Source organism: Podarcis melisellensis, assembly GCF_964234715.1.
Source record: "Podarcis melisellensis genome assembly, chromosome: 10".
Taxonomy (NCBI): domain Eukaryota; kingdom Metazoa; phylum Chordata; class Lepidosauria; order Squamata; family Lacertidae; genus Podarcis; species Podarcis melisellensis.
Window position 1 is genome coordinate 39,250,661 of NC_138542.1, and position 992,005 is coordinate 40,242,665.

A 992,005-nucleotide genomic window follows, 5' to 3' on the forward strand; every position below is an offset into this window, starting at 1 on the left:
TAGCGTGGGTTGTCAGCACCTGGGGCAAGGCAAGTAATTTGCGCCCCCTAACCTGATAGTCCCTCTCTCTCTCTCCGCACCACACCATACGCCTGGCACCCACCCCCTCCACAGTGGGCGGCGACCCGGCAGCTCGGATCGGATTCGCACAGCCAGCAGGGCAGTGAGAGAGAGTGAGTGAGCCAGGTAGGGGCAGAGAGCTGCAAGTGCGAGCGCGTGCCCCCCCCCAGATGTTGCGCCCGGTGCGGCCGGACCCCCCTGCACCCCCCACGCTACGCCACTGGTGGCTAGTCCTGGTTTTTATAACCTTGTACCTTCTTCCAGAAGGCAGAAGCTGAAAGAGATAATTTCCAGGGTGGGCACTATCCTGCACTATCTCTGCAGCTTTCTTATGACACCTGGAAGTGTAGATTTGATCCAAGGTGGGAAGAGTGCACCCAATTATTCTCTCCACAGTCTTTACAACCCTGGACAGCATTGGTTTTTTCCCTGACCGTGCAGCTCCCAAACCACACACACAGACCATAAGTCATATCTTGGTTGTGGACTTCCTTTAGGCAACTGGTTGGACACTGTGAAAACAGGGTGCTAGACTAATCTGAAACTTTTGTCTGATCTCCTTGCTTTATGTTCTTAAGATGCTACTGATATTGCACGTCCAATGTCTTATTCCACAACCAATGCCATTGGGCAAGCTATAACTCTTCCCTGTTCCCCTACACCCTTGGCACCCAAAAAGAATCCTGTGTGCTATTTGCAGGGATTAATAATGAATAAATTTGTCTAGCCAAATCTTTTTGATCTGAATCTTTGTCTGCCTTGTTTGTACGAATTGGAGGAGAGGGACAAGCAAGGGTCTTTTCACTTCTTTGTAGGAGAACACATGGCTTTCCATAATTAGATCCAATACAGTTTCAATCCTATAATTATGCCGCAATGAAACAATGCCAAGTTTGTTAAATGTTAAGCTGTTCACTGTTTTAAAATGCACTTTTTAAAACAGATGGTTTTCAGGCCTTCGGTTTTCTCTTCAAAACAGGAAAGTTGCCATTGCTTATCCAGGAGACATTCAGCTCTATTTCACTTCTTCATCCACCTCATGTTTTCCCGCCATTTTGGTGCTCACTCGGTGCCTGGCCACTGTGTGCATTTCCTTAACTTGGAAAAATTTGGGAGTAAATGGTAATGTTTGGGGTGGTATTCCAGCATACAGAGTTATTTCCTGCTGTTTTTGTGTGGGAATCCTGGTGCTACAGAATAATGTATGTGCAGAAAGGGTGCAGCAATGTTTGTTGTTGTGTCACACCATGGACACTGGTGTGAATGAAATCTAGCGCAAGATGCTGGTATATTGGTAAACAAAAAAACAAAACAAAAAAACCCAGATCCATAATATAACAGGTACCATAGTGTGAAAAGAGTGTTAGAAAATGGAACAGAAACACTAGCTTCATAATTAGAAAACGAATGCAATATCCCCCATGTCTAAATGTGCCGTGAGTTGCTTTGAGGATTCCTGTATGATCTCTCAGTCTAACCAGGCTCACACCCAAAAATTACAGAGAACTTTGAAGATTTACAAATCTATGAAGCTAAAGTAGTGCCAGCCCAAGACATTCTTCTGTCTGAGAGCCTGAGCAGAGTCATGTTTCCCACACCAAGTCAAGATACACAACATACCAAAGGTCATCCACATTATTCTGATATTTGAGACAGAAAACCCCCACAAGCATCCTCTTTCCTCCAACTGTAAAAAGGCAACGGCCACAAATGAAATAACTAGCACCTTCCTGCCCTTTCACCAGTGGCGTAGCATGGGTTGTCAGCACCCGGGGCAAGGCAAGTAATTTGCGCCACCTAACCCGTGAATTTGTGCCCCCTAACCCGTGGATTTGCGCCCCCTAACCCGTGGATTTGCACCCCCTAACCCCCAGATGTTGCGCCCGGTGTGGCCGGCCCCCCTGCACCCCCCACGCTATGCCACTGCCTTTCACGACCCCAAAAATCTGCTGCCTGTGGTTGTCATTTTATCCTACCTAGCAGTATGGTTGGCTCCTTCCATTTGTTCCACAGAGTAAATGAACTTTCCTAAGTAGGGTAGTGGTGTGTCCTACTTTACAGAGGACACTCCTCCATTTCAAGGACCATCTGCTCCAAATCCAGTATAAACATAAAGAACCATAAGAAGGGAGAGGACTTTGAGGTTGCCCATCAGTGGGTAGCAGACTGAGAAGGCATAAGGAAAAAAGGCCCAAGGGTTCTTAGCATATCTGGACTTGAGTAGAAATGGGGTCAGAAGGGAAGCATGGAAGCCAGGCAGACCCTGAGTGTGACATAAAATTTAACAAGAGTTGCCTGGCCTAATACTGTAAATCTAAGAACTGCATTGCCTACTGTACAACAGCTTTACATTGGTGGCTTGTAGAAGCCAGCCAAAACCTTGTAGATCTTGAGTCCTTGAACACTTGGTAGGAGGGAACAATTCACAGCTTAATCAGGAATCAAGACAGATAAGACAGGGGCCCACCTGTGATTTGTTTGTAAATGCCCTTCTGGGGGGGGGGGGAATAGTTCCAGTTGGTGATCATTTTTATCTGCAGTCTAGACAAGATTGGTGTCCCAGAAGAGCAGGCTGTTCAGCCCTTGCAGTATAGAAGGAAGCCCCAAATTTCAAGAAGACAAGGCACATCTTAAGAAATAGAGTTTTCCAAAAAGAAACGTTGACAGTTACTAACAGCTACATACTGAGAACAAAGCCTTGTTAACAGTCTAATGTGGTTATTATTCTTTGCTGATTGATTCAGGTCAGGGCTGGCGTCAGCACTTGGCATCTTTGGACAGCTGCCAGGGTCCCAGCGCCTTGGCAGGAACCGCTGCTGATACCTAGCCTGTTCTGCCTATTATTTATCCCTTTGGCCTAGCCAGGCAGCCGGATCCTGCCACACTTTTAATTTCGAACAATACTCCAGATGTGGCTATTATGCAATTCCTGGGAGGACACCTTTCTTTAAAAAAAAGGTTTGCCCACTGCTCAGCTGATTCCTGTGCACATGCCCCATTTCTACAAAAGTAACACATTCGAATCAACTAACTGGAAAGCAAAACAAGGCAAAAGAGAACACTTAAGTGGTATGGATGGTAACAAGTGGATTCGTCTTCAGCTTCAACTGCAAATGTCAGGTCTGAATGGAGAAAACATGGATTCCAAGAAAGATCCAACACAAATGTGGGAAAGTCCTCTAACACTTCAACAGGGTTTGAGACAGGTGCATATTTCTGCAGAAAAGTTAAATAATACAGACATGTTAATTGATCATTTCCCTATATGGACCACATTTACATTGCCTTGGGTTAAAAGACAGGAGAACAGGTATCTATGTATTTTAGTTAGTTCTCTTCTATTCCCTAAACTAGCCAGTCTGGTTTCAAAAACCATGGGGTGCAACAAACAATGAGCTTAATGTGTAATGAAAGACCAAGGAATTGGGGGTGGGGAGACACACACACTAGGGAATCTAAGTTTATCTATTCTAAAGTCAACCTCCTGGCAAATAGAAGGGGAAGAAATGGAGGCAGTGAGAGATTTTACTTTCCTGGGCTCCATGATCACTGCAGATGGTGACAGCAGTCATGAAATTAAAAGACGCCTGCTTCTTGGGAGAAAAGTGATGACAAACCTGGACAGCATCTTATAAAGCAGTAACATCACCTTGCCAACAAAGGTCCATATAGTTAAAGCTACGGTTTTCCCAGTAGTGATGTATGGAAGTGAGAGCTGGACCATAAAGAAGGCTGATCACCGAAGAATTGATGCTTTTGAATTATGGTGCTGGAGGAGACTCTTGAGAGTCCCATGGACTGCAAGAAGATCAAACCTATCCATTCTTAAGGAAATCAGCCCTGAGTGCCCACTGGAAGGACAGATCATGAAGCTGAGGCTCCAATACTTTGGCCACCTCATGAGAAGAGAAAACACCCTGGAAAAGACCCTGATGTTGGGAAAGATTGAGGGCACAAGGAGAAGGGGACGACAGAGGACGAGATGGTTGGACAGTGTTCTCGAAGCTACCAGCATGAGTTTGACCAAACTGCGTGAGGCAGTGGAAGACAGAAGTGACTGGCGTGCTCTGGTCCATAGGGTCATGAAGAGTCAGACACAACTAAACGACTAAACAACAACAAAACTCAACAAAACAGAGTTGCTAATGGCATGTCCCTTCCAGGAAATTTCATTAGAGAAAGAAATAAAAGTGAGAGATCTGTGGTGCAACAGTATTGTCCCACCATTAAATGAGTTATTTGAACATGAGATTCTCAGAACTATTTCAGAGGGCCAGATCAATTTCTTGAACACCATTAACTGGGAGTAAGTAAAGTGTTCTCTATCAGCCTTGTGTTTTGTTTTTTTTAATCTGAAGATGGTTTTCTGTAGTCTGCAGTACAGGGACAAATTGGAAGAGTGCAAAATTGGCACCACATAGCACCAGCATTTCTGTATTGTTGTGTTTCCATGGTCACAATCAGGCAGGTAGCACAGAATGGCTTTGTAAGGTGCTTTCAGTTCTAGGTCATGCTGCCTCCTGACATCACCTTCCAATATACCTGTAGCCAAATTTCTATATGATTTGCTTCATCCTGGATCACCTTGCTGACCCCATGGTCTATGCTGAAAAAGATGTGTAAGAACTCTGCAGAAATTCTTAAGAGCTTTTCTGTTTTGAGAAGAGCTACTTTTTAGAGAACATGTAACATATCTGTGGCTCAGTTCCTCTAGAAGGCATGGAAGCAGGGTCAATGAGTGTTCATCGGCTGGATTGAGACAAAAAGACACTGGTTACTTTGAGCCATGATTCCAGTGACCATAGGAGCATAGGACGTTGCCTTGTACTGAGTCAGACCATTAGTCCACCTACCTCAGTTAAGTCCACACTGACTGGCAGCAGCTCTCCAAGATTGTAGACAGGGGTCTCGCCCAGCCCTACCTGAAGACACTGAATATTGAGCCTGGGACCTTCGGCCTGTGAAGCAAATGCTGTGCTAGAAGAAGAAGAGTTTGGATCTGCTATCCCGCTTTATCACTACCTGAAGGAGTCTCAAAGCGGCTAACATTCTCCTTTCCTTTCCTCCCCCACAACAAACATTCTGTGAGGTGAGTGGGGCTAAGAGACTTCAGAGAAGTGTGACTGGCCCAAGGTCACCCAGCAGCTGCATGTGGAGGAGCGGAGACGCGAACCCGTTTCCCCAAATTATGAGACTACCGCTCTTAACCACTACACCACACTGGCTCTGAGGTGACAGGCAGAAAAAGAGATGGTGTCAAGGAGCTCCCAGTCTGACTTAGAACAGGATCCATGAGTAAGGAAGTACTTCAGACCTTCTACATCCATGATTTGGAGGGTGATGGATATGGTCATGATGTAGCTTAACACCCTTGTCCCTACTCTCCCTGCTCATGTGTCGTTTCTACACATGAGCATAATGCCCAAATCAGGCCATTGTAATTTCTCTAGTAAACAAGGAGAGGGGTCTTTGTTTTCTACCACCCGCTCAGCATCTACAGGTTTTCCTCCAAAGAGAAGAACAAGCACATGAACTTCTGCTCCATGATGACACATGCTCTTATGGAACAATCTGATTTAAAGGCTGAACCTCCTGCTGGAAAAGCCATTCCTTGGAGAGAAGATGAGTTCTTCTCTTTGGGGTCTTTGTTTTCAAGGGAGAAATATGGAATTAATAAATTCCATGTAATTACCCACACAACCAAGTAGTAGGGACTGCTTAATGGATGCTGCCATTCCCAATTAACCAGATGTTTTAAGACCAAAAGGAACTGGTAAGCAACCCGAATGGGTACACATGTTACCAATTAGTATGTCCAATGGGGCTGGAATGAAAGCATGCCTTTAAGCTTTGATTTTATTCTCTCATTAGCTCCAGACAATTTTGTAAATTAAAGCAGAGGACACCCCCACCCCGCACAAACTACCCCCTTATAAATGAGAAGGCCTAAGGCGTTGTTTTTACATTTCAGTAGCTGAGTGTCTCAAAGCTTCACATGAATGTTCCTGTGGAGCTTTTAAGACACCGGTAATTGACAGTTCCTGTCTGCTCTCTTTAGCCTGTGCAATCAAGTTAATTTGTACTGGTTTCAAGCTGCAAGGCATATTTATGGCCATTTAGGACTATGGGTCTAGCAGACCATTATGTGTTGCATATACTATGTCAGGAGCCCACGGGAATTAAGAGGTTTCTGCACAATGCCAAGGCAGAGGGTAATCTTTTTACCATAGCCAAATCACAGCCAAAGACTGAGAAATCAAGTTGTCATAATCCATAATTCCATATTAAGCTGATTTTTTAAAGTTTAGGTTGAGAGGTTGTGGCTGAACAGGGTTTTGAACTTGTTTCCTCTGCATCTCAAGCCATCATTTCATCCACTGTGACCCAATGTGCACAATTAGGTACCCATTACTGTATGAATGTTTAAATATGACTCTCTTTCAAGGTGGCCTCATGTGAGTCTGTGGACATGGAAACTATGATTCCTTTGTGAATATTAGCAGACATTTTCCGTAACAGTGTCTGAATGGAATGGTACTGCATGGTAGTGCAGATACCTGTAGGTTAATCCAGAATGTAGACCTAATTCTTGAGGAAGGAAGGGGAATTAGCTCAGGGGTAGTGCACCTGCATTTCATGAAGAAGGTTCTATCCCTAGCATTTCCAGGTAGAACTGGGAGAGGCCCCTGCCTGAACTCCTAGAGAGGCACTAGTTGTGATCAAGACGGACCAATAGTCTAAGCCAGGGGTCAGCAACCTAAGGCCCATGGACCAGAAGCAGCCCATGGAGGCTGTTTGAACAGCCCACGAGCTGCCCCTGAACCGAGCTGCCCGCTCTCACGCTGCACTAAACTGGCATGGGGACTAGCTTCCGTGGTGCCAAAAATTGCGTCTGCGCAGAGGCCAAAAATTGTGGGCACACACACGATACGGCCCACGGAGGGATCTCTGCAGGAACAATCTGGCCCAGGCAAGATAAACCTTGCTGACCTCTGATCTAAGCCAACTTTGCATGCTCCTCAGTAGGCAGTAAATCTGTGTCTAGACTGGCCTATTACAGGTAGAGATTCACAAAATGAAATAATCCTCAATGAGGAAAGGATATACACATTATAAGTTTTCATGTGGGCAGATTTCTGTAGAGCTGCATCCCCTCATTGGAGCCCCAGATGCAGCTCAGATGCAGGGGAGGACTACAACTACACCGGTGTGTGTGTGTGTGTGTGTGTGTGTGTGTGTGTGTGTGTGTGTGTATACCACCCGCCATGCAAAAATGGCTTTCAGGGTGGTATACAAAGACATTTTTTGAATGCAAACACAGGAATATAAAACATAACCAACACCACACTAAAATTAAAAGGGACAAAACCATTTAACCAGCTTAAAAAAAAAAACCATAATCTAAAACGCCTGAGCAAATCCAAAGGTTTTAAGCTAGCACCAGAACTTGCACCCCATTCTCTTGAAGTTGAAGCACCTTGTGTTTTCAGTGTTCCAAAATACTTAGCTTCATAACATGCAGTTGCTTAAATAAGCCTCCCCTTTCAAGTTCTTTGGATGGTGATAAAACGCTGGACCCTCAGCAATCCCAGGGGACTTGTTCGTGTGCCCAGCCTAGGAGAAGCGCCTGGGTGTGACAATACCTGGCTCCTTTGGCAAGTTGTGCTGATACTAATCTGAGCAAGCAAAGGCAATTTCTTATGAAGTATGACAGGCTGGGAAGGAAGCGAAGCTTTTAAGAAAATGAAGTACCAACAGCCTGTGTTGGGCTTTATATAGCACCTGTTCATTGTCCTGGTATCTAAGCACTGAACAAAAACCCAGATGAAAAGCAAGAGGCCTAGAAAGGTATTTCGTGACATGACATTCATATTCTCATCTTGCAGTGACCTTTCCCAGGGACCTTGTCAGCCGGGAATAAAAGCAAGAAGTTCCTGTACAAGTGAAAACTGCAGCCCCAGAGAATAGTTTGTGGGTGAGGGGAATGAAAGAAACAAGCCAATGGGAAGGCAGAAGAAAGAAGCATAGAACAGCAGAGTTGGAAGGGACCATGAGGGTCATCTAGTTCAACCCCCTGCAATGCAGGAATCTTTTGCTCAATGTGGAGCTCAAACCCACAACCCTGAGATTAAGAGTCTCATTCTGTACTGACTGAGCTATCCAAGCTGGGAGGGAGGGAGGGAGGAAAGGAATGCTATTGTTTTGTTTTTTAAATATAGGTAAAGGGACCCCTAACCATTAGGTCCAGTCGTGACCGACTCTGAGGTTGCGGTGCTCATCTCGCTTTATTGGCTGAGGGAGCCAGTGTACAGCTTCTGGGTCATGTGGCCAGCATGACTAAGCCGCTTCTGGCGAACCAGAGCAGCGCACGGAAACGCCGTTTACCTTCCCGCCGGAACGGTACCTATTTATCTACTTGGACTTTGACGTGCTTTCGAACTGCTAAGTTGGCAGGAGCAGGGACTGAGCAACGGGCGCTCACCCCGTTGCAGGGATTCGAATTGCCGACCTTCTGATCGGCAAGCCCTAGGCTCTGTGGTTTAACCTAATGGTCAGGGGTCCCTTTACCTTTACTTTACTGTAAGGCCTTCAATGGCTACTAGCCAAGGTGGCTATATTCTACCTCCACTGCCAGAGGCACTATGCCTCTGCATGCCAGATGCTGGGAAGCACAATTTGGGGACGGTTCTGTTGTGCTCAAGTCCTGCTTTAAGGCAGCAGTTGGCCTCCATAAGAACAGGATGTTGGACTAGATGGGCCATTGGCCTGATCCAGCAGGACTGGTCTTACATTCTTAAGATGATAACAAAAAATTGTCTCCATTTTTAAGGGGCTGGGGGCAGTGAAATCTTTATATTTTTAGACAGTTGCTGCGTCGCTTGTAGATTATGGTATGAAGTACCATTTCTGGCCAAACTGGAAAATATATAGAGGCTGCCTGAACTCCCAAGTGTTGCTTGAAAGGCAGCTTGTACCTTTACTGTACAAAGGTAGAATATAGATTCATTGCTCTGTACACTTTTGCCTTTGGCCCCACCTGCCACTGGCTTATGGTCCCCAGAATGTTATCCAGAAGGTGATGAAAAGAAGAAAAGGTTCTTCCTCACCCCTGTTGAAAAGGAACAATTCATATAAACTAGTAAAGTTGGTCTCAGCATGGGCTGACAATACTTTCTCCTGGTTTTGTTCTTCACAGGGGTAGGAGGTGGGACAGTCATGCTCGCTGGGAAAAGTACCGCAGACACATATGTGGGAGGGGAAATCCAGTCTTAAAACAGCACCCTGTATTCATCCTTGCTGATTCATAACTTCCTACATGCATTAAAAAAAACCAGTTCAGCCATTTCCAAGAGATGCAGGCTAACAGCAACAAAAAGTGAGATGAAAAATTCAGGCACCATTTAGTTCCTTTCTTCCCATGAATTTGTTTTGGGGAAGAAGGGACATCTCTTTGATCTAAGCTTTGCAGGACAATCCAAATGACAGCCAGAGTTCAAACAAGAGCAGCTCTACGAGTGCTCATGAACCTTCAGCATGTGGAGATATGCTCGGAGTTGTCCTTTTTCAGGTGTGTTCAACAGAGGGAATGCTCTCCAGTTTTGCCTCAGCTGGCTTTGTCTCCCATATTCATGGTGAAGCCAGTTGCACTTGCCCTGACAAGGCTGCTATAATGGGGGCAAGTAGGAACCTGGAAGTTGTCTCAGACTGAGTCAGACCATTGGTCCATCTACTGTAGCTCAGAATTGTCTACACGGTAGCATGAAATCTGGCCCCAACTTCCTACAAATCCTCAAATAAATATACTCCCAAGCCTCATCAAAATGCAGAACTAACAATATGGACTCTAACACCATAGCAATCCAAAGAGGCACAAAACAAGGATGCCCACTGTCTCCCTTCTTCTTTATCCTGGCTCTGGAACCCTTAGCAATCTGAATCCTAGCAGCCACAGGCATCAAGGGAGTGGAAATAAAAAGCAGAACCTATAAATTAGGGCTCTTTGAAGATGACCTAATGGTCACAACACCAGACCCCTTAAACACAGCAACCTCCCTAATCAGAGAACTCAACACATTTGCAGTGGTATCAGGCCTACAAGTAAACTTTGCAAAGTCAGAAGCTATGTGCTTCAACACCCCTCCTCACACCCAAAAAGAACTCACTAATGTCACCAAGATAAAACTTTGCCGCACCAAGTTCAGATACCTAGGGGTAAAAATAACCAGAAACCTCAATAAGTTATATCTCCACAACTACAAGCCCTTGTGGCACCAAATAAACAAAGACCTACAGAGATGGAACAACACAAATTTCACTCTCTCAGACAAGATAGCCATGATCAAAATGATCACCCTCCCAAAACGAACCTACCTATTCCAAACCATCCCAATCTGGATTCCCCAAACCCAACTCCACAGATGGCAGAGAAAACTACACTTCTTTATCTTCTCACACAAAAAAACAAGAATAGGCCCCAAACACCTGCACCTCCACACCTCAGAAGGAGGATGGGGAAATCCCAACATAGAAACATATTACATTGCCAACCAAATATGCCATATAATCCCATATATACTAGAAGATGAGACAAAACAATGGATACACCTAGAGAGGGACACAATTGAAAATACCTGCACCACAGCATACCCTCTCATCCCAAACAAACTAAGGAAAATTCCCACAACACTTAACAGGTACACACAGACCATGCTGAAAGCATGGAAAACAGTAATAGACAAACTATCTCCAACCCCATCCCCACTAATTCCCATTGTGTACCACCCATTATTCCACCATGCAGCACAAAACCTCCAGATTAAAACCTGGCTAACTAAAGGCTTATATCGCCTAATATTCTATAAAAATAGCAAACCTTTGTCAACACAAGAAATACAAGACAAACTAGAAGACACCCAAATGCCCTGGTTAACACACCACCAATTACATGCCCTCTTAAACAATCCAGTAGTAAAATCAGCAGCAACTAGGCCCCTGACAACCTTTGAAAACCTCCTCCTAACAACAAAGGGACACGGTAGAGGGATGGTATTGCAATATTCAAAATACTACTCCAAAATCCCACGAATTCCCTAGATGCAATCACAAAACAGTGGGAGGATGACATAGGCTATGAGATTAACCCCACTCAAGGGACCAGAATGTGGTCTAAACCCCCCTTTAAATCCATATCAACGAAAAGAAAAGAACTCACTTTGAAACTCAGCTTCAGAAAACTAGAGTTGATGCGCCCAGGAACCTCACCAAAATGCTGGAGAGGGTGTACCTCCACAGGCACATACCTCCACATGTGGTGGGAGTGCCCCAAAACCCAACTATTCTGGAAAACAACCATACGAGAAATATGTAAACTAACCAAGCAAGTATTAGAAATCACCCCAGAATTGGCCTTACTAAATATCTTCCAAGACAATAATGCCCACTTACACCAAAAGAACTCATAACCCACCTACTTTCAGCATCTAGAAACATAATAACCAGACACTGGAGAGACCTGTCAGGAGTAAGCATGGGCAAAATGAGATCTAATGGGGTTAAGTTGCGGAATGGTTAAATTGCTGTTGAGTATTAGGAGAAACTGCTCAATGGCAAAAGCAGCTGGATAATGTGATACATACCTAGAGACGTGGTGAGCTCTCCTTTTCTGGAGGTCTTCAGGCAGAGATTGAGCATACATCTCTTGTGGGAAGCACTAGGTCTGATTTTGCTGCGTTGAGCAGGTGGTTGGATTAGATGGTTGGTCTAGAGGACCCCATCCAGCTCTATGGTTCTATGAACATAGGCCAGGAATGGGGAACCTCTGACCTTCCATATGTTGTTGGACTCCAACCCTCAACATCCCCAGCTAGAATGGTCAATAGTCAGAGGCAATGGGACCGGGTAGTCCAACAACATCCAGAGGACCACAGGTTCCTCTTCTCTGTAGAGCAGTACAATGCCAAATGCTAAGCTTTGTGAGATACAGCATATCTACAGAAGTAAAATAGAATGGTCTTCAACAAACTTAATCCTCAGGCTGTGTACACATTACCAGCTTAAAATGCAGCTAGGTCATTCTTTGGATCAATATGGATTGAAGTTGGGGGTGAACTGCATCAAAATGTAGTATTTCGCAATAAAAATGGTCACATGACTAATGTTGCGCATCCACCACTTTACAAACCAGGGGTGGGATGCAGAGGAAATAGGGGTGTGTACACACAGCAGACGTAAGACAGAAAATGCTTTCTTTCCAAAGCATTTGCATATCTTACTGTCTTCTCGCTATGCATCTGAAAAGGAAAACAAATGAACTGCACTTCGGCTTCATCTGAAGGTACCATTCATTTTTATAATGGTTTCAGAGCCTGGAAGAAAAAAAAACATTAACTTAATTGTAACTTGTTCCGCCCCCTTACTTTTTCTTGTAGCAATAAGAGGACATGTGAGAAAGTTTTTTAAGTGTCTCATTTAAGCGCTCATATCAGATCTGAGGCTGCAGCCTTCTTTTCAGTTCTGAGAACATAAGTCCCTGGAAACCCATTATTATGTAATCTAGGTATAAGGTACCCCAACCAATCATCCCGCTATATTGCCTTGGGGAAATGATGTATTTCCGTGAAGCTGAGCCATGGAACACTTTCTGGGGTCATTTGTGTCCTCAGAAATATTGGAGGAATCTCAAACAGCTTGCACCCTTTGCCTCCATCATTGCTCAGAGCTGAGTATTTAGAATGGCGCTGCCCACTGTGTGAAATGTTCTCCTTCCAGTTATTAGACCTTCAGTTTCTAGTATTTTCTGTTATTTTCTTGAGCTTATAAACATTGCATGTTTTGGGGTATATGGGGTGCTAGGGGAGGGGTAGTACCTCTGATGGGGGACACGTCATGCATCTTCTGGGGTAGTTTGTTCCCCTTTGATCCCCACCCTGCACTCAGCTCTCACCTGTGGAGCCTAGAAGCTGTCAGCATGTGACAGTAGCCACAGCCTGTGAAAACAGCTTCAACTGGCCACCTCAGCAGGTAAGGGTAGCCGATGGGTCTCAAACCCTCAGTGAGTGTGGAGCTTGCCCTGCATTTGAAGACAGGCTCTGGCGGATTGAACAGACAAGACTAATAGTGGGTCCAATGGTCAAGAAGGTGGTTTGTACAGAGAAATGAGGGGCAGGTGGGGATGGTCAACCTGGGAAGGTAGTCCATCTAGGAGAAGGAGAACTCTGATCCTAAACCTCTGCTGCCTTGCAGGATATCTTCGGGAGAAGAAAAAGCTAAAACACAAATCCAGAGTCCCTAAGATGGTTGGATGGTGCCTTGTACACCAACTTCCAGCAACTCTTGCAGTCAGGCTGGTGCCAAATGTATTGCTCTGCTTTCCTTTGGACCACATCAGAGAGGCTGAGGGGGGTCTTGTCATCTGGGCAGCCCAGGACCTCCATACACATTGCCCAGGCCAGCACCCTGGGAAGGTCACTTTGGTGCTGCTAATGCAGTGGTTTGACTTCACCCCCGGAGGCGCACTCCATTGTCTCTCAAGACAGGCAGATGCCAACAACATTTAATGTTCTGCAAATCTGATGCACCACTTTGGGGTTTTCCTAAATATTAAGCAGCTTATAAATATTTGTAAATAAAGAATGAATGATAAAGAAGCATTTGCCTCAAGGCAACCTTCCAGGAGCTGCATGCCCACGGTGGGCAGAGTCAGAGGCAAGGGTGGGCAGAACACATGGTGTACATTTCAGCTCCACATGCCCTCTCTATCCTCCAAACAAGGAACAGACTTTATCAGACAAATTCTAGCCAGGCAAAAACACTTGGGGTGGGATGCAAAGCCAGTGAGGGCTGTGGCCTAGGGAGAGATTCAAGGGAGATGGAGGGCTATTTTTCTCTCCCACGTCTGAGGTTCCCTGTCTCTGAGCTAGACAGACTGTGGTTTGATTCGGTATAAGAAAACTCCCTACATCGCACCAAAGTACTGTATTCCCCTTCCGAACACCCTGTTACTACACTGCTTAGCATTTGGGAAGCCATGAGAGGCACCAGAGAAGGAGAATCTCAGGTTTCATGTCTCCTTCTGTTTCCATGGACACCATTTTCTAATTCTGTGGTGGATGCGTTTAAATCTCCCAACCTTGTTAATTCTGCTCTAGGAGCTTCTTTGCTTAATATTTTGCGCAAATGCCCTGAAATAGTTTGGCATCAGCAAAGAAAGTAAACAAAAATAGAAGATAAAGCACTTCTTCCAAATATGTTCAAGTGGGCAAGGTGGTGAAGATGAATGGGAGACACAAAAATCCTTAATAATCCTCGTGACTCTCAGAGAAGCGGTCCAGGCTAGAACTGTCTGGATAGCTCAGTTGATTAGAGCGTGGTGCTGATAATGCCAAGGTTGCAGGTTCAATCCTTGTATGGGACAGCTGCATATTCCTACATTGCAGGGGGTTTGACCAGATGATGCTCAGGGCCCTTCCAACTTTACAACTCAGTAATAATAATAATAATAATAATAATAATAATAATAATAATAATAATAATTTATTATTTGTACCCCACCCATCTGGCTGGGTTTCCCCAGCCACTCTGGGCGGCTTCAACAAAGACAAAAAATACACTAAGATGTCACACATTAAAAACTTCACTGAACTTCCACAGGGCGGGCGCCACTACCGAGAAGGCCCTCTGCCCGGTTCCCTGTAGCTTTGCTTCTCGCAATGAGGGAACTGCCAGAAGGCCCTTGGCACTGGACCTCAGCGTCCGGGCAGAATGATGGGGGTGGAGACACTCCTTCAGGTATACTGGGCCGAGGCCGTTTAGGGCTTTAAAGGTCAACACCAACACTTTGAATTGTGCTCAGAAACGTACTGGGAGCCAATGTAGGTCTTTCAAGACCGGTGTTATGTTGTCTCGGCGGCCGCCCCCAGTCACCAGTCTAGCTGCCGCATTCTGAATTAGTTGTAGTTTCTGGGTCACCTTCAAAGGTAACCCCACATAGAGCACATTGCAGTAGTCCAAGCGGGAGATAACTAGAGCATGCACCACTCTGGTGAGACAGTCCATGGGCAGGTAGGGTCTCAGCCTGCGTACCAGCTGGATCCAGTAGACAGCTGCCCTGGATACAGAATTGACCTGCGCCTCCATAGACAGCTGTGAGTCCAAAATGACTCCCAGGCTGCGCACCTGGTCCTTCAGGGACACAGTTACCCCATTCAGGACCAGGGAGTCCTCCACACCAGCCCGCCCCCTGTCCCCAAAAAACAGTACTTCTGTCTTGTCAGGATTCAACCCCAATCCATTAGCTGCCATCCATCCTCCAACCGCCTCCAGGCACTATGATCTAGGGCACCAGAATCTCTTCAAACAATACGAATGCCATGAGTCTTTTGTAAAAGGTAAAGGTAAAGGTACCCCTGCCCATACGGGCCAGTCTTGACAGACTCTGGGGTTGTGCGCCCATCTCACTTAAGAGGCCAGGGGCCAGCGCTGTCCGGAGACACTTCCGGGTCACATGGCCAGTGTGACATCGCTGCTCTGGCGAGCCAGAGCTGCACACGGAAACGCCGTTTACCTTCCCGCTGGTAAGCGGTCCCTATTTATCTACTTGCACCCGGAGGTGCTTTCGAACTGCTAGGTTGGCAGGCGCTGGGACTGAGCAGCGGGAGCGCACCCCGCAGCAGGGATTCGAACCGCCGACCTTTCGATCAGCAAGTCCTAGGCGCTGAGGCTTTAACCCACAGCGCCACCTGTGTCTTTTGACTGCTTTACAAAAGTTGGTTGTCATCCAAATCACGTCCCTTCACCTTGCTGTGGTGCAGGTCCATCCCAGGCTTTGAGCTCTATTCTTCCCATTTCCTGTTTTCTCCCTTCTGGACACAAGGTATGGTAACTCCCCCAGGTAACTAGCATTGGTTGTCACTTTAGTCTGATCAAACAAATTTTGCCATGAAGGTTTTCCGCCGCTCTCACAAAAAAGCAAATAGCACAAGCTGGGAGGCCTGATAATTATTGTTCGGGGTAAATTTAACCACTTCTGTGATCCTACGAACATAAAAGGCCCTGCTTCACTATGCCAGAGACCCATCTAATCCAGAATCCTCTTCTCAGAGCGGCTAACCAGATGCCTGTGAGAAGCCTACAAGCAAGGGGGGCAACTTGAATTAAATATTGGGTGGCAGGTAAGCCCCATGCTGCATAATCGATCAGAAGAATGGCAATGCCCATCAACCGGGGAGGGCAGCCCCCTCAAATATTTTATTGGGGGGCAGGGTGGTGAAAGGACCTTGGCCCCTGGGAGTTGGCTCCCATGCCTGCAAGTAGCCCCTGAGAGTCTCTGCCCTCTCGCCTCTTGTGATTCCAGGCAACGGGCATTCAAAGGCACCCCGTCTCCAACAGTGGAGAACAGAAACCGTCATAGCTAGTTGCCATGGTGAAAAGCTCTCTTCTGAAGCTAGTCTTTGCTGGGGGAGGGAGTGCTTGGATGTCAATGAGGGATTTCCTCCAAATGCAGAGCTACAGGGGATTTTCCCTCAGGGCTTCAGCAAAGGAAGGAAAGGGCCAAATTTCCCTTCCATACCTGCTGCACTCCTCATAAGTACTAACTCTTGATGCTGCCTGTGTTTGGGGATGGTAGCCCCAGAGGAACTCTGCACTTTAGAGGCATTAATCCACAAACATAGTTTGGCCATTAAGCTCTTCATGGCAGAGCTCCTCTTCCCCGCTTTCCCCAGAACCTCAGCCAAGGATTAGTTCCTTGGCTCACCAGAGCATTTCCTTTTGCCCAGAGGCTTCCTGTCTGGCATCACAATCTGCCTTCCATAGCCCAGGGCTGGAGGCTCCTCGGCTGTTTCTCGCTCTCTGCCAACTGGCTGCCTGTGTTTGCTTTCCTTCCTCTCCTGTCTTCCTTGACTCGTAGCTTCCCCTGGGTTCCTTTCAAAGCCCCATCTGCTAGAGCTGTGGCGTGAGTCATCAGGACAGAGGAAGCTCCTTATATACTGTCAGATGCATTGCTCTGTCTAACTCTGCACCCTCGACACAGACTGGCAGCGGCTCCAGGATTTCGGATTGAAGCCTTCCTCAGCTCTGCCAGGAGACGCCAGGGATTGAACCTGAGACTTTCTGTATGCAAGACCACTGTTCTGCTGCAGAGCCACAGCCCTTTCTCAAAGACATCTGCTTCCACAAATAGCCTTGGACTGTTGCCTCGCAACTCATGCTTTGAACAGTCCTTGCATTTGCCCAGTTTGCTTTTATATCAGGGGAGCTGTGATAGAAAGGAATTACCGTAAGCAGGCTCTGCAGTTGGAAAGCAAGGGCCTGGATTGGAATAGTGGCTGGGGAAAGGTGTGCTGGCCCCTCATCCAATTCCATTTCTTCCACTCTTCCATTTACTAGTTTAAACTAGTTTATTCTCTTGTTTATTTACCCTGATTAAGGGTAGGGTGGGAATACAGGCCCCTTCACACACACCCCTACACACCCCTTCAAACAAGATAAACAGAGACAGGGGCAACACTCAGAGATCCGCCATCACTGATCCACGTTTGGCCCTCACTCTCCATCTGAAAGCCAGCCAGGAGCATTTGGGGCATGTTAGAATGAATGGCCTTTGTCAGAATTAAACTTTCCACTCACCTTGCCAGAATTTCATGCCCACAGGAACAAGAGGGCCTGACACACTTGGTTAGATCTACTGTCCTGCAATGGTTTGTTTTGTACGCATTCGTGTCTGATCGGGAGAAAACTGTCCACAGCAGATACAGTGTTTGTTTTCTGCATCGCATTGTTTATATGCAGACGGCACATTCGAAGCATCAGAGACCTCCTGCAATTTCAAAAGACCATAAACACCATTTGCAAAGAGAAGTGTTCTCTGTTAAATTCCTCTATCTCAGGCAGAAGGTGGCAAAGCCCTTCTGTTTTCTTAGACAACCTTTCTTTTACTGCTCCTGTCCCTAGAAAAAAGGGGGGAGTTTAAGGAAAGTAAAAGGGATGTAGCCCAGCAGTAGAGCATCTGCTCTGCATGCAAAAGGTCCTAGGTTCTATCCCTACATCTTCAGGAAGGGCTGGGAATGTCTCCAGTTTGAAACCCTGCAGAAATGCTACTAATCAGTGCAGACAACTGAGTGAGAGGAACTCATTGTGCAGGGTAATGAAAGTTAGCCAGAAACTTAGTATTCCGTGGGCAGCTGTGGAAGCACATCACCACCCTGTAGGCCTGGAATGGTCAGCTGGAAGTCAGCATGAACAGAGCTTTGCTCCCAAGTAAAAATGGGTGAAAAGGTGAAGGACCCCTAAACGGTTAAGTCCAGTCAAAGGCGACTTTGGAGTTGTGGCGCTTCAGGTCCAGTGAGCTGGTGTTTGTCCACAGACAGCTTTCCAGGTCATGTAGCCAGGATGACTATGCCGCTTCTGGCGCAACAGTGCACTGTGATAGAAGCCAAAGAACATGGAAATGCCGTTTACCTTCCCGCCACAGCGGTACCTATTTATCTACTCACCCTGGTGTGCTTTCGAATTGCTAGGTTAGCAGAAGCTGGGACAGAGCAACAGGAGCTCACCACCATCGAGCAGATTTGAACTGCTGACCTTCTGATCGGCAAGCCCAAGAGGCTCAGTGCTTTAGACCACAGTGCGACCCACATCCCAAGCCTTTTGCTTGCTTCAGTCCCAAAATATTTGCTTTAGCATCTATAGTACTTTCTCTCTCTTGAGAGAGAGGGGGGGAGGGAGAGAGAGAAGAGCCCCCCCCATATCACTAAACAGCTATATTTCCTAACAAGCTCTATGATAATATGCCAAAATCCTTGGGATTTCAAGCATAAAAGCATCCTCTGAAGGCAAACCTTGTCACCATGGTGTTCCACAAGCGGTGAGAAGTTCCAAGAGCAACCTTAGTTCATTTCCCTCTGGTGACATCACCAGTAGTTTAGAGTGTATTTTGAAAAATGAGTTTTTTATGGTGCCCACAACAGTTTCTTAGACCTCCAGGTATACCCCTGGGCTCAAAAACGTTTGGGGGCCCTGCACTGCACACATGAGATGGGGATGCTGTATAAAAATTAAAATAAAGCCTTCCAGTCCAGAATGTCACATCTGGAATTGCTTACCATGTGGCTCATTGTCATCATCTTGAGAACCTTCCACGCTCCTGCCAGATGCTCCTAAAAGTCCCACTCAGTATGGAAGTGGGTCACGTAAATTCACAACGTGGCAGCAGTCGCCCATGGGATGATGAAGATGATTTTGTCAACTTTGTAACACCTAAGTCTCTCAAAGCCACTTGTTTAATAGGTACCCGCCTCCTCAGCTGTGTCCCATGCAAATAAGCCAAGGGAGTCTAGAATATACGTCGATCAGTATCAGCTAGGTAAAAGCACACTAATTCGCCTCCATTACCAAATTTGTTCATTAAAAAATGATGAAACGGCAAGCAGAGTCGTGACAGTTTGGCACAATGTGGGTGATCAGCCTTTAGCAGCCTCCAGCTACAAATAACACTGTTCAGGAGCGCTCTCCCTTAGATGGAGAGAAGAGAGACAATCACTTTTCTGACACCTTGGAATAAAATTAGATCCCAGGATTGCAGATAAAAATAGACTGAACAAATGCACAAGAATCTGGGAACTGAGTTACTGTCTCGTTAACGAAGGATATACACAGTTGTGCCTGACAAGCGTTGTGTTCAAAAGTTGAAGGCTCAGATTTTGGGGAAGTGAAAGTCACCGGGGGGACAGGGAGCACCAAAAGCCCATCACTTCCTAATGCTTAGTACAGTAAGTGTTGTCAGAACTGATAGCACTACCACAGTTCTGTGGGGCAGGTGCTGCATGCAGAATATCTGTACTGCATCCCACAGCCTTTTTGCAAGAAAACATGTTGTTCTTTTGCTAAATCAGGATAAGCAATTGTTTTAGACTGCAGTCCGAACCCCACTTACATGGGAATGGTAAGCCTCAATGAAATGGTTAGTATTGTGCTGTTAGTCAGTAAGAGGGTTACAACTTTGACTCCAAAGAAAGCAGGCTGTGGGGCTAAGAAGAAACATCATTTCAGACAGTGACATTCTACAGGGCAGAGAGGTGTTAATCTGGATATGGGATGACACAGAGCCTGAGGAAACACGGTACTTTTTTTCAGAATGCATAAGGAGAGAAATGTTGCAAGCAATGTTTAAAACAGGTTCAACCAATCCAAGGGATTTCTAATAAAAGATATGCAATGGGACCAGCTTTCTCACTGCACTTTGTACCCTTCTTCTTCTTCTTTGGCAATCACTCGTAGTCAAGTAAGATTGCCTTCCATGAACACGGTCTTAACAGTGAGTCCATAAGTGATGGTGGAGGCCGATTCTGGATCCACATGTCCTTCCACAGTGGGGACATAGGTTTCTAGGCTGGAGTTGATCATGATAAGGGTTTGAGGTTTCTGGGTGGGCGCTGATCATGGTGAGGGTTTGCCAAACATGCCTTCCTCTTAGCATGTTTCTCCCTTTCATCCTGAGTTCAAGTGTCTTCAAAACCCATGACACCTTTGGTAAAGGCTCTTCTCCAATTGGAGTGCTCACAGGCCAGTGTTTCCCAGTTGTCGGTGTTTATACTACATTTTTTTAGATTTGCCTTAAGAGTCTTTGTACCCATTTCATACCTGAGTGGTACATCTGCCTTGCCATTTCCACACAATGCCTACTGCTCTCCACAACACACCCTGGTTCCATCTCTGAGTGCTATTTCTGAGAAGTAGTGAACACTGCTACAAAGAGCCATCCTTGCCCACTTAATGTTCCTTGCGTTGTCTTGGAGGTTAAGAGGAGGAACTGTGGGTGTGATTCCATCTGCCTCTCCATCCCACACAGTATATCATCTGGAAAGTGCTCCAGCGTGATGGAATAGACAGAAGGAGTCGGTGAATTTAAGCCAGCTACTTCTTCTCAGCACAAATAGCCTACATCACAGGGCTGTTTCGGAGAATAAAAATCAGGTTGTATCATGTATGCAGCCCACTCTCTGGATTTGTTCTGTTTCAGATGATTCACTTTGTATTGTTCTTTTTAATTATTATTTAGAGAAAGGCCATTCATAAATACTTTAAATCCATCCATCAATCAATTAATTTCTTTGAAGGAAGAATGCACTGAAAATGTAATAGCTTAATAATACACTATTTAGAATTTCAGACCTGTCAGTCACCTCACTTTACGTACACTTGGATCTCTGTTGGACTGTTATTAAGTGGGTTGAAACTGTTTATTGATTATTATGCATGTTTTAATTGTATTGTATACTGTTTTATTGATGCATTATTATGGAAACAGTTTGGAGATCAATTTGTTAAAAAGCAGTATATAAAAGCCTCGGATAAATTAAATAAGTGGTCAGGAAACACATAAAGAAAATGGTTGTCCTTCAAAAAGTTGCAGTGGTGTATTTCATTTCTGGCCATTCTTCTGGTATTAAGAAGCGACCTAGTGGAAGACATAGCTAGTTTCACATTAGTAAATTGGTATGAATGAACGTTTCAATAGGTCAAAGTAAGCACAACAAGTTCTGTGCACTATGGTATGATTTTATTTCCTATTCAAGCTATTAAACTCATGGAAGGGGAGTTCCCTTGGTTTATTATGTACTATGGCTTTCAATATCTATCAGTATTGTTCTTCTATCTCGCCATTCAAATTTTATTTCTTTGTTTTTCCCTATGTATTTTAAAAACTCAATGAAAATGTGTCTCTAAAAATACATTGGTATGAAGCTGTCTGCAAAAATGTTTTATTTAAATATTCATTTATGGAGATAAACAATTCAGAAGAACCACAATTATGTTATATCTGATGTTATAGAAACAAACAAGGCCTACTTGATTTAGATTAAGAGAGCAACCAAAATTGAGAATTTAGGCTATCAAAAATACCACATGTTTAACTGGTAAAATAAATAATTTGATTCTGCCGTCTAATTGGAAGCTAATTTTATTACAGAGTAAACAAGTAGCTTTGCAATCATATTTGTTTAATGTTACATTTAGTTCATTTAAGAAATACTTTGTTGGGGCACAACCCAATGTGCAGTATCACAATTTTAAAGCATGAAGTGACTTCAAAGAATTTCAGCGTGAAGCTTAATTAACAACTGAAAGCCTTGCATTCTTTACAAAACCTTTTGACCTTTGGGTGACATTTAATGACCAAAAGTGAAGGGATGACTGACTGCTTAACACTTTGCCAAAAGATCTAAAACTGTCTTGCTGTCAAAACATTTTCAGCTACTTTTTACCAGAAGCCACTACCTTGATCAATCAAAGAACAAGAAAGTAGAAGAAAGTAGAGTGAGCCACCTCAAAATATTAGTGCTATATACAAAGTTTATGAAATCTGTTGGAATTGTGCTTTGAAGTGGGAGCCAATAATTATGGTCTAAGAGACCATGCCTGTTGCCTTTGTCCATGGAGTTTTCTTGGCAGGGATACTGGAGTGGCTTGCCGGTTCCTGCTCCAGGTGGATCACGTTTGGTCAAAACTCTCCACTATGACCTGTCCATCTTGGGTGGCCCTGCACGGCATAGCTCATAGCTTCTCTGAGTTATTCAAGCCCCTTCGCCACAGTAAGGCAGTGATCCATGAAGGGGAAGAGGAGACTCTTGAGAGTCCCATGGACTGCAAGAAGATCAAACCTCTCCATTCATAAGGAAATCAGCCCTGAGTGCTCACTGGAAGGACAGATCTTGAAGCTGAGGCTCCAATACTTTGGCCACCTCATGAGAAGAGAAGAATCCCTGGAAAAGACCCTGATGTTGGGAAAGATGAAGGGCACAAGGAGAAGGGGACGACAGAGGACGAGATGGTTGGACAGTGTTCTCGAAGCTACAAACATGAGCCTGACCAAACTGCGGGAGGCAGTGGAAGACAGGAGTCTCTGGCGTGCTCTGGTCCATGGGGTCACGAAGAGTCGGACATGACTAAATGACTAAACAACAACAATAACAAGAGACCATGAGGATCTGGGAATAAACACAATCCTCCAAAATAAGACCAACCTAAGTAGAACCAGTGTGGTGTAATGTAGAGTATCAGATGGGGACAGTGCCGGATTTACGTATAAGCTAAACAAGCTATAGCTTAGGGCCCCACTCTCTTGGGGGGGGGGGGAATTAAAGGGGAAAAAATGTACATTTCCAAAATATAAGATCGAAAACAACTAAAATAAAACCTACATACAGCAGCAGTGTTTTGTATTGTGTAGGCTCCTATGGTGTAAGTATGGTAATAGGCCCCGCCTGCTAGCCTGCTCCCTAAAATATCACTGGTTTGCTCATTTCTATATATAGGGTGCCTACATTCTTCATAGACTGGTTGCATAGCAACATGTGCAAATGGCTTTAGATACCTATTAGGTCCATAAATTACCATATAGCTTATATTCAACACAAAAAACAGTGACAATTTGTTGTTGACAGCTGGACATATAAAGGGCCCCATTACCTTCAGTAGCTTAGGGCCTCATCAAACCTAAATCCAGCCCTGGACGGAGACTTGGGAATTTATACCCCACTCAGCCTAACCTTGGGCCAGTCACTGCCTCTCAGCCTAAGCTACCTCACAGGGTTGTTGAGGGGATTAAATGAAGAGAGGGAGAACCATGTGTGCCATCGTTAACTCCTTGGAGAAGAAGGTGGGATGAAGATACAATAAAATCTGAATAAATAAGGAGTGGTATTCAAATACGTGCTACACAGACTAGACCCACTTAAATTAACAATCATGACTAGATTAGGGCGATAAATCTCAATCAATGTTATCTGAGTAAAACTTAGTTGACTACAACCCAAGGTCTTCTGGAACCTTAAAGACTAACACAGTTTATCACAGCACAAGCCTGAACTCTAGTACATGAGACGTGGGTGGCGCTGTGAGTTAAACCACTGAGCCTAGGGCTTGCTGATCAGAAGGTCCCCACGACGAGGTGAGATCCCATTGCTTAGTCCCTGCTCCTGCCAACCTAGCAGTTTGAAAGCACATCAAAGTGCAAATAGATAAATAGGTACTGCTGTGGTGGGAAGGTAAACGGCATTTCCATACGTTGCTCTGGTTCGCCAGAAGCGGCTTAGTCATGCTGGCCACATGACCCAGAAGCTGTATGCCGGCTCCCTTGGACAGTAAAGCAAGATGAGTGCCACAACCCCAGAGTTGTCTGCGACTGGACCTAATGGTCAGGGGTCCCTTTACCTTTACCTTTACATGAGAATGTATGAGACACAAAATGTGCTAGTCTTCATTGATTTTACTGCAACAGACCAGCACAGCTATCCTTCTAGAAATTGCTACAGTAATTAACTGGTTCTTAACATGAAACCTGTTGCTTGGCCGTCTTATGAGAAATGCTGTCCTTTAAGAAGGTGATAAATGGACAGGGCGATCGGGTGGTCTCTTGGACATTGCTCATATGTCACAGGAGCCCATCTATAGCTAAGTGATGAGAATTCTGGCAATCACACAAAAGAGGAACTCCAAGGAGCTCATCTATTAACAAGCCAGTGAGAAGTCAATTGGCCCCCATGCTTGCAGTAAAGAGTAATGGCCCTGCCATCATTTCCTTGGCTTGGGCCTCTCAGAATGTAGACTGTTTGCATTCAGTCAACACTCCAATTTTATAGGTCTGGGGAGCCAAGCACTGCTAGACATTTGAACCTTGGGCTGCCTTCTGTCTGGCTACACCCTCATCTTCTGGAGCCAAAATCTTTTTAACAACTACACAATAACAGGTAATTAGGATGAAGTCTGCTAATCCTCTCTTTTAGGCCTTGAGGCGATGTATTTAGCAGAATCAGCTGGGGTGAAGGTTGAATTGCTGTTATCAAAGCCTGAGGTCACTATGTGAAAGGCTGAACTATGGGGTCAAGGAAATGTTAACTGAATAAAGGAAAGCCCAGTCAGGTAATGTTCAGATTAAAATCACTCCATTGAGACACTGGCTGTAGTTCCCTTTCAAAACAAGTCAAATGTGTTTGATGTCTCTGGACTAGAGGAAAGTTGACCCATTCTTTCAAAACAAAAGAGCTTTCTAACACTAGCTGAGACAGTTTTCCACTCATATCTATATCCCTATCTTAGGGTCAAGTTAAGATCTTAAGTCGGTATACCAATTATACTGCACTGTTTATCACTTGTGCAGAGGAGCTTTTGATAGCAATTACAATTAATCTCAGCGGTTTTATCCAGAGTCAATACCCAGGCACAGAATTTCCATAGAGGAAACTTCCAGACAGAGAAGCCACTCTGCCACAATTTTGATGTAAATAAAGGGAAGTGTAAAGAATTATACTGTGGTGGTTGTCCTGAAAGGCTTTGATGATATTCCAGTTAGGAAGCTAGTGGAGAAGTTTATTGTTGCTCAATAAAGGGACAGCTACTCTAAATCAGGGACATCCCTGGAAAATAGGGGCACTTGGAGGATCTGAGATGTATAATGAGGCCTTCCTCCCCAATGGGGACATGCCCCAGCCAGTAAGTGCTAGGAGTTAGTCTGAAGGGGGCTGCCACACTCACACATGGAGTTTTTAACACAGGGATGGGTGCCTAAGTCAGCCAAGGTTGATCTAATGCACAATCTGACAGCTACCTTAATTCAGAGCAGGGACAGCCAGCTTGGTACCCTTCAAATGCTGCTAGACTACAACAAACTCCAACATCCCTGACCGTTGGCCACGCTGCCTGAAGCTGCTGGCAGCTGAGTGTCTCCTGCCCCTTCCCACCCTCAAAGCCAAGGTGCAAAGGATCCAAGACTAGTTAACTTATTTTTACACCGGAGTCAGAAAACCCCCAAAGTGCTTCTCTCCCTTCCCATCCTTAAAAATGCAACAATAAGAAATTAAATAGCTAATAGTTTGCTGCCCTTTCATGATCCTCAAAATCATCTGCCTATAGGGTTGCAGGTGGAGTAGGAACTAAGAAACACAAGTGTGGGTCATCTGGGAAGAAGGCAATATTGCTTTTAGCCCAGCTGTGTGGTACCATCTGCCATCTTTTCCATTACAGTAAATACCTTGGTTCTTGAACTTAATCCACTCGGGAAGTCCTTTCAACTCCTGAAACCATTCGAAAACCAAGGCGTGGCTTCTGATTGGCTGCAGGAGCTTTCTGCACCCGAGCGGAAGCCGCGTCAGATTTTCAGTTTCCAAAAAATGTTCGCAAACCAGAACACTTACATCCAGGTTTGCGGCATTCGGGAGCCGATTTGTTCGGCAACTAAGCCATTCGAGAACCAAGGTATTACCGTACATCCCTGCAACTTAGCAAGCATAAATCAAACCCCTTGAAGATGCAATAAAGTCTGTAGTTTCCAAAATTAACTCTCCAGTCCCATCTGTTGGTACCATGGCAATAGATGTTCCGGACATCCCTGGCATGTCTGTGTGGACAGCATCTCTCATAACTGCCTCATTATTTTCTTTCAACGACTCAGTGACGTGGGTTGTGATGACACTTTAGGTGTATAAATTGAGAGAGACTATTTTCCCTAAACGAGACACAAAATTGGCACAGGCAGGTGCCAGAACACTCAGTGAAAAAAATGTCCGTCATGTAACTACTCCCACATTGATCCAAAATGCAGAGATGTGGACCATTAAAGGAATATTAACATGTAGCGGTGGAAAGTCCTCTATGCAATACAGTACATGGCCACCACTGGTTTGCAGGTGACAAATCACATGGTAACTGTAGGGAGGTGGGGGAGGGAACCCCAGATTTCTAAAAGAAGTCTTTTAAATAGTGAATCATAACAGTGGCAGGCGCTAAAGAAACCTGCATATCATTTTGGAAATTGGCATATGATGTCCTTCCTCAGCCAATTTCAAGTTTGCTTGGTTTTTATTTTTAACTAAAACCCATTTCTTGCTTCCTATGTTTGGATTCCATGGTTTGTTACTTTCATCCAAGTTTTAGTTGCATACGAAGGGATGCAAACTAGAATTCAAAAAGGACTGAAGCTTTATTTATTTTTTTCCACCCTGCCCCCATTGTGTATTATCTATATTCACTCCCCATTTGTGCAGATCTTCCTGCATCAGCAGCTATATGGCAGCATTAATTAATCATAGAAGCAAGTCTAAAAATATCATTCATATATATATATATATATATGATGCTAATTTGTTATTGAGCTGTACAAACATGGCAGACAGTAGCAGAAATAAACATAGAATCTACTTTTCTGGACCCCAAAGGATACTTCTACACCTTTATTACTTATTAAATTAATGGCACAGTCTCTTTATTTTTTTAAAAATGCAATGAAGTGGATACATTGTAACACACAAGACAATAGACACAAACACATAAGTAAATGGAGTAAGCAACCATTTTCTTCAGCACAGCTATTTCTCTGATGCTTAAGACAATCAGCCATTCCATTTCCACTTCCTCTAGATGTTTCCTTTCCTTCTGCACTCCTTATATCCATCTTTCATTTCCTTTTTAGCCTAAACCCTCAGCTATTGCACATGTGCATGCACACACACCCCTTCATGGATCCTGGCAGAAAAAGAGATGTTGTCATAGAAAGGGAAGGTGGGACTAGCACTTCCAGTGACAAATCATGAGATATTGTATGTTTACTTTACTATAGAGACCACAAATGCAAAACACGATCCTGGAAGAACAGTAAAAGATCCCATCAAAGATGGTGTGACCCACTCTGGGAAACTGGGAATTAACTGGCAGAGGATGAATAGGACCCAGCTGAACAGCTAAAGAAAGACAGCGAGTAGCCACTCCAAGATAATTATGCCCCAGTCTAATACAGTGGTACCTTGGGTTAAGTACTTAATTTGTTCCGGAGGTCCATTCTTAACCTGAAACAGTTCTTAACCTGAAGCACCACTTTAGCTAATGTGGCCTCCTGCTGCCGCCACACCGCCGCTGCACAATTTCTGTTCTCATCCTGAAGCAAAGTTCTTAACCCAAGGTACTATTTCTGGGTTGGCGGCGTCTGTAATCTGAAGCGTCTGTACCCTGAGGTACCACTGTAGTGTCAAATCTTCTCAGTTATTCTCCTTCATTTGTTCCTTCTGTCTGCTACCTCACTGCAAAGCAGCAGTTACTGAAGATCTTTACTTATTAAATTTATATCCCACACTTCCTCCCAAAGGAACCAGGGTGGCAAACACGCAAGAGATAAAACTATTAAGCCTTCATTAAAACATCATTGAAAAAATTCCAGTGCAGATGCAAATCTTGCAGATGAAACAGAGCTTGCCCCTGTGGAATCTACTTTGCCTCGCTGTTTTCCATCACTTTTTATTTCCCCCCAATTGCTGTCTTTTGTTTTTTAAGAGTGTGGGGTTCTGGGAAAGGAAGCAAAAACCACTAAAACTATCTGTTCTGTTTTCGTCGTCAGCATGAATCTGGATGGGACTACCCAAAATGCACAACTTAGTCTTCAAAATGAATTTTTTAACAGTAATTCAAATGGCGTGATTAACGGAGACTGCAACAGGGAGTGGAAGTGAGGAGTAGAAGTAAGTCTGTTCTTACATAATAATTGTAAACCCATCAACGCTGACACACACATGCACATTCTGTAAATAGGTCTATGCACACACAAAAGAGAGAGAAACGGGAGATGTTTTTAACAGACTGAAACCAGCATGGATTTCCTTAACAGTCATGCTTTTGGCCCCATGAACAAGGTCTTCACCCCAGTCTCCTGCTGCAAATAAACAGACCTCCCATCTAGTATCATTTTTTTGTCATTATATCTCCAGTATCTGCATGCTGGATAACTCAGCCAGCTGGAGAATACTTTGTCTTGACTCCTACGGAACTGACACAGTTGTGAAATAAATTAGCCTTATTTCCCCTCCCAAATATAGACCTGAAATTCTTGCTTCCTGTGCTCCAGTGGGGTTTCTCCCTCTTCTAAACATACCCTTCATTCTCTTGTTACACATTATTATGAATTATGGGAACATGTGTCGGGCACATGTCTCTAGACACACAGGCGACTGCTGTAGACGACGGCAGGCTTAATGCACAAACCTGCTACCTTGGTGGCTTCCCTCCCCACCCCACACCCCCTGCTCCTGAGGGTTGAAGAAAGACCAGAGCCGTCTTTCCCATTGGTCTTAGTGGTTCGTAGCACCAGAGCGCTGGCTTCTCAGGGGCACCCTAGTGAGTGGGGGAGCTGTGCATCTTTGCTGGCAGTCTCCCCTTTCCCTGCATGCCCGTCAGCTGCGCCCCGACCAACTATATGGCTGGCGGGCGTGCAGCTTCCTTCCCAAGCCACCGCAGGAGGAGAGCAATCCCCACAGAGGCTTAGGATGGGAGCTGCTTCCCTCCCAAGCCTCTGCATCTGCTAAAGACGGCCCTGCTCCCGGTCATTGTCCTCCTCCTGCTTCCTGGCGAAAGGCCTTCCTGGGTTGCCTTCTTGGGTGCCCTGACACCGGAAAGCATGTCCGCCAACACATTTTCCTGCTTGCTTGCTCACCACCACCACGCTGGGGATTGGGGCTGTGGGGGAGGCAGTGGACATTTTCCACCGCCCCCTCCCTTGTTTTGGAGTTGCGGGGGAGGGAGCACCGGAAGGATCTTTGCACCACGGCGCTGGATATGCTGAGACAGACAATTCTCCATTGGCTGTCTACATAGACAAGCTCATCAGCACAAGGACAGTTTCCTTTATGCCTTTTCCAGCTACAGTAGTACCTCAGGTTAAGTACTTAATTCGTTCTGAAGGTCTATTCTTAACCTGAAGCTGTTCTTAACCTGAAGCACCACTTTAGCTAATGGGGCCTCCTGCTGCCGCCGCACTGCCAGAGCACACTTTCTGTTCTCATCCTGAAGCAAGGTTCTTAACCCAAGGTACTATTTCTGGGTTAGAGGAGTCTGTAACCTGAAGCATATGTAACCCGAGGTACAAGAAATGTGCTGCACAAATGGAGATCTGGTTCAGATGAAGCAGGGAGCATTCTTGTGCCCCTTTGCCGCTTATACCTGTAGTCACCTCCTTTATCCTTTGGTACTGATGCCTACCTGCAGAGCGGCTCTGTTAATATTGCCTACTTCAGTGCCCTCTCCTTTTTATGATGGTATTGGGACTACGGTAATAATAATAATAATAATAATAATAATAATAATAATAATAATAATAATTAAAAAAATTATAATTATGCCCCAGCCACTCTGGGCAGCTCCCAACAGAATATTAAAAACACAATAAAACATCAAACATTAAAAACTTCTCTAAACAGGGCTGCCCTCAGATGTCTTCTAAAAGTCAGATAGTTTTTTATTTCCTTGACATCTGATGGGATGGTTATCAAACCATCAAATTTTAGCACGCGGGGGGGGGGGCACCTAAATTGTGTAATTTGGCATCTCAATGATTGGTATTACTAATTGTATCATATATTGGCATTGTTATAATGAGGCTATTATTGGATTGTTGTAATTGAAAACTAATAAAAAATATCATCAAGACACCTGATGGGAGGGCATTCCACAGGGCAGGCGCCACTACCAAGAAGGCCCTCTTGCATCTGCAAAAGTATATGAATACTCAAATTGCTTGGTTTCCAATCAGTGCATGCCCCCCCCCGTACCTTGCTGCTGAAATCCTATAGGTTTTTACCCGTAAATGTTCCAGGGTGTTTCTGTCCCACGGTTGTTGTGCTATAGCGCAAGAGAGGGCAATAGTGCAACGACACTGGAAAAGCATTACAGAACGGCTAAGAACTCAGAACGCTGTGTCAACGGTCCAGTCTAAACCCACCATGGATGCACTATTGATGCATCAATGACATATTGCAGAAATAAAAACCCCGTTTGTAGAAGCAACTGTTTGGCAGGTTGTATTTTTGTATGTATGTGGGAATGAAGGGCCCTATTGTGAGCCTTATGGAATGTGCAGAGACATTTGGGAGGGGGTGGGAAGCAGAGAGACGACACTGTAGGTATTGAAAGGGGATGGGGTGCTCAGAGTGACAAGTTACATTATTATTATTATTATTATTATTATTATTATTATTATTATTATTATACCTCATCCATTGGGCTGAGTTGACCCAGCCACTCTGAGTGGCTTCCAACACATATAAAAACATAATATAACATCAAACAATAAAAACTTCCCAATACGGGGCTGCCTTCAGATTTCTTCTAAAAGTTGTGTCCTTCTTTATCTCCTTGACATCTGGAATGCAGTGCTTGGAGGTAATAAAACTTCTAACTTTCTTAAGAGATCCAAATACCCATATACAAAGTCAGCCAAATTGTCATAGCGTATGCAAAAGAGTGGCTTCAAAATGCAAATCAGTATTTGGAGTCAGTCTAGGAAGGCAGATCCTTTGCTCTGATCAGAGAAACAGAGGAGATTTTCCTCTTTAAAAAAATCTTTGAAATGTTTAAAGAGATATTCAGTTCCTTCCCCCCCCCCCCCGCTTCTCCTATCTTCTTGTTGCAGCTGGGATGCACACCAATTAACACGGAGAGATGACTTAATGAAAGGATCCTCCCTGTCCCCTTCCAGTTTCCAGCTGAAGACTCCGCCTCCTCACAACTTGTGGGGCTTTTGCTTCAAGTCCAGATAATTTATGACTCCATCTTTCAAATGATTTTATCAGCTGCTTCGGCAGCTGCCAAAAGAAACACCAACATACATCACAGACCTCACTCTTAACTCCATCAACCCCCCCCCAAGGAAATGACATTTGGCAAGGAGAGGGGGATGGGAGAGGACAGGATAGTTAACCTCCAACTGGGTGTGATAAATGGCAAGGAGGAATGACTTTCCTGGTTAGCTGTGTCGTAAAATCAAACAGGTTGTGTCCTACAAGAATGCACTCCCCCCAACACACACACATAACATCCTGTAAAGATGGTAAGTTCTTCATCTACTTGTCTGCATCCCCCACCGCACACATTATTTATTTATTTATTTATTTATTTACCTACCTACCTACCTACCTACCTCTTAATTGCCAAAATGGCTTCTAGGTGGTTTACAAGTAAAAGAAAAGTTAAAGGTAAGGTAAAGGACGGTTAAGTTCAGTCAAAGGTGACTATGGGGTTGCAGTGCTCATCTCACTTCAGGCCGAGGGAACCAGCATTTGTCCAAAGACAACTTTCCGGGTCATGTGGCCAGCATGACTAAACCGCTTCTGGTGCAACAGAGCACCATGACAGAAACCAGAGCGCACAGAAATGTCGTTTACCTTCTAGCTGCAACGGTACCTATTTATCTACTCACGCTGGTGTGCTTTCAAACTGCTAAGTTGGCAGAAGCTGAGACGAATCAATGGGAGCTCACCCTGTCACAGGGATTCAAACTGCTGACCTTCGGATCGGCAAGCCCAAGAGGCTCAGTGGTTTAGACCACAGTGGTACCCGGGCCTATATCTATATCTACAAATGAATGAGTTGCAAAATACCAGTTTCATTCCCCCCCCTCCCCATTTCTGTTTTATGTAAGAGGAAGGGAAAGGGAAACTCTTGTGACTAGGGGACTTTTGAAGTACAACTTGCAAACAGGATTCATTCTATTTCCACAGGTGACCCAAAACCGCCACCTTTTTAAAAGATGGTTTTAACACAGTCTTTTTAAAAGATGGCTTAAGGTTTTGTCTGCTTCTGTTCTTGCTAGCACCCACCTCATATAAAATAACTGCTCTAAGGTGGGCAGCTGGAGGCTTCAGTTATGTAACATGAATAAGGCACCTACTCAAGACTCCGTGGGTAGCACATTTGGCTGTGGCTGTGAATGCAAACCATTTTGCAGGCACCAGGCACATAAAAATAGTACTTTTATCGCACTTATATCCCACCTTTCATCCAAGGAGTTCAAGAGAGTAGGTGCACATGGTTTGCTCTTCCCATTTAATCCTCACAACAACAACAACCCTGTGAGGAAGGTTGGACCTAGAAATGATTAACCCTACATACACACACACACACAGAGAGAGAGAGAGAGAGAGAGAGAGAGAGAGAGAGAGAGAGAGAGAGAGGAGAGTTGCCTCATTGGAAGAAGTAAGGTTACAGGGAACCAGACAGAGGGCCTCCTCGGTAGTGGCGCCCACCCTGTGGAACACCCTCCCTTCAGATGTGAAGGAATTAAGTAGCTATCCTATCTTTAAAAGACATCTGAAGGCAGCCCTGTTCAGGGAAGTTTTTAATATTTAATGCTGTATTGTTCTTAATACTTGATTGGGAGCCGCCCAGAGTGGCTGGGGAAACTCAGCCAGATGGGTGGGGTATAAATAATAAATTAATAATAATAATAATAATTATTATTATTATTAATAATAATAATAATAATTAGAACTTTGATCTCCCCAGCCCTACACTGTCACTTTAACCACTATCCTTTACTATCTCTCTTTTTGCATACAGTAAAAAACCACAATCCAGTCACATTTCCCTATGCCAGAGGTGAAGAGTCTCCGTCTCAGTAGCTGAGTATGGCCCTCCAGGCTGCTCTGTCTGGCCCTCAAGACTTTCCCCATCCCATACCTCCATCTGCCCAAGACATAACCTTCCCTGATCTGGCTCCACACACACACACCAAGTGTTTTGATGCCTGGAATGTGGCTTAAGTTGTGGTAGTGCTTCTTTCTTGCCTGGATGGAAGATGAAGAGGTCTTTACTATGTGTGTACATAGAATATCCTGACTCTTCCGGTTGAAATGTAGCCTACCCCTGTACCAAGGTCAATGTCTCCCCCCACCACTGGAATATGGCCCCTGGCAAGTTGTCCACAAAGGAATGTAGCCCTCAGACTGAGATGGGTTTCTGCAGCCGTGCCCCAGTTGAGTTTTGCCACCCTTGCTAGCAACTGGAGAGACCCGAGTCCCATTGCTTCCCTTGCCAGAGAGAGACAACAACAGGCCTTCGCTGTCAGTCAAGCAGAAACTCTTCCAGTGCTGTGAATCTATGATGAAATGCAAAGGTTTTGCAGTGAATTCCCCCCTCCTTTATTTTAAAAGGAGTGGGGCGGGCAGGACGGGGGAGGGGGCAGGAGGAGGGAAAAAGGAAGCCCTACACTTTGCTGAATGGGAGCGGCTCAAATTATGCTCAGCTGGTTTAGTTCACACTGTGACCCTGCCTGGCTTCCTGCTATTCAGATGTGTGACTTCCCCTTTGTGGTAATAGCCTGTGGCACTGAGCCAGGGAACGTTATTAATTTCAGAAGTGGCCTGACAGCAAACCCACAGCGAAGCGAGAGGAAGTGGCAGGGAGGCCATCTGTTGGTTTCGGCAGAACAGTAGGAGCCCGGCTCCGTAGGCTGAATGAGGAAAGCAGATTAATAATCCACAAAGAGGAAACTGCCTAAAATTATCCACAGACCTTTTTTTTTTTAAAGGGAAAAAAGAAAGATCACTTGAGCTGCAGCTGGACAGGAAATTGCTAGGGCTGCTTGCACTTTTCTGCTTTGAACGACACAGAACAGGGAAGGCCGAGAACAGTTCAAGGCTGGCTTATAGGCAACAAAGCAATTCTCTCTGTAACTCGCCTCTGTTTATAGGCACTCATTCAAGGCTCAGCAAAGTTGACTTGCCCCACCACCAACCCATTCCACTGCAATGTTTTGTTTTGCATTCCCAACCTTACAATCGCCCATCTTTGCGTGGGTCAGAATTTCCCCTGATTCTGGAAGCTTCCAAACAACCTGTTTATTGAGGCTCTTGAAGGGTGCTGCCTTATTTCTGTGGTTCCCAAACATTTTCAGTCTGCCGCCCCCTTGGCTCCATAAATTCATAGTCACCCCACCCTTCTCTACCCTCTGAAAAGCATCATTCAGAACTGTGGTTCTCACAACCCACTAAAGAAGGACAAAAACCAGGAAATATTGCATGGAAAGTATTTTTTGACGCATTCTGTCTAATGAAAACATAAGGGCAAAGGAAATTGATAGCGCAAAATATTTATCTAGAACTAGTTACCAAAGATGCACAATCCGTTAGTACAGCAGTGAATTCGCAACAGAATCAATAGCTGTTACCCAAAATTGGCTGTCCTGTGACAGCTCTGAATTGTAAATACAAACAAACGGGACAAAAGGAAATAGCTTTGAAAGTGATAAGAGCAGTAAAACTTTAAAGGTCTGGTCCATTTCGGGGGCCTAATCCAGCCCACCAGTTGGTTTATTTTGGCCCCTGTGGCAGTTTATTTCCTGGAGTAAAATCCTAAACTTCAATCCTTAACTCAACAACTTTGGGGTAAAATCATAAAAAAAATCTCAACAACTTCAGTCCTACAAAAAGGTTAACAACTTTGGCTGACCCTTTGATCGGCCCTCACGGCTCTTCACTTCATCAAATCTGGCCCTCTTTGAAAAAAGTTTGGACACCACTGCTAGGGAGTGGCTTGGTCAATCATAAATCAAAGATCAGCACTCTTGGAGGGGCTAATCTCCAGTGCCCCCCTAATGCCTGTTTGTCCCTTAGCAACCCACCCCCCCCCCGGTAATCCCACACTGCAGGGGGTAGTACCACCCAGTTTGTGAACCACTGAACATCCCTCCTCATGGGTTTATAGGGAGATTAGACCAATATTGTACCAAACGCCACCCCACACTTTCCATTGCATTTCTCTATCCCTATTCGTCTGGCAAAAAGTCTGTGATTTTTCGGAAATTGGGTTTCTTGCCCAAGGCTTTCCAACCCACAATCATTGTGCAATCCTGAAAAACAGTGGCTGTCTCACAGCACCCTATGAATGAGGAAGCAGCCAGCTCCTCCTTTGCTGGGCTACACATGAACCTTGGCTGAAATAAACAGGAAGCGGCAGTGTGCAGCATTTTGGTTTCTGCCGTGTGATTTGTTCCCACTTCCTTTGAAAGACTTTTAGGGAAGGGACAGCGCTGTTCACACACTGGTTGCACGAAAATTACTTCGCTCACCTCCCAGCCTTGCTTTCTCTGTGCAGCTCCAGCCCATGGGTTACCCAATGGCACAATCAGCTGGCCACGCAAGAACAGGGCATTTCATTTGTGGAATGCTCTCCCCAGGGAAACACACCTGGTGCCCTCTTGGTCAGTTTGTAGGCACCAGGCTAAGGCCTTCCATAGTTAAGCTAACCTCCATTCATTTTTCAGGGGGTGAGGTAGGACTTGTTCTTTGTATTGTGTTTTTCGATGAACTTCCTTTAATCTACAGTGGGCATTATTAAATAGGCACAGGTAGACCTGCAACAAAATTTTGCAGTTCAGAGTACTTCCTATTCAAGAAGTTTTCTACTATACAGTGGTACCTTAGGTTACAGACGCTTCAGGTTACAGACTCTGCTAACCCAGAAATAGTACCCCAGGTTAAGAACTTTGCTTCAGGATGAACAGAAATCGCACGATGGCGGCACGGCAGCGGCAAGGCGGCAATGGGAGGCCCCATTAGCTAAAGTGGTGTCTCAGGTTAAGAACAGTTTCAGATTAAGAACGGACCTCTGGAACGAATTAAGTTCTTAATCTGAGGTACCACTGTATTCCATTGTAGTGCTCCAGCCCAGGTTTTCCATTTTCCTCCCTAACAGTCAGTAATCATGCTATGGGCAATGAGCATGGTCAGTCCTGGCCAACGCAGGCAATGTGAGCCTAGGAATACAAGACACATGCCAAATCATACTGGGTGCTGAAACTGGAATCCACCAAAGAATAATCCACTCTGCTGCATAAACTAAGCAGAGCACTTTTAATGTGTTCAAGAAGTGCTTCACATACATTATCTTGCTATAATCATTACCACAGCTATAATCATTTTTGTGTGTGGAGGGAAACAAGATTAGGGAAGTTTGATACCAGTTTGATACTCTTTTTGCAATTGGTCTGCAAAGACCCTCTAGGGTACGAATGAAAGGTCCTATTAGCCTAGAGGTAAAGGGAACTGGATGAACACAGAAGACCAGGCTAAAATCTTAGTTCAGATATCTCTTACTGAATCCTGTGCCTTCAAAAAAATGTAACTGAGATATTGTGGAGGATGCCCAAGACAAGAAATTCTCTCTACACATTAGGAAATCCTGTGTCGATTGTCACTGGCAGAGGAATCAGCAGCATACTCTTTATATGGGAAGTGAAGAGAGTGCCTTTGCAGAAGAGCTCATCTCCCCTTCTCCATGTTTGAAAGAAATGCAAAAGGAGTGAGATAAGATTTGAAGATGAGGGCATGTGTTTAAAAGTCATGGAATCCTTTTTCTAATCCCACTAAGGGAGAAGGAAGAAGCTCTGGAAACAAAATGCAGACCAGCTAAAACAATCTGTATATCGGGTACAAGCATATGGTATGGGGAAGATGAACAGCTTTATTGCAGACTAAGAAAAAAAGGAGATAGAAGAAAAATAATTCAGCGTTTTCTTCACTTAGCTTGAGCCTAGTTCATAAATGCACCTTTGTCACAACAAAGGCTAGCATCAAAGGATGATTTGCATTTGTGAGCAAGCCACCTAAGATCTTCTGGCGCTTACCTGTCCCTCACAGCCTTGTTGCACCTGTTCTAAACATCTTGAAAATTGCCAACAAGGTGATTGTACTTTCAAATACACATCACAGCCCAGAAAGGGTGAAACATTCATGGCAACAGAAACTATGGGTGAAATTCAGACATACATCCTAATGGTGTGTGGGGGGGTATTAAAAAGATGATTTACATTGCTTTGCCTTCAATAGCATGTTTATCTGCATGTACATCCCCCTCCCAGAGGTGTAGGAAAGGGAGTGTGGTGGGTGCGGTCTGCCACAGGTGTCATGACTGGGGGGGGGGGCAAAATGGCAGTCGAGTGGGAGCGCGCCCACCCCGGGCATATGCTCCGCCGCTGACCCCTGCCCCAGTAAAAATGGATGTGGATGCCTACTCTGCCGTGTTTCTGAAAGCACATCCCATTGAAAGTAATGCAGTGCAAATAAATGACCCATATTCAGACATGCGCTTCCAGTTTCTGATCCAGCAAGTTCGATGTGTAGAGAAGCACTTGGGTGCATTGATCATCTCCACTTTTAAAGTTAACAAAGTCAGCTAGCTGCACCACACTTCTGCAAAGGACAAAGTGCTGAACGATGGCAACGCTTACCAAGAAACAAATCAGTCTCAATTCTCAAATAGCCAAAAATAGTTATTTATTAATAATTTATGATCTCAACATTCTTAGAATAAAATCCCAACTTTTACACTGGCAAATCAGAGACACTCCCTTATGGACAATTGTGTGCAAGACCTTCTTGCATATTACACAGGTACACATGCTCACACCCACACACACTTCCAGTTTTATACAAAAATAAATGCAAGATATTGCATTTGAGGTGAAGCTCCCTGAAGAGTTTGTACAGAGGTAATGCACTGTTTAGCACAAAATCGTTTTGTTTTGAATTTGATAATTTACAGAAAAAAGAATCTTCTGTTCTGAAGACGTAGCTCTCTTCCAAAAGAAAAATGCAAACTAGGCTATTTACAAAAGGTAAGGCCAAACTAAGTCATGAGACCCTATGTTGATGGCACACCCCTGCAAAAGAAAATTATATATATATAATCACCACAAAAGATACTTTATCCATTCACAAAATGCGAGTAAACAAACCCCAAAGCATAGACACAGATTCCCTAAACAAGGAAGCAAGTTTGCCTCATTTCAACAGTAAAATCAAGCATGCTGCAAAATTGTATCCTTTGCATACAAAAGGAAGAATGGAGAGAGAAAGAACGCCCCTTGAGTTGACCTCTGGTACCTATCATTTTACTGATGTTGCTTATCGATTCAGGATTTAAAACTTTTTAACATCAACCAAGCCAAGCATTACAAAGTTCTTGGCAAACAAAAATTCCAAACACATTTGAGCTTAAACCTCTTCTTTGGCTCCTCTAAATCAAAATTGGGGGGGGGGGCACACAATTAGTCTTCACTGAAGACAACACAATATATTACAAATGCATTGAATACATTTTCCCCAGTCTTACATGTGCTCATATAGTGTCCATTCTTCCTCCCCCTATCTGTGTTTGGAAGTCCTCAGTTCCAAGTCACTGTATAGGTGGCGGTTTGAGCATTGAGCAAAAATGCGTGGCCTACCTAGAGGCAAGGTCTGAAGAGTTTATGGTGGTTGTTTCCCCCCCCCCGGGAGAACTCGGCTGGTTCCCTCCCTTTGCAATAGCAGATTCCATACTTTGTTAACCTTTTTATTTTTAAGCGCACAGGCCGGCTACTGCTCAAGAGCAGCATCCACAAAAGAGAGCTGGATTCCTTTGCTGCCGTCAAAGAGAAGCATCGTGGAGGAATGATCACACAACCCAAGGCTGGAAGAACTGGGACGTGGCTGGCGCTCACGTGGACTGCAGGGAGTCCACCTGGAAGACGTTTTGGTTGGAAGGGGTGGTGAAATAGAGCTGCTGGCTGGGGACGCGGTTGTCACAGGGGCAGTTCAGCCCCAGAGTCCTCTCAAAGTCCAACAGCTGGCCCATGAAGTTGAAGTTGGGGGAGATGTTGGATTTCTTCATCTTGACAATGTCGTAGGCGTCGTTCATGGACAAGTTGAGCTTCTGCATCAGGTAGGCGACCGTCACGGTGACCGAGCGGCTGATCCCTGCCAGGCAATGCACAAGCACGCCACAATTCTTCCCACGAGCTTCATCTGTGGAGGAAACAAGACAAAGACAAGAACCGTGAGATCTCTCTTCTTCTCCCAGCCTAAAGGTCACGCCACTAGATGAGACCAAACGTGATAGAGAGCTTTGTGAACTCCTCATAGAATTTGCATTGCCGTCCTTCCTACTCCCAACCTCCAGGCTCGCTTTGCATAGTGTTTTCAAAGCCTTGCTTTATTTGCTCTCCCAATAAAATTTCTATTTTGACTGGGCCAAAGTCAAAATGCAAGAGTTCTAGGCTAGAGGTCTTCTGAACTCAGGTCTCGAACCTACACCAGCTTTGAATGCACCAGGAACAACATGAAAGCAAGTTACACCTTCAACAGAATTTTGTGGTACAGCCTTTGTTGAAGTGTACCAGGCAGCCTACAGGGTGAGACCGACTGTTTGGATGCTCAAGAACTAAAACATACTCCCTGGACACCGGAGACTCAGCTAGGAGCAGCATAAATGGTTCTAGCCTAATTTGATGTGCAAAAGGGAATATTTTTGGCTTACTAGGGAATATTCCAGAGGGTAAACCTACACCTGTAATCTGAAGTAGACTACAAGAGGAACTGCAGTGTGCAAATCTGCTGACCACACAGTTTGGTTATAGGCTGGTTCTGACCATATTCCAACCATGTTATTCTGCAGTTGGGGGTCAGAGGCAGAAAAAGCAGATGTGGTCCCCCCCCCCTTCCTGCCTATGTGTTGTAACATGAGCAGCAATAAACAACAACATGCTGTCATTCGCAGAAGCAGCTTATGGTGGGTATGTGGTTGATGATCTGTGGTTTTAGAAGATTCCATCAACATTGGAAGGGCGTGTTTTGAACTATAGAAATGTGAAGTGTTTTATGTGACTTTTCTGCTCTCTTTTACGGCATAATGCGTTTGTGTTGACGTTGTTAAATGTAAATCGCTTGGAGACCTTCTCAGGTAAGTGAGTAATACTAAATAATACTTCATAAGTTCTAATACTAATAGGTCACCAAAAAAATTTGGTGTACATTCGCCCTGGCATATAAATAGGGAAAACTTACAATGCCACCTTTTTTTTTTAATAGAGACAAGCAGATTGCAAAGGTCTATTAAATTATTCTCCAACTGTTGTGCAGTGCAGCTGAACAATGGAGGTATTCAGCTGTTTTAAAAGGAAGAGAGAAGTCACAGGGGACAGCCCATTAGGAGAAACAGGATGTCAACATTGCCAGAAAATGGGTTCCTTTGTAATAGGAAATGCATTATAATGCATGGAGATTAGTTTCTTTGTGGCTTCCAGCCTACAGTTTCTTCTTGCTGGGCTCAGATTACCTACATTCTGCTCTATTACCAGTATCACTCAATCAGATTACAGCACAGTATTCACTGGCAGATAACACAATGACCCTCCCCAAAGAGGGGGTGGGGAGCATAACTGAACTAATTCACAAAGAGAAGGGGAAGGAGTCTAAATGTACTCATCAGCACTTCTCAAATATTTTAGAGCAATACCTGCTTCTGAGAAAACAGTGGTTTTTATGGAACCCTCTAGATTAAATTCAACAGGGCATGCTTCCACATGAGTAGGTACAGAAATGAAAGCTTGGAGGCTCTAGGGGGTATACTTCTGAGGAGATGTACATAGGATTGCACTGTTTGCGGGAGCATAAAGGAATTGAGGAATCAGGTCAGGCAGAGTTAAAGAAATATATATTGTGTTTTTTAAAATTACTTGCTTTCTTTTAAAATACAGTTTTCCTGGACAAAATTCAAATATGCTGGCATGGAAATTATGACTTTAAAATACAGGTATCTAAAAGATCAATTTCTTCTTCTTACAAGCTTTAACAATAACTAAACGCTGGCAGAAGTATCTTGCTATTTCTTAGATCCCCAAAGGCTGAAAATTACATTAAAATAAATAAATATTAAACAAGCCATACTGTTAATAATTTGCAGCATAATCCTGTACAGTTCTACTCAAAGGCAAGTCCCACTGAATTTAACAGGGATGACTCCCAGGCAGGTGCATTGAGGATTGCAGGCATAATTATGCTACCACAAGACACACCCAAGACTCACTTTGCAATTATTATAAACTAAATCTCACCTATAAAAGAGATGGCCTCAGGGAAAAACTGAGACAAGTTTTGGCTCCAGTGGTCAGAGATGGGGATCTGCTTGTATTTAAACTCGCCAGCATTCTCAAAGAGATTAGGAAGGTTGGGGGTGACATTCAAGATGTATTTAATGCCAAACTCTTCTAGAACGTCCAAGTTGGTGGAATCCTTGGCACAGCCCAGGTAGAGGTAGGGCAAGATCTCCACCGGGAAGGAAGGCTGGTTATTGGACAAGGGGCTGCCGTCAGAGTCGGTGGCACTGTTAGGGTCTCGGTCAATGTCCGATTCAATGTCCGAAGAGGAGTCGGAGCTGATTCGGAGGCCACCCAAGCCCAGGACTGGCAGAGGGGGAGAACTGCTGCTACATGAACTGTCCAAGTTAGTTTCGCAATGCAGGGCATACTCTGCCTGGAACTTGCTGAAACCACCTGGGAAGAAAAGGAAAAAAGAAAGGAAATAATTTGGATGAGAGATCAAGGTTTTCCAAACCACCACCACCCCACACACCACTGGGAGTCAGTTCTATAGCTGTAAGATGCAGAACCAGAAAGCCACACAACATACAGTTTGTGAAGAGACATAGCTCTGTAGTGGTGTAATGGGTCCAATTGACTTTTGCCTGAAGCCAGACAGTGAAGGCAGCCCTGACCAATGGCCCTGCTCATCAGAAGGCAGCTAGCTTCTGCTGTTTCAGACCATTAGAAATAAAACTGGGAGCTAGGGAGGTTGAAAAAAAAGAAGGGGATTCCCCTCTATCACGGCTGTCAGATTAAGGATTAAAAAAATAGTAGTGGCAGATGCTGCTCCTGTGGAGTTCAGTAGAGGAAGGGGGATTAGGAAATGAATGGACAGTCCTGAGAATGACAGAATGGAGATGCTGCAAAATGCAAAGGAGCCATCGCTTATTCCGCCATGGAAAGCAGAATTCTGTTGCCCACCAATAAATACACTGGATCCTTTTACATGCACAGGAAGGAACATTAGGCAAAGTGAAACAGCCCAGATTCAGACCACAAATTTCAGAGTAATGTTAAAGGGCAGGCAGTTGCCAGCATTTCTGTAATGACACTTTTAAAGGTTTTTTTGCCTAATCGGTGTAAAATGCATATTCCACCCATCATAAAAGAAATGAGCTATAATGAGGAACCACTGAACAGCCCTAAACTGAAGAGGACAGCACAGAAGGGGTTATAGCTCTTCCCCCACTCCACTTCCTATCCCAAGATTTTGCAAGAGCCTTTGCTCTTCCAAAGAAAGGAAGGGAGGAAGCAATCGGGTTATCAAAACCATCCCTTCAGGGCATGTCTCCTTTGAAGCGGCTGCCTTTTAAGTCCAGGCAATATAAACCAGGCCTTTTTACTGCACCACCGTATCACCCCTAGTCTCCCTATACGTAACACTTTGACCTAGTAACGCCAGACTCATCCCCGGGGTTTTGCCTAGTTTGACTGGAGGGAGGCGGAGCAAGCAGAAGATTTAGAGCCGCCGGCAGATTTCGGAGTGACTTTGCGATAGATCAGCAAGGATTTAAAACGAAAAGGCTCAGCTGAGCTGGGAGGGGGGCAGGCGGGAATGGAAAGGGTGTGTGAGCGAACTGTCCATGAGTGAATATCGGTCTGAAAGGATTGTGAACTCAATTCAGGTGCTAAACACCTCCCGAGAGATGGACCCAGTTCCTTCTGCTAACCCACCCCCGCAAACCCGAGTCGCTCTTTCACACGAGTTTTTTTGCTAGGAAAAAGATCTAACAGCCTTCAGGAGTTGGGATTTTCAAAGTTTGTCCCTCGGATATATTGCCCCATGTTAAACAACTTAGGCAAAGGGGTTTGTGTGTGCCCTGCCCTATGGCTTTCCCTGGCAGGTTTTAAAAGCAGTGAGATTTGCCCAGCATGGGGGTTGGGGGTGTTTTCCTCCTCTGGGATTTCTTTCTCCTTCCTTCCTTCCTTCTCCCCCAATCAGGGGCCATCTGGCAGCGCTCCGCTGCGTACAATAGGGGGCGAGGATGTCTTGCGCCCAGACGCAGGGGGCTGGCGTCTAGACACTCCCCTGGCGGCTGGAGGGGAAGGGGGCGGTTCCGAAGGCGCCGGGGGGCCGGGGATGGAGGAAGGGGGGGAGGAAGGAAGGAAGGCAGGACTGGATTCCGGGGAACCCGCTCCCGCTCCGCTTAACCCCTCACCTTCCAGGAAGAAGGCCTTGCAGCCGTCGTCTTTGAGGCGCTTGAGGAGCAGCCCCAGGACGGAGTCGCCGGCCGTGTTCTCGTTCCAGTCGCTGCTGCTCTCGTCGTAGAGGACGACGGTGTCGGTGCCGCAGCGGCGGGCGAACTTCTCGCGCTCCTCCTCGCCGCTGGCGAAGAGGGCGCGCAGGGGCAGGTTGCCCTTCTGCAGGCGCCGCAGCATGATGCCCGGCAGCGCCACGCTGATGGCCGACTCGATGTGCGACGACTCGTACAGCTCCTGCGGGCGGCAGTCCATCAGCAGCAGGCGCTCGGTGCCCAGCTCCAGCTGCTCGTTGAGCCACGCCACCGTCTTGCACAGCGCCATGTCCGACACCACGAAAGGAGGAGCGGCGGGTCGGAGCGTATCTAGCATCGGGGAAGGCGGGCGGCGGCGGGGGGCTGCGGAAAACGCCCCTCTCCAAAGGGCCACGCGGACCACCGGGGCAGAGGGCACGGGCGCAGCCGGGGCGAAGGCAGCCGCAACTCGGGAACTCCCCGGGCGAGCTCCCGGCCTCCGTTAGCAGTGGAGAGAAGGGACGGAGCAGGAACCCCCCTTCCTCTCCTTTTTGTCAATGAATCCTCGAATGAATCTCCCTAACCGCCTCTGCTTTTTTGCTTCCCCCGAATAAAAATCCAATTAAATGTGCTCAGATGCCTTTCTTCCGTGCAGCAAAAGGAAATGCATTTAAATAACTCGTTAGAGAGAAGAGACAGACCCTATCTCGCTACCGGTGTTATTGCTTTGCCTGCTTCTCACATCTTGCTTCACGGCCCCCCTTCTCCTCCTCTTTCTTCCTAAGTCCTCGAGATGCGATCAATGTCCCTTTTAATCAGCCCTGCACGCTCTGCTGCTGCTGCTGCTGCTGCTACCGCTGCTCTGCTCTCCTCGCTTCGCCCCTTCCACCCCGCGCCAGGCAGTTCCTCAATGGATACAAACATGGAACGTCTCAATGGATACATTCTCTCGGCCAGCCAATCAGCGCTCGCGGAAGGGGCTGTTTCCGTGGAGACGGGCCGGCTGGAACAGGTTGTGTTGATGAATTGTTAATGAGTTTGTCATTCACAAAAACGGAAAGGAATTTCCGCTCCGGATAAGCCGAGTGCAAACAAGCAGCAACAGCAGCTCAGCGGGAGGAAGGAGGGAAAGGAAGGCGTGGGGGGAGAAGAGAGGGAGGAGGAGGAGGTGGAGAGCTAAGAGGGGAAGACACACAGCCGCTAGAGCTGCGCGTCTGCGGCTCGAGTTTCCTTCTGTTGCAGCTCACGCAGAGCAGCCCAGCGATTACACAACAAATGGTCCAATTAGAGGAGGAACAAAAGGCAGCCTCTCCTCTTCGGTGTTTTCGCTGCACAAGCGCGCTCGTTAAGGGCACTTCGCAGCCGCGCTTTTCCTCCTTCGGGCTCCCTTCGCAGCCAGGCGAGGGAACTTTTGGGACACCCCGCGTTGCTTTTGCAGAGCTGATAAGATGCAAGTGCCTTTTGCAAGCATTAGGGGACCCCCCCCCGTCCCTTCCCCTTGCCTTGGATTTTTTTCCCCCGTGGGCGAAACGGGAATAATGACTGACCCACGCGTGCACGCTTTATTTTCCGCCCTCTACAAACACGTGCGCTGATAGTAACCATAATACATGCGGGCACACAAGTCCTCCAAGTCAGGAGACTGGAATTGAGAAAAGGAAGCGGGGGGGGGGGCCGATCACGCCAGTGAGTGACCTCAAAAAGTCAGCTACGAGAAAGCGCGCCGCCGGCTTGCTGCGAGAGCCTCAGGTTTTATTCTCCCCTCCGGGCAAGCCGAGTTAATTGTGGAAGAAGGAGCCGGCTTTTCATTAGAGCGGAGCGTGGGCCGGAGTTAATGGGTAGCGGAGCGGACAGAGCCGCTTGGCATTTGCAAGGGTGGCTGCTGGCGCTCGGTAATTGTGACCCATTGTTCCCACAGCCTGAAATCCAGGCCGGGAGAGCGGCTCTTCCTCCCCCTTCGGCCCGGGCGCTTTTCTTGCTATTAACCCTTCCTGCGCTTCCAAAAGGAATATTTCCCACGCATTAAACCCATTTCCCCGCGGAAGTGCTGCGTCTGCCACCGCTTCCTCGAGGGGGCCTTGGGGGAGTCCTGGTCGGAGTCCGATCCCCCCCCACGCGTGTTTACTCGGAAGGAAGCCCCGCTGGCTATTCAGACGGGGCCAGCTTCCCAGAGGGTTCGCCTGCTCGAAAAAGAGGAGCAAGGGCGAATTCGTTGCGAGGGAGGCGAAAGGCCAGCAAACCACCCCTTAAGTTCGAGTAGGCACCTGACGAAGTGGTGCTTTAGCTCCGCGGAAGCTCCAGCCACCATAAGCTCATCGGTTAGTCTTTAAGCACACGGGGCTCTCTGCTCTTGGCTTTGCTACACGTCCTAAGGGCTGCTACACAGAGTCGTTATTGCGGGGTTGGCTACGTTAGCCCCTGCCAAGGACGCACCAGGTCCAGGCTGGGCGCAAAAAATCCGCCTCTCCGCAACGATCTAGCTCCTTTCTAAGGGCGCAAGTACATCCCTGCTGCTGCTGCTGCTGCAATGCATGTCAAAGATACAAGGGTGACAGGGCTACTCTCCGCCATCAAGCTTAATGCAAGCATTTGCTGGGCTACCCTGGGAAGAGGTTTTCTGCTTTTTCTCTACTGTCCCACAGTGATAAGGCTTTCTTAGAGAGTTGAGATTTTGCTAGGTATTACAAATGGAGGGAGCTGACCAGAGTGGCTGGGGCAATCCAGTAAGATGGGCACCATATATTATATTATTATTTATTTCATTGCATCAGTGTGGTCTGCTAGGAAAAATGCCCTTGGGTAGCCAAGTTAGGTGCATCTGGGTGTTGTTGGCCTGCGGTGGGACACAAACATCGCTATATGGATTTGGCTTCTAAACTGCTGTTGTGATTATGATGGTGGTGATTCATTTGTAAAATGAAGTGAGAGATTCCTGCAGTTCCCTGACAAGAAAGGCCTAGAACATGGGTAGGCAAACTAAGGCACGGGGGCCAGATCTGGCCCAATTGCCTTCTAAATCCAGCCCACGGACGGTCCGGGAATCAGTGTTTTTTTACATGAGTAGAATGTGTCCTTTTATGTAAAATGCATCTCTGGGTTATTTGTGGGGCATAGGAATTGGTTCATTTCCCCCTCAAAAAATATAGTCCGGCCCCCCACAAGGACTGAGGGACAGGGCCCCCCGCTGAAAAAGTTTGCTGACCGCTGGCCTAGAAGATGGATCATTTCTTTATTTGGGCTGGCTTTTAAGTCATTCCCAGGCAGAAACATAACAGCACTACAAGATAAAGCAACTTAAGATTTCTTGCTACACATGCACACCCTTGTGCTTTCCCACTCTGTCCGCTTTCCTTCCTCCCCAGAGCACATTAGGTCACATCAAACACTAATAGCGGAATATCCTGTTCCCACATAATGGGAGAACGTGTGGGAGCTGCCAGGATGATTGTGTTGTCCACGACATCGGCTTTTATTGCTCTGATAGAAGTTAGTTTCCCCTGCCCCTTCAGCACAGTATAGGAAGGAGGGGGTGTATGCCACCAGGAACTTTCCTTTGTGTGTGTGGCCTGGGTGATAAAAAAGGTTGTGGGAGGGGGGGGGGCAGTTGCTTGAAAGGAATGTTGCCCAGCAAGCTTCAACTGGACAGCTAACAGGCGGAGCAAGTCACAAGGACTTTACTCTGAAACAAGGCATATAAATGACCATCCCTTCTGAGACCATAACAATAGGGAGAAGATCAAACCATCAGGCTGCACAGCTCCTTTGAATAATCAGCATGAATTATATCTATTGGGATCACTGTGATATACAGTACTGTGAACACATAGGATCATTCCAGTAAGCGGTATGGTATGTTGCAGGTCCTAGGATATGCCTCATCTGTGATACCTTTGGAGCAATATTAGGTTAGCAACAGAGAGACAACAATAGCGGGGAGTATAGGAGCATGAATCTGGATTTGTAATAAAAGACCTGTGACCTGACCCAAACCAAACATTTCTCATTTGCTGGAAAGCTTACACTACAGGATGGTGGGTTTTTCAGCAAGTTTCTATAGTTTCATCAGAAGTGATTCTTTATTCAAACTAGGTGTTTTTACCTGCTGAATAGAGGCTACTTAGATGTTTTAAATGGTTATGGATGAGATTAATCAGGGCTGTAAGAGAAAAATGGTATTGGCAAGTTGCGCAATAGAAAGGGAATGACCTAACTCTAATGGAGTCACTTCTCTTATTTTGGAAAGATTCTCCAATATCACACCCTTTAAACAAAAGTTTCCTGGGTGGTTGATGGGTTTATGAAGTTACAAATAAAATTTGCATCATATATCGGATGTGATGTTGCTTTGTTATTAATTTGTATATCGGCCTTCTTCCAAGGAGCTTAGAATTACGACATAGTCCTGTTCATATCTACCCAGAGGTAGTCCCTAGTGAATTCAAGTGGATTTACTCTCTGGTACAGGTGTATAAGATTGTGACCTTTGCCTCACAACAACCCTGTGGGCAATAGCAGCAAGTCCGAAAACAGCCGGTGAGTTTCATAGCTGAAGAGGAATCCAAATCTGGGTCTCCGCAGCTCAAAAACCATGCTCTAAGCAAGGCTTTCTTCTTTCTTTCATTGCTGCAACGGGTTCTGTAGAGCAAAGAACATTTTGGAGGTGGCACGGGGTGAAGGAAGACTCAACCAAATGGCGCTTCTGACTGATTTACATTTAGCTCTGGCAGGGATGTGATGTGACAGGCAAGCTGTCGCGCCATTGGCAGCTGGAGGACGTGACACTTGGGCAGTTGACTTGCTTTTTAAATAAAAAAATACCCAAGAGGTACATGTTGTGCTGGAGGCGATGGGTGAGTAGCTGGCTTAGACTGAACCGCAGGATGATGGTGGAAGCCAATCGGAAACAGCATGTTCTAATTATGAAACATGCACAAGTCCTAGCACTGAGGGGGAGGCATATCCACAACAGTCCATAAGATCATAAGAACAACTCTGCTAGCTGAAAACTCATCTCAGCCAATGCTCTGCTTTCAATGTGGCCAACCACATGCCCATGAGAAGCCTCCGAAGAGAACCTGAACCACTGCATCTTGGTCCCCTACCTGCAAATTTCAGTAACTCGTGTTCACAGCTATATTGCCTCCAACAGGGGAGGTACAGCATCATCACCATGTTCAGTTGCTGTCGCTGGCTCATCCTCCATGAAGTTGTCTCATCCTCTTTTAAAGCCATCCAAGTTGGTTTTAAAATTCATGCACGTTTACTTGGAAGCCAGTTCCACTGAACTCGCTATTTTGTAGAATTTGGGTTGATCCCTATAAAGCAAGTGAAGAAAATCTTTTGCCCTCTGGTCACTGCTGGACTACAACTTCCATCATCCTTGACCAGGCTTTGCTGGGTTGATGGGTATTATCGCTCTACTATAGATCTGTTGCAATACAGTTCTGTCATTTTAACCCCTACCTTAGAGGCATGCGGCTTGCTCTTCTTTCACCTGGTCCTCTCTAAAGATCCCCAAAGTGTAAACTTCTTCCTCATGACACAGCACTAAAAACTCTTACCTGTTCTCTCTGTAAAAGAGTTGTTTTCTTCTGGGTTTCCAGGCTCCTCTTATTCCAAGCCTCTCTCTAGGTAGTTGCTCTGACCCCTCGGGACTTAAGTCACAAGAGAACTGAAGGGTTGTTTTATAATCTGAAGAAAGTAAACAACTTCCAGTTTTCAACACCAGTGCAAAAGTTAAAATGACAGGGAAAAAAGAAGAATGTCTCAAATGTTGCTTTTCTGGAGTTCACATTAGGGTTTGTGTTCCAACAAACAGGCATTGCTGTTCCAAAATGGGGGCAATTAGGATGCCATCGTAGATAAAATAACCTAGTTTTCATGTGGAAGTTTTCTGTAGGGAGTTGAAATAACGTATATACAGAAGTACAAGCCCAAAACAACCAAGAGCAGGTGTTCAGGGTTGTATAAAACCCTGAACCAGATTGTACAAAAATCTGCTGGATAGCTGGCTGTTAGGATACGTATGAAACAAAGTTGTTTTTGCTCACCTGTTTATTGGAAAGGACTAACACTCATAAGTTTAGGAAGACTTTTTACTATCTTTAGATTTTTATGGGCTATGTAGCAAATGGTGCTTTATGACAAGTAACAAGATTTTTCATCCCCATTACAGGTGGTGCTGTTACACTGCTCATAAAACCATTCATTTTTCTCAGTTTATTATATTAATATAGCGGGCTAAGTGCCGCAGGTATTGCACAATGACTGGTTGAACTGAGTCTTCTTTTCCCTGTGGATTTTAGCCTAGAGTCAATTTTAAAAAGACAAACTTGTGAGCTCCTTCCTCTGCTCTGCTTCATGCCTGTGGCCAAGACGCAGGCCTACCTTACTAAACCCTGGTGTCTCACATCCCAGGGTGAGCCAGCAATGGTATAGTAGCAATTAGAGTGTCTGAATAGAAGCTGGGAGACCAGGATTCAAATCCCTGCTTGGGCATGAAGGTCACTGGGTAACCTTGGGCCAGTATAACCGACCTCACAGCTTTGTGAGAATCAAATGAGGGGGAGAAGCACGTATGCCACTCTGAGCTCCTTGAAGGAAAAGGTAAATATAACTGCAATAGATAAGTCACAATTAGCTCTTAAATAGGGGGGTACACCTGGTATAACCAAGTGAAGAAAGGCAAAGGAACAATCTGATTTAGGATAATCTGCCATTCCTTGTTCCTCAGGTTCTTCCACACTTCCTCCTTCTTCCTCTAATGGGCAAAGCAGACAATTATATCACGGTGGGGGTGGGGAGCTCCCTCCTTCAGTTTGGGTTCAAGTACTCTGTGTGCCCATTCAAAATCATCAGCGGAGATTATGAGGTCTAGAAGCAGTGATTTAAGCCAAAGGGCAATAAATTGTGCAGGATTATTCTCTTCCATTCCCTTGTCAAAAAATGAGTAAATATAAATTCATTCTCCTGTTTCGATTTTCTGCCATCTGCAAGCTTGTTGCATATCTCTATCATCTATCTATATCTATCTATCTATCTATCTATCTATCTATCTATCTATCTATCTATCATCTATCATCTATCTATCTATCTATCTATCATCTATCTATCTATCTATCTATATCTATCTATCATCTATCTATCTATCTCTATCTATCTCTATCTATATCTATCTATCATCTATCATCTATCATCTATCTATCTGTCTGTCTGTCTGTCTGTCTGTCTGTCTATAATCCTTTGATCTTTTTTGTCATGGATTTTTGGCTTAGTTCTTTTGTTGCTATTGTTATTTCTGTTACAGTGTCCTTGCATTAAATTCTGTCAGTTTCATGCTTCCATTGGAAGCATTCATTCCTTCCAAGTATTTTTAATAAGCTTCTTTATGGATTCTTGTTGCACTGCAAATTCTTCTCGTAAGACAATGTTATGAGGTTGCGGTGGTGGGGGAGTAGGCTATATGCAGAGACTCTTCTAATACCTGGGCTCCCCTTCCAAATCTCGGAATAGCCAGGTTAGCTTCCTGGTGAGGTAATGGGTCATTAAGGTAACAAAGGAAGTGGATCTGTGCTAGACAAATGGGTGGGGGGCCCTCCCCCTGAATTGCTGGTAGTTAGAAAGAGAAAGGTCAGAGTTGAGAACAGAGAGTTGAGTGATGTGAGCTAAGCAGCAATGCAAATAAACCATCTATCATAAAGATACCACAGTTTCCACTGACCCTCATGCTGAAGGAAACACAAACTCTGGGTAAGTAGCTGGAATCTCATGTTGCTCAGAGATTGGGTTTGCGTGCAACAATATTTTTAACACTTTCTTTCCCCAATGAAGATTTTGAGGAAAGGGTGTCTTGGCTAGTGTCCTTGTTGAAGTGAGCCTTCTATCTTGGGGCAGGCAGAATTGAGCGAGGTCTTTTATTTGCAGCTTTTCTGAATCCTCTTGCGTTCACCTCTCTCTTTCTTCAAGGCTTGAGGTGGGGTTTTTTAGACAGCAGGGCTTTTGCTCTAAACAGTTCTTCTGAGCCTTGGAGCAGAGCTTCAAGTTAAGTGGCAATCTTCTTTCTTTCCTGGCCGTGTCTCCCCCCCCCCCCCCACAGCTGCCATTCCTTGTTGGTCTGTACTCTATAGATTCTAATCAGGGTGTGTGTAATGGGGGAACTTGCAGACCCCACAGCTCCCCAATTTTGAGGATGCATTTCTACAGGAGAAGGGTCACACAGCATCTCTTTGCTCATTTTTGCAGAAAGGGGTTGAAAGAGCTGGCCAGTAGTTCTCGCGACTTCTGTACAAAAGCAAAATGGATGACACAGCCGATAGGCTGCTGTGAACACGCTGCTTTAACAAATGGGCACTGAGGGCAAATTCCTTGAATGACAAAGCTGGAACTCCAGGCCAATCAATGTATCAATCAATTACAGTTATTTATATCCTGGCTTTTGAGATACTTCCAAGGAGACTTATAAATAACACCCAGACACATTTTTAAAGAGCTCAATAAACTATATCAACATGTAACAAGCCAACAGGACTTCCCCTTAGGCAGATAGCCCAGAGGTAGGATTGCAAAGTACAGCAAGTATCGGCTCTGAGATGGTCTTTACCTTCCGACCTCTTTCCTGGAATCCTTCTCAGAGGGTAGTTGGTGGCCGATGGCCCTCTGGGTTGGGAAGAGTCTGACTGAAGTAGACTCTGAAGTGGTTTTCACCTGCTTCCGTCTCTCTCCCAGAATCCTTCGCTGTAACGAGACTTTAAAGTGGCATGACTAAACTTCCTTCAAAAGTCATATAAGACATATAAGTCTTGAGGCAGGCGAACGGCATTCTGAAGGCTTCCTCTAGCCTGTACTTCTGCAAAACTGTTCTTCTGCCCCAGCTTTTTTCTTTTCTGCAGGGCACAGTTCAAGTTTTCAGATGGTGGTCCATAATATGGAAAAGGTTGCGGAACATTTGAGGATTTCTGCTCTTGGCCCTACGCTTGTTTTTTCCCTCCTTGACAATGGAAGAAGTTAAGATTACGGTAGTTGGTCCAGCTCCTTTCTTGTTCATTCATGGAACTTGGACAGTTTTGCAAGAGGGCATGAGGAGTTTTCGGAAATGGGGCCTGTATAAGACGAAGTACTTTGCCAAACCTTTCACATTTGTTAGATGAAGCTTTCCTTGAAGTGACACCCACTCCTTAACTTTCAGCATTATAAATCTTTTCTGGGAATAAAAATTTGGATGGAATTTTGCATAATAGGAACACTCCATGACTCACACATGCAATTTTGAATGGTTTAGGGTCTATTCCAGTGCGTGGGTGTCTGTGTAGGGCAATTATGTAAGTGTCAGGATAGCTAAGAACTTTTGACATTTGTGGCAGCTTAACAGAATTCCTCTCATGCTCTCAAATGTTGTGTGAGGGATTTTACGCACTGAACTTCCCATGCATCTATGAAATGATTAGCAGGATTTTTTTTTTTTATTAATGTCTGATTTATTATTGTCTCAACACATTAGGGTACGTTGGTTTTAAAGAGAAAAAATATTTTAAAGTAGTGAGAAGAGAGTATTCTTATACAAATTGTCTGGAAACTGCATTATAGAATAAAGCTGTTCTATATTCCTGACATTTTCATTGCTAATTGAATTCAGCACATATTTGAAAGAGAATGTTTGGATATATTACATGTGGGACCTGCAACAAAATGCTGCAGCATGGTTGCTCACGTACACTATCCCAGCCATGTCTCCTTTCCAGGACAGCCTCATTCTATTTTCCCTTCCACCCCAACTACAGACACAGCATACATTTAAAGCACTCTCATACTTACTTAGGATTTGTGGCTCTCCACAAAGTATTTTGGTAAATTTAGTTTGTTAGCCTTCATCCAATTGTGTGCAGTGGGGGAATCACATTTAAGAGTTTTGGTGGTGTATCTTCTACCACAATGACATTTCCAGTGTACAGGGGTGATATTTTGGCCCAGATATGTCTGTTATGTCAGAAGACCCAGAGCCAGAAAAGACATATTCAGAGGAGGTAGACTTTTTCTGTGCAGTGATGATTTGCCCATTTCTGTTTATTTAATAAGCTTGTGGCTTTAATTTTCAGTTACAAACAACAAAAACTATTAAAGTAAAAATGTGATGAAAATATTGAAAACTGTTTAGAAACAACTTTATTACAACTGACATTTAATATTAATGGTTTTGTGGGGTGCTTTTCTAACCCAATTCAGAAACCTGCAGGAAAATTCTCCTTACTCTAATGTCCCCAAACAATACGGTTATATGGTTTGTGCCAACATGTTGACACCTCCAAAAAATACATTTAATAGTGCTGAGAGTCTGTGCATGTATGTGTTAGTACATTAGGCTCCCTTGGCTTGTCGCCTGTTTGTTTGTTTGCTTGTTTGTTACACTTAAAATAATACTAAATATTTCCTGTGAAATCTTGGACACAGCACCTAGTCTCCACGAAAAGCAGTAAAGGAAGGAAGGAAAAGGTTTAAAGATTTGCTGTTGCATCAATCTGGTTTTTATGACTATAGTCAACTATTTTTACTGAGGCTTTCTCTTGAGCTCTATAAAATATACTTACACTTTCTTTTCATTTGTTTCCACAGCATGTGGCACAACCATGGGACTTCCTAGACAACAGTCTTACTGGGAAGTGAATCATTGCTATGAATCATCATCATTATTATTTAACAGATGAAAAATGGAAACTGAAATACTGGCCTACCTGTGGCTACTAAATCAGTTCATGGATGAAGGCAGCTTTGACCCCAGAGCTCTCAGGCCTGATTCTATCAACCTGTGTATCCACTGGCCAAGGCTAGCCCTCCGCTAGCTATTGTGTATCACCTTTCACGGAACAACACCATCCCAAATTCTCTTTGTTGAGTACCTGAATAGCTCCCTTGCCTGGAGGCTTTCACAGAAACACACATGAGACGGGTTCAAGACTTACTGCTCAGCAGTAGAGCACATGCTTTGCATGCTTCAATTCCTGACATCCCTAGTTCAAGACAGCCAATGCAATGCTTTCTAGATGTTGTTTGACTCCAACTCCCACCATCCCTGTCCATTGCCCAAGTGGCTGGGGCTGATGGGATTTGGAGTCAATATCTATGGAGGGCATGATGTTGGTGACCCTCTCCTAGTGGAAAGTGTTAGCATTTCACTCCTCCATTTCTGGATGTGTGATTGTTACATTACATGTCTGTGTAAGTCTGAGAATGGAAGTCAGTCTTATTTCTTCTACTGTACTGTACTTTTGTACTGTTTGTGTGTGTGTGTGTGTGTGTGTTTGTGTGTGTGTGTCTCCTGAAGGAGAAGTGAGAGGACACCATGGTTGCTTTGTCCTGTATATATTGCTTAATAAATCACTTAGAATGTTACACTCACGCTCCACGATTGTTTCTGCTATACTCTGCTAGAGTGAGAATGCACATGTCTTTTAATATGTGTCGCAAGTGCGCACCGGGACTGATTTGTGAATGTTCCGGGCTGCGCTTCATCAGGAAGATGCCTGGAGAGGTCTGTCTCATTCCGAGGGCTGCGTGTGTCCCCCCAGGTGTGTTCCAACAGAAAGGATCAAGGGACAGGTGCTGCAAGCGGCTTCTCCATGAGATCCTGAGCTTCTGCCACCAGTCAAAGGAGACAAGGTCTGATAGAAACCAATAAGATTGCTTCCAGACTTCCTACCCTTTCTATAAATCAAATTCAAGCAAGTCACACTGACACCCTTGCCAGATAATACCCATTCTGCATTTGTAAGAACTCGGTCATTTAGTGTGACAACCACTCACATTTTAGAACTCCCCACCTTTTGAGATTAAGAAGGCTCCTTTGCTTTACTCCTTTCGGCTCCTGCTGAAAACATTCTTGTTTAGACAAGCCTACTTAGATGCTTAGAAAGTTGTCTATGGGTAATCTATCCGGAATATATTTGTATTTCGAGGAGTTAGTGATCTGACATGGTTATCCTTCCTGCCCCCTGTTCCTTCCTTTTCCCTATCTTTTGTTAAGCTGTTTGATGGCTGAGAACAGCCTTTAATGTCTTAATTAGTTAGGAAGAAGTGATAGGGCTAGGTACCTTATTTGATGTTGGACATTGTTTGGAGAAAGTGAGGCACTGGGAGAGGGTGGCTAATGAATACTCTGCACGTAGCCAGTCCGGCAAGCAACACAGGCTAACAGGTAGCTATCTACAAATCGGATGGTTGTGGGCAGAGTGTAAGGGAGAAGCTTGTGCACGGACTGATGGCCACAGGGCCGTGCAACCTGGGGCTACCTGGGAGAGTCACTTCTTCACTTCTTGAGGGCTTCCAAGTGGCAGATTGAAGTGCTTGCTTGGTATATACAGTATACGGTATATTGCTTGCTGTTTAGAACAAAACCTTTAATCTTCTCACTCACTTGTGTTTTGTATTACTTCTGAATCTCATTTTTAAAAGAACCACCTTGCATTCGGCGAGACAAGTTGAGGTAATGTTAATCCGTTTTAGTATTTTAACTTTAGTATGTTTTAATGTAGGGCTGTGGGTTTTTTTCTTGATTCTGTGGTTTTATATTTTGTAAACTGTTTTGAGGTTTGTTTGTTTTTTAGCAATCAAGTGGTGCATTCATTTTTTAAAAAATAAATAAAATACATAAATAACCTGTCTGTCCATGTCCCAGGTTTGGTGAGTTCTGGGTATTGCTCACTAAGTGCAATTCACTCGGGGAAGTTCTGTGTTATGACGTGCACAAGCCTGCATGGTATTATTCTTTCTTTGGGAATTGCTATTTGCACTAAACTGACAGGTGGCGAACAAAGGAAGCTTCTCTTGCAGGATACGCAATAGCCAAATAAAGCAGGGATAGGGAACCTGCGAAGCTCCAGACGTTGTTCACCTCCTATCAGCCCCAGCCAGTGTAGCCAAGAGTCAAAGAGGATGGGAATTGTAGTTCAACACCATTTGAGGTGTCACAGGTTCCCCATCCCTGAAGTAGAAGGAAGAGGGAAATGGGGATTTCTCTTTGATATAAAGGTAAAGGTAAAGGGACCCCTGAGCATTAGGTCCAGTTGTGGATGACTCTGGGGTTGCAGCGCTCATCTTGCTTTATTGACCGAGGGAGCTGGCGTACAGCTTCCGGGTCATGTGGCCAGCATGACTAAGCCACTTCAGGTGAACCAGAGCAGCACATGGAAATGCCGTTTACCTTCCTGCCAGAGCAGTACCTATTTATCTACTTGCACTTTGATGTGCTTTTGAACTGCTAAGTTGGCAGGAGCAGGGACGAGCAACGGGAGCTCACCCTGTCATGGGGATTCGAACCGCCGACCTTCTGATCGGCAAGTCCTAGGCTCTGTGGTTTAACCCACAGCGCCACCCGCGTCCCATCTCTTTGATATACGTGTGCCTAAAAGGAATTAGGGTTGTAGCTATGCCTTTTAAATTTGTGAAAAAGTTAAAGTGGGCAGCTTTTAAAAAATGGTTTTGCCATTTGAAAATGTGTTCTAGCATGATGAATTCCTGAAGGAGAACGTCATCTCCCAACAGGGTTGCCTGTACCAAAAGCTCCAAAACCTTAGTTACCAGATGTGAACAGATGACAAAATAAACTACTTGGCTACTTGGGCTTGCCTGTGTTTCAGTGCTGGGCATCGCTGAAAGGTCGAGGACATGAATACCAGGCTATGCAAGAGCAGGCAAGTCCTTCTGAAGTCAGTTTTTATGCCAGCCTAATAAATCCTTTCCTTTCCGGTGCTAGTAAACTAAGATTTAACCTTTCTCTCTCATTAAAGAATCTGGGTTGTATCAAATGCTGGTGCTACTCAGAGTGTAGACCTTCTAGAGCCCGTGAAGCTAAGCTAGGCATCTCACTTAATTGCAATGAATCTACACTGGATATAGCTGCCCTCTAATATTTTTTTGCACATTAGATTAATTCTTTTTTCAGCTGTGTCACCATCCCTTTAAAAGCAAAAGCAAAAAACCCACACACAGTTCTTTCCATCAATAGACAGCACTTAATAGAACCGGCACGGTAGGAAAGAAGAGCAAGTAGATATCTGAAAGCAGTAGAAAGGCAGTTCTATCAAAATAGTTGACTTATAATCAAGGGGGATAGGGACCATGCTATATATAAGAAGTAGTAGCTCAATTTAAATCTTCACTTACCTGGGAGTAAGCTCATTTAATTCACTGAAACTTACTTCTGCGTGAACATAGTTAGGATTGCAGCCTAAATCGTTTGTTCATGCCAATGTGTTTGTATACCATATGTTAATCATGTTTTAAGGGCGGTTTACATAACATAACATGGTTTTCAGTACTGCTCATTAAACCCAACTTATGCGACCCGTCAGACTATCCAGCTCTCTGTATGTTGTGATGGGGGGGAAATCAAGAGAAACAATACAGTTGGGGGGCGGGAGTCAGTGTTTCCTAGGATCTTGTAGGGTTCTGCATAACATTCTAAATGACTTGGTTGCGACAACTAAGGTAGGGTGGCTTACATTGCCTTTTATCGCTGCACAAGGCCAACTCAAGATGGCAGGGCTGCCAGAGGATGTGTGCAGCATCCTTCAGGAATTGTGGGTGTCCTGGAATGCAGGTCTTTTCCTTTTCCTGCACCCCTGGTTTATAGTTCCCTTATTCCTGGTGAAATGGTACAAGGCAAAGGTGTCCACTTATGCTTTGCTGAAAGAGAAAAAAAAAGGCATCTCTAAAATAGAGGATAGGAGAGGACACTGGTTAGCATAACATTTGCACATGCAAATCTAGAAATACTATAGTTTAACTAGAAACACAATACATCTCATTGCAGCAAGGGAGACCTGTGTGGCTGCCTAATCTGCTGCCCAGGTTTAAACCTCTGATGGAAGAAAGATGGAAACTAGCAGGTCTCCTTCGGCGACACACAGGAAAAAGGCCCGAGTCTATCTAATGTGTTGATGACAACAATAATAATTTGTTCTTTGTACTCCGCCCATCCGGCTGGGTTTCCCCACAGCCACTCTGGGCAGCTCCCAACAGATTAAAAACAGAATAAAACAGCAAATATTAAAAACAGCAGGGCCTCTGACGTTCATTTTTATATATGGGAGAAGGGGGGTGTCTTATAGCAACATGGCCCAGCTATATACAGAGTTGGCCATTAAGGTTGTTTTGCCCTCTCCACAAGTCATGCTCATGAAAGTAATATTGAGCTTCTTCCTGTGCATTGTAAGAGGATATTTATCTCACTCTTTCAAAGGTGGAAGAGAAAGGCAAGGAGGAAATCAGAAGCAGGAAGCTAGCCTGTGAGAGGAGGCTGGGGAAGAGAGGAAAGTGCATCTGTGAATGCCAGAAGTCCATTAGGTTTCAGGAAAGCGGAAGGTACAATCGAAGTCACTCAGCTGTAGCTGGTGTAAAGCGGTGAGGCTGAATGGAAGGCTGCCAGTTCACACCAATTGAGTGATTAGGCTTGCATCCTTCGCCCTAAAAGAAAAAGAATAAAAACTCACACTGATCTTATTTAAACAGTAAGTCAATATGAAGCAATCCATGCCTTTTCCTTTGCAAGGGGGACTCAGTTGGCATTACTGGCTCCTCTGATCTGCAGCACCTGTGCTTTGGGAAGATGGAGACATTATCAGCTTTTTATCACTTAACAGAGGAAGGGATCCCTGGCCTGATGTTATTTATTCAGCTGGATGTATTGACTTTTTTCTGAGAAGTTCTAAGTGGAAGACTGGGGGTGGTGTAACTTCAGCCTGTTAATTACCAGAGCTTCAAAAACCTTGATTTATGAGCTTATGCCCATGAATGGTTCAGAGACATGAATCTGAATGCCTTTTGCTTTCAATGGAAATAAAGGCATCAGGACCTGCAGTTAGAGAAATTGACATTGTGACCTCCCCAATAACATTACACTAAACCACATTGTTGACAGGCTTGTTTCTGGAACGGTTTGACAGGCAAAGGTAGCTCACGGAGTCCATTCTGATACAGTGGCCTTTGCCATTATGGGTTGTAGCCAAGGAAGTTTTACTCAGAGTACAGCCATTCAAAGGAATGGAACTCAGTTTGCCAAGTCCATTAATTTCACTGTGTCTTCTCTGAATATAATGTTGGATAACAACCCAAAGTTTCCAGGTAGCACTCAGAAGTTCTGATAAGTTTTCCTCAAAACAAAGAAATGGAAACACTTAATTAACCCAGGCAGGTAGTGGGGATTTTAAAACAAATTACCCCAGAAAACCAGAGCACGTTTGTTGCTTTTCACTAAGGTAGAAAGAAAAGCCATTAAAACAAAATCCTCTTCAAAGAAGATGAGTGACTTTTTGTTTTTGTTTTGCTGATATGGTACCCTTGTTGGAACTATCCTGTAAATAATTTAAAGGAGGCATAGGCAAACTCTGGCCCTCCAGCTGTTTTGAGACTACAATTCCCATAATCCCTGACCACTGGTCCTGTTAGCTAGGGATGATGGGAATTGTAGTTCCAAAACATCTGGAGGGCCAGAGTTCTCCTATGCCTGATTTAAAGCAATTAGTTATTGTTATTAAATAAAGGTAATAAACTAAACAGGGAAACAAATGTTACTGGTTTACTGCTCATGGTTCACACATCACAACAGGCCGGATTCTGGGCTGTGCAGGGTAGCCTGAAACAACACAAGAATAGAGAAGGAGCAAAATGTCCATATGCATCAAACCATTATTATCTTATCATCATCATCATCATCATTTTGTTTTTAAAGGCAGCCCTACCAGGAATTTGCCCAGCATGTTCATACAGCAGCAGTACAATATGATGCCCTGAAATTGTCTTCTGTGAGATCATACCCACATAGTTTATGATGGTCCATCATACCTTTTGAAAGCAGACTGTTTCAGAACATGCAAAGTGTGAGTGGAGGGGAAAGAGGGATGGGATGTCATGCGGTTTTCAAAAGGTCAACTGCAGATGCTGTTGGGAAAACACCTAGTAACGATTGTTCTCAAGAAGACAGGAACTTTGTCTGAAAACAGGATGGTCTGCCTCAAAAGACACTAGCAGATCCTAGTAGAGTTTGAGAAGGAAAACAAGCTGGGCGCCTCAGTGAGCTGCAAAGGGAAAACATCCCACTGGGTAACAAGACAGCATGTCGGGTAAACAGGAAAGGAGCAGTCAGCAGAGTGAGAGGTCTGGGGGGTGAAAAAGGCTGGGGAGAGCTCTGATCTACGAGCATGATAAGGAAACTTGAAATGAAAGATCTCTTTGCACAGCCTGGCAAAAAGTGGCTGCATAAACAGAAAGAGGCATCGGCCTTCCGACCCAAAGTTGTGTTTAGAGGGGAGGGAAATTTGGAATCCAAAGGTTGTAAAATTATTGTTTGTTTTTATTCTATTTTCATCTGTATTATATTTGAAAGGGGGGAACTCGTGGAAGGGAATAGGTCGACCTTAGGGGATGGAAATTTGGATAAATTGAGTTATTGATGATGAGTGTATTTTGGGAATAAGAATTTGTTGAATATTATTGCTTTTTTGGAAGATTTGGAACACAAGAGGGGGTGGGGAGGGGAAGTCCTGGATATTGGAAAAAGTTTATGAATTGGATTTTATTTGTTTTAATTTGGAAAACCTTAATAAAAATTATTTAAAAAAAAAACAAAGTTGTGTGTGCTTCAGGGTAAGCAACATTAGTCAAAATGAATGTTGGGAAACCATAGATTTCGTTTGCTCTCGTATGAGAGACATGTCCGAATTTCGCATACAGGAGGGTTACAAGTTCAATCCCTGGCATGTCTAGGAAATTTGTCTTTCTGAAAGCTGCCAGACAGTGCAGTAGACCAGATGAAGCAATGGTGTGAATTGGCAGAAGGCAACTTCCTATGATCCTATGCGGTTGCAGCACTGAGGTAATCACATTTCCTGTCGAGATAAGGAAACCTTGTCCAATACCTCCTTGCTGTGTTCTGTTTTCCCTCTGAGTTGGCTATTTAAAAACAGGACTGCTTGGAAGTACTAAATTACTGACAGCTACTTACCGGCATAGGCTCTTCCCTTCCACACTGCTTGAAGCTGAGGCTTGAAGATGCAGCTGCTGGTTAAATAGGAAAAAGCAACTTGAGGGGAAAGGGTTGGAGAGGAAAATGGAGGGGCAGGAAATAGTTAAGCAAGAATAGAGAGGCTTTATTAGACTGAGGGCCACATTCCCTTTTGGACAACATGTTGGGGCCACATGCCAGTGCTGGGTGGGGCCAGAAGCAAAAGTGGGTGGGGCAATGAATATAAATGTTAGCTTTGTACACTAGGTTGGTTTCTCTCTCTCTCTCTCTCTCTCTCTCTCTCTCTCTCTCTCTCTCTCTCTCTCTCTCTCTCTCATCCATACAGGTAAGCAAGAGGCACTATGAGGGTTCAAGCCAAGCAAAAACATTCAAGGGTGAGAAGCCGAGCCAATTAGGAATCTGTGGCCTGGGGAAGGGAGTGTTTGCCTGAGGAGAGTCCTGAGGGTGAGTTCTGGATGGCCACATTCAGCCCCCAGGCCTCAGGTTCCCAACCTGTGCGGTTAAGCACTCCCACCCCCACCTTTCTTCCTGTACTAATCTCCGCATTTACTCCTGCTTAAATGGGGTTGCGAATCACGGATTTGTCTGCACAGCATCTGTAGAGATGGGATCTACTGAAACAAAAGGGTCTGTCTACTTGTGTGAGTCAGTTCTCCAGTAACCCAGTTCAAAATTGTCTCTGGTGAGGAAAAAGAGATGAAACATGATGCTTCGAAAGAACCGCCTGAGCCATGCAACTGGAATGTACAAGAAAGGAGCCAAAACCGACTGGATAACAGCCGTGCTCAAACGATCCTTTGTCCTGAGCCAAGGCAATGTTTTGCATTTGGAAGAATGATGTCAAGAATGTGGCTGTAAATGAAGTACGCAAGGAAGTTTTGACTTGAGAGAGCCACACACTGTGTTTTGAAGAGTTCCTACTAAACTCCCTGCCCCCAATATGCACAAGGGCTCTATCCAGTACTAGTTATAATAGGGTTATTATCTAGTGTTAGCCATATTTAGGGTAGACCCACTGAAATCAATGGGCATGATTATTTTAGGATCGTCGTTTTCAGTGGGGCTACTCTGCTTAAAATTTAGGTTTTGGTCCTCCTATAGCACTAACACCCTCTTCACTAAATCCACAAATGGTGTCCCAAATCCACAAATGGTGGCCCATCTGACACCGTCCCCTCCTTGGTCCCCTTCTCCTCTTTGGAATCCCCTCAATTTTCTCTGGAGTTTCTTCTCTTCCTTGTCAGAGGATTCTTTTAAGGCCTCTGTGGGTGGCAGCTCTTTCTTCCTTCAAACTCCACAAGGCAAGGCTCTAGCAGAGTAGGCCCTTTCCTGCTCTCTCTCTCTCTCTCTTTCTTCCTCCACACTTGCTCTGGGAAAACTTATCAAGCGCTACAACTCCCATGACCACCACATTTTTCTTCGCATGACTCACCAGCACTCCCACCTCAGCCCCATTCATCATAATCCACCCCTAAACCTTGCTTGCTTGCTCAGCACCATTCTTTCCAGCCATCTCAACCACATTGCCTCGTTTTTTGGATCTCTCATCACTTGCCCTCCTCTTGCCCTCAACTAATGGGACAAACATCTCCCTCCAAAACACTGCAAAATATCCATCATTTCCTCCCCCTCCCCCTGTTCCTGTGGCCTAACTGAGCTCAGGCGTAGCTTTCTTTCTCATCCAGACTAATGCAAACTCTCTCTTTGTCTTTCACCAGTTGCAGATCCTTCACTTATATTTCAACATCCATGGTTAAAAATATCCACTTTAGTGGCGATAAAAGTTTCTTTCCAATAATCTCTGCCTTACTCCATTGTCCTGTGTATCTTTGCTGGGCATCACTCACCATTCTTTCCAGCTTACATACCTGTGTGACCTCCATGAAATAATACAGTAATCACACGTCAATGTCAATTCAAGTTACACAGGAATAGTTTCCGATTCAAAATAAAGGCATGCTTAACCTACTGTGTAGTTTGACCCCAAGTATAAACTTTGTTTTCCCTCCTAATTTCAGATTAATTGGAGAGACTACCCTCTTGCCATACTTATATACTTTGTAAGAAGTTTGGTTAGTTATATTAAATTGTTTTCATGTTGTTTTATTTCTTTGGAGGATCCAAATAATTGAATCTGCTTAGAAGTCTATTCTGGCATTAAGCTACATATAGACATAGAATAACAGCAACGAAACAATAACAACAAATTAATCGTCATCATAATATTATTAGTTGTAAATACCCTGTGTTTCAGAGAACATAGTAGCTTCTAAATAGGTAAAGGGACCCCTGACCATTAAGTTGAGTCGCAGACAACTCTGGGGTTGCGGTGCTCATCTCACTTTATTGGCTGAGGGAGCCGGTGTACAGCTTCCAGGTCATTGGCCAGCAGGACTAAGCCGCTTCTGGCGAACCAGCGCAGCGCACGGAAACACCGTTTACCTTCCTGCCGGAGCGGTACCTATTTATCTACTTGCACTTTGACGTGCTTTCGAACTGCTAGGTTGGAAGGAGCAGGGATGGAGCAATGGGAGCTCACCGCGTCGTGGGGATTCAAACCGCCAATCTTCTGATCGGCAGGTGCTAGGCTCTGTGGTTTAACCCACAGCGCCACCTGCGTCCCTAGCTTCTAAATACCACAGACTTATTGATCTGTCATTAGAGGCCACATAAAAACAGAAGTTTAGTTTAGCTTCAGAGACCTGTGATGCTCTCCTTTCTGCATAATATTTAGAGAACAAAGAAAGGTTGTTGTAGGTCATTCCCCTCACCCCAACATATTTCTTTTTTCTTTTTTTGTACTTTAAGAAGGCTTCAGAAGCTGGTATTTCCTGATAGTGTGTGGGTGGTACTGTTTCAGCGGCATAAGCAATGGCCCTCACAGCCTGAATATCAGAAAAAGGAGAAGCAACTTCACTCATAACCAAATTGATTAATTTTTATAGAAAGAGCTAAAAGGTAAAGGTAAAGGTACCCCTGCCCATACGGGCCAGTCGTGTCCGACTCTAGGGTTGTGCGCCCATCTCACTTAAGAGGCCAGGGGCCAGCGCTGTCCGGAGACACTTCCGGGTCACGTGGCTAGCGTGACAAAGCTGCTCTGGCGAGCCAGCACCAGCGCAGCACACGAAAACGCAGTTTACCTTCCCGCTATAAAGTGGTACCTATTTATCTACTTGCACTTAGGGGTGCTTTCGAACTGCTAGGTGGGCAGGAGCTGGGACCGAATGACGGGAGCTCACCCTGACGCGGGGATTCGAACCGCCGACCATGCGATCAGCAAGTCCTAGGCACTGAGGTTTTACCCACAGCGCCACCTGCATCCCTCATAGAAAGAGCTACCTGTTATCAAATCTCTTTCTCTTTCTCTTTCTCTCCCCTGTTGTCACTGACTCCTCAGATTGAACTAATTCTGCTGATTAACTTAATTCTGTCCTAGGAATTATATATTCATTTATTTTGCTTTCCCTGGGGGAGATAAATAAGGCCAGGGTCCAGGTGAGAACATGGAATCCTTTGAAGGGCAAACTATATTCTCTGCTGCTCCAGAAGGTAAAATTTAATGGGTTAAAGTTACAGCTGAGATTCTGTTGGCAATGTTAGTGGAACCCTCTCAGGGACAGCAGCAGTTGGGCAATGGAAGCAAGTCTGCAGAGAGGTGACTGGGATCTCCCTCACTAGAGGTCTATTGGATTATGGACACCCATGTATTCTAGCTCTGGATTTTCCCCAAAACAATCATTTATTATTATTGATTGTAAGCCATCTTGAATATGGAAGGATATGAATTGGTAATAAATAAATAAAGTGGCTAGACACGATGGCTTATCTCTAATGGTGATGGAATGGCTTCTGCTTGCACCAAGCAGGGCACCTGAATTCTACCCATTCTTCCTTTTTGATGCAGAACTTCTTCTTGGCACTGTGAGATCTGATGAAACAGCATGGAGTATGGCACAGAGCAGGGGTGGCCAACTACCAAGAGACTGCGATCCACTCACAGAGTTAAAGACTGGCAGTGATCTACAGTGATCTGTTAAGCTTTTTTCAGGGAAGAGGGAAGCCCTGTTTTGTGTGGTTCAGGTCAAATTTGTTGAGCTTCTTTTAGGGAGGAGGGAAAGGCCAAAATGTTGAGCTTTTTTTAGGGGAGCCAAAGTTGTTCAGCTTCTTTGGGGGGGGGGGAGAGCCACTGATCTACCAGTGATCTACCACAGACGTCTAATGATCTACCGGTAGATCATGATCTACCTGCTGGACGTGCCTGGCATAGAGGACTACAAGTGCTAGGGGCATTGATGGAAAGAGGCTACTGCTCTTTTTAATATTAAAAAAACCACAAAAAACGCAATTGTGCACCAGAATACCTTTATTAAACAGATCTTCATGGCTCAGCTAAAGTCCTTTTACTTTGATTTTTTTATTTATTTAAATCATGCTAATCTCATAGCTGCACACCCACACGGCCCAACTTTAAGCAGTGTCAATCACAAGCACCAGAAGTAGTAAAGGCAGGCACAATGGGACTAACACTCTTCTGGCGATTTGGAGCAAATAAAATATTTGGAATCAGCTATGAAATAAGAGCTTGAAAAATGTGCAGCCATGGTCACAAGCGTTTTGTGTCTTGATGTCTCAATGTGACCGTGAATCACCCAAATGATCTTCAGCTTATAGAGCATTGCTTGATATATTCAGAAGTGCATCCTGCTGTATTCAATCCAGCTTACTCCCACTGGCGGAGGAAGAGGGGTGTGGGTGGAGCACACCAGCCCCGCTCCCGCCTGCTCTCCACGCCCCCCCCCCCCCGCTGGAACATGAAGCTCCACCACTGCTTACTCCCTTGAGTTTCGCCAGGGGAAGGGGACCTAATTTTTTATACCTATAGCTCTGGAAGAGATAGAAAGAGCTGTTGAAGGGAGAAATTGGCCATTTATTTCAATTTCATGCAAAGTGCTAAGATGACTTTCTTTGTAAATAGCAAGTACCCACTTGACATTTATCTAAGGGAATTCAAAGAACACAGAGAACAGAACCGAGTTTGACTAAGAAGAACGCAAACCATCCGTAGGACTTTTGTTTAAAGTGGATTAAAGTGATTGCAGCTTGGCTGCTCTCTCTTTCTATGCTAATAAAACTATACCGCAAATTCATACCTTCTCTGTAGCTCAATATATGGTGTTCAGTCAGTGCCCAGGTGTCATCTAGCACAAATTTGCAACACAGACTTCCTTCCCCTCCCCTGTCCCAGGGCAGGCTGAGAACATTGACAGTGATCCTGCAAAATAGTCCGGTGAGAATATTGCACAGGGCCGGCTCAACCAAGAGGCAAGCTGAGGCAACTACTTCAGGTCACAGGATCCACAGGGGCAGCAGGCTGCAATGTTGATTTTCATTCCCAATGTAGATCTCCCCTCCACGCTTCTTCCCTGGTGGGGAGAGGCCCACCTCAGATTCCAAAATGCCTGATATTGCAGGTCAGGGGTCAGACCAACATGGGTGTCTCAAAACCATACATAATTTCATAAACATCTTAGCACATTCTCCTTGTTTAACATTCCCCCCCCCCCTATTCCATATATACAGCCCGAACCTATGCATGTTTACTTGGAATAAATCACAGTTACCGTATTTAAAAGGGGCTTCCTCCCTACCAAGCACATTTTGGATTGATGCCTAACACGCCCCCCTAAATATATACCTTTCAATGAGGGGAAGATACTTCAATTCCCCAGTTATCCAAGTTGCTCCTTTCTGTACCTTTTCCAGGTGTTATTGGACTATATCTCCCATCATCCCTGATATGGCCATGCTGGGTGGTAGGTGACCCCACTTGGGGTTGAGCCCTGAACCCAGAGAGCATCTCCCTGCCCCCGCCCAACCCCCTGCTCTACAGCATCATTTTTTAGCTGGGGCATTGAGAACAGGAGTATTCAAAATACAGCTGCACTCTGCATTTTTTATAAAGGGACCATGACATTGGCAAGTTCCATCCCATCCCTAACAATTCCCAATATCAAACTTCCTTTCTTTCCCTGCAACTGTTCTCTGAGTTGCCATTTTCAGTAAGCTGTCTGTCACAACCTCAGTAGCTCTCTCCTGGGTAATCATAGCCAGTTTGGAGTCAAACTGGTATATATGAAGTTGGCATGTTTTGACCAAACCTTGTACTGTACTATATGCCTGCTAGACTGAATGGATTTTGCCAGGTGTTTATCAGTTGGTTTATAACAGTAAGAATGTACATTTTCTTCCTATCTGGTGAAACTGTTTGAACTGCTTCTTGCTGGGTAGGTGGGAAGGAATCAATATGATCAAGATTACTGCAGCGAGACTCCCAATTTCCATCAGTAGGGATTTTATTGATACTTCCCCAATATTCAATCTACTTAGACATTGTCTTTGTAACTTTGGCAAGGCGCTGCGATGTTATCTTTATGACGAAAGTGATGCATTATTTTTACATTTGTCAAGGGGAAAATATAACTCAATCATTACTAGAAATTGGGCAACCCAATATTTTCCAATTTTTTGGACAGCTTTAAGGAAGGCATAACAATTCCATATAATATAATATTTTTAAGCTGTACAAATTGAATTGTGTATACTTTTTAATGAAATGAATAATAGTAATAATTATTCTACTGCTGCCCAGACTGCTCTTTTGTTTCTACTGTAGTGTTTTGTTTTGAAGCAGAGTTTGTGCATTCCAAAGTTTTCTTTATTTAAACAAATCTTGCACTTTTCAAAAGATGCAATCCTTTTATGGCTTCTTTAATGCCACTGTTTAACCACACTGGTATCTTCTGGGCTTTTTCATACTCTCTCTAATCCATTGTCTTCATTTGTAGCTGAAGCTCTTTTATAGTGGTTTAAAATAGTACCCAACCTCCCTGAAGGGAATGGACTTTCCTGACTCCTCCCTCCACCTACCTTTTAAACAAAGCTCCTCAGTTTAAAGGATTCTTTCTTCTGAAATTGGATACAACTCTGTCAGACTTTTAAGGCAATTTTCCACTTGTATGTTCATTAAACCGTGCATCGTTGGGGTCACAGTTCCCAAACTGTTTTATAACTGTTGGAATTTTTGTTTTGTATTAGGCTAAGAGGAAATAATACAATATAATGGTTTGATAAAAGGAGGATTCCCTGGTTGCCTAAATCCAGGTTGGGGCAAGTACTCTTTGGTGAGAGATGTTCCAGGAGAGATGTAAAATCACAAAACATGCAGCAAAGTAAAGCATGAAAATATAGGCTGTTATGCCTCAAAATATTCCCTTCTAAGTTGCTTCCAAAGTACCTCACTTCTCTGAGCATAGAAAGAAACCACCTTTGGTCAGTTAAAAAGGTTTGCTTCAAATGGTTTCTGGGAGACAGTGGGGGAAAGCAGACGTCTCTGAATTAAGGAATGGCTTGTTAAAATGATGTTCCCCGGGGTCAAATTTACCTCTCCTCCTGTGCCTTGTAGCCACTGTGTCTGGGGCAACAGACACTTAACAATAGTTAATGTTTGAAAGGTACAATATGTTCTGTGTAACCAGACTGCTTGTTTCCTCTTCCTAATAGCTTGATTGCTATTGCAGGACGTTGAAGATTTTTATTTACCTCATTAGACCACAAGAAACAATGTCATTAATATTTAAGCCCTGACACATTTTTAAAGTAAAGACAAAAAACCCTTAAGCCTTAGTAACCCATTAACTATTCTTTTTCCTTTTTTTAAGGTCAACGTATTTGATTCTAGTGTGAAACAAAGGATGTTGGAAGCACCACTAGATATCACAAGCAGGTCCTTCAAAAGGTTTCAGGTTGGAGAGCTCCTGTCCAGGGTCCTAGGCCAAACAGCCTTGCCCATTTCCAGGATACTCCATTCTACCACCTTCCCTCTCATTTCCCCAATTTCTCTCTCCAAAGTGGCACTTGGCATTCCATGCCCACTCAGCATGCTCATTCTTCATTGAACTGTTTGGAGGATTTGCTCTCTAAGGTCTCCCAGTGGGGGGAAGATCTGCAAAGCTTTGGGTTTTCATGACCCTGCTGCTATCTTCTTCTTTTGTATCTTAGACATCTTAGTGGACCAAAAGCTTCACATGAATCAACAGTGTGATGCAGCAGCAAAACAAGCTAATGCTATTCCAGGCTGCGTCAACAGAACTATAATGTCCAGATCAAGGGAAGCGACAATACCACTTTTTTCTGCGTTGCTCAGACTACATCTGGAATACTGAGTCCAGTTCTGGGCGTCGCAGTTTAAGAAGGCTATTGACAAGCTGAAACGTGTGCAAAGGATGACAACCAAGATGATCAAGGGTCTGGAAACCAAGCCTTATGAGGAATGGTTGAGGGAGCTGGGTATGTTTAGCCTGGAAAAGAGGAGAACGAAAGCCATCTTTAAATATCTTAAGGGCTGTCACATGGAAGATGGAGCAAGCTTGTTTTCTCATGCTCTCGACCTGAACCAATGGTTTCAAGTAACAAGATCTGAAATTCTGACTAAACGTCAGGGATAACTTTCTGACAGCAAGAGCTGTTTGACAGTGGGACTCTCCTTCCCTGGAGGTTTTTAAGCAGAGGTTGGATGGCCATCTGTCTTGGATGCTTTAGTTGAGATTCCTGTATTCTAGGAGTTTGGACTAGATGCCTCTTTGGGGTCCCAACTCTACAATTATATGATTCTGGCTACAAGAGGAGCTGCCCTCAGAAACCTGATTACAGTGGTACCTCAGGTTAAGTACTTAATTCGTTCCGGAGGTCCGTTCTTAACCTGAAACTGTTCTTAACCTGAAGCACCACTTTAGCTAATGGGGCCTCCTGCTGTTGCCGCACCACCGGAGCCCGATTTCTGTTCTTATCCTGAAGCAAAGTTCTTAACCTGAAGCACTATTTCTGGGTTAGCGGAGTGTGTAACCTGAAGCGTATGTAACCTGAAGCGTATGTAACCCGAGGTACCACTGTATGTTATTAATATACATGACAAAGTATGCACACAAGTTTATTTTGTTGCTAATGGTCAGCACCACCCTCAAGGTTTAAGAATGAGCATCGGCTACCATAGGGTTTCTGCATCTCTCTGCCAAATGAGGCCTATTTCTCAGTTTGTGTATTCAAGGGGAGCTGTCACTTATCACTTAGACAGAATGCAGAACAAGAGACAGGGGCCCACTTACAGGCACAGGCAGGCATAAAGCAGACCTGTGTTATGTGTCACAAGTCCAGTTGTCATACTAACATGCATCACCAGCGGCTTCTCCATGTACAAAATTGCTGTATCATCATTTAGCGCCATGGACATTTATTGGATAGTGTGGGATTAACATTCTAGTACTGTCATTTCAATTCATTGGGCAGTGAATTTACCTACTGAAAATGGAAGCATGATCAAAAGCGGGCTTTAAGAATAAGCTTGTGAGAGGAGGCTCGCTTACATATCGTGGAAGATTCCCGCTAATTAAAACATATTCTTCTAATTAATACCACCGTAAAAGCGGCATAGCTGCACTCAACTTAATGAGCCTCCTCTGGTTACATTGGGCGAGCTGGCCCATTTCGATGAACCTTAAAAATACTTCTCTTGTTAAGAGCACTGCCTGTGGCAAGGAAAGTGCTCACAGGAGAGCACTAGGAAATATTCTATTGCCATATGTTTACTAATATGGGCCTTCCTGAACATTGCTTTCTGTTACATTAGAGAATCCCATCTCAAATAATTGCCTGAGCACATCCTAAATGGTTGGTTAAAGCAGAAGAGCACAACAGATACAGCAGGTAATTAAAGGTTTATTTCTTGTTAACCCAACCCAACAGCAGCACAACTGGGGAATGGCTTCTAAACAGCTTTTAATAATCTTACAATAGGAGGCATGTTATTCCCTTCTTCTGTATGCCCCAAATAGCTGAAGCTAAAGACTGAGGAGAGCGAGTTTGACAGAGGCCTGTACAAAACTTGTGACATATAAAGGTTGTGTTGTCCTGAATATCAATACAATCTACCATGTCTTAATGCCCCTCTGAGATAAATTATGATACACTATAGCCTGAGTTTACTCCATGGGTGGGGGAGTATGAAAAAACATGTAGAGAACCCCAGCTTATGGCATGAGACTGAAGAAGACGACCTTCCATTCCTTCCAGCCCTATAATTCTGCACATGATGGTCACAGCATTACCGGATCTGCTTCTGAAAAATGGCAAGAGCCATTTCTCTCATTTTTCACTCCAGCAAGCAAATGGGTTTTGACAACAAGATGCAGAATTTGTAGTTCACTGAGCAGATTGTTTGCAAGGATGAAAATAGCCACCGGAGGCAGATGTTCCAAATACTCTCCAACATTCATTCATACCTACTTCCAAAACAGAGACTCTCATTTCCTTCCATCGTGTCTCAAGGCATAGAGGGTCGAAAAGAAAAAAAACCCTGAAACCCTACAGTCATTCTAACTTAAGATGGCAAAACAAATACTCTGCCAATCCAACAGAAACTAGAGGTCTAGGTCACAAGTAAAGGTAAAAGGACCTCTGACCATTAGGTCCAGTCGTGGATGACTCTGGGGTTGCGGCGCTCATCTCGCTTTATTGGCCGAGGGAGCCGGTGTACAGCTTCCGGGTGTACCGCTTCTGGCAAACCAGAGCAGTGCACGGAAATGCTGTTTACCTTCCCACCGAAGTGGTACCTATTTATCTACTTGCACTTTGACGTGCTTTCGAACTGCTAGGTTGGCAGGAGCAGAGACCGAGCAACGGGAGCTCACCCCATCGCGGGGATTCGAACCACCGACTATCTGATCGGCAAGTCCTAGGCTCTGTGGTTTAACCCACAGTGCCACCTGCGTCCTGTCTAGGTCATATACTTGACTAAATAATTCCAACTACAAGTGTGGACAGAATGCTCACAAGCTCCAGGCACACCTACCAAGCAATGTAGCCATGTGTCTGCAGGATTCACTTGGGCTGCCATACTTCTGGGAGTTCAAAGGTGGAATTGACGTTCAGGGGAAATTTCTGAAAGGCGGCACTTTGTTCTGGATCTTAGATCAGAAAATTGCAATTTTGTTGGTGTTTTTGAAAGAAAAAAAGCTCAACAACTTTCAGGGTGTTGTTCGTGTACACACAACATATATGTGATAATGCATTAATGCTTTCCCTCCACAGCTATGGTCAGCAGTGAACTGGGCCATAGCATTATAGACATGGAACGGATTGTGGACACAAACCTAATTTTCTACAATGGCTGAATTTGCTTGACCTCAAGAGCATCTCCTCATAAGAAGGTGGCAACTAAAAACAAACTCTTGTTGTTGTATTAGGATCTAACGATGGGGAGAAATTACAATTACAAATCAAAGCATTTCTGCAGCAAAGTCCCCAAATCTGCCCACTGCATACAACTGCAAATCCAGCTTCACTCAATCAGTTTACTCCTTGGGCGCAACTGAATTAGTATTTGGCAGTCAATTGGGAATAATACATTTTATATCTGCATTTAAAAAACAAAACAAGACTTCTATCCAAGCCTGATGATCCTTCTAGTCATAATATATGCCCCAAAATATATTCAAAAAACAAAACAAAACTGCAAGCGTGACAGATGTTTTCATCGAGAAAGAAATACTACCTGCCGCAGTCTGTCCTGTTTCCTGCCTCAAAGGGGCCGGCAGCTTTAATGTTTTGTTGACAGAGATGTGAGAGGAGGGAAAGGAACATGAAGCAGCAGGCCTGTTCCATGTGCCTCCGCTGGAGTTTACCTGCTTAAAAAAAAAACCCAGCTTACAGATGCTTTAGCACCTTTTGAACTTCACGGAACTTTTTCCCTGACACAATTGCTCCCAGAAACAACCGTCTGGTGCAAACATGCTTTGCTGTGCTTTCTAAATGATTTATCTTGCCACAGACCTTGATATTCAATACAGGTGAAGCAATAAAGACAGTAAAGCTTTCAGGTTCGACCATCAAGGGTTGGAAAAGCTTCAATGGAAATTAAATAGCATCAAGGTGATTCCTGAGCCTTTTCTCTTTTGTTTCCCCCCCTTTATCTCTTCTCAAAGAAAAAAGGATTTACACAGGGGATTTGGGAAATAACCTTAGCTGGAGGTACCTTTGCTTTGCAAGATAAAGCATAACCCTATGAAAAGATGACTCAGTCACTGCTCCTGGCATTGTCTCTGATTTCTTAAAGCTGGATAGGAGTTTATGTGATTCATTTATCTCCCTGATCCATTTTCTATGGCCTCCTTATTGAAGCTTCTTCATGGTAACATCTGGAAACTGATAAGCATCCTAAGTGGCTGAAAGCAAGGGTTGAACTACACATTACATACAAATGGCAGCAGCGGGTGCTTCTGGACATTGTCAAATGGATTTTTTGCAATGTGCTTCACGTGGGGCTGTCCCTTGGGCTTGGTTCAGAAGCTGCAACCAGCACAGAATAGTGTGCTAAAGCTGGTGAGTAGCAGCTAGTGGCAAATATGGTACAGTGGTACCTTGGGTTACATACGCTTCAGGTTACAGACTCCGCTAACCCAGAAATAGTACCTCGGGTTAAGAACTTTGCTTCAGGATGAGAACAGAAATCGTGCTTTGGCGGTGCAGCGGGAGCCGGAGGCCCCATTAGCTAAAGTGGTGCTTCAAGTTAAGAACAGTTTCAGGTTAAGAACGGACGTCCGGAACGAATTAAATACTTAACCCGAGGTACCACTGTACAACAGTTTGAGGAATTGTACCGTTTGCCAAGAACAGCTGGGCAAGGCATGTTCCATGGACCTGGCCTCCTGGAAGTGCTGCTGCTTACTGGAGTGGTGTGGGAGCGACGTGGCAGCAAGGTTGCGGTGGGCGCATCTGTAGGATGAACTCCGCCAGGGCGTCCCTACCGCCTTGCCCTCGCCACACTACCCCAGAACTACTATTGTTGGAGGCCAGGCCTGCAGCACTGCTCCTCCCCCCTGGCCTCTTCTGCTTGTTGCCAGTTAACTATCAAGCCAGGTACTTGTGTTGATCCGTAAATGGCTTGGGGCTCAGGAAGGCAGTTGCTGTATCACCTCCCCTATATATGCCAGCCAACTCCTTGAGATCAAGTGGACTGGAGACACCCTCCAACAATGCCATGCTTGCCATTGGGGTGACATGGGAGAAGACATTCTTAATAGTGGCACCCCAACAGTGGAATGCCCTCCCCTCGCAGTTTGGTTTGTTCCAACAGTGATGAGCTTTAAGCAATTTGTAGAGACATAACTGGCCTTTTTTTTCCAGGGGGAACTCACAATAACTCGGTTCCAGCACCTCTCAGGTAGGCACAATTGCCATTCTTAGAGAACAAGGGAGGCATTCATGGTGAGTTCCAGCACCTCTTTTTCTAGAAAAATAGCACTGGACATACTGAGGCATTTCCTTAAGTTGACTGGAGATGTTTTGTCGCTCTCCTGGTGCTGCAATGCAAGCTGACGCATTGTTGCCATTTGATTCTTCAGATTTTATGATGTATTATATATTTTATGTTGCATCCCAATCTGTGAGGGGGTTATAAAACCTTCAAGACTGCTGCTTTCCCACTACCATTTCCCTCTGCCATAAAACAGAGGCTGCTGCTTCTATGGGTGGCAATGCAGCTACAGAAGGAAAGCGGTTATGGTGGAACCACCCTCACTTCTCTGCTGACAACCATTCCTATTGAAGCCACTGGCACTTTGTTGAGCACAGGTCTGAACTTCAGTGTATCCAGGCAGAAGCCCAACACACACCCCTTATTCTACAATATCTTCTCTTTACAATGCCTCCAGGCCCAAACAAACCCAAAGGAATACATACATAATTTCTGCATGTGTGATAAGAAGAATCTGGTGGCATATGCAAAGAATCTCAGATTTAGAACACAAAAGGGCACTTTTCTAGCCCATAAGGTTTCAAATACAGTGGTACCTCGGGATACATACACTTCAGGTTACATACACTTCAGGTTACATACGCTTCAGGTTACAGACTCCGCTAACCCAGAAATAGTGCTTCAGGTTAAGAACTTTGCTTCAGGATGAGAACAGAAATCGGGCTCCGGCGGCGCGGCAGCAGCAGGAGGCCCCATTAGCTAAAGTGGTGCTTCAGGTTAAGAACAGTTTCAGGTTACCGTATTTTTCGCACCATAGGGCGCACCGGACCATAGGGCGCACCCAGTTTTTAGGGGGGAATCAAGAAAAAAATCCCCCCAGCCCCAAAGAGCAGCGTACAGGCTGCGCACAACCTCTCCCTGCCGGAGGGGTTGCGCGCGGCTATGGAGCAAGCCAAAGCAGCAAGCGGGATGGATCCCGCTCGCTGTTTTGGCTTCCCCTTTAGCCCCGTGCAGCCTCACCCTCCTGGGAGAGGCTGCATGGGGCTAAAGACTCCATAGCACCGTGCAGCCTCTCCTTGCCAGAGGGGTTGCGCGCAGCTATGGAGCAAGCCAAAGCAGCAAGCGGGATGGATCCCGCTCGTTGTTTTGGGTTCCCCTTTAGCCCCATGCAGCCTCTCCCTCCTGGGAGAGGCTGCGTGGGGCTAAAGACTCCATAGCCCCGTGCAGCCTCTCCTTGCCGGGAGACGCTGCGCACGGCTTTCCTGGCTTTACTGGGAGGTGTGGGGATTCACCCACCTCCCGCAAAACCGGCAGAAGCCGCGCAACTCCTTTAAACTCCTGGCTTTTCTTGGAGGTGCGAGAAGGGACTGATGCGGCTTCACAGGAGAGGTGCTGCGCAGAGAGGGAGAAGGGGCATCGCCCTTCAGCGAACCTGGAGAAGGAACAGGAGGAGACCCTTTTGTTCCTCCTCCGGCTTCGCTGGACAGGCGCGTTGCTGAAGGGGCGCTGCGTCTTCTCTCTCTCTCTGCGCAGCCCCTCTCCTTCGCAGGCTGCCGCCCCAAGCCTCACGCGCCCGGCAGGACCTCCCGCCGGGCGCGCAAGGCTTGTAGACACACGCCCGAAGCACGGGGAGCCCTCCGGAGGGCTCCGCGTGCTTCGGGCGGCAAGCTGCCGCCCCAAGCCTCGCGTGCCCGGCGGGAGCTCCCGCCGGGCGCGCAAGGCTTGCAGACACTCGCCCGAAGCACGGGGAGCCCTCCGGAGGGCTCCGCGTGCTTCGGGCAAGCTGCCGCCCCAAGCCTCGCGCGCCCGACGGGAGCTCCCGCCGGGCGCGCAAGGCTTGCAGACACTCGCCCGAAGCACGGGGAGCCCTCCGGAGGGCTCCGCGTGCTTCGGGCAAGCTGCCGCCCCAAGCCTCGCGCGCCCGACGGGAGCTCCCGCCGGGCGCGCAAGGCTTGCAGACACTCGCCCGAAGCACGGGGAGCCCTCCGGAGGGCTCCGCGTGCTTCGGGCGGCAAGGTGCCGCCCCAAGCCTCGCGCGCCCGGCGGGAGCTCTCGCCGGGCGCGCAAGGCTTGCAGACACACGCCCGAAGCACGGGGAGCCCTCCGGAGGGCTCCGCGTGCTTCGGGCGGCAAGCTGCCGCCCCAAGCCTCGCGCGCCCGACGGGAGCTCCTGCCGGGCGCGCAAGGCTTGCAGACACTCGCCCGAAGCACGGGGAGCCCTCCGGAGGGCTCCGCGTGCTTCGGGCGGCAAGGTGCCGCCCCAAGCCTCGCGCGCCCGGCGGGAGCTCTCGCCGGGCGCGCAAGGCTTGCAGACACACGCCCGAAGCACGCGGAGCCCTCCGGAGGGCTCCGCGTGCTTCGGGCGGCAAGCTGCCGCCCCAAGCCTCGCACGCCCGGCGGGAGCTCCTGCCGGGCGCGCAAGGCTTGCAGACACTCGCCCGAAGTACGGGGAGCCCTCCGGAGGGCTCCGCGTACTTCGGGCGGCAGGCTGCCGCCCCAAGCCTCGTGCGCTCAGCGGGACCTCCCGCCAGGCGCGCAAGGCTTGCAGACACTCGCTGGGGCTGCAGGCTGCTGCCCGCAAGCCTTGTGAGCCCGCGGGAACTCCCGCCGGGCTTGCAAGGCTTGCGGATAGCTTCCTGAAGCCTGGAGAGCGAGAGGGGTCGGTGCGCACCGATGCCTCTCGCTCTCCAGCCTTCAGCGAAAGCCTGCATTCGCACCATAGGACGCACACACATTTCCCCTTCATTTTTGGAGGGGAAAAAGTGCGTCCTATGGAGCGAAAAATACGGTAAGTACGGACCTCTGGAACGAATTAAGTACTTAACCCGAGGTACCACTGTAATTAAGAAGTTGATACAGATTTCAGTTTCCTGTAGTCAGGGAGCATGATTTCCATGCAACTTGTACAGCCTTTCCAGGCAAGCTCCTTTTAGTCTGGTGGCGCCCAGCCCAAGCACTTTTCTGTTGACCCTATGTGCAATAATTATCCTTGAATTAAAGACCATTTATCCAGTTCCTCTTGAATACTTTAGTCATTAGGGGAATGAAAGAAATTTGGGGAAGCAAGAATTATGGCCAATGTTCCAGCTAACAACCTGGTATGAAGTCTTGTCTTATTTTGTTCCTCTTTAAGGCAGACAAGGGGAAAGAGAAAACACTCTATTTGGTGCAGAAATGATGTCACTGCAGCATTCTTGCATGCCACATTGTTCCTGCTCTTATACCACGGGTAGGCAAATTAAGGCCCAGGGGCCGGATCCGGCCCAATCGTCGTCTAAATCTGGCCCACAGACAGTCCAGGAATCAGCGTGTTTTTACATGAGTAGAATGTGTCCTTTTAATTAAAATGCATCTCTGGGTTATTTGTGGGGCATTCATTCATTTCCCCCCCTCCAAAATATAGTCCGGCCCTCCACAAGATCTGAGGGACAGTGGACTGGCCCCCTGCTGAAAAAGTTTGCTGACCCCTGTCTTATACTAACTCAGATCTGCTCGGGCATCTAGCTCAGTATTGACTAGTAGTGGCTTCCAATGGGTTTCCTACCTGACAATGCTGGGTATAGAATATGGCACCTTCTGCTGCAAGATGCAACCTCGTTTTTCCCGTGAGTTAAGGAATGCCCTACATAAATCAACAAGAACTCGCACCATGATGCATGGGAAACGAATGGGGCAGATACTGTGCCAGCACCTGGAGAACATGCACACTGGAGATCAGCAGAGTTTTGAACTGTGCTCAGCATGCAAAGGATGGGGAAATATCAGAAAACAGATTGGCTATTCAGAAAAACACAAATATATATTTAATAAACGCACACACACAAAATTACATATTCAAAATGTTATCAATGATTTTTTAGGAAATCACTTACACCAAAGAGGCACATTTTATTTGCTTCATGTCACTGTTTTGTCTTCCTGAGAATGCATTTGCATTGTTTATTTTCAATCTCTGACAGAGAGTAACAGTTTCTCTTGGTTCTCTAAGCACTCTTTCAGTTTATCTTCCGTCAAAGTCAGGCGCTGCTCCAAGATTGAGACAGTCTGTTAGGAGAACAGGGCAACAAATGCTTGTCATTGATTGTAATGTTTTATTTACAAAATAACTTCTCTTAATACACTAAAGAAACCAGAGAACTGCAAGATTTGATTCAGATATTCCACCATTTCAGTAGCTCACGGAAACTTTAAAAATACATGGTTTTTTTGCCGTGCTAAACACATCATGGCCTCGGCATCAAAATAAAGCCAACTATTGGAGAAGAACTCTAAAATCCAATTTATTTTTTTCTGGCAGAGCATCCTTATATGTGCTGTGTATTCAGTTGTATCAGACTAGAGTATTGATTCGGAGAATAAAGCCTCCAGCTTCTATAACTCTGGAAACTAAAGTGTTGAGCGTTCCCCTTTCAAAGCTGATACCCAAAGGGCCACATGAGATGTTCTGCACACACGCCAGGGTTTTTCCAAATCTCTCCCTTCCCCCAAGCAGGTGTAGCCCTAAACAGCTGCAGGTAAGGCATGTGATGTGGAGACTGCAGCTGGGGAAGAATGAGTGACATACGCCCTCCATGCCCTTGGAAGCCCCTTCTCAGGGGGTCCTCAGGTCTTGGCACGTACGGTAAATATTGTGAGTTCTGAAGGGACTTCAGAAAAGGCTTGGATGGGCATCACAAATGTCTGAAATACTTTGTTGTATCAGAATCCAACTTTTCAGTGATATCTGCTTTCAAATATATTCTCCACTCTATTGTAGAACACATTAAATTGATAGGAATGGTGTTACTGAGAAGTGTTGAGCAAGTTTTTGTGGATCTGAACACACCATGTAAGACACATTCTTTTTTTTTTTTTGAATTTTTTTATTTTCAATGCAGAATCATAACAAAAATGTAAGACACGTTCTGTGTTTCTCGGGTACTAGTAGAAATTGGGTAATGCTCTGATAGACCTTAATTACATCGACAATAACTAAAATGATTAAAGGATGTATTGTTTTCTTTTTCTTGGTCATATTTTTTTTTCTTTTTGCAAGTTTTACAAATTTACTTAAGTTTCAAAATATGTTTTTCTTAAAATTTTGACTTCTCACCCTTACCACAATGATGTATTTTATTCCTACCTTATACCTACTGCTTTATATAACATACTTTTATCTAATACAATTATCCTCTATTTCACCCATTATTGTTTTCATTCTGCAGCTGATATATTTTTTCTAGGAGCTCAAAGTACTTCACATGTAAAGCAGTTTGTTTTAAATCAGTAGATCAATCTACTAAGGCATTTGCTAATTGGGGTGGGGAGGAATTTGTTATCCGTTGGGCTGAGCAATTTTTTTTAATTGTGAAAAACTTCTTTTTCGACACTATTTTAGCTCAAGTATGTTAATTATGGTGGCATATCCATCTGATAAAGAGTAGCAACTTTTATTAAATTTAAAGTGCTTCTACTTCCTTCAATATCTCAGAAATACATCTATACTGGCATTGACATATGATATGCATTTTCTTTCGCTGACTGACCAGAAATCCTACTTCACAAACATAATATTGGTAATTATTACAAATCTGTAGATAGTATTATTATACATTTATGACAGACAAAGGGCTGAGGCAGAGAGACTGAGTGTAGCCTGCCTCAGGTCAATGAACTTGTGAAGGAGTTACCATTTGCGTAGGCCCACCTGAGAAAGTTTTTGAAGGCTGGGATGTCAATCTTTAAAAGAGATAAATTTTGAATTGAGGGCCCAGAGGCGTAAGGAGACAGGAAGAGTCCTGCTAGACCAAACACAAGGCCCAGCTGGCCCCTGAAGGAGGAACAGGGCTATTTGTCGCTTCACCACTAGCCCCAAGAAGCCTAGTGATTTATTATTTACTTGCAGGCAATCCAGTACATGCAATGGTGTTGGGGATTTACTCACAAGAGTAAGAACATCCAGCTGCTCCACAATGTGTTCCAAGGCGTTAGTCAAAACTGGAGAAATGCCTACTGGCTCATCCATGGCGTGCGCAATGTATTTACTTCCGTCTTCCAAACTTGTCCTTGTTGCTCTTGGTGAGGATAAAACTGAATGCTGCTGCATGTCTTGGGTGTTCATTCCATCTTGCTGCATGATCACTCTCTCTTGTTGCATGGAAGGTTGAGCTAAAGGGATACTTGGCTTTGTCTTCAATTAAAAGGAAAAGCAGAGGGTGGTAAGCTTGAAAATCTTCAGCATCCTTTTTTCCCTTTCGGGAAGCAAACCTGAGAACTGCAGTTGTTACCCTGCCATACCTGCTCTCACAAAAAACCAGAGGAGGTTCCTCCTCAGCCTGCATCTTTTCTCTCTCACATTTCTCCAAAAGGACTTACCATTTTTAATAACTCGTATTCATTTTTCTTTTATTCTCTGATGTTCTGGAAGCTCCCAGAAGTATTTTACTTGTAGCCTTTCACTATCATGAAGTGGTTTACAAAATAAATCTCCCTGGTGACTGCTAGCAGGAAGACTCGCCATGAGACTGAACTAACACACGGTGATTAGAAGCCTAGTTTTGCATGCCCTTGAGGGTTGGTTCCCAAGGCCGCAAAGCAAGTTCTTTATGAGTTGGAGGGGCCTACTAGGCAAGCCCAAGCTCTCAGGGCCACCTCAAGTAGCTCTTTAGATCTCAGCCACAGTTAGAAGTGTTACTGCACCAAAGCCGTTTTTTCCTGCATGGAAGCAGTTTCGGCAGATTCCAGCCTTGAGTGTGGCAACATTTGAAGCTGCCAAGTGGGCTGAGGTTATTACAGACTCCAATGCAAAATCAAATCAAATCAGGACTCTTCTTAAATAAGGTTGTAGGGGTAGGGGGCAGAGGTATTCTGTATGTATGTTGAAACACATATGGAAATAAAAGGAACATAAAAGTGAATTCTCTGTAGCTTAAATGATGAAAGCTAAAAAGATAGAGCCAAGTATTTAGCATCACAAAGCATCACAGAGAAACAAATTCTCTTCTCCACATTAAACCAAGGCTAAGTTCTTATTTATTTGTTTGTTTCGTAAAACTGATATACTGCTTGATTGTAGAAAAAACCTCAGTACAGCAGTCCTGCACGAAGCTTGTTATAGTCAGTGCCCCTGCCATTTGACAGATACATCAAGCAGGCCTAGTCAAAGAGACCAGGTGCTGCTCTCTCTGAATATAGGCAAGAAGGAATTTATTCTGTGTAGATCTGCCATATAGCTAATGACATCAAACACTGGTACAATTCAAAGGCAAAAGCACATCCTTAACAGAATCTATTTAACTCCAAAGTATATCAGTTGTAAGAATTTTGCCTGCAAATAAACTAAGTCATGGTATTCTGGAGAAAGTTCATGCCATGCTATCCGACTCAAAAACCATCTGCATTTAATCTCTGGCCAGGCATCACACACATAAAGCATATCTGACAGCTTCCTGTGGAATACCAGGAATGATCTCATTACAAACAAGGATTTGAAGATAGGCTTTCTAATGAATCATGACGTTGGCGAGGCATGTACTTTAAAAATAGGATGGCCAGCTCCCAGTTTGCTTTCTGATGTTGAACTTTTTTGCATTGCTCTGTTGCATGCAAGGTGAAAAACACACACACTCTGCCTCTTATTTAAGAACAGACTAGATACGTAATATGGGAGTTCATTAAGAACTAGATCTTCACAGTGATATATGCTTAAGGAGTAGCTATTATAGAAATAAATATCAGTATATCTGACTGCATTGTTTGGGAGGAAGCTTATGCATTTTACTCGACAGTCTAATAGTTTATTAAATCGCGAAACCAGTTGACGATAACTGAATTGAATTTTGTTCAAGCAAAATAAATACAAATAGCCAGTTTGCAATCATTTATTATTACTCCTACCATATTACTTCCTTTTAAGCCATTTGGTTCTAGTCCTTTGATATTACTTTCTTTTTTCACACATTTGAAGTGTCAAAACCAACCATATCTTTATTATAGTGGCATCTGAATTCATGACACCTTACAAAGAATACAATCATACCTTGGTTTTCAAACAGCCTAGTACTCAAACATTTTGGCTCCAGAACAATCAAAACTTGGAAATGAGTGTTCTGGTTTTTTAATGTTCTTTTGGAAGCCGAACGTCTGACAGGACTTCCGCGGCTTCCGATTGGCTGCAGCAGCTTCCTGCAGCCATTCAGAAGCTGAGCTTTGGTTTTCAAATGTTTTGGAAGTCAAATAGAATTCCAGAATGGATGTGTGTGTGTGTGTGTGTGTGTGTGTATATATATATATATATATATATATATATATATATATATATATATATTTGCGGTCATCGCAAACCTGTACATGGAACACTTTGAAACCAATGCTTTAGACAAGTCAGAACACAAACCCAAACTTTGGCTCAGATATGTTGACGACACCTTTGTAATTTGGCCACACGGGAAGGAAAAACTGGATAGCTTCCTCACACATCTCAACAGCCTACACCCCAAAATACAATTCACTATGGAAATAGAAGCCAACAACCAACTTCCCTTCCTTGACGTCCTAATCTACAAAAAACCGGATGGCTCCCTAGGACACACTATCTACCGGAAAAAAACACACACCAACCGCTACTTACATGCACAATCACACCACCACCCTTCACAAATAAACTCCGTAGCCAAGACTCTCATCTCCAGAACCAAACGCCTGGCTGACAAAGACCACTTGACAACTGAGTTACAGAATCTCTCAAATGTGTTAATTGCCAATGGATACCAGCAAAACAGGGTTACGAAGCTAATCCAAAAAGAAACACCCCCCAAAAACCAAGACACAGAAGAAAACAATGGCATGGCCCTCCTTCCTTATATCAAGGGCACTACAGATAAAATTAGCAAAATCCTCCATAAACACAATATCAAAACAGCCTTTTGCACCAACCAAAAAATAGCCAATATCCTCAGAAACCCCAAGGATAAAATCCAGTTGGAAAACCAAGGGGTCTATGAAATACCCTGCAAAGTCTGCCCAGCCACGTACATTGGACAAACAAACAGACGAATAAATGCACGTATCGCAGAACACAAGAATGCCGTCAAAAAAGAAGAAAAAACTTCCTCTCTTTTCCAACACATGAAAGAAACAGGACACGAAATTAATTTTGCAGATTCCAAATTGCTCTTTAACATGGAACATCACCACAAGAGAATAATCATGGAAGCCATCGAGATAGAGAAACACCCTCACAACATGAACAAGCGTGACGACACATCCCGCTTGCCAGACATCTGGAAATTAGCCCTCCCCACAAAAACTGACACCAGATCCAGAGGCACACAGAACGCCATCACCAATCAACCACACCAGACCCAAACCCAGACCCTCTCCACAGATAAATTACAGACACCATCCAGTAGCCAAACCATGGTGGCACCCCCGGATGCTGCACCCCCCTGCAATCCCTACACAGATCTGGCTGACACAGGCCACAAAACCACAGCTCGCCCCTATACACGAAGCCAAGCCAGAGCACAACTAAGTGCAGTACAGCCATCTTCTCAGAAAAACTCTTCACAAAGTTCAAGAGGTCAAGACACAAAGACTTTAGCAACTAATCCACACCTAATGACCCACCTAAGTGGTACTCAGGATATCACTCAAGAAATCACTCAAGATATCCCTCAAGTAATTAAGGAACAAAAGAAGAAAAGGCACACTAGCCTGGGAACTTCCTCTCTGCCCAGAACATTGGAGGCTATACACCACACCCCCTCAACAGTATTTATAGGAACTCAAACACTGAGATCCTGCTCTGTTCCAGTAACAAGAAGCCGAAAGCACCAGCCTGAAGATGACGAGTGAGACCTCGTCGAAACGTCGCCTAGACACCCCAACTTTTACACGGGAAGACACCCGAGGACACCAAAACCTGCATATATATATATATATATATACACACACACACACACACACACATATATATACATACCTTGAACCTATCAGGTAACACCACCCCCATGTGACTGTGGAAGAAAGCAATTACTATGTACGTTTTATGTATTCCATCCCAGCAACCCTATCAAACCTACTGGAATCAGCAATGGCAGCAAGACTTGGTGGGCTGCACCCTAAGCAGGTTAGGCTTTTAGTTGATGTCTGACTTTTGTACAATGTTACCCAGGGTTGGGACACGTCAGTTTCTGAAGTATAACACAGAGTTTTCAATTAAAGTTCATATTCCCTTGATGGATACAGAGTTCAGAAAAGTGCCTGAATATACAGAATAATAAAATTTCAATTTATAAAAAAGAAGTGATAAAAACTACTCTCTTAAGGTTAGGTGTTTTACTATGTTCAGTTAATAATAATAATAATAATAATAATAATAATAATAATAATAATAATAATAATTTATTATTTATACCCACCCATCTGGCTGGGTTTCCCCAGCCACTCTGGGCAGCTTCCAACAAAACACTAAAATACAATAACCTATTAAACATTAAAAGCTTCCCTAAACAGGGCTGCCTTCAGGTGTCTTCTAAAGGTTTGGTAGTTATTTTTCTCTTTGACAGTTGATGGGAGGGCGTTCCACAGGGCGGGTGCCACTACCGAGAAGGCCCTCTGCCTGGTTCCCTGTAGCTTGGCTTCTCGCAGCGAGGGAAGTGCCAGAAGGCCCTCGGAGCTGGACCTCAGTGCCCAGGCAGAATGATGGAGGTAGAGACGCTGCTTCAGGTATACTGGACCGAGGCCATTTAGGGCTTTAAAGGTCAGCACCAACACTTTGAATTGTGCTCGGAAACATACTGGGGGCCAGTGTAGGCCTTTCAAGACCGGTGTTATATGGTCTCGGCGGTTCAACAGACTGATCCTATGATTCAAGAAAAGGCCAAGCCTAAGGATCTTTCTACTAGCTTTACACTACAAAGACTGTTTGGCGCAGGACAACACAAGGACTTGAGTCCTCGGACCTGGCAGAGAACATTCAACTATTGGCTTCGTCTTAATCTGAATCCACCTGGTCTACTGCCTCTAGTAATGCAAGACCCTCACAAAAGCAAATGGTTCAAAACTGTGCATCAAAAACTCCTTACATGCGGTCTGCATTCACAGTCCCTACTATCAATGGGCCTCATTAAAGCAAAGAGTCTAATAGGCCAGCGCCTGAAAGACATTGAACGACAAAACAACCTGACTATCTTAAAGAAACGGTGCCCATGGTATACCTACTTTCCCCCTTCTCATTTTGACTCTCCAGCTTCATATTTGTTTAAACTAACCATCCCAAAATACAGACGTGCCTTTACATTGGCTAGATGGGATGTTCTTCCCTCTGCTGTACTCGAAGGTCGTTACCAAAAGACTCCATTTGAAAAACGACTTTGCCCATGTGGAGATGGTAACACGGAAACAGTGTCCCACGTCCTTCTATCTTGCCCCCTTTACAAAGACCTAAGGAATGAGATTATTACTCCACTCATTCTCTCCAACCCCGGCCGTTCACCAGACATTACACTGTATTTTCTATTATCTGATACGGATAGTCAGATAACAGAGAAGGTCGCGAGGTACATCGAGAGAGCTGCGAAATTGAGGGCCACCATCTGAGTGACAGACTTGTTCATCTGACGGACCTCCTTTTGCTTGTTCTTTTCTTCCTTTTATCCCTATTTTCACTTTTAACTCTTGTATAGCTGTGGCCTGTTGGCTTTGCTAATAAAGTTTTGATTTGATTTGATTTGACTTGAGTCCTCCTTGAGTCCTCTTTGCACATCACAGCAGTTACACACAGTGAAGTTTTATTGCTTTGGGGAAGTGTATGAGAGAGAGAAGATGACCAACTTTTAAAACGTGCACTGCTTTCTATTTACGTTCATAATCCACAGAAGCTCAAAGTCTGGCACAAATGTACCCTGCCTAGTTCTATAAAACAGGGACTGGATAAGTACTCAAGGAAAGCTTCCCAGGGAGACAGAAGTAGAAGTCGCCTCATATATTCTTGCAGCCTAAGCCCTAGGAATGAGCTGTAAATCTGTGGCAATGCAGGGACCCCCCCCCCAACCACAAGGGGCAAGACTAACAGGATTACCAGCTCCCTTAATGAAACCAACATTTTCACAGCTCACTTTGTTATTATTACTAATTTAGCATGGTCAAGCTTCTGGAGGGCACTAGGTCATTTCAGAACAAGAAAAAAATAGAAATAAAACCTCATCGACTTGATTATATGATAACATATGCAAGGGAAATAAACTCAGCTCCCCAGTTGCTGCCTTTGCAGCTGTCTTTGGGGAAACTGGTTTTATTTATTTATTTGCTGAGGTTGACAGCTGTGCTATATTTAGCACAACTACAATGGCATTAAATAGCAGCTGCTTTCCAGCCATGGTCGATCGGAACAGTAAGTGGGTCTATATGGTCTGTTTGACAGATCTGGGTTTGGGGTGCGAAATATGGAAAGCCCCATGAGTGTTGTGCTTCAGACGGCAAACGGTCTTAAAGGAAGCTTCCTGAATAGCTCGTAAATCAATGGTTATCGCTTAGCATTTTTAACACAGGAAAAAAAGAGCTAGCCTATTACAGCTGTGCGCAAGGGCTGCAGATGCGCACAGCAGGAAATGCCAATATTCACTAGTTCTGTGAGCTTGATTAACCTGTCCCATCCTCTTCAGTGTCAAGCTAGGCCCCAAATATGAGACGCTGGAGAGAACAAGGCATTTTCTACCCCAGTGAAGAAATGTGCTCTATTAGAGCAATGTGTAGGTATTGGTTGCATATAATCCCTTGCATAAAATTATACTTCTGTGTAGATATGAATGTTAAAACATTGCATTTTTATATTAAGCCAATGTTTTCCATGACCTTTTCATATGCTAAATTTAATTTACATTTAAGAATGCAAGCTTAATTTTCATCTATCAGCAAAACAGGTTGAGTTTAAAAAGAAAAAAGGGGGGAAAAGAGGGCACCACCAGAGACTAAAATCATCAGGCTCTAGGCTCCCAAAGGTGAGAAATTCCCTGACAGGAAGTCAACTCTAAATATAAATGCTTCAGGAAGGAGAACATACAAGTGCCTTCATAAACTACAAAAATTCTTGTGAAGAGCAGAGGCGCCAAAAATAACAATATGATCTCTGCAGAGAGGGGTAAAGAAATGTCATAAAGGCTGGTTTTCAGTGTCCCTGCAAACAGCTGCTGCAGGAAATGAGAAGGACAAATAACTCAAAACCGCTGAAACATTCCCACTATTTGCTATCAAAATAAAAATGAGCCAAGTTTTATTTGCAGCAAGTTTTTTCAGACCATAGTTAAGACCTTATAGTGAGGCCTTTTGGCAAAGGTGCAGAGCAACCTATCTCTTTCCTGGTGTGGAGTTCTAGCACCTTCTCCAAAAACAGCTTAACAAGCTCTACCCCTCCTTCCTGCCTTCCCTATCTTGTCTTTGATGTACAAGAGGACATGCCAAATGAATACACCATCTATGTCAACTGGATTTTCAGTCTGAAATGGTGCAGAACTGATATATATGGAATCTACTCCAAGCTAAACAGTTCACCAATGCTGACTGAACATTTCCTTTCCTTACAAAAATGATTAGTTGTGGTCTCCCTTCACTTGAAACACAGAGAATACTTAGGGAGCAATTTCACACTCTCTTAATAGTGAGCCATCTTGGTTGCAAGTCCTGAAAGACCTGCTCCCTGCCTTGCAGGCTTTCCCTCACCTGGCCTGGGAGGGCAGCACCTGGACTGACTCCAGCTACAAAAGCTGAGTGTTGGACCTTCTCTTGTTAGCATAATGATTCCAAAATGGTGGCATGAAAGCTTGTATTCAGAATGGATTTGTTCACAAGGAATAATAAACTTTAAGCTTCTTCCTTTTCCCCCCTACCAGCAGTCTCGCCAGACTAATTTTCTGCACTCTGCTGCAATATATATATATATATATATACACACACACACACACACATACACACACACACATACACACACACACATACACACACACACACACACACACCAAAATCCAGCAGCAAGGAATGTTGAGAGTCAATTGGAAGTGTAAAAAAATGAAAAAGGTGGAGTGAAGAGTGTTAAATTGTTTGCTCAAGTTCCTAACCGTTCATAGAAAGGTACTCTGAGCAGAACACTACCACTGAGGGGTGCAGAGATGATATGCTGTAATATTTTGTTGTAGGTTGAAATAATATTTTGCATAGATAGGGATTTTGAATGGTCACACTGTTTTGCATCCAATCACCCTGGTAAACCTTGCAATAGCTCTGTAAGACTGGGAACAACAATACTAACCTTACTGCAAATTGTGGGAGGACAAGATGGAGATGGGCATACAATAAGGCAGGAGGGGAAGGAAAATTCTAGATGTACATTACAAAAACATCGGAACTCTTTGATGGAAAGCACACATAATGTTGTCATGTGTGGGACTAAGCTCAGAAGGAACAAGTTCTGCTAGTCTGAAGAATAAGGGACAGTGAAGAGCACCAACTCTCTCGGTGCCTGAGATATCACAGGTGATGTTTTCTAGATTGTACAAGCTTTCTTTGAGAAAAGCGATTTAAACGTGTGTTTCTTTGAAGGCATAAATGTGCAAATAGCAGACAGCTCTTCAGAGCCCTGGGGAAGACAATAGTGTGTTGAGGAAATGAGCATCCACTAGAGGGTCAGGAATGCATAGCATCTGGAGAGTGACAGCAAGGGAAAGGTCACCCTTCTGAAGCTAAATACTTTGTTAGCTTCTGCTTTGATGTAGGTCTGTCAAACCCCTGGTGACTTTTGAGCCAGAGGCAAGATTTGAATCCAGCACTTCCAGATTCACAGGCTCAGCTTGGTTTCTTTCCTGCTACACCATAAAAGATTGCAGTTTGTCTAAACCAGTTTTCAATTGTAATTACGGCCCTACTCTAGAACCACTGAATTTCTATGCCTTAGCTTTATCTTGACCCAGAATCTTACCACTCTCTCCCACATCCTTCATAACACCACTGTGTGTGTGTGTGTGTGTGTGTGTGTGTGTGTACCCTCATAGATTCCAAGAGCGTTTTGGCCTTTTGTTCAAACAAGTGCATGTCTCTCATTTACCAAACACAGACTGCATGTCTTTCCTCAAGGATGCATTCTTAACATAGGGACACAATCCAGCCAGAGAGTTTAAACTGCCAGGCTGTTTTCAGAGGAAAACAGGCATAGAATTGTTCTGTTAAAGTGCTCAGCTTTAGCTGGAACATGCACAAGGGGGGAATGCAACAGATTTTTGCACCTTGTAGACATGGGCGTAGCCAGGATTTTTGTTAGGGGGGCAGGCCTTCTGTTAGCGGGGGCACAACCTCAGTTTGCTATGTATTTTTATTGAATTTTATTGATGGGGGGGGGAGCTGCCCCTCTCCCACCCCGGCTGCGCCCACGCTTGTAGGTCAAGACAACACACACATTCCTGTTTTGACTCTGCCCATTTTCAGGGGATGGGTGTTTTTGGTGGCATAATTTGCAACGACTGGGGGGGATGGACATCCCACTCCCCATCATGTATGTGACATTTATCCTTGGCTCAGCTATATCCTACTCATTTTTAAGTCATCTGAAGGCTGTGCACCCCCATATGCGGAGTGTAATGCACATATATCTAAGATTTCCAAAAGGAGAGCAGGCAGGCAGACATACACATGGTTATTCTGCAATGGCAAGGTTATTACCCTTATCACCACCCATCTATATTATGTGTGGGTAAGTAGGGACGCGGGTGGTGCTGTGGTCTGAACACAGTACCTAGGGCTTGCTGATCAGAAGGTCGGTGGTTTGAATCCCCGCGACGGGGTGAGCTCCCATTGCTCGGTCCCTGCTCCTGCCAAGCTGGCAGTTAGAAAGCACATCAAAGTGCAATTAGATAAATAGCTACCTTTCCAGCGGGAAGGTAAACAGTGTTTCCGTGCGCTTCTCTGGTTTGCCAGAAGCGGCTTAGTCATGCTGGCCCCATGACCCGGAAGCTGTACGCCGGCTCCCTCGGCCAATAAAGCGAGATGAGTGCCGCAACCCCAGAGTCATCCGCGACTGGACCTAACGGTCAGGGGTCCCTTTACCTTTACCTAGGTAGGGTACTGTACTATTGTCACTGAAGAGGAAAGCATGGACTGTTGTGGAGAGGCTCATGCTTTGATTCCCCCAGAAAAATGGGCATTACAAATATTCCTTAAAAAGTCAGCTATACAATTAGAGCAAGAGCAATGCTCCAGATTCAGATCCAGCACTGCTTCTCTCTGACTTCCTTTGATTTCAATGGGGCACATCAAGATGGCTGATGGAAGCCTTCTGTGTCCTGTTTCAACTATTTGTGCTATAGGCATCAAATGCTTAAAAAAGAAATTGTTTACATTTAATGTTAAAAAATTGTTTGTAAATAGTTCCGTGATTCACAACAACATTTCCACTTTGGAAAGCAGGCACAATTTGCTTCCTAACCATACTTGATGGAATCTGAACAAGCTCGGCCAAAGATATGTGTGCCTACCACATTCAAGTTTAAAGCAGGGCAGTTACAGATTTACAGAACTGCTGATTGCCAGCTTCATTAGCCGCTGGTTATGCTTACGGACTGGCAAAGGCATTGAGATCAGTAGTAAATCATCTTGTAGGTCAGCAGGAAGCTCATTATGGGCAGACAGTCCAAGTGACAGAAGCACTTTCTGAGAGTGCTAGAGTAGTAATTTCCTGTGTGAAAGGCCTGCCGCTGTTTCTGCATTCCTCAGGGTACAGCTCTCAGAGAATGTTGCTTTTCCACAGGAAGAGGAAGGAAGCAGTTGTTCGTGATGGCTGTGAGGAATTTTATATATGCCTCAGAATCAGCTGTGATAATAATGGTCACAGCTTCGATTCCCAGAAAAATGGGGGAAATGAGAAGGTGTGAAGGAGAGAATTGGTGATGGAGGCAGGATGTCACAGTTCACAAGTAAAATACCCTATGAAGGTACTATGGGAAAGGAATACAGAGTGAGCGCCCATGCTCAAATCCCACAGAGCCACTGAGGTGTTAATGCAGTGACAAATAAATCCCCCTTTCACACAAAGAGCTTGGTAAAGACTATTAATGAACAACACAGTGGTGCACATTTTCACTTAATTTCAGAACACATATTCTAGATCTCTAGGATCTATTGGTTGCTATAACATATACTGAACTATTATTTGTCTTTTCAAAGTGACACCTTTGGTCAATAAAATACTCCCTAGCTGCAGTATACAAAGGGGAGGTCTCACCCAGAAAAGTGGAGCAGATCTTTACATACTTGTAGTTCACTGAACCAGAGTAGCCACCAACAGCTCTTGCCCTGGCATATTTGGCAACAGTCTCACGGGGCTGAATTAAAAACCCTATCATGCAGCATTTATTGGTGATGGTCTACAAAAATCACATAATAAGAAATCTGAGAATAATAGACCCAGAGTTTGAAATATATAGTTGCTGAGGCATGGACATCGGAAGTCAAAGTATTTAGGAAGCAGCAACATCAAAACAGAAGGAGAGCCTTTGGCATAAGGTAATCTGTAGCGCTGGATACCCTTGTAATTTGGCTGTAATTAAATAAATAAGGCGTGAGTAGCAGATGCTGTGCAGGATTTAGATGTCAACCCTATCCAAACATGTACAGCTTTTTAATTGCTCTGGATTTTAAAAAAAGTATTAGAAGCAATGTTTGGATTATATTTTAGTTTGTAATTCATCCTTGGAAAACTTACCAGTGAAACAGAAGGTGAGGTAATATCTACGACAGGAGGGTCAAGTGTTTGCATATCTGTGACGTCATAGCTGGGATCTATCTGTTGAAAATCAGAGTTGAAAATATTATGATTGTTTCATCTACAGAAAATGGACACAGGATGAAACCCTCAAAAACCACATGTCAATATAATATTCTCCTTGTCAAACTATTAAATGTGTATCAAAATCACAGAAGTGAAGAGTTGGAAGGGACCCCCCCCTTAATGTAGGAATCTCAATTAGTAATCTCAGTTAGTAGCAGCCATTTACATACAGCACAATTTTCTTCTGTATGGCTTGGTTTCTGCCAAGGTAACTGGATTTCTCCTCAAGGTGTTTTGAGCAATTACTAGTTATAAGCCACATTCTTACTTCTAAGATGAACCAGTGCTTTTAAAAACAGTAAGTAAAAAAATGTCTATTGGAAGCCTTATCCACAAATGCAGAGTGCTAACAGCAGGACTCTCACCATGACAAAGCATCCTAAAATCACACAAAGCACACTAAAATATATCTGAGAAAGTCAAGAACAGATCAGTTACAATCAACAACATGATGTTAAAATATCACTCTGTCACATCAAAACCTTTAAAAAGCTTGCAGACATAAATTTTTAAACATCAACAATTATGTGCAGATGCACACCTCACTATCAGTGCAGCAATCGGCCTGGAAAGCCCCATTCTATCCTGACATTGTTTCAACTTCTTCCATAGATGGGACTTCAAGCAAGGCTTCTCAAAGCCTAGAGGAATCTAGTGCAGTAGCTTCTGGATAACTGCCAAACAGGGTCCATGTGCTCCTGTCTTCATTTAACTTGTCAGGAGAGGGGCTAAGGCATTTTGTAGCAATCGAAACTTCAAAATTTTAGCAGCTTCTGGATCATAAAGCTATTTCAACTCTCTTTTCCAAGTCACCAGATTTAAAACAGTTTTACAAAACTGGTGTGTGCAAAATAAAGGATGGCAGAAGGAAACTGAACAGTTTAGGAAATTGAGGCCTGGAGAACTTTCTATGGTAATCTCTTGCCTGTGGCTGTAAAATTAATCCATATCATGGTCCTTCATCACATATATTGCCCAGGTAAGATTGAAACTATAGGACATGGTATGACATTTCCCGTATTTAAAAACATTCATTGGGGGGGGGGGATCATACTGGGCTGTGCAAACTATTATTACATTTTAGTGCCATCTAGTGTCTGTTTGCCTTAGATGATAACTATTGATTTAAAATTTCCATGGAAAGCATATAGAGCAGGGGTCAGCAAACTTTTTCAGCGGGGGGGAGGGGGGACGGGCGGTCCACTGTCCCTCAGACCTTGGGGGGGGCAGACTATATTTTGAAAAAAATAATGAACGAATTCCTATGCCCCACAAATAACCCAGAGATGCATTTTAAATAAAAGCACACATTCTACTCATGTAAAAACACACTGATTGTCTGACTGTCCGTGGGCCAGATTTAGACGGCGATTGGGCTGGATCCGGCCCCTGGGCCTTAGTTTGCCTACCCATGATATAGAGCTATCCTATACTGTACAGAATCTTGGATGATGATACAATGATAACATGACATGGCCTGCTATCAGCATTATTACTGGGCATCAAGAAGATGACTGAGAGTATTATAAACCATCGGTCCCAGCTCCTGCCCACCTAGCAGTTCGAAAGCACGTCAAAGTGCAAGTAGATAAATAGGTACTACTCTAGCAGGAAGGTAAACGGCGTTTCCGTGCACTGCTCTGGTTTGCCAGAAGCGGCTTAGTCATGCTGGCCACATGACCCGGAAGCTGTCTGCGGACAAACGCCAGCTCTCTCGTCCTATAGAGCGAGATGAGTGCGCAACCCCAGAGTCATCCATGACTGGACCTAACGGTCAGGGATACCTTTACCTTTACCTGAGTTAGCAAAAACGTATAAGACAAGTACAAATACCTGCTGGAAATGTAAAGAAAAATAAGGTACCATTTACCATATGTGGTGGTTGTGTAAAGTAATAAAAGCATTCTGGGAAATGATATATAATGAAATGAAAAAATGTTTAAAATAACTTTTATTTTAAAAAACCAGAAGCTTTTTTTATTAGGAATTATAGGTACTGACATCCCAAAGGACCAGAAAAGACTTTGTATGCGACGACAGCTGTGCGGATGCTACTAGCCCAGAGATGGAAAGAAGACAAAGTCCCGACCAAAGAGGAATGGCAAACTAAGCTAGTGGACTACGCCAAAGTGGCAAAACCGACCAGAAAGCTCAGGAATCAAGAAGACAAAAACTTTAAGAAAGAATGGGAAAAAATTGTAATATATCTAGGAGGCCACTGTAAGCAGATGAAAACATTAGCAGGATTTTAATAACACTTGTAATGTAACAATCACTATGGACAATATGGGCAGATACAAAACATGGATCACGAAATTATATGAAGTTGAAAATGTTGACACTAAGACCCAAGGAGGGAATGGGGGGGGGGGGAGTCGGGCGAATCAGAGAAATCTCAAAATGTGGACATTCATTTGGTATTGCTATAACTTTATGTTTGTAAAACCAAATAAAAATTATTTTCAAAAGGAAAAAAAACAGACATGAACTGATATACATTAAAGGGAGGGGTGAATATTGGGGTCTGTGCTGGTATTGATTCAATGATTACAGATTTGAGTTACTGGGTGAACGCATTAATTCTTTACTGATTTGATAACAAGCTAGTTTTTGTTGGGCTTATTTAGGAACATGGGGAAATGGACCATATAAAACCTCAGGGTCTGCAGAAGAGCAAAAGAGTAGATTGAGAGGGAACGGAATGGAATAGCCTGGAAGAGAGACTGGTTGGCTGACATTCCGGGAAGCAATATTTTGCTGCAGGTCTCACTTGCAGGCAACTACTTGTTAACTTGTAAATAGTTAGATGTTAGAAGCCATAACGTTTACCTCAACAGACTGTGGTTTTGCTTCATGGCGATGAGGTGATCGAGGGTAAATATCAAGAAGGTGAGGTGGTTCATCCCCATGTAATTTTCGCATGTGATTTTTAAGAACTTTCTTGTATTCAAATGCATCAAAGTTTGTTTTCCAGAACAACACCTGTAAAAAGTCATAAATAAAAATATTGACTGAGGTTTAACTCACACTAACTGTTTTGGTTTTGCGGTCCTTGCATTTGGCACGAGGACAAAGGAGAGATACTGTGAGCTACTTTGCCTCTCTTAGGCAGGAAAGCATCTCAAGGCAAGACCTTGCAGATGCGCAAACAAAGGGGCAGGGGCTCAAATTATAATAATGTAAGTAAGACTGTTAAGAAAGTATTAAGAAAACACAGCAAACTCTTAATTGTTTAGAGCATCTAATAAAGTTATGTTTTACATTAATAAATCAAAATCTTTAACAAACCTGTGCATCCACACCACCAGAGACAAATGTTTCTCCACCTTTTGAAAAGGCTACAGAGAGAACAGGTCCCTAGTCAAAAAGAAGAAAAGAAGCCAGATTAAAAATAAAATTAAAAGACTTGGTAGTGTTTATAATTGTTTCTGCATCTAAGAACCACCTCATACATTGCTGCTTTCTTGCAAGAAATTGTTTCAAGTGGAATTGTTTCGAGCGGAAATACAGTTACTGGAATGTGAAAAGTGTGGCAATGTATGTGCTTGGGCTGTGAATACAACCGTTCAGCAAACCTAGCAAACACAAAATGTTCAATAGGTGTATCTTTGGCTGTTTTACTTCACATGTTACAATAAAACTGATTTCCTACACTGAGTTAAGGCTAAGAGAACTGAACTGAGTTACACAGGCCTGGTTCGCACATCAAGTGAAGCCAAAGGGAAGATAAAGTTTGGTTTAATGTGAATGAGCAGTGTGCTGGTGCAGGTTGCTGATTCTGCAGGCACTTCGCTTCTGCTGGGAAACAGAACCTGGGCTTAATAATTTATTAAATTTGTATCCTACTTAGTGGCTTGGATTTCACCAACCTGGTGCCCTCTAGTTTTTTTGGACTACCTGTCACACCAGCCATAGCCAGCCATGACTGCATTAGTTTACACAGGACTTGAGAGATGAGCCGCTATCACAGGGATGCAGCCACCATGCAATTTGGAGTGGTATCTGCTTAGCTTGAAACAGTCCTGAGACAGCCTAAACAGAGTTGGAGGGATAGAAAAAGTGAAGCTGGGTGTTATCAATGTGTTTATCTGAGTTTCCAATTTGTATGCAGTCTTGCTCAGTTCTGTATATCTTTTGAAACAGGCCTAGAGCTAGAATGAAGCTCAGTAGGACTTCACAGGGGACAGGGTAATGCAGGGTAATGAACGTAATCCGTGTTTTATATTTTTGTTTAAAAGGGAGCAAAAGGCCATGCTAATGAATGGCTAACAATGTTATGGCCCCAATATAACCTCATTGTAGAAGAGGAGAGGGGCTTAAATTAAATTTCTGCCTGTGACACAGGCAATATTAATCAAAAATTTCTTTTTTCCCCTTTTTCTTTTTCTTTTTTTTTTTTTTGCTTTTGAGTTGACAAGTTGAAATGAGACATCAACCTCAAACATTTAAAGCTTCCCTTCAGATGTCTTCTAAAAGTCATATAGTTGTTTATTTCTCTGACATCTGATGGGAGGGTGTTCCACAGTGCGGACACAACTGCCGAGAAGGCCCTCTGCCTGGTTCTCTGTCCTTTCACTTCTCGCTGTGAGGGCCAGAAGGCCCTCAGCACTAGACCTCAGTGTCCGGGCTGAATGATGGAGGCAGAGACACTCCTTCAAGTATACAGGAATAGGAAAGATGATGGGCAAGAAAAGGATAAATTATTGAGCATTTTGTGTTTGCTAAGTTTGCTGAACAGTTGTATTCACAGCCCAAGCACATACATTGCCACACTTTTCACATTCCAGTAACTGTATTTCCGCTCGAAACAATTCCACTTGAAACAATTTCTTGCAAGAAAGCAGCAATGTATGAGGTGGTTCTTAGAAACAGAAACAAGCAAGAAAGTAGAAGAGAGAACAACATGCTACCTCATGCCCATGAAGCGTGTACAAGAGCCTTCCTCCTAAAAGATCCAAAATCTTAACAGTACTGTCGCTGGAAGCTGTGAGGAGATAGTTGCCAGAAGGATGGAAAGACGCGCAGTTTACGCCGGATCTGTGAACTGATTCAAGTAAAAAAGAATTCAGATTTTGATGGCAAAGAAAGGAGCCAATATCTGCACTGGCTAACACCGCAATCCACAGCATGCTTACTGAGAATTGTTTTCAAAGGCACTTACTCCCAGATACATCCCAATGCCATCAGGTGATTAGGACCTTTGAAGCTTCGAAGTTGAGACTTCAAAGCACCACACAGAGCTTGCAAAGAGACCTGCACAGTGCTTTAAAGTGCCTGAGGCTTCAGCTTTCTGCAAGCACTGGTTATGCAAAAGAGATCCAGACAGCTCCAGCTCTGCTACCCATCCACTGGTGGTGGAGCCGACATCAGCTGTGTGAGCCAATCCTATAGGCTTTGGCTCTGCTGCAGGTGGTACACAATGAAATGCATCGTATAACATGAGTAAACAAGAGCTTTTGGCTTCTGAAAGAAATGAATCTCCACACGCTAACAGAATGGTTACAGAGTTAGGGACGGGTCTTTGGGTACAGAGAATAAGAAGCTCAAAATCTGAACCCCTTTAACAACCAAATGCAAGAAAAGCAGAGCATAGAAACACAAGCTCAAAGTATCTACTTTATTAGGGGATTGAAAAAGATACTTGTGATTTTATCTACACTACTGTGCTGCCATCCTGTGGCTTAAAGTAGCAAGAACATTTAGTTCTTATTGAGGGAAAGCAAATGGATTCTTTTAAAGCCTTGATCAAGAGTCCCAGCGGTCAGCAAACTTTTTCAGCAGGGGGCTGGTCCACTGTCCCTCAAACCTTGTGGGGGGCCGGAATTTTTTTTGGGGGGTGAACAAATTCCTATGCCCCAGAAATAACCCAGAGATGCATTTTAAATAAAAGCATACATTCTACTCATGTAAAAACACCAGGCAGGCCCCACAAATAACCCAGAGATGCATTTTAAATAAAAGGACACATCCTACTCATGTAAAAACACACTGATTCCCGGACTGTCCGCGAGCCGGCTTTAGAAGGCAATTGGGCCGGATCCGGCCCCCGGGCCTTAGTTTGCCTACCCGTGATCAAGAATAAGGGCTCATCCAGATTTCTACTTGTCCTGCCACTTTTGCCTGGGAAACTCTGATCTTTAGTACAGAATTGGAGCAAACATCAATCGGGTTTTCTGCAAGCTGGTATTTGCTCTGATTTAGCACAAAAGAGCAAGTTTTATAGGGGGAAACAACGGGACAAGCAGAAAACAACTCCGACCCATGCTTTCTAGGTGCAGTACTGAGGAAGTGTGGGTGAGCCCTGAAGTTTCAGAAAGAACATGTTGGTCAAAAAGGAATGTTTCATTAAACAAACAGCAATATCCAGACTATGCACCACTTTAAACTATAAGCAGAATATATAGCAACCATAACTAATTTTACAAAGGCATGTTGCTACTTGGCTACACGTTTTAATTTTTGTTTTCGTTTTTCTTATTTACAATGCAGGGCTGTATGAGAAAAACTGAGTGCATTTTTATATTTATATCTTGCCATTCCTCCAAGATGAGGGATCCACAAATTCACAAAACACATTGGGTAGCCCTCCCTGTTGTGGCATGCTTGGCAAGCTCCTGTCCTCCCCGTGAACTTCAATCTGGAGAGGAGAAGGAGAAGTTCTCCCTATGGTTGAACTGCGCATTGGAGGCACTCCAAGTTACAGCACAGTGTATCACAGACAAGCCCCCACCTTTCTCCTGCTCTTGGAGCTAGGAAGGGGTGTGTGGGATTGTTCCTGCATATGGACTGTGCTTCTCTAAAGCTCAGGGTAGCACTCTAAAGTTCAGGGAGGGAGTTGGGGGAAGGGCATGGTTGTGTCTGCACATTTTTGCTAGCTACCAAGACCAGCCAAAAATCTGGGGACCACTGACACTAGAAGCATACAATGGGTTATCCTATAAAGTAAAATAGGTCTGAGAGGTTGCAGATTTTACATGGCCACAGAATGAGCTTAAGAAGCGAGCTGGGATATTAATTCCAAGCATTCTGGTCCTTTGTTGTTTATCATTGCTATAGAGTTGCCATCTTTTCATATTTACACGCTCAATGCTTTGGGGATCATCATTTACTATGGCCCTAAAGTGGAAATTGTGTCAGCATTTTGATCTTGCTAAATGTGAATTTACTAGAATGGTACCCTGGGCAGTCTACAGGTTGAACTAATATGCTTCTCAAGAAGATTTAGTGGGCAAGAAAAAGCCCATACTGATTCAAGGGCAGTGTTGACACCAAATAAAACCGAAGCAACAACATAAATGGAAGATAAGGGAACATACTTTTAAAATGGCTCATGCAATTTATATAATTACATGTTGCTATATTAGCCATATTCTTATCAAACAGTCCTCTTTTAAAATATTAGTTTTGCATTAAAGCATGCTTTCAGATGCTCAGAATGCCAGATTTAAATTCCTTCTGAAATATTTAGGCCAAGTCTGTAACATAGGCTTGCTTTATTATCCCCAAGTAAAAGATAAGAGACAAAGGCTTGGCTAGTGAAGTTAGCAGCAGAGATATGATTGTAACTGGAAACTTTCTGGGACACAGCCGGCATTCTTAGTTACTAAGACCTCTACTAGCTTTTAGAGCAATTACAAAAGGAAGAGGTTTAGTAACCTTTTACCTCGGTGCTGCTGCAATAATTTGTTTATTCGAATGTCCCAGATCTTCACTGCGTGATCGGAGCCTGCGCAAGCTATACACGTACCATCAGGACTGAAATCCACATAGTTGGCAAATCTACAAGGAAACATTAAAAATAACGATTTGTCATTTGTTACAAGAACAATGCCATCCACTTGGCTTACATTATTGGCCCATGTTTTTTAATGAGTTTTCCATCACATCCTAAGGACTCAGAGCCATGCTGTCTGCCCTCACTATTGCCCTGTGAGGTAGGCCACACTGAGATACGTTTACTTATTTCATAGTACTTATACAATGGTACCTCGGGTTAAGAACTTAATTCATTCTGGAGGTCTGTTCTTAACCTGAAGCACCACTTTAGCTAATGGGGCCTTCCGCTGCGCTGCCACTGCACGATTTCTGTTCTCATCCTGAAGGGATTGGAATCATCCAAATTATTATGTGTTCCATATCTAAACAGCGTACCTTCCAGAAAAGAGAAGTAGTAAAGGAAGGTATCTAAACACAGCAGACTGGATTGTACTAGGTTTACGTTATCTAAGACCAAGAGCTTTTCATTATAGCCCAAACATGGCTATAGAGCAGAATGGAAAACTAAAGCACACCAGAAGCACATCTAATACGTTACAGCACAGTAGATTACTCTGAAGAGCCTTAAAATACAGTGACAAACATAGTTACAAACCCCCTTTGGGCCTTGTCTCTGAGTTTGGAAGATTGGTCGTGGAGACAGTGCAAATGGCGCTGCACCCCCAACACTTTGCTTTTCACAACAACTGAAGAGGCCTCTAGCAGATCTGCAAGTGTCACTACAACACTGCCACATTTCCTTTCATATATGAAGACTGCTTACCCTTCATGATCTATTATATCATCAACACAGGTTTTGTTTCTTAAATCCCAGATTTTAACAGTTTTATCATCGCTGCAAGAAACTATTAATCTTCCATCTGGTGAGTATCTAGAAAGGAAAGAAATATACCGCAGCTTTAAAAACGCCGACATCTAGCATCTAAATCAATTGCCGCTTGCAAAGTTAGTGACCATTTTATCCTGAATTGAACAGACATGTGAAGCTGTTTTAAAAAGAGGAAAAAAAGCTACTGCTTTTCAAAAACCAAGAAGGCAAAGCATGCAAACACTCACTTGGCACAGCGCACCCAGTGTGTGTGCTGGAATAAGGTAAACAAAAGACGTTGGCTGTAAACACTCCAGACTTTTACAGACTTGTCGTTGGATGCCGTAGTTAGAAACTGACTGTCGTACGAGAAGTTCACGCTACGGACTGCTGATGTATGGCCTTTTAATGGTGTGGATTCACCGTGACTGTATATAAAATATGTTGCACGTGCATTAGTCCCACAACCACATAACAGATTAATCCAATTTCCCCGCCCACCCAACCCAAATCAAATTAGTTTGTATCCTCAGAGAGACAGCTTCCCTTGCTTCTTTGTCCCAGTGCGAAACCCAAAATCTTTTGCACAAAGTACAGAAGATGAGAGCAGAGCTGGGGTTCTCAAGGGCCAAATCAAGTCCTCCAGAACTTTCTGTCTAGCCCTTGGGACTCTTAGGCCACACCCGGTCCTTTGCCTGCCCTGCCCAACAGCCTCTTTAGCTGCTTTTGCCTGGCTGGAATGTGTCTGCAAACTGTCATAATGCATTTTGCTTGCCTCAATGGAGATGTGTGTGGGGTGGAATATAGAAGCCTCTGACTTCTACGTGGATAGAACACAGCCTATTGTAGAAAGGTAAGAATAACATCCATGGCTCCACCCATATTTGCCTCTGGCCCCACCCACCACTTGCATACAACCTCCAGAAGGTTTCCCTTGAAGGAATCCAAGTGGATAGCTCAGTTGGTTAGAGTGTGGCGCTGATAATGCCAAGGTTGCAGGTTCGATTCCTGTATGGGACACCTGCATATTCCTACATCACAGGGTACCTTCCCAACTATGATTATATGAATCTGGCCTCTCTGAACTAGAGGAAGCAATACAATGCCTAAGCCCAACATCCCTTCAGAAACCAAAAACCTTGGAAATGTTTAATTTTCAGTAATACTTACATACATGGAATCCATAGCCTGGCTGTCCTATCTTGAGAAGCAGATGCCAGCAAGTTTCCATCTGGTGAAAACTGTACACTGGTCACACCTTCCAAGTGACCCACAAATCTGAAGGCTTTGGTGTTTGGCTTCAAGTTCCATATCATAAGAAACCTATCCAAAGAAGAGGTAGCTGGCAAGAAATAATGATAAAGCTCCACACTTAGATATCAATTTTGTGTTCCAACATAACGGTCTCAGTTACTTTTACTACCAATTTCATGAACTGATATAAAAATAAGATACAGAATCTAATGAAATTCAATCATTCCAGTTTGAGATCTAGGACAATAATTCCACAGAGAATTCAGCCAAATAACAAACCATGTTACCTATTTAGTGTTTGGATGAAGCATGGAAATGGGTAAGCAAATAAGATTGTCACCACTTATTTGCATATTTTACAAAGACATCATTGTAAGGTGACCATTGTTAAATGCACTGTTAAATCCTCTTGTCATGGAGCTGTGATACCATAAGCTTATCCTTGGTTAGATCACCACCCAAAAGGCATTAAGAGGCCTGGAGCTGCAAAATGCTCAGAAGAGTTGGGATCTTGCCTTAAGTTGCCAGAGAAGGTGGAGGGCATCAAAGCAAAACCAGTGCTAGTGAAACAAAGCCTGCAATTCTGTGTGCATTTCCTTGAACTCAACTGAGCTTATTGTTTCTCAGTAAACAGGGTGTGGCGCACATTGCAGAGCAGCAATCCTATGCATGCTTATTCCAATAAGTGATTCACCCTCAAATAAAATGTGCATGGCCTTACAGCCTTACAGCGCATTCTCAAGGTCACCCATAGTGCAATCCTAAAAACATCTATCAACAATAAGTCCTCCTGAGTTCAATGGGACTAACTCCGAGATAAGTGTGTACAGTATTACAGCCTTAAAAGACTAGAATCATAGAATCATAGAATCATAGAGTTGGAAGAGACCACAAGGGCCATCGAGTCCAACCCCCTGCCAAGCAGAAAACACCATCAGAGCACTCCTGACATATGGTTGTCAAGCCTCTGCTTAAATACCTCCAAAGAAGGAGACTCCACCACACTCCTTGGCAGCAAATTCCACTGTCGAACAGCTCTTACTGTCAGGAAGTTCTTCCTAATGTTTAGGTGGAATCTTCTTTCTTGTAGTTTGGATCCATTGCTCCGTGTCCGCTTCTCTGGAGCAGCAGAAAACAACCTTTCTCCCTCCTCTATGTGACATCCTTTTATATATTTGAACATGGCTATCATATAGTTACCCAACTAGTTACCCAACACTTGCACTACCCTCCCAAACTTGCAATCAAGGCAAATAAAATAAATAAATAAAATAAATGCAGAGGGAGGGCTCTCATTTTGATACCTGGTGTTTTGGTTGGGAAATATATATTTGCTGTTAATACAGTCCTTAACTCTGAAGTGTTGAAGACAAATGATTTGGGGCAGAATTCCAAGGCATTCAGCCTCAGATTTACAACTGCCCAACAGGCAAAAGCTGAATAAGTAACTTATGGAATATCCAAGAGACCACACAAATCATTTGCTCATTTATGCTTCAACAAGTAAGCTTACCAAGTGCTCTAGTAGTTGGATTGAAGGCAACACAGGTCACTGCATCTTTATGGCCTTTAAAATGACGGATCAAGACAGGATCTTCCTAGAGGAGAAGAAAACCTTCTGTAGTTTTCAAAGTTTATTTTAAACAGTCACCTAATCTGATCATTGAATTGCTTAAATCAATCAATCAAATAGCACAATCAAGCTGTTAGTGCCACAAGAGTTGAAGACCAGGTTTGCACATAACACTTAGCACAAATATGAAAGCTCCTGGAAATGAGATTGCAGCTGTTTTGTCCTCTTCCATGCCTGCTGCTGCAAGCTCACCTGTGGTTTGGCTTAGTGTGTTGTCTAAACCCAAGGCTCATAGTTATAGCCAAGCCTTGTTCTATGGCTTCTCATTCTGCTATTTTTAAACAAGCCAGCTATAGAAACAGAACAATGATACCTTGTAACAATAAACTTAATACATGAAATAAACGTGTTAACCTCTGTAGAAGCATGTTTTCTATTCTGTAAAAAAATCAATAAAGGTGTCTGTTCTATTCATCGTCTCCCTTCTCTTACTCTCTAATTGTCCGGTCAAGTCATTTTTGAAGATACAGTAGTGTGATCCTAACAGAACTTTCTAAAGAGTAATGTTTGAATAAGCATGTGTCGGACTACACTGTTAGGCACATGCTATCAATGCACCTTTCCAGTCAGCCAGGTACAAGATTCTGCCCAGCAAGGCTTTCTGTAGCTGTCCAGGTGGTCATGTGCAACAAGAATTGAGGTGTGCATGGGGTGTGTGGGATGGAAGAGCACAGTTCCGGGACTCCCCACCGCACTTCAAGCAACAGCAGTGACATAATATGACCGGCCCTCCTTTCTCTGGCTAGTGAGTGAAAGGATAATGAATATTTTAAGTTAGCATAAGAGCATAATAGCCCTTCAGAATCAGGCCAGTGTCCCATCTAGACCAGCACCCTGTTTTCAGAGTGACCAACCAAATGCCCGCTGGGAAGCCTGCAAGCAGGTCCTGAGCGCAACAACACTCCTGCGGATTCCAGCAACTGCTTTTCAGAAGCATTAATAGCCTTATCCTCCTTGAACTTGCCCAATCCTCTTTCAAGAGCCATCCAAGTTGGTGGGCCATCACCACTTTGTGTTCACTTCTTGCAGGGAAGCGTGGAGGAAGCCAGAGGACGAGTGAGGTGGGGGGGGGGGGGCATCCATCCATCAAGGGCTAGGCGCTCCTTCCTTTTGGTGCAACTCCTACCCCAAGCTAGCAGCTGAAGCGCCAACACTTCTTTTGCAAGGTCGCTCACATTTATTATTTTCTTTTTCAAGTTTTTAATAATAATAATAATAATAATAATTTATTATTTGTACCCCGCCCATCTGGCTGGGTTTCCCCAGCCACTCTGGGCGGCTTCCACAAAAACCAGAAATACACTAAAATATCACAGATTAAAAACTTCCCTGAACAGGGCTGCCTTAAGATGTCTTCTGAAAGTAAGGTAGTTATTTATCACTTTGACATCTGATTGGAGGGCGTTCCACAAGGCGGGTGCCACTACCGAGAAGGCCCTCTGCCTGGTTCCCTGTAGCTTTGCTTCTCGTAATGAGGGAACCGCCAGAAGGCCCTCGGCGCTGGACCTCAGCGTCCGGGCAGAACGATGGGGGTGGAGACGCTCCTTCAGGTATACTGGGCCGAGGCCGTTTAGGGCTTTAAAGGTCAACACCAGCACTTTGAATTGTGCTCGGAAACGTACTGGGAGCCAATGTAGGTCTTTCAAGACCGGTGTTATGTGGTCTCGGCGGCTGCCCCCAGTCACCAGTCTAGCTGCCGCATTCTGGATTAGTTGTAGTTTCCGAGTCACCTTCAAAGGTAGCCCCACGTAGAGCGCATTGCAGTAGTCCAAGCGGGAGATAACTAGAGCATGCACCACTCTGGCGAGACAGTCCGCGGGCAGGTAGGGTCTCAGCCTGCGTACCAGGTGGAGTTGGTAGACAGCTGCCCTGGATACAGAATTGACCTGCGCCTCCATGGACAGCTGTGAGTCCAAAATGACTCCCAGGCTGCGCACCTGGTCCTTCAGGGGCACAGTTACCCCATTCAGGACCAGGGAGTCCCCCACACCAGCCCGCCCCCTGTCCCCCAAAAACAGTACTTCTGTCTTGTCAGGATTCAACCTCAATCCATTAGCCGCCATCCATCCTCCAACCGCCTCCAGGCACTCACACAGGACCTTCACCGCCTTCACTGGTTCTGATTTGAAAGAGAGGTAGAGCTGGGTATCATCTGCATATTGATGGACACCCAGTCCAAACCCCCTGATGATCTCTCCCAGCGGCTTCATATAGATGTTAAAAAGCATGGGGGAGAGGACGGAACCCTGAGGCACCCCACAAGTGAGGGCCCAGGGGTCTGAACACTCATCCCCCACCACCACTTTCTGAACACGGCCCAGGAGGAAGGAGCGAAACCACTGTATAACAGTGCCCCCAGCTCCCAGCCCTCCTAGACGGTCCAGAAGGATGTTATGGTCGATTGTATCAAAGGCCGCTGAGAGATCCAGCAGAACTAGGAAACAACTCTCACCTTTGTCCCTAGCTCGCCGGAGATCATCAACCAGCGCGACCAAGGCAGTTTCAGTCCCATGATGAGGCCTGAATCCCGATTGGAAGGGATCCAAATGGTCCGCATCCTCCAGGCGTGCCTGGAGTTGTTCAGCAACCACGCGCTCAATCACCTTGCCCAAGAATGGAAGATTTGAGACTGGGCGATAGTTGGCCATACTGGCCGGGTCTAAAGATGGTTTTTTAAGAAGCGGTTTGATGACCGCCTCCTTCAGCGGATCTGGGAATGCTCCCTCACAGAGGGAAGCATTCACCACCCCGCAGAGCCCATCGCCCAGCCCTTCCCGGCTTGCTTTTATTAGCCAGGATGGGCAAGGATCCAGGAGACAGGTGGTTGGTTTCACGCGTCCAAGCAGCCTGTCCACATCCTCGGGGGTAATGGATTGAAATCGATTCCATGCAACTTGACCAGGCAGAGCTCTAGCACTCTCCCGCCCCAGCCCTGCTCCCACGGTGGTGTCTAGCTCCTTCCGAATATGAGTGATTTTATCCGCAAAAAACTTTGCAAAATCGTTGCAGGAGATCTTGGGGTCTTTACAAAGCCCCGGTGGTAAAGGTGGTTCTGTTAAATTACGAACCACCTGAAAAAGTCTCCTGCTACTATTTTCTGCAGATGCAATAGAGGCGGTGAAGAAAGTCTTCTTCGCCGTCGCTATCGCCACTTGGTAGGCTCGACGTTGAGCTCTAACCTGTGTCCGGTCAGATTTATCGAAGATTTTGTGTGTGTGTGTTACAAAATAAAACAAATAGGTTGTTCGCATTTCTGATCAAAAGATGCACTTCAGCTGGCTGCAGATCTTTGTGTGTGTGTGTGTGCATGATTTTCATTAAATTTTCTGTTTTACAATTTAGAATACTCATTTAAAAATCCTTAAAATATCAACAACTTCCCTTTCCACGGTTCATTTTACAAATCATAAATCCCTTTCCATTATTACATCCATCACAATTTATTTACACTGTTGAATTTATCTTAATGCTGCGTTTTCAATGGTTGGAGATCTTTGTATGCGTCTCAATGCTGCACCTCCTACAAGCCACGAAGAAAGCACCGAGGGTTTTCCTTCCCAGCTCATCGCAGCCAGCAGCTCTGCTAACATCGAGGGGCGGGGTGGGATTGAACCCGGGGCTTCCCGTGAGCCCCCGCGCTTCGTTCACTACACCCGCCGACGGAACTCCCCGCGACAAGGGAAACAACGCCGGGAAGAGGAGCCGCGCCCTGAATGCCCAGCGTCGCTGCCGGCTCCCCAGGGGACCCGCCCTAGACTCTCCTACCAGCGCCGCCGCCGCCATCGGACTCCCGGGGCCTCCGCTGCCCCGGCCAACCACCTTCCGCGGCCCTGTCAAAATCCCCGCTCTCCAGACCATATCAGTCGAGTCCCGACCCAAGGCTGGCCCAGCCTCACCCGCGGAGATACGCGGGCGCTCGAGGCGGGGAAGGGAGGAGGAAGGAGAGCGAAGAAGCGCCGCTCGGCCTCTTTTCGAAGCCGAGCTCGCCCATCCATGCCATCGGCGTTCGACGCGCCCTTAAAGGGGCCGGCTCTCTCCGAGGCAGCGGAGGCGGTTGCCTAGTGACGGCGCGCGCGTCGCGGAGCTTTCGCAACGGGAGGGAGAAGAACGCAAAGAGGAAAGGGAGAAACGTCACCTAGAACTACGGAGAGAAGCGAAGGGAAGAGTTGTAGGCCCCGACTAAAGAGGGTTTCTGGCGGGTGCGCTTCGGCCCGAGGAGCAGGTGAGAGTGACGTTAGGTCAGTTCAGAAAAATCGTACTTCATGGATCTGGGAAGGGGGGGCAACTTTTTCTCAGCTCCCCGCTGGGGAAATGCAGACGCATCTATGTATATATGTGCATATGCACATCTGTGTCTACATGCAGAGGAAGCTGGAGAAGTTAAAAGGTGTGCAAGGCTTTCTTTTCTCTTTGCCTTAAGCATGCAAATAAACACCACCACAACCCACTTCTGATATGTGGGAAGAGCCTGGAATCTCTTGCATGCAAAGCGGTTGCTGTGCCATTGAGCTTAACAATCTAGAATTATAAGTAAGGCAGAAATTCACCAGGACCAGTTTCCCCCCAGAAAAAGCACCAGCTCTTTAGTTCTTGGCGCAGAAGTTTGCAAACACGGATTGGGGAGAGGGAGTGGCAATCCTCCCCCCCCACAACTGAAATTCTATGACCATTGTGTTAAATCGAATTAACATTAATATTTTTCATTTCCAAGCTACGTTGGGTAAAGTTCATCGCAAAGTCATTTTCTGAAAGAACAAGGGCTTTGACCAAGAAAAAAGTGAAAGAACAAGGGCTTTGACCAAGAAAAAAGTGATCGCAACAGCAGCTTGCTTTGGCCACCACGATGCACGCAGGGTTTAGATTAAGATTTGTTATTTCCAGCTCATTATATAAGTTTTTAAAACTTAAAACTGTAGTGTAGTTAGCCTACCCGAGTGTCTTGCCAGCTAGAAAGGCTGAATTGGTGTTCATCCTCAGAGACTCACTTCACCAAGAGCAGTGATACTAGGGGACCCAGAGGCAATCTGCTTGTGGGGCATGACAAAGAGCTCACTCACACCAATCCTGGGAGGTGGGGCAAGCTGGGAGGTGCTGCTTCTTATTTTTAGTCCTTGATAGGCTAAAAGGAAAGGTGGTGTAGAGATCAGACTTCGAGTAGTTATAATGATCTGAGCTAGTGATGGAGATGCTATCCCAAATCCCAGACTTGTTACAAGTAGCCAGAGCCCAATCTTCAATTCCCAGCATCTCTCCTTGAAAGTTTGGAGGGTGGGAAAGCAAATTTGTTGGGTAACATTAACATGAGCAGCTCCTGCAGCTGGGCAAAATATCAGAGTTCAAATAGAATAATAATAATAATAATAATAATAATAATAATAATAATAATAATAATAATAATAATAATTTATTATTTGTACCCCGCCCATCTGGTTGGGTTTCCCCTGCCACTCTGGGCAGCTTCCAACAAAGATGAAAGATACACTAAAATGTCACATATTAAAAACTTCCCTGAAGATGTCTTCTGAATGTCAGGTAGTTGTTTATCGCTTTGACATCTGATGGGAGGGCGTTCCACAGGGCGGGCGCCACTACTGAGAAGGCCCTCTGCCTGGTTCCCTGTAGCTTGGCCTCTCGCAGTGAGGGAACTGCCAGAAGGCCCTCGGAGCTGGACCTCAGTGTCCAGGCAGAACGATGGGGGAGGAGACGCTCCTTCAGATATACTGGACCGAGGCCGTTTAGGGCTTTAAAGGTCAGCACCAACACTTTGAATTGTGCTCGGAAACGTAAAGATCATGTTTATTTAAATCAGTAGAAGAGTAGAAGGAAGGGGAACAAGCTTTAAAAGAAAGCACATATACCAGTAACTAAAGCAGTCCAAACTATTTACGAAAACTATATATTCATGCAAAAGCAGCATAGGTTCATCCTACGCAAGTTAAGGCAGTCTTCTTCAACCTTTCGTTCGGTCCCCAGATGATGCAGCATAACTTCTTTTATCTCTGACCATTGGCTGAGTTGGCTGGGAATGATGGAAGTTATAGCCAGCCCAGCAATATCTGGGGATCCAAGGTTAAAAAAGGGAGACAAAAAAACACTGGATCCTTATTCCTTTTATCACAGGAGATATTTGTGGCAGGATCGGACTGGTAGGGTCCAGGATCCTAGCAGCAGGTGGAACTAGAGCAAATGGAAGGCAGAGCAAACTAATTCTGGCTTTGTCCACATCTTCCTCCATGGTGAGTTTTACAGGGATTGAGGAGGAGGAAGATGACAGCCAGACATCCCACCCCCAACTGCTTGCAGGAAAGAAGACAGGCAGGTAGGGGGCTGGCTGAAGATATTTTGAAGGTGGGGCAGTACTGTATCTGCCCTTGTGGACAGGGCAGAAGCCCACTGGGTTCCATTGAAAGGCGTTATAATTTCCCTACAATTCCTGAAAATTCTCAGCTTGGTGTCCAACCTCTTGTAGCAGCAAGTCATGTGAAATAGCTTGGCCAAGTTCCACCACTCTGTCAGCTTACACAGAAGACTCCTGTACTCACTTCTTCCTTCTGCTGACAATCATCAGCATGGGATTTTGATGAGGTGACTCTGCTCCTTTAGGAACAGCACCATTCAAAACTTAAGTCACCATCTCAGCAGGAAAAGTTTCCTCCACTGCTCAGATGTCATTTGACAACATTTGCCTTAAATTAATACATCGTGAAATTTTAAAGAATTGCACACTTCCACCTCTTTTCACGCCACCAATTCTTTTGTACAGATTATGGACAATTTCAGGGTGCCCATTCTGAATGGAGAATTGCCAGAAAGAAGAATGCTGCTTTCTGTACACATGACTGCAATGGCAATGCATCTACAGCAAAATTTTAGTTTCAAATGAACTTAACATTAGGAGATCAATGTCTATACAACTGAAGTAAGACGTCCTAATATAATGAGTCTCTCCCTCCCCCCAAAAACAACCTGGGCACAAAGTAAAAAGAGTACCCATTTTACTGCAAGTTCCCTAAAGCATGCTGGAAAAACCCTACAAAATTTACACTGATTTAATCATCATCGTTATTAAATTTATTACCCACCCTTCACTAACAGGTTCCATAGCAATGCATAGCTAGTCCCATTGACTATTCACTGCTTCATACATTGTTAACCTAAGATCATGAAACATCTGAGAACTGTTGCTGCTGCAGATATACCTGCCTGTACCAAGCTTGCCAGCAAACACTGCCCGCAGACCTCCTGCATGTTAGGGAAATAGGCATCCTGTTTTCGCCACATGGTCTCCTTCCACCTCTGCAAGGAAGGGAGTTCAGGCAGCACAGGTCTAGAAAGGTTCATCCTAGACTGAAGCAAGAGACCACTGAAGCAAGAGAGGCACGCTAAGGTGATCGGAGGGAAACAGTATATAACTGCATCATAAAATGACATTGCGCCTTTCACAGATTTTACAGTCAGGAAAGACAGCTTCAAATGATTCATTTCTGGTGTCACGCATTTGTTGCACAGAGCACTTGTAAGCCAAAGAAGAAGAAAAACAGCCTGTGTTCAAATATTATTATTTTATAGATCCCCAACATTCCTGACCAAGTACTGTGCATGAAAAACTAGTATGTATTCTTGTGTTGTGAAAAGAGCTAGAAGTTTACATTTTGTAAATGTGTGGTTCATTTTATTAAAAAGTGCAATTAATATTTATCACATAGTTTCTTTTATTTGCCATACATGCAATGACTTCAAAAAAAAGAGAGGATTGGGGGGAAATGAAACTCTTTCATGACAAGATGCAAGAGGATTCCTTATGAACAAAAATGTGTTCACCACTATGCATTATTTTTAACTTATATGTGATGAAATGGGACAACAGCACCTTGTTTCAATATTTCTAAATTATAATTTCTGAGAGATCCAGCAGAATTTGAAAGCGTAGTGACAAAGGGACAAAAGCAACAATTTCTAAGATGTAAGATATGTATAAATATAGATGCAAATTTTTTGTATCAAAGTAACAGCAAAAATGAGACAGAATATTCTAAATGAATACGGCAGCCTATGCCATAGCAGACATTATGCACATTTAAAAGAAAGTTTCCTTAAATTGTTATTTAAACAGCTATGTACTTTAGTCACACTATATAATTTTGCAGTTAATCTTTGTTACTGCAACTTCTGTTACTACTTTTTTTAAGTTGTGTACGAAAATAGAGATATTTGGAAATTAAACGAAATTGGTAACAGGGCACAAATCTGCAAAATATCCCTTAATAAACGTATTTGGATATGTCAAAGATATAGTAGGATTAGTGGATGCAGAGCAAGTAAATATACTTGCAATAAATATACATTTAATCATCTGTTACAATTAGAAGAAATAATTTATTCTCAAGGTGGGTAAGTAAGTAGATTATAAGAATTTGGGAACTGGTCCACAGGGTAAAGTTAACATTGGGAGGGTTACTTGAAGGTAAACAGATTGTTTCATTTTTACTAGTGTAAATAATAATCTGATATTCATCTGTACAGGCTTTTGGAAAAAAGTTAGTGATTTATAGAGTAACTCCAGTTTGCTCAGTTTTTATGGTTCCCTTTACCTTCCTTTTGTTGTTGTTGTAAAAACTAATTATACATACTTTAAAACTTTTTTATATTTGTATGTTATACCAATAAAAAAACCCACTAATTTGAATAAAGATGCAAGATTTATGTTATTTAAAATCTAGGTTTAAAAATAAAGTTCTCCTAAATTAATATCCATGTTTTTCCCCTTCAACATGCTCCCACATTTCTGAGAGATGAAAATTTTCAGGAGTAATACTACAGTATTTTGCTTCCTTTGGATGAGAATGCGCTAGAGACTTGGGGCAACATTATTGTTTGTTTTATTTACTAATCTACAGGACGAGCATATCAGAAACACACAAGTAGCTAATTTTCGAGCCCTACAAAAGGTTTTCAGATCATACCCTTGCATTCAAAATTGCTTCACCTTTAGCTAATTTATAGCTCCTTTCTCCCCAAATGTAATATTGCAGCAACTTGTTTCAAAGTTTTTTCCTATCTCTTCTCCAACCAGGTTGGTGAGTATTTGCATTATTTGTCATTTGGGTTGTATTCATGGAACATTATTTGCCATTAGACAAAGGATAAGATCCCAATATCCATAATACACCTATGTCCATATATGAAATACAGGACAAGGAAGAAAATGATAAATGACCTGGGAAAGATAATGATGAGAATCTACTGAGGTTTTAACAAGACTTACACAAAATGATAAATGACCTGGGAAAGATAATGATGAGAATCTACTGAGGTTTTAACAAGAGGAAGAGTAGAATGTAAACATCAAACTGCCAGTGTCTTCTCTAAAGTGTGGTGCAATAGAGAGGGCAATTCCAAAAGGCTTCAGAAAGTGATCAAGGGGATTGAGCAACTCCCCCAGGAGGAACAATTACATTTGGAAATTGCTCTCCAAAACTTAGTAGAAGTGCCAATTACCCAAATAAGTTGAATTGCACCATATGAACGGGGCCACAATTGTTAATACTGTATAGCAATACCTGCCTTCTTCAAGATTCTGACTCTTTCTCTCACATCGTAATTTCTGTTTCTGCGCGCTTACAAATCCAGTTTATCTTCCCTTGCCACCCTCAATTCCAAGGCAAATAGTCAACATTTCTCCACCCCACCCCCCATCTTCAATAATCCCAAACACATGCACACAACAGAGTGCATCCTGTCCTGCTATACCTAAACATCCCAACAGATCCCAAACTTGTCAGAGAGTAGCTCCTAAGCATGTGCTACTGATTTGGTTCAGAGGAGATTAATAGTAGAAATCGCCAACATTGTGTCCTCCAAAAGTTGTGAGCTACAACTCCAGTCACTCCCAAGCATTGGTCATGCAAGCTGGGACTGATGGGAATTGTAATTCACAACATCTGGAGGGCACCATGTTGGCCACCGTTTCTGTAGCACAAAAGTAGGCAATGTCTAGGAAACCTAAGGCCAGGTGCCAATATTTTCCAGTGTCTAGGGACAGAGATGCACATCCATGAATTTGGCAGCTGATGTTGACGGAACCTGACTTTGACAGGGCAAAAAACACTGAGGATGATTGCTTTTAAACTCATGGAAGTTAGGTTTAGCCAGTGCGGCATAATGGTTAAGGTTTGAATCCCCACTAGGTGACCTTGGGCCAGTTACTGCCTACGCCAACAGGTGCAGGTAACTCACTGGAACTCGCTGATCCCCATTCATGATGGGGATCAGGGATTACAATTGTTCCCCATGGACAAGGAATTCCCAGTAAGTGCGGGTCATAAGCTCACATTAAGTCCCTGCCCTGACAGGATTGAAATGGGGAGGTGGAGCATGTAACACCTTAACACAGTTGGTGGTATGAACTACTCTTGGCCACAGATCAAAGAGGAGTAAAGCATCCACACTCTCAGAATGTTTCCAGTTTTGCTTAAAATCTGTTACCTGTCTAGCCTACAAATGTTTAAAATTAGCTGACAAGTCCAAATATCGACCCACCAGGTTCAAGCTTCTGTAAAGTTACTAGATGTTGCTGGTGAGCAGCTACACCATCTAAGTGTATTGTGTCCCAATTCATGGCTGTGCAAGACCAATTTACAGTGGTACCTCGGGTTAAGTACTTAATTCGTTCCGGATATCCGTACTTAACCTGAAACTGTTCTTAACCTGAAGCACCACTTTAGCTAATGTGGTCTCCTGCTGCCGCCGCGCCGCCAGAGCCCGATTTCTGTTCTCATCCTGAAGCAAAGTTCTTAACATGAAGCACTAGTTCTGGGTTAGCGGAGTCTGTAACCTGAAGAGTATGTAACCTGAAGCGTATGTAACCCAAGGTACCACTGTATAGGTGACTAGCACACACATAACCTGGAGCATCAAAGTAAACCACTGATGCTTTTTTTTTGTAATTATCAGAACAATTCTGCAAAACAAGAATATGCCTAAGATGTGAAATTAGTCTAAGAGCTGGAGAATGGTTATTAGCAAAGCCAGATAAAAATAAACATGGTTTTCACCTGAACAGAAATGGGAATGCACCTGCCCACACTTAGCCGGAATCTTATTATAAAGACAAGATTAATGATGGCCAAGTACGGTGGTTTGATGAAATATATGAAATTCCAAGCAAATAATTAAGAATTCTGGATAACAAAAGTACACAAAACAGAAGTGGCATGTTTCAAGAGGGAATATTAAAGTGAAAGCATTATATCTACTAAAAATAATAAAAAAGGAAATGGCTGTGCTAAGTGAAAATAACATTCATTGGTCAAATTCATTTGGACCCTAAATTCAACACAAGCACTTTTAACATAGGATTCACAGTAAATACAAGTGGGTCCAGCAAGGAAGTCTTCTAGTGTGGAATTTAACTGTATAAAGGTTCCAACCACACAGGCCCCTTTCCAAAATACTCCATTCCACCGCCACCCCTCCAATAGCCAGCATTCTATGGCCACAGCATGCTCAGACCTCATTAGGGATGGACGAATCTGCCAATTTCGGTTTCTCTCGGTTTCTCATTTCCCCCATCTCAGAATTCAGTTCTCCACATTTCCACAGCAATTTTCTTTGTTAAAAAATCTTCACAAAAAATCATTAATTCAGAACACATTTCTGCAACAATTTCACCTTGTAAATGCTGTACATTGCTTTCACTAAAGTCTGCAATGACACACACATTATTTGGCTGTAGAACTGCATTGTAAAAATCAGAGAAATGCAAATTTCAAAGGATGGCTTCACAACCTAGTGCGGAAAGTACAAATTAGGTAGTTTCTCATTAAAATGCAAACAAAATTGAATTTCTAACCCTAACCCTCATTGCACTGTTTGGGTTTTGTTTTGCTTTTGGGGGGTCTCATCGGGGTTTCTCAAGTATTTTGCTTCCCCCGCCACCCTGTTTATAGCCCCTCTTGTGCATGAATTATCTGTAAAAATGATTCACACTCTGAGAATGAGTTTGCTATTGGTAGATAAAATGGCTTACATTATAAAGTGTCCTACACTTCCTGCAAGGATCACTTCTGCTAATGGACGAATGTAAAATACAACCAATTTCCACCCAGTCCTTCTCAGTGACAGCCCCCCTCAATGAACCATTGCAAGGGGGTTTCCTGGTCCTTAGAAGCAGCAGAGTGAAAGCATGAGATGCTTCATGGAAAGGAAGCAGAAATGCCCCAGTGAATGAAATTCTTTGGAACCAAGGCACTAGTTACTAATTTATATACCGTAAGTGGGGTCGACGCTTACTGCTGTTTTTAGACACAGTTTGGGTGTTCAATGGGCAGGTCTAATGAATTTATCTCATACTGATGTTAAGGGAACTAAATCTGTGAGATTTTAGAATATGATGCCATGAGAGACAAGGATCATTCTGTCAGCTGAGGCCTTAAAATCATAGACTAACTGCAAACATTGATACAGTCAACTAATGTAAGATTACCTGCAAGACTGCCTGCCCCCATATACACCTGTAAGAAATTCTGTTTGTGGTGAACTATCGTACGGCAATGACTCCAAAACAGGCATTTCCTTCTGTTGTTCCTGTACTAGGAATACCTTCCCTCTGCCATACGTGAAGCAACAACTACCAGTTGCTTCAGATGTCTTGTAAATAGGTATCTCTTTTTACCCAGGCTGTCCATGATCCATATGATTGGGCTCCTTTTTTTGTTTGAATTTTTGCTTGTATATGTTTTGCTGGTTTTATATTGTATTTTTGTATCAAGAAGATATTGTTTATTGTTTTATGTTGTACTACTTGAAATATATGTTTTTAAAGGCTTTTAAATAATAAATAAAAGGTAAGTGGTGCATCAGCAAAATTGAAATATTTCCGAATTCTTTCAGACCATTATTTGGAGAAACGAAATACATCCTCAACCAATATTGTGGGACATTGCCCACATCTGGCCCAGATATATAGGAAGAGACACTAAGCCAAGGTTACAAGAGTTTAGAATCATACCCTCCAACATTGCAGAAGGTTGGACTAGATGATCCCACCAGGTCCTTTCAACTCTACTGTTCTGTGATTCTATGATAAGTTTTATTTCAAAGTGTGAGTAATTCAGATGAACAGAGTATGTCTGTAGCTGTGATGCTCTGCATTGTGGCCTGCAGTGTTTTATTTGCAAGTTACTTAAGCTACTACACAAAAGCAAGAATGTGGTTTCAGAGAAAATACACTGCTGTTTTTGAGACTGAATTTTTATTTTTAAAAATTTAGGACAAATTAAGCAGCTTATGTGAGACTATAACTGGATTAATGATACTTGGATAAATTCTATCTGTTATGATCCTAAATCAGGCTTCCTCAACCTCAGCCATTGATGTTTTCGGCCTACAACTCCCATGATCCCTAGCTAGCAGGACCAGTGGTTAGGGATGATGGGAATTGTAGTCTCTAAACATCTGGAGGGCCAAGGTTGAGGAAGCCTGTCTTAAATCAAAGACTAGTTATCTATGAAAAGTGCTAGAATTTCTAAACACTGTAAAAAAAAGAACAAGAGGAAAAATGATCATCTTATGGAGAAAGCACAAATGAGGTCAATGCAGATACAACTGAGTGAAAGTTGTCATGAGTTTTACCCTTTTCTATTGGAACTACCGTATAGTCTTAAAGTACACAATAAGTTTTGCTCTTTATTCACAAAGACAACCAATTCGGCTGCAGAAAAGAATTCTGCTGAAAAACCAAGGAACAGTGCTCTAAATTAGTCATTACTGGAGCCCACAGGTGTCATATCACTCTAAGTTCATTTTGCATGGCATGTTTACAGTATTGCATGACATATTTACAATAGTTAGAACACTCAGCTGGAGAAATCCAACTTCTTGTCTGCTGAGCAACTGGATATTGTAACCATATCCATGTAGCTCACCTGTGCTGGAGGAGTCTTCTAATTTCTATTCCAATGATGGTGCAGCAGAATTCTTGCATGGGGGCATACCTGGAAAAATGAGCTGCCTATATTCTAAGTTCCTAGAATGTCAATTTGACCCTTTCAAGCATGAGACACGTGCAACAACTTTCACTGAGTTCAATTAGTTCTGGTGCTAAACCTGAATCGGAGGCTTCACCAGATTTTCTGGGTCTAACATTATGTGGATTGAGTCCTCCGACCCACTCACAAAAGAGTAAAACATTTTTCTAAAATTTGGATACGCTGTGCGTGAGATGCAAATTTGTGTCTTCTTTTGTGAGAGGAGTGGAGAGTCCAAACATTAATCTGTGGTAACTTCTGTACTAAAATGTTTGACGGAACGTGAACAGGTGAAACTTTCCTCACAATTCTATTTCTATACTAGTAAATGCTTAACCTGTTGAATTATGGCCTGCCACACAGCTGTCAAAGGCATAATAATTTACCTCTGATGCCAACCATAAACCAAAGCCTAGGCTGCAATACTGTACCTGAAAATCCTTTACCTGAAAATAAGCCCATGAAACACAGAGACGTACTTATGTGAATATATGTATACTGTACTATTGTACTGTAGGATCAACTATGCAGTGAATTCTGGGCTGCTTTGGGATAAATGTAATGAAATAAATGAGTGAGTGTGTGAGTGCCTGGTGGTTTGGCTAAGTAGGAGATATGCCAAAGCAACTTTGCAAAGTTTTCACATTTTACACTTTCCGTTGGGTGAGTAGAGATTATTTAACAGCCACAGTAGTATTTGCAGAAAATCACTTATTGTGAGTACCTGATGTCTCACGAACTCACCACAGCAAAACTGAATCCTGGGGGTGGGGGGGAGAGGAATGGCTAACTACAGAGATTCAGAGGACTATGAGACAGAAGCAGAAGAGATGCAGTAAAGGAGAGGAAAAGCTCTTTAGGACCCTAGGAATCCTCCTATTGCCTATCCAAACAACTCACTTGTTAGTAATAGCTCTGACTTCACTCATAAGCTAAAACACTGAAAGGCAGCAGTAGCACGGCTGGTTCATCTCACTGAAATCACTACTTACTTACTTTGTAAACTTTCTTTGTAGAAGAGCTAGAGACTTGATAAAAAAGAAAGCTTGTACACCAGTAACCTCTTTGCCTGTCTCGTGGTGGGCCTGAATGTGGCTCCATCATTTAGTCAACATTCATAAGTCATTAAAAAACTTCTGCAAACAGAAATTCTGTACAAGTTTCCATATTATAAAAATAACACAGTACACGTCACACACAACTCTAAGAAACAGATGCAAAGCTGGTTGCTTATTTAGAATAAAGTTATATATTTCAAATAAAATAAATACTTTCAAAAATTTCAGTCCCCATCCAGAGACAGATAAACAGCACATTTATTTATTTAAGTTACATTGAGCAAGCTAAAAAAGCCTTACAACCAGAGAAAGCAATGTGGGGCTCAGCAGTTGAAAAGCGGCAACGATAGTTTGATAACTAACATGTTATGGTATGTTGCTTTCACAGTAGTAACGTTATTGAACAAGTAGTCCCAATTTCAGATTACACTTACACTTGCTATAAGACTCAATGTACTGTTGGTCAACAGGATCAAAATGGATAATTTGTACACAAAGTCTACAGTTCCTTAAAAAAAGGTCTGAAATGTATAATTCACAGTAGATTTTTGGACAGTAGAGTGCAATCATGACTACCATTCAGACAGAAAAAAAACCCCAGGATTGTGTTCAAGTAGCAAGGTAAAAATGTAACAAGTACTATTACATTGAATCTCGACAGTTAAATTTCACTTATCTATATCTGTTGCAGGAACACTCTCCTCCTGGTTACAAGATTGTCACCTTCCCAAACTGTATTTCCTCTCCACTTACAAGAAGGAACCTCTGGAATAGCTGTTACATAAAAGTACAAATGTAGTGTGACTATATAGTGAATTTTCCAGAAGGGACTAGGAGAAACCATTCATAAAATTTGAATGAGTGGTTGACAGTGGGATACAATGTGCAAAACCTTAAGGATGGCTATATATGCCCACTGAAGAGAGTTGGTTCGATACCAAAATCCTAAATATTTTACTTGAACATTTGTACATCATTTCACTGAAAAACTGAAACAGTATGCATTTGAATCAGGCATTACCTCCCCAGTATGATGTCAACTCAAGCACTCTTAAGTGTAGCCATTTCATTCTCGAGTTGTTTAATTCTGCACACTACATATATGGTGTGTTCTCTTCTCTTTACCTTGTTAGGTTAGCTTCCCCAAAACTACTCTCCTCCAACTAGGTCAAAACACCACCTACCATCAGAGCTGATGCATGCCAGGTTCCCTTATGAGAAAGGCACAGCTCTTACAAAAGGATTTAAAAACAGATCGCTTTGAAGAGTGAAACCTGGGTGCCTTCAGCCATGACTCAGAACACACAAAGAGCTACTGTCAAGGGTCCTGTTTCACTTTCCCACTCAGCAGTACTTTCATCAAACTACTTATCTGAGTTATTTATTCTTCTCCTCTTTGTTTGGCTTCACTGGCAAAAGGAAAAAAAAGTATCCAAGACTTGCAGGAGGAGAAAATGCTTTAGATGCAGAAAAGAAATCCCAAAAGGAGGAACAGATTGTTACAAAACATTGCTTTTAGAAAAATCCAGCTTTCAGAGACTCAAGTGTATGTTTTCCAACTTCTTGCTACCTGTACTATTTTTGGCCCCCCAAAAAACTGCTTTATAAGGATAGTCAATACTTGCCACCTGACTTTATTTCCAAGAATTCCGGTTTTCTTTTTTAAGTAGTCATGGGTAACCTTATAGGAGAACACATTTTGCTGCCAATATTTAGACCTTTAAGCCTTGAGAACATATCCAGCCTGATTCGCAAATCTCATCTGTTGCACCAATGAGAACAGTGAGTGATATTCAGCACTGCACCAGTCAACATGAGACAGGACTTCCCCTTCCCTTGTAGCCACCTCCCATGCCCCCTCAAGCTGCTCCACTGGGACCCCTAATCCTATGGGGCAGATTCTGGGGGCATGCAGAGGGAGGAGAGAATGGTGAAGTTTCAAGTCCTATCACACAAGCACGGCTCACTTGCAAAAGCAGACTGACACTGTTGGATATCACCCAGCGTATTTTTTTTGAAAAACTTTCATTAACTTCATTCTCAACGAAGCCACCAAAATCTATTTAAAAAAACAACAATTTGTAAAGATGCTGAATCCTGTAAAAAACATTGCCGCATATTTATTTTAACAAAAGGGCCGATTTATTTATTTTTTTACAAATGAATTTCAAAACAAAAAGAAAACATTTATGCTACCTACTCATGACTTTCCAAATGCCAGCAGCCCTCATGCTGTAAAGATACTAAAGATCAGAAAAAATAAACAGCTTCACTCACAGTTCACCAAGACAGCACTAAGCTACTGTGTTTAGACAAAAACAAAAAGGACTAAGGTTCTGATGTATTTTGATTTAATCCATTTTGCCTGAGATAACAAAAGTATTTCAAGCAACTTCCATCACATTGTCCTGCATTAAACAATCCTCTACTAAATTCTGAACAGAAGTTATTCAGTAAGTTTCTCAATTTTTAAATTTTTTACAGTTGCTTCAAAACCATTAAGTAGTAAATGTTTAAGAAACTAATTAGGACAGAGGCCATAACTTCATCAGAACACCACTGCTCATGGTTTTTTTTTTCCTGTTTTTTGTTTTTACAAAGCATTAGTGTTACCTATTTGGCTATTAGTAGTAGCAATTTTATCTACAATATTTAACAAGGTAAGTTGCAGGCAAAAATTTAGTACAGTTTCAATAGAAACACCCTTTCCTGAAAATACAGCAGTATTTGATGGACTAATATTTTCTGCATCATTTATAAGGAAGCTTCCCATCTATGAACAGGAACAAAAAAGTATCTACAAACCTTGTAAACAGATCTGTATCATTTATAAACATAAATAATCCAAATTATTAACAGCCAACAGCAGAAATGAAAAATCATCATCAATTCAGTGATCCAGAGCTCCCTTGCCCTTTCCAGACCTCTCCTCAAAAAGGAACAAGAAACGAAAGCTCCGCTAAGACATTCTTAAGGGCCATTTTTAAGTACAGCTGATGATCCACAGGTCACTTAAACCAAGTTACTGTTTATCTGTCAGAGTTCATTATTACTCCCACCCCCAAAAAAGCACCCTCAAGTCTGGCAGAAAGCTTTTTTTAAAAAAATAAATCTACATTCGTACAAGTATATCTTCTTGTTGAAGTCCAAGACAAGAATACCATCTTGCCCATCTCAGTGAGTGAGAAGACCCAGTTTCAATTTGTTTCTTTACAATGCAGCTAATGTATTAACATTCGGCTTACAATCAGAGTGATGTTTCCAAACTATGTAGTGGGCTCCCTGGGGATGAAGAGGTAGCAGACTTGTTCAAGTCTGTTGTAAGATGAATTCCACTGTCAACCGCATTGTTATTTTTGTTGGGAGAGGGTGGAAGAGGAGTGGAGTTTCGTTTCGTTGGAGCATCATCTTCAGCATCGGTATCATCAATAAGGGGAATATGAGTCTCAGAATCTTCTATGCTAAACTCCGGATGCGTCATAAAATTGTGGATCGAACTTCGTGTCTCAGGTTTTTCTAATCCTTCATATAAGGAACTACGAAATGCATTCACCACTCGGATCTGCAAGGATGAAAAGCGTAAATGTCAGTATACGGCTGATTGTTCTAAAGGGAATACGGTTTTTATGGGTTTGAATCCACAGACAGCTAGACATGAGTGAACTGAATTTGTATGTAATGCAGTGGAACTTGCAATAGACTGTGAAAATAAAAATAAAAATGGAAGAGCATTTCAGGAGAGCACTGCCAGGCTTCAGTAGGAATAAAAATGTCAAGTGCCCTGTAAAAAATGCAAAACCCTACAAAGCTGAACTGGTGCTGCACTTATAAATTAAACATGGGCTAAGCGATAAAAAAATATATATATTAAGCCAATCTGAAAAATCTACTCCAATTTAAATGAGTAAAACATTAGACTTCTGAAACCATAAAGATGGCAGGAATTTTGGAAGTTACTTTACAATCATGCTGGGAATTATGGTGTCTCCTGGATTTATGGAGTGTCCAAGTATGAATAAGTCAATAGTAAGCAGTGTCAAAATTGCTGACATTATTTCTAATATCAAGAAAGAAAGAAAAAAACTTTACAAATGTAAATATTTGAGTATATACCACACAGAACACTTGCATAGTCATTTGTATCACAGTTTGCAGAATCAAGAAGAAATACAAATATAAATACTATAAAATACTATCTGTAAGAGGCATGTATTTCAACCATATTATATACACACAAGCATCACAGTCACATTCAAACAACACCAGAACACATGAAACAGCTGGTCCATGATTTATGAATACAGATTTTAACCTTCGTAAACTCTATAGTGTAATTGTCTTCCAAACAACTGAAAAGGGCAGTAATAAAAGACCTCCAATATTTGTTGCAGCTCATTTTGTTTTACAGTGAAAAGGCTACAGCGAAAAGAATTTGTACATCACAGTTTGTCAAATGAAGTTTAATACTGTGAACAGGTATGAATGTAATGCTATCTTCTAAATCGTAATCCCATTATGACATTTCATATTATAACTTTTCTGCTATGAAAATAAACCATCTGATCCTATTCCAAATAGTACCTTTGCAAAACTGAGAATCTGTGTTATAAAATGACTGGTGTTTTCACTTGTACTGCACGTAACTTTGACATTTATGAAAACATCCTCATTACAAATGGAATGCCAGAACACACATTCTTTAGTCAGAATACATATAGAACCAAGGGGCAAGATTCTATTTTAAACATAAGCAATTTTTAAAATCCATAACAACTTCTTTTTATAGATTTTTGAACCATCACCTCCTTAGCTAACCAAATGCTAGGTCAAAATGTGTCAGACCACTTTTGCGAAAAGAATGTTTACATGATCTATTCACATTATCAGTTTGTTTCAGGGAAGGGACTTGTGCAAGTTTCCTCCTCAATGTTTATATTCTAATCTTGTGATATACCTGTTCATAGAAGAATCTCATACCCCAGTCGGCCCACCCTCTATGTTGCACTAAAATTCTGCATTTCCAACACGACAAGGTTTTCTACCAGAAGAAAAGTAAGTCCAAGAAAAAAAAATTCTTGAGCTAATGCATCAAAACTACTAGGCAGAAGTCAACTGCAGACCATTTTAAAAGATCTATATTGGAAAGAGGTGTTACCTTTCAATACATGAACAGCAGCAAGCATGTTGTGTACATGTGAGTTTGCATGCATTTTTATTCCTGGACTTCTGTATCAGTATTCATATAGGCTAAGCAACATGTGGAGGTCAAAAGACCACCAAATTGGTTTGAGACTGGTCTACTGGGAAAGACAAGGCACCCCAGTCACAGAAAGGAGATCGTCACCAAACTATCAATAGAAAGCAACAGAAATAATTGCTCACCCCTACACTTTCAGTATTATGGACACTATTGGAAATAACATTTCTATTTTTGAAATATCTGATGTTAGTCAAATATTTCATGTAATTTCTTTAAGTTTGACGTTTGAAACATACTGAAATTCAACCACATAAAACTCTTGGACCGGGATCCAAAAACATACAAATCTCACAACATCAAGACATTAGCTGCAGACAAAGAAAACTTCCTCTTACTACAAGAGTTTGCAAACAAGCCTGTGGGGCCTTTCCATTTCTATGGGTATCGTCCCTCTTTCATGCCACTCAAATACTTCATGAGAAGCAGTATTTCTAAGAAAGATTTCTCAGGTCAATGTCAATGTAATTAGGCACCTTTGTTATTTTGAAAACAAAAAACCCACCAGGCACTTTCATTATTGGGGTGGGTGGGGGGGGGGAGAACATCCACTTTTCCAGGTATATACCAGGCTTGAGGTATTTTAACCCAAGTATTTAAAGTTCTAAGTTACGTCCTTTCCATCTTAAAGTATTACTAATTTTAGAGGGCAGTTAGCACATACAATGGCAATATTGTGAGTGAAAAAGGCACAAGAAGAAGAAAGCTGAAGAAATAACCAAACTGAGGTTTACATATAGTTGCTAAGATAACCTAGGGGGCAAAATGCATCAAATTACCTGATATAAGCAATTGACTTGAAACAACTGCTTTGAATTAATGAAAATATTTAGTTTCAAGTCTCAGTAAGTAACTGAACTTCCAACTTTGAAGGAAACCCCATGTAAAAGAAAGAATGCGGCAGCTAGACTGGTCTGGGAGCAGACACTGAGACCATATAACACCTGTCCTGAGAGACCTACATTGGCTCCCAGTGCATTTCCAAGCACAATACAGTGTTGGTGTGGACCTTTAAGGCCCTAAATGGCCTCGGCCCAGTATATCTGAAGGAGTGTCTCCACCCCCATCGTTCAACCTGGACACTGAGGTCCAGCTCCGAGGGCCTTTGGGTGGTTCCCTCACTGAGAGAAGTAAGGTTACAGGGAACCAGGCAGAGGGCCTTCTTGGTAGTGGCACCCACCCTGTGGAACGCCCTCCCATCAGACGTCAAAGAAATAAACAACTATCTGACTTTTAGATGATATCTGAAGGCAATCCTATTTCAGGAAATTTTTTATGTCTAATGTTTTACAATTTTTTATGTGCTGTAAGCCGCCCAGAGTGGCTGGGGAAACCTAGCCAGATGGGCGGTGTATAAATAATATTAATAATTATTATTAATACAAACCCTTAATATTTTATGCATGAGTTATGCCCAACATGTTTTGTACTTCCCTTTAGCAAGGATGTGAAAGCCAGCTACTTACATTTGCCAGCTTTAAACATTTAAATGAACTGTATTGTATATCTTCCTGCAAACAGTCATTCTTGAAGGCATATACTCAAATATTTATAACAGTTTCCTGAATATTTTTTAAACTCCCCTCTGCAAGAATCAAGGCACAATATGTGCAGGTTCACAGCTTTCATTGTAAATCAATAGTTGCAACTGTTCCACCTGTGTTGTAGCCCTCTACGAAAAAAAAAAGAGTTTCGAGGACTCCATTTTGTGAGAAAAAGTATGAAAAGTCTTAACGATGAATTTAAGGACTGAAGAAGAGAATGAAACGTTAGGTGTGTGAATTAGGAAATGTTAATTTCATGCACTTAGGAACACGCACTCACACCCCACAGTAGTAGAAGCAGTAGTAGTAGTAGAAGTAGTAGAGGAAAACACTACATGTGTAGGGGTAGAAATATTTGTTACATCATGATGCTGGCTGGCGATGGAAGGTTGCCGCCTTAGAGCCCCCTGAATAGAAGTTCCACTCTGGAAAGCATTCACTACATCCATCTGCAAGGAATCAGAGATTGTGACAGCTTGCTCAGCAAGAGAGAGAGAGAACAAGAGAAAGGAGCATCCCATCTATAAAACATATAAAAAGTAAAGAAAAAAAAGGCACTTTTATAGAGCAGGTAAAGAAGCAAGAGGCGCATTTAGAGATGAAGTAAAGAAGGAATTTGAGGGATTAAGGAGCCAACCATTTGACCACATAGCAAAGAGTTCAGTCACACCGTTTATAGCTACCCCCCAACCAATGCCAAGAACAACGGGAAGATTTATAACCCCCTCATCCCTAACCATCTCCTACCTGTTCCAAGACCATACCTGAGTTTGTATCCTGTTTAGGCCCCTAAACCACAATATCTGACCACGCCGCAGTTCTCTTTCAGCATGATCAATCTCCTCTACATCTTCTGCCAACTCTTCTTCTGGAATCTCTTCCTTCTGGGTTCCATGACCAGCTTCTTTAAGGAATTTCAAGTGGCTGGTTGGAATTGTTGATATCAACTACAATCATGAGAAAGAAGTTAACAGGCTTGTCAAAGCTGATTATAACACAAGCTGTGCTGAGGAATTCTGGGAATTCCAGATAAACAACTGAGATTTCCCACCCACCGACCACAACATTTACTTGAAACCTTCTTTTCTAACAAAGCAGAACATACAGTGACTAACTGGGGTGCAGGGAGATAAAGGAGGCTATTGCAAACAGTAGGTAGAAAGCACAGCAGTAATAGATGCAACCAAGGCAGTAACCGACAACTCATAGCAGCAGGAAGAGAGATTGCTGGTTGCATTTAACTGTGCCACTCAGTTGGCAGCATGGCTTGCATCAGGTGAATGGAGACAGAAGCTATTTTTAGTGATTTCCCCCACTTGCACCCCACTGTGTCCTTCCTAAATATGCTCCAGAGGGTTACCCCAGCCCTTTGCAGCAGGTTTAGGGAGTCAGGGGGGCTGCAGGGAGGAAGACAGAAATGCCAAAAACTTGCTCCCCATTCCACGGAGAGAAGTCTTACCATCAGGTGAGTGACACTGCTAGCAAATTCTTCCTTTCCCTAAGTTCCCTACAAAACTTCAAAGTGGGAGTAATGGAGCAAGTTGCTTACAGGTGGGAAAACCACACCTGCTATAGGAGGAGTGTAGGATGTACAAACACATATTTTTTCAAACAGAAACACTGATAATTCCAGCAAGTGAACTGCACAAAAAGCTGTTGCTTCTTACCTGGCCCCAGAGAAGTGTGCCCATTCCTAGAAAAACTGACCAGAGCCATTGTTCTACTGTAAGCTCTGAACAACTGAAAGGTTTTCCTCCAAACTGCACAATGACGATCTGTTAAGAAAAATCACAAATATTATCACACAAATATTTTTAAAAGTCGGTGATGGCTATGCTGCACCAAATATTTGACCCGTCTATTCTGAAAATAAAACTCTGAGCTATTTTTCTGTTGGATTTTTAGAGCCCCCCCCCCCCAGAAGCTTGCTTCTGCCAATGCATCTGGTCTACTGTTTGTCATAACCACTGGCATCTTTTGGTCAACAGCTAGGTCACGATTTGTGAAGCCCCTGGGAAACTGTGATGGGGTGATATTTTTATCTCTGCTTCCTGGAATGTTATTGTTTAATTGTAGTTTTATATTGGTACTTTAATATTTTATATTATTATGTTGGATTGTATGTACATTGCCCTAGGTTTCCTTTGGGAAGATGGGTGGAGAAAAAATGCAATGAAGTAAATAAATCAATACAAACTATGAATGTGCATTTTAAAGGGCAGTTACTAGGTTAGTTCTGGTAATTCAGGGCAATTCATTTTTTTAGAACCACACAAACATATTTAACACTCCAGTGCAGGTATCCAAAACACTAATTACTAATTCTGCCACATTCTTACATGGATACACTTAGCTTTAGTTGACAGTGAACTGGATCAGAGTCAAAAGTTCAGTCTTATCTAACATGCAAATATAATGCCCATTTAATTGTGAAATTAGTAGCTGGATTTAAGTCACATATGAAAAGATCAGATTTCCAAACAAAATTGTTTTAACTGATCGTGTTGGATCTATGAATTCATCAGAACAATGGGCAGAGATAAGGACCTTAACTGTCACCTGTATTTTATCTCCAAATTTAAAGCATTTCTAAAGATGTCAGCCAAATTACATACTATGTTAGACCTGCTAAGGATGCTGTATCCTAACATATACGTATACATATATACCGGTATATATATAGAGAAAAAAACTTTGGCAACAAAAAGTAAAAAATTCTTTATCAAGTAAGTTCAGTAACCAACCCACCTGTACAATAAATGTGCCCAGAACTATGGTACAGAATATAGCATTATTGAAAATTCCTTCAAATACATTCCTTTCACCGTGGATTTTTCGGGCATTTATTTCATTAAAAAGCTGCATCATAACAAACGTATTAAACACAATAGTATAGTGCTCTGAAGGAGGTGCGTGAAGAGGTGCATTCCGTCCACTATCAATGTCAAATATTTTTTCACCTGTGAAGGGGAGATTAACACTCTCAGAATCCAGTGCTGATTTAGATTTTCAGGTAAGGCATTACCATGTAAACATCAAATACTGAAGAGTTCATTTGAAAACTAAAATAGCTATTTGAGAAGTAGTCACAAAGCAAGCACTTAGCTTCTAAAAAGTTAAAGCTTAGGAATCTAGAATTCTTACCAGCAAACAGGAGTGTAAAGACAACCACAAGCTGATAGCAAGCATGGCCCAGAATATTCTTCATCATCGTTCGCGAGATGAGAGGTTTATTTCTACCGTAAGGCTTCCTCAGCAAGAGAGCTTCTGTGGGTGGTTCCGTTGCCAAGGCAAGCGAAGCCAGTGTGTCCATTATGAGATTTACCCATAACATCTGAACAGCTTTAAGTGGAGAATCCTACAAAAACGATACATTTCCTAATACATAAACACAAATATCCTAGAAACCAACAAGCCATGCAGCAGTTAAATATTTTCTCCATTGAGGTTTGGGACTGTGGTTTTAAAAATACATCTAGTAAATTCACTCTAAAAAACTAGTATCATCAGTTTATACAAAGTGTGCATTTTCACTAGTTGAAAATGAACACATAATACCTACTTGTGTAATACATGCTCCTGTGAAAGCAACAATTACTGCAACTACATTGACAGTAAGCTGGAACTGAAGGAATTTGGAGATACTGTCATACACATTTCGGCCCCACATAACTGCTTTAACAATGCTTGTGAAGTTGTCATCTGTGAGAATAATATCGGAAGCTTCTTTAGCTACATCAGTTCCAGCGATACCCTGAAAGAAAAATCCCCAAAAAGTCACAACATGATTAACAACATTCCAGCTATACACATTGCAGTTAAAAAGTACACACACAAGTCTTGAAAACACTGGTCCAAAAATTACCATCTTCCAGTGGTCTCATCCTTTGCTTTTAACATATATTTCAGTACAAAAGCTATTATTATGATGCACTATCTTGATAGCAAGTTTAAGTAATATCAAATGGTAAGAAGAATAACTATTGTGTCATATCCAATTGTTTAGGCTAGACACTGTCAGCATTTGTATATAAAAATCAATTGCAACAATTATTAGTTCGGGTTTCTATCTGGAGATAGAGAGTTGTTGACACTAATATTAACTGACTTAATAAAACATGCAATCCAATCCTTTGCACATGCGGAAGAAAGTCTGATTTCAATGAGTCTTAGTCTAACATTCTCACTACAGAATTGCAATGCGTAGACTCTACAAATCTTGAAAGTGAATTTCATCTGCTCCCATTAGGGATGATATTACTGATGAAGCATGGCACATAAGCTAGTTAAAGCTATTCCAGTACAGTAAACCCACAATGTAAGTAACTGAAATGGCACATTTTGGCTTCATTTGCCCTTTATCAACATTTTGCACATTTTTTGCTTAGATGAAAATAGCCTGACGCTCTAAAGCCTCTTTTGTTAACCTCCAAAGCCACTAGGTGGCACAGTAGCACAGCTCCTGAATGTTCCATTCACATTAAGCAAATTCCACAAGTTCTAGCTGAGGAAAGCAATAGGTTTTGGAATCTAGGCATGGTCCCTTACGTATCATTTCAACAAGGAAAGTAGTCAGCTACTTGTGTCAAATGATTATGATCCACAAAATCTGAAAAGCTGCTAGTGTTAAAAACTGTTGGTAGTATAAAGAATGTTTACTTACGCAGCAACACAGCTATTTCAACTAAAAAAGGAAGTGTAACCTTAAAATGCTACTACATATGTGAGTGGTATGGAGGGAAGCTAAAGCTTCACCTCCCACAAGAGCAACAAGACCAATTCATTTCTACTTCTTGGAATGATCAATGAACCAGACTCAAAAGAAAAAAAACCCACACACATAGAAGCATTCATGGTTCAGCGTCATGTAAGTGACACCAAACTCTAAAGAGATAAGCTAGTCTACACTCATCTTAGTTGCAGTGGCACAATTCCACTATGACAAGGAAAAGGAACAGAAGAAACCTGATCTCAGCAATAAATGCTCAAATGTAGTATCAGCTTAGCATGAACCACATTAACTTCTCATGACCCAGCACGCTTCAGATTAAAATGGCCAAAAGTGAGTTTCATACAATCTGACCTCAGGCAGCGACAGCAAAAATTCTCTCTGAGGTTTTCTTCACATTCCGTTTTCCACCGCTATCCATTCAGAACAGCCCCCCCGGAATGCTCAATGATGGCTTTATATGTCTTTACACAAACTAAGAATCCCAGCTATTTTAGCTGGTATTATCAAAACATAGGTTTATTGTGCCATCTCCACATTAATAGCTTCAGGTTCCTACTTTTGATTTTAGATTCAGAGACACAAGTTACTCCACATCCCACCCTTCACCAAAAAAGCTGCAATATAATATACTGAAAAATCAAGTTGTGCTTCTATCACAATTGACACGGTGAACAGATGGGAACCCAACTGCAGTCCTGTTTCACTTTTCATACATGTGTAATCCTGTATATGGACATTGTAAGTTTATGCAGTTTCCCTCTTCAAGGTTATTTCAGAATAGGGTTAACAGAAAGCCGAGGGAGATGCAATCAGATTTGTTCTTGCCATTGCTGAGTGTAAGTTAGATGTATTCAACCTTTGGTATAAATCCAAATGTTCATCACAATGAAAACTGGCAGCACAGCTCAGCAAGGAGCACTTATCAAAATCAGTAGACAGCAGTTTAAACTTACCATGGCAAAGCCAACATCTGCTTTTTTCAATGCTGGACCATCGTTGGTACCATCACCAGTCACCGCTACAACTTGCCTCTGTTCTGAAACTGTGCTGTCTATTATACCTAAAATGGAAGTACAGATATATGAATTGCCATCAAAATACAAATCATGAGCTGCTGTTTGGCCTTGACCTAATATTAACCGTATTAACAAGAGATATGGCCTCCTGATCCTAAAGACCTTTATCCAGTCAGTGAATAGATGTTCTTGAATAAATGGTTGGACAGGTCTTTTCTAAAATACTTTGGTTAACACCTCTTTAAATTTTTGCCCTTTAATGCCTGCAGAGCAGGGTTACAGATTTGAACGATGACCTTGACAGCCCTAGATACAGGATGGATAAGATCAATACAAGTATCATGGGCTAAAAGAAAAAGTTTATTCTCCCTGCTCCAAGAGAAAGCAATCAGTTATAGTCAACCCTTCTATTTGAGAATGCTTATTTACCTTTTACCAGTGTGTGTTTGTCAGTGGGGGACGACCTTGCAAGCACACGAAGCTTGGGCCAAATTTTGTCTATTCTCTCTTGTTCTATCTGCAAAGATAATTTAGATTAGCTTTATAACTAAGCAAACTTTCAAAAACCAAAATTCAAGGGAATAATATTAACCAAACTTACCTCTCCTTTTTCATTACGTATTCGTCGGTTGAATTCTTTGCCTTCTAGGCATAAGAAATCTTCACCAGGATGCAAAATGCCACATTTTAAAGCAATAGCACGGGCAGTGTTGATATTATCACCAGTAACCATACGCACAGTTATACCAGCACGCTGGCATTTTTTTATTGCATCTGGTACCTAATTTTTATTTTGAAAAAAATAATAGTTTATGAAGAAGCTTTGCTACATGGACATGCTTGAAACATTATTTATCCACAACTCTCTGCCCTCCAACCTCCTGCTTACTTAATCTCAAATTGTCCTTCAGTTGAAATAATATGGCTTAACACAGTTCCATAGATAATTTTGTATCATCATGTTATTAGGCATATATTCCAAATATAATTATGTGTATTTGGGTGTTAATGGCAACAATTGGGCACCTGTAACACTTAAGGTCCTATAGCTTACAGTTAACTTATTAAATGCACTTACTAAAAACATTTGGGTGACCCATCTTTGAAAGGTTTTAAGGCTGAGAGAGAGACTGGGACTGAAGTCTCCTGTTTAACTAATGTATAAAATGTTCCTTGCCATTTTGAGACAAAGCCTAATTCTCATACATTTGACACAAGTTTTGTTATCAAACCCTGTACCACAGCAGACTACTTATGAGGGTTCACTTGCTATCTAAGAGAACTACGACTTAAGCATGATCAGCAGGGCAGGAAAAAACATTCTGCAAATGTCTAGTAACTTTTAGATTAAATGCACATGCTGTTTATACTGACTATTTCTCTCATTTGGGGTATTTAATTACGGTGTGTGTTTTTTTAAAGTAGCTGATTTCCACCACCACCACCTATTGCATTGGAGCATGGATAAATACATGTTCTTAAAGAGGCAGAGGGATCTACCCCACCTTACACAAATTCAGGATGTCACATTATGTTTCCCTAAAAATGACACCATCTGCAGCAGTTACTTAAAAGGGACTTGAAGACGGAACTCAAGCCAATCAAAATGAAGATGTGAATTTATCTTTATTTGGTTATATTAGGTCTCGGGAATTATTTTAATGCCCTGACATGCTTACACCTGTTTTCAAAGTAAAGTATGGCATTGTTTCCAAACACTGGCAGAACATTAAGTTATTACTTTAGCAAATAATGTTCTAAAACACACTTTAATGAAGAGTTTCCGCCTACCTCAGGCCTCACAGGGTCTTCAATGCCTACAATAGCAATACATGTAAGCCCAGTGACAATGTCATTTTCATTGTCCCATTCTGGCTCAGGTTCTCCAGCTGGGAAGTCTCTGAATGCCAGACATATGGTTCTGAGTCCCTCTGAGGCCATAGGCTCAATCACAGTTTTTACAATATCATCACGGTCCCTTGGCCTAAACACTTTGGGTTCACCATTCGCGCTCAGTATCTTAAAGCACCTGAAAACAAAATAGAAACAATTTTCAAGATTCAGAACACTCAATAAAAAAAGGTCATCTGCATCGCAGGTACTTTCTGGGGCTAACATTAAATATTCCTAAATCTTGCAGCAGCTAGATACACATGCATCCCAGCACAGATTTCATGAAGAACTTGGTTGCCTTGTCATCCCACCTCCCAGCATGAGAACATCTTTATGCCAATGCTTGGTGGTGGCAATAGGGAAGGTAAAGGCTAGCGAAGGCACAAAAGTGGGGGAGGGATTCACAGTACAGCATTCCTACCATGTTCTAGGAGTATCTCCCAGGAGTTTATCCTGCTCCCCTTTGCCAGCATCTCACAGCCCAGCAGTAACAAAGGTAAGTCAAATGCACCCAAAATGGGAAAGGTTTTCACTCAGATGTTAAAAACATTAGGACAAGGCTCAGAAGAGTAGCAAGATCCGTTCCAGTAAGAGGTGCTGTAGTCCTGGCATTGTCATATTTTATATGTAGGGTAAGTGCTTAGCAGATCATAAAATGCATATTCATATATTCACAAGAATGTCAAGGCTACAAGTCAACTCTACAAGTCTTCACAAAAGAGGGAACTGTTCAGGAGCGGAATTGTCATGTTTTCCTACAGACCCCCCCTTATCTTCCGCAATCAGTTCAGTGTGACCTGTAAGATAAAGTACACAATAGCCTGAACTGCAAAAGCAAAATGACTGTTTCTACCTCCCTTTTCACCCAGTCCATGTGAACAAGTTTGCCCTCACTGACCACCAAACTTTGCAATTAAAAAGTAAGAAAAGAATACATTTCATTCAATAGGCAGATAATGAAAACTATCATCTTAAAGGGAAGACGAGCAGGAAATACTTCACTGTTTCTATGATTAAGCGACAAGATTATATATCTAATCTCTAGCAAAAAGTAGTAATTGCATCACATGACTAATGAAAGTAAAATGCAACTTTGTATTCACTGAAGACTTGGAAAGTAACTAGCTTAAGTTTGGGTCAAGCTCTATACCAACATCTTATAGGAAAGGTTTCTAAATTAGCTAGTTCTAAGAACTCCTGACTTGGACAATGAAGAAATACGGTGCTTAAAAGCCAAGGAACAGAAGGTACCATTTCTGGAATTTCATCACACCGTTACATGATAAGAGACCACAAAAAGTTAACTTGCTTTTTAAGTACTATCTCCGAGGCACCCTTGCTGAATATCCGGAAACTGCCATCAGAGTTCTTTAACACAGTACTCATGGACTTTCTAACAGAGTTGAAGGTGTAGACTTTGTAAAGTGCCTCTTCTGGTATTTCGTTTCTAACATCCTGGTAGTCTCGTTTCAAATCCAGCAGCAGTCCCAGCAAGGCACATTCAGTTTTATTACCAACATGACGGGGCAAGCCACCTTCCTTTTCAGGAGGCTGAAAGACAGAATAAACCCTTGAGAAGAAATTTGCTTCTGGTTCAAGGAAATAAGGAATAGGCAGCAGCTTAGAATTCAGCATCTCAGAAATCATATGCTGAAGGTTTGCAAGTTATATGCTGAAACTGGATGAAAATTTTAGCTTACACACATCTTTAAAGAATATGTCACTGTTTAGGGGGCAGTTTAATGTTCATAAAGTGCAACCAATAGAAAAATTTACATTACGAATTTGTCTTCTCAAGTCAGAGCACAAGCACTAAAAGTCAGAGACAATTTCAGGAGTCATATTAGTTCTTAGAAAGCTGTTAAATTAGACTCAATGAGTAACTGAGGGTCAGTTCTTACAAAGTGGCAGGATAATGGTGCAATGAGAAAGGTCAGGTGCACATTTCAATACCAGGCAAGACACAGAGACACATTTGTAGTTTGGTGTTCAGCATGGAATGGCACTTTTACCAAGGCCAAACAAAAATAAAGGATAGTGTCATTTGTAAACATGTCCTTAAATCAGTACAACTGCTAGTTTGCAGGTATGTGGGACTGCGTAATACAACACAAAAAGCCAAACTCAATTCACTAACCATGCTCTGTAAGCTGCTCAATAAACTTGTTTTTGCTGCCTACCTGAGACTGCAAAAACAGGGGGTGTTGAGCACTGTCAGGCCACACAGAGAATGGTTGGTGTTTTGGCTTGGTGAGTCTGCTAAGGCAATTCTTGCATATTTCACTGCTCTTCCCAATCAGAGCAACAGATAAAATACTGAAAGGACAAGAAAGCTAAAATGACAAGTGAAACTTTGTGACTCCAGAACAGTTTCAGTAGATCATATACATTAGTTCTTGAGAAATTTGAACTAATTAAGCCATGAATTAAGTAAGCCAGGGCATAAAATTATCAGTTTCAGAATTAATTGATGCTATTTCATCCAGAAAATAGACAAACTTTTACATTATTATTATTTATTATGCTTTTATTGTTATTGCTATATCCCAGGAAATGCATTTCAACTCAAAATGCATTAGAGCTGAGAAGAGAAATGTAGAGCCATTTGGCATTTCAAAAACCAAATGTCAAAAAATTATATAGCCAAGGAAGCTCAAATATCATATTAACATTCATTTCAATTACCGTATTTTTCTGTGTATAAGACTTCCCCATGTATAAGACGCCTCCTATTTTTGGGGACTCCAAATTAAGAAAACACCCCTCAGCACTACCCGTATATAAGCCGAGCCCCTATTTTAAACCTAATTTTTTGGTAAAAACCCCTTGTCTTATACACGGAAAAAATACGGTATATTCCCAATAGTTATTCAGAAGGATCAAAGCTTTCCCATCAGCTTAGTAATCTTTCAGTAATGTACATATATGACATATATGACTTTAGTAATCATGTTTATTATAGAACTCTGAAGAATTTAAATGAGAACAATCCTTCCAAAGTTATGAGACCTATTGTTTCAATGGGAGATGCTTTAACTCTACCACTGAATCAATAGTTTCCAATACACACTTACCAAGATTTTGGAAGTATAAGCAGAGTTTACAGAGATTCCTGTTACAAGGTATGACAATGTTTTCTCAGGAATAGCTTGTGCCTCAGGAATTTTTTTATAATGTTTTTCACTGATGTAAGCTTGGACTACCGTCATTCTGTTCATTGTCAATGTTCCTGTTTTATCTGAGCAAATGGCTGTTGCATTTCCCATTGTTTCACAAGCATCCAGATGTCTGACCAAGTTATTATCTTTCATCATTTTCTATAAAAAAGAGATTAAGTCAGTCTAACAGCATTAAACACATTTTTAGAATTCACTTGTCATTGTGCATGCTGAGGTTGAGATTCCTCAATAATAAATATTCAATGGATATCCCATATTTAAGCTTTATAATTAGTACCCAGAGGGTAAAGCTAAAATCAATTTACAGATGCATCGACTGTAAGGGTTATTTTAACAAGCATATTCCTTGTGTTTGGAAGAGTTACATTTAATGCTGAGTGATTACTTTATGGCCACAGTGTTTGTAAAGATAGGTTGATGCAGAACAAACCAACAGAACAAGCAGATAAACCATTCAAAAACATTTCATTGATCCAGTTTCTTAGGAAAAACATCTATCAACATATATCTATGCTACATAATGTACTACCACACAGAAGCATAGGTTTCTCACACATACCTTTACAGAGTAAGCCAGTGAGATAGTAACTGCAAGTGGAAGACCCTCTGGAACTGCCACAACCAGGACAGTAACACCAATGATAAAGAACTTTACAAAGTACTGAATATATATTGGTGTACATTCAGCAAGCCAAGGACGTTTCTGGACCCAGAAGGTATCAATTACAAAATATAATACAAGAATGATGACTGTGACTGCAGACATCAGCAATCCTTTTAGGAAGAGATGAGAACCAGTTAATCATTCATATTATTGACAAAACTCTAAAAATAGGTCTCAAAAACTCATTTCAAAATTTTAATACAAAGTTAAGTTTGAGAAAAGATCTACAGTTGAATGCTTGTTCATTAAGAATCTGGCATTAAGGATGAACACTAAATAAGCCATACCTGCTTTGCCAATCTGAACTGCTAGCTTAGTGAGCTTTCCTTGAAGAACTGATTTTTCTTTCTTAGGCATATTGTTTCTTTTTTTGTCATCTCCATCACCACCATCTTCACTTTTTAGGGGCTGCATTTCCATCGCTGCACCATCCTGAGCTTTTGCTAAGTTTAAGGGGGGAAATAATAGATAAACCACCACTCCTAACACTATAGAGTAAACCTCAAAATTAAAGATTTAGTCATTGACATTTATTCTATATCTAGAGCAGCATGTATTTAATATTCTGAAATTAAAGGGGTGAAGAATAGATAGCAAGACTAGCTTATGTGACCAAATTTCAAAAATTTAAACAGGATGTATCATGTTTACTTACTTAATACCCTAGTGACTACCACTGACTTCCACAAATCCACAACCAGTGACTCCCTACTCCATGTTTGCCTGTTTTGCACGCCTCCAACAAAAATCCTATTACCCAAATTCTGCAAACTATAGAAAACTCTAGGAAAAGGAATGGTGTTTGCTTAGCTTTAGGCACATGTCAAATGCAGGGGGAAGGCATACATGCATCCTTTCCCCCAAGTTTTTCTCCAGTTCAGAGAACTCAAGGGGTGTTTAGTGGAGTTCTCTTTATTCCTGCTGAGACAAAGACAAACAGCATTCTGCACATGCCCAACACAATGACGAAGGGCACTACTCATTGCCCTTCTTCCCTGAGTACTCCACAGGGTTGGGGTGCATGAGAGAGGGGTCCATGGCAAACAAAGATCTGTAGCCCCCTGGATACAGTTATTTGCATCTCAGGCCACAGAGAATGAAAGAAATTGCTTTGAGAAATAGATTTATTACAGCACAATGCCTTGTGATATTAAACATGGCTCTGTTGCTGAAATGTTCACTGACTGGACATCACAAGCAGAGACAGGGAAAGTACACTAAGGGAAAGTGACAGTGGGCTGCCATTTTCAGACACAATCCTGCATTTATAAGAACAGTACTATACCCTCACAGAACACGGCAATAGAATACTGACTTTTCAGACTATCAACTGGCTTGGACTTGCTATTAAACCATGGTCAGATTGAGAGGAGGCCACAGAATTACATCCTCACTCCGCCGCATCTGAGAGTGAGCCACTTGGAACCCCAAGCTAGAACTCCGTATTAAGCAAAAGTCCAGCTTAGCTTTAACTTTGGTGACTATTGGCACTGATCGAATTCTTAACTGCAGTTTAAGCTCTGTGTTGGGGGAGGAGCACATGAGCCTGTGGTCCCTTTTCAATCTCTTAAACATATTTAAGAATATGGGAGGAATTCAATGTCGTGCTTTAACAAGCAGCTTGCCATAAGGAACAATTGTTCCTCCCTTCCCCTCACATGCTGTTCTAAGGGTCCTCCTGAGCCACCACCCCCTAGCCAATTTTTTGGGGGTACAGACAGCAGAAAGGGGAGAAGGTTCCATTGTGCAAGTGGAAGTCCTTACACAGCGCTTCCACTGGCAGGGGGCATTGCTGAATCCCATCAGTTCCATATACAGTGGTGCCCCGCAAGACGAACGCCTCGCAAGACGAAAAACCCGCTAGACGAAAGGGTTTTCCGTTTTGGAGGCGCTTCGTAAAACGAATTCCCCTATGGGGTTGCTTCGCAAGACGAAAAAAATCTTGCATCCCCCTGCGGTTTTTCCCCGCTTTTTTCACCCTTTTCTTAAGCCGCTAAGCCGCTTATCAGCTGTTCCGCTGATAAGCCGCTTAACAGCTGATCGCTGGAAGCCGCTTGACAGTTGTAGCGCTAATCCGCTAAGCTGTCAATGGGCTTGCTTCGCAAGACGAAAAAACCGCTATACGAAGAGCCTCACGGAACAGATTAATTTCGTCTTGCGAGGCACCACTGTATCCTAGCAGAAGATTGTGAGGGCAAGTTACATATATTAGATGCAAGATTAAGCTATGTATAGTTTTAAAAAGTGATGCACAACTTTTGCCTAAAAGTTATGGTTAATCCGGCTTGCTCAAAAAATCAAGTTAATGTTGTAAGTACTGTTAATTACCTTTGTTACGATTTTCAATAGCCCCATCTTGTTTTTTACCTGCCAATAAAAAAATAGTTGTTTTTAGAAATCTAGGATCAAAGCACTTTTAGATTTGGATAATGAGATCTTCTGCTGAATTTTCTAGTCTTAAAGGGCATTGCTGCACCAACAGCATGAAGAGGAGACTTTTTATAATTTCTCGTATAATTGCGAAGTCTGTGTAAGCGTTTATTGCTGTGCTGGACCAGGCTCGTTCACAGTAATTGAGTAGTTTTCTGGACTTCAGGGATGCATACCAATCTAAAACCATACTAAATGTATTAGCAACTAAATCAGGTTCTTTTAAATGCCAGGGTTGGGAAAGGGGCTGATAGCCACCAGGATCACAGCATTCAGGGAACTGTGGCTTAACCCTTCCCTCCCCAGTCATTATATCAATAAAGATCCTTCCTCACACCCCATTTACCTTAGGGAAAAAAGCTCCCATTGACACTACTGGTGGCAGGGGGCAATTTTCATTTCAACTGTGGCTGTCAAAGAAAGGGTTAAATATCCTGCAACATTCCCCATGAAGTTCAGCTCTCCCTGTGCCTAGTATTAAATATTAAAAATTTTACATAATTGCTAATGACACATTTAAAATAATGTCTTGCTTGATACTAAGGTGCAGATCCCAATGTGTTTCAGAAGACAGTTGGAATGTTCAGGTCTAATTTCACTTAGAATAAGCCTGCAATTCTTTAAATGTAACAGTGTTCAACTGTTCAGAGGTGCCATGCTTTGGGGGAATTTTATGCCTCTGAACATTGTGACAGGAGCTGGAAGGTGATTAATTTCATATGTAAGCTTACAATACATATGTACAGTGGTACCTCGGTTTTCGAACAGCTTAGTTCCCGAACAACTCAGAACCCGAACGCTACAAACGCAGAAGTAGGTATTAGGGTTTTCAAACTTTGCCTCAGAAGCCGAACGTGCTCCTAAGCTTCCGTTTTCACTGTTGTGCAGCTCATTTGAGTCCCCTGCATAGTAATTAAGGATTTTTTCATCCCGTTTTACCCTTGTGCGGTAAATTTAAGCCCCCCCTCATCGTAATAATGGTTTTTTATCCCGTTTTACCCTTGCACAACTAATTTAAGTCCCCCCAATTGTAATTAAAGCCTTCCGTTTCTGATTGCAGTGTTCTGAGGTGATATTTGGTCTTTTGTTTTTGCTATTTTTTGCGTTTTTGTTTGTGTGGCTTTTTCATTTTTGTGACTGTGGCTTGTTTTTCGTTTTATGATTGATTGATTGATTGATTGATTGTGTGACTGCGGAAATGGATAAAAGTCCCCCATCCAAACAATGACTATCATCAGTGCAGGTAAGAAAATAATAATAATTTTAATTTTGATCATCTACAATACTGTCTTATTTATTTTATAGTACAGAACATTATTGCTTTCATTTTATGGTCTTGTTAGATAGTAACATTCATGTTAAATTTCTGTTTTAGGGGTTGTTTTTAAAAGTCGGAATGGATCAATCCATTTTGCATTACTTTCTATGGGAAAGTGCACCTTGGTTTTGGAATGCTTTGGTTTTGGAACAGACTTCCAGAACAGATTAAGTTTGAGAACCAAGGTACCACTGTAGTTATAAGCTCAAAAGTTGAAATCTTCCTCTACCCCCAACCTCAAGGAGTTGTTATTCTATTCATGAGAAACAGGGGAAGTGGGGGATGATTATAACAAATGAGATTCTTTTATAGCTATAGTTCAAATGAAATTAGAAGAATGCTTCTGCTACTCCTTTTACTGGTTTACCCAGTATAAGCATGGAGTGCATACAGCCCTAAACCTCCTCACATTATAGTATTGCTATTAATGCAAGTCCTGACATATCAAGATTAGTAAAGGTGAGTTTGACATTAATTCAAGCAAATGTGGAGAGATTTCTCAGTATTGACTAGGTTCACACTAAAAAAAATTCTTTTTCTGAGCTAGAGCCAGGTCATCTATGAGGTGCAATACAAAAGAGGTGAATATCAGTTTCCAGGTGAAGCAGTGTAATTTTAAACAATATCTGAATACTGTCCTCCATGGCAGCTGTGGTATTATACTTACCTGTATAGGTATTGCAAAATAAAGAATAAAAAAATCTCAGGGGCTAGAGGAGAGGGTTAACTTCAAAAGGGACACAACAAATGATATGGCCTTTCTTCAAATAAAAACAACAACAAAAAACACCATTCATGTTTTTTCCTTTAGTATAAAAGAGTGAACACTCTATAATCTATGGAGTTTACTAATATCAGACAGGCCTCACTTAACACATCCTATTTTTGTGATACTGTTAAGAGCACTTGAGTGATTGTATTAAGTGAGTAATGAAGTGTCAGCTGAAGCAAGTTGGGAATGTTAACTTGAAAGACTTCAGAGACAAAATTGACTATTTAATTTTCAAACTTACCCGCTTGGACAATGGAATAAGTGGAAGCAGGAGTTCTATGTAGTTATTTTGTACCTGCCTACGTTGTCATTCTGCAAGGTCAACACCACTTGCAGACATACTTACAGAAGAGAAGCCAACTACAAAATGCATCTCTAAAGTCCATCCAAAACTTCATGCTTACTTTTCTTGTCCTTTTTCTCTTTTTCTTTCTTTTCTTCTTCGTCATCACCTCCAGCACCAAGCAAGGTAAAGATAATTCCAGTTTGTGAGTTTACACCTACAGCAGTAACTACCATTCGTCCAGAACCTTCCATTACATGAGTACCTGAAATGTGAAAGCATTCATATTCATGCAAAGTTCCAGACAGACGTCTGCTACAAGTTAGCGAGAAACTTGTTACAATACTTCCATTAATTTCCTATAGCAGAAACAAACCTTTGATCAATAAAGGATATTCAGAAAGTATAAAGAAGGGTTTTATAATACCCAAGAAACGCTAAGCCAATAAAAACCATTAAGACAGACTATAGCCATTAGAAAATTTTGTGCCTACCAACAGCCAGCTACTGGCTAGCCAATATACAGCTGATGTGCAAGATCACTGGTAAATGCCTAAAAACTGGCACTATTGCATTTATATCCCCCTTTCATAGCCACCTTTCGACTACATTCTCAGGGCAGCATACATAGGATTACTCCCATTTTAGCCTAACAATCTTTCGGGAATGGATGTGTGTGCAATTTTAGGAGTAATGGAGTGCACAAGTAAACCCAGAACAGTTACCCTTTACATTCTGAAAGCCCCCCTGCAACTATTTCTGCCCCAGCCAAGCTCCTCCTATGCAAATCTAGCTGAAGGAAAGTCACATGGGGGGGGCAGGCTGCAGAAAAATAAGCTGGCAGGTGAGCAGGATTTGTGCAATCCACATGTGGGCTACATTTGTGCTTATATAAGATGCATGCCTACCAAGTTCACATGCACACATACATGCACTGGGATGCATCCAATGTAACACTAAGTTAAAGTGACTCCACTGGTGAAATGCTTTGCACCAACAGAATGCTGTTGCACAATCTACTGAACAACAAAGTTGCAAACAATGTGATGTGCAACACTAAAACTCATGCATCTTTGGGACAGCTGAATATTCCTGCATCACAGGGGGTTGGACAAGATCATCCTCAGGATCCCTTCCAACTCTACAAATCTATGATGTTAGTTTCCTGTTAATTCTGTTGCTTATGTTTTATTCTAGATTGTTTTAATACGTTATTGTGCTGTAAATATCTTTTAGAGTTTTTTCTTAAAAATATAAAGCACTATATAAATGAAATTATTATTATTATTATTATTATTATTATTTCAGCTAAATCTGGAGGGCCAAAGGTTTTCCACACTTAATGTAAAATATAGTGCTGTACTGTACTTTCTTCTTGTAGGAGAACCACTAAACACACATTTCGGAATGAAAAGTTAGTGTAGCCATTTCTGGTTTTTGACCACAATATTTTAAGAATGTGGCCAAGAACCAAAGGCACATGCACTTGATCCTTCCTTGCCAGCACTATAGTGGGGCACCCTTAAGTAGCCCAAAACTGCTTTGGATAAGGTGCAGGAAAAGATGAGCGCTTCCACTGCACCTGTCTACCAATTTCTCCTTTAACTACTTTCCCATTCCCTATGGGTTTTTTTTTGGGGGGGGGGGGTATTAAATGTGAGATGGGGCAGCTGAAAGAAATGTTTGAGATTCTTGGAGATGTACCTTCTGAAAGGATATCTCTCTCAAAATAAAATGAAATCCATTGTATAAACACCTTTCTCCACATTTGTAGAAATAGCCAAGGCCTATCTAAGCTGGAAGTAAGATGGGAGTAAATCTGCCATATTATGCCTGTATTATTCCTCCCTTCCTGGATTCAGAGTTTTGTTCTAGTGATCTAGCCAGCAAGCCAGGCTTCCTTGTCCACCTGTTCCAGATTTCCCAGCAATTCATATGCTGAGGGGAGTGAAAGTATTGTGCACTGTTGCACAATCACAATAGATCAGACATAAGGGGTGAGATGAAATGGAAGAAATGGAGCAATGCTGAAAGAAAAGGAATGAACAGATGGGTTGTGAACTGCAGAGGTACAGAAAGGAGAAAAATGAGTTGGTAACATCTTATGCAGACACTTGCAAGTGGGGAAACAGATGGGCTGCACACTTGTAGTGGTGAAGACACAGCATGTGCTATGGGGCACACAGAGAAGGAGGGATGTTTAACAGAGGTCAGAGAAAGAAGAAACAGTACTATGGGAGCAAAGCCAAGAAGGGATTAGCAGAATGCACTGAACACAGTTACAACTGTAGCAAAAAAATGCTTTTCAGTAGTTAATGCAGCTGCCATGCAGACATGCTGGGTTAATAAACGAAAGTGGCCCCTGGAGGAATTTAAGTTGGGCTCTCCAGTAAAGTCCTTTACACTAGAACCGCTTTTTATAAGACATTTTATTACAGTTATACAAAACTGCAGTGTAGCATTAGACAGAACATAACATTCTTACTATTAACACAGTCATGTATTATAATAACGTGTTGCATGATATCAAGGGAAGAAAGTTTCCAAAAGAAAAAAAACAAATTCCAAAGAAAAGACCACATTTCAGCATTCCCATAAGCCGCTAATATATCTTAATATTGCAATCAGTCCTGTATATCTGGAGCACATCTGAGTTTCTACTGGAATACTTTAAATCTTAGGCTATGATACACACTCTGACAAGCCCCATTAGGCTAGTTAAGGGTAGCATTCTAATAAAATCCATTATTTTTCAAATGATTTGTAAATATACTGTCTTGCAAAGATAATGCCTATCTACCTCAAGTGCACTGAACTGAGCAGCTGTAAGTATCACCAACAGCAAACTCAGGTAGTGAGTGCTGACAGATATATAGCCAAACAGGGCCACTGAGAAATAGCAACATGCTCAGGAGACCGCTCAGTTTGTTATTGTTCATGGCTATACTATATAAGATAGTGAATCAGTTAATTCGAGACTGGCAATAAAGTTTAAATCTGCATAGTCTCTGGGGTATAGTGGAAAACAATAGCTGCCAATTTGCACAACTGAATTCTGTCAACTGGAACACTCTGCAGTACTTCTGCAGTCTTAACAATATAACTCACTTCAGGCTTTGAATAATTTCATCTTTTATTTCATTGATGAGGAGCTAAATGAGGGCATGCTGACTTAATTCAGGGGGTCACTGCATCCATATTACTAGAGTCTAATAAAACTACCCTATGAACAGTGTTTAATAAATATGGAAAGTTGAGACATTTCAGCGATGCACACTAGCTTAAAGTAATCACATTAAAGGATGCTTGTATGTCTGAAATCCTACCTGTTGTAAAGACCCATCTTTCCGGCCCTGAGAAGGTTAAAAGCATGATACATAATACATAAGAGTACTAGATCTTAGCATGATGTCACCTAGAAAGACAGTGTTTCACATAACCTAGTTCTTGAAGTAGGAAACTTTGTCCAGTTTCCAAAATACCTCATGCCCAGTTCTTCGCTATCATTTGATCACTCACCTGAGAGCAACATAGGATCTCGATCAGATGTTTTCTTAACATGATCAGATTCTCCAGTCAGTGAGCTTTCATCAATTTTGAGGTCATTTCCTTGTATAAGTACACCATCTGCTGGTAAAAGGTCACCTAAAAAAGAAAGAGCCCAAATGGTACTTTTAAAATACATTCAATAAGAAGCTACCAGAGATGACATCATAAATAAGTATATTTACCATATTTTACTTGTGCAATATCACCAACAACTATGTCAGCTATAGGTATCTGGATGACTTGGCCACCCCTGATGACAGTAAACTTCTGCTCTTGTTCAATGCGGCTTTGCAATCCCCTAAATTGTTTCTCTTTACTCCAGTCATTGAAAGCTGTGACTAATACCACACAAACGACAGACAGGAGAATTGCAGCTCCTTCGATCCACCCTGTTTCACTTTCATCCTCATCTTCACCAGCTGCTACTGTTCCACATACTGGAAAAAGTAAACAAATAATCAGCACGGCATACTCAAATTTTAATATTGTTCTGCATTAATCTGAAAACTGAAATTTATCATCCAAACTTTATTACACAAGAAACCCAATAATACTGACTTAGGCCCCATATCGAATGCACACTAGCTTTGACAGCTTTCCTAAGGTTACAACAAAGCTTGAGTTTAAAAAATATGGTTAATGTTCATATTATGTGGCTGCAATTAGGCTACCATGACAGTGGTATCCTACCACTATATTACAAGTGCTATAGGATTATTCAGATTAAATGTATCAGTCCACAAGGGTTATATATACACAGCAGTTTAAAGTGCATTCAATGCATTCCACATGGGCATACTTTTCATGTCATCCACATTATTCAGTCGTCATCCAAGTGGCAGTCCACATTCCCCGCAATATAATTTGGTGTTTCCACTGTGGTACAACAGACATTCTTTTCAACTCACAGCTTGTTCAAGTTTAGTACATGGGAAAACTTGCATCTCAATAATAAAAATAAAATTACTCAACGCACAGGTAAACATACCCACAATGGACCTCAGGTTTCTGGAACTCTGAGACAAGTAAGGAAGTACTAATTGAGGGGAGGGGACAACAACTCACAGTGAGAATACATCCTATCAAGCACACCACACTAGTGCATACCCGTGGCTCCTAACTGGTGGTCTGCAGGCCCCAAGGGGTCCACAGCACCATTTACATAACAAAAACTACCATAACATTTCCAAAAGTAGGGTGTCCATGGCTTGGCTATTCAAAAACAGGGGGTCTGCAGAACATAGTTAATTGGGAACCACTGGCGTAGACAATAAAATACTTAAAAGAGTTCAAATGAATGCTCATGTGTAGATGAATGTGAGCAAAAGCACACACGGAACAATCAGATCTGTGTGACACACATGTGCATTAAGTCTCTGGTATGTACACAGCCAAGGTATCTATGCCCACGCAGGGTGTGTGGCTGTTTCTGGAGAAATATCCTTAAACCTCCCCCTTCTTCTCATGCTGGGCTTGGAGCTTTCAACAATTAAAGCAGAAGTGGGCTGGGAAAAACAGAGGGGTTTTCACACTGCATAGAGCTTCCCTGCCTTTCACCTTTGCCCACTAGTCTAGTCCATAACTAAAAGTTCTGGTAGCAGAGCTTACATCAATACTTAAATTTCTTTTCTTGTGATCATAGGATTTAAAGTTTCTACCTTTTCCGTTGCATGTAACAGATTCCCATATTCACTTTTTAGCAGCTATGGGCTTATAAAAAGGTAGCATGATGGGGACCAACTCTTGGCAGAGTACTACAAAATTTATGGATCAATATGTAAGCAAATTTGATCAACCAAGAACATCGCCCCTGAATCTGTTCCATTTATTTCAAGACAAGAGTCTGATCCATTCTGTCCAATAATATATTCTAGGTTCTAACAGATTAAAGCCAAGGATAAAAAGAATGTAACAGTCAGTATACAACAAATTAGAGAGGTAGTTAAGTTTTCATGTTTTGCAGCAAAATATTCACCATGAATAAGTCTGATACACACACCCCACTAGTGGAGGTCACGTCAGTATTACTCATTTTCGTGGATTAAGTCTATTTTGAAGTTTTGACAAAGGATAGTCCTATTTAGCCCAAAGAACTGACTCAACTGATGTCAAAGAAGAAAGAAACGAGAGAGAATGGGTATGTTTTTAAACTCTCCAACTATCTATTAAATGATTCATGCAGAACTCTAGATGTGAGAAGAATGGCAATAGTTTGACATAAAAGATACACTGATGGGCAGTACATTCATTATGTTATCTTTTTCCAGTGCATGTATATCTGGTTCAGAGTTTAAACACAGCATCCAGGTCAGATTACTTTCTGCCCAAGAATAGGGTAATGATGGGAATGCCAGGACAAGAGAACAGCTAGTCATGTTTCAGTTCTAAAATTCAGTCTTGAGCCTGTTTGGAACTCTTTGGCTGAGGTTATTTGTAGGTGTGGCATTGGATGTCTCCAATATGCATATGACTTCTTGTTGTTTCTCTCCTTTCTATCAAAACTAGGTTAGGCAGTGGACATTATGAATCAGTGCTTGGGCATGGTAATGAACTGGGTAAGAGGCAATAAACTGAAACTCAATCTAGACAAGACAGACATATTATTAGTGGGTGGTCTATCCAACAAGCTGAGTGGTGCACAATCTGTTTTGAAGGAGGCTGCACTCTCCCCAAAGGAACAGAAGCTCAGTCTGGAGGGTGTTCCTGGATCCAGCACTGTCTCTTAATGTACATGCATCCTTGGTAGTTCAGAGAACCTTTTAATCAGCCCAAAATGATATACCAGTTATGATATTATCTGGACAAAGATATTCATGTTCTGATAACTTCCTGTGGGGTTTGCTCTCGTCTGCTTCTGAGCACAATTCGAAGTGCGGGTATTAACATTTAAAGTCCCAAGTGGCTTAGAGCCAAATTACCTTAAGGATCATTACCTAAAGGCCCACTTCTATATGTCCCTGCCAAATCAGCTGAAGTGGAAGCCACAAGGGAAAGAGCATTTGCAGTAGTGGTACCCATTATGGAAACTTTCCACCCCCCAGGAGTTTACCTACATTGTGGTCTTTTTCAACACCTTGTAATGACCTTTCATTTCCCCAGGCTTTTTGTGTTTGTTTTATTACTGAAACGTGTTGCACTATTTGTTTTCTGTTGCTGGTTTTATTATGTTGCTGTTTTGACTGTTTATTATTTTAAAACCAACTTCATGGTTTTAACTTGTGTGAACTGCCTGAAGAAATTTTTTATTTGGCAGTACAGGAATGTTGCAAATAAATGAGTTTTGGGTCAACCTGAGAAGAAATTTTTACTTGATTGTCCTGGATCTCACAGCTTTTGAAACCATTCAGCACAGTATACTTGTGGATCACCTGCTCAAGCTAGGACAGGTTTTGACAAATCCATTCACTAGGTTTAATTATGATGATAGCCTCCCCTGCTCTTGTAAATGAGGTGGTGACACATTTCAGCTTTACTATTGTTTGTGATTATTTGCTGGGGATATCATCTGGCCCATTTCTTCCATGCCTATGCTTTTTCCTTGGTTTCCTTTCGGCAATGGCCTAAGTGAGGCTCACTTACACTATGGGTTAGTAAAATAAAAGCAAAGGAAAGGGTAAAAATCCAGTTGCTACCCCACCCTGGCCTAGTAAAAAGACAGGGTGGGGAACAGATGTCCTGCAGTGCAGCTAAGGAAGTGAACTGGGGAGAGGTCCTCTGGCCCAATCAGATGACTCCTGCTCATTTGCATCTTCTTGTCCAGTGACGTGAGTGGGTGGAAATACCCCATTCAGATTTCACTCCCCTTTTGTTGATGGCATTCTTAAGTTTAAATTATAAAATTATTTTAAAGATTGTTCAAATTTCCAATTAAACCCTAAAGGCTGCATTTCAGCTGTCTGAGAAGCCTTTGCTAAACTAAGGTTCATTGTGTTTTACAAGCTGAATTTTTCAAAAAACAAGCAGCCTTAGAATCAAATTATGTAATTGGGAACAGCTAGAAATTAGGTAGTGTTTTATCAATTAAATAAAACAGATTTCTCTCATCTCCTCCCCTTTAGAACACTGTTCCTGAGAGGCATTAAGAGCACAGTGATATGCTTGACATTGAATGATTTAGTCAGATCACTTGCCATAGTGGTTGGTGGAAGAAACAAATCACCATTCTGAGAACCTTAAATCAAAGACAACACACACCAAAATTTGTTTCATTAATTCCATTTAAAAGCAACAACCCCATTCAGTTGGGGGGGTGACTGCAGCTGATAAATACAATCTAGTTTATGGGGGGAAACTTTAGGGTAATATTCACTAAGTTTTACTCAGAAAAAACCCATTTAAATTAACGAGCATGATCATTAGGTCCATTAATTTCAATTTTTGTAATAAAAAATTAGGTAGAAAACAAATAAACATGTTATTGGTCAAATTCCATACTTTCCCCCGTATTCTGCAGTACAGTAGAAAACAATGCAAGTATCCAATACTTGAACTATAATTGTGAGGAAGGAGAGAAATCATTTAAATCAACCTACGTGAAGCCTGAGCTACTTAATTTTAAGACAACTTCTGCTTTGATAAATTCGTATGTTGTTGTTCTGTCTAAGTGTGACTTAGACAATCTGCGAAGTCATGGCTTAGAAGTTACACTTTATTACAGTGACTTCAATGCCTATCAGGCAGGAGTCAGCTGTGGAGCGAGGTATGCTGTATGATATTCTACAAAGTTCCATCTTCTGTCATACTTTTGAAAATTTGCATGAAACAATTGAGAGATAATGTAATATGAAAAAGGGGGGTAATTACATCCTATTTCTCCTTTTTGGTAGATCCATGAGGTACTAAATTCTTTAAATGGTACCTATGGATAACAACTGAATGCATGATAAAAGGAACTGAAGGAATAATAAATGATAAAGAAATCTAGGCTAGACTGATTTTATTGTTGGAGATAGCTCCTACAGGTGTAGGAACCAGCAGTTCTGGAGAGGACTTAATTTCCTTGAAGAGCTGGGCATGCAAGAGATGCTATTCCTAGAATCTCAGTTAGTTACCATAGCCAAGAATGCTTTATACCTTCTTGGGTTTGTAGGCCAACTACACCCACTCATAGAAGACAATGTCTGCTGCATCAAACATGCTTTGATAACCATCAGGTTAGACTCTGTTACCATGTTTAATCAAATCCTGGCTTAGAAAGTCAGGATATGCATGAACCTCATATAGCCCATTTATGTGATCCAATCCTGGCTTCTTCAGAGGTCACTAACCACCATAATTCTTGGTTCACATATAATGGAAAGCCATGGTTAACTGCAGCTGCCTGGTTTGTTTTTCCACTTGATCAAAGAAAGAAGTGGAAGCAAAAGGGCTACATTTGAGTGCATGATGGTTGTGCACAGCCAAATTTATTAATCAATGATCTGATTGTCTAAACTAGACCATCATATGGGTGCATTCAGATAACACCCAGAAACTTCAGTTAGTTCCAAAAGCAGCAGTGCATTACATAGCCATGGGTAACACATTAGCACCTGCAATGGCACAACTGCAGTGACTTCAAACCTATTTCAGTTCACAATCTGAAGTGCTAGTTTTAACCTTTAAACCTGTGAATAGCTTTGGTCCAGATTACCCAAAGCAACAGTAGAAAACTTGTAGCTCTCCATATGTTGTGGGACTATAACATCATCATCCCTGATCACTGGCCATGGTGGCTGGGGCTCATGGGAGCATGAGTCTAATGATATCTGGAGGGCTATGAGTTCCTGACAACTGACCTAAGGAAATGATTCTCCCCACACCCAAAAATCGTCAGGAGCGACCCTATTCCAAACATATTCTGAGACCAGATTGATGTATGAGCATTAGTTTCTTTTCAACAGTATTACTGCATGCTGTCCCAGTGCCGAAGTCATAGTCTCTTCTTCTAGAAATAGGGTGAAAACCTTTCCCACTGCTACCCTTCAGATCTGTGGCAAAATAAGGCCTTTATTCAATGAGTGGGCTTTAAAGCAATACTGCCAGACCCCTGCCCCCGCAAAACATTTTGCCTGCTGCTATGCAATATACAAAGCAAGCATTTTAGGATGATTTCTGATGCTTGGGCATGGTTGTATCAAGTTAATTGGAGTGCTTATGCTTTATTGTAAATAGCTGTGAGGACTCTCTAGAGCTACATGGCTAGGCACAACTTCCACTCCACCCCACCCCAGGAAAAAAGCAACCATATCTAACAATACACAAAATAAAGGTATGTACAGAAATGAAACATGCTTGAGACATGTAGGAAGCTCAGTTTAGCAGATCTCCTAAGCCATAATCTAAGGCAAAAGAGATTAAAGAGAAAAAAAGTGTAGACACTGATTTTAAGAAGGGCAGCAGTTAATTTTTAAAAGGACAAGTGACAAGGTGACTTATCTGAACTACTAGCATGCCAGTTCAGTCATATTTAGCGCACCAGCCTTTGCCATGGTAGTCAACATGTAGCTTCTGAAACCTAAATCTCTAAACAGAGTCTATGGTGCACATTTACTGCATGCTTGGAGACACTTATCCTGTCATCAAGATTTCATGTTAAAGTGTGGAAAATACTGGGGGGGGGGGGGAATGTATCAGCCTTGGTACAATTGTTAAACTGTTAAGACCCAGAATTTAGCAGATTGGTTTTATGCCAACATTTGCTTTTTACTGGAAGAACAGGAAGTAGTGCTTATTTATATGCTGCTTCTGTGTCAAAAGCTCCTAAGCAGTTTACAACTATAAAATCAATTATAAATTTTATATATAATAAAAATGCACAACACAACTTGAATGGAGCATGAAAAGATTCTTAAAGTATGCAGTCAAGCAATCCCATTAAAAAGGGACTGAACAGTTAAAATATAGCTAAAAGAATACGATCTAAAAGAATACGATCAGAAGCTCTGTTCAGGGGAATGTTTGCCTAAAGTGGTATGCCTTTAGAAACTGATGGAACACCAATACTAATGGGGCTTCTCTTATTTCAGCAAGGTGACCATTCTACAACACTGGTGCCACAAGTAAAAAAGCCTCCCCTTTTCATTGGTAAGGAGTGAGCCTGCCCCCACTTCTCTTGCTCTGGTTCCTTTCTCAAGGGATAGTTCAGTGTGAGAGCCAAAACTTCCTGTATTCCAACGCTTCAATTTAACTACAGTGGTACCTTGGTTTATGACCTTAATCCATTCCGGAAGTCCGTTCTTAAACCAAAGCGTTCTTAAACCAAGGTGTGCTTTACCATAGCAGCGGGGGACTCAATTTACAAATGGAACGCACTCAACAGGAAGTGGAACATGTTCTGCTTCCAAGGCAAAGTTCACAAACCAAAACACCTACTTCTGGGTTTGCAGCGTTCTTAATCCAAGTTGTTCATAAACTATGCTGTTTTTAAACCAAGGTACCACTGTATTTACATTTCTCCTTGATGAGAGCAAGGAAGAGAGAGCATGAGCTTAGGTTCGCTCCAGGAAAGAAATCTGAGTACACCTTATATTTGGGGAAATTAAAGAGTATACCTCAAAATTACAACAATCTCTTAGCAAATACATTGTGACAGAACTTTAAATATTTGGTTCAAGTGCTGACTAGAAGTCATTCTACTCGGCACTTGAACCAGAATTTGCTTATCATACAATTGTACTATGAAGCAATTATAATATGAAGCAATAAAACAACTTAATGGCTTCATGCAGACCAATTCTGCAGTATGAAGATTACTGCAAATGAGACATGAAGGCTGGCAACATCAAGCCTGCCATGTGGGAATCTCTTGCAGACGACCGCAGTGCCTGGAGACAGACAGTCAGGTCATGTAACCACACCACAGGAGGAATGACCACTGGGAGGAGTGCAAAAAAGAAAAGAAAAGAAAAGAAACGCCATGCTGCATCTGCAGCAGCACAACCAGACACCTTCATCTGCCCCAGCTGCAACCAAACATGTCTCCTCCATATCAGTCCCTACAGCCACAGCAGCTGCTGTAACTTTCCGATGTTTGACTTCACCCACAAAGGCACATGCCTCCATTGTCTCCCAAGACAGAAGGGTATAAACAACAACATAACCAATACATAAACTGGCAGACAATACCCAAACTCTGAAATACATTTTGAGGTACACAAGTATAAAGAAACAAACTCTTTACTTACATGCTTCATTCCCTCCTGGTGGTTGGTAAAAAGAAAGGCCCAATGATACTATGGCTGCAATTTCTAATATAATTAATGTAACATCCTGTAGTGCTTCCCATACTAACTGAAGAAATGTTTTTGGCTTTTTAGGAGGTATAAAGTTCTTTCCAAACACAGCTGCTCTCCTTTCTATATCTGCTGGGTTTCCACTTAAGCCTAAATATTAAAAAGAAAAATACAATTTTAGAGCAATTTCATTATCTATACATCACTTAACAAATCCATTTTTGCTACGTAATTCTACAAATACCTTAAGTATATGCTGCACAGTTGCTCTATTGGTATTTAGTGAATTTAACAGGACTCTTTATGTCCTATGCTTTCTAGAAGTTACAATATCAATATCAAGTGGAACTCTACTGTAGACGTTTCTAACATGGGGGAAAGATAGCTGCAGATTTCTCCTACCCACAGTGTTACTTGACTAATTGTGGTTTTATTTGAGTTTTTCCCACAAATATATGTGCTGCAGAGTCCAAGCAAAGCAATTCCCAAGAAAGTCAAGCATTTGTTTTGGAGCACATCATTCCAGTATATGCTGAAATTCCTAGTCACTTCAGAAACTTGAATTCAACAATCACAAGAGTTAAGCAGAAGTCTGTTTCTGTTTTCCCAATACAAAAGTAATTATTTTTATAACCACAATGCAAAACATGGCAACACCCATCTAGATGCTGAACATCAGGAGGAAGCAAAGCTACATCTCTAAGGGGTCTTTTCCTTATTACATATTACACAGAAGCCCATAGTGCAATAATAGGCAGGGCCAACACATAGGCTTCAAATACATTTTTATTTTAAGGATAGCGGAAATTGTATATCTGGCCTCAACAATTAGATCTACATGGTTCACCTTTGAACTAATCCTTCTCATGTAGGAAAGGATCACTCAGCAAGTCATTCGGTGAGCCAGATTTTGCATTTCTGCTAATTCATTAGTTCAGTACTAGCTGGAACAAGTCCAGGTTTCTCCCTTACACATCTTATCACTTCCCATCTGTGGTATTTCAGTACTATTCAACTGGACCTCATACTCATCCACATTTCAAGATGAGTGTAGTACATATAGAAGCAAGTTGCAGACTCACTGGTAACCTTCACCATGACTACTGAAAGCTTCTTGGGTGTTTAAATAGCTCTTCAGTTGAAAGCTTCAGTTGACAGCCCTCTCACAAGAATCATTTCTTATCCAACATGGATGATATTTTTAACACAATTCAGGCCAGACTATGTATCCCTATTGAAATGAGTTTACAAGTTCCATTCTATTATTTTCCAATGAATTATTAGAGACACACAAAAAGGATTCTCCCCACTTTTTAATGTAGAAATCCCTGCAAGCTGGAATATCCTGCCCTACTCTTTCATATAAAACTTAATGGAGCAATATTTATTCATCACATTGTGTCTCAAAATTCTGCTCCAAGGATTAATGAGAAAAGGAAAAAAATACAAAAGCTGGAACAGCAATCACTACATTTTTTTCCTGCTACAGGAAGGAATTATTCAAAGAAGTAATTATTAGCAGCAGGAAAAAGGAAACACTTCTCTTCCTTCAGGCTACTATACCATAAAAAGCAACGGTCCATTCGATAGAGATAAAAGGGTTTAGCAAAAGATACCTAAGCATTGCAAGGTGCTAGAACCTGGAAACAGATACTACCTTGCAGAGTTTGGTGCCTGTACATTTCAAGACAAAATTCTTTTCAACCAATCATTAGCGATATCTCATTGGAGGCACTCTGCTCCAAGAAAAACAACAAGCACACCTCATAGATATGCCCACTCATTTTCATAATTCTGTGATTCACAAGGTATCTGTTTTAACACTTTTGCATTTGTCTTGTCTTTCTGGCTGTTCTGAGTAAATAATACAGACTACTAGCCCCAAACAAAATTCATTTAGGGAGTTTCAGATTCCACAAATTTTGAGGGGAAACAAGGTAGTCTGTGAACAATAAGTTTAAGAATGTTAAAATGTTATCCAGCATGGCACACAACTGATATTTAACACAACTGCAACTAGAAGTGTTTACAGAAAAACATTTGGATTGCTGGAAGTGCAATATTGCACATAAAAGGTTTCCCTCCTTTTGTCTGGAAATTAGTGACTAGTGGAATTTCAAAAACAAGAACAGTGTTGGCATTGAGTGTTTTAACCCACTGAGAACTTGTTTAAAATTACCAATTATAAAGTCATTTCAAATCCTGCTAATTATAGAAAGGCTGGGATAGACATTGGACAAATTAATTGCTTTACTACATATTAAGAAGTTGGGTAGTTGTGAAACCCTTCCCACAGGCAACAAAGGTTTTGCAGAAAAGCACCATCTCACTATCTTGAATGGTTTATTTAAATCTTTCTTATTTTTTCCTCAAAAGAAAATGTTTAAAATAGAACATTTAAACACATACCACAAACTAAGGTTTCACTGCCTACACACACAAGTTCCCTAGACTGAAAAAAAATCAACAATGTTTTCCTCAAATTCAGTGCATGTGCCTCTTGCTCCAAGGAAACCCCTTCCCCAAACCTGGTGGTCTCTGGATGTTCAAGACTACAACTCTCATTGGTACCAGTCAGCATAACTAATGGGAGTTTAAGTCCCAACCTGGCTGGGGAAGACTGCTTTAACAGCTCATTTTACTTTGTTAACTTTACCAACACGCAAACACGCAGGATATAATTTGAATCTCCTATCAACAACCCGTCGTTCTAACAACCATCCCATTAAATGTTGAAATAGCATAAGATGTAACTTCTGAGTGGATTTTAAGTACAGCTGCAAGCTGCAAGGCATTTGTGCTAGGTTAACCTTAAATATTCAAGGAAGTTGTGATATATATTTCTACAAAGTTTGTATGTACAACACCTTAAGTTGTCTAACATTTGTAACTTCACAAACTTCTTGTAAACTAATGTGTAAGATAACAGCAGGCTTTAATCAACATCTTATTAAAAACCTGGTACAATCAAAAAAGACTAACAAAAAATGAAAATGTCAAATTTTACATCAAATGTTTTATGTTCTTCTACCTCAATAACTATTGTCCCAAATTGTGTTGCTATCTCTTAAGTGGTGTCCCATTGTATAAATGTACAGACAATTTAAAATATATATATATAGTAGATGCAGGCCAGGAATAGCAGTCACTGACGAGTAAAACATCTTAGGCAAACAATGAACGCATCTATACAGACCTAAATATTTTTCAATATAAATTCCCCATATAAATGAACACACATTTTGTAACTTTTTGAATTGACATTCTTACCTTCATTTGGAGAAGTTTTCAATCTTGTACAGATTCCATGTGCATCTCCATAGCAATCTTGTATTTTATGCAAAGCATCTGCAGCACGCAATTCCATAAGATCACGAAGCTCTTCAAGTGTAATGCCAAAGTCTCCATGATTGGAATCTTTTATAGTGTATTTTACACCACTGTATGCTACCGAGTTGTTAGCCATGTCTCCCATGATGTATAGCGTTCAAGGAAGAAGTTATTTCCAAGGAGGAACAATTTTTTTTATTTGAAATATTTCCAAAAGGAAAATCCTTCAGATATGAAAACCATCAAAAGTGCAGATATAAACCACCAAAAAAGATGAGAGCCATTAGATACCCTTTTTCCAGGAGTGTTATCTTGAGTGCAATCCCATTGTTGGTTCCTTCATTCCAATCCAAATGAAAGGGGAATACAATCTGCAAAAGAAAGAAGATCATAGCAACAAGATTCAACATTGCTCACAGAAGCATCACAGCCTTTTATTGTCTGCTATGCATCTGGCTAAGCAGCACTATGACACCTCTGATACACAGTGCCTCTTCTCTACCTCTGATGTTCTGCCAAGGCCTCCCCCTTAATTTACCCATCCACTCCTTGTTCTCTTACCAAAACTTTGCCTCCTTGAGGCTTCAATACCAAACTGGCTTTCCAATCCACCTTCCTGCCCCCTACCAGTTGCCCATCTTCCTACTCTTCCTTCTACCCACGATTTTGACTATAGTCAACTAACTAATCCTCTGTCCTCCCATTTCCTGGTTGCTATCTCCTAACTTACCATTATCATTCCTCTTGTCCACATAATCAACCTCTTTGCCCACTGGCTCTTTCCCTCTTGCATTCATTCTCCCTTATAAAAACACTCCTTAGTCCATCTTCCCTCTCCACATAACCCCCGTTGCCTTTTTCCTTTGCCTCCATAACTTCTAGAATGTGCTTGCCTGTTTACTCTGAACTTTTTGACTTCCCTTCCAAATCTACTCTTGACTCCCCCCCCCCCAAAAAAATCTGGTTTTCACTCTGTGCATGCCACTGAAACTGTTCTTTTGCTCTTTAAAGCAAAATCTTCAGTCCTCATTTTTCTTTATCTCTCTTGCATTTGATCAGTTGGTTACACTCTCTCTCTTTATTCTCTTTAAGCCATAGATCTCTGCTATGCTGCCCTTGCTGGTTCTCCTCTTACATACTGCTTTATTGCTTGCCCTGCCTCTCTTCCTGTTCCCACTGTGCCAAAATTTTAAATTGTAAATGGCTCTCGATCTGTCCTCTCAATCATCAGAATGTACCAAGCATACCAACGGTGTTATATAAATAATAATTCAATGAGTTAACAAATGCAGCACTAAGGTGGTGAAATGAAATGCTCAAGTTTCTTAGTAGTAAGGTAATTGAATAAAGGACGCTTTAAGACTCAAATTAATATACCATTTAAATCTTTTAGTCTCACCATTCACCAACATGCAGTTTAATTTTCTTGGTATCAACTTGAATAACTTTACATTAAACTGAAAATATTAATTAAAGGTACTCAATGGGGACAACATGGAGATTTTACACTGAGATTTTGCAGATCCAAAGCACACTCACTCAGCTTACTCAGTTGTACCCATATCCTGAGCATCTGGCTATAAGCTGAAGTCAGGACTGAGCTTCCTTTATGACAGGGGTATGAAGCGGTCCGCAGAGATCGTTTGATCAGCCCACGAGCCACCCCAATTTGAGCTACCAGTGCAGAGCGGAGCAGGGCCGCACTTCCGCGGTGCTGGAAATCGCGTCTGCGCAGATGCTGAAAATCACAGGGGTGCACGAAGGGATCTCCGCGGAACTGATCTGGCTCAGGCAAGATGAATCTTGCTGACCCCTGCTTTATGGACATGCTCTAGCTACCATAAGCCACCATGCTATGTAAATAACTAACTTACAGGCCACGTTAATCAAAGCAAGGCAGTCTTCAAGCTATTTTACCTCTGAACAACATATCTGATATAATCAGTCTTAAAATTAACTCCAGAAACCTTCCTCCCAGCAGAAATGCAAAAGGATTCAAATGTTTTAGCATTTTCAACTAGCCACTCACAACATCAATCTCTCACAGCAATCAACAGATACTACCTTATCAAGAGTTCCATTGTGCATGATGCTGGAATCAGGTCCTCAAGGTGGCAACATCTACCCTTTGTGACTCCTTCCAAATATAATTCAGCCAAGTGTCATCTCTATTGTCTTTTCAGCACCTGCTGAAGACTTTCCTTTTTCAACCAACCTTCTAACTGGAGATTGTAATACCAGCTGGTATCTCTATTGGATTTGAAATTGATTTTATATATGTAAATGCTGCTGCTGTTGTTTTTAAGTTGATTTATATGTGCTTAAAGGTAAAGGTAAAGGGACCCCTGACCATTAGGTCCAGTCGTGGCCGACTGGGGTTGTGGCGCTCATCTCACTTTACTGGGCGAGGGAGCCAGCGTACAGCTTCTGGGTTATGTGGCCAGCATTATTGGCTGAGGAAGCCGGCGTATAGCTTCCGGGTCATGTGGTCAGCATGAGCAAGCCGCTTCGGGCGAACCAAAGCAGCACACGGAAGTACCGTTTACCTTCCCACCAGACCGGTACCTATTTATCTACTTGCACTTTGACATGCTTTTGAACTGCTAGCTTGGCAGGAGCAGGGACCGAGCAACGGGAGCTCACCCCATCGCGGGGATTCAAACCGCCGACCTTCTGATCAGCAAGTCCTAGGCTATGTGGTTTAACCCACAGTGCCACCCGCATCCCTTATATGTGCTTAGCTGGTTTTATATATGCAATTGTGGACCAGGTGCTAAGACAGTAGCTACTTTTTTGAGCTTTGTAAGGAGAACACTACTTTCCCAGATGCTGTATGGAACACTTATGTGGGCCCACTCACACATTGCAGTATTGCAAGCAGTGCAACATAAGTTCTTATCCAAAATATTGGGGGTACCTAGATCTATTCTAAGGACCTAGACAATTCTAAGGAAATTGCCTAATTAAAGATGGCTTTTCATTCAGTGGGAATGCTTACCCAGAAAGTGGCCATCACCTGTTGGCTTAAGACAGACATTTGGCTTCACTTTTGGTTTTATTGGTATCTAAGGATTTGAGAAGGGATTCCTGGGAAGCTATGATGTATGTACTTTTTACTATTTGGGCTTTTCATTAGCCCACTTGATTATGATGGGCTGCAACTGTGCTCAGTTCTCCAGATGACTTGTCTGATGTCAATTTTCAGACCACTATGGAACTGACTGCTGGGTGCTGTTCCAATACAATATAGGAAGATTTCGTCACTCTTCCTGGGAAAGTGCCCCCTTGCTCACATGAGCTAAGATGGCTCCTGATTAATCCTTACAGCTGACGATGGTGAAAGGAACTATGGGACTCAGTATGGTGTGGCTAGAAATTGCCCAGCTGGATGCCCCAAAGTAGAGGACTTGGCACACTTTTTAACACAATGCCCTTTGTATTCAGATTTAACTATTTGATATCTCAAGCCCTTAAATGTGGGGATGAATAACATTTCTCTCTAAGTATAACTTCATTCCTATTGGCCACTAGAGATCACAACAAGTCATACAAGGGCAGCCAAATGTGTCAGATTGGCTCACGAATACATTGAAAGCAACTTTGATCACCCAGCAATGGCTATCAAGTTATATAACCAGTCATCAATACCCCTTTATTGGCAGAGCTCACAAAAGATTCTGGGGATCGAAAACAACATTGGGACAGCCTGATAGCATTGATATAACTGGAGGCATCTAACAATTTTTCAAGAAATTACAAAAATATGCAGAGTGTATGATCAAAAGGACAAAAGTATGCAAAACAATAAAAAAATAGCTCTACATATGCATCAAGAAAGCTGATTTTTTTTACTACCCAGGAAAAGATTTTGAAAGGTTCACTGAAAACATCAACTTAATGTGCTGCAGTGGAGAAAGAAGCAAATCCAGTTTGGGGAATGATTAGGAAAGCAATTAAAATGCCAAATAATATCATAATGCCATTAGATGAGTGCTGTCCAGCCACATTAAGAATACTATGTACAATTCTTGTTCTATGAACCATAAAAAGGAACATATAAAATTATCAATGAATTACAATACCTTTACACTGAACAATGGTTGAAGAGGATGGTTTAGTTTGAAGAAGAGACACCTAAAAGGGGGGGGGTACATGGGAAAGGCTTATAAGGTTACAGAAGTAGTAGGGCAACTAAATAAAATTAACTGGCAGTAGGCTCAGGACAGGAAAACAATACTTGCAGAACTTACATAGTTTTAAAAAATATTGTTTTAATTGTTATTTCAAAAATGGTAAGACGTATTCATGGAGGTTTAGCAATGACCATTAGCTATGGTAGCTAAAAATACAGTCTCCGTGTAATAAGGCAGCGTAAAAAGAAGTGTGAGCAACACAGCTATGAAAGATAGATAGATCTCCGCGGCAGCACATTTAGGTATTATGCCCCATTGTCATCGACAAGGTATAAGGGGAGTTTACTACTCCTTTTAACAGGATTATGTTTTAAAGCAATGTATTACTGCATCTCATCTGGAAGGATTTGAGAGACAAAAGTAGTGGCACAGAGTTGGCCCACACCATGTCACTTAAGCTGCCTTACATAGTTCCCAACTGAGAGTAATCCACCTCTTGGAAAGTACCCCAGACTACTTCATTCACAACAGTAATTTGTTTTCTTTTTGACACTGTAGCATAGCATAAGGTTTACTTTTTAGTCGGTTTGCTTAGTAATGCACTAATGCAGAACAGAGAGATATTTGCATATGTGACAGGAATTTCTGCTCAAATATCACAGTGCTGGCCTTTACTGCGCAGTTGGTAGTATGGAAGAAACACCAGGAGCAGCTGTGAAATTATTATTTTGGAGACAATTTACTTTAGCTGTGGAGCCAAGAAATTATCTCTTGAAGTGTGTACACAATTCTGCTGATGGACTCCAATTCTGCTGATGGACTCCAAGGAATCCATGTTCAACCCAGGTGATTGTAATAAAGTATGAATGGGGGAAGATACAGGGTGTTCAAGGTTGACTTTGTAGCACATGTTTAGTGATGTAGCAGTTTGGAACCCCCAAAGGTGGGAGATGAAGTGTGCATCTGTGTGTGAGGAATGAGGACTTAGAATACTTAAGTTGCGTCTATGCCTTAATAGCTCATACATTCTGCATGTTAACAATATTATATTTAAAGTTTAACACTACCCTTCTAAAGCCATGTCTCTCTTCCCACATAGGGATAAAAGAGATCCCCTTAAAAGCAATGACTAATTTCATTTGTAGCAGTGTCATTTTAATATATATTTCATAGCTAACCAGAATCCAGACGCTATCCATAGACCCTGGCTTCACATCTTGTCAATATCGCCAATTCTGATGACAACATGCTGCAAGCTTACGTAAAGGTATCAAACTTTGTGCTCCCAAAATGAATTGTACCACTACAACATGCTATTTTGCTGACTTTAGAAGTAATGTGCCATCACAAGTAGGTGAAAAGTAAAAGCTTTTAACACCCACCACTACCACCGGTGTCTGAGCTGCAAAATATTTTTTGAAACATTCAGGAATTGAAATATTCTAATAGTTCATTTCATAACCCACAGTTTAATCTTTGGAGAATACTATGTAGAAGGTTTGACCTTCAGCTACACATTATCAGCAGCCCGGCTCCTGAGAAGGCTCCCAAAGTGATTATCTTAGGAAAGCCTTTGCTTAAATCTAATTAGCTCAAAGGTCCTTACAAATCTGTGAAGCACCACATTGCAGCCGTCAGATAGTATCTTAGTTTTGCTTTCTTCTTAGTTTTCTAGCATTACTAAATACAACTGCTTACTCAACAAGTGTTTAAACAATGTTTTATTAACATTTAAGACTGCCACAGGGCAGTCTCAACAAAATTAGTGTTTTCAGCCAACTTCTACAAAAAATAAAAATGAGAGCCTATTCATTACTTCCAAACATGAATCAATTTCTATTGATGATTCCACTACTGAGCAGTATAGAAATTTAATAATAAATTTGGTAAACACTGGCCAATTTAATAGAATGAATTATATAACCTCTCCTTCACTTCGTGCCACTTATATCATTCTTATTGAAGCATGGCAGTTTCATTGAGCAAATCTATTTTGTGCAGACAGTAAGGTGACATGAGGTATGTGATATTATCAATACTACTAAAATTAATAAACTTGTGTACATCGTTCATTGTCCCGTAAGTATTTACAAAGGCAAAATGAACCTGAAGTGCTCGATAAAGAAATCATTATTCCACCAAGTAACGTATAGACTCCTATAGTACTTCGGGAGGTTTTCAGATTGAAATCAATCTGCTTCCATTTCAGAAAGCAAACCAGGAAGGCCCAAGTAACTTTTTAAAAAAACAAACAAACACTGGGCAAGGACAGTTACATTCTTTGTCACTACTGAAAATTGCTGAATCCTAGCCTAAAGGTAATTTAATTATGTGAAGGCAAAATTGAACTCTTAGACCCAAGCGTTCAATCCCATGACTATCTCCCAAAGATGCTGGTACTCAGATCAAGGCTTCTGGAAAATCTAAGGAGGCGCAATATGTTAGCCTGTAAGCAGTACTTTCTGTGACAGGACTCACCAATACGGTGCACCAGCACTTCAGGTTTTTTGCTGCCTTTTTAAGCACTACTTTTGGCTACTGATTTTGTCCCAATGGGCAATGCTTTAGAAGACTTAAGATTGTGATAAGCAAAAACAAAGAAGAAAAATGGTAGCATATAGTAATTCTGAAATCCATATTAGGCTACAAGAGTAGTTAGCTGGCTGCCTACATTCTGTATGTCTATAATGGTACACTATACTGCCATTCTTTTAATTGCAAATACTGAGCTTTAATATTTTAACCATACTTGTTCCTAGCCCTAAAAATCACAGACTAGAACTTCAAAAAGTATACTAAGCCTGAAGAATCCAAAATGAAGTATTTTTGTCGCCCACAATCTTGTTCCCTGTTCATCTGTTACTATATCCCTCTACCAAGAGCAATCATTCCAATCCAACTAAGTGAATTTTATTCTATATATTTATGGTATATACCACTTCTATTATAGTGCTAAAACATTTTCCCACATTAGTCAGAATCAAGATTACCCTGGAGGAAGAATACCAGTGTAGCCTCTGCTCAAAGCAGCAAGGTTAATAAAACAGAAGTATTTGGAAAATGTGCAGTAATCTCCTCTCAACTACACACATTACTGAAAGCTAAACTTAGCAATAACACTGTTGTCAATACCGCCTGAAAAACACTCAAATGCTAGGTAAGCAATCTACAAAAATATTTCCATTTCTGCATCTAAAAAGATGGAAATTTATAAATACTGATGTATATAAGGGTCAAATAAGCTCTCATATCCATCACCAATTTTGTCATTGCCTCTCAGAACCTCTGCAACTCCTTTACCAATGAACAACCCAAAAATGCCCCTGTCCTGGAACAATATAACTGAACTACTAGACTTTAAAATCCAACAAGGCAACACAATGTGGGTTTACCATTTTTTTCTGAATTGATGCAGATATGATTTAGGATGTTTATTTGAATTACTATTCTACATAGCTCTACAGTCACGGTTTCTTCAGCACAAGGATTTTCGTTTCGCGGCAGTTATCTCCTCCTCTCCATTTCCTAAATCTATTCTGGCATTTCCTCCAAGCTTCCAAAGAAGATTTGGTGATGGCACAGAAGAGGGAAATTCCTGATTTGCTATTAGGAATCCTTGTGGAATAGGCTTCTCCTATTAATACAACAATTTAGTTGCATACAGCCCTGATATCATTAAAACTTTTTGAGGGTTCCCCCCCCAAAAAAGTTAAAAGTGGTAGACTTAAATACGACTGGGGAATCAAAGTGCTCTTTAATGTAATGCTACATTAAAACCCGGGACACGGGTGGCGCTGTGGGTAAAACCTCAGCGCCTAGGAGTTGCCGATTGCATGGTCAGCGGTTCGAATCCCCGTGGTGGGGTGCGCTCCCGTCGTTCGGTCCCAGCGCCTGCCAACCTAGCGCTTCGAAAGCACTTCCAGGTGCAAGTAGATAAATAGGGACCGCTTACCAGCGGGAAGGTAAACAGTGTTCCGTGTGCTGCGCTGGCTCACCAGATGCAGCTTGTCACGCTGGCCACGTAACCTGGAAGTGTCTGCGGACAGCGCTGGCTCCCGGCCTATAGAGTGAGATGAGCGCACAACCCTAGAGTCTGGCAAGACTGGCCCGAACGGGCAGGGGTACCTTTACCTTTATATTAAAACAAACTCACTTTACTTTGAAATTTTTATTAGGATTCTTGGAAGTATTTTAAACACATTTAAATAGGACACACTTCCCTTGCATAATATTTTATGTGCATAATGAGGAATAATTACTTGATTTAAGTTAACTACAACTTTGATTTTATATTTGATTGGATATTTTTCTATTCTAGCTGTCAGATCCTGCCTGTATTCAATATGTTGTATGAAATTATTAATAATGCACCTTTCCTACAGAAATCAATATTTGTTGCAACATATACAACTTTAATGCCGACTTATCCAATAATTCTCCATTAAGCTAATCATGCAAATTCCCACTCATTCCAAACAAATGACTTGACAGATTAACCATTTAGGCTGGTTCAACCAACTACAGTCAAACAATGTCCAATATTTCATGAAACAGAAAGCAATGGTTACCAGCTTTGGAATTAAAAATATTTTTGTTTAACTTCTTTATCTTCCAGTTTCTAAAACTACATATAACAATTATATATCCCTTCCCACAAGAAACAGTCCATGCATATACAATGCAAATAATATCTCCAATATTGAACAACCAAAACCAGGTGTCAGGGTTTCTGGGAGAGAGGAGGAGATGACAGAGGAGACGGAGAGCGAGTGGGAGGAGGGGCAGAAGGATGAGGAAGAAGATGACGGAATTCTGAGGGAATCCACGAGTCTGAGCAGCGAGTCAGAGGATTCTCAAAAGGGGGTTACCTTAATCAAGCAAAGGGGAGGAGAAGGGAGAAGCGGAGAGGAGCCCAGTGGAAGACAGAGGAAGCAAGAGACGTCTCAGCCGGAACGGAGTAAAGGGGGTGGAGTCGTCAGCCTCTCGGAGGGAGCAGGATTAGGAGAGAACAGAGAGAGGGGGTTGGAGCAGGGTGTTCAGCCGGAAAGGGTGGAGAGCAGAGCAGGGGGTGGTGTAGCGGTCGAAAGAAAGGTCAGCAGCAACGTACGCGCGCCAAGTTCAAGCGTAGAGGCGCGCGGAAGTGGAGAGAGCTCAGGGGAGGAGCCCGGCCCTAAAGCCAGAAAGAGGGGGGAAGAGGCGGCAGAGGATTCAGCCTCAGGCGAGTCACGGAGAGAGGGAACCCAGGGGGGCAGGAAGACCCTGCGGAAAAGAAAGGAGAGGAAGAGGTGGTCTAGAGCCAGGCTATTAAGTTGGTGCGGAAGAGGGGAGGAGTCAGAGGGGACTTCAGCGGTCTAACGTGGCAGACGTACGGCCACAATGCTGAACTGTATGAGAAGCAGAAATCTTCAATAAACTTTTCCTGTAAATAAGCTGCAACGGAGTGAGGTCTCTTGTGAGCTGGGACCAGATCTGGGTGGCCGTGACAGTAAGTCCCCTCTCTGAAAGCAAAAAATTTTTTTTTGCGAAGCTCACGAACGGGAGCAGCCATGAGCGCTGAGGAGCAGCTGGTTGCATTGCGAAATCAGGTTACCGCTCTCACATCGGCAGTCATTGCTTCGCAGAAGAAGAATGACGACTTGGAGAAGACGTGCCAGGATTTGCAGGCAAGGTGGGAGCGCGCGGACAAGGCGGGGGCCCCAGGATCCAGAGCGGAGGGCATTGCGCTTGGACGGAGGGGGGGTGCCCTAGTTCCGCATTTTAATGGCAACTTGCAAGACTATCCCAATTTCAGAGCGGACGTTGTATATGCACTGCACTTACTCCGTCACGATTTTAAAGATGAGGAGGAGAGAGTGGGGTTCATTGTTTCGCACCTGCATGGGGAGGCCAGGGCTTGGCTACGCAATTTGTGGCGCGAAGATGGACCGGCCCGTCGCGATTCAACTGCGTTCATCAAAGCGATGGATTCTTGTTTTCAATCCTCTGTGGATGTGGACATTGCGCGCCGTCAAATGCACGGGCTGAGGCAGGGGAAAGCGACTGTGCGCCAATACCACTCTAGATTTTTTGCATTGCTCACCGCCTTAGATTGGCCAAAGGACAGTAAACCGGTCAGAGATCTTTTTTGGGAGGGATTGAGCCCCCCCATCAAGGATGAGATCGCTAGGGGGGACAGACCCCAGACCCTAGAAGACGTGGTGCAACGGGCTTTAGCTCTTGGAATTCGACATGAGGGGCGTCCGTGGCATGAGGAGGACGGGCCCCAAGCGCGTGCGCAAGCAAGGACTCTCCCTTTTGGGCACAGGGACTTCAGCCGTGCGCACCCCTCGCCAATGGGGAAGGACAGAGAGGAGCCAATGGAGATTGGTGGTGCTAGGGCTCAGAAGCCATCCCAGAGCCCTGTCCCTGGTGCAGCCAAAGCGAAGCCTCCTAGAGGAACCAGGAAGTGTTACATCTGTGACAGTGCGCACCATATGGCGAAAGAGTGCCCCCAGAGGCTCCAGAAGCACACTGCAGCGCTGGCAACTGTAACAGCAGAGGTGCAACCAGGGGAGCAGCTTCAGGGAAACGACAGTGCCTGGCTGGAAGCAGAGCTACTGGGGCTCAGCCAGGCGGATCTGTAGACAAGCCCCCAGCATCACTGCAGAGCGTGGACCCTTTGCCTCCCAAACCGGCAGTTCTGCTCACAGCAACACTCCAGTTGCCTGATGGGAGACTCCTTGAGGTTCCAATAACGATCGATTCGGGAAGCAACGCCGACTTCATGGGACTGCAGTTCGTTAAGCAGCACAACATGGCGCTCCTGCCTGCAACGACGCCTCTGAACGTGGTCACGGTGGACGGCAGGAAGTTGCTGGGGGGGCAAGTGGTGCAGCAAACCCCTCCCATGATGATGCAGATTGGCAACCATCGAGAGCTTATTAGTTTCAATGTCACCCACTTATCGGACACACCCATCGTGTTAGGCATGAGTTGGCTGGAGAGGCACAGTCCCGCGGTTGCGTGGTACCAGAGGCAGATCAACTTTTGTTCATCGTATTGTGCTCAGCATTGCTTTCAGACCGATCAGGGAGGAGAAGCTGAGCAGCCATTGCATCTGAGTATGGTGCAAACAGTGCCTCACAAGTACCAGGACTTCTTGGAGGTTTTCTGTGAGAAGGAAGCTGACAAGTTGCCGCCTCATAGACCTTACGACTGCGCGATTGATTTAGTGCCAGGGGCGCAATTGCCCGCTGCCAAGCTGTACTCCATGTCGGAGGACGAAATGCAAGAGCTTCGGGAGTTCATAGACCATAACCTCAAGCGCGGTTTCATCCAGGAATCTAAAGCAGCGGGAGGCAGCCCTGTTTTCTTTGTGAAGAAGAAGGACACGCCCCAAAAAAGGCTTATAGTGGATTACAGGTTCATCAACAGCTTGACTAAGCCCAAAGCTTTCCCCATGCCCAAGATTGACGACCTTTTAGCGACCGTCAGGAGGGGCAAGATTTTCACCAAGCTGGACCTACGTGGAGCTTACAATCTCATCCGCATCCGGAAAGGAGATGAGTGGAAGACCGCCATGTTCACCCCTCTGGGCACATACGAATACAGAGTCATGCCTTTCGGCCTCCAAAATGGCAGCCACGTTTTTCAAGCATTTATGCACCACGTGCTAGCAGGTCTCCTCTACAAAAAGTGTGTCTGCTTTCTCGACGATATCCTGATTTTCTCGGAATCGCCGGAGGATCACGATAAGGACGTGAGGGAGGTCCTGCAGAGGCTGAAGGAACACAGGCTGTACGCCAAGTTGGAAAAGTGCCAGTTTGATGTCAGAGAGGTTGATTTCCTTGGCTACAAGTTGTCCGACGAGGGACTGGCCATGGACAGGGCTAAGGTTCAAGCGCTGTTGGACTGGAAAAGCCCTCGAAATCGGAAAGAGGTCCAGAGGTTCATCGGCTTTGCCAATTTTTACCGCAAGTTTATTAAAGGTTTTGCGAACGCGACGGCGGCGATCACTGACACCCTCAGTTCCAAGAAGAAGAAGTTCGTCTGGACCGAACAAGCGGAGCGGTCCTTCCGGACGCTTAAGGGTCTTTTCGCCTCCGAAGAGCAGCTGCTCCACGTGAATCCCGGCAGACCCATGCGGGTAGAGACCGATGCGTCGGATAGAGCGGTTGGGGCCGTTCTTTTGCAAGAGGATTCACAAGGCAACTGGAGACCGGGTGCGTTCTACTCCCGGAAGCTCAGCAAGACGGAGCGCAATTATACCATATGGGACAGGGAGTTGTTGGCCATTCATGCAGCTTTCAAAGCGTGGCGACACTTCTTAATAGGAGCCAAGCACACGGTGCAGGTCCGCACGGATCACAAGAACTTAGAGTATTGGCGGACGGCTAAGTTGCAGACCCAGCGACACATGCGCTGGGCGGAGTTCTTTGCGGACTTCGACTTCAAAATAGAATACATCCCAGGAGACTCCAATGTTATTGCAGACGCGCTGTCCCGAAAGCCGCAATACTTGGAGGAAGCAGCTCCAATCGCAGCAAAGCACATTTTCGCACCGCAGGCGTGGACGTGCGCTACCATCGCAGTCGACCTGGACGCGGTGCGACGCGCGTTGCAAAGGGATCAGTTTGCACAGTCTAAGATGGAGGAGCTACGCGGAGGGTCGCGACACAACGATGAGTTTCAATTACAAGATGGACTTTTGACTCGTAAGGGTGCCCTTTACGTGCCCACCGACGATCTTCGAGCCAAGGTTCTGCAACAGTTGCATGACGCCCCTAGTGCAGGCCATTTCGGCAAAGAAAAGACGATGGAGTTGGTGGCTAGAGACTTTTGGTGGCCCCAGATGAGAGGAGAGGTGGCGGACTACGTCGCCAGGTGTGATATCTGCCAGAGGTCCAAACCAGTGCACCAGAAGCAGGCGGGATTGCTAGAACCGCTGGAGACACCGCAGCAACCATGGGAGAGGGTAGCGTTGGACTTTGTTACAGACCTGCCCAGCTCCAGAGGTAAGACGGCGGTGTTAGTGGTGGTGGACTTGTTCACCAAGATGGCGCACTTCATCCCTTGTGCCAAGGTGGCGACGGCAGAACAGACCGCAAAGCTCTTCATCGATCACGTCTTCAGAGTGCATGGACTTCCGCAGTCCGTCTTGTCCGACAGGGGGCGCCAGTTTGTTTCCACTTTCTGGCGAAAGCTTCTGGGCATCTTGCACGTCAAAATCAACCTGACATCGGCGAGGCATCCACAAACCAACGGTCAAGCGGAGAGGGTCAACGCGATCATGCAGCAGTACCTGCGGTGCTACGCCAACCAGCGACCTGCGGCGTGGGTGGACTATCTGCCGATGGCTGAATTCGCCTACAACAACACGAAACACGCTTCCACCGGGGTGACGCCTTTCTTCGCGAACAATGGCCGTCATCCCAGAACCTTCCCGAGATTTGCGGCACCAGGAGGGGGGGGGCCTCAAGATGCCGACCAGTTTGCAGCGGAGTTGCAAGAGGTGCACGAGGAGCTGCGGAGACATTTGGAGCTGGCAAAACAGGCGTATAAGGTGCAGGCCGATAAGCACAGGAGGGCGGGAGAGGACATCCAGGTTGGGGACTGGGTGTGGTTGGCAGCCCACGCGATGCCGGCCAGGTCATTGGCCAAGAAGAAGTTAGGACACAGGCAGCTAGGGCCATATCAAGTTGAGGCTAAGATCAATCCGGTGGCTTTTCGTATAGCCCTTCCGGAAGGTTCCAGGGTGCACCCGGTCTTTCATAGGTCGGTGCTCACTCCCTACAAAACCCCACACAGGTTTCAAGAGTCAGGGGCACCCCCAGAGCCACGTAGGAGGGCGCCTGAGAGGGGGGAATCGCCAAGACCAGAACCTCTTAACGAGGTCACAGAGATACTGGACTCGAGATGGGGGGAGGAGGGAGTTGAATATTTTCTCGCCAGGGAGGGCACACCAGCCGCTGCTAATAGTTGGGTGCCAGGCTACGAGTTAGACGAACCCCTTTTGAAAGAAGAGTTCCATGCACTTTTCCCACATAGACCCATGCCAGCTGAGTACTTTGATGACTGGCTTTTCACACCCACATTGTCAGATAGCACGTTCAGGGGTTTCTCTTCCCCCGAGGGAAGAACACCAGAATCAAGCCCGCCCAGGGGATCGTGCTCGGGGGTGGACACGGAAACCCCTTATTGGTGGGAGGAGCAGCCAGAGGAGGAATGGCGTAAGAGGTGGCTGATAGGTCCTTGGCGGGCAGCACCGGAGGAAGTAGCGATGGAAGCAGAGACTGAGAAGCATTTGGGGGAAGAACCCGACTTCGAATACACTTACACAGAACTGCCAGCAGAGAACATTGACGTAGACGACCTGTATCCTGAGCCTACCCCCGAAGAGCCGCAGTTTCCACAACCGGTCCCCGGCGAGCGGGAGGGGGGAAGGGGGGGCTTCGAGGGGGGGATGGATGTCAGGGTTTCTGGGAGAGAGGAGGAGATGACAGAGGAGACGGAGAGCGAGTGGGAGGAGGGGCAGAAGGATGAGGAAGAAGATGACGGAATTCTGAGGGAATCCACGAGTCTGAGCAGCGAGTCAGAGGATTCTCAAAAGGGGGTTACCTTAATCAAGCAAAGGGGAGGAGAAGGGAGAAGCGGAGAGGAGCCCAGTGGAAGACAGAGGAAGCAAGAGACGTCTCAGCCGGAACGGAGTAAAGGGGGTGGAGTCGTCAGCCTCTCGGAGGGAGCAGGATTAGGAGAGAACAGAGAGAGGGGGTTGGAGCAGGGTGTTCAGCCGGAAAGGGTGGAGAGCAGAGCAGGGGGTGGTGTAGCGGTCGAAAGAAAGGTCAGCAGCAACGTACGCGCGCCAAGTTCAAGCGTAGAGGCGCGCGGAAGTGGAGAGAGCTCAGGGGAGGAGCCCGGCCCTAAAGCCAGAAAGAGGGGGGAAGAGGCGGCAGAGGATTCAGCCTCAGGCGAGTCACGGAGAGAGGGAACCCAGGGGGGCAGGAAGACCCTGCGGAAAAGAAAGGAGAGGAAGAGGTGGTCTAGAGCCAGGCTATTAAGTTGGTGCGGAAGAGGGGAGGAGTCAGAGGGGACTTCAGCGGTCTAACGTGGCAGACGTACGGCCACAATGCTGAACTGTATGAGAAGCAGAAATCTTCAATAAACTTTTCCTGTAAATAAGCTGCAACGGAGTGAGGTCTCTTGTGAGCTGGGACCAGATCTGGGTGGCCGTGACACCAGGGCACAGTGATTTAAGTCAAGATATATATGGTCATCTAAATACAACCAATTACTCTCAGGTACATTGACTGATTGCCTTGAAATCAGCAAAAACGCATTAAAGTGATCAAAATTTTACCATGGCTATTCAAGAACTGACAAGAATGCAAAAGTTAATTTCTATGCCATACCAAAGTGCAGGCATCTTTTCAAGCCATTCATCTGTAAATCAACTGAGTAATGCACGCTCCTTTAGAGCTTAATATAGTTAAAACAGGCTAAGTGGTTCAGACAAATGCTTCAGACTATTTTAGAGGAAGAGACTCGACAGCAGGCTTCCTCAACCTCGGCCCTCCATATGTTTTTGGCTTACAAATCCCATGATCCCTAGCTAGCAGGAGCAGTGGTCAGGGATGATGGGAATTGTAATCTCAAAACATCTGGAGGGCCAAGGTTGAGGAAGCCTGTTTTACAGCATCCAATAACCTTCTCAATACACTATAAGAGTAATACAAAAGTACAAGCCATGACATTCCCAAATAGTTCAACACACGTTCACTAGAGGTGTACAATTTAGCTCATACATTATATATTTATTTGCTGGATCTGTATTCTGCCTTTCCATCAAAGGATGCTCAAGATAGCTGTGTCTGTAGACAGAGCTGGCAACAGCAAAATTCTGTGATGATATGTAAGAATACTCAAGCCATTGTGTGTGTCTGTATTTCAACTGGGGAGAAAGGAACACTGCCTTCCCAGAATTAGTTTGCACAAGATGGGAAAATAGAACTTTTTCACATATGCTAAGCAAAATGAACAGCCAATGGGACTTCATGTACAGTGGTGCCTCGCAAGACGAAATTAATCCGTTCCGTGAGGCTCTTCGTATAGCGGTTTTTTCGTCTTGCGAAGCAAGCCCATTGACAGCTTAGCGGATTAGCGCTACAGCTGTCAAGCGGCTTCCAGCGATCAGCTGTTAAGCGGCTTATCAGCGGAACAGCTGATAAGCGGCTTAGCAGCTTAAGAAAAGGGCGAAAAAAGTGGAAAAAACCCGCGGGGGGATGCAAGATTTTTTTCGTCTTGCGAAGCAACCCCATAGGGGAATTCGTTTTACGAAGCGCCTCCAAAACGGAAAACCCTTTCGTCTAGCGGGTTTTTCGTCTTGCGAGGCGTTCGTCTTGCGGGGCACCACTGTACTCCTAGAAACTAGAATCAAAGTCATCTGAAAGTTTTGAACATCCTCAGAAAGAAAAAAGGTCCATCTGGGAGGGAGCAGAAAGCAACTGTTTTAAGGGCACTGTGTTGCACAGTGAGCACACAGTCAGATTTGAAGGATTAGATTTCTATTAGTAAGTGGATATAAATCTTAAAAGTACACAGCTTTCTAAAGAATTTTCATCCTTTAAAAATGTGGAAGCGAACAAGTGCTGGCACACAGCTTTAATTTCCCAAGCTCCATTGAAACCTATCATTGGCAAAACTGAACAACCTGACACTTCATCTTATTACTAATAAAACTTCTCTATTATGCTTAAGTTAGCATATATTCTTAGCTGATATATATGTAGATATATTGTCTCCTAACTTTCAAAGCATAACCAAAATTGAAGCTCACTGATGTTACCTATTATGTATCATTGTAAATATATGCCACAGCAGAAACTGAACATTTAGTTACCAACTTTTGAAAAGTCAGTAAGAGGGAGAACACACGTTCTATGGTATTTTTGTCCTACCAAGAGGTTCCCTTGAGGGTAGATTTCAGCAATATACGGGACATGCAAATACACACACACAATTCTAAACTTATTGGTAAGAATGAAATGTCAAAATAAAGTGGGTTTGTGATCTAGTCAACAAAAAATGAAAATAAATTTCTTTATCATGTTTTATTTTCTAATAGTAATAAGTTAATAGTTTTAAAAAATCCCATCTGGCTATAAAGCTGAGGTTACAAGTTCCCCTTTGAATTAAACTCAAAACATTTGCAGAAGCCACTCTCCACAGCTTTGACCCTGCTTTAAACCCAGTTACGTTATACAGCTTGCCAATTTAATTAAAGATACTACCGTATTTTTCGCCCTAGAGGACGCACTTTTCCCCTCCAAAAATGAAGGGGAAATCTGGGTGCGTCCTATGGGTGCGTCCTATGCAGGCTTTCGCTGAAGCTTGAAGAGCGAGAGGGGTCGGTGCACACCGACCCCTCTCGCTCTCCAGGCTTCAGGAACACATCTGCAGCCTAAGCAACCCTGCGGGAGTTCCCGCAGGGCTGTCTAGTCTGCGGATAGAAGCCTGCTTCCCGGAGCGCCGGGCGCCCTGAAAGCAGAGTGCCCGGCGCTTCGGGAACACATCCGCAGCCTAGGCAGCCCTGCTGGAGGTTCCGCAGGGCTCCCTATGCTGCGGATAGCAGCCTGCCGCCCGGCGCGAATGGCGCCCTGAAGCAGAGCGCCCCGCACGCCAGACAGAAATCCGCGTGGGGAGCCTGCCGCCCGGCGCGAGGGGCGTCCTGAAGCAGAGCGCCCCGCCCGCCGGACAGACATCGGCCAGACCCACAAGCTCGGGGGACAGCAAGAAGGCGCAGCGCCGCCATCCCGCTGTTCCTCGACCTGGTTCGGTTTCCCCGACCTGGTTGGGGGGGGGAATAAAAGGAAAAAAATTCCCTTTATTCCCCCCCCCCCAAAAAAAACTAGGTGCGTCCTATGGGACGGAGCGTCCTATGGGATGAAAAATACGGTAATTTCAAATTTGGTTTTAATTAGGCCAGACCACCTCCCCCAATACAGATGAAGTCAATCTTTAAGATTTTCAGAGAAGTCTTTTCACTATCGGCAGATTGCCATATGAAGAAAAGTCAGAAGTAGGCCTTTGAAATACTGTCCGAAATGCCTTCCCTCAGGTAATTCATGGGGTGAATCATGACTCTTAATTTGTTATTTCTCTGTTCTGTGCATTGCTCTGTTTTATATGATACATAGTTTTCTTCATCTTGACTTTAGGTAGTCCAGGAAATTTTATGGACTGTTATGGTTGCGCTTTTATGTAAACTGCATCTTAATTGCACCAAGTCTGTTGCTATAGTAACCAAATGACTCAAAAGTTCTAAAAGGTGGTTGCCAAACTATAGTCCATGAGCTTCATGCTGTTGGTCCTCTTTGTGACTGAGAAGAACTGTGGGAGCAACAGCTCCTCGGTCATTCTAAGGCTTTGCACTGCATGCTGTCGGAGGCAGAACCTGTTTTGCAACCCAACTCTTCTGTGGCTAGTGGAACAATTCACATATTCACATTCCCCTTCTCTCACATTCACCCTTCCTTCTAAACTGATTTCATTTTCGAAGTGTGGAAGGTTACTGGATGAGAGCAGAGGAGAGGTAGCAACATATTTTACCCAGTCCTCCAACTCTAGTTGCAGTAGCAACTGACATCAGTTCCGGTAGCCCTTTCCACCCGCTCCCTCTTCTAGAGTACAGTATGTGCCTGTGCACCAAGGATGTGGCAGTCACAGAATATTAATCAGCCAAAGGCCTGGTTGAAGAGGAACGTTTTCGCCTGGTGCCTAAAAATATATAATGATGGTGCCAGATGAACATCTCTGGAGAGAGCATTCCACAAATGGGGAACCACGGGGGGGGGGGGAGCCAGTTTTCATGTCATGTTGCCTCCCTCCAGACCTCACATGGAAGCGGCACACAAAGAAAGACCTCAGATTATAATTGCCACAGAAGAGTAAGGCTTACTTTTGAATAAAAGTGCATGAGATCAAGCTTCTAAGGCTGTAACCCTATGCATATCTACCACTGACCTCAGTGGGGCATGGGAACTGCTACAGGATGAGGTGTAGGGAGAAAGAGAGCCAAGTTGCAATTATGTTTAGAAGGGGAAAGTGGCAGGGGAAAATAATAACAAGTTTAAAGGGATTTTTGCAGATAATAGAGATTACATCTGGAGTGCTTTGTGTAGAAGACTTTTCAGTCCTTTCCCACCTGCTTCACAGATGTCTTGCCTTTTGCAACCAATCCCATCTACACACAAATTCTTCAATAAATTCCACCCATTTCTGTTCCATATGCATCCCTTGAATTAAATATTTGCATTGATTACAATTGTGTTCTATTGCTTCTTTCAATACTTGTATATTGTATAATTAAATTCCATGAAAACTGTATTACAACAAAACAAACAAACAAACAAGCAATTAAAAGACAATTAAAAATCATACAGCATCTGACACAATGCATTACAACTGTTGCATCTGGTAGAAAAACCCATTGTGGCCTGCCAAGACCCTCAGCAAGTTTCCAAGTGGTTCACAGAAAAAAATGTTGGGAACCACTGTTCTAAACTCACAAAAGAGTCAGAGACAGAAAGGCAACATCTGTAAACCGATGAAGCATGAAAGAATAATAGCATCTAAGAATCTAGTAATTAATTTCCAAGAAATATTTTAAGTGCTCACTATGAACAGGTGACCTCTGAACTAGAGCTGAAGGTTGGCCTTGTTTTACCCTTCACAGTGATACACAGCTACTGATGTAATCAGGATCCACCTATGGATGTGTGTCCAATGTGACACCAACAGGTTGATAAGTAAAATTCTGACCATGGAAAATGTAAAGAGCTCAGATAAGCGTCTTATTTCTATCAATTCTATAGAATTTTATAGAACAAAACGAAATTTTGTATTATATAATGAAATTTTACACTACAGTACAGCTTAAAACTTCTGTGTTGGGGACTTCCTATTTTTTTCCTACCAAGCTAAACAATATTTTCAAGTGGTAACAGCAGCCAGTAAATTCATGTATACAAGTGTGTTGTTTGTACCAGATTTAAACATAACCTCAAGAGTGATAACATTATATTTTATCACAGCAAGAGACTTTTTCTATAGGCAACTAATGGTAGGATTAGAGTGAGATGTTGCATGTTGTTCTATGTAGATTTCCTCTACAAAGTCCCACTTTTTTTTAAAAAAAAAAAAGGGCCCCCCCCCGCCCCAACCTCTTGCCTTTCTCTGCTCAGACTGCCAAGGCTAGAGAGACTATTTAACTCTTTCCCCTTTCTTCATCCACCTTTCCCACACTCAAGCGGCAGTCTGCCGAGGCTAATTTTGATTAAGTGATAACAGAAGACAGCAACATGGAATTCTGTATAGTAACTAGTCTGGCTTTTAAGGAGCTTAAAAACAGGATGAGCTGTAGTGTCGTATTTGCAACTAGGACAAAGAAGGAAACCAAGCATTGAACAGGTGTCCTAGCAAGTTCTAACTGTGAACGCTGAGTTCAACAAAATTGCTGTTGAAAATATGTAATAAACACAGCCATTTTGTATCACCCTTTTAAATACCACCCCAAAACAAGTATTACAGAGGGCTTATGAAAGCTTTCTAGCTGTGATAAAAATATATTTATTTCTACTAATTTTAAGATACAGTAAACAGTTCTGAACACACTGGAGGCAAGAAAATTCAAGTTCAGCTTTGTTTCCACTTTGTTGGAGGACACATGATGTACCCTGACAATACTGGAAGAGCTACAAAAACATATAATATAGAGTGGCAGTCGCTGGCTTGGTTGGCTTTAAAAAGCAGATTAAACAAATTCTTGGATCATAAGGCTATCAAGAGCTACTATCCATGATAGCCGTGTATCAAGTATCTCAAGAGGTGGCAATTCTCTAACTAACAGCTGCTGTGAGAATGTTGTGATGCTCATGTCCTGCTTATGGACTTGCCATAGGCATCTAGCTGACCACTGTGAGAACGAGATGTTGAACCAGATGAGGTTTTGGTTTGGGTTCTTATGTCTTTAATGGTAGGCATTTTGGTAAAGGTCTGAGAAACAACCTATAGGAATAGGATTGCATGGTCCTTCCCAACAACACCTCTTCAAAACAATCTCCCACACACCTTGATCATGGGTTAAATGTTCACCACCAGTTGAACACCTGCATTTCCCTGGATTGCCTTGTTCTGTTTTGTTATTGGTGTTTTTCTTTTCCACTTCCTGAAATTGCATTAATGCAAGATTTAATTGGAATACACTGGTTTCTGAGAAATAGTGGATAAGAGGAAGTACTCTCCCCACAACCCTGAAGAGTGTTACTTGCTCTCAAGTAAAATCAGGGTATTGAAAGAGATTACATAGGCTTTTCTCTTTTTAGAAACGGATCTAGAGATATCTCTTATTACTTCTGTGGGAAGTTAATATAACTAATAACATATGTAGATTTTATGATAGACGATTCTATGATGTACCACCTTAGATTAATTTATCATTATTAATTATTTTTAAATCAAGACATTGGTAACAATTTTTATTAACTCTTATTGTGAGCACCTTATATCCTGTTAACCTCTTACATTTCAATAAAATAGTTGATAGAACTTTTTTATTTACTTGGGAACTATAAGTAATTAATTACATTTGCTATACCAAAGAAAGCAAACAGAAGGTTAACAACAACTAATGCAGCAGTGGAGAATTTCCAGGCTGCAGGCCTCAGGTCCTGCAGCCCCTACAGGCTATCCCCCCCCCCAAAAAAACCCCACCCATCTGTCAATCCACTGACATAAATTGCATGGGCTGAAATGTGGGAAGGAAGTTCATTTCTGTGCTTGTTGCACATGTTCCCTACAGAGAACTGGCAAACACACTACATGATTTAACCCCTGCTCATCAGCTCACAAAGGAGTTTGAATTCTGCTCAGTTAGGGTGACCCCACACACTTTGCAAATCTGGCCCACAGTGAGAGATGAGAAAAAGATCTGGCCCATCAGGCGAAAAAGATTCCACACCTCTGAATTAGCAGAACAGAATAGGGCATTTCTATGTTTTTTTTAAACGTATCCATGTTTTACACTATTTAAGAAGATATTGTCTAATATGGATCAAAGACTGGTAATAAAAAATCAAAGCCACCATATAGATAAATTAGAACAATGGTTTGTGAAAACCCCATTAAATGCCTTAAAAGAATGAGCAAGTCTTAAAACATTTTAAATGTTGTATTTGGGTTTAAACCATACAACCAGTTATCTGTGTTTTTCAATCATACAGCATTTAAGTTGAAATACACTGTAAATGCTAGGAAACTGAAGGATCAGTCAGTATAGTATATTTTTGAAAATAAAGGTTGGGGTAACAAAATGACTTTTATAATACACACACACACACACACACACACACTGTTTACTTGACAGAAAGCTTTTAAGCAGATTTCTTATAACGGATGACATGTGTAGAAAATGGAATGTTTAACACTACGTTTGTTTGTTTTAATTTGTATGGGAACTGTTGTTACTTGTTGTACAATATATTTCAATTCATAATAAAACTGAAGGACACCAACGTATCTATCATGTGAAATGAGCACATGCCATGAATTCGAAACCTTAACGTTTCATAGATTCCACTGATGTTTTTGAAAGCTTCCAAAATATGAATCCTTAAGAAAGGCATCAACAAAACTGCTTGCCACATTCAGCAAGGTGAGCACATTGAGAGAAGAAAGCCTCAGTCTCAGCACCGAAGTCACAGAACTGAATAAAAACTAAACAACCACCTATTAATTACAAAACATGAAATGCTGGAGTTAGTTTGGCAGGTACCCCAACAGCCTTGGTGATACAGGTCCAAACCACAAAGTCAGTCCCTGCCTAAAGACACTTATGATCAATGCCCAGCAATGCATTCTCCCCACTTCATCTTTCCTTCAGGAAAGGCAGATGTGCTTGGGACTGGACCCCTGTGCTTAATTTAGAGACATAACCGCCCCCCCAAAAACCCTCATAGATAAATATTGCTAGGGCTTATTTCCCAGCTAGATACTTAGGATGTGTGATATCAGAAGTATTCTACTGCTTTACGTGTGGATCAGTAACCACCACCAGAGAGTACTAATCCATTTCTCATTTCTTTGCTTATTTTCTATCCCTTCATACTACAGTGGTACCTCAGGTTAAGTACTTAATTCGTTCCGGAGGTCTGTACTTAACCTGAAACTGTTCTTAACCTGAAGACCACTTTAGCTAATGGGGCCTCCTGGTGCTGCCGCGCCGCCAGAGCCCAATTTCTGTTCTCATCCTGAAGCAAAGTGCTTAACCTGAAGCACTATTTCTGAGTCAGCAGAGTCTGTAACCTGAAGCGTATGTAACCCGAGGTACCACTGTACTATGAAACTTCAGCAATGTAGAGGCAGTGATCCTCAAAGGCTGGATTTTAAAATGTTTCACTAACTTTAAGCAAAAAGTCACAGTTTGGGAACTCCAAGTCAACACAATTATGTGCAATTCAGGGTTTTTCCTCTGGGACTGATGGGGGCTATAATCTAAAACATCTGAAGGTCACCAGTTTGGGGAAGGCTGCCCTACATTCCCTCAAAGCCACACACAAGACCAGGAAAATCTTCACAGTAGTATTCAAGGGGGTGTGAAGAACTGCAGCCAGCTACCAACTTCTGTGCAAGTATTTTGAATACACGGGTTCCTGTGATTCCAATTATACCTGTATACAGAACTAGCAAAAAACCAACCAAAATTTTTCAGTTTCTGAGTGAAAAAAATGTCAAGACTGAAATAAAGCTAAAGACTCCTGTGCAAATATCCTATTATAAGGTATAATAAGGTAAATGACCCCTGGACGGTTAAGTTTAGTCAAAGGCAACCATCTCATCTCGCTTCAGGCCGAGAGAGTTGGTGTTGGTCTGCAGACAGCTTTCCAGGTCATGTGGCTAGCACGACTAAACCGCTTCTGGTGCAACGGGACATCGTGACGAGTGCCAGAGCGCATGGAAAACCATTTACCTTCCCGCCATAGCGGTACTTATTTATCTACTTGCACTGGTAGACTTTCGAACAGCTAGGTTCACAGAAGCTGGAACAGAGCAACAGGAGCTCACCCTGTTGTCAAAATTCAAACTGCCAACCTTCCGATCAGCAAGGCCAAGAGGCTCAGTTGTTTAGACCACAGCGTCACCCGCACAGCGCTGTATAAATCAGTTTCCCCACCTACTTAAGTATCAGAAGGAAAAAATTCTTGCATTAACTTAGCAACATCATTGGTGCATGTACAAAAGTTTAAAAAGCTCCACTGTTTAATAATCTGAAGATTACATTCAAAAGTGCTTCTACATTTGAAATGTCTCTCTCTCTCTCTCTCTCTCTCTCACACACACACACACAACCTAAATATTAAAGTTACTAAAAGCAGATTTGCCTGCAACAAGCAAGTTTGTAGGAATGAATGTTGTTTCATGCCAGAATACCAGTATTAAACAGTCTAGTTACTGACTTCAGCTGAAAACATGAGGTCTCACTAGATGGCATCATTTGTCTCCATTTCCTAAGATTGCAATTACTATATTGATTTAAGCACTATTTGTACTACTGAAGCAGGTTCTAAAACACAGCCATAATATACTAAAACCAGTTGCTGTCCATTACCCCTTCCCAACTATTAAAGGAGTACTGTGATGACCTGGAATGTTTGCAAACATCCGGAAGCTTAGGAAAAACTTGCCAGGAGAAAAGTGTTCATGAACAGTGAAGATGTTATGGAAAGATATAGTTACACTTGAGAGAAAGATTTCACACTAGGCCTACAGACCAGACACATGCATGCTGTTGGCAGTAGAGGCAGAGACAGGTGTGCAGAGCAGGTAGTTTTCAGGCTGGAAACCAGTGTGACGAACACTGGAACTACAGCAAGGAGGTTCAGTGGGCAGTGAGCTTCAAGACAGAAGGCCTGAAGTTCAGGTTAGTCATTTGACCATTACATAACTATCCAATAATGGTCAAGAATTTAAAGCACCACTTTAGAACTACAAGACATGCTATGAGCCCAGGTTAGCTGTGATATTAACTATTTGCAGCTATCAGTGATACACAGACAAGGAGTTTTGTTTAAAATGAAATAAACACATCACATTTCTTATTCTAAGGGCCTCAGAGCAAACTTAAAGGTAAAGGGACCCCTGACCATTACGTCCAGTTGTGGCCAACTCTGGGGTTACAGCGCTCATCTCGCTTTATTGGCCAAGGGAGCCGGCGCACAGTTTCCAGGTCATGTGGCCAGCATGACTAAGCCACTTCTGGCAAATCAGAGCAGCGCATGGAAACGCCGTTTACCTTCCCGCTGGAGCGGTACCTATTTAACTACTTGCACTTTGATGTGCTTTCAAACTGCTAGCTGGCAGGAGCTGGGTCCGAGCAACGGGAGCTCACCCCGTCACGGGAATTTGAACCGCCGACATTCTGATCAGCAAGTCCTAGGCTCTGTGGTTTAACCCACAGCGCCACCCGCAAACTTAACAAACAGCCATTAAAAAAATATGTTGGCTTTTAAACATGTTTATCGACCTAGTACAGTGGTACCTCCGGTTGCGGACGGGATTCATTCCAGAGTTCCAGTTGGATCCCGAGGTTTCCGCAACTGGAGGGACCGCTTCTGTGCATGGACGCACGGCGAAACACTTCCGGGTTTGCTGCTTTCGCAACCCAAATTTTACGTTACCAAGGGTAATGTAAGCCAAGGTGCTACTGTACAGGGAAAGGATCGCCTACACCTAAGTAATGCATGTAACACAAGACTCCTCTTGAATTGGTGAGCAGGCAGGTTTTACACCTATCTTTTCCATCACATTATGCCACTACAAGGTGCAGATCTCCAGATAGAAAAATCATTTTGCTTTATGACATAACTTATTAAAAACACTCTAACACAATAGGCAATATTTGACCAATTTACAAGGCTACCCATCTATTGTAGCACTGAGGAAAGTAGGAATGAAAGGGGCAGAGGGAACTAGTGATACACTGGGCATAGCAATGGGGGGTGGGAGTGCTTTGTACTACAAAGAGGAAGGGGATTGCTTGCTTTTAAAAGGGAAGCAGCATTCAATTAAAATACTAGTATCCTACCCAAAGTTTATAAAGATAACCAGCCTCTCAAACACAGAAACTTTCCATAATGCTTTAATTTATCCATTCAACATGAAAGGTAGTTTTCCTTTCTCCAAACCACTTCTAAACTACAGCTTTTTGAGTCAAAAAGAGCCCAAATTATTTAAATGTTTGTACTGACAAGAGGAAAACTTCTACCCCTAAGGTACAGCCATCCAGTTTAAACCAAAATTAAATTTCTCTTCTGCTTCAACAGGGTGTATAGTCAAAGAAACCCTTTTCAAGTATCTACTACTACTGATGAGCTTTGAGCTATGGCTGCAAATACACACACCTTTCTAGTTCCCTTTCTTACAGAAGCCACATCCTGTACCCCAAAAAGTTGCTATTCAACCAAGATTCAAACAAAGTGCATAAGGATTCGACCAGAGGTTTTAAATCACTCACAGGTGTGCTACGATAATACACTGGAGCAGGATTTGATACCTACCCAGGTATTCTACGCTCTTTCCTCAGACTACACTAGTCTGATTTTAGAAAAGCCATTTTAAAGACTGAAAGAAATTAAGGGCAAGCAACACATGCATGTACATTACTATTACTGCAACATCAAGCAATGCATGCTGAAGTGTTCCCTTATCACCTCAAACACTATTTTTCAATAAAAGTAATTCAACAGAAGTAATTCACACACTAAGCTGCAAGTCAGAGACAAAAGAGTTATGAAAGGATTTGCAGGTGTTAAGTGGCCCTGATGTCAGAGACAAACATATCACCTCAAATCAGCATAAATTGTGCTACAACCTTAAATAGTTGTTCAATTAAATTTAAAAGGTACCTCCAATTAATCTGCAGATTTTAAAGAACGAATGCGTAACATAAACAGCATTCTTAAACAAACAAAAATTACAATTGCAAGGAAAGTAACAGCGCCATCTTGATTCTATTTAAACATGTTGTATACAACTTAACTACAATCATCTATAAATACTGTACAAGAAATACAATACAGAGGCATTCCTTTCTATACATGAGAACGTTGAGATAGAAATGATAACTGATACATGTACGTTTGTAGAAATTCTGACTATTACCGTAAGTGGACTAAGCCAAAGGCCCATCTGGTCCAGCAACCTGTTCTCACAGTGGCCAACCAGATGCCTATGGGAAATCCACAAGCAGAACCCAAGTGCAATAGTATTTTCCCCCCACTGTGTTCTCAGCAACTGGTATGCAGAGGTATATTGTCTCTGACCCTGGAGCGGTAAGCTTTAAACTGGCATGTGGAAACCTGAGTATTTTAAATGTACATATGGCCAAATGTCTGATTCGGCTTTCTCAAATGTATAGTATACGGCAGTTAACCCGATTAAAGCAATCATAGTTGGTCATGAACTTGTCAGTAGATGAAGTATGAATAAATTTGCTAACAAGGAAAAACCCATTGTTTTTAATAATGTATTTCTGGTACCACTTAATAGTCACTCAATAGTCAGAATGCCGATAGCAGGTGTGTGTACTATTGACCAAACTGCCAATTTAGACTTTATGGTCATTGAAGCACCTTTCAGGTAGCAGTCAACACAAAACCAACCTTAGTACCAAGCCTGATTAAAAAATCCAGCACAAAAAACTTTAACCATCTACAATTTAAGATGTGCAAGCGTATATAGCCAACAGAATTCATCTGTCTTCAAAATACTTTGAATAAAATAGCATTTTCCTTAGGGAAAGCATCCAACCATGATTTAATGGAGTGTTTCCCAAACTTGGGTCTTCAGCTGTTTTTGGACTACAACTCCCATCATCCCTACATAGCAAGACCAGTGGTCAAGAATGATGGGAATTGTAGTCCAATTGGGAAACACTGGTTTAATGTGATATGCTAACCAAGCCACTGACAAGTATTCTAACATGGAGGTGCTAAAGCTGAAAAGTTGCTTATTGTAACCTTATTAAAGAAAAATACAAAATATAAGGGATTAGGTGGCAAGATCAAAGGTTCAACTCACTCCTTTAACAAAGATCACCTCTGCCTTCACCACCCATGAACTGCAGAAACATAGTGGAAAGCAGGAGTGTTTGTGGTGACCTTTGCAAAAAGCAGTAAAAAGCTGCATATGCCTTCTGTAGGAGTTTAGCATGATGGCCACATAAAATGTCTCTCCCTTTCCACAAGCCTCTGCTGATGTTTGACAGGCACCAGGACAACCACATATAGTGGCTGGCTATCATGCAAAATAAAAGTTCTGTGGATGTCTGGAGAAAGATACAGCGGTACCTCGTCTAGCGTCTGCCTCGTCGAGCACCTGTTCCGTTGAACGTCCGTGGCATACCCAGAAGTACTGGAACGGGTTACTTCCGGGTTCACCACTTGCACATGTGCAGAAGTGCTAAATCGCGCTTCACGCATGGCAGAAGCGCAATTCACTCCGCGTATGTGCGCTTTGTCCCGCGTCCTTTTCAGCCAGCAACCGGGGCTCCAGAACGGATCCCGGTCGCAAAATGAGGTACTACTGTACTTTCTTCAGATTGAAGGGATCTGTCATCAGTCTCTGGATCTTTGGAATCTTTTGAAAGGAAAATGCAACATACTGACAAAATATGCTTTGTTCCATGATGCCTTCCAGTAGAAAAAGAGCATTAGACAGCAACTCGCCAAAGGCTACCTGGAAATCATGGTTGAGCAGTCAAGTTGACATACTGAAGCAGGAAATAACTCAGTATGACTTAGGAGGGCCTCAAAGACTAGAGAAAATGAAAAGGGGCAGGTACAATAGTTATTAACTGGACACAAATGGATAGTTGGGTTATCAGAGAAGACTTTATGTATAACATTTTTGTGATGTCTCAAAACAACTACACATCAAGATTGTCAGATCTGAGAAAAAAGGTTTTAATATTCTTATCTGATACATTAATTAAGACCCACAGGCCCCAAGCAAGATCTACTCTCCAAGCCTTTCCTCTTTCTCAGGAAGGATGTGGGGACACGTTTCAGTGGCAAAACCTGCCTAACTTACATCATGCAAACCAACTACATCCCACTCCTTGGATATGTACAGCCCCGGACTGCCAGGGAGATTCTAAAACTCATTGTTTGCAGTCTTATTTGTGAGCCAGGCTTCAGTGTCATATCAACACACTTCAGTTATGTTTTGTGTTTCTCCAAGCTCAGAGTTTTCAGTAGAGTTGGCATCAGTTTTTCCACTGTGTTTCAACCAATCAATTTAACTATGTGCTCTACCTGTTATATGAAGATCTCACCATGTGAACTGCTGGAAGTCTAATCTGCCATTATGGGAAAGTAGGGTTTCTAGCTCAGGGTAGCTGTGCCTTTAAAGGCAGATATTATTAGGTGGCATTGTTTATTTGCATGCTGTAAAGATATTCAGCCTAGTTCACTAGATTCTGCAGAAGCTGCTGTTCAAGGCTGAAAAACAGGCCAGCATAGGTTGTCTGGTCAGTTGGCAACCCTAGAAAAGATAGATTTAAATATGTGACTGAAGAAACCAATGGAAGTACAGAGATATAAACAACGATGTAGATGTACAAGAAAGAAAAATGGGTAGCAAGCTCTCAGAGTAGCACATTAAGGAGTGAACAAAAAAAGAGTAAATGTTAAAAGATGCAGGTGCAGATAGACTTTGCGGTAGAAAAAAAGGAAAACAGAAAGGGTGTGCAGAAAAACCTGCTGGTATGGAAACATGAGAGTGCCAGAGAGTGCAAAGAAAAAAGAAGGATTAGAGGTAGAGGCACAGAGACCCCAGGTGGAAAGGAGATGGCAACAGACTGTTGAGAAAAGTGTGCATGCTCCAATGTGTGGAGAGAGAAATATAGGGAGAGAATGTTTTAATAGGTAAGAGTACAGATAGAATCTGTTATGTGCAAAAGATTGGCAGACTGAATTGTATTCAGACAGACTGTTCTGAAATTAAAATAGCTGTGCAGCCCTCTTTTAACAAAAATGAAAATAGCCCTCAGTGCTCTGGGTTGTCTCTTCCTATTCCAAAGCCTCAGGTGCGTCACAACTGGAGATGGGGGTCTGATCTATGACTCAAAAGGTTTCCTGGAGACAGATGTATGACGTGAGTTTTCCTGGACAGTTGATATATTATGCCACATGGACATGGTAACGTATATGAACATCTACTTGCTTGAACATCTTGACCACATGTTTGGAGACAGGAATTTATGTCTAGGATGAAAGCACCTAGCGCAGCCATGCAATTTCCCACTCACCTGCTTGCTGAAAACTGCACACTGCTCCATCACTGTGAAGAACTACTCCTGGCACTTTAAATCCTGGAGTACAAGAGAGTATATGTGCAGCCAGCAACAGAATATGTTTTCTATACTTAGAAATGAAGCAAAGGTATGGGCAGCAGCTCTACAGAAGAAGTGGGGCAACATGAGGTACAAGTAAAAAGAAAAGAGAAAGGCAGCTGGGAGAAAGAGAAAGAATCCTGTCAAGTGAAGGAGGGAGTTGGTAAGTGTTGCTTCAAAACTTAAAAGGCAGAGTTAGGAACTCCGAAGGTATTTGCATTTCTATTGCAAGGCCTGTCAACTTCTGCTTTTCAATTTTATAGTATATCTGAGATTATATTTTACAACATCAGGAACGAACAGGCAAGACGTTAGCATAACTAGGTACCAAATGAATGAGATCCACAAATGTGTATCTGTATACCCATTTAAATTTAGTTCAGAAAGGCTTCCATAAGAGTGCAGAGCACATAACATGAGAGGTTATTATGTACATGGGAGGGAAACTATCTAGGTCCCAACCATGTTTAAAGCGTTATAGGTCCATGACCGGTACCTTAAGTTGTCTTATACTCTAAAAGTACCCCAAAACTATGCTCCTACTTGATTAAACATTGGATCCATTCTTCTGGACTACAAGATCTGCCAACTATTATTACCATGATCCAGCATCCAGTACCTTGCCAGCATCCAAAATGGCTGACTGAGACAGACAGACAGATACACACACACCATTTTAATATGAAGTTCAGATTAGATATAAGGTTTTCATTAGCTCTGATAAATGGAAGTTACATGAAATATAAGAGCTACAGCTTTTATACTTATAATATGTAGCATTATGGTGGTCTTTGGTGCTAGATAAGCTGCCTCCTCCCTAGATAGAAACTACACAACAGTGCAACCCTATGTATGTTCACTCAGAAGTACCGTAATTCCTAATGTAATTCAATGGCACTTACTGCAAGGTAACCATACATAGAATTATGACACAATTTGCAAGATCCAAACATACATGGATAGCAAGTACTTTCTACTACTATCACCAGTTGTATAAGGTGTGTATGCCCAAAAACTCCAGTGTTCAAGGTAAAATGAAACCATTTTTAGCATCAAAATATTTATATTTTAACGAAAAGTCTCCATTACAACCTGCAACACACACACACATATGTGTGTGTGTTTATATATATAGGTTTATTATGCAAAGGATAAGGGACAGCATGCCTTATCAACAAGCAAACTAAACCATTAAACAAGTATTTTCACATGTACAGGGTTAATCTTTTGCACCACACACCTAAAATATATAGTCCAATCACTACCAACTATCCAAGAAGAAACACTGTCTCTTGCCTTTATTAGACACTGGATCCTGAGGCAGTTGGACAATAACCTACCAACATGTGTGCCCAATAATAAAGTCTTTAAATCTTCATGAGAGTCACTTTTGCTGGTTTTTAGAATCTTACAAGATTTACCACCTGCTATCTTCACGCCAAGACTAACTGTAGCATGAGTAAAGTATTTCAAAAGAAATATTGCTGAACACAACAGATAAATCTAGAAGTTTTTTCCTTCAAAAAACAGAATTTCAATTCATTGTGAACAGATCTGTTTTTAATCTCATGTCAAAAACCATTCGGAATGAGCCACAGTACTCAAGTTGTCACCTGTGAAACATTTATAAATGAGGTTGCTACAACCATTTCACAACAGATCACCTAAAATAATCTATATTTACAAACCCAACAACCAATGACTGCTTGCTATTACTTAATTTTGCAATACACAAGGATGGGATTTCAGCGTATTCAGTTGCAGTTATAGTCTGTGGAACACAGCCATTAAATAGAAGCAAAATGCAAAGACATCTGCTTCCCTCTGGCTTGATTTTAATAGAAATACAACTTGCAAAGTAACATACATTTTAGTACAAAGTATTTGCAACACCAGTGGTACTGCCCAGAAATAACTATAGAGATGATAAGTATAGATCTCATGTAGCTTATGTGTCATTTTTGAAACACACCATGCACCTTGCTAATTCTGAGTTTTAAACTTTGACAGATGAAAGATGGTGAGTTCATGCTAACCAGAAACAGTCATGGGGTTTCATATTGGAAATATGTTGTAGAAACTTAGGAAGCTGCATTATGCCAAGTTAGATTACTGGTTCATCAAGCCCAGTCTCCTTTAGACAACTGAGGGACCCCAATACTCAATGTTATAAACTCAATAAGCTTATTAAGAAAAAGTAGTACTATAATATTAGAAGGGGCACTGCTAATCAATAATATGAAATGCTCCCCTTGTCATAATCAGAGCATCAACACACATAGCTATGCTCCTCTTTCTCCATAAAGACAGCCATCTAGGTGATAGATTTGCTACCACTGCATCAATCCACACACGAAACTGTTTTACAAATAGATCAGCACCTAATTCAGAAGCAGTTTGATCCATCTTTTATTTCAACACATTTTTCTATTTGCATCCACTACGCCATAAATACAGTACTGTCAATTCTGATCTGATGATCATGTAGACTTCTACAATTGGAAGTTCTAAAATGTTAAGGACCATAAGGTACTGAAAGGTACTTATTTCATGTGTGATTATTTCTTCATACTTAGCCTGCATTACTATAAGAAAAATACTAAATATTAGTATTTAAGATCAATTGCGAATGGGTGGGTGGGTGTTTTGACCAAGACCAAGAGACTACATAGGGTATGGATGTAGTGTGTATTTCTAGTATTCCTATGGTATCTCTTGTATGAATATAAATTCTACATAGTGATGCTAAACCCTTACACTGTGCCTTTTGACACCCGTGGCTTTGTTCTCATTGCCACAGGATCTGCATTTGGTTGTATACATATACTATGTGAGCGTCATATCTATCCCCAGTTTCTATGGCTGCCTTCCGCAATGTGTTGCCCTATGAATTTCATCCAACATTAACTCCCATCAGCCTCAGTCTGCATAGCCAATGGTCAGAGATGATGGGGATTGTAGTCCAGCAGTATCTGTAGGGAACCACACTGAGGAAGATTACTTTATGGCATAGTAATATTTTACATTTCTGTTTCTTTTGGAAATTGCTAAAGAATTATTAACCTCACATACTTCATATATCTTTGGCAGGGGGTAGGCTGAGACTACAATAATAGAGGCATGTTTTAAGGGCAACAAGTGAATTACAGTAATGGCAGAGATAAATTTTCAACCAGGGACTTGCAGGCTCCCAGTCTCAGCCACCAACTCTTAAATGGATGAGCAACCTAAGCTTGATTTACAATGATAAAAGGCAAGGCATACTACTCTGTGAATCAGCAAATACCTTGAGTTCCTATACTTGCATTTGTAGAATGCGAGCAAAGCAGTTCAGTTATCTTAAAGATCTCAAAGGGGTGGGGGTGGGGGGGATAAGTATAGCACAAGGAAAAATGGCATTATTCAAGACTCTTACAACAGAATTTAATCAAATCCGCAGACCAAGAAGAGATAGGTACTTCAACCAGGAACCTCCTACCTTGTTTTAATGAAACTGGATCTTTGCCAGCATAGTCTTCTACATTAGGAGAGGTTACAGTAGGTACAAATTGGCAACAACAAGGTCAGATACTCCAAACGTTTATCAGTTAGTTTCCAGGTAAGTTGCTCACAAAAGTTTTTCCTCCAACTATATCCAACTTTTTACATCCAGGAAGTATACGTGCCAGCTGTCTGGAAGATGAATGTGAAGATATTCCTGGTCACCCATCTAAGTTCCCTTTGGGCAGGTAGTAGAGTGGCAAACAGGCAGCGCTTTCTTCCTATGAAGTACATGCAGCATTCTTCCCCCTCAATCCCACACCTCATCCCACTACTGGCACCGTGAAGGCATCTTCATGAACTCACGTGGTGGTCACATCCAAAGCTTAGGAATACCACTTGGCGGAGAAGACAGGGTCATGAAAACTTTCGATGAAATGGGATAAATCCTAACGCCACCTTCCTCACATACAGACGCTTGCCCCGGGGAGGCTGCTTTGGTCAGCCTCGCCGGCCCACGCGGCATTCGAGGGCGCTTCCAAAATGTTCATAAGCGACACATGCAACTAAGCCATTAGTAAATCACTTTAACGTCGTGATAAACCACACAGAGGGGCTCGTGCAGGGAGAGAGAGAGAGAGAGAGAGAGAGAGAGAGAGAGAGAGAGAGAGAGAGAGAGAGAGAGACCTGACATTCTGCTCTATTCCCAACCACAACCCCCGACTTGAAAGGAAGAAGTCAGGCTTAGCAGGTAGGAGCCTCCGGCTCCCGACTCCCTTCCCCAAGAGGAGAGAGGCTGGCTGGGCGGCTGGGCGCCCCGCAGGGCGGGTAAATAGAAGCTCAAGGCTGCCGAGGATGATAATGCCGTGCATTGGCGGCGGCGTAATCCCGGCTACTTAGCCCGGCAGAGCAAACCGGAGACCAAGAAGCACCTTCACCTAACGGGCGCCCGGCGGCCCATTCTAAAGAGCAGCAGCCGCCGCCGTCGCCGCGCGTCGGCGGACGGGGAGATGAACGCTGAGCAACCGGAGGGGCATGAGGGGAGAGCTCTCTCCCCTTCCCTCGCCCAGCTGCCGGCCCGGCGAGAAGGTGGCGGGCGGGCGGCCGGAGGCGCTGCTCCCGGGCTGCCCTCAAGGTCACGCCGCGCCTGGCTTCGAGGCGGCCGGCGTGGGCTCCCCGTGGGAAGCAGGGGCGCGGGCAGGGCCCAGGTCTCCTGCCCCTCACCCCCACCCCGCGGCCGCCTCCTTCCGGCAGGCTAATCCCCCAGCCCGCCTGGCCTGCGCTGCTCCGCGGCGCCTCGCCACCTGCGCCTCCGGAGGTGCCCCGTCCGACGCCCTCGCCGCGTCCTCTCTTCGGGCTGCCCGGCCGCACGCTGCCCACCCTTCCGCCTCTTACCTCAGGGTCCGCCGCCGCCAAGCCCCACACGCGGCCAGCGCCGCCGCCGCCGCCGCCGCCTCCACCTCCAGTGCCTGCCTGCTGCACAGGGTCCCCCCACCCCGCCCCAGAGCGCGCGAGCCCCAGCCAAGCCCGCCTGAGACCGGGAGGGGACGGAGGGAGGGAGGGAGAGAGGAGGTGGCGGCAGCAGCAGCAGCAGCAGCCGGAGCGAGGGAGGGAAGGAAGGCGGGAGGGGGAGGAGGAGGGAGCCGGGCGCCCTGCCCCGCCCTCCGCGGTAGCTCCCCAGCAGCAGCGCCTCGCCCTCGCTAGTCAGCGGCAGGCAGGCGTGCGGGCAGCGCTCGGCTCCCTTCGCCGAGCCATATGCCGCGCGGGAGGGAGCCGCTGCCTTCGATGCCTCCCAGCCACAGGCGGCCCGGCTCGCTCTCCCTCTCCGCTGCCCGCACGCTCGCTCGCTCTCCACCGCGAGGGTCGGCCACTTACTAGTCCCTTCGCCCGCTTCTCCTCAGGCGAGCCCTCCTCCCCAAAGCGACGGTGGCCACCAGGTTCCGAACCGGCCCGACCCCCCCTCACACACTCACTCACACTCTCTCCCCGGTCCCCGTCACGTGACAGGGTCTCGCTTGGGTTGGAGGAAGAGGCGGGGGTCTGAAGGCGCGGCGCCTTCACGGGTGAGGGGGGGCAGGCGGGGGAGAGAAAGGGCGGAGCCTCCGATTGGCACTGGCGCCTGAAGGGGCGGTGCGTGCCGCTTTCTCCGCCTCCCCGACCTCCCGCTATTGGTCGGAGTTGCCTGACGTGCTTGTTTCCATGACGTATGTGGGTCGGGCTGAGGCGTTTGATGAGGCCCGGCGGGCTCCGGGTCGTTGACTTTGCCACGAGCGTCTCCCTGGGGAGGGGTGGGGGGGGGAGGCTAAGGCGCTTTTGCCCCTCCTCTTCCACCTCACTTGCACGTCCCCGCCTCCCCCCCGCTCCATTGGGCCACCCCCACCCCACAAACTGCGGGCAGGGGGTCGTCTGGCGCCCGCGCGGGTCGCTCTGGCCGTTGACTCACTTCAGGCTGGGAAAGGCGAGGGGCGTGTGGAGGAGGATTTTGGGGGGGAGGGGGCGGTTAGAAGACCCAACTGCCAAAGGAGGCGGAGGTCACCGTTTGTCAGCTCGCGAGCGCGAAACATGCGCCCTCGAGGAGACCGTAGAGAAAACCCCGAGCGGCGGCCGTTCGCCCTTCCGAGCGGCGCCTGCGATTGAAATGACAGCACGAGAGACGGGACTTCGACGTGCCTGAGCGATGGGCCGTCTTAGGGAGGAGCGGGAGGTGGGCCTGAAGGGGTTAGAAGGCAGTGCACACAAGCCAATGCACACGACGTTCCCTCAGAGGGCCGGCATTTACAGACAGAGACCACGGAGGAGGGAGAGGCGACCGATTTCCGTCACTGACACTTGATGAGGAGGAGGATTGGGGGAGGGGGCGCTGGGAGAGACCGGATCTCTCGCTCTGCCGCCTGTCATGTCCTCCCTGTCAGAACAAAGATGACGACGCGTGCTGCTGCTTCGTGTTTAGTCACTTCCTCGCCTTGCCAGAGCAGTTGCTTTTGAGGAGCCTCGCGGCAGCGTGTGCGTGAGAGGAAGGGGGTGAGGGACAAAGTGAAGAGCTGCCGTTTATATTAGAGATCATATGTATAAAAGCGTGGTGGTGCTCAGCCTTTAAATCCGTTTTATTCTCCACCGACATCACTAGCCCAGTCCTAAACTGTTTGGTCCTGGGGATGCATTACAGCTGGGTGGCTTCCATGTTCTCTGTGGGTCAGCTGCACACACGGAGTTCAAATGAAAGTTGAGGTAACAGGGAAATGATGTTCACGTCTGGAGGAGAATCCTGCCTGTCTTTCGCCAGACATCATACAAAAACACTGCCCAGTTTGTTTGAAGGTCCATGCTTGTGTTATCTATAGAGCTGCACCAGGACTTTCTGGATCTGTGTCTGGAAGTAGGAGGAACAGTGATCCACTGTATGGTTCCAATGTGATACAGATGTCAATAATTACAGGAAACACACATCCTGGTACAGACAGAGCATCAATGATGACAGTATTATGGAACCACAAGGCTTCCTAATTCTATTCTTCATAAGTGGTACCTCGGGTTACAGATGCTTCAGGTTACAGACTCCACTAACCCAGAAATAGTTAAGAACTTTGCTTCAGGATGAGAACAGAAATCGTGCTCCGGCGGCATGGTGGCAGCTGGAGGCCCCATTAGCTAAAGTGGTGCTTCAGGTTAAGAACAGTTTCTGGTTAAGAACAGACCTCCGGAATGAATTAAGTACTTAACCCGAGGTACCACTGTATTGGCGCCTTACTGAACACAGCTTCAGCCTAAATCAGAGCTCCTGATTTAAGGTACACAAGCTGTTATTTCCACCTTCTGCTCACTGGCACTGTATTCCTGAAGAGGGGCAGATACTGCCTTCAACATGTTCAGTTCTCACACACTGGCTTTCACAGGGTTTCCCTATTCCACATCCTCTCATTTTGCCAAGTGCAAATACTATAATGCTTATCCTTAGACTGGTCCACACCCATTGTCTTCCAAGACACTTGTACTAAACTTAGAAGCCATATGAATGGAGTGCATTCTGAAGTAGTGCTACCTCTTGCTCAATCTTAACACAATGCTCTTCACATACAATTGCAATAAATGTTCACATACAAAAATGTGTCATAATATGTGACAAAAAAATGTAAATGTTACCGGGGTGGGAACACTTTAAAATATTAGGCATCCTGCTTCATTGCCCCCAGCTCATCCTAAATCTGCCTCTGGAGTCTGACTGTTGAAACTTGTGCTTGGCACATCTGAGTGATCTTTCATGTTCTTCAGTAAGTCCTAGCCTTATAACATTTTTCTTCTCTTGTGTCTTCTCATATCACTGGCAAAGCTTCCTGGGTGAGGTAGAGCTGGCTAATCTTCACTGTCACTGTCCATGGATGGAGCAAAAGATGCAATTTCAAAAGCACAATATTTACTCCAAAATCAACAACACAGAGGAGACTTGCTTGATTTCTCACAATACTCTTTTGGATCAAAGAAAGCTTCTGACCAAAGAGATGTGGTGAAAGGATTGTGGAGAAAGGCTAAGTTCCTTGTTATGTCTTATACAATGAAAGACAAAAAAGGACATGATAAAAGTTTTTCCTAATCATAAAAAAATCATAGAATCATTTATTCTCTTTATTCCCATGACTAGCACAAGAAGAAAGAAATATGGAGGACAACAGTGGAATGGAAAGAAAACAAAAAAGGAAACAAAACCAATTTAACTAAATGTTTTCTACCTGCATTATGAGTTGGGCACTCTCATAAAGAATCCCAGGACTTAATGGGGGTCCCCATCAATACTTAAAGTAGTAATATTCTAAATTTATGTTTGAGATTCTTGGTGAATTTGAGCATATATAATTCAATAGAACAAGTGATATAAAAATACTGTAGGTACCTTTTTCTACCTTATCAGATTTCCTCTGGTAAGCTACCCAAATACTTGGGTAGTGAGGACATGATGGGCCCCAGACTGTAATGTTTCTTTTTAACTCTGTGCCTTATGCACACATAAAAATGATTTTAAAGAAACACGCCTGGGGTGTTTGAAGTTATGGTGATAGGTTGGGGCCTGGCAGTGGGTAGGGTGAGAAGAGGCAATGCAGGGCACACTGCCTACTATAGAACAGGGCCCAAGAGTCAGTCAAAAGAATCCTATCAGATCTGTTGAAATGGCTATAAACTACTTTATGCTGTTTCTTATTTAGCCTCAGTTTGCCTCCCTCCCTGCAAAGTTGTTCTTTAAAGAATGCAATCAAATAAGAGTCACTGCAATATTTATTTCCTTTCTGAATGCAGCTGAGTATTACCTTATGCCAGATATATTTAGGTCAATTGAAAAATCAAAACAATGAACAGACGCATCCTGCAGACTAATTTATGTGATTCTCTTGCATGTCTTCCCAGTAGGAGAGAATAAAAATACATCACATATACAAAATTCTCTTTCTCTCTGCAGATCAGTGTCCTCATCTGTACTGATCACTGTGGCTCAGCAAGACTTTCCCAGACATTTTAAAAATTGCATTTGGGAATACAGCTTTTTGGGACTAGCAGATGTGTTCCACTCAGTTCTTCATTTTCTAGCTCCTAAGTGGAAATGGTAACTATAAAAAACTAATGAGATTAGTTCTTAAGGTTCAGACACTGAACCTGGTGATCTCGCTCTCTTTGAAATACCATTTTTAATGCTACAGTTTTGCTTCTTCCCTGGAAATAATTATATCCTTTTGTTCCCATAAACAAGAGAAGAAGGTAGCAAATTCAGATACACTTTTCCTCTCATCTACCAGGAGGCCTTAAATACAAAGCTGGCAAACCCTGTGGTCTGGTGGTGTGGTTTCTTAATTCTAGATCAGTAGTCTAGAACAATATTCTTATCCACAATTTTATTTAATTGTGGATGAAAAAGTTCACCTAATTCGGCACTGTCCACCAAGGTTTAGTACCCATCTGGCCATTTTTTATAGAAGTACCATCTCCCTGACCAGAAAACCTATTGATCCTGGAACAGGCTTAAAGAGTTTGCACCTGGTGTTGAGCCAGAGACACAGATTGGGGATATCAACCACATTGCTGCCCAGTGCCCTTCCTGACCAAGTTAGCCAAGATGGTATCTGGCATGGTATTGGAACACCACAGGATGATAATTTTAGGTGACCCCAGAATCCATATGGATGCTGCTGTTGGGCTGGTTTGGGACTTCATGCCCCCATGAAAACTGGGGGGTTTCCTCAAAGGGTCATTGGTCCAACACATCAAGCAGGGTATACCCTTGATGCAGTCTTCTCCAAGTGATTTGAGGGATGAAGCAATGAACTCCCTTGCCACAGCCCCACCATTATCTGGTGACCTTTGGATTGGTGGTGACAATTTCCCTCCCACTCCTGCAAGATCGGAGGCCTTTGGGTGGTGTTTGGATAGCCTGCCCCCAGAGACTGATACAACATGACACATTCCTGAATGCTCTAGGGTTCTTTTCAGAGGGGAAAGGTGATGATTTTGTCTAAGCTCTAGTCTCACAATGGAATGGTGAGATGAGATGGATGGTTGACACTTGAGCGCTATCTCCAATGGCTCCTTGCTACTCTGGGCAGCTGCAGGATATGTAGCAAGCCAGATGAATGACTAGAGTACAACTGACGCAAGTGAAGTCAATCGAGAGGAGGTCAGTGCACATAATGTGTCAGTGCAAGTAGTGAAGAAGGCTCATTTCACAGTCTCTTGTATCCTCCAGCAGCCAGCAGGCAGAGCTCTTTTGGGTGGCCCAGAAGTTGCTGAGAGCTGATGGGACTGGGTCTGGCTTTGGTCACCCTGGTGGGTGACCTTGTCTGAGAGTGAAACAAGGGTTGCACATTACCAAGGTTCACCCCTGTTGAGAGAGTGTTTCTAATGTCCCAGGCAATTACACTACAGGGTGCCGCAAGGCATTATCTTGTCCCCTATGCCTTTTAACATCTACATGAAGCAACTGGCAGCAGTCATTAGGAACTTTGGGGCAAGGTGCCACCAGTATGTTGATCACACTTTGTTCTATTTTTCACTGACATCTGGAACAGCAGAAGCTGTGCACGCCTTGGACTGGTACCTGGGTGCAATGGTGGGCTGAATGAGGGAAAATAAACTGAACTTGAATCCTGGCAAGATGGGGGTCACTGTGAGTGAGTAGGTCCTGTGTCTGACAAAGTGGTCGGTTGCCTGCTTTGGATGGGGTTGTACTCTTACCTTTGGTCCCTTACCTTTCCCGCCCTGATCTGCCCACAGTGATCCATGTGATGGTCACTTCCAGTCTTGACTACTGTAACTCGCTCTATGCGGGGCTGCCCTTGAAGTTGTCCCAGAAACTCCAGCGGGTACAGAATGCCGCAGTGAGGCTCCTTACGGGGTCCTCTCCACGGGACCACATTCACCCAGTGCTTTTCCAGCTGCACTGGCTCCCGGTGGAGTACAGGGTCAGGTTTAAGGTGCTGGTTTTGACCTTTATAGCCCTTTGCGGCCTAGGACCCTCGTACCTATGGGACCACATCTCCTGGTATGCCCCGCGGAGGACCTTAAGGTCCATAAATAGCAACACTCTAGAGGTCCCGGACCCTAAGGAAGTCAGATTAGCCTCAACCAGGGCCAGGGCCTTTTCAATACTGGCTCCGGCCTGGTGGAACGCTCTGTCTCAAGAGACCAGGGCCCTGCGGGATCTGATTTCTTTCTGCAGGGCCTGTAAGACAGAGTTCCACCTGGCCTTTGGCTTGGAATCAGCCTGATCCCATCCCCCTCTTTCCTTTTCCTTCTGTGATGGAACCCCTATTTGGGGACTTCCCTGGCTTTTTTCTGGCCTACGTAGGACCAGTCTGGATAGTTGGCCTCGGTGAAGATTTGACGTTTTCTTCCCGCAAACAGTTTTTGATCTGGGCTTCCACTGAAATGAGGCTGCATTTTAAGTTGTATTTTAATCCTGTTTTTAAGTTGCATTTTAATCAATTGTTTTTATACCTGATGTTAGCCACCCTGAACCCGGTCTTGGCCAGGGATGGCGGTGTATAAATAAAATTTTTTATTTTTATTATTATTATTATTATTACTCCCTTTGAAGGATCCGATTCACAGTCTGGGTGTGGTTCTGGAGCCAGCTTTGTTACTGTAGCCTCAGTTAGCCTCGGTGGCTAGGAGTACTTTTTATCAGCTTCAGCTGGTTTGACAGCTTTGGCTGTTCCTGAATAGTTTAGCTTGACAATGGTAGTTGGTAACTCCAAAACTGAATTACTGCAACACACTCCATGTGGGGCTCCCCTTGAATTTGGGCCTAAAGCTACAGTTAGCACACTTGCTGAACAGAATGACAACCTGACACTCCTGTTCGGAACTCTGCACTGCCTGCCAATTGTATCCATGCATCTATGATCTTAGGACTGGAGTACTGCAATGCACTCTTTGTGGGACTGCCTTTGGGCCTGATCTTGAAGCTTAAACTAGTGCAGAATACAGTGGTTAGACTGCTGATATGGGCAGACAGCCAACAGCATGAGACACCTCTGCTAAAATATCTGCACTTGCTGCCCATATGCTACTGGTCCAGGTTCCAAGTTCTTGTGATAATATACAAAGCCCAGGACAACTTGAGCCCAGAATATCCTAACGGCTGCCTGTGGCGTTACATCCAAGCTCAGTCACCAAGGCCACCTTGGGAATTGATGTTAGTTGCCTTCTGTGTTTCAGAAGGCTGACTAGAAGCTTCATTCAAAAGTTGGGCATTTAGAGTTGATGGTCCCATGCTATGGGAATACTCTTCCAGCAGAGATTTAGCAGCCATCATTGCGGCCAACCTTCAGACATATCTTGAAGATATTTTTATGTTGAAAGGCTTATTCAGTTGCTTAAAAAGTGAGCCAGCCATTCTTATTATCATTTTGTATTGTTTGTATGGTGTTTTATGCCTTATGTACTTTAAATTTTGTTGCATAATACCCTAATACTTTATTTGAGACGCCATCTATAAATATTCCAACAAGCAAGCAAGCAAGCAAACAAACAAACAAATAATAAACTTGCAGTAGCTGATATTGGTAAAGCCTCACTCCAGCATTCTCTATCTAATAGGCAATCCAGCACCGGTTATGTCTTGCAGATTTGCAAAAGTCAAAGAAAATACTACATATTAGTACAGCAAATAATAGTACGGCAACTATGCTGGCACATCTCTACTTTTTAAACACTACTCCAATATTTTTAATGTGGATCTTGTAATCATATTACAAAATCTAGAAATGAATTTTATAAGATTAATTTGACAAGGTTGCCCCAGCCTTCTTTTATTACTCCTTTATTACTCTACATGATGGTGGGCAGAAAAGAGGGTTTATCACATAATGCTTTCCTCTTGAGTAAGTGGGAGTAGAGATTACTGTCTTCACACTAGCTTGTTGTCAGCAAGAATAGCTTGCCATAATTAATTGCTACATGAAGTAATTTATTCCTTTTCTGAGCTAAATGGGTACCTTGAAGTCAAAATGCCTCTTGCAGTAGCTCCTGGGGATGTATGATGCACAATCCACCAGGAACATTAAAAAAACCAAAACTAGTGTATTGGTCCACAAGGGGAGGGAACCTCCAAAATCCACAGTTGGGCAAAACCTTTATTTGGAGTTTCCAGAATGCTTCGTCAGGCAGGATGTTACACAAAGCAGGGGTGACAGGGAGGAATAATCATGATAATCATAATAATAGTTAAAAACTAGGCCAATGTTGTTGCCTAACCTGACCCTCACTGCTGAATTTCTGTTTCTACCGAATTCTTTAATGCACAGATCTGACTGATGCATAGGCAAGGCACAGCTTGTGAATGACATAGTTAAGTGTGAGCTGAAACATTGACCCAACAAGCTACACACACCCTGTCTCTTGCTATTCTACAGTGGAGTGGGCACAAGCCTTAGCATGGCAAACAACAGGTGTCTGTGCTCTGGGCAAGCAAACAGGCACTTCTGTGAGTGGGCTGAACCTGTAAGCTTTGTTTGTTCCAGTGCTGGCATCTCCATGGCTCAATATCCTACTTTCAGATGCCTACTCCTAGCTTTGATTCCGATGCTGGTGATCCCAACATTGGGAAGCAGTGATGTCACAGCGCTGTGGCCCTTGGAGCTGAAGACTTTCACAACCACCTTTGCCTGGGCTCAAGGAACAATGTGCCTCTCATACTAACTTGTAGTTCAACAGCACAAGGAGCAGGTCATGACCATGGAATGTGGGATAAGCTGCCCCTTTCAGGCAGTTCTCCAAAAGAGGTCAGAGGTAGACTGGTAGCCTTCATTTCTGAACCTCTCAGAAACAAATTGTTAATTAGGAGCTCTCCTTGGTCCTGTAACCAACCAACCTTCCATGCTGCTTCCTCCATGGGATCAGTAGTGGACAGGAAGGGACAATGTCCATTTTTTTCTCTTGAAAAAGTATGACAGTATTCATTAGTGGTAGATCTATTACTGCTGCTATTAGTACTACTGTGAAGTATTTAGTTAAACTATCCTGTCTGAACTGCACTGGCTACCAATTAGTTTCTGGCCCCAATTTAAAGTGCTGGTTTTGACTTATAAAGTCTTATGTGGCTCAGGACCCCAATACTTCAATGCCTCTCCCCTTATGAACTGACCTGGACCCTGCAATCCTCTTCTGAGGTCCTTCTTCAGGTTTCTCTTCACACGGGAAGTCAAAAGAGTGGCCAAAATCTCCCTGAAGGTGTTGAGACGTCATTCCAGGAGGTTGTAAGCTGCCCATGATTGAACATGCAAGCCTGGTAGAACTTTATCTTGTTCTGTGTTGCACATTGCCTGGATACCTATGTTAAAGGCAGTATATAAGTTTTTCTAAGGGATAAATAAGCCAGATTGTAACATCCTATGGTGTACATTTAAATTAGTTGCCCGTATTGCCTTGCCAAGTGATGATAAGAACTTCCTTTCATGGACTTCTGATCAGATGCAGAACTGTGGTGTGATTTTCTTATTGCTTGGCAGGAGGTCTTAATACAGTTTTTTTTTTTGAAGTTGTGATTCATGCCATTGGCTGACAGTGGTGGTGGTAAAACTTACAACATGATGTTACTGCATTACATAGGGATGGCTTCTAAATGTTACAGCAGAGAGAGGAAGAACTCACCACAGGGATGCTGTTTTCACCACCCTTTGCTTAGTGTGCATACCATTTAGCTCAGTTTCCAGACTCAACAGACCCTCACCAGTAATCCTCTTCCAGACATAGGGAGCAGCATGGCAGAAAGTACAGGGGCAGGAATGGGACAAATGGAAGAGCCAACCTGTGCAAGAAAGGGGGGCTGAGTTTGAAGAGCATGAGGAGAGGCAGAGAGATGGAGTTTTAAATAAAGGCCTTGCTGGTAAATGTTGGAATGAAAACTAATGCATCCACTGGGTTTTGTGTGTTTTTTAAAATAAAAGCAAACCTCTCTGATACTGTCTGTTTGATGAGATCTCAGCAGTTCTCTTCACAATAAACTGCTTCTCTTTTTGATAGTCTACGTCTGAGGAGATGAACTTTTCCCCCACAAGCAACAAAGAGCTATAATTATGTCATTGATTAAAACCCCTTCAGAAGAAAATACACAAACTCTACGAGATAAGAAGATACGAAATATACCGAAGCTACGCTTGTAAAAGAATAATAGATTCACTGCTCACTGGAAGAGTGAAATAAATCACTTGGATGCCTCTAAGTGCAATCCTATACATCAGGGTGGTCCAACACATGGCCTGTGACCCATGAGGCCTTGCCTTCAGCCCTGCTAGCGCCCTTCAGCGGCTCTGCTCTTCCACCCTTTCCCATAAGAGCTTCTCCTCCCGCTGGTTGGTTGCTTGGCCCCTCTTCCCTCAACAACAAAAGAGCGCTGCCCTCTTTTGACAGCTGGGTGGTGAGTGGCTGCCTGCCAGGGATTGCAGGAGTTTGGGCTGGATGACCCTTAGGGGTCACCTTCCAATTCTACAGATCCCCCCCCTCAGTTAACGACTGGCCTGACAGGGACACATGTTTGGGGAAGACGGTGGTGGCTGCGGCAACTGGCAGGCAAGTGAGGTGGATGAGGCGGCTGTTGTCCCCCTCCTCCCCCAACCCCATGCACTCTTCTTCATGGGGTTCAAATCATTTGGACTAGAAGGCTTCTAAAATAATGTCATTATTGTTGTTGCTATTATATTTATTTATTTATACCCCACTTTTTTATCCCTACAGGGACTCAACGTCCCTGACAAGGAGTCGACCTATTAGTTGTGTATTTAATCATATATATTCAATTTAATATATTCAATGTTTATATTAAATAATATTAACTATAATGAAAACACTTTAATTCATGATATGTAAATTTAATTCACTGTGTGACTCACAGGTTCTGTGGTGAAGTACTCTTGTGGCACACTTGGTCTGAGAGGTTGAACCACCCTGCTATACATCTCCACTCAAAAATAAGTCACATTGAATTCAGGAAGGCTTATGCTCAGGTAAATGAATTGCAGCCAGATTTTCAGTTCCAGTGTGGTGGAACTCCCATGATTTTTGGAGGATGTTTGCCAAAATTTGCAGTAAATTTCATCTGATAGAAATTTAGCAGCAGCTGTCTTTCCTATCACTTCACCTCTATAAACTTCATTAATGAACTCCTGAATATCAGGATAGATAGAAAGAAAGATGGCAGTCCTGCTGTTGGATTTTTGTAGACTTGATTCTCACTGCTTAGAAACTGCAAAAGCTAGCACTCCTTCCCAAAAAAATATGGCTTGTTTTTTCCCCTGAATCCACCAGTTAGACAGAAGAGCTTCTCTTGAAATAAGATGACAATTGTTATATATATTTTTCTCTTTTTCCTTGGTCCCCAGCATTTTCATATGGATAATACATGAAAGCTGTTAAGCTAAATGGTCTGTATGAGTAAGGCTGAAACTTTTATTTGTTAATTTTATAGAGCTGTTAGTTAGAGATAAACACTTTGACTCCTACACTCATCCTAATCTCCATATGTTCAGTTATCATAGTCACATAAGCACACAAGAGAATAAAATTTCAGGAAACAGTTATCTGCATGTCACAATAATGTTTCCTTGGAGGTACTAATTTCTATCAATATATTTGACTTTCATAGCCTTACTAATAATTACCTACAAAATCTATATACTTAGTACCATGTTCATAAACAATAGAATCTCTGCTTCTCAGTAAAGGTTTAACAGACAAAATAAATTGAGCTTTCAGCAATGGGACTTTATTACCTTTTCAGTGCGCAGCACAATATTTTCACCAAGATGGTATGAAATATGTCAAATAAACTGCTCTAAAATATTTTCACTACATTCCTGAGATTCCTTTTTGCCTGGTGCCCCAACTAAACCAATGAGCCCTACCCACTACTAATACTTTGAGAATAAGTCTCTCTGTGATTTATCATCCTTAGTTCTTTTTTATTAAATGTTTTACAGTATTTACCAGACAATTGGAGAAGGGGTGGTCGTCCAGCAATTTTTCCATCCACCAACCACCAAATATCTCATTGCATCTTTCATTTATCTGTTTTAAAATTAAGTGTGTCATATGTTTGAAAAAAGCATTTGGGGATGGGGAGGGTAATATGTAGAGTTAGTTAAAGGAACTGTCTGATGCTATGCATGTTTATTCTGAAGGATTGAGTTTGATGCAGTCTACTTCCAAATAAGTGTGCCTAGGATTGCAGCCTCAGGGAATGTTGATGTGGATTCACAATGGGTCATTAACTACCATTTTCTCCTGCTACAAAGAATCAGATCTTTGCATACCTAGTCTTGAAGATTTTCTAATGTTTAGGCCCGACAAAGAATGAGACGGACTCCCATTTCTCCTGGTCAAGAGAGCCATGATACAGTTTGCAGGAAAGGGAACATAAGTACAGTGGTACCTCAGGTTAAGAATTTAATTCGTTCTGGAGGTCCGTTCTTAACCTGAAACTGTTCTTAACCTGAGGTACCACTTTAGCTAATGGGGCCTCCCACTGCCACTGCGCCGCTGCCACCCAATTTCTGTTCTCATCCTGCAGCAAAGTTCTTAACCCAAGGTACTATTTCTGGGTTAGCGGAGTCTGTAACCTGAAGCATCTGTAACCCGAAGCGTCTGTAACCTGAGGTACCACTGTGCTGATTCTATAAAAATAATTAATGAAATGCTTGTGTAGCATAGAATTTATTTTATGTTTGAAGTGAGTCAAACATAATATATTCCCCCTCCCTCCACTTTCCCTCAGTGATGTAGATTGCATTTGATTTTTGAAGGCTCCATTTTCTGGTGACAATGCACGCTAAAAAAAATTGTTCTAATGACTCAATCATCCTACACATTGAATTTAAAACAAGGAGGATGCCTCATACCTTCAAGAATCTTTGCAAATGGTCTGACACAAACCTCCATCCTTATACAATTATCCATATATTTGGCAAATCTTTCCTGCATATGGTCCCAACATATTAGGGGCTCTGGCCACAGACTAGGGGCCTTTTATATATTAGCATGTGCTTAACTAAAGAAACTCAGCTGAACCATTACAAATAAGCCTGCTTCTTCAGCCTCTGAAGTACATTCTCTTGATGAGCCCAGGTAGCACGCACCACTCGTGTTTTCTGATAAATAAAGTGTAATCATTAACATTAATCCTCTTTCTTATGAGTAACACCATTTCCTTGACTGATGCTCCCTTAGGCCTCTAGCCAGGTCAGTGTTTTCTCTTGACTTCCTGCCACTTGCTGTCTTTACCCACCCCCCTCCCCAAGCAAGTAGAGATTGTGATAGGAAGATGCCTCACCACTTATTTGTGTCATCGGCTTAGTTCTCACAACTCGGAAAGCCAAACATGTGTAATCTCTCTGAGCACCTCCTAGCTGCTTTGCTCCTTCACTGTCCTTTTTGCTCCTGCACTGTGCTAAGCTAAGGTTTGGGCTTAGAGTGTCATGCAGTGGCGTACTGTGGGTTACCAGCACCCGGTGCAAAGCAAGTATTGCGCCCCCTAACCCGTGTACCCTGCTTGGCACACTCCCAAACAATGTATATAGTCAGCGTAAAGAGCACCTAGGTACTGATAGGTGTAGGCCCTGGTTGTCGTTATCAATTATATGTGAGTTGACAGAGCATGCACCAGCCCAAGGCTTACTCTATGTGCTTGGAGTGTGAGAACTGCCCAAAGAGACACAGATTAAAACAGAATTCCATCCTTCAAATTCTGTAAATCGCTTATAGAAAGGGCTAGATTAAGGAGCCAGGAAGTTTATAAGGAGCTGTTGTATATGGCAGTTCTTCAAGATTTCAGGCAAATATGTTTGCTTGCTTGTTTATTATATACCCCACCTTTTATCTAAAAAGTTCATTGTGGCTTATGGAGTTCTCCTCTTCCTATTTTATCCTTGCAACAACTTTGCGAGGTAGGTTGGGCTGAGAAGCAATGACTGGCCCAAGATCACCCAGCAAGCTTCATGGCTGAGCGAGGATTTGAACCCTGGTCTCACAAGTCCAGTCGAACCACTCTAACCACACAAATGCACTCTAACCACTGTATCACAATTATTCTTCATTGTTATTTTAATTAGAAATTTTAAGTAGTTTTCAACTACTTAACTACAATCTTATGAATTGAACCTTTGTTGTTGTTGTTTAGTCGTGTCCGAAGTCGTGTCCGACTCTTCATGACCCCATGGACCAGAGCATGCCAGGCACTCCTGTCTTCTGAATTGAACCCAAGAGCATATAAATTCAAAGCATGTGCTGGATCATAGAGTCATGCGTTCTCCCTATGTTGCTCAGCTATTTCTCTACAATGTTATCAAATAAATGTATTTAGCAAAAATCCAAACCCTTTTACTCCTTTATAGGATCTGATAGGAAATGAACAATGGTAGTATGGCTCTAACAGAGAGCTGAGACTTTGCATCTACAAAAGAAATACTGTTCTGCACAGCCCAGAGTCCGTTGTCTGATGCATGTATGACAGGTTGTGCAAAGATGTAGTGATTATTACGGGGACTGAAATCCACACATGACTTGTTAAAACTCAATAAACTTAGAAATAAAAAACCCAATCAATTTTATGACCCATCTACAATAATCTATAATAAACCCATGTTAACCACATTCTTTTCTCTCTCTCTCTTTTGGAACACATAAACTATAATTACTTATTTCATTGGAGCAGTCTACAGCAGAGTGCCTTCAGGAAATGACTTACATAGAGAAGCTGCATGAGAACAAATCTCCTAATGCTAATTTATCTATCCTGATCTTTAACACAGATTTAGCACATTCTTTTGCAGACATAAAATAAAAAGTGCCTATTTACCCAATTTCCCTGAGGTCTGAGCTGCTATTAGAACCCAGTCCAAGTTCATCCTGAAACTTGGATTTTTGGGAAACAAGATGAAAAACATAACAAAATCAAAAGCATACCCACTTCTTATATGTGCAGTGGTTTCCATTATGCTAATATACATTCTCTTTCATGTGTTTTCTAGAAATGTGCATTAGCTCTCTGTGTACCCCGAATAACAAGACAAATCAGAGTGTTCCACATCATCTTTCATGCTACCAAGCTGGATCACACCATGGGCAAGATGTGTTGAGGAGGATTAGCAGAGTCTACAACAAACAGGAAGTGTTGCCTCAGTTTGCCCATAAGGTTTTCTGAGAAACAAAGCCAAACTGACATGGGAAGCACCCAGTCAAAAGGGGAAGGGCTGGAAAGGAGATGGCCGGGCTGTGGAGACTGGTCCATTAGGGTATATGTGGCATTGCCCCATTAACCTGTCATTAACCTGGGCAGCCCCTACTTACCTGCTACCTTACAAGCAATCAGGGGAGGGTCTCCCTGTCATTGACTCTGGCTCCACCTACTTTGGGCTCTCTGGCTTCTGCCCTACCAGGCTCAATGGACAATAATCACCAGAGGATCCAGGGGGGCCATGGCCCCGGCTGCACATTTTTGAGAGGGCACAATCAGGCGCCCCCACAATAAGCACAGAGCCCTGGCAGCGGGTGGGTTGGTCTAGTGGTCAGGTGGATGGAGGCAGCAGGCAAGGAGCCTGCTGGAGGCGGGCTCCTTTCGCCCTCCACGTGGATTCCACACAAACACCCCTGGCATGTGCCCCCACCCCAGCTGCCCAGTCCACCAGGGGAGTGCAACACTTGCCCCGTTCCGGGTGCCGGCAACCCTTGCTACACTGCTGACAGCCACCACTATGGCAGTGGGTGGAGGGGTGAGAAATAACTGGTTGCCAAAAAGATTTAGGACAGAAGTAGTCAATGTCATGCCATTGTTTCCTGCGAGCCTTAAGCCTGCCTAAACAATGGATATCACACTGTGAAGAGCAGGGCATAAATAACAGAGTTCAGAAAATGTGCTGCTTTAGAGTGATAAGGAAGTAAATTATATGATATGGTCCATAATCCTTTTGCTTCACCCTGTATATGTCACATCTGATTGTCAGAGTATGGGTGGCATAAATTAATTAATCGTAGATGGTAAGTTTTCACTTGTCAGCATTGCCACCTCTGCACTCTTGTTTTAGTGATAGCAGTATTTGTTTTGAAATGTGTGTGCAGGAACACTCAAAATATGAGTCCAAAACTATTATATGTGCTGTCTTTGGTACCCTGAAATTCTGATCTAGGGGAATTGGTTGAGGGCCCCCTCACCCGGCTGCATGAGCTCATAACAAATCTGCATGTAGTAAAACACACACCACACACCAAACATGCTTGTAAATGCCATTCTTGGTTAGAAGGAAGCAGGGGCAGAGAGACCCACCTTTGATCATTTGTTCTGGTCTGAGAAAGCAAATCAATCTCAAGGTTAGCCAATGGACAATTTCCAGCTTCAGTATGTTGAAATAAATCAATATATGCAAGTAAGTGCATTTCCCTATGGGCAATGCTCACTGGCATTACCATAATTTGTCCTAGTAAGTAAGGGGGAAATGATGGTGATCTTGTGCAGACACAGTGAAATTTATAATGGATAAAAGCAAAATGAAGAGGGATGAGGGTGGGGATAAAGCCGCAGTCCTATCAGGACCCGGTTTGCAGGATTTAGATGTTACGTTAATCTACTAGGTGCAGTGAAAGCATGTCATGTGCTCCTTTTTATCACAACCCAGCTAGTTTTCGCCATGGCTTTCCTGTTTTGTTGCAATGCTAAAAATATGAAACTGATGACTCATCAGTTCCAACCAACATATATTTCACTTGTGTGGTTACACAGACACACTGTAAATAAGCAATTACCATTGTTGCTGGGAGATTTATTTTGTTGTTGCCGTGCCAACAATACAATTCTAATCTTTGTAGTTATGTTTACAAGAGAGGTGCTGGAGAATCTAAAGAGCAATCAATGTTGATCAAAACATTGGACGGTTACTTGGCATCTTTACATAGATTTCTCTCACCTTCTGGTCCAGATTCGTTTGTTCAGGTCCATTAGTGCCCTGTTGTTGAAAGCAGGGACATGGGTGGTGCTGTGGGCTAAACCACAAGCCTCTAGAGCTTGTCAATTGAAAGGTCGGCAGTTCGAATCCACACAGTGGGGTGAGCTCCCTTTGCTCTGTCCCAGCTCCTGCCAACCAGGGGCATAGCTAGCTGCCCCGGCACCCAGAGCGGTGGGGGCCTGGCGAGCCACCCACAGGGGCGCTGTGGCAATCCGCCCGGGGGGGTGGTGGTGTGGTGAGCTGCCCACGGAGTCTGCCTGGTGGACGCAAGCCCCATGCTGCCATTTTGGGCAGAGTGGGGCCCCGAGCCACTGTGTCACTCCCAGGAGAGACACATGGCTGGGGCGCACTGAAAGTCATGCCCTCCCCATGGTGTGCCATTTTGTCACCACCCTCATGGGTGACACCTGGGGTGGACTGCATCCCCCACACTCCCCTTCCTACGCCCCTGCTGCCAACCTAGCAGTTTGAAAGCATACCAGTGCAAGTAGATAAATGGATACCACTATGGAGGGAAGGTAAACAGCGTTTCTGTGCGCTCTGGTTTCTGCCATGGTCCCCCTTGCACCAGAAGTGGTTTAATCATGCTGGCCACATGACCAAGAAAGCTGTCTGTGGACAAATGCCAGCTCCCTTGGCCTGAAAGTGAGATGAGCACTGCATCCCAAAGTTGAATTCGACTTGACTTAACCTTTATTGTTTAAAGTCCTTGCACACCTATTTATACCAGTGCAAATTTAAGTCCAAAGCTGGTTTCCACCACTGCATTCTAATTGTGCAGATTTGGGACTCATTTCACACAGGCACATTTAAAGACAATTACAGACATTATGCTTGTCAAAAGGAGTGTTAAAGCATAGGATCCGAATGAATTGCATTACAATGTTAGTGTTGCTTGCAGCATGTCATCTTCATTGTGATGAGATTTGTTTCCATGCAATTGATCTGTACTGGGTTTTTCACCTTACATTGGAGTTGAATATAGCCTTAGAAAATGTCCTTTATATCTATTACATCAATCATATCTATAGGTATTATCTGTGTGGATGCGAAGAAGGAATTTCTGTTTAAAGTATCATTGGGACATTTTAAAAAAATAAAAAAATGGCATGTAACTTTACAAAGAAATATATTTGTTTAGAAAGTCAGGGTAGGAAAAGAAAAGCTTCACTGACATTTTAAAGCTATTAAATTCATTGTAGAAAACCATCAATATGCATACGATGCTAAAATGCATTTTAAAGGATAGGCTGCAAGCAAAGTGATATTTTGTATGACAGAATTTTTAAAAAGCCATCTGCTGCATTAAGAACATTTGATATTTCACCATGGTATAGGCATTTGTCATCAGTGTGACTCAGATGGCATGTAATTTGCTCTTGAAAGTATTCTCCTGCAGCCCTGTAGATTTCAGGAGTCATTAAATGGAATTACCAACAAAAGTCTAGAGAACAGCAGTAGGCTGCCAAATAGCTGGGCTGTAGATCTTCAAAGCCTACCTCTGGTTCTTGCTAGGATAAAAAAAAATATCTTAATGTGTCAGCTGTAATTATACTCAGAAGTGGCATGATCCTAGGAGATGCAAGTATAAAAAGGCCTTTTGCTAGTGCTTCTTGTTATAAGAGACAGCTGAAATCCTTTTGGATTTTTCTCATGGTGGTATATGGAAACGTAAATATACAGCCTTCACCCTTGTATATGACCAGCAGTGCTAAAATCAAGAAACACATTTTGCAGCAGGCATCTATTAGCTTGGAAGGAAGGTTTCAAACCTCACAATGCTCATACAGAAAACTCACACTGTTTGTGTCCACACCATATGGGCAGTTCATAAACAGTTCTTGAGAACTCTGTGTCCTATATTTTTCCATCCTGCATCCCCTTTCATCCTATTCTAACCCTTATTAAATTAAATTTAATAAGCAGGCTAGGGACTATAGAATTTTATTTATTCCTTTTATTAATTAAGCAGTGTTAGGCAACCACCCTAATAATGAAGAGATGCCCAGGAATTTTGGCAATCCTTGCTCATGAGACTGAAAATTGCCGAGGCCAGATTCCTGACTGTCTTCAGTAAAACTTCACTGGGGGTGAATTGGGCCCCAAAGCAGCATACAAAACATGGCATGATTCTGGATGATTGATTATGGTCAAATCTTCAGCAACGAAAAAAGGGAATGGATACATTTTGGCTGCTGGATGATTATATTTATTTACTTACTTAAAGCACTGCTCAACCACTTACTATTTTAAAATCTCTTAAGCAGTATACAAAAATACAATACTTTTTTTTTTACAATTATCATAAAAAAGATATCAGCAGGGAAACAGTAATATGAAAGAAGAAATCCAGTACAGCTTGGTTTTCAAATGTAATCCATTCCAGAAGACTGTTCAACTTCCAAAACGTTCGAAACCTGAAGCAGTCATTTCCAGAAGCATTTACATCCAGAAAACTCAATACAGAAGCCACGTTGCACATTTGGCTTCCGCAAAGCATTCAAAAACCAAAGCAGTTACTTCCGGGTTTTCAGCGTTCGAAAGCAGAAATGTTCGACTTCTGAGAAGATTGAAAATCGAGGTACCACTGTAATAACAGGATCCAATCATATGGGTCTGGGCAAGACTGGGTGAAAAGGTCTGTCTTTACAAGACATCTGAAGCAACTAATGGGTAATGCTTTGTGTATGGCAGAGAGAAAGGCTTTCTAGAGTGCAGGAGCACTGGTGGAAAATGCAAGTTTTGGGATCGCTGCCTTGTGATATTCTGTAGCAAGCAGTTTTCCAAGTAACATTTCCCCAGCTGATTGAAGTGATCCCACAGGTCTATAAAGGGCCAGGTGGTCCTTTAAGTAACCTGGTCCCATATTGTTCAGGTCTTTAAATGTTAGTAACAAAATCCTGAAAATGGCCCAGTAGCTAACTGGCAGCTGCTGCAGTTCCCTCGGAACACAGCTGTAATATGTGTACATCCAGGTGATCACTCTATAACCTAGCCACAATGCTCTTATCAAACTTAGAAAAGTGGGGAATCCATCCTCCCTCCCTCCCTTCCTTCCATAATAAAAAAAATAGAGAGGGTAAAAGCCTGAAGATAAAATTAAAATGGGACGGAAGGAAATCCTCTTAGAATTTTCTGATCAAGTAACACACTTCTGATCAAGTAACACAAGGTGTGCATTAATGTCCCAGTGGTGTTGTTCTGTGCAACCTGCTGCTGCTGCCACAATATTTAAGGTACCTCCAGTTCATAGTGATGAAGCAACATCCTCAATAAATTCCAAGAAGATATAGCATGCTACAATTGCAAGGGCCCTGCCAATCACATAGGTTTCCTACTTTAAAGCTGTCATCCAGCTGGGATTGATTTCACTGAAAGTATATGACTGTTTGCTATGCTTGCTAGTTTCTAGTTAATCCTAGTTTCTTCTTCATTATCATATTTAACTGAACCTCCTTTGCAACTTTGACCCCTCCCCCCTCTGCCACAACTCTGAGGGCTTTTCTTCAATGTCACCGTAGCCTTGGCTATACAGTTTTATGGTAGCTCCTCTGCGTACCATTGGATGAACTGCTATGATGTCACAAAGAGGCTTGCCAGATTGTCTCTGAGGAAACTTTTTGCTTAGGGTTTTAACAAACAAACAAACAAACAAACCTCAATATCTATATTCAGAGATTTGTAAGGAAAGCATATAAATTTTAAGCATTTCGTGAATGTGAGCATTCAAAAGCAATTTTGTGGGTACAAATTCATCCAGGACTTTCAAAGTTCTTTGATAATATTGTATTTCACGCTTAAGAACCTGATTAAGGAAAATCCAGGCCTCTGTGTCATGTGCTTCTTTTAGCTGATAAAAAATCAAGGCACGGGTGAGTCACTGGAAGCACATTGTATCTGTGCTGCAACATCTCCTTTATTCCCTAGCTGGTAGGGAGAAAAAAAGGCCACCCCACCCCCCCAACCCTGCTACATGACTTTTGCATTTGAATGTCTGAAGACCCATTAAAGAAATGCTACTGCGAATTCAACCCAATGCCACAGTATGCTAATGACTTAGGCACATGATAAGCCTTGATCACATTTTCATAATAAGGCCTGCATTCTGCTCCCTAAAGACATGTACTGTAGCAGAGAATCTAAATGAAAAATGTGTTCGTGAAATGTTTCTTATGAACACCTACCTGCTCAGATGCCTTTTTACGTCAAATGCTACCATAATTTTATTGAACAAACTGCATATTCAGCTTCTTGCTTCTCTTCTTATGCTTTATACTGAGCAGGGCTGCCAGTCCATCTAGGCCAATGCTGCTTTCTCTGACTGGCAGCAGCAGCAGCAACCCACAGATTCAGAGAAAGATGTTTCTAGCCCTACTTCCTGAAAGCCTTGTGAATGGAAATGGAAACTGAAGCAGGGACGTTTTGCCTAAAAAGCATGTGCCCTACCACTCAGTTGCAGCCTTTCGGTTAGTACTACTTCTGGTGTGAGGGCATATTTCTTTTAAAGTATACTTTATTTTTATTTTTTAAAAAGATCTCTCTGTTGGACAGGATCAGTCAGTGATTCCCTGGCTATTCAACATTTGCACACGAGGCATTATGTGCTACACAAAACATGCATACTCCTTCCCCAAAGGTTAAAAACAAACCCCAAAATGAATATTCAGAATTATCACAAGCTACCAGTATGAGCCTGACCAAACTGTGGGAGGCAGTGGAAGACAGGAGTGCCTGGTGTGCTCTGGTCCATGGGGTCACAAAAAGTCAGACACGACTAAAAGACTAAACAACAACAAAAACAACCACACTTTTCAGCCTGCATATCCAAATGCTTGCATGGGGCATCTCTTTAAATGAATGAATGAATGAATGCTAGTATGTGGGCAGGTCATTATGATGAAGCTCTGAGAAGGTTTGAGGGGAAGCCAGGAGGTAGAGGTCATATTTTGGTTTCTGTTAGCTGGAAGCAAAAACAGAATGGCCATGTCATTTTGATTTGCTGCTAATGGTCTTGCAAGGGGGGAAAAGGCAACGGAATAGAGAAGTGAGGGAAAATTAGGCTCAAGGCAGAAGAAAGTAAGCAAGATATGGCTAACCTTTAAACAATATGCTCGAAACCCTCATACTGCATGTATGATATCTATAAAGGGAGGAAAACTGCTTTGCTGTGGAGGGCTATTTTTCTCCCCTTTCACACGTTGGCTCCATGTTCACATAGCCTATGTTTTAACTAATTCAGAGCTCCAAGGATAAAAGGTGTCTATAAGCCAGCAAATAGACTGCACTCATCCCTACAGATCACTCTACGACAGATTGAAAAATAGTCTTCGTTTTCTTTCGTATCTCCAGAACACCATCTGTGAGAGAACACAACAGAATGGAAATTGCTCATGCAAAATGAGTGGGGGAAGGAGAAATGGCAAAATTTCACAGTATGTGGCTTAGGGAAGTTGTTTGGCTGGTTCTTGCAGCTTGCTGACTTGGTCTCAAAGAGTGAGAGAGAGAAAGGAGGCAACTTGGCATTTTGGAGAGCAACTTCCTTTCGTGAGTCAGCCAAAACCAAGGCTATGAATGATACTTCAGCTCGTCTATCAGTGTATGTGACTGCATTTGTTCAAATGCTCAGGAGCCATTTAAAATGGAAGCTTGAGCAGTCCAAGGAGTGATAAAGACAACAACAACATCCAATAAATAAATAAATCATAGACTCCACATTCTGAATATTGGTAGTCTGGTGTAAATCAAAACACAGATGCAGAATCATGGTTGATGTTGGCTTGAGCTCCTTGATGAAACTGAGGTGTTGCTATGCTGACTGAGACTATTGTTCTTTCGCACACTATGGACTTGTTCTGCCATACAGCCCTCCATGTTCTTGAGAGTTTGATTACAGAGATCTAGGATTGTTCTTCAAAGCAGTTTGCTTTGGTAGAATTTCAAAGTTGATAGTCCTGGTTGTGGCTGTTCTATGGCCCACTGAGAAGGGGGGCACAAGGACATGACTGTGTAGCAGCAGCCTGATTAATACTCTTGAAAAGAATAAGAGGACCTACCACTGTGAGTGGGACGTGGGTGACGCTGTGGGTTAAACCACAGAGCCTAGGACTTGCCAATCAGAAGGTCGGCGGTTCAAATCCCCGCAACGGGGTGAGCTCCCATTGCTTGGTCCCTGCTCCTGCCAACCTAGCAGTTCGAAAGCACGTCAAAGTGCAAGTAGATAAATAGGTACCGCTCCGGCGGGAAGGTAAACGGCATTTCCATGCGGTGCTCTGGTTTGCCAGAAGCAGCTTAGTCATGCTGGCCACATGACCCGGAAGCTGTATGCCGGCTCCCTTGGCCAATAAAGCGAGATGAGCGCCGCAACCCCAGAGTTGGTCACGGCTGGACCTAATGGTCAGGGGTCCCTTTACCTTACCACTGTGAGTATGACAACAAGTCAATGCTTTTAGCTGTGTGATTCTGAGGTGAAATATGTAACTGAGGTTAAATATGTAACTGGACAGAACAGGGTGGTCTTTCATAGTTTGCAGCCCATCTATTGTTTGTAGAGCTCAAAATATGAAGTATGGTGTTTCCACACTGTTGTGATTTTCAGGTGGGCTTCAATCACGTACCAGCAAATTCAGGGCATGCAAATAAAAGTTGATATGCAGCTCTTGCATAACAAAACTGCTGCCTACATTCTCCCCAAAATAAACTATTGGTGATAAGTGATGGGAAAAGGCACCAAAAAGTGTATTTGTTTGATGTATCATTGCCTAACTTTCTTGCAAACATGAACGACTGCTCAGTAAATAGTGGACATCAACAAATCTCCCTACAAATGAATCAGGATGAATGCTCAATAAACAGGTGATTTGGAAGCGTCCATTGTTACTATATATTCATAATAGGTGAAATGATAGAACTTGATAGAACAATTTGGAATTCATATTTAGACAGGGAATAGGTGGTGACTATGGAAGAATTATGCAATTTCAGGGATGGATGAAAGAGGATCAGGGATAAGAAGTGCAAGTATCCAGATTTCTGACTATTGGGACCCTTCTGATTTCTGAGCGGTTAACATACTGCCACTTATTTTTATGCTTTGCTCCATTGAAAATGAAAGGAAACATTTTCAGACTTGATGGTATCACTGGGAATTTTCCATCAGGATCCACTATGGCAACACAATCCCAAGGCCACTGGGCAGCATCATGGCCATGGATTACATTTCGAATCCACATCATAGCGTAGAGCTTTGGTTTTAAATGCTGATGGCCCAACCAGAATTTCTACAGAGAGAGTGCCATTAGCATGTCCTCTTCCAACCCGATGGTTTCTGCATTGCCATACAAATGTATTGTTGGAACCTATTGCGATCTGTCAAATGTTTCTTTTTATGAACACTTAACAGATTCTGAAATAGAGATCATTCCTTCAAATCACAAAGCATAAAGCACCATTACGAGACTACCTATGAAATTGCTTTAGTCCAGGGGTCACTAAGGTTTACCTCGCCTCGGCCGGTTCACTCCAGCGGAGATCCCTCTGTGGACTGGATTGTGCATGTGTGTGAGTGCGCTCGCCTGTGATTTCTGGCGTCTGCCTCTGTGCAGACACAATTTCCGGTGCCTGCGCATGCGCAGATGTGATTTTCAGCTCTGCAGAAGTGAGTCCCTGCGCTGCACTGTGCCGGTTTAGCGCAGTGCACAGGGACTCGCCAAGCAGGCAGCTTGGTTCGGGGGTTAAACTTGGTTAAACGACCCCCTGGGCAGCTTGTGGCCCATGGGCCTTAAGTTGCCTACCCCTGCCTTATTGCAACCATTTCCAGATGTTACTCTGAACACTCACAGAAGGAAGAGTGAGGTAATTCCTGTTGGCTCCACCTCTGGGCATGCTGACCACAATGATTGCACATGCAGTCAGGGGCCCTGCTTATTTAAGGGTCCCTGATTATACACAGAGAGCCTACACATGTAGTATCTATGCCCAGGGGATATTTCATACATTGTAGTGAATGTGTGAATGGTCTTGCTTCTGCCATTTCTCTGAAGTGGCATTTGCTGCTTTTCAAAACCAAACCAAACCAAACCAAACAAACCAAAAAGCAGCCAATGTAAGCGATCTAGGTATCACTTTTACACTTCAAGCTATAACAGAGGTAGTTACAACCCCTCTTTAAATTAGCATCACCTTTGTTTCCCCTGGATCCTATTTTAGACATTATCCTATTTGACTTTAACAAAACTGAAAGGCAGGTACGATATATTTAATATGAAGCTGGGTATCATTTTCACTCTGCTTGCACTTGAACCAGTGTTGTCAAACTGACTTCCTCAAAGACTTCATAAAGGGATTGAATAATACGACAGATGAGCAAGCCTGGTGGGAAATCTACAGATACTTTTTAACATCACCCCTTTTAATTAGAAACTCATTCCTTGCAGGCCTAATGGAAGGAGTAGGTTTTAATGTGTCTGGCATAATAGGCTTCCATTCACACATACTTAAATAATTAATTATGAAGAGTCGTTAATGGCAAGACTAGAACAACATCATCTAAAGCAAATGCTTCACAGTTGACTTTACTGAGTAGGCAATGGTAGGCTCCTAATGAACAATTCATTTTTTATAGTTCTGCATGTTGTTTTTAATACTATTTACTATACTATTTCTTGTCATTTCTCTCCTATAAATATTGCCATTGATTGATATCTTTTAAGATCATAATTTGAAATGTAATGTTGAAGTCTTGGGTCTCATAGCTTCTGTGACATCATTGCAGCTCAGCAAATGGCTGATAGGAAAGCAAATGAATTGTTTTCCTCACCCAAGTCCTGAACCTTGAATGGTGCAAAAAAATCACACTTTCTGTGCAGGTGAGTCCAGAGGGGTTCTCTGCCATAACCAGGACCAGACCCAGAGAATCCTAAGTCCTTTGATCCGCCCCCCTCTTTCAGATCAGGGTCCCAAAGGCATGCATATGAAGGGATACAGAAAATCTCAGAATCAGAATCCAAGCTGTCCAATGAGGAATTCTATGAGAGAACTTACAAAACAGCATCTGGAGAAGGTATTGAAGGGCATTCCGAGTGCTGAAAAATATTGCTGAGGATTAACCTTTTATGAACTTGCATGAACTTGAGTTGAACTAGTTCATTTTGTAAAAAGAACATGCCTGAACTAGCTCCTATTTTGGCAGGATGAACTATAACTAATTCCTTTTTAATATGAACTTCTCAAGCCCTGTGTGGCATCCATATTCTTCAAATTAGGCTCTGCACCAAACCAGAGAGATAATGTTGACCCCAATGTAATCTGAGCAAACTGCAGGTTTGTGCATAGATGATACATTTCAAACCAAAATTCCTGCAACCCACTGTCTTCTTCTTTAATCCATCTGGGGTACAGTATAAATGTAGGATGGAAAATTCTATCCTCATTGATTGAGAAGATCAGAATAAGAAAAGTCCTGCTAGGTTAGTCTAAGACTCAATCTGCCTGAGCACCCTGTTTTCCCAAAGTGGCCATCCAGGCAGAGTTTGTAGACCAGAGCCCTTTCCTGCCATTGCTTCCTGGGAAAGGCCTGTATATGGAGGTTCCTATCACCACCACAGTTAATAGCCATCGACAGACTCCCTGAATTTGTGCAATCCCCTTTCCAAGTTATCTATGCTGGTGGCTCTCACCACACCTTGGCAGCAAATTCCATTAAGTACCATGGGAAGAAATACAACCTGTCTTTTCTGAATTTACAGCCCAATCAATATCATTTAGCTGCCTCTGGATTATAATGTGTGAGAAGGGAAACAGCAGCATTCTATCCACTTCCTCCAAATCGTGGATAATGTTATAAACCTCTCAATAATCCGAATTGATCTTTTTATGTACTAGGACGTTGAGATATCTTCACAAATACAAATCCTTTCTCTTGACTATATTTTAAAGGTTAGCCAGCTGACTCCATGGCAGAAGGAGAATGTAGAAGACTGTGTGGGAAAGAATGGAGTCAGAATGAGACATCTTGGTTTCTTAGAGACTCCAACACCCCACATCCTTTCCTGCACAGACTGTACAGCTAAAGATGCCTCAGTAACCAGAGCCTACTGCTCTCTCATGCAGTCTGTTGCTAGTAACAGATGACTCAGACTTATTATTACCTTTTCCACTGTAAGCGGCGCAGTACCAGTGTGTGGAACCAGGGGCTTTTCTTCTACAGAGAGGAGCAATGTAATATTGGGTGCAAACGGTTTCCCTTTCAGAACACATTTTGGCCAATGCTCAGAAGGAGCTGGGAGACAATGTTCCAAACGGAAGTTCTTTCTAAACTTCCAAGGAATGGAGCTGGACAATTAGATGAGTACATATTCAATGTGACTTGATGAAACATTTTTAGGACAGGGACAGGCAGACTTCAGGGTTCTCAGATCTATTTGTTCGTTTGAATTTTGTTTTTGTTTTTTACTAGAACCCCAAAATCTACCAACCAGAGCCAAGTGCAAAAGCCACACATTTCGGATTAAAGCAGAGTCCGCCTCTGAGCATGTTTTGAGCCTAGGGGATTGTTTTCAGTACCAGAACTGAACTAAGTTGCATTCTCGGAAATCCAATCCTGGTTCGCTTTCTACGGTTCAGTAGCCCAGTTTCCAAAGAAGAAGTCATTTTATTGTCATTTTATTGCTGGTTTATTGCCCAGGGCTCTGATTCCAATCTTACGTCTAACTAACCCCGTTCTAGAAAACAACTGTAAGACCACTACTCTATTTAGAAGGCTTTTAGGGGCTAATGTATGGGGACAGTACAGTCACCCTGTAAGTTTTATTTTAAACTGAAGGGTAGGATATTAGTGAATATCACTGATATGAGTGAAAACTGACACAGAAGCACATGTTAATGCAATGTCATAAAAAACCCCAACACCAGTTGCAAAGCATTTTAAGGTGAGCCAGTGGAATACCAGATTAAAATACAGTGAGCAAAGATTGCAAGTCTTTGGTAAACGTCATCTGAATTGCAGTTAAAAAGATAAGGTAGCGTGTTGTGATGCACAAGACTGATTGGCTCTAAAGGTCACAACTAATTTAAATTTAATTAAAAGAGATGCCCTGAGAGCAACACACCCAGTAGTTCAGTGGAATGTTGATAAAGATTACAGATGCGTATTTTAAGCTTATTTGAGCAGATTTACATCCCACCCTACTGTTCTAGCCACATGGCTTAGGCTGCTCACCAGAGCAATACTCCATAAAAATAAATCCACAGGTACCACATTTTTAAGGGATAACACTCAAAAGGAACTGAAATGTACAGAAAACTGAAGGTGATGACAAATGTCTCTATAGATTCAGTGAAGGTGAAGGTGTTCAGCATCACTATCTGTGGCTCCAAAGTGTACCAACAGGTGATCTAACAGAAAGCTTTGATAGTATCACATATTACATATAAAACTTTGATAGTACCAAATACTACATAGTTATGTAGTAGATGGTTTTATATACTCTATGGTTAGGTTCCTCGGTCTGTCCTCAAAAGTGACCGATCAGTATATGCCCCGAAGAGCATATTTGGTTGAGACTGATGATATTTGCAGCAGAAATCTGCAGAGCACTGAAAGTCTTGAGCCAATGATAGACAAAACAATTGAAAATGCTGGTGGGTCTACTTCAGATATAGAAAATCTAGGACAAGACAGCCAAACTATTCATACCAGGTGGGTTGCAAGAGTACTTTGAAACGAACCTGTGGGCTGCACACTGTCTTGTTGTGTGGGTGGTGGTGAAGGAGCGAGGCCAAAATGTGACTCCCCCCCCCCAGCCCTCATGTTGTCTTCCCAAATCTGGTTAAGTGAGGTGCTGGGCTTTGGGAAGGAGGTGTGAGGCTCTGGCAGGGTTCTAGAGCCCTCCCACCTCCTTTCCAAAGCGGGGAAAGTGCTAACTAGATTTTGAGAAGGAGGTGGGAGGACTCTAGAACCTGCCAGAGTCTTCATGCTGCCTTCCCAAAGTTCAGTGCCTCGCTTACCTAGCTTTGGGAAGCCAGTGCGAGGGCTTGGGGATGTCAAAGGTTGCCAAGGGCCACAGAAAAAGGCATTGAGGGCCACACGTTAGACCCCACTGATCTAGAGTCTCAGGATGGAACAAATAAATGTGTTGAGCATAAAGTAACTCTGAGATTTCAAAAATGATTTTGGACACGAAGATGCCTGTGATTGCATCATGAAACAGAAATCAGAAAATAAGTGTTGCAATGTTCTTCTTAAAAGGGGGGGGGGAGTGGGATGTAATATAGATGGAAACCAACGTGTTCCATTAAGTGGGTGCATGGAGGGGAGCAGTTCTACCTGAGAATTTCAACCAGGGAAGGCAGCTGTTTTGAGATCCATTACATTAAGAGTTGAACAGCATTAAGCTTATTCCACACCTTAGTCTCCTGTGATATAATTCTACAAAGTTTGCAACAGCAAATATTACAACACCACCACCACCACCAGCAGCAACAACAACCCTTTTGAATGGGCACAGGAATCTCCCAGTACACAGCAGGAGCTCCAGGAAAGATCCAAGGTGGATTGGGAGAAAGGCTTCCCCATCTATGATGGGGAAAAGGAAGCACTTTGCACAGTCTGCACACATCTCTTTCTCTAGTCGCATCAGATGGGAAGGGGGAGAAGCACAGAAGTCCGCCGTTCCCTTTTTCCTGCACACCTCACCCCATGCTTTCCCTCTTTTTGACTGACTGCATAGGGCTGGAGTCAGCAACCCATGGCTCTCCAGATGCTGTTAGTTTGCAACTGCTGGCAGCCCCAGCCAGCGTGGCAGTGATCAGGGGTGATGAAAGTTGCAGCGCAGCCGCAACCTGAGGACTGCAGGTTCCTTACCCTTGGTGTAGGGACATGCATAGAGAGGAGGTTTTCTGTGCATGTGGCCTAAGTTCTGGCAGCATTGTCTACTGCCTGAATTTTTGCAAACGATAGAGACGTGGTGCTTAGCTGTGCTTCTTACATTAATTGTGATAGGAGGACCCATCCACCCTTTTCATAGTGAGAAAGATCCATTTCCTGTGGGAGGGTGATGGCTGTTTCTATGGAGCATTCATTCCTGCAACCCACACCTGCAGCCAAGCATATGTTCACATTAGGGAGGTCACAGCAAGATCACCTTCCCCTGCTACATTTGCATGGTGTTGTTCACATCAAATAATTCTGAGTAATGCAGAAGCTCCCGGGGTTGTGCTGTGATTTACTCATGCCATTAAAAATGATTACCTTGCCCTAATGGGCAAGATGTCTTCACCTGAAGCTTGAGACCTTTTTGTTTTCCTCACCCCTGCAACACCCGTCTCCAGACTCCTATTCATAAAGCTATCATCTGCACATATGTGATGGCTGTCTCAAATGTTCACATTACCGCTGATTCCACATCCAGCAAAGAGAAGTACACATCAGTTCCCCCCCCCCCATTTTTTTTTATAAAGGATCAATATGGGTTGTGGCTAATGGAAATATGAGTGAGGCTTTAAAAGTTTGCAGTGGGAGTGCCCTGGATGTGGAGTTGCCACTGAATGACCTATTTGTCTAGGGAGGTTCTCGTCTCGTTCAGTAGCTCAAGAAAACAAACAAAATATCCACTGCAGTCTCCTTCAGTGTGTCAATGTGACATTGACATCTGCCACTAATTCTAATTTGTGTGACTCCCATATGGATTAACAACATTTGTCCTTTATGCTTTTATTACCAATATGTCAACTTTTAGGAGACAGCATAGCTATGTCTAAGACTTCAATCTTAAGAGTACTTATTTGGCGATTTAGCTCTATTGAGTACTGCCAAGTCAATATGTTTAGGAGCTGGACCAGCAAGAAGTACTAATTGCTGTGCAATGGGGCCTGTGCAAGAGAACTTATAAGTAGATTGCATCCCTTGTGAGGAAAAAAACTCTTCAGCCTTTAGCATAAATACAGCTAGGAGCAATAGGGTGTATTGGTTTCCATTGGTCTACTGCATCCCCCAATGGTATTATTTGAAATTAACTAAACACTTCCTTATTTTATAAATATTGTATATGCATTTCATTACTATTTCATATAATTACATTGGTTTCCAATAAAAGTTCCAATAAAAGGTTTGTTTTTGTTTTTTACGCAAACCAGAAAATATTAAACAGCAACATGCAACTGACTTTTTCACGTTTCTTTCTGGAACAATTCAGCAGTAGCTTGGTACGCCAAACCGTAAGTCTTTAGCAAATGAAGAGTTGCCAGATATACAGAAGCTTCTATTCTTTTATCAGCAAATACCTCTGGGTTATCCCCAGTGTCAGTTTACAATAGAAAATTCCAGGCATTGCTCAACAGCAAACAAACCCAACCCTTGAACTTAGAATCACTGTTCTTTTAACAGTTTGACAGCAGACAATCCATTGTTTTCCATTTGTTGCATACCTATCAGTTCTGATGATTTATCTCATTTGAGCGCCCAGCTGCCAACATTGTTTTGCGGCTAAAGATTATTAGATTAACCATCCAGTCACGTATCATGCAGAAAATAAATATAAAGAAAAAAAATGCACCGTGATTTAATGCATGTTTGCTTAGAAAGAAGTTCTACTTTGTTTAACTGGGCTTGCTTCCAGATAGGTCTGCTTAGCTGTGCAGCCTTAGGCTCGACAGCTTATGTCTTTGTCATAAACCACAGTCCTTACTTGAGGCACATCCTTCTGGAGTTTTCATTGACAAATTGTATTGATCCTTTCCCCCTTCAACATAACCATTAATCTTGACCCTCTGAAAATGAACAGTCCATACCAATTCTCCTTACAAAACAATTATCGTGTTTGCTTTACTACCAAGACAACAACAGCAAAAAACACAATGAATAGTCGTTCTCTGGTGTCAAATCCACGTTTTAGAAAAGTTAGACAGCCCAGAAAAATGGAGGGGGGGGAGGGAATCTGTTTAGAAATAATCCTGCCTCTGTAGAATGTCTGAAATTGCCTAAAATAAGTCCGGTTGAGATTTGCTACATCTTTTTCTGGGATTCAGCCCCCCAAAATTCTCACATTTTATGAATGCAATCCACATGTAGCAAACAGTTGTCATACCAAAGGCTAGGAAGAGTACTTACCATATGCACAGTTTGTAAAATGTCTATGAAATGCAAATACTATGAGAAATTACTCATTATTTACAGGAAAATGCACCCTTCTTTCCCCCTTAGGAACAGAAGGTTTTGACAGACCTTTCTTAAACTCACATGTAGGGATGTGGGGAGACATTTGATTCAGTTTGCATTTCAAGGCAGACCTACCAAACTTTCTGGAACAACAGGAGACCCAAAATACAACAACCCTTCAAAATCTGCACTCTTCTGAATTTTGCCATGAAGTTCTTCAGCCAAGTAACTGGCAGAATAATGGGGAGGAGGAAGAGGATCCTGGTGAGATGTGGGACACCTGGGACAAGCTGGGGAGGGGAAGGAGAGGTTGGTGTAGGAAGTACTCACAGGGTGATGGAGGGTGATGAGGAGGTGGGGGTCAGTGCACAGGGATCAGAGTGGCAGGACCCATCACCAGAGGTGCCCCTGTCTCCATGAAAGTGGTAGGTTTTGAGGCATAGGGAGCAGTGGGTGGGGTGCTCCAGGAGGCAGCAGCAAGCAAGGACCCATAGTCCAGCTCACTAGCTGACCAGATGGGGCTTGCTAGCTCTGGGAGGAGTTGTGTGATTCCTCCTTACCTGTCCTATTTCAGCTCTTTATATCTTGGGTATCTTTGACCAGCAGAGTGGCTCCAGCGCTGGAGGGTTCCACCAGCATAGCCTGGGCGTTCCTCCAAAATATCCATAGCAGGGTTTCTGCCAGATCCCACAGCCCCTCAGCAAACTGCTCTTCAGTAGAAGATTGCACCCCAAAGCTTGAACTTATAATAGCAGGTAAAGGCAACTCATAAGTGTTGCCCAAACAACAAAAGTTTACTTCATGAAGGGCTTAAGATTCCATCAAGACTTTGAAAGTGATATGCTGAAATCCTGGGCTTAGCTTTGTATAATACATCATAATGCTCTTTCATGCAGAGTTTTGATTTACTTAACAGAAAGCTCTGTGAGCTGGATTTCTGACTTTGCAAATATGGGCACAGACTTAGGCCGGCTGTATTAACTTACTTCTAAATATATGCAATGGAAGCCTAATAATATTTGCTATTTCATTTGGGGCCAGGAAGGAGTCAAATTCAATTAGGGCTGCATGTTAGCTACTTATCAGGCCACAGAAGCTTCTCTGTGGATAGTTTTGTCAGATTCGGATAAGAACGGGACTCCAGTGCTTTTAATAGCTGCATAGGAGCAACACTGGTTCTCTTGAGTTGTACAGCACATGCTATTTTACTTGGAACTGATTTAAATGGGACTGATGTTCACATTTTAGAATTGGGGGTTAGGTTTCACTGTGCATTGAAGTACCACTGATTTCAAAAGGGTGAAGGCCAAAGGTAAAAGTGATGTTAAATGTGCTTTCTGGTGGGCTGAAAATGATCAGGATCACAGGAGGGGTGGAGGGGTAACTTAACCCTTTCTTTCATACGGCAGTCCTGAAGGACACCTCTCCTCTGAAGTTTCTATTTGCATTGGCAACAATGAGGGATTCCAACAAATACCAATATCAGAATGGATTTCCCTCAGGACCACAGCAGTGGAGGAAGAGTTAAACCCCTCACTAACTCTGATTCTTACCAGTTAAGGCAAAGATGCATTTAATGTCAGGTACCATTTGGTGCTTAGGAATGCCTCAGAGAATTGTAGAGTTTGAAGGGACCACAAGGGCCATCTAGTCCAACCCCCTGCAATGCAGGAATCTTTTGGCCAACATGTGACTTGAACCCATGACCATGAAACTGAGAGTCTCAAACTCTACGGACTGAGCCATCTCTGTCCATGTTTCAGACTTGTACTCCTAGAAGTCTGTGATTTAAGAAATCCCCTGGTCTTGTACAGTATAAATGGAGAATATGGGGAATAGAATGAAAAAAGGAAAGAGGTGAAAATGTGGGTTGTCACATAACAAGGCAGGATAAATAACAGAAGTGGAACATTTCTGGACTTGCCAGGTTAGACAACGCTCTAGCTGTTAATGGGATAGAATTGTCAGCACTGGGAGCATTCTATACCTTGATCGCTCACAAGATAAGTATTTGCATTTTCCTCTTAGTAAAGTGATAGCCGAGAACTCTCCTTTGTGAAGTATCTGGCCACTCAAGGCTATTCATCTCCAATTAACATTTTTAAATTAATGATTCACAGGCAGACAAATAACACCTTTTCCGGGCATACTATATAACTAAGGTATGAGCAGTCAAAGGTAAGATACAGCAAATGAATAGTACCCTCCCAGGTGTTAAGATCAGCAGAGGGGGCCCTCTTGGTAGTTTCACCTCCTTCAGAACTTCAGGACTGGGGTGGCCCAGATGAGGACATTCTCTGTGGCAGCCCCTAAGTTGAGATTCCCTCCACGCAATTTCTGGCTCCTTCACTAGGCAGCCTTTGGTGAATACTGAAGATGCAGCCTCATTACTCTGGCCCTTGATGCCTGAGATGTGTGTTTTCAGGGCCCACACCATCCCTGAGACCACACTCCATTTTTAATTCTGAATTAACTGCTGCAGCCCACCCTGGGACTTGCTGGTGGAGGACAGGCAACAGCTTGACTGGCCACATTGGCAGGGATGTGCTGGAAGCTACAACTAGGAAGATCTTAGGTGAGCACTGTGAGGCACTTTTAATGAAGAAAGCTCGTTTCCAAGGCTTGCCCTTCAGAGCTGTGGGACCCATGGGTAGGGGATGGAGAATCATTAGGGGCAGCCATCAGGAGCTGTGGGGCCTGTGGATGTGCATGACTCTGGAAAGGTTTCCTCAGCATCCAAGTTGTTTAATTTATAACAAGCAGATATAGTTGCCTGTGACTCCAAAAATAGTTAGCACCCCCCTCTACCAACATTTGACAGATGAAAATAGGGAAATGCAGACTCTCCTGCCTCCTTCCCAGAGCCTGGTCAGTCTTTGTCAGCATTGGGAAGGAGACAGGAGGACTCCAGGATCCCATCAGAAGCCTCTCGTCTCCTTCCCAAAGCCCTGTAAGCCTGTGCCTGGCTTTGGGAAGGATGCACAATGCTATGACAGGGTCTGAGAAGCCTCTTGCCTCCTTCCCAAAGTCCTGGAAAAGCTTGCTAGCTTTGCGAAGGAGGCAAGAGGGCTTCAGGATCGTCCCCGCAACCCTGGTGTCCTGGGCCCTGCTTCATTTCTGGGACATTTCTGAATCGAATCAGAAACTGGGATGGCTTCTGCATTTCCGGGAATGCCACGGTTAAATAGTGGCAGTCAGAAGGTTTGTTAGCCTCCTGCATGGACCTTGAACATTGCAGATCTCGCAATGTGAAGTTTATTAAATATGACCCTAAGCATTCACTTGTGTCTTCATTCTAGGATTTGGCATAAAAGTTTTTCTGTTATTCTTTTTTTTACTTGAAGCCCACTTATATATGAAGAGAGGAAGCATCCCTTCTTCTCCTTAAAGAGGATAATATAAAGTTTCTCATAAAAGCTCTCACGATTCCAAGAGCTGAAAGTTTGGCTTCATTAATACGGGCTCAGAGCATTTCAGATAATAAGGCTGCTGCATTAGAAACATGACTGCACCTCGCACCAGCCACCTAAGTGCAGCTGCCAAGCCGTATGTTCCATATGGTTCTGGCATTTTAATTACAGTTATTTAAATATGCAAAATAATCTATGCTATCTGAATGGAGTGTTCTAGTGGAAAGGAAGTTGGTTTTAAAAGATTATTTTCAATGAATGTGAGTGATAAGTGTCTGTTGAAACCATGGGTAATTAGTTCTGTGTTCTTATAAATTGTCAGATGATCCTACACCATCATCCTATCTAACAGTGTTAGAGAATAATAAGGGGAAAAAAATGTTTTCAAAATCTGTCAAATCTTATTAAAGGAGCATTACCAAGAAAAACCTCATGAAAAACAGAATAACAACACACAAAATGGAACTTTAGATGAAATATGGCTTTTTTTTTAACCAGGAAAAGGGTTAGCTTTTGTCTATTTTGTTTAAAGAAATGTGTATGCTGCTTTTATGCACTAAAACCTCTAAGTGGTTTACAAGAAATATTAGAATCATCACTAAAATAATTAAAGATAGATAATGAAAATTAACATCAAAAAATTAAAACATATCAACATCTCTGTGTCTACATGAACAGACACATGAACAGAAAATGCTTTAAACAGATGCTGAAAGGTGTCCCTTGAAGACTGATGTTAGTAGGCCTGGTGTCTGTAAGCTGCAGAGGAAAAAAACAGTGTTATGATAGCTATGTATTGGACTCCTTGAAAAAGCAAAAAGTGGGTTAAGTGGGAGGTAGCTGATAGTGAATTAATAGAGTCTCTGTGGGGTGGGGTAGGGTCCTGTGGTAGGGTCCTTAATGGTAGAGACACTTGGATTCAGGTGTGCTAAATGAGTGCATGACACAATTCTGTTGTAATATTATGCCATGCTGATACTTTACAAGACAACAGGGGTAGTATTATAGTTCCCAAGGAAGAATGGGGACACGGGTGGTGCTGTGGTCTAAACCACTGAGCATCTAGGGCTTGCCAATCAGAATGTTGGCTGTTCGAATCCACACAATGGGGTGAGCTCCTGTTGCTCGGTCCCTGCTCCTGCCAACCTAGCAGTTCGAAAGCACAGCAGTGCAAGTAGATAAATAGGTATCGCTGTGGCGGGAAGGTAAACGGTGTTTCCGTGTGCTCTGGTTTCCGTCACAGTGTTCCGTTGTGCCAGAAGCGGTTTAGTCATGCTGGCCATATGACCTGGAAAGCTGTCTGTGGACAAACACTGGCTCCCTTAGCCTGAAGCAAGATGAACGCCACACCCCATAGTTGCCTTTGACTGGACTTAACTGTCCAGGAGTCCTTTACCTTTACCTTTTAGGATAGTTCCCATGGAAGAATTTTCAGAAGTCCTTCCATGGCACTTTTATTTATTTATTTCATTGTTCCCTCATGGAACTCAGGGCCAGTTACATGGGGTTCCCAGGTGGTCTCCCATCTTGCCCAGAAGGCAACCTGCTTAACTTCACCAAGGTGAATCAAGCAAGGGATCTCAAACCATGTACTGCCTTGTCTGAGCTTTGTGTTCCACACTTTCAGTTTAATATTAGAACAATGAATTAGCAGCATGGAAAGCAGATAATTTCAAATTTAATTAGGCATGGTTAGGTTGTGATTTGTCCTTTAAGGCTGTATGCCCTGGCAAGACCTTCTGTTCAGTCACTAGTTCTACGAGTTGGCTGTGACCCTGTAAGCAAAGAGAGTTGTACATGTTCAACAAATTGGCTTCAGTGTAAGTTACAAGGCTTACAAAGATTAAGAAATGCATTTCTAATAGACTTTCCTGGCTTTCCTTCCTGAATGGGGAAGTCCAAAGCAGCTTATAACAAACAATAAAAATGTATTTCAACTCATAATAACCTGCATTAATGGAAAACATTCCAAGATTCAAATAACAAATCCACAATTAAATCAGCAAAGTTTATTAAAACCATTCATGTGTCTTATCCAAAGAGCTGAAGAACTAAAAAATGTTGGCATCCGTCTTCCTCGGGAGACAATGGAAGAGTGTGCCTTCTGGGTAAAATCCAAGCATTGGAGAGTTACACCACTTGCAGTGGCTGTAGAGACCAATGGGGAGAGACATGTTGTATTGCAAATGGGGCAGATGAAGAAATAAAAAATGTATCTTGTCAAAAACTCAGTGATGCACTCCCTTTCAGGGTCCCAAAGTTGGAGAGTAGTAATACAGAAAAGGATCTGTTTCCTGTGACTTCATAACCTTACGTTGCAGTATGCATGTCTACCATTGTGTTTAGGGCTGTGATCTTAACCACACACCCAAAGAAATACAGTGGTGCCTCGGGTTAAGTGCTTAATTTGTTCCAGAGGTCCGTACTTAACCTGAAACTGTTCTTAATCTGAAGCACCACTTTAGCTAATGGGGCCTCCTGCTGCTGCTGCGCCGCCGGAGCACAATTTCTGTTCTCATTCTGAAGCAAAGTTCTTAACCTGAAGCACTATTTCTAGGTTAGCAGAGTCTGTAACCTGAAGCGTATGTAACCCGAGGTATCACTGTACAGGACACAACTGTTCATAAAGCATGGGTAGCTTTATAAGGCAGAAGGAAGGCACTCTCAGAGATCCTAGGACCAGACCATATTAATAATTACCAGCGCCTCAAGTTGGATCTAGAAGCAAACTAGAAGTCAGTAAAACTGGCTGGTCCTTGGTGGCTGAAAATACTCGGTTCTGCTTACACCTATCAGGAGTTGAGCTTTTGCATCAGCTGCAGTTTTCAAACTATCTTCTAAGGCAGTAAATCAGTTTCCAGTAAAAGATACAGATACACTTTGTTTTATTGATCAAACTGCCACAGACTGGCCTGCCTGGATAACAAACTGTTTTGTCATGACACTTTTCTTGTAAAACCTACCCTTTGATCCTATCCTGGGCCCCAGGTGGTAGATTTGATTGAGGCTTTTAAACAACTGCCCATTTTGCTGCAGATTTGCTCTTTGACCTCTGAGTGTTGCTTTGAATTTCCCCCAAGGCACACTTTAGACCCTACTGGGTTTATATTACTGCTTTGTCTCTGAAGCTGAGTCTAGATTTCTGATGGCAGTGAAATTTGCCAGGTGCCTTTGGACTCTATTCTAGGATGTCCATCCTCTATTCCATAATATTAATCTTCTGACACTGGGCATTCCAATTTATTTCAGAACTTCTAAAAATCATTCTTTAATTCTGAGACCACTAACTGGCAAATAAAACTTTAAACACCTCTGTGTGGTTTTAAATTGCCTCTTGTTTTAAGGTGCCAAATTTCATTTAAAGACATGTTATTTATTCTCCAGCAAGCCAGAACAACCCTCAAAAGAGATTCATTTATAGACTTTCTTCACATGTTGAACATTATTAGTTAAGGCCATTTACACGGGCAGTGACGAAGGAGGACACAGATTTTGCAAAAATTGGCACATGCTAAGGTATAGGTTTGGACACAACTTTAGAAATAATTGCAATAATTTAAAACACAATGCATCTCACCATAGTGAGGAAGACTGTGACCAAATGACCTGTGTGCCCGTTGAGTTTGCTGTCCCAGTGATCAACTTCAAGGACCTTCTCGTGTATCTTCTCGTTTGAGGGACTTAGATCAGAAGTCCCTCAAACAGAGGATGCCTTCAAACAGAGGACCATCCACAGTAAAGTACGACATATGGCGGCCACAGTGCAGTACTCTGTCCTACTCTGGACCTTTATGCTTCCAGTGGACCACAAAGAATGTCTACTACACACACAAACGCAATGCTTTTTTCTAGAAAAATTGGTGCTGGTACTCACCATGGTTACAGTAAGTGCCACACTTTTAAACAACAACAAAAGAGCTGACAGTACTGCGTTCCCTTGAGTACCCCCTGGGAAAAAACACAAGGCACTGCACACACCTATAATTGAACCAACTGCCTCCCTGCAACATCACTGAAACTTACCTGGGCGGGGCTGGGTCGGAGCAGTAGTAAGGTCAGGGCTATGTGAAGATGCTCTGTTGGGGGCAATATAAGGCCTGGCTTCACTGGTACCCTCCCCTGCTCCAGTCCCATCCAGTTAACTGACAGTGATGCCTGTGTTGGGAGGGTGGTGCTGTGGCACAATCAATCCCTCTTTCCAGGGAACTCTAGGAATTGTAGCTCTGTGAGGGGAATAGGCATCGCCAAACAGCTCTCAAATTACAGCTTTGGGGGAATCCATGATTGCTTAAAGTGGTATTGTAGTACTTTAAACGTACGTGTGAATGGGGCTTCTTTCTGGTAAGTGGCTAGCAGTTGGGCCCAGAAGGAAAGGCAAGCAAATGGGCAGCGGCAGCAACATTGGGGAAGAGGTGAGCCCACCAAGAGCAGCTTGCTCACCTCCTCAAAAAACCCCAGAAGCAGCATGGCTGTGTCTTCTGTTCCCATGCCTGTTGCAAACCACCCTTCTTATGTTGCAGATGTGATCTTCAGCTGCAGGGCGGTATATACATTTAATAAATAATAATAATTGACAAGGTGTGAGTTACAAGCCTTGGTCCTTTGTGCACAGCTCTTAGTGATTAAACTTGTTTCAATCCCTAGGTAGAAGACACACACAAAAATTACAATATTACAGGATTTATCTCTTACGAAATAAGTTTTCCATTCTGTGTCACCTTGACTGAGTAAATGTATCATGTTATAAACTAAACTCATTCAGAGCACAATGGAGCATAAAAGAAAAATGATTCTGAAAGGCAGAGGCACAAGTTGACTTTCATGCTTCCTAAGGACAGGTATAGAAGTAAAATATGAAACATTTCTTTTATTCCTCATAATGGTTCTGGGAATCTTCCCAGCTATACAGATTGAGATGAAGTGAACCAAAATATTTCAAGACACCCCACGGCTATCTGAGCTCTTAAAGAAGAGAGAACAAATAAGAGATACTTCCCCCAAATTTCCAGGGAGTCCTGGTCATTTTGCTGATGAGAATTATTTATTTCAGGCTGCCTTAAAGTTCTTCACGGTGGATGTAATAACTAAGAAAGAGAAGTGTATACTTAAACTTCACATATTTTGCCATTCTAATGTATTAATTCTAGATAAATGTGCCTGGAAATAAATTCCACTTACGGTAACATCATGATACATGTTCAAAGATTATGTTCTGCTCAGAGGTGTCCAGGCTCTGCCACCCAGTGATTGATTGATTGATCAGACATGTTGATTATCTGCCCTTCATCTGAAGGTCCCAGAGACCAGAAAAGACACAACCTATACAAAACAAAAGAATCAAACAGCATAAAGCAAAATGCAGTTCTATGCTGTTCAAATTTTATTGGTTCAATTCAATTCATTTACAAATAAAAACTGCAGTGACAGAAATTCAAGTGCCCTGTCCTTTTCTCTCTCTCACATCCCAAAGCTTGAGCAAAGTGGTCAGTCCATCTTCACCTGCCACTGAAACAACATCAGTGTCTCTGTGAGATGTGTGGTGGCATATGTTGAAGAAATTGATTATCCAGACCCATTTCATTCTGGCATCAGGCCCAGTTTTGGCACTGAAGCTGCCTCGTCTGTCTTGATCAATGACATACAAGGAGAGAAGTAGGGAAGTGCAACCTTATTAATCCTTCTGAACCTCTTTGGTGGTTTTGGACACCATTTCCCATGGCATCCTTCTGGATCAGCTCAGAGGCAAGGTGAAATGTCCGTTTTGTTGCTACCTGCAGAGATTGGCAAAGGGGCACATCGACTTGGCCCCATGGCAATTATGTTGTGGAAGATCCAGCCGGTTTTTATTTATCCACCCCCTCCCCAATGCTGTTTAAGATGAAGCTGCTGAGAAAGGTCATATGGGGATTTGGAATACAGTGTCATAAGTACGCTGATGATACCCAGTGCTATTTTTCTAGAAAAAGAGATGCCAGAACTCAGCACAAACACCTCCCTCATTTTCTTAGAACGGCAATGGCGCCCACCTGAGAGGTGCCAGAACTGAGTTCCAGCTGGAAAAAAGCTCTGATGATACTCAGCTCTCCATACTATGTGAAATGGGAGAAGCTGTGTGGGGTTGGGCCAGTGTCTGCAAGCAGTAATTAGTTGGATGAGGGCTAGTAAACTGGAGTCGAATCCTAAGAAGACAAAGGCCTTTTGAGTAGCCAGTCCTTGTGTCTGGGAACTGAGTAGATGGTCTGTTGCACTGCAGCTGATGGAATGGGTGCATGGGGTAATGGTGCGCTTACATTTATCTCTGTTGCTGATAGTCCAAGTGGTATTAGTGCCTCTAAGTGCCTATACCAGTTATGGCTACAGCCATACTAGATGACCTTTCCAACCCTACAGTTCTATGATGCTATGATTCATAGCTTTTCAGAGCAAGCTTTTGGACCTCACTTAACATCAGTCCTCTACATCTCCCCACTGCAGCACTTCTTGTCCCTACTTATTGACATCTGAAATTGTGTCCCCAGTATTAAGCATCAAAGACTGCAGTGGAATTGTTTTAGATGCTGATTTGATTGATTTCCCATTCTGCAGGTAGCATATTCACCCTGTAACATACCATAAGCGATGTCTTAGCAGCAGAACCTAGCTGCAGTTACTAGAGCGCCACATGCATTTGTTACATAACCCGTTGACCAGATTCGTGTTCAGCCTTGTCTGTCTAATTATACAGAGTCTGGGAATACTGTACGTATGTTTCTTCCTCCAGTAACTAATTAATGAAGGCTGAAATAATTCATGATGAATGTAACAGAAGTATAGTGGCAGATACTAAAGCTAAGACTTGATCTACTTTCTCACCATCCAGCAGACTGTGAATATTATATGCACACAAAGCATACAGAATGCATTTTTTTTAAAAGCCCGTACACAGCTATAGAAAAGGAGCATTGCATTATAAATTGATCGTGTATGTCAGATTAATCTCTGAAAATTATACGGCACATTAAACAGCATTAAATGCACAGGGGACGCACGGCTAACCTTACAGCCAGATCCTATGCTTTGCTGTTCAGGACCATGCTGATCCTGCTCACTCGGGGGTAAATTCCATTGAGTTCAGGGTTGAGTCTTACGGTTGATATAATTTTCTAAGCACCATACATATAAAAGATAGTTTTTGCCTGTAGGCTCACAATCACATGATACAAAAGGAAAAAGGAATGGGTGGGGCAATGGGAACAGTTGCTCCTTCCATGGCCAATGGATGGTCTCTACCTTGCCAATGCCTGGTTAAGAAGCTTGAGGTACCATGATACAGAGTTCACACACAATCTTACGTGAAGTCATCTTTGAAGAAAAGCTACTTCTGTAACCATCTCTATGGACAACCATTGACTTTGAATGCTCCCCCTGCCCAAACTAAATAATTGGGGATAGTTGGTGGTAGAATTTAAGATTTTACAGACAAGGCCATGTTCTGCTCCAGTACTGCTCACTGATCCCAAGGCTTTCTGAATAGGGGGAACTACAGTGGACCATCTATTATTTCCACTAAAAAATTTTTTAATAAATGTCTTCAGTACTAAAATTGTGGATCTTCTTATTAGTCACATGATTTGATTAACAGGAAAAACATATACATCAAAGATTGGAAAGGGATTCCTGTGCCAAGTACATTATTTACAACACTAACGTGGGGAATGAACTTGAGTCTCCTGGCATATAAATGGTCAGAAATCCTATACAGTGATCTATGTGAAGAGTCTCCACATTGTTGGGAGGGAGATCTGAAATAAATAGCATGAGTTATTTCTTTCGTCTGCTGCACAACAAATGGAACTTGGCAAAGCACTTCCTTGTAGCTTCTTTCCCCAATAGCCCAAAAGAGTTTAGCGGTTGAAAAGTCTTTGGAGCACTGTTAGCATCTCCTCCTTCAAAAAATTCAACACAGCAAACTGAAACTAGTATAATGCTTGGCTGCCTGTGGAATTGCATTGCAATTTGTTGAAATCGATGTTGCAGGACTTTTGCATTTAACAACACATAGTTATGGAATTCACCGACACAAGATGTGGCAATAGTCACTAACTTAGATGATTTTCAAGAAGTATTGGTTACATTATCAAAGGCTATTCATTATGATGGCTATATGGAACCTCTAATTTAATACTGTTGAGGATCACTTGCTGGGCAGCTACAGTAGAGAAGGGATCTTGCCTTCATGCTTGGCTCACAGACTCTGATTAGCCACTGAGTGAAACCTGATGCTGGATCAGATGGAACTTTTGTCTGATGCAGTAAGAGGTTTCCTTATAGTCTTCACTTAAAAGAGCAGCCTAAAGCAATGCTTTGATTTCTGGCAGAAACCAAATAGTCATTAGAAAAGATATTTAGGCACAATCCATTGAAATGTCTCCGGCACAAGGCACACCAAAGTGAACTGGCAGTCCATGTGGGTGCCCAGTTCTGCCCAGTTTCATTTGTATTTTGCTTGATCTTCTCCAGGTGCAATTTATCGAGCAGTTTTAGCAATGATGTATCACTTCTGGAATGGAATGTATTGGCGTGTAGGAAGTTTAACGTGGTAGAATGCCAATAAGAAATAAGTAATTTTCTGTTGATTTGTCTCCCCCCACCCCAACCAGCTGAAATACTGTCATTAATACGCAACTTCCAGTCCCCCTATTTTACATATCTCTGCGAAGTAACCATAATTCTGGGCAGTTTGATATGACAGGCAGAACTTTTCTTTCTATTTTGAAAACTAAAGAACTGTAAGAGAGAGAGAGAGAGAGAGAGAGAGAGAGAGAGAGAGAGAGAGAGAGAGAGAGAGAGAAATAAGTGCTATGTTGCTTTGGGGTTGATTGCTTTTTTTAAACGTGGTTCTGAGGAAAACTGTTCTTATTCCATTCACATACGAATGTGCAGCCAAGTAACAAATCTCACCATGTGTCTCAGGTCAAATACAGATGTTCTTTTTCTTCTTCAGGAAAGCATACATTATAAACAGCTGGAATTGCATGTATGTATATATGTAAGAGAGATAAGCGGGGTTTTTTATGGGCTCTCCTTGGCTTAATACATTTGCACCAATTCAGAGAAGGATACTGCATCTGCATGACTATTCCTCATGAATTATTCTTCCTGCACAGAAGTGGTACTTATTGCCTGGAGAGGAGATTAACTAAGGACTGGAATGACCCAAATATTCCATATTTAATGCATAACCATGGTTGGCGCTTGCTGGATCTCATAAATAAATCCTCAGAATGGCATTTCTACATCCTGCTGCAAAGACCTAGATATACAGAAAAGGATATGCAGAAGATTTTTAAAAAAGAAAATATAATGTATGAGTTCCAGTGCAGATCTTAAGAAAAAAGGTAGAATCACCATCTTTCTTACTATGTGGATATAAACTTCCCTGTATAGACAGGGATCCCCCTAGTAATTTCCTCATCAATTTCCCCTTCATTCCACAGTGCCCAACAGTTTTCCATATAGCTAGGATCCCCACACAGGAAGTGTGGGTATATATGGTACATAGTTGCACAGTTCCACGTTTCATACCCAAATATTCTGGGTGGTTTTTTTTACAATAGTGCCAATGACGTTAGGCCATTTATTGATTCGGCATGTTGCATTTTCTTGACTGCTGATCCATGACCTGTGTCAAAGTATTGCAATGTAAATGAACCAACAGTGACATCAGGAGATGCCAGGTCCTATATTGTTTATGCTTCCAAAGCACTAACTACTCAACTGAGCTGTACTCAGAGAGAAAAACGGTTCACCTGTGGGAAAACAATAACCGTGGAAACAGACTTGGAACACTCATAGAGCAGATGTCAAACCTTCAGAAATGAAAATAAAGACCCAATTACCATCTATCAAAAGGGAGTGTGGAAATGGGCATACGTGACTGAGCAACATATGATGCCAAAGTGGTCCAGACAGAAGAGATCTACAGAACACTAAAAGCCTTAACCTGACGATGATGATGATTTAGTATTTATTAAATTTATATACCACCCTTCACCTGAAGATTACTGGGCAGTTTACAGTATAAAAGCAAAGAAGTACATAACATAATAACAAACAAAACTATACCCCCACTCAGTTTAAAAGGCCATGGACTGTTTACTTAGCCAAAGGCCTGGGAGAAGAAAAAAGGGGAGCCACTGCAGAAAAGGCCTCTTTTTGTGGTGCCCCTGTTTGGACCTACTGTGACTCCTCAGCAATGAAATTCCTCAGTGACTGTGAGTCACAGTTTCAGCTTAACCTACCTCACAGGGTTGTTAAGAAGTTAATATGAGGCTGAGGAGACTGTCTACACTGCCCCAAGGGCAAAACAACAATGTAGTTATAATAACAAAATCATCATAGGCTTTCGGTGTGACCATGTTTCAACTTACCTTTCCTCATCTGTAAAATGGGAATAATCATATTCCTCTGAGGATCTGTGAAAATGAATGAGCTATAAAATATAAATATGTAATCTTATACAGTATTTATTTGATTTTCAAATTTACATGTCAAAATTTTTAAAAATATTATTCTATTTTTTTATAGAAAAAACTTCAAAGCCAGAAGCCATCAAAAGTGCATACAATGCTTTTAAAAAATTTTGAATTGACTCTTAACACAAATGGATTACGAGCAAAAGAATGACATAAAATATGCTATATTAATTATGATGATACACATATTTCTGAACTGAAATACTTGTTTATAATGTTTCCCCCCTGTATCTAATATAGAGGGTTTTTCCCCCCTATTCTGAGCTGAGCGGGAGTTTGGCTTATTTTTAACTCTGCTTTTTTGTGTGTGTTTTTGTGTTTTTAAAAGCCATCGCTTGCTTCAATTTTTCAATCTTACCTAGAAAGCAAAACATGAAGCAAGCCACACCATAATTGCATTGTTGGTATGCCAGTAGATGTAATAATCTACTATATCTTTGAATAATAAAGACAAAAACTTGATTATCATTTAAATGCTGTTAATATATGCCTGCGGGTTAGCCAGGACACCAGGTGTTCTTCAACACAAAACAGCAATTCATGTAAAATTACCAGTCTCTGTTGGTGATTATTTCTTCCTGACTCCAGTCCCAAAATATCCCTGCTGTTTTGTTTGCACTGTTCATTGTTTCCATTCAATTGGGGAGGGGGGTTGCGCACATCCGTGGGGGGGAGGGGGGGAGAAGGCGGCTTGACACTCCTGCGCTAGCAAAAGAGCAGAGCTGAAGTGCTCTGGAATTCCTTACTTCAAGCTAACAACACTAGTTCAGCAGCTTCGGGTCTCCTTCGCCATGTAACTGACGCTCTTCGGTCAAGGGGAAAACAATAGAAAAATGACAATGAACCTATTGAAATAAAAAATTTAAGGTCTTATATATATATAATAAATGTTCATAAATGTACCAAGCAAACACGTACATAAATATATAAACCACATGTCTGAAGCAGCACAGGAAAACAGCCCTGAAACCATTTTGACTCCCAAACTGACCAAATGTTTTCTCTGCAAGGTCAAAGGAAAATGGAAAAGCCTCCCCATTGTCTTTTCCTTCACAAATCCTGTCTTAAGGCTATATCTGTGAATGAATAGGGTGAGCCTGTGACCTGGCTCAGGAACTAAGTATTTATCATTACAAAAGACTAGCCAGGCTCCCCAGGGTATCCAATCAAGTGACCATTAACATGTCTGCCAGACAGGAGATAAACAACACACTCAGATTTCTGTTGTAGACCGCCCTTTCTGTGATGTAGGTATAATGTGTCTGGGGGGTGATCTTGAGCTACACCCCTTCTGTGATGTATGTATGATGTTTCTGGGGGTGGTCTTGGACTCCAGGGCGGGCAATTTAAAATGTCTATATAAGGGTGGGCACACCTTTGTTTGGGGTCCTCCTCCTTTCCTGCTTGTGAGGGGGCACCCTGTTGCAACAGTTCAATAAAGATCAGGCTTACGAACTGCTTTGCTTCTCAATATTCTCTGGTTGGCCTCTCTTATTTTCTCCGACTGATGGAGAACCTGCAAAGGACTCTATAAGGGCTCTTGTGTCCCCCATAAGGGAATGAGGGCAGATTTTCCTTTATTACACTTGGTAGACAGTTTCTGAAAACTAGGGCCAGACATAAGAACAGAAGAGCCTCTGGATCAGGCCAGTGGCCCATCAAGTCCAGCATCCTGTTCCCACAGTGACCTCCTTCCTTGGAGGTTTTAAAGCAGAGGCTGGATGGCTATCTGTCATGGATGCTTTAGCTGAGATTCCTTCATTGCAGCAGCGGATTGGACTAGATGAGCCTTGGTGCTCCTTCTGCCTCTACGATTCTATGAACTACAGGAGAAGCCTGAAAGCAGGACCTATTATTATTATTATTATTATTATTATTATTATTATTATTATTATTTCAATTTATACACTGCCCTATACCTGGAGGTCTCCGGGAGGTTCACAAACAAGACCACAACATATAAGGTCAAACCAGCAACATGGCACTCTTGCCTTCTTCAGCTTCCAGCAACCATTCTTCAGAAGCATACTGGTTCTGACTGCATGCATTGGACAGCGCTTCCCAACTTCTCCATCGGATTAGCAACTTACTCATCGCCACGTGCGGCAATTGCACATGCGTACCGCAATGTATTGCTGAGCTGGGAAGCTCTGATTTGTTGACATTTTTCAGAATGTGCATTCATACCCAATTCTTACATGGAAAAATGTTCCGTATAGAAATTTTGCAACTATCTTACTGGCCCTTAGATATGGAGCTTTCAAAAATGTGTGGCTTGAAATCCTCCAGTCTGTTTATACAATAATAGCAAAAACAAAGACCACCTTTGGTGAGCTGTTGGGACATTTATTGCCATCAGAGCTATGAATGTGATGTCACACCAGAGCACAAAACATACAAATATTTGTGTATATAAGCAATTTTCAAAACAACAACAACAACAGCAACAAAACACCACCCAAAACCAACCTACGCAGTCTCCAAAACCTCCTAGGTATTGGCTACAAGAACGCTGGCTACAAGAACCATACTGCAATAGGTTCCTTTTATAGCCAAACAACATATGACATGGGGGACCCATAACTAGATCTCCTGACATTTGTTTGTGCTGTATTTTGCTAGTGTCTTGGGGAGTGGGTGGGAGAGATTTGAGCAGAGGAGTGGAACTGCAGGATGAGGTACTTAACCCTTTCTCCCACTGCTCCAATTTTCTGATCTGAAAAACACCTCCTGAAACCTATTATTTCTGCAGGGAGAAACCGATGCACTTATATTGCCCACCCCCTGGGTCTGATAACAGATTTGAAAAGGGGATAATTTAGATAAGGAAAGTGACAAACATCCCCATCCCTAGAACCACTGCTCCAGTTAAATTTAGAGCCTTCCATTACTGCACAAAAACAAACTTTTTGAGATCCAGTTGCAAATCTTCTGCATAATGTGATTTTTAACCCTAGCCTAAGGCTGAACTGCTATAGTGTGATGACATTCTATTGAGCTGTCCAGCTGCTTAGTGGATAAAATACTAGCACAAAAAGCCTACAGAAGAGGCTTATGTAATGTTGGTTGAGAGGCAGATGCGACTACAGGAAAATTAGTTTGGGGTAGCAAAGAGGGGACAAAGATTATTATTAGGGGAAGAAAAGATTTAATCCATTCTGTATAGGACTTTTGTATACTGTGACTGAAAACTGGGGGAATAAATGGCAGAATGGGGAGAAAATGGTGTGGGGGAGCATCTGTCAGCCTTTGGAGTTATTTCTGGTGAGAAGGGATGCAGAGAAAAGATCAGCTATCGTCTGGATGGTATATGGTTGTCAGTGTTGTGCTTATGGAGTGGGGAATGGTATGTGTGAGAGTGTAACTAGGATTTATGAATGAATTAGGGTATGAATGGGAAATCGATACAGAAAAGTTATTACAGATCTCCAGTAATGACTGAAGTGAACAGGGCCAGCCAAAGACATTTTGCTGCCTGAGGCAGAACAGCTAATGGTGCTCTATGTCCCAAGTCAGGGAGTACACAGCACCCAAGGCCAGCCAAGCTATTTTTGGCGGCTGAAGTAGAAAATCTTACAAGCACCTCTCCCTCTCTCTGGAAGTAAAAAACAACAACAACCCAATAACAGTAAATTAAATAGCTAACCATTTGCTGCACTTTCATGACACCCCAAATCAGATGCCTGAGGTGGCCACCTCACTCTGGCTCATGCTTGGAGCAGTCCTGGCAGAGAAGCAAAACATCTTAATGAAGTAGTCATTAATAAATCAATTCCAATGAGCTGAAAGCCAATCTATTCTGCCCCTCCTCCCTGAAGAATGAAGAAGGGTTCTGTGCCTTACTCCAACTCTTCCTTCTGTTCTGACAGCAATAAGTGCATATGGCACATTTTCTTAATAAAGGTCTCTTTTGGTACATTATGTTAAAGATTTGAGTGAATCTCTCCATTTAATTGGCACTCCACGTTTAAAGGTCAGTCCCTCTGCCCAGCCATCCACGTTCTCTCTTTAATTGCCAGTGCACATGACTAAATCACCCTGTTGATTGAGTCATATGTCAATATCTCAGCCTGAGTTTCTTGATCTCAGAGGCAGAGTAGACTCCAGAAAGTAGGTAAGTGTGTGGGCAGAATTTTCCATTTTGTATGCACCAGCATATTGTCTTTGAAATTACCCCCCCCCCCCGCCATGTGGAAATAGAAGCTTCCAAAAGGTAGACCATCTTTTTAAAAAGCCACTACAGAAACCGGGAGGTCTTTATTCTGAGGGAACAATTCACCAACTAGCCTAAGGGTTGCTGGGCTTAGTGGCACCTCATCACACAATAGATGTGTCACATTCTAACTTTGGTTGCCCCCAGACTGTCAGTATTTTGCCAGAGGGATTTAAGCACATGCCCGAAATTTGGGTGCGATTCAAGAGCTCTGTTGCTCTTGCACAATCAATCCACTTAAAAAAAAAGAAGTCAGCACAGGGATGGGAAATGCACTGAAAAGTGTGGGGTGAACAAAAGATTAGTGGGAAGATGTAGAAAAAACGACACCACACAAACAATTCAAGATGAATGCTCAATAAAGGTCATTGCTGTGAGCCCTCTAGACTGTAGGGTAAACATGTTATTTTTTTCAAGCATTAAATTGTTTAAAATATATATACACCCCATGTGGCTTTAGAGCAAGGGAAAATAAACCAGGAAAGTGTAAGTGGGACCCATTATTGAGCTCACTTACACTTTTCATGCAAATAACATTGCTGAAACTTTTTTTAAAACACTGGAGAATGACAGGAAAATTCACAAATGGGTTTATCACAAGGGAACAGGAGGGATGATAATAGAATCATAGAGCTGGAAGGAATCAGGAGAGTCAACTAGTCCACCCGCTGCAACGCAGGATTATTTTGTCCAATGCGGGGCTCAAACCCACGGCCCTGGCTTTAAGAGACTCATGCTCTCTACCAATGGAGTTATCCCAGGCAGGCCTATGTTGTTGCTTGGCGGAGAAAATGAACTGGACACATGGTGGCTAAGCTATGCTGTGAGCTTGGAGTGAGGGAGCGGTATAAAGAAACGATTCATGCCGGGGTAGCTGTATCTCTCCATTTAAATATCAAATATGACTGTTACAAATTCTTGAACCCATGTAAAAAAATAACCTCGAAAGCATCCTGCACTTTAACATTGTAATTTGTGCTATAACAGAAAAGCACACGGGCCCCATCATATGGAAGAGCTGCTGTCAGCGATCATCAGCATGCATGCAGCACTGGCATTTTCCCTGCTTTTATTATTTTTTAAAGCCTAGTTGTGTTACATAACTGTGATAAGATAGTAAGAAGAGCAGTGCCAGGCAATATTATATTCCTTGTCTGGTGGAAGTTACTTAGCCTTCAGCCGTGTCCCTTTTATTGCACCACTTGAGGCAGAAAACAGGCCCCAAGAAAAGCCCCAGGCGCCAACTGTCGGGTCTCATTACCTCCGTCAGCTCCTTCACTTTCTGACTGAAGGGGGAAATTCTCCTACCAAGCGAAGCCTGTCAAAGAAGCGAACACTTTAAAACACTGACAGAATGAGTAATTAGGATCTGTTCATTAATAAAGGATGGAGCCACAATCTGAGGCCGTCAACCACAAATACAATGTTAGTACAGCTGTGCAAGGTTGAAGCCAACGAGGCTACGCTGAAGAAATTGGCCAACCTTTTATCCAATGCCATTTTGTTTGGGGTTCTGTAAGCAAAAAGCTCTCCCCCACTTTCCTTACGCATTGCTGCAACCCTGCCATTAACATATATACTGTTATTTTCCTGTCAGAGATCTTAACCTGTGGGACACAACTTGCCCATTGAGAAATATATTTTGCCGCCACTCTGCACACCACCAGCCCAAATTTATTTTTCTGGTGCCGCCATAGTCTCTGGTCGTTCAAGGCCAGCTTCTGATGTAGCCTTCAATGCCAAGGGACAAGGTGAAGTCCTCTAACAGAGACCAAATATCTAGATTATTTCAAATATGTAGATTATTTTTGGCTCTAATGGAGCAAGAGAAGAAGCATTCCACACATGTCCATCAGAAAGTTTATAAGTATAGATCTTCTTCTTCCAAAAACTTTATGAGGGGCTATTAAGTCTGTATAGTTCCTTCTGCAGAATCTCAGCTTTCCTAACTCAAACAGAAGAGCTGCGTTCATTTTTCCTTTGTTCCTCAGCACCATGACATCTATTTGTATACACTTTACATTTCTTTTATGTGTTTTCTCTCAACTGTTTCCCCTGTATCAGTTTCTAAAGATATATTGGGCTTACATTTTAATATCTGGGCCAAATTCAATTTAGTGTACAGGTCCCCGTCCCCCATGCAATAATTCTACAGGCGATCTGTGTTGCATGCTGTGCAGCAATTTATACCTGCAAAAACCCACAAATCACTAAGGTTCCATGCTTTCCCTTCTAATTCAGCTGTCTGCAAACTCTCATTCAAACTTCTCTTAAACCTTTAAATCTCCCCATTAGCTTGAGGATAGTACACAGATGATGTCCTATGTTGCATACTGGCTCACATTCAAAAGGGGCAAACCGAACACCATTATTGGAAATCAGTTCCTCATCATGATGTTCTGACCATTGTCATGTGCTGATGCCTGACTTCCCTGCAGAGTTAATACAGGACCACCAACAGTAAGCAAAATAGTGTTTGGTGAGTGGCAGCGTTGACACGGACACTATGGGACTAATGGTCAATGTTACGTTAATTTTCATTGATTTTGATTTTGCTGCTGGGAAAGCATTGGATCATGACTCCATAACACTGGCTCAGCAGTGGCATTGCTGGGCTGTAATATCAGGATGCAAGAGTGAGCTGGGAGTCCTGGCTTCAAATGCTGCCACCAACTCTCTAGGTAGCCAGGCAAACTGTGTTCTCTGTCTCTCAGCCTTTGCCTCCCTAATGAAGAGGTGATGACAGTATTTGGCTGCCTTACAGATCTGCTATAGCTAAGAAATACTGAGAAAATGTGAAACACCCCAGGGACTTGAAACTAGATTATTATTATGCACTACATAAATACAGACTATTGCTATTGTTAATGTTTGAGGTTCCCATAGGTTGATTACATTGATTTAACCACCAACTGAGTTTCAGCAACTATATTAAAAATACAATGGCCATGTGATGTTTGCTCATATGATAAGCTGGCCATTCTGCCTTCCACTGCCTTTATAAGTTTTGATCTCAGGAAATGCCATTGTATATAAGCCAAACCTATTTTCTCTGCCTCACTTTTGTTGTGGGCTTTTATTTTATTTTTTTGGATGTTATATCAATGGTTTCGCATAACTGCACAGTTATTGGCTTAGACAACCTCCTTGAGAGATGTTTTTTTTTAAAAACGGAAGCGCTTCCTACAATTATTTTGCATGACTTAAATAGGCAAGATTAAATATTCTCCATTAATTATTCACTTGGTTCTGCTGTGCACTTTCCTCAAACAATTGTGTACAGGTTTGGGATCTGAACAAGAGTTTATCTAAACCAAAACATCTGTGCCTTATGACAGCCTTGATTTCCCGCTGGAGCACACAACACACTGCAGTATCACAGAATGTTTTGCAGACTCCATCCGCTTTGCACTTCTACCTTTCCCCCTTCTTAATATGACACAACAATATAGGGCCCTGAAGGCAGAATTAGCAAGAAGATATTTGCGCCGCCACATAACTCTCAGCTTCCAGCTTGACAGCGAAGACTGAACTTCTGTTCCCATTTCGCTGCTTTGCTACACACTTGTCCAAACTTCTAAGCGGTCTCTTGCCACTTGAGACAATCAACCATGGATTATGCATATCATCATTCCAGATCTTCTCTCCTGGTATGCATTTCCTAGGTTAGTCGAAAGACAATCTAGATAAGCAAAAACAGTGACCAGTGGCATGACAAGGTGTGGAAACATTATCCTGAAAACATTTTGATTTTTCACCAAACCAGTGTGCAATATATAGAAATGTAGGTCAGTCAGTTTTAGTAGGAGATAGATATCTAAGCATGCTTTCTTGTATCATTTAAGTTTCTTGTCAGTTATTCACTACAACTTACCTTCAAATCAACCAGCTGTTTTAACCAACAGGCAATTGCAATCAGCTGCAGATCATTAACACTGAAGTGACATTGTAGCAAAGCATTTAGAAATCTGAGGCAACACACTGCCTTTGACTCATCGCCAGAGTCCATTTTACTGGTTAAGTTGTGCAAAGGGAGAATTTGTATCCTTGTTGTCAGCTACTGTGCTGCCTTTGGTACGTAAGATCACCAACTGAGATGAAGCTACTGAAATCCTAGGGCACTGAAAGTTCAATTAAGGACACAGGGACAGCTTTGATCTTGAACTGGTGAGCCTTGGTTCATTTACCACACATTGGATCCTGCTGCTCTTTCACATCCTTCTTTTAAACAGCTGCAGAAGAAGGCAATTCTGCTTTGAAGTGGTCACTTTGCCTGCAAATACACCTTTAAAGAACTCTAAAACAGCCTGGCATCTGAGCCTGTGTTGTACAGATCCTACTGAGTTCACAGACAGGACATATCTAACAGCTCCTTTAGTGCTGAAATAGTCTGTCGTGTCAGCTCTTCCGCAAAACATGCCAGAAGGCCTCCCCGGTAGCATATGGGATACTGCTTCTCATGCATAGGGGCCAGAGCAGCATATTAGGCATAGCTCTTCAAACCATTCATCTTCATAGCTATTTGTTTATGCAATTCATACACACATGACTCAGAACTCAGCTGTCACTCTTGCCATTTCCCACCCTCCTCTAGACTCTTGGTTTTTTGTGTTCAGTGTTTGCATCATGCATGGCTTGAGTAGGAGTACAAGTCTCAGCAAAGAACAGGGAAGCGATCAGTGGCTACAAGCCACAATGGCTCCTTTCTACCAACGTGAGCCAGTATGCCTCCGAATACCAGTTACCAGGGATCACAGGTGTGAGAGCTAGTGCGGTGTAGTGGTTAGAGTGTCAGGCTAGGACCTTGGAGACCAGAGTTCAAATTCCTGCTCGTGAAGCTTGCTTTGGGACCATAGGCCGGTCACATCTCTCAGCCTAACCTCACAGGATGGTTGTAAGAGTCAAATGGAGATGGAGAAGAACCATGTACACCACCTTGAGGTGGAATAATAATAATAATAATAATAATAATAATAATAATAATAATAATGCAATTACACCCAGGTCTTACTTACAGGCTTCTTGGTTGGCCACTGTGAGAATAGAGTGTGGGACTAAATGGGTCTTTGGTCCAATCTAGCAGGCTCTTATGCTCTTCATGCTGGAGTTGATATCAAAAACATTCCCATTTTGCAAACCAAAGCATTAGAAGCAACGCAGAAACTAGCACAAAGAAAGCTCGTATCATATAATTGCTGAAGGCCAATACGACACTTTCAAGGAGCTGCCCCAAAACCTTGTAGTGTGGGATGCGCTCTTCAAGATTCCAGCTATCCCATTCCAGTTCTCTCCCTGAATTTCTTGCACACCCCCAACATTTGGTCAGAATTGTGTGGCATACTCAGTCCTCATTTAGGGGCTGCTTTGAGGGAGTTGTGTCCCCTTCTAATGATTTTTCAAAAAATTGTTTTGTACCTCTTCCAGCTCTGCTGTGCCTGTAGTTTTTGCACATCTCAATCAAGTACCTTGCATACCTGTACGTAGAGTGAGGGTGGTTGAAACTTGTGTATTTTGATATACTTATTTAAAGGTTTTTTTTAAAAAAAGTTACCCTGAACTCTAAGATCAATACAGTTAACACTTCAAGCCTCACCATGTCTACTTGAATTAAATGGGACTTACTTCCAAGTAAATGGGTTAGCATTGCAACTAAAAATGTGTTCCCATTCTTGGTTGAGGTTGACGGGCAGGATAAATAGATACATTGCACTGGCAGAGCAACATTTAATCCTGGTGCAATGAGTTTATGGCCACCAGTATCCAATTCTAAGCACAAGGGGCAAAGAAGAGGACAGAGTTTGGATGTGGTGGAATGAGAGAATCATAGCCAGAATCCTGTTTGCTTAGAACAGGGTGGGGAATCTCAGGCCTTAGGGCTGAATACAAACTCCCAGGCCTCTCTATTTGTCATTCAGAATTCCCCCAGGCCACACAGCCTCTTTACAGGCCCCAGCCCTCAATGTCCCTGCTTTAGTCTTCTTTCATAGTTAGGAATGTGTCCTTGGACACTGATAACGCTCCTTGTTTGCCTGGATGGAGAATACAGAGGGGTGTGTGTAGAAACTAGCCTAAGGTACAAAAGAAAAAATTACATTTGTTGCTACATCTACTTTCTGCCTTTGGCTCTTCCCACCCTGGCATGTGTCCCTTGGTAAATTGCCCACAAAGCCACGCCCCCACCCCCAAAAGCTGAGAAGTTGTCATTTCCCTTGATGATGGTGCACAGAAATGCTAAAAGGAAAGAGGCAGTATAAGCAAAAAAATAAAATTAAAATCCTCAATGCAGTGAGTAGCAGAGCCCAGGGTGGCAGGACGGCCACATTGGAGGACAGGATTCTAATTAATGGCCTTTTTTCAACAAATGCTAATGGGGAAGCATCTCATTGAACATGGAAGTTACCAGGGACTCTGTATAGCTGCTTTTCAAGTATGGCTGAGCTGGCTTTTATTGGAGTTATAGCGCTGTTGTGAGGTTGCAGGAATGCAATGATAGGACATCAGTACAGCCCTGGTACAGCAGGACTAGCTTGATCATATTAATTGTAGCTTTCTATGGATTGGGAATACTCTTGCATGAGTGGCTACTGCCCTGTGCGGTTGGTTGTTATCCTGGGACAGGATGCTGAGCTGAGCTTCTCTTCATAGTTCACAAAAATTACTCACTTCAGTTTCCAGTTTGGTTCAAATGCTTTAGGGTTGACTAACATTGACTGATGAGCCAGCGCTTTACTCCCTTGCATAATCTTCAGTTCTGGCAACTCCATTAAGTTCTTGTGTCTTCAGATCTCGTGTGATTAGCGCAGGTAACTTAGAAGAAACTACGAAGTCTGCAGATAACACCAGCGACAGAGAGCGCCTGCCTTACAAAAGCAGCAGGACATCGCAAATGTCCAGTTGAGTTTGGACATTGCCACCATGGATTTTGCATGCTGCTCTGAGCAATTTGTGCAAAGTTGGTTGCTTTGTTTGCCTCCGTTTATGTAAGCAGCAGCAGCAAATGCTGATGCTGTGGTAAATATACAAGGGGCTGATGTGGGGCTGGCCCAATACATTTTGGCATCTGAGGCAAACTACAAGATGGCATCCCCTTGCAAGGGATGAAGAGGTGGAGATCTTCATTGGGAACAAGGGGGTGGTGGGGGGTCAATTCAACTTTACCTGACCATTGAAATGGGAATCTTGCTATGGATGTTTGTATGTGATGCCAATAAAAGGTTTGATGATGATGAAAAGGGAATCAAAGGCTGTTGCAGGAGGGAAAAGGGCCCACTCTAAAACGCGCCAGGTAGGTACAGGCTCCAGGAAGCCCCTGCCATTTACTTCCTAGGATTGGGAGACCAGCTGTTCCACCTTTTCAACAAGAGTCCACTATAAAGGTGGCATTGCAGGGACTGCTGAGGAAGAGGCAGATCCGGTTTCCAAGGAGTATGTGGCAGCAGCAGTGGGGGATGCATTCCTTGGAGGCCAGATCTGCTGCCGCTGTGGATCCTGCTGCCCGAGGCGGTCGCCTCACCTTGCTAAATGTATGAAGGTCTAAGGGGGACCATATGGACCCCAAGTGTGGTGTGTCTCATTGCCTCTGTCCATCTCTTTAGCCCACAGAGGTTCATGGAAAGAGGTCTGATCAGGGCGACAACAGTGTTCAATTCTGGTTATAACGTGCATTACATAGAATCATAGAATTAGAAAGTTGGAAGAGATCACAACCCCCTGCAATGCAGGAATCTTTTGCCCAACATGGGGTTTGAACCCACGACCCTGAGACTGAGAGTCTCTTGCTCTACCAATTGAGCTAGCTGAGGTGAACATTCTGGCCTTGTTTGGATTCCTGTTTTCATTTTGCTTTGTTTGGCTTGGTTTATCCGGTTCCAGTTTTCAAAGGGCTCCTGAGAAAGTGGCCACTGGTGCTACCTTGACCCATCAGTTGTTCTGCCTCCAGATAAACCAGAGAGTAGGGAAACAGGTGGGCAGGACACCCAAACAGGCACCGGTGTCAGCACTGGTGGGCTCTGCTAGGTCTCGGGCAACCCAGGTGCTTATCCTGGTCCTGTTTTGATTCACCATTTAACATGTCAAGCGCCAGAGGCTGAAGTAAGTCTAGGAGCTGTTATCTCAGAGTAGCTGAGCATATAAACAAAGGCCCAAGCTTACACAATGTTTTTGTTCACACAGTATCCATGGGAATCGGGAATTATTATTATTAGAAAAAGAGATACTGCTGCATTCTTTTCCTGCCAAGCTTTCACCAGTGCAAGCCTACATACGTAGATAAGAAATATATTTTCAACTGAGTAAAATATAGATTCCCATGAGACTGTTTTTGTATTCTTTGTTTTAAAAAAAGAAAACTCCAGAGGGCAAAGCGTTTCAAACAGAAGCTGGTCCCATCTCCACAGATTTCTTTCAGCAAGCAAGAGGGGAATGTATTTAAATTAAAACAGTTCCAGGCTACAGGCTTTTGAAATGTGCCCAGAAAATGTGCTGACGCCCTCTTGTAGTACATACCCTCCAAAATTTCTCTGATGAAAATGGGGACGTCCCATTCCATAATGATAATTTTACTATTTATACCCCACACATCTTACTGGGTTGCCCCAACCACTCTGGGCAGCTTCCAACATATTTAAAAACATAATTAAACATTAAAAAGAAAACCCCTTCCCTATACAGTATTGCCTTCAGATGGCTCGGGGGTCAGATAACTCCATACCCTCCTACATTTCTCCAATGAAAATAGGGACATCCTACCATTCCCTTCAACATTTCTCCAATGAAAAAGGGGATATCCTAAGGAAAAAGAGGGACATTCCGGGATCAAATCAGAAACTGGGATGTCTTCTCTAAATCATGGACGTCCCTGGAAAATAGGGACACTTGGAGGCTCTGGTAGTGAAGGGGGCGGGGAAGGAGAATGGTGATTTTTAATGTGCTGATCTGGACAACTCACATGGCATCATGGAAAGGGTCATTGTCTGTACAGTGGTACCTCTGGATGCAAGCGGGATCCATTCCAGAGCCCCGTTCGCATCCTGAGTAGAATGTAAGACATGACTTTGCGTCTGCGTGTGCACGGGTTGCGTTTTGCCACTTCCGCGCATGTACATGACGTCATTTTGAACGTCTGCGCGTGCACGAGCGGCAAAACCTGGAAGTAACATGCTCCATTACTTCCGGGTTGCCACGGAGCGCAATCCGAAAATACTTAACTTGAAGCACATTTAACCTGAGGTATGACTGTATTGTTTGAAGCTATGACCTCAAAAATGAACTCATTTTTAATCTGCAGGTTAAATATTGGGGCGGCAGGAAGAGGAAGTAATTCCCCTCCCGAGACTCTTACTTACAAAATGAGGTCTTGAAACCACAATATCAACATAGGCTGCAACATGGTAAAATGGCTGAAATGCTATGTGCAATGATAAGAGAAGGATGGGGAACTGGAGAGCCTACAGGTACCCTTGGACTACAACTTCTGCAGGCTTGGCCATTGACTCTGCTGGCTGGGAATGATGGAAGTTGGAGTCCCATAGACCACAGATTCCCTATCCATATTTTAGGAAATTGTGAAGGTTCAGAGTTTCTCTCAATGTGTGACTGGCCTCTGGCAAGGTATTATCCTACAGTGTAACCTACCACAGAGGCTAAAATAATATAATGTATCCCACCCTCAGATCTGAAGAAGAAGAGGCAAATAGGATAAACATAACAGTGAATAATAAAACGTGTAAACTACTTGGGAATGTCATGGTTTAGTTACTACATTTTGTTTGTTATTGCATCATGCCTTTTAAAATATCCTCTCCACCGCTTTCCCCCTTGCGGTGATACAAAATGGCCGCCGTACTGTGAATGCCCGTTGCTGTGGACCACAAATGGGGAGAGTGCAGTGGTCCACATGGTCTGTTTGAGGGTTTCCCATAGGCATCTGACTGGCCACCATGAGAATGGGATCTTGGACTAGATAAAACTTTTGGTCAAATCCAGCAGAGTTTTCTTTTGTTTTTTCTATCTGGTGTATCCACAGGCAAAACATACACTTTACAATCCTTAGGAACACGGATGAAGATAATATTTAAAAGGGAAGAGTAAAAGGTAATGAATGGGTGAGAACTGGTTTCAAATTATATTCCAGGATCAAGGCTACTACTCCCATAACCGAGGTACAAGCACTAATTGATAGAAAGGTGGAGCTGCTGGAGGAATGCTGCCTATTGACTGCTCAAACAGTTCAAAAAATCTTTGAACAATTACAAAACATCTCCAAGAAGCTGGATAACCCAGATGAAAGGAGGCAACTCACTCCCTTCTTGCCATCCTTAATAAGCCCTGGAGATAAACAGAACAAATACAAATTTATACCTCTAAACCAGCCAAAAACCAGAGGAAGCCCCCCTCACTCAATCAACCTGATACTGAGACCATGTGAGATTGTTCTCCACATTTTTCCATATAGAGGGCCCCTACCTTACTGGGAGTCATCCTTCTGGGCCAGACATCATCTAAATCTGCTCCTAGGCCTTGAGGGTGGAAGCATTGACCTAAAAGCAGTCAAGAGGCTCACTAACGATGGATATTCCAAAAAAGTACTACTAAGATTTGGTAGTCATAGAATTCCAACTAAAATCTTAAGGGAAAAGACTCATTTAGCCCAGAAAGGAATTATTCCGCGTCGACACTTTGAAGATATATCACCCAGACCATTGATTGCATCTAAAAGACAGAACAAGATGAGCAAGGCCATTCCACCAGAAGCCGACATCTGCCTTACTCCCGTGGAAGAACCCAGTAGATGGGAGAAACCGCAGCCAGCTATCCGGGAAATCTCGCAAGAAAAAACCAAGTTCCCAAACCATGCGACCGTAGCATCAAATAACAACCTCGCCCTTGACACAATAGACTGGACAGTCCCAGAAGAAGAAGATCTGCTGAGTAACTTTACCAAGTTACCAGATAAAGAACAAACAAACATACTCAGTAAAATGACGAAACTACAGGCCAGATTGACCGAAATTCACCAACAAGGTCAACAAAATGCAGTAGAAACAATACACAATCAAACTTTACACTTACCAGCCTTTTCCCCAAAATGCATAATCAAAAAGAGAGCTACTAATGGAACTTTCAAATGTATAGATGCAGAGCTTCAAATACAGCCGCCTTTAGAATATGAAATGGCAAGGAAAAAAAACTCCAGTAATGAGACCACAAATTCCTGGCTGAGATATCAAATACTAGCTCCAAACGAAATAGGTACCCCTTATTTAAGCACTACAAAGGACTCTAACATTGCCGAACAAAAGATGACCTCCAACAGACCTGACACACTGAGCTCAACACCAAATGTGGCCAAAGAAATGGAAGTAGAGACTGAAAACAGCCCTACTGTCCATAATAGTCCACCAACCACAGAAATTTCTCAGGAACAAGGAACAGTTAAGGAAGAAAATCAAGAAAGGGAGGAAATTTTAATTCCCCGCACTTTAAAAAAGAATCTAAAAGATCCATCATTATGTCCCCCACCGAAAGCAGCGACAAATGGCTGTATCCGCACAAGACAAAATCCCTCGCTGGACTCAATGACAGAACTAGAATGACTAGAATGATAAGTATATTCCAGGATCAAAGGACAGCAATCTGCAGAGGAAGGACACCATTAAAACAGCTCTGAAGCCATACATAGAACGGGCCTGTTTGTATTTCTGCCACAGAACCTAGTTCTCTGGTGTCTCCCTATTTCATTTTCTTTCCTCTGTCTCTTTTCTAACCAGAGTTTTCTACAGAGGACTAGAGTACTGGCCCAACAAGTATGGCAATGCAGCCATTGCTTTAGAACTCCACCGGTGCAAATTCCTAAGGCAACATTGTAAAAGGCAAATGATTTGAAATTCCTCCAGAAAATATGCAGCATGTATCTTGGCAATAAGCCAGCAGGCACTAAAAATAAGTCTTTAATACCTCAGTCCATTATAGCTAAGTTCATAAGTATAAATTCTAGAGCCCTTCTTTTAAACTTAACAATTCATGACTATAGCACAGTGGTTAACAGATGCACGTGGGAGAGAAGGAATTGGAATTCATATGGGAGACAGTGGTGTCATATTAGAACAACTGTGTCTGGAATCCCTATAAACGGGGCATTTGTGGCCTTGGCAAACATTCGTTTGATAGCTGGAAGGTGCTCCTCCCCCATTCTTCACCTTACATGCAAGTATTCACTGAAATAATGAAATAACCATGTACCAGGCCTTCTTGCTTTAGGGAGAATCTCTTTGGAGTTTCTTTTTTTAAAAAAAGTAAAAGGAGAGCATGCTATAATTATTACAATACATAAAGAAAGTAAAGATGAAATAATGTGGTTCTTCCCAGTGCTTAGGACTAGGAAGTAGCAGGAAGACATAAACAGAGGCTTTATATAGGGTTGCTGGATTTTCACTTAAAGCAAATGATTAGTAGGTTGTGGGATGGGCAGATTGCATCCTGAGATCCTATTCCTTACACAATTTTAAGTGCAGTAGCCTTGTCATTTCCCCCCTCCCTCCAATGCGGGGCAACCCATTTCTGCTGGGATTTCCCCCTCCCTTCAGACAACCAAGTCAGTTGTGTATGGAATATGATTGCATAAGTGTCATGGTTACCTTTTCTGAAGGTTACTAGAATAACCACATTAATGTCACAACTCTTACCCCCAGTTCCCACATTGCTATGAAACATCTCTCTCTCTCTCTCTTGTAACTTGACATACAAAATTTAAGGGTGCAGTTTTTTATTTTGTATGTTTTGTTTTTTAAAAAAACTTTATTCCCACACCAGAAAAGTTTCACAGCATGCCAGGCAGTGAATTTCAGGAAGGTTGTCCAAAAGCTATGGGTCAGAAAATTATAAAACAAAATGATTTTTTTAAATGAAATAAGTACTTGAGGAACATGTACATCAAGCATGTGTATTGTAATCCTAGTCTGGTGTTTTGAATAACGTACATTTTTGTAAATGCTTTCAGGATTGGGGCTCAATATCAAGCACAAAGTCATCAGACTGTCACCTTCCTAACATAGAGATCAACACCTTCCATCTGGTTAGCAAAATGCCAGAGTTCTTTCTATCTGTCAAACTGTAGAATTATGGGGTGGCCCCTATAACTCCCACCTAACATGGTGCCCTCTTGATGTCTTTGACTACAACTTCCATCAGCCTCAGGGATGCGGGTGGCGCTGTGGGTTAAACCACAGAGCCTAGGGCTTGCCAATCAGAAGGTCGGTGGTTCGAATCCCTGTGACGGGGTGAGCTCTCGTTGCTCAGTCCCTGCTCCTGCCAACCTAGCAATTTGAAAGCACATCAAAGTGCAAGTAGATAAATAGGTACCACTCCAGCGGGAAGGTAAACAGCATTTCCGTGTGCTGCTCTGGTTCGCCAGAAGTGGCTTAGTCATGCTAGCCACATGACCCAGAAGCTGTACACTGGCTCCCTTGACCAGTAAAGCAAGATGAGCACCACAACCCCAGAGTCGTCCACGACTGTAACTAACGGTCAGGGGTCCCTTTACCTTTACCTCCATCAGCCTCATCTAAAGGGCAGTGGGTTGGGAAAAGCCGGATTACAGTAATCTGAAATAATAGCATGCTTAGAGTTTTCATTGTGAGCTGAGACCCATTAAGCGTTACCCATTGCCTCAGACCACGTTCATCCTCTGTCCCAGTCTACAAAATTAAAAAGTATCATTTTCAACCACTGTGGTCCAAGATAATGCTGTATTTATAATCAGATAACTGGCAGTTAATGGGGAAAACTGAATATGGATTTATGTGACTCTATGCAACACTTCTTTTAGTCTATTTCACGTTATTGCAAGATTACAACATTGCCCAAAACATCTTGTTTTCAGTATCTACAACTTTGTTTAGAAAAGAATCTGAAGGAATCTAAAGTACTATCTCTGAGGCCTTGCAGGTGTACCTGATGCTAGTACTTGAATGAGATGCTGGCTTGGAACTATGTGTACCACCTTCAGAGTGTTCAAGATTCCCCGCCCCCTTTTTGATTGGCATCCTAGTCCTATGGTACTAACCAAACACCTCTGCTAGTGCTGCTAAAGCAGCCTCTTGGGCTATGCTGGTTCCACCACTTCTAATGCCTGAAAGGCCCTCAGCTTTCTTCTTTACCACCTTAAAAGTGATGGCACCATGTAAATCTACTACTGGAAAGAATCAGCCAAGCAAAAGTATGCCACTGCCTGCTTTCTTCTCCCAAATACCCTCTTGTATAGGGGTGGTGGACGCGGGTGGCGCTGTGGTCTAAACCTCAGAGCCTAGGGCCTGCTGATCAGAAGATCAGCGGTTCAGATCCCCACGATGGGATGAGCTCCCATTGTTCGGTCCCAGCTCCTGCCAATCTAGCAATTTGAAAGCACATCAAAGTGCAAGTAGATAAATAGGTACCACTCCGGCAGGAAGGTAAACCGCGTTTCTGTGCACTGCTCTGGTTTCCCCAGAAGCAGCTTAGTCATGCTGGCCACATGACCAGGAAGCTGTCTGCAGACAAATGCCGGCTCTCTTGGCCTATAGAGTGAGATGAGCACCGCAACCCCAGAGTCGTCCGTGAGTGGACCTAACAATCAGGGGTACCTTTACCTTTATAGGGATAGTGCATCCTGTTTTGCTGCTTGAGGAAAAACAGGCACTTTCTTCCCCCACTGCTGCTGCTCCTCTGCCAGTGTCATGCCTCATTCCTGCCCTGGACAGTGGCGGCAGCTTCTGACGAGATCTCACAAGATCCTGTGCACTCCATGAGATCTCGCAAGATCTCTCTGGAAACTGGTGCCAGTGGTGGTACCACTTCAGCGCTGGTGGCAGAGGCAGCGGTGGCAAGATGGAGGCCACCACGCAAGGCAAGCGCCTCTTTTTGCCTTATCACTGTGGGCCAGCCCTGCTCTTTTATCGCACAGACATAGGAAGGAAGAGGGATGTGATAAGCCATTTGGGCCAAGGGACAGCTTATTTAGTTTGTATCTGAATTCAGGTCCCTAAATGCCTTAGGATCTTGTACATTCTTGGACTGTGTGGTTGCCACTTTCATTATTGGGACCCCACACACTTCTAGTTTAACCTGGAACTGGGAATTATAGAGGTTGTGTAGATACATAGTATGGAGTGGCCATAGGTGCCAACTCGCTGAGCCCCTGTGTGCCCAAGCACCCACAAAATTCCCCATGAAGAGGCCAGGCACCCACAAATTTCAGTGCCAGGGCCATGCACTTTGCATGGCACCCACGGCCCCAGGCACCCACGGTTGTGGGGCCAAGCTGACATTCTTGAGAGTGGTCATTGCATTGATATTGAAGAAGCACCTACACCACTGATCCCCAGCTGGTGGTCCGCAGGCTTCAGGGGGTCTGCATAACCCACCCAGGGGGTCTGTGGCACTGTTTACATAACATAAGCTACCATGGAGATATCAATATTTTCAAAAGTATGGGGTCCATGGCTTGACTTTTGAAAAACAGAGGATTCACAATACTTAGCTAATTGGGAACCACTGACCTACACCTTAAAGGTCTTAGTACAAAGGTGTGGAAAGTTACTTCCAGACAACCTGTTTATTGAACATTCATTCTGTATGGTTTTCAGGGAAGTTATACCACACCTGCTGTTTATTGAGTGTTCATCCTAATTTATTTCTAAGGTACAAAATCACATGAAGCAATTGGCATCCCATACTTTCCCATGTATCTTACCATCACAGTTGTGTTGCTGTTGTTTTTGTTAAATAAATAAATAAATAAATAAATAAATAAATAAATAAAAGGTAGTGGGTTTGTTGCATCCAAGTGCCAAATCGGCTTTCATTGTGCAACCTGAATTTGCTGGTATGTGGTTTAGGGACAGCCTGGAAGCTGCCTGGCAATAGGCTGTTGGTGCTATAACAGCTTACTGTTAACAGTCCTTAAGTTGCGCAAACTGAAATCTGCAAACTACAATTTGCAAACTGAAACCTGCAATCTGCTGCAGCCAAAAACCACAAAAGAGAAATGAATCACATTCTTTCATCAGCCCTTGAAAAGACACACGTGGGATTTTGCTCTCAGAAGTTCTCATTTAAGAAAAAATAGTAGGTAACCACTAGTGAATCGTGGTAAATTTTCAAAGGGAGCATTACTGGCAGTGACAGATGGCGGAGAACTTTCAGGGAAAGCTTTCCTCTTCCATTCTCCAGAGCATTCAAACATGGATTGCTTAGAAAGTTACTCAAATGAACTCAGCTGTTGAGCTGCCTTCCATAAACAGAAGCAGTGAAAGAAAGAAAAAATGCCCAGGCCATTTAAGATTGTGTAAATTACACCAGCATTTTCTGTATTATCGTTTTACAAGCAAGTATTTACAGAACACCTTAATGATGGGGGATGACAGGTGACGTGTCCAACAACTTTGCTTATGGGGCAATAAAAGTAAATTAGTGACTGAGCAAGAGAGGAAAGGAAAATAAATACAGATTGTAATAATTTACAACCATAGAAAATAAAAGAGGGAATAAGCTAGGATGGAAACAGTTCTATCTAAGCTATAAAACCCTAAGTAGTCATTTATCTTATCACTTAGAAGAGGTGGTAAAGAGTCTGAATTGTGTTTTTGAGTATTGAAAACGTGCTGTGCACGCATTGACTTATTTTATTCTCATCCATACATGAACTTGATACTCCAAAGGCAATTTGAAGGAACTGAGAGAGGTTGGCCAATCTCTTTGGTTTCCTGTGTACAATTTGTTATTGGGTGTTTCTTCCCTGGACTATTCCAGTGGACTTCACATTGGACTATTCTTCACTGCCCTCCCCCGTATGCACACAGTGGGTTAATGTCTGGACAATTTTTATCTTGTTGTGTCTCTAATTCAAAAGATACATCCCCCTTCTGAAAGGATGGGTTATGCGAAAGAATTGTAGATACTGAAGCCATGGAGAAGTGGTGCTTCTTCAAACATTGTCAGACTCCAACTCCCATCTTCCCCTGACCATTGGCTGATGGGAGTTGAAGTACAAAAACATATGAAGGGCAACTTCTCGAGTCTTTATGCACTTCCCCTTAAAAAGAGATCTGGATTATCACACCTGGCAAGCCTCTAACTGGTCATGTTCCAAATACAAGCAGTTTCCACTTGCAAAACTTTACTTTTCAAAGGGGGGGGGGTGGATTCTTGGTTGCTGTTTAGCTCTTAAATGACTTCTGACTGAGCCTCTTGGACTTGCTGATCAGAAGGTCGGTGGTTTGAATCCCAACCCAGGGTGAGTTCCCATTGCTCTGTCCCAGCTCCTGCCAGCCTAGCAGTTTGAAAGTATGCCAGTACAAGCAGATAAATAGGTACCACTGCTGTGGGAAGGTAAATGGCGTTTCTGTGTGCTCTGGTTCTGTCAGGGTATTCTGTTGCGCTAGAAGCAGTTTAGTCATGCTGGCCACATGACCCGGAAAGCTGTCTGTGGACAAATTCCAGCTCCCTCGACCTAAAGCAAGATGAGCACCACAACCTCATAGTCACCTTTGACTGGATGTACCCATCCTGGGAGGGACGCAGGTGGCGCTGTGGGTTAAAGCCTCAGCGCCTAGGACTTGCCGATCGAAAGGTCGGCAGTTCGAATCCCTGCGGCGGGGTGCGCTCCCGCTGCTCGGTCCCAGCGCCTGCCAACCTAGCAGTTCGAAAGCACCTCCGGGTGCAAGTAGATAAATAGGGACCGCTTACCAGCGGGAAGGTAAACGGTGTTTCCGTGTGCGGCTCTGGCTCGCCAGAGCAGCGATGTCACGCTGGCCACGTGACCCGGAAGTGTCTCCGGACAGCGCTGGCCCCTGGCCTCTTAAGTGAGATGGGCGCACAACCCCAGAGTCTGTCAAGACTGGCCCGTACGGGCAGGGGTACCTTTACCTTTTTTTTACCCATCCTGGGCTCCTTTACCATTACCTTTTTTACCACATGGTATACAAAAAGGGACGCGGGTGGCGCTGTGGACTAAAGCCTCAGCGCCTAGGGCTTGCCGATCGAAAGGTCGGTGGTTCGAATCCCCGCAGCGGGGTGCACTCCCGTTGCTCGGTCCCAGCGCCTGCCAACCTAGCAGTTCGAAAGCACCCCCAGGTGCAAGTAGATAAATAGGGACTGCTTACTGGCGGGAAGGTAAACGGCGTTTCCGTGTGCTGCGCTGGCTCACCAGATGCAGCTTTGTCACACTGGCCACGTGACCCGGAAGTGTCTCCGGACAGCGCTGGCCCCTGGCCTCTTAAGTGAGATGGGCGCACAACCCCAGAGTCTGTCAAGACTGGCCCGTACGGGCAGGGGTACCTTTACCTTTACCTTTATACAAAAAGGCCCTGCAGGAAAAATGTACAACCCCTAGTTTGGTAGTAGGTTTGGACAACAAAATGTTTGAGGCATGGATAAATAGGGATGAAAACCTGTGGGAAGATGCATATCATATAAACTGTGAGAGGATTTAAGGGCCACAAAATGGAATCTTTTCAAATTTGCTCGCTTTGTTGTTCATTGTTTCATTTCATAGGGGCACTTCCTGTGTCACACTCTGGTGATCAAGCTATGTTGCCGAAACCCTTGCTTCTTTTTTTTAACAGCCATTTTATTAGGCAAACTCGGATGTTTTCACTTCCTTTTCACAGAGGTGCAGTGCAGACCACATCAGTGAACAGCACCAACAGTTTGCAGGAGAAAACAGCTAGAGAGCAAACATATCCTGTAAATTAACAGGTGCAGACATATCCTAGGAATGTGCACGAAGTTAAGTGTGCCATCGATGCAAAATCTGGTGACATTTGCAGATCTGAAGATCTTTAATCCCTTGCATTTTGCTTATGAAGGTCTCATAGCCGCATCACTGAAGGAAACAAATAAGCCCGAAAGCACTTGGACAGTGCTTTTATATAGATGCATACAAAATAAAAGATATTCTAAGAAGGATTCCAGAGGTCATGGGATTGGAATTTTGTAATCTAGACTGTACTTGGCCATCCAGGGAGGCCAGCAGTAAATCCAGTTATTCTGATGATGTCTTAATTTTCTAACATGCACAGGGGAAACAATAATCAAACCAAGCAAATAGAATCAATTTCTGCACTGTTTGCTGTGGCAGATAGAAATGCTGCACTTTTAAGATGTCTGTATTTGCAGTCCTTTGGTTTTCCCCTTTGAACTCTAGAATGCTGAATCTGCCAGTGTTTGTCTGCATAATAGGGCCGCCAATAAAGACTGAATGGAGTCATTTAGCTCTTACTGCACTATTTCTCTAATCAGATGCTCTGCTGCTGGAAGTGGAGTCAAAAGTTAACTACCCTGAGCCAGTGATAACAAACCCATATTACGCAAAAGCTTTACAACAGCTGGACCAAGTCCATCACTTTTTTTGCGGGGGAGGGGGTCAAGTGATGGATGAGTTCAGTTTTCAAAATGTGCAAGCAACAAACATGTCTGAAGGGAGCTAAAGGTAAAGCTACCCCTGCCCGTACGGGCCAGTCTTGACAGACTCTAGGGTTGTGCGCTCATCTGACTCTAGAGGCCGGGAGCCAGCGCTGTCCGCAGACACTTCCGGATCACGTGGCCAGCGTGACGAAGCTGCTCTGGTGAACCGGCACCAGAGCAGCATACGGAACGCCGTTTACCTTCCCGCTATAAAGCGGTACCTATTTATCTACTTGCACTTAGGGGTGCTTTCGAACTGCTAGGTGGGCAGGAGCTGGGACCGAACGACAGGACCGAACGACTGGGACCGAACGATGGGAGCTCACCCCGCCACGGGGATTCGAACCGCCAACCATGTGATCGGCAGGTCCTAGGTGCTGAGGTTTTACCCACAGTGCCACCCGCGTCCAAAAAAAGCATATGACTGTTTTAGTCTTTCTATGTCATATATCTGTAGGATGTTTTGTTGTTGTTACTGTTCCATTGTAGTTACCACATCAAATGGTCTATACAGATGTGAATAGTATTACAAATACTATTTGTATAATGTATAATGGGGACGCAGGTGGCGCTGTGGGTTAAAGCCTCAGCGCCTAGGACTTGCCGATCGAAAGGTCGGCGGTTCGAATCCCTGCGGCGGGGTGCGCTCCCACTGCTCGGTCCCAGCGCCTGCCAACCTAGCAGTTCGAAAGCACCTCTGGGTGCAAGTAGATAAATAGGGACCGCTTACCAGCGGGAAGGTAAACGGTGTTTCCGTGTGCGGCTCTGGCTTGCCAGAGCAGCGATGTCACGCTGGCCACGTGACCCGGAAGTGTCTCCGGACAGCGCTGGCCCCTGGCCTCTTAAGTGAGATGGGCGCACAACCCCAGAGTCTGTCAAGACTGGCCCATACGGGCAGGGGTACCTTTACCTTTACCTTTAGTATTACAAATCAATCCAGATTATTGTTCTATTTTTTTAAAGATTAAATAACTGCTCTAGGGTACATTGACGGGTGGCGTTATGGGTTAAAGCCTCAGCGCCTAGGGCTTGCTGATCGAAAGGTCGGCGGTTCGAATCCCCGTGGCGGGGTGCGCTCCCGTCGCTCAGTTCCAGCGCCTGCCAACCTAGCAGTTCGAAAGCACCCTTGGGTGCAAGTAGATAAATAGGGACCGCTTTCTAGCGGGAAGGTAAACGGCGTTTCCGTGTGCAGCTCTGGCTCACCAGAGCAGCGATGTCACGCTGGCCACGTGACCCGGAAGTGTCTCCGGACAGCGCTGGCCCCTGGCCTCTTGAGTGAGATGGGCGCACAACCCCAGAGTCTGGCAAGACTGGCCCGTACGGGCAGGGGTACCTTTACCTTTACCTTTTACTAGGGTACATTGTTAATGATTTTTAACTTCCCTACTAGTCAGTTTAGGTTAATCAGTTTTATTTTAAAACAAACAAACACAGATATTCTTATTCTTATTTTTAAAAATTGGTGAATTGCCTCCCACAACAACAACAACAAAATCCTGAAGTGATATAGATGTAGAAGAATAAATTGAATTAATAAAAAGACCTAAACTTACTGAAAAACAGGGTCAGAGTAAAAACATCCAATCACTGATGCTGTCCAAGTGCCCAGGAAAACAAGAACTTATTTGCCTGGCGTCAGACTAATAAAAGGTTGGTGCCAGGGAGGCCTTCCCAGGGAAAGCACTCCATAGATGGGAAGCTACTAAGAGACCCATTCTCGTCACCACACTCTACACCTCTCTTGGCGGGCTTTGCATGACCATCTCGGGGTCTGTGCAGGTTCCCATGGGGAATCCGTACAGTGCATTCCTACACACCTACTCTGAAGAAAGCACTTTTGAATCCAGTAGGACTTACTCCATCGTAAATGGATCACAGCCTTAATTCTTTATAAATGATTTGTGTCTGTCTGTCTGTCTGTCTGTCTGTCTGTCTGTCTTATGCACAATATTCAGTCAGGATAAAACCTACCTTCAAGCCACAGGCATAGCAAACAATTCTTTTATCTTCAAGTGGAACTGCAAATAACAATTCTCTCTCTATAGAACATTATTGGGATAGTATTTATTTATTCATTTACTTTTCTAACTACAGTTTCATATCTCTTTGCTCTGGATTTGGTCCTATAGCAACACCAAGTACCTGCTTAATTCATCACCAGTGCTGGTACTTGGAAAATAAAGCTAACATCCTGATTCTCTGAGTTCTTTGTCAAGAGAGTTCCAAGAGAGTACCTGGAGAACTGAAGCATGAAAAATGCTACAGGATTACATAGGAGGTGAAAGGGATTTTTTTCAGTAGGGCTATGCCAAACCTTTTAAGCATGAAATGGGATATTTTGAGGGGACAAAATACTCTATGAACCTCTCACCTCTGCTTCCCTTGTTTTCGCCTTTTTGCAGCCCTGACCCACCTTGAGCCAGCCACCATTTCAGCCAATGAAATTTGCCTCTGTGATGACATCACTGAAAAAGCTAGCTCAGAGCGGTGGCAATAAGTTTCATTTGCCCTCACTGAAGTCATCATGTAGGCAAGAGGGCTACATGATTACATTACGATCCATCGGTATGAAAGCCAAATGGTCAGAAAAGCCCCCAGAACAGCCAGTTGGGACTTACTTTGGAGCAATACCATCACACCTGAATGCCAGTTACCAGAGAGGAAGTGCTATGTATGTGCCCGTGTGTGTCATCCTGTTTTGAACTCCTCCCCAGTCAATTAAAGTGGGAGGTACTTTACACAAAGGGGTGAAAGTATTTGTGCGAAGGTGTGGAGCAGGGAGAATGTCTTACTGTTTCAGCTCAGCCCTTTGTTCCATCTGCCTTGCGTATTAAAATAATCTCTGACAACCTTGAGGAGTCACATGAAGAATGCTTAAATGCTCACTTTACAGCTTATGGTGTAAAAGGGGGGGTGGAATCATTATATATGAGTCAGGCGTGCAAGTTTCAATGAAAGACTCTATCTAACTAGGTCAGCCAGCACCGACAGTCATACCCCTTCTGCATTATTAACAAACTACAATGGGAAAATGCTCGCTCACATGTTTATCTTCCAGCAAACATGTTAGCAGCAAATGCGTCCCATTCCAGTGACACACCCTGTTTTCTATTAATGATGATTACTCCTTGGGTGCATACTGACTTTCCCCCAGCTACGGTTGGTGCATTTCTGAACCCTAATAGCCAAAGAGTTGGGAGATGTGCTTTTGTAAAAGAGCATTGATGCTGATAGGCAGTGATCATGTCAGTTGTCTAGTCTGACTCATATGTTTGGAACTGTAGCTCTGCTTGCAAAACAGTACTGCTCAGGCTGGGGTGGGGAGAAGGACCAGCTCTGGACATATTGATGAATGACGCAGAAATTCCCAATCCTCCCCACCAAAGGTAAAGTACAATACTGTATTAACAGAGCAGTCCTAAGCATCTACACTCTTAAGTCAGTGGCACAGTGCTCAATGGGGCTTACTCCCATGCCCGTGCATGGAAGGTAGCAACCTGAGTCTGCAAACCGAAGCAGGAAGATGAGGAAGCAAGAACCATTAAAACAGGAATAGGGAACCTGTGTTCTTGGACTTCAACTCCAATCAGCCCCAGCCAGCATGACTACTGGTCAGAGGCTAGACGGGCTGGGATTAGAGTCCAGTGATGGCTTGGTGTGGGGAGTCATCTTTGCTTCAAACACAGGGGCCCTGACTTTTGAGGAAGCAAGCATGGGATTGTGCCGAACGGGACTAATCTGTTGTTCTTTAAGTGGGGCTGCCATACTACCTGATTTTTCAGGGCATGTCCTGGAATCCACCTCTGAAAATGCCATCCTGGATTATTCTTTGGAAATGGGGCAAATGTCCCAGAAAACCAGCAACAGGGGTTAAAACGTGCTGAAAATGCCTAGGAAAGCTGCAGAACTCAAAAATGATTGTAGCTTTTTACAAAAGAAAGCTCAACAACCTTTTGAAATTGGACAACCCAACTTTAAGGCTGCAAGCTTATTTCTGCCTTATGGCAGGGCTGGCCTGGTGTGAGTGTGTGTAACAGTAGTTGGAGTCTGACCCTAGCCATGTTTTCTTAGAAGGCAGCCGTATTGATTTCAGAGGCCCTTTTTAAACAGTCAGATGTGCTTAGCGCTGCAGTTTCAGTCAGTAACCTTGATGGTCTGAGAGCAATTGCTCACTGCCATCCCCAGAAGCTCTTCTTCACTGAAACCAGTGTTTAATCTTTGCTTCTCCAAGCTCATGTGACAGGCAGGGGTGAGGATTTCTTATCTTAACAGCCAGAGTCCATAATCGGAAGGCTCAGGATGTCTTTGAAACCTATGTATGCTGCCTTGAGGTCCAGGATGGAAGAAAGGGGAGTTAGAATTCTAAGCAACAAGAGTAATGTATAGAACAAGAGGATGGAGCTGGTGCTGTTGTGCCAGTGTTACATTATTTCTTCCAGAACACAGATGCAATCAAATGAAGGCAACTGCTCTGATTATCGGAAGAGTGTTATACCACCATTCACCAGGAGGCATCTTATTCATGTCCATTTATTTCCTATAAAGTATCTCAACATGTAACTGTAGCAGGAACCCCCCCCCCCCAATCATTCGGTTTGTACAAACTTCACACACACTCACACTCACACACTACATACGCTACGCTTCTGTTATAAATTCATAGAAAATCAACCATGCATCGGATTTGCACTGTTCTACTTTTATTTTACTCCATGAAGGAAGGACTACAAAATGGGGAAGGTTTGATACAGGCCACCATAATCCCTTCACCATCCCAGCACATCCACAGGAGCCCTGCCCAGTTGCTATGCCAACCCTGATGGTCCTAGACAGAAGACAATCAAGATCACAAAGAGCTTGCATATGGGAATGGATTCAGCATGGACTGGAACAAAGGACAATGATCAGATCTTCCCTCAGGGGACAGGAAACTGCGACTACCTTTTGTCTTCAGAAAATGACTAATGGAGGAGGAGAAGGGAACCAGCCAGGTGACAGGACACTCAGGTTACCACCACAACTCCTCCCTCAACCCCTCCTTTCTGTAATGTATGCATGATGTTTCTGGGGGTGAGCTTGACCTAGAGGATGGGAATTTCAAAAGTTTTTATAAGGTCTTGCACACCATTTTTCTGTGTCTTTCCTCTCACCTGCAAGTGAGGGGAGCACCCTGTTGCAACAGTCAATAAAGGCCAAGCCTACAGGCTGCTGATTTGCTCCAATTTACTCTGGTTGGTGTCTTTACTTTTTGTCCAAGGGAGCCCTCAGATTTTTCCGGTAGCAACAGTAAAAACAATTATGATGATTGGAGCCTTCTGAATGTGAGGCAGACGCTCTACCACTGAACTACAGGGGCACATGGTAGTGTGAACATCCTTTCCTGGCTGGTGTGTGAAACAGTCCTGTGTTTAGTGTCAAACAAGAATGCTTTCAGATATTCACCTGAGAAAATCAACATAGTTCTCTGCAGTGAGTGCCCATCTCAGTGTGACATAGGCTGTATCTTCTACCATCAAATAATTACAGTCGTACCTCGTTTTGCGACCAGGATCCGTTCCGGAGCCCCGGCCGCTAGCCAAAATGGACGCAGGGCAAAGCACCTCGTCTGCGCACGTGCATGGAGCGGTTTGTGCTACTGTGCATGTGCGAGTGGCAAACCCGGAAGTAACTTGTTCCGGTACTTCTGGGTTTGCTGCGGACGTTCGCCGGAATGGATGCTAGACAAGGCAGACGTTCACAGAGGTATTACTGTATTAAAAAATAAGCTGAAATTCATTGTGATATGATCAGGTGTGGACTAAAAGGCCAGTCCATCACAGAACACACCCTTGACTTGCTTTGGCAAAGCATCTCTTCCCCTTGAGACAGGTTCATCTGAACATTGGGGGTATGTTCTGTCCCCCTTTAAAACCATTTTTGAGCCAAACTTACATATTTCCTTTAGCAGTAACTGGAGAACATAAAGTGGAGGTATGAGCAGGCTCCCAACAGGGGACAAAGTAATCTCTAGCAATCCAGCTGGTTGCATTAAACCTCTCCTGACCAAACCCCAGTCACGCAACCATCAATGGCTGGGTTGTCAGGGACCCCTACGATAACACTAGACTAAGCCCCACAAACATACAGTGCAACATATAAAATCTCTCTGAGTGTAACATTTAAGGTCCTCACTCTCTGAATGGAAGGTTGGTGCATATTTCCCCCTGCTCTGCTTCTCAGTAAGAGCAAAGTCACCAGGCAGAGTGGCAGGATGGTGTGACCTGCAGGCACGCACCTGATGATTAGGAAGCAATTCAGTGTTCCAAGCCTACTGTTGAGTCACCAGCAGAGATATATTGAATTCTATCAGTACTGAAATTCTCGTGTGGGAGGCTTAAGTCTTGAAGTTCACAATTAAAATAAAAGCCAAAACAGTAGTGTAGATTTACTTTCAGTCTCTCAGCATGTGTGATGCTACTTTATTTAAATATGTGTTTTGGAATTTTCTGCAAACACATAAAGTTGTTAATTCAGATTATTGTGATTATATATATATATATATATATATATATATATATATATATATATTCCCCATAATTTGGACAAGAGGGAAGTACTGAAGTTCATGGCTCAAAATGTAATGGAGATAGTAATTGTTGTTTCCACCCTCTCTTCCTAGGCTCCTATCACCCATAAACACAGCTGCGAAGAGTCTTAATAAGGAACACCAAATAAATCATCATTCTTGCTTGCTACTTTTGCAGAACGAACTTTGAAGGCTCTTTTAATTTCCCCTTCTTGCTAATGCTAGCTCCAGCAGGCTTTCCCTCTTCCTCTGCTGTCATCTGTGAACAGCTATTCTATCAGGCTGCAGCAAAAGAGAGAAGAGAAGCAGGGCCACTCCACTGGCTTTGATGAAGCTGGTTCCATTAGGCTGTTCCTCTCCCTCAGCCATTATTTGCAACAGCCATTACGTTGGACTATGGCAAAGAAGAGAAGGGAAGCTGATCACCCCCTGTCAGGCTTCTCCCTCAACCAACCTGCAACCTGGCAGCAGTCATTCCATCAGGCTGCAGCAGAAGGATAATATTTGGTATGGATTGTTTCTATTCCAGCTGGTTATTATGCGAACTTTGTAATGGGTCCAAGTTCCCATCCAATCTCTTTTCCTTTTCCACTTTTCAGCTGAGAAATAGGGCCAAAATTCTTTAAATAGACAAAGCAATGTCTAACTAACATAGTAGTCTGTTTTCCTGTCCTTACAACTCAGAAGGTACCTGTTTAGTGAACGAGGCTTGCCAGACCACACACTCAACAGAAGCTGGCTTTCTACAGATCTCTCAGCCTTAATAGAATGCAATGCCTCAATCTCAGATTTGTTTTCTTCTCACATGCTCCTAATGACAGAGGCCGACAGAGATCCACTGCACTGGGCACTGAGCCTAGAGGGTACTGCAGGGCATTGCAACTATGTCATAGTGAATTGAGGAGAACAGAAGGTGAGAGGTGGGAGTGCTGAATTTTTGGCTCGCACAGCTGCTGAAATTTGAAAGACCCAAGTCTGCCCTTGCTAATGACTTCCTCTGGGTAGAATGACATCCTGGAAGATCCCTGCAGAGTCCATCTTGGAAAAGGACCATATCCACTGCCCAGAGCCAGAATGGTTGAGAGCTCAGCACCTAGATTCTCCAGTCATGCATTCACTTGAGTAGAGATAGTATGGGCTGAAGCAAGGAGCAGAGGCTGCCATAGATCCTTGAAGTCCTCTTTGACTAATGAAGATGCTAAAAGGAGCTAGACATGGAGGAGAGAACTCAAAGCCACCAGATCAAAAGGCCCATTGACAACAGCAAGGACTGTGTCTGAAGATCTGAACCACAGAAGCAGCCCCACTAAGAAGGTACAGGAACATCTCTTCTTCTCTGCCTTAACAGGACAAACCATTCAAACAAGAGATTATTGGGTGCACAGTGTTTGGAATTGAATATTTGACCCTATGGTGCATTTTCTGAGGCCAAGCACACATAACCTCTTGGTCTATATATTTGGACATTTTCTCAATGGTCCAGGCATATACAAGAGAATATATGTTTTTCAATGTGCATCCTGAAACCAACAGAAAAAAGACACTTTCCCAATTCACATGTGGATTTTCATGTAACTGGGAAGTGGCTCATTGGTATAGCACAGAGTGGACCATGTCAAGAAGAAAGGGACAATGTATGAACAGACATAATTTATATTGTAATACTCCCTCAACCATGACTGACAAATAGTAATGCCAAGTTTTGTGAGGTTATAGCAGGAGGACTGACTTAGAACTTCTCTCTTGCATAAATTAGAGGTAATCAGTGCATTTCGGAAAGAATCAGGATGAACTTGATCCATGTGCCCAGCTCAAGAAGCTGCAGAGCTGTCTGAATCCCACTTAGATATATTTTTATCCTACCACCAATTTAATTATGCATCAGTCACATAATTGCCTAAGCTTTTATCCAAATAAACTCTGAATTACTTTTCACACAGATGCACACTTTTAAAAGCAGCAGAAGGAAATGGGCAAATCTTTTGAGAAATTATTGCTGCTGTTTGGGGCATTGCAACTGCATTCTCAGCAATAATTTTAAATAATGGCTTTAAAAGCATGAATGGTGCTCTTGAAAAGAATACTGTGCAGAGGACCTGCAAAAAAATAAATAATAATAAGTGAGGTGGCACAGACATCTCCCTCGGGCTTGTTATTAAATGTGTAGTGCTTCCAGTGCTTCTTTTCAACGATGCGTTAAAAACCCACTGCTGCCATAGGAACAAAAGAAGAATGAAGCCACTGGTAGGTTGTCAGCGCTGAGGAACGCTGTGACTCACTGAATTCTCTTTCACAAAAATGAAGTTGGCTGAGCTTTAATGACAACACTAATAATAAAAATAAAATGCATGCATCCCACCACCTTAGCTGGCCAATGAATTTCAAAAACATACTTTATTAATTACAAATTCCATTATGAAAATGTCACGGGGTAGATCTGCTATGAAACTAATGAAACTTAAGCTTCAGGGACCCTAATCCCAGAGGCGAATTTACTCCACATTGTTTCATGGGTGGGGGGGTTAATAGACTCAATTTGAGTTACACAACTCAAAAACTATAAAGCAGAGCAAATTTTTATTCACACCAGTGACTCTGACATGTGAGATAATCCAGTACAGCAAATTTAAGGAAATCTGAGATGCAGTAGCTATAAAAAATAAAATAAAATGTGGTAATCTTCTGTGGAAAAATCCCATTGAAGAAGATAACAGTTGTTACCCAGACCTCATTGCTGGTTGCAAAAGGAGCCCTATAACAGTTTAGGGCCTCAAAAATGTAGGTCCACCACTACATCTGTCCTAAACCAGGGATGGGGACCCTGTGGTGATGCTTCCTGACCAGCTCCCATTCAACTCCAGCCAGCAAGGTCAGGGGGATGGGAGGTGGAGACAGGCAACATCTGGAGGGCCACAGGTTTCCCATCCCTGTCCTGCACTATCTTTGTTATACTCCACTATCAGATTCAGTATCTCTCTGAACTCCAGTAGCTGGAAACCTCAGAAGAGGAGAGTGCTGTTGCATTCAGACCCTGTTGGTGGGCTTCCCGTAGGCATCTGGTTGGCTCTTCTTATGTTCATATGACCATCTTGAAATCTGCCTCTCAAACGTGTTACAGAATTGCCCCCCCCAACTCTTTGTTAAACAGCTGGTGACTGCCAAACTCTTGGACAATTACCTGTGGCGCTGTGGATTAAACCACAGAGCCTAGGACTTGCTGATCAGAAGGTTGGTGGTTTGAATCCCCGCATCGGGGTGAGCTCCCGTTGCTCGGTCCCTGCTCTTGTCCACCTAGCAGTTTGAAAGCACGTCAAAGTGCAAGTAGATAAATAGGTACCGCTCCGGCGGGAAGGTAAATGGCATTTCTATGCGCTGCTCTGGTTCGCCAGAAGCGGCTTAGTCATGCTGGCCACATGACCCGGAAGCTGTATACCGGCCAATAAAGCGAGATGAGCGCTGCAACGCCCAGAGTCGGTCACGACTGGACCTAATGGTCAGGGGTCCCTTTACCTTTATGTCTGGCAGAGGTTGGGAAGTATTGATGTTTGCATCTCTCATTGTCTCAAAAAGCGAGAGAGAGGGAGAACTGTAGCCTGCAGCAGAAGTGGAGTCCAAGGAAGACCTGCCCAAAGTCAAGTTGGGTAGGCAAAAAACACAGTAGCGGTGAGTGGCTGTAATTCTCCACTGACAAGAGAGGATTCAGTTTGCAGTTTATTTCAAGTTACTCAAACAATGCTCTGCTAAGTAAAAAAGATGAAGAGATGCAACTCCAGCCCTCTCAATGGGAAAGTTTCTCACATCCCATGAGATCATCCAAAAAGAATGGTCTTTCATCTTGTGCAGTAGTTATTTTGTTCTCAGCTAGAATTCTGTCCAAATTGAGTTCAAAACGAAGGACACGCGAATTGCACTTTTGAACAGTGTAACAGGCAGCACACCTAGGGACCAGCATAATAAGCCTGATAAAACAGGCTTTTCTATCAAACTCTTTTAAAGAGCGTAGCATAGACACTGGTAAGCATCTGAATGAAAGACAATCATGGCTTGCACTGCACAAGATTTGTGTGAGTCACTCTGAGAGTGGTTATTTCTTCACCAGGGACAGGAAGGCAGACAAACACCAGACCAGGCCCATTTTGAGATTTTGGCCCACGGTGACTGACTGCATGTTGGGGGCTTGATAAATGGCCTCTTGTTTTCACTTGAGCCATACATGATAAGGAAAGGCATTCAGTTCCCATTGCTGTATTATCAAGAGTGCACAATGTGTGAATTAAGTGCCTCCCCCTAGCAAGAGAGACTCCAAGTGTCTAAAACAGATAAAGGGAAAGAAAAATGTCAAAATCAATGGCACAGAAGCAAGCGCAGCAGCTCCTTCTGCCGCAGCCGGCTCAAGCTGTCTTATTTTATGCCACTTTTATCGGCCTGAAACAGCTACTAAGATCGAGCCTGCGATGCAATGATTCCCCCCCTCCCTCATAAGTAAGGGTCAAACAAACACGCTCTAAAGCCTGACCTTTCTAAAAGGGGATTACCTATAAATAGCAATGGTTATCCCTCACAGTCTTCTGACACAAGGCAACCACTGGCATGAAGAGGAGATCCTTTCCACTTGTTCTTTCAGGAGAACTTGGGAGAGGCACAGGGCACTTGCTGGCCAGGAATAGCCCAGAAGAATTTGCCAGGGATCAAGTAAAAAATAAATAAAAATAAATGCCCAGCAGCTGCCTCTGTATCAATTCCCTCTTGGCCCCCAAACTCCTCCCCAGCCCCCAGTCTAAAACAGAGAGTGTGGAACATTAAGGCGTTATAGCTGAAACATGTCACTTTTAGAACTCATTGATTAAAACAATAATTTTAACCATATTTTTTTTTAAATGGGCTAAGTACTCTCAGCACTGTTTGTTCAAACCCCAGGGTGTTTGAATGCTAGGATGAACGGCTTGGCATGCTTCTGCTGTTCCATTCAGCTCTTCTCTTTGAGTCGTGAAAACCGACTGCATTGGCCACTAGGCAACCAGGGAGCAAATCAAAAGGACAGGGGGAACAAAGTGGCGCTGTTCATTTTTCATACGGAAATGGTACAGTGCATTCTAGACAGGGAGCTTTGGTTGAGGCACAGTTTGTTGTCAGGTAAAGAAGACAGGCAATGTAAACAAATAACTTCCGTACCTGTGGTCTGTGGCAAGGCCGTCTTAAGGAGTTGTCTCTAAAATATCCCATGTGGTGAAAATGGAACTGTGGTGCATTTATTTGATTGTATGTCCTGCTCTCTGAACATCTCAACTTTCCAAAAGTCATATGATCAGTAAAATAAATGCCTGGTTTTTGAAGAAGCCTCTTAGGTGCTCATTTGGTGTTATGGATGTGGTTTACAAGTTAGCAGTGGGATTGAAGACATAAGTGGGAGATTTGTGTGGGCAGCTAAGGAAAGTTTGGGCACAAATTATGCCCTGTTTAGCCAAGCTGAACTGCACCTCCAGCACAGCAGATGTAGTCTGCCTATCCGGAGAAATGCTGTGAGATCCTGCCCTTCCTGTTGGATATGGGAAATGCAGGTTCAAATAACTTTATCAGTGATTAATCTCACTAGGCAGGTCACATAATGTTAGGCACAACCCCCTCTCTTGGTCTCCTTATTTTACAGACTTGTTGGAAAATGTTGATCTGGGCGCCTCAGAGGGAAGACAGGACACAAATGTAGCTAATAAAGAAATCCATTCACCAATAAAGCAACCCTCAGAGCTTCTTTCTTGTACTACCATGTCAAGCAAGTGAGTATACGAAGAAGGGGACTAAATTGAAGAGAAGAACTGGGCAAAAAAGAGCACTCAGTTGTGGGAAGATATAATTTCAGGGAAACTGGAGGAGGAAATGGTTAATTTCCTTAGCAGAGGAGAGAAACAGGGTAGGTGAAATTAGAATAGAAAGGTTTTCACAAAAGTTCCCATTTCCCCATTTATTTGTCTTCTTCCTCACCCCCATTCTCTGTTCTGAAACGTTGATTAGTGAAAGATTGATTGAAAGATTGATAAAACTGATGCTTCATCCCCAAACCTCATGAGATATAACGGGCTTCAAAGAGATGAAACAAAAAATGCAACTAGATACAACCAAAAAATGATTTGAGGACACTTCTGTGCAGTAACATATTGGGTCCTGCGATTGCCAAGGGAGGCTCTGTTGGGGTGTGTGTGTCTGTGGCTGGGTGTTGCCTGGTTCATGCTGACTTGTGGCATGGCTTTCTCTGTGGTAATTCCCCATTTGTGCCCTCCCTCTATGGCGAGGTGCATCTGTTTCCCTCATTAGTAACACTCAGGAGGAATTAGATAACATTCCTGTTCACTTGGACATTTAATGGCTGAAAGATACTATTTCCAGCAACCTTGACATTATTAGCTATGAGGGTGCGTTACTGCTTTTAAATGCTTTTAAATGTTTGTAATGTTTTAAATGTTCTTTATTGTTTTTAATTGTTTCAAATATTTATAAATTTTATTTTTAATTGCCACCCTGGAATCTTTTGAGAGGAAGGGCAGGATAGAGATTTAGAATAAGAATAAGATAAGAATACTGCTGCTTGATTTCCAAAGCTCCTGGAAGCTGTCCGTCTTCTGTTTTCTGAGCACCAGAGTATTATTTTTCAGCGAGGGATGTTGATTCCCCTTTATTCCATGTTGGAGAGTGCTTAAGGTCAATTATAACATTGCAATCTCCCTGATGCGTAGTGGAGCCAGGCCAGGTCAAATAGGAAGTAGACTTGAGCTCATTGACAGAAGTGCAGCTAGGAATGCCCTATTAAAGCTGTATGTAAACAGCTACCTGGCACTTTCTGTGAAACTGACTCAGACTGTAAGTTGATACCATAATGGGTCCCTCAACATGCCAGCACCAGTGAAATACAAACCAATTAGTGTGTCCTTATTCAGCCATTTTGTGGAGCCCTGCAGAATCCTGACCAATAAACCACACATCCTCCTTGGCCCATGCACACTTACACACACACACACACAAGCTTTGTCTTATCCTTATTCTCCTATCTTACCCCTGAAATGTTACTAAGAAGAGACAATATTTGGTTCACATTGGTGAAATTGCATGTATTATTCTTGCAGTTGACACATGATAGTTGTTCATCTGTTCTTATAGATGATGCAGTCACTATCTTTTTTTAAAAGCTGCCCTGAGGTGTGGGCAAGATAACTGCAACTCTCCATACAGAGCAATGGCTCCTCAGCAGAAACTTAAGTCTAATTGTGGCCTCATTCTGTAGCTTAGTGCAACACACCACAATGGCCACATTTCCTTCCTGGCAATCTTTCAAGTGGGCAGGACCAGAGGCCAAAGTGGGTGGAGCAATTCATGTAAATATTGCCTTTGTGCAATAGGCTAGTTTCTATGCACACTCCTTGTTGTCCTTTACCCAGGTTAGCAAGATTCATTATCAGCTAAGTCGAAGCACTCAAGGAGGGTATGAAGCAAAGCCAGTGAGAGGGGAAAATTCTGAAGGTTTGAGTACACTGAGGCCTAATGGATCATGCTTCCCTGAACAGGGTCAATGCAGCTACAAGGTGTTTCAGGATACAGTTGTATGTGCCTGCCAGCCTGCTCTGCCTCCTTTGAACTAGCCTGCTGTCCTCAGGTGCACTGGAGGCTGCTTTCTGGTCACCAGTGTTGAAAGTAAGATTCAACTACCAGTATAGGTACCTTTTATACAAATTTGGGAGCAGGCACCATCCTGTTTTGTGGCTCAGACAGCAAAATGCCTTAAGCCAGCTGTGGCCCTGAGCTGACCTATAACCAGGCATAGGCAAACTCGGCCCTCCAGAGGTTTTGGGACTACAACTCCCATCACCCCTAGCTAACAGGACCAATGGTCAGGGATGATGGGAGTTGTAATCCCAAAACATCTGGAGGGCCGAGTTTGCCTATGCCTGTTCTGGGTCAGCCAATTTTATCTTTACTGATATAAATTAGTGTTTTGTAGTGTTAAAGATACCCTGCCTCCCCCACCCACCCCACAAAAAAAAGAATAGAGATGTAAATACATCCAACAGTTAATGTTTGGTTGTAAGTATTCCAGGTTTCAATCATGAGACATCCAAGACGTCAGTTCAACCCAGGCTTGTTTACACAAATCAAGGGATTTTCAGAGTCACAAGTCACTCCCTCTTGGAATAACTGTGTAAGCAATAACATGGCTCCATTTATAAGCTTAAGCGTAAGTAGAGGACAGGAGTCATCCGAAATGCTCTCATCTGGTTTTACAGTATTCCAAAGCAAATGAAAAGGTCACAGTTGCTGCATGAGCAAACTCAGTAAATGGTTGCTGAATAAACTGTTCCTTCCTGCAACACTTTGAAGTGTGTCCATTAAAAACGGAACATCGCATGCCACGCTTTTTGCAGCCATTCTTCCATTGTGGGTGACTGCTTTTCACTTCCCATGCTTTGCTACGTTTTTTTCTTGGCTGAGTGGGTGTTTCAGCTGTGCCCCTGGTCTAAAAGCTACGGCTAACCACTAACTCACCGTAGCCACATGCTGCAGAACTACAACTCCCCTTAAGCAGGGCTTGCATTGTTCTGAAGCTATGCCAGTCCATACTTTCATAGCTAATGCCTATTAGCACAGCAGCCTAGATGCCATCTTCATGTGGTTGGTACTTATGGTGCACACAGAACCCTCATGGTTGTTACCCATAATGCAGTGCAGCACCGCCATGATGGTGCACAAGGGAGCCACGGAATCCATTGTTATCATGGCTTCACTTGCCATTGCCCAGAATGATGCTTGTTAAAATGTTGCCGCTTTATTTTAACCTGGGCTCGTGCTTTATAGCATAGATCTTGTTCCTTTATACAAAAGCAGTTGGATTAGAGCTCGGCCTTTGCATGCATCTAAATAGAATGAAGGCGGCAGCAACGGTGGCAGCCGGGAGGTGAGGATTACATCAAAGCTTTCAGGACACTCAGAGTACTGCTACTGGAGCCAAGGGATTTTCATGGGTGCAGAGGCACAAAGTAACCCCTCTAATCCCTTTCTCACTGGCTTACAGCCTCCGAAGAAGCTTAATAATTAAAGAGGAATACAGTCAAAGTGTTTTTAAGGACATATGGCACAGCAGATTATTTTAGTTGTTTCCGAACGGCAAATGCATGGCAGGCTCTTAAGGAGAAAACTGGGGCTGATTCCCTTCTTTTTGTCTTTGCTCGCTCCCCTCCCAAAACAATAGTTTGTACATTATGTGGGAAAAGAAGCTCACAATAGATAGAAAAGGCTTTCACATCCTGTCGAAGCTGAAACAACCAGCAAAACTGCTGTGCTCCTTTGCACAGGGAGAAGAGAATATACCACACTGAACATAGTGGAATGAAGAACCAAAGCAGGGACGTGTGCACCTTCTCTCTCTCTCTCTCTCTCTCTCTCTCTCTCTCTCTCTCTCTCTCTCTCTCTCTCTCTCTCTCTCCTATTTCTCTTTCTTCCTTGTCGCATCTAACAAAAATGTGTGACATGATGTCACCGCACTGTATGTGTCTCTCCATCAGTGCTTCACATCATTGGCTGGCTGCGCAGGAGAGCTACATGGTGTGATGGCAGTGACTCACACCAGGCATTGTTTGTGTCAGATACTAGAAGGGGGGAAAGGAGAAAAGGCGTGGAATGGTGGCAGATCTGTCTCTTATACCATCAGCATGGCCCTGTCTTCTGCAGAAACATGCTTAGTACAGGTCTGCATAGGTTCTGTAGCTGAAGGCCAATTCACACAGCCAATTTGGCACAGCGAGCGACTCTCCAGCAGACCTGGCCTTGAGACAAAGTGCTTGTAATCTTGATTCATCATTTCACCATGAACGTAACTCGCAGCTCAGCCTTCTTTTTTGCAGCGGGGCAGCAAATCTAGGTGGAGTCTGAATTGTAAGCTGTGTTCGTGTGAAGAGAGCACAGCTGTGCTCCCCCTAACATAATGCCATTTTGTATGCATTAAATGTTTAGCAAAACTTTCCTGCTCTTCTGAATGCCTCGCAGAACACAGCATGAGTTTGTAAATAGGTAATATCACATTAAAATATTGATGGATCGATGTTCCAGGGGAGGGGGTGAAATGCATTTTTAATAAAGACGCATCTAGATTATTTTCACGTAGGCCATGAGTCACCTGATCCTTCAAGTTAAACAAAGCTTGGCTAGATCAGTATCGTTGGGTAGAAGGTATAGAGCCGAATGCAGTGGATCTTTTGGGTTGACAAGCGTAGGTAGAAGGAACACAGCCAAGAAACAATTGTGAGTATTGTGGGGGTGTGGATGAAAATAGGCGCAAAATGCCTAAGTTTGGCAATGGTGGGAAACAACTAAACATTATGTATGTGGTCATCAGGACAATGGAGCTGTTAGGCACATGTACACCTCTCAGTGTGCTAATCAGATCAGTATTGAGGTGTCCTGCACGGACCACGAGTGTAATGGTATCAAGTTGGTGTAGTCAGGCTGGTAGCAGGCCACAGGCCAGAGTTGTAGGACCTTGGACAGCTCCAACTTAGGAACTTGATCTGATAGATCTAAAGATCATATTTTCTCCTTCCCAAGGAGGGGAGAGCCTTACAGGGGTAGTCTTTGGCCATATAGTTGTGTTCCAGCTCTGTCAGTTCCTCTGTGTTGCCTGCATGAGTGTAAAAAAACAACAACACCCTGGCATATGTGGGAGGTTGAATGCTTCTACGTTGTCTTGAGGGTCCTTGTTTGGGAGTGAGTGGCTCAAGGGGCTTTTAGCTAACTTACTCAAAATCACAGTTATCCATGGAGTTGGTCCAGCACCTCCGCAGTTTTCACGGCTACTCCTTTCCATCTGGCTAGGCACTCCTCCACTGGGTCAGAATTTCAGCTGCTTCTCAACATGGAAATCAGGAGCAGATAGTGTGGTAGGGCTGCCCCACTTACCTGATTTTCCCCAGCTGCTCTTTTTGAGCCATCCAAGTTGGTGTCCATCGCTACCTTTCTGGGAGCATACTCACCCTAACATGTGCAAGAGCTATACTTTTCTGCACAGTACAGCTCATGCATACAGGGCTATGCAGATGGCAAATTCAGTACATGGAGATTGGAGGCAGGTTCTTCAGGCATGGGCTGTAGCTCAGTGGTAGAAAACAGCGAGGCTTCAGAAATCTGTTGAAGGCATAGCTTTTTGCCCAACACATATAATTGATCCCTGTCGCTTTGAGATTTTGAAATATTAAGTGACTTACACACACTTTTAAATCAATAAATAGAACAAGGAAACCAACTCTAAATAGTGTTGTGACTCGACTGCTGCTTTCCTTCAGTTCAGTGGAGCAAATTTTGGGTCGTCCCCCCACAGCGTTAATGATCCCATAGCTTAGAGAAGGAACAGCATGGGCACTGGCTACTCAAGCATTGGGAGGGTGGACATAGTTTTGTGCTGCATTTCCTGGTGCATGCACACCAGAAAACATTGTGTTCCACCCTCTGATGAAGTCCAACTCATATGAAGGAGCAATTGATTCTGAATGTTAGCCATTTGTAGCTCATTAAGGAAGTGCCAATTAACCCAAATGACCTGCATAATTGAATTTCATGGACATTGGCACTCCACTTCCAGCTTCGACTTCTTTGCCAAACCAGAGAAGTGCTATCAGAAAAGCTTTTTTTCATCTACTTTGAAAGGAATTATGGCGATTTACCATATCAGACACTGCCTTTGGTTTGGATCAGCTCATTTCTTTAATGCTGACCATATATGGCTACAAATAATTCCAGTTTGCCTCAAATATATGCCAAGGGAATATATCTAATTTGTAAGCCTGCAGATCTCAGAATAACAATGCTATTTACTTACTTCAACATCCTTCCCACAAATAACTGTGACTGGCTTGCCCTGGGAAAATCATTCCCTGTGATGAAAACCTAGACTTGCCCATCAAAACAAAAGATCCACCCTACTGCTCCAAGCCCTCTGTCCCCTCGTCTCACTTGAGCCCAGGGTGATTCTCTAGTCAATTTGTGACTTCACTTTTTTTTAATATAAAAAACGCAGTGGTCATTTTAGTGTAAATGCAAAACTGCAGTGATATTTTTTTTTGGGGACACCCAAGTCCACAAATCAACTCGGGTCTTTAGGGAGTCGCTGATCTGATTCAAGATCCTAATGGCACAGTCTGACTTGGGCATGTGAAAACCTCACCCAATCAAGCCAATTTGCCTTACAATTTTAGCTTCTCATAGAGCTGATTTGCACAGTGTGTTTGTCTGCTGTTCAGATTAAATAGTCAAGAATCCCATAATTACTTGGTACTCATTTTATACAAATAGACACTTAAATTTATACTGCTGTTTAGAGAAAGTACCCAGAACTGTTCCTTTAAAGATGCCAGGTGGCATGCACACAGTTTAGTGCTTGCTTACACAGAGAAACAGAAGTTTTGAACCACAAGCCATAGAAAAAACTCATAATAGCCAATGTCATACGTGCTTCTTTATGCTGAGTGCTCAGCTAAGCAAAATGTTTTCCCAGTAGCTCACACACTAAACTTTATGCAAGTTATAAAAGAAGCTTATCTAGTCAAATAAAAAAAAAGTCTTGACCTTTGAAACCACAAATGTCGATGGGAAAGAAGATTTTCAGCTATACAATATATTGTAGTAGATAATAATTTTTTTATAGAGATATACTTTGAAACAATGCTAGGAGATTATGTTGTGCTTACCTGTACCAGGAGACAGAGAAAAAGGTTGTCTTGACCCCATTATGTTAAAATGTGTGGGTGCTGTTTCAGGTGTGCTTCCAGTGTGCAAAGCAGTTTACAAAAAAGGCAGAACAATAAAATTATATCAATAAGGAGCATTAACAATAATTTAATACATTCAAAAATTAAAATAACAACAAACTAACAACACATTAAAAATTCCATCCGCTTTCTGAATATCTCAGTAGGCTTCCCTAAACAAAAAATGCTTTTAACAAGCATTGGAAAAAGAACAGCAAAAACACCTGCCTACATGTCAGTAGGATGGGATTTCCACAGGTACGTGCTGCCATACTCAAAGATTTGAATTCTTTAAAACGTGGAATGGGTATTATTGCAACAGTGATAGTTCAACTGATCAAAGCAGTCAAGTGGTAAGGAGGTAAGGAGGTGCTACATCTGGAGAGCTTTATTTGGGCCACCATGGGCATTGATTGAAATCTGGGCTGTTCTTAAGGGTCGTTTGTTTTGGTTTTATAGTCTGATCCTCAAAGATGTATGGGGGGAGGGCTCCTCCTTTGCCTTTGCCACTGTTCCATGGAAGATGATCCAACAAGCATTATGGTATCAATCAATGGTGGTCTATAGCCATTGCAAGACAGTCTATGTTTGCTGTCACATTATTCTGCAGTATTTTTTTTAACTACACCATACATTTAAAGTGCATTCAATGAACATGACCCTCCCACAAAGAATTCTGGGGACTGCAGTTCCATCCCACAGGCCCACATCTCCCAGTACCCTTAACAAATCAGAATTCCCAGGATTCTTTTTGGGGAAGTAATGTGCTTTCAATGTATGGTGTGGATGTGCCCTTAAACCTTGGAATTATTAACAGAGTTCAGCATCTGCTGCATAACTGTTGCAGATTGTTGCACACAATATGATCCACTCTGATTACCATTTCACTTTTTTTTTACATCGACAATTAATGCAGTAATCTAAATATATCACTGGCATGAATAATTGAAATGGATCTTTGGCCAGTCAAGACATTACTCAGGTTACTTTTCAAAACGCTCCTCTTTTATGACTATTAATAACAGAAAACAGCTGTTTCCTCAAGAAGAAACTGCATTTAATATTAGCAAGTTACACAGCTGTTGAGCTTGGGTGGTATTGTGAGAAGGACTAGCCTAGGGATAGCAATGTTGGAATGTACTTTGTTTTTAAAGAGTTTTAAGGGCATTGCACCCATGTGGTCTTCACAGATTGAGAAGCTGAACACACAAAATGGCACCTGTGTGATGTACAAGCGGCCTGTGTTTTCTCAATGTGACCCTTATCGTTCTTTAACTTACACAATCAAGTTACAGATAGGTAGCCGTGTTGGTCTGCCATAGTCAAAACAAAAAAAAATTCCTTCCAGTAGCACCTTAAAGACCAACTAAGTTAGTTCTTGGTATGAACTTTCGTGTGCATGCACACTTCTTCAGATACCAATTCTTCGTATCTGAAGAAGTGTGCATGCACACAAAAGCTCATACCAAGAACTAACTTAGTTGGTCTTTAAGGTGCTACTGGAAGGAATTTTTTTTGTTTACACAATCAATGTACAGTTCCTGTGAGAAGGGGGAAGGTCCTTTGCAGTGCCACTCCTGCTGATCCAAGACATTTTGGCACCTAAGGCAAGCCACAAAATGCCTCCCCTGCCAGGGAAGAAGGGGTGTGTGAAGATCTACACTGGGAACAAGCGGGGAATAAAGATCTACATTGGGAACAAGGATGGGAGGAGACCAGCAGTATCTCCTATTCACCAAGAGGACACTATTGAGGTGGCATTGGGGGTACTCTTGAGGAGGCAGCTGATCCAGCTTCCAAGGAGCGTGCTGCATTCCTTGGAGGCCAGGTGCACTGGCTATGTGGATCCTGCCACCCGAAGCATTTGCCTTACCTTGCCTCATGATTGGGCCGGCCCTGATTTTTCCACTGCTTTAAACAACCAGCTGTGGTTGTGTGGCTCCATCCTATATCTCTTGAACCAGACGTTGCGGATTTTAAAGAAAACCAGATTGAATGTGTTCCATTGGCATGCCCTCAAGCACTGAGCATTCAAACCAAGACAATGCAATTCAAATTGTTCCTGAAAGGCAGTGGATGAATATTTCAGACATAAATATTTATACATGCAGAAGCTCTTGGTTGCAAGGCCATTTTGACAAACAGAATTCTTTGAGTTACAAACAAAGGGTTTCCTAATGGATGGAATACAAATGTATTAATAGACAAATTCTATTTAATCTTGCAGCAGAGGTGGAGGAAAGATCCTTGGTTCAGTGACCATTTCATCCAGGATCTTAATGACTTACAGTGACCAGGGCAGAAGGTGTTGGGTCATCATTTGATTTCCCCTTCCCATTCATGCCAATGAAAATAATTAAAAACACCAGCTCTAAGGCTGGCATAGTTTTAGGACCTTTTGTGGGGCATGTTGGGAGAACAAAAAGCCATAAGATCTTGCAATCAATTGGATCTTTCAGAGTGCTTGGGGCAATGACTTCTCATTTACGGCCCCACAACCGCTGGAGCACCCCCAGCAGAACAGCAATGGCAGCAGAGCCTTCTTTTTTAGACATTTATTAACATATAAAACACATACATTTACATTTACACAATACATATACACAACACACTACCTTATTTTCATAGCATAAAATATATCTACATTACTCTATATAATACCTACCTATACTATACATATCAACATACCTACACACCTACCCCACACGGACACCCACCAAGTGACTTGACTTCCAGCTGTTCTTGTTACTCTACTTTATTTCTCCAACTAGCTTAAACGCATTTCATTATATCTTTGATCTCTTCTTCTATCTCAACTTTACTCTCCTTTCACTCTAATCATTTTCTGGATTCACTCAGTATCTGTCAAAAATTCTACTTTTCCCACATAGATTTTGATGTATTCCTTAAAGGTAGCCCACTCCTTATTCACTTTTTGTACTACTGGTCTACCTCCAGCATCTTGTGGTGGAGAAGAAAAGATCAGCGACTGCTTTATGCAGGAGCAGTGAATGGTATGGGAGCCTAAACTAAAAGTTGCCTTAATGGATGACAGGCAAAGACCTGGAGAAGATTTGGATCTGAAGGACCCTGAGCCTGCCCAGTCACCTGATATGCCCATGTGAAAATGGAAAACAACCCCAGAAAGGAAACAACAACAACAACAACAACAACAACAACATGGCTTTGTTCTGCCTCTCGTTCTGCATGCCTATTTGGACTTTGGAGACTATGGATCCTCCAACAGCAGAGTTCCTAGACCTACCTGTAGGATTGCTTTCTCCACAGATGTGTACCCAATCAGCTCCTTAGATGGGAGATCACTAAAGGCCCCAAAGAAAGGCAAGAAATACCAAATACACATATATACACATACATTATTATTTTTCTATTGTGAAAATGGTTATGCATGAGAAAACTGTCCATCAAATATGAAAACAGATTATAGATAGCTCTATATATTTAACACATTTGAGATCATAAATAACAAATATTAAATGTTCTAAAAAGACCGTAGATATTTTAATAAAGAAATACACAAATGCACATTTTACTACTCACACCTAAAAATATCATTAATCTCCCCGCCCCCTAAATGTACTTTTAGCTATACTCCTGATTTGGGAGAAAGACCACTGCATGTGGAGGCAAGTTTCTTAGAATGGTGCTACTCAAAGTGGTGATCCATGGACTGCGCTGGGCCATGAGCAGGCTGCCCTGCAAGATGATTTTGCTGCTGTTGCCTCTTGTATAAATCTACAGTCAAACGTTGAGTCTGATGGACCTAGCACAGGGGTCAGCAACCCGCGGCTCCAGAGCCGCATGTGGCTCTTTTACACCTTTGCCGCAGCTCCGGGGCGGATACTAGCGAGGGGAGGAGGCGCATTGTGCGCCCCAACACTCCCCACTGTGGTGGGCGCTGTACTGGCTGTGACGTCGCATGGGGGTGGTGCGTGCGTTAGTCACGCACCGTCCCGACATCACCTTCCCGCCCGCCCACCCGCTACATTGTAAGGGGCATGTACGCTGGTCACTGCATTGAAAGGGGGCATGTACGCTGGTCACTGTTTTGAAGGGGAGTGAAGAACACACACGCACAAAAAGGTAACTTGTTAATTTAACATTTATTTCTATGAGGAGGAGTAATTCTGAGGGGTCAAACAAAGAAATAATTAAAAAGTTACAAAAAAGTTATTTTTATAATGATGAGTTTTGCGGCTCCCAGTTTTTTTTCCTTCGGAAACAGGTCCAAGTGGCTCTTTTTGTCTTAAAGGTTGCAGACCCCTGACCTAGCAGGTCTTCAGATGGAATAGCAGAATGAGAAGCCTCTGCCCAAACAAAAGGTAAAGTCATCATGTGATATCCTGCCTGTATTTACTTATGTAAAGGTGGAAGATTCAGCGGCACAGGCTTAACAGAGTTACGGTCACATCACGTGTGTGAAGAGTAATCTTAAATTGTTCTCTCTATATATATATATGAAATGCAGAAAATACAGTATCTGGCAATTCTAAATATATATAAATAAAGTGATCACAGTAACAATGATTGGTGGTAACACAATCATTCTAATTTTGTTATGCTAGTTAACGCTTGTAGTGAGCCAGGAAAAATCCATCTCAGTTCCAAACTAAATTAGAAGAGTAAAACTTCTTGGTTCATTTTAATTCAGCAGTTTTGCACTGGAGGCTTCCTTTGAAGCTCTTTTGTTGAAAAATTGAAGAAAGGAAATTTTAATTAATCGGCTTCTTAGTTCGCTCGTCCTCATAACTGATATATTCTTCCACAGGCTCATGTGCAGATTCTGTGCTTGAATGATGGGGGGAAATGTCAAAAGACATCATTTAAATCAGAGGACCACTTGCCGCCACCACCACCCCCATCTATTTGAACCCAAACCATGTTATCTCCATTTAAAAAAACCCAGTGCAACAGGGGAGGGGCTGGAACCCTTCTTTCTTCATAAATGCAATATTCATTCATCAACTTTTTTTTGAACACCAATCCTGAAAAGCTTAGAAACCTTTGCTGAGCAAGAAAGTTGAATGGTAAATTATTATGGCCATAAGGTGAAAACTCTGGGAGGGGTATGTTTTCATTTTGAATCTCAAGCTATCAATATGTTCTATATTAGCAGGCAGGAGGAAAAAAACAAAGGGCCTAAGGCAGTGGTGTCCAAACTTTTTTCAAAGAGGGCCAAATTTGATGAAGTGAACATGCATGAGGGCCTGCCAAAGTTGGTGAGCTTTTTTTAGAATTGAAAACGTATAGGTTTATGGCCATGCTGTAGTGTAGTGCTTATGCGACTGTGAATAAAAGGTGGCTGGGCTCATTGTCTCGGGGTTTGGGGGGAAAGAGGTGACAAAACTGATTTCCAATAAGTGCCCCCCTTTTATTTCCATACCAAGTCCTTGAGTCTGTACTCTGAATAGTGACACCAGGGACCTAGAAGGTGCAGGGCTTGTCAGTTCAACCCCTGCACAGTCTCATCAGGGCTGACCTTAAGGCAATTGGAACAATTTGGCCAAATTGGGCCCCGTGTGCCGCTCCTGAGGGCCCCCCTCCGCACCAGGGCAATTTAGATGGATTTTATTTATATCTATAATATTTTGCAGACTTTGGTTGTGAACTGGTGCCCTACAAAAATAAATAAATTCAAGTTGCGCCCCACTGCTTCAAATTGGGCCCACTGGCTAGCCCTGAGTCTCATAGTTGCTGGGCCTGAGTTGCCCTGCCCTTGCATGAAGTCTTGGGTTTACAATTTTGGAAGAGGGGAGACTGCAGCACTGGGAAGAGGGCAGGCAGATGAGGCCCCCTAGATTTAGAGGCCTGAGTTGCCCTGCCCTCGCATGAAGTCTTAGGTTTGCAATTTTGGGAGAGGGGAGACTGCCCGCTGGGGAGCGGGCTGGCTGGTAAGGCCCCCTAGATTTAGAGGCCCTAAGCTTCAGCCTACTTAGCCTACTTAAATCTGGCACTGGGTCAAGAAGGCGACCGCCTCTCTGCCACCACCATCGCTGCAGCATCAATGTCCTGAACGTGTACTTTATTTATTATTTATTTATTTATTTAGCCATGCCCCTGGCTGACCAGATTGGTCAACCCAAGGAATGACGCAACTGGGGACTCCCTAATGGCGCAGGGGCTAGCCACGCCCCCTGCGCAGAGGGGAGAGCTCATGACGAGCCCGCAAAAAGAAAATGGTTTTGGTGGGCAGGTGCTCGGGGGCCGCAAGAGATTGTTTTTTCAAAATTGCCTGGGGGGGGGCCGTTTGAAACCAAACTTTGGACATGCCTGGCCTAAGGTGTGTAGACATTCACAGTAAGTGAGCCAGCGGCAAAGTTTCAAGGTCACTGTTTCTTCTAGAGAAATCTGACACTCATTACTAGGCAAATTAGTCCAATCAAACAACTATTTGATAGTAGAATTTCAAATTAGGAACACTCAGACTTCCCTGCTGTTTGAGTCCTTGAAGTATGCCCTGTGTCTACCTATTTTATGTATTTGTTAACTATATTTTGTCATTGGACAACGTTAGAATAAAAATATAACAAGAATATCTGGGGGGAAGCAAACAAAATCTGTGGCAAAACATTTATATGTAGCACAGCTTTGTCCCCACAAAGCAGACCCCATTTCTAGAAGTTTGATTTAAAGGCACAATTCACCAAACCATAAATGGTTTTTGTTGTATCCTTATGAATAAGCACACTAAGATTTTTTTCTGTAGTTTATCAAGCGTTCCCCCCCCCCCCATAGTCGTGATATCCATAGGCAAAGAAACGTTTGTCATCTGACTTTCAGACGTTGACTTCATGCCTGGAGATGTTATGGGCCCTGAATCGCCCCTGCATTAGGGATTGGTTTCTGTTCTGCCCTGTGGTCACTGCATGCAGTCCTCTTTCTGTTCTGCTGCATTTCTGCTTCCCACAGAACCTGCGTTGTTCATCTCAGTGTCTGCTGTGGCAAAACTTTCTATAAACAATTGTGCAGTGAATTCCCTTATCATCATATTCTTCCACACCGTTCATTTCAATGAAAAGGAAACACAATGGAAATTGGGGGTGGGGAGTCACCAGTTTTATATTCTTTGCACACTGAAACAACAACAGTGAATACTGAACATATTTGCCGAATTGATTTCCATTCCAGACCTGGGACAAATAAGCAAACACTGGCACTTTCCACTCCTGTTTTTGTCAAAATTCTCTTACATTCCTATTCTACAGTTATTCCATTGCTCTCATGGTGGGTTGGTTTTTTTGGTTGTTGTTTTTTTGAACTGTTCCCTTGGCTAGTGATAGAATGTCATCAAGTCCTGCCACTTTGAAAGAATTCCCAGTGTGCAGCAGTAAGTAGCCACTTCAGACTGTGGGTCTGCCAGTCTCAACTTTAACCTAATGGCTGGCGATCTGTGTCACAGGTTACTGAAACATTTAAAGGGCACAACCATCATTTATTTATTTGATTTCACAGGATAAATATGGCACTTGGGTTCCAAGGAGCCACCCTTAGTTTATCTCATGATCTTTGTTCTGCTGCGTCAGAGCATGCACACGTTTTTTAAAAAGCCAATTGATTTAGCATTTCTATGTCCCTCGTTATACTAGAACATTTGCTACATGTCGTCTTCCCAGTGTTCTTCACTGGTATTTTATTTTGTTTTAGTGCATGATACTGGAAGACATTAACAATCATGATGCTTTTTTAAAAGAAAACCTTTCTCCAGAATAGCTTGCTTTGTTCAGTCAAAACTCATAGTTGCCTCTGACCTCCGCCATTTCTGCAGATGGATTAAATATCCAAAACAAACAACACAGCACAGACTATCTTTCGGGGATTTTGATGAAGTTATGCAAGTCCTTCTTCCAACAAGGTAATTAAAAGCCATTTATTTACTCAACAGCCAGTGTGGCGTAGTGGTTAGAATGTCAGACTAGGACCCAGGAGATAAGAGTTCAAATCCTCACATGGCTAAATAGCTCACTGAGTGACTTTGGGCCAGTCACTGCCTCTCAGCCTAACCTACTTCACAGGGTTGTTGTGAAGATTAAACGAGGAGATGATGAACCATGTACACCGCCTTGAGCTCCTTGGAGAAAAGGGTGGGATATAGATGCAATGAATGAACGAACAAACAAACAAACAAACTTAATAAAGATAGGTGGGGAAGGGGATATTTTATTTCTCAGGTTAAATGAATCCCACAGTGAATTTAACTATCAATAGGGCACTTTCCTCAAATACAACCCTCCAAGCAGAAGCCACCAACCCCCACCTTCCAGTTCATGCAAGTTGCTTTGGCTGAGATCCCATGTGTTACTTTACTCACACAGGTAACTGATTTTTGGGTTTAAGAGACACCAAATAACACCTGTACCAGACTAGAGAGAAGTAATCCTGTAAATCAAGCAAGAGACCAAAATACTTCTATTTCAAATGTCCCCACCCCCAAAGTACTCTGTGTTCTTTCCAACAAAAGCAATTTTTACTCTCGCTGTTAGCTAAGGTTTAGCATAAGATCTCTTCTGTTATGCTGCCTGTGACCTCCTTAGATCTTGTCACAGCCCTGCTGTGCGGAATGAAATGGAATATTGCAGTGCTTGCTCCTGAGGGGAGATTCTGTCTTCCTTACCTTTTGAAATAAGTAAGTCTTTTGGCTGCAATAATCCACTGCCATGTCCGTCTGTATGCACGGATCAGCTTGCTAAATTTGTGTTTTAAAAATCTCATGAAAATTTGCCGGCATCTTAGTGTAAATTTCTACCACAGGCACATTTTGTGTGCAGTTTTGACTAGCACATTTTTTTTTTTGCAAGCAAAATTTTTCCTAATATAATGTATTTTTGCATGCAGTTTGTGGCTGATGGAACTTGGAGTTCTACAACAATCTAGAATGTTGACTACTCTATCTACACCCACATCTGATCTGCATTTAAGAGAACATGCCTAAAGAGAAGGCTGTTCTTCTACTATGGGTTGTTCGGAATGATTAATATTATCCTCCTGCATCAATTGCTCCTGCTTCATCAGCTCTTCATTGCAACCTCTTATATATCACATTGTGTAGCCCAAGCTAGGTCTTCTCTTGCAGCCTACACAACGCTCACGCTCACAAGCTATATGGCACCATGGTGCTGGCACACTGCAAGACACTTGCCCATCCTCTTCTGAAGCTTAAAATCAGACCTGCTCAAGGCTATTGTGCCACCAGTGCTGTGAATCTCTGACAGCCACATCTTTCAGAGGGTGCGTTTCTCAAGCCACTTTGGTTCCCAAGCTTGGTTAAGGCTTGATGTTCACTTTGTTTGCTTTAAAGGACTCAACCTCTTCTCGATTTCTCTCTTTGTTCCCCCACGCGCAAGAACAGAACAGATCGTACTAACAAATGCTAATGTTTTATTGCCAGATCAGGATTCTATTTTATTTTTTTGCCCAGTGGCTGGCATGTATCTGAAAAGAAGATTTAGCAAATATTCAAGACCAGCTTGATTCAAAACAAATGTACTAATTGTTAGTGCCTGCTTGTGCCACGTACTGCTTCCTTGCTGCTTTTGTCCAGTGCATTCAGTATATAGTGCTAATGATACTTCACACTTGGAAAGCACTTAAAATATTCGTTTAGCTCTTTCACGAGCCATTATCAGACAGCCACGGCAAAACAAAACAAAACAAAAATGCGGGAGGGGAGGAATGGTTAGGTTAAACCCCCCCAAGGACAATATCGGATTAGAGTTTGGCTTAAGCCAGGAGTTGATGTGTTTTGCTATCAATATAGGATGTGGATCATTAGGATCCATTCCAATCAGGATTCAGGCCTCATCATGGGACTGAAACTGCTGGTCGATGATCTCCAGCGGGCTAGGGACAAAGGTGAAAACTGTTTCCTAGTTCTACGGGATCTCTCAGCGGCCTTTGATATCATTGACCATGACATCCTTCTGGACTGTCTAGAGGAGCTGGGAGCTGGGGGCACTGTGATACAGTGGTTCTGCTCCTTCCTCCTGGGCTGTGTCCAGGAAGTGGTGTCGAGTGTTTTTTAACATCTACATGAAGCCTCTGGGAGAGATCATCAGGGGTGGGTGAGCTGGGTGTTCATCAGTATGCAGAAGAAACCCAGCTCTACCTCTCTTTCAAATCAGAACCAGTGAAGGCGATGAAGGTGTGAGTGTCTGGAGGTGGTTGGAGGATGGATGGTGACTAACAGATTGTGGTTGAATCCTGACAAGACAGAAGTACTGTTTTGGGGGGACAGGGTGAGCAGGTGTGGGGGAGTCCCTGGTTCTGAATGGGATAATTGTGCCCCTGAAGGACCAGGTGCACAGCCTGGGAGTCATCTTGGACTCACAGCTATCCATGGAGGTGCAGGTCAGTTCTGTGTCCAAGGCAACTGTCTACCAGCTCCATCTGATACGCAGGCTGAGACCCTACCTGCCCTTGGACTGTCTTGCCAGAGTGGTGCATGCTCTAGTTATCTCCTGCTTAGACTACTGCAATGCACTGTATGTGGGGCTACCTTTGAAGGTGACCCGGAAACTACACCTAATCCAGAATGTGGCAGCCAGACTGGTGACTGGGAGTGGCCACTGAGACCATATTACACCAGTCCTTAAAGAGCTACATTGGCTTCCAATATGTTTCTGAGCACAATTCAAAGTGTTGGTGCTGATCGTTAAAGCCCTAAACAGCCTCAGCCCAGTATACCTGAAGGAGCATCTCGAGCCCCATCATTCTGCCTGGACACTGAGGTCCAGTGCCGAGGGCCTTCTGGCGGTTCCCTCACTGCAAGAAGTGAGGTTACAGGGAACCAGGCAGAGGGCCTTCTCGGTAGTGGTGCCCAGCCTGTGGAATGCCCTCCCATCAGATGTCAAAGAAATAAACAACTATCTGGCTTTTAGAAGACATCTGAAGGCAGCCCTGTTTAGGGAAGTTTTTAATCTTTGAAGTTTTGTTCTGTTTTTAGTCCTCTGTTGGAAGCCACCCTGAGCAGCTGGGGAAACCCAGCCGGATGGGCAGGGTATAAATAAATTATTATTATTATGGCAGTATTTCTATGAAATAATATTGTGCGAATAGGTGAATCAGATACCTGTGTTACCTGTTCACATAATAATCACCCGTTGTATGGGGAGATGAATGAAAGTAATGCTCATATCTGCAAAAACAAACTCTGGATCATGCCTAACTCAAATCCTTTGTGGTTCTGGGGCTTTTGACATGACTGTTCCCTCTCCCACCACCTTAATATGACTGCTTGAATGTGGCACAACAAATTGCTTCAAAGACCTCTTGTGTAATGCACCTCCAGGCAGTGCTGGCTTTATACACAAGCTAAGCAGGCTAAATCTTAGGGCCTCAGGTTATGAGGGGCCTCTAAATACATTTTTTAAAACCCTAAATTTCAAGTTTTACATAATTACATAATAATGCACATTTTGGGTAATGCTACGGGGCGTCTTAAACTCAATGTAGCATAGGCTGTGTCCGCACTCCCTTTTACTCTGCCTCCGGCATGCTCCCACTGCTGGCTTGGGAAGTGGTGTACATATTACATTAGTTACAATCTGTATCTATCCTGTTTCTTAAAAATGAAATAGTGTGTTTTGATGCATTTCCCCCAAACCAGCTCCAATCTGAATTGAGAGCTACCAAGCTCTGCTTGAAGCTAGTGGTGCGTATTCAGCCCCAGAAGCTCAGCGTTGTCTTCATATGGCCCGGCCTATCAGAACGTTTTATAGTTTTGGATTTATTAAGTTTTTCAACCCGCTTGTAACCATGATCAACAATGTTTTCTTATAGTGTATATTTAGAGTGAAAAGTAATTTCCAAAGTAGTTTCTTTGTCTCCAGCCCCTTTGTACTCAACTTCCCTCTTCACATGAGTAATAAATGAAGACGACTAGCCTCTTTCAAGCATCTTGGGGGTAAGGAATAGTAAATTACTGCTGGAAGTAATTAAGACTTGATATATTGGTCACTGAATGCAAGCCTGGAATCATCAGGGACATGACTTCAGTGTCAACACATCCTGCTTGGTCAGACTGCAATCGGGATCTGCTGCATTCTGCCCCCAAACTTTCTCTACACCTGATCATGCTGGTTCTCAAATGATTCCCTTGCATGCTGAGAGCAGCTTCACCTCTGCATCAGAATCACTGCTAAATGTATTTAAAAATAAAAAAAATAAGAATTGGAGCGCACTTATATAATTTGATATGTTAAAGACAAAGTTCTTCTGGTATCTCCTCCGTGGGTGTAAAAGAGTAGCTTTTCCTGCAATTGCCCCGGGCAGGTCTCTGTCTCCCCCCTCCCTCCGGCATGCTCTTTGACACTCATGCGGCCAAGCTAGTCCTGTCTGATCAGTTGCCAGGTAAAGGTGTGTCAGCTGAAGTAGTGGAAATTTCTCTTCATCTTATAAATAGTTGAACAGCCTGACTTGGTGAAATGTGAAGCGAACAAATATTCCATCTTCTCCTCGGAGGGCAGATCGGGATTCAGTCTATAGTGCTGTCATGTCAACAGTGTCAGCACTGCTGTTCATGATGCCATGACACTATAAGTTATTCATGCGAACACCACCAACAAAGGTTTAGCTTCAGCCAGGGATGAACATCTACCTGCAACTTTCTCCTTGGTTAGAAGAAGCAAAAAGGCTCACGGGCCACTTAATCTGCGACAGAAATAGACTGTACAGCCTCTAGGGCCTGCGTGTGTTGCAAATGCAGAAATGTGACTGCGTGTCGCAGCAGAAAAAGGGCTCCCAGCACAGGACTTTTTAGGAAAAGGGAGGGGGGATTATTATTAAAACCCTAATGCAATGTGACTGGCTTACTTGCAATTTGCTAGGGAAAACTGTACATTTCCCTTATGATCATGTTTATACACTAGCCTATTAGCAGGCTTTTTTCCTTTGGCTAATCCTAATGCTTCTTGGCTGAGCACCCTGACCCTTGTTCTCTGATGTCTTAAGACAGATCTCCATCAGAGGCTTTTAAATCACAGTGAAACGGCAAGAGTTCTCCTAAGCCCTCTCTCTCTCTCTCTCTCTCTCTTTCCACCCCCTGAAATAATGGGTTTCTGCCTTCATACTAAGAAGAAGAAGAGGAGGAGGAGGAGGAAGAGGAAATGCAATGGCAGCATTTTAGATCTGGTCCCGTGCCCAAAAGCATGCTAAATGCAGCCTATTGTCATTTTCTCATTTCTAATTGATAGGGCCCTGTCAGGGCGGGTGTCTCACGCTCCAGAAAAGAATGTCACTGGGCATCATTCCCTGCACCTTGGCGAGACATCATCATCTAGTGGTAAAAGCAAGGGACTGTGAATGAAGAGGCAAGCATCTATTCTTAGCTCTCTCGTTGACCACTCAGGAAATTGGCCCCAGCAAGGGAGAAAATGGGCTGATTCTCCCCACCCCACCCCCAGCAGCAAGATGGATTTTTTTTTTTTAAATAAAATGAACACTATTATAGTAATAGAGTTTTCCACCATTCACTTTGGGAACCATGTTCCTGGCTGTAAACCTGAGTACCCTCAGAAATAGGTTACATTAAAACCAGTAGAGTTTAGGTCCATGTAAATGAGGTAGAGGTGAAGGCCTGGATTTGATCCCTCCTCCTTTTTGGGGGGTGGGGAGCACAACTAACAAGCATATTTTCTACACTAGGCTACGATGATGCAATGGGAACTCTCACTTCCTGTGGTGCAGCCTTGGAGCGCTCAATATCTATGCATTGGCAAGTAAGTTTCTTGCAAAAATATTGCCACTGTAGCCGTTGAGAGAATGTGCTTGAAATGTTGCTTTGTAATCTTCTTTGTCTGTCCCTCCAACTTTGAAAAGGGGTTAGAAATGCAGGAATCTGCCTCATTTGAGGTCAGACTACTTGTCCACCTTGCTCATTTTTGTCTGTCCTGATTGGAAGTGGCTTTTCAGACTCTCACTGATCCTTCTAACTGGACATGCCAGGACTTGAACCCGGGACTTTATGCATGCAAAGCACATGTAAATAGTCCCTCCTCACATGTATGGGTATGTGCTGGGAGAGGGGTATATTTAAAATGGAGTATATACAGGTCTAACTGGTTTTCCACTTGTCTCTGCCACGTTCCCCTGATTTAGCACTAAATCAGGGCAAACATCACTCCAGAGAAAACCCTATGGACATTTGCTGCAATTCATACTTCTGTTTGTGCCATCCCTATAAAGCATGGGTCTGAGCGGATTCCTCCTTGCCTGGCTCCTTTCCAAGGGGAAACCCACTCTTTAGTGGTAGATCAGAACAAGTGGCAATCTGGGGGGAAACCCAATTTGCCATTTGCTCCGATTGAGCACTAAAGATCGGTTTTCCTGGGGGAAAGCAGCAGGGTAAGTGAAAATGTGGATGACTCCATGACGCTGGACAATTAGGGATGTTTGTGAGGGGTGTTCAGAGGCAGGTGGAGGCCGTAGAAGGAAGAAAAAGACAACTGGAAGAAGATCCTTAATCCTAAGAACCATGAGTAGAGCCCTGCTGTATTATGTGTGGGGCTGCCTCTGAAAATGGCTCAGAAACTGCAGCTGATGAGGAATTTAGTGGCCAAACTCCTCCAGAGGCCTTAGTTGCTGAAGGGCAGGCTTCTGCTTGTGCTGCTGCCACCAAAATAGTTTCCCATGCAAAGGAGACAGAGCAAAGCAATTCAGGTTTGCCCCACTCCCTCTTAAATCTCCTCTACCCTTATTAAGTTACAATACCATTTTACACTCTTGCCTACAAGGCTGATAGGGAGTTCCCAGAGCCGCCTTTGATGGGTCAGTTTACTTGGAGGAAACTGGAGAATTTATTCTGGGTGTGTGTTTAATATGTGTTTACCTAGAAAGATAAGATGGGAGAGGCAACAAGGTTTTAAGGTAGCCTTCAAAGCAGCATCAATTCCCCCAGAGAGCAAGCAACATGCCCTTGGGCTAATCCTAAGTCTGCTTTCAGGCAGGCAGCTGGCGTTCAAAATTGTCAGAGTTTACTTCAGCTCCCAGCCAAGCATGTAGAGTGTGCTACAGCTGCTAACCACCAGCCATCAGTGGTCATTTCTCAAGCATCTTCCAGCCATCAGTGCCCACTGAGGAAGCATTTGAGTTATAGAAGAACCCAGAGCAATGGCCATGTCCTCAGTTTGAGTGGCTATATTGATAGCTTTCTTTTGGCTCAACTAGGTCTAAGTTGATGAGGTCTGCGTCCATAGTCACCATGCATCAACAGTGTGAGCCACTCTTCACTCTTGCTGTGTTCAAACATCCCCCATCACTTTGCAGATTTTTCTCAGCATCACTGCAGTTGTTCCAGTGGCTGCCAATGCCTCAGCAGGGAGGATCAGATTGGAAGCATGGGAGTTGTCTCCTTCTTCCATAGTTAGGAGTCCTGCGGTGAATCCTATGCTCTGTTGCCACAGGACTGGATTGAATTCCAAATCCATGCAAACGTGTAGTTCACTTTGTTAGCTGCCTACCAAGAGTACTAATCTTTCATGAAGCATGATATTACCATTTAAAGCTCTAACCCAAAACTCTTGTTCTCTGAGAATTGTATTACACAATTAAGCAAATTGCCCTGAGGTCACACAGCAGTGGAATGGAAGGAGCTTTATTTGCAGTATGCAATAGACATGCATCTGTGAGTGGCTGACGTTAGAATTGTCTATGGGATGGAAAGAAATAGGCCATTACCTGCAAATCTAGGCTTAAATAGCTTCTCTCTCAAACTAGGCAAATCTATATTTCATCTGACGCTCACCAAATTAGTGTTACCCTTCTTAAATTTCACTGGAACTGATGATAAGCTTACATTGTGTGCAAAATGGAACTGTTCTTCACTGAACACAGAATTCCACCCGGGCTTCTGAATGTGGATGATAGCATTATGTAATGCCATCTCTACTCCTTTCTCGAAACACATTTCATTGGCAAAGCTCGGCAAGCTGTGGACTGTATGGGTGGCTCAGGGACAGAAGCACCCATAAACCCATCCCCTACTCTCTCCCCACTGGATTTCACATGGAACAAACCATGGTTGGCTAGTGTTGCCCTCCAGTTGTTGTTGGACTGCAGTGCCCATATCCCTGACCATTGACCATGCTGGCTTCTATTGATGGGAGATGGAGTCTAATGACATCAGGAGGGCCATAGGTTCCCACACCCTTGGTATAAACAGAAGCACTACACTGTTAACCTTGGGGCTCCTTTGTGCCTTCTGCTGACCTAACACTTGAAATCAGTAGAATGTGGCCTCTTCAGGAAACAACCTGAGATACAGTGGTACCTCGGGTTAAGAACTTAATTCGTTCTGGAGGTCCATTCTTAGCCTGAAACTGTTCTTAACCATGAGGAACCACTTTAAATAATGGGGCCTCCCGCTGCTGCTGCGCCGCCGGAGCACGATTTCTGTTCTCATCCTGAAGGAAAGTTCTTAACCTGAGGTACTATTTCTGGGTTAGCAGAGTCTGTAACCTGACGCGTCTGTAACCCGAAGCATCTGTAACCCGAGGTACCACTGTACAAACGTAGGAAACAGGTTCTTCAGGAAACAACCTGAGATACAAGCATAGGAAACAGTGGTCCCAGTTGATAATGGGTTACAGGGCCAAGCCTGGCTTCAGGATCTGCACATCCCAAGGTTTAAAGTATGCTCAGAATGAGCTGAGCTCCGGGACCTTCATTTATTCTACCTTGAGAGCAGGGCTGCCCATGACAGTGCAATGTACCAGCTAGAGCAGGGTTTCCCAAACTTGGGTCTCCAGCTGTTTTGTGTGGTTTTTTTTGGACTACAACTCCCATCAACCCTAGCTAACAGGACCAGTGGTCAAGGATGATGAGAACTGTAGTCCCAAAACAGCTGGAGACCTAAATTTTGGAAACCCTGAGTTAGAACATTAGTCAAGAGTAGGGGTACTGAGGTTCCAATCCCTGCTCCGTCTCTCCCTGTTGTTGAGCCAGACACTATCTCTCAGCTGACCTCATGGCGTTGTTGTGAGATTTTTTTTTGGAAGGCAAAAAAAATTACTATATGTAGGCTGCTGTTACAGATACACTTTATTGGGAGTGGGTGGCACTGTGGTCTAAACAACTAAGCCTCTTGGGCTTGCTGATCAGAAGATTGGCGGTTCGAATCTGCACAATGGAGTGAGCTCCTGTTGCTCTGTCGCAGCTCCTGCCAACTTAGCAGTTCGAAAGCACACCAGGGCAAGTAGATAAATAGGTACCACTGCAGCGGGAAGGTAAACAGTGTTTCCCTGTGCTCTGGTTTCCATCACGGTGTTCCGTTGTGCCGGAAGCAGTTTAGTCATGCTGGCCACAGGACCCAGAAAGCTGTCTGTGGACAAATGCCGGCTCCCTCGGCCTGAAAGTGAGATGAGCTCCGCAACCCCAGAGTCCCCTTTGACTGGAATTAACTGACCAGGGGTCCTTTACCTTTACCTTTCCCCCTTCTTTTCTTTTTACTCTTTATCATTCTATAATCTGTAGATAAAAGTTTTTTAAAGATGCCACAAATACCAAACTATCTCTCTTCCAACCTTGTCATTTGAGACCTTGTAAAGATTATCCTGTGCTTGACCACTACTCAGGGGCAGAAGGCATTGCCAAGGGCAAAGACTTTAAATGTTGTTCCTTTTTTGTGATTTCTGTAGACCTTTCTTCGAAGAGCTGTTGGGTTTTTGTTTTTTAACACAAAAAATATTTTATAGGGTTAATGAGATTTGTCATTCTGGCAGTCCGACAGATTTGACTATCTCTCGTATTTTTTCATTTCACTGTGCAGAATGCTAGCAAAGGAAAGGTGGCTGGCGGTCAAAGTTCTTCCCTTTTTAGCAATCTGTTCTTGCACAAGATTTATTTTTCCATTGTATCAGCTTTTTACAAACGAGACCCACCCTGAATGCACAGTAAACCCTCTGTGAACTCTGCTCCTGGCCTTTCTTGATGGCAAATGTTTCAAAATGGGACTGTTTGGAATGTTCCTCTGCTCAGAGCCTCATGAAGCAAATGAGGCTGATATTTAACATATCCACTGCATGCTGCTCCTTCACATTTGAAACTGCCTTTTGCTGTGCCAAATTGTGGGTCCATCTAGCCTAGTGCTGCCAACTTTGAGTAGTGGTGGCTTTCTGGTGTGTCTAATGAGGGACTTAGCCAACATCTGCAAGCCAAGTCTTTTTTTAAAAACAACAACAACCACCCTATGTATTTCAGGGATGGAACATGGGAAGGCTAAGTTCTATCATATTATTTCTGGGGCCTCTCTATAAATGAGGGTGAAGGCCCAAATAATTGCAAATAAAATTGACTTCTTCCTCTCCTCCTTCTCCTTTGGTACTGATTATTCCCACTAGAGTAGCCATCTGTCTTACTTTACAGAAGACTGTCGTTCATTGGTAGGGCTATCAGAAGACAGCTCTGCTATCTAAAGACATCTTTCAGTTGAAGGGTCCAATCCAGTATATATAAAGAACTCTGAGAAAGGAGAGCATCAGGGGTCTTGAAATTGCACATCAGCGGCATACCCTGCAACATGTTGAGTCCCAAAGCCAGGACGTGCGTCTTCCCATCTGTACTCCCATGTGAATCATGTGATCAGTGCAAGATCACAGAGCAAAAAAATGTGTTGACCCCCTCAGTTTCCACAGTGCCTAAGAACAAGCATTGTGGGGTGCTGTGTAAGATTGTGCCCTCCAAAAAAGAGCTTTTCTCAGGGTGAGATCTTGGCACGAAATCACGCGATATCACTGCAACCAAAATGGCCACCATGGTCTCATGATGGGAGGGAGGGAGAGAATGGGATGTCCTGGTTTTCCCGGCACACTTGCAGGGCATGCAAGACTGATCAGACACACAGGTCACAGTCTTCCCCATTGTCGTGAAATGGATTGTGTTTCTTATTAAAGTGCAGTAAGTATTTCCAAATTTGCACCTGTTAATAATAAATAAATAAGCATGTGCCACATTTATGCATATCTGTGTCATATTTTATTGTCTCTTGAGTGGTGTATTTCCTCCTTTGGGGTGAGGTGTTTGTGGTCACCCTAATTTCCGCTGCTATTTGCTTAGCTCATTCACCACTTCGAAAGGTTGCAAAAAAACTAACAACAGCAGCACCACACAAACATACATACACATACATACATATATACAGACAGACAGACCCAAGCTAAAGACCTCTTAATCATATTATAAACCTGGATTACTCTCAATAAGTAGCAATACATATTTTCCACCCCTGTTGGAGTCACTATTTGATGTGGTTGGCTGGAGTCCTGTGGTTTTTGAGACTGGAAAAGGGGTGAGAAACGAGATCCCTAAAATAATGAATAGATGAGTGGTAGAAGCATTCTCTTCCTTTCTGCTTCATGCACTTCTGTGTGTGGCATTTGCAGGCTGCAGCTCTCATGCCGATGATAATAAAACAGTGCTGCTGCCTGCAACACAATTGAATAAAATGAGACCATTTCCCCCGCCTTAGCTCTGCTTCCTGTTATTTTCCTAAATGCATTCCCTCCTCCCCCCTCCCCTTGCTAAAAATATACAGCGAACCTTTAAAATGGCAGAGCTGCTTTTGGCCTTGCTATCGTCATCCAGATCAATTTGGAATAAAGTCCTCTCTCCCAATCTATTCTAATTTCAGTGTACACTCTTGCCTGGCTCCTTGCCAGAATGAAGCTCAGCGAATGGTAAACACTCATTGATTCACAGGCGCACAGACTTCCCTGCTATGGAAGGAGTTTCTGGATGTACCGCCACCCACCACCCCACCCCCACCACTCCACTGCACATTTACACATCTATAAACATCAAGTCGGTGTCACTGTTGAGACATCCGGCCCTGCAAGTGTCACGAGGGACAGAGGATGCCACTTCACTGAGCCGTCCATGCCAGCAACCATCCTGAGCTTTGTCCGCCTGCCCCATCTTTAGCCCCACCCACCCTAAGTCACAACAGGCATGCAAGATTAGGTTGTACTAAGCTGATTTGAAGCAAACTGGCTGAAGCCAGATAACACAGATTTCAGATACATTTTTTGCTGGGTGATGATTAAGGGCTCTTCTCTGTTCAGACTTAGGCATGCCCATGACGATTGATTTCCATGAGTGATTTTTGTGGACTTAGGTTTCCCCAATGCTACTTTAGTACAGATCAGAAGTTGAACATTAAGTGCATATTTCTTGGACTGGTAACTCAAACATTAGGAAATAAAGGAAAAGAAGAAGGTATGCATTGTGTGTGCGTTTTGCATATTGTTATATGCCTTCTCTCTCTCTCTCTCTCTCTCTCTCTCTCTCTCTCTCTCTCTCTCAGCACTTACCAAATTTTAACCCAGTACAGTGGTACCTTGGTTTTTGAACATCTCTGTTGACAAACATTTTGGTTTTTGAATGCCGTAAACTCGGAAGTAAAGGCTTCTGTTTTTGAACACGCCTCAGAAGTCAAACATGCCACACGGCTTCCACTGAGTGTAAGATCCTGAGGCCTTGCTGTCAGCTTTTAAGTTTTCGGTTTTTGAACATTTCAGAACTTGAACGGTCTTCCGGAACGGATTACGTTCGAAAACCGAGATACCACTGTACTAGAATGTATCTTCCAGATGTGTCTGTTTGGCTTCTAGAGTACAGTACTGTGCTTCTTTCTTTAGAACTGAATATGAGAACGACATCTAAAATCTGTTCAGTATTGGGTCCTGAAGTCTTATTCGCACAGCATAATGTGTACAGAATGAACACAAAGAGAGTGGAAGTGGGATAGCATCACAGGCTCTGCCCCCTCCCCAGGTTTCCATGCATCTGTCTGGAGGCTTGAACTCAGTAAATGCATGTTTAAGTTGTGCGTACGTGTGCAGTCTTCTGTTCACACAGTTTCAGATGCTATGAAAGTGCAGATCCCAGCTGTGCTACAGAGCCCATGCCTATACCATTGAACAAAAAATTATTAATTATTAAAATATTTATATGCTACCTTTAATCTAAAAAGATCCGGTTACAGGGTGATTAACAATAAAATAACCATGTATAATAAGCTTTTAATTGCTTTAGTTTTTTTTTAAAATAAATAAATAAATATGCTTTTCATCTAGTCCAGCAACCTGTTCCCACATTGGTCAATCAGATGCTAATGGAAAGCCAGCAAGCAGGACCTGAGTGCAACAGCATTAAGGCCCTTTATGTCACTTGTAAATCCTTGAATTCTGATAGAAATGTATTGGCCCACAGTGCAACTCTTTCAGAATGGGTGTAGCATGGTTCTTGTTAGTGATTTTATTCAAAAGGCATTTTGCAGAAGCTGCACTTTCCACATTGCCTTCAAAGGCAGCCTCACATAAAATGCATTACAGTAGCCCAATATAGTGTGACAACTAAGATGCGTTTGTTTCTTCAGAATGGGGCGGCTTCCTCCAATTTTAATCTGTGTAATATAACTTATTATTAATATTTTGCTTAGCTGTCTTCCTTCCAGATTTGAAGAATGATCAGAAGAGAGACTCCTTCTGGGTTGTTTTCTTCTGTTTTCTATCTGTATTGGCAAACAGCTGTGCATATTATTTGCCATTCTGTCTAATTTGTTTTTTTTATTGTGATGGCCTAATGCTCCCAATATTAAATATGACTTACAGCTACATTATCAAATACGGCTGCTAGATTTGTATGACGAACTAAACACACTTCTATCTAAAGCCAGAAAGGACAGGCCAGGGAGCACAATATAGGATCATTTTAAAAATTAACTAAGTTTTTGTTTAGTGTTTCTGGTTTTAAAATGGCACAGCAGCTGAAACCATCAGTGCTCTTCTGGGTTTAAAAAACCCCCCAAACACCTGCCTCCTCAAACTAAAATCCTGCCAATTTGCACTTGATGGACTGCAAACATTCTATTCTCAAAGGACTAAAACAAAGCCAGGCCAAGCCAGTACTTTGAATCAGGGCTTATAGAGACTTATGTGTTAATTAGAGGCTAATTGGTTGTTTAAAGAACAACCGCTGGAGTTTAACTGGTATAATTTACATAAATGGTAAGGAAAGGCTGTGTAATATCTTGATTGTTGTGTAAATATTTGATGTGTGATTTTTAAAAAAGAAATCCTACACATTTAAATGTTCTCTGCCCCCTTCGTATGAAGTGGGTTGAATACTTCTCTGTGTTTGGAATAAAACAAGATTGCTTTCAAGAGGGTCTTTTTAGTGTGACAAGAGGAAATATAAGCACAGATTTTTCCAGATGTGGTTCATTCTTACTGCTCTGAAAATTGTATCTGTGTAAGAGGGGGATAGGGGTGTGCTAACATCTCTCAGCACCCAGGATTCTTTGAGGTAAGCCATGACTGTTTAAAGTAATTTGATACCACACCGTCCAAAGGCTTGAGTCCCAAAAATCGGGACTCAAGTCTTCCCACCAGGGACTCACACAGTCCCCAAAAATGTGGGGATCACTTTTTTTCAGGGCAAGATCTCAGGGTGAAATTGCCCGAAATCACAGCACCCAAAATGGCCACAGTGCTCTCACATGAAAAAACAGGATGTCCCTTTTTTTCCGGGACACTTGCGGGGTATGTGATACTGCTTTTAATGTATAGCGTAGATGAGTGAAGCCTTACTGTGGGACACCAAGACCAACTCACTCAAATATATTACTGAGTGAATTGTGTGTCCCATTGACACTTGTCTCTCCTTTTACTCTGTTGTTTGTGTGTTTGTTTGTTTTCAGGGGGTTGGAGGAAGTGCCTTAACTGTGCATGAGAGCAACTGAGTGCAGCAAAGCCACTTCTCTAACTTCCAGGAAGATGGGTCACTTTTGCTTGTCAAAAGGGCATGGTGGTGGAAAGGTCAGTATACAAACATACTTCCGTCAGGAGTGCTAGATTGGATCTGCTGGTGCATTTGCACCGTGCTGACCTCCCATTGTCTCAGCCCTACACTTTTCCCTCCCACAAGCCAGGAAGCTAGTGTAACAGCTCTGCCACATCCAGCGAGCCATTTCTGTTGTTAGATGATATCATGCCTTACCAGTACTATTATAGAGAAGCATCCGTGTCTAGGCCTTTCCCCTAAGGGGTTCTTTGGTTACCTTTCCCAACTCCTCTTCCCAAAGCACATGCTGGGAAGGAGCAGAAAGTGTTGCTGAATCATTGCATGATTCTGATTCACCATGATTACTATAAATTGCTTATTTAAAGCATTGCAGTATGAAATAATGGCATTGCTCTCTTTCTCTCGAAACAGGGACAGTTGTTAATACTCTTTGCATTGATCAGAAGTTCAACAATTATTTGCTTTAAATTTGTCCTTCTAGCTTAATAGCTTGCCATATATTTTTTCCTTTGTCTTCTCATAATTAATAACAGAAAGTTCACAGCAGTGGCCAGCAATCAAGCTCCTTATCTCATGCAAACAGAAACCTATTTATGGAAAGAAGTGGTTGAGGTACAGTAAATTAGAATTAGCATTTTTTATGCCAGCATCATAGGGGAGGGGGCTTCTGTCATTATCACATTAAGAGATGAGTCATTTCATCCCTGTGGGCTAAATTCCAGAGCTGCATATTCTCCCAGTGGCCACTTTTTTCTTGTGATGTGAAGGCTACAATTCCATTTCAATTTGGCTTCCAGCCTGGCTTTGGAATGGAGATGACTTTGGTAGTCCTGATCTTTGTCTGGAGATCAACAGAGGGAACAGCTCTCTATTTATTTCACTAGGCTAATCTTAGTTGCTTTTGACACTGCAGATCACATCAGTCTCTAAGGCCAAATTTGCACATAATCCTAAAGCAAACCATGGCTAGACATGAATGAATGTGTTTATGGTGTAAAATTGAAGCTGTTTTGATCCTTCCCTGGCCTTCCTGCTTTCAGATTACCCAGAGCTAAACCATGGCTTGGCTTAGTGTTGTATCCAAACTGGGCCATGTGAGGTGAGACAAATTATGAGCTGTAGCCAACTGCAGCTGAGTCAGCAATCTCTGCTTACTGTTTCATTATTGTGTTGAATTAAGATAGTTATATCTAGATATTGGCTGCAAAATCTTTTTTTTTTAGAGTTGGCAGTTACTTGATCTGGTGGATTAGTTAGTTTTTGTTTTTGTTTTTAATGTAATTTGGAAAATGTTCTTTCCTTTCTGTATTTCTGCATTTTTTGTTACTGCCATGAACCTTTTGGAAAGGCACTTCATAAATAGTTAAAATAAAATTATGAGAATTCGCCAACTTGCTGCACCATCATATTGTGTAGCAAATTGTCTGAAGAAAACAAAAATATGCCAAAATCCAGGTGGATTAAAGTGGTCTAGGAGGTTTCCTTTGAGGACACCTTTCCCTCCAGAAAGGAGCCTGAGACCATGTAAATAACATACTGAGCATCTGTTAAGGAACATTCTCCTTCATAGTCTTCCAAATTGGTGACAAATAGCCCCTGAGACATGTGCTACATGTGAAGGAAATAAGGAAGCCAGCCTATGCCAAACCTGATGCTTCGACTTCTGCATATTCCAATGTTGTGTAGCAACACATTAGATAGTTATGATTTAATCTATGAAGACTTTCTTGAAATTCATTGTAAGGTGACTTATAATTGGTGCTTAGATCAATTCTCTTAATTGTCCGTTCTACTTTGGGAGAAACCATATATTGTCCATTGGACTGGGAGTGGAGGATATGTGTTCCTTCCATCTGTCACAACAGATGGGACATAGAATGAGAAAGTAGTATGTGCCCTCTCTTCTTCAGCTAACAAGAAGGGGGAACAGAAAGAGGAAGGGAAACTGTCCTTGGCAGAAATCAGGAGCAGGAAGAAGACAAATAGGGAAGGTGACATCCTTCTGAAATGTTCTGCTTTTTTGCTTTTAAGGGAATGGATTTCAGGCTTTCTACCCTCAGAAAACCCTTTCTGCACCAATTGGCCTGTTGAGAAGCCACTGAATGTCATTTGTTCCATCCTTGCCCCTTTCAGAGAATCCTGGGATACATTATACCCTGGAACATTCTGTTCCAGCTGTGCTTGACATCTGAAGATCAATCATTGTGGGCAGTACGTCCTTCTCACAACACCCCCCCCCCATTGCTTGTAGTTTAACTGAGGAGCCCATAATCAGCTTCCAAACAACTGCAGAGTTCCTAGGAGTTTCTAAGTTCCAAGCTTACATAACGACTTTACAGAAACAATAATAAGGCTGAGGTTATATTGGTAGGCGTGTGGTGTAAGGCCTTCTCATTGGTGGTGCCTAGGCTCTGGAACTCTCTATCCTCAGGGGAGCATCCTGGTCATAGGAGCATATAAATGTGCTTCATAATGAGTCCCATCGATTGGTCCATTTAGTTGTGTGCTGTCTACACTGAGTGGCAGCAGGTTTCTGTTTTATGCGACTAGAGATGGAAATCTCGTCTATCCACTCATGATTCAGATCACTTGACAGAAAGGGTGCCTGAAAATTCCACTCCGTTTCATATTAAGTAGTGCTGATATTTGAGTGAAACACAAATTTGCATTGTATATCTGTTTTTGAAGTAATTCTCTTTATTGAAGTCGATGCATATGCCATAGCCTGGTACTCCATTGATTCTTGTTTTGTTGAAATGCTTGTTTTTTGTTTGTCATTCTATATGTACCATTTGATATAAACACACACACACACACACACACACACACAGATCCCAGTCCAGAATCTTTCCCACATCTACCCAGACATACATATCCTCAGCTACCTCAAAAGCAGAGAAAGTGCAACAAAACCCAACCCCCCACCCATGAGAAGTCCACTCAGATTTTTCTCTCCCATTTGATCATTTACAAAGGTGCAATTTATTTTATCATTAGTTGACAGCAAAGGGTTAGGGGAAAAAACCCTCAGGGGAATTTTTAGCTCATCCCAAGGTGGGGAAATAAGTTTTCTTAGATCCTTGACATGACCAGATTTAAGGTACGGTATATCATGTATGTCTACGATGCAAATTCCATTTCCAGAACCTGACACTAATACACAGTGAAGTTGCAATAGCAGCACTCTGGAAAACAGCAGGTATTTTCTTTTTTGGCTGCATTTTGCTGACAGAATTAACACAGGAAGCACTTTGCTGCCACTTGCCTAGAATTCCCTCAGGAACACCTTCCATCTGTCAGAGACTCACACCAGAACACTTTAACCTGGAAAAATCCACCTTCAACCATTCTACCTCTTTCATCCAAGCTGCTTCTTTTAAGTGCTTTGGACTCAGAGCAGCTTAAGCAAGGGGCTGCCTAATGTTTAATCTCAAAGAATGCTGGATTAAAAATAATATTTTGTGTGATGTACAGCACAGCTCAAACCGAGCAGCGAGGCTTGTATTACCAAAATCATCTTGACAGTTTGCGCAGGACGATCGACTCAACCCTGCATTTTTCTCCTCATCACAGTGTGTAACAACTGCAGTGTCATCATAGGCCGTATTTTTCTATTGTGAGGACGGATAATCTGACTTAATCTGACCCAGGTCACGTCAGAAATGAAGCACTTTCATTTGGCAATGCAAAATGCAATGGAAGGCAGGAATGTGCCTTATTCCACATCAGACAATTTGTCCATCTGGGCCAGGAGCACGAAAACTTTTTCAGACCAAGGCTTTGTTGGTCAACCTTCCTGGGGGCTAGGTGCTAGTGGTGGGTGGGGCCAGAGGCAAAAGTGGACGGGCCAATGAATATAATTTTTACCTTTGTACAGGAGGATATTTTTTATACTCCTCCATCTCTGTCCTCCATTCAGGCAGCCAAGAGGCATTATCAGACTTCAAAGACACATTCCAGCCAGGCAAAAACACTCAAGAGGGGTATGAAATAGGGCTGTTGGATGGTGTGGCCTGGGAAGAGTGGGTGCTGCTGAGGAAGGAGCGTTGGATCCATTTAGTCCCGCATCCTGGTTCACACATTGGGCAGTCAGATTACCTGACTGGCTAACGTATTCTTTCTTCTGCCTAGTAGGTGAGATGATTAATGAAGTGAACAGATTGTGCCCATAGAGTATGAGGCCCTGAGCCTCAGGAGTCAAAGTAACTAGGTGTCAGGTTTAGCGCTTCTCCCACACAAGACAAGGAACGCTGACAGTTTAAGTAGCTGAGGTTTATTTCTCAATAACACAACTCATCCTTCACCGTCAGAGTCAGTTGACTCGACTGGCTTCTGATCCCTCTCAAGGCCAGATATACACCACGTCCTTCCCTGCCTCCTGCTGCCTTGCCTCTGCTCTAATCCATGGGTAGGCAAACTAAGGCCCAGGGGCCGGATCAGGCCCAATTGCCTTCTCAATGCAGCCCACGGACAGTCCAGGAATCAGCATGTTTTTACATGAGTAGAATGTGTGTTTTTATTTAAGATGTATCTCTGGGTTATTTGTGGGGCATAGGAATTCATTCATCCCCCCCCCCAAATATAGTCCGGCCCCCCACAAGGTCTGAGGAACAGTGAACCGGCCCCCTGCTGAAAAAGTTTGCTGGGCGTGTCCCTAACTCTAGGGATCTAGCCATGCAGGGCATGGCTTCCTCTTTTGCAGTCAGGAAGAGCCAGCCATTGAACCACAACATGCTCAGCCTCTTCCTACATCTCTCAACATCAAGGAGGCCCTGCCCCCAGCCAGCAAATATTGAGAGGGTCAAAGACCCCTCCACCCCATAAGTTGGTTTGCCTGTACCTTATTCCCCTGTATACCATCTTGACCATCAGCCTTTCTCCTCATCCTATTCTTGAGTCTTCTAGCTGTCCTCACTTACACTCCCTGCCTGCCACTCTCTGTCTCCACCCACCATTCCCACCCACCCTCCTCTGTTCCACACAATCATTTCTACCTTTTATGTCTTCATAAGGCTTCTGTTTAAAGGCAACACATCAGCGTGTGTTGAATGTGTGAGGGGCCTCATGCTATGCAACAGATGCGAATGCCGCAATCTCTGTATGGATTCACAGGAGTAAGACACATCTTCAGCTAGCAATGTAGGGTTTCTTATGCTGGAAGAGGGGGAAATGGCTGCAGAAGGAGAATGGCCTATAGCCATAAATTATTAAAGGCTTTAAAAATTAATAGTACACCAGGAAGAGAATCACAGAATACATTCCAGCTCTTGGATTTCTCTGCAAAACCTAGTGAGCCGAGGTGAACATATCCCAGGGGCTCAAACACATATACTGATTCACTGTACTGATTCCTTGGAAAAAGAAAAAGGAAAGTGAAGAAAAATGAAGATGACAGCGGCTCCTTGCCATTTGAAAATCCTCCTAAGTTAAAATGGCAAAATGCAAATAGTAATTTGAATTTTGTACTTCCCTGCCTCCTACACATATAAATAAAATCAGAACTTTTTTTTAGTTGCAACTTTAGCAAAAAAACAGAAGGAAGAAATTTCCAAATACAAAATATGAAAGGATAACTAGTAGTTAACGGACAATCAATTTAATGAGTATGTAAAGGAGAACTGTAAAAGCTAAAAAACACTAGCAGGACTGGAATAACACCTACAATGTAAATTAGTAAAGATAAAAGAACAAAATACACGATAAAAATGTGATAGAAGATACCAACTGAAGGGACGGAGGGAAGTCAGGGCTCGGCAGAGCCAAAGGGTTTATCTGCTGGTAAATGTATGGATTGTTGGGAAAATATTATTTAAAGAAAATATTATATTTTTTTAAAAAGTAGTTAATGGACAATCAGATATTTATTAAGATATTTTAATTCACAATTAACAATATGTAAACTTAGATAGAGAAAACTCCCAAACAACAAAGGCTGAAAGTGTTTTCTTGTACTGTCCCATTCCAAAATCCCTTTGTGCCTTTCCCCATTATTCCCCCCCCCCATTATTCTATAGGTTGTCTTAACTTTATTCACACCTGTCCAAGATATTTCTTTCGGTATGGATGTTTTACTGATTTTGAGCTGGTTTCAGGGAGTCGCAGCCCAAGCTGTGCATATCAAGGGTGGCAAAAAGTGGCTCATGCCACCATGCCTACTCCCCCATCTAAGGAAGAGGATACATTTCATACGTATTTTTCATGATTGAGAACCACAGATTTCTGTTGCCCTCTCCCAAAACCCTGATGAAAAAACTGCACCACCTTCATTCTTGGTCCCCCTTTGGATATCAAAATTATAGCTCATTTCAATACCTAAACAAGATACCATGTGTCACCCCTAGCTAGTGAAGTGATATAGCATTAGTAGGTTACAAAGCGGCTCATACTAGTGTCAAAATATCACTGCAGCAGCTGCTATGCCACAGTTCAAAGGAAAGTAAGTAGGGTTGGATTAGACCTTGGTGCCTTGTGTTAAGATTTCTGCTCTGCTGTGAGCTCCCTGAGGGGTGTAGGAAAGCCATGATCTCTCTGGCTTAGGTACCTATCTGTGAAATGAAAATGATAGTGATCTGTCTGAAATTACAAAGGATTGTACAAAGGAGAAATAAGGATTGTATAGCATTTTGCACATTTGTGGTTTTATACCAATAGTTTAAAATAATAAAAAAAATCCATTTAGAGGAAGTTGGATAGTCAACTTGTTTCCCAATATCTTGTGTATACTTGAAGGGCCCAACTGCACATGTTGCTTAGGAGTGATGTAGCAGAGGGGAAACACAGGAGAGTGCAACTCTGGGGCATTTTCAGAGGCCAAGTCATCTGCTGGAACACCAGGATGACTGAAGGGCTTGCTTTGCTCTGGAAAATGACTGAGGTGATAATGAAGCTTTCACGGTTATGACAGATTGTCATTGTGGATAGTCACAGAATAAAGGGAAGTAATGGAGCAGAAAGTAGATACTTTCCCTTTTCTTTGATGGCATTCCCATTTCATGCTAGCTGTTTAAAAGGCAACACATTTTGCAAGATTGCTTGCAGTTCAGATTAAAAGTTTGCATTGCATTTTGGCTGGTGGAAGCTCTTTGGTTAAAGCTTGGCGTGTTCTCAAAGTTGAACCACTGCAGTCAGGCGTAAGCACAACACATAATAATAATAATAATAATAATAATAATAATAATAATAATAATTTATTATTTATACCTCGCCCATCTGGCTGAGTTTCCCCAGCCACTCTGGGCGGCTCCCAATCAGTGTTAAAAACAGTACAGCATTACATATTAAAAACTTCCCTGAACAGGGCTGCCTTAAGATGTCTTCTGAATGTCTGGTAATTCTTTATCCCTTTGACATCTGATGGGAGGGCGTTCCACAGGGCAGGCGCCACTACCGAGAAGGCCCTCTGTCTGGTTCCCTGTAGCCTCACTTCTCGCAATGAGGGAACCGCCAGAAGGCCCTCGGTGCTGGATCTCAGTGTCCGGGCTGAACGATGGGGGTGGAGACGCTCCTTCAGGTATACTGGACCGAGGCCGTTTAGGGCTTTAAAGGTCAGCACCAACACTTTGAATCGTGCTCGGAAACGTACTGGGAGCCAATGCAGATCTCTCAGAACCGGTGTTATGTGGTCCCGGCGGCCACTCCCAGTCACCAGTCTAGCTGCCGCATTCTGGATTAATTGCAGTTTCCGGGTCACCTTCAAAGGTAGCCCCACGTAGAGCGCGTTGCAGTAGTCCAAGCGTGAGATAACTAGAGCATGCACCACTCTGGCGAGACAGTCCGCGGGGAGGTAGGGTCTTGGCCTGCGTACCAGGTGGAGCTTGTAGACAGCTGCCCTGGACACAGAGTTAACCTGCGCCTCCATGGACAGCTGTGAGTCCAAAATGACTCCCAGGCTGCGCACCTGGTCCTTCAGGGGCACAGTTACCCCATTCAGGACCAGGGAATCCTCCACACCAGCCCGCCTCCTGTCCCCCAAAAACAGTACTTCTATCTTGTCAGGATTCAACCTCAATCTGTTACCCGCCATCCAACCTCCAACCGCCTCCAGGCACTCACACAGGACCTTCACCGCCTTCACTGGTTCTGATTTAAAGGAGAGGTAGAGCTGGGTATCATCTGCATACTGATGAACACCCAGTCCAAACCCCGTGATGATCTTTCCCAGCGGCTTCATATAGATATTAAAAAGCATGGGGGAGAGGACAGAACCCTGAGGCACTCCACAAGTGAGAGCCCAGGGGTCTGAACACTCACCCCCAAACACCACTTTCTGATCACGGCCCAGGAGGAAGGAGCGGAACCACTGTATGACAGTGCCCCCAGCTCCCAGCCTCTCTAGATGGTCCAGAAGTATGTTATGGTCGATGGTGTCAAAGGCCGCTGAGAGATCCAGCAGAACTAGGAAACAGCTCTCACCTTTGTCCCTAGCCCGCCGGAGATCATCAACCAGCGCGACCAAGGCAGTTTCAGTCCCATGGTGAGGCCTGAATCCTGATTGGAAGGGATCCAAATGGTCCGTTTCCTCCAGGCGTGCTTGGAGTTGTTCAGCAACCACCCGCTCAATCACCTTGCCCAAGAATGGCAGATTTGAGACTGGGTGATAGATGGCCAAATTGGCTGGGTCTAAAGATGTTTTTTTAAGAAGCGGTTTAATGACCGCCTCTTTCAGCGGGTCTGGGAAGGCTCCCTCACAGAGGGAAGCATTCACCACCCCGCAGAGCCCATCGCCCAGCCCTTCCCGGCTCGCTTTTATCAGCCAGGATGGGCAAGGATCAAGGAGACAGGTGGTCGGTTTCACTTGTCCAAGCAGCCTGTCCACATCCTCGGAGGTAACAGATTGGAATTGATCCCACATGTCGTTCCAAATGGTGCATGTACACAACAACGTGTAGTTTGCCCCTAGGAACGCATGCAAACTTTGTTTTACTGTAACTTAAGTATTTTTTTCTGTGCGCTACTTTGCTGCTGTCTGCATTGAAATGTAAGTAAAACCTTCTGGCAGTAAGAGCTGTTTGAGAGTGGAACGGACTCCCTCAGAAGGTGGTGGCCTCTCCTTCATTGGAGGTTTGTAAGCAAAGGTTAGATGGCCATCTGTCATGGATGCTTTAGTTGAGATTCCTGCATTGCAGAGAGTTAGACTAGATGACCCTCATGGTTCCTTCCAACTCTACAGTTTTATGAATCCAGGCTTCTCCAAGGGACAGTTTAATGCAGGGGCCCAGGGGTTAATGCAAGGATGACTACAGTGTAGTTCTGACAAGGTGGCCTTAGGCAAGCCTTGTTCGCCCACCTCCTCCCACCTAGTGATTCTATGGATAAGTATGGCTTATTCAAATCAGTGGCAGTGACAGGGCTTAGGTCCCATGTGTGGACATATTAAATGATCAAGATTACCAGTGTTCTTCTTGAGCCCCAATATTATTCACTGCTACAGCAGCATTTGTTTTTCGACTGATAGTCATTTTAAGGGCTTATAGACCTTTTGTTTCTCTCTCTCTCTCTCTCTCTCTCTCTCTCTCTCTCTCTCTCTCTTGCACTAAGTAATTTATTTTTCTATCGCTTTTGGACAAACAAGTGCAATGACTCAAGCTCTAGTGTCTTTGGGGCTTAGTCATTGTCAATCACACTAGAAAATCTACAATCTGCTCTCATATTGAAATGAAACACAGTGGAGAGAGCACAGCACACTTGCCCAAGGCTGAGTCACTCTCAGCTGTTCACCAGAGCTCAGTGCTTCTAAACAATTAATTTTATGTGATAAAGTAAAGGCTGCTTTATCTTTCTGGTCTGTTTTGTTTTTTTAAAGTTTTACTGCAGCATTCAGCATGCTGCCAAATCAACAGAGCATTCTTCTCCTTCCTTGTAATCACTACAGAAGCAAACCCCTGCACATCTCAGAGGCTAGTTTGGGTTTGAGCATATGTGAATCACAGCATTTTTCAGAACAACAAATGCTAGACAATGAACTATTTAGAGCAAGATAAAAGGGCCTTTGACTGTGACCTGAAAACAGGTAACTCCAAAGAAAGACAAGTAAGAAGCCAGTTACTGAATATTGGATTTGCCTGACATACAGCGCTGTGTCTTCTTAATACAATGGTGCTTATCTGCTGTATATTTGTGGGACTATTGGCATTTTACTGCTTTTATTCTGCAGAATAAAAGGAGCTGTATCATCTAGACTTCTTTATCCTAGCAGTAAATGATTTCGCTCCAACTCTATAAAATGTAGGCAAGTTTTATTTCAAATGTTCATGATGCACAACTGATGAGCTTGTTTATTTATTTCAGAATCATTTCTTTTTGAACTAGTGAATTCTACCAGTTTCTACAAGGATGTGATTCTGTTAGAGTTATCATAACTACATGTGCACTTGCAAAAATTAAATAGAGTGGACTTGGGCTAAGAAGAAAGTTTTCTATTAAAAACTCCCATTTGTGGGACGACTCATGTGCAATAAACTCTATGGGAATACTTGAAAGTCAGCCATATTGATTACCAATGAACAAAACATTAGACCTTCATTTTGACAGGAGTTCAGATATGAGAGGTAACAACTAGAGAATTTTTTTTATATATGTATAACAGTTCCAGCTGCTATCTGTTGTTGAAAAACTGGTCAGGCTGGATTTTTCCAATGCTGGTTCTTGCGATCTGTTCCCCACAACATTTTGAGCATCCAATTAAAAATGAAGACAGTTTGTGAAATGTAAGATGCATGTAGAATAGATATGTCCATTTGTTTTGCAGTAATGGTTTTGCATTAAGATCGCAGTGTCCCAAATGGAGCAGTCTGGGAGTGTGGGGAGGGCAGGGCAGGGCAGGGGGAGAACCCAGTCTGCACTAGGAAGAGGGGTGTAGGAAACTCAAGTTGAAATCCTGTACCTATACACTTCGAGGTAAGTCCTGTTGAACTCAGTGTGGTTTGTTTCTTAGTAGACGTGAATAGGAGTGCACCATCAGAGATCTCAAGGGCTGAATGAACATACTGTAGCCACCAGTGCTGGCCTGTGGCCTCCAGGAGGGAATATGGCCTCTGAGTCAAAAAATATATATTTGCCACACTGTTTTTAATAGTACATCTACTACAGTGGGGAAGAAACAGGTGGCAAGTGTGCCTGCTCAGACGTGCTTCCAGGTGTCAACTGTGATGGGCAACTTCAAGGCTCCTGCTCACCCTTCCTATCTTTAAACCAGACTTGGAGCAGATAGCTCATCAAATACAGGGCTCTTTCAAATAGAGAACCATCTTCTGTAAAGAAGGACACATGATCACACTAATGGAGAGCCAGGCCTTTCTGGGTGTGCATTCCTTCTGTGCAAGTCCATTCCTCTCTGTATGTTAATGAGGTGAAATGATAAACTGTGGTACAGAAAAACAGGGAGCGGAGTAACCATGGAAATCAGCCTGTAGCAGAGATTTGGGCTATCAAAAGGGATTTATTTTATATCTTTGCCCATTATTTACTCATCAACTCTGCTAACAAACACTTATTAAGTAAATCTTGGACTCCTAATCACCTTTAAAAAGAATAATTAGAAGCTAGTGTCAGGAATAGTGTTTTTGAGACATGAGTCCAGAGAGCATGCCTCTGTCTGTTGAGATACTTCCAGTTATGTCAGATATATTGCCTCTGCACAGTTCTGCATACTTTAAATGCTTAATTTTTCCTTAAAGCTTGTTAAGCTTGTTGCTTAGATACCATAGAGATAAGCACCTTAAAATATTTATAATAGAGAGCATGACACTGGAAAATATCTTTGGACTGTTTACTCCCTGAAATGTTTTATGAGAGGAGATAACGCGCCAAAGGCATCTTCCAAATGCTTTCTGCTGTGCAGGTGTGTGTGGGTGTGTAATCTTCGCTTGCTGGCTGTCTCTTTCCTGTGCAGGACACCTAATTCCTTCAGATTCAACAGGATTGCCCTGCCTGCTCTTCAGATGCTATCAAAGTCAATACTTGACACAAAAAGTCATGAGAGTTGGACAGTTGCTCATATTTCACAAAGGAAAATGTAACAACCAGTCTTATACTCTGCTATGTTCACTCTCCCAGGTACCATGTTCTTTTTAAAATAAATATATATAAAACAGCTACAACATTTTGACAAATTTGTGGTTCACTATGTAGATGAAGGGGAAGTCAGCCCATGCCTTTAGAGCCTACATCTGAGTTGCCAAGGCTTGGATTCGCTTCCCTCCCTTTCCTTATAATCAGTGGCCTACAGGCAAGTCACCATAGCATATCTGATATACCAAAGGAATATTTCAGGAGCCTGTAATGGAATATATTCAGGATTCCTCGCTTGCTACTGGCCTGGTATTCTTGTTTGTTCTGTCTCTCTGTGTATGCCTTGCAGCCTTGCTACAGTTCCAAGTGTTCTTTCTGATAAGGAGGAAGTTGTCTCTGCTGAGCGCAGACTAGAGAGAAGAACCTGTCGCAGCATGGAGGCCTGAGTGAGCACTCCACCTCTGAGACCAACAAGACGGGGCCAAGCCTTTACATTAGCTTCCTGGCAGGTGAGATGCTGTTGAATATAGGGAGGAAGAACAGCAAAGCAACAGGGAGATCAGTGCAGTGCAAACTCACTGACAGGAGCACTGGATTGGCTCTGCTAGTGCATTTGCACCCCAGCAACTTCCCTGCTACCTCAACCCTTCCTCTCTCCTTCCTCGTAAGAAAACAGGAACCACCAGGCAAGAAGGTAGGGCAGCAACTCTGGTCCACCACCAGAAGTGGTAAGCCACTTCCCTCTGCTGTTTGATCATCCCACAAGTTCAAAAGGGCAAGATGTGGGGAGTTTTAGATGGGGTATTCCTGCCATAAGTGGGAAAATGTCCACCAGCTACCCCTACCACACCAACAATCCCATACCCCTCAGCTGTCTGACTTTCAGTGGAATATCCCAGAATCACAGAAGCCACCCTGGCTTCTGATTGGATCCTGGGATGTTCTGTTTTGGCTCCCGCAAGAGTGTGGCCCCAAAAGACACACATTTTGAGGGGCTGTGCTCTCATGCATGTCACATGACTGGGAGCGTGACCCTGAAAGAGACGTGTCCTGATTCTCCTCTGTGGGATGTTGGAGGGGATGCAATCCCGGGGGGTAATTGATGTCATATGAGAAAGCTGTACAGGGCCACCTGTGCAGAATTTTAAAGGAACATTTCCTTACATTAGCTGAGGTTGATTTATAGGGTGCTACTGTTGAGAATAATAAATATTCCTTACATTTGAAATGATGTAAAGCAAAATGTTTTCCCTGAATGCCCTCCCTGGAAATTTGAACACAGGAGTTTTGCAAGGGTTAGTCAGTTAAATTTTCTTTTCCCAAAACCGCTTCTTTTATTTCAGCTGCTAGGCAAAGCTGACTCACATAGTGACAAAATTACAGAGGTGGAAATGATCTCAAAGTTCATCAGGTTCTCCTGCACAGCACTGGGATTCATAAGATCTTGGTATGGTTGGAATCCACAAGGCTTCCACATTGTGTGTGCATTTACAATTTGTTAAAATCAGGACCCAGAGATGCTCTATTGAGATGCTTTCTGATGGTTTGCTTGCTTGACGCATCAGTGTGCATAACCTATCTAGAAGTGGTTGAGAGTAAGGGCTGTTTTCTACTATAATATTTAAAAAGACAGATACATTCTCATACTGGGACCTCAGATAACTTTTCAGGGGAAAGACATATAAAGCCAGGTCTGCATCTGAAAGTTTGCCTCACACCGCCTTACTCAATTGCTCTTTGATATGGGCATAGGATGTCCCACTCACTCACTTCCTTGACTGGACCCAAGGCCCGGATGGCTTTTGGGAAATTCTAGTTCTAACAACCATAAAGAAGGCTGATCGCCGAAGAATTGATGCTTTTGAATTATGGTGCTCTTGAGAGTCCCATGGACTGCAAGAAGATCAAACCTATCCATTCTTAAGGAAATCAGCCCTGAGTGCTCACTGGAAGGACAGATCGTGAAGCTGAGGCTCCAATACTTTGGCCACCTCATGAGAAGAGAAGACTCCCTGGAAAAGACCCTGATGTTGGGAAAGATGGAGGGCATAAGGAGAAGGGGATGACAGAGGACAAGATGGTTGGATAGTGTTCTCGAGGCTACCAGCATGAGTTTGACTAAACTGTGAGAGGCAGTGGAAGACAGGAGTGCCTGGCGTGCTCTGGTCCATGGGGTCACAAAGAGTCAGACACAACTAAACAACTAAACAACAACAACAACTTCTAACAAAGGGTACCACATGCCAAAGAGCTAAAGGGAGACCTTCACCATCAGGAAGCGGAAGTGGGAGAGGAAGGGGGTCAAGAGGCAGAGTAGAGCCAAACTGATAAGAAGCCAGGGAGTTTTCCCCTCCTACTATGACTAGCTCCCGCCCCCCTGATCTCCCAGAACGTGAAGAGGCCTGTGCTGTTTTGGTTTCTTTAACTAAAGAGTTAACTTCCCTGACACCAGGTTTTTATTGCTGATATGCTCCTGACTCCAGCTCCTGACACCAATGTATTTTATGAAGGAAAGAAGGAGGGTGTTTTTGGTGGGGAGGGGGGGGGAGGAATAATGAGTATGGGATTAATCTGAGTTTGAACTACCTCAAAAAAACCCCCCTGAACTATTCCCATTTGGGGGTAAAAAAAGTGCAGCATATTTCTGAACCAAATACAGTGGTACCTCGGGTTACATACGCTTCAGGTTACATATGCTTCAGGTTACAGACTCCGCTAACCCAGAAATAGTGCTTCAAGTTAAGAACTTTGCTTCAGGATGAGAACAGAAATTGTGCTCTGGCGGCGTGGCAGCAGCAGGAGGCCCCATTAGCTAAAGTGGTGCTTCAAGTTAAGAACTGTTTCAGGTTAAGAACGGACCTCCGGAACAAATTAAATACTTAACCCGAGGTACCACTGTAAGTGAAGGGTGGACAGGCTTGCAGAACTTTGAACATAACCGGTACAGAGGTGGTTGAATTGCCTGCAGAATTCAGCCAGGGGTTACTTTTCATTCAAGCTTCATAGGAATCTAATATTTATGTGTGGTCTGAAGGTTCCAATGATGCAAAGAAGCTGTAAACAATTGTTCTTTCCCTGTGTTGTGAAGTGAGAGTGGAAGAGAACTTCTCTTCTGTGACACTTTGATACAGAATCTGCAATGAATCTTTAACCCTAGCTTTCAGATAAGAGAATCCAAAGTGTTTTCTTTTTAAAAATAAATATCAACTAGATTTTACATTATTACGACTGTAAAAGCATTTCCCCCTACTCCTGCTAGAGCAACTGGGAAAGAAACATGGCAATTTTATTTGTCTTGACAGAAGCTTTAGCTTGTAAAAGCATTAGCAGCACTTTATTTTTATTTTTATTTTTTTGACAAGGGTGGGCGAAATAGCTTCCTGTCCTTTGGGTTAAATGCCTCCACTTATGTTCTTGCTTATAGAAAGGCAAACATTAATAGCCTAGGAAGAGATGCTTTTCTTAAACTCAAGCAAGGTGACACATAAGGCTTAAGACAACTAAGGAAACATGATAGATAGTTATGTAGCTGAATTACAGACAGACGTGGTGAAGCCCCCTACCCCACCTCCCGGAAGCTTTCTGCTCTTTGTAGATCAGCTTATTATTGGAAATGGAATACACTTGCCTGCAGTTAATCCTCAAAGTAATTAAATGGAAAGGAAGTGATTAAATCACTGAAAAGGAATTGGTTGCTGTTTCAGAGGGGGGACCTAGGTCTGCTAAAATACCTCACTGTTAGCTAGCTTAGGCCCACTCATTACTTTAAGTAGCATTTCCTGTTTACATAGGTAATTAATGTTTATGCGCTAATCCTATGTTGTAATAATTAAATAGAAGTGAACGTGGAAGGCATCATTATTGTGGTCTGCTAGGTAAGAGGTACAGAACGGTTAGGATGTTGTTGTTTTTCTCCAGCAGTGGGATGGGATTAAAATGACAGTAGATGGTAAACTGGTAAAAACAGAAGCTGCAGTTGGGCTGAGGTTTAATTGCCATGTTGGTTTCAAAGAATGAGAAGCATGGAGCAGTTGAAACAACAATAGTTCTGTGTGGTGCTGTGCCAAAAAAATGTCTCCTGTGTCTTTTTCAACGATTCTCCATCAATTCAGGAGAGAAATTGCATTTGAAAATTACCAGTTTCCTGCCTACAGACACTAGGCAAGTTCCTTCACTGTTCTCTTTCTAGCGCCTGCGAAAAGCATTTTTGTTTAGACAGGCCTGCTCAGATATTCAGAAGAATGCCTTTTTTTAGTTTATTGCTGGTTTTAATTTTCTTGAATGTTTTAATTGCCCCCCCATCATATTGTTTTTTTTCTTTTTGTAAACTGCTTTGAAGTTTTCTACACACAAGAGTTATACAAATTTATGAAATAAATATGTAAATAAATCAAGATGGAGAGGAAATTTTGGTGACATTCTTTCTGGTGTGGTACCAGGTTTTTTTATCACACTTAACTTAAAACTTTGAAGTGACTGAGATGTGTGTTTGTGTGAGAGAATATCCCTTCATTCTACACACCAACTCACCAGGGGATCTGCACTCTGCAGCCTTCTTGGGTGTCCTGTAATTCATCCCATAGGGCTATTTTGGGTTAGGATGTGCAGACAGGGAGGAAGCCTTTAGAGCACCAGATAAAATACCGGTAGTTACTAGGGTGAGTGTTTTTGTAGCAACCTGCTGGAATGGAAGGAGTGAAGAAACCCAAAGTTGCTAGTCTGTCAACTTGGCCAGTGGAGATCCCCTGCATTCCCATCTCTCCCTTGGTCATAGCCAGATGGAATAGCTCCTGCTAAATAACAGTTCCAAATGCCAGACGGTTAAGTATGATATACTTGGCCTTCCAATGAATGCAAAGCATAATTAAATGGAAAACAGAACAATAACAAAATATGTAGGGTTGATAGCTTTGTTTCTGGGAGCTTCTTGTGGGATCATTAGCTGCAAAACAAATGAATATTCAGCAGCTGAAGCTTCACCACAGCACTATGTCTCTGCTAAAAAAAGGCTGTACCTGTTGAATGTCTGTCTTTCATGCGGCCATTAAAAAGCCCCCCCAGACTCACTCTACACTTGCTTGGCAACTACATGACTAATGCTGAACCCACTAACAGGCTGGCGCACTTTATTTTTGTTTGGAGTGGAAGAGGAGAAGGTAAAACCAACTGTTTGGTTTAGCCTGCAATCCTTTGCACTCTTACCTGAGAGGAAGTCTGACTGAGCATAGTGGAAGTTAAAAAGGTAAAGGTAAAGGTACCCCTGCCCGTACGGGCCAGTCTTGACAGACTCTGGGGTTGTGCGCCCATCTCACTTAAGAGGCCAGGGGCCAGCGCTGTCCGGAGACACTTCCGGGTCACGTGGCCAGCGTGACATCGCTGCTCTGGCGAGCCAGAGCTGCACACGGAAATGCTGTTTACCTTCCCGCTAGTAAGCGGTCCCTATTTATCTACTTGCACCCGGGGGTGCTTTCGAACTGCTAGGTTGGCAGGCGCTGGGACCGAGCAACGGGAGCGCACCCCGCCGCAGGGATTCGAACCGCCGACCTTTCGATCGGCAAGCCCTAGGCGCTGAGGCTTTTATCCACAGCGCCACCCGCGTCCCATTATAGTGGAAGTTACTTCTGAGTAAACAAGTATAGGATCATGAAGTTTAGAAAGTCTGTGTGAGCTAAACTTCTCCAAGAGCACTTCCTAGCAGATACATCATTTCATTTGAGATCTGCAGCACTTAACAATGTTTCTGGAGCTCTGTTTGGAATTCCTCATGATTTTCAAAGGAGTAGGATAGATGGCCTACTATTTTATAAACCTGTCTCACAGAAAATGAGTTGCAAACTGCTAATTAGTGTGGCTCACTTTTTCACTAGAGTCTGTGCTTCTGTAGATTCCCTTCTCCGCTGCATTCTCTCATATCCAATTTTCCCTCTGTGGGAAAGTTAGTGAACCAGAAGCTGTTGCACAGCTTCTGTTTCTGTTTTCTTAAATATATATATATATATATATATATATACAAATTTACTGTGGAAAACAAGAAGTCATATGCAAACAAACCAACATACAATCTAAACACTAATCATTTAAACAAAAAACGGAATCTCCATATAAATGTTTCAAACACACTGTAATAAATAGCTTAGATTTCTTACATGCAACAAATGCCTTAAATAGCTCAACCTCTCTCTCACATTTCTCAAATAACAAATTCCTTGCATATCTCACATTTCCTAAATACCTTGAAAATCTCAAATAAGAACTTACCCCAACAACTAAAAGCACTGTCGGTGGGATTCCCCTAATGAATCCAGTCAGCGAAATTCTGCACAAGGGACTTTGGGGGGGTGTGTGTTTGTTTTACAATATTCCTTTATCAGCATTTGGTATATTTTTGAGAATTATCCACGCTTGTTCTTTTTGAATAATATCTCACAATCAGTTTTCTTATTTCTTGTTTGTGTTCCAAATTACCTAAGTGGGGTTTTATTTTATTTGAATATATTGAATACCACTCCATAGCTTCAAATGCACCTGCTTGCCATTATCTTTCTGATTTTATTTTTTAAAAAAAATCAAACTTGAGTTTTACTGTGGGCCAGTTGCAATTTGGGCCAGACCGACTCTGCTAGCCCCTTTTGCCTTCTGCTCCAGACATATGGACTGCATTATCCAGCCACCCCCTTCTCCCATTTGTGCTGTCAGAAGTGGAAACTATGAAGAGGCCACTTCTAACAGGCTGTGCCCAGAGAGTCTCCTGGACATTAATAAATGTAGCCACAGGAATCAAAATACAAGGGCTTTATTTAGAGCTTTAAAAGGTTTGTGCCACCACAGATTTCCCATAAGGAAGGAGTAGAGGGCACTCAGAGAAGATTTAGGCCAATCATTCCTCATTTTCAGTGCTTCTGCCCCCTTTAGCTCAAATTGCAAGTGACAGCAGGAGACCCTCTTACCCATTATGCTTCAATTAGCTTGAATTGTCAGCAACAGTAGACCTATTACATTCAAATTGTTGTCCTTTTCTAAGGAAAGCTATTGGCTGGTCACAATGGTGCTTGTCAAAGGCAGCTGTCTGGTAGCTACCCTATCCTTGCTTTCTGGGCAGAAAAAGGGAACGGAATATGGCAAACCATTCTAATTTTGAAAACCTGATGAGAAAAGTGCCTGGGGTACAAAAGAAAGCACCTCTTTGAGGTAACAAAACTGTACTAAAGGGGTCTTGAAAAATTATAGTGTTTGATAAGGCTCACAACACCAGTGGTTCAGCAAAGAAGATGTGAAAACTGCTGGGTCAAAGAGCAATGTAACTAAGCCTTCCCCATCTTACTCCCATTGAGATGCTGTTGGATACCAACATCCATCAGCCCCAGACATATTGGCCAGTTGTAGCCTAACAATGTCTGGAGGGTACCAGGTTGGAGAAGAAAGGCTGGTGCAGCTTTGCTGCCTACAGACAGTTCACAAAGAAGGAGTGAAGTCAGTGGCTTCCATCACAGACTGTGTGAGTTACAGCTGCTCAGCCCCTCTCTCTCTTACCTCAGAGGGCCTTGGAGTCAGCTGTTGACTCTTAACTGGCCACTGGCAACAAGGGAAGATTGGCTTCCACCACAGGCTGATGGAGACCCAACTGCTCAACCCTACTCTCTTATCTCAGAGGATTCTGGTGAGAGCTGCTGCCTTGGGAGACACAAGAGACAAGCAAGGAAGGGAGTCAGAATAACCCTAGTTCCTTGAAAGACTACTATGGGAAGCTGCTAGACTTCATGAGAAGCAAGTTGGCTGAAGCTTGAACTCTCTAGTCAATGTCAGCTCAAGTATCAAAACCCAAATTTCACAAGGTTGCACTATGAGATCACAACAAGTCCAGCCCTGGTGGGGTGATTCTGACCAGGACAATATAAGGTTGTTAATCAGATTCACCTTACTCAGGGCTGGCATCAATGCCTGGCATCCTTGGGCAGCTGCAAGGACTCCATGGTGGTGTCAAGACCAGCCTGTTCTGGGCATCCCTCAGTCTCTTCCCCAGCCTGGCATGTAGCCATTTTTACATGAAAACTTTTCAGCCTTAGTGCCACATTCCCTTCTGAGGAGACACATATTTTAACTTTGTATAGGAGGCTGGTTTCTGCACACACACTCACACACTCCTTGCAGAGCTCAAGGACAAATTCCAACCAGGCAAAAACACTGAAGGAGGGTGTGGAGCAAGACTTGTGAGAAATATAGCCTGGGGAAGGAGGGTGTGGCTGAAGAGGGGGGGATGACCTGGGAAAATCAGATAGAGAGGCCAGGGTGGGGGGCTGCATTTGGCTCCTGGGAATGAGGTTCCCCACCCCTGGCCTAATGGAGAGGGTTGTTGTGAGAAGTAAATCAGATAAATACTCGAAAGCATTTCTTCATTATTACAGTACCTTAACTGTGCAAATAGTTGCATCTTGGTTGCCATCAAGAGAAAAAACACTGTAAAACACCCATTTAAGTCATGAAAGCAAAATGGAGCAAGTAACAGTTACTTATTTATTTGAAATATTTATATGCCTCCCTGTAGCTATGTTCTCAGGGTGGGTGGCAACGAGACATAAACAAATTAAACCGTGTGCAGGACCTTAATAAAACATACACAAAGAGTACTCTTCCACCCATTTTGATGTGCTGGTGATTTTAATGCCTTGTCTGTGTACCCTTCACATAAACCTTATACCAATTAATACACCCATAGCATTTTTGACAAAATGACAAATCTTTCTAGCACCACAGATTTAAGAAGGGTTTTTTTTTTTTTTGGTGAAAAGTTTCCTGAAAGTAATAGCAGTGTTAACAGATACTTTGATTTAGTGGCTTGCTAATTTGTTCCTATATGATTAATGCGATTGCAGAATAGATTTTGCACATTACCCGTATGGTATTTTTAAAGCTTTGCTGCATAGCCATATGTTGGTGTCCAACTAATGGTTTGAGGACTGGTGTTCATAAATCGTTTAAAAATATCAAAAATTAGGTATGCAAGCTTTAAAACCATGTCTAAATGATTCACTGATTGTGAAAGGGTTTAAAAGCAACCTACATTCATTGTATGGTATATGTGCTGTGTAGTTAGATATGTACTAATCCTCTAGAGTAAGGAGAGTTGATTGGATAAAATATTTTGGCCACAAGACTAGATCCCTTGTTGCATGTATTTAATTCCAGCAGATATAACAGGAATGTCTATGCATGTCAGAATAGGACCTATATTTTATATTCCAGCTCTATACACAATCTTTATATCAGTTGAATGGCCATGTCTTCTACCAAAGAATCTTGGGAAATGTAGTTCAGTGGGTATTCTTGGTTATAGATCTGTTGGCAAGAGGGAACAATTGTTAAAGTTACAATTAAGCTAACACTCTAGCTATACTCTTAGACAGTATATACAGACATTACTGTATATTGCATTCTGTCCAATGACTCTGAAAGGGTCAGGGCTGTGAAATAAGGGACACCTAAAGCGTTGATAACTGCAAGCAGTGAGGGTTTCCCATATCAGCCTAGAATAACCACCCCTGGTGAGTCTATTTCAGAAATGGACTCACCAGGGGTGGTCATTCCAGGTCATGCATGAAGGTCTCCAGCCAAGATGTCTGTGGGGCTTACCATGGTGACACTCTCAAGCATTTTGCCGTGCGACTTGAGAGATCCTGCCTTGCTTTGGAAAATGGAGGTCAAATTACGTAAGTGCCGCCCGCATAAAGGGCCAAGCGTCAATTAGAAGCAGAAAGTAAAACTGTGAACCCACAGCAGCTGCCTGCAGACCGGCAGACTTGTGCAAGAAGCAATCTTCCAGCCTTCAAGAATGAGTGTGTGCTTTTTAAAAAGATAAAAGAAAAAGCAAGAATGAAACGCAAGAAACAGATCTTTAAAAATCAAAAAATTCAAATTCCCCGAGAATGCATCTGATGAGCCCAGTTTGGAGAAGTGAAATCAACAAAGCAAAGTTGCACTGGACTCAAAGTTATGGCACTGCCTTCTTCTGTGTTATATGAAAATGCTGATTTCAATTTAAAAGTTTGGGATTAGGATTGTAGATTTTATCCATGGGACCTGCAAGAAAATGTTGTTTTGGGGTACTCCTGTTCAGTCAGCTGACTGCACCCTCCTTCACAAGAGGTCCGTAGGGTGGCAACACAATAATGGGCCTTTTCTGCAGTGGCTCCCTGTCTGGAATGCTCTCCCCAGAGAGACTCGCCTGGCACCTTCATTGCATATCTTTAGGCACCTGGCAAAAGTGTTTCTCCATAACCAGGCTTTGGGCTGATTAACATTCTATGGTCTTTTAAATGTGCTTGTGGGAAAGGGGTAATTGTCCCCCCTTTTGTTTTATTATGTATTTTGTGTTCTTATTTTGTATTTTTTATGTTGTAAACCACACTTGGACCTCCGGGTGAAGGGCGATATATAAATTTAATAAAGAAAATAATCTTGAATTCTTCCTTTGATTTCTATGGGCAGCTCTCACTTCCGTCCCTGGAGACATTTAAAAGTAGCTTCTTAGTGAGAGAATTCTGCCTGGGCAATGAGGTGCTTCTCCCCATGTGACTCTACCTCCATGTTTGCCAAGTAATTCCATTCCATTCACCTCACCTCTGTTTTCCTCTTTTCTATCTCTTTTTTCACAACAGTTGTCCACAGTCCTTCTTGAGCTGTTTTGGGGGGGGGGACCCTCTCATGGTTGGGTTATTCCTAAGGTTGGTTTTTTTTTGGTAGCCCTACAAATCAGAATCAGTGGACACCCCCTCCCCTAACTTTGTATGTGGGTGGTATAGATTTGGCTATGTAAATGCAAGCACTCAGAGACTTGAGATCAGTATTAATATGTAGATGACAGCTTAGGGGAAAACTAATGAATTATATTTTATTGATTGGGTGTCTTATGGTTTGCATTATATGCTGTGAACTGCCTTGACACCTCCCTTGGAGCCATTTGTGGGAATTTAAAGATCAGTGAAGGAACGAATAAATAGATGGATAACTAACTAAACAATTTTCCGTTTTAGTGCTCCAGTAAAGTCTTTGAATAGAGGTCAATATGAGGCTTAGAAATACATTCCATCTCATGAAATCATTGACTTGTGTGTGTGTGTTGTGTGTGTGTAACTTGCCTCATCATTTTAGCTTCTGGCATCTTCAATCCCTTCATCCTCCTTTCACCCTGCAAAGATTCTGACTGAATAATTAGGCTCAGTTGTGCCTGATTACTTCCTAGCTAGGGGCACCTCAGTGAACTGACCCTGATAGATAAATAAATAAATGTGCCGGGATTAAACTCAGAAATCCTCCTGTCGCTGATTGTCTGGCAGGGTTTCCCAGCAGGACTCCTGTAGAGCTACTATATGTCCTGGCTGCAGCGTTCCCCTGACAATCTCCAGGAAATACAACCAAAAGGCGTTGTATATGGCAGGACTAAATTGTGGGCCTCCTCTCAAGTGGCCAGATTCTCCGCCTTAACAAAAAACTAAGGCCAAAATGCAAAGTCAATGATCCAAAGCTCTGACATTCTTAGACTGAGAGGGATGAAGAGAGGAAGTTGAATTAACAGTTTATGGGAGAGGGGGAGCGGGGGTGTTTTATCTCTGTCAGAGAGATATGCATTAATCCACCAAGGTTATTCCAGTTGTGCAAGAAAATAACCAAGGCCACCAGCTGAGTAATTAAAAAGCTAACCATGCTAATTTTTTCCATCAACAAGCTTTTAGTGAATGGCAAATTTCCCTCAGGGAAAAAAAAGAAAGAATACTAACTTAAAAGTGCTGCAGCAGTCTGCAAGCCAAGTAAATCCGGCTACGGCTACTATTTTTAGGGATTTAAAACCTTGGCTTCGGCAGTGCTGTGGTGGCTAGAATAAGAAGATTTTGCAAGTGTGGAGGATTAGCCCCAGAGGCAGTTGTATGACAAAGCAATATATTTGCAAGAGGAGAAATGGAGAATGGAGGTCCGTCCTTTTTCTTTAAACAGAGAGAGAGAGAAAATTTGATGTGCTAAACTAGAAGTGGAATGCGTCCATTCAAAATTACCTTCCAGCTCCATGTTGCGTGAATAGTTCACCTTCCAGAAAAAAGATCTAGCCAAAATCAAACAGAATGGTTTCGCTGTGCCACAAACGAGAATATAATGATGGGAACAAGCAAGCTTTTTAAATTGAAGTTACTCTCCTAAAAGCAATGGGAGTTCTGCTATGCATGTGGTTGCCAGCTAGTCCTCCCCGCTGCCACCACATTATCACAGCTGGCTTTCGCTTAATCCTCTGATGTGCTGCTAACCAGGATACCTAAAGGCTCATCTCTGCTTGCACAGTGATGGGGATAATGAAGTACAATGATGAAAGGACTTTTGGTTCTTTTTAACCATTTCACATTTCAGCTTTCCCATAAAATGAGTCTCTCTGAAAATCTGCAACAGGCTCGCCAAATATTGAAGGTGTCAAGTGCTTCATGGTCTTTATTCTTGTGGCTAGTCTGGAAGTGCCAACTGGTGAAAAATATCCCTGGCACACATCATGCCAGTGCTTAAAAACTTGCACTGGCTGCTCATATGTTACTGGACCAGAGTCAAGGTTCTTGTATTAACTTAAAAGGTAAAGGGACCCCTGACCATTAGGTCCAGTCGCGGATGACTCTGGGGTTGCAGCGCTCATCTCGCTTTATTGGCCGAGGGAGCTGGCGTCCAGCTTCCGGGTCATGTGGCCAGCAGGACTAAGCCACTTCTGGCGAACCAGAGCAGTGCATGGAAACACCATTTACCTTCCCACTGGAGCAGTACCTATTTATCTACTTGCACTTTGATGTGCTTTCGAACTGCTAGGTTGGCAGGAGCAGGGACCGAGCAATGGGAGCTCACCCCTTCATGGGGATTCGAATCGCCAACCTTCCGATCGGCAAGCCCTAGGCTCTGTAGTTTAACCCACAGCGCCACCCGCGTCCCTTACAAGGTACTTAACAGTTAGGGTCCAGAGTATCTTGAGGACTGCCTGATCCTTTATATGCCTGCCTGATTAATGAGATCCACAGGGAGTCACTGTTGGTAGCCACTTGAGGCTCAGATGCAGTGCTCATAACTGCCAGACGTCATGTATTCAGTGCAGGGGGCAGAAGCCTGTGGAACTCCCTTCCAACTGATAGGCCATTGGCATGATCCAGCAGGCTCTTCTTATGTTCTTAAGAATGCCCTGTCAAGTTACATTTGTGTTGCAACAGGGATTGTGCAGGAAATAGCCCCCATTGATTATGTCCTTGGATTTTTGAACATTTTTTTAATAAAAAAAAATCATGTCTGATCTCCTCTATGCCTATCTTCTGCAGCTATTTCAGACTTCTCTTTTCTGTGAGTTCTGATGAAAACAAACCTCATCTATACATCTAGGGTAAATGTGCAGATCAGAATTTACTGTAATTGCAATGGTACCTTGGCTTAAGAACTTAATTAGTTCTCGAGGTCCATTCTTAACCTGAAACTGTTCTTAACCTGAGGTACCACTTTAGCTAATGGGACCTCCCGCTGCTGCCGCACGATTTCTGTTCTCATCCTGAAGCAAAGTTCTTAACCCGAGGTACTATTTCTGGGTTAGCGGAGTCTGTAACCTGAAGCGTCTGTAACCCAAGGTACCACTGTATCCTTAATTAATCACACTTCTCCATTTTTTGAGATGCGGTTCTATGCTCAGGAAAAAGACCCAGAATAATTTTGTTAAAATGTGTATTGTAGAATAAAGCATATTTAGAGATCCATATCTATGTATTTAAACATATTTAAAGCAAGCATTTAAAAGAACTTTTAAGTATGGATTCAATAGTATTTAAATGTTTTTTATGCAGATAAATGCAGAGAAACTTATGATTAATGCAGGTGATCCAGATAATGGACAGTAAGCAGAGTCATCAGTCCATCCCCAGGGGCGGAGGAAGGGGGGTGCAGTGGGTGCAGACCGACCCAGGTGTCACCACTGAGGAGGGTGACAAAATGCCAGGCGGCACTCACCACGGGTCCTGCACCATGCCTGAGCCACACTCTCCTAGGAGAGACATGGTGGCTTGGGCATAGGCAGGCTCCATGCTGCCCAAACAGTCCACCCACTGCCTCTCCCCCCCCCAGCTGTAGGGCGGCTGAATGGGAGGAGGCAGGCAGATTTGGGAGGCCCCGTGGTGCGCCCCTCCCCAGGTGCCTGAGAAGCTTCCTCTGCCACTATTCATCCCTAATGTCCACAGAATCATAGAGTCGTAGCGTTTGAAGGACCCTGAGGATAATCTAGTCCAACCTCTGTTCCATGCAGGAATTGAACCTGCAACCTTGGCATTATCAGCATTATACTCTATCTAACTGACTTATCCAGGCAGCATGTAACATGCAGGGAGACTGAGTTGCTTTGACAGCCCCAAAATATATATAAAAAATTGTTATTCGGTATAAATGTTATCCAGTGAATACGGAACTGCCAGAATGGCTTCATGGTTGCCTCCCTTCCCACAATGTACAGGCTCTGACCATCTGGCCAGCAGTAGATCATAGACTTTCCAAAGCCCTGTTTGCCACTTGGTCTTGACGCGACAGTCCAGGATTCGCTGCCCGTAAGTGCAAAGGAGGAAATTAAGTGATCGCTGGAGGAAAGAGGCACTGTGGAGCAGCTGCTCTGTTAGTGCTATAGTGCTGGTTCATAAACCGTTTTGGTCATTAAATTCAACGGGATGCAGGCATGATTAGTACCTAGCTCTGGGTGGACGCACGTACATTTTGATTTATTGTTAATAGCTAGAGTCTTCAGGATGGGATCGGATCAAATTTAAATATAGAACCCCAGTGATACTGCTGATGTTGGAATGAAGCAGTACAGAATACGTGACCCACAATAATTTGATACCGGGTGGCGGGCGGGGGAGTCGGACTGAGTAACGTCCTGCCACAGAGACCCTGTTTCTTGGAACAAATCCACGCCCTCTAAAACATGCCAACAATTCTTCCATTAAATTGATTGCCTGAAGTCTATGCAGACCACAGAATGAAAGTCAATGTGGCTTTTATCACTCTAATTCTCTCAATTAGTCCTCTCCCCCCGCAGCCCTGGATGCTTCAATCTTTCTCAAGATAATGTAGCTTTTCCCTTAGGTTCTCATTCAAGATTTGTCAGAGAGCAAATATGTCTCATGCGTTGCTCTGGCTGCCATTCAAAAATACACCGAAGCTCTTGTTGTCACATTGTTGCTATCCAAACCATCCCTGTAGGTTAAAATGCCTTCCTTACCCCTTTTATTCACAGTCTACCAGCTCTGTGCATGTCTGCATGCAACTTCCATAAGGCTTTCTCCATAAGAGGGGGAGGGCAAACGTTTTGCAAAACAGGTCTTGGCGTACGTGAGACATCCCAAACCCTCCATGGCACCCTCTTTCTTGCTTCTTTCAGTTGTGTAAAGCATTGGAACCCAAGCATTGCAGCACAGATTTTTATTCTGCAAAGTCAGGAAGGCAAGGCTGGCAAGGACAGGATACAGCAGTCAGCTGTGTCCCTATGCAGTTCAGGCCAGTGGGAAATCTGACCCAGAAGGTTTTATAGGTCACACCATATCACATGACTTGTGGTTCCAGCTACTTCTTCTGTAGCTCATTTCTTTAACCAGACCCCAGTGGTGATGCACATACTGTACTGTCTTTTCCATTTATTGCCAAAAGAGATTTTAGGAATTGATCTACAATAGGCACAGAGGTCATAGCTGTCAACTTTTCCCTTTTCTTGTGAGGAATCCTATTCGGAATAAGGGAATTTCCCTTTAAAAAAGGAAAACGTTGACAGCTATGACAGAGGTGCAATTACAGTGGTACCTCGGGTTACATACGCTTCAGGTTACATATGCTTCAGGTTACATACGCTTCAGGTTACAGACTCCACTAACCCAGAAATAGTACCTCGGGTTAAGAACCTTGCTTCAGGATGAGAACAGAAATCACGTGGCAGCGGCGCAGCAACAGCAGGAGGCCCCATTAGCTAAAGTGGTGCTTCAGGTTAAGAACAGTTTCAGGTTAAGAACGGACCTCCGGAACGAATTAAGTACGTAACCAGAGGTACCACTGTAGTTTTTAAATCTTGACCTTAAGTGAGCTTCTTTGAACTGTGGAGTTGTGGGATCTGAACAATTTTTAATAATTGTTTTCCTCTGGCAAAATACTAAACCAAACCAGCTTAAAGAAAGGTAGAAGACAAGTTACAGTATTTTGAAAATATATTTTAAATTGTTTTGATTTTGTGATCAATGTTGCAAAACAAATACATTGAAGAAAACCTTTTAAAAAATGAACTAAGAGTTTAGCGTCAATGAAGGGGGAAAGGGAATAGAAAAAGAATGTCTGGGGTTTGTTTTGGGGGTTTTTTTTGCAGAATCTGGATTTCATATTGGTCTAAAGAATACATGTTGGGTTTGAAAATGGAATAGAAGCAATTTATTCAGAATAAAAAGCTAAATTGATAGTGAACAACGTGGTGACAGAGGAGTTCAAAATTGAAAAAGGGACACGACAGGGGTGCCCTCTGTCTCCTCTGTTGTTTATCTCAGTCCTGGAGGTGCTATTGAACAAGATTAGAAATGACCGGTTGGCACAGGGAATTGTGGTCGGAGAGAAACAATATAAACTGAAAGCATTTGCAGATGACTTGGTATTAACACTACAGGAGCCAGCCTCTAGCACTAAAAGAGCGTTAGAATTAATTTCTGACTTTGGTCGGGTGGCGGGATTTAAGCTGAATAAACAAAAAACTAAAGTTCTAGCAAAAAATTTGACAACTATTGAAATAGAGGAGTTCAGAAAAGAAACGGAATTAAATGTGGTTAAAAAAGTAAAGTATTTAGGGGTGCACTTGACCTCCAAAAACTTGAATTTGTTTAAGGACAATTATGAGAAATGTTGGTCAGAGATCAAAAGAGACTTGGAAACATGGTCAAGACTGAAACTTTCCTTGTTGGGTAGAATAGCTGCTATAAAGATGAATGTATTGCCGAAAATGCTATTTCTGTTTCAGGCCCTCCAGATCGTGGACAAGGTGGAATGTTTTGGAAAATGGCAGAGGGATATTTCTAAATTTGTCTGGCAGGGCAAAAAGCCCCGAATTAAGTTTAAAATACTAACGGATGCGAAAGAAAGAGGGGGGTTTGCCCTGCCGGACTTGAGGTTATATTATGAATCTGCAGCCCTCTGCTGGTTGAAAGATTGGATTTTATTGGAGAACACCGATGTCCTCGACCTGGAAGGATTTGATAATGCTTTTGGGTGGCATGCATATTTGTGGTATGACAAGGTTAAAGTTCATAGATCATTCAAAAACCATATTGTCAGAAGGGCAATTTTTATGGTCTGGTCAAAATATAAAGACTTATTGGAGAGTAAAACTCCGAGGTGGCTCTCACCGATGGAGGCCAAAGCACGGAAAAGACTCAATATGGAGGCCCACTGGCCTAAATATTGGGAAATAATTGAAAAAATTGGAGATAATTGGAGGTTGCAGAGTATGGAAAAGTTAAAAAACAAGGTGCGAGATTGGTTACATTATGCTCAAATTCAGGAAGTTTTTAAAGCGGACAAAAAAGTGGGTTTTCAGGAGGAAAAGTCGAAATTAGAGACAGAGCTGCTTGAGCCAAAATCTAAGTTAATTTCGAGAATGTACAACTTGTTGCTTAAATGGAATACACAGGATGAGATTGTTAAATCCTCCATGATAAAGTGGGCGCAGGATTTGGGGCACAACATTATGTTTGAAGACTGGGAAAGGTTATGGAACACCGGAATGAAATTTACGGCATGTAGTGCCCTGAAGGAAAATATTATGAAAATGACATACCGGTGGTACATGACCCCAGTCAAGCTTGCAAAGATATATCACCTGTCTGACAACAAATGTTGGAAATGTAAAGAGGAGGAAGGGACATTCTTACACCTCTGGTGGACCTGCCCGAAGGTGAAGGCCTTCTGGGAGATGATACATAATGAACTAAAAAAGGTACTTAGATTTACCTTACCCAAGAAACCGGAGGCCTTCCTCCTGGGCATGGTAGACCAGAGGGTGGCCAAGAAAGATAGAATTTTCTTTATGTATGCTACTACAGCAGCAAGGATCCTGATGGCAAAGCATTGGAAGACACAAAATTTACCCACATTGGAAGAATGACAGACGCAGCTGATGGACTATATGGAACTGGCTGAAATGACTGGCAGAATCCGAGACTCGGGAGAAGAAGAAACGGAGGAAGTTTGGGAAAAATTTAAGGACTATTTGAAAAGGCATTATAGGTTGTATGAATGTTAAAAAATGCTCCTTTTTAGGAAATTACAGCTTCAGCATCGGTTAATTTTTTGAATTGGAAAATAAGGAACAACAAGACAGAAGTGGTGTAATGAAATAATTTTATTGTGTTGAAACTAAAACAATGGATTTGGACTGAAATGTTTAGAGACCAGATATCACGATAAAATGGAAGATATATTATTATGTTTAAAATAAGTTAACAATTTGCTGAGGTTTTAAATTTACAGAGAATGCAGTGTTCGGAAGATGGGGGGAGTCCACTAGATTTATGGAAATAAGTGTTTGGAAGTTGGATTTTGTATACTATAAACTTAATAAAAATTATATTAAAAAAAAAATAAAGAATACATGTTGGTTCTTTGGTTGTGCTTGCCCCATTTCTCCCAGTGCTATGAATTTCCAAGAGAACAGTGCTACTCAGGTTTTGTTTCACTTGTAAGGAACTCACAGGGAATATATGGCATTCCATAATATTTGTGTTTAATTACAATCATGCATGCTGAGCATAGACAGAGATATGACATTAAAGAAACCCCGAAGTTCACTGCATGGACATCAGCTATTTCCAAGAGGAAGCAAGCATCCAAATTGAACAAGTTTTTTTCAGAGTCCGGGGGCAGTTCTCTTAGTCTCTTCTATGTGTGACCCTGTCTCCCAGTCTAAACTTTTGCACTTGCCCGCTTCTGCTTAGCTGGTCAGGGGAATAAAAAAAGTGTTAGGTTTGCCCATCACCTAAACCTTCTTGGGCCTTGTTAGCTGCCTTTGAGAAGCATTGCTTGAACATCATGGGTTATCAAAACTCTTTTGTCAAGTATCTTACACAAATTTCTCATAGGAAACCTATAACACACCTTTTAATGTGGTTCTAATTCACTTGAGTGGGACGCGGGTGGCGCTGTGGATTAAACCACTGAGCCTAGGGCTTGCCGATCAGAAGGTTGGCAGTTCGAATCCCTGCAACAGGGTGAGCTCCCGTTGCTCGGTCCCAGCTCCTGCCAACCTAGCAGTTTGAAAGCACCTCAGAGTGCAAGTAGATAAATAGGTACCGCTCCAGCGGGAAGGTAAACGGCATTTCCGTGCGCTGCTCTGGTTCACCTGAAGTGGCTTAGTCATGCTGGCCACATGACCTGGAAGCTGTACACCGGCTCCCTTGGCCAGTAAAGCAAGATGACCACTGCAACCCCAGAGTCGTCCGTGACTGGACCTCATGGTCAGGGGTCCCTTTACCTTTAATTCACTTGAATAAATGCCCCAAGTCTTAGGGCCTAGGATATTTATTGCACCAATCACATATTAAGAGTCCAAGGATGCAATCATATGCACCAGGAACAGGGAATCTGTGGGTCTCCAAATGTTGTTAGACCCCCCCCATCCCACCATTCATAGCTGGTTCTGATGAGAACCCAACTGGGCTTACTTCTGGGTAGGCATTTATTTATTTATTTATTTGATAGATATGTAATATGTTGATATCCTGTCCTCCCTCCAATCGAAAGCTCAGAGAAGCAAACTACAATAATAACAAAGCAATCATATCTCAATAAAACTTCCTTAGAACCACATGATCAAATAAGTAGGACCACATCCCCCAAATAATTCCTTCATAGTTACTTGAATAAGTTTGCACTGTCAACTATCCTGCAAATGGTGGGAAATATGAATAAGTACACCAAATATCAAAAGATCTCTACACTTCTGTTTTGTTTATTCTCTTTTGAATTTTGCTGTCCATGTATGCATTTCTTTTTCTTTTCTTTGTGAGCCCAAGCCGGCCTTCTCACCATTTTCATTTTCACAATGACTGCTTTTCTATTAGGACGGCCTTCTGGATTGCAACAGAGTCGCAAAACCGTGGTGCTATCCTGGTAGTTGCAATCAAGAGAACCAGCCTGTTCTTTGAACAGTTCTGCAGTTGTGAAAAGAGGTGCAGTCACATCTCTTCCCAACCCACTCCTGCCCTCGTCCCTTCTCCCCTTTTGCCTACGACGAGGCAACACACCACAGTCCTGGTGGCTCTGGCAAACAGGAGAAGAGAGATGACCAAGTGCTCTAAGGAAAGAAATAGTTTTTATTGTCGCACAGCAGTCGGAACAGATCTGGGCATGAGTAATCTGGAATCTGGCAACTCTTGCCCCAGCGCCATCTGCACTGGCCATGTGGATGGCAACTGTGTTCAAGGACTGTATCGGGTCGTAAAAGCTTCTACCCACTTTAAAAAGCGACGGCGTCATTTTTGATTGATATTAGCAAGCCGTAGTATGTCACATAGCTTCAATGAGCATTTCTCAGTAGTCAGACTACATTAGTTTGGGTCAATAATATCAGCAATCCCATGGGACAAATTTACTTGCATGTCTTTGTCTGGTAATGATAATGACATTGTCTGCCTGTGGGGAATTGACGTCACAGAACTAAGCAACCCAGGAAGAGCCTGAGTGAGCAAAACAGAAAAAGAGTGCAGAGGGGACTCACTGACTCAAATGATGCACTCTAGGAGGATGCTACTATGGTGCAGCTGATGGGGAAAAACAATAATTAAGTACCTTTTCTGGAGAAGCAAACATTCTGAACTACAGGCAAAGCAGCCAATTAGATACCATGCCTAGGTGTCTCCACTTTGCCACTTTGTCAGTTGCCCGACTTTAAATAATGTCTTTGGCCTTAGTCAACAACTTGTAAAATTTAGAAGGAAAGGGACCTTAGGTTCTGCTACGGTGATGTAAAAACAAACAAACAGGTGATGGGGGAAAAACCATTGCCTAAGATCCTGGAGAACCAATACCAGTCAGCACAGAATATATTAGTACAGATGAACGCATAATCTGATGGCCTAGTGTATGATCCTAAAGTTGAGAACTTGCATAGGTTCTGGTGGTGAAGACTTTCCTGCCCCCACCCCACCCCCACTAAAAACTCCTGGGCGGAAGGAAAGAAATAAATACTAATGTGAAAGATGAATTTCAGATATTTCTGATCCCTAACTGATGGTGGGCAACTTTGACCTTACAAAACTGTCTCTGGAAATGCGACCTCTGCACCAGCACGTCTGCCATGCCTCCACTCTGCCTAAGGACAAGGTAGGCAGGAGTTCACTATTCCAAGTTACAATTTATCTGTGAAATGTTCTAAGCTCAGATGTTCTCCCACCCAAAATAGAACAGTAGCTAATCATTTGTAGTGTGTGTGTGTGTGTGTGTGTGTGTGAGAGAGAGAGAGAGAGAGAGAGAGAGAGAGGGAGGGAGGGAGGGAGGGAGGAGCAGCATTTTTAAAAGAATAACAGTAATTTGAAGAAACCTGGGTGTGGTTATTTTGTTTCCTTGTCTTGTAACTGCGTACATATAAGCTCTTCTCTTTGTATATTGATTTACTATAAATACACAGCTTCATTTATATGTGTGCTTACAGACATTTAATTTAGAAAGAGGCTCCGTCACTATTACTGTAGCAAAGCCAAAGCATGCCTAAACTAATTAAAGCTAAGTTTGTACACTGATTACAGCTTTGCATAAGATGCATTCCTGTGCTCAGGTTCATGTTTGATGCTTTGCCTTGACTCTTAGCTTTATGTGACAGTACATGAAGCAAATACTCCTTTCCTAATGCTCCAGGATTTTGTGGGAAATTAAGAGTGTTGCTACTGCCTGCTGCTCTATTTTGATATAAACCCACCCTGTCAGTTTGGAACTGTCCCTGGCTACTGGGATATTTCTGCCAGATCTTCTTCATTCCAGAATGCCATTGTTGCCTTTTTGGATTTTGCACCCCTCTCTTTCTTGAAGAAGCCCAGAACTTTGTTATGTCTTGCAACAATGGTCGCCCTGTGAACCTCAGCACTAACCAAACATGTGATGACATTTCCCCCCGCCTAACAATCTACTCATGACACCACACTGCCTTTCTGTGCACCCCTCTTTCCATTTTTTGGCTCCATTCTAATGATTATGAATGTGGAAGTCAGCTCCACTGAGCGGGGACTGAATCCCAACTAACATGCATAAGAATGTCTTGCACATATGTGTGCAGGGCAACACTATGCAAACACAATCTCCCGATAAAATGCAATGCATCACTGGGATTCTCAATCAGCGGTTCCCAATTGCTAAGTACTGCAGACCCCCAGTTTTGCAAAAGCCAATCCATGGACCCCCTACTTCTGAAAAGGTTGATATCTCTGAGGTAGTCCTTTTATGTGAATGGTGCCATGGACCCCCTGGGTTGGTTATGTGGACCCCCTGGGGTCCATGAACCACCAATTGGGAACCACTGTGATTCTTGGGTTGGCTGTATTGTGCCAGGGATGATTTTGTATACTGTTAGCTGCTTCCTAGTCAGTAAATCAGACAATGAGCCCCAATAGATCAGGACCCTTTTTCTTGTCCTTTTGCAAACTTCCCTTGGCGCACTAGGCAAAAGAGTTGTTTGTATTTCTTTCCTTCCTTCCTTCCTTCCTTCCTTCCTTCCTTCCTTCCTTCCTTCCTTCCTTCCTTCCTTCCTTCCTTCCTTCAATTTAAAGTTATTCTATGCCTCTAAATATCATGTACATAAAACTGAAAGCTCGCATCTCTTTTAAGACTGCGGTCTATGACAGTTGTAAGTGGATGTAACTTCCAGATGTTTAGTATTCTGAATTACATGCAAGAACAGAACAGTGCTATTTGCAATCCACTTGGTTCTCCATTTGGCAATTACTATTTATTCCTTTTGCCACTTGTGTGGCAATGCCATTGAGTTTAGAGCAGACTCTTTATGCGATAGAGCTACTATGTTGGAAAAACCACAAAAACCCTGGCATTTATGCAATAGAGAGTGATCTTCAGCTACTGGCAAAATGACTAAAATAGGTTTTCTACACTGCTGAGACAAGTCCATACACTTGCACTGATGATGTACAGTAAAGCTTTTCATACTGCTTTGGTCATCCAATGAGCGGGGCATAATAGACAGATGTGGGAGTCCTGGAATGTGGGTGAGTCTTCATACAATCAGTTTCATACAATCAACCATTTTTGATGCATGGGATCTAGACTAGCTTTTTGGCTCCACATCTGGCCCCAGTACGTGGGCCAACTTTGTCAGGTGGGTGGGGCAACCCACCTGTCAATCACATCACGCCATAATGATGGTTGTCCTGACTACCTGTCACAACCCCTTGCACAGGGTTCTCAAGTGCATATTCATGGAGGATAAGGTATCAAGGGCTACTGTGATGTTAACATATGAGAGTGCTGGAGGTGAAATAGTTAAACAGGTTACCCAATCAGAACCCGGGGGTGGAGTCAGAGGGACTATAAAACCAGCTCTGGGAGGGGCGAAGAGGAGGGAGTTTGTTGGGAGTTGGGTGGTTGGTTGGAGTGGGAGTGAATTGGGATAGAGTCTGTGGATAGGTTGAATCAGTGTAGCGAAATAAGCTGAGTCAGGAACAGTTAGGGGCTAGGCAGACAAGTAAATATCCGAGAGGTGGTTTAGTGAGTGAGAGCAGGTAGCAGAAGTTATAGGTCTGGATAGGCACCCCATGATTGTAATTGACTGAGACCGTTTATGAAACCACACACTTGTTAAACTGAGATAAATAAACAGAAGTTTATGTTCCAATTTAACCCTGACTGGACTCAGTAATTTACCAGGTAGGGCCTGGGTGATGGCAGTGAGAAATAAAGTGGTGGCACAGGGATCAATAGACGGTGAAACGTCCGGGGACCCTGTGTGATGGCCACAGCTACTAGTCATTATTCAGAGGCAGTGTGCCTCCGAATATAAGCTGCTGGGAATCAGGAGTGGGAGAGAGCTATTACCTTCTTTTCCAGCTTGTGAGCTTCCCATAGGCATCTGTTTGGCCTCTGTGGGAAACAAAATGGTGGATTAAATGGCCCTTTGCCCTATTCAAGCAGACTTATTCGTTTCTTAAAGCCAAATGGATCAGACCCCAAGTATTTTGAAATGACTTGCATAGATTAATGTGCAGCTGGTGTTGGTATTAAATCAATGATAATATAATAAGATTTTTCCTAACCGCTATCCTAGAGGGGATTTTTTTTTTTTAAAAAAGGTTACAGTCATATATTTTCTAAGTATATTCATCTTTTTTTATTTAATTCTAAATATGTTCTCCCAATTTGTGAGGGTTTAATCACTGCACAGAGTGCATTCAATTTTATCCATCCTCTTAAAAATAAGAGCCTTTTTTGAGCTGGAAACCTTTCAAACGTGCTTTCCCAAGATCCGTCTGGAACTCATCCATCTTTCCTCTGACAATTCACCTAGCAAATATTTGCCCGTGTTAATTGTAGATAACCAAAATGCCGTTAGTGTTTACTCTAATGATACATCATTTCTGAATTATAATTGGACAGCATTACTATGGAAATTCTCCTTGAGGCAGCATCCATCTACAAGCCAAGTTTGTTCATTACTATCAGTCTTCTGAAAAGTTCAGTTAGCTGCAGCATGTAGGCAAAAACCTCAAAATGTTTAAATTAACATTAAAAGAAGAGTTCATCTCCACATTCATTTAGAAACCTTTGAGTATCATTCCTTATGATTTTCATTCCTTGGGGGCCTTTTTTCCTTGCGGTGCTATCAACAAACAACAAGAAACAAATGTTTTCATTGGCATTTAACATGTTTGTTAGCACAGCACAAGAGAAGCCATTTTGGATTAAAGGCAGATCATGCCATACATTTAGAGCACATGACCCTCCCCCAAAAGAATTATGGGAACTGTAGTTTCCCCTCACAGAAATACAATTACCAGCATTCTTAACAAACTACGGTTCCCAGGATTCTTTGGTTTGAATATGCACACTTATAATTTATTTGGCATGCTATTTTGTGTGCATATACAAGTTTATTCTCAAATTTTGCCAGAGGACTAGTCTACACTAAAACACCTTGGGTAGATCTCATTGATCCAGTATCAGCTCCTCTTGCTTTTGTTCACTAGCTCCAGAATCAATATTGGCTCAATGGAAATCTATCATAAGTGCATTCTGCTTTCAATAGGCGGGCCTTATGCTTGGCTGGAAAAGTGGTAGAAGAGGCAGGTATGACTATAAATGTGCTGGGAATATTTGATCCACAGCTTAGATTTGGACTTGCCGATCAGAAGGTCGGCGGTTCGAATCCCCACAATGGGGTGAGTTCCCGTTGCTCGGTCCTTCTCTTGCCAACCTAGCAGTTCGAAAGCACATCAAAGTGCAAGTAGTTAAATAGGTACCGCTCCGGAGGGAAGGTAAACGGTGTTTCCGTGCACTGCTCTGGTTCGCCAGAAGTGGCTTAGTCATGCTGGCCACACGACCCGGAAGCTGCACGCCAGCTCCCTCGGCCAATAAAGCGAGATGAGCACCGCAACCCCAAAGTCGGTCACGACTGGACCTAATGGTTAGGGGTCCCTTTACCTTTACTTAAGGAAAGGATACAGATTCAATTGGATTCGAAAACATTGCCATGTGCAGGTAGTTCTACAGAGGTGGTGTGATTTGGTTTGGTCAGTCAGCAAAATTCAACATGCTGACACACATTCACAGATTTTCCCTGGCAGAACTATCTGGTATGAAGTTAGAATGTATGAAGAGTCCTGCTGGATCAGGCCAAAAGCCCATCTGGTCCTTCTAGTCCAGCATCTTGTTCTCACAATGGCCAACTAGATGCTCATAGGAAGCAGGACCAATGACTGGCATTCAGAGACATATTGCCTCCAACAGTGGACAGCCTTATCCTCCATCTTTGTGTAATCCTCTTTTATAGGCATCAAATTGGTGGCAATCACTTTATCAGCACCTTGATCCATGCTCACACAGGTGAGTCAAGGAATGCCTATTTAAATGAACCACAATGTTTGGGTGTGAGATCAGATTAGGGGAATTATGAGATTTAAATGGCAGCTCTCAGATCCAGCTGCTCAGCACTGATTGGAATCCCCCCCCCAAAAAAAGAGGAGGACTTGACAGGATGTTGCATAGTGACACCATGCACTTAGGTTGGCCTTGGAGATGTGCATTGCTCAATCCCAGGCTGCTTTACGAAAGAAAAGAAAAGCACTTGCCAGTTGGACCTTCCTCTGTAAAGGTGCCTTTTGAAGCAGCTCCCACTCTGCAGACTTGCAAGCACAGACATGGCGAAGAATGATGTTGAAGGAGCCACCATGGACAGAGCTTTCGGATCATCACATTGCATCATTTTAGACAAAACACTTTTCGGTGTCCCTGGCTCACATATTCACTGAGGGATGAGACACTGGCTCGAGTTATGCACATGCATGAGTGAGTCAGCTCTGTTCTTGCACTAGTGTGAGAGGAAAGCCAAAAGGATGCAAAGCCTTTGCGGTCAGGGGGATCATAAACTGTTGGAGTGCTGGATGCTGAAGCTCAGGCGCTCTCGCGGCAAAACTAGCAACAGTTGCTGCATGGATCATTTTTTAAAAGTCAAATCAGTTTCACTTCCCTGAATGTGATTGCCTCATCTGCTTCTCCTTCAAATTACCCAGATTGTTCTTGCATCATCTCTACAACATCTCCCAGTTCTCTGTTTTCTTCACTCCTTTTTCCAATCTCTCTCTCTCTGAAATGCCGCAGGCTATGAATAATCTAAATCTAGTGACAGAGCTTTCTGTCACTTCCTCAAGCAGAATAACTTTCTAACACTGTATTTGAAACTGTCTGCTGGTAGAATATTTTCTGTTTTCCAAAGTGCAAATATGGGAAGGGGAAGGGGTGGCAGTGAGGAATAATGCCAAAATGTACTTCTCTCTCTCTCTCTCTCTCTCTCTCTGTCTCTCTCTCTCTCTGTCTCTCTCTCTCAAATGGTCTATTGATTCTCTGTTATTCACATAGAGGGTGGTACATGGCTTCTACTTGCCTTAGGCAAGCTGACGTTTTTCCGTTTTTCATGCCATTTTCATTGCACCCCATTGAGGATACTTGGAAATCAACCAGTATATTTAGTATTTAGCCACCTGTTTCCAAGCCTCTTCCTATATAATTTAGGTAATGAGCATAGATATTTATTTCTGAGCTCCTAGAGGCATGTGGCTGTATTTTGGATGCTTATCTAACAAGAAAAAAGCACCGGCGTTTGGTCTGAAACCCCTAACAAGGCACATGACCATACTTAGGCTGCATACACATGACATTTTATTCCAGAATCAATGGAGACCCAGTGTTATTTGTTTTGTTTTTTAAAAAATGTAGTCCACATACAACCGAGATCTATTGCATATTTTTTTGCCCTTGTAAAGCAATGTTTCATTTATTCTACATTACCATACAGTGTGCCCATTTGAAAACAGGTGTAGTGCTGTGTGTGTGTATGCACACCTTCCCAATGATGTTGTGAGTGAGCATATACCAAGATCGCAATCACCATTTCCTTCTTCATTCACCTGGGGCATGTGCAGAGGAAGAGGCATGGACAACCTAAGCAAGGGGAGGGTTTTCGAAATGTGTATCAAGTAAAAACCAGCAACAAGAAGGTACCAAGGGAAGTTGGTGGGGGATGTGATAAGGAGAAAAGTGATGGTGCCACCAAATTTTGGAGGGTTTTGTAGGGACTTTTAGAAATTGTTTTGTGGGCTAGATAAGGCCCATTGACTGATGGCTAGATATCCCTGGAACAATGGAATGAGTTGTCTTTCAATGTAGCTTGCACTGTCTTTAAAAAAGTGACTAAATTCACTGCTCAGGAAGCAGGAGAGTGTGATGGATTGCCCATCTTTCATGGGTGGCAAGGAAGCATCTTTTCACCAACATGTCACTTTTTCTCCAAAATAACCCAAGACCCGTGATAGGCTTTCACTTGCCAGAGTCTTTGTAATATATTATGAATGCGGTTCCACATATAAAACACATTCTGCAACATAATTTACCATGACCCAACACAGAACATTCATTTCTGACCCAGTAGGAACACAGGACAAACGATGAAGCCAACACAAAGCACTGCATGAATAAATGGGACACAACTTTATTAACTACATTTCCAGTTGGTTCAATGTAGAAGTAACTAACATAGTGCCCTCCACTATGGACAATAACTTCCATCATCCCTAATCACTGGCAATCCTGACTGGGGCTGATGGAAACAAGTACAGCAGCATCTGGGGGGCACAGCATTGACCACCCCAGGGTATGGGGGCAGGCACCTTGACCTACCTAGGCCAACAGTAGGGAGCCAGCCTGCCCAATAGCCAAAACTATACTGCCTTGGTCAGACCACACTTGGAGTACTGTGTCCAGTTCTGGGTGCCACAATTTAAGAAGGATGTTAACAAGCTGGAATTTGTGTAGAGGAGGGTAACCAAGATGATTAGGTGTTTGGAAACCAAGCTTTGGGGATGCTTGAGGGAATTTTGTATATTTAGGCTGGTAAAGGGGAGACTGAGAGGAGAGATGATAGCCATCTTCAAATATCTCAAGGGCTGTCACATGGAGGATGGTACAAGCTTGTTTTCTGTTGCTCTAGAGGGTAAGATCCAAACTAATGAATTCAAATCACAAGAAAGGATATCCCAACCAAACGAGAACTTTCTGACAGTAAGAGCTGTTTGACAATGGAACAGACTCCCATGAGAGGTGGTGGGGTCCCCTTCCTTGGAGTATTTTAAGCCTAGGTTGGATGGCCATCTGTCATGAATGCTTTAGGTGAGATTCCTGCATTGCAGGCATTGGACTAGATGACTCTCAGGGTCCCTTCCAACTCTACAATTCTATTATTCTATGGATGCTGTAACATTACCACTGTGGAAATGAAATTCAAGTGTCTGTCCAATTACTTCTGTGTGCAGAATGTGGAATGGGGGTCACCTTGTCCTTCACCTCAAGCAGGGAAATGTCTTGAGCCTTTTAAGATACACCAGCTAAAATTGGGCAAGATGCCCACTGTAGCTTTTATATGACACAGGCAATTTTAGGCTCTTGACAACTCCTGATGAAAATGCAACACAGAGAGTTCAGAGAGTGATTCACTGACTATTTATAATGGTCAGTGAATTGCCAGACAGATAATGCCCCCTATTTTGTCACAGTTTAACCACAGTTTAGCAATTTGCAAGTAGAAATTCACAATTTCCCAGTTAACTCTTCCACGGATGAACCTTCATTTTCCATATATTTATATATCTGTCACCATTTCACTGCACCATGAAGCACTACGGGTTGCAATGCAGACACCCCTTCAGGAAAGAAAGTGCCCGGGGCATCTTGATTCTGCTGCCATGCTTCTTCCAGAGATACCTCTTTAACTCAAAGGCAGAGATGAGGAATGGGCTACAGCTCCAATCAACCATGGCTGGCATGACCAATAGTCAGGGATGATGGGAGCTGTAGTTCAACAGAAGCTCAAGGCCTGTAAGTTCCACATTCCTGCCCAAAGGAGTGATTCCACAGATGCCACTGAAAGGCATGGGCATAGGTGTCACCCACCCATCTATATAGATTTAAACTGGGGAAAGCACACACTGCACATGCTTTTGTACAGCATACAAGAGGCCAGGTACCCGTCCTGAGGAATTTACAATTCAAAATTCAACATGGAGTTGGAGAGTAAGGAGAGGCAGGAGCAGTGATTTTTTTCCTTAAAAAAAATGTTTAGGGGTATTCTCATTTTTCTACTCATATTGAAATACTGCCCCTCAGTGAGGCCAAACTTAGATTCACAAAATGTTTACGGGTATGTGTCCCCCCACATCCCCCCAGAAAAAAGGACTGGGCAGGAGTAAATAGGGGAAGAAGGTACAAACTGCATGAGCTGCAGATACTCAAGCCTGGTTACAGAAGAAGAAGAAGAGGAAGAGGAAGAGGAAGAGGAAGAAGAAGAAGAAGAAGAAGAAGAAGAAGAAGAAGAAGAAGAAGAAGGGGAGGAGGAGTTTGGATTTGATATCCCGCTTTATCACTACCCGAAGGAGTCTCAAAGCGGCTAACATTCTCCTTTCCCTTCCTCCCCCACAACAAACGTTCTGTGAGGTGAGTGGGGCTGAGATACTTCAGAGAAGTGTGACTGGCCCAAGGTCACCCAGCAGCTGCTTGTGGAGGAGCGGAGACGCGAACCCAGTTCCCCAGATTACGAGACAACCGCTCTTACCCACTACACCACACTGGCTCTAGTAGGGCAGGGATGTCCAACTTCCAAGAGACTGCGATCTACTCCCACTAAGAAAAACCTGCCAGAGATCTACCCATTGTATTGACCAAAGTTGTTGAGCTTTTTGGGGGGAGGAAGAGCCAAAGCTGTAGAGCTTTTTCTTTTTCTTTTCGGGGGGGGGGGGGGGATCGATCAGGATCACATGCTTAACCAGGATCGACCAGGGACCTACCACAATAGACAAGTAGATTGTGATTGACCTGTTGGACATCCCTGCAGTAGGGCATAGGAACTAGGGGCTCGTACCAAAGTCTGAATGAAAGAAGTGGGTTTTGAGGAGGGATTTTGCAGTCTGTGAGGGAGGTCATATTATGCAGGTGTTCTAGGTGAACTTTTGAAGCACCCTGTGAGTCCCTGATCTGTTGGTGCAGAACTGAACACAACACACACATTTGTGACCTGACTGGGCCATGTGCCAGGATAGAAGTGCTCACTTGCAATTGGCAGGATCTTGACAACATCTGGTAATAGACACTACTGGACTCTCTATTCCCTCTCACAAATTTACTTCTTTTTTTTACCCCAATTTGTCAGAGCAGTCGTGAAGAAGGTGGTGAGTCTGTGAAGTGGCTACAGGACCCCCAGATGCCACACCCATCGGCCTTCTGTGTCCTCAGTGATGGTAAGGAGTAGCCATTGTCAGGCCTAGCTCTTTCTTCACAAAGGACTGTGTGGAGCTCTAGCACTGACAACCATTCCTGGGACCGAGCTCTGGTAAGCTTTGGCAACTCTGTTCATCAGCAAATTGCAAACAGAAAACTATAAGAGTGTTCCTATTTATAAGTGACCTGGGAGAATGATTCCCTGCTAACATGACCCAAGACTAAAGGAATGGAAGAAGATCCAAAAACAGAGAGATGACTGCATTCGTGGGTATCTGACACACTTCATCCAATTGCTTAACAAACCTTACTAGACAACAAATTAAAACACAAAGCGGACTCTGCAGTCTGGTGGTGATATCTGAGAGCATGCGTTTAAAGTTCTTTCTTCGCTGACCATGCACGATTAACCTCGTGAATTTGGAGTTCGGGCAGCACAAGTTGTTGAACAAAAAGTTCAGTTGCTCATGAATAATTTGTTTTCTAATGCACACGCGGAGGCAATTGTTCAACACAAGCCTTTTTGTGTTGAAGCCATCTGTGACTCACGGCATCACTGAGAATGATGTGAGTTCTTTATGTGGGAGCAACCATACGTGAAGATGCCTGGAAATGTCAGGCATAAGGCCACCTAGAGAGAAATGATCAAGATTGTATGGAAATAGTAAATTCTTTAAAATTTACCGCTAAAAACCAATCACTTATGTGTTTTATTATGGTCAATTGACCAACAAACAAAATACAAATTTGCAGCCTCATTAGAACCAGTTATGAATTGGCAAACTAGGAACTAACAGTCATAGCAGGTCTGAGAGTTACGATATTTTACCACTTGTTTGGTAATAGATTTAAGGTCAGGGAAGCTGCTCAAAAGGGTCCCTAAGGAAAGGCAAAGAAACTTCCTCATAAGAGGATAAACTATACATTCTCTAAGCCCTGGAAATTGTTTCAGTCTTTGAATGATTACAATGCCACCACCTATCCATGAAGAGATCTTTGTCACATTTCCTGTCTAGGATCTTGGAGGGGGTCATGGGCTGGCTGGAGGCACCAGCTGGGGAACCCCCAAGGGAACCCCCAGAGAAAGAAGGCTCAGAGCCAGGAGACTGGTGGTGGGATGACCATGAGTGGTCAGAGAGAGAAGAGGGAGCAGACTGGGAGGAGGAAGTGGCAGAAGCTGAAGAGACAAGCTGTATTAGTGAGTAGAAATAAGCCGGGGCAGAGAGCAGTCCTGATTCATAGGCTGGAGAGGAGGGGGACCAGGAGACAGAGAGGAGGCAGGCTATGGAAGAATCCAGGGAGTCTCTCTGTCTAGCTGAAACCAGCTCGCCTCCCCCCCGGTCTCCCAGAACATGCAGAAAAAAATGAAAAGAGCAGAGAAGAGATTGGTTGTATGCAGGCACAGTCTCTGGTTGCTTGGCAAAAACCCTGGAAAGGAGGGGACTTAGGCAGCTATGGGAAGGCCTTCACGCCTCACGACTGCCTCATTGGGGCAAGACCTATAGTGCAATCACTGCACTTCTTTGGTTTCTTGAATAAAGAGTTAACTTCATTGACACTGGTGTTTTTATTGCTGACATACTTTGACCTTGGTGGGTGAAATATGGAAATGGACTGGACTAAAAACCCTGTAAGAAAATTTACACGTGGCATTCATATGCCAGAGGCAGTCCAAGTCAGGCCTAGAGACTGTGGTGTGCATAGTTCATTAGCTGATAGGCAGCTCTTTGCACACCTATATTTTTTGTTCTCTGCTTGACTATAGATTTGGCTTGCGCTAGATCAATGACAGCAGATATGTGAGACAAACCAGCAACACAATTTCCCCCCATTAAGTCCCTTTTCCATATACACAAAAAAGAGTTGAGCAACTCCTGATATGCCAGAGACATTGGCGTGGCAGAGGATCAGTTCCAGATCTAATAACAAATAGAATCTGTCTATGCCAGGATACTTCATGAGCTACTAAGTCCACCTTCGAGATTCACGGCAGTGCTAGGGACACTGTTGAGTTTAAGCAGGTGAGCTCTCAGAGAGATGGACTGAATTACTTCTAAAGAAAAGGTAAGCTCTGGAAACGTGACTGGGGCTCTCCACACAAAGCAGGACTTGAATACAACCGTACTCTCCCCACTTGTGATTTTCAGCAACAGGTATTCAGAGGCATACTGCCTCCAACAATGTTGATAAAAATGCAGCCATCATTACTAGTAGTCATTCATATCCATGAATGTGTCTAATCCTCTTTTAAGCCACCCACATTGGTAGCCATCCCTATATTTTGTGGGAGAGAATTCTGAACTTTAACTATACGTGAAGAAGTCTTTCCCTCTATCTGCCCTGAATCTTTCAACATTTAGTTTCATCGAAAAGTCCCACATTCTAGTATTTATCCATTATCTCCACATCGGGCATATTTTTATACTTACTTGCCTTTTTGCTGAACTAAAAATCCCCAGATGCTGGAAATTTCCTCATAAAGGAGTATCTCTAGTCCCTTGGTCCTTTGGGTTGCCCTTTGCTACACCTTTTCCAGCTCTGCAACATCAGTTTTGGGGTGAGATGACCAGAACTGTGCACATTATTCCAAGTGTGGTCTCACCATTTTGTTGTTGTTTAGTCGTTTAGTCATGTCCGACTCTTCGTGACCCCATGGACCAGAGCACGCCAGGCACTCCTGTCTTCCACAGGAGTTTGGTCCCACAGTTTGGTCAGACTCATGTTTGTAGCTTCGAGAACACTGTCCAACCATCTCGTCCTCTGTCGTCCCCTTCTCCTTGTGCCCTCCATCTTCCGCAACATCAGGGTCTTTTCCAGGGAGTCTTCTCATGAGGTGGCCAAAGTATTGGAGCCTCAGCTTCATGATCTGTCCTTCCAGTGAGCACTCAGTGCTGATTTCCTTCAGAATGGATAGGTTTGATCTTCTTGCAGTCCATGGGACTCTCAAGAGACTCCTCTAGCACCATAATTCAAAAGCATCAATTCTTCGGCAATCAGCCTTCTTTATGGCCCAGCTCTCACTTCCATACATCACTACTGGGAAAACCATAGCTTTAACTATACACACCTCTCACCATAGATTTGTGCAATGTCCTTAGGACTATGTTGTCCTTCATATTAAAGGTGTTTACTAAATTTGCAGGGTTATTCTTTCATATTCTTTTAAAATTAAAATAATACTAAAATAAATGTGCACTTTCAAGTTCAGATGCAGATTGTCAAAAGATTTTGCCATATTGACATATTTCAAAGTAATCCTCTTTAAATCTTCAGCAACACTACTGCATTAAGCCTGGATATATATCTCTGGAGGGTTTTGTGCTTTTTTGGGGTAAAACTATCACAGCTGATTCTCTGGCTGACTCATTAGCATACTTCATGGCACATGTTCAACAACTACAATGCATTGCAAAACAGAACAAAGCTGTAGATCCCAATCTTTGCTTGGTACAAAGTGTAAGGTACATTGAGTGACACAATGATCTAACATTTAAAATACACGCCTGGTTGTTCTACATTCCCATTAAAAATAAATCTCTTATCTTTGTGAAGGATGAATTGATTGAACTGCCTTTGCAAATTTATGCATGCCAAATGCAATTAGCCATCAGAAGAGAAAACAGCACATGGTGGAACGTTTTCAAACATGCCTTGGCAACAAGCAAGGCAGTGATAGAGCACTTTGCAGGATAAGACCCGTTCACTTCTATATGAACTGAGGATGTAGGTGGCCAAGTAAAATATTTAACTGCACACCACAAGTTCCTGGCAATTTTGCACAATTTGGAGAGAAAGCCTGACTCCACCATAAAGCCCAACTGATGGGCTTTCATACCCTCCAACATTTCTCAGTTGAAAATAGGGATATTCTATTCTACATCAGGGGACATGGGTGGTGCTGTGGGTTAAACCACAGAGCCTAGGACTTTCCAATCAGAAGGTTGGCAGTTCGAATCCCCGCAACGGGGTGAGCTCCCTTTGCTTGGTCCCTGCTCCTGTCAACCTAGCATTTTGAAAGCACGTCAAAGTGCAAGTAGATAAATAGGTACCGCTCTGATGGGAAGGTAAACCGCATTTCCGTGCGCTGCTCTGGTTCACTATAAACGGCTTAGTCATGCTGGCCACATGACCCGGAAGCTGTACGCCGGCTCCCTCAGCCAATAAAGCGAGATGAGCGCCGCAACCCCAGAGTCGGCCACAACTAGACCTAATGTTCAGGGTCCCTTTACCTTTACCTTTATTCTACATCAGGAAGCTTCTCCTGTGTTTGATCCCCTGCACACAGATGCGTCATTTGCACATATACTTCTGTCACCTTGAGCAAATTACAACCTCTCCACTGAACTTACCTCACAGGATTTTTGTAAAGAAGAAAACGTATGAGGGAAGGGATAATGTACACCACCGTCAATAGATAAATGAAATGAAATAATTTTTTTAGCTATCAGCTGCTTTAGCACACATGACTTGCCTGCTTGATTTCAATGTCAGTTTATGACTGCGGCCTTGTTAATTTTTTAAGTTCTGAAATAACTTTTCATATTTTAAGGTGTTTTTTTAAAAACAAAACAAAATGAAGTTTTTGGCTATACTTGCCACCAGTTGATATAACAGCCCCCCCCCCAAATAATCATTCCCAATCCCAACCCTGTGTAAGGCATTTATGGGAACCTGTGGCCCTCCAGATTTTGATGGTTTCCAAGCCCCATGCACTCCAATGGTCAATGGCCTCAAAATGCATGTTATGTGCATTTTGATGTGAAAACTCATGAGCTGCTTCAGAATGGTGTGAATAATGCTACCATGTAGTCAGGAACAGTCTGTTGTATCCTTCATACAAACTCATGACTCATCCTGTGTGCCATTGCTTCTTTGAAAAATAAGAACACTTTAGACTTTCTCCTAAATACAGTTGTCTCAGAGTTCAGTTTCATTATGAACCAGAGAGCTGACCTTAACATCAGACCTCATCATCAGATGTTGATTCAAGCATAACTCAGGAAAACAAGTTTAATACCCAACAGCCTTAGAGGTAAACAGGATTAATATTCTTCTCAACATCTTCCTACCTATCTATTTATGTGGCAGTCTAAAGTTTCCGATCTATCTTTGTTCCTTGTGCCCCCTCAACAACTTCCTCTCTGCTATTTTAAGGTGGCAGTTGATACTCATATAAAATTCTAGCTATCTGTCCCATTTAGCTCATCTTTATTTTGAGACTGTCAAAAGATAACTAATGAGTATTGGTCCTTGACTCCCCACCTTAAATTTGTATCAGTTTACATTCAGTGTTGAAGGCAACAGAAAAATCTGAGATAGTTCAATGGGCATTTGGAAAATAGTTGTGATAGAAAACTCCTGACAAATCCATTTCTGCTTGTACTGGGGTAGGGGAGAGAGAGAGAAAGAGAAAGGGCAGTTTGCTTCATCCATTCTTGTGAGGAAGACTTGGGAGATTCAATCCTGAAGGGACAGGGTTGGAGTAAGGGAGCCACATGGGTTGAGAAGGCCAATCAAAGAAAACTGTAGCTGGAGCCAGGCTTCTCAAGCCAACTCCACCCGCCAAACCAACTCTCTTCTTTCTCCCTCCCTCCAATAGTGTGGGCTTTGCCAGTTGCCTTTTCAAGGGGATGACTAGGATTTTTTTGGGAAGGGGCTGGACTTCTTGATTGGCTTTTAGGATCTCACTCTTTATTCTGGCTTTCTGGGAGCCGTGCTTCTGTAGTAGCAGCAAGACGCATACACGTACAGTCAATTAAAAGTTGGTTTTGTTAAGTTGTGGGCAGTGGCGTAGCGTGGGGGGTGCAAGGGGGCCCGGCCGCACCGGGCGCAACTTCTGGGGGGGCGCGCTCGCTGCCTCCGGATTCGCCCAGAGCCCCATGGCAGCGGCTCTCAGCGCTCGCTGCAGAAGGCGCGCCAGGCAGCCCCTCCTCACCGACGGGCAGCGTTCACCTGCGGGGCTCAGCCAGCGCGCAGGGCTGGCCGCATGGAGTTGCCGGGGAGCCGCCGCCTGCCATGCCGCCCTGGCTGCTTCAGCCGCGTCCGACAGCCGGCTCGAGGCTCCTTCCGGCTGGGTCTCCCGATGGGGTGCTGCGGGCGGAGGCTTCGGCACCAAGCGCCACGCCACCCACCCGCCCCGACGGGGCCCGCCCACCCGCGCCGGAGGCTGGCCAACCCACTGGCCCCAGAGGTGCCCCCTCCCCGCGCCAGAAAGAAGCCGCGTCGGGGCTAGCCGGGCCGGGGAGGGAGACCGAGAAGGCTGCGCTGCGACGCCCAAAGACGTGCGTCTTGGCGCAAAGGGGCCCGCGGCACCCAGACGCGGAAGGGACCCTCTCCCCCTGACCCGCCACTGAACTGCAATTCCCAGCTCCCTTGGCAAATCCCAGTGCCCAATCCCCAAGATGCTTTATTTGAGGCAGGGGTCCTTTAATTGCAAAAACAACACCACGGAGGGCAGTAGTCACTACGAAGTTTGCCCCAGAGTAGAGCCGTCAGTATTAATGACCATGGTTAGGGGTTAGGGGCGCAAATTACTTGCCTTGCCCCGGGTTAGGGGGCGCAAATTACTTGCCTTGCCCCGGGTGCTGACTACCCACGCTACGCCGCTGGTTGTGGGTGAACATATCAGACGACACGGCGATTCTTCAAACAGCTCTTGTTTATTCACAGGCCAGAACAGAACTGAACTGAAGGGTTCAGCCAGCCTGCTTATATAGAGCTTCACTACAACGCAACTGTAACAACTTTCTGTAACTATCCAATCACTGAACGTCACTTTCAATCCCTTATTTGCATATGTGGACCTGAGTGAAAACTATCTACAGTATCCCCCTGCTGGCCCAGGATGAGAACTTCAGTACATAACAGGTTTTATTCCAGAAAAACACGACACTTGTCCAGTGCTCTCTGCCCCCATGACTTATGGCTACCCTGATGATGACTCAACTAAATCCTCAGCGTTGTTCCTCTTCCTCTGGAAACAACACGTGAAAACGAATCTCTTCCATTGCTTCTGTGTTGCCTTTGGATATACCTGACCTGTCGGGGGTGGGGTGGGGGGGAGGGACTAACTCTTTATAGCAAGACGACCAAAACTATATTACAAATGATCTTACCAGATTTGCTCTTCGGGAGCCAAGGATAAAGGGATCTTATAAAAAAAAGATTGTGCATATGATTCTCCTGCTTGATATATTTGTATATTTATGATATGAATGGGATTTGTATTTTTGGTTGTTTTTACATTATGTTTTTTTCATGGAAGTTGCAGTGGCCCGGCAGGCTAGTCAATAAGAAAGAAGGAATAATAGCAAAGGATAAACAATTTATTTAAAGACCTAGAAGACACTGGTCACTTCCAAATGCAGATTGTCTGTTCTCAAGTGGATGAAGGTGGGCACACTTAGCAGTTTCTGCTAAGGAGGCAGTAGAAATATGGAATTCATTGACAGTTAAACTTCTAAATGTCCACTCGGATCAGAATTTTTGACAGGATTATGCAATTCTTCTTTCAGGAAACCCTCCCAGTAGCTATGGATGTTCCAGGACCTTTCTGAATGACTCAGAATTATATGAATCCTGACACACACAATTACCATATTATCCAGTGCAATTTGCAATAATAATAATAATAATAATAATAATAATAATAAAAACCAGCCAAGTTTGTACTTTTGACAAAGTCATCTCCAAAGCATAAGTTTGCTTTTGCATTTAAAAAATAAAAAGGCCAGCTTAGCCTTATTATTGAAGTATTGCTTGTTATTGTGATTCAGATTCCAGAGGAGTGAACTGCCCCTTAGGGATCAAACCACCTTTTGAATAAATTACTTCCGACATTTTATTCATAACTGGAGGCCTGAGAGCCAGAGCGTCTTTTCCAGTAGCATGTCCTTGCTGGTTTTGTTTCTGGATATGCAGCATGGAAAATAAAAGCTTGAAGCAGGGTGGGGTGGAGGGGAGATAAGTAATGAACTCACAACTAATGTGTGTGCTAGATTTTATCCTCTTTCCCCTTTTCTTTTCAAATGCTTTTGAATGGATAAAGGACGCTGCCTAGCTTTGTGAAGAAACATTTTCTGCTGGGGTTTGTGAAGAGGATTCAGGTCTGTTTCGGTAGGATGAAGTTTCATCATCAAGAGATTAGCTTAGGTCACTTTAGTCTGCCAGACCATTAGTCCATTATCCTTCTTTTTCTTCCCCCAATTATCAACCTTATTGTAGTCATTTATTACATGGGGAAAGATTCCCCCCTCCCAATGTAGGCAGCTACATAAAGTCCCATTTTATTTTATTTTATTCTGAATAATTTATATCTTGCCTTTCAGTACAAAAGCCCTCCCAAGGCAGCTTTGAGGAAATTTAAAAAACAGAATAATATAATAAATATAAGTTTTATAAAACTCCCTGCTCCTTAAAGCTGTAGTTAAGATGCCAGTACACAAACATACCAGTAAAACACAACCTGCAACACTTTTTCTGCTTAAACAAGTTCTGCTTAAAGGCAGCACAGATAGATCATCAATGCCTCTTTGAGGAGAGAATTCCAAATATTTGGGGGCCATTACTGCAAAGGACCTGTCTCTAGTATCCGGTCGGATAGACCTTAACATCAGACAACTGAGCAGATTTCCTGATCCATGCAAATGGATCCTTCAGATAACCTATTCAGGGCTTTAGAGGTCAAAAGCAGCAATTTTAATTGAATCCACAAACAACATTGTCAGTACAGTATGAGTATAATATTCTGGCTTCCACATTCCATACCAGATAACGTTTCTGCATAATATTCAAGTGTAGGCAGCCCTACATAGTGTATGCCAGGCATAGGAAAACTCGGCCCTCCAGATGTTTTGGGACTACAACTCCCACCATCCGTAGCTAACAGGACCAATGGTCAGGGAAGATGGGAGTTGTTGCCTGGTGTACGCTATAGTAGTCTAGTCTGGATGTAACCACTACATAATTCCCCATCACTGCCTGCCCCACTGGTACAATCCTAATAATAATAATAATAATAATAATAATATTTATACCCAATAATAATATATTATTTATAGCCACTCTGGGCGGCTTCCAAGAAAACACTAAAATACAATAACCTATTAAACATTAAAAGCTTCCATAAACAGGGCTGCCTTCAGATGTCTTCTCAAAGTTTGATAGTTATTTTTATCATTGACATCTGGTGGGAGGGTGTTCCACAGGGCGGGTGCCACTACCAAGAAGGCCCTCTGCCTGGTTCCCTGTAACTTGGCTTCTCGCAGTGAGGGAACCGCCAGAAGGCCCTCAAAGCTGGACCTCAGTGTCCGGCCAGAACGATAGAGGTGGAGACGCTCCATAAACAGCTACTAGATATAAAGGGCTTGGTCTCTCATTCAATGTAATGGCTTTAAAAATAAAATTATAATGGTATTAAAACGGAATGAGGAAGAAGGAGGCAGGCATTCAAATAAGGCTCTGTTGGGTGCTATGCAGGTTTCATCTTGCACCTAGAATTACTGGGCTGTTGTTCTGAATGTGGATTTGTGTCAGGTGTGCGTGCAGGAGCCAGGCCCTGTGACCAATAGGACTCTGCAGGACTGGGGCCTTCCTACGTTTGTTCTGGAGAGGCAAGGAGCGGCAACACAGGTGAGGCTGATTGGTAACTCACAGCACCTGGTGGCAAGAGCAGGGAAGGGATATAAGTTCAGCATTTCCCTTTGGCTCTTTGCTACAGCAACACGTTCCCTGCCTTGCTGTATTTGACTCCTTGCTTCTTGAGCCTCAGATCCCTGACTTCATGACTTCTTGCTTCCTGACCCTTGGACCCTTGGCTTCTTGACTCCTGGCTCTCTGACCCTTGGACTCTTGGCTTTCTGACTCCTGGCTTCTGGGCTCCCATTCCTGCTCTCACCCCGCCTTCTTGCCCCCAGTCCCAATGTCCCCAGACGGGACTTTGATCGCCCGTGAATCGGAGCGTGTTAGGGGAGGGGTAATACCTCTGCTGGTGGAATGTGTTGTGTTCCTTCTGGGGTAGTCTGTCCATCTTGGGTCCTCACCCTGCCCTCAGCTTTCATCTATGTCTCCTAGAAGCTGTCAGCATGCAGCAGCGGCCACACCCTGAGAACTGCTTTGACTGGCTGGCTAAACCAAATGAGAGTAGCCTATGAGTCTCAAACCCTCCGTGAATTAGGGACTTCCCCTGCATGTGAAGACAGGCTCTGGTGGATTGAGCAGATGAGACCAACAGTAGGTCCAATGGTCAAGAAGGTGGTTTCTGCACATGAGCTGTATACGGAAACAGGAACTAGTTTGCACACCCAGAGAAGCACTTCTGAGGTTGCCTCATCACGCACAGCTCCCAGCACAACTTGCCATTTTACCACAACACTGCTGGCCTTTTCTAGAAAGGTCTGCCTATGTGGAAATGAATCCCATGGCCCCCTTTCAGGTTGTGTCAGCCAGTAATTTTAGCACTAAGATTAGATTTGGAAGTTTAAAGTATCCACCCTGGAAGCTGGATGAGCAAGTGCAACACTGTGCTGCTTTTCACATGTCTTTGTTAAACGGAGAAAACTGTGTGTAGGAAGCAGCAATCTGTACCCACAAGACACAGAGAGAATCCATTTGTTCTTTATGTTGAAATGTTCTTTTGTGAGGCAGCTGCATCTTGGAGTGAGAAAGAGAAGAAAAGGATCAAATAAAGTCCAGATTCAATGTGGATATAAAACTCCCTGTCTTTAAAAGGGAAAAAAAGAATATTGCTAAAATATAAAGCACTGTGTCGGCCCCTGAAATACTATTTGACATAGTTTAAGATGTTCAGTTTACACAGCTGAGCTATGCTGTAGCTGAATATGCTTTTGTTATGTTAAAGTGCTAGTAGCTCCGCATAGTGCTGAGCTATTCTGGTACAGTCATTGGCAGAAAGAAGCATGACGCTCTGGGTGCAGTCAGATGTGGGGGAAATAGCAGTACTTTTCTGAAATATAATGCTAGCAATTCTGTCCCATTTTCTAATACTCCTTTCATAGTGTAGTGCCTGTTGTGTTGTCAAACTGTGGCTTTTTGACTGATATACCGGCATTACATTGTGCTAAATTTCATCCACACCAATAAGTTTGGTGTGACACCAACAGTGAACGTCATTGAGTGACATTGTTACTCTCCCACCCTTTCCGAGCATGTGTGCTTCTGTTCCCCCATGAGTCCCCAATGGAAACAGCAGGAAAGAACTGTATGCTGGTATACCATCCCAAAGTTTGGGGTGCCTGCAATTTTCTGGGTTAAAGGGGCTGCAATCCCCCCATCAAATAACGCAGAAATTGCTAAACATGCACTACATTCCACTTGTTTTCTAGATGTGAAAGAATTCCTGAGAGGTGGCCATCCAACCTCTGCTTAAAAACCTCCAATGAAGGAGAGTCTACCACCCTCCTAGGTAGTCTATTCTACTGTTGAACAGTTCTCACCATCAGAAAGTTCCTCCTAATGTTTAGTTGGAATCTCCTTTCTTTTCATTTTCTTTTCAGAGGTCCTACCCTCTGGAGCAGCGGAAAATAAGCCAGCTCCATCTTTCATGTGACAGCCCTTCAGATATTTGAGATGGCTATCATATCACCTTTCAGTCTTCTCTTCTCCAGGCCAAACATACCAAAGTCCCTCAGCCATTCCTCATAAGGCTTGGTTGTCAGACCCTTGATCATCTTGGTCACCTCCTCTGCGCACATTCTGAGTTTATCAACATCCTTCTTTAACTGTGGTGCCCAGAACTGGACACAGTGTTCCAGTGTTCCTAACCCCAACCCTAACTCTAGCCCTAACCCACCTTTCTGGAGGTGATATGACTACCTCCAAAGTAGGACTATTCTCCTTTTGTCCATACCTTATGTGAAGCTTTTTGCACAACCCTAGTGGCCTATAAAGTTAAAAGAAAACCTGAAGCCCCAATACTACTCAGCGCAACAATGTATGGCCACACCTTCCTCTGTCCCCCCCCCCTTTCTTCTAAGTTCCAAATTTCAGCAACTGCTGCTAAGCGTCAATGGCTTTCTGCCCAAAATGACCTGGCAAGTGCCACATCTAATGATTCCTTGGGACAATCAATTTATAAATTGAAATATTTCACAAGTGCTTTCCAAACGCTTTCAGCATATTACTGTGGTTGGCTGATTATAAGTCACTTTCAGCCAGATTGTGACACCATTAACCATACTCAGGCACTTGGAGTATCACCTTCCTTTACAATAAGCAATATAATAATGCATTCCATATAAGAATGTCCATGGAAGAATACTGTTTACGGCATGCTGTGGAGAATTAGATTCATCTAGACCAATGCTTAAGCAAAGTGTAGAATAATTATGGCACTATAGGTTACAGCTCCATAGCCCAGAATTTTGTACTGGTGTTGGTGGAGGATAATAAACCAGGGCTAAGCTGTATAAAACTACCTATTTTCTTCTTTTTTAAAAGCAAAAGCACCACCTGAAGGTTTGAATTTCAGCTGATGAATGGTAGTAGAAGGGATTGCTTAATGACATGATGCTGCACTTTGAACCCCCAATTGTTGGGACTTCAAAGCACAACACAGGACTGTTTGAAATCCCTCTGCAAGCAGCTTTGTGCTGCTCCTTAGTGGAAAAGTTTACTAAGGGCTTTCAAACAACCCTTTCTAAGCAACCCTGTATCCTGTTTGAAAACCCTTTGTAAATATCCCCCAGCACAGCTCCTTAAACCTCTGAAAACTGGAGCAGAGCTTGTCTGTTCAGAGAAGAGCTTTCAAAAAGCCGTGTTTCTCTTTGAACCTCTGGAACGCAGTGCTTGAAGGGTGAATTGGTTCCCACTGAATGGAAAACACTTTCTCCTTGAGGTGAGATACCATCTAAAAAGACTGGGCAGAAAAGACTGTTGGAGCACCATCGCACCAGCTGATGGGTGAGTGGGAGCATGTCTTCTTTCAATAAAATAGCAATCACAAGGTCACTGCAAGTTCCCATTTTTGCTTTGAAGTCTGACCTCACCCAACCCTACAACTACATGGAAGCCTTTTCTGCCCAGTCTTTTTAGATGGTATCTTAGTCAGATGTGATGAGGAGGGTTGAGAGGCTTTTTTCTTCTTGTTTAGTGTGTGTGTATAATCAAGCAGCAGGGATGCGGGTGGTGCTGTGGTCTAAACCACTGAGCCTCTTGGGCTTGCTGATCAGAAGGCCAGCGGTTCAAATCTCCGCGACTAGGTGAGCTCCCATTGCTCGGTCCCAGCTCCTGCCAACCTAGCATTTCGAAAGCACAGCAGTGCAAGTAGATAAATAGGTACTGCTCCGGCGGGAAGATAAACGGCATTTCTGAGCACTCTGGTTTCCATCACGGTGTTTCATTGCACCAGAAGCAGTTTAGTCATGGTAGCCACGTGACCCAGAAAGCTGTCTGTGGACAAACACTGGCTCCCTCGGTCTGAAAGTGAGATGAGCACTTTTGACTGGACTTAACCATCTAGGGGTCCTTTACCTTTTAATCAAGCAGCATTTCACACAAGCTTGCTCTGGATGATCTCTTTCTGTGTCTTGTTAATCACAGTAACATACACACGCATATATATGTTGTACACTGTCATGGAATATTCTGATCAAGAGGACCTAAGAAATCTCTTAAGGGCCATAAATACATCCAATAAAATTGAAGAAGTGCACAGAAATCTTCTTGTTGAACTTTCCTGCCTTCTTTTTTGCTCCATGAAGCATGACATAGATATGGGCTGCCTTTCTCTGAAGTGTCAGTCTTCTACGAATGATTGGCAAGCAACCAGCAACAGGGACCAAGAAATGTCTGCTCAGCGATAGGAGAAGGGCTGATAAGTGAATGCCTTCCTTTATTCTGCACCTCTTTAAGCACATGTGCCTATGTACCATAAACACACACATGACGGGTGCCTCCATCACTGCAGAGTACTTGAAAAGATTGCACAGGATACTAAAACTATGTATGACTTTTAGTAGAAATAAGTGCCCTGTCAAATAATTACCATTTACTTGAAATATAGGGAGATGGGGCAGCAGAATAACATAAGGAGGATCCTGCTGCACTGAAAAATGTCAAGCCTTCAGATATCTACGGAAGGTCATAGAAATGTTTCTCTCTTTGACATCTGATGGGAGGAGGTTCCACAGCACGTTCACTACTACTGAGAAGGCCCTCTGCCTGGTTCCCTGTAACTTCACTTCTCGCAATAAGGGAACCACCAGAAGGTCCTCAGAGCTGGACCTCCGTGTCCAGGCTGAACAATGGTGGCAGAGATGCTCCTTCAGGTATACAGGGCCAAAGCCATTTAGGGCTTTAAAGGTCAACGCCAACACTTGGAATTGTGCTCAGAAACGTAATGGGAGCCAAAGCAGATCTTTTTTTGATGAAGGATGGATGTTGATGTGTTTTGCTTTGATGTAGGCATAGCCTTCCTGTGCTTCGACAGCCAACAGCAAGCAGCACTGCTCACGATGTCATTGGTAATGCATGGATTCTTTCTTCATCACCACTTAGTGGTGGCAGACAGGAACTTCATCATGCAACACTGCATGGGCTCCCTCTGGCATTGCTCCAAGAAACCATATTTAGATCCATGGTGTCTCAGCATTGTTTATTTAAAAAAAGCCATTCTCCAGACAGCTTTCAAATGTGTTGCTGCTTGCAGCTGGTTATGGAAAAAATGCAGCAGGTTTAAGTGTAGGCTCCCTTGGATCATGGGGTGGAAATTCTATTTCTTTGATGAATTCAGAGTCTGCTGAAAATATTCGTATGTCTGTCACAGTTCAGCAAGCAGCCTGATGTGCCAGCTATTAGTACCCAGCAGAGAGCAGGCATGTAACCTATTTAGCAAAACGCTCACATGTTTCACAACCAGAACGATCAGCTGCTAAGCTCTGAGGCTGAGGTGAAAGCAGTTTTGTTAACAAGACCAGCAAAAACCAAATGGAGTATTATATTGTCACCCACAAAAGACCTTAGCTGGCACCTTTGCACTTAAACTGAAGAACGTAGGATCCTGCCTTATATTGAGTTAGAGTCTTATATCTGGTCTATTTCTAGCTTAGTGTTGTCTACACTGAGTGGCTGTGGCTGTGGCTCTCCATGGTTGCAGACGGGTGTCTCTTCCAGCCCTACCTAGTAATGCCAGGGATTCAACCACCTTGTGCATACAAAACAGGAGCTGTATCATTGAGCATGGCCTTCCCTCCTCTCCTCGCAAACTCAAGCCTATCTCATTCCGTCAAAGTAAATATGAATCAACTGATTAGAGCAAGTTGGGGTGGGAGATTTAGCACAGACAGAAAGGAAGCACTTCCTCTTTCCTCTTTAAAAAAATTATTTTATTTTGAGAAAATACTAATCATAATAAATAGGAATAAAAATGTGCACCCCACCGCCAAGACCATTGCATTGTAACTATCCAGCCTCCCAGAATGTCAACACCTCTTGCGATGGTTTGACCCCTTTCCGTTTTCGCAGTACAAATTCTACAAACACCCTCCATATCTCCTCAAAATAATTTCTCCTACATATTCCCCACCTTACATTAATGGCACATGTTAATTTATCGTTAATAGCTATATCCCACACCTCTTTATACCATTCTTCCATTTTATGATCTGCTTGCCCCTTCCAATTCCTGGCTATAATAATTCGTGTAGCTGTCAATAAATTTGTGAGCAAGTCTTTCATAGCCTGTGAACCTTCCACCCCATCGTAAATTGATAATAATGCTGCCTCTGGACTTTCGGTCAGCTTTAACCCAGTGATTTCTGTTATCTCCTAAAACACCCTTTGCCTCCCCCCAATTGTACATATTTACACCCCCACCACACGTTCCTCTTTCCTTCACGTGCTTAGTGAAATTTGCTACCACAAAATGTAGCAATGGCTGCCAATCTGGATGGCTTTAAAAAGGATTAGACAAATTCATGGAGAATATAAGGCAAACATTGGCCACTGGTTAGGATGGCTATCATATGGCTAGTATCAGAAGCCTATAAGAGAGAGACTTCTATTGCACTCATATCTTGCTTGTAGGCTTCTCTTAGGCATTTGGTTGGTCACTGTCAGAACAGAATGTTGGACTAGATAGGTCTTTTGTCTGATCCTGCAGAGATTTTCTTACGTTCTTGCGTTTGAGGATAGAAAATGCTAGGAACTGAAGCTGTGGACATGTGTGTAGAAGTTTCATCGCTGAAAGACAGCCCAGCCCCATTTCTAGAACTGAAATAACAGAGTCCTATCATCTTGTTTGAAGAGGTTGGCAAGAAAACATTGAATACGGTTTCACAATTAAAAGATGCTCTGTAATAATTATAGGTCTTTTTTTAAAAAAACACAACCTAAAATGATGAACAAAATGGGAAGCACAGAAGACGTATATTAAGTTGTCAGTGGGGAGCATAATAATTAATAGTCAAGTGTTTTGTTTGTGTGCTGAATGTCGACATTCCTCACCATGTTTCTTTTATACACACAACATTTGACTACTGGCAAAAAAACACACACAGATAGTCACTCAACATTACAGTCAAAGGCAATCTTTGTCTCTGTCTAACCTTGTATGCCAAGATAGTTTATTCACAGAATAAGTACTCATACAAGCTCTGCTGTTCAATATCCAAACTTCTGCAGGCTGTTCGGCAAAATTCTGCATATGCTGATACCTTGAATGATATCATTCAGAAGCCAATAAATAATTTCATAGGGCTAGCACTCATGTTTATTGTACACAAACTGTGAGGCCCAAATTCTGTTTTGTCAAGAGCAAGGAGGAGAAAATTCAGAGATCGGATGAGGCTGAGGGAGCAGTCTGGCTTTCCTAGGTACTAGTGCTGTGCTGAAACCTGTCCTGCAACTTCTCCTAAGGTTTCTTCCCGTGCAAAAGAGACAATTTTTCTGTCCAATTCTCAGGGCATTTGAGAATTTCTTTAAAATTTCACTGTGTCAGGGGTTTGAGCATACCACTGTGTGCCACCCCAATCTCTGATTCCAGGGGTTCCAAGCACTTACTCAGGGTTCATGTTTGAGTGAGGGACAGCAGAGACTGTGGTGTATTTATGATATATTTACACATATACACACCCTGGGCCTATGATGGAGGGATTCACAGTATCAGCAACCCAAAAGGGCCTTGGTTCCCCCTTAGCTGCAGCCAGGATTCAAACAAAGATCAAGCATCTCTCTGACTCTCTCACTTCCCAACTTGTTGCTTCCCAGCCTGAAACTTTTCTTCCTGCTTCTAGCTCCTAGCTCATATCACTCAACTCCCTTGTCTCAACACTGGCCATTGTCTTTCCAGCCAGTTGAGGGAGGGGGCCCACCCACTTTCTGTCTGTCCCCGAGCCACTTCCTTTGTTCCCTTTGTTGTTGTTGTTTAGTCATTTAGTCGTGTCCGACTCTTCGTGACCCCATGGACCAGAGCACGCCAGGCACTCCTGTCTTCCACTGCCTCTCGCAGTTTGGTCAAACTCATGCTGGTAGCTTCGAGAACATTATCCAACCATCTCGTCCTCTGTCATCCCCTTCTCCTTGTGCCCTCCATCTTTCCCAATATCATCCTTCCCAAAATCTCAACAATTGTTCCCTTAATAGCCCATTACCTAGGGTAATCACCTCAAAAGGGCAGCTAGCAATTTGAATCCTTGCTTAGATTTTAACACTTGCTGGATCCATGAATTTGAAGGGTCACTACATACAGCCTGCTCCCCTGTCCAAACAGGGGACAGGCAGCCAAGGGCTTTGTGTGTCAGTTTTTCTTTCCAGTCAACATTTATCCAGCACTCTGCAGCTTCCTTGGCCACCCTGCACTTCCTAATCTGGAGTGGGGGAGGGGGAAGAGGGAACCATGGGACAATGTCTTCGCCATGGTCATAACTGGAGTATGGGCATCCAGATGGCTGCTGTCATAAGCAGACTCCTCATCCAAATATAGAAGTGCTGTGGCCTACATTTGAGGGTTACTTATATTTGCACCAATACAGCAAATAACCATATAAAAATGTATAGTCTTGGGGTGGGTTCGTGCAGTGTATTCCTTCTTCACGTGTGTAAACCCAACCCAACCTATTTTGAAGATGTGGTCATGCAGAGGCATGCCATAGATGATCTGAGGAATCACATCTATTGCGAGCAGTAATTTCCGTGGTTGCCACAACACTTAACCCCAGATGCCACAGTCATGTGGCACCACTGTTGACTATATTTATGACCTGCTGATTCACACATTACATTCCTACACTAAATGTGGACAGGGAGAAGGTGGGGCTGCTTAGACAGAAATAGGAAAGAGAAACTACTGGCTGGGACAACTGTCTTCTAGCTCTAAGCAGAGATCCATGTCTAAATGCAGCATTTTAACTATATTTTAACATCTTCTCCAGGAAATGTTTTATCTGCAAGGAGCAATTGTTGGATTGTTAGTCAATCCTGCACAGACTCTTCCTTCCACAGAGATTACCTCCAATTTCATGCATTTGGTTATATGTGCATGCATCTGTTGCCCTTTTAGGTAGGTTGGGCGGTATTCATAGAAATGGAATGTGGCATAAATTAATACTGGCAGGAAAAGATGAGTATGTTTTCTGTAGAAGCACTGAACCTGCTCCCTGTCAAAGCAAAATTAAATTGCCTTGCACACAGGAACAGGAGACTTCTGAGGTCAGATTTTGTTTACGGTGCTGGGCAATACTAATTTCCTTTGCCTCCCTGAGCTGTGAGCTATTTTCTCCAAACTCCTGCTGCCCATGTTAACACTTAGTGACCTTGAGGCAGGGGGCAGATGTTAGCAGGGTTGGCTTAATATAACACCTGTTCCGGGGATTTCTTGGCTGCTAAAGCCAAGAACAGTCCATATTTAGGTGGCGAGGCACATACTCAGCGCATTCTTCATTGGAGAGGGATTTCCTAAGGGGGGGAAATGCCATACTGGAAATCCCAGGTGTTATCTGTCAGCCTCTCAAATGCCAGACACGAAGCTGTTCTGACAGAGTCCCAGCAGCCTAAGCAAAGAGGACATCCCTCCCTGGCTTCCCACACCAAAGTCATTTTCTTAAAAGAAATAAAAAAACGCATTCTCTTCCTCAGTCAGTTCCTAGCTTATGAGCCCTTTGCCAAAGAAGGAGCCAGCCTGATTGGCTCGCTTATCTCACAGCCTTGCTTCTTTCAAAATGTTGAGCAGAGTTCTAAATCATTGGGAGAGCAGGTGTGTGTGTGTTCAGCAGAGTTTATTTTATTTAGCTTGACTTAGTGCATTTATATCCTGCTTTTCCTGCAAGGAGATCAAGGCGGCATATATTTCTTTCTTGCTCCCCATTTTATTCTCACAACAACCCTGTGAGGTAGGTTAGTCTCTGGCCCAAGGTCACCAACTGAGGTTCATGGCTGAGCAGGAATTTGAACCCTGGTGCCCCCAGTCCTAGTCCCCAGCTGTTGTCGGACTACAACTCTCATCACCCCTGATTATTGGCCCGGCTGGCTAGGGATGATGGAAGTTGTAGTCCAACAACTTTTGGGGACCTGAGGTGAAAAGGTTGTCTCAGTCAACTAAGCTTTTTGTTGCCCCCAGCTTATGTTCTGCCCCCGATAATGTTCTGTGCTCATTTATAACAAAATGACTAACTGAAGCAGGAGGCATAACATGAAGGCAACTCATCGATTCCTACCAAGTGCTGTCGTATTCTGCATTGAAGTCTTCCACAAAGCTTTGTGTTTTCGCTCTCTTCCACTGAACTGAAGTGTCTTGTTATCTGTGCTTAATAGTAGCATGCCATGCTACTGAATCCTACCAAGCTGTTGAGTCCATATAAGGTGTGGCGGAGTTCTGGCCAGCCTAATGTGTGTTCATTTTCAAGATAGTTATTAAGTCACTCCAGCAAAAACAAATAATAAAAAATGGCACCCAGTTTCAAATCTCTTGCCGCGGTCTGACTAGGCACCCGGGCCCATGTATGGGCTTTGGCTTGACAAGTGCTTGACAGAGCAGCATTGAAGTAGCACAGGCAGGCATTCCTTCGGCTTTGCTTTTTAAAAGCTTGGGCATACATTGTGCATGAGGCAGATGGCAGATGCAATTTGGGTGCAGAGGGAAAGCACAGGCTGGTTTTATTCAACTGGGATGTGGAGCAGAGCCCAAGACATCCGATTGCATGCAACGAGGGGGGCGGGTAGACCTGCTGGGTAATTGTGCAGCTTTTGCTAATCTTCTCATGGCTGTGCACTGTGTGCCTTTTCTTTTCAAAAATAAAAAAATGGTCATTTAAATTGTAATGGTTCATGTTACAGTTATTGCATCCACCCTTGTTAATTTTTGGCTTGAAAACTGGGTTTGAAAACAGTAAACAATGCAAAGCGGTGCAAACTAGGCACCTTCACTCTTTTGCCTACTCCAGTCCAGAAAACCTTATAAGCCAAAATGGTCTTCAAGGTATCACTTATTGCTGCAGTCATCAAGCGATGAACATGCAAGTGTGGACCTCACCATTTCACGAAGATTTGTGGTCCTTGCATGGAAGTATCTGAGCTCAGGGTTGCAGCTTTGTCAGTAACACACAAAATACTAGTCCTAATAGGCAAGGGCAGATGAAACAGCATTCATTTCTTCTTCTAAATTGTATTTGGAAAGGAGGATTAGTGTGTATAATTCTAGATTATTTTGCACTGTAAGACAGCATGATCCTGATTCTTCACTCGAAGGATAGTAAACATATGTGTTGGTATGAACAGGACTATCGCCTTGCAGAAGGCCTCTCAATATCACTTGCACCAACACGGAAGCAGTTAGTACTCTCTTGTCTCTTATCTCAAATGGATGTGGAGAGATGCTTCCTCCCTCTTTAAGGAGCCATTTAAATCTATTGGAATTTCCATGCTGCCTTCTATGGGGCGACAGATAGATTGCATATTAAGAGCCTGATCTTATTCTCACATAGATTATGGTTTCACATTAATGCAAGTCTATCAGTCAAAATGAAATTGCTTTGGGTTCAGCCAAATGTAAGCAATAGGGATGGGCTGAGATGAGTGGGTCAGAGCTTGGCCTCTTTCTACAGAGCTGGGGAGAGCAGGGAGCGGGGAGGATTTCCTCCCTCCCTCCGGCTTTTCTCTTAATAAGAAATTCTTATCCAAGTGTTTTCTTTTAGTATTTAAAATATTGTTTTCTGACAGAGTGAGTAGATTAAAATGGCAAAGAGCCAGATAATAGCCAACAATGTCACATCTTCCTTTGGGGAGGGGGGCTGGCTGTGGGGGGGGGAGGCTGGAGGGGAGAGCACTGGATCATTCTCCCACCCCCGCTGTTTCTCTCCTTGCCACTTAAATGATTGTTTGCAAGTACTCCTCTGTTCCCATTACTCTTTTGCATCCACGGTGGAAGTGCTTTGACATCAGCTGGCAAAGCGACAGAAAAACAATGCCATCTACTGTAAAAGGAAGCGCTCTTTTCAGATACCAAGTGGGAGGGAAAGGAAATCAGCTTCCAAACCGATGCCCTTAAAATACAATGCACTGTCCCCGAGTTACCCCAATAAAAGAAGGAACTTCTCAAAGCAACTCAAAAGAAAAAGTCCAGGGTATTTATTCCTGGAGACCGTTGTGTTCTCGAGTCAATGCCTGACTCACCCAATTTTTCATTATTCTGTTTCATCAGTATATGGACTCCCTTTCATGCAAGGACAGACGCAAACTGGCCTGCCTGAACACACAATCGCCAGTCTTGTACCAATGGAAACTGTCACTCAGAATGTATGAAGGTGGTCTCTCAAGGAGCCTGCTTTCTGTAGTGAACAGCCCTGGAATACAGCTGCAGTTTATGGCAAAATTCATCTGGCAATCTGGCAATTTCTTTTTAAAAATAAATTTATTTATTTTGTTTTTCATATTAAAATTTACATATCCAACATACAACATAGAAACAAGATTCCCAAGAAACTCCTGGATTCCCCCTCCCTTTTGTGGGTTCTATTGTTAATCATTTCCTCCCGCATCTTTTATAATAATCCCAATTTTTTATAGTACCTCTTCATTGTGTCCAAAATTCACCATTAAACTACAAGTGTTATTCCAATCCTACTAACAATTTTAACAGTTTACAATGGATTTTAAGATAAATCATGAATTTTCCCCATTCAGTATTACAATTTTGGTCTTCCTGATTTCTGATTCTTCCGGTCATTTTAGCCATTTTGGCATAATCCATCAACTTGATCTGCCATTCTTCTCTGGTAGGGACTTTATCTTCTTACCATCTCTGAGTCAATAGAATCCGTGTAGCTGTGGTCACATACATACCGGTAAATAGTCTTTTCTGCTCCCTTGGGATATCAGCACCTAGAATTCTTAAAAGGAAGGTTTCGGGTTTTTGTTTTTTTAGAAAATATTATTTTAAATACTTTTTTCAACTCATTATATATCAGTTCCCCAAATTATTTTACTACCTTACATTTCCACCAGTAATCTGGCAGTTTCAGCTGCATCCACAATGAGAATGTGAAATATCTTGGTAAACTGTGGTTTTAGAAACCAGGAAATATTCTGCTAAGCCAGGTGCAAAAGAGCAGGAGGAAATGGAAGGCAGGGGGAGGGAGGAATACTGGCACATGCAGAAAACACATTACTGAAGCTCCAAACTATGGTTTGGAGGATTGGAGAATGTAATGCCTAAATACACCCCATATCTGAGTTGCAAACCATTATCTCTCTCTCCATAGTCCAGAAGCCGAAACCCCAGCTTCTTTTCAAATAGGAGCCTCCTCTCCACAGCTCCACTCTCATCTATATAACTGTAACCTGCTTGGCTACGCACTGTACAGGATATCTAGACGATTGAACATTACTCTGAGCAGTCATTTCCAGTGTGTTGCAAAAGCTCTGGGGCCCTGTCTCGATGACATCTTTACCTTCCCATCCACACTGATCCTCCCAATCATGCAGATTTTAAAAGGAAACGGTGTTCTCACAAGGAACATAATTTAAGTTTTGAGACTCCATGCTCTTGGCGCTGTGTAGTCTTACCTTAACTGAATTGTGTTTAGGGTTTCTGCCTTTTTGTAGCCTGTGTGAATCACACCTGCGGTCCCAAGCATCTTTGTCATCACAGGTGTTTCATTACCTGCCTTGGAACAGCTGCTGTTTTGAAAAGCCAGAGACAGACATTATTAGTTCAACATTTCAAAATATCACTTTTTCATCACATGTCACAGAAAAGTTGTGCTCAAAACCTTACTTGACATTTCCATTGGTTAGGATGTCCTCTGCAGGGGATTTAATGCAAATCATTACAAATGTATCCAAATTAGCACTGTCCTCTTGTCTACAGTCCATTAACTGTAGACATGGAAACGAAAACAAACAGCAGAATTTAGCCATTTGGAGTGGGAGATTGGTGATCAATTTGACATAAGCGTTCTTATTCCACTCTAAGACCACGAATTTGCATTGACGAGCTTGATCTTAACCACATTACTCACAACGGTGAGTATCTTAACCTCTGTATACTATTTAAGAGGAGATAAACATTCAGTTCTCCAGGGTACTTATGTTCAAGAGCATGTACACTCATGCTCCTTCTCACAACAAAAAGACTGATTCTTCTTATTCTTCCCATTACATGGCCTTCTCATGATATCTCAGAAAAAAATGCAAAGAAATTCACCAAACAAATACATGCTACTTTTCCGTCTACTTTGGGTTAGACACAAATCTCTTTTCAGTTCAACTGCGCAAAAAGACAGTAAATGTAATTAGGAATAAAGAAATACTGCATAAGAATGTATAGGATATTTTCCTGCATAGTATTTTACTTTTTCTTTCTGAGATCTGACCCTCATCTGTCATCTTTCCCTCCCATATGAAATGACTGTGATAATAGTTGATTAATTCACACACCCCTATAACTCAAATGCTTTTTAAAAAGCAAAGCCCATTGGAGCCCACCATGAAGCACCCAACGTTTGCTAGAATGAATTGAAAACAAATTCTCTGGGACTGAATCCAGATTTTATTTAGGAGAAGAAAGCATAATGGAGGCAGATTATTCCATGCTGATTCCATTTGGGGCTGGTAAATTAGGGCGGCCAGTAGACTGGACTGATCCAATGTGTTGCTTTCTTTTTTATTAAGTGGACACCCATGGTAGCGTGCAGTCTATTTAAAAGGAATACATTTGCACTGAGAAGAATACGTCTTCAGCCAACATTTTCTGTGGCACTACAAATTAAATTATCATTCCTAATTCATATTCTGAATTAGCTCCCCACAGAGATTTTTATTGCACTTGCTAGAAGTCATTTTAACAAATTGGTATATAAATTAAAAGGAAGAACACTCGATTTGTTCTAATCGAGGACAGAATTTATTTCCAGAGGCTTTGAAAGAGTTGTCTTTGCTCTGTGAAAATGGGCATCAGCCACAGTGTACTAACATAAAAGGGATGAAAAATGAAACTATAAGAGTGGCTGCAACTCTGAGTAGCCTGGTTTTAGTAGGGATGTGAACAGGAACTCTCCAGTCATTGTCCAACACTCTATAACCACCTCCTGCACTGGCCCTCAGCTGACTCAAGCACAGCGATGGATTCAGGGAAGTGGGAGCAGTTTCCTTCACACAGAGCACCAAGCCAAGGGGGCACAAAATTGAGAAGATTCATAATTGAGAAGATCCATTTGGGGGCACCAACTTTTGGGCTCACACAGCGAGCCATATTGCAGAAGGTCAACAAAGTCCACCCCTGCCAAACTGTAAACACAGCCTCACCTGGCTGAATATAACCACTGTCTCTGGCCTGATTTCCCTGCACTTTCAGAAGTTCATTACCAAGCTGTAGCCTGGGCTGCTCACAAACTGCCTAAGCCCTAGCTGGAATCCCAGCAATGAAGTTGGCCAGAATGCCCTGAACATGTACTACATGATTGCCTGCAGAGCCATCTTTCCCATAGCGCTTAGTGGTGCGTTGCGCCAGGGCATCAGCCTCTCAGGGGTGCACCAGCAAGTGGGGGAGCTGTGCGGCTTTCCAGCAACCTCCCCTTTCCCTGCATGCCCACCAGCTGCGCCCTGCCAATCATAAGGCTGGCGGGCGTGCAGCTTCCCTCCCAAGCCTCCGAGGGGAGGATATTTGCACCCTGATGCCGCATTTGCTAAAGATGGCCCTGGCTGCCTGTTCTGATCTAAAGCCTCACCTACCAGAAGCTTGGTCTGAATAACAAGAACTGAAGCACTCTGCTAAGTGCCTTTTGTTGTTATTCATCCTTTTAAAAATTTCTGCGGAAGTCCACAGTTAGAAGCATATTTTTGGCTACATGCAGGGTACAGCCCTGCCAGGCCACAGGGTGAGGTGTCCTGCTTCAGAGAATAGGAGCCAACTCCTAGGGGTCACATGGAGAAAGCTTCACATTTGCTTAAATTGCACCTCACTTGAGGCCCTGAGGATACACAAAATGCGGCCTACATATGCACATTTCCCAAGGACTGTTAGAGATTAATGCACAATGGCTGGGGAATGTACCAAATGTAATCAAGATATGAGCATTCCCCAAGGCCCATTTAGGATTATGCATAATGGCCAGAGGCTGCATGAAATGCTATCAAGATATGCATATTCCCAAAGGCCTGTTGAAGATTAGGTATATTGACCAGGAAATGCACACAATTTCCTCTCCATGGCCAGATTATGTGCACATTCTCCAGGGAGTGTATTGAATATGTGCACTAGCCAGTGGTTCTTAACATTAACCACTCAACTTACAATAAATACATGGGTCAGAGGAACACAGGGCTGTGCTTGTGCAATCTCTTTCCATGGAACAGACTGCTTGTGTCTCATTCTTCTTAGGAATGAACAACAACTGAGCAGCAAATGAGATTCCCTCTCTATGACAGCAGTCATTTATCTATGGCTTGTATTATTATTAATTGAACATCGTGAAATTTGCAACTGTGAAATGTCCTACTTTTTATTTTTAGACTGCTCTCACTTTAGTACAAGGTCAAGAGGCACATGCCAGCCTACCCTCACATCTCAATTACAACAATAATTTTTGTGATTGATTGAGATATTGATTTCTCCATAGCTATCTGAAAGCAGCTTTTTCCTGTGGGAAGAGCACCAAAGGCAGGAAGACCACAAAGGGATGAGTGAGCACTAGCTCTTATAGTTCCTAGAAAAATCACAGACTCCTTATATTGAGTTGTAATATAATTACCAGAGGGGATATAGTATTAACATTATTATACTGGATTTGATGAGTTGAATGCTGATTCAGAGGGGATTAGCTTCTAGTTGTCCAAGCACAAACACATAGCAGCATTTGCTTGTTTTGTTGCTTACAGCTAGGGTTTTGACAACTGAACAAAACTAATTTCTGGCCTCATCCTATTCAGGAAGGTCAGAAATATACTGCAGATGATAGTATCCTAAGCTGCTGAGAGTTCCTACCGAATCAATAGGGACGCTCTCCCTCCATCTTGTTTCTGGTGGTGGTCATCCACTAGGGCGACCAAGACTGCCTCTGTCCTATAAATGGACCTATACTGAAACAGATCCAGACAATCCATAAGAACCTCGCAAGTTGATTCACCACCGTATGCTCAGGCATCTTGCCCAAAATAGTTTTTTGGTCTCTCCCTAAAATTTTGGAGGATGTGTCCCACCCACCAGTCTTGGCTTATTAATTAATGCACAGCTGTCAGTGGGTATTTACGTGTCTCTTGGAAGAGTTTCAAATTCATGTTTTGCAATGTTAACTAGTGTAAATCCAGCAATTGCCAAGAGGAATTTTCAAAAACCAGCTATTTGTTCTTACCTTGTCTTGGGTTATGTGTTTCTGCTTTAAGTAAATTACCTGTAAGACATAAAGATAATTTAATGGCATTCTCATATTGATTTTTTTTTATTTACTATTTTTATGTGCAGCAAAATTGATTTTCAGTCTCTGCAATCATTTGCTGCTTAGCTATAAACAGATGCCATTCAGAAAGCTTGCTACTTCTGCTTTCAGTGAGCAGCATCACACAGGGCTCTAAATCTCCTAGGGACACTCGTCTATAGACTTTCCCCCTTCAATGTAGTGGAAGCCGGTGGTGCTGAGTGATGGGAAGATAGCAGAGAGGACACAGCCCCACTCTTCCCCCACACTTACTTATTTAAATGTATTGCTTTAACCAATTTATAGCCTACATTTTTAAAAAAATTGTATCACAGTGGCACATAGATAAATTATGCAAATATACAAGAATATACATAGCCACTTACTTTAAGCGAAGACAATCAATAGCACTATCAATTATAAATTAACATGTAAATTTTTGTTGTCATTTAGTCGTGTCCGACTCTTTGTGACCCCATGGCCCAGAGCACGCCAGGCACTTCTGTCTTCCACTGCCTCCCGCAGTTTGGTCAGACTCATGTTTGTAGCTTCGAGAACACTGTCCAACCATCTCGTCCTCTGTCATCCCCTTCTCCTTGTGCCCTCCATCTTTCTCAACATTAGGGTCTTTTCCAGGGAGTCTTCTCTTCTCATGAGGTAGCCAAAGTATTGGAGCCTCAGCTTCAGGATCTGTCCTTCCAGGGAGCATTTCCTTAAGAATGGATAGGTTTGATCTTCTTGCAGTCCATGGGACTCTCAAGAGTCTCCTCCAGCACCATAATTCAAAAGCATCAATTCTTCGGCGATCAGCCTACTTTATGGTCCAGCTCTCACTTCCATACATCACTACTGGGAAAACCATGGCTTTAACTATACGGACCTTGTGAATACTGTATATTAAAAGAGTCGAGCATAGTATAATGTAAAAAAATAGGTTCACAAATTTCCATGTCCCAGACCATGGTGGTTCTGTTACACCTCCAGTACCCTTTTTTTGCTTTAGAATTTACACAGAAATAGACCTCAGTTGTAGTCCTTCTGTACAGTAATACACAATATCCCACAAATTTACAGTTTTCTTTCTATACACAAAAAATATACAGAAAGCACCTGGAACAAAACAAATGCCTTAGAGAGTCTATTGATTTTGCTGTTGGAATGTGCTTTTGTTCAGGCCGTTTGTAACATATTGGGGTCATTTCTCCTCAGCAAAAACAGATCCAATGATGCACATTTAGGTGCCCAGAGTTTCCATTTTTAACAGAAAAAACAAACCCAACTACTTCTGATGCCACGTCCATTGTTTGGTTTTGGAACATTTTCTATCTCCAAGAAAGACTGAAATGTAGCTTGAGTTGGGAAAAAACATCCTGAAAACTTTTTTTGTTAAACGAACAGGTATTTAAGTTTCTACATAAATACTGGGAAAGATTGTAATCATGTGAGAGCGAATACCCAAATAGAGCTGATGTAAAATGCAGAAGAACAGGGGTGGGGGGGGGGTGACCCAAGTGAAGTGTGATAAACCAGCAATAGGAGCCACAGGGCTGAAACCTATTTAGATAGCCTGTGGCATGTTGGAATGCTTGGGTTAATAAAAAGAACAGAAAAAATGAAAGGCAATTCAGTGTGGTCACCACCACTTTCTTCAGAAGAAAGTGTTCCTTCTGTGACTGTGTTTAGGGTTGAGTAGTCTTTAGCACTTTTTGTCTCACCCCCCTTTTGAGCTGCTCCTGGTGCCCACCCCCTCGGTCACTCATTTTCAGTGTGGTCTCTGACCATTTGGCTTAACCTCATATAAAGTTGTTGTTGCTGCTTTCCTAAATGAGTTTCTAGTTCCTGAAGTTCCTTTTTGTGTAATAGCGGTGGCGCTGTGGGTCTAAACCACAGAGCCTCTTGGGCTTGCTGATCGGAAGCTCGGCGGTTCAAATTAATGGGGTGAGTTCCCATTGCTCTGTCCCAGCTCCTGACAACCTAGCTGTTTAAAAGCACACCAGTGTAAGTAGATAAATAGGTACCACTGCGGTATGAAGCTAAACAGCGTTTCCATGCACTCTGGTTTCCATCACGGTGACCTGTTGCTCCAGAAGCGGTTTAGTCATGCTGGCCACATGACCCAGAAAGCTGTCTGTGGACAAACACCAGCTCCCTCGGCCTGAAAGCAAGATGAGCACCGCAACCCCATAGTCGCCTTTGACTGGAGTTAACCGTCCAGGGGTCCTTTACCTTTTACCTTTTACATTTCCCCCCCTATTGGCAAACCACATTTTCAGTTCCTGACACTCATCTGCCTGATCAGTCTCCTTAGCCAGCTCCAGCTGAGTATTTTGTAGCCTACCTTTCAGGCCCATTTATTTTCTTGTGAGATAGGAAGTCTTTCACAGCACACACCAGCTACAAGCTCAGTGGATCACCTTAGGCAAGCCGCCATCTTGAGCCTGCAAAATGGAGACAATACCATTAGCCTACCTTATAGGCCTGTTGTAATTATTACTAAAATCATGTATGTACATTCAGAAGTGCCATATAAAAAGTAACTTTAAATATAACTATTATTTAACAGACTATATTTAATCATATAAAAAAATAATATATTTTCACTCAGACATTTGGAGATAACATAGTTATTATTTATGCTTGCTGCTGTTTTCGTGACTGGATGCTGTATTTTAAATTGTACTTAGTTTAATATTTATGTTATTTAGTTTTTGTCCTTTCTTCATCATTCTGACATCCAACAGAATGTCTTAAAGAATCACCACCACCGCCATCTTTCTTCACACTGTGGTATGTGAGGTAAAACGGCAATCGATAAAAGCACGTTATTTTCAGGATGTGGCAACTCGCAATGGCTGTATACAGGAATCCTATGGATTTAATGGGGTACTCTTGGCTGCCATTAGCGTTTTGTTTCACCAGCCTTAAAAGGTTCAAAGCGGCTGCCTGCGATGAACTGCTAGTGGCATATTCTCCCCATCCCCACAGCAGGGGGAAAGGGCACCTCCTAATGTACGGTCGGTGGCATTTCTGTAGCAGCATTTGCTCTGCTGCCTGCTTCCATCTGCCGAGAGGGAACGGGCATAAACAACAGGTGCACACAAGAGAACTCTGCCACAAGCAACAAGGTCGAAGGCAGCAAAATAATCCTTTTTAGAAATAAATAAATAAATGAAATGCTCTGCCAAAAGACCGTATTAAAAGCACTAATCTGTGCACGGACAGCGCTGCCCGTGGAACACACAGAGAAAATAAAAGCACAGGAAAAGCACATATTTGTGTGAGACTTCAAAATTTCCACCCATTCTCTTTCACAACAATGACCTTGAAACAACAGCATAGGCTGTCACCCTTTTGAACATCTCCCAGAACACCTGACCTTTTTCTGCCCAGTCATTCCCCCCCCCCCCCGGTTTGGAATATATTTCACCTTTCCTGCCTTGTACTCAAAAAGTCTCTTGGGCTTGATCTGGCTTTAGCCGCTTGCCTCATGCTACTTGAGCGCTCGCATTAGCAGCTGTCAGAGGATCTCCAAATATCAAAATATCATTTTGTTTCTGTTTGCAGGCGAGAGAGAGAGAGAGAATATGTATGCGAACTGTCAATAATAACAGGTGAGCCCTTGACAGGAGAGGAAGAAGGGGCTTAGATCTTACAACATGTATGAAACACCTATAATCACATCCATCTTATCAGGATCGCTTTTCAAGCTGAACTTATGAGAAACGTGACTGGAAAATTTTGGCATACAGTGCAAACTTCGTATTGCTCAATAATTTTCTGAGTACCCAGTGTGATGTAGTTGTTAGACTAGTTGGAGAGCTGAGTTTGAATTCCGATCTTGATCATAAAGCTCACTGGCCCAGTCACTGTCTCTCAACCTAATCTCCCTCACAGGGTTGTTGTGAGGATTAACTGAGGAAGTGGAGAACCAGGCACAGCACCTCAAAGCCAGTGTAGTGTAGTGGTTAAAAGCAGTGGACTCATAATCTGGTGAACCGGGTTCGCATCTCCGCTCCTCCACATGCAGCTGCTGGGTGACCTTGGGCTAGTCACACTTCTCTGAAGTCTCTCAGCCCCACTCACCTCACAGAGTGTTTGTTGTGGGGGAGGAAGGGAAAGGAGAATGTTAGCCGCTTTGAGACTCCTTAAAGGGAGTGAAAGGCGGGATATCAAATCCAAACTCTTCTTCTTCTTCTCCTTCTTCTTCTTCTTCTTCTTCTTCTTCTTCTTCTTCTTCTTCTTGGGATAGAAATGCAGGACAGAAATAATATGAGGACATCAGACAACATCTGAAAGGGAAAGAATTGTGCAGAGACTTTACATTTGAAACTAAATGCTGAGAGATTTAGAGAGCAGTCTGAAAAGCCTTGCATGGGAAGAGGAACAATATACAGACTTGTTTACACTGGCGGCCTTCTGCTTCTAATAAGTCTCCATAAAGTCTCTATAAAGATAACAGTATACTAATAGACAAACAGAGCATTGGTGCCTGTTCTTTATTGCAATTTGAACATGCCGATTAATCACTGTTATTTATCAATGTATATTTGGGAGCTAGGCTGTTCAAAGACATAATACTTCCCGAGAAGAGTCACCAGCTAAGGAAAGTGGCAGCGTCTCACGTCCATTTTCACATAGTGCCCGTTGCACTTTAATGAAATGCTTTGGCTATTCTACTGAAAGTATGTATTATTCATCAAATGATGCTGATCAGGCCAATAACAGAGAGCCCATGATAATAGCTACTGTTATGTGTTCCTATTATTCACAATACGGGGATCTCATCCATTGTGCAAAAGGATGTCTCATAACTCTTGATGATGTATGGCACGGTGAGTGTGAAGGATCTGTTGTACTTAGCGACTCACAGAATTTACTGTATTTTTTGCTCTATAAGATGCACTTTTTCCCTTATGGAAAAAGTCTTATGGAGCGAATGCAGGTTGCGCAGCTATCCCAGAAGCCAGAACAGCGAGAGGGATCGCTGCGCAGTGATCCCTCTTGCTGTTCTGTCTTCTGGGATTCAGAATTTTTTTTTTCTTGTTTTCTTCCTCCAAAAACTAGGTGCGTCTTATGGGCTGGTGCGTCTTATAGAGCGAAAAATACGGTAGTACTTCATTAACAATTTCAGTAATAGTGTTGTCAGCGTTATAAAACCAGCCTTGGTTGATTGATGTTTTCTTTCTAAAGTGGCTTTAAATCTGAGAAACCTGCTTCCTCAGAAATGTCACCCTGTTGCATAAGATCTCTTTCCTTAAAAAACCCTCAGCTGTTTATAAGTTGATTCTGCTTTCTGGGCCAGCAGTTGGGCCAAATAGCTGATACTCAGGCTTGCCTACAACAAAATAGTATTTTATTTTAATTTTAATTTTAATTTTATTTTCCCAAGTGGCAGAAATTATTTTTGAAAATGTAATTTTAAAAATTAGATGCAGCAAGAAGATACTGGTTTAAAACAGTGATATTTTTCCCAAAAAAGAGGTGCTGGAACTCATCATGAACACCTCCCTTGTTCTCTTATAATGGCAGTGGCACCCAACCGAGAGGTGCCGGAACTGAGTTCTGCTAAGTTCCAGCTGAAAAAAAAGCCCTGGTGTTACGTGTGTGTCTGTCTCTGTGTGTGTCACTTCCACAAGACAAGTCAGGACTGACAAATGTATTTTTGTCCTCCCTGTTTCCTTGGATCATGCAGTGAGAGCTCCCCCTCCTGTTTCAACCTATTTTAACTGTCAGATTGAGGTCAGGGTGGAAATGAATCCCACTGCATCCATTCCATCTGCAATATGTGCTAAAGTCTGTGGTTTAACGGGAGCATCAAAATGCATTTCAACTGGCAGCCTAAGCAATCTGTGAAAGGAGTGGTGGGGAAACAGAGCCCTTCCAGATGTTGTGTGACTCCAATTCCCATCATTCCCAGCCAGCATGGCCAATGGCCAGCGATGATGGGAGCTGTAGTCCAGCAACCTCAGGAGTCCCTCGGGTTCTTCAACTCTGCATTAAAAATTTGCTTTTCAGATTATAGCCTTTGCTTGACAGTTTACCTCGAGTTCCTCTGATTCTGCCGTTACACAAGGGTAGCCTATGTAGTGCCCTCTAGCTGTTGGCAGATGCTATCTCCATCCCAAAGGTGAGCAGGCTGGGGCCATCTTGACCTTGCTAGGGCATGCTTGGCCAGTGAGGATTTTCTTCCTGGTGCTTGTCTGCCTCAAAGCAATTGTTACAATTTATGGCAGATTAGGCATTGGGTTCATATTTTGGCTAACGGGTACCCCATCAAAGGGGTTTAAGGAGGTATTTCTGTCCTGGAGCCCACTAGGGTAGCACCAGGGCCTTTTCCCCAGACAGAATTCAGTTCTACCACCTTTCAGGTGGACACCATTGCCATTCTAAGAGACTGAAGGAGGTTTCGGCACCTCTTTTTCTAAAAAAAAAAAAAAAAAAAGGAGCACTGTCCTTACCACTGGTGACCCCAAGGAGAGTACTCCAATTTGACTTGTCATAGGGCAACCTTCCATCCAGGGTTGACCCAGCTTGCTCACCTATCAGCAGGTGATACAGAATCCATACCCAGTGCCTTCACCAAAGCCTACTTGGGTGTAATCAATAAAGCTGTGCCTATTTCAACCCAATGCTAGTGTCCTTAGTCTTATTCCTTCCCTGGAGCTGCCTTGACTGGCCTGTGTGCTTCTGCACCTGGGCACGCAATGTACTTTCCGATTCTTGGAGTGGGATGGGAGTTGTCGGAAAGGCCTTTTGTGTCTTCCTGATACAAAGGTTAAATCATGTGGTATGCCCAGGTAGTACAGTTGATCCTATAATTTGGAGGACAGGCCCCATAGAATAGGCTGAGATAAACACTGTTTTGTTGCCAGTGGAAAAGCAATTAAAGTCCTGAGCATTGTATTTTATGTAACGTTTGTTTTAGCAATCTAATGGAGCCTACACAGTCGCATGACGTAAAATCTGTATTAAAGCAACATGACAGTATAAAAAGTGTATCACCACTTCAACCACTGTAAAATTATCTTTATATGCAGAGGCATTTCAACAGCAAAAGGAGGTTCTTCCAAATTACAGTGCAAGCAAACAAGGAAAACATGTGAGAGATAGCTGATGCAAAACCATGCCAAGGACATATGTTTGAAACTTCCAGATCTACTCCTTGTTTCAGCAATGGAAACTACTCCCCTAAGAGCGAATGGAGTATTGTCCCAGTAACCTGTTTGCCCTCAGCTACCCCCCACCTGTCTGCCTTCTCACTTACAACCAATCCAGGGGGTGGCACTGTCTCAAAGGGTGGTGATGTAGTTTAAACCACTGAGCCTCTTGGGCTTGCCAATCAGAAGGTCGGTGGTTCGAATCCCCACGATGGGGTGAGATTCTGTTGCTCCGTCCCATCTCCTGCCAACCTAGCAGTTCAAAAGCATACCAGTACGAGTAGATAAATAGGTACCGCTACGCAGTGGCAGAACTTCATGCTCTGGCACTGGGGGACGGAGAGCAGGCGGAGGTGGGGCTGGCGCATGTCCTGGGGGCGGGGCGTGCCACCCCACCGGGATCGTGCTGCCAGGGGCAGTGCGCTCCCCCCACACTCCTCTTCCTCCACCAGTGCCACTACAGTGGGAAGGTAAACAGCTTTTCTGTGCGCTCTGGTTTCTGTCACAATGTTCTGTTGCGCCAGAAGCAGTTTAGTCATGCTGGCCACATGACCCAGAATGCTATCTGTGGACAAACGCTGGCTCCCTTGGCCTGAAAGAGAGATGAGTGCCACAACCCCATAGTTGCCTTTGACTGGACGTAACTGTCCAGGCGTCCTTTACCTCCCTCCCATCTGTCAGCTTCCAACTCTTTAGTCTATGCATTGCAGAATTAGGTAGGTCTGCCTCTCACTGACTCTGGCTCCCTCTACTCTTGGCCTCCCACTCTACAGTACCCATACAGTTCCCATAAATACCAGCCGTCACTGTGTTTCAGAAACTTTTATTTCGGAGCATTTGGAAATCTACTGCACTGCTGTTCAAGAAACCCATTATCTCATGCTCTTCTGGTAATTAAGATGTATCCTGCGAAAGCCATTGTTATTGTAACCTTTAAAAACGTTTTGTTGATTTCAAACTAATAACCAACACATAAATTGGCACCACAGCAGCTTTTTGCATATGTTGCTTTGGATATGTTATCTTTGTTATGCAATTATAATATTTTGGACTAGAATTGGACTGGTGAAAGCTGAGGAAGTGGGCAGAGGTACACAACTGTTACTACAAGGAACACAGGCATCTTGCAACTGCCTTCTGAATTTATATCCTGCAGAGAAGGGATAGAGATCACATCCACACTGTACATTTAAAGTAGTCGCTCACCATTTTAACAGGTTTTTTTTAAAAAAAAAATATTAATGTTTTATTATGTTTCTATATATGTTGGAATCTGGCCAGAGGGCTGGGGCAACCCATAAGATGTGTCGAGTTTAAACAGTAAAATTATCATTATGGAATGGCACTTCCCTATTTTTATCAGAGAAACATGGGAGGTGCATATACTGTATTGGCCCGAATATAAGCCGCACCTTTAAAGGGGGGGGAGGAGAGAGAAAAGACAATACCCGAATATAAGCCGCTCCCTTAAAATTCTGCAGGCACTCATACCCATACCCATGGCAAATGTAGAAGAAAATCCTACGGGTACTAGAGAGAACCCACAAATGAAAGCGATGAATGACATTAGAATTAATCACACAAGCTCGCAAATCGGCAATAAAACATTTTTTGTTCCGTTTTACCGTATGTCTGTTTCAGCAGCAATATCATAAAAGCCCATTTTTGTAAGTTTGCGAATTTTAGCTGCACTTTAACCTTTCACGGTTGGATAATAGAGGAAGTGGGCATGACTGAACCAAGATGGACTTTCAGGCCAAATGGGGGAGGCCTGATGGGCCTATCTGGGTCTGTGGGCCAGAGGTTCCCTGCTGATAATCCAAAGGCACCTCTGGTGACATCTGTAAGTTGGAAAACTGCATGGAAACCTGTTACAGGAGCCTCTAGAACTGTTTGGGGGGAGCCCTGTTCCTAAGCAGCCATTCCCCGGACAGAATTCAGGCAACAGCCTGTCTGCTAAATGAGAGGTGGCCGCATCCCGTCCTTCTATGAAACAAATGAAAATCAGTAGGCAGGAAGAGGAAACAATGTGCAGCCTCTAATCCTTTTCTATAATTGATGGTCTGGCTCAAGGTAGCTAGCTGATTAAAGAGTGGTCTTGATTCGTTTCTATGACAACAGCATTCCTTTAGAGGGGTTCATTCATTTACCTTCTATCTTCAGGGCAATTGCAAGTTTCAATGGAGTTTCAAAGAACATCTCTCCCCCCCCCCCCCCAGCTATTAACTGGCATGGTCCTAGGTAGATCTCCCCATTTAAAAACAAAACATGTAGTCCATGTTTATTGCTAATTGATCAGTTGATTTTATTATGATTCCTTGCCACCTTCCAGAAACGTACCTTTGGAAGAACCAAGGTTTCCATTCTAGTAAACATCCCACCAGAGGAGCCAACACCTAGGGGCCGTGAGGGCTACGGCGCTCACAATAAAATATTTGAGGGGGCCACACACACACCCCAAGTTGATGGGCACTCCCTTTCAAATGGTGTGTGTGCACTGCCTCATGTGGTTGATTATGCAGAGCAAGGCTTATCTGGGCCCCCACAATATTTTATCCAAGTTAGCATCCCTGCATCCCATGAACAACAAGCTCTTAATGTAAACAACTATCAGACTTTTGGAAGACATCTGAAGGCAGCCCTGTTTAAGGAAGTTTTTAATGTTGTTAATATTCTGTTGGGAGCCATCCAGAGTGGCTGGGGAGGCCCAGCCAGATGGGTGGGGTATAAATTATCATCATCATCATCATCATCATCATCATCAAAATGGCACCATCCATGTACAAAATAGAGGCATCAGCAGGCTGGAGAGGACCATGTGGTTTGTTGAAGTACAAAAAAGACTCTGACCTTGAGAACCTTAAAGGAGCAAGAAATAAGGACTGAGGGTGCTCAGTAGGCACAAGATGCTGAGAGGAGGGAAATGAGAGGTGTTGTAGGGTGGTGGAATAGAGCGGCTGGGGAAAGGGCATGGCTGGGTGGGTGGTTAGGATCCATACTGCCACGATTTTTATTTTTATTTTTTTGCAGACCCCTCTTATATCCATTAAGGTAGAACTTTAAAATCTGGGGAGGAATCCTGCAGAGGAGGATTCTGAAAGCAGCCTCGTAAGAAGCTGAGAAAGCTTCCCCATCTACAAATCTGGGGGAAGAAGAAGAACTCCCTGTGCCTAATTAGCTGCCTCAAAATGACAGCTTTGCATCGGGGAGATGAAACAGTCAGCCTGGTTTTTTCCCTTCCAAGCCCACACCACTCTTTTCGCTTTTCCGTAATCCAGGTTTTTCAGTGCTATTCCTCAGTGCAGCTCAATTTGTTCAATTAACTTATCTCAAGAATAACTTTAGGCTAGTTAAACTGATCTAGGGAGTCTGACAATTAGCTCGAGTGTAGTCAGGCACACACTCTGCTTCACTCCCTCTTACTGTCATATCTTTTTCTAACAGCAGTATCTTTTAATAGAAATGGAATAGTTGTCACCTAATTACAACCACCACACCTTATTAGCTCCCTTCAGTCGTTCTCTAATCACACGGTTATAATTGTGTGGGATGGGAGAAGCTCTTTGCACAACTCTCTTGAGTCCTCAGCCACAACCACGCACACACGAGGGCTGAAGGTGAGAGCCAGTTTGGTGTAGGGGTCAGAGTGTTAGACTAGGACCTGGGAGACCAGGGTTCAAATCCCCATTCATCCATTACTGAAGCTCACTGGATGACCTTGGGCCACCTACAGTCATACCTCATGTTGCAAATGCTGCGGATTACGTCTTCTCAGGTTGTGTCCTGCGGCGACCTGGAAGTACCAGAAAGGGTTACTTCCGGGTTTCGCCGCTCACGCATGCGCAGACGCGCAAAATGACATAACGTGCATGCGCAGAAGCAGCGAATCACAACTCACGTGTGCACAGACGCAGGTTGCGTTCCATTCAGGTTGCGAGTGGGGCTCCAGAACGGATCCCATTTGCAACCAGAGGTACCACTGTATTGTCTCTCACGCCTAACTCAGCTTGCAGAGTTGTTGGGGAGATAATGGGGGAAGGGAACCATGTATGGCACCTTGAATTTCTTAATTCTTAATTCAATTACATTAATAAATGAATAATAAAATAAGCTCTGACATGGGCAGCCTGTCTATGGAGGCCATAGCTCAGAGCATCGGGTTTGCATAAAAAAGGCCCTAAAGGGCTGCTGTCCGTCAATGAAGACAATGAGCTTGAGGGATCAGTGTTCTGACTCAGTATAAGGTAGCTCCCCATGTTCATATGTGCTGGTTCTCTCTATGATTTAGAACACAGTGCCATCCAACAACAACAAAAGTCTCTTGTATTCTTTATTTTGCAATCATTACCTATCCATTCACGAGAAGAGAAACTGCATTCTAACATTATGAAATAGGAGAGGCCATTTCTATAAAATTCTCGTTGCTGAGGGTGCAGGCTTTTGGGGGGGGCGCGTCCTTACAATTACTTTGAAGGTGGCCAAGGTTAATGTGATAAGTTAAAACTATAATATCTGTATACAAATATCTACACCGAACCACCTTAAGCAGCATACAAGTATTCTAAAGGTAAAGGTACCCCTGCCCGTACGGGCCAGTCTTGACAGACTCTGGGGTTGTGCGCCCATCTCACTTAAGAGGCCAGGGGCCAGCGCTGTCCGGAGACACTTCCGGGTCACGTGGCCAGCGTGACAAAGCTGCATCTGGCGAGCCAGAGCCACACACAGAAACGCCGTTTACCTTCCCGCTGGTAAGCGGTCCCTATTTATCTACTTGCACCCGGAGGTGCTTTCGAACTGCTAGGTTGGCAGGCGCTGGGACCGAGCAGCGGGAGCGCACCCCGCAGCAGGGATTCGAACCACCGACCTTTCGATCGGCAAGTCCTAGGCGCTGAGGCTTTAACCCACAGCGCCACCTGCGTCCCATACAAGTATTCTACAACAGCATTAAAGGTAAAGGGACCCCTAACCATTAGGTCCAGTCATGGCCGACTCTGGGGTTGCAGTGCTCATCTCACTTTATTGGCCGAGGGAGCCGGCGTACAGCTTCCAGGTCATGTGGCCAGCATGACTAAGCCGTGTCTGGCGAACCAGAACAACAGCATTAAGACTCAGTTCAAAAGAATTTGTCTCAAGGACTCAAATACACTGAAGCATACTTTTAAAAGGTGTGGGAGAATAAAAAGGCCTTTGGCACTGAAAGTATCTTAATGCAGGTGCCAAGCGAGCTGTACTGGGGAGAGGGTTCCCAAACCAGGGCACCCTCACGAGAAAGGCCCTTCCCTCTTTAAGCAGGACAACTTGGAGAAGAGTGTGTGGCGAAGATCTTAATGTAGGGTGTTTGTTTGTGTGTGTGTGTGTGTGTGTGTGAGAGAGAGAGAGAGAGAGAGAGAGAGAGAGAGAATTTCAATAATGCTAACAAGGTGTACCTCCTTCTTTTTCTGCACATAGATTAGATACTGCTCCTACTTCAGTTTTCTGCTGAATTTTCAGGAGGGGAGCCCTCCGTTTTTACACTGGATTATGTCCTCTGTGACTAACAGTATCAGATGGGATGTCTGGATGAATGTTCACTGCTTGCTTTTATCCCATGATCTAAAAGGCACCTGAGGAATATAAGGCAAATGGATGGCCTTCAGTTTACATAATAATGCAATTTTCATTATGATGTAGGATTAAGACAGAACTGTTCAGCTTTCTTTGGAAATGTGAATAAAAACAATTTCAGGATCAGGAAGGTCACATCCAAAACATACATTTAAATCACCACTGTACCACTTTTAATGCCATAGTTTGATAAGGGTGCTGACCTCACAGAACTATTCCCAGCGCGCTTAACAAACTGCAGTTCCCAGAATTCTCCATGACTGTTAAAGTGGTATAACAGTGCTTAAAATATATGGCATGGATGTGTCTGAAATATCTCTAAAATCATTTCCCCTTTTTGCCTTACCTGAACTTCTTCCACAGCCTCTGTCCTCGTAGGTTGCATGGGAACATGGTGATCTTTTTAAAATGGCACTGTGGGAGCTTCATAACATAAACACTTTGGGACACAGCCTCAGTAAAATATGTATGCAATTGTTGATTCATCTTTTTTTAATGCCTAGTTTAGTAAAAGCTTCCTTGCCCTGTTTGCTTGAAATATTCATTAGGGAACATTTTTGTAAACTCTTGGTATTCACACAACAACATTCCCTGAGGTCTTAACCTTAACTGAAAAATCATTAGCTGAACCACTAGTAAGGACTGCTATAGAAAGCAAAGATCTTCCTCCCATTTCCATTTCGTTTTGTGTGAATATTTGCACCCTGTTTTTTCCTTCCAAAAAGGGAGCCCGAAGCAGGTACATTCCTAAGTTGCCTTCAAGTCTGTGTAAAATGTGGTTGATTAATTGATAAGCATTTGACTGTGTTGACCACAGCAAACTATGGCAAGTTTTTAAAGAAATGGGAGTGCCTGATCACCTCAACTGTCTCCTGAGAAATCTCTATGTGGGACAAGAAGCTACAGTTAGAACTGGATATGAAACAAGTGATCCGTTCAAAATTGGGAAAGGAGTACGACAAGGCTGTATATTGTCTCCCTGCTTATTTAACTTATATGCAGAATTCATCATGCGAAAGGCTGGGCTGGATGAATCCCAAGCCGGAAGTAAGACGGCTGGAAGAAATATCAACAACCTCTGATATGCAGATGACACAACATTGATGGCAGAAAGTGAGGAGGAATTAAAGAACCTTTTAATGAGTGTGAAAGAGGAGAGCATAAAATATGGTCTGAAGCTCAACATAAAAAAACCCCCCGAAGATCATGGCCACTGGGCCCATCACCTCCAGGCAAACAGAAGGGGAAGAAATGGAGGCAGTGAGAGATTTTACTTTCTTGGGCTCCATGATCACTGCAGATGGTGACAGCAGTCACGAAATTAAAAGACGCCTGCTTCTTGGGAGAAAAGCAGTGACAAACCTAGACAGCATCTTAAAAAGCAGAGACATCACCTTGCCAACAAAGGTCCGCATAGTTAAAGCTATGGTTTTCCCAGTAGTGATGTATGGAAGTGAAAGCTGGACCATAAAGAAGGCTGATCGCTGAAGAATTGATGCTTTTGAATTATGGTGCTGGAGGAGACTCATGAGAGTCCCACGGACTGCAAGAAGATCAAACCTATCCATTCTGAAGAAAATCAGCCCTGAGTGCTCACTGGAAGGACAGATCGTGAAGCTGAGGGCACAAGGAGAAGGGGACGACAGAGGACGAGATAGTTGGACAGTGTTCTCGAAGCCACCAGCATGAGTTTGACCAAACTGTGGGAGGCAGTGGAAGACAGGATTACCTGGCGTGCTCTGGTCCATGGGGTCACGAAGAGTCGGACACAACTAAATGACTAAACAACAACAACATATGCAGGTATTTCCTACGTACATTGGGCCTTCTTGGAAAGTTTATGATAAAGACACATGGGGAGCAGTGGGCATGATCCTGAACCACCCATGCTCACATGCATTCAATCAGTGTACACATGTTGTCTGAACAGGACTCCAATCTTCTTGTTGGAATATTTAATATTCCTCCTGTATAAAGCTAACTATAAATACCTTTTGCTTCAACTGCTTTTTACTGAAAATTAGCAGTAAATTACAGTAGCCCACACCCTTCTACTGAATAGTACATTAGTCCATAAATAGCACTGCTCACTTTGAGGGGGCCACTTGTGAAATTTAGTTCTATTCAAGTTAATAGCATTAGTTCCTGGGGTTTTTTATTTTTAAAAAATTGTGTAAATTCTTAGTTCTGTGCTCATAGCGTTGCACATATCTGATAAACTGATGTGCTTGACTTCAGCAGAAGAGGTCAAGGGTTTCAATGTTTTTCATTTTCACACCAAATTGCTCTGCCCGTTCACCCTGGAATAAACGATAACGTGAGATACAGGATGCAGTGAGGGGGAAGCATCAGTGCAAAGAAGAGAAAAGCACAAAAAGGAAGAGGGAGAGCAGGAGAGAGGTGGGGGAGGCACTCGGAGTCAGAGCTATTTTTGGCATCAATTCCCGTGGATGAAAGCATATACCACAGGACTGCTGTTCAGTGGTACGCTCCATTTTTTCTGGAAATAGGTGCTTCTGTTATGCATTTTCACACAACCTAGGGAGAACTGCCTGTGTAACAAATGGTTGCCTTTGATGTTGTAAGGGGAAACTGCAGAAGACCCATGTATTTTATTTATTTTAAAACGGCCACCCAACAGACTTCTCCATAACAGCTCCCGCAGTACTTTGTGGATGTTTGGGACATCCTAGCTACTGTAGCTTCTTACATAGCATGCGCTGTGAATGCACAATTCACTCGGACACAACCCATCTGGATATTTTCCTGTGAAAATGAAATGAACAGGACGGGGATAATTATAGTTTTGTACCAGTCACAGGGGGTTTACTCAGGAGATCTTCAGTTGGGCAACCAGTGTTTCTTCTTCTTAAGCGAAAGAAAGGTTTCTGGTTCATAAAAGAGCCACTGTGCCCAGTGGCGTAGCGTGGGTTGCCAGCACCGTACCCGGGGCAAGGCAAGTAATTTGCGGCCCCTAACCCGCGGATTTGCGCCCCCTAACCCTAACCCCCAGATGTTGCGCCCGGTGTGGCTGGGGCCCCCTGCACCCCCCACGCTACGCCACTGACTGTGCCTATTCCATTGTTTTCAGAAAGGGAAATTCATGAGAAAAACCAAGTTGTAGCTACAAAAGGATTCAAGCGTCTTAGAATTAAGACAGTGAAGCAGGGACAGATGTTGGGTAGCTACAGCCAAAGTATTTTGGCAATCTCGTAACTATTCCTGGAAAACAAAGTTAGGACAGATACCATCCCAACTGATGTACAAAAGTACTCCCTGCTGACTAATCCTTGAGGCCTCCTCTTAACTTTCTAAATTTGCCATCCCCAAAGAACAATAGATAGAATTATAGACAAAACACAACATTTGGGAGCCAATCCCTGTTGAAGCGACTCTCCATTTATTTGAACTTGTTTCAGTCTTCTAGGAAATATTTGCCTCACAAATTAGGGAGTCCTCAGGGACAGTATTAGGAAGTGGTACAGTGTGATTTACTTATGGAAGAAATCATCCTGGCTCTCTTAGTTAAGCCCCTCAATACACAAAACAGTCTGTTTCATTTCAGTGAAACTGTGTTCTTTTTTTCCTACTGGGGATACAAATAATAAATAACAACCTTATTTAAAGATTGTTGAAATGGGCTCCCTTTCCCTGTTTAGGAGTCTCAGAGCCACATCAGTCATCCTTGGAAAGCTGAGTATGTTATTACAAGGCACAAAGATTGCAAGAAAACCATTTTACTTTTTAATAGTATAATCGTTGGGATAACACACATGGCTGAAGTAGATTATGTCGAACAACCTGCAATTCAGATAAAACAGATGGAATCATGGTTTCACAATTTTGCTTAAGAAGGAGTTTATTGGCCTGTGTTTTCCTTTTTTTATTTTTAAAGCTGCATAGCAAACTCTGTGTTGGAAAACACTGTTGTCTTCATGGAATGAGGGGTCATAACGTTTCAATCCTTTGGTAAAATAATTTTAGTTTCAGCTGAGGTGGGGTGGTGGTGGAAAATAAACCATTAAAAATAAAAGTTGATGGTCCTTTAGAAGAGGAAATGTTGCAGAGAATTCCCTCGGAATAATAATAATAATAATAATAATAATAATAATAATAATAATAATAATATAAATAATATAGGTGCACTGTGGATCCCAAGCAGAGCTCTCATCTAGGGGCAAAGAAGCTTATTTATAGCAGCTGAGTTATCAGAAAATATAGAGAGGGGGAGATTCTGATGAAGAATTTAGATGCGTATTTTATCTAAGGGTTGTTATTTTTTTGCTATCATGCCTTTGTATTTATTCTTGCATTGTTTTAACTTTCATTGATAAATGCTCATGCATTTTTGATGACTTATTCCATTATGTCCATGAAGGACTTATGGTTACATAACTAGTGAGGAGAGAGTGCAGGCTTTGCCAAACAGGTGCCATCCAGTTTTTGCGACTACAATTCCCATCAGCCCCAACCATGAGAGTACCAGCTCAGCAAAGGCTGAGATAGGGCATCTAGAAGGAGTGGTGCAATCATTGGTGTACTGGAGGAGAAAGAGAGGAGCACAATCGTAGGTTGTTTATTTTAGCAGAGCATGAAAAATATTTTGTGTTGTTCATCATCTTTATAAATGACTTGGATGAGGAAATTGAGGGTATGCTCATCAAATTTGCAGATGACATCAAACTGGGATGGGGTAGCTAATACCACAGAAGACAGAATTGGGATTTAAGATGACCTCAACAACCTAGCAGTTCAAAAGCACGTCAAAGTGCAAGTAGATAAAGAGGTACCGCTCCGGCGGGAAGGTAAACGGTGTTTCTGTGCGCTGCTCTGGTTCGCCAGAAGCGGCTTAGTCATGCTGGCCACATGACCCGGAAGCTGTAGGCCGGCTCCCTCAGCCAGTAAAGTGAGATGAGCGCCGCAACCCCAGAGTTGGTCACGACTGGACCTAATGGTCAGGGGTCCCTTTACCTTTACCTATACAATATATTGGAAAACTGGACCAATGAACAAAATGAATTTCAATTGGGGCAAATGTCAGGTTCTGCACTTAGGCAGAAATAATCAGATGCACAAATATAGGATGGGGAACACCTGACTTAACAGCAGTACATGTGAAAAGGATCTAGGGGGTCTTAGTCAAACCAGAAGATGAATAAACTGGGTAACTTTGGTGTGACTATGGACTGTCTTCCAATACCAGTTGCTGGAAGTCACAAGAGGGGAAAGTGCTCTTGTCCTCAGGTCCTGCTTTCCAGTTTTCCACAGGTATCTGTTTGGCCACTGTGTGAACAGATTGCTGGACTGGGCAGGCCATTGGCCTGATCAAGCAGACTCTTGTGTTCTTATGGGGGAATTTCTATGGCGGCTGCCATGATGAGTTCCTGTACTTTTTACTTGGGCACGTCTGGGTAAAACCCCACAGGAAGCCTCTTAACAGTTAAAAGGGATTGTTTGGAAACTTTGTTCCTCTCTCCAGTCTCTTACTTGACACCTGATTGTTGTGTGTATCAGGTCAAAAATGGTGAAGAGCATAAATTTAGACCCAGTACATTCCAGGAGAATTGCAAAGAAGGAGAACAGATTTTTTTTCTCCCCTGAAAAAGCAAAGCTAGCAATTTCAAAAATAGTAAATAACATGCTTATTAATGCTATCTAAAGCTCACTAGGTTATTATTATTAGATTTGCTGGGTTTTTCTTTCTACGTTTCTATGGTAAAACTGACAGAGTTACTGAAAGAAAATTACTAAGTAATGCCTTGCATGATGATCACCACGGGTGTGCCCACTCCCACACTAAGCACAGATAATTTTCTAATTCTTTGACATTGTCGGAGTGGACTTTTCCAGAGAAAATGCAATCTTGTCTAATGTGCATGCAAAAATAAGCGCTGAAATAATTAGCAGAAAATGTGAGATCTTGGCTGATAACTACCCAACATTAGGCAGGTGGATATCCCAAGGCTGACTGCTTTACAGCCAGTCGAAAGAATATTTGGGGAGAGGGTAAAAACACGCTCAAATACAAATTGTCTGATTTAAATGGTTTGGGTACTGGGCTGCTCAAATTCATTGAAAAGCAGCAGAAATTGTTTTTTCTCCCTTGGACCAAAGGAATATCTCCTCTGACAACTGCTTCTTACAAAGTAGTCGCAGCTAAAATTATTCAGTGGAAAAGGTGGGATCCAAATATTGTAAAGTGGGCTGAGTTTACAAGGAAGATTCACAGAACAAACCAAATGTGACTTCCTGATGAGAGCTCATTTTTAATCATATGGAACTCTATCTCCAACAGCCTGTTATGTCACTTGAAGAGGCGATTAACCATTAAGCTACCACAGTGGTCCTGCTTGCAGTCTGTGTCTGATGGCAGATGTGTACAATCACTGGCAACCTGGGGCCCTGACCATTGGCCATGGTGGCCAGAAGGGGGGCAGGCTAATGGGAGCAGGAGCCTAACAATATCTGGAGAGTCACAGGTCCCCATCTCTTATTTCAAATATTTGTGGATCATGATCAAGTTTTCATGCTGGTATTGTTGTTAACAAATGTTAGCTTAGTATAATTTTTGTTGTCAAGTATATTTCCGAAATCCTGGCATTGTTATTCTAGAAGCAAAAAAGTCATTTTTGCTAAATCCTCTTGTTCAATAAGTTGTTTGGTGATGAGGGGCTAATTGCACTCAATGCTCTGTGCCAATTGGAAGCTAATGAAGCAATACACTTTATATTACAAAGCCTCCACTTTCTAAAAGCCCAATTTTGCCAAAGGATATTCAGACAAAGCCATTTTTGCTATTATTCTTTTGACATTCATTATATCAGTTCACTTGGCTCACGTTCAGTCACCTTTCTTATTAACCTCCTGAAAACATTAGAGGAATCCTGAAATGTTTTGAACAAAAATGTTAAATATTATGCCTGAAACTGTCTCCCTGTCTCTGTTGATTAAGCAGCCTCCTCCTCCTTCTCCTCCTAGTATTTTCCTGTCCTCTTTATCAGTCTTTGCCACCAACCACCCTGCCCTCAGTTTACCTACACCCAAATGCTCTCCATATGACTTACTTTCCCAATTTATGATTTACCAAGCGCTAGCACTGAAATGAAACCATTCAGGTATCCTTCCCCTGTGTAGGGAAAACATGTGAATCTGGGTGGCTTTGAACTCTACGGTTGGCCATGTGGTTGAAGGCTCCATATAAATGTCTCCCGGTATCTAGGGAAAGACTAGAGCTCAGTGATAGGGTATTCTGCTTGCAAAGTATGAGAAATTCCCCATATCTCCAGTTTCATGGTGATGGAGTCCCTGAGGAACTGTCAGTCAGAACAGACAATAGTGTGGTAAATGGACCAATGGTCCAATTGAATAAAGGGCACATTCACATGTCCATACAACATGTTTAGAGGTTCCATGTGGTAAGCTTTCCAAGGGGGCCTCATATTATTTCCTGGTTGTCTGAACCCACCATTAGATTCTGCTTGTTGGCAACTCAAGCATAAATATAAAAAGCCTGATAATGTGCATTCTTTGACTAATTTGATGAATCATCCCTCTAAAGAAACATATAATTGTTCCTTTAAAAATGTCGCTATCTGTTTATAGACAGAGATTAAAAACTATTCCTTTCAAGAACACCAGTGATCAGGCGTTCTCGAATCATAGCTCACTGCTTTCAATATATATATATTTGGAAGAAAACGGAGCTTTCTTTCACTCAGTATTTAAGATGCTGTCAATCCAAGAAGACAAGACAATAGAAGTAATTAATACTTTTTGTACCTTTTGTCTGTCTTTGGAACACAGAAGAACTCTGGTGTGTGTGTGTGTGTTTTTAAAGAAAAAGAAAGTAAAATATACATATAAAGGGTAATTTATTTATAGTTATAGCAAAATCTCAGAATTATAAACATTTCTAAATAGGCCTGATCTGCTCACACTCTCACCCCGAATTCACGCCTTAAGATCCTGGCAGATGTGGATCTTATAATGTTTCTGTGAATGTCTTTTTCATACTTCTTGCCAAATCTTCATAACTATATCAGCAAAAATAAAGATAAAGTTAATTTCATAAAAAAATATTATTTTGATCCCTCAGTTCAAAGTTACAGATTACTGCATTTCACAAATTAAGTTTGCTATTTATTTTTCCCCCACAGCTCCCAAATCTATTGTTTCTTTTCTCCCAATTGGCTTTCAGATATCAATTCAACCTTATACAGGGGTACTACTATCAAGCCTTGGCATTTAAAATTACTTTTCAACTATGATGTGTGCTTTTATTTTTCTGAGGTTAAATGATTAACAATGACACAACTAATACAACTAACTGGCATGGCACCATGTTGGAGATACTGTGCTGGAGTAACTGTGGTTTTCCTAACCAAGAAGCTGGAATAGCAAGCCACTCCACAAGATGAACTGTCCGTTAGTTTAGTATGCAAAATCGGAAGGAACACAACCTTGATGTCTCTTATTCATCCAGTTCGACTCAAAGAGGACAGAACTGGTATATCTGCCTGTTTGGAAAGTTCCACAATCAACTCTACCAGTTTAATCAGCAATTAAGAATCAGTTGACTTTTTGCATTTTATAATACTGTTTAATGTTCCCCTGCCCCCCAACCCTTTCAGATAAGGAGTATTTGTTTTTCTTCAAAATTAAGTGGGTTTGGACTCTACTGAACCAAATCCAGTTATACAGACACACATACATGTGTGTGCAAACGAACACCAATCAACATAGAGGATGAAAACAACTTAACTCACAATCTGACAATTACTAATATTCTTTCTCAAAATGGAAAGAAAATAAAAGCAAACTGTAAGCTTTTATTCAAAGGAATTAATTTTTCATCAATATTCTGCAATTGTATACGTGTTTTTCTTCTTCTTTGCCCTACATGGGACTTTACAAATCTATTGTTAATTTACTTAAGTGTTTTGAGAGAGAGAGCAAGTGAATAGCGCTGAGTAGTTTGATAGTAATTCTATTTGGATCTCATTTGTGTAAGTATGGTCAAGGTGGGGTTGAGGATCAGACTGATGAAATGACACTAGATCATCCAGTTAAAATGTGCAGAACAAACAGACTGGATTTGACCTAGAGACTCAAGCTTCACATCTTGACTTTTCTCCTTCAAGCTGATGATTAATGGAAGGTGATAGGCTTGCCTGCACTCTTCCTCTAACCAAGTTAAGCCCGTATACAGGTACAGTGCTACCTCAGGTTACAAACACTTCGGGTTACAAACACTTCGGGTTACAAACTCCGCTAACCCGGAAGTAGTACCTCGGGTTAAGAACTTTACCTCAGGATGAGAACAGAAATTGTGTGCTGGCTGCGGGAGGCCCCATTAGCTAAAGTGGTACCTCAGGTCAAGAACGGTTTCAGGTTAAGAATGGAACTCCAGAACGAATTAAGTTTGTAACCAGAGGTACCACTGTATTAGGAAATGCAGAAGTTGGTGTGTACATAGTGCAACACTGATCTCCAGATTATGGCTATAGCTGCATACACAACTGGGACGTTAAGTGTGAGATATTTGGCCATATTCAGCCACGATTATCACATCTGAGGTCCAGCTACGAGGGCCTTCTGGAAGTTCCCTCACTGTGAGAAGTGAGGTTACAGGGAACCAGGCAGAGGGCCTTCTTGGTAGTGGCGCCTGCCCTCTGGTATGCCCTCCCATCAGATATCAAGGAAATAAACAACTATCTGACTTTTAGAAGACATCTGAAGGCAACCCTGCTTAGGGAAGTTTTTAATGTTTGATGTTTTAGTGTGTTTTTAATATTCTGTTGGAAGCCGCCCAGAGTGGCTGGGGAAACCCAGCCAGATGTTGGAATAATAATAATAATAATAATAATAATAATAATAATAATAATACATCTCAATGTATAAAACTGAGATATGCAGTTCTTACGTGTTCATTCAGTGCCTTTGCTCATCTCTTTGCAGTGCTAGTTACCAAAGCAGAAAGGCTCCAATTAACCAGTTTACTGTTCTGTCCAAAGCATGAAATTGTAGTTACCAGCTTCAAGCCAGGATATTAAATCATGCTTTAAAGTTGGTTTAATAGCCTGGGCTTGTTCAAAGGTTCATAACCATAGTTTCCTTGTTCTGAAACTATGGTTTAATATTAAGAGATACAATTGTTCGAACCAGCTCTTCACATCCACCTGCTACAGCGTCTTGCATGTAATGGGTGGGTGGGTGGGTGGGTGTGTTTGTGGGTGACTCCTGCATGGAGACTTTTTTCCTGCACACATATAGTTTTTTGCTGAACCAGTGTGTGGCTTCCTTTATAGGCAGGTCTATGAAGTTCATATAAAAAAGCTGCAAATTTAGTCTGGTTAATTATCTTCACTGTCCTGGCTGAAAGATTTAGTATTTCAATTTACATCCTGGTTCTGTTTTGTGGTCTCTACTGTGTGTATGCTACACAAAGATTTCTGCTTTTTCCATTTTTTAATTCCCCCACCATTGAAATATCTACTGAAACCAACAACTAATTTTCCACTTGAACAGCAGCCAGTTGTGAACAGATTTCGGTCACTAACCTCAGATGAATTTAAGTCACTGACATAAAGATAAATAGATTCTGTGTCTTGTTACCAGTCCTTGAGCCATCTGTTCTTCCATTTTTTTATTCTCTTCTCTCCTTTCTTTTTTGTCAAATAGAAGATATTGCCTCCGGCTCTTACCTCTAATTTTATGGAGGCCAAATGAATATTTGTGTATCATTTGTCTGATATTTACGTCATGCGTGAGTGGTGTTATATATATTGTTGTGCTGCTGCTCTTGTTGCTTTCTGTGGCTTCTCATTTAAGACATACCAGCTGCAGTGATATAAAACGAGACAGAGGTGTTAGCCATGAGCTGTTAAATCCCAACAGAGCTTGAATAACAATAGAAAATAATATATCAAAATACATATGCATTACATTTTAATGGTGACAAATTAACAATGCTTTCACCCCATTGCTTTTGGGGAAGAGTCGCAGGTCACTGGTAGAGCATCTGATTTTTGGTCCTAGGTCCAATACCCGGCATCTCCAGGTAGATCTGGGGGAGACCTGAAGGACTGTCACCAGTCGGTCTAAATTGAAGTTGTTGAGGCTTTTTTTTTTTTAGGATATTGCTCCCCACAAAAATTGTTGGACTTAACTTACATTTACCCTTAGGTGTTGAGGAGACAGAAGACAGTGACTGTGGTCAAACTTCAAAGAAACAAGCTCTCCATTATTATTATTGGCATCTCCTTTCCTGGGCTGTCACCCTGTTGCCCCAGATGATGGAGACTACAACATGCAGCAGCAGCAACAGATAGCATGAGAGCTGAGGCCTGATTTGATGAAGTGAACATGCACGAGGCCTGGCCATTTTGCCTGTCATTCTTAGAATCATTAAAATTAAATGCAAATTTTATGCAATGATTTTATCCAAAGTTTTTTGCAAATGGCATACTTTTCATTTCGCCACATGGATGACAAATCTATACAGGTGTTAAATCACTCTGTCTTTCATATCTGAAGGCCAGATGAAAAATAAATCCAGAAAGCTGAAATATATGTCAGGAACATTGTAAAGTACAGTACACAGTAATAAAGGTTGTCTGTCAACTTTTAAGTTCACAACATATGAACAGGAACACTTGTTGTGTCCAAATATATTTATACCTGATTTAAACCAACTGACATTAACTGAGATTTTACAATGTATTCATCTCAATTGGAAAGAAAACATGCCTGCACTAATGTGAAGGGTGAAACAGATCTTCTGGTCTGCAGTTGAGGGATCCCCACTCTCGGCCCTCCTCCGCCTTCCATGTCTGACCCACCGTGCACCACTTCCCTACCACCACCACCAAAGAACCAACAACTCAGGGGCTGCCAAGGCTCATAGAGAAAGGAGATAAAAGCTTCTAGCTTATAGGCAGTCAGCGCAGCACTTTCAGGACTAGTGACACATGGTCACATTAAACTGTCCCTAGAAGCCACATTCTGCACTAGCTGTAGCCTTCAGACCTTTAAGAGCAACCTGTGTAGAATACACTGCAGTAAACTAGGTAGGAGATTGTCAGAGCATGGTCAATTGAGACCTGAGTATCCCAGAATGGCTGAACCACTACCAGCCAAAGAACCCTCTTGGGACTCCAGTGACAGGTTGGACTCTAGGGGTGCTCCAAGGCTATGGACCTGTTCCTGGAGTTCAACCACTCCTAAAACAGTTAAGAAGTAACAAAAACTGTGCTCTTCTTTCGTGATACCTCAAATCAGCATGTCTGATCTTAAAACCATCTCTGCTCCTCGCCTCACCAATCTATTAACCATGTTTCAGTGTTCCTTTTCCTTTTCTAAGGCTTCCTGTCATATCATGATAACACCCAACATTTATTCTCTGCTTACGCTGCCAATATATTTGCTTACAACGTTTACAGGTATGCACTTTTCCAAAAAACAAACAAAAAACAACAACAGACATTTCCTTAGAGTTAAATCCTGCAAGCAATTTCTTTTTTAAAAGCTTCCAGATCAACATGGAATATATTTCCAGGAATGACTTCATCCACTGCTGAGATATAATAGTAGTCTCCAGAGAGAAATTAAATTCTGGTTTTAAGAATACAAAGAATGATTGCATGTTGGTTTATGACAGGGGGAAAGAGAGAGCATTACATCCATTAAAAGTATAAGGAAGTTAAGAGAGCCAAAATCCACCTTCTTGAAATTTGACAAGAGCAATGGGGAATAAATATGCATGAAACACAGTATGCTTTGACAAACATAAAGTATCTGTGATTCACACCTAACTGACTTAATGTATTTCCAAAGCCAAAAAAAGATTCATTTGCTGGAGAGTTAAAGCCAACAACCCAGTTCCATGAGATGTTGTATGAGAAGAACAACTCTTAGGATGGTGCAAAGAGGAAAGTGGTTTCAGACATTTCTGGGAATGCTAGGGATTGAACCTTACAGCTTCTGCATGCGTAGATCAGCAATAAAAAATAAATCACCCAATGACAGTGAAAGAAACTCTTTATTCAAGGAAACAAACCACAGCTCAGGCCTAGTGGTCTCAGCAACTCTTTCCAGGAAGTCTTTCCCCTCTGCTCTCTAAGGCTCCTCCTCCGGTTCCTTCTCCAATAGCCCAAGGCTTCGCCTTCATGCCTATCTTTTTTCTGCATGTTCTGAGAGACTGGGGGGGGGGAGCAGGTCACAGCAGGAGGGGAGATACCCTGTCTTCTTCCACAATCTCTTGACCCTCCCTCCTCTCTGGCCTCTGAGTCTGCACTGTTCTCTTCCAAAGCCTCTCCCTGCTCACTAAACCCTATAGTTTCTGCTACTCCTTACACCTTCCCCTCCCAGCCAGCTCCTTCTCCCTCTGAGCACTAATTCCCTAGCTCCAAGACTTCTTCCCCTGGGGGTTTCCTAGGTGGTTCCCCAGCTGGTGCCTCCCACACTCCTCTGCATCCAGCCAGGCCATGACACTATGGCCCTTCCTGCAGTACTTCCTTCTGACCCTCCGTAGCTCAGCTGCATTATGCTAGGTTAAGAGTTTGTGTGCATCTGCCAGAGTTGGAGAGTGACAGCAGTGGCTCATCAGGTAGAAACTTAAGGACTGTTGAAGCAGACTCAAAATTCCTTCATGGGAAGGTGCTATGGAACTTTACCCTCTCCTCCCCATATGTGCCCCCATGTTCTCCTCCCTGAATCTGCTCCAGGGGGTTAGGAGAACCCACAGAACAGCACACAGGAGATCATTTCCTCACACAAGAAGAAATGTTTGCATTGATGGAATGGTTGACTTAGCTCTGTGTTGAATACAACCCATTGGTTTCAATGGGAACTAACTTTGTCTGCATCCAAACCTATATGCTTGAGATGTGGGCTTGCAGTTACAGTGGTACCTCAGGTTACATACGCTTCAGGTTACAGACTCCCCTAACTCAGAAATAGTGCTTCAGGTTAAGAACTTTGCTTCAGGATAAGAACAGAAATCATGCTCTGGCGGCGCGGCAGCAGCAGGAGGCCCCATTAGCTAAAGTGGTGCTTTAGGTTAAGAACAGTTTCAGGTTAAGAATGGACCTCCGGAACAAATTAAGTACTTAACCTGAGGTACCACTGTATTATCCAGTAGCCTCTTATCTTTATCAAGTTTTGTAACTGTGCAGAAATGTCCTTCAGCCATAACTCCACTTACCTGGAAAGACCCTCACACTTCAAAGAATGAATTGCTGTTTTTCTTTCTTCTGTTGTGGGGTGTTTGTTATCAGTATTTCCAATCTGCTTTTTAAATAATTTTATAAATGTAGTTAGCACAGAATATCACTGTAAAGCATCTGCAATGCTTGTCAAAGCCAATTGAATGACTGTTATTCTTATTACTATTACTACTAAATGGAAAGCAGCCCCTTCCAAAGTATCTGTATTTTGTAGAGTTGGGCTTGAAATTCAGTATTTTACAGTGAGTATAGACCTGACAACAATGAAGGCCATCTATCTTTCCCCTCCCATTTTCTAAATGCTGTTAGGAGAGGTCCTTTAAGCATCTATTTCTTTGCTGAAGTTATTTCAGTAACCATTTCAGTGTCTTTGCCCTTTCCTGCTCTTTCCAGTGAATTAGTCAGGTCTCGCTATTAAACGAGGAAGCATAATGGATGCTCATTAAAAGCAGAAGTAAAGCAATTAGTGTACTTAAATCAAAACATCTACACAGCATCCCAGTGGCTTGATTTGGTTTGCCGAGGAGAGTTCGTGTTGCTTGTCTGCAGGTTTTCATCCTCCAGCTACTGTGAAAAGATAATCTCTCCTTATTTTTTCAGCAAATGTCAAGCCATCCCATTTCTGTTTACAGATGAGTGGGTTTCAATCTCGAAATGTTTATTCTCAACCCCCATTACTGCTGAAAGATTTCTTTAGCTACCCTCGTGGAAAGTAAGATTGTCTGCCATTTGTATTCTGAACCAAGCTAAGGGAGAAAGCTCTGGGAAAGGGAATTGCTATATATATGATTGGATTGCACCATTGGGAGCCATTCCAGCTGTCTTGTCAGTTAAAGACTGCACACTTCACCATAGGACAAAATTAATGTCCATGAAGTAAACTGCTCAAATGAACCCTTTTGACTGTAAGACTGCTATCCTAAGCAATCCAAGGAAGTTATATATGGAGGGCCAATAGCAGAGGCTGATGCTGAGTTTCTTGGTTCCCTTCCACATTAGAGAACTCTAATGAGTGATGTGTCCATGGAGTTTTCTCAGCAGGGATACTGGAGTGGCTTGCCAGTTCCTGCTCCAGGTGGATCATGTTTAGTCAAAACTCTCCACTATGACCTGTTCGTCTTGGGTGGCCCTGCATGGCATAGCTCATAGCTTCTCTGAATTATTCAAGCCCCTTCTCCACAACAAGGCAGTGATCCATGAAGGAGAATGTCTGATTAATGTGTAGCTAATATGGTTCTCTCCAAAGGTTGCTGGACTCCACCTCCTATCATCCCTGCCCAATAGCCATGCCAGTTAGGAGCTCAATTCCAACAACATCTGCATTGGCTACTAAGTACATGGAGCTCACAGAAGCTCATCTGAGACCTGAAGCCCCAATGCCCTTGAGAGATGTTCAGGAGTTTAAGACCAGGAGGCTTAAAGATTATCGTGCCCTGCACTATTGTGACTCGTGCCATTTGGGAAGACTTTGCTCCTTGTCACGTCACTGGTTCAAAAGATGTGGTACTCAGACTTTGGAACTCCTCCCAAGAGATTGTGTTGACTCTTTTTCTGATACTTAAAAAACAACAACAGAGCTGTACTGAAATGCCTGGGAAGTATGAAAACTGATTCCAATTCACATTTGTCCAGAAGGTGTGGATCTTGTTATCTTAGCATTAGAATTCCCAAAGATCTACATATTGAAGTATCTTGAAAATCATCCATCTGACAAGGAGACATATAGATGTTGCTAGCCAAAAAATGCTGCCTTTTAATGTACATTAAAATTACACTGTTGGCCAATGTTGTGCTCAAGCAATGTCCCTTTCTTGTATTCTTGAGTGAGAGAACAACAGATGATTTGGAAGATCAATAATTAGAATTACATCCCTGTACCTCCTGTATTCCTAATATAGACACTTCAGTTATCAAAAATAATAATAATGCATCTTTTAAGCAATAACCACTGTTGGCTCTTTTTTACCAACATTTTTAACCTCCTTCTACTCATTCACTTTAAATATCACCTACTCTACATGCTGTGATTTCTGTTCAAATTCTTTCTTTATAATAAAAAAAACTAAAATAAATTTGAATATAGGAAGTTGTAACCTGATGCAGATATTGTTGGTCCATTTAATATTAAAAGTCTATTTGGATGCATAGTAAAGTGACACTTAATCCACTGTGCATAAATGAAAATAAAGAGTGATCTGGGTTTCTCAGCTCAGCTTTCTGGTGAATGCAGGGTTACAATCTCTAGCAAGGGATTGCCACGAGACTCTTGCTTCTTCCCCCTTCATACTATTTGCATGATTTGATTGCTTCTATATTGTAGTCGTTAGTATAGGAAGCCTTATATTGTGGCTTTAGCTAGGCTTGGGTCGCTATGATAATGCTGTAACAAGTGAAATATGGTCTTGAAGACAAATGTTTGTGGCTTGGCTCACATTGTGGTTCAGTCTATGGAAAACCACAAATGTCTGGGAGCCCTCAGACAACATTATGGTGCTGTCTAGACTGTTGTTCTGCTGTTTCTCAGGTTGCAATCAGTCTACCTGAGGCCATAGATTAAGTGTTTTTGCTAATATGCCTTGCATAGGGCACCTTGAGCTTTGCTTTCCCTTAGGCAAAGCAGAAACTATTTCGGGGAGAATTTCATTGGGCACTACCGCATATTGTTGTTGTTTAGTCGTTTAGTCGTGTCCGAATCTTTGTGAACCCATGGACCAGAGCACGCCAGGCACTCCTGTCTTCCACTGCCTCCCGCAGTTTGGTCAAACTCATGCTGGTAGCTTCGAGATCACTGTCTGCATATAGCAAAGGTTAAAAAAAGTAAAGAACTCCTGGCTGGTTAAGTCCAGTCAAAGGTGACTATGGGGTGTGGTGCTCATCTCATTTTTCAGGCCAGGGAGCCGGTGTTTATCCACAGAAATGGAAGGGGCTCCATTTCTCCTGCCGCTTCGCTGAAGGGGCGCTGAGCAGAGAGGGGGAGAATTTTTTTTCTTGTTCTCCCCCTCTAAAACAAGGTGCGTCCCATGGTCGGGTGCGTCCTATAGAGCAAAAAATACGGTATTTTACTTTTAAAAGACAACTGAAGGCAAGTTTTTAATGTCTGACGCTGTGTTGTTTTTAATATTCAGTTGGAAGCCGCCCAGAGTGGCTGGAGAAACCCAGCCAGATGGGCGGGGTATAAGTAAATTTATTATTATTATTATTATTATTATTATTATTATTATTATTATTATTATTATTATACAAAGGAAACTTCCTCCTCTATCAAAGAGAGAACAAGCAGAAGATAGACTGATAAATATGCACCTCATCTTCTACCTGGTCATGTAACCCTGGTGTCCTGCCTGGTGATGGAGCTCTGGGCTCTGTATTCTTTGTACCAGGATGGGATAAAGTAGTCCTATTTCTACACTGAGAAGCACAGTGAGAAGTGTGAGTTCCACTCATCCTGCAACACCAACCTACTGCCAGTAACACCTATGAAGGGTGTGTGGGTTGATATAGACACAGTCTTCCAATATGGATCCCAGCATATTGGCAAATTCGAAGTGAGAAGCTTTTGTCACACTTTGCTTTTAAAAAAAAAAAGTGGCCTAGCTCTTCAAATCTGAAAATTAGAAGCACATTCGTCAGGAGGAAAAACAGAAAGGCAAATGTTTGCTAAAGCAACACAACCTGTGGTCACTCATGCAGCATGCTTCAATTTGCTATACAGATTGCTTTTTATTCTTGTCTCTGTTTGAAGAAATTAATTTTGTGATTTCTATTCATCCAGCCTCCTAATTATGCATATGAGACTGTGCTCCATGTAGAATAACCAAACTTGTATGCATTTACTTTTAAGGAAAGCCATGATGGAAAATGGCCGGATGTAACCATGATATTTATGTTGAATTGTAGAGTGCAAGTATAAAGAAAGATAATGGGCTGGGGGGGAAATACTATGGAAGAATGTTTGGGGGATAGTATTCAATTAAATTGGCCTTATACCTTCAATTGTTTGCAAGTTAGGGATAGTACTTTAGTTCCTTATGATTAAGGATACACAAATCTTCAATTCTGGTTTCTCTCAGAACTTCATTCTTTCAATCTTAAGTTTAGTTCACCACAGTTCTGCATCAATTTGGTTTGTGGGGGGGAGCCCTTCACCAGGGCACTATGTTGGCTACCCCTGCACCATATTATTCCACTATACAGAATTGCAAGTCTGAAGTCTTACCGAAATCATTGGCTCTATTCCCTTTCCAGTCAGTGGTCAGCTTTGCAATCTCTGTGACAGATAAACTGTAGAATCTATTACGTGAAGGGTTCAAACTGCTCACTCCATTTGATCAGCATCAGCTGCCACAGGGCAGGCCTGAATTTGTGCTAGGCAATTTGAAGCATCCTACCACGCCATATAGGGATGCAGGTGGCACTGTGGGTTAAACCACAGAGCCTAGGACTTGCCGATCAGAAGGTTGGCGGTTTGAATCCCTGCAACGGGGTGAGTTCCCGTTGCTCGGTCCCTGCTCCTGCCAACCTAGCAGTTCGAAGGCATGTCAAACTGCAAGTAGATAAATAGGTACTGCTCCGGCGGGAAGGTAAACGGTGTTTCTGTGCACTGCTCTGGTTTGCCAGAAGCAGCTTAGTCATGCTGGCCACATGACCCAGAAGCTGTACGCCAGCTCCCTTGGCCAATAAAGCGAGATGAGCGCCACAACCCCAGAGTCGGCCATGACTGGACCTAATGGTCAGGGGTCCCTTTATCCCTACCATGCCATATCTTGTGATGAAGTACTAGATGAAATCTAGTACTGACCCATAATAATGCACTTCAACCACTGCAGAATCCTGGGTTAGACTGTATGGCAGCTGCTCTACACGCAAGTGCACTGCAAATATCATCCGTAATAAGATTTAACTGACATAAACTTAGACAAATATTAAATGATTTATTTCATCATCAATGAAATAATATGAATTATTTATATGTTATCTTGTAGCAGCCCACAGAGCTGCAAATAAATATTGTCAGAAAATAATCAGCATACGCACAACTGGCAAATATTATTCCATCATCTCTGCCGATGCCACTCAAAAAGACAATTTGTTGACAATAATTATATAAATGGCAATGATTTGTCAATGATGACTAATAAAAATGACATGGGAACATATTTCCTGAAGGAATGATGACTTCAGTGTACAAGATAGATAAGTGAAACTTTCTGCATTTTTTATTTCTGGTGAATCACCAAAACTTGGGAAAGAGTTGTGAAGACTTATTTGATTGTCTCCACTCTCCAGCAACTACTAAGTCCTGTTTTGACCAAGAGAAAAGATTTCTCCATAATTAGCAGATGGCAGCAAGTGAAAAGTTGCACCTGTTGTTTGGCTCAATGTGCTCATTCAAGGCCACCAGTGCCAGCAACCCTGATGGCCATGGACAAGTTTTTTTACCCTTCCTGCTTGAGACCATTCAAGATACTATCTGAAGTTCACAAAGTAAAGCTGGAGAAAGGTACTGCTGGCTACAACCACGCCTTGGAACCTAGGAACTAAAGGCCGGATCCTTATCCCCATGAATCAGTCATTTTCCTCCAGGGGAGTGCGACCCCCAGCTAACGTAGTCCACTCATCAACACGTAGTCCTGTAGCACAACACATGCATTGCATTGTGCCATGACACCTCCAGCTGAAAGAATCAGGCAGCAAGCGACAGAAGAGATTTCTTCCTGCTTTAGATCCATCCTAGAGAGCTGTTGCCAGTCAGAGTAGACAACATGGGATTAGATGAGGTTATGATCTAACAGGTATAAGGAGATACCCAATGCCATTATCTCTGGGTTGAGCTTTATTCTACTGACCCTCATCTAGCCCATTAATATTTGATGTAAATATTGAAATGCATGGCTCACATAATGGAACTCTGTGTCACCACCCATGATACGTTCCATGAGATAGAACAGAAATCCATCCACACCACTTTTTGAAACCTGCCTTACATGTAGGAGTAGACAAACTACCTGTTGGAACTTGTAAGGCAGAAGACAGGGAGACAAATGGTAAGCGGAGACAGAGTCAATGCAGGCACAGCCAACTAACTCTAGTTTTGTCCTTCTCCCTGTTGAGTTCTTCTGCTGGGAATAAGGAAAGGAAGGTGGCAGACAGTGCTCAGGGCTGCCCCACCCATGAGGCAAGGTGAGGTGACCACCTCAGGTGGCAGGATCCACAGGGGCAGCAGATTCTAATGCAGGTCTTTATTCCCTCCTCATTTCTGATGCAGATCTTCACTCGTTCATTCTTCCCTGTTGGGGAGGGGGGGTATTTTGTAGTTCGCCTCAGGTGCCAAAATGTCTTGGGCTGGCTCTGGTGGTGCCACATTAGCTCATTAGCCTCCACTGAGTGGAACCACTGCAAAACAAGACCATTCCTACCCAATTCTACAGATTTTATACTGGGCTCTGTCCTCAGGCCTGGTCACCAAATGCTGGAAAGATCTCAGTTCCTGGTCTTAGGCTTTATCTCTGGCCTAATGGCTCTGCCCTCAGGCTCAGCCCAAGTATTTTTGCATCCAAGAATCAGCAGCCCTGGGGCTAAGCTTCCAGATCTTTCTCTCCAAATGTACCTTTTCTCCTTTGTTCTGAAGACCCTCCCTCTAGACCTGTCAAATGACCACTTCCTTAGTCATCCCAGGAGAGTAATTGAATCGAAGGTAATTCCAACTGCAGTTTCATTGCAAGAATTCCTGTGGGAGATCTCTCTTCTCCCTGTGTACTCCCTTACTGTATTTCCATAATCAGCAGGTTTGGTTTAAAAATAATCCTGTTTGCCCCCTAACTTCTGAGTCATTTCATTTCCTCTAATTATATGTTGAGACACTTAGTAAATAAAGGGAACAGCATATTTTTTTAAAAGCTTTTAAAAGAAGCAACACCCAAAATAACCACCCTAAAAAGTTAATGATGGTAAATATATCAAATACTTGTCAGTATAAGAGCTGATTCAAACATGCAGGTGCTGATGTGCTGTAGTGCTTGCATGTGACTCCGACTGCCTCAGAGGGCACATTTGGGCTTTGCTCTTTAGAAAGTGACTCCCACATGATCATTTCCTTCTTTCTGGAAAGCTCCCGACCGAAGGGATTTCCATTTCATTTCCCCCATGCTGTGAATTTTATAAAATGCAATATAGGGTAACTTTCAGAGAAGCAGCCCTTCACATCTGTTTAAGGTAGCCATGTGTCCTGCATAACAGAGGGCAGCCCTCTATTTGAAGGATTGTCCTTTATTGTTGTCAGTTAGCCACATTCAGTAAATGCAAAAGCAACTTCAAAGTTGTCTTGCTGAACTTGTTGGGGGGGGGGACCTACCTATAACCATAGTTACACTATTGTATTCTCAGTGCTTTTTCATATCTACATGAAGCTACCAGGAGTGGTTGGGGTGGGGTGGGGGGCAAGGTGTCATCAGTACATTGATGATATTTGGTTCTCTTTCTCCATAACATCTGAATCTGGTGGTGTTGTATGGTCCCTGGACAGGTGCCTGGGCACAGTTGTGGGCTGGATGAGGGGAAATAAGCTGAGCTCGAACCCTGGCAAGGATTCACTGTGATTGGTTGGCTCACATGTCAGCCCTGGATAGGGTTGCAGTCCCCCTGAAGGAGCAGCTACGCAGTTTTATGGTGCTTCTGGATCCAACTCTGTCACTGGAGGCCCAGGTACCCTCTGTGGGCAGAAGAACCTTTTGTCAGCTGTGACTGGTATGGCAGCTACATCCATTCCTAAGCAAAAGCTTAAACACAGTAGTTAAGTCACTGGCGACTTCATGACTGGATTACTGCAATGCACTGTATGTGGGGCTTCTTTTAAGACTGATTTGGAAAATGGAGTTAGTGGAGAAGGCTAAAGCACACTTGCTGACAGGAGGGAGAACATGTGTGTTCATATACACACTTCTGAGAGGTTTCAGATATTTTGCTGGAGTTATTACACAGGTTGGTCTATGGGTGTGTGATGACCCTTAACCTTAGGCCCGCAATAATTTCTCATGCCAAAGGAATCAAGAAAGCTTGGTTTAGTATACAAAATAGAAGTGACAAGATATATAAATACTGCTTCAGTTAACAAAAATACAAATTAAGCAGGCAGCAGCCCCCTAAAACGCACACACCTCTCGATCTGAAGAGTGACTCCCTAACTATTTTAAAGTCTACAGAATGTGGGCATGACAATTTTACCATAAACCCACCCCAGAAGTGGAGGGGGCAGGGAGGAAAGTATACCTGTCCTTAGAGTGAAGCAGAAGGGTGCTGAGTCCTGAGTCTGTCGCAGCTAGAAGAGTTACTGACTACAGTGGTACCTTGGGTTACAAACACTTCAGGTTACATACGCTTCAGGTTACAGACTCTGCTAACCCAGAAATAGTACCTTGGGTTAAGAACTTTGCTTCAGGATGAGAACAGAAATTGTGCTCTGGTGCCACGGCAGCAGTGGGAGGCCCCATTAGCTAAAGTGGTGCTTCAGGTTAAGAACAGTTTCAGGTTAAGAACAGACCTCCGGAACGAATTAAGTATGTAAGAAGAGGTACCACTGTACTGGAAAGTCTGGGGTTTAAATCATATTCTTGGCTAATGTCTCCTAGTAGGGAAGGGAGGGGCTTTGAGATGAGGAAATCCTGTCTTTCCCCCAGAGTTCCTGCCCATTTGTCACCTTGTTCATCCTAGTGAGAAATGGCTAAAAACAGCCACCCTGTTTGCTTCTCACTCTGTGTATGCTTTGCTTAACAAAAGGGTGAAAGACTCGTGTTAGTGAGTCATTTAAATGACCCTGGCCATCTCTTTGTCTGTCACCTGTAGCACAACAGCTTGAAGGTGTCCATTCAGGAGTTTGAAGAGAATTTGCTGGCAGCTGGATTTGCATGTGTTGACCAGCGGTAAAATCCCATTTTAAAGGTGGATTTTACTAGATTATGCATTTATTCACTGCCAAAGTCAAAGTTTATATTCTAATAATTAACAGATTTAATTATTCCACATTGCTAAATGAAACATAATTACTTATTTGGTCCAACTGATAACTTTGTCCATTATGATGAGAAGATGACTTCGCAGGGTACGCTCATGAAAGCAGGAAGCCTGAATGGATACCACTGGTGAGCAGCTTTCTTCCCAAATTTAATAAATTGCTGTTAGTCTTCCATTATATGCTCCAGATTTTATCTTAGATCCTATCTTGCACATTAATTGTCTGGCAAAGGAACTCATGGGTTCAGGCTGGAAAATGATGGTAACATTTTAAATTTCTCGTGCTTTTAGTACTGAAGGAATGGAAGCCCTACATCTAACTGATGAAACAGCTTAGAGGTTCAAAAGGGTAAAGTAAAAAGTAAGTTTCATTCTGCATGACCCACTTGTATACTAATTCCCCTTTGAAATCAAATGAGACTCTAATTTTCTTTTGAGTCTTTCTGCAGCTCATTCAATTCAGTTTACTAATCCACCCAGCTGAAACAATTAAGGAACATGAAAGCACATAATGGAGTTCCTCTTTGTTGGTCATTAAAGTGTGATTTACTCAAACTTAACTCCAGCACCATCACATATTCTAATATAAAAAGGAAGTTCTTCCAGTCCCACAAACAAATGATATCATTAGGCAAGCTGCTGTTACACAAGACTACAATTCATTAGCTTCATCGTATAATGGACTGTATGATTTAAAAGTGTTTTCCTCTTTTTTTAAATAATAATAATAATACAACTTCCTTTGCTGGAATATCTTTATTTTTTCTAACTGGTTATATATGAATATATGAGAGAGAGAGAGAGAGAGAGAGAGAGAGAGAGAGAGAGAGAGAGAGAGAGAGAGAGATGCCTTTGCTTGGTTTGTGCACACATATTACACACTGGAAACTGGCTAATATTAACTGCCAACAGCCCTTCCCCTACCACCCCAAACCATTGTGGCTGTGATGTGATGGCATAGAATGTTCACAGAATGCTATCAAAGAGGAAAGTGCAAGATCAGTCTGGATGGGAGAAAAACTCCACATGTATTCTAGGGATCCTTGATCATAATGCTTTCAGCAAGTCCCAAAATTGCAACTTGATGAGGAACACACTGGATTATTTTAAACGACATAAAAAGCTGCCTCTTACAAAGCCAGACCATTGGTTCAAGCTGGACTGACAAAGGTTATCCATGGTCTCAAGTGAAGCCCAGTCCTTCTACATGAGACTCTTCACAAGAGAGGCCAGAAACTGAATCCAGGATCTTGTGCGTGCTAAGCCACTGCTCTTAGTTCATCCTTACGACAGCGTAAGGAATTTGCAAATATCATGCATGATGTGTGAAACTGATTATTTGAATCAATCAGCATGCAGTACCTATACGATAGCCAGAAATCTATTTTTTCTGTCAGGCTTGGTTCTGGAACAGGCTTTCCCTTCAGCACAAAATGCCTTTGTACTTCTGGGATTCGGGACAAACTTAATGAGACCATTTCCAGACAGACTTGGGTGCTAGCACTATCATTCCACAAATTGCATTGTAGGGTCAATATGGAGTCCATTGGGTACAAAACAGAATACATGTAAGCTACCACAATGCAGAAGGCAGGACTTTTGTGGCCAGGACTATAAAATGGGCAATGCTCTGCATTCAGGCCATCTACTGAAAACAGATTTTATAATGACCAGAGGTGCACAGTCACCCATTTATATTCCATGATGTGTCATGCACCACAACAGGAAGTTGACACCATCAGTGTTGTTTATTTTTATATATTTAATAATATCCAAGGGAAGTATCAGTTAATGTGATCATAACACTAAAAGTAGAGCATAAATAGAACCTCTTTTGTAAAAAGAACCTTATTTCATATGCATATCTTTTCAAAGTCTTTTTTCTTCTTCAAGCATTTACAGCTACCAGCTGAGACAATCACAGCTCTCTTAGACAAACAACAAACTCATGTTTTATTACTTTAATTTCCTAAACAAATTAAACTATGGTAAATGAGAACACATGGAAATAATTTCTGAATGGCTGAGAAGGAATGCAGACTTTAGATTCTGATCAAATGAGCTGTCCTGGACTGCAAATTAAAAGCTGACATAATGTTTTGCTCAAAATTATGTGTTAACTGCATGTTGAGCATTTCAAATTATTACTGGGTTCGATATATGAAAATGCCATGGCCACAAAATGTACCCGTTGCCATAGTTAATATCAGTGTGCCGCTCAGAAGCAACTTATAATTTCCAGCAGCAAAATCCCCAGGTACTGATCTATTTACTTTTTCTTGACATTTAAATCCTCCTCTGTTTTGGTCCTGTGTCCTGCAGGGTGTTTAAATGCTTTTCCACTCTGCATTGGGCATTGGGACAGGGGGACACAGCTCCAAAACAGCAAGCAAGCTGTTGTATTAATGACTATGTTCCAAAATTTCAGAGGTCCAAAATCCACAGTTGGGCAATATCTTTATTGGGACCAACCAAAATGAGACAAAAACGCGACAAACCTTCAGGTCCTCTAGAACTCTTCATCAGGCATTGCGCAATAATGCAGCAGCTACTGGCCAGTTGCCAATGTCAATGGCGGAGGAACCCTCTCCGCCACCCGGGGCAGGGCAGCCCATACGGAGTCTGCATGTGAGGCATCCTGTATGGACTGCACACGGCCGTACAGGCTGCTGCTTGCATGTGTATGTATATGTGTGGTATCCCATACGGAGTGTGCATGCGCTGCAGCCCATACAGCCACCATGCAAGAGGCAGCCCATACAGACTCCTGTATGGATGACACGCAAGAGTGGCAGCCCGTATGGACGCCACACACCCTCGGCCACTCTACAGCTGGGGGGAGGCAGGGGGCCCCCCGAGTGGCCTCCCCCTCTGCCCCCCACTTTGTACGCCCCTGGCCAATGTCCCTTTTCTGGGGAAGGTAGTAGAGAGGGTAGTGAACCTGGGAGAGGCCAAAATTCAGGGCCCCTTGCCTCTTTCCTTCCGTTCTGCTCAGTTCCCTACGTCACAGTTGCAATGCCTTGTGGCGCCCGTTCAGCTTGGCACCCAGGGCGACGGAACTGGTTGCGCTGCCCTGAATCCACATCTACCTAGGACCATCTGCATGGAAAGCTGATGCGCTACCAATGAACTGTGGCTCTTCCCTAGGTTGATAAAGGAAACCTGGGGCCACCATACCTAGTCCCAGCCAATGGGATTGTGAAGGAAGTGGGGTGTATAGTAGAGGGAGCAGGAAGGAGGGTACACATGCTATATAGCCATGCCATTAATGCAATCCAGTGGCATGTCCCTGCTGGTCAGCCAGAGGAGACAGCAAGTGGGAGATACTTGCCTAATCTGAAGGTACACTATTGCTCCCAGAAGCTGATCTCTGTTGGCTAACAGCAAAGGGAATAGCTACCTCATAGTGGAGTTTCTTAGGGGTTTAGGGTTTATAAAGCAGACTAGTGCTATATACAGTGGTACCTCGTGTTACAGATGCTTCAGGTTACAGATGCTTCAGGTTACAGACTCCACTAACCCAGAAATAGTACCTCAGGTTAAGAACTTTGCTTCAGGATGAGAACAGAAATCGCGTGGTGATGGCATGGCGGCAGCCGGAGGCCCCATTAGCTTAAGTGGTACCTCAGGTTAAGAACAGTTTCAGATTAAGAACGGACCTCCAGAACGAATTAAGTTCTTAACCCGAGGTACCACTGTACCTTAAGAAATTCAGAGGAGTGTTATAGCCAGAGCTAGTAGTATACATTTTGTCTTCGTTTAATAGAAATGCCCATTAAAATGTGACCATCAATGAAATTGTCAAGCATCACCAGGCTTGTTGTCCACATTACTTGTCTGCCAACTCAGAGATACTGGGAAAATACATATATCTTGCGGCTTTCATTTTCTTGTGCTCGCTGTGAGACAAAGGTGGTTTCTAACTGAATAAATACTTAATCAATGATGAATTACACCCTGCATGACTCTAATTGCTCTGGCTACTCCATCTAATTTAGTATCTAATATAGATTGTCTTGAATTAATCAGCTTGACAATTTGTTCAATTGCGATATTTTTAAATAGAACAAATCAGCTATCAGCACATATTGTTCAAGCGCATTCAATGAAAACACTGGAAGGTAACATGACATCTTCCAGAATGGTCATCGTACTCCAGGAGACAAGCTGCAAACACTTGCCTGTCCCAGTTTGTGACAATTTGCAAATGAAACATTAGAGGAGCTTGAGAGCTCCATAAATCTACCAATTATTCTTCAGTAGCAGTTGGCACTTGACCTAAATGCAAAGGAGAGCCGGGAATACAAGCTTCACCCAAATTCAGTTCTTTTGAATTGATATGGATTAAAGCCTGGGGCAAATGAAAAGGAACTCAGCTATATCATAAGCCCCACTGGTAAGTTCTCTTTGGCAAACTAATGAGTCATTCCTTCCTGAAGATCTGAATTTTCCAATTCCTTTGGGCATCGAGAGAGTGTAGGAGAAAAATATGTCCCTAAAAAAGAATGAATAGAAGCCCTTTGTGTAATTTGGGGGTGGAGAAAGGGTTGCAACTTCTAACATCTCTACAGAGGCCTGTGGAACTCCCAACTGGCAGCGCACAGAGAAGGCAGTAGTCAAATCAGTGTGCCATTGATATTTGCAGTGTGTAATCAGGAATATTTCTTTTTATGCACTTCTTTCAGCACTTTATATACCACTCAACACTGTAGTTTCTAAGCCGTGTATAATGAAGTTACAAAAGGGATACAATAGAGACAACATCAGTTAAAATTGGATATAGTCAACAATACATGGGAGAAAAGGGGGAGGAAATTGTGTTCAGTCATGGAGCACACAAGAACATCTGGGGATGGGCAAATATGTCAATTTCAGCCTCTCAGTTTCCCAGTCACATTTCTTCATGAAAAATTGTTAGCATTTTAGTGTGAATTTCTCCTAATATACACATTTGTGTATGCAATTTTACCTGATATACACATTTGTGGAAAACAATTTCCAGCAACGCTACACATTTTTATGTTATTTTCACTAATATATGCATTCATATGCACATTACCCTACTACATGCATTTTTCTACACATTCCTTTGCTGAAGAAATGAATCCCTCTCTTTTCTTACCTCACAGGGTTCTTGTTTGAATGAAATGGTGGAGTGAACACTGAGCTCCTAGGCAGAAAGGTGAGACATAAATGTAATTATTTGACCCCTCATTTTTAGACTGCTCCTTTCCCATTTATTTATTTTTTGTAATTCTACTACTAGGTTGTGCTGTTAATGTTTCGATTTATGTTATATTTGTTAATGCTTATAAGCTACCCTATACACTGTTCCCACAGTGGAAGGACAGGTCACTCTCTCTCTCTCTCTCTCTCTCTCTCTCTCTCTCTCACACACACACACACACACACACACACTGCTTAGTCGGCTGAGGTCAATAGATTGAAAAACAGACAAGTGTCATGAATGCAATCCAATTTCCCTTCCAACTTCATTAGACAAAAGCACCTGCAACATACAATCCAAAACACAGTGACTCCATGCAGAGGTGTTTTTAGGGTAGCATGAGCAGTTTGGCTGCACGGGTGTTGTGCTACAGGAGGCGCCACAACAATGCTGTAGAATGGAGCAAGAGAGGCGGGGGGCAGTGAATTTCAGCATTGCCGATGAAATTTGAGAGCCCAATGTCCTCTACTGGTCCATGGATCTCTTTCATTTGCTGTGCTGGAGAGCAGGAAGGGAAGGAACTATATACACAAAATAAGGGTCACTCTGTCCTCTGCCACTGACCACCATTGATTCTGCCACTGTCCTGATACATTCATTCAGGTGAAGAGGAGCTCATTGTAGGGTTATTAGTTTCAGAACAGTGATTCAAGCTGGAGTGAGATCTCCTAGGAGCAGATGAATATGGGCTAAAAGCACAAGAAATAACCCTTTTCAGGTAAAGTGCAGGGAATAGGAAGAAAATGAGGTAAGATTCTGTTGACTGCTTCTGGGGAATCCTGGTGCAGGAAACAAACACATGGACTGAAATGCAGCCATCTTTAAAAATTCGCATTTCTTTGAATTTTGCAATGCAGCTCCCCAGCCAAGTAATGTGTATAAAAATGCACATACCTAGGGTAAAGTGTGCCCGTAAAAGTATGTATATTAGTGCATTGTATTGGGGGGGAAATGCATCTATTTGTCAAGACTGCTTTAAAAAACGTGTTTATTAAGAGAAATTTGCACTAAAACGTTGATGAATATTCATGAGGATTTTTTATTTTTAAAAATCACAAATTGCTATGTAGAGAACTGAGTTCAAGAGTGTCAGTTTCAATTATCTCAGTTTCGCATTTTTCCAAATTTATTCATCCCTAGTCCAAGTGAGTCGGCTCCAGTTAATAATCTGCCCACCACATTTCTGCATGTGCAACTTGTCCTCTAATTCTCAAGACTTTACTCTGACATAAAAATGTGCAGTAGGATCTTCTGCAGGAAGAATCATCAGTCCTCTGTTTTGCTGAGTGATGATAGAATGGTGCTTCTGTTGATATTTCTTTAAAAAGGGGGTGGGGGTGAGTGTTCATTTTAAAATGAATGCTGGAAACTCAGTTATTCCCCTGGTCATCTGGGGAATAATCTGGTAATCTGGAATTTACCATGAATCCACCATAAATTAACTGAATATATTTTCCTCCTGCAATATTACTTCCTTATACAGTCTTGCTTATTTCATCTCTGCATACATTGCTCTGTTGTCTCTTTCCCCCTTATTTGTATGTGATAGCTCAATTTCATTGCTTAGATGAGATTAATCAAAACATTGCTGCCTATGATAGAAGAATGGAGAATGAAACTGATGGAGTATGCAGAACTGGACAAATTAACAGGGAGAATTCGGAACCGATGAGACCAGAGTTTCACTGAGAACTGGAATAAATTTACAGAATATATTAAAAATACATGTGATAATCAGCTAACGTTTGTAATCTATCAAGAAGCTTTGTGATAATGATTGGTAGAAATATTGTTTAAAAAACATGAGATGGTAAACATTGACTTAGTGAAATATAAAATTGAGAAATGTGTTAAAAAGTGATATTACGGAGAATTGTCAGACATGCTGATGGAAGTCCAAAAAAGAAGCAGTCAGTGAGAATTGGATGTTTAATTGTGTTTAAACTTATGCTGGAAAAATTAATAAAAATTATTTGGGGGGAAAAAACATTGCATGAATGTTAACCTTATTACGGCCATCAGCATTCAAAATGGTTGCCCTATCTGATTGCAAAAACATTCCCTAATATACATCGCTAAATAGGACATGGCAACAAACTGATATTAAAAAGACTTGCTATTGTATTGTATTGTGATCATAAATAGCTGCACCAAGAAAGGAAAATACATTCATGTATAATATTATGAATTAAATACGACATATAAAATATTCATTAAAGCCCAGAGAAAATATTACCACAATTAGTTCCTTCCTTTAATGCGAAACATCAGATTGCCTGCTAGGAATGAGTAAAATAATGGGTTATTTAGTAGGAAATGCATTATTGCTATGTGATACTACCCGCTTATTGTCAAACCAGTTCTTAGACATTGGTATTGGATCCCAATGATTTTCATTAAAATATTTGGGGTGAATGCCAGAGCTTCAACTCTTGAAGCCAGGTGGTCAGAAGCTTCAGGGGCTAAGTGGAGCCTTCCAAACCTCTCTGTCCAGCTCTCAGGCCTCCCTCCAAGCTATTTTCCTCCTTCCCATGTTAGATTCCTGCTCATAGTGAATTCTAGTGAAAACTTTCATGTTCTGCTGGCATTAAACTCCCAATACTCTAAATCAGTGGCTCTATTTGAAAGACTCTGGTTTTACAATAGCAGATCATTGGATGATTACAAATATATTGGCAACTAAATTTCAGTGGAATGATAGATCAAGAGCAAAGCACTGCCTAATATATAGATTCCCCCCTCCATTGTGCACCTCCCTTTAGACTACACCAAATATATCAGCACCAAATGTTTCAACTTGACACATCAACGTGGAGTAAAACAGATGGTCTTCGGGTCCTTTTATATATGAAGAGGAAGATTAGATTTAACTACTTCTCTCTAGTGTGACCCTTAAAAAAAACTGCCTGGAAAAAAAATGTTTAGAGAAAACTTTCCAAAAGTTTTCTTTCATTCCTTTTTCTTTCAGTTCTCAGGTCTCAGCCATTTGTGAGTTATTGCCTTTGTGTTAAACATTTAATCAAATGAAAAAGTGAATATGTAATTTCCTTTGCCAGATTAATGTTGTCACCTCTGAGCCTGGATTTTCACATTGTTGGTTTTTTTTTAACCTGGTAAAGTCACAGCGACATGAGACTTATGAATCACCTTCACACGGTGAGCATCTCAGTCTGAATATATTCCTGTGTCCGTAAATAAGTCAACTTCGACATTGTGGTCTTTTCTTTTCCAGGACCTGGTGAATAGAGCAGTGTGGTGTGGCTGATCTTTTAAAAGTCATAGTCATATAAACAGGAGCAGCCATGCAGTGGGGCAGTGCTGCAGAGCTGCCACCCCAACACTGGCATAGTTGTTGCTTAAGTACACAGCGCTGGAGTGGGGTGGGGCAGAGCAGTGGCAAGGTTGGGTCTGTGTGGGTGCACTCACAGAGGAACGCTGTGGAACTCCAAGCAGTGTGTCCACAGAGCACCACTTTCATCACCATGCTGTCCCAGTAAGCAGCAGTCAGGAGGACCGACTCGCAGCACACTCCCTCCCACTGCCTCAGCCACTCCTGAGTGTGAGCGCCATTGTGTTCCCACAAGGAAATAGAAATCTGACACATCAGGGTATAGCAAAGCTTGCTCACAATGCTGGATAACAGGACACTGTCTGACACCAGGTCAAACTATTTGCCCACCTAGCCTAGCACCGTTGGCTGGTTTTTCATGACAAGGTGAGCAATATATAAGTTGTCATGTTACATAAGACGACCCCCCTTTCTTCAGATGGTTTCAGGTAGCCTCCTGGTATATTCATGAATGGGCACACATTACAAATTGGCGTATGACTCCATCCTTATACACAACCACATGAAGGCGTATTCAAAAGGAATTCTCATTCTGTAAAAGTTACGGTGGGCTCTCTTTCCTGGGTTTTTTTTTAAGCAGAGACAGCGTGGCCTTTTGTCAGGGATGCTGCAGTTGTACCTGCATATAGCTGGGGTTGGACTAGATGATTTTGAAGGGCCCTTCTAACTCTAAAATCCCGTCAGTCTATAAACCACCTCATACTGACTTGACTTCATCAAAAGTAAATGTGGAGAAACCAGCCTCAAAGACACGATTCTTTTGCCTCTGAATTTCACTGGAAGTTTGGCAGCAAAAGAGACTTATGATCTGTTTACTTTTCCACAATGGAAAATATTGTGTCCAATGTAAAATATCTTCCCCACAAGCACCTACAGTTGTGCAGAACAGGCCGAACCTGATTTTAACTGAGGCCTTGTCTAAGAAACTGGCATGGCCGCTAAAAGAATAAAAATATTTTCCCCCTCTTTTAAATCTTTGGCATGATTCATTGTGATAGCTTTCTAGAGCAACCTTCCCTCATGAAGTGCCCTCCAGATGTTCTGGACTACAACTCCCATCAGCCACTTCAGCATGAATAGACTTTGTGTGGAGGGGTGTTTAATCAGTACTATGAAAAATATGTTCTTTTTTCAGTAGAATTTGGCCTTCCTTTATCTCAGTTTAATATGTGATTTTATATTTTTCAGCTCTTTGCTTATTAAGTGCTATCTGAAGGGAAAGGAGCCAATAATTATGAAATTATGACCACTGCATACATTCAGTCTTTTATCTGAATCTTTGTTCAGTACACAATTTGAAACGAAAGCCACAGCTCCAGAATATTCAGTTAGTGCACTTTTCTGTTACACTTCAGCCCTAAATGCATTTCCTTGTGAGTTCTATTTTATTTCGATGAGATTTGCTTTAAGTACCCATGCTTAGGCCTACACTTCTAATAAGGGCAAGCAGAACAGATCAGTTCCATTCTGTAATTGTTCAAGGAGTTTGATAGCTGGTTGATTCTCACCTGGTTGAATTTTGGTTAGCAACCCAGATTCTGGAATGTCAAATTTTGGAATGAAACAGCTTCTTCTCATGCAGCAGGATCCACAGGGGCAGCAGATCTGGACTCAAGGAATGCGTTGACAGCTGCTGCTGCTGCCACTGCCACATACTCCTTGGAGGCTGGATTTGCTGTCATCTCAGCAGCAGCCCCACCATGCTGTCTCTACAGTGGACTATAGATGAATAGGAGGGGCTGCTGGTCTCTTCCCACCCTTGTTCCAGATGTAGATCTTTATTCCTCCCTTGTTCTTAATATAGATCTTCACACACGCCTCCTTCCCTGGTCAGGATAGGTGCCATTTTGTGGTTTGCCTCAGGTGTCAAAATGTTTTGGGTTGGCCCAGGCACTACCAATTCTGCACATAGTTTGGCTCAGTGTAAGATAACATGCCGAGCTACATAAGGGACCATCTTTCCGTGAATCCTAGAAGACCTGCTCCCTGCCTGGCAGGCCTTTTCCTACCTACCTAGCAGGATGGGCCTTAACTGACTACAAAAGCTGAGACTGCTGAAGAGGCCAGAGGCCATCTTGGCTGTCTCTTAGTCATCAAGCCTGAGCTGCCATCACCCGCCATAAACCACTGGCAGCAACAGCAGCAGATACGTTCTATGCTTATGACAGTATCTTACTCTCTTGTTAATCTGTTTTAAATGTGCGTTTTATATTTCACTTCCTTGTAATGTTTTCTTTTGAAATGTTTAAGATTTCAAGAGTTTGTTTTTGTTAACTTTGCTACATTAAATGTGCATTCTGTAGCTGGCCTCCTTTGTAATGTTTTACATTGGTTTCCTGTTAATTGTGTTGCTTTGAATGTATACTTTATATTGGACTTTCTCCAGTAATGTTTTGTTCTGGATTGCTTTACAGTGCTACCTCAGGTTACAGGTGCTTCAGGTTACAGACTCTGCTAACCCAGAAATAGTACCTTAGGTAAAGGACTTTACTTCAGGATGAAAACGGAAATCGTGTGGCGTCGGCGCAGCAGCAGCGGGAGGCCCCATTAGCTAAAGGGGTACCTCAGGTTAAGAATAGTTTTGGGTTAAGAACAGACCTCCAGAACGAATTAAGTTCTTAACCCGTATTTGATATTTCATAGTGATATTTTTAAACCACTTTGAGTTTTTTTCTAAAAAATATAAAGTGGTATCATGAAATGAATAATAAAAGTAAGAACTTCCTTCCTATACACAACTCCCACATGGCCAAACCACGTCTGTAGGAGAGATTCCTCCTGAAGCTTAACTGCAGCAACAAGTTCTACATAACTTGTGAAGTGAAATAATGGTGCATAATTATGCTGCCGATGGAAGACATCCAGAAGTTTCTGAATCTCCCAAAATTCTAACCTATTTATAACAGTGTGCATTTACCAGTGACATTGATCCATACCTCACTTGATTACTAGGAAAACATTTGCCCACGAGAACTGAAAATATCACCATTGCTTTCTCTGAAAAGCAACGAAGCATTCTGAATTTCCAGATAAGCTTTTCACTGGGGGTTTTATGGCATAAACTCACGACTTCTTTTCAACAGTGCTTCATTTGCAATACAGAAGTAATCTCTCTGTGTGTTTTACTGAAAGGACCTGTTCCAAACCTTGACAGTGTTCTGTATTTATAGTAGCGCTGTGCTAAACCCTGATCCCCTGTTAACATTAAGTTGTTTGCTCTGGATGATAGAGGCATAGGGATTTTTTCTGCCTCTTTCGTCGGGAGGGAGAAAACTTCAAATAAATTTATCATTGTGAGATGGTGAGAGAGCAGGTATAGTGGTTACCTTTTTAATTTAACAAAGTGGTTGGGAGATCTTTTATGTTGCCCAACACCTACCTACCTACCTACCTTTTTACCTTCCAAAAAAACACCTGCAACTTATTTAAGATTCTCCATACATGTTCTCAGTGGTGTGGGCTTCCTAATTGGCATATTTTTGTGTGCAATTTTGCCAAATCTATGCATATTTGCAAAACCATTTCCCATGCTATAATAGTTTTTTTCGTTTATATGTGCATTTCTATGCACACTTTACTCTAGGGTGTCATTTTTATATACATTACTTGGCTGGAAACTGCACTGCAAAATTTGAAGAAGTGTGAATTTTGTGGGATGGCTGTTTCATTTTTCATATTGTTACATAAAGTAAGTTACATAAGTTCACTTTTCAATGAGAACTGAATTTCTTCCCCATGCCTACTTTCAAGGCAGAAGGTGCCTCAGAGACCAACCTAAGAAACAGCCCAGACTGGACACCTAGGTAGAATCTACACACATATAAAAAATGCTGTGAAAATGCTTTATTTAAAAAAAGGTTTTGAAAAATACATTGAATTTTGCATAGCTCACTGTCTACATCTAGTGTCACATTTGTATATTGTACTTTACAACACATTTAAAACATTTTATATGCAGCTGTGTAGCTGAGTTTCTAGATTCAGCTAACTCCAGTTAGAAAACGCTCAGCTCTCACTGGTTTTTTCATCTGTTAAATCAAGAAAAGAAACCCAGCCACTTTGTCTATAAAAGTAAGACCATCCATGCCTGAAAGTTATTAGATTCTGCCCCACACCAAATCAAAGATTAATGCAATATTCAGGGGGTATTTCCACCCCACTCCCTTGAAATGCCCAGCACTCTTTGTAACAAATTACCCACTACTGGATCATTTCTGGATTTTATCCAGTTATCAGTGTTTGTGTGTTCTGAAGCTGCAGAGGTGGAAGACCATGAAATATTCCACATATGAATATTACGGCTTGCACAGAAGCGTATATCAAGTTTGTCAGCAGTGCCTTTTCCCCCACAGAGAAGTTTCCATATATTGCTGTTTCATAAAATGGGACATAGAACATCAGTCAGGGCTCACAGAATATTTTGAATATATTCATAGCTAACAGGGCAAGAAATAGAAAAGGCCCTGGGTTTTGCCAAATGTGGGTTATGATCCCGCTGGGATTGTTGCAAAAGAGGAGAGTGGCTATAGCCCAGTTACTTCTGACTGGAGATGAACAGAAAGGGCTGCACAGGAGATAGTCGGGGGGGAGACGCATCCGTCGAATTGCTACGGCAGCCTCCCAATTATTTACCACGTCGCTGAAACTGCTAATGAGGTTCGGTTTAATGTTTGTGAAGTGCAAGCACCGTTTAGCAAAGAAAACGCTACATTGCATGGAAATAACCTCTCTGCTTTGAATGGACTCCATAGGTGGTCACCCTAAAATATAGGAGCTAGATGAAGAGCTGGAAACCTGGCACATCTTAATTTACATTAATTAATTAGTTAAGGCAGCAAGCCTAAACACACTTAATAGCAGGCATGTCCAAAGTCTGTTTCGGGGGACTAATCCGTCCCGCCGGTTGGTTTAATCTGGCCCCTGTGGGAGTTTATTTCCTGGGTAATATCCCCAAAACACCTCATCAACGTCAATCCTAAAAAAAAAAGCTCAAAAACTTCAACCCTACAAAAAGGTTAACAACTTTGGTTGGCTCAATGGTCAGCCCTCACGGCCCTTCACTTCATAAAATCTGGCCCTCTTTGAAAAATGTTTGGACATGCATAGGATAATAATAATAATAATAATAATAATAATAATAATAATAATTATTATTATTATTATTATTATTATTTATTTATTTATACCCTGCCCATCTGGCTGGGCTTCCCCAGCCACTCTGGGCGGCTTCCAACCAAATATTAAAATACAGTAATATATCAAACATTAAAAGCTTCTCTAAACAGGGCTTCCTTCAGATGTCTTCTAAAAGTTTGATAGTTGTTGTTCTCTTTGACATCTGATGGGAGGGCGTTCAACAGGGAGGGTGCCACTACCGAGAAGGCCCTCTGCCTGGTTTCCTGTAATTTGGCTTCTCGCAGTGAGGGAACCTATTTAGATTTTTGCTATTTCACATCAACTGAAAATGCTCCTGTTTTGTGTACCATTTGGCCCCCCTCTTCATAACATTTTCAGCCATAAAAAGGAGGAATTGCTAGCATAAAATGTCAGCTGATGGATGGGGACAGCCTTGGCAGAGAGCTGATGACAGCATCCCTGCACAATTCTACAGAACCCTGTATGATAGTTGCAAACATAATGGAAATTGAAGGTGTTATAACTAGACATTCGCCATCATGACCTCCATGGATTGCTTATTTATCTCTGTTGACCTGCACCATGCGGAGGTGGGGCGCTCAGAGAATGAAGCCACCTGATACCATTAAGCAGTATTTTGCTGGAAATGGCAGATCCTTTCCCCCGTGTGGGTTGGAAAGGTTTGAGTTCCTTATGACATTTCTAAAATTAGCCCCTTTGTATGTTCTTTGATTGATTTTTTTTCTTGTCCTTTTTAGATTCTTGACACGTTTCTCAAAATAACCGGGGCAACAGCTTTTTGAATCATTTCACTTGGAAATTAAAATGGAAATCTCTGCTTTGAGGCCACACTCATCACAAATGATGCCTTGAAGGAGCTTATGTGTTGACTGCAACTTATATCATTTGTCAGCTTCTAATATTTTGTTTTCAGGTTAGAAAGACAAGCTGACTTTCTCTCTCATTTTTTTAAACATAGCCATTGCACATTTTAATTAGAACAAAGCTATTTTCTGCCCTGTAAATTAAAATGTTATGGACTTTACATTTTCCCCCATGAAGAATACCAGGGCAAGAGAACCAACACATGCTGATTTTTGTATCCTATCTTTGGGAAAGCCCCACAATGTATAGCTTGCTTCATTTTTATTTTTATTTTCATTTTAGGAATTGTATAGACACAAGGGTCATGCTGGGGCAATCAAATAAATGTTTGGGTTAGTTTGCATATTTTGGTTGTGTGCAGTTAACATAATTTGTAAATCATTTATGTTAATCTCTAAAATACCAAGCTACATTTTATCTGAAGCATTTAAAAGCAAACAACCGAGTTTTTCATGAAGGGGTAGAAAGGGTACTTTTCTTCCCCATAGTGACATTGATACCTAAGGACACAGGAAGGAGGTTTCAGAAGAGGGGACACTTGCTAAGCCATTGTATTGGTAAATTCATTCACTTTATTCTCTGAATCCATGAGACCTAGCAACTTTTTTTTTTTAATCTCGACTCTCAGGATCCTAACAAGACTCCACAGGCTAAGTGAATACCTTGCAAGATTGCAGGCTAAAGTCCTGCCAAAGTGTATTTTGAAGGCTGAAAGTTCAGTAAACAAATAAAAGGCAGGCACGTAAACAGCCTTTTTAATGTGCTCACTGGAGTTCTTGTGTTCCTGCACTTTATAAACAATATACATGGAAAACGCATTAAAAGGGTAGAAATAAGAAGTGAATAAGTGGTTATAATAACGGAGATCTCCTACTTTAGGTCACAGCATGAACACATGAATATTTATTTTAAAGGCCACAAAACAGAAAAGTGCCTATGCTTTTATTCTCTTGCATGTTTGCATAATCCCCCAGAGCCCCATTAATGAAACCAGTCAACTTTTCCTCTATCCCGGACTCTGAAACTTTGACCTGAGGCATTCTTAGTTTCGGTGTTTGTGAGTTCTGTGGAGGAGGCACAACCACGCCGCTTGGGAAGATCAGGGCATTATGGCTTCTATTCTCATGAGTACCTCAGAGCATGTCAGTCAATAGATGCTGCTGCTCCATGTACTAGTTGCAAGGATGAAGCAGGCTGGGGTTGGTGGGAATTGTCCCATTCATCCTAATGGACAAGCCTCCACTGGTAATGACGTAAGTACAGTGGTACCTCAGGTTACAGACGCTTCAGGTTACAGACTCCGCTAACCCAGAAATAGAACCTCGGGTTAAGAACTTTGCTTCAGGATGAGAACAGAAATGGGGTGGCGGCGGCGAGAGGCCCCTTTAGTTAAAGTGGTACCTCAGGTTAAGAACAGTTTCAGGTTAAGAACAGACCTCCAGAACGAATTAAGTTCTTAACCTGAGGTACCATTGTAGGTTGTTTTTTTTTTTAAAAAAAAAGTCTCTATTTTTAAATCTGTATTTTGCAGTGAATTAGAGTTTCACAATGTTCGAGACAATGAAGTCAAGTCTCTTCTGTCTCCCTCATGAGGAAAGAAATGGCTGCCAGCAGTGCTTAGTGCATGCCATCTAGTGAATGACAAGCCGTGTTTGCTTGTTTAATTTATTTATTTACTGAGAAAATAAATTAAACAATGACATACAAATACCACAAATACACACAGAACGCATATGATACGCATAACCCCTACAAATTAAACAAAACATCCACCCACCCCGTGACTTCCCTCCGCCACGACTCAACTTCCCTAATTTTAAATTTGATTATTTCATTGCATTCCTAGAAATTTTCATCTCTTACGACCATCTTACTTTTCCTCTCTCCTTTACTTTGCATACTTAAACTATACATACTAAACATATACTTTTATTCTCACAACCGTTTTACATATTTAATCTATGCATATTAACATATTCTTTTTAGAACAGCATTTTCCCATGTATTCTTCAAAACATTTCCATTCTGATTTTAATTTTTTATTTGTTTGAGGTCTTATGACTGCTGTTAGTTTTGCCAACTGTGTATTCACTTAGTTTACAAATCCATTCTTCTTTAGAGGGCACTGTCTCGCTTTTCCATTTGCTGGCTAGTACTATTCTGGCAGCTACTGTAGCATATAGAAATATCATTTTCTTGTTCTGTGGAATATCATTCCCTATGATGCCCAATAAATATGCCTACAAGCAGAGTGTTATTATCACCTCTCTGGGAGTGCCTGAGGCACTTCACAGGCAGTTGCCCAGATTTCACTGCAGTCTTAATAGCAACTACTTTAGCCTCTCTCCCGGCTTGTGACCAGAATTCTGGAGGATTGCAGTGAGGAGACAAAAACCTGTATGAACAAGTTAGCCAGCAAGACATATCAGTTTATGCATCACCATTTAAACTTATTCTAAACTTGCCAAATGTATTATCATGGCTGTCTTTTAAGCAGCGAAGGAGGAAGATACAAAGTGAAGGTGAATATAGCGCATGGAGTTAAATGAAATAACAACCTGTTGTGACCTTGGTCTAAAGCTCAGAATCTGAGGTGGTGAAGCCAAGTGAGTCCAGGGCTGCCGTACCACCTTGCTGGAGACCTGGATCGACCTCCTGTTGCTAGAGCCAATCGGAGTCTGGTGGTGCTGGGACCCTCATAGATGCCATTCCCCAAGCTTGACTCAATTGAAGATCCAAGTGCTTCCCCAAGTGCCATGTCTGCTCAAAGGCATGAGGAACACACCAAGACACAGGCCATAGAAAGAGGATGATGTCTGTTTTCAGGCTGGGTGGCAGCAGCTGCCCTTTAATATCCATAGTCTTCAGGCCAAGGAGATAGAGCAAGGGTGGGAAACCTATAGCCCTTCAGGTACTATTGGACTTCAAATCCTGTTAGTCACAGTCCACATGGCCAATGGTCAAGGATGGTTGGAGCTGTGGCTCAACAACATCTGCAGGGCCTCAGGTCCCCTACCACTGGGATAGAGCCTGGGCAGTGTGGATTGGAGGAAGAGATTCACAAGGCCTCAGATCCTCTTCACCCTTTGTTGGAGCGAGCTGTTCACTTGGAGCTATCCATGGTGCTGCCACTGTCCTGTGATTCAGAACAAAACCGGGTTTGTTCTGTTTGCCAGGATTGAATGACAGTACAATAAAGACTCCTTTCCCTGTAAGACATCCTCTTTCATAGCAAGATCATAAATATTGTGGTGAATGAACCTAAAGAGTAGGAAATCCTTGCAGAACAGATAGAACACAAATAACTTCATTTGTTTTAAGTATTTAAAGTATTACTTGATGAGAAACCATGTAGGGCATTGCCTCCACGACTTTCCATTCAGAGACAAGAGCTGTAATAGCCTTTTTGCAGCCAGTCCCCTTTCTCCCCACAGGCCCCTCTCTGAACATGGCCCTATCTCGCAGCTACACTCAAGGAGGAAGTGGAGGCTAATACAGAAAGCAGGAGCAGATATTGGACTGGGCCTTCTAGAAACTATTGTAAGAAACCCTAACTCTAGGTAAGTAAGACTACCTACTCATTATTTTACAACAGATTTCCTTATTCACATCTATGTTTAACTGATGCAATAGAAATTTTCAAGTAATAGTTTCCTCCTCTTCTGCCTGTGTGCTGTAATGCACAACCAAAAGCATGACAAGTATCCTGATGTAAATAATACCTTTTATCTTGATACTTGTGATTAAAGAAAGTGGGGACTATAGGCAGTTGAAGGGAATTGGGTATGTTTAGCCTGGAAAAGAGAAGAGAAGACTGAGAAATAATATGATAGCCATCTTCAAATATCTAAAGGGCGGTCACGTGCAAGATGAAGCAAGCTTGTTTTCTGTTGCTCCTAAGGGTAGGATCCAAACCAATGGATTCAAATTTAAATAAAATCCTAACTAAATATTAGGCAGAACTTTCTGATGTTAAGAGCTAGTCTACAGTAGAATGGACTATCTCAGAAGGTGGTAGACTCTCCTTCATTGGATGTTTTTAAACAGAGCTTGGGTGGTCATCTGTCAAGCGATTATTTAGTTGTGATTTCTGCATGGGGGGGGGGTTAGACTAGAAGACCCTTTGGGTCCTTCCAACTCTACAGTTCTATGATTTTATGATCATCATCTGTTAATATTGGCCCTTCATAGCTCAAACAGAAACTTGAAGTGTAAAACCCCCAGATCCAAGAAAACATGTAGATTGATGGATGTTAACGAAAGAGTGAAACAGCATTCCCGGGTTATCATAATGGGTGATATCTAATTATGTCTATCCAATAATGAAATTGGCATCTGCTCATTCAACAGGACTTTCCCTTCCACTCCGTTCCCTATACGTCAACCTATACGTGTTTCAAAAGGTTGAGGGAGCCTCTTGGTAGAAGACAGGAAGGGGAAATCTGCTTGTGCAACATTGGATATTATCCTTAGTCTTATTTTACCAGATATTAGATTCAGTGAATGAAAATGAATCACTCCCTATTAAGGCATCAGTCCCTTTAAATTGTGAGTTCTTTCAAATGCATCTGGGAGTATTTAGGGTTAGCATATACGGTTTCAAAAGCAGCACATACTGAGTGTCCTGCTGGCACAGTTCTTTCTTTCTTAGGGGTTTAGACTGATTCCTTAGGTTAATTTCTTGCTTGAATTAGCAAGACATTAAAAGAGAGAGGTGTGCTGAATAATTAAATTAGATGATATTTTATCATCCTGAAAATGTGAATCCATTTATATAAGCATTATGTTTGCAACACTAGTCAATTGTCTTGAGCAATGAAATAGAGGTTCTCAAACAATTGAAAAAAATGAGATTAAGAATGCACAGAAACTAAATTGCAAGTTTTTAAAATAAAAATATATATACACAAGGTCAACACTGCATGTAAGAGTATGTCATTTGAATTTCAGCTAGGCACAAAAGCATCACATTTAGGGATGAGGAGATACCCAGTTCTTGTAGTATCTACATTAAGGTGTGAACAAAATAGCACTTGTAGCTCAAGGAATGCTGCTTTGAAGAAGAGGATTTGTATCAAGGGTTTCTAACCTGATATACTTGGTGAAAGATGCTCTACTATGGAGTTGATTCCAATTCAAAAAATGCTTTTGAAAACGAGAGCTTTGGACATGAGTTGAGAGGGAGAAGTGAATGAGTAGAGAGAATGACAGGAGGTGCAGAATCTGCATGCTCTCCTATGTTCCACAACATTTAAAGAGGCTGGCAAGATTAATCCAGCATTCGTTCTATACATTCTCTGTCCTTTCTTCACTCATGCTTACAACATGTAAAAATGTCCTAGTTACATACATAACAAAAGTAGTCATAAATAATAAACAAAACATCAAAAATGCACAACCAAATTCTACATAAATCATAAGATCTAAAATACAAAAAAATATATAAATAACAGCAACAACCCCCGCACCCCACAACAATAAGCTCTAAACAACACTCCACCCCAGTTCACAGCCTCAGCTTTTGTAGCTGGAGTCAGTCCTTCCCTTCTTCCCAGAACAGGTAGAAAAAGGCCTGAAAGGCAGGGAAAAGGTCTTCCAGGATGCACAACCACACACTGAAATGAAGTCCACTGATTTTGATAGTCTGCTCTTAGATTTTGGGATGTAGGAGAAATTCAGTTTTGTTCACATTTAAAGGTGAATCTACCTGATCTGCACTTCCTGAAACAATACACAAACCAAAAATAATCATCCTTCTAAATTCACATTTCTCTGATGTTTTCAGTGCAGTTATTCAGCTTGTGTGCAAAAATGCATGTGCTAGTAAAAATGTGCATAAAAATGCATATCTCACTGAAAACAGGAGACAAAAACGCATTATATTAGGGGAAATGCTTTGAATTGTATATATTGGCAAAATTGCATTAAAGGTGTCTGTTAAGAGAAATTTGCTCTAAAATGCTGAAATTTTTTTCACAAGGACTTGATAAACTGATGTGCAAATGTGGAGAACTGAACTCATGTTTGGAAAAATGAAAAACCGAAATGAAAACGGACAGATTTGCCAATTTTTAGCCAGTGTCTGTAATGCCGCTCAGTATTCCATCACACTCCCATGCTGTCAATCCTTCTTCTACACCAGGGGTCAGCAAACTTTTTTAGCATGGGGCCGGTCCACTGTCCCTCAGACCTTGTGGGGGGCTGGACTATATTTTTTGGGGAAAGGAAAAGAATAAATTCCTATGCCCCACAAATAACTCAGAGATGCATTTCAAATAAAAGCACACATTCTACTCATGTAAAAACATGCTGACTCCTGGACCGTCTGTGGGCCAGATTTAGAAGGTGATTAGGCCAGATCCGGCCCCTGGGCCTTAGTTTGCCTACCCATGTTCTACACATTCTTCTACGTGTCACATATTCACGTAGAGCAGGTATCTTCAACTTTTTCAGACCCAAGAACCACTTTTAACCCATTTCTTTTAACACAGATTTGCATGGTGGTAATGCTCCTGCTGTGGCCCTCCTTGGATCAGACTGCAACCCACCAGTTGGAGATCAGTGGCATAGAGCATTTAAACTATACATGCCTCATTGAAGATAGTTTGGTTTTTTTCCAGAACAAAAATGAAAGATGTTATAAGTTCCGGTTGATGTCAGTGTTGACTTCTCAATAGTAAACAGATTCAGAATGACTTGGGCCTGTGTTTTATTCTACAGTTTTGCATGTTGTTTTATTTGTTAGCCATTGTTTCCCATTTTGATCCTATGGAAGAAGCGGCCCAGAAACTGTTTGAGTTAAGAATGAAAGAAAATGTAAAGAATCGTCAGAACAGAGGTTCATACGAGCCTCGGTGCGAAGCTAGAGAAAACTTGGCAATTTGCGAAGGAGTAACGCTTATTTCCACATAGTCTTGTAGCTTTTACTGAACAGTCATTTATAAGGAATAATGAAAAAGAGCCTCTTTAAAAATACATGAAGGGCAAATGTGTTTTCTTTATCAGCTTCACAAATTTGATGCACATTCTAATTTCTTTCTGTTGTACCTTGCAGGGGTCCATTGATCTTCTGGCGTGGGAGGACTGTTATGGTGGGAGTCTGTTTCCCTCAGCTAGATGACAGCATTAATTAAGTTGTGCTCTGGGAAAATGAAAATAGTGTAGAAGCATATTTGCCTCTCTGCCAATAAACACTTCAGTGCTAAAGTACAGGACGTTTTCCACCAAAATCAATTTGATTTGGCTTTTTTTAAAAATGCCACTCATCTTTTCTCTGTCAGATATGAAGAGCAAGAGAGTGCACATTTTGTTTTGAGTTTTTCAGATTTGGTCTGTAGTTTTATTGTCCTCATTCATGCAAAAGCTTCAGTCCTCTAGCAAACTTTGAACCTCAAGGGACTTATTCACATAAATGTGGAAATCAATTGCATGAAAATCAGTTGCATTGACTTCCGAGTAAGTATGATCAGGATTAGAGTCTTAAAATGACAAATTCTACAAATCTGCTTACCTTCCGTGGTCAGCAGCATTGTGATCAGGCCACAGCCAGGCCTGGGATCTGAGAAAATTGCCTGGGTGGATTCTAGTCTGCCCACAGATTGGCATGGGTTCAGCATGAACACTTTCCTTGTTCTCTTATAATGGCAGTGGTGCCCCACCTGAGAGGTGCCGGAACTCAGTTCTGGTGAGTTTTGGCTGAAAAAAAGAGCCCTGATTATCATCATCATCATTAGCCTAGATCGTTCTTCTTCTTTTTGAAATAGTACAGCAAAAACAGAACATCAACAGAAAGGAAAAATGAAATTGAGAAGGAAAAAACATTGAAAACAAACATATTTGTTGTGTAGTACTCCCCTCACCCACCCACCCGCAGCTTCCCTCCGCCACAATTCGACTTCTTTAAATCTTTATCTCCACATTTATCCCTGCATTCTCCAAATGTATCATTATTTGTACTTCTTTTATCTCTTTTCTTTTCCAATCCATACATATACTTTACATTTTTATTCTAAGCATATTAGTATATCTTTCTTAGAACAATACTTTAACATATAATCTTCAAAACATTTCCATTCCTTTTTTAATTTTTGATTTGACTGATATCTTATAATTCATGTTAGCTTTGCCAGTTCTAAATATTCATTTAATTTGCATATCCACTCCTCTTTTGAGGGCAAGATTTGAGATTTCCATTTAGAAGCAATCACTACTCTGGCTACTGTAGCTTCATATAGAAAATTCTTTTTTTCACTTGCGGTATATCTTTCACTATCAAGCCTAGGAGATATGCCTCTGTTTTTTTAACAACTGGGATTTTCAACATTTTCTTTAATTTCTAGCCTAGATCGTTCTTTGCTATGCAAACATCTCTAAGCAACTTACAACATATTTTAAAACATAAGCACCAGTAAACTACATTATAATATTAACATATTTCAAAAGCACATGCAATTAAAAATAATAAGAGAAACCCAACAGCCACAAAAAGCTTTGGCCTCACACTAACAACAAAAGCAACATTATCCTAGTCCATCAAAAGCTGTGCGGGGAAGGGTAAATTTTCAGCACGTGCTGAAAAGATATCAGCAAAAGCACCAAGCAGGTGTCACTGGGGACAACACTGAGCAGATGAGGAATCACAAATGAAAAGACCTTCTGCAAGGGATGGAAGGATCTGCCAATCTTGGTTCTCTCAGTTTCTGATTTTCCCAGTCTTAAATTCGGTTCACCACATTTTGCAACAATTTTTTTTAAAAAAATCTAATGGAAATTCATCAACATTTTAGTGTGAATTTCTCCTAATAAACACGGTATATTTTAATATGCATTATTGACAAATGTACACATTTTTGTAAGCAATTTATCCCAATGTAATGCATTTTTTGTGTTAACTCTACTAATATATTCATTTTTCAGCATGCTTTCCCTTAAGATACGAATTTTCAAAAATACATTGTTTAGTTGACTAACTGCACAGTACAAATTTCAAAGGATAGGTTGTATTTTGGTTCACATATAGTTTTGAAAAGGGCAGGTTTGATATATGTGGCTTCAAATGAGACCTGAATCCAGTTCCCTACTCCAGGGGTGTCCAACAGGTCGATCGGGATCTGCTAGTCGATCCCCGGGAGGTTCTGGTCAATCGCGGTTGATCACGTGCTCCCTTTCTTCTGCGGTGGCAAGAATATCCAGCCCCGGCCGCTCGCCCCCTCCTCCATTTCCGCTTGGTCGCTGGAACCTAAGATGGAGCTTTCGCTGTGAGGCAGATAGTTTTCTTAGTGATACTTTTATTAGTGACTTTTCCTCTTTACTAAATTTTGACATGTCCCCCAAAATAGAACGTTTCTCCCTAAAAAAATTGGGATTTTCCTGCCAAAAAGAGGTAGATCACTGCCAGTTTTTTATTCTGTGAGTAGATCACATTCTCTTGGGAGCTGGACATCCCTGGCTTACTCCATTCACACCCTCTCCCTTTCTATCATCCCCTGAGCTTCCCTAGGAGAAGAGCTTGATGTGCGCATGATTCAAGATTTGCTTTAGTTGCTTTATCACCTGCCTTTTAAACCCCTCTGCATATCAGCCTTTTTGAGCTCTTAACTGAAAGATCATTTTAATTTAATCAAGCAAAGCTGACTCTTGTTGCAGCAAGAGGTGCTTGTCTTTTAAGAGTTTACTTTTCCTTCCCCGTTAAGAGTAATACGGCACAGCCAAACCGGCTTAAAATATAAACAAACATGCCTTTTAGTCTCAACCTGCTGATTAAAGTTTGCCATTACTGATCAAGTAAAACTTTAGTTAATTACTCTACCAATTAAAGGTTTCGGGATTAGTTTATTAACACCAACATGTATTAATAAATCCTTGCCAATAAAAAAAAATTAAGGGAGCAGGGAACAATCTAATAGTGTAGGCCTGAAACATCATTCTTTATTCAAGCCCTGAATGAGAAATAAAGAGAGAGGGAGAAAATTCCAAATGATCAGAATGATATTTATTCCAGGCCCAATACATTATGGAAGAAATCCTTCCTCAGGGGCATATTTTTAGCGGTGGTTCTCACTGGATACATGGGATACAGTACAGCAGTCACGACAATATTCCACACATTGGGATATAGCTAGAAATGCACCTCTGAAGAAGGATTCATCTCAAAACATGTTGAGCCTGGACCCAAGTCATATTCCAAGTACCTGGAATATTTCTCTCTATGTGTCTTACAGTAGTGACTTTTTGGTTGGTTTGCTGCCAAAGCCTTGAATAATTTCATACTACAAGCCTCAATGATACACTTGAAATACCTCTACTCGCATGCCCTCTGACATTTCTCCCATGAAAATAGGGATGTCCCATTCCATAATGATAATTTTACTATTTATACCCATTTTACTGGGTTGCCCCAGCCACTCTAGGCACCTTCCAGCATATATAAAAACATAATAAAACATTAACCATTTAAAAAAAAAACCTTCCCTATATAGCATTGCCTTCAGATGGCTGGGGGAGTCAGATAATTACAAAGCCTCCAACATTTATCCAATGAAAATAGGGACATCCTAAGGAAAAGTGGGATATTCCAGGATCAAATCAGAAACTGGGATGGCTTCTCTAAATCAGGGACGTCCTTGGAAAAGAGGGACACGTGGAGGGTCTGTACTCTTCATATTGACAGCTGCTCAGATTATTTGGGCCTGAAACAGTAGAAAAGAAGACAAAGAATCATATGTGCTACTGACTTACTTTAATTTGGATACCTACTCTGAAAGATCTATTTATTTTATTTATTTATTTGAGACTTTTATATACTAGTTTTTATCATAATAATCTTAAATCAGTTTCCACATAAGAACATCACTAAAACATCATACAATGCAATTAAAGCATAGTGGGCAGTTTCATTCCAATAATAATAATAATAATAATAATAATAATAATAATAATAATAATAATAATAATACATACATACATATCTGGGATGATCCAGGCAAAAATAAATCAAGTTCCATCTCTCAAAAGGCTTCAGAAAATAAATGGGTCTTTGTGGGACCGTTCATGTTCCAAGGAGATGGGATTCTATAGTAGGGTGCCACTACAGAAAAGGTTCTCTTCTGGGTCCTGCACAAGGCTGCTACAAGTGGATGTCATCCTTAGTCTAGGCAACTGTGTATGGTTTTTTGTTTTTTTAATAGCTCTGAATATTTTGAATAGCTTGGAAGGTGGTATTCACTTAGGGTCACTTTGGAAGGGCTTTACCTCGGAGATTCATGTCTGATTCCCAATCCAAGTCTTCTGTGGAAAGTCACTAATGGCTTTCTATCAACACACAAGAAGCTAGATGCTATTTTCCCTCTTTTTATTTGACTGATATCACTTGTGTGGAGATGAAACAGACAGAAATGTCAAAGGGTGTCTCTAATTTGTCTCTGCGTGTGAAGTGCCAAAATGGGATAAAGAAGGAGGTGAGAGCACTTCTGCAATGCTAAGCAGTTCTGTCAAAAACTTTGCTATACATTTTTTTACCTTGTCTAATTTCCAATTTGCATATAAAGTCTTTTTTGTGCATGTCTCTTCTCAGACCAAATTAGGAAAGCTAGCTGTACAGTTTCTAGTATTTACATGCAGAATAACACAGCATCCGCTATTTGTTTTCCTTTTCTGATTCCCAGCAAACTAATGGAACAAACTGTTTCCCAATTTCTTAGTTGTGGAGAACATGCCATATTTCATCTGAACCAGCCTTTTATTCCTTACAGGACGCAGGTGGTGCTGTGATCTAAACCACTGAGCCTCCTGGGCTTGCCAATCACAAGGTTAGTGGTTCGAATCCCTGAGATGGGGTGAGCTCCTGTTGCTCTGTCCTAGCTCCTGCCAACCTAGCAGTTTGAAAACACACCAGTGCAAGTAGATAAATATGTACCACTGTGGCGGGAAGGTGAATGGCATTTTCGTGTGCTCTGGTTTCCGTTACGGTGTTCCATTGCACCAGAATCGGTTTTGTCATGCTGGCCACATGACCTGGGAAGCTGTCTGTGGACAAACACCGGCTCCCTCCCGACCAACGTGAGGATTGACTTGGGTGTCCACTCAGGAATCCACAGATTGCTGGATTCCCTAAATAATGTATGGATTTCGTACGAGGTGGTCTGAGAGCAGGTAGCCAGCCAACGTGTTAGAAAATAATGAGATAAGAGAAAGAAGACCATCACTGGAAACTGTCTTAAGATCTCAAGAACTCTAACTGCAAGACTTGCTTAACAGAATCTTAGCTGATAGGAATCAGTTTTCACTAGGACTAGCTAGATGTGTTTAACCTGCTTTATTTCTGTATGCAAATGTTCCTTTGGGATTGTTGTGTGTGCAGTGCCGGATTTATGTATAGGCTAAGTAGGCTGAAGCCTTGGGCCTCTAAATCTAGGGGGCCTCGCCAGCCCTCCTGCTGCCTAGCGGGCAGTCTCCCCTCTCCCAAAATTGCAAACCCAAGACTTCATGTGAGGGCAGGGCAACTCAGGCCTCTAAATCTAGGGGGCCTCGCCAGCCTGACCGCTCCCCAGTGCCATGGTCTCCCCTCTCCAAAAATTGTAAACCCAAGACTTCATGCAAGGGCAGGGCAATTCAGGCCCAGCAACTATTAGACTTAGGGTTAGCCAGTGGGCCCAATTTGAAGCAATGGGGTACAACTTGAATTTAAAATAACCATGGTATTTAACAATAATATCTTATGTCCTTTAGAGGAGAAATTGTAAATTGTAGAATTTTAAATACCCGTCATCATCCTTGACGTCACTTAATTTTGTTTATAACACTCTTCCATTTTCTCCTAGTTGTGAGGGTGGGGGATGGGGAGGGGCCTCACAAGTGGAGTAGCCTAGGGCCTCTCTTCATCTAAATCCGGCCCTGTGTGTGTGCATGTGCCTTTTCAGATGGCAAGATCTTTTACCTAAGAATAATCTTCTCCTAGTAAACTTTTAAACTTGGTTCATAAATCCTTGCCTTCTATAATACATGCCACACTTAACAGCCAAACCCTACATTCCCTAGGCAGTCCAAGGTGCTTAGGTTGTTTGGTAGAGGCAGTCAAGGAAAAATAAAGACTTTGGATTGGTGGCAGCAGGAAAGTTTGTGGGAAGGGAAGGGCAGAGTGGGGTGCTCTGATTGGCCTGATCTCCCTTCCACACATGGGCCAGGGACCTCTGGATTGGAGCAATCACCAGGATGGTGGATATGCTAGCTCTTGAACATCCCCTCTCATAAAGTGGAGCTAAACCAGTCCCCTGGTTCTCCGGAGAGCTGGTAATAATGAAACATGTAAGACAGCAACTTGCTGGAAAACTCAGTATGAGTCTGACTGAACACATGCTGGAATACAGTATGTTTGAAGCCCTATTCTGTGGCAGTGGAGGCAGCTCTTTGGCCTCCATTGCATCAACAAGGAGCTGTCCAGCAAACCAGTGGTCAGGAGTGGTTTATACTCTGGCCCACGTGAAAATAATTTAGACCACTCGACAGCCCGAGTTGTAAACAATTTGCTCTGATAACCAATTTTTGGACAATGTACTGGAGCGTGTGGTGGCATCTCAGCTCCAGAGGTTACTGGAGAAGACTGAGTATCTAGATCCATTTGGGATGCAGACAGATTTAGTCACCTTGGTGGATGATGTACACTGGAAACTGGATAGGAGAAGTGTGTCCCTGTAGGTTCTGCTGCACCTGTGAGTTGCTTTTGATACTACCAGCCATGATATCCTTCTGGGCAGCCTTGCTGGGATGGAACTTGTAGACACAGCTTTACACTGGCTCCGTTCCTTCCTGGAGGAGTGAACCCAGAAGGTGGTGCTGGAGAACTTCTGTTTGATGCCTTTGTCATTGGCCTGTGGGGTTCCCCAGGGTTCTGTTCTGTCTTCCGTGGTAGTTAACATTGCACAATAGAACTTCCCATTCCATTCCTCTTCCTGTGCACCTCTTGTACCCTCCCCAAATTTGACTTAGAGGGTTGAGGACAATCCAGACCAGATTGGGGAGAATGTACATGGGGAGAGGGGAGAGGGAGGGGAAGTTCTGTTGTGCAGCTGAAAATCTTTGCACTAGGAGATCTACTTTGTTGGATACCACCCATAGTTTATAACAGTTGGTTATTACACTAGAGTTTTCTCATTGCGTTCACTTACTGTCAGCATTGATTCTGCACATATGGCTCATGGTTTCATGAGGTCAACAAATAATGATATTGAGATTTTATGTCAAGGCCTTTCTCCAGATACATTCTTTATTCTATTTACACTAGTTCCCAACAAAATTAATGGGTTTTTTGGCAGTTGTACCCTGGTTAAGGGGCTCCAAAGAGGCGCATCTGGTGCCTGTGCTACAAGTCTTTTTGGGTGCCTGACAAAAATGTTATTCCATATTCACCCAGGCACTTCAAGGTTTTAAAGTTTAATTATTTGAAGTATCTTACATGTTGCCTTACTATTATTTCTATGGGGATGGAATTGATCCTAACATCCTAAATAGAATGAAGGGTGATATATAAACATTTTAAATACCTAAATATTAGCACAGCTGCATTTCTTCAGTCACAGAGACTTTCATTTTATTAACTTTGCAGGGGATGCCTTGTCACTGTGAGCCTTACCAGTTCAAATGAGTTATTATGTAATAGCTTTTAGTAAGAAGCATTCAGGAAGGCCTAATTCTGTCTGTATGCGGATATGGCAGGTATGGAAGAGGGAGAATGAGAGAAACAGGGGGAAAAATTGTTCCCTTTTCTTTTTCCTCATTGGCCCATTTCTTTCCTTTTTCCTTTCTAAATCATAGATGCCCATGCTTTGTATAAATAAAGAATCCCATTTCAATCTAAAGACATCACCCCAGACGTTGCATGAGCTATGTTAAGCACCCGTCAGATGGTCTTGTTCCCTGCTTTTGACAAGTGAGTTCGGAGACTTCAAATAACTTATGAAAGCTTTGAGTGGCAATTGCTTTTATTTAGTAGGCTAAGCACCACTACTACTCTCATTAAACTGGACAGGCTTCCCAAAAAATGGATCACTGCTAAATAGGTACATTTCAAAGTTTCTGAATGTCATGAAATATTGTTTATATGAGGCTTTTGGGTTTCTGGTTTGCACAGAGGAAAGAGTGGGAAGCTCTGTCCTCGTTAATGAAGGATAAGGTTCTCTTAACTTTCCTTAAAATTGGAAATGTCAACTTGTACTGCATTGTCAGAATAAGAGGCCGGCATGCATACATTTTATGATAATTGTTACGTGGTGCCAGCCTTGCATATTTCTTTCTAGCACAGGCGTAGGAGCAGGTGAAGAAAATGCTGCCCACCTTCATGTTTGTATCTTATTTCAGTGCTCAAGATGAGGACCATTTCATTTACTTTTGACAGGTACACAACTTGGCTTGGAAAGGGAAAAGGTCTTGTAGTGAGAGGGAAAGGTTTGGCTTTTCTGCACTTGTGCTGTCTCTGGCAAACCACAGTAGCAAAAATGTTGGCAAACCTGGGAAGATCGGTCTTGTGCCAGGCCAAAGCATCCCCCCTTTTTCTTTTTTAAAAACTTCAAGGGGTGGGCCAAAAAGGGCAAGGAAGGAATTGTCGGTGTGTATTTCTTTGTACAGAAAGTATTGATCTGATGTGTAGAGATCGTTCCTATTCTGCTTAATTCAAGAAGCTTCTGGAAGTTTCTCTGTGTGAAAGAAACAAGCAGAAGGTTCATGATGTTTGGGCTATTCCTTCAGAGAAGCTGAGTACAGCTGGTTTAAACTGGTTCTGTTATCTCTTTCTGTCAAAGGTCATGCTGACTATAACAGTGAGGCCAGAAGGAGCCTGGGTTTCACACACTCTGTTTCTATCCCCCCCCCCACTTTCTGGTGTGGTGTTCTGTATGTAGGGTTAAGCTTTAGTCTTATTATAAGTTATTGTAAGTTTAAGTTAAGTTCTGCTGCAACTGGATTTCTTATGGACAGTGCCAATCCTGAATGTATTGGATTTGTGACCATTACAGTGGTACCTCAGGTTAAGTACTTAATTCGTTCCAGAGGTCCGTTCTTAACCTGAAACTGTTCTTAACCTGAAGCACCACTTTAGCTAATGGGGCCTCCTGCTGCTGCCGCGCCGCCAGAGCACGATTTCTGTTCTCATCCTGAAGCAAAGTTCTTAACCTGAAGCACTTTTTCTGGGATAGCGGAGTCTGTAACCTGAAGCGTATGTAACCTGAAGCGTATGTAACCTGAGGTACCACTGTATTCTCATTTGCCTTCAGTAGCAGTAAAGCTCTGTTGGATGAAATACAATTGCCCCTGGTCTATTTTGCGGGGGGAATCCTGCAACGTGTTTAAGTTTTTACTCTGCTGACTATTAATTGGAATCTACTCTGGATCAATACCGAGTAGACTTTAAATGACAGGAATATCCATCTTTTCATGGGCATGGCAAAATCTATTCATTTTCAGAGATGGAGGGCTTTCCATTATGAGCAGTTATGGCCAAAGGGTTCCATTTCCTTTCTTTTAAACATCAACAACAATGCTTTGACACTGCTTCAAAAACAACAGGGCTACAATGAACAGTTTGGCAATGTAACGATGTCCTGTGGTCCAATGGGAGCAATGCTGCATCATCATGTAGCACCAGGGGCATTGTGGGGGGAGAAAGGTAGATGCCCCCACTGACCAGGACTTGGTGCCATTTCCATTGGGTCATTGTGTAGGAGGACATTGCAACCATTTCCAGCTTGATGATTACAGTTTTGCCACTGCTTCTAAGTGGCAAGGAAATAACTAGAATCCTCCACCATCTCTTCTCACAATGGAAGTCCCCCAGCTGTCCTCAAATGAACAGAATTAATAAAAAATGGTTGCACATAAGGGAGGGTCATCTTAGTGCTATTTCCTACATAAGGGTGCTTAAAGAGGTCAATTTAAATTGAATACTGCTGCTGCAAATACAGTATTTCCAAGTATTGCTGGCACTCACCACATGGTGCTAAGGAATCGAATGGTTTGCTTGAATGACTCATACACTGTGATAATAATTGATAATATGGTGTTGATTAGTGTTTTTGTGCAACAATACAAACCACAACTTGAGCTGTTGATATTTCAAAAACAATGGCTGCTCTTTGGGATGCATGAATTATCTCTACAAAGAACATAAAGATCCAATCTGGTCAGCCCACATCTGAAAACACTAAGAAAAGGTCATCTTTGCCAGCAACAACTCCTTGTGCAATAATCTTTCTTGGCACTGGATTTTCATCTTTTGAACTCTATGCATCTGACTGTCTGGGTCTTATTTTTATATCATATATACCAGGTGGCAGTGAGTACTTGATTTGCACTTTTTATTTATTTCTTAAACTTATTAGTTGGTTGGATTTATTTATTTATTTTACTAAAACTCACAGCAGCTTACAGAGAAAAATAAACAAACACATACATCAAAACCAGCATAAAACAAAAACAAAACAGAAAACTATAAAATGCAATCATGTTTTTAAAAGGCAAGATTAAAATATCCCACCCACTCAAGAAGTCCAAGGATAATTAAAAGCCAATGTATAGCCAATTGTACTTAATTATACTCGATTGAACTTAACTTACTGAGACAACATCAGTTGCCTTGCTTTCATATCAAATCTGAAAAACCTGATTTGCATATACGAAGCGTTTTCTAAATGGTATATATTATTCCAGGCCAACTTTAGGTAAAATTCATAAAATTTATGCCAAGCTTCTATTATTTCATCCTGTCAAATATTTTTAATTTTATCTCTGTACACCTGCTGTAATAGATGAGATGGAGAATCACAGAATGGTTACCAATCATTGGGTAGCGAGATGTCGGAAGATAACCATCAAACCAGTAAGCTACTGTGGATCAGGGGACAGATCTGCATGAATATACCATTGATCCAAGCACCATAAACATTTATATAAACACCATATGTGCCAGAAGAACTATAAAAATGGATATTAGCAATGCAGGTGACTCCATTCATTCATTTCTCCATTCATTTTTGAATGGAGCCATTCGTTTTCTGGAAGCCATTCATTGTTGTGCTCTACTCTTCTTACAAGGAGTTCAGCCTGGTGCACCAGGTTCAGCCCCCTACTTTATCCCCACAACAACCCTGCGAGGTTGATTAGTTTGAGAGTTGTCAGGGAAAAAACCTAAGAGGACCCAAGAACCGAAAGAGGAAAAATCCACTGTTTTCAATAGGAATTTCAGACAAAAGGTGAATGGTACACAGTGCCCAGGATTTTGATTCATTGTTCAAGAAATCCAATGTTACTGCAAATCTGTGCTCTCAAACATTAAAGATTTATCATATTCCTTGGTGCTCAAAATATTAGAAGCTCATGAATCTTACATCATCTTACATTTTCCACTAACTTTGCCAGCAACAACTCAGTGTATCATTTATAAATAACTTCAAAAGAAATAGTTGAGCTGACCTGATTGTTCTTGGCCCATAATGAAATTGGTGATGGACTTTTATAAAGATCCCATTATTGAATAGTTACACTTGGCTTGTTTATAAGGGAATGTGGAGCTCTTTGGGAAGACTTACAGTGGTTTTTTTACTTTGTCACATCCAGTGAATGTTTTATGACTCATGCTTTTTCCAAGGAAAAAAAAAATCTATATCTAGAGTATCCTCAAGCCATAGTGTGCATTATAGCCCTGATAGTTCTTCTTCAGCTCAGATTGCGATTTCAAGCTGGAAAAATACTCATTGCCTGTGCCACTTCTACCATCCTACCAATTAATAAATAAATAAAATTAGACTTCTGACTCAAACCTGGAGAAGTCACTGTTATTAATAACTTTATTATGATACATGCTTTGTGGTTGTCAGGGAACTGCCATCAGTCCTGGAGGGAGAGCGCAAAAGCCAGAGGGATTCCAGAGAGCGTCCAGGGATCGGAGGAGCAGCCCATCTTCTGGGGAAGAGAATCAGCGTAGCACCAGTGGAGAAGGGGTATAGCTGGGGGAAGTGGCAAGGCGGTCTCATGACTCCTTGCCTGGGACCAGCAGGGAGAGTAGGGGTCCTCCGTTGCCCACACCCTCCCTGCGCAGAAGGCTTTCGCGCAGAGAGGGTAGGCGGAGACTAGGCATCAAAGAGCTTCTTTGCTGGAAGAAGTTTAAGAAACGCCGACTCACGGATTCTGCCAGCAACTGAGTCAGCCACGGGTGAGTGGCGGTATGGACAGATAAGGTTCACTTTGGCAGCCCAGCCAGGTATTTGCATCCAGCCAGGGATAGGTACCTGCTTACGCACAAGCAACCCCTTAGAAACCACTACAGTGGTGCCTCGCAAGACAAAATTAATTCGTTCCACAAGTCTTTTCGTCTTGCGAGTTTTTCGTCTTGCGAAGCATGGTTTCCCATAGGAATGCATTAAAAATCAATTAATGCGTTCCTATGGAAACCGCCTTCAGACCAGGTCTGGGGACAGTCTGTCCCCCGACCTCCTCTGAAGGCTGGCGGGGGGCAAAGGTCTTTGCTTCCCCCCCGCCTGCCTTCCCGGGAGAGCAGAGAAGCAGCGCTGCCTTCCCGCTCTCCCGGGAAGGCAGGCAGGGGGGAGCAAAGACCTTTGCCCCCCGCCAGCCTTCAGAAGAGGTCCAGGACCTCTTCCGAAGGCGGGCAGGGGGCAAAAGTCTTTGCTCCCCCCCGCCTGCCTTCAAAAGCCGTCGGGGAGAGCGGAGAATCGCAGCGCGTTTTTCCGCTCTCCCGGGAAGGCAGGCAGGGGGGAGCAAAGACTTTCGCCCCCCGCTGGCCTTCAGAAGAGGTCCAGGACCTCTTCCGAAGGCGGGCGGGGGGCAGGACCTCTTCTGATGGCCGGCAGGGGGCGAAAGTCTTTGCTCCCCCCCGCCTGCCTTCAAAAGCCGTCCGGGATAGCGGGAAGCGCTTCCCTGCTATCCCGGACCGCTTTTAAAATGCTGGCGGTGGGGAGCAAAGCCTTTCGGCCCCCGCCGGCCTTCCTGGACCTCTTCTGAAGGCCGGAGGGGGGGGGAAGGCTTTGCTCCCCACCGCCAGCATTTAAAAGAGGTCCCCGGAGATTTCCCTATGGGCTTTCTTCTTGCGAAGCAAGCCCATAGGGAAAATCGTCTAGCGAAGTGACGCAAAAACCGAAAAACCCTTTCGTCTTGCGGGTTTTTCGTCTTGCGAGGCATTCGTCTTGCGGGGCACCACTGTAAAGTGGTTTAAGGAGAGATGTGCACAAATTTGGAGCAATTTTGCATTACATGCAAACTAAACTCTGAAAATAGAGCACAACTTTCCATAACTAATATTCAAATATTAATCCGACCAAATGACTTGGGAAGTCCAAGATAACCAAATGTGTTTCTGACACATTGTGTTCTGTAGCCTGGACAGTGTGGAATATGGAAGGTTGAATTTACAGCAGAATGGTGGGTCAGAATGTTAGGAAATGCTGATATATTCCAGCACTGGTTTCTTTTGTCTGTCTACTTCATATAGGAGGAAAATGTTTTTCAATCTACAGGATTGCACATGAGACTAAAGCAAATGATATGAGGATGTGTCAGAACTCTTTTCAAATGTGAGGGAGAAATAGCTTGGCTTATTGATAATGAAACCCATGAAACTGTAGTGAAGGAAGCAGCTGATCACCTGAGACATTATTTCATATTGAAGCAAGGAAATACAAAAATAATGGTGCATATCGGTGGGAAAGGAATGGCTTAGAGTGATATTTCTAAGCTTGCAGTAATAAGCGGGCCCTAGTAATTTTTCCTGATAGGTAGATCTATTGATTCAGCTATGATTTAGTGCTGCTGTAGGTAAATCAGTAAATTCACTTCACCGTGTAAAATTGTATGCTATTTTCTGTACAACACCGACAAAGAGATAAAGCATAAAGAAAAGAGTTACTGCTCAAATGTTTTCATATAGATGAAATAAAATATTTGATCTTCAGAATTCTTTCCTTGCTTTCCTATAAAAATATTTAGGGCAGAATTTTTTAATATATCCTGAATTTTATATGAAAACACTATAAAGGTTTTTTAAAATGGTTCCAACATCAGCCACTGAAATCCATTTTAAAGGACCACAGCTAAAAATGGCAGCTGGAAACAATGCATTTCTTGGTTATCTGCTGAAAGGTGAGCAGTCAAGGAGCCAGATGCATTTCTACCTTTACCAGAGCTGTTCCAGCATCTTGGCACCACAACTGAAAAGGCTCTGTCTCTCATACCTATCCACCATACGGGGAACTTGGAGCAGAGACTGAGAATTACACTAGGAGTCACCATCAATGCTGTTGGGTCAGTGGACACATTTGCCATCCCAATCAATGGAATACAGGAACCTACATCAACCACTACATCTGCACTCACAGAGAGAATCTCTTTGCACCTGTCCTCTGTTCAGAAATGAAGGGAAGGTGGATGTCCTATCTTGGTAACAAATGAAATGGTGGTGTGTCTGAGGGACCATGCTCAGTGCAGGAAAGGTCAAGCTCGTACAAACAGGAACTGAGCTGGAAGAGTGAACAGTTTCTGGTGCATAATGGATTTTGGAGTGGGATATATATTGAGATATTCTGGGGTGCCATAGGAGGTCCTTGCAGACATGATGGTTCCCCCAGGCACTGCCTTGGTTAACCCTTGAATTAGACCCTGAGAACTGAGCAGATTCCTTTGGGAGGAGGCACTCCTTAAAGGTATTCTGGTTCAAAGCCATTTAGAACCAGCATTTTAAATTAATTCAGGAAGCAAATAGGTAATGATTGCAGATTGTCATATTGGTGTTATGCATTCTCATCCACATGCTCCAATTAACATCCTGGCAGCTAGATTCTACACTAATTGCAGTTTCTGAGTTGTCTTCGGAGGCATGGTTTCAAGTTGGCTTGCTTCAGATAAACAAGAGTTAACATTAACCACAGTTTGCTGGTTTGGATTGGGCAACAAACAATGGTTAAACAAAAATAGACACAAAACTTTCCTTGCAGACATTCAGGAAAAGGGGAAGGACCAGGGATTGCCTAGGCTCATTTTTGTCACACTAAAATATAGTTTAGCATGACTCCTGAACATGAACATTGTGTGTTGGTCAGAGAATTGTAGAGTTGGAAGGGACCACCAGGATCATCTAGTCCAACTTCACAATGCAGGAATCTTTTGCCCGATGTGAAGCTCAGACTCATGCCCCTGAGATCAAGAGTCTCATGCTCTACCAACTAAGCTATAGTATCTGGGTTTTCCATCATAATATAGTTATTGAAGTAGTGAGCAATAACTTGTGATGTTCCTCTTCCCATGCTGACTTTCACTCACTGGATGCAAATTAATGTAGACAGCTATTAAATGCCAGGAAACATTTACCATATGTTTAATATCACAAAATCTGCCACTTATTTTTTAATCTGTTTGCCAAATCCAAAGCAAATATAATAATGCAGCATAGTTAGTAAAAAAGAAATGTAATTAAATGCAATGCATGATCACAGATCTGTTTTAACTTCTCTGCGTTACCCATTTTGGTTCATAGCCTAATGAGGTCTTGTCTTCACTGTAACAATTCATACATGGGTGAATTTAATTTTGACTCCAATTATTTATTAGCACGTTAGTGACAGCCCATTGTGTCCCATGTAATTAGCCATGCAACAGTTGCTAGGCCAAGGCTCAATCCCCTGAGCTCATGCCAGCATAGTGGAGCTTCAACAGAATGTGAAAGAAGCTTGATTATAAAAATAGCATTCTAATCTCTTGACAGTTCATATTCTATTGGCAGATACCCTCAGATGCTATGCTAATAAAAGCTGCAGTCTTGCATTTGGTGCATAATAAGAAGGTTGACTATGAAATCTGTGGCAGTTTAGCCTTTTATTTTAAATGATCTTTCTTTGGCAAATGTGAAAGCACTCAGCCTATGGAAACAGCCTCAGAGTGGCTTTATGTGTATGTTACCACATCATACCCCCCCCATACACAATGTTCCCCATTTGGTCTGAGCACACATGATGGGTTTGGATCTGGTCAGTGTATGGATGAAAGACAACCCCTTTGCCACCTTGGGTTCCATGATGGAATAAAGGCTATGGATAGTCTCTCCAAATTGCACCAATGTCAACTTCTGATCTGTATCCTCCAACCCTCCCTCCTACTGTTCTTTGCCTCCCATCAGTTGGTGCATAAGGTGGCCACCTCACTCTGCCTAATGGTAGGGTGGGACCTGGTGAGAAGGTAGAAGCACTTCTGAGAGAAAACAAAATTCTGAAAATGTTCTAGACTCCAGGCAGGAACACAACCTTCCAAAAGTTCCATTCTTCATCAAAGGGACATAGCTTAAATTGGTCTTTAGCACATTTAGTGCTATATAAGGTGCAGCTCTTCTATGGGAACTTTAGAACAAAATACGTGCTTGAGAATATCTGCTTTATCATGTATGGACAACTCCCTTTCTTGACTATTGGATCTCTACCACATTTAGCCCAGGCCTTCGACATTGTGTCATCACTGTCTGCTGCCTCTGGTTTCTCTCTGTGTGCCTTCTGTTTGCCACCATGGGTGCTACCTTGCCCTATGGGCTTTGATTGACTGAAAGTGGACACTAAGAGACAAGGGCCTCTTACCTATAAACATTATATTTTCAGTGCCATCAAGATACCTTGTGCTGGGATTAAGAAATCCATTCTCATTTTTCTGTTATTAGACCTCTTCTGCACAATCCAAGCAGAATGTGCACTCAGCATCAATGCCTATCACAGACATTCATTTCTTTGTGTGAATTATTTAATCAAAGGAAAAAGGAAGATATGTTAGAAGAGGGGGAGGCCTGGGCTCACAACTGGTTGAAATCCATTAGCCCAAATTCCAAAAAGTGCAGAATAAACACACGGAAACACATATTCAATGACGCCATGCTTCATTTAGTTATAACCTCTGCATTCAGGTTATATCTGATCTAGAGAACTGGAATTGCCCATTGGCAAGTGTTTTTTTCTAGATTGGTGCCCTGACTTGTGCCTTTATAGGATGTTTAGGGGCTATTTTTAAAAATTACATGGCCAGAAGAAGTTTGACAGGTACAGCTTCTGTTGTCACTGCTGCGCTGTCATTATGGAAGCCATTCTTACCCACTGTCATGCAACTATTTAAGGCAGAGGTCATCTTTGAGTCAGAAGCTGTCAACCTTAGCCATGAATCTTTTTGTCAAGAGTGGATCTCAGTGCCCTACACAAGCCTTGCATTTGGCATCCCAGAGCATTAATTGCTTTTGAAACTCCAAGTTCAGGTCAAATTAATGATATTCAAATTAATTCATGTTTTGCAAATTACTCAAGTGTCCTTAACTGTTGATTTATTTATTTATTTATTTTAAAAAAGAAAGTTCAGTAATTACTAAGATCCCATTCTGTTCACTTGACATGGGTCACAGTGAAAAGAAAAAGTTGCTTGTATACACTGAGTGAAAATGTGTCTAAAACATTTGCAACATACAGTATATTTAAAGTACTAGTAGTAGTCATGGCTTTTCCCAAAGTCTCATGGGAGCTGTAGTTTGTTAAGGATGCTGACAGTTGTAAGGAGACCCCCTATTCCCCTCCCAGAGCTACAGCCCTCCACCCGCCACCCACATGCCCTAGTGGCCCTCAGTCATTCATGTAGAATGAGAAGCAAGATATAAAAGTGATACTTCTTGTCCCAGAGTTTTAGCCTTACAACTTGCCAAGCATCTCCTGGCCCTGCATGAAAGCTCTCCTCCAAGCAGTCCATTGACCATGTTTGCTTTCACCCCCAGCAGCTGATAGCCTTGTGACTAAGTCAGTGGTTCTCAACCTGTGGGTCCCCAGATGTTGTTGGACTACAACTCCCATCATCCCTGAGTTCTGGCCTTGCTAGCTAGGGGTGATGGGAGTTGTAGTTCAACAACATCCGGGGACCCACAGGTTGAGAAAGGCTGGACTAAGAGATTTTGCAGTCTCTTCAGCTTGGCTGGAAGAACTGTTCGTCAAGGGGGAAGTCCCTCCTCCTGAACAGAATCCAGGGGAGAGAATGGCAGTTGGGAATTGTCAGTTGGGGAAAATGGCGCTCTCTATGTGTGTGATATATATATATAGGTTATTACAAAGGTTGAGTGCCACTCCCACTCTCTGCTGAGATGTAGCAATATCCCAGGAGTTCCAGGCTCTCAGCCATGGCCTTTCTATGGCCGCTGCCACCAGCCTCCTCCCTTGGGCAGCTCATAGTAGCTGCTGGAGAGCAGGTGAAGAGGAGGAAAGGCTGCCGCTACTGAGGCACAGCCCCACGTGATGTGCCAGCTCTTGGTCCTCAGATACTCTTAAGACATTTGGGGCAAGCAGAGAGCACGGCTGCCCTGGGCAGGAAGAAAGGGGGAGTGGAGCGGAGCAGAGGACTGCACAAGGAATACTGATTTTTTAAAATAAAATAAAAAATATGGACACATAATATCTAATATTGCCCCTTTCTAAAATTTATTTATTGGTGTGTGTTTTTCCTTCCGTAAAACTACCAAGAACACAATAAAATAAAATCATGATTAAGGGCAGCAGCATTTGTCCTTCTTTTAATAGGAATTGTTGTGTGTTTGTGTGTAAAAATAGGGGGTTGTGGGGGGGGGGTCAGCATAATTCATGCTGTTCCCTGGCTTCTTTCTGCTCCCATCAGAAACCTCCATTTTCTTGGGAGAGAATTTGGTATTAACAAATGTCTTAAGAGTATCTGAGGACCAAGATAAGCTGCCCTCAAAAGATGTCCACATTTTACCTACTCTACAGTTAAAATTCTTCTCAAGTTTTATTTGTCATACCTGGTCAAACCAGATAAGAAAACACACACATGAAATTTATGTTTTAAAAAATAATGACAAATTGCACAACGTGCTTCCCGGTTTAACGTGATGCGTTTTAATAGGGAAAAACCCTAGAATTTTAGATGACTGTATATACCCTAGTTCATGAATGACTTTTCAGCAAAGTATATCATAAAATGTTGAAAATGTTGCATTTTCTCCTGCCATGCTTGAAGATTAATAATCCAAATGATAGAAAGACATCTGTGACCCCATTATATAAAGCAGATGTGGAAATGGATGACATTTCTTACTTTAATTACTTTATTTATAATGTAGATAGACAAGTGGAATGTTTTCTTTCTCTGTGAGGTGAATGTAGACACTATTATCAACTTCAGAAGCACTGAGCCAACAAACACCTCTGTGTGACAGAAGGCTGCTGACAGTCAGTGTAAACAATACTGAGATAGATGGACCAGTGGTCTGATTCAGTAGAAACTAGCTTCCTCAGGCTCAGTGCATTCACAATGTGATCGTATACAATGTGTTTGGGAGAAAGGTGGGATAAAAAATGGTAAAGGGACCCCTGACCATTAGGTCCAGTCATGGCCGACTCTGGGGTTGCAGCGCTCATCTCGCTTTATTGGCCGAGGGAGCCAGCATACAGCTTCCGGGTCATGTGGCCAGCATGACTAAGCCGCTTCTGGTGAACCAGAGCAGCGCACGGAAATGCTGTTTACCTTATCACCGGAGCAGTACCTATTTTCTACTTGCACTTTGACATGCTTTCGAACTGCTAAGTTGGCAGGAGCTGGGACCAAGCAACGGGAGCTCACCCCGTCACGGGGATTTGAACCGCCAACCTTCTGATCGGCAAGTCCTAGGCTCAGTGGTTTAGAGCACAGCACCACCCACGTCCCTTGAAAGGTGGGATACAAATACCTTAAAATCACAATTGCGATCATAATAATATAACATACACGGAGACCCACAAAGACGTAAGTGTAGCTTACCTCAAAAGTGGAGAGAGGTAAGAATTATGCACATCCAGCTCCCATGCTGATGACACAAAGCTCTACTTCTCCTTCCTATCTGCAGGCATCACAGTGGAAGTGGTGGACCAATGTCTTGCCTCAGTAATGGACTGGGTGAGAGCCAACAAACTGAAGCTCAATCCAAATAAGATGGAGGCACTGTTAAGGGGTGGTTCCCTAGACCAGATGGGTGGGAGGTTGCCTGCTTTTGATGGGGCTACACTCCCTCTGAAGGAGCAGGTACGTAGCTTTGGGGTGCTCCTGGATCCTTTGCTGTCACTTGAGGCTCAAGTGGCCTAAGTGGTAATGAGTGCCTTCCGTCAGCTTTAGCTGGTGGCCCACGTGTGTCCCTAGCCTAACTTCTGTTGTCTATGCTGTGGTGTTCCAGATCTTGCTGGACTCCCAACTCCTATAATTCCTGAACATTAGAGTCAACCAACAAGGGTCCCTTTTCTCATGTGACAAAATGTATTGTAAGGAATAGTTGCTGTCATAAACTGGCTGTCATGAAGCAGGAAGGAGGAAGAGGATCCCAGTGAGGGATGTAGCCCCGATTGGGACACATTGGGGCAAGCTAGGGTTGGAGAAGGAAAGGTTGGTATATAAAGTACTCATGGGGCAACAGAGAATGGTGAGGGAGATGGGGGTCAGTGCACAGGAACCAGAGCAGCAAGACCCATCACCAGAGGGGCCCAAATCCCCAAACATGGCAGTCTATGAGACATAAGGAGCAGCATGTGGTATGATCTAGGAGGCTGAGGCAGGCAAAGGCCCACAGCCCAGCTGGCCAGGTGGGGCTTATTAGCTCTGGGAGGGAGTGTGTGATTCCTCAGCTGGAGTAGGCTTGGGACAGGTGAGGGTCACATGCCTCATCAAGGCCAGATGCTGCAGTCAGCATGCAAGGTATACAAGGGAAACAGAGCTGAGGTGCTGTGTCTGCTCAACTCCCCACATTGGTTGGACCACAGCATGGATGTTATCGGGAGCTCCTTGAGACTGTGCTTGTGTGGGACTAACATCCTAGTGCCCTGATTCCTGGATTGGCTGCCAAGGCAGGAATTTGGTCTGACTGGACTTTGGACCTGTTGGCCTGCCAGATTATGCGCTAATATCTGCTGTGGGTTCGTGTACACTTGTGGGACATACCAGGTAACCCGTGGTTCGGGACAGTTGCTGGCAAAAGTAATGGTCTAAAAAGTATGATGGTTGGGACCCAAACAGCAGAAATGACCCAGGAAGCCAGCTGCAATCCCTGCTACTGTATTGCTCAGGATCAGACTCTATTTCTTAAGAGAAGCCTGAGGAGCATGGAGGGTGGTGCAAAAAACAGGGACAGGCTGTTATGAATGCAGAAATCCTGCATTTGGCCTTTAGTGGTTCAGGTTAAGTAAAGGTAAAGGGACCCCTGACCATTAGGTCTAGTCATGACCAACTCTGGGGTTGTGGGGCTCATCTCGCTTTATTGGCCAAGGGAGTTGGCATACAGCTTCCAGGTCATGTGGCCAGCAGGTCATTCTGGCGAACAAGAGCAGTGCACGGAGACGCCGTTTACTTTCCTGCCAGAGCGGTACCTATTTATCTACTTGCATTTTGACGTGCTTTCGAACTGCTAGGTTGGCAGGAGCAGGGACGGAGCAATGGGAACTCACCAGTCTAGTCATGGGGATTCGAACTGCTGACCTTCTGATCGGCAAGTCCTAGGCTCTGTGGTTTTATCCACAGTGCCACCCAGGTCCCCTAGTGGTTCAGGCTACATATAGTCAAAAAGGAAGTGCTGCACATTAAGAGCAGAATCTTGTTGTCTGGATAGCCCAGGTCCTCCATGCATACTGTCCAGACTTGCAACCTGCGGAGGTCACTTCGGTGCTGCTAACACAGCAGTTTGACTTCACCCCTGGAGGTGCACTCCATTGGCTCAGAGACAGATGGATGCCAACAGCAATCTGTGTTCACTAGGATTTATGGAAATCAGAGTATAAGTGTCCCAACCAGGCAGGATCCAAAAGTTTTAAGGAATAATATACTTCTGTTGAAGTAATCAGCAGTTGCCTCTGCTGAGACCTGGTTTAATAAAACTTTCCATCTCAGTAGTACCAGACTTGGCTAAGTATTTGTAATTAGAGTGGATTATTAGAAAATAATCACTCTTAATGCTTGTGTGCTCTTTTAAGATCCAATACAAACTTAATCTATCAATAGGGAGTAAATTATATAAGGATATCATTAGCATTTTTATGTAAGATTAAGGGAAATGGTTTTCTTTCCTTTTTTTGAAAGAGAATTTTAAAGCAGTTGAATAATTGGTGTAACTAAACTCTTGCATCTTTTACATAGTTTTTTTTTAAAAAAAATATTCAGCTAATATTTACTTTCACATGGGAAAATTGTTACCTATAATGATTCAAATTCTATATTTAGTGTTAAAGTTGTACTTTCCAAAAAGGAGAAAATAGTCGTTTTAGAACCATGAAGGTAATCATAGGGCAATTAGCTACCTACACAATCATGCAATAACAACATGTTGGCAGGAACAAAGTTTTCCTATCATGGACTGCCAGTGTCCATGACCTGACCTTCTAAGCTGGCCATCTCAGATGGATCCTTGATTTATTTGCAGATCCAATGTGTGGCTCTTGGAGGTTCAACTTTGAAACTCTGCACTCTTTTGAAAGTAGCTTGGAAATAGAAGACAGGAAACTCATGCACAGCAAAATGGGTTTTTTTCACTGACAAGATTCCCTTTGGCATGTGAAAAGCACTAGTTTACTAGTGTTTTGCTGTTTCCAATGTCATTGGCATGTTCTGTACTGCAAAAGTAAAATGAGGCATGCGTTTGGGGAGAAGAAGGAAATGAAATGCAGCCGAAGGGCGTAGCTGACATCTGCATTGCTCATGCAGTTCGGATCAGGTTGTCTTGGCAGAAAGAAGTTAAAGAGTAAAGATCAGGTGAACCTAGCCTTCCATCTTAATCTCATCCAACTGATTCAAAATAAGTAGTGTTATCTTTAAGCCTGTCATGAAATTAGGAAATAGTTTGACTTACTCTGAGGCAATCCAGATTAAATCAGGCTTGATCTGTCTGCCACATTGCACCATAAGCCTATCCTTTGCCTATCCCACCTGCTTGCTTTGGGTTGAATGCAGGAAAGTCATTGAGCACGACGAACACCTTCTGCAATAGAATGTCCTTTCCTTCTCCTCCCCCAGAAGATTGAGGGAACCCCCAGAGAAGAGGGCAACTTCCTATGTTCTTTGCAGAGTCTACTGAAAGAAAAAGCCATCTACTGATGACTTAAAGTCAATTTTGCATTAGGAAGTCAATTTTCTTATACTGATGAATATGTTTGTTAGCAGCATCTACTTGATGGAATATGAATTCACATTTTAGCAAGCAAGTCAACAAAGGAGGTTAACACTTCTGTTGAGCCTTCCTAACTACATGTCCATATTTCAAAAATTTAGCACCTTATCCTGCATTACCCTTGGTTGATATCTCCTTACACATTCTCATATTTGTACAGCTTATTCAAACATTTCTGATATTTGCTAAGACATATCTCCATACCAGATTAAAACAGCCATCTGAATCTTTTTTTTAAATCTTTGGAAATGGGAGAAAATCTACTCTGCTGAACTACTGAGATATGAAATAATAGCATTCACTACGTATTATTTTCATCAAATTTTAAATTGCACTTCTGAGCCTCTTCTTTCCACTACTTCTCATTTAAATAATCTTCTCTCTTCAACCAATAATAAACCACCCTTTTCAGAAAAGTGTACCTGCAAAATCTTGAACCCTCAATTGTGTTTTGATTATGGAACCTCATTTTACTAACCCATTGTTTTTAAACAAACTTGATTGAATTATTTTAAAACAATGATCAAATATAAAGTGTTGTCTTCCAAGACAAAAAACCCCATGATGTTAAGTCTTGTAAACAGTTATCCACATGGCCTCAAAACAAGCTTGGAAAGTGTTTTACATTACAAATTAAGCTCACATCAGTACTGTCTCTTTTATAGCAAAACAGAGTTAGAACATCATCATCTTTCGAGACCAAATGCCAGAAAGACAATTTTGCATTTAAATCATATATGAAGCCACACATATTTTCTCAAATACATTACAATAGTCACAGACCCCATAGGCAGATAGTATAAAATACTACAGCGGAAAGTATGCACTCTCTATATTCACACAATTTTCTCAAAACTCTTGTTAATAAATAGTTTGCGACTATTTCCCCCTCTTTTGCTTTGAAGAATATCCTTTGTGAAACATGATGCTTGGCTATGTCACAATTTTGCAGCAGTAAAAATCCATCCATTTCCCATATGAATGTGTCTGTGGTTTGTTTTGGAGGATCATATATTGGCTTATTAAATCAAAACATGCACGAGGCTTTGCCCTTGGTCCATGCTTGTGTAACTATTTTTAATGATTATTTTTATTCACCAAAAGTCTTGATTAAGGGTCTCTGAAGGGACTCACAGCAAATTATTCCTATAGAGGCAAATAACAAAGAACTCTCAAATGTCGAACAGCAGTGCATAAGGATTTTACACAAATGATCTAATTTACACAAGTGCCATAAATTAACAAAATAGAGCACCACCCTCCTGAAGTTCAGTTTGAAAAGCAGCACCTTGATCACTATGTATCCTTCTACGAAACTCATCGTGATTAATAAGTTTCAGCCTTGATAAAGTGAGACAGCAGTGGGTTACCCTTGCACCTACCCTTCCCTCCTCCCTCCACAGTTTGCTACAGTAATCCAAGAATTAACCATATTTTCCTGTTTCTTCCAAACCAGGAAGCCAACCTGTTAGCTGAAGTTGGTTTAAGGCCCTGGATTGTTCCAAACCTGATGACTATCATTTCCAAGTTTGAACAAAATAGGAAACTATGGTTTCCTGAAGATCAGGCCGAGAAGGGAGGAGAGAATGTCATCACAAGAGTTGTTCATATGATGGCAGATTAAGTTGTGAGATGATCCTCCAAGCACTGTTAATGTGTATGGATTTTTAAAAGCAACAGTCTTGTGGCTGTTTAAAGAGAAACAGATTTATGTTTCAGGCTACCCAGAGTGGCTGGAGCAACCCAGTCAGATGGGTGGGGTATAAGTACTAAATTATTATTATAATGTATTATGACTAGCAACGACGGTGACCAAATACAGGTGGGTGACACTGTATAGACTAGTTTTTACCCATGCCCACATCTCCTATTCAAACAAGAACCAAAATGAATGTTCTAGCATTTCATTGGTCTTTCAAGGTGCTTTTTGAAATGTCTCGCACTTGACATCTTACTGATTTCAGGCCAATTATGCAATAGATGAATGATTCGTGATGAATCATCAGTGTATTTCAATATTACCTCCTCCCCACCCAGCCCAATTCACTGTTGCTTTTTTAAAAAGTGTAGGAGAAGTGCTCTTCTGCCAGAACAAAAAATCTGCAATAAGAGTCATTAAGTGTGTAATGTATTCAGCCTCTCACTGTGACTAAGAGGCAATGTGGGAATTGTGAAAGTGAAGAATAGCAAAGGCAATAGTTCAACTTCATTGATTCACTGGGTGTCAGCTGTTAGAGAAATTAGAAATAGGCATCTCCAAGTGGAAATATATGGGGAGGAAGAATAATGATCTGTGTATTTTGTTCATTACATGCCTCTCTTTTTTAAACAATAAAAACTCTTCCGAGACTGAATATTGTATTCCAACTTTTACTTTCTTTATTCTTCTCTATAATTTGTTCAACACATGAATTCTATTTTTTGCACTCATGTTAATATTTCATTTTGCCTTACTTAAGTCCCTGCAAGTCATTATCTGACTGTTATTAATTACTACTGGCAGAGATCCGATTTAAGGCATTGAAGTTAGGAAAATACTATTGTTATTGATGATTTTTTTTTTAAAAAAGTACAATACTTCCCTCAGACCAATCCACAGCAGCTAAAAATGGTGCTTTGTTTTAATATAGAATTGCTAGCTGCCTCTGGTTCTCTGTAGAGCATCTTTCTGAGTGTGGAAAATGATATCCTCTGCTCAGGCCTCTGCTAGCAGAACATTTGCTCTTATTAGCTGGGCTAACTAAATCTCTCTCTCTCTCTCTCTCTCTCTCTCTCTCTCTCTCTCTCTCTCTCTCTCTCTCACACACACACACACACACACACACACACACACACCATAGCTGCCAACTTTTCCCTTTTCTAGCGAGGAATCCTATTCGGGAATTTCCCTTAAAAAAAGGGAAACGTTGACAGCTCTCTCACACACACACACACACACACACAATGGGCAAGGAACAGGGAGAACAAGAAGTTGCCCGCAGTGGCACTTGCCACACTGCATACTTAAAGTAAACATAATGCACAACCTCCTCTTCCTTCCTTAACCACTTCAAATATTCCTCCCTGAAAATCACCATTCTGTTTCATTCCAAATTCATTCCTGAAAAAATTGTACTCAGTATGAACCTGTTTTTACACAAAAGTCAACATACAGTATATTGGCTTTTTCATTCTGCTGTTCAACTAGCTTTAACATTTCTAGGTTTGATTCACTTCAGAATTGGTCTTTTGTCTTATTTTACTTAGGTGGATAAGTCTATGATGAACATCTTATAAGCATGGAGATATCTAAAAGGAGTCTGAAGCTTCTTTAAATTCACCGTTTAAGTTTTCAGAACACACTTTAAGAAAAAAAATTTTTTAAAAAAACCTACCATAGACAAATGACAGGACTTTTTTTTTGCTGAAATACACAGAGAATACTTTATGCTTTCTTCCTTAGGCTGCAACTATTTATTTAATCTGGTCAGTCAATCATAACAAGATCTGATTGAAAATGTTTAATTTCTTCTTTGAAAAGATTGCCTCCAAGTGGAAGAGATCATTACTACACTCATCTAAGATTCGTGAATTAAATTTAAGGACAAACATTATTATTTTTGCATTTGATCATTCATTATACACATGTGCACACACAGAGTGCCAGGTGAGAATCTGGAGAGAAGACCATTCATTTGGAACAAAGTTATAAGTATTTCTATTATGAAATTAGTCATGGGTCAGCACAATTCAGTATTTGCCAGCTTCCTGCAAGCTTTCATGGAGTTTCACACTGAGGTGTGGTGAAGTAGTTAGTGTTAGATTAGGACTAGGGGGATCTTGGTTCAGCCATGAAGCTCCTTGAGTGACCTTGGATTTGTCCCTGTCTCTCTTAACCTAATCTATCTATTTTCAAAATAAAATGGGAATGTGATATGTACTGTACAGATACACATAACCACTTGATTCAGGGAGGGCATCAGATGAAGTAAGTCACATACAGAAGACGAAATGAAGTTCTATGTTGATTGACAAATTAACAGTCAACAAATCCTTGGGTCCATATGATATAAAAGTTCTTGAAAGACGTGAAGTGAAATTGCTGACCTCCTAAGAGAATGACACAATCTATCATTAAAACCAGTTTCCTTACTAGAGGTCTGAAAGGGGGGGGGGTGAAAAACCCTCTCTAAATTTGCTACACCACTCATGGGCAACAAAAAGGAGACATTTCATTTATCTTTCCGAAGGAGAGATTGTTTTAGAACAGTTTGAGGGACACTTACTGCTGGCTGCAAACAATGGCATTTTCTCAGGTCTTTCACTTTTTAAAATGTAGTTTTGTGACCTCCTGCAAGTGAGTGGTGGAGATTAATGCAGCCAGCAGGAGCACCACTGCACTCCACACAGAACAACAACAACAAAAATTTTAAACGAATAAAAACAGAGAGAGAAGAAAAATGCCACTGTTTGCTGGGAATAATAAGAACCCTCAGGGTTGACTGAAGAAGGTTTGCCCTCTCAGGTGAAGAATAAAATGGCACTCCCTCCCACATACAAAACTCAACTAGACTTCCAGTTGAATCTTTCTTCAGCGCTGGTGACATGACACTGCCCTCTGCTCTGTAGAGGCTGGTCAATAAAGACAAATGAGATACTGCCCCACCGACCACAGTTTGTCCTCAGCCAGCCCCCACCTGCCTGCCTTCTTACTTATTACAAATCCAGGGTGTGGTTCTGGCTGTTGGCCTCCCTGCTTGCCACTCCGCCAGTCCCACTGAACCTGAGACAACAAGCTAGTTTAGGGTGGCCTAAACTACCTTAAAGGGATGCGGGTGGCGCTGTGGGTTAAACCACAGAGCCTAGGACTTGCAATCAGAAGGTTGCTGTTTGAATCCCTGCGACGGGGTGAGCTCCTGTTGCTTGGTCCCTGCTCTTACCAACTTAGCAGTTCGAAAGCACGTCAAAGTGCAAGTAGATAAATAGATACCGCTCCGGCAGGAAGGCAAACAGCATTTCTGTGCACTGCTCTGGTTCGCCAGAAGCAGCTTAGTCATGCTGACCGCATGACCCGGAAGCTGTACACTGGCTCCTTCGGCCAATAAAGCGAGATGAGCGCCGCAACCCCAGAGTTGGCCACATCTGGACCTAATGGTCAGGGGTCCCTTTACCTTTAAACTACTCTAAAAGCATCTGCAGTTTTGCTCTCTGACAGAATGACTAGGAGTGGAATGAGGCATAGGCACAGCTAGGGGACTGGTCCCCCCAGTATCTGCTGCCTGAGGCCATAATCTCATTTTGCCTAATGGTAGGGCTGGCCCTGAGCACACACCTCCATCCTATAACCCTTCCAACCTCCCCAAAGATTCACCAATAGTTTAAGGGTCCAAAGCTGCCCAGCAGTTTCAGGAGCAAAAAATTTGGCAAATTATACCCAATGTAAGCATTAAATTATGACACAACCCCCCAGCCCCATATACGATGATGGGCCTGATCTGGTGGTGGCTAATAAGGAAGAGGAGTTTGGACTTTTGATTGATATTTCACTGAAAATCTCAATAAGGATATTATAAGCCTTTAAAAAAGGCTGGAAATGGGCAACTAAAGCTAAAGCCTCTGGGCTAAGGAGGAGCCATGATTGAAGCTTATTTAAAAGAGAAATTGTGTTGAGAGGTTTTCTCTCTCTCCCTCTTTCATAAGAGCTCAGGGTCATTCAATTAAAATGATTGTCAGTCAATTCAGGACAGAGAAAAGACATTGCTTTTTCGCACAATGTATGATTAGCATACAGAATTTGTGACCACCATTTGTCGCAATTGCTCCTGGCATAGATGGCTCGGAAAGGGGATTACAGCCAAAAGTGCCATGGAAACTAGAGGGATATTTCAAAATTTACCAAACACCTTTCTAATCATTGCTGTATCAAGAGTATTACTAGTCGTTTCAAAACGGTCAAGTTATCCTCCTCTGCCCTCTTTGATAAAATAGGGGGGATCTGATATGGAGCAGTGGCAAGGCTATTTTTTATTTTACAAGAGCCTTTGCCCATCTTATTGTTAAGGGTAAGACCTGCCCATTCCACCCAATTATTTAAATTCCCCTCCTGAAACTATCCTTCCCACTTTTACAGGGGTCCTATGAAAGTAATGGTGCTGGGAACATTCAGCACATCTTACATTTTAATCCTCTGAAAAATGCACCGCACAGAACATATCGTTTCAGCTCAACGCCAAGTCAGACTGTCATCCTAAGCACTCCTCTGAATGTCTTTTCCATTGAAATGGTAGACACCTGAACTAGAGCTTTTGAATGCAATCAATAAGACTGCTTTAGAGTAAGTACCCTGAGGATTGCCATAATCTTTTCTCTATAATGAAAAACAGGAAATAGGAATCGATTTTCTATTTGTGGAAGCATTACTGAATACAAAAGATATCACTCTTCTACACTGATCTATTCTTTTTTTACAATTTATTGGCCTCACAGGTTCCAGAATTAAACTCTCCAACCCAACCATGAAACAAAGATTTAGTGATCAGTCTGACAGGGGACAGAATGAGACAGAACGAGCGCACTGAATTTATGGAGTCAGTCTGGATTAATGGAGTTTGTACAGTAAGCTCAAGTTGGAATACATTTGACGTATTTTATTATTAATAGTAGTAGACATCTTGCTTCTTTCGTTTGGAGAGAACAATCCTGTCATCTCTCATATGGACCCACAGAAGTCAAATCACACAATTGCCACTACAGGCCAGATGGAACCTAGTGATCTAGCAATGGGATGTTTTCCGCCCCTTTGGCAAAACACCAAGGCTAACAGCCCAGGAGTGAAGGTTACTCACTGGCTATACAGAGGCTCTGTCCCAAGCAAGGGTGCAATGCAGTCAGGGACTTGGGGGGGAGGGCACAGAGATCATATTGAGAACCTTGACTTCCAAGGTAAGAGGGAGAAACCAGCTGGTACCATGCATTCTGGCCTCCTAGATCCTGTGGTTTCTGGATGAAGGTTAAACCAAACTGTACAAGTCCACCTGGTTACTTTCTTGACCTTCCTGACCAAGGCCCATTAGGATCCTTGCTGATACCCACCCAACCTGTGTGTGTGCTGTTCCCCCTATGGGCTTACTGTAGTATAGGGACTAAGACACAGGCACACACCTGTACAGTACTGGATACCACATTTACAAGTTAGAATGTGGGCTGGATTTGTATGGGAGACATTGGATTGTCTCCCATGTGAACCATCCTTCACATGAAGACCTTCCTCAGATGTTTGACCTACCCATTTAATGTGAAATACAGTGAGTGGCAACATGGACCAGGGACTTCTTGGTAGTGGCACTAACATTTTGGAACTTGTCACTGAGAGGTTTAAAAGAGGCAATCTTATACATTGGGAGTAAGATCTACTGAACACTTCCACAGCATGTGAAGCTTTCTCAAAATCAAACTCAATAGCCCCAATTTAATTAAATTTGGCCACACTTAACTCCCACTTCATTTTCAATGAGACTTTTGAATAATTAACTTTCTTTAGGGCCAGTTTATATTCATCAGGATTTAAGCTTAAATGATTTCCTGAATCAATTTTGACTTTGAGGACACAGAGTTTTAAGAATAGTATCTTTGCCATTTGCACATCTCTGCAAGCATGTGAACCACACCAGATAAAGACGGAACAGAGTTGAGAGAGCAGAATATACATTTATTTAAGAATCTGGAGATCAAGATCTATTCTGAACTATCGAGGAATACAAACGCATAGTCCAGTCATTGTATTTTTATGGCTCACAGGAAATACTCAGGTGAGATTCCAGACCTATATCTTCATATATTTGGTTTTTCTGACTACTCTCATCTTCTCCAACTTCCTCATCTCCCATGAAAATATTTATCTGTGGGCTCATAGCCGAAATGGTGGCCATGCAACTGGCATTTGGAAATACCATGTCACAATCATTCTCTCCTGTGGATTGCTGTTGTTCTGATTTCTCTTCTTCTCTTTTGTCTGCAGCAGCTGCTTTTTCCGCCGCTGCCCTTTTCTCCTCCTGGCGCATGTCTTGGTACACCTGATGCATGATAAACTGTGTTGTGTTCCTAGGGGCACGCATTCCTGGTGCCCTCCATCCACACAGATTCATGGGGCGCAGTCTCCCCTTTACAGCTGCATGCATAAATGCTAACAAACGCTGACTCTTCCGCTTCCGATTACGGCGGTGACTTCTCCCAATCCTACAGCATCTGGATTTCCACTGGTGACTTGCACACCAATGCTTTGCTTTCTCCTTCTTGGGTGATCTTTTCTTCTTCCAATAGCCTCCCCTTTTCTTCCATGGTCTACCATTCCCAGAGAGCATACCGTTCTTCCGTTCGGAAAAGTGACACGCTTTGGGTTTCTTCACTTTGGTATCATGATGGCTACCATGAGACACTCCTGGATCACTTCTTTCACCATTTTGGTCCCTTCTTCCCATGTTGGGCCATTGTTTGGTATATCCTAGTTGCAGAGACAGCTGCTGATAACACCGCCGTCCCTGTCTCCACATTTCAGGAGATAATTGGGAAGCCTCTTCCAAAAAACTACCTTTCCAACTTTCGATTTTTCCTCCCTAGGAGTTTCTCCTTCCACAGCAGCCACTGCTTGTGCTGTTCTGTATTGTGTGGTTTGTGACTTCTGCCCTTAACCAGCTGGGCACACACTCCTGATTTTCCAGTACTTTTTTTTCCTGGTCGTTTTCTGTTGCTCCCTCTTTCTTTGTGGCTTTGGTGCCACTGCTCATAGTACAATGAGACCCCGGTGTGAGATGCTGCTTTGACCCAGATTCAGTGGGCCATAGGTGTCATGCCACTAGGGGTGGTAACTTCCTTTCCTCTTGGGAGCCTTGTATAGATTGAATAAAGCATCGTCATCACCCTAGGCAACAGGGAACCAATCATAAAGCAATGGGTGGGGCTGTAACTGGACATTCCGCCAGCTTTTAACAGGGTGGGGCTGTGATAGGTGTTCTTTTGAGAGCAGCTCTGTAGAATCAAAGACTCTTGTCTTCTTTAGGCTCCAGGGCAACTGACTCCACACAACTGTCATGGTAGCCATGTTGGCGTGCATCTTTTAGCCAGACATAGCTTAAGGCAAATACTATTTTCAGATACCCCAATCCAGTGTAACAGTAATCAATAAAGACTGACCTATGCCACATGACATCTTTAATGACTTCAATGTAAGCTGTTACCAAAGATTAAGTAATGAATCCGTTCTACTTTTCAGAAAAGAAGGCTGAAAAACAAACCCATCTCATGATTTTCCTGTCCAAATTACACAGGGATGATGTGAATAAACTGCCCATGACCCCATATTTAATTTTCTATGTCTGCCATATATATATCAGATTTCGGGACAATTCCTACAAATGATGCTTGGGTAACAGTCAACATGTTTCTATCTACCCAAACTACTGATGCAGTAACACTTTACATTCTGTTTTGTGCAGAATGTCTGGGCCCACAAACTGCTAAATATCTTAATGCTCATATGGATTTTATAGCTAGAAACTCTGTTTCTTATAAATGTATGTATTTGGTTATAGTTAAATTTTAATTTTGAGTTGATAGAGCACACCCTACAGAATATGCCCTTCTTCCAGTTTATCAAAAGGTTGAAGGCAGAAGAAGCTAACTTTTAAATACCCAAAGGATTAACTACACACTGTAATCAAATACATATAACCAAACCCTGCTGTCCTTTTTATTTCCAGGACAGCCATATTGGGGTGTGGGTGACTTGGAGCAGACAAGTAGCAGGGAGAGGGTTCTCTTAACCCTTTCCTTTCCCAGTGCTACTCAGCTACAAGTAGGTCTGCTCCAGCTGGTTTTTTGTCGTCTTGACTACAAATGAGCTTTGATCTATGCATGGAGAAAGGCTTCAGGGTGGTTTGTAGCAGAGACCTAGCAGGCAGTATAAGGGCCGCTGGGCCCCTCCTGTTCCTCCCTTCCAGTTGTTGTTGTTGTGGTTTGTTGTTGTTTTTAAGAAAGCTGGTTTGGATTCAGTTTCAAATGTCTCTGTGTAATGTGTAGTTCGGTCTGGAGCAGAATATCACATAGTTCCCTTTCTCAGTTATTGTATGGCATTCCAATTTGGTTACAAGCATTTAATAGAGAAGTTGAACAAATTCAAGTGACTTTTCTTCTTAAGATCCATGGTGACCCTAAATGCATAAGTTACGTAACCCTATGTGTTAAAACCAGTCAACATCTGATGGAAACCAATGCATGGCTCACTACAACCAAGGCATGGCTGAAAGTCCACTTTAGAACAACATCTAACTCCTTCTTAAGCTCAATGCATAAACACCTGGATCGTATAGAGCAATTCAAGATAAAATCCGTAGTTTGGGCATTGCTCTTGAGAGCCTAAAGCATGTGACAAAAGTTACATATGAAAAGACAGCACTTGTTACCTCATACTCCTAGATCCTGTTCTCTGGAGGCCTTAGGTATTACAACACCCTACAGAACCTGTGCCAAATATCTAAAGGATCTACTACTCCCTTCCCATCGAAGAGCCTTTATGCTCGCGAGATTAAATGCCTTCCCCTCTGTAGTGACCAAAGGTAGATTCTCACATGCCCCATATCAAGCCCATTTGTGTGCCTGCAACCAAGAAGTACCTGATTCACTGGACCACATTCTCTTAGATTGCTCTCTACACAGTAGACCTTGCCAACTGATGCTGAACAAAATGTTGGACCTCCGGCCTGTAACTCTGAGAAGTCGTCAAATGAGGTTTCTCATGACAGATCAGGACAAAGATATTCCTGCTTTAGTAGCTTCCTTTTTAGCTACAATTTTACCTGAAAAGGTTCCCAATGAACCATCCTTTCAGGGAACAGACAGGGCGAAGCAGAATATCTAAGTGCACACGATCACAGTGTGACCTTATGACCCTCAACAGATTCACCCTTGTCCTTTTAATTATCCCAGTGACCTGAAATGTTTTAGATTGTGATGCCAATAAGGTCTTTGATTTGATTTGAAAAATAACTTAATGGGATCCAAAATGGCCACAATATGATCAGAAACACTTCTGTTGACCCCAGGTTCTTTCCCCCTGCTCCTCAGCCCCTTGTACACTACCCCATGGCTTTCTAATGTGTTTCCCAATCCTCAGGATTAGCTTCCAGGGGGAAAGGAGGGGCTGCAGTGAGATGGGGTGTGTGTGTTGAAAAGCCCCATCATAAGCAGAATGTTGCCATGGAGCTCAGGATCCAAGTTTTTGTGTTTATGCAGGTAACCACACCTATCAATAGTCTATGGATTTGTATGCAATAAAGTAACTAGGGTTTAATCTAGGGCTCAGCTGATGGGACTAAACCTGCTCCTTCATTCATGGTGGAGAGAGTTATCAATGGATACGTCCCATGATGGTTATGTTCTGCCGCCACAGTCAGAGGCAGAAATGCTTCTGAATACCAATTATTCGAAATAACAGTATGGGAGAGTGCAGCAATGCTCTAATTCTGCATGCACGTTTTCCACAGGCATTAGGTCAGCCACCGTGAGATCAAGATGCTGGACTAGATGGGCCATTGGTCTGACCCAGAAGGCTTTTCATTAACATCTGCAGGCAGCCCTGTTTAGGGAAATTTTTAATGGTTGGCATTTTATTGAGCTCTTAATACTTTGTTGGGAGCCGTTAAGAGTGGCTGGGGCAACCTAGTCAGATGGGAAGCATATAAATATTATTATTAGTTATTAATTTCCCTATGTCATCAAGGCCAGGTGGCAAATTTCAGCCCATTTGAATGCTGCAGCCTTTTGCTTTCTCAGATAAAAGGCTGCTATTCACTCCTATGAGAAAAAAGCAAAACACTGCATTCTATTGGAAAGAAACCAAAGTACCATTCTAAACTATGCTGAAAGTTCAGCTTCAGAAACTTGGCCATTAAATAAAACAAAGGCTCTGCTTCTAATATGTTCCTTCATTGATTCTTATCAGCGTGACTGAGAGGAATGGCCATTTGAAAAGATAATGAATTATCTCCTTTCATTCTCTATCAGTACAGGAGCTGTCACATATTCAGACTCAGGCTTAATTTCCACCTTGCCTAGCTTTATTCTCCAGACACTTTAGGGAAGCTAAAAAGCATGAGAGTTCTGTAATCCTGATACGTAGAAACTTCAGCCAGAATTACTAGATAACTTATCAAGTCCGTTGTTAAAGAGCACCCAACTTTAAATACACACACAAAATACAAATATGAGGATTTGACAAGCTTTATTTATAATATCTCAACACATGATGGCAGTAGTACTCTTTAAAATGGTGATACCAATGCAAGTAAATTATCAACATTCTAAGAACCTGATATTATTTGCAAAGGTTTTTTTAAAAAACAAACAAGCCAGAGGTTGGCTAAATTTCTGAGTATTTGCTGTCTTAGTTGCTAGTAAAAAAAGATCAACAGTTGTTGACAGAAACCACATGGATAGGAAAAGGAGAGGTCTAAAGATAGATGCATGTGTCTCCTATCATTTCTACTGCACATATGCGTGCAAGTATGGCTTTGACTTTAATCTGCACCCAGTATTAAGAAGAACAACTCTTACAACTGAGGCAATAAACCTTTTGGGCTGAAGGCTGCATTGATTCATGGTCAACCCCCCCCCCCCAGCGACTGCATGCCAAAGTGCAGGTCGCCAAAATGTAAACGAATGTGTTGATTTTTTCTTTTCTAAAGAAAACTCCGAGGGTTTCCATGCTTTTTATAGTTGGGTGACTATGGGATCAATCAGTTAATATGTATTAATATAGACATTAAAGTATTGTTTTAAAATGTACCAGGACTGGCTGAGAATTGAAACGGAATCCAAAGAAGCCATAAGTACATGGCAAATTGTGGGAGGCAGGTCTTAGTAGACTACAACTCTTGGGAACCAGTTGTAGATCATGGGCCATGGATTAGACATCCCTGTCTCACAACAAATAGATCGCAACACTTGTGATATCTCAATTGAATATTAACAAATATTTGCCCTTGAAACGAAGCCCCTATTTTGACCATTTTTAAGGGAGTAATGAAAGGGCTGCAGAGAATAAATGCTGGTCCTATGAGCAAATAACTATATAGACTCACCCTCTAGTCTCAATGGTCTTGGCAACCAGGCCAATGCCTTTGCTCCTGCATAAAATTTTGTTGCACTGTGATGTAGCAATGAAAGTAGAGCAGCAGAATGGGAAGCACTGGCTGGCTAGGCATTGGAGTGAACATCTGAGTACACATTGGAATACATGTAAGAATGCCCCTTTAAGCAAAAATCGCATTGCTCTCAAATGAATGTTATTTATTTATTCAACAGAAGATTTATTGCTTATAGCTATAGACCATTGCATATAATACAAATAAAAAAAGGAAATGCCTAAAGTACAGACAGTCAAAGTGCGAGTCTGCAATAAATCACACCATTCAGAGTTGGAGTTAACACTTTATTAGCAAAAACACAACCTTCACAGACTTGGCTGAGTGTCAGGCCTAATGAGCACAGCAGCTCATCCCTGGTAGTTTTATGCCATGAATCAGTTGCCAAGAAAAAGTCCCAACCTCCCTGCAGCCTTCTAAGTCTCTCCTCTCCAGAGCTTTCCCCAAGCAATCAGGGACTAAGCCTATGTGCAGCCTTTCGCTGTTCCGTCCATTTCAGCCCAATTCTGGTTCTGGGAAGCAGGGAGGGAGGGGAGCTTGTGGCAGCATGAGATGGAGCAAACTGCCACACTCAGAGCTTTGGGAAGGTCAGTTGCTTCAGTAAGTCCAAGCCATCTATCTGCTCTGACCCTGACTAATTGCTACATTCCTTCTGTCTGCCATGTAATCTCCGTCTATTGGAGCCGGTCACAGCCAGGACAGGACAATTCTAATTTAAGCAGGAGAACTGACCACTGTAGGCACTGCTCTGTTTTAGGGACAGTATCTTCTTCTTTTTTAAAAGTATTTTAATTAAAGATTTTCTTGGTTTACAAAAGTATGTGCAATGTCTCTCTCTCTCTCCCCCCCCGTAACATTTTTTTACAGATCAGTTTTATTTGTTGAGACATTAGGAAGAAAAGGGGGGAAGAGGTGGGGGGTGGGTGGCGATGTTTCTATTTTACTTAATGTATGTGGGGTTTTGTGTCAGCATCGCTTGTGCAGGTTCTCTGCTGTTCACTTGTGTTCCTTTGGTGGTGAGAGAGGTTGGGGTTGGCCTAGGGTGTGGTTGTTTGTTTGTGATTGGCTGTGGTGGTCTTTGTTTTCATGTGTGAGTGGGGTGGGTAGGTGTTCTGGATCAGGTTAGCCATATTGATTTGTATGCTGTTGGTGGATTTTTGTCATTGTCGTGCTGGGCTGTGTATGTGATAAAGGGGAGCCATACAAGGGTAAAGGTGTCTTCTTCTATTTGTCTCCGTGTCAGTTTCAGTTTATTGTTTAATTTTTCTAGTAAGGCTGTTTCCCATACTATTTGGTACCATTTGTCCATGCTTACTCCTGACAGGTCCTTCCAGTGTCTGGTTATGTTTCTGGCGCTGAAAGTAGGTGGGTTATGAGTTCTTTGTGATGTAAATGGGCAGGAACCTCACCAAAATGCTGGAGAGGGTGCACCTCCACAGGCACATACCTCCACAGGTGGTGCGAGTGCCCCAAAATCCAACTATTCTGGACAACAGCCATACGAGAAATATGTAAAATAACTAAGCAAGTATTAGAAACCACCCCAGAACTGGCCCTACTAAACATCTTCCAAGACAATAAGGACAGTATCTTCTAAACTGTCATAGACACTTGAAGTAAGTATTAGGTAGTGTGATGCTAGAGAGGAAAGCATATATGTAGAAGGTAAATACTGACCAAATGTTGGGGACAGAGTTTCTTAGGAAGGAATGCTTCATATTTGAATGTTTTCTCCCCTTTGGTGTATTAAAATATATGAACAGAAACATTCTGTAAAGTTTCTACAATACACTTGGTATTGCTCTGCACTTATTTCCATGGTGTCAGGAACTATTGAAATATATCATTTCACAGAAGTCTTCTACTGTTGTTTGAGTTGGTTGGTGAGCTTAGTAGAGAAGAGAGGAATTTTATTTCTTCACTATTATCTAGCACAAAATTACTGCGAAGACAATACACAAACCTGGTGTACATTTTTTTACTTATAAGTCCTTATAAGGACGGTTTCCATGTTTCCTCTCTAGTACAAAGCAGTGTTCAACATTTTACAAGAGAGTATATTTATTTTTAATATTAATGTTTTAGTAAAATAACCTGATCTGGCACCTAGCTGCCCTCTATAGCAAGTAGGACGCTAGCCTATATGGAGCTTTGGTTTCATCCAGACAGGACTTTTGTTACATTTTTATGAAAAAAATTATGGAAAAGCTTTACATATAGAATATGATTAAAAACAAGGTAGCATGGGTCATTTTCTATTTATATACAATTCTTATAGCTTTACTATTACAATTTTAATGTGGATAAAATTATGAACCAAGTATCATTAATATTCAGTTTCTCTAATACTTATTCATTCCCTTCTCCTTTCATCATAGTTATCATGTCAGCTATTCTGCACTGATTACAATGCACTGGTTACGATATGGAAGCATAGTATACTTTAATAGAGAATGAATTAGTATTCAGCACTGTGCGTTACTGACTGCAACTGTTTACTTATTATTTTACACCAATACAACCATATTATACTGTCACAAGCTTTTAAAGCAGTTTGCTTTAGAAAGCATACTTGCAAAAGAAATTATGTTACATGACATTTTCGTTATGGCCTAAGCCTAAAAGAGGCTCCCAACAGGCAGACGGGGTAGACACATGTAAGCATGAGGGGTTTTGCTCAGATTAATGGGATTGCCATCTAGCCTGATGTCTTCGAGAGATTTGCGGATGTAAGAATAATCCTTCATTTTGCAGAAAGTATCTTCATGCATCTCTTGTATATTGTTGTTCTAAAAAGAAAACAAAAGATTTATTAAAGCCAGTATTTAAATTCCAATTTAAATGTCAGTTTGTCAACAATAACCTAATAATTAGTAGTAGCGTGCACTGGATTTGGATAGATCCTGGGGCCAAGCAGGGTGCCTCAGAGGAATTTGGGGGTTTTTAGAGGTGAAGTGGGATATCAAAGAGGCACAAGTCAAAGCCCTAGGACTTTGTGATGAAGGTCAGATGAGAAACTGATGTTTTTATATATATATTTTTAAGATATGCTGTAAGCTGCCCAGAGTGACTGGGGAAACCCAGCCACATGGGCAAGGTACAAATAATAAAATTATTATTTATTATTATTTTGTGACACCTTAGATATCTAGACATCAAATGCTGCAGACAAATATCTGCTGCAACCAGATATTGGTTTTATCCAATGCTCCATGTATGTGGTTCCACTGGTAAAATAGGACCTCCATTTTCTCTCCACCTCTTGCATATACCGGAATCTGCTCTGGGGGGGGGGTGTCCTCCCCGCCTCCAAGCTGATTTTGTTGGAAGGTCGGAGGGTGACAGGATGGGGAAAGGAAGCTATACTGCACACACTGATGTCTGTTGCGTCAGGAAAGCTGAAGCGCTGGATGTGGCCCAGTGTGTCTAACCTTACCCACTATGTTGGGAGGATGGGAAGAGGGAGAACATTAGTATTAGAGAGACCACAGAGGAGGAACTCTGTTGTGACTGACAGGTCTAGCTTGCTATCAGAGGACATGATTTTACCATTGTCCACAATCCCCGTGCTATGGGGGGTGGAGGGAAGCAGCTTTGCAAGACCATATGTAAGCTGTGCCTGTGAGTACCTTTTGTCTTGAGCGAACTGTGTTGAGTGATTAGCATCATGGACTGATGAAGCTTGCTGAAAAACCTGGATAATATCCGGAGAACAGGTCTCATCTATTTGGCTTCAATTGATCATTTGGCTTTGCGTTTCCAGCTAACCACTTGAAGAACGCCTTCTGGCAACCGCTCCTACATTTATTGCATTGTGCTTCCAGTGAACGACTATTTGTTCCAGCTGTGTTATGACATATTTATTGCATACATAACCAGTACAGCCAGTACAGGCTTGGTTATGCACACTGCACTTTAGTTTGCCCATTGTCTAGTTGGTTTATGAGGGTATAAAATTGTTCTTTATATTCATAAGCCAGTTCTGGTGTTGTTGGTTTGTTGTTCAATTATTGTTATAACACCTGATACTTTTTGTGTATACATATGTAATTTATGTCTCCAAATTTAAGAAAAGCTCAAGGATGCGGAGGGGGAGAGAGAGCACCTTTGTAACCAATGGGTCCAACTTCTAACAAAAGGAAATAATATTTAGTTCTTCCTAGCACGAAAGCCCCTGAGCCTATTTGTATGAAATTTGGCACACTTCTTATCCAGTCAACACTATATCCAAAAGAATTTATTGATTGTTTTAGCCCACCTGCAGATGAAGAGACTGGAGGCTTTCAGGGAGTGGAAGTGGGATATGATCCAAGTTGTTATCAGTGATGTAAAGATGGTGCAAGTCAAACATATCCTGAAGAAAACAAACTATTATTATTATTTTTAAAAGAAGTGATTTCTTTGTTCTCGTTCTGAGCCATACATGAGTACAGACACTTAAATTCAGCCAATCATTTTAAACATCTGTACCAAGATTGATTCTTTTTAGAGATTCAATGAATGTCAAAGCTCCAGTTGTGTGGAACAATCGGCTTAGTGGTTTTATTTGCTTGTTTTCAAGTTTGCAAAGCCTGGCTACTTCAGGCCATAAGACTGAGCTTGACCTCACTGCAGTTCTCTCTTTATTACTGCACAATTTCCCCATTGTTCTCTGAGCACGGAAGACAGAATCATACCATGCAGCCATACAACTGCCACCTTACTCTGACAGTGACTTCATGCAAGGTGTTTTTTCCATTTGAGTATTAAAATTGAGCACAAAAATATGGCTTCTGTATCAGTTTGAGGGATTTTTGTATCAAATTGAGGGATTTTTTTTTCAAATTAGTCAGCAGTTAAATACAGAACTCACTTTAAATGCTTCTTGTCTGATTCCTTTGCGACCAAGCCTGTTGTTACTAATATCAATGAATATCAAGGTTGGTGGTAATTCTGGAAGCTGCCTTATCTTGTTATCTCGAAGTATCAGTTCCTGAAGTTGTGGTAGTTTCCTGAAGGCATCTTCATCAATTTCAGATATAAAATTTGAAGTCAAGTCAATCCTTTTTAAGTTGCCTAGTCAGGGACACCAAAGCAGGGGAAATAATTACTGCCTTTCTGCCTGCTTTTAAAGACCAACACCAGGGGTGGGGGTGGGAAGGACAGACAATCACTATTCTTTGGATGCAAATAGTTCCAAATTATAGTTCACAATATGATGTTATGTCCAGAAGATGTATGCTACTATGCACTTATCTTTCAGTATGAGAAAGTACTTTGCATAGCATGCAATAAAATAAAGTGTATTAAACAATAGTAAAGTCATCCATACTTAGGTTAGCAAAGTCATCCCTGTTGACCCTTTTGATTCTGTTATAGCGAGAGTAGAAATGTGTGGTTTCCTTCGGCAAGGGAGGAAGATCTTCGAGTTCACGATCATCACAGTAGACAGAAGTACTTAGGCACATACACAGAAGACAAGTTGGGAGGCCTAAAACATGAAAGAAGAAACCATTCACTTAGCTATACACTTGTAAAAATTCACACAGAGCCATACCATCCTACAGAGCCACACGGTCTAACCATCTTGCTGAACCAGTTTATGGTTTTGTTTGAGATTTTGAAAAGCATTTGGCTCCTTTTATTCTAGTTGTTCTAGGCTTAGGCTCATGTGTAGGTATCTGAGTTCTCATGAATAACTTTCCTCTTAGTGTAGCAGAATAATCACCAGTCATGCACTTTTGATAAAAGTTCCACATTTACACAATTTGTGGAGTAATGCATAGTGATATTTTTCAGATATTGGGAAACATTATATTGAATATTTCATGCACTTTGTGTTACGCCATTCACAACTAGGTGCGCATGCAAAGATGTGTACAATATCAATGCTCCATTTTTTTGCCCTTAATATTTATTTTAAAAGTTACAAACCACACTTTTGTAAATTTACAATTAAATGAAACACACAAGAAGTTATTAAGTGGATTTATTATTGGAGGCAATGTGGCTGTTCAAAACCAACAGCTTTCAAAGACTCAGTGTAGTCAAATTAAGTGGATTCCCTTGTATATTAGTCTGGATATGAAAATTGCTGCTTGAATAATCCTAGTGATTCACTACATCTGTAATGTTTTATAGGAAATACTCTTATGAATAATGGAGCATTTTGTCCCTACTAGATTTCTCAAGTCATAGTCAGGAAGATATCTTCATTTTATATTCTACCTCCAGGATCTGTGTCTTCCCTTTAAAACTTAATAAACCTGCATACATTTAGTTTGGTATCCAGCATGCTTTTTTGATATTTGAGGAAATTGGTCCCCCCCAATGAGACCTCAATTTCCTTAGAATTGTTTTTAATTAGCATCTTTCATGCAGAACAATGACATCAGGAAAGGCTTCAACCAACCCTTGAGGAAAAACTGCTTGAAAGCTGTAGATTATTAAATAAAACATCAAACTACTGCTGAATGAACATAAGAAAATGATCTAAAGCATTTAAACCAATTTATGAAAGGGCTTCATTAACAGGTGTGTGGATGTAATTGGGAAGAGCTCTGCATTTCCCTATTGCCTTCTGAAAAAGGAGGTGGGATTGAGAAACATCACAAATATTTATAGAAAATAGAACATAATGGTGCAAAATGACGCCATTTTATATGTCTAATGCTGTTAATGTGGGTGTTTAGAATAGACTGGGAAGCAATATTTAACATTACTGGTTAATGTTACTGGATTCTTTTTAGTGGGATTTGGAGTGTTTTCCAGAAGTAAGGAATTCAGGGCCTCCCACCTCCCATGTTGCTCAAGACCTAAAGCCCCATTTACTCCACTGCCCTTGCTTCTGCTCGTCTCTTTTCTCTTGCTGTTCCTGAGCAGTTACTGGTCGCCCCTGAACCTGTGGTCAAGGAGGTTATGTAGGCGGGGACCAATAAGGTCATGTGAGTGGGACTAAGGAGGTTACATGGAAAGGACCAAATTGTTCTGGGGCTGAAACCAGACTAGAATCTGTTTCTTACAGGTCTAAAAGGTAAAGGGACCCCTGACTGTTAGGTCCAGTCGTGGCCAACTCTGGGGTTGCAGCACTCATCTCGCTTTATTGGCCAAGGAAGCCGGCATACAGCTTCCGGGTCATGTGGCCAGCATGACTAAGCTGCTTCTGGCGAACTAGAGCAGCACATGGAAACACCGTTTACCTTCCCGCCGGAGCGGTATCTATTTATCTACTTGCACTTGTATGTGCTTTCGAACTGATAGATTGGCAGGAGCAGGGACAGAGCAACGGAGCTCACCCCGTCCCTGCAGCTATTTAGCCACCACACTCTCAACCACATTGCCCAGGGAGGAAGTACTAGTATAATTATACTAATTAACCTAAAATTTAGTGACATTACTTTAATTAACATACAACCAAGCTTTAAGGCTTGTTTGACTTATAGGAGGGATCAATGTTGTGTTCTGGGGAGGAGGCTTTAGTTATTTCCTTTTCTTTAGCAACTGACATCTCACTGCTTGGCTCAACTCAGCTCAGCTTCTACCATAACAGGCAGAATAACACAAAATCAGCAATTTGCTTTTCAAAACTGGAAGAAAACAGATTAGATTGCCCAATTTATCTGTCACTCTTGAACTCACACTCACTAGACAATTTAAGAAGTCTAGATGGTAAGGAGACAAGTCTGCATACTGCAAACCTGTATAGAAAACTGCATTACATATTCCCTGATGAAAAGGCTCCTTAGCTTGTGTGGAATTATAGGCCCATATCTAGACAAAGCAGAAAGCCAAAATCATGTCCCTCAACTCTCTCTTACAAACCTTCATGTGTATGGGGACCAAGAACTCCTGGTCCATGAGGTGAAGAGCCATCAATAAGCTTAGGTGTGGATGCTTCTTCTTCGGGTTCTTCTGGCAGTGGAGAAGGTAAATAAATCTCTCGAGTTACAGATGGTACTACTGTTCCAATCTCTACCTAGGAGACACACACATATTAAAGCAGTAATGTGGTATCGGTATGCAATGTCGATTTTTATTATAATTTGCTGTATATTCAAGTTACCTGGACTTATATTAAAGGCCTGGGAGTTTCTGGTGAGGTTGGAGCAAGAATGTGTCAGTAAGAAAGCATTACGCACTAAATGCAGGCAGAATGTCTGATGGGAAGACTTTTTCTGCTAGCTCAGAGGAAATGTGAAATATCCATATTGTTATGTAGTGAAGTTCCCCCTGGGCCAGCAGGGGGATACTGTAGATAGTTTTCACTCAGGTCTGTAGATAGTTTTCACTCAGGTCCACGTCAGTTATTTTAGGCGGGAAACTCTGGGTTGTTGTTGCTACAGTGTTGACAGACAGACGGCTGCCTATAAAAGCAGGCCGGCTGAGCTGTTTGCTGTTCAGTTTGCTGTTCCAGCTTACAAAATAAAGAGCTGCTTATGGAGACATCGCTGTGTCGTCTGCCATGTCTACTCACTATTCTACACATATCACATACAAATTAGTACTTTTTACAGCAGGATCTATCATTCACCATCTTGCTGCTGTAACCAACCACTCTAGGTTCACATACTTAAAAACCAATGTATCTTTGCAATCCAAATTGGCAGATAACCTGCAATTTTCATGAAACTTGACACCTTAAGATATTGGGCAGAGGCCACCCTACAAGATTAAATGTGTGGTTTCTGACAAAAGCATCCCAGTTTGTATACCTACATTTTTGGGAGACTTAGAATAGCTCTTTGGTTTACATAGTAAGTATCCAACACAGATTGGAAATAGTAGTTTCAGAATCCTATTTTACCAGTAGATGGCACATACTCCCTGGAACACAACAATATCAGCCTATTTTCTGTTCCATAAGTCTACAAATTTATAAAATCGTACATTAACCCACTCTTCTTTAAAATTCACTTTAATTTTTCTTTTCAGTGAAGCTTTCTTTCTCATACATGCTAGATTGTTTTCTCTGGAGAAAGTTGGCAACAGATTCTATAAATTAGTAACATATTGCAAAAATAAAATAAAATCCAAATGGTTGTTGTTGGTGGGCTGTTTTTTTTAATGGAATTGTAAAACTTTCTGTATTCTCAATATACTGAAATAAATTGAGTGAAGGACTGAGTTAATAAATCATTTGCTGGGTTGTTGTTTTTTAATCCCCCCCAACTGTCTGAATGAACATTTTCCATGTCTGTTTATGGGGGCAACCATTGTTCAGTATTTCAGCAAAGAACCAAAACAGTGCTTGCAAAGCTGCAAATACAAAGAACTTGGTTAAGAACCTAGACCGCATCTCATGTATGCGACAACGGCCGCGAGAGTTTTAATAGCACAAGGATGGAAGACTGAAGAAACCCAACTAAAAAATCATGGCAAGAAAAATTGATGGACTATGCAGAACTGGCAAAACTGACATACAAGCTATGGGACAAGGATAACTGCGACTTTAAAGATGAATGGGAACTCTTTACAAAGTATTTGAAGACGCAACAAACCTACTGGACTCCTTGGCTGGTTTTGAGTAAACATTCACAAACCTTTTATTGATAATTATTACCTAAATAGTTTGAGGATCTATACAACCGTGTAACATGCAGAAAACAGCATTTTTAGAGAAATCAAAGACTGGAAATGAGGGAAGAAGTCGGGGGGTGGGGGTGGGTGGGTTCTGTGGGGGGAGGGAGGGGAGGGAGGGGAAAAGGGGTAAAATAAGGATGCTATGTTTCTGGATAATATGTTTTGTTTTAATTTTGAATAAAAAAGTATTTTTTTAAAAAAAGAACCTAGACCGCCTCTCCCCATATGAACCAACCCTGACCCTGTAATCATCATCTGAGGTCCTTCTTCGTGTGCTTCCTCCATAAGAGGGCCTGAAGATGGCACCACAAAAACAGATCTTTTCTGTGGTGGCTCGACATTAGTGGAATGCTCTGCCCAGTGAAGCTTGCCTGGCCCCTTTATTACATAACTTCAGGTGTTGGGAGAAAACATTTCTCTGTTACCAGGCCTTTGGCTGATCAACATTACATCGCCCTTCAAATGTGTTTGTGGGAGGCTGCTTATTGGTTTGTTTGTTTTTGTTTTGTTATGTATTCTGTGTTCTAATATTATATTTTTATGTTGTGAACTGCCATGTGGTCTTTGGATGAATTGCTAAAAAATATTTTAGGGATCTGCGTAAGTTCTGTGTGCATGCTGAGTAAGGTGAATTGGGGTTGTTCCAGTCATGATTCCATGTTCCTGACCAGATCACATTATTAACGTGGAAGATCAGGGACCTACTAAGCTTCCAAGTTTTTCCTGAGGTCTATTTCTTTCAAGAAGTTAAACACATAAACTTTCCTCCTCTCCTCTCCTTTCTAAGAATCAAAACTAAGCTGACAGAGCTTGAGAGGTGAGGAGGGGCTGTCTGTGTGTTTGTGAATCTCATGTTTTGACTGATAGAAAATAATTCACTGTGATTAAAAATCAAACCTAAGGTCACTCAAGTTGCAGTGATTAGGGAAGGGATGTTGAGATAAAAGAGAGAACACACACACCATGCAACAGAAGCTACAATTCCACATTGCAAGTACCCAATAGCATCCACATAAAATGGTACACCTTCAAGGAACCTTGAATTAACAAACAAGATGAATTAACAAACAAGATGAATTTTAACAGGGAGAAATGTAAAGTATTGCACTTGGGCAAAAAAAAAATGAGAGGCACAAATACAAGATGGGTGACACCTGGCTTGAGAGCAGTACATGTGAAAAGGATCTAGGAGTCTTGGTTGACCACAAACTTGACATGATTCAACAGTGTGACGCGGCAGCTAAAAAAGCCAATGCAATTCTGGGCTGCATCAATAGGAGTATAGCATCTAAATCAAGGGAAGTAACAGTGCCACTGTATTCTGCTCTGGTCAGACCTCACCTGGAGTACTGTGTCCAGTTCTGGGCACCACAGTTCAAGAAGGACACTGACAAACTGGAACATGTCCAGAGGAGGGCAACCAAAATGGTCAAAGGCCTGGAAAACGATGCCTTATGAGGAACGCCTAAGGGAGCTGGGCATGTTTAGCCTGGAGAAGAGGAGGTTAAGGGGTGATATGATAGCCATGTTCAAATATATAAAAGGATGTCACATAGAGGAGGGAGAAAGGTTGTTTTCTGCTGCTCCAGAGAAGCGGACACGGAGCAATGGATCCAAACTACAAGAAAGAATATTCCACCTAAACATTAGGAAGAACTTCCTGACAGTAAGAGCTGTTTGACAGTGGAATTTGCTGCCAAGGAGTGTGGTGGAGTCTCCTTCTTTGGAGGTCTTTAAGCAGAGGCTTGACAACCATATGTCAGGAGTGCTCTGATGGTGTTTCCTGCTTGGCAGGGGGTTGGACTCGATGGCCCTTGTGGTCTCTTCCAACTCTATGATTCTATGATTCTATGAATGTTCTAGGCACCAGTGAAGCATTCCACCTTACTTCACTTTACTCCTCACATGCACCTCCCTCACAGGGTTTTGATTAGTTTTGCAATCCTGAAACAGGGAGCAAAGAGGCCAAAGTCACCCCACCTCCCCCTTCAATAGATAACCTGGAATTCCTCTTTTTTGCAGAGAACAGGAACCGCCACCATCAATGCCTTCTTTTGTGACTATGAAGCTAAGAAAGTGTTTTTGGGATATCAGTATCTTGATGAGATGAGATATGTTCTTGTCCCTCTAGGCAGGGTGACAAGGATAAAGACTGTTATCATATGCGTGTCTCTAAAACACATTGTTCCCATCTGTCATTTTGAAAAGGAGACAGCTTAGACAAGAATGGACTTTGGGACAAATCAAAAGAAGACTAAAAGAACACAGGAAATCAAGGCAGATGTTTTCTTCATGGAGGAAGTCTAGAGGGAGGAACACATTCCAGACGTCTTGACCCAGCAGGAGCATTATGCAAAAGTGCTAACATATGCCATGTAAAAATATGGCAGCTTATCCACTTGAAGCAGCAGACATGATGAGCAATTTACTTTTGATCAAGGCCATATCAGAGAATATCATCTTTTCTAAAATGATTCTTTAATAGTAATTGCAGCATGTTTAGAAAATACAATAGAGACTGACGAGCTTAAGGAAGTGTTTTTACATTTAGGAAGCTATATCTCTTACAGTGTAACAGTATGCATGTTAATGCTGTGCTTTTATTATGTTGGAAGCTGCCCATGGTGACTGGGGCAACCTGGTCATTCATTCATTCATTCATTCATTCATTCATTTATTATGATAAATCTCACTGTTTTCAGCTTCCCAGGTAGGTACACACAGAACTGAAGCTTCAATTTGTGGTTACTAATTTTATCACTATGGCTATTTAAAGATCTACATTTAGATAAAAGCTTTTGTAGCTCTTATGATCTTTTCTCTTTATGAAATATCACTTTATGGCAGCAACAACTCGGGGGACTTGGCTTGGTCTGGAAGAGAGATGAATGACAAGGATTCCACTAGTATTCTGAAAAAATGTTAACATTAGAAAGTAATGCTGGTATAAGGGATGCCAACTTAAATGTGTGCACGCGCACCAACACACTTTCATTTCTCACCTTATTCTGCTTTCTTTCTGCCTGTTCCTCTCACTTTCCACAATGGCTCTTTGTTCCACATGCTTTCCCTCTCACAATACCACATGCATATACAGTAGTACCTCGGGTTACATACGCTTCAGGTTACATACTCCACTAGCCCAGAAATAGTGCTTCAGGTTAAGAACTTTGCTTCAGGATGAGAGCAGAAATCGTGCTCCGGTGGCACGGCAGCAGCAGGAGGACCCATTAGCTAAAGTGGTGCTTCAGGTTAAGAACAGTTTCAGGTTAAGTACGGACCTACGGAACGAATTAAGTACTTAATCCGAGGTACCACTGTATTTCTTTTCATAACTAAAGAAATCAAAATTTGCTAGGTGTACAGCCATGTGCATTGGTGTAATGGTGCAAATTCACACCAAAATCTGAAAGCAAAGAAGTAAAGTCCTGATCTGAAAGGCAGGAGGCAATACAATCTCTCAACAGACAGATTCAGCTGAAGAAACCAGAAAATGGAACATAAGGGATAATGACTCATGGATGTAGTTTCATGAATCCTTCATATATTCACCCTCTGTGTGGCTGTGCCTTGGGCAAGAACTTGCATTTACTCCATCTAGAATGAACTGGGATGCTCACATTTCTGACATGACTCTTCCAAAGTTAAACTCTGCAGAAGGCATTCCAAAAAACGAGAATCAAAGATGTGTTTCCTGACTGCTAAATCTTAAGCTTCACAAGACTGTCAATAAAGTGATAGTTCTGGCTTTGTCTTTTGGGCATAAATCCAATGACAGGTGATTTAAAGCACTGATCAATATGCTACTATGCCATTTCACACAATGAGAACATGTGACCTGGAGGTTACAAGGGAAATCTGCTTCTCGTTAGTTTTATCCTAAGCCATGCACCATTCTGTCTTTTACATATTTGACAGCTCAAACAAGAGCTTAACAAGACAAAGATGTTCCTAGGTTCAATAATGCAGAAAATAGTTTTTTATCTTCCAAATGTTTGTTTTTGGCAACACTTGAAAAATCAGAAATGTGAGATTGTGATGGGGCAGAGGAATAGTCGGTGTGATGTATTACTTTCCCCCTCTTTGTTTATTTCCTCTGCTGTTCTAAGAAAGCATTTTCTCCCTCCAAATAAATATACAGTGGAAATTATATGTCATATATGAAGGGAGTAAAAAGTAAAAAGAGGTTTGCTTCACAGAAGCAATTTTCATATATCAGTAGTATATAATTTAATAAAATTAATAATACAGTCTCCCATTAAAAGGTCTCATGAACAGCATGACATCAAGACACTTAGTTCATGTGCACATGAACAGAAACAGTAGGAACAAGCAATGTATCTGAACTGTATCTTTGAAGAAATAAGATATCCCCATAAAGACTTTTCTACTGAAATCAATGGGACTTAAACGCTTCCTTGTAAGTTTGACCTCGTTATGATCTTACAGATTCTCAATTAAAACGGAAGTAACTGAAATGCCTTTAGGGATCTTTTAAAACTTTTGATTGGGTGCCGTTTATGCTTGTCAAGAAGGCAACATTGCTACTCTTACCTAGAATGTCTAAGTGGCACCCTGCCTCTTATTTCCCCATTCATGTATATGGCCGTGTCTCTCTTCCGTCTCTGTTGGTATTTAAATATAGCTTCTCAGCCTAACCTAGGAAGTGACCTACGTATCTGTACAAGGAGCTGGCTCCTCCTACCACAATCATGTTTATTTGTCCTCCTTTCTCAGTCACTCCATTCTAGTCCTTCTTTCCATCCAGTTGTCATGTTTTTCTCTCACTGAACCCAATTCAATGTAATTGGGCTATTATGGAACTCTTTGGGGAGTCTCTGCCCCTTTAGGATATTTTCCTCTAAAAATTTCTCATACCTTCAGTTTACCCTGAGTCTAGCAATACCTCTCTTTTGTCCACAAGTAGTGTGGTTTTGGCTACATAAGCATGAGTATGGGGATTCTCAGATATGCATTAGTACATGTTTCTTCAAAGTCAAATTGCATACTGTGAACGGTATAACAGGGGGAAATAAAGTATTAAATACATTCTAAAAACCTTTTAATGTCCATCTTATGCACTTTCCATTCAGTTTTCCTAAGCTAAGCATATATTCTACACTTTCTTCCAAAGCAGTCTGCTACTGTGTTTTCTGTGGTAAACAGGAATGAAATTTTAAAATGGTTTCCTGAGTGGTTTCTATTAAGTGCCCATTGGCTTACCCTGGCAAAATCCCCAAGCCACCTAAAGTCCTGAAACCCTCAGAAAATTCTGTGTTAATGTAATACCTGTGGAAAATGAAAATTATTCAGGGAAAACACACACCCTTGTTTACATGACCTACACTATACAGTATATGTGAACTTAACTGCATATTGGCCTCCATAGCTGATGGATATGAATGCTAATTTTTCTCCCTTCGGCAATCATTATTTAACCATTACCTTTAGCAACAGAAGCCCAAGTAATTATTTGGATCTGCAAAGTAAACTAGTTCCCAATGATTTTGTATCAAAACCAGCTGATCAAAAGATCTTCACTTAGTCCCAACCCAAGTGGCTCACGATGACATTATTTTCTCTTTCAACTCAAACTCTGTTTGTAAAACAGGTGAGGCAATCACCTATAATCTTCGAGCTCAGAAAACTGCTGCTAGAAGTACTGTAAACAAAGCTCCTTTGCTACATCTGAGTAAGACCTGACCTAACCCCCCCCCCAAAGAATTTAAGGTCTTTGATCCTTCTCCTCTTACCCTGCTCTTATCTCCTCTCAACCCCAACAGAGGGAGAAGGTGTAAGAGCCTATTTTTGAACAAGACAGAAGTAGCAGCAGGAGGAGCATAATCCTCCCATGAGGATCCACTGATTTCTGCACACCTATCTTCCTGAAAATGAGCTGCATCCTAATCTCCTTCCTCTGATAAAAACCTTCAGCAATCGTTCAACCATGGAAAGTAAATGAACTTTTGCACTGTTGACAGATGTGTACAAATACATGATATTACCAATTTGGCATTTTCTAATGCATTATTTAAAAACCAACCCACAATTCTAAGCATCCTTTTTGACGTGATTGTCCACATAGTGTAACATGACGTGGGAAGCTATAGTCAATTGCTTCCCAGCCTGTATACATGCATGTAGGATCACCATGTAGTATTTTTGTCAAGGCTGATAGGAGTTGTGCATGCTGATTCTCTTTCATTTCCCCCCTGCTACAATCAATCTCTTATACCATCACAGCTGAAAACATTTTTCTCTCATTATGTCAGCTTTTTAGCTTTACCCCCTTCTGCTATTATTTAGTCTTGAAATTTTTCAAGGAAGAGAAAATCATCATGTTTAAGTATGCCTTTTAATCAGAATGATTACACAGGAATTTTCATTCTTTTTAAATAATTTAAACATGTACCATCTAAGAGACTTTGACATCCCCCCTCCCCCGCGCTGGTCCATTGCCCTAGTTCAAATTTAATTTCAAGGATTCTAAAGGAGGGGTAGTCATTCCCTTACTTTGCTGCTTAGCAATTTTCTCTTGGATGCTTCTCTTGATATCCTTGCTTTTTAATTTTATCACATTATGCTAAGGATTACTTCTATGAAAGTAATGGAAAATGCTACCTGAGCCTATGTTAAATGTCCTATTTTACTGGCACTTAAACTTTAGTAGGGAAGACTGACTTCATCCAATCACATGTGCTGGACCCTTGCATATCTTGCCATATTATATCAAATGTCTACCTGGATCTAGTAGGCTATGAATTCCTCATTGCAAGAAGAAACAGTTCCAGCCACTTTAAAAGAGGTGATAATTAGATTGTCTTGAAAAACAAACTAGCCTAGACCTATTAACAAGTCCAAGATGGTCACAAATATCCCCTTCCTAAGTAAGGTATTTGACTGGGTGATCTAGTTTTAGATTCTCATGGATAACACTGATTTTCTATTTTAGTTGGGTTTTCTCTAATTGAGTTGGGTTTCAGGCCTAGTTTTGGAATGGAAAATGTCTTTGTTGCCCTGTGGGATGACTTTTGCCAAGAAGGGCGCAAGGAATAGTAAAAAGGAAAAGGTGAAGCCTTTTAAATTTTATTTTATCACACCTTTATAATAGGCATATTTGTTTGGCACTTTTAAATAACTGCACCAAGTTCTTCGCCCTGGCTGGTTTTATGGTGGTTTGCATTTATGCTGCTCTGTTTATGCTGGCTTTTAGATAGTTTCTCTACTGCTGGTTTTATTGTTTTAAACTTTGGATTGTATAAAAAAAATGCATTATACATCTTATACATAAGATGCTGCAAACAACTTAGTTATATGGGCAGTATAGAAATGTGATAAATAAATACTATCATAAGAGTTCAGGTACATGAGTTGAGTAGAGTACATGTGTCACAATAATACATGTGTCAGTAAGTGCAATTTGCATCTTATTAAATGTGGACTGCAAATAGAAACACCCCTTTCCCCACCTGTGTGAAGGAGGATGTCTTACACTGCTCTGTTATGTCTTATATGACTTGTCTTGTTTTCAGACTTACACTCCTGCCTAGAACTACAATTCCCTCTTCTGCTATTCTAGGGTTGGTTCAAGCATTTGAAAGGGAATTCCTATACATCTCCATTTTCAGTCAGGTAGCTCAGCTTACTTATTCAGCTCTGGAGTGCAATTATGGTAGTCCTCATGATTCAAGGTTTGAATCAGAGCTAATAAAAATGTTTCCACTTTAAGATTTTTATAGACATGGGAATCTTTCAACAGCCACAGGCAAACATGGACACGTTTCTCAAAAGAGACTGATACGCTAACCCCAAAGAAAAATATAAATACTATATTTCAGAAGCTTGAGGAACATTTTGAGGCTCAGCTCAAAAATGAAAATAAGTACAGATTACTCCTCAAATTGCACTCCCTTTCTAGTCTCTTTCTCCTGCTGGACCTAACCATCCCTTCCTTGTTCTTATGTTTATTTTCTTTTAACATTTCCTTTTTCCTGTTGTCTCTGTTTGGCAGCAGACACATAAATTATCTACTTGAATGGCATCTTTCTTTTCCTCAGTTCTCTCCTGAACAATAAGCCCCCTTAGGATGAAATATTTTAAAAGGAGCCAAGTTCCTAGAACTTGGAAGCTAAAGAAGAAACGAAAGCCAATATACCACCTCATCTGCAGATTGGTAAACTTCCAGAACTTTCCACTCTAGTATTCTTCTTAACTATGGCAATAGGACAATTAAAGTGAACCCAGACTTCTGTTTAGATCTTCCACCTTCCTACCTGGAAGGATCACAGTGATACAAGAGATAGCAATGTACAAAGGGAGATGTCAGGAGCCAAATTCATCATCCTACAGTTCAAAATCTGCACAACTTCCACTTTCCTTAGCACCTGGAGGATGGCAACAACATATCCTATCTAAGAAGATACATAACTCAGAGCATTTACATAAAATTCCAGACATGCATTCTTAAAAGTTTTATACCATTTGTATGAATTTGTAAAAAGAATTCCAGTGTGGGAAGAAGACCTCCCACTGACACCATGGCAAAAATCCTAGACTTCTATCTTGGCTATAAATCACAAAAAGAAATACACTTTCCTCACAATCTGAAGAAAACACTGGTTTTACTTTCCTATATTTCCTTGTGTAATATAGCCAGACTTTCGTTCCCTAAGATGCCCAACATAATATAATGTTTATTGTCCTAAACTGTCAGAAATTGTTTCTCTTTAGCATTCTTCTATCAGTCAGATTCCAGTTGCTTAACTTCACACACAGAGACTATTCTGAAAGCAAATGTAAAACAAAATTCTCACATGAATATCAAAACTTTTTCAACTACCTCTAAAAATTTGTCTATTTTTTCCTCCCAGACCTGGTCACTATTGACATTTCAGACAGAATCATAAGCCAATAGGAACAAGGTCAACCAAGCCAGTTGCTATGGCAATGGCCCAGTGCTGTCTATATAAGTGATTAAGGCATCTCAGTTCAGCGTTGCCGGGATCTTGGGCCTATGTGTCAGAGTCAGTCTTTGAGTCTGTCTGTGAGTTGGAGTCTGTGTTATGCCTTGAAACTGGAGCAACAGAAATACTTTGAACTTGTATATACCTATCTGTAGCTGCAAAGCCTACAAGCTGTATGTATATATGAACATCTGGAACTGTATTACTGAAGCTTTATCTTCTGCAGCAGTAAACTGTTTTGGACCTTAAGGCACCTCTGCATGGGGACTAAAACTGGGGAAAACTTCCACTACATGGGTATCTCACCTCAGATTCCCAATATTAATGTAATATCAGCTCCTGGCTATACCCCAAGTGATCCACAAGAACATGAGATGGGCTCAAGCACCAGCTGTTCTAGTGTGTTATCAAAAGACATGATGGTATATCAACAGATTAGGTGATGTCAGGAGACCATGGTACAAACAGGTGAGATAATGGATGTTTGCTTTATTCTATTTTAGCATGCCATCACTCAGTGATTCCCTAATGAGATCCACCAATATGTACCTATTTCCTGCAGAAACACACAAATTGCTGACTGTGATCTGAATTGTAAACTGAGTCCATTAAACAGAAAATACAAGTACCTGTCAATGTAACTCATTTCTTCTCCCCAACCCACCTAATATAAAAATGTGTTTGTTATCACTATTAACAATTGTACAATATAATACATAAGAGCAAAATAAACCCCACAATTTAGAATTACCTGTGCCTGATCAACAGACAGATTTTCATCATAGTCATATAGGCTATCCAGATCTTCCAAACCAACATCATATGTTTCAGAGTCGTAAGTTACAGGACTCCTTGTAGGACCAGCCAAAACAGCATCAAAGAGAAAAAAATGCATGAAAATATTTGCAATGGCCTTCATTCTTCAGTCTCCTAAAGGAAGAGAGCATATACGCGATTATTAAAAATATAAATGCAAATATCATATGAAATATAATACATAGGTTATTGAATACTATTAACTAGAAATGTGATGAGCTAAGGGGTTTTACAAATATTTTGATGTATGTATACACAGTAATCGGTCACTGGAGCCATGATGGTAATCAGGAGAGTGTAACACTTCAGAGAGAAACATTTTCAAATGATACTTATTCTATTTAGACATTCTACTTCAGCATATATATAATTGGAATTGTTTGTCAAGTAAACAATATACATACTTGTACAACTGGATGTATAAGGGCAACATTCCCAATTATACACTACTCTAAAAGTGATAAACTTTGGCTCCATGGTTAAGAAGTCCTGATGGGATTCATATTGCCTCCTTTGCGATCAGTGGACATCACAGGTGCATAGCTGTGCTCCATCGCTATGTTGGTTGAGACTCTTAATGGGGTGATTGTACAGAGCAGGTTGAATACATTAGGAAGAGTGATCACCTGGATCCAGAAATCAGAGGATACTCTAGGCCTGCTCTCCCCACTTCCCACTCAGCTTCTTTCAATACTTTGGATTGTATTTTAGTGTTGTGATCTCCTGTAAGGGACTGCTACCCTATAGCATCAGGTACTCCCCTGACAGCTAGGAGTCCAGCACATATACCTAAATAGATACAGTTTGGTGATGGGATAAAGCCAGACCCCCATATGGCTCAAATGGGACTAATCTGTTCATAAGCATGGGCTCAGGCCACTATTGGCTCAAATGGGACTAATCTGTTCATAAGCGTGGGCTAGAAGTACGCTGCCTAAACTCTATGCTGCACAATAACTCATCTAGTATATCCTTCCTGGTTCTGCAATGAGTGACTCTAGGTTCATGCACATGTTGTTCCAATGGGCTGAACGCAGGTTCTGGTGGCAATGGGAATGCAGCCCATGAAACTGGATTTTGAACTCACAGAGCCTCTGCACTCTTAGCATGCTAGATTGGGGTAGGTTATAACTATATTGTTTACAATTGTTTTATTGAAATCTAAAGTAGATCTGGAACATTGGTTTGAATTTTGTTTAAAATTCTGGCCACCGCCCACCTAGTTAGTCACCCTTAAGCCAAACTGGAATCAATGTGCTTTGTTAGTTGCAACTAACTTGTGCCAAGCACAAATAGCTTTAGTTGGATAGGAGCCATGTGGTCTGAACATTATCAGTCTTCTCTTATCATTTTAAAGCAATGCACATCAAATTTTAAATAACCCCCCAATCCAATTTCCAATCTTCATTGTATCATTCACATACACTGAGGGATTTATATGGGAAAAGTGTGAATACACAGACACATGCACACACTGTATTTAAACTGAGAAAGCGGCACATGACTTTTTACACATTTAGAAGCTGTGCTTAAGGCACACAGTGTATGATATTAGAAATTCATGAGACAATTTGTCTTTTGAGGTTCCCTAGACTGAAACAAACTGATATTAAGCCTCTTGAAAGAAGGCCTTTGTGAAGCAGGTTTACACATGGAGGCATGAAATTCCAATGGGAATGGTGAATAGCACAAGGCACTCATTTTTCTCTTATACACTTTCCAGTTTTTTTAGCTACCTAGAAGACATAACCTACAGCCGGCAGACTCTCTTTGCCTATAGCCAAGGGTTAACTGTATTGCACTTTTCAGAACTGATTTATTTACACTGTTACAGGTTTGTCTAAAGAGTTGCTTTACAGATATGCTATTATGCTGATAACTTAGGAACCTCTAATACGTCAGTGAACTTATTTGCAATATACAAATAGTATAAGGACAGTCTAACTTGGTTATTTTTTCTGTTTATTTATAATTCCAAACAGTGTGATGATTTGCTCATATTGTAACTTGTACTGTTTTTACTACTGCTCATATTGTCTAGAATGTCTAATTTGCAAAGTACCGGTAGTTGATATTTTGTTGTTGATATTCTCACAAGGAGCTCTGAAGTAAGTCCCTGATTATCTAAATGTGCAAATGTATTGCTGAAACTGAGAGACTGTGTCTTGAACACATGACTGGAGAGAGATCTGAACCCATGTCTTCCAGATCCAAAACCATCACACTACCCACTGAACATACTGTTTTGTTCTACTGGAAGAATAAGAGTTTGGACCTGGCAAAAGAGGATATTATATCATATTACTATTTTATTGTTTTATTATATAAATTAGATTACATTTACAAATAAAAAATTATAATCTAGTATTTTGGAGCATATTTGGCTGTTGAAGACCACAGCTAAAGAAATAAAACCACACCAATCTTTCTCATATACTATATATATGTCTCTGTATATGTGTTGTATATACACACATACACACCTGTAAATCTGCTTGGTCCACTAAAAACTGCTTGTGAAATCTGTGTGCTTCTGTACGCCTTTTAGAGTATAAGCAAAATATTGGAACATACTGTAATTACACTGGCATCTACAAGAGCTGTCAAATATTTTGATGCCAATAATGTATTACTCTCTCACAGGAAGGTACTAAGAAATAGCCATATAAAAATAGCATAAGGTACATTTTTATAATTTGAATTATTCTCAAAATATTAAAATGCATTGCTTAAAAATAACTTCTGCTTTTTTATATATATAAAAATCCAGTTTGCTAATCAATAAAGAAACAAACAGAAAACTTACCTTTGCCTCTTGCTTTCTCAAATGGCACAGAATTACTCTGAATGCAGAGCCTGTGGTATTTGACCCTAACCAATGGCAGCGGGGTGCCTGGTTTGTGGGAGGGTGGTACAGGAAGCTCTAATCCTGAGAAAATTCTTGGTGCTTAAACACCTTCATATCACAATTTCTGAAAGAAGTCTAAGTGCAAAAGCTAATGATGTAACTGGGTGCAATTTGTTTTTGCAGAAAGAGGATTTAAAACCCATTACTACACCAGCTAATACATCATTCAGCATTTCCAAGAATAAACAAAGTTCTGAACACTTGAGCCTGTGTTTTTTAAGCCTAGTAGTAAAAAAAGGAACAACTAAACACATTGCGTACCTTTTGTTATATAGTTTCTGTTAGCGTTAATACAATTATTTATTATTTTATTATGCCAAATGAACATTTAGTGTGCAAAGTGTGTTTCAGGAAATATTTACATCCATCCTCTTAACAAGAAACTTGAGAAATACGATAATATTTTCACTAGACATTTGAGCAACTGAAGCTAAGAGGAAATGACATGCTCAAGACCATCCAAAGAGCTCAGGGCTCAGTTGTTTGACCCAATTATCCCCAAATTAAAACATTGCAATAACTTCAGTCTAACCACCAAGAAGGATTTTCCTCTTCGCTAATTATGATGATAAATGAAACCCAGTGCAGTGCATTCCACACAATGTGTATTTTAATCCCAAAAATCACAACTGGAAATCATTTGGTAGGGTTTCACACGTTAGCTCCTATTGTCTCTTTGCAAGATGCTTTTCACAGTGAAACATATGCCTGCCACACTCAGAAATTGCTCTGGATTGACCAACACTGGTGCATGAGAAGATGCCAAGCGGTGTTCGTTTTGCAGCTCTTGGTAGCCAGCTGACATTCCCCAGAGTATTCAACAGAAATTTACACATACCTTTCTTCTTTAATCTTTAATCCAGCTAGTGTAGAATGCAGCTGCTAAACTGGTAAGGGTGGCAGCTTATGGAGCCATCTGACATCAGGCTTGAAAGCACACAGTGACTGTCAGTGTGGGCCCAATTCAAGGTGTTAGTACAGTACTAACATATAAGACCCTACATGGCTTGGACCCAGTACCTAAAGGTGTCTTTCCCACTATCATCCATCTTGGATTCTAGAATCAATAGGTGAGGGCTTGTTGGTACTGTTACCACATGGAGCTGCCTGTTTAACAATGATCTGTGACAGGGCCTTGTCAGGGGTAGTCCCCCATTTGCAGACTGCCTTTCTGAGCGAGGAGTATCCCTCATTTCTGATTTTCCGGGGGGGGGGTATTTTAAAAATTCCAATGGACCCTGCCATTTGATGGCTGAAAGACACTATTCCTGGCAACCCTGAGACTGCTGATGGGAGTATATTTTTAACTTTTTTAAACAGAATGTTCATAAACTATTTTTATTTTTATTTTGCAATGTTTTCTTGGTGCTGGGTGTGCTGCTCTGGGCTCCTTCAGGAGGATGAGCAGAATATAAAATAAATAACAGTGACAACTGTTGCCAGCTTTGTCAGCTTCTGTAGTGCACGTGGAACACAGCACCTGCAAGTCTAGTCATCTTTTGGCATCTTTTCCTACACCTCAGTCAGCAAAGTGCCTTAGTGAAGGCATGGAGAGGAATTGAAAATGTTTGTCCACAAAGTTTCTTCCTCAGTGATCCTGGGGGCACAGACTTCCTTCCGAGTAACAGTGACTTTGGTGACATGTTGGTGAAAGGGGCCCACACCATAATGCTGGCAGTCCTTCTGGGTGTAGTAACTTCTGCAACTGGGCTTTTCCACAGCCAGTTCTCCTCAGCAGGAACTGAGGCACTTTTGCAAAAATGGCCATTGCTCTCTCAAGGCACAGCCTTCTCAATAGCACATCCACCCACACCCTGGGTATGAGATAGGTCTCCTACTTCTCCACTAATAGACTAAATAACTAACAAGCTCTCTCAGTTGCCCTGTGATGTTTAGATAAAGGGGGATATAGAAAATAAACAAATGGGCCCCCCTTCTTCCCCCACCCTCTTCAACTTAGATGGGGCTGTCATTTCTTAAATGGGTCACAGATTGTATTGGAGAAATACAATTTATTTACCCAAATAATAGCAAACAGAAGTGTTCAGGGTAAATAAAAGAAAATACACAAGTGCGCCCCATATAAAGACTATAGTAAGAGAAGGCCTTGTAGTATAGTTAAAAAACAAACAAACAGTAATGAATTCTAGCTGAGGCCTAGTTAAGCCTGAACTCTGCAAGATATTTCTTCATCTCTGAGAGGCCTGCTTGCTAAGTAATTATTTTGAGATCTCCCTTTTCTCTCTCCATAGTATACTGTTTGTCAACATTGATGTGGCCTTTTTCTTGTGCGAATCCCAAACTAATTCCTCCCCACAACTCAGGCTGTAAAGCATCAAGGTATATTTTCTATGGCTTGATGTAGGTTAACTGTAGATAAGACTTTCAGTACATAACAAAATCATTTTGCAGTTTGAACAAAGGGAGCTCGCGCTGAATATTTACTGGATGCTAGTGGGCATTTATGTCTTTTTAAAATCTTTTCCCCCTTGCAATCTCATCTCACTAACTCCCTCAGTCTTAGTTAGTTCTCTTTCCTCACACCCAACTCTAGCTCTAGCCCTGATAATTCTCCCCTCAGAGTGTATATAACTCCTCCTTTGCAGGGGTGCCATTTCAGGGTGGGGAGAAGAGGGCTTATCTTGCAAGGAAAGGAAACAGGTTACTCCAAACTAGTTTTCTTCAGGAAAGCAGAAAGGCAATTGCAATAAATGGGCTTCAGGTTGATAAATGGCTGGAGTGCAGCACAATAAGCAGAATCACCTGGATTCTACCAGCTGAAGCAGTAACTGTGGTGACAAAGCTATAACCGGGTATTTTATTAATTGTATTTAAAGTTCTGAAACATTTATATACATGTGGTGTGGTGCAACTTCCCAAACATATCCTACATAAGAATATCCAGGAGATAGTGAGCTGCATGGACATTTAATTTCGCTACTCAAAGGAATGGCTGCCACATGTACACAAATCCTTCTGCAGTGGCTTCACTATTTCATATGTTAATCTTAATTCATCTAGAGTAAGGACTTGTTGACATTATTAATGTTGCTGTTGCTTGTTGCATTTTGCAGAGTATAATGGACAAAATAATCCCAACTAAAGCAATTAATTATTACATGCTTGATGCCAACAGATGACCATGTGGAAGCAATCATTAGGTGGTGCAATTTAAAGTTGTTTCCATGTGGCATCTACAATGAACAGGTTTATCTTCCTTCACAGATGTAAGAAATTAGATTAAAAGAGAGTGTTGGGCTGTGCTCATGACCTGGTTGCCAGAGGAACTAGGGAACACAGCCCAAAGAGATTGTCTTCACAGCTGCCATATATAAACAGTCAAAGATTAATAACTGTTGAAATCTAAGCTACAGTAGGTGAGGTTCAAAAGAATTAGTTACTTTTTATTTCGCAGCAACAGCATTAGTAACTACTCCACTGTCTTCAGTTTTTCTATTGGTATGTTCCGAAGCTACACTCAACCAACTTCCAAGTCTTAACATTGCCTTGTTTACCTAAACCAGGCCTAGCTGAATGGATTTTTCTGGAAACTGGGTTCTGAAAAAGAAAGTGCAGTTTCACAAAAGATACCCAATACAGCAGATCTAAAAGGACATTGATTACAGGTAAGAATGTCTACTTCTTGTATTCAAACCTCTTCTTCATTGTAATAGTACTGATAGTGCACCATTGATATGCATGGCACTCACTGTACAGGTCCCTGTCCCACACAGTTAACAATTTAAATTTAAATAAAGGGAAAATAGAAATGGGAAGAAAAGTGAGATAAACGTGCCACTAACAGGGAAAGAATATATGCTAATGCATTTTTCACATCCTGAGACTTAGCTTATATATGGAATAAGTACTAAACAATCCCTTAGATACATATACTTTAGATATGCCACTTCACTATAATTATATGAAAACAGTGTCTTTTAAAAACTAATAATATGGTTGCTTTTAAAGTATTATAGATGCTTTCTTGTGTTCAAATGCTTCACTTTGGATGATTTGGAATGAGAAAATCTGTTGCTGTGCTCCATTTTGTTTTGCTTTTACAAGTATGTTTCACATTATTGAACTGCAGCATGTGTGTGTGTGTGTGTGTGTGTGTATCTATCTATGAATGTGTATATTTTTGTAGCTTCAAGAAAACCAACATTGGGAATAATTGCCTAAATTTAAATGAGTCTATCATGACTTGAAATAAACAGTTTTAGTAGACCAGTTCAAATTCTGCATTTGTTATGTACTGCAATATTTGGGGAAAATAGTGATGGTAATTTATGTTGTCCTCTCCCCTCCCCCCACAAAAAATATATTTAGAGGGCTTGGGATATGAATCTGATTCCAGGCTCTGGAATCTGATGGAATCTGATTTGGAATCTGATTCCAAAGACCTAATGTCACTCTGTTTTCCCAAAATCTGCCATATGGGAAACATTTACCATCTGTTCCCAGTTGTTAGTATCAGTTATACTGACTGACTATTGTTTGCTTTTGGCTCTCATGGACAACATGTCCAAACTGGATGACAAAAAATAGTGGGGAGAGGGGATAGCACAAATTAAAATGGCAAGTTCTTCATTCACAACCAGTCCCTCATTAAACTATGTGTAATGAAACACTGATGTCATGACAGTCCGATTCTGCAGTTCGTGAGTCCAAAGATTGAAAATATTTTGAAAAGGCATGTGAATAAAAACTAAGAATCCTGTTTAAGAATTGTTCTCATTATAACCTAGTACAAATGCTGGACTAGAATACACAGTAGATTTTTCCATCTCTTCATCCAACAATTGGTGATGGCTGGGAGTGGGAGGAACAAAATATCTGGTGTTAGTTCAGTGCATGCTTCTTGGACACGTGGAATACTGCTTTGGTCTGCTGTGTCAACCTCTCCTGCACAGTTGAAGCCCACCATAATTGAGGATGAAAGAAATGGAGATGGGGGTGGAGGTTGAGAGCCAACCAAATCCATGATAGGTTGGCTATTGTGGATACGCTGGTACAGTACTAGGTAGGGAAAATGCTGTAATTCAGAACTCAAAATAAAAATATATGAAGTGTTACTTGTGGAGTTGCATACCACTAGACTACAGCTTCAAAATGGTGTTTGTTTGTTTGTATCGTTTGGTACTATTAGGTAGAAATCCTAAACATGCTTACAGTACGCTTTACTTCCCAATAAGCATCATATGATTGTGCAGTTCTGGAATCATCTGTCTCAACAGACTTTTAATAGGCTTTACTGGTTAAATTAATCAATACTAAATATACATTAATTATATCTCATATGCTACTGAATAAAGATGCATAATATATGATGTAGGTTTTTCCTTTAGCAGTTACTTTTTCTCCTTCAGCCATGAAATATGAGACTCTTTGTTATATAAAACATAGCTCTTGCAAACTTTTCCTTTAGACTTGCCAGTGATAGATGATTTAATTCTTTCCAGCTACACAGTTGGTTGAGTAGAAATTTCTTGCATGTGGTACATAAAAAGGACAGATGGGTGTGATCCTAGAGATGTGTGTCCCTTTTTACAACTGCTATGAATATTTCTAATACAAGTTCAAGGGATGCATTAATTACGTGAAGCTGTACCTTGGGATGTGCCGTTTGTAATTTACTTTTTTAGACATTCATTTATGCTTGAGTTGTAGTTCTTTTGCACCTTTGAATGACCATTCCTCATCATCAGATTCTTTAGACACAGCTGTTATTGTTTAAAAAAGTTGCAAAACCGATAAACCTTGCTGTGCTCCATCCTCATTTCTTTTATCTTGGACGTTCAAGAATACCATGGAGCTCACATAGACAGTACAGCAAAAAATAAAAAATAAAAAATCCCCCAGGAACTGTTGGTGTTGCCTTGAATTGGTCTTATGCATTATAGTTTCCATTTCTTGCATATAGCATATAGCAAACATTTTCTATATTTCTGACACAGATTCTTAATAGTGCTTATCAGTATATTTTATATATGGGCAATTCCAAACAGATGGGAATATTAGTTTACTGTGGCAACTTAAAGGCAGACTAATTTAGGCTTTCATAGGCAACAGCATAGGGATGCGGGTGGCACTGTGGTCTAAACCACTGAGCTTTGGGCTTGCCGATCAGAAGGTCGGCGGTTTGAATCCCCGTGACGGGGTAAGCTCCCATTGCTCCGTCCCTGCTCCTGCCAACCTAGCAGTTCAAAAGCACAAAGTGCAAGTAGATAAATAGGTACCACTCCGGCAGGAAGGTAAACAGCGTTTCCGTGCGCTGCTCTGGTTTGCCAGAAGCGGCTTAGTCATGCTGGGCACATGACTCAGAAGCTGTACGCTGGCTCCCTCGGCCAATAAAGGAAGATGAGCGCCGCAACCCCAGAGTTGGCCACGACTGGACCTAATGGTTAGGGGTCCCTTTACCTTTACCTAGGCAACAGCATGGTATAAGTTTGCAGACTGGAAAACCTTATGCTTTTATGTGTTCTCTTATTCCCCTCCCCAACACAAAAAGCCTGTCAGGGCTTTGGGTCATTATGTATATCTGCACTTATCTTATTATCTAGTGCAGGATTGCCTTTGGGTGGCAAGGTCATCAGTTGCTTCTGTTGTAGCCCTATAATCTTGGACAGGACGAAGATTGGCTTCCCAGAGTAGGGCTAGGAAACATGTAAAATTTGCAATTGGACAGAAAGGAACATGATCAAGTGTTCAAAACTAAATATATGACAAAAACTAATTAGTGAGTCACATTTCTTTATTAACATCATCATCATCATTATCATCATGTAAAGTTGTTTGACTAAAAATAAATTACTATGGCTACTGTGGCTCTAGTTATGTATAATTTAGCATGCAAATCTACTTTTTTGGAAGGTAAAGATAACATTCACCAAGTAGAGATGAACAGATTTGTCAATTTCAGTTCTCCTTTCTCATTTTTCCAATTTTAAGTTCAGTTTGCTCCATTTCTATGTCACTTTACATTTGGTTAAATAAAGCCTGCACAAAAATTTGAACACAGTTCATGTGCATTTCTCCTAACAAAATCATTTTTTTGCAGTTTTTCTTTGTGCACTTTTTCAATAAACAGATACCTAAGGCTGCTTCTGCTGTTCATGTGCAATGATAAATGAAATGTGTTTGTAGCAATGCTAGTGTTTTAGGGATGTACATAACATGCATTCATCTTCTTATAACTCTTCTCTCAAAATTCCTTAGATGGTTTGCTAAGGTATACCTTGAAATTTCTTACAGGTGGAATTTACTGGCAATTCTGCTGGTATATCATGAGGGAATAGTACAAGTAAGAAAGTACATGTTTAAACATCACTGCTGGTGGAAAGCCATGCTCCATGCATATGGAGCTTCTGAACTGTATGATCTTACATGTTCCTTTTTGAAAAGAGAGATATTTGGCCCCATTCTAATAAAATGAAGCAGTGTTGCAGCTGTTAATGTTTTCAATATAACACTTTCCGTGAATGAAGAGGGTGGGAAAGAGATTTCTGCTACTTATTTTTATCATTAAACATGCTATCTGGCATCTACAGCAATGCTCTTTTTTTAAAAAAAGATAACAAAATAAGCAATTATATATTCTACTTTTGCTTAATATGTGAAATGTACTACACCTGAATCTGCAGGCCAATATGTATAGAGTGTAGAAGAAAAATGCCAAAACTTTTATTGAACCCACAGCTAGATAATACATTTGAGTAGCAAAAGCATCGTCTTAATAGAGTGACATTTAAAATAATTGGGACAGGTTGGCTGTACCAAGAGAGTATTTTTGAGAAAGAAAAAGAAGTGATGAAACTCTAACAATTAAAAATCAAACTCCATGGGGGGACAGTATAATTGACCGAAAAACACCTGGAAGTTCTAACAAGTTTAATGCCAGCAAAACCTGTTTACTAACACAATAATGGTAACACTAAGTTGTCCTTAAATAACAACAGCATGAAGAAGTCGGAAGCATAACATGAGGTCAAATGGAATTGGAGGTTTTATTTCATTGCCATCCAGGCGGAGATAGCGGAGTCGTGGTAAGTTTCTCTCATAGACATGATCCCCTGGGATAGGAACTGGACATATTTGGGTTCCATTAATACCTAAAACAAAAAAAACAAGACAAGAACATAAGAAAAGTGGTTGGGAATCATTGTCTTCCCTCCCCACAAAAAACTCACCAAGTAAATATTTTAAATATGATCCTGTAAGATTAGGACTTGTTGGGAAGCCAGAGGAATCACAGTTCAGCATTTATTTCCTTTATTTATTTTTTATCATGGAAGATGAGAAAGGTAACAGAGCAAATTAAAAGCGGCTGCTGCTCAACAGTCACCAGGTGATGAGGCTGCATGTTGCCTCTTAAAACTTGGCAGTATCTTCTTCACCCCTTGTGAGGAGTGGTGTCTAGTAATTTTGATTTGCCTGGGATTTGAATTTTCTAGCGTGATTGTTCTTTGAACTAGAAGCTCTTAGTGTTTCCCATCTGTAAAATGGGTAAATTGTTTTTGGAAGCAATGCCAAATTCTGTCGTGCTATCATGCATGTGTGTGATAATGTGACTCGATGTGTGATTTGTGGTTAGGTTCACCAGCTTATGGTATGCACTGATTGTTTCTGTTTTATTCTTGTGATGCAACTGCAGTCTGGTTTGCATTAAGCTGATCTTTGTTGGCTCGGTATCATGCTTGGATGGGTTGTTTAATGGTAAGGAATCTGCCAGCACACAAAACATATGTGTACCTTAGGTCAGGGATGGGGACCATTTTTCTGTTAACATGTATATTTCTTCTGCGGCAATCTATTGTGACTTGTAAATCATTATTGTGTGAATCCATCCCTTTGGCTGTTCCCCCAGCTCAATCCTCCTCCTCCTCCTCTTCCTCTGCCTGTGGGCTTCCATAACCACATGAAGTTAAGCTATGGGCCACAGAGTCTGCATTATTGTCTTAGGTGAGCAGAGCATTCTGTGGGCTCCGCCCTCTCTCTCCAGTTAATAAGTCCCATCTACATTTTACTTTGGATCTCCAACCATGTGCCAGAATTTGTTTTGTGGGAGCTGACCCTATGTTTCTTGTACTTGATCCTCATCCCATTATATGTGATCACAAATATGAATGCTGAATGCCAAAAGTCCAGAAGTGAATGCTTTCATTTTCGAATACGCCTTGGAAGTCGAATGGCTTCCGAGGCGCATTTCTCAAGTTTCCCCATTGAATTTGCTGACAGACCTTTGGTCCTCGGTTTTCAAACATTTCGGAAGTCAAACGGACCTCCGGAATGGATTACATTCAAAAACGGAGGTTAGACAAAATAGGGCTTAGTCACTAGCCAATGGAATTTACAATTTAGATCAAATGTACAGAACTTGTATTTCTGAAATACAATAGGTTCTCATTAAACCAGAACTGGTCTGGTTTCTTGTTGCTTCTAATACCTATACACTTTTGGACTTGTGAATGCGTGTGTGTGTGCATGGGCATGTGTGCATAGCACTGCAACATTTGTGCTATAAATGGGAGGAGTGTGGGGGAGGGGTATTTCTGTGGAAAAACATCTGTCTGAGATTGCTGATATGCACTTACTGTCGATCCTGTTGTTGTCAAGATAAAGGTGCTCGAGGTGAACATTGATAGATGGGATTTTGGTGAGTTCATTGTAAGATAGCTGAAGGTCAAGAAGAGATGAAATGTTAAATATTTTGGATGGTAGACCTTTATCGGTTAATTTATTGTTGTTCAGTCGAAGGAAAATCAGTTTGAGCGTTGCATCAAAATAATTTTCTGGTATTGCTTCAATGGAGTTATTGTCCAAAAACAGCTGTATTACATTAGCTGGAGGGGTAGGTGGCATTTTTGTAAGTGAATTTTGAGCGATGTTGAGTAGCATGAGGCTGTTAAGTCCTTGGAAGGTGTCACTTGAGAGAGTACTGTCCAACAGTTTGTTTTGATGTAGATCTAGCGCAGTGAGGTTTTCCATATTGGTGAAGACCCCTGCGGGGATTGTAGTGATTTTGTTTCTTGCCAAACGCAGCTGCTCTAAACTCAATGGCAATGGAGCAGGCACTTCTTCTAACTCATTATTCTCAAGAAATAAGTAGAGTAGATTTTTCAAGTTGCCGAATACACCCTTTTCAATTCCATTGCTGGTAATTTTATTGTTGTTCAGATTTATCCATTTTAGTTGTGTAGCATTCACAAAAGATTTCCCTGTAACTGTTTCAATGAGATTGTTTTGGAGGTAGAGATACCAGATTCTTGCTGGGATGGCTGGAATTTCTTTAAGTTCCTTGCTATCACAATATAAGGCATTTGGGAAACTAGGAGGACAGAAGCATTCTTGTGGACACTCAAAGCTGTAGAAAGACCAATCATATGGATCAGGCTGATCATACATTGGCCTGATATTACGAGTCCACACGGTATTGGTCAAGAAGACTACCAATAGTCTGGAATACAATTGTACATTCATAGTTAACCTTGGAGAAAAGGGGAAAATAGTTATAAGAAAGTATACATCTCCACAGTATCTTTTTCTGAAAGCAACAATGTGCATTCCTTTATAAGGGTGAAATGCTGTCTTGCATGGTGTCACAACTTTTTTCAAGAGAAAAAAGAGGGGTCATATCTTAAATTCAGGGGGAACTACAAGCTATGACTCTAAGAATAGTATGTTTCAATCTGGATTTCATTCCTTTTCTAGATACGGTAAGTGTGCGCACATTCAGTTCATGTTTAAAAGAAGCTAGAGACAGAGCTTCTCTTATTGAATTTCACTAACATTTAAAAACTTGCCTTTTTCCAAACTAGGGAAAATATTTCACGTGCAAAAATCCCAACATCACCCAAAACAGAGGTGGCATACAGTGACTGACATAATTGCCTTTATTGACTGCTATCCAGTCCTAGTTTGGTCCTCCATGAAGAAACTCACATCTTCTTTTGTACTCCTAGATGAGAAGGCATATGGCTCTGATTTTCTAGGCCTGGTTCTCATCACACACAAGAAAAAGATCAAAGAATATTTTAACAGCTGCTTGCTGGGTATGTTCCCTAGAAGTCTAGAGAGCTCTGTTTGAAAACCTACTCCTCTTCTTCAATCGCCCCCCTGTGCCCCAAATTATTGGCTTTCCTCTTTAAAATGTAAATTACTTAGGAAACAAATTCTCTCTAAAACTTCACTTTTATTGCTTGGCCACGTATTCAGATTTCTTTGTCCAGTTCTTTTTTTAATTTGTTCACATTAAAACTCACATATTCCATAGCTATACATTAAAAAACCTAACATGCAAGCCAAGTTACTACAATGCAGTAGTAATTATACAGCAACAGTGCATCCCAAATTTTTATGTCTGTCTTGGTTCTCTAAAAGTATATATAGCATTTCAAAAGAAAGAAAGAAAATAAGCTAGATACACTGGTACAGAAAGGTTGGGGTTTGGGGTGTGTTTTTTTGGAGGGGGTGGGTTTTTTTGGGGGGGTAGTATTAAAGAAAATCATAAGTCATAAGGATCACTAAATCAAAGGGAAAACCAATGCCTTACATGGGTTTGGGGTTTTTTTTTTAAAACGGCTGCTTCTCTAAAGTCCAACAGCTGAAAAGAGCTAACAGGCTTTGAAACTGCTGTCCACAAAATAGCAGAATACTGCCTGAAGTAATAAAATAGAAAGAAGAGGAAGTGAGAGAAACTAAATTATTTCCAGAGAATGTCATACTGGATTTAGCACAATGTCTCTGACATCTTTCTCTTACAAGAAATATATACCAACATTGTTATAATGAGTAACTGAAATATTTTACCTTGTACAGGTTAGGTGATGATTTCTGGTGGCTGTTGGAAATCATTTAAGTACAAAAGTCTTTGTTTCCTTTTAATATTATTTGTAGTCTGAGCTCTTGTAAATTTGTAGCATAAAACCCTAAATATACAGCAGTAATCCCCAGACACATTACCCAAAGACACCTAACATTCTGTTGTTTCTAATTTGACAATGCTTGAGAATCTAGCTTACCTCAGCTTTCTTGGATTCTCTTCTGTTCTTCCTATTGGTCACTGCGGTTAGACTGTAAGAGGTTGACTCAGGCAACACGCAGTGTTTTATGAATACAGCCTAATATATACGCATCAATGACTACAATTGTTAACCCTTAAAATAGCTATGCACCTCAGCACCTTCATGCTAAAGTACAGGAAATCCTGGCTTTCACATCAAACAGTTGCAGCCCTTAAGGTCATTGCCAGAAATGTTAAACTCAAGGTTTAAAAGAATGAATAGAGTGGGCAAAAGGAATCATTACTACATATATAATAAAATGTTAATAAATCATTTTCATCTTAATTAGGAAACAAAGCATTAAAACTAGTGCCATCTGTTCCTGCGGAAACCTTTTATTTGATTATGATCAAAAACAGATGCAGGAATGTTTTTAAAGATATGATTCTTGATTAGGAAAAGTAAATAAGATTATTTGCTAAGACATTCTTTGATACTCTTAGAATAGTTTGATATAATTTGATGCTTATTCTGCATATGTTATTTTTGAATAACTTTCCAGAAATGGAACTGACTTTCTGCCACCTGATCTAATTTTTCTGCTAATTAGTTTTAAGCATAAAGAGTTTTGCAGTGAGAAGCATGTGTATCCCACATGATACTAAAAACAATAATAAAACAAAACATAAAGTGGTCTCCAGATTTGAAGAATCTTTTTGCTTTGAAATTGGCTGATGCAGCTACTAAAGTGGGGTAGGAGGTAGTAATTGGAATGGTGCCTCTATGCCGTTACTGATGTGCAACAACTTGCCTGTAGTGTTCTGTTGGGGCACAAGGCACAAATATCAATAGCACTAGCATGGTACTCACCCAACCTCCACCCGCCACTTGCAAGGGCGCATGTTTCTCTCTACTGTTGGCCAATAACCACAGGCAGATTTTAAGACAAAAACATTACCAATCTGACAACCTGATTACTTGTCATTTGCAAAACAATTTTTTTAAAGAAACTGTGATTGAAATATTGACAGCAAAATGTGTTTCTCCTTAATTAGTAGGACTTGGGTTGGAATTCAGTGTTGGGCTAGTACAAGTGTTCTGCCTGTGCAAGCCTAGCAGCTTGCTACTGCTCTCTACGCACTGCGTGTTATTCTGGGGGTTCTCTTAATCCCACCTGCCCCCAACCCAATTTTGATAGTGGAGGGCCCTGGGGAGGAAACATTCTTGCTTAGGGTTTTCAGTGTTGGGGCATGTTGGGTTATCTAAGTGCTCCTGTAATGCAAAACAGTTTTAGTACTAACTCTATGGCGTTTTGGTTTAATAAAACATATAATTACAATGTTTTATAGCATTGAGTTCTTCGTTCCTCAAAATAGTAGTGATAAAGGAAGATAAAGGGTCATAGAAACACTTTCAATGTGATCCATGGAAAGTGTGCTTAATTCTACAATCAGGAACATGCTTACTTGAATTCCATACCTACTGTGTGATTTAATTTCCCAGGTGAGGGTGTTGCAACTTGATTGTTCCCATTAGAACTTGTAGAATGTTTGTGCATCTTTAAACGGATAAGTTCCATGGATTCTAGTGGGGTTAAACTATGCCTAATCTTTCTTGTATTCAATAATTTTTCTTTCCATTTAATCAGACAATCATAGAATTGTAGAGTTGAAAGGGATCCTAAGGGTCCTCTAGTCCAACCCCCTGCAATGCTGAAATCTAGACTAAAGCACCCATGACAGAATGCCATCCAACCTCTCCTTAGGTTTCTGGACCCTTGATCATCTTGCTCACCTTCCTCTGTACAGGTTCCAGCTGGTCCTTATCCTTCTTAAATTGTGGCACCCAGAACTGGACACAGTGCTTCAGGTGTGCCCTGACCAAAGCAGAGTAGAGTGGTGCTATTATTTCCTTTGATCTGGACACTATACTTCTGTTGATGCATTAGAATAGTATTAGGTTTTGGCGGTTTTTTTGTTTTTTGCTGCTGCATCATACTGTTGACTAATGTTAAACTTTTTTAAAAATCAAACCCAAAATGTGATCATAATACGGTGCCTTGCATGCACTGTATAGAGAAGCATTCATATTTGCACCAAGGAATTGTGCAAGCTTTTGCAAGGATGCAGAGTAAGAGCCAGACCAAATGTGACATTAGGAACACAGGAAGTGCCATATACCTGTTGGCCCATCTAGCTCAGTATTGCCTACACTGATTGGCAGGGGTAGAGAGAGTTTCAGACAAGAATCTTTCCCAGCCCTATGTGGAGATGCCACAAACTGAACCTGGGGCTTTCTACATGCAAATCCATGATCTCTTCCACTGACCTGCAACCATTCCCTAAAATGCATATTTGAATTTAGCACGCACTGCTTCTTTTTTTAAAATGCAAATAGCTGCTAGGTGGTAGTGTGTGATCACTGTCAAAATTGAAGCATGTATGGAGGGAATTTTTTTAACCCTTTCTTGTTTTGGTCTTGAATAAAATAGCTACTCTGAAGCTCCTAATACAAATACGGTTTCGGAATAGTGATCTTTCTCATAGCTGCAGCAGGGGAGGAAACAGTTAAATTCACACTTCACACATGCTGTGATGCATCCTCTCAACAATGGGTTCTGTATGCATTTTTAAAATTTGCACATAAATGCAAATACACTTTTAATGTCATGTCTGGTTTGACCTCTATTGGTTCATTTAACACAGGTTTGTCAATTGTCTATTTTACATACCCTCATCTTTATTAATAAGGAACACTCTAGTTTGAGCCTCTGGGCATATTCTTGAGGGAGGAGGCAGCGTTGCAGTCTAAGTGTGAAGTCACAATGGAAAAAACAATGGAAGTTTGCAGAATATGTACAGACACCTAAGATGTTATGTATTGTGATAGCTACACATTCCGGACAAATATACATTCATTTAGTGCAGTATAAGCATTTCTAATAAGCAGACTATTGTTAACAAATGACCACTCCCCACATCAAATAGGGGTGCCTTCTATGTGATCACGTGCAGCCCCCCGGATCCCAGTGTGACTCCTGGTAGTTCGGGCTGGCTTCATCCTCCCCAGGCTGGATACCTGGAGTCTCTGCCCACCTCAGCCAATCTAGATTAGGGTCATCATGTAAGGGTGAAAAAAACCCTTTTTCTGTAGAAATATGGGATGCCTCAGTAACATATGTATCAGACACTGACTGTGACATGTACATTTTTTTGTGTTGTTAGATTAGAAAAACTAAATAAAAACATTTATTAGAAGGAAGCAGCAGAGCAAAATGTTCCAAGGACAACCAATCAATATGCCCAAACTTTTACAAAAGAACTCAGTCAAGGAAAGAATTGGAGGTGAATGCTCCCACTTCAGATGTATTTGGAGCACATCCAAACAAGTTTAATCTGAAGTGATCTAAACCAAAGCAGCTGGAACTGCTTTGGAGATTTGGAAAGGTTTTCATTTTTAGGGTCCTTCCTCAGGTTGCTACTTTGATGTAGCTCCCACATTTGACTCGGGTGTTATCCATAAAGTGAAAATGCGAGGTAGAGTGGGTGGGATGTAATTCTGTGACAGACAGCTTTATTTTCCAACCAGGGAATAACTTTACCAGGGCTATTCCCCCCCCCTTCCTGTCACAGTGCTTTTGGAAGGATGTAAATGACCATGATAAAATACTCTTCTTTGCTCTTTGTGACTGGCAGCAGCAGTGCACAGGGTGTTTGTGGCTCCCAGAACTGTTTTGAGAACCATGACTTACAAAAAATAAGACATTTTAGTGGCTCTTTTGCCATTAGTATCACATTAAGCACTATTAAGCATAGTATTTTATTTTTAGTACATCTGCTTTGCTAGAGAAAAAGTAGCTTAAGTAACTTTTCCTTACACTGAATTAGGTCTTACTCAGTAGGTGATTTTCCTGCCATCCTATTTGAGATTTGCTTAAAAAAACTACAACCTAGAGATGCCAGGATTCAACCAGGGAAGTTTGCATGCCAAACATGTGCTGTACCATTGAGCTACAACTCCTCTACTACCAATTTGAAGGGTAACATCAACAGGCAGGAATGAAAAATAAATTAGAAACACAGTTGTATAGAAACTTTAGCTATTGTTTTATCAATTTGGCTGTGATATTGACCAGCTTTCTGGGAAAAAATTATTCATTGTTATTCTAAATGAAATACCAAATCTGGTTTGAATTTGTGCTTTTATGGGCTTGTCTAGTACTTGTATCTAGCAGATGGATTATTTAGAGGAAAATGAAGCCACGAGGCTCTTTTACAGAGTCTGGGACTTGAGAGTTCTAAAAAAATGTATCCATCATACACTAGAAGCAGAGGCAGCTGGTATTAAAAGTGGGGATTCTACATCATCATCATCATCACTTAATTATTAAAAATATCTCTAAGCAGGGTACCAAAAACTGAAGCAACAACAGACAGCTGAAACAAAATATTACAAAAATACAATTACCTATAAAATGTACATCCACAAAAGTCTCACAACAAGGAGTTCATGGAAACAGCAAATATCACCCTAGTATCTCACTCTACTTGTTTTTTGTAGGCAGGCCTAAGGTAGATGGTACTTCCTGAGGCTGCCAACAGCTGTGTCCCACTCAGCTGCATTCTCTACACTCTGTTCCAGGTACAGAAGATTTATTGAGTTTCCCAGGGGGTCCTAAGGATGGGGAAAGGCACTCCCTTCACTCACAGCTCTTTCTTCACCCTCTGTTTCTCCTCCTCCTCCTCCTCCAGATCCCATTGAAGCAGTTAACTTATTTGTGTCCACCATCCTTAAGCTCTTCCTACCTATTCTACCAGAGGTCTGCCAACAGAAGTTCCACTCATTTAGCCACAACTGCTAAATGATTCAGGGGGAGTACACTTCTGGATGCAACATACAAGTGACAAAGAGGCGTCTTTGAAGGCGGGTCCATTAGGGTGAATGAGGCACTGCCCCACCAGGTTCAAGCAGCCCCCATCCTGCTGTATTTGGAGCCCAGAAGGAATTTGTCTGCAAACAGATTGGCCCCCTTTGCAGGTTTTGCCTTCCTGATAGCAATAGTCACAACTTTGGCAGAGGGAATCCTAGTCTAACAGCAGGTGGGGGTTGAAGTGGTGTGTCACACCAACCTCAGAAAAGGCGTGTTCACAGGGTACCCCGTTAGAGAGGTCTAGATCAGGCCTAGGCAAACTCGGCCCTCCAGATGTTTTGGGGCTACAGCTCCCATGATCCCTAGATAACAGGACCAGTGGTCAGGGATGATGGGGATTGTAGTCCCAAAACATCTGGAGGGCCGAGTTTGCCTATGCCTGGTCTAGATGGAAGTCTCTGTCCAGAAGCCAAGGCATTTGGCTGATGGTCCATAGAGCTGCCTTCAGCAGCCTGGGAGGGCCATCTGTGTAGGTCTGCATCTTGTGGATAGCCCATTAATCCTAGGCTCGATCCTGTCATGCCTCAGCCCTACACCAGGAGGCTGAGAGGGATATACACCCAATGTTTAAGCCAAATCCTACCTCCATCTGGATTTGACAAAGTTGTGACCAATTTTACAATACGAGAGCGTTTTCTTGTCCAGTTTGTTCACTTTCCTTAATGCCTTGATCCCTGGGGAGGGTTCGCTGTGCATGGGTCTGCAATAATATTGTTATTAGTGGAATTTGCATCCTACTTTTTCTGGTGTTTGAGCTTCAGAGACTTGCCAGCAATCATTTAGTTGGATTGGATTTATGGCTGAAGTTATTTAATTTTTTTATCACCCTTCATCTTAAAATTACAGGACAGTTCACAGCATAAAAGTACAAAATGAGAACACAAAATGCATAAAAAACAAACCAATAATCCCCCCCTTCCACCACCACCCCAATTTAAAAGGCCATAGAACGTTAATCAGCCAAAGGCCTGTTTACAGAGAAACATTTTTGCCTGGCACTTAAATGTAATGAAGATGCCAGGCAAGCCTCTCTGGGGAGAGCATTCCACAAATGGAGCCACTGCAGAAAAGGCCCACTCTCATGTTGCCTCCCCCCGGACCTCTCATGGGTGAGGCTCATGAACAAGGGCCTCAGATGATGCAGGGTCCAGGTCGGTTTATATGGGAAGAGGCAGTCCTTGAGGTATTGCAGTCTTGGATTGGAAGCTGTACCTATCAACAAATATCTTGCATCTAATAACCTGTGACATATCTCTCTCTCTCTCTCTCTCTCTCTCTCTCTCTCTCTCTCTCTCTCTCTCTCTCTCTCACACACACACACACACACACACACACATTTTCCTCATATGCTGTGTCTGTTGGATTTTGTTTCATATTTGAAACATCACTAGTGACACCAGTCTGGTATTTTACAATTCTGAGTTGCCTTGTAAGGAGTGCCAGGAAGGAGCACTCTGCCCTGTACAAACTGGAGGCTGCAGCAGTCAACTCTGTGGCACCCGAGTTCAGTTTCTAATTGATGCTTCATAATGAGTCTGTGTATAACCCCAGTAATTTTGACAATCTGCTATAGGCATTCATTATTGTACACAAAAAGAGCATGTTAACTTGGCTGCTGTTAATACATTTCCAGCTTTATTTAGCATGATCTATAATGGTCATTTTTAGCACTTTCTTGCTGTTTCTTTACCATATATCAATCTTGACATAAATCTGTTTCATAATTTGCACAAGGACCTGGTTGCGTTGTTCACAATGTAAAAAGTTGATCCTGATTAAATTATAAAGTAGATAACCAAATGTCTGCAAGTGTCTCTGTAATTTCTATTCATTTAGCAGAAATACCTATGTCAATTGGCAATCTAAACAAATAGTAGACTATATGGTTGTCTGAATCATAGAATCGTAGAGTTGAAAGGGACCAAAAGGGTCATCTAATCCAAACCCATACAATGCAGGAATCACATCGAAAGAATGCTTAATATATAATTTTGGGAAATTGATGTCTCTGTTTGGCACACAGAAATTTCAGTGAGCACTGGATAACCAGGGGTAAGAAAACTGTGCCCCTCCATTAGTTACTAGACTTCAGCTCCCACCACCCGTGACCACTGGCCATGTTTGCTGTGGCTTTGGAGTTGCATGGGAGTTGGAGTCCAACAACATGTGAAGGGCCACAGGTTCCCTAACCCTGCTCTTATGTTAGAAGCATCAAGGGCAGGAAAGCTGCACTCAGTACCACACATTTATATATTTGGTCTCAGCTCTATGTCTCCTTTGGATACTATGCTCCCTGAGTACTTGAAGGACTATCTTTCACCGGGCAAACCTGCCTGTACATTGAGGTGCTATTGATGGTCCTTCTTCAGGTGTCTTCACCTTTAGAAACTGTGGCACCTCTTTCTTCCCCAATGCAACCTATTGCTGTACCCCAGAGCACTGGGATATGAGTATACTCCTGCAACATTACACTCAATGGGATTCCTATTATTAAGAAAGATGAGTTTGTATTATATTTTACTGCTTGACCTACTGTATTCTTATGCTAACATTTTATGGGCGAGCATGAGGAAGGAGGGAGATGCAGCCCAAGATAGGAGAAGAGGTGGTAAGGGAACACCTAGCTACTTTACATGAATTCAAATTTCCAGGGCCTGATGAGCTGCACCCAAGGGTATCAAAGGAGCTTGTGGATGTAATCTTTGAGAATTCTTGGAGAACAGGTAATGTCCCTGCAGACTGGAGGAGGGCAAATGTCCCCATCTTCCAAAAAAAAAGGGGGGGAGACCCAAATAAAGGTAAGCCTGATGTGACATTAGAGGTTTCAAAGTATTTGGGCCTGTTGTTTTTCAACATCTTTATAATTGACTTGGATGAAGGAATTGAGGGGATATTCATCAATTTTGCAGATGATACCAAACTGGGAGGGGTAGTTAATGTCGCAGAAGAATTGTTATAATCAGGATTCAGTATGATCTTAACAGAGTGGAGAACTGGGCCCATACTAACAAAATGAGGGTGACCAAGATGATCATGGGTCTGGAAACCAAGCCTTATGAGAAATGCTTGAGGGAGTTGGGTATGTTTAGCCTGGATATGAGGAGACTGAGAGGAGATATAATAGACATCTTCTAATACTTAAAAGGCTGTTACACGGAAGATGGAGCAAGTTTGTTTTCTCTTGCTCTGGAGGCCAGGACCCAAACCAATGGGTTCAAGTTACAAGAAAGATTCTAGCTACTGGAAACTCTCAGAACATTCAAAAATCCACCAGATTCCATAAGTCTCCAGGGGTAGAACATCTTAATAGTCCACCTGCACAGGCAAAGGTTGTTGCTATGAGATAAAACCATAGGTTATCTAACATCACACTTGAGACCACTTCCACCACTTCAGTCAAGGAAGCTATTGGGATGTTAGGGCAGTCTCTGCATCTGGGACCTTCTTATTGTTTTTGCCACTGTTTCTGGTCTCCAGTCCAGTAAAACCTGTATAATAAAATGAATTTGGCATTGGAGTGGATTCAGAATTTCCTGCTTCTAGTGCTGCAATAAAATAGGTTTATGCCATACAGTATGGCTAGTCTAAATCCTCCATACAGAACTTGTGTAGTTACATTTGAAAGTATTGGCTGCAACCCTGCACATATTTGCATATGCTTATGTCCCACTGATTTCCTGGGAGTTCTATGAAGGTTATTATGAGAGTATCCTTTTATCCATAATTCAGCTCATTGGAATTAGATACAAGGCACATGGTAGATAAGTTTTGTTTTGTTCTGTTTTTAAAAAAGAACTTTTAAAACTATGAAATACATAAAACAATTTATTTGATGGAGTTGTAGTCTTACAATAATTCAGCAAAATATAAAATAGTGTATTTTTTGGTTTGTTTTCATCTGCACTTACTGTTTTCTAAAAATGTAAACATACATTGACAATAATTTGCACTCAGTATTTTTATTTGCTATGTTTTATTTCTACAATCATGTTAAATGTAGCATGCAAATAACTGAATAACAATAATGGTGTACATGTTTCACTGTAAAGTAACAATTCCATTTTAAAGATTTAAACAAACCACACCAAAACATTTTTTACTGATTAAATATAAAATGCGTTAACAAAATAAAAACCTGGAAAATGTTGCTTTTTTCAAATCTTTGCATAAATCATAGTTAACTGGGGTTTTAAAATATGTTTTTGTATGTGTTATCAATTTATATAGCTATACTGATTTATTGCTTTCCTGTGTAATATAATCACAACAAGAAAACAAATCAAAGGAATAAAAGTGGATGAGAACCTTTGATTTGAATATAGGAAAATAATGTACATATATTGGTCCAGCCCTAAAGTACTAAATACTCTATCTAGATCAGAATATGCCTGACTTCTGCAAACCTGAGTTAGGACTGCACACCTGAGTAGGACTGCATGCATGTACAGTGCTTTTTAAAAATATCCTTTTGAAACTCAGGCTGTACTTGTCTAGAAAAGAAACATGAAAACAATTTTGTCCACAATCTATGGGGACTTTCTAGCTTTACAAAACTTTGACCTCACAGATTTTCTAGAACAGAAGCATTCTTTTTAAAGGTGGCCATGCTGCTTGTTAACAAACACAATTGACATTCTGCAATACGGCATTCTAGCTTTAAAGTGTGGTAAATTATGAAAATGGAGGTGGCCACTGAATGAAGTAATGCACAAATCACTCCACGGTGATATCAGCAGCCATTCGGAGACAGCTGTACATTTCTTGAGGAAGATCAGATCTTGTGAGATTATTTGCATCCAAACGCAGATGTCTGACCCTTGAGTAGGCTAGCGCTCCAACCACTTTGCAAAAGCTGCTCACTGGAAATTCTGTAATATCAAAGGCACATTATTAGTAGCAGAATCATATACAGTGGTCCCTTGGTTTAAGAACAGCTTAGTTTATGAACAACTTGGATTAAGAATGCTTCAAACCTGGAAGTAGTATTTTGGTTTGTGAACTTTGCCTTGGAAGCAGAACATGTTCTACTTCCTGTTGAGTGTGTTCCATTTGTAAATTGAGTCCCCCACTGCTATGGGAAAGCACGCCTTGGTTTAAGAACGCTTTGGTTTAAGAACGGACTTCCGGAACGGATTAAGTTCCTAAACCAAGGTACTACTGTATTCCCCAAGTGGTATTCCCTGGAATGTACCAAGATTTTGTATATTGAAACATATATTGGCTATTGGATTTGTCTTCTTTGCAATAACATCATGGTTGTGGCATGTGATCATCTCACAGTCATAGTCAAAGGGATCCATGTCTGTGTTCTTAGATTCATAGCTAATTATAAAAATAAATGAATTAACGTCTGATATTGTATTATTTTAAGATATTTTCTCTACAACACATGAGAATTATGCAATTCCTCCCCCTGCTGCATTAAATTATAATTACTATCAACAACTCAGTATCTCTTGAAATTCTTGGAATTAGTGAAGTTTGCAAACAAATATTTCAAACGGAGTGTTAGTATTTTTCATTTTGTAGATAAATTGGAAGGGGTAGCAAAGTTATTAAATGAAGATAATTATTGCAAAAGTTTGTGGAAACAAACTGGTGATTAACAAATTTTGGCAATCAGAACAAGTTTTTTTTTAAATTATTACAATTTTAGGATTCTAAAATTGGTCTCCTTATAACAATTGTAAATGAAAGATTTGCACTAGATTTGAGATAAAGAGACAGGGGTAAATTCATAGAATAAATTCTGTAATTTTAAACTCAAGACCTCATTTGTGGTCCATTGTGGTCTGGAAGGTTTCCCTCAATCTTGTATGGGGTAGATTAAAGAAGTGCTCCTTTAGGGAGAGATTTGCTCAATTGAGACTGAAGGTCTCATCAGAGTTTTAGCTGGCTGGTAATACTTCCACTCATAAATTTGGTTTTATCTTTGCATTATTTGGCACTAGTTAAATTTCCATTGCCACTGAGGCCAAACTAGACTTGATGCAGCAGTGGTTGGTGGGGCTGCACAGATGGGACTGTGTTGGTTGAGCTCTTGACTTCCCACTGCCATGCATCACTGGGCCTGCACCATGCTGAGCTCCCAGCTGCCTTGCCCCCACCCTCCACTGCCGTAGCAACCAGCAGTGATGCAAATCATTGGGCAACCAGGAGAACAATGCAGCCCCACGTGCAAAGTCCCATCAAGTGCTACTAGTTTGATGACAAATCCAGGTCTGTTAACCCAGGTGGCTGCCACACAGTTAAAAAGCAGCAGAAGCACACTAGACTTGGAGAGGCGAAGTAGAGGTAAAGCTGAGGTTTTTTACTTTCTCAACAGTTGTCTGGCCACTACAAAACTGATTAAGAGCTGATTAATCTGATGAAGCATACCAAAATCAGATAAAATATACCAAAATACAAATTGCAGACATTTTAAAGAAGAATGACATGAAGCAACTGAAAGCATTCAAAGTAAGGCTAATCCAGTCATATATTACTGTCCTGCAATGAGAACATCAGTCTGCCCATAAAATGTGGGGAAATGTTTGAGTAGGAACATTTTATATTATTATTCTTATTTGACTGCAAGATGCAGATTGATGTGATACCTTTGCTTGATCTCACTGGAAACACCTGAAGATTTCAAAATGACGACCTGTTGATGTATGGATGCATGAATATGAAAAGAACTTTCTATACAATCAACCATGGGTTGCCTTGCTGGGATGGAACAGATGGGAGACCATTTTGCAGTGACACAAGTCCTCTCTTGTCTGTAGGTCTTGGAGGGTAGTGCTTTGAGGACTTGTGTTCAACCCATTGACTGAGGTTCCACAGGGTTCAGTTTCATCCCCTTTGCATTTCAGAATCTTCATGAAACCACTGGGAGAGACTATCTGGGAATGGGTTTTCATCAGTATGCCAATATCTTCTTTCAGTTGTATTCTGGTGAAAAGGTTCTTACAAGGTACTCCAAAACACTGGTTATGTGGAGCTAGGGTATCTTTTCTCTCTATGTCCTGGAGCAACAGAAGACATTGTTCTTTAAACAAGTTTTTGATTCTGTTGCTGCTTAACTTACTTTATTGATTGATCGTTTTGGCTCTTGGATGCTGTTTGTAGTCTATTGTGTTTTTGAGATTACAGTATTGTGATTTTATGCTTTTTTATATATTGTAAGCTGCTTTGAGCAACTCCTTTTTGGGATACATATTTTGTATAAATAGGAATAAATAAAGCATCTGCTTTATCAGGAGCTCTTTAAAAGTGTGTCAAATATCTATCATCTAATACATTTTATATATATCAAGCACTGTACTAATAATCATGGTCAAGCTGCTAGATTTAAGTTGTCAGGCCAGCGTTCATAGTGGCCATGTGCAAATTTAGCAGTGTTAACAGTTACTAAGACTGAACACTGGCTGAAGCTGGTTCCTGGTTTGGTGCTGTAGTCTAGACAAGGAGAAGACTACTGCTTAACTTCTATTCACCCAATAACCAAGAGGTTATATAAGTTTAGTGTTTATACATTACCTTGGGTACCCATGGGCGCACATTGTTTTTCAGAGTCTTCTAGTCACCCTTTCCCAACTCTTATTCTGAAAGCTAATAGCCACAAATGAAGAGGACCAATAGTGGCTGCTTGTTTCTTTACTGCTATGCCTCTTTCCAAGTCTTCTTTTTTGCTTTTGCCGGATTGTTTCCCTTTTACCATGACTTATTACTCCAGCAAAGAAATTTCAGTGAAGTGCATCTACAGTAGACATGTTCCTTGTGTTGATTTTTTCAAAACAAAATTTGACACCTCTTCACCCCATGCTAGTTTGATCATGCCATTAAGAATACTTTCACTGGAATAAGGATGGAAAGTGTTAGTGGCCCATTCTGTTTTATTTGGGTCCACTGGCAAGTCTTGCCTGAGTTCTCATGCATCTGTTGAATACCACAATGCTCCCTTTAGGTAGTTATAGCTTTTTATTTATTACTAGTAGCAGCAATAGCAACATTACAATGACACGTTTCTTGTATATTAATGGACTTCTTTTCAAATAATTTTCACCTAGCGTTTTCTTTTTAGGCCTATTTCTGGAGTCATCACTTAGCATCCTATTCGTTAGATGGGTTTTTGGTTTTTTTGTGCAAATTCAGATCATAAATGGGTGATAGCCAACATTAGTCATGAAATAGACCAATTGAAATCAGTGGACTTAAGCCCACTGATTTCAGTGGGCTTAGTTGGAGTATGACTAATGTTGGATATCACTCAATATCATTAATTGATTTTCCCATGTCTTATGCACTGTCTACTCTGGACCAAAGTAATTAGTACTTATTGGGACTGGGTACAGCCTCCTAGCTACCTCATGACCTCAATCCATGGGTTCTGAATCAAGGAGACCCACACTGGGCTAAAATGGGGACCACCTGCCTAGCCCAGGATCTGGTCCCAAAGTACTTTGGAGGGGGGGAGCTTATGTTTAATTTGGGGTGGGTTTTGGGGGGTGGTTGTGTGTGTGTATGTTTTAAGCCCTAATTACTATAAACATACAGCCAGAAGAGGTTTTTTTCCTCTTTCCTCCCCTCCCAACAAATAGCAGGGGGTAAATTCTGTGGGTATTCCTCTGCAGGCAGCTTCTTTGGAGCCCCATTGAAATTAATAGAGCAAGCTGGTGCTCAAATGAACCCTAACAATTAGAGATGGGATTGTGCAAACAATTTTCTAAGTGAACTATGCCTACTTATGTTGCAGTAGAATGGATTTATGGTTTTCATAGATAGTAGATACGTTGAAGTATATCACAATTAGAGAAGAAAGCCAAAGGGGGCTACTAATCAAAACACCAGGTTTGCTTTGAAAGCAATGCTTCCTACAAGAGATGGTAAGCACCAGGTTCATGCCACACTATGAATTGAATACAGGTTATAAAGATCACCTGATTTCTCCATCTAGTGCATATATTATCACCATACAGTATTGTTTAGGACAACCAGAACTACTTTTCTGAAAGAAGAAAAACACCATTTTTGTCACCAGGTCTGTTGTTTTCCAATGTGCCACCTTCAGGCAGGTTTCATTCATCTCCTCCAGCACTTTGCTAGGTGAGACAGAATAAATGAAACTCCTGTTTGTGATGATTATTTGTTCACCAGTGAATAGATTTTTTATGAAGGGAATCTCAGATCCCACTGCTCTTAATTCTAATTCTTCATATTATTATTCATATATTTATAGTACACTATTCTCAATTATTTTGATACTGGTTTTGCTGGTTACAAGTTGGCATCCCAATGTGCATGTCTTGTATAATTTTTGACATCACAAAATACACAAAGTGCTGTATTCTAGCAGAACTATATTCAGGTAAGAAGGTTGGTTCGTCACTTCTGTGGAAATATAGCTGGGCTGGCCCACTATGAGGTAGTGGCTTCTGCTAAGTTCTCATGAGTTCTTGCCAAAATATCACGAGATCTTGTGAGATCTCATGTGCTCTGCAAGATCTCACTGGAACCCATCTTCGCGGCTGCTTTGTGGTCGCTACATGCAACTCAGGTAATGGAAAGTTTGGCAGAGATAGGGCTTCAGTGGTGGAACCTTCCCATGTCTCCTCAGGTGGCAGAATGGGACGGGCCACCCCTGACCCTATAGTTATCTCTGTGAGGAAACCAATGTATGAATGCATCCTGGCAATAACATCACTCCCTGTAAGGAGTACTAAGCAGTGCAGGCAGGAGGGAGTTCCACAGGTCAAACTTAAGGACACACCTGTCATTTAGCTAACATTTCATTGTATCACCTTTACATTTTTTTTTAAAAAGGGAAACATTACTCACTGTTTATCTGATTGACTTGGAGGTAGTAGTTTTCGAGATGCTCATTTACTGTTGGAATGCTCTTCAGCTGATTATAGGAGAGATCCAGCTCAACAAGGGTAGATATATTGAAAGCATTGCCTGGTATTCCAGAATCTGTCAACTTATTGTGAGATAGACGTAAATACTGAAGATCTTTAAAACCCTGGAAATACTGATCAGGAATGTTGGAAATCTGATTATTGTCAAAATATAGCATCATTAAATTAGGGGGCAGTCCCAAAGGCAGTTTAGTAATCTTATTAAAGCTCAAGTCAAGATACAAAAGTGCATTTAGGCCTTTAAAAACTCCAGAAAGTGTATCTTCAGACAGTTGGTTGTGCTGTAGGTGAATGACAGTCAGGTTCACTAGTCCTTCAAATGTGTTGGGATTGATTTTTGAAATCTTGTTATGAGTGAGTTGCACGTCATCCAGAGTATTGGGAAGTGGTCCAACAGCTTCGGTTAAATTGTTGTTATTAATATGAAGTTTTTTCAAACTCTTTAGCTTGGCGAAGACTTTGCCTTTTATTTTTGAATTTTCCAGATGGTTATGATCTAGGATTAGCCACTCCAGGTCTGTTACATTATCAAAAGCTTTTTCTTCTATGCCTTCGATCATATTATGGCGGAGATACAGGTATTTAATTCCAGGAGGAATAATTGGGAGACTCTTCAGTTTAAGATTGTCACAATACATGGCTGATGGATAGCTTATAGGGCAAGTACATTCTGGTGCACAGACTGCTGTTGAGTGATCAAACATTGAAACAGCATAACCATAATCAGGCTGTGGAGCATAATACCCATCATAATCATATTGACAGAAGATGCCACTAATCAAGAAAAGGAAGAAAGGAAGAGAATTCAGATGCATCTTTGCAGTGTGTGTTGCTCCTGTTGAGGGAGATAAAATGCATACAGTTACTTGACTGGTGATTACAAGGAAGCATATCAAAATAATAAAAACAGAAGTTCATTTTTCTATGAAGGGATGTATGGAAAATGAACTGACTGTATGAAAGTATAGTGAAATTCGGTGCATTGTTAATAGTTATGATGGATAGAGAAATTAATATAGCTCAGAATATCTGTGTTCATATTCCAGTCAGGGATTGAGCCAGTTGGGATACTTTGGGCCTGTCATTGTTTCAATGTAACATACCTGTCCATGTGAAGATAAAATGGGATCACCCTTGTATGATAACCATGGTGCAAAGTGGAATACAATGTCATACATTATCTGTTACAAGAACTTCTTAATGCATGTCCAACATCCTACATAGATATCACTTTCACATAACCATCATGTCCTAGACCATTTTCTTGCCTCAGTAATGGACTGGATGAGAGCCAGTAAACTGAAGCTCAATCCAGATAAGACTGAGGCACTGTTAGTAAGTGGTTTCCTAGATTGTATGGGTAGGAGGTGGCCTGTTCTTGATGGAATAACATTCTCTTTGAAGGTTGCAGGTACTTCTGGATCCTTGAGGCTCAGGTGGCTTCAGTGATACAGAGTACCTTCCATCAGCTTTGGCTAGGGGCCCAGCTATGCCTCTATCAGGACAGGGATAGCCCAACTTCTGTCTATGCTCTGGTAATATCTAGGTTAGATTGCTGCAACACATTATATGTGGGGCTGCCTCTGAAGATGGAAACTTCAACTGGTGCAGAAATTAGCGGATAAGTTGCTAACCGGGGCAAGAAGGTTAGAGCATATAAAGGCAATCCTGGCCCTACTGCACTGGCTGCCAATTAGTTTATGCGCCCAATTTAAAGTTATGGTTTTGATCAGAAAGCCTTAAACGACTTAGGACTGCAATACCTCAAGGACTGCCTCTCTCCATATGAACTGACCTGGATCTTGTGATCATCATCTGAGGTCCTTCTTCATGTCTCCTCCACAAGAGGTCTGGAAGATGGCAACATGAGAACAGGCCTTTTCCGTGGTGGCTCCTTATTTAGGGAATGCTCTCTCCAGGGAGACTTTGTTACATATCTCTAGGCACCAGGCAAATTGGCTAATTAAACAATCTATTGTCTTTTAAACTCTGTGGGGCAGGTGTTGCTGTTTTTGTTTGTTACTATGGTGGGTATTTATGTGCTTTTAGATTGCAGACCTCCCTGTAATACTGGCATGAAGGGTATTATATAAATTTAATAAATAATAATTCATTATGAACACACACTTTGGCATGCATTCATGTTGTTGGATCAGACTTTATTGGGGGTGTGCATGTGTTCATACTTTTCTTTATATAGCTGCACAAATTGTGTACAATAGGGAGAAAAATGAAATGGCATGAACCCAAGCCTTTATGCCATATTTGTAACAATTTCACTAGGAAATCAGAAAACATTAGGAAATGGATGCATAATACATATTGGAAATAGCAAGTCTTATTGTATTTTTGTTTAACATGTTTCATTTAAATATGATGGTTAACACATGCATTAAAGCATGTTCACAGAAACATAAGAACATATTCTGCTTTCTTAACATACTGGATGGAACATGTGTCTTTCATGTAGTTCCTTATTTGTTACATTTCGGTTATTAGAAATATATTTGACTTCAGCCTTTTTCCAAAGCAACAGTTCTTTGTAGTAAACGTTCCTATTGTTTCATAATATACACCTTTTTAGGATACCTCCACAAAGTGGGATACTTTATTTGGGTTTGATGAGGATAGGCTACTTGAGCGTTTTAGCTGTTTACCTTTGAAATTACACAAGTAACAATTGCATCTCAAAACTTGGGAACATACTTCAGCCTGACTGTCAGTAGTATTTCAGTCATTAGTGCAGGGAAAATGTGGCCAAAACGTATCTGCACAACCTCAGAGTGGAATCAGCTGAAAACTTTTATGTGGTCAGTTGTCAACTTAGTACTTATAGGAGCTTCTGTAAGTCCATACTGTTCTCAATGAACAAGAGTTTGTTTTGGTAGGGGTACCCTTGGCAGAGGCATACAGGATAGGTTGACATAGAAGTGAGATAGAAATTTGGGGAAATTTAGTAGAATGACTAACACAGAAATTTAGGAAATCAATAAATAAATGCTGGCCAGAGTATGGTCTGAAGGCAAATGAGGCCATCATCACCTTGCTGTAACTAAGCAAGTCTGGGTCTGGTCAGTGTCTGGAAGGGGGACCATCTGGGAACCTCATGTATGCCCCTTGGGTTCTGTGATGGAAGAAAGGCAGGATATAAATGTAAGAAAAGGAAGAAATGCCTCCATGGAAGCTAATCTTTGCAATGCAGCTGCCACAGCTGCATTAGATTTGGACAGCCATAAGCAAATTTCATGTTCTCATGTTACAAGTGCATATTCTTTTGCCACTTGATTTTTTTGCCCTGGATAAATATGCCTAGCAATATCTTAATGGAATGGCTGGATCATTTCTGTGTGCTGCACACGAAAATAAAAATTTAAAAACCTTTTGCTTGTACAGTACTAATTACTTGTGCAGCAAAAGCTTTTTTGCCCTAGGCAGTGATCATTCTGAAACATTGCATCCTCTCCATCCCAGAGAAATTTTACAATATTGCCCTTGAGACCATAATATATAAATGCACCTTATTTTTTAGCTGTAGCAATTTATTTTTAAAATAAAACATTTCTGTGTAGAAATAATAAGAGAAATAATAGTTGGGTGTGTAGAAAAAGAAAATGTTGGGCCTTGGTATTCATTTATGAAATATAATTTATTTATTCAGTGAATCCTTGCAAATTAGAGTTTATTAGGACCTTGGAAGTTTTGACAAGATAGAATTGGGGAAGTGAAAGACATATGAATGAGATGGTTGAGCTTCCATTGGAGATACTGGAAAAATTTCATTGATTTTAGTGGAGTTAGACAAATACTCAAACATAGGGTTTTATATTTTAACTCCTAACCAATATATTTAAAAGATCTAGGTTGGCGTAGTATGTGGATGACTCCTTCAAGATTTCTCTTTAAAATTTGACTGACAGTTCATCATTGTGCTTTGTAGTCCTAAGTATTACCATTTCATGTGTGTGAATCAAGATAATTGGGTCATTAGTAAACTGGTACTTTATGAACACTTCTCTGACACACATGTTTGAAAATCTTCTAAAAATCTCCTTAAAATTTCTATTGCAAGCATTACTTTGACATTTGGTATCTTCTTCCATGAAAAAAGCCAATTACTTTGCAGTAAGTAAGCAAACTTACTTGTGTGCTAGTTTTAAAAGTTTCATTATGAAGACTCCAGAACATTTCCATGAAACAGGGAAATTAAACAGTAAACTGCTGCACACAAAACTCCCCAGCATATAATATTTTGGATAGTCTTATTTCATAATATTCCAATTACAGTGGAGTCAAATTAAGCATATTGATTTAAATTTTAACTCCATTTAAAAATTTAATTTATTTTGTTAACATACTAATCAGTAGTTGGATATATAGAAATTTTCGTTTGCTAGGATTCCCCCCACCCACGCACCCACCCAAAGGCTTGGTCATTTGTACTGAATGTCCCTTCTCGTAGAAGCCAACATGTTCCACAAACGAGTACAACAATAACCCACAAAACATGTGGAGCATTTAAAAACAAACTGTGAAGGCAACTGCACAAAAGCAACTGTACTCAGTTTGCAAATTGGCAAAGTTGTGGCATGTTCTCATTACTGCTTCCTTCAGCTGCTTGATTGTTAGTGTTAAAGCATGCGAGAGCACTTACCTTTCTGACTTGAAGCTGCTTGCTTTAATTCCCACAGCAGATTCAGTAAGGGACTGGATCAACCAATATATGCTATAAACAGTGTCAGAAGGTAACTGGCTGCCAGATCCTCTGTGATACAAGGGCTTGGGGGGAAAATCCTAGTCACGCTGTTGTCTGAGGCTATGTCATCATGGGATTCTGGTGGTGCGGTATGTAAAACTGCTGCTGTCTAATCAAGTGCAGGTGGACACTGAATTGTAAAGGACAACCCATCTGTTCTCCCTGTGGAACAGGATGGAGATAACCCCTTTAAGAAACCTGAAAAAGTTCAAGCTGACTACCACAGCATGAACAACAGAATTATAAAAGGGGGAAAACAATTTTAAATAATGCTCAAATTGCAAACAGACATTGCATTTTCCCTAGCTCATTTTATAGCCTTCAGCAAAATCTAACAAATAACTCTCAAACCTCAGCGTAGCCACAGTTCTTAAGCCAAATGACTCATTCCTTTTTTCTTGTTTTTCTTTCTGCTAAGTTATGTACAGTACATAAAGGTTCAATGAAAGCTTTAGCAGTGGAAAAAATATATAACCCCAAATAGTGAAACTACACAAGGTTTTTCCTTTACTGTACTGTAAAAAAGTATTAGTAAAAGGGAAGATTGGATATGATGGTTCTGGTTAAATATACATCTAACCATAAACCATGTACATTTTATTTTATGGCTTAACCTAAATATTTATATAACAAAAACACTCTCTCTCTCTCTCTCTCTCTCTCTCTCTCTCTCTCTCTCTCTCTCTCTCTCCCTCTCTCTCTCTGTACACACACACACACACACACACACAATGTTGAGATAGAAATAAATGGTTGGCAGCTTCCTTAAAATTATACTAACATTTGTCCCTTTTAGGACTTAAAGACATTCAGAATCTGGAAGCAATCAACTGAGTGTTGTCTGTTTCTTATTTCATGGATACTGTTCAAGAATGCTTCCTAAAGCTTGGATGTGAATGCTATTGAAATAAGGCACTGCCAAATATAATGCTATAAAAATAAGGAAAATAACTGGCAAAACTTTAAGTATTCTTTCTGGTTCCAATATATCAAGAAAATTCCCATCAAAGATCTCCATTTTGTCTGAGACACATTGCTCCTTTAAAAGAGTGGTCTTTACACCAACTGGTTTGGTGAGGAACAAGGAAGAAGGGGCAGAGCATGATTCTTTCAGACAATCTAGAACAAACTTATTACTGCATCAGATTTATTTTTTTCTACAGATTGCAGATACCATTGGTGTGGCAGATGGATACAATAAAATGCCTCTGCTTTGTGTATTAATCAATAGCATAATAACTACATTTATCTTCATGGGCTCTCCCACTTTGATCTTATGCTAAGTTTACCTTGTCTGCATAGGGTGTTAGACAAACAATCACCCTAGGGCTTTCTCTAATGTTGATCATACTTGCAGTAGACCTACTGAAATTAATAGACCAGTGTTTCCCAACCTTGTGCCTCCAGATGTTTTTGGCCTACAACTCCCATCATCCCTAGCTAGCAAGACCAGTGGTCAGGGATGATGGGAATTGTAGTTCAAAAACAGCTGGAGGCCCAAGGTTGGGAAACAACCTTAGGTAGTCACGTCCATTAACTTCAGTGTGTCTACTTTGAGTATGACTAACATTGGAGGCAACCCATAGTACCATATTTTTCGCCCTATAGGACACATTTTCCCCCCTCCAAAAATGAAGGGGAAATGTGTGTGCGTCCTATGGGGCGAATGCAGGCTTTTGCTGAAGCCTGGAGAGCGAGAGGGGTCGGTGCGTACCGACCCCTCTCGCTCTCCAGGCTTCAGGAAGCTATCCCCGCAGCCTGGCAATCTCCCAGAGTGATGCCGAAGCTGCGTGCAGCTTCGCCATCGTTCTGGGACCCATTCTGGGGGCTGGGGTTGGGGGAAGCTCGGGCTCCCCCCGCCCGCAGCCCCGCAAGCTCCTAGAGCGGGCTTCGCACAGCTCTCTGTAAGCTGTGGGAGCCCGGCACGACTTCTTGTGGAGAGCTGCCTGTTCTGGGGGCTGGGGTCGGGGGAAGCTCGGGCTTCCCCCGCCCTAGCCCCACGCCGGGGGGGGGGAGGAAATAAAATGTTTTTTTCCTTTATTCCCCCCAAAAAACAATCTAGGTACGTTCTCTGGGCCAGTGTGTCCTATAGGGTGAAAAATACGGTATTTGGACTTGCATTTAGACTGTTGCTTTATATAAAGAGAAGATAATTTGAGAAAAACAGTTCTCATAAATGTAGTGATCACTTTGTCTCTACTCCCGCCTGAATACTGTATGGCTGCTTTATTGTATTTATGATGCAATAATGTTCAATTGATTCTAAAATAGTTGTGATTATTTTAACTTAGGTTAGCTGCCTTGAAGAAATGGAGAACAATAATGGTCTAATTCAATTTAAATAGATAAAAAAACAGAAGCAAAAAGTGTGTGCAGCGTATCAGCCACCACATATCAGATCTCCAGGGCCTAGCCAATGAGAACTTTAATCACAAACTACTATCAGAAACTTTCTGACAGAACTGCAACAAACTGTTAGGTCTGCACACATCAAGCACCTGATCCTTTCCATTAGTTTGGGTGGGCTCTCTTTGAAGATACAAGTGTGAAAAATTGCCATAAACCCAATTTCCTAGGGAATCTGCATCAATACAGTAGTAACTCTATGTCCTTTCTGTGGACATGTCTATCACGAGTGGATAAGAGGGAAACTGGGCAACTCTAGCTTCAATCCCAGCACCCATTGTTGACTAATGCAAGCCTTTCATCAGCTCACCATAAAGGTGAGTTAAGGAGGTGGCTGTTTGGCCATCCTGCCCACCCCTGGTTGCTGTTTGGAAGGGAGAAGCCAACAGAACCCAAGATAATGAGGAGGGTAGTAGTATGAGGTAGGTTGGCTACATGCCCTACATCCAAAGATGCCTCCAAGTACTTGCTGGTGGGTAAATGTTGTTATCTGCCCACACTACAGGACCACTAAAGTTGTGACAGAATAGCAGTTAGCCAAATTAAATAACACCATTTTCAACAATAAAGAGCAGTATCACATAAACAAAACAAAATGTTCTATTGGCCAATCATAGGGCACCAAAAATTCCCACTCAGCTCCCAAGTGAGGCACATAACCAATCCCATGACCACCATTTCCAGACCAGACATAGCAAATGCAGTGGGAATCTAAGTAGTAGAGGTAGCTCTCCCACTGAGGAGGACTGGACTGTTATGAAAAGAATTATTAGATACTTAAAGGGAACCATGGACTGTACTGTACACTTAAACTGCCAACAACTATCCAAAACTTCTAGGTTACACAGATGCTCTCTGCAGCAGAGACACAAAGGATTACAAATCAACAGGTGGATTTCTCTTTATGTTTGGAAATGGTCCTGTTTCCTAGGCCAGTTGTAAACACGGATCTGTAGTTTTGTCTTCCACAGAATCAGAATACATAGCTACAATTGAGGCATGTAGACAACTGGTCTGGATTGAGCAACTGACCAACTAACTATGGGCTTTAGGTTGTTTGGGGAGAAACCTGTCCAGTTAATTTAGGACAGGCATAACCTAACTTGGCCTTCCAGCTGTTTTTGGGACTACAATTTCCATCATCCCTAGCTAACGGGACCAGTGATAAGGGATGATGGGAATTGTGGTTCCAAAACATCTGGAGGGCCAAGTTTGGCCATGCCTGATTTAGGAGAACCAAAGCTGTTTGAAATTAGTATCTCAAAGTGAGATTTTATTTTTCCAAGAATCAAACACATTGGGGTAAAATACCACTATTTGTGTGAGGTAATACAAGATGGACTTGTTGAGTTGGCATATTGTCAAACCAAAGAGATGACAGCTAACATTATCACCAAGCCACTCCGAAGAGACAGTTGTGAGAACCTTCAAGCCAAGATTCTGGGTGGTTTATTGATGTTGCATGCAATTGTTTATATTTGCCTGAGAAGGGGTTTGTGGGAAATTCAGCATCATATTAACCAGCATGCTCAGCTCTAGTTAATGCATGAAGGGGTTAAAACCAGAGAGTAAGCTGTTTTACTGGACTCAGCTAGGTTGCGCCCCCTTTCCTCCGGTGATGAACAGGTAGGAATTTTTTTTGTTCACTTTCTTTCCTCTGTTTGTTCTATTCCACCATGTGAACCAACCAGATAGGGCACTTCAACTTGATTGCTCCAAGCTCAGACCGAGTGTTACGGAACTTCTTACCATATTTTGTAACCCAATTTTTCTGCCCATGAATCTGTCCTTTGAAGTCTGTAAATAACAACCATTTTTACTTACCAAACTGTAGAAAGCAAAAGTGCTACAAATGACTTAAAATAGGATATTTAAAAGGTCTATTAGCATATATTCTTATACTTCACTTTGCTGCATGTTTTGTGTTTTAAAACCTCTGCTGGGGATCTCTCTTACTGCTGAGTATTCTGCCTCATGTTTGGATCTAGGAATCCAATGGATTCTTCTTCATTTAACCAATCATAAACTGACACAATCAACCAACTATCTTGAGTCAGTGTCCTGATCATACCTAGAACAATGAGAATTAGCAACTGGATTTTGGGTTCTTCAGTGACAAAGCACTTAATTGCATCAGCTCATAAAGTGCAAGTGATATACACAGCACTCCCCGCTAACTATAGTTGTATCTTGTATACCTTGGAACTCGTACGTATTGGCTCCTGAACAATTGAAAACCAGAAGTGAGTGTTCCACTTTTCAAACGATTTTCCGAAGCTGAACATCCAGCGCGGCTTCTGATTGGCTGCAGGATGTTCCTGCAGCCAATCGGAAGCCATGCCTTTGTTTTTGAACGGTTCTAGGAGTTGAACGGACTTCTGGAATGCATTCTGTTTGAGAACCAAGGTACCTGGTTAGGCAACTTACCAGCAGACCTGTGCTCCATCTTCAACAGCTGGAGCAACACTGTGGCCCTGCCCACCTGCTTTCTTAAACCCCCTTGTCTAACATGGATTACACAAGCATCTGAAAGCTATTCATCAACAGCAGTTTCAGCTGCTCCCATCACCTCCTTGAGCATGGAGACAGCGGATTGGGGTGCTCAGAGAGGATCCCAAAGATACAACTCACTCTGGGGGTGTTGCAGGCTCCTCAGCTGCCTCACAGAACCCCACAAATCATCGGTCCCTCCCCCTTGATTCTCTTCCTCCCCACATGCTTCCTTTGCCCACACATCCTCCCACTATTTGGGCGTCAAAAACACTTTTTTTTGTATTGTTGCCATAAGGAAAAGTATAGAGAAGCAACTATATCAGAACTATATGCAACAGTATCTCCTTGGGTGAAGTCTTACCAAAGTCTTGCTTCAAAATGGCATCTGACACCCAAAAAATGGAGAAGAGCACCACCCACTCCTCGTGATCCTTTCTGCTAATTTGGGCAATGATATCTTGAGTAGTGTCTGAACGTATAGAGAATAACTGCAGTGGGATAGGCATTCTAAAATAAATTATGTTACTGTTAATGAAGGATGAATGGCTTGCTTTTTGGTGTCAGCTTTCCTATTAGTGGTCACTCACATGTAGTACTGGGTGATGGTAATGAGTCAGGGAGGGCAGGTACACTTAACCAGCTGCTACTGCTGAGCAGTGTTCGAAAAAGAGGATGCCTTCCATGTTGTGTTGGTTTCTTCCTCCTTCCCTTTTCATGCTGTCTAGCAAGCTCAACAGAATGCAGCATCACACCATCCGCTCTATCTTCTTCCTCAGGACCTCCCTAGCATATAAGAAATGAGCTAGCAGGAGAGATTAATTATTTTCTCTTCCCTTCTTTACAATTTTAGGGGAAGGAATGTACTTCTGTCTTCAAGTTTAGGCTACACATTTCCATTTCCTTGCTAAATCATTGAGAAATGAAGGATAAATCCTGGGATCAGATGTTGGGTTGCTTACTTGAATGAGCAAATAAAACATAGCTACAAAAAGCTTCAGTGTACTGTGTGAAATTTATCAGTTTATTCCATAAATTGTTCTGCAGTCATTGGTATGCAGGTATTAGACCATCTTCTGCATTGGACTGTTTTCAAGGAGCTTCACTGCCAATTCTGAACGGTGTTAACCCCCCATCCTCTGTGATATCTCACATCATTTGCCTGTTCCCTAAATATATTGAAACCTTAAATACTGCTCATAACTCTTCATATTTAAAAAACTTTTTACCCATTTAGAACTTTAACATCATACTGAATCATATAAATGTTCCATGAAAAACAATCTGCCTCCAATCGTGCAAGGCATTCATTATTTTTAATGGGAATGTTCCCAGACTGTCGTTTTGCTTGTCTGATAGCCACACTTTACTTGCATTTCAAATGGAAAGTATTAGAGTACATAATATAAGTGTTAGAGAAGTTGTGGTACTCTTGGACATGTTTCTTATTCCTAAAAAGGAAATAGCAGCTTTGGAGATTTACAAAGTGGTACTCCTAGTACAACCTATTAACAGACCAAAAGAGTATTAATCTGATCCCTGTATCTTTTTTATGGGAATTCAGAATTACTCATTACATTGCTTCTTTCTTGAAAATGTCTAAAACTCCCTAATGTTATCCCATTTCTTCCCTCTCTTTATTAATGTCTAATTTCACAATGTTTACAGAAACAGGTTTTCTGATTCATTTGTTGAGAAAAATTGTGTGCAGAAAGCTTCAAAAGAGCAGGAAGAGAGATATATTTTGAATGTGAAAAGGGCAAAAAGATTAGGGGCGGATCCAGTTAATCCCACATATGAGGGAAATCTGCACGCTTAGAGTTGCATATGCAGAAGAGGGCCTGGTGAGATCTGTGGCAGATTCAAATAGAGTGAAGCATGTGTCAGAGGTGAATTTACTGTATGTGAAACTATGGGTTGTGCCATGTGGTTCTTGGCTCCATTAACTGTTTTTTACCAACAAAAAGGGATCTGGATTTCAAATGGCATATATTAGTTTGTCAAAAACAATTTAACCCTTATTTATTCATTATGACTAAACTGTGGGAGGCAGTAGAAGACAGAAGTGCCTGGCGTGCTCTGGTCCATGGGGTGACGAAGAGTCGGACGCGACTAAACAACAACAACAATTCATTATGAACAGTCATGTAGAGAAAGTAAAAGATGGTTAGAGAATACAATTTCATATCTTCAACTTCAGAGAATAAAAGTGGTATAGGGTAAATTGAAGCAATGGGGAGAGGCAGACATCTTATTTTTATCACATGATCAGTGCAGGAGGGCTTCCGTGTAAGAGCAGTCTATAAGTACCAGGGATATGGGTGGTGCTTTGGTCTACTGAGCCTCTTGAGATTGCCGATTGGAAGGTCGGTGGTTTGAATCTGTGTAATGGTGGTGAGCTCACATTGCTTTGGCTCAGCTTCTGCCAACCTAACAGTTTGAAAGCAAACCAGTGCAAGTAGATAAATAGGTACCACTGTGGCAGGAAGGTAAAAGGTGTTTCCACTCACTCTGGCTTCCATCACGGTCCTTTGTTGCGCCAGAAGTGGTTTAGTCATGCTGACCACATGATCTGGAAAGCTGTCTGCAGACAAACGCCGGCTTCCTCGGCCTGAAGTGAGATGAGTGCCACACCCCATAGTCACCTTTGACTGGACTTAACCATCCAGGGGTCCTTTACCTCTACCTTTTTACCTGTGAGTATCAGAAGAATCTGTCAATGAGGCTTTTAGCTCATTTCTCATTTGGTTTTGAATCCTGCAACAATTTTGGAACAGTGTATTTCTCACTTATAAAATTAATGATTAAAGAACATTTCCTTCAAAATCTGATATGCAGGAAGAAGAGTTTTAGAAATAAATACTTGCATATACTGTACTTGCTTTTCACTAAAATCACTGACACTTAACAAAATAATTTTCCAAGTCACAGGCAAGATTTAGAAAATAATTTTTGTGATACAATTATCTAGGTATGATATATAGGTGTTTAATGTGATTTAACCAGGTACAGTAGATCACATTCTAATTCCCAAACCAGTTTGATGACTCCAGAACTGGAGGATTTCCTTCAGAATACCCCTTCCCCAATATCCAGCACCTAGTTAGAACACAAGTCTTTGTTTAATTTGCCTGCTTTAGGGGAAACCCAGCCAGATGGGCAGGGTACAGGGTACTACTACTACTACTACTACTACTACTACTACTACTACTATTACTAAAGTATTTCTTATTTAGAAATGTAAATGTAAAGTATGCAAGTATAATGATCCATTTTATCGCCATCTACTCCCTTTAAGTTCTTCAATGTATTTCTTTTTGTCTCCTAGGTCTTATTACAGAACATTAAGAAAGTAAGGAAATTAAAATGCCCAATTTGCATGACAATAGGTGGTAGTCTGCTGTTTTACTCAGAGTAGACCCATTGAAATGGATAAACATGACTACATTAGGTCCACTAGTTTCAATGGTTGTACTCTGAGCAAAGGTTAGTTGCCTGCTTACCCTGTGCTGTTTTTCTCTTTTCACGTCTTAATATACATGTAAGGAATTGAAGGAGAAAAATGAGCCAGGTGTATCATTCAAATCATCCAAATTTGGAAACATGTGAGCAGTATATTTCCTTTCTTCTGAAGGAACTCTCATTTTAAATGTTGGTGCATTTGGTGAAAACAGCAAGGTAGTGAATTAAAATTATCTGAAGTATGAAACATCCAGGACTTATTCCAATTCCGGGGGCGGGGGACGGGGGCGAGCACGCATTTTGTGGTAACTGTACAATCATGAATGTATGAACGCGGAACATGATAATGTTCATTATTTTAAGACACATCTATTCCATCGTTCATGGTGAATGCAAGAAAAACATTTGATCACTAGAGGCTGCTGGGACACAGTGTAAGCAGTTAACTGCCTGGCCTTCTTACAGGATAAGGGTGCCCAGAAGTAAGAGACAGAGGGAAGGGATCTCCTCGTCCAATGGCCTCATTTGTTTGTTTTATTATTGTTTCCATCTCTCTCTCTCTCTCTCTCTCTCTCTCTCTCTCTCTCTCTCTTACACACACAAACACACACACACACACACACACACACACACACAAACTTGGATATCCTCAGTTCTACCTTACCCATGGGACACTGGTGGCGCTGTGGGTTAAACCACAGAACCTAGGACTTGCTGATCAGAAGGTCGGTGGTTTGAATCCCCGTGACGGGGTGAGCTCCTGTTGCTCGGTCCTTGCTCCTGTCAACCAAGCAGTTCGAAAGCACATCAAAGTGCAAGTAGATAAATAAGTACTGCTCCAGCGGAAGGTAAACGGCGTTTCCGTGCGCTGCTCTGGTTCGGCTGGCCACATGACCCGGAAGCTGTACGCTGGTTTCCTCAGAGATGAGCCGGTGAGATGAGCACCGCAACCCCAGAGTCGTCCGCGACTGGACCTAAGGGGTCCCTTTAGCTTACCCATATCCCAGCTGTTTTCCCAAAACTCCCAACTCTAAGCCTTACCCAGATTTCCATTCACCATTACTGTTCAGACCTTGTTACATTAACAGTTAAACATGCTTTGTGTCTATGTTTATAGTTCTTTCTGTTTTCATCAACTTTTTCTGCTAGCTCAAGATTTGATTGCATTTCTTCAAGAAAATTGTTTTCTTTTCCTTTCCTTTTAAAAAGCAGTTGCTAAATTTGCATGAATTACATTAGATTTTGGCATGTTGCTTTATATCAGTATACTCCAGGTAGGGACGTGGGTGGCACTTTGGTTTAAACCCCAGAGCCTCTTGGGCTTGCCGATTGGAAGGTTGGCAATTTGAATCCCCGCAACGGGGTGAGCTCCCATTGCTTTGTCCCAGCTTCTGCCAACCTATCAGTTTGAAAGCACACCAGTGCAAGTAGATAAATAGGTACCACTGCCTGTTTCTGTGTACTCTGGCACTCAGCACAGTCCTCCATGTGCCATTAGTGGTTTAGTCATGCTGGCCAAATGACCTGGAAAGCTGTCTGTGGACAAACACTAGCTCCCTTGGCAAAAGAAAGATGAGCACTGCACCCCATAGTGACCTTTGACTGGATGTAACTGTCCAGGGGTCCTTTACCCTTACCTATTGTACTCCAGGTAGGAAGGGATCTGCCAACCCTCCATTTTTTCAAAATTACCTGAGAAAACCCTTTACCCCCCTCAAAGATCTCAGCTTTTTGCTGTTCCAACAGAACCACAAAGTGACTTTTCTGCTGTTCTCCCCCACACACCTTAATGCTATTTAAATCAATCAATCAATCAATCAATCAACCAATCAATCATAGTACTGTGGATTTGCACCTAAATTACAATTGCAAACAAAAACAACCAATTTCCATGATGATATTAATTATTCTAGTATAAAGAGTCAAAATTTCATTTGCTGTAATAGAAACTGAAGAAATTTTGAGTTGTTAAGAGTTTATTTGTTACTTTCTGGAATAGCCTCCTTCATGATATTAGTGGAACAACACTCATTTCCAGCAACTGGTGTTCGGGAGCTCGGAGCCCATGAATTTGAAATCAGCATGGCTAGTAGCCATTGATAACCTTCTCTTCCATGTATTTGTCTAATACCCTTTTAAACACACCAAATCTGTTGTAGTAAGATCCATAATTTAAATATATTGTGAAAAAGCACTTCCGTCAAGGCCATATCCAACATTCTCTGACAGAGTTTAAAGGTACACAACAACAGAATCCTACACAGCAGTTGCACTAGCAGAGGCGGCAGCTGATTCTTGTTGCATGTCGAGGTCCCCAAGCCACCCCCCCAAATAACTCACAACGCACACTTAATTTTTGTTTAAGGTTTTTGGCATAATTTTGGCCACAACTTTATTTAAATACAATACCATGAGTGGTTGTTTAGGCATTGGTTAAAACTATCTATCCCCCCGCCTGGGGACAGAACTGACTTCCGGGCACCACCAACAGTCAGTGCGGGGGAAAGTAAGTCGGGGAGAAATGGAGCTGAGTCACAGACCCTCAATTCTCATCTGCATGCTCCCCGAAAGCTTGCTGGCCCTAGTCCCATTCCAGGGATTGGACGAAAAGATGGCAAGCCCCAGGATTCCTTTAACGGAATTCCCTTTCCGCAGCAACCATGGAGGGGCAGGCCCAGCCTATCCTAACCCCTCCTCCACCAATTTATAACCAATGCCTAACCACAACCTTACAAGTTGTGACTATTTGCTACGCAGTAGGCAAAAACCAAATGGCCCAGCCAATCAGCCAGATGGACAAAATTCCTACCAAGCCCCTGCCCCAACGGCAGACGACCCCATGACAGGCATAGCAAGGTCACTGCAACAACCCCTTACTCAAGGGCGGGTAGGCGGGTGATCTGTTGCACGCAGCAAAGAGAAAGCTCCAGGCTGCGTGCAGAGTATTTAAACATTTTACCCCTCCCAGCAAAATTGCAACATAACTTTTACCCCAGCAACCCAGTGAACCAATCACTGCCCCAGGCCATCTTTAGAGACCCTGCCTGGTAACAGAGGGGTGGCTCAGCAGACCCCACCGCAACACGTGGTCTCCATGAAGGAGAACATGCTTTGTGCAATCTGTTCCACAAGAATACCGGTAGTTGGTAACAACGTGAAACAAGTACAGTATACTGCTATCCTATTCTTGGCCTGTTTTCTAATAAGGCGAATAGAAGTCTGAGGTACCAATCTTCATTGAGAAAATATCCCAAGGGAAATGATTATTTTCCCCATCTCGCCACCTCTGTTGCTTTATACCAAAAGAAGAGTTTTCTGTTGACTCATCTTGTTTTACCGTCAGCTGATGTCCCAAAACATTTATCTGGTAAGCTCTGTATAGCTCTATACAGATAATCTGTATGCTCCATTAGCTCAGTAAATTCTCTAAGGTATCTAAAGCATTTTTATCAGGGAAGCCAAGAGCAGGGATGATAGGAGGGTGGCCACAGGGTGAGTTTTCTGGTGGTTGGTGCAAAATATTAAATAAATTCACAGTTGTTGTCAACATGTTGAATGTTTCACTAGAAGGGCTAAGACTCTTTTCAATTTTCTAGCAGGAGCCTTAGCGAAGAGATATATTTTGGATATCCTTTCAGCTTTATTTATTTATTTGTAAAGTTTTGAATTTTATTATATACCATACTGAAATACTATTTTACTTTTATGAGGGGGATAATGGAAATCAAGGAAAATCTCTTACCTCTTAAATGCAAAACCTTCTCATATGGCCAAACTGTGGTTAATACGATAAAAAGAAAATAGTTTATGGAAACATAACCCTCCCATTTTTTTACTTCTCTCATAAAGGTGAATTCCTCTTTTCTTCTCCAAATGTGTTTTAGTATCTTATTAATAACTAGAGGTGAACATTTTTTCTTAAGATTTTCTCTTCAGAAAAAATATATTCATATGTATTTGAAAAGATATATGTAAAAACAATTAAGATAACCCATGTTAACTTTAACTGTTGCTTTTTATAATAACTATTAGTTTACTGAAGCTATTCTGACATTGTTTTGTACATGAGAGGCTATATAACACACAACAAGGTTTTGGAGTTTGCCAGTACTGTTTAATATAAAAACATACATACATTGAAAATATTGTATTTTAGACAATTAAGAGGTATCCAAACTTTTCTTTGACATGTGGAAAGATATATAGTTAACTTTGAAGACAGTGATCCCAGAAATATACATCCTTATTTTGGTATACTTGCCACTAACTGAAGCCAGTTATAGAGATGAATGTAGAAGGTTTGGTTTCAGATGACTTTTAAAAGAGAAGACTTCTAAATCTGCTCATCAAGTTCTGGCCAGTTATATATTCTCAGATGTAATTCTAGATACTGCTGAAAAGGAAGTCTGCATATCTCTCTACATTCTATTTTAAAAGGTTGTTGAAACTCAAATGCAGTGAAAAGATGAAAGTGCATTGTTGTATTTAAGAGCAATGAATTAACGTTGTGGGCTTATGCCTGCTTAAATTTACACATGCCTGCAGTTTCACTGCGTACATCCCCTTGAGTGGGTTACTGCAGATGCTCAGATGAATGGAAATCATATGGGTATATTGTTTGGTGGATTATGACACAGAGAAGTGGTAATGAGAGCAACGAGAAACAAATTGCTCCTCTACAAGTTAGCTGTTGTAGTCCAGAAATAGCAGCATCCAGGGATACAATAATCATGTATTTTGTGCAGCAGATGTTTCCTAATCTTGCATAGAATTATATTTAGGATATTTATAAATGAAAATTTGAATATATTAAGAGAGTATTTTAACCAAGAATGCTAACAAAAGCAACATTTTAATATTGCTTATGTTATGTAAGCACACTGGTACCTACATTCAGGCTTTATTCCAATGAGTTTGGTTGAGTCCTCAGTTGACTATTCCTGCCCCACACCAAGAATAATATATATATATTGGAAGTTTCATTTCCTTTTCCTCCAAGTAATCCCTTTGTGTTGTTGTAAATACCACCATCTATATAATTTCTAATTGTGAAAAGCATGACAAATATTTACCCCAAATCTCATGCACAGTGGAATACTGAAATCTGTTGCGCTCAGCTAATCGATAGAGACCACAGAAATACACCACATGCTGGCAAGGAAGTAAAACATAGTAAATTGGAATGATCTATTTGCTTTTTTTTATTTTACATACATAATGATATCCACTCTGCAGGTAAGTTTCCAGTATTTGGCTTTAATGTTAGCAAACATTTTAACAGGCAACAGGTATTTCTAGCAGAAATGCATTTGTGCATCTATTTGTAATTTCCAAGTTGTATTACAGATCGTTCATAGATACAGCGGAAGGAGGATGGCTGGATTTCCCAGTACTGCACAGGGTTGCTAAACAGACTCACTCCTGAATAAGAAGCCTTTTTGGTGTTGTATCCAGGGGGACAAAAATCATTGGGACCAACGGCAGCAATTTTATTGTTGTGAAGGTAGACCACCTGGAAAGTAGAAACATTGTAGAAGTGAGACAGGCTATTGTGTTGCAGAAACCTAACATGGGTCATTTATCATCATTTCTTACATCGATTTCCACATACTTAAGCCAAAATCACTTTTTAAAAATCATCCCTTGAGCAATCACTGTAACCAGGGTAGAAGAAACTTGCTCCCACTCATTATTAATACTTCACTCTGCCCACCGGGCAACACACTAAAGTTCCCTGCACATAGCTGTCAACTTTCAGTTTTGAAAATAAGGGATCAGCAGCCTTGAAAATAAGGGATCAGCAGTCTCACCTGTCCCAGGGACAGTCTATGGGATAGCTAACAATCCGGGATAGCAGTGTGAAGCAGTGGGAAATGGCGCTGGAATAAGGGAATTTCCCACAAAAAAGGGGAAGGTTGACAGCTATGTCCCTGCATTGTGTTGACATCTCCATATATTTGTTGCCATCCTTGTGATACTACAGGAAGACCAGAAGGCAGAAGCTCTTTTGATCCTCTTATATACATTTCCAAAGCATATATAAGTCCTATGCAGGAGTTATTTTACTTACACAATTGGGTTGTGAGGGGCATATGTCCCAGCCCCATTCTCCCAACTTTTCCTTTGATGGCACACACTTAGAAGCTTCTTTGTGTCTGGGAACACTGATAATGCAGATGTTGTTATTGCAGGAAAACTTTTAAGTGTGTTCAACCAAACCTGCTTAAAAAGTTTCTTCAGACCTTCCCACTCAGTTCGGGAATGTCAGCAATGGATCGGTTGGAGATGAGGATATTGGGAAGTGGGGACAGCATCCCTCTGCACCCATGGTTTAAGCACAATTACAATAGCACCAGAGTAGGGCTGTAGACTTAAACAACCCCAATTTATCACTGTTGAGGAATGTTCTCTGTTACACATGTGGAACAGTGAGTGACACTGAGAATAATGTGGCCAATCTCTGCTTGTCTGCTGCAGTCCCTGCTTCCCCCCCCTGGAGCCACTGGATTACAAAAAGACTATTGATATTGTTTTACAACAAATGAAAATAAGATACCTTGTAATGCAGATATTATCACAAGATCAGTAGCTAAGCAAAGTGGGTAGAAAAACATAAATGAAAATGGTTTTTTGTCCACCTGGTAATTAAACTAGTCTTATGTTATCTGTTATTTATTAATTTATATATGCTTTTATTCCTATGATGGAAGTGCAAATAGCAAACATCAGGTTCCTGGGTGGTGTCCCACCCAGGTAGCTAGCAGACGCAGACTATCCTGTGTTAACTTCAGGAAGGTTACTATAACTTTCAGAAAGGTTGTTGGATAATGGCATTCAGACCAATTGTTACACCCCTACATGCACCATTACTTCATATAATTAAAAAGGCAGTTCATCAGAAAGACTCTCCTCCCTGGAAGAGAGGGGAGTGGTTGTGGGCGGGAGCCCAAGCTCCGCCCCTAGCAGGGGGCGTTAGCCCCCTGCCTCCTCCTCTCACCTGGCTGGTGCCCACGCCCCTCGGCAGGCACCCAACCAGGTGCCTCCGTGGGGGCGTTTACAGCAGCCTTTTGCTGCAGCGCCAGCTCCTCCTCGGCCTCATTCTTCTCTCCGTCGTCTCGTCGCGAGTCACCCACCCTCCACTCCCTTTGAGCTCAGGGTCTTAGTTCATTGGCCTTGCTTTGGACCTTAGGTTGGTCGCCCTGGTTGTCCAGGGGGCCTGGTAGGAATTTTTCCATTTGGCATTAGGCTTTTTGGTTTTTCCGCCTACCTCGTAGCAATCGTCACTTTTGTGGTATTGGTGGGTAGGTTAGGCATTGGAATAATGTGTTGTGGTGTGTCGAAGGGCTAGGTGTGGCCATCGCCTATGCCTTCAATTTTTGGGTATTTCGTTAAAGGAATCTGGCGGTCGTGTACTCTGTCCGATGCCTGCTTGGCGGAAGGCCATGGCACGACCCTCGGTGACATCAGGGGAGAGCCTATAGTTGGATTAGCATCAACAGGCTCCACCTACTGGTGAATAAACCCCCTTGTTTTAGACATCCGGACACTGGCAATGGAAGCCCCCAGGCGTGTTGATGCATTGCTGGCTCGGCTGGCAGTCGTGCGAATCGTATTCACATTCATCCACGTCCATGCAGGATCCTTGTCTGTCCGGCTCATAGCCCTGGGGGCAGTTGTTCTGTACGAAGTACTGGGCCTGCTGGGGGGGCCTGGGCCTGGGGGGACTGGGGGGAGGGGCCCTTTCAGAGTTCACGTCGTTGATCACAGAGGCCGAGCGGGGGAGGCACAGGTACCCCCCATAATGGTTGATGCACTTCATCTCCCCTTTGCAGGCATGGGGGATGGTCTCGCACTCGTTCACATCTTTGCAATGTTGACTCTCCGCATCCCACTGGTAGCCGTCAGTGCATTCCGTGTAAGTGTCGGGTTCCTCCAGTTCCTGTGAAACTGCAGCTCTCAGAAGCGTTGCCAAGAGGAGACATGAAACAGACCTCATTGTTCTGCCACGCTGGCAGCCGCCTGGCACCCCCCGGCACCCTCTCTTGCCTTCTCCAAACGTGCCCCGATCCCGGCTGCGTGCAGACCGCGAAGTGTTAGGCGCGGGCTCCCTAAGCCAATACCTTTTCACTGCTGTAATCAATAAAGTTGTGGCCTTTTCTTACCCATTAACCTTATATCACGTGTCCTTGCGTATTCATTTCACATTGCGGGGGTCGGGTCCTCGAACCACAATGATATATTACAGCTAAGCATTTATGTATTAGTTAGTGAATGGAGAAAATGCAGTTTACTGCTCTATTAGATTTTCCAACATCTTTATTAGATGTAGGTACTACTGCCAGTCCTATGTTGCCTGTGAGATATACAATAATTAGAAATGTTGTATATCTCAGTCTTATGGTATACTTTACCTGTACATATTTGTGTTCTCCAAGCCCAGGAGGTACTTTGGCAAGGTCATTGTGGTCTAAATGTAATTCTCTCAAATGTGGCACGTTAGCTAGAGAGCCATTATCCAGGCTAGCAATGTTATTGAAACTGAGACCAAGCCTGCAAGAGAAAAATATTGTGCAAGCTGTAGTGAAATAACTGTTCTCATAGATAATTGTTTCTGTAGATTCATCACACATTAAACACCTTGTAAGTTATTATCTGTATTCTCTAGCCATGCCACAAAAACAGGAAAATAGTGCACAAGTTGCTATACTAAAAAACATGTACTATAGTTACATTTAATTCTATTGCACATGGCCAGTTGTAGTCATGTATTGTGCCTATATAGGCTTATTACGAAACTAATTTCACATCATACAATTATCACTATGTGCACAATATATCAAATTAATAACTGGGTAAAGGTAAAGGGACCCCTGACCGTTAGGTCCAGTTGCGGACGACTCTCGGGTTGCGGTGCTCACTTCGCTTTACTGGCCAAGGGAGGCGGCATACAGCTTCCAGGTCATGTGGCCATCATGACTAAGCCGCTTCTGGTGAACCAAAGCAGTGCATGGAAATGCCATTTACCTTTCCGCTGGAGCAGTACCTATTTATCTACTTGCACTTTGATGTGCTTTTGAACTGCTAGGTTGGCAGGAGCAGGGACTGAGCAACGGGAGCTCACCGCATTACTGGGATTCAAACTGCCGACCTTCTGAGTGGCAAGCCCTAGGCTCAGTGGTTTAACCCACAGCGCCACCCACGTCCTTTAGTAACATGGTACTTAGTACCTTATTATTTTAAAGTTAGATTTTAGTACCAGATAAGATTGCAATATCTCTATACATACTGCTGCAGCTGGAGATACCTGTATAACAAGAATATCAATGCACGCCAAAGCAGGTGGGAGGTTGCTTTGTGTAGTGCAGCATAAAAAAATAGACTTATTTGTGGAAATTGGGAGAACCCAGCAATATAGATGTAATTTTTAAGAACTGGTTCTTTACAGCTTTGTTTTTGTGGTAGCATGTATACAACTCCAGGAAATATGTATTCCAGTCTCATATTAGACATTTACTCAATGAAGGTAGGGCAAACTACATTAGTATATGAAAATTGTTCATTTAGTATTTTTTAGTCTACCTTGAAGACTATTAAACACATAAAGATGAAACAATTTAAAGCTAGAAAACTAGCTAATGTAAAATTCAATACATTTTCAGTAAGGGCTTCTTTTCTTGCCAAAGTGCTTGGAATGATCCAACTAAACAGCCTGAAACTTGTTAACAGATGCAGTGAGCTGTGGCTGTTGAGGAAGGTTTAGGCTATCAGTTTTGCATAATGCTGGGCATTTTTATAAAATAATAATTACTTAGCCAAATTGGTGAGTCCTTTTAGACTGTCTGCATCAACTTTGTTGATTTTGTTGCCATCAAGGTGAAGTTCTGTCAGAGATGTGGGAAGACCTGCAATAAAAGATGGAGAACATGTATTGCAAAGACCCGTGAAAGGTAGACTGTATACAAAAACACATTGCACACAAAGCTCTTGTGGGAGTCAGTGGTCACTTCATTTCAGGGGTGATGAGGCATGTTTGGCCTTTACTATAAAGCGTGTTCTCCTTCATAGAGGACGTGTTGCAGTGGGGTCTGACAGGCCACCCCTCTGTTGCTGGGCGGGATAGTATGTCTGACCATCCGCAGTGATTGGGCGATTGGGTTACTGGGCAAATTTTGTTGTTGCCATTTAGGGGGACAGACTAAAGGTTATAAAATTAAGTCATGCAGCACTGACTGGGCTCTATAGCTGCGTGCATCGTTCACTTATATAGGAAGAAGTAAATGTGCACTTTCTGGTTCATTTAGGGCTGCCATACGTCCAGGATTTAAGAGTGTCCTAGTTTTTACTTTTTGAAATATGGCAACCCTAGGTTCATTATGAAGGAAGAATCTGAATTTGCTCACTGTCCAAGAAGGTCCTAGCTGCCTTGTTTATCAAGCTTTTTCTTCTCTGTATAGCTACTTTTTAGACTCTCTTTTTTCGTCTTGCTAGAATGTGACAATGTGGTTTTCAGATAGATAGACAGACTGCTAATTAGTTGGAGATTTATAAATGAAAGATAGAGTGGTACAAGATATGGATGGATCACTATCATTATAATATGTTACAATTGCACGTGTTCCATCCTGTTTCTATGTTTATGTGATTTTTTTTTAAAAAACCACCAATTAATATATGAATATATATTTAATTATTACATATTATGGTAAAGCATCTTGTTCAGTTTTTGAGTCAAGAACTGTACTGCAAAAGTTGAAGAGAAAATCCGAAGGATAATTATACTATGATCTGCAGTTCATGAGGAGCAGATCAGGTCAGTTCACACTGGAATTCACACAAAATAAAATCCTTATTTACTCCATTCAGTTCAGCATTGACTCTGTCTCTCTTCATGTCCAGCCTATGCAATGTGCAGAGCAGTGTTTCCCAAACTTTGGTTTTCAGCTGTTTTTGGACTACAATTCCCATCATCCCTGACCACTGGTCTTGCTAGCTAGCAATGATGGGAGTTGTAGTCCAAAAACAGCTGGTGACCCAAGTTTGTGAAACAGTACTGTTGGTCAGTGGTTCACCCATGCTTGTGATTGTACACATATTCCTAAAATCATTCCTAAATCTTAAAAGCAGAATGTAAATGGGATATAATAAAGGCTGACCATGCAGAATGATGGAATTAATCTCACAAGTTTAAATAAAGCATAAGTATATACATACTTTATATTACTATTCTCTGCTTCTCTGTGGGAAAGTCCACCCTCCTAAGTGGGAATGATAAACGCATATTTGATACCACATAGCGTACTTTTCCGTGTATAACACGGCCCCATGTATAGGATGCCCCCTAATTTTGAGGACTCCAATTTAAGAAAATGACCCAGAGTTGTGGAGCTTTTTTGGGGGAGAGGATGGCCCTAAGTTGTTGAGATTTTGGGGGCAGGATTGGAGTTGTTGAACCTATACACAGAAAAGTATGATATATACTTTCCATTTAAACTTGAGTGTCTTTTGTTACTGTATTCTAAAAGTAAAGTAATATTCTGCATGTGATGCATTATTTGCATTCAACAATATTTTTTACAATTTACACAATTTAAGATAAAAATATAAAATAAAGTTCTTCATAATATTCTGGCAGTGATGCTGTACACAGCTTCAGTTTCCCAAGTAGTGTGCTTACCTTTAGGGACAGTTGTTATATTGGTATCTGAAATACGGATGTAAGAGAGTCTCTTCATCCCTTGAAAGCATCCATTTTCCACACCTGAGCTTTTTAATGGATTAGTACCCAGTTCTAAAAATAAACAACGTTGACAATTCTTAACCAACAGATTAATACCCCTCCTTCCTTAATTCTTCTCTAATTGTGTTAAATTGGCTGCACTGTACTTTGTGAAATAATTCCAGCCTTACTTTTAAAATAAAAATCACATTTAGTGTTTTGATACCTCTGTAAAGGTTCTTTATAAGAAGTGATAACATTCAGCTGGTAAATTCACAGGAGTTTTCTTTTACTTGATTATATTTTCTGGGTTGCAGCATGTTGTGAAAATTTCATTCCATAAAAAATTGGAAGCTGGAGATTTTAACAGCCTAGCTGAACACTATGAGACAAATGTTTACTTCAACTCTTCCTTTTGATTTCTCTCAGTTACACCCTCCTTTATAATGCCCAACTGTTACATGAAAAGTACTTTAGCAAACTCAGTATGAACCAAAACACTTGATACGCCCAATTACACTTCACTTTTTCACATTCAACCACCCACTGTTACATCCCCCCCTTGGAAGTGTTTACATCAATAATAAAATTAAGAAATTTCTTAGTCTGGATTCTGTCAAATTCTACTGACTTTGAATTTTACCATCTTTCGTCTGATAAAATCTTATCATGGACTCTATCTGTAAGCAGCGATGCATACCTACGACAATCATATTACTTAGTCCATTGAAGACGGCTTTCCTTAGTTTGTTTATTTCATTTTCATGTGCTCGTAGCTCCTGCAAGCTTTTAGGCATGTTTTCTGGAAGTTCCTTCAAATTGTTTTTGGAAAGGTAAAGTCTCTCCAGTTTCTTGAGTGGAGCAAAAGCTCCCGGGCTGATTTTGCTGATTTTGTTGTTAACAAGGATCAATGCCTGTAAAGCAAGAAACAATAAAATAGAACTTTGTTAATGCCACACATGGGCATACTGTTAAAGGAAGATACAAGTATCCACTAAAGATACAAACGTCCATTAGAATGTTAATTCTCTATGTCCTACAAGTTTGTACAGTCATACTTCAGGTTACAGACGCTTTGGGTTATTTCCAGGTTTCAGAGGTCGCGCATGCGCAGAAGTGCTAAATTGCACTATGCGTAGAAGTGCCAAATCACAACCCGTGTGTGCGTAGACGCACTGCTGCGGGTTGCAAATGCTGTGGGTTGCGAACGTGCATCCCGCACGGATCACGTTTGCAACCTGAGCATCCACTGTAATGTGATTTGGCCTTCATGTTTAGGACTTTGACATGGGGAAGGGGGCCTTTAACTCTCCAGCTGTTCAACTGGAACCTAGTGCATACTCTGAAAATATGAGTTTACTTTGGCTTTGCTCTGAGAAATGACTGCAGTGTCACTGCAAGGAATCTGACGAAGTCACAGTACTGGGGGATGCCCCAGTAGTTTCCTCCAAGTACTGTATCCTCTCCATAGTAGCTGCTGTACAGAAAAGTTATCTGTGCTTAAGAAAATGCATAAAGGATCATGTAAATGCAAGCCTTAATAGCCTCTCCCTCTCAATATCTACTATATCTATAGTTATTTAACTCTGGACAGAAGTTGAGGTTGCCTCCAACAAGAACCTTCTTCCATTAATTGAATTAAACCTACTTTTACATTTCCTGGGAATCATCATATTTCTCCACAAGGGATGTCTCAGTCACTTGTCTGAGAGTTATGACATCCTTGTCACCATGCAGCAGGAAACATATATTGACTGTAAAGACTCAGTACTTAAATTAATTAACAATTAGTCCCCCTTCTGTCCAGCCCTGTCTTTAGAAAGATCACCCTTTGGGTTAAAGCTAATGCCAATTGATGAGATTTTTTCCTATGTGGGCATCAGTCCCTACTTAGTTCAGCTTTCTGCACAGGAGATCACTGCCCTGATCCATTTTTTTTGGAAACTTCCAGGAAGCTGCTTCATATCACTCTTTTTCAAGACACTCCAACCCTATAGATGATTGTGGGAACTAAACCGCCTCACCTTTAGCTAGATAGCTATCCTTATTTCCTCTCCACAACTTCTTATTTTTCAGCTGTACTTGTTTTTCTGTTTTACATTAGTTAGGACCTTTGCAGGAGGAAGTATCATTACAAAATGAAACGTATTTTATTTTTCTATTTTGGGGAGGGTTTCTCATAAGCCAGGGTGATATCTGCCTAAAGGGAAGCCTAAGGGTTGATTAGATTATCAAGTCTGTCACAGAAGACATAATAATTAATCCAAGTGTGCTTGACCATTGGGAACTTCCAATGGTCCATTGGGAACTTCCATAACGCACATTGACATGCAAGCATCTGTTAGGAATCTTGGTAGTGATTGTGCACATAAAGGCAATAGTGAAAATTAGAAAAACATTTATATCTCCTTTGCTTGCAACAGCTATTTACATCTCATTCATTTATTATTCTCCTGTCTTCCTTATTTCTTCAGTCATATTCTCTCTGAATTCTCACACTAGTCCAGTTCTAGTCATTGACATTCAAGCTTTCCCCCCTGGTGCATTTAGGCCTCCATCTATATTGTGCCTGGTTCCCATCTATATTCCATGTAAGGTATTCTTTAAGCTCCATCTCTGTAATAGGAACATTTTAAGCTTATGGTTCAGGGAACATGGGTTTGGGTAGACTGTGACTCATAACAACTGACCATCTTTCTATATTTCTTTGCCAGCTATTCAAGCTACAAAGCCATTTTACTCATTACCTGCCATTTTGTGTAAATAAACCTTATAGTCATTGGAACTGGTTTTATTAGTGTTAACTAATTTTCTGCAAATAAACAAAGCAATGTTTTGCAGAGTAATCAGGTCCATTGCAATAACCTCTGTGACATAAAATTATTTCCACTGAAACTCCCAGGAGTGATGGTTCTGTGAACATAAATGAGCAGATCTTGTAACACACACACACACACACACACACACACACACACACACACACACGTTAACATAAATGTACACGTCCTAATCAGAATTCCCATGATTGTCAGAGTTGGCTCAGAATTTGATTTATATAGCTCATATAGGACTAACCAATTTTTTCATAATGAAACAAAGTACTTTGGTTCTCTAGATTTAAGGCTCAGCACATACATTCTGTGTTGTCACAACTATTCATCTTGCACAAGTTCCGAATTGATGCTATGTCTGAGTCACTCAAAAAACCTCAAAATTCAAGCCCCTCAGATTCTCACATAAATTTCTTGTGTGTAGAACCAAAAAAAAAAGTGTTCCTTGCTCACAATTTGGGTCTACTTGAACTCAGACTTGGAATATGTTTTAAATATCTGGTCTGTGTCTTAATATCTAAAGTGCCTTTGAAAATGTGAAGAGCAGGCTTCCTCCATCACTGAACAGCTATAGCTTTTCTACAGTCTTCTCAAATATTTGGAACAAACTACACATTGCTTTAAATGTAAGGTCATTATTAAGAAGAACCCCGCAGGATCAGGCCAAAAACCCACCTAGTCCAGCATCCTGTTCTCATAGTGGCCAACCAGAGGCCTAGAGAGAGACAGTACCTGAAGCCAACAATATTCTCTTTTTAAAGGTGCAAGGGGTCTGATTATGGAGGGTTTAACTCTCTATGTGCTGTAGTATCAATGCTGTTTGATGAGATGACTTCTCTTCATGCATGCTGTAGACCTGATTCTGACTGGATCCCCCCCATAGCTGCTATTAAAAAAATACACTACCAACAGGCCTTAAATAGGATCACACATTCAATGTATTACATTGTTTGTCCCTATGGATCCAGGGCAAATGGCATGGCTTTCATGCAGTCCTTAACCCCAACACTCTTATTTTTAGCAGTTATTGCCCCCTCCTTTGCCATCATACTGTACAGTCAAAACTGCACACCATTGTTAGTCCAGGAAAATATTTTTACTCATGATCCCTTCTCCTCCCTGGTCCCCAAGGAATTCCATTCCAGATCCCACACCTGCTTCTTTCTAGTTACAAAAGGTAGGCATCTTCCTGAGTAAGCTCCTGGACAGGAACTTTGATTTCACTGTTCTGTTCTCCCTCAGTCTCTGAAAGGAGGCTGGTGGCAGTAGCCAGACATCTGTGAGGTGGAGGGGAAGTCGATCTTCTGAAATGAATGGGTAAAACTAGTAGGAGATCAGAAAGTGAGCTTCAAAGAGATATTTTTTAAATGGAGTGCTCTCTTCCACACAAATACACACACACACACACACACACACACACACACACTCCATAGCTAGGTGACCAACCTATTAAATAACTACAGGGAGGTGACAGGGTTAATCTTTCATCTGTTCTCTGTCCCCTTCCTTATTGACACACCACTACAACCACAATATAATGTAGTATATAAATTGCATTCACTTCATATTCAGCAAGTAAACTGAGGCAGAGATTGATTTGCTCACTGCCACATAGTCACCAGAGCCTAAATCACTGGACTACAGTAGCAGTCATCTGGCCCTACTGTTATGTGAACCTTACTTCTTGTGTACCTGTTTCCTCTTCAGACTCTCACAAAAATATGAGATTAAATATATTTACATTTCGAAAGTGCTTTGAGATGTTTGGAAAGCAATAATTATTCAGGAATAATGTTCCCTTGTTATTTTGATCAGTGGAACACAGCTGTAGAGCATATTTGCTCACTGAATGCATTATCTTTCTTGTAAGAATGGAAAAACAGATGGTTCAACTCTCTGTTTTGATTTCTAGCCATTCTAAATCCTTTCATAATTAAACTTATGCCAGCTATCTTTAAAACGTGCAGGAGGAAAAGCTGAACATTTGCAAAGATCAGAAAATATATAAACAGCTGCAGGGAGGGAAACATGAAGAAAAAGCAAAAAGAGGAGAAACTATTATTTTGAACAGTTCATGTGTTGTATATTTTCTCTCTAGTGTATTTGATTTCCTGTTCATTGTCAGTAAAACAGGAGGTATGTTTTGCAGATGGCTCCACTGTGTATATGATAGATGTGCATGGTTTTAATTTTGTATACTAGCCAGGAGTGGCCAGATCTCTGAGAGGAAGAGGTCACTCAAAGTTCAGCAGCGCTAGCAGAAAGCCTCTCCCAAAAACATTTACTGTTCATTTAGCTGCGGGCATATTTTTCTCTCTTCAACTCAGAGCTACAAGGACTACCACTGAGATATAAATGACCAGTCCATTTTAATACGAATCTCTGAACATTGTTGATAATGTTCTATATATGTTTATACACCACCACAAACAGAAGCTGCTTAAAAATAACACACACCCTTCCCCTGCATGTAGTAGGAGCTTCAGAGCACTTTTTGTTGCCAGGGGTCAGCAACTAGATTAGGGACTTAGAGAGCTGCAGGGCCACCAGTACAAGGTGAAGGTGGAATCAGGCACGTTGCTGGGTCAGCCTGGAGCTGATGCAGTGATCGGGCCTAGATCAGAGCCAGCAATGGCGCCAGCTTGGAATCCAACATCCTTTGCCAAATCAGCCCTCCACCCTGAAATGACTTGTTTCAGGGCTTTCTGTTGTCTGCCACTGGTGGGGATCTCACTGCTGTCACCCATATGTTCAGTGGGTGGAAAGTGGTGCTACACACCAGTGGACTATTCCTGGCATCATTCAGTATGCAAAGATAGTGAGGGTCAGGCAGAGGGACACCTCTATCCAGTCTAAGCACCCTAGACCCCAAAGCCTGATTTAAATGGGGTGTGGATTGCTCTTCCAGTCAGCAAGCTAATCTTGTGCCACATACTTAGTTGACTGGTTGCACACCTATCCAAATGGTCCCAAACACCTTTACTTTATTATTACTATTATTTATTGAATTTGTATAACTGCAGGTCTCAGGGCGGTTCACAACCCAATAACCCTGACAACACAAAATAAAAACTCCCCAAAATAAAAACAACCCAATAATATCCCCTCCAACTCACACCCTCTCATCACTGCTGAACCTAGTCATTAGGTGGATAAATTGATGATAAATACAACTTTTCCTTCCCTTCCCACTGCTTTAAATTAAGGTGACCACTCTGGCAGGAAGGTAAACGGTGTTTCAGTATGCTGCTCTGGTTCGCCAGAAGCGGTTTAGTCATGCTGGCCACATGACCTGGAAGCTGTCTGTGGACAAACGCCGGCTCCCTCGGCTAGTAAAGCGAGATGAGCGCCGCAACCCCAGAGTCATCCACGACTGGACTTAACGGTTAGGGGTCCCTTTACCTTTTTATGGGAATTCCATACCTTGATTGTTACTATTTCTTAAACAAATTACTAACCATCTTCTAGTGGTTAGTAAAACCACTCAAAAGGAAGTTCACAGAATAAACATGTCAAGCATAATAAGCACCAACCAATAAATACAAGAAATTGCATTTTCAGAAGCAAGCCGCAAATAAACCCCACCCTCAGAATATTAACCCAAAGTGAATGAGTAGAAAAACACCCAGAGCCACTCTTGTCTTTAGCATTACTTCACTTATTTGACAGTGGATTCTGGTGAGAGGTGAACTTACGGCAGAAACACATGTAGCACTTTGGCTCCTAGCATACCAAGTAAATAGTTCCAGATTTAGCTGGCTATCAAACACAAACTCCTCCTATCCTAAGGAGAACATATAGCAAAGAAGCCAGGTGGGAAAACTTGAGAGGAGGGATTTGCCTGGACCAAGGCTGCTAGACATGCCCATGGCAATTAGAGTACTAAAAATTAAACTGGAATGGGAAAACAGGGATGTAGCCCATATGTTACTGCTAGGCAACCACACAAACATCTAATAATCCTGGGACACGGTAAAATTCTCCAGCAATCTGGGTGAGCTCAAAAAGAAAAGAAAGCAGTGACAGTTACAGTTCTGCATGAAGGAATTCTCTTCACACAAATTTTTCTCCCGATAGTTTATATGACTAGTCTTGGTGAAATCTCTCTGGGATTTTGTATTTTGCAATTGTAATTGTTTGAGTCATCTTGAGTTCAGTCTTGCATGGAATTTGTGCCAAATCTGTCCAAATGTTAATTTTTTTTAGATCCATTACTTCCTTTTGCATAATTAATTCATTTATAATGTTTTTGGAGGCCCCCCCTTTCCATCAAGCTGTGTTGCTGGAGTCAGTGGCCTTTTAGTCACAATATTGAGTCCCTGGAAGGAAACAGAACTATATGATTCCCTAAAGATGTTACTGTTACCTAAGGCCAGCACAACATTTCAAAAAATATTGCCTAATCTTCATTTCTCAGTTAGCTGCTAAGCTACAGGTAAAGCAACCAGTCAAGTGCCTGCCCTTATCTCACTCCATATGCTTCTCCCTGACTGTCCTGTGCATGCCGACTCCTGTGGCTCAATCCAACATATGATTAACTTGGAAATTAATCCTGCTCAGTACAACTGTGTCCCTACTCCCAATAAGAGTGCATAGTTGGTTGTAACTCTGGAAACCAGGGCGATGAGAAAGAGAAGTCAGCAGTCTAAACAATAAGAAACACTCAGTCTGAACAGTCAAAACATACTGAATTGAGGGATTATTCTGCTCTGAATCTAGCTCAAAAGCAGCCACAAATATACTAACCAGTTTTAATATAATGGATACTACATTTTTAATCATGTTTGCTGGGTTTTCCTATGCTGAGGATGGAGAAGTAAAGCCACAGGATTTCTTGCTAGTCTCACCATATGCCTTGATCCCTCTGCCTTCCAAGCAGACCTTCAGACAAAGGTCTATCCCAAGCACTATGAGCCACAATCAGCCCACCTCAAAGCGTAAAGGCCTTTGTACATGCTGTGGCCTGCTGCAGATGTCCTCTATTTTGTTTCTGCTCTTCACGTGCCTCTTCCTATGAAGAATGCAGCCTCCACAGAGGCCACTGCTGCTCCTGGGCATCAGTGTTCAGTACTAACACAGTGTTTGAGTGTAGCAACTCTACAAAGGCTTGTAGGCATAAGGGTTCCTATAGGCTCACCTCAACCCAGATCCATCAGGCAGTATCAGTAGAGACTTCATCTATTCTGTGTAGGCAACAGCCTCTGTAGAAATCAACAGGTGCCAATCACTAGCACCTTGCGTCCTTTGTGCAGCCATGTAAACCAGGTTCTCTCTTCATCCTTCTATATCCACAGACAGCAATTCACATACTATCCAAAATGATTCCACAGAACTCCTTAGGGGTTCACTCATTTTTAATCCTTTCATACAAATCCCCATTTGGTATAAATTTTGATGTGTTTCCGAATATCTCTAAATTGAGATATTCAGCTCGGTTTTAAATTATTGCACAGCTGATGGGTATAATTTGTCCACACTCTTACCATCTGTCCTGTGGATGACAACTTTGTCCAAACTATGGGGACAACTGAAATATTAAAACAGGCCTGCTATGGGCAGTACTGCATGTTGATTTTGTTGTAAGAAACTCATTAAGTCTGGAAGTGTAATATGCATGTACATGTGTCTGGGAAACATAGAACAACCTTATTTCTCAGGTGCATGCATTGCATATACAGTTATTTCACACTGGTGTTTCCTGCAGCAGTTCTAATAGGTACCATTAGATGTTTTCAATGGTAGTTGAGGAACCAGGAAAATAACCAAACTTCTGCTGTGTATTCAGATATATTGGTGTTGTTTTTCATTTGGGCACTCCTAGCCACTGAGGGACGCGGGTGGCGCTGTGGGTAAAACCTCAGTGCCTAGGACTTGCTGATCGTAAGGTCGGCGGTTCGAATCCCCGTGGCGGGGTGAGCTCCCGTCATTCGGTCCCAGCTCCTGCCCACCTAGCAGTTCGAAAGGACCCCTAAGTGCAAGTAGATAAATAGGTACCGCTTTATAGCGGGAAGGTAAATGGCGTTTTCGTGTGCGGCGCTGGTGCTGGCTCACCAGTGCAGCCTTGTCACGCTGGCCACGTGACCCGGAAGTGTCTTCGGATGGCGCTGGCTCCCGGCCTCTTGAGTGAAATGAGCGCACAACCCTAGAGTCGGTCACGACTGGCCCGTACGGGCAGGGGTACCTTTACCCTTAGCCACTGAGGCCGCCTCAGCACTCCAGTGACCGTGTAGAAACCAGGACCTGCCAACCCAATCCTTCCAGGGCAGTATAATCCCATCCAGGGCAGGCTATCACTCCACATCCTACTACTAAATCGATTTCAGAAACAATTGCATCCACCCATTGCTAAGATTGCAGAAAGGAAGGTTGTCTCTTGCAAATACCTGTTGTTTGCTGTCTGATGTTGCGAGAGATATATCCTTTAAGTTTAGAACATCTAAATTTCTGTTAGGCTTTACAGGGGAGATGGGGGACAGGAAATGATTTATCCACTAGGGGTCAGTGAGTAGAAATGTAAACCATTATTAGTAGCAGTATTCTTGTTGTTGTGAAGCACAATTCCCCTATCCCTCTGATATGCTTCAGAAGGATACTCTGGCCACCAATAGGAAAAAGCACTGAGAGGAGAAAGAGCAGGGTCACATCCACCCATCTCTCTTCTGATAAATGTCATGAACCAGGGTAGTCAAGGCAGTTTCAGGGCCATGACCAGACCTGAACCCATTGTAATGAATGCACCTAGCTCATTAATGTCAATAGATCTACTCTGAGTAATACTAAATTGACTATAACCCACAATTACAGTAGCAATAGTGGCTTAGTACATAACCTTTATATGTTTATATGCAAAATATTTATATAGTACCAACAGCAAGGTAGATATTATTCCAGGTCAGTCTCTGAACCTACTGGAACCGATCAAACATGTGACTAACATGTAATGTGTATTTCACTGCAACTTACATGAAGATCCTTCAAGTTCTTGAAATCTCCATCTTTTATTTCAGTAATTTTATTGTTCTGTAGGTCCAGTAGAGTCGTATCTGGAGGGAGATCCTTTGGAACTTGATCCAGACCTGTAATGGGATTTTAAAAACAGCAATTAATAAGAACAAGATAAAAGTCCTGCTGGATCAGACCAAAGGTCCAGGTAGACCAACATCCTGTTCTTATAGTGGCCAACTAGATGCTTATAGTAAGCCCACAAGTAGTCCATACTTGTGATTCCTAGTAACTCGTATTCAGAGGCATATGGTCTCCAACAGTGGAGGGAGAATATAGCCATTATGACTAGTAGCCACTTATAAGGTTAAATGGTTAACCCTGAATGGTTAAGTCCAGTCAAAGGCAACTATGGGATGTGATGCTCATCTCGCTTTCCGGCCAAGGGATCCTCTTTGAATTTATCTATTCTTCTTTTAAAGCCATCCAAGCTGGTCACCGTCACAACATACAAAAGCATAAAGATGTGTTAAAGAGGGTCAATAGTTACTTATATCTTCATTATTGAAGCAGAGCAACTGATTTCAAGCTTTCACTACCTAAAAATTGAAAAGATTGATAACAACTGCTACTCTGAAATGGACAAGTGGTTCATCTACCTCAGCATTCTGTCTTTGATAATAGCCAGTTCCCTCAATGAGGGTTAAGACCAGTGTTTCCCAAACTTGGGTCTCCAGCTGTTTTTGGACTACAGCTCTCAGCATCCCTAGCTGGCAGGACCAGTGGTGATGGATGATGGGAATTGTAGTTAAAAAAAACCAGCCGGAGACCCAAGAATGGGAAACATTTGTTTAGATGAAAGACAGACAGATCTCTCTCAAGTTTATTGCACTATTCTCTTATTAGGGATGCCGGTGGCGCTGTGGGTTGAACCACAGAGCCTAGGACTTGCCGATTGGAAGGTCGGCGGTTCGAATCCCCGTGACGGGGTGAGCTCCCTTTGCTCGGTCCCTGCTCCTATCAACATAGCAAAAGTGCAAAGTAGCAAGTAGATAAATACCCGCTCCAGCGGGAAGGTAAACGGCGTTTCTTTGTGCTGCTCTGGCTTAGTCATGCTGGCCACATGACCCGGAAGCTGTACGCCGGCTCCCTCGGCCAATAAAGCGAGATGGCGCCGCAACCCCAGAGTCGGTCATGACTGGATCTAATGGTCAGGTGTGCCTTTACCATTATTCTCTTATTCTGGGGAAGTCACACAATGAAATGTAAAAATATCATAAACATCCAGTTTGCTACTTTGTATCTTCAACTGTTTACAGTAGTCTGGTCCTATAACAATTCATCTGTAGTTCTTTTCTCACTTTGGTCCTTAGCCAAGGCATCATTCATCATCAGTGCCATAGAAGGAGTTATTCCTATCGTTTATTCCAGGGTGCCCTCCAGAAGTTGTTGGGTATAACTTCTGTCAGCCCTAGCAAGCACGGCTCGTAATCAGAGCTACCTCTTACTTATTCTATTGAATTTTGAATGAAACCAGTCCTATTGATACCCCCACCCCTGCCATCCATTGAAGTAAAATAGCTTCCCTTTCCCCACCAATTCAAACAAGCAGTTTCTTCATACAATGTCAAGTCAAGCTTTAAGTTCACTGCTACAAATTCCAAGTCCTCCATGTTCTAATTATGGTCAGTTAAATCCTAAACTCTAATTCTAAATGACAGTCAGGGACCCGGTCTTGGAAACTTTCCAAATACCATGTTCTGCTGACTTCAGCAAATATGAAGTGCCTCTAAGAAAGGCCATGTTTGGATTCAGTTCCTTGTCATACATCTAAAAAGAATAAATTGTATGTAATCAACGTAGTCAGACCAAAAACATGCCTCATTTGATTTGTATCCTTCCACTAAAGTACAGAGCTGATCACTGATTGTAATGAGTAAAACATCAGAATATAATTAAAGACGTTTAGCATTATTTTTACATTCAGGCTTTTCCACATATCAGTGCTCTCATATTTATCCTCATCTAAAATGTCCAGGCTATTAGATTTATAAAAACTAAGACAATTTTAAATGACTCCATTGCCATTTCTTTTTTTGAAACAGAAACTATATACAGAGCATTGTTTTTACAAACAGATTCATTTCTGTTCTGTGAATGCCCAAAGAACATCAGTCAGTTTAAATTAAAAACACTTGTGATGCCATTTCAAATTAAAAACACTTGTGATACCATTTCATATATGTGGCTTAGGTGAAGGAAGAAAATTAAAATTATTTCATATTACATAGCCCTATCTAAATTAAATGACACTGTCACCCACATTTGCTTTTCTAACCAAAATATCTTGTAAGTATGCATATTCATTCTGTCTGTCCTGTTAGTATAGAAAGTTGTCACAGAAAGAAAGTGTGATGTGTGCCCATTTTTGACACTAGCCCTGAAATTAATAGTCATGACTAACTTGGGTCAATTAATTTAAATGGCTACACAGTTTTTAAAATACAGAGGCCCAGAATAATATTTCAAAGGCCTGGATGAAAAGAAAGGTATTCACTTGGCACCAAAACTGAAAGGTGCCTCTGAATGGATCTTAAGGTTCAAGTAGGTACATATGGGAAAGTAAGCAGAAAGACAGGGTAGTGAGGAGTCTGGGCAATTTATATAAAATCCACAATTTATTTCAAACAAAGCTAACACTAGAAAATATAATAGAAGTACAAGCTGAAACTTTTGAAGGTAAGACTAGATTGATTTATGAATAAAACCAGAGGTAGAACCTTAGCCTTCATTGCTCTCTTTTTAAGTTCCCATATTCAGTCTATTGCCAAGTTATGTTACCCAACCCTCCTTACATTATTGCAAACCTATGGTCATTTCTCTCTGCTCACTAGTGAAAAGTCTGGTATGTGCTCAGGTTTTCTCCTTCCTTGACTATTGCAACCTTCTTATCTCTGATTGTCATATGTCAGTCCTATTTCTATCCATAAGTTTATGAATAAAATAATTTATTTATTTTAACCAAGAAATCTTACTGGCTTACTGTTGGTTTATAAGTTAAATATAACTTCAAAATCCAATTTGCATGAATTCTGAAGCTTGCAAAGGTTGACTCATAATAGCTTGCTGTTATAGATTCCTTGTTGCAGGAGCTGATAGAATTACCTAATGTGTTTATATAAACCCATACTTTGAATTTACTTATTGTGCTTAGGTTTAAGAGAAGACTTATTGCCACTACAAGTTTGTATAAAATTTGCATTTTCTTACAGAACTTGTAGCAAGCACAACTTGAATAAACTTGAATTATTTCATCCATCTGGACTCTTAGCAAATTAAAACATGCGAAACTGATCTAGCAACAGGAAGCCATATGGCAGTGATTGATTTTCTTGAAGATTTCTCCATTCATTGCTCATACATGACTCAGCCTGGGCCACCGGGCTTATAAATTGCCTTTGTCATTTATATCTTTTGCCGAATATATTCTGGAATGACTAACCCTTACAATGTGTTCCAAATAATAAGACCTTTTGATCCTAGTATTTCATAACACCATTTCCACAGCTGAAGTTATCAGAAATACTGTGTAGTAGTATATACAATTATGGTAGCATTTGTAAATTTCCATTACTCAGAGTTCTTGTCCTCTCGCCTGACATGAAACTGTATGCACAGGAATAACCCCTTATGTCCTATATCTCTGTTTTAGACTGAGCCAAGCATTCAGGTAGCACAAATTTCCTACAGGCTGGTGCTACTTTGCAGGTTGGGAGGATCGAGGCATGCGCCTGAACCTTGGCTGCAACATTAGTTCCTCCCTGTGTGTAAATGGCTGGAGTCTTTCCAGGAGACCCCATATGACAGTTACCTCCATTTATCTTTCCATCAAGTTGCTTCTGTGCAGAAAATGGTACAATTCCTGTGCCCTCTATTTCACATGAGGCATGAAGTCTTGATTGCCAACAACTTTCCACCACATGTGCATGTTGCAAAATGTGTTAGTGGTTCATGACGAACACCACATGGGATTCATGTGGTTCACTACACTGAAGTGATGCCATGTATTAAAATTCTGTTTGAGTGTTTGGACATTCTTTCAAAAGCCTAGTATGCCTGCGGTTTGTTTCTCAACAACCCTAATTCTAACAAAGCAAAAAGCTCATATGACTCTTCCTATGTGATGTCTATAACAGCAAATGGGTATAATGTATGCCTCAGGTGAACTCTTCAGCAATGTAGGCTTGATTGCTAAATGTGCTGGAGAGTTTTAAAAGAAAGTATTAAGAGAAGTTCCTTTACATGCACAACACATGCACAAAGTATATTTTCAAATTTATTTGACTCTTCATCAGTTTTTCAAGAGCTGGCCAAATTAAAACAACACTGAAACTCTTTCTTCTGCTGCTGAAAACCAGACTTTTGTGAAAGATCCTCAATATTTTCATTTGTGCAGCATCATCCTGCTTTTTGTGTGGAGGGGTAGTGGTTGGTGGGCGTAGTTTGGGAAACATCTGTTCTGCGCCTCTGACCAATGTGAGCTGTCGGTTTGCAGACCCAGACCGAAGGATATAAATGACAGAGAGATGATGGTACTGAGTCCACTTTAAATACAAATACAAAAAAGCTACAAAAACTTGCACTATCCAATAATAGTGACATGTGACCAAACATGCAGACAATCAGTTACAAATTTGCTCTTAAAACTATTGGAGCAAACAGCAACTGTACCACTATATATGATAAGTGTGAGAAGATGTTTTGATTAAACCACAATCTTTCAGTGCAGAGCTTTTGACTCCATATATGCTAACAAAGGATGTACTTAATACACATATTTTTATTACTGAATTCAGGGATGGGAAACTGTGGTCCTTCAGATGTTGCTGGACTCCAGTTCCCATCAGCTCAAGTCAGCCTTACCAATGGCCAGGGAGCATAGGAGTTGGAATCCAGCAACATCTGCCCCTCTGAGTCTTAAGAGGGTGGAATGAGAGTTTTGTTTGCAATAAAATTCAGTAATACATGGGTGGAGAGAAGAGAATCAATCAGGAAAAGTAATTATCCACCCAAATTGCTGGGCATTTAAGTAGATATTTAAACAGGCTCTCAACTCAGCTAAGCAAACCATCCAAGAATATTTTCATATTTGATCATTCAGTCCAGAGGGAATTTTAGCATAAATAATACGTTGTAAAAAGCTTGTTGATGGGATGTAGTAATGTTATCTTGTTCCACCCTTGCACACTAGGGAGGATGAAGTCTGGATAACAGTCAACTTGAATTCTTACAGCATAACAGAATTAATTCAGCCAACATTCTGAGGCTCCAACAGCTAGAGCAAAGCAATAGTTTGTCTGGTGTGAAAAGCTATAGAAAATGAAGTCCCTATTCAGACACGCTAGTAATTTAGAATCTAGCAACAGTTTGGGATGTGAGTGACATACGCCAGTGTTTCCCAACCTTGGGCCTCCAGCTGTTTTTGAACTACAATTCCCATCATCCCTGACCACTGGTCTTGCTAGCTAGGGATGATGGGAGTTGTAGTCCAAAAACAGCTGGAGGCCCAAGGTTGGGAAACACTGACATACGCCATACATATATGAAGTATATTCATGAAATGGACTGTGATTAAAACCCTCAAAACGGCACCATTTATCAGTGGACAATCTGAACTATTTCCATCATTAATGGGTTGGTTTTGAGATTTATGAACAATGTCAGAAATGTTTGTTTCATTAAACTTGTTTCGGACATACACAATCAGTCCGTAGTAATGGATATTCTTTACCTGTAAATCAAGGAAATTAAATTTTGATTTTACTGGCCTACTGAAAGCTAGGAATGACAATATTTGTCAATTTTTTGAGAACTGTATGATTCAAATTGTGATTAGCCAGTCATCTCTTTTGCTAAACAGATTTCTAATGGCACAGGATGGATGGTGAATGTTTTTCTAAATGGGAGCTAATATTTGGGAGATCTCAGCTTTGAGAAGGTGACCTCTCCTCCAGCTGAGGGGAAGTGGTTGTTGAATGGTTATGGGTATATGTGTGTCATAATAGAAGCAGTTTCTAACTGGAGCACAGAATTGGAGCCTAAGCAGACATTACTTTAATAGCATAATTAGCAACCATATTTTTTAAATTGATAGTTGTGAAAGTGGGGTGATTTTTCATAAGGGTCATGGAAATTAGGGGAGGGCAGTTTTACACTTCCCTCCTCAGCTGTAATCCTAATGAAAATCACATACCTTAGCTTAATATTTAAATAACAACAACAACCAAGCATAGTTGGCAATCACACTATTAAAGTAATATCTTGTTTGCCCCTTTATTGAAGGCTAACAATATATTGGGTTCTGTGTAACTCTGGGAATCATATGTAGGCAGGAGCTTTGGTGTTTGCCTCTCCCAACCAGCCAAATATTACAAAAAGCATCATAAATATATCTCTTCCAAAAAAACCCAACAACATCCAGTAGCTTCATAGTATCAAGGCCGTCAGCAGACCTCTTCAGAAGAATGTGAAGGACTAAGCAGATGGAATAAGTTTGGTGTTCATTGACTCCTTTTGAGTTCTGGTTTCAATTTAGAAGACAACTGATCAAAACAGATATCTGTCCTGTTCCAGTAATTGTCTCAGAATTGTGTTTCTCTCATATAAATAAATGGTAGCTGTTCATTGCTGCAATAAACATCCCCTCCATTATTTATGACAATGTCATTGACATCTCCACTTACAGTACTTAAAACTGCGCTGAATTTTTAACAGGCCCAACTGAAAATTCAAAGCATACCCAAAGCTCTAGTTCAGGCACAATGTCGCTTATTTAGAAGATACAGGTTGACTATATGATTGTAGAGACATTCATTTTCACATAAGGAAGTGAAAAGATAATTAACTTCCTAGAAAAAATTCACCAAAACCCCAGACAGAGAAATAAAATTGTCAACTCAAAAGGAAAAACAGTCATCATAGAAACTTAAAAAAAACTAAACAACTTTTGCTCTTTTGATCCTTAACTTTTCCCATAATTTCTAAGTTTTATGGGGTTTTGTTTCCTTTACTTGGGATCTACTTCGTCGCCTAGATGTTTGACCTTTGCCCATTGCTTTGCTTCCTTTTCATGTCTAGAAAGCATCCAGTACACAAACATGTATGTTTGTATTTGTCAATGAAGACTAAAATAGTTATATTTTAAGCAAACTAGAATAATTAAAAGCATTACTGTTAGTTCCAAATTAAAGCCAATGTTTGAAAATGTTAGAGTCCACATGCTCATATTTCCAAGTTACAACTCGTAACAACCAGTTTTATGTGGCCTGTGTAACCTATTGATTAGGAAATAGAGCGAATCATAATTTCCTCAAGAAATTATGAGTAGCAAATTTTGGTACTCAGAATTTAGATTTATCTGGATTTGTAATATAGGTCTGTGTCACCCAACCGTATTTAAAAAAAGGTAAAGGACCCCTGACCATTAGGTCCAGTCGCGGACAACTCTGGGGTTGTGGCGCTCATCTTGTTTTACTGGTCGAGGGTGCTGGCGTACAGCTTCCGGGTTTATTATGAGAGAACATTGACAAACTGGCATTTCCTTAAAGAGAAAAATGCCTGTGGTCTTGAATGAAAGTCAGCGTAAAATGGACGGAAAGCAAATGACTACCACTATTTCTTTCATGGTCTACCACCACAAAGACCCTGTTTTTCAGCTGACCTATTCTCAGCTCAACTCACTCTCTCCTTATTTTCCTTGTTGTTTTCGACAAGACTATCATACAGATACTATCACAACAATGACAAAATTATAGTGTGACAGGAGAACTCAGTAACTATGTTGGTGCTGATACCCAAAAATAGCTTAAGTTGTCATTGTGAGGCAGCATAAACAGACATTTTATGAAGCAACATTTCATTTTGCTCACCTAAATCAGAGCACTGCACAACTCGAAGATGGCACTGGCAGCGGAATGGACATACTGGGCCTTGCAGTGGAGGATAAGTATCTGGAGTATCTGTAGTTCCAGAACCTGCTTCATCTTCAAGCATAAAATCAAACAAGCCTTTTTGGTGGAATGGCTTAGCCAAGCAAAGTGGCAGGAGTAGAAGAAAGAAAACGGCTACCTTCATGGTTTAGTTCATCTATTCAAGGTGGCAGCTGTGAATCTAGAAGTCAAAAAAGAAGAAGCAAAGATTTTTAAATTGGTGGCATTGTGTTCATACACATATCTTTCACATAATTATAATCGAAACAGCTTTTGGTGGAGTTGTGTAAATGCGACGATAAAGGTAAAGGGACCCCTGACCATTAGGTCCAGTCGTGGCCGACTCTGGGGTTGTGGAGCCGGCATACAGCTTCTGGGTCATGTGGCCAGCATGACTAAGCCGCTTCTGGCGAACCAGAGCAGCCGGTTACCTTCCCGCCAGTGCAGTACCTATTTATCTACTTGCACTTTGACGTGCTTTTGAACTGCTAGGTTGGCAGGAGCAGGGACTGAGCAATGTGAGCTCACCCCGTCGCAGGAATTCGAACCGCTAACCTTCTGATCGGCAAGTCCTAGGCCCTGTGGTTTAACCCACAGCGCCACCCGCGTCCCGATAAAGCATTACTCATATAATTTATGTAGAAAACCAATAAGTATTCATAAAACAGAGATTCACAGAGGAACACAGAGTCAGTTCTGTGCACAACTGTCTGGATAGTTTGATTTGACTTGTATTTATTAGTAACAAACAGTTGTGTTAGGATTCTGCACAAAACTTAAGGTAAGAATTATTTGCCAGTTCTTAGTCAAGATAGCAAATGGACTGAATTGGGTTTTTCCCATTGTCACGGTTAGCCTGAGGCTGTGAAACTTATGATAGTATTGGGAAGGGAGGGATAATATTCTGTAGTTGATTTTTTTTTTTTGAAGCCCAAAACTTGCCAGGCTAGCAATATCATGTGAAAGGAACCTTTAGTTGCATAAAGTAAATCCTGTAAAGCATTTTAAGGGAAAAGGTTCAACTTCAAGTTTGTTATTTTTGGCTTTCTTGTCTGTATATCAAAATATAGCCGAATTTTAAACCATCTGCCATAGTACTACAGGTGCCCTTTAAACTGATAAAAAAAATGACAGCCAGGCACCTTACATCTAATTTTGACATTCAGCTGGATGGCCTTTACCTGAAGTTTCAGGTATCACAAGGGGGGTGGTACAGGAAGAGGCATGGCAAGCCCTGGAGGCCCCTTTGCTGTTGTTTCTTGACTCAGATGCAATAACAGAAAGGATTGAGCTATCTCTGCTGTTTCGTAATTATGTGCAATATTTTTTTTTACCCACAAGTTTTGTTTTTCTGTAGCACACAGTGGCGTAGCGTGGGGGGTGCAGGGGGGGCGGCCGCACCAGGCGCAACATCTGGGGGGGCGCTCACACTCACACCTCTCTGCCCCTACCTGGCTCACTCACTCTCTCTCACGGGTTAGGGGGCGCAAATTACTTCCTTTGCCCCAGGTGCTGACAACCCACGCTACGCCACTGGTAGCACATTTTTAAACTCAACACCATAGCCTCACAGATGTATGCTGCTTATTGTCGGCACCCTTAGGGCTAATTCATGTTACGATGACCACTCATACCATTGTGCCTCAAATGCCGTTTCCTCATATCTGAATCCCATCCTATACCAGTAACATCTGTCAAAAGAAACCACACAGGATGAACTGATGACACAGTTATTTCCCACACTAGCACTGCCAGAGTGGCATTGGTATGGGAAGAAACCATGTCATCTACTTGCTCGCTGTTTATAATTATTGCTTACACCATAAAACCCTGCTGCAGGGAAACAGCCCCCAGCCTGCATTGCCAATATAGAAAATCAGCCCGGTAAGGAGGGTTGCAACTCATCCTGTATAATACAGGATTGCCCCATGTTTTAATGCACAATTTTACATCCCTGCTCTCTTGTTCTTGCTCTTTCTTGGCCAAGTTAGGGACCCTCTCCAAATGACTGCCTCCATTCCTATAGGGAAGGCGTTGCTGGCTTGGTTGGAGAAACCGCCTCTTGCTTCTTTCCTTTCCTTTTTTCTCATCGCTCCCTCTCTCATCCCACCCCCAAGGATGAGCAAACAATGGGGCAAGGCTTTCATGTTGCTGCTTCCAATTCCTTCCTTCCTTCAGCTTCAGGGTGGGTTGAGGCAGTCTTCCACAGAGCTGCAGCCTGGGAGTGCCAGGCCTTGTTTCTCAGGGAGCAAGAGGGTCGAGTCTCTGGAAACAAGTGGGTTTGGCCAGTGTAACCTAGAAGCCCCAGTTCTGAACATAATTATCTGCATGATATTTGGGAGAGGAGGGTGGAGGAGAAGTAGCTCCCCAGAAGGCTTGCTTCCCAGCCCCTAATATTTTCTCTCTCAGAAATTTAACATACTCCTCATCAGAATATGCCCACCCCATTTACTTAATTTTTTTTGCCCCAGCCTGCATACAGTAGTGTATGTGTGTTAAAGGTCATGAATTTAAGCTCCGGGTAGCAAAGCACAGACATATTTACATATTCATGTGTATGTGTTTGCATGTGACAAATCCCATAGGGGTTGTCCTGTTATGCTGCAATGTAATGGATTGTGCTGAAGTCATTTCAGCACCAGGTTGGGGGCGGGGATTTCACCCATCAATCTTGTCCCCATCCTGTCCTGTATTTTGCCAGAACAAAGGTGGTAACCCTACCAGTAAGGCACCATGCCCCAAGTTATAGAATCATAGAATCATAGAGTTGGAAGAGACCACAAGGGCCATCGAGTCCAACCCCCTGCCAAGCAGGAAACACCATCAGAGCACTCCTGACATATGGTTGTCAAGCCTTAAAGACCTCCAAAGAAGGAGACTCCACCACACTCCTTGGCAACAAATTCCACTGTCGAACAGCTCTTGCTGTCAGGAAGTTCTTCCTAATGTTTAGGTGGAATCTTCTTTCTTGTAGTTTGGATCCATTGCTCCGTGTCCGCTTCTCTGGAGCAGCAGAAAACAACCTTTCTCCCTCCTCTATGTGACATCCTTTTATATATTTGAACATGGCTATCATATCACCCCTTAACCTCCTCTTCTCCAGGCTAAACATGCCCAGCTCCCTTAGCCGTTCCTCATAAGGCATTGTTTCCAGGCCTTTGACCATTATAAGGCCTCTATTGGAAGGCTCTTACAACTTCATGGAGAACAAACAGTAATGATATTCCACTGTGCATCCCATCAGATCATAGCTAACTATAGGCTCTTTCTCCCAGCATAAAACAGGAAAAATCTTTTCAGTTTGCCATTATGAGGATGAGGATAACAAAGCTACTGTAGCAGAAGTTCTGTAAGATGGTTGCAGGTTTGTAGATCTCTTTGAAGTGAGAATGGGAGCAGAATTTTTACTACTGAACTTCTAAAAGTCATTTGAGGGGTATTTTTCTTTTTCTATGCAGTTGCGTGTGAATTAAAGCACAACACAATGAAGCAATGAACTTGGTTTTATTTTAACCTTAACCTTCCTCAAATGAGTTCTGGTTTCCATATCATATATACCCTCCCCACCCCCCAATATATTTTATTCTCATGATAGCCTTTTGAGGGAGGTTAGGCTAAGAGATATTAACTGGCTCAGAGTCACCTAGTGAGCAAAAATGTGGACCCATGCCTCCCTGATTCAACCCAACACTTTAGAATGATACTGCACCACACTGCCACACAGGTCTCAAAGTCTATTAACTCTACTTGAAGTTAAAAGACCTTGGCATGTTTCCAGATTAATAGATTAATTACATATTAAGAGGAAGTAAATCTAATCCTGAGGAGTATCATAAGGGACAAATGCTCCAGCAAATCCAAATGTGAAACATAAAATAGCATAAATGGTATTTTATTTCTTCTCCCAGTTAATCAGGCAAAAGGATGGTTTATATGAGCTCTTATTCCCCTATTGCTAAAATGTTATGATTTTTTGAAAATATTTCTGTGCCTTAAATTAGAGTCTAGAATGAAGTCTGTAATGGTTTTGTTTCGTTTATGAAACCTGTAATATTTTTTGGTAAATAATCAATTGATCCTATCGGCCATTAGGATTCTCACTTTAGGGGCATAACTGGCACATGAAGAATGTCATGGTAATTCCATGTAAGTCATTGTTGAAAGATGGTTTACAAAAGAGGCACATCCTTTGCTTATGTCACTGTATTCAAATGATGACCCACATAATGTAAAAGGCATTTTTAAAAACCTCTGATTAACAATGATATTCTGAAAGATCTCAAAGGAACTTCAAAGGAACTTAAATAAATCTGATGAACATAGCAGCCTAAAATAAATGAAAAAACTCTGTGTCTGCCAACTAACGATGGGCCTTATCCTTCAGTAATTGCTGGAGTATTCCTTCCACAACTATTCTGTAGCTGCAGAGAGAAAGCCCCATTGAACCTTGTGAGACTTTCTTTTGAGTAAGCATGCATAGAATTGTGCCATGTATTAGTTCAATCAGTTATTTCTGAGAACAGCAAATAAGGCTTGAGGTTATAGTGATTCTTTTATCAGATCAACTCACAGACAGTTGTAAAAGGCATGTAAATAAAACCCCCAGAATAGCCAGAAAAAAGATATACAAACAAATAGCAAAATAAACAAACCATATGGGGAGAAGGATTGTGAGATGATACATATATATTACATTGAAGGTGGGGATGGGTGGGGTGATTTAATTCTATACTGAATTATGCTGTGGTATTTCTTTCTAGGAGTTTAAACCTTACACAGCCTGATCCATAAATCAGTTGATCCAGAGTCCTAGGACTGAATGTTTGGCGTAACTAGTTTGCAGAATAAAGAGATATCTACACGATTTAGAAAATGGAGAGAATAAGGACTTTTCTAAAAAGAGAACTACAGCTCTATCTCTGTTTAATCTGCTTCAACAGCAACTAATATACTGCATTTCTTTTCATAGCAAATACTTTTCTTAGAACAGATGAGGTAAAGAACATTCTACGGGGCACATTCAAGATTTTGAAAGCATGTTTATTTCCATTTTAAAACTGTATGGAATGCCTGCTTGTTTATCTTTAGTTTTTCCAGTCAAGAAACTTCTTGTCTTAAATATGCAATCGCTGTTTACATATGCAATATACCACTCTGCAGTGTTTAGAAAGATGTCTGCTACTCTGGGCAAAACATTCCTCCACCACCCCTTTAACTTAAAACAAATACCTTCTGGTTTTCAAACTACAAAACATGAAGTTTCTATTTTCCTCCTACAACATCATATACTTCAAACTTTGCATTAGAGCAAGAAAATGCACAGCTGGAAAACTCGGAACATACCAATCCTTACAAAAATACAAAGAAATGGCCCCAAATGTAAAAGAATGCTAGGAAAAGTCCACAGTTCTCTAGAATGCTCCCAAATAATGCAGATATAACAGTACTAAACATCTCTTTTAAAGCCACTTCTTTCAGGCTCCCTGTTTCTCCTAGCTTTTACTGAAGTTTTACTATACTGGAGCAGAGTTCAGGATAATTATTGAAAGCCATACCTTTTAATCCAGGGATTTGCAAAAGGCGCCCTCAGAGCTGAGATGCAATTAAACTGAAATATTCAAGCCAGGCAGAAGAAGGTGCAGGTGTGGAAAGGAGGAGGGGTAGATTACTGCTCAGTTGTCTGTCACTTGGTGGAAAACCCTCCTGCGTCTTCTATTCCATAGCACAGTTAAAAAAGTAAGGTTTCCCTCAATGAACAGAATCCAAGCTGACACCCACAGTAGATCATATGGTAATGATATGTCTCCTGTATTGTAGCCAGAAACTTTATCAGCCCCCTTTTTCCCCTTATTTCTTTTTCATGTGTTCAGGATCCTAAGTGCTTTTACAGATCAGCACAGAATGCTTTGCTTGATGCCATTTTTTTCTTATTTCCGTCATTTTCTTTAAAAATCACATTTTCAGTTAGATGGCTTTCTAACTTTGAGCGATCATTTTTTTTTTCGTGGAAGAAAAATGTCTAGAGAGAGCGAGAGAGGCTTCTGGTTTACAGTAGTGTATGAAACCCAAGGAAGTGGAAGGAAAGTAATCTCTCAAAGTTAGTAAAAAAAAACAAAACCACAGATTTACAGGAGAAAATAAATGAGTTAGCCTTAAGTCAAATATTTCTGCAGGTACCTTTTGGTTTACAATAGGAATAAAGTAAGCAAGCAGACATGCCTTTGCTGTGCATACGTAATCCCATAATTTTGTACTTTTAAAAAACAAGTAGGATTGGAACTTGCAGTCTGTATCTTTATTAAGATACTAACGCACAGTGTAATCCAGTATATGTCTATTCAGATGCAAGCCCCAATGTGTAAAATGAGGCTTGCTTTCAGGTAAATGGGTATAAGATTGCAACCTTTTCTGTATGACACAGAAATGTATCATACTGACAATTTTAAAAGTGCAGAACAGAACAGAAATAAAAAATACAAATAGATTTTTAATAATACATTTTTACTTGTTTTGTGATCCAGGATCGCAACAGTTACATGAAACATTTTGTACAGATGTTGCCATGTGGCTTCTCAAACTATACAGGAGTTATACATATATGTCCTAGTGACGTCACCTAGAGTAACTGGTGGTTAGAGCAGCCTATAATCCCATGTATGCCTTGGAGTCAGGCCCATTAAAATCAGTGTGAGTTACTTCTAAACAAACTTGCATCAGACTGGGATACAAATGCCAAATGAACACATGGAGCTTCCTTCTGTTCTTACCTTTTCTGCTTAAAATATGTGGGTTTGAGTTGCCATGTTTAAACTTGTAACTTTCTCCCTCCCCTCAGGCTGCAACCAGGTGCAAATGCAGTGTCAGTTAAAGGAGAGAGATAAGTTATTAGACTCGTAAGAGACTTTTAAATCTTACTTGCTTTGTATTCCTGATTGAACACCAGAGACCTAAAAGTCATTAAGTTTGTTCTCATTTAGCACGACTTGATTGCAGTATAGGGTTCAAATCAAGGGCATTGTTTTAAATAAGGCATGCTACTTAAAGTAATATTTTAGAAGTGCTATGAGGATTACTTATCCATCTTTTTAACAAAGCTGAGTCAATTTAGGCATTCCAGGGAGCTGATAGTCCCTTTGTGCTACCCACTGAGAACAATAGTTGGCAATTCTTTCAGATGAGACATTGTGGTGTACATGATTGCTTTTGCCCTTATACATTTCAACCATCTAGCAGAAACTAATCCTATTCAGATGAGCCACTCTTAGGTTCACTGACATTGCGATGGCTTCTTAGCAATTTCAGGTATTCAAATCCAGGTCACTTGCTATGTCTGGTGTTTGAAGCAAGACTTTTGATTGACAGGAGGTCAGGCAGTGGGTCAGTTCTGAACCTCCTCAGTTGTCACTTTTCCTTTAGGTTCTCTTTAACATCTTCCAGCAAAATTCTTGCACAAATAACTGAACTTTCTATGTTATATGTGCAAGTTATTCTCTATTTAATGGGGCCTTTTCCCAGGAAAGAATGGAGTTTGAACAAATATCCTTCCTACCTCCTACTTTGCTCAGCCCTTGGAGCACTGAGCCCTTGGCACACTTTAAGTGTGCCTGAACTGGGACATTGACTCCCTAGCCTTCCCGCTAGTAAGTAGAGCAACACTGTCAGTGATGGTTAATAAAGAAGTATTCGATAGTTACCTATGATGGAGGGGTTCATAGCATTAACACCCTAATAAAATCTTGCTTATTTCATAGCCACAGCCTTGGATCCCAGCAGAAATCAGGCATGGCTCTAATTCTCAGCTGCCCAGCCTACTTCTTGCTTCTGCATCTCAAACACCTCAACTCTGGCTTTTGTCCTTCTAACAAACAGGCAGTTGAAGGAAGGGGCCCCAACCATTTTCTGTCTGGCACAGAGACACTTCCTTTGTTACCTTAATGACCCATACTTAGCAAGCCATTACCAAGAAGCTGGCCTGGCTATTCCAGCTATTGAATCCTTGTTGGATCCAGGAGTTAGAAGAAACTCATACAGCCTACTCAACTACCCCCAACTCACAACAATATATTAGAATCCACAGTAAACTGACCACCCTATATGTGTGTGGCAAAGCTGGGAATATTTGTCAGAGTTCCTGGAATTTTCCAACTCTTTTGGAGAAAGCCCGCCAAAGGAAATTTTCAGAAAAAAGAAAAAAAATTCTGATAATTTTTTACTTTAGTTACTGTTGTTTGATCTACCTTCTCTTTCATGAATTTTTTGAATAGTCAGTGAATAAAACAACTATGATTTGTAGCTATAGGAAACATATTTTTTGAAAAGTGTGTGTTTTTGAACCCTTATATTGTGGGGTTTTCTTTAAGCGTTTGTGTTCCTTGGGCTCCCTTTGTATTTTATTTTTATTTTTTACTGTGTTTATTTGGAGAATCATGCCTGATTTCAGGGGGTTACAAGCAGGATGGGGGGGGGGGAAGAAAGATGTCTGAGCAGGGTTGTAGGAGTAAGAATAAATGCACAGAGTGGAGGGATGAAGGTTAGTGGGAGCCCTTGTTTGATGGTCAAATGGACATGGCCCGAGTTGGTTAAATCCAGTCAAACTTGACTGTGGGGTTCAGCGCTCATCTTGTTTCAGGCCGGCGTTTCTCTGCAGACAGCTTTCTGGGTCATGTGGCCAGCATGACTAAATCGCTTCTGGTGCAACGGGACACCGTGACAAGAGCGAGAGAACACAGAAACACCATTTACCTTCCAGCTGTAACAGTACCTATTTATCTACTTGCACTAGTGTGCTTTCGAACTTCTAGTTTGGCAGAAGCTGGGACAGAGAAACTGGAGCTCACTCCATTGCACGGATTCTAACCGCCGACCCTCCAATCAGCAAGCCCCAGAGGCTCAGTGGTTTAGACCACAGCGCCACTCGCTCCTGTTCTGAATTCCTTGGGGGAAGTGGGGGGATAATCAATGCTTTTCTGGGGGGACGCAGGGGTACACATACCTCTAAACATTTTGTGAATCTAAGTTTGGCCTCATTGAGGGGCAATATTTCAATATGAGTAGGAAAATGAGAGTACCCCTAAATATTTTTTAAGAAAAAAAGCACTGAGGATAATCTTTTTTAAAAAATGTGTTATCTTAAACTACTCCTCCCTCCATGGCCCATTGTGATTTCTATAGCAAGTGAAGAGATGCCTCATAATGGTGCATGTGCGATATGAAATAGAAGCTGGGAGGACAGAGAGGCATTGTTGCTTTTACTAATTGTTATCACTCCATTTTGTTTCTTAGGTCTTAACTAAAGCAAGTAGCATTTTTCTCCTGTAGTCCTTTCAAAGTCCTCAGGAAGCATCTTAAGAATGTTTCAAATTGAGAAAGTAAAGTTACTGATGTTAACACAATAAAACATGCACAAAATGTTTCCATTAAAAATACTGGAGACAGCAGAAAGGTTCTACATTGGCTGAAATATTATTTGGACCTCAAAGGGAAGGTTTAGTCTGTCTGGAAACTTTTTTTATAGCTTCTCCTGTGAAATTACATCTGAAAAGCTCTTACTCAAAAATGAGACCACAAAATGTACTTGTGTTTATAATTAAAGCACTGAGGATAGTTAAACTGAATTGGCTTGTATTTCAGGTCTAACTTTGTTCTAAGAATGTATTTTATTTCATCAAGGAAAAACAGAATTGGGTTATTGCTTTATGACAAAGCTTTGCACAACTTTGATTCGTATAGCTTGGGGACATATTAGTTTAGTTTAAGACTTGTGTGGGCTTGTTTGATGTAAGAATTCTCTCCTATAAGAATTCTGCCTCCACTACAAAAAATGGATTTTGCTAACTCCTGTTCTTCCCACCTGGTTGTGAGCAAAGAGATTTTTTTTTTAATGTTACCTGACGGACAATAAATACCAGGTTTTGATGTGTGGAAAGAGATAAACCATTGATGGGGGTGTCCCAACTGGAGTTCTGTCCACCAGACATCTTCTAAACCTCATAAACTCCCTGCTCCCATAGGAACCTGCTTTTAAGATTGGCCTCAGAGGTCTTGTTATTTGTCCTGTCCATACATGGGATCAGGCATGAGACTCAAGGCCTTCTTGGTGGCGGCACTGAGATAATTCTGGAATCTGTAGTGGATAACTGCTGAGTTCCCTCTTTGTCCATTTTTAGATTAGGAATGAGCAAAAAAAACACCTTCCCAAAGTCTTCATGTTATTTCTGGGTGGCAATATTAGGTTGGGAGCATTTTCCAGATGTTTTCTGGGGAGAAGTGGAATTCTCAGTTTGGATGAGAGTGAAAGCAAAAATGCTCAGAAAACTCTCTTCTGATCAATTTTGGCTCTATAAATCTTAAATGAAACTCTATTGTTAGTTTATATTGGTGGCTGACTGGGATAATAGAGGAAGACTGGAGTAGAGGCCAAGCCCGTTGCTTAGAGAAGGATGGGGTTCATTGTGTAGCCCTAGTGGAAATGCCAAACTCTGTGAAACACCTAGTGATGTGGCCCAGTGATTCTTAAATCTCATCTCATCTCATCTCTCTCTCTCTCTCTCTCTCTCTCTCTCTCTCTCTCTCTCTCTCTCTCACACACACACACACACACACACACACACACACACACTTCAGTTCCATAGCTATTTTATGAAACAGCTCAATAGCAGGTATTTGTTTCTGAGGCAGGAACAGTTTCCTATTCTAGATTCACCTTACACCTTGTAGGGAGTTTGCAACTAAATCCAAATTGCTGCTGCATTTGTTTAACAGAATATGAGACAAGGCTCTAAGGGGGAAATTGGTATGAAATCTTCCTCTGGTTGTTTTGGACTCCAAATCCCATGAGCCCTAGGCAGCAAGATCAATGGCCAGGAATTATAGCTGTTGTTGTAGTCCAACAACAGAGATTCTCCATCCCTCCTTTATCCTACACTCTTTTACAACTGGAATGCTTCTTGTTACTGCTCAAGACCACCATTATCTAATTTCCAAATGAATCCATTGGTAGTGTGGGACTCTCACGTGAGCTACAATGGCCTATGAGTAGATGATCTGAACTTCTTTTGTTCCTTGTCTGTCAGCTAGGTATATCCATCACAAATCTTTCCTTAACTTTTTGTTTTAACATAAGGTGGTCCTTTAGCCTCCAGACTTGATTCAGAAGCTGCTGGGTGTGGCAGATGTGTATATGACTTACTGAACCTGACAATTTCGTCTTGCTTTATATTTCTGCTTGCAATAGGGATCTTTGTTTCTAGTGAGCTTTGCTCATCACTGTCTAGGAGTACATTATGTGAACTGGTTCCACAGGTTCCATCTGTGGAGCATGATATTTTAAGGCAAGAAGGTGGGGAATCTGTGACCCTCCAGACATTGTTGGACAGCAACCCTCACCAACCCTAGCCAGCATGGTTAATAGTCAGGGGTGGTGGCGATTATAGTCCAGCGATGTCTGGAGGGCCACAAGTTCCCCATCCCTATTTCAATGGAAACTTTGCCTTTCGTATCTACCTACCTCAGATTTGCAATAAGGTCAGCTGTTTTACAAGGATCTGAAAATAAATGATCTGGAAGCAATTTTCTGTACAGACATCAAGAGTGAAATGATTGGCAAAAAAACATTTCTTCAAAGCTCTTTCTACGGACTGTTGATAATGAAGACTGAACAATTTTCTATTTGTTTTGAGGTAAACATCAAAATCAAAATCTCTGGAGGCATAAACAAACAGAGAAGCAAGATCCTGAATAGCATGGGGGAGGGGGGAGATGGCATGTAGATATTATTGACAGCAGAGAACTGGACATTCCACCATCTGCCTTGAGCTTTGACCATCAAAGCAAGAAAAGTATTGGGAGAGACCCAGCTATGATCAGTCATTTCCAGAAACCCTTCCAACTGATTCTACTGAAGGGCTTTTTGAAATCCACAAGGATGGAATAAATCTAAATAAAAAATCCAGACTTGAGTTTTGCAAGATTTCCTAGCACTGTCTTCCTGTAAATAAAAACAACATTACAGTTGATGTAATCCTGCAACACAGTTCTAGCAAAGACCTTCATAGCATGTCTGTTAAGCAAATTATTTTTCAGTTCTTACACACATTATTTTCAGTGTTTGAAGAGGGCTGTTGTCTGTTTTGCACCACATTACTTTCATGTCTGACTGGGACGCAGGTGGCGCTGTGGGTTAAAGCCTCAGCGCCTAGGACTTGCCGATCGAAAGGTCGGCGGTTCGAATCCCTGCGGCGGGGTGCGCTCCCGCTGCTCGGTCCCAGCGCCTGCCAACCTAGCAGTTCGAAAGCACCTCCGGGTGCAAGTAGATAAATAGGGACCGCTTACCAGCGGGAAGGTAAACGGCATTTCCGTGTGCGGCTCTGGCTTGCCAGATGCAGCTTTGTCACGCTGGCCACGTGACCCGGAAGTGTCTCCGGACAGCGCTGGCCCCTGGCCTCTTAAGTGAGATGGGCGCACAACCCCAGAGTCTGTCAAGACTGGCCCGTACGGGCAGGGGTACCTTTACCTTTACCTTTTTACTTTCATGTCTGCCATACCTACATCCAAAAGTATGTACCTTTCAAACCACAAAGCCACAGAAATTACCAAATGTATAGACTTGTTGAACCCAACCACAAAAAGAGTAGACACAGATTTATTTTAGGGCTACAATTTTTGTGTGTGTGTGAATCAGTTATGTGATTATCCTTTGTCCATATATTTTTAATTTTAATTTGTCCTGAAGATCCACACAATCTGTAGCCTACCAAACCACATGCAACCAACCAGCCATGTAAAGCAACCCACCCAGGCCTTCCAATACTGCAAAACATGGCAAGTGGCTGGTCATCTGTGCTTTGCTAGTTGGGTAACAATGGTGCAGGTTTGGTATGTTTTGTGTGGGTGTGCAGCTTACACAGCCTCTCCAAGTGGCAGCAACCCCCTTTCTCAAGGTGCCCATCTGCTCCTCCCTGAAAGAAGTAATTAGGATCAGCAGGTGAATGATGAGGATATTTCACCCCTCCCATTGCAAGAATCTGGTGATTTTCCAGAGAGGAGGGAGCGGATTTTGCTCCAGTACTTATTCCGCTCCAGCCTCACTTCAAAGGGGGAGACTGAGTGTTATCTCTGTGTAGATAAGGTCGCTGCAGAAAGCAGCTGTAACACTCAGTGCAGTCCAGTGTCTCCATTTGTATATATTTTGTATAGTACAGTAGCTGTAGTGAATAAAAGAAGATATTCTTCAGTGCTGTCGTCCGAGTGATTTATGCTCTGCTGTACTCTGCTGTGCATGGCTGTCTTCTGGAAGTGAGTTCAGTGCTCACAGCTCTTAGTTGTGAGTCCACAGCACTTAGACCTGTTCCTGCAGAAGAAGGTCTCTGGAGGTGCTTACCCCAGCTCGCCTGGCCTAGTCGGGGCTGAGGTGGTTGAGGCCAGTCAGTGGTACTGGCTCAAAGGCGAAGCTGACAAATGATATGCAAAGGGTAGGGATACAGAATCAATATGGAAGTTGGATTTTTTTTTTTTTTGTAGTATGTAGGTGATCTCCTATAAAGGGAGCACAATCAATAAACAAAGTCAATGAGCATTTCTCACAAGTTTCTGGAGAGTTGTGGCACATAAAGTGGGGCAGAGCAGGAGAGGAATGGAGTGTTTTCAGGCTTTTTCAATGGGTTTCAATTATACATGATTTCATTGACGTGAGTAGTGCGTTGGAACGTAAGCCCCACGTAAAATGGGGGAGGCCTGTAATACACTTCTAAAGCATTGTCTTTTCATGACTGACTATTTTGGCAATGATATACAATCACAGAATTGTAGAGTTGAAAGGTACCCTGGGGGCCATCTAGTTCAGCCCTCTGCTTTTGCCTGGCAAAAGGTATCTTTTGCCTGGCATGAGGTTCAAACCCATAACCTTAAGATTAAGAGTCTCATGCTCTACCCTGGCTATCCCTGGCTCTGTGTTGAATTTGAAAGTGCTGAAAAAGCAAGGGTTGCTAACCTCACGGTAAAGTAGCAAGCTCGTTGTAAGAGATTATATGATCACTGAAGATCCACCTATAAATTGGTGAAATTGATTTTTGATGCCAAGTTGTGATGAGTTTTATATTTGCTCATTTCAGATTACTAAAATAAGAGGCACCAAAGTTGGATAGTCGATTTTGTAGATTACAAGTTAAACTCCATGGTTTAAACCATTGCACATCTGTGGAATTTCCCTTAGCACATTCCTCTTCTGCTATAAATACTTTGTCTGGTTGGTACCAGTTTTTAATAGAAATTAGTCTTGTTACATCATTATAATAGTGTTTAGTATTTTGTACATTTATCCATCCTTTATTAACATCAAGAAGGTAGAGGGGGGAATCATTCTGCACAGAACCATTATTCAGTAATATAAATTTTGTTATGGTCGCTTCCCAGTTGTATAATGTTGTGTAATTCAGTCTCAATGAGCTGTTAATAAACAAAATATTATTTGTGATAGAATGTTAATTTTAACTCTGGCTGTTCTCCTGAGCCATGGTAGATTATTAATCTTTTGTTTATAATCTTTTTCGATTGTGGTTATTAATATATTAAGATTGTGACTGATTTGAGGTCAGGATAAGTATCCAGCTGGCTTGTCTTTCCATTGTAAATTGCATTCTGTTTCAAATTGAAGTTACTGCTAATCATTCTTATTTATCTAAGTTTATTTTATAACCAGATGCTTTGCTGAATAAAAATAAAGTGTCCATTGGTTGTTTGAAATAGTTAATTGGTTGGTCTGGGTTAAGGCAATAGCATATGCATGCATCATCTTAAGTTCTATATGTCCAAATTTAATTCCAGAAATGTTCTTTGTTGTTTCTGATTGAAATTGCATGTGGTTCCAAGAAAAGTATTGTGTGTTTTTACCTGGAATGGACTGATGGAAGCTGGGAGCCAAAAGGCAATGCTTTGAAAAGTAAAAATAAAAACTGTTATTAAAATATTAGAAAATGACATATTAACGATGACTATTTGGGTAACTACTTTAAAAGTTCGAGCAAACTATGTTTTTCCATTCTAACAAACAAGAGCAAGTTTAGCATCCAAAAGGCAGCAGAAGCTGTTTTGGGAAGACAAATGGAGAGGATGATTGATAAAAGGGTAGAAAAAGCCTGTAATTCACTAACCACTTAAGCTGACATTCTTGTACTGAAGCTGGCTTTAATGCTCTTGAAGACCATAGTGGAAGACAGCTGTCTTAAATTAGAAGCCTAATACTATCGGCCAGATTTAGCTGCAGAGGTGTGCACAGATGTATACAGCACTTTTGGCCTTGAAAAGGTCCTTGCTGTAGATGCACAAATGAATTGATAATTTGGCTCAGGATAACAGATGACCTGCCAACCTTATCTCCATTTGTGTTAAAAAATGGCCATAAGTAGCACTTTCATTCCAATGTAGGTAGCCAAGGAATGCACTAATGGAGGGAGTGTAGCCCCTCATTGAGCATGGAAAGTGAAGTGCTGTTATACACCTGAGGGGTTTTCACTTATCCTGTTCTCCTGACATTGTGCATCTCTCAAGCTCCACTCCTGGAATCCCGCATGACATCAGCCCCACTTCTGACACATTGAGCATGGATATCTGAAGAGGGAAGCATGCTCACATAGAGTTCTACACACACTGGTTTCCACATGGTCTGGATTCCTGCCACAACCAGGGTTCCACATCATGTGGAAACATATGTACATGGCCTCTACATATGCACATGTGCCCTCCTCAGATGTCCACGCTCAATACATGGATGTAGGAGTCAGGGAGATGCATCACATTGGGGGTGGTGTCCCCACCTCCTTATTCTCATGGAGTGCCCACACATATAATACATGAAGGGGCCTATTGTTGTGGTTAGTTTTAGCTCTTTTGTGATCTTGGGGTTTTGCTATCCTATGTACAGTCCTATACAGCTCTACCCAAAAGTAAAATACATTGAATTCAATGGGAATTATCCCCTGGTATATAGGACCATAATGTTCGTCCTACTGAAATTGAAGTCACTTTAGTTACCTTGCAATTTTTATTATTATTTCATTTTTGGGTATAACAGATGAAGCACACATGAAACTCTTTAAAGCCACTTTCATGGCAAAATGATATAAGTTATACTGAAAGCTCTACTCATTTTTTGCTGAGAAAGGAATTCCAGACATGAAGAATGAATGCCTAAGAATGCCTTTCTCAAATATGCTGTATGAAAGTTCATAGCTTTAATTCATTTAAAGTTTTTGACGACCAAGTATTGTGTATCTTTAAAATAAGGTTATGACAGCTGTTTTTCTTCTATTTCAGGCACCTGCCCAAACAGCTCATTAATCCAAACTATACAGAAGTCAGCAGGATTTTCCCCACCCCCATCTGCCTAATTTAATTGAGTGAACAATAGATCAGCATCCTAGAGCAGTTTTCTCAAGGTATGACATTGATAAAGCATCATTGGATAAAACTACAAATTTCAATCTGGTATAAAGATATCTAAGATTTTGCACTAGAACAGCAGGTTAAGGGCCTTTCCACACTTACCTTTTATCGTGGCATTAGTGGGGAGTGCCAGACACTGCCCATAATTAGTATATTTGTGTTTTTGTAATGGATGAGACTCTAGTCATAGAACTTTTCTCAATTTGGGCTCAACCTGTCATAAATAGAAGGCAAGAAATGCACTAGCTCTCCAGTAATAGGAATATGTAGCCAAAGGCACAGGTGGTCTGCTGAAAATTTACTCTTAAAAATGTCAGATCAAACAGCAACCATACCTTTATAAATGGTAAGTGTGAAAAGGTCCTAAGTCCTACAAGTTGCCTGTTCTTGTACAACTGTGTTAGGGTCACCGGGGAATGATCTGGGAACCTCAAAATTTCTGGAGCTGGCCATCACATGAGACATATACTGGGGTGTATAGGTTCTCAGGCCTCAGAGCCCCCCTCAAGTGCATGGACAGCATTGGCTCCTTCAGTTGGCCGGTGCTATAGGGTCTCTTGAGACCAGGCCTTGTATAAATACTGAGAGCCAAGTCTTGTGCCCTTTCAGAGTGGGGTTATATTGCTTTCTGCAGGGGTCAGCAACCCTTTTCAGCGGTGGGCCAGTCCACCGTCCCTCAGACCTTGCGGGGGGGGGGGCAGACTATATTTTTTGGGGGAGGGAAATGAACGAATTCCTATGCCCCGCAAATAACCCAGAGATGCATTTTAAATAAAAGCACACATTCTACTCATGTAAAAACATGCTGATTCCTGGACCATCCGCGGGTTTGATTGAGAAGGTGATTGGGCCGCATCCAGCTCCGGGCCTTAGGTTGCCTACCCCTGGTTTGCTGTATCTAAAAATTGACTGAACCATCCCAACTTTCCTTTTCTTTTTTTGGCAATGTGTGAGCCATGAGGCAAAAAGGAAATGCCCTCAGAGTTTAGGAGTAGGAGACTTAGGTGTTTTGACAAGGTAGTCAACAGAGGGGGCCCCCATCCTTTTTTACACTTCTTAAAGAGCTTTTTTTAAAACCCAAAAACTGTTAGTGGCAGTAAAACTCTCTAAAGCCTCTTGAGTTGTGTTTCCTGTGCCAGAATGCCCATTAAAGCATTGGTTTGTTGTGATTAAACTGTTTTTCCCTGGGGGAAAAAGGATGGTTTCACCCTGGCTTTAAAAAAAATGTAAGTGAACGGTTCCTTGACCACCTCATCAGGAAACTGTGATATGTCAAACCCGCCATGAGAACGAAAGCAATAATTCCATGAGGGAAATGCATTGTAGGTAGCCTACAGAGGTAAAATAAATGCATACTTGAATGCTTTTACCTTTACTACTTGAATGCTAGGGAAATCTTTCTATTATTGATCGGTTCTTTGAGGCTGTTACACAAAAATGTTAGATGAAACACAACTCCTGGCTTAGCTGATTGGTAAACAACAACAAAAATGTGTTCAGAAGGACCAAATTATTTCAAGTTTTCCTGTGTACAGTACATGAAAGCTATTAGATAACTTTTTTTGCTGTATTTATTCTGATCTCTTGGCGGCCAGAATGATTGATGGTTACCGAAGAAGCTATCCATTTTGCTGACAATTGCAGTGTTGGTTAAACCCTTGGCATCATTGGCTAGTACTTTTTTTGCAATTCAGCTACTGTCTTGAGTATTATTAGAAACCATTATTTTGTGAAATACAGTATTTTGTAAAGTACAGTACAAAATGTACATGCAAACATACAGTAGCTTCCAGTGGGAAGGATCCATATATAGACTTCCACAGAAATGTTAAGAGCAGGTCAGCTGGGGGTCTAATGTTGATCCTCTTGTTTGCATTTCTAAAGTAATTCATATCAAGTGGAAAGGTGTGCAGCAACTCATTTGTAGCTAGACCTGTCTTTTACATGTAAAACTGTCCTGCCACTTTACATGGGAATGAATATTCTTCAGGAACTTGGAAACAACACATTTCTCACTGTTTTTATAGGGAACTCACAGGAACTCAGTTCCAGCACCTCTCAGGTGGGCGCAATTGCCATTCTAAGAGAATGAGGGAGCTGTTCATGGTGAGTTTCAGCACCTCTTTTTCTAGAAAAATGGCACTGACTATTGGCAGTGTTTTACTTTCTGTTTGAAACAATTGTCTTCCCTGGCTGGCAGCAGCTCTCCAAGTTGTCATATACAGAACTTTCTCAGCCCTGTTCCCTGGAATCTTTTAATCTGGAAACACTGGATCTTTCTGCATGCAAAAAGGGTGCTCTACCACTGCATTGTAGCCTCTCCTCCTCTTCGTGTATTCTGCTTATCCCAATTGATGCCAATGTTTAACATTTATTCCAGTAATGTAAATATTTGAACTGCGAAGCGAAGCTTTGCTGTTTTAATATTCCAAATGAAGTAGAGCATTTCAACCAAATGCAAGCTCATAAAAATGTCAGTTTCATTAGAATTTAGAGTCAACATGCACGGTACACAGAAAATTAAGAATTTTTGTGACCATGATTTCTGCTAGTTTCCAGGAGAATGAGGTTGTGCAGACCGATGTAAGCAGTAGGAATAAATGGCCACTGCTAAGTCATGAGTGATGACCAAATGGGTGAGGGGCCTGGTGCCCATACTGGAAGGAGAAGCAAGATACCAAGGGAAGCAGAGGTTGTATAAAGTCATGAAAGCACATAACTGCTGAGAAGTAGGAAATTTGAGTAAGGGCTGTTGATGTCAACATTGCACTGAGCATTCCTACCAGCTGCACATCAGCATGGTGCTTAGTTTTTCCAGCTTCCTTCTGCTTCTACTTTTATCTTGCATCTCCTGCTAGGTAATAGGTTCCTTTCCCTCTTTTGGTTGCCCTCAGCAGCAGCAGGTTATTGCTGTTTCTTAGGCTTTCAGTGCAACACTTGCCAGCTGCTGCTCGGGACAGCTAATTCTCCAGACAACATCCAGAAAATCTGTTATTGATGTTCATCGCTGGTCTGTTAGCATATCCTCGTCATTTGGGTTGGTGGAGATGGCTGTTTCCCATTAATTGACTAGAGGAAAAGAGAAATGATTAACTTAGTTTTAATACACTTCCCAGAAAACGAATATATCTATAACATTTGTCCTGGGACCACACATTTCTTCACAATCTGTTTCTGATACATTTGGGCTTCCTATGAGCGATTTCCAAAGGAAGTAGGCACATTCTCCTTACTCATAGTTCCATTCATGGACTATAAGACACACAACCCCCCCCCCTTTACCATCGGATGCTACACAAAAGAAATAGGTAAAATATGTGGCGTTTAAATTCAAAGCTTTCTTTTTAGTAGACCATTTAAGCTAAATCTGCCACATTGCCATGTTTTTCATTACCTTGCTTGCTTTTTCCATGGCGTTGAGTCCATAATTTCATAAACATAAGGAAACTAAAACATTTTGGCTCAGCATTTATAGAAGACATGAGCATTGTGTGATGCTGTTATTTACCCTTGAGAGTTTCAATATATATATTGTGTCATAGAGATCAGGTGAGTCAGAATTTGTTTGGGAAGGCATTCTCCATCAGTCCCATGGTCCTAGCAGGAAGTGATGTTTGTGAGCATGCAGTGGAATTTCATTCCAATTAACAACAGTGGAGCTTATGTCTCCAGTGAACCCTCCCCACCAGCTTTTCACTTTCTCAAGATTAAATATTTTGCTGGGTGGGGGACTGACAGTGAACCAGGGGCACATTTCTTCATTCCTTATTTCTGTTTAAGAAAGCTGAGAAAGAAGGGGCAGATTTCTTGGGCGGGGGGTAGGAACATAAACTGAATCAAGCTGAGGCGAGTTCACTCATTGCTAATATTCAATATCAAATTCTGCTTTCAGGTGATTCATTTGGGTATTTTGATGCTATTATATTATTAAAATGATACCATTGCAACTGTTAGAGGATATAGGACTCCTATAATAGGAGCATGTAAGCAGAGCCTGCTGGATCAGGCCAAAAGTCCAGCTAGTCTAACATCCTGTTCTCCCAGTGGCCAACCCAATGCCTATGGGAAGCCCGAAAGCTTGGCCTGAGCTTGAGAGCACTCTCCCAGCAACAACCATGCAAAGGCATGCTGCCTCCAACAGTGAAGGCAGAACATAGCCACTGTGGTTGGTAGCCAGTGGTAGCCTTGTCAGCCATGAATCTGTCTGATCATCTTGTAAAGCCATCCAATATGGTGGCTATTGTTACTTCTTGTGGGAGCAAATCCCATAGTATAACTATGGACTGTGCGAATAAATAATTTCTTTTGTCTGTTTCTGAAACTTCCAACATTCAGGTTAATTGAATATCCTTGAATTCTGATATTATAAGAGAGGAAGAAAAACTTTTCTCTGTCTGCTTTATGCACACAGAGGAAACAGCCTAAACTGGGGGTCTCAGCCAAAAGTACTTATTGTTTTTGTGAATGTGAATGCTCGGCAGCGTCAAACAGCCTGAGGAAAGAACCAAAGGAGTGACATAGTGCTAAGAGCTCTGGAATGCTGGGGGTGGGGAGAGAGAACAACTTTCTGCTGGAGAGACTGGGAGGTGAAGTGAGAGAAAGGAAAGGGGGCTGAGGAGAAGAAAATAAGTTCAAAAATAAGTGGAAGGAGAAATCATGATCTTTACACTAATACATACATGTTTTCGTACGCATTGCTAGGCTGGAGGACTGCATTGCAAGATTTGGAGCAGTGTGAATTTCAAAGAATGGCCCTGTTTCAGTTTGCACATCATTCTGGAAAGTGTGGACTAGGTAAGTTCACCTTTAAATGTGTGCTGAATCAAATGGTTGCCTCATATCTGTTTCCTACTGACTCTGGTCTTGGCCATGCCATCATCTGCGTGTTTACGTGGTGTGTGAAAGGATTCTACATGCATACAGATGTAAGCACATGAAATTTCTCCATACAAGGGACCCCATTGGTCCAAGAAGTCCATGTGTAGAGCTTCCTCACATACCCAATGCCCAGATGACCAGGCACATCAGCACCAGGTGCATGGGTAGAGGAAGATGAAGCTAATCTTCACAGCCCCACAATACCACTCATATATATTTTTCAGGCACATTTGAATTCCCCTTACATGATCCTTGCTTGGCTTAACCATGTGACCAAAATGTAGTAAATCAAAGCAAGAATGATGCTGTGCCCCTGTTAATCAGTGACCACAGCAAGCCTCAATGAGAGCCTCTAAACCAAGGGAAGGAGGGCTGGGAAAGTTTACTCTACTTGAGGAAAGGAGGAAAGAATTCAGGCAAGATGGTGGCCCATCCTTTTAAAGGAAGCTAGCACTCTCTCCTGAGATTTTGCTAGGCTGCGTGAGATGCAGGGGCCCCAAGATGTTGCAAGAAAATAAAACCCCTCCTATTCAACCATGCTGGCAGCATCAGATGTTGCAGATGTTGTGAGCAGTATGTTATCATTGTAAGCTAGAACTGAGAAGCATGAAAATGAGTGATTGTTCAGGGGTGTTGTAAAGCGACCAGCAGACTAAGATGCATGGCAATGGATTTATGGGTGTTGATCCCAGTTTAGGACCTAGTGATTTCCAGTTTGTAACCCTTTGCTTGACACTTGGCTAAGAATTAGTATTTTGTCGAGTGCACTGAATTATGTTTGCCTCTTCTGCTCAAACTGAGTAAAGTATTACAATGGAATATGGATTTCCCTGATGACATATTTTTAGTTGTACAAGTACGAGCCTGGAGCTAAGCCGACCGTGATCCAGAGAAACGTTAACACATACCTTATGATAAGGCTGTTTGAGGAACTGACCTAATCCATACCTCCTGGACTACTTTACATGCTACCATACAGACATATGCATATTATGGATGTATTTAAAAGTGTATCACAATAAAATGTTAATCATTCATGAAATGAAGCTTCAGACATGATAATGAAGCAACAGGAAAAAGAAATAGAAGGAGAAAAAGCTCTAGGATGTTTATTCTAATTTGTGTAATCATTGTGGATGTTTCCCAGGATCCAGCCTATTGCTTGTGTGGCAAGGAAAGGAACAGGACTGTGTAGTTTATTGCCTTGTGACATGGTCTTCCCTCATATTTCCAAGAGGAGCCCTGCTTTTTCAGAGTTTGCATGTGCACTTTAGACTCCTAACACAGAGACTTAGAGGAGCCGTTCCTCCCCAACATTCTGGTCACATTGCCTTCTTCATTAGTCCAGCATTCTTTCATCTTGTACTTCTTGGATTTTTTTGTAAAGAATGTCATGAAGTGACTTGCTAAAAATGCATTAAGGGCCCTTTTAAGGAGATGTTGTGTTATCCCATATTAGGGAATGTACTCCAAGATCCTATTCAGAAAATACATATTTTTCAGGTAATAATTTGCAATGGAATTAATTGCCTGTGCCAATCTACAGTAGAGTGGTTTGTGCATTTGATTTATCACCTAACATTACAGTATCAATGTGTCTTGCACTGAAAGCAGGCAAACTTCAATATCAATGTGACATATAAGAAATATAACACAGCTGTACCACTTCAAATGATCACACAGGAAAAAAACTGCCTACCCCAACAACCTTAAGCATAATTACTAATAAAAAAATTTAATTAAAACTCCATCTTCACACCTTTTCATTCTCCCCCAAATACTGTCACACAGTCCCAGTATCACAGAGTTCCAGTTCAAATGGTTTTTTAAAAGGCAAGCCATATTGGTTACGCCACTGTAGTGAAGTTTAGGTCCTCTAGTGAAGTTTTGTCCTGTAATCTCACAAGGGTGGGAGATCTGATGAAACATAAGCTATACTCAGTTTGATTCTTTTCTGTTATGTCAAGCCACTCCAAATTTCAGAGAGAGCAGGAGAGGAACCATATCCCAAATATGAAACTCTTCACGTTAGCTCTTCACACAGCTATCACATTTTTTTAAAAAAAACTGTTACCATGAAGTCTATCTGGGACCACAGGTGTTTACTTAATTATTTGTTTTATTCAGATAGCATGACCTGCTTTTCAGTTGAAATTACATGCCAAAATAGACTACTATCATGGCCCGCCCAGATAAGGAAGGGACATGTCTGATAGTTAACTCCTTATTGGCAAAAGAAACACAGCAGCTTTCATGATGTTCCAGATAAACATGCTTACACACTTGTAGCCTCTAGGCACCTGTCCACAGGTCTGGGCCCTATGGAGCAGTTGCAGCAACAGTGGGGTCCCTCCCCTCCTCTGGCTTATATCCCCTCCTTTGGGTTGCATGCCTGCAACCTAAGATGTCTCCTGCACAGAAATGATTACTGCTCTTCCCTCTTCAAGCCCCTTCTGGCTCTAGAAGACAGTGGGCAGAGAAAGGTCGGGAATCTACTGACCTATCATCCCTCATCTGACCTGTCCCTTCTTCTTCCACCACCATATCTTGCACACCTTCTTCTGCCTTGGGGTGTCCTGGTATTCCCTCCTTCCCTGGATCCTGCCTTGCAGGTGGCGTCACCGCCCCCCCCTAAATCACTGGTCTCCTCTCCTGGGTCACTGCCCTAGTGCTCTGCCTCCACCACATGCTCTTCAGAGCCCTGCCCGTCCCTGACAACCAATAAAGCCTAAAACAATCAATTTAAAACAACATGGTATCATTGTTCAACTCTGTCTGCAAGCAAAGAAGTTGACCCAGCTGGGGAATTTCCATCTCCCCTATCAGTTCTGCTAGACTTTGGTTTCTGTGTATGTGTGTGTTAGAGTGAGAAAGAACAAACCATAAGTACCTCCTCCATGGAAACAGTACAAGTGATAGTGGAGTGAAGTGGGGGACTTTTGATCGGCATGCACTAACATGCTGGTTATTGATATGAATCCATAGTTTATTTTTAACAATGGTTTAATTTGATGTACAGACCAGGCCACTGTAACTTCTTTATAAAAAGTAGGTTTAAAAAAGAAGAAGAAAGAAATAGAAAATTTGATATGCTGTATTTAAAGAAGGCAACATAGAAAGTATGTTTGGCTACCTAAATATTAAGCCATCCCTTAAGAGACCTATTTTATGAAACAGGTACCTTATAAAAATATACATTAGAAAGATTTTCTTCAGATGGTAAGTACAAAATGACCACTCTTCCCAATGCATTTCCCTTGTGATCTATAACCATTTCAGCTACCTCTGACTCATTTTGTTGATTCCATCACCCAAACCAACATCAGCCGGTCACTTAAAATAAGTTTATAAAAGTGTTCAAGGTTCACTCATTGCTGAATCAGGCTATGTTTACAGAACAGGAAACTTTAAAAAATAAATTTGCCTCCATAATTCTACGGAACAAGAACCTAATCAAAAGCAGCCTTACAGCTGGGTGTGCTGCCTGCTTGCCAAGTTCATATTGGCAACAGCTCCTAATAAAATATAAATGCAGTGGTTATCTTTTGTTAGCATGGGAAAGAGACATATCTGAAAGAGGAGCAGCCAATCACAAAAGTCTTTTAAAATGAATCTGAAATACAGACAGAGCTGGCCCAAGTTACTTTTCTGCTTGAGAATCAAATCCCTTCAGAACAAACATCTGACTAAACATCAGGAAGAATGGATGATTTAGTTGAGATTTCTGCATTGCAGGGGGCTAGACTAGATGACCATTGCAAGTCCCTTCCAACTCTACAGTTCTATGGTTTTGTGATAAGATGGTGCCCCCATCTTGGGAGAAGAGTGATATTACATCCACATGTTTCTCTAATATCTGTGGCATAGGTTGAGTACATGTAATTTTCTACGTGAAGTCCATTTTCTGCCATTTCTCAGACGATGCTGATTGCATGCATTGAAATGACTTTTATGGGGAAAGTGCTTCACCAGCCATGGCAGAGCGCTGCAACAGTGTTGTCAAGTTGATAAATGACTGAAAAAAGGCTTCTTGCAGAGAATCAAATCCCTTCAGAACAGTCCCTTCATTGCCTCATCTCTCTCTTTCTCTTCCTACAGTTGTCTATGAGCATCTGAAAACATCTGGTTCAGCTCTTATTACAAATTCAACTGCACTGAGCACAAAAAGAACTAAGCAGTTCTTAGCTGCTTGGGTTGCTCACGTTCTTGCACTGTGGACTGGATTTTCCCTTTTAATACAAAGGGAAAATAGGCTCCACAGAACATTATGAAGTAGGTTATATAAAGTTCATAAGATGAAGAAAGCAGCTGTTGCTTTCAGGCTTCTAAGAGCAACTGTTTCAAAAAAATATAGATACATAGAGAGGCTAGAGAGATGTTATAGGAGCTAAAATGCCATGAGACCTAAACCACATGCTTAGTCAGTCCATCAGGTTAGCTTTGGGGGATCCTGGCTTCATGAATAATGGAAATCCTCTGTCCTCACCCCCACCCCGACACACACACTCAGTGTGACTATATAGCTTCATTTACAGTTGTGCACTGCAAAATTCTTCCCTTCTTTAATGCCTTCTCAGGTTGAGCTCCACCAGCAAGTATCATAGATGCAAGATACACCTCACACTTAGTGACCATATTCACACCAGAGCTACAATTCTCAGTTGTTGCTCACATCCGCCTGTCTCAGGAGACATTGGAGAAGTGTGCCTTTAGGGGTGAAGTCAAACTGTTGGAAGGTTACAATGCCTTCTGTGGTTATAGAGATTGATACAGGAGATGTTTCGTTGCAGCTGGGGTAGATGAAGGCATCCGGTTTTGCTGATGCAGATGCACCATGGCATTTGTGCTCCTCCCAGTGGCCATTCTTCCTCTGGTCACTGTTATGGATGATCACTGCAAGGGATTCCCACATGGCAAGGTTGATGTTGCCAGTCTTCATGTCATGTTTGCAGACATCTTTGCAGCATGGAGTTGGTCTGCCAACAGGCCTGGTTCCTTTGGCAAGACAGGTACAGCTAAGGCCCACCTCTCCAAAAGGGTATGGGACAATATGATGTTAACAACCAATACCTATGAAGGTCTACCAGGTTTGCATGTTGAGGCTGTCTCCTTCTCCTCTGCAAGGCCTGCCAAGGTGCTTTGGTGCATCCCTTTGAGATTGCTAGTGTGCCTTCCTGGAAGGCACCTTGGCGATTGTCAAAGGGACATGCCAGGGCGGAGGCGCGACCCGTTGACAATTGCCAAAGCGATCCCAGAAAGTGCTCTGGTGCTTGTCAGCAGGGTTGGGCTGACTCACACCAGGGTGCCAGTCTTAATTGGGACATTCTGAGATTGGTTTCTGTTATCCGGGATGTCCCACTGAAAACAGGACAGTTGGAGGAGTATGGATTTGGGAAGTAGTGATGAATTAACTAGTCACCTTTCAACAAAACTGGTCCATGTGGTGGCAGGAACTAGACTTCTTGGGTAAATATGCACTTCTGGCTTCAGCTGCTCTTGCTCCAAACAGAGAGTATAAATACCAGTGCTGGCTAACATGGTGCCCTGTGCATCATCACTGGCCATAGCCATGCTGGCTGGGGCTGATGGGAACTGTAGTCTCAAACATGTGCCAGCTTTACAGTTCTCTGACACTTGGACATCTACCCATTCTGCAGATGCTCTTAGCTTTGGGCACTTGACCTTATGATCTTATTTACAATTAAATAAATGGAAAAAAAAGCTGCATGCCTTTGACTTTTCCTTGGAAGTAAGTAAGTTTTGGCTTTCTTTTGAGTAAGCATAAGATTGAGTTCTTAGAACAAAATGCAGAACAAGCTCTAAACTTAGTATGTATAAATTGACATAGGCTATTGAGGCCAAAATAAATTTTGTAATCTCTTCAATGCTCTAAGCCAACTTAAAACATTTGATTGAGGCTCAAACTGTGTTGTGCCCTGACAGCTAAACAAACATGCAGTTCTATATCGCTAAAAGGCTTATTGGCAGAAACAGAACAATGCGTAGGCTGATGTGTCAGGAGAGCTTTCTAACAGAAAGCATGCTTTAAATACCCTGTTAGCAAAGTAGTTGAACTCTGTGACATGTCAAAAACATGAAGAAGTTCAAGGGGGAAAGATGTGAGAACAAGCCTTTGGGATACCACTTTAGCTTATGTAGAATTATTTGGGGCAAGGGGGTTGAAAAATAAATCACTTGTGGAAGAATAAAGTTAGAAATATGACTTGAAATGCATACATTGTTTAAAGGGGATGAAAAGAAGACAACTAAAGTCTTGTGTTTCTTTTCTTTTTCAGTAGAAGCAAGCTATTTTTATCATTATACAATGCCTAGTTTCTGTAGATTCAGATGTGGTAGATTCCCTACTATTACGGATAATAATAATAACAACAACAATAATAATAAATCATAGCATGTTTAGAGGAAGATCTTATCTCAGATATTCACTGGGTCTACCAGCAGAGGACCCATCTTTTATAGTTAATCATTAATAACCAGGAAATTTTTGACGTGAACATTCAGCCATAATTTAATGCAGCCTCTAACTTGGCAAGATTCCCAAATCAGCAGATGTTTCTCCTTTATATAGCACTAACAGGGTGTGACTGGCAATGCCCGGGAATTTTCAGACCCCCCCCCCAAAAAAATTGTGATTTTAGAATACATAGTGTAATTTGTGAGTTTGTGCCCATCATGCCAAAAATCGAGTGAAGCCACACCAAAGTCACACTTGGGCTCACCATCTTGATTCAAAATGGCACCTGGCATCCAAATATCAATGAAACACCACCAACCCCAGTGGCAGCTCTTATGGCATCAAATTTCAGCAGCGCCCTGAGTGACACCCTCCACCTCTCGTGCTCCATTCTAAATCATATTTGCAGCATCCCCAGCATTGTCCCCAAGGCTCTGTGCCCAGTGTGACTGAACTAAATCCACCTCTGCCTCACCTCAGAAAACTTTGTGATGAGTTTGGAAATGATATATTGGGAGGTGACCAAGCCTGTGCCAAAAAAACCAAGTGAAGTCACACCAAAGTTATTGTTTGGTTGCCATATTGAATCAAAATTATGCCCGGAATCCAAATATTGATTAAGACTGCCATCTCCACCTTAGGAACCGTCGTGCCATATTTGGTGATGATATCTCAAGAGATGACTGAACCTGTTTTTCAAAACCAAAGCATAGGGTAACATTGTACAGTGCAGGCCTAAAATAGGAAAATAGACAGTCACTGTGAGTAGAATCGTAACAAATTCCAGCTCAGACAGAAAATAATAACAGAAATTCTCTGGGAATGAAACTGGATTATGCTTTCTTCTGATAGAAGCTTATGAGTTATGATGACAGGACCCATAAATATCTTGCTTGACGTATCACATTGTCAACAAAAATGCCTTTTGAGGCACACGGAGTAAGTTTATATTCTCCTTTGTCTTCAGCCCACATTTCCTCCACAGTGTAATGCACAGGTGAGAAAGAAAGAAGACAATCTTTGTTCTCATAAGAGTTCACAACTTAGTGGCCAGATAGTTTGGACAGATGTGATGCAGGGGAGGAGGTAACAAATCAACATTAAATAGAAAAGAAGCATGATCTGCTACCATATTTCCAGTCTATGTCCTATAAATTGGACTATAGAAATTGTCCATAATGTAGACAATGAATCTGACACTATCAGATGAATTGCTGCCAAGACCAAAATACTTGTTGTCTTTGTTCCAAATGATTTGCAACTGCAGCATGTTCTCTGATTTATTTCCGAGATTTATGTGGCAGCAGCCATCATCTATTTAAGATGAAAGAAACAGGAAGGAGGGTCATGGTGGAAGTATTTGTAAGACAGATCCTGAACTCAAACTTTACTCAAACAGAATATGAAAGAGAAATGGGAGAGGAAAGATGAGTTGCTTGTTGTCTTCAACACTCAGAGTAGAGAAACTATTTGCTTAGAATCATAGAGCTGCAGGAATCCTTTACCCAAAGTAGGGCTTGAACCCATGACCTGGGATTAAGAGTCTCATGCACTACCAACTGAACATTGATTGCCTTCTGCTTTCACAAAAAGACACATGACTCCCAGTTGCTACTGATTTTGTTTGGATTTTTTTTTTAGCTTTTAGTTTGTCTTTGCTTAAAACTGAGGTGAAAACGACATGGAAAATTCAATGACATTGTGGCACAATAAGCATCTTATTAAGGTCTTGTGGCAGGAGGGTGTTCTAGAGAAAGCACACTGATCCCCAGTCTCCTTTTCATTACCCAAATGTTATTGGGTAATATGATACATATAATATGTCATTTCTATGAAAATGTGGATCCCACTCTGTTTTTGCTTCCTCTTTTCTGTGGCTGTGTAAGTGGTCATCCTACGACATGGGGAGGGCATGGCTTTACATTGGTGCAAAATGCACCCTCAGACTGTTTCAGGCAGTCCCCCAATACAGTGGTACCTCGGGTTAAGTACTTAATTTGTTCCGGAGGTCCGTACTTAACCTGAAACTGTTCTTAACCTGAAGCACCACTTTAGCTAATAGGGGCTCCTGCTGCCGCTGCACCACCGGAGCCCAAGTTCTGTTCTTATCCTGAAGCAAAGTTCTTAACCTGAAGCACTATTTCTGGCTTAGTGGAGTGTGTAACCTGAAGCGTATGTAACCTGAAGCGTATGTAACCCGAGGTACCACTGTATCTGGACAGGATAACTGCAGGATATCTGTCTGAAGGTTTTTTACATAGCCCTCAGCCGTCAGAACATGGCTATTGCCTGAATTTACGTGGCATAGTGAGTGTGTCTTGGAGGCAAAGTACGTGAAGGAATGTATTCCATTGGCAGTAATTCTATCTCTGCTCCCTGTGAGTAAGAGTCAGTCTGTGTTGGTGACATAAATTTCCACACAGAACATTTTTGTTAGTTTTGGAAGTAAATGAAAGGCTGCTTATTTCATTCCATTCTTCCACCTTGAAGGTTAATCCAGATTTTAAAGAGATGTGTGAGGTTAAAAAATAGAAGCAAAGAGTTTGCACTTAAAAAAACAATTGTCCTCCCCATTCCTGTGGGTTTTCTTGCTTTTTTTGTGTACACCCAGCTATGAAGCATTAGTCAAAATGTGATGTTTTGTAAATGGCTAATCTTGTCTTTTCATGTCAGTCCCTTAATTTATCAGCATATTTTCTGTTTTCCTCTGACAGAGAAGAATACCAGAGGGTATTCGGTGGGGCACCATTGTATGGGAGTGGGTTATTGCTGTTATTACTGTTGTTCTTTAAGGGCTATATGGACTGCTAGAAGTGCTAAAGAATCAAACAAAAGAAACTTCACTGTGGGCCAAGGCAGGACATCAAGACCCAAGCTAGACACAGTGCCATTTTTGCAACTAGCAATTGTTTGAATGGCTTTGATTACAGGTGTGAAGCTTTAAACAAAATGTTCTAAATGAATTGAAGGCATTTTGGGGGCTTTAAGAAAAATGAAAAAGATGGCTGCACATGGGAACAGGTTCCCAACACATTTTGAGAGAGAGATTTTTATTGAAGAGAATGCCCTTTGGTGCTTTCTTAAAAAAGCAGTAAAGACTACTGCACTTCTAACTCAGCTAACTTCCATCTCACCTAGCATATATGCACCATGGGCAATGGCAGCTCAAGACTGAGTCTGGTTCATCTTGCCACATCCCTTATGGAATTCCATTATGAGAGAGGCCAAAAAGCCCTGCAGGCCGGGCATTTATCCTTGCCCCAGGCACAGTACCAAGCACCGCTACTGGTCAGTTGGCACTGCACCCAGTGAAACGCCCCCTAAATTTCTGCTGCCATTGGTCAATTCAGCAGCTAGAGGATGATCCAGCCTACAGTAGGCCAGTTCACAGGGGAAGCATGAGGCCTACTTGCCAAGCTGCCCACCCGATGAGGGCAAACAGATTTTTCAGGGGAGGGGAATCATTATTCAGCACAGCTGAGACCTATTCTCTCAGCCATTCATATTTACCCCAGGAGTCTCCAACCTGGTGCCTATGGGTGGCATATCACCTGCAAAGGTTTTTATTGGTGTCCTTGGACAGGTGCCCTAGACTCTGAACTTTATTTTTAAAATTAAGTCTATAGCTCTCCTAGAAAGAAAGCTATGGCCCAAAATTGCTTCTAGGCAATTTCTGTGAAATGAGAATGGTGTGGCAACTTTTCATATTTTTTCTAGTGCTGAGGAATGTTCCCTGTTGCTATTAGATAGCAACAGCATCAGTGTGTGTGTGTGTGTGTGTGTGTCAGGATCAGCAGAAAATAGCTGATTTTTCATGGTAAGCATAAGGTTGTTGTTCTAATTATGTCATTCCCAAAGACAGCCATATTGTGTTATGTCATGCCCCCTCCATGGCACCCATTTTGTGACTGGCACCCCCAGCACTCTAAAAATTCAAAATGTGCCCACTATTCCCAAACAGTTTGTTGACAATTGATTTACCTAATGCACTTTCAGAAATGTTAGTCCAGAGAAACACAGAAAAATAGGAAGCTGCCATAAACCAGGTCAGACCATTGTCCATCTACTCCGTATTGTGTACACCGACTAGCAGCAGCTCTCCAGGCTTTATGGCAGTGGATGTTCCCAGGGGACTGAACCTGGTGGGACTTCCTGCATGCAAAGCAGATGTTCTACCATGAAGCATGAACCCTTTTCATTCAGAATTAAGCATGTGTATCTTGTTCATTGGAAAGAAGGCATTTGAAGGTGCACAACTGGAACTAAATCTTGTCTTCATCTCAAATTATGGCATTTTCTTCTTTTTAATATTTTGACAAAGCGATCTTATACAGAAATATGGGGCTTACTCTACATAGGATGGCAGCTAGTAGCAGATGGTGAGGTATGGCATAGCGGTGCTTACCCGACCTCCCAGCATGTGGATTGCAGCTGCTTGCAGGGAGAGAAAGTGAGAGGGTCAAGGTGGCAGGGAGTTCAGCCCTGTGTGGGTGCACCGGATGAGGCAATGTGGTGCTCCTGCTGGTGCGTTTGCACAGCGCTGACCTCCTTCCCCCTTGCCCATTCCACTCTCCCTCCCAGTAAGTAACAGCAACCCACCTGCTAAGAAGTCAGGTAAGCAATGCCCCATCACTCCAATGAGTTCTAGGTCTAAGCATCAATTTTGATGAAGAGCTTTATGTATCTGCAAGTTTGATTCGAGTAGGATATTGTCTCACTTGCTCTGTACATTTGAATTATTTTATAATGACTAAAAATAAATAAATCATTTTATGCACTTTTATCATCCCCCTCCCCAAGTTGAGCTGCTAACTGCAAATATATATTCCCAAATTAATTCAGCAGACTTGGCTTCCGAAGTTGGTTGTAATTCATAACTACCTCATGCCGGGGGGAAATGTTTAAAAATATTTGGAACTATTGAAAAATTAGATATGTGAATCTGGTCTTCACGTAAAACAATGACAGTTCATATTCACCAGGTGGTGTGCTTCAGATGAGAAATCTTTTTCTTCTAAAAAGGTTATTGAATATAGATAAGAAAGAATGAAATGGTGCCATGAAAGCTTAAAAGGTAAGAAACACACACACCCTTTTGCATCCATTTACATAGCCTTGGTATCATATCCTGTGAACTGTGTTATGATGAAGCTTCAAATACTGCTTTGAACATTTCTGTGGTTTCTTGAATAAATATCCATAATCCAGTATTGTATGCTCTTAAATTTTAGGCATGTACTTTCTCGAAAAGCAATAAAACCTAATATAGCTCAACAGGGGAAAGATAAAAAATGTAACAACAGAAGAATGGCAGTCACTCTGTTGCAAATGTAAAAGAAAAAAGAGCAAATGACTCCTCAAAGTATCAGACTATAAACTGTCCCAAAATGGTAGGGCAAGCATGGCCAAACTTGACCCTCCAGCTGTTTGGAGACTACAGTTCCCATCATCCCTGACCACTGGAATGAGGGAGAGATTGGATTCAGTTCACTTCTAAAGATGAACCTACTTCATTTGCACTTGCAAACCAAAATACATCCTCCTTTGAAATTTGCACTTCTCTGAATTTTGCAACGCAATTCTCCAACCAGTTCTTCACCTTGCACACCCCCAAACTAGTTTCAGGTGGTGTTGGAACAACCTCCAGAAAGAGCACATTGAGGGAAGAAAGAGGAGATTGTTCCACGAGGCAAGTAGAAATGCTTGCACTGGTGGAACATTTGTAACAATGAAACATTGAATTCTTCCCACAATTGTGTTGTTGTTGTTTTTGGGGGGTTACTAAAAACTAGAAAAGCTGCAGGGTTTAAGCAGCAGTGACTCATGAAGACAGAAAGAGAATAAAATAAATACTCAAAACAGCAGGATAAAATCACTTTGAATAAAACCAACTATATACCACACAGTAAGACAGACTAAAATGCTTCAATAAATGTTTAAAGCTCATGATCTGTTGCCTGAAACTTAACTGTGGGTGCAAAGGAATCTTCCTAGGGGGTGTGGTATGCCATAAGTGGGGCAGCACTGCATATAAGTCAGCTATTCTTTCTTCCATTCATATTTGTTAAAAGTATAATATTGAGAAAATCAGTTTTTTCTTAACTTTTCTCTTAGATTCTTATGAATTCACTCATGACCATATGTGACATGTAAGATGTTAGTTTAATTGGACTTTCAATTGGTCACTCAGTGTTGCATTCAGCATAGAACTAAGTAGCACTTTGTGTGAGCAGAATGACTTGCCCTTATGCAACAGGACTCCCCCTCCCCAATCCTCCCCCAATTTTAAATCTGGGAATCATGTCTATTTGTGAAAGCAGAAGGCAATAAATGTCTACCTTCCAACTCTATGATTCTGCCTTATGGAGCATCATTCCCAGGGGTACTGCATGAGCAAAAGGATGGCTGTGCACATGGCCCATTAATGAGATGTAATTCCCTAATTCACCTCTTGTGAATGAGGTGGTGAATTGGGGTGGGTGGAAGCAATTAGTTGTAGTCCTAAAATTGGCCTTTTTTCCACTCACCAGCTTGGAGTGCACTTTCCTTCTCACAATTCATCTGGAGAAAAGGACGAATCCTAGTTTTACACCATGCAATGTTAAAGTATAGCAGCACAATCCTAAAAAGGAACTAAAGAGTAACCTCAGACCTGGAAGTCCCTCTTGATATTTAATAAAAAAATTGTATTGTTTTTAATTTAAACATGTAAAAATTTGGTGTGTGTGTGTGTGTGTGTGTGTGTGTGTGTGTGTGTAAAAGATCACATAGATCAATACAATGAAATGTAAATATTCTTACTTAAAATACAAACTAGCAGTAGTCAAAACAGATTACATTAATACAAACATACAAAGGAAACAGCCTAAACAGCCTAATCCTAAACATACCCCCCTCACTGCCACAATTGCTTCAGCTTCATAAAATAAGTTAATTTTGTTCAAGATCCTCAAGCAGTAATTGCAGGTGGTGGTATTCAGATATGGGCCATAAGTGCTTTCCCATTTTTTTAAAAAAACAATCATTTGCTGAAACAACATTTATCTAACTTTTTTTGACTAAAAAGTGCTGGCAAGTCACCAAAGTACAGACAAATGCCTTCACATACAAGCAATTACTATTGTTCCAAATATAATCCATTTTTTCCTTCCCTCCCAAACATCAACAAAAGCAATATGAGATGTTTCAGAATAGGATGATGCTTGAGGCAAAAAAATAAAAGTGGGCTGTGTTGGCAGTCCACAGAAGAAAAACGTGAGACCACCTAGTTAGAGGGATTGTTGCGTTTTAATCCTACTAGCGGAACAAATGCAAACGGGGATCAATTGGCAGCTCTGGAGAAGAGAAGCAAATGGACAAATGCTACAGTCTGGTTATATAGAACTTCCCTGGTGAAAAATACATGTTGCAAGAAAAAGCCAACGTGGTGCAGTGTCAGACTAGGACCCGCATACGCCAGGAGTAAGCAGCATGCACACATGGGATTTCTCCCATTCACTTCTAGGGAAGAGGTTGCGCCATGTGCACACGCAATGTGTGCATCAGAGGTTTTCTTCCTGCAGTAAGTCAGTGGAAGGAGGGTTTCTTTTTAATCAAAGGTTAATGGAAGCTGACATTTGCAAGGTTGTATTACTTTACCTGCATTTTTCCTTGCTCTACCTAAGGTCTTGGGGAAGTTAGAATTTATTCTTTTTGCACATTAATTATCTTGACAACACATCAAATACATTTAGCTAAGAAATAGTGAGCTGCCTGTGGCCGCACAGGTTTCAGAGCTATTGTAGTCTGGATCAGCATTGCAAGGTCAACGTTTGCTGCAACCCTCTCCCAGGGAGTAAGCCTCAATGAACTCAGTGAGGATTACTTATTGGTAGATACACATAGAATTGCACCGATTCTGTCCACTGCAGCACTTGCTTCAATCCAGCTCAGTCTTGTAATAATCACATTTTCCCCTTGGCTAAGCAAATGGTATTCCTAAACATAGATTTGCCTTATGTTAGTTTACACCAGAATAGACTATCTAACCACCTACTGGTGGGACCAGGGAAGAGGAGAAGTTGATCTCATAGGATTTCGGGGAGTGGTTCTAAATATTGCTAAACTGCAAGTCCTGTCATCCCTGATGATTGGCCATGCTAGCTGGAGCAGTATCTGCAGGGCACCACCTTGGCATCCCTGCATAGTAACTTTGCAGATATTACATTGATGGGAGGAAATGACACTACAGACATCTAAAGCATGACTGAACCTAAGCAATTCCTCACTAGGAATACCTGTAATGGCAGAATGCTGACATGCTTAGTGGTCATGAATTATCTTAAGCTATGTGGCACAACCCCCTCCCTCCTTTCCAACGCATGGAGTGTCTACTTCCTGACTCTAAAGTGAAGCCAGTAATGACAAAAGTCCATCTAAAGCTAAAACACGACTGCCTCTTGGCTTCCAAATGGCAGATGGTAAAAAATATACCCTAATTTCTTTTGCAGGGTGCATTATCCCAAGTTTCCACTCCATTATGTTGAAAACAGACCACACTGTATTTACTGGTGGCTTTGCTAAAATAACCCTTGTGCACATTCTTCTTAACAATTCACTTTAACTGCAGCAGGGAAAGGGAGGCTGATTACGAAGCCACAGAAGCTCAGCCTACAAGAATGTTGACAGCACAGTGCTGTATATAGAAATCCATTGCATGGATGTAATGAAGTTGCAAAGCTGAGCGAGGGTTTGCAAACTGCCCTTTGCAATGTTATTTTTCCCATGTCTCTTTCTGTACCATATTATTTCCAATCTCCACATCAGATGATGGGCTGATTCTGGTTTACATTGTGGGCTCTTCTTGACATAATGTTTGGCTAGTTGAAGTGGCTTTTTATTACCATACATCTAGAAAACTTATATAGACATTGATAATTCGTGTAAAGTTTCTGGGCTTAATGTTCAGAGTCATAAGCATAACAATCTTTGAGATCTTTGATTCGTTTTGGTTTCTTATTTGTCCAAAATTTCTGATTATCTGCTCAACCTTTGGACTATTTAGGATTTTTATTCTCAATCTAAGACACTCTGGAATTAAACTCTTAAACTGCTTGGCTCCTCTCATTGGGCCAGTTCAGCTGATGCTTCAGCCCTGTCCCCTGGCTTCACCCTGGCTCTGTCTCTGGCCATCCGTGCAGGAGAAAGCTATCCAAAATGCATCCCATATGAATAAAATCCTACAGACATTAACCAAAATTGCATGATTGGTTCCCAGATAAATATCCAAGAATCAGCCGTGCAATTTTGGCCAATGCTTTACGTGGGCCCCACCGACACATGCAGGGGTCCAGAACATAACAAAAGGGATTTTCTCTATACCCCCAAGCTTTTGACAATGCTGGTCACATAGCTACATTTTAGACATTATAGTAGAGTTATGGAAGCCACTCCTGAATGATGACACTGCTGTAATGTTTAAAGACCTGCAGCTGTGTCAGTGGGTCCTTCTTAGCTTCACATCATTGCCCTCGATCCTGGTCAGGTGGTGATTTTTGTTAAGCCCATGTGATTGGCCCTGAGCACATGGTTGTGGAACTTTAAATTACAGCAAGACTGTGCGATGACCCATATGAAGACAGCCTAAGACCATTTAAAAGGTACATCAATTCACGACAAAGCAGAGGCATATATATTATGCAAGTAAAGGGCTCTTCAGCCTTTAATACAATTTCCCTTGCCTGAGTAAACATATCTGAGCTGTTTTAATAGGGTGTTTCAGGAAAACAGATCATATCAATCAACTCTAAGAAGATTCTGCAGTCATTGTCACGAAGGCTTTCTCATTCCATCAAGTGAAAAAGGCTGGGTAAACTATAGAGCTTCTCAGTTCTTGATTTCTCAGCTGAGACCATTAAATTAAGAATTTAATTTTTACAGGATTTGAAAGATGTGAGTTATCCTTTCTTAGGAAACCAGATGGGAGACTAATGCAGTGTATTTCACAAGCCACTGAGCAATAACTGTATGGGATCTGCTTTCATATACTTTTGACACAGTTATATTTGAACCAGTAACCCTCAGTCTGCATAGCCGTTATGATTCCCTTGAGCCATCTAGCCTGCTAAGTGGTTTACCCTCGGATGCAATCTGATGTTGCAATGAATTGCAAAATATGGGTGTTCCAAAGCCAGGATGAATGGTTTACAACCATTTTATTTCATATGGTTTCAAGCAGATCTCCATGTGCTGGTCTTTGTGGCTTCGCCTGTCCTCCTCCTTTGCTTTCTTTTGCAATTTGCTTACGATCATTCCTCAGGCTTATCATTAAAAGCAGACAGCATTGAAAGAGTTTCAACCAATTTCATAACACATTTTACATTATTAAGACTCAAAACCACAATCTGACCCATTTCTGTTGAAAAGCGAAACTAACTTGATTCCATGTGGGTAACGCTGTAGGAGTCTGATGTGTAGGCTGGGGGCTGGGGGAAGAGGAAGGAGGGATAACTTGATCATGTTTTCTCCCTTTCAGCCCCTTATGAGGAATGCTTTGGATTATTTACATTAGGGAGACACACAACTCCACAAAAATGCAGTTTATATTTGATAGATGGCTGCTTTGTGTTACCAAGGAACACAATCTGCTTCCAGAGATCTGTTTGGTCTTTGAAGATACAGAGATTGTCTCCTGCTATGGCCACTCCTATCTGAGTAAAAGCCAGTAATGCTCCTTCCTCCTTCCCAGTTTAGAAAACCATAAAATACAATTCCTTTGCCTATAGAGTTTAGCTGTGACAAAGCTTTTCAGATCTGCTGTCAGAATACTGGGACTTGATAGGCACAAGCTGGCTTATAAGCCTGCTGAAATTCTGTATTAATTAGATGACAAAGATGGGAAGAGGCAGAGAGAGAGAGAGAGAGATGAAAAACAGCCCCACTCAGTGTTATCAAGCAAATTAAAATAAATCATGGGCGGAATACATCAGGCATGTCTCATTGCAAACAGGAAAGCTCAACTTTTAGCTGGAATTTAAACAACAGTCTGTGCCTTGCAGAAACACATGCAGTAATGTCAGACTCAGCAATGTCCCCGCTGATGTTTACAGCTATGCTCTGGTCTGTGGAAATGTAGAAAATCAGACGGTGGGTCCGCTTGGCTCCCCTGGCTCTGAGACAGCGAGCAAAAGAAAAAGACAGACTACACAAGCGCCACCTCACTTTCAGAGGTGTAATAGCAACAAAAAGGATGCTCAGCTTTTGCAGCATGCATTTTCTTAGTATGCATTGTGTATTCCAACAAAGTTGTTGTTGTTAAGGAAGATATTTGCAAGTAATGTATTGATTGATGGTGTTTTGTTTTTTTCCTCGCTGGAAAGTTTGTTGGTGTTTGATGAAGAGACAGAAGTAAGCTACAAGGCAACAACACTATATCATTAAAGGAAATACCCCTAAATTTGCCACTTATTGCTGAAGTAAGAGAGAGCTCTTTTTGCATCCAACTTCGATGCTGTCTGCATTGCTTTTATTGCTGCTTCCACTCCATTTGCGGCTCTTTGCAGGAGGTGCAGCAATTCACAGTGTGATGACATCAGATTGCATGTGCTGTCTTTCTAGATAGAGGCAGGGCTGTTGCTGAAAGTGCCATAACATTTCGTACTGGTCCAAGAGTCCTCCTTCCATTGTTTTGCTATTGTTGTTAATGCTCCCAAGGTGCGGTGCTGTGAGAGTCACTTTTCCATGGCTTTGTTCCATGGGGATGTTGTAATGTTGAAAAGCCCGCAGCCACATGGCCAGGCCTGATGATCATCATATGGATGCTTCCCACCAAAATGGATCCCAAAGAGAAGGAAGGTGCTGATGCCATGGGAAAGACGCCACGTGGTTTAACATACCCGCAGGGCTGCAGGCCTTTGAATATTCAAAACAGAGCAGAGGAATGAAGTCCAGGAAGAGTAATTCCCATAGTGCTGTTTTAGGGTAGAAAAGCCAAGAGAACCTGAAGCAGTTCCAGCCTAGTAGAGTCAGTATTTTATAACCTGGGGATGCATCCTTATTTAAACAGCCCTGAAGCTTTGAAAAGGTTGCAGCCCCAATTTTTACTGCTTTCTTCATTTGTTTAAAACATGTAAATAAATGTTCATCACAATACCTTCAAGAGCAACTTAGTATAGTAACCAAATCTATAACAGATAATCTATAGTCATATAGTTTAGATTATCCGTGGAAATTCTACTTTTGGCACCAAAATGTGTTGACCCCAAAATCAACATGTTTACTATTGCCCCTTCAGTCTGAAATGTTTTTGCCGTACGTAAAGCAGCAACCATCAGTTGATTCAGACATATCTTTTTGATCAGGCTTTCCTGGTCCATAAATTGGACCCCGTTTTTACTTGCTGGAATGCCTTGTATTCCTGATTTTTTATGTTTCTATATAACTGCTTTGCTGATTTTGTCATATTTTTGTTTTAATTATGTTGTTTATTGTTTTTATGTTGTACACCACTTAAGTGGTTAATGAATACTTGAAATAGAATAGAATTAAAATTAAAAAGTGATAGATGACGACTGAGAGAAACAATATTTAAAGTGTGTGGAGATAACAAAGAAAGGTTTTGCCTGATGTGTAAAGGCTTTGGCACCAGGTTATCCTTCTCAGCAGGGTTGGATTTAGGTTTGATGAGGCCCTACGCTAATGAAAAGGGACACGGGTGGTGCTGTGGGTTAAACCACAGAGCCTAGGACTTGCCGATCAGAAGGTCAGTGGTTCGAATCCCCGCGACAGGGTGAGCTCCCATTGCTCTGTCCCTGCTCCTGCCAACCTAGCAGTTCAAAAGCATGTCAAAGTGAAAGTAGATAAATAGGTACCGCTCCTGCGGGAAGGTAAACAGTGTTTCCGTGCGCTGCTCTGATTCACCAGAAGCAGCTTAGTCTTGCTGGCCACATGACCTGGAAGCTGTACGCCAGCTCCCTCGGCCAATAAAGCGAGATGAGCGCCACAAACCCAGAGTCAGCCATGACTGGTCCTAATTGTCAGGGGTCCCTTTACCTTTAAGCTAATGAAAGTAATGGGGCCCTTTATATGTCCAGCTGTCCTTTGTCAACAACAAATTGTCACTGTTTTTGTGCTGAATATATGCTGTAAGGTAATTTATGGACCTAATAGGTATCTAAAGCCATTTGCACATAACAAATAGGAGCTTACACAACACAAAACACTGTTGCTGTATGTAGGTTTTATTTTGTTTTTTTATCTTATATTTTGGAAATGTACATCCAGTTTTTTTGTCCTTTAATTTTTTTGGGGGGCCCCCAAGAGAGTGAGGCCCTAAGCTGTAGTTTGTTTAGCTTATACATAAATCCGGCACTGCTTCTCAGGGAGGACAACGTTTCAGTTGGGGGGCTGGTACTGAAAATGTATCCTCTCTAGTTGACATAGGTCTCACCTCTGAAAGAGGAGTGGCTCATGGCTGAACAAAACATGCTGTTTGCAGTATTCACTTGACAACTGCTTTTGGAAAAAAAACCTACATGTCTAAAGTTAGAGGAACCAAATCATCCACATAGAAAAGCATGTGAATCTTATGGCAGCAGTGGGGTCAGGGGATCTTGGGTCTGTGAACTGAATGTGGCCTTCCTGGCCTCTGTATTTGAACCTAAGAACTCTCTGTAGACTGTTGTTTTCCTGCCCAGAAAGGAATATGGCCCATGGGTGGGGTACATTTTTCAAGCCCCTGTCTTACAAGTTCCAGCTGAAGGGGAGAAACAGTTCTGGGCCAGAAAGCCATGAGGGAGATTAGGCTAGGCGAAAGGCTCTTTCAGCATTCATCCGGATTTGCTCACACAAAACTTATGTGGTGGTAAACTATGTCTGGTCTTGACTGAGCATCCATGCTGCTTTGTTTATGGGGTGCTTATACTACAGTGAGCATTCATCCTGATTTTTGTGTGTGGTGTTTATAAGTCTTCCCATTAATGATTTGTTCATTCCATGTATTTCAGTGCATTTCCTCATCACTTCCCTAATACAAAAAGGAATTTTTAAAGGGGGTGGGATTTGTTGCACTAGGGCAACAGAGCACTTTAATCAACTTTAATTGTGCAAACCTAAATATTCAGTACGTGTCAGAATCCCTTCCTCAAAATAGTGGTATTCTAGAGGTACTCTTACTTTTTCTAAGCTAATGAAAGCCTTTACATAAAATGTGGGGGAACTATGGCCCTTAAGATGTTGTTGAACTCCCATCACCCCTGGCCATTAGTTAGGCTTGCTGTGGCTGATGGGAGTTGTAGTTCAGCAATATCTGATGCGCAAAAGTTTCATCAAACCTGCTTTACATAGTTTTCAGCCATGATGGGTGGCTATCCTCAGATTCTTTTGGTTCAGCATAGATATATTTCTGGAACCAGTGTGATAGAAGGTATTCCACATTGCATCTTGTTTTGTTTTTTGTTCTTGGAAGCTCATTTTAAATTTCTGGATACTGTGTTATTGGCATTATAGTCAAAACCACCCCAGGAAAAATACATTGTCACATACTGCCTTTTTATGATTTATAGGGTGACTCTGTTTGTGCTGGCTGCTGCATATATATGATTTCAGGCAGAGATAGCTGTAATATAGGTGAGATCCTGGATTGAAGATAATTTTATTTTATTGCTTTTTTCCTTTTTTTCTCCCTTATCAATTGTTTTATTGTAGTTGGATTTTTTATTTTTTTATAAAAACAACATGATTCTGGCTTTTATTTGATGTGGTTTATACATATCATTTTTAGTATTTGCATGTGCAAATGCGATTTGCTGCATACCTTTGAGCCAGTTTGAAGTTTTGCAAAGGCTTTTGGCCATGAGCAGTAACAGTTTGAGCTGACATATCTGATTTTTCCTTCATGAATCACAGGTGCTGCTAGGAACCTTTGTACTGCCAGTGGGGCCTTTTCCCCTTGTGGGGGATGGATTGCTGTTCTGATTGCAGTGGGGAAGGGAAGAGATAAGCCCCCACCTTGGGCCATCTGCAGATGACCATATAGAGTTATGGTGCATTTGGAGGGCCCCTTAAATAGTTGACTACATAAACTTTGCTTTGTGCACCTTTGAGAATTCATCTGCCCTTATTTTTTCTCAGTGTGTGGGCAGGAGGATATGGGAAGAGTTTCCATTTGTCATTCTGTGAATGATACAGAGGAAAGATTCCAGCTGTCACATGCCCTCCAACATCTCACAGAGGAAAACTGGAATGCACATATTTGGGAGCTATGTTCTTGCAGGTGCCAGGTAACTCATATGAGAGCATGGCCCTCCAAAACGGGCAACCTTTGGTGCCGCACACCCACAGGAACTAAAACAGGGCATCCTGGGATGCATTCAGAAACTGGGGTGGCTTCTATAATTCCGGGATGTTCTGCTCAAGTTGGGACAGTTGATGGGTGTGCTGTCATTCACTTGGAACAAAAGAGTCATACCAGCAGACAGGAGGAGAGGGATTGATATGAGTTCCAGAGAAAGAATGGGATGGGGGGAGGAATATAGCTGCATCCGCTTTCACAGCTCCTGGACATTTCAAGGAACATATCCTCCACCATGTCATACCCCTCTTTGTATAAAAAAGGTCATTCCCTAAGGCCTTCCCAAACTGTTTTTATGGATTGCTGAAGCTACTGCTCCATTGACTGTATGTGGCAGTCACTTACTCTGTAATAGATTTTCTTCCACTGATGTTGTTCTTTGGGTTAAAGATATACAGCACTAGAAAATTGCCCTACAATAGGATATTGATAGTTCATTGAATACCCTTTGTGGTTTTAAATGACTATTGTTTGCCTTTTGGTTTGACTCATTTTAAATAGAAGTCATTTTGCAATCGCAATCACAGGATGAAATCTGGAATATAAATCAAGAAACCTCAGCAGCAGTTGCAGAGTGGAAAATGATGGGTCCTGTGTGACATGGTGCCTTATGGTTCCTGTGCATGCATTTAAATACATTTACTAAAGATGTCCCCTTGGAAATTTACTGCCTAGATACCTGGGGAAATGACTGAAGCCTGAAGAATGACCACTAGGAACTCCCACTGAAGTGATTTAAATCCAGAGAAAGATCACTCTAGCAATAAAGGGTTGTGGTTGTGACCTGCCAATGCCCTGGACTCATAAGTGAAATAACCTAAAGTGGGGAGCACCCTCTAAAAACAATTGAAATGCCCCTTCGGCTGCTCTCTGTACAATCCATACCAAAAATACTGTATCCGAAAAGATCTACAACTGGAAATGACGCTCTGGTGACAACTGGAAACTGGAGGATGTGCAGGAAAGTGGTGGCTGCTGCTCATCAGCTGTTAGGTAGGGATACTGAGCAGCATAAACAAGGCCGTGCTGTGCCTTTGTTCTCTCTGGAGCTTCCTCTGGCCTCACTGACATATATTTGGGCTCCAGGGAGGGTTTCCTCATGAGCCACAAGCACTGTCCTGTTCTCTCCTGCCATTTCCAGGTCTGAATTGTTTTGTATTTCCCAGTGCTGCACATACACACAATCAACTTGTGCATCTGTGTGTAAGTGGGGGGATGCCTGTACTGTATGCTAAGCTTGGTAACAAAAAAACTAGTATATGAAATGCTTATAGGACACATGAATGGACAATAACTTTCTCTCTTGCTTGCTCTTAAACAAGAACAGAACAGCAAAAGGAAACTCCCGCTTCACCCTGGATAGAACTTAAAACTGTATAATGACACTTTCCACACATAGCCCTTCCCCCTTATTTTTATGCGAGAATTAAATAAGTTTCATAATAGAGAAAATCCCATTGCTACAAAATAAACCTGATTCTGTATATAACTCCCAGCAACGGTAGTGGGGCAAGCCAGTTCCAGCATTCCTATGAGGTGAATCCATTCCTCAGTTCAATACTAAACTAATGCACAAATCATGGGGAAACAAATCAGAGATAACTATGCCCTGGCATTGATTTTTATCTTTCAAAGTACGTCATTCATTGTTCCCTTTGGGTTGTTTCTGATGGCAGACCTTCCTTCATTTGAAAGGCTAGACCTTGTGAAGTAGTTTGAAAGCGATCAGACAGACAGAGCCTCTGGGGGTGTATGCTGTTGTTTCAGGAGCTGCACACCTCCCACACAGCTCTGCTTAAGAAGTCTCTGTAGTATCAGGTGAGGAAAAGCCTGTCCAAGGCTTTTTGAACATGTCATCCATACTGTGAGAACAAAAAAGGCAGACCTTATAGAAAACACCTGTGGAAACGGAAAGCAATTTAAAACCAGATGAGGAGATAAAACTCCAAAGGTGGATGTTTTACTAGGCTTCTTAATTCTCACTCGAGTCTCTGTTGTGAGTTTTATGAGAAATAGTTGCTGCGTTTTCTTTTCTTTTTGGTAATGAATTTTTCTTTTGATTGGGAGGGTCCTAGAGGACCATAAGGCTGTATTGGTGCAGCAGAGGAATTCTGTATGCACACATTGTTCATCATTTACAATTCACAGAAAATGTATAGAGCACCTCACAAATGTTTCCTTTTCACTCTTGCAGACACTTCAAGGGGAAACTGCATGTATCGCCAACCAAACATCTGTAAGCAACAACCTCTCCTTGCTTCCAGTTGAGCATGCCCTTCTGGTCTTAAGAATCTAGAAATGTTAGCATAACTTAAAGATGGGGGAAATCAACATTAATTTCCCCCATTTTTTTCCTGTGTGTTTCATTTCTTTTCCTTAAAACCTTACATCTTGAATATCTTCTTTCAAGTGCACTCACAACAAAAACACAACTTTTTATATACCTGGCAATCAATAAGTGTTCAAAGTACTGGCAAACAAGTAACTTTGGACTGAAAGAAGGTATGGGCCTGAATGTGGTTTAAAGTTATTAGGAAGCCTGAAAATATACAGTACAGAAGATAATGAAAGTATCTCAGTGTCATGAACTGGCAGGACAATGGAGAGAAGAAGAGGGTGCCAGTGAGGCGTGTAGCCATGACTGGTACACACTGGGGCAATCTGAGGGTGGAGAAGCAGAGATTGGGGGTGTAGGAAGCACTCATGGGGTGACAGAGGATGGCAAACAGATGGAGGTCAGTTAGGGCTGCCATATGTCCAAAAATAGCACCTGGGTAGAATTTTCAGAAATTAGTTTAAATGTCTGGGAAAATCTGGGGTGTATGGCAGCCCATATCAGAAGTGTTGATTTTTTTTTGACAAATTTCCTAAAAAGCTCAACAACTTATGCGTCTGGATTTTCACTTTGTGAAATATGACAACCCTAGTCAGCGCACAGGAACCAGAGGAGCAGGCCACATCACCAGAGCAGCCCCCATCTCTATGAACATGGCGGGCTCTGAGGTATAGGGAGCAGCGGGAGGGGTGCTCTAGGAGGCTGTGGCAGGCAAGGGCACACATCCCAGCTCCCTAGCTGGCCAGGTGGGGTTGCTAGCTGTGGGAGGAGCTGTGTGTTTCCTCAGCTGGAGTAGGTTTGGAAGAGGTGAGGGTCATCTGCCTCATCAAGCCCAAATGCTTCAATCAGCAGGCAAAGTACGAAAGGGCAGCCGAGCTGAGGTGCTGTGTCTGTTCAACTTCCCATGTTGATGGACCACGGCTTGGTGTCCTAGGAGCTCCATGGAAATGTCCTTTTGGGGATTGGACTCTGGACTGGCTTCAGAGGTGGGAATCAGGCCTGACTGTTAGATTTGGCCTGCTGTATTGAACCTGGACCATGTTCCCTGATCTGTTGGACATCTGGAGTACTTATTAGCATTTGCCAGCAGGACTGGACGCCAGGTATGCTGGGGTTCTGAACACACAGAAATGGGATACACAAAAACCAGACTTGTGTAATATTGTTTCAAAGCCTCAAAGTCATTTGCTCTGTGCTTTTATTATTCTGATACTATAGTGTACAATGTTTGAAGCCTTGATGGAACTGACATCAGGGAGATCTGATTTCAAGTTAATACTCGCCCATAAGGCAACTGGGTAATGTTTGGCCAATCACTGTCTCTCAGCCTTCTATCTTCATAGGATTGCTGTGAGGGTAAGGGGGGGGGGGAACACTTTGGGTAAAGTAGGATAAAATTCTAATAAATAAATAATAAAAATGAATAAGCTTTACTGAGACATTTCGGTAAAGTCATAGGTGTACAGATGTTAGAAATGCAAACATGAAAAGATTAACGCTACCAAACCCCTTTTTTTAAAATTTGTTTTTCTTAAAGATTTTCTTAGGTCATAGTCTTTTCTGCCAAACAAAGGTTCCATGTTAGGATACAAGAACACACACCTTTTTTCTGCTCAAGGGCCCATTCTCTTGAGCAAACTACCTAGGGGTCACATGCCAGTGGTGGCTAGGGCCAACCCACACTTTTTCACATTCACCCATGCATGCACATCCATTCATGCTCATACTTTCTTGCAACCAGTGTGGATGGTACAAGATCAAGGTAATGTGACCTGACTGACTAGCTCTAGTCAAAATGCCAGCAGCTGCACTTCAAACCAATTGAAATGACTTCCTGTCACTATCTTTTGTTAGCTCTCCACAATTTATCTTTTTTACTTTTCAAAGTAGGGAAGTCTGTGGCTAGGCTTCTTCACAGAAACTTGGGTGGTGTGAACTGTTCCACCCTTCCCAGTTCTGTTGAAGCTATGCCCCTCCCATCAGAAGTGCATTAGCCCAAAGAGCAATAAATGTGACTTAGTCTGACCAAATGTAAGGGGAAATCTGAGTTATAACAGCTTAACCACAAAATATGCAAGAGAGTATAGATTCCAAGCCCAATGTTAGCTTTGAAATTAAAATGTGATTACTATTGCTGAGTCGTCTGGAAAAGGGCTAATATGAAATTACTCACACATTTGTGATTTTATTTTTGCATATATTTAAAAGGAGGCTTTAAAAACCATTTTTTCAACTCTCTTGAACTTTTCACTCATTTTCATCCATGCTTTGAAAAGTGTGGTGATGTTCTTGCACTTAGCAAAGTCAATGCATCTACCTTCAGTAGATAAATCCAGCTGGCTGTGTTGACCCAAGTAATGTTATTTACTGAAGCACAACAATGTCATCAACAGTTTGTGACATAACATAAGGTAAAGGTAAAGGTACCCCTGCCCGTACGGGCCAGTTGTGTCCAACTCTAGGGTTGTGCGCCCATCTCACTTAAGAGGCTGGGGGCCAGCGCTGTCCAGAGACACTTCCGGGTCACGTGGCCAGCGTGACAAAGCTGCATCTGGCGAGCCAGCACAGCACATGGAAATGCCGTTTACCTTCCCGCCAGTAAGCGGTCCCTATTTATCTACTTGCACCCGGGGGTGCTTTCGAACTGCTAGGTTGGCAGGCGCTGGGACCGAACGATGGGAGTGCACCCCGCCGCGGGGATTCGAACCACAGACCTTTCGATCGTCAAGTCTTGGCACTGAGGTTTTACATCAGCGCCACCTGCGTCCCTGTGACATAGCATACTGTTGTCCTATTTACCGCACATTATCTATGTGTTCACCTGTCTTGTGTGACCTTGTTTGAGGAAGTAATATAAGATGGAGAAATTTTATTTTATTTTTAAAATAAGTACTGTGGGGTATGGGTAAGGCACTGAACAGCACAGGAAAGTTGAAGTTTGGTTTGCGGATGAAGTTTTTTATATAAATCAGTAAATTATACCAGACTTTTGAAAATTCATCTCATCTCTAACTTGCACTTTGGTCTTTTAGCTAGCATACTAGTAACAAGCAATTCAAAGATAGCTGCAATGTGTTGCCTCCAGATATTGTTGGACTACAACTCCCATCATTCTTGATCATTGGCTAAGGCTGATGGTGGCTGATTCCAACATCATCTGGCTGGCATCCCATTGCCTACCCCTCCCCTCCTCAAAGGGAATTCCCTAAGGGAATTGCCAACATGTCTCTTCTAAAGAAAAGAGAAAAGAAAAAAGAAACTTTGACTGTAGATTCCAAATGTTGACATATAAATATTTTAAATACATAAAAATAAATAAGACCTATTTCTTGGAAAAATCATAGCTGTTTCCTAATTCTGCTAGATCTCTGAGGCTTTTGATACAATCGATCATAACATCCTTCTGGACCATCTAGAGGAGCTGGGGGCACTGTCATACAGTGGTTCCGCTCCTTCCTCCTGGACTGTGTTCAGAAAGTGGTGGTGGAGGATGAGTGTTCAGACCCCTGGGCCCTCGCTTGTGGAGTGCCTCAGGGTTCCATCCTCTCCCCCATGCTTTTTAACATCTACATGAAGCTGCTGGGAGAGATCATCAGGGGGTTTAGGCTGGGTGTCCATAAATATGCGGATGATACCCAGCTCTACCTTTCTTTTAAATCGGAACCAGTGGAGGCAGTGAAGGTCCTGTGTGAGTGCCTGGAGGTGGTTGGAGGATGGATGGTGGCTAGACAGAGGGTGAAACAACAGTTGCGCTAACAATTCTGAAAACCCATCCACACAAAAGTCTATGACTGCATTAGTTGGTGAGGTTCTTGAACATGTTATGTCACTTCGATGAGCAAAGATATTCGCAAAAATAATTTGGATGGACAGGTCCAAATACATTAGCTGTAAATGTCCCTGCAGTACCACTGAGGCTTGCTCATAGCTCCACCTGTTGGAGAAGCAACTACTCTGTCTTAAGAGCAGGAGCGTGCAACTTGCAACATAAGGATGTGATCCTCTGATTTGATTTTGTGGGGTGCTTAGCCTAGTTTCATGTAGGTGGCAAGGAGAGGAAAATAGGGGGAAGGGTGGCAGAAAAAGTGGGAGAATGGGGTGCTTCACACACTCTGGCCTACCCACTTTTGGTTCTGGGCTCTCTGGCTTGTGGATCACTGGCTAGCTGCAAGCAGTTGGGGATAAAATCACCGAGCTCTGTGGGCCCAGTGTTATGAGATTATTTCCAGTTGATGTAGTCTGATGATGTGGGCAGAATAATTGCAGTCATTTGATCACCTGGACTTGTTGGTTTAAGATAGTTTGAGTGGGGCGGCCATGTGGGGTTCTGAGTGTAATGAATGCATTGTTGCATGATAATATGGTGCCCACTTCCCTTAAAGAGGCTGTGGTGCATCTGCTCTTAAAAGCTCCAGTGCGATTTGTTTTGGCATACTGTTCACCTACCACACATACACATGGGCAGACACAAACACATGCATCTTTCCTACCTGATCTCAATTTTAAAAACCCCACAGAAACTTATATTTAGATTGCAATTTAATGTTAATTTAATTGCTTAAAAGCACACTGGTTTTTAGTTTCCCTTTTTAAGATTTGGATAGCATTTCAAAAAGTTCTGCTGTTCCTTTCCCAAAGTCATTTGGTATTTCATATGCCTGCCTCTGTGAAGTATTTCTATCTAGGGTGAATAGGGCAAACCAGCGAAATTGATTCAGAGGTCAAAGGTTAATCTAGGGTTAACATTCTTTCATAATTGCATTCCACTTTCAACCACCCCAAACAAAACCCCGAGCACACCCCAATTTAGCATATATATGTTTAATAAAAATGGACAGCCTGAGAGCCTTTTAGACCTGAAATGTATGTTCGCATCAGGTTCGCTATTCCCCCCCTCCCTAAATGACAAAAACCAGATGACTCTCTGCATTGTAAGTTCATACTAGCCCTATTTGGTCCTTCATCCCCCCCCTCCCCTTGTGATAACTTTCACACGAGAGAGAGAAAGTAGGGGCAGGTTAGCAAGCACCACCAATTCCAGCCCATCACATACCTCACCTTTGCAACCCTCCACAAATTGTAGAGTGCCTTTCTGAAGTGAAGACCCTTCGCCACTCATGAAGAGACAAGAGAGCAAAATTTGGCAATCATGTCTTTCACCAGAGAATCCCGAGAACTGTAGCTGGGTGAAGATTTTGAAAGTTCACTTCAAGATTACTCAAAGAGCTACAGTTCCCAGAATTCCCTGGGGAAGGGAAATCACTATTAAACTAATTTAAATCTATGTTGCGGATATGCTCTGAAAGATGCTGGAAACAGCATTAAAAGGAAAGCAACTGTCTGCTAAGGAAATGATCAGTAGCTGGGGATGTACTAAAAAGTTCAAAGTCTAACATCTTTGGCCTCTTCAGTACATTGCCTGCTCACAGATTATTGTGTTGACAATAAAGAAAAGCAGCAGGTAAATGGAGGCTCCTTTCTGTTTGGTAACTTTGTCTCATTTGAGAGCCCTTCATTTCTGAATTAGCAGGGGGCATTACGTACCTGAAGCTCTTATGCAGCCTTTCCCAACCTGATGCACTTCCGTTATTTGTTAGACTACAACTCCCATCAACCCTGACAATTGGCCATGCTGACTAGGGTTGATGGGTCTTGTAAGTCCAACAGCATCTGGTGAACACCAGGTTGGGGAAGGCTGCTCTAATATCGAGAAGGTTGCTTATAAAATGCATGGGTGGGCTGCATCCAGTCTGCTAAGGCCTTCCTTTTCCCTCTTGCCTTCAGTGTCCAAGCATTCATAGTGGATCCCGTCAACATTACAGGTGAAGCATTGCCTGTCTCTAATCTATGGTGCTAATTAATTCATTTAATGAGTACTGATTTATAATAAAAGCAATAATGACTGCTCAATCCATTACTGCCATTATTATATATTAATGCACATTAAATTAATGAATAAAATCATACACATTCTATTACTTTTTAATAAGTAAATATATATTTGTTGTATAACAAAGGGTTCATTATGCTTTTCTATATAACCGTGGCTGATTGACTTGAAACAAACAGAATATAATATATCTCTGCTCAAATTGTTTTGATAAAAGATGGTTAAGCTTTAAAATTTCCTCCAGTATTTTCCCTCTGAAACATCCAAAATCCCCTCTAGGGATTATAGTTTTTATTATTTCCCCATACATCATTTTTATAATCATTCCTATTGCTGATTGTATATGCCTGTATATGCCTCGGCACATTTTGCAGCTTTCACTACACCGTAGGCAAAATTCTTTTTTTATTGCTGCTATTTTTTTTCCTGCTTTATGTGCCAGAAATATCCACCTGGAAAAGATAATGAATACTGAATATGATCATACTACTTGCACAGATTAAAATTGCATTAGGCAAAGAGAAATGTCTCAGCTAAGCAGGTTTCAGCTAATTTAGACAAAATGTGGATTTCTTGCCCCCTGAGCCTATGTTAGATTTCCAAAGTGTTCATTTTAACAAAAGGAAGTTCCTAGTGCTCATTGTTGTGGAAGAAAAGCCTAAAATATGCAGGGAACATGTCAAAAGTTATGAAATGACAAGAGCCCTTATAATCAAGCATGACTAGAGCTGCTCTCTATGCTTTGGAGGGGGGACGTATGCAGTGGGGAGCCTGCTGTACTTGTGTGGCCTCCATGCATGGTTTAGCACTCTTACCCTGTTGGGCTCTAAATCACATGGGGAATGTTCATGAGCAGGCCATTTAAAAATAAATTTTAACTGAGTGCCTGTAGTTCACCCACATTGTAGCCCCAAAGCGCTTCAGAGGTCCCCGTTTCAGTTCAGGGCACCTCAGACACATCCCACTTTGCCTTGGCCAAGCCCCGAATCCCTCACTTTCATCAAATTTGGGATCCACCTGAATCTACTGCACATCCCTAGTAATAACAAAAAAAGGGATATAGTTTACTAAACACTGCTGATGTACTTAGAATACAGCTACTACGAGTGTTTGAAACAAGGCTCGTGAGTTCATTTCAAATGCTTTTTTGCATAATATACATAATATACAAAATGTATGTTTACATTTATCACAATGTATTTCGTATTTGCAATATCTTGAAATGCCTTATTTTTTCACTTTCATAGTTAGTTTTAGTCTATTTTTTAATATATCACATTTCCCATAAGCACATCTGTAATCAAGGTGCAGCCTAAATACAGTAGTAGAGTAAGTAACCATGATACCTAATAAAAGTTACAGTATCACTGCAATGCAACACTAAAAAAATCAACAATTAAAAGTTCACTGGAAATATATAAAAATAAAGCTCAGGTAACAATATCTAATAACTTCATATCCAAAAGTGGCCCCAAAGCTGACAATATTGGCACCTTGAAACCCACCCACCAATCTGTAATACCTCAGTTCCAAAGGCCATTTACATTAGAATTCTCTGACATCCCTATTTACAGGTTGGGGGGGGGGGTTAAACAGACCACTAACATGTTCATTAGGCAAGTGTAGATGTAGAATTAAGAACCCCAGTTTCAGAGTCAAGCCCTGGAATTTTCCAATCAAACACTGAAAATCAATAGAAGCATAGCATTGGAACAGTTCTAAACAGTATGTACATACAACTTGAGCTCTACACTTTCTTACTTTAAGGTATGGTTAGCATCACTTCCCAATGTGCCACTCTTCCATTTTCCCTACTCCAGTCACTCCCAGCACTGCAAAATTAAGAGGAAACATCCCTGTTCTAATTCTAAGAGTTAACCAAAATACTGATGCACAAAAAGCTTTTCAGTTCAAAAGTGATTTCAGAATTTCCAGCTTGTCTGCCAGGAAGACAGCATTGTATTGCAATTTGCAAATCCTGGACAAGTCCCCTAAACTGAGAAAAAGGTCAAGCTTCCATAAAGGACATGCCTTTTCCATTACTCAAGTGAGGTTTCAGTGACAGATATAATTCCCAACTTTGTATCTTTATTCCCAGAAATGGATTCTCCACATATCTATATTTCCGGCGGAGCAGGCTGTTGTTTCAGCTACTCTACCTTTACCCCTCAGTTATCTTCTCTGCCTTAAGTGTTAGTGCTGCTGACAGTGACATTAATTTTCTGGATTGCAGAAAGTCAGTCTTTGCTTATTTATTGCACTCTGACTCTTTTCAAGGATCTCACCAAACATCTTGATTTCTTCTATACTTCTGCTATGCTTGATCCTTTTTTAAAACTTCAGTTTAGCTCACTTAACTACTCACATTGTCAGGCCTAGTTCCTTTGGGATCCATAACTGTTTCTCTATTTGGCTTTCCAAACACAGGAAAGCTCAGATTATTTTCTGGTCATCAAATGGACCAAATTTCACCTCATTCAGCCATCCTTAATTTCTCATTCTTATTTTAAAGGTCTACCTTAGGTTAGATGTCTAAATATTACTTATAAAGCAGCTTGGGATAGAGACAGGAGCAGCTATTGTGGCAGTGGCAGTGCAGAGTCGGCCTCTGGGCAGCTCCACTACTACCATTTACCAGAACTGCCGTGAAACCAATCAGGTGCACTTGTGCTACCCAAACCTTGCCATTGCCCTTCCTCAGCCCCACACTTTCCTGGTAAGCATCCACTGCTAGAATACCAGCTCTGCAGCTGTGCCATGCCATTTTGGCTGCTCCTGGATAGAATTCTGAATGTTCAAGTGTCTGGGAAGAAATGGTCTATGTAGCAACATTAAAAACTCTTCAGTCTCTTCTGTTCCATAAGATTGTTTTCTGAGATATGAGCTTTGGTAGATCAAATGAAATATCAGAGGCAAATTGGTTTATGAGCTGGGAAAGCACTGCAATTAGTGCAGGTTTTTATGTCTTTAGTGGAGTTGTAATACGATACAAAGATACTGGAAACAAGTTCTGGAGGTAAATGATCAAGGACCAGGGGGCCACACTTATTTTGGATCATAAAATTGTTTTGCTTAATAGCTTGGATAATTCTCTACACATTTCTGTAAGACTTTTTGCTCTGAATCTGTCTGTAGTGGCCAAAAATAAAAAAAAAGGTTCTATCCTGGAAAGCTCCAAAAATGTAATCAAAGCCCTAGAAACTAGAGAAATTGATGGCTGATACTGTTCAAAAGAGAAATGCTTCAATATTATTAGGAGTTAAGTGAGCATCTTTACTGTAATGTCCTTGTTGATTTCATTCTATAGGACTAAAATTTGTTTCTGTAGAAACCGTGTTTTATTTATTTATATTATTTGACACCTATTTTCCCTGCATTCAAACAGATATATGTGTGCACATGTATACAAAAGCAAACAGACATGTACTGTATTATTCGCTCCATAAGGCGCACCAGACCAAAAGGCGCACCTAGTTTTTAGAGGGGGAAATCAAGGGGGGGAATCTTGTCCGCTTCTCCCAGAGCTTCTGGGGCTGCCAGGGGAATCCATCCCGCTCGCTGTCTTGGCTTCTTCTTTAGCCGCACACAACCTCTCCAGCCAGGAGAGGCTGTGCGTGGCTAAAGAAGCCATAGCTGTGCGCAGTCTCTCCCAGCTGGAGGGGCTGCACGCAGCTATGGCAATACCCCCACCTCCCGCAAAAGCCCACAGGAACTGCGCACCCTTTAAGGAGTGCACGGCTCTTGCGGGCTTTTCTACGAGGAGGGAGAAGGGACTCCTGGGGAAAAGCCCGAAAGAGCCGTGCGGAGCTTGTGTGCAGCTCTTGGGGGCTTTTCTTGCCTGCCTCCCCCCTGCATTCACTCCATAAGACATGCACACATTTCTCCTTACTTTTTAGGAGGGAAAAAGTGTGTCTTATGGAGCGAAAAATACGGTATTTTTGACAAAGATGAAGATAAGCTGGCAATGGGAAATGTTGATGGCTTACTAAAGGGGGCCTTGCAGCACAATCCTGTACACATCTGTTTTGAAATGAGGTGTACTCTTTCAATAAGGCTTACTCTCAAAGTGTGGATATTACTGCAGCCTTAAAGACGGAGAGCCCTTAATGTCCTAGTTCAGCTTTATCAGGCAGACTTTTATTATGGAGGGGGAAACAGTAAGGCACAGATGTTTGCAATACATTTTTAAAGAATTAATATATGGAATTAGACAAAGTATATAGCTTAATATCTTTTCACAAAAGCACTGTTTCTTGGGATTGAGTTCTAGAGTGACAGGCAAATGAAGTGAACTGTGAAGTTCTAAATGGCAGCAAAAAGCAGTTGGCTGCTAACTTTGGAGATTCAACTCATCATTCGGAAAAACTTCGACAGTAAGAGCAGTTCAGCAGTGGAACAGATTCCCATGAGAGGTGGTAGAGCAATGGTTGGATGGCCACCTGCCACAGATGCTTTAGCTAAGATGTCTGCATTACAGGGGCCAGGACTAGATGACAGTTGGGTGTCCTCCAACTCTATGATTCTTTCAGTATTTGCTCCAAACAGGCTTATGAGAGAACTTCAGGTGATGAATGCAATTTTGTGTAGTTTTATTAGGCGCTTAGAAGTAGAACACCAAAGAGTTGAAAGCATGTTATATCAGCTTTGTCAAAGTATTGTTATTATTTTAAAGCATCATGCCTGGTCTGCATCATTCTCCATCCTCCTCGTGTTCTTGTAACACAGACAAGTAAAAATATTTCCAGGAAATCTTAGCTGAGAAGGCTTTTGCGAAACAGTCTGTCTCTTCTAGTTGATGCTCTACAAGTAAAAAGTAAGTGATATCAACAAGGACAGATGATGGAAATAATCCAGAAGAATGTTAGACACACCTAAGTCCCACTGAAACGAAGTGTTAAGTCCCTTTGACATATTGATTTCAGTTTGACTTGACTTCCTCACTTTTAAATAGGAACCAGTGAAGGCAGTGAAGGTCCTGTGTGAGTGTCTGCAGGCGGTTGGAAGATGGATAGCAGCTAACAGATTGAGGCTAAATCCTGACAAGACAGAAGTACTGTTTTGTGGGGACAGGAGGCGGGTGGGTGTGGGGGACTCCCTGGTCTTGAACTAGGTAAACATGCCTCTGAAAACCCAGGTGTGGAGCCTGGGAGTCATTTTGGACTCACAGCTGTCCATGGAGGCACAGGTCAGTTCTGTGTCCAGGGCAGCTATCTACCAGCTCCATCTGATACGCAGGCTGAGACCCTACCTGCCCGTGGACTGTCTCGCCAGAGTGGTGCATGCTCTAGTTATCTCCTGCTTGGACTTCAGCAATGCACTCTACGTGGGAGTTAGACTGCTGCAAGAGCAGAGCTGCAAGAAGGAGATGTCATAGTCTTAAAAATGACACACAAATATGTATAACACATTTATTAAAATAAATACCAGATACTAGTAAAAATTCTTTTCATATGTGTGTGCGCAGGGAAGGAGGCAACAGAATTCTAACATGTGAACAGAGCCCATGAATGTACAAATGATATGTGCGTGGGATCTTTGCACTTGATTGAGAACCCATCCAAAGTCAGGGTCCCTGATTATGCAAGCATTTGTACACTTGTGGGCTCTGCTCAGACCTGGAGGGCAAAGGCAGATTGAGAAGATGCAATCGCCCTCCATATGTGGAGTTGTATGAACAATAAGGATTGAATGCGACCAAATCACTATTACTTGACCAAGACTATAGATTTGACCAGATTGTTTGCATATAGTAAGTCACCACGAGTTGGTTTGAGTCTGGCTTTTTGGCAAAAGTGGAAGTGGAACACGTCAATTGATATGGGATTATGCTTTATCTTTATTTGCATTTAGTTCTTAATTTGAGTAAGGAATTGGAACACACCTGGCTTTGTTTTCGTCATGTTCTGTTATCTCTTAGTCAGTCTCTCTTTTTTTCTTTTGTGTCATAATGTAAGACTATTTCTCCTCTCCCGACACATCAGCTATAATGGACCATTGTCTGCAATTGACAAACTCCAGCCTATGAAAACTTATGCTGCAATAAATTAGTTGATGTTTTAAGAGCTTTATACTGTTTTAAGAGCTTTATCTTTTATTGTTCTGTGACATCATGGCTGTTCAGCCAATGCCTAACACTTGAAGACTACAGCTGATTTTAGGCTACATCTGAAAGCAAAACATTTGCAAGTGTTTTGTGGTTGTGGTTGTTTTTAAAAAAAACACAAATAGGCTCCACAGGAAAATGAGGTTTTCTCAGATATTTGCCATGGATGCAACAATATTTGCAATTCACCATGGAGCAAATCCCTGCAAACTTACCCCCATTACATAAATATAAAGGTAAAGGTAAAGGGACCCCTGACCATTAGGTCCAGTCGTGACCGACTCTGGGGTTGCGGCGCTCATCTCGCTTTATTGGCCAAGGGAGCTGGCGTACAGCTTCCGGGTCATGTGGCCAGCATGACTAAGCCGCTTCTGGCGAACCAGAGCAGCGCACGGAAACGCCGTTTACCTTCCCGCCTATTTATCTACTTACACTTTGACGTGCTTTCGAACTGCTAGGTTGGCAGGAGCAGGGACCGAGCAACAGGAGCTCACCCCGTCGCGGGGATTCGACCTTCTGATCGGCAAGTCCTAGGCTCTGTGGTTTAACCCAAGGCACCACCTGCGTCCCTGCTACATAAATATATCCAATGTCAAATCTGCCAATTTGCCACCTGTTCATACGTATTTCTGATTTGCAACTGAAAACTTTCCATATTTATGGAAGTTAATAGTTTACATAATTTTATCAAAAGGAGTATTACTGATCTTGTACATGGGCTCATTGATTTTTGTCAGTATTATTATTAGTTCATCTTCCCAGCATCATGGCTTCTATTCCTGCACCAATTATGTTTATTCTGCAAACAGCTATTTGACAGAATTTGATAGTTACTAACTTTAGTTCTTCTTTTCTTCTCCAAGAAGGAGTGCTGATGCCCAAAAGAACTACCGTATTTTTCGCACCATAGGACGCACTTTTTCCCCTCCAAAAATGAAGGGGAAATGTGTGTGCGTCCTATGGTGCGAATGCAGGCTTTCGCTGAAGCCTGGAGAGTGAGAGGGGTCGGTGCGCACCAACCCCTCATGCTCTCCAGGCTTCGCACACCTCTCCGCAAGCAGCAGGAGCCCAGCGCTGGGCTCCCGCTGCTTGCGGAGAGCTGCCTGTTTGAGGGCTGGGGTCGGGGGAAGCTCTAGCTTCCCCCGCCCCAGCCCCGCACCTGGGGGGGAAATAATTTTTTCCCCTTTATTTCTCCCCAAAAAAACTGGGTGCGCCCTATGGTCCGGTGCGCCCTATGGTGCGAAAAATACGGTATTTGGAATGGATTTCTCCTCCTTGCAGGAATGGAACAATCTTACGTTTTATATTATTTTACATGACCACCTTCTGCCAATTCCTTTTCCAGCTGCACTACAATAGATGGAAGGAGATCCTATTTTCCTTCTCTCAACTAAAACAAGCCTCTTACATCCCAGTGTGGAGTTGCTCAGATTTCTACAAGTTAGTTTTCAGACACACATCCACCTACTTAAGTTTTCAAATGGTACCTTTGATTCCAATATAATTAAGTTTGATAAGATTAATTAGATTTTGTTTAGCATCATGAGATGGAACTTTCCACCTTCATACCAGCAGCTTGTCACTAAGGATAGAGAAATCTGATTCCATTTGCATTAAAAGGCAAACTTTCCACTTTGCACTTTATAAAACAATACATGAACTGAAACACACATGTCTGAATTTTGAAATGCAGTTCTTCAGCCAAGTCATGTGTACAGAAAAGTATACAGTAGGGTAAAGTGTGCATTTAAAAAAACGAGAAATTAGTGAAAATATCATAGGAAAAATGCATTGTATTAGAAGAACCCTTGGGGAAAGTATGTTGGGCAAAATTGCCTGGAAAATTGTGTATATTAGGATAAATTCCCACAAAAATGCTGATGAATTTTCAGGTGGAGGACTAAATTTAAGATTGGGAAAGTAAGAAACTTGTCACCAACTAGAGGTGCTCCCTCTCTGCCAGTGGATCAGCATGTCCACCAATTCCATGGGCCCAAGGAAGCAACAGGATTGCTCTCATGATGTAGCAAAGTTAGTTAAAAACATAGTCATTAAGGGAAATCTTTCTTACCTTTGCTTTGTTCAAAGGATGAACATGTCGCTCAAACCAATTCAGTTGCTTTAGGTGGGGCATGATCTAGCCAAAACTAAGCACTTTGAAGTTCTGTTGATGAAACATGTACTTAAAGCTCTGCCACTGAAATTAATAAGACTTCAAAGTGTATTTGCATGTCGTATATACCTGAAACAAAGAGTTGGAAAATTTCAGAAGAAATGGGGGAATGAATATCTTATGAAAACAAAAGGACACCACCCAGGGGTAGATTTTTGATTTTGTTTTGTTTGTGTAGGAGCAAGCCGGAGTAATAAATCAAGTAAAATTGAGTATTAAGTTATTCATGTTGGCTCAGTTTAAACCACTGGAAATGTGATCATACATTTGAACAGTGATAGCGAATAGGCTTGTACATGTTCTTTCCTTCTGCATGTTAGGACTTTGAATATTTGGCTAATGCTTTATCATAGCTGAAGTTGAAAGAGACTAGGTATGTGTGTGAAAGCATAGAGGGGTTTACAATATGTTTCTACAGGCACATGAAGAGGAAATCCAACACTTTTAGTAGGAAATGTTATCTTAGGTAGGTTCAAACCATATAGTCTTGCCCACAGCTAAATCTTGCAACGTTTCCACTAAGCCATTCAAATATCTTTTTATAAATAATTACACCACTCTTTTAATACTAATCTGCTGCAATATTCGTTTCTTGAAGTGTTGAAAAACAACATCTTTCCCATATGAAAACATAGGCTTAAGACTTTCAACCAAGGAGATATTCTCACACAAAAAGCCCCTCTGAGCATCCTTTGTTCTATTTGTGTGGAAGTTTGGATTTTATGAATGCAGGATGGCAAGTCAGGCTTTTAGATATACAGTGCAGTCACAACACACACACACACTTGCACAAATTCAATTATACGTGCTTGGCTCAACTGGTGGCAGTGGCCTTCCCAGTGATGGTTGCAGCAGAGGTCCTCTGCACAGGGCTTCCCTCACTTCCAGCAGGCAGTTTTTGGCTATGCATGATTTTGTGTTTGTGTGTTGCCTCTGGAAAGTACCATATTTTTCCATGTATAACACAAGATGACACCTATTTTTTGAGACTCCAAATTAAGAAATGGTGGGAGATTGCCCAGAGTTTTAAGCTTTTCTTGAGGGGGATTGCTGATAGCTGTTGAGCTTTTTTTTGGGGGGGCGGGGATTGCAGAAAATCACTCCCTGCCTGACCAACACTGCCTATCACAACAAATTGTCTGCCAGCAGCAGTTGCCACAGCCACCAATCACCCGCCCAATTGCCGCAGCAGCAACCAATCAACAGCAGGCCTTGCCGCATCCACCAGTCACCTGCCCAATCGCCACTGACAATCTCCTGCTCGCAGGTGCAACCAATCACATGTTCCCCCTCTGAACTATCCATGTATAAGACGACCCCCAATTTCTATCATTTTGTTATAATAGAAAAACATTGTCTAATACACAGAAAACTGCGGCAAAACTCACATGAGTTGTGACTGTACTGTGACAGCCCTGCCTTGCTTAGGTGGAACAAGATAATACCTGCAACATGTCTCAGGGCCGACTCAGGATTTTGATATGGTTGCCAAACATTATTATTTCTAGTTGTACACCTAGGAACACAGCCTTATACCTGTTCAGATTATTTGCCATCAAGGCCAGTACTGTCTAATTCAACCCACAGCATGTCTCTAGGATCTCAAGCAGAGGTCATTCCCATCAGCTTCTTTTATCCATTTCCATCACCTATCATACCCTTTTAACTGAAGTTGCCAGGGACTGAGTCAGGGACATTTTGCATGCAAACCATGTGTTTTAACCATTGGAGAATGGCCCTTCTTCATTCTGGCATGATATATATCTCACCTGAAATAATGGTCAGAGTGGAGTGCAATAATCCTTTGGATTTCACACTTCTCCAATTTTTGTGATGCAGTTCTCAGCTCAAATAATGGACATGCTTAAAAACAAATATTGTAGAAGGTTGCTCTTTGAGCTCAAATACAAGTTTAAATATATAGATTTCTTTTTAAAAATCACCAATTGATGCAGAAATGTGACATAAAAACATATGAAGCTGACACAAACTGGAAAAAGAATCACCCATCCACCCTTTCCTTCTAAAATCAGAAAAGGAAGGTGATGTCTTATCCTTTGGTTTGATCTCAAAACCAGGAATTCAGATCTATATTGCCTCCATCCACAGAGATACCATTGTATTATTGTGGTTAACAGTCACTGACAGACAGATCTATTTCCTATGAATTTCTTGGATCCACTTTCTAAGTTACCTAGGCTTGTGGGCATCATCACGTCATACACAAGTAAACCCTATAACTGAATACGTGGTGAATCTGCCGGTTCTTGTTCTCCATGAAATTTTAGTGTGCTTTGCAAATTCAGACTCATAGGTTCTGCCCCATGCAGAGGCTGGCCAATAAATGCTCTCATCATACTCCCCAGGTGCCTTTCCCCAAATAAGATAACTTGATTATGTGTGTGTGATGTAATTTGGCAAGCCCCAGAGAAAATATATATCCTTTTAGGCAATCTAAATTGACTTTGCAACTTAGAAGCATTTATGTTCCTCCCTCCTCACTAATATAGAAAGTGACAATGGAAATTTGAAGAAACAATCCTTCTCACTATTACAAATGTGCACATGGTGCAAATTATGGTTTATATACCTAAGCCATTAAACATACTTTCTTGGTATACTTTACCCAGTACAGCTGGGTGTGCCACAAATGGTTTACAAACATGTTATGCACCAATGAGTATATAACTAAACTATGTAGATATTATAAACATTTCCATTTTCATCTAGCAGGTTTTTTCCTTAATTGAGCTAAATTGATTAAGACTTATCAGTCTAATAAACAGATTGCCCTGCCAACTTCTGGCTTTCCTTCCCAGCCCTTTGTTTACAGCACTTCACTGCATATTACAGTCAGATCAGATTTATTTATATGGCGATAGACACATTGTAACCGGAGTAACAGGCCCCAAATAAAAGAGTATTACATGTACCAAGTAGCATAATACAAACAAGACATACAAAACCTTCTATCCCTCCAAAACCCACTCTGAGATCAGAACTCCTATCTTGATATCCAAACTTAAAAAAAGGATACCCTCTTGACCTCTCCCTTCATACAGAATTCCAACATAATGCTGATCTGGCTACCAGGTAAATGCTTTTCAAAAGGGCAAAGATCTAATCCTTCCTAATGCCATTTTATTATATGCAATAAACAAAGGGATATCCTACCAGATCTCGTCACAAGAGGCATGCTCTTTCTTCCAATGGGGTCTGGCAAATCAACCCTCCATTAATGCTCCTGGCAGGAGATTAGGGTGCACCAGTATAAATGCTCTTCACAATTCAGGGAAGGTAAGAGAGTTTAGATACTTGTTGATCTGAAAAGATTTCCTGTCATCCAAACACAAATATATTGGGGAACAAGTTCTGAAAGAAGGGGCCTTCAACTAACCCCTGAAAATCCATGTCCTTAACTTGTTGTGTGCCCAGTGCAATCCCCAGCCCAGTATAGCTGAAGAAGCATCTCCACCCCCATCGTTCTGCCTGGACACTGAAGTCCAGCGCCAAGGGCCTTCTGGCAGTTCCCTCACTGCAAGAAGCAAAGCTACAGGGAACCAGGCAGAGGGCCTTCTCAGTAGTGGCACCCGCCCTATGGAACACCCTTCCATCAGATGTCAAGGAAATAAACAACTATCTGACATTTAGAAGACATCTTAAGGCAGCCCTGTTTAGGGAAGTTTTTAATGACTGATGTTTTGATGTATTTTTAATCTCTTGTTGGAAGCCGCCCAGAGTGGCTGGGGAAACCCAGCCAGATGTGCAGAGTATAAGTAATAAATTTATTATTATTAATTATTATTATTATTATTATTATTATTATTATTATTATTATTATTATTATTATAATCATCACCATCACCACCGCCACCACCATCATTATATTACACCTCTACATTACGCACTCACCCAGAGCACACCTTCCAGGTGCATCGCCCAACCCCACCTAGTCCTCAGGTTTTCATTCCACATTCATTCCCCCTCTTTAACAGCCGCCAATTTCAAATGATTGTTATAGTGTATTGGTTCCAAAAAACTGCAGAAGGTCAGCCGTGCAACTGATATCATCTATCTTGTTTTCTGATACATCCTGTAAAAACCTTTAAGGGGCTGACCTAAACATCATAGCTTGTTTCATGGAGGGTTGAAGTGTGAGGGGGACTTTGAATATTAGGCAATTTTTTTATCCCCTAAATTCAAGGAGAGGAAATTTGTGTGAATGGAGCTCCATTCACAGAAGGCCCTTCCATTCACTCAGTTTTGAGTGATTCGTGTCGCCATGAAAAGTGCCTTCATACATCCCTAAAGAGAGCAAAATATATCTCCCTGAAAAGATGCTAGTGCCCTCTTCATTTTTCTAAAGTCTAAACATGATGTGATCCTGGCTCTCACTGATTTATGAGGTGTTCAGACTGAGAAGATTTCCTTTGTGGATCCCTGCATGTTTACTGAAATGAAATAGCACAGACTCATTTAGTGAAATCTAGAAATTATGTCCACTAAAATGAAATGCTTGCCAAACTGTTTAATGAAATATTATGAGGAGTTTTAAATAAGTAAGAAAAAAGGTATATTCCACACACTCAGACTATCTGATTTTAAGTCACTTCCAGTATTGGATAAATGAAGTCTATTTTGAGAGGGAAATTTTGGGAGTGGTTTAACAATCAGTCCCTCTTCAAAGGGAACTTTGGGAAGTCTTAACTCTATGAGAAAATTAGAGGTCTCAGAACTCTTAACAAACTACAGCTCCCAGAATTCTCTGTGAGAAGCGATGGCTGATTGAAGAGTTATCACAATGCTTTAAAAATATGATGTGTGCAGCCCATGTTTAACAACAGCCATCAAACCCTGCACTAGCGTGCTTGTTGATAAAATATAAGCTCAGTCATCCCACTGATACTTGTCAAAATGGACTTGAATAAAACTATTTAAAATATTCATAGTTCATTATGCTTTTGTTTTTAGAATAGCTTCTGAAGTGATATCCTGCAATCATATGGTTGGTGTTCTTACATTCGCATAAACTAAACCGTGACTAGCTTTGTTAACTACTATATAAAGGCCAACATTATTGGGGATGTTTTCTTGGAGTAATTGTTACAAAATAGGCAAAGCAGCAATTAAAAACCGATGGCTGTTCCAAGACCTAAGGGCCAAAAATCATGTAACAATAAATGGGTCACCATACCAAGTAAATCTAAACTGCTCCATGAGAAGCCTAGACTGTTAGGCCCCATTCTCTAGCAGTTTAGGCTGAAGTTCTTCCATTTTCTTAAAAACTCCCAGGAACTTCAACAGAGATAAACTAAATCAATCCAAGCACTCCAAGTTTAACTGTCTGCTAAAACAAGCTCTTTTAGTCAAGTACATTTGCTAAGCAGATACAGGCATGTCCTTTCTCATGTTCATGTTGCTTTTTTTAAAAAAAGACTCTCCTATTACCTATATGAGAAAATGGAGAAGGGGATTCAATAAATTCAGCAGGCACAAAGGGGTTTAGAAAGAAATCAAGTACTGCCTGCCATCTAGTGTTCTGACAGAGGATGTGAATACAGATTCTTAGTGGGGAAGTTGAGGGGGTGGAAGTGCATGGCCTTCTTGAAAACAGCATATTCCCTTGAAGAATTTAGGAATTATGAACATATGGACCATCCTTATACTGAGAACAGCAGTGTGTGTGTGTGTGTGTGTGTGTGTGTGTGTGTGTGTGTGTGTGTGTGTGTAGACACACACACAAACATTATACATATAAAAATCTTACATAATAATAATAATAATAATAATAATAATAATAATAATAATAATTTATTATTTATACCCCGCCCATCTGGCTGAGTTTCCCCAGCCACTCTGGGCGGCTCCCAATCAGTATTAAAAACAATACAGCATTACATATTAAAAACATCCCTAAACAGGGCTGCCTTAAGATATGCAAAAGTATGTGTGCTATGCCCGAGCAAAGTATCCATGCAACAAATGAACCCTTCTTTTAATGATACCACATTTGTTTCCATTTTATGCAAAATGATGTTAATAAAATATACGTTTAGAAGAACCTCAGGTGGGAGCGTTTTGACAGTGGATGCAAGACCAACCTTGGCTTCTATATTGCATGTGCAACTACTATTTGTAATCTTTCAGCCTGTGTACAGCAATATATTTTGTGTGTTTTAGCCTCTCCCACTGTGTAGCTGGGATCATAATGGTTTCAATGGGGCAACCTACAAAACAGTAATTGTGTGCAATAGTTTATAGTACTGAGTATTCAAAACTGAGAGGGCAATGGTGACACCAAGTGGCCAGTAAGACTGTGTACTTAATCAAAAACAGTTATGTTCTTCTGCTCAGTGTAAAAATGATTTAAAATATTATCAGTGTTATACCATAGATAAAAATAAATAGGATAACAGTGCATTTAAATTGTGCAGCTTAACATTTCTAGATAAGAGGACTAGGGAACATGTGTGCCTTAGTGTAAAAAAACTTTCCCCCCCAGCTTTAAAAGGCAGTATATATTTCCCCCCTGATTTCTTGGCACGTGCTACTCTATTAAAAGCCTAACTAATCTGTTTGTTAATATTATGCCTATGTACATTTTAAAGGCTCCTACAGGAAATCAATATGGTGATATTTAAGAATTGTCGTGTTTCTTTTTATGTACAGGAATGAACGGAAGGTAGGCTATGATTGACTGGAAGATTTTGAGACAGAGTGATTTGTAATCAATTACCGTACCAAGTATTACTCTCTCCCAATTTTTGCATCATAGCAGCAATAGAAAGGCCTTTCCCCCACTATCTAAAATTAGGCTGCTGAGATTATGAAAGCTGTAAGATGGGGGTCCAGGAGAGGATTGTTGTGTGACAGACAGGACTGTGAGTTTGGTTCCGGTACTGAAAACCAATTTCTGGTTTGAGCATGTGCACAGGGCCATCCTGTTCCTTAATTCTGTGTTAAAGAATTCCCTGCCCCTTGAGCCACTACTTTGCACCTGGCTTTGACTGGGTTTCTATTAAAAGGGGGAAGCATAGTTTCTGCAAGCCTGAAGTCAACCATCTATCTAGTTTCTCTAAATCGCCGCTCCAGCAAAATTCAGTTACAACCTACTCCAACTGGCAGTGACTGTCTTGAGGCTCCTCCAGTTGTTTGACAGCAGAACAGACTCTCTCTGAAGTTCCTTGGAGGTTTTTAAGTAGAGGTTGGATGGCCATTTGTCATGAATGCTTTAGATGAGATTCCTGCATTGCAGGGGGTGAGATAAGATGGCCCTTGGGTACCTTCCAACTCTGATTCAATAATACTGCTGGCCGCTTGGACACTTTAGCTAACTTTTTAAAAACAACAACAACAACCCCCCACTTGTGTAACATTCTTCTGTTAAGATCTTTACACAGGGCAGACTCCTGGTCCAACCCTTCCTCTGATCTTCTCTAGCAATATACTGTTTACACATCAAGGATGAATAACTTAATATTCAGGTCTCTGCTATCCACCTTGACTGCAGCTCTCTAGCCTTTGCCTCACACCTCCTTCATCAACTGATTTTCCCAATGCCTTTTCTCAACTGGTAGTTATTTTTCTTGACAGCTAAGTGCCCATTCTTCACTAACCAGAACCTCCAGTTTATCAGTCTGCCGTTTCCCAGAGCAATCAAAATGAATTTACCTGATCCAAGACCTGTCTAAAGACTCATTAAAAACAATAGTCTCTCTCTCCCTTTTCAGAACCTGTCACCAACAAGCTACTGCTAAACAGTCCTGCACAACACCTCAATTTTGACAGTTTCATATTGACACCCAGTGCTTTTGCTCTAAAAAAAATGTTTAGGGGTACGGTACTCTCTTTTTCCTACCCATATTGAAATACTGCCCCTCAGTGAGGCCAAACTTAGATTCACAAAATGTTTAGGGGTATGCATATCCCTGCGTCCTCCCAGAAAAAAAGCACCGCTGACACCAGTCCCACATTGGGCAAAAATATTCCTGAATTGCAGGGGGATGGACTAGATGGCCCTTTCCAACTCTACAATTATGTGAAGAGCAACAGAGGTCACATAATTTCCACCCTCCAAAGCACAAAACATAAATAGACAGGCATAGGACCCATCTGCACTATATGTTTAAATCAGTATTATACCACTTTAAACAGTTGTGGCTTCCCCCAAAGAATCCTGCAAACTGTAATTTGTTAAAGGTGCTGAGAATTGTTAGGCGACCCCTATTCCTCTCACAAAGCTATTATTTTCAGCGTGGTTTAATTGTCAGTGGCCTGACCTCTGCTTGATTTTCTTTTCCTCTCCAGTATTTTACTTTGTTCATCGTTATATATTTTTCTGATATTTTGACTAATTTCTATCATGGATTTTATGCATTTCTTTTTTCCTGTATGATTCCAACCACCTAGAAACCTTCATTTAAAGTGGAACAAAGACATAAACAAAAATAACCTGAGATCTATAAACAAGGGTTTTTGGGATGGTACAAAATTTGACCTAAGTACTGCTGATTCCTGGAAAATCAGAAGGCTGTAAATAAAGCGATCTGCTTTGAAAGAGCTTATCAAGCTGTTAGAGGAATAAAATAATGAACCATACAGAGAAACATTTATTTCCACAGCAAGCAAAATATCATAGATAGCCAGTGGCAATTTCTGGAGCTGAGGATGAAATCCCAAATATGTGTAGGAAAGTCATAAGAACTGGTGTGTGTGTCACAAAGTTGTTTTTTTCAAGAGGCCTTCAGGTCAATGTAGTCAAAAGAACAGATTCAGTGAGGTGGAAAGGTCACCAGGGCATCCATAAGGCATACAAAATAGGAATAATTATAATAATCTTATTATTGAAACCAGACCATGTAAAATATAAATGGTGTATTGACTCAGAAAAGCTGGTGTACTTACATCAACATATTAAGTACTGCACACTTGGTCTTAATAAAATTTTCACCTATTTCACTACAGGAGATTATAATAATCCTCAGTGTAGTTTTTCAATCATGTGCTCAGTTTTTATGGTCCAGTTTACAAAAAGATAAAACAAGAAAAAATTGCAACCATACTAACATCTCCCCTAGATATTACCATTGAAATAAATGAATAGCATAATTAAGCTGGAAAACATGGCTCTCTAAAGCAAAATTTCTGTGGAAAAACAACCTGACCCACCTACCTATTTGATCTGCTGACAATCTCTGACAGTCAGATGCATCTCAGTTAGCCAAATCATATTTTACTCTCCTGGGATTGCTTTTGGCAAGCTTTTTCCACGTGGGAGGAAATGTGTTAGGGGAAAAACACATCAGTGAAACTTCAAAGCAGCAGCTTAAGGTGATCTTTTCATTTTCTTAAATGACGAACTGGCTCTACAGTGCGGCTGAAGAGCATGCTGTGCTCTTCATGCCTAAGGTGCCTTTTAGCCTATGAACAAGGTAAATTAATGGAAATCACACTGGAAGCAAGTAAAACGTTCTGGCAGAAATGCTTGTATACTTCGTCTCAAGCATCTTTTGTACTCCTCTTCAAGTTTGGTTCCCTCCAGTTGGTTTGGTCAAATAAGAACCAATATCTAGATGCATAATGACTGTGTGGAGGTTGGGTACTACCTCGCACCTCAGTGTGAACAGGGATTCTGCAGCTCTGGCAGTTCTTAAAGCTGATCACACACACAACTTTTCTACCTTTCCTCTAGGAATAAAGCTACAAAAAAGAAAAAAGAAAAAAAGCAAATCCTTCATGACCACTATTGGGGTTCTCCCATTAATAGCCTGGGTGACATGCAGGTAAGTTCAAACATTATCAAGACAGAAACTGGCAGCCCGTATAGGTCAGAATAAAGACTTAATACTGCTTCAGAACAATATGTTGTTTTAACAACTCTCAGCTCGTCTCTGTTTAGTACATCTGGAATTTGGGGAGTAGGAGAGGGGAAAATCACGTGAGAGTTACTAGCTTGCCTGACATCTTTCTGGCTTGATTATGAATATAGAAACAGGTCTTATAATGAATCAAAATGGTCTATTCAGCTTGGTATTATCTACAGCAGCTGTCAGTGCTTTGCCATGGCTTCAGAAAGAGGAGCCTTCCCCAGTCCCGGTTGACAATACCTTCCTCATGGGAAGCAGAATTTTCCATGAAGGTGGAAACTTGATTTGACAATTGGCCAACTGAAATAATGTGCCTCCTAAATAATAAATACTTCCAACATTTTACACCTAGAATTTATTTAGCAACTGGAGACACTGCACCATTTTGCTTACCCTCATTTATTCAATAATACTTCAAATAGGGAAGAAAACATCTATTGTACTCACACTATAAAGTCTTTTGCCAAGCTGCCAGTTTCAGAACCCTATTCAACCACGAAATTCACTAATAGCTTTGGGGGAGTTACTGCCCATTAATCAAGCCTACTTCACTGGGTTGTAGGAGAATGAAAGGAGAATATATTGTAACCAACCATAGATTTTAGGGGGAAAGAAAGTCAAAAGTTAGTAAGTTTTAGTAATGCTTACCTACTGAATGTGAAATTTTATTAAAAAATAGACTCGTAGATGCTGCAAGTCTCAACACTGAACATTCAGCGTATAACTGTGCAAGGTATTTTCCATTTTCCTTTGTCCAAAAACTGCACTGCACTGACAATACAGTGTTGAGACTTGCAGCATCTACGAGTTCTGTGTTTCCATTCCACCTCCCTCCTCTTTTCTGCCATTGCCTCATGATCACAAGTATTTGTGACCTACAGCTGTAAGGGCTTGAAGCCCAAAGCACCCAAAAAATCTCTACATATGGCATCACTCTCTTGGCCGATTGACTGAGCTGCTTGTAATCTAATGTGACTGATATGCTCAGATGTGATGTGACACATCTCTGTGCAGGCTGTGGTGCTGTAAACCATTTTATAAGTCAGTTTAATTAGAACGATCAGCTGCTTAATAGGCTGACTACCCCATCACTGGGACACTATAATGCGGCAGCAATCCTATGCTACTATCAGCAGCAAAGCTAAATCACAAGGATAGCTCTAAAAGCAAAAACTGATACACCACCAGCTTCTACAAAATCCTTGGCAGCTCCTTTCACCAACTACTGTGATGTTTGCCAATCATGACTCTTCAACAGCCATGCTTGGAAAGCATCAGAGCCGCCACCTAGAAACTTTGGGTAATTAAGCAGTATATAAGTAGCTCAAACAAATAAATACATGGGGGGCAACTGCTGGAGCATTAGGCAGATGTCACAGAGCCTAGTCCTTCAACACTGCAAATTCAGACACACTGCTAGGAAGGGTACCTTGGAGAAGAAAAGTTGTCCCAAGCAGTTTTCGTTTTTATTTAGATGCGCTAAACATTTCTCTTTATAAATAACTTCCTCAAAACTCATTCAGAACCATGTACTATGGGGTGCTGTCCTCTTTGTTGCTGTTGTTCCTATACTGAAAAGGCCCTAGGTGGTGCTGTAGCCCAGTGGGAAAGTTTAGGCTTAGAATTTAAGAGAGATTGGGTAAGATCCTTGGCTATATCCTTTCCAGGGAAAGGGCTGGAGCGCAGCTCTCCAGGATTTCAGGAAATACTGAGACTGAGATTAGGGCTTTTTGCACACAAAGCAGGTGCTGTACTGTTAAGCTCTTCCCCGTGGACTGGAAGAAGCAGGACTCCAGACCACCGAGCGAGGGAGAGCTAGGATATGCAGGCAGTTATAGACCTTGGAATGGTTTTACAAGTGCTTTCCATGCTTGATGAAAAGTCCATGGCTTGATGAATAAGGGAGGAAGAGGTTGCATGTGACTGACTTTTCTACACTGGGTAGAATATTTTATTGCATTTCCCCTTTAGGTCTCCAGGAAGCCCATCAATAGGTGTATATTGAAGCTTTGATCGGCCTGGAACTGTGTGGATAAAGGTTGTTTATATCATCTGGAGCAGGCATCCCAAACCTTTGGCCCTCCAGACGTTTTGGACTACAATTCCCATCATCCCTGACCACTGGTTCTGTTAGCTAGGGATCATGGGAGTTGTAGGCCAAAACATCTGGAGGGCCACAGGTTGGGGATGCCTGATCTGGAGGGTCTACAGTATCTGAAGAGAGGGTGGGAGATTTCTCTGAACCAACAGGATTGTTTGTACACTTGCAGCCAAATTCACCCTTTGTGACTGGTTCCTGTGCCAGATCACCTTTTCATGCAGAAAGAGAGAGAAAGAGAAGACTTTTTGAGTCAAGGTTAAGGGGAAGCACTCAAAATGGCAGGGGAATGAAATCTCATGGCCCCAGTGCCCTGAAGTCCTCATTTCTAAACCTGAAAATATGGGTGCTTTTCCTAAGGGAGGGGGAATATGGCTCCACTGATTGCTATGGAGAGTCCTCTGCATGCAGATGTTGCACCCGGATGAGGAAGGATGATAGTCTATGTTTTCACCATCTGTCAACATGATTAGAAATAGTTTCTTGCTACCAATCCTTTGGGGCAGAATTTTAATCTGATTGCATATACAGACACAGGAGAGAATAGAGGCAAGATATACCAGACCATAGATTTAAACCTCTAAGCAAATGATCCTGAATGGACTTCTCCTTGCTCTCCTTCCCGTGCACATGAATCTGTTTTCTCTCTGGTGTTTTAATCTTGCAAATTCATCCCCCCCCCCTCCAATTGGTTTGCTCAGCAGTGATGATTACGCAGGGGAGAAATGGCAAAGGGGGTCAGGCAGCAAATGAATGAGGAGTGAAATCTCAAAAGATGCTAAATGAATATTTATGCAGCACAATCTTCACTCTCACATCACAGCACATAATGGGATCAGCAGAATTCCTGCTGGGTGAGCTGACTCTGTGAAAACCTAGTTTAATCTGTACATTAGGCGGACACCCCACAAGCCAAGAGAGAGCCTTCAACACCATGTGAAATATTTATTAAAGATTCTAATTTCGAAATGTGTCTGTATTCCGATAGGTAATAGGAAAGGGGAAGAATCTTGCATAATAATTCAGAGCTAAAGAAACTGAAGAAAAATGAATAGCTGGAATGATTTTCTGGCTTTGTGTGCGTTTATGAATCTCAAGTATTTCTTTAAGCAAAATAACTTTTATTAGCCGTTAAAACATGTTGGCCTATGCCTTTAAGCTGGGGTAGCATTCACAGGAGCAGGTTCAGACATGGAACATGGTGCAGCTGCTGTGTGTGTGTGTTTGTGAGTGAGTGAGTGAGTGAGTGAGATGGGAAGTAAGGAAGGAGGAAAAATCATATTGTAAACTCCTGATGCCTTAGGTGATGTGTCCAACAAAGATAAGAACTTACATCTAATGTTTATTTTATTAAATTTATATCCTGCCTCCCTAGAGGAAAGAGCCCAAGGCGACATCTTTGTTGATAGCACCACTTTCTAGTTGTCGCTGAATAACACAGGCAAGTTTCAAGCTCTGCATATACATGTATATTTGGATCAGATTTTCCTATGGTTTATTCAGATGTGAAGTTCAAAGACTGGCCCTCCTCTTGATTAAATCCTTTATGAGATTATTCACAATTCAAAGGCAATAGCATAATAATGTAACTGAATTTTACCTGTGCTTATGCTTATTTAATGGGTTTGTTTTTAAAAGATATATTATTGTTCCTTGCATATTGTTCTTGTGATATAAGGATGGGATATAAATATTGTTGGAAAAACAAGCACCCACCCAGTTCATCCATAAGGGATAGTTGCAGGTAGCTTTGTTGTGGAGTTAGAGTATTTGTTTTCAGAGGAGGAAGAATAAATATACTACTGTTTCCCTTTGTCTGTTCAAAGACTGAATGACAATGGATACTTAGTTTCATCTCAGCAATGAATCCCAAGTTTAGACTCAAGTCTTAATCCTTTGGTAAAACTCCGAAGAGGATTCTCCATATGTTACCTTGTTTCATTTTCTGCTGGATGTCCTTTTCTTTGCAAGTGGATTGTTATTTTCATAGCATGGCATGGTTAGGGGAGAAAGTTGTATCACTGGTCATTAGTGATGTCACAAGCACTATCCATTAGGTGCCATGAAAATCACATAACCGGACAATCCTGATAATGGCATTCTTACATATGTTATGATTTATAGTTACTATTGCATCCAGTATCAGGGAAAGTTGCTCATGAGTGGGACCATGTCACTGTGCTCATGTCCTGCTTGTGAAGAAGAAGAGTTTGGATTTGATATTCCGCTTTATCACTACCCGAAGGAATCTCAAAGCGGCTAACAATCTCCTTTTCCCTTCCTCCCCCACAACACACACTGTGTGAGGTGAGTGAGGCTGAGAGACTTCAGAGAAGTGTGACTAGCCCAAAGGTCACCCAGCAGCTGCATGTGGAGGAGCAGAGACGCGAACCTGGTTCACCAGATTACGAGTCCACTGCTCTTAACCACTACACCACACTGGCTCTGAGCTTCACAGAGGCATCTGGTTGGTCACTGTGAGAAGGAGATGCTGGACTAGGTTCCTTCTTGCATTCTTATATACCGTATTTTTCGCTCCATAGGGCGCACTGGACCATAGGGCGCACCTAGTTTTTAGGGGGGGAAATAAAGAAGAAAAAAATCGGAGCGCTGCAAAGACTTGCGGATAGCTGCCTGAAGCCTGGAGAGCGAGAGGGGTCGGTGCACCTCTCGCTCTCCAGGCTTCAGCGAAAGCCTGCATTCACTCCATAGGACACACACACATTTCCCCTTCATTTTTGGAGGGGAAAAGGTGCGTCCTACAGAACGAAAAATATGGTACCTGTGAAAAGAATCAGATGTTGTTATCCTGATAACAGTAAAGTAAAAGCAGATTTGAATGAATGTTTTCAATACCTTGTTGGTTAGGGAGAACCGAGATTTGCTCTCTAATACAATTGCCCTAATAAATATAATTCTCCATAGAGACTACACCCTACTAGTATTCCAGATGCATACTATATGATGTCATTGTATGCAAAGATGAAGGTGGTCATCATTTCAAATTGACGCCCTTGAGTAGAGAGGTGAGTCAGTAATGGGAATGGCCAGTAGCTAAGGGTACAAGCCTATTTGTGAGGTGGTGGCGGTGACCATACACTGACCTTGTGTTTATTTCCCACAGCTCTAAAAAGGGGATTAGACAAATAGACAAATGAGGCTACCAATGGCTACTAGATACAGGTAATTCTTCCAACTGTTTTTTTAAATATATGCAATGTTTTTATATGTGTTTTTATTGTATTATGAAATTGCAGTGGGGAGCCTGCTCTTCTCATTTATGCTACCTGCGCATTTTAGGAACCTGGTTTTCCAGAATTCTTAGACACGTGGGGAGCTTGCACAAATAGTTCCCTACTGCAGAGAGTCACACTCTAACTTATGGAGGGCAATGGAGGGAACACGAAACAGGATGCTTGTCCCCATATGATATTGTGTGGTAATAGGAACACCTTCTAAAGCCTCCTGACTAGGGCAGACAGTTGTACAGCAAGCTACATCTGCCCAGATTCCCCCTACTACAAAAGTGCTAAGAGACGCAGAAGTCCTGCACACTTTTGCATTGGGCCCTCTAACACACCAGTCAGTAGCACTGGAATCCTTTTGTCAACATTTCTTTATAATTATACAAACTCACTTTCTCTGTCCTGACCCTTCTCGTGGGCACACATGTGAACCCAGGCTGTGTACATGCTCCCATCCACTCTGCACCCAATGTGCTCCCACCACTAGTCTGGGAGATGGTGTATGTACATAGAGCATTAGCCACAATCCAGATTGATCCTGTATCTATCCTGCTGTTCCTAAAGAAATGGTGTGTTTTGATGCGTTTTCCCCAAACCAGTTTCAATTTGCATTGGGACAAAAGACCTAGATGCTATCATTTCCCTAATTCTGTCATTTGATAAACAATAACAATAGGCTTTTAGATGACCGGTGTTTATCCCGTCATTTATCTTTGCCACAATATTATAAATACACAGAACTTAAAATAAAAAATTTTATGACTTAAAAAAAAATTTACATGTTTTATGCAGCCCTGATACCAGAAAAGAAATGCTTCTGTTTTACTTCAAATGCTTCAGTTGCATTTTCGTAAGTGTGGAATTGGGAAGTTGTTGTTTTCTTTTGTTTGTTTGTTTTCCAGCATGTTTTTTTAAACTATCTCATTGGCTAGCACTGAATGGTTTGAGCTGTATAAATTAAGGAGACATGTCTTTGTGTGCATATGTGTGTGTGTGTGTTGCCAACTCACTATTCCAAATCCTAAAGTGTGGGAGTGTGGATAATAGTGACAATCGAAATGCAAAACCATAAAACCATACCTTTGCAGATCGTCATAAATATTAATGCTGATGTTTAGTGATCTTGCTAATTTTATTCTTTTCTGTGCCTGCACTTCCCTTTGAAAAAAGCAACAGCCAGAAACATCTTTCTGACAATTTTCCTCCGCTAAAAGCTAGCAACAAAGGTCTCTAATACTTCAGATTATACTCAAGGGCTAAGATGCTTTTACTAAACACAAGGAACTGTTTGCTTTTATTCTGCTGACGTTCATTTTCCTATCTTTCATTGTGAAACCGGCTGAGCCTGTGGGCATGTGTGGATGGAAGATGCTAAAAATAGAAAGTGTAGCCTAACAACTGGCTTCTGATTGGCTAGCGACAAAATCTGCCTGGCCTATGGGAGCCGCTGAGAACGAAAGCAATTCAGCCTGTGTTTGTGTGAAGCGCTTTATCCACGTCAAAGAGCTCCCGGCTGTAGAAATTATTTTGGTTGCAGTTTAGCAAGGTAATAATCAGCTCAGCCCGCCCGAGAAGGTTGAGGACAAAACAAAGGCGTATTAGCATCTACAAAGCACAAATGTTTGGCAATACAGAGCTGCGAATCCTTCGAAGTTCCAGGAAGGAGAGGCAAAAAAAAAAACCCCTAATGGATTTTACAAAATGCATGCACAAACAAAAGACTCAAGAGACTTTGTTGCTTCCATCCCCCTTTTTTGACCCCTCATAGCTTTTTCAAAATCACTGAATATTTCTTTGCAGCTTTCTAAACTCATTTATCCAAGGTGTTTTTTTTAAACACACACACACACACACACACACACACACACACACGAGAGCAGCTTGGTGCCATGCTGTGACTTGTGTTCTGTAGCCAACAAAATTGCCATTAGTAACTATGGCAATATAAAAATCCTGCAGGACATTCAGTTTGCTTTTCAGATGGGATAAGCATCAACTACACAGCTGAAATGGTTCCACTAGAGGCCACTGTTGGCCCAAAAACCCTCTAATGCTGTTACTCCTGAAGCTCAAGTGAAGAAACTCTACAGTTGCTATTGTTCCAATGGCTTGTGCATGTTCTTAGATACACACTATCTCAAAAAACAAAACTCAACGCTAAGGTGTATCACTGCTTAGGTTCAAAAAAATTCCCACAGAATTCTTGCCAGCAGATTTATCAGATGTGGAACCAAGAGCAAGGAAGACGACTATGAGCTGGAATTTCCCCTCTCTTATATATGCAAACGAAGATCCTATCAACAAGGGAGAGCCACAATCTTAGCCAACCACCCCAGCCATCAGACCGGTCACACTGCCAGATAATCTAAAGCTGAACTGCTTTCTGCAGGTCTGCATAGTCAAAACAATGAAGGTCTGGGATGCAGTAGTGGCAAAATATTACAGAGAGGGGACAATTAGCTGAAGAATTGAGAGGCACAAGCCTTTGGAACATATGATGACTGGAAGCTGCCCTACACCACCTCAGACCATTGATCCATCTAGCTCAGTACTGTTTACACTGGCTGGCAGCAGCTCCTCCGGAGTTTCAGGTGGGAGTCTCTCTTAGCTCCACCTGGAGGTGCTGGGGATCAAAAGCCTGGGGTGGTCACATGACATGCATTCCATGAGCTTCTTGTTGTTGCAGTTCCTCTTCACAATTCTTTCTAGGTTTTGGCAGGGGAAGAGACAAGAGAAATGTGTCCCTGTTAATTCTCATTGACCACTCAGCAGCATTCAACACCATCAACCATGGTATCCTTCTGGAGCGGCTGTCCGAGTTAGGGGTGGGTGGCAGAATGCACAGAAAGGTATACATTTTCTACAAAAGAGATATAGAACTTTTGATTCCTGAGTAAGCTAAAGCTATCCAATATTAGAAGCACAGAGGAAGGCAGCACAGCAGTATTTTTTAAACGTGTGTTTTTATGGGAATTTCTTTCTTACACATTGTTTTGATCCTCCTCTGTCCTCTTTGGGCTCCAGGGAGGGTCTCCTTGCAAGCCACAAGGACTCTCCAGTTCTTTCCCACCATTTCCTGGTATAAGTCTATTCATTTAATTATTTCCCAACACCACATATATATGCAGACATGCACATGTAGAACACATATACACGTGGGTACCTGTATATTAGAGAAACACCAGATTGAATTTCTTTTTAAAGGGACAGTTTACTTATTCCAACATTTGCATTTTGGACACAGTGGTAGAGCCCCAGGAATCTTTAAAGGATATAGCCACACTGCGACCAAACACTGGCACCCATCTACTGTATTAATTTGTGAGCATTCATTTATGGTAATAGTAAAAATGCTTAATACTAAATGGATGTGGATTATAAACATTTAACAGCTAAACATAAAGGTGTCTCATTAAGCTATAATCTGCTTTTTAATAATCAGCAAGCCAAAGCACAATAAATGTGTTTTGTCACTGTGCATGCAATAGCACGATGCTAAAGTAAGAAAAAGGGACGCGGGTGGCACTGTGGGTAAATCCTCAGTGCCTAGGACTTGCTGATCGTAAGGTCGGTGGTTCGAATCCCCGCGGCGGGGTGACCTCCTGTCGTTTGGTCCCAGCTCCTGCCCACCTAGCAGTTCAAAAGCACCCCTAAGTGCAAGTAGATAAATAGGCACCACTTTATAGCGGGAAGGTAAATGGCGTTTCTGTGTACGGCGCTGGTGCTGGCTCGCCAGCTACAGCTTTGTCACGCTGGCCACGTGACCCGGAAGTCTCTTCGGACAGCGCCGGCTCCCAGCCTCTTGAGCGAGATGAGCGTGCAACCCTAGAGTCGGACACGACTGGCCCATACGGGCAGGGGTACCTTTACCTTTACCTAAAGTAAGAAAATAAGGCCGAATGCCCTTCTAGCCCAGCATGCTGTTCTCACAGTGGCTGTCCAAATGCCTGCAGCTGCAATCAGAACCTGAATGTAACTCTCCCCACCTCTGATACTCAGCAGCTGGGATTCAGAAGCATACTCCTTCCTGCAGTGGAGGTAGAGCATATCCATCATGGCTAGTAGTCAGTGATAGACTTAACCTCCAGGCATTTGTCTAATCCTCTTTTGCAGCCATCCATTGCTACATTTAATAGGAGCAAATTCCATAGTTTAACTGTGCACTATGCGAAGAAGTACTTAACTTTTGTCCACCCTGAATCTTCCAACATTCAGCTTCGTTTGAGTTATTAAAGATTCAAATGGTATAGTATGTAAATACCTAGGATGGGATCAGACATACTGGATTAACCTTTCTACCTTTGTTCAGCTGAAAACACTAAGCGGTTAATACATCATGGATGTGCACAATTAAATTGGGTCTTTGATAGTGAATAACTGAGCTCATGTGCAAAATGAGAAGACTGACATTTAGACATAACGTTGGATGGAGAAATCATTCCGTCTCAGTTGAGTAAAATATTTAAGTAGAAGCTTATACTTTGCTCAACTGAGGTCTCGTAGTCCGTTATGGAACACTTATTATTTCCTTGTGACATATAGCTGAAGAGCTTACAGTGGATGAAGCCCAATGAATTTTATTACTGCATTCTGTATATCTGTAAGAGATTCTGGGAATGAGGCTTTACTCAGTAATATTTACTGGGTGACCTCAAAGTTGGAGAGCAATCTGAAGCCCTAGCTGGGAGCAGTGGGGGAGAATGGAGTGCCAGATTACTGCTGCATCCACAATGCTGTGACTTCAGCTGACAAGGTGGGGAGCTGGCTATTTCAAACTACTACTTTTTTCTGTGCTAGGCTGGGTCCAGGCTTGTGTGATGGACTGTTCCAAACTGGGCCCTTCTCTAGGAAATGGGTTCAGCTTTGGATCCAACAGATCCACCACCAACCTGATATGATCACTTTGGCAACAACAACAAAAAAACCACCTTGAAATCTCCATCATAATTGATCATAAGCTAAACACGGATCTGCTGCAAGCACTTTTAGCACTTGAGAGGGATCTCTACCCCAAGATTACACCTCGGGCCTTCGTTTCTTTTCTGATAGCCACTGCCAGAATGGAAACAGCAGTCAGGGGCGGGTCTTACTTTGCAATCTTGGTTCATCCATATATGGGAAATAGCATTCAAACACTTGACTCAGCAAAGCAGGGTAATAGATGGGCAGAGCAAGAAATACAAATTTCTAAGTACATAAAGGTAAAGGGACCCCTGACCATTAGGTCCAGTCATGACCGACTCTGGGGTTGCAGCGCTCATCTCGCTTTATTGGCCGAGGGAGCCGGCGTACAGCTTCCGGGTCATGTGGCCAGCATATCTAAGCCGCTTCTGGCAAACCAGAGCAGACACGGAAACACCGTTTACCTTCCTGCAGGAGCAGTACCTATTTATCTACTTGCACTTTGACGTGCTTTCAAACTGCTAGGTTGGCAGGAGCAGGGACCGAGCAATGGGAGCTCACCCCGTCACGGGGATTCGAACCGCCGGCCTTCTGATCAGCAAGTCCTAGGCTCTGTGGTTTAACCCACAGCGCCACCCACGTCCCTTCTAAGTACATAGTATTTGTTTATTGAGTATATAAACAAATCAACCTCATTGCTTGCAGCGGTTCTCAACCTGTGGGTCCCCCAGGTGTTGTTGGACTACAACTCCCATCATCCCTGAGCTCTGGCCTTGCTAGCTAGGGGTGATGGGAGTTGTAGTCCAACAACATCTGGGGACCCACAGGTTGAGAAAGGCTGGCTTACAGCCTCCCATGACACATGTTTTGCTATGGAAAGTCTTAATTCAGCAATGAATTACCATTGTCTGTCCCTTATTTATGACAAATGTGATTGACAAATTGACAAACTATACTCCAAGTTTTGTTTAGTTTGTGTTTATGGTTCTTCTGTAAAAGAAAGTGTAATACATTTTTAATTCAAAAAATGGAGTTGGGAGGATGTTATTCAGCTTGTCTTGCAAAACAAAACCACACTCCAGACTTACTCATATGAGCATCCACTAGCCATAACAGGGGTTAGAACAACAAGTCTGATGCTAAAATACACATCTATTTAAATCCCCTGGTGATTCAGAAAAATCAGCACATTTGAAAACCAGACCAGCTAACTATGAACTCAGTAATATGATTCCAAGCTCTACAAATAATAAATAATAATAATAAATAATAATACAATTCTGCCACAAAGGAAAAGACTGAAAAATGTACAAATTTAAAAGTGTAATGTATTTGTGTCCTGAGACTTCATGGTGCTCTTTGTAAGATTTATTAATACCTCCTGCGTGATCTTTTTTTTAAAAAAAAAATGTTTTTCACTGTTTTTTGCTTTCTGCATCCACATAAGCCCTTGCTGTAAGTTTTAGATTGTCCACCCATTGCATCGGTGGTTGTCCCCTCGGTCTATTAAAATTGTAGCGTCTCCATACTAACACTGCTTTAACCCATCAGCCTAAGTCATCTCTTGTCACATGTCATACATATGTCCATTTTAACTTTGTGAAGCTAAAGCTGAGTCTGTGATATATAGATATGCTTGAAAAATGTATTCCATGTAAATGGAATTCTAACAACTCCTTAACAGCACACCTTAATGCAGCAATAAGATTATTTTCATTGCCCACTACAGAGATACAGCCAAACCCTACTGGCTGGAGTTCTTGGGCAGGAAAAGGAATGAATTTGCTACCAGATCTGATCCAGGTGCATAGAATTAATAAAACGGATAACTATTTTTATTCTAATATATTGCATTTCAATACACCAACCATTTAATACATACTCAAGTATATTAAAGATAGACAAAGTCCTCATTTACTTTACATGCAAACGTAGTACAATGTAAAGATACTAGTTTAAATAAGCAGAGTTAAAGACTTTGTTCTCCGAAAAGTTTGTGGTAGTCTGAAACCTCCCTACCTGACTGATTGAAGAGCCAAACTTAAGCATGCCAGATATGGGAAAAGTTAGAAATAACAGTGTTGTGTGCATTGTACTAAGAATCTATTCAGAGAATCAGAGAATTGTGGAGTTTGAAGGGACCCTGAGGCTCATCTAGTCCAACCATTAACATGGTTGGATATATTTTCAGAAATCAAATAATTGATGCCAATTCTATTTTTTCTTTCCACCTTCATAAATCATAAACTGAACGATATATTTGTATTTTTAACCATGCAGCTTTTTAAAGTTTTGGTCTCCATTAAACTGTCATCTTTGTCAGAACTCCACGAGCATGTCACAAATAATTAAAAGCCTCTCCAAAAGACAATTTGAGATTCATTATCGATCAAGATTCTGCCTCCTCAAAAGAAGGCTATCATTTTCATGGCAGTCAGAAGACATGTCCCTTTGAGGAGGACGACACTTGGCCTTACTCCAGCTATTGATATTTCTAAGTGATTAAATCTGACCTCAGTGTTGCCTGCCACACCAAGAGCTCCTATTATATGTTCCATCTTTAGGTAATGGGCTTTGGCAACTGCCTGTCTTTAATCCACATAGCTTCCTGCTTTTGGCTGAAGTAATGCACAGCCTATAAGCATCCAATAGTGGGATCAATTTGTTAAATGAAGTTTTTGGAAGTCTCTGACTCCTCTAGAGAACCTGTTACAGGACAGGTCACACACCTTTGCGATGGACACAGAGCCACTGCAGATGTTCTAGAGAAACCACAAGAAAGGAAGGATATGTCGTTTGCCTTAATCCTCCTAATTTCTTAGTGGGTGGCCACGTCTTACGGTGGGAGGTGCACCTCTACCAAAATGAAGGAAAAGACTTTGCCTCTTCCAGTTTCACATAACACCCAAAATGCATGAGGAGACAAAGAACAAGCTTGTTTGCCTCAAATAAAGCAATAAAGTAATTAAGATTCTTTTTAAAAAAATGCTTTTCATGACATCAACTATTTAAAACATCAAAGCATGAATGTGTAGATTCAGATCAGAAAATGATTAAAGAGAAGGGGTTTAAGAAACCTAAATCAAATTTAAACCTAAAACCATTTCAACAAAACCAAATAAATTCAGATGCAATTACAGATATTCCACTGCCTCCTCTAATAGCATTCTCAGCAGTAATCAGCATCTGAAATAGCCTCCAAAATAGAAGTTGGCAATTTCCCTAAAACTGTGGAAAGAATATATCTATAAGCTTCCCTGTAAGTAAGCCTCCCTGGACATGAAATTTCCATAACTGGAGCACCACTCCTAAGAAGGCTTGAGATCTTACCATCTCTTGCTATGCCTCTGATGCTTCCTTTCTGCCCACTTATCTGGAACATGGAAAGTAATTAATTCTCTGAGCAGCGTTCAGTGTGTCCTTACTTATCCATAGAGTGGTTAGAAATCAGTGCTCCAGGGACTAAGTGAGACATTTCCTAATCCAACATGAAGCCATTCATAGCTGTGTTGAAGATCAAACAACACACCTCAGACAGAAATTCCTTTTCCTCCTATTGTTGAATAATGAGTATATTATAGAGACTCCATCTTAATTTCTTTGCTCCTATATTTCAGATATTACTACTAAGTAAGATTTGCTTTGAGTGTCCTGATATTCTGGCTGCTGAATGTTCCCCAATACTGCATTCTACACTATTTATGCGCGCACGCGCACACACACACACACACACACACACACATATATATAATCTGCCTGATTATTAATCTGTTCTCTGCTTCGCTTCCATGGTTTGGTAACATGGTTGCCTCTTATTAGCATATGACTTCAGACTCAAATTCTTCCTCATCTCCTTAGACCATGACTTATCATACAATCCCTACCTGTGTGAATTTCGCAGCTGAATTCTCAAGTGTTAACTGACTCCTAAACCACCCCTTCTACTCTTCTTTTTTAAAAATCCCATATATAATAAAAAACAGAACTTAGAGATCATTAACCATGGCATGAACATATTGTAGATCAAATGTATACAAGCAGAATAGGAGGGTGTTATGGAGACTTGCTTAATTTGCCTAAATATCATTCTTCCCTTTAAAAGAAACATCATGCACTGTGGAAGTCAAAGTTCAAGGTATAATTTCTTACTTGGCAATATACTATTCTACAATTTACAAGACTTCCTGAGCATTTACTTCTACATTACAACTCATTTTTTCAGCCATGCAATTTATGAGAAAACCAATAGCATTTAAGAAATATAAAAGGGGACAGAAAATGTCAGAAATTCTTACGGGTATGCCACAGTATTTTTATTGCACTTGCCTCACTTTCAAAGTGGCCAAGCGTTATTTGTGAGTGTCCTACCCATTCTACAAATCAGCTCTCTGGCACTTTGCATCCCCCCGGGTGCTTGTGTTTTCTAAATACGCCATGGCATCCTTAACTGGGATTTCCTGTAAACACAGGAAGGTGAGAAAGCTGCATACAGAGTACCTGGCAGCTCTTTTACAATTGAATCTTCGTGTTTTGTTTTGATCTTTAAAGAAATAAGTGATTACACCAATCTCAAGGAATTCACTAGCCAGCTTCTGGTGCTTCAAATGAAACTCTGAAGAAGACACTGGGCATTTCCAGACTGAATCCCAACCCTAAAAGTGTGACAATCACATACCAACAATTTCAGGTAGCACAATTATAACTGACTGGGAGGTTTTGCACAACAAACCAGCTTCTTCCAAAGATTGAACTTTTTGCAATAAGCAAGGTGATGGGAAGATGCCCTGGAAAGTGTGGGATAACACATGCTTTGATGCACCATTGTGTCACTTTCCATAAACAAATAAGAACACATACTCATGAAGTAGCCACTGCTGTCTAATTTCCCTGCAAACAAATCAGGATGAATGCTCAATAAATAGGTCACATGGAAGCACCAATTTTGAGGTAGCTATGGTTTTGTGAGAGCTGGGCCATAAAGAAGGCTGATCGCCGAAGAATTGATGCTTTTGAATTATGGTGCTGGAGGAGACTCTTGAGAGTCCCATGGACTGCAAGAAGATCAAACCTCTCCATTATGAAGGAAATCAGCCCTGAGTGCTCACTGGAAGGACAGATCGTGAAGCTGAGGCTCCAATACTTTGGCCACCTCATGAGAAGAGAAGACTCCCTGGAAAAGACCCTGATGTTGGGAAAGATTGAGGACACAAGGAGAAGGGGACGACAGAGGACGAGGCGGTTGGCTAGTGTTCTCGAAGCTACCAGCATGAGTTTGACCAAACTGCGGGAGGCAGTGGAAGACAGGAGTGCCTGGCGTGCTCCACGGGGTCACGAAGAGTCGGACATGACTAAATGACTGAACAACAACAATGGTTTTGTTTGTTTGTTTGTTTGTTGTATATCAGGAAATGCAAGCAACCAGGGAAAATGTTTATTGGAAAGAAGCACTCGCATACTAGCCAGGGCCACCTAGCAACAAGAAAGTAAGCTCAACCAAATGTGCACCAGAATCCTAAGGAATTCAAAAGCTTCTTGAGAATGAAGGAGCAAATAAATAAATAAATAAAATAGAGGCCTCTTTCACAGGGGAAGAGATCTTTTACAAAATTGAGGAACAGGTTTTGGCACAGCACTAATATAAACTAAGGGCATGTAAAACCCAGAGGCAACCTGATAATTAAATTAATTGCTCAGTTGTCATGTAGCCAACACACAAGATATTAAAAAGTCAAGTGTCTGATTCCACTTCATATGCACATGCCCATACAATGTATTGTCTTAAAGTGTGTGCATCATTTGGAGCTCTTTAGCCAAGTGTTATTTTATAATGTGGTTAAGGTACTTGCAAGGTTTTTCTCAAAGACTACTCCAAATCTTATCATTAAGCCACTATAAAACATCAAAAAACAAAACAAAAACCTCAAGCTAAATTACTCTGTATACAATGCTTATTATGTCTCACTTCAAAGCAGATCGCACATGAAGATCATATATATCAGGAAAGGAGAGGGTAGGGATAGGGTGGTTTATACTGAAAGGAGGAAAAGGAGGGAAAGGAGAACAGAACATAGGTGTTGGGGAGACAGTAAGCTGTTATATTCTTGCCTGTTTAACTCTATATCTAAAGTTGTCTAATATAGAGTATTCACTTGAAGCTGTAGAGAATGAAATCTTGTTCCTTCAGTTTTGCAGTTAATGCATCTCCTCCTTTCACCATTGCATAGGACAGCATTGCTCAGCCTGGTGTTCTCCAGATGTTGTGGGCCACAACTCCCATCAGCACCAGCCAGCATAGCCAGTGGATAGGAATGATGGGAGCTGTAGCCCAAAATTAGGAGACGTTGGCGTATGAGATCCATAGTGTACAGCATCTTAGTGTGAAATGGGCTGCAGTATAGTGTGTCTCATCACTACTGGGAAAACCATAGCTTTAACCCAGTAGTGATGTATGGAATTGAGAGCTGGACCATAAAGAAGGCTGATCGCCGAAGAATTGATGCTTTTGAATTATGGTGCTGGAGAAGACTCTTGAGAGTCCCATGGACTGCAAGAAGATCAAACCTATCCATTCTGAAGGAAATCAGCCCTGAGTGCTCACTGGAAGGACAGATCGTGAAGCTGAGGCTCTAATACTTTGGCCACCTCGTGAAAAGAGAAGACTCCCTGGAAAAGACCCTGATGTTGGGAAAGATGGAGGGCACAAGGAGAAGGGGATGACAGAGGACGAGATGGTTGGACAGTGTTCTCGAAGCTACCAACTGAGTTTGACCAAACTGCGGGAGTTAGTGGAAGACAGGAGTGCCTGGCGTGCTCTGGTCCATAGGGTCACGAAGAGTCGGACACAACTAAACAACAACAAAGTGTGTGTCAGTGATGAAATATTGCCTGCTCTTAGCACAACATAGGTGACATTTAAGCAGTGATTGTCTTAGCCAACATACAGCTTTATGGCAACCATTTTCTAATCTTAATTACAGAGTCCCTGAATGTAGCATAATTTGTGCCAAAACTAGTTGACACATGTAATTTGAAAGAAGTCTGGCATATTGCTCTCAAACTTACTTTGTGCAGTGATTATTTTTTAAGGGCAACCTATTAAGTGACACATTTCCCCTGTTTTGAAAAACAGAAATGGACTTTTAATGCCTATCTAGCCTGTCAAACGAATGTGTGTTTTCTGTATAACAACCAAATAAGAAGCATTATCAGCAAACATTGTTTGAGTAAGCTCAAAAACCAAGGCAATGTGATATTTGAGTTAGCTTCACATGCAAAAAACAACAACCCCAGGTTGAGTTCCTGGCATTTCTCAGTACAGAGAGTTTCTGAAACCCAGGACAATTGCTACCAGTCAAGGAAGCAGTAAAATGAGCCAAATCTGCAAGTAAGTAAGTTGCTATGGACCTTTGCTTGTGAACATACTTGTGAATAGACATTGCAAAAGAATCGGCCCATAATAAAGGGAATTGCTAGATTAATTCTTTGTAAGTCACCAGAAGGCCACAGGTTTCTTATCCTTGCTATACAATACAATCAACAAGAAAGAAAGAAAGAAAGAAAGAAAGAAAGAAAGAAAGAAAGAAAGAAAGAAAGAAAGAAAGAAAGAAAGAAAGAAAGAAAGAAAGAAAGAAAGAAAAGCCAACTCAGGACACGTTGTGTTAAGCCAGGACACTCTTAATGTGCCCTTTTCATATCCCCTACATCTGTGCATCATGCCTGGTTAATCACCATATTGTGCTTATTTCTTAGGCAGTTCTTATACATGCAGGCCCTACTGACATTTTTCAGTTATTACTAGGAGTTATTTTGGAGCCTGCTGTGAGCTGGGATGCAGTGGCTGCTGCTGCTGCTGCTTTGGTGAAGACATAGTTACGAGGTGGATTTCAGCCTAAAGGTATACATATGTTCCTGCTGCAAATAACTGTTTGGGGAAGAGAGTTTTGCTACTGATACTTAGTCACATTGCCATTAGCAATAACTTTTTGCTGCCTTCCAAAGAGTTTCTGTCACTGCAGGCTGAGAGGATAAATGTCCACTCTTCAAGTTTCCGTGTCTAGAGCACATCACTTGTTGTTGGTCTTTTCAGATTTCCCTGATGGGCAGAGGCTGCCTTTTTGGTTTCAGCAGACAAATAGGGTCCATATTTATTGTTGGACTACAGCTCTACAGTAACCATCCCTGCCTCTTGGCCATGCAGGCTGGGGCTGATGGGAGTTTGAGTCCAACAACATTTGGAAGTCCACACATCCAAGATATAGAGAAAAGAAGCATATCAAAGGCAGTTCTCTAATCAGCTTAACTGCAATACAATACAATTGCTAAAAGAAATAATTGCATGAACTCTTCCAGACTGAAAATGCTTAGAAAGCTTTATTTGCACGTGGTCCAAAGTCTTAATTTGTTTTACCATTGTGCAAATATTCATGGGAGCAGAAACTCAGTTTCTTGTTTTTAAAAGCCTTCTGCAAATGACAATGTGCAGAAAGTTTTATAGTATTTATTTGGTTCATGCTCACAGCAACCAGGCAAGATGGAACACAGGAATCCCAGGCTTATAAATGAAAAACTGGGGAAACATTCAGTATCTTATCCAACTGCAACATTAAGCAATACAATACAATTGATGAAATTTAAACAACTGAAACAGAAGCAATGTGATAAAGCATACTATAATATTAAGTCATCATAAAACTGACAGAATCGGACTGCATTAAAATGTAAAAATCTGTAGATTGGATCAGCAATTTGTCCAAGGCCAACTCATTTGGAACCCCTTTCAAAGGCTGTACAAAAATAGTAAAGTATTATGTGTCCTTCATGTTTTTGGGATACTAAGATTCAAAAGAGTAACAATGGTTGAAATTACTATAGTCTCATCTGACCTTCCCATTCCACAGTACAAAATTCATTAACAATATATTCTGAAAGGCAGTAGCTCAGGTGGCTTTCAAATGAGTTGGAGAAATCAACTTGATCATCATGAAAGCTCATGGATGGTTCCATGTAGAGTGGCAGTATACCTTTCAGTAGTAGATCCTAGGAACAAATGATGGGATGGCTCTCACTTGCATTTCCCCTCTGTGAAGTTCCAAAACCATGGATACAAAATGATGGATCGATGGACTTTGATCTAGGTGGGCAAACTTTTGTTCTACTGAGGGCTGCATTTCATTGGGAGTAATTTATCAGGGGCTACAGTAAGCAGGGCAGAATCCTGCGGAGGGCAGGGCCAGAGTCAAAAGTGTATAGCACCACCCTTTTCCTTTTCTTTATCTTGCTGCCACACTCATTCTCTCCCCCCCCCTTCCTCCTCATTCTCTCTACCCCTCATCCCTATCCAACAAGATGCCACTGGAGGGACCAACTGCAAGTCTGAACTGGACTTCTGAAAGCTACAGGTTGCCTCCACCTGGTATAAACGGGGTCTTTCTAAAAGCATTTATTATGATCTGCTGGCTGAATATCAGGGAAGAGTCATAACAGGTTTACAATTTAGAAGAAAATATGTGCTTGAAAACCAACCCATTCATTTCTGCTAACGGATCAGGGATCATATGCTTTCTTTTTTGACTCAGTGACCCCAATTTTATTGCCTTTTTCATATGCATGCTGAATTCAAAATACCGCCAGTACTTACAAAAAAAAAACCAAAAAAAAAAAACCACACCTCTTAACAGGCTTTTCAGTCATGTGAGGACAAAAGTCATATTCACAGTAACCTTAGTGCTCATTAGTGGAAAAAAGGGGAAAGCATGCATAATGTCAGCTAGCACCACGGCTGCAAGAAAATTAGAAGAAAGGCAACATTGTGTCTGAAGCTTATTAAACTGCAAACTTTTTCCTCAGCAATCAAGGCAGTGCATAGATGCAAATGAGACACTTACATAATGCTATTATACTTGAAGTGTGACTAAAAAGCTGGACTGATTAAGTTACTATGCAAGGTTTGGAGCTCTTTTGCTTTCTCCCTTAAAGCAAAACATATTATGCATATTAACTGTTTAAAATGGACCATTCTGAAATTGCTCAGAACCAAATATTTCTACATTGAAGTTGCTCCCATTTTAGGTTTTGTTTATTTTTTCCTAAGCAGTAGCAGAGAGCTGAATGAACATCCTCTCTAAGCATCTTTTCAATTTCACAGGCTGGATTTCAGTCTAATCTCAGCAAGGCACAAGTGTGCCCAAATGGATTTATCAAGCTGCACTGTGCATTACGTTACTCAGATTTCAACAGCCTATTGACAGTAAGACAATTTCTATTTTCAGATGAGTACTCTGCATCAACATGCATCATGTGTAACTAAGGTCATGCTCCCCCACACAATTGCAAATTAAATGTATGAACCTCACAGTTTACAATAGCCCCGTTAACTGTCGTGATAACCGGGGATGGACGTATGTGTCAAATCTTAGCTTCTCATTTTCTAATCTTAAAATAAGTTTGCCACATCTTTGTATCACCTTGTGAATATTATAGGTTACTGACTCATCCTTCACAACAAGGTCCCAAAACCGGTTACAAGGATAATGTGCAATTTTATCTGATATGCACTTTTTGCAAGCAGTTTCCCCAAAGTGTAAAGCATTTTCACAAATTTGTTTTTTCTTCTTCCAAATTTCCCCTTGATATAAACCCCCCTTTTTTGTTAAACTGCATCACAAAATTCAGAAAAGCTTGAATTTCAAAGGATAGATTGATTCAGTTATTTTGGGGAAAGCATGAATTAAGCAGGTTCACACTGAAATGCTCACCAAATTGAACAAAGTGATAATAACACTACTTTTTATAATGTCAACTCTGGTCTATAGAGAGAAGGGTTTAAGATTCCACTCAATGATGAAAATTCAGAATCAGAATTTTGCCTATGTGAAAACTCAGCTTCCTTTTATAAGCTGGGGGCTATGAGTGGGAGGTATTTGAACCCCAGTCTCCCAGGTCCAGCCCTCTAACCACACTTGCTCTCAAATTGAAACCATTCGCAAGTAGGTGATATCTTATAAGAGTTAACATTTTTTTAAACTGTCTTCAATTTTTTAAGCTGAGCTTTAAATTGTGTTTTTAAAAATTATTTCCTTATAGTTTTATTGATTTATACTGCATTTTAATTTTACAGTCTTCCCACCCCTTTTTGCAAGTCACCTAGAGAACTTCTGTTATGGAATGGCTATAAAAATATGGCTGTTGTTGTGTTGCTGGCATTGTTGTTGTTATGAATATAATCTCTGGCTATATTGATGCATTTGTTACTGAGAGGCACCCAGCAGGCATACGGCTGCGATGCTACTGAAATGAATATTTCTGATAAGATGGGTTAATTGTCAGAATAATTTGTGCAAGAGTAGCTGATTAATCCTTCCCCCGTGCCTCGCTGCAGATACTTTCATTTTCCTCATACCTTTAGCATTGCTCTATGAATGGCCCCCATTTTTTACACAATGTTCTGTTCTGATTACCATCTCCATCCCACAAATGAAAGTCTATAACAAGAGGAATTGGCATTACAGTGCTGCTATAATTCATTCCCTTGACAGAGACAGAAACGAGAACTGACAATGACACAAAGTAAAGCCATTCCTATTCCAATGCCTCAGATTGCAACAGAAACCAGAAGATAGCATAATTTTAACCCATTCATATTGTGACAGAGATGAGAAATGGTTCAAAGCAAAGCCATCTTCTTTGACTTTAGAAATGCTTGTACCAGAAATAAAGATCAACACTAAGCTGGTATTTTTACAAGGCCTTGCAACTACACATGTATCCCAGTGGCAGCTGCTGGGCTGGAGCTGCAGAGCTGGTCTCCCGACAGCAATGTTGCTGTGCTTCTCTAGACTGCACTGCGTGGTGATAGGGCAACAAATGAGTCTTTGGCTGAACCAGGTCTCTCATGTCTTTGTTTAGATCAGTGGTGGATTTAGGGGAGCACAACCAGTTTGGTCACAATGGGTGTGAATCCTAGGGGAGGATGCATCTATTATATAGAATGGAAGGCGTCGGGTTGGGGGGCATTAAATTTTGGGGTCTCGCAGAGCACCACTTAAATTTGAGACCCATCACTGTTGAGCTTCCTACATTGCAGGGGCTGGACTAGGGTCCCTTTCAACTCTGATTCTACGTCCACTCTAGTCTAGGTGGACAAATATGCATTACAAAAAAAAAAGCAACCAGGAAATGCATCATCAAAAAAAGAGGATACAGATTTGCGTTGACATTTGCATGTGCTAGTTTATGCAAATTAGAAATACAGTACATCTCACCATAGTGAAGGAGACTATGGGGAGGTGACGCATCTGCCTGTTCAACCAAGTGTTGATGAGCAACTTTAAATCCCCTGCTCTCCCATTTTATGGTTCTTTATCTTCAAACTGGCCTTGAACCACACTCCCCTTCAAGTAGAAGACTGGCAGACAGCCTAAGAGATACATATACTTCCACCTTTCCACTGTTCAGTCTTCAGTTACTGGTTTTGCATGCAATGGATCAAGCGAAGGAAAAGTTACTGCACACTGGTTGTTTGCATTTCCGGGGGGGTGGGGTGTTTTTACCATCGGCAATGATCTTCAAAAACAATGTGCACTTTATCTCTACGAAACCAAGAGACCACACCGCAGTCAACAGGCTGCCAAAGCATCAAGAGCAGATCCATACTGGGCATTTGACAAAATATCATTCCCCTAGCTGTGTTACCACTGGCCATCTCTTTAAAGAGGTTTAAAGACTCTCTCAAGGCAAATCTATATAAAAAAGTAGTATAAACACCAACAACTGGGAAACACTGGCCTACAAGCACTCCAATTGGAGAAGAGCCTTTACCAAAGGTGTCATGGGCTTTGAAGACACTTGAACTCAGGATGCAAGGGAAAAACATGCTAAGAGGAAGGCACGCTTGGCAAACCCTCACCATGATCAACTCCCATCCAGAAACCTATGTCCCCACTGTGGAAGGATGCATGGATCAAGAATTGGCCTTATGAACTCACTGTTAAAACCATGTTCATGGAAAACAATCTTACTTGGTTCCGAGTGATTGCCAAAGAAGAAAACCACTAACCAGGAGTGCAGTGCAAAGATGGCCAGCTGATCAGTTAGCTGGGCTTTGCACATCAGCTGAAGCTGCCCATTTCCGATGTGCTTAAGTGACAACGATAACGCTAAAATAATTTTGGGTGCTCGATGGGACTGATCATTTCTGTCAATCTGAAGAACTGTGAAGCATCTTCTGGAACAACAAAGTAAAAAATGTCCAGCTGTATACCAATTCCAACAGGAAGCAATGTTTCAGAGGAGCTCAGCTTTGGAAAAAAGCACATGTTGGCACATAAAAGGAGGCACAGGAGAGCCTTCTAGCTACAAGAAAGCAACAACAGATTTTGCTACATATTTTAGCAGCGGCCCCACACCATGCCAGCAAATAAAAAACAACTCAGAATAAAAGGAACAGAAATGATGCTTTATTTTACAGCTGATGCAAACAGCTGTGCCAGCTATGCCTATTTGAGGGAGGCATAGATACATATGCTTTCTATTGGTAATGATACTTCTGTGCTACAGAGCATGGGCCACAGTAATCACCCTTATGATCACTGGCCAGTGAGTGCAAAATTCGGAGTGCAAAATCCTATCCTCCAATTGATTCAGAGATAAAATATAGGAAAATCATGTGGTCTAACGTCTTTTTTATGTTGAGCCAAAAAAGAAGCTCCAAGCAAGCCTTCTATTTTGCCTGCAGCACTCCCAAAACTGAGCAGACGTAGAAAGCGGATTAGAAAATCGAGAGGATGAAAGGGCATTAGCATGATACAGAGAATATATCCTCCAAATGGAAAGAGTTACCACTACCTCCCAATATTTCAAGTTTTTGGGTTGCTGGAATTTATTTATTTTTGCAAGATCTGCATAGGTCCATAAGAATATAAAAATAGATATATTAACTGTTTGTGGCTTGTTTAGGGGGAGGACCTTGTTCTCTCTTGCTTCTGTTCATTTTTCTTTGACAAGAAACTTCTGGCGATACTTGAATATACATCGGAACCCATCCAGGAAAGCAGCTTACTTACCATATTGATAGCCTTAGGCTCTTGCTGATTTCTTACTAACCAATGCATAAAATTATTTTTAAAGCAGAGCACAGCTTTAAACAAATATTAGATGTAAAATCTAGGTCACCCTTTCTACTGAAGGGCATATTAAGAGATTTCTTAGATTTTTAAGTTAAATACAGTTTCTACCACATGACTTTGTGGTTTGAGCTAGTTAAATATGTCACAGTTACAGTGATGTAAAAATCAGGAATGTTTGGTCAACATGAGATTCGAGTTATCTTAAACATTTAGGATTAAAAAGGTTTTTACCATTCCCATCCTTGGAGTCTTATTGCTGCAGCCCAGCTTTTCCCCAGGACATTTAAAGGAGGTGAAGCTTAATGAACAGTTCCAAGACCAGGATGCAAAGACCTGTTTTAGGCATGTCGAAGGATTTGTGCATGGCCTAGTGGGATTTCTGACTTTCCTCCCTTGGAACTGCAAACTCCTATGCAATATAAAAAAAGCTATTTTTCAGATTTCACTCAGCTCACATCCTCACCATACATTTAAAGCACACAAAAATCACCCCAGAGAATCCTAGCACTGCAGCTTACCTCTCACAGAGCTACAGTTCCCAGCCACCTAACCAAACTACAGTTCCCAGGATCCTTTGGGGGAAGCAATAGAGTCACAGAATAGCAGAGTTGGAAGGGACCCCAAGGGTCATGTAGTTCCTCTCTGCAAGTGCAGGAATCACAACTGAAAGTCCTGTGCATTAAATGTATGGTGTAGTTGTGACCCTGATTACAAAAGACATTTAGCATGTGAAGCTGGCAGCATGATTCTGGTAGATCAGGTCCCCCCACAAAAAAAGTGCTTTTTTGGGCACTGTACCCCAAAACAAGTAGTAGAATCTGTTGTGCAACCTCAGAACTCCACCAGCTTATTCTGCCTGGTGTGCAAACTTAACTCACAGATGCAGGACATAACCAAGGAATCATTTTTAGCATTCTAGTCTGTATCTAGTTTTCGGCGGCTGCTGCGGCTTCTCTGGAAGTTGCATGGAATTAAAAGGAAGCACTTAGCCCCCAAAAATTTCGTTGTCCCTGAGAGGGGGCAATGACAATAAATATTATTATTATTATTATTATTATTATTATTATTATTATTATTATTATTATTATTATAGTGAGCGGCCCTTTGAAGCTCAGCACAGAGCCATTGTAACATTTGCCATGGATGCCATTTTATCAACCCATTTATTTATTTTTAATCTTTTAATTAGAGCCAAAATGCTTTTTCTGAGAAATATATTAAAAATTAAAATATTAATGAATTAGAAAGAGCTATAGCTCTAGAACACTGTAACGCTGTCTGCCACCATTTTTCACAATGTTTAATGGCAGTGACCAGAAAGATTGGTTTTTCTTTTAAATTAACATTATATGAGAGCTGCAACACTATGACAATTCTGTGCTGAGCTGTGATAGGCAAAATGACCTGTTAGATCACTGTTAGACCACATCAAAACCATATCTGTTTAAAAAGATGGATAGGTAGCACTAATTGCATCTGCCCCTGTAAATGTGATGCTACACTTCTGTTCAGCTGCAAAATAAATAAATGAAAACAAAATCCGACTTTCTTCATGATTAGATGACAGCCTCATGTGTGGTTGCCCAGTAAAAAGAGTGAACAAAGCATGACTGTTTTCATTTATCTGCTGCTTCCATGAAACACTCAGACCTCGACCCAGGCTTTGGCAATCCAGAAAACTATGTTATACTCACTTGTACCAGAGGATCCCCCTAAATCACTTCTGCTTCCAGAAAAACTGACACACTGGGTCCAATCCATGCATTTATTTTTGATATGGCAAACAGAACCATAATGGTACTCTAACTTGTGTGTTTTTTTGGTGGTAACTATTTGTGTTTCTGAATATTTTCCACTGTTGTGAGATATGAGATTTGCCACAGCAAATCTTGACAGATGAGTCACCAAACTAGTAAATTTCACCCTCATCAGGCACATTCGGAAGAAATTTTACCTTGTAAAAACAGTGCATGAAATCACATAAATTATCTGGCCCCAAACAGAAAGTGTGAACATTATGCTCACTCCAGATCAGCTCTACCCATCACAGTGATTTTTCAGGCCCTCAATAACAAAATATCCCCAAAGGAGTTCAATATTTACTTGTATGCAGAGCACAAAGAAATGCAATAAGAAAGCCTTCCTTCCACATGCACACTCTGCCTGTCATATTAATGAGAACCTTACTAGCATTTTGCATAGTCCTGGAGCTCTTACATTGTGGTTTTGAAATTCAAGTCTATCCAGGCCCTCCTGTCGTAAAATATGCATTTGCTGAATGATCAAAATTGCTACCAGAGGGTACTCTTTTAATGTGAGAATTAAACCTGAACTTACTGGACTTAACAAAATGGCATATAAAGTCCCCTAAAAACATGATTAGGTTGAACATGATGTGGCGACTGAATTTTCAGGCAAAAATATAAAGACATCGTTAAATGACCCTGTGGCACTATATCTGTGTTTTTAATTAACTCAGTGGAAAGGGGTAATTTGAAAGGCACTTGTTACGATGGCTGTACCATTGGTCCACAGAAAGTTGTTTAAAAGGCAAAGATTTAATGGCCCAATTAAAATTAAAGTAAATGCCTAAGGCCATCACAAGTGTCTGTCCAAGAAATCAGATGCTACACATCTTTCTTAAAGGATATTCAGCTTGAAAATGTAATTTTGCTGCTTTCTTGATTGAATGCCCCTATAGCCTGACAACAGAAACTTAAATATGTTTACTCTGAAGCAGGTTATACTGAGTTCAGTGGCTAAAGTACTAAAATAGATGAATATACAGGAGGCATGATAATATTTCACTGCAAGCAGAGCTTGTGTAGAAGGCTTCTAGAAACCCCTACAGAGGCTCCCAGGTTTGTGTGGCAGGAGGAAGAAACAGGAAAATGGAGAAGCTGCGACAAAACTGTGTGCAGTGTATCATACAAGATTCATGTACCCAGGGGAAGAATTCCACACTGGAAACAAAATCAGGTGATTTGGAACTGCAAAACTAAGAATTTCGATAAGGAAGATTTCAAAAGAACAGATGCTGTGTGTACTCCAAATGCTCATGGAAGTTCACAGTACAGAACTGAAATGGTACTGCTACTTTAAAATTAGGGACGCAGGTGGCGCTGTGGGTTAAACCACAGAACCTAGGACTTGCCAATCAGAAGGTCGGCAGTTCGAATCCCTGCGACGGGGTGAGCTCCCGTTGCTGGGTCCCTGCTCCTGCAAACCTAGCAGTGTAAAAGCATGTAAAAGTGCAAGTAGATAAATAGGTACCACTCTGGCGGGAAGGTAAACGGCATTTCTGTGTGCTGCTCTGGTTCACCAGAAGTGGCTTAGTCATGCTGGCCACATGACCCGGAAGCTGTACGCCGGCTCCAAGATGAGTGCCGCAACCCCAGAGTCGGTCACGACTGGACTGAATGGTCAGGGGTCCCTTTACCTTTACTTTAAAATTGCTTATTATAGTTGTCGGCACATTAAAAGTTTATCTCCAAGGCAGCTTTGTTTGCTGCTTCCTCATCATATTTCAGTGTTAATTTATTTGCATTAACTAGCAGGTTAGATTCAACAGCAAAGTAAGATTTGTGTCTGCCCCTTATATTCCTTTTAGCAAACAGAAGCGCTGCATTGCAGAGACCAGAATCTAAAATAATTGAAACCTGTAATCAGAAAGAATGGTCATAAAACCAATCTAACTAACATTCTGATTTATGGGATGTGATAGGATCTTCTTCAGATATTAGGAAGCCTGAATGCCTCCAGTATGGAAATCCTGCCAATCAGGAACAACAATGATCTCAGACTGATGCTTTCAAAACATACATTACAGAATTTGTTAAACCGCTGACAAACACGCAAACCGCTGCTACACACAAAAAGCTGGAACTTATAGACCACATGAGAAGGTTATATGTATTTGTTGCATTCCTTCTGTGTGATCCTGCTGAAGGAACACTTGTCAGTTTCCTGTGTGAAACAATAGCATTTCTGGACAGGAGCTTTTTATGTGCCAGTCATGCTAATTCAACATACTTGGCACCTCTTAGCCACAGGGGGATTTCCTGTTCATTGCGAAGAATTGGAACCACCATTTGCAGTACTGGAGGCACAGTTTAAAGTAGATGTTGTAGTGCAAACACACCACAATGTTTGACCTTTTTCCTCGTGGTTTAGTACTGCAGTGGAACTTAGGAATGGCGGGGAGGGGGATACCAGCCTCACTGGATTTTCAGAACGAGACCAGGACCTACTGCTTTGGGGCAGGCTCTCGGAGAGCTCTGGGAATAAAGGGAAGCCGCTAGGCATGAATGGGAAGCTGTGTCTCATTTGCCTTGGGCAAATGAAGCAGGTGCCTAGTGCATTCCCCTGCGATATGCTAGACCCTGCCTCACATGTACATCTCAGCATGTGGGAGAGTCAGTGTTGTGCTTGGAGAGTTTGACTGGGATCCCCCAATAGCCATGAAGCCCACCCTGACCCCACAGAGTTTCTGGGAATATAACATGGGGAGGAGGGAACCATGGACGCAACCTTGAATTCTTTGGAGGAAAGGCAGAATTTAATTGCACAATTAAATTTAAAGATGGATGCCCTTAGATTGAAGGAAGGAATGGTAATAACATTCTCCTTGTAGGTTCAAAATTCTTTGGGGCACTAGTAAGCACTGCATACCTTATTCAGTGTGCATTTTCTAAGGTACCTTCTACCTAACCAAACAGAAACCACCAAGTCCTGACCCACAACTGCCCATGCAGTGGTACCTCGGGTTAAGAACTTAATTCGTTCTGGAGGTCCATTCTTAACCTGATACTGTTCTTAACCTGAGGTACCACTTTAGCTATTGGGGCCTCCCACTAACGCTGTGCCATCGCCACACGATTTCTGTTCTTATCCTGAAGCAAAGTTCTTAACCCAAGGTACTATTTCTGGGTTACCAGAGCCTGTAACCTGAAGCGTCTGTAACCTGAAGCGTCTAACCCGAGGTACCACTGTACTCCATCCCCTCCTGCACCAGGTTCCACTGGTGGGAGTGGCCTAGTGGGACTTGCCATGCCCCACCCCTGTATTAAAGGCACCAGCCACTTCTGCATTTCTTCTTATGCATTTGTCGTCCATGCTTTGTATGTCTGTGTCACAACTGAGAGCATTAATCACATGGATGAAACAGAGTTACATGTTACATTTCCCGTGTGTGACAGTGTGTTTAATATATTTGCCAATATACTGCAGTAGCTGGCATATGAAAATGCTCCTGTCTTCCCAGCATATTCTCCTCCCAGCACACCAGATAGACGGCTTTACAGGCACGTGATCATAATGCATAGATGGCCCTCGGGGTCCCTTCCAACTCTACAATTCTCTGATAAACATCAAATTAATATTATGCAAATTCCTCTGGAAACTCATATAGCCTTCATCTGGTACACCATGTGAATTTTTGTGTGCGTTTCAAAAGCATGTGATCTGGACATTTGCCATACTTTAAACTGAGAATAAATGACGTTACTCCAACAGAAGCACTGAATCCTGTCCAAAAATAAAGTAAAAAAAGCAATTATTTGTGGTGTCAGGAGGTTTGTGACAAACACTGACTAATATTGTGAATGATATAGACTAGTTTCCTTCTGCTAATGTTTTTGCAATTACATTTTCTAGAGGTAAGAAAATTCTGATTTACATCTTCTCAGTTGATTAAGATATATTCCTGACTTGCACTTATCCCCCTGCCTTTCTCACTTGCCACATGTCTGTTTTATGCATCTGATGCCATTCACCTTGCAGTCATTCCTTGCTTTGAATTCAGGGCTCACCTTTCATTAGATAATTGGAACCACTGTGCCCTGTGCTGTTCTAGAAACGGATGCTTAGCAGCATCCTATCTGGCACCTCTGCTCCTCATTACAACTTCCCAGATGTTGCTAGCTCAAAGGGATCAGGGTTGGCAGACGACTGCAGGGTCTTCACTTGCAGATTTGCTGAGAATATGGGAAAAGGCAACCCTGGTTCTGAGGACATTGGGATAGGTTGGGCATGGCGAGCTTTTATACCTGGGCTCCTTCACCCCAGCCTGGGAACTTTATAAGCAGCTGCAGCTAGGAAGGTGGCTATCTTTGGGTCACTGTCAATGAGATAGTGGGGCTCTGGTGATTCCTACTTTCTTTTGACATTTTGGAGGAGCTGATTTTGCTTTTAGGTTGCGGGGAGGTGAATGCATGTGAGTTTTGAAGGGTTGATTTAAAGATGTTATCCTGATAGATTAGCCACTTTTGGCATAATGTGGTGTCTGGATTAATAAAAAATGAGAAATAATAAAATACTATACGTAATATGCACCTGAATGTTGATCAGAACACTGCTTGAAATAACAGAAACAAGCACTGAACCCTCCCTACTCTGAGAAGCAATCTTGATGAGATTGTGCCTTCGGGCATAATCACAATTATTTTACTGCAATGTTTTACGAGTGCGCACTTAGCTAAACACTGACAAAAAAAATGAGCTAAGTATATGTAACAAGGCAGATTTTAGGAGAAGGTTATTTCATCAACAAACACGTGTACATTGATAAATAACACTGGGTGGGGGAGCCGCAAATGGTTTAGCACATGGAACAAACATCAATGGTGGGGCTGTTCAGTATGGTCCTGCTCCCAATTTGCTCTACATAGTGGCTACAGCGCATGAAGAGGTAATATGTTCCTTTGTTCACATGTATTCTGCATCCTTTCTTCCTTGCCTCTTCCATTCTGCCCTGATGCTACATACCTTCCTTTGATCACACAGAGTGATTTAGCTGCTCGTGTCCTTTGTTATACAGCAACTTCCACTGATAATGGCCAGGAAGTTATAACAAGGTGGAACCTGGCTACTACTAGATTTTCCCCTTTTGCTTTCATCTTCATAATGGTTGAAATACTGTTACAAAAGGCCTGTAAACGAATGGGGATGGAGAGTAGATTATGCTCACATGTGTAAAATGTATCTGTATGAGCATTTGTCTAAACACACAAGAACACAAAATGTGGACAGGGAGAGGCACAAGCCTCATCCCCACTGAATGCAAGTTAATGTTCCCTACAGATCTTTCCCATGTGAAACAGGGGATGTTGGGAGTCTGAGGAGGAACGTAATGTGTGTGAGGAGTTAATATTTCTATTCTGCTCTTTCAACAACAAATGGTGAGCTCAAAGCGGCTCATAAAAATCACAAAAGCATTAAAAAACACACCATTACAATATTGTACTATCAAACACAAACACATATAAATAAAGCAAACAGCAAATTCATCTACATGATTAAGAAAATTCAGTAAAGTCATGGTAATTCAAAACATCAGAAAATATAAAAAATTCATTCCTCAGAATGATTAATACCATTCAAAGTCCTACCAGAAAGAGCTGCTGAGTACCAATAGTTTGCATGCACTCCACTGCCACCACCTGCAACTAGAGCATTAATGTGCTCAGACAAATCCTTTAACATGACATGTGGGTGATTTTCTGGACAGGGGTGTCCAGATGCAGGCCATCTTTAAAATGTTGGAGAAAAGCCGGCCTTGTGTTGCTTTGGAGTCCTTCAGCCAGTGTGATGAAGCGGTTGGGGTGCCAAACACTTAGAGTGTGGTGACCCAAGTTGAAAACTCCACTGAGCCATGAAGCTTTCAGGAGCTCAACCTACTCTTGAGTAGGACCCTGGCAGAGACACATGCCCAAGTGGCATGTTATCTTCCTCCTGGTCATTCGTTCGGGAGCTTCAAAAGCTTCCTTCTGCCCAAACATCACAGCGACCGATGCCAGCAGACACCAACACACTTAGGGATCTGCAGAGTCTGTGCAGTTTGCGTGACAGAACTCAGCACTTTGGCTAATCTGCTTTATTTACATATAAACACACATGGAGCCCTGCAACATGGTTCCCCCTCACTCTAGCATCAGACAGCAAAGGGAAAAAGAACAAAGGACAATAGTCCCACTTCACGGAACACAGTGACACAAACATCCTGTCTCCGTCACTTCCCACTCTGTGGAGTCAAAACATACACTGCCATGTGGTAGACAAAAATCCCATGACTGCAATCACGGAGCAGAAGCTCCCCAGGTGACCTTGGAACAGTTGCTACCGCGTAGCCTATCCTATATCCTGGGGTTGTTGTGAAAATAAAAAGCAGGTAGGGGAAGAGAACCATGTATGCTGCCTTGTGCTTCTTAGAATCAACAAATTGTAGAGTTGGAAGGGACCACAAGGGTCATCTAGTCCAACCCTCTGCAATGCAGGAATCTTTTGCCCAACATGGGGCTTAATTTAGAATCTCACACACTACTGAGTTATCTCCCTGGGTATAAATTAAACGAATGAATGAATGAAAAAGCCTCAGGCTCTCAGAACACCATAATGGCTCTCTGCAGGGCAGGGGTACCCAAGGTGGTGCCCTCCAGATGTTCTGGACTACAGCTTCCATCAGCCCTGCTGACTGAGGCTGATGGGATTTGAGGGTCCACAATATGCAGAGGGCACCATGCCAGCTTCCCCTCCTCTAGGCTATTCAGGGGACCGTGAATGGACCTTTCACATTGACAGAGGCAAGAGATGGATTGGGCCTTTCCCTCCCTGCTCCTGGAAAGTGCATATGTACAAGCTCATTTACTTTCATGAGCAGCTCTTCTGAATTCCGTGTTCAAAACTATATGTCAGCAGCAATGGCGGTTCGGCAGCCCGAGTGAGGCATGTGTGTTTGAACCTAAGGGTGACAGGAGAATAATTTGAAATGACTTAATCTAGCTTCTGTATTATAAAGTAGGAATGTAATATAAAGCACTGAGGTAAAATGGCTAGCCAGCTGAGCCTGGTATTTTAAAGTAATAGAGGGTATGCACCAGAGCGACAAGAGTCGAAGTCAGGTTAATGGTGATGGCAGGAAATAGACTGCAATTGAGGTATGAGTGATTGGCCAATGCGAATAAGTACGTGATTTGGAGGAATAAAGAGGAGTGTCTCTACTGCCAATGTTATCAGGTTGACAGCAACTGGCCCCAAAACTATCTGGGGATGAGACATTTCACTTAGTGGTAAAGAGAGGAGTTCTCTTAGGCACCCCTTTTCTTTACTAATAAATATGTTCCATCCATCCACCCCATCTTAAACTGAAGGACTTCTGACAGAGGTTTTTCTTAAACCACCTTGCCACCACTCTTCAGCTCCAAACACACAGCTGGCTTCTGAGTCAAAATTATTTTTAATATCAGCTCAGAATACCTATTAAAGGTGTGCAAATTTTGCAGGTTCTGTTGACTAGAAACAGGTTTCCACACTGCATCTTATTTGTTTACATCTCTTCCCCCAAAACGAGGAGTTTAAACTCTCCAATTTCAAAAGTAATTCATTTCTACCAAAGGGCAGAAATAAGCCTCTATTTTGCCTTCTCTATTACGTTCCCCTTTTTGACACTTGTCAGAAACCCCAAACCTACCCTTTAGTATCCTCATGGACCAGGCTAATCTATCCCTTGTCCTGGGATCTCAGCAACTACTATTCCTGAATAACTCCAATTTCAAGATTAACATTGGAAATTCTCCTAGTTTTGGTGAAATTTAGGAGGGATGGAAAAAGTATGGCAGTGTGAATGAACAATAAGACAAAGGACTGGTAGAAATTTGCCCATCCCTAGTAGAAAGCAGAATGGAAGCTGCCTTCCCTTATCTTTCTACACCCTGTATTATCTATTGCTACAAAATGCAAGGTAAAATAACTTCACTGTGTTGCAGCTGCCGAAAATTAAAGGCGTCTTTCAAAGTGCTGGAATTTTACTGACGTTTTAGATTTAAAAGTCCCGCCCTGCCTTTTCTTTAACAAATATTTAAATAAAGAATTTCTCAGTTAGGACCCTGCAGACATCTATTGGGAAAGTTCATTCCTTCACAAGGTGCCTATTCATATTCTCCATTCCAACACTGTTCTATGGGGCAGTCATACATTTTGCCAACGACAGAAAATAAATGTAGTTTAGAAATATTGGTGCTATACCATACACAAGGTCAAAGAAGACAAGAGTAATTTGCAACTACTAAATTGCTTGATGTAATACTCTGGCGTGATAATCTTTAAGAGGAAGCTTTGCATAAGTCAAAGGTCTTCGGAGCAATATGCAAATCAAATCCTACCACTTTCCTAAATCCTTTTAATCTAGCACTTAATCTCAATAATGACCCAGTTCTTGGAAACTTAACTGAGCTCAGCCTCTTAATCACATTATTCAGCTCGCCCTTCGCAAAGTTTGAAAGGAGATAGATAACAAACAAAGCTAAAAAAAACCTTGATGAAATATCATCATTAATTTGGCTGTGTAAAAGTATTTTATTTACTGTGAACAGCGTAGGGGGAAGGTGTTCCCTTGAAACCAAAGATAGGGACATAAGATGAGCCCTGCAGGATCAGGCCAAAGCTCCACCACTATTATTCTCATAGTGGCCAAGCAGATGCCCATCGCAGGACCTGAATACAACAGCATTCTCCCCACCTGTGACTCCCAGCAACCTAGCATTCAGAGGCATACTGCCTCCAACAGTGTTGTTGACAGAGTTTAGGTACTTCATTTCATTTACTTATTCATTGAATTTCTATAATGCCCTTCATCCAAGGATCACAGGGCAGTTTATAACACAAAACACACAATTGCATAAAATAGTAACAAACAAACAATCAATCAATCAATCAATCAATCACACAAACACATGAAGCACCCTGAAGAGCTAAAGGATAGCTCACAGAGGTTCAGATATGCAGGAATTCCAAAGAAAGATGCCCAAACTGTCGAAATGGTCAGGTCTATTAAAGAAGGGGACAAACTTACAGCAAAGGTCCAAAGGCTCCCTGCTTGGCCTTGCTCACAGCATACCATGAGACAGACTCCACAGCGAGGTCTTGTCTACATCAAGAAAACATACTCACAACCTTTATAAGCCCGGGCAGGCCATGTCACATGGGAACACAGGTTGCTGTTCATTATCTCCCCCTCTAGCTATGCCTGGGGCCTGTGGATACGTCTAAGCATGTGAAACACATATGAGCTCAGTGCTACACTGCTATCAATCATCTTGACCATCAATATGCTGCAAGGAGGGCTTCCAGACCAGCTTACCTTTTGGGGTCAACACCCCCCAGTTTAAAAAGCCATAGATTGTTTAATTAGTCAAAGGCCTTGGGAGAAGAGGGGTGCTTTTGTCTGGCACCTTATTGTTTAGGAGACCATAGAATTGTAGACTCGGGAAGGAGCCCAAGGGCCACCTGGTCCAGCCCCTGCAATGCAGGCATCTCAACTAAAGCATCCAGGACAGATGGGCATCCAACCTCTGCTTAAAAACCCCTAAGGAAGGAGAGTCTACCACCTTCGGAGGGAGGAGGGCAAGTGAGAGTGTGGCCTGTGGAGAATCCTAGATACCAGGCAGAGAAGCCAGGAGGGCCCCATCCCTGGGCCTAAGGTTCCCCAGTCTCCCCTAAAGCATACAATGCAGTATAGCGGTAACTCAGGTTAAGAACTTAATTTGTTCTGGAGGTCCGTTCTTAACCTGAAACTGTTCTTAACCTGAAGTACCACTTTAGCTAATGGGGCCTCCTGCTGCCACCACACCACCATTGCATGATTTCTCATCCTGAAGTAAAGTTCTTAAGCCGAGGTACTATTTCTGGATTAGTGGAGTCTGTAACCTGAAGCGTCTGTAACCCGAGGTACCACTGTACCTAGAGTAGGAGGGGTGGGGAACCTATGCCTTCCAGACCACTGGCCATGCTGGCTGGGGCTGAGAGAAGTTCCCCTGCTGCAGAGGGCAGTAGCTGTAATTTTCATGCCTGCCAAGTGTCCTGGAAAAAATGGAACATCCTGTTTATTAATGCGAGATTGTGGTGGCCATTTTGGGAGGCACCTGGGGGCGGGTGGGCAAGATTGCAGCACTGCTCACATGACATGCCCAGGAGCGCATTGCAGAAGACGTGCGTCCTGGTTTTTGACCTGAAAAAAATTGGATGGCATAAATTCTGCAGTGCTATAAAAAAGGTGGAAGTAACATGTTTAAAATGCAATTGCAGGAAGGCAGGCCAAAAGGCCTTTCTCTACCAAGCGCTTCCTTCTCATGTGGTTTCATTCTCTGCTTCCTCAGTGTGTCAAGCTAAGAAAAACAGCCAAGGAGGCCATGAGACCTGGAACAAATTCATTTCTCACCTATACAACTGCAAGTGGTGCTTCTTTCACAATTATGGCTGTCTTTCCCCCCTGAGCGCTCTTATTTCTTTGTGAGGTACAAGTAATAAAAAGGAAGGATGCCACACACACACACACACACACACACACACCCGTTCAAGAAATTGGTGTGTCTTAATGATCATTTGAACAACTTGGCAAAATGCATCATCCCTACCCCCAGAGCATGTTCTTTTTTGCCCAACAGCAATTGCAGCCATATGTGAATGGAAACATCTTTTGCGGCAGGGGAAAAACAGGTGGTTGGCAGAGCAGGCGTGAGCCTGCTCCTAATCGATACCACCATGCTGGATACTGTATGGCCCTAATAGAATCTCTGGGAATGAAAAGTGTGTGCTTCAGCTAATAATTCAGCCCGTTACAATTCAGATGTTGGAAAGAGAAAAGAAAAATCTAATCAATACTGGGAAATCTCATCTGTGGTTTCCATCTGCACAAACTCTGAAGACTGCGTTTTCTGCAACATGAAACAATGATGGCACATGGAGGGTCAGGCAGGAAGGCAACTTGCACGCCATCTCTACCCAAGAGAGTGAAACCAGTTCTTCTCTGATGCTGCCATTATGATTCTGATGGACACACACAATTATTCTGCCCAAAAATGTCTGCAATTTGGAAAAAAATAATCTGAGTTTGGGGAAGGATGCAGACTCATATCTAGACAGGCAGAGAGCCCAAACTTTTCATTTTAGAAATTCACTGATGAGTTCACAAAAGAACAAGATACAAATAACAGCGACAGCATTTTCCTGCATTCCTGGGCATTTACTATATATCCCTTGGTAGAAAAGGGGTTAGTTGGAAGCAGATCCACACACCTTTTTTGCAATTTCTCTGGAATTTCATGTGGCTCATAGCTACCTTGCCTGTCTTGCCCCACCTAGCAGCTGCTGTAGCTTTTAATGTGTGCATGTAAGGAAATAGTTAAAACAGTCTATTGTAACACATATGTAAGCCATCCAATGTTTCTCCTCTGATTTATTACAAAATAGATACTTATTATACAAAGAGACTCACTGTCACTTGTCCAACCCCACCCCTCACTCGGTCACAAAACAAATGAATCTTTTTAATTAGAGAATGTTTTGGTTACAAATCAAAGTATTTGCAGGGAAGCAGAGTGTGCATCCTTCCTGTGGAAATAAGGTGCATGCAGGGTAAGTTTGAACAAATAAGGAGCAGTATATAGCATTAAAGTCCTTTCCAGGGAAGGTGATGGCAGGTTAAAGTCCAGTTAAGGAGTATTGAGAATGTGGGATAACCAGCCTCATATAACCAACATGCTTAGTCCAATTAATGCACGAAGGAGTTAATACCAGGCTTAGCTATGTCACATTCTTTAATATGGGATGAAATGAGTAGTCATGCCTATTGTTGTACGCCAGTCTACCTGTTAGGTTTAGCCTGTAAAGAGGTTTGAGCAGCTTGCTCTAAGCTCAGACTGCACAACAAGCCACTCAAGTTCATATACCAGTAATTTCACCACTCTGTAGCTAAGCTAAGTTTTACTGCCTGTGTGACTTTTTCTGAATGCTGTATGAAAAAGCACACGAACCTGACCTTTGGAGAGTTTCTAAGTAAGTAATTTACCAAAACAAAACAATGTTGTTGTTTTTAAAAAGCAGAAGCAGTAGTAACAACACTTAACCTGAACACCCCTCCCTTTCCTGGGCTCCAAGACACATAATCCAGAGCAAGTGAAGTTTTTTTTATTAAAAAAACCCCCCGTTGTGCCAATCTGGGACCCATTATAGAATCAATCAGTAAATGAAAGCTTTTAAAGTTAGTATGAGCATCGCTGTCTCTATTATACAATCAATCAATCAATCAATCAATCAATCAAAGCTATAAAAGAAGTAGGTACCGTAATAGTTGCATCATTAAATATTGTAATGATACAAACTACAATGAATTCTAGCCTTTTTGCAACACCCCACCCAAAACCCAGAAGAAACTTTGTAACTGGGTTTAAAATGGAACGTTTGCCATGATCCATCTTTTTCACTCACCACCTCATCAAGGGTTGAAAGCTAATCTGATTGTGTGCCAAGTGCTCTTTCATAGATGCACATTGAAGCAATTATGTGCCCAGGGCAAATATGGGTCATGTGAATTGGTTTTCCATTTTTCTCAGGGACAAAGCCTGCAACATGAACCTTGTGGTAGCTTTCATCTGCAGAAAGCCATCAGCAGGACACACCCTGGGCTACAGTCAGTATATATTAAGTGTGATCTCTCCTATACTTGCACAATGCTTTTGTGTACTTAATCCTGCAAGTTGGGGTTTCCCCCTTCCCTCTGCTCAGGTTCACTAATTTCAACTCATTTCTAGATTTTAAAAACTCAGTGGGAAGATTCCATTTCCATCACCTCATCATTATATTCAGGGGGGGGGATGTTAGCAAACTTCACAGCAGGGCAGTTCATCTCAGAGGCAACTTAAACTGTTTGCAGTGGTGGGGAGGGGGGATGACATCAGTAAATATTAATAAATGGACAAGTCCCATTTATATGCATATCAGCGAAGACGCTTGACATTGTTTACGGGTATAATACAGAGCTACATGCCTTCTTACTGCTGCCTGCTAGGCCTTAATTATGTGGTCAATTCCAGCAGATAATTTAGAGTCCTACACAACATAAAATTGTAATGTCAATCACAGATATTCAGTTTGGGTGCTTAGCAAAACATGGTCTCTTCTGAGTGCTAAGCGAAAGCATGCACTTTCAAAAGAAGAACATTGTTAAATCCATGTTGAAACTGTTTGTAATGAAAGGTTGGCAAAGTCCCCCATCTCTTATTAGTTCCAAGCTAGTTCAGAGAATCCTTGCAAAAAAGCTTGGGCAGTTTGGAGAGGCCAGGTCCACTCTGAATTCTTCCGCAACAACCTCAGCACTCAGGTCCTGCTTTTGGGTTTCCTATGGACATCTGGTTGGTGACTTAGAAGAGGTTTCTGGGACTAGATGGGCCGCCAGCCTAATCCAACAGGCTCCCTTCTTATGCTCTTAGGTTAAGAATGGCAGTAAAGAAAGTCCAATAATGATGATCTGTGGCCAGAACAAGGTAGTTTGGAGCTGCTAAAGCTAAGGCAAGGTTCAGCTATGTGCCATCACAGGCACAGTGGAAGGGTGTCCATAAATCCATTCCACTTTGCACATGCAGCATTTTAATAGTTCCAACCATACAAACCAGCCCTGTCTTTATTTTTTTCTAGATTAAGATAGGCTCTTATGGCCAATCTGAGAGATTTAAGCCATGATTCAGCAAGGTAATTTGTCTTCTTTCAAAAGAATGAGTCACCCGGCCTTGAAGAATTAAGGGTTTAGCGAAGCCTTGCTTCTGGACTCGATCAAAAGACAAGTGACGTCAATAGCAGTCTTGCCATTTACTTCAATGAACCTGGGTGTGGGTTCTGTGTATTAAGCTGTTTGTACAAAAAAAACCCACCACCCACCTCCAAAACAACAGCAGGCTTTTATTCAGGGGTTGAGGAAGTCTCTGTGGGTAAAGTAAACAAGAACTCTTGCCTCTTGCAAAACAGTTTCTGCAAACCACAGGATGTGGACAGAGTTGTCCTCTTTCTAGCTCCATCGTCGTATTCTCTGTGCATACATTGAAAGCACATCCAATGTGCATTTGAAGCACATGACGTCTCTCAAAGAATAATCGGAACCATATTTTCCCTACACAGAGGTCCAAGTCCCTACATCCAGATTCTTTGAGGGTAGCCATGTGCTTTGAAATGCGAATTGGATGTGCTTAAATGTATGGTGTGGATCTGACCTTAATTTCACTGAAGTGCATGAAAGCTACCTGGTTTGCTTTCACTTGGCTCCCAGGAGGAGCTCAACAGCATGCTCCAGCAAATGTTTACTCAGAAGTAAACCAGAACACATTTAATGGGAATTACCAAGAAGGACATTTAAAATGGACAGACCCAGGAATTCTTTATTAAATATATTTCAGAGATTCCAAAATAGTGATGGGTTAGGTTCCCCAGGCACAATGTGGAATGAGTTTGGCTAATGTGGGTCATTTTGCATACAGTGTTGAGTACTTTCCAGAGTTCAGACTAGAGATGGATGGGCCCATTAAAGTCCAGCCCACCCCCATTTTCTGGAAGATTGGAACTAAATCCATCCTGTTCCATTTCCAGGTGGATATTTACAGGAAAATCCTTAAAAATCTGCCCAGAAACACATTTAGAAATAAACATTTGCAAGGTGCTCTAAGTGGTCAACTTACGTGGTGCTCTAAGAGGTTGTGGGCCATCTCTGTTCCCCTGCCCCAAATGGTTTGCTTTAAAACTGTGTATCCTGAGCCGCTAGCATGATATGGTGCTCCAGTGCACAGTTTCAGTGTGCGTGGCAGAAGTCCCCCAGGAGTGACGGGACACGACAGCATTCCCTCTATGCGTCTTGAAAACACATAGCAGTAAGGAGCCCCCAACACAAACTTTTCAAGCTGAGGTTGGCTAGATACAGATATTTATTCTTTTTGTAATCTGCTCTGAGGTTTTGTTTTGTTTGTTTTTAGAGTCAAGCAGTACCTATTTTTTTATGACATTCAGGGGCCAATGAACCTTAAAAAAGAAAAGAGGAAGGAGGTTTCACCATCAAAGTAGAGGCACCAGCAGCATCTCTCTCTCTCTCTCTCTCTCTCTCTCTCTCTCTCTCTCTCTCTCTCTCCTTATTTAACTGTAATATTCTCAGCTGTTTCATGCAGCAGAAATAGCAAGAGTCTGCAGTCACCTTATCCTTCCATCACCCCACATTTTGAATGAACGTATTTCATGATGGAGTGTCTTTCCAGATGCATGCCAGAGGCAGGGTGGAGAGATAGTGACTCCCCCTGACCAGTGCCTTGCCTGCTCTTATATTCCAGGCCCAGGTGTAGGAAACAGCACAGGACAGGGCCAAGGAAGAAATTGGTATTGGGTTAAAATAGTCCACAAAATTTATTCATCACAGATGTAAGTAAGCTATGGCAAAGGCATTGGGTATGTATCTGGAATCCACCAGTAGGCTGGGTCGACCAACATCAAATCAGGGTGATCCTATCATGACTGCTGTTTGGATGGGTACTATGGCCCATCAGCCCCCATCTCGGCTTCAGGACAGAAACACAACTTCCTGGACCCCTTTAGTGGGGTACCTAATAGTCTAAGGATCCAACCCAATGCCTTATCTGCCAAGAGGTTGTGGTGATTGCTGCGAGGCAGGTGGAAACCTTCCAGCAGGCCCAAATTGTCTGCAGGAAAAATTCCTCACTGGCCCCGAATACAGTGACTGGGTATTCAAGGTGTGCTTATAAAACCAAACATATCAGTGGCCATCCAAAACGAAACGGAGCCTGCACCCCTACTGTCCCATTAACCTCAGCTGAGTTAGCATGACAGTGATGAGTGGTATAGGCCTTTGTGAAACTTGGTGAAATACATGATTTATGAGGGCAGCCCAGTTAAAATGGAATGTCAATCGAATTCATTTGTTAATACAATTTCATGTACATGTAGAAAAATGACAAAAACATAATCAAGTGTCAGAAAGTCAGGGTAAAACAATATGCATCAAGAAATGTAACCAGGTAGAAGAGATCTCCTGTCTTTAACTTCACTGTCATTTAAACAGGGGAGAAAAGGCATGACCTGAATGATAATAATAAAAACTCAGTTTGACATAGATGTGCAGTACAGGCACCCCCCCTCTTACGTGGAGGTTACATTCCAGGCCCCCACGAGCATAAGCAAAAATCGCATAAATGGGGAGCACCCTCTAAACACATTTTAAACACTTTCTCTCCAATCTGGACGAAAAATGCTGTATCCAAAAATGTAGACAACTAGAATGAAAGCTCTGGGGCTGGCAGGAGACTGGAGGATGCATGTAAAAGTGGGCAGCTGCTGCGGCAACGTCAAGGCAGTGCAAACACACCAGCAGAGCCGGTGCAATGCTCGTGCACTCCTCACCACCACCTTGTGCTTCCTCCTTCAGACCCAGTATGCAGCAGCAATGCAGGCAGCTGGAGTTCAGCTGAGAGCCACTGTTTTACCCAGCAGCCCCCCACCCCACCCCACTCTCCAGAGACCCACTGGGTCATTTCAGCACCAGCTGAAAACCTTTTAGCTCCCCCAGGCTTTTTTAATACCTCTATGTCTATGGATCTATTGTGTTGTTGTTTTTTAGTTGTTAATAGTTTTTATTGTTTTCAGCATTGTATTCTAATTGTTGTATTTGTTGTCTGAGCCACTCAGAGAAGTTCTCTGCCATGGGGGCAGCTATGGGGTTAAACTAAATAAATGCCAGCCAAGCTCAGATTTCTTTGTGATGTATGTGCACAATAGAAAGGATGAAGTATTCTGTGTCAGAGGCAGGACCAGTGCCATAGCACCAGTTATTTTCCACATAGTCTGCTAAGAGGAATTGTGGCCAGTGTGGTGGTGTGAGTAGGGTGTCCTAGATCTCCTAGCTTCCCAACATTGTAGGTCGCTGCCACTTACCAAGAAGAGAAGGGGTGAGGTGCAGGAAGCTCAGGGTTGAGCAGTGCATGGCGGTGGAGCTAGTCTGATGCTCCTGCAACCATGTGCTGCATCCATTTTTTAGCTGCTGCTGCCCTTTCTCTACCACTAAACACAAATTTGCACTGAAATATTCAACTGGAAGGTAAGGTAAAGGTAAAGGGACCCCTGACCATTAGGTCCAGTCATGGCCAACTCTGGGGTTGCGGTGATCATCTTGCTTTACTGGCCGAAGGAACCGGCGTACAGCTTCCGGGTCATGTGGCCAGCATGATTAAGCCACTTCAGGCGAACCAGAGCAGCGCACGGAAACGCCGTTTACCTTCCCGCCAGAGCGGTACCTATTTATCTACTTGCACTTTGACGTGCTTCTGAACTGCTAGGTTGGCAGGAGCAGGGACCGAGCAACGGGAGCTCACCCCGGCACGGAGATTCGAACCACTGACCTTCTGATCGGCAAGTCCTAGGCTCTGTGGTTTAACCCGCAACGCCACCCGCGTCCCCAACTAGAAGGCACCCAGTTCTAATATCCATAGATAACTGTATCCCATAGGTGTTCAATGGAACATTTAGGCTGAGGCACTCTGACAACAATCCACCTATCTGGGTTTTCAGGCTTCTAGCATTAGCAAATAAACACCTATATGATTTTAAAGGCTCTTTTTTCTGTGTACATTTTGGTCCAATTATTTTTTTTAGAAGAGAGAAAGGATGGATAGATATAGATGTCCAAGCAGAACAACAGCATGAAAACTTTTCAAGTACTTTTTCTCGGCAGACATGCAGGTTTTTGTTAGCTCCAAGGGTGAGTAATATAAGAAGTAATTAGTGTGATAACACATTAGCATAATGTTCCATATGGTGTTATTCTTGCATTTGAACATGACAATTATACTTCAATAAATTAAGTGTGGCTGGTCTGCCTTCCTCACCCAGCATGAAAATGCTGAAAATCTATTACAATTGAACTTACTGAAGTTCTATTGCAGATTGTGGCTTTTGGTTGTTGTGGTAATTTCAAGAATGCTTGGAAGCCTATTATAGACACACTCATTTGAGGTTTAAACTACTGTGTTTGCATGCCCTGAGAATTGTAGCTCAGAACCTATAACAAATGACAGCTCCCCAAATTCTTTGGGGGAAGGCATGATTGTGTAAAGTGGTGTGATAGGGCCACAGTTGCAGCAATAATCAAATTAACAGAGCCATTAACTTCCTTGACTTTCTCGAGAATGGCACGTGATATCATTGGATCCCTTCTCTTCCCCAGCCTTTGCTGTCACCACAAAGCTGATTCTAATGATGGATTTGGTAATTTCTTCCTTTCCAGGTGGCTTGAGACCTCAGCTAAAGTCTCAACATGATGATACATTCTTTTCCCCAGAATGCTTTCTCATTTGTCAGTGGCTGCAAGGCATCTTATTAATCTAGAACAGAGATGTTGGTAGAAGCATCAAAGCTGGAACACTTTTAGAGTGACACATTGAAAGGTAAAAGAGAAGGTTTTATTTGCCAGGCCTGCTTAGAGGAGCAGAAGTTTGCCTCTGCCAGCATGCCCTTGAACCACCCCAGGCATACCCTCTTTGGGGCCCTAGTGATGTCAAAACTCTGGAGTCAGTTTGGCCAGGGATATGAAAGTTGCTGCAATGGCAGGAACAGGGGATCCAACATTGGATGTCCTTCTCTGATGTCAGAGAAGAACCTCTGATCCACCCGATCAGATACCCCCTTCCAAGTGTCCCTAGTTCCTATCTTCTAGGGACAGTCCCAGATTTACAGAAGCCATCTTGGTTTCTGATTTGATCCTGGGATATCCCTTATTTATTTATTTATTTATTTATTTATTCATTCAATTTATATACCGCCTTATACCCAGAGGTCTCAGGGCAGTTCACAGAAAAGATTACAATATATAAAGTCAAAATAAGAACAATGACCCAATAACACCCCCCCCCAAAAAAAGAGCCACATTTTAAAAGGGTATAGGATGTCGGATGTCAATCCGGTCAACCAAAGGCCTGGTTAAAAAGGAACTTTTTCGCCTGGTGCCTAAAGGTCTATAATGAAGGCACCAGGCCAATTTCTCTGGGAAAGAAGTTCTTTAAGAACTTTTCCTCAAGACGAACCTATTTTCATCAGAAAAATGTTGGAGGGTATGTCATATGGTCCCTGCGACACCTTCTAAGGGGCCACTAGACCGTAGCATCTCCTTTTACAGTTAGAAATTCTTGCAGGTTGCCAGTAATGTCCAAGTTTTACCAAACAACACAACACAGGGAAAGAATGCCTTTTCTCCCAGGCTGAAGACATTGCTGTTTCATAAACTGAAATCAGCTAAGCTACGGAGAATTTAGAATATTTCCTTTATATGAAGAACACAATGTATTTTCCTCTGAAAACTCGCATAATAAACATGCTTATGAATATGTTAGATGAAACGGGACTGCATTTATGCAGACATCACTGAGAATCACGCATCTTTTACAAGGCCTGTCATGACTCTGTTTTCGCACTCGGCTCACATGCTTCAGCGCGTCTTTAAATTATCTAGGGCACGTCACATGACACCTAAGTGTGAAACAAGCATTTTCTCCTCCCAGGACCATTATTTTCATTTTCAAAACACTAATTTGCAACAAATGGCAGGAGCGGAAAAGATGTGCAACATCATGAGGTTTTGGCTCAGGCATTTTAATTTGGAAAGTGAGTTGAGAATAATGTTCAATGAGCTCTCATCATCCAAAGTGCTAGTAAAAGCTGTACAATGAGGAATTTAAAAAAACTAAAAACTAAAAAGAAATATGGCATGGGTATAATTTGTGCAGAAAGACATTTGTTTGCATGTAGTCCTCCTAACTAAAGCTATCATTAACCTATACATTTATTAAGTGCCACTGCCTAAGGATGCCATTCAGCATTTGTAAGCAAATGTGGGGGTAATATGTACACAAGATCTATGAAAATAATAGCTCATAGCCAGAGATGAAAGGACACCATGACAGTCATGGAAAATTGAAACAAGGTCTAAACCTCTTCAGGGCATGTTATTGATATTTTGTAAGGGTTACATAAAGGGAAGCATGAAAGAGAAGTGTGGGAAAAGAGAATCCTAAATTGATACGGAACAATAAACCCTTTGGAAGGCAATAGAAGCTGCAGTTTGGATACGGCATAGACAATATGATCTATAGTAATTCAGTAATTAGATACATGAAAGCAAGAGAGGCCCATATAATTACATTTTGGAGGCAGTGAGGAAAACAATTGTTTGTCAGGGCTGATAGAGATTTTCATTGTCTCTCAATTACATAACTGTTTCTCATTTTTATTTCTGCAGCCTTGTAGCTACCTGAGTTATGAAGCCAAAGGAGCAGCTCTTGTCTACAGGGCTCAAAATTAAAGGACTCTGGTGAATAAACACTTCGAAAAGCAAGGAGAGAGAAAGAGCAGGAGAGATAATTTTCAGACTTTACTTGCAACATCAATGCCAGTGGGATAAATTTAACTAGAAATAATAACAGCAAAGCATTGTTTGGAAATCTCTAAATATATGAAAGCAAATATATGAACTGATTTGCCAGCGTCTCAACATCATAGCCAGGTAAGGAGAAGTAAGAATCCCAAGGGATCTATGAATCATTCATGCCCCCTACTCCCAAGGAGGTGCCTTTGAAGATTATTTAGAATGGGGTGATTATTCAAAGTAAAGCACTGCTTGCACTAGAGCATGGGTAGGCAAACTAAGGCCTGGGGCCAGATCCGGCCCAATTGCCTTCTAGAATGTGTCCGTTTATTTAAAATGCATCTCTGGGTTATTTGTGGGGCCTGCCTGGGGTTTTTACATGAGTAGAATGTGTGCTTTTATTTAAAATGCATTTCTGGGTTATTTGTGGGGCATAGGAATTCCTTCATTCACCCCCCCCCCAAAAAAAAATAGTGCGGCCCCCCACAAGGTCTGAGGGACAGTGGACCAGCCCCCTGCTGAAAAAGTTTGCTTAGAGGGTCCACTTTAAAGTGAAAACAGCCACCCTCTCTGAAGGCTCACCTCTGTGCTCCTTGCCACTTCTTAATATTTTCCCTTCCCAACGCCAAAAACATAGCGCGAGGGATAGGGCATAGCGTGTGTTAGAACCACAGCATCATAGAGTTGGAAAGAATCCCAAGGATCCTCTAGTGTAACCCCCATGCAATGCAGGGATCTCCACAGCACAAGGGATACCTCAAAGGACTGCACTTTGGCTGCAATTAATGCACAGCTTTGAGGACTTCATTTTCTGCCAGAGATCACAGTGGTTTTCAAGCTCTCTAGTGGAAATGATAATCCGTGCATCAGTTGCTGATGAGGAGGCAGTTCAGTGGGACTCTCCTGCATTTAGGAAGCCCCCATCCCTTCTGCTCCACAGGAAGGTGCTTTAGCCTTCAGGGCTAGCAGCCCAGAAAGAGTGGCCACAGCAAGAGAAGAAGAAGAAGGCATTTACAAATGCATATAAATCATTCAGGGACTTCTTAATACTTAAAACAGTGAGGCAGAGCTATGTGATAATAAGATTGTACCATGAGAGAAATGCACTAACAAATCAATCCTTAATCTCTGGCCATGCTCTTTTTACCGCAGCTGGTGCTCACAAGGAATAAATTGTTTTTATTCCAGCAGTGTGTATTTTGAGAAAGGTGATGCTATCAGTATGATAAAAATTACTGGATACAACTTGTCTAGAGCTGCTGCAGTTTTCTGACTCAGCATTGGAGGAGAATAAACTCCAAAAAAAAAAAGAGAGAGAGAGAGAGAGAGAGAGAATCCTCTCAAAATAACCTCCCTATTTCCCCTTCTGCCCACTACAAAAATTCTATGACCAATACAGCGAGAAAAATCCTTGTAAGACAGTGGCAATTGGCAATTATACCAGCTGTCAAAAGCTCCATTTAGACATACAGTAGCACTAAGCCATGGCCTAGTATTCTGAGAACAAGCCTAGCTTCCACATACATGTACATGCATCCTGTCCCTTCTCCAGGGTGGCTGTGAGGAGTTCAGAAGCTTAGTGTATTGTGCATATCATAAACCGTGGTTAAGTGTGGCTAATGAAAACAAGCCAGTTTATAAACTATGGTTTGAAGCTGGCTGGTTTCACTAATGATAGTAGTTTGTTTGGTTTCAGACAAACAGTGTTCTATCTGGACCAACCCTCAAAGTAGCTTCATAAGTTGTAGGATGTTTCCATTATGACAGAGATAATGGCATACAAATGAATTAAGGGAGGGAACATAGAAAATTGAAAAGAGGAAAAACAAACAAATGCAGCATTATTGTACCAAGGCTAGTCCATCATTTGCGCCAAATGTGTCACTCGTTATTTGTATTGTATCCTCTTTATTAGCCTCTCCATTAAACGGATAATGAAAATCAGGTGCCAATGTGAACCTGCATTTATCTCAGATATGTCCTGTGCTGAGCAATTAGGGTGACTTTTTGGTAATTAGTTTTGATCTGTGATTTGAGGTCTGTTACATATGCGAAACAGTTTCAACAGGCAGTCATAGAAGCAGTTAAGTTGCATTGCAGCAGGAGCATATGGGTGAATTAATTCTCTGTGAGAAAACCTGGAATCAATACTATCAGCCAGAAACATGTTGTGTCCTGTATTTCTTTCATTATCTCCAAATTGTGCTTTATGAACCCTGTGTGGCGAGATGGGAGGTCGGGGGGGGGGGCGAAGGAGAATCATTCTGATGAGACAGGGAAGGAAGGCAGAGAGTATTCTGCCAATATCTTTTTTTAAAGAGCAAGGAGCAATAGCTCCCTTTTTATCTTATGAATTTTGTTGGTAGGGATGAAAGACCTTGTTAGCCCTATAATGAATAAGATTTCAGCATATGTTTGGCAGAAGATGGGGTGGGGGTGGGGATCCTAGATAAAATACATATTTCAGTTCCTCTTCAGGCAGCAAAAAAACAAAACTTTCCAGAAGATGGCAAATGTTTGCCTTGAATTTATTTGCTTTGAAAGAAAAATAAAATAGCTCCCACCACCCAAATTCAAAACAGTAATTGAAGACCTCCTTCCTGTCAGGCTCTCCTCCATTGCTCTGAAGCTTCTGTGTGTCAATTCACATTTTGGGCTTGGGATGTGATTCCCAGTTAGCTGTAGCCCTTTGGGATCATTGTGAAACTCCTGGTATGCCTTTCAGGGTCAGCCTATTGCATTTTTCTGCCTGAGCAAAGGATAAGATGGTTCCGTGTAACATACACCTCAATGCATATACAGAAGTCCACTAGCCTTCCAGTTGTATCATACCCAGTGTGGTCAGAGTGTTAGACTAGGACAGGGTATCCCAAACTTGGGTCTCCGGCTGTTTTTGGACTACAATTTCCATCATCCATGACCACTGGTCCTGTTAGCTAGGGATGATGGGAGTTTAAGTCCAACAACAGCTGGAGACCCAAGTTTGGGAAACCCTGAACTAGGAGTTCAGGGTTCAAATGCCCAGTCAACCATAAAGCTCACTGGGTGATCTTGGGCTAGTTGCTGTCTCTTGGCTGAATCAATCTATCCTTGTGAGGATAAAATGGGGAGTGCAGAAGAACCATATACATCACTTTGAGCCCCTTGGAAATTTTAGCAGCAGCAGCAGTAGTAGTAGTAGTAACAATAATGTTCTGGTGCCACAGGCCTGTATCCCCCACCACACCTGAGGAAAGCAGATTAGTGGTGCAGAACACGCCATGTGGCCCACAAAGCTTTGTACCCCAACACCTGAGGTGAACGCTTCATCCCTGCTGAATAATAGGGCCGGGTCAGATTCCACAGCTATTTTCCACTCATTCCCTTAAGTGCCTTGGGATTCTTCTGGTGTTCTCACTAGACTTTACACTTGCAGTCCATGGAGGTAGCAATAGTTGCTGAGGCCTGAGCCAAAGAAGCCACGTTTGTGTCCCTGCATGATGCAGAAGCCATTATCCATAAGGAAATACCAGGAAGGCTTTGCCATGAAATATACACGCCCACACAAAAGTTGATTCAAGCAGATCCTTCTTCCTTTCAAAACTAAGTTCTGGTTCTCATCTGCTTTTCTGTACTTTTCTGAAATCTGGCCATCATATGGTCCCGAGGAAAATATAGTGCAGGAAATGGCTTTTGAAATCAATTAACTACTAGGCCTGAAAACATTCTATATGCTTTCAAAGAGAAATCTCTCAATTTGCTAATCCCACAAAAGAACAAGAACTGGCTAACAAGCCCTTGTCTGTACTCATACGCTGCAACATTCTACTGTCCATAATTGTTAATTGTACACATTTTATATTATGAAAGTCACAAGAGAACCAAGGATACCAAAACTACTGGGTTAATGCCTCAGTGTTTATACACTTTCCCTCTCCATGAAGCAGCACAGAATCCTAGGACTGGACCGGACAGAAAAGTAATCCACTTCCAAGCCTTTGGAAGGTGATCAGGGTTGTAATTTGGAGAACGGACACACCACTGTTTTTCTAGCATTGTTTCTTACAGGAACAATGCCTACTTACCAGAAACAAGTAAGACAATATTCAGTGTGCAATCAATCAACTGTTTTTTGCAGGGGAAATGGTATAAGCAAAGGAATATAGAGATGAAAATAACTGATTCAACTCTAAACCATACAAAGCTAAAGAAATAATGAGCCACTGTCAAAATAGTAATTGTGCAGGGTATTTCATAACATGAAACTGTCTCATCCATTCAAATTGATGACCAGTTCAGGCTATAATTAGAAATCACACATGTTCTTTGTTGCACATGAATGTGCTGTGTGCTATGTTAATCTCTTCTGCTCTGCTTAACCACACAGTGACCAACTGATGTACAATCGCAGAACAAAGAATGGTTGATTAAGCAGAAAATTCAAGAATCTAGTCTCCAAATTCTGTCTCCAATCCTATGCAATTTTGCTCATAATTACACCTCACTGTGTCTAATAGTGTTTAGCACCCAGTAATTGTGCATAGGATCGGAACCTTTGTCGCTCCCCACTTAACATATTTTTTCATCCATCCATCAAATTGAATTCATTAAATAGCTGTCTACTGCAGAATGGCTTTAGTCACTGAAATAATGATGAATGATCCATGCCAGTCATTTTCTTCTTCGTTGCTAATATTCAGAGCCATCAAGTGGGCTTTTGGTTAAGGCTTTGTGATGTTTTATAAAGGGACACGGTCATTCGCAGCTAATGAATGAGCATTGGAACAATGTGGAAAGATTGAAATGGTGAAGTGATAATTAAAAGTATCTGAGGGTGCTAGAGAAGAAGCAGACTTCAGGGCAGGAGACTGATCAGGAGTGTGTGTGCATATGTGTGTGTGCGTGCGTGCGTGCGTGCGTGCGTGTGTGCTTTCAAAACCTCTGAGTCATTCTCTGTCTTAATATTTTTTTAGTGAGCAAATGTCAGTGGAACACAGCATTTCAAAACTTACTAGTGCCTTTTGCCACTCATAAATAACAGCCTGCTATTACAAGGTAGTTATTTAGGACTGCGGGCAGCAAGGGCAGATGAGAAAGTTCTGTAATTGAATGGCATAGATCACTCTGCATGAAGCAAATAAGCTGCCCCTGATGTGCTCTTCTCCTTAATGAAAGCCTGTCGTCTGTCTCGAGAAAGGCATGTGCTCTCCTGTAAGGATAAAAAGGAAGAGCCAATGTCCCCAGGAGGCATCAAAGTACAGTTAAAGCAGTTTCCCAAACTTGGGTCTCCAGCTGTTGTTGGACTACAACTCCCATCATCCCTGACCACTGATCCTACTAGATAGGGTTGACTTTTTTGGGCGTGCACCCCCTGTCAATCACCTGATGGTGACATGGGGTCAGGCGAGTCATTTCCCATTTGCAGTGTGATCTCAATTCAAGTCACACTGCATTCCAGCATTCCTGATACTTCGGTGTATAGCTGATCCCAGCAGGGACCAACTGATCAGAGCAAATGTCTATGTGTATAGGATTGCAAGCCTTATTTTGTAAAGTGGCACACAATTCTCTCTCTCTCTCTCTCTCTCTCTCTCTCTCACACACACACACACACACACGCACACACACACCAAACGCTTTTGGCAGGGATTAGTTCCCCATATAGTTAAAGCCATGGTCTTCCCAGTAGTGATGTATGGAAGTGAGAGCTGGACCATCAAGAAGGCTGATCGCCGAAGAATTGATGCTTTTGAATTATGGTGCTGGAGGAGACTCTTGAGAGTCCCATGGACTGCAAGAAGATCAAACCTATCCATTCTTAAGGAAATCAGCCCTGAGTGCTCACTGGAAGGACAGATCCTGAAGCTGAGGCTCCAATACTTTGGCCACCTCATGAGAAGAGATGACTCCCTGGAAAAGACCCTGATGTTGGGAAAGATTGAGGGCACAGGGAGAAGGGGACAATAGAGGACGAGATGGTTGGACAGTGTTCTCGAAGCTACAAACATGAGTCTGACCAAACTGCGGGAGGCAGTGGAAGACAGGAGTGCCTGGCGTGCTCTGGTTCATGGGGTCACGAAGAGTCGGACACGACTAAATGACTAAACAACAAGTTCATGAGTGGAACCAATCTTTGCCAGGCTTGCATTTGGTGCCAAATTTTAAAGGCACTGGATAAAACCCCAGTTTGCCAAAGAACCATCAGGAATGCACTCTAAGGCTCCTACCTGTTCCATTTTTACCTGTCTGACACCTGATGGCATATATGGTATCAGGTGTGGGATGAGTGGGCACGGCTTGGGCTGGCTAGACCCAATTAGGAACATGGTTCAGAACCTGCTCACTGCTGAGGAAAGGGAAATGGTTTTCCCCCTTCACCCCAAAATGTTAGCTTCCTCGTGCAAGCTAAAGTAGAAGCTTCATAACAAAAAACATTAAGAAGGGTATTTGAGGAAATGATGTGGGTGAGTTTGCCTGCACTTGTGGTTGCTTGGTTACTTGGTGACACATGCCCATTTCTCACCAACAGCACTTCTTTCTTCTCCTTGGGTGTCAGGCTTTAGATTTATTAATACCCAGTCCTTCCTCGTTCCCTGCAGCCTTGATTGCCTTTATCTCCCCAGGACAATCTGCAAGTTGTTCCTGCCATCCTTGGTCATGCTGGCTCTTCAGTTTAGATAAGACCTTCAGATAGTTTCACGGCTGAATCTGATACATAAACAACTGCGTGGGATGTTAGAAGCACTGGAGCATGAGATAGCGAAAGCCCTTTTTACGCTTCTGATGTTAGTGCTTTGCCATGATCAATGAGAATTTGAAGATGGGGAATGGAATCCTTGTTTGGATCACATGACCATTTTGTATTCCTAAACAAAGAGAGAGTATGCGGACTCTTATTGACAGCCATGGCGTCATAGGCCCTCCCTTGCTTCCTGCGCCTGTCTTGATGTTTGAGGGGGTGTGGGAATGGGGGGGCATCATAATAATCCATGGTGGCTCCAGGGTCACCCATATCCATTGCCAGATTTGAGACAGCAAGAAGCACACACACACACACACACACACCTATTACTTTTGGAAAGTTAATTTCTCACAACTTGAAATCCTGTTCAGCTCACAGTATTGGAGTCAAATTCTGTGTTCAGAAACACCATGTGGTCCACCTACCTACCTACCACATTTATATCCCATCTATTCTCCAGCAAGCTCATGGTGGCATATATGGTTCTCTTCTTCCCCTGTGTATCCTCACAACAACCCTGTGAGATATGTTAGGATAAGAGATGGTGACTGGTCCAAGGTCACCCAGTGATGGCCGAGCAAAGGATTGAACCTTGTTCTTTCAGGTTCCAGTCCAATGCAAAAACCACTATGCTGAACACCACCATTTCAGAAAGCAAGTGGGGAACTGACTAGTAGAATGTTGCATGTTAAAAGCAAGTCTGTGGAAACCATAGCAGAGAGAAAAATGTAGCACAGGCTTCTCTGTGATTTGTTATATACAGTATGAACAGTATTCCATATATGTAAAATACAATCTTGCTTTAGGCACTGTTTGCTTAAAATCAGAATAGCTGTGCCATTCCAACAATTCTAAGCATGTAGCTCAGCTTGTTTGATTTCATCATAAACTCTCTCTCAAGTTATTCTGCTTGAGCTCTTTGCCTAAATGTCCTGGAATAGTGCACAATTTAATACTGAGCATATCTAATTGCATTTCAGCAGCATTAATACTTCTGGCATAGACCAAGCCAAGTCAGAGAAATCCTAGAGTCGAAACAGGTCATTTTCTTGCCTGAAGGACTTCCTGACTTTTGCCTGTTTTCCGTGAGATCATGACTGTGATCTAAATGCTGCTTCAGTCTGTGAATTGAATTTTCTTTTAATTTGAACATCTCTTATATTCATTTGTGGTTTCTTTGCCTTCATCAATCAATCCATTAGCCCAAGTAACTTCCTCTGCTTCCAGAAGATATCCCTGGATTATGTCATGATTCAATTCCCCACTGTCCTCACCAAGCTAATGTGTTTTCGCATGTGAGAAGGATCGCTTACACAGAGGAGTGAGATTCGGCCAGGAAGATATGACTTCCATCTGCCATAAGCCTGATTCCATTTGCAGAAATCAATCTCCTGCTGGATGGTTTTGAAGCCACGGTGCATGTGATAGCCAGGGCAATGGAGAGTGCAGTGATTTTCTGTCAGGATAAAAAGGGAGAGCAAATTTCTCCCTGCTATCAGAAAGCCAAGGTGACTTTCCTTTTTGGTTGCACAAAATCCAAAGTGGGGGAACAGAGGAAGCCGAGTTCCATAAGGCGGACTGAACCCAAGAGAAACTTTGATTAGTTTTTCATTTAAAAAAACCTGAGGGTCGCAGGAGTATGTGACTCTTGCTCCTGTTCCTACTTTCTAACTGAACAAAAAAGAGTTGAACATTTACTGTGTGCTTTGGAAAGTTTTTTGTTTGCTTTGTATTTAGACACTACTTAAGACATCATAACCAATTTTTTCATTATGGTGCCTTCGATTAAGGCACAGGTTTTCTTCTATGTTTGGATAGAAGTGGATGCCATTTTGACGCAAGATGGCAAATTTTTTTTGGCAGTGTTAACATATCTTCAATGTATACTCCGCTCCACCCCCCTCCCTTCAGCATGTATCCATGCCCTATTAATTGACTATCTGATGCTCTTAAGGTTTTAAGAAAACTCATACTGAATAACTAAAGCCAGTGCTTTTTTTCTGGGGGGACGCAGGGGTACGCACACCCCTAAACATTTTGTGAAACTAAGTTTGGCCTCATTAAGGGGCAATATTTCAATATGAGTAGGAAAATGAGAGTACCCCAAACACGTTTTTAAGAAAAAAAGCACTGACTTAAACATTTAACATGCTTCAGCTTCACACTCAAAAGGTGAGTTGTTTTTTTAAAACACAAGCCTCTGTGGTCAGCAATATATCTTTTATAACGTTATTCATTGCTTTTTCTAAAAATTCATGTTTTCTGGAAGACCAGGAGAGAAACAAGTGGAAATGGAAAACGAAATTGAATAGATGGAACCTCATTAAGCACAGAATTACTCAACAAAACCCATCCTGAATCAATTAATCACAGTGTATCATTACTTTAATTTTCTGATACTGCTACAATCAAAAGAGCAGCCATTTGCATAGCTTTTTATATTAATAAATGCAAGTACATTTGTTTATAGCTATTGAAATACATAATTTTAGACACATTAATTAAATCCATTCAGCCTTCCTCTGCAAGCATTAAACTGAAAACTAAAGCAGCCAAAATTGGGCGAGCACAACAACAAAACCCATTTTGCTCATCATCCTTTTAATTCCCTTGCTTTTGAAAGAGAATGCTGAAGACAGGAAAGATGGAGGTGGGTAGACGCATTACGCAGAAGAGCAACAGTTTTAGGAATGAACATTCATGCTTTGAAATGGAACTCAGAAGTACATGAACTATGGAAGCCACAAAGTGACAGGGGAAACCCAGCCAGATGGGTGGGGTATAAATAATTTATCATTATCATTATATCACATGGTCATATAACACTGGAAAACAATTAAGATACTAGTGGCAATCTCACTGGATTCCTTCTGTTTCTTCTCACAAATAACAAAAACAAAGGCTCTCCTCCCTTTCTCCTGTGCTTGCTTCATCAGTGGAGGAAGGCACTGTGTCCACCACCAACTATGAACTGATCTTGTGCTATACCCTGCATTGCCACACCAACCACACATGGGCAGAGACAGCTGGGCTTTATAATTTTCATCCAACAATGGCCCCTTCATTCTGCTTGTGGTGTCCACCCAACTGGGATGACTGTGAGGTGATTGCTGCTATTGAGGGCATAGTACAATCCCCCCCCCCGCGCTGGATGTTTCAATCAGGGGCGAGGAGCCTCCAGCCTGTGGACCTAAATAGGTCACCTGACTACTTTGGCCAAGCCACATGCACCTGCTCATCACCTGACATCATCAGGTGTGGGCAGGTAAAAGGGCAGCTGGGCTGAGTCCAAAGGGGCTTCTGCAGACCTGACAATTGTCTGATAGTCAAGAGGCTCTACACTTGAGCTTTCAGAAGTTTTGCACACCTGGCTTCTGAAGTGCTGAGGTTGGCTGATCACTGGAACCTCAAAGCACAGTGCAGGTTTATTTGTGAGCCTCTTGCAAAGAGCTCAGGATGTCACTTGGAAGTGTCAATGATCAGCTAATTGCCAGCTCTTCAAACCACAGTTTGCAACAATGGAGTTCTGCACAGCACTTTGACTTCTCAACAATCAGATGCTCTCTCCCCAAGGTTTCATGCCTCTGCCTAGAGCGTTCTCCTGGAAACAGCTGCCCTAGGAAAGCTCTCAGAACTGGTGGGTGGGAGCCAGACAGGTGGAAACAGCCATCCCTTGCAAGCAGAGTGAGTTACAAGAACCTGGTTCAGACATTGGAATATACACAGAAGGGTGTAAAAATATGGAGTTAAGCCTTGTCGTGTGCTGCTTCTGCAAAGGGGACATGTAAAGGCTCATACATGATACCAGAGTCCTTGCAAGCATGGGCCTCAGCCACACATTCAAACCTACACATGTAGTTCATGCACACCGAGAGGCAGTGCAGATGAGCAAACAATGCAGCACTTCAAAAGGACTCACGGAAATTTTGGGATCTGGTTGCCCAAGGCACAAATGGGCTGCGCTACTCATTAGAAGCATCTGTCCAAGGAAAGGATTGGGTGACATATTTTACAGGAATATATGGCCCCTGTCCTGACTCACCCCTACAAATTTACTATACTCAGTTATTAGAACTGCCAGAATGGCCAGACGTCACACCCAATCAGATTAAAAGGCTAATCGCAAGCCAACTAGCTAATAAAGCTCCAGGAGAAGACATGATCCCAATGGAGATCTATAAGATGAGCAAAGGTGCAGGCAGGCACCAAGCTTGCAGATATGATTCCTCCTCCCCAGTGTGCTTGTTGTTTGCATGTTCAGACACATGCGGCTTAGTTTATTTGCTCCATGCAACAAGACGATTCAAGCAACAAAGTGATTCATTTTGCTTAATTTAAGGAGTTCATAACAGGACATATGCATACATATTGCTAATCATGATCAGGTATAAAAGAAGTATACAATATATTCCAGACAACTGATTGATTGAACTTTAAAGTTTTGATTCCCACAAACTTTAAAGCACTTTATAATTTGGAATTGAAAAACATGTGCCTACATCAGGTCTTTTAGCGTTTGCTCTATATGAAGTATTGTGAAACTGTGGCGATTGCCCATTAAACACATTGGTAAACAGTCTAATACTCTCATAGCAGCTTCTCATAAACTGTCATGTTTCTCTTGTTGTGTACATTCATGCAAGCTTAGGATGAGAATTCAAACATTAATATTTATTTTAAAAGGTTGTGCACAGAAATTCTCAAGGATCATATTTTATAGTTGGATCTTAGTTGTCCTTTTCCTCTTATGGGGGAGCAGCTGCAGAGCATTGATGAAATGGGGTATGTACATGTGTCTATGCAGTGTCTGTATTAACTCTGGACTATGTGATCTCCATCCTATTTTGGCTTCAAACCAAAAATGTTTACAGGGGGAATGTTTTCATATCATGAAATTTCATAGCGGGTGAAATTTCTGCCTCAAATATATTCAGTTGTGCATGTTGTATTCTGTGGTGCTGTGCAATTTATAGTGTTTAGAGGCTGTCTCCATCTGAATGAGAAATATTGGGTCTTGTTATCATAAAGACTACTGCAGAGTGTTCCCAGGAGATTGACTCACCCACATTCAAGAGAATGTGTATCTTCTGGAAATGTGCATGAATCAGAAGAGCCTAAAGAGGTTTGTTGTTGTTTTTTACTGAGGCAGAAAAAGGACAATCAGCCCATGTGGGCATAAAAGTAGTATGCAAAATGGACACAGGATACTGGAAAAACTCCATCTTCTTTAGCTCTGAACTGTCTTGAGCTCTGAACTGTGGCTGTGTGAAACTGAAAAACAGATTCATGAGTGCTCTATAGCAATCATTGATAATTCAATGGAATTATCAATGATTGCTATAAGAGTTCAGATTCAATGGATTAATTTGTGTTGAATGTTGAATGTTTGCAAATGCATATAATTATATAACATGTGTGGATCTGGGTTTCTTCTATTGATGGTCTGGCTTTTGGACCCAAATGCTATCAAAGGGAACAATTCCATTCCAAAGGTTTAGGGCACAATCCCCCAAAGGTCCCTGCAAAGGCATCCTGTGGTATTCAGAATATTTATCCCTCTGAGAGCTTCTCCACTCTTCTGCTGCTTCCATGTCTGAGCAATTTTCCACTTGCCCCTGCTTTCTAGGCATACGTCTGAGCAGTTTTGTCTTTGCCCCACTGCTTTCCCCCAGAAAACTCACTCTTTAGCACTGGATCGGAGAAAATCCTCAGAAAACCCGACTGGCATTTGCTCTGATCCAGCAGTAAGCAGCAGGTTTTCCGGGGGAAGGTGATGGGGGCAAGCAGGAGTGTGGAGGTGCCCTGAGCAGAGTAGGAAGGCTACTCTCAGAGGAGGAGATCCATCCTTAGAAGCATACCCTCTTAGCCAGCATTGAAATTACTGGTCCTGGTGCTCCCCGAACTCTGAACCAATCCCCTGGTGTAGAACAGAAAGTGCCTCCTAGAGTGACTGGGGAAACCCAGTTAGATGGGTGGGATAATAATAAAATTATTATTGGTATTAGTATTGGTATTGTCCTGGAGAAAATCTCCTTAAAAGCGAATGCAGGGAGAGGCCAAAAGCAGGGAAAGAAAAGATGAAAATCCACTCTCCTTTCATCTTCTACCCTGCTAATGACAGAATGGCAGTGCTTGAGTATAGTTCCCTCTGATCTAGTAATATTGCTCTGCCTTCCATTTTGAAATGCATGGTTGTGGTATATGCATCTGCATGCACACACACATGCATATATAGCCTTATTTTCACTTATTTATTGAATATTTTATTAAATTTATGTCTTTCTCTTCCGCCCAATGAAGCCAAGGGCAGCAACATTTACTGGAATATTTAATCAAATAAAGCCAAGAAGGTTGCAGATTGTCAAAATATTATCCTTATTATGGTCAAGTTCATTCTTCGTTCAAATAAAAGTATGTCCATCCAGCAATCTGCAATGCAGTAATGTGAAACCATTCCCTGTTTCCTTTTTTTTTTAAAAAAAATATATAGTACTCTTCTCGGAAAAGAAAAAAACTGTGATAGCCAGGGCATTAAACCGCAATCAAGATATGCAAATGCATCCCTAAATGTGATTTGCTTGGAAAGAGAAATTAATCTAAGCGTTGTCAAATAAACAGTGTGAAATATAGATAATTAAACACCAAATTAGCAGTTGTAGCCTCACGAGAAGGTTATGCAACTTAAAAGGTCCCCCATCTCGAGGCAGAATGTGGCCACCTAATATCAAAACACGGAGTGATGCACAACCCAGGCGAGCATCTCAAAACGACAGACTTAGTCAACCTTTGTAAGTTATTTTCCAAGAGTGTCAATAATATGAACAATATACTGATAGGGTACGTTGCTCTGTTTGTTTATACAGATCATTCGGTTATTGCATAATATGAGATGCTGGAATGCAAACAGATTGACTTCAGTGCCAGACTAGGCTAATTCATACTGAGATGCTGAAACCATACATCCAAAGAACACAGAAAAGTAGGTAGAATTAGCACAAATACAGCTATCCCAATGTGCAGCACAGGAAATGATGTTCCAATAATGCAGTAAGGTAGTACATGTATTATGTAGTGGCAGAGAAAATATGGGAAACTTTTCTTGGCAAAAACAGTCTTGCTCGCCAAATGGCGCATATGGGTCGCAGGCTCCCTACAGCTTGGCCACACAGAGCTACACAGGGCCATGACTTTCTAGAGCAATAACCTGATACCAGAATGATCTTAGGTGGCCTGTTTTTGCTTAGCACTGTGTACGGAAGCCCCAACAATCAGTGGCAGACTTTGGTACCTCAAATTTCAGTAGCACACTACGATGCCAAAATCTGGTGTCCCCTTCACCTCTCTCCTTCTGTTGGACTTCATAATTGCAGGATCCCAGAAGCTCCGCATCCAAACCGGTCAAAACTCAATGGACCACATTTTACAAGCTTGCATAGCACACTGCACAGTGCTTTGCTAGCCCCGACATCATTGTGAAGTCAGGTGACTGGCGGGCAGCTCCACCCATCCATCAAACTTGGCCCACAGGGTTTAAGGAAGGTCAGACTCCAATTCACTGGTTGGATCCAGTTCCTCACGCCCAATATAGCCAATCAAGCATGATGTTGTTTCTTAAATTAATACACCTGATGTGTTTGTGTATATTCATATATTTATCTGCCAAGTTGAAATGCAACATGGAGTCTAACTTCAAGTTGGGTATTGCAGTGTAAATTAAAAAAATAAGAACGTAGCAACAAACATTTGCTCCAGAGGGAGAGAGAAATCACTGATGTGAAAATGCAAACAGTTGATCCAGTGCTAATTATTACCTTTATATAACAGTTTGTTGTGGTTCTGTTGAAGGTGTTTCTGAATAAAACAAGATATGATAATGACACCAGGGATTGGGTCCCCCGTAGGGATAGCAACATTACCCAGTAATATTGACAGCATGTTCTGTTACCATTACTAAGGAAGATAATGCCTATCAAAACTTATGAGTAACATGTCAAAAGACATGGCTCCCTTCAGGGGAAATTTTTAATTAAGAGAAAAATATTAGATAGCTTTGAAATCCTGTGATGGGCAACCTTTGCTCCCTTACTACTTTCCTTCAGTCATGTTTATTATAAATATGGCAGTTAGACACCTTTATAAACAAATGTCAGGAGTATCCTACCTGCTAGTGGTTGACTGCAATGCTGTCCTTTAGCGGCTCCAGCCCACAAAAGGACACATGGACCTTCTGTCTCTGAGCCCAAACTGGTTGCGTATGTCCCTTCCCCTCCAAGGCCTGCCACATTCTAGAACAAAACAAAGCAGAACAAAAAAAATAATCAAAATACATTTTGGTAAATGTCAGAAACTCTGTGAATGTTGGCATTTCCTGATAATTCTAACATTTCAGGAAGCTGGTAGCACATGCTGACTTTTACTGGGAAATTTCTCCGCCCTCTCAAATGCTTTTTCCTAATGTTCAACTTTCACCGCAAAGTCAAATGATGATATTTTGTGTGGTAGTTGGGTAATGTCCAAAACACACCTTATGACACAAGCCTTTCTGACTGTGTTGCACGTCTCTAGCAACCCTTTTACTCAGCTAGTCCCAATCTTAAGATTAAAGCAACACGAGGAAAAGGGATGTTTCACAAATGAGACATGCAGGAAAACATTGCTCTTGTTCAGGGTTTCATACACACTGTAAATTTTAGTCCAGAGTCTAAACCCGATGCAAAACATTACGAATTACTGTGTTGCTGAAATGTTTTGGAGCAGAAAGGTTAAGCCAGTTTGAGCTTTAGATGAGAGGTGCGTCCTTCTGCTTCCTAAGGAATATTTCGCAGTGAGCCGGGAGAGGGGAGGGGGCTTGGGAAGAAGGGAGAGAATTGGCAGCCCTCTGAGAAGGTCATCTAAATAAATCATCACTAATGAGGCATCTGCCATTTAAAATAAAGCATCATTGCCTTGTCGCTGTGCAATTTCTTACTAAATTAGTTTCCACATATGGCATCAGGTCCAATCTTTTCCTGCCATCGTTGATGCTTTGCGATCACAAAACAAGGCTATCTATGGAAACAAGGCTGTGGGCATCAGTAAACAGATAAGGGCTGTGTCTCAATAGAAATCATTTGGGAAAGCACTCCTCTCTCTGCATTCTCCCCATCCCTCCTGACTCCCTTACATATAAATATGCAATCAGCTGCACTCCCACCCTCACCTCCCCAGGGTGCAGAGAGCGTGTATTTGCTACTACTGCTTTGTCACACTTAGGAAGTGAGAGGGGCTTGGACTGATTACAGGGCTCCCTGCTTCTTTTGATGTCGTGGGTCAAGTAGGAAGAAATTAATGCAGCCCCAGAGACACTCTTACTCTCCTGGTCAATTGCCCCTTATTCTGCCATATTTCGTCAGGAGTACAAAACTAAATTCTCCACAAACATTGGAAAAGGCAAGAATGAGAATTTGTTGTATGTAATTCTTTCTCTCTTTTTTTAACAGAGGCATGATTTAGGGTACATTTTGCTTTGGCTCTGCATTACACAATTTTTAAAACACACAGAGAGAGGGGGGGTGACACAGCTGAACTCTAAACACAGGCTAAGTAATAACAAAGTGGCTTTTTTATTACCTAATATGACATAGATTCCCCTAGGAATAGGTGTGTGGCCTCCAGGAACTCGGCAAACTTAGGGTAAATATACCTCACTGCTGTGTGGTTCAGAGATCCTTGTTATCAGTGTAAAAAAGAAAAATGAAAAAGGTCAGGGGCTTTGAATTAAATGTTTGTTTAGGCATGTCTATCCAGGCATGCAGAAGTTGGCATGTTTTAATCTCTTTCACTATTCATTTTAATTATTTTTAAATATTTTAGTTGTTTTAAACTGTTTTTATTGATCATTTTAATACTTGTTATAAACTGCTCACAGGCTTTACTACCATCAAGTGCCATGTAAATTTTGTTAGATAACAAAAATACCAATTTCCAGTTTCTATCAGATCCCACTCATCCTTAAATTCCCTAACCTGGCCCCACCCTTGAAGCTTTTAAGACGGGGACACTCAATGCATTGCCACCCAGGTGTTATTAAGAGTCCAACTCCCATCAGCTTCAGCCAGCCTAGTTAATGGCCAGTAGTTTTAGTCCACCAGCATTGAAAGAGCTTGCTATGGTGTGCTCCACCCAGTCTATAATTGTGAATGTGGCATAAATAGCTTATTCCACAGTCCCAGTCTTTTGTGGGCATGAGGATGCAGCCATCATTATCCCAGTACATAGATCTGGAGTTTTGGAGACTGCTGTAACCTACTGCTAGGTCTATTTGATTTCTCTGCTCTCTGGCTCATAGCAGCCTTCACTGAAGGTTCTGTGGGAAGTATTGATGCTGACAAACCTTTGTAGATACAATTACATGGATGGTCCCAGCCAATCAGGGATTATGTAGTGAATAGCACAAAGCCACAATGCTACCGTATGTAGCCATTTTTTTCTGCCGTATGACATCATTGCAAATAAACAAAAGCAACTTAGAGAGAAGATAATCGCTGGGAATACTCCCAAATAGGAGGTGCTTTTTGACCATGACACAATTTCACAAAACACATTCAATTATTTCTACTCAGCCATTGATCTCCTCACCAGCAGCACCAATCAGGACGGCATGTAAATGTATCACAGTATGCTCTCTGAATTAGACCACACCCGACTGATAAGTCTTTAGAGAACTACATCAGAGTTTGGAGGACAATGTGTAGAGATGGAAGTGCCGGACATTAATCATATTCGTCCATGTGTCTTTTTTTTCTGCCATGGGGGGCAATGGGGGGGGGAAATAGCAGCATGACTGCCCCAACACTAGCTAATAACATTCTTCTCAAAGTCAATATAAATGTGAAACCAGCCATGCAATACTGGGATCTCATACTGGTCTTTAGAAGCATGCAGATCCCTTGAATATTAAAACCATGCCTTCCCCACAACAAGCCTCAATTTGATAAATTGCAGATTCACTATAGCTCAAAACAAATAAGCAAAATCAATACCTTACTTAATTTCAAGGTTGAAAAACTTTAGACATCACAGGATTGTGGAAATCCATGAAATATTGGGAAAGTGAAATCAAACGATGGTTTCATCTCTGCAAATTCAATGGTTTGGCCTGGTTTGAATAATTGCAAGCATTCAAGAACTGACATGTTACATTCCTGTAAATCATGTCTGTATGTGTGTGCTGTATTTATGATCAATCAGCTAGAACTACAACTACGCCGCTGGATCTAACATTTCTTCCCATTTCCATCCTTTGTTAGCTTTTCATAAATGATCTCCAATGAAGAATAAATGTTGGGCAATGTGAATAAAGGTGAAAGTAATGTTGAGAAGTCCAGGGGAAAGTATGACTTCTTCTGTTCTTACAGCAAATAATAATAATTAATTAAAATTCAGCAGGCATGGAAACTCATCTGCCACTGCCACTCCCTTTTGCAATAAGAGACTAATAACGCTTTTGCGGTTTGTATTTTTGTACTGAGGCTTTTGTTAAGACATTGTTTAGGAAATGCTTAGGAAAAGCACCACATATAAAAATATGAGATTCATATAGATCTATCAATTCTAGGTGCTATTTAGCTTATTTCCCCTTAATTGCAAAGTTTTTCATTTTTAAAAAAATATTTTAAAGGTATCTCCTGCTTATTTCTCAAGGCAGCAGACAAAACAATAAACATCATCCACACTTATGTGCCAACATAAAATCCTAATTTTGCTATTAAAAACCAAAAACAATGACTGTGAGTTGTAACCAGCATTACTCATACTCAGTAGACCCACTGAAATTAATGAACACAATTAATTTAGGACTATTAATTTAAACAGCTGTACTTTGAGCAAAACTTAGTCGGCTACAACCCACTCTCTGGGAATAGTAGTTGAAACAGAAAAGCCTTTTTTTCAAAGGGCAAGTTTTTGTTTGCCACCTAAAACAATGGTGTGTGTGATCTCAGCAGGAAAGACCTTGCACTGGGATGGGGGGAGCCAGAACAGAAAAAGCCCCCTAGCCTTTAGCTGCCAAGCTTCAAGTGATTAAAGAATCTGGAGCACAGTGGTACCTTGGTTCTCAAACGCCTTGGTTCCCAAACTCAAAAAACACGGAAGTGTTCTGGTTTTTGAACGTTTTTTGGAAGCCAAACGTCCAATGTGGCTGTCAGCTATTGTTTCCAGGGTGCCTGCACCAATCAGAAGCTGAGCCTTAGTTTTTGAACATTTTGAAAGTCAAACGGACTTCCGGAACTGATTAAGTTTGGCGCTTTTGTTTTTGCTATTTATTTTGCGTTTTTGAGGCTTTTCCAGTTAATTTGTTTTTGTGAATGTGTGGAACTCAGTTTGGCTACTGATTGATTGATTTGTGTGGCTGCAGAAATGGATAAAAGCCCCCCCATCCAAACAATGACTATCATCAGTACAGGTAAGAAAAAATAATAATTTTTATTTTTATCATCTACAATACTGTCTTATTTATCTTATAGTACAGTACAGTGATTATTGCTTTCATTCTATGGATCAATGTTCTTGTTAGATAGTAAAATTGATGTTAAATTTCTGTTTTAGGGGTTATTTTTAAAAGTCTGGAATGGATTAATCCCCGGTATTTCTATGGGAAAGTGCACCTTGGTTTGGGAATGCTTTGGTTTTGGAACAGAATTCCGGAACGGATTTTGCTTGAGAACCAAGGTACCGCTGCCGTACCTTAGACAGTGACAGGGAGGACTTGTGGAGGAAAGTGGTCATTAAGATACCCAGGTCCCTACCCATTTAGAGCTTCAAAGGTGAAGATTAGCACCTTGAATGGAACCAGAAAACAAGCTGTCTATAGATCAAACAATAATAATATGGTCAAAATGCTTCACTGTGGTCAACACACAACATTTGTGTCAGTGGACGTTTCTGGACCCTTTTCAAGGGCAGCCCTATGTAGAACACACATTACAGGAGATTAATCTGGAAGTTATTACAACACGAAAGACCATGACAAGGTCTGGGACAAGGTTTTGTAAATGGAAAAAGACACTCCTCCCTTGAAACTTTTTTGTTGTTGTTAAGCCTGGAGCCTATCCCTCTGGCTGTTCTCATGGGAAGGCTTTGTGATGTAACATCTTCTCAGGGACATTTCTGAAAGTGCTGCTGCCAGGCTGGGCAGCTGCAGTCCCTTGAGCTGCTGGCAAGCAGTCTGAGAAGCTCAAAGGAAGGAAAACAGCAGTGTAGGATACTGCCGTATGGCGAGTCAGACCATTGATCCATATAGCTCAGTATTGCCTATGCTGACAGATGTTATCTCTCCAGGGTTTCTAGCAGGAGACATTCCCAGTCCTTACCTGGGTATGCCAAGGATTGAACCTGTGAAACTTCAACATGCAGAGCACTGAGTCATGACTGTTCCTCAAGCAACAGAAACAATGAAAAACACTTCAACTCCAAACCTTGCCTTTTTTTCTTTACATTCACCCACTTCACTCAGAAGGAGATGAAAAGGGGTTCCCATCTTTGTGGGGGGAACAAAGAACCCTCAGAAGAAAGGGGCAGTTTTTGGTGCACCTTGGATCATTCAGACATGAGGAATATTGTGTTAGTTTTCCCAATTATTATGCTAGTGCTTCTGTTCTATTTCCTAATGTTCCTTGCACACTGCAGTGCTGTTTGCACTGTGGAACGATGGCTTTTCCACTGATATACCGATCTCTCATGCTAAATATAAGCCACACCAGTAGTGTGGTGTGACACAGAAATGAATGCCACCAGACAACATCACTACTCCTCAGCCTTTCCACACATACATGCTTCTATTCCCCCAGTATTCACACATGAAAAATGGCAGGAAAGAACAATATTCTGGCACTCTGCCCCAAATTTCATCACTTTACTCCCACAATTTTCTGGGTTAACAGGGTTGCAAACAGATTTTTTTTCTTCTTCCTGGAAGTAATTAACACACCAATAAGTGCTAAACCTCCACTATATGCTACTAGATTTCTGGAAGTGGCTCTTGGGGTCATGTTAACGTTCAACTATAATGTGGAAATTAACAGTTAGAGAAATGAAATAAACTGACGTGCAAATGCAGCCCTTTACTTATTTCTGTTCAGAAATCTGGTCTTTTCTAGCCAGTCTTGTTCTTTCGCTTCCTCCCGTCTCTCAAGGTCTAGCATATATTGCTTCTTTCCTCAATTAATCAGCCAGATCACCCTATTCAGTCATCTGGGAGGATTTTAAATCTCAATTTCCTAAATGAAAAAAATATATAAGGGGAGGGGGGAAGCTTAACAGTTCATCCTTCTTAGCCAGAAAGCAACATTCAAGATGAGCTTCAGATGGCTTAGAATAATTACGGCCAGGCTTCAGTTTCACAAATGCTCAAATTACTCGGTTTATGTATCATTTAGATTAAAATATTGTCCAGAAGGTACTGAAGACACACCCCAATCCCCCTTCACATTTTAAGCCTTTATATGTGACCATTATGTGTCTAATATCTATTATTACATGTTGGGTGTGCTTATTAGAAGGGTTCAGGTCAACTATATTTGTCTTGAGCATACACTAGTAAACAAATGGGACTTGCAGTAAAATGTTGACAGCGCAAAGTGCTCTGGCTCAGGATTCCAGCCAGCCAGCCTTTCTGCGGCGTACTACATTTCTTCCATGTCCCCAATTCCTCCCCCCTCAACAGAAACTAAGTGCTCTGTGGCCAATTGACCAGTGGCAATTCAGAAGTGGGCAGGCTAGCAGGCTAGCAGGCTAGCTTAGGGGATGCAGGCAATGCCACATGACACACACAGTTCTGCCTTCCAACACCACACTGCTACTGCACTGCTCACCCAGCATTCGCCGCCTGAGGCAGCTGTCTCACTCGGCCTAACAGTAGGACCGGCCTGTTCCTATTAAAGGAATTTATCTGACCATCATGGTTGGGAAATTAACTTGGAGCACATCTACACAATGCATTTGAAGCACATTGCTCCCCTATACCAAGAATCCTGGGAGTTTGTTAAGGGTGCTGGGAACTATAGCTCTTTGAGGATAAAAACTACAGTTTCCAGTATTATTTTGAGGGGAAGGCGCCATGGCTGTTAAAGTGGTACAAATACGCTTTAGATGTGTGGTGTGCATGTGATCTTTGGCTCTTCCAAGATTACAAAGCAGGTGGATTCCTGCAGCTTATTTGCATCCGGCTTCCCAGCAACCTCCACTTTGCATCTGCTTGGCAACAGCGTGTGTTCTAAGACAGGAATCAGCACCACAGCATTTAGTTCAGCCTTAGCACCCTGTTACGGTTATTATGCAGATAAGCAGAATGTTTATGAAAGAGCTGAGGAAAATGCATGCATAGAATTAAAACGTCCTGCCTGAGTCTGAAATGCTTTTTTGAAGTTAATGAGAACGGCTTTGGACGTTAGAGTGATTATAATTCTTTATTTCTGCTTTGTAAATAAAGTCAGTTGTGGGGGTTTTTCTAGGAGGAGGTTGAGAAAAAGTGAAACTTGAAATATTGTTTTACCTGTCTAAGGCAACTTAGTAAATATTTAATTACATTACTTTAAATAGTGGTAGGTTAAAACAAAGGGGTGGAGCAACCCATAAAAATGCAGTTTGTTTAGTACTTTGATTTTTTTTTATCACACTCATCTGCCTCTTTCTTTTTTATGTATTATTTAGTTAGCTATTCAATTTATATCCTCCACGAGGAGCCCAGGGCAGAAAGCAACAAGTGATAAAGCAATAAAATAAATATTCAAAACAATTCCCAGTCTGGGAAAGATCTCATCTTAAAAGCACGCACGTTCAAAGTCCGGCCCAGGGGCCTAATTCGGGCTGCTGGTCAATTTAATCCGGCCCCTGTGGCAGTTTATTTCCTGGTGTAAAATTTTGAAAAAAGCTGAACAACTTCAATCCCAAAAAAAGCTGAACAGTGTGGTGTAGTGGTTAAGAGCGGTAGACTCGTAATCTGGTGAACTGAGTTCGTTTCCCCACTCCTCCACATGCAGCTGCTGGGTGACCTTGGCTTGTCACACTTCTCTGAAGTCTCTCAGCCTCACTCACTTCACACAGTGTTTGTTGTGGGGGAAGAAGGGAAAGGAGATTGTTAGCCACTTTGAGACTCCTTAGGGTAGTGATAAAGCGGGATATCAAATATAAATTTTGGGTGGAAATCCCCCCAAAAGCACAACAACTTCAATCCAAAAAAAGCTCCACAACTTTGGTGTTAAATCTTTAAAAATGCTCCACAACCTCAGTCATAAAGAAGGTCAACAACTTCAATCCTAAGGAAAGCTCAGCAACTTCAATCCTTTTTTTTTTTTAGGGGGGGGGGAGGTCAACAACTTCGGGGTTAAATCCTTTAAAAATCTCAACAACTTTGGTTGGCCCTCACACCTGTTTCACTTCATCAAATCTGGGCCTCTTTGAATAAAGTTTTGACACCCCTGGCTTAAAAGGCTGGTTGAGATAGGAAGGTGTTCCGTAGGTGCTGAAAAGACAATAGGAATAGTATCTGTCTAATATTCAAGGGGAGATGATTCCAAGGGGCAGGTCACTAAAGGCCAGACTCCAACATTGTACAGAGCAGATCTCCTGATAAGAGGTTATCTGCAGAAGGCTCTCACCTGCAGAGCACAATGATGAAATGGGTATATAAGGAGTGAGATGATCTTTCAGGTATCTGGTCCAAAGCTGTACAGGAATTCATATGCCAAAACCAGCTTGAACTTAGCTCTGCAGCTAATGGCCAGCCAGTGCAATTCTTTCAACAGTAGGGTTAGACGCTAGCAAAATCTTACCCCAGAAAAAAATGTTATAAATTTTATTTAAAACAATAATGAAAGGTGAGCTGGCATACTATGCAGGTGAGGGAAAAGTAGTATAGTAAAACCCACAAAAAGTCTGAGAAATCTCAAACTTGACAAAGAATTGAGTGTGTGTGAGAGAGAGCTTAATACATGCAAAGCACCATATGTCAAATAATCCTACCTCCATATGTGCTTTGATAGGTTCTGATGTGGCTTTACTGACACAGAAAGCAGTCTTGCAGTGGAAGAAAACAATCACAGTAAATAATATGCGCTCAATATGCCATGACAGTAAAAAATGGGAAAGGCTTGTTAAGAATTCTTAGAAAAGGGATTAAAAAGTATCATGATAATTGCACAAAGAGAGGGTGTGTCTGAATTTGGAACAGTCTGTACATTTCTGATAGCCCGTTTCCAAAAGGATATATTGGAAATAAAGAAGGTAACATAAATGATCCAAGGGAATCTATCAGTTCTTAACTAACAATGCCATTCTATTCTTGTCTACCCAAAAGTAAGTCCCCTTATGCAGAGCTCTGCAGCCTAAGAAAGAATTAGGATGTGTGCTCCAGCACATCCAACAACATCTGGAGGGCCACAGATTCCCCACTCCTGCGTCAAACTGTTGAGAATGGTTGCTTTGCAAGTAAGGTTAGTGAAGGGAGAATGTAATGTAAGATGGTATGGGAAGTGTGACTGCAGAAATATGATTTCTTCTCTCTCCCACACATGCACAAATACAAGAACTCAAGGTCATCAAGTGAGAACTGAGAGACTGTTTTGGAAAAGAACATATGGAACTCAATGAGCGAGGATGTCATGATGGCCACAAATAAACATGGTAATAGCTTTTTTAAAGGATTAGTTGTGTTAATGAAGGATAGGTCAACTGGGAGAAGAACACACAAGTACTGGTGCCAATGTAGTTTTTTATCTCTTTTTGTCTCTAAGGTCAGAGTTATGCTATAGCTTTATGATAAAACTGGCAAAAGATATAATCCATTTTCATCACTGCAATTAGAAATGCAATCTTCGTTTTCATTTATAATAAACTGGAGGGTGTTGATTCCATAGGGGAAGACAAGCCTGCTGGCAAACTTCCTGGGTAAGGCTTTGCCAGCTTGCTGCCCTCCAGATGTTTTGGACTGCAACTCCCATCAGCCCAAGCAAGCACAGTTTAGGAAAGCCTGTTCTAGGAGATGTGGCTGGCCTCTAGGGACAAATTGCTGAGGTAGGTAATTGGAAAGGTAACAGCCTTCCATATATCCATATAAGATGTGCCCCAAAGGAAGGATGAATGCACATAATTCTGAGGACAAGGGCAGCCAACGTGGTGGTCTCTAGATGCTGTGGACCACAACTCTCATCAGCGCCAGCCAGCATGGCCAATGGAGTTGCAGTCCATGTGGGCAATTACTGTATGGGAAAGCCCCATACCAAGTGCAGAAAACCATTTGTCTAGACCTAATAGCTTACGGATGCCCCATTCTTGAACTTTAAATTCATATGGGATGTTATGTGAGAATGTGTAACTGGCTTGAAGAAGTCCAAAGCATTGAAATGCTCCAAGTGGCACTTGAACGCACATCCATCTGGCTATAACCTTAGGCTGATAAAAGGTAGACTGTTGGAGTGGTGTTCCATCACAAGTCACCTTGACTATACTAGTGGAATAGGCTGTCTAAAGTTCTGCTGAAAACCTAGGGTTGCACCTTTCTCTAGCCCACAAGTGCCATGCTCTATTCATTCTTCTGTAATGGGTGTTATTAAAAGAAACTTCAAATGCATCTCTCTTAGCTAGTGTCCTCTCCTGTCTTGTGTGCTGCTGCTGATGGGAATTTCAATTAAAATATATTTCTCAATTATATCTATTATAATAAACTATACGAGCACGTGTTTTTGCATCCTCCATTTATGCCTAATTAATCATTCTAGGACTGCCAGTACAGGGAGCAGCAAAGTCAACCTCGTCTGTGAGAAGTACTAAAAGCAGGACATATTTATTATGCTTAACTGCTTAAATTATAAAAAGGGCACGCTTACAGCTCAATGGGAATTTGTGTGTGTTGTGTTTGCAAGTAAGTGCTTTCCCTGATTGACTAAAGAAGCATCTTAAAGTCTTTAAAGGATAACAGGGCTCTGTTGCTGAGTAACTCACTTTAAAAAAAAAAGTTAATTAAGCTTTTGGTCTGATATACTGTTTCCTACTTGGAAAAGACAAGGTATTGCTTCACTTGGAAAACTTAAAAGTGGAAACTGCTTCCCCAAAGCTGATAATCTTTCTTATCAGATTAATGCAACATTTATATTTAGAGTGAAACAGCAACAACCCAATATTACAATGTATGGCTAACAACTCTACCCAACCCCCCAAACTGAAAAAAGGCAGGATTTAATATGGAATGCTAACTCAAAAATTATGGCAACCAACCAGTTACTAAACGAAAATGAACACTCAATCCCAACTAACCAACCAATGACCCGACCCTCATCTCTCTAAATTAAAACAGTCCAGATTTCATATATTACACTTACACAAAATGGTTTCAAAATAACTAGCTATCAACTGACCCAGTATTTTTTGTCCCCTGACTACATCTTCTACTACTACTACTAAAGCCTCACCTTTAATCAATGGACAATTTGCATACATTTAAATTACTTTTCATATGTTAATACATTATAGCTGGTTTTAACTCTGAGAAGTGGCAGCCTTGGTACACATAGGGACCATTGTGAAATAATATAATCCCATTTTTCCCATTTTCAAATGTAGATTTATATCCCCGAAAGCATAAGCATTTTCATTGCAATTTATAGTAGCTTCCATGCAGTAGTTATAACAGGCAGAATGTGTGAGGGGAAAGAAGAAGAAATGAGCTCATAAAAGCCTCTGAAAAAATATACACTCCAGATCACGTGCAACATAAGAGAAGAGACATAAACACTTGATGGGTCCAGAAAGGCTATGCTGCAGATATGACTGCACGCAATTGTTTATACACTCCTTTGCAGAGAGTTTTTCTACAGAGAAAAAGGCCCCCCTATATTTTTCCTTCCTCTGCAATCATTAGACATTGACAGTACTCAAGAGTAGTGGGGGCTGGGGCATTTGGAGACTGATAGGTCGGAAGGCAGAAAGACTGACTGAAGATGAAGCCAGAGCCAATGACAGCTGCAACCAACTATTTCTACCTTTGTCCCTGTCTTCCTGTCTGCTGATTTCTACAAGGGCAACACTGAGACTAAGGAGGAGAAGGCTGCGAGCCAGTGCCACCTCCTGAAATGATTGTGAGTAAGAAGGTAGGCAGGTGGGTGGGGATGCCTGGGCCAGCCCAAGACATTTTGCCACCTGAGGCAAGCCCCATCCCTGCCAGGGAAGAATGCATGGCTGAAGGTCTACATCAGGAACAAGGGGGGGGGGGGAGAGAGAGATAAAGATATCCATTGGGAACAAGGGTGGGAGGACACCAGCAGCACCTCCTATTTGACAAGAGGGGGTGTTGCTGAGGAGATTTGACCTCCAAGGAGCATGCTGTATAGTAGCTGCACCAGGCAAGACTCTTCAGAATCACGTGGAACTATATTGTTCTTGCCAACACAGCAGAAGGCATGAATGTAATGTTGATGCTTCTCAATCAAGATGCAGCAGGTGCTGCACGTAGGAGATGTAGAGTTCATTCTTATATCTTCCTCATGCATTCAAAATAATGCACGGCAGCTTAAAATGGAGACAGAGGCCATACACAAATGCTCATTGCCCCTGCCCTCAGAATCCCTGCTCATGCCTAGAACACCCCCTCCCCATCGTTCCTGTGCTGAGTGGAAAGGTTTGAAATGGGTTTGTAAATGCTTTGTTCTTCCTCATCAGTTTCTGATTTTGAGCAAGAAGCTGCTGCTCTTTAGACCAAGTTAGAAGGCAGAGGGTATCTGTCAGCAGTCATCAAATCAGCAAGGAAGATCTATCTTCTCTAACAACATTTATGTACCACTTGTTAAAACAAAATACGGTACCTCCAAGTGGTCTACCATCAATAACATAGGAGCTTTTTGTTCCTTGTGATTGCCTGCAGAACAATAGGAAAGTCTCAGTTTTGTAGTCTCCCTTCTCGTTTTCTTATTAAAAGTTGATAAAGAGAAATGTCTCAAATATGCCAAAATGAGGAAATGTTTTATTGTAGATATGTGTCTAACATGTTTCAGCATGATTGCCTTATCAAGAGCTTATTCTCTCATTTCTTTGCAACTTTAACCAAGAAAGCTCTGTTACGAAAGAATTTGCATGGCAAAAGCGGAACTTCCTGGTTTTTGTGCTGACTAAAAGTTAACACAGCGTTATTAATAAATATTGGTTTACTTCTACTAATACCTATACAAGAGCATAGGTGTAACTATGCCCAAGGGACATTATTCATGTGGTCATTGTGTGCTTTGTAAACGTATTCCTAAATACAAGTCCTTCACTAATCCTGTGGATAAAAGGGTTTATTCCGTTTGCCGTTTCTCAACCTCCTGCCGCACCTCCAACATTATGTACACTACAGAATGTGCATGTCACAAACTCTACATTTAAAAAAATGAAAACCTCACTTTTAATCAGTGTCTAGTAGGCACAGATAAAGTTTTCAATGGGCCTAATTAGTTCTCTTTGTATACAGAAAATAATAATAATAATAATAATAATAATAATAATAATAATAAATTTTATTTATATCCCGCCCTCCCCAGCCGAAGCTGGGCTCAGGGCGGCTAACAACAATCAAAATAGTTCAACATTCTAAAAAACATTCATTATAAAATTAATTAAAATCAAATTAAAATCAAATTAACATGTGTAAAAAAAAGTGGGAATCAGTCTGTCTCTTTGTTATCCTTGCATATGTTTACTCATGAAAAAAACCGTTCAATGTGGTAGCGTATATTTCTTCCCTTTCCTTCTTTCTTTAAGGTGCATTGCTCAATTCACCATCTGGAACTTGTTAGCAGTTCTATAAGGAAGACTTTCTACATTCAATCCTCCTCATGGGGCTGCATAGACTGCTAGTATTCCTGCAAGCTGATTTAGTCATCTGAGAGTGTTTGAAAGCTGAAGGTGTTTATTGGATTCATTTTCAGAATGGCAACTTAGATTTGTTGGTCTGATTTATTTATTTTTAAGGGTGTTGGCACAAACACTTGTGTCTATGTAAATCAAACACACAAGGTAATTTACCTGTCAAGGAGAGGCCCACTCCTCCCACCCCAGCATTGCATCTTGACAGGTTCCTTTGAATGAACGAACAGGGCTGTTGCTTCAAATGGGGTCAAGTTACTAGGGCACTTTCCTGGCAGGTGGGTCAATGTTGCTTCCCGGGAAAGGCGAGGCAGTGGGGAGGTTGGTATAGTGCAAAAACTAGCAGGAATGCCAGATTGGCTCTGCCCATGGGTACAGGAAGCATCTGGAGTCTCCTGGTAACCTTACGCATATTTTTCTGAGGAAGGCAGGAAGATAATAAATGTGGCAAACCAATTGAACAGTGCCAGGACATATGAGGCAGAACCGCAGTAGCCTATTAAGGCTGCATTCTATACACACTTACCTAGGAGTAAGCCTCATTGAATTCAGTCAAACTTCAAGTGATGCAGGAGATCTGGGTTTCCAAAAATCTGTTTCTTCCATTAAAAACAGTCATAATGTAGTCATATTTGGACCATTGGGGAAGAGTGAATTAATTGCTTTCTCCATGCCTTATCTCCCAACTTAATTTCCCCCTTGAAGCTATTAACAGTGGAGGAGGAAGGGGAAATACATGCAGTTTATGTCAGGGAAACTGCATAGGGCAAAGGGTTAAATCACCCCTCACACAGCTTTATTACCCTGATCCAAAAAAGCATGGGTTTTTAATTAGATAGATAGATAGATAGATAGATAGATAGATAGATTCTTTATTGTCATTACACAAGTGCAACATTGCACAAGTGCAACGAAATTGGATGCCATCCCTTAAAAAACAACAAAAGCAAAACAACAACAACAACCAAACAAACCACATTCCAGCCACACCCACACCCACACCCATCAAACTCCCAGGTCACACTATCGAGTTACAGCATTCAAAAAGGCCACAGCTCTTGGATAGAAACTATTTTTCAGTCTATTTGTCCTTGACTTGATGTTTCTATATCTCCTGCCAGAAGGCAATAGTGCAAACAGACTGTATCCCGGGTGAGATGAATCCTGCAGGATGTTGTTTGCTTTCCTAAGACAACGGGAACCGTACAGTTCTTCCAAAGATGGGAGAGGATGACCAATAATCCTTTGGGCTGTGGTTATGACCTTCTGGAGCACCTTCCTCTCCCTAGCTGTACAACTGGAGAACCAAGCACAAATACAGTATGTGAGAATGCTCTCTATGGAGCCTCGATAGAAGGACACCAGCAGTCTCTCACTCAGATTGTTCTTCTTTAAAAGTCTGAGGAAATAAATTCTCTGCTGGGCCTTCTTCACCAGAGCAGTGGTATTTGCGCTCCAAGTCATGCCCTGATCGATAGTCACTCCCAAAAACCTGAATTCCGCCACCCTCTCCACCCGTTCCCCGTTGATATACAAGGGCTGAATGTCCGCCTTTTTTTCCCTGTAATCCACCACCAATTCCTTGGTCTTAGCCGTATTAAGAGCCAGATTGTTCTCTCCACACCAAACACAGAGCCGCTCCACCTCGTCCCGATAGGCGGACTCATCCCCTCCTGAAATGAGCCCCACCACCGTAGTGTCATCAGCAAACTTGATGATTTTGTTGCTGGAATAGATGGCTGTACAGTCATACGTATAGAGAGTATAGAGCAGGGGACTCAACACACAACCCTGTGGTGAGCCGGTGTTAAGGCTAAGAGCTGTGGACATATGTGACCCTACTCTAACCCTCTGAGAACGTTCTGACAAAAAATCCAAAACCCAGAGACAGGTGGAGTTGGAGAGTCCAATCGCCTCTAGCTTGGACACCAGTCTATGGGGGAGGATAGTGTTAAAAGCAGAGCTAAAATCCACAAACAGCAGCCTCACATAACTCCCCGGCTGCTCCAGATGGGACAGAGCAGCATGGAGAGTGGTGGTGATAGCGTCTTCTGTGGATCTATTTGCCCTGTATGCAAACTGATAGTTGTCAAAAGTTGATGGAAGACAGGAAATAATGTGACGGCGCACCAGTTTCTCAAAACACTTCATGATGATTGGAGTCAGTGCAACTGGTCTGTAGTCATTCAAACTACTGATTGTGGGTTTTTTAGGCAGAGGAACAATAGTTGACGACTTCAGGCAGGGTGGGACAATAGACTGGTGTAAGGACTTGTTGAAGATCTTAGTAAAGACCCTCGCCAGCTGATCCGCACAGCCCTTCAACACCTTTCCAGTGATGCCATCAGGTCCAGCAGCCTTCCTCGGATTCACCATCCTCAATACCTGTCTCACCTCGTGCTCCTCTACAGTGAATGAGGGGCCCCTATGGGCTGGTGGCTGTAATACCGGCGTCTCAGGTGACTCCTTCTCGAAGCGAGCAAAGAAGAGGTTAAGCTCCTCCGCCAGCAAAGGGTCACCGTCGACAGCACCAAGGTTAGGTTTGTAGTTGGTAATATGCTGAATCCCCTGCCACATCTGTCTTGTGTTGTTGCTCCTTAAATTATCCTCAATCCTTAAAGGAAAGGACATAGGGAAATCCATCCTATGTAGTATGAATATCTGAGTGGGTGTTTTTACATATTGTACGTTGACATTGTCAATCAAAGTTTAGTCCTTTATTTATTGTTAGCTTTACTAATCAAGTCTCCAATTCTTCCCCATGGCTTCTTGTAGCAATGGCTCCAATTTCTGGAAAGCCACGATAAGTGAATGTGGGCTTTGGCACGGAATTAAATGCTAAGCAAACATTGGAAGCAATCCACTCAGCACAGAAGCTGCCCATCTGTATTCATTTCCATGGGGGTCTATGCAGGGCAATGATGTCTGCACACCAGTGGTGCCCTGTGGATTGCATCAATGGCCTGGACTCGTTAAGAGCGATGTTGCTTAATGGCAGCAGTGACAGAAACTGCCTTCCAGATGACTTGAGTCTTTGTAGGTCAGTTCTCTTCAAATTAGGTCTCTTCCTCAAGGCCCATTATCTTAAATTGCAGGTGATATAACCAGTAATGCCAGCTACTAACCCACATTTCAGTAATCCCATTATGCTTATAGCAGAGGGCTAAGTGTCCGGGAAATTGCAATCCAAATGGTATGAAATGAATGAAGTAAATATTGTTCACTTCTCCGATTCTGAAGGGTTCTCATGTTCCATATTCTTGTTCTGATGATTCCGTCCCCTCCATGAAAGCAGTTCCTTCACCGTTGTATTAGAATGGTATGAACGATGGGTGGCCTTGTCTAACTTTGGAAATACTCCTGTGCAGTGGCAGACCTACCATTTTGGGGGCCTGAAGCTTGAACTGTTATGGGGACCCCTTTGCAACCTACAACAAGGTCTCGATAACCACTGTTATCTTATTCAATGGGGTGGTTCCAAGACAGATCACCGCAACTTTAAAAAATTGATTACTACATCCTGCTACATTAACTACTTCCTCTCTTTCCTTGGAGGTTTTTAAGCAGAGGTTGGATACCTGTCTCATGGATGCTTTAGCTGAGATTCTTGCCTTGCAGGGGGTTGGACTAGATAATGACCCTTGGGCACCTTCCAACTCTATGTTTCTATGATCTCAGATTTTGATTAAAATTGCTGTACAGTGGTACCTCGGGTTACATACGCTTCAGGTTACAGACTCCGCTAACCCAGAAATATTACCTCGGGTTAAGAACTTTGCTTCAGGATGAGAACAGAAATCATGCTCCAGCGGTGCGGTGGCAGCAGAAGGCCCCATTAGCTAAAGCGGTGCTTCAGGTTAAGAACGTACCTCCGGAACGAATTAAGTACTTAACCCGAGGTACCACTGTACTGGATTATCTCACATGTCAAAGTCACTGGTGTGAACAAAAGTTTCTTATGCCTTACAATTTTCAAGTTTTTGCAACTCAAATTGGATCTACTCGACCCATTTTTTTAAAAAGCAATGTGGAGTAAAGTAACTTCTGGAGCCCCTCTGAGATTAGGAGCCCTGAAGCTTAGGCTTCGTTAGTTTCACAGTAGATCTGCCCCTGCTCCTGTGCATCTGTTGGTCTTTTGCAATCAGGGCCATAGCTACTGGGAACTAGTCAGGTTTTTGGTCCTGGGTGAAGCCCCCATTGAAGCTCCCAGCCTGTGTGTGTGTGTGTGTGTGTGCAAATGCGCATGGGGGTTCCAAACTGGGTCTTTGACCCAAGGGAAATAAAGCCTAGTTTCACCCCTGGTTGCAACCACCTTTACTTAGGCCTGGAGGACAGTCGTGACCCAACAAACTAGTCACAGGCCTATTTGGCACATTTCATAGGCATGAAACCCATGACCTTTGGTGGCAGGTATAGGCTCTGGAGCAGTGCTATTTTTCTAGCAAAAGAGGTGCCAGAACTCACCATGAACACCTCTCTTGTTCTCTTAGAATGGCAATGGTGCCATTCTAGAATGTGAGGTGCCAGAACTAAGTTCCAGTGAGTACCTGCTGGAAAAAAGGCGTGACTATTACATGGGGATGGAGGGAAATTTGAGTCCATTCACATTTAAAGATGAACATTCCAAAACCATACACAAACACATCTTTCAAAATCCAAAATATGTGCTGCCCTTCTCCAGCTATGTAATGTGTACAAAAATGCATATACTAGGGTAAAGTGTGCATTAAAATGCTTACATTTGTGAGAGTAGCATGCAAATGCTTGACCACAGGATTGGGCAAGCTTGACCACAGTAGTTTACTCCAACACTGGATTACTGCAATGGGCTTCCCTTTGAAAGCTGATGCAGAAATGAGGGCAACTGAACTTAGAATGGGAAAAATGAGAACCTGAGAGACAGACTCGCCCATCCCTGATGACTAGTTAGTCTAAACTAGCCCATAGTGGTGGGAGTTTCTCATGGCTTTTGTGATTTCTATTAACCATAAGACATTTACATGGAATTGTGAGAACCACCGTAGATGCTCTGAAACAAATGCACAATTATAAGAGTCATGGAGAGAAAGAGTAAGAGAGAAAATGAAACATTTCTTCTTCAATTTACTTCAGCAATGCCTTTTTCACAAGAGTGATGCATAAGGAATTTTTGTATGTTTGTTTCAGAATTTCATCCATACCCATTACTGAAACTCTTACTTGGTTTGCCTTTCATTTGTCAAAATCTAGTTTGCTTCATGTTTTATTCATTAGTAATTACTTTGTTAAAGTACTCGCATTCATCTTAAGTTCTTTCTTTCTTTCTTTCTCTCTTTCCTTCTCTCTTTCTTTTAATTTTTGCAAAAGCAATGGTGGCAGTAGTGCAGTGAGCTGTCTTTTGTCTCAGCAGCCAGCACCCCGATTCCCAAGAACACCTCAGAACAACATCCAGAGCATCCTAGGAAGAACAAAATGGCAGCCACTGGGAGTGTCCAGTGTCAGAAGTTAAGTCAAAAGAAAAAGGGAAATTGAAGACAGTCCTCACACCACAGCAGAACCACAAATGGAAGAAATTGGTTCCCAAACAGACTCCTCTGCATTCATTTCCCAACATATGGAAATTGGGCTGAACGGGTCCTGTTCTGTTCAGTTTCCCACTCGTTCTGAAACAAATGCACACCCTTCATTTGCAGTATGCTATTCTGTTTCTTGTAACCACTGTAAGGCTCGGGCAGAAAGCGCTGATTGCGCTGCTCTTTCCATGCCATGGGCCACCCCTGCAAGGTTCATGGTGTTCACGTAAAGACCTCATTCTCATTCCTAATATATGTAGTTAAAACAGCCTTCCTCTCCAAAGGCTTATAAAAAATTAAAAAGGATCGATAAAGTATACTTTGGAAGAAAAACGGTTTGTCTAGGCAATGTAATTCTCATTATCCAAATCTTCTGAAATGAAACCTCCTGGGGCAAAAGGCTGAGCAATTTGGGGCATATGCAGCTTATTTTCAGGTATATAAGCCTTTTGGCAGTCACATTTAAGTGGTGTTTGTTTTGGTTCGGTTTCTTCTGCTTCCACATTCATTTGCAGGGTTTACGAGAAAAACTTCGTGTTTCTGTGGTGAAGCACAGAAATAGATTCATTTGCTTTGTGCTCTCCTTTCTCACAGGCATTTGGCAGAGCGGTTCACATGGCTAAGGAGGGGCATGTTTCTGAATGAGAGGTCTAGCCCAAGGCAGCAACAGAGCACTGCTGCTAGCATATTCCCCCCCCCCTCTCTCTCTCTCTATATATAAATAATATCCCCTTTGGGTAGTAATAAATTGCAAACGTTTATGAACTTTAGTTACTGGAAACTAGAGGAAGTTACCCATAGGTAATGCGGATCCTCATATACTGTTGTTGTTTTTTACTTACCACACACACACAAAAGCCACATACAATATTGTTCACAAGTCCACAGTCCTCTTCAAGCATTCACAATTACATGTGAGAACTCGGACTGGATAGGGGCAATGGTGTGTGTGTGTGTGTGTGTGTGTGTGTGTTTGTTTGTTTTTGTTTTCTGGCTAGCCACCCCTGTCCAGGAGTGGCTGGTGTGGTGGGGCAGTGCTGTGCAGGCCATTCCACTGTGTTGGCTGTTTCTGCCAATATCCCTGTGCACACTGCCCCTGCCCCTCCTCTCCTGATCTCCACACATTTAGGTCTGCATTGAGATTCTGCATTGAGACCAGCTTGGTGGGTTTCTGGATGAAACATCGGCTCTGGATCCATTCCAGTCCGGCTTGTCATGGGACCGAGACAGCTCTGGTCGCCATAACAGATGATCTCCACAGGCAGCTGGATTGAGGCGGATCAGGGCTGCTGATTCTTCTAGACCTGTCAGCAGCCTTTGACATGGTCAATCACGAACTCCTGGACCACTGCCTTGCCGACGTGGGGATCCAGGGCACAGGCCTTCAATGGCTGCGCTCGTTTCTCTCTGGTCGGGGACAGAGGGTAGTGCTTTGGGGGGAATTGTCATCGCGCCACTCCTTATTGTTGAAGGTCTCAGTCCACAGAGAGGTTAGGCTGGCCTCAACTAGAGCCAGGGCTTTTTCGGCTGTGGCTCCGATCTGGTGGAATGCTCTGTCACAAGAGACTAGGGCCCTGCGGGACTTGACATCTTTCCGCAGGGCCTGCAAGACAGAGCTGTTCCACCAGGCCTTTGGCCAGGGCACAGCCTGACTCCCTCCTTCGGCAATCTTCGCGGAGCGCTGACCCAATGGTTGTCATTGGTTTGATTTGAATTAATTTTATAATGAATGATTTTAGAGTGTTGTGTTGTGTTGTACTGTTGTACTGTTTTATTGCTGTTAGCCGCCCTGAGCCCGGCTTCAGCTGGGGAGGGAGGGCTATAAATAAAATTTAGTGTTGTTGTTGTTGTTGTTGTTACAACTGCATGGTTAGTGTTAAGTTGTGGGTGAACATATCAGACGACACAGCGATTCTTCAAACAGCTCTTGTTTATTCACAGGCCGGAACTGAACTGAACTGAAGGGTTCAGCCAGCCTGCTTATATAGAGCTCCACTAGAACGCAACAGTAACCATTTTCTGTAACTCTCCAATCACTGAACGTCACTTTCAATCCCTTATTTGCATATGTGGACCTGAGTGAAAACTATCTACAGTATCCCCCTGCTGGCCCAGGGTGAGAACTTCAGTACATAACAGTTAGGGTATTCAATAGGGACAAATGAAGGCACTACACTTAGGCAGGAAGAACCAGCTGCACAGATATAAGATGGGGGGGACACCTAGCTTGCCAGTAGTACATGTGAAAAGGATCTAATGGGCCTTAGTGGACCTCAAGCTTAACATGAGTACCTAGAGATGTTGGGGGTTGAACCTGGGACTTTCTGCAAAGCAGATGCTCTCTCACTGAGATATGTTCCTTTTCTCTTCTACATAGTGTTAAGTTGTGGACACAGCGATTCTTCCAAAGCAGCTCTTTATTTGTAAGCTGGAACAGAACTGAACTGAGGAGCTCAGTCAGCCTGCTTATATAGAGCTCCACTAGAATGCAACAGTAACCATTTTCTGTAACTAGCCAATCACTGAATGTCACTTTCGATCCTTCATTTGCATACAAACTATCCAATCACTGAACGTCACTTTCAACCCTTCATTTGCATAACTATCTACAGTATCCCCCTGCTGGCCCAGGGTGAGAACTTCAGTACATAACACATAGGATGCTAACCAAGCTGAACTGAACACATCTCAAAAACCCCTTTTGCAAGAAGGTCTGAACTGGAGCCTGCATGTGGGGACATTGAAGCAGGGCTTTTATACGTGCTCTGATCCACTTCAAGCCATATACAGTCACTCAAAGAGGGATCTGGTTCACACAGAATGGAGGCTGTGCCAATGGACATTCATTTCACTGAGAAGTGCCACCGTATGTAATATATTTTGCATGGGGAAAAAAACCCAAACCCCATACACACCACCATGGGCACCTCATAATGAGAGAAGAGAAGCTGAAACCCAGCAAAATCCTAAAAGGATTCCAAAGAGTCCTGGGAATGAGGCAGAAAAAGGGACGCCTTTTCTGCAGGGAAAGAAAACTTCCAAGAAATTAGAGGTCAGATTTTGGCAAAGCGCTAGTGTAATTAAGCAAGCAGTGCAGTAAATCACAGGCTACATAATGTCTTTTAAATTGGTTTCTAATAGCACATGGCCCTTGTGAAAAGACACTTAGTGCTGGTTATTATTGCTATTGCTAATATTATTAATATTCATAGGATGGCATTCAATTAAGTTTTACTCAGAGTATACTCACTGAAGTTAATGAAGGTGACTAAGATAGGCCCATTAATGTCAATATGTCTACTCTGGGTAAAACTTAGTTGAATGCCACCCATAACACCACCACTGTTGTTGTAAACCATCTATGCGTGACTCTCCTTTAACTCGAGCAGTAGCCGCTGTTGACAGGAATGGGAGGGTTCCATCTTATCTTTTGCTTCAGACAGCCAAATGTTTTAGAACAACCCTGCCCTCCCAAAAAATCTCACCCTCCCCACCCCTAGCATGCAGACTGTGTTGCTTGCAAACATCTTGTCAAAATACTTCTCAGTCATGGCCAGAGTATTTAAGAGATGCTCTCCCTCCATCCTTGCAACAATTACAAAATCCTAAAGAGCAATTTGTTGTTGCCTTTTGTTTCTGTACAGCCTTTCTCCATGATTTTGTTACATTCCATTTTTTAGGAAGATTTCCAACAACAATGACAACTGTACGAATAAATACAATCATCACTAAATAGTGCAGAACATGCCTGCAATGATGTGTCTGGAGATTTTGCTTCCGAGTTCCCATTAGCATGACACCCCATTAACATTATATGAGTCTGATGCATTGCAGTCGGCCTCGCCATAGGATTATTACAGGAAGCTGGATGTTACTAGCTCAGGCAGAGAGAGCTTCAGGCAGGCTTCCATAGCCACATGGAAAACCTGGGAGTGGTGCGGATGGCAGCAGCATTTGGAGACCTCATAGCCCAAGGACACATACCTCAAATTCAATGGGATCTTTAAGTATGTCCATCATTTCATGTGCCCAAATAACATTTGCCCACCAGGGAGTCTGCTATATAGTCTTGCCTCAGATGTTTTTAGCAACTTAAGATCTGCGGAGGCTTTTAGCTTAATGGAGGTTTACACAACCTTTTGCCCTACAGTTTAAATGTCTCCAGCCCTGGTGGGCCTTGTGGTAAGTGAGGGTTTGGGTGTGTGCTGGGAAGGATAAGGATGAAGGAGAGCCTTCATGTATGTAGCAGTAAATGTAAAAATAATGCAGTATCCAAAAAAAATTATAAACGCAGCCTGAATGTTCCAAAGCTTAGCTAGGTTTTGCTTGGTTAGGAGTCAAAACCAACTGCTCTCTGCTGTATAGGACCATTTAAGCTGCCCAGATCTTATAGGCAGATAGCAGACCTCCTCCGTATGAACTTGAAGAATCTGGTGCACTGAATCTCAGTGATTCTCAAAGCTGGGATAGAAATCCATTGGAGAGATCCATTGGGGAGTTGAGGGTATCTGAATGCTACTGGCTGTTGGTGGGGGACAGGGGACAGGTTAGTGGATGGAAATCAGCTGGTGCAAGAAAGTAAAGAAGGTCTAACAGTGGTGCCCAATGTGCTGCACTGCAAGTCCCATCAGCTTCAGTCAGCATAGCCAATGGTCAAGGTGATAGGTAATAGAGACAGTCCAAAGCATAGGGAGGCAGCATGTTAGTTGTCTTTCTGGGTTGAAGGGCAGAACTGCCAATTGGGTTCTACACAAAGGGAAAACACGACTGGCAAAAACTCAGATAACCAATGCTGGGCTTATAAGCCTTGCTAGCGAGCAAACCAGACTTGAAAGAAGACATGCAGAGGAGGGTATCTTTGGGCCTTGCATTTGCATTTGTAATTTTAATACAAATCCACCCAGATACAGATCTTAATTGAAGGCAGAGGTTAGGATAATTTGCAAATATTTCATGATTACTATCGTGACAGGGTTGCCTCCCAAGCAGGCAAGTATCTTGTGGAAATCAGCCTGCAAGAACACAGCATATGCAGGGAAGCAACACACACAGCTGTGCTGGGAAGGGGGGGGAGGAAGACGTTGGCAGGGAGGGAGCCTCGCTTCCTAAGAAGAGCTGTCTCATGTAGGAAGGGGTCTGCACACGCGAACCTCACCCAAGCCCAGCGGTTCCCCACCGTCCCACCCCTTCAGCACAGGGTGGAGCACATCACAAACGGCAGACTTTGAGAAGAACTTCAAAGGTTCTCCCTGGAGGATTTTCCCGTAACAGAATTGAGAAACATGAAAATACCAAGCCCTCTTGTTTTTCTTTACTCACTTAATCAGTCACATTGCTTCCTCAAAGGTTAATTGCTATTTTTTTATGCAACGTACATCCCCTCCCCTCAATATATTTCCAGTTTTGCTTGTCTTTTTTGTTTCCATGCCTACTTGGATTGATTAGGTTGTCATGCTGGAAGGCCAAGAGCACAATTGTGTGCATGTTTACTCAGAAGTAAAGCCTACTGTGCTCAATGGGCCTTATTCATGGGGTACAGCTGGATAGGATTGTTATGGGGATCTACAAAGATTTGCACTCACTGATCACATTATTTGAACTTTTATAAAATTTTAATTTATTTAAATGGTATGTATTGTTCTTTGCAATTAACCTCCAGGCTCTCTCTCTCTCTCTCTCTCTCTCTCTCTCTCTCTCTCTCTCTCTCTCTCTGTGTGTGTGTGTGTGTGAGAGAGAGAGAGAGAGAGAGAGAGACCACATGACAAAAATCTATACACAAGCAATTTGTTCCCAATTGACTCCTATAATAGCTTTTGTGTTGCTCTGCAAAGCCACACACATGAACATTCACTTTAACATGCTTTGCCATGCTAAAATGCTAGCCTTAATTGGGTGTGTTTGAATGAAAGAAATGGTGTTTTTAGCTCCTGTAAGATACAGCACAAGACAACTGTATACGCAACCAAGTCTTCACAAAAGTACAGCTCTTTGAAATGCTCAGTGAACTAGATGGGAATTAAATTTATAGACATTCTATTCCTTCATTAATTCAGAGATCAATCCTGGTTATGGGGAGCCAGTGAATGTTACACTGACTTAATTTAAGCCAGAGTAAAGTATGCCAGATCCAAACCCTGTTTTAAGGGTACATGCCAGCTGAGCTGGTTCCAGTCTGGCATAATGAAAAGAAACCATGACAACAGAGATCCATCTCTGCCAGCATTGCCACAGGAATGGTGCTCACAAAGGGGAGAATTCCCAAGCACCATTCTAGGTAGCTCATGGGAAGAGGCTCTCAACCGCCAGCCCAGGAATGCAAACTAAGAGAGAACATGTGGTGTCCCTAGCAATGCTCAATTCATCAGCCTATCAGCACAGGTCGCACATTGTGCACTCCAGGCATGCGTACCACACACTTTACCAATCACATAGCCATGAGCACCAACAGCATGGCACAGAACAACCAGGTAAAACAAATACACGTGGAGCACACCAGCACATCCCACACTCCATATGCTGGGGAAATGCCTGTGGATATTTTATTGAAAGCACCCTATGAAATACACACAGCAAAGGCAGCCATCAGACAACAAACAGACACCCCTCCCCAAACCCCAAAACAAGCCCACCTGCAGCAGGGATGATCCCGGACATTGGCAGCAGGCACTGTCTCCTTGTCTTTAGGGAGGGACAAATCTATAAATTTTAGTTGCTCACGTTTTCAGCCTGAAGTTCTCCCCATTTGCAATTTTAAAAAGGAAATCCACATGAACATTCACATTTCTCCTAATGTATGCCTATTTGCATGTTTGGCATAATATAAAAAATTCTGCAATTATTTCCCACTAAAATAAGACCATTATTTACATTATTTATAAATATATATAGACATTATAGACATTCCCCCCCTCCCAGTATATACTTCATTGTATAACCATTTTGGTTGGAGAACCAGATCGCAAAATTCAGAGATGTGTCAATTCTGAAAGATAGCTGCATTTCAGTTTGCATATTGGCTCCATGAGGGCAAATCAGGTGGGTTCCCATTAAAATGCTAACTGACCCAATTTCTCCCCCACCTCTACCTTCTCCTCTCTGTCTCTTCTACTCTCAGCAAAGTGCTTTCTGACAGAAGGGGAAATATCACCCTGTGGATGGGGCAAATGTTAATGAGGCCCCCAACACTTCTCCAAAACAGGCATGAGTTGAGGTGAAACGCTTCACAAAAAGTGGCCCCTGTTTCAGCTAAGCCCTCGATAGGCTATACCTCCCATTACTGAAGAATACTGTATTTGAAACCTGGAATTCAACGTATGCCCAACCCCATCTGTCACTCAGGCACTGGCAATGTCTACCGCTGCATATTAAACCGTTGCACACAAACACAGTCAAAAGGAGAAATGTATGCTGTTCCTTATGTGAGCCAGTGTTTGCAAAAGTTGAATCTGAAGGAGGGGGAAAGGCTTGTAAAGGCATGAAGCATATTTTCAAAGCTGGCAGGCTTGCCAAATACTTTTTTGCCAAATACACAGCAACCACTTAACGGATGTAGAGAGGGGGAGGGGGAACCTCAGTCCTGAGGGCCAAATTCAAATCACTATCTGGCCCTCGGGATTCTCATCAGGTCACACACATGTCCAAGTCACGGCCCTCATCCTGCTTTGCACCCTCTTTACTGGGTTCAAAATTGTCTTTGAAACTCTGATTATGCTTCTCACTTGCATGGATGGAGGATAGAGAGGGTATTTGTGCTAGCCGAATGTATGAAGGTACAAGTCACATTCATTGCTCTGCCCACATTTGCCTCTAGCTCTGCCATCAAATGGAACGTAGCCCTCAGAATGTAGCCACATCCTGAAAAAGTTCACCTGCTCTAGTTGCAGGGTGAGAAGCCCTTGGAAATTGTGTTTGCCTTGTCTCTGGCGGAACTAATACTCCAGGGAGGAGTTTTGTTGATTACTCCCTCCAGGTGCTTCTACCTCCCCACACCTAATAGCACTCTGGAACCATGTTTACAGGAGCACTCCTGTCCCTCCTGTGAGGCAATTGCCTCTCCCTGGTAGTGCTTTGCAACGACAAAAGACCCGTCAGGCTTCATTTCAACAGTGTAACTTGTAGTTTGCCCCTCAAATGTTAAGGCTTCACAGCCATGATCAAGCCTAGAAGAAGCTGGACTTGAAAAAGCTGGCTAAATCGGTTCTTCTTACCAAAGAATTATGTTCCCATAGAGCCCTATTTTTAACCAGTCTTTTTTATTTTCAGTTCTTTATTTTCCACTAGCTTGAGCAAACTTCTCCAACCCGGTGCCCTCCTGATGCTTTGGAACACAATGCCCATCATCCCTGACCACTGGCCTGTCTGAGGCAGGAGTCCAAAACAGGAGAGAAAAACAGTCTTGTCATTCAACGGAAGGGGTGATCCATGTGCTACTGATCTGTCAAATATGTTGTTTCTGCAGAGGTTTTACCTATTCTGCACCCCCCATACACACACCTGCCACAAATCTCTGTCCCTGTGAACATAAAGACTGCATTCTTATTACACACTGATGTGGCTTCATTACTTTGGGTTTTATGCCGTTCTCCTTGGCAGCAATAATAACTGATTCCTGTGTGTTCCACTAAAGGAGCCACGTGATGCTGATTCTCTCATGCACTGCCATGGAAATGGGAATGGAAATAGCTCAGGTGACCATGTGAGGTGGACCCCTGCCAAGCAATTGCATTTAACAAGAGCTGGAGATAAAGGGAGCACGTGGACCGCTCAAAGAACTCCAAAGACATGCATTCACAGGCACCCACACACACATAGACAGCCTTCCTCCACCCCTTCAACAGCCCTTTTCATATACTACAGTTTTCCTCACTTTTTTTTTTAAAAAAAAACATTATTCATCTCCGTCAGCATGTTTGAACCAACAGCCAGATTGGGCAATCCTTCCTAGAAGATTAAAATACCACTGAGGCCAGATTTCTATGATGCAGGAGTTCTCACACTTTGTCACAGCATGCCTCCCTAGCCTAAACCTCCTCACAAGTAAATCAAGGTGCTTTCACATTTCACAGGGCAACCTTCCCCAAAGAGGCTCACCTGGTGCTTTTGTTACATAGTTTTAGGTGACAGGCAAACACATTTCTCTTCTCCCAGCCTCTGGCTAATTAAGCCTTTTAAATTTAGCCTTTTAAATTTTCTTTTTGGGGGGAGGGGCCTGACATACACTTACTACAATACCATATAGCATGAAACTTACCTGAATTTTGATGTGTGCTTACATAATGCCCCCAAAAGAATCTTCTTTGCTATTATTCTTAATTACTGTAATTTACACAGATCCCTTCTTCAGTTATCTAACACTGTTTCTATGCTGGAAACTGCAAAGGGAGCTATGCAACGTCAGACACAGGCCACAACAAACCAGTCCAATTAAACAATCATGTTGCGTTTGGTTACTCCTATCGTATATAGATCTGTATTTAGCTCCAGCTTATTACAATATAGATTGGTGGACCTGATGGCAACATAATCTAGGTAAGTAGATACCTGCTTCCTGATAGGGATCTGGGAGTCCTAAATTTAGGAATTTGGAGATGGAGTCCCTGTGTCTGCTCATACTGATGCAAGGCTGCCTCAGGTAAAAAGGGTGTTGTCATACACTTTGCATGACCTATGGATCAAAAGACAGTTGCCGCACATTTTGTGACCCATTAAGTATACTACCTTGTAGCCTGAAAAACTGGCTTGCTTGATTTTGTGATAACTCTGTAAGAAATGGCTGGTTGTCATTTTTCTATGCACTGAACGGACTTTTCTGAATAAACACAATTAGTTAGGTTCTTGTAAAAAAGCTACAGCAGGGATGGGCTCCCTTTTTTATTACTGTTTATGAGTATTATAATTTCAGATGTTTAACCCTAACACTTCCTCCCCAAGGGGAACCCAGGACTGCTCACAGCAGTAAAATTACATGAAATTATTCAAAACATTATGACAGCAGTTAAAACCAGTGGAATAAAAACTTCATAAAACTGTCAGCCAAAAAGCCTGGACACATTTTTCAGAAAGTATTTACATATTTCAAGAATGCAGGTAAATAGATCTCTGCATGCTCAGAAATCTGCACAAAGTTCTGAGCAGTTGTCGAGGAGGGCGCACAATGCCTTTTGCACACCCTCCAGTCCCCTATTAGCGCACACTCAGACACAACCCCTTTCACGCTCACACACTCATCATAGACACAGATTCTAGAGCCTCTGGGAAAGAACCAATAAGCAGAATTCTGCTTACAGAAAGGATGCTCAAGGTCACTATTAACCGATTCCTCATCCTCCTGCATCCCTGGTCTAGGGTATAAAACTGCCCACATAGCGTCAGTTGCTTATATCATTGTGGGAGAACAAACCCCCAGGAACACAAGCAGAAGGTTCGATCCTAAAGGACTCCTCCCTGCTCAGCAAATGTCCTTCCATGAAGGAAGGTAGTAGGGTTTAAAAATAAAAAATATGCAGCTGTGTTGAACTACCTCCTATGCCAGTTTGGGGGTTTGGAGGCTTCCTTAAACCTCTGGAACAGATTTTTGGGAAGTGTGGGGGTTGGGGGAGTCAGCTAAAATCATTTCCTGCCCTACCATTTGCACGAACCTTCAATTATGGAAGGATTAATTCTGTGCATGGAGGAGCACCATAGGATCTAGCTGTTTGTGTGGGTGGGCATGCACAAATGCTCCCATATGGAGGGAAGCTTGCTTGGTCAAGTAGTCTATATGGACCAGGGGGGTGGGAATCCAGCTAACTAGGCATTCAATTAACTGATCTTATATTCAGGGGGGGAGCAGGAGGGAGAAGAGGGAGGGAATCATTTATTTATGCTGTTCATGTTAGGGCCATCATTTATTCATACTGTTGATATAGTTCTTTCATCAGCTTCATATCACAGTTGATCATACATCCAAACAGTGCCTGGGTCTAAGCACCACCATCACCACCAAAAAGGAAAAAAAGAAAAACGGAGCCAAAAATCCGCAGCACTTTAAATGTTGCTTTTCAACACACACTGTGCAAAGGTGCGTATGTTAGGCCAACAAACACATCCACACACATATACACAAAGTGGCAGTTCAATGCTTCTGGGACAGGAAAAGAAAAGGAAAAAAACCATGTATAATTCAGTATTCTCGTCTCTCTGCAGGCTTTATATAGCAATTTAACTAAAGGCAAAGGGGCTTTCCGAGTGAACTGAAATGGAATGAAAGAAAAGCCAGCCATGGAATTGTAAGGAGGGAATGTTCCTTCTTGCAGCCATCTAGTCTAACCTCCTGCACCAAAGTGTCATGAGGAAAAGTGCAAGCAAAGTCCACCCAGATGTCCTGCGTTCTACAGCCATGATTTTATAAACATGGTTTCAGACAGTGTTTGCAGTTGTTGTTGTTGTTGTTGTTTAGTCATTTAGTCGTGTCCAACTCTTCGTGACCCCATGGACCAGAGCATGCCAGGCACTCGTCTTCCACTGCCTCCCACAGTTTGGTCAAACTCATGTTTGTAGCTTCGAGAACACTGTCCAACCATCTCGTCTTCTGTCGTCTCCTTGTGCCCTCCATCTTTCCCAACATCAGGGTCTTTTCCAGGGAGTCTTCTCTTCTCATGAGGTGGCCAAAGTATTGGAGCCTCAGCTTCACGATCTGTCCTTCCAGTGAGCACTCAGGGCTGATTTCCTTAAGAATGGATAGGTTTGATCTTCTTGCAGTCCATGGCACTCTCAAGAGTCTCCTCCAGCACCATAATTCAAAAGCATCAATTCTTCGGCGATCAGCCTTCTTTATGGTCCAGCTCTCACTTCCATACATCACTACTGGGAAAACCATAGCCTTTACTATACAGGCCTTTCTTGGCAAGGTGATGTCTCTGCTTAAGTGCATGCAGTACAGTATTTCTAATATATTGATGCATGCCACTCCAGTTTCTGAGTGGTGAGAGATTCCAGGTTTTCCAGGCGCTTACCCAGGGTTTGTGTCTCCTTCAGAATGAGGGGCGAGGAGACTGCGGTGCCTCTATGATAAATGGTTTATCCACACATATATGATCCTATGATAGAGAACGTGCCGAGCATTCACATCCCCAAAGGGTCTTGCTTCTCCTGTAGCCACAGCCTTGGATTCAGACAGAAATCAAGCACTGCTCAGTCTCTTCTGTTTTCCCAGCCTGCTGCTTCCAGCTTCTAGCTCCCATAACTCAATTCTCCACTCTGGCCTTTGTCTGTCTGTGAGTTGAGAGAAGGGAACCCACCCACAGCACTGAACCACTTCCTTTGTTACCTTAATGACCCATACTTATAAGGTTGTGTTCTTTGTTGTATATTTTGTTAGTGTAAACTGCCTTGTGCATAGTAATATAGAAAAGAGGTATACAAGTTAAAAGTGAAATGAAATACTTAGGCTGTTACCTCACAAGGAAGCTAGCCTAGCTATTCCAGGAATTTGAATCCTTGCTTAGATTTTAACATTTTCTGGTTCCAGGAATTAGAAGGCTATTGGCATGCAGCCTACTCCTCCCTTCCCAAACTCATAACAATATATTTTATACTGTGTAGGTTCATTCATACTGATTTCAACTAGCATGTCATGAAACAAAGATACAGGGTCGCTGCCCCCCAACACCAGCATCACTGCTGCTTGCTTGGGACAGCACTGGGGCAGGGTGAGGAGGCAGAGCTTCACTATCAGCAGGGTGGCTCCACCCCCACCCCTCTACTAAGGCTTACAGCCTATTTGACTTTAATTATGCCCAGTCACTGTGGCAGTCTAACTCATAACCCCCATCCTGAATGCACTTATAACTAAGGCACTGAACTAGCTTTCAAATTATGGTGATGCCAAACCGCCAATTATCATGGTGACATGTTCATACACAACAATCAAGTGAAAACTAAGTAATGTAAGCTAGGTGGAAAGATGTTCAGCCTAGATACTGAACATTACATTTTAGACTGAGGCAGCAGACAACCAAAGGTATGGCAGGTACAATTAAGTAGATGTAAATAAGTACCACAGATAAGAAGTGCACAAGTTAGAGAACATAGATACCTGTACACACTGCTATTTTTCTAGAAAAAGAGGTGCCAGAACTCACCACCTCCCTTGTTCTCCTATAATGGCAATGGCACCCACCTGAGAGGTGCCAGAATTGTGTTCTGGAGAGTTCCAGCTGAAAAAAAACTCCTGTGCTGTACATCTTAGAAGGCCTAAGTGCTTACATTGCATTTATTATGGGACTGATCAGTGCTGCTTTTCATACAGGAAGGCTGCTAGGAAGTCATTTGCACAGGGCTCCCTCAACTAGATTTTACTCTTTGATCTATATCTGTTGCTGGTCAAGCAAATCAATATACCGGTAATCCTAGAACTGGCCATGTTTGCATCATGCAGGCTCAGTTGAACCCAGACTGCAGACAACAAGTTAGAAAGATGCCTCCAAGATGCCTCTGTGATATTTTGGGTGATGTTACGTACTTTAACAATGATGCTCTAATGGTATCTAAACTTATGCAGTTATTGGTCCATAAGAGTCAGCCATCATTACATACAATTGAGTTGATACAGGGGAAATGGAATGTGTGGTTTGGTTATGCTTTAAACTTACGCGATGCTAGGCTTCTCCCAATCAGATACATAATCTCTATAAATATAAAATTCATATTTTAAAATACAGGCCTGTCTAAACTCAAGCTACCAAAGATGGTGGGGAATGGTGGTGGATGCAGGGAGAGATAGTGGTTCTCTAGTAGACAAAGTAAGGCTGAAATCTTCATGTAGCCTGCCAGCGCTTTTCTCCAAACCATGCAGTCCCAGGCTGCTTCTAACCCACTTCTAGCTGAATTTCTACTTAACTAATTCTTGCATAAGTAAAAATGTGCATAATCAGATCTGACAACTACATGTTTGTTCATTTAATCATCACCCGTGACCTGACGTTTCAGAAGTTTAGGTTGCAAAGCAACATACAATGCAGAAAGTGCATTCCGGTGGACTGTACATGCCAACAACTGCTGCAGCTTTGTGTGTTTTATGAGGCCTGTGCAGGTCGCCTGCTGCTCTCAGGGATAGTGGAAGATGCAGGTACGGATGCTGTTTCCCAGTGTTGAACTACAATTCAGTTGCCACTCTGGCTGGTGTTTGTAAACAGAATGGGAGGCACCATCCTGTCCTTCATCTCAGGCAGCGGAATGTCTTGGGTTAGCCTGCTGATATCCAGTTTCTGCACCTTCCTCTGCTCAGGACTTGTGCTAGCTGTCTCTGTAGCTGGCACATATGCATCTCTATGCTGACAGCATTGTGGAAGGAGACCAGAGAAAGTACATATCCCATTCCAGGACAAGAAGATTGCAAGGTTCACCACCACCACCACCACTTGCGGTATTTCTAATGTAGACTCTCCTCTATGAGCAACTCTCCTAGGAATCTCGGGCTTTTTAGTTTAGAACAAAGGCAAGTAAGGGGGCATATGATAGAGGTGTATAGGATATTTGCATGCTGTAGAGAAATTGGATATGTAGAAGCTTCTCTCTTTCTCTCTCACCAGAATGCTGGAGGATTCAGGACAGATAAAATAAAGTATTCTTCATGCAGTGCATAAACTACGGAAGCTGGTACCACAACATGGAGTGATGGCCATCAACTCAGATGGTTTTTAAAAAGAGAATTAGGCAACTTCGTGGAAGATAAGGCTATCTGGTTGGCTATTATGGGAGCAAGCTGCTAGATGGGCCATTGACCTGACACAGCAGGGGCTCTTACGTTCTTATGAATTTTAAGTGTTTAATTTAAGGTTATTTTTTAAAATACTGTTTAATCAATAGCTCGTGGCAACAACCTATCCATTACAAACAGTACTTTTCTTTTGCTGATGTTGCTTTTAAGCATTTCAAACATTTGCACAATCATGAGTGAAAGAGGCTTTCACAACATCATCATTGGCAAATTGTATTTGCACATGTCTGAGGAAGATACCAGTAAGCAGCAGTGTGCCAGGTCATATTGTTCCTTGAGGCTGCAAATCATCCTCCCTCCCTTGTGGATCAAAACAACCGCATGAAGAACTGCAGAGCTAAGAGCACCAAAGAAACATCATCAAGGACAGGAGCACTTTTATTTTCAGCAACGGCCTTTCTGTCTGCTTACGACCCCAGCTGCAAGTACACTGTGTACTTCACAGGGTTGCTTTCAGGATTACTATGAAGAACTCAAGAGCCCGAGCCAAAGTGAGAGAGATGCAAACATTCATTCTGGCTGAAAGGGACAGGATGCACCATGATCCTGCCACCTGATGTACGAGGACACGCAGAAGATGTGCAGGATCCTGCGCAGAACTGTAAAATGCAGGCACCTCTGAAAGGCAAACACAGAGCAGGAAAGTCACATTGGGAGACACTGATGCCAGAGGCATGCCAGAGGGAGGGCAGGCACAATTGTTTTGTCACACCATGCCTTTTTGGGTATTAAAAGTTTTGTTTCTTTCATTACTGATTTGGAAGCAGTCCACACATTTTTGTTACTTTTGTTTGTTTGTTTTCTATCAATTTCAATGGGAGACCCAGAAAGTGCTCTTCTCGTCTGTCACTGTTTTTCATCCAAATGGCATGGGGTTTTCTGGTACTCTACTCCCCCGCTGCCCAAGGATTAGACTTGTGACATTTCAGGACAAAGGGCCCCCATTTATGAGAAACTAAAAGGCATACAACACAGCCTAACAGGGACAGCCAACATGACATGGTGCCTCCAGGTGTTGTTCAGACTACAAGTGCCCCAGGGAGCATAGCCAACGGTCAGGAATGGGAGGGTAGTCCAACAACATCTGGAGAGTAGCATGTTGGCTACGCCTGTCCTAACTGCCATGTGAATGAAGCAGAACTACTAAGTGGCACAGCAAAGGAGTAACCAGGTAGACAGATGGATGCTAATCTTAAGAAGCAAGGTGGAGGAATTTAGGTGCCAGGTAGTCTGAAGCCATAGGAGAGAAACTGAACTGATTTTGTGTGTAGGAAACACCAAAGGGAACCACCAGACAGCAAGATAAACAGCTCAAGGAAAGTAAATCACGTGTCAGTCACTTTCATAAACTCCCTCCCCTTGCTTGCCTTTCACCACCATGACTGGAGAGTTCTCTGTGGGCAATGAGGGCAAAAGGCCTATTGCATTGTTGGAGACCTGTTGCAAAGATGTTGCGTCGGTACAGAATGGTCAGGTTGGATTATGCCTGCTGCCTCTTCACCCCCTCCCAGTAACCTTTCTGTGAACTGTATCGGCACCCAATTTAGGGCGCTGCGGGTGATGTGACCCAGAAGTAAAGCATCAAGCTGGAGAGTCAGAGAAACGTTTGAGAGCAATGTCTGAGTTCTGTTTGAATCCAAGGCTGTGGCTATCAGAGAAACAAGACCTTTGGGGGTTTTAATTCTGTGAACCCCTCCATTGTAGGCTCAGGTTGTATGTATGTATAAATAAACTATGTCTCATAAAGGCACCATAGTGCCTCATTTCCAAAAGGAAACATGAATCCAGGATAAGCACCCAGAACCCCTGGAATCTTGCATCGCTCGGGGATTGGGGTGGTGTGCAACAATATGAATAGAAGATTCACTCAAAAGTCATTAATTTGTAGTGCCTTTTCATTTTTACAAGTAAAATAAATGAGATTCGTTTGCTTAATTTTCCATTCATTAAATGAATGTACATTGCTGTTTATTAGTGCACCTTGCACCTCTAGTCCACACCTTGGTTCTAGTAATAGTAGTTATGGGCAGAATTGCACTGTCAGTAGAATGTAGGCCAGGTGCAGTCTTTGGCCCACTCCCAGAAGATACCTAAGCATTATTAAAATCTCTTCTGTCTCCATCTTAAAACCACACCAAGATGTATTATGCAGCAGCACAGAGCCAGTTTTGTGATCCTGACTCTGATCCTCATTATGCTACTCATATCGCTTTCAGGTTGGGAAAGGGCACGTAAACAAGTACAGAACAGCTCCGGTCCTCCATGTTTTCAAAATAAGAACAGATCATTTATTTTTTAAAATCCACTTTGATGAGATTGCATCCACTTCAAGAAGCAGAAAAGTACACAGCCACTGGATTGCAGAAAGGGGGGGGGGAGAGCCATGCTTATCTGAATGCTGGATTTCAGGCAAAATGGCTGTTTTCTATGTTACGTACTACATTGGTTTGATTCACGCGTTTAATAAAGAGCTGCATCAGAGGCAAAAATGCCTTCTTCCTGTTGTGTAAGAGAGTGAGCTCACAAACCTTCATTGATTTTGCTGATTAAAACAAAGTCTGTGCCATTGACTCAAACAGCAGTAGAGTAAAGCCCGATGAAATCACGCAGGGGCTTTTCATTGATTTAATTGAGCAGTGGCTCAGGGCAGAACGTTAAGCTCACTTTTTCATTTTTTGTTTCTGTTAACGATGTGAAAACAGTGGCATGTATAGCAGTGCTACAGAAATTATTTCAAAGCTACTCCATGCTGACTCAATTGCTTTCTCTTTACTGTTGTCAACTGCTTGTGTTGTGAGTTTTAACAATAGGTTTGTACATAGCAGCTGTGTCCTCCAACTGCTTACCAGCAGCAGCACTCTGCACCTGCTGCTTGAGGCAGCTGCCTCATTCTACCTAATGGTAGGGCCAGGCCTGATTATCTTGTTTGTTATGGGGAAACAAGAAGCGTTGGAAGATTGTGTGTCCTGCTGCTATGTGGCAATGCAACAGCTGCTGTGGACACTCTCACAGAAAAGAGAAAGGAGAAGCTTGCAGTTCAGTATTTAACACTGAGAAGCAGTCCATTAAATCTTGAATATATTTGTAGAAGCAACACATGACGTAAAGATCTCCAACCATTTTCTGGCTGTCAGCATCTGGTACAGTTGTGCTCTGAAGTCATGAGGGATGTGAGCACGGGTTTCTAGACTAGCTGGGCCATTGGCCTGATCCAACAGGCTCTTCTTATGTCTTACATAAATGCCAATGAATGTGTCAGGGGCAGAGATGGGTTCATCATACCATCAGTATTGGGGATGAGCCTGCCACCCTATTGCTAATCCTGTTCTTTCTGCCAGTGCAAAATGAAAGTAAACATTGAGGGATCATTATATATGCCCACTGGTATGCAGCATTCAGCAACTACATTATAAAATACAAACAGCCACAGAAATATTGGCATTTTCTTGCCTCTCCTTTGCTCATTCCAGATCAAGCAAATGTCAATAGAGGCAACTTCCTGTCTTTGTATATAAGAGAAGGGGAGATGCTACAGCTCTTTCTCTCTCTGTTTACCACATATCACCATCCACTCTTCTACAGCCTAGCGCTTCTGAAATTACAATTTTATCATAGATGGTTAGATCTATAGCCAATGTAAAAGGTGCTTACTGATAACAGTTTCGTATTTTTCAGTTACTTTTTCAGTGTCAGGGCAAACTTGATTTTGCATTCATTTAAGTCAGTCCTACAGTCTTGAAAACCTTCCCTTCACAAACAAATGCTAAGCAAACACTTCTGTTGCAAATTTCAGATCTTTCTATTTATTGCATTGTTTTGATAGGAGCCCAGGGTCAAATCTGATATTTTTCCATTCCGAGTATAATTACCTTTTTCTTTTCTTTCTTTACAGCTATATGAAACACTTTGCAACCATCATTCCACTTTGCAACAATCGTTGAACCCCAAACCACACATAGGGAGGGAGCTCTGTGCAACTTCCCCTCACGGTCAACCTTTTACAAAAGTAAGCAAGCCAAGAGCAGCCTCGATCACATGCGAAAGATGAGAAGTTGGAGGAGGCATGTGTTATTTCTCTACCAGCTGCTTTCAACTCTCAAAATTGGCCTTAGTGTTTCCCACTCCAAAGAAAAAGGGTATATTGCACATACTTTTTCCCCCTTCATGGGCAGAAAAGCAGCTTCAAGGCGATTGATTTAAGAGGGAAATGATTGGTAGGGAAAGGATTAAGCACCTCCTCCCCACCTCCCCTCCTCCTTCTGGACTTGACTGCAGTTGCCCAGCACCAGCTCTTCTGTATAACATGTAGTTTGCCCTGAACTTTGCAGCTCTGAAGAGTTCCTGTCTGGAACATCTTCATGAAGCCAGTATGCCCGTGTTATTTAACAAACAGAAAACGTTGGGAAATATTTTGGCATATTTATGTCACCATTGCTCAGCTGACATTTTTCAGAGACAGCAGTGGAGAACACATAGTACTTGCGCATAAAACCCATTGATAAAGGGATTTGTTCTGACTGCAGAGGTGACAAATTGTTAACTTTAGCACTATTGAGGGAAATCTTTTACGGCAGATGCCTTGTAGTGGCAGCTGTGGTTAAAGGTTACCTTGATCCTAGAGAATGCCACCTGGTTATGTCATTACATGCTCAATTTGTTTCCGTTTACTTCGGCTGTTTTTTGTGAGTGTGTCTGCATTATAAATTTAAACCACTGACAGTCCTGTTTAATTCTCACAGCTCATAAGCGAGCAATCCTGGTAACTGTAGTTCTGTGAAGACACAAGGGATCTGCAAGAAAGAATCATCAGTGTGTTCACAAAGTTACAATTTGTAGCTCTACAATTCTTAGAGACGTGGCACAATGGCCATGCCAATTCAACCAGTTTTAGACTGATTGGTGTAAGTAAGCCGTAAATGTGGCCCAGAAGGTAGAATTCTGTCCTTCAACCTGTTTGCAAATCCCTCCTGAACCGGCTTGCTGGTGTGGATTAATGGTGAGAGTGTTAGGCTAGGACCTGAGATACCAGGGTTCAAATCTTCATTGGGTCACAAAGCTCACTGGGTGACCTTGGGCCAATCACTGCCTCTTAGCCTAACCTACCTCACAGGGTTGTTGTGGGGATAAAATAAGAAGGGAAGAACCATGTACACCACCTGGAGCTCCTTGGAGAAAAAGCTGGGATAAAAATGCAGTAGAATGGATAAATACATTTTATCTTCAGCTATTGAGAAGCCATCAGGATGTGAACCACAGGCTGTTTTAGCACAGTGGCTTGTGAGCTGCAAAGCAAAAAGTCCCAGCTCAGAATCTCGTCTCTGCTATGAAATCTGGCAACATTAGGCAGCCCACTGTTTCTCAGGACCAACAACCCATTCACAGTGCAAGGAGAAAAATACTGATCTACTGTATATGGCTGCTCTAAGAATAATGGAGGCATGGACAAATGTGAACTGCTTTGAACTTGAAACGTGCTTTATAAATGCCCTTTTAAAATAAAGTTCAGTTCCCTGTATGAATTATTGGATTCATTTTCCGATGCTTGGTGGCAGGGATGGTATTCCCCTGGTCTATGAGCATTCCGTGATATGTGCTGGAGATTTTGTTGCATATTCAAATGGGTGCACATAGGTTGGGGAGGCTGCTGCCACAACGCCACTCCCCCTACACAGATGCATTCATAAAAACCGTTAATGTCTGAAAAAAGGTCTTACATGCTAGCTGCTTTGCAATTAATCTTAATTGTCACAATGTTTAAATATGTTGATAAAACCGTCTTCTGGTCAAACCACTTCTCAGCATTTTCCTGCCACCCTGAAGAATCCTACAGCTATCACCCAGATCTGCATAATATTTTAAAGATTTATATCTTACCAATACAAGTATATAAATCTACAGGTGAGGTTCAGAGTCTCTGTGTTGAGTTAATATACTTTTTGAAAGTCTGCAAACAATTGCTCTTTGGCATGGCCTTTGTTGCCCCCAAAAGTATCCTATCTAGTGTGGGCTCATATGAATTAGCTGTATATTTTTGTTTCATTGCAAAATAGGCTGGCAGATGAGGGATTAAAGGCTTGAAGCACAGCAAGAGCTACTTTTGATCATTTGAAAGCATTCAGATGTTTCCTTGCTCGTTCCAGTTTTATAACGTTGATGCAACTGCCATAAAGCTCTGTGCATGAGAAGCTGATCTAAGACTCCCATCTATTTATTTATTAAGACCATTTCTCTGCCTCCCAGCAACCAAATTCTCTGGGCGGCTTACAATAGTAATAAAAACCTTTTTAAAAAATCAGAAGAACAAAATATAGCCCGCTAGAACAAAATATATAATGCGACACTCAAAAAGGAAAATCTAGCAGCAGAAAATTAAAACAAACTCCTAAGGAAACCTAACAATATTTCAAGGCAGTTTTAAAATATCTTTAAAAGGTTTTAAAGGTAATGAGGTAAGCCTCTCAGCATGAGGTCAGCCTCTCGGGGGAAGCATTTCACAGCAGGGGCACCACAACCAAAAGAGGTCTTCTCCTCAGTGGCCACCTGACACACCTCACTTGGTGAGGTCACCCAGAGAAGGATCTCTGAAGATCTATCAAGGTCTGCATTGCTAGAAGCATTGCTTTAAATAGGAAGCAGCCTTCGGGGGATTTGAAAGTTCAAAGCCATCACTTTGAATCAAGCCCATAAATGGATTGGTAGCCAGTGCAGATGACAGAGCCCTGGTGTTATATGACAGAAATGCCCAGCTTCTTGTACACAATGACCCCAACACCAGTAGTAACAGATGACAGCACAAACATTCTAGCATTACTAAGTTAATTGGCGCATGCTAGCAGTGTTGAAGTGTTCATCTGAACATGTTCAAAAATGAGGATGGAGACAGGGTTGTGTGCACAAGCTCCACCTCATACATTCCTCTGCATGTCAGCCCTGCCCACTCAGTCCTTGACCTTCATGTGTTGGGAAGGCTGCAGGGAGCTTTTACTTGCATTTGCTTAAACACACAATGAGCCCTCTGCATTACTATTATGAACCCTGGTAAGACACAGGAAAGCTGGAGGCAAAGTATATGGGGTCAGATGTGCACAGGGACATGGGGGCGGGACTTGTGTGTCCACCTCGGCCCCCATTCTCACGTAACCCCTGTGTATTCAGGCATATGTGCTGCAGTGAGATAGAAAACTGTTTCTCTGATTAAAGCCTAAGGACAGGGATGAAGAAGCTGTGGCCCTCCAGATGTTGCAGGACTCCAACTCACATCATCCTCAGCCAGCATATCCAATGGTCATGGATGATGGGAGTTGTAGTCCAAGCTGCCCAATGATACCTGGAGGACAACAGGATCTCCAACCTTGCCTTGGGAAACAGAACTGAGCTTCTTGGTAAGTTGCAATGTGGTGCATTCTTCTGGAGTGGAGAAGCTTAAACATTTAACCAACCTCTCTCTTGAGACGTGTGCGCATGTGTGTGTGAGAGAGAGGGTGAGAGAGTGAGAGAGACAGACAGCAGTCTCTGCTGTTGTGTGATGTTAAACATGCCTTATCTCTGGCAGAGATCTGAACTGATTTCAGTTTTGTTTTGTATTTTCTACAGGTATTCACACTTGCCTCTTTTAACTCCGTTTAACATTATCAATATGTGACAGTTCCACCACTGTAGCAACAGGAAGTGCCAGAGAACATTGTGTTCTTGCAGCTGGCTAAATAAAACATGTTGTTGTGAGGGAGCTTCAAAGAATGTAAAGTTTGAAAAGGAAATGAAAAGATGTCTTCTTAATAACAACACAACTGTCATTTCAAGGGAGAATCTAGATGCTATGCTTTGTCCAGCTCATAGGAGAAAGCAAGGTTCTTAAGGGCACGTGTATTTTTCTATTCTCATGTTTCAGATGAACTGGATTTCATTTTTAACAAAATAACAGAATCAAGGAAGCAGGTCAAACAAATGCCATTTGATTGTACTGCTTATATTCAGAAACATCTACATAAAATATATTGTATAACCATATTTCAAGATAAATACAGTCATTATTACAAGAATGAGATCGTACTAAAAACTGGATTCCTTCTGTTCTATAGTTCTGCACATCATCTATTTTAAAATAAAATAAACAAATGCCATCCTCTTCTACTGGATCAGCGTTCAAGTCTAAAGAAAGGTTTTATACTTCCAGTTCAGAGTTTCACTTTCCTTGCTTAGTAAGCATTTAGAGAATTAACTTCCATGAAAACAAAGTAAAAAAAAAAAGAGCCCATGTACTTAGGGCTGGATATTATTTCATTTTTATTCAAAAAGCAGATATGCTGCTTACTGAACAGAAAACATCTAAGTGGTGTACAAAGGACAATCTAAACTATACATTTAAAAATACACATAAAAGAAGACATTAAAACCAAGTTAGCATAAAATTTTAAAATATAAATAAAACCAGCAATATAAAAACAATTATGCATAATAAAACCACATATTAAAATTACATGACTGGGTAGGCTTAGTGAAACAAAAACACTTTTAGGGGGCTCCAAAAACACTGCAGCAAAGGACTCAGCCTGACATTAATGGTTGGAGAATTCCAAAGGATAGGAACTGCCATGTTTAAAGATCAATTCCTTGCAAGCGAAGAATGAACAATATGTGGCATTTGCAGATTGAAGCAGTTGTGGTTAATAACAGCCTTGGCCACCCTGAGACAGCAGAAGTGTTGGTTGGTTGTCCTTGATCTCTCAACAGCTCTTGACATCATTGACCATGGTATTCTTCTGGAGAGGCTCAAGGAGGTGGGAGTTGGAGGCACTATAACACAGCGGTTTTGTCCCTACTTGCAAGGCCACCACCGATGGCTTTCAGACGCTGAGGTCCTAAAAAGCTCCATTCTGTCTTCTATGCTACTTAACATCTCTATTTGCTGTCATCTGGGGATTTGGAGCCCAGTGTCACCAGTATGCAGCTCTATTACTCCATTCCAGCAGAATCAGGAGAGCCTCTTAAATTGTTGGACGGGTGCCTCGGCACAGTGATGGACTGGATGGGGGCGAATGAATTGAGGCTGAGTGCTGATGAGGTGGAAGGGCTGTGGGCAGACGGTTCCCATGTCCAGGAGTGAGATGTAGAACCTTCCTTTGAGGAGTTGTGCTCACCCCTGAAGGAACAGCTTCACAGTTTGGGAATACTCCTTGATTCCAACTTGTCAATGGAGTCTCAAGGGGCTTCTGTGGCTTGGAGTGCTTATGCCCAGCTTAGACTAATACACTGTTCTTGGGCTTAGGGAAGCCTGGCCTCAGTTGTCCATGCTATGATGTCCTCCCATCTGGACTACTGTAATTCACTGTTCATGAGGCTGGAGTTTGGAGAACGCAGCTGCTAGGCTGGTAAGTGGGGAGACCCTATCAGACCATTTGTGACCAGTCCTGAAAGTGCTGCACTCGCTGCCAGTGAGTACCATCATAAACAGCCCTAAACAGATTTGGATCCAAGTACCAAAAGGAACATCTTCCCCAATATCAACTATCTCAGACTCTACATTTGGCATGGCAGGTGGTGGTGCCACCATTAGGGGCTACCCAGCTTGTGTTGACCTGTGAGAGGGCCTGTTCAGTGGCTGTTCCCTGTTTTTGGAATGCCCTTCCTGGTGAGGTGTCTCCCTGATTATTGTCTTTTAAGAGGAACTTAAAAACATTCCTGTTTACCCAGGTAATTGATGGCTGAAAGCCACTGTTCCTGGCAACCCTGAAATCACTGGTTGGATGCTTTTAAAATGTGTTTAACTGGATTTTTTAAAAATGCTTTAAAAAAAATGCTTTGTTTTATTTCTATATATGCCACCCCGAGCTCCTTCAGGAGGAAAGATGGGTTATAAATTGAATAACTAAATGATAGTAATAAATGAATAACCATGGAACCATTTTGAAAATGTGGGTTAAGCTATGATTCAGCTCCATCAGTATTTCTGATTTCTCCAGTTTGGTTGCAGTTCAGACAGTAACTTTCGGGGGTGGGAAAACGGTTCGATAGCAGGTTCAGCCTCTTAGAACTGCTTCAAATACATTTCCTGTGGATTGATGTCATCCTGTTACGTTTGGAATGGAACTATCAGGGCCAATCTGTGCTGTTTGAGAACAACTACTTATTTAGAAACAGTGATTGTACAATTTGTCCTGGGTTCTTGTGTCTATTCTTCCTTGCATACAAGCTTGAAGGTAGATGTTCTACTACGTTTTGTTCCTAGTTTGCTTTCAAAGTTGGTTGATCTGATAAGATAGCAATAAGTATCCAGCCATTCCTTACCGGCTGCATTTCTTAAACTTCCTCAGACAATAAGCTCACAATTTCACTTAATTATTCAGATATTTTGAGATTTCTATACTGCTATCATACTGCCTCCTGAGCATTTGCAAACATTAGATGTTGCACTAAGCATTTTTATACGAATAAACTCCTAAAACAGGAAAGGCAGCCTATTTATTTTAGTGTCACTACACAGGAAATAAGAATTCCTTTTCCAATGGATAAAATAAATCTTTGGCAGGACATAGTTTGTCTGTGACAAGATAGATTTCTATTTACAACTTTCGGGATTTGAAGGGGAAAAAAAGCATATAATCTTGTTATTTTATCAAGCAAATCACTGAAAAACAATATTAATTTGAACAAGATGTATGGAAAGATGCTGGCTACATTTAGCCATAGCCAGTGGCAGCATTTCTCATTTAAACCCCAAAAAGAAAGAAAAAGAACAGAAGCAATTATGTCATCGTTACCTTTTCCTCAAGCAGTACAACAATAATTCTTTCAGGGTTACTTTTGTCAAATGCTGCCTGAGTGCGTATTCATAATGCATCTGTTTACAATAATTAGCAATGTTGCCAAATAAATAAATAACCCCCAAAACATTTGCCAAGTAAATGAAGGAAGGTTTGGAGGGAGCGCTTTACAGCTTTCATGTCATTGCCATTAACTTAGTTTATCAGACTTATTATTACATTTTCTTACTGAACACTTCATGCCTTTGGCAGCCACAATGATGGAAGGACATTATTACACAATGCATGATGAATCCTTCAGATCCATCTGCTGATTTCTCTTCCAATTTGTACATTAATAAAATTCCGTGGGTCTCCATAGAAACACCTGGCCTTTTAAGAAGTCAGTTTTGTTATGGAGCCCTGGGAGAACCCATGTAGTCTAGTCACTGACCCCTCTCCCTCCTGTAGCTGCCGGTGAACAATATCTTGGGTTCTATCAACCAATTGTCCTCTCTCTTCTCTTGAAGAACCCCAGGGTAGGAAACAAATATTCCCCTTTCCCTGTTAAATTTTTCAGAGGTAAAACAGAAGAGGGGACAATTTAATCATTCTCGGTCTTCTCCGGTGTCAAGGTACGTCCTCAAAATCCTCTCTCCTCACTCCTGCTTTCTGGGGGGTTCCAAAGAGGCCATTCTTAGGTTCCATGTATACTTAATGGTATTCCTAGACTCAATCCAAATGTCCATCTGCAAAACAATTCTGTTGCTCAGACCAGCATAAATCTAATCCATTTCAGTAGGCCTTGTGCTGAAATGGTGCTTGGGAGAATAGAAGGATTTCATTGGTATCTTTCGGGATCCTACTTTGTGGGAAACAACTCCAAACTTAAGATGAATTGAGTGTCACGGGAAGTGACCATAAGTACTAGTATAGAAGGAACCCTGGAGCTAACTAGAAGACAAGGCAGGAAGAGAAGGGCAAAGCAGAGGAGAGTAGTGATCTCAGATCTTGAGGCTAGCATTTATAACATACTCACACTGATATTTTAGCAATATTTTCCCAAGTGCCAAAAACTAGCTGATTGTCAGCGCTTGAGAAACTCTGCGCACAAGGCTTCTAAAACACAAGTGCTGACAATCTGCTGATGGGAAACATTGCAGAAGGAGCTTAGCAAGCCCTGCTCTTCATGTCACCCACGTGTTCACAAACAGCTGAATGTCAGTGCTTGGGAAGAGCTGCATGCACTTTTTTGCCTGTGTGGTTTGATTTCAAACCATGCTGCAAAAAATGGGGCAGCTGACCTCACTGTCAAACCTGGCTTGTAAGGGTATGTGGAGATAGGGATCCAGCCAACAGGCTGAATCCAGGTTTCCACCCCAGTTCGAAATGAATTGTCATACCCTGCACTTTTGCATTCCATTTAGAGCATAAGAAGAGCCTGGTGAATCAAGCCAATGGTCCACCGGGTCCAATATTCTGTTCTCATTGTGGCCAACCAGGTTCAACCTTTTCATTACCTCCACCTTTCATTACCTCCACACCTTTGGAGATATACCTGACAACAGAGGATCACATTCCCTCCATCTGATGAAGCACACTCTAAATGCAAGAAAGCCTATTTATTAAAATGGTTCATCTTCAATGTAGCACAAAGTTTCTATTGCAACACAATTTTATTCTCACCCCAACTCTCTTGTATTTTTTATGTTGTGAAGTGCTGTGATGGAGGCCGGTATACAAATGTAATAACTAATTGGAGGCCGGTATACAAATGTAATAACTAATAATGATAATAATTTAAATCTAGCAAGAAAAATAAGTGAACATGAACTGAGTACATCGGCTATAACTTTGGTTTACTGTCATACAATAGGATTGTGTGACAGGATGTGCAAAGGAGAGGACAAATGTGTCTTCCTGATACTCCCGTACAACGTAAAAGGTGAAGAAGACATGGGACTTGCAAAAGAGAGGAGGGGGAGACCCCAAGAACATATCTTACAAATAATTTCAGAGGCTTTAAGCACTAATTATGAGGAATAGACGAGCTCTGGCAGGTACTGGCAATAATTATACGATGCAACCAATTTAAAATGCTGAATCCTGAGGGATATGGTTTTGTGATACAGCATAATTATACTTCCTCCACATGAAAGTGCAGTATTCATTTCCCAGAGCACTCAGCCAAACATAAATATCATTACAAGGTCTGATCCAGTGTTTAGTGAAATCCACAGACATGCTCTAGAGGGCCAAGAATCATATGGAAGAAAAACCTCAAACGCTGCAAAACATATTAACAGAGTGACCTAAGAACATGCACATACAGTTATTTAAAAAGCATATAATGGAGACTCTGTGCAAAATGCAATCTGATGAAAGGATATCGGATTATTAGATGATCCAACCAAAGCATAACTAGATGCCTCCAGGAAGCCCACTGGATCCTATGGTAAAGGTCAGCTGTGGAAAGCCTGTTGGGCCTGAAGAAAGCAGCCACCCTCTCCTGCTGCAGATCCAACTTTAGAATTTAGCTTTTTATAATTCCTAGAGTGCAGTAGGGCATGGGGAGTGTTCTTAGGTATTTCTGCAGTCAACGGCAGCAAAGGAGGCAGAATAGCTGGCTACATACAAGCCTCACTTTGCTAAAATGTCATCCAAATTATCCTTTGGCATGTGCATAGTCTGCAAGTGTTCAAACTTTTCCTGAAGTCTAAAGGCACTGGTTGCAGACAAAACATGAACCACCAATTCTGACCTGTCTAACATAACTGGAGACAAGGAGGATTCTATCAAGGCAGGTCACATTTATGTTCATGTTTGATTCTAGTTTAGATCATTGATCTGAATTGCAGGAGACCTTTTGTGATTTTTTGGGTGAAAGTTGAAAGAATAAGGCTATGGCTCCTAGTTATAAAAGTTATTTGAATGCATTTATTTGTTTAATTTCTTTACCACCCTTCATCGGAAGTTTACAATATAGTTGCATGCCACCCCAATCCCTGATGAAGGGTACATGTTTCCAGGGTACATGTTTCCTTTGGGGAATGAGGCACACCGTCGACTGTGGTGTCTTTAGTGGTGTCTTTAGGATATATAGTTATTTACACATCTGTACAACCTGAGCGGGTGGTGCTGTGGGTTAAACCACAGAGCCTAGGACTTGCCGATCAGAAGGTTGGCAGTTTGAATCCTCGCGACGGAGTGAGCTCCCATTGCTCGGTCCCTGCTCCTGCCAACCTAGCAGTTCGAAAGCACGTCAAAGTGCAAGTAGATAAATAGGTACCACTCCGGCGAGAAGGTAAACAGTGTTTCCGTGCACTGCTCTGGTTCGCCAGAAGCGGCTTAGTCATGCTGGCTACATGACCCAGAAGCTGTACGCCGGCTCCCTTGGCCAATAAAGCGAGATGAGCGCCGCAACCTCAGAGTCGGCCACGACTGGACCTAATGGTCAGGGGTCCCTTTAACCTTTACCTTTACAACCTGAGCCCATGATGAAGAGGCTCACAGCATTAACAACCCAAAAGGGTACTGTTTCTCCTATAGCTGTAGCCTTGGATTCATACAGAAATCAAGAATTATTCTCAGATCTTGCTTTCTCTTTTCCAGCTGCTGCTTTACCTCTAGATCACATCACTGCAAGCTCTTCTTCAAACTCTGGCTTTATCTTCTAACTAACCACGTGCACCCATTTGCCTTCACACACAAAGCCCCTTTCCTCCCCCCCCCCCAATGGCCCCTCACCCAAGCTATCACCTCAACACAGGTTCATATTTGAACACTTGCTGCATCCAGGGGTTAGAAGGGCCTCACATACAGCCTACTTCTTCCCTGCCCAAACTCACAATATAAAAACACAACAAGACATAACATGGTAACAAACAATAAGGGGGGGGGGACCCTGCAGTTTAAAAGGTCATAGAAGAAGAATGACCTTTAAAAGGTCATAGAAGAAGAATTCCCTGGAAAAGACCCTGATGTTGGGAAAGATTGAGGGCACAAGGAGAAGGGGACGAAAGAGAACGAGATGGTTGGACAGTGTTCTCGAAGCTACCAGCATTAGTTTGACCAAACTGCAGGAGGCAGTGGAAGACAGGAGTGCCTGGCATGCTCTGGTCCATGGGGTCACGAAGAGTCGGACACGACTAAACGACTAAACAACAACAAAAGAAAAATGTTTTTGTGTGATCATGTTGGCTACAGCTGATGGGAGTTGTAGTCCAATAACATTTGGAGGACAGCACATTGTTGACCTCTGGCATAGCCAATACTGAGCTAAATGTACCAGTGATTTGACTTAGGACAGGGCAGCTTCCAGCATTCCTATAAAGAGAAGCGTCATGGATCAGAGGTAGGCCTGATTCTTTCTCATGTCAGCAGCAGTCAAAGGTTTGCAGGACTTACTGACTGCATAAAATGTGGATGGTGAACTTTGGGATGCAATTTGGTGCATATTCATGTGCAAGTAAGCTTTGCTGAATACAGCGGGGCTTGCTACTGAATAAACATGCGCATGAGTGGTGAGCCACCAAGAGAACTGTGAGGAGCAGCAACCTTGAAGGGGGTGGGAGCAGAAGTGTCCAAGGGTACCCAAAGCCAATCTGCGGTCTGAATAATTTTAAAAGATGATATTATGCTCCATTGTGCTGGACACAGAGGCAGGCACTGGGAATCTATAACTAAACCCAGGACACCACCCAGCAAATAAAAGCCTTATAGAAGCTGAGATATTCCTGTGAGCCATGGGCAGGGAGAAGGGTGGGAAAGCAGTTTGGGAGAGTCAACGATTTTGGCAAAACAAATGAGAGAGGCATCCAGTGCAAATTTGGAAGGATGGAAAGGGGACTTCTCAAAGTTACACCCAAATCTATCACACCATTAAGACCATGATTTACTTTGGCCACATCAGTAGTCTCATCGCTTAGTTTTAAAGTCATGCTAATCTTTTGCTGAGATCAGGGGTTTTAAAGAGTATGCAAAAGCCAACCATGCAAAGAAGTGTGTATGTGCTCAGTTTAGAATCTAGAAGAAACTGTAAAATCAATGCAAAAAAAATAGCTTGACTGGTGCATTATTTAAAAGATTAAGGGTTCCAAAGAAGCAGAGCTGGCCATTAATCAACATTTTTACTTGCAGCTGTTTGGTGGTCTAGAAATGTCGTTCAGCATATGGCGTTGTTCTGTCTTTCCAGAAGAGGAGATTCCTCCTCCCAAACAATTTAATCTGCAAGAGGGTCATTTAGATATCACAAAAGGGGTCATTGGTAGAAGAAGAAGAGGAGAAGGAGGAGGAGTTTGGACTTGATATCCCGCCTTTCACTCCCCTTAAGGAGTCTCAAAGTGGCTAACAATCTCCTCTCCCTTCCGCCCGCACAACAAACACTCTGTGAGGTGAGTGAGGCTGAAAGACTTCAGAGAAGTGTGACTAGTCCAAGGTTACCCAGCAGCTGCATGTGGAGGAGCAGGGACGCGAACCCAGTTCACCAGATTACGAGTCAACCACTCTTAACCACTACACCATGCTGGGTCCCGTCATTCCCCCCCCCCCATGAAATATACTGGAGTTTCCCCAGAAAGGGTAAATCCAGATTAAATGTGGGATACAACTGGCATTTTGATGAAACAAAAACAACTTGCATGAAGAGCAATGATCCCTCAATAAATGCCTGGTAAAATCATGGCTGTGAGTTCAACTTTTGCCCTAAAGTTCTCCTTGGCAGCTCTATCCATTTGGTGTTTTCAGATGGATTGTCCTCCTCCCCCCCCCCCATTTTTCTTTTTGCACATTCTTTTATAATTTACAGATCCACAGACTACCTTGAAGGTATTGCACACAATTTGATGAAGAACACAGGCAACAACCAATTTATGCACAATCGCATGCGCACACACTGTGCCAAACCTGGAAGTGACCCAAAAATGTCACTGAGAGGGCAGAACAGGAGCCTTTATGGAGGCCCCGCTAACGTGGGGAGGGGCAGAATGTAACCCACACAAAAAACAAGGATTGCCTGTATCAGAAAACTTTTTAAAAGACACCAGGTAAGATGTAGGTTGTTGTTGTTGTTTTCAAAAAAGGTGATTGAAGACTCCCCAGTCCCACAAGGAATGAAAGAAAATACATTTGCGTGTTGAGTCTCACAATGCCACCCCCACCAAGAAATGCACACATCACACATTAATTTTTGTTTAAGGTTTTTGGCATCAATTTTGGCCACAACTTTATTTAAATACAGAATTGTGAGTGGTTGCTTAGGCATTGGTTATGACTATCTGTCCATGCCCAGGGACAGAGCTGACTTCCGGATTCCAGCGGAAGCCAGCATGGGAAACAAGTATTGGGTGAGAAAGTGAGGCTGGGCACCAAACCATCACTTCTCACCCTCATGTTCCGGTGGGGCTTGCACGGCCCAGGTCCGATTCCAGGGACAAGGACGAAAGAATGGCAAGCCCCTGGATTCCTTTAACGGAATTCCCTTTTCCGCACCACCATTGGAGGGGTAGGCACTTACCCCTCCTCCAACCAATTTTTTAACCAATGCCTAACCGCCAACCTTACAAGTTGTGATGATTTGCTACGCAGTAGGCAAAAACCAAATGGCACCAGCCAATCAGCCAAATGGCAAAATTCCTACCAGGCCCCCGCACCAAGGCGAACGACCCCATGACAGGCATAGCAAGGTCAAGCAAACGAAACCCCCCTTTTAAAGGGAGGGTGGGCGGGTGATCCGGTGCAAAAGCCAAGAGGACGCCCAGTAATGGCGACCTGTATTTAAAGGCTCTAACCCCACCTCCAAATTGGCTACATACAAAACTCCCCAGTAACCCAATTAACCACTTAAAGGCCTGGGTTAACCAACCTGCACAATCATACCAGGGTGGCCTGTATTCCCCAACCGCAACACATGCTCTCATTTAGGGAGAACACGTTTTATGGAGAGAAAAGCCTGTAGATCAGCTTTTTAATTATTTTGCTGTTGTTGTTTTTCTTTTGGCAAGGAATCGAGTTTCCCAACTGTAGAAAGTACATCCAAACAGCATCTTGCTGGCTATCTGCCATTTTTTATGTAAACCAGCATACACCTATTTTTGGAATTGGAGAAGTCATTGTTCGGATGTTATAATCAGCAGTTCAACTAAAACAATGCACCTTGCAAGCATGGCAGGAAATGGGGGCAAATACTAATTACTGTCATTTTCTATTTCACTGAGTTGGCAGCACTTCCGTCTCAGATTCTGCTGGCCCCCAGCTCTTACAAAAATAGAAATGTTAAATTTCTGTATAGCTGTGAACCATCTCCGCCCTGTTTTGAATCTGGCATATAAAATGAATGTTCTCTCTTCTCATAATGTTTATTTATGCTAAAGATAACACAGCTAAGACCTGTGGAGCCCCACCTCTGTTGTTCATTGGTGACTCACGGTCCTGAGGACAGAGAGCTGTAGAAGATCACTTTCTAACAAAGGTATGTTTACAGGTTCGAGGAGGAAGAGGGAGAAAAGTGCGGTGAATTTTCAAGGTGTCCCATTTCACTACCTTGCAAACATCTTGGGTATATTCTGGGCATCAGGATTCATTAAAATAATAATCCTTAGCATTTACACACCATTCAGAATGGCCAATGTGCTTCCTTGTGTGCTATTTCATTCAGTGCTATGTTTCACGAAAAAGAGGTGCTGAAACTCACCATGAACACCTCCCTTGTTCTCTTATAATAGCAATGGTGCCCACCTGAAATAATTCTCTGGTCTCAATTATGTTTACCATAGCCTGCAAGGCCATTATCACCATAGTGAAGAGCGGGTAGGTGGCATAAGCCGAGAGACAGTGGTCTGCTGTAAAGCCCACTTGGTGACTTTATGCTGAGTTGGTATTTTAAATGGGGACATCCTAGTTCATCATCCCTGTACTAGGGATGTCCTAGTTCATGGGGATGTCCTAGTTCATCATCCCTAGTTTTCATCCCTGTACCTACCACAGCACTGATGCCCTTCCATTTGTTAGCATATCACTTCGCACAAAGACAGTTTCACAATGACATAATAAAACTTGGCTGACAAATTCCGGGAGGTTTGACTAAAGCATACGTAAGCTCTAAGAAAGCCCGTAAGGTTTCATGAGATTCCACAATGGTCCAGAATGTTCTAGGACAAGGGTCACCGAACCTTTGAGGCCTGTGGTCACATTGGAAGTTGGAGAGAATGACACATGGGTAGGGTTGCCATATTTCAAACAGTGAAAATCCAGACAGAAAACAAAACAAAAAACCCCACCAAAACTCCAAATTCCCTTCAAATTAAAGTTTACATTGCAAAGAAGTATGATATCAACGACTAAACGGGAAGGAAGAGGAAATGGATATAGCTGGGTATTTCCAGAGCTATCTATGTTAGCAAGCTCATAGCTCAGGGAATTGGGATTGAAGCCTTCATTAGGGAACTAGAGAGACGCTCCAGGACCAAATCTTTGCTCACAGTGCATGACAATAGAATGTTTATAGCTTCAGTATATAATAATGTTTTTGTAGGCTGTTATCATTAAAATGACAAATGTGTAAAAAAAAAAATCTAGCACACGCATTCTTCCATGAGTTTAATGAAATGCTAATGTAATGGTTATAAATACATGGAATTATAAATGACAGATCTTAGATAATAGTTTCCAACTGCTACACACTGTCACATAAAATTTGATGAAGTACCTTAATAATGAGGCGGCTTGCCTATTAGATTACAAAGACCGTTTTATAGCTTATGTCACTTCAGCAGTGTCCCCAAAGATTGATAAGTATCTTCTGATATAACCATAAGCATTTTATAAGTGCAAAAGGTAAGCACCTCCAAGAAAGCAGGGCCAAACTAATTAAAGACATTATGACTTCCCAGCACTTAAATTTTTTTATCAAAAGGTTCTGTTAGTTAAGCACACTGAGCAACATAGACCTTGGACATGGTCAATGGCAGGTCCACCATTATGGGCATTTGAAGAGCATGGAAGAAATAAAGAAAGCTGCATCATCTTGTTTGTTTTGGTTTTCCAGCATATGGTAGATGAATGAAACAGGCAGTCGACGCCTCTGTATACCAATGTATATCCTCCATATATCTGTATATCAACTCGTGTAAATTGTGTGCAGTTGAGTACCCTGGGATTCGGAGACTGTGATGAAACAGGGGAGTATAAAATGCATTCCTGTGTTTTCCTTGTGCAACTGGAATTGTGTCAGGGGAAACACCTGAACAGAGCTATAGAGGAGATGAGAACAGCATCCAGTGAGAAGCAAAGGGAAATCTCACAGCAAGTTTAGAAAAGCAGTCTTCAAGGTCAGTTACGTGCTTCCTTCTCTCACCTCAAACAATACATTCTAAGGTTGTTTATTTGGGGGGGGGATACTTCAAGTGGCATAGAATATAGCTGTGTGCAATTATTGTGCTCAGAAAGGAATTTAAAAGATTAAGCATAATTCCTGCTGGGGTTTAAGCCTGTAATTATAAATAGAGTTGGGACTTATTCTTGCAGCGTTGAGCTCTCCAGGCTAGTTAAAAGCTCTTTGCGCTTTCATCTCATTTTCCATGTGCAGTGAAGTTTTTGTATGTTTGTGTGGAGGGACCTTTGGCCAAATGACACAGGTATATCGGATCATCTGTTCTTTGCAAGAACTAGGCTTTAGGGCAGAATGACACTAGGTACAGGCGATGCATGATTATATCTCCTGACATTAAAAGGGGGCAGGGAGAACAGGCAGACTTTTTTCATGTCCATGTGATTAAAAATTTTAAATATAAACCTGCATTGCCTAAAAAGTATTACAGTGGTACCTTGGGTTACAGACGCTTCAGGTTACAGACTCCGCTAACCCAGAAATAGTACCTCGGGTTAAGAACTTTGCTTCAGGATGAGAACAGAAATCGCATGGGAGGCCCCATTAGCTAAAATGGTTCCTCAGGTTAAGAATGGTTTCAGGTTAAGAACAGACCTCCGGAACAAATTAAGTTCTTAACCCAAGGTAGCACTGTATTCTTCTTGCAAATATTTTGTTCCTGAAATATTAAAGCTAGGACATCCAGAAGATTTGGCCATGGTCTTTAGCTTTGAATGAGATCTTAGGATCAGAGCCATGAGGTGAGGTGAAGCAGCCACCTCAGGTGGCAGAAGTGCCAGAAGGGGCACCCCAGTGGGTGCCCCACCTGCCCTCCTGCTTTCACCACCACTGGAGAAGCAACCCAGGTAATGGAGTCTTCAGCAACGGCAGGGCAGAGCAGCAGTTCTTGCTGGCCTCCCCCACCCCTAGAAGGTACCAGCAGCAAAGCCTTGCAAAATGCCCCCCTCTTGTTGAGAGTCTCGGCAAGAGGGAGCTGTTCCCGTACACTGTGTTGCACCCTGGCAGGCAGTCTTTCCTCCAACCCAGCAGCAAGGCTCGGCAAAGGCTTTTCCATAAGGAAAAGCTTTTGCTGATTTTTTTCTTCCTGCCCAGCAGAGTGGCGAAAATATTCAAGAGTGTCTCCTTAAGAAAAGGTCCTTACAAACCCTCACCACCATGCCAGTCAGGGGCGAGGAGTTTCGGCAATGGCTTCTCACTAAGGAAAAACCCTTGCAAAGCCTCACCGTCAGGTGACGGGAGAGAATCTGCAATGACCTCCCCTTGAGAAGCTTGGGCCCCCTCCCATACCCAGTGGCAAGGCATTCCAAGGGCTCTTCCTTGAGGGGAAGCCCTGGCAGAGCCTCATGCCCCTAACTCTATACTGGGGCAACTGCAAAGCATTTTGCCCTATACCCATAGATCTCAGGGCAGTTAGTAACATGTCCGTAAGAAGCATGGTGGGTGTGCTACTTTCTCACACACAAAAATGAAGAATGGGACCTGTACATCTGACACCATATCTCTGGTTCCACAAATTTTTTAAAAAATGGAAGTTGGGGAGCCAGAAAATGTGGTTTATCTCCCTGTGGACACCCATGAGGAATTTAAGTTTATTATTCTCTCATTGGCCAAGGACCATCGATGAAGACATTCCAAGTGAAAAGAGAATGCACTTGACCTGAAGGCACAAGTTAATTGCTATGTTCTCAGATATACATTGCTGGAACAAAATGACAAGAAGCAGCAACAAAGCGAAAACATCAGATTAAATATTTGGGAGGAAGATAAACAAGAAACTCAGCAAGACCACCCAGCTTCACTCAGGGTAAAATGATAAATGCTGCTCATACAAATTAAATGGGGGAAGACGAGTTCATAAAAAATAATGTGGGGCAAGGGGCTTTTTATGCCTTGAAATCCTTGAATTGCAAAGAAATGGGAGATATACCAGCAAGTTGTCATAATTTCTAAGGTCATGTAGTGCCAAATTTCAGTTTTCTATCATGAAGCGTTATCTCTAAATCCCACTGGCTTTGGTTGTATTTCTCAGAAAAGCTATGGTGATAATATAAAATCACCCATGGCCTAGCATATTTCAGTTTAATTTGACTCAGAATGCTGATAACACTCGCATGGTGCTTGTACATCACAGTCACCAGTGCACTCTGGATAGGCTTCTAAAGAAAACTGGAAAAAGCATTATTTATGTACTTGATTTCTAAATGTATCCTCTGCCTGAGGGCCCTTGGGCATATATGTGTGTACAATAAAAATGCATAATAGTTAACATCCCTCCCTGACCCCCGGAATAGGGATGAAACATAATTAAAAACCAAATGGAATTAAATCTGCAGAGATCCAGTTTTTACATCGGAACACAAACAAAAGTAATTTTGAGCTCAGTTGGTTAGACCATGGTGCTGATAACACCAAGGTTGCAGGTTCGATCCCTGTATGGACCAGCTGCATATTCCTGCGTTGCAGGGGGTTGGACTAGATGATCCTCAGGGTCCCCTCCAACTCTACAGCTCTATGATTCTATGACACTGGGTGGAAGATTTCCCTTCCATACAGTCTTTTCACTGACATATAATATATCTAGAGGCATATAACCTGCTCCCTTTGTAAAAGACAGGTTAAATGTTCTTTGTAAAATGGTTCAGCTACAAGGGCAGAATTAACTGTGACGGCAACTTCACATCAACCCAACTGAAATTATATTGTAAAGAAATCCTCGCCATTTCCTCGTGTGTAGTGAGCACTTATCCTGCTCCATTTATAATTCCCACCATGGGAATTTTGAGCTAGCTCTCTCTCTCTCTCTCTCTCTCTCTCTCTCTCTCTCTCTCTCTCTCTCTCTCTGTGTGTGTGTGTGTGTGTTTCCTTTTTCTGTAGACAAGCTCCCAAGTGGCAAAAGATCTGAAGTTCCAGGAGTTTCCTATAGCATTTCTGTTCTGGCACAAATTTTAGCTGTTTTATATGTATTATTATTACTATTCATTTCATTTCTATACTGCTTTATAAAATGGAATTTTATAAAAGCAGTATAGATCTCAAAACAGTTTACAGCCTACATTAAAACACCAAATAAAACAATGCAGAACAAAAACATTACCGAAGAAAGTCAAATATAAAGTATACATTCAAAGTAACATAATTAGCTGGAAACTATCCTAAAGATTTCAGAATAAAACATTACAAAGGAGGGCAACCACAAAATGAACATTAAATGCAGCAAAGTTAACGACCAAAAAAATTATCTGTAACATTTTTAAAGGAAACATTGCTAAAGGTAGTGAAATACAAAATGCACATTTAAAACATCGTAATTAGCAAGAAAATAAAATGTGACCTGCGTGGTCCTATACATAAAGTGTACATAAAGTGTTGCAATTTGGAAAATCACCTCCTTCATATTAATCCTTCAAATGAGTGTAGGGTGGCCATGCCTGAATCCATTCCCAGCCAAAGCGCAACACTTTTAAGGGTGCAATTCTATGCGTGCACACTGCAGAGTAAACCCTGTAGAATGCTGAGAAGTTGTGTACAGGATCTCTTATTCAGTGGGACTTATTTCTAGGTAAGTGCACACAGGATTACAGCTCAAGATGTGTTAAAAGTACTTTCAGTATTGTGTTTCAAACAACCAGGACAGCACTTCAGTTGATGGGGGGTTTGAAAATTCTCTACCCGAAACTCGACAGAACCCCAGGAATTAAATGTTAGTGAAACTGTGCATATTCTCTTAGGACCAGGTTCAGCTAAACAATCTTGCTAGTGGGAGCCAGCACAACAAGGCTTTCACTGCCTCTCCTCCCTCTGTATGTCCCCCATGCCCCACAAATTGACTCTGTGGGGTCAAGGAAAACCCCAGAACAGCACATGGCAATAGGGAATATTGTTTCATCTGGCAAACAAAGATGCTTACATGGGTGAAACAATTGTATTACTGCAACATTGAACTCCACTCTAAATGTTTCTAAATAATTAAAACAGCAGGATTCTTGCTACTTTTAATTTGAAATTTAATTATTATACTGACTGTGTGTGTGTGTGTGTGTGTGTGTGTACACATACACAAAAACTGCAACAATGTGTACTATAGAAATTTAAGCAGAAATGCTGTGAACATGATTATTTCATTTTTTTTGTTTCAGATTGTCAGAGGGAAAACAGTATCAGCACACAACAATACTCAAATTTATTAGAATGCCCAAGTAACATTCCTCAGACATATACTTGCCATGGCCTATATTAATAGCAGAATTGAATTACTTTAGTTTTGTCCTTTGAAGTAATTCCCCATGAGAACTGGGCCCAAGAGAGCTCCTAAGGGGGTGGATAAGAGCTCACAACTGTAATTCTCCTCCAATATTCCAAATTAAATTATTAATCATCATCATTTTTAGATAGTCTGCAACTGAGGATCAAAATATAAAATGGGTGGACAGTCAAATTCCAGCACCTTCGCTTGATGTCACAGACAACTAATTCTTCTAAATGTATAGAACAGCCTTGCACAACATTACTGCAAATGTTTTATCTCACCAAATTGGTTTTTGGAATTCCGTAAAATGCTAGTGCTCGCATATCTTGCTCACATGCACACGAAACCACATGCGGGGGGTGGGTGGGTAATATACCACTTCACATTTTTGTGCAAGAATCGCTAAGTGGTTTAGAGAGATTATAAAATCAAAACACACTAAAGTACAAATAAAGATCAGAATTCATTTAAAGTTCTTCATTCAAAATAGAAAGGCAACAACTGAACAGGATAAAATTCTCAAAAAATTCTGGAGATTCATTTTTGCAAAGCCATTGCTATCCAGAGCCCTGTTTTGAAGTCCCCACACACTCTCTTATGTTACAGTGTCAGCGTGGGAGCTGTCCTATTGACACCCCTTCCTCATTGCTGTTGAGGTAATGCTGGAGGAGCCTGCGCAGTTCCCCCTACAGAGACCAGTGTTGGCCCAGTTTCCTAGAGAGGAAGTTCCACGGCACGAGGAAAAACCACATAGGTTCCTTTCACAAGACCTGTGGCTTTCCTTGTTATTTCAGGAACCCGGGGGCGGGGGCTGCACTGCGACAACTCCTGTGTCACTAAATGTGTCACCACGCTTCCCAATTCCTTGATTTAGAATGTGAGCCTTAGTGACTCAGTGGCTGCTTTCAATACAAGGTGAGAGTTATGATCCTCCAAGATAAAAATCTGAGCCAGAGAATTACCTGGAGTGGGAAGTCATCATGCCCATCCCTTATTTGAGGTGAGCATTGCAAGACCTTGAGACTCGCCCCGAGCATGGAGGGTCGAGTCTTGGCAATGCCACTAGTAATATTATTATTAAACCTCTATTAAATATTAAACCTGGAGCTAAGCAAGTCAAAGGCTGAAATCCAGGTACCCAGAGGCATACAGAACACCTGTTGAGCTCACTCTCTACGTCGTCTGTGAATTATTAATCAATTTCTGCGCATTTGGAACAGGATTTTGTATAGAGGAATATGCTGTTAGCTCACAGAAAACACTCGGTGACATTTAAAGCAGGTAGTGACCATGTTTCTATCTATACCCAACAAACCACCTTCCTAGCATATTACAGAAGCAGTTTCAATTGAACACGTATGCAGAGCACTGGCACAAAGGAGGAGATGGTTGGTTTGACAACAACGGTGACCTAAGTTGTAGGTATTACTCCGGAGTGGCTATTTGTGCTTGGAGAACATTCTTTTGAGAGAGAGAGAGCAATGCTTTTACCTGAAGAAAACTGTTCTGAGAAGAAAATCAAGAGCATGTGTGAGAACTGAAGTGTCATTTTTTGGGGACAGAGAACACTAGCCAGGCACACAATAAGGTGTGGGGGGTGCAGTGTGTGTGGCCTGTCTCTTCAAGAGACATGCCTGGTATATAATAGAAATTCCCCTCCCATCTCTGGGTGCGGTTCCCTCTTTGGTTACCTGGGAACTACAATAGTTGCAACCTTAGTTTTGCCTATGCAGCAAGTCCCACCTGTTATGCTGAGTTTCTGAAACTGATAGTGTTCAAACACTGGGTTTTTCCAGGGTGGGATCTGCATATACGTTTTGCAAGTGCTTTGTCACTGCAAAAGAATTGCATATTTATAATCTTCATAATTATCAAATTATGGTGTATTATTTTTCTCAAAATAATTCATATTGCTAAAATGACAGCCAGATTAAGCAACTGCTTCTGAGCTTTCATTAAAGGCTTCAATTCAATTCAATTTGCCAATAGATATTTATGAAAATCATTGTTTCTCCCTTATAAAAATGCAGTGCCTAATAAGTCATAATAGTTATTAATTTCTACTGAGGCCTCCATAATTGGCTAGATTAATCAATGTAAAACATTTTGAGTGATTAAAACGAAACCCTGATTAATTGAGCAGCAGATCTAAAAAAATGGGTTTTTAAATGCAAATTCTTAAAAAAAAACCTGTGGATAACAATCTCAAGCTTAGAAGACACATCCCTCCTGTGTGACAGAAAAACAAGTATCCTTTATTAAAGGGGTGTTTGGTGCATACATTTGTTTATTCCCTGAAAACAAACTATTTCCCCCAACTTTAGTAAGTTTGTGTGTTTTTGCTGTTATCCAGATTTCATTAATCAAAAGTTTGAAAGGACATTCAGATTTCTTTTAAATGCAGAATCTGATGCATGTTTACTTAGAAGCAAGCATGATGCATTGAATGGATCTTACGGTAATTCCAAGTGAGTTTGCATCAGGTGAGAGCCCTAATTTATTTCCTCCTTTTTCATTAAAAGAATATTTTATTTAAAATATAATAACAAATAATGAATAATTAGTTAACACCGCTCTCTTTTTTAGACTCCTATTAACAGAGCTATCCTATGTACCTTGGAAGGGGAGATCTGCAGTTCCTCTCCACTGCCATGCCAGCAAAGAGGAGACTATTTTTACACTCCTGCCAGCCATCAACTTTGGGTGGTAGTGTAGGACTACACTCTTAATTCCTTATGCCCCAAATCACAATCTATACATACATATATTTTCGTTCTCTATAAATTGATTATGCTTCTGTGGACCTTCTTTAACCCTTATAGAAGCGGTAATCTTTGTCGTAATGGCATGATTTCTGCCTTTCTCCTCCTTCAAGATGTCTGACTTCTTCATCTTGCCTTGTGTGAACTCTCATGCTCTGATTATTGCAAGGGAATTATTTCATCAAGGGAGGGGAAGAGCTGCGAAAGAACCTTGCTTAATGCTTGGCCACCGACAAAATGAAATTCATTGTGACATTGCCAAGTGCATGGATGAAACTAATCAACTCCACAGCTGCCTCACACAGAGGAGACTTTAGCCAGTCAGCAATTCCCCATCATGTACACACACAGGATTATATGAAACCCTGGCCTTCAAATGCTAAATCTGCAAGCAGGACTTTCGCTAACGTCCATTTCACAACACAGAAACATTGACTTATATACATATTTGGCCTGGACATACCTTCCTTTGTTCTCATTCTAGAATCCCCAAAATGCAATTGCTGGAAAAGTTGCCAACTGCAAAGGGTAGAAAGGCCAAATAAAGAACTAAGAAATGAGAAGATGGTGGGCTGAGCCTTCCTTCCTCAGAGACATAGGAAACAGAGAGAGGGTATTGGAGGAGGCTGAATTATATGTAGTTTTGTGGATTGTTTTTCGCATATTGCTAACTGACCAGACAACAGCTATGTGGAGGCGTAACATGTGCTAGAAGAAACAGAAGCTGCAGGATGATCTAAGAAGCAAGCAATCCATGGGCCGAAATCTTGCTCCTGGAATTCATTCTCACACAGTTCTACTGTTGGAATGAATGCTGAGGACACCATTCTGCTGTTGCTTGAAGACATATTGGCATAGAATGCCGCCCTGTGCCAGGCCAGACCATTTTCCCATGTTGCTCCAACTGGCAGAGTCTCATCCCTGCTTGGCAAGGCCAGGGAGTAAACCTAGGACCTTCCACATGCATGGCATGTGTTCTGCCACTGAGCTATATAGAGAAAGAGTAGTACAGCAGTAATAGCCCAAATGATGATGCTAATAATAATAATAATAATAATAATAATAATAATATTTCTGTCCCGCCCTTTCTTCCAAAGGAGCCTAGGGCAGCAAACATCAAAATGTTTAAGCAATAAAATTTATATACAGCTGCCTATGGGTGTTTCAGGATAAAGCTAGGCCAATCAAGTGTGCAGGAAGTATGGTCATGGTAAGCTCCACTGGAGGCTGCTATTATTGAGAAGCAAATGATGAGGCAGAGCTTATCACCAGTTGCCAGGTTAGCCATGATAATGGAGAAAAGGAAGGCTGGGGTCGCAGGGGTTGAGCAGTACAGTGGTACCTTGGGTTACAAACGCTTCAGATTACAAACACTTCAGGTTACAAACTCCGCTAACCCAGAAGTAGTACCTCAGGTTGAGAACTTTGCCCCAGGATGGGAATGGAAATCGCGTGCCAGTGTGCAGTGGCAGCAAAAGGCCCCATTAGCGAAAGCACGCCTCAGGTTAAGAATAGTTTCGGGTTAAGAATGGACCTCTGGAACAAATTAAGTTCGTAACCCAAGGTACCACTGTTGTGTCCTAAGACCTGTATGAACTGTTCCATTAGATGTTGGAACACACAGTGCAGGCCCTCAACAAAGTCATCTCCCCATTATGATGTGGCCCATTTCTCTCTTGCCTCCAACTCAGTGACACCTGCTGCTATATATGTGAGTCCATTTCCCCTCTCAGTTGCCCTTAAGTGGTGGTGACTGATCATGGCAGCCTACTCCTAAACACACAAAACACCCCAAGTACAGCCAGAACCCATGGCCCTTTGGATGTTGTTGGACCATTGGTCATGTTGATTAGGGCTGGTGGGAGTTGGAGTCCAATGTTTGGGAGGACCACAGGTCCCCCATCCCTGAGCTACGGGGCGGTTCTTCACATATGCATGTTCACCTGGCATTGCAAGATTAGGTGATGACCTCCACAGGTGAGTAGGTGAGTAGCCCAGCAGACAAAACTTTCATATCACCTCAAATGAATTAGAGTGGAGTCAGTTCACATATTCAGCTGCCACTCACCAGATGTGAAATAACCAAGGGATACACTTTTATCCTTTGACGTTCAGAAAATGAGATGTTATACATTCCTGAAGAAAATTTAATCACTGTTGCATATATGATTTCACAGGCTGCTTGACAATCAGAGTTTTGCTGCTATTGTAAAGTTGATTGCTCACACACATTTGTGTTAGAAAAATAAATCCACCAGGATATATGAGGAATAAATAGGTCATAAAAATGCCTGGAGACCCACTTTGACAGCTTTGCAACCTTGAGATATACAAGAATACCACTCTACTTTTAAAAATCAGGAGCTTATGTTTCAGTGGACCCACCTCGGGGAATGCATTTTGTGAGATTTCTTCACTTGGAAATTTGGCAAATAGTCAAAATAGAATTGCAGAGATAGCTGGTATCATAAATTGCTGCAGGGGATGGAAGCTTGTGTGTTACGTCCACTCACTAGTCAATGGGATGGAGTTTTTAATTTGAACTTACAAACACATACACAAAAACCCTTCCATAAACATTAGAACAGGTGGAAATCTTTTATTCACATTAATGTTATATCCCAGGTGGACTTTTTGAGCTGAGTCTGCCACAGGAATCAACAGGGCTTCAGTAGTTTTAAGCTATCTATGGGTAGGGCTGGATGAATGTAGATGCTGTCCACTTTTGACAGCTGTTAAGCATTAGAATTTCATGTTGTTGGTGTTGTTGGTGTTTCGTTTAGTCATGTCCGACTCTTCGTGACCCCATGGACCAGAGCACACCAGGCACTCCTGTCTTCCACTGCCTCCCACAGTTTTGTCAAACTCATGTTGGTAGCTTTGAGAACACTGTCCAACCATCTCGTCTTCTGTCCCCTTCTCCTTGTGCCCTCAATCTTTTCCAACATCAGGGAATTTCATATAACCCTCTAAAAGGGTTGAAACTTTTCAGTATGGGACAAACACTTGACATGGAGATTCTGATGATGAATAAAGAAGATTGCTCCAGGAGTTCATTATTTTTCAAATGACCATCCTAGGCAGGGAGGCAGGTAGCCAGCAATGCAACCTATAGCTGCATCGTGATCAAAACGTGAGCTATACACCAGACACAGTCAAACTACTACCGACCTTCAAGACTACCACTTTCTCTTACTGAGCACAGCTCCATGGAAGGGGAGACTGACAACCCTTATAGGGGGGGCCTCATTATGTAGTTTCATAAGTATGATGGCTCTTTCTGTACACTGTTGGCATGCAGCTTCTGTGGGAAGCAGTGTCTAATGTGCTCCACTGACATCCACATCCTCGAGCTAAAATGATTTCACCCCACAGATCTCTAATATCAACTGCATATAGATTAATATGAGTGCATGTGAGTGCAGCTTGTTTTAAGAGAGTTGTTCATGACACTAATAGTTTCCACAGAGCTCCCAGGCCTGGGACCACAAGACACGAGCACTATGCTGATTTCCCCCCCTGTGAGTGTTTTTGCAGTGAAAAGCACAATCTCAAGGAAGCCAGAAGCCCCTACTTCCATGACATCCACCCCGGCCATAGATTTCTTAAAGGTTGGTAACTTCTTCAATATGTAATCCTGGCCAATCAGTGATTATGTAATTTATTTATATATTTAGCGGATTTCCATACCACTTTGTTAACTAGAACTCTCGAAGCTGCTAATAAATCACAAGAGATACACCAAGAACTATTTTATATATAAAAAACCAAAACAACTAAGCCTCACTGGAGTTGGTGAAAATTGTGAGCAGGGCAGGGCAAATCCCTGGTACTGTCTTTGCTTGCCTGTCTCCCTCCCTCCTTCCTTCCTTCCTTCCCTCCCTCATTCCCACCCCTTCTTTTTCTTTTCCAGCAGATTTGTTATTCCAGGTTGAGGGCCACTTTCAAAACCCAATGCTTTGCATATGAATTGTTCCTTTAAACATGTATGGGTCGAGAATCTGTTCTTTATATTCCTACCACGGCTGCAACTCTGGGAAACGCTCATTAAACTGATCTATATGGTAAAAACAGGAGAATCGTGCCATATGTGATGGCCTGACAGTTTCATAAGACATAAATCTAGTAATTAATGAGTGAAGTGTTCCATGCTCTGCATGTTGTAACTTAATAATAACCTTCTCTAATAACATATAGCTTCCCTGTATCATCTGGTAAATCTAGCTCAAACAAGATCAAAACATCAAACTACTGGCAACATGTATCCTGGCCAAACCAAACCAAAAAGAAAAAGCGAAGAAGGAAATGTGAGGAGAAAAAAAGGTTAGCTGAGAATGTAATAGAAACCTCTTCCTTATGCTGAGAACTGTGATTTTATTCTGAACTTTTAAATATACAAAACAGATATTCCTTCACAAAGCCTATACAACTGGCATTGGTGTGTATGTGTGTGAGTTTAAATATAGATATTTTATTATTATTATTATTATTATTATTATTATTATTATTATTATTATTATTATTATTTCTTCCATGCTACCCTTCATCTGAAGATAACAGATAGAATAGACTATAGAAACACAAAAATAATACTATAATAATGGATGAAAACATTAACACTCTCCTCCAACACACAGTTTAAAAGGCTATAGATCAGCATAGGCAACCTTCGGCCCTCTAGATGTTTTGGCCTACAACTCCCATGATCCCTAACTAACAGGACCAGTGGTCAGGGATGATGGAAACTGTAGTCCAAAACATCTGGAGGGCCGAAGGTTGCCTATGCCTGCTATAGATTCTTAATTAGCCAAAGGCCTGGAAGAAGAGGAATGTTTTTGCCTGGCTCCTAAATATATGTAATGAAGGTGCCAGACTAGCCTCCCTGGAGAGAGCATTCCACAAATGGAGCCACCACAGAAAATGCTCATTCTCTCATAGAGGTAGCAACATGAAGAAGGGCCTCAGATTATGATTGTCAGTACAATCAGGCCAGGATTGGTGTCATATGCACAAACTATCTTGCCCTGGTGAGCAGACTCACTGCTGAATTCTGCACCAGGTAAAGTCTCCAAACTGTCCTTAGAGGCAGCCCCACGTATAATATGTTGCAGTAATCTAACCTAGAGGTTACCAGTATGTAGAAGACAGAGGTTAAGCCATCCCTATGGGTGAGGTGACTTCCAGGCAGCCTGCTTATTTAACACTCAGCCCAATTTATTTGTCGGGAGATGAGCTGATGCATCAAAGCAAGTTTTACCCTACACTTTCCAGCACGTTTCCCCCCATCACTTGCCTTATCACAGAAAGCTCCATCTTTTGCGGAAATCAGTTTGTTACTCAAGACCTCTAAATCAATATTTCTTTCTCTATAAAAGTACATAAATACCACTCTCTCATAAAGAGATAGAGTATGGTGTCACAGTTAGTATGCCAGACAAGGAGACCAGGGTTCCCATTCACACTCAGCTATGAAGCTCACAGGGTGACCTGTCTCGTAGCCTCGCTGAGTTTTCGTGAGGATAAAATAGGGAAAACGACAACCATGTATACTACTCTTAAGACCCTTGGAGGAAAGGTGGGATATAAATGTAATAAACATGTCTCATAGTGCAGAACACCCTTCCAACAGAAATGCAGGCAACACAAGATGACTGACCTCTGGGAGATTACAAGGGGTCAAAAAAAAATGGATGTACAGTGCCATATGAGAAGCAAAAAAACTTGTTCTGATGAATTGGAAGAGCCGCAAAAAGATCCCATTGAGCACATGGATTGACAATATGGACAGACTAGTTACATACGAACGAATTGCATATCAACACAAATTAAGAATGGATAAATATGAAGAAATCTGGAAGGATTATTTAAGAGATAAGGTGGAAAGTGGTGGGAAGTCGGGGAAGGAGAGGTGGGAAAATATTGTTAAAAAGGTGTAGTTATAGGTATATCAGTACTCAAATCTGAATTGTTAAATTGTGTTATTAGTGTTATTGTGGCTTTTGTTGTGTGTGTTTTTTGTGGTTGCTGTTTGTGTTGAAAAAATGATTAAATAAATTAAAAAAGACAAGACAAGATGGCTGACCTCTGGTTGAGTCCAGTCAGGCCTCTGTAACAGGATGGCAAGCAAAGACAATGACTAAGTACCGTGAGTCAAATGGGAAGTAGAGAAAGATGCTGAAGCAATATTCTTGGGAAAGGTAGCTGTTAAAGGAACTATTTATCACCATCAATGGAGAGAGAATGAAGTTCAAAACTGTGATATTGTTTATCTGAAGGGTATGGAGCCAGAGAGCCAGATTTAGGGCACTGAGGATGGTTCCTCCACCCTTGATGCCAAGATGAGGGGGCACAAAATATGCTGCAACTTTGACGTGGTGCACTTGAGAGGATGCATAGAACAGAAGGCGAGAGGGAGGAGGGCATGAAAATAAGAGATATGGTGGGGCAAATTTTGTCCTTGCTCAGAGTCCCATATGACCAAAGTCCACCCCTGATGTAGCCCACTCATAAGCAGCTTATCTATGCACCAATTCAGAATTGTAAACCCCCTATTTGACAAACCATTAGCACTGTGGATTCAACTGCCCCATTCTCCAGGGAAAGCAGAATCCATCCCTTAATTAGCTGGTGGTTATCAAAGTCTCCCATGAAGCCTAAATGAAAAGAGGTAAATTAATGCAGGCATGGGTTTGGGGTTTTTTAAATGTAGTATTTCCAGACAGGTTCCAACCCAGCAATAGGCAACCATTGGGGAAGTGGAAGTCAAGGGAGGTGGAGGTCAGCTGCCTCAGTCAGCTCCCTCCTAGGGTTGCCAAGTGACCAGGGGAGTGAGGCACAACCAGCCCTTCTGCCAGAGATCTGATATGAAGGAAGCCTGGCTTCAACCACTAGCACATAGAGCATTTAACATGTCTGCTAGTGATCCACCCATGTCTTTAAAGTGGAATGTGGGGAGGAGTCTGCAAATGCCCATGTCCCAGTTCATTCAAAACATTTGGTGTGTTGAGACACAGTCCAGTCCCAGGGTTGGGGCTAAACACGTGGGAAAGCATAGGCTCGAAAATGGGCTAAAAAATTAAAATTATAATCCAACAATTTTCAAAACATGCACATTCAATTTAAGGAAGCAGAACTTCTTTCTGCAAGTAGCTGGGGTGGGGGCGGGACATCTGATGAACTAAAGAGTTGTGATTATTTATTTCATAAAGTTTATACATTGCCTGATTGCTGGGGGTGGGCAGAGCTTGAAGTGGTTTTGAAAAGATGAAAATGCCAGTTAGTTGGAAGAAAGGATTCCGAAAAGTTTTTGAAATTAGTTGGGGAAGTGATCACACCCAATGAAGAGTTGGTACCACTGGGCACTTGCCAGTGCCCCCCACCCCTTGGAGGGTTCCCTACTCTGCCTCATTTCACTTCCATTTACCTTGAGACAGGAAGGAGCCAACAGCAGTAATGTTTTTAAAGAAACCAGTGTAGCTGGCATGTGCTGCTGGTGATGGCTGGTGCTTTAATTTCCTCACAAGTGACCCCATCGTAAAGCCCCTATGGGGTAACTATATGGGGTCCCTAGAGGCAATGGGGGTGGATAAAATGCTGGGGACCAGCACCAATGTTTCACTCATATGCTGCCCTCACCTTTTTGCTACTGCCAGGCTGTTAGCTCACCTATCACGAGAGGAGAAGAGCTGAGCTACTTTCACCCGGGGTACCTACCCATCAGGGCCGTTCCTCTACAACTTTAGGATGGTGCCACCTGAGCAATGGGCAGCTGTGCTGGCTCCTCCAGTGCTGCTATCCCTACCTGGGAAGGAGGAGGCCAAGGGCCTCATCAAATCCAGCAACAGCTGTGAAAGTAGTGGCAATTTTCTATATTCATTATGAACAGCTGTTATTCCCTTCCTTTCCGAGGCACCTTTTAATATACTTCTTCATGAATCTGACTTTCACAAAGGCAAATGTGTATTTTAAGAAAAAACCTCACAGAGAAGTTCTGCTTTGTGGGGGAGTAATTAGAAGCACTCCTAAAGAAATTACCTGTCAACCTTCTTTTCACTGGGAAACTGGGGGAAGTCAATCATGTAAGACATGTGAATATAAAATTATCATAATAATAATGTTTGTCCCGTGGACAGCTGTGAAGCCTTATTTAACTCTAAGCAAAAATAGCCTCATCCACCCCATATCTCTGTTTGCTTATCTGCAATGTAAGCAACTCATTTTTATGTCCATGTTTGCCTTTAAAGCAGCATGTGAAGCAAAAGCTTGCTTTAAAAAACCCCAACCATTTGAAGCTTTTGATCTGTGTCTCTCAGGGTCTTTCAGTTTGAAAGTTCCTCCCTTCCTGAAACTGATCGTTCAAGTCCCAATATGCATTCTGAGTGACTGACTGAGTGATTTTTAATTTATGTGTGTGTGCTGCTAACAGTGGTGGGTGAATCCCAGTTTAGATTTCTCTCCATTTCTCTCTCCCCCCCCCCCCAATCATAAATTCATTTTGCCCTATTTCCTCATCAGTTTGTAATTTAAAAGAAAATGCTGGTGGCAACTTGCCCGTATCACACTCTCAGTGGCTTCATGTAGATATTAAAAATAGCATTCAAGGCTATTTAATATCCACCCTCTCACACCATGAACCATGCTCTGGACCCAAAAAGTCAAACTCCCTCTGCTCCATTTAATAAGCCAGGATGAAAGGGCATGTGTGCCGATGTATCGATACCAACACCTTATCCACACCTGCTGACTGCATAAACTGAAGCCTATCCCACAACACATTGCTATGGCACTGGATGCATCATCTGGAATTGCAATAACTGTAAATTCTCATGTTGTACCAACTGAGGTGAGTCCAAAGTTGAGCATCTTGAGTCAAGGTCACTCCAACTTTATAATCAAAATGTGTACCGCTTGTTATCACATTTTGATTATAAAGTTGGAGTGACCTTGACTCAAGATGCTCAACTTTGGACTCACCTCAGTTGGTACAACATGAGAATCTACGGTTATTGCAGTTCCAGATGAGTGCTCCAGGTGGAGAACAGCCTTTATCAAAGGTGTCATGGGCTTTGAAGAAACTCGAAATCAGGACGCAAGGGAGAAACGTGCTAGGAGGAAGGCACGCTTGGCAAATCCACACCATGATCAACTCCCGGCATGGAAACCAATGTGCCCACTGTGGAAGGATGTGTGGGTCCAGAATTAGCCTCAACATTCACTTATGGACTCATTGTTAAAACCGTGTTTATGAAAGACAATCTTACTTGGCTACGAGTGATCGCCAAAGAAGCAGAATCAAAATGTGTAGCCAGTTGGTCACAGCGGGTCCTTGAATGCTCCAGAGGTCACCGCCATCACCACCACATTGTATATTGTATCTCCACAAGAGTCCTGCAACAAAGGCAGTGAGATTTACCCAAGACCAACCATGTGAGCTCCATGGCCAAGCATGATTTCTTCATGGCAAAGCTGGATTTCTCGCTTCAAAACGCAGCGTTCTAACCATCATGACCCACTGATTCTCATCATGGTATAGTTGGAAATTATTCAGAATGCAGAAGTCAGCAGAACTCGATAGGCTTTGTGGTTCCATGAGCAGTAAGAAAATACAGAAGTAAATTTGAATACTGAGGTGGGCAGAAAATTAAGAAAGAGTAGCAGCATTTGTTCTGGAGAAAGAACAAAGGCGGTGTTGGTTTTTTCTTTTCTTTTTTTAAAAAAGAAGCCATTGGCTATGAGCCAATAAAGCAGCCTGCACATGTGCAACTGGAGCTTCCCCAGAGCCAGATGACAAAAGGAAAGAAATGTATATGATCACAAAACTCTGTCATAGCTGGCTATTGACACCTTGTGTGCACACACTTGGGATTCTAGATCACGAGCAGTGAAATCCGTGTAGAAATCCCCGGTGACTTTAAGACTGTGAATTTGAGTAAATCCTCAGTTCCATTTTTTCATTCTTTATCAGATCCAGATGGGGAAAAACAAATAGTTTAATCTGATAGATATAGAGTAGGGTAATAAAAACACGGTTAATTCATTTTGAAGGCTTTTTTGTTTTTGTTTTTTTTACTAAACTTCTCTATAAAGCGCATATTCTGCTTAATGGCACCCTGTCCTTTTAATTCCCCCACTGCTGACTATGCTATTATGGTACACTCTCATTAGAACATTAATAGGATCATGCAAGTTTTATGTGAGTCTTCAGTGCTCTAGTCTAGGCCACATGAGAGTCACGTTGCAAGTTACATATATCAGTTAATTACGTCCCCTTTAGCCACATTGAAAGCCTTCCTGTAGTTTATCTTATCCTTCTACAGTATAGTTGAGTTCATTTGAATCAGGCAGAGAATTTTCAATATTCAGAATCTAATTTAATGAATGTTGTGCCTGTAAATGCAGAATGCCAGTTTTTAAGATTACTGTATGGATGACTTTGGTGTTATCTGACCTGATTTTTAGTTCAGAGAGCTAAAAAATTAAATCTTACTAATGAATATGCTTCTTCAGGACATGATAATTTATGAATGGCCCTACTGATCGTCCTTTAAACAGCACATTATACATGAAATTATGCTAGTCCAAATCCCCCAAAGACCTTGAAAGTAGAAACAAAGTCAGGTCCAGTCCAGGAAATGTGCTAGTCCAAGATGCAGCAAGATGGGACACAAAATAGAGACGGGCAAAATCTCCTTGTACTGGCTCTATTCAGAATCATCTTGGTGCAATGTTTAGAAGTAGCTTGTCTGTTTTCTGACCGTACCCGTAATGTTTGGTACGTACATGCAGTTCTTGTCATGAGCATATATACCATCATATTGCTCATTGGGAATTGTAATTCACTTTCCCCTATCCACCAGGCATGGGTAGAGAGGTGCTTGGAAGTTCAATTGCTCCATTCATAAGTAAATACACCCAGAAACAAGGCAAGGTTTTTAATGAGGACAGTGGGGAGGAGAAACCGCCACACAAAAGGTAAGCAAGTAATAATCAACAAGCGTTTCATCAAATATAAATTGGTGTATGACACCACAGTATAGCAAAACTAAGAAGGCACATTTCTTCAAAAAAATGAATTTTCTGGAAGGCTTTTATTGATTCCTGGCAAAATAAGTTACTGTGATGAGTCAGGCATACACTACCAGCTGTGTCTTGCAGGGAAAATGCTGAAAGGTATTCAACTTGTTATTTATACAGGGGTAACTGCCATGAAGCCCACTTACTCATTCGCTGAGCCTGCTACAGAGTTATGAGGGTTTCTTGTGCCTAGGACAGTCCTTAAATCCACCAAACACCTGGGTTTGACAATATGATTCTCATGCACCTCCTCTTAAATGAGTTATAGCATAACCGAGAAGTTATGTGGTACACAGATGCTTTTTAAAAAGACAAATAAATAATGCATCTCAGGTGTCACAAGTCAAAATAGCTGGAAAATATATAAACTGAAGGAGATCCCCCTTTTTCCTCTTGCCAGACTGTTCCTTGTGCCCCAGGCAACAAAACTCAGGGCCTATGTGTTGGCTGGCTGTGTGGTGTATGACTGAAGACAGTGGATCTGGGCGTCAACACAGAGTTAAGAAGAGGGGAAGCACTAGCTTTTTGTTACAGGCACATTATCTAGAAGCTGTTTGTTAAACAGGTTGTAATATTGATTTGGTCTGGAAATGGACTGTTGGAACGAATTTATTTTTATACTATGTTTCTTTTCTTCTTTCTAATTCAAGCTGGAACCTAAGAAAATAGCTTGTTCCAGGTCAAACTATATGTCCATCTATCCCTTTGGTAACCAATATAGTACTCTCCATATGTTGTTAGGCTAGATCCAAGGTAAGCAGAGTGGTGCACTCCAGGCGTTGTTGAACTACAACTCCCATCAGCGGCAGCTAACATGGACAAAGACCAAGGTTGGTGGGGGGTTACATTATAACATCTGGAAGGCACCACATTGGATGCCCCAGATCTAGCCTATCTAGACTACTCTGGCTGCCAGCAGGTCTCCAGGCTTCCTGGCAGAGGACTGTATCACCTGCAATCTGAGCCCTTTGACTGGAGAAGCAACTGATGCCTTCTGCATTCAAAGCATGTGCTCTGGCTTTGGATTCTTCGACTGCCAAACCCTGAGCTTGAATACACAGAATCTTATTTTGCATTCTCAGCAGGAGAGAGAACTTCTGGGGAGAAACTGCAGGCAAAGCAAATGAGTCCTTGTAATACAGCAAACATTACAAAATGAAGAAGTGTCCAAACTGAAGAAGGCGATTACGCACTTGGGTGACATCATCGCTTTCTCTCTGCCACAGTTTTCTCCAACATGAGCAGGAAAAGCAGAAGTCTGATAACAGTCAAGGGAACCAACAGTTATGGGGGTCATCAGAGTCTCCATCACTTCCAGTCAATTATTCACAATGTACAGGAGAACAGAAGAGTCCTGCTAGATCAGACCAAAGTGCAATCTGGTGCAACATCCTGTTTCTCCACAGTGGCTTACCAGATGTCTCTGGGAAGCTCCCAAGCCCAATATGAAGACAAAAGGCTTTTCCTGTTTTGCTTAACAGCAACTGGTACTCAGTAGTACATTGTCTCTGAAAGGCTGCATTAAGCCACCATGACTAGTAGCCACCGAGAGCTCTAGCCATTCCTAACCCTCCTTTAAAACCACCTGAGCTAATGGCTCTCACCACATCTTTTGATGGCAAATTCCAGAAATAAATCAGGCATTGTACAAAGCAGTACTTTATTTTTGTCTTTTCTGCGTGTTCTGTTAATCAGCTTCACTGGATCACCCTGGGGGATCTAGTGAGAGGGAAACAAGCATTCTGTACACAACATGCATATGATCTCTCACCACAAGGTCTAACCTTGCTAGTCTTTTGCAGCGCTGGATCTAGGGCAGTGCAGGCAGTCTCCCCGCACAGGGCGCCAAGAAGAGGAGGGGAAACTATTGAGATAATCCATTTGGGAGAACCAAACTTTGGCCTCACACAGAGCACCATATTACAAAAGATTACCAAAGTCTGCCCCTGCCTTTGCCTTCCTATTTAAAATTCTAGAACAGATTTTGCTCCTTGTGTTCCTGGTGACAACGGACAGTCAAAAGTAAACTGAAATGGCACTGGTAGTTCTGGACAAAGAGGGAGGTGTTGCAATCTGACTTTGCCAAGATTTCTTTTTTTCCTATCACCAACCTCAGAGGTAGCCTGTTAATTTTGGGCTACAACTTCCATCAGTCCCAGATAGAACTGCCAATGGTCAGGAATTACAGGAGTTGTAGTCCACAACATCTGAAGAGCCCTACATTGACTACCCTTAACCTACCCAGAAATATAAGGTCTTATTCATTACAACTTTTGCATAACATTTCAGAACTATTTTATAATCATGCCATTATAATCTACACAGGAGTTCAGGCCAGTTGTTTCAGGCAGACGACAAAGCTTCTTTGTATGGTATCCATTAGTAGGCATTTTTGAGTTATTGCAACTCAGAAAAGTTCTCATAATAATTAAGAAGAGTTCTTTCTTATTCAGGACATGTATACAGTACTGCATAATTATCCAGTCAAATGTTGCTAGGAATAGCTACTCACTAGCTAAAACATGGTTTGAGTTCAACATGTGGTTTACTTATTCCATCCAAACTCAACAAAGTGTGTCATTGTAATCTTTCCCTTCCACTTCCCCTTTTGTTTCTAAAAATGTAGAAACAAAAAAACAATGCTCAGATAAGATGTCTTATCTGGCTCTGATACTTTCCTCATGTTTCTGTTTTGTAGCCAGCATTAAAGCATTCTCTTTCTGAAAAAGGGCTTCTTGCATTAAGTTCTTTTCAATCAGCAACTTTGCACTGTATTATCGGGTGTGATCTAAAAACTGAAGCACACACACAGAGAGCGCTGGAAATTGGAATAAATGGCAGCCACTGTAGAATCAAACAGAGGTTTCCTTCCAGGAACTGGTAGGATTCTTACCCCAAGTGTTTTAGTACAACTCATCTTGGCTGTGAGAGCCAGAAGACTGTTCCCTGCCTTGCAGGCCTTTCCCTGCCTGCCTAGGCCCTGACTAACTCCAGCTACAAAAGCTGAAGCTACTGAGGAGCCCAGGGACCATCTTGGTTGACTCTTAGTGCAAACCCAGGTCACTGAGCCTGAGCTTCTACAACTATTGCCTGTCATCATTGGCAGGATTGGAGCAGCAGATATGTTCTATGCTTTATTCTCTTGTTAATTATGCTGTTTAAAATGTGCATTTTACATTTGACTTCTTTAAGATAATATTTCAGCTTCCTGTTAATTATGCTGCTTTGAATGTATACTTTATATTTGACTTTCTTCAGTAATGTTTTATTCCGGATTGTTTCAGCTGATGTTTTAATATAGACTGCAAACTGCTTTGATTTTTTTTCCTTACAAATATAAAGCAATACAGAAATGAAATGAATAATAAAATTATTTAGAAGGTTCTTTTCATAAAAGCATAAAGGAAGGAAAGGGAACTAGAGATCTCCTTTGAAATTGAAACTTATTTGCTGAAATCTGTAACTATTCAGGTAGGTAGCCGTGTTGGTCTGACGCAGTTGAAATATTTGCATGCACACGAAAGCTTATACCAAGAACAAACTTAGTTGTTCTCTAAGGTGCTAAAGGACAATTTATTTATTTCATCTGTAACTATTGAGCATGATATAGCATTTGAAAGATAAATGTTTCAGCTAGTTTTTGTGATTTAAAGATGAATAAAATTATTTAGATTTTAAGCCTACAGGCATCATCTGCACTTAAATATTTTTATTTGAAGTGACATGTTACGATAATTATTATTTTTTATCATCATCATCATCATCACTACTGAGTTCCAGTTCAGGATATTTGGCAATGCTACTGTATATACAAGGGATGAAGAAGGTTTCTGGGAACCTCTTGTTTGTGATCAGCACTGCCAGCAAGCTATGTTTGCAAAGAATCACTTTAATATCCCAATTCTCCCTTTGGAAAGATGTCCTTACCTGTCATGTATCTGAGGCCACACACGACAGGTATATATGGGAGGTTAATGTGGCTTTGAATGGTATCACAGGCAAAATTAGGACCCTTGACAGACCTATTTAGGCCTCTGGGCCAGATGGCTTCCCCAACCCTGTGATAGAGAATCAACTGAAACCTCACCACACACATGACAAACCACCCAGTGGGAAATAACGATCTTTCATGTCCATGGTGGCTAAAGATGTATCACAGCTCACTTACTGGATTTTCTGTTAAGGGAGAATCCATGTCAAATGTATGGGCTGGCGTGTCAATGATAGAGACGTTGTGTGGCCAACACAAAACACATCCAACATGTGCAGCACCAAGTCGACAATAACTCCCCCCTCCATTAGTGTAGTATTTGGAGCACAAAGAACAAGAACTGTGTCCACACTCAGTTTCCTCTCATGAATGCAGGGGTAGGTGGGGAATCACTGAGATGAGGCCTTATTAAACGTTCCTCAGATAAAGGTAAAAAATGGACCTCGAAAATTCAAGGTGCATTTTGCTACACAATACTTATGGCTCATGAAAGAATTGCGCTCTAAACACCTGATATTTTATACTATCTTCTGCCTGTAAAAAGAAAGGGGGGAGCCTCAGAATCTTTGAGCTCATTCGTTCCATTTATCCCTACATCTTTGCTCCTTTCAGTTGCCTCCTCAAAGAAATTACATCAAGAGACCTCCCCTGGTCAGCACTGTTGAACTTCTTTCAACAATGAAATTTCAATCTGTCGCACACAAAGCCAGATGCATCCGCCGCGTCAGTGGCCTGGTAGAGAAATAATAGCAACTGCCTAGCCAGAACAATAGAATACTTTCCCGTTCTAGGTGATCGGCTGTCTCATTATACAATTGTGAATAACAATAATCCCTGATGGTCTCATGGGTGACATTTCTCTTTCCTTATCAGCACTGCTGCATACACCAGTGCTTGATAACACCACCAGAATAAAGAAAACGACGCCCACCAAGCTGTCTATGTAGAAGTAAAAATGATGTGTTTATTGAAAAGAGAATCAGCTGGTGTGATATATATATATATAAAACAAAACCTTTTCAGAAAGCTTATTTCTCCGCTACAACTTTATGGTGAAACCCAATGAATTGCCATGCAGAGGCAGCAGGCAGGTCTCGTGATGAGGCATCAGTGTATTGACGCCAGCAAAAGATGACAACTTATCCCCAGCTGTACCATGCAAGGACAGTGCTACTCAGATTAGAGCAGGAAGGAGGAGAGAGGTGGATGGTCCCATCTGGTTTAAATCTGCAGTTCTTTATGGGGCCTGATGGCTTGTAGAGGCTGTGGAAATAAATTATGAGAGCACTATTTATGTCTAGTCATAGATCTGTTTATTGATGTATAAGTAGCTTCTCCAAAAAGTAAATTACAATAATAAATTCAACCATGAAACACAGGGAAGAATTCAAAATAGCACTAAGTTTAAATCCCTTAGCAGTGTACTGATTGCAGAATGACTTCTGTTAGTGCAGTGGCTTGAGCAAGAGAAGGCAAAGGAAGCCAATATGGTTCTCATGACTGCTTGCGCAACAGATTTCTGTAGCCCCAGTGTTTCCCTTTGCACAACCTGTTCTTTCTCTATACATTTTTTTTGCTTCTTTTATTCCTTATGTTGTATTTCATTGGGTTACAATTGGAATTCCACCATGGACCACTGGAATGAAATGAGGGTCCCTACACCACAATCTGGAAACCCCAGCCTTAGAGGGCACCAGAAGGTAGCACCACAAGAATGAGCCTTTTCCCCAGTGGCTCCCTGTTTGTGGAATGCTCTCCCCAAGGAGGTTTACCTAGAAACTCCATTACATTTCTTTAGACATCAGGCTAAAACATTTCTCTTTAACCATTTGCAAACATAATTTTTTATTGATTTTTAAACCATAACAAACAAAAATAAAAATATTTACATCTTGTTATCACAAATTTCTTTCTTTAAGACTTCCTTCAGCTTCCCCACAAATCATGCGTGCCCTTATTTGAAAAGTTTACGCAAATCCTAGTTTATATTGACATTATTTTCTCTTTTCTTCCTTTTCTCTTTAAACAATATTCCTACTTTTTCACAGAGCCTTTTTAAACCCAACTAGCGTTATCTGACCTTCACTTATGTTATCCAGATATTCCACAAATTTCCCCCAGTCATCAATGAACCTTTGGTCTTTTATATATCTATTTTTCCCCATCAATCTGTCCATCTCCGCGTAGTCTAACAATTTTGTTCTCCATTCCTCAACCGTCGGTATGTTCTGTTGTTTCCAATTTTGAGCTAGTAGGACTCTTGCGGCCGTTGTTGCATATTGAAAAAATTTACCGTCATTATTCTTTATATCCCTTCCTGCTAGTCCTAACAGGAAAGCCTCCGGTTTTTTTTCAAAGGTGTATCTTAATATACTCTTCATTTCATTATATACGCTTTCCCAAAAATTTTTAACCTTTCTGCATTCCCACCACATGTGGAAGAAGGATCCCTCTTTTTCCCTGCATTTCCAGCATTTGTTACAAGTTTTATACATTTTTGCTAATTTTGCAGAAGTTATATACCATCGGTAAAACATCTTCATGAGGTTCTCCTTTAACGTTATGCAGGCTGTAAATTTAAGGTTTTTTTTCCAAAGTTTCTCCCACGCTTCATAATATATGTTGTGACCGATGTCCCTAGCCCAGTGAATCATCACCAACTTCACTTCCAAAACATTTCTCTTTAACCAGGCATTTAGCTGATTAAAATTCTATGGCTTTTTAGAGGGGGGAGGTTATTGGTTTGTTTTTGTGTTATTATGTATTTTGTATTCTCATTTTGTCTTTTACTGTTGTGAACCACCCTGGGATCTTTGGATGAAGAGTGGTATAGAAAATAATAATAATAATAAGTCTTGATCCTAGCACTTAATCTTTACCCTATTTAACCTTCTCGTGCAAATTTAAGCAAATGTTTTTTCCCCCAGCTGACCTCTCGGAGGTTGATCATTCTGCATTAAATAATCTGAGAATTCACCATGCTGGTTTCACTATGCTGCAAATCCATATCACACTGGTAAGGGACAAATTATCTCACTATCAGTGAATCCTGAGCACGTTTACCCATAAGTCAATGCCATTTAATTAGTGTGTGAGTAAAGGGTTGCAGCTCAGGAAAACTATGTGGAAACATAATTTTGGTGCTGCTATGAAAAGCACTTTGTGAGAATATTGTCATTGAGAAAGTATTCTATACCCTCTATTAAAAAGACAGTGTTATATGAAAAGAAAGCCATTTTGAAAAGATAAAGAACTAAAGGGTAGTTCCTGAAATACATCTTGGCACCATTTCTTGGAGGAGTTGTTTCGTTGTTCTGAAACCAATTACATACCTCAAGAGCATCATTGCCAAAGAGATTCTATGAATTATGCAGCAACCCTCATCTATAGGAACAAATAGAAAACCTGATAGCTCTGGAATAAGGCTTTACAATACCCAGGGTATTTGCATATGAAAAACTTGTAGATTAAGTTTTAAGAAGTGTTTGTTGCCCACATAATTTCATCCCCCTTTTATGCTTTTCCTCTGGAGAAAGTGTTTATTACATGGACGGGAGGAACCACTGTCCTAAAGTGCTTGGGGCTGCTTTCATAGCATTCGAAGCTCTGAGGAGGAGGAGGAGGAGGAGGAGGAGGAGGAGGAGGAGGAGGAGGAGGAAAGTATGGATTTGATATCCCGCATTATCACTACCCGAAGAAGTCTCAAAGCGGCTAACAATTTCCTTTCCCTTCCTCCCCCACAACAAACACTCTGTGAGGTGAGTGAGGCTGAGAGACTTCAGAGAAGTGTGACTAGCCCAAGGTCACCCAGCAGCTGCATGTGGAGGAGCGGGGAATTTAAGCCGGTTCACCAAATTACGAGTCCACCGCTCTTAACCACTACACCACACTGGCTCTCACTGGAGCCAGTGGCAGAGGAACCCTCTCTGGCACCAGGGGCGGGGCAGCCCATACGGACTGCACATGTGTAGCATCCCGCACGTGCACACTCTGTACAGAATGCCATACATGTGGAGTCCATGCAAGTGCAGTCCATGCAAGTGGCAGACTGTGCATGTGTGGCGACTGTATGGGATGCTGCACATACAGACTGCGTGCGCCCTCAGCTGCTCTACAGCTGGGGGGAGGCAGGGGCCATCTTGTCAACCCCCCCGAGTGGCACCCGGAGCGGCCCTCCCCCTCCGCCCCCCACTTCATATGCCACTGACTGGAGCAAGACATTCCTAACACTAGTTGAGCTACTTGAGCCAACAGACCTCCTACCATAGTTCATTACAGGCCTAATTTCATAAGGATACATGGATATAATGACATTTTAGAGTTTTAAAGGTAAGAGCTCTCATTGCCCACAAGATGAAATGTATTGATTGTTTATGGTCCCCAATAGCCAAACTGGAACACTTCAACAACCCCACACACTCAAAGAAACAACAACAACAGTCTCAGTCACTGCCCTTTCCCATGTAGAGTGGGAAGGAAAGCTGTGATCACAGTGGTACTTGCCTCCAATCCTCCCCCCCCAAAAAAAAACTTTTTGCAGTCTGAAGACTAAGCCCTTCCTTGTCTTAACATTTGCTGACATCCACGGCAGATACCTCTGAGCACCTGATAGCATTGGCTGAACCACTTCAGAGAACATTATTCTGCTGGGAGTTTGACAGGCTTTGAAGAAGCAAAACTTGGCTGACATACCTTGAAGGTCACTAGAGTGTCAAGTTGACCTACATGCTCCAGCAGAGAAGGCGAGTGCACTCAGGAGCAATCGTGCTGAAGGCTCTACATATCTCAACATTCTGCCATGCGACAAGAAACTCAACAGCAGCACCAGCAGTGCCAGCCAGAAGCATTCAGGAGTCCATCAGATGCTGTAAGCCTCCAAAGAAAGACCATCTCAACAGGGCCCCTACCACTCCAGTCTGAAGTAGCTTCATCCACCCCAAACATATAGAATAAAAAGTAATGCTGAAGCAGAAGCAACTTGGCCTCCACAAGGGCTGCTGATAAAAAAGTGGGACCAGGAGAAAAAGTGATGGCTCCACCTATTCTGACCTCTGGCTCCAGTACAGTTTGCTGCCCTGTCTCCACCAAGACCAAAAGGGAGCAACCACCACCGATGCAGTTGAATTTCTACCCAAACTAAGAGTCCCCAAGCCCCTCTCCTTGCTCTGCCACCAGAAAGTCACGTTGTGCAGATCCAGGCATTGAAACCAAGCTCCCACAGCCGACAGTCGCCCTGAATCACCATTGACAGCAAAAGCAGCAGATATGTTCTATGTTTAAGTTAACATTTGATTCTCTTGTTAATTGTGCTGTTTTAAATGTGTGTTCTATATTTTACTTCCTTTAGAAATAATATTTTATTTTGAAATGTTTAATAATCTTTTTGGTTCATTTTCTTGAGTTAAATATGCATTCTACTCTTGGTGTCTTATTTCAAAAGCTGAGATGGTATTTTAGTTTCCTTAATATCATATTCACTTTTAGCTCGAAACACACCTGATCAGTAGCCAGCCCAGGTGCCAAAAATGACCAGATAAAGCTTTTAACCTTCAGCTTGCTGGATTTGATGGTTTTCACAATGACAATAACTCCCTTGTACATCCGTATCTCATCCATACTTCATATGTTGAGAGATAATAGAGTTAATAGGAAAAGAAAGCACCTCTATCTGTGGTCTTGCAAATATTTAGTCAATAGGTCCATTCATAGACATGTGTCAGGGGGAGGGAGAGAGGGAATAATTGACCCCAAAATGTATACATAAACATATCATCAAAGATAATTGGAGTGCAGAATTACTGTTTACTTGCCCACTCATGAAAGAAAATTATGGCCCAACTTACAGTCAGTTCATGTCCTGATTATAAAATGCTGGTAAATTGATAGATTAGATCTGACAATCCTGTTTCTTTAGTTTCTACTCTTTCAAATCCCAAGACTCCTAACATGTTTGATAAAATGGTGGTGCTTTTTGTCAAGATGGGACAAGCTAATATATGGGTCTGCGGTGCTCACACTTGTCTCTGATACAGGAAGGGTGAAAGGAATAGACAAGGCTTTGGGTATGCTGTGGTTTTACATAACCATAGGAAAAGCATGCAATTGAGTTCTGGACACAAACTCCAGCAACTTGAGCCCTTAACTTGCATATTTACATTTTTTGAGAGGGAAAGCCAAAACCATTATCCTTTCCATGCTCTGGGGGCCTGCAGTTATTTCCTAGAGTGGTTTCTAGTCCCATTCTGGAAATTTTTCCACCTCAGCTTCCAAGATATTAGCCTTTTAGCCCAGATGCCAGAAGGGCAGGATTTGGTGATATCAGTAAATCCAAGCATCAATTTTCAATAAGCTGGATTCTGTTTCAGAGCATAGATTTTTCCCAGCAGCTGAAAGTCATTTGATTACACCATCCAGCATAGTTTCTTGTGAGAAGAGTTAGTGCATTAGAAACTGCTGAAGAGAGACGAAAAGTTCCACATTAACAGGGAAATTCCTCAATGCTACAGCCAGCCCTCTAATAGCATATCTTGCTTTTAACTGAACTATGGTTGTACACACACTATATATTTAAAGCACATCGCTCCACCACAAAGAATTTACTCCTCACAAACCTACAATTCCCATGACCCTTAATGAACTACAGTTCCCAGAATTCTTGGGGTAAAGTTCCATGTGCTTCCTCTTTCCTCCTCCTTCTGTGTAATGGGGAGGAATAGGGAGAAGAGCAATAGCTCAATGGTAGAGCAGACAGTGTGTATTCCTGGTTCAATCTCCAGCATCTACAAATAGGGCTGGGGATGTTTCTTGTCTGAAAACCTAGACATGCTGCCAGCCAGTGTCCATAATACAGAGCTAGGTGGACCAGTGACTTGATTCAGTATAAGTCAGTCCCCCATGTTCCTAACAGCAGCATCTATCTATATCTATCTATCTATCTATCTATCTATCTATCTATCATCTATCTATCATCTATCTATCATCTACCTACCTACCTAGCTAGCTATTTGTCACCCATCTGACTCTGGGCAACTTCCAGCAAATTATAAAACCACAGTAACTTCAACTTGCTCAGAACACAGGACTTTCTTGGTGGAGAATTTGGTATCATCATCATAGAACTAGTGCAAATGCAGAAATAGAAAATGTCAAAATCGGTTTGTTTCAGAGCCCTTCTGGTAAGATGGAAGCCATATAAAAACCTTTAACATACATCTTCTTGAGTGCAGTATTCAGTTTCAATAGTCACAAAACATGCTTTACTAATGCTCTCTATATTTGGCTGTTTTTGAAAGCCTAAACACCTCGTGCATCACACAAAACAGGAATGAATATAATATTTTCACAACGTACCCATCTTTCTTTACACAGAAACTGAATTTTCTTGGATGCACAATACCAGCACTCTGATTCATAGATAGCCATAAACTGCATCTCAAGGCTGAGACATTCTCCCTTCCAAATATATAAAGGTCACTTGTTTCACATTTTCTACTTCTTCCTATTGAGACACTCCTACGTTCTGCTTACTTCTCATGTGGTGTAGCGGTTATCTGCCAGAATGAGTTACCGTACCTTTCAAGGCTCACAGTTCTAGGTCAGAAAAACCTCTATAAATAAAACAAGGCTATATACACACCACCACATTGTATATATCAGTGTGATGCAACACAGGAATACTCTTTGTTTCAAACACTCCACATAGGGATATATCGCCTGTCAACAGAGCTGTAATGATGCACAAAAAGGAAATGTGTGGGAAACATTTGACAGAGGTTGTTTTGGTGGGTCATGAACACTTTCCTGTAAATAGGACAGGCACTCAATGGAGTCACTATGGGTCTGTCCAGACAACAGCATCTCCAAGTAAAGGCAGCCATAATTAAGAAAATGAAGGAAAGTATTATACCAGGCTAGAAGACATTCAAACTATCTTACCATTCCCATCATGTGTAAGAACCTGTTAGCCTGTTTTGATCAATTAGCACAGCATTCCTAGGGGTTATGTAGAATAGTTCTTTTAATCTCTTAAGAAATGGGACTCACCTGCTAAAGTATGTCTTCAATGTGGAACTCAGTCTCGATTTTCTATTTTGCATGTCCATCTTCCTCCTCTTTAAAAACATCCTGTCATTGAAAGGACAAATAGGACAGGTCTATCAGTCAGAACTAGGATTAGGGACAGAGAAGAATAATAGAATTGTAGAGTTGGAAGGGACCCTGGGGGCTATCTAGTCCAACCCCTCAAGGCAGGAATCTCAACTAAAGCATCCCTGACAGATGACCACCCAACCACTGCTTAAACACCTCCAATGAATCTTCTTTCTTGTAACTTGAATCCAATTTGATTGTTTGCACTTAAAGCCCGGTTTATCAAATTTGGCTAAACCAGCAGGGCTCTTCTTATGTTCTTAAAAATGCTTTCAGGTTGCTTGAAAATGGTTAACACCAAACAAAAGAGGAATTGTGATTTCACAAGTGATGAGGCTGAGGAAAAACAGCTGGTGTGCAACACAGCAGCTTCTTAATTTAAACAACAACAAGCCCACCAGACACAGGAACTTCTGATAGTTTAACAGTAACCACTGTTTTTTAATTCAATCCCACCTTGCTAGCTCAGAGCTAAGACAACTCCTAAGCAAAGAGTTGCCTAGAACTTCTAGGCTTCAAATGGACAATGGAAGAGTTCAGACACTATACATGCAAATGAATGTCACAAATGCCTTTCCCAATTAGACACACCCATTCAGTTGCATTGAAATTGTCCTCAATGTGTCCTATGGAAAAACTGCATTGCTTTAAAGTGCCAGGCAAAATTCCTGGCCTGTGAACCTACAGGCAGGGAAACATACATTTGTATGCACAGTGCTAAGGTGTGTTAAAACTCTTGTATCTTGCAATTAATCGGAAATGGAAGTGGGAAATGTTTTTCAGCCCAAAGCCTGTTTTCGCTCATTGGTAACTTTCCAGAGGCTTCGGGCCAGTAGTGGGAAGGGCAGAGGCAAAAATTTGTGTGGCTAGAAGCAAGAGCAGGCAGAGCGATGGATAAAAACCTCTTTCCTTTGTGCAGTAGGCTACATTCCAGCCACACAAAAGACAAAGGTTTCTTCTGCACACACATAACATCCGTCTTCTATCCAGGTAAGCGAGAGGAATTATCACAGTTCAAGAACATGTTCCACCCAGGCAAAACCAATCCAGGGGGGCACAGAGGCAGTGAAAAGTCATAGAATCATAATTGGAAGGGACCATGAGGATCATCTAAGTCCAGCCACTGCAATGCAGGAATCTTGCACCCAATGCAGGACTCGAACCCACAGCCATGAGATTAAGAGTCTCATGCTCTACCAACTGAGCTATCCATCCTAAGCAGAAGGGTGTAGCCTGGGGAAAGGCCCACGGGCTGGATAAAGAGACCTGATGGACTGTCTTTGTCCTGTGGGCCTGAGTTTCCCCCATCATTGTAATAAATAATCAGAAGATAATCTTTAAAAAGTGATTATAGAGTTTTGCAATTGCAGCTTTGCACAGTTTTGTGGGGGAAGTAAATAAATGGAAATTGGGTTTCCCCCACTCTCCATTTTTTTAATTTGTCCTCCCACACAAACGTGCACAAAGCTGTGGTTGTGTCAGTAAAATAAGTTGTGAGTCACCTGTACTAAAAGAAATGTGTGCTAAAAATGCTGATAAACCTTTTTGAGGAATTTAAGAAAGAAAATCACAAACTGATGCAGAAATGTGAAATACTGAACTTAACACTGGAAGGAGAGAAAAAATAACCTCTGGGAAACCAAAGTTGACCTATTTGTCCATGAGGCTAGTCACAAAGTTCTAGATGCAACAACTGTATTCCATATTTTGTTGCACTGTGCAAAATATGAGCAAGCCAGGGCAGAACTGATACTACCCTTGCTGGTACCTTTCCGCGGGAAAATCAGAGGCTCACTATGTCAGGCTCCTATTGGAAGACCGGACAAATGCTAGAACATTAACAGGGGCAAAGTTTTTATCAGTGGTTGCAAGAACCAATGATCCCTATATTCTGAACAAAATGCTTGTTTAACCTGGAGGTAGGCTATATGCATTGTGTATTGCTTTGTAACGATTTGTTGGGTCTCTGGACCGTAATAAAGATTGTTGTTGTTGTGTTCCGAAACAGATTGCACAGTTTTAATCCAGTATTGTTTCAGATTATGAATGATTCCTAAACGCCAATAAGACAAACACTAAAATAGAGCACAGCACTGTTAAAAGCCTCAGGAAATTATTAGAATTATCATTACTTTATCAAATCAATCACAAAGAAGAAGAAAATCCTCTCTCAGCAATCACTAACAACGTTTTGGTCAAATGGGAAGAATAACAAAACAGTGTAATGTACGTTTGATATACAGCAGCAAAATCAACCACTGTGGAAATAATGAGATATTGACACAAAAAAGAGCATGTGCGAGCACACCACACCACAACCACAGAGGATGTTATGAGTACATTATGAACCTTTACTCAGCTGTCAGTATGCCCCACTGTTCTTCCTGACAGGTTATTTTTGTAATTGTAGCAGAACTCAGTGCATGTACTGTACAGCTATAGAAAATACCTTTCACCTTGCAAACTGGATTACATTAACATGCAATTGCTCTTTCAGAGCAAACAATCCTGCATTATTCAGCCCTACTCTGCTCCATCCTCTACAATGGGGATGGGGAAGCCATGGTGCTCCAGACGTTGTGGACTCCAATTCCCATCTTATCTTGTCTGCCAGTGGGACTTGACCCTTACCAGTTTGCGTACAAGGCAAAGAGATCCACAGAGGATGCTGTGGCAATGGCTTTACATGCTGTCCTGACTCATTTGGAACTACGCGAGATTGTTATTTGTAGACTTTAGTTCTGCATTTAATAGTACAGTGGTGCCCCGCAAGACGAAATTAATTCGTTCCGCAATTTTTGTCGTCTAGCGAATTTTTCGTCTTGCGAAGCACGAAATCCCATAGGAATGCATTGAAAATCAATTAATGCGTTCCTATGGTCAAAAAAAGTCTAAACAAAGCCAAATTTGGTACAACAACAGTTTATTAACTGCTCTTTAAAGTCACACATACTGTAAAGAGCAGTTCAAAAACTGAAGGGAAAATAAATTAACTTTATAAACAAAACATGTCTTTGTTTTTAGACGTCGCGAGACGTTTTCGTCTTGCGAAGCAAGCCCGTAGGGGAAATTCGTCTTGCGAGGCAAATCGAAAACGGAAAAACCTTTCGTCTAGCGAGTTTTTTGTCTTGCGAGGCATTCGTCTTGCGAGGTACCACTGTATTCTTCCGCATAGATTGGTGCCCAAATTATTAGACCTGGGACTTCCACCATGTTTGTGCAGGTGGATATTAGACTTTCTATCAAACCGTTCCCAAAGGGTCAGGTTGGGTTCCCACGTCTCTGCGGATCTTATCACGAATACAGGGACGCCGCAGGGGTGTGTGTTGAGCCCGCTTTTATACACGCTCTATACAGCTGACTGTGCCTCCAAATACCCCAGTAATAAGATCATTACGTTCGCAGATGATACAACAGTGGTTGGTTTAATTACGGCTGGAGAGGGGGAGACGGCCTATAGGAAGGAAGTTGAGCAGTTGGGGGAGTGGTGCAGGAAAAACAACTTACTGCTTAACTTAAAGAAAACAAAAGAGATCATTGTGTATTTTAGGAAATGTAAATTGAATATTCAGCCACTCATTATTGAGGGGAAGTGCGTGGAACATGTCTCAGTGTTTCGTTTTCTGGGAATGGAGTTGAGAGATGACCTAAACTGGGGAGAGAACAGCAAAGACCTGGTGAAGAGAGCACAGCAGAGGTTATATTTTCTGAGAATCCTCCGGAAAAACAATCTCTCAAAGGACCTGTTGATGGCATTCTACCATTGCACTGTGGAGAGCGTACTAACTTATGGTTTGTGCGTGTGGTTTGGGAGCTGCACGGCCAGGGGAAAAAACAATGCTATCCAGGGTTGTAAAGACTGCAGAGAGAATTATTGGGTGCACTCTTCCTACCTTAGGTCAAATCTATGCTGCCAGGTGCCATATGAAAGCGGCAGAGATAGCACATGATAGTATGCACCCCGGAAATGATCTCTTTCAGCTTCTGCTGGAAGAAGGTATAGGGTTATAAAGGCCAGGACTAGCCGCCTGAAAAACAGTTTCTACGCTAACGCAATTCTGGTTCTAAACGCAGCATAAGGGGTCTCTGTAGTATAGTGTATTTTAAAATGGGGTTTTAGAGTTTTTAGGGGGTTTTGAATGTTTTATGTAGTTTTATGTAGTTTCGTGGTAGTTTTATGTAGTTTTTATGTAGTTTTTCAATTTCATTGTTCCGCAAGGGACAATGACAATAAAGATATCGTATCGTATCAGCCCCAATAAGCATGGCCAATAGTCAGGGGTGATGGGAGCAGTGGTCTAGCAGAACCTAGAAAGTCATCCCTGCTCCACAATAAAATATTCTGCACCACTTTCCTTCAATGCTAAAGCAAATGGAGGAATACTTTCATACTAAGGTTTTTCAGTTAATAACCACAGGCCAAATTTTGCCCGCCCATAATTCAAAGTGACTCTCCAGCACAGGTCACAGTTAGGGGAGAAACAGCTATTTTTAGAAGTAGAGGAGCCAGCAGGCAAGGCACCACTAGGAAGGTCTGGGTGGAAAGCAATGAATGACATCAATATACATGAAACAGAAAGGGTTATACATAGGAATTGTTTAGTATGTGCTCTGCATTCTCACATGCACACTAGGGATGGGTGAATCTGTCGATTTCAGTTTGAGAATTTTTTAAGTCGTAACATAAATTAGCATTTTAGTGAATTTTTTTCATATTATACATAATTTTATGCACGCAATTTTGCCTGCCCACATACAAAAAATTGTGCAATTTTTGCAAAACAACTTCCCTAATATGTATTTTTGTGTTATTTTCACCAATACATGCATTTTTTATCTACACTTTACATATAGTATATGCATTTCTTACATATTACTTGGCTGGAGAACTGCACCGCAACATTTGGAGAAGTGCATTTTGGTTTGCATATTGTTTTGGAAAATGAATTGGGTAGGGACATCTTTAAATGAGGTCCAGGTCAAATTTCTCCCCTATCCCTAATGCATGCTAAAGATGTTTACTGTATATTAATCAAAGACACCCAGTGAAGACAAGCAGACTAGTAGTGGTTGGGGGGAGGGCATAGGAAATCAAAGTGGGGGTCTGCAACATCACCATTTTTTCTCAGTAGGAAGGAATGCACATTTATTTCAAGGGGGTGCTTTAACAAACTTACCCCATTATCTGCCCCCCATTCAGCTTCTGCTTTTTCCTTTGCTCTGGGAGAGGCCATTCCCAAGTTTCAGGTGTGAGTGGTCAACATCCCTTCCTCTAATTGCTTAGCAACAGTGATTAAGTGTCCTTAGCAATGGTGCTGCCTGCCTAGTGCTAAAGCATTACAGCTGTGTTTGTGTTTTGTCCTCTCACTTTCTTCAGAAATGTCCAATTTACTTCCTCTAAAAATAAAAATAAAAACCCTAAGCATCTGGGAGCTCTGCTAGGCTTGGGCCCACCAACATCCAACCTCTTCTACCTATCTGCTGGCAGCCCTGCCCAGAAATGGAGGAAATGTTTGCTCATTGCTGATTAGGCTGGCTAGCTCTCTTGCGTAGTCGGCTTCTCCCAGTGCTTCACAGACTATGCTACTGGGGCAGGATAACCAAGCAAAGACAGAGAAGCAGCTAGCCCAGCCCAGGCCATGCACTGCAGCAGTTATCACACATGCACATAGCTCTGATCATGTGATGCACACCAGCATCTGCACTGCAACATTTGCTTGACATCTAAGGTAAAGGTAAAGGGACCCCTGACCATTAGGTCCAGTCACGGACGACTCTGGGGTTGTGGTGCTCATCTTACTTTACTGGCTGAGGGAGCCAGCGTACAGCTTCTGGGTCATGTGGCCAGCATGACTAAGCCACTTCTGGCAAACCAGAGCAGTGCAGGAAACGCCATTTACCTTCCCACTGGAGCGGTATCTATTTATCTACTTGCACTTTGACGTGCTTTCGAACTGCTAGGTTGGCAGGAGCAGGGACCGAGCAACAGGAGCTCACCCTGTCGCAGGGATTCGAACCGCCAACCTTCTGATCGGCAAGCCCTAGGCTCTGTGGTTTAACCCACAGCGCCACCCGCATGCCATTTTGACATCTAAGAGTACTGAGCAAATCGTGCTGAGGTGTTGGAGGACGGACACCATGTGGTCTGCCCTTTATTCCTAAGCTAGCTTGCTGTCCCTCCGGTACAAAGGACATGGCTGTCCTGTTGCTAGCATTGAAGTAAGATTCAGCTGCTAGCCTGGTCTCCATCTATATGTCAAACTGATGCTGGGAGAGAGAGTGCTTGATGCTGTCTTGTCTTACACCTCAAGCAGCAAAATGTCTTGAACTGGCCCTGCCCATGGCTAGTGGCCTGTGTTTAGCTGAGTTACACGACACTAGGACAGATCCTTTTTCTTTTCTTTTCTTTTCTTTTCTTTTCTTTTTAATGCTTTTACACACACCTGGGGGCAGAACTTTCATATGGCAACTGCCTAGAGTGTGCCATGTCAATTGGCAGGAAAAAAGCCTGTCTCCTGCTTAAAAGATAAATGACTAATCAACAGCATCCTTCATGCTCAGCTTCACACAGCTTTGTTTATCATGTATTATTTATTGGAGAGCTGAGATAGAATTCTGGAATGATTAACCTTTACATAGCAAATGGGGCTTTGTATACCTGCGCAAAATTAAAAGGGTGCTTCAAAATGCCTGGTGAAAACCAATATGCTTAGTGGGGGGTAGAAAGAGGGGGCATCCTAAAGCAGAGAGACCTCTTTGCAGATCATTGCTAATAGAAGTTCCTTATTTCAAGTACTAATGAGCGCCAGTGCAAAAGAGCATTTTCTGGTGATATTTCTTTATGAACCTAATAAGTGGACTAGAGTAGCTAAGTAAATGTAGGTTCTTTCAAAGCACCACGACCCTGAACATTAAGATCACCTGGTTGGTCAAAATATAGTGACACATCTGTACATCCCAGGTTTGCATGCTGTGGAAGCAAGCAGTGAGCAAACCTTTTAACAAATTCTGCAAACTGCTTAAATTCCGCAAGCAGAAAACAGAACATGCTGAAGTTCTGCTCGCCGTCATGCAGTACTGGAAGCATGACATGGGTCCCCTTCTGGTTTCTGAACTAGAACAGACACTTATTGAAACATCTTGTATGTCAGGAGGCGGGGAAACTTTTTCATCCCAAGGGCTATATTTCTTCCAGGGTAACTTTCTGTGAGCCACATACCAGCTCTGTTTAGGGCATGGGGTAAAAGGGAATGGAGCAATGGATTCTTTGTACAGTTGCATTTGTGCAGCTGGCTACATTCCAAGCACACGTCAGAGGTTTCTACACCCATATATTCAGGCCTCTTCAACCAAGCATGTAAGAGGTAGTATCACTGTTCAAGGACACTTCTCAGCCAGGTAAAAGCACTCAAGGAGGGCACAGACTGGGCTGGGGAGGTCTTGGCGTAGGGAAAGACCTGAGAACCAGACAGATTACCCAGGTGGTCCACATTTGGGCAATGGGTTGGAGGTTGCCCACCCCTGTTATATACCAATGCCCAGGTTTCCAGATGGCGGATGAGAAGAATGACCGTGAAGGCTGCAAGAGGAAGACCAGTCAGGGTGACTAAACTAATTTGTAAGAGTTTCGATGAAAAGCAAGTTACGTTCCCTCATAAACTCCACCTGCTTTTCACCTCATAAAATTTGAGAAATATATTTAAAAGCAAAACATATGTGAAAATAAAATAAAATGAGTAAAACCTCACACACAAATAAAATCCTGGAGCCTGCTTCAAAAAGGAAACAAAATAAAAACCCTTCCATTTAAATGCATGTGTTGGATTCAGACTTGCAAAGCAATCCTAAACCCCAACTGGCAGTACAGGGAAGAAGCAAAATGGTGGGAATACTTGTAGTTGTATCTCACTACTTGTCCAGGGAGTGTTAAAAACTACACCTAAGCTGATCATACAGATTTGAGCTTTCAGTTTTCCAAACACCAACCATTCAGAATTTCTAGCATCTTCCCCTTTGGATTTTGGCTTTGGAGCAATTACATGATGTAATCTGTTGATGATAGCTGGCCACAACTGGTCCAAAAACAATTTAAAATTAGATAGAAGGTTCAGGGAGATAATTATGAGGATAGCAAGTGAAAGCTGATCTGGACGAAATTACACCTCCAACAAATAGGTTTTCACATTATTGTGATTATTCTAGAAGCAAACCCAGCATAAATACTTCTCTCAAATTGTTGTTTATGACCAACACCATGTTTGCTAAATCTTTTGCTTTTCTTCATGGCAACATGTAAAGAGATTAAATGGCAACCTACTGGTAAACCATCTAACTGTGATGGCTGCATGTGCTCTACTCCTTCCTCACTGAGGACGAGGGCTCAGTGGGAGTAAGGGAGAACCAGATCAAGTCTCCACACCATGAGGTTTGCTTCAAAGAGAATCGGTTTCCAAATTCAACTTTCCTATTATCTTCAATAAATGAATAACTTGAATAGCCCACCCCCATGCCTCCCTTCATTCTTCTGAATTTCCTCTTGGGAGGGAATGTTCAGCTTCTCTTCTTCAAGCTTCATTTAAATCCTGGTGGTGGCAACCTGGCAAGAGTTGATGTTGCTCTCTAGCCATTGCCTTGGATGGATCAAAACCATTATATCATTCCTATCAAACATTACCCCTGACAACTGCAAAGGGGCCTTTGGTGATATTGGACAAAGCATATATTCTTTTACGTATTTGTTTTACATGCATGTCATATTTTGTCAAAGGATGTGGAAGAAACAACAGGAACCTCAGCAACTAGGTGCATGGGGTATAGAAGGTAAAGAGAGAATGTGCCAAGTAGAAATGGGTCTACTTTTGCAGCATTTATACAGATAGTAACGAAGATACATTATGGTAATGGTTGGAATGTGCAAATAAGGGGGCTTTCGGGCATTATCACAAGGTCAGGCCTAAGCTGTATGTGTCGGGAAATTTCCACAGACGGTTATGAGTGCTTCCACTGAAGGGATGATTCCTCCCTTTGAACTTTACTTTGGAGTCATAAAAAAAGGAAGTGTATCTCTGGCTCACTTGCACTTCCTCCTCCAGTGCATCTAGTAAGAAAGGGACTGTTTATTTCACAATTCAAAGAAATGTGGTTAAGGATAACATAAGTTACATGAAACATTTTGCACAGATTCTTGGTATCTTGTACTTTCCAAGTGGTATAGAAAGGAAGACCCCCCAAGAAACTGCTTCTCTTTTTCCTGTATCAGAACAGTGCATCAATTTCCTGGCAAAACCAGTGTGGTACCACTCCAATTTCTAATTTTTCTGCTAAAGTTCTAACCAACTTCACAGCGCCTTGACCCAGTCTTGCTTTTTCAGCCAGCAAAAGTCCCATCTAGCTAAGGAAATGAAAGAGATGGGGCTCCATTTTTTTTCCTTTTCAGCCATTTCCACCCCCTCCTCCAAAGCTCAGAAAAACCATCTTTTTAAAAACCAAGTTGAATGGCTGTGCAATTTCCCCAGGGTTACATGGCTTGTTGCACTACTATTCTGGCCAGTAATGATCTGGATAGATGGCTCTAACCATTTATTTCATTATGGCCTGTCTTCCCTTTCTTGGAATCAATGCTATCACTTTAACCCTTCATTTTCTGAATAGGGTTGGCTTGATAACCTACCCACGCCCCTTTTCTCTCTCCCCTAAATTGCAGGGGAGAGAATCATAATAATAGTAAAGGTGGGAGAAGACAGTATTTAACCATTTAGCCAGTATTTCACACACACCCCAATGGTCCCAATGAAAATCTCCCCCTCCAACATTTGCCCACTTGGTGACATACAGATAGAAGTCTAGAATCAGAATTGCTGTTCTGTTTCCAGCTTAAAGCAGAACAGAATAATTGGGTGCTGCTAAATTGTCCATGTCTGCAAGCACCCTGAGGCAGTTGACCATTAGCAGATTAAGCTGGCAGCAGATTCTCTGAAGAAAAGTAGTCATGTATCAGGAGAAAGCTATGAAGAGTTTAATTTACAACAGAAATCTTTTACTTTGCAGTACAATGCATTTGTTTTTGTACATCTTGAGTCTCTGTGAGACAAGTGGGGTAACAATGTTCTAAAATATATAACCCCAGCATAACATGAATTTCAAATTAAAAGCATATCCTTTGTGTTGCTTTCCTGACCGAAATGTGCTTTCTACAATTTGCTCACTTCCACCAACACAACATTACGGAGAGAAAATTACAAGTTGAAAAGGATGGTGGGGGAGAAAGCAGAAATGCATCCAGAAGTAGCATTGCTACTTCTGGGTATATTTCTGCATTCCCCCACCCCAGCCTCCTCCTTTTCAACTTGCAATAGTCTTGCTACTTCTGCCTGAAAATGTTTCATTTCTTCCATGAATGTGGCAGATATGAAGGTTGCCAGGGCAGGGGACAAACCCCATTTTACCAGATTAAGTGGGCTGATTTTAGTTTAGCATACTTGACAACATCCTCTTCACTGTATCCCCTAGTCTTGGGCACAGGTTCACTTGAAAATTCTTTAATGGATGTATCTGGTTTTGGGGAATGCACACCTATAGAGTTTGGGACCAGGATAGCTGAAAGATCATCTCACCCATTATATACTCAGTTGATCATTGTGCTCTACAGGTGAGAGTCTCTTGTAGTTAATATCTTTTCTGAAGGCCTGTTCTGCACAAAGTTGGACTTTTAGTCCTGCACAACGTAGGACTTTAGATGGGTGCCATTTTGTTGTCTTTTCAGCATCCACTGAAGCCCTTACTCCCAGTCTGCATCTGTCTTGAAATTATTTTTTAAAGATTTTTAAAATTGTTTTATCTCTTGTTGCTTGCTGCCCTGAGCTCCTTTGGGAGGAAGGGTGGGATGTAAATTTAATAATTAATTGATAAATATATAGATGAAATATTGCAGTATGCTGTGAAAATATTGCACAATACTAGTTTAACTGAGAATTCAGCTTCGAAAACATAACACAGAACAGATGTCATTTTAAAATGTTTATGTTAAAACTAAAGAGCAAATAACCGCCCTGGGCATAATTCTGCTTTCCAGTGAACATCACATGATACAGGTTTTTTCCCCTGTTATACACATGCTTAAGCTTCCCTTGGAATTTTGCCATTGTACAAAGAGTAGCTCATTACTGCAAACAAATTTCCGCAGAGACTCTAAAAAAAAATCTCCCTTAGTGTGAACGAAGCTCAGTGTCCCAGAGGAGGCACATGAAACAGAAATGGGAAAGGATGACGTGAGGGCCGCAGACATTTTGCAGTGATGTGAAGCCAAGCTATAGCTTAGTTCAGGTTACTGCAGTAGCAGGAGAACCAGGGGAGGAAAGTAGAGGCTATGATCTAATCTCCAGGATCTTGCACACTCACACAATCTTGCTAAGACATGCAAGACATGCCCTCCTGCCTACCAAAAGCTGACAGGATATCGCTAAACTTTATCAAAAACATGGTTCTTCCAAACCAGAAAAAAATGTCCTCTAACTCAAGAATGTGATTTCTCGCTACCACACACATATACCCTCCTCAAGCACTGGAAACAAAATTTAAAAAGAGTCAAATGGACTCTTCCTTGATGTTTTCTGACATGCCAACCTAAAACTAATCAGGCAAAATACTTTTCTAGACCTCTGAGATATAAATTCATGTGCAGTGATGGTAAAAGGCTCTGATAATAAGTGTGCTATAAACAACCATGAAATTGGAGGTTAGCATTGTCTTCTTGTGATTCATGCAAGCTCCGCTAGAGCTTTTAAGTTCAGCCATCTGTACGGAAAATTGACCTGAAGCAGGTAAAATGAGATTACATTTATTCAAGAGCCCTAGTTGAATGATTCAATATGGGCACAACTCAGTCAAAAAGAAGACCCATTGGTTTTAAGTGGGATTGTGAATCCTGTGCCTCAAGCTCTCCCACTGGCTAGATCAGGGCTATATTGTTACCCAGTAGGTGGTCTGATCTAGGATTCATTTTATAAAATGTGTTAATTGTGCAATAAAAGCACTTTTTAAGCCGAAGCATTGCAAATGTCCAAAGCAGTAATAAAACAGCTAAAATATATACAGGTGAGCAGCACTTAAAATGCATAAACACTTAAAATGCACAAGACAACCAAAAACTGCTGTTTTCTATGTACACTGTAATAGTGGGATACACAGGTAGGACTCTCTGGAAAGGTGATTCCAAAGCTGGGCTGCCACCTCAATGAACACGTTGGCCTGAGCCTATATAGAGCTTTCAATGTATGGTGTGAATGTGGTCTAAGTCTCTGAGTACCAGTTACTGGGGAGCAACAACTGGAAAGGGTTATTGCCTTCATGTCTTGCTTGCTGTTGTTGGACAAACAGTTCTTATCATCCCTGAACAGGGCAGATTCCAACACTGGGGAGAGGGGAGGGAATGCCCATTGGCACTGGTAGGCTGGAAGGCAGAGAGGCCAGCAGTAGGCAGAGGCAGAGACGATGACAGTTTGAGCAAGACGCAGTGAGAAACAAAGGCAACAAATTCTACTTTTGTCCCCATCTTTCTCCCTGCTGAGTTTTACAAGGGTAAAACTGAGTATAAGGAGGAGGAATCTAAGTAATAAAGCAGGAGGGCTCGGAAGAATAAAAATGGATGCTGGTGGGGCACTGCCCCATTTCCCCTAATGGACCAGCCTCCACTGGAGCTTAGAGGGTGCTAGACTGGGAAAAGCTGATATAACCACATGTTGGGCTTCTTGGTTAGATGGTCCATGTTCCCTTACGGGGCTTAGATACTCCTCTTGTGGGTTGGCTCCTGAGTTAATCAGATTACTATCTTCTGCTATGGCTTTCTGGGGAAAAGAGAAGGGAAGGGGACAGCCAACCAGGTCTCCTTTTTGTTTTCGGCAATTGCATTTTTTATTTTGTCAACTATCTTGCTGATGTGATGTAACATCAGCGTTGGGGGATGGGAGTGACCTTTGAGCAGACACTGAAATGGGTGGAAGTTCGGCTGCGTTCTCAAGGGAACCAAGAATTGCTCATAAGTCTGCTATTGTCGTGCGACACATCCTAGACACAATTGCTTACCCTTAGTCATTTACTGAGCAATGTCTCCAAACAGGCACAACTACCAAATATTCATTTTCCAGATAGAGGTTTTAGTTTAAATAGAGTTATTTTTCTCCTCAGTGGTACAGCTTCACCGAAGAGACGACTTATCTCAGCATATGTAGCAGCCGATCTCTTGAGGAGTTCAATAACAAATCCACTTTTTAAAAAAAACAAAAGCAGAACCATCCTGCTCACCAGCCCCCACAGTCATGTGATTTAATAAACAAACACTACTAACTGAAAGACTACCAGCTGCTCTAGCTTGAAAAATATGCAGTCATCTTCGACATATTGTAACTAACACACACACACACACACACACACACACACACACATCATGCATTATGAAAGGTGCTCAGTCCAGACCTGTGGTCCCCTACATAATGGAATCAGGATCCCATGCTAAACAAGAGCAAAGTCAAAAGCACAACAGTAGTACAAACAAACAGGAACATAACCATAACCTACAGCCACCCTAAAAGCTCCCTGGCAATTCCACAGCCAGAAGAATGCTAGCAGGTGACACGCTGGTGCATGGGAAGCACTAGTCGACACACAGTGATGGCAGAAATGCAATAATGATGGTCAGAAATCCATCATCTTACAGCCTCCCTTGGACAACACACACCCTAAGCTCTTCCTGTCAGAGGCTCCAGTTGCTCACTGGTGAAGAGCCTACATGTAAAACCTATAGATACTATACCCTTATCAGCTCCTAATTTAGCTGGAGTCCTCTGCCATGGCTGGGCGGTGGAGGTGGGGTGGGGTGTCCATTGGGAATGTGTTTACTTATGTCACCTATTTTGCAGATGTAACATTACATTACTGCTGGCAGAAGGAACCACCTCTGACTGAGGATAGGATTGTGATATAAACTGCAGCTCCTTGCCATGCTTCCATCCCAGACATCTCATTTTTGCCATAGAAAGTTAAGAAGCTGCCTTATACTGCATTCATACAGCGCAGCACTGTCTACACTGACTGGGGGGGGGGGGTGTGACTCTCCAGGCTATCAGAAACAGACCCTTTTCTACTTGAGGTTGAACCTAGGGGTTGAATCTGCTCCACCACTGAGCCAGGTCTCTTTCTCTAAAAATTTTTTTTTTTAAATGGGGTGGGAAAGTATTGCAACTCAACATTAACTCAGTATTCCAGCAGAAAAGTTTCTGCCCATGCAGCATGGTTTATTGTAGTAATTCTATCCTCATGCTGCTGGTTTAGATCAGGAGCAAAGCTTCCCTGGTGGCAAATAAATGAGCCATGGGAAAGCTACAGAAGAGAACATTTCACAAGTTTGTGTTAAAAAGAAAAACAGAGGAGAAATGTATATAACAAAAAAAATATATTAAAAGCTGCTTGAAAGGTGTGGAATATGTTGAACAATCTGCTTCCAGTCATCAGTTGAATGATAAACTCTTAGCAACAGAGCTTGTTTTGCTGAGATCACAGTTTCTTCCAATTTTTCCAAATGTAGAGTTTATATGAGCAGCTAATCTCCCTGCTGTTGCAAAGAGACATTCTCTTCTATGTTTTCATCTGAAATACACTGGATTGTATCCAACTCAGGGGTCTCTGAAATAAATGGATTTAAGTTAGCTGCGACCATTGGTTTCAGTGGGTTTATGCTGTGTGACTTAGTTGGGATCAACCCATTGGTGGGGAGGCATCTAACCGGTCCTGTGAGCAGCAGCCCTGCACAAAGACTTCTGCTTGTCAGTGGCGTAGCGTGGGGGGTGCGGGGGGCTGGCCGCACCGGGCGCAACATCTGGGGGTTAGTGTTAGGGGGCGCAAATCCACGGGTTAGGGGGTGCAAATTACTTGCCTTGCCCCGGGTGCTGACAACCCATGCTACGCCACTGCTGCTTGTGCAATGGGGCTTCCCTCCCTTCTCCTGCTGCACCCCAAAATTGGATCTCTGGGATCCAGAACAATATGCCAGAACAATATGCCTGAGGAGGAGAGGGGGCATTGTTCTGTCTGGCAAGCAAGAATGCATGCATGCACAGAAGGAACAATGGGAAGAGTGTGACATTAGGTTCCACCCATTGTTTCTAATTAGCCATTCACATACACCTCCTTCTATTGGTGGTTACAGAAACCTCAAAAAGTGACCAGCTTCTTCCATGGAATGAGTAGGATCCTAAGCACAATTATTCAGAAACTGGTCTTAATAAGGATAATGGGGCCTTACTCCTCATTAAGTGAGCATAGAATTGCAGCCTGAACCTGACCTTTCTTTATATCATTTAGATCCTGCCTATCAGTCTCAATAGATAAAGCTTCAAAATACATTAAAAATGATAATATCAAGCATAATCAACAAATTCAAAATTAGAAATGCAGTATCCAGTACGTACTTAAACCACCAGTATATAAACACTGATCATCACAGATTTCTGAAACGTCACCAAAATAAGAGTTATTTAAATTATTTCCTAAAGTACAGCAGCACAGGTCATTGTAAGGCAGGTAACGGGCAGCATACACAGCATTGAAAATGGTTTCCTGCTCAGTCGACAGAGCATGGGGTCATGGATTCAAGCCCCACATTGGGCAAAAGATTCATGCATTGCGGGGGGGGGTTGACTAGACAACCCTTGTGGTCCCGTCCAACTCTACAATTCTACGATTCTTCCTACAGTTTATAGATTTGACTATAAGGCACCCTAAACTGAACTCCCAAAAATGACCTTAATAAGCCTCAAACAGGCAATCTCTGAGAGATAAACTCAACATAAGCTATGAAGAAGGTAAGAAAATTACATCTTAAATTAGACCTGGAAGTGAACAGCCCTGTTTGCTGCTGCAGAATGAAGCTGAACATGCTCACCCCTCCCCTCCTCTAGGATCATTCTAGGGCCTGCAGAAAGCAATGCTGGTGGAATTGGAGCACATTTGGGTGAGCCACTGGCAATAATGTCAATGGGCTGCAACATAAGCTACTTCAGGCCTGTATAACTCATTACCCATCAATCCAAATTTGGAGCACCATCCATTGAACTGTAGTTTGACAATTCCTTAATTTGTGAAGTCTCAGGCATGTAGGAAAGCTGAGAGATTTGCTGATCCACAGATTGCACATCACATACATGGTTGGAGTGCAGTGCTCACCTTTGTGGGTCACAAGTTGTGAATCACTGGAAGAAATAGAGCAGGCCTGTGCAGTTCATGACCCACAAAGCTGACTACCATCAACAGCCACGCATGATGTCCCACCAAGGGCTTGGTAAATTTCCTAGCTTTGCTACCTGAGGCAAGAGAGAAAATGGCGCCTTCTTTCCTCATTCCAGCAGCCTGTCATCTGCATCTTACTTCAACACAGGTGAAGGAACAGCATTCTCTGTAGTCCTTGGAGGCAGCAGGATAGCTATGGGGTCACAGAGATGGCACTCCATGCCTCCTAGGATTTTCTCCCTGAGGTGGCCACCTCACTCTGTCTGATAGGGCAGCCAGTGCTGTACCCAGCCAATACTTCACAAATATAACCCTCAGGGCAGGAGTGAGGGACTTGAGACCCTGCAGATGTTGTTGATTCCAGTTCCCATCAGTCTCAGACAGCATGGACAAAGGTCGGGGGATTTATATTCCAGCAACATCTAGAGGGTTACATATCCCCCATCTCTGCCTTAGCGTTACCTTGCAATACTGGCAAATGTGTACTCTATGTTCTGAACAACAAAGGACATTTGATATGAGTTTCTAGGAAAAAGCCTGAGCTGAATTCATAACAGTTCTTAATTGTTCAGTGCTTAATCTAGTACCATCTTCTGAGAAATCATCTAAATTGCAATTAGTCATTAGGCAGATTCATCCTCTGCACAGCTACACAAGTGGGCTTTTGGTTTGCTAATCTTTAGCTGTTGCATTATCATTGTTTATGCCATTCTTTCAGGCGGTTTGCAGGAGATGGTAAAAGCAGAACTGACTCTTTTATACATATATATATATATCAACATTTGTGGTAAGCAGTGAGACACAGCAGTGTCGCAAGCAAAACACAGTTGCTCAACTGCACCTGCTAGTGCAATTACTTTGACACAAAATGAGTCCTTCAACATTCTCTGTAGATAAAATCAACAAGAGCCTGTTAACCTGCCGTTCCAGCTGGTAACAAAATTTGTTACCTTTCTCTTGAGCTTACATAACATACTAGCAATGAATATTAACAGCAATAAAGCTTGTTTTTCCAATTACTGCCAAGCACAAATCAAGAATAGAAACAAAATAGCTTTGAAAAATGGGTAGTTCTTTACCATCAATGTACTGTTCTCTGGAGTTGGAAAAATGCTGAACCAAATATGAATACTTTATTCCTTTACCTTCCCCAGTTTTGAAAATGACTCTGTCTGAGAACTGCCTGTCTCTTTGGGGGCAAAATGTATATGAATGTCATTAAATTAACAGCCCACAGCCTATTCTCCAGGGTATCCCTGTGACCAAAAGGTGGTACAATACATACAAGAACATACCCCATCTTATTTCATTTACACTTTGAACCGAGTAACTTTTCCATCAGGCATGACTATTCTAAGCAAACTTAAATGAGTAGTCCAGCCCAATATAAGATATAACTTGGCATACTGTTCTGTCAACAGAGAACCTTCCCCCCCCCCCCAGCTTTCATTTCTTTTCCTAGTTATGTTTTGTGAAGAACAAAAAATAACTTCAGTGGTCATGACTGCATTTTGCTTTGTTTCTTTGACTTTGTTACTACTCAATGTAAGGGCAAAATGGAAAAGATGTGTCAATTAAGCTATCTTTTGGCCCTTGTTTCACTACATCCTTATCAGTAACTTTGCCCATCCCTACCACCCTCTGCTAACCCAAGGACTACTGTTATCTTAAAATTCTCCACCAAGAATTAAGTATGTGTAACAGTATTTTTGCCCACATTCTTCCTCACCCCATTGGGTGACCCTCCCCCCCTCTGTTCTTTCCTCATTGTCTGTTTTAGATTATAAGATCTTTGGGAGCAGGGTTCTGTCCAGGTAACTCCTTAAGGAACTCTGCTTACTGTTATTAATAGTGCATATATGGTAACGTTGTTGGTATTCGTCTGTCTCAAGAGATAATGGAGTGCACATTTGGGTGTGAAGTCAAACTGGTGCTGGGTAGCAGCACCAAAGTGACCTCCCTGGGGCAGAAGCCTAGGCAGTGTGTCTGGAGGTCCTGGGCTGCCCGGACAACAAGACCTCCCTCTCAGCCTTGCTGATGTGGTCGAAAGGAAAGCAGAGCAATGCATTTGGCACCGGCTGGGCTGCAGGTGGTGCTGGAAGGAGGCATACAAGGCCCCAACCAACCATCTTAGGGACTCCACTCCAGATTTGTGTAGGGTTTACTCCTTAGCCTTTTCTTCTCCTGAATATATCCTGCAAGGCAGTGGAGGTTTAGGATCAGGTATGGTAATAGTGATTATAATAATATTTTGTGTACAGACAATGGTTGTGCTTCTTTTTAACATAGAAACTACCACAATAGTGGTATATGAGTTTAAAGTGTTGATGCCACATTATTTCCACTTGGGAAAGAGTTTTCCCACAAGTCATAGTTAGGAATCTAGTATTCCTAAACTGAAATACATAAGGATTTAGTTACGGAGTTTCATAAAACTGGGCCCACAATACAGATTGCATGGTTCCTGGAGGATGTGAACTGTGCATCTGAGCCATGACAGACCACTAACTCAGTGATTTGGGAGGGATACAAGGGTTCTGGGCCCAAGTTGTCAAGGGCCTTGTACATTCATACAAGTACCTTGAACCTGGCTTTGTAACGTATGGGCAGCTGGTGCAAGCCGTTATCAAATTGTAAATTCACAGTGCAGCTGGGAAGGTAGGAGCATGTTTTTCCACTTGTATCTTTTATGATAACAATCTTATGCACACTTACCTGGGCCCAATTTTAACCCAGTGGAACTTACTTCTAAGATGCATAAATTCAGGTTGCACAGCTGCAAACACACTTGCTTGGGAGCAAGATCCATTAAACTTGGCGAGACTCACTTCTAAATAGGAAGGGCAGGATTGTGCCGTGAGTGTTATTCATTTTCTTATGTCAGCTTTGTGGCTGCTGTAGAAGGCTGCATGGTTAACTGTATCGATGCTGACTAATCCTTTGCTATGGCATCATTTAGAATGATGCCAGTTATGTGGTAAAATGATAATCTTTTCATCACAGCTCAAGGTAATCATGAGACTGGCACCAGTCTGTGGTCAAAACCAAACATGATGTTAGTCACAGCACTCAACATGACCAAGCTTTTCTCTAATAATAAATAATAATTTATTATTTATACCCCACCCATCTGGCTGAGTTTTCCCAGCCACTCTGGGTGGCTCCCAATCAAGTGTTAAAAACAATACAGCATTAAATATTAAAAACTTCCCTAAACAGGGCTGCCTTCAGATGTCTTTTAAAAATAAGATAGCTGCTTATTTCTTTGACATCTGATGGGACGGCAGGCGCCACTACCGAGAAGGCCCTCTGCCTGGTTCCCTGTAACCTCACTTCTCGCAATGAGGGAACCGCCAGAAGGCCCCTATACAGTGGTACCTCAGGTTAAGTACTTCATTCGTTCCGGAGGTCTGTTCTTAACCTGAAACAGTTCTTAACCTGAAACACCACTTTAGCTAATGGGGCCTCCTGCCGCTGCCGCGCCACCAGAGCACAATTTCTGTTCTTATCCTGAAGCAAAGTTCTTAACTCGAGGTACTATTTCTGGGTTAGCGGAGTCTGTAACCTGAAGCGTCTGTAACCTGAAGTGTCTGTAACCCGAGGTACCACTGTAGTTCTGGGGGACAAAGCACAATCCACAGGGAACTTATGCTTTCTACCAAGTCACACCACTGGTCCATCTAGCTCAGGCCTGGCCACACTCACTGGTAGTGGCTCTCCGGGGTTTCAGGCAGGGGTCTCTACCAGCTCTAAGGAGATGCTTGAGATTGCGCTTGGGACCATCTGGATACAGTGCAGGTGTTCTGCTTATGAACTGCGGCCCTTCCACTGGTCAAGCCTCATGGAATCCCCATAGGGGAAATTATATTGTAGTCTGGGTGAAAACATTCATTTAGCAGGGCAAAGAAACTCAAGATAATTATTTTCTGTTTCATAATCTTAGCCTTTCGGTGTAGTCTCCGACTCCCACATCATATTTCTCCATGGAAGTTGTAACATGAAGAACAAATAGATTTTAGTGGAGGGTTATAAGGGAAATACATTACCAGTCAGCTACAATTTACAGCCAGGTTTCAAAGGAAAGCAAAAGCATAATCTGAGTGTGGGAAGTGCCAAGATAGAAAGACTTTTTAATTAAAACTAGAAACATTCAATGCATCCTAAGAATAGAAAATGTATTCCAAAGTATGTGTCAGAAACTCAGAGATGCAACAAATAGGTCATTCTTTTTCTAAAAAAAGAAAATATGAAGGCAACAGTTTACAATCACCAAAGAAAGGAATGTAAAGAAAACATAATATACAGATTTACTAAGAAGCAGTATCTCTCTCAGTGTGATATTAACAGCCAAAAATCCCTACCTGCCAATAACATCCTCTATAAAGGGAGACTATAAAGGGAAAATAGAAAAAGAACTATCTTAACTGTCTGGGGCCTGCAATGGAAAATGCCTTTAGGGGTGCCAATTTGATAGCTTCACAGAAAGAGGAAATGACTTGTTTGTAGCCAAAATAACTGAAGACCCAACAATGCATTTAGAAAAACTAGCAAAGTCATTTTGTGTGAGAAGGAAAACACAACTGGAAAGTACTTATGTTTTCCTTAGAAATACTGTTTTTGTTTTGTTTTGTTTTGTTTTGGATACTCCCTCACACATTGGTTGACATCTTTATACTGGGTAGAAAGGCTGGACTGGAAATTTTTGTTGGGAATATCTATCTGTGCTCCTGCCCGTAGTGCTATTTCCAAATGAAAATGTTGTGAGGCCTAGCCAAAGGAACCTGTATGGTGGCAAAGCGCATTACCATACAAAGATTTGGTGAGCTTCCATGTGAACTTGGTTTGGATTTGCATTTTCCGACTTCTATATATAGATCCTGACTCAAAGAAGAGTGTCACCCGGTACTAGCCCCCATATTTTTTTCATACAGAAACTGAACATTCAGAGGACAGACCCCACTACATTAGAAAAAGGTGGGAATTGTATTTCTAAGTGCACAAATTCATTAGCATCTAAACATGCATGTTGTAGTGGGTAGATGTCACCGCAAAGATGCGTGAAAATCAAAAGGCAGTTCAAGCATCTCTTGAGAAAATTGTCAGTGCTCAGGGCCGTTTCACATTCCTGCTCAGAAGTCAGTTCCATCAAGAAGAAATCTGAGCAATTTCCACACATGTGGATAGTATGATGTGACACTCCTACATGAGATGTTTGCTGCTGTATTGGTTATAGAACGTTGTTATGATTGACACAAGAGAACTGAGCAAATTGTTAACATATGCAAGGCAGCTTTCAGAACTGCTGTACATCCGTCCCCTTTCAACTTTTTTGCTAAACTTTAGAAATAACCGTCTCCTGACAATTTTCCAAGCTACATAAAATGGTTGTAGAAAGAAAGACCCAGAATACTATTTTTAATGGCAGACCCCTTGAAAGTTGTCCAAGGTAGTATATAAAATTCCTTTCTACAGCCTCAGGATTAGACGACTTTGATGTACGTTCCTAGCATAGATGAAAGTTCTTGAGAGGCCATCCACACAACTCACCATTGTTCACTTTCCCAGGCAAATTAAGTGTACTTTTTCTCATGTAGGAAATACATTTACTGGATAACAACAAATTCTTAATAGGGGTGTTTATAATGGAACTGCAGAGATTCAGAGTAGAAACTAACTATTTATGCTGGGAAATGTGATATAAGATCCTTATAAGATCAGAGCTTGTTGATTCAGTTGCAGGATTTGACCTCCAGATGGCTAAACTTAGATTACAGTTAACTAGAACAAATATTTCTATTTTCCCCCAGTAGCTGGTTATGTCTTAAATTTAAATAGTAAAATGTTTTCTTTCCCCACTTGAGAAAATAAATTTTCTGAATTTAAGTTCTGACACCACTTATTTTGGCTTTAGGACCTATTTTAACAAACTTGTCCCAACATGCATGCAGCATTACTCATAGCATGATAAAACACCTGTGAACACGCCAACATGGCACACATGTAAACCCACCAAAACACTAAAATAATAATTTTTGGGGAGAGGGAACTTAAAAGGTTTTGTGGAGATTGATTGGGAACTAAACAGAGCTGTCCCTGGTCAAAGACGACTAGGGTGACTTGTGGTGTTTAAAATTAGTTTCAGAAAACAACAAACCATCAACCAAGAAAACAGGGATAGTGGTTAAAACCAAGTATGAAAAACATTATCTACTACATGCAACAAAAGCCTGCCAGAATAAAATGCTGAGTAAGTGAGGCAGGAGGAAAATGGCAAATCACAAGGCTAGAAAATTCATAAGGTAAATGTAGCTACTGAGAAGTCCTCCTCTCTAATTCACCTCAAACATGCTTGCACCCTAGGTGGGGCACAGATAACCTTAGGAAGTGGGCAATTTTTTTGGAAGGCACATAGAGTTGTGTGTCATAGGCACACAACACAATCTTAATCCCTGGATGATTTCTCAAAGAAGTTATGGGTAACATGGGGGGAGGGGAGAGACAATCTTCTGGACACTATAAGCAAGTAGCCAAGGTGCAAAGAAGGGGTCCTCTAACATTATTTCTGGAACCTTCCTCAAGGAAGCACCAGTACCACCACAAAACAGTTCCTCCTACTCCCATCCCCATCAGTAAGTCCAGGATACCAGGTTCAATGGTACTGAACACTGCTGAAGTGTCTATCGGAAACAACATGATCTCCTTGTATGAAGATTGTCTACCCAATTTACCAAAGCTATCTCAATCCCTAAACTAGTCCTGAATCAAATAAAAAATGGGTCTAGATAGTCCATTTCATCCTAGAACCACTGGAGCTGAGATGCTACTACATTCTCAAAAATATTGCTCAGGAGTAGCTGGTAATGATCCAAGATAGTAAGCTCTAGAGAGGGCTTTTTTTATAGTGGTCTTACAACACTAGCTGGAATTTTTCTTGCTCTGGGGAATCATTCACCACTTTCCTTATCCACTCAACCAAGCATCCTCTGACTACTTTAATCAGCCCAAATGGGCAAGGATTAAGTGCACATGTGGTTGATCTCACATTACGAAAGATCTTATCTTCCTCAGGCTGTACAAATTGAATTGTATCCATCACAACCAGACAAATAGGTGCCAACAGTACACTCTCAGGATCAGCTATAACCATGGCATCAGAGTGGATGCGAGCAACTTTATCCACAAACTGTCTAGTGAAATTGTCCCAGCAGGCTGCTAAGACATCGTCGATTTTCTCTAGTCCTTGATACAATATACCTCTTACTACTCAAGTCAGCTCAGCAGGACAAGTCTGTGCAGATGTAATAGTGACAATGGAGAAAATATTATTTATCTGCTGCTGTAGTCACCACAGCATAGAGCTCATCCTGAGTATTCCTCCATTACCAGTGAAAATAGTCATCCCTGAGACTGCATTGTCCCAAGTTCCCTGGGGTGGGGAACCTCAGGCTGGGGACCAAATGTGGCCCTCCAGAACTCTCTCTCTGGCCCTTGAAATTCTTCCCAGGCCACACACTCCCAACCCCTCACCAGCCCTACTTTGCACCTTCCTTAACTTTTTATCTGGCTGGAATATGTTCTAGAACTCCAATAATGCTTTTTTTACCTGGATGGAGAACAGAGAGGGGTGTGGGTGTGTAGAAACTTCTTGTCACACCCTTCAGCCCAAGATCCCAGGGCGTGTTACAGCAATTAAAAACAGTTTAAAACAAAATTACAGAAATAAGGTGGGAGATATAAAAAATATACTTCTCAAGCTAGGGTAAAGACTAACCTACTGTACAGAACTAAAATTCCCAGTTTTTGCTCCACCTACCATGTGGCCCCCAGAAGGTTTCTCCAAAAAGAATGCAGCCCTTGAGCTGAAAAATGTTCCCTTCCCATCAGTTACATTTTACCCCTCGTCTGCAAAATTGAGCCCAGAATAACAGGTGCTCCGACTAGAAATTATTGATAACGATATCAATCAGTGTCTGGACAGTTGAACAATCCTGCCTGGAGGCCTTCAGATAACACTTCCTGAAAGTTTATATTTCCATCCTTTTGTGCATCTGGATCCAAAGCCCAAATTCTCTAAGGGGAAAGGAACAAGACTGAAATATGCAATTTTAGATTGTTCCATTGGGTCTTTTGCGGCATTTTAATATTCAGAAAAACAGAAGTATTAGGTATGGAATGCGAGTCTCATGGTCTATGTCGTCAGGTGCAAACAATGTTTGTGACCCAGTATCTCCTCCCCCAAGCTTCCTAACATTCTTCTTCCTGGGGCTCCTTAAAATACATCTTTCTTTGGCATCATTTAGAAATGAAATCTAATGGTAACCAACTGGATATTTATACTTCTTTACGTGTATAGCATCATCTAGAAAACATGTTTTTATTAAATCAGGGCGCAGAATGCCTAAATCAGTAGGTTAAGCCTGTTCACTTTCTGTTTTAAGGCTCAAATATAGTATCTGCTTTCCAAGCCACCTTTAAATTTTCCTGGCAGACAAAGTTTCAAGTGACACTTCACTCCCTAGACAGCCAATCAGATGTGACAGGAAGGTCATTAAAGAGCTTTAGTGAGACTGCTTTGTGGCAATGGCTGTTTCTCAAACTATTGTCAATGACTATTATAGTCACAGAGCCATGTGTACACCATACTTCTTTGTTTATTAAAAGCATTCATAGTCCACCCTTCAACCAACGGTCCCAGGGTAGAAACGAACAATAAAATCAACACACACACATACAAACGTCTCCAAAAAGGTACCTCTGTTTTCTCACTGAGAAAATGAAAATATCACTAGCAGTGTTAGGTTATGGCTTCCTGAGAGAGCCACTTGCCACAAGGTTGATGCTTAAAAAGCATTCTCAACATGGTGAATTTTGCAGTTGCACTGTCACTGTCACTCTCTCTTGGATTTACCACACGAATAGGCCTCTTTAAGGCATGGACTAATCAAGGTGTGCTAGCTGGAGTCAGTACAGTCAGGGGCGTTCCGAGGTGGGGGCAGGGGGGGCAGTCTGCCCTGGGTGCCATTCCAAAGGAGAGGTGACAAATAATCAGCAAACCTCCTGAGGCACTCACCGCACACCTCTCGGGATGCGCGCAACGCCCCCTAGGGCGAGCGCCGCTGTGGGTACCGGAGCAAGTCGCTTCACCTCTGAGTACAGTGAGCACCACTAGTACAATGGGATTTGGAGAACACTCAGAATGATGGTAGTGGGGAGGAGAGGAGAAACAGGGCTGCCTTCAGATGTCTTTTAAAAAGAAGATAGCTGCTTATTTCCTTCACATCTGAAGGGAGGGCGTTCCACAGGGCGGGTGCCACTACCAAGAAGGCCCACTGTCTGGTAAAAGAGAATTTGCCTAGCTCACATTCTCCAAAGCAATACAAGACCCAAAACATAGCCATGATCCAGACTTTGCAATCCTCTAAATTTCGTAGTGCAGTTTTCCAGCCAAGTAATGTGAATAAAAGTCCATATTAAAATATTTAAAACTCTGAGTTGAGGAAGGGGCCCCACCCATTTGCTGTCTGTCACAGAGCCTTTGCTTTCCTAATGGCTTGCCACCTTTCCTTTGTTCTCTTAATGGTCCATCACCCAGGTGATCTCCGGAACATGGGAAGCTGGGTCCAGGGATTAGGAATCTGGGATCCAGTTTAACTCCCCTAGCCTTGATTAAATTCAAACACCAGGAATTTAGGCGAGTCTGGCACCCACAAACCTATAACAATATACTTCACGGTCAATGAAACTGAGCAGCTTTGGATAGGCAAAGCATCTCAGCACAGTGACTGCAAACATTTACACCAATGAATTTACCTACGCTGCCAGCATAATATCTCTGAAACACTGGCATTAAGTTATGTTATGCCTGCTGGTGCAATGGTTTTATGTCCCACCATAAGCAATTACATGCTAGCACAGCAAATCTTGGGCTCAAGCTGTTAAATCCATCCTTAAACTATGGACTTTGATGTAATCCTATTGCTTACTTTCATTCAAAGGACTATGTTGAAATACCTTATACAAACTCTTATCATGCAAACATTTATGCACTTAGAAAGCCTAGTAACTACCCATTTTATGGTAGAGTGTTGCATGTTTTATGGGCAGCAATGCAAACTGAATTATCTTTGGCTGTAAAACTTGTAATATTTATTACGGTCAAAATAAAAATGGAAGGGCACTCAATTTTCCTCTAAAAATCCAGGATTGGGGAATACAACCCTTACAAATAAGTGAGCCTATTGTATCCCTGGCTCTGATCAGCAGAAGCCTTCACTGTTCTGAACCCCTGGCCTACCTGGCAGGAAGTCAGTATGGCAAGTCCATAGTTCAAGGTCCCAGAGTCAATCCACACAAGCAAAGTCCGAAAATTCAAAGGTCAGGAATACAGTCCATTCAAGTAGCCAAGTCTGAACTCCAGCAGTCCAGAGTTAAACCCAAGGTCCAACAGTATCCAAGTCAAGATCCATCATAAGGGCAGTTGAGCCCACATAGCTTCCCTTTTGTACTTTGCAGGCTGATTGCAACACCTGGCCTTGATGAGGCAAATGGCCCTCACCTGTTCTGCCTACTCTAGCTGAGGAATCATACCCCTTTTCCCAGAGTTAGCGAGCCCCACCTGGCCAGCTAGGGAGCTGGGCTGTCTGCCATTGCGTTGCCTGCTTCAGCCTCCTAGAGTGTACTATCCATTGCTGCTTATGCCTCAGAGCCTGCCATGTTCGTGGAGATAGGGGCCCCTCTGGCTCTGGTGATAGTTCTTGCTACTCTGGTTCCTATACACTGACCTCCTCTGTCATCCTGTGAGCACTTCCTACACCAACCTGTCCTTTCCCATCCCCAGCTTGCCCCAGTTTGTCCCAGTCCTGGCTACACCCCTTGCCGGGATCCTATTCCTCCTTTTCCTCCTCCCCATTGTTCTGCCAGTTCATGACATTTACAGCACAAAGGTCTAAAAATGTGATCACCAGCCCATCTTCAAATGTTCCCTATTGAGGCAGAGAGGAAGTTATTTAATACATGCTTGGATTTTGCTTCTCATTCAGCTGGAAGTAGACAGTTTGAAATTATAGGGAAGAAAATTACTTAAATTTAATGCAATTTAGAAAAAGGTCACATTTCAGCTTCTTTTGTGTTTGAGGCATTTTATGTAAAAGTGTTTTAAATAAATCCTAAAGGCTAAAATTCCTGCAACTCTCACCTCTACTAGAACACAACAAAGTACCAGTAAGAGTAGAGTTAATGGGTCTGAGTATTAAGTCTATAAGGTTTTCTAGAATTGTATATGCATGTATATTCGTAAACTGTGTTCATTGTAAAGGTTGCCTCAACTGCTGTATAAATTGTACACTTTTAATGTGCAGATAATGCAATCTAGAATTCAAGCTCCATAGATTATACCCCCCTTTTTTATTTGGTATAGTTTCAGCAAGGGTTGCATTTAAAAAAGCCCCACAAAGCTGTCATAAGACAACATATTAATTCTCATAAAGGATAAAATGTTATCCACACAAAGAAACAGAAACAGTTTTAAAAGAAAGGGGGAACTAACTCCTGAGTTATTACCAAGTAGATAGATCTGATAACATTCACAAAAAAATTAAATCAGAGGAAATGGAAAAAAGATGTGGTCATCTGAAGCAACAGGAATTATTATGAAATTGTCAGTGATCAATAAACACAAAGCAATCAATATTTGGACAGCTTTATGATGTATGAATCTGGCATATCCCCATAAGCAATGAACTGGAACCAAATTCCCATAATTTTATTAATGTGTTTTAATGCATGTACAGGCTGCTGAATTTTCCAAAAAAAAGCTCTAAAAAGTATACAATATTAAAACAACAATAATTTCAATAAACATGCAACAGATAACCAATAAAACAGCAATATAAAAACACAAAAACAAATAACAGAGAAATTAAGGGGATCCAAATGCAGAAAACAATGTCTGGTCTTATGAATTGGGGAAAGCATGGGCAAAAGGAGAAGAGTTTACAAAACATCTGAAACAATTCTTGGTTGCTCTTTTATGTATGCAAGAGGGAAGAGAGTTCCACTGTATGGAGGCATAGCAGAAAATCTAATGAATTCTAGAAGAAGTGTACCATGTTAAATGCTTCCAAAAATGTGTCTCTGTGTGTGTGATAACCCAGGGGGTTGTGAGAGTAAATTCTATACAGTTTTCATGGACCACACCACTGCTGCCCACATCATGAAATTTGTGGTGGTATTTCGGCATACAGTTCTTTCCCACCATTTTTGTGCAATCATCCACTAGAGCAGGGGTGTCAAACTCAAATTCATCGGGGGGCCGCATCAGCAGTTTGGTCACCCTCAAAGGGCCGGTTGTATCTGTAGGACAATACATCATATGTACTTACAGTACAGGAGAGAAGGGTTCAGGCAGCCGTTGGATCTGTCACATCACAGGATGGCATGCGCTCAATATAAAAACAAGTGGAGGTTTCCTGAATGCATGTAAAGTGGAGGTTTCCTGTGTAGAACGGCCGGTGCTGCTAGAGGGCAGACGTTCTCTGGCTTGTAGGCTGCTGCGCATGCGCTGGAGAGGCGGCTTTCTTGTGTCAAAAAAAAAGTGAGAATAAAAGGTGAAGGCTGACGGCCGGCGGCGGCTACACGGGCCACATGACGAGGCCTGGCGGGCCGGATCCGGCCTGCGGGCCTTGTGTTTGACACCCATGCACTAGAGCTAATGAAATTTAGCACAACATGGCGGTGCAGCTACTTAAGACTTGGTTCCTTCAACCAACCTTCCTATGAAAACAGTTTATAGTTTTTATAACTTACATGCTGTATGACCTGTTGTTTGTATTTCTGTTTCATTGACGTGTTCTGCTTGATTTGATTTGCTACGCTGTTTTGGTTTCAACTATAATTCTGCACAGCACATAGATATATATTCTATATGAGCTTGCAATATCAAAATGAAGTATCTGTTATTCTTAATGTAATAATGCACAGAGTAAAAACCTCCTGCATTCTAGGTAAGGACAGCTGACATCTGTGAAGAAAGAGAGGAAATTTACAAGGCCTTGAATTTTTTGAACAAGCCATAGTTTTAAAGCCTGCCTAACTTTTTAATATGTATATAACTGTTCTGCCTTGCTTATTCTTGGAAAGTGAAGACAGTAAACCGCGATGAATCCACTTTCCCACTGCCTCTACCACCCCACCTCCATTCAGCACCAAAATAAAACCCCACCTACATCAGCCTGTCCAAAAGCTGTGTGGCAACCAGCCTCTTTTCTTTGCCCTCTCCTTGAGACTGACACTGCCTTGGTGCTGAATAGTCTAATGGGAAGAGTTCAGTGCCAGGTCTGCACTTTCCCAGCCATTAGCCAGCTGCCACTGCATTTCATTATTTTGAAAGGGGGCTGGGTGGGGAGAGCTCGGCATCAAAGCCATTTCCAAACAATGGGGTGGGGTGGAAGTAACCCGGCCAGGACAACACTCTAAAATGTGAGTGAGTGAGTGAGTCTGTCTCTCTGTGTGTGTGTGTGTGTACGTACACAGTGCCATCTGGAATCCGGAACCACAAAGACCAGGCAGACCAGCAGGAGGGAGAAAGCCCTTACACACCCTGCTTTGTTTACTGGTGTAACAGTTAATCCTGATAAACAAGATGACCTTGGAACAAGTGCCTGTTATCATTGCATACCCATTGTTTTACGTTAAGCAGAACTGCAGCAAGCGGGGAACGGGGGACAAAGGTAGAAGGCGGGATCTCCTGTGGAAACAAAGGAGGCAGACCACGAAGAATAGCCTTTGATTGGCTTCTCTGCTTGGCTAAGACAGAAAGAAGACTATCCGCCTTCCCCCCTCCCACTTCTGTTTTTTAAAAAAACCCTCTCTAAAGCTGCCTGCAAAGCAGCCTAGGTACTTGGCATGACAATGCCTAGAGCTACTATTCGTCTGTTTCACTTGGCTGGGTTCCTTGTCTGATCCACAGCTCAGTAGTTCAAAATCATTCTCTCTCTCTCTCTCTCTCTCTCTCTCTCTCTCTCTCTCTCTCTCCATCCTGTTCACTGCTTGTGGCACACAATCATAAAGATAACGTGGGCTAATCTGTTAGGAGGCTTACCGAACCTGGTAGTAACTCGCCACACATGGGAACTCGCCACATACTGTATATGGGATTTTGTATAGATACTAGCCTTACGGTTGAAAATATGCAATGTATGTAAAAGGATTTTGGTAGTACCTTTTAAGAGCTGCTACTTCCATAACCTCTAAGATTAATTGATGGACATAAGAAGAGCCCGCTGGGTCAAGCCAGTGACCCATCTCGCCCGGCATCTTGTTCTCACAGTGGCCAGCCAGAGGCCTGCAGGAAACCCACAACCAGTCGCCAAGTGTGAGAGCACACTCTCCACTGTAGTTTTCAGGAATTGGTATTCAGGCAGAGCATAGCCATCGTGGCTAATAGCCATTGATAGCCTTATCTTCCATGAATTTGTGCAATCCTCTCTGAAAGCCATTAAAGTTGGTGGTCATGACTTCCTCCAGTGAGAGTGAGTTCCACAGTTACTTTTCCACTGGGTAAAGAAATACTTTATTTTATCTGTCCCAAATCTTCCAACATTCGGCTTCATTGAATGTCCACGAGTTCTAGTGTTAAGAGAGAGGGAGAAAAACTTTTCTCTGTCCACTTTCTCCATGCTGTGCATCGTTTTATAAACTTCTATCATGTCACCTCTTATTCAGCTTCTCTCTGAACAAAAAAAACAAAACCCAACACTGCAGCTTTTCCTCATAAGGAAGTCTCTGTGCCCTTGAGCATTTTTGTTACCCTCTTCTGGACCTTTCCCAACCCTACAATATCCCTCCCAGCTGCCATAGCCTCTGGGTTCAATTTTTGTTACTAGTGGTTTATTGCTACATTTCATACTTTGTTATAACAGTGCTCTTTCCTGGAAAAAAATGCTTCCTACTTCAACCAAAAATCAGATTGTGAGTTTGAAATAAAGCTATATTTTAAATAACAACGTAGTACTGAAATGGCAGCTCTTGGATATTATCTCAGCAATCTGTTTAACAACAGTGTGAAATAAGCCAGCATTATTATTCAGTAGAAGGAAAGAGGAGTCTACAACAAAGAAAGATTGAACTGCTGTGTTTAAGTAATCAATGTCATTGTAGATATACTGCTTTCATCATATTAATATATAACCACAAATACTTTATGCACGTTTTCTATCTGTATTGGTTACAATTATTCTTTCATTGTTCTTTTTAAATCTGTTATGATATACAAAGGTAGTACATGCAGTTTTCAGAATTCCCAAACAAAATTGCATACAAATAATTTTATTTGTAGAATTCCCTGAAGGAGGACCTGAGAGGTCTGAAATGCATTAGGCTTTTTCTTCTACCCCTTAGCTTCCTGTCCCCTTCTGCAATATGGAGGTAAGAGTACTGGTGGTGTCCTGCCTAAAAAATTATAGCTGAGCTGAAATGAGATGTGGGTGAGGGATTCCTTTGACTCATAGCTCTTCATTATTACATTCCATCAGCCCCAAATACATAGATTTTCATATATACTTATACTGTCACTTCAGATAGTTTGACATGAGATGGGAAAGTGCAGAGGGGAAGAACTTCATATCCAGGAAATTCTGCAAAGCAGAATGGGGGGGTGTGGGGAGATGTATGAGCTGACTCCACATTGAGTATCCATAGAGGACAGATGCAGAACCTGTGCTCCTCAATAATAATAATAATAATTTATTATTTGTACCCCGCCCATCTGGCTGGGTTTCCCCAGCCACTCTGGGCGGCTTCCATAGAAACCAGAAAACACTAAAATATCATACATTAAAAACTTCCCTGAACTTCCCTCAAGACATTGTTGAGCTCCAACTTCCATAATCCTCAACCACTGGTTATGCTGGTTGGGGCTGATGGTAGTTCAGAGACATCTGAAGAGCCATAGGTTCACCAGATAATAATAATTATTATTAATAATAATAATATACCTGTGATAAAGGGACGCGGGTGGCGCTGTGGGTTAAACCACAGAGCCTAGGGCTTGCTGATCAGAAGGTCAGCGGTTCGAATCCCCATGACATAGTGAGCTCCCGTAGCTCAGTCGCTGCTTCTACCCACCTAGCAGTTCGAAAGCATGTCAAAGTGCAAGTAGATAATTAGGTTCCGCTCCGACGGGAAGGTAAACGGCGTTTCCATGCGCTGCTCTGTTTTCACCAGAAGTGGCTTAGTCATGCTGGCCACATGACCCGGAAGCTGTACACCAGCTCCCTCGGCCAATAAAGCAAGTTGAGTGCCGCAACCCCAAAGTCGTACACAACTGGACCTAATGGTCAGGGGTCCCTTTACCTTTACCTGCAATAAAGGGATGCCCCTTCTCACTTTACCCTGGAAATGTGGAAAAGGAGTGGAAGTCACTCGGACGTCTTGTTGCACTGTTCCCACATCACATGAATTGGTAAGTATTTCATTTCATTTATGCACTCAAGAGAACTGGTAGTGGCATTTTGCTTGTACATATGTGTTGTATTGTGGCTAGAAAGCACAGGTCCTAATGGTTTTCCCCTTGTCCGGCTACTTTCCGAGGCAAAACCTGCACTTTAGTGCCAAATCAGAGCAAATGTAAATCCGTGAAAAACCTGATTGACGTACAGTATGCTCTGATTCAGCGTTAAAGAGCAGGCTTTCCCAGGGGGAAGCAGCAACACAAGCAGAAATCTGGATTAGCCCTTAGATGCACACTGCAGAATCATTAGCCCTTTGGATTTGTCCCTGTGACAACTCCTTTTTTGTATTTCCTAGATGTAGTGAAGCCCTGAAGCTGAAAAGTGCCTTCTCCTTGTAAGCTAACAGATGGATTTCTTTTGAAAATGAATAGAAGAAGAAGAAGAAGAAGAGGAAGAAGAAGAAGTAGAAGAAGAAGAAACAACAACCTTTGGCATTCAACATTTAAAAATAAATCAAACTAGCCTCAAAACAATAGTCATTTCCTGCTATTTTTTAAAGAGCTGTGGGAAACGGACAGGAAAATGCAGCAAAAATAAGACATTTTCTACTAAAAGGATAAAGAGAATAGACTTGTTTAGAGCCAAACTATATGACTGGATCTCCCCAAAGGTTTGCTTTTACTTTGAAGCCACTGCAGAGTGGCTTCTGTATTTGATTGGAGGAGGAGCTCAGGGGGAGGGAAGGATTGCCCTTTCTCTTGCGCTATTTTCTTGAACCAAATTCCCTTTGCAGCTATGCTTAGCCCCTTAGGATGGCTTACCTATAGGCAATGAAAGAGAACTGCTTTGGCATCAAAAGCAGTACACTATTACGCCACTTTGCATATAATCCATTAAAATGAAATAAGAGTAAAGACTATAAACTTTTGCTACATGCCTCCAAGTGTCTTTTTCTGCTTTATGTATGTACAAATTTTAACTGCTTGCAGTAATAATACTTCCATTTCCTGGAATATGATGGGGGATTTATGCCGGGGACTGGCCATCTCAACAGCCAATTCTGGAACACAGCCTCATAAGATGCACAGAACTAGGTTTTACCAGAAATGCCTACCTAGCTGAGAGACTTCCACTTCAGTGGTACTGACAGACTACCAGTAATATGTCTTTGAACAAATGCAGCATGAGCCTAACATTGGCTTTTGCCTGGACAATGGAACAAGGTACTTTAAGGGATTTCAGTTCATCCTGCTCTTGTTCTCTCATGTTCCACCTTCTTCCACTGTCCATCCATTATGTCCAAGCCTCTCTGCCCTGACTCTTCAATCATGACCAATCCAGAATGATTCTTTCTTAAGTTCTTTTGCTAACTCCTGTGTGGCTTTGGGTCCCTTTCCTTTTTGCTGCAATCTTTATTCTATTATTAATGTCCCAACCCTGCCATTAATAAGATCAGCCTCAAAATGCAGTATTCATTTGAACAACAGGGAGCTCTGACCATTAGGTCAAGTCGTGACCGACTTTGGGGTTGTGGCACCCATCTCGCTATATCGGCCAAGGGAGCCAGTGTACAGCTTCCGGGTCATGTGGCCAGCATGACTAAGCCCCTTCTGGCGAACCAGAGCAGCACATGGAAACGCTATTTACCTTCCCGCTGGAGCAGTACCTATTTATCTTCTTGCACTTTGACATGCTTTCCAACTGCTAGGTTGGCAGGAGCAGGGCCCGAGCAACGGGAGCTCACCCCGTCGCGTGGATTCGAACCGCCGACATTCTGATGGCAAGTCCTAGGCTCTGTGGTTTAACCCACAGCACTACCCGCCTCCCTTTTGTTTATTTGTTTGTTTGTTTTGAGAGTGCAGTTCCATATGGAGGGATTTCCCTGGTTCACCTACAAGTGCAATATGATGTATGCATAAAAATTTCCATCAAGAGGAACAGCCTTATCAACTTTCTCTAATGCTTTTCTTAAACCACAATTTGACTAGGAAAATAAATGGACATCAATAAATTACAGCTAGTATGTGCAAAATGTGCCTGTTGGTTTCAGAACTGTTGCAAAGGTCAGGAACTATGTGTTGATGGTGCTGTTTTTTCCACAGATAATAAAGAAGTTACAAGAGAGAGAGAACTGGTAAAAATTATGTTGAGTCAGCCAGAGATTAGAAATGAGCCAAAAATCCAATCACACTTTTTCTCCCCATTAGTCATTAGTAATAAAATTCAGATTAAAAACTGATCTTGGACACGTCTAGGCTGATGTCTGCCTAGCGCTATTATTAGGAGGTACCTGCAGACCATGAGCAGAATCCACTCCCGCCAATTAAATCACAGATCTGGACTTTGCACAGGAAAAAAAAAAGAAATTGCAGAAGGGCGGGTCTCAGAAACAATGAAGCAAACAAGGGGAAATAAAACAGAGTAAGTCTTCTTCTTCCCTAGTCTCTTAATCATTAATAAACTTAACCATTCCAGACTGCATCCTTCTGAAAGTATCATTCCTAGAACTGAGCATAATGCTCAGGCTGTGGTCTGAATAGTGCAGAATAAAGTGGAACTATTACTTCTGATGAACTTGGAAACTCTGGTTCTATTAATGCAGCTTGGAATGGCATTTGGCCTTTTTTGTAGCCGCACTACACTGCTGGCTTGGGATAAACTGCAGTTCTAAGATCCTTCTCACTGCGAAGTCCCTCCTGCCCCCCACCCTGTACCTGTTTGTTTGGTTGGTTTGGGGTGGGGGGCAGGACTATTCGCAGAGCATTTAGACATTACTGTGCCCGATGATCAAAATGTCTGCTCTGGTATAAGGCACTAAAGCAGCTCCCTATATTCCTATCTAATATTTTCTCTCTCTTTAATTTAAACAATGAGTTTTACAAAATTCAAGAACAAAGTTGTGCAAATGCACATGTGCCCTTGGAAATCAAAATGGTGCGTGACAGAGAGAGCAAAGGAAAATATTGTCTCTGTGTATTGTTTCAGAGGGAGTGATGTAAAAAAAAACAAAACACCAAACTTTCAGGTCTGATTGTTTTCCAGCTTGCTAGATGCCACTGCAAATTCCTAACCTTTGTAGAAAAAGCACCAACCGTGTTAAAGTCAAGGTCAGTGTTAAAACAACACTTTTAATGTTAGCAGTTAATGAGTAAAGACATAGAGCTGTGATACCACAATACAAGGAAACAAAAATGAAATGAAAGGATGTGAATTCTTTGACAAACACTCTACACACCACACCGATTTCCTCAAGCCATTTTAGTTTTATGTATATAGAAATTAGGACAAGAGTTCACTGAGTATTGTTTTCTGAGCCAAACCTTCTGTTCAGAGGCTCAAGCACCCATTCCTACCTAGTGAAAAAAAATTCCTCCTTCATAGTAATTTGCCTACTGCCATATTTTGTAAGCCAGTTTGAGACATTTTATTAAAAGCTATGAATTAATAATAATAATAGTTTTCATACATTACAACATTATCATCATCATCATCATCATCTCGGGTCCTTTAACATTAGACTTCTACATACACACATACACACTTTTAAAACCTTAGCCATACCCAAATGGTGTGGTTTTTTAGAAGTTGATTCCACTGCTTCCAATCCCACCAGGCCAAAGGTTTCAGGAGGACTCCACCCCACAGCAGAAATATTTAAGTATTTCTCAGGGACACTCTTCCCCTTCATGCTTCCACTTTGGTGCCCAAACGGCATTGGCACAAAGAGTTATCATTCCAATTTGGCCTTATGGGCTGGCATTCCCCTTCCCCTTCATAGGGAATCATGTAGCATGGGGAGACTGCACACCAACTCCTATCGGACTGTGAGGCTTTAATATAACAGATTTTTTTTCCGAGGTAGAAAAGCAGATGAATTCCTACCACCACCACCTCCATTTTCGTTTGAACTGTCTGACTTAAAGGACAAGTATTTGGGCATAATGTAATAATAGGTTATGACAATAGATGTCACTCTTATGAATGGATTCAGAATTATAGGATGCAAAGAGGAATTCCTGGTGACTGCTCAGCATCCTCCTCTACCATATGTATTCTGAAGACAGCTGAAGTACTTAGTAAGCTTCAGGTTTTGTATTTAAACCAGAAGCTTCTCTAAATCAGCTGAACTACCTAATCGACTTAGTCTGCATTCCAGGAGAGTGGATGTCAAATGCCCAAGTGCTTCCATACTGTCTGGAGCTGGAGCATGGTGTGATATGATGTGAAGCCAGGACCTGCTGAAGCCTGTCCAATCATTCCAGTATTGTTTCTTACTTAACAAGGTCCTTCTCTCCCTGCACCGCCCGCAGCCTCAGTCTCTGCTCACGACTGATATGTTTTTGTTTCTATTTTCCCAGCATTTGAGGATTTTATATCTACTGGGTTTTCATTTAACTTTCAGGATCTGGCTCTGTTGGGTAGTAAATGGCAGGATGCAACCTCTTCTTACACCACGAATCTCCAAAATGTGTTATCACAATTAACAACTGAATTAACAAGAAGGTCAACACGTTATGCAGCTATTCCATACACCAAGAGTGGATGACCTTAGTCCCAGGGGCCTAATGCAGCCCTCCAGGCCTTTCTATTTGGCCCAGTGCTCTCTCCAGACCACATCACACCCCAACTACCAGACTATATCCCACGCTGGTTCTGCTCCAGTGTTTCCTTATTTTTGCTTGGTTGGAAGATATCATTGAACTATGATAATACTTCTATCTTGCCTGGATAGACAGATACTCATGCAGAAACTTCTCACTTCTGCATGGCTGGAGTGCAGCTTGCTGTGAAAATATCAGAGCCACATCTGTTTCCTCACCCACCACTGACATGTGGTTCCTGAAGATTGCCCACAAGGGAACACAGCCCTCAGTGCTCGATCCCTGACTTTCATACACACATGAAAGTCAAGCCCAAGTGCCTTTCAGTAGCATCTCTTTGAGCTGGCCTTTGTGGCTCAAACATAAGTCAGGAAAGCATGAGGCATCACAGTGAATGCTTAATTTGACATTATTTGGCTATGGGGATAAGAGGGAGGTTCTTTTTGGCTGAGGCATGCTATAAATCTAAAGCACATCCATTAGTTGCCCATGACCTTAGCACAATGTGTTGCATGTTGTTGTTATTGTTGTGTGACTTGGGGCTCCAAGGAGGACATCTAAGGGCATGTGTGCGCCCACAGACACCACACTGACAACTGCTTAAGTAGGGAATGCACACCTCGAATTCAGCTGATTGACCTCACGTATTGCTTGCAACTAAGGTTGCAATCCTATACTCAGGGAATAAGACCCATTAAACGCAATGGTGTAGACATGTATAGGTTTGCACTGTAAAAATCCTCATGGCCCCTTAGGGACTAAAAGATGAACTGTAGCATGATCTTTCTTACGCAAAAACCCACTTCCAACAGACGCATGAAGCTCACCTCCAATACCTTTGGCTTGGAAGTTCATGCCACAACAAATGTCTTAAGGCAAGGCTCTCCAGATGTTGATGTCAGCCTCAGTCAGAATGGCTAATGGTTGGGGACTGTTATGTACTGAGCTGAATCCTAGAACAATAGGATCCAGGATGCAGCAGTCTGATTGGTCTGCAGGAGCCACCCAATCCAGCTCCAGGTGGAAGTCAATCAGCGACCTGATTGGCTTGCAGGAGCAGCCAATTAGGCTCCGGGATGAAGTGAATCAACAACCTGATTGGATTGCAGGAGCAGCCAATCAGGCTTCTGGAGGAAGGAATCCGCAATCTGATTGGCCTACAGGAGCAGCCCGGAATTAGCCAATCATGCGGGGCCCATTGTATAAATAATGTATATATAGCTAGATATTTTGGGAAAAGTTTCATTCATTGCTACTACAAGCTGAATAAGGAGCATGAAATTCACACTCGACTCTGAGTATATTTCAGGGACAGTGGAATTGTCATCCAGCAACATTTGGAGGGTAGAGGGTTCCTCACCTTTGCTTTAAGATGTCGCAGAATTTGTTTGGGGGGTTTGCCACAACACACTAACAGTTCTACTCTTTTGGAACAGCAACAGCTGGCACTGAATTGATTCAGCAGCAAAGAACATGAGGAAAACAGCACGGCAATCATCAGTTTCACATATTTGGCACTTCCTTGTGGTAGATTCCAGGCTGGTGCCACATTAGACATGTCTTATAGAAGAGAAGAAGGTTTGTTATGATATGGAGGGAACGTTCAAAAGCCTAAAGGGGAAAAGGTTAAGAAACTTTCTACTCAAAAACATGCACACACCCCCTTTATCCCTTGTGCAAAAAATCTGGCTTGATGTGCCATCTGACACAAAATAGCAAGTATAAACTTTCCAGAGAACTAAAATAAATCAAATGGTTCAGAAGGCAGAAGCAAGCCTCAAACTGCTGCTAAATATTTTCCCCACTTAAGTAATCAAATACAATATTTTAAGCTGCTTCAGATTTCCTTCCTGTAAGAAAGATGGGACAGGAATATTTCAAATGAATATAAATAAATACATAAAATTTTGATGGCATGGATGGTGCACTTAATGTGGTAAGCTACTCCCATGGACTTGGTTTTGCTGGTGGGGCAGCTGAAAGCGGGAACAGCCTCAACACAGCTTTTGTTCTATACTGTGTACTTTAGCATTTCAGTCAAAAATTTCTTCAGTGTGAACAGTCTTTGCAAGCCTTTGTTTCTGAAATCACTTCACATTTGTGTCCCCTTCCTGTTTCCTTTGTTGTTGTTCCAAGATTTCCCTTTGCCCTTTTTTCTACTTCTACTTGAACCTCTCTTTAGCAATGCTTTTTGCCTCCATAGGACAGCCTGTCTCATGATTTTGCAGACTGCAATTTTAAACCCTTTCACATTAAATTGCCTATGATTTAAAGCTCTTTGGTGCACAATATTAGAGGATTTTTTAAAATTTAAATTCTTCACATATATAAAATCAGCTACTGGTCTTGTTGTTAACATATAAAGCCCTGAACAACTTGGGTTACAAGAAAGATCACATGTGCCTGTATAGATCCATAAAATCACTTAGATAATCTGGGGGGGGGGGAACCTCCTTATAGCACCACAACCTACTGAGTCTCATTGGCCATTTTGCCCCTGTACTGTAGAATGTCTTTTCTGTGCCCTTGGTGAAAGCAGCACCCATCAGTTACTTCAGACATCTTACAAAGACTTGTTTCTTTGTCTGGGTCTTTCCCTGACACCCAGAAGATTGGACTTTGTTTTACATGTTTGAATCTTCTGGATTTGCTTCCCTCCCCCTTTTATATGGGCTTTGGGTGTGAGTTTGTGTTTTACTGCTTTCACGTTGTGCTTTAATGTTTTAATGAAATATTATTTGCTTTTTTAAAACTGGATGCCACTTAGAGATTTTTGAAATCTTGTGCCGTTTATAAATGCTTTAAAATAAAACAAACTCTTCCATCTAGACAAACAAGAAGCAGAACCACATTTCAAGGCCACATTCTGGTTAACAAAAGCATGCAAGGAAGGATGGTGAAGGGAGTGGTTTGTAGGGTTGCCATATTTCAAAAAGTATAAACCAGGACACCCCAAAATTGAATTGCCTAAGACCCAGGAAATTCTCCCCGGATGTCTAATCTGGTAATGTCCAGGAAAATCCAGAACGTATGGCAGCCCTAGGTTTGAGAAGAGGGGGCATGGCTGTGGAGACTCCCAAGGGTTGGATAGAGGGGTTTAGAGGGTCACATTCAGCCCTTGCGACTGATACATGCTCATTATTTGCAATAATCCTAAATGAGCCTTGTAAGTGGAAACATGTGATATATATGTCATGCTGCACAATACTTTCTGCCACATTGTTTGTGAGTGCACATTTATATGAAAATGCACTGAGATCAACAAGCCTCCGGTTCCACTAAACAGAATTATCATCCAAGGACCCAGTAGAAGGAGCTGAAACCTGAACAACCACAGGGAAATAGGAAACTGGCTTCTGCAAGGTCAAATAATTTAACCCGTTTTGTACGCCCTGAGTGACAGAATCTCTCCAGTATTCTGCAGCCGTTTAACTGGACAGGACAGGGGTGAATTTAGGACTTTTCATATATGAAACATGAACTTTGTACCCCCTAGCTATGGTCCCTCTCCATTCAGTGTATTTGAGTCCACTTACAAAACAAATATCCAGATTCCCAAGAATTTCCCATCCCAAAAGCAAATAAGGACATGCAAGTGGCAGTGTTTTACCAGAGACACGTGCAAAAAATAGGGACAGTTTGAGAATACGAGCCACTAATCATGGGCTCTCAAATTTTAGACCAAGGCTGGGGAAGCTGTGGCCTTCCAGATTTGCTGGACTCCTTCTCCCATCACTCTTGACTACTGGCCAGGCTGTCTGGGGCTAATGGGAGTTGGAGTTCAACAACATCCGGAGGGCTGCAAGTTCCCCATACCTGTTTTAGAGGAATGGCTTGGAGGATTGCAGCTTTGTTACTGCAGTCCTACAATGGGACTATTCTGTTAGTTTTGAATGACATCTAAAATGCGCAGCACCTCTTCCTTGCAGAAACGGGCACAGGAACCAAATTCTCGTGCCATTTATTCTCTGCAGTACAAACGTCATTTAATGTACTTGGTGCCAGCACATTTGCTGCCATGTGTTCCCTCACTGCGTTAAAAATGGTATGCCTGAATGTTTGCTCAGCTCTGTTGTGCAAGAAGCTCTTCAAACATTTGCTCAAGATCTGTGTGGCTTTTGTCACGTGCACAGTCGCCCTCAGACAAAAGACACAAAAGACAAGAAGGGCTTTATGCTCACTGTGCTAATGCTGCATGCACAGATTTTTCCCTCTTTTGCAAAGGGTCACAAGGCAAATTCATGCCTCAACTTGAAACAGAGGGCACAGAAAACAACTAAAACAGAGGAAGCAGAACATCTTCCTTATGTGGGAGACTTAAGAATTTGGATCTTTGGGGCTTAGGTGTTTTCTTCTTCTTCTTCTTCTTCTTCTTCTTCTTCTTCTTCTTCTTCTTCTTGTTAATGATCAAGCAGAGAAACGATAGAAATTTATGAGAAGGGTTGGGGAAGGGCCGTAACTCAAGAGTAGAACATCTGCTTTGCATGCAGAAGGTTCCAGCTTCAATCCCCAGCATCTCCAGATAGGGATTGGAGAGATTCCTGGATGAAACTCTGGAGAGCTGCTGCCAGTCCGTGTAGACAGTACTGAGCTAGATGGACCATTAGACTGACTCAGTATAAGGCAGTTCCATAATTTTAGTACACATGCATGATTAGCGTAGAGTCCATTTCTTAAGTGTTTTGGCCTGTAGGCTCAGGGTGGGCAAACATTCATTCAATGCATTATCAAGCTCACAGTATTTTGATGGCCATTAGCACGCACAGCTTTTCCCCCGTTTCCCTTTTTTTAAAAAAGAAAATGAACTTTCAGGGCTGGTAAAAGCTCACCATGAAATAGGTTTCCTGGCTTGAATTAAAATCCGTGTCAGAAATGAATTATTGGATCCTTCCAGCAATCCTTGCCAATCCTTACAGTTTTCCAAATTCGTCCACACTAGTCTCCGTTCCTCAAAACATTCCCCACCTCTTTTCTTACCTTTCAAGTGGTGGCAGGAGCAGCAGCAGCACTCAAAAAGGGGGCTGGAAATGGAAATGGCGAGCACTTAATGCAAGTGCCTTTGAGTCTAACTGCAACAACCCACAATGAATGCTCACAAAAATGTAACCTTTTTCATGCTGAATGATGAGATGCTGCCACCAGGCTACATTCAGCTAGGCTGATTTTGGATTGCGACACACTTGAAAATCATTGTGGACCTGGAATAGAGTGCAGAACTTAGACCCCCCCCCTCGCCCCAAATATAGATTTAGATCCCTCTCCATAATTTCCCACTGTGGCCTTTAACAAGCATTCATCAGTTTCTAGTTTGCAAAATGTCAGTAATGGCAACCTAACTCAAGGTTAACCCAACCAATTATTTGGAAGGACAAATAATTGAAAATACTTAGGACACACAGTATGATAGATATAAAAGAAGCAATTAAAAAAAAATTAAAAATGTTGAAACTGACATTTTTAGGTTGCATATGCAGGATGCGTCTATTAAAAGCACATGGCCATGGTCCATTTTGAGCATTTAGGAACAGCTTGTTCAGTTTTTGAAGCCATTCCTCATAAGCTCCATTCAACTATGCCACCTGGGGGATGGAGCACTAAGTGATTGGGTCAGGCTGTCTTGCTGCTCAAACTCATGAAATGCAGTAGCCATTAAAAGCTATTAAAAGCTATTTTTAAATTCACACAAATCTCGCTAAGACAAATTGCCAAAAAATTCTCTGAACGCTCACTTACTAATACCCATTAAGGTTTCCAAAACACAACAGAATAATAAGCCTTTTGTGCAGAACAACAAGATGCCCACAACAAATACTCTAGCCTCAAGAATACTGTAATTTAGGAGAAGAGGATTAATGTTCCCTTTTGTTTTAATATGCTATTTGGCTCCTTAGGCACAAAGTCCATTTATTTACCATTGTATAGGATGACACACTTTTCATCACTTTTTCATTGCTGGGACATTAACTCATTTCAAACAAAGAATTAATATTGAAATCCTGTGCCAACCTAGAAGCAATGAGTTCAATGGGACTAATTCCTAGGTAAGAATATATAGGATTGGCAGCCTTAATTATCCTGCTAACCCTCAAAAGGAAAACCATAAAGCCCAGAGGCAACATAAGCAACAAGTTAAATGTTCCCTTTCCAACAATGTTGCAAATGCTTAGATCTGAGTCTCACATGCTCTCACCACCCAATGGCTTTACTTAATATCATCCAGCTGGATGTGGGAAGTGAGGCCACTGGTGCTTGAAGTTGTTGGGCAATAAACAAATTCCAAAGACCTTCCTTATTCTGTCTATGCTTTCATTTTTATAAAAGCATGTCAAGGACAAACTCAAACAGGCTGGGCTACCTCCATTGAAGCAGCAGTTTTATCACCTCAGCAGAAATGTGGAATGTATGCCTCAAGGAGTGAGCAGCTTAGTGCTCTGTGTCAAAGGGTCTTCAAGCAATTTGCATGGCTATTTTTGACAAGATGCTATGTGATAAGAGTGTGATAAGACAGGGGTTGACAATGGATTTTGGCCCAGTGGACACATTTGGAATTTTGAGGAAGTGCCCTGGGTGACAATCACAAAATGGCTGCCATGGGGGTGGGGACAACATAAAATGACTGCCACATCTAAAACAGCAAAAAGAGGCAGGGCCACAAAATGGTGTGGGCATTCTCCCCCATCAGCCATCCCCCTCCCATGGAAGAATGCTCACTCATGAAAAGCTCTTTGTACCCCTCCTCTGTTCAGAATTGAAGGGAGAGCAGTCAGTGAAATGTGGGCATGTTTAAGGAGGCATATTCAGTGTGGAAGAGGCTGAGTCAGTGTAAACAAGAACCAAGAAAGAAGACAGAAATAGTATCTCATACACTATGGATTTTTGAGGGGATATTTGCTGAGGTGTAATGGGAGGTACTGGCAGCCACACTGGTACCCATGATGAGTACTGCATTGGGGATTCCAACTTCTGAGTGAGGTACCACTTGGGAAAGTGTCTCCATAAAACATAATGACCATGTCTATGTGTGCTGGCATGAACTTTAAGATTCACACACTCCCTGCTTCCCTTTCCTTCAGTACAGTCACAAGGAGCAGTTTGGAAGCTTTTAATTCCAATTTTGCTTAACAAAAGCTTGTCATGTGCTCTGGAACTAGCAAACAAACTGTGGTTAATCTTAACTACAGTTAGTTTCAAGCAAGTCAACCTCAAACCATATTTTATGAAGCTGATTTGTTTAAATCAGTCATGATTAAGTTTAAGTTGGTTTAAATTAGCCATAGTTTACATTAACTACAGTTGTAGATCAGGACAGCATATATCACATCCATATTATACATTTAAAGCACTCTTATACCACATTAACTGTCATGGCTTGTCCTCTCTCACCCAATCCTGGGAACTGTAGTTTGTTAAAGGTCCTGTGAATTACAGTTCTGGTAAGCAGTAGTAAGAGGAACCTCCAAATATGATCACTCACAGTAACTGACAATTTAAATGGCCCTAGTGTTTAAGTGACCACAGAAAATGGAGATGTAGACATTTTAAGACTACTCACAACTCTATATTTTTATGTCATGCTTTCTAAATCTGTGGTTGATCTGACTTTCATACTTCTAACACCAGGTTTACTTCCCAGCACTCCAAGTTTAAAATCTCATGTAGCAGGGCTAAGGCAAGCCTTGCCGGAGCATGCATTGTGGTAGATTTGAGTAGCCATAGATGCAATTCAATATGGCAGCTCCTTATATCCTTGAGAAAGTCATACTGCCATCTTGGAGGTAGGATTACTTCTAGGATGGCCATATGGCCTATGTTACTAAGGAAAGGACTCTATCTGAATGGCTGCCTGGTTCAAATTCCTAACATGGGAGACTAGCAGGGGCCTTGAACTTGCTTATCAACAACTAGCATCTGAATAGCAAACTGAATAGGCACTCAGGTCGTCCATTCACATCTTCTCCATGATGCTCAAATGCTGTGTATTTCTATTTAAGTTATAGTGATTATTTCTAAATTTGAATCTAAGCAAATGCTATGCAAAATGTAGCTGTCTTTTGGGCATACATTAAGGGGCCAACCTAATTAGTTTTGGCATTTTTTTCTTTTGCAAACTTATTCTCCTCTACTATCCATCTAAAGAAAAAAATCTCACCCATGAACTAGAAAAGCAGCAATAAGAGGCACTTCAGAGGGATTAAATTCAATACATTTTTTTAAAAAAGAGTGTTTTGTGTCTAATGAACCACATTAATATGTTATCTGTTGCTGTTTAATGCCTGCATGTTGGATCAAGCAAATAAAACAGCATTTGTGAAGTACCATGAGAAACTGAGGTTGATTTGAGACAGGCCAGGAAAGGAAACCATTGCCTCTGATCTCAACACCGAAATAGCTCTGTGAAAAAGCAACGAGAAGGCACAAGAAGGAAATGTAACAGTCACTCCTTAGTTCATAAGCAAGCTTGGTAGCTTAATTATTGTGCAACTGCAACTGAAATCAGATACAAAGCCAAAAAAACAAGCTGAAAAAAGCGAACTGAGCAGCTCTTGTGAAAGTCCAGCACGGACTAGAGCAAACAAACACACCAAGGCTGGAACTGGCTAGCGAGAGGTCAATCAGATCACATGTATGATAAGATAAACACAAGAGAAAGGGCCCGTATAATTTGGTTGGCATCACTAAATGGAAAACAGTCTTAAGAGGCACTTGCTGCAGGAAATGTTTTGCCTTATTCCAGCTTGTGGCTTATTCCAAAGCAACAGGATCTCAACCCAGGTAACTGTAGATGGATCGAGATATCATAGCAGCCCTATTTAATACAGACACTGTGAGTACGGGGACAAGGTTAGTTTGCTCCCACATTTCTTAAGAGAGAATCAAGCTGCACAAGAACCCAGGGCAATATTCAAACATATATTGACTGTTCACACACAATTGTTACAAGTGTCCACATCTGAAATTTCAGTGTTGCTGTAGTTTTCATGAAGATGATGCATCCAGCCATTTTTGCACTATCTCCAGGTCCTTGTGGGGTCCTTGCAACTGAGATGATCATTCTGCTTTCCCCATTTTGGCCAAAAGCACGTAAACATGATGACGACAATGGCAATGCACTTAATAATGTACTAAGTATTTTCCATTTTCAATGCTTAATCAAATCCAGTCTCAAAACAGCTAAAATTAGGAGGAGCTTCCACAGCTAAAGCAAGCTTACTTCTAAGTAGCACCTCTTATTTTACACATTTGTTAAATATTTGCTTGTAGAAAACAACAAAATTCTTTTTAATTTTGTGTGTATGGGAAACCCCCAGCCCTTATATGTGCACTCACTGATCAGTTGGCAAGGAAAACTCATGGTAGAGTCCTGACAAATGTCTGACCCCACCCAGGAAAAGTCTTAATAGTTGCATCAAAAAAGTTTCAGCATGTGTGTGAAATGAGTGAGGCTAACTAGCACAACTGCGCATCTTCAGTAAGACTTGCATTATTATTATTATTATTATTAGTAGTAGTAGTAGTAGTAGTAGTAGTAGTAGTATTTATTTGGTTTTCCCCAACCACTCTGGGAGGCTTCCAGCAAAGATTAAAAATAAATTAAAATGTCACTCATTAAAAAATTGCATTTGTATTGCATCTGTTAAAATGATGGCATTGAGTACACAATATTATTATATAGAATTGTATATTCATTAAAAAAATAATGCTCGTCTCTGCTTCCCTTGAGTTATTAATTAGTTTGTAGCGCTCTAAGCATCTGTTTTGAAAGTTTTGAACTGAATAGCAGCCCAAGCTGGAAACAGTAATGCTCTATATTTACAACATACAGCTTTCTTCCATTTCCTTCCTTCAGATGGGCTTTTTGAATAAATAATAAATGAATAAGTGCTCACCTGCACCTGTAGTCCCCAAACAGAGAATCTGGCACCAAGATGGAGCCCCTTCCTTGTACAACTGCCATGACTCATTTACTGATGGCTGAATTGACTGCCAAGATTGGTAGCTCTGTGGGGAACAGCTAAAATCTGTTGCTTAGCACAGTTTACACGGGTTAAACTGGAACATGAAGTTATAAATGTTTGTGTTTCTCAGCTTTTCAGATCCCACAGAAAGCTGCAGTTTAGTACTCTGACATCATTTGGGGAGAAGTAAAATAAAGGTCAGTGGGGAAAACTTACCATATATTCAGGGCAGGCTCCAGGGGTTTTTTTTGGGGGGGGGCTTTAGGAAACATAACATCTAGTGGGCCTCCTCCTCCATCTGTGGAACTTGCTTGGTTACCCTTTTATTTTATTTTAAATGGCTGGCCAACTTAAAGCCAACTTAAAGAACCGTAAGAAAGAGCAGCTAGGACCTTGAACTTGCCCATTAACTATATATATACTGTAGCTCTATTTAAATTGTAATAATTATTTCTAAATGTGACATATGAAACATACAAAAACTGTCTGCTAATTGTCCTTTGAGGGAGGGGAATATTGTGGCTTAATCCAAGTTTCTGAGTTTTTAAGGCAAGGGAGAACTTTGCAGAGTTAGCCCTGTGTCACTTGAATTCTGAAACCCAAGGCAGCTGCCCATACTGCTATTATTTGTCGAGGCCAGCCTTGAAATTACTGAATGTATATTGAGAAAAGGGACAGCTTTGCTGAACAACTGTGATACCAGCAGAACCCATCCCAAGAAACAGGGATAGATAAGGGCAGAGGACATTGCTAAACAAAAAGTGGCAAGTATAAAGGTAACATAGGACTCTTGAGAGTCCCATGGACTTCAAGAAGTTCAAACCTAGCCATTCGTAAGGAAATCAGCCCTGAGTGCTCACTGGAAGGACAGATCCTGAAACTGAGGCTCCAATACTTTGGCCACCTCATGAGAAGAGAAGACTCCCTGGAAAAGACCCTGATGTTGGGAAAGATGGAAGGCACAAGGAGAAGGGGATGCCAGAGGACGAGATGGTTGGATAGTGTCCTCAAAGCTACCAACATGAGTTTGACCAAACTGTGGGAGGCAGTGGAAGACAGGAGTGCCTGGCGTGCTCTGGTCCATGGGGTCATGAAGAGTCGGACATGACTAAACGACTAAACAACAACATAAAGGTAACAAATATTAGCCATATTATGCAACTGTATTTTTACTTTATCTTTTTAAAACAGAAACATTTTGATCGTTGTCTTTGAGGTTTAGTTTTGTAAAATTAATAATAATAATAATAATAATAATAATAATAATAATAATAATTCCTTGAAATTTCCCCAGAGCACTTACTGTTTTTCCTCCTCCACATAGATCAAATGTGAATTGCACCCTTCCCCTTTTAAATAGAATGTTTACCTCCGAAGGGAGCTGAGGAAACAGCTGCATTACAAGGGAGAGACAGTTAATGATGTGAGGGAGCAGACTCTAGTTGGACTTTCATAAGCATTTGTTTTCATTAACACCTATTAAATTCCAGGCACCAACTGACATCTGGGATGACTGTTGCCTTTAATAAAAAATAAAAAAAGATTAAGCTGTAGGAAGAGTTCCACAAACATATTACGAAGACTGACAAGCCTTATAAAATATTCCTGAAAGACTTGTGTAGATAAAAAGAATTTGAAGGCATACATCTGTAATAAGGGACTCTTTTGAAGAAAATAATCATAGTGTAGTATCCTTGAAAAAAACATTTGAGACCATGGATCCATGGACAGTGGCACTGATTCTTCCATATCTCAAGGTTGTTTCCAATGCTTGTCCCAGCACAGTAGACCCATTGAAAATAATGGACACAACCCTTTTAGGTCCGTTAATTTGAACGGGTCTACTCTGGCTAGGACAAATCTTGGATACAACTCTCAATTTCCAGTTTAGGCACTTGAGACCCATAAATACCTGAGAGCCAGCAGTATTTGTGATTAGCTTTCACAGAATTAGAGAGAAACCCCCAAGTTTGCACCACCTTGATCTGCAGTTACTGAACCTCCTCTTACAAATCAGATCAATCTCCGTGGGCAATGCATGGCTACTTGGACTAGTGCTACTGTACTGAAAATTTATGGGGCCTTTTTAGATGAGGAAGAATGAGCAGTCAGGGGGACTGGAGATTGCTGGAGAAATGTTTACTGGGAAGAAAAATGTACGCATTGCTTTTGGGCACCGTGTAACCATCCTAGTAAGCTCACAACCCTGCAATGACAGAAACTGTAAAAAGATTCTCAAACACTATGAGTATGAGGCAGAAAAAGAAACGCCTCTCCAGCAGAGGAAGAACACTTTTGAGAAACTGGAAGACAGACTTCGGCACAGCACTAACTTGGACTGTGAAGTACCTCAATGGCTAGTGCTTTCTTGAGCCCATCTGCCTATGCCAGTACCATAACAAAGCCTCTGTGCCCTTGATGCTTTCCATTTCTGAATTGTTCTGTCTGTTTCTAAACTTACATGTTGCCTGTTCCTTAGACAGAACTACTAAAACACATTCTCGCTCTCTCAAGGCAGCTTGTAACAAATCATAGCAACAGCAAATATCAAACTACAAAGAAATAAACTGGCAGCAGCTAGCAGAATAAAGCAGCAGTAATCTATAATACAAGGGGGACTCAATCAACAGAAAACCAGGAAATATAAAGATTAGCTTAATCCAAAAGAGCCTTCTTAAAGACAGGTTGCTGCCTGACTCATGAAAACACCTGAAGTTGGGGCTAGTGGGCCTCCCTGTAAATGTGAATCCTTACGGCTGCTGCCACTGCAAGACAACATTGGCCACAGACTGTGGAAGCACATGGAGAAGGATCTCAGATTTTGTACCTAGAGAGCACAGAGGAGGGCATCCTTAAGGTACCCAAGGCGATTAGATATTTAAAGGTAAGACCTAGCACCTTAAACTGAGCAGGGAACCACTGCAGATTGACTGAGGCGTATTATTCAGGTATCGGTCAATCAATTCCTATCAGCAATCTGGTGGTGATATTTCTGCTTCAGTTAAAGCTTCCAAACACTTTAAATACAGCCCCATAGACACGGAACACATTGCAATAGTAGTTTCCCAGGCCCTGCTACCAAGTCTAGTCTATGTATATTTAACTTAAAGCCAATATGGTGCAGTGCTAGAATATTGGACTAGGAACTGGGACACCAGGGATCAAATACTCACTCAGCCATGAAGCTCACTGAGTAACCTTGAGCCAATCACCATCTCTCAGTCCAACCTGCCTTAAAAAGGTGGTTGTAAGGATGAAATAGGGAGAGAAACATGAATGCCCCCTTAAGCTTCTTGTAGAAAGGTGTGATACAACTATACCAGGCATCCCCAACCTTCGGCCCTCCAGATGTTTTGGACTACAATTCCCATCATCCCTACCACTGGTCCTGTTAACTAGGGATCATGGGAGTTGTAGGCCAAAACATTTGGAGGGCTGCAGGTTGGGGATGCCTGAACTATACTAATAAAATAAACTTAATTTTTTTTTCTCCTATTGATCCCCCTTCAGCTTCCATCCTGTGCCTCTGTGGTTTCCTATCTCAAATTATAGACAGTAAGGTCCTCAGGGCGGTAACCTGGGATTTTATACTCTTTAAAGTACCATGCACAGTATCTTAAGAAGTGACTCCTTGCACAGGAACCTTCCATTTCCCTTCAACTGAGTTCCTGCTCTGTATCCCCCTTTGTGAACTGAGGGGTGTTGAACTGGTATGTTTGGCAGGGCCTTCTTGGTGGTAGAGCCAAGCTGTGGAACTCCTTAACCCAGGAAGGTTTGTTACTTCTCCCCTGCCCATCTTCAGATGCCTGACTAAAACACTGCCATTGCAGCATGAATTCGAGTTACATGGCAACTGAATTGTCCTATGAGCTATCACTTTATGATTGTTTGTTTTTACTGCTTGGCACTGCTATTTTGTATTCTTATCTTGAAGTACTTCATTACTGATTTGTTGTTAGCTACCTTAAACTTTCTGTTATGGGTGGGAAGACAGAATAAAAGCATTTTAACAAACATATTTAATTATCTGAGTTTGTGGTAAAAGTATTTCCATGACCAGCCAGAAAGGCCAAATGCAAACCAAGTTAAAATACAATGTGGTACAAATGCCAATTTTATTACCAACTTGTCAAGAACCTGTGAAGGATTGTGATAGAAGTTGTAAATACATCAGAGTCCAAACCTCTGCTGAGCCACAAACTCACACCGAATCATATTCTGTTCTGTTGCCATTATGCAAACTGGGAAATAACAGTTGCCTATTTCCCAGGATGAATTGGATGAAAGTAAAGTATTATCTATAGTAAGTACAGTATAAATAATTGCTTTGATTCAATATTATAAGAATGAAAACAAAGCATCATAAGAATAAAACAATCCAGATTCTAGTTTACGTCAAACAAGCTGAGACGACAGGTCAAATGCTGACATTTGAGAGGAAAAAGTGTTAAGAAAGGCCATGCCCCAAACAGAAAGCCAAATACCTGTAAAAGGGTACACAAACAAGTTGAAGGATTAGAGGTCAAGTGGATGATTACTAGAAGACAGAAGTTTCTTTCAATGTGAACAAGCACACACAATGCCCCAATCTTATACTGCTGCTGAAGTTCACCTTTTATAAAATGCCCTGCTGTTCACTTGCTGAGGCCTAATTCAAACACTGGCAATGAATACCTAATGCATGTGTGATGGTTGCGCATACACTGTACCTAAACTCATATGTCTTGCTGATTCTGCAAAGTCAAAAATCTAACGCATGGGAAGTGGTATAATGTCACAGATGCACTATCCTTACTTGCATTCAGAGTTCCACAGGAAGAGGACAATTATATTTAAAGACATCCATGCACCCAAAAGAGAGCCATGAGTAACAAGAACCCAAGAAGCTACTGCATTGAAATAAGTTGCTTAAAACTTCAACATCTTCCTTGTCTAGATACTATATTTGACCAATGATATGAGAAGCCAGATACGATATAGCTGATTTGCTTTACCAGCAATAGAGCATGCCTCAGACAGTTCTTGGGACTGTGCCCACTAGACATAAACCATTTGAAACCATTCATAGTAACACCCCCTCCCCACCAGGGAAGAGCTACATCAGGAACAAGGGGAGGGGGAAGAAAGATTGACATTGGGATCTGCTGTCCCGATGAATCCTGTCACGTGAGGCAGTCAACTCACCTTGCCTCATTGGGAGGCCAGCCTTGAATAAAGCTCTATATCAAGATCTGCTGCCCATGTGGATCCTGCCGCCTGAGGATTTATGGGTGGGTGGGCCTGAGGAAGATAGTAGCATTGGAACTAAAATCTGTTGAGATACAATGGGCACAATCAAAGGCAAATTAAAGGTAAAGGTAAAGGGACCCCTGACCATTAGGTCCAGTCGTGACTGACTCTGGGGTTGCGGCGCTCATCTCGCTTTATTGGCCGAAGGAGCCGGCGTATAGCTTCTGGGTCATGTGGCTAGCATAACTAAGCCGCTTCTGGCGAACCAGAGCAGCGCACGGAAACGCCGTTTACCTTCCCGCCAGAGTGGTACCTGTTTATCTACTTGCACTTTGATGTGCTTTCCAACTGCTAGGTTGGCAGGAGCAGGGACCGAGCAACGGGAGCTCACCCCATCGTGGGGATTCGAACCGCCCACCTTCTGATCAGCTAGTCCAAGGCTCTGTGGTTTAATCCACAGCGCCACCCGCGTCTCTAAAGGCAAATTAGCTTTGTCCTAAATTTAAGAGCATTCCATGCAGACATTTTTCAACTGTATGTTTTGAACAGATGGGTCTGCCTGAACCTCTAGCAATGGGTAACTGTTTATATGTGTGCAGCTGCAGCTTGCTCTCTGTTTCCGTAGCTAACAAAGCTAAACAGTATCTGACCTTATTGGCTGTGAAAGTCACCTTGCACCCAAGCGCCCCCAGATCCATTGTATACAGTGTGGTTCCTACATTACTAATTAGGGTATAAATCCGATATTTGTGTCTGTATTGGACTTTAAATTGTTTTTATGTGTATTTTTATTGTTGACATTTCAATTGTCAAATCGCTTTGGGATCTTTTACAGGAATCGATTCATAAAATAAATAATATTTTAAAGCTGCTAGTTTAATATCCTGCTTCTCGCACAACCTTGCTACCACCCTGGAATGTAGGTATAACAAACAAAAAACAAAAAACCTTCTGTCACAAGTTTAAACATTAATAAATAGCAATTTCTTATTGCTTTTGGTCTGGCTATTTATTCCGACAATCTATTTTTGTAAATCACAAACTCTTAACAATGCACTTAACATGCTTTAGACTTTTCCCTAGTGTCCTATGAGAGTGACACAAAGTGGAAATTTGATTAGTTTCAAGAAACCATGGCAAAGAGAGAATTCACCTAGAACCCAGTTGTATGCTTGTCCATTTCATTGATTTTGCAAGTCTTGCCCTTCTGCCTTGATGTTTTTATGCAGCATCACATTTGAGGGAGTGGAAAAGTCACAATTATGCTTCAGGAAACACTGTACTTTCTTCATAGAGTTCCTATTAATTCCTCATTACCAACTCTTATAGTCCTGGTAAGTTATTCATGCCACATCGATAACATTGCCAGTTCATTAGAGGCCATGTTTTATACACCAAAGAACCTGCAACTATGAACTACAGCAATGAGGAGTGAACAAAAGTCCTACAAAGCAAACAAACAACGGTGGACTGCAGGCCTGGGGAAATTGTCAATGTACAGTTGTTCCTGCTGCGTCCAGAAAGGCCAACAACTATATTTTGAAATGAACTAGTCACTACACGGTAACTTCGTTCCTCAGGATTCACATTCACAATTGCATGAATATGGAGGAGCTAATCTCCCAGTGACTTCTGTATAAAATACATAAAAAAGGAATAATAGTTCACACACCACAGATTTGAGAGGTATTATTAAGATAAAATATTATTTTGTGTGCTGTCTAGAGGGCATTTATAAAAGCTCTAAATGCTTATTATTCAGGATTAATTCAGCCCGGATAAAGAGCAACTGCTGGATCAGTTTCCAGAGATTACAAATCAAGATACATATTCCACGCTATCAAATGAATTCTCAATCACTTACAGTGACTTCTTGTCCTTCAGCATGCGTTGAGCCTCATTTTCTGCCTGGAAATGTGTGGCAAGCTGTTTGGCCATAAAGTGGAGGGGAAAGGAAGAAAAACTCCCTCAAGACCAAAATCAGTGTAGGCTGAGGTGAACAGAGAAAGAGACTTTCACTAGAACCCTAACATTTAGGGCTTGGATCAAAAGAAAACATAAAAGTGGGCCAGGTATTTCAAAGGCTGATAAACTAAAGCGAGTGTTTTGTAAACAAAACTCAAAAAAAATGCCTTTTGCTTTCAAACCATTTCTAAGCCCAACTCTCGTTTGAAGAGGTGAGTCACCATTTTGAGCACTGGCATCAGAAACAGCAGGCCTCTTAGTTACCTCAACTGCCTGGAAGTCTCAGTTGGCAGGAGATGTATTACACATCCAAACACACAGATGCTAAAACTGACTTGTTTCTGGCAGTTACCTGTGTTTATGAGAAAGGCTAAGCTATTACTGAAGTTTTAGCAGTGGAAAAAAAACCTAACCACAGCTTTTAGCTGAGAGTGGCTAAGGAAGGTCACCTCCCTTCATAATGGACATTTCAGAAGTGTCATAATTTGTCCTCTAGCCATGCACAAAGCCTGGTAAGACTGTGTCATCTAACATTCTGTGGTCTTAATATCCACTGCTCCCTCACAAAGACATATTTAATATCATTTTCCAAACAGATGTTAGGTAGGATAAGCGTTCTAATGCTTTAAGGCAAGTGGATAACTTGTGGCCCTACAAAACTTATCTTTTCTGTACATTGCACATGCTGGATGAAGCAGATAGTTGGGTTTTATTCTTTTTCTTTACCTGTGGAATTTTTATTGATATTGAAAAACAATAAAATTTGATATCTCGCTATCTATATCGTTGGGTTCTAACAACATATGGAAGACGCCCAATTCTGCTTTAAAGGCTACCATTTAGAAACTAAATACTGATCCATTGACTGAATAAGTCTTTAAAAAAACAAATATTGTCTCTTATGTTTATGAGGCAGCAAAACAAGCAACTGTTTCACCTAGACTGAGCTCGAGCAGCAATGGCTTCAAAAGCATAACAGGATGTTTTATTTATTCTGCCAAAAACATGTGCAGTTCAATCCTGTACACGTCTGCACAGAATATGATGAAACTCACTCCCAGCTTAAGTGTGTATAGGATTGCACCCTTAAACTGAAGTCAAACAAGAAGTAGGGGGTAGATCGTCACTGAATTATGAACACAGATTGTTATTAGGACTGCCATGTTTGATTAGCCAATTGATCAAAGGGTTTTTATTTGATTTGAAAACAAGGTCCAATGTATCAGCCACATATTTATTTTTTACTATAAGCAGATATATAAAAACAGTTGGTGCCACCTTAGAACACTCTCCTATGTGAGAAAATCGGTACCTCTAAGGCTAGGCCTGCTCCCATCACCTAGAAATAAAGTATGACTTTTCCTTTAGAACTATTGTACTCATATAAAGATTTATACATATATAGTCATCTGGCTAAGTAAAACTTATGCCAGCTGTGGCTTATGGGAGTTGTAGCCTAACAACACCTGGAGGGCTCCATGCTACCTATCCCTGCACAACTTCATTTCACACTTTTCCTCATCTCTGAAGTGGCTGGGTCACCTTCTGTTAATAAGCTTCCTCTCAGAATGAATTTCTGCATCGGAGAGAAATTAACAGCAGTCTACCTCTCAGTGTTCCTGTGAGAATGATCAATTTAAGACTGCACTGCAACAAACTTTGCAGGTTAGAATTATACTATTCTGCTAATGTTTGGTCCAAAAGTCAATTTTATAGTGATGGCACTACTCTTCAGCATAACAGATGAGCTTTTCCTGTGGTTGACTAGGTTCTGTGCAACTATACACCACATAGTTTGACAATCTCAAAAGCTGTTTGTTTTAAACGCAAATGCCTTGTTACTCGTTTTTTAAAATGCTGCTAGTAAGATCTGTAGTCAAGAGGAATATTTACTCAAGTTGTGAGAGACAAAGTGAGGGTCAGCTCTACAAGTTATGCAAAAGCTCTTAACAAGGGTCATGAACAAAGTCACCCAAGCCTTAAAAGGATTCAAAATGTTAGCCATCACACAGGGCCTGCTCCAAATTGAGTATCACAAATAAGCCTCCTGCAGCAGGTGTAGCAGCCACTGTGTACAAGCAGCCAACCTGACAAAAGACAAGACTTATATTGCTTCCATGACTGCCAGAACTGACATCATGAAGGCAACCAAATGCTTCAGGTTCCAAAGCTTGGTTAAAAAGCAAAGAGAAAAGCATAAACATGCTAGATCAAGCAGAGCTGCATCTGCAAGTCTTTCATGCACAAAAAAAGGAAGCTGCAAAACAAAATAGTATTTCAGTCACAGGAAACCACTGTCAATGTACTTTCAATTACTACATTTTTCCAAAAGGGGTTATGTGTTCTGCTTAAGTGCAACCACATATTTGCAATCTTTCAAGCTGTTTTGAATAAGTAAGGTTTCAGAGCAAGCATTGGCTCACCGAAGATGCAAACTGTTTACATAAAGCAGCTATCTTCAGTGTTATCAGGAAAGCACCTTTTCCCCCTAGCAGCTGACCTACTTAGCAACTAAAACCCATGCACAAATTAAAAAAGGATTGCCAAGACAAATGCCAACGTATTTTTTTAAAAAAAAATTTTTTAAATTGATAATAACTACACAAGAAGCACAAGAAGACAAGAAGCACATAGGAAGCTGGACCTATGAAGGCCAAAAGGCTCAAGTATGTGACAGTGTTCATTCCCTATATGAAAAGTTTGTAACGCTCTAGCCCAATTTTACTATGACCTTCAGGTAAAGTGAAATTAATTTATTAATTGCTTAGGAAAGAGTGGCACTCACTGTTGCCTACAATTAAAATCAGTAGAGCTTTATAGAAATACTACACTGGAAAGGACCAGGCTGTGTAGGCATTTTAAAGCTAATGAAAAGTTGTGTGCGAGATCATGAAAATGTAGCTCTTTCAGGCTCATCTCATAATTCAGCTTCTACAGGTGCTTAGGAACTTGCTTTCCAGCGTAGCTTGGCCATGGATAATTGGCATTCATGTAGTGCTTAAGTGAACAATAGCTCTCAGCCAAGAAGCTGAAGTGAATCATCTCTACAGATGGCTATGGCATTTCCTCAAAACTTAGAATGGGTTCAGGAACATGTGGCCCTTCAGATGTTGCTAGACTGCACTTCCCCCTTCAGCCACAGCCAGCATGACCAATAATCACTTTAGTCCAGCGACGTATGGAGGGAGACACATTCTCCACCACTTAGAAACTGAAGTGTGGTATACACTGGGTCCAAGAAACCCAGATTACTAGAAATCTCACTCGACGCAGTTTACCTGTTTACCTCAGAGGCAAGAACTCAAAGTTGAGGAAAGCAAGTTACACGATAGCAAATGATTAGCTGTGGGAGTTCAGACCACCTTTCAGCGTTTAATTTTTAAATTTTTTTTGAGAGGGTGGATAATTTCAGTAGCTGGGACTATGCCTATTGCTTACAGAATCCAAGCTAATAAGATTTCCTAATGTAAACAACCTTGGACTTCCCAGTGTTATGATCAATATTGTTAGGGTACATGTGAAACAGGAACAGAACCTCTGGTCCTCCAGATGATGTAACTCCTATCATCATCTACAAGCATTATCAGTGGTAGTACATCTGGAGACAGATTCACCCCCATCCCTCATCTAAAAGTCATAGTTACAATTTGGTATGGAGATAATCCAAGATTACTAGCCCTAAAATGGGACATTTTTTAGATTTAGCAGGCACACCATACAACATGAATGTCCCACAATAGGAAATACTTTAGCAGTGTGCCAAGCCATATAGGATGGACGCAGATGGATGAGACAGGTAATGAAACCAGCCATGGATTGGGGGAAGGGCCATTTTCATCAGCAGCCAGGAAAAGGATATAAACTTGCAGAATTCAAGCTCTATTTACAAGTTTATAAATTCAGACTTTTGGTCCAATTCTACACACATTTACTTGGAAGTCCTGCTCACCTCCAAGCAAAGTGCCCAAGATGTCTGCCTTAGTGTCATCAGGCCAGCACCAGAACACCTGCTATCGTTGGGAAAGAAAAACATACACATACATACCTTTTGCGGGATCCCATCTCACTGAACTCTAAGAGAATCTTGTGTTTGAAGAAAAGCAAAAGGCAATCAACCTTTCTGTTGAGTGGTTAACCTGCTCCTAAGGGCTGTGTGACATTGATCCTAGTAAATACCAATTGAGCTGGGCATCCGTCAAGTTGGAAATGAGGTTTATTTTTATTTTTTCTTGTTTTAATGGTTTGCTAGCTCCTCGTTCATCAGGAAACCGTGTAAACATTGATCCGCTGGATTTATTCACAGCTCGTTTGTTGGTTGTTCTGCATGTCTGTTGGTCGTTCTGTATGTTTTCCTCATATTTAGGAATAATTGGACCCTTGCATGATTTCCACGTTATGGCCCATTTTTAAAGGTGTTAAAAGTGATACATTAATGTATGGTCTGGGCTCCTCAAACATTTATACCCAATGATCCTCTTCTTCTATCCAAAACTTTTATCAAGCTCTCCCCTAGCTCAAGTGCTCCCATCCTTTACAAAAGTCCACTAGGACTAAAAATAATTTAAACTGATCCTATGCAAGCACGACAAGAGATTAAATTAAAATGCCAAGATAGGAAACAATTTATTATAGAGAGAAGAAAAGTTTCTCATCCAAAATATAGAAATCTGTACAACTTTGCCACAATCAATATACATGAACTGTACAAATTTACACCAGTTCATAATTTACCAAAAAAAAAAAAAAAGATGACTAACAAAGTTCACAAAATAGATGGTGGTTTGTGGAAAAGACTTTTACCCAATTAAGTACAAGGAAATTACAAACCAGACCTCCACTTTCTAAAAATAAGAGGTTTACTCAGTCTTAGAAAACTACAAGCTAGCAAATGTACAGATAGCTGGCTGGTAAAACACACCACAGTTCAGACAGTGTCTTTATATGGTCTCTCTCAAGCCTGTTGGCATAGCAGATCCTGCTCACTTGCTACTTTGAAGGCCAATATACAGAGATCTGACCATTTTCCCCAGTTCATGCTCACCAAGTGTGACTTATGTACAGTTTATACAGATTGTTAAGTGCTAGGTAAAAGTCTTGTCAGATAAAATTTCCAGTACTACCATGTTCATAACAAGTCTTGTTACTGAGCTGCCAAAAATGTTAACAATTTTTTTTCCTAAAAATGTCAATAGTGCAAATTTACTCTGCAACATTTACTGCAGAGAATAAATTTTATAGCTATAGCTTTAGGCTGAAAACTGATGTTTTTTCAAAAAAAAGAGGAAAAAATTAAGCAAGACATCTGGGAGAAAACTGCAGCCTTCCTTGGACAACTTCACACCTTAGGAAATAAAGCAATCATCTTTACGCACAGGCTATTTAAATCACTGAAAGGTACTGTCGAAACTATGGCACTGCCACTATAAAATAAAAGTTTACCATTCTATCTTGTGCCAGGTCTTCACAGGTGTGACATGGTTTAAATTCCATAATCCATCCCCAGAGGAGCCCACCCAAAGTAAAAACCAAATTTTATCCATCCATTATAAGATGATCCATCCATAGGCTATTATCTTAACCTGATACAGTCATCATATTGTAGCTCTTGGAGGGACTGGTTCTGCCCAAGAGGAGTTCTTCCTTACAGCTTATTCTGCTGTCTACCATTTGCATGCTGGTGCTGTTTTGGCTAGCTCCTGCTGGTGTGGCTTCATACAGCACACAGATTGAGCCATCCTCTCCAATGCGATAGGATACCTCGTAAGGGTCGACCCAGAGAGTGAGTTCACTTGGAAGAAGCCGGAACAGTTCTTGACCGCTGAGTCCAATTCGTTGTGCTGCCTGCCCAATCAAGGGATCCATTTTATGGTTGATCCGGATGCAACGATAGCCCGATCCTTTGCATGGCTTTTCAGGGAACCAGTGGTGTTTATAGTGTTCTACAGAACAAAATGAAAGCAACAAAAGATCATACTTTGCTCTTCAGATAACCAATGTGTCTAATCGTGTTATTACGCTTGAAAATGGTAGCTTAGAACAAGAGCACCGGGGGTGGGGGGTGGGGAGAAATACGACACAGATGCAAAAATGTAGAATAATATTTGATGGCCTGGAAAGTAATGGCAGGCTCAACAGAAACCAAGTATTTTGATCATTGTAGCTAAAGGCACATTTAACAGCCTATGCATGTATAAAATCAGTACTGAATGATACCCTCCACAAATGGGGATGAGAAAAACATGTAATTGGGCACCTAGACACCTCAAAGTAGGACGATAAAACCAATTTGGAGGTCGGGGGGGGGGGGGAGAATCTTGAGTATATATCCAAAGGCCTCTTCACAGTTTCATTATGTGTAGTTTGTAATGCAGTAATATTCTCCCACATCTTTTTTCAGCTGTACCATAAATACACATCTGAAAGAAGCATGAAATCTATTTCCTGATGTGTGCATCACAGAGACTTGTGCAACCTTCTCCATAAGCAAATAAGAATATGAACATATGAAATTCTAACATGTGAAGTGGAACCTTGCCTGCGGTGTTAAACAAAGAGGTGTCCTAAGTACTGTGTCACACCACCTATATGTTTGCCTATCCAAGTTTTCCAAAATTCTGGATTCCTAACAATTGGGATAGGCAAGTTATGCATATTTCTTTTTTAGAATTGGTTTGCTATCTCTTGAGTCTATTATTACTGAAACACACTGGGTGACTGATTTTTGAAAAAATGAACTTTTTGACATTTCCCTTAATGTTTTGCTCAAATTTGGACTTATCCTCATATGTTTACATGTATGGATTAGGTATTTACTCTCAGCAGGACAACATTTGCTCTTACATTAGAACAGGAATCTTGTTACAGTAGGTTAAACTGCTTTAACTAAAATCTTCCAATGCTACCCATCATTTTATCTATTATTTCCAGAACTGTGCTTAGGAGCCTTTCCAAGTAAGCAACTCAGAGTAAGATGCATTTAATCCAATAAGATGGTCGTTTTCTTTAGAAGGGCTGTTTCTTCCTCCGAACCATTTTTACTGTTTAGAAACAGTGGGGTTATTTGTTTTTTTAAAAAAATATGCAAAAGAATAACAGCCAAGTCCAATGTAGGTGGTTTTATTTTTATGATAAAGGTACTTCAAGGAGCATCTTGGACCCAGTCTTATAATGTACACACAGAACCTAACCACATCATACTGAATTACTACATTACAATCTCCTTGCTGGCATTTCTTTGTCTTAGTACAATGAAGGGAAAGCACACTAAGACAAAGCGAAAAGAAAATGAGGGGCAGCTGTGTGTTGTGGGATAAGCAGCAGCAGGAATTAGCATGGTATTATGCCCCTGCAGCAGCCACCAAAGGGAGAGAAGGAAAAAGGGCTACCACTACAGATTGGAGAACAGCTGAGGTAGAAACGGGAAACTAGCAGCACAATCCCACATATGTTTACGTAGAAACAAGTCCCCTTTCTGTTCATTGGGTCTTGCTTCCATGTAAACGTGTGTTACGATTGCAGCAAAGAACTCCCCCAGATGAGCAGAAAAGGGGAAACGGTACTATTCACTACCACAGCCTTGCCACAGACAAAAATCCCTTCCCTAAGATACCAGGAGGAAAAATAAATAGGATTCTTAGTCTCCAAATGTGCAAAGATTATGGCTACAGCAACCCCCCTGGACTGCAAATGAGGGGCACAGAACACACAAAGAGCTGATAGGACCACCCTCGGACCCAGCGCAGACCAGAGAAGGAAACAGATTCCTTCTGCAAAGGAGCTTTTCCTTCCGAAAGAGACAAACACGCAGCTTATGGCCACTTGAGTCTGTCCCCAAAAGCAAAAGGATGCAGATGAGCGGGATAAACAAACCTTCACACGTTTATACTAACAGCTGTGCAAAGTAACTCCTATGTACTCAATTAGTTCAGTAACTACCGAACCTCAACCCAAATCACCTTGTGGATTTGAATCATCATGTAAAAAAATAACCACTGTGGTGGGCGGGGAATAGCGCCGCCCCGCCTTTATTTCCATAACTGCGTAAAAGTGCAATTGGTGTCTGGGTTTTGTGTGTGTGTGTATGCGTGGCCGGGGTGGGGGGAGGAGAACTAATCTGCATGATGTGAACTTGAGTACAAACACTGAAGAAGGAACAGAGGAAGGCAGGGAAGGAAGGGACTTTCCAGGCACGCAGCTGAACATACATACGAGGGGGAAACGTGCCACCCCCGCGCCCCTCTGGACGGGACAGCATGAAGGAACCGTTACTGCGATAGTACTATGAAACAACACACTACAATCTCGTGAATCCCGAATTTTGAAAGCGCGCGTGGGGGTGGGGAGAGAGAGCCATTTCCTGGTCTTATGCGAAATGCATCTCTTTCTGCGGCACATTTTATAGGAGGTCATTAACTCAACACCCTTCCCACCACCACCAAAGAAAAAAAAGTATGCAGTCGAGGCAGCGATCCCCGTTCCTCCAAATGCTGCGATGGAAAGAGAAACAAAACCTGGAGAGGGAGGATGAGGCAGCATTAGAAAAGCGGGGAGATAAGGAGGAGGCGGAGGAGGTGGGTGGCGGAGAAGAGATAAATACTTAAAACCGTCCCCTTCCCACCCCCTCTGCTGCCCCCCCCCCCGCCGCCCCATACCTGCCAACAGCTCCTGCAGGCTCTGGCTGAACGTCTGCAGCTGCCGCTCGTTCATCAGCCCCTTGGTGCGCAGGAACTTGGAGATGAAGCCCACGGCCGCGGCGATTTCGCGTATCATGCTGGCCCGGGTGTAAAGGGCAGGATGCATGGAGGCGGCAAGGGGTAGCCAGCTCCGGGCGTTGAGTAGAAAGGGGCACGGTGGGCGCACACGGGGCCGCCTCAAAGGGGGGTGGGAAGCGGAGGAGGAGGAGAGAGAGCAGGCGAGAAAGAAGCGGGTTAGAAAGGGGACGGAGCGATCGAGTTCAAGGGACTTTTAAGTTAGCAGGCCCCCCTGCTCAGCCGCCTCCCTGTGACGTAGGCTGGCGGCAGCGGCGGCTGCACTAGCAGGCACTTCCAGCATCTCCTTCTACGAGGCACGAAGGAAGTGACTGTGCGTGCGCCGCCTTTTATAACCGCGTCCGGGCGGCAATGGCGGCTGAGAACCCGCCGCGGCCAATCCGGGGATCGCACCATTGTGACGTCGCGTTCGGAGCGGAGGGGCGCGGGGGAGGAGTGATGTCACCCGGTTGTAAACAAATAGAAGCAGAAGAAGAAAGAGGAGCTGCGTCGTCGGGCTGGAAAACAGCAGCGGCGGCGGGAGCAGCTGCTCGAGAGCGCGGCGTCTGGCCCTCGAGACGCGCAAGGCAGGAGCGCAAAGTTGCCGGCCTCGCTCGCCTAAGCCAGCGCGGAAGGGAGGAACGACGCGAGCCGCCTTTCTCCGGCTGCGGCTCCTCTTCCCCCGACTGCGCATCTGCAGTCCTCTGCTGCCTGGGTGCTCGCACATGCTCCCGCTCACGTCCAAGTGATCCGCGCCCCGGTTCAGTGCAAATCCATAGCTAGCTCTGGAAGCGTTCGCGGAACCGGGGAGAAGGCGGAGGACCCCAGGGTTGCTCAGAGGCAAAACCTGGCGCGACCGGGCCTTTGCAGAGCCTGCTGCCTTCTCATCCTCCCCTTCCCCCCAACCTCCAGCTGGGAGCTCGCAAACCAGCCGCTTTCCTTAAGCCGCAGCAGTCACGAATGTGGCGAGGCCTGGGAGAGAAAGGCTCAGGAAGCTTCTGGCGCCTGCAGCCATCTCACAAACAGCACCATTGTAAACAAATGCAGTGTCTTTTGGTGCTCTAACCGGTAGATGGAAAGAGGTGAGACGGAGGGGGCATCGTCCCAAGACATGGATCCCGTAAGATTAAATACATATATATATTTCTCCCAGTCTGATTGCAGCTTGCAGGCCAGGGATTCCCACCTCCATCAGCTCCAGACAGCACGGTCAGATGTCAGGGGCGATGGGAGTTGTAGTCCAGCAACATCTGGTGGATCAAAGGTTAACCAACCTTGAACTAAAGAGGCATCGTCTTTGTCCACTTGACCGTTCATTGGTGGACTTGGTACACTTTCTCATAACAAGGGAAAACAACTGTGCTCCAGATCATAGAATCATTGTATTCTAGAACCTATCAATGATCATGTTGTCATCTAATGCTTTCAGAGCAGTAGCCTAAACAAATCATTCTTTGCACACCACAAAAAATAAAAAATAGGCTGTGTTCTGGTGTCAGCACAGTAAGTTATATGAGACAGAAATTTAAGAATTGTTCATTCACACTTCAGCCATTCTTCTTTGTAAAGTCACACAACACACACACACACACACACACACACACACACCTATACTGTGTAAAAGAACAGGGTACATTCTATCATGTGGTGGGAGTGTAAGAAAGTAAAAAGCTTTTGGGAAATGATAGATAATGAATTGAAGAAATGTTTAAGTACACTTTTGTTAAGAAACCAGAAGCATTCTTACTTGGTATTACAAGGAACGAGATAAATAAGAAAGAAAGGAAGCTATTTTTATATGCAGTGACTGCAGCAAGAATATTGATGGCTCAGAAATGGAAGCAAGAGGAGCTACCTACACTAGACGAATGGAGAAGGAAGATGATCGACTATGCAGAACTTGATAGACTGATGGGAAGGATCCGAAACCGACGAGATCAGAGATTTATAGAAGATTGGGAAAAGTTCACAGAGTATATGCATCAATTAAGTGATAATCAAATAACACTTGTAAGTTTTAATGAAGTTCTGTGAGAAGAAATGTTAGAATGTGAGTAAAATAAGACTTAATCTATAAAAATAATGGAAGTAAGGTTTTAGAAATGTGTAAGAAATTCAGAAGGGAAGGAGTATCAGTCAAGTTGAGGGAAGTCAAAAAGAGAATGGATATAAAAAAGATGTATGATTTGTATAAATTTTGTATTGGAAAAATTGAATAAAAATAATTTTAAAAAATATATATACTGTGTAAAAGAAAATGACCCAAGAATAGGTGCCTGGTCTCTCTAAGCCAGGGCTGAGAACTTATAATTCCCACCATCCTTGACCATTGGCCACACTGGCTGAGGCTGGTCAGACTTGGGATTTAGAGGTTTTGATCCCTTTCTAAGGGCTTCATAATACTCACCCCTGCTTTATGTTATCATGCTGCATTACAGCATAGAAAAGATACAGTTGCTTTACATAAAAACAAAAAAATCAACCACACTTGTGTTATTGTGCCTGAAACATCTCAGCAGTATGATTGCTTGGTTATTGTTGCTGCATTTGGTTTCAGACAACATGAGAGACATTTATCGGTTCTTTCATTGGACTAATTTCTGCTGGTCAAAGGGTCAACATATTTTCAATCTTCATCTTGCTTTTCCTCAAGCAGAAATGTGTCATGTTATCTGCAGATAGGAAAGAGTCACAGGCCCTTATTAGGCTTTTCTTCATCTGAACTCTTCGGTGGCTGTCAGCTGAGAAATCGCCTTTGTATGGAGGAGATGGGGGGGGGGGAGCAGCAACAAAAACAGACTGAACACAATCCAGGTTGAATTACCTCTCAGAACCTTATAATATAGCCAGGAAAACTACACTCTTGCTAAATCTTGTGTGTGTCATCAAATTTTTGAAAGCAGATGACACTGTAGAAGAGTATTTTAAATCCCACTGTAGGCCTATATGATCTCTCTATAATTTTTTATTCACAAAGGAAGTACCAATATACACAATGCTTTAACACAGAACTCAATAGAGTTGGAAAACCAATTAATTCAGGATTTTGCGCTCCCCTTGTTAAATATAATCCTAGCAGTGCCTCCAAATGTAATTCCACGTACCTTGGCAAGCAGCCCTTTGTTATGTTGGGAACAGGGCGGGGGGGTGGATCTTTATCAGATCTAAGGTAGGTACGCCATATCCTTGGAACGCCCTACCAAAGGATTGGTAGGCATGAGCCCTTCATTTGTGGATTTCCGAAGCCTTTATAACTACTGCGAAGGAGTGAGCATATTAAAACCTGGACTATGATGGCTATCTACTCGCTTCCAGAGCCAATTTAAGGTGCGGGTTTACATCTATAAAGCTCAATATGTCTATGGTCATGGACAGAGAATCTGTAGACCTCCAAATGTTGCAGGACAACACCCTTCACTGGCCTTCCTGGCTAGAGCTGCTGGAGGTTGGGGCCAAAGAGGGCTACACTTTCCCCATCTCTGGCCAAGGTCCTCCATACCTCAAATATTGTTTCCCCTTATCTACAGTGGTACCTCGGGTTAAGAACTTAATTCATTCTGGAGGTCCGTTCTTAACCTGAAACTGTTCTTAACCTGAGGTACCACTTTAGATAATGGGGCCTCCCACTGCCATTGCACCGCCCCCACACAATTTCTGTTCTCATCCTGAAGCAAAGTTCTTAACCCGAGGTACTATTTCTGGGTTAGTGGAGTCTGTAACCTGAAGTGTCTGTAACCCGAGGTACCACTGTATTTCCTTCCATGTGTAAGGGTCAGCAGAGAGGCCTCTAGCCTGGTGTGCACTGTCCAAGCAGGGCCTTCTAAATCTTCAGCCCTGATGGGCCTGGCGTTCCAGATCGGTTTCCCTGGGAATATTTGCCAGTGCTGAATCCTGGAGGCACTTAGGCTTTATAAGCTTCCCTGTTCCGACACGCCTGCCAGAGAACGCCTTAATCTTTTGCTGCTGCTTGTCTGCTGTGTCAAGTTCAGTTGTTGCTGCTTGACTTTGGGGAGAGTTGAATGGGTTTTGGAATCTTTTTTTAGATCACTTGCTTTTAGAGTACGTGTCCTTTTAATTTCACAAGCTGCTTTGAACTAAGAGAAGAGCAGAGTATCTTGTAGGGTGCTCAAGGCGGTGAAGCTCCAGCAGCAGGAACGGTGCGAGGAGGAAAGGGGTGTGTTATACATCGGGAAGGCTGCAGCTACGGGGAGAGGCCATTTGGAACATGCATGGCTTTGCTTGCTACAGTGTCCTGGTTACCTAACCTCTCTGCCAAGAGAAGGTGGGTGTGAGAATGAGACACAAGACAGTTGGAAGCAAGGCAAATCAAGAGCAGCAGCATGAGCTACTGTGTCTGGGTGCAGTGCCCCATGTGGTGAACTGCTGAAATGCAGCCTCTCGGTGAAGTACCTTCAGGCAATTTATTATTATTATTGCAGTTGAACCTTGCTTGATCAGCAATCGGCAGGGCATTCCTGAGCTCTGGCATGTACATACATCTTTGATTATGCTTTGGACAGGTGGGGTCAGACCATGCACCTTATGTGGAGGTTACATTCTGCGGATCGCGTCTAAAGCCAGAATTGTGTATAATTGAAACACATTGGGTTCAATGTCAGCAGGGGTTCTGGGAAGGGGGGGCCAGGGCACCATGGCTCCCCCAATTCCCAATGAAAGGGCCGTACCCCCAAAGGTTCTGCAGGGCTGTGTGCACACGTCATGGGCCATGCTTGCATCACACGGACAAGCCACAGGGCCTCCGCATAACATGCCAGCATGCCAGAAGGCATGCTGATGTCATGCATGCACGCCATGGGGTGTGCTGACATCTGGGGTGGCCTTTTCATTGGGAATTTGCAGGCAGCATCTTACTCCAGCATCCTACTGCCCACAGTGGCTAACTGGCTACCTCCACAAGCCTACATGCACGGCATAAAGGCAGAAGCCCTCTCCTACTGTTGCTGCTCCTCTGCAACCAATCTGTCATGGTATACAGCCTCGGGTTCGATCTTGGAGGTTCCATGTGGAACCCAAGGAGGCTGAATTTTACGTGTTGATTGGAATTTTATCAGCCAACTCTTTAGAGACAGGCTTCTAGTCCATTTTTTTAAAGTCATGAACACACAAAGCTAGAATGCTAGTGGCCCAACGAAAGGTAACCTGAGCAACTCTGCCCTTGAAATCAATAAGACTTAAAAGTGATTAATTTTCCCTGGGTCATACTCCTAGATTGAAAGCCTGCTGCTACATCACAGAACAGATATATTCTGTGATGGCTGAACAAAGAAAATAGGTTCACAAAGAACACTCCTGACCTTTAGAACTCACTATCGCTGGATGTTTTAATCATCAACTGTAATATAACTGTGTTGAGGAAAGGACAGGTCAGTAATGGACGAGAAGGGGTATGGCTGGCTACAAATCAATAGAATCAGGGCTGAAAGCGATTAACAGTACAACCCTAGACATCTATTCACAAGTAAGCCCCATTGAGTTCAAAGGGATTTACTCCTAGGAAAGCAGCTAATCCACACTTACCTTTTGCCCTGCTCTTTCCAGGCTTAAAAAGCTCCATATCCAAGCATTTTGTTTGTTTTTGCTCCACAGAGTTTTGCCTGCAAACACCTGCTCTTTCAAGCTCATTGGGAACAAACAGCAATCTTCAGAAAACCTGAATTGATGTTTGCTCCAGTTGAGCACTAAAGAGCACGTTTTCATGAAGAGAGCTCTGGAGCAAAACAAAAGCCCCACATACTCAGACATGGGACTTTTAAGCACAGACCTGTGTGTGGAAAGAATGAGGCAAAAGGTAAATGTGAATAAGCCCTAAAATTGCAACCTAAAGTTTCATTAAACTCAGTGGGGTTTACTTGTGAATAAACATCTATAGGATTATATTGTAAAGGACATTCATTTGTAATTTTATGCAATGTTCTAGGCAATGAATAAAAAAGAAAAGCACATTAATGATTTTACTTCACTTTCTTAGCTTCAATCACAAATGAGGTGGCTCATACAAGGAATAGTTTTTGTTTGCTTACAATAATCTGAGGCATTAGAAAGCACAGCACATATTGATTATTAAAGAGGACTACAGAGATTTCTTCTAGCTGACCCAACCCATATTGGCATTTCTTGTTCTTTCAACATCATTACTTTAATTCAATACATTCGCACCTGGTTATGGACAAGAAAGCTTTAAATGCACAAAAAATGTGCATTTGTGAACCGTTGGCACCAAGATTATTTGAAAGACAAATGGCTTGTTAATCACCATAAATCAATTAGACTGGTGGATCTGCATTTACATTGGCCCCATTTGATTAACTGCAACAGGACCTAATTAAGAGGTTTATAGATCACATATTTGATTTTGTGTTAGTGTGCATTGTTTTCGTCAGAACTTGTTAATAATCACTTAGGAAGACTTTCTAATCTAGCAAATGGTCTTTGTGCATGTTACCCCAAAGCCAACACTGAACATCATGTTAGGTATCCTTTTTGCTGTTCCTCAGCTGTCTCAGAAGACAATGAAGTTCTGAGGTGGCAATCCTATTTGGGATGTAGGCTCCTTCCTACTTCGCCTCATGCTACTTCAACCATTGCTTGCTTGCTGTTTAGCTTTTACTTGCATTGCTACTACACCACTCCTACTTCCTCCTGCTACCCAGAGGTCAGGCCCAAAGCAGTTCTTAAAAACAAATACAAGATGGAAACAAAAATGAACAGCTAGTTTAGTGTAGACGTTAGAGAGTTAGACCAGGCCTCAAATTCCTGCTCAGACATTAAGCTTACTAGGTGACTTTGGACCTCTCATCCTAACCTACCTCACAGGGTAGGTTGTGAGGAGAACATAGGAGATGGGAACCATATATGCCACCTTAAATTTCCTGAAGGAAAAGGTGGAAAATAAATGCAATAAATGAATAAATATGCTGCCCATCTCCTATAAAATACCCCAGCATTAGTGGGGAAATTCCCTTTCTATCAACTACATATCTCAATAGTGGCTGTGCTGGAGAAAAGGAAAAACTGCTTTTCCGTATCTTTGCTGCTTACCTTTAAAGAAACAAACCAAAAAACGAGACCATTTTATTATTCTCCAGTCTCTTTCAAACAATGATCAATTTTCTCAGCTTGCCTCTGATGTATTTATGGATATAGCAAAAGAAGAAGAACCCCACTCATGTACACAAGCAGAATAAGAAAAAGAATGATATCATTCTGGATGCAGTATTTAAATGGGTATTATATGTGGCACTGGATGAACTGTTTCAGATCCCTGGTCTGTACCCTCTCTAGACATTTCAGGCTACCAGTGCATAGTAGTGTACTGTGGGCAGAGCTTTGGGGACAAATTTTCCAGGTCTCACTCAGAATGAAAAGCAGCCTGGGCATTTGCTGAGGAGTGCAAGGGAGCCAGTTACCCTCCCAGGTGAGTCATAAACCCCTGATTCCCAGTTTTCATGTAGAAAATGTAAGTCTCTAGTTCTTGTAGAACGCAAGATAGGAAGCAAAATACGCAAACATTGCTCTTTTCATTTGTTTTTGTGGGGAACACCTGGGTTTTTAGACAATGAATGAAGTCATGAAAGCAGATCAAGCTCAGTCAGACAAAAAGAAATAATGAAAGACCCATTATCAAGGGGAATGTAGAGAAGGAACTTCTTGGTATGTTTTTAGTCCTTTACTTTACTTTACTTTACTTTACTTTACATTTACTTTAGTCTTGCATGGTGGAGACAACCAATGGGTTGTCTCATAGAAAAAGAATCCAGGTATCCAGGATTTTAGTCCAGTATCCAGAACTGTTCTGCATTTGATGCACTCTGGTAGTGCTTGCTTTGAAAAAAAGTATTTGAGAACTCAGAGAATCAGTTAACAAGTCTCTCTGTCTACTCAAGGTCTGGCATAGCTCAGCGGCTTAAGAGCATTGCCTTGGAATACCTAAAGGTAGATTCAGATAACCTCACATAATTATTTTCATGTGACAAGCTGAATGAATCTTTGCCCATTGAAAACTACTAGCACTTGCTTGCACAAATTCAAAAAGATGCAAAGGAGAAAAGCAACACAAGATGGAAATGTAAAATGACTGACTGACTGAATAAATAAATAAATTCTAGCTATACTGATCTACCAGAAATTCTGGATAGTCTCTGAAAGGAACGAACAGGACAATAGGGAGACCAGGTGTAGACTGATACTGTTATAGCTCATGGTTTCCTTACTACTGTGTATTAACAAAAAGCAAGGCACATGAATGAGACTACGGGGAGCCAAAGCAGCAGGGAGTGACTTCAGTGGATAAGCCACTGAAATCCATAATGACCTGGTTCAGAATACTGAATTTGTGTTACGAACTGAGCATCATTTCCACACACCCCCAAGATGTTCCCCTCCACCTTCAAATGTTAAATGTGATTCTGCGCATTCATAGTCTGCCCTCAGGCTGAAAGGGCTGCTTTACAAGAGCATCTGCCAATGTTCTTCCATATCAACCTCTTTGTTCCCAATGAAACTTTCACTGATCACAAGGCAAACTACAAAAAAATAATAAAAATATGCAGGCACATGTATATGCATTCTATAGTGGTAACCCTTTTACTCTGAGTGGGAAAGTATTTGATTGTTGTGAACTATATATACATGCAGGCCACCCAATTAAGCAGATATTGGTTCTCTTGATTATTTATTGTAGTTGTTTTTTTGTGTCCTTGATCTATACTTGAAATACTGTAAATACTTGTCAGGAGCACCTCTCCCGATTTTGTTCAGCCCGTGAGTTAAGAGGTGCCGTGTGAAGCTGTCCCATCACGGGCAGTAACTCATAGCCAAGTCTCCCTGGTGGCATCCAAGCTCTCAATTTATATGTGGATTATTCAGGACTGTGCACAGGTGATCAGGAAAGGGGAGGAAAATGCATTTTATGCAACCAGATGTGGGTAACAAAATACAATTTTATCTCCTCCAAAGAGGTTGAATTATTACTGAGAAGACAAGGATCCAGGGTTATCTCATTACAAGCACCTGTATCTCACCCAATATGAAAACAGTACCCTATCAGCACAGTCAACTTGGATTGTGGAAAAATAACTACCCTTGTGATTAAACAACATGTATTATTCCAGAGAGACAAGAAAATACAACAGCCTAAAAATCCCACCACTTGGGGCAAAATGCATTTCAAAGACTGATGCACATGTGAACTCATCTATTTGTCAGTTTAAGGATGTCATAGGATAAGCTCATTGTTCTGATCTGCTCTCACATAGATTCTTCGTCCAGTGGATATTCCCCCAAAGGCAGTATTTCATCTCCGACTCAAATCTTGATGGTTGGACTTGCCTGTTTCTCCACAGGTCTGCTCTGTATACACTACCCGACCTCATTAAATCTGGCATTTCACAGACATGTGCCATACATCTATTCCAGCAGCAGATCTTAAAAGCTGCCTGGGGCCAGTTGAGGCATGCTTTATTTGTCCTTTCTGCCTAATCAGTTTAGGCATTTATAGTGCACCCATCGCTGGGTTGTCTGAATGCTTCCCCAATACCTTCTTTGCATATGCAGATAAAAGCAACACTCCATATGGCGCATGGCTGTGAACTATAGACACACCACACTCATAAAGGGTGTGCCTACAGACCACCATTTTCAAGCACGCACTCATGTGAAGTCCACCCTGCCAAAGCAATATCTGAAATACAGTAGGAGACTTGCCACATCTTCGTAAAAGATGTGTATTTTGTGTATTTTGATCCCATGTAGATGACACACTGGATTGAAAAATTGGATTCAGGGGCTGCATCTGGCACCTGAGGTTGTGCTTAATATTTTGCTTCAACTCCACACCTGCACGTACATATGTACATTTATAAGAATGAATTATCTTCCACTCTTCTGCTAAAAATATAAAAATATAGTTTCAAACATACAAATCCCGGCCATGCACCACTTTTCGTTCCTAACAATTTGCAGTCTACTCAACAAGATGCCCCTGAATTATATTTTCTTCCCCACTAACAAAGTAACAAATAATGTGATGACACGTAGATGTCATCCGCTCTCACCAAGATCCAAGAATCTTCACTTCCAGTGTTATTTCATTATAAGAAGCAGGAATGATTTTCACATCTGCAATACACTTTATAACAGCATCCAGATCAGTCCTTCTCATGTTGAAAATTCTGTAGCCGATTCCTCATTATTGATGACTCTCTCAAGTCAATTAGTTGCTCCTTTCTATCAGGTTGCCTTGAAGTTCTGTATCAAATTCCTTTCTGAATACAGAAGCAAAACAGAGTCAGTTAATGAGAGTTGAACATTCTTAGACAGAATTTCTTATTTCAATGATTTTCATAAGTGGCAAAATACTGAAGGAAATGGACTGTCTCAATAAGACTTTTAGGACTGAGTAAATATTCTTTCACAATATATATAACAGCCCTATCCAGTTTTTCTAAGCTGGTGGACAAAGATGTCAGCAAGGTCATCATAACCCAAGTCTTGCCACACCCTCTTACAGGCAACTCTTCCATGTGTGAGTCTATTCAGGTTGTCCACTGCTGTACATAAGAATACCGAAGATAGTTATTTTCATTATCATTTCACAAACTGTCTGAGAACATAGAATTGGCATAGCCTAAACTTGTTAGCCATGTTCCCATCAACAGAACATGAAAACAGCAAATTGAATGCTATACAGTACTTTAAAAACAGACACAGCTCGATACAATGATGACCTAACATCACATACTTATTCATCATTTTTAAAGTATAACTACTTATTACTGCTATAGTTTATGAAACGCTGTGCAGTCCTACACACATGTACTGGAAGTAAGTCTCACCTAGTTCAATGGGGCTTACTCTTATGTAAGTGTACAGAGAATCACAGCCTTACAGCACAACCCAATGCATGTCCACTTAGAAGTAAGTACCCCTGAATTCCATGGGACATACTCCCCAGATCAGTGGGTATAGGATTGCAGCCTATATTTTAATTTTTAATGTTGGCCTTCTGAAAAACACACACTGAAGGCCTATCCAGATCCATTTAAACCAGTAGAAGTCATAACCTTGAGTTCAAAATGATGTGAGCTGCATCCTTTGAGCAGGGTAGCATCCTTTTTGACATTTTATTACATGCATGGCTTCCAGGACAAGTATTTCTAACTGCCAATTTAGCTGGCTTCTGTTCATGAAATGAGAAGGATGCTGTCGGGACCATTGCCTCAGGTAGCAAGACATCTCAGGCTGGACCTGACTGACTCTAGGGAGCATTTAAAATAAGAGCTCATCCACACTTTTGCTTGACCCATATTTTGATCACATTGTGTTCTGATTAATTCCCCTGGGTCTGAGAGCTTTTCTTGTTGTTCTGCAGCTGTGCCTTGCGGAAATCTGATTTTACCCGCTGAATTGAAGCTCCGTTAAGCAAATCTCTCTTCAGATTTTCCATGCATCTGATAAGACCTGACTCAGCGAGTAAGATCGGATTTTCTCAAGGCACAGCCATGGAGCAACAGGAAAAGCTCTTAGACCTGATGGAATTAATTGGTACACAATACAATGAAAATACGGATCAAGCAAAAGTGTGGATGACCACTAAATCAAGAAAGGTTTTATATAGGGGGCATCCATAGTCCAGCAATGCAGAAAGGAGATAAAAATTCATTCTAACTTCTCTGTAAACATGGGTAAGTTTCACATCCGCACTGCCAGTTTAGAAAAGGGCTGTTGTTTCAGGTTTTAGTTCTTTGCAGATTACTGAGAACTCATACACAAAAGCCCAGGATTTTCCAAAGAAATTCAACTCAATTCCAAATCTACCCTACAATCAGTTTCACTTCTCCATCATTTCTACCTTCAGCAGTAGCAATGGGGAAAGTCAAAGGGGAGTGATTGGTCAAGTAACAACTAACTGGAAATTCCAGGAACACAGATCTATGGCAACTGCAGTTTGCTTGGGCTTCTGGGTCTTTACCTCTGGTACATTTGCGCTGGGAATTTCTTGTTAGTAAGACTTCCGGGCCTAATGAAGGCCAGAAGAGCAGACTTCTCTTTGTGCCCTTCCCACTGCTAGACAATCCCTCTCCATTTCACCACCATCACCATTTTAGCCTTCTTCTTTCAAGATGACACTGTTGCAAGGAGGAATCTTCCTTTGGGATGGGTCACATGGGAAACTTGGAGCAGAGCACCCCTTGCAAATTTCGACTAGCCAGTGTGTGGATTTATTTTGAATGCCAGACTCTGCCAGGTCTTGGCTTTAATTACTGAAGGCAGAGGAAATCAGAAAAGGAATTGAGAGCAGGTCAGAGCTGATGGTCTAAGTTATGGCCAATTAATGGACACTTAAATCTGGCCGTTACTTGGAGAAAACGTTTCTCAGGTTTCTTGGCAGACAATAGATGTGTGGTGATTCCCTGCTATGCCTTTTGATGTTTTCTGGAATGTGGTTATGTCAGCCTGCTCTTGAGGCCATTTTTAAGTTAGAGACAGTGGGTGATAGCCAACATTAGTCATATTCCGAGTAGACCTATTGAAATGAATGGATCTCTTAAGAAATGCCTTCACTGAGCTGCAATTTCGAATGCTACTGCAGTTCTGGGTGGTCACTGCAACAAAGTCGCTTATGATGGCAGGTTCTGTGTTTGTGGCCAATTTCAGGTGGAAGATATTATTCACTATCTGTTAATCTGTCCTTTATATAGTAATACAAGAGAGATTTCTGAAATGTCTGTTGACATATGGAAGCAGGAACACCTTGGAAGAAACAGTACTATTTCTTTTGAGTGACACTAACAGCTTTGTGACACATGAAGTGTATATTTTTTGCACTGGCTGCAAAAAAAAAAAAAGAGTGTTAGATAATATTGCTGCAAATTGTTTTGGGAACTCTGAGGTTTAATCTGAAGCTGAGTTCGCTGATGGTACCAAAGGCAGATAGAGGAGAGTGTGAGCTGTTCAGTTTCATCAGGCGTGAAAATTCTGGGGCACCGCAGCAGGCACCACAGCTATGAAGTCTAACAGAAGGTGAGAGGCGGGGGTGCCGCATTTTGGCAACGCACAGGATGCTACTAAAATTTGAGACACTAAGGTACTTATGGTACACTAAGATACTGATGGTACTTCTATTTTTTCTTCTTTAATATTATTGACGTTTGTTATGTTATTACTGTGTTTGTGTTTAGGTGTTTTATAGCATAATTGTCTAGCACAATAAATGTATTGAATTGTGTATGGCTATCACTGGATATGCCCCAGGATATCAGGTTTGGTTCACACACACCCTTCCCCAAATCATGCCATGCATCTAATAGCAGAGGAAAAGAACAGAACCACCATATATGGGGGGAAACTGGCAGCCCTGGTTCAAGGAATGCTGTGTTAATAGTTGATCCTCAGTTCTGGAACTACTGCAGCTGCTTCAATCTTATTGCCCCCAGATTCATAGCAACCCATTATGAACGAAGAAGCTACCAAGAAGGCCAGCCAACAGATCTTGGCTGGAGTTGTGGGATGGTGTCTCAGTTAGTTTGTAATCCTGCCAACACTGACCTTTCTGATGCTGATCTAATGAATGACGATCATATCCCTGCAAGCTTCAGATAGCAGAGAATACCACTTAAGTCTGCATTGTATAAGGGCACATTAGCTGCAAGTTGAACAAGTCAAGGGTAGTTCTCTGCATTCATATTGGTTTGCCCTTGGCAGCATCTGTAGCACACACTTAAAGAAGAAGAAGAGTTTGGATTTGATATCCTGCTTTATCACTACCCGAAGGAGTCTCAAAGTGGCTAACATTCTCCTTTCCCTTCCTCTCCTACCTCTGTGAGGTGAGTGAGGCTGAGAGACTTCAGAGAAGTGTGACTGGCCCAAGGTCACCCAGCAGCTACATGTGGAGGAGCGGAGACGCGAACCCAGTTCACCAGATTATGAGTCTACTGCTCTTAACCACTACACCACACTGGCTCTCAAAGCACATGACTCCCCCCCACCCAATGAATCCTGGGTACTATAGTTTCCTCCCTCAAGCTACAGCTTTCACTATCCAAGGATCCTTTGGGTGAAGTCATACTTTAAATGTATGGTGCGTACACAGATTCAGATGACTGCTAATCATATCTGTATTATTATTTGCCTGCCCTTCACTTTTAAGGTCCCAGCGCAGGGTTGCAACAATTAAAACACTATATTAAAACCAGTTTAAAACAACTTACAATAAAAGAAATAAGGTGGGTCTCTCAATTCCCTAAGTAAGGATTGTACACATTATTCACACACACCCCATTTTGTGTTTGGGTTATGCTGAAGAATACTGACATCCAAAAGTGCCCTGTGAGCTTTGTGACTTAGTAGAGACTTGAAAAACAAATGTTGCTGACCCAAGTCCAACATTCTCTATACACTACGCCATACTGGCATTTAGGAATCTGCTTTCACTAACTATTCCTTAGATTCTTCAAGGTTTCATAAGCATGGTTCCCTTCTGCCCCAGCTACAGCAGGAATAATGGCATTTTAGAACATACAGCTCAAAGCACTATTTTATTCAAGCATTTCAAAATACAAACATAATCCTACAATGGCCAGGCAGCTCATTCATCACAAATTATTTTCTCCTGTATATTTATTACGATCCAAAGTTCTCATAACAGCAGAGGAGCAGGGAGGCAGTTGAAAAGAGAGGTTTTAAAAGGCCTTAGTCTGCAAGCCCTCTTTTTCTGACTTTCCTTCCGTTATTCTAACTTGTTGAAAAGAAGTTAAAGCAAAACAGTACAAATGTCAGCCATCTGTAGGTTCATTTTTCCAGGGAGATTGAAAGGAGGCCCGTTTGTGTTACTAATAAAAGGCAACTGTATACTCCAGCAAAGCAAATATTACTGTTACCAGTAATAAGGTTTCCAACAGTCCAGCTTAAAAAAAAAAAGTAGTTCTATAAATAAGTAGCCTTGCCCCAATCTGTGTATTTTCCATTTCTAGACTGTAAGTTTACTTTTGCTGATCAAAACTGATCCAAATCTCGCGGCCAGGTGCATGTTTATCAGGTTGGCAGTTCAGATCTTTCTCAAGGATTACATTCACAGCTTGAAAACGTGGGTTCTCAGCCAGGTACAGCCATTCCATTTTAAACTACATGTATACAGCTTGCTTATATACGGTATCCCAATGATTGATATCACCTGGTATATCTTTATTTCCCAATATTTAGAGGAGTTTGTATGAGCACCACCAGCATCATTGAAAGGGGGGGGGGGACAATGACTGCTGCCACATGTGCCCCCACAGATTAATCTTGGATATGCCCTAGAACAAGCTTTTGATCCTTCCTCTACAATTTTCCGCCTTCTCCTGAAATCTCTCCCCTTCTCTCACTAAAATCTGAAATGGCACCATTGAGAAACGGATGTAATAACAAGAGAGTAACACCATGGAATGAGATGGAGAGATAAATGGGAGGCACAGGCATTTGTTGTTAGTATTATTTAGCTGTTGAAAAACACACACACACATGTAAAATGCAGAACTTGAGCATTACATTTTCCTTCTAAAATGCACAGAGTTTAATTTTCAGTCTAATGCTGCTAGTTTTTGTTGCTTTCGAGAGTGGATATTTCTGATGTTCCCAGCTATTAGAAAATTAACGTACTTGGATAGGAGATTGAAATACTTAATGAGAATCACACCACTGGTGACCATTTCTTTCGACAATATAGCCCTATAAAGTGATAATGCAATTAGCTGTTTATTTCTGGCATGCATGGGCAGTGCAGAAGAATGGGAAACAGTTAAGAAGAGGAAAGCACAGAAAGGAAACACATTCTAATCATTTAGAATACATCGGAATGTTCCGAACAAAAGAAAGAAAATTTAGAACCTCACTGAGGTATGGTCCCTACATATGGGTCAGAAAGGGAAGTATAACACAATATGTCTGGAATCAGCATCAGCACAAGGATACAAACTCCCTATCTGCCAGGGCTAGGATCACCAGAATCCCACATGCTGCTGTTACAACACAGTAAGTCAGGAGTGCCCTTGAGATGTTAGTGGACTACAATTCCCATCATCCCTGGCCTTGTGAAGTAGAGTTGATGGGAATTGTAGGTCAGCAGTGTCTGGAAGGCACTACATTGGCTATCCCTGCAATATAGGAGGCGGCCAGTAATTACGTATGTAGACGTATGCCTCAGTCCTAAACCAATTCACTTGTATATCAGTACAAGTAATTCCCAGTAATTCATGGCATTTACTTCCTTGTAGGTATGTTCAGGCTCAGGATATGGGTATGTTTATTCTGCCTGTCAAAAACACTGGACTTTCCTGATCATAAAATATACAGTGTGCTATTAGAAAGCAGGAGGTATAAACAAAGAAAAAGAAATCTACTCATCGGTTCATATTAAGGGGGATGGAGTGTGAAAATGAGGAAATGTCGCCTATTACAATAAACCAGCATGAATCCTGTCTCATGCACATTTGATTCAATGCTGACAACATCCCACTTGGAAAAAGAGTGAGAATTAACAGTGTAGCCAATAATTGGTTACAAAGGACAGCTATTGTTTCTTAATCCCTTTTTCCATTACTCGATTACACATTACGAGTATGTGCTCCTCCACCTCCCATTGGATGCACAGATGCTAAAACCACAGGAGATCATCTTAATCCTCAGGTGCTTTCAGAACAATGAATTCAGTTAGTCTTATTCCAGATAAACCATTGACAGCCACAATATGCCAACATGAAAAAAACAGAGAAGCATGGTAACCTGCCTGCCATTTATACAAACACTGGTAAATGTTTTAGCTTATTCATATATTTATATGACTCTCTCTCTCTCTCTCTCTCACACACACACACACACACACACACACACACACACACATTCTTTCATGAAATTTAAGCTCCTATTGGATTTTATCCCTTGGATTAATAAAAGTTGGTGTTCTGGAACTACTCCAGTTATTAATATAATGGGCAACTTATCGAAGGGCCAAACTAGACGTCATGATAATAATGCATCAGATTGTTGTTCTTTATATAGCAGCTGGGTGTAGCGAACAATCAGAATCAGGGCCTTGGTGTCTTCTAAGGGGAATGTTAATCCTCCCACATCTCAATGAAAATCTCCCCTAAAACTGTTATTATCCCCATTTGGAAAGTGTTCTTTAACTCCTGTGGAAACATTCCTCTGGGGGGAAATCTCAAGGGGGATTTTCATTGGGATCATGGTATGTTTGTGCGGGGAGGGGGGAGTTTCAAGCCTCCTGCACACCATGGTTCAAATCCTGGTCAGCCTCGTCTGCCCCTCAGCATCTGCTATTTAAAGAACAAAAGCTGAGCATGTTAAATGCTTGTGCACATCTAGTTTATCCCTAAGAGGAATAACTCGTATACCTGCTAATCAGCATATATGTTACACAAAAGTATTGCAAGAACTTAACATTTATACATAGGACAAAACTCCCAGTTTCAGTTATTTTTCACTCCCCCACTTTGAAGTCTGAAGTTTGCTCAAAATAGTGTTACTAGCCACCCTAATTTCTGCTGAGCGGTGAACAAGAATCCAGGTGTCCTGGCTCTCAGCCAGGGTCTTGGTCTCTTTGGGGAAAAATAAAGCATGGTGGAGTGTTTGAAAGATGGTTTATTAATGCATATGTACACCCTGAGTGTAGATGAAGGGAGTGCAGAGTTTACAGCATTCCCATCTCAGGTGCAGCTTGTCCTTCCCTGCCCCCCAGAATTGGATTCAGGGCCATCCTGCATGCCATCTTTGTTCCTGCTTCTCACTTCCACGACAACTCATAGAACTCTGCCCCATTCCTTCCCAGCAAACCTTTAGATTTCAAAAAGGACAAATTTTCCTGTGACACCATGCCCCCTCATCACCTTGGCAACCTGTCCATTCTCCTATCACTGTCCACTCCTCAGAGAGGACAGTTCTTTTGCATTGCCAGCGCCCTTAATGGATCCGTGCTTGGTTCCCTATCGCCCCGCAATGTCTCTGCACTAAGCTAGCCCAGCCAGGCTGGTTTGCATAAGCTAAGCCAGGAACTTCTCATATGGTACAGTTCTGCAGATTGTATTTTCCCTTCATATCCTAAATATTATGTAAATGCTACCCTTTATTAGTTTCTAGTATTCATTAACAGACTCTGGTACCCCAGCAGAGTACCAGAGTACCAGTTTACTATTCCTATAACAATAGGAAACAACTATTTCAAAAGCCCATTCAAAATAGAAGACCCAGGACAGAGGCTGCCACTCCAGCTGATTCACACATGGAAGCTAACAGACTAACCTTATTCATTGTTAATCAAAAATAAGCCCCACATAATTCAACAAGACTATAGAATCACAGCACAAAAACACAGGCAGCATGGTTTCTGACTAGATCCACTGGTTTTGAAAAAGCTGTCTGAGCTTTTTGTTTAGAGCAAATGTGCAAAGGAATATGTTCTTACTTGTTTAGATTCCATTGTTAGAACCACATAGTGTACTCCTAGAACAGGAGGTTATTTGGCCATTTAAATTTTTTCAAAGTGCACATGGTCCTACCCAGAATATATAGATAATTATTGGATTCCTCAGCTGTTAAGGTTGGAATGGCAAAAAGAAAATGCAGCCATGTTTGTGTCAGGCATTTCCTGGTGCCTTTGTAAAAGAAATACTGCATGTCCAATGAACTTAGCATCCTCAGGAATTTCATTGTACAGAGAAAAAGCTGTCAGACCTCAGATACAGCTTCATATTACTGTGATAATAACACCACTGTGTTTGAACACCCCCAACACACTCTTCCAGTCAGTTAGAGAGAGAAGCAAAACCAACCGTTCATGCAGCAGGCTTGATTAACAACTGAAATTTTCTACCATACAAAAGTAGTCAAAATTCATCTTCTGGGATGATTCTATACAAAATACGCTTTTATCTTGCAGTTTGAGCTCACAAGGAGTAGAAGGGAGATGGAGATATAGATGTAGTTAATCTTACTTGTTTTGTGTGGTGTTGATCAAACGATTGCCACCTTGAGTGAGTTTGCGCATTTCTTACTCTGCTGGCATCTGGCCAAGAGGTTATGTAGTCCAGACAGCCAGTCTGAAATGTAGATTTAAACTACTTAATATCCATTGTTGTATCACTTCTCTTTGATTAAGCTGCCCTACCCTCTCAGACAAGTATGGGCAATTCTGAAGTTCTAGTAAGCAACTTAAGACCCGGTTTATTTTTGCAGCAGACGATATAAGAAAGCAAAATTACTACAGGAAAATTGAAGGATGCATGCTTTACTACATACACATTTTAATAACAAGCATTTAAAACTCTGCCCCCCATGCCATGCCGCAAGGATCACACTCAGTGAAGTCATAGGCATTTCTCAAAGCTTTCACAGTGCAAATAATAGCCACAATGTCTGTGGTGTGGTGGAGATCCGATCCTATTACTGTGATGTTCAGTGAACAAGTAGAATAGAGATCACGGATAATAAGGTTAACATGTAAAATTTTGGACTAAAAGGCAAAACCACCTGAACCCCAATCCATCTGTGACTGACTCCCTCACAGGACTACCTTGTATCATCTCCAGAAAGGTATGCTCAGAGCAAATTATTAAACCAGGTCAGGTCAATCTAGGATTAATTTTTACTAGGACTGTATATTTGCACTTGAGTCACTAATGCACATCAATTATCCTATGCACATTTACTCAGAAATAATACCTGCTAAATTCAATGATATTTACTCCCAACTAAGTATGCTTAGGATTGTAGCCTTACATGCTCAACTACAGCTTGGCTTCCTGTTAATCCACCTTGCGCAAGCAGGCAGAGGTGGTGGTGTCTGGAGGTGGGATTGCCAGAGCCATAAATTTGCTTTTCAAGCAGTTTAGGGCTTCAAAAACAATTCTTGAAGCAAATTGATTCCTTTGGACTTTAACCAAAGCTGCATGTGCAGTGCTCATGTGTGCTCTTACTATGAAGAAAGCTGTGTGGCAGCAGCAAGCTGGAGTGTGCATTTGCTATATTATTGAAATGTGATACCTTCCCAAGCCCCACCCTGACACTGTCACACATTGGCTGCATTCAAATGTCACAACAAGCCTTGGTTTCTTTTATTGTGATGAGAACACCCTAGAGCAAGTCTCATGTTTATGTACACTCCTTCCCACTTTCTGCACATGTGGGGAGGAAACGTGAAGCTTCCATTTGTGGTTTGGGACAAACCACAGTTTCCCATCTTGTCTGAATGTAGAAAACCATGGTTTGTACTACCCAAAGTTAATAAACCATAGTTTGATCCCCCTTTGGTATCCTGTTCTTTTCTTGCAAGTTATAGTTAAACCAACTTTAACGGCTTTGTTTGTTTTTTTGCTGTACAAAGTTTCCACACATTTTCCTGCCCTGAAAGAAATCCCTATATGCACGCAGTTCTTCTGACATTTCTCAAGTATTTTGTATTGTTTACAGTTTAGAACATGTTTCCGGAAGTCTCTGTCTCTCTCATACACATATACTTTTACAACAATCTTTTGAATGGAGCTTTGTTTCAGAGGAGTAGAGCTAGGGTGTGGAAAGCCTGTTTTTGACATAAGAGAACCAGAACCATGATGATGTTAGCAGAACAGACTAATTAATTTTTGTTAATTAAACCTTCCAGTCTACATGACCCCATTTCAAGAAGCTTAAGCTGCTACTCAGGTCAGAACTTGTTTTGTGCAGCCAAGTATCCACCTTCCCTCTTACAGATTATGCTGAAGGGAGCCAGCCTGTCAACTTGCATGAGGACATGGATTTATCCTTGACTAGAGACTCTCCAGTAGTGCCTAATTTCAGAGATGAATCCAAATTCTTGAACAATTTACACAGAGAGAAGTTGGAAGGGACAAAACAACCCTTTCTTAGTTCTATTCTCTTCATGAATCGGTGCTGCTGTGAAATAAAGAAATCACCTTAAGGGATGAGATAAATATTAGGGGGTAGCATAAGATACATTCCACTTTGCTGCAATGGGGTGGGTGGGTTTCAGGATCATAATGACAGAATGACAGATAATTTTTTAAAAAGAAAGAGAATCCAAGCTAGCAGCAGCAGAATGAATAGCCAACATCACAGTGCTGTGTGCTGTGGAATTTATTGCTTCTAGGCTTCCATTTGCCCTTTGTCAGCAGCCCCACAGTGTGTGAAAATATAAATACAACAATGAGAAGTCACTTATGTGGGCTTGCTGTGATAATTTGACCTTTCTCCTCCACAGTCCATACTAGATAGTATATACATAAATTCCATCACTGCATTGTTCATTTTCCCTCTTGCGAGTATTATAATAGGAGCAACAACAAAAACAAAGCTACACATGTGTGGGGTAGGTGGGTGAATCTCATGTTTATTTTCTAGAGGACTGTATTCTTTATGTGCAGATAGCCAGTCCTAGGAACAGCAGGGGAAACAGAAGTACACATTGAATCAGTTCCACTTCTAACCTGCCATGTTCTTAGTGTACATGGTAGGTCACAATTCAGAAGTAACACATGCATGATATCACATCAAACAGAAATAAATATATACATTAAAGTCTCACACCAGTTAAACCAGCAGTGGGAAACCTCAGGCTTGGGGGTCAAATGCAGCCACCCAAGCCTCTCTAGCTAGCCCTTGGAACTCCCCCCCAGGCCATAATAGTAACAACAATTTTATTATTTATACCATGCCATCTGGCTGGGTTGCCCCAGACACTCTCTGCATGGCTTACTCCTCCCCAAGCCATGACCCTCTTTGACACTGTTCATGTGTTTTTGTCTGGCTGGAAGAAGGAGAAGATGCATCTTTCAACCGAGATAGTACATTGATCCAACAAGTGGCACACCCCCTGTACCTTCCTTATGAAGAGTGGGGCAGGCCCAGCTTTTGCACAGCAAGCGGCTGCAGTCCCGGGACTAAGCAAGCAAGCAGGCACTCTTTGGAGTGGGTTGGATCATCAAGGTTTGCTTGTGCCAACACTGGCTTCTCCATATCCGCAGTGCCAGCTTAGCCTCCAATTAACTCTCAAGTCACCTCCCTGCACTGACAGGAGGCCAGCTACATCTCAGAGGAGAGGTGCAAAGAGCCTGTCTTTGTGAGTGGCTAATATAGGTGCATCCCCCCCATAGGTCCACTGTTAAGTCCATGCACACACCCATGACTCATAATCTTTCACTCTATCTAGCTCATTAAAATACCCATACACATTATACCTGTGGCAGCAACTCCCTTCTGAAGGTTCCTTGGGGTAAAGGTGAAGGCACCATAAGTGAAACCTATCACCCCCTGATGGCAAACAGAGTCTCTCTACCTTCAGAGATCTTCCTCTGGAAACAGCTCCCTTATGAAGGCTCATTATGAGAGGTGCCCTATAGCCCCCAAAGGTTGGTGGGCCCTGCATTAAGCCCTGTGCACTGAGGTATCCAATCAAAAACCTTGGAGAACCAAGCCAGAATGGGGAGTTGACGTACTGAATGCACTTTTATATCAGCAGCAGGCTGAGGACCACTATGCCCCGAAAGGTTGTGTCTCTTCTGTGAAGAAGAGTAGAAGTAATTATGACAGTCCGAATGGCCCTATCATGGATCAAGTCATCCACACTTTTCTCAAGGCAGGTAATTACAAAAGAAAATGCCAAAGGATTGCGCCTAATGTATTTGTCAAGTAGCTGCTCCTTTAGGCTTTAGTGCATAAATGCAGGTGTCATCCTCAATATATTGCTTGATGTTTGAGGGAGATAGATTGCTAAGCATGTCCTTATCTACAAATACCAGGAGATGAAAAAGCCATTTGGCTTGACCTTTCTTGTAGAAGAGAGGTAACTGAAAGAAACAGAGAGCAATTGTTCATAGGCTTCATTTTATCACCTGCAGGGTGGGATATTTTCTAACCTCCTCAAAGGAATATTAGATTTTGTTCTACCTTCTACCTATACCCAACAACTTAAAATGACTTCTGAAAGACGGGTAGTGGGCCCATAAACATTGGAAAGGGTATGGTTGCCAGAGCTGGCCGGCCCACCCATTAGATGCATTGAAGCAGCTGCCTCAGGCAGTGGAAGCCCAGAAGCAGACGCCCCACCTGCCTCAGTTTCTGATGCACAGCATTGTCACTTGTCTTCCTTGCTCCTAGGGCTGAGAAGACAAGCAGCCAGACCACGCAGAATTCTGCCCACTCTCACCAAGGAGGCATTCTGGCACACAGCGTTGCTGCTCATCTTCCCCACCCTTGGGAAGAAGATGAACGGCAAGACCTTGAGGAAGACCCCCCCCCCCACTGAGTTTGGCAAGAGGGTGGCATTCTGGCGGTGGCAGAAATAGCAAGGTGGGTGGGATGTGGAAGTGGGTGTCTCTTGAAGATCTTTTTTATGCCAACAGACCTATGAAGTTTTTTGAAATAGCCAGTTATTTTGGGTGATTATTTTATATACCATTCCGTATTTAATTTTATCTGTTTATACCACATTAATATTTTACATGAGGTGGTGCTCAGAACAGGTGGACATGTCAATTTCTCTCTGTTTCTTTTTTCTATCAGTTTGTGAACTTTTATTTTAAAAAAGAAAAATTCTCATGAATATTCAGCAGCGTTGTAATGTTAATTTCTTCCAATATACTATACACATTTTTGTATGCATTTTTGCCTAATATACACCTTTTTACAAAGCATTCCCCCAATATAATGCATTTTGTCTTCCATATTTACGAATACATGCATTGAATCCACACTTTAATTTCTGTGAATTTTGCGAAGTGCAAATTTCACATGACTCTGTTTTAGTTTGCATCTTGCTTTGGAAAGTGTGAATTAGTGAAGTTTGCCTTTAAATGCAAACTGAACTGAAGTTCTCCCCCATCCCTAACTTGTGCTCTAGGAACACTTTTGTAAATAACAAAAATCCTTCCCACATCTATTCTCCCTCTTGCCATGGCGCTTGCCTGAAGCAGGTCACCCCATCATGCTTCATGGCAGGACCGGCTTTTAAAACAAAACACAACTGAGCAAGCTATGGATAATTTCTCTATTCCTGATTACTCGCATCCTGAATCTTGCAGAAAGACAGATTGCAGATTAAAGAGATTGCCAGAAATGATTCAGCTTTAGCGGAGTCCTTTACAAAAAACAGAAGGAAACAAAACAAACTTTAAGTGAAATAACTTGCACAGTTTTCCTAGATTTGTGCGAAAGTTTGCTGAAAGAGATCACTAGGCACCTCCTGAGATAGGTCAAGCTCACAGTTTGAGGAACTGTGCTTCTAGGAGATTCAAGCTGAGGGAATAAACTAGGAAGGTTTGTCTGAAGTGCAGAGACTGTTCACTTTGTGACTGAAATAGTAAAAATGGTCTTAGAAAGAGTTTGAAGATAACACAATCTTTTTCATATTTCTTACCCTATATAAATTGCTGGTGTGTGTGTGGTTGTAGAGGGGAAAGAAGTAACAAAAAAGACTACTTCTGCTTTCAAGCTGACCACATTGTGATCCTACTTTTTGTTTCTCATAACATTGGTCAGAGAATCAACTTCTGACTCAGCTACATTAGTAAAAAAAACAACAGCGTTTTGAATGCATTATAAAGATGCAACACCAGATGGCGCGAGAGAGCAAAATAATTATTTGCTATTTTCTCTAGTGTTTTTTGTTCTTTTATTATAATGATTTAATTTCTGACTTATTTATAGTGGGTATTTTATCCTGTGTGTAGATCCACCCCTGGTGTGTTTCACAAGTTTTGATTCTATCTGGCATACTAAGGGCCAAATCAGAAGCTGCGTGCCAAGGCCCTGTGACTCCACAGTTCCCTAGGGAAATGAATAACAACAGCATACTGGGTTTGGGCTTAAATGATCTGGTCTGCCATTCAACAGATCACTTGCGTGGTCTGAGGTCTGTCTGCAACACCACCTACTGAGGAAGGTGAGCGGATTTGTTGTAAGTCCATGGCAGCACTTCCTAAAGAGCAGGAACTCTGAGACCAACTTCCCCTGTGTTTCCCAGATAGTGTTCCTGTAGATCCTGCCAAAAATCCAATTTAATGTCTACTAACTGGTTGTAATTGAAAATAATCCAACAATTAAAAATGTCTCCCCCCCCAATATACTAAAATAAATATTAAGAAGCAAAGACTGCTGCTGCCAAACTATTTCTTTCCAAGATATATGTTGCATTAATATGTTAGACTGACATCTTAGCGAGCTGGAGATCATAAGGTCTGTTTTATGGTGCATTAAAACCTCATAATGACCATTTCAGAAAGGCAGCATTATACATTATTCAAAGTTAAACGCTGTCTTGAACGATAAGACCAGCATGCCATCAACCAATAATAAACTGGAGGATTGAAATATCCCTTTCCATTTATCTGTGAGGTCATTTACACAGTCAGAGCAGGACCATAAATGATGTATCTTTTCCTATCTAGAAGAGAAAGTGCATTGTTATTTTACAACATCAGTAAAATAATTTTAAAAAACGAAACTGCTGAGGGAAAGGCCATTATTATGCAGTTTAAACTTTCAGGCAAAGTACATTACCATGGATTTTATACAAACAGTAAATATATTTGTAGCACTTAGATTCCATATCAGTATATTTAACATACTGCAAGACTCTATAATTGTGGTGCTTTCATCAGCTGTGTGAGGTTTACACATTGTACCCCATGAAGGATAGGAAAGTCACAAAACACTCCCATGAAACGTCATACAGAAACAATTCAGATGTTTGGCAAGATGAACTATATAGTTTTGCTGCCATTTCCCTTAAACCAAACCTTACAAAAAAATTAAGGTACTAAGAATAATTAACTGGAGCATTTATGTGAAGAGCAAATCAGATCATATAATAGACAACAGAAAGAAACACTGATCCTTGAACTATCACCCGTAAGCTAACAGGGGGAAAGGCTACATCACTGCTATGCATTACACGGAATATGTTGACCAAATCTGCAAAGGATTTCTGTAATAACAAGCCGCCTCTTAATTTCACTTGATCAATCAAGTTTTGATGTGAAACCAGACTTCAGCCCTGCAGCTTCTAAACCAAATCGACCAAACAAATTCCTACCTCATGTATACAGTTGGGAGAGATTACTGTGTGCATAGGTCAAAGGTGGGGAACTTGTGGCCCTCCAGATGTTGTAGAACTCCAACTCTCATCATCCCCGACTATTAGTTATGTTTGCTGGGACTGGTGGAAATTGGAAGCTTATGATCCAAATTCAGTCCAGTTATGCCTAGACTTTTGTGTAGAGCCCCATCACAGCTTCTGCTGCACTTACAGAGTTTGTGGTAAAGGGTAGTGGATACAGATATGATCCTGCTTCTCATTCTATTCCTTCAGTAAACTCAGCTTAAAAGGTGAAACCAGGTTTTATATAGACATAAATCTGACATCAGGACATAAATCTGACATCAGGAATCACAAGACAGAGAAACCAGTAGGAGAACACTTCGATCTCCCAGGACATTCTATACAAGATCTCAAAGTAGCTGTTTTACTACAAAGGAATTTCAGAAATAGACTGGAAAGAGAAGCTGCTGAATTGCAACTTATTACTAAACTTAAAACCATGGAGAGACCTGGTCTGAACAAAGACATTGGATTCTTATCTCATTATACATGACAAAGTCATTTTTCACCTTCTCACCCCTTGCTTTTTCCTGTAAGACCTATTGCAGTCGTTAAGAGTAGTCAACAGGCTCATCACAGCTATCTGCCGATCACCCATTCCCACCACCCTTCTGAGTAATACCCCTCCCCACCTTCTCACTATATAGAAGGGTCTGGTAACTTCTGTTTCAGTGTATCTGAAGAAGTATGCATGCACACAAAAGCTCATACCAAAAACTAACTTAGTTGGTCTTTAAGGTGCTACTGGAAAGAATTTTTTGTTTTGTTTTGTTTGACTATGGCAGACCAACATGGCTACCTATCTGTAACAGCATTTGAGGTTCGTGTCCCTGAACCTTGAGAGAATCTGCGTGCATTTGGAGAGTGACGGCTGTTCTTCCAGGTCTGGGAAGCCTACTAGAAAATCTGTTGCCCCTGAATATTCTGAAGTGCCTGCATAGTGCTAGGGACCACCCAAACCTTACACTATGGCACCACTACTGTTCTTTGCTGTTGTGTGATTATGTCAGCCTATATTTAAATACAGTGGTACCTCGGGTTACATATGCTTCAGGTTACAGACTCCACTAACCCAGAAATAGTACCTTGGGTTAAGAACTTTGCTTCAGGATGAGAACAGAAATCATGCAGCAGCAGCAGGAGGCCCCATTAGCTAAAGTGGTGCTTCAGGTTAAGAACAGTTTCAGGTTAAGAACGGACCTCCGGAACGAATTAAGTACTTAACCAAAGGTACCTCTGTATTTCTGACCTGCACTGTTGTATAAAATATCATAAGGTGGTATACAAACTAAAAACACGCCATCACAGTAAAAACAATATAAAATTCCCAACATATCATCAGTAAAAGCTGGTTGGCAAAGAATATTGGGTTTGAAAGGCCTGCCTGAATGAAAAAAAATTGAAGACACCTTAAAAACGAGCGGGGCTTCTGCTGAACCTCTGTTGGTAAGGAGATCCACAGGGCAGGGCTGCCACACTAATGGCTTTACCAGCCAAATATTTGGGGCATGTGGGACCACCAAAAGTGCTCCAGCAGAAGACCTCATCTACTGAGGTGAAGCAGAACGAATCAGGGACTTTGGGCCTAAAGTACTTTGCGCCCCCATTGTTTAGGGATTTGTGGGGCACCCACAAGACCAGGTGACCTGACTATGCAAGCAGGATTTCTGTTGTTGGGGCTTCCTTACAGACAACCACATGCAATGCACAAGTCAACATGCCATTGCTCTGCATGTAGTAATGTGTGAATGGGGCTATTGTTACTGTTCTACTATCAGCACAGGTGTGTGTTCTGTTGTCACAGTTACACGCGTCTTTAACATTGAGGAGTCCAAGGCCTAACTTGATATATCCCTCTTTGAAGCCTGAGGCCCAGGAAATCTCTTTTGAATAATCTTAAATTATATAAATAGTCAAAGTCACGAAGATGACATTTTATTGCTTGCATTCATTTTGATTACCCTGCCTCTGCTTTTGACAAATATTTTGGGAAAATAAATGAGCAAAGAATAATAGCAGGACTCCAGGGTGTCGTTTTTAACTGATAACATTGAAAACAGTGTATTTCCTCGGGATTAACAACTGGCTAGAATCAGTTAATCACCCTAGTCCATTAACCCCATCTGGTAATTAATCCCTAGTTTTCAGTCATCAGCACTCTAAACATTTGCCACGCTTAACAAAAGCAGTGCTTCAGCTGGGATTTATTCTGGGTATATGGTTTCTTTATCCAAACTGGAATATATTAACATTGTCCTCGAATTCAGTGTATTTTACACATTTCATATCATCAAGAACATACTTGAAAGGGAGTAAGCCCCATTGAACGCAGCGATCCTCACATCTAAGTAAAAATGCCTAGCGCTTTGCTGGGAAAGATATTCTTAGCACTTCTGAATTTATGGCTCTCTTTGCCCATCATCCACTTATCTACCACAGTCATTTACACGACTGAAGTCAATAAAATGATGCGGTGGTTTCAGAACACACTTACTAGGGTGTTTGTGCTTTGTATATTCCGATAGACCTAATTATTTTCTACCTTTATTGTGTGGGAGACTGCCTCATTGTACATTCAAATCATTTCTTTCTATAACCTTCACCTTCATTGATTTTTTCCTCTGTATTCTGAATGTTGACTCTGAGATTAAAGCCATTTTTTCTTCACCAGAACTCATTTAACAGTAGCTTTGCTATTATGAAGCAGAAATCATTTTGGATTGCGCGTGGCGAGGGGGAGAGAGAGAGATTTCTACCCTAGCCAGTGGCAATCTGCCTTTTAAGTAAATAAACCTCTTTTAGAAGTAGTGCATCACAAATTGCTTTTATCACAAAGTTTAAAAGCATAATACAACGTATTGAAAAAGATATAAGGCAAGGCCTGGGATTCAAATAAAAAGATAATGTTACTAACAGTACATTTATGAGGGCTATCAAATATAACAAATTTGCAGAGTGAGATGCTCAGCAGCTTATTTTTTTTTCCGTCTTTCCCAGATGTTACTTTAATCAAGTTGATACTTGAAATAGATGGAGCCTTATTATTATGTGAAGTAATTTTCCCTACAGATACAGTAACATAACTCAGCATTTTGAATGTGGAGCAGGTGAGATTATAAATCACTGATTGAATTTGCCATAAGAATCTAATAAGACTGAGCTCATTTTCCTTAACAATTTATGGTTCTGATTTGATTATGCAGTTTATTTGCCTGGCTTTATTACTGCATTAAACTTTCCCCCTTTTTTCATAGTGCCTCATTCTCTATTATCAAGGCAAATTTGAAATACTTTCTGTGTGCACTGCTACTCACTTGGAGACACTCTGATCAGTCAGCAATATAGGCCTTCAAAATCTACCCAACTCAATGGGTGATGCCAGCAAGTTGCAGTGGCCTTGGAAAAGAACTCATATGTACTTCAGATTCACGCCATTGTGTCTTCAAGACTACTAGCCATTGTAATTAATCTTCCAGTTTGGCTACAGAATGAACCCTAAAGATGCTACATTATTGTTTAATAGTGAATGTGGAAAATGTAAATGAATTGGGCCTATTCGTTTATTACTATTATTATTATTATTATTATTTAGAAAAAAATTATCGATTGCTTAATCATAAACTCTCTAAGCAGTGTACATAACCAATAAACAATATGGTCTACCACCAGGTAAATGGCCATAGGACTGCAGTCTCAGTGAAGAAGGATTTAATAAACAAAATAACTGTGCAAGACTCAGTCCCAGAGGGATGTCTCCACTGTGCTGGTGGCACATGTCGTGGGAATATATGAGACATTTTTGGAGGCAGTGGGGGGAATTTTATGAGATATCTTGGATTACTAGGCAGATAGTGGAGCTTGAACCCAGATTAATGGTATTAATGCTATTCACTGATTAGCATAAACATGTTTTTTTTAAATAAAGATACTATAATGATAATTGCCTTGATGGCCATAGCTTGCTTAGAAGCTGCACTGTTGTAAGGACTCTAACATAGGATCTTTGGAGAAGTGATAGACTTGTGCATGGGATTTAACTTTATTGAACTTGTCAAGAAATGTAACATACCCTGATGACTTCTGTACAACTCAGTATCCCTTTATGAATAATTGTCCCTCTGTTCCTAGAACTGGCCTTGCAGATGTTGTATTTTGCTTGGACATGCCAGAAGAAAAAGCACAAAAACATTTGTGATGACTTTAAGTTGCACTCAGTAATCTCTTTTGTTGTTGCAATTTTTCAATGTTGTGCATTTGTAAAGCTTTAATAAACATAAAGAAAACAAACAAACTGCAGGCCAATGACAATGTATGTCATGGTGTACATTGCTTTCCACCTAATGTTCAAATTGTCTTTTTCCTGCCCACTGCTCCTGTCTGCCAAAGTGAGCAGGATGGCAATTTCATTGTATAGTTATGCCATAGGAAAAAAAGATTTATACAATCTTGCTTTTCAGCAAGCTGGTGCCCTGTTTGTAAAGGAAAGACTGCCAGCCAGTTTCATGTCTGTTTGGAAGCGCCCTGATAACTATATTCATGTGAAAGTGGCAGGAATGGAAAGTACTGACGCTGTGGAAAAATATTTACTTAATGGGGGATGGCATGTATATGGAAGGCATATGAGTGAACCATAAAGTATGTTCAGAAAAAATAAAGTATTTGGATTAGAGATGTCTGGATAAGCAAGGTTTTTTCTGTTTATAATCTCATAGGGTGGGGATGGGGAAGTAGATGGCTGGATGTTTCAGTCCTGTAGAAATCTGAAACATATGTTGTTTTCCTGTGTTAGCAGAATAACTCAAATTAGTGGAACCCGAGGAAGATAACAAGCAAGCCATGATCACTTCCCATTCAACAAAAGGCAAAGTTATTTTGACCATTGACTTCAGTACTCTGAAATTTCCCCTGACATGCCAACATTGCTTCCTGCCACTTACTTTAGGGGTTTTGTTTCTGGACTTTATACAGTTTATTTTCTGAAACCATAGAGGGAGAGTACAGATTATTTTTTAGGGAACTGGAGAAAGGGGGAGATATACAGTAGGAGATATACAGTACAACCAATTCACACAGTAATTTTTTTAGGGTAAGAATATACCTCATAGAGCTCAGTTTCAGATGGGAAGCTGTTTGCGTGAATGCCTGAAATCATCAGATCCACATTAAAACCTCTGAAGTTGCCATGTCATTTCCTTCCATTGTGCTTCGAGGACCCGATCCCCCCAAAGTGGAATGAATACACAAGGACACGTGATATAAGGTTATCGCGACGGCACGACGAAGAGTGAGGCCGAGGAGGGGCTGGCGCCGCAGTATTAAGGCTGCTGTACACACCTCCTTGGAGGCACCTGGTTGGGTGCCTGCCGATGGGCGTGGGCGCCAGCCAGGTGAGTGGGAGGCAGGGCTCAGGCTCAGGCTCCCGCCCACAACCACTCCCCTCTCTTCCAGGAGGAGAGTCTTTGGCTTCTTGGCTTGATTGAAAGCAACATGTTGAGGATGGGCATGAATAATACTGGATCGAGAACTACATTTTTGTGTGTTTCGAATAGATTAGTGTGGCCCAAGTGTCACATGATTGAGGGTCCTCCTCACAAATAAATGAGTTGGTGAAATAGGAATAACTTGTCACGAGCAGAGGTTTATCACTTTGGTCCTCTCCCTGGAGAAGCAGTTAAGAATTGCAAATCCAACAAACATTTAGAGGAGATGCATCTCAGATGTCAGATGTTTTATTTAACGTTATTTATTTCTTACATTTATACATCACTTTTCTTTCATGAGGAGGTTCTCAGGGTGGCATATATGGAGCTCCAGGCCCCAGTCAGATCTGTTTAGTTTTTGTAAGGTGGGTGCATCATATGGGTGTGTGCCCAAAATACCACTCTGGGCTGGGCACTTCAGCATAATCCTATGCATGTTTACTCAGAAGTAAATTCCTATGTGTTCAAATGTTACGTTCTTGCTTGGGATCCACAGACAAATGCCAATCTAACTACAAAGAACAAAAGGAAAGCAATGGAGGGTCCCTCATGTCATCTGTAGACAACTAAGTATCATTTCTGGGTAATCACTGCAGCCATTCCTGAAGGGCCACAATAACGTAATCTTGAAAAATGAAACCACAATCAGACTGGATTACTTTTGTCCTAGTCTTGTTTTGTTTTTATATCATTAAGCGCTAGAATTTGACATCAGGATTTTAATGCCAACTCAGACCTGGTTAATCTCTGCTTAGTTTATCCATATGTCTACCCAGCAGAAGGTCTTACATACTAATCTGAGTAACACATACACTACTGATTGACTACTCTTGATTTTGTTTGAATGCACAAAAGTGTGACTGTGCAAACCAATATAAGTCTAAGCAAGTGCTTTGTTCTAGTACAAATATACTAAGAAGTCTAGTGGCAGACAATGGTACTTGTCTTAAACATTTATGGTGCTTTGGAAACTCATTTCCTGGCCTAGTTTATTATTCTATACTTATAGGCTTGAAACTGTGGGAGCAGATGGTGTCCCAAAGTAAAGAACAGAGAAAAGATGAAATCTATCACCTATCTATCTATCTATCTATCTATCTATCTATCTAGTAAAAGGGTAAGGGACGTATGTCATAGATGCCTTGCCCAATCCAGTATTAGACTTTTTTCATTTCTATTTAAATTGTGTAATTCACATGATGTTAACCTCCAACAACACCAGTTTCAATGCTTTCCCCCTAAAACTAGGGTTTGCCTGATACAGGGATATTCCAATACATTAGGAGAAAACAGGCTCCAAACTGTTTCACATGGGGGTCGCATACTATTCGTTTCAGTGGTTTAGGGTGGATCAGAAGTCACTGCCTGGGTGGGGTGTTGTGTACATGCCCTCACTCTTGTGGGATTATGGTGGGAGAGAAAGGTAAAGGATTCCTTTCCTCTAAGGCTAAAATGGCATTGGAATGAAGAGAATTGGTCAAACTACTAATTTTACATGAATTTATAAAGCTAGGTATCTTTCCTGAGCTGTCAAGTTGAAAGGATACGTTTAGGCATAACTTTTTTAACACTGTAACAACTTTAAAGATGTGCCCTTCCCCATCATTTCCATAACACCATGCTCACCTCTTCCTCTGTGCTTTAATTTCTTTTCTGAAATTTTATTCTCATCCAAATCTGCTTTGGAATGCCAAGAGAACCTTCCAGAACAGCATGCATGGAGGAGAGTGAGGAGATCATTCCATCGGGCAAGCAGAAATGTTGAATTCCATGCCTAATATTTACAAGGGTCTTGTTTAATTCTTCAACAGCCGGGTTCTCACATTACAAATCAGTGCAAGCTAGCTAGTCTCTGAATAAACGCTAAGGGTGTGCATTGGCTCTAAGAGGCAAACTGCACACACAGGCACACACCCCCCAAACACATTTAAAGAGCATTTGTTGCTTTTTTATTTCTCCTTTAAAATTATTATATTCCACATAGGAACTATAGCAACACAAATAAAACATAACCCCAGGAAAGGTATTAGTGCTCCTGTGTATCTAACCCCATTTCACTGTTTATAGTTAGCCATTTAGTAGACAGGAATGCAAAAATCAGCATACATCCTTGGCCTCTTGAAGCCTTACAACATTTCTCCAGCAGTTCAGACTGTGGTGTTTGTTTTTAATTCCAAAGGATTTGAAACACAACTTAAAATTCACCAAAGGTTGGATGATTAGGGATTAAGAAGACGCAACTGAACATTAGCCACTCCAATGCCCTTCACACAGCAGCCCTGTATCTCGACTCGTTTGTTGTTGTTATTTATATGTATTGGTTTCTTCACTCATAAAATGACTCAATGTGACTTACAAACTTGTACAGCCCAGAATTTTCCTCAGAGATGTATGTTTGTTTGTCTTTGGCCTTATAAAGCAGATCTCTGCAGCTCTGTTTAAAAGGTCAATTTACGTACTACGGTTATTTTTAACAGTTCGCCGTCTGTATTTCCTGTTTCTCTATATGTGGTTTCTGAGGAGCTGAAAAATGCCATACCTCCCACTCTTGTATGTGCTGAAGACAAACAAGCATATTGATCAGATGGAGAAAACAGAGTTCTTCTACACGTTTTAACTATTCACAGCAATTCATGATCAGGAAATCTGATAGGCGTGATTCCTCATCTTTCTGCGGCTTAATAAAACATGTCCATAGTCCCACAGAAGCATTACAGGTAAACTTTGTTACACCTTTTGTTAAGGTGTAACCCCAAAAGAATCTTGCAGCCATCTAATAAGAAACCAAAGCAGTCTGTTCATTGTTCCCTTCATAACTGAAGGCGCATATATGATTTTTTACTAAGTGATTAAAGTACCCTGCTTTCTTTTGGACCTCTATTCTGGTTTCCTTGGCTAGGATTTTTAGAACCACCTTATTTTCTTACCTTTATGGCACCACATAAGAGGCTACTTGAAAGGCTTCCAACTGGAAAATACAACCCTATTCAGCTATACTCACATATATTGCATTTCATAAAACGAATGTCAGCAGTAGGCACTGGAAGGTTTTCACATACAGTGCTTCCACTGATGTTTGACAACAAAGACAGGACTATTCATAGCTAATGTTTATATTTCAAGAACCCTTCAGGAAGCAGCTTGAAAGGTTTCTGCATGATGGTTGCTCTAAGCAAAACCTGTTTGTGGTGTCAGACCACCTGCAATATTCAGCTTAACCAAAGGGCAAGCTTAACATCACTGATTCGGCCAAATAACAGAACGACAGTAGCCATATTTGGCCTTCATTGTCTTCATGACTTCAGTTGCATGAGGGACACAGTGAGACCATGTTCACTGAGCCCCACCCTTTCTGCCATTCCTTTTCACTCTTATTTACCCTCAGTAAAAGAATTTGATGGGGAGGGCGGTTTCAAAGGAATGAGGCAACAGGTTCTACAGAAGACCCACATTATCTATGCTGTCTCTTCTCCATGTGGGATATTTAAGATTACTCCTTTCCACAGTCCCTTGGGAGGACCATAATTACATAAAGGCATTTACTGAATGAAAAGGAGCATAGTGCATTGTGATCAACCTAATAAATAAATCCCATTTAAGGACCTCTGCAATCTAATTAACACAGTTAAGACACACAGAGAGACATTAGACAGTTGCTTGTTGGACAGCATTTTCCTGCTGGATGGTATATGTTCAAAATGTTGATTGCAGAATCTGGAACTAGGATTTAATCCCTTTATTTATAAAATATCAGGATTAACTAATTACACTGAGTGACAGCTTTAATTATAGTACGGTGAAATAAGTATTTATGCTGTCAGTGTAGCTTTCCATGTTCCACCAGACTTATCCAATGCTCAGCTTGTCTGAATTCTGTCTACCCATACCTCTTAAATGGCAGTATTGAATCATCAACCAGACATCATAATGGAGGGAAAACTGGAATATCATTCAGAGTTTTGGCCAGTTCATTTCCTTCTGGATCTTGCCAACCTATTCTGAATAGAAGAGAGAAATGGTCTGAAATCCAGAAAAATGGTAGCATGACTTATCTTCCAAGAAACATTTCCTTTGAATTAATGTTACAGAAAACACGTTGAAGACACAAGACAAAAGTGCCCAAACATGTCTTGTGCTGCTTTATCTTGCAGCACAAAAATTAAATTGAAAAATTCGTCCAGAAAACATGTAATGCTTATGAGTTCAGTGATTCACATAACAGACATACCGTATTGGCCCAAATATAAGCTGCACCCAAATATAAGCTGCACCTTTAAAATTGGAGGGGGGGAAGGGGGGAACCCGAATATAAGCTGCTCCATTCCTCGCTGCCCCTGGCTGCATGCTTGGGGGGGGCACGCTGCCTTTCCCCTTCCTCACTCTCTCCCTTCCTTGCCTTGGGGGAGAGGACAGGGATAGGTCTGCTTTGCTGTGCTCCTGGCTGCATACCGCAAAGTCGCGAATATAAGCCACACTTTAACATTTCATAGTTGAAATTTGGGTGGAAAGTGAGGCTTATATTCAGGCCAATACGGTAGTTTGTTGTGGAGTTTGTTTGTTTTGTTTTTTGGTGTCCAGCAACTTCATCATTTCCCTTCCTTCTTTCCTTCCTTTTTGCAGCCTTGCATTCAGGCTGGTCATATTTATGGTGCTCGTCAGTCCCAATCATACCAGTGAGATCCAAAGAGAAATGAAGCAGGCATATGAATTTTTGCTAGCACTCAAAAGAAAGCAAGTATCTGAAAACTTACAAGGAAATACTCTTCAATTTGGCAAATTAATTCAACCATTTTTTAGCCTCTTCCTCCCTTGCACCTCTTGTTTATTTATTTTAGTGTAGTATGAAAAAGTGATCCAAAATTCATAGGATGGGATCTGACTCAGACTATTGATTTCAGTGGGTCTATTTTGCATAAGTCTGATGCCACACATAGAAACAGAAATTTGAGCTGAACAGATGCATTAACAACCTACACAGCTGACCATTCTTCTATAAACATATGGAAATAAATTTATTTATAGAATAATGATGGGATGGGATGATAGGATAATATATTTTTTTTTTTTTATAAATATTTTATTAGGTTTTTAATAAACAAATTTCCACTTTCAAATACATACTTCCGTAAATCCAATGGACTTCCCCCATCTCCCGAGCACTGCATTCCCTGTGTAACCAAAACCTCAGCAATTTGTTGACTTGTTTTATACATAACAATATATCTTCCATTTTATCGTGTTATCTGTTGTAAACATTTCGATACAATTGCATTAATTTTTAATTTCCACACAATAAAAATATTTCGTTAGCTCACTTCTGTCTTATAGTGTCTTATTTATCAATTCAGAAATTTGCCGATACTGAAGGTATACCTTCCTAGAAAGGAGCATTTTTTAACATTCATACAACTTATAATGCTTTTTCAAATAGTCCTTAAAATTTTTCCAAACTTCCTCCGTTTCTTCTTCTCCCGAGTCTCGAATTCTGCCAGTCATTTCAGCCAACTCCATATAGTCCATCAGCTGCGTCTGCCATTCTTCCAATGTGGGTAGATTTTGTGTCTTCCAGTGCTTTGCCAACAGAATCCTCGCTGCTGTAGTAGCGTACATAAAGAAAGTTCTATCTTTCTTGACCATCCTCTGGTCTACCATGCCCAGAAGGAAGGCCTCCGGTTTCTTAGGTAAGGTGAATCTCAGCACCTTTTTTAGTTCATTATGTATCATTTCCCAGAAGGCCTTCACTTTCGGGCAGGTCCACCAGAGGTGTAAAAATGTCCCTTCCTCTTCCTTACATTTCCAACATTTATTATCGGACAGGTGATATATCTTTGCAAGCTTGACTGGGGTCATGTACCACCGGTATATCATTTTCATAATGTTTTCCTTCAAGGCAGTACATGCCGTGAATTTCATTCCGGTGTTCCATAACCTTTCCCAGTCTTCAAACATAATGTTATGCCCCAAGTCCTGTGCCCACTTTATCATAGAGGATTTGACAATCTCATCCTGTGTGTTCCATTTAAGCAGCAAGTTATACATTCTCGAAATTAGCTTGGATTTTGGCTCAAGCAACTCTGTTTCTAGTTTCGATTTTTCCTCCTGAAAACCCACTTTTTTGTCTGCTTTAAAAACTTCCTGGATTTGAGCATAATGCAACCAATCTCGCACCTTGTTTTTTAACTTTTCCATACTCTGTAACCTCCATTTATCTCCAATTTTTTCAATTATTTCCCAATATTTAGGCCAGTGGGCCTCCATATTGAGTCTTTTACGTGCTTTGGCCTCCATCGGTGAGAGCCACCTCGGAGTTTTACTCTCCAATAAGTCTTTGTATTTTGACCAGACCATGAAAATTGCCCTTCTGACAATATGGTTTTTGAACAATTTATGAACTTTAACCTTGTCATACCACAAATATGCATGCCACCCAAAAGCATTATCAAATCCCTCCAGGTCAAGGACGTCGGTGTTCTCCAATAGGATCCAATCCTTCAACCAGCAGAGGGCTGCAGCTTCATAATATAACCTCAAGTCCGGCAGGGCAAACCCCCCTCTTTCTTTCGCATCTGTTAGTATTTTAAACTTTATTCGGGGCTTTTTGCCCTGCCAGACAAATTTAGATAAATCCCTCTGCCATTTTCCAAAACATTCCACCTTATCCACGATCTGGAGGGACTGAAACAAAAATAGCATTTTCGGCAATACATTCATCTTTATAGCAGCTATTCTGCCCAACAAGGAAAGTTTTAATCTTGACCATGTTTCCAGATCTCTTTTTATCTCTGACCAACATTTCTCATAGTTGTCCTTAAATAAATTCAAATTTTTGGAGGTCAAGTGCACCCCTAGGTACTTTACTTTTTTAACCACATTTAGTTCTGTTTCTTTTCTGAACTCCTCTATTTCAGTAGTTGTCAAATTTTTTGCTAAAACTTTAGTTTTTTGTTTATTCAGCTTGAATCCCGCCACCCGACCAAAATCAGAAATTAATTCTAACGCTCTTTTAGTACTAGAGGCTGGCTCCTGTAATGTTAATACCAAGTCGTCTGCGAAGGCTTTCAGTTTATATTGTTTCTCTCCGACCACAATTCCCTGTGTCAACCGGTCATTTCTAATCATGTTCAGTAGCACCTCCAGGACTGAAATAAACAACAGAGGAGATAGAGGGCACCCCTGTCGTGTCCCTTTTTCAATTTTAAACTCCTCTGTCACCACGTTGTTTACTATCAATTTGGCCTTTTGTTCTGAATAAATTGCTTCTATTCCATTTTCAAACCCCCGCCCTACTCCCATCCTTTCCAAATTTTTCTTCATAAACAGCCAAGAAATGTTGTCAAAGGCCTTCTCCGCATCAATAAAAATCAACACCGCTCTTGTGTTTGAATTAATCTGTAAAAACTCCAAAATGTCAATGATGTTTCTTGTGGGGATGATAGGATAATAACCTTTTCTTAGTGAATCTTGAAACCATATTTATATGGAGGCAAATCTCTTTGATCTCAGTGAAATTTACATCAAGCAAACCTGATGAAAGTGGTGAGGAAACAAAACAATTTTCTTGTAATACACATTTAATATATCTCACCTATAGCTTAATATACTGGCATGATCTCTAGGTATTTATTGCATTATTTATGAATTCATTTCAAGACTAAGTGAGAGGATGATAAAAATACCAGTAAAATGCATTCTAAATTTAAAAAGAGGCAGTTTAGCCATGGTAAAATTGAAGTTAAGAAACTGGACATAAAATAGGTTTCTGCCTAATTACCAAAGAGACCTTTGGATGAGGGGGCAAATCACTTTGATTTGTTCCATTTCCCAAACTGATGCTTCCTCATTCACTTGCACACTAATTCACTGGCTCACAAGAACATGGTATCAAACTGATTTCTTCTCTTCTACGAACAAATTATATGGTAAAGGATTGCCAGTAATATTAAGACCAATCTAGACACGATGATGGAATAATGGGAATCCATCTCAATCTCTGAATCATAGCACCTGCCTGAGGAGGGGCACAATCATGATGGTGTGAGGAAAGAAGGGATTAACCCTTCCACCTGGGTTATTTTGCCCAATGAAAATCTGCCTCCCTTCCCACCAGTTGGTTGCTATTTGTTTACATATGTCTTTCGTCCTGGACCAAACAGCAGCTTGGGTGGGAGAGTGATCTTCATTGAGGCAAACGGAGGGAAGGGTTAACTCTCACACATCTCCCCTTAAGTCCATATCTAGCCTGGGCTTTTCTGCATCTGCAATCTGTTTTGAAGAGGCTGAGATATATTCATGTGTATTTCAGTTTGGCCCTGAGTGAGTTGGCAAATAAGATACAGACCAGGAGGGAAACCTAGATGGGTTGAAAGCAATGTGTAGGCCTGAGCAGAGCATAATTGTATGACGACATCAAGGTCAAACTGAACATGAAGCCATCAAACAGAAAGCCCTCTGCCCTCGGCTGTGTGCACACCATGCATTTAAAGCATTCCTCCCTCCACAAAAAAATCAATCCCGGAAATGGCACTGTAGTTTGTTACGTGTGTATGGAATTGTAACTTGAGGGGCTAAACTACAGTTCCCATAATTCTCAGGATGGGGGAAATAAGCTTTAAATGTACAGAATGCAAACAGCCCTAGAAAAAGGAGACATAGCTCATTTAGCTCTTTTTTCACCAACAGATAGCCTGCTATTCTATATTTGTAAGAGTTTCATGCATGCACACTTCATTAAACATAATGGATCTCTCCATAGATCTCTAACAAGCACCATAGAATTGCATAGGCTTCTACAAAACAGTTCCTTTCATTCCTACCGCTCTGCTAATTCAACACAGAGTCTCCAACAGTTCCCCCATTGTTAGTGGTCTAAATTAATGCTGCTTCCCTCACGGAAGCTTGAGATGTCCATGGTTAGAAATTAATATATGAAATTCCTATCCAGATATAGATTTCAATTTCAGCCAAGAGCCTGAAAGCAGTCAGCACAAAATGACTTCTATAACTAGAAAACCAAGCTGGCTTTTCCCATTAAAGTTAATGAAAGTGATTAAATTCATATTGCATTAGATTTCTCTGTGCGGTAGTTGTACATGGCTAGTGAATGCTGAAAATTAAGGCAATGCTCACTTGCTTCTCATAAATATTTCTAAACAGCACAGCAGCAAGAGAAGCCTAAGAGATGGCAATACTTAACTGTAACAATATGAAGAAGACCAGCGACACATTCAGCCAGAGTGATTTTCGCCTCAAAGGGAATTATAAAATTCCTAAAGAAGAATCTTAGTAGAATGTTTCTTTACACAGAGGCTTTTGTAACTGTTGGGTACACTGAATTAACGACACAGAGGCAATGTTGCCCATTCAGACTAACAGCAAATCAGCATGGATGAGCAGAGATGGAGGACAGGGAAGCAAAATAATCTCAGAGCAAAAGTCTCACACTAGGAAGTTCCTCTTCTTTGGCTGAGTTACTTCCCCCACATCTGGCTTGGGGCTGTTGCCACCAGAAGCGGCAGCTGGAAGCTTCATTAGACAACCAGTACTTAAAGAACATCCTCTACTTTAACAATATGGATGCAAGCAACTGACTGAGATTTCCGGTCACATGTTTGCCATGTGTTTGCAAATATGCATCCTCCCCACCAACCCTTAGTCTTCACTGCGAGGACACATGGCAGCCGTTCTGCACAGTTATTTCTTTGCAGCATCTGGCGTGGCCTTTCATGTATTGTTCCCCGCTGTCATTTTGTGGCATGCTTTGGGCATTGTGTTCTTTTCATGGTGCATATGTGTTTCCTTCCAGCAGGAGGTCGGGAATAAGTCTTTGCACTAGGAAGGGAGTCAGGCAGCTTTGAAAGAGCAGCTTTGAAAGCATTGCCCGGCCATTTAGTCAAGTGACCCAGCAGATAACAGTACATAAGAGAAACTTTGGTTAGGTCGGACATTAGCAGCTGTAAGCACAGCAGCATTCTTGTGGGATGTCTTGCAAAGACTTCAGGTGGGGCTGTCATGATCTGCCTTGACGCCGCTTAGCAAACTTAAGCTATCAACTGTTTTCTTAGTTTTCATATGCTTCATGGTTAAGTCTCCATCTCCTGAGTGTCAACTGTCCGCCATTCTCTATTCAGGAAAAGCCTTTGTTCTGCCATGTCTTACATCTGCATTTCATTTACTTCAGGGATGGGGAACTTGTGGTTCTCCATATGCGATAGGGGACTACAGCTCCCCCTGACCATTGGCCAGACTGACTGAGGTGGATGGGAGTGAAGTCCAACAATATCTGGAGGCCCTTGGTCAACCCTTATTTTGTCTTTCTACCTTAACTCTATAACTGTTCACTATTATTGGCTTTTATGTTTGGAACAGCTTGGAAGGAGATAGTTTTAAAAGATGAATTCATTGGGAAATGCATGTTACTTTGCCCAAGGAAAGAAATATTGTTCCCATTTCATATGCAATGTGTTGTTAATTTAGATTGTGAGCCCTACAACTCAGTGACAGAGTTGAAACATAACAGGAAAACCATGTGAATAAGTTGTGACAAGTCTCAGGTTTTCATGCTCCCCACCCCCCTTCTCTTTTCACCTCAGAAGAGGACACTGGAAGGTGATTGTAAACCACAGTTCACCTGTAGTCCAAACTCAGGGAACTGTTGTTTGCTTAAACTATAGTTAGTGAGAAGTAGTCATATGAAGCCCAAGAGTGGTATTCATTAGGTTAATTAATTTCAGTGGTTCTATGCTGAGTAAAACGTAGCTGAATACGCCACGTGCTTTCAGAACTTGACTTTTTCTGAAACCATCATTCAAACAAACTATGGTTCCCCAAGTTCACATTTCATGGAGAAACCTTGGTTAATTTAAAACTGGAAGCAAATGCTTGCAATATCTTCTGGTGTGCGAAGAGTGTGTGACCCAAGGCTCACCATGGCTCATATAGCAGGAAATGGTGGCTTTTTATTATATCTGAACCAAGCCAGTGCATCTGCCTGGCACCTCACACAAGGGACACCATTCTCAGCTTTAGTCATAATGAAGACAAACTAATCACTGTTAACATTATCAGGCTGCTAATAACGTAGCAGAATTCTGGACGCCCTCAGAGGGCTTCCTTTGTCTCCCTGACACCCACAGCCTCTTGCTGGCCACCACCACGCACACTGACCTTTGAAATATGGAAAGAAACATGCTTTGAAATCAAGCTGGCAGGAACAGCATTCAGGCTGCCGTCACTGGGGGCTCAAAACAAGCGGGGCTATAGTTTGCAAGCTGTCTTCATAATTACTTGAAGCAGTTGTCGCTCTAGCCCGAGTTTGTTCATTACACCCCGACAAACAGCTGATATTTGTTAAAGCACATAGGCCACTTTGTTGAGGCAGCCCTCGATATTGTGGGAAACCCTGCAGCTGCAAGTCACATGCAGTTCAGAGTATTTTCTGGTTCCTTTGCTTCCATGCATGCCTTTTATAGCAGTGCCCTTTTACTCAAACAAAAAAGGGCAGGGAGAGAGCAGGCAGCCGTGGGGGGGGGGGGAGAGAACCCTCACTTAGAAGGTAAACATTAGCTAACAAAAAAAGGCTTGATACGCTTAAGGTTTATGACCCAAATCTGGTTCTCATTAAACAAATGCTTGTGCAGCACTAAGGAATTCTTAGTAATAAGAAAGCGATGGCTGGAATTCAGGATGGGCGAGAGGCAGTGGAACAGCAGCCGTGCCTGTTTCAGTGTTCCAGCGTTGGCTACTGTCTGGGTTGGCAGGTCTCCCATAACTGCCAGCAGGGAGCTCTTGGGAACGGTTTCACTTGGGATTCAGAAGGCACAAGGCTCACTTTCAGAGCACCTGGACTTGGCTAATAAATGCCAATGTGAGGATATAAAGGGTGGGGTGGGGAGGCAATGCTCTCAGAAAAGAATACCACTTGCTGGAAGCCACCCAGGGGGGCGGGAGTGTTCTTGTTCATGAGTCCTGCTTGAGAGTTTTCCACAGACACCTGGATGGATATTGTGAGAATAAGGTGTTGGACTAGATCAGGGTTTCCCAAACTTGGGTCCCCAACTGTTCTTCAACTCCCATCATCCCTAACTAGCAAGACCTGTGGTCAGGGATGGTGGGAACTGTAGTCCCCAAAAAAGCTGGAGAACAAAGGTTGGGAAACACTGGACTAGATAGACCATTGGCTTCATGATCCAGCAGTTCTCTCCTTATGTTAAGAAGACAGGGCTCCTACACCTTTAATTATTCAATGACAAGCTACACCTGCTGAAATTATCTCTTTCACACAGCTATTAAAGGTGCAGGAGTCCACTGTTCCCATCTGGCCATTGTAATCTTTTCCCTTTTCTTTCTTAGAGGCCCAGCACTGTTATGGTTGCTTCCACCATTCCCACCCAAAAATCAGGGTACTGCTGTCCCACCTTGCTTCAAGAAGAAGCCAAGCTCCTAACAGAAGTTGCTTAAGGAGACAAGAACACTAAAAAAAGACCAAAGAGCAGGAGGACACATGCCTCTGAACATGTCTGAAGGATACTTCAGTGTTCTGGTGTTCAAAGAAGTCCTGGTTTGGCATTCCTCAGCCAGGTGACCTTCAGATGCTTTCAACTACAACCCCTATCAGGTCCAGCACCTTAGGGCTGATGGAAGTATGGGTGTGCTGGCCGGGGCAGATGGGAGTTGTAGTTGAAAACTACCCCAGGTTGGGGTAGGCTGAGCTAAAGGAACCACTTTCCACTGCTAGACCCTGGCTCTCTACTGCTGGTGAACAGGCTGCTAACTCTTCAGTAGAGCTGGCTTTGAAGCTAGCACTCTAGTCAAAAGACAGGGGAGCCAAGGATGCCTATCTGATTTTTATTTTATAGTCAGAATGGCAGAGTGAAGTATTTAAGGGACACACTCTTCCAGAATCAAAGGTTTATTGAGAAAACATAGGGAAATAGTAATTAAATGGATAACTCTTGAAGGCTTTCCAGGAAGGGAGAGAGGAAGAGAAGCAAAGACCGAGGGTAAGTTTGTGGCACAGTTGAGCTTTGGAGGAGGGAAGGGAGGCAACACCTGAATTTTTCAGTTTTTCATGGCCAGGCAATAGGTGTACAGCGAGGCATTGATTGGATCAGCAGCAGAGGAAGGTTCTAGCATTAATTATCTCAGGAGATCCCATAGCTGCTGAAGTTACAGCAAGTGTGGCGCCTTGTGTATGGTCAGAGTGTTGGACTAAGACTTGGGAGACAGGGGTTCTAGTCCCCACTCAACCATGAAACTCACTTGAGCTCCTTAGAGGAAAGTCAGGATACAGTATAAATGAAATAAATAAATGTGCCCCCATGAGGTGTACATGCCAAGACACCCATGAGGGGACAAGCAACCAAAATGGGCATCAAATCTTGTTCTATGGAAACAGTCTGAAAGTATCAGAGGCCTGGGCAGAATAGGAAAAACAAATGTCTCATGCCTTCTGTTTCTATACTGTCTCAGTCTTTTCCTCCCTCATGTTGAAGATATGGCAGAGAAGACAGGAAAGCCCTTGTGCTTACTATGCCCTCCACATCTGAAGTCTAAGCTGCTTTTGATTGCATCTGCAAGGCAAATTGGTTTTAGGTGGGTGGCATGGCAAGTGGGGTTGACATCATATCCCAGCAATCTCGATTTTCTTATTACTGGCTTTTTGGGAGATATTTTAGAGCCTGAAAAAAAAGCATCATTTTCAGGGGAAGGCGAAATTGTTTTTCAAATTTGACTGCTGTGTCCCTAGATTCCTGTAGTGCCAGCAGGACTGTTTTGCTCCTTGCATTTTATTTTGTTTTAATTTTTACCTCTTGGTATAGATAGCTGCTGCTCAGAACCTGTTTGGCCCCCTGTTATGGTTATTTTTAAAGTTTGTAGCTCCTGGACTGCAGTGTTCTTTGAGTTGTTATTTACACCTCTCTGACATAACTGCAAAATGTTTCACAGTCTGAATGGTGAGAAATGCAGGGGAGAATTGGGGCCTTTTTCACTTCCAGAAATGCTTAAGAAGCAGACAATGAAAAGGTGACAGTCAGAGTAAAAAAAGCATACTGGGTTCTCCTGTGAGAGTGACAAAAGTTGCTGAGCACAGTGGGTGGATTTATGTACAAATTCAGAGGCTGTCTTTTTGTGTGTGTAAAGGTTAGCAAATCTCTTTCCTCACTTTCTTTCCCAGAAGTAATTTTATTTCTCCTATTTGTTCGACTGAAAAGCCAACTCTTCTCATGCCCAGTATAGTTAGGCCTGAGCCAAAACACAACCCCGTAATTTCATGGGCTACCAAGCGGAACCCCACCCCCGGCCTTTCACTGATGGTTAGTTGTGGTAGGGATGCTTGAGCATTTAGTTCAGAAGTGAAGTGACTTGATTTGCTGGCCTGGGCTAATATGTGGATTGGAACACAGTTACCCTTCTGTTTCTTGAACTCTGGTTTTTGTGTCCTTAGCTCAAAAAAGCCAATATGCCAAAATGTATATTTTAGGTTAAAATACATATGTTGGGGTAAAATATGTAAAGAATAATTGCAAATGTTTATACAGTAGTTGTGGTGGGGACAACTCAAAAATGATGTGGAAAATGAACAGTACAGTATCAGAAAATAGGGTGGGAGAGTCACCCAATTGCCTAGACAACTGACACAGACTGGCTGGATTCAGAGGAGTGGCAGGAGGCACAAGTTGGGGAACCCCCATGGGAAGAAGATTCAGAGCCAAGGGATTGGTGGTGGGACAACGACAAGTGGTCTGAGGGAGAAGGGAGAAGAAGAATGGGAGACGAAGGTGTCTGAAGGAAGCTGAAGAGGTAACAGGGTTTAGTGAGCAGGAAGTGGCTATGGCAGAGAGCAGCCCAGAAGCAGAGGCAGAAGCGGGGGTGGGAGGAGGCAAAGTGGAGGCAGTCTGCTGAAGAAGCCTGGTCTCCCAGGACATGAAGAGAAATAAAGAGAGACTAGACCAGGCACCGGCAAACTCTGCCCTCCAGATGTTTTGGGACTACAACTCCCACCATCCTTAGCTAACAGGACCAGTGCTCAGGGATGATGGGAGCTGTAGTCCCAGTCCTGGCAATTCTCTCATTGGGGCAAGACCTCAATGGGGAAGAGCTGCTGTGATCACTAGCCCTCCGCTGTTTTGGTTTCTTTGAAAAAACAGTTAACTTCACCAACACTGGGTGTTTTATGGTTGACCTACTCCTGACAACTAGGCAACTCTCCCTACCATCCTGCTCTGTGTTTCAGCAGCTTGGTGCAGGAATACGTATAGGAAAAATTGCCAGATTGCCTAAGCAAGTAGGTGACCCTCCCTTCTGAACCCCCTCTGCAAATAACTTCTGGTCCTGCAGAACCACAGAAGTTGATTAATTGTAGGTTTGGAAGTTTCCAGGGAGGGGGATAAATGCCCACTATCCCCCTAAAATATTTAGGCTCAAACACATTTCCAAGGCTTAGGAGAGAAACAAGAATACATATAGTATGTGTAAAACCACATTTGTAAGCAAACCATATTTGTAAGCAGTCTCCCTAAGCTGGTTTCCATGCCTCTGTTTCCCATTCCTAAATTAATGTCTTAATTTAAATGTTTGAATGAAGTGTGATACATTTCTTTCCCCTCCCCCTGCTCTATTTGAGCCCTAACAACAGCAAATGACACGACTGTCGTTTGAAGAGTAGGGTTACACCCGTGCCTTGTTACCTCATTTTCATGACAAAGATTGTATCTGACATTTAATATCCAATATCTTTCAGGAAACAAAGTGAAGGGCTCCTCCACCCTGACCTTTTCCATGCACTCTCTCTGTGATTGGTTCATGCATTTCACTCCTCCCTGCATATTAGGGTCTCATCAATCAATCAAATAGTGATTGCAATGTAATATCACAGAGCAGCATGATTTTCAAAGTGTGTCATCAAGGGTTTAGAAAACTAAAATCCCGCCGTGCTTCAAGTAGTTGTTCATTTAAAACATAACACAAATAGGTTGGATTCTCTTGCATGTCGGCCACATCACAAGATCTGAGCAGCAACTGTATGGATTTTTGTGTAACACACTAAAATAATGCACAATATTCATGGTCAGCTAGCAACCTCTCCTAGCTTAGTTTGCACAAAGGTGGCTTGGAAAGCATTAAAAACACACATACAAACAGATTGCGGAAAATGAGTAGTGACGTTTGATGGCTATAAGTACAACTGGCAACTTCTGGGATAAATTCCTAGGAACGGTTATCCTTTTTTGTAACATTGTAGAATTAAGAAACACATGTCCAAATGAAACTGCAATAGTCTGAAATTAAAGATGGAACATTTCACTGGAATTCATAATGTTCAGCAGTATGGCAGATTTACACAACCCCAATTCACACCCACCTCACAAATTATAACGTTGGAAGATGAACTCTGGATGTGAAAAGGTCACAGAGGAGCTTGTGAAAGAGCTTGTGTATGTTCTTTATGTGAGTGGACCGGAGTTACCTCTGAGTCTGGGATGATTTCAGGGTGTGTTTCTGGGAACAGCTAGATCTCTAGCAAGATTATCTGCAAATAATGCAATAAACCAGAGGTTAAAAAAAAACAAACCTCACCACATGTGAGTTACTCTCAAATCTGCCCCACCACACAATAGAATTGGACTTCCCTGCTGCTGCCACTGCTAATGGTGAGCCCCCCCCCCCCCGCTGTGGAAGAATATCTCCTTTCCCCTGAAAATTCATGGAAAGTGTCCGTTTTGACAGGTCACTTGTGCCCAGCTCTAACTAGATCAGATGAAGCACAGAAGAAAGGATTAAGATATTATTGAACAACATTAGTGGAGTGAGTTCTGAAAGCAACACCCGTCACTAACGTTACTGCCATCATCATCATCATCATCATCATCATCATTTTAGTGGTGCCTTTCTACAGGGCATGAGAGGCAGTCATTTAACAGGCAAAGAAGTATGGAAATATGGTAGTAAGAAAAGTTACTTCCTGTTGTTTCACTGGGTCTGCCATGCAGCATTTTCATACACCTGCTGTTACAGTGGTCCCTGCAGTAGCACAGACTGAATGGCTGCAGGGAGACAATAGAAACCTGAGGGTGGTAATGAGCCATGGTTGGCAGCTGCAAGAGAGATGGTCCCTATAACAAGCTGAAGATGAGGGGGTGGCAGGTGAATACTTGAGAAAGACTGCTTCCACCTGTGCCAGGGTACCTGCAGGGCATCCTGCCCCAACTTGGGGCCCTCTAGATGTTTTGAACTACCACTCTCACCAGCCCCAGCCAACACAGCCATGCTGGTGGTTTGTCATTATGGACTCTGAATACACTTCAGAATAAGATAATCATAGTTTTGTTTCTGTTATGCTTAATAACCTTTTTGGAGAGAAAATGTTCCTGAAGTCCTCCCAGTTGTGAAAACTGCAGTCAGGGCCTTAAAAATGTTTGCGAGGGGCCAAGTATTTGGTTGACATGTGGATGCCACCCTTTGCAACTAATTGGGGATATGATTGTTTATCAGTTCCTCATGGGAGTGTGTGTGTGTTATCCTGTGGAAGATCTTCAAAACAGGACCTTACCTGGAAATCTGTCTGTTGTTGTCAGCTGCTTAGAGCATCATTTAATACAATAAAAGGAATATGAAGATAAATGTAATTAAAAGAAAAGATAAATTTTGGATAAATATTATGTTAAAATTAAGTTATTAAAGTTGGGATCTAAATTATCTAAAATTAGGGATATAATATTGGAAAACTATATTATAAGAATTGAAACAAGGTAATAAATTGCTGGGTAAAGTTTAAGATTTTGGAATGCAGGAACGAGAGTTGTGAGGAAGTCAAATCAGGTGAATGAAATGTGGATATTGAAAAATTATATGTTATTTTGCATGTTTTTCTTACTGTTTAAATAAACTTTTAATAAATATTATTATAAATAATAATAATAATAATAATAATAATAATACAATAATCATCACTGTTGTGCAATATGATTCTCTGTATTCGCTGCTGAAATTTACATATTGCAGTTGTAATGATATTTCATCCAATTTGTTGTAAAATTCTTCTTATTAATCCAGCACTTTTTTGTGGTTGCTAAATGTGATGCAAGCATTCCAGGTGGAGCCAGCCTGTGAGCAACCATGCATTTCACTCTCCTGCCCCATTCTACCCCCAAACTCTGCTTATGTTTTGCCCCTTTTTATCTTGGCATTGGCATGCCAGTCCAATGGTGCAACAATAGCCGTGTAAATCCACTATGCCTGCATATCTTTGTGTTCTGCTGACACAAGAGAACTGAGTGGCCCTCCTGTCCTTGCCTAGTGGCTGCAACCCAAAGAAAGTATTGCACTGGCAAAAAGTTATTATGACAGTGAATGTTGCACTATGGGTGAAGGCAGAGCACTGCAATTGTTAAAAAGGTCAACTCGCTGTCCTCTTTCCCCCCACTCTATGGCAACACTATTGATATAATAGATCAATGAACTTTAATGGAAATACAGCTAACATCTACTATGTTCCTTGATGTACTAGCATGACCCAAATAATTATTTGCCATTTTCTGGCAATACTGTTACTATGGTTTCCACCGAATGTAGCACAGGTCTGATGCTCTCTAAACAATGCATGCGCCTTTCCAAGGCAGAAAGGATGTGCTAAAAAGTCATTTTATACTTGGTGAGAAAATAGGAACCACATATCCTTTTTACTGTGGTCTCTTAGGGGTTCGGGGAAAGGAATTATTCAGTGGCAAAAGGGACTAGATGAAATGAAAGCTAAAATCACCAAGAGATGGCTGGCTGGCTTCCCAGAATGATAGTAATTATTAAAGTGCCTTTGCACCATCTATTCCAAAGAGCTGAGTTGGCATCACATGTTTTAATAAATAGATCCACAAAAGGGAGGGAGAAGCATGCAATTAATTTGTCATTTCTCTATTATACAATGCATGAAAGAGCTGAAGTGCATAAATGCAAAATCAAATTCAGATGAAGAGCCTAGTGGGGGCAGTTGCACTGGGGGGGGGCTTCCCCTCCCCCCAAATCCTCCTTTACAGCCTATAATATGGTGATCCAGCATAATTCCAGGCTCCTGTTCCATTCTCGTTTCTGCAAAGCACCTCTCTGTTTCTGTCTGAAGGTTTTGTTTCTTTTAAGAGAAGGACATTAAGAATGTAACTCATCTGCACTGAACATCAGCAGTAGGGAACCTGCTTCCATATGTTGGACTCTGTCTTTCATCAGTTCCAGGCAGCATGCATTGGGTGGATGTGATTTCATATATTTGTTGTTGTTGTTTAGTCGTGTCCGATTCTTCGTGACCCCCATGGACCAGAGCACGCCAGGCACTCCTGTCTCCCACTGCTTCCCGCAGTTTGGTCAAACATGCTGGTAGCTTTGAGAACACTGTCCAACCATCTTGTCCTCGGTCATCCCCTTCTCCTTGTGCCCTCCATCTTTCCCAACATCAGGGTCTTTTCCAGGGAGTCTTCTCTTCTGATGAGGTGGCCAAAGAACTGGAGCCTCAGCTTCACGATCTGTCCTTCCAGTGAGCACTCAGGGCTGATTTCCTTCAGAATGGATAGGTTTGATCTTCTTGCAGTCCATGGGACTCTCAAGAGTCTCCTCCAACACCATAATTCAAAAGCATAAATTCTTCGGCGATCAGCCTTCTTTATGGTCCAGCTCTCACTTCCATACATCACTACTGGGATATATTACGACTACTAAATTTCTACCCCTCCTTTCCTCCAAGGAGCTCACAGTGGTTTACATTATGCTTCTCCCCTCCCTCCCATTCTACACTCAGATAACCCTGTCAGTTTAGCCTGAGAGATGGTGACTGGACCAAGGTCAACCAGTGAGCTTTATGGTTGAGCAGGGATTTAAACTCTGGCCCCAAGGTCCTAGCTCGACACTCTAACCACCACACCACAACGGGTCTCTTATATAAACAAATAAATGTATTTTATTGCGCTGCTGCAAAGTGATGGGGCTTCTCCCGAGGACTAATGAATGCATGCCTCAATTACATCTTAAGTTTTTGGTCATAATTCCAGCATTTCTAGACTATGGTAAAGGTAAAGGTACCCCTGCCCGTACAAGCCAGTCGTGTCCGACTCTGGGGTTGCGTGCTCATCTCGCTTAAGAGGCCGGGAGCCAGCGCTGTCCGAAGACACTTCCGGGTCACGTGGCCAGCGTGATGAAGCTGCTCTGGCAACACTTTCCTATAAAACATCACAAGGTGGGAAAACATTCAAAAGATTATAGTGTGATAATGCAACACTGGTGGGGAGGGAGTATATTGGCAGTCATACTGCTGCTAACCTCATTAAGAAATTAGGATAGATTTGTCCTTCAGCCCCAGAAAAGGGAGCACATAAACCTCAAAGAACAGCAGCAGCAAAATGTAAAAAGCAAAATGATGGAGACACTTTGGTGTGATGGAAATGCTGCTGTTCACCCAGGCATGCCTTTGCATTAATTTCTCCCTGGTTATTAGTTAAGTATATGAATAAGCCTAAAACTGGCTGTAACCCGCCTGTAACAGCTCCCCTCTTCAGTAATGCAAATATGTGCTGGCAAGCCAGAGAATCCAGATGGCAGACTGAGCACCAGTGTAGCTATGCATGCTATGTTGCTCCCAGTTCCATGCCACAGTGGTCCTGATGCGAGAGGAACACAGTAGCTGTGGGTCTTGGCTTGCTTTGTGAGCCCTTTGGGTTGCCTAAACTTCACTGCAGTGACCTGCTCTTGGTTTGTGGTGCACTGTGACTTGGGTTGCACAGCTTGCTTGGATGGGGGTGTGCATGTGTGTGTAGCTGGATCGCTCTGCTTCTGAGCAAGGAGGTTGAACCGCACAACTCCTGCTTCTGTCATGCAATGGCTGGAGCTGCAATGTGACACTGGGGGAATCTATGGATGAACCATTCACATGCTCTTTCCATGAGGTCTGTTTTTAAACAACAACAACAACCCAGATACATTTCAATAGGTTTCCTCGTGCATATACTTGAACAAAACGATTGAAAAAAATATAAAAGGCAGAGGAGGAAATTCCCTGCCGAGATTATCCTTTGTCTATCTGTTACTGGCCCAAGCATGTTCTACTTTAGAATGGGCAACATGTACCTACTAGTCCTGGAATGTCTTGCTTATGAAAAACAGGGAGCTTTAACCATCTGATATTTGTGTAGAGTCAAAATCTATCCCTCCTGCCATCACTGAATAGATTAAAGTATGCATTCTTTAAAAGAAAGAAAGAGGAAGGGGGAACTCCAGAATACCTTTAATTTTTAGTCTTCCTTCATTCCAAGAGATTGCTGTCTCCAGCTAATTTCCTGTCTAGCACCAAGAGTGTCTAATTCAGGGGGTACCAAAACCCTGAATTAAGTTCCGAAGTTTAGGAATGACATGCTGCACATATTTTACACAGCTAAAGAGTCACCCAGCATCTTTGTCTGCTGTTGAGATATTCCTTCCTTGCACAAAAAAAAGTATTATTATGAGAGTTACCATCTCACTGCCCCCGCCCACTGACACCTTGCAGCTCCTCTTGCTCGTACCAACAGCATGGCAGACCAACATTCAACAAGTACTGCTTGTCTTCTCATGAGATTTCTGCCTGTTACACTGCTGTTTGTTACAAACGCAGTATCAACACCAGGGGGAAATGATGGTGACCTTAGCAGTAGCGGCAGTGGTGCTGCAGAGAGAAAGAAAGAGGATCATGGGAGCAGAAATGTGGGGCTGAATCCTTGGCTGTACAAAATGTACATTCTGCTGCAATTGTACATTGTGCTGTACAAAATGTACATTGTATGCTAATGCAGCTGCTAAAAACATGAGAGTCCATTCAGAAGAGAATGGGGCAATTACACCTATTATCTTCATAAGATGCCCCAGTTTTGCTACCCATAGAAGCCTGGGGTGGACAATATTTTCTGCCTAGGGCCACCTTCCTTCAGGGATAATCTATTGTGGGGCTGGGGGGTAGCTTTTGGTGGAACCAAAGCCAGTAATGGGCAGTACTAGAGCTTTGGTTTTGGGACACTTGGAAGGGTAAGCATGCAAGATTTGGTTTTGATAGTGCATATTAGCAGCTTTCATATATAATAAATGAAGCAATGCTTTTCTAGTCCTTCCAAATATTCCTTCAGTGCAATCCAGAAATAAGGTCATTCTGTTCCTTGAGACTCTCAGGTAAGTGATTGCAACGTCAGCCACCTATTTACCCATCCCATGCTGCAAAAAAGACTGTAAAGCCCTCCCCAAATATTTGCAAGTCTCCAAAGAAAGGTTATTCCTTATTTGTGTAAAAAAAATTGTGTCTGCGTAAGGATTTGGTGCATATGATGTGTGGCATGATCAAGAGGACCTTCTCAACGGATCAGCAAGAACGTGATGGGACATGCTGGCTCTTTGAAGCCAGTGGACCAAAATCACTTAGGCTTTAAAGAAGAAGAAGAAGCTTTAATTGTGCCTGAGAGGCTATTAGAAACCTTTCAAGTGCAGGCTTTCAAGTGCTAGGCCAGCAAAGAGTCTAAAAAATTATTATGGGAAATGGGCATTGCTGCAAAAGTATCGCTTTGTCTTCTGCACAAAATTGTCAGTGCACCTCAAGAAATGATAAGCATAGATGTGGACATGATATGTCCTCAGAGTCCATAAGGTGCACAGGGCTTATTTGTTAACACAAATGGGAATGCAGATAAACAAGCTGACTTCTACTAGTTCTGTTGTCAGCCAATGCCACAAAGAGACCAGAGCCCACATTGCTTCTACCTCCTACTCCACACAAAAGAGGAACACAGAACATTGAATTTGGGGAGAAGTCACGGAGAAGCTCAAACATCCTCTCCAGATGGTGCATGCTTCCTGCAGTAAGTCTATCCAGTGGTGTAGCTTGGGTTGCCATCACCCGAGGCTGCACAGAGTTGGGGGTGGGTGGGAAGGAAATGGAGGGGGTATGTATGAAATAGTGTCTGTGTCACCCTGGAGATTGCAGCTGGAGAGATAGAAGAAGAAGAAGAAGAAGAAGAAGAAGAAGAAGAAGAAGAAGAAGAAGAAGAAGAAGAAGAAGAAGAAGAAGAAGAAGAAGAAGAATAGTAGTAGTAGTAGTAGTAGTAGTAGTAGTAGTCATGGAGGTTAATTCCTGACTGGCATGGAAAAGCCATTTTTAACAGAGCCCAGCGATGGAAGCACACAGCTGTATTGAGACAGCACCAGGTGTTGAAATGTTGTGCTCCTAACAATTTCATGCCCGGGGCCACTGCCCCCATACACCCCCACACTACACCACTGAGTCTATCTCAAGTCTGAGAAATGGGGAAGTAGTGGGACCCCTTAAAATCTACCTGCCTCCTAAGCCTAAGTTCAGTCTTAGGTACAAGAGCTCCCACATATTGACCCAAACACAGCAAGGGAGATTGGCCCATGATATCTGGTGGACTTGTTTCCTCGCTCCTTGCATTCATTGCCCTTTCCCACAGTTCACTCTTTTGCACAAAGTGCAGCATTAGCGTACTGTAATTGCTGTCAACCTCCCACACCTCTCAGATCTACTGTGAGGAAGAGGCAAAAGGGCAGGAAAGGAAAAACGTGTGTGCACACACATGAGCTTGCAGGCTCAAAGATAAACAAAATACTTTGGAAGAAGTACAAGAACTAAGGAGCTACAATAACTGGGTCACTGATTCTGAGCCAGGAAAAACATACACAAGTGGAAATAAGAGCAGTAGAAGAATTTTCATATTACCTCATCCAAAGGTTTAACGTGTCCAGACAGCAAGATGTTCTGTCTTCTGGAAAGTTATTGTGGGAAAGGAAGAAGGCATCTCTGAGGCATTTCCACACAGTCTAATCACAGCTATTTAGAGATACGATTCATGTGTCCGTACACGTGTAACCGGAGATGTCTTCAAAACCTAATAAGAAGCAGAAGCAGCAAAAACATTAGGAGGACACATTATTAAATTGATCTCTGATAGTTTAAAAACAAACAACACAGTGATTGGGACTAAAAAAACAAACAAACCCAACTGCATATTTAAATTATCTTTGGTGTAAGATGCTTAAACTTAGTTTATAACTATATGTGAATTCCCTGAAATGTAGGAAAACCACTGCAATCCACAGGACTCTCATGATCATAGACCATTGGGTAAAACCTTTCCACATAAGGCAGAGCAAATTTTTAGTACCTTACCACTATATAGTTTGAGAAAAGGCACCATTATTTAGATAGCATCAATATAATGTGTCCTATCAATGTGGAATCTAGGATTTTGAACACTCTTGGTATGGTAAACAAGATGTCCAAATGAGGGACAGATCTGCTAGGAAAGTAATAACAGGGGCTCTAAATCCAGAGTGGCCCCAGAAGCAACTTTCGTTCACATTGCTTTAAAAAAAATGGGTCTAGTATTGATTAATTTTTAGTTGTCTATATTTCAACAATCCCAAAGTTTGAGAGTCAGCAGCACCAGGGTTTTTTTCCAACTGGAACTCAATTCTGACACCCCTCAGGTGGGTGCCAGAGAACAAGGGAGGAGTTTGTGGTGACTTCCGGCACCCCTTTTTCTAGAAAAATAGCACTGGGTTGTAATGTTGTAAAAGGGCGGTGATCTGTCGTGACACAGCCCCATTGAAGAAGATAATAGTGGTTACCTAGACCTCATTGCTGCTTGTGAAAGGGCCCACATAGCAGATGAAGCTTCAGGGCCCCAGAAACGTAGGTCCAAATGTAAGATTTGAAATGAGTGAATAAAAATTGTGCCTTGAAAAGTCTTGCTTTGGATCATTTTTGTCCAGTAAATACATGCCTTACAGTTGCCTTTGTGTATTTGCTTTTTGCTAATCCAGGAAAAATTGCTTGTGTGGTTTTAATGATAGTGTATTATAAAGTTTCCATTTTACTCAAAGGAGTGTGGTAAAAATATGCAGTAAAGGTTCTTTGTGGCTAGTGAAGGAAGAGCAGAGGAAGAGCTGGTCACTGCAGGCAACATCTGTTTACAGGTCCACAGTGGCTCTGCTCCTACTCCTGCTGCAGAGTCTGGCTTATTGCAGTGTTTGAACCTGGGTTTGTGGGTTTGGAGAGCAAAAAAACATGAGCTCAGGTTCAGCTGCCACAGCAAGCCAGACTCTGGCATGTTTCCCAATAATGCTGCATTAGGAGGAGGGAAGGGAGAAAGAAAGAACTTTTCAGCAAGTTGTCCAGATTCCTTGCCCCACCACCTATCTGAATATGGAAATGGGGACCTTTGGACAAAGAATGGCTGTGCAGCATACCACGCTGTTCACAAGCATGTTTGGATCAGGCCCCTTGTGTGTAAAAACAGGAGAAACTTCACATGTAAATTTCACACTGGAAGAGGGGAATCAAAATTCAGGCTTTTGCTTTAAGGAGAATAGGAGGGGCACAGATCAGATGAAAAACAGCATTTAAAATAAAAATAAAAAATCTACCACAGTAAATATGACCTTCTGCCCCTGACTCACTTGGCTGGTCAACCATCAAGCATTCTGCCTTATTGCCAAAGCCATGTACTGAACCACAGTAGTGTATGTTTCTTTTTTTAAATTTGTGCAGTTCCCAGAAAATAAAGTGTGTTGTTATGTTTTGCTACAACAGCAATGTTTCTGGATTGTTCCACCTAATATTTAAAAGTAACAGAGCTTTCATTTTATTTCACCAAGCTAGCCACTTGGGAGTCCAGAAATAGCCAATGTTTATAAAAGAGTCTAGCTCATACAGTTAAAACTATATTTATTTCTTTTAGCTAGAGGATGCAATCCTGAAGTCTCTTTTTCTGAATTAGCTGCATTAATTTGGTCCGAGGAGACCCTGTAGTCTAAGATTGTTGCAGTGGGACATGAGCCAGAGCCAAAGTGGTGCTTGGTATAGTGGTTAGCATGACATCTTCTTTGGCGATCACTCGTAGCCAAGATTGTCTTCCATAAACACGGTTTTAACAATGAGTCTGTAAGTGACTTTTGAGGCCAATTCTGGATCCACACGTCCTTCCACAGTGGGGACATTGGTTTCCATGCAGGAGTTGATCACGTTGTGGATTTGCCAAGCATGCCTTCTTCTTAGCACGTTTCTCCCTTGTGTCCTGAGTTTGGGTGTCTTCAAAGCCCATGACACCTTTGGTAAAGGCTGTTCTCCAACTGAAGCACTTGCAGGCCAGTGTTTCCCAGTTGTCAGTGTTTATACTACATTTTTAAGATTTGCCTTGAGATAGTCTTTAAACCTCTTTTGTTGACCACCAGCATTATGTCCATTTTTAAGTTCAGAATAGAGAAGTTGTTTTGGAAGACGATCATCAGGCATCCGCACAACATCACCAGTCCAACAAAGTTGATCTTGAAGTATCAACACTGGTGATCTTTGCATCTTCCAGTACACTGATATTAGTTCACCTGTCTTCTCAAGCGAGTGTAAAAAATTTCAGAGACACCATTGATGGAATCTTCCGAGGAGTTGGAGATGCCGTTTATAAGTGGTCCATGTTTCACAAGCATATAGTAAGGTTGGTAGTACAATAGCTTTGAAAACAAGCATTTTGGTTTCCCTGCAAATGTCCCAGTCCTCAAACACTCTGCACTTCAATCAGGAGAAAGCCCCACTCTCAGAGTGAGAGTGAGTGAGCCAGTCACTCTTTTTCAGCCTAATCTATTTCACAGGGTCACTGTAAGGATGGAAGAAAAAGCAAAGGTTACATAAAAATGTAATAAATAATAATTCAGCCAAACTCATTAAAAAAAATTCCTATCTTACAGGTTTCAGTAGGAGAGAGTCCCATGCTATGTTGTTACTCTCAGGTGTGGCAGCTGAAAATAAACTAAGAAAGATGTTCATGTTCTATTTCATTATTTTTCAGAATAATGCATCCTTGCTCAAAATGATTCTGCACAAAATATCCCAACATACGTAGTAATGTACTATGGAATGTGAACTGCATCGTGAACTGGTGAGGAAATTTTTCAGATTATAACCCTAGAGATGCTTGGCTGATTAGGTCAGATTGCTAATACAATATGTTCTTATTTTGTATTTTTATGTTGTGAATTGCCCTGTTTTCTTTGGATAAAGGGTGGTATACAAATTTAATAAATAATAATCAGAGAGAGAGAGAGAGAGAGAGAGAGAGAGAGAGAGAGAGAGAGAGAGAGAGAGAGAGAGAGACTACCTCATTGTTCTTGTTGGCTTCCTTTTTCGGGAATCCAAAGCTCACATGTCTGCCCCCTTCCTACCACCAGCACACCTCCCACGTCAAACTTTCTCTCTGGATCCTGCTTTCCTCAACTTTGGGGCCTGGTTCACACATTCAGACCTAGCAGGGATTGAATGGAGGTGCCAGTTGCATAACTCAGCACCTCCCTGTAGTGAATGTCTTAAAGCTGCATGTCTTATTTGTATGCATAGATGCACATTTTGAAGAGATCGCCACAATAGAAATAGAAATAGAATATGTTTCACCATAGTGGGGTAAGGAGGAATGTTATCAGGTGACCTGTGTGACTGTTCAGATGGCTCTCCAAGCACTAGCTGTTGATGGGAGAGTTTGAGGCTCCCCCTGTTCTTAGGGTTCTCTAATTGGGATTGGGGAGCTCTTCAACTAGAGGACCATTCTCTCAAATAGAGGTCACCCTATTCCAGAACCATGCGTTTCCATGGTAAAATCACCTGTCCTATCAAATTCCAGCTGATTCCATTTGCAGTCAGAATGTCTATTATCAACAACTGCTACCTTCAACATATTCTCCAAGTGCTTTCATACACAGATTTGTATGCAAAATTATTCATTCTTACATATGAATATATGAAGTTCCACTATATTGTCAGAAGCATCTAGCTGGCTACTATCCATTAGGGATTTGTTCAGAGATCTTTCATAGGTTTGCTCAATATCCTTTCTAACTAGTGATCCCAGTGGCTAAATGTGAGCCCTTAAGCATATGAAACACATACTCTACCTTTGCATTATCTGCCGTTAACCTATGGCCTCTTCCCAAAATGGCATTTCTAGCTTTCCTACAGTTGCACTGCATCATATATTTTATAGTCTTAGGACGACACTCATAGTCATTTTCCCTACGGTTGGCACTTGTTTCTCAGTCTTGCAGTAGTGCTAAAACAATAGATTACTTCCTAGCTCAGCACATAGGTGATTTTTTCAAAAGCACTGATAATTTCACAAGTCATAAATCAGTCGGCAGTTTCAGAAGATGCCTCTGTATGAATAGAACCCAATTTTTTGTTGTTTTTAAGATAAATGAATCATCTACTCTCATGGGGGTTTGCACATTTTATGCTAAATGTTAAGAGAGCTGCCACTAATTTGGCCTCCTTCCTGTGGGTGCCAGTGCCCTGAACAATGAGTAATGAACTTTATTTGAAGGGAAAGGGCTTGAGAGTTAACAATGTAGGCTAAAACAGTGGACCTTGGAAAAAGCCAAATCACTACTGATGAGAACAACTGGCACAAAAAAAGATCAGCTGTAACCCTGGAAACAGGAACACTGAAGTGCCAACCTCAGCAACAAGCACACAGCTCATACCTGGTATTTTATATTGTGCCTTTGTTGTGTCACTGAAAACATGCTAATATATTTTTTTCTCAGAACACATAAACAAGATGTTGCCTGGGGATAGATTAAAAAAAACACCCCAGTGTGCTGATGTGTCTGTCTATCAGCTGGCACAACAGTGGGTGTATCTGAGCAGCAGCTGACAGTTGTGCAACGCTGGCCTTCGCTTCAAGTACATCAGTGCAGGCTGAACTGTAACATGTCTAAATTCAATGCCTGGCAAGCCTAAACCAATATCAACATGCATCTAAGAAAACTTCTGGGAAACAGAAGAAAGGAGCTTTTGCTCATTAAAGCCCTCTTCAGAAAAAGCACTCAGGCGCTCAGCAGAAGGATGAGCTTAGCTGTGCTGGCTAGCCATGCTCTCAATAAAGGTAAAGGGACCACTGACCATTAGGTCCAGTCATGACCGACTCTGGGATTGCGGTGCTCATCTTGCTTTATTGGCCAGGGGAGCCAGCGTACAGCTTCCGGGTCATGGGGCCACCATGACGAAGCTGATTCTGGCGAACCAGAGCACTGCACGGAAATGCCGTTTACCTTCTCGCTGGAGCAGTACCTATTTATCTACTTGCACTTTGTGCTTTTGAACTGCTAGGTTGGCAGGAGCAGGGACCGAGCAACGGGAGCTCACCCTATTGCAGGGAGTCGAACCGCCGACCTTCTGATCAGCAAGTCCTAGGCTCTGTGGTTTAACCCACAGCGCCACCCGCGTCCCTATGCTCTCAATACTGGGTGCCATTCACTGGTCATAACATTTCTTCTCTGCCCAAGGATGATGTGTTCAATTCAATGCATGAAAGAGGCCTCTATGCATGTACAGCTGTATGCATGTGGGGCTTTCTGTGCAGTTGGGAACCTCAATCTCACAGGGTTCCAGAGTATCAGGGATGTGGACTAGAGGGGTACACTGATATCAGGTTCCAGACATAGGACATCCCAAGAGGACCACACTTGTACATTCACTTGTTCCCTTGGAGAGGGCTCAACTTGCACAATGATGTGTTCATTCTGGGAGCCTTTGCTCATGACTGCAGCAGTATGTCCCCACAGCAGCTTCTTTCCATATCCCTGCCACCATATAAACAATTCCCTCCACATAGAATTCCGTTCTCTGAAGGAGTAGGTGCAATGTTTGGAGTTGCAGCTAGATACCTCACTGTCACCAAATGTCCAGGTGAACTCAGCGGTTTGGAGTGTTCATTAGTCAGCTTTGGTTGGTGTGCCAACTATGGCTGTCCCTGGACGGGAATAGCCTTGTCATAGTGTTCCATACATTAGTAACCTCACCACTCTGATGTGCTATATGTGGTGCTACCCTTAGGCCTGGTTTGGAAGCTGTGCAAGTTAGAGTAGCTAGGGTGCTTAGTTGGGTCATTCAGTTTTACACATATTATCCCAGTGCTGAAAGATCTGCACTGACTACACATTAGCCACTAGGACAAGTCCAAAGTTTCGTTGCTGATATTTAAAGTCACAAACTTAAATATCTTATGGACTGCTTCTCCCTGGTACACGAGAACCTGCTGTTTAAGATCTTCTAAGGAGACTCTATTGGCCACTTTATGACCAGCAGATTGTTGCTTAATCACAACGTAGAAGTGGGTCTTTTTGGCCGTTACACTCACTGCACTCTGGAATTCCGTCTCTTGGGTAACTCATGAGATGGATACAGTAATGACATTTAAAAGCATCTTAAAATATCTGGAACCACTACACTGACTACCCCAATCCAGCCTAACCCTCTCACAAATATCTTGTTTTTTTATCTGGAGGATTTCTTTATTTGTATGAAAAGACATTAGGTCACAAAAGCTGTCCTCTGTCACCTGAAGTGGTACAGAACAGGTCCAGGTTTACTACCTCAGAACTAGGCTGTGGAAGGGGTTTGCAAATATGAAACAACAACCAATGAAATAATCTAAAACCCAAAATGGTCGACATATTTACCATGATTTAGGCCCTGGATTGTTTTAATTGTCTTTTAAGCAACCACAGATGAAGATATGGATTAATAATAATAATAACAATAATAATAAATAAATAAATAAATAAATAAATAAATAAATAAATAAATAATAAATTTTATTTATATCCCGCCCTCCCAAGCCGAAGCCGGGCTCAGGGCGGCTAACAACAATCAAATAATCAAACAATCAAATAATCCAACATTCTAAAAACATTTCACTATAAAAATTAATTAAAATCAAATTAATGGCAACCGTTAAGCAAAATTCTGTGCAGGTTGCCAGAGGAGGGAGTCAGGCTGCACCCTGACCAAAGGCCTGGTGGAACAACTCTGTCTTGCAGGCCCTGCGGAAAGATATCAGGTCCCGCAGGGTCCTAGTCTCTTGTGACAGAGCGTTCCACCAGATTGGAGCCGCAGCTGAGAAAGCCCTGGCTCTAGTTGAGGCCAGCCTAACCTCTCTGTGGCCTGGGACCTTCAGGATGTTTTTATTTGCAGACCGTAGGTTCCTCTGTGGGGCAAACCAGGAGACGCGGTCCCGTAGGTACGAGGGTCCTAGGCCGTATAGGGCTTTAAAGGTTAAAACCAGCTCCTTAAACCTGATCCTGTACTCCACCGGGAGCCAGTGCAGCTGGTATAGTACCGGATGAATGTGATCTCGTAGCGAAGACCCCATAAGGAGTCTCGCCGCGGCATTCTGCACCCACTGGAGTTTCTGGGTCAGTCTCAAGGGCAGCCCCACGTAGAGCGAGTTACAATAATCCAGTCTGGAGGTGACCGTTGCATGGATCACAGTGGCTAGGTCAGGGCGAGAGAGATAAGGGGCCAACTGCTTAGCTTGGCGGAGATGAAAAAATGCTGCCTTTGTTATAGCTGTAATCTGCGTCTCCATAGGGAGGGAGGTATCGAAGATTACACCCAAACTCTTAACGGACAGTGCTGGCACTAATTGCACCCCCGCAAGAGATGGGAGTTGCCCCCTCAATCCCGAATTGTCCCGTCCCAGCCAGAGGACCTCTATCTTCGAAGGATTTAACTTCAACCGGCTCCCACGTAACCATCCAGCCACAGCTTCCAAACATCTGGTCAGTGTGTCTGGGGCCGAGTCAGGATGGCCATCCATCGACATATAGAGTTGGGTGTCATCGGCATACTGATGGCAACCCAGCCCAAAACTCCGGACAAGCTGGGCGACGGGGCGCATAAAGATGTTAAAAAGCATTGGGGAGAGTATCGTACCCTGAGGCACTCCACACACCAAGGAGTGGCGCAATGACAATTTCTCCCCAAGTGCCACCCTCTGTCCCCGACCAGAGAGAAACGAGCGCAGCCATTGAAGGACTGTGCCCTGGATCCCCACGTCAGCAAGGCGGTGGTCCAGGAGTTCGTAATCGACCATGTCAAAGGCTGCTGACAGGTATAGAAGAATCAGCAGCCCCAACCCGCCTCGATCCAGCTGCCTGCGGAGATCATCTGTTAGGGCGACCAGAGCCGTCTTGGTCCCATGACCAGCGCGGAAGCCGGACTGGAATGGATCCAGAGCCGATGTTTCATCCAGAAATCTACCAAGCTGTTCAGCAACCGCTCTCTCAATCACCTTACCCAGGAATGGAAGATTCAAAACCGGGCGGTAATTGGATAGATCTAAGGGATCTAATGATGTTTTCTTTAAGAGCAGGCGCACCACTGCCTCCTTCAATTCCCCTGGGAATATCCCGGTGCCAAGGGACAAATTGATGATATCCCCCAGGGGGGCCTGCACCTCGTCTGGGCATGCTCTAATCAGCCAAGACGGGCACGGGTCAAGAGGACAGGTGGCGGGCTTTCCAGCTTGGAGGAGTCTGTCCACATCGGCTTGGGATATCCGGTCAAAGTGGTCCAATACTGGACCTGAGGTGTGTGGACCCGATTAGGACCATGGTGTGTGGGGAAGCGGGTCTGATTCTTCTCACACACATCATCTGAAGCATCAGCACCATCTCACACTCAGAAGCAATGGACGAGTCAGAGAAAAATAGCAGATTGTGGTATTCTGAGGAGGAAAACAGCATGGGGGGAGTAACACCCCCTCCTCACATGCTGGATCAGAGATCTCTGGGGCTTCTATTTTGTGTAAATTATCACCAGATAACACATTTGGGTCTCAGCAGTATTTCATTCAGAATCCAAATAGGACAGGCAAGGCAAGATTTGTAAAGGAGGTGAGATTATTATTATAATTTATTGAATTTATATACTGCTCTATACCTGGAGGTCTCAGGGCAGTTCCCAGAAAAAGATAAGTCTTTTTCTCAATGCACTTTAGAAAATTACAAATTATGTGCAGTGTCTTCTGTATATAGTCATTCTTTCAGGGGGGTTTTTTACTGCAAGCATTTAAACATTTATGACTGGATCTGTCTCCTCTTCAGGAGCAGAAAATGGAAAAGAGTCACAATGGCAGACAGAGAGAAAACTGATGGAAAGTACAGCATTAAGTCATCACCAGCATGAAAATGCTTACAGCAAAGAGCCCAAGGGAGATGGAGAAAGAGACACAAAATGCTACCTACAGCCTATGAAGCACATTAATAACAGTGAAGAAGCTGCCTCATAGCATCAACAAAGTAGCTCAAGGTTTCGCAGATCTAACCTGACACCATTCCAGCGATATCAGCACATGACTTCAAACACTGCACCAGGAGACAAGGAGCTTAATGACTACTCTCTGGTTTAGCACACTGAATATTGGTAATATTTTTGAAACTCATAAAGTATCATCTGTCACCTTCAGGCAAAAATAAAAAAAGCACATTGCTGTACTAAGTAAAATGATCTTAGAGAAATATGTCAGGCCAGAACTTGAGAGCTGTGCCTTAAAATAAATAAACATACATTGAGAGATTTTTCTTCAGGTCCACTTTTTCTGCGATGGGGAAGAGAACAAGAAGTGTGAAAATTCAAAAACACACCTAATTCAAAGACACTTTCAAAGTCTATTCATTTACTGGTATGAGGTGTTGGATAGTTCTGATAGGTGTTCATCCTTTAAGCAAAGCTGGATTTTTAATTTATTTTTTAATGTAGGTCTACAAGGATAGCATAGCCCATGGATCCCAACACTAGAACCCACAATTCCTACCCATTCACTGCTCCTCTTTTTCCTACCCCTGCAAAGAAACGATTGGAAATAGAAGTCTTCCTGGTGTCTGCATCAGACCAAGGAAGAGAAGTGAAGGTGTTTCCTAGGCACCTTCTTCTATAAGAATCAATCTTCCTGTCCTCAGGTGCTGTCACCATTAGTAGGAAGCCTTCCGTTCTCTATACTGTGACCACTCTGCTACACAGGAACAAAGGAAGCTTATATACCACATCAGACAATTTGTCCATCTAGCTCAATAATATCTACTGTGACTCATACCAGCTTTCCAGGTACTCGGGCAGAGATCTTTTACATCACCTGCAACTGTCCTCTGAAATAAAACTCTAAAAGGTGGGGCCTTCATGTGCTCCATATTAAAGTTATAAGTTTAATGTACATAAAATGCTGGGTTTTAATGCATTGTATTGAAAATGCTGTAAAGGCATTTTACCGTAGGCAAAAAGTTGCACTTTGTCAAAAGCGTCAATGAAGGCTGCTATTTTGCCATTTCAGTGTACTAAACTACCTGATGACTCATCACCGGAAACAGGAAGTCCTGAGCTCTCACAGCAGGAAACTGAAACATGAGAAACTAGCCTGTGCTTTATTGGAGGTGGCTAGTACTGGCAGCAGCAGCTGTTGAAGAGAAGTTCTGCAATGATTAACAAACTTAGCATCTTCCTCTGGGGCCAGATGGTGGAAAGTTTATTGAACAGCATAAAGGACTGAACGCCATTGCTTGTTTGCAATGTGCTACTTGGCTATTTTATAACACTTATCTTATTGTAACTAGTATTTAAGATTGTTTGGCAGTAAAGCTTTGGAACTCATTTTGTGGTGGAGAGAATTCATTTTGACACAAGGTCCAGATCAGAGATTCTGATCCTAGTCCCTGTGTGCATTGCTGGAGTATGTATCAGTGTGCCCTACCCTGTTATTCCCCACCCCCATTCTGCCCCTGTTCTGCCCATTTCATAATGTGTTGAGTGACACTTTTGGGTCACTTCTGGGTTCAACTCCATGTGTGTGTGTGCAATCACTCATCTTTTGGGTGCTTGTTAATCGGTCGTTGCCTGTAATAAAAATACTGTAGACTGAAATGTCCATAGAACACAATACCCAGGGCATGTAACCCTATCATGAGGCAAAGTAAGGCAGCTACCTCAGGGAGGTGGAAAAGAAGCAGCAGTGGTGCTGAGGTGTTGAAGCACATACAGCTAATTAACTGCATATAGGCAGGATTTAATATTATGAGGCAATGTGAATATATATTTTCCAGGAATAAGGAATGCATGAAATAATATTTAAAGGTCCGTGTGGAAGAGTATGAATAGAGTGAGTTATCAGCACCTTAGTTTGAAGGGACAGAGGGGAAGGGGAGAAACCTGGCACCATTGGTGGAAAGATTTTAAGGTTTTAATTATTGTAACATCTGCAAGTACGCCCAGGCTGCTTGTCTACACTCCTGTGAGGCAATTTTTTCTGGTTTCTGCTTCTATGAACTACAAATTTGGCTTCCACCACCAGTTAAAGTACTTGACGATATCAGAGTGACACAACAGAACTGGAGTGTGCCACTGAATCTGACTCACAAACCACTTCGTTCCCATAATCCAGTCTGTCGGCTACCTAAAGGCAGTGCAAAGAGATCCATGGACATCTTCTGATACCGGCAGCTTCTGTACATGTTTAATGCAAACACTGAATCCCTATACTGGCTTTTTGGAGCAGACTTCTCTGAACTCCCATTTCAAAAGAGCCTGGAAACCTGCTCCTTCCAAAAGGTGAAGTTTGGAATAATGGAGGTAGAGGGAAGTGACATTGAAGCCAATATATCAGAGGGTCTCTATAATGAGGCAAGCAAGTCAAAAGCAGGGCCATTCAACCTGCTCAGAAGAGCAAGGTTAAAAATAGCTGACTTTCTCCTATGATATCTGTCACTGATTTTTTTATAAGTCTTATTGGAGATTCATGAAATTAAAAATATGAGATCCAATGCTCACTGCATTATCCATTTCATGAATTGCATTTGTCTAAATAATTTATATGCTCCCTCCACCATCATGATAACAGTGAGTTTGGATATCCTTCATTATGCTTATCCTCCAGACACCCACTGTGAGGTAGAGTAGACTTATCCCCCTTTCTACAGATGGGGTATTAAGGCATAGGGAGATTAACGGATGGGATTTTCATAAGTCTTTACTTTGCCCATTTATCCAGCTGAGAGCATTCTGTGGTGCTGGATAAACCAATGGGCTGATGGTAAACTAAGGCCTTTGCTCTCATGTGATTCTTTGAAAACAAACAATTTTACCACGGTCATTTTAGTTATCATCTGAAGCTTCCATCTCATGTTTGCTTGCCCATGATAGTCACTTTCATTGTGTGTTATCAAGTACTTCATCAATGGTGAGAAGTGGGGAAAGCTTGCTGTGATGAGCTTAAATTAGGGATGATTGAGACTTTTGTCTAATTTCCAGATAAAGTGAATCAGCCTGATACATACTTCCTGAGCGAATACATGGGTCAGAATGCAGTGGCCTTTCAGTTTTCTTGCATTACTCCAAACTTTGGAGTACAATTCTTGTCTCAGGGAAAGGGTGCCAAAATGTGTACTTAGTTTGCATTCCTGTGCACATTTAGTTGCGACTTACATCTCAGTAGACAAGTGAACTTAAAACACACACCTATAAGACAATGGCTGCCAATAACTGTCAGAACTGACACTGAATGATCTTACTGCACCTGAGGTGAACTACAAAATGGCGTCTCCCTCCTCACCACGACAGGAGTCCTACTTTAGTGTTGAAATTTTCAAATTCATCCTTGAATGATCTCCAGCCATTTAAGAAAAAAACCACTTTGAGCTTCCCATGCATTGTACTCATATTGACTCTATGGAAATGTAGTATTTCCTCGTCAAGTCACTCAGTAGAGCAAAACTTTGCTTTTTGTCCTCAGTGCATCAGTGGTAGTTGGTGCCCATTGCGGCTGGAAGGGCAGAAGGCAGGGAGACCAAAACTGGGTGGAGCCAGAGCCAATGGCAGGTAGCGACAGAGCCAACAAACTTTAGTTTTGTCTTCATCCTCCTCCCTGCTGTGTTCTACAAGGGCAACACAGAGTAAAGAGGACAGTGCTGATGACCAGACCCACTGCTTGGACTGTTTGTATGCAGGGCTTTTTTCAGCTGGAGCTCGCTGGAACTCAGTTCCAGCATCTCTCAGATGAGTGTCATTGCCGGTATAAGAGAAGGGAGGTGTTCATGGTGAGTTCTGGCACCTCTTATTATTATTATTATTTTTTAAAAGAAAAATAGCACTGCTTCCACAGTGCACCAGCCTCCACTACCATCCCCTGGTGCTTAAAGATAAAGACATCAATCTATCACCTGATGATCCTGCAGCTGTGGCCAGTGGTTCCGGTCGGCATATTCAATGGTATGTTATACCATTTGTACTATAGCCATTTTCAAAGTATTCTGTAGATTTAATAGATTTTTTTAAAGAAAACAACCGAGTTCTCTGTTGCAGCTGGCTGTTACTGGTGGGCCCCACATCTGAAAAGGTTGCATTCTATTGACATTCAAGGTGGGGAAAGAATGACATTTTTTCATTGACAAAATACTGTGGCTTGAGTATGGGGGAAATGTGATTTCTTAGCAACATAAATCGTTCTGTGAGTAAATACATCTGGCTGCCTTGCAATGAATGAATAACAACTGCAGTTTTTGTGTGTGGAAAAATCATAGTTTAGAAAGGCCACGATAACTGAGAAACAATGGGACATTTGCATATATTTCAAGGAAGTGATATTTTCTCATGCAAGCTGATGACTTACTGGAAGTCTGCAAAACAGGTTCCCAACAATTTGCATGATTTTAGCAACCTTCATATAATGAGACAAATTCGTTGGAAAGCAATACAGAATGCATTGTTAGTGAAAAGGAATATTGAAGGAGTCTTCTCCATTATGAGTTTTCAGAAGGATGACACGTGTTAGAAGAAGACAACAGCAAGAAATGCACCAAAGATCAGGGATTTCTAGGAGTGAATCTACTGGAAAGCATATATGTTAATTGGTGCAGTATTAGAAAGATCAAATAATCCTACAGCTGAGATCAGTGTTTATATTCTCATACCCGTCCTTATTTTTTAAAAAGAAATAAATCTGTGATTGAATGCCAAAAAGCCCTTCTGAAGCAGTGGCTCCCTTGATTAAGATTTCCCATCTTGGCAAGTCCTAAATCAAGAGACATCAAAGTACTTTCAAAATAAAGAACAGCTGAAGAAAAATGTATGAGATGACAGAAGGCATAAACAATAATACCATGCATATGTTTAAGTCATCTGAAAGTGATCGCAGTGATGTGTAAAATATTCAGAAATAAACATTTAAACGGCAGCTTAATTCCCCCAGGGAGAAAAGTCTGCTTAAACCTTAAATAAATCCTGTTTAGACTAAACCACATCCGTTCTCCCCTTTTCCTTTAAGAGCACTCTTAGCTTCTCTGATTGGCTCTGTATAAAGAAAGATCTTCTGTGCTGCTGCAGATTTTCATTCAAACAAATGTGGAATCAAATGCATTAAAAGATGTAGAAAGCCCACACAGATCTTCTTCGCCACTTGGTCCTGAAATGAAGGCATATGCAACTGTTGCATTATGCCCTTGGTAGATTACACTCTGCAAATTGCTAATGGACGTAGACAGAAATAATTGTTTATAGGAAAGGAATATGGTTGGGGAGTGCATTTCATATATGTACCTTATAGGGTACATAAAGGTAAAGGGACCCCTGACTGTTAGGTAGTTAGGTCCAGTCGCTAATGACTCTGGGGTCTGTGGCGCTCATCTCGCTTTACTGGCCGAGGGATCCGGAGTACAGCTTCCGGGTCATGTGGCCAGCATGACTAAACCGCTTGTGGCGAACCAGAGCAGTGCACGGAAACACCGTTTACCTTCCTGCCGGAGCAGTACCTATTTATCTACTTGCACTTGATGTGTTTTTGAACTGCTAGGTGGGCAGGAGCTGGGACCGATCAACGGGAGCTCACCCCATCGTGGGGATTTGAACTGCCAACCTTCTGATCAGCAAGCCCTAGGCTCTGTGGTTTAGACCACAGCACCACCCGTGACCCTATGGGGTACATACATTGCCTATAAATGCTCATGCTGCCACAAACCCAGCCAATTCCTAAGCCCTGGCTCAGATTTTTACCAGGCAATAAAAGCTTTGTGTGGTAGAGGTATAGCAAGATACCCTTTCCCTCTGCTATGCAAGACTCAAAGTAATGTTTAAAATAGGTCAGGGAAAGCAATGTGGTGCCATCCTGATGCTGTCGGACTCCAACTCCCATCAACCCCAGCCAACATGGTCAATGGTCAGGAATGATGAGAGCTACAATCCAACAACATCTAGAGAGTGATCTGTTGGCCACCCCTGTTGGCCACCTCTTTTATTTTATTTTCTTTGGTAATCACTCTTGGCCAAGTAAGATTGTCTTCCATGAACATGGTTGCAATGGTGTGTCTGTAGGTGACTGTAGAGACCAATTCTGGATCCACACATCCAACCACAGTGGGGACATACCGGTAGGTTTCCAGGTGAGAGTTGATCACAGTGAGGATTTGCAAAACGTGCCTTCCTCTTAGCTCACTTCTCCCTTTCATCCCGAGTTCGTGCTTCTTCAAATTTCATGATGCCTTTGGTAGAGGCTATTCTCCAATTGGAGTGCTCACAGGCCTGTGTTTCCCAATTATCCGTGCATTTTTTTTAGATTTGCCTTGAGAGCGTCTTTAAACCTCTTTTGTTGTCCACTGGCATTTCGCTTTCTATTCTTAAATTGGGAATAGTGTAGTTGCGCTTTGGAAGATAATAATCAGGCATCCAAACATGACCAGTCCAACAAAGTTAATGTTAATGTTGCTTCGACACTGCTTCGACAAAGTTAATGTTGCTTCGACACTGCTTCGACATTGCTTCGACACTGGTGATCTTGCTTCTTTCAGTACACTGACATTAGTTTGCCTATCTTCTTAAGTGATACTGTATGTAAATTTTTTCGGACACCCCGTTGATGGAATCTTTTGAGGAGTTGGAGATGGCGTTTATAAGTGGTCCGTGTTTCACAAGCATAAAGTAAAGTTGGTATATGCTGTATATATACTGATATACACTGTAGGTGATCCTCCTGCAGCACATCTGTAGGCACAGCTGCTGGTTTTGCATGGTTCTTTCCTCTCTGATCTTAAAAAAAGAGATAGGGCAACCATAGTTTAAGTCTTCTACAAAGTGCACTCAAATCATACATTACTTTATGGTGAAGGTAAAATGAGCATCTGCAAACCGCCCCTGTACCAGGGGAGGGGGACTGCTACAGTAAATGTCCAAATCGCAATCATCCTTAAAAGAAAGAAAAAATAACCAACCAACCAACAACTTAACAATAGTTGTTTACAGGGGGAACAAAGAGGAAATGGTGAGGAGAAGACTCCAATAAGGAGAATGCATTATTGTGACCCAGCTGCATTATTGTGACCCAGCAGGGAAATGTCACATATCCTTGGTTGTGTACTGATGCTGTGTACAAGATCACCACCAGGAGAAAAGAGCAAGGCAGGCTGACAGAAGTGTTGCTTGCAATTATCACTAGGTCAGCATGTTACATACAACCCCTGTATCCTTTATGTGATTTATTCTAAGGCACAGACTTTGAGTATAGAGAAGAGGCTGTATCTCAGCTTTCCCCAGCGTGGTGCCCTCCAGATGTTTTGGACTACAGCAACCAGGCAGCATAGGGTTGAAGAACCAGGTTGAAGAAGGCTGCTGGACCTGAATGGTGCCTTTTTGGAAAGCAAATTTTTGTGCTAAACTGTCCCCAGTTGTATGGCAGGCACTGAAATAGGCCCAAGTAACCAGGCTTTGAGGATTATGGAAAGGTGAGTGTGAAGTGGGCCAGTGTGGCATAATGGTTAGAGGGTTGGACTAGGACTTGGGAGAGCAGGGTTCAAATCTCCACTCAGCCATGAGCGACCTTGGACCAATCTCCATCTCTTAGCCCAGGGGTCAGCAAGGCTTACTGGGCATGAGCTGGATCACTCCCACGGAGATCCTCTATGGGCCAGGCCGGCACAGCGCAACGCTGGAAATCGCGTCTGCGCATGTCCAGACGCCGAAAATCATGGCTGCACAGAAGCTATTTTCAGCATCTGGGCGTATGTAGAAGCGATTTCCAGTGCTGCGGACATGCACAGACACGATTTCCGGTGTTTGGGCATGCGCAGAAGCAATTTCCGGAGCCGCGGAAGAGAGTCCCCGCACTGTGCTGCGCCGGTTTAGCGCAGCACGCAGGGACTTGACAAGTGGGCACTTCAGTTCGGGGGCGGCTCATGGGTCAGTTAAACAGCCTCTGTGGGCTGCTTCCAGCCCATGGGTCTTAGGTTGCCAACCCCTGTCTTAGCCTAACCTACCTCACAGGGTTGTTGTGAGAATTAAATGTGGAGGGGGAGAGCCATGTACACCACCTTGAAATCCTTTGGAAATAATGGTGGTCTATAAATAAAATAAAAAAGAGTGCCTTTATCAAGTATAACAATACCTACTTTTCTAGTAAAACTGCAATTACATGTCAGTCACATTATCATCTGGTGGACTCTTCTTATTTGATAAAATGGGATCCAGGATTAAAATTCCCTGAAATTAAGCATTTCCATCACATGACCAGAAAGATTATTTTGGAATACATCTATTATCAGCAACAAAGCATTCCCTTCAATCCCATTATCTGCTGCTATTGTGTTTTATGGCACAGATAAAAGGTACCATTTTAAGTCAAATTGTTCTCTTAAAATGCCCAGTTTTTCATCTCTAAGCAGTATAGTAAATGGCAGACAGAAGGGCACCAGGAGAGGGCTTGTGGGTTCACCTACAAAGTGCACTGCATTAGAGATGAACCTGCTACAAATATACTCTAGTTTTTGCATTGACTCAGCATTATCACATACAATATTATCTCTCTTGCCGTGCCAGCATCTGCAATATCGCCACGCTGGACCTTTCTGGAAAACTAAACAAAGCTTTCTTCAGATTGAACTAATCCCAAATGATACTTCTGCAAGTCTTAGTCTAGTATCAGTAGTGATAGGTTCTGCCCTAACATAAAAGATAAATGGAGGGGGGTTGGGTAGCTTTGTGTTAGCAGAGAAGCTATATAATGGGTCACTCTTCTTCTCTTTCTCATTTCTTTAACTCTGGATAGATGTGTTCTCCAGCACACTTGAAGAGGAATGTGTAGCCTAAAATAGGAGAGGAAATAAAATGATGGTTCTTTGCCAAAGTATATTTTGTAATAAAATAGCTGTTATGTACTAAGCTTGATTCCTAGTACAATAGGCAAGTAGGACCCTGGAATGCAACAACTGATTGGCTTGCAGGAAAAGACCAATCAGGCTCCAGGAAGAAGTTAATCAGCCTATTAGGCTGGTAGGATCGTAGAATGCAACTGATTGGCCTGCAGGAAAAAACCAATCAGGCTCCAGGAGGGAAGCAGAATCAGGCAATCAGATGAGACTCATTGTGTAAATAATGTATATAAAAGCCTGAGGTTTGGGGGGCAATTGACTCACTGTTTTACAAGCTGCAATAAAGAGCATAAAATCACTACAGGACTCTGAGTATATTTCAATAGCTGAGCGCTTCAATACCATTTGTGTAGTCTGGAGGATGCACAGCAAGACACATTTTGGCTACACTCCTATACATACTCAACTGGGAGCAAGTCCTGCAGAACTCTATAGGACTTTCTTCTGAGATAGGATTGTGATTAAAAAAAACAAAACACAACCCTATGTCCTGCTCCAAACCTCACAGGTGGCACTGGGAGGAAGGAAGTTGTACCACATGACATAAATGACATGATAGGCAATAGCCAGCTGACTATGATTGTTGTATAGCTACAATCGCGGCAGCAAAATTCATTTGTTCATTTTATTTGTATGCCGCTTTTCCACACACACAAAAAATGCTCAAGGTGGCTAACGACAAAGAAACAGGTTTGCATTTCAAACAAGCACTATGAAACAATTTCATAATAACATAGCAAAACAAAACTATACGGGGGTGGAAACATATGTCAATACTATAAATATGACAGGATTACTGAAACAACATGCAACATTCAATAGCACAAATAACAAGGGAGCTTTGCAGTTTCATCTTAGTCGTAGAAACACTCCTCCCATGATGTTGCAAAATAAATAAATATGCTTAGGCATGTTCCATGATAGCCCAGCCTCCTCCAGAGAACACCTTATCTGTTTTTCCTTCTGAAAAATATATTCTGAATGGTACAGTCAGTGACTATTGAACTGAATGATGAGTACTAGGCCTGTAAGGAGGCATAGTTTTCTATTCCAGCCCGTGTTCGTCACATGCAGCACTGTTTACATTCTCCTTCAGTTCATCTTGCACCAAGAATGGCATTATTCGTCTCACTGAAATTATGAAGCTTATTAATTGTGTAAAATGTGTTGTCATTGTATTGTTCCACTCCATTCATTTCAGTGCAAGGAAAATGCTTGATTATATGTCATTACTGGATTGAAAGCAGCAGCAGTGATTACGAATACTATTTGCTGGATGGATTTCTGTTCTGGACGTGGGACAAATAAGTGAACACAGACCATTTCTGCTGCCATTTCCATCTGAATTCTCAGACATCCCTAGTGACTACTAATGCCACACCACCCACAAAAACACATATGCAGCCATTCCGTTTGCACACATGCATCCCACACTGTCTCTGTACTGATGTGTCTCATCGTAAAGCACTTTCATCACAATAAATGTCACCTCCAGCTGCTTTCCCTAGCCATCCCTTGATACCCATTCACCCTCCCACTCCTCAGTCTTTTTCCTCACATCTCACTCCAAAGTCTTAAAAGATGGAGAGGATCAATGTGGAAAAAAAGAGAAATTAGGCAGATCTGTGCAGATGGAATATGACAGAACTTGAAGTAATTATCTCTTCTCCTGTCTTACACCAAAAAATGAGCATTATATTAGGCCAAATATAGACCATGGACCCCTAGTTTTTAAGAAGCTAATTGTCTAATAGATTCTATATTCACTTTTTCTCTTGTCTCATTAAAACTAAATAATGGATAGAGATTTTCTCCCTTCTATCTTTTCCCGTTTAATTGCATTTGCTGCATCCACTCTCCCACGTCCTTCTCCTGATATTGACAATACAGCTAATAGCCCTCATTTTTAGCAGTGGCAATTTGGACATTCCTGGGCATCCTCATATAGTAATAGTTACCTAGGAGGAAATTAAGGGATGCTCTTAGCATACTGAGCAATAGCATCTACAGTTCTGTATGAGAAGTTCAAAGGAGTGATTAAAGTAGAAAACTGCAACCCAGACCTCAAGTAGGGAGATTTTCTCATGCCAGTTCATAATTCTGCCCATGAAAATGTTGCCCAGCAGACATTTATTTAGTTTGGGAGATATCATTCGGCAGCGCTTAACCAGTTTTAAACTACAGCAAGGACTAATCGCCACAAGTATAGCTAAAACAATATCAGCACAGTAAAATAATACAAGTGTAAAAGCAGACAGCAAAACCGCACTTGAAAGACTAGCAGCAGTACCAATATAACTAACAAAGGCCATCTGGAATATAAAAGCAAGTTTTCAAGGTCCATTTCAAAGCCTTCAGCGTAGGAACTATGCAATACATGCAAATCTAGGGAGGGGATTTCATGTGCCTGGGGCCACCACTGAAAAGGCCTTATGTCTTGGGCCAGCCAATCAAATTCTTCCTTGTGGCAAGTCTATGAGCAGGATCACAGAGGCTGAGCTTGGGTCCCAGGCAGGCTCACATTGGTGCAAGTTGTGCAAATTTTCACTGTTTGAAATATGGCAACCCTAGGATAGTGCTTTTTTTAAAAAAAACAACAACAACATCAACCATAATCATCAACCGGAGCTTTTTTGCAACTGCAAGTAATAATAAAAGTAAGAGAAGAAATCGGCCTTTTCTGTTGTAACACCTCACAGAATACATTCACAAAAGAAAATTGGGAAGCTCTATCTGTTGGAAGTTTCAAATGTCTCCTAAAAACCCATTTTGTTTAACCTGGCCTATGATGTCTCCAGATGTGAAGGAGATAAAGAATTATACAACTTTAGAAGACATCTGAAGGCAGCCCTGTATCGGGAGGTTTTTAATGCTTGATGCTTTTACTATGCTTTTAGATATGCTGTAAGCTTTCCAGAGTGGCTGTGGAAACCCAGCCAGATGGGTGGGGTATAAAGAATAAATTATTATTATTAATTATTATTATTATTATGTTTGAGAATGTTATCCTGTTCGGTTGCTGACTTCCTGTTTTAAACGACGGAATTTCAGCAATGTATTTCATAGAATCATAGGGCAGTAGAGTTGGAAGGGTCACAAGGGTCATCTAGTCCAACCCCCTGCAATGCCTTTCTGCCCAACATGGAGCTCAAGCCCATGACCCTGAGACTGAGAGTCCCATGCATTCTGATCATTTGCACTCACTCTCTCTAGATTTTTGAAAACTGCTTTGAGATTTTTGCCAAAATGTTAAATTGGTTTATACATTTTCTAAATAACTGATACTCAGATTAAAATACAAACAACAGTTCAGGATAGTGTGCACATGCTAATGAGGTACACTACACAAAGCTACCCCGCATAGGAGATAAGTGGGTTCCTCAGGCAGGTGAGCCAAGTCACACTTCTTTCCTTCACTCCAGATCACTTCAGACAAAATTCTAATAATTGTGGCAAATTCAACTTAGCTCTTGCTGTTAAGTTGCGGGTGAACATATCAGACAACACAGCGATTCTTCAAACAGCTCTTGTTTATTCACAGGCCAGAACAGAACTGAACTGAAGGGTTCAGCCAGCCTGCTTATATAGAGCTCCACTAGAACGCAACAGTAACCACTTTCTGTAACTATCCAATCACTGAATGTCACTTTCAATCCCTTCTTTGCATATGTGGACCTGAGTGAAAACTATCTAGAGTATCCCTCTGCTGGCCCAGGGTGAAAACTTCAGTACATAACACTTGCCTCTGGACTATTGACTAAACCAGAGGACTTCTGACTTTACAATCAATGCAGATGATCTATAACCAACCCGTAAGCCTGAGTTCTCCAAGATAATATTGTGGAAACTCAGCTGTTCTCCCATTTGCTGAAAACTACACATCCTATTTACTTTGTCCCAGTTGCAAGTACTATTTCCTTCTGGTTTTGTCTTACAAAATTTCACAAATACTTAAATATGGAACACATTTTCATGCTTGGTGGGAATGCAATTTTTAAAATATATTTTGGACCACAGTCTTCAATATTATCTCCAAAATTGTTAAACAACCTCTCTCGCCGAACCCAGCCTTAGCCCTGCTTTCACTAAACTCACATTCCAACCCTACTATCCAGCATAAAGATTTAATTCTTATTGGTAGCTGCACATCTAGTGGTAGCATATCTCTGGAAAGCCAAGGTGGAGCTACCTCTAGTAACTTGGTTCAACAGTATTTGGGATATACGTAGTTAGTTCAGAGTGACTAACTGAGCTTGGAAGAGTTGCAAATGGAATTATAAAGGAAAATACCTTTGATGAAACCTGGTCTCCCTTTTTTTCATACGTAAGGGAAAAAGAAAATAAAACTCTCCTACCAGCCTCACAAACCTTTCTGTGGAGAACCTATAAAGGCTGCCAGTGTTTTAAGACTGTGTAAAATGGTGCCATAAACAAAACATTATAATCTTTACTTTGCTGTGACTGTATTGTATAATAAAATATTTTTTAAAATACAGAAATGTACAGAAATATTTATATTGTTCATGAACTATCACAATGAACCTTTTATCTTTGATAGGCCCTGTCACACATTTATTAGCTTTAAAACCCTGAACCAATGTTTTTAAAGAAGGGCTTTCACATAACGTGATAGTCGAAATACATATATCTCAAAAATGTACTTGTGAACTGGAAGTGATAACGCCGATGATAACTAACCCTGAGCTCACCCATTTCCTAATAATTAGCAGCTCTTATCTGACAGACACCATTTCCTACACATACTTTTTGCTCCATGATAAGAAGTAAAATGTTTGCTTAAGGCAGAGCTATTTCTGTTCATTGTAACATGCACATCGCCACTAGAAGTACACAGAAGGAGAACAAAATGGTAGCAAGTTGGAAATCTGAAAAAGCAAAAACACTAGATTTTGTTCACACTTAGAGGTGGTGTGTCTGGCACCTTCATTGTACAGATCCTGGCCAACGCTGAAGACACAACTCTTCACCCTGGCTTTTGACACTTGAGGTGTATGTTTTAGGAGACCACCTTATTTTTGTGACTGTAAGTCGTTTTAAACTGTTTTTAATGTTGTGTTTTAATGTTGTAACCCACCATGAGACCACAGAGTGAAGCGTGGGTAGTTATTATGATGATTAATAATGATAATAATTTGCTCTGCTCCATCTGGAACCTTATTATGTATTTTAGAATTGTGATGTATTTTATAATTTATTCTGGGACCTTCTGGTGAAGATTGGGTAAGAGATCGTATAAAGAAATAAGCAAACAGTAACCAAATCTCAAAATAACAAAAATGGCAGAGGCATGTCTGCCTTGATCTATAGGCTGAATTTGGATGTTGGGCACAAGGTGAATCAATGATACCAGCCTCTTTTTCTTAGATGATCACCTTATATATACACCATGGAGGGGTGGCAGGACCACGCCTGTAGGACCCTCCCCTGACATCATATTCCCTGCCTGCCACCTCAGCCCTGCCCTTCTGTGGTCCACACAATCAGCTCAACATCTGAAATGGACATCTGACAGCTGTGTTGTGGAGAGCTGGGTGATTTTTTTTAATTAAAAAAATCAATCCTCTTGTCAGACTGAGAATATCCCCTCAGTCACTAGTTTAGGATATTCCACCATTCTTCAGCAGAGTTTCTTTTCTTTCAGGAAAGTAAGCAGCTCATGTAAATGTCAAACAAAGCTTTAATAATAAAGAAAACTAACACAATAACATACTATCTGACAGAAACTAAGACAGCATCATGAGGCAAGAATGACAGTTGGCCTCTCTAACTGAACACCCAAAGGGAGGGGCAGATTCCGGAGCACAACACAAAAGCCCCACCCACCAGATGACAGACATTCTACTATTCATATTAGCCCACAGTGTTTTTCTAACAAGTTGCAAGTGTGCTATGCAGGTGCCCCTTTTCAGGCATCACACCAAACCCACAGATGTTCTCTGGGCTGGCACTCAGCTAGCCTTGGAGTCCACTTGCAGTTACGTGTGCCTCTCTGCCCTTCAAAGGATGATCCTGGAACCTAGACTCATACCATCCAGTGCCAGAAGTATTGGCAGATCAGTCAAAGGGCTGCTCGTGTGGCTGAGCAAGATTTGGTATAATGCACTTGGATTGCCAAGCTAATAATAACCATGTTTTAAAAACCCTGCCCTGATTTGGGAAGTCTTTAAAGCGTGCTTTAGTAATTCTCCAAGAGAAATTAGCAGATCATTTATTCAGCTTGGTTGCTATGTGAAAAACCCTTGGAAATCTGGACCAATACAAAGGCCTAGAGTTTCCGAGAATGGCAGCACACAGCATCTTTCTGAAGGACTTTTCCCATATTCCTTCTGGAACTTTCCTTGCCCAAGCAGCCTTGCCATGAGCAGGCATAGTGCAAGCCCATTCATTTCAGTGAAGCTTTGTATGAATTGTGCTCACAGTGTGTGTGTATTAACGTCAAAACACTTTGTGGCTGTCAGGGAAAGATTAGACTTCTTGACCACATGCCTACATTATGATTAATTCATCGTTTTAATTATAGACCCTTTTTGTAGATAAAAGCGCCACTGAGTGACAGAATTACAGTGACAATGACAGGGGCAAATCTCTTTTCTAATTTAAATGGATGACGCAAGCACCCCATTGAGCGCCTACATATGGTCCCCTCTTGTTCTACGCGTGCCAAAATCACATTCTCAGCAAGGGCTATAAAACATGTGGGGGCAAACAAGAGAAAGCTCCAGCTATTCAATTAAGCATGAGCAGATATTCACAGAGGGGTTTAAAAAATGGACCAAATTGGCAGCCGGTTTCAAGAAAATGAAGAAAGTAAGCTTCCCCACTGGCCAGGCTCATACAACCAGCCCTGATGGCAATTTCCAATAAAGCCTGACTATATATGGCAAGTGAATCATGAGCCAAAGCAGCCTTCTTGATTCATAAACTCCCACTGCCACTCACAGAAGCTACTCTGTGTTCTTCCATGAACTCTCACCTCTGTCATTATACGCATGTGAGAGCACTGAAATGTACAAGAGAGAGCCAGTAAAAGTAATGGGATTCATGCAGATGAGCATTAATGTTTACAGAAACCACTCAGATATAGCAAGGACCAGCGTCCTTCATGAGAATAGGACAAGGGAAACTGAGTATTTAAGTAGGGTCCTGCTCTTGGTGATTTGGGCTAGATAGGCAGCTCATCTTCCACCTTGTGCCCCCTCCAATTAAGGCTGTTGCCCTGTGGAAGCCAGGAAGAAATTATTGCATGTTTTGCAAAATTGGGTAGGTGGGGGGTTATCTGGCTTCAATTGACTCACTCATCTGCCACACCTTGGCAGGTAGGCCAGTGATCAAGCAGGAGCCATTTAGACAGTATAAGAGTCTGGGAGGTAACAACTTTGCTAAATGGCAGACTAGAAGTTAAGACAGCTCCCAAGGCAGTCACCCGCCTTAGGTACTGGTGGGGTGGTTGCTGGGGCAACAGTGCCCGGGCAGCTACTCTTTTGGCTGGCATTCAGCTCATCCTGGAATTGCGCAGGCTTGCCATGAAAGAGACAGCTTACTGTTCAGATGAGCCCTGAGGTCCATCAGCAGAACAGCCTCAGCAGGCCTTGCGACACAGAGACTGTTGGGTCCTCCTTGATCACTGGTCTATGTTAACTGTGAATTGATCTTAAATGGCATTGGGTCCCATTTAAATCCACTCGTGCATCCATCTCTTTATTGCCATTCACAATTAAATGACCACACGGACAGAACAGGCAGAGGAAACTGTGGTGTTCCAGCTCAGACTATTTGTTCATCCAGTCCAGTGTTGTCTACTCTGGTGGACAATGGTTCTCCTGCTATCCAATCCTTTTAACTGGAGATTCCAGAGACTGAATCTGGGACTTTCTGCCGGCAAAGCATGAGAATCCTGCCACTCTTTCTCAGACAACTGGCATACTTTTGGAGAGTGCTGAGATTGGGTGGGAAAGATCCATGCTCATGTCCCTGACAATGTGCGTGTCTAATTCTCACACACAGTGTTACCAGAGCAGCATGGGATCACTCCAGGGGAAAGTAGCTCCCATCTTGGAGCTTGGGGATAAGCCTCTTGGGGATGGGCAGGGTAAACTTTAAAAGAACAGGAGATGGCGGCTGTAGCAGCATCTAAATTATCACCCAACCTCCTGACCTCACTTGATGACAAACCTTCATTATCAAAAACTGATTGACACAGCATCAGCCAGCCAGATAGGTTATACATTGGCCTGGGTGGGGATGGAGGGGACAACCACCCTTTCAAAGCCAACCACGGCAGCATAGCAAATAGCCATCGTGTACAGAGCCAGCTATATCCCCAAGAAGTGAAACACTATTTAATTTTAGTGCACAGATAAAGGCTTTCATGCCTGACTGAACTTTCATGCTATCTGCATAAAGGAGTGCCTGGGGAGTATGAAACGACTAATGGCTAACTTTATCCTCAGAAGCCTCTTGGGGAATTTGCTGGGAAGATAGTGATGTGTTGGTCAAGTTAATGTACTCCAGGAATCAGGGTGGGGAGGGAGAGGCCCTCTTTCTTTCTAATGAGATGGGGAGAAAAAACAGCCTTGAAACTGTGTTTGCTCGGTTATCAGCAGATGAAGGAGAAAATAACACTGCCAGAGAGCTGTGTTTGATTTAATGCTTTCATTGCTTGCGAAAAGAGAAAATCACACTGAAATCTACCACCAAAGCAAGGTGAATAACAAGCGATTGTTAGTGTGCATAAATACCTTTAAAATCTCAGCTTCAGAGGAGTAGAAAGAGGAATAAATATGTGAGAAGTATTCATCCCACCCACCCTGTACTCTGGGGTAAGTCTCTGGGGAATTCGAGCTTTATGAACTAGCATAAAATAGAAAGCAATCAGAGCATTTAAAAAGATCATATTCGCTCATTGTTGGAGATTAGAATTGCACAGTTAAACCATTATTTGTATAGACAAGGTATAAATACAAATTACCTTCACAGCACTTTCATTAGCTCTCATGTCCATTATTATGTTTACCTGTTGTTTACTGTATTTTTTTTTAAAAAAGAGCACTGAAAGCATATTTTAATTACACCACAATCCTAAAAATGTCTACTCAGTAGTACCTTTCATTGAGTTGCAGGGGACTTAAGCTCACGTGAGTGTATATAGGATTGCAGTCTTTAAAACATACTACACTTACTTTGAAACACAATCATTTACTTTTCCTCTTCCCTATCTCCTGTTCCATTTCACATTTCAGTTCATTTTATGTACATAAGCAATTTGACATTTTCGATCCAGCAAGAATTCTGAGGGTGGTTTACAGGAAAAGATTAGAAACCCATGAACGGTAGAACCAATAAAATAAAAAAGTAACAACCAGAACAGCAAAGAAAGTATCAGCACGGACAAACAATCTAAAAGACCTGGGAAAATAAGTAGATCTCTGCTTGCTGAAGAAAAGATATTGGCCATGGTGTTGGGTAAGCTTCACTGGAGAGTAAAAATTTCCAAGGACTACTGAAGAAGCCCTTTTTCTGGACACCACAAGTTGCACCTTTGATAGTAGTGAGACTGAGGGACGGCCTCTGACAATGGCCTCAGTACCCAGGCAGGTGGTCTAGTCTCTATGGCAGGGATGGGGAACCTCAGCAGGGTGTCTGGTGTCTGGCCCTCAGGACGGTCCCTTGGCATACTGCTGTAAAAACATGCCAGCAAAAGACTCCGAAATTGAACAGTGCAGTTATCCTCTGAATCTGCCGCTTTAGAATGCAAGTAAGGAATCACATTTGAATGTCTCCATTCCATGTAAAATAAATAAAAAATCCTTACACTTGCAGCATTAGCACATCAGTCTTTTATCACCTCGTCCCTGACAGGCTAGATTACCTGCAGGAGGGTTTGATTGGATGGTATATTTAAACACACAATCATCCTCCATCGGCATTCTGAGCTGGGGCAATCCTGTAATATATATTACAGTGGTACCTTGGTTTACGAACTTAATCTGTTGTGGAAGTCCGTTCTTAAACCAAAGCGTTCTTAACCCAAGGCATACTTTCCCATACCAGTGAGGGACTCAATTTACAAATGGAACACACTCAACAGGAAGCAAAACATGTTCTTATTCCAAGGCAAAGTTCACAAACCAAAACACCTACTTCCGGGACTGCAGCATTCTTAATCCAAGTTGTTCATAAACTAAACTAAACTGTTCTTAAACCAAGGTACCACTGTGTATATATATAGTTGAAAGTTGCTCAGACTGAGCCTGACAAATCCATGCCTACAGACAGCAACATCAGGCCTCAGTAGTATGATGCTACTGTTATTCTTTTTTAAACAGTTGCATTCTTGGGACAGAACTGACACAACCCACAGTCTCAGGAGCAGCTGTAGATCAACAACTTGCCCACATGTTCCCAATCTGTGTGTGTGCATGCACGTACGCACGCGCACACGCACATTGACCTACTGTCCTTTATAGGCACCCAGTACTGGATTTCAGAGACCTTAAAAAGGAGGAACAGAAAAAAGAAGGCATTATGTGGTCAGTATTAAAGGCTCACTTAATGGTTAATGGTCAACCATTAATAGAAATTCCTTTTTATTTTTATCTGGGCCTCTTTTCTGTTAGACTTTCAAATTGCCTGTTGTAGAGGTTTTGGGAGCCAAGCCAAAGCAAACAAACAAATTAGACCTCCCCTCCCATCCACACTGCGAATCAGAGAATCGGGTCAGGGTGAAGGTAAATACATGATATTTGTAAATATGAGCTGGCTAGCATTACAGGGTGGTATTTTGCCCAGGGCATTCCGACCTGCAATCACAGGCTGAACCCAGTTTGTCTTAAGCAAAGTCCAACCGTCTGGCATTTTCTCCCTGCTAAATAAACACTCTTAGTGTTCCCATTTCACACTTCAAATAAAACACACACACACACACACATACACACACGGCTATCATGAAATGTGAGATAAATGGTTCTCTCATTAGCGCAACCCCAGTGCAAAGGACAACTGTGTTGCAATTAAGAGATGAAAAGAGCTTGGCAGTTTTCCTTCCAGGGATACGGTGCCACAGTGTGTTGGGCAAAGTACGCAACAGGAAAGCAGAGTTCAAAGAGTTTGTTTCCCTCATTATGTTCCTTTACTTAACTCTTGATATCAGCCTCAATGAAAATATACATCTTGTGCCAGGGGAGCAGTGAAGGGACTCACTGCTGGCAAATTCAGTAGAAAGACAACACAGAAGAAAAGAAGCTATCTTGCTGTGTGAGGAAAGGTCACGCAAGCCATGCATTCAAGGACCAGCCTGCGTTGTCAGCCTCCCCCAGAGATGAGGAGAAGAGGACACTTTCTGTCAAGGGGCGAAATAGGGCTGGTTCCTGATCTCAAATGAAGTGATCAACTGTTCCGTGGTATTTCAACCCACCCACTACTCACATCTGGTTCCATCCTGCTTCCATTAAATAAAAATAAAAATCAGAGTTAGACTAAAAGTGCGGTGGGTGTCAGACAGAACTCAATTACCATAAATGGGGTGAAATGAAAGCGGACCTAACTCAGTGCATCAGTCCCCAGAACCTCCACTTAAAAGGATCTTGGGTGATGGAATAGGCCTTGGACAATCAGAGCAGATAGCACTGGACTAGATCTGTCTCACTGGGCATGAGGTCTGTCTCACTTCCTGCTAAGCATACCTGAAAAACTGAACGAGACCAAGACAGGAAGCATTTAAACCTGCCATTGGTATGCACCCTTTAACATACGTGAGTTTGGGGCTTGGCTCTGAAGGCCAACAAATCTGACATTTGTCATATAGTTTGACAGAGGTCTTTCATTAAAGGCTTAGCCACACCTCCTCTTGTTCTGCTGCTTTCCCCTGGGGAAAACCAGGGGCTCAGTTGGAGTGCTCAGTTGGAGCAAATGGCAATTTGGGTTCTCCGTGGATTTACATTTGCTCCCAATTTAGAGCTAAAGAGTGGCTTTAACCTGGGAATTCTTATTCTTATTCTTTATTTATACCCCATCCAGGAGCAGAGCAAGGGAGAAACCACTGAGATCTCTGCTTTCTAAGTGTGGATGAGCCCTAATAGTCAGCTCTGAGAGCAAGTTTGACCTGGACTATGGTGTGAACAGAGGCAGCTATTCACCTGCTATTTACAATGGGGGTAAAGTTCCCACTGTGCTTATCAAAGCAAAAATAGATGCTGGTGAATGTGTTGAATTTGGTTTTTCTTCATTTTCCATTTTAAGTTCAGTTCTTCATATTTCTGCATCCGTTTCCAATTTTTTTAAAAGAGAAGTCATCGTGAAAATTCATCAGCCGTTTAGTGCAAATCTCTTCTAAGCAATTTTCCCTACTAAAACACATTTTTAAATGTTATTTACATGAAGACTATGCAAGTCTGTGCATTTTTGTAGACATTACTAGGCTGGAGAACTGCACTGCAAAAGTCAATGAAGGGTAAATTTTGAGGAACGATTGTGTTTTGGTTTGCGTCTTGTTTTGCAAAGCATGAATTAAGTAAGTTTGCCTTTGACTATGAACTGAATTGAATTTCTCCACCATCGCTAGCTGGAGGGCAGCATCTCTGGTCCTCAGTGGAGCATATGAAAGTACTAGGAATCCTCAAAGATTTTGCCTAGCTCTTATTTTTAAGTGACCAACCCAATTCACACTTTGCAGAATGCTACACAGTAATTCTTTATTTTTATTTTTTGCACTTCTTGAAATTTTGTAGTACAGCTAAAAAAAAATGTACCAAATGTCCTCTAAAGATGAATTATTTGAGTAACAATGTATGCAAAGTGTGCATTTTGTGAATAATACGTTCAGGAGACTATAGTAGGTCAAATCATTGGTTCACTTTGCCCAGTACTGCCTATGACAGGCTGTGATTCTCCAAGGTTATAGGCAGAGGCTTTTCCCAGTCCTGCTACCTGATACCCTTTTAACCGAAGAGGCCAGAGATTGATCATGGGCCCTGCTGCATGCTCTGTCACTGAGCTGTGACACTCCACACTGAGGCACCACTTGACCCATAGTGCCGTCTCTCAGCTGATCCCTATCTGAGAGTTTCTGCTTATGGTTTTAGTTTCATATTATGGACTCTCAGTAAGTTTCATCACTCCACAACCCCCGTTGTGCTGGTCCATTCAAATTACTCTAAGATGTAACATTCAGCATGTCTTCCAAGTTCCAGGACACTTAAATAGTCTGAATCATTGCTATTAACCTTACTGTCCCGCCATTTAGTTTACAGCATGTGATAATAAGATGATTTGGCAAAAGGATGCGTTAGCTGGAAAGGTCAAACATGACAGAATCTTTAAGGCATGCATGTGCTTAAGCATCTATAAATAAAGAAATAAAGGAAACTCATTTAATGTTTGACGACTATGAAAAAGACCATTTTGCAAGGGGTTATGACAAGGATATATGAATGTATCTCAGTATTGTCGGTGTCTTGAGGATATTGCTATATAGGTCTTCTTTGCACTGGTGCAGGCATGCCCTGCTCCTGCTGGGTTTTGAGCTCCCAGGGAAGTGGGCTAGGATAGGCCTGTGCCCTTGATGGTCCAATAATAATAATAATAATAATAATAATAATAATAATAATATTTATAAACCCCCCAAGAATCTGGCTTGGTTTCCCCAGCCACTCTGGGCGGCTCCCAACAGAATATTAAACAGAATAAAACTTCAAACATTAAAAACTTCCCCAAACAGGGCTGCCTTCAGATAGTTGTTTATTTCAGATAGTTGTTTATTTCTTTGACATCTGGTGGGAGGGCGTTCCACAGGGCGGGCACCACCACTGAGAAGGCCCTCTGCCTGGTTCCCTGTAACCTCAATTCTCGCAGTGAGGGAACCGCCAGAAGGCCCTCAGCACTGGACCTCAGTGTCCGGGCTGAACAATGGGGGTGGAGACACTCCTTCAAGTATACTGGGCCAAGGCCGTTTAGGGCTTTAAAGGTCAGCACCAACACTTTGAATTGTGCTCGGAAATGTACTGGGAGCCAATGTAGGTCTTTCAGGACCGGTAGTATGTGGTCTTGGGGGCCACTCCCAGTCACCAGTCTAGCTGCTGCATTCTAGATTAGGTGTAGTTTCCGGGTCACCTTCAAAGGTAGTCCCACGTAGAGCTTGTTGCAGTAGTCCAAGCGGGAGATAACTAGAACATGAACCACACTGGCGAGACAGTCCACGGGCAGGTAGGGTCTCAGCCTGTGTACCAGATAGAGCTGATAGACAACTGCCCTGGACAAAGAATTGACCCGCACCTCCATGGACAGTTGTGAGTCCAAAATGACTCCCAGGCTGCGCACCTGCTCCTTCAGGGGCACAGTTACCCCATTCAGGACCAGGGAGTCCTCAATACCCACCCGTCCTCTGTCCCCCCAAAACAGTACTTCTGTCTTGTCAGGATTCGACCTCAATCTGTTAGCCACCATCCACCCTCCAACTGCCCCCAGGCACTCACATAGGACCTTCACCACCTTCACTGGTTCTGATTTAAAAGAGAGGTAGAGCTGGGTATCATCCGCATACAGTGGTACCTCAGGTTAAGAACTTAATTCGTTCTGGAGGTCCGTTCTTAACCTGAAACTGTTCTTAACCTGAGGTACCACTTTAGCTAATGGGGCCTCCCACTGCCGCCGCGCTGCTGCCGCCCGATATCTGTTCTCATCCTGAAGCAAAGTTCTTAACCCGAGGCACTATTTCTGGGTTAGCGGAGTCTGTAACCTGAAGCGTCTGTAACCTGAAGCTCTGTGACCCGAGGTACCACTGTACTTGATGAACACTGCCTTGTTATGCAGCCACTGGCCACCAGGAGTGGCTCACCCAAAGGATTGGGGCTGCAGTAATAACCTCCTAGCACTGGTGTTTCTGCTGCATACTAAGTGTGGGAGGACGCGGCAGCAGGAAGATTGGGACTGCCCACACATACTGGCAGAAGTGGTGGGTTGGCTTTCTGCAGGTACACCCACACAGCCCCAACCTCACCACTACCTGACCCCCTCCTGGAAAGTGGCAGTCGCTGAAGCTCTCTCTCTCTCTCTCACACACACACACACACACACACACACACGGCAAGCCACTCCTTTACACTCTTACAGTGTGGGGGAGACAGAAACTGCTGAGGAATGAGTCTTCTGAATCAGAAGAGTCTGGCCTGGTAGGATGATGGAGATTTCTTGTACAGGGCATCCTTCAAGCTTAAAAGTTGGGTCAAACATGACTGGTACCTTTAAAGCTGTAGTGGCTTCCTGTTAGTGGTGCTAATGAACTAGTATTTAGAATCTGACCAATAAACTCCTGTTCTTTCCATGGGGTTTAGAAAGCTGATAAACTGCAGGATCTTTACTCACAACCCACCAATAATCACTATGGCACTCTGAATTCTGCTCAGGCATTATTCCATTAAGGACATAATAAGAACATAATAAGATTCCTGTTGAATCAAGACCAGAGGTCCATCTAGTCCAGTGTCCTGTTCCCAACAGTAGCTGTGAAGCAAACAGGCTGTTGTTGATAAAAACTATACATCTTGCATGTTGGTTTGTTTGGGGGCTATGAGGTTAATTTATTAAACCTGACCTGCCTGGGAATCAAAGTGGGTGGTGCAGATGGCACACCGGCAATATCTGCTGTTGAAAAAAGACCCTACAGCTTGTTTGATTTCAGGGATTGGAAGTCATGTAGCCAGAGAGTGTACGAGGGAACGAGATTAAAGGATGGGCAGGTCAAGGTGTGAGCTCAAGACATGAAAGAAACACAGGCTAGGTTGGAGAGTGTCAGATATGGCAAGTTTTATGTAAATCATTAGCTACAGGGGCTCTATAGGGGACCCCTTTGTGTGTCAAGTGGCTAGTATATTGAAATAATACCAACAATAATAATATTGATAATAACAAACATGTAGCAATTTCCATGCAGACATGTGAGGACGTGTAAGAAACTATCTCCAAACCTGATGGAAATTATCCTGTCTATGAAATCTAGATGGTTGTTTAATACACTGCCTTTGCCCCCCTTGATGCTTTCCATTCACAGAAGGGCTGGCAATCTAGCAATCCCACTCCCAGAAAGGCAGGGAGTGATTTTCACCAGTTTCCTCTTCAGTCTCCTGCTTGACCTACTGTCACTCAAGCCCTTCAGAACAGATTTAGCTGGGCACAGGAATAAAGAAAAGGGGAGGATCTCTTTTGATCCAACCCCGTAATTATCAATCATCAGCAATACTCTCATAATCATAAGGAATTATTTTGTGTATGTTTAATGATATGGGCTGATTTTTATAGAAGTGTTTGAAATAATACCCACTGCTTGCATATAAAATGTCACCCTTTGCTCTTTTAAGCGGCGCTGTGGGTTAAACCACAGAGCCGAGGGCTTGCTGATCAGAAGGTCGGCAGTTCAAATCCCCGCGAAGAGATGAGCTCCCATTGCTCGGTCCCTGCTCCTGCCAACGTAGCAGTTCAAAAGCACTTCAAAAGTGCAAGTAGATAAATAGGTACCACTCCGGCGGGAAGGTAAACGGCGTTTCCGTGTGCTGCTCTGGTTCGCCAGAAGCGGCTTAGTCATGCTGGCCACATGACCCGGAAGCTCTACACTGGCTTCCTCGGCCAGTAAAGCGAGGTGAGCACTGCAAGCCTAGAGTCATTGGGGTCAGGGGTCCCTTTACCTTTACCTTTTACCACATAGAAATCTGGGTTTTACTGGATTTTTGATATACTGGAGGGCAGATCTTCACCTTTCATTTACAGTGGTACCTCAGGTTAAGTACTTAATTCATTCTGGAGGTCTGTTCTTAAACTGAAACTGTTCTTAACCTGAAGCACCACTTTAGCTAATGGGGCCTCCTGCTGCTGCTGCGCCGCCGGAGCACGATTTCTGTTCTCATCCTGAAGCAAAGTTCTTAACCCGAGGTACTATTTCTGGGTTAGCGGAGTCTGTAACCTGAAGCGTATGTAACCTGAGGTACCACTGTATAATCTTATTTGCTTCTGAAGCATTTCCTCATAAAATAGCTCACTAACTACCACACTGTTTCAACCCAGGGCATACCTAAGGCTACCCAAACATCCTGTTTTTCCTGCAACTGTTGCTGCTTTAAGAGGACATGTGCTATCTCCCCACAGTTTTCCTGATCCTCATTCGGCCCTGGTTAGTTTACACTGATGTTATGAACAGCTATAGCTAAACAGTAATTTGAGTTTACATTATCAGACCCAGCAAACCGAATATTTTTCTTTCTTCCCAATAATATAAACAGCAGAGTGGAAAAATTCCAAATTGTTAACTCAGGTATTTGTAATGAATTTCGAAAACAGGCAGTTCAAGAATTTCATTGCTAGGGGTCAAAATCCTTCCTTTGGCCTCCTAATTGAATGTATTAAGAAACACCACACACGTGCACACACACACACAGAGAGACACACAAGCACACTTATTCTTCTTCTTCTGATTTCCTTTAACTGAAATAGATGTGCTACTTCCACTCTCTGATTCCCCCATTCATTTCTGGAATCCAATTATGCCTTCTTTCAGGCTTCTGTTTGCTAGCCTATGTAGGTCAAGCTCCTTTTACTCTGTCTTGTCGAACAGGGTCACCATTTCTCTTATCACTCTAGGGGATCTTTCTCTCCACATATTGCAGTTTGGTCGCGCCATTCTAGGACACAGGTGACTAAGGGTGAGTCACATGAACAAAAATTGGAGCTTGCAGAGAAATATGGTTCAACGCATATTAGAGCTGCCACGAGGAAAATAATAATAATTCTCTGATTGCTCTTTCACAGGGCCAGATCCATTTTTATCGCCTAATGCGGTGAATAACATTTTCCATCCACATTGTGGGCAGCAAAATCAATCAAGCCACACAATTGAGCAATCAGATTTGAGCAGCAAGCTGTTATGGGCATTCCATGTGCCTCCGAGGCAAGGGCCAGGCTTTACTTCAGTCATGCGAATCAAGTGCAAATATGGGTGCTCCAGATGAGTCTCTGGTAGTGCCTTATACGGTGCTATTAACTGCCTCTCTTTATGGGGCATGCCTCCTCTTAACAGATATTAGATTCTCAATTTGCCTCAAAAGAAATTCTGAAGTCTTATCACAGTGAAGGTTCTCAGCTGTCTTGCAGATAAAGCAGGGAAGCATCAAAGACACACACAAGCAGGAAAACCTCAAAATGGCGCTAGGCATTTTAATTTTCTTGAACTTATAAAACAGAAAAATACTGATCTGTTTCAGTGAAGATATTATCAGATGCTTGTGGGCAACAATTCATACCAGTCAGGGTGAGCACCTAGATGGGTTGGGGAGTGTGGGCCAAAAGCTATTAAGTTACTCAAAGGCCAGAGTGAAAGTCCATTGGCACAAAGTGGAGCCCTCTTTGTGTGAAAGACAGAAGGAGCATGAGTAGGCTGCTCTAAGTGTAAAACGAGCTAAAGGCTGTTGGTTGTTTAATCTGGTTCGAATGTATTGTGCTTGGTTCTACCTAGGTATTTTATCACGCTGGAAATTTTAGTGTTTGTCCTTATAGTTTTGCATGCTTGCCTTATGGCAGAATTGTTAAGTTTGCTGTTTATAGGACCTGCTGAAATGATTGATTATTGCATGCGTGTGTGTGTGTGTGTGTGTATGTGTATATATATATATATATATATATATATATATTCCTTGTTTATTTTTATTACTTTGCTCCCTACTCTGGGATTGGAGAAAAAATCAAGGAAGAGTGGACTGTAAATACTGTAAATAAAGCAAACTCAATGTCCCCTCCCACTGTGCATGCCCAGTTTTGAAAACAGGTGCTTTCAATAAATTATTGTTATTTTATTATTATTATTATTATTATTATTATTATTATTATTATTATTATTATTATTTTGTTATACAAAATTCTGCAAAATACAGTGTTATCAAACTGGTACTTATATACCGCATGATGTGCAGTGACTGGCTACTAAATTAGCTGGAATCCTAATCTCCTGATGTAGCAGGACATGGTGGAGGGGAAGACAGCCATTTTGTGCTTTTCATTGACTCCATTGGCATTGTTTCAATTTGCACCACCTCTTCTGCTGTCTTAACACACTGTCTTCAGGGGCAGGACCACCCTCTGAATGATTTCAGCTAAACTCTGTTGCTCCCCCAACTCTAGGCCTCTGTCGTCAGTGGTGTACTGCTGCATAACATTTTTGCACTGCTAATGCTTCAGTGGCATAAATCCTATGTGCTGGCATAATATTTTGTTTTTGTGGCATAAGGGATTTAATAGTGACCCTATCATAAATTGAGGATAGGCTTATCCGGTTAAGATACTGAAGGAGGTGGAAGATACTTCGCAATGTAATAAAATAAGCTACCACTCAGCGTTTAAAGGAAAGACTACCTCGGCTATGTTTTCATTCTCAAATAAGGTAACATGCCTAAATCAAAGCAGCTTCAAGGAATAAAATGTGCACCCTCAGTTCTTATCCCTCCGTGATCAAAATTATCTCCCAGTAGTTAAACCAAAACAAGCTTGCAGCTTTCTTCATTGTAGATTTTCAAGAGAAAATATTTTGTGAACGCTCAAGTACTTTAAAAAAAGAGCTCTAAGGGAGTACTGCTATCTGCTCTTGCAAGTTTAAAAGGCATGCAATACTTCTTCCCTTGAATAACAATTGGTTTTGTGTTTTTAAAAAGTCTTTACTGCCTGGCAGGACAGGCATTATCCAGTTTAATTCTGGCTAGAACCAGCCAGAACTGTTGAAAGAACAGGAATGAAGGGCAGCTCTACTGGAATCAAGTTTCCTTCATTTTGACATGTAAACACACCTTCACCTGAAGAATGATGGAACAGTGAGTGCAAACAGAAAGGCTAGCTTGTTAAGCAAGCCAAATAAGAGTTTTGCTTTCCTTCCTTTCCATATACACACACACAACAAAGCCATAAGCAATACCAAATGGAAAGAAACAGGACCATGGTGCAGCAGTTTCTTCCTCACACCAAAGCTATGGGCATTGGCTGGAGAAAAGCATTCTGCAAATGCTCAAGAAAGCTTTGCACCAGGGGAGAGGGAACAGAAATTCAGGTTTCAGGGCCTTTCAAAAACATCTGAAATATAGTTCCACGTTCCATGCTACCTAATGATGGGGAGTTTGGAATTGATATCCCACTTTATCACTACCCTAGGGAGTCTCAAAGCGGCTAACAATCTCCTTTCCCTTCCTCCCCCACAACAAACACTCTGTGAGGTGAGTGGGGCTGAGAGACTTCAGAGAAATGTGACTGGCCCAAGGTCACCCAGCAGCTGCATGTGGAGGAGCGGAGACAAGTCTACCACTCTTAACCACTACACCATACCGGCTCTAGTTTCTTCTTCTGTTGTTCAAGACAACGAACTAGCAACGGGAGGGGCCCCCAGGGCCAAATCTGCCCTCCTGAGGAATGTCAGCTGATTCCTTAGTTGCCAAGCCAGTGTCAAGGGGTGTATGTGGAAGAACTGGGGGCAGGGCTAATGGGAGGGACTGGCATGCTTCTTGGGAGGACTGGGACTCACCACATGATAAAGGTAAAGGTACCCCTGCCCGTACGGGCCAGTCGTGTCTGACTCTAGGGTTGTGCGCTCATCTCACTTAAGAGGCCGGGAGCCAGCGCTGTCCGTAGACACTTCCGGGTCACATGGCCAGCGTGACGAAGCTGCTCTGGCGAGCCAGCACCAGCGCAGCACACGGAAACGCTGTTTACCTTCCCGCTATAAAGCGGTACCTATTTATCTACTTGCACTTAGGGGTGCTTTCAAACTGCTAGGTGGGCAGGAGCTGGGACCGAACGACGGGAGCTCACCCCGCCACGGGGATTCGAACCGCCGACCATACGATCGGCAAGTCCTAGGCACTGAGGTTTTACCCACAGCGCCACCCGTGTCCCTGCGCCACCACATGATACCCGGTCCTTAAACTGGCCCTTCCTCAAACTTGTTGCTGGCCAAGGTTACAGAACAGGAGCAGGGAGCCATTTTCAGACTAAGAAAACCACCATTCAGGAGTCTCCTGCCAGCGGTTGGTCAGGCCAGAGGCAAAAGTGAACAAATAAATGAACATATTTTTGAAAACCTTTGTCCACTAGGCTATTTTCTACACAGACACATACATCCCTCCATCTAGGCAACCAAGACCCATTATTAGAGTTGAAAGGTACAGTCAGGCAAAAACACTCAAGGATAGCACAAAGTGAGGATGCTGAGGGGCGTGGCCTTGAGAGAATCACAAGGGCCATGGAGGCCACATTTTGCTCCTCAGCCTGGGGTGTTCCATCCCTGATGCACTAGCAGTGGCAAGCTATGCTCAGCATGTTATTCCTCCCTGGCTTGGAACGATCAATTCACCTATCCATTTTAATTGATATTCATATATGCCTGCGGAGAAAATGCAACCAGGAGCTGGGAAATCGACCTTTGTCCGGGAAGAGCTCTGTACACCAGCACATAAATATGCTGTTCCTCATCACACATTCCACAACTGGGGCTCAGCTCAGCTTAAGCTCTTATAGTTAAGAACTGTTGAGGCGCTTGTTGAAACGCACAAGGAGCCGCCAGTCTAAGCCGCTCGTCTCTCCTGGTGTCGCTGGGCAAAGAGGATAGCACAGAATAGGACTGCATCCCGTGTTCATGAGGAGAGCTTACTAAACTGTGAAGATTTCCAACCAACTTGGAGCCAGGTGCTAGGAAAAGGAAAGGACTCCACTGGACACTCACATAATCGACCGCATTGTTCCTTTGCTGCATTCATCTAGCCTGGAGGACTCAATAAATGTTTTCCTCTGCTCCCCATGCAGGCATTATAACAGGGCATATACAACAGCCTTTCAGTCTGAATTGGTGCAACTTCTTCAGCTGGCTGTTTTTAGTTTCTGTCTCTGTTTTTCCAACCTTCAGGTTGTTACTTCCCTTTTAAAGGACTTTATAATAAATCGGTAGAAAAGAAAAGAAAATTCCCGTGGTAGTAAGAGACTGTATTTTCCTACCAACCCCCCACCCCCGGTTTAAAACTCCCCACCTGCCACTTGACCAGCAAAAAGCTTGGATTCATCTCTGTCCTTCATTGCAGATTATGCGAAACTATTTAAATCTTGAGTGACAGTATTTACTAAAGCAGCTGTTGGGCTCTGCCACCAGTGCTGGGAGAAGAGGGGAGAAGATGCTTAGAAACAAGTTAATGGAAATTTTATATACATATATATGTGTGTGTGTGTGTGTGTGTGTGTGTGTATATGCAGGTTTTGGTGTCCTCGGGTGTCTTCCCGTGTAAAAGTTGGGGTGTCTAGGCGACGTTTCGACGAGGTCTCACTCGTCATCTTCAGGCTGGTGCTTTCGGCTTCTTGTTACTGGAACAGAGCAGGATCTCAGTGTTTGAGTTCCTATAAATACTGTTGAGGGGGTGTGGTGTATAGCCTCCAATGTTCTGGGCAGAGAGGAAGTTCCCAGGTTAGTGTGCCTTTTCTTCTTTTGTTCCTTAATTACTTGAGGGATATCTTGAGTGATTTCTTGAGTGATATCCTGAGTACCACTTAGGTGGGTCATTAGGTGTGGATTAGTTGCTAAAGTCTTTGTGTCTTGACCTCTTGAACTTTGTGAAGAGTTTTTCTGAGAAGATGGCTGTACTGCACTTAGTTGTGCTCTGGCTTGGCTTCGTGTATAGGGGCGAGCTGTGGTTTTGTGGCCTGTGTCAGCCAGATCTGTGTAGGGATTGCAGGGGGGTGCAGCATCCGGAGGTGCCACCATGGTTTGGCTACTGGATGGTGTCTGTAATTTATCTGTGGAGAGGGTCTGGGTTTGGGTCTGGTGTGGTTGATTGGTGATGGCGTTCTGTGTGCCTCTGGATCTGGTGTCAGTTTTTGTGGGGAGGGCTAATTTCCAGATGTCTGGCAAGCGGGATGTGTCGTCACGCTTGTTCATGTTGTGAGGGTGTTTCTCTATCTCGATGGCTTCCATGATTATTCTCTTGTGGTGATGTTCCATGTTAAAGAGCAATTTGGAATCTGCAAAATTAATTTCGTGTCCTGTTTCTTTCATGTGTTGGAAAAGAGAGGAAGTTTTTTCTTCTTTTTTGACGGCATTCTTGTGTTCTGCGATACGTGCATTTATTCGTCTGTTTGTTTGTCCAATGTACGTGGCTGGGCAGACTTTGCAGGGTATTTCATAGACCCCTTGGTTTTCCAACTGGATTTTATCCTTGGGGTTTCTGAGGATATTGGCTATTTTTTGGTTGGTGCAAAAGGCTGTTTTGATATTGTGTTTATGGAGGATTTTGCTAATTTTATCTGTAGTGCCCTTGATATAAGGAAGGAGGGCCATGCCATTGTTTTCTTCTGTGTCTTGGTTTTTGGGGGGTGTTTCTTTTTGGATTAGCTTCGTAACCCTGTTTTGCTGGTATCCATTGGCAATTAACACATTTGAGAGATTCTGTAACTCAGTTGTCAAGTGGTCTTTGTCAGCCAGGCGTTTGGTTCTGGAGATGAGAGTCTTGGCTACGGAGTTTATTTGTGCAGGGTGGTGGTGTGATTGTGCATGTAAGTAGCGGTTGGTGTGTGTTTTTTTCCGGTAGATAGTGTGTCCTAGGGAGCCATCAGGTTTTTTGTAGATTAGGACGTCAAGGAAGGGAAGTTGGTTGTTGGCTTCTATTTCCATAGTGAATTGTATTTTGGGGTGTAGGCTGTTGAGATGTGTGAGGAAGCTATCCAGTTTTTCCTTCCCGTGTGGCCAAATTACAAAGGTGTCGTCAACATATCTGAGCCAAAGTTTGGGTTTGTGTTCTGACTTGTCTAAAGCATTGGTTTCAAAGTGTTCCATGTACAGGTTTGCGATGACCGGTGAGAGGGGTGATCCCATAGGTGCTCCTTCTATCTGTTTGTATCTTTGTCCATTGTGGATGAAGTACGTGTTGGTTAGGCAGTGGTTGGTCAGGTCCAAGATGTATTCGGGGGGATTGTATTTGTTTTGAATGGCTGTCAAGGCTTCATTAATGGGCACTTGTGTGAAGAGAGATACAACATCGAAGCTCACAAGTAGGTCATTAGGATGTAGGTTTTGCTTCTTTATTGTTTCTATGAACTGGAAGGAGTTTGGAACGTGTGAAGAGATGGATTCTGCATAGGGCTGAAGTTGCTTGGCGAGAAATTTAGCGAGATTTTGTAGAGGTGAGCCTATGGAGCTGACTATTGGTCTGAGTGGTGTTCCTTCTTTGTGTATCTTGGGGAGGCCGTAGAGTTTGGGGCATCTGGATGATTTTTCTCTGGGGATGATTCTTAGCTGGATTTCTTCACTGATAGGAGAGGCTTTTATTTTGGATTTGGTGGTTTTTTCCAGATAGGTGGTGGGATCTGTTTTTATAGGTTGGTAGGTAGGATCTTGGAGTAGATTTGATAGTTTTGCTTGGTAGTCCGATGTGTTCATCACAACAGTGGCATTACCTTTGTCTGCTGGGAGAATGATTATGTTGTTGTCTTTCCTCAGGTTGGTGAGTGCTTTCTGTTCTTCTTTGTGTAAATTGCTTCTGGGTGGTTTGCTGGAGCAGAGGATGTTGGTGACTTCAAGTCTGATTTTATTGGCTTCATCTGGGTTGATTTTGGTTAGGCTAGCTTCGACTCCGCATATGATGTTTTCCGTGGGGATGCGTCTCGGGGCGACTGCAAAGTTGAAACCTTTGGAGAGTACTTTGGTTTCAGTTGTGGTGAGGATCCTGTCTGATATGTTATGTACTGTTTGTTTCATGGGTTGTTGTGGAGGGTGGCTGGGCTTCTGGCGTTTCTCTAGTTTGTGGAGTTTGTTGGTGTGTGTGTCTGTCTTATGTGAGGTCTCCGTTTCAGATATGTTGACGACACCTTTGTAATTTGGCCACACGGGAAGGAAAAACTGGATAGCTTCCTCACACATCTCAACAGCCTACACCCCAAAATACAATTCACTATGGAAATAGAAGCCAACAACCAACTTCCCTTCCTTGACGTCCTAATCTACAAAAAACCTGATGGCTCCCTAGGACACACTATCTACCGGAAAAAAACACACACCAACCGCTACTTACATGCACAATCACACCACCACCCTGCACAAATAAACTCCGTAGCCAAGACTCTCATCTCCAGAACCAAACGCCTGGCTGACAAAGACCACTTGACAACTGAGTTACAGAATCTCTCAAATGTGTTAATTGCCAATGGATACCAGCAAAACAGGGTTACGAAGCTAATCCAAAAAGAAACACCCCCCAAAAACCAAGACACAGAAGAAAACAATGGCATGGCCCTCCTTCCTTATATCAAGGGCACTACAGATAAAATTAGCAAAATCCTCCATAAACACAATATCAAAACAGCCTTTTGCACCAACCAAAAAATAGCCAATATCCTCAGAAACCCCAAGGATAAAATCCAGTTGGAAAACCAAGGGGTCTATGAAATACCCTGCAAAGTCTGCCCAGCCACGTACATTGGACAAACAAACAGACGAATAAATGCACGTATCGCAGAACACAAGAATGCCGTCAAAAAAGAAGAAAAAACTTCCTCTCTTTTCCAACACATGAAAGAAACAGGACACGAAATTAATTTTGCAGATTCCAAATTGCTCTTTAACATGGAACATCACCACAAGAGAATAATCATGGAAGCCATCGAGATAGAGAAACACCCTCACAACATGAACAAGCGTGACGACACATCCCGCTTGCCAGACATCTGGAAATTAGCCCTCCCCACAAAAACTGACACCAGATCCAGAGGCACACAGAACGCCATCACCAATCAACCACACCAGACCCAAACCCAGACCCTCTCCACAGATAAATTACAGACACCATCCAGTAGCCAAACCATGGTGGCACCTCCGGATGCTGCACCCCCCTGCAATCCCTACACAGATCTGGCTGACACAGGCCACAAAACCACAGCTCGCCCCTATACACGAAGCCAAGCCAGAGCACAACTAAGTGCAGTACAGCCATCTTCTCAGAAAAACTCTTCACAAAGTTCAAGAGGTCAAGACACAAAGACTTTAGCAACTAATCCACACCTAATGACCCACCTAAGTGGTACTCAGGATATCACTCAAGAAATCACTCAAGATATCCCTCAAGTAATTAAGGAACAAAAGAAGAAAAGGCACACTAACCTGGGAACTTCCTCTCTGCCCAGAACATTGGAGGCTATACACCACACCCCCTCAACAGTATTTATAGGAACTCAAACACTGAGATCCTGCTCTGTTCCAGTAACAAGAAGCCGAAAGCACCAGCCTGAAGATGACGAGTGAGACCTCGTCGAAACGTCGCCTAGACACCCCAACTTTTACACGGGAAGACACCCGAGGACACCAAAACCTGCATTCCTGTACCCGTGAAAATCTACGAAAGCATATATATATATATATATATGGCTGGTGCTTTCGAGACCTCGTCGAAACGTCGCCTAGACACCCCAACTTTTACACGGGAAGACACCCGAGGACACCAAAACCTGCATTCCTGTACCCGTGAAAATCTACGAAAGCAAATATATATATATATATATATATATATATATTATTCATATTCTTTGGTAAAACCAGCTGCTACATTTCGTCCAGGTAGGAACAAACAAAATAACAGTGCAGAAATAACATTGCCACAAATAAAAGGGTTGTTTTTAGAAACCCTCCCCCCCTCCCCCGCACGCCTTTTTGTTTGCTACTGTTTCTAAACTACAACGGCCTAGTTGCTTTCATTATCGTCACAGATGCAAACCGATGTAGGAGAAAGCCTCCCTCCCTCGCTGTCTCTCTCTGTCTCTCTCTCATTAATTTGTCCATGTCATTCATTTTAATACATTTCAGAGCAGGAGATTAAACTAGAGCAGCACTCTTGCTTTCAGTTAATCAAATATTTAACCATTTTGCTTTTTTGGACTGAAGTTGTACGGCTGACAATTACTGGCACCCAGAGTGGGCCTGAAAAATTCATGTTTTTATTTTGAGTTGTAAAGAACCAGATAGTGTATTCGCATATGCCCTAGAGGCGATTGCCTCCTACTAGGCTTGAAACCTACCCGAGCCAACGATCCGGATTTACTTAGGATACGACCTCTTTACTTAGCCCCTGCCCTGTGCCTAGTAAAGTATTGCTTCTGTTTTGCCATTTTAATTTTTGCTGCTGTTGATATCCATCTGAGCAAAGTAGGATTCTTCAAGTCTCAGTTCCCTCTCCAGTTTCCTGAAAGTCCTGTATCTGAAAGGTGGTGATGGTGGCAGTGACTCTAGTGCCCATATACAGAAATGCTAAGGATGTGGATTAGTTCAGGGAGTGAATTGGTATTGAAAGGGAAGGTCCAGTGGCAGCAGGACAAATGCTTGACAGTAGTCCTCCATCTCTGCCCCCCCTCCAAGGAACAAAGGAATTTCTTCATTCCACACTGTTATATTCTCCTTAATCTCCCACCCTACTGCTGATAGTGGATGCTTATGAGATGGAGGAGTGGGAAGACGAGAGGCATTGGAGCAGTTGCCCAATGCACTAGACAGGATATGGGGACAGTGGGGAGAGACTTTCCAAGGACCCACACAAACCTGGAGCTAACCCTGTGAACGAGCATAATTTTTGTTACTCCAATTCATACCATTCAGGGCCTTTCCTGTTCTGCGGTGGTTGTGGCATCAGCAGAGCTGATTCCAGCAGCCACTCCTTTTGGCCCGCCATTTTATTTTCCTCAGAACTGCTCATATTTTGCATTGTTCTGAGGTATTCCAGGAAATAAATTGTTAAGAGTTGCTATTTCACCCCCTCTTTTCCTGTCAAAAACAAGCTCTAGAGCAAAAGAAAGGGGGAAATCGATGACTGTAAGCAAGAATAAATGAAATGGCAACAAAGGATTAATGTAAAGGAGTGCTCCGACTTTGATTTGTGAAATGGTGGTGGATACGCAACCTGTCAGCCACCACACACACTGTCAGATTAACCTGAGGCCTAAGCACTAGTCTTCATCCAGCCTAAAGGTACTAGCAGAGGGTGTGGATATTGCTCTCGAAGAACAGAATTTTGTTTTTTATAATGTAGAAAGCCCATCAAGATGCACAATCTCACAGAAAATTCTGACGGTAGTTAGTGCCACAATAGCCCATCTCTCAACATCCAGGAGGTGTCAAACTGTTTCCCAGATACAGATAGGTAGCCGTGTTGGTCTGCCATAGTCAAAACAAAACAAAATTTCCTTCCAGTAGCACCTTAAAGACCAACTAAGTTAGTTCTTGGTATGAGCTTTCGTGTGCATGCACACTTCTTCAGATACCTCTTTCCCAGATGTACATGATTGACTTGTGACTGACCATAGCTATCTGTCAGCCAAGGCCCACCTAGGTCAAAAACTCTTTAAAAGATGGCTGTTGCCATTTTGTTCCTCAGAGTGCCTCAACTGGACTACCTATGCTGCTACATTACATGTGAGGAGACCAGAAGCTTGTTTGTAAGGAACTACAATAGGATAGATACACCTGAGCAAAAATATTCTCTTCCTTTTTATACAGTGATACCTCGGGTTAAGTACTTAATTCGTTCCGGAGGTCCGTACTTAACCTGAAGCACCACTTTAGCTAATGAGGCCTCCTGCTGCTGCCACGCCACCGGAGCAGGATTTCTGTTCTCATTATGAAGCAAAGTTCTTAACCCGAAGTACTATTTCTGGGTTAGCGGAGTCTGTAACCTGAAGCTTTTGTAACCCGAGGTACCACTGTAGTACCATTCTGCTTTTACCTATGTCAGGCTGTCAGTTTTATGCTTAATAAACTTCTAAAACTCAAAGGGTTATTCCAACCCCTCACATGCCTAGGCCCTTCTTTCATGCCACTGTGTATATGAGCAGGGTCTTAGGGAGTTAAACAAGCTAGTTTGGTTATCAGGAAGGGACAGGAATGCTGATGTTATCTCCCTTATAAGTATTTGCATTGCATCTCCTGAAAGCACCTGAGGGAGTGTGGAGGCAGTGACCAGAGAGCCTCAGGCATGACTAGCCTACCCAGACTGGCAGTTGTGGATGGAAGGGAACAAAAGGTCTTTACCTTCTCCCATTACAGTAGAGGGTGAACCTGGCAAAACAGAAAGCTTTCACTTGCTGAATGTCTACTCCTGCTGCAATTTTTATGGCCACCAAAGGAATACCAGACAATAAAAGCAGCTACTCTTTTCTTTTTTCTTTTTTAGTGTCCAAAGTCAATGTTATCCATTCAGGTCACTGATCTAATCCTCCCCCAAACTCATGGTGCATCCTGAGCACATGCACAAATCTGGAACGGAACACAGAAAATCACTGTAAATAGCACTCTCATTTATCCAGTCTTGTTTTTCCACATAATTCTTGTATTCCTCGGGCCATCTGGATAATCTAAATTAATGATGCCGTATTGCATGCACTCACTGCTGCTGCAATCATTTCCTCCACTGACAGTAGTGTTAAACTAGAGATCTGGCATTTCACATGATTTCAAAGAAACGCTGCGCATTTTGAGGGGGGTTAAGTGTGGCCGTTTCATAATTCTCCACCAAAGTCATAGTCTCCAGAACAAAGGACTTGCTGCAAGCAACAAAGGCACCAGCAAATATGAACCTTAATGCAACATGAATTAATCATTCCTCTAAATCTTTTATTTAATAAGGTAAAAATTATGTGGTTAATTTTTAACTACCAAGAGTATTTCAGTCATTCAAGCAGCTATATTTACCATTTACCTGATTAAATTATGAATATGCAGCTCAAGCTTGTTGGATTCTGGAATGTTAAGTGGGCCAGGGGTTGGCTCCACAAAAACTGGAAGGCAGGACTGAAATCTGTGGCTTCCTATCTGGGCTGGGTTTCTGTTTCTCTATACTAGTTGCTGAGTTGTTTCCAGTTAAATATTAAATTAATCACATACACAGACACAGAGGTCCAATTCTCCTCTTTCCCTTTACAAACTCTGGTATTGAATATTCTGCAGACATACACTGAATGTCTAAATACTTTCCAAATACAATCTGAATATACAATAGCTTCATTCCATACACACTTGATGTGCAATTTCTGATGTGGTAGCAAAGTGCTGGTCTTGGCAAACAGAAGAGGAGGTGTCGATCTGAATCTACCATTTTGCTTTCAAGAAATATTGTGAGCATTTCCCTGATTCTAAATGTCCACCTTTCCTGTTTGCCACCACAATGTGTTCTACCCTGAGGAACTGTTCAGGGGTAGGAGGGAAGCACAGCCTTGCTTCTGAAGGTAAAGATCCTTCTCCCATTGCTCCGTTTCTCCAGGAGAACTGCTAGTAGCAGTGCTTTAAAAAAATAAATGTTTAGGGGTACTCTCATTTTCCTACTCATGTTGAAATACTGCCCCTCAATGAGGCCAAACTTAGATTCATAAAATGTTTAAGGGTATATGTACCCCTGCATCCTCCCAGAAAAAAGCACTGACTAGTAGTATTCTCTACCAACATAGCTCAACATTTTGATCATATTGACTGGAGTTATCAGGGTTCCTGGAGTCTTTAGACACTACCGGTGCTAGTAGATTTTACAAGATCACATTCCAAGAGACGGGCTAGGTTGTTAATCCATGAGGCATGCTATGTGACGGAAATAGGGCAGATTAATCTCACCTCCCAGTGGTCTATCAGAATGTTTTCTAGTCAATGTTGTCAAGAGCAAACAAACAAAAAAAGCAGACACCTATTAGACTTTTCCTCTTGCCCAGCAAGGAATAAGTTTTGCTACACTTCTCTACTGTTAGCACCTCGTACAATTCTGAAAAAGGTATGAAATGTGCAGCTTGGAGTATTAACAGAAGAAGTGACAGATAGCTTCTACCTGCTGTGTCTTGGGAAGAGCAATAACAACACATATTTGAGTTTCCTGTTTTCTTACCATTAAAATATCAAAGTCCTTCTGTAACTTTGATCCTACTGACACACAGCCTTAGTGATGAAAGGAAGAGCACAGAGTGGGATGTGTTGCGATAGTTTTGCTTCTTTCTTAATTCCTTCATCTCTATCTCTCTGCCCCCCCTTCCTTTTCTGAACTGCTTGTTGCTTCAATGCATGTCAAGTTCAGGGAGAGTTCAGGCTCATCACTTGCATAGAAAATGATTGAAAACCTTCGGATTCTGTTTCACGGGGATGGTGGCCGGGCACTGGCGGGTAAGAATTGATATTTAATACTTGTGCCAGTCAGCGTGGAGCTTACACAAAGTACAGCTGAGCATTGCATATTTCAAAAGCTCAATATTATTTTGGCAAGCTAGAAAACTAAAAGGAGGGAGACAGAACATTTTAAAAAGGTATTGGAGGTTATAACGTTCAAAAGATGCTCTACCTTTGCCATGATATTGCTCACAAAATTCAGATCACCCTTTCAGGTCAGGGTGTTTTGTTTCCCCAAACAATGGAGTTGATACTTGTATTGCTATATCAACGCCAACACAGACAATAGACCAGAATATGCAGAGCAAAACCAAATAATAAATGCTAATCAAGGAACAGGTTTTCAAAGTGTTATTGGAAACTGATTTTTATTATTATTTAAAAAGGGGGTGTTTAAAAGTGTATATTTAAAAAATAATAAACAAAATTACAGTTCCCATATAGCAAGAAATTTTTCAAAGGAAGCAGTCCCAGCCAGGGGGAAAAAAAAGACTCAAGCTACAAATTGCATCCCTGGAAGTATCAACAAACTATTCCATATGCAAGAAATGTAAGCATAACCTTTCTGCCTACATCAGTGGCAGGAAAAGTCCTGAGCTCTTATCATGTTTGGCATGTCCAGGAGACAGAGAGAGAGCACATCTTGATAGGCAATTCTTCCCTACTTTCAATATAGCAGGACTGAGGCTGGATGCCAAAGCCTACATACTCATTTTGGAGTAGGGTAAAAATGGCTGGAAGAAGGGATGCCACATGAAACCATTCAATATCTAACCAGTACCTCTGGTATATACAGTGGTACCTCGGGTTACACACACTTCAGGTTACATACGCTTCAGGTTACAGACTCCGCTAACCCAGAAATAGTGCTTCAGGTTAAGAACTTTGCTTCAGAAATCGTGAAGCAGCAGCAGGAGGCCCTATTAGCTAAAGTGGTCTTCAGGTTAAGAACAGTTTCAGGTTAAGTTTGGACCTCCAGAACGAATTAAGTACTTAACCCGAGGTACCACTGTATACCCAAGGTTATGTATGAAGTCCTCAAAGTACTGCAAGACCAACACAATGCCTTACATTCAGTGCAATAGGCAGAAGCCTACCGTATGTGAAAGGGCTGGGATAGCAGGAGGGCAGTAGACTCCCTCCAGGAAGTGGTTTTGGTCACAAGCACTGTGGTAGAATGTCAAGAGAGCAGTGCCCCCTATGTTTTACCTAGATGAGGTGGGTTAAGGCAGACAGAAATTGTGGGTAAAGCAAATGGAAGCTACTTGGTTGACGCTAGATGACTAAGGACCAAACTAGATGGTACATCTAGCAAGGAGCAATTTATCTGAAATAATGGCAGTGCATGGAGCCCAGTTCTTACTGGGATAGAAGTGTGTGGGGAGGCGGGTGATTACCTCCCCCACAGGGATCAGAACTGAGATCTTCCCTCTACCCAATGGCTGGGAGCTTTAGGAAAAAATCATTATATAACTGCAGTAGAACAGTGAAAGGTTATATCTCCCCTCGCTGCACGCTGCCTTCCTGTAAGAATTGGGCTTGCCCACTCCCAGCCTTAATTTTTTTTTAAGGCAAAACAGGACCAGCCCAAAACATATTGCTTCCTGAGAAGAATAAGATTATTTCCCCTCCCCATTCCATGCACAAAAGCCAACTGGTCTGGCAGCTGAAACTTACTTCAACACTGGTGATGGATAACACCCTCTGCTGCACTTGAGGCAGCAGACCAGATCAGAGAGCCCAGGACAGTCCATGTGGTAACAGAGCAAAATGGCTGGAGTACTTGAGAGGAACAGCTGGAAGCTACTGCCCCCAAGCCTGAGGCGATTGCCTCCTTCTGCCTAATGGTAGGATCGGCCCAGAGGGAAACAAGATACATAGTTGTCTGCTACATATTAAGCAAACATCTCGGTCACATCCACACCATCCATATAATGCACATTGCTTCCCCTGAAGTATCCTGGGAACAGTCATTTACCCCTCACAGAGCTACAACTCCCAGCACCCATAGTGAACTAAAGTTCCCTAGTTTGGCCCTAACTCCAACTAAAGTCCGGAAGGCTACAGGAGCACGCTAATTACAGCATATGGCTAAAACTGCCACACCATCTTTGAGATGTCAGATGAATTGCTTTCTAATGCTAGCTTTCAGCTGTGAGGCAAAAACAGGAGAGAATGCCTCAATGCATGCCTCTTCTTCAACAGGAGATACTCCTTTGACACTTGAGACTTCCACTCCCAGAGTTAGAAGACAGGTCATCTGTGTCAGAGACTGCACTTTCCAGTCAGATTTGAACCCCAACTACTAGTACGACAAGAGGAAAACTGCAGCCAGTAGAGCCTAGGAAGCCACCCACATAAATCTTGCAACCTAGTGGTGGGCTTTCTTTGTACAACAGGAAAACACTAACCTAAGACAATAAGGCCACATAAATTACTGTGACTGAAAATTGTATTATTATGACAAAACAGGATTATCCAGGACTAGTCAGACATGAGGAAGAAGGGAGGATGGCAGCCTTTCAATGACTACTTTGGACAGCTGAAAACTGGAAGTACTTCTTGCTATATTTTCACAGCGTATTAACAAACAAGGACAGCCAAATATGTTTTGCTACCTGAGGCAAAGGCTAGATCATGGCATCCCTCTTCCATCTGCGGAAGAGGTGCCACAGGATTCTTACTTCACTTCAGCACTGGCAACTGGATCGTGTCCTCCACTGCTCCTAAGGACAAGAGGCTAACTGATGGGATTTAAGCAAGCCACATAGCACACCCAGCTCTTCCACCATCTTGATGCCACTGCCCATCCTCTTGGTATTGCCACCTGAGGCAACTAACCATCTCACTGTCTAATGGTAAGGCTGTCTCTGTTAAACAAAAGCAAGAAATCAACCCAATGTAAATTGATGACTATAGTATAGTAAGGATATTTATGTATGTTATATCTTTTATTATCCCTGTTAACTTGACAACATGTCCAACAGATTTTCTTCAAATTCATCTGTGCCTTACTGAATAGGGGCCTAAATACGACGTTTTCCCTTTCCATGAGGCACCTTCTGAGAACAAAGGGGATTTAGAAATATAAAGAGCCATCGTAAGAGATCTTTATGATACTTGGATGACTCACTCATTTTTGAGGAACACAACACAGTCCACTTTGTGTTGTGCAAACTCCACAGAGATGGTCTTATGGTATCTCTGTGTGACTTAAGTTCCTCCTAGTTTCCAGCATGTTTTGATTACATTAAGTGACAGTCCACTTCTTTAGAATCTTAAAAGCACTTGCAATGTGTGTTGCTTGGTTCTCCTGCCCAAAGAGCTTTACTTCAGTTTATCTGAAAGGTGGTGCTAGACACCCGGGGCAATCTGGGGGGTGGGGTACATAGCCAGCCTTATTATGAAGCCTTGCAGGTGATCCTCCCACACCCCAGAATCTGCAGTATTTAGTCTCCATCCTTCTGCATCCTTACAAAAAAATAAAATCCCTGGTCCTAAAAAGTAGAACAGAATTTTGACTATTCACTTCATGTCAATGTTTAAGGCTGCTGGAGCTCCAATGCATGCAAAAAGGTGCAAAAAGAAGGAAGAGATCACTGCATTTGTGTACACAAAACATACACGTCAGCTATGGCAACTTTTCCTTGTCCAGGCCCCTTAATCTCCTATGTTGCTGTAATATATACAGGTACCAAGGACACAGATCTGCAGACCCTGGGAGCTGCTATGGTGTAACAGAGAAACCAGGGTCCTCATGCAAGTATCCCCTATTGTACCACCAGCAACATTTTCCCACAGACAAGCTGTGCAACAAGGAAGTTGTTTTGTGGTCTTGCACAAGCTGGGCAATAAGCTACATGCTGCCTAGGTTCAAATCCTTGGGGCCAGGGCATTAAACCTTCATCAGGTTTTCTCAAACCAAGAGATACTGCTTTGTTGATAGTCACGAGCAGATGACTAAGCAGCTCCTGTTATCTTTATTAGGCCTGGCTGGTCCAGACACCTCAAGCCCTCAAGCTGCAAATCACACATCACTATTTCCTTCTAGATGACGTTCCCCATTCAGTCCACTGGGGTTGCCCTTTATGCAGAACTTCCACCAATTTTCTGCTACTAATCTAACGTCTGTGGCAGATAAATAGACTATGGAACATTTGTGGCTACATCTGCCCGATACATTTAAAGCACTGTGGTATCATTTTAACCATCAATCATGGTTAGGGTTACCATATTTAAAAACGCTGAGCTTTTTGGGGGAACAAACCCAAATGTTTCTGCTGCTTTTTTCCATCGCATTGCCATACATCTGAGTTTTCCCTGGCCTTTTGCCATTTGGGCAAAATTCCCCTGATGCCATTTTTACACCTGAAACCAGGACATGTCAGGAATTTTCCTGACATATGGCAAGCCTAATCATGGTGCCCCCCCCCCCCAGATCCTGAGACCTGTAGTTTTTTAAGGGTGCAGAGATTTGCTAGGCAATCCCTAGTTCCCTCACAGAGCTCCAATTTCAAGAGTAGCTTACCGGTCCATCCCTCTTCCCCAGGGAGCTCTGGAAATTGTACTTATGTGATGGGTCTAGCAGGTGGTCTCCTAACAACTCTCAGTAGCCTTAACTAACTACAGTTCCCAGAATTATTTGGGGGAAGCCATGACTACTAAGAAGGAATCCTAGTGCTTTATATTGCAGATGTGGCCTTTGAACCTGCATGGGTTTTTCTGAACCACCCTGCTATATTTTTGAGCAAATGAATGAAAATAGGTATGGAAGTATGAAGGCCATGCGGGAAGATCACACTTGCCCCAAAGCAGACTTCCTTTTCCTATATATAAAAACACTTACAAGAGTGATACTGAAATGTTGCACAGCCCCAAAGTGATGCAGATGCAAATATATTCCAGCCAGGAGAAAGAGAGAGAAATCTAACAGCTTCACTCCCCTTACCCATTTGGACACAGTGTGCCCGAACTTCCTATGTATATATGTGCACCTTATATAGCTATATAAACATATACTTATTTATTCATTTTCATAAATTCGCTTCACTGTTTGACTACATCCTCTTACTGCATATGGCAATTAAGAGTCAATGACCTTTTGCACTACTTCTACCCTGGTTCTCAAAGGAGCTATTATGTGGCTGGTTGGGACAGCACAAGTCTAGTCCTGTTTGAGTCAGCATGTCTGCTGCAGGAAAAACACTACAAAACTCTCTCAGTGTAGCCAAGCTCATTTTGTTTTTGTTAGGAAAGGTCAAGGCAGCGATGGAGAGAGGAGAAAGTCAGCCAGTGTTTGGAATTCGTCCCACTTCAGCAATACTTCCCCTTTCTCCAGGGTAAACAAACTACCTTTCATTATCTGGCACACCAAGTTTATTGAACAGGGGGCCTAAGTGTTAAAACGCAGGTTTCACATATAAGGAAATTGCACAAGCACCTTAACTACAGTTACCAAAGGTTCTTAAACGCCTTGAGCTATATCAGCAGCACTAAAATTCATCTTTTAAAAATATTAAACTTCAATGCAGACCTTGTGCTTGTTTTTTGAAATGCTGTTTGCTTTCCCTCCGGTGGCTATGAGAAAGAAATTTCTCATCGGTAGCTTGCAAAATATTCTATTTGTAAACTTTTCAGAAAAGCTAGGAATTTTTATTCTATTTTTACTAAAATGAGACTATCAAATTTGGAAACGTTTAAAAAAAAAGTGAGGAGCTGTTTAAATAGAGGCTACCCACAGAACAGAAGCCACAGTCCTGTCCTTCAGGTGCAGCGAACAGGGACCAGACAATCTTCAAGCACTAAGTGGAATGGGGGTTTTGCACTGCTATAGAAACAGAAGCCTAGGATGTATGCTTTCCTGCTACCTGGAAGGGATGTGGGAGAAAATGGATTTTGTTTGCCTATTAATGAGAAATTCTTTGATTTTGTACTCATTTGAATCAAAACATGGTTATTCTTTGAAATTCGCACTACTCCAAATTTTGTGATGTGGGTCTCCAAACAAACAAAGTGTACAAAAATGCATCTATTTAGGTGAAAGTGTGCATTAAAAATGAATATTTTGGTGTAACTAACATTGTATTGAGGAGTATTGCTAGCAAAAATGTGCATGTTAGTCAAAATTCTATACAAAACTATAGTTATTAGGAGGCATTCATGCTAAGATGCTGATGATTACTCATGAGGATTCATTTATTTAAAAGATTGTAATTGCTGCAGAAATGTGAAAAAGTCAATAGTGGGAAAACAAAAAATTGAAATTGACAGATTCATTCACTTCCACTACCAATGGATAGCTCAGTTGGTTAGAGCATGGTGCTGACAACCCCAAGGTCGCAGGTTTGATCCCCATACGGGGCAGCTGCATATTCCTGCATTGCAGGGGGTTGAACTAGATGATCCCTTCCAACTCTATAACTCTATGATACCCAGCTGCTATTTTTGTTCATCGATGAACGGCGGTAGTCAAACAGCAGCTCTCCTTTCCTACCCATAACAGATCAAACTACCCAAGTCTTTGCCCATGGAGGTTACTCCTGGTCCAGGCATAAGTGGCCTACATGAAGGGACCTTGATGGTGGGATTCCCTGTTGGATTAGAAGGTTGCACCAAGACCCAGGTTCACTCAACGATGAAGCTCACGGAGTCACCTTGACCAGTCACTGTCTCTCAGCCTAACTTACTCCACAGGGTCGTTGTGAGGATAATGTGGAGAGGAGTGGGGAAACCATGCCTTGAGCTCTTTGGGGAAAAAACAATATATAAATGTAGCAAATGAATAAACGGAAGCAGAAGCAGGACAGGTTAGGGAGAGGTCTGGAGGACCTCATTTGGCCCCTTAGCCTGGTGTTCCAGGCTAAGAGGCCAAATGTGGTATAGTGTGAGAGCCAGTGTGGTGTAGCGGTTTAGAACGGTAGTCTCGTAATCTGGGGAACCGGGTTCGCTTCTCCGCTCCTCCACATGCAGCTGCTGGGTGGCCTTGGGCTAGTCACACTTCTCTGAAGTCTCTCAGCCCCACTCACCTCACAGAGTGTTTGTTGTGGGAGAGGAAGGGAAAGGAGAATGTTAGTTGCTTTGAGACTCCTTCGGGTAGTGATAAAGCGGGATATCAAATCCAAACTCTTCACCTCTGCCCTGTGAACTGATTGGTATCTAGAACCAGCATTCTGTGTCCAAGCAGATGCCCATGGGAAACCCACAATTAGGGCATGAGCATAGTAATAAGGTGTGACTTTCACTTTATGAGCACAGCACAGGGCATTTCACCCAATACTGTAGAGTTTGAGCCCTGCACATTTATGTCCTCAGTTCAAGGCCAGTCAGTACTATCCCACTGGCCTACTTGGAAAAAGACTTGACGGCTACAACCTGGTTGGCAGCTTCTAAAATTCAGAAGCATGCACAAGAAAGACAGATGCAGATCAGGAGTGTCTGGTTTGGCTTGTCAGCTCCCCACTCAGTGATAATCTTCATATTAAAAGCCATCAAACCACATAAATGCACCCATGAACAAGATCTTGGTGGCTTTCTGCTAGAACTGCTGCCTCAGCCCTTTCCTGTACCACATTCCCATCCTGCGTTAGCATAAACTACTGATTCCATATGACTGATACTTAATTACTCATAGCAATGAAGACATGATAACCAGCAGCAGCTGTGTCATTGGCCAGCTTTTGATATGAAGCCAGAGGATACAGAGTATGGGAAGAGAGTCATATTTCCCCAAAGCTCTGAGCAGGGAACCTTCTGGAATATATTCATGTTCAAAGTGCTGAGAAACAGACGGCTTATTCCATTTCCCTTTTTGTTTTAGTTCTGTTGTCAACTGATGCTGTAACATTCCCAAACTCAACTGTTCTCAGCCATAGACTCAATTGACAGGCTGACATAAGCACACTTCAAGCACTGGATATTTGTTGTGACAATGTAGTGGTGCAATACTGGGGTTCCCTTAACCCTGCTGAAACCTCCTTGCTTTATGTAGATGATATGATTGGCTATATAAGGACCCATGCTGGGTGGGATGGATAATAATAATAATAATAATAATAATAATAATAATAATAATAATAATAAATAATTTATTATTTATACCCCACCCATCTGGCTGGGTTTCCCCAGCCACTCTGGGCGGCTTCCAACTGAATATTAAAAACAGTACAGCATCAGACATTAATAACTTCCCTATAGAGGCCCTTCAGTTGTCTTTTAAAAGTAAAATAGTTGTTTATTGCTTTGACATCTGCTGGGAGGGCGTTCCACAGGGCAGGCGCCACTACCGAGAAGGCCCTCTGCCTGGTTCCCTGTAACCTTACTTCTCGCAATGAGGGAACTGCCAGAAGGCCCTCGGCGCTGGATCTCAGCTTGTGCCCCCCATTTGGAGGGCACCATGTTGGCTACCTCTGCACAACACCATGGGTTGAGCTGGAGAGCAGACATTAGCATCCTAGGAGAGAGGTGGCTGTTGTGATTTCTTGACTCAGCTACATACAGGCCCTGCACCTGGGCATTCCTGTCCATGCCCCCAAAGGGCTTGCTGCCTCTACCACTTGTGGCATCTCTGCCACAGATTGGCAAACAATGGCCACACAGCGAGAAAAACAATCGGGGGGGGGGACACCCTCTGTTTCCAAGATAAAGCCACAAAGGGACCAGAGTTGGTGTTTAGGTTTTTGATAGTCCACACACAATGGCACATGCAGCAGTCAACTTTCTCATATAACCGTATGCAAATCAGTCTTACAGCCTGTAAAAAAAGGTTATTTGCCTGCAAAATAAAGTAGCCTGGTGGGTGCTATCAGAAGAAGAACAGAGAGCAGCATTTCTGTGCTAGGAGTAGAAGAGGCTGCTTCTGTCCTCTGGTGCTGGAAGCTGAGGAGCGACGGAGTACTCTGCTGCCAGTCTGCTCACTAACCTGCACACAACTCTGCAAGGCTGATGAACAATGAATAAATGAAATAGCCACAAATGTCCTGCTCTATAACAAGAAAACCTGAAAGCTTCACTAATGGCTTTGTCCTCCAATCTACCATGCAAGCCATTAGTCCAAGGATTGCTCTTCATTGTCGCAGCTTGTGGTTTGGTGCTTGCATCAGCAAGATGGTGGTGTTTGTCTGGCACGACAGCGTGAGTTGTCACCACCATGCTAGCAACACTGTCAGATGATGCATAACAGTAACATTCACAAGTATTATGTTGCACTGAAATGAATGGAGAAGGGGGAAGTTAAGAGTAGGAACAGGACAGGATGGGAGTCTGTCCATCCATTAAAGCCTTTTAGCAACCACAAGAACTGGGCATGTTGATGCATAGCTATACTAAAATGGAAACAATTTATGGGTTTGCAAGCAGCATAGTAAACTGCTCCCATTTGCTTCATTCAGAAGAGCCATATAACAATGCCAATACAACCTGTTGTGTGTGTTATTCCCTGTACTTTCTTTTTTTTTTAGTCCATAGAATCTTGGGATGTGCAAGAGATCACTTTCATATCTCAGAATTATTATCACTCTCACCATTTTGACACACGTATCAGTTCTATTTCCATAGCTTCACGGGCAATAATTACCGTTCTCTGCTTTTGAAGATTACTAAAGGATAACTGTTTAACACTGTTTCTAACCATATAGTCATGGTGAATGAATTTCCCCTTCGACTTTCAATTAGCAGTCACTGAAGTTGCCAAAGGGATTTTTCCCATTTTCACTTTCAACACGTGAAAGTGTCTTAAGCCTGTTACGCTTTACCCTCTTAGTCTTATTCTGTCTCTAACTCTTCTACCTCCCCTCACACACAAGAACGAACTTCACTAACTGTTTCTCTATTTCCATCTTTCTGCCAACTGCTTTCTCAGCTGCCTTTCCCCAACCAACTAACTAACTAACTAACTAACTAACTAACTAACTAACTGTCTAAACCTCGGGCTAAGCCCTTTTATAAACAGGTAGGCTCCGCATCTGGCTTTTCTATTGGTCTATCTATTAACTCTTTCTCTCCCCTGTACAGACATTTTCAAAAGAACGGGCAAACGCCACAAAGCCAGTTTTTACACAAAATCATAGCCTGGTTACTCAGAGTGCTCTTGCAGTCACTTAAGACAAAGAAGTAGATGCAGCTTTGCATGTAGGAAGTACGAGACCAAACTTGTCATTTACTGCCATTTATCCACTTTGCCGATGGACAGATTTGCACAACCTACCCTGATGACTGCAATTTTGCCTATCATAACATAATGGTTCTCTCTATGATGCTGGCTGTTCATCATATGCAGGAAGTAGCCATAAACAAGAGGGATGTTTGCATATTACAGGCTTACTGCCTGGTAAGGGGATCTCAGAGTTGTAGCCTTCCTCCAAACGTTATAAGCATAAAACGTATTTCTTGGAAATAAAATAACCCCCTTGCTTCCTCTTTGGGTTTGGACCTTGTATGTGCCATGCTGCAAATGTAATTTGCAATTTGATTTTAAAGCCTCAGAAGATATTGGTTTCTGTTAGAAAACAATGCTTGAAAGATAAAATAAATTCATTTTAAAGACCTCACTGTTTTCCATTTTTTCCCCCGATAGAGATTTAGAAGCATGCATGCCTGTTCTCCCCCGCCCCGTCCCCCACTTCACTGCAAAAAGCCTAACATAGCAAAGCTCTTAACTGCATCACAGCCATGAAATAACAAGTTGATTCAATGAAAGTGGCACGGCCGCCTAGAGACCTGGGAAGAAAAATTGACATTTAAGCTCACAAATTCTGACTTGTATCCCATAAAGTTTCCAAGCTCACATCAGAGCTGTTTGAAATAAATAATAAAATGGAAAAAAGGGGGAAAACACATGCCTTTTAAACTGGTAGATATGATCTGAAAGTCACAAGGCTGTGGAGCACATACAGTAATAAATTCCATAGGTCACCATGTCTAAGGCACATCAGAGCTATATGCTGTATGCCCGTCATCTCTAGGCTTATGTAATCAAACCCCAGGGACCTCACCCTAGAGCAAAACTGCTCCAAACCTGTAAAAAGAAAACCCAATTTCTCCAGCTAAGAATAATTCATATCTATATGGGCATTTATTCTGTACCAAATTGATCAACCAAATTGATCCACACTGAAAATCACTCCTGAAAATCTCTCTTTTTTTGTTTTTGTTTTTAAAATCACATTTGAGCATCAGTTCTGTTTTTCTTGAATGACTTGAAAAACTTTCTGAGCCACTTGTTCCATTTTCTTACTGGTGACAAGTTACTGTAGTTTAGCCAGTTTGGAAACGTTATATAATTATCTGTCCACTGGGATAGTAAGCATAATTCCAGTCCACAGAGGGCATTGAACAAGTGTCGGATCATCTCAGTTTCAATTTCATCACTGTCTATAGATCCTAGGAACATTTCACATCAAATTCTGTTTATTTTGATTTTCTTAATGATACCTTCAACTTCAGCTCCAGGCACTTTTTGTGTAATTTCAAGGCAACACATCTTTACTCCATAAACTCTGTGTGCACTCTGAGTACCACAAAAGAGCCACAAAATTAAATCTGGTTTAATTATTTTACCGTATTTATTTAATTTCTACATCGCCCGTCATCCAAGGATCACAGGGGTGGTTGACAGTATCTGGTCCAAAAAAGGGAATGTGTCAGACCATCTACTTAAGAAAAGAAACTGGGGGTTGAATGTGATTACTTATGTAATGAAAGCGTAATGAAAGGGTCTAACTGTATCTGCGATTAACAGCCCTAAAAAACCGTTTATATTTCACTGCATAAATGAATGACAGGGGGAAATTCTACTGTTTGTTGGATGAGACAAAGGGGGACAGGACTTGGGACCACACAAGAGGATGGCAAAGTAGGGATTCACATATCCCTAGTCTACAGAAATTCTCACCTCCGGTTGGCATGTAACCCTATCCACACAGCCAGCAGAGGAGAGGGAAGGGGAATAGGGCTGTGTTGCAGCCACACCACCCTCCTTTCTGACCTCCACACATAGGACTATGCAATGTTTGGCTTTTACGTTAAAGGGTCGTTACTCTTTTGAAGCCTAAAGATGCAATAGGTAAAATAAATGCATGGATTTGTACAGTCCTGTTTTTCTCCACCACTTTCTTCTTTCTTCCTCCCTTCCCCAAGACCTATCACTAAAAGAAAAGCTTGCTGATTAATGTTCTGCCCCAACTTCACAGAGATACAATGATTACATTTCCTGGAGAAAGTTCCAGCCCTTTAAGCAGCCTAGAGCCACAACTTGTTTCATCAGGATTACGTGCGAGGGCTCCGGCTTTGTTATGATCTGCTCAAGCACATAGCGATTCCTATCAGGCTGCTTGCAAGAAACAAAGATTAGGTTTCTGACTTTGCAGTAAGGAACAGATGTGATTTTCCATGATGCATCGCTGGGTTAAATGAATCAATCAAAGGCGTGCAAAATACATGGTTTGGTTTGAAAATAACTGCGGGCCGTAAATGAAGCAACACTTCAAGTCCATGATGAGTATCCTTTTCAGGCATGTTCACCCAAATCTTTGTGCCAACTGGTTGTTAAATGACCTCAGTGTGAAAGAAGCTAAGAGCATCTGTCAAAAAAGGCTACTTATACTACAGTTCAAAAGACGGTTCCTGCACCTTTAACAGGTATGCAGAAGAGGGATTTGTGGCAAGTGCAGGTTGACATGCAACTATTAAAGACACAAAGGTTCTCTCCTTTGCATCTGGTCACCTAAGCAAAATGTGTGGTAGGGCGTTGTTGTTTTTGAAGGTTATGCTGACTCTGCTGTTTCACATCCACATGGCGAAGGTGAGGTTGTCTGCTGTGCCAACTTCCATTGCATTTCTCTCCATCTCCCCATTTAATATCATCTAAGGTAGTTTCTAGATGACCTCTTTATTGAGCAGTCATTCTGATTTGTTTGCAAGGAGGTGGTGCAACAACAAATCTGCCAGCATGCAGTTGAATCCCACCTGTAAAAATCAAGACAGCCTGGAATCCTGAATTTAACAGCAAAGTTCCTTGCATATTTACTTGGAAATTGATGTGTTCAGTGGGGTTTGCTACTGTGAAAATGGACATAGGATCAGGTACATTATCGCCACCCAACATAGCTTCAGGCTGATGCTGGACTAGATGGGCCCCTGGGCTGATCCTGCAGGGATCTTATGTTTTGATGTTCTTAAATATCATGGCCAGTCAATTGGGTGCTGCCAGAGGAAGGACTTTTCAGCAGACACATGTGGGGGCCTTCATGTTGAAATTGGCCTTCAGGTTTTGTCCATATCTGAAATTGAGACGGTTTCAGTGGTGGCTTAGTTCCCCCTGCTGTTATTGTACAGGACTTGGCTTGATGATCGTTTCAGGGGCAGAATTACTTCAAATGTTCAGGCTTGTAACTGTTTTTGCCCAAATAACAGGGCTGAGAGATAATTCATTTTGGAATGCGGTATAATTGTTTTGCTCGCATTTGCACTTCAGAAGATCAAGGCCTGGAGTCACCAGATGTTTTTCCGAACAGGATTTTTTGGCTGTTATCCTCAGAGTGTTATGCAGAGAGTGGTGGATGGGGAGAGCAGGTAAAACAAGAGGCTCCAGTCTTGCTTCACTCAACTTTCAAGCCATGGTGGGTAGCTAAGAAACAGGCGGGAAAGCGATCAAGGGGCAGCAAACAAGGAATGGCACAAAGCTGAATATTGGGTCTCTGAAAGGCATAGGATTCCCTTTCTTCCATTTTCTAATGAAAACAACAACACCATACTAAATCTGAACAACAAAACCTTTCTTTACCTTCCATAGCTGCCTGTTAATTTTTGATAGCTTGTTTTTGCAAATAAATGAAATGTTTTGATTACAGAATTAGAATGCATATATCTTTATTTTCTGTCAGTACTAGCTCTTGTCAAGATTGCCAGATATTTGACTGAAACGATAAGCTATGCTTCTTCACAGAAACAATACCCAGATACGTAGAATGTTGATGTGTGTTGTAATCAACTTATTGTAGATTTAAATTTTGTTGAATGTTTTATAGAATTGTTTTTAATGATAATTGTATTATTCTATTTATTTTACAGTCAAGCAATGTATACATTTTATGAGATAAATATAAATAAGTAAACAAAATAAATGATTTATTTATTGCATTGCATTTCAACGGAAGCACGGTTGGTTTGATCCCTTGTTCGCAGGTGCCATCTACGTCTTCCAAGTCCCTTTTCTAGGTTTAATGGGCTGCAATTTCTCTATCTGTGGACTTCCCATCTGTTCCAGCCTTAGGTCCCTAGATGTTGCTGGACTACAACTCCCTTCATCCCTGCCCAGTGGCATGCTGCCTGGGGATGATGGGAGTTGTAGTTCAACAACCAGGGAGCCCACATTTGGGGATGGTTGACATGTACATGTAGGCTGCTTGCAGCACTGGGATAAAGGCTCTTCCTTCCCTGCCAGTCAAACATTGCCCTCTGACCCTTTGATTGCTCCTCTTTCTCCAGTTTCTAGCTCACATAACAGCAAACTCTGCCCTCCAACTCAGAAATTGTTCTTCCAACTATTTGAGAGCTGGAGGAAGGGCTCCACTCATTTGGTATCTGGCACAGAACCACCTTTCTTTTGTTCTCTTAATGGCCCATCACCTAGGGAGTTACCTCATCAGGAAGCTAGCCTGGCTTGATTAGCTTTTAAGTCTTTCTAGGATTATAGGGGTCTCACATCCACAAACTCATAACAATATTCTCTTCCCCCAGAAGCATAGCTGACTAGTGGAGGAGCCTTGGGTGGAAGGAGTGATCTATACTTCCTCAATTAGTCTTCCTGGTTAAAACAACAACAACAACATCAGAGTTTTATGTGCCTAAAAGATTACAATGGTACCTTTGGTTACGAACTTATTTCATTCTAGAGGTCCGTTCTTAACCTAAGGTGCCACTTTAGCTAATGGGGCCTCCCGCTGCTGCTGTGCCACCCCCACTGCATGATTTCTGTTCTCATCCTGAGGTAAAGTTCTTAACCCGAGGTACCACTTTAGCTAATGGGGCCTCCCACTGCTGTTGTGCCACCCCCACTGCATGATTTCTGTTCTCATCCTGAGGTAAAGTTCTTAACCCGAGATACTACTTCCGGGTTAACAGAGTCTGTAACCTGAAGTGTTTGTAACCCGAGGTGTTCGTAACCCGAGGTACCACTGTAGTAGTCTGTGATTCTAAACTGGCTGTTAAGGAGCGACCTTCTATCCTCTGCAACCAGCATGGAAACGCAGGCTGCTAGTTATCTAAAATATTTCAGGCTAGTAAATTTTCTGGGTTTATTTTTAAGGCTGCAGTAAATGGATGCACATGAAAATCACAAAGTCAATGGGTCCCGTGAAGAACATAAGAAATAGTGGGTGTTATTATGGAAAGAGCAGTACAATATGTAGCAAGACATAAAAGCTCATGTGAAATGAATTACAACAATGCTACATAAAAACACATGCAAGATAGACTAGTACAGTAGTAAAAAAACACAGCATTCCTCTTGGAAGGTGAATATTGTGGATGCAAAATTCCTGTGCGTCCTTCTCTCTCTCTCTCTCTCTCTCTCTCTCACACACACACACACACACACACACACACACACACCAGTCCACAGAATCAATGCTGCTGAATCTGAGTACATGAATGGCAGGCAGAAAAGAGCCTTGAGCAACAAGCGCTAGAGCGGGAGGTCAGGGGCCCACAAATGATCCCTGTGTGAGAAGAGGGGTGCTAACAAGTCCACAAGTCTGTCCCTATTTCCATTTGCGAAATGTTAAGAGGCCGCGAGACAGCTGGCATTTGTCTCAAAGCCCTTGACAGCTCTGTAAATCAGCCATTCTTTCTGGTACCAGCCTTTATTCTGTGCAACAACACCCACCAACCCCCAACCCCCCCAAAAAAGAGAGAAGACAACAGAAAGGTTTGTAAAATTGAAAATAATGAAGATGTTTTAAGGAACTGGCATCTGTTCATAGATATTCCGCCGAGTAAAAGAGATGCTAAATGCATCGGATGAATTATTCATTGTGAATTATTCATTTAGCTCTTGCTTGTGGCACAAAGCGCCAAACCACTCCAGCCTAACTAGAAGTTTTCCATTGAGGGCCCATTATAAGCCTTGTCTCTCATTTCTACTATCCCATCCAAAGTCCCACTTTCAAAAAGAAAAGGAGGAAAATTTAGCACCACTGCTTACTACCGATTAAATCTAGTAATTTTTAAAATATTTTTTTAAAGACGCAGATCAATGTAAATCCTGTTTACATGTGACTGCTTAATTTTAAAATAATAAAAATTCAGCCTTCCTTCCCACACTCAGCAGCACACAGTCCCTCCCAGGTGTAGCAGGTTCATGCAAGTCCTTAGCAATGAGATTTAACAGTACAATACAGTACATGCCTATTCAGAAATAAGTCTCATTGAGTGCAATGTGCTTACTCCCAGGTAAGTGGTCCCAGGACAGAAGGCTTCATTGTTCAAGAGTTTTTGGTTTGCTTTGAGGTCAGGGGGAGGGGGAGGGGTCTTTGAGGAAGCCTAATAAATACTATCACAGTGAAGTATCTGTCACACAGCTTGAAATCTATTTACTAAATTGATCTGCCAAACATGTTTCACTAGTTTTCCCTGACAGAATTGAATCTTAGGCAGGTGAAGCTCCTCTCAGGATATAACCCAAATCTAAATACTTCCAACCAAAAGGCACACTTTGAGGCAAGGATAAAAAATATGCTGCCCTCCATGTGTTGTTGGACTACATTGCCCATCATCCTTGGCCATTAGCCAAGCTGGCTGGGGTTGATGGAAGTTGTAATCTGACATCTGGATGGGACTATGACTGTTACAAATGACATATTCATGCATGACCATTTTTAACAGTGCTTTTGTGGAGTGTGCAAAATGCAGGTCTGCTACTTGTGGTGAAGTGTTGCAGCTTCCATGAACCTGATTAGCTATAGATCACTCTGTTCCTGTGGATGGAACTATGCTGGTTCCTCCTACGCTGAAATAACCTGGAGGTATTTGAAGAGTGCATTTTCCTCCTTGGCTTTGATCTGCGGGGAGGGATAATCTTTGAAAAATATAATTTATGAATGAATGAGAAGGGAAAGAGTATGAAAGTGAATAATAAAGCCTCTATGTTTCAATAATAATAATTTGTCATAATGGAGCTTTTTAAAAAAGAGATGGCTAAAATGCTCTAAAAGTGTTCCTGTACAAGTATTAATTTTTGTTCTTTTCTTTCTTTTTGGCTAAACATAGAAGCATTTCTTCAAACAGCTAGACATCTGGCCTTTACTATGTTCTCTCAGATCCCTTGAAATCTTATCTGGATTCATATAAGCAAAGAGCAATCTTTGAAGTCAATATGGCACATAAAAAGCTTCTAACATCAATAAAGCCATTCAGAAAGCAGTAAATGAATGAAGGAAAAAATTCACCCTGTCCCAACCCATTCACATACACACAAACAAACATGCTTTTCCCACCAACGCTGCTAATTTTAAGAGTAGCTGTACCTCAGGTTACTTTACAAATGGGCTTGCAAAGTCAACTTAATAGAATCCACCACCAAAAATGGATGTTGGGTCACATTTCAGGTTGTTATTTAGAGCGACAAAATTATGGCACAAGTTTTGAGAATGGGCAGAGGGGCAGCACCCTGTTCCTGGAGAACTCAGGGATCCAGGTCTGAGGGATCCACAGCAAAGAGGTGGACCCTTTCCTACATCAGTTAAGCACTGCAGGCTTATGTGGTGCTGGTAGCGGAGCTGTGATCAGCAGCGGATAACTGGGATCCAGTGTTTTAATTTCTTCCAATCCCTCCCTAGGAGCAGTGGCGTAGCGTGGGGGGTGCTGGGGGGGCCAGCCGCACCGGGCGCAACATCTGGGGGGGCGCTCGCACTCGCAGCTCTCTGCCCCACCTGGCTCACGGGTTAGGGGGCGCAAATTACTTGCCTTGCCCCGGGTGCTGACAACCCACGCTACGCCACTGCCTAGGAGTGTCACCACAGAGCATTGTGGGGAAATTCAAATGGCAACTCCAAGCCACTCTACACAGGAGACCCAGGGCATCTTTAACTTCAGAAATGGGCCTTAATAGACCCAGGCAGCTGTCTGAGAATGCAATATGTCAATACCAAGCCTGGAAAAATTCAACATAAGACAACAATGGTTCATAGGTGGAGGGCATTACTCACATAGCCAAACAACAACAACAACAATATTTATTACGGCCATAGGCCCATACAGGTAAAAACAACACATAAATAACAGCTTGTGCACATGGGGAAAAAAAAAAAACAGTCGCTAAAACACCACAGTAACAATAAAATACTATAAAATGGAATGGCATACTACGCCTTAGTTAGTTTGTAGTGCTCCTTGGCGTCGCTTTTGGGTAAGGACAGCGACCAGGAACCTAGCCACATTCAGGGTCGTATGGGTATCCTTATCCTGCAAAATTTGAGCAAGGTGGAATTTTGGTGGGGTACCCTCTAGTTTCTGTATGATTGATCCCAACAGATTTACCCGTGGCACATTGAACAGGGGGCAAGTGAACATGATGTGCTGGAGCGACTCCGGCGTCTCCTTATCGCATTCACACGTGGCAGGGGCTTGGCCCTTTGAGAATCTATGTCTCAGGACGTTGGAGGGAAAAACGTTGAACCTCGCTTTGGTGAAGGCCAGTCTATGGGCAACAGTCGAAAGGGAGGAGAGGCACATAGCCAAAACAATTTATTCAGCCTGTTCAACATCCTGCCCCTATCAGTCTCTAATACATAGATCTAAATTTCTAGTGTATATAAGACACCATGGTTAAAAACACATAGAGCCCATAGACATGATGTTTTAAAGGACAGGAGGGAAGCGTCTGACAGAATAGTAAGACAAAGTAATTCCTCCTTCTTTTGCCTTAACAGTAGAGGCTGTAACATCTGGGAATAAGAAGGATAGAACCCGCCCAGTGAACATCCATTAATTTTACCCCATCTTTCAAGCTTTTCAAAAACTCTTTCGAAAGTTCGAAACTCACACTTTTTTTTCAACCGCCTTCCCTTAAAAACAGCATGGGATTGAGCCGCAAGCATTCATCTCTTCCTCTGTGGGGAGGGAATCCCACAACTGAGGGGCTGCCACGGAGAAGGCCAGTCAGAGCCCATCCCTCATTCCGTTCCCCAGGGACCATCTCTAAACTCTCATCACAATGTTCCTTGTAAGCAAATGCCTCTAAATTACTACAATCACTACAGTTTTCAATGTGCTTTATGCTTCACATCATACATTGCCTTGATATTTTTGATGAGTTGGCATTATATAAATATTTTTTATAAATAAGTACCATATATATGGGACGCGGGTGGCGCTGTGGGTTAAACCACAGAGCCTAGGACTTGCCGATCAGAAGTTCGGCGGTTTGAACCCCCGCGACGAGGTGAGCTCCCGTTGCTCGGTCCCTGCTCCTGCCAACCTAGCAGTTCGAAAGCACGTCAAAGTGCAAGTAGATAAATAGATACCGCTCCAGTGGGAAGGTAAACAGCGTTTCTGTGCGCTGCTCTGGTTCGCCAGAAGCGGCTTAGTCATGCTGGAGACATGACCCGGAAGCTGTCTGCAGACAAATGCCAGCTCCCTTGGCCAGTAAAGCGAGATGAGTGCCGCAACCCCGGAGTCGGTCACGACTGGACCTAACGGTCAGGGGTCCCTTTACATTTTTACCTTTACCGTATATATTATTATTCTTAATTATTATTATTATCATTATAAAAATGGAAACAGGAGAAAAGTATGCTCTGGATCACATCCCAGCAGCTTTCTTGATGCCCTGCAGCTGTTCCCTGCGGCTGCTGTCAGCTGGAGCCCTTTATTTGCCGATTCCCAGAATCTTAGAAGCACCTATATTTGTTCTGTTGTACCATCGCAAGTATGGTTATCCCTGTGCTCTAGTGAAGATTTGTAGGTGCTAATACAATTCTGACAAAGCTCAAATTTCAGAATTGTTTTTGCTAGAGATAGCTTACACCCAAAAGGTAGAAGCAGCGATGGACTGCCAGTGGCTGCATGACCCCATAGACACCAATAATTCCATCATAAAGTAATTCTCTTTTCAGGTGCTACCCACCCTCCCCACTTTTTATGCCCTTGCTTTATCGAAGATTAGCAGGATTTATTTTTATCATTCTAGTTTCAACGCGCTAGAAGGGCTCTTGTGAAAATCTAACATGAACTAACATTGGAGAGCAGAAACTGAAGCCACCAATTTCTTTTTTTAAAAAAAAAAAGATCTGGCCTGAGCAGGAAAAGGGTGAAAAACAGAGCTGTTCAAATGTCGCAATATCATGTGATCTCTTATCTTTTTAGGGTTTGGTGCGGATGTTTTCCCTAACCAGCTTTGTCACATTGCTTCTAGGAAGGTCTCTGTGCTACTTACAGCTGTGCGGCATGCAAAAAATCAGCCTAAACTATCCTGTGTATGCATTAACGTCTGCAGGGGAAGTGCCAATAGCTTAATTCTTTGGTTCTTAAATAAGATGGTACTTCCTGTCAGTTACACACCCCTTTGACAACCCTACTCCTGAGGTACTCCAAGTAACAGACCTAGGGGATTGCCACACCCCTCTTAACTGGTTTGGGAGTCTTCTCTTTTTGTGGAAGAATCTCTCCCCTGCTGACTGGAATGAGACCTAAGTAAACTGTATCTTTCCAGCTTCTCCTGGCTCAACCTCAGCCTCCCAGTTAATTCCTTACTCTTACAGGATGCCACACACTGTCCTAAGCGTAGAGACTCCTTTCTCTAGCTTGTGAGCGGATGTTTCCACCCAGAACCAACTCTCCCAACCTCTATCCCAACTCTCAAAATCCTCTCCTTTTCAACTCCCCCTCCTGGAACCCCAGTCAATCAGAAGTTGCCATTCGTTAACCATTTGCTGGCAGGGAAAAAGAAAACACTTGGGGACCCAACCTGCCCAGCAAAAAGAAACTTTTCTGTCACACTTACCTGTATGGGGCAGGCTAGTGGCAAGGTTGAGGCCACGTGGTTGACTTGCCAGGAGTTCCATGGCCAATCTGGTGCTCCATCATTCTCATAAATGCTTCTGGGTTAGGCTTGCTTGCCACTGGTCTTGAGAAATTATGGAGATCTGCTGATGCTGGCCACCTGCTTTCTTGTCTTCACAGGAGGCATTGGCCTTGACCACATTTGAAACCTCCCAGTCACACCCATAAGCATTAGCCAGTCAACATCTATGAACCACACCAATGGCCACATTCACTGATTTCCCCCTTTTCATTCATTCACATTTGTGCCTCAGCTTCAACCCTCAAATAACCACTGGCTTCTGAAGGTGAATTTCAACCAGCCTCCATCCACAAACATCAGCCTGCTTCAGCCTTACAAACACCCATGGACTTCCGAACGTGAAGTCCACTATTTTCTGCCCACCATTTGTCAGCTTCCGCTAGGCCCATCACTAGATATAGATATAAGCCAACTTCTGACAATGGATATCAACCACAATCCCTCTCAGAAAGTGAATTTGCCTTACTGTCACTCTGTAGCCACCAACAGTGAGTAGATCACCTCTGTCCATTTGCCAATGTGCCACTTCCAAGTGGAGGACTGGGAAATGCTGGATCTTGCAGCTGTTGGGAAAGAGAAAAAGGCCCACCTTTATATCCACTCAGCTGCCATGTACTTTTGTGATGTCACAAGTACCGGTAATCCTTAACCAACAGCAACAGCTGGGGATGTCCCATCATCATCTCCTCAGGCCTCACACTTGTGGGTGCACCTCAGCAGTGATTTACTTGTGGGCTTGCTTGTTTTTTAAAAAATACTTATAGAGAAATGTCTTTCGGCCAACTTGTTTAGGGCTTTGTGAATTAAAATAAGAACTTTGAACCTGGCCAAGCAGAAAATCAGCAAGCAGTATCAAATGACTGTATTGGGGGACTCTGCTTGTAGAAATGTGTGTGAGAGGCAAAACTATACGAAAGGTGTATATTAGAAGAAATGTACACTAAAATGCTGGCACGTTTTTGTGAGGACTTTAAACAAAAATAATACTGTGATGAACTAAACTTAAGACTGGAAAAATTAAAAACTGAGAGAAACCAAAACTGACAAATGTCACTGGAGAGCAACAGCAGGAGAGAGCTATAGCGCATGTTCTGTCATGCTAGCAGACCTCCCATAGGTATCTGGTTGGCCTCTGTGGGAACTGAATAGTGAACTAAATTCGCTTTGGTCTGATCTAGAAAGGCTCTTCTTACCTTTTTATCTGCAAAGACCAACTTCTGCTCTCTCTGGGTGTATTTCTGAAACTAGCATGGTGTCCATTCAACTGCCATTTCAACTGACTGGTCAGCTCAAGCGAGATATGTTTGCTCACTAAAAATTATCGTCTACAATTTCTCTCGATTTATGAAAATGCATGGGAAATGTGCAGGTATGCAAAATATATAGTCCAGTACTGGGTGAAGGGAAGAAAGAAAAAATAAATGAGGTTTCATCAGCCTCCAGCCTATAGTTTTCACAGTGTATTATGTCACAACGGTGCTGACATCAAGGTGGGAATTGCATGCAGTGCTTGCAAAATATCACTAAAAATGATCAGAGAAGGATGCTCTCATCCTAGTAACCTACATGCAATCATTACACCACACATGCATGAATCTTGAGACCAAATTCATTATTCTTATTGCACCCTCGGCTGACTGGTTCCTTGAACAGCTTTAAGCAACTGATTCTTAACCAAGATATAGTGTGGAGCTGAGAGTTAACATGAAGAGAAATCCAACTGATGATCATGTTCATTGTGTTAGGTGAGGATAGGGTGAGAAGCAATGTGTTTAAATTATAAGACTGGTAGGTTTGGGTTTAATGTTAAATATTAAATGCAAGGTCCATATGATTGTCGTGGAAGTTTCTTTCCTTGAAGGTTTTCATCCTTGAAGGATGAGGAACTATTGCTTGGAGTATCTTAGGCACCAGGCTTCAAGGCGTTCATTCGCAGATGGGCCTGTAGCCTCCTGCTCCAAAACACACCACCACCACCCCATTTCATAGATCTATGGGTCTTTCTACATTTTGCATAAACTGAAATGGTGGGCATTCACTCTGTTTGTAATCCTGACTTGGCACACAGATGGTAAATCTAAGGAGATATATAACATGCACATGCTGGACATTGCCAACTGAGAATGGTCTACCCTTTTCATAACTTTTGGCATTTTCCATATACTGACACAGCTCACTTTCGCAGTTTGGCTCTTCAGCCCCACCAGATCCTGAAATCCTACACAGGCATCCAGCATCACCAGGGGACTCTTCTCCCAGTGCATAAAATGCTGCCATTTCCCCTCAGCTGAAAGGAGCAGCCCTTCACAAAACAACCTGGCTGGCCTTACAACAGCTGTAAATTTATTATCAGAATACATGACTCTTGCCTGAATTATACTGCAAAGCCTGTCTGCACAGCAGGGCAGGAAAGCACCAAATGAGCATCGTTTTGTGTTGTTTTTATTATTGCTGCTGGAACAAAGTAACCGGGTTGACAGGAGATGTGTTTGTTGGCAAGAAGGCCATGACATTTTGAAAACCGCAGGGACCATCCTGCCTCACCAAACACCAAGCATATGCAAAGAAAATGCATGCGGCCGTGGTAGAAAGGCACATCTATTGTCTTGCTAGCAGGCAGCGCCAGAATGGAGAGCATCCCAGAAATGACATACAAAACTATTTGAGAAAGTGCTTGCCAACGCTGAAAGAAAAGGAAGCAGCACAATGGTAGCTGAGGAAGAAGCAGCTGGGCTTCGCAGCACCAGCCTGCATATTTCAGTTTGTATTATCCGCACTGTTTCATACAGTAAAAGAGGTCTTCCAAGGGGAATCTTTTATTTATTCACCAAACAATCTAACGTTCTGCTTCCTTCATCAGTTGATCTGTACCAAGGTTGATGAATCCGTGGCCCTGCAGGTGTTACTGGGCTCCAACTTCCAGTCAGCATGGCCAATGGTCAGGGATGATGGGAGCTGGAGTCTAACAACATCTGAAGGCCAAGGTTTTCCGTTCCTAAGCTGTATGAAATATCTGTGTGTGTCTTATCTATATACCCATCTCAAAGCATTGACAGCAATTAATTCATTTTTAAGTGCATTTGCATCCTGGAACTTCTAGTCATTCAGCTGTCATCTGTGCCCATGCTGTTAAGGTACGTCCATCTTACCACTTACTCTATATCCAGTTTTCTAATCAGGCTGAAGCTGGTTTGAAAATACAGGAAAGGTCAGGTTGGGGTGGGAAAGGGCACCAAGCGGTGGCAGACCTGCACCATGCTAGATTGGAGGGCAGTGGGTGAGGAGGACCACAAGCAAGAGGGAGGGAGGGAGGGAGGGAGGGACGGAGGGAGGGAGGGAGGGAGGGGAGGTCACTCCTTCCTCCTCCTCTCTATTGTCACTTTTGCCAGGCTGGGCTCCTCATCAGCCACACCAAAAGCTGTGCAACCGCCATTTTGGACTGGCTGAGCTTGAATACGAGAAAAAAAGGCATCCTGACTAAAGTCCAAATGGCACAGGGGACACTTTTGTCCAAGAACAGGGCAATCCCATTTTTCTAGGGACGGGTGGCAATCCTGTACACGCTGTTCTGGTTTCCAAGCCATAGACTATTCATGACGCACTGCCCTCCTAATATTCAAAATCTTTAGTAAAGTAAGATAATACATAAATAACACTGTATGTGGATTCCTTCCTCCCAACAAAAACAGTCAAGGAAGAAAGTAAACAAATCGCGTAGCCTGCCCCTTGGAAAGAATGGACACTGTGCAAGCAGTGATCAAAGGCAATGCAGGCTTGGTTCCGTGCTCAAGGTCACATCAGCTTCAGTTTTTTCCAGGTTCTGTTTGTAAATGCTTAATTGAAATTGCCCCTCGACTTAGTCTGAATGACCCATAAAGCTTTGTCATGCCAGAGCATCCAGCCATTTGGGAAGACCTAGTGAAAACCTTTTTGGTAGATTCACTTGCTAGACAACAGGCTTAATTTCTCTGTTTAATTTGGTCTGGCCCAGGAAGTCACTGAATACAGGCATCAAATAGTTGGATTGCCAACACTGCATGCAAATACGTTAGAATAAAGGCTGCAGTCCTAGACTAACCAGGACTAACCAGTTCCCTAGACCAGGTAGATGGGACCCCCTATTGTCTATGCTGTAGTAACCTCTAGAGTGGAATCTACACACAAATTTTTAAAATGCTGTGAAAATGCTTTTTTAAAAAAATGTTTTGAGAAATACCTTGAATTTTGCATAGCTCACTTTCGCCATCTAGTGACACATTTGTATATTACACTTTATAACACATTTTAAGCGCTTTATTTGCAGCTGTGTAGGGACGTGGGTGGCGCTGTGGTTTAAACCACAGAGCCTAGGACTTGCCGATCAGAAGGTCGGCAGTTCGAATCCCCATGACGGTGTGAGCTCCCGTTGCTCGGTCCCAGCTCCTGCCAACCTAGCAGTTCAAAAGCACATCAAAGTCCAAGTAGGTAAATAGGTACTGCTCCGGCGGGAAGGTGAATGGCATTTCCGTGCACTGCTCTGGTTTGCCAGAAACGGCTTAGTCATGCTGGCCACATGACCCGGAAGCTGTACGCCGGCTCCCTTGGCCAATAAAGCAAGATGAGTGCCGCAACCCCAGAGTCAGCCACAACAGGACCTAATGGTCAGGGGTCCCTTTACCTTTACCTTGCAGCTGTGTAGCTGAATCCTAGGTTATCAGGAGGAGGAGGATATAATTAAATTTATATACCCCCCTTCATCAAAAAATCTCAGGGCAGTTTACAAGATAAAAAAATACAAGATGAAAACACAAATAAGTAGTTAAAGCAAAAGTCAGAAAACAATAGCCACCTCCCTGTCCATAAACACATTTAAAAGCCTGTAGGATATTAATCAGCAAAAGGCTTTGTTGAGGAGGAATGTTTTCACCTGGTGCCTAAAGATATATAACAAAGGTGCCAGGCATAACTCCCTGCGGGGAATGTCCCACAAGTGGGGAGCCATAGCAGAAGAGATGCTTTCTCATGTTGCTGCCCTCTGGGCCTCTAGCAGAGGACGCACACAAAAGAAGTGCCTCAGATGATGATTGCAGGGTTTGGGTCAGTTTACATGGGGAGATGCAGTCCTTGAGGTGGTGGTGGTGGTGGTGATTACAGTGGTACCTCAGTTTTCAAGTGTCTCAGAAGCCGAAAGTTTCAGTTTTTGAACACTGAAAACTCGGAAGTACTGTAATTGCTTCCATTTTTGAATGCACCTTGGAAGTCGAACGGCTTCCACTGCATTTTTATCCCAATTTTCTCCACTGACTTTGCAGACCGCCCTTTGCACCTCGGTTGTCAAACGTTTTGGAAGTCGAACGGCCTTCCGGAATGGATTACATTCGACAATCAAGGTACCACTGTACTATTATTATTATTATTATTATTATTATTATTATTATTATTACCTGTCCACCTGGCAGTCCTGAGGCACTGAATGCATTATACATCAAATTCAGCACTTTGAATTGGGCTCAGAAACTAATTGGTGGCCAGTGCATTTGGGCCAGGACTATATGCTCAAACTGTCTTGCCCCAGTAACCAACCTGGCTACTGAATTCTGCACCAGCTGAAGTGAGCTTCATAGCTAAGTAGGAATTCGAACTCTGATCTCTCAGTAAGGTAAAGGTAAAGGTACCCCTGACCATTAGGTCCTGTCGCGGACGACTCTGGGGTTGCGGCATTCATCTCACTCTATAGGCCGAGGGAGCTGGCATTTGTCCGCAGACAGCCTTCGGATCATGTGGCCAGCATGACTAAGCCACTTCTGGTGAACCAGAGCAGCGCACGGAAATGCCGTTTACCTTCCCGCTGGAGCAGTACCTATTTATCTACTTGCACTTTGACGTGCTTTTGAACTGCTAGGCTGGCAGGAGCAGGGACCGAGCAACGGGAGCTCACCGCGTTGCGGCAGAACTATACAAAAGTATACTGGCTCTCTTCTCTTGGTCATTTGTTATCTGTATTTTATTTAAACTAAGACATATAATATTTCCTCTAGAGATGAATTTTTCTTGGCATCTGATATATTACTTGGGGGCACTTCTCAGCTGCTTGTCATAATACATATTTCAAGGCAGATTTGTGATCTAATACCTTTTCTTGAGGACTGGTGTTAGTATATAATACTCTGCGCCATGTATCTAAAAAGAAATAGGCAATGTCAGTAGAAGTCAGTAAATGATTTGTTGCCATTATAGTTATAACTGATTTTAGATGTATAAAATGTCCCTTCTGTGCCGTGCCCTGTGCTGCTTTTCACAAAGGCACAGAGTATTTTGTTCCATGTGTTTTAATGCATCTGGCTTTGCAAAGCTAATGCAGTACTAGAAATTGCTTTCTGTGGCAATTCATGTTTTATTGATACAGTGCACATAAAAGTAATCTTAAATATTTCAATGCAGTCAAGAGGTTAGGTAAAGAAAGGAAGTACCATCCTCCACCCTTGGAATTTTCTCAACTTTCATTCCAGATTATGATTTTCTCCCCAGAAAAGATGAAAATGTCTTTGTTATGAGTTGTAATGCAGGAATCATTTCTTCCTAAATGGCTGTGTGTGTGTGCATTTCTTGTAATGAGTAAGTATTTGGGATCTACATGGTTACTGGAGCTTACTGGAAACAGTCCAGTCCAGTGAATTAAGTGTTGGGTATGGTTATGGAAAACATGAGCTCAAATTACAGTTATAGGTTTGTTGCCTTTGGGTAGGAATACAAGTTGACTGCAATTCCAAATTCTGTGGCTGGCACAATCAAATTCACAAGGTTTGCTGCAAATGGATGGTAAAAACAACAAATATAAATCAGGTCCCATAGAGACCTTCTCTGGTGCCTGTGAGGCACTTCTACCTAGTTAGTGTGTGTGTGTGTGTGTGTGTGTACGTGCGTGTATATAATTTATTTATTGGATTTATATACCGCCCTTCATCAGAAGATCTCAGAGTGGTTCACAAAGATAAAAATACAAGATAAAAGGTGAGGGGGAGGGGTGTGATGAACAAACAGGATGCATGTTTCTGGAGGAAAGCTCAAGAAGACAGAGGGTTTGGGGTGAACCTGAGAGAGAAAGTTTGGAATTGGGGGTCCTGGGAGAGCAAATGGGTGTGGGAAAGGGAGAGAGAGAGAGAGTTTGGGATGAGTTGGTTAGCCGAAATGAGTGGTTTGAGAGGTAATTGTACAGGAATTGATTTGAAAGCTGGATCTGGGTGAGAGATTAATTTGGATTTGACCGTCCCATTAACTGCTCTATCTAGTTCAGTACTGCCAATGTTGATTAGCTCTCCAGAGTTTCAGGCAAGGGTCATTGGCAATACTGAACTAGCAGTGGCTCTGACACAATATAAGGCAACTTCCTTAGCAGTGGGTGGGGCCTGACTTTAGCATCAGTAAGATTTCCCAGATATGGAGAGCCTTCCCTGTCTTATTCCACGCCCCACACCCCGCAATGGCCAATTATCTCATCTCTTTTCCTCCCCACCCATCTCCAATATTGTGAACTGGGATGCAGGACAAGTGCTTTGGATGATGAATTGTTGGAAGTCACGCCAGGAGAGGACCCAGCTACCTTCACCTGTTTACCACTTTTCATGTCAAAACAATCTCTGTCCATTCTGCAATTCAAAGGGACAAATGGTAAGCGATGCAGTGGCCATTGTTACATCTCGTTTATCCCTAAGGAAAGCAGGATATTCCAATAGCTGTTAAGGTGTAAAATAAGGGGGAATGAAGAACAATTCAGAGTCTTTTCACATATGCTTGTCATACATCACCTTTCTTGTCACTTGGCCAATGTTGTTTGAACATAAGGGAGAGGAAGTCACACCGATGGAGTTCTGCCTATGATGGTGGAGGGGTGGCATGACTGGCTTGCCGCAGGAGAGCAGCAAACCCTGAGCAAAAGCCTGGTCCACAGACTCCACCCCGAGATATACAAACAGAAACCTAGAAACTCATATACAATCCAGCACGTTCTGCCTTTATGCAGGCCATGTTTGTTAACATAAATGCACTACACCAGATTGGCTGTGTGGCAATTCTGTTTACTTTTCCTTATGGTTATACCCTCTGGTATAAACACATCTATTTCATATTACAGATATTTCCATATGCCTTGTGGAGTTCTATAACCACAGATACGTTTGCAGAATTTCACAGTTTTCTCGTCATTTGAAAAACACTGTTAGTAATCGTAAACCTTCAAGCAGGGAGGCCTAGCAACTCCTTAGAGAGGGTCTTGCCTCTAAGGATACAGGTCACTTCTTGGTTCACATGGAGAAGCTGTTTTCAACGGAGCCCAGTGACAGAAGTGTACGGCTGTATTGAGGCAGCACCGGGTGTTGAATTTTTGCACCCAGGGCAACTGCCATTGTGCACACAAAGCCATGCTACACCACTGTGGGCAGGGGCAGAGACAAAAAAGTGCAGAGCAACAAATGCACAATTTACCTTTGTTCACAAGGCTAGTTTCCTCTCCCTCTCTCTCCATCTCTCTCTCTTTCTCCTCCATCTAGGCAAGCAAGAGACATGATCAGCGTTCAAAGATGCATTTATAGCCCCGCCAAAAATACCCAGCTGAGGTGTGAGGCAAGAGTCCATGAGGGACGTGCTGTGGATAGCTCCATGGGCCAGCTGAAGAGAGCTGAAGGGCTGTTTTTGGTTCCCGGGCTTGAAGGTTCCCACCATCACCACCACCACGAAAGGAATTATAACAAGCAAGGGAAGATCAGTCTTGGCAGGTCTTGGGAAATGAAGACAGGATACTCCCAAGGTGCCTGGTGAAGAAATGACAAATGGGGGCAGTGTGGGGTAAAAAGGAGAGAAGAAACTGTTATGTATTGAAGTTATCACCCTGGCCACCAGGGGTATCATGTATATAGTTTTCACTCAGGTCCACGTCAGTTAATTTAGGCGGGAAACCCTGGGTTGTTGTTGTTACAATGTTGACAGCCGGCTGCCTATAAAAGCAGGCCAGCTGAGCTGTTTGCTGTTCAGTTCAGTTCCAGCTTACTATAAAGAACCACTTGGAGAAATCTCTGTGTCGTCTGCTTTGTCAATCCACTACTTAATAGAAACTTATCATCTGCCACCTCACCTGCACAGTAACCTTCAACCGCAGCCAAAGCCTCAGAATTTCTACAGGACCCCAAAGAGCATTCTGATCTTCAAGCGCTGGTTTCGTCCTTTGCCCCTCCCCCACAAAAAAACATGAGCCACGTACATCAGGCCAGCATTAAATGCAACTGTGTGACTCACCACCTCCTTGTCAAACAGATCTCCTTGATCCACCTTTTGTTTTTGCTCTTCTTCCCTTGCCTGCCTTGTTGTGTTGCTTTTCCTTTGTAAGCCTGAGGGAAGAGGCAGGCTAGCTCTGTTTTTTTCACTGATGTGAGCCATAAAGAAATAGATTGGTTGAATATTCCGCACCATTTCTTTAGAGAGCACGGTGCATTCTAAGTCCTAGTTGAAGCTCAATTCTAGAATTTAGCTTCTTTCTGTTTATGATTATTTTGCTTGTTTTTGGTGGTTGCATATGGAAACACAAACATATCCAGTTATTCTCTCATGCTTTGCTTCTACTACATAAGCTTCACCTTAATTATTCACATTCATATCTATAGGAAGAAGAAGAAGAGTTTGGATTTGATATCCCACCTTTCACTCCCCTTCAGGAGTCTCAAAGCGGCTAACATTCTCCTTTCCCTTCCTCCCCCACAACAAACACCCTGTGAGGTGAGTGGGGCTGAGAGACTTCAAAGAAGTGTGACTGGCCCAAGGTCACCCAGCAGCTGCATGTGGAGGAGCGGAGATGCGAACCCGGTTCCCCAGATTACAAGATTACCGCTCTTAACCACTATACCACACTAGAGGGAAAGAGGGAGGCTTTTTATGGCTTTGCAACGGCCAAGTTTCCTCAAGTTAGATTGTGTTGTGAGCCCATAATAAGCAGCTAGAAAGAGCTGCAAATCTCAAGTGCCACCAAGATCACCCACAAAGCAAGTCTTATATTTTAATATGTGTACAGCCCTTGAAATGTTCTTGGCGCTTTTAAAATATTTATTAAGCAAATGATCTGGAAGTGCATGAGGCCACTAGCTTGCTGAAGATATAAGCAGGACTAGGTCTGGTCATCGCCTGGTAAAGTGACTGCTTAGAAACCACCAGAGCTTGGAAAGAACTAGTTCAGTTTAACTACATTCTGCGCATGAGATTTTTAAAAATCTCCAAACTGCACCTGAAAATGGTTCCCATAATTGCCAAGTGAACTGAATGTGAATTAATTTCATTTGGGGCTAGAACCTTGAACGATTTCTCATTCATCTTCAAGGTCTTTCTCATACATGTGTTTAAGAAAGACTACCATATTTCTCACCCTATAGGACGCACCGGCCCATAGGACACACCTAGTTTTTTTGGGGAGAATTAAAGGGGGGGAATTATTTTTTTCCCCCCAGCCGTGGATATCTGCCCGAAGCGTGGGGCGCGCTGCTTCAGCGCGCCCCGCGCTCCGGGCAAGCAGGCTGCTATCCGCAGCCTAGGGAGCCCTGTGGGAGTTCCCGCCGGGCTCCCTAGGCTGTGGATAGCTTCCTGAAGTGTGGAGAGCGAGAGGGGTTGGTGCGCACTGACCCCTCTCGCTCTCCACGCTTCAGTGAAAGCCTGCATTCGCCCCATAGGACGCACACAGATTTCCCCTTCATTTTTGGCGGGGGAAAAATGCATCCTATAGGGCGAAAAATATGGTATTTCACTCTTTAAGCTTAAAGATTATGATTGTAGGAGTTAATAAATTAAATGACTCATATTCTACTGCATGCGTGTTTACTTAGTCTTCTTAAGTGTATTTTATGCTTCAGCACAGCAGCTTGTAACATTTTCAGTGCTGGGGGGAAATGTGCCAAAGGATCATTTGAATGAACTTGAATTGAACCGAGAACCAAAAGTGAAACAAACTGGTTTGGTTTTGTAAAGGGACAAACTTGGCCTGGAATTAGTTCCTTTATAATTGGACTTTCCAAGTTCTGAGAACTACACATCTCCTAACTTCGGTTCCATGAAGCAAGAAACGTGGGACTAAACATAAGAAAAACCGAATAGCTAATAAATAAATGATAATGGTTAGTAGTAATATGTGCTACAATAAGAGATGAAAAGAGTTCTGTGGCCTAGAAAGCTTCTTCCCACCCACTGGTTGATAAGTAGATTGCCTTCCTGCCTCAGGCAGCTTTTGGATGACATCCACTGTCAAACAAAAGAATTGTTTGGCACTAGAATCTGACCAGGCCTCCACTCCTCGTGTGGTTTATAATCTCATATGGAGCTTTTCATTAAAATATGCCGGAAAAAACTTTCTTCCTTATTCCATATGTCACATTGGAACAAAAACTCCAGTACCCTGTAAGGCAGCAAAGCTAACAGCATCCAATTAATACAGGAAGTGCCATCTTCCCTCCCCCCCCCCCCATGCAATTATACTGAGTTTGTTGAGGCATTAACATGAGAAGGATTTCAATCAGGTATGCATCCCCACCACCCACCCCAAGTTGGGAACAATTTGGCTTTGGAGTCACTTTAGAACAGAGACTGGAAAAGAGCAGTTAATATGAAATTTATTTTAAACTGGAATTTACTTTTGGTTTGTTTTTTTGTTTGTTTTTTGTTATTCTGCATTTTCACTCACACACACACACCAAAAAAAAAACAAAAACCAACTGTGGATGAATTTCATTTCTGGACAAAATGTTGTGCATAATGACAAAAGCATCTGAGTGCCTTAAATATCTATTTCCGTATGCTTTGAGCATTATACTAAGAAAAAATAGGGGGGCACCACTGAAAAATACATGACTGTTTAAACTTTTAAATGAATGTACACTTGGAAGCTTTTCCATAGTATGCAAAGAAGTGATGGGCTATGGGTTTTTCAGAACATCCTGAGACATTTCAATCAAGAATAGACATTGAAAATAAAGTGGCAATTATTCGTGGATTGAAAGGGAGACTGAAACCTAATGAAGGGAGTTGCAGTGTAGCAAGTAGATGCCACACTTTTAACCTTCCCATCTACCCCATGTGCTTTAGTCAGCAAAACTTTACTCAGAGTAGGCCTGTTGAACTTAATGGTCCTAACTTTGTTAATTCGAGTGGGTCTGCTATAAGTAAAACTTAATTGAATACCACCCCACACGTTTAAAGCACATGGAGTGGAATTCTAATTTTCCATTAGTGAGAGCAATACTTCTTGCCTGATATCCCCTCTTCTTCCCTATTGTGTCATTTTGGGGTTTCTTCCCCTGAGCTAATTTTGGGGGCAGAGTGCTCAACAGGAGAGAAGAGAACAAAAGTGCTGTCTCCCACTAGTGCAACTATTTATTTGGGGAGGTCCATTTACACCCCCTCCGCCTCTCACACAAAGAGGGCCCCACTTTGTGCCAACAGATTCTCACCATGGCAATCTTCCTCGCTCTTGTGGAAGAAGATGTGAGTGTGTTGGTGCGCATTTAAAGTTACAAGTCCCCAGCCAAACACTCTGCCAGTTAATGAGCCTTGGATCCAAGAACTGGCATGCTCTTCTCCGCTCACCAAGACGTGTAATTAAGACTGCAGTTGGTCGGCAAGTTACTGCTTGTACCACAGTGCATACACGCAATCCACAGAGCTTAGGTTGTTTCAATCAAACCCCCAACACACCCACCACAGAAAACTTTATTACCCTCTTGGAGGTATAGAGCAGTATATAAAAGAGACATTGACTTTAAAGCCTGCTTTTTGTTACTTCAAAAGTTTGACAAGCCCTTTACTTACAAAAGGTTATGGTTAGCATACATGATAAAGTTGTTGACGTTGTTTACATTATCTGCAAGAGGCCATGAGTTATTACGGTTCTGTTCTGAGAAACTAAGCATCTTAAGTCAGTCAAACTGCACTCATGGCATCTAACTCTGCTACTAATCTACCAAAACTAGCATGTGGTTGCAAGAGCAAAAGTAAACAAGGCTTTGAAACCTTTGAAGATTTGTAATCAGAACTCTTGTATTCTTGGTAATTACCAGATAATGAGCAGTTAAGTGTTTATAACTACCTTATTTCTCTTACAGTCCTACAGTAATTGTGTGTTTATTGTGAAGGAACTAGGATAGGATATGCAATCATTTTATATACTTATAATCACCAGGACCCCCCATGTGGGAATAAGGCAAGCAAAGGAAAGAAAGCTATTTTTAACACTGGAGACCATCCCTAGTGTCATCACTGCATGGGTCACCTTGGAGAACCATAAACCATCTTCCAGCATTTAGTCATTCTAGGTCCTTCTGCCAACCTGCACCCTAGAAATAACAATGCCAGGCTGCAGGATTGGGAAAAAGCATAGTCGGAGGCCCCATTCGCACCATACATTTAAAGCACTATGATGCCACTGAAAATAATCATGGCTTCCCCCAAAGAATTCTGAGAGATGTCGTTTGTTAAAGAGTTGTTAGGAAACCCCATTCTTTCCTCACAGAGCTATAATTATCAGTGTGGATTCCCTCACAGAACTATAATTCTTCACAGGGAGCTGTGGGAATTGTAGCCCTGTGAAGGAAATAGGGGTCTCCTAACAAGAGTTGTTTGGACACCCTTAACAAACCTCAGCTCCCATAATTCTTTGGGGAAAGTATCACTCTTCAAAGCGATATTGTAGTGCTTTAAATGTACGCTGTGAATGTGGCCTAAATGGATATCTGCCAAGTTGCCCTTGCCACATCTACATGGTTGCTTTAGCAAGAACATACCCAAGCAATGCATGTGTCTTGAGCACACCCAACCAAAAAACAGCTAGTAGTTTAATACTTTATTGACAAAACACAAATTTACAGAAACTCCAGAGGGGCATTAAACACACACACATTTCTGGAGTCAGCTGACACCCCTCCCCAGGCTTATGCTTTGAGCTGGACTGTTTACTTCTGGGTTAGGGGAGATTTGAATTATTTTTCTGTTATCAAAGACAGTGGTACCTCAGGTTAAGAACTTAATTCATTCTGGAGGTCCGTTCTTAACCTGAAACTGTTCTTAACCTGAGGTACCACTTTAGCTAATGGGGTCTCCCGCTGCCGCTGCACCACCACCGTGTGATTTCTGTTCTCATCCTGAGGTAAAGTTCTTAACCCGCGATACTATTTCTGGGTTAGCGGAGTCTGTAACCTGAAGCGTCTGTAACCTGAGGTACCACTGTAACATGGAAATTAACTCTACACATGTACTATAGAACATTAGTTATCCAAAAGTGGCTTTGGTGTCATGTGAAAACTTAAATATAATACAGCAATTAACAGTTAGAGAAATTGAATAAACTGCTGTGCAAACACAGGTCTAGTGGGATACCACACAAGGCATCAATGCATTAAATGCATTTTGCAGTCTTTGAAAACACACCTATCAGAAAAGCGGCATGGAAGAAGGACCGACCAAGGCTTTGAAAGATGCTGTGCTGCCATCTGGTGGTCTTTAGATATGATGGCCCTTACATAATATTTACATTTATGACAAGCATCATTGTTTTAAGATGATTTGTTTTAGTTACAAGACGACAAAAACCTGCAGAGTCTCTCCAAACAGAGACCACTCTGAGACAGGTAAAATGAACATGGATGTTCATGACTAATGATGCCTTCAACGCTCTGAAAAAAATATCACCTGCACTCAGCCAGAATGTGCAATTAATTAAAGGAGCAGGATGCTGAGGTTACCTGCCAAATCCTATCAATGTACATTCCAGTAGCAATACAAACCTTAAAATAATTTCATAACAATAATGCCTCGACAATCTGAAGCATCAAAATATGTTAGTAATGAGGTTAGTCGTGTCATGTCTTAAGGGAGACCGTGACAATTTGTAATAACAGAGGAAAAGAGATATTGGATGAAATGTAACAGCACAGCTGAGATTATCATAAACACATCATAGGCTTTTTGATAGTTCTTTGTTTTAATTAATTGCCCTGACTAGGATCAATCATGGAAAGAGTGGGCCCTCTATAACTTTTCCTTGGAAAATCCCATCCCCTCAAAAAAATGATTTAATTGCAGCTAAATTTCATTTTTGTGAGCAAACAGTAGCTTGAGGGGGCCTGATTTTCAACCCTCTCACGACACTATGATTCTAATCCAGATTTGCACACACACCTCCAGAGCTCCTATTTTAAAAACAAGAAGAGAGCAACATGTTTAATGTTCCATCAAATTTGTCCTTCATTTGTTTGTTTCTGCAGAACAATAATTCAATGCGTCATTATTTGGTACCCACAGATATACTGAATACCTTTCCCTTGACTCTCCCTCTTATCATGTGACCTCCAGTTTGACAGCCTTTTCTTGCGCTACTACATCTCCTCTCTCTTGTTGGCTTTGTGGGGGTTTGGAAAGCATTAAAAAAATGTTGGCACATGTTTCCAGTGAATTGTCTGTTTGTGAGAGAATGTAGTGCCATTGAGGAAGATGACGTCTCAATTTCTGACAAGACTTCCAGATATTCTTATGGAACCCTAAATAAAACTAAGAAACGCTCCCTCTCTCTTGCTTAATGTTGAATATAATCAAGAGTGGGTCTTCAGTCTTTCCTCAGAAGCCCTTACACACACACACACACACACACACACACACACACACACACACAGTGAAATGACTCTACACATGTGCATACACTCATACAATACCTAAAATATGATCCCTAGTCATTCCATACATAGAACAGGTGGAGTTATACATTGCAGACAGTAAACTTGTGGTCAATTTTCAGACAATCAGTTCAACAATAACAACAACAACAACATTTATACCCCGCCCATCTGGCTGGATTTCCCCAGCGACTCTGAGCCGCTCCCAACAGATTATTATTATTATTATTATTATTATTATTATTATTATTATTGCAATAAAACATCAAACATTGAAAACCTCCCTAAACAGGGCTGCCTTCAGATGTCTTCTAAAAGTCAGATAGTTGTTTATTTCCTTGACATCTGATGGGAGGGCGTTCCACAGGGCGGGCACCACCACCGAGAAGGCCCTCTGCCTGGTTCCCTCTAACCTCACTTCTCACAGTGAGGGAACCACCAGAAGGCCCTCAGCACTGGACCTCGGTGTCTGGGCTGAATGATGGGGTGGAGATGCTCCTTCAGGTATATAGGGCAGAGGACATTTAGGGCTTTAAAGGTCAGCACCAACACTTTGAATTGTGCTTGGAAATGTACTGGGAGCCATTGTAGGTCTTTCAGGACTGGTGTTATATGGTCTCGGCGGCCACTCCCAGTCACCATTCTAGCTGCTGCATTCTGGATTAGTTGTAGTTTCCACATCACCTTCCAAGGTAGCCCCACATAGAGCGCATTGCAGTGGTCCAAGCAGGAGATAACCCGAGCATGCACCCTCTGGTGAGACAGTTCAAGACACCAGGACACATGGAGAGGGGCACAGGATCACAGGAGCAGGCCCTGACCTCAAGTAACATCCTCCCAAAAGATTGCACTAACAGTCCCTACAAACTCTATACACATAGGCTTGTCTGCACAGCAGGGGATCCTGCTGTTTTGCAGAGCTCCCTATCATACATAAATGGCTTCCGTGTGCCTGGCCTTAGGCACACAGGGATTGTTCTCACAGTCTAATGAATGTGCGTAACCAGGGATAGGTTCTCCTGCTGCAACCTTTCGCCCTACAAACTGTGCAGTCCAGAAAATAAAGACAAACCTGGGCTACAGATCATGCTTTGTTGTGGATGAAACACACCACAATGCCTGGTTCAGACACAGCTCTAAACTAGGGATCATGGTTTGTTTCCTCCCAGAATGAGCCAGTAGGAGAACAGCAGGTGCAATTTCACTCATGCACACTAACTCTAGCATATGGCTTGCTACGACACATGAACACACCATTAGACAGGCTCAAGAAGCCAATAACTGCTCAGTTTTTCGGTATGATTTTAAATTTTGCTGCTGAAGAAAGTCTAGGTTTGGTGTATAATGATCCTGTTCAGAGTCTTTTAAAGAGAGCGTATATTGAAATCACATCTTTTGACCTTGGACAATTGAATAATACCTCACAAAGCATGAGAAAGTGCACTTAACAAAAGAAATATGACTGTGTTCGAAAGCGCATCTGTGTTAATGAATGAAATCAATGTTTGAGCTGGAAAAGCATATTTCTACAGGTTCATAAAGCACCAACACAATTAATTCTCACTTTACATGTTCTGCAGAAGAAAAGCAATTATTTACAGATGGTTAGCTATCATTTTAATCAGAAACTACCATTATTTCAAAAGAGAAGTAAATTTCTGCCTGCATAACCCATTTCCTGGGTTTTCAGGAAATGAATGAACCCAGTAACACGACACAACGTCAGTGTCAAAGCAAAACCCACTCATATTTGCAAACACAAGAAATGTCAGGTTTCATGCATGGAGGCACACTGCTAATGTTCTTGTAGCACTCTTTTGTTGCTATGAAGCTGATCCATATGCTTGCCAATTTTAAATATCACCTCTCAGAAAGGAGCCTTTGCAGTCCTATGTGCCATCTGCTGCTTGGGATGGATGACGGCATACATTTCAGTATTGTGTGTGTGTGCATTGTGTTATACACACACACACACACACACACACACTGTGGGGGGAGGAAGTGAAGGAATATCTTTATCAATCTTTGTTTACCTGTATCCTTTAAGATGTTATCAAAAATGGGAATTTTGCAGCCTTTATTAATGAGACTTCAGATCCATCCATTAACAGTGTAAGTTTTTTTATTCAATTCGATGGGACTTAAAATTGGCTGAATTGTACCCTATTTATTGATTTATAAATATTGTAACAAAAGGTGGGTGCCACCCCCACTCTACCGAGTGGTAGCAAGAGTGTGTGTGTGTGTGTGTGTCAGGCACTCAGTTCCTTTGGGGAACTGAGACACGGCTTTAAGTAATGTGATCCATTTACCTGTTTGCACCTTCAGCCTGCATGGAGGGAGTCCAGATCTTACAGCATAGTCATTTCAAGAGGGGCTTGTCCCCCACAGCGATGAAGCCCTGGAGTCAAAGGCATCTCTCCCAGACAGCCTTCAGACAACCTGCCTATGATCTTTCTTTTCCCCCCTTCTTCCCAGCACACCTTACTCTCTCTTTTCCTTGGAACCCACACCCCATCACCATAGCAACCTGTCACGGTCTGGTTTACAGGCGATCGAAGTCCCAGCAGGGGATATCAGGACCGGGGGCAAGATGGTGGGGTGGGAGCAGGAACAGGGGTCCAGAAGCCAGGAGTCAGGAAGCCAAGAGCCCGAGGGTCAGAGAGCTGGGAGTCAAGAAGCCAAGGGTCCGAGGATCAAGAAGCAAGGAGTCAAACACAGCAAGGCAGGGAACGTGTTGCTGCAGCAAAGAGCCAAAGGGAAATGCTGACCTTATATCCCTTCCCTGCTCTTGCCACCAGGTTACCAATCGGCCTCACCTGTGCAGCCACACCTTGCCTCTTCAGAGCAAACTTAGGAAGGCCCCAGTCCTGCAAAGTCCTATTGGTCACAGGGCCTGGCTCCTGCATGCATACCTGACACAACCTCTGTCTGCCGAGGTCCAGGTTCTCAGGTGTGGCACCAACCCCTTTTGCGTGTTCAGACCCAGAGACCTTCCCCCTAAATAAAGTCACACTTGACTCAAATTTTAGTTTTGGTTTTTGGCAGAATTTAGGCCACAACTTTATTGATTTCAGAAGGTGAGTGGACGCATATGCTCTGGTTCAACTAGCTCCCTGCACCCTTGCAGACAGCGCTGACCCAGGGCACCAGCATAGGTCAGCCAAGGGTGAACACCTGGGAAGGCGAACAGCTGAGAACAGACTATGTTCACCACCCAGATGTCCCCCTAGACTCAGGCACGAGCACAACCACCTCTTGGGGTTTGACCAAACCAGTTGAGTTCCTGGATTCCTTTAACAGAATACCCTTCACGTAGGGATGGCGAGACCATTCTCCCATCCGTATCACCTGAACCAGTGCCTATCCGCAACCTTACAAGCTGTGACGATTTGCTACACGGCAGGCGAAACCCAAATGGCAGCAGCCAATCAGCCAAGTGGGGAAAATTCCTGCTGTGCCCCTGTCCCAACAACAGAGAACACATAACAGCATACAAAGGTCAAGTGCACAAGCCCTAAAAGTAGGGAGAGGTGGGTGGGTGTTCCAAATGCAAGAGCCAAAAGAGGAAGCTCTGGGCACATGCATGGGTATATATAGGTCCCTCAATCCGTTTGGACTGCGCCCCATTGGCCAGATGAACCCAACATCGAGGGACCTACCAATTGGGTGTTGTGGCTGTCCAGTCTCACCCACCCACAACACAGGAGTTCGGTCTCCAGGTCTCACCGCAACATATGCCCTCTTTTAGGGAGGACACAATTTGTCATGTTAATGGCTCTATCCCAGGTGAGGACCTGGATTGGAAAGGAAGCTTAGCCTATCCTTTTCCACCAGCCTGCAATCTTCCCTTCAATACTCCAAGTAACCAAAATCCTACCACTTATTTTCTAGATAAACTTGTTCTGCTCTGTCTGATAACACTCACCATATTTTTGTCAAGGTGGAAGGACTGGAAATCTTCATGAAGCTTCATATTTGAAACCCTGTTGCACATGATCTTTGACATTTTGCTTTAGAAAGCAATACCGCTCACAGATTAGGAAATACAAATCTTCTCCCAGATTTCTGATTAATTGAAGTTGAAAACTCTCAGCTATAAAGGGCAGGGGGATGCTGAAGAGCAACAATGTTTTGAATGATGGCAGTGTTTTTGAATTTCCACTTTCTCCCATTGCCACTTACGGTAAATAATTTGGTAATTCAGCAATTTTCTGATTTGCTAGCATGCCAAACTGGATGATGCTAAAAAAAAAATCAGGTATGCTTATCTGTGCAGGAAGACTGCTTCTGGGTCTGTGGTGAGCCAGACCACCACCTACCAAACAAACAAACAAGGACATAAGCATGCAATACAGATACTCTTTACTTCAGCTCAGATAAGGCTGCTGAACCATTTTCTTTGCTTCTCAGTTCATGTCTGCAACAGTTCAAATCCAATCTGGTATTCAGTTGTGGTGGCTGGTGCTCATTAGGTATGTCAGAAAGTCAAGAGACCAACAGCAGGTGGTGCCAGAACGAAGGACAGGTAGAGCCAACTAATCTTGTTTTGTCCCCATCCTCTTCCCTGTTGAATTCTACAAAGGCAACAGAGACTCTGAGGAAGAGGATGGGGACAAAACAAGCACTAGTCAAAGACCCCTTTATTTTTCTCTGGTCCTTTAGTCATAATTTCCTCATCAATTTTATCTGGCGTTTAAGATCTTCACGCCATTTAGGTCTCGTGGTTTTTTTTACGATCATTTGGGTTTGTTTACGGTTTGTTTTCTTATCCATTTTCTTATTATGGCAACTGTGCTCTTAGAATTTTTATTAGCAGACGAAATAAGAAAAGCTACAATAAGTAAAGAAAACGTTGTTTAAAATGCAGGTCTCCTGATGTCACTGACATTTATGACATTTGCGCACTCTCAGCTGAAGATTTTTGAGAGCTGGCTAGGCCTTTGCTTTTTCCAGAACCTTCCTGGGAGTTTTGTTTTGTTTTTGCCTATCCTCCAGTTGCCTAATCGTCACCCCTCCCCCTCCTCCCTCCCCCCGCCTGGCCCGGCTTCATGCTTCCTGCATTTCTCAGTAATCAGAGCCAATAATATAATATAATGCTGGGCTCGGACTTGCGCCATTTTAATGTCAGGTGAATTTAATGTCAGGTGTATGCATGGCATATGATGGCTAGGGACCAAAGCTGTTTAGCATAAAATAAAATCGCGTTTGTGAATGCAAAGCTCCTGCCACATGAATGGAAGGCTCTTCTGTACCTGTGGGGGTGGGTCAGTATCAGCTATTTCTCTGTTCCAATCTCTTGTCCCTGGTGCCACACTTAAAGTTGCTGTGGAGAATCTCCTTATCACCTGAAGCCCATTTTGGGCAAGCAGAGAGAGGGGACTGTCAACATGTATTCTGTGTGTTCCTTCCTCTTACACAGTAGGTTTTGGATCCAATTCTCTGCGATTAATTATTTTTTTATAAAACGTTGCTGCCTGGTTCTGTTCATACGCTGAGCTTCAACCAGTTGCAGGAACGTTTTTTTATAACATCTTTGTCAGCTGCATTAAAGAACAGATTATCAGAGTCCACAGCTGATGTTTAACTTAGTTAATCAGGGATCACGTCCTACTTGCATAAGCAAACCAATTATACAAGCTCACTGGGCAGAGAAGCTTTCCTATCAAGTATCCCCTGTGAACGGATACAAAATAATGTGAAAGCAACAGATTAGAGATATTGGGAACACTCTCTAAATTTAAGCTCTTTCCCCGGATATATCTTTATGCCAGATCAGCCCGGTTCAATTTACCTTTCAGTGTCCTGTTCCAAGTTGCAGAAATGGCAGAAGAGTAAAGAACGTCAGTATATTTTTTTATAAAATGTAAATGTAGAAAAGGAAGCTCTGGTTACAGCTTTTAATAGCATACAGTCATTCACCTCTTCTGCTCCAAAGAAGGACTGATACAGATTGTATGCGCAAGGGGTTGCATTTTTCTGAAAGCTGACCAAACCTTTCAAGTTGCTTTGACTTTTGGGCCAGGAATCAGACCTAAATATTAAATTGCCAGATGGAAGCTCTTGATTTAACTACACATCCATGCGTGGTTTAAACAGGGTTGCAGAAGCATCAAAACTTCCTTTTGGGGGGTGGGAATCCTTAATGGGAGCAATGCAAAACAATCGCCCAGGGGTTGGTCTTGGCATGCTCAGTTGCTCTGGAGTGCTAACCAACTGCTTGGGGGGCAGGAACAGGAAAGGGGGGGGAGTTTCATGAAGTGGGTAGAATTCTGAGCAGAACACACCATGCTGCAACATTTTGTTGTAGGTGCCATTTGGTGCCAAATATTGCGTGATTCATAGCTGATGGTTTCATAATTTAATAATAATGTGTATCTAGACCAACCTTCCAGTATCAAACTTGGCACAAGGCTAGTCTGCACGAGATAATGCTGTGAAGACCATCACTTTTATAGGTTTGACTCTCCTCCCATCTGTTGCTTTCCTTCAAACATCATGGAATACTACAGAAAAAAACATGACCATATTTTTTAAAAGCAGCACAAAGGGGCAATGACAGAAAGCAAACCACAATCACTGGGGCATTTATTCAAGTTTCCTTTCTCCAGTTGTCTACAATATGCCTGCCACAAGTGCACAAGATGAATGGGACATTTGCTCCAGTTGCCAGCTCACTTAGGAGTTGTCAGCTGTTGGATTCCAGCTGCCTTCTGGGTGCTAGACAATAGCGGTTGGTTGCCCTGCATACCTTCACATTGCCTAGCTACTATAACATGCTTTCTGCTTCCTGAACCTGACAGTAAAGGTGGCTGGATGGAGGGCGAGAGCACACTCGGAACAGGAGAACAAAACTGAGTGGCAGAAAACTTTGGATGAAAGGTTCGTAGGCAAGGATAGTTCCTTTGCATAATCATTTAATCAACAATGGAGGAAAAGTTCATTGTTCACAATTTAGATACCCAGCCCTTTTCTCATGTGTATCAAGTAAACTCATTGTTGTTATATATATATAATCAGAGAATATTTGGTGTAAGCAAGACTTTTCTGACAATAGCAAGTGAAAACTGTTTGAAGCCATTCATCATAAGCAGCCCTATGGACATTTATTATCTTCTGGCATGGATCATTTACTAACAAGACTGAAGAGGAGCTTCATTATGTTTCCTGGAGAAAAAGTGCACAAAATGTTGTAAAATGCAGCCAATAGAACTACATCAGACTGGAGTCACTTGGTTGATCTTACAAGGAGTTTTGGATTCAGCTGGAGCTGCGGATGTCGAAATCTCTTCATCTGGTTTTGCCAGAACAACTTGGCCACAGGTTATAAATTCAACTGCGCACTCACGAAACTGCAAAAAGAAAAAAAGAGGAAAATCAATATGCTTGTGCTTTGTGCTGTCACAGTGAGATAGCATTACTTTCGGGTATAACCCTAAATTAGATTATATTCCGCTAACAGGGAACAGTGTACATGTCATCCTGTGGTCTTTCAGCAAGGTTTTCCTATCCATTTTTTGTTCACCAGAGTACAATGCATATGAGCTTCTTTCAGAATTATTGCAAGGCCCTTTCTGTTTGGGCTTAATTGTTTGACTCTGGGTGAGGTTCAAACAACTTCCCCTCATGCAATGGAACTTCTCTTTCTGCTCACCTCGTGTACCCCCCATAACCTTCCCAAATCTACCTTGGGGGTTCCCCCCACACCAGAGCAGGGATTGCAGGTGGGAGGAGAAGGAGAAGTTCTATTGCGTGAGCGGAAGTCATTTGCTCATGCAATGACTTCACTGGAGTCATCCCAGAGTCAACCCAGCAGTGGCAATTCCAACCATCTGGGGAAATGGTCCAGCAGTGGGGGAAACAACACCAACACAAGAGCCAGTGTGATGTAGTGGTTAAGAGCGGTAGTCTCATAATCTGGGGAACCGGGTTCGCATCTCCGCTCCTCCACATGCAGCTGCTGGGTGACCTTGGGCTTGTCACACTTCTCTGAAGTGTCTCAGCCCCACTCACCTTATAGAGTGTTTGTTGTGGGGGAGGAAGGGAAAAGAGAATGTTAGCCACTTTGAGACTCCTTAAAAGGGAGTGAAAGGCGGGATATCAAATCCAAACTACTCTTCTTCCTCTTCTTCTTCTTCTTCTTCTTCCTGCTACTGGATCCAGAAATCCTGATGCATGAGCAGACCCAAAAGAGGATTCTGCATGTGAAAGTGTACAAATTGCCTTTTGCCCAGTCAGTATGCTTGTGCAAATGTATATAAGGTCTCGCCTAGATAAATAATTTCAAAAATCCTGTTGAGGGACAGGTAGAGGAGAATAGGGTTGCCCAAACAAAGGTTCTATAGCGACTAGTAGATTTGAAGTTGGAAGCCTGCAATTGAATCTACAAAATGAAATTCACTATAAAAGTAACTAGCCCACAAAATATACAAAAGACAGTGCAATACCTGTTTGTTCAAGAAAATGTAGATGATTGGGTTGTATACTGGGCTTGTTTTGGAGAGATATGTTGGGATGGTTGCAGCCAGAGGGGAAATATTCAGGGCTGGGTCAATAACAACAGTAAGAGCAAAGACTGTGTATGGCAGCCAGCAGATCAAAAAAGCCACCACCATCACAAGCACCATAATTACGGCTCGAAACTCTTCTTCTGGATTACCTTTTCCTCCCATTTCTTCAACTTTCTTATTTAGCTGTTAAATCAAATCAACAGCATTAGCCATTCAATAGAGGCATTTATTCAGCTATGTTTGGACTCATACAAATCCTATGTCTACATTAAAGCCTGCATGTTGTACATCTACAAGGTGCATGAATGAAAGCTAATATCTTCCAAATCACCATTGCTCTTATTGGAGTCTGGGTGTCTCTTCTGTAAACCTATATGTATGTCCTTGAATTTTTTGTGTTTTGTTCTTATTATGGTTTCATCATTGAGCTTTTAAATGCTGCTGTTATTTTGATTCCGTGCTGTAAATTACTTGGAGGAACTCTAGAAAGCAGAAAAGTTTGAAATAAACACCAGCAGCACATACTAAGCTACTAGGCTTCAGAATTGGCTTTAGCATAAAGGGACGTGATCTTCACATCATTTAACACTTGCTTTGAGTGACAGTTTCTAGACAGGGCACCATTTTGCAGCCCCAGACTGTGTATCTTTTTTAAAAAGAGTTATGCTCTTGAGTTGTATATGTGCATGCACATGATTTTGATTTTTAACATCAAATGCAAAGATAATGTGGCCATAATTGCCTAAACTGCTTTGGTCAAGTCACTCTATAGTGCCTTCAGATGGGAACTCAAACATAAAAGGAATTTTCTGGTATTTAAAAAATCTGGCCGTTGATTATATAGCTGTATGCAAGTTATTTAAAGTCTGCACTGTTTTACATGATGACACTGACATTGACCGGATACAAATATGAAAAGAGCCAGGAATCCTATGGGCTTTCATTTAGGCTGCAAACTTGTGGATGCATTAACACCAAGAACAAATTGGCTTGGTGACAGAAAAGTATGGAAGGGACATTGGTCAGCAAATGGGGACAGAGGTGAAATGGGGTGGAGGAAACAGTTGACTACTTACCCCACGCAGTGACCTAATGACATTGCCATATGAAAACCCAATGATCAAGACAGGGATAAAGAAGCAGGACAAGAAGTATACAATCAGAAAGCTATAGTTGTTCCAAGATCTGTCTTCCCAGCCAATGGAGCATGATGTCTGGACTCCTTCAGGTCCATAAGAACTCCAGCCAAAGAGTGGGACCACAGCCCAGAAGAGACAGAAAACCCAGATGAAACCAAGGAGCTGGTAACCTCTCTTCTTGCTCATCTGGAGAGTTCCCAGAGGCTGGCAGACCACATTGTATCTTTCGTAAGCTAAAATGGTCAGGGACCAAAGAGAAACAATTCCTGGAAGATAATAAGAAAGGCAAAAAAATGCTAGGAATCATCAAACCACAATATTCCACATTTCAATACTGTTGCTCAAATTTCATAGAAAATTCCCAAAAAAATCAAAATCAATGGGATGTACTTTTGCAACCCTATGCACACATATCCGGGAGTAAATCCCACGGGAGTCAATGAGACATACTTCCAAATAGAAAAGTATAGGATAGCACAATAAGTGAGCTTAAAATTTCGGCTGTGCTACCCAATCCTATCTATGTTTACTAAGTCTGGCATACTTATTTCAGTGGGACATACTCTGAAAAAGGTCTGTGTGCTTATACAAACTTTGAGCAGTGGTTTAGAAATAACAACAAAATTAGTCATTTGAATTGCAAGCTAGGATTGGGCCAGGATGTTCCAGAAATTTTGAAAAAAAAAACTTACCTTTATTCTTTTTTTTTAACTACAAAGCACCTTCATGACCTTCTTTCATTTAGCATAATAAAACCCAAAGATCTCACATCAGTTGTCATTCAAGAGGGAACTACATGTTTGGCTGTTTATTCTGGTTTTGTAGTTTTGATATTGTTGTCAACTTGTCTGTTTAAAGGTATTTTAAGTGTAAATTGTACTGTTATTTATCTGTGCAAACCCCCTTGAGGGGAGTTGCCATGAAAGGCAGGATATAAATATATTTTAATTATAATAGCAATAAGCAGCAACAACAACAACAATATCTAGCTATTTTGCTTACCGAAATAATTGACAGCAAATCCTTGGAAAGTGCAGAACCTCTTTCCCAGGAAGAAATACCCGTGGTAGTTTGTAGCTATAACAATGGTGGTCCCACAGAGGGACATCATAAGATCTGAAAAGGAGACATTGAGAATGAATATGTTGATGGGGTTACGGAGCTGAGGATTCTTCAGAGTTACAGCAATAACCAAAAAATTATTAAATATTGAAAATAAAGCATTAATAAACATCAGGAAAGCCAAGACTCCATATCCAGCTCTTGGGAAAATGGTAGGATGCACGGTAATCTCGACAGTTGCAAGAGAACTATCATTCCCCATGGTGTTTAGACACACAGAGAACTACATGTTTTATTATAACACCTAATGCAAACTATGACTCATTTTCTAAATGGATTGGGAAT

General features: G+C 42.2%; 9 protein-coding genes and 9 long non-coding RNA genes across 34 annotated transcripts; 7 read left to right on the forward strand and 11 right to left on the reverse strand.

The window, feature by feature from the left end:
* Window positions 1–38,127: 38,127 nt before the first annotated feature.
* On the reverse strand, window positions 38,128–44,878 carry DUSP6 (dual specificity phosphatase 6). The gene is made up of 3 exons (XM_081926601.1): window positions 43,927–44,878; window positions 41,741–42,178; window positions 38,128–39,653 (listed from the first exon to the last, which is right to left on the reverse strand). The coding sequence occupies exons 1-3, from the start codon at window positions 44,336–44,338 to the stop codon at window positions 39,346–39,348; spliced, it is 1,158 nt and encodes a 385-aa protein (XP_081782727.1). The 5' UTR covers window positions 44,339–44,878; the 3' UTR covers window positions 38,128–39,345.
* Window positions 44,879–79,076: 34,198 nt separating this feature from the next.
* POC1B (POC1 centriolar protein B) lies at window positions 79,077–108,638 on the reverse strand. Of its 3 annotated transcripts, none has more exons than XM_081926593.1 (12): window positions 108,515–108,638; window positions 104,499–104,583; window positions 102,902–103,073; window positions 101,980–102,159; window positions 101,687–101,794; window positions 100,811–100,926; window positions 98,058–98,191; window positions 96,436–96,504; window positions 95,977–96,129; window positions 93,022–93,102; window positions 81,220–81,465; window positions 79,077–79,340 (listed from the first exon to the last, which is right to left on the reverse strand). In XM_081926593.1, the coding sequence occupies exons 1-12, from the start codon at window positions 108,611–108,613 to the stop codon at window positions 79,242–79,244; spliced, it is 1,542 nt and encodes a 513-aa protein (XP_081782719.1). In that variant the 5' UTR covers window positions 108,614–108,638; the 3' UTR covers window positions 79,077–79,241. The 3 variants fall into 3 exon arrangements, with proteins under 3 accessions (XP_081782719.1, XP_081782720.1, XP_081782721.1); XM_081926594.1 differs by lacking the exon at window positions 108,515–108,638 and adding an exon at window positions 108,384–108,507; XM_081926595.1 differs by lacking the exon at window positions 108,515–108,638 and having other exon boundaries at window positions 102,902–103,054; window positions 104,499–104,581.
* Window positions 108,639–119,943: 11,305 nt separating this feature from the next.
* ATP2B1 (ATPase plasma membrane Ca2+ transporting 1) lies at window positions 119,944–192,110 on the reverse strand. Its single transcript, XM_081926618.1, has 23 exons — window positions 191,917–192,110; window positions 161,966–162,017; window positions 157,824–158,254; window positions 154,506–154,703; window positions 146,523–146,777; window positions 146,311–146,436; window positions 142,913–143,056; window positions 140,317–140,355; window positions 138,276–138,431; window positions 137,884–138,098; window positions 137,220–137,462; window positions 135,440–135,696; window positions 134,044–134,281; window positions 132,854–133,033; window positions 132,682–132,769; window positions 132,190–132,296; window positions 130,067–130,258; window positions 129,649–129,862; window positions 129,253–129,464; window positions 128,172–128,279; window positions 127,269–127,451; window positions 126,867–126,953; window positions 119,944–123,265 (listed from the first exon to the last, which is right to left on the reverse strand). The coding sequence occupies exons 3-23, from the start codon at window positions 158,026–158,028 to the stop codon at window positions 122,951–122,953; spliced, it is 3,762 nt and encodes a 1,253-aa protein (XP_081782744.1). The 5' UTR covers window positions 158,029–158,254; window positions 161,966–162,017; window positions 191,917–192,110; the 3' UTR covers window positions 119,944–122,950.
* Window positions 192,111–338,569: 146,459 nt separating this feature from the next.
* On the forward strand, window positions 338,570–348,267 carry LOC309379125. Its single transcript, XR_014172376.1, has 3 exons — window positions 338,570–338,665; window positions 344,853–344,918; window positions 348,255–348,267. It is a non-coding gene; the product is annotated as an uncharacterized lncRNA (long non-coding RNA).
* Window positions 348,268–452,958: 104,691 nt separating this feature from the next.
* LOC309378507 lies at window positions 452,959–458,316 on the forward strand. Its single transcript, XR_014172121.1, has 2 exons — window positions 452,959–453,136; window positions 457,419–458,316. It is a non-coding gene; the product is annotated as an uncharacterized lncRNA (long non-coding RNA).
* A 3,131-nt stretch (window positions 458,317–461,447) lies between these two features.
* LOC309378499 lies at window positions 461,448–464,813 on the forward strand. Its single transcript, XR_014172113.1, has 2 exons — window positions 461,448–462,275; window positions 462,428–464,813. It is a non-coding gene; the product is annotated as an uncharacterized lncRNA (long non-coding RNA).
* A 6,802-nt stretch (window positions 464,814–471,615) lies between these two features.
* On the reverse strand, window positions 471,616–494,673 carry EPYC (epiphycan). Of its 5 annotated transcripts, XM_081926603.1 has the most exons (8): window positions 492,863–492,961; window positions 491,281–491,457; window positions 488,410–488,588; window positions 476,938–477,091; window positions 474,449–474,607; window positions 473,990–474,192; window positions 473,396–473,491; window positions 471,616–471,926 (listed from the first exon to the last, which is right to left on the reverse strand). In XM_081926603.1, the coding sequence occupies exons 3-8, from the start codon at window positions 488,575–488,577 to the stop codon at window positions 471,756–471,758; spliced, it is 951 nt and encodes a 316-aa protein (XP_081782729.1). In that variant the 5' UTR covers window positions 488,578–488,588; window positions 491,281–491,457; window positions 492,863–492,961; the 3' UTR covers window positions 471,616–471,755. The 5 variants fall into 5 exon arrangements, with proteins under 5 accessions (XP_081782729.1, XP_081782732.1, XP_081782731.1 ...); XM_081926606.1 differs by lacking the exons at window positions 491,281–491,457; window positions 492,863–492,961 and adding an exon at window positions 494,654–494,673; XM_081926605.1 differs by lacking the exon at window positions 491,281–491,457 and having other exon boundaries at window positions 492,863–492,993.
* LOC309378490 lies at window positions 493,098–697,040 on the forward strand. 3 transcript variants are annotated; one of them, XR_014172101.1, is made up of 9 exons: window positions 493,759–494,195; window positions 494,907–495,008; window positions 577,110–577,231; window positions 581,940–582,032; window positions 635,509–635,567; window positions 674,753–674,912; window positions 676,760–677,023; window positions 690,470–690,585; window positions 696,924–697,040. It is a non-coding gene; the product is annotated as an uncharacterized lncRNA (long non-coding RNA). The 3 variants fall into 3 exon arrangements; XR_014172099.1 differs by lacking the exons at window positions 493,759–494,195; window positions 674,753–674,912; window positions 676,760–677,023; window positions 690,470–690,585; window positions 696,924–697,040 and adding exons at window positions 493,098–493,200; window positions 636,422–636,483; window positions 649,877–650,452; XR_014172100.1 differs by lacking the exons at window positions 493,759–494,195; window positions 674,753–674,912; window positions 676,760–677,023; window positions 690,470–690,585; window positions 696,924–697,040 and adding exons at window positions 493,098–493,200; window positions 636,422–637,462.
* Window positions 498,119–503,555, reverse strand: KERA (keratocan). Of its 2 annotated transcripts, none has more exons than XM_081927562.1 (3): window positions 503,403–503,555; window positions 500,976–501,868; window positions 498,119–499,493 (listed from the first exon to the last, which is right to left on the reverse strand). In XM_081927562.1, exons 2-3 carry the CDS (start codon window positions 501,859–501,861, stop codon window positions 499,327–499,329), a joined length of 1,053 nt encoding a protein of 350 aa, XP_081783688.1. In that variant the 5' UTR covers window positions 501,862–501,868; window positions 503,403–503,555; the 3' UTR covers window positions 498,119–499,326. The 2 variants fall into 2 exon arrangements, with proteins under 2 accessions (XP_081783688.1, XP_081783689.1); XM_081927563.1 differs by lacking the exon at window positions 503,403–503,555 and adding an exon at window positions 503,191–503,364.
* LUM (lumican) lies at window positions 512,127–523,167 on the reverse strand. The gene is made up of 3 exons (XM_081929181.1): window positions 522,865–523,167; window positions 518,134–519,048; window positions 512,127–513,182 (listed from the first exon to the last, which is right to left on the reverse strand). Exons 2-3 carry the CDS (start codon window positions 519,026–519,028, stop codon window positions 513,028–513,030), a joined length of 1,050 nt encoding a protein of 349 aa, XP_081785307.1. The 5' UTR covers window positions 519,029–519,048; window positions 522,865–523,167; the 3' UTR covers window positions 512,127–513,027.
* On the reverse strand, window positions 535,417–566,598 carry DCN (decorin). Its single transcript, XM_081926602.1, has 8 exons — window positions 566,357–566,598; window positions 560,742–560,982; window positions 552,835–552,947; window positions 543,741–543,954; window positions 542,999–543,112; window positions 541,133–541,226; window positions 539,736–539,874; window positions 535,417–536,836 (listed from the first exon to the last, which is right to left on the reverse strand). Exons 2-8 carry the CDS (start codon window positions 560,944–560,946, stop codon window positions 536,642–536,644), a joined length of 1,074 nt encoding a protein of 357 aa, XP_081782728.1. The 5' UTR covers window positions 560,947–560,982; window positions 566,357–566,598; the 3' UTR covers window positions 535,417–536,641.
* Window positions 615,974–833,158, reverse strand: LOC309378493. 2 transcript variants are annotated; one of them, XR_014172106.1, is made up of 5 exons: window positions 830,507–833,158; window positions 776,026–776,106; window positions 691,768–691,891; window positions 620,319–620,489; window positions 615,974–616,944 (listed from the first exon to the last, which is right to left on the reverse strand). It is a non-coding gene; the product is annotated as an uncharacterized lncRNA (long non-coding RNA). The 2 variants fall into 2 exon arrangements; XR_014172107.1 differs by lacking the exon at window positions 830,507–833,158 and adding an exon at window positions 828,598–828,673.
* LOC309378497 lies at window positions 700,886–710,977 on the forward strand. The gene is made up of 7 exons (XR_014172111.1): window positions 700,886–701,074; window positions 701,498–701,654; window positions 702,359–702,501; window positions 703,656–703,714; window positions 705,372–705,515; window positions 708,252–708,516; window positions 710,866–710,977. It is a non-coding gene; the product is annotated as an uncharacterized lncRNA (long non-coding RNA).
* Window positions 833,159–835,205: 2,047 nt separating the features above from the next.
* On the reverse strand, window positions 835,206–839,671 carry BTG1 (BTG anti-proliferation factor 1). The gene is made up of 2 exons (XM_081926613.1): window positions 839,259–839,671; window positions 835,206–836,546 (listed from the first exon to the last, which is right to left on the reverse strand). The coding sequence occupies exons 1-2, from the start codon at window positions 839,404–839,406 to the stop codon at window positions 836,182–836,184; spliced, it is 513 nt and encodes a 170-aa protein (XP_081782739.1). The 5' UTR covers window positions 839,407–839,671; the 3' UTR covers window positions 835,206–836,181.
* Window positions 839,672–839,770: 99 nt separating this feature from the next.
* Window positions 839,771–840,841, forward strand: LOC309378504. Its single transcript, XR_014172118.1, has 2 exons — window positions 839,771–840,474; window positions 840,550–840,841. It is a non-coding gene; the product is annotated as an uncharacterized lncRNA (long non-coding RNA).
* A 6,245-nt stretch (window positions 840,842–847,086) lies between these two features.
* On the reverse strand, window positions 847,087–966,669 carry LOC309379598. Of its 6 annotated transcripts, XR_014172548.1 has the most exons (7): window positions 966,475–966,669; window positions 965,783–965,844; window positions 965,201–965,408; window positions 894,724–894,892; window positions 874,883–874,993; window positions 849,428–849,637; window positions 847,087–847,897 (listed from the first exon to the last, which is right to left on the reverse strand). It is a non-coding gene; the product is annotated as an uncharacterized lncRNA (long non-coding RNA). The 6 variants fall into 6 exon arrangements; XR_014172549.1 differs by lacking the exon at window positions 847,087–847,897 and having other exon boundaries at window positions 848,297–849,637; XR_014172550.1 differs by lacking the exon at window positions 847,087–847,897 and having other exon boundaries at window positions 848,297–849,637; window positions 965,201–965,445.
* LOC309379599 lies at window positions 960,629–974,461 on the forward strand. The gene is made up of 3 exons (XR_014172554.1): window positions 960,629–960,651; window positions 972,804–972,928; window positions 973,807–974,461. It is a non-coding gene; the product is annotated as an uncharacterized lncRNA (long non-coding RNA).
* A 12,669-nt stretch (window positions 974,462–987,130) lies between these two features.
* LOC309378938 (opsin-VA-like) lies at window positions 987,131–991,929 on the reverse strand. Of its 2 annotated transcripts, XM_081927575.1 has the most exons (5): window positions 991,601–991,929; window positions 990,536–990,864; window positions 989,397–989,642; window positions 988,196–988,301; window positions 987,131–987,455 (listed from the first exon to the last, which is right to left on the reverse strand). In XM_081927575.1, exons 1-5 carry the CDS (start codon window positions 991,920–991,922, stop codon window positions 987,439–987,441), a joined length of 1,020 nt encoding a protein of 339 aa, XP_081783701.1. In that variant the 5' UTR covers window positions 991,923–991,929; the 3' UTR covers window positions 987,131–987,438. The 2 variants fall into 2 exon arrangements, with proteins under 2 accessions (XP_081783701.1, XP_081783700.1); XM_081927574.1 differs by lacking the exon at window positions 987,131–987,455 and having other exon boundaries at window positions 987,509–988,301.
* Between the last annotated feature and the right edge of the window lie 76 nt (window positions 991,930–992,005).

Excerpts from the sequence above, each read along its gene's own strand:
- DUSP6 (XM_081926601.1), bottom strand. The coding sequence starts at position 44,338 with ATGCTAGATACGCTCCGACCCGCCGCTCCTCCTTTCGTGGTGTCGGAC. Across the intron at positions 42,179-43,926 it reads CAAGGCCTTCTTCCTGGAAG|GTGGTTTCAGCAAGTTCCAG; the intron begins GTGAGGGGTTAA and ends TTTTCTTCCCAG. Across the intron at positions 39,654-41,740 it reads TGAGGCCATCTCTTTTATAG|ATGAAGCTCGTGGGAAGAAT; the intron begins GTGAGATTTAGT and ends TTTCCTCCACAG.
- POC1B (XM_081926593.1), bottom strand. The coding sequence starts at position 108,613 with ATGGATGGGCGAGCTCGGCTTCGAAAAGAGGCCGAGCGGCGCTTCTTC. Across the intron at positions 96,505-98,057 it reads ACACGCTTCATGGGCATGAG|GGACCTGTTCTCTCTGTAGC; the intron begins GTAGCATGTTGT and ends CTTTTTGACTAG. Across the intron at positions 93,103-95,976 it reads CAAAACCACAGTCTGTTGAG|ATAGATCCCAGCTATGACGT; the intron begins GTAAACGTTATG and ends GATTTTCAACAG.
- ATP2B1 (XM_081926618.1), bottom strand. The coding sequence starts at position 158,028 with ATGGGAGACATGGCTAACAACTCGGTAGCATACAGTGGTGTAAAATAC. Across the intron at positions 146,778-154,505 it reads ACCAGGAGGGAATGAAGCAT|TATGTGGAACAGTAGCAGCT; the intron begins GTAAGTAAAGAG and ends TACTTTTTCCAG. Across the intron at positions 143,057-146,310 it reads AGATCCTATGTTGCTCTCAG|GTACTCATGTAATGGAAGGT; the intron begins GTGAGTGATCAA and ends TTCACATTTCAG.
- EPYC (XM_081926606.1), bottom strand. The coding sequence starts at position 488,577 with ATGAAGGCCATTGCAAATATTTTCATGCATTTTTTTCTCTTTGATGCT. Across the intron at positions 473,492-473,989 it reads TCAGACAAGAAGCATTTAAA|GATATGTTTGACTTGCACCA; the intron begins GTGAGTTCTGTA and ends TGTTTTCTTCAG. Across the intron at positions 471,927-473,395 it reads TCCAGTCTCTTCATCTGCAG|AACAACAATATACAAGAGAT; the intron begins GTGGGCTAAAAC and ends TTTTCTTTTTAG.
- KERA (XM_081927562.1), bottom strand. The coding sequence starts at position 501,861 with ATGAATGTACAATTGTATTCCAGACTATTGGTAGTCTTCTTGACCAAT. Across the intron at positions 499,494-500,975 it reads TGACAACAACAGGATCGACA|GTATTAATGGAACCCAAATA; the intron begins GTAAGTGCATAT and ends TTTTTGTTTTAG.
- LUM (XM_081929181.1), bottom strand. The coding sequence starts at position 519,028 with ATGCATCTGAATTCTCTTCCTTTCTTCCTTTTCTTGATTAGTGGCATC. Across the intron at positions 513,183-518,133 it reads CCAAGTCAATCAGATAAACA|AATTTCCAGTGAGCAGCTTT; the intron begins GTGAGTAATGTT and ends TTGATATTACAG.
- DCN (XM_081926602.1), bottom strand. The coding sequence starts at position 560,946 with ATGAAGGTAGCCGTTTTCTTTCTTCTACTCCTGCCACTTTGCTTGGCT. Across the intron at positions 543,113-543,740 it reads AAGTAATATGATTGTCGTAG|AACTGGGTACTAATCCATTA; the intron begins GTATGCATCGCT and ends GTTTATTTTTAG. Across the intron at positions 536,837-539,735 it reads GAGAACACAAATATGTACAG|GTGGTCTACCTTCACAACAA; the intron begins GTAAAGTATACC and ends TCTACTTTCCAG.
- BTG1 (XM_081926613.1), bottom strand. The coding sequence starts at position 839,406 with ATGCATCCTGCCCTTTACACCCGGGCCAGCATGATACGCGAAATCGCC. Across the intron at positions 836,547-839,258 it reads CCTGCAGGAGCTGTTGGCAG|AACACTATAAACACCACTGG; the intron begins GTATGGGGCGGC and ends TTTGTTCTGTAG.
- LOC309378938 (XM_081927574.1), bottom strand. The coding sequence starts at position 991,922 with ATGGGGAATGATAGTTCTCTTGCAACTGTCGAGATTACCGTGCATCCT. Across the intron at positions 989,643-990,535 it reads TCATTAGGTCACTGCGTGGG|CTAAATAAGAAAGTTGAAGA; the intron begins GTAAGTAGTCAA and ends TTGATTTAACAG. Across the intron at positions 988,302-989,396 it reads ACATTTTCTTGAACAAACAG|TTTCGTGAGTGCGCAGTTGA; the intron begins GTATTGCACTGT and ends TTCTTTTTGCAG.